This window comes from Podarcis bocagei, assembly GCF_964188305.1.
Source record: "Podarcis bocagei genome assembly, chromosome: 14".
Lineage (NCBI taxonomy): Eukaryota > Metazoa > Chordata > Lepidosauria > Squamata > Lacertidae > Podarcis > Podarcis bocagei.
Genome location: NC_138139.1, coordinates 13,759,138 through 14,829,193, shown reverse-complemented (window position 1 = coordinate 14,829,193; position 1,070,056 = coordinate 13,759,138). Strand labels below are relative to the sequence as shown.

The 1,070,056-nt window shown below is 43.3% G+C and overlaps 18 protein-coding genes and 7 long non-coding RNA genes across 46 annotated transcripts; 12 read left to right on the top strand and 13 right to left on the bottom strand.

The window, feature by feature from the left end:
* Positions 1–12,651: 12,651 nt before the first annotated feature.
* LOC308573306 lies at positions 12,652–32,549 on the bottom strand. Of its 2 annotated transcripts, none has more exons than XR_014002018.1 (3): positions 32,535–32,549; positions 14,739–14,837; positions 12,652–13,108 (listed from the first exon to the last, which is right to left on the bottom strand). It is a non-coding gene; the product is annotated as an uncharacterized lncRNA (long non-coding RNA). The 2 variants fall into 2 exon arrangements; XR_014002019.1 differs by lacking the exon at positions 32,535–32,549 and adding an exon at positions 19,539–19,665.
* On the top strand, positions 19,922–31,083 carry LOC308573284 (nicotinamide riboside kinase 2-like). Its single transcript, XM_081170093.1, has 8 exons — positions 19,922–20,179; positions 23,329–23,419; positions 25,778–25,823; positions 25,981–26,161; positions 28,211–28,282; positions 28,466–28,572; positions 30,441–30,523; positions 30,876–31,083. Exons 1-8 carry the CDS (start codon positions 20,154–20,156, stop codon positions 30,879–30,881), a joined length of 612 nt encoding a protein of 203 aa, XP_081026219.1. The 5' UTR covers positions 19,922–20,153; the 3' UTR covers positions 30,882–31,083.
* Positions 32,550–33,943: 1,394 nt separating the features above from the next.
* On the bottom strand, positions 33,944–71,280 carry SQOR (sulfide quinone oxidoreductase). Of its 2 annotated transcripts, none has more exons than XM_081170059.1 (10): positions 71,130–71,280; positions 57,583–57,834; positions 54,469–54,639; positions 51,081–51,134; positions 47,430–47,624; positions 44,778–44,987; positions 42,487–42,670; positions 40,507–40,574; positions 36,361–36,539; positions 33,944–34,123 (listed from the first exon to the last, which is right to left on the bottom strand). In XM_081170059.1, the coding sequence occupies exons 2-10, from the start codon at positions 57,814–57,816 to the stop codon at positions 34,066–34,068; spliced, it is 1,353 nt and encodes a 450-aa protein (XP_081026185.1). In that variant the 5' UTR covers positions 57,817–57,834; positions 71,130–71,280; the 3' UTR covers positions 33,944–34,065. The 2 variants fall into 2 exon arrangements, with proteins under 2 accessions (XP_081026185.1, XP_081026186.1); XM_081170060.1 differs by lacking the exon at positions 71,130–71,280 and adding an exon at positions 70,620–70,642.
* Positions 71,281–73,984: 2,704 nt separating this feature from the next.
* On the bottom strand, positions 73,985–80,744 carry BLOC1S6 (biogenesis of lysosomal organelles complex 1 subunit 6). Its single transcript, XM_081170106.1, has 5 exons — positions 80,572–80,744; positions 78,754–78,898; positions 78,231–78,318; positions 77,053–77,139; positions 73,985–75,618 (listed from the first exon to the last, which is right to left on the bottom strand). The coding sequence occupies exons 1-5, from the start codon at positions 80,633–80,635 to the stop codon at positions 75,499–75,501; spliced, it is 504 nt and encodes a 167-aa protein (XP_081026232.1). The 5' UTR covers positions 80,636–80,744; the 3' UTR covers positions 73,985–75,498.
* Positions 80,745–87,465: 6,721 nt separating this feature from the next.
* Positions 87,466–113,957, top strand: SLC30A4 (solute carrier family 30 member 4). Of its 5 annotated transcripts, none has more exons than XM_081170061.1 (8): positions 87,495–87,617; positions 89,257–89,801; positions 95,763–95,909; positions 101,584–101,737; positions 104,241–104,451; positions 106,943–107,048; positions 110,160–110,294; positions 111,115–113,957. In XM_081170061.1, the coding sequence occupies exons 2-8, from the start codon at positions 89,420–89,422 to the stop codon at positions 111,267–111,269; spliced, it is 1,290 nt and encodes a 429-aa protein (XP_081026187.1). In that variant the 5' UTR covers positions 87,495–87,617; positions 89,257–89,419; the 3' UTR covers positions 111,270–113,957. The 5 variants fall into 5 exon arrangements, with proteins under 5 accessions (XP_081026191.1, XP_081026187.1, XP_081026190.1 ...); XM_081170064.1 differs by lacking the exon at positions 87,495–87,617 and adding an exon at positions 87,680–87,782; XM_081170062.1 differs by lacking the exon at positions 87,495–87,617 and adding an exon at positions 87,839–88,235.
* A 38,993-nt stretch (positions 113,958–152,950) lies between these two features.
* LOC308573472 (normal mucosa of esophagus-specific gene 1 protein-like) lies at positions 152,951–155,443 on the bottom strand. Its single transcript, XM_081170393.1, has 5 exons — positions 155,360–155,443; positions 155,163–155,227; positions 154,781–154,866; positions 154,536–154,593; positions 152,951–153,089 (listed from the first exon to the last, which is right to left on the bottom strand). The coding sequence occupies exons 2-5, from the start codon at positions 155,205–155,207 to the stop codon at positions 153,018–153,020; spliced, it is 261 nt and encodes an 86-aa protein (XP_081026519.1). The 5' UTR covers positions 155,208–155,227; positions 155,360–155,443; the 3' UTR covers positions 152,951–153,017.
* Positions 155,444–161,058: 5,615 nt separating this feature from the next.
* On the bottom strand, positions 161,059–166,020 carry LOC308573290 (normal mucosa of esophagus-specific gene 1 protein-like). 2 transcript variants are annotated; one of them, XM_081170099.1, is made up of 5 exons: positions 165,853–166,020; positions 163,262–163,326; positions 162,180–162,265; positions 161,910–161,970; positions 161,059–161,266 (listed from the first exon to the last, which is right to left on the bottom strand). In XM_081170099.1, exons 2-5 carry the CDS (start codon positions 163,304–163,306, stop codon positions 161,195–161,197), a joined length of 264 nt encoding a protein of 87 aa, XP_081026225.1. In that variant the 5' UTR covers positions 163,307–163,326; positions 165,853–166,020; the 3' UTR covers positions 161,059–161,194. The 2 variants fall into 2 exon arrangements, with proteins under 2 accessions (XP_081026225.1, XP_081026226.1); XM_081170100.1 differs by lacking the exon at positions 165,853–166,020 and adding an exon at positions 165,426–165,792.
* Positions 166,021–167,750: 1,730 nt separating this feature from the next.
* Positions 167,751–189,372, bottom strand: AFG2B (AFG2 AAA ATPase homolog B). 2 transcript variants are annotated; one of them, XR_014002002.1, is made up of 10 exons: positions 189,349–189,372; positions 186,168–187,288; positions 184,630–184,815; positions 181,348–181,503; positions 179,098–179,307; positions 176,852–177,079; positions 174,036–174,170; positions 172,420–172,545; positions 169,684–170,264; positions 167,751–169,626 (listed from the first exon to the last, which is right to left on the bottom strand). XR_014002002.1 is itself a non-coding variant. In XM_081170016.1 (9 exons), exons 2-9 carry the CDS (start codon positions 187,239–187,241, stop codon positions 170,118–170,120), a joined length of 2,262 nt encoding a protein of 753 aa, XP_081026142.1. In that variant the 5' UTR covers positions 187,242–187,288; positions 189,349–189,372; the 3' UTR covers positions 167,751–170,117. The 2 variants fall into 2 exon arrangements, 1 of the variants encoding a protein (XP_081026142.1); XM_081170016.1 differs by having other exon boundaries at positions 167,751–170,264.
* A 17,228-nt stretch (positions 189,373–206,600) lies between these two features.
* ATP8B4 (ATPase phospholipid transporting 8B4 (putative)) lies at positions 206,601–318,471 on the top strand. Its single transcript, XM_081169988.1, has 29 exons — positions 206,601–206,741; positions 210,350–210,454; positions 212,715–212,783; positions 215,499–215,557; positions 221,766–221,879; positions 224,069–224,167; positions 229,930–229,991; positions 241,851–241,923; positions 243,055–243,125; positions 246,554–246,636; positions 258,617–258,775; positions 259,256–259,344; positions 263,070–263,266; positions 265,434–265,642; positions 266,680–266,711; positions 272,931–273,096; positions 280,957–281,145; positions 283,557–283,672; positions 287,479–287,643; positions 290,704–290,815; positions 294,225–294,330; positions 296,832–296,973; positions 301,219–301,402; positions 304,736–304,959; positions 307,652–307,735; positions 309,450–309,695; positions 309,866–310,004; positions 315,267–315,397; positions 316,362–318,471. The coding sequence occupies exons 3-29, from the start codon at positions 212,756–212,758 to the stop codon at positions 316,638–316,640; spliced, it is 3,558 nt and encodes a 1,185-aa protein (XP_081026114.1). The 5' UTR covers positions 206,601–206,741; positions 210,350–210,454; positions 212,715–212,755; the 3' UTR covers positions 316,641–318,471.
* Positions 318,472–325,518: 7,047 nt separating this feature from the next.
* Positions 325,519–406,861, top strand: LOC308573249 (NAD(P) transhydrogenase, mitochondrial-like). The gene is made up of 22 exons (XM_081170010.1): positions 325,519–325,645; positions 328,650–328,840; positions 342,132–342,361; positions 344,729–344,946; positions 350,438–350,525; positions 352,328–352,416; positions 354,655–354,842; positions 356,781–356,914; positions 361,093–361,284; positions 362,072–362,225; positions 363,987–364,148; positions 366,072–366,182; positions 368,551–368,696; positions 380,724–380,919; positions 385,263–385,496; positions 386,138–386,298; positions 389,724–389,903; positions 391,752–391,911; positions 398,560–398,641; positions 401,316–401,434; positions 405,294–405,409; positions 406,642–406,861. Exons 2-22 carry the CDS (start codon positions 328,702–328,704, stop codon positions 406,792–406,794), a joined length of 3,252 nt encoding a protein of 1,083 aa, XP_081026136.1. The 5' UTR covers positions 325,519–325,645; positions 328,650–328,701; the 3' UTR covers positions 406,795–406,861.
* Positions 406,862–408,678: 1,817 nt separating this feature from the next.
* DTWD1 (DTW domain containing 1) lies at positions 408,679–424,693 on the bottom strand. Of its 3 annotated transcripts, none has more exons than XM_081170076.1 (6): positions 424,506–424,693; positions 417,867–418,174; positions 417,091–417,234; positions 414,391–414,661; positions 410,430–412,862; positions 408,679–410,399 (listed from the first exon to the last, which is right to left on the bottom strand). In XM_081170076.1, exons 2-5 carry the CDS (start codon positions 418,146–418,148, stop codon positions 412,636–412,638), a joined length of 924 nt encoding a protein of 307 aa, XP_081026202.1. In that variant the 5' UTR covers positions 418,149–418,174; positions 424,506–424,693; the 3' UTR covers positions 408,679–410,399; positions 410,430–412,635. The 3 variants fall into 3 exon arrangements, with proteins under 3 accessions (XP_081026202.1, XP_081026203.1, XP_081026201.1); XM_081170077.1 differs by having other exon boundaries at positions 417,867–418,120; XM_081170075.1 differs by lacking the exon at positions 424,506–424,693 and adding an exon at positions 424,103–424,342.
* A 109-nt stretch (positions 424,694–424,802) lies between these two features.
* Positions 424,803–542,451, top strand: FAM227B (family with sequence similarity 227 member B). 2 transcript variants are annotated; one of them, XM_081170044.1, is made up of 17 exons: positions 424,803–424,915; positions 428,184–428,237; positions 433,065–433,323; positions 435,917–435,981; positions 437,028–437,072; positions 439,524–439,628; positions 444,149–444,247; positions 444,855–444,956; positions 446,185–446,311; positions 447,984–448,136; positions 520,756–520,788; positions 523,229–523,293; positions 530,015–530,176; positions 538,409–538,485; positions 539,071–539,145; positions 541,264–541,333; positions 542,238–542,451. In XM_081170044.1, the coding sequence occupies exons 1-17, from the start codon at positions 424,880–424,882 to the stop codon at positions 542,328–542,330; spliced, it is 1,620 nt and encodes a 539-aa protein (XP_081026170.1). In that variant the 5' UTR covers positions 424,803–424,879; the 3' UTR covers positions 542,331–542,451. The 2 variants fall into 2 exon arrangements, with proteins under 2 accessions (XP_081026170.1, XP_081026171.1); XM_081170045.1 differs by having other exon boundaries at positions 424,901–425,030.
* FGF7 (fibroblast growth factor 7) lies at positions 453,506–508,621 on the bottom strand. Its single transcript, XM_081170095.1, has 4 exons — positions 508,341–508,621; positions 497,754–498,349; positions 456,186–456,289; positions 453,506–454,618 (listed from the first exon to the last, which is right to left on the bottom strand). The coding sequence occupies exons 2-4, from the start codon at positions 498,037–498,039 to the stop codon at positions 454,424–454,426; spliced, it is 585 nt and encodes a 194-aa protein (XP_081026221.1). The 5' UTR covers positions 498,040–498,349; positions 508,341–508,621; the 3' UTR covers positions 453,506–454,423.
* LOC308573953 lies at positions 454,669–455,406 on the top strand. Its single transcript, XR_014002275.1, has 2 exons — positions 454,669–454,924; positions 455,310–455,406. It is a non-coding gene; the product is annotated as an uncharacterized lncRNA (long non-coding RNA).
* LOC308573310 lies at positions 530,201–533,984 on the top strand. The gene is made up of 2 exons (XR_014002022.1): positions 530,201–530,978; positions 531,741–533,984. It is a non-coding gene; the product is annotated as an uncharacterized lncRNA (long non-coding RNA).
* Positions 542,452–542,716: 265 nt separating the features above from the next.
* On the bottom strand, positions 542,717–610,361 carry GALK2 (galactokinase 2; the record flags this gene model as incomplete). Of its 2 annotated transcripts, XR_014002006.1 has the most annotated exons (11): positions 609,963–610,361; positions 607,043–607,131; positions 604,526–604,649; positions 600,293–600,383; positions 591,258–591,404; positions 572,877–572,975; positions 571,002–571,154; positions 563,112–563,322; positions 548,536–548,737; positions 545,992–546,127; positions 542,808–542,924 (listed from the first exon to the last, which is right to left on the bottom strand). XR_014002006.1 is itself a non-coding variant. In XM_081170056.1 (10 exons), the coding sequence occupies exons 1-10, from the start codon at positions 610,013–610,015 to the stop codon at positions 542,717–542,719; spliced, it is 1,377 nt and encodes a 458-aa protein (XP_081026182.1). In that variant the 5' UTR covers positions 610,016–610,357. The 2 variants fall into 2 exon arrangements, 1 of the variants encoding a protein (XP_081026182.1); XM_081170056.1 differs by lacking the exon at positions 545,992–546,127 and having other exon boundaries at positions 542,717–542,924; positions 609,963–610,357.
* Positions 610,362–612,643: 2,282 nt separating this feature from the next.
* Positions 612,644–632,806, top strand: COPS2 (COP9 signalosome subunit 2). 2 transcript variants are annotated; one of them, XM_081170058.1, is made up of 13 exons: positions 612,644–612,769; positions 619,605–619,718; positions 620,894–620,971; positions 623,011–623,136; positions 624,674–624,763; positions 624,863–624,940; positions 625,820–625,994; positions 626,592–626,770; positions 626,869–626,921; positions 627,491–627,588; positions 628,784–628,866; positions 630,915–630,973; positions 632,042–632,806. In XM_081170058.1, the coding sequence occupies exons 1-13, from the start codon at positions 612,716–612,718 to the stop codon at positions 632,184–632,186; spliced, it is 1,332 nt and encodes a 443-aa protein (XP_081026184.1). In that variant the 5' UTR covers positions 612,644–612,715; the 3' UTR covers positions 632,187–632,806. The 2 variants fall into 2 exon arrangements, with proteins under 2 accessions (XP_081026184.1, XP_081026183.1); XM_081170057.1 differs by having other exon boundaries at positions 624,653–624,763.
* LOC308573298 lies at positions 628,873–649,536 on the bottom strand. Its single transcript, XR_014002009.1, has 3 exons — positions 649,184–649,536; positions 639,195–639,441; positions 628,873–629,142 (listed from the first exon to the last, which is right to left on the bottom strand). It is a non-coding gene; the product is annotated as an uncharacterized lncRNA (long non-coding RNA).
* On the bottom strand, positions 643,815–645,896 carry LOC308573316. The gene is made up of 2 exons (XR_014002028.1): positions 644,105–645,896; positions 643,815–643,858 (listed from the first exon to the last, which is right to left on the bottom strand). It is a non-coding gene; the product is annotated as an uncharacterized lncRNA (long non-coding RNA).
* Positions 649,537–649,722: 186 nt separating the features above from the next.
* Positions 649,723–690,397, top strand: SECISBP2L (SECIS binding protein 2 like). Its single transcript, XM_081170008.1, has 18 exons — positions 649,723–649,885; positions 660,826–661,004; positions 661,908–662,232; positions 664,448–664,583; positions 665,417–665,640; positions 665,729–665,753; positions 666,296–666,411; positions 666,698–666,829; positions 667,865–667,948; positions 668,681–668,848; positions 669,651–669,792; positions 671,469–671,638; positions 673,882–674,008; positions 674,766–674,928; positions 677,042–677,262; positions 678,472–678,626; positions 688,045–688,261; positions 689,670–690,397. Exons 1-18 carry the CDS (start codon positions 649,862–649,864, stop codon positions 690,335–690,337), a joined length of 3,276 nt encoding a protein of 1,091 aa, XP_081026134.1. The 5' UTR covers positions 649,723–649,861; the 3' UTR covers positions 690,338–690,397.
* Positions 690,398–700,093: 9,696 nt separating this feature from the next.
* On the top strand, positions 700,094–763,948 carry SHC4 (SHC adaptor protein 4). 4 transcript variants are annotated; one of them, XM_081170020.1, is made up of 14 exons: positions 700,099–700,565; positions 707,953–708,089; positions 710,556–711,205; positions 726,219–726,289; positions 742,385–742,448; positions 744,669–744,788; positions 745,488–745,541; positions 746,222–746,273; positions 751,340–751,466; positions 753,429–753,606; positions 756,816–756,876; positions 759,448–759,627; positions 761,706–761,947; positions 763,357–763,948. In XM_081170020.1, exons 3-14 carry the CDS (start codon positions 710,618–710,620, stop codon positions 763,504–763,506), a joined length of 1,887 nt encoding a protein of 628 aa, XP_081026146.1. In that variant the 5' UTR covers positions 700,099–700,565; positions 707,953–708,089; positions 710,556–710,617; the 3' UTR covers positions 763,507–763,948. The 4 variants fall into 4 exon arrangements, with proteins under 4 accessions (XP_081026143.1, XP_081026146.1, XP_081026144.1 ...); XM_081170019.1 differs by lacking the exons at positions 700,099–700,565; positions 707,953–708,089 and adding exons at positions 708,192–708,713; positions 708,951–710,136; XM_081170017.1 differs by lacking the exon at positions 707,953–708,089 and having other exon boundaries at positions 700,094–700,565.
* LOC308573308 lies at positions 742,613–746,398 on the bottom strand. Its single transcript, XR_014002021.1, has 3 exons — positions 746,332–746,398; positions 745,383–745,570; positions 742,613–743,248 (listed from the first exon to the last, which is right to left on the bottom strand). It is a non-coding gene; the product is annotated as an uncharacterized lncRNA (long non-coding RNA).
* A 3,690-nt stretch (positions 763,949–767,638) lies between the features above and the next one.
* Positions 767,639–821,873, top strand: CEP152 (centrosomal protein 152). 4 transcript variants are annotated; one of them, XM_081169976.1, is made up of 28 exons: positions 767,639–767,772; positions 770,481–770,590; positions 781,037–781,128; positions 781,334–781,403; positions 781,569–781,901; positions 782,694–782,853; positions 785,628–785,768; positions 786,881–787,020; positions 787,685–787,885; positions 790,458–790,605; positions 792,207–792,298; positions 794,271–794,422; positions 797,323–797,521; positions 801,202–801,309; positions 802,448–802,578; positions 803,601–803,729; positions 803,854–803,989; positions 806,269–806,460; positions 807,174–807,437; positions 808,008–808,139; positions 809,429–810,082; positions 814,784–814,952; positions 817,337–817,507; positions 818,126–818,216; positions 818,300–818,400; positions 818,672–818,828; positions 819,975–820,078; positions 820,570–821,873. In XM_081169976.1, the coding sequence occupies exons 2-28, from the start codon at positions 770,504–770,506 to the stop codon at positions 821,511–821,513; spliced, it is 5,298 nt and encodes a 1,765-aa protein (XP_081026102.1). In that variant the 5' UTR covers positions 767,639–767,772; positions 770,481–770,503; the 3' UTR covers positions 821,514–821,873. The 4 variants fall into 4 exon arrangements, with proteins under 4 accessions (XP_081026102.1, XP_081026101.1, XP_081026100.1 ...); XM_081169975.1 differs by lacking the exon at positions 767,639–767,772 and adding an exon at positions 777,899–778,026 and having other exon boundaries at positions 770,478–770,590; XM_081169974.1 differs by lacking the exons at positions 767,639–767,772; positions 770,481–770,590 and adding exons at positions 775,310–775,435; positions 777,899–778,026.
* LOC308573307 lies at positions 768,156–775,224 on the bottom strand. Its single transcript, XR_014002020.1, has 3 exons — positions 775,022–775,224; positions 768,910–769,038; positions 768,156–768,365 (listed from the first exon to the last, which is right to left on the bottom strand). It is a non-coding gene; the product is annotated as an uncharacterized lncRNA (long non-coding RNA).
* A 27,255-nt stretch (positions 821,874–849,128) lies between the features above and the next one.
* FBN1 (fibrillin 1) lies at positions 849,129–1,069,853 on the top strand. 3 transcript variants are annotated; one of them, XM_081169954.1, is made up of 66 exons: positions 849,153–849,309; positions 849,692–850,074; positions 877,601–877,683; positions 879,884–879,982; positions 886,807–886,902; positions 889,651–889,746; positions 933,057–933,254; positions 935,279–935,404; positions 940,711–940,836; positions 947,359–947,517; positions 949,367–949,525; positions 950,441–950,587; positions 951,260–951,379; positions 957,030–957,155; positions 960,072–960,194; positions 966,378–966,500; positions 967,822–967,974; positions 970,403–970,456; positions 971,411–971,536; positions 973,892–974,017; positions 975,312–975,431; positions 976,900–977,037; positions 980,453–980,503; positions 983,527–983,652; positions 985,115–985,342; positions 986,916–987,041; positions 987,293–987,421; positions 989,150–989,275; positions 997,766–997,891; positions 998,651–998,773; positions 1,001,887–1,002,012; positions 1,004,156–1,004,281; positions 1,012,991–1,013,113; positions 1,013,873–1,013,995; positions 1,014,836–1,014,961; positions 1,016,106–1,016,228; positions 1,017,584–1,017,706; positions 1,018,781–1,018,945; positions 1,019,717–1,019,785; positions 1,019,909–1,020,034; positions 1,021,138–1,021,260; positions 1,023,901–1,024,059; positions 1,025,168–1,025,239; positions 1,025,998–1,026,123; positions 1,029,974–1,030,096; positions 1,032,619–1,032,744; positions 1,033,756–1,033,872; positions 1,037,613–1,037,741; positions 1,038,970–1,039,089; positions 1,040,518–1,040,643; positions 1,044,727–1,044,876; positions 1,045,884–1,045,949; positions 1,047,456–1,047,572; positions 1,047,985–1,048,104; positions 1,049,951–1,050,073; positions 1,050,640–1,050,771; positions 1,053,315–1,053,440; positions 1,053,988–1,054,194; positions 1,056,108–1,056,233; positions 1,057,342–1,057,464; positions 1,058,173–1,058,289; positions 1,060,786–1,060,914; positions 1,061,319–1,061,438; positions 1,064,730–1,064,961; positions 1,065,669–1,065,846; positions 1,068,567–1,069,853. In XM_081169954.1, exons 2-66 carry the CDS (start codon positions 849,863–849,865, stop codon positions 1,068,954–1,068,956), a joined length of 8,652 nt encoding a protein of 2,883 aa, XP_081026080.1. In that variant the 5' UTR covers positions 849,153–849,309; positions 849,692–849,862; the 3' UTR covers positions 1,068,957–1,069,853. The 3 variants fall into 3 exon arrangements, with proteins under 3 accessions (XP_081026082.1, XP_081026081.1, XP_081026080.1); XM_081169955.1 differs by lacking the exons at positions 1,053,988–1,054,194; positions 1,056,108–1,056,233; positions 1,057,342–1,057,464; ... (4 more) ...; positions 1,065,669–1,065,846; positions 1,068,567–1,069,853 and adding an exon at positions 1,053,810–1,053,966 and having other exon boundaries at positions 849,146–849,309; XM_081169956.1 differs by lacking the exons at positions 1,012,991–1,013,113; positions 1,013,873–1,013,995; positions 1,014,836–1,014,961; ... (29 more) ...; positions 1,065,669–1,065,846; positions 1,068,567–1,069,853 and adding an exon at positions 1,005,523–1,007,541 and having other exon boundaries at positions 849,129–849,309.
* The last annotated feature ends 203 nt before the right edge of the window (positions 1,069,854–1,070,056 follow it).

Genomic DNA, 1,070,056 nt, shown 5'->3' with positions numbered 1-1,070,056 from the left:
AACACACGAAGTGTCTCTTCCCTTTCGCTTTGTAAAGGAAACAAGGCGGCACTAGGTGTATGAAACCTCTCCAGAGCAATTTCACCATTTAAAAACACTTGAAATTCTTCCCCCCCCCCACCTCCCCGTATTTTCTTACGTTGCAAGCCCAGCTAAGCTCCCTTTGGGGAGGATTTTTAAAATTTAAAGTGTTTTTATTATTATTCAGAAGGCCCAAGGACAAGTCTTTTGGTCTTTGTTTTAATAGTGTAACATTCCCCGCCCCCTGCCAAATCTTTATATTGGACAGAAAGGATGCATGTTCTGCTGAGGCTAGTAAAACTCAGAATATTTGGTAATCATGCGCTCAATGTCGCCCTTTTTGGATGCATGTGACATTCCAGGTTGCCTGTCATTTACCCCAGGTGTGGTCCTACCCTACTGGAATCTACTAATATCCAGTGGATGTATATGGTACTCAGGTGACACAGTCAAATGTTACATTTGAAATCATTCCTCCAAGCATGAGTTTCGAGACAGGAAGGAGAAGAAATGTTATGATTTCCCATGTTGGTGTAGGTGATTCTGGGTGTAAAGGTAAAGGACGCCTGGATGGTTAAGTCCAGTCAAAGGTGACTACGGGGTTGTGGTGCTCATCTCCGCTTTCAGGCCGAGGGAGCCGGTGTCTGTCCACAGACAGCTTTCCAGGTCATGTGGCCAGTATGACAACTGCTTCTGGCGCAACAGGACACAGTGACAGAAGCCAGAGCGCATGGAAACGCCATTTACCTTCCCACCACAGCGGTACCTATTTATCTACTTGCACTGGTGTGCTTTCAAACTGCTAGGTTGGCAGGAGCTGGGACAGAGCAATGGGGACTCACTCTGTCATGGGGATTTGAACTGCTGTCTGTGGACAAGCGCCGGCTCCCTTGGCCTGAAAGCGAGATGAGCGCCGCAACCCCATAGTCACCTTTGACTGGACTTAACCGTCCAGGGGTTCTTTACTTTTTACCTTTACCTGTAGTAATAATCATGGATATATCTACAGTAATGTTTATGGAACACCATTTTCATTCTGAGGCAGCCTTAACATTTAAAACAAAAATGAATTTTCAAAAATGTTTTAGTATACAGTGGACGCTCGTGTTGTGAACATGATCCATGCGGGATGCACGTTCGCAACCCGCAGCGTTCGCAACCCACGTCTGCGCACGTGCGGGTTGCGTTTCTGTGCCTCTGTGCATGCGCAAAGTGCGATTTAACACTTCTGCACATGTGTGACTGCCGAAACCCGGAAGTAACCCGTTCCAGTACTTCCAGGTTTCGGCAGTCCGTAACCCGAAAAAACGCAACCTGAAGCGGCTGTAACCAGAGGTATGACTATGTGTGTCATGTTTGATCTAAATTGGTACAATTTCATTTGTGCTGTGTTTGCCATTTAATGATCTACAACACCATCCAATCAGTAATGCAGCCATTAGGAACAACATAAGAAGCTGCCTTATAAAAGTCAGACCATTGGTCTATCTAGCTCAGTATTGCCTACACTGACTGGCAGCAGCTCTCCAGGATTTCAGGCAGGAATCTCTCCCTACCTGATGCCACCAGTGATTGAAACCTGGGACATTCTGCTTGCAAGGCAGATGCTCTGCCACTGAACTATGGCCCTTTTAATTTAAGTATTTAAGACTACTGTACTGGATAATTAATGAACATCAGCACTGTGGCAGCACCTGTACTCAAGAACAGGGATTTTAACAGCATTACAGTGGTACCTTGGGTTACATACGCTTCAGGTTACATACGCTTCAAGTTACAGACTCCGCTAACCCAGAAATAGTGCTTCAGGTTAAGAACTTTGTTTTTTTTTAAAATAATATTTTATTGCTTTTTTCCAGATATAAATGTGAAGTCAAATACATAACAGGAACAACAAAACAGAAAAGAAAAAAAGAAGAAAGACAGTAAAACAGAAAAATTCATTTTTCCAAAACATTTTTTCATAACCAACTGGACTTCCCCACATCTCCCTCACTGCATTCTTTACAATAAAGATATCAGCAAATTGTTACCTTGTTTCATACGTTTTTTGTACTTTCAGATAGTTATACTTTAAGTTTAAAATACTTGTTGTCAAATTACCTTTATCCTAAAATAGACATAAAAATTGCTTTAAACTTTGGTTCTTTCCTGGTTATAACTTAATTTCCAGAGTCATCAAATTTTAATTGCTGAAGCTAGACTTTCCAAGCCATGCAAATTCTTAACATTCATATAGCTTATGATGTTTTTGTAAATAGTTCTTAAATTTTCCCCAGTCCTCCTCCATTGTTTCTTCTCCCAAGTCTCGGATTCTGCCAGTCATTTCAGCCAGTTCCATATAGTCCATCAATTGCATCTGCCATTCTTCCAGCGTGGGTAAATCTTGTGTCTTCCAGTGTTTGGCGATAAGAATTCTTGCTGCTGTAGTTGCATACATAAAAAAGGTTCTATCCTTCTTTGACACTTTCTGGCCGACAATGCCCAGAAGGAAGGCCTCTGGTTTCTTGGGAAAGGTATACTTAAATACCTTTTTTAACTCATTATAAATCATTTCCCAGAAGGCCTTCACTTTCGGGCAAGTCCACCAGAGGTGAAAGAATGTCCCTTCAGCCTCCTTACATTTCCAACATTTATTGTCAGACAGATGGTATATCTTTGCAAGCTTGACTGGGGTCATGTACCACCTATATATCATTTTCATAATGTTTTTTTTCAAGGCATTACATGCCGTAAAATTCATACCGGTGGTCCATAACCTTTCCCAGTCCTCAAACATGATATTATGACCAATATCCTGCGCCCATTTTATCATGGCTGATTTAACTGTCTCATTCTGAGTGTTTCATTTAAGCAGGAAGTTATACATTCTCGATAATACCTTAGTCTTTGGTTCTAACAGTTCTGTCTCTAGTTTTGATTTTTCCACCTGGAAGCCTGTTTTTTTATCCAACTTAAAAACCTCTTGAATTTGAGCATAATGAAACCAATCTTGCACCTTATTCTTTAGTTTTTCATAGCTCTGTAACCTCCAATTATCTCCAATTTTTTTCTATTATTTCCCCATATTTCAGCCAGCCGGCCTCCATATTGGGTTTTTTTGGGGCCTTGGCCTCCACTGGTGATAACCACCTCGGGGTCTTGTCTTACCTTCTAATAAGTCTTTATATTTTGTCCAGACCATAATTATTGCTTTTCTGACAATATGGTTTTTGAACATTTTGTGAGTCCTTACCTTGTCGTACCACAGATATGCATGCCATCCTAACGAATTGTTAAACCCTTCCAGATCTAGGACATCCGTGTTCTCTAAAAGCAACCAATCTTTCATCCAGCAGAAGGCTGCAGCTTCATAATATAACCTTAAGTCTGGCAGGGCAAACCCCCCTCTTTCTTTTGCATCAGTTAGTATTTTAAACTTTATTCGGGGCTTTTTGCCCTGCCAAACAAACTTTGAGATATCCTTCTGCCACTTTCCAAAACATTCCACTCTGTCCACGATCTGTAGGGTTTGAAACAAAAACAACATCTTTGGCAATACATTCATTTTTATAGCTGCGATTCGACCCAACAAGGAGAGTTTCAGTCTTGACCAAGTTTCTAAATCCTTTTTAACTTCTGACCAACATTTTTCATAATTATCTTTAAATAAGTTCAAATTTTTGGAAGACAAGTTGACCCCCAGGTATTTCACTTTTTTAACCACATTTAATTCTGTCTCCTTCTGAAACCCATCTATTTCTGAAGGTGTCAGATTTTTTCCCAAAACCTTGGTTTTTTGCTTATTCAACTTAAATCCTGCCACCCGACCAAACTCATAAATCAGTTCTAAAGCTCTTTTTGTGCTAGGTTCTGGCTCCTGTAATGTTAACACCAAGTCATCTGCAAAAGCTTTCAGTTTGTATTGTTTCACTCCGACCTGTATTCCTTGCACCAACCAGTCCTCCCTAATTAAATTCAAAAGCACCTCCAGGACTGAAATAAATAATAGAGGGGAGAGAGGGCACCCCTGCCGTGTCCCTTTTTCAATTTTAAACTCTTCCGTCACCACATTATTCACTATCAGTTTGGCCTTTTGCTCTGAATAAATTGCTTCTATGCTGTTTTGAAACGCCTGCCCCACTCCCATCCCTTCCAAGTTTTTCTTCATGAACTTCCAAGAAATGTTGTCAAAGGCCTTCTCTGCATCTATGAAAATTAAGACTGCTTTCGTGTTGATATTGGTCTGCAATAATTCCAAAATGTCAATAATGTTCCTAGTGTTATCAAACAAATACCTGGGAGAAAGCCTGCCTGATCTTTATGAATTACTTCGTTTAACACTTTTTTAAGTCTGTTTGCCAAAATATCAGCAAAAATTTTGTAATCCACATTAAGGAGTGAGATGGGACGGTAATTCTTAAGTTGGGTCTTTTCAGATTCCAATTTGGGTATCAATGTGATGAATGCTTCTTTCCACGATTCTGGTGCCCTTTTCCCCTCCATAATCTGGTTACATACCTCCATTAATGGTTGAATCAGGAAGTCTTTTAATGTCTTATAATACTTGGAGGTAAATCCGTCTGGGCCTGGAGATTTCCCTAGTTGCATGTTCTGAATGGCACCCTCAATTTCCTGTTGTGTTATTCTGTAATTCAGGGTTGTTCTCTTCTCTTTAGATAATTTTTGTAATCCATTATTTTTAAAAAATTGGTCTATCTCAGTCTCTTCCTGTGGCCCTTGTGTGAACAGTTTTTTGAAGTATCTCTGGAAACACTTTCTAATTTCTTCTGGTTTCTGAATATTTCTCCCTTCAACCTCCAGATTGGTGACAAAATTCAATTTCTGTCTCTTTTTCAGCTGCCATGCTAGCAGCTTTCCACATTTATTCGCCGATTCAAATGATCTTTGTTTCATTTGTTTAATTTTCCATTCCACTTCTTGGTTTATCAATTTCGCATATTGTGCTTGATGGAATTTAATCTCTCTTAAAATTTCTTTTGATTTTGGTTTTAGTCTCAGCTTTTTCTCTCCGTCTCTTATCTTCTCTAGTATCTTATCCTTTTTTCCATTCCAGAGTTTTTTCTTAATCGTATTCTGTTGTATCAGAAACCCTCTCATCACAGCTTTACTTGCGTCCCAGATTGTTCTCTTTTCAACCGAGGTGTTTAAGTTTATTTCAAAATAGTCTTTCAAGGTTTTTTGGGCCTTCTTCACAATCTCCTGATCTCTTAACAGGGTGTCATTCATTTTCCATCTGAAGGAACCGGCTGGAGTAAGTCTCAATTCCATTTTCAAAGCGTTATGGTCGGAGCAGGTTTTTGGGCAGATTTCCATTTTTTTAGTCTTAGGTGCCAGCCCTCTAGTTGTCCATATTTGGTCGATTCTTGTCCATGATAGGTGGGCCTCAGAGAAGAATGTTCCTTCTTTCCCCAAGGGGTTCTTTGTCCTCCAAATGTCAATCAAGTCCATACTGTCGGTTAGTTCAAAAAAAGTTTTAGGTAGTCTGCCATCTTTAGTCAAATTTTGGTTTTGTGACTTGTCCATATAAGTAGAGACCACTCCATTCATGTCTCCCATCATGATGATGTTAGTGTAGTCCATATAGTCCAGCATTGTCTCATGCAGCTTCATGTAAAATTCCGATTTCCCCTCATTTGGTGCGTAGATTCCTACTATCAAAAATTTTTCTCCTTGTGTTTGTATCTCTATTGCCATAATTCTTCCTTGCTCATCTTTAAACAGAAATTTCGGTGACAGGTTCTCCTTTGCATAAATCACTACGCCTCTTTTCTTAACTTTGTCTGAAGAGATAAATTCTTGACCTAATCTTTTGTTGATTAGCACTTTCCTGTGGAGCCTAGTCACATGTGTTTCCTGCAAGCAAATAATGTCCAATTGTTCTTTTTTCAAAATATGAAAGATCCTTCTTCTTTTCTCAGGGGAATTCGCGCCATGAATGTTCCAACTAAATAGCTGCAGAGACATCCTGGATCAATCTATAAGTCTTGTAGAGATGTGTCTTCCTTTTCGTCCAAGCCCGGAGGTGATACCGGTGTTGCTTCCGAGGAAGGTGGTGGCCAAGATCCTGCCACTCCTTTCCGAAGATCCTCCCCGTGGTCGTTCAGAAACTTTTCTTGGTCCTCTGCTGTTCTGATTTTAACTTTTTTCCCTTTGAAGTTAAAAGATAGTCCTTGGGGGAATTCCCACCTGTAGGGAATTGTGTTGTTTCTCAGTAGTCCTGCTAGATCTTTGTATGTAGTTCTTAAATCCAAAAGTTGTTTCGGTATGTCTCTGAAGATTTCTGCTTTTTTGCCTTGAATCACCAGTGGACTTTTAAAATGTAGGCCTAGTATGTTATCTCTTTCTTGCCTAGATCTCAAAATGATCAGGTAATCTCTAGATCTATCTTTTCTCACCACTTTTCCCAGTCTGAAAGCGGTGACAATTTTAAAGTCCTTATCTTCTTTTATACCCCAGAACTTTGATAGTTCTGCTGTCAAAAAGCCAATCAAATCTTCTTTTTCAAGTTCTGGTATTGCTCTCAATCTGAGATTGTTTTCCCGATTTTTCAGTTCCAACATAGACAGATAGGCCTGCTGTTCATTGATTTGCCTGCACAGGGGCCTTACTTCCCTTCTTACCTCCTCAACTTTCTTATTGGCTTGTTCTGCTTTTTGATTTGCTTCTTCAGCCAGTTTACGATTTTCTGTAGTTGTTGTTTGGATATTCCCAATTGTTTGTGTGTTTTGGGAAACTTGCTCAGTCAATTTGTTAATAGTGGCTGTCACTTGATCAAATTTTGTCGCCTGTTCATCAGCCTTTTTATTTAAGGCTGCTAGTTGTTCCAAAATTTCTTTAGAGACTGGGTCAATCCCTCCTGAGGCCATATCCCCTGGGCCTGGCTGTTTGGTTTCTCCTTCTTGCAGGCTTAAAACAGTTGGGACAGATGATCTACGTTGCTGCAAAGTCAAAGTTGTTTGCAACAGTTCAGATTGTTTTGCTTTTAGTTTGGCAGCCCTTGTTTTTCCTGTGCCACTCATTCCACAGCTGTCTATGTCAGTGTTTCCCAACCTTTTTTGGGCAAAGGCACACTTGTTTCATGAAAAAAATCTCGAGGCACACCACCATGCCAGATGGGGAAAGGTCACTTTTTACTTATGTAAAAAAAAATAAAAAAATAGTAACAGCATAGAAGGTAATGGTTAGGCTAGCATCCCTCTTCCAAATATGCTAGGTTTTTATTTGCAGGGACTGTTCTACATGGGAAAGCATTCAGCACTGTCATTCTCCCATCTGCCATCTGAATTGGTACTATTCTGGGTCAACTTACTCTGCTGCATGTGTAGATGAAAATGGCACCAAGTGTGGGGGAGGGGGCAGAACAGGTTTCAGATACAGGATATTAAGCATACACGTACTTCAGATTGAACTGGTTGCTTGCTTTGCAAGTTTTCATTTCCCAAATGACTGCCTTGGCAAGCGCAATACCTACCAGGCTCAACGCCGGTCTCGCGCTGCCGCTTCCCGCGCTCTCAAGGACCCGGGAGGAGGAAGGCGTGAAGGGAATCCCGAAGGCGCGAAAACCTCGCGCATGCGCAGGCCTTCCGCCTGCGACAGCCCAGTAGGCCGGCCGAAGCGAGCGGCGATGGGATGTGGGAGGGAGCTCGCTCGCCGCCCCGCGTGTGCCTATGTGGGGCACGTTACAGCCCCGTGACGTCAGCGCCACGCAGGCAGCCAGGCAGGCAGACGGCGAGAGCCCCGCGCTGGGCGGCCTCTCCTCGCCGCCACCGCCCCGCCTCTCGCCGCCCGACTCGCCCGCCTCCCTCCCACGGCACACCAGGCAACGTCTCGCACCGGTTGGGAAACACTGGTTTATCTCTTTGATGTCTGATGGGAGGGCATTCCACAGGGCGGGCGCCACTACTGAGAAGGCCCTCTGCCTGGTTCCCTGTAACCTCACTTTTCACAGTGAGGGAATTGCCAGAAGGCCCTTGGCACTGGATCTCAGTGTCTGGGCTGAACAATGGTGGCGGAGACGCTACTTCAGGTATACTGGACTGAAACCGCTTAGGGCTTTAAAGGTCAGCACCAACACTTTGAATTGTGCTCGGAAAGGTACTGGGAGCCAATGTAGGTCTTTCAAGACTGTCGTTACGTGGTCTCGGCGGCAGGTAGCAGCGCTCACAGCTTACGGACTGCACCGTGTAACAGGTGTCTGGCCCAGCAGCCTAAGGCGGACAAGCCACTGAAACAGGCATTCAGAATCCATTCATTTCATAAAACCTGCAGGGCTCAATCTCTGTGTTTGTGTATGTGTGTGTTTCTGTTTTGCCCAAGGGTCTGGGGGTGGGAGAGAGCTCTTTAGCATGATGCTTTTAAAACAATTAAATTATCAACAAACAAACCTGATGATACGAATAGCAACGTCAGGTGCTACGGGGGGGGGGAGAAGGGGGCCTACTCGGAAGTAAATACTGCGTCCAGGCGCAATTAGCGCTGATTTAAGGTGCACCAAGACTGCCTAAAAACCTCACCAAAGATATGCAACAAAGCGCTTCGTTGCAGAGGGGAGAGTTTGTGCACCGTGGAGGCTGGAGGGCTTCTATTCTACATGCGGGGGTTGGGGGGCGAGGAAAATGTGCTCGGGGGGGGCGGGGAAGGCAAGAAAAGGAGCTGAGCTCTAACTATAGGCTCCCACGCTTGAGCAGGCCCGACTCGGTGGGGCGGACCACCCTCTCTCCTGGAGGAAGAGGAGGAGGAGATTCCCATCCACGGCGTGGCCTCCCGCGCTCCTGAACGGGAAATCTCTGCAGCCCAAGACTCTCCGCAAGGCAGCTCCTCCCTTCCTGCCTTGAGCCGCCACCAGCCGCGCCCCCCTCCCCAGTTATCTGCTGCCTGCCAAGCCCCGCCCCTCTTCATTGTCCTCCCCTTCTGTTTATATTCCCCCTTCCCCTTCCTCCATCCCTCGCTTTTTTCCCTCTCTTTCCTTTTTTTAAAAAAATATTTTCTCTTCCCCTTCTTTTTTCCCACCCTTTCTTTTTTCTCTTTCTCCCCCCCCCTCCCCGCCCTCCTGCCTTCCTGGGTTAAAGGATTTGAGCAATGGGTCTGGAGGTGGAGCTCGTCGGAGGATTAGCCCGACTCGCCCGCCTCCCTCCCACGGCACACCAGGCAACGTCCGGCGGCACACTAGTGTGCCACGGAACACCGGTTGGGAAACACTGGTCTATGTATCAAGGTCAAATTGTAAATCCCATGGGAAAGACAGTCCAAAATATAAACATCCAGGCAGCAGATAAACAAAACAATATGCAGTTCCCAGAGACTAAATATTCCACAGTCCTATAGGGGGAGCTCCCCTGTGGTTAAAGAAAGGGAAAAACTTTCCACCATTAAATTCCCGGTAGACCAAGAAGAGAAAGTAAAAAGAAAAAGAAAAAAAAGGGAAAAAAGGAGGAAGTACCTTCAATGTCCCTTTAAACTTGCAGAGCTTTATCCAAGTAAATAACAAAGTCTCAGTAAAGGTGCAGGCAGCAGTTCCTTATTTGTATCCCACAGTGAAGCTCAAATGTAGCACATTCCACTTTAAATACAGTTTCCGCATTTGACAGTTCTTTTGTATCCTGGCAGTCCGCAGACTGGTTTCTCAAAATTATTTGTAATCCACCAGGGAGAGGAGCAATTTCAGGTCAAATCCAATCAATTTGCACGAAGATAGTCCTTTTTACTTCTAAATAACGAGTTCAGAATTTACACGGTAAAAACCAACTTCTTTTAAAGTCCCCCTTTCAGCGCTTCCCGCTTATCAGGGTCTTTGCTTTGATCTTTAAGCAGAATCGGAAGACGGACTTCCTTTTAACGTCTCACATTTTCAGCCGAATTCAGAAATTTAGTCCCCAAATCTTGTAGTTCTTACTCACGAGTATGTTGTTAGAATCGGATGTTCAAAGAAGAAAGGTCAGCGCTCATCAGCAGCAGCCGCGCGGCTTCACTCACAGCGGAAAGAGCGATGAACTCACAGCACCGCTCCCCCTTTCACGTTCCGGAGCCCCTTACGGGGTTCCTTCTTCGTTTCCAGGGTCGCTCTTGGTGCCCGCCAAGTCCCACGACCACAAGCTCACTCTGCCTGTGGGTTTTCTTGACGGGTCTCCGCTCTGCCATAGCGGACGACCCTTTTCCGCGGAGCCCCTCTTCACAGCGCGAAGAGGACCGCCATTGCCGTTTCACGCCGCCTCCGGAAGTTAAGAACTTTGCTTCAGGATGAGAACAGAAATCGTGCTCCGGCGGTGCGGCAGCAATAGGAGGCCCCATTAGCTAAAGTGGTGCTTCAGGTTAAGAACAGTTTCAGGTTAAGTACGGACCTCCGGAACGAATTAAGTACTTAACCCGAGGTACAACTGTATCAGTATTTCCTTTTCTCACAACTCTCTAGATGTCTTTGAGCAGTACATTTACACATATACACAAATATTTCAATAAAAAAATATGTTTAAAACAGCAACAAATGAGGCACTTGATATCAATAGTTAAATGAATGGCACCATCTTCTTAAAGGAAATTGAGGTGAGATCGGCATATTTATTCAAACCTGGACGCTTTCACTTCATGAAACTGAAAGTATGTTGCAATTACTGTACTCTCATTTTTGAAGGTCATAGTAGCATGCTTCAGTTCTGTTCTAAAAGTATCTTCTGACCATTCAACTTACTCCTATCAAAACAATTTTGAATCTAAGTACAGTACTTGGATACTTAGCCCAGACTACAAGAAGTCAAGTGCCAATAGCAGATTTTTCCTGATGATTCAGATAAAGTTGCTAGATTTGCAGAATATGTACACAGTTTTTCCACTACTAGTGGTTTACTTGTAAGAGACAACAGTATTCAGCAGCGAAAAGGTTAATTGTATAGCAATGCAATTGTAATTATGAGTCTGAGTTTAGGACATGGGTAATAACTTTGACAGATAACCACACAACATCTAAAATTAAATCCTTTCTAGAGTTTTAATATTACAAATTACAATAGTAACAAAAATCCATTACCTGTTCCTATTTGAACTAGACATGATCTCAGCTATTTTTACATGAGCATCCTTCACCAAACCCATTACTTTGCATGCTTCACAAAGTCTTCCAGGGAATATGATATGGCTGTCGTGGTGAAAAAAGCTGTTTTAAATAAACTTTTTGCCAGTGCCTGATTATTATTCAAGGCATAGGATCATACTACACTCCCATTCTCTATGACAAGAAGCATATTAGCAAAAAACAAACTAGCCTTTAGTGAGATCAGCTTCCACAATATCTCTTCAGAAAGACAGGCAATATTGTTTGTAGAATTTCTCAGCCCAGAATAAATTCTATATCATTTAATATTTGTTGTTGTTTAGTCGTTTAGTCGTGTCCGACTCTTTGTGACCCCATGGACCAGAGCATGCCAGGCACTCCTGTCTTCCACTGCCTCCCGCAGCTTGGTCAGGCTCATGTTTGTAACTTAGAGAACATTGTCCAACCATCTAGTCCTCTGTCGTCCCTTTCTCCTTGTGCCCTCCATCTTTCCCAACACCAGGGTCTTTTCCAGGGAGTCTTATCTTCTCATGAGGTGACCAAAGTATTGGATCCTCAACTTCACGATCTGTCCTTCCAGTGAGCACTCAGGGCTGATTTCCTTAAGAATGGAGAGGTTTGATCTTCTTGCAGTCCATGGGACTCTCAAGAGTCTCCTCCAGCACCATAATTCAAAAGCATCAATTCTTCGGCGATCAGACTTCTTGATGGTCCAGCTCTCACTTCCATACATCACTACTGGGAAAACCATGGCTTTAACTATACGGACCTTTGTTGGCAAGGTGATGTCTCTGCTTTTTAAGATGTTGTCTAGTTTTGCCATCGCCTTTCTGCCAAGGAGCAGGCGTCTTTTAATTTCGTGACTGCTGTCTCCATCTGCAGTTATCATGGAGCCCAAAAAAGTAAAATCTCTCACTGCCTCCATTTTTTCCCCTTCTATTTGCCAGGAGGTGATGGGCCCAGTGGCCATGATCTTCGTTTTTTTGATGTTGAGCTTCAGACCATATTTTGCGCTCTCCTCTTTCACCCTCATTAAAAGGTTCTTTAATTCCTCCTCACTTTCTGCCATCAAGGTTGTGTCATCTGCATATCTGAGGTTGTTGATATTTCTTCTGGCAATCTTAATTCCGGCTTGGGATTCATCCAGCCCAGCCTTTCACATGATGAATTCTGCATATAAGCAGGGAGACAATATACAGCCTTGCCGTACTCCTTTCCCAATTTTGAACCAATCAGTTGTTCCATATCCAGTTCTAACTGTAGCTTCTTGTCCCACATAGAGATTTCTCAGGAGGCAGATGAGGTGATCAGGCACTCCCATTTCTTTAAGAACTTGCCATAGTTTGCTGTGGTCAACACAGTCAAAGGCTTTTGCATAGTCAATGAAGCAGAAGTAGATGTCTTTCTGGAACTCTCTAGTATATTATTTAATATACCGAATGCTTAATTTAGCGACATGTGTCTGCTCAAGCAGGATTTCCAAAGATCAGGGACACCAAGACCAAGCGATTCATGCCTGAAATCAGAGTTAGACATGATTCCCTGCGCATGATTCTTACTGGAAGGTTTTTATTTTATGGGAGCCAAAGTTTGTGAATCACTCTGCAATTTTCTAAATTTAAAGCAGTGTAACCTAGTTTCTCCCATCCCCCAGCAGAACTACAAAACCTGAGGCATCTTTAGTGGAGTTGTTTATTAAAATGTAGCTACCATCTTAAATACTGCTTTTAGACAACAAATTGCGGTCATGATGCTTTATCTAAATGGTTATGTCAAGATTCAATCTCCAGCATGAACAGAAACAAGAGTTGGCATTAAATTTAGCATTTCACAGCCTTACTAGCAGATTAGTAGTCTAAATATAACAATGTATAAAATAAAATTGATCAGTTCTCTGCCTTACAGCCAGCTGCTTCCAAAGCATCACATCCCCAAACTGGCATTTCATTCTCTCATTCAGACATCTTACACCTTTGCAGTTGTAGAATTATTGTTGTTGTAGCCTCCTTTGGAATTCATTTGTTCCTGAATTTGCCCAGCCTAGGAGAGGTATAACTGTATCAGTCCATAATTCTTGAATTCACTATACTTTCCTGACTGGACATTGTTACAATCCAATACACACCTGAGAATATGCGCTACTGAGGTCAGTTTGGCTTCTGAGAATTGTGTGAGCATGCACAAGATTGTGTCAAAGTACTACATTAAAACTAACTCCCAATGCAGACAGCCTGGCTTAAGTATTGTCAATAGAATAAATTCCAAAATACATTAGGGCAATACCTTTATTTGACTAATCGTAATTCATGAAATTGCATACAAACTTAAGTTTCCTAAGATTTCATCAGGCTAGATGGTAAAACAAAACAAAAAAATGCAAGAGAAAAAATACTATCCAAGCTACTATCCTTGTCAGCATCTGACAATAGTCTAAAGTGTGGAAGGTAGTGTCAGACATTCAGATAAGATGTTTACAGGTGTATTTCAGGTTTCAGGTTGCACCCAACTCTTGTGGGGGGGAAAACAATGATTTGAGCCTTCATGTCTGCACACATTAAAAACTAGCTCCCTTCTGCCTCTATTTTCAGGCAGAACACATACGGTAGGTATAAATAAGCAGTTCCCATATAGTCAGAGGTAAAGATCAGCTCTACTAAAGTCGGCTGTGTTTCACCTATGGACGCAGAATGCAGTTAACAGATGGTTGCTAAGTTTGCAGACAGGCTCAACTATTATGTGTTCTTCTAAAAGACCTGGGTTCAACAAACCTGTACCTGAACGGGCCTCATTTGATTGTCTGATACCTCCTCTCAGATTGCTTGAAAAGTCTCTCCCCCCCCCCATTGTGCTTTCAGCCATCTAGCCCATGGGTAGGCAAACTAAGGCCCAGAGGCCGGATCCGGCCCAATCGCCTTCTAAATCTGGCCCGCGGATGGTCCGGGAATCAGTCTGTTTTTACATGAGTAGAATGTAAAATCTTATTTAAAATGCATCTCTGGGTTATTTGTGGGGCATAGGAATTTGTTCATTCTCCCCCCCCTTCAAAATATAGTCTGGCCCCCCACAAGTTCTGAGGGACAGTTTGCTGACCCCTGATCTAGCCTGATAAATTCTGGTGAACTCAAAAATTTGAACATTGTTTTGTTTGAAATCTTGCTTGGCCCAATAAAGCGATTGCCCTCATTGGTGTAGCCCCTCTAGAGCAAGTAAATCCTAATTCCTACTTGCCTCTGCCCTAGAGCAAGTAAATCAATAAAAATACTTAACTGACATTCTGCCCCCTAGCAAATCCTGCCTACGCCCATGGTTGTCCTAATATGTATTCAAAAATAAAATAATGCCACTAATTTGTGTACATTTATTAAACCTTTGGTTAGCTTCTACATAAAAATGTGGAGTTGCTGTATGCTTGACATTTAGACAAGCAAAGAAGTTTAGGTTACACACTTTACTCAATAATACTAAAGATTCTTTTTTGCAACAACCATGCCTTCCATTATACACATGTTTACCCAGAAGCACGCCTCACTGTATTCATTGGGATTTACTCACAAGTTGCTATGCAGATGACTGCAGTTCAAACTGTGAGCCAGCTGAGGTCTTCAAGAAGTAATAATCATACCAATATTAGATAATCCAGTTATTAAGACATATTAAAGCACATACTTACTGATGGAAGGGCACTAGCCATCTCTTTTGTTCCAATGTGGGCAATGGGTACAAAGTTCATTGGTTCTCCTATCATGTTTCGGTCAAGTCTTGGAGGCTTCTTATTTGGAGTACCATGAGAAAGAAAAACACGTCTCATTCAAAAAGATGGTTTGGATTTATAAAACTGGGAAAGTCATAGTTGTTAGCCATTCTAAATATTACACACAAATACTGAATTATTAGAACCTCACTTTGCTTCTCAAGTTGATATTGTTTATAATCCACCTATAATGAATATCCACTATTTAACCAGGCTCACTTTCCATTTCCTCATAATGAAAACTTTCATGTGCTGTTCTGTACAATTTCCGCAGAAGTCAATTTCCTAAATATTTTTTCTTAATGTCACTAAGCAAGCTTTAATAATTATTCCCCCAGTTCTGCTTGTGCTTATAATACGAATGCTGACAACACTTTCTGGATTTGTTTTATTTTATTATTCCAGGATCACAAGATCATCTGTAAATTAAAGTCACTGTATTACTGAAGGGAAACAGCTGGAACTTAATTCACGGGTCAACTCACCACTTTGAGCTGGTCACCAAAGCAACAATTAAAACAAACCCAGAACTCCGTCATTGTAGCACTCAGTGGCCTCAAGAGTGAGATATTAAAGCAATGTGTTAGGCTTGTCATAGATAAGCACCATGCTACTGAAAAATCAACACACTGTTTACTTCAAGCTTTTAGCAACCGACCTAGGACTGCAATCCTAAATGCACTTACCTGGAAGAAATCTCCACTTAATTCAATAGGACTTAATTCTAAGTAGGCATGATTAGGACTGCATGGTTAGAATACATGGTCAGGTTGCTTCCTATCCAGCTGCCTAAATGGAAAAAAATATTCCTGGTTTTGTTTAAAATATCTGAAATTCTATCAAGCAACTTTTCTCTTCTTGCTATGCCATTCAACAGTACTAAAAGAATAGGGCTGCTGTAGGGATTGTGGTGTTGCCAAGAAAAAATGTTGAGTTTATATAGTAGGAATACATGTTTTAACCTGACGGTAGTTCCTGCCACAGTTAGCTTTACAGGGAGAAAGTCATTCTTTAAGAGACATTCTTATAAAATTTCAGAAGCTTTTGCTGATCTTGCAGTACTGTGTCACCAGAAAGGTCTTAGATAAAGACGTTTACAGGAGTATAAACTGTTAACTCCTGTAAGATATTTCATTAGACTACCTCAGAAGTTATAACACTAAAGCAGCTTCTGAGCAAGGAATAGCCAGATTCTATAGTATATGAGGATATTTTGCTTTATCATTCAATACCAAATAGAGTTGATTTAATGCAAGCTCTTGAGTAAAATCTATCAGCTGTATTTGAGACAGACAGCATATTTTACCAAATCCATTTTTACTTAGCCCAATTACGGTAAATAAATTTGAGGGGCTACAAAGCAAGGAACCACGGTTAGGAACAAACTCACAGCCAAGTCTTCTAAACCAGCCACTCCTCTAAATACTGTAGTTTTCCTAAAATGAAGGTTAAAATATGGTATGCACTCCTTATAAAGGCACAAAAATTATCCTGTTTTCACCTGTATTTGCTCTGGTTTATCACCACTGCATTCAGTTTTGTGTTCCTCTGGGTGGAGCCCTTCTCACATATACTTCTCCTGTTAGGGCTCATTTGCTGAGGCATATTTACTTGGAAGTAAGTACTGTATACGGTAAGTGAATTCAGTTGTATATAATCCCAAGTAAACATGCACGGGTTTGTGGACTTAATTGTGCCTTCCTATTTTTCATTAAGGTTTCAAACCTACACGATTCAGTCACTGAGATGTCTATAATTATTTTGAACACCAATATAAATTAGTGTTTTCAAGCTTGCATAGTTGCAATATGCCCCCAGTCTTGCGAGGGACTACAAGAGATCCAATTTTTTGTTCATGAGGAATATATAGGGACTATTTGTGTTCCCATAACCATTCAAGATTATGACCTGTGAAAGGAATAAACTCATCACAATTAAACAGTCCACATCTGGGTTTGAATTGCAACATTTCATGGTGAGGTAGATTATATGTGTGTATGAGGATTGCCATTTGTTCCTTTTAACAGAAATTTAATAAAAAAGAATTTTAATAAAAATAAAATTAATAAATCTAAAACAGCTACAGTGGTGCCCCGCAAGACGAATGCCTCGCAAGACGGAAAACTTGCTAGACGAAAGAGTTTTCCGTTTTGGAGGTGCTTCGCAAAACGAATTTCCTATGGGCTTGCTTCGCAAGACGACAATGTCTTGCGAGTTCCTGCTGGTTTTTCCCCCCTCCCCCCCTTTTTCTAAGCCGCTAAGCCGCTTATCAGCTGATCCGATCAGCAGATAAGCCGCTAAAAGCCGCTAAAAGCCGCTAATAGCGCTAATCCGTCAATGGGCTTGCTTTGCAAGACGAAAAAACCGCTAGACGAAGAGAATCACAGAACGGATTCTTTTCGTCTTGCGAGGCACCACTGTATATGACAGGTCAAGCTGTTCTTTGAACCTTGGTGTCCATCAGTGCGGCCGCCAGCCCTGCAGATAATAACATAAAAGGAGTTCTTCAACAAGGAATTCCAATTAGAAGCAAGCGGCCTAATGTCACTAAAAGTCAGGCAGAGCATAAAATAAGACAAAGTAATGCCTGTCTACAGTCACTGCTTCATGTAGAATTGTTAGAGCTCCATAGGCGGAAAGAGGGAGAAATATAGAGTGGTGTTTTGATGACGACGATCTCTTGTAATTGCTACCAAAATCACATTCATGAGGAATAGGGGGCCTCACATTAGTCACTGGATTCCTGCCTTTTCACTACAGTATTTCCATACAAACTGACCAAGTAAAAACGGGGCCTGCTCTTTATGAAGCAAGATATATACACGGTAATATCCAGCAGATATAGACAGTAGCACCAGTTTTGAATCTGCAGACATCTGTTTTAATTTCTGTAGCGACGGACATGTTAGCCTGTGGCAGCAAAAGCAATGAACCTTCTTGTGGCATCTGAAAAACGCTAGTCCACAAAACTGTTGTGCCCTTTTAAGAGTGTTATCCTATACAATGCCTACTCGAAAGTAAGTCCAATGAGTTCAATAGAACTTACGGTACTCCCAGGTAAACGTATTGCTGCTTGGCAATACGCTCATCCTAAGTCAGCTGCACTGACCACATTGAGACTTAAACCAAGTAAGTGTATATAGGATTGCTGGGCTTGTTTGTTAACGTTTGAGACAATGTGCGATTCTTATATGAATGTGTTTTTATCATTTTTGAAATTTCCACAAATCCTTTTAATTCCATCTGTGAAATGCTCTCCTCAGGGAAGTTCGCCTGGTGCCTTCATTATACACCTTTAGGCGCCAGGCAAAAATAATTCCTTTTTAACCAGGCCTTTGGTTGACCTGATTGACATTTTTAAAATGTGGCTCTTTTTTGGGTTATTGTTTTTATTTTGATTTTATATATTGTGATCTTTTCTGTGAACTGCCCTGAGACCTCTGGGTGTAGGGCAGCATATAAATTCAATAATTAAAATAAATAAAATAAAACCTACCACATATGATCGAATGAGCCTACAAGATAAATGTTATTATAAGCAGTGCTCTTTTTTTCTGGGGTTACCACTAAACATTTTGTGAATCTAACGGGAGAAGAAACTATTTTTTTTTTATTTTTTAGATTCTTCTCTAGCATGGTGAATCATCAGTTATATTGCTACCCCCAATGTCCTTTTACTGTGTTTGTTTTCCCCGATTTGAACTACAAAATTATGATTTTCTTGAGTCAAAATGAGAGTACTGTACATAGCTGTCAACTGTCCCTTATTTGGTGGGAAACTCCCTTATCCCAGCGCCGTGTCCTGCTCCTGTCCCTTATTGATGATGTCCCTTAAATTTCCCAGGTTTCAAAGGAAGCAGCTCCTCTCCCTCCTTCCTGCCGGCCAGGGAGGAGGGAGGCTCCAACTGTGTTGCTTGGCTGCCTCCTCTCAACAGCCTCGGCCCCCGGGAGCCCCTCCCCGCAGGGAATGGTGGGAGCCTCGGGCCCTTCCGCTGCCATCCTCCTCGGGGCTGCCGAACTGAGCTTCTCTGCCTGGGGCCTCCTCTGCCTGCCGCTGCCGCCGCTCCCGCTAGGCCATACTGCTGCTGCGCCGCCGAAGGACCCGGATGAGATGGGCAGCCTGGCGCGGCCTATGAATTGCTGAGGAGCCTTGAGAGGATAGCAAGGGCAACCATAGAGAAAGCAGTTCAGAGAGAGGAGGAAGAGGAGGCGGCGGAGGCGCTACAAGGGCTACAAGGGAAGGACCGCAAGCGCTTCTCCCATAGATTTGTAGTGGTAGACTAGCACAGATGGTCTGATCTGCGGGTTTACTACGGGCGCTATTTCCCCCCCTTCCTCCCACCCTGCCTGATGGAACTAAGAGCTGCAGATGGAGCACAAGAGAAAAGATACAGAAGTGCAGCAGCATCTTCGTAGCTTGGACTTCGTTTTGCATGAAAAGTGGTTGCTGCTTGTAGTTATTTAATTGCAGTGTTTCATCAGCTGACGTCCTGAGCAGCAACCTCTGGAAGTGAAGGGCTAAAAACCGGCGCTGCTCTCCCAAATTATCTGGTCCCTTTTAACTTCGCATTTCAGCTGGTTGTCTAAAATCCCTTATTTTGGCTACTGGTCCCTTATTTTCGAGGCTGCTGGTCCCTTGTTTTCAAATCTGTAAGTTGACAGCTATGGTACTGTAGCCCTAAACATTTTTTTTAGAAATAAGCACTGATCATAAGCTACCGTTCATTGTTCCATCGACCCTCCTCAGTGAAAAATAAAATAAAAACAAACACCGCTTGGTGCTGCCAATAAACCTTCCCCACCCAAATCTGCTGCCTCCACCCCACCGGAAGCTGTAAAGAAAAGGAAAACGTGCGCTGGGCAAAGAGTCATTGCAAGGTTGCACGAGGGGGGCGTGTCTAGCGCTGCCGGGAGGCGGGGACCGAGGGCCAGCCAGCGATTGGCCAATGGGAATCGAACCCGCCTTCGTTTCTGCCCCCGGGTTGGACAGCGCGGACATTCCGCCGGCGCTCCGGGCCCGCTGGTTGGCTGCGGCGCCCCTTCCCGCCCAATGAGCACGCGCGTCGCCCCGGCGGAGAGGCGAGAGGCGCGCGCAGCCGTTAGCTGGCTCTTCTTTTCGGCGAGCGCTTCGCCGCGGCGCGGAAGGCTCTCGCTCTTGCCGCCGTTTCCCGGAGATAATGGCGCCCCTCGGGAGCTGACGTTCGTGGTTCCTCTCTTTCCCCTTCTCTGTCCTCCTCGTCCTCCTCCTCCTCTAGCTTCGGAAGGGACCGACCGTGAGGGAAGCCGACGCCGCCGACGCCTCCGGGCCTCGCGCGCAGCAGCAGCATCACCAGCATGAAAGTCATCGTCGGCATTGGCGGGTGAGAGGAGGATTTTGGCGCGGGCGCGAGCGAGGAAGGCGCGCGCGGGAGCCGAGCGGGCGGGCGCGGGGGCGCATGGCTTTGGACCGACATATATTCGCCATGCTGCTGCTCTTTTTATTTTATTTTCACTTGCTTTTATTTTAGTTTTATTAGTAATAATTATAATAAAGTAATAATAATTATATCAAGCGGGGACGAGGGCTCATGGCTTTGGACCGACATATACTCGCCATGCTGCTGCTGCTGCTGCTCATTTTATTTTATATTCACTTGCTCTTATTTGTATTATAATTATTACTTTATTATAACTATTACTATCAAGCGGGGACGGGGGCTCATGGCTTTGGATCGACATATATTCGCCATGCTGCTGCTGCTCTATTTTATTTTCACTTGCTTTTATTTTTAATTTTATTATAATTATTACTATTACCATCAAGCGGGGACGGGGGCTCATGGCTTTGGACTGACATATATTCGCCATGCTGCTCTTTTTATTTTTTTCATGTTTTTGTTTTATTATAATTATTACTTTGTTATAATTATTACTGGGGACGAGGGAACATGGCTTTGGACCAACATATATTTGCCATGCTGCTGCTGTTTATTATTTTATTTTAGTTTCATTTGTTTTTGTTTTATTATTATTACTTAGTTATAATTATTACTGTATTTATCAAGAGGGGATGGGGCGCATGGCTTTGGATCGACATATATTTGCCATGCTGCTGCTATTATTATTAATTATCTCCTCTATTCAGATGGCTTGTTTCTCCCAGAGCGGTTCAGTTTTGAACATTTGTTTCTAGGGGTTTGGGGAGAGAAAGAAGAGGGGGCTGAATTTTTATTTTTTAACTTATTCAATACTTGCTCTCGTTTGTATTATGATTGACCCCAACAAATAAATTTTATTTACATAACTGGCTGGATTTAAAAACAAGCAGCAGCAATAGGTTACTGAAAACACTTTTTTTGAAAACTAAGGCGGCCTTTAAAACAGATTTTTGGGGAGAGGCTTGCGATGCCATCAGGTTGGCAGAAAAGGCGCGCCAAGGGCAAAAGGGGGGAGGTGGAGAGATGGGAGGGAAAGAGCCAGAACAAAGTGGCGAATAGCACAGGGGCTTATTTGGAGAATCCAGGATAGGCTTCCCTCCCTATTGTTTCTTTATTACTGGTATTTTTATTTTTATTTGAGTAGCAGTTGGCTTAGAGGGCACCTTCCCCCTCCAGGCCTCCACCGTTGCAGGGCAAGTGGAGCTGAGCATTATTTCCGGTAGGGAAAGTGATGGGGGTAGCGAGAGAGGAGCTGAGTCTGCTGCAGTTGCTGCTGCTTGTGTTGGATGAATGGGGCCAGGATGGTTTTCACCCTCCTCTGGGGATGGCCTTCAGCCCTGCTGCCCATGTGCAAGATCTGGCAGCCGTTGCAGCAGGAGGCTTGCTTCCACATGCTTCGTTTCCATTCTGTGCCGCAGCAGCTGTTGAGGTTATGGTGTAGGATGTTAAAAGTGTGAGGTGGGGCTGGTTGCTGGCCTCATGGAACTGTTTCATTTTCTCTCTTTTTTAAAAAAAATTAATGATGTACTTTTTTATTCTGACAAATTAATAATCATAAATAAATAAGAATAAAAATGTGCACCCCACCACTGAGACCATTCCATTTTAACTATGCAAACTCCCAAAATTTCAACACCTCTTGCGATGGCTTGACCCCTTTCTGTTTTAACAGTGCAAGTTCTACAAACACCCTCCATATCTCCTCAGAATAATTTCAACCCTCTTGCGATGGCTTGACCCCTTTCCGTTTTAACAGTACAAATTCTACAAACACCCTCCATATCTTCTCAGAATAATTTCTCCTGCATATTCCCCATCTTATCTTAATGGCACATGTTAATTTATCATTAATAGCTATATCCCACACTTCTTTGTATCATTCTTTTTATATTCTGCTTGCCCCTTCCATTTCCTTGCTATAATAATTCGTGCAGCTGTCAATAAATTTGTGAGCAAGTCCTTCTTAGCCTGCGAACCTTCCACCCCATCGTAAATTGATAATAATGCTACCTCTGGGCTTTCAGTCAGCTTTAACCCAGTGATTTCTGTTATTTGATTTTTATGGAGATCTTGCATTGTATGGTATTGTTTAATAAACGTGTGCGTTAAAACTAGTTGGGTGGTCAGAAGCTAGATTCTGTGTCTGGTTGGGGAGGCTGCTTAAGAACCCATGCTAATGATGACGACGACAGCACAGCTTTTTTAAAATTATGTTTTTATCTTGCCCTTTCTTTAAGGAAAGGGCTTAAGACAGCTTCACAGAAGATTAAGTTAACAGTGGCTCCTATGCCTGCTCCCCCCCAGGAACAGAAGCAGCATAGCACTGAATACCAGTTTTGGGAGAACAACAGTGCAAGAGGACTATTGTCCTTATGTCCTGCTTGTGGGCTACCCATAGGTATCTGGTTGGCCACTGTGGGAGCCTGGATGCTGGCCTAGATGGGACTCTGATTTGCACCATCAGAACTCTTGAGTGCCGAATGGTGCATGTGGTTCTCCCCATGCACAAACGTGGTTCTACTTTGCATTGACAACTCTGTGAGCTGGGCTGAAAGGGTGTGATAGTTATCCTATGAACTTTACTGCTGGTTGGGCTGCCCTAAAACCTTTAACTAGTACTTTACTTTGGCTTGTCTATGAATAAAAGCAGTGATAAAACAAGGACTTAATGCATCTGACTAAGCAAGTTGTGTGTCTCCAAAGCTACAATAAATGGTGCCTTGCTGTGCAGTAAGCTGACATGGCTACGCCTTTGAGTCTTAAGTTTTTGTTCTTACTGGGGATGTTTTAAAATGGTAGACCCTGTGTGTGTGAGAGAGAGAGAGAGAGAGAGCGCACGCGCAAGGGAAGGGAAGCTTATGGGCGGTAGTCAGGACATAGTTTGCAGCCACTATAAGCAGAATCAGGAAGTACAGCTGTCTTGTCTAGCAGCTAGTTTCATATTTCCCCTTCTTTATCTCTTTGGTTCACTCATCTCCTAGTAAAGTTTTCCCACACAGAGATGTTTCTTGCTTCCCACAGATGTGTTTGGAGTCTGCATGTTTTCTAATTTAATTCATACCTTTTTCCTTCCTCCCACATTCTTATTTCAGGATCACCAATGGTGGGAAGACCACCCTGACCAACAAACTTATGCAGGCACTCCCTAATTGCAGTGTTGTGCACCAAGACGACTTCTTTAAGGTGAGGCAGAATTCAGTTTGTATACCCTTTTACGATCCCCACTTTCCTTGCATCACCTCTTACCACATCCTGTTTTGAATACAAGAAATCCTGCAACCTGCATCTGTTGTAAGTAGACTACTTATTACAGACTTGCTGTCTGTAAGGGGTACTTCACTTGACCCTTTCTATATAAGGTGGCTTTGGGAAATGGGTTGAATTCTTAAGATGAGGGTTGTACTGTGTGGCAGTGCTAGGGCCATCAGCACCCAGTGTTCTGAATGCCAACTCCAAAATACATCCTATTTCTGTCTGAGATGTCTGGAATCTCCCATACAGTCCCACAACAGTAACAGAATGCTGCAGAGTTTCTGCTGCAGCAAGTAAACCACAAAGGATGTTTTAGTATCTAATATCCATAATTGTGTATTTCTGTCAATACAGTGGAACCTCGGGTTGCGAACATGATCCATGTGGGAGGCACGTTCGCAACCCACAGCGCCGCATCTGCGCATGTGCGGGTTGCGATTCAGCGCTTATGCACAATTTAGTGGTTCTGCGCGAACGCCGAAACCCGGAAGTAACCCGTTCCTGTACTTTGGGTTTGACGCGGTGCGCAACCCGAAATCACGTAACCTGAAGCACCTGTAACCCGAGGTACCAATGTATGTACATGAGAAATAATTGAGAAATTTCTGTTGTGCCGTTACCTGTGCACAAACACAACTGAACTTCCACATAACATGGACAGAACTGCTGTTTTGACCTAGGGCAGCCATCTGACTACCTCTGTGTGTGCTGAATAATGACCACTGTATGCAGAAGTTAATACTTGTCCAGTAAGCTGTTAAAACCAGTGTCATTTATTTAAAGTACTTTTAACTCTACTTCTTAGTCAAGAAGGCTCCCAAAGTGGCTTAACGAAATCAAGTAGTAAGACGGTCCCTGCCCCGCCAGCTTCAATCTAAAATAGGTGACTCACAAAGAAAAAAGAATGATGTAAAAAGCAATCTTAGGCACCAGTTATTAACCTTATGACTCATTTGTGTAAGTAATGCCTATTGAAGTTGCTCATCTCTTATAAAAGTGGTATTTCCACCTTTTGTCCCACAGCCATAGTAATGTTTTGAAGGGCAGGGAAGGGAGGTCATGTTGCAAATGCTAGAATACAAATGGTCCTGCTAAAATGGATTTTTGTACTGGCCACACCTTGGTGAGGCAGATTTCTAGCTGTTATAACTGAGGAGAGTTTTGCAGATGTGTTAGAAAATAACCTGCTATTTGCAGAGGTTAGTGAGTGGGGCTTCGGTGATGAGCATAGCTTGTTTTTCTCACAACTAACATGATAAAATATGCAGAAACATGTTGGTTTGCTGGTGTTACCGTACCTAATTGCAAATGTTGGCTGCTTTTAGCACAGAATGTTCACCTTGGTGCTGAATTCTTAATTTTACAATAAGACTCTAGATAGCATCAGCAGCAGATCCATACATTTAAAATGGGGGACAAGTTATTCACTTCTAACAGCTGAATGGGATGGTGAGTGAGGGCCCTGTGTCCATTGTTTACTTCCCCATAGCCTTTCTTAATCCTACAGCTTAGCTCATGTCTAGTATTGGAACTTAGCTGAGAAGCACACACCTGGAGGGAGAGATGGAGGGCTGGCACACCACCTCTTTTTGCTGTAAAAATTAGATACTCTAAATATTAAGAGAAATTTGGTTTCAAATATGCAGGTCTCCTATAGTTGTATCTAATTACCTCTACTTTAAACAGATGTAATATTGGACATATTTAGCCCACCTAGTCCTTTTCCCCCACACTGTGTGCAAATTCCTCCCCTTCTTTCTCTTTTCCCTGCCTCCGGCATTGACCATTCAGTTGGTAACTTTGATCCTAGGAGTATAGAATCATCCCACTCTTAGTGAAACTGCTCCATATCCAGCAACATTTGTTTTCTCCAACTTGCTAACCTAATGGGGTTTCATACTGTTCCTACCTGATGTTTTAAGCCTTCTTTGTCCTCTTGGCCTTGTTTTTGTTTTGCCATATCAATTTACTTTGGGAGGAGGGTTGATGCCTGTGAGTTGTTCTGCAGTCAGTGGATAAGACCTCTGGTGTGGCCTTTGGATGACATTTCTGTTTTTGAAAGTAGGTTAGGTGTGCTTGTGGTAGTGATTAGATAAAGGGTGAAGTGTCTTGTTTCTGCCTTGTAGATCTGCACTACTTAAATTTATTGAAGGTGCAGCTGTAATACATTTTTAAGGGCAGTGAATTACCAGAAATCAGTTTCAACGGGCTCTTTTACCCATCATGCTCTTCTTAAAATGGATGTTGAATTTGTCAGCAGTTCTGTAGACAGTTCTTATTCTGTTTCAGCCCCAGGATGAGATAAAGGTTGAAGATGGATTTAAACAGTATGATGGTAAGTTCTGTTTATATCCATGTAATTACTAAAAATAAAAATTCTAGTCCTAGAACTGCACAATAGGGCATGAGTTGGTAGAGTCCCTTGGAATTCATAACTTTGATAACATGTGTTTTTCTTGAATATAATGAATTTACTGCTTTTTTTGTCTTAGTTATTAGTGCTTTGGACATGGATGCCATGATGAGTACCATCAACGCTTGGAAGAAAAACCCAATTAAGTTTGAACGATCTCATGGCATTAACACACTTGATACTAGAGCAATAGAGGATTCAGAGGAGAATGATACCATCCATATTCTTATCGTGGAAGGATTCTTGCTTTATACCTACAGGTAACTGAAGCACACGGTTAATGAGCTCTAATTAGGTGATTACTTTATAGAGTTATGACATTTCAATGATCCCTTCTGTCTGTAAGTAAAACTTAATATTCCTAAAGCTGTTCCAGCCGTCTGTATCTAATCACATAACTGCTAGCAGCTGCTTGGCAGGTCTTTGATAATGAATTGAGTGTTGTGTGATTATTTTTGATTGTATGGGCACATAACAGCAGACTGTGATAACATAACCATTACTTGTTCTGGTGCATGATAGGTAATTGCTGTTCTGATGGGCAGTTCTTTCACAATGTGATTACCTTTTGGTGGGGCTGACCAGGGCAGAATAGCAGAAATGAAGGACTAGGTTGGCATATTTTCAATGAGGAAACTCAAATCTTAGCAAGCATTTTTAAAATTTATATTCCTGGTTGCAGCTTGAATATGAGCTATCCCTACAGTAAGGTACTTGGACTTCCAAACTGCTTTGGATCATCTCCCTCACCAAAATCTCCTGAGTGAACTTAATGATCATGGGTTAGAATTACCAGTTCTTTTATTGGGTCATTTGAGTTCAAGAGCAGAAAACAGCAAGAACAGAGAGTTACGTTGTGCTGTCTGCCAAGGATACGTATTGGGACTAGTACTATTTGATCTATTCTTAACTATCCGAGTGAGCTGTGAAATAGTTAGAATTGTGAATGTGACACCAAAATGTCTGAGATGGTGAAAATCCAAGCTGATTACAGAGAACTCTAAAGCAGGTCTCTTCCACCTTTTTCAGACCCAGACCCACTTTTAACCCAAACATGCATTTGGGGCCCCATTTCTTAATTTTTTAAGTCATATATTGTACAGTTGTACCTTGGATCCTGAACACCTTACATGTCTAACATTTTGGCTCCCAAAAGCCACCAGCCCGGAAGCGAGTGTTCCAGTTTGTGAACGTTCTTTGGAAACTGAACGTTTGACGCGGCTTCTGATTGGCTGCAGGAGCTTCCTGCAGACAATTGGAAGCTGCGCCTTGGTTTCCGAACGTTTTGGAAGTCGAATGGACCCACCAATTGAAGTCCAGTTCTCTCAAGGACTTGTTCAAGTTTAGTGAACAGGCAACAAAATGGCAAATGGGTTTCAATGGTAATAAATGTAAAATGATTCACATTGTGGCAGTGACATTCACATGCATGCTGCAAGAATATGAACTGGCACTGACTCTTCAGGAAAGATGTTTTGTTATAGTGTGTAATAATATCAAATCATCAAGCCTCTTTGTGGCAGCCTTGAAAATAAAGGTCCATGCTAGGAATTGAAAGTAAAATGACACATTGTTGCCCTGATGGAAATTTAATGTGACCACATTCAGAGTACAGGTAATTCGCAACTTACAAGCGTTTAATTTGTGAGCATTCAGCTTTATGCACTTGGCAGTTTAAAAAATAATTAGAAGAGGAGGCAGGTATATGGGGAAACCCCTGACAATCCTACCTGCCGTTGATCCTAGCGAGTTTTGACTATATGCACTGTTGGGTATCGGTTCTATCCTCTGAACATAACCCCCCAGGGTAAGTTGAGAGTCACTGTGTATACTTTTCGTTGCTCAGTCTTTAATAAAAGTATGATAGAGCTGTAAAGGTGTAGCAAAGGGAAATATAAAACATCAAAGGGTTGAAAGACCAAGCATGTGGGCTTTTCAGTTTATAACAACCAGTGCAGGAGAGGGCATGGCATATTATTCATGGTTATGGATTTCACATAATGAATTTGATGAGCAGACCATTCGGAACAGAAAAGAAAATATTCTTTCAAAGGAGCTTAATGTATTCACTGCTGCAGAACATGGTTGCAGCTTAAATGGCTCTAATGGGGGATTAGACAATTCATGGGGAATACGCCTGTCAATAGTTCTTGGCTATGAGCCACATAAGAGGCAGTGTCCTGGTTGCTGGCTGTAACTATTGTGTTGATGCCCATTGTTGGATAAAGGACGCTAGACCATGAGGGGTTTTCCTTTGTTTTGTTGTATTAAAAAAAAACACCCAGGTCACCTTTTTCTTTTCTTTTTAGGCCCTTGATTGATGTATTTGACTACCGGTATTTTCTTTCTATTCCCTATGAAGAATGCAAGAGGAGGAGAAGGTAAGCCAAACACACATACCCTACAAAAAGCACAAGTTGTTTGATAATCTGAAAAGTCATGTTGAGGTGACCGAATAAGTAAATGGGGTTTGCATGAGCAAAGGACTCCTAATTTGCTCGATAGTAATCACATTGAAGCTGAAACTTATCGTGTGTTTTTCTCCCTCCTCCCCAAATATTTAGTTCAAGGAATTACACTGTACCTGATCCACCGGGTTTGTTTGACGGTCACGTCTGGCCCATGTATGTCAAGCATAAGATGCTAATGGAAGACCTTAATGTTGATGTGGGTAAGTTTAAATTGGGACATGGGGTCAGTTTTAAAGATGATTGTATTCTGTGAGGTAGGTGTTACAAGTTTATTTTAAGATTTTATAAGGCAATGTTCCCACAGTGATTTTACCAGTGTGAAATATTAGTGTTATTGAAATGATCGATTTGCTCAAGCTGCAACTGTTGCTCATTAAATAACTCTTCATAATGAACTGACTTTCAGTATATGACTGTTTGAGTAGGGCAGTGTTGAATTGATAACATCTGTGTACAGTGGTACCTCGGGTTAAGTACTTAATTCGTTCCGGAGGTCCGTTCTTAACCTGAAACTGTTCTTAACCTGAAGCACCACTTTAGCTAATGAGGCCTCCCCGCTGCACCGCTGGAGCACGATTTCTGTTCTCCGCCTGAAGCAAAGTTCTTAACCTGAGGTAATATTTCTGGGTTAGAGGAGTCTGTAACCTGAAGCGTATGTAACCCGAGGTACCACTGTATCTGCCCATCCTTCACTTCAAAGTAGTCATTTTCTAGCAGCCCAGATTGTCTCCTTTACACAGTTTCAAATGGCTGGGGCTGCAAAGGATGCTTCCATGCCACATGGAGACTAAACTTTCTGCCCCAAGATTCAGAACAAGTTTTCAAGTTAAAAACGGTGGTTTTTATTGGTGGTTGCAAGAACCAATGAGCCCTGTATTCTGAACAAAATGCTTGTTTGACCTGGAGGTAGGCTGTATGAATTGTGTATTGCTTTGTAATGATTTGTTGGGTCTTTGGACCGTAATAAAGATTGTTGTTGTTGTTGTTAAAAATGGGAGGGATATAGTGTACTCAAAGCTCACACATCTGTCTTTGGGCTAGGACACCTTTGGCCCACCAGATGTTGCTAAGCTACAACTCCCATCTCCCTTGCTGGGGCTGAAGAGAGTTATAGTAATATCTGGAGGGCTAAAAGGGTAGGTGGTTTGGATGGGCTTGCTTAGTTGTCTGGGGACAATTTTACTCACTGCAGGCACATAACTTTACAGTAATCTGTAATCAGTATCCTAGCTCGGGTTTTCAACCTTTTGGGATCCACGATTCCCTTGGCCAACTACATTCTTTCTGTGGCACCCCTGTGGGGCTCAGGAGCCCAGTTATGTCACCCCTTGCCTGCAGAGCTGGCAGTCCCTCACCCCTCCTTTGTGGCGGGTTCCCTCAGCCTCCTCTCTTCTCCCCTCTCATTGGGAGTCCTCTGGGCAGCTGCTGCCCCTGATCTCTGAGCTGCCCACCTTGCCCCAAAGAGAGGTGCCTCCTCATACTGCCCCACAGGTGCCTGGGAAGCAACCCTTGGCCATCCCCAGAGGCAGCATTTGCTTAGGGAGCTCAGCAAACAGCTGTGCAGGCCTTTGGGAGGCAGAGATGTGTTGAGGGCATCAGAGGAGGGAAGGAAAGGGAGGCAGAGGCCAGGGTTGCCCATGGCAACCCAGCCATCTTTCAAGGCACCACAGAGTGCCACGGCACATTGGCTGAAAGCACTGTCCTAGCTTGTTAACAAACTATACTTTGAACTCTCCTTTATTTCCTGTTTGCTGAATTGCCATGGTTTGTCGCTAGGATCAGAAACATTGTATTTTGTTACATCTGAATCAGGCCTGTAAATGGTCTGAAAACTTTGAATAATCCAGTATATATTCGTGAAAATGAAACGGCATTTCTTCAGGAAGATCTTTGTGAATCTTAAACATCTGCTTTCCTCCTCCCCCTAACTCTTGTTGGCCAGATTTAAAAATGCATTACATATGCAGATCTGTGTGCCTGGCCTACACATAAATAGCAATACTTAAAATAACTGGCTTATTTCAGCTTGCTTGCTTCCTTCTTCAAATGGTGGTGTTTTATATTTCAGTTCAGTTGGATGGAAGAAAATCAAGAGAGGAGCTCTTTAATGAAGTCTATGAACACATTCAGAACAGCTTAGAAGAACTGCTGGTAGGAATTGTTCTTAAGTAGGGGGGCAAAATGAGTTGCAGATTGTTCCATGTAAGATGATTAACTCTCATTACAGTTCCAAAAAAGTACATCTGTGTGCATGTGCATTAATGCTCTGTCTTTTAATTTGGGCTACCCGCTAGGGTTGCTAACAGGTACTTGATGGTGAGAAATCTCTCAAATATTGATTTTGTTTTCAGATGATTGCAACTATATAAGGGCTACATCCCATGTCATACAGCTGTTATAAGCATATAATTACCTCTACTGTATTGGAAAATGTGTTTATGTAAAGTATGTGCAGCAGTCACTCCCTTATTGTTTCTTTTCTTTTTTGTTCTTTTTCTTACAGAGATAGACAAGTGGTTGGAGGATTCTTTTGATGTAGAAGACACTTGTTCAGTAACTTATTTTTTTCTCTCCTACATATGCCTGGCTTGGCAGTAAAGTTCCAACTTCTATGAAGATTTTTTTTCCTTTGCTGTTAATAAATACATTTTTCTTGCTGACATAAGTCTCTAAAATGTGGCCTTGATTAAAAAGCATTTACCACCTTCAAAGCTTTTGAGATTTATTTTGTGTTTTTTTAAATTAATGCTAATCTATATTTGCGTAGGAATCCTAGAGGTTGTATTGTGCAAATTATATTGTCAATAGTACAGGATGCTTCCTAATTCCTGGTCAGACTGCCTTGTCTATTATTATTTATAACCCACCTTTTTCTCAATGTGGCTTACAGCTAAAAATAAGAACCACTAAAATAATAAGCAATAATTAAAGAACAATTAAACACTGATATAATTAAAACTATAACCTGTTAAAACCATGCAAATAATTACAATAGAAACAGCACAGCACCAGCCCTTTCATTAAAAGCAGTCAGTTCCCAAAAGCCTGTTGGAACACAAAAGTCTTCATGCCAGCAGGACAACAAAGGGAGCCAGTCTAGTTTCTCTAGGGAGGGAGTTCCAAAATCTGGGAATGAACTCTCCTGAAGAGTTCAAAACCCAGGCAGATTCACGTGAGGGAATACCGTCTTTCAGATAGTTTGGATCTAAGCCATATAGGGCTTAATAAGGTTAACCAGCACTTTGAATTGCACCTGGAAAGAAGGTAGCTAGTGGAGCAATTGTGGAATGCCCTCTCATCAGATGTCAAACAACTACTGTATTTTTTGCTCTATAGGGCATACTTTCCCCCCTCCAAAAATTAAGGGGAAATGTGTGTGCGTCCTATGGAGCGAATGCAGGCTCCTTGGCTTCAGCGATAGCAACGCGAAGCCTCCGAAGCGCAGAGGGAGCGCTCCCGAGGCTTCGCGTTCCTTTTGCTGAAGCCAGGAGAGCAAGACACTCCTGGCTTCAGCAGAGAGGGAGAGCTGCGCAGCGCCCCTTCAGCCAAGCAGGAGGAGAAATGGAAGGGGCTCCGTTTCTCCTGCCGCTTCGCTGAAGGGGCGCTGAGCAGAGAGAGAGAGAAAACAAGGTGCATCCTATAGAGCGAAAAATACGGTATTTGACTTTTAGAAGACATCTGAAGGCAGTTCTGTTGAGGGAAGTTTTTAATGGTTGATGTTTTATTGTGTGTTTAGTATTTTGTTGGGAGCTGCCCAGTGTGGCTGGGGCAACCCAGTCAGATGGGCAGCATACAAATAATAAAACTGTTAATTATTAACAAGGGAGTTGTATGCGCCCTATAACCAGCCCTAGTCAACAATCTGGCTGCAATTATTTGAACCCGTTGAAGTTTCTGAGCACTTTTCAAAGGCAGCTGCACATATATCCTGTTTAGATTATTGTAACATGCTGTTATTGTAACATGCTGATGGCCACTGGTCCCATCACCTCCTGGCAAGCAGAAGGGGAAGAAATGGAGGCAGTGAGAGATTTTACTTTCTTGGGCTCCATGATCACTGCAGATGGTGACAGCAGTCACAAAATTAAAAGACGCCTGCTCCTTGGGAGAAAGGCGATGGCAAACCTAGACAGCATCTTAAAAAGCAGAGACATCACCTTACCAACAAAGGTCCGTATAGTTAAAGCTATGGTTTTCCCAGTAGTGATGTATGAAAGTGAGAGCTGGACCATCAAGAAGGCTGATAGCCGAAGAATTGATGCTTTTGAATTATGGTGCTGGAGGAGACTCTTGAGAGTCCCATGGACTGCAAGAAGATCAAACCTCTCCATTCTGAAGGAAATCAGCCCTGAGTGCTCACTGGAAGGACAGATCCTGAAGCTGAGGCTCCAATACTTTGGCCACCTCATGAGAAGAGAAGACTCCCTGGAAAAGACCCTGATGTTGGGAAAGATTGAGGGCACAAGGAGAAGGGGATGACAGAGGACGAGATGGTTGGACAGTGTTCTCGAAGCTACAAACATGAGTCTGATCAAACTGGGAGGCAGTGGAAGACAGGAGTGCCTGGCGTGCTCTGGTCCATGGGGTCACGAAGAGTCGGACACGACTAAAGGACTAAACAACAACAACAACATGCTGTAACTAAAGCGTGTGTCACTGATCAAATTGGGCATCTCAAGGAAATGGGTGCTCCTGGCAAACAGCAAATGTGCTCCTGGCTGGCAAATGTGCTCCTGGCCACCCCAGAGCTTCTCTAGCTTAGAATTGCTTACTGGCAACTGCTTTTCAGGCAAAAAGGTGTTTACACCACCCATCTCATTCTTTGAATTAGCAATTGTACCTGGGACACTGCCTACAAAACATAGGATCAATCCCACTGAGCCATGACTCCTCCCCAACAGAAGAAAATTCTGCAATTGCTGACAAATCGCAGGAAACAGGCAGTTGAGACAGTTCCCACTTACTTGGCTGCTATCTAGGGAATATTGACTTAAGCAGTGTGGTACAATACACTTAACAATGCAGATATTGGCAGTACTGATAGAAAAGGCCACAAAATAAAGCCTGGTTTTCACTGAACAAGTGCAGAACGTTCCATATTTGTTACAAAGATAAGTTCTATGTAAGGAGACACTTGCTGATAAGGAGTTGGTACAATTGTAACGATGACATGACATTTTATAGAACGCTTTCTGAATTTTCCCTGTAGCCCGGACAGATTTGTAAGGTAGTCCATTACAGTATCTCTGTATTACAGACTTGTAACACTTCTTGAACTGGGATCATTCAAGGTCAACGGTTAGCCACTACACCAGCTGTTAAAGCTGGGAAGAGAACACATATATAAACTAACACAACTCAGTATATTATCTCATGGGTAGACTCAAAATAGAAAGTCAACAGCTAAAAATGCAGCTGTTGCTACACTATGCTGGATGGTGCATTTACTAGCTGGATAAAGTTTTCTTTAAAATGTAGATTCAGGACCTACAAAGACATTGAAAAGTACCAAGTTTATTTGCTTTAAAAATAATACATAAAATCCAAGTATTTATGAGTCTGAAGCTCTAGTCTCTGCTCAGAAAATTTTATTGATATACTGCACAGGACATCTGTTTCTATATCTTGCTGTATACCTTTTAAAGCTGTGGTCGTACTTTTGTGGTTCATAGCAGGTACAAAAGGACTGGCAGCTACTTCAACCCTAGGTGTAGCAGCTTTCGTATCGGAGCTGGACCTCCCCAGTATCCCCTAGAAGAAATATTTCAAGGGTTAGAACTGGGATAAAGACCACTTCAAGCTTTATCATCCTATTCACCAAAAAAAACCCCTTTGTATTTAATATTGGTGCTTTCCTTACAATCAAGATTCCCTTCTCATATTTGCGTAAGCTATGTAACTGGCATTACAGAATATAAATTGAAATGGTTGCTATTTGATGCACTGATGACTTGTTCATATGGTAAAGGTAAAGGGACCCCTGACCATTAGGTCCAGTCGTGACCGACTCTGGGGTTGCGGTGCTCATCTCGCTTTATTGGCTGAGGGAGCCGGCGTACAGCTTCTGGGTCATGTGGCCAGCATGACTAAGCTGCTTCTGGCGAACCAGAGCAGCGCACGGAAACGCCGTTGACCTCCCCACCTATTTATCTACTTGCACTTTGACGTGCTTTCGAACTGCTAGGTTGGCAGGAGCAGGGACCGAGCAACAGGAGCTCACACCATCGCAGGGATTCAAACCACCAACCTTCTGATTTGCAATTCCTAGGCTCTGTGGTTTAACCCACAGCTCCACCCGCATTCATATAGCTTGTGTTTAATCTGAGATGTAAAATTTGGAAACCAAGGGGAAAATCGGTGTTTTTTCAAAAATGTGGGGGGACTATAATACCTGTGTTTGTTTTTAAATACACATTACTTACCAAAAACACTTTCTTTAGGACAATGAAATGAAATACAGCCGTGCCTTGGATCCCGAACGCCTTGGTAATCAGACGTTTTGCCTCCCAAACACTGCAAACCCAGAAGCGAGAGTTCCGGTTTGCAAACGTTCTTTAGAACCTGAACATCCGACACTGCTTCCGATTGGCTGCAGGGGCTGCCTGCAGCAAATCAGAAGCCGTGCTTTGGTTTCCAAAGGTTTTGGAAGTTGAGTGGACTTCCGGAACAGATTCCATTCGACTTCCAATGTACGAGTGCACGTATAACTTTGTTTACTATAGTTGAGCTCCACTGTCAGGGAGTGCCACTGGGTGTACCCACCCAAACAGGCAGGCAGAAGCCCATGAAATTGGGGATTTCTGGGGTTGGCATGAGAGTTGCTGTCCTTTGACAGTAATGGGCATCTTTGCTGCAGCAGCCTGAGAGATGGCTCAGTAAAGGGCCATTCTTCCCTGCTCCCCTGCCTTGCGTACAAGAGATGGATGGCTTCCAACTTGGATCTCTTTCAAAGAGGATAAAATAAATTGATTGAGGATCTGAATACCTAACTGCTGGAAATGGCAGCTTCTCCTAGGAGGTGGTTCTGTTTGTGGGCTTCCGATGGGCAGCAAGTTGTCCAGATTCTGGACAAGATGAGGGCACTGGTGTGATCCAATAGACTCTTATGACCCTAAATTGGTGCGATGGTTGTGTCAAGCCTCACTATGGCCAACCCAGGCGTTAGGACTGCAGTTAAAGCTATCCCTCTGAAAAATGAACTTTGCAAGTCAAATTTCCCTCTCTGCAGCTATGTAAGTCGAAAGCTGCGTCAAACCATTTGGAACGGCAGATCGCTAAACTTTTTAAAATTTAAAGTGCTTGTTTGGTGTAAAGTAAAGGTAAAGGGACCCCTGACCATTAGGTCCAGTCATGGCCGACTCGGGTTGCGGCGCTCATCTTGCTTTATTGGCCGAGGGAGCCGGCGTACAGCTTCTGGGTCATGTGGCCAGCATGACTTAGCCGCTTCTGGTGAACCAGAGCAGCGCACGGAAACGCCGTTTACCTTCCCGCCAGAGTGGTACCTATTAATCTACTTGCACTTTGATGTGCTTTTGAACTGCTAGGTTGGCAGGAGCAGGGACCGAGCAACGGGAGCTCACCCCATCGCAGAGATTTGAACCGCCGACCTTCTGATCGGCAAGTCCTAGGCTCTGTGGTTTAACCCACAGCACCACCCGCGTCCCTTTTGCTTGTTTTGTGTACTTCGGCATTAAACTGATAGCACGTATAGAACTTCCCTCTATCAAACCGTCTTTGAAACACATAACTGCATCTTTAATTCCTCCCCCAATATAAGATGTTAAATTTTCTCTATGACGGTCCAAATGGCTTTTATTTTAGACATTCACCGTTCAGACAAAAACCTACCTGTGCAGTTAAGAAATGTGCACCTGGTTTGCCGCACTGCACAAACCTGTGCCGCAAAAAGTGCCCTTGCATTTTACCTCGGTCAATTTTTCCAAAACCCGCGCAAGTTAGTTTGGCTTATAGACACAAGGGATACTTACTTCAATAGCCCATGCCAGTAAAGGAAAGGCATGAGATCAGCTTTCATGTGAAAACTTGTCAGCCGCTCCTTGCTCTGGTCAAAAGGAAACGTTTCTAAAGGCTGCGCGCTGTAATCAAATTCTGCCAGGATCGCACGGTTGTAGTTGGTTACCAGGGGACAGGATGTGTATCCATCATACTATAAAAGATTTTGTGGTGTACATTTTACATAATGGAACCAAATAAACTTCACTTGAATATTGCAAAACAATTTCTCAGGTTTCCCCAACCCCCAAAGGATCCCTCCGGTCTGCTTATGTCGAGGGCCAGATTCGATGAAGTGAAGGGCCGTGAGGGCGGACCTAAGTTTTTAACCTTTTTTTAGGATTGAAGCTGTTGAGCTTTTTAAAGGATTTTACCTCAGGACATATACTGCCACAGGGGCCAGATTAAACCGGCTAACAGGCCAGATTAGCCCCCCAAACGGACCTGGATATGCCTGGCTTATGTAAAATACAGTCGTACCTTGGAAGTCGAACGGAATCTGTTCCAGAGGTTTGTTCGACTTCCGAAATGTTCAAAAACCAAAGAAGCTCCTGCAGCCAATTGAAAGCCCCATTGGACGCTTGGCTTTGAAAAGAACCGAACACTCACTTCCGGGTCTGGGGTGTTTGGGAGCCAAAACGTTCAAGACCCAGGCTGTTTGAAAACCAAGGTACGACTAATAGTCTTTGTGTAATTCAGAATGTACAACTTGCTGTTGAAATGGAATACACAAGATGAAACAGTGAAATCAGCTATGATAAAGTGGGCACAAGATATTGGTCATAACATTATGTTTGCTGACTGGGAACAGTTGTGGACCACCGGTATGAAATTCGTGGCATGTAATGCCTTAAAGGAAAATATTATGAAAATGATTTATAGGTGGTACATGACCCCAGTCAAGCTCGCAAAAATATACCACTTGCCTGATAATAAATGTTGGAAATGTAAAGAAACTGAAGGTACTTTCTTCCACCTTTGGTGGACGTGCCCAAAGATTAAGGACTTCTGGGAAATGATATATAATGAAATGAAAAAGGTACTTAAATGTACCTTCCCTAAGAAACCAGAGGCCTTTCTCTTGGGCATTGTCGGCCAATTGGTGTCAAAGAAAGATAGAACATTTTTTATGTACGCTACAACAGCAGCAAGAATACTCATAGCAAAGTATTGGAAGACACAAGATCTACCCACTCTGGAAGAATGGCAGATGAAGGTGATAGACTACATGGGACTGGCGGAAATGACTGGCAGAATCCGAGACCAGAGGAAAGAGACGTCGGAAGAAGAAATTTAAAATCTATCTTAAGAAATATTGCAAAATTAATGAGTGTTAAAATGTTATGATTATAGAAAGTAAGTGGATTACAGCTGTAAAGATTAAGTTAAAAGAAAAGAAAAGAATACAACTAGATAAAATTAAGGGTGAGGATTTGCTGAATTAAATTTGAAATTGGAATGCAGAAAGGGGAGGTATGAGGAGGTCGGTGAAGTAAGTTTTAAGAAAATAAGGTTTTAAAATTATACTTGTTTGTTTGTTTTTGTGTTTGTTTGTTTGTATTTTATAATCTGTGAAAACTTAATAAATATCTTTTTTAAAAAAGCCGTTGTGTAATACTATCTCTTTACCTCTTTCATACAACATGGTATATAAATTATTAAAAATTAGTTTGGAGATGGTACTTAATGTAGTCAGATTAAATCAAATAAACAAGGAATATTCGGTGTTATGCTGGAGGGGATGCCAGGAAACAAGGAATTATGTTCACATGTGGTGGGGGTGTAAACGTACAATTTTTGGGGGCAAAGGGTGTTTAAGGAGACAACAGAAACCACTGGGTTAAAGCTGACCAAAAGTCCAGAAATAGCATTATTATCAATTTATGATGGGGTGGAAGGTTCACAGGCTATGAAGGACTTGTTCACAAATTTATTGACAGCTGCACGAATTATTATAGCGAAGAAGTTGAAGGGGCAAGCAGAATACAGAATGGAAGTATGGTATAAAGAGGTGTGGGATATAGCTATTAATGATAAATTAACATGTGCCATTAAGGCAAAACAGAATATTCAGAAATTATTTTGAGGAGATATGGAGGGTGTTTGTAGAATTTGTACTGTTAAAATGGAAAGGGGTCAAACCACTGCAAGAGATGCTGAAATTTGGGGAGGTTGCTTAGTTACAATGGAATGGTCTCAGTAGTGGGATGCACATTTTTATGCTTATTTATTTACAGTGGTGCCTCGCAAGACGAAAAGAATCCGTTCTGAGAGTCTCTTCGCCTAGCGGTTTTTTCGTCTTGCGAAGCAAGCCCATTGACGGATTAGCAGATTAGCGCTATTAGCGGCTTTTAGCGGCTTATCGGCTTATCGCATTAGCTGATAAGCGGCTTAGAAAAAGGGGGGAGGGGGAAAAACCGCAGGAACTCGCAAGACATTTTCGTCTTGCGAAGCAAGTCCATAGGAGATTCATTTTGCGAAGCACCTCCAAAACAGAAAACTCTTTCGTCTAGCGAGTTTTCCGTCTTGCGAGGCATACGTCTTGCGGGGCACCACTGTATTACTATTAATTTGTCAAAATAAAATTTAAAATAAAGATGCAAAGAGAGAGTATACCTCCCCAGTATGCAGTTCTAATTATGATGTTTTGTCTTTTTCTACTGGCTTGGCTTACGTCCAAAAGCAGGGATATAATGGCAATTTGGAAGTTCTCTTGCCTGCTGCTGTATGTTAGCAGTATTAAACAATTAACATTGCAGAAAAACCCATAAATAAATTTATGGGATGTTATTTTTCCAGAAAATGCAAGAATCCAACCTTGTGAAAAGCATAGGCACAAGTTATACCTGTTCTTGTATTGCCAGTATGAATGAATGAATGAATAAATGAATGAATAAATAAATAAATCTGGGGTGGTGTTTACGAAATGCAGTTGGGCCATGATAGCAGAGCAGCAGAAGAATGGAACCTTGTTTTAATTAAATGGATTAATTTAATGCTCCTAATTGGGGGCTCCTCACCAGTGGCGTAGCGTGGGTTGTCAGCACCCGGGGCAAGGCAAGTAATTTGCGCCCCCTAACCCGTGGATTTGCACCCCTTAACCCCCAGATGTTGCGCCCAGTGCAGCCGGGGGCCCCCTGCACCCCCCACGCTACTCCACTGCTCCTCACATCATATTACTAGGAAATATCATTTGCCAATACTTGTGTTGCCAGATAGATGGAGAGAGATTTTCTTAAAACCATTTATATACCACTTATCTCTCAATAGTCTCTTAACTGGTTTACAAAGGTAAAATAATAATAATTTGAAAATATAAAATCAAGCTATAATTAAAATGCTTGCTGGGTTTTTTCTTAAAAAGTCTTCAGTTGGCACTGAAAGTTCAGTCTGACCTGAATTGGAAGGGAACTCCAAAATATTGGGCCCACAATACTCATTGTACAGACCCTGGTGGATATTAGCTGTGCCTTCGCCAAAGAACTCTGTGATAGGGCAGGGATATAAGAGATTAGGCGGTCCTTAAAATATTCTGGACCCACATTATTAAGAGTGGGGCTGCCCTACGTCCTGATTTTTCAGGATATGTCCTGGAATTCACCTCTGAAAATGGCGTCTTATATTATTTTTCATAAATTGGGCAAATATCATTGAAAACTGGCAACGGGGGTGAAATCGTACCCAAAATGCCACAAAAGTTCTTTTAGCTTTTGCTGAAAAAGGTCAACAATTTTGGGGGCTTCCTTTAAAAACCTCAACAACTTTTGGGGTGTCCTGGTTTTTATTTTTTGAAATATAACTAGCGCAAACTTTAGAACACTGGAGTTATGCGCTGGTGACTGTCTGTCCCTGATAACTAGGAACAGCTTTTTACATCATTTTTTTTTTAATGCAACTTAAATATCCCTGCCCGCACAATGCTTTGAGGACGACCTGTGAACAAGGCGTTTTGAATTTGGGCGAGAAACTTTCCGATCTTTAATAAGTTAAAGAATACTGCCTCAAAATATGTTACAAAACTTAAGTCATTGCCCATGGGATATTTATTAAAAATATAATTCTTGATTCGAAGTGATAATACTACCCATTTAATGACCAATTAGTTGAATTAACTAACTTACCTTTTTAGCTGGAGGCTTGCCCTTCATTACGCAAGAAATGGTTTTATCAAGCACACCACACTGGCCAGCTATAGAAGAGATAATGGTTTGTTTACATTAGTGCCGCAACGTTTTTCTTCCCGAAATAGGAACACTAGAGTCTAAAAATAAAATTCTATTTTTAAGTGCTACCCCTTGAAACATTTCTCAATCTATGCCTCTTATTGTTTTTATTTATTATTATTTAAGCAATTCACAGACCACTTCATTGCCAAAGTTTCTAATTGGTGTTGTGTTGCAATTTCTTTTTCTGTCTCAGTTTCCAAACGGACCAACACAGCTTACTCTGTTAGAATATCCACTAATTTGTACCATAATTTAGTCAGTGATAAAATAGATGGACCCTGGTCTAGCTAAAATTAGTGGTAAATAAGTCCTATTAACTTGTTCTAAGGCATGACTAAAGACCAATGCTTGCTTTTAGTAGGGCAGATTAGAGAGAGCAGTTGTGTAGCTCAGGAGCAGAGCAGAGAAGACCTGAAGAAGAAATAATAATAATAATAATAATAATAATAATAATAATAATAATAATAATAATATAATATTTTATTTATACCCTGCCCTTCCTGGTTCAAAAACCGGGCTCAGGGCAGCTAACAACAAATTTAAAACACTTTTAAAACACTTAATTATAAAAGCAGCATAAAATACAGTGTAAAAACATGAATAAGAATAAAAATAAGGGCTAGCTGGCTGAATTGGTCTGAGATCTAATCCCTGGTATCTCCAGTTTAACAAAACTGGAGCTTCAGATACAAAGACTGGAAAGGCTGATATCTGAGGCCTTGAAAAAATTGGGCTGGAGTAGAACAAGTATGGGAAACCTCAGGCTCAGGGACTAAATCTATTCTAACTCAGCTACATTAGTCAAAAAACAGTATTTTGAATGCGTTATGAACATGCAACACCAGATGGTGCCAGAGAGCAAAAGAATTTCTGTGTGATTTTTCCATAGCGCTTTTTCCCTTTTGTTATAACGATTTAATTTTAATAGCGTTTTTTTCCTGTGTGTAGATGCACCCATGGTCAGTCAAATAATATTTTTTTAAAAAATCCTATTTCTGATCTTTCTGACATCAGATCCATAAAAGGCTTCTTTCAGTATAGGAAGCTTAAGACTCAGTGTTTAAGGCCAGATTTGCAGCAAGCATCTATTATTATTTATTTCAGGTATTTGTATACTGCTTTTCTTCAGATATCAAAGGGGTTTGCAAAGAGAGCGAAAAGGGCTACATCAAATAAGAATTAAATGTAGTATTTATGTTAACACATATTTTTTTAAAAAAGGTAAAGGACTCCTGAGCCAGTATGGTGTAGTGGTTAAGAGCAGTAGTCTCGTAATCTGGTGAACTGGGTTCGCTTCCCCGCTCCTCCACATGCAGCTGCTGGGTGACCTTGGGCTAGTCACACTTCTCTGAAGTCTCTCAGCCCCACTCACCTCACAGAGTGTTTGTTGTGAGGAAGGAAGGAAAAGGAGAATGTTAGCCGCTTTGAGACTCCTTCAGGTAGTGATAAAGCGGGATATCAAATCCAAACTCTTCTTCTTCTTCTGACAGTTAAGTCCACTTGCGAACGACTCTAGGGCTGTGGCGCTCATCTCGCTTTACTGGCTGAGGGAGCCGGAGTTTATCCGCAGACAGCTTCCGGGTCATGTGGCCAGCATGACTAAGCCGCTTCTGGCGAAACCAGAGCAGCGCACGGAAACTCCGTTTACCTTCCCGCCCGAGCAGTACCTATTTATCTACTTGCACTGGCGTGCTTTCAAATTGCTAGGCTGGCAGGAGCAGGGACCGAGCAACGGGAGCTCACCCCGTCGCGGGGATTTGAACCGCCAACCTTCCGATCGGCAAGCCCTAGGCTCAATGGTTTAGACCACAGCACCACCCGCATCCCTAACATTGAATTAACATTGAATTATCGAATTGCAAAAGCCACTCTTACCTACAGCTGCAGCCGTCTTTGAAGTGGGGAGGTTAGTGCAGTCTCCGATCCCAAACACATTTGGGTATTTCTTGTGTTGCAATGTCTCCTTGTCTACATCGACCCAGCCCCCAGCATCTGAAACCGGACTGTTCAGAAGTACGTTTTGGGGTCCCATGGGGGGTGTGACATGAAGCATTTCGTACTGCACCCAGAGAAAGAGAAAAGAGTTCAAGCAGTGTCAGATTTACATATAAGCTAAACAAGCTATAGCTTAGGGCCCCACTCTCTTGGGGGCCCGCAAAAAATTTAAAGGAAAAAAACCACCGGATGCACATTTACAAAATATAAGATAAAAAACAAATAAAATAAAACCTTCATCCAGCAACAGTGTTTTGTGTTGTGTAGGCTCCTAGAATGTAAGTAATGGGCCCTGCCTGTTAACCTGCTCCCTAAAATATCACTGGTTTGCTCCTTTCTATATATAGGGTGCCTACATTCCGCATGGACTGGTTGCATGGCAACATGTGCAAATGGCTTGAGATACCTATTATTTCCATAAATCACCATATAGCATATATTCAACACAAAAAACAGTGACTATTTGTTGTTTGTCAAAGGACAGCTCGACATATAAAGGACCCCATTACCTTCAGTAGCTTAAAAAGGTAAAGGTACCCCTGCCCGTACGGGCCAGTCTTGACAGACTCTAGGGTTGTGCGCCTATCTCGCTCAAGAGGCCGAGGGCCAGTGCTGTCCGGAGACACTTCCAGGTCACGTGGCCAGCGTGACAAAGCCGCATCTGGCGAGCCAGGGCAGCACACGGAAACGCCGTTTATCTTCCTGCCAGTAAGCGGTCCCTATTTATCTACTTGCACCCGGGGGTGCTTTCGAACTGCTAGGTTGGCAGGCGCTGGGACCGAGCAACGGGAGCTCACCCCGCCGCGGGGATTCGAACCGCCGACCTTTTGATCGGCAAGCCCTAGGCGCTGAGGCTTTTACCCACAGCGCCACCCGCGTCCCTTAGTTTAGCTTAGCTTAGGGCCTCATCAAACCTAAATGCGGCCCTGAGTTCAAGCACAACTGTATATTAAACAGCACAAGATATTATGGGCTGTCCCGTGAATCCACTGGATGACATCGCGGAAGAACGTTGCCTCAGGAGAGTGAGGAAAACTCTCAGGGATGATTCACACCCTGGCCGCCACTTTCTTGATCTCCTGCCCTCAGGCAGAAGATATAGAAGCAGGATTAGTCGCACCAACAGGGTAAAGAACAGCTTCTATCTGTGGGCTGTTAGGTTGCTGAATAAAAAGATAATAACAGGGCAACTGACTTTAGGGTTTGGTGGGTGTGCGTCAGTGAATGAGGGGAATTAAGAGAGCTGAGTTGGGGTGCTCGTGTAATCTCACCGTATACAAGTTGTACAAGTGACAATAAAGTATTTCAATTTCAATATCTGATACTATAGATTAGCATGAGAGAGAGAGAATTTCCCCTGGCTAAGATGCATTTATGCGACTACAGCTGCAAGGATGTTGCTTGCCCAGCGACAGAAAGAGAGTAAGATGCCAACAAAAGCAGACTGGCCGATGAAATTATTGGAGTAGATTGACTTTGAAAATCAGAAATCAGGTGGATCAAAACTTCAACAGAGAATGGGACAGATATAGATCATATTTAAAAGAACACTGGAAACACTTGAACTCTTTGGCAGGCTTTGAATAACTCTTGCAGTGTTATAAAGACTTTGGATATTTTGGAGAACCGTAATTTGAAGGAAATATTAATATGCGGTGGATTAAGATACATAAAGGACCTGTGGAGGGGAGGAGGGAAATTTCAGGATTCGGAGGAATCTTGTTTTAGTTTAAGATGGTTTTTTAAAAAAAGATTAATTGTGTGATTTATTTTGTCATATCAATAAAAATTACTTCAAAAAAGAAAAAGAAAAAAGGAAAAAGGAATTCCCAGAGATGGTTGTCGTGTTTTTAATATTCTGTTGGGAGCCACCCAGAGTGGCTGGGGAACCCGACCAGATGTGTGGGGAATGAATAATATTTGTTGTTGTTGCAATTATTATTATTATTAGTATTAAGATAATGTCCTTATAAAGTTTCCCCCCCACTTCTTCACTGTATCAACCATTTTCACCTTCTCAAATCACATACTTTGATCAACATTTTGATTTACTATTTCCTACCTTTTCTAACAAACAGGAAACCAATCCAGGTCACAAACAGGAAAATCACAATAGTCACAATAATTCGCTTTGTACATAGATGCACCTGAAAAAATCTCATTTTGCTGACCTGATAGACCTCCGTCTCCCCACTTTTGTCCAAGTTCTCAAAGACCGCTTCCTGTTTATCAGCTCGAACTTCAACGAGGTTGTATTTGTAGTTGACTGTAATGTCCCTCGATTTGATAATCTCTAGCAGAGCATCAGCATACTTCTGAACCCCAAAAATCACTCCAAGGGCAGTATTGAAGATTATTTTGGCTTTCGGTCGTTTCCCAGTCTACCAAGAGGATAATTCAAAAGTAATGGTTCAAACTAGTGGCAAACTAGAAGCAGGAGACAGAATGGCATTTTTACAACATCCATCAAATTAATTCAACATAATTTAGTACAACTTTTTTGGGGAAAGGGTGGAATTCAACATCGCACTATTGCGCTCACACCATCTACAAAGCAAAGTGCACGTCTATCTTCAAAACAATTGCTTTAGTCCTTTGCAAATATATGCAGACACAGCTGGAAAAAAATGTGATTAATGAATCAACGTAATTGTTATAAGAATTCTAAGGTCTAAAATATAAAATAAATGTACAAGGCAAACGCATACGTAAGTATATAAACCACCTGTCTGAAATAGTACAGGAGAACAATCCTGAAACCATTTTGACTCTCCCAAATTGACCTCAAATATTTCTCTGCAAGGAGGAAGGAAATGGGAAAAAGCTTTCCAATGGTCTTTTTGACTGTAGGGGCTTAACCCTCCCTTTCCAAATACAGTTTGGCAAGTATCTGTTAATAATAATAATAATAATAATAATAATAATAATAATAATAATAATAATAATAATATATTTATACCCCGCCCATCTGGCTGAGTTTCCCCAGCCACTCTGGGCGGCTTCCAATCAAGTGTTAAAAACAATACAGCATTAAAAACTCCCCTAAACAGGGCTGCCTTCAGATGTCTCTTAAAGATAAGATAGCTGCTTATGTGGTGTAGAGGTTAGGAGCAGTAGATTCGTAATCTGGGGAACCGGGTTCGCGTCTCCGCTCCTCCACATGCAGGTGCTGGGTGACCTTGGACCAGTCACACTTCTCTGAAGTCTCTCAGCCCCACTCACCTCATAGAGTGTTTGTTGTGGGGGAGGAAGGGAAAAGAGAATGTTAGCCACTTTGAGACTCCTTAGGGTAGTGATAAAGCGGGATATCAAATCCAAACTCCTCCTCCTCCTCCTCCTCCTTCTTCTACTTCTTCTTCTTCTTCTTCTTCTTCTTCTTCTTCTTCCTCTTCCTCTTCTTCTTCTTCTTTCCTTCACACCTGAAGGGAGGGCATTCCACAGGGCGGGCGCCACTACCGAGAAGGCCCTCTGTCTGGTTCCCTGTAACATCACTTCTCACAATGAGGAAACCGCCAGAAGGCCCTTGGCGCTGGACCTCAGTGTCCGGGCTGAACGATGGGGGTGGAGACGCTCCTTCAGGTATACAGGACCGAGGCCATTTAAGGCTGTTAAGCTGAGCGCACTATCAATATGCGTAAGAGATTCAGGAACTAAGTATTTACCATCCCAAAGGAATGGCCAGGCTACCCAGATAATGCAACCAAGTAGGGAATTATCAGGTATCTTGGCAGACAGGAGAGAAGCAACACTCAAATTTCTGCCTCCCTCTGTGATGCATGTATGATGTTTTAGGGGGTGGTCTTGGGCTAGAGGGTGGGCAATTTCAAAAGTCTATATAAGGCCTTGCGCACCATTGTTTGGGGTTCTCCCTCCAGCGTGCGGTGAGTGGGGACCCTGTTGCAACAGTTCCTTGAATAAAGATCAAGCTTACTAGCTGCTTTGCTTCTCAATATACTCTGGTTGGCCTCTGTTATTTCCTCCTACCAATAAGCATAGCTGTCAACCGTTCCTTATTTGGCGGGAAACTCCCTTATCCCAGTGCCGTGTCCCACTGCTGTCCCTTATTGATGACGTCCCTTAAATTTCCCAGGTTTCAAAGGAAGCAGCTCCTCTCCCTCCCTCCCTGCCGGCCAGGGAGGAGGGAGGCTCCAACTGTGTTGCTTGGCTGCATTGCTCATCCAATAAGGAATCTAAGAACGACTGGGGGGTGGAGCTTGCATGCCTTGTGCCGATCAAATTGGCCGCGTTGCCTGGGGACTCGCCTTTGCTCAGCGCTTCCCAGTGGAGAGGTGGTTTTCCTTGCTGCATCCCCTTTGCCAGGTTGCTGCGCTGTGGGAACCACCGCTTGAGGCTTTGTTTGGCTGCTGGCTGGGCTTTCTGCCTTTGGTTCGGAGGGGCTCAGAAGTTGAACGTACCTGTGCCCAGAAAATCCCTTATTTTGGCTGCTGATCCCTTATTTTCGAGGCTGCTGGTCCCTTATTTTCAACTCTGTAAGTTGACAGCTATGCCGATAGGGAAACCACTTAAGGACTCTATATGGGCTTTGGAATACCCCATAAGGGAAAAGGAGCAGTTTTTTCTTATAATATAATCAAGGGACAGCCTCCCTGCCACCATCTTTCTCAGGAGAGAAGAGAGAAGTTCACCCTAATAGCTAAAAAGTTTTTGTGAACAGAGGCTGAGAGTCCCAGCAGTTTAAAAGAGCATAATATCTGTGCACATGAAGATCTGGCCTTTTTGCATTGCAAAGATCTTGCCATCTGCTCAAGCCACAACACAGATCTATCAAGTCTGCCCAGCCTCCAGTAGCAGACAGCGCATACCTTTCTCATGTACGCCTCTGACAAGTACATGATCTTTTGCGGTGCCCCGGCACATTTCACGGGTGTGTTTGGAAAGGTGAAGATGGCATTTCCTCCCTGGAAATCTTGCAGAGCCTTCCAAGTTTTCTCCACGGTGTGAACGGAATAATTGGAACCTATTTTAGGAGTGCTGAAAGCTTCGGGCAAGCCCTTGATCTACAACAAAACAAAATTAGCTGCGTAATATTTAATTGTGCCAGGCGCGTGGGAAATGCAAATTGAGAGTGGCTTCTTTCCAGCTACGTTATTAAACCCGCTGAGTATGAGAAGAAAGTGCCAACCTCAGTAACATAGTAACACAAATCCTATAGATTTTCTTGGGACCAAGATCATGATCAGAGCTATTACATCAGCATTTATCTTGATTCAGTACAGTGGTACCTTGGTTGGAGAACAGCTTAGTTTATGAACAACTTGGATTAAGATCGCTGCAAACCCGGAAGGAGGTGTTTTGCTTTGTGAACTTTGCCTTGGAATAAGAACACGTTTCACTTCCTGTTGAGTGTGTTCCATTTGTAAATTGAGTCCCCCATTGCTATGGGAAAGTACGCCTTGGTTTAAGAACGCTTTGGTTTAAGAATGGACTTCTGGAACAGATTAAGTTCGTACACCAAGGTACCACTGTAACTGGTAAAATATTCAGATCAAGTCTTTGCATAAACAACAAGGCATATTATTGTGTAATACATCACATGGAGTCTCCTGGTTGGTATAGGCAAGCAGTGAGTAACCTGCAGCTCTGTAGATGTTGCTAAACCACAACTCCCATCATCCATTGGGGCGTTGGGCATCTTTTAACTAGAGGCAATAGGAGTTGCAATCCAATAACATCTGGAGGGTCGCAGGCTCCTGTCTTGGATATTAACTGTTCCTCAAATTACTGATGCCTCCCTGAATGTATGGAAGGCTATGGGGTCATAATTTGGTAAAAACTGCACATGCGTTGGAGATGCAATAGGGATAATGCTTCTCTAAAACATGTTTTTTCACTGTCCTATATTGATAGATTTTTGGCAGAAGGTAACTGAAACCATCAACAGAACTGAATGGAACAACCTTACATGTACAGAGCAAAATATCCTCTTGAATTATATACCCAGCACATGGAACCTTACAAAAGGACAACAGGAGAGGACTCTCGGTGCCCTTACCACAGCAAAAAGACTGTTCCTGATGAACTGGGAAAATAAAAATGCGGCTCCCTTCTACGATTGGATTGAAGACTTATACAAACTTGCAACATATGAATAACTTGCATATAAACACAGACTTGCCATGGACAAATTCAATGATATTTGGAATCTGTTCTTACAAATACTGTAATAGGTTAAGATCTGGTGAAGTACAATAGCAACATCGTAAAATATACCATTTTGGGCGTGTCCCCCCCTTTGTTTTCCCTCCTCATGGGTTCTGTTTCTCTTTTTCCTTTTCTCTTTTTTGTTTGTGTCTCATCATGTTTGGTGCCCATATAGTCATGTACTTTTTGAACTTTCAATAAAGATTTTAAAAAACCTGCACATGTGTAAGTTAAAGAAGCCTTCCTCCACGTAACATGAGCAGTCTGAAACAGAGAGCAATTGACTTGTTTCTAATTTTTAAATAAAAGAGGTTGTATTGTTGATGAGGGAAATGAAATTCGATTCTGGATGTACTTCTAAACATGTCCAAAATTCCACCATTAACTGTCATATTCTAACATGCACTGTGAGTATTCTCCGATTTGAAGAAAAGTTCATTCATTCTCCCACTGATCCCATGCATGAAGTGAGTGCTAGACCTTCGGATATATTCAACTTCTTAAGATAGACCACCAGAGGGCTCCTGCAGGCCTTCTCTATTAGCCTTCAGGAAATACAGTGGAACCTCGGGTTACATACGGTTCAGGTTACAGACTCCACTAACCCAGAAATAATGCTTCAGGTTAAGAACTTTGCTTCAGGATAAGAACAGAAATCGTGCTCCGGCGGCGTGGCAGCAGCAGGAGGCCCCATTAGCTAAAGTGGTGCTTCAGGTTAAGAACAGTTTCAGGTTAAAAACGGACCTCTGGAACGAATTAAGTACTTAACCCGAGGTACCACTGTACATGCAACTTGTCTTGTCATGATCACCATCTGGAACAAACAGTCTGCATGCACACACTCCCAATTAAAAAAAAACAGCACCCAGACCCTGAACATCCTGGCCCCAGCCCATCACAGATTCTAGTACACTTAAAACCACTGAAATTGGTGGTATTCAAAGTGCATTAAACTCTGTGTTGGATTGTGGATACCATAGTTTTCCATGTACAAGATGATGTTTTTCTGTTATAAAATAATGTTTAAAATTGGGGGTCTTCTTATACACAGATAGTGCAGAGTGGGGACGGGCGATTGGTTTCAGCCACTGCGGCAATTGGGCGGGTGATTGGCGGCTGCTTGCAGCGAGTGGTCAGGCGATTTGTGGCTTTGGCGATGCATGCGATTGTCAGCGTTGGCCAGGCGGGTGAGCGACTTATGGCAACCCCCCCAAAAAGCTCAACAACTCGGGGCAACCCCCCGCCCCATTTTCTTAATTTGGAACCCCCCCAAAATAGGGGTTGTCTTATACACAGGGGCGAGTTTTACACGGAAAAATACAGTGTTCTAAATGCACATTGGCCCCACATCTGCATGCAAATAACTGCAACATTTTCCAGACTGAAATTCCTCCCGGGGATTAATTTTTTTTTCACCCACCCCTGCCAGTTTTGGGAAACAATCTAATGTCTCAAGGAAAAACCAAAACATGATTTTTCATTGGTGTTAGTTTTTCCAGCGGGGAAGGCCCGGCCTTCTTTTAAGGAAATTTGACCCTCCAGAATCAGAAAGTGAATTTTCAGGGCACCGGAGTGCATTTCAGGGGGGCTTACTCTCTGGTAAGTGGCCACTGGGCAGCAGCAGCTTTCACCAACTTGGAGGACTGTTGATGTTTTGGACTATAACTGCCACAGATTATCGCTTTTTTATTTTTATTATTAATATTCTCTTGGCAGACACCCAGAGTGGTTGGGGAAACCCAGCCAGATGGGCAGGGAATGAATTATTATTATTATTATTATTATTATTATTATTATTATTAACAAAACGACAATGTAATGACATAATTTTGGGACCACTTGCAAACATTACATAAGCTATGTCATTTCACCACAGCGGACGGCTCACTGCGAGAAGCCAAGTTACAGGGAACCAGGCAGAGGGCCTTCTCGGTAGTGGCACCCTCCCTGTGGAACGCCCTCCCACCAGATGTCAAAGAGAACAACAACTACCAGACTTTTAGAAGACACCTGAAGGCAGCCTGAAGGGAAGCTTTTAATGTTTGATGTATTACAGTATTTTAATATTTTTTTGGAAGCCGCCCAGAGTGGCTGGGGAAGCCCAGCCAGATGGGCGGGGTATAAATAATAAATTATTATTATTATTATTAAGTTGAATAATGCAATTTGCGGCAAGATTGCAGCAGAACGGAAGCGGCGCTGCATGAGACAAAAGCAGGATGGGTAGTAAAATGATGCCCAAAGTAACTCTTTGTATCCTGCTTCACACCAGAGTTTTTACCAACAGAGATTTTTTTTAAATAAAAAAATACCTTTTCAAAATGTAGCTGGAGCCCAAGGGCGATGATCAAATACTTGTAAGATATCTGTAATATAAGAAAGCCATTCATTACATTAAGCATCTTTGCCAATCTATGCCACAAAGCTGTTTTTTCACGAGCTACATTGACCAACCTTGGCCAATAACTTCTCTTTTTTTGGTAAGCGTTTTTATTTGATTTTTCAAGGATAGATTTATAACAAAACCAAATACATTTCCTGTTATGTACTGAAGTTCTCACCCTGGGCCAGCAGGGGGATACTGTAGATAGTTCAGGTCCACATATGCAAATAAGGGATCGAAAGTGACGTTCGGTGATTCAGTTCAGTGATTCAGCTCAGAGAGTGGCTGCACCTGGCTGTGCTCTGATGTCCATCGATCCCATCCTCGTCACCAGTGTTAAGTTGTAGGTGAACACATCAGACGACACAGCGATTCTCCAAACAGCTCTTGTTTATTCACAGGTCAGAACAGAACTGAACTGAAGGGTTCAGCCAGCCTGCTTATATAGAGCTCCACTACAACGCAACTGTAATAACTTTCGGTAACTATCCAATCACTGAACGTCACTTTCAATCCCTTATTTGCATATGTGGAGCTGAACTATCTACAGTATCCCCCTGCTGGCCCAGGGTGAGAACTTCAGTACATAACATTTCCATATACAGAGATTTCTCTGAATCTCACGACTTCCTCCCATCCCTTCCGCGGGTCCTAATGGCCAAGAACTTCTCAACAGCAACTTGACCTGAGGCAGACTTAACTCATAACTCAAGCCAGTAAATACCAGCTCCTGCTTAAAACCATTTCTGTTTAGGTGAACCTATTCACGCACGTAAGTGTTGACATATTTCAATCTCTCTCATGGTTAACTTTATTTATCTACAAATTTAATTGTTTTTAACTTCTTTATTGATCCTTTCAAAATTTCTGGCAAACTTCTGAGAGGTTTTACTACAATCGAGCGGTATATAAATTTTGCTAAATAAAATAAAGTCCTTAGGCTTGCAGAATGCTTTGTGTAGCCAGGCGTCAGTGTTTCTGATAATGCACCATTGTAACATGACACGTTTATTTGTTGCATTTACATATTGCCTTTCTTCTAAGGCAGATTTTAAAATATAAAAACAAATAAATGATATAAAATGTACAGTGGTACCTCGAGTTACAAACACCTCGGGTTACAGACTCTGCTAACCCAGAAGTAGTACCTCAGGTTAAGAACTTTACCTCAGGATGAGAACAGAAATTGCACAGTGGCGGCGTGGCGGCAGTGGGAGGCCCCATTAGCTAAAGTGGTACCTCAGGTTAGGAACGGACCTCCGGAACGAATTAAGTTTCTAACCAGAGGTACCACTGTATCTGGAGCAGATCCAGATGCTATTTTTGCATGCCTCCCTCCCTCCTCACAGAACAGGCAGCATCCCACAATGAGGGCTGTGCTTAAGGTATCCTCTTAGTGGTGCAGCAATAAAACTACTGGCACATTTACAAAGCTAAGCAGGGTTGGTATTGTTTTAAACTGGATGGGGGACTGCAAGTTGAGATTCTTGCATGGCAGGGGGCTGGACCAGATGACCCTCATGGTCCCTTCCAACTCATATATTTCTCTGTCAGATCCCTTAAAAAAAATTAGTGCTACTTTCCAAGTTTATACATTTCACTGATTTTACAATCATGTTGACATTTCAAAATTTGATTTCCTTCCCTCTATTTCTGCAGTTCCTTAAATTTATTTTTAATATCTTCTGCATATCCAAATTAACTTAATTTGCTCATTTATTCATCTTCTTTAAATATATATTCTTATGAAACTGCAGATTATTACAATAACCCTGCCAATGTTATTTATCTGTGTACAATTTATCTGTAAATATTCAATAAACCATTTCCATTCTTTGCTCTTCCATTCCATTCTTCCATTGTTATCTTGATTTCTTATTATTCCGGTAAGTTTCGCCATTTCTGCTATTTCCATACATTTTTGTATCCATTCTTCCTTTGCTGGGACTTCTGCTTCTTTCCATTTGGGGGCAAGTAACATTCTTGCCACTGTAGTAGCGTACATTAATAAGTTTCTCTACAATTCTATGATTCTAAGGGACAATGGACCAGCATGAACTAATCATTATATGCCACACTTTTAGCATTAAGGCACCAACTGTTTTAGGCGCGTCCAATATGTGCATGACTGAACCCGCATCATGCTGAACCCGGAAGTGACCCAAAAACTTCACAAAAAGTGGCAGAACGGGATGGGGTGGGGTCTTTGCAAACTTTCCCAGGGATGTTTCAAATATATATTTCATTTAAGGACACGGTGCCTTGGAACATAAACCCTGCGTAAATTGGGAGTTGCCTACACATCACTTTTAACAGTGTGATCCTATAGATGTCTACTCACATGTAAGCCTTATTAAGTTGAATGGGACTTGCTCCCAGGTCAATGTGTGTATAGGATCGCAGCTCCAAAACAATCACACAAGGGGCAAGTTGTAGAATCTCCTATGACACCCCGTCTGGAAGCAATGGGTTGTACCCAACTCCTGCTCAGAGTAGGCCCATTGAAATGAATGGATCTAAGTTAGTCATGATCATCAGTTCCTTTCTTTTTCTTTTTGACAAAGTAATAATCATAAATAAATAAGAATAAAATGTGCACCCCACCCCCGAGACCATTCCATTGTAACTAAGCAACCTCCCAAAATTTCTACACCTCTTGCGATGGTTTGACCCCTTTCCCTTTTAATAGTACAAATTTTATATATTATCCTCAAAATCATTTCTCCTGCATCTTCCACGTCTAACCTTAAAGGCACATGTTAATTTATTGTTAATAGCTATATCCCACACCTCTTTATACCATTCTTCCATTCTATATTCTCCTTGCCCCTTCCACTTCCTAGCTATAATAATTTGTGCAGCTGTCAATAAATTTGTGAGCCGGTCCTTCCTAGCCTGCGAACCTTCCACCCCATCGTAAATCGATAATAATACTACCTCTGGACTTTTGGTCAGCTTTAACCCAGTGGTTTCTGTTATCTCCTTAAACACCCTTTACCAAAAATAATTGTACGTCTTTACACCTCCACCACATGTGAACACAATTCCCTGTTTCCTGGCATCCCCTCCAACATAACACCGAATATTCCTTGTTTATTTTATTTAATCTGACTGCTGTTAAATAGCATCTCCAAATTAATTTGTGATGTTCATCCATTTCAATGAGTCTACTGTGAGCAGGGCTAATATTGGATGCAACTGCTTGTCTCTAGCCCAAGTTTCCAATATTCTCCATCAAGGTGACAAGTTTCCGTAAAGTACAGAGCTCCAGTTTTTGTAGTTAAGAGGATTAAATGAAGAGGCAGCTGAGAGCTTACCTTTTGGTTGTTCTCCAGATGGACACAGTTCTTGTCTGGATCCAGCTTCTGAACTCTGGATTGGATCCACTTTACACCGGAAGGAATCACACTTGCCGTTGGACGGGAACAAGGTGCCAGGGGTTTTGCTCCCGCCCCGACCAAAGTCCAGAGTGGCTGATAATAGTGCTTCTGAAAATATACATTTTTTAAAAAACCAGAAGCATTTTTACTTGGTATTATAGGTCAGGACATTAATAGGCATGATGTTAAATTGTTTTTATATGCAACAACTGCGATAAGGGTGTTGTTAGCCCAGAAATGGAAACATGAAGAAATTCCGATGAAAGAAGAATGGCAGACGAAATTAATGGACTATGCAGAATTGGACAAAATAACAGGAAGGATTCGAAACCTGCAGAACCAGAGATTTACAGAAGATTGGAAGAAGTATCTGAATTATTTGAAGAGCAACTGTAATCAACAAATTATACAAGAAGTTTTGTAAGGAGAAATATACAAGTGTTACAAAGTAGAAAAAGATAGAGATATTGGTTATGAGTTTGAAATGTAATAGCGAAGATAAGAAATACATACGGAGAAATTAGATTGGAAAATTTTCAGACAGGATTGATGGAAGTCAAAAATTTGAATAAGATGTAAAAGTATGTTTAATTACTGTTGAAAATGATATGTTAAAAAAACTAATAAAAATTATAATAAAAGAAATAAAAAATAAAGTAGTGCTTCTGAAAAACAGGAGCAGAAGCCACACAGCCTGAGCACTGGAGGGACTTCTTTCAAAAGTCAGTTAAGCAGGTGTGATAAGAAAGGAGCTTCTGTACCTCAGTCCTTAAATTGTAACATCTCCAATTAATAATCTTTAGTATGGGGGCTAGTGAACACCTGTCTTTAGCAGCCCACAGCTCAGAATAAACAATACGGGGTTACAGTAGGAATGCGGAAATCTGTCAATTTTTGTTTCTCTCTATTTCTCATTTTTCCACATTTCTACACTGCAAATTATGTTTCTTAGGTCCTTATAAAAATTCAGCAGCATTCAATGTGAATTTATCCTAAGATATACATTTGTATGCAACTTTGCCCATTATAAATTTTTGCAAAGCAAATTCCCCTCATGTTATTTTCACTAATTCAATCATACCTCGGGTTACAGACACTTTGGGTTGCGCGATTTCGGGTTGCGCACCACGATGAACCTGGAAGTACCAGAACAGGTTACTTCTGGGTTTCGGTGCTTGTGCATAAGTGCTAAATCGCGCTTTGTGCATGCGCAGAAGCACTGAATCACAACCCACACGTGTGCAGACACGGCACTACGGGTTGTGAACCTGCTTCCCACACGGATCACGTTCGCAACCCAAACGTCAACTGTATGGGCATTTTTTATACATGCTTTATTCTAATGTACAGTGGTACCTCAGGTTAGGTACTTAATTCGTTCCGGAGGTCCGTTTTTAACCTGAAACTGTTCTTAACCTGAAGCACCACTTTAGCTAATGGGGCCTCCCGCTGCCGCTGCACCGCCGGAGCACGATTTCTGTTCTCATCCTGAAGCAAAGTTCTTAAGCCGAGGTAATATTTCTGGCTTAGCGGAGTCTGTAACCTGAAGCGTATGTAACCTGAAGCGTATGTAACCCGAGGTACCACTGTATGTAGTTTTGTACACAATACATGGCTGGAGAACAGCAGAGCAAAATTCAATAAACTGCAAATTCTGATGGATTGCTGCGTTTTGGTTCTCACATGGTGCGAGTTACAATGATTTGTCTTTAAAAGTGTACTGAATCAAATGTCTCCCTTCTCCCTAGCCTACAGCTGAATGCGTGCTCCGACTCCATATAGGGCAGCTGCAGATTATGTTCACCACCTGGCGACAAATTTTAATATTTCAAAATGCGTAAACTCAGCCCAAGTCCTGGATGTTCTATTTCTAGATTAGAACAGCAACGCACACCCTGCCCGGCGAGTGATCTTTCCAGGTCAAAAAGCATTTATTGTTCTGGATGCAATGCAACAAGACAGGAATGTTGCAGCCCCCTAAGTATCAAAAATGAAGGCCAAAACTGAGAAAATTTATACGTGGGTGAGCAGCATTCAATCCTACCCTGTTAACAGGAGAACATCTTGTCTCAGGCAAAAATGATCTGAGGGCGACTCTCTCTGATTGCTTGCTTAAAATCCTGTCATGGAGTGTTGTTCTTTAAAATCTTTTAATCATTTTTATTTGATTTTACAAATGAAAAGCTATAACAATACCAAATACATATCTGTATATAGAGATTTCTCTGAATCTCAAGACTTCCCTCCCATCCCAGCCATGGGTCCTATTGTCAACATTTTTAACTATTTTATTTCATAGTCTATATTTATATCTGTCCATATTTTCCATCGTATTTGTTACACTACAAGTGTTATTAGAATCCTGCTAATGTTCTCATCTGCTTACAGTGGTCTCCTAAATAAATTATAGTGTTCTTCTTTTAATTTAAATGAGGCTTACAAACTTCGAACAGTACTGGTAAATTTCTCCCCCAGCAGACCTAAAGGGTAAAGGTAAAGGGACCCCTGACCATTAGGTCCAGTCGCGGACGACTCTGGGGTTGCGGCGCTCATCTCGCTTTATTGGCCGAGGTTTGTTCCGGGTTATGTGGCCAGCATGACTAAGCCGCTTCTGGCGAACCAGAGCAGCGCATGGAAACACCGTTTACCTTCCCGCTGGAGCGGTACCTATTTATCTACTTGCACTTTGACGTGCTTTCAAACTGCTAGGTTGGCAGAAGCAGGGACCAAGCAACGGGAGCTCACCCCGTCGCAGGGATTCAAACCGCCGACCTTCTGATCAGCAAGCCCTAGGCTCAGTGGTTTAACCCACAGCGCCACCCGTGTCCCAGCGGACCTAGCACCAGCTAATTGAAATTATGCATTGATTTTTTTTAGCAAATTTATATACACCCCACCCCTGCTCAGCTGTGAGAGAGAACTTCTCAAGATTATTCTGTCTGGAATGCCAGTGGGAGAGGAATGCGATGCATGGGAGGTAACTATTAATATTAGAACTTGCTGCCCACTGGGATGGAGGTAGGAGGAGAAGAGGGAGAGCCATATTTTTACCTCACTGGGCTCAACAACCGCCACATTGCCAGCTCCGACTTTTCGCTTCATCCGTGCGCTCATGGAGACCCCACCGGTGCCTCCTCCTAGGACAAGCACCTCGTAGTAATCCTTCGAAGCAGACCTGGCTGTGGTGTGGAACTGGGACGATCTCATTTTCTGAACCCCCTGCCTCAGCAAAGTTGCCATGGGACGCACACCGGCACACGAAGACACCAATCCAACCGTTGCCATCTTGGGCCAGCATCAAATCTGCGAAGCGATAAGGAGAGATGCGAGCGGTGAAAAGGAACGTTGGTTTATGTTACCGGTTGGGTACTGTCAGGGACCGTGCTGAGGGCTGCATTCCTCTTGACCCTGATCCTGAATCTTCCCAGGAGCAGGAAGACAGTACAGTGGTACCTCGGGTTAAGTACTTAATTCGTTCCGGAGGTCCGTTCTTAACCTGAAACTGTTCTTAACCTGAAGCACCACTTTCAACACCAGTCTTGAAAGACCTAGACTGGCTCCCAGTACGTTTCCGAGCACAATTCAAAGTGTTGGTGCTGACCTTTAAAGCCCTAAATGGCCTTGGTCCAGTATACCTGAAGGAGCATCTCCACCCCCATCGTTCAGCCCAGACACTGAGGTCCAGTGCCAATGGCCTTCTGGCGGTTTCCTCACTTCGAGAGGCCAAGTTACAGGGAACCAGGCAGAGGGCCTTCTCGGTAGTGGCGCCCGCCCTGTGGAACACTCTCCCACCAGATGTCAAAGAGAACAACAACTACCAGGCTTTTAGAAGACATCTGAAGGCAGCCCTGTTTAGGGAAGCTTTTAATGTTTAACAGACCATTGTATTTTAATATTTTGTTGGAAGCCACCCAAAGTGGCTGGGGAAACCCAGCCAGATGGGCGGGGTATAAATAAATTTATTATTATTATTATTATTATTATTATTATTATTATTATTATTATTATTATTATTTAGCAAAGGGGTTCTTTGTTGTCTCGCTGTGATTATTAAAGTTTCTAACTGGTAAGAAGACTTCTTTTCCTTTGATCTGCGAGGGAGGAATAATAATAATAATAATAATAATAATAATAATAATAATAATAATAATAATAATTTATTATTTATACCCTGCCCATCTGGCTGAGTTTCCCCAGCCACTCTGGGCAGCTCCCAATCAAGTGTTAAAAACAGTACAGCGTTAAATATTAAAAACTTCCCTGAACAGGGCTGCCTTCAGATGTCTTTTAAAGATAGGATAGCTGCTTATTTCCTTCACATCTGAAGGGAGAGTGTTCCACAGGGTGGGCGCCACTACCGAGAAGGCCCTCTGTCTGGTTCCCTTTAACCTCACTTCTCGCAATGAGGGAACCGCCAGAAGGCCCTCAGAGCTGGATCTCAGTGTCCGGGCTGAACGATGGGGGTGGAGACGCTCCTACAGGTATACTGGGCCGAGGCCGTTTAGGGCTTTAAAGGTCAGCGCCAACACTTTGAATTGTGCTCGGAAACGTACTGGGAACCAATGTAGGTCTTTCAGGACTGGTGTTATGTGGTCCCGGCGGCCGCTCCCAGTCACCAGTCTAGCTGCCGCATTCTGGATTAACTGCAGTTTCCGGGTCACCTTCAAAGGTAGCCCCACGAAGAGTGCATTGCAGGGAAGCCAATTCCCTGAAGCCTGACAGGTACCACTCCTATCACAGGTTCTGTGGGTAGAGCCATGAGTGCAAGCTGCCCGAAGGCCCTATACAAACAGATGTTGATAACCTGGAATACTCAGGTGCCGTGTCAAAGGTCACATCCACAGTGTTCCTTTAAAGCAGTGGTTCTCAACCTGTGGGTCCCCAGATGTTGTTGGACTACAACTCCCATCATCCCTGAGCTCTGGCCTTGCTAGTTAGGGGTGTGGGGAGTTGTAGTTCAACAACATCTGGGGACCCACAGGTTGAGAAAGGCTGCTTTAAAGAATCCTTGTACCACTTTAAGAGTCACGGCTTCCCCCCACAGAATCCTGGGAAGTGTAGTTTGTTAAGCGGATTGGGCATTCTAACCCTATGAAGGGTGAACTACATTTCCCAGGATTCTTTCAGAGTAAGCACTACACATTTATTTATTTTTGAAATAATTTTTATTTGATTTTACAAGTGTAGAGTTATAGCAACACCAAATACATATCCATATTTAGAGATTTCCCTGAAGCTCCAGACTTCCTGCCTTCCCCTCCGTGGGTCCCATTGCCAACATTTTCAACTGCGTATTATTTTATAATCTATATTTTGTATGTGTCCATATTATTTGTTACATTACAAGTGTTATTAAAATCCTGCTAATGTTTTCCTCTGCTTACAGTGGTCTCCTAAATAAATTATATATTTCCCCCCATTCTTTCTTGAAGTTTTTGTCTTCTTGGCTTCCGAGCCTTCTGGTCAGTTTTGCCATTTCAGCGTAGTCCAACAGCTTAGTTTGCCATTCTTCTCTGGTACCAGAAAGCACCACACATTTAAAGCAACATCATACCACTTTAAGCAGTTCCTCCACCATCACCCAAATCCTGGTGAATTCTACAAATTCTCCTCAAAATCATTTCTCCTGCATCTTCCCCGTCTTACCTTAATGGCACATGTTAATTTATCGTTAATAGCTATATCCCACACCTCTTTATACCATTTCTTCCATTTTGTATTCTGCTTGCCCCTTCCACTTCCTAGCTATAATAATTTGTGCAGCTGCCAATAAATTTGTAAGCAGGTCCTTCCTAGCCTGCGAACCTTCCACCCCATCATAAATTGATAATAATGCTAAGGTAAAGTTAAACGGACTCCTGACCATTAGGTCCAGTCGTGGCCAACTCTGGGGTTGTGGCGCTCATCTCGCTTTATTGGCCAAGGGAGCCGGCGTACAGCTTCCGGGTCATGCGGCCAGCATGACTAAGCCGCTTCTGGCGAACCAGAGCAGCGCACAGAAACACTGTTTACCTTCCTGCCGGAGCGGTACCTATTTATCTACTTGCACTTTGACGTGCTTTCAAACTGCTAGGTGGGCAGGAGCTGAGACCGAGCAACGGGAGCTCACCCCATCGCGGGGATTTGAACCGCCGACCTTCTGATCGGCGAGTCCTAGGCTCTTTGGTTTAACCCACAGCGCCACCCATAATGCTACCTCTGGACTTTTGGTCAGCTTTAACCCAGTGATTTCTGTTATCTCCTTAAACACCCTTCCCCCCCCATGTACATATTTCCATCCCCACCACCTGTGAACATAATTTTATATACTTCTGTCGCATTCCACCTCCTTTACTCATCTTTTTCTAAACTAAAAAGTCCCGAATGTTGCAACTTTTCCTCCCAGGGGAGTTGCTCCCTATTATTCTCTTTTCCCTCGCCCTGCAGACTTCTCCTGACAGGAGGAAGTTGGGGAAAGTGGATGACGTTCAGTGAAATTTCGCAAGGCTGCTATATTTGATATACACAGAGCGCTCATGTTGTACTCAGGACAAATGACTCAGCTCTTTCAACCGTTTCCTTCTCCTTTCCAGACCCAGGCTTTGCAAAGCAGGCTGAGAGATCTTTTGCCACCTCGCATCCACCCTCCTGAATTTAATCCCTTAAAAGTTGAGGGCAAAAAGACTATCTGATGGCTAAAACAAGAGTTGTGGCACCTTAAAGGCTATCCCAAATTTATTATGCCTAAAGCTTTTGTGGGCTGCAGTCGGCTTCATTAGTCATAACGGATGAAGGAAGTAGATTGTGTTGTTTTTGCTGGAAAAACCCAGCACGATGTTTAAGAGGCCATTAGTTCGGATCAATTCTGGATAAGCCGCAAAATAAACAACTTTAGCAGCACTAATGAGCCGAACTTAATGGAATGGCAGCAAATCTATGCATTTAAACCAGGGTTGGGGCTGGGTGAGGGATCCAGTTTTCAGATTGGGAAAGGTTATGGAAAACTGACTTACATTTTTCGGCATGCATGAAAGAAATGAAAGTGATGTACAGATGGTATTTGACTCCTAGTAAACTAGCAAAAATGTATAAGACAGGTACAAATATCTGCTGGAAATGTAAAGAAAAGAAGGCACCTTTTACCATATGTGGTGGAAGTGTAAGGTTAAAAAAAGCATTCTGGGAAATGATATATAATGAGTTGAAAAAAAATGTTTAAACTAACTTTTATTTTAAAAAACAACAACCAGAGGCTTTTCTATTAGGAATTGTAGGTGCTGACATTCCAAAGGAGCAGAAAAGACTTTTTATGTATGTGACGACAGCCGCACGGATGCTACTAGCCCAGAGATGGAAAGAAGATAAAGTCCCTACCAGAGAAGAATGGCAAATTAAACTATTGGACTACGCCGAAATGGCGAAACTGATCGGAGAGCTCAGGAACCATGAAGACCAAAACTTCAAAAAGAATGGGAAAAATTTATAATTTCTCTTGGATGAAAACATTAGCAGGATTGCAATAACACTTGTAATGTAGCCAATACAGTGGACAAAATGGAACGACTTAAAATATGGACTGTTGGAAAATATGCAGTAGAAAAGGTTAATAATAGGACCCATGGAAGGAAAGGTGGGAAGTCTAGAGATTTAAAGAAATCTTTAAATGTGGATGTGCATGTTTGTAGTGCTATAATTTTATACTTGTGAAATCAAATAATTTTTTTTTAAAAAAAACCCTCATTGCAGGGGGCTTGACTAGATGATGTGCAGGGTCCTTTCCAACTACAATTCTATGATTCTATGAGACTGAAGAATTGATGCTTTTGAATTATGGTGCTGGAGGAGACTCTTGAGAGTCCCATGGACTGCAAGGAAATCAAACCTCTCCATTCTTAAGGAAATCAGCCCTGAGTGCTCACTGCGAAGGACAGATCCTGAAGCTGAGGCTCCAATACTTTGGCCACCTCATGAGAAGAGAAGACTCCCTGGAAAAGACCCTGATGTTGGGAAAGATGGAGGGCACAAGGAGAAGGGGACGACAGAGGACGAGATGGTTGGACAGTGTTCTCGAAGCCACAAACACGAGTCTGACCAAACTGCGGGAGGCAGTGGAAGACAGGAGTGCCTGGCGTGCTCTGGTCCATGGGGTCACGAAGAGTCGGACACGACTAAACGACTAAACAACAACATGAGACTGAAGCCATTTTGACCAGATTACTGAACAGAGGGGAAATGTCCTTTGGCTGGGTGCTGATTTGAACATGGATGCTGCTCACTGATGGAAAATATATATTTTTTACTTTTCTTCACCCATCTCATTAGAACAGCAAGGCCATGGTTATGGGAAACCAAGTGTTTGTATGTGCTTTGATTTGCAGAATGCACACACATTTTATTATTATTATTATTAGGTGGTCTGCTGAGACTTCCCAGTGATTTTAAAGTGGTTCCCCCCAAAAGGGAGACCACTGTGTTAGAGGGTATAAAACTATGGCTGGACTCGCTGTTCGAAGGTCAAGAATTAAAGTTAACTTTTGCACTAGTTTTATAGTTATACAGCAATAAAAACACAATCCTTTCTCCCCTTTTGGCAGTGGAAGCATAAACGTATAACCCAACAGCATATGCTCCATATCTCCATCATTGCCCTGTAAATAAAGCTCTTGCTATCAAACTCGTGCTCAGTGAAACGGGGATGACTGCAAGTTTCCTTCTCCACCGGGCTCTGTGGCTTAATGATTAAACAGCAGCTTCCTTCAAATTGTAAAAAAGTGGTGGAAAGCACGCAATATAATCCCCACAGTCCTCTGTGTGCAACAGTTCAGTAGACCCAAGACCAGCTGTCCCAAGAGTGATTGCAACGGAGAAAAAATTTGGTGCCCACCTGTATTTTATAGAGAGCAAAATTGCTGTCCACTCCCAGCAGCATCTTGTGGACTAGAAACTTGAACGGACTTATTCTACTTGGCTGCTTTTTTGGGGGGGGGGTAATAATTTTTATTAGTTTTCAATTACAATAATCCAATAATAGCCTCATTATATCAGCCAAATTATAATACAAGTTACAGTTAGGTAGCCATGCTAGTCTGCCGTAGTCGAAACAAAATAAATAAATAAATAAAAATCCTTCCAGTAGCACCTTAGAGGCCAACTAAGTTTGTTCTTGGTATGAGCTTTTGTGGCGCTGTGGGTTAAACCACAGAGCCTTGGACTTGCTGATCAGAAGGTCGGCAGTTAGAATGCCCGCAATGGGGTGAGCTCCCATTGCTCGGTCCCTGCTCCTGCCAACCTAGCAGTTCAAAAGCATGTCAGAGTGCAAGTAGATAAATAGGTACCGCTCCGGCGGGAAGGTAAACGGTGTTTCCGTGCACTGCTCTGGTTCGCCAGAAGCGGCTTAGTCATGCTGACCACATGACCCGGAAGCTGTACGCCGGCTCCCTCGGCCAATAAAGCGAGATGAGCGCCGCAACCCCAGAGTCGGTCACAACTGGACCTAATGGTTAGGGTTCCTTTACCTTTAAGGTGCTACTGGAAGGAATTTTTAAAAATTAAATTATAATACAGTTCCTAATATCAATCATTCAAACACCAAATTACCGTATTTTCCGCCCTATAGGGCACACCGCCCCATAGGACGCACCTAGGTTTTTTTGGGGGGAAATAAAGGGAAAAAAATTATTCCCCCCCCCCAGGCGCGCGGGGCTGGCGCGGGGGAAGCCCGAGCTTCCCCCAACCCCAGCCCCCAGAACAGCCGGGCTCCAGATGGCTGCGCAGAGCTGCACGAAGCCCAGGGCTGCAGTGCGCACCTCCACGCAGCCGCCGCGCCGGGCTCCCGAGGGCTGCGCAGAGCTTCCTGAAGCCTGGAGAGCAAGAGGGGTCGGTGCGCACTGACCCCTCTCGCTCTCCAGGCTTCAGCGAAAGCCTGCATTCGCCTCATAGGACGCACACACATTTCCCCTTCATTTTTGGAGGGGGGAAATTGTGTCCTATAGGACGAAAAATACGGTATATAATTTAGGTGCCCCCTCCAGCGTGCTAGAATTTATGGTTTGACGATTTACTTTATTTCTGCGTTCCAAAATCTTATTGATCTCAGTTACATTCCAGTCATCATAGTAACCCCTTATACAACAGCTGCAGTATTTATAACTTCTTTTCGTGGTGACACATTAAATTAAAGTCTACAAGTGAAAATCTCATACTGTATCCTTGTTCTTCCTGTGTGTGACATTTATTCTGTCCATATTGTTTCTTCCTGTCCTTGGAAAATATTACATCTATCTTTTACCAGTTGTTGCTCCTATACGTCATGCCTTGCGCAGAGCTGATGTCCCGATGTTATGCCAAAATTACTTGGCTGCTTTTTGACAAAAATCTAGCAGGTGGATATGGAACAACTGATTGGTTCAAAATTGGGAAAGGAGTACGACAAGGCTGTATATTGTCTCCCTGCTTTTTTAACTTATATGCAGAATTCATCATGCGAAAGGCTGGGCTGGATGAATCCCAAGCCGGAATTAAGATTGCTGGAAGAAATATCAACAACCTCAGATATGCAGATGATACAACCTTGATGGCAGAAAGTGAGGAGGAATTAAAGAACCTATTATTGAGGGTGAAAGAGGAGAGCGCAAAATATGGTCTGAAGCTCAACATCAAAAAAACGAAGATCATGGCCACTGGTCCCATCACCTCCTGGCAAACAGAAGGGGAAGAAATGGAGGCAGTGAGAGATTTTACTTTCTTGGGCTCCATGATCACTGCAGATGGTGACAGCAGCCATGAAATTAAAAGATGCCTGCTTCTTGGGAGAAAAGCAATGACAAACCTAGACAGCATCTTAAAAAGCAGAGACATCACCTTGCCGACAAAGGTCCGTATAGTAAAAGCCATGGTTTTCCCAGTAGTGATGTATGGAAGTGAGAGCTGGACCATCAAGAAGGCTGATCGCTGAAGAATCGATGCTTTTGAATTATGGTGCTGGAGGAGACTCTTGAGAGTCCCATGGACTGCAAGAAAATCAAACCTCTCCATTCTTAAGGAAATCAGCCCTGAGTGTTCACTGGAAGGACAGATCCTGAAGCTGCGGCTCCAATACTTTGGCCACCTCATGAGAAGAGAAGACTCCCTGGAAAAGACCCTGGTGTTGGGAAAGATGGAGGGCACAAGGAGCAGGGGACGACAGAGGACAAGATGGTTGGACAGTGTTCTTGAAGCTACCAGCATGAGTTTGACCAAACTGCGGGAGGCAGTGGATGACAGGAGGGCCTGGCGTGCTCTGGTCCATGGGGTCAGGAAGAGTCGGACGTGACTAAACGACTAAACAACAACAACAACACCTTTTCTCAGCATGAAACTGAAGTGAGGGAGAAACTATGCTCTGCACTACGGTACAACATGCGATAGCAGACAGATGGTGGAAATCAGGAAAACTTGGCCTTCTATTTCATCCCACCCCTGCAGACCATAACGGTGATATGTTTAGTTTGGAAGAATTATGGCTGCAGAGACAGCAGCCAGAGGTCAGTTAAACACACATATAAAAGCGTCTTCTGGATGGCGAGAATGTTTGATGTAAAGCAGAGACGTTGTCCTCCAAGGTCTTGTTTATGCTACATACAGCCCAGCTCAATGCCAAGTAAGCAAAAGGCTGCAATTTACTGCTGAGCAATACAGAGCTGAAGTTGACTCCTGTTAGGGGCTGGAGCTATTTAGCAGGGATAGGGGACCATCTCGGCTGCCTCTTAGTGCAGACCCAGGCCATCGAGCCTGAATTTACATCTTCTTCTTTGGCGATCACTCGTAGCCGAGTAAGATTGCCTTCCATAAACACAGTTTTAACTGTGAGTCCGTAAGTGACTGTGGAGGCCAGTTCTGGATCCACACATCCTTTGACAGTGGGGACATAGGTTTTGGGCGTGAGTTGATCACGGTCAGGGACGGATTTAGGTTTGATGAGGCCCCAAGCTACTGAATATTATTGGGAGAATTCTAAGGGCCAGAGAGAGAGGGGCTTGAGGGCCACATTGGACCCCTGGATCTGAGGTTCCCCCACGCCTTTCCTAAAAGCTGCCTATATGCCCTTTTCTTGCAGAAGAAAAGCTTTTCCTGCCACAGGGAAGGGCAGAACAGAAGTTGATGTAAGCTTATATTTGATTATCCAAGGCCAACGGTCCTAAGTTTGTTTCTTTAGCTTCCTTGCCACACCCTGGGGTTTCAATAAACTATTCAGCTGCAGTCCTGTACACATTTCCTTACAGAGGAAGTGCCTTCCACCAGGCTCCATCAAGCCCAGCAGTGCCTACTCGGGCTGTCAGCAACAATCCTATCACCTGCCACTTTAGACTTTTCACGAGAGATGCCAGGAATTGAACCCAGAACCTTCCCTATACAAAGCACATGCTCTCCCACTAAGCTACAGATTTTCGAAAGAAGTGCAATGCAATTTGAGTGTAAAGGTCCGTAGACGCAGACTTCTAGGGTTACCACCACTTTCTGAAAGAAATGCTATGCTATTTTTTTTAAAAAAAGGATAGTAAAGGCAGCACAGCCTTCCCCATTATATCACCTCTATTCTGGGGGGAGGGGGGACACGCTCCACCTGCTGAATTCCTGGCTGTCATGTAAGGGGGGCGGGAATCACACACCCAGCAAACTTAATGGCTTCTCAATGCTCTACACAAAGTGGGAGGGGGGCAAGTACTTCCTCCTTACAGACAAACCAATGGTTTTATGATAGCTTCCATAAACATGACTGAGCAGACCATCAGCCGCACAGACTACCTTGTAGCAATTCCTAAAAAGAATACAGTGGTACCTCAGGTTAAGTACTTAATTTGTTCTGGAGGTCCGTTCTTAACCTGAAACTGTTCTTAACCTGAAGCACCACTTCAGCTAATGGGCCCTCCTGCTGCTGCTGCTGCTGCTGCTGCCGCGCCGCCGGGGCACGATTTCTGTTCTCATCCTGAAGCAAAGTTCTTAACCCGAGGTACTATTTCTGGGTTAGCGGAGTCTGTAACCTGAAGCGTATGTAACCCGAGTACCACTGTATTTCTGTATTTATTCATACAGTGGTACCTCCATTTGCGCATGTGATCCGTTCCAGAGCTCCAGTCGGATCCTGAGGAATTTGCAACTTGAGGTGCCTGTTCTGCGCATGTGCGCAGTGCGGTAGAGCGCTTCTGCACATGCACGAGGGGCGAAAGCCGGAAAAATACTTCCGGGTTTGCTGCGTTCGCATCATGAAAGATACACAACCAGAGGTGTGCATATCTAGAGTATGATATCTACTGTATCTACTTGAGGCCAGTAAGCACTTTGCAAGTCTAAAAACCAATCTTGTTGTTGGCATCCGTCGGCCTCGAAAGACAACAGAGCGCTGCTCCAGGGGTGAAGTCGAACAGCTGTGTGGGGAGCACCAAATTGACCTCCTTGGGGCGCAAGCCTGGGCAATGTGTTGAGGTCCTGGGCTGCCCAGACAACAAGACCCCCCCTCTCAGCCTCGCTGACGTGGTCCAAAGGAAAGCAGAGCAATATGTTTGGTGCCAGCTTGGCTGAAGGAGTTGCCAGAAGAAGAAGAAGAAGAAGAGGAGTTTGGATTTGATATCCTGCTTTATCCCACTCCTTAAAGGGAGTGAAAGGTGGGATATCAAATCCAAACTCTTCTTTATCACTACGCTAAGGAGTCTCAAAGCGGCTCACATTCTCCTTTCCCTTTCTCCCCCACAACAAACACTCTGTGAGGTGAGTGAGGCTGAGAGACTTCAGAGAAGTGTGACTGGCCCAAGGTCACCCAGCAGCTGCATGTGGAGGAGCAGAGACGCGAACCCGGTTCCCCAGATTACGAGTCCACCGCTCTTAACCACTACACCACGCTGGCATACAAGACACCATCCAACTGTCTTAGGGACTCCACTCTGGATTTGTGTAGGGTTGCCTCTGCAGCCTTTTTATTTTCCCAAATACATTGGTACCTCGTGTTACAGACGCTTCAGGTTACATACGCTTCAGGTTACAGATTCCGCTAACCCAGAAATAGTACCTCGGGTTGAGAACTTTGCTTCAGGATGAGAACAGAAATCGTGCTGCGGCACAGCGGCAGCAGGAGGCCCCATTAGCTATAATAATGATAATGATAATGATAATTATAATGATAATAATTTATTATTTATACCACGCCTATCTGGCTGAGTCTCCCCAGCCACTCTGGGCGGCTCCCAATCAAATGTTGAAAACAGTACAGCATTAAATATTAAAAACTTCCCTAAACAGGGCTGCCTTCAGATGTCTTTTAAAGATAGGATAGCTGTTTATTTCCTTCACATCTGAAGGGAGGGTGTTCCACAGGGTGGGCGCCACTAGCAAGAAGGCCCCCTGTCTGGTTCCCTGTAACTTCACTTCTTGCAATGAGGGAACCGCCAGAAGGCCATCAGCGCTGGACCTCAGTGTCCAGGCTGAACGATGGGGGTGGAAATGCTCCCTCAGATATACTGGGCCAAGGCCATTTAGGGCTTTAAAGGTCAGCACCAACTAAAGTGGTGCTTCAGGTTAAGAACAGTTTCAGGTTAAGAACAGACCTGCAGAACAAATTAAGTACTTAACCCTGGGTACCACTGTATATCCCTCAAGGCAGCAAGGGTTTAGTGCCAGAGTTTTTCTTCTCCTAGATGGGCTCAGTGGCGAAGCTGCATGCTCCACTACTGGGGGTGGAGAGCAGGTGGGGGCGTGGCTGGCACCCCCGGGGTGTGGCGCATGCCCTGAGGACGTGACATGCCACCCATGGGGGCGTGGCACACATTCTGGGGGTGTGGCACATGTTCTGGGGGCGTGGCACACTTCCTGTTGGGGCGTGGCAACCGGCGTGTGCAGGGGTCCGCAGCACGTGTTTGCGGGGGGGGGGGAGCCGTAATGGCACCCTACCATGGTGCTGGGGGCGATCCGCCTCCTCTGCACCCCCGTTCCTCCACCAGTGGATGGGCTAACTTCCCAGGTTGACAAGTTCTTTCTTCCCTTCCCTCTACAGCATGTGCAGAAACCGCCTTCTTGACCGTTGGACCAACTTGTCTGTACAATCTGCCGGAGCTGAGTGTAGGGTGAGGACCAAAGGTGGACAAACTACTCTGGAAGGAGCATGATGTGTCCCCTTCCCCAAACACCCAATACACTCCCCAAATCAATCACACAAACAAATGTAAGTCTAGCAGCGGTACTCTATCACTAGCAGCCAGCTGTAGATTACAAGACTGCAATACTGTTCATGGACGGAAGCTCTGTAGTTGTGATATCCAAAAGGAACCTCAAAGGCTGTATACCTCCCGGTACCTGTTTTTTAGAGACAGGTACAAGGCCCATGGGGATGTGAGTGGTGCTGTGGTCTAAACCACTGAGCCTAGGGCTTGCTGATTGGAAGGTCGGCGGTTCAAATCTCCACGACGGGGTGAGCTCCCGTTGCTTGGTCCCTGCTCCTGCCAACCTAGCAGTTCCAAAGCACGTCAAAGTGCAAGTAGATAAATAGGTACCGCTCTGGCGGGAAGGTAAACGGTGTTTCCGTGCGCTGCTCTGGTTCGCCAGAAGCGGCTTCGTCATGCTGGCCACATGACGGAAGCTGTATGCAGGCTCCCTCGGCCAATAAAGCGAGATGAGCACCGCAACCCCAGAGTCTGTCAAGACTGGACCTAATGGTCAGGGGTCCCTTTACCTTTACCTTTACAAGGCCCATGACCATCACTGGCAAACGTCCCAGAAACCTCTGGTGGAAATCGACTAGATGGACTTTGGTTTGACCAGGCAAGTCTGTTTTCCCAGCAATTCCAATTCCAATACTAATACCAATACCAATAGTAATAATAGTTTGCAAATGATGTGAAACTGCAGATAAAATGTGGCATCTTAGAAGACACAACCCTTTCCAGTCACCCAGGAAAGAAAGCTTCTCCTAAAATGGAGCCTCGCTGTGTCAAATACACACATCCCCAAAATAAAACAAAAATTAAAGGAACCCCCCCAATACATGAGAAGTATTGCTCTCATTAACTATTAACCAACAAAATCACATAAAATTGAATATGATTTTTTTTTTTTTGCTCTGTCAACATCGCCTAGTAGCTTACTGGGCTGCAGCCAAATCTACACATGCTCAGAAACACTCTCTTCTGTCCCATTTGTCAGGAAGGAAGCCAGTCATTCCTGTTGTGGCTGAACTCCCATCATCCCTGACCAGTGGCCTGGGCTTGATGGGAGCCCCAGTTCCCCCCACCTCTGACCCCAAGCCGAAAATCCTCTTGCCCTGCTGCTCCTCATTGCCCTCCAAACCCCTCAAACTCCTCTGGTGGTTTTGCTGGCGGAAAAAAAAAGATCTGGCGACGGGCGGAGCTTCACCGGTTGAATTTCCACCTGGCGCAGCTGTTAAAAGCGCAGAGGGGAAAAAAGGAACGCTGCAAGAAGAAAGAAAGAAAGAAAGAAAGAAAGAAAGAAAGAAAGAAAGAAAGAAAGAAAGAAAGAAAGAAAGAAAGAAAGAAAGAAAGAAAGAAAGAAAGAAGGAGGGAGGGAGGGAGGGAGGGAAGGAAGGAAGGAAGGAATAGGCAACTTCAACCCTGATCCCCCCAGGAAAGGAAACTCACCGGCCAGAGAGAGAGAAACCGACCTCCCAGTTCTGCTCTCCCTAATTTCAGAGCTGATGGCCGATGGCTGCGCAGCCTCCGCCCGCCTGTTGCGCAAGAGCTGCTCTTTCGCCTATCAGAGGGAAGAGCCCGGAGGGGCCGGGCGGAGACCGGGGCTGAAGGCAAACAAACGCCGCTCCCTCTCGGGATCAACCTTGCGCCCCGGCATGATGTTTCCCTGCGCAATAAATTCTGGGCGCTCCAGAAACGCCGGTGCGCTTAGGTGATTTTAGACTCTGGACTGCATGGAGTTATCTGTAAACACACGCACCCTCTTTTATTGGCTGGCAATGGGTTGCACCCAACTCAGTTTTACTCAAGAGTAGGCCCATTGGAATTAATACAGTTCGCGTAGAATCGTGGAGTTGGAAGGGTCCCCGTGCGGTCATCTGGCCCAACCTGGTGCAAGGCAGGAAACACATACATATATATATGAATGGAAATGGTTTGTTGAATGTTTACAGATAAATTCTAAGCAGATGAAAACATTGGCAGGATTATTGTAATGACCTGCAGTTTTATAAGAGTATATATTTACAGAAGATGAATAAATGAGCAAACGAAGTTAATTTGGATATGCAGAAGATATTAAAAATAATTTTAAGGAACCGCAGAAAGAGGGGGAAGTCAAGTTTTGAAATGTCAAAATGATGGTAAAATCCGTGAAATGTGCAGAATTAGAAAGGCGATGGCAAACCTAGACAACATCTTAAAAAGCAGAGACATCACCTTGCCAACAAAGGTCCGTATAGTAAAAGCCATGGTTTTCCCAGTAGTGATGTATGGAAGTGAGAGCTGGACCATAAAGAAGGCTGATCGCCGAAGAATTGATGCTTTTGAATTATGGTGCTGGAGGAGACTCTTGAGAGTCCCATGGACTGCAAGGAGATCAAACCTCTCCATTCTGAAGGAAATCAGCCCTGAGCGCTCACTGGAAGGACAGATCGTGAAGCTGAGGCTCCAATACTTTGGCCACCTCATGAGAAGGGAAGACTCCCTGGAAAAGACCCTGATGTTGGGAAAGATGGAGGGCACAAGGAGAAGGGGACGACAGAGAATGAGATGGTTGGATGGTGTTCTTGAAGCTACCAGCATGAGTTTGATCAAACTGCGGGAGGCAGTGGAGGACAGGAGTGCCTGGCGTGCTCTGGTCCATGGGGTCACGAAGAGTCAGACACGACTAAACGACTAAACAACATAAAATTGAAAATTATTAAATAAATAAATAAATAAATAAATAAGAGTACGGTATTTTGTAATGATTTACTTGATTTAGGGGGGCAGCCGCCCCCCCTGCCCCCCCTCTGGCTACGCCCATGGGAGGCAGCAGTTAGGAGTTAGAAGTTGCAGTCTCTGCAACCACAGCAGGCACTGTGATTGTCCAGTGGCTTGACTTCATCCCTGGAGGTGCACTCCAATTTTATTTCTGAGTCAAGCTAGTGGTTTTTGCCCACAAGAGAATGCAGCCGTGCACCCCGAGCATGACTTTTGAGCTCTCCAATTTCAGCAGCAAAGGTTTTTTTTTTAAAAAAAAGGTAAAAGGACCCCTGGATGGTTAAGTCCAATCAAAGGCGACTATGGGATTGTGGGCCTCATCTCGCTTTCAGGCCGAGGGAGCCGGCGTTTGTCCACAGACAGCTTTCCGGGTCATGTGGCCAGCATGACTAAACCGCTTCTGGTGCAGTGGGAGACCATGATGGAAACCAGAGTGCATGGAAATGCCGTTTACCTTCCCGCCGCAGTGGTACCTATTTATCTACTTGCACCAGCGTGCTTTCGAACGGCTAGGTTGGCAGGAGCTGGGACAGAGCAACAGGAGCTCACCACCATTGAGCGGATTCGAACCACGAAATTCCGATCGACAAGCCCTTGGCGATTTAGACCACCCTGTGCGAAGCTAAAATCTGAATACCCCCCCCCCCTCTCATGCTCTGCTCTGCAGCATTGTTTTGGCGCCCCTGCAGTGTGGCACCCAGTGCGCTGCCTTAAAACTGTCTCTAGTGGCATTGACACAGCAGAATCGCTTTCAAACGCAGGATTCGTGATCTTCCCCACTTCCGTAGGTGCCTTGCAGTGCAGAAGCTTGTTGTCATTATTTGCATGCTCAGGGCTTGTTGACCTTCTAAGGGCAGGGGTACTAGGGCTAAATTAATCCGTAAACTCAACATGTTTGTCTGGCCAACCTGCTCAAGGCTCACATCGTGTTAGGCAGTGATAACATATCAGTCTTGCTACAGCAGCATCTCCCTGGGCATCTGTGTACCAAGAAAATTCCCATGCCTGCAACTCCTGCCATTTGCAGGTGTGGGGGGGGTGTTCTTTCTGAAACCTTGGCAGGCTGCTGCCAGTCAGTGTGGACAGTACTGAGATAGGTCTAAACCACTGAGCCTGTGATTACTCTAGCACAAGTTCCTGCAAGTTTCCTTTCAGAATGTTTGAAAATGCATCATTTCACAAGTCTGATGAAAGTTCGCTTGTTCGCTCTTACAGAAAAAAAAGATGGAAAACATTCTCATAATAATAAGCAATTTTTTTAAAAAAAGTTAAAGACAAAGAAATTTGATATACTGGAGTTGGTTGAATTGTTTCTTTATTTTGTTCATATTGTGTCTTTATTTTTTTTCCATTTTATTGGAATTAATTAAGCTATATATATATATATAGATCTGCAATCTAATTTCATTTACATTTGATTACAAATAAGGTGTTTTAACAGGAGATACTCTGTCCCAAAACAAAAACAATAAAACCCTCCTGAACTTTAGAATTATATATATATATATATATATATATATATATATATATATATATATATGAGAAATAAGTGGAAACCACAGCATCTATCAGGTATTTTCGCCCACTGAGAAGTACGCAATTAAATTATTAAAGTATGCTTTTTATTATCTGCAACCAAGTCGGGTAACCCACTTTGGCCCCGAAGATTGTTTGAAATCCAGTCGGCCTTAGTTACAGCAGAGTCATTTTTTGCTCTTTCCATAATTTGAGTAGTTGAGGGCATAGAAACATGGACATAAAAATATATATATGTGAAACTGAAGTGATGCAATAAGGACTCAACACAGGGAGTTTTCCACTAGCTTTCTAGCAGTTTAGATGTCATCCTATTCTTTTGCCATATCTAGAAGATGTCATTGCAATGCATATTGAACAATTCTAAAACCACTTGCTATGGAGCACCACTAGGAAAGCTGGAACCAATGGTTATAATCTACAAGAACTTTCAAGGGGCTCCCTAGATATGTCTCTAATCCTTTCTAACCCTCTAGCCCTCTCCCTTAACCCCACCCCTAACCCTCCAACCATCACCCAGGCATCCCCAACCTGCGGCCCTCCAAATGTTTTGGCCTACAACCCCCCTGATTCCTAGCTAGCAGGACCAGTGTTCAGGGATGATGGGAATTGTAGTCCAAAACATCTGGAGGGCCGAAGGTTGGGGATGCCTGCGGCCTAACCCTCCAATCCTCTAAACGTGGGAGTTTAAATATGGAAGGGATGGGAAACTTTTGGCCCTGGAGATGCTGCTAGACTAGAACTCCCACCATCCCTGACTGTTTGTGTTGTGTTGATTAGGGCTTAAGGGAATTGTAGTATTACCACGTCTGTATCATCCACATTTTGCGATTTCAGCAGGAACCTGCAGCATATGCAGAGCCAAGAGTTGTGCCACGTAAACTTCACTCCCCAGTGAAATCAGTGTTATGCAAGAGCACTCATTTGCTGTGGGTTTTTACAGACACACTTTAATTCTGACATGATCGGAAGACGACATAATTGAATCTAAAAGCCTCACTTCGCCAGCAGTGCCTATTGTTCTCCGAGTTGAAATAAAACGGACAAGGTTGTCATGCGGGCTTCTCATTCCTAGTCGGTCTACAGCTGCCATGCTTATTTTGTACACGGCAACAGGAAAGGGAGAATCAACGAGCCAAGAATTGTAAACCAGACTTAAAGATTAAGCCTATAGTTAATGAGGTAGAGGTCAGCTATCAACAAAACATTCGTACATGGGGCAAGGATGCACCAACCTAAGACCATCTAAGATGTTGTTAAAGAATGCAATATTCTATTTGTGGGAAGTAAGAAAAGGGCTGACGCAGCAACGTTAAGCTGTATAGCGTTAATCGAAAAGGCATCTTGAGCTGCTGGTAAGCTCCCTGTTCCTGCTTTCCTGATTAGGAAATAGCAACCTGGAAACGCTAATACTGAACTAACAGACTTCTTGGCAAGGAAGAACATCAGGTTCATGGGCCTCCCCACCAAGTCCAGAGAATAGTGTAATTAGTTCGACAAGCCAATACATGTTCGGCTTTCATGTTCTTTTCGCAGGTTTGGCCGTTAACTGTTTCTCTCTTTCGAGCTCTTTTTCCCGTTGCTGCTCTCGTTCCAGTTCTTCTTTCTGCCTCTTTTGCTGGAGTTTGAGAGCTCTTCTCTGAAACGAAAAGCCAGAAAAAGAATGCGACTTTCCTGAAGCTGTAGAATTAGATTTGACAGCACAGCGGCAACGATACCCCGTCGTTATTTCTCCTGAGGTTTTCCGGAGAACTCCACCCCCCCCAAAAAAAAACACCAAGTGGGATTTGCAACATAATGTCACAGTGGATCCGACCTAAGAGAAGTGCTCCTGTTCAGGATTTTAGCCAGCCATTCGTTCTAAGCGTAGTATCCTGTTCTCTTCCCCACTCACACATTTTCCCCACTTGCTTTTCCAATTGACACTCAATACTGGATTCCATGGCTATTCAGTGTGCCCAGACAACATCAGGCTTTTTATAGGGGTGTGTGGAATGCTCCCTAAGTTGATACTTAGTCTTTCCGCAACCTCACAGGTACCTCCCAAAGACGCCGATGACAATACAGTCGTACCTTGGAAGACGAATGGAATCCGTTCCAGAAGTCTATTCAACTTCCAAAACATTCGGAAACCAAAGCACAGCTTCTGATTGGCTGCAGGAAGCTCCTGCAGCCAATCGGAAGCCGCGCCGGACATTCAGCTTCCGAAAATCATTTGAAAACCGGAACACTCACTTCCGGGTTTTGATTGTTTGGGAGCCAATTTGTTCAGGAGCCAAGGCGTTTGTTCAAGATCCAAGGTATGATTGTACCTTCTTTTTATTTTCCAGCAGCCTTGCTTTTATTCTTTTTCTACCAGTCCTCACCACCTGAGTCTGCTATTACAGGGAGTGCTGTTGGTCTATCTAAGGAAAAATTATGTGCAACACACACAAACAATTCAAATAATTCTATAAAAAACCTGTTAATAGATTCTGTATTTATATTTACATACACTCCTACCCATACAGCAATTGAAACAACACTTATGAGTAGCCAATATATAGACTGAATATTTAGCTTATGTATGAATAAAAGATAAATTCATCATTAGGTAGCATCTATAGTTAATTTTAATACAGCCCATGTATGCTTACTTGTAGGGAAGTGATGCTTGCTTGCTGGTAAGCAAGCAGAGGAGTGTCACCTTCATTCATTAGAGACCTAAATCTGAGATGTACAACTGGATATTATGTATATTAACAAAGAAGTAAGTGTCACTAAGTATAGATGATTGCAGCCCAAACATACTAACAAGATTGCAATATCATAATATTATGGTAACTACTCTTCGGTAGCCTGATGAATTCTCCTCATGGTAGCATTAATGGTACTAGGGATTCTGCTGTACACAAACTTTTCATTAGAAAGATAACTACTTCAAAAACTGGAAAATTAAGAAAATGCTAGTTCCCAATAGAAACATAAAGCAAAAGCAGAGGATGAAGATCAAACTTGATCTGCAAGACCTCAAAGAACAAAGAAATAAGCAGTACTCTTTAACATTTGTTAGTCAAAGTGAAACAAGACTCACTTTCAACTTTGATGTTTTCTCATGCAGCAGCAGCATCTCTTTCCTAATGTTTACCAGCTTGTTGTGATAGTACTTTGCTTCTGAAAACTTGAGAGAGCGACAACAAAAAAGCAAGAATTCAGTAGAACATATAACTTCAACATCAGCAACTCACTGCCTGAAGTTACTGAAATAAGTGAAAAGTTGTGATATATAATTAAATTCCACTGTCTCAGTGAGAGTTACTTTCAAGTAAACCTGCATGATTGGGATGTATGATGCTAGAATGTGCTAAAAATGGGAGCTAGTATTTTTCCATCTATTTTAAAAGGTCGTACCACATCAAGAGCTACTCCTGAAGCCCATGCAATGTTCACTTAAAGCACTGTTTTAAGTATATTGAAATATCTTACTGCAACCCAGCTGCCAACCTCAAAAACCTTTCCAAGTCACTCTTATCATGACCCAAGCACTTCATTCCCTGGATTCTATGCAGAGTTGATTTCAGTAGTCTTAGGTATGACTAACTCTGCATAAGATCAAGCAAACAAGACTGACCTGCACTCTCATTTATGTATGTTTGCTCAAAAGTAAGTCTCACAGTGTGTGATGGGGAGGACAGTGGTACCTCAGTTCCCAACCGCCGAAAACCCGGAAGTAAGTGTTCAGGTTCTTGAACGTTTTTCAGAAGCCAAACATCCGATGCGGCTGTCGGCTATTGTTTCTGGGCGCCTGCACCAATCAGAAGCTGTGCATTGGTTTTCCAACATTTCAGAAGTCAAACAGACTTCTGGAACGGGCTAAGTTTGGCACTTTTGTTTTTGCTATTTATTTTGCGTTTTTGAGGCTTTTTCGGTTCACTTGTTTTTGTGACTGTTTGGAAATTGTGTGTGAATTATTCAGCTACTGAATGACTGTGTGACTGGGGAAATGGATAAAAGCCCCTCATCCAAACAATGACACTCATCAGTGCAGGTAAGAAAAAAAATTAATTTTAATTTTTATCATCTACAGTACTATCTTATTTATTTTATAGTACAGTGCATTGGTTATTGCTTTTATTTTATATCCTGTGTTTAGGTTTCTCCACGTAGCATAGATTTTCTCAAAATATAAGATTCCATTTGTAGTGTTTTTGTACAAACACAACCTTTAAAACTGAGGGAAAAGCAAGCAGTTATCTGACAGAACACACTTACCAGCACATTGATATCAAGAACAGAATTGCATTCTTTAAACTTTGAGATTTCTTGCTGCAGAGTTTCTAGTAGTACTTCTTGGTTCTGTCTGAAAGAAGAACGCAATAGTTTACACATATTTCACAATAAAACCACGTATTCAATTACATGGTGCCTCGCAAGACGAAAATAATTCGTTCCGCGAGTCTTTTCGTCTTGTGATGTTTTTCGTCTTGCGAAGCACAGTCCGTCACAACTGCACCTCTTCAAGCGGCTTTAAAAAAAAAGCGCAAGACGTTTTCGTCTTGCGAAGCAAGCCCATAGGGAAATTCGTCTAGCGAAGCAACGCAAAACCGAAAAACCCTTTCGTCTAGCGAGTTTTTCGTCTTGCGGGGCACCACTGTACAGAATTTAGTGAAGAGCAAATGCTGCCTGCCAGAAGAGTCAAATATAAAAGGAAACTTACTCTTTTCTTACAAACAATCTACAATATTTAGCATTTGAAAGAAAGAAAAAGAAATGTGCATTTTGATTGTTTACATACGTTAGCTCTTTTAAGGAGAGTTTTGATCGTTGTAGATCAGGTAAATAATGTGAAATCAGCCCTTCTGTTAGCTGCTCCACAGCTTTCTTGTCTATAACAGTGAAGTCTTCTATTAATCCTTCATCGGGAGAATTATCGTTAGAATCTGTAACAGATGTCATACATTTTTATCAAATGTGTGCACACAAATATTAATTATGAAAATACAAAATTAAAAACCCCAATGAATAAGCATACAAAATACAACCACATAACAAGCAGTTAAAAACCCTAAACACTAAAGAGCAGAGTAATGCAAGATCCCTGCTAAAATTACTTTTATGCTGTGGTGATCATTATTGGGTGATCTGAACATGCATAAATAAAGGCCACCTTATTTTCCACGTTTATCCAAGGTGAGAAAGCTCACCTTTCAATCTTCAGCCTGCAAATTCACCCACCCATCTCTTCAATTTTTGGCAGTGTTCCTGTGAAGTCGCACCGTACTCTTTTTGCCGCTTGCTAGAGTACGGTTGTGACTTTTATTTCATTGTTTCACCTTTTGTAAACTGCTTTTGAGTCTTAAAAACAAACAAACCAATCCAATCAAGAGGTGTATACACTTTTACCAAACAAACAAAGGTAAGCAGAACCTTTTAAAGCATGCTTTTTATCTGCAACCAAGTTGGGTAACCCATTTTGGTCCTCAAGCGTGTCCACCCCCATCATTCAGCCCGGACACTGAAGTCCAGCTCTGAGGTTCCTTTTGGCAGTTCCCTCCCTGTGATAAGTGAGGTTACAGGGAACCAGGCAGAGGGCCTTCTTGGTGGTGGCACCCGCCCTGTAGAATGCCCTCGCATCAGATGTCAAGGAAATAAACCACCATCTGACTTTCAGAAGGCATCTGAAGGCAGCCCTGTTTAGGGAAGTTTTTAATATTTGATGTTTTGTCATGTTTTTAATATTCTGTTGTGAGCCGCCCAGAGTAGCTGGGGAAATCCATCCAGGTGGGCGAGGTATAAACAATAAAATTATCATCATCATCATCATCATCATTATTAAATGCAATTGGCCTTGGTTACAGCAGAGTCATTTTTTTGCTCTTTCCCTAATTTGAGTAGTTGAGTACATGGAAACATGGACATAAAAAACCTCCATGTTACATTGAAATGAAGCAATAAGGACTCGACACATGGAGTTTTCCACTAGCTTTCTAGCAGTTCGGATGTTATCTTATTCTTTTGCCATATCTAGAAGATGTCATTGCAATGCAACAAACCAACGAAAACACATCCTTTGGAACAAAACCCCAAAACCCTGTGGCATCTTTCAAGGACTGAGGGGCTGCATCCCAACAAACAGTTATACTGAAGCAAGTCCTGTCGAGATTAATGGGACCCGAGTTAGCCAATAATAAAATACAATTATTGATGATGATGATATTTATACCCGCTAATCTGTCTAATAATAATAATAATAATAATAATAATAATAATAATATCATTATTTATACTCCGTCCTTCTGGCTGGATTTCTCTAGCCATGTCCCAGTTTTCAACAGGTCTACTCCGAGTAGGGCTAACGCCGGATGCAACCCCGTGATATTTTATTACGGACTTAATATACATTTCACGGCGTTTGATGGAAGCGAGCCGTTTTTTGCTGCGGTCCTGGAAGGCTTCAGCCGCACGATCCGCAGCTCTGTGATCTGTGGGCGGACTAGATGTCTTCCCAAACGGACCAAGAGCGAGCGGATCAAATCCGTTCAGACTTTGAGGGCCCCGCGAGGGGACCCCCGGGGGTCATCTAGCCCAACCCCGGCCGCCGAAGCCAACCTACCCAAAGCAGGGTCGTTTCGGGCCTGCAGAGCCGCCTCCACGTCCAGCGGGTCCGCCAGACTCATCGCTTCCTCCCTCGCGAAACAGACAGACAAGATATTTATTTTCGAGGGGAAGCCAAGGCAACGCCAGGCCCCGCCAAAGCCGGAAGTTGAAGTAGGCCTTCCGGTCAACAAGGCAGCCAGCCTCGACGCAGGAAGGAAGACGGGCGCCTGAGAACCATAGAGATAATAAAAGAAAAGGCTAGAGGCGAACAGCAATGTTGCTTTTTTTAAAAAATCTTTATTGAAAGTACATAATTTTAATGTATTTTTAATCTTTGTTGGAAGCCGCCCAGAGTGACTGGGGAGATCCAGCCAGATGGGCGGGGTACAAACAAACAAACTATTATTATTATTATTATTATTATTATTATTATTATTACTACTACTACTACTACTACTACTACTACTACTACTACTAGTGCGCCAAACATGGTGAGACGTAAATGAAAGAAAAAAAGAGAAACAGCACCATAGTATTCCACAAGTGGAGAAGAAGACAACAAAACAAAACCAGGCGACAAGAGTGTATACAGCTGGGGGGTGTGTGTGGAAATATCCACAGATAAATTTTATGGGGCAAACTTGGAGCCACCTCACAATGAAAGCAGAAGCTGCCAATTAAAAAGAAAACTATTCATGGTAACGCTAAAGGAGACCATAAGCAGTTGACTTTTGCTCCAAGTTTGATCTTTCCTGGTTTTTCAAAATACATCATGGTTATCCTTCTCCATCCAGATTATACACAAAAGAAATACTAAAGTGTTGGAAATGAAGTACAGTTGTATAATAAAGTATTGAGACTTCCCTCCACCTCAACATAGGTCCTCTACATCTCTGTATTAACTGCATATTGAATAATATCTAGTTTATATTTATCCATTATTTCCATAAGTTATGTCACATGCTGAGCAGTTGACTTTTGATCACATTTCCTCAAAACTGCCTTCCAGTTTTTTCAGAGCAATCCTAAATGATGTCAGGGAGAAAGTGCAACATGGCAGTTCTATTGCTTTGTACCAGCCAAGGCAGTAGGTACGGGGAATGTTGCTTTGCAATTTTTCACTATGCCAATTTCAGGGTCCCTAAGGGGATTTGCAGAGCTTTGTATGAAGCTGATCCAAAGCTTTTGGGTGACAAACCTTGAACCCTTTGGGGGCTTTCTGCTTGCTATTACTAGGGGGAGAATCACCTTCCTGGGCCCAGCTGCAGGATAAATTGGTTTATCCTGAATTTTAATTGATTTATCTGTTATAAGGGGTTGCCTGCCATCATTTTAAACCATTTTAACCAGCTTGATATGCACAAACCAGCAAGGCAAGTTATTCAAAGTATAAACATTATACCCTGACTGTGCATGAGTTGACTCCAATAGGCACAGCTTCAGTGATTGCTCCAAAAGCTAGTAATCCCATATTTCTTCAGAAAGAGTAGCCTGAGAAAAACAGAAGCACCCATATCCCTTGCTCTAGGATTGAAAACGTTTAATGAAGAGCAAGCTTTAAATGATGTAAATAATAAGAATGATGATGATATATTGAAACAAAGCCCCACCCTCTCCTGACATTGAATGGTTTTGGATTGGAATCAATTACACCAATCTGCATATTAATCTGTTTACCACACTTCTGTATATTGTGAAAAGGGAATTAGTTGTCAAATATTTTCTGGCCTTGCCTCCATGGAATGCAGAAATTGAATAAGTTAATAAGTGAAACGTGCAACCTTTCAAACAGCTAAAAACAGACCGTTTCACAGCCTTCAGAGATTTAAGAATGTATTGTCCAGAGGGTGGAGGAGGTCAGAGTGTTCATTCAGCAAAAATAGAAATCAAAATGAAGTAAACCAGGAATGTTAAACCTTAATTAAAACAAATTAAAACATTTCCAAAACATTTTTTTTCTTTTGCTGCTCTTAAATTTACAAGGTTAGCATCCAAATCCTGTGCATATTTACTTGGAAATGGGATCCACTTAGTTCAGTAGGACTTACTTCCCAGTTGCTTTGCTCTACTTGAGAGTAATGCTCATTGGATTGGATGGGATTACTCAACAAAACATGTATAAGACTGGACTATATGTTGGGCATAGGACCACAGCCTTGCTAGGAAGGAATGCGAACTTAATAGAAGGTAAGCACAATAGTGCTACTTTTGATCTGGGACAGAATTAAATTTGATTATTAGTACCTATTGGTGGCTATTAAAAAGGAAAAAAAAATATTTCACATCTTCTTTCTCTTTTAAGTTTCAACATGGTTTTGTTTTGGAGTATTTGGACAGTGGAACAAACCTCAGAGGTGGAACACATATGTTCCGTGCAGAAGATTCCTGGCTCAATCCCTGGTATTATCAGTTAAAGGAATAAGATAACAGGTTGCATGAAAGATCTCTGATTGACATTGTGCAGAGCCACTTCCACAGTTAGAGATGGGCTAGATTTGGGGTCACCAGCCTTTTTGCACCAATGGGCACATTGGGAACTTCAATGAAGTGCTCTGGGCGCCATTCACAAAAATGGCTGCTGCAGGGGTGTGGCATAAAAAGGGGTGTGGCATAACACAGACTGGACATCACATCACAAAGAGCAGAGAGAGAGAGAGATACAACCACAAAATGGTGTCCATGAGGAAAATGGCACCTACATCAGACACGACCACACTCACTCAAAGAGAGAATATCTTTGCACCTCTGCTCTGCTCATGCAGTCCTGGTGTCCAATGCCAGTGTGGGGTGGGAATCTTCAAGTAGGGTTGCCATATATCTGGAATTTCCCGGACATAGCTGGAATACAGCAGTTGATAGCACTGTCTGGGAAAATCCGGATGTATGGCAACCCATGTCACAAGAATTTCCTTAACGCAGATTTTTTTTAAAAAAGCTCTATAACTTTGCAAAAAACAACAACTTTGCCACAACTTTTTGAAATATGGCAACCCTATGTCCAGCGTCCATGGGATGCGGGTGGTGCTGTGGGTTAAACCACAGAGCCTAGGACTTGCCGATCAGAAGGTTGGCGGTTCGAATCCCCGCAACGGGGTGAGCTCCCGTTGCTCGGTCCCTGCTCCTGCCAACCTAGCAGTTTGAAAGCACGTCAAAGTGCAAGTAGATAAATAGGTACTGCTCCGGCGGGAAGGTAAACAGCGTTTCCGTGCGCTGCTCTGGTTCTCCAGAAGCGGCTTAGTCATGCTAGCCACATGACGGAAGCTGTACGCCGGCTGCCTCGGCCAATAAAGTGAGACGAGCGCCGCAACCCCAGAGTCAGCCACAACTGGACCTAATGGTCAGGGGTCCCTTTACGTCCAGCGTACGAGAGGCTGAGCGCGTGCAAACAGGAACTGAGCAGAACAACAGTCATTTTTTCATGTATTGTAGGACATTCTGTGGGTACCATGGTAGGTATTAATTGGTGAGCAGATTGGGGCAAATGGACAAAAAGTCTGATATGATTTAAGGCAGATCTATGTTCCAATACACCTAGTGACGTTAGTTTTGTATTCTTTGGCGATCACTCGTAGCCGAGTAAGATTGTCTTCCATGAACATGGTTTTAAAAGTCAGTCCGTAAGTGACTCTGGAGGCCAATTTTGGACCCACAGGTCCTTCTATAACAGAGAGGACATTGGTTCCCGGGGAGGAATTGATCATGGTGTGGATTTGCCAAGCGTGCCTTCCTCTTAGCACGTTTCTCCCTTGCGTTCTGAGTTTGAGTGTCTTATATGCCATGTTCCAAAGTTCAATTGTCTTTTACGACTGCCAAGTGGTTGCCCCACTGGGCGCGATAATTCAGTCAGGGAAAAAGGGAGGCAGACTATGTTTAGGGCACCTTTTCTAGCCCCTCCCACTTTTCGTGATGAGCAGAGTGGATCCTAAAAATGGCTGCTCAGTCATGGCTACAGCTGCCGAGCTGCTCAGCTGCCTCGTTCCTTGAGTCAGAACGACTGAATCTGTATCCACCACCCATGTGCCGGTTCATGACTAGGGGCTTCCAGATTTCACGGTCCTGCCCCCATTACCATTTGCCAATTGCCATGGGACTTTTGGGGTTTGGGCTGGGTTTTTGGAAGACGCCTGTGTGTGAATTTGTTTTATGTGTGTAGATCAGTGCACGCTGATCAATGCACAGTCTTCATAGTAGGGCTCTGTTCCAATGGCATGAGTAGTCACGACGAACCGGTAGATCCTATCTGCTGCAGCCTTCATCCGCCTTCACAGCCGTTGTAACATACTGCTTCTTATCATCTGCCTGTTCTGCCGTTGAGGACTTCTTGGATCATTCTTTGTCTAGCTCCTTCCCTTTGACCTTACCGCCTTGGGTAAGGTTGTTATATGGTCTCGGTGGCCGCTCCCAGTCACAAGTCTGGCTGCCGCATTCTGGATTAGTTGTAGTTTCCGGGTCACCTTCAAAGCTAGCCCCAAGTAGAGAGCATTGCAGTAGTCCAAGTGGGAGATTTAACTAGAGCATGCACCACTCTGGCAAGACAGTCTGCGGGCAGGTAGGGTTTCAGCCTGCATACCAGATGGATCTGGTAGACAGCTGTCCTGGACACAGAATTGCCCTGTGCCTCCATGGACAGCTGTGAGTACAAAATGACTCCCAGGCTGCGTACCTGGTCCTTCAGGGGCACAGTTACTCCATTCAGGACCAGGGATTCCCCCACACTCGCTCGCCCAGTCCCCCCAAAACAGTACTTCTGTCTTGTCAGGATTCAACCTCAATCTGTTAGCTGCCATCCATCCTCCAACCACCTCCTGACGCTCACACATAAGTCTTTGTGAATTAAAACCAGAACTTCTTGAATTGTGCTCAGAAATGTATAGGCTGTCAGAGCAGTTGGGCCAGAACAGGTGTGCTATAAGGTGATGCTCTGACCCTAGCTATTAATTTGGCTCCTAAATTTTACACTAGCTGCAGCTGCAGCTTTTCTCCGCCTACCTAAATCTGTTAATAATCTTCTGCACAACTTTAAAAGATACAGGAACCCCTTTTTCCCCTTTAGCATAAGGATGGGCTGAAAAAGGGAAGGGAAGCAACAAACTTGTTTGAATATAAGCAGATTTGCTCAGTGCCAAGATAGGAGAGCTTGTTTACTGTTTTGAGTTCTGCAGGAAAGGCAAGAAAGAAACAGGCATCACCTGTTGATTTTCTGCCTAACATATAGCTCTTGAAGGTGCAGAATGTCTGCCCATAAGAAGGTGGTAACACTTTGCTAAGCCTAGGAAGCCACAGCATTTAGCAAAGCAAAGAATCCCGATGCAAGCCAGAATGACTGCTGTTAATCACGCTGTGAGCAATTTAAAAGGTATCTACGGCGAGGATTTTGTACTGTTATGTCAGCACTTTTTCATTGCAGAGTATTGCTTTGTCCAATCTTCTTAAAAGCACTGTAAAATTTGCACTTCTGCTAATGACCAAATGACCACCTCAAGCATTTTGCTATTCTGGTTTTTGTGGTTGAAAGATAAAGCTGCTGGTTATGTACAATGTGACTTTTTTGTGCTCTACAAAGAACAGCAGATTTTCCGTTTGCGTAGGGTAGTGTCCTTGCTTCTCATGAGAAATGATTAACAGTTTTGTTAAACATTTGGTGGGAAGCGGCATGGAGCACAACCGAGGTTTCTTGGTGATGGTCTAGCAAGTTGTACTGTCAGTGCAGAATGCCAATTGACACATCTTGTAAGAACTATAATTAATATAAGGCAAGATTTACTTCCAAACCCCATTGATTTCAGTGAGAGTAAAGTATATAGATGTTTAAAAGCACATTTCCAAAAAAATCCAGAGTCCTTCTGGTTGGGGATAATTCAGAGGGAAATTCCCAGTTGTCAAAAAAGACTACAGTGGTACCTTGGGTTAAGTACTTAATTCGTTCCGGAGGTCCGTACTTAACCTGAAACTGTTCTTAACCTGAAGCACCACTTTAGCTCCTCCTGCTGCGCCGCCGGAGCACGTTTTCTGTTCTCATCCTGAAGCAAAGTTCTTAACCTGAAGCACTATTTCTGGGTTAGCGGAGTCTGTAACCTGAAGCGTATGTAACCTGAAGTGTATGTAACCTGAGGTACCACTGTATTTATGTATACTACAGGGGTCCCTTTACCTTTACTTTACTACTGTGGCCCATATCTTGTTAGCCCCCAAATGGAAAACTGAAATTGATGGAATACACACATTTTGCAATTTTAACGTACAGAACAGGCATGTCCAACAGTTGATCACGGGGATGTTCCAGGTTGATCATGGTATGAAGTACACACACACACACACACACACACACACACACAAAGGTCAACAACTTTCATCAACCCTCCCCTAAAAAAAGCTCAACCAGTCCTGGCAATGACAATGGGTAGATCATAGCTGGTTTTTTAATACTGCGAGTAGATCGCAGTCTCTTGGGAGTTGGATGTGCCTGATATAGAATAAGAGAACAAGAAAATCATACGTTTAGAGAAGACTGGGAAATGTTTACTGAATATACGTGTGAAAATTGTGTGCATTTAAAAACGCTGGTAGCATTAGGATAATTTCAAGTGTAAGTAAGTTTTGATGGATATAACAATAGATTACTGAATGGTTTTGTTCACTTAAAATATGCAGGGATGTATCACTAGTCTCTCAGCTTAACCTACCTCTTAGGGTTCTTGTGAGGATGAAAAATTGGGAGAGATGGGCTTGTACAACTCTTGTAGGTTACAGTAAACAAACAAACAAACAAACAAACAAACAAACAAACAAACAACAGAATGCAGACAGGAAAGCAACAAAGCAACATGCATGCGTGCATTTGCTTTAAGGCTTATTTATTGCGCAGGAGGTCATGCAACAACTCCCCTTCTATAACTGCCTACAATTCCCAGCCTGCCCCGCGCTCCGACTCCATGTGCACGCTTAACCCTTTCGAATCCTGGGCGCCGTTGCTGCAGCGGTTGAGATTCGGAGCTCAGATGGGTGTCAAGAGAATCCAGGCACGTGAAACGGCAGCTGGCTTTTCTTCGTCTCGGAAAGGCGGTGCGTTTGCGTGTGTGCGTGTGTGTATGTGCATTGCAACCTCCGCTTTTTTCTCCTTTTTTCTTGCTGTAACTCCGTGATCCCCGGACCCGCATCGTGAGAACGCGTCTCGCCTTTCTGTAACCGATCAGCCAGCCTCCCAAAGAAAACAGCAAATAAAAAATGGTCGGGGACGAATTGCTGGGGGGCGAGGGAGGCACCTGGGCGCAGCACCCGGGACCCGGACGCTGGGACAGCGGCTTGCACATCCGCCATGGGGAAATCTAAAGCAAAAATTTGATTTTACAAAGGCCTCTCGGAAGCTGTGCGCCTCTGGACTGGCTGGTTTTTGCCCCCCCCCCCTGTTTTGGGAGGTGAATGGGGGGGATGGCGCGATCGGCGGAGAAACCTTCCCTTTCCAGGGGGAGGCGAGGCTGCTTGGATGAATATTCAGGCATGCATATTCTTCCCCAGAAGCCCACACCCTCTTTTTTTGCTAATCCCTTTGCAAGCTGGCTCTGCTCAGTTGGCTGCCGGTGGGGGAGAAGAGCGCAGGAATCTATTCTCTCCGACTCGAGGGACGTATCCTGAAGCGCTGGATCGCGCGCAAAGCGCAGGGCGTCTTCTCCACGGGGGCAGGTAGACCGCGCGTCTTTACGCGCTGCTGTTAAGGACCCTGTTCCTGTGCAGACGTGCCGCGATGTCCCCGCTCCGCATCGGGATAGCGGCTGCGGTTTTCCCTGGCGGTAGGAAACATGCCATTGTCCCCGAGGCACGCCAGCTGTGCCACTGCGCGCTATTGTTTTTGTTCCGCGCAGGGAGGCATAGGAATTGCGCTTCCCTCTGTCAGTTGCAGGGTCGCCACTCTCTGCTTTTATAGGGGGGACCCCGGGGTGGATGAGGGAGGGGGGAATAATCCTGTTGATTATGTTGCTTTGACTGTATACTTTATATTTGACTTTCTTCAGAAATATTTGATTCTGGATTGTTTCATGGATATTTTAATAGGCTGTAAAGCGCTTTGAGATTTTTCTTTAAAATACAAAATGGTATAGAAATGAAATTAATACAGTGGTACCTCGGGTTACATGCGCTTCAAGTTACATACGCTTCAGTTTACAGACTCCGCTAACCCAGAAATATTACCTCAGGTTAAGAACTTTGCTTCAGGATGAGAACAGAAATTGTGTTCCGGTGGCAGCAGGAGGCCCCATTAGCTAAAGTGGTGCTTCAGGTTAAGAACAGTTTCAGGTTAAGTACGGACCTCCGGAACGAATTAAGTACTTAACCCAAGGTACCACTGTAATAATAATAATAAGTAGGTCACCAGTGCTCCTCGAACCCTTTCCCCAGCTGCTTCTTACAAATATTTCCTTCCCTATAACATCCTGATCTGATGAGTCACAGGGTGCCACCAGCATCCATGGCAATTTTTTTTTGCATAATTGTTAATGGAAGCAGTTCCCTGCCTCAAGGCGCTTACAGTTAAAGGGATTAGAGAGATGGGAGAGGCATGGGATGAGTATGAGGAAACTGGGCTACACCTTCTTAGACTTTGTAACCCATCAGGCCGGGCAGCTTATTGCAATCCTGGCACAATATCAACGGGCAGAAGTTTACCTCAGTTCCTAACCCGCCCTCTTCTTTTTCCGTGCTGCAGTTTTGATCTCTTGGTGAACTCGGCGCATCTGGCTCCTCCCAGGTGAGAGATGACCCGGGTGAATAGCAAAATGAAGCCCTCTGGCCTGCGAGGGGAAGTTGCCTGAGGAGAAAAGGGCCGATTGGGCCGGCTTTTGGCTGCGGTGCCAGCCGGCAACCTTACCATGGCTCATTCCAGCATCTGGAACAGCCTCAAGTCTGTGCTGAGGAAGAACAATGACCCCTTGTTCCTGAACGACTGCAGTGCCTTTGACTTCTCCGACGAAGTTGGCGAGGAGGACTTCCCCAGGTTCAACAAGCTGCGGGTGGTGGTTTCAGAGGATGCGGCGGACGCTTCGGCCAACGGGGCCCACCTGGGCCCCCACTCCGACGACGAGTCCTTGCTGGACAGAGACATTGCTCTGCGGAACGCGCAGACCAGACCCGGCGCAGAACCTTGTAACAATTGCAACAAGCAAAGGGAACTCTCGAAGCAGAAGAAGGTGAAGAGGCGGCTGGTTCTAGCAGCCGTCCTCTATCTCCTCTTTATGACAGGGGAGCTGATAGGTAAGAATGCCTTGATCTCTCCTGAGAAGGAGATCTTTCAATTGCTTCGCTGTGCCTTCGGGGACAGTCTTTTAATTATTTACTCTTTGGGACCGTCGGGTGGCATATCTCATTATGAAGAGGCGGCAAGCTCAGAGGGCATCTTGAGTAAGTCAAATCAATGTGCAGGGGAAACGGTGGGATTGCCACTTTTGCAAATTACTGTAACATTCACCGATTCTCCTGAATAGTACGTCTCCATTTGCAAAGTGGAGATTTCGTCTTCCTGTTGGTGATGCTTTTCTGAAAGGGATAAAGGAAGTTTAGTAGTACAGTGGCACCTCGGGTTACAGACGCTTCAGGTTACAGACTCCGCTAACCCAGAAATAGTGCCTCGGGTTAAGAACTTTGCTTCAGGATGAGAACAGAAATTGCGCAGCGGCAACATTTTCAGGTTAAGAATGGACTCCAGAACGAATTAAGTTCTTAACCCGAGGTACCACTGTAGTAGTCGCAATAATAATAATTAAAAAAAACCCTCTTTCTTTCTCTCTCTTTTTAACCTCCTCGAGAGGTTCAGAGGGTGGCAACACGAGAATGGGGCCTTCTCTGCAGTGGCTCCCTGTCTGTGGAATGCTCTCCCCAGCGAAGTTCGCCTGGCACCTTCAGTATACACCTTTAGGTGCCAGGCAAAAACCTTCCTCTTTAACCAGGCCTTGGTTACAGCCGATTTACATCCTATGCCCTTTTAAAATGTGGGGTTTTGGGGGGCGGGGAGTAATTAGGTTGCTGTTTTATTTTTAATTAGGTATTTTGTGGTTTTATATCTTGATTTTATTCTGTGAACTGCCCTGAGACCCTCGGGTATATGGCGGTATATAAATTCAATAAACAACAACAACAATGGGGCACTACGTAGCTCGGTCGGTAGTGTGTGAGACTCCGATTTCCAGGGTCATGAAAGTTTCCTGCATTGCAGGAGTTAGACTGGATGATTCTTGTGGTCCCTTCCAATTGTACACTTCTATGATTCTGTGATCTGTTAGCTGTATGTCACATGCCCAGAAGTAACAGCCTTGAGGCTTTCTCTTGAACTGTGTAGAATTTACACGGAAACTATCCCTCTGATGGTGACACTTCCGAAAAAGTTAGTTGCAGCTAAATTCTGTGAAAATCAATGGGCCACAGCTTAGTCCCATTCCATTGTTTTAACTGGGATGATCATAATGGATTGTGACCGTTGTATTTGTTACATGCATAGTTCAAGCTCTTTATCTGACATTCATCCTGTCTAAAATTGTGCGGTTATTCTGGACCATGTGCTTTTGTTTCAAAACCACAATGTTTTCCCCACTAGCTACTTCTTATGTTGAATGTTCCACCCACCACAGTTGGATTTATGCCAACTGTGAACATTATGTATGTTTGTTTGTGTAATGCTTGCATAAATGCATGTCAAGATTTAAAGCCCAGAATAAAATCACATGGTTAGGTTTTTTCATTTTGAAAAAACAAATCCGTCAAATCATCAAATTACCGGCCATAATCTAGCATACATAGGCATTCCTAAACCCCATTCATATCGACATCATTCAAAGTATGCACAACCGTGAACTTTCACAGGTACAGATATTACAAAAGCCGTAAAGGTAAAGGGACCCCTGACCATTTGGTCCACTCGCAAATGACTCTGGGGTTGCAGCGCTCATCTTGCTTTACTGGGCGAGGGAGCCAGCGTTCAGCTTCCAGGTCATGTGGCCAGCATGACTAAGCCGCTTCTGGCGAACCAGAGAAGCACGGAAACACCGTTTACCTTCCCGCCGGAGTGGTACCTATTTATCTACTTGCACTTTGAGGTGCTTTCGAACTGCTAGGTTGGCACGAGCAGGGACCGAGCAACAGGAGCTCACCCCGTCACGGGGATTCGAACCGCCGACTTTCTGATCAGCAAGTCCTAGGCTCTGTGGTTTAACCCACAGCGCCACCCGTGTCCCACAAAAGCCTTAAGTAGCTGCAAATTATAATCCATAGAATTTGTAGAATTGTAGAGTTGGAAGGGACCGCAAGAGTCATCTAGTCCAACCCCCTTGCAATGCAGGAATCTTTTTGCCCAACGTGGGATTCGAACCCATGACCCGTGAGATTAAGAGTCTCATGCTGTACCAACTGAGCAATCCCTTAAATCGGTGTGATTACTTGGACGTATTCTTCCTGCTATAATTTGTATTCCTGGACTTTCCGTTCAGATTAATATCTCTTGGGTTAATTATTCTAACATTCTGAGTTCTCGCAGCTAGCAGCACCCTTGTTAGGTATCTGTAACTAAGCAATGAAACTTTTCAGATAAATTACCAAAAAACAAGAGGATTTATTTAAGCAGTGTTTGGATTTTTTAATAAAACCCTTTGCCCTGCAGTCCAGCAACTGGATCTATTCTACTTTTCTCCGCATGTTTCTAAAAGTCATGTGAAAAGTTTTGTTGCATAAAGTTCCCCGTATAAAGTTGCCATTTGGTCAATGACGGCAAATGAGGGTTGTTTCCAGTCAACCCAAACTTTGTTGATGTGGTTTTGAATATGGTTTCAAAGGCCTGTGTTGTGCTTTCAGCGTGGGAAGTGTTTCCCGTTTAGATGTTCAGTTTCATAAATAACTTGGCATATACTTGTTGTGGGCAAATATGGTTAATAAAACTCTTGGGCTGGACGCTTTTGCAGCTTCCTTGAACTTAATGGAAATGCAGTTTTCCTGAGACGTAGCTCTTGCTCTTGAGGTGGTTTGCGGAACAGGAGTCTTTGCACCGTGGCAGAAATTAAGAGAGACTCTGCAGTTTGGAAACCCTCAGAGAGTCAAGTTAACCAAAGCAAATGCAGTAGTTTTTTTTTAATAGTTTTTATTAATTTTTTCTAATTTACATTTCAAGATATTCCTTTAGACAACCTTAAATCAATGACTCTCCTTCTCTTTCCATGGTTCATTCTGCATACAATACATCTCTGCATATTTTAGATGAACTAAACCATTCAGTAATCCATTGTTAGTAAAGGTAAAGGTACCCCTGACCATTAGGTCCAGTCGCGGACCTTCCTGCCGGAGCGGTACCTATTTATCTACTTGCGCTGGCGTGCTTTCAAACTGCTAGGTTGGCAGGACCAGGGACCTAGCAACGGGAGCTCACCCCGTCGCAGGGATTCGAACCGCCGACCTTCTGATCGGCAAGCCCAAGAGGCTCTGTGGTTTAACTTCTTTACCCTATTGAATTTACCTTAATGCTACCAGCGTTTTTAAATGAACACAATTTTCACCCAAATAATCAGTAAACATATATTCTTCTTTTCTCTTATTCTGTATGTTAAATCTGCAAGCTGTGCATATTCCATCAGTTTAAGTTGCCATTCTTCTTTGGTTGGGACCTCACTCATTTTCCATTTTTGGGTTAGCAAAACACGGGCCGCAGTAGTAGCATACGTAAATAATATTTTTGGATACCTGGGTGCAGTGGCTGACTTCTCAGTCTCCGCAGGAAAAAATGCCACCTGGCCTATTATTTCCCCCCACGCCGCACCAGTTTTCAGCTCTGAACCTTCTAAGCTGCTTGCACAAAGATTTGTGATCAGCCAGCCATGAGATGGGCCTGTGTCCTTCATGGCTCATTGAAGGCGGCAATGAGACAGACATCAGGCCCATTATTGACCGGGATCTTAACATGGCCTTTTTGAAATCTCTTCTACAGAGGAGGCAATAAGGAGACTTCTTTTTTCTTACTCGCCTATGGTGATCGGGTTGCTGCGGACACACCTCACCCCGCCGCTTCCATCGGCAGAGAAGTGCCTCTGCTGTTGGCACTGATTTTGGGCAACATCGTGCACATTGGGGGCAAGATCGCACCCAAAATTGGTGCGATGGTGACGGGGTGCACAGTGGTGGCAAAGCGGGCAGTGGCAGGAGCAGGGAGGTAGTGGTAGGGCAGAGAGGTGGAGGAAGGGAGGACAGGAAGAATAGTTTGTGAGCCAAGCACTTATTTAAAGGTAAAGGGACCCCTGACTGTTAGGTCCAGTCACAGATGACTCTGGGGTTGCGGTGCTCATCTCGCTTTATTGGCCGAGGGAGCCGGCGTACAGCTTCCAGGTCATGTGGCCAGCATGACTAAGCCGCTTCTGGCGAACCAGAGCAGCGCACGGAAACACCGTTTACCTTCCCGCCAGAACGGTACCTATTTATCTACTTGTACTTTGACGTGCTTTCAAACTGCTAGATTGGCAGGAGCAGAGACCGAGCAACGGGAGCTCACCCTGTCGTGGGGATTCGAACCGCTGACCTTCTGATCGGCAAGTCCTAGGCTCTGTGGTTTAACCCACAGCGCCACCCACGTCCCAAGCACTTATTTAGAGCAGGGCTAAAGACCTAGAGGAGGAGGAACTTTATTTTAGGATCTGTACCTCATTTTCATGGTACTGTGCATATGCCCACATTTTTCCTCCACGCCCAGGTTCCGCCATCTAATCACAGGGGCAGGAGAGGTACATTAATCCCACACAATAGATCGGTACATGTGATTATTGTTGCTCCTGGAAAAAAGCCATGGAAAAGGTTTGTCTGTTTTTCAGTGTAGTTCCAAGGCTACAGTGGTTGCGTCCCACCACTGCAAGTAGTGCTTCTTTTTTTGAAATAGTTTTTATTTGTTTTTAGAAGTAGAACATCATAACAATACATCCATACACATCCGCATTTACATATTCCTCCGAATCTCTGGACTTCCCACCTCCCCTTCATGGGTCCTTCTTATTAAACCTTTTCTACTGCATCTTTTCCAATAATCTGAGTTTTATATAACTCCATAGTACTTGCTACATTACAAGTGTTGCTGCAATCCTGCTAATGTTTTCACCTGCTTACAGTGGTCTCCAAAATAAATTATGAATTTCCCCCATTCTTTGTTAAAAGTTCTGGTCTTCTTGATTCCTGAGCTTTCCGGTCAGCTTTGCCATTTTGGCATATTCCAATCGGGGCGGAGCAAGGTGGTGGTAGGACGGATGCCCTGGGTGTCATCACCAAGGGGGGTGACATTCGGCGCGCTGCCTGCCCGTGACTCCTGCTGACCCTGAGCTGTGGGGGGAAGGGGGATAGTTTCGCTGCCTAATACAGTGGAACCTTGGATTTCGAATGTAATCCATTTCGGAATACCGTTCGACTTCTGAAAACCAAGGATCAATGGGCGGTTGGCAAAATCCATTGAAAAATGGAAAAGCATGCAGTGGAAGCCGTTCGATTTCTGAAAACGCGTCCGAAAACGGAAGCAATTACTTCCGGGTTTTCAGTGTTCAGGTTCCAAATTGTTCAGCTTCCGAGATGCTTGAAAATCGAGGTTCCACTCTATTAACCTGTATGTGCTTCTTGCTACAGGTCCTTTAAAACACACCCTAGCATATTTACACCAGGGCTATAAACCATGTTTCATATACAGTGGTACCTCAGGTTAAGTACTTAATTCGTTCCGGAGGTCCGTACTTAACCTGAAACTGTTCTTAACCTGAAGCACCACTTTAGCTAATGGGGCCTCCTGCTGCTGCCGCGCCGCTGGAGCACGATTTCTGTTCTTATCCTGAAGCAAAGTTCTTAACCCGAAGTAATATTTCTGGGTTAGTGGAGTTTGTAACCTGAAGCTTATGTAACCTGAAGCATATGTAACCTGAAGCGTATGTAACCTGAGGTACCACTGTATGTGCATTGTACGAGATGTTTTTTTCTGCTAAGGGCTTCATATGCTGTAATGGCCTAGAATTATTACGACCCCGGCGCAGATGCATTTATTCATTTGTTGATATACATTTTAAATTGTAATGTGTGGATATGGCAAATGATGTGCTTGTGTGTGATTGGCGGCTGCTCCCTTTTGAGGGTACACTTCGTTTTACTTCTCTCTAGCATAGACCCCTCAGTATTATAGACCTAACATATATTTTCCTTTTAAATTTGCACGTCAAGGTGGATACGTTGCCAACAGCCTAGCAATCATGACGGATGCGCTTCATATGTTAACTGACCTCAGTGGCATTATTTTGACCCTGCTTGCTTTGTGGCTATCTGCAAAATCACCGACCAAAAAATTCACCTTCGGATTTCACCGCTTAGGTACGTAATCTTTGCGCCCGTTGCTCTGTTCCAGCTCCTGCCAACCTAGCAGTTCGAAAGCACACCAGTGCAAGTAGATAAATAGGTACCACTGCGGTAGGAAGGTAAATGGCACTTCCATGTGCTCTGGTTTGCATCACGGTGTCCCGTTGTGCCAGAAGCGATTTAGTCCTGCTGGCCACATGACCTGGAAAGCTGTCTGTGGACAAACGCCGGCTCCCTCGGCCTGAAAGCGAGATGAGCGCCACAACCTCATAGTCTCCTTTGACTGGACTCAGCCGTCTAGGGGGTCCTTTACTTTTTACCTTTTTTACTAGGTAGGGCTGGGAGAGAACCCTGTCTCATATCCTGGAAAGCTGTTGCCAGTCAGTGTTGAAAATTCTGCGCTCAGTCGATGAAGGGTCTGACTGATGTGGTTTAGGGCAGCTTCCCATGTTTTGAAGATATAAGGCAGCAAACCCACACTTGCTTCCCTGTGAGTAAGCACAGGTCTAAGGCATACCTTCTAAGACAGCTGCAGTGCTGCAGTGGTTAGAGCAGGGCTCGGGAACCTGTGGTCCATCAGCTGTTACCAGACTACAAGTCCCATCCTCCTTGACCTTTGGCCATGCTGACTCCCACATCATCTAGAGGGCCACAGGTTTTCCCCATTGCCAGGTCAGCGTGTCAGTCTTAAAACTGGATCGCATCCCCACCCAGCCATTAAGCCCACTGGGGGATCTTGGGCCAGTCTCACACAGCTCCTCCTCCCCCCCCCCCAATATATATAATTTGTTATTAGTTTTTTTAACATATCATTTTCAACAGTAATTAAACATACTTTTACATCTTATTCAAATTTTTGACTTCCATCAATCCTGTCTGAAAATTTTCCAATCTAATCTCTCAGCATGCATTTCTTATCTTCCCTATTACATTTCAAATTCATAACCAATATCTCTATCTTTTTCTACTTTGTAACACTTCATATATTTCTCCTTACAAAACTTCTTGCGTAATTTGTTGATTACAGTTGCTCTTCAAGTAATTCAGATACTTCTTCCAATCTTCTGTAAATCTCTGGTCCCGCAGGTTTCGAATCCTTCCTGTCATTTTGTCCAATTCTGCATAGTCCATTAATTTCGTCTGCCATTCTTCTCTCGTCGGAATTTCTTCTTGTTTCCATTTCTGGGCTAACAATACTCTTGCCGCACACAGTTCCTCCTTCTGACTTGCAACCTAAGAACATAACAGCCCCACCATCAGAGACCAAAGGTCTGCCCGGTTTAGCATTCTGTTCCAGTGGCGTAGCGTGGGTAGCCAGAACCCCGGGGCCATATGGAGGGTGGTGGGAGGGACATGAACAGAGTATGCACGCACGTTCAATTGCCTAATGGTGTCTGCGTCACCCAGCAGATCATACCCACAGAGATAAAGAAAAGAAGAGCTGTTCCATTGTACGGAGAGGTCACTTCCTGGTTTGCATGGAGAAGCCATTTTCAGATTTCCACCCGCTAACAAATCTGCGCATGGGGCCTCCTCATGCTACAACACTGTTCTGTTCACCCAGCGACCAATCAGATACTGTGGGAAGCCCATAATCATGTGTAGCTTTGTGCTTCTTGGTTAGAATGTCAGATTAGGACTTGAGAGACCAGGATTCAAATCCCCGCTTGGCCATGTAGCTCACCGTGGGCCAGTCACTGCCTCTTAGCCTAGGCTGCTTCACAGGGTTGTTGTTGAGATTAGATGAGGAGGGGGAGAATCAAGTCTGCCACCACTTGGAAGAAAAAAAGTGGGATATAAGTGTAACAAATGAACAAGCAAACGATATAACGTTCTTAATAATAAATGGTGAATTAGGCCCATTGATTTCAGAGGAGCTGTGTATTGGATTGTGGTTAGATAACAACAACAACAACAATAACAACAACAACAATTTATTATTTATACCCCGCCTATCTGGCTGGGTTTCCCCAGCCACTCTGGGCGGCTTCCAAAAAAACACTAAAATACAATAACCTATTAAACATTCAAAGTTTCCCTAAACAGGGCTGCCTTTAGATGTCTTCTAAAAGTTCGGTAGTTATTTTTCTCTTTGACATCTGGTGGGAGGGCGTTCCACAAGGCGGGTGCCACTACCGAGAAGGCCCTCTGCCTGGTTCCCTGTAATTTGGCTTCTTGCAGTGAGGGAACCGCCAGAAGGCCCTCGGCGCTGGACCTCAGTGTCTTTAGAAACTATTCCAGTTTATCTCCTAAAGCCAGGGCAGCACCCATCAAAAGTTTCCAAGAACATTTATCAACTCTTAGAAAGCAAAGTTGCGAAACAAAAAAGTGTGTTGCAGTTAAAAAAATGCACTGACTCAGCTCTGCTTCAAGCCTGTGTTAGGTTAGTCTCTGATCAGATTATTTAATTCACTGTTCACATGACGACTACTTCTTCTTTAAAGCTATAATTAGATTTTTTTCCAGTCGTGCTTTTTGTTTTTAGTTCCAAATTGTAATGGGGGCCCCATGGGAGAGGCACATAATAACCCTAAGCAATGGGGTGTATTTAAATGCCTTTGAAAACGACTCCTGGCCCCGGTGGGTTATATTTCAGTCATAAGAATACTCATGCCACAAAATTAAAAACTCTTGAAAGAAAAGGTTCGTTGCTGCCAAACTCCTTATCGCTTGAGACGGAGGAAGACTTGCTACCGTACAGTATAGTACAGTATGGCTTTATAATGAATTGATGGGCTGATACTGTAAGCCCAGTGTGCAGGGAAATGTCTCTATCTAGGAATAAAAACTTGGCAGGCTCAGTTATGAAATTTAACCCTCCTCCTAGACGGAGTAAAAGGAGACTTTGGAAATATTTTTTTCCTCACAGGGCCCGTTAATAGTTTCACTCTTCAATTTTCATGCTGCTTTTATGTTCTGTTTGCATGTATTACATGGTTTTCTTTCTTTTCTTTTTTCCATTTTTTGCTTTTTGTTTTGTTTAGGCGTTACAACAACTTTAGAAAAATAATTAAAACCAAGCTGAAGACAAATTGCTTTGAGAACACTCAGGCATTACTATATGACAGCATCAGTTACTTTAATCCTAATAAATGTTTCTTTTCTTTTGTATTACATGGTTTTACCACACTGTCCTATGTATGATTACTCGGAAGTAACTCCCAGCTATTCAATAGGGCTTTTTCCTGGAAAAGCTATTTAGATTACTGCCTTAATATTTGTTCATTTTTATTTCTAAATTTCTAAACCACTCAGTATTGAAAATGTATTTAAGTGGTGTACAGAAATACAAACAGCAAAACAGTATAACAAAATCAGAAATCAATAAAATACAGTATTGTTGTATTTTTTATGTATGCATGTCCTCCAAGTCACCCTGGTTGGTTTTTAGTTTTTAAAGATACTAGGGAAAACAGCTTATATTGGGCTCATAAGACTGGGAAGCAGCTGAAGGATTTTGAGTTCAGTTTCTCCTAATACGATAGCCTATTACTGTTGTGTGTTTTTTTTTAAAGAACCTGTGACAGCTTTGCAGAGTAGCTGTCTTGCAGCCAGCTAATCCGTGGTGCAGTTTTTGCTAATTAAAGGAGCTTGTGATGTTGTACGGCATGGACTTTCCAAACTGAGGGTTCCAGGGAATCTTTAGATTCCTCAAAAGCTTAAATGGGATTTCTCCATAGCTTATCTGTTGGTTTCCCCCAGGCATATGGTCACAGCCATTGCGTGGCGAGTTCCCGCCTCCCCCCATTGAAATAAAGACACGGGACACAAGAATTCAGGTTAATGGGTCGAATTAGGCCACAACTTTATTGATTACAGGAATTGAGCGGTATTGGCTTAGGCATTGGTCCTAACGACTAACCGGCTTGAAGGCCGGTAAGGGTTAACCACCAGTGGGAGGAGTCCTGCTGAGGCACGTCAACTAGGACCTCCCCCCGGCGTCACCGCGTGGGGGCGTGCCCTGGGCCCACACCTCCTTAGGCTTAGGACAAGGCCACGCCCCCCGGAATCCTTTACCGGACTACCCTTCGCTTTGGGGGCAGGTGATGGCACTCCTTTCCCCCTTCATCTGCATAACAATAGAAGAGTACCCCCACCAATGCCTAACCGCCAATACCGAGGAGTTGTGACGGTTTGCTACGAGGTAGGCGAAAACCAAATGGCTGGTGCCGATCTGCCGTTTGGAAAAATTCCTACCAGGCCCCTTGACGGCGACCAACCGAAGTTCATAGCAACGTCAAAGAACCTAACCTAAAGGGTGGGAAGGGAGGGAAAACCGGGTCAGCTGTAGCAAGGGAAAGAGGGGGAGCCTCGGCTGCAGCAGACCTAAGTAGCTGAGGCCACACCCGATTGGCTGGCCTAGAGTATGATGCAGCTGAGGATTCCCTCTGTTATCAGAGCCAGCCCCGCCCCCCGAGTGTGGGGAAGGGGCGTGAAGCCCGCAACCCCACCTCCTCCTTATGTTGGAAGTGGCTTTGTGAGAAGAAGATGCTGGAATAGTTGGAGAATCAGCCTGATCCATCAGCCTCTTCTCACATTATTATTTTCTTTTGAAATAATTTTTATCTGATTTTACAAGTATAAAATTATAATAATACAACCATACACATCCATATTTAAAGATTCCTCCGAATCTCTGGACTTCCCACCTTCACCTCAATGGATCCTCTTGTCAGCCTTTTCAACTGCATATTATTCAGTAGTCCATATTTTATGTCACTCCATTATCTCCATAGTACAGTTGTACCTTGGTTGTCGAACGCCTTGGTACTCATACGTTTTGGCTCCTGAACGATCGAAATCCAGAAGTGAATGTTCCGGTTTTCGAACTTTTTTTAGAAGCTAAACGTCCAACGTGGCTTCCAATTGGCTGCAGGATTTTCCTGCAGCCAATCAGAAGCCGTGCTTTGGTTTCCGAACGTTTTGGAAGTTGAACGGACTTCCGGAACGGATTCCATTCGACTTCCAAGGTACGACTGTATTTGCTACATTACAAGTGTTTTGGCAATCCTGCTAATGTTTTCATCTGCTTACAGTGGTCTCCAAGATAAATTATTCCCCCCCCCCACTCTTTGTGAAAGTTTTGGTCTTCTTGGTCCCTGAGCTTTCCTGTCAATTTTGCCAACAGATTAATTTGCCATTCTTCCCTGTTAGGGACTTTGTCTTCTTTCCATCTCTGCGCTAGTAATATCCGTGCGGCTGTCGTCACGTACATAAAAAGTCTTTTCTGTTCCTTTGGAATAAAAGGTAAAGGGACCCCTGACCATTAGGTCCAGTCGCAGACAACTCTGGGGTTGCACGCTCATCTCGCTTTATTGGCCGAGGGAGCCGATGTACAGCTTCCGGGTCATGTGGCCAGCATGACTAAGCCGCTTCTGGCGAACCAGAGCAGCGCACGGAAACGCCGTTTACCTTCCCACCAGAGTGGTACCTGTTTATCTACTTGTACTGCGTGCTTTCGAACTGCTAGGTTGGCAGGAGTCCTTTGGAATATCAGCACCTAAAATTCCTAATAGAAAAGCCTTTGTTAAGAAAACATTAGAAATGTTTAAACTTACATTATTAACATTTACCTCACCCAGCCTGGATTCAGTGTAATTAAAAGTACCGTAGAAATGCTAAACGCTGCATGATGTTTGTGCGCAGATGCTCTTGTAACAGTGCTGCTGTTTTTCTTTCTCTTTCCCAGAGGTGTTGTCTGCCATGTTCAGCGTCTTGCTGATTTATATCCTCATGGTTTTCCTCTTGTACGAAGCTGTTCAAAGGACCATCCACATGGACTACGAAATCAATGGGGATATTATGCTGATTACAGCAGCCATTGGGGTAGCGGTCAACCTTATGTAAGTGTTCCTTTTCCTTCTGTTGAAAGTTTGCCCCCTTCTTAGCAAGGGACTGCTGTGAAGAAAGTCCCAGAACCGCCCCAGCGTTTCTCTTTTTTTATCATTTAAATTTTTATTTATACTTTTCAAGTTTAAACATTTCATTAGTTTTACAATCGCTTTATCATTTCAAAATTTGACTTCCTTCCCCCTCTTTCTGCAGCTCCTTAATTTTTTTGCTTTTTAAAATATCTTCTGCATATCCAAATTAATTTAATTTGCTCCTTTGGCCCACCGTTTCTTTATGCTGGTCTGTCACATATCTCCTGTCAATCCTCTTCAATTGCCAAAAAGGGTACCAACTGGATCTCATTTGTCAGAAAGAGGCAGAAGTAAGGTTACCAGATTTTTTTCAGTGAATCCGGGGACACTTTTCAACTTCAGTAGGAATGATAGGATTTTGTACGGGGACTGATTTGTAAATCCGGGGACTGTCCCCGGGAAACGGGGACGTCTGGTGACCTTAGCCAGAAGTCACATCTTTCAGAAGAGAGGTTCAAAAAAACTCATCTGCCCTCAATGTTCCCATGCCACCATCAGGGTTTCAGAACGGACTTTCTATGAAGCTGACTTGCCTCACGACTATGGTGTAGCCAATAGGCTAGAATTAGTCCAGTTTGGGAATTTTAGGTGCCGAAATCCCAAGGGAGCAGAAAGGTTTATCTATGTACGCAATCACGGCTATGCGATTGCTGTTTAGCCCAGAGATGGAAAGAATAAAATATCTCTACCAGAGAAGAATGGCAGATCAAGTTGATGGACTATGCCGAAATGGCAAAAGTGACCGGAAGAATCAGAAATCGGGAAGACCAAAATTTTAATAAGGAATGGGGAAAATTTATAATCTATCTTAAAAACCATTGTAAACAGTTAAAATTGTCAGTGGGATATGAATAACATGGTGAACTTTGGACATGAGATGTAAAAGGGCAGGAGGAGATTCTGTGGATTCTTCTTAGTCATGTTTGGGAGCCGCTGTGCTCTGGTTTATTTTGTATTCTGGCTCTTGCCTGCTTTCCCCTCTACCTTTCATTTTTAGCGAAGTCTCCTAATTTCACCACTGCAGTGGATGCGATTGCCAGCTTCGAGGGTTTAGCATCCCCATGTACCTGGACACTTAGAATTCCTGGTACTGGAAGTATAGGATCAGTGCAAAAGCAGGAAGAGGACGAGCCTTTCTCTTGGTGGGATGATTTGATCTGCCGGCCAATGAGGCAGCGCGAGTGCGACCACCGTTGCTCTCCTGGCTTCACAATCCGGTCACTTGTTGGCTTTTATCAAGAGTCAAGTGTGTCACACCTCTCCCTTCTTACTGACCACTCGCAACCAGCTTTGTTGGTAAGCCAGGAGAACAACGGTTCCCTTTCTGTGCTACCTTACTGACTGCGGGTGGCGCTGTGGTCGAAACCACTGAGCCTCTTGGGCTTGCCAATCAGAAGGCCGACGGTTCAAATCCCCATGATGGGGTGCCTATGAATGCTTCCGTTTTCAAACACGCCTCGGAAGTCGATTGACTTCTGAGGCGCGTTTCTCCATTTTTTCAATGGATTTTGCCGACCAGCAATTGCGCCTCAGTTGTCAAACGTTTCAGAAGTCAAACCGTCTTCCGGAACAGATTACCTTCGACAACTGAGGTTCTGCTGTATATTGTTTTCGGTCTACTAGAGTTTAATCACTTTTCAATATATGTTATGTGTGTTCTTTCCCTCTGTTTACGGTGGCCTAGCAGTAAAAAGCACGGTAGACCATAATCAGCTGTACATTTAATTCTAGCTACATGGTGGGATGCAGGTAGCTCTGTGGTCTAAACCACTGAGCCTCTTGGGCAGGCATAGGCAAACTTGGCCCTCCAGATGTTTTGGGACTACAACTTGCATCATTCCTGACCACTGGGCCTGTTAGCTAGGGATGATGGGAGTTGTAGTCCCAAAACATCTGGAGGGCCAAGTTTGCCAATGCCTGCTCTTGGGCTTGCCGATCGGAAGGTTGGTGGTTCAAATCCCCGTGATGGAATGAGCTCGTGTTGCTCTATCCCAGCTTCTGCCAACCTAGCAGTTCGAAAGCACACCAGCGCAAGTAAATAAATAGGGACCCCTGTGGCGGGAAGGTAAACGACGTTTCCAGGCGCTCTGGTTAAGAACTTAATTTGTTCTGGAGATCCGTTCTTAACCTGAAACCGTTCTTAACCTGAGGTACCACTTTAGCTAATGGGGCCTCCTGCCGCCGCCGCGCAATTTCTGTTCTCATCCTGCGGTAAAGTTCTTAACCCGAGGTACTACTTCCAGGTTAGTGGAGTCTGTAACCTGAAGCGTTAACCCAAGGTACCACTGTCCTAGCAGCTTGCATTTGTGGTTTGCTCTCTTCATGCTTACGAAAAGGATGAAATGTGCTAACATCTGGGGTTGGGTCTTCTACCTTATCTCTGTTTTGTTCTCAACTTCTTTCCTTCTGCTTTCCCTTTCAGCATGGGCTTTCTGCTGAACCAGTCTGGCCACCTGCACTCCCATTCGCATTCCCCTGCCCCTGTTCCTCCCTCCAGTTCCTCTTCTGCCACAACTCCTGGGCACGGTCACGGTCACGGCAGCCTGGCAGTGAGAGCCGCCTTTGTGCATGCCCTGGGAGACCTGGTGCAAAGCATAGGCGTTCTTGTAGCTGCATACATCATTCGTTTCAAGGTAGGGCTTTTCTTTAGACTTGCAAACAAAGACATTTCTCACCTTGGGCTGGCCAGCGCTTGAACTCCATAGGAACCTATATGTGCTCTTAACTTTTTTTTTTCAGCGTGCAGGGTTTTGCATGCAGAACTGTAGTTCTGCTTAGCTCAGCGGGGAAATTATTGTGGAGCTTCGAGCGCTTCCAGGAACTACAGAGTTGGACAAATTAGGATCTGGGGGCTAGGTGCTGGGGATATACAGGTGATGCATTTCAGTGGCATGCTGTTACATATTTAATTTTTAGCAGTGGGGAGGGGGAGTGTGTCAATAATAATAATATAGGGACGCGGGTGGCGCTGTGGGTTAAACCACAGAGCCTAGGACTTGCCGATCAGAAGGTCGGTGGTTCGAATCCCCGCAACGGGGTGAGTGCCCATTGCTCGGTCCCAGCTCCTGCCAACCTAGCAGTTCGAAAGCACGTCAAAGTACAAGTAGATAAATAGGTACCACTCCGGAGGGAAGGTAAACGGTGTTTCCGTGCGCTGCTCTGGTTTGCCAGAAGCGGCTTCATCATGCTGGCCACATGACCCGGAAGCTGTATGCCGGCTCCCTCAGCCAATAAAGCGAGATGAGCGCCACAACCCCAGAGTCGGCCACGACTGGACCTAATGGTCAGGGGTCCTTTACCTTTACTACTAATAATATATTTATACCCCACCCATCTTGCTGGGTTTCCCAGCAAACATCAAACATTAAAAACTTCCCGAAACAGGGCTGCCTTCAGATGTCTTCTAAAAGTCAGATAGTTGTTTATTTCCTTGGCATCTGATGGGAAGGCGTTCTATAGGGCGGGTGCCACCACCAAGAAGGCCCTCTGCCTTGTTCCCTGTAACTATGGGATATGGAAAATTTGGACAGCTTGCCTTGCTTAAATCAACCTAGCGGCACACGAAACATCAGATTCTCTGTTCTGTATATAGAATCATAGAATTTTAGAGTTGGAAAGGGACCCCACGGATCAGCTAATTCAACCCCCTGCAATGGAATCGAACCTGCAACCTTGGCGTCACCAGCACCACGCTCTAACCAACTGAGCTGAGCGCCTGCCCCCCCGCTGCGTTTTCTTGGCTTAGCATGATGTATGTCCTCTGGATGCAATCCTCTGATGGGAGTTTGCCTAGCTGAAAAATGCTTTGCCCCATACCTGCTTACTGAAATAGGCAAGGAAAGCTCTCCTTTTTGTTTGGGAACCGCAGGGAATGTCATCTGCAGTGATGAGAGGCAGGGCCTTTTTCCTTATGGGCCAGTTCAGCGGAGCTTCTTCCAAGAGAAGCCTGTGAATGCTCAAAACAATTGATGTGTAGAGTCATTGTCAACCTACCTTTCTAGGCATTGTAGTACTCGATACATATTTATATTTTAAAACCAGCGTAGATTTTTAAAATGTTATTTAGAAGCAGTTGTAAGCCACTTAATCAAAAAGATTCTCTCTCTCTTATCTCTATATAGAAAATTTATATATATATACACACACACACACACACACACACACACACACATACACATACACACATACAGTGGTGCCCTGCAAGACGAATGCCTCGCAAGACGGAAAACTCGCTAGACGAAAGAGTTTTCCGTTTTGGAGGTGCTTCGCAAAACGAATCTCCTATGGGCTTGCTTCGCAAGACGAAAATGTCTTGCAAGTTCCTGCGGGGTTTTTTTCCTTTCCCCCCCTTTTTCTAAGCCGCTAAGCGGCTTATCAGCTGATCCGATAAGCTGATAAGCCGCTAAAAGCCGCTAAAAGCCGCTAATAGCGCTAATCCTCTAATCCGTCAAAGGGCTTGCTTCGCAAGACGAAAAAACCGCTAGACGAAGAGAATCACGGAACGGATTCTTTTCGTCTTGCGAGGCAGCACTGTACACACACATATATATATTCATTATTTTATTTTTAAATTATATATATATGAATATGATGAAGGGCAGTATACAGATTTATTTATTTATTTATTTATTTGGAAAAAGAAATAATAATAATAATAGATTAAGCCATCTTAATCTGCTCCCTGCTGCAAGGCCCATTTCCACCTGGCCTGGGGAGCAGGGCCCACATTCATCCTGAATAGCTAAAAGGCTCCTGCGAGGGCCCTGGGACATTGCTGGAACAACACAACTGACTAAAATGTTTTAAACGGTTCTAACTTTGGTTCCTCCGTTTCATTTTTGTTGGGTTGGTGTGGGTTAAATGTTTAGTTGGGGTTGACGGTTATTTTAGTTTGGGTAGAACTATAAACTATTGGTTTTTTTTATTGATTTATTGGTTTGTTTGTCGCTTGTATCGGATATTTGTTTTTTAATGTTTGATGTTTTGTTGTGTTTTATATGTTGCAAGCCGCCCAGAGTGGCTGGGGAAACCCAGCCAGATGGGTGGGATATAAATTTAAAATTATTATATTATAGTTATTTATGCAGATGTAATCTTACCAGGCTTTAACCTCCTTTGTTTCAGCCAGAATACAAGATTGCGGACCCTATATGCACATATGTATTCTCAGTCCTGGTGGCTTTCACAACATTTCGGATCATCCGGGACACCGGAATAATTGTACTTGAAGGTAATGACTGATCGAACTCCTATATTTGAGGTGCCCTTTCAAGAGCAGATAGAAGCAATGAGCAAGTGGAAGCAACAATGGCTGTACTACTTACCGTATTTTTTGCTCTATAGGATGCACTTTCCCCCCTCCAAAAATTCAGGGGAAATGTGTGTGCGTCCTATGGAGCGAATGCAGGCTCCTTGGCTTCAGTGATAGCAACACGAAGCCTCCGAAGCGCAGAGGGAGCACTCCTTCCGCCCTCCGGAAGCGTCGCGTTGCTTTCACTGAAGCCTGGAGAGCGAGAGGGGTCAGTGCGCAACGACCCCTCTCGCTTTCCAGGCTTCAGGGATAGTCGCCTGAAGCCTCCGGAGCGCAGTGGGAAGTCCCACTGCGCTCCGCAGGCTTCGGGTTCCTTTCACTGAAGCCAGGAGAGCAAGACTCCCCTGGCTTCAGCAGAGAGGGAGAGCTGTGCAGCGCCCCTTCAGCCAAGCGGGAGGAGAAATGGAAGGGGCTCCGTTTCTCCTGCCGCTTCGCTGAAGGGGCGCTGAGCAGAGAGGGGGAGAATTCCCCCCCCTTCTTCTCCCCCTCTAAAACAAGGTGTGTCCTATGGTCGGGTGCATCCTATAGAGCAAAAAATATGGTGCTTTGATTTTCTAAATAACTTTCAAAATCTTGACCAATAGTTTTGAAAGATTTATGCATTTCACTGTATGTGGTTGTCTTACGTGGTGATTTGGCACTGAATCTCAGCCGGGCATCTGAGATTTACTCAAAATCTTCGTTGATCATTTCAGTCGTGCTCAGGGCTCCCCCCCCCCCAAGCCAGAACTCAGTGAAACTCAGTTCTGGCACCTCTCAGGTGGGTGCCATTGCCATGCTAAGAGAATGAGGGAGGTGTGGAAAGAAGAAAGACTCCCTACCAGAGAGGAATGGCAAACTAAGCTGTTGGATTGTGCCAAAATAGCAAAATTGACCGGAAAGCACAGGAACCCAGAAGACAAAAACTTCAAGAAAGAATGGGGGGGGGGGGAATTATAATTTATTTAGGAAACCGCTGTAAGCAGATGAAAGCATTAGCAGGATTTTAATAACACTTATAATGTAACAAATAATATGGACAATATGGACAGATACAAAATATAGATTATAAAATAATATGCAGTTGAAAATGTTGACAATAGGACCCAGGTAATGGTGGGAAGTCTTGAGATTCAGAGAAATCTCTATACAGTGGTACCTCGGGTTACAAACGCTTTGGGTTACAAACGCTTTGGGTTACAAACTCTAACCTGGAACCTAACCTGGAAGTAGTTACCTCGGGTTGCGAATTTTGCCCCAGGATGAGAACGGAAAAAGTGCACCGGTGGTGTGGCAGCAGCGGGAGGCCCCATTAGCGAAAGCGTACCTCAGGTTAAGAACAATTGCGGGTTAAGAACGGACCTCTGAAACGAATTAAGTTCGTAACCTGAGGTACCACTGTATATGAATATGTATTTCGTATTGTTATAACTTGGTATTTGTAAAATGAAATAAAAGCGATTTCAAAGAATGAGGGAGGTGTTCATGGTGAGTTCTGGCACCTCTTTTTCTAGAAAAATAGCACTGGTTGTACTTCACCCAGAGGACTTTAACTTTTTATTATGCTGTCAACTGAAACACATGTTTTTCTGGGAGATTCCACAAGTTACCAGTTATCAGCCAACAGTGTCAGAAGCTGTGCTTGCTGTTGTTGACGGATAACCCTAATAAGGCAGTTCCAAATGATGCAAATGGCTCTCCCATTCTTCTTTACTGAATGTTGATTCCCTTTTATACTGCAGATTAACAAGAACTCATCCATCAAATTCCTAGCCAGCTGCCATGAATTGTTTTCATCTTATGTTAACAGCTTCATGCAGGTCTTTTGCAATCTCAACCCAATTCTAGATTTGCCTTCTTGTGTTTACTCAGGTGTAGGGCTGTGTGATAAATCACCATATCATGCTATTGAAATCACATCCTGATAAGTGTTTCAACAAGGCAATATACCTGTAAACAAAAGGTGAACACTTAACAAATTCCCGGAGCTTTTTTGAAAAAAATATTTTTTATTAATTTTTCTGTTTTACAATTTAGAATACTCATTTAAACATCCTTAAAGTATCAATGACTTCCCTTCTTCTCTTTCCATGGTTCATTTTGCATATCATAAATCTCTGCATAAGTTACAAAAACCATACCATTCAGTATTCCATTTTTGCATCCATCAAAACTTATTTACACTGTTGAATTTATCTTAATGCTGCCCGTGTTTTCAAGTGTACACAATTTCCCCCCATATATTCAATAAACTTTTCCTAATCTTCTCTAAACATACCGTATTGGCCCGAATATAAGACGCACCTTTAAAATTCCATAGGCACTCACACCCGTTCTTTCCGTTTTACCGTATGTCTGTTTCAGCAGCGACGTCATAAAAGCCAGTTTTTGTCACGAATTTAAGCCGCACTTTAATTTTCACGGTAGAAATTTGGAAAATAAAATAAAACGAGGCTTATATTCAGGCCAATACGGTATGTTCTTCTTGTTCTCTTATTCTATATGTTAAGTCTGCAAGCTGCGCATATTTTGTCAGCTTAACTTTCTATTCTTCTTTAGTTGGGACAGCTTCCAGGGCTTGTTGAGAAAAGCCCGCTTTTTAACATTATTGTAGAAGGAGCCTTGCTTCAACAAACTTTAGTTAAGATTAGCCACAGTTTAGTTTTTGAATATGATGTTAAAATGTGCCAAGCGGCACTGCCCATCTCTTTGTTGCAACTATGCCACTGGATGGGAGGGGCAACTGGCTTCTTCAGTGCTAAGTGAAAACTGGGCCAATTTGTCAATGGTTCCCCAAAATTGTTAAGAACCAGTGCACTACTATTTCCGAATAAATGTTATCACTTCAAAGTGACTGATAACATTTCAGTTCCTAGAAATGCAGAAGATGAAAATGTTTACACGAGTCTTTTCCCTTGAGGCACTTTCACAACGTGACTAAATGGCTGCTTTTTATCCTTTTCTAAATACTCTGCTTAAGTTTAATATAATGGCATCACATAATAATCAACAATAATTCTAAACATCTAAAACTCATGTCCTCCTTTGTAGGAGTTCCAAGGCATTTGAATGTGGATCGCATTAAAGAGGAGCTAATGAAAATTGAAGATGTGTTTTCAGTGGAAAGCCTGAATATTTGGTCGTTGACTGCAGGAAAAACCATTGCCATAGTCCACTTGCAATTAGGTAAAACTGGGAAGCAGGCAGAGCTAACGGTTGTGTTAATGAAGCAGAATCATGTGATTAAATTCAATCAATAAATTATTTTTTGGTTTTCTTTTCATATTTGTGGTTTGTTAACCATAAATTAAGGGATGCGGGTGGTGCTGTGGGTTAAACCACAGAGCCTAGGACTTGCCGATCAGAAGGTCGGCGGTTTGAATCCCTGCGACTGTGTGAGCTCCCGTTGTTCAGTCCCTGCTCCTGCCAACCTAGCAGTTTGAAAGCACGTCAAAGTGCAAGTAGATAAATAGGTACCACTCCGGTGGGAAGGTAAACGGCGTTTATGCCCATATGACCCGGAAGCTGTACGTTGGCTCCCTCGGCCAATAAAGCGAGATGAGCATCACAACCCCATCACAACCCCAGAGTCGTCCGCAACTGGACCTAATGGTCAGGGGTCCCTTTACCTTTACCTTTAACCATAAATTAATTTATTTTTTCCTGTGTTCTGTTTCTAGATCAGGGATGGGAATCTGGGGTCATTTAAACGTTGCTGCACTTCAGTTGCCATCATCCTTGACAATTGACCATTATTCCCCTGGCAGAGCTACAATTTCCCTCTCAGCACATTATAGCTCCCATAATTATTTGGGGGAAGCCGTCACTCTTGAAAGTGGCATCCCAGTGCTTTAGATGTGTGGTTTGAAAGTAGCCTCTCTTCCCACAGCCCCCTGCCCAGAAGTGCTTTGGAGATATCTGCCATTTTCCTCCCCCCTCCAACCCACCGATACAATCGCTCTGCCCATGTTTTGGTGGTACTTACTGTGTCTTCCTTGCTTTCCAGTTCCTGGCAGTTCATCAAAGTGGGAGGAAATCCAGTCGAAGGCCCGGCGGTTGTTGCTGAGCACATTCGGAGTCTATCAATGTTCAATCCAGCTTCAGAGTTACAGGAGAGAAGAGGACAAACCGTGCGCAAGCTGCCAGAATTCCAGTGCCTAATTTTTCCACGCTATTTTTCTTTTTGGGAGGGCTTGCTGCCTTATTCTTCTTAACCTTTGCAGCCAAAAGACCACGAAGCAATAAATGCAAGATTTGCAAACAGAACGGAATCCCTTGGGGCTGGACTAGTATTGGCAATCCTCTTGCAACCAGAAGGGTTTGGAACGGGGTCAGAATTCCCCTTTCCGGGAAAACGAGTTGTAACTTTCTCTCTCGCCATTCCTTTCGGCCAGGGTTTTCATGCCAATATATATACATATCCAACAAATTGTTTACAGATCACGTTGCGGTTGGCGGATACCTCGTAGAGCACACTTCCTTGTTGCCATTTGTTAACTTCCAACAGTGCTTGCCTGCTTTCCTAAAGGGCGCCAAGAATTAACTACTTGAGTTTAAAAAGAGTTGCCAAGGTTGATCATGTCTGTGATCAAGAAGGTTAATGATCCCTGAACTGGTTACACCGTATTTTATCTCTCTCCAACAGCTATGGTTTTTTTTACTACCTTGCCTAAAACAAAAACGATGCTGCAGGTATAGCAGAACATTTTTTAATAAGTTGTCTCTCTTCATTCAAATTTGAATACATATTGAGAAGTATAGCTTTTGCAGTAACCAGTCCTGGAAATTTTAGCTTTAACCTACGATCCAAACCAGAAAAGGTCTTTTCCTGGGACAAGCTATCGGTTCTTTATCTGAAGACTTTGGGGCTGGACCCACTACGTTTGTAAGGAATAGTTCTCTCTCGTCTCTTTCGGCGTAGGACTTTTACCATAGAAAAGCATATTTAAATTTCTTTTCAAATATATATATAATTTACTTTGAGACGATTTTTATCGATCTTCTTGGATATCTAACATTTTAACCTGCTTCAAGAGGCTGTTTGGTTAAGCATGAACCTTAATTCTAGTGAATAAATATGTCGTAGGGGACTTTTTGTGATTGATTTGCCTCTTGCAAGAGAGGGGGGGGGCCTTATAGAAACCACATTTAAAGCAGAGATCCAATCAGTAGATGTACTGTAGAATAGCCTGCACCAACTCTGTGCCCTGCAGATGTTGTACAGCCGCCATCATCCCTAGCCAGCACAGAATTGTGGTCCATCTGGAGGGCACTGGGTTGGTGAAAGTTGTAGACATTCAGGAAATAAAGAGAACGAAGGCTTGAGATACACTGCAGCCCCCGAAACTTACAACTGTGAGCATATGGTTTCCATTTCACCTTGACATTTCCTCCCGATAAATATCGATTTTGCATGGTAATGTATGCTAACGTGTGCCAGTGAAATGTTAGTGATTTGGTGAACTGTACTGCCTTTTAGTCAAACAGAAGGACACCCACTGTCCATTATTTTTTGGTTGTCGTTCTTCTCCTAGCAGTCTAAAAGTAAAATGTTCCATTTTTTGGCCCGTGTTGAATTGCAGGCCTTCAGAACTCTTTTCCAGGCACCAAATTATTGCTGGATTCTTCCTAAAACTTTTGAGTATAGAGAAGGTGAAATCAGGAGAAGGAACTGAAAAGACAAGAGATGTTTCTACTGGAACATAGCTAATCCAAAGCCAGATACCATGAGAATTAGTGGTGTAGAAATTTATATTTTAAAAATGCCAGGGATTTGACCTCTGATTCTTTACATCTAAACAGAACTATCGGTGTGAATAAGATTGCGGTGTAACAAATACATGGTATAATCTCTTGGAAAGGTTTGATCTTCAACTCTGAAATCCGAAGCAATCAATATTTTAAAGCTTAGCTTGCCACATTTTATTTTCCACCGTAGTTTTTGTATCGCCCGTAAATAGGGCTAAAGAAGCCCAAAAAGAAAATAAGCCCACTTAATCCCAACAAACAACAGAAATAAGTATCAACGTTAACAATTGCCAGCATGTTTTGACTAATTGGATAACTATTTCGCTGTTTGGAGCATAATAGTTTGAAATCTGTTCTTTTTCCTTCACAGAAGAGACACTTGTTATTGTTTTTAAGGACCAATATCTTCTCATGAAGGGTGACTTTTAAAATTAACACTTCATGAAAGCAATATGCATAGTTATTTAACTTTAAATTAGTATTCAAATGCTTCATGCAAAGGAAGGATGACTTCAGATTTTATTGGACTCTAGTGCCCATTGACAATTGGCTAAAACTGATGGAATCTGGAGTTCAACAAGATCTAGAGAGCAAGCGATTCCTTGAAGAGCAAACTCTCTCCAAGTATCTTAGGAGATGGTACACTGATGGATAAAAATATGCCCATTTGCTGGATTTTATGTCGCTTGGGCCTAGCCAACTTTCCCCCCCTTCTGCTCAACCCCAAGACGAAATTTCAGTATTAGAATGAGCAAGCTGCACTAAATGATATTGAAATGAAGAACTGGCATATTTGGGACCCTGTTGTTTTGATACACGACAATAGAAACGCAAAGCCATATCTCAGTTTGTGAAACTTTTTGTGTATCCCTTCTTTATGACCTTTTCGGAAGTCAGGTATTTTTGCACACAAATGGATATTCATAATGGATATTTCATTAAACTGGGGTTTACAGTACACCTAATTAGAAACGGGGGGGTTGGTAGATCTGTACTGTACTTGGAGTTTTTTTTAATTGTAATTATATACTATATATTTGTTTAATGAAACAAATGTGTTGCTTTACTGTGGATTTATTAAATTGATTATTATACTGCCCACTTCTGAGTTATTCTTATTACTCTTTTGTGAACTCTGAGCTCACTTTGGATTGCAGATGAGTAGATAAGTGATGATTTTTTTTTTTGATTTTTTTGCTTGCCTAGCCAAGAGCAGACTTTAAAGCGCCTGGGCAAATAGAGTTAAGTTTTGACCTGGCACCGAAACAGTTGTAGAGTCAGGGCCAGACATACCTCCATAGGGAGGGCATTCCAATGGTATTGTACCGTCGCTTGGAAGTATAAGCCCTGTTTCTTTATCTCAGTGGTATGTGTGCATTTGTGCAATGAGAGTTACAGTATTTTTTGCTCTATAAGACTCACCTTTTCCCTCCTAAAAAGTAAGGGGAAATGTGTGTGCGCCTTATGGAGCGAATGCAGGCTGCGCAGCTATCCTAGAGGCCAGAACAGCAAGAGGGATTGCTGCTTTCATGCGTAGCAATCCCTCTTGCTGTTCTGGCTTCTGAGATTCAGAATATTTTTTTTCTTGTTTTCCTCCTCCAAAAACTAGGTGGGTCTTGTGGTCTGGTGCATCTTATAGAGCGGAAAATACGGAAACTGCTGTTTTCAATCTACGTACAGTATTTCTATATTTTATTCAAAGGACAGGTGAGGCCCTGTGCTTAATCATAGAGTGCAGTGTGTGTACGTACACTAGTGGCCACTATTGTGGGAAACTTTTGGGGAAAGTGTATTTCTGAAGCTTGATGGCTCATGACACCACTTTTTTTAATAGTAATACCATAATATTATATATCAATGGAAAGATAATTTAATGAAGAATGGAATGCAACAACGTTTGTTGAATTATCTGTATTCTATCAAAAGTTATAGCCAAATAACCAGAAAAAGGAAGCACAACTTGCTTAGGTTGATATGCGGTAAGCTTTCCTTCATTTGAATGTAGCCAATGAGCATGAGTGTTTGGAGAGCCAATCAGGTGTTATGAGCCATCAAACCTCAGAAATACACTTTCCCCCCGAAAGGTTTCCACAATTTTGGCCACTAGTGCACAGAAGTTTGGGTTCCTCCACAGCAAGGCCAGTAATGACAGCGCCAAACTTAATCTGTTCCAGAAGTCTGTTTGATTTCCAAAATGTTCAAAAACCAAGGCTCAGCTTCTGATTGGTGCAGGCGCCCCAGAAACAATAGCTGACAGCCACATCGGACGTTTCGCTTCCGAAAAACATTCGCAAACCAGAACACTTCCGGGTTTTCAACATTTGGGAACCAAGGCATTTGAGAACCGTGGTACCACTGTATTGTCTATACTGACTGGCAACGACTCCCAGATTTCAGTCCGTGGCCATGTTGTTAATAGTCTCTCCCAGCCCTACCTAGAGATGCTGGGAATTTGAACCTCAGATATTCTGCCCCCAAGACTGATAAAGTGGTACCCTGGGTTACATACGCTTCAGGTTACAGACACTTCAGGTTACAGACTCCGCTAACCCAGAAATAGTACCTCGGGTTAAGAACTTTGCTTCAGGTTGAGAACAGAAATCGTGCTCCGGTGGCGCGGCAGCAGCAGGAGGCCCCATTAGCTAAAGTGGTGCTTCAGGTTAAGAACAGTTTCAGGTTAAGAACAGGCCTCCGGAACGAATTAAGTTCTTAACCCGAGGTACCACTGTACTCTTATCAGGGAGCCAAGGTCAACAGATTATTGCAATTTACATCGCAGAGAAAGCTTCCTCCTTCCTGTTCCATTGTTTACGGCAGAAAAAGCCAGTACAATGGCAAGCTCAACATGCCAAAACCACCCCACAAAGAACAAGAAGAACAGTCCTTCTTGATAAGGTCAGAGGAGGCCTGTCAAGGTGACCTGTAAGCAACAGCACTCTCCATTTGCAATTGCCAGCTACTAGTTAAGGTATATCTTCTTCTTTGGCAATCCCTCGTAGCTGAGTAAGATTGTCTTCCATGAACACAGTCTTAACAGTGAGTCCGTAAGTGACCGTGGAAGCCAATTCTGGACCCACACGTCCTTCCACAGTGGGGACATAGGTTTCCGGGCAGGCGTTGATCATGGTGAGGGTTTGCCAATCATCCCTTCCTCTTAGCGTGTTTCTCCCTTTCGTCCTGAGTTCAAGCGTCTTCAAAGCCCATGACACCTTTGGTAATGGCTGTTTTCCAACTGGAACTCTCGCAGGCCAATGTTTCCCAGTTGTTGGTGTTTATACTACATTTTTAAAGATTTGCCTTGAGAGCGTCTTTAAAGCTCTTTTGTTGACTACCATCATTACGCTTTCCATTTTTAAGTTTGGAATAGAGTAGTTGCTTTGGAAGATGATAATCAGACATCTGCACAACATAACCAGTCCAAAAAAGTTGATGTTGAAAAATCACTGCTTTGACACTGGTGAACTTTGCTTCTTCCAGTACACTGGCATTAGTTCGCCTGTCTTCCTGAGTGATCTGTAAAATTCTATACAGGCATACTGCCTCTGACGACAATGTGTGATGCTATTGTAATGTGTGATTGCCACTTAACGGTGGCAAAAGTATTCCTCTTTGCCTCTCTGTGCGTTTGGTGCCACCCAGAGGAAATCCTCTGCTGTTCCTCAAAAAACATAATCCACACCGTCCGAAATGGTGACTTGGCTTTCTTTCCGTTAGGAGAGCTAAAAGGCAAAGCCTTGAGGAAGTTAATGATTTCTCACAGAATTGCAGGAAAACAGGACTGAACTTGCTTTGCAAGTGAATTGTTTCAAAAACAACATTACAGGGCGTTCTTCACACTGCGTTGAGGGCTCATTTTTTGGCGTACCTGGAAACGCGGCATTTGCACCGCGAAACGTTGTAGGGGGCAATTTGCAGGTGTTTGGCACTGTTTTCTAGTGAATCGGAAGACGCCTGAATTTTAGTGAAAACCGTGACCCGTGGGTAAGGTCGCTGAGGGCTCGTTTTTTTGCCTACCTGGAAACACAGCGTTTGCACCACCAAATATTGCAGGGGGCAATTTGCAGGTGTTTGGCACAGTTTTAGAGTGAATGGGAGGATGTCAGAATTTTGGCAAAAACCGTGACTACTGTGGGGGCAGCCAGAGTGCTGTTGAGGGTGCCTGGCCAGCTGGCCAAGGGAAGGAGGGGGGCAGAACAAGCACCTCTGCCATTCTGCCCATGCCCACATCGCCACTAGTTGTCAATGCTTGCTGCTCCTGCCTGGGCACACGACGGCCTGACCCCTGGCACGGAAGGGGCCCCCAAGGGGTTGGGGCTAGACGGACCTGCTCCCCCACTCCAGCCCAGCCCTATTTCGCTCAGGTTGGCACCACAACCTCCTGGCACATGTGGGGAATGGATTCCCCATGGAATTAAGATACCACAACTTCTATCTGTTTCCCTTTCCCTCAGGTAAAATCTTTCAATGGAGAATGAATCACGAGCCACGGTGGGTTTTTCTTTTGCGAAAACTTTGGCGAAAGCTTTTTGCAAGCAAACTTTATTTGACCAAACTACAGGAGGCAGTGGAAGACAAGAGTCCATGGGGTCACGAAGAGTCGACTAAACGACAACAACGAAACCAGGAGTTTTTGGTTCTTCTTCTTCCACAGAAATGTAACAAACACTGCTGTTGCTTATTATGAACGTATACAGTGGTACCTCGGGTTAAGTAATTCGTTCTGGAGGTCTGTTCTTAACCTGAAACTTTACTTAACCTGAAGCACCACTTTAGCTAATGGGGCCTCCTGCTGCTGCCGCGCTGCCACCACACGATTTCTGTTCTCATCCTGAAGCAAAGTTCTTAACCCAAGGTACTATTTCTGGGTTAGCAGCGTCTGTAACCTGAAGTGTCTGTAGCCTGAAGCGTATGTAACCTGAAGCATATGTAACCCGAGGTACCACTGCACTGTCTCAAGATATATGCTATATGCTGTTCAGGCTGAAGGTTCCTTTCTTTTACACAACTTTCATAGATCAGACTTCTCCACACACACTTCAGGAACTTAGGATTTCAGCTGGACTGTTTCCTTGCAGACCACCAAATCCTCCTTGGCCTTGGAATCACTACTGCCCTTTCCTGTCAGAGTATTCCCTCTGTGGACACTTTTCCCTGTAAAATACCATGTGGGACTGTGTCTTGTCTATTTTAACAGTGATCTGTGATTCAGAACCTTAGCGTATATACTGAGAGGCATCGGCTCTGCTCAGCTATACCATCTGTCTGACTAGAGATGGGAAGGCCTGGAAAAAACCCAGAAAAATTGGGGAAAATACAGTGGTCCCCCATTTTCCCAGTTTTCCCCCAGGAACTTCCCATCTTTAGTCAGAACGAACTCTCCTGACAGAATTCCCCTCACAGACCAAATCATAGCCGTCAACTTTTTCCCTTTTTAAAGGGAAATTCCCTTATTCTGAATAGGATTCCTCGCAAGAAAAGGGAAAAAGTTGACAGCTATGGACCAAATGAATCTCTCACAGTTTCTCACTCCACTCCAACTGCCTCCCTTGGAACTCTGGCCAATCAGAAGCTGTTGCTAGGTAACTGTTTGCTGGCAGGGGAAAAAAACAGTGACTCAACAAACCTTTCCATCACAGAAGGCAGCTGACTTCATAGCTGGACTTGCTCAAAACAAGGTTTCGCAGCCTAATCCCTAAGCTTTTAGTTTTGCTGCCAAGGAGGGGTTTTTAAAACCATGTTCAGCTCACATTTGTGGGTATCTGGAGGGATACATTTCAATTAACATATACTCTCCTTCCTGTTCAAACCCATCCCACACAGTGGCAAGATCGTGAAACTTTGGGAAATTCTCTTGAAAATGATCTAGAACATGTTTAGGAAAGTAGTTTGACATTTAATGGAACGACTCGTGACTTCAAGGTGTGATGTCTACACAGCCTTAGAGTTAAGAGAATAGAGGCATGGAAAGGCCATATGGTTCAACCTTGTCACCAACTAGATATTGACAACAGAAAATGTCGTCTGGGGACCACAGCTGAGGACCTGCCAAGTTTCTCAACAGCTGCGGACAAGTCAAGCCAGTGGAGTAGCGTGGGGGGTGCAGGGGGGGCCAGCTGCACCGGGCGCAACATCTGGGGGTTAGGGGGCACAAATTACTTGCCTTGCCCCGGGTGCTGACAACCCACGCTACGCCACTGAGTCAAGCCAGGGAGCCAAGCCACATGCACCACTTACATTACAGGTGATAATAATAATAATAATAATAATAATAATAATAATAATAATAAGCCACTCCTCTTCTCTGGGCATCGGAGCTCCTCCTACCTTCACAGTTCTTTCTCATCATGATTTGTCTCAGTAAGTCTCTCACCATCATCTGACAGGCATTGCAGGGCAATATAGGGCTTGCTTGCAAAGCGGCACTTTGTGACATCAGCTGGCAAACTGGGGCCAGGCTGTTGGTTTGTCAGGCAGCTGAATTAAGAAAAATAAAATCAGGGGGGTGGGTCAAAGTGTGCTGGGATGAGGCCACTGTGGGTCAGGTCAGAGTGTCCTGTTGTGGTATGTGGTTGGGCCTCTCCGTGTTCTGCATCTTGCTCCCTGGCCCCTTCCTTTAGCTGCTTGATAGAATCATAGCATGGTAGAGTTGGAAGGGATCCCAAAGGTCATGTAGTCAAACCCCTGGCAATGCCAGGATCTTGCCCACAGCCAGCCCTGGCTGGGCTCCAAACTCTGACCATCTTTTTACCAACCAGATCAGGGGTCAGCAAACTTTTTCAGCTATGGGCTGGTCCACACTCCCTCAGACCTTGTGGGGGGGCGGACTATATTTTGAAAAAACAAACAACCCGAACCAATTCCTATGCCCCACAAATGCATTTTAAATAAAAGGACACATTCTACTCATGTAAAAACACGATAATTCCCGGACTGTCCATGGGCCGGATTGAGAAGGCGATTGGGCCGCATTTGGCCCCCGGGCCTTAATTTGCCTACCCATGAACCAGATGTACCAACCCCTTGCAGTTCTGAATGGGGTGAAGATAGGGGACAGAGAAATGTTTTGCTGTCTCTCTCAGAACATGGATATTAGAGCCACACCATGCAGCATGTTTAGCCTGGAGAAGAGGAGGTTAAGGGGTGATATGATAGCCATGTTCAAATATATAAAAGGATGTCACATAGAGGAGGGAGAAAGGTTGTTTTCTGCTGCTCCAGAGAAGCGGACACGGAGCAATGGATCCAAACTACAAGAAAGAAGATTCCACCTAAACATTAGGAAGAACTTCCTGACAGTAAGAGCTGTTCGACAGTGGAATTTGCTGCCAAGGAGTGTGGTGGAGTCTCCTACTTTGGAGGTCTTTAAGCAGAGGCTTGACAACCATATGTCAGGAGTGCTCTGATGGTGTTTCCTGCTTGGCAGGGGGTGGGACTCGATGGCCCTTGTGGTCTCTTCCAACTCTATGATTCTATGATTCTATGAAATATCTCAAGGGCCGTCACAGGGAAGGAGGGAGGAAGTTTGTTTTCTCCAGCTCCAGAGGCTGAGACCGGAAGCCACGGCTTCAAGATACAAGAAAGGAGATTCCAACTCAACTTCAGGAAGAACTTTCTGACAGTAAGATCTGTTTGACAGTGGGAAGAAATCCCTCAGAAGGCGGTAGACTCTCCTTCCTTGGAGGTTTTTCAGCAGAAGTGGGAAGGCCATCTGCCATGGACGCTTTAGCTGAGATTCCTGAATTGCAGGGGATTGGACTAGAAGACCCTTGGTTGCAGAGGCAGAGCAAGGTGGGGGCGGTGAGGGCAGTCCACCCCAGGTGTCATCCCTGAGGGAAAGTGACATCGCCACGGGTGGTGCCCCCCCCAGGACGTGCGCTGCCTCTAGCTCCGCCTCTGCCCGTCCCTATTGGAGTGGCACGCCCCGACACGCCCCACCCCTAGTCTCTGTGGGCGCCGCACCGTGCAGCACATTGTGCCCCGCCCCTATGGTCAGTTCGCCCCGCCCCTGGGCACACCGCCCCAGGTGCCCTTGAGGCTTCCTTCGCCACCGCCTTGGGGTCCCTCCCAACTGTGCAATTCTATCATCCTACGATTTAAAGTGCTTCCCTCACACAGGTATACAATTCCCAGAACTCCTAACAAACCACAATTCCCAGGATCGTTTGAGGGAAGACACCTGCTTTTTACAACAGGGATGAGGAACCTGCAGCTTGCTTTCCCTGATTTCCTAGGAACCAGAAACGCAAAGCTCCAGTGCTTCTAACAGGATGATTTTAGGCAGCAGGGTGTATAAAATATTGTTCCAAAAGTTGGGTGCCTCTCTGAATTCCGGGGGCGGCGCGAACGACAATGGCGGTCCTCTTTGCCTTGTAAAGGGGAAGCTCCGCAGAAACAGGTCGTCCGCTACGGCGAAGCGGAGACCCTTGCTGGAAAACCACAGGCAGCGATAGCCTGTGGCCGTGGGACTCGGCGGGCACCATCAGCGCCCCCTGAAACGTTGAAGGAACCCCGTTAGGGGCTCCGGAGCGCGAAAGGGCTGACACGGTGCTGTGAGTCGATCGCTCTTTCTGTGGAGTGAAGCCGCAAAGCTGCTGTCGGTGAGCGCTGACCCTTTTCCTGGGAACATTCGGCTAAAAAGCAACAACCCGTGAGTAGGGGAACCGATTGAATTTGGGATTAAATTTAAATTGAAATTCGGCCAAAGCGAAGAGGTGGCAAGAGCCCATGGGGTTTTAGGCTCTCACCTTTAGAGAACTGAGACGTGGCAGAGACTGTCGTAGCTTTAAGAAATATGGTTTATTCACATGTTTACACCTTCAGTTTGCACGGAGGGAGTCCAGATCTTATAGCAGAATCATTGCAAGAGGGACTTGCAACCTTACAGCAGGGTAGCCAGCCTTCCCAAGTTGGATTCCAGACTCCTCTCCTGCTCTTCCTCCTCCTCAGCACCCCTTACTCAAAGCCTCTCTTTTCCTGTCCCCTCACACCCAGTTATCCTGCCCCCCTTGCAAATCCCCCATCTCTGTTCACACCTCTAGGCAAGGGAGACGGAGTTCTCTTGCATTTCCACTTAGTGTCTCAGGGGGCTTGAATTGTTTCTTAGTGGGATCCCCCCTAAATCTATAACAGTAGTGTGTGTAATAGGGTAATTAAGGTAATTCTATTAGAATGTCATGCAGGGAGGAAGGGGGAAAGAGAGAGAGTGGAATTCTAGTGGTGAGGGAAGGTTGGAGGAGGCTTGGAAAGGGAGTTTGAATGCTAGAGGAGAGGCAGTTGAGAGTCGGTTGAGAGCGGTGGGTTCTGGAGGGGGGGCACTTGGTGGGGGACCTGAAGCTGGGCTGGGCAGCTATTCAGCATAGGATCAGTAGGACAGTAATCATCGCCATTGTTTGACGGTGGCTGAAAAGGAACGGGGACACAGAGAGGGACTGTGAGTCTCCTGCGGAGGCCAGGGCATGTGGCAGTCCCATGCCCAGTGAAGAGGGGCTCTGCCAGCTGTCCAGGAAACAGAATTGCCTCGATTTAGGAGGGACATGGAGCCAGGGCTTGGCTTGTATTCCTAATGCCCACATGCCTCATGTCACCCCCTCCAAGCCCCTGGAAAGCAGCTTTACAGACCTGGGTTATGCCTGATTACCATCTTCCCAAGCAACTTAAAAATGGAAACAAAACAAACAAACAAAAGAGGTTTAAAGACTCTCTCAAGGCCAGGGGTCAGCAAACTAAGGCCCGGGGGCCGGATGTGGGCCACCAGGCTTGTTAATCTGACCCGCGAACCTGCCGCCCACTTGGTCAGTCCCTGTGCTAAACCAGCGTGGCACTGACTTCCAAGACGCTGGCGCACAAACCTCCTGCAGCCAATCCAAAGCCGCAGACACCTCTGGGTGACGCCCCTTCCTTCCTGCTGAGGCGGCCGCATATGGCCAAGAGCCGAGCGGGAGGAAGCGGCAGTGGCAGGGAGGCTGCCTCCATCACCCAGGCCAGAGGCATGGGCTCTGCGCCCCGTGGATCCCTGGCCAAGGCAGAGGACAATGACGACGCTGCTGAAGACGAGGTGGTGTTGGCAGCTGCGGCATGAATGGTGGCACGGGGGGGTCCTTTTGGGAGGGGGGTGCTTTCGGGAGAGGGTGGGTCCAGCCCCCCAAAGTTCTGAGGGACAGTCGACCGGCCCCCTCCTGAAAAAGTTTGCTGACCCCTGCTCAAGGCAAATCTTTTAAAATGTAGTAGAAACTCCAACAATCGAGAAACACTGGCCTGCGAGTGCTCCAATTGTGTAACAGCTTTAACCAAAGGTGCCATGGACTTTGAAGACGCTTGAACTCAGGACGAAAGGAAGAAACAAGCTAAGAGGAAGGCATGCTTGGCAAACCCTCAACGTGATCAACTCCCGCCCAGAAACTTATGTCCCCACTGTGGAAGGTTGTGTGGATCCAGAATTGGCCTCCACAGTCACTTATGGGCTCACTGTTAAGACCGTGTTCATGGAAGACAATCTTACTCGGCTACAAGTGATCACCAAAGAAGAAGATGATAGATTTGGGGTCTACGGCAAATTTCATGGACATGGACTTCATGGAATGCTCTTGGGAATCTGCCTCACATGTGCATACTCCCCCTCCCCCTAGTTGGTCCAACACTTCCACCGTCTTACTTCCTGAAAGCCAGCACCCATCTGGCAGGTGCAGGGGCATCTTGGGGCAGGGAATAGCGTCATGGGGCATGAATCAGCTTCACCTGCTGAACAGCAGCCTGAACAGGGAGAAGGTGTAGTGACTTCACCTGCAGCTCCAAGGACTCTGCGGAGAAGGCACTGATGAGAGCCAGCTGGCTCCAGCCTTCTTAAGCAGACCTCAAAGCCAGAGAAGGCAGAGAAGGAAAAAAAATGCTTGTTATTTCCCCTTTTAAACAAAGTTTATTATGAAATATTATTTGATCGCCGGCATATCGAAAGCAATCAGTTGCTCCAATTTATTTATTTAGTTTTGACATGTGCCAGTCATGTTGTTCTCCTCTTGTCAGGGACTGGCACATTCAGACAGCAACCGGGACATCCCAGAAGACATGCAAGGCACTGAGTAGCATGGATTCCTTCAACGAATTGGAAGGACTTTACAATCCACAAAGGCTGGACTAGAATGCCACAGATGACGGAGTTTTGCTCTTGTCCATCAGCTTGGGAAGTGGCGATGGAGACCATTCTTTTGAAGCATGGCCCTGTGGAGGAAGAAGGACCTGGTATCCTCCTGGCAGATGTGGGGAATGGATGCCCAATGCCCCTGCCCTGACATTTTTCCCAAAGAAAGCTTGGCCCACCCACTTCCAGACGAGAGCATCTTCTTTCTGCTCTCATGCAGGAAAGTTCTGTAACCTCTGTAACAACACAGGGCCTCCTCCACCACCTTCCCAGTCTCAGTTTGTGTGCGGTGCTATAGTTCCTAGATGGATGCAGAGTACAACTGTGAGCATTACAAAACTCAGGCGCCGTCAGCGATTTTATGCCCTGTGAATTTGCACAGCAGCATGGTGTGGCAACGCGATAATTGGGGAACCCGTGGACAGTTAGAGCCCATTCACATGAGAGCCCATACTATGTCCTGCTTCCTTCACAGGGCCATGGCTTCAGCTCCCAGGATGAAGGACCAGAGAACATCCCAGTGGTTCCCGGCTGCCATCCCTTGCGCCTCTTCCCCACATCTTTGATGCAGAAGCAGCAGCCAAAGTTTCTTTTAATTAAGAGAGCAGCTCAGAGAAAGAGGAGACTTTGCCTGCTGCTTCTGAGCTAAGCTGGCTGGGACGGAGCCGAGATGCCTGCAGGGAGGCAAAGTGGGGAAACCTTCTAAGATCAGGTAGGAGGAAATGCCAGTTGAGTGCCCTATATTATGGGAATGCTTCTTTTCCATGTCCCCCACCCTCATGTGCCACTGGTGCTAGCATGGCTGGGAGCCAGGCGCCTGCTGATGTCTCTGTTTTCTTTGCAAGGGTGGAGCCTTTCCCCAGCATTTAACTTGCTCTGGCCAAATACCTGGAGAGACGTGACAAGCCTCAGGAACTGGGGCAGAGGGAAGGAAGGGGTCCTTGTGAAACACGCTTGGGGAGTTGTAGGAACACTCTCCCCACCTGTGGCTACTGTTAATGGAGAAATCTGAGGGCTCCCTTGGACAAAAAACAAGGGCACCAGTCAGGAATACCAGAGCAAAACAGCAGGCAGTAGGCTGGTCTTTATTGAAGACTGTCACAACAGGACTCACACCTGCCACAAGGTGGAACAAGATGGAAGCCCCGAACAAAAGAACCCCCAAAGTTTTATTAGCTGCTAATCCCCATGTTACACCCCCCCAAACTACATCACTAATACATCATGGTTACATCATGAAAGGGGAGCTCTGGTGGCAGTAATCTGAGCATCCTGGACCCTGCCCCATGGTTCTCCTTGCCCTCCACCAAACACTCATCAAGTGTAACAAAAGAGATATTTACATTTCCCTGTTTCCCAGCCAAGTTAATCACACCCTTTTGTCTTCATCTGGGCTTGTTATTTCTGGGATGGCTACCTGTCTGGCACTCAGGTATCAGGATGCCAGGGATTATCACTCAGGCAGAGGGGCTGCTGAGTAGCTGAGCTCACATGTCTATATGAATTTCTGAAGTTTTCCCTGTGAGCCAGTGAATTGTTACATTTGGTATCATGCAGCAAAGGCCCTTTGAATAGATAGGAAGAAACTGTGATGAAGTGTTTTGTGGGGGCAAATCACAAAAGTGATTGTGCTGATTTTGGTAGTGGGCTGTAAGTGCATGATATCTTCTGGAGGGGCAACCCCCCCCCAACCTATACATAAATTCCTGCAACACTTCCAGGAAGTGCTTTTCAGAAGCATCGCTCCCTCCAACTGTGAAGGCTGAACTTAATTTTGCAAGCAGCCGTCTCAGGCCCACCTGGGTTCTAGATACAAGTACTAGGTCATCAGCATACGTTAATACTGAGAGTTTTTGGTCGAGAATTGTGACAGAGGCAAACTGTAGGCCCTCCAGTTCTTTAACCATGTCATTAATATAAAAATTAAACAGGAAAGGTGCCAAAATGCATCCCTATTTGACTCCAGTAATGGTCTTAATTCTAGTGGTGAGATGGCCAGCCAGATCCACCTTTACTTGTATTGATGTGTCAGTATATATTGTTTTGATGAGAAATAATAGACGGAGGTCTATATTTGTCTTTTCCAATTTTTGCCACAATGCATGTCTTGGGACCGTATCGAAAGCTGACTTTAGATCGATAAAAGCGACATATAATTTTTGCTTCAAATTATGGATGTATTTACATAGCAGAAAGTTCATCACAAAGCACTGGTCCAATGTGGATTTCCCTCTTTGGACTCCTGCCTGGACTTCAGATATCACCTTATTTGTATCTGCCCATTCTTCCAGTCTCCCAAGAAGGAGCCTGGCCTATAGTTTAGAGGCTACATCTAACAAACTAATGGGTCTATAATTGGCAGGGTTTTTCTTATCACCCAGTTTTATCTGGTAAAGCGAATGATTAGAGGTTCGAACCATCTAGTAGCTCCCTCCGAAGTTTTCCCCAGGACAGCTGCCGCTCGAGCACCACAGTTTTATCTGTGGAGGCTGAGCATAGCGATCACGGATAGCTGCCATGGATAGGCCTCTCCTCCATGCAATTGTCCCACCCTCTTTGAAAGCCATCTCATCCTAGATGTTCTTGTAGCGCATCTGGTTCTCCTTGGCTTCCTTACTCCTGCAAGGAGGCGGCTCTGCTGAGAATGACTGTGTGTCATTGTTCTCTCACCCTGAACACAAACAGGGATGTCTAACTCCCAAGGGACTGTGATCTACTTACAGAAAAAAATACTGCCAGTGAGCTACCATTTTTTTTTGGGGGGGGGAGTCAAAGTTGTTGACCTTTTTTCAGGGGGGGGGCAGGTCAAAGTTGTTGACTTTTTTTTCTTTTTCAAATAATCTTTATTAGTTTTTCAATTAGATAAGCCGCATACACATATTGTATTACATTTTGCATTTATACTTGCTCTCCAGAGCTGACTTCCCTCCTTCCTTCTTCTGGCTTTTTATATCACATTTAATTTTATCGCATTATTTTCTTCCATTTTATATACTGTTATTCATTTTCCATATTTGTCCATAGTGTATCCATAACCAAATAAGTCCCCATGTCTATACAATTCTCGTTGTCTGTCTGTATTCATTTACCACTACTGTTAGTTATATTAGTTTCCTTATACATTTTGCTTCTTATTATTTTCATTATCCATCACTTTTCTTAATCTTTCTTAATACAGTTCTGTTGCAGGAAGAATCTTTGCATAACAGCCTTGCTTGCATCCCACGCTACATTGATGTCAGTACCTTTATTTAAGTTTAGTTCAAAATATGAATTTAGATGTTTCTTAGTTCTTTCAAATATCTCTGTATTGTCTAGCAGGCTGTCATTCATTCTCCACCTTCACATTGTTAAATCTTTACTCTTCCATTCCATTACAGTGGCATTATGCTGTTGGCCTTTTTTTAGGAGAGCAAGTCAAAGTTGTTGTGCTCAGAAGAACACAAAAAAGGCAGCTAAAGCTCCGTCTTCTGTCAAAAAATAAAAAAATTCCTTCCAGTAGCACCTTAAAGACCAACTAAGTTAGTTCTTGGTATGAGCTTTCGTGTGCATGCACACTTCTTCAGATACACTGAAACAGAAGTTGCCAGATCCTTCTATATAGAGAGAAGGTGGGGAGGGGTGTTACTCAGAAGGGTGGTGGGAATGGGAGATAGGCAGATAGCTGAGAGAGCCTCTTGACGACTCTTAGCTATCTGCCTACCTCCCATTCCCACCACCCTTCTGAGTAACACCCCTCCCCACCTTCTCACTATATAGAAGGGTCTGGCAACTTCTGTTTCAGTGTATCTGAAGAAGTGTGCATGCACACGAAAGCTCATACCAAGAACTAACTTAGTTGGTCTTTAAGGTGCTACTGGAAGGAATTTTTTTATTTTTTGACTATGGCAGACCAACACGGCTACCTATCTACTACTACTCCGTCTTCTGTTTTAGCGATCATGCAAAAATGAAAAACACCACTAGGGGGCGGGGGCGGATAAATTCCTTCTATAGCTCTTCCTCAGCAGCGAACGTAAATGAGCCAGCGATCAACCGCTGTCACTCAGGGATCGATCTGTCGATCCCAATCAACCGCTTGGAAAGACTGTGAAAGTGGAGTGAGAAGTTGTAAGGGCGCCAAGGGCTTATTTTTTGGCCTACCTGGAAACACGGCGTTTGCACCTCCAAACGTTGCAGGGGGCAATTTGCAGGTGATTGGCACCATTTTCAAGTGAATCGGGTGACATATTTTGGCATTGATAGCTCATTTTTTATTATTTTTAAATTTTATTTATTAAAAAAAGAACACAAAGAACAAAACCAAACCCATATATACAGAAATACAAATGAAAATAAGATAGAAAAAAAACCTATTATTTACACCCGTGTGGCTTCCCTCCACCGCAACTCGACATCTTTTATGCTATAAGTTCTTTAACATTGTGCCTTGTATTAATCAATATATAATCATTTCTAATTTTGCCTTAGTTTGAATCATCTTTACATACTTATTCTATGCATATCAATATGTTACCCTTAGAACAGTGCTTTTTCATATAATCTTCAAAACATTGCCATTCCTTCCTTAAATTCTGGTTGGACTGATTTCTTATGACTGCCATTAATTTAGCCAGTTTTATAAATGCGCATAATTTACTTATCCAATCTTCTTTGGTGGGGATGGTATCTCCTTTCCAATTTCTAGCAAGTAATAATTTGGCTACGGCTGTGGTATATAAAAATAACCTTTTCTTATCCTGTGGGATGTCTTTTCCTAAAATGCCCAATAGAAATGCCTCAGGTTTCTTTTCTATAGAAATTTTGAACATCTTGTTTATTTCTTCGTGGATACACTCCCCCAAACCCTTACCTTTCTCACAGCCCCACCATGCATGAAACATTGTCCCCTCTGCTTTATCGCATTTCCACCATAGATTGGATTTTAGTTTATAAACTCTGACTCCCTTGGCCTATAAAGCGAGATGAGCGCACAACCCCAGAGTCGTCAGCGACTGGACCTAACGGTCGGGGGGTACCTTTACCTTTATTATCCATTACATTCCTACAGGAATAAGGTCCCAGGTTCAATTGCTCACATCAACCTTCTCCACAACCTTGGAGAACCTCAGCCTTGGAGAACCACACCCAGCCGGTGTAGACAATACTGGGTTAGATCAACCAATAGTCTGATGGCTCTGTTGGCCTCCTTGGAAGGAAAGGCACGGGATGCTTCCCAAGGACATTGCCAAGTTGGTCCCAAAGGCCCACCTCATGTCTGAGTCAGAGTGGGAGAACCTGGGTGGTCCAGGAGAGCCAGGGCTGGGTTCACTACATGCTCCATGAGCCAGAGCTCCACATCCTGTTTTTCTGATGGCCATTGCCAGAGAAACCAGAAAAACAATGTGCTTGTGCCTTTCCCTATGTTTTGTTGTTGTTTAGTCGTTTAGTCATGTCCGGCTCTTCGTGACCCCATGGACCAGAGCACGCCAGGCACTCCTGTCTTCCACTGCCTCCCGCAGTTTGGTCAAACTCATGCTGGTAGCTTCGAGAACACTGTCCAACCATCCGGTCCTCTGTCGTCCCTTTCTCTTTGTGCCCTCCATCTTTCCCAACATCAGGGTCTTTTCCAGGGAGTCTTCTCTTCTCATGAGGTGGCCAAAGTATTGGAGCCTCAGCTTCAGGATCTGTCCTTCCAGTGAGCACTCAGGGCTGATTTCCTTCAGAATGGAGAGGTTTGGTCTTCTTGCAGTCCATGGGACTCTCAAGAGTCTCCTCCAGACCATAATTCAAAAGCATCAATTCGGCGATCAGCCTTCTTTATGTTTTAGCCAGTGCTTTTTTTCTGGGAGGGACGCATACTCCCAAACATTTTGTGAATCTAACCTTGGCCTCATTGAGGGGTAGTATTTCAATATGAGTAGGAAAATGAGAGTACACCTAAACATATATTTTTTTTTTAGTAAAAAAGCACTGGTTTTAGCTATAGCACCTTTAAACAAAAAGCAAACAAACCCAGCGACTGTGTTTTTTGTTGTTGTATTTTTGGAAGTGTTTGACAAACGTTTTCTCTATGTCTGTCAAGAAGAGACCACTCAACATAACAGTGAATGCCGGACAAGAAAAGCTTTGCTTGCTGCAGAAAGAGTGTCGGCTGAAAAGGATTGATTTTAGCTGCTGAAACATTGATTTATTTATTCTTTTCACTGGCTGAAGCCTTGCTCCTGCTTTATCCCACACTGCAGGGCTGGTTTGTTTTTTAAACCCAGGAGAATGCACACTGTGTTTCCCTGGTTGGATAGTTCTAATCTATGTTTTTAATTTTTAATTTTTTAAAAACCTTGTATTTCATGTCAATCCTTTGGAACTTTTAAAAGTTACACTTGATATGGCTGTTCTTAAGGGTCTGTCAATAAAACACCAAGATTTTACAAAAAAACAATAGTATGATGGGCATAGGTGCTCTTAATGTTCTGAACTGCCAATTCTTAAAAGTGTAGAGAAATATGACCAATTCCATGTTCAGAAACAGCATCTGAATACCAGACTACGAACCTCTAAAACGGTAGCTTCCTTCCTCTGTCTCATTTCCTTCTTTCAAGTTCAAGAAGTTGAGCAACCCTGGATTTCACCCCGTTACAGGAAAAACACACCTTGCACAGAAGAATCGAATTGCACAATTTGTGCACCGGGCTTGACCATGTGAAACTTGGGTTGTGGTTTTCTTTTCCTTGTGATCAGGGTGGAGTAAATATCATTCAGTCTTAAACGACTTGAGTAGGTTTGACACGTTAAATATGGCTTCTTCCACATTTGACATTATAATAGCCTTCAGAATTTTTTATTTATTATTATTTGTTTGCAAGCAGTAGCGGATCTTGGCATCTCAAATTTCAGATCCACCTATGTTGCAAGGCTTCCAGAAACTCTTTTGTCAAAATCTAGACGCTACTAGATACCAGAAGGCAAACCTGCGTTGTTTCATGAATTGAACTGGAACAGCAACACTCCTTCTCTGCCCTAAACCCTTCCTGTTCTTTGTTTGTAGGTTATTTTCACTAATATCTACATTTTTTAATGCACACTCCCCCCTAATATATGCATTTTTGTGAACATTGTTTGGAGAGCTGTGTTGCAAAATTTGGAAAAGTGGATTTCAAAGGAAAGCTGTGTTTTGGTTCACATATTGTTTCGGAAAGGGCAAAGTCAACAGATTTGGCTTCAAGTGTGTACTGAACTGAATTTCTCCTCCATTTCAGTAACTATTATTATAGTCTAATAGCTCATCATTTATATATTGCTGAGCTGTAAAAATGTGGTGTATTCAAAAATTGCCAATTCACTGTGTCTGTAATTTTCCTCAGGCTTCATTTGCTGTGGTGACTCTGTTTTTATCAGGCAAATAATGCAATATTTTCAGAGCCATATGCTCTCGGAGAATTGGCCGCAATACTCATCTTTTTCTAATTTGTTTTTAAAAGTACAGATAACGCCACAGGGTGGGGAGCAAAGTAGCAGAAAAAGCAGAGACTGGACTATAATGCTGAGAGAGTGTAATAGATCTGTCTGAAAATGACTTCCTGCATCTGAAACTAGTATTACTGTTCTATTTTTTCAATAATTTTTTATTGGTTTTACATAGTTTTATACATTTTAACTTTAACCATTTCAAAACATTAAAATAAAAAGCTTCTATTGAACCTTCGGACCTCCCCCCCTCCTTCTATGGGTTCCATTTTCAAAGAAAATATATTATTTTTCTGCATCTTTTACCATTGTCTATTTGTTTTATATTCATAGTTTCCAAAGTTCTTTTCACATTACAAGTGTCGTATCCCTGCCAATGATTTTAACAGTTTACAGTGGTCTTTTAAGTATGTTAAAAAGTTATTCCAGTCTTTTAGAAATACTTGATCTTCCTGGTTTCTGATCTTTCCCATCAGTCTTGCTATCTCTGTTCTTCTCTCTCCCTCTCCCTCTCTCTCTCTTAAAAAAACCACAACTCCTCTAAACATTTCCAAAATTGCCCACAGTCATTGGAAAATACATGGTTGCATTCTTTATCAGTCTTTCTTTCTGTACATCAGTTGCTACCGACTTTCATTGATTGGTACAAAGAGTCATTTGGAACCAAAAACATTGTGATGGGAAAATTGTATTGACCATCCGGATATGAAAATATTGCTCCATAATCATGTATTTGTTTGGAATGCAGGGCACTGTGGGTTAAACCACAGAGCCTAGGACTTGCCGATCAGAAGGTTGGCGGGTCGAATCCCCGCGATGGGGTGAGCTCCCGTTGCTCGGTCCCTGCTCCTGCCAACCTAGCAGTTCGAAAGCACGTCAAAGTGCAAGTAGATAAATAGGTACCACTCAAGCGGGAAGGTAAACGGCGTTTCTGTGCGCTGCTCTGGTTCGCCAGAAGCGGCTTAGTCATGCTGGCCACATGACCCGGAAGCTGTACGCCGGCTCCCTCGGCCAATAAAGCGAGATGAGCACCGCAACCCCAGAGTCGGTCACGACTGGACCTAATGGTCAGGGGTCCCTTTACCTTACACACTTCCATTATTTCTGCACCCAATGTGTACTCTGACAGCTGGTTTGGGAAGAGAGCAGCATTCAAAACTCCCATTGTTCTGGGCGCATTTTGCGACAGGGAATTTCATTAGCGCGAGCCATTTCTGAGCTCTGGGTGCAGTACTGAGCCTAATATTTCCGATTAAAACTGTGGAGTGGAAGGAAAGGAGGACCTTTTTCTGCCTCCCCATTTCCAGCTACTCTCTGAAGACCCTCTTAAGAATATTAGGGGGGTGGGCAGGGGAACGACTAGACCGTGTGATAGATGCACCACACAAATATCTCTGCCATTTCGATGCGTTTTGCAGATATTCTGCTGGCTCTGATGTGCGCTGTTGCTATGACAAGACTGGGTGGTATATTAGAAGCCTCTGACTGATCGATGAACCAAACCATCTGAGAGCAGCGAGTGGGGAGAAGGTGTATTTATTTAACGTGAAAGCTTTCCTGGGCATTGTCCAAGAGCCGCCAGCTGCCAGAATCAATTAATCATTTCCATAACTGTTATTGGTGCGCTGCAGCTCGTCCGAGGGCAACAAGTGTGCTTTAAAAATAAGACCAGCGGTGGCTGTGTTATAAGGAAAACTGCTCCCTTTACCTTATGGGTTATTCCTTGAGGGTAGGAGGAAATAACCGAAGCCAACCAGAGTATATTTGAGAAGCAAAGCGGCTAGGAAGCCTGATATTTATTCAAAGAACTGTTGCAATGGGGTCCCAATAGTAGTAGTAGTAGTAGTAGTAGTAGTAATAATAATAATAATAATAATAATAATAATAATAATTTATTATTTATACCCCTCCCATCTGTCTGGGTTTCCCCAGCCACTCTGGGTGGCTCCAAGCAGAATATTAAAAACATGATAAAACATCAAACTTCCAAAACTTCCCTAAACAGGGTTGCCTTCAGTTGTATTCTACAAGTCAGATAGTTGTTTATTTCCTTGACATCCAATGGGAGGGCATTTCACAGGGCGGGCACCACTACCGAGAAGGCCTGGTTCCCTGTAACATCTCTTCTCGCAGGGAGGGAACTGCCAGAAGGCCCTCGGCGCTGGACCTCAGCATCTGGGCTGGACGATGGGAGTGGAGACGCTCCTTCAGGTATACTGGGCCGAGGCCGTTTAGGGCTTTAAAGGTCAGCACCAACACTTTGAATTGTGCTCTGAAACGCACTGGGAGCCGAGGACTTCCAGGTTAGTGCCTCCGGCAATGGCGGATTTCCTGTGATCGGGAGGAATCCGCTTCGTGGAAATTAGGGTCTGGACCGCCACGGTGAGGCGGAGACCCACCAAAAACCACAGGCGGGAGAAGCCTGTGGACGTGGGATTCGGCTGGCACCTTTTGCGCTTCCCCTACTCGCGGGGAAACCCGGTTTCGGGGATCCGGAGCAACGTGGGGCGAGCGGCGCAGTGCTTCGAATCGACTGCTCTTTTTACGGAGTAAAGCCGCATTGCTGTTGCCGGAGAGCGCTGACTTTTTCCTGTGGACAACTGGACTTTAAACAACTACCCGTGAGTAGAACGGAAAATTGGATTATGAAACATCTTAATTTGGCACCGAAGCGGGAAGGTTCTAAACAGGAAGTCCGCCTTCCGCTTTTGTAAATAGATTGAAGCAAAGACATTGCAAGCTAAAGTCTGGAAAGTCTTTTGTAAAGGACTAAATCTCCATTGGCTAAAACTACTAAACCCCCCTTGGAAGCAGGAGAAGAGGGGGGAAATCTTAGATTGTTTAAGCCTGCAGGAGAGAGAGTAAAGAAAGATAAATTTCCACCGTCTTGAACCTGGGAACGGGGTGCCAGAGACAGACGTTTTGGGAAAGTTCATTGACTGTGAATAAAACGTTTTTTGACAGATAGTTAAAAAAGAGAAACATATTGATTCCAATGTTTCCTTTTGCATTTAAAAGGAACAAAATATTTGAAAAACGAAAGTAATTTTGTTGCTGGATCTGCTTTCAAAAGGACGGATACAAATAGAAATTGTTTCCCCTAGAGGGAGCTTTTGAAACTGTTGTTGGAGTCGATCTGGGGAATTCTCCAGCTGTAGAGATTAAAGATCGTGAGAACCAGACATTGACCTTGAACAAGAATGTGCGCAGAAGAAGCCTTAGTGATTGCTTTTTGCAAGACAAGCGCTTTATTGGAACAGCTACATGAGAAGATGGATTTGATGACTGTTGCAGTTAATAATTTTGGACAAACAGTGAATACCTATATAGAAACTACTCAGGAACCGACCCAGGAATCTGCTTTGACAGGGCAAGTTGTGCAGAAGACAAAGGAGGAGGTTGTTGTTGAATCTCAAGTAATACAAGTGGAGAGAGCTGCGGCCTTGCAGGAACATAAGCTGTTGTTTTTGATGACTGAATCTGGAGAAAGTCAGATTTGGAGAGATGGAGTCTCGTTTGGTTTGGAGATGGAAAGTTGGATAAATCCCCCTATGCAGGGATGTTTTGGCTTCTGGGATCTGGTTTTGGGCCAGGGGAGTCTGGAGTTGTGGGGGCCTTTAACTTTGGAGGGACTTTGAAACATGCCTTCAAATACCTTTTGGATTTTAGTGCTGACTATGGAGAATGGGTTGACCTGTTGAGAAGGGATAAAGACATTGTTAGGTTGGAGTCTCCCCGAGATCTACTCCTCAGTGATAAAGGAAGGAAATTAAGAACAAGATCAGCAGAAGACAAAGTAAAGTGCAGGTATAAATATGAAGAAGATCTGCAGAAGGGACATGGAAAAGAGTTAAGAGCCTCGGATAGAAGATCACCAGGTTGATGGACTAGATGGAATGGATAGAAAGGACTGACAGAACCCGAGACCAGGAAGAAGAGACGGTGGATGAAGATTGGAAGAAAGTTTAAAAATTCATTTAGAGAATTATTGTAAAGTTAATGTGTCAGAGCTGCCCGAGGTCCCAGCTCACAAAGGACCAACGCCAGTTCGTTGTTGTATACAAAAGTCTTTATTGAAGTTCAGTTTCGCTTTCACAGCCGTAGCGTGCAGCTCTACGTCTGAAACTCTAGACCGCTGAAGCTCCGTCTGAATCTCCTCCCCCCAGACACCAGTTTAAGACTCTAGCCTTGCTCCACCTCTTCCTTTGCTCTTTCCTCCTCTGGCTCCGCCTGTCAGCTGGGGTCTCGCCCTTCCTAGACTCTTCTGACGCTGAGTTCCCTGAGTCTTCCCCCTGCCTCCTGCGGGCTTTAGGACCTGGTTCCCAATCCGGGTTTTCTGCTGTCCCACGCGCCTGTACATTCGAACTTGGCGCGCGCGCCCAGCCGGCAACCTTCCTCCTGACCGTTACACTGCTCCTGTCACTGCTTCCCCCTTCGGGGAGGCTAGCTGGACCTGACCTCCCCTCCGTTCCCCCACTCTCCGATAGAGGCGTGGTCAGCCCTGACTCATCTTCTCTCCCTGCTGGAGGAGACGCTGGCCCTGACACATGGGACTCTTCCCCCCCACTACGCTCTGGTGGGGAAGCTGGTCCTGATCTCCCGCTGCTGCTTTGGGAGTCCCCGCTGGCCCCTTGTTTCTGGTGTGTCCCCCCTGGGACCCCCCTTGCCCTGACCATCGGCACCTCCTTCTGGGAATCTTCTGATTCGCTGGAGAAGCTCATGGAATCTCTCGGGTCGCTGTCATACTCCCCTACGCTGCCCTCAGATTCTTCCCCTTCGCTCTCCATTTCCTCTCTCCCCTGTGCCTCTGTTCCTGAGCCCCTGACATAATGAGTGTTAGAAAAAATGTTGGAATGAAACTATTTGGCTTTAGTAGAAATGCTATAAGGAGTTACCGTATTTTTCGCCCTATAGGACGCACTTTCCCCCCTCCAAAAATGAAGGGGAAATGTGTGTGCGTCCTATGGGGTGAATGCAGGCTTTCGCTGAAGCTTGGAGAGCGAGAGGGGTTGGTGCGCACCGACCCCTCGTGCTCTCCAGGCTTCAGGAGAGCCCCAGCACCAGCCCCACAAGGTCGGGGGACAGAGGGAGGCGGAACGCCGCCATCCCGCTGTCTCCCGAAGTGGTTTGGAGGCTGATGGCGGGGAGAAGAGCGCTTCTCCCCGCTGCCTGCCCCACCACTCCGGGGACAGCAGGGAGACTTGATCGCAAGGCGGGCGGCGGGGAGAAGAGCGCTTCTCCCCGCTGCCTGCCCCACAAGCGCCGGGGGGGGGGAAATAAATTTTTTTTCTTTATTTCCCCCCCAAAAAACTTGATGCATCCTATGGGCCGGTGCGTCCTTTGGGGCGAAAAATACGGTATCTACAAATAAGTTTTAAGTTTTAGGGCTTTTTATGGTAAGATAAGGTTAAAATAAATTAAGACAATTTAAGGACAGAATATAGTGAAAGATGGAAAGGATTTGCTGAGATAATTAATAACTAGAATACAAAAAAGGGAGGTGTGAGGAGGTCGATGAAACACGTTAACGAAAGATAAAGATTTGGGAATATTGGATTTGTTTTTAATTTTTTGTTTGCTTTTGTTTTTGTTTTTGATGTATTGTGTGTTTTGTTCTCTTTTTTCTTTTTATTGACTTGTATTGTTTAATTCCTTTTTTGTTTCTCTTTTTTCTTTTTCTTTTTTTCTCTGTAATTTTAAATTCTCAATAAATATCATTTTTTTAAAAATGAAAAAATAAAATAAATGAAACGTACTGGGAGCCAATGTAGGTCTTTAAGCGAGCAGAGCAATGGGTGTGACCCTTACCTTTGTGCAGCAAGTTACCTTCCAGCCCTGAAAAAGTCAGAAGAGTCTGCAAACACACATGACACTCCTCTCTCCATCCTCTTTCCAGGAAACAAAAGCACCCAGGAAGGTTGCAGCCTGTTGGAAGGGTGCATGGCTTGCAGAGAGTCCCGAGGGCCAAATAGGGTCACATTCGGCCCCCAATCCTGAGGTTCCCCACCCCTGTGATATAGATATGTATCTCGCTACATCTTCTCTACCTCTATTCTTTTAGTGAACTTTGTGTTCAGTAGAAATCTGTGGGTGTTGCTACCAACGATGTGCTATCTGTATTTTGTAGTTAATTATTGAACAAGATTTCATTTCTCCTAGGTGTATTTGGTTTTACTGATGTTTTTATAGAATTATTGCCTTGGGTGGATACACTGCTGACAACTTAACGTTCTCCAGTTCAACCTTTGAAGTTCTCATATTTTTTTGTCACGCAAAGATTTTTATTTTTATTTAGAACACAACACGGAAGCAATCACAACACGGAAGCAATCTCATTTCAGCAGGGCTCATTCACAAATCCATTACCCGCATGGAAATTTCAACTATGGAGATACTGTAAATGGCGATAGGAACCAAAGTGTTTCTTTTGGGTCCCAAGGGGGGGAAACAGTCTAGAGAGAATCAGAGCATGAAGCTAGAACGCTAAGCAACAGCTGATATGTATGGGCTTATAAATTTAACAACAACAACAATAATATTCTAGACTACAGTGTTTATCCTTTCCATAGTTCGCAGCAGCAAATGTTATGAACTGATAGCAATAATAATTGAATGAAGAGAGATTAAGAGCATTTCTACTGAACAAAATTTGGATCAGGTGGGCATGGCTTGGGGAAAATGGCTTCATGGGTCAAATTTGGATCCCTAATGGGCCAAGTTTGGCTCATGGGCTAGAAGTACCCCACCCTTGTGCTACCTGATCTTTTAGCCAGAGATCGTGTGCTCCACTACTGAACAATGACCCCTTTTCAAATTCAGCGAGTTTAGATCTTAATGGAAATTGATGGTCCAAAGTTTAACTGGGTGGCGCTGTGGTCTAAACCACTGAGCCTAGGGCTTGCCGTTCGGAAGGTCGGCGGTTCGAATCCATGTGACGGGATGAGCTCCTGTTGCTCGGTCCCTGCTCCTGCCAACCTAGCAGTTCAAAAGCACATCAAAGTGCAAGAAGATAAATAGGTACCACTCCGGCAGGAAGGGTAAACAGCGTTTCCGTGCACTGCTCTGGTTTCTGGTTTCTGTGCGCTACTCTGGCTTAGTCATCCTGGCCACATGGCCCAGAAAAACTGTCTGTGGACAAACGTTGGCTCCCTTGGCCAGTAAAGCGAGATGAGCACTGCAACCCCAGAGTTGTTCGTGACTGGACTTGACTGTCACGGACTGTTTACCTTTACCTTTACAGAAAGGGGACCCATTTAAATTATTATTATTTTTGTTTTTTAAATATTTTTTTTATTTGGTTTTTCAAATTAGAATCTTACAATCGCATATGCAACATACAAACAAGATTCCAAAGAATCTCCTGGACTACCCTCCTCCCTTTTGTGGGTCCTATTGGTAATCATTTCCTCCTGCATCTTTTTATAATAATCCAAATCTTTTATATCTCCATTATATCCAAATTCACTATTAAACTACAAGTGTTATTCCAATCCTACTAATGGTTTTAACTGTTTGCAATGGTTTTTAAGATAAATTATATATTTTCCCCATTCTTTATTAAAATTTTGTATTCTTCCTGATCTCTGATTCTTCCAGTCATTTTGCCATTTCGGCATAATCTATCTTAATCTGCCATTCTTCTCTAGTCAGGACTTTATCATCTTTGCATCTCTGGGCCAATAACATCTGGGCAGCTGTGGTCGCATGCATAAATAGTCTTTTCTGCTCCATTGGTATTTCGGCACCTAAAATTCCTAAAGGAAACGCTTCAGGTTTTCTAAAGAAAAAGTTATTTTAAACTTTTTTTTCAGTTTTAGACCCATTTAAATTAAGGAACCTAATTTAGTTAGTCATGTCCATCAACATCCATGGGTCTATTTTGAGTAGGACTAGCGCTGAATACCACCCAGAACAGGCATAGGCAAACTCGGTCCTCCAGATGTTTTGGGACTACAACTCCCATCACCCCTAGCTAACAGGATCAGTGGTCAGGAATGATGAGGGTTGTAGTCCCAAAACATCTGGAGGGCCAAGTTTGCCTATGCCTGGCCCAGAATTTCCACAGCAGGAAGGTCTCTTCATCCCGACCCTCCAATTTAAAATAGCTTCTTCTGCTTTGCCCATGTGGACATTATTGTTTCAAAATTAATTACCAGTGTATTTTCTCCATAGCGAAGAAGAAGAATCAATTATGCATGACTATATCTATAGCCCATCCAATTGTTAATGGAGTTGGGCAGACTTGATTTCTTTTTCCCCCAAAAGGTCTCTTGATGGAAAAGTACAAATGCAGCAATTAATGGCTCGCATTAGTGCCCTCCCAAGGAGACATATCCAAAGTCCTTTGAAGTTTGCCAAGGAAGCAAGCCTCAACACTTCTAGAAATGGACCCCATCTAATGTCTGGAGACAGGGTAAGATTTATCTGCAAGAGAGATTGTGGCTGCAACCCAGTTTTATCCTAGCTAATTGCACCGTCATATCTGCACGAAGAAACGGAGACTGTACAGAGGCAAAAAAAAAAAAAAAAGCTAAAAAAAAAAAAGCGCTGGTGTTTTGAGTTCTGACAGTCTGCACAAAGCGTGTTCTCCCTGAAATGAGAGCACGTGTTGCGGTGGGGTCTGCCAAGCCAACCTTCTGTTGCCAGGCAGGTAAAATTATGCTGGCCTGGGGGCAACAATTGGATGGCCGGGTTGCTGGGGCAAATTGCATGTTGCAACTTGGTGGGTGGGACCAAAGGCTTTAAATATTGGGGCACTCAGCTTTTGCTTTCTCTTTGTGCATCGGATCACCCGCCCGCCCGCCCTGAGTTCCGGTTGACCTTGCTATGCCTGTCATGGGGTCGTCTGCCATTGGGGCAGGGGCCTAGTAGGAATTTTGTCCATTTGGCTGATTGGCTGGTGCCATTTGGTTTTTGCCTACTGCTTAACAATTCGTCACAACTTGTAAGGTTGCGGTTAGGCATTGGTTATAAAAATTGGTGGAGGAGGGGTCAGGATAGGCTGGGCCTGCCCCTCCAATGGTGGTGTGGAAGGGAATTCCATTAAAGGAATCCTGGGGCTTGCCACGATTTCGTCCAAACCCTGAAATGGGACCAGGGCCGGCAAGCCTTGGGGAGCAGGTTGGGTGAGCGGTGAGGGACTGTCCCTCAGCTCAACTGATCCCCAATATTGTTTTCCCTTCACTGGCTTCCGAGGGAGTTCAGAAAGTCAGTTCTGTCCCAGGCGGGGAGACAGATAGTCATAACCAATGACATCTGAAGGCAGCCCTGTTTAGGGAAGTTTTTAATATTTAATGCTGTATTGTTTTTAACACTTGATTGGGAGCCGCCCAGAGTGGCTGGGGAAACTCAGATAGATGGGCGGGGTATAAATAATAAATAATAAATGATTATATTATTATATGTCTGTCTTAGGAGAAGCCAAGAGTTTGCAGTGCCTGCTGTGGCTGTAGAGACTGTTAAGGGAGATACTTGTTTTGTTGCAGCTGGGGCAGATGAAGGTGTCTGTTTGTGCAGACGTTTCTTCTCTCTGTGTCATTCTTCCTTTGGTCACTGAAGCCCTGAGTGCTCACTGGAAGGACAGATCCTGAAGCTGAGGCTCCAATATTTTGACCACCTCATGAGAAGGGAAGACTCTGTGGAAAAGACCCTGGTGTTGGGAAAGATGGAGGGCACAAGGAGAAGGGGACGACAGAGGGCAAGATGGTTGGACAATGTTCTTGAAGCTACTAGCATGAGTTTGACCAAACTGTGGGAGGCAGTGGAAGGCAGGAGTGCCTGGCGTGCTCTGGTCCAGGGGGTCACAAAGAGTCGGACACGACTAAACGACAACAACAAATGGTTGCATGATCAGAATGTCTGTCTCCCGGCACTGCAGCCGCCTGCAAGGGATTCCCGCACAATGAGCTCAATGTTGCCAGCCTTCATGTCACAATTTCAGACATCTTCGTGGTGCAGAGTTGGTCTGCCAACGGGCCTGGCGCCTGGAGCCAGCTCCTTGTACGTCCTTGGGGATCCTGCCATCTTCCATTCCATTCCAAGCCAGTGTAGACATCACTGAGACAGGAGTGCAAACATGCTGGGAATGTGTTTCCCAAACCAGCCACATGCCTCTGGGAGGCTCAGAAGCAGGACATGCAAGCAACACATCTCCCCCGGCCACTTGTCATTTGCCACCAGAATTTGTATTCAGAGATAGAACTTCTATCTTGAGATGCAGTCTATTTAGTTTTCATGGCCAATTGTTGTACCTGCCATTAAGTGATCTTTTTTTTAAAAAAAAAAAATGGAGCCAGCCACCCACCCATCACCACATATTGTGGTAGCCAATTCTGCAAATTCATTGTGTGCTATATAAAGAAGCACTTTCTTTTGCGTATCTAGAATCTACTGCCAATCAATTTTATAGGGTAGTCTTCGGATTGGGTGCTATGAGAGAGAGTGAAAGAAAACCCCAGACCTCTCTCCCATTATTTCCACAGGATCCATAATTTTATGGCCATCTATCGCCTTCTCCTTTTCATTAGGACATAGTTCAGTTCAGATCCCTCTCTTCTATAATTTTTCACAATATTTTCACCTACAGTGGTACCTTGGTTCTCAAAGGCCTTGGTACTCAAAACAACTTGCAAACACTGCAAACCCGGAAGCAAGTCTTCCGGCTTGCCAACCTTTTTCGGAAGTTGAATGTGCTCCGTTTTGAGTGTTACTCTTCTGATTTGTTTTGCTTGGACTGTTACGCTGACAATTTGAGTGTTACACTGAGGTCTGTCTGTTTTTGCTGTTTATTTTGCGTTTTTGTTTTTGCGGCTCACTTTGTTTTGTTTTTGTGACTGTGTAGAACCCACTTCAGCTACTGATTGATGAATTGACTGTGTGACTGGAGTACATTGTTTATTGCTTTCATTTTATGGATCAGTGGTCTTGTTAGATAGCAAAATTCATGTTAAACTGCTGTTTTAGGGGTTGTTTTTAAAAGTCTGGAACGGGTTAATCCATTTTGCATTACTTTCTATGGGAAAGTGCACCTTAGTTTTGGAACAGACATCCGGAACAGATTAAGTTTGAGAACCAAGGTACCATTGTATATTGTTTCCTGCATAGAGCATTCCTTCTATTGCCAATGTCCAGGCTGGGAGTGCCATTGCTCATAGCCAAAACTGCACACAAGAGGAAGGTGTCACCAGTCTTAGGGGAATCCCAAGGTTTGCAGAACAAAACAAAAACAAAACAAAAACAAAAGCAGGGGTGTGGACCTGTCCGTGGACCTGAGTTCATACAAGAGAGTTTCACAGCCACAGAGATGAGAAAAGAAGAATCGTTCAGTTGTATGAAGAGGTCATTTCCTGTATCGCATGGACAAGCCGTTTTCAACAAAGCCCAGCGATGGAAGCGTAAAGCTCTATTGAGACAGAACCGAGTGTTGAAATCTTGCCCTCCTAACAATTTTGCCCCTGGGGCAACTGCCCCTGGACCCCCATCCCACGCTATGCCACTGAGAAAATGTAGCTCCAACTATACCGTTCTTCTTTTAAAACGATGCTAAATATTCAAAGGAATGCGGGTGGCACTGTGGGTTAAACCACAGAGCCTAGGACTTGCTGATCAGAAGGTCTGCGGTTTGAATCCCTGTGACGGGGTGAGCTCCCATTGCTCGGTCCCAGCTCCTGCCAACCTAGCACTTCAAAAGCACGTCAAAGTGCAAGTAGATAAATAGGTATTGCTCCGGCAGGAAGGTAAACGGCGTTTCCATGCGCTGCTCTGGTTCACCAGAAGCGGCTTAGTCATGCTGGCTGCATGACCCGGAAGCTGTATGCCGGCTCCCTCGGCCAATAAAGCGAGATGAGCACCGCAACCCCAGAGTAGGCCACAACTGGACCTAACAGTCAGGGGTACCTTTATCTTTAAATATCTAAAGAGGTTAGGATTGTGGTTAGACCAGTGGTTCTCAACCTTTTTTTTGGCCATGCCCCACCTAAGCATCTCTAAAATCCTGATGCCCTCTTCCAGTGACATATAATTCTTATTATTCAAAAAGGGAACTCCTATTCACGTGGAGAAAGCCTAAAAGGCCACTCACGGTTAATAACTCATTCTTGAATTGCCCCCTCTTAAAAATCAAACTGCCCCCTGTAGGGCGTGTGCCCCATGTTGGGAACCACGGGGTTAGACTGAATGGGCTTTGGGATCTTCTGCAATCCTGTGATTTTATAGCTGTGAAATGGAATTGTGTTGGATAAAGGGGACTTCCAAAACGGTCAAACCAGTTAGTTTCTGAAGGAAGTAACCTCCCCGGGTTTGTGACACATCTGCTTTGTAATGTAAGCTAGGGCAAAGTGTTGCCACAGAAACTGATGATCTTTCTGCAAGGTGAGTGGAAAGGAATATGCCTTTCTCTCCCCTTCCTTCTCTAGGTGGAGGTGATGTCAGAAGACAATAGACCTCACCTGGAGCAAGCCTCATCTTGAACAGGACTGGGAAGAGAAATAGAGGCTTTCTTGCTATGGCTTTGATGCCCCCCCAAACCCTAAAGGGGGAGCAAAATCTGTTCATGTTTGCACCCTTCCACCTTATGTTCAGCCTGCATAAATGTAAAAATATACCTTATATCATGGAAAGTGCCACCAGTCTCCAGGGACCTCCATGCTAAAGAAACCAAACCCAAGGTATGCATTTGCACCCCGAAACCTCCTAAATAGATAGATCTCCCCACACACTGTCAATTACAAAAAGTTTGCGAGGTTATTTCCTCCCCTGCAGCACGTAGGCAAACGAAACTCTCATGAGTCATTAGGCTAACAGTGTGACAAGGGCACAGTTCCTTTAAGCACGCAGAGGAGGAAATGAAGTCTGGCTGAATTATAGTTGCTTTTACAAAAGCACACAGACTGCAGTCTCGAACACCTGCCCCATAAAAGTGGTGCTGTGCATTCATGTGATTACAAGTGTTCCTGGGACTATTGGCCAAAGGACATTTTGCCCCATGGCCATAGCTGTCAACTTACAGATTTGAAAATAAGGGACCAGCGGCCTCGAAAATAAGGGATCAGCAGCCAAAATAAGGGATTTTAGTCAACCAGCTGAAATATGAAGTTAAAAGGGACCAGATAATTTGGGAGAGCAGCGCCGGTTTTTAGCCCTTCGTTTCCAGAGGTTGCTGCTCAGGACACCAGCTGATGAAACACTGCAATTAAATAACTACAAGCAGCAACCACTTTTCGCGCAAAACGAAGTCCAAGCTACGAAGATGCTGCTGCAGTTCTGTATCTTTTCTCTCGTGCTCCATCTGTGGCTCTCAGTTCCATCAGGCGAGGCGGGAGGAAGAGAGGGGGGTAAAAAAAGTGCCCGAAGTAAACCCTCAGATCAGACTATCTATGCTAATCTACCACTACAAATCTATGGGAGAAGCGCTTGCAGTCCTTCCTCCGCTTCCCTCGTCTATGGTTAGCCCTTGGAACACCTGCCCGCGCCTCCGCCTCCTCCTTGTCTCTCTGAACAGCTTTCTCTATGGTTGCCCTCGCTCTCCTCTCAAGGCTCCTCAGTCCCGGCGGGGGGAGGCTCCCGGGGGCCGAGGCTGGTGAGAGGAGGCCGGAGGGGGGCAGGCCGGGCAGCCAAGCAACACAGTTGGAGCCTCCCTCCTCCCTGGCCGGCAGGGAGGGAAGGAGAGGAGCTGCTTCCTTTGAAACCCGGGAAATTTAAGGGACATCATCAATAAGGGACAGCAGCGGGACACGGCGCTGGGATAAGGGAGTTTCCCGCCAAATAAGGGACGGTTGACAGCTATGCCCATGGCTGCAGCCAAATAGGGGATGATAAGGTGCTGTCTTTCCTGACTCCCACATTGATCCTGTTTAATATCTTAGGAGTGAGACAAACCAGAAGCAGTATGTTGATCCAAACCATGACTTAGCTCATGGCAACATGGAGGGCTGGGGGACGAAGTACAGTGACTGCTACTTCTTCTCCAGAAACCAGTCTGCTTGTGCATTCGCAGCGAGCCGTGGCTCGGCTTAGTGTGACATGCAAAACAGGCCATTGTCTCATATCCTTTTATGCCTGTGCAACTTCTGCGACGTTTAGCCAGATCACCTTTATTTACAGCACCTGCATTTCAGTACAAGGAAGCTTTTCAGTCAAATTCTATGCATGGCAACATGAAATTAAGTCTGCATTCAATAGGACTCACGCCCAGGTTGCAACCTGATATATTTCCCCAAGAAAGCCTGGAAAAAAACCTTTAGACCTTGCAGTGAACCGCTCTTGAATTGCAGTAAGAATACTAAATTTAGCAACCATAAATCCCTTCCCAAACTACTTCTTCAGAAAGTGGTTCACTTTGAGCAGAGAAACCAATTGATTTCGGACTGAAAGGTCAACCAAGGATAATGGATAGTGTCAAGTCACATAGTTGTGATGCTGAGCTAGCTTTTAACGTTTTTCCATTTTAAGAAAATGAAGAGTTGGTTCACCTAGCATGCTAGCAATTTAGCAATACCATAAGTGTGTTTGTCCACCTGTGAACATCAAATGTAACATATGAGACAAGATCCTATGTATATGTCCTTACATGTGATATACCAGGGTATCAACTTGAATAAAATATTGGGTGGGTGGGTGGAGGTAAGCCCCACCACACATAATTGATCACATGACACAGTGCACACACCCTATTTGAATGGCAATGCCCATTAACGGGGGGGGGGCTGGCCCCCTCTAATATATTATGGTGGGGGCTGAAGACCCCTTGCCCCCTAGGACTTGGCTCCTATGGCACACACTCAATTCCTGCTTTAGGTCTAACTTACATTGCAAGTATAAATTATACGCTTGCATTTTCTGAGTTCCAATCAGGTATGAAGCCTTGTCCTCTTAGTTGAGGGAGACTCACAAGGTCATCTGGCTTCGATTATTTCCTCCTTAAAACAGTGGTGCCTTCAGACGAGGGTCTATTGCTGAAGATCAGACACTTTACAATAGATCTGAGAACACTGATTTGAAGGACTACACATGAGAAAAAGAATTTATATTTATTCAGAACAAAAATTGTGCCGTGTGTAAAGAAGACATACTGGGCAGCTACGAAAACAGTTTACAGCTGGTGAAGATTTTTAGTGGATTTTAAGAAAAAACGAATGTGGCAGCAACAGGAAGAGATGGAATATATGGTATGTTTGTAACAGGAGCGGGAAACCTAATTACTTAAAAAAAATTGTATAAAATGTTAAATAATTTAGATCGGTTTGTTAAAATTTGGAAACTAATAAAACCTAAATATATAAGAAGATCAGACACTGCAGAGCAGTGGCAAACTTTAGGCTCTCAGATTTCAGCAGCGCCCCGTGCGACGCTAAAATTCGCCTCCTGCCTCTCGCACTCTCAACAGCACTGTTCTGGCGCCCCTTGCAGTGTGGTGGTGCCCAGTGTGGTGGAACCGGTTGCAATACCCTAAGAACATCTCTGTCTATGGGCTCCTGCCTGACAGCTTCAGGTCCACAACCCTGAATTTGGTCCGTCTCCTGCCTCTGCAGCTTCTGGATTCAGGGGTCATGACACAGCTCCTACCATCCATGACTGATGGAATTTGTAGTGTAGCAACATATGGAGGGCACCACGTGGTCCATCCCTGTCTTAACATGTTCTATGGACAGAACTAGCCACATTGGTGCATTCAGGTACTTTTAGACTTTTTGGACAGGGCTCAGCTGCATCATACGTTTAAAGCATTATCATACCACTTTAAAGAGTCACAGCTTCCCCAAAATAATCCTAGGAACTGCGGCTTGTTAAGATGGCTGAGAGTTGTAAGGAGACACCTATTCCCCTCACAGAAATACGATTTCCCCCTGGTTCTTGACGTACTTCTTCACTCATCCCTTCTTCCTTGGTGCGGAGGGAGGTGCTATTTTGCCTTAGGTGCTAAAAATGTATTGGGCTTCTCATCTATTTACCTGTATCGAAGCACCATTAGATGAACACACAGAGGTTGGAATCAGGGAACATATTAAGTTGTGGGTGAACATGTCAGACGACACAGTGATTCTTCAAACAGCTGTTGTTTATTCACAGGCCCAGAACAGAACTGGGCTGAAGGGTTCAGCCAACCTGCTTATGTAGAGCTCAACTACAAAAGCAACAGTAACCATTTTCTGTAACTATCCAATCACTGAACGTCACTTTCAATTCCATATTTGCATATGTGGACCTGAGTGAAAACTATCCAGTATCCCCCTGCTGGCCCAGGGTCAGAACTTCAGTACATAACAGAACAGGTGCAATCCCTCTGGACTCTCCAATTTAGTCTTGCAAGAAGTGTGCTTTGAACTGTTCAGGTGATCTATTTTCCCTTTAAATAAGCACAGAAGAAGAGCCCTATTGGACTAAGCTAATGGCCTGTGAAGACTAGCTTCGGACCCTCATACCTACGGGACGGCCTCTCCTGGTATGTCCCACAGAGGACCTTACGGTCTTCAGACAAAAATATCTTGGAGGTCCCAGGCCACAGAGAGGTTAGGCTGGCCTCAACCAGAGCCAGGGCTTTTTCGGCCGTGGCTCCGATCTGGTGGAACACTCTGTCACAAGAGACCAGGGCCCTGCGGGACTTGACATCTTTCCGCAGGGCCTGCAAGACAGAGCTGTTCCACCAAGCCTTTGGCCAGGGCACAGCCTGACTCCCTCTTTTGGCAATCCTCACAGAACTCTAGCCCAATGGTTGCCATCAATTTGATTTGAATTAATTTTAGAATGAAATGATTTTAGAATGTTTTATCATTTTACTGTTGTTAGCCGCTCTGAGCCCGGCTTCGGCTGGGGAGGGCGGGATATAAATAATTTATTATTATTATTATTATTATTATTATTATTATTATTATTATTATTATTATTATTATCCAGGCAGTTCATGGGCTATAATGAAACACGCAAGCAGGACCAGAGTGCGACAGCTATCTCCCTCCAGCGGTTTCCAGCAATAGAGATTCGGAAGCATACTGTCTCTGGCAGTGGAGGAAGAACATTGCCATTATGGCTAGTAGCCATTCATAGCCTTATCGTGCACCGTGCAGAACTACAGTGGTGCCCCACAAGACGAATGCCTCGCAAGACGGAAAACTCGCTAGACGAAAGAGTTTTCCGTTTTGGAGGTGCTTTGCTAGACGAATTTCCTATGGGCTTGCTTTGCAAGATGACGCGAGTTCCTGCGGGTTCCCCCCCCCTTCCCCCCTTTTTCTAAGCCGCTTAGCCGCTTATCAGCTGATCCGATCAGCAGATAAGCCGCTAAAAGCCGCTAAAAGCTTCTAAAAGCCGCTAATAGCGCTAATCTGTCAATGGGCTTGCTTCGCAAGACAAAAAATCCGCTAGACGAAGAGAATCACAGAACGGATTCTTTTCGTCTTGCGAGGCACCACTGTATATGCCCTATTCTGATGGAATATGCTCCATCAATCCAGCTGCAAGCTGATTGTTATGACCTAATTCCCACGAAGGTGTTATCTTGTGCTGAGCAGCCGCCAGGGGACTTTGGGCTAACTGTCCCACACAAACTGTTTGACTTGCAAACTGACTTTCCAGAAATCAGAATATGAGCCTGGCCTTGTAAACAAACTCATTCAGGGTGGTGTGCTATCTACAGCTGTGCAGGGCCTCAATTCTGTTGAGTCATGCTTGCTTGCTTTTTTAAAAAATAAAACGAACCCTAATGTTAATGCTGCAGCTGTAGACGATAAACAGATAACATGTCACCAGCAATGTCCCCCCCCCCCTTTTAAATAAAACATTGCAGTAGGGCAGGGAAGTACCTAAATAGAAGCCCAGAGGGGAAGGGAGCAGCGCTGTCCGTTTGCAATTTTTAGTACAGAAAGTATTGATCTGATTTGTAGAGATCTTTCCTCTTCGACTTAGTTCAAGAGTGTTCTGGAAGGCTTCTTTCTATGTGTAAGAAACAGGCAGAAGGTTTCTGATGTTTGGGTTCTTTCCTTCTGAGAAGCTGAGTACAGCTGGTTTAAATTGGTTTTGTTATCCTCAGTCCTTTTTTTCTGGGGGGATGCAGGGATACGCTTACCCCTAAACATTTTGTGAATCTAAGTTTGGCCTCATTGAGGGGCAGTATTTCAATATGAGTAGGAAAATGAGAGTACTCCTAAACACTTTTTAAAGAAAAAAAAGCACTGGTTATTCTTTCTGTCGAGGTCATGCTGACTATAATAGTCAGGCCAGGAGGAGGCTGGGTTTCACTCTCTTTCTCTTTCTATCTCTTTGTTCTGGTATGGTGTCCTGTTCTGTATGCTGTTAAGGTTTAGTCTTATTATAAGTTTTCGCTAAGTTTAAGTCTACTGCAACTGGATTTCTTATGGACTATGTCAGTCCTGAATGTATTGGATTTGTGACCATTATGCTCATCCTTCAGTAGTGGGTGAAGCTCTGTTGGATGAAGTACAATTGCCTCTGGTCTATTTTTTAATAATAATAATAATAATAATAATAATAATATAATAATAATAATAATAATAATAATAATAATAATAATAATAATAATAATAATAATTTATACCCCGCCCATCTGGCTGGGTTTCCCCAGCCACTCTGGGTGTCTCCCAACAGAATATTAAAAACACAATACAATATCAAACATTAAAAACTTGCCTTCAGATGTCTTCTAAGAGTCAGATAGTTGTTTATTTCCTTGTCATCTGATGGGAGGGCGTTCCACAGGGCAGGCGCCACTACTGAGAAGGCCCTCTGCCTGGTTCCCTGTAACCTCACTTCTTACAGTGAGGGAACCGCCAGAAGGCCCTTGGAGCTGGACCTCAGTGTCTGGGCTGGATGATGGGGGTGGAGACGCTCCTTCAGGTATACTGGACCGAGGCCATTTAGGGCTTTAAAGCACCAACACTTTGAATTGTGCTCAGAAACGTACTGGGAGCCAATGTAGGTCTTTCAGCACTGGTGTTATATGGTCTCGGTGGGAACTGTGCAACATGTTCAAGTTACTTCCTCCACACACATGACAATAACCTCAGCCAACCAGTCCACGGTTACCTGCCTTCTTACTGCTTGCCAGTCCGGGGGGGCGGGTAGTACTGTCTATCAGCTCCTTCCTCCTCAGTATCTGTTGCTCAGCTTGCTGCCCTTCCAGACCCAATGGGAACCAGTCAACACTGCAAGCCAGAGTTCTCTCCGCTTCCGAATCAGAACTATTATTTAGTGCCTGCTTTGGCGTCACAGAGCCTAGGACTTGCTGATCAGAAGGTCAGCGGTTCGATTCCCTGTGACGGGGTGAGCTCCCGTTGCTCGGTCCCTGCTCCTGCCAACCTAGCAGTTCGAAAGCATATCCAAAGTGCAAGTAGATAAATAGGTACCGCTCCGGTGGGAAGGTAAATGGTGTTTCCGTGCGCTGCTCTGGTTCGCCAGAAGCAGCTTAGTCATGCTGGCCACATGACCCGGAAACTGTACGCCTCCTCCCTCGGCCAATAAAGCGAGATGAGCGCCGCAACCCCAGTTGGCCACGACTGGACCTAATGGTCAGGAATCCCTTTACTTTGCTTGTGCTTTAGACATGAACCTACAGCATGACACAATGACCTATCTTTTAGTGACTTAGGGCTTATGTAATTGTTCTGTCACACTTCCCCAATCTACATGGAAGGCGCTTTCTTTTGCAAGGCTGTTTGGGGTTTTTTTTTTTTTGCAAACTTTTTGTTTTTGGTTTTGCAAAGCTGGATCTCCTTTGCCATTCTGTGGCAAATTAAGGTTACTAGATTTTTTTCAATGAATCCGGGGACAGTTATTGTTTGCTATGCACAAGTGAATACTGAGAAAGCTGTAACTCCTGGGACTGTCCCCGGGAAATGGGGACATCTGTTAACCTTATGCTAAATGCCCATTTAAGATGAAATAAAAAGTGGGAGGGTCGCACAACATGGAAAGTGGGTGGTGCTTGGTCACATTATTCTAAAAATCATGTACATGTATGTGCAGGTTCACAGCTCTACAGACAGTTAAGGCATTACCATGCATTAACTGCCTGCAGACAGCCATCTCACCATTAACTTTCATAGACACTTATTTCCACTTATGGTGGAAATGTCAACCAGCAGCAGAATTTTAGAAGATGCCGTTCCTAGAAATTACCATATTTTTCCGTGTATAAGACTCACCCATGTATAAGACGACCCCTATTTTTTTGAACCCAGAATTAAGAAAACAATATTTTAAACATCAAACAGGGCGGTGGGTGGGGGTGGGAGCCAAAGTTTTTTGACTAATTATTTTAGCCAAAAAACATGGGGGAAAATAAGGTAATTTAATAACAGAACAAGAAATTATACCAATCGTTTCATTAGCATTAGTGGGTACATGGGGTGAGCCAAATGAGTAAGATTTTGATTTTAAAAGAAGGCTGTGTTTAATGTTACCTGCCAGGATGGTTATCACAAGAAAACAGAAATATCCACAGGGTTGAAAAAAAAATATGGTATATAATTGTTTTAACTAAAATATTTTAGGTATACCATGGTTTGCTGCTCTTGGGGCGTACTGTATGTAACACAATGCTGTATTGTATCTCCTTTGTTTATAACGTCATTCTGTGCTATATGCCCGTGTGGGGGGGCACAGGGGTACGCATACCCCTAAACATTTTGAGAATCTTTGTATTTTACTGTATTTATTTTTCCTGATTTGAACTATAAAATGGTGATTTTCTAGAGTCAAAATGAGAGTACCCCTAAACATTTTTTTAAGAAAAAAAGCACTGATTGCAGGGTCCAGGTTGGTTCAAATGCAGAGAGGCAGTCTTTGAGTACAGCAGTTCCAAATAGGAAGTCAAAATATGAAGAAAACATTTATGTTGGAACTAGTGTTTTTTTTTCCTTAAAAAAATGTTTAGGGGTACTCTCATTTTGACCCAAGAAAACCACCATTTTATAGTTCAAATCAGGGAAAATAAATACAGTAAATGGACAAAAGTACAACGAGTCACAAAATGTTTAGGTGTATGCGTCCCCCTGCGTCCCCCCCAGAAAAAAAACATTCTGTGGTTGGAACACATTTCTGGGTAAGTGTGCTTAGCTTCCTAGCTCTAGGCTGTTTTTGCATGACCAGTGGAAACAGTATAAGAGCTACCAGACCAAATCCTGAACTTTCCTGAGCATATTATGGTATGTTTGCTCGAGGTGAAAGCTGTGTATACCCCCTACAAACCAAAAAGGAAATTCCGTTTACTGTACTAACTTCAAATTTCGATTCCAGGTTTATTGAAAATATATATTACAGCATTATTTCGGAGAAAAATAAGACAACTCTTTTCAAAGTTCACAAGGGGACAGCATATAGATCGCCGGACACAGTGCTTCAAAGCAAACGGGGCTGTCGCAAGTGTGAGCCAACCTCTATTTTTGGACTGTGTGGATGTATACACGGTAACTTACTAAGGCCAACAGTAAAAGTCCTTAATCCAGAGTCCAAAAAATTGGAGGGAGACCCTAAAAATGTAGCAGAAGCATTTCCGCACACTGGTTTCGATAATCTAGTTTGTGCAGAAATGATTCCACTAGATTCATAGAGTGTCGTTTGGAGGGGGTGACACCTCATCGCTTCGTCATTTCTCGAACTGTCTCCAGTTCTTCTATGGGCTTCCATTGCTGGTTGATTGTTAGATGCTACCAGGCATTTTAAGACAAAAACAGGGGAAAAGAGCAAAGTGTTAAAACAAACCCAACCCAAACTCAAAGCATATCATGTAGCAATTTCTCCCCAAATACCAGTTATGTTGTACATTCATGATTTTCATTACATGGGCAGCTAACCGTAGAAGCAAGCCATCGTCCTTCTTATCGTATTATTCAGATGAGCAGTTGAGCATTTTGCATAGTACTCCTTTAAAAATCTGGATTTTAATTTATTTTACCTGTTTCTATTTTATCTTGTTGCTAAGTCACATTGAGACTATTTTTATTAAGGGACAAATAAATGCACTTAATCATCATCATATAAACTATATATTTACTAGATGCAAAGCTTTTTTTTCAGCCATTGCCATTATAAGAGAGCAAGGCAGGTGTTCATGGTGAGTTCCGGCACTTGTTTTTTCTAGAAAAATAGCACTGGAATGTAAATCTTTGTCATAATTATTAGCATGATTTATCCCACTTTTAAACTGCCCTTCATCAAGAGCAATCACATTGCAGTTCACAAACATTAAACATGGCATTGGGTCCAGATCTTTATTATTTAGCCAAAAGCCATCAACTGTACAAAATAAAAGAATAAATTGCTCAGAGCATGATACAAACAAAAGTGTATTTTTGGCTGAAGGGTGATTTCCACCTAGCTCATACTCACAAGTAAATTCACTGACATCAATGAATCTATTCTGAGCAGCATTAATGTTAGAGAGCATTCTTACAGTGCAATTCTATCCTTGTCTATGCAGAAATATGTCTTCTTGCATTTTAATGAGGTTTGTTCTCATGTAAGAGGGATTAGGATTGCAGCCGCAGTAAAATAAAATAATGGGAAAGAGCAAAGTACATGCTATGTGGTGCTTATTTTTTCATGGATTGTGTCCTCTATTTTAAAGGAAGGAGCAGGCACCCTGGTCATTTTCTTAATGGAGAAGTGACTCAAAATTTTTGGAAGCTGATAGAATACTAAATTATATTACAAAAAATAAAATAAAAATAATGCTATGTTGCCAGAGCAGTTTAAATTTATGAGAAAATTTTAATAAAAGCAACAAAAAACCAATTCCAATCAATTTTAATGTTCTTCTTTTGTTTTCAGCAGGTGCAAGATTCCTTTGCTCAAACAAGGCTTATGGAAAAATTATTATGAGGCTAGTAATTTACAAATTAGTTTACGTTTTCCATAACCAAAATTTCCACTCGAAATAAGTTGCAGAATTTTGAAACGCAGGTGCAAATAGTGCCTAAGTTAATACTTTAACTCAATGCTCCTCTATATACTACAATTCTGTTGACACATTAGCAATTCTTAAAAAAAAATCAACCACACACCCGGCTAATAGTTCTGTACAAAACCCCACCATTTACTTAGGGACTAAATGCCCTATAATAATTCATTTCTTGGTCAAGTATTTTCATTACCTTCTGGGGTTTGGTAGGATCCACATATTGCCACGGTTCTGGGTCAGACTTGCTTAAACTAAAAATGAAATGTCATGATCAGAAATGGCATCCTGTAATTAATTGCATTTTTAAAGGTTTCTTTAAATAAAAAATTAGTGCATTTCCACGAAACAGGATCTTATAGCCCCGTTTAAAACACATCTACTTGGAAATAAAACTCCCGAATTCAAAGTTCAGCTAAGCTGAAGGAAGGATGAGCTTACATCAAATCGGGTTTTCTCAACGCGTTCCAGCCAGCGAAGGTGGCTCCGAATCCAGCAAAACTCACAAACCCGATCAGAGGAATAAGCTGGAAGACAGAAGAAAGTCAGGGGTGTCAGTCCCCCCCCCCCATTTTTTTTCCAGCAAGGTCTGGGCGATGCATAAGCAAATCCTTAAAAGTTAAGCTCCGTCTCTGCTCTCCAAAGATGCGCTTGGAAAGGATGGCGAGGGAGGAGGGGCAGATGCTTAGCCAAAAGCCTCTTTTCCCAGCGCCTCCTCGCAAGGAGAAGGACTTCTCCGTCCATCCCAAGGATGCTCCCGCTTCTCCTTGGCCAGACTCCCTCCGTCTGGCACCACCATCCCTGCATCTGCTCTCAAACTTACTTCCTTCTTCTTCATCAGCAGCTGGAAGAATCCCTTGTTCGCCATGGTGAGAAGCAGGCGCACACCTGGGAGAAAAAAGCAAGGTCCATCATCATCAGCCAGCATCCTGGGTACCACTCAGGGGGAGAGGCGCCCGCATCCCTTGGCGCTCCCCCTTCCCCATTTAATATGTCCGTTCAGGTGCAACACATACGCACCCGCGATGATAACCTGGCTGGCTTGATCCGCACTGAAGTTCAGCAGGACGTAGCTTCCCCTTTATATAGCCCGCTAACGCCCAAAGGGCTGGATGTGGCCCAAGTCACGTAGTCCGGACGAGACACCCAGCGCAGGAACCGCACCGGGATCCTGCCAATGGGTTGCGCGTTGCGCAGGGGTGGGGCGCCCCCTGCTGGATTCGCGCAGCTGCGCCACTGGAGGAGGGAGTCTGATTCCCACCCCGGTAATCGGAGGGAGATGAAGTGCCCCTTGTTGCAGGAAGCGATGGGTCACTTAGATTACCTGCCCCTCCATTAAATTAATAGGCACGTTGGTTTTGGTTTCGTTCATATTGTGATTTTAGATTTGTGAACCGGCCTAAGATCTAGGGATATAAAATAACCATAATAATAAATGTGCATTACTTCAACCAAGGTCCGTATAGTTAAAGCTATGGTTTTCCCAGTAGTGATGTATGGAAGTGAGAGCTGGACCATAAAGAAGGCTGATCGCCAAAGAATGGATGCTTTTGAATTAGGAGACTCTTGAGAGTCCCATGGACTGCAAGAAGATCAAACCTATCCATTCTGAAGGAAATCAGCCCTGAGTGCTCACTGGAAGGACAGATCCTGAAGCTGAGGCTCCAATACTTTGGCCACCTCATGAGAAGACAAGACTCCCTGGAAAAGACCCTGATGCTGGGAAAGATGGAGAGCACAAGGAGAAGGGGACGACAGAGGACGAGATGGTTGGATAGTGTTCTCGAAGCTACCAGCATGAGTTTGACCAAACTGTGGGAGGCAGTGGAAGACAGGAGTGCCTGGCGTGCTCTGGTCCATGGGGTCACAAAGAGTCGGACACGACTAAATGGCTAAACAACATGTGGGGTTCCTCTTGCTGCTTCTGCCCCTAAGTCTTGCAACACTGGCAGTACCTACACATTATAAGGGATGCAGGTGGCGCTGTGGTCTTGGGCTTGTTGATCAGAAGGTTGGTGGTTCGAATCCTCACAACTGGGTGAGCTCCCGTTGCTCTGTCCCTGCTCCTGCCAACCTAGCAGTTCGAAAGCACGTCAAAGTGCAAGTAGATAAATAGGCAGGAAGGTAAACAGTGTTTCTGTGCGCTCTGGTTTCTGTCAGTGTCCTGTTGCACCAGAAGTGGTTTAGTCCTACTGGCCACATGACCCGAAAAGCTGTCTGTGGACAAACAATGGCTCCCTTGGCCTGAAAGTGAGATGAGCGCCGCAACCCCAGAGTCACAAGCACAATTCCCAGGTTTCTTTGGAGGAAGCCCTGCGCTTTGAAATGCACAATGTGTATGATGCCCAAGTCTGAAAAGCAATTATCCTCCCCGTGGCAAGGTTTATAAGCCAGTTTTTAAAAACTGACTAATAGTCGGAAAGAGCTATGTCGAAACTTACTGGAAGAAATGGCTAAACTTGTTGGAAGGATAATAAATCAAGATAACAAACTTTTAATAAAAGAATGGAAATGGTTTATTGAATATTTACAGATCAATTGTAAACAGATAAGAACATTAGCAGGATTATTAATAACCTGCCATTTCATAAGAGTATATAGTAAATAAAGTAGATGAAAAACTAAGCAAATTAAGTTAATTTGGATATGCAGAATATATTAAAAATAAATTTAAGGAACTGCAGAAAGAGGGGGAAGGAGGTCAAGTTTTGAAATGTTAAAGTAATTGTAAAATTAGTGAAAGCTATAAACCTGAAAAGCATAAATAAAATTTTTTAAAAGTCTGGAAAGAGCTTTGCCTAGTTGGAGAAATTGCCTGGAGATCATTAGATTGCCTGGAGATATTTTATTTTAACATCTTTATTGAAAGTTCAAAAACATAATTATATGTGCACTACACATTGTGAGACGTAAATAAAAGAGAGAAAAAGAAAAAGAGAAAGAGAAACATAACCCGTGTAGAAGGTAAAATATAAACTTTATTATTTAGTAGCTGTTTTGATTGTGCTTCAGACATTCATCATAAAGCATGACACAATTGCATGATGAATATGTATTTATTTATTTATTTTAGGTCTCTTAGTGCAGGCATGTCCAACAGGTAGATTGTGATCTACCAGTAGATCACTGGACATTTGTGGTAGATCACCGGTAGATCACTGGCTCCCCCAAAGAAGCTCAACAACTTTGATCTGAAAACCCCAAAATGGGGTAGATCACTGCCAGTTTTTAACCCTGTGAGTAGATCGCAGTCTCTTCGGAGTTGGCCACACCTGTCTTAGTGACAGTCATTCTGTCCTGGGGCTTAGGTAATGGCTCCTCCAGATTTCCCCAATCTACACTGAGGTCCTTTTCTGTTGCAAGGCTGTACTCTACTGGCATTTTCTACAAACACAATAGCTGCCCTTGGGGCATACTGGTGGTGCTGTGGTCTAAACCACTGAGCCTTTCGGGCTTGCTGATCGGAATGTCGGTGGTTCAAATCCCCACAACAGAGTGAGCTCCCATTGCTCTGTCCGAGCTCCTGCCAACCTAGCAGTTCAAAAGCACACCAGTGCAAGTAGATAAATAGGTACAGCTGCGGTGAGAAGCTAAACGGCATTTCCGTGTGTTCCGGTTTCCGACATGGTGTTCCATTGCACCAGAAGCGGTTTAGTCATGCTGGCCACATGACCCGGAAAGCTGTCTGTGGACAAACGCCAGCTCCCTCAGCCTGAAAGCGAGATGAGCACCACAACCCTATAGTCGCCTTTGACTGGACTTAACCATACAGGGGTCCTTTACCTTTTACCTACAGAATACAGTGCTGTGGTTTGTAATGCCATTCAGTGCTAAATGCCCCTGCAAGATGCGGTAAAAGGTGTGGGGGAGGTCACACAATATGGAAAGTGGGTGGTGCGTGAGAGGTTACATTATTTTCTAAGGTCATGTATGTCATGGGTAGGCAAACTAATGCCCAGGGGCCGGATGCGGCCCAATCGCCTTCTAAATCCAGCCTTCGGAAGTTCTGGGAATCAGTGTGTTTTTACATGAGTAGAATGTGTGCTTTTATTTAAAATGCATCTCTGGGTTATTTGTGGGGCATAGGAATTCGTTCATTTTTTCCCTCCAAAATATAGTCCACAAGGTCTGAGGGATAGTGGACCGGCCCCCTGCTGAAAAAGTTTGCTAACCCCTGTATAATTTGAATGTGAAGCTCCACATCTGTACACAGCTAATGTACATTAATGGAGAGAGCACATTTTCACAGGTGGGGAGAAATGGCCAGGTGGGGGAAATCTCACCTTTACAGAAAGGATGAGAAAAGACCCCATCCCCAGACTCTTGTGGTCAAGCGGTTGTTGCTGGAGGGTGGGGGAGGAGATTCCTCCCTTCTCCGATCAAATGTTGATGCCCTGTATATTTTCTCTGAAGTAAATACCAACTTGTCAGAAGAACAGATTTCCCACACATAACAAGTCGTTTGGCTCTCAAGCCTGTGACTATCCCACTAACATGCTCTGAACTGCACAAAAAAATACATGAGAATTAAAAAAAACGGTGCAGAAAAATGAGCAATGTATTGGGGAAATTACCACCTAGAAAGAGGGCAGCAAAAAAATAAAAATAAAAACCAGGTGCCAAGAATTCCCCGATTCAAAATGTACACATGCTGAATTTGTAGAATATTTTCTGTATGTTTGGATTACTGGTATGTTTTTTCTCAGTACTGACTTGATGTTGCTGTTGAATATGAGCTCTGAGCCACAAGGACATTTTTGTTTCTAATATCAATTCAGCTATGTGCTCAATAAATAGGCTTAGGATCCAATGAAACCAAATACCAGTAGCTGTGGCAAGACAGTTTGGGTCAAAGCAGTGATCAAGATTGGGCAGTGTGGCTGTAGTTAGGATGTTGGACTAGGACCTGTTAGAGCAGGGTGTGAATCCCCATGCAGAGCTCATCCAGACTTCAGCTTTTCCCATCAATTTGCCCAGGGGAAACCCATTCTTTACCGCTGAATTGGAGCAAATGTCAACTGCATTTTCCACAGACTGATGTGTTCGCTCCGATTCAGCACTAAAGAGCAGGTTTTCCTGTGGAATGTGGTGGGGCAAACAGAAAACTATGGGAGAAGCAGGAAATCGCTTGGACTTATTATTTATTATTATTTGAATTTATATACCTGGAGGTCTCAGGGCAGTTCACAGAATAAAATCAAAATATAAAACAACCCAATACCCCCCAACCCCCCCCATTTAAAAAGGGCATATCAAAATCAACCAAATGCCTGGGAACCTTTTTGCCTGGCAGTTCTAAATGTGCTTCTGATTATTGTCTGAAACTAGCTTGTTTTTTTATTACTTTGTATGATGCTTTAAGGGACACGGGTGGCGCTGTGGGTTAAACTACAGAGCCTAGGACTTGCCGATCAGAAGGTCGACGGTTCGAATCCCCGTGACGGGGTGAGCACCCGTTGCTCAGTCCCTGCTCCTGCCAACCTAGCAGTTCAAAAGCACGTCAAAGTGCAAGTAGATAAATAGGTACTGCTCTGGCGGGAAGGTGAACAGCGTTTCCGTGCACTGCTCTGGTTTCGCCAGAAGTGGCTTAGTCATGCTGGCCACATGACCCGGAAGCTGTACACCGGCTCCCTTGGCCAATAAAGCGAGATGAGCGCCGCAACCCCAGAGTCAGTCACGACTCGACCTAATGGTCAGGGGCCCCTTTACCTTTACTTATGATGCTTTAAACACTGGGAGCTGCCTTGAATCCCAATTTGGGGAGAAGAAGGGATATAAAATTATAGAGAGCTGGAAGGGACTTCAGGGGTCATATAGCCCAATCTCTTGCGATGAAGAAATCTCAACACACGGTTCCCCATCCAATCTGAAACCAGACCAGACCCTGCTTAGCTTTGCTAAATAAATGAACTCCACTTAGCTTACAAGAAAGGGAGCAGGGAGTGAACTACCGTAATCCTTTTCTGCTTATGCGTCACATTTCTTTGGGTTGTTTTAGTAGCTTCTGCAAGGAGGACTGGGCCAGTTTTTCTTATTAATCAGAAGCAGGTGCTTAAGGACTCCTGAAAGGCTGGTTTTCCAGCTGGTTATGTGGTTTGCTTTCAAGGCATGGAACAAGTGGAACTGGGCATGAGCCATCAGCTGGACATCATCTTGGGTTGGTTGTGGTGTCTCAGGGTTGTTGTGCGGATAAAATGTGGAGAGGGAGAATTCTGTGCACCACACTAAGCAACTAAGAGGAAAAGCAGACTATGAAAGCAACGCCTTTCCTCCGCTCTTGCAGTCCTGACAAAAATTGTCCCCATCTCTCGTGGCTGTTATTAGAATCCTCAAGGAAACGTTCCGTGGGTTGAAATAGAAAGCTCCTTCTGGGGACTAGAAGCAGTTTTTTGGTAAATCGAGTTTTGTGCATTTTGTGATTGTGCATTTTCTTATCTTACGTGGAAAAAAACTGGGAGAATGAAATTTGTTCTTTTTAAGTATTTTCCAAAAATGAAAGTGTATCAACACAAAGGCAGGTAGAAAGAAACCCAGATATGTCTCCAAAGAAAAGATTAAAGAGACTCAATCAGCTGAAGTTAGAGAACTAATTTAAGAGCCCCTGCTCCACAGTATAATAATAATAATAATAATAATAATAATAATAATAGATTGCAACCATGGTAGGATTGATCTTTGCCCCTGTTAACCAAAAAAGAAATTCTGTTTGCTGACCTAACTTTAAACTGAAACTCCAAGTTTATTGAAAAGGTAAGTTACAGTATTTTTTCAGAGAAAAATAAGCCAACTCTTTTTAAAGTTCACAAATGGATAGAATACAGTTCACTGAGCTCCATGCTTCAAAGCAATGACATCTCATCCCTTTGTTATTTTTCTTACTTTCTCCAGCTCTTCGATGGGCTTCCATTGCTGGTTTAATGTTATATGCTACCAGGCATTTCAAGACAAAGAGACAAAAGAGCAACACATTAAAAAATGCAAACATCCCCCCCCCCAATTATCCAGTAGCAATTTTCCCCAAAATATTGGGTAATTTGTACATTCATGATTTTCATTACACAGGAAGCTATATATGGAGTAAGCCATTGCTCTTCATACTGTATTGTTGGATGAGTAATTTCGGAATTTTGTAATGTATAGTTTTTTTAAAAAAATAAAAATAAATTTGGCTTTTAATAAAGTACATTTTTCCTGTTTGCATTTTACCTTCTTATTACATCGCTTGGAGATGTTTTTATATAGATATAATGACCAACAAATGCAGTAATTAAAACATTATAAACTAGATCTTTACTCCGTAAACCATTCAAATAATATTGGCCATGAGATAGCCAAAGTCAAGCCCTTCTTCACTTTATGACACTTTATGAAAACCATCCTTCGTCAAGAGAGATTGCACTGCAGTTTACATTGTGTCCAAATCTCTATTATTTAGGAAAAGTTTGCCAGTTGTACAGCCACTCTATTAATACATCAGCCTATATGAAAAATCACTAATATTTCTGAATGAAAACCCACAATATTCTTAGGAACTATAACAATTCGTTTCTTGGTCAAGTATTTTCATTACCTTCTGGGGCTTGGTAAAATCCACATCTTGCCATGGTTCTTGGTTGCCAGACTTATTAAAACTAAAAATGAAATGTATTGAAGATCAGATATGCTGAAATGACCTCTTGTATTTAACTGTATTATTACAGGTCCCCCCCCTTTAATCACTTTTACAAAACTGGTCCTTATAGCCCAGTTAAAAATACATCTACTTGGAAATAAGCTCCCAACCCCACATTAAAAAAATCCTGTAGCTGATTTAAGATGAAAGAAGGGCTGTGTTGCTTACACTACATCAGGTTTTCTCAGAGAGTGCCAGCTGGAATAGATTGCGAAGCATCCAGCAAGTCCCGCAAACCCAATCAGAGGAATCAGCTGGAAGACAGAAGGAAGACAGGGATTTCTCTTAGCAACATCGAGGTGATGTATGGGTCTTTCTTAAATAAAGCACCATCCCTCCTCTAAAGACAAGTTTGAAAGGATGACAAGTGAGGAGGAGATGACTCTCAGAAAATCTCTCTCTCCAGTGCTTCCGTTCTCCTTGCTTGGCTCAATGAAGAACCTTATACAGTGGTACCTTGGTTCTCAAACTTAATCCGTTCTGGAAGTCTGTTCCAAAACCAAAGCGTTCTCAAACTTAATCCGTTCCGGAATTCCGTTCCAAAACCAAAGCGTTCTCAAACTTAATCTGTTCCGGAAGTCCGTTCCAAAACCAAAGCGTTCCAAAACCAAGGTGCGCTTTCCCATAGAAAGTAATGCAAAATGGGTTAATCCGGCCCAGACTTTTAAAAACAACCCCTAAAACAGCAATTTAACATGAATTTTACTATCTAATGAGACCATTGATCCATAAAATGAAAGCAATAATCAATGTACTGTACTATAAAATAAATAAGACAGTATTGTAGATGATAAAAATTAAAATTATTATTTTCTCTTACCTGCACTGATGATAGTCATTCTTTGGATGGGGGGCTTTTATCCATTTCCACAGTCACACAAAAATCAATTAATCAATCAATAGCTGAACTGGGTTCCACACAGTCACAAAAACAAGTGAACCGAAAAAGCCTCAAAAACACAAAATAAATAGCAAAAACAAAAGCGCCAAACTTAATCCGTTCTGGAAGTCTGTTAGAAAACCAAGGCGCAGCTTCTGATTGGTGCAGGCGCCCCAGATTAAATAGCTGACAGCTGGATCTGACATTCGGCTTCTGAAAAACGTTTGCAAGCTGGAACACTTACTTTTGGGTTTTTGTCGTTTGGGAACCAAGGTGCCACTGTATGCATATATGCTTATATGCAGAGGAACGGATGATAACCCAGACTCCATCCATCTGGCGTCAGTCCTGCATCTGCTCTAAAACTTACCTCCTTCTTCTTCATCAGCAGCTCAAAGAATCCCATATTCGCCATGGTAACAAGCAGGGGCAGACCTGGGGGAAAAACCAAATTCCAGAGATACCTTCAGTAAGCATCCTTGGGTATCACCCAGGGAAGAGGTATGCACTGCTTGACACTCCAGCTTTTTTATATACACTTCTCCGTCCCAAGATTTAATAAGTTCTAGTGCTTCCCCCACAAGGACAAACTGGCTGTTTGGATCTGCTCTGAAATTCAGCAGGAGGCAGTTTCCCCTTTATATAGCCTGCTAAGCGATGACAAACCTAGACAGCATCTTAAAAAGCAGAGACATCACCTTGCCGACAAAGGTCCATATAGTTAAAGCTATGGTTTTCCCAGTAGTGATGTATGGAAGTGAGAGCTGGACCATAAAGAAGACTGATCGCAGAAGAAATGATGCTTTTGAATTATGGTGCTGGAGGAGACTCTTGAGAGTCCCATGGACTGCAAGAAGATTAAACCTATCCATTCTTAAGGAAATCAGCCCTGAGTGCTCACTGAAAGGACAGATCGTGAAGCTGAGGCTCCAATACTTTGGCCACCTCTTGACAAGAGAAGACTCCCTGGGAAAGACCCTGATGTTGGGAAAGATTGAGGGCACAAGGAGAAAGGGACGACAGAGGACAAGATGGTTGGACAGTGTTCTCGAAGCTACCAGCATGAGTTTGACCAAACTGTGGGAGGCAGTGGAAGACAGGAGTGCCTGGCGTGCTCTGGTCCATGGGGTCACGAAGAGTCAGACACGACTAAACGACTAAACAACAACAACAACACCTGACAGCTGGGTGTGTCCCAAGTCACATAGCCTGGAGGAGACACACAGTAGAACAGGGGTAGGCAACCTAAAGTTCAGGGGCTGGATGCGGCCCAAATCGCCTTCTCAATCTGGCCCACGGACGGTCTGGGAATCAGTGTGTTTTTACATGAGTAGAATGTGTGTGTGGGTTATTTGTGGGGCATAGGAATTGGTTCATTTTTTCCCCCTTCAAAATATAGTCGGGCCCACCACATGGCCTGACGGACGGTGGACTGGCCCACAGCTAAAAAACGTTGCTGACCCCTGCAGTAGAGGAACTGCACCCCGAACCTGCCAATAAATATATTTATCCTCCGAACCTGCCAATATATATATATTTATACCCCACCCATCTGACTGGGTTGCCCCCAGCCACTCTGGGCGGCTTCCAACATATATAAAAACATAATAAAACATCAAACATTAAAAATCTTCCCTATACAGTTTCCCTGTATAGTTCCTTATCTCCTTGCCTCAGGGGTCACATAAATGCACCCCCCCCAACATCTCTCCAGTGAAAATAAGGACGTCCTAAGGAAAAACGGGACATTTGGGAATCAAATCAGAAACCGACATGGCTTCTGTAAATCCGGGACTGTCCTTGGATAATAGGGACACTTGGAGGGTCTGGACGGGCCCTGATCCAGTAGCCTCTTCTTATGTCCAAAACAATATCGGGCCTTCTCTGCAGCGGCTCCCCGTCTGTGGAATGCTCTCCCCAGGGCAGTTCACCTGACACTTTCATTATACACCTTTTAATTTTTATTTTATATATTGCGGTTTTTACGTTGATCTTTTCTGTGAACCGTCCTGAGCCCTCTGGGTATAGGGCGATATAATAATAATAATAATAATAATAATAATAATAATAATAATAATAATAATAATAATAATAATAATAATATCATCGTGGTCTAAAATCCTCCCTTCACACAACGAAGGAGAGGCAAATAGAAACCCTTAAATCTCAACAACACCCCCATACACACACACACACACACACAGAGAGAGAGAGAGAGAGAGAGAGAGAGAGAGAGAGAGAGAGAGATGAAAAGGTTTACAGAAAAGGCTGCTTTTGGAAGGGGAATGTAGGACAATGAGCAACCCCCCCTTTCTTCAACAAAGGTTTTTTGGCATAAAAACAGACCTCCCCCCCCCAAGATATGGGAGGGCAGAGCAACTACACAGCCAGACCCCCAACCTAGTGCCTTCCCAGCGACACCAGTAATTCCCAACCTTTCTCTAGGCCGTTCCCCACCTAAGCATCTCTAAAATCCTGAAGCCTCCCCCCCCGCCATCTAATTCTTATTATTCAAAAAGCAAACTCCTATTCACCTGGAGGAAGCCTAAAATGCCCTTCACTTGGTCTAACTCATTCTCGAATTGCCCCTCTTAAAAATTAAATTGCCCCCCGGTAGTGGGGCGTGCGCCCCACGTTGGGAACCCCGGCGCTAGGCCCAAAGCAGCCTGGAAATAACCGACGCATGGCGTCTCTTTGCTTCTTTAGCTCCACTTGGATTATGGCATGCCAGGCTTTTGAACCCGGATGCGTGGCGGGCCATTGAATAGGACTAGGCCAGGAGCCCCTAAACACACGGCTGTTGTTGGCGCTTAACAGATGCCCCCTCTGGCCATGTTTTATTCCTTTCTTCCATCCTCCCATTTTGCAGCCGCCATCCACTCTCTGTGCCCCCAGCGGACTAGGCCTGCCAGGCTCAATTTCGCGCTCAATTCCTCCCCCCGTTCTCTGCACTTCTCTCACCGGAACCGGTGGTTTATTTTTAAGACCCTCGACAGCTAGGAGTGGTGGAAAGTGATGGAGTGGAATGGTCCGTCTCTCTCTTTTCCGCCTGCAATGCAAAGAGCAATACGCCAAGGTGGGCAAGGCTGCTTGTTGCAAGCGAGAATTGCAGAGGCAGCGTCCCACAGGCTGAAAGGAAGCCAACCAGTTGCTGCAGGGGGAGGATAATACATACATACTGATATATATATATATATATATATATATATATATATATATATATATATATTACAATAATATTTATTGTTTTCCATACATAAACATAACGGAAGAAAGAGCCAACAATAATAAAGAAAAAAGAATGAAATGGAAAAAAGAACAGAAAAAAGAACATGTAACATAAAATACATCAAGTCACCACATAAACAAAAACTTAATTAATCAAAATCCATCTTCACAAACATATTACTTGACTTCCTCAAATCTCTTCCATCTGAGTTTCTTAGTAATTATATATAGCAGTTTCCATTATCATTATTTCATAGAACCATATCACAGTCATAGTCCTATTTCCCAACTTTTCTTATTGTACATTTTCTTATTTATTTATTTAATCCCAATATAATCCTAGGCCTAATTGATTCTTTCAAGTGATTACATATCTTTAATATTACAATATTTATTCAAATAGTTTTTTAATTTCTTCCAGTCTTCTTGGTATTCCTCTTCTTTCTGGTCGTGGATTCTCCCAGTGAGATCAGCCAGCTCCATAAACTCCCATCATCTTCATCTGCCATTCTTCTACCGTTGGTAGTTCTTGTGTTTTCCATTTTTTGGCTAGTAAAATCCGTGCAGCAGTTGTGGCATACAAAAATACTTTAACATCTTTTTTGGGCAGTTCGGAACCTGTTATTCCAAGGAGAAAGGCCTCTGGTTTCTTCATAAAAGTATATTTCATCATTTTTTAAAAAATTCATTATAATTTTTTTCACATAAGTCTTTTACCTTGGAGCAAGTCCACCACATATGATAGAAAGTACCTTCCTTTTCTTTACATTTCCAACATAAATTATCAAGGATAATATTTTAAGGGATGGAGTGGTGGACGTGTCCCAAGGTGAAAGACTTCTGAGAAAAGATTTATAATGAATTTTAAAAAATGTTGAAAAATACATTTATTAAGAAACCAGAAGCCTTTCTACTTGGAATAACAGGACTGGAATTGCCCAAGAAGGATGCTAGACTGTTTTTGTACGCCACTACAGCAGCAAGACTTTTATTAGCCAAAAATTGAAAATTGCAAGAATTACCGACAATAGAAGAATGGCAGATGAAGATGATGGACTTTTCGGAGCTGGCTGACCTGACTGGAAGAATTCGCGACCAGAAAGAGGAGGAAACACAAGAAGACTAGAAGAAATTTAAAGAATATTTAGTGAGATATTGTAATATAAGATAATTAAGAAATCCCTGTAAGTAACAGATTAGGCTAAGGGATAGAAAAAGATTAATAATAAAGATTAATATGGATTACAATTGGAAGTAAAGTTAAGAAGTTTGTAATGAAAGAAGAATATGAAATTGGGAACTGCTAAATATGTAATATGATGAAATCCAGATTGGAGGGTGTCGAGGAAGTCTTTTAGCAATGTAAATACACCAGGGAATAAGAAGAACAAATTCTTCTTTTATTTTGTGTGTTTTTATTATTAAGTTTTTATGTTGTGTCAAATGTAATGTTTTTGTCTATAATTAAACTAATAATTTTTTTCCGGAAAAAATAATTAAGGGATGGGGGCTGCAGAGCATGGGGTGCCCGTTTTCGAGTAGCTTTGAAAAAGCACGACCTTTTTCTATTTTTATCATCATCGTCATCGTTCCACTTCCTGTCCAAAAGCAATTTACAGTATAATAAAAACTTAATAATAATAATAAACTTTTATTTGTATCCCACCTTCCCCAGCCGAAACTGGGCTCAGGGCAGCTAACATCAAATATATAACATTGGTATAAAATCAAACAAGAATTAAATCACCTCCTAAAAACAAGTCAGGATCAAATTAAAATGAGAGCAGTTTAATATACAAATCAGTTACACATACAAAAACATTTTGGCATGTATCAGTACACGATTTACATCTGTATATAAACATATATATGTACTACCTCACCCCCCCCCCCACAAAAAAATAAAAACAGTTTTAAACAGCAGCAGACCATACATAAAACTAATTGCAGCCTCCCTGTGGAACGCCCTCCCATCAGATGTCAAGGAAATAAACAACTATCTGACTTTTAGAAGACATCTGAAGACAACCCTGTTTAGGGAAGTTTTTAATGTTTGATCGCTTTATTATTATTTTTATTATTCTGTTGAGAGAATAAAAAATTGTAAAACATCAGACATAAAAATTCCCCGATACATACCTAGTGAAACCAAACCCAAAACTTCCCTTTCCAGCAAAAGGGATTATAATTATTGCTTCCTTTGTTCAAAATAAATGGAGTAAATGAAGAATGCCCCCAGAAATCCACCGCAAACTGATAAAGTCTTATTTCTCTTATGTGCTAAGTGCACCTTATCATCTACCGGTACTGTACTCCTTTACACTAAACTCCAGTATAATCTTACAGATCTTCAACAGTTATCTGAGACAAGGGGAAATTATATCAGGTTAATTCATGGTTGCTTTTTCAAAGTTTTTATTTATACTTTTCAAATTTATACATTTCATTAATTTTACAATCATTTTAACATTTCAAAGTTTGACTTCCTTCCCCCTTTCTCTGCAGTTCCTTAAATTCATTTTTTAAATATCTTCTGCATGTCCAAATTCATTTAGTTTGCTCATTTAATTATCTACTTTAAACGTAAACTTATGAAACTGCAGGTTATTAAAATAATCCTGCAAATGTTTTTATCTGTTTGCAATTTATCTGTAAATATTCAATAAACCATTTCCATTCTTTTATAAGAATATTCTCTTGATTTCTTATTCTTCCGGTGAGTTTCACCATTTCTGCATATTCCGTAAGTTTCGTATCCATTCTTCCTTTGCTGGGACAGGCTAATTAATGGTTTAAGACAGGGGACCGTATCAGAGTGGCAAAGCCAATAAGCAATGAAAGAAGGAAAGAAGGAAATATCCAGACTTCATTACAAAATTGGATACCTTTATTGAATATTATGATACAAATCTGCTATATTCAGTTAAAAAAACACATTTTACCTTATTATGAGATGATTAAATTATTTATGTAAAAAAAGAGCAGAAATGTGACTGTAATTCACTCTTGGAAGAATTTTTCATTTTATAAATATGCAGAATTTATCAGCACTGTGGTAAATTTTCCAGAGCAGTTTGACAGCACTTCAAATTCTGGGCACCACTCAGTGTTAAGTCACCCAGTGTTAAGCTAAGCTCCATGGCTACAGTCTTTATTGGAACTGGAAAAGCTGATCAACTAGGCATAAGGTAGGCACATAAAAAACCCACAATCTTGGGACCACTCTGAAAATATACTCACAGCATTTTCTTTATATGCACAAGAGGAAACTGGTCCTGCCAGTTTGCTTGGCTGCTGTCCATAATGTCACCAGGAAACCTCTCCCCACAGCATAGGATCTAAAAATTTTTTTATTCAGTTTCACAATTAAGATTATGGCTTGTATGTGAATGTAAATGTTAAGTATATAGCATTCCCTGAATGAATCCTTGGACTTTCCTCCATGGGTTCCATTATTAATCTGTTTTGCCCTGCATCTCATATTATCCTCCATTCTTCCTTAAAATCCTCATTATACCCTTTGTTGTTGTTGTTTAGTCGTGTCCGACTCTTCGTGAGTCAGACTTCATTATACCCTAGTTCTTACTAAATCACAAGTGTTTTTCCAATCCTGCCAATGTTTTTAATTCTTTGCAGTGTTCTCCTAAGTAGCTTATAAATTTTCCCCACTCTGTATTAAAGCTTTTGTCTTCTTGGTTTCTAATTCTCCTGGTCATTTTCGCCATTTCGGCATAGTCCATCATCTTTATCACCCAATCTTCTCTGGTAGGGACTTCTATCCATAGGATCTAAATTTCACTGTAATCCCAAGAGAAACCTCTGTCATGTATATGAGCTCCCTTGAAAAAGTCTGAAGAGGCGATGGAGAAATTTACACTCTAAATAAATGAACAACCAACCACATCCCCTCGGTTCTCTTTCCACATGTGTTGAATTCATTGCCAAGAGTTGTTGCTTATGTCAATGTGGATAATAAGCCCCTACTGTTTTCGCAAGAATCATTCTCGATTTCTAAACATTTTTTCATAAAATTCCAGCTCTTCGTTGGTTAGCGACGGTTTGACGATCTCCAAGGATTTTTCAAAATGTTTCTGCTTCACAGGTGTTGCTTCAACTTTGTTCTCTTGCAATGCCAATAAAGCAGCCTAAGAGGTAGGGGAGGAGAAACCGACATGAACGGAGCTTAGTTAATGAACACGACTAAGTAAGGGCCAATCATTTCCATACGCCGCCTCTGAGCATAAAACTTAACCGACTACCATCCATTATTTCTACTCCAAGTGTGGGATAACTCCAGCTCATGGACCTACTTAGGGTTTCAATTTGGCCTACAAAGCTGTTTTCCCCAAACCAGACACACCTCCCATGCACCTGATGCCATGGGTGAAATCAGACGTGGGAGAGACAAACCTGCGGTTGCTAATACTAATACTATATTTATACCCCTGCCACTCTGGGCGGTTCCCAACAGAATATTAAAAACACAATAAAGCATCAAACATTAAAAACTTCCCCAATCAGGTCTGCCTTCAGATGTCTTCTAAAAGTCAGATAGTTGTTTATTTCCGTGACATCTGACGGGAGGGTGTTCCACAGGGTGGGCGCCACTACTGAGAAGGCCCTCTGCCTGCTCCCCTGCAACCTCAATTCTCGCAGTGAGGAAACCACCAGAAGGCCCTCGGAGCTGGACCTCAGTTTCCGGGCTGAACGATGGGGGTGGAGACGCTCTTTCAGGTATACTGGGCCGAGGCTGTTTAGGGCTTTAAAGGTCAGCACCAACACTTTGAATTGTGCTCGGAAACGTACTGGGAACCAATGTAGGTCTTTCAGGACTGGTGTTATGTGGTCTCGGCAGCCACTCCCAGTCACCAGTCTAGCTGCCGCATTCTGGATTAGTTGTAGTTTCTGGGTCACCTTCAAAGGTAGCCGCACGTAGAGTGCATTGCAGTAGTCCAAGCAGGAGATAACTAGAGCATGCACCCCTCTCGTGAGACAGTCCATGGGCAGGTAGGGGCTCAGCCTGCGTACCAGATGGAGCTGGTAGACAGCTGCCCTGGACATAGAATTGACCTGCGCCTCCATGGGCAGCTATGAGTCCATAATGACTCGCAGGCTGCACACCTGGTCCTTCAGGGGCACAGTTACCCCAGCTCATGGATCTACTTAGGGTTTCGATTTGGCCCATGAGGCTGTTTTCCCCAAACCACACCCACCTGCCCTGCACCTGATGCCATGGGTGAAATCAGACATGGGAGAGACAGGCCTACGGTTGCCAATGCACAACCTTGGGAGCCTTAAAATGTGCTTCTGATTGTGCATTGGCAAACGATCAGAGGAGTGGCGGTCAGAGCAAACCTGCTGGGATCAGGCAGGATACTGCGTTCACAGGGAACTCAGTAGTGCAGATGACCTCTGTCCAAAGCATGGACATGGAAAAGTCCAGCAGGTTTGAACTTACTGCCTATCAGCTGATAGGTGATGACTCCAAGCCTGTTGCATTGGCGGTGTGACCTATTTGCCTGAGGGAATATCCTTCTGGTTAGGTGGTAACTCCAGGCCTTGCCTGACTTTATTTTTTGCCATGCTGCGAAGGGAAAATTGGTCGCCTGATGTCCGTAAGATAGGTGGCAAAGTGTGGGGGATCCGTTTACCCACTCCTGTCCTATGTAATCTTACCATCGGGCACTGTAACGACCATTGACATGATCCTGTAAGATCTTCTTAGATTAGGAATGGAACACCAGAATGATCTGGGAGCCATTTCAATATACATTGCCCGTGTATATCCTCATGGAAAGCAGTGACCCTCATGCTAATCACAATGCCATGAAATGCCAAAACTGCCCAATCTCCACAAAGTTGTTGTGAGAATAAAGTGTGCGTTTGGGAAGGAGACCCATGAGGTACACTGAAGTTCTTGGTGGAAGAACACAATCAAAATGTGGACGAGTCCAACACAATGGGTCTACTCCAAATACAATCCAGTTGGATTTCACCGCTATATCTGCCTCTTTTGAGTTTGCTGACATACTGTATTCTTAATTTGTACCAGATACTAAATTAAATTAAGAAGTCATTTACATTTCCCAGTTGAGATCTTCCAAGGCAAAAACAAACAGCATGTAATTATTTGCAATGCCAGATTTTGTCTCTTCCTCACAAACACAAACTTCGAGTTGAGATTTTACTTCTCTCTCAAGCTTACATGAAGCCTTTCCCCCTTCATTAGGAAAAATTAGAACATTTCAGAAAACTCTCCCAAGACTAATTAGGACTAATTAGGAAAATTAAAAGCCTTACCTCCTTGCAAAGATTTTCAAGGTCAGCTCCAGAGAACAGATTAGCACGAGCTGCTATATCCTCTAGAGAAACATCGGGATCAACCGGAATTTTTTCAGTGCAGATTTTCAAAATAGAAAGCTTTCCCTAATACAAAACAGAAAAGAAAGGGTCAGAATTACGTATTTGTAAGAAAGAAGGCAGACAGTTGGGGAGGCTAGCTGAGAGCAGAATGATGTTTTACTTAATGGTTCACTACACATCAGATTTCAGGAACGGCATAAAATAAATACATCATCCCAAAGCAGGTGGGCAAAAAGAGCAATGGCAAACAAACTACCTATAAGGGACATTTATTCCCTGTTATTGATCTTTTCATGGGACGCGGGTGGCGCTGTGGGTAAAACCTCAGTGCCTAGGACTTGCTGATCGTAAAGTTGGCGGTTCGAATCCCCGCGGCGGGGTGAGCTCCCGTCGTTCGGTCCCAGCACCTGCCCACCTAGCAGTTCGAAAGCACCCCTAAGTGCAAGTAGATAAATAGGTACCGCTTTATAGCGGGAAGGTAAACGGCGTTTCCGTGTGCGGCACTGGTGCTGGCTCACCAGTTGCAGCTTTGTCAGGCTGGCCACGTGACCTGGAAGTGTCTTCAGACGGCGCCGGCTCCCGGCCTCTTGAGCGAGATGAGCGCGCAACCCTAGAGTCGGTCACAACTGGCCCGTACGGGCAGGGGTACCTTTACCTTTACTACTGATCTTTTCACCATGAAACCTCTGAAAAGTTTCTAAGGAACCCCAGCCCTCCCTGGAACATAGTCTGAAAGCCAGTATTCTGCAGCATTAAAGTACAAGTCCAGTCTACTCTGAAATAGGTTTAACACTTTTTTTTTTTAAAAAAAAGAACAATTATGATATACACTGCTGCATTCAGATATAGCACCGAACCATGGACTGGCATTATATCTAAACCTAGGTCAACTTACAAACTATGGTTTGCAAAGGGCTGTCAAACTGGGAACTCAGAGTTACTATTTTATTATTTATATCACAAAATTTATGCACCACTTAATTGTGTGTTTGTTGTTTTGGTTTTACAGTGGTACCTCGCAAGACGAATGCCTTGCAAGACGAAAAACGCGCAGGACGAAAGAGTTTTCCGTTTTTTGAGTCGTTCCGCAAGATGAATTTCCCTATGGGCTTGCTTTGCAAGACGAAACGTCTTGCGAGTTCTTGCGAGTTTGTTTCCTTTTTCTTAAAGCCGCTAAGCCGTTAATAGCCACTAAGCCGCTAATAGCCGTGCTTCGCAAGACGAAAAAACCGCAAGACGAAGAGACTCGCGGAACGGATTAATTTCGTCTTGCGAGGCACCACTGTACAAAGTAGCATGCTAACTGCAGCCTGCTGCTGTGTGTCTCAGAAGGCAGATACAGCTTTAGAATGGCACATACTTGGGAAGCTGAGTTCTAAGTGGATGGTATATGAAAGCAGACAATCAGCTCTAAACCCTGGGCTTGCCTGCTAAATATCTGGAAGTTTAAAGCCAAGTCTCAAGAGGCTTCATATACCTTTCTTTGTGAAAAACGGAATGCTCGTAATTGCCTATCTCTGCGGTTAAAATTCACCTCTAGATTTGTGCCCTACCTTCTGATCTGGAGGTGGAATATAGATGATCTTGTCAAACCGTCCAGGACGCAACAAGGCATCATCCAACATGTCTGGTCTGTTGGTTGCAGCGACGACGACGACATCTTTGTTGAAAACCTCCTGAAATTCCAGCTAGAAAGTTGGCAAAAATTAAACGCTTGAAAAATAAGCATATGCACATTAACTGTCTGTCTATCTATCTATCTAAATAATCTTTATTAAATTTTGCTTTATATTTTTTAAAAATAATATTTATTAAGAGTTTAAGAATTACAGAAAAAAATAGAAAAGAAAAAGAAAAGGTAAACAATACAAATCAATACATTACAGTACATATATATATAAAAGACACAATACATCAAAACAAAAACAAAAGCAAAAACAATTAAAAACACATCCAGTATTTCCATATCTTTATCTTTCATTAACTTGTTTCATCGACCTCCTCACACCTCCCTTTTTTGTGTTCTAGTTATTAATTATTTCAGCAAATCCTTTCCATCTTTCACTGTTTTCTGTCATTTAATTGTCTTAATTTATTTTAACCTTATCTTACCATTAAAACCCTAAAACTTATTTGAACTTAACTCCTTATTAAATTTTGTTTTACAAAGTATTCATTTTACCTCCTTAAGGTATCAATGACTTGACTTCCCTTCTTCTCCTTCTATGGTTCATTTTACATATCATAAATCCCTGCATATTTTACAAAAACTATACCATCCATTATTGCATCCATCAATACTTATTTACCCTGTTGAATTTATCTTAATGCTGCCAGCATTTTCAGCTGTACACAATTATTTCCCATATATTCAATAAACGTTTTCCAATCTTCCTTAAATGTATGTTCTTCTTGTTCTCTTAGTCTGTGTGTTAAGTCTGCAAGTTGTGCATATTCTGTCAATTTAAGCTGCCATTCTTCTTTGGTTGGGACCTCGCTCGTTTTACATTTTTGGGCTAACGAAACTCAGGCCACAGTAGTGGCATACATAAGTAACCTTATTTGACACCTGGGAATTTCAGGCTGAATTATCCTCAACAGGAAGGATTCTGGGTCTTTTAAACACCCCCCCCCCCAATTCATTACTGGGGGGAAAACGTTTAATTCACATTAACTGTATATCCTGCTTATTCACCAAAAATTAAAGGTGGCTTTAGATTACCCCACATACTTGTTTTAGACAGCAAGTCAACTAAGAAAAGAATTAGGCTGCAATCCTATAAATAAATACTAGGAATAAGCCTCACTGAACTCAATGGAACATACTTCAGAGTAGACCAGGCTTCCTCAACCTCAGCCCTCCAGATGTTTTGGGCCTACAACTCCCATGATCCCTAGTTAGCAGGATCAGTGGTCAGGGATGATGGGAATTGTAGTCTCAAAACATCCGGAGGGCCGAGGTTGAGGAAGCCTGGAGTAGACATATATAAGATTATACTGATGGAGATTTATAATTTGGCATAAAAATTGAACTGTTAGATTGCATTACAATTTGGAATGTTTTTAAGGTGGCTTTTATTGGATTATTAAAATGGAAAATTTAATAAATATTATTCTAAAAAAAAAAAAAAAGATTGTACTGATGGTAACAAAAAGTTTAACTAACTCTTTTCATGTACAGGATTGTCCAGGGTTATAAAACTATGAGGCATAGATGGAAATCCTGTGGCCTTATGATGTTGAACTACAACTCCCATTGCCCTTGACTGCTAGCCAAGCTGGCTGGGACTAGCTAGAAGTTTCCCATCCCTGTTACGCAGTATTAGAAGAAAGCCAGCTAGTTCTTTATTCAGGATTTATCAGAATTAAAGCCCAATCTGAGATAATCATTGTTGTATGTAGCTTATACCCATTACAACCTTTGTAGACATAAAATGCAAAGTAAGCAAACTTATGGAAACGGTTTCAAAGAAACCCATTTGCAATATTTTCTCCACGCGTCCTTCTATTTATCTGTTTATATCTAACATTGCCAGTGATGGTATTTATCAATTTAAGGGAAAATGCATTCAAAGATAACTGTGAAGAAAACGGAACAAAATGATTTTCAAAACAATTTAATAGATGGGTGGGGTATTATTATTATTATTATTATTATTATTATTATTATTATTAATAATAATAACAGACTTAAGAACCTACTACTGATGGAGTTCCCTGGCGAAATGGACTGATTATTAAACCACTCTGGGAATGGTATCTCTGTGAGAGGATTAAGCGTCTCCTAAAAACTCTCAGGATGGGACGTGGGTGGCACTGCGGGTTAAACCACAGAGCCTAGGACGTGCCGATCAGAAGGTTGGCGGTTTGAATCCCGACGGGGTGAGCTCCCATTGCTCGGTCCCTGCTCCTGCCAACCTAGCAGTTCGAAAGCACGTCAAAGTGCAAGTAGATAAATAGGTAAACGGGATGGTAAACGGCGTTTCCGTGCGCTGCTCTGGTTCGCCAGAAGCGGCTTAGTCATGCTGGCCACATGACCCGGAAGCTGTACGCCGGCTCCCTCGGCCAATAAAGCGAGATGAGCGCCGCAGCCCCAGAGTCGGCCACAACTGGACCTAATGGTCAGCGGTCCCTTTACCTTTACCAACTCTCAGGACCCTTAACAAACTACAGTTCCCAGAATTCCTTGCAGGAAGCCATGACTGTTTAAAGTGGCATGATACTGCTTTAATTCTACAGTGCATAAGGGACCTGTCCATTGTTGCAACCTAGCTTTCTGCGTTTATGCCATAACAGATTCAGCAGATAGAAATGAGCTCATCTACAAAAGCAAAAGGATGAAAAACATCTCGTTATGAGAATTAGATACCTCTCTATCATTTTCTGTTTGTTCTCGACTGTCATTTTCCAGCTCGGCTTTATTTCCTCTCCTCTCCGTTAACTTCAGCCCAACGCCATCCAATTCATTAAGGAGGACAGAAAGAACTCTCTCCTGGACGCCACGCCCTGTTTTACTGACGGACCGAGATCCCAGGATGGAGTCGATCTCATCAAGGAACACAATTGCAGGCGCATTGGCTCTTGCTTGACGAAATACCTTGAATAAGTAAAATTAAGCGGCGGGTGGGGGAGAGGGGGAGATAGGTAGAAATCATATATCTGTGCAGAATGCATAATTTAAGTCAAATGGGGGAAGACATGCATTTCCCCCCTATGTTCAAATGAAGTGTAAATTCATTTTTGTACAGTGGTACCTTGGTTCTCAAATGCCTTAGTACTCAAACAACTTGGAACCCAAAAACTGCAAACCCGAAAGTGTTCCGGTTTGCAAACCTTTCTTCAGAAGCCAAACGTGCTCTGTTTTGAGTGTTACGCTTCCGATTTGAGTGCCACGCTTCCGTTTTGAGTGTCTGTCTGTTTTTGCTATTTATTTTGCATTTTTGTGGCTTTTTTTGTTTTGTTTTCATGACTGTGTGGAACCCAGTTCAGCTACTGATTGTGTGACTGCAGTACATTGTTTATTGCTTTCGTTTTATGGATCAATGGTCTCATTAGATAATAAAATTCATGTTAAATTTCTGTTTTAGGGATTGTTTTTATAAGTCTGGACCGGATTAATCCATTTTGCATTACTTTCTATGGGAAAGTGTGCCTTGGTTTTGGAACGCTTTGGTTTTGGAACAGACTTCCAGAACGGATTAAGTTTGAGAACCAAGATAGCACTATACTTGCTGAAGCCAAATATGCCCACTCTGATTTGTAGGAGAGCTTCTTTTGCATGATATAAAGATCTCAGAAACTTGCTCTGCAGTAACTCAAAGCAAGGCTTTTGGTGTGGCTGTCTCTGTTCTGTGTTTCTGTTGACCTTCGACAGGCAACCACAATCTGCACTTTCACGAAACAACTGGAGAATTTATATTTCTGACAGGCTTTCCCTGTTGGATAAATAGGTATTTACCATGAGTGTCTATTTTGTTATGGTTTTATTTATTTAGCTTTTTATTTATTCTTTTCAAATTTATACATTTCATTAGCTTTACAATCAATTTCACGTTTCAAAATTTGACTTCCTTCCCCCTCTTTCTGCGGTTCCTTAAATTTATTTTTAAATATTTTCTGCATATCCAAATTCATTTGACTTGCTCATTTAATTACCTACTGTAAATATATACTCTTATAAGACTGTAGGTTATTACAACAATCTTGCGAATGTTTCTTTCTGTTTCTGTTTAACTGTTTTTAATTCTCTTATGTGCAAATTGCCTTGAGGTGGTTGTTTGGAAGGTGATTAATAAACTACCACCAACAATTTTTAAAGGCATAAAAAGTCAGCCCTGCCACACTGAGAGATAAATAGAAATCTGTGAAAAAGGCTCAATAAAAAAAATTAGCATCAAGTTGAAAGGTACTTCAATTAGCATGGCTTGTCTAAAGTTACGATGTATACAGAGTGAGATGGTAGCCCTTAATAATGAAAGTATAGACATAAAATATAACAACAACAACAACAACAACAACAACAACAATAATAATATATTCCCCACTCATCCAGCTGGGTTTCCCAAGTCACTCTGGGCGGCTCCCAACAGAATATTATTATTATTATTAATAATAAAGTGATAAAAGATAAAACATTTAAAACTTCCCTAAACAGGGCTGCCTTCAGGTATCTTCTAAAATTCAGACAGCTGTTTATTTCCTTGAAATCTGTTGGGAGGGTGTTCCACATGGTGGGCGCCAGTACCTAGAAGGCCCTCTATCTGGTTTTTATGTTTACCTGTTTTTTATTATCTTAAATTAACTTATTCTGTGGAGATACTGTCACCTCAGATGCAATAAAGTCAGCATAATAAAATGAGTTTTGTGCCTGCGTGCTCTTTCCTGCCTTCTCTAGCACACTGTAACAGAAAACTTAAACCATTTCTGAAACCACCATTTCTTCTTGTACCCAAACCAGGAAACCAAAGTTTAATCTCAGTCTATCAGCCACAATATAAAACTAAAATCTAGCTATGGGTTATTAAAGCAGGATGGCTAGGTCTGAACCAGATAACTATTTAATGTGGTCTATTTTCACCCAAGGACTGTAGACTACGAGGAGAATAAAAAACAAACCTGAGACAAAATCTTCTCCGAATCTCCAACGTAAGGCGAGAAAAGGTCGGCGCCGCTCACAGACAGAAAGGAACAGTGACAGCTTGTGGCTGCTGCTTTTACAAGCGTAGTTTTGGCGCAACCTGACGGTCCGTACAAAAGGATGCCCTTCGGGCGGGCAAGCCCCATTCTCACAAAAGCCTCTGGGAATTTTATAGGCCATTCAATGCTCTGCAAATACAAAAAAGCCGTAGAAACTTCCATTAATTCCTTATAACATTAGATCATACAAGGCAACACTGAATGGGGTAACTGTGCCCCTGAAGGATCAGGTGCACAGCCTGGGAGTCATTTTGGACTCACAATTGTCCATGGAGGCGCAGGTTAATTCTGTGTCCAGGGCAGCCGTCGACCAGCTCCATCTGGTACGCAGGCTGAGACCCAGCTGCCCACAGACTGTCTCGCCAGAGCTCTGGTTATCTCCCGCTTGGACTACTGCAGTGCACTCTATGTGGGGCTACCTTTGAGAGTGACCCAGAAACTGCAACTAATCCAGAATGCGGCAGCTAGACTGGTGACTGGGAGTGACCACCGAGACTGTATAACACCAGTCCTGAAACACCTAGGTTTCCCAGTATGTTTCAGAGCACAATTTAAAGTATTCGTACTGACCTTTAAAGCCCTAAATGGCCTTGGCCCAGTTTAGATGGGAAACCTAGCCTGATGTGTGGGGTAGAAATAATAAATTATTATTACACCTGAAGGAGTGTCTCCACCCACATTCTCCAGCCTGGACACTGAGGTCCAGCTGCAAGGGCCTTCTGACGGTTCCCTCCCTGCGAGAAGTGAGGTTACAGGGAATCAGGCAGAGGGCTTTCTGGGTAGTGGCACCCACCTTGTGGAATGCCCTATCAGATGTCAAGGAAATAAACAACGATCTGACTTTTAGAAGACATCTGAAGGCATCCCTGTTTCAGGAAGTTTTTAATATTTGCTGTTTTATTGTGTTTTTAATATTCTGTTGAGAGAATAAAAAATTGTAAAACATCAGACATAAAAAATTCCCGATACATACCTAGTGAAACCAAACCCAAAACTTCCCTTTCCAGCAAAAGGGATTATAATTATTGCTTCCTTTGTTCAAAATAAATGGAGTAAATGAAGAATGCCCCCAGAAATCCACCCCAAACTGATAAAGTCTTATTTCTCTTATGTGCTAAGTGCACCTTATCATCTACCAGTACTGTACTCCTTTACACTAAACTCCAATATAATCTTACAGATCTTCAACAGTTATCAGAGACAAGGGGAAATTATATCAGGTTAATTCATGGTTGTTTTTTCAAAGTTTTTATTTATACTTTTCTGTTGGGAGTGGCTGGGGAACCCAGCCAGATGGGAGGGGTATAAATAATAAATTATCCAGAGAGAAATAGCTTTCTGCTAAACAAACAACATTCCTGGTTTTGAGTTTCCTTGAAGACTTTGAGCTGATAACTTTCTCTGCATTCTACACTCAGCAGCACTGAGCGTAGGGGCCTTCTCTGCAGTGGCTCCCCGTCTGTGTAATGCTCTCCCCAGGGATGTTCACCTGGTGCCTTCATTATACACCTTTAGGTGCCAGGTAAAAACGTTCCTCTTTAACCAGGCCTTTGGCTGATTGATACCTGATGCCCTTTTAAAATGTGTTGAGGGGTGTTAATTGGGTTGTTTTTGTTTTTACTATGCATTTTGTGTTTTTATATTGCAGTTATAAAGACCTGTGCGTATTGGGCAATATACAAAAATTGAATAAATAATAATAATAATACTTGCTCCTTATGACATTTCTAGTCTGGTCCCAGGTTATGGTCCAGAAAGCAGTAAACCGCTTGCAGAGGGAAGTCCCCCTCCACCCCATTCTCTCTGCCATGTAGAGAAATAATTCTCACAAAACTAACAAAGTATTTTGAACCCTCTAAATAAGCACAAGGAACGTGTGGTCCTCTGGATACTGGTGGATTCAAACTCCCACCAGCCCCTACATCAACAATGGTCAGGATCTAACAACCTCTTGGAGGGCCACAGTTTCCTGATTCCTGGTTTAAGCGGTCATCTAAATCCGGCTACCACCTTACATGTTATTTTGTCTCACAGGGCTAACATCAGTAGTGCTATAAACATCTCCCCAGGCTCCATACAGGGAGAGAGCTGAAAATGTGATAAATAAGGTAATAATTGCAGAATCCAAGACCTGTGAAAGTATAGCTGTCCTTGTCTCTGTAACACTACCTGTTTTAACTTGAGTTTCACATCTTCAAGGCCACCAATCTGATCCCAGGTGACAGGCCTGAAGTCTGCCAGCCCAACTCCACTTCGAACAGAGGACGGCCGAATCTTTTTCAATGCTTCATGGAAGTCCGACATATGCACTGTGTCAATTGACTCCTGTAGAAATATACGTAGAAGCAGAGGAAAAAAGGTTTCTTTGCTTTTATTGCCCCAAACCCTGAAGTCACTCACTTCTGAGAAGTCTTAGCAGCCCTGCCAATGAACAATCAGTCCGTATATCTGGGTCCACAACTTACATTTTTATACTGCTTTCTGACACGGCACCCAGAGCAGTTTACAGCGGCAAAATACTAAAGCAAATAAATGATATAAATTGTAGGTGTAAAGGTAAAGGACCCTGAAAGGTTAAGTCCAGTCAAATGTGATTATGGGGTTGCAGCGCTCAACTCACTTTCAGGCCGAGGGAGCCAGCGTTTGTCCAGACAGCTTTTCGGGTCATGTGGCCAGAATGACAACTGCTTCTGGTGCAACGGAATGCTGTGGCAGAAACCAGGGCGCACGGAAATGCTGTTTGCCTTCCCACTCCAGTGGTACCTATTTATCTACTTGAACTGGCGTGTTTCGAACTGCTAAGTTGGCAGGAGCTGGGACAGAGCAACAGGAGCTCATCCCGTTGTGGGGATTCGAACTGCCGACCTTCTGATCGGCAAGCCCAAAAGGCTCAGTGGTTTAGACCACAGCGCCACCTGTGTCCCCACAACAAATTGTACATTGGGCAGGGAGGGGAGAGTTTGACTGGAGCTGTCTCTAATATTGTCTTCGCCTGGTTGCCTCACTTTTCCCTTCTTTCCCACAGGGCAGACAGTGTCTGTTACAACATTCAAGTTATAATGTTTTACAACACTCTGATTCTACAGAGATGTGCAACTCTGCAATGCTATCCAGGAGCTTGTGATAACATAGCTATAGAGGCCTCCTAGGGGAAGCAACTGTGGCTATGTGATATTAATAATTACTAGCAACCTAGCAGTCCAAAAGCATACCAGTGCAAGTGGCTAAACAAGTAAGTGGATAGATAAATAGGTACTGCTGCGGAGGGAAGGTAAACAGCGTTTCCGTGCGCTCTGGTTTCCGTCACAGTGTTCTGTTGCGCCAGAAGCGGTTTAGTCCTGCTGGCCACATGACCCGGAAAGCTGTCTGTGGACAAACGCCAGCTCCCTCGGCCTGAAAGCAAGATGAGTGCCGCAACCCCAGTCACCTTTGTTAGGACTTAACTGTCCAGGGGTCCTTTACCTTACGAACAAAAATACCCATTGTTGAGTGGGGGAACTGAGAAAGGTCCTGTGAACTGTAGAATCTGGGTCTGTTTGGTGGGATTGGCCAGCAAGACCGCCTCTCCCTGACACCCAGCTCAAATTGTCTCTCTGACACTGAAACCCTGTGTTTAGAGAGATGGCTGGAGCAAAGCAGGCACTTATAACCATATACAGTGGTACCCCGCAAGACGAACGCCTCGGAAGACGAAAAACTCGCTAGACGAAGGAGTTTTTCGTTTTCTTAGCCGCTTCGCAAGACACATTTCCCTATGGGCTTGCTTTGCAAAACGAAGCTTGCCCTGCAAGCTCTGGGGATAGCGGGGAAGCGCAGCACGCCTTCCCCTCTGTCCCCGGACCCCTTTTGAACCAAGGGGCGGCAACGGGGAGAAGCGATTCTCCCCACTGCCCCTTCCCTTGCTTTAAAACAGGTCCCCGGAGATTGTGGGGCAGGCAACGGGGAGAAGCAATCTTCTCCTCGCCGCCCCTTGCTTTAAACAGGTCCGCGGCGCTTCCCCTCTGTCCCCGGACGGTCTCCATAGGAACGCACTGATTGATTTTCAATGCATTCCTATGGGAAACCGTGCTTCGCAAGACGAAAAACTCGCAAGAAGAAAAAACTTGCGGAACGAATTAATTTCGTCTTGCGAGGCACCACTGTACAGTGGTACCTCAGTTCTTGAATGTCTCCGTTAACAAATGTTTCAGAACCCAAACACTGAAAACCCGGAAGTAAATGCTTCCTTTTTCTAATGAGCCTCGGAAGTCGAATGGTTTCTGCTGCGTGTTTTTCAATTTTCTCAATTGAATTTGCAGACAGTCCTTTGTGCCTCAGTTTTCGAATGTTTTAGAACTCAAACTGTCTTCCAGAACGGATTACGTTTGATAACTGAGGTACCACTGCACTGCTAATCTCAATGTAGCAAGCATTCCTCAATCCCTGATAGCAGCTCATTTTACTTTGTGCTCTAGAATGTAATGGGGATCACTGATAAATGAGCTTGACTGTAAATGTCTCAGCCTAGGTTGCGTTCCTTGGCCATATTACAGGGTGTGAAAGGCACATATTCCAGAAATAGGCACATATATGATATACCACCGCACACAGAGTGCATCTGCAACAAAACATTGCAGTGGAGAGTATTGCTTCTCATGATCCCAGTTGTTCCCTTATCTACCACCTCGAACAGTCAGTTGGTATTCCATGGCCACTGTGCAAAGTTTGGAGAACTTCTTAGGGTTTTCCTCGCCAGATATCTTATACCTTTGCAAAGCTCAACAATTTTGGGGTCTTCCTAAAAAAACAACTCATCAACTTTCGGGGTGTGCTGGTTGTTACTTTTTAAAATATGGCAACCCCCAGTTATAACCCCTTCCTGAGTTTGGGTGCTGTCAGTTAATGGTACCCACTGCCTGAACATCAGAAAAAAGGGAGAATCGTACATATCAGGCATGTAGAGTTCAACCACTGTTGCTGACTCTGTGATGGGCAAACAAGTTATTTCCAGTGTTATCATCTCAAGTCTCTTCTGCATCCCAGGTGTGTGAATCATTGATATCTAGTAAATATGGGTTACACAGTGACACAGACACTCAATTGCACCTGTAGAGCTGACACAAGTCCCCCAAGCTGGTTCCCCACCCCACCCTAGATGTTGTGCGGGCGCAGCAACTCAAAACAGGCAGCCCTGTTTAGGGAAGTTTTTAATATTTAATGCTGTATTGTTTTTAACACTTGATTGGAAGCCGCCCAGAGTGGCTGGGGAAACTCAGCCAGATGGGCGGGTATAAATAATAAATTATTATTATTATTATTAAACCAAGCTATGTCTATTTGCAGCCACAATGTCACACAGGATAAAGCTGTTGAGCATTTAGCCCAAAGCGCGGCAGGGGGAAGAGTGCATGGGAGGAGACCCCCCTCAGTGCACGAAAATATTCTGGGCTGACATCTGAAATAATTCCTTACCGAAGAGGCACGAAACACAACCTGCATTGCAGCCTCTCTGCAGAGCGCCGTAAGGTCAGCTCCAACATAACCGGTGGTTATTTCTGCAAGTTCAAGCAAATTAACATCGTTCGACACAGGCATGCCAGCAGTAATCAGCTGTAGAATAGACCTCCTTTGCTTCATGGTCGGCGTCCCGATTATAACCTAAGAAAAGAGCAAATATAAAGAAATGTGTTGCTATCTTGGTGTAGCCTGGCAATTCACAACTTGTATTAACCGTAGGCAACGCAGGGCTTATCCGAAGCAAATCTCAGGCCAATTTTGAGTGCAAAGGTTTCGATCAGGAATGGGCAATCTCTAGCCCGACAGGTGCCGTGGGACTCCAACTCCCATCATCCCTCCTCGCTGCATAGATTGCCTGGGGCAGATGGGAACTGTAGTCCGGCAAAATATGGAGGAATGACGGTTCTGCAACCCTGTGCTAGATGGGCTGAACTAAACCTCAGACTTGAGCTTCTTCATAATGTTCTTCTCCAACCAACTCAGATGGCTTTAAAAGACACCCTTCAATGTCCACATAATGAGCAAATTCTACAAAGTAACCCCAATGTGTAAGCGTCTCCGTAAAATTATTTATCACCCCGTTTTCCATCATTCCAACTACGGGGCAGGCCTGGAACTGTCCATTTCTAAATATTACCACTTGGAACAAAAGAAGGCTGTGAAATGTACTTCTGAAAATGGGCCAGATGATACTCTTGCAGGAACTACAACTCTACAGTCCTTTGAAGAAAGCCATGACACCCCAAGGTCATTGAGAGGGCTCCCCCTTCCTTTTCTTTCTATAATTTTAATCACATTTTCTGTTTTACATTTTAGAATACAGTGGTACCTTGGTTTTCAAGCATCTCGGAAGCCGAACGTTTGGGTTTTTGAACGCCTAAAACCCGGAAGTCAATGCTTCCGTTTTCGAACGTGCCTCAGAAGTCAAACGGCTTCCGCTGAATTTTTTTTCAGTTTTCTCCACTGAATTTGCAGACCGCCCTTTGCACCTCAGTTTTCAAACGTTTCAGAAGTCGAATGATCTTCTGGAACGGATTACGTTCGAAAACCGAGGTACCACTGTATTCATTTAAACAACCTTAAAATATCAATGACTTCCCTTCCTCTCTTTCCATGGTTCATTTTGCCTAACATAAATCCCTGCATATTTTACATAAACTAAACCATTCAGTATTCCATTATTACATCCATCAAAACTTATTTTCACTGTTGAATCCTAATGCTGCCAACATTTTCAAGTGTACACAATTTCCCCCCATATAATCAATAAATGTTTTCCATTCTTCTTTAAATGTATGTTCTTCTTGTTCTCTTATTCTATATGTTAGGTCCAGAAGCTGCGCATATTCCATCGGTTTAAGTTGCCATTCTTTTTTAGTTGGGACCTCGCTCGTTTTCCATTTTTGGGCTAAGAAAAGAAAAAAGAAGGCTCCCCCTTCCTAAATGAAGCAGTAAACAGCAATCACAAGTAACAAGATATAATTTACAATCACCTCTCGGTCCAGTCTGCCTGGCCTCCTAAGTGCAGGGTCCAGGGCATCGGGTCGATTTGTCGCCGCCACGATCACTATGCCATTTTCTCCCCCGATGCCATCTAGAAGAGTTAGCAATTGAGCCACCAGACGATTTTCTGGGGCATTACTTGAACTTCCCCGTTTAGGACACAACGAGTCGATCTCGTCAATAAAAAGAACAACCGGTCCTTCGCTGGACAATTCTCTTGCTTGTTCAAAAACTCGCCGCAAGTTCTCCTCGCTTTCGCCAGGCCTCGAACCGTAGATTATAGGGCCATCAATGCAAAGCAAGCTGGCACCAATTCCCCTGGCGACCGATTTCACCAGAAGAGTTTTGCCCACTCCTGGAGGCCCCACCAAAAGCACTCCTCTAGGGACAGAAAGGCCCAGCTTCTGGAATGTTTTGGGAAAGCGCAAGGGCAAGTCGATCATCTCTTTTAAGGAGGTGCTGGCGTCGTTCATGCCCGCCACCAGGATTTTGGCGCTGTCCTCCATTGAACTGTTGTGCCAATCTAGTGTGACTGCCTCTTTGACAGTTACACCGGTTTTGAGGGTTACCAAACCAGCTTCTTCTGCTGTGGGTGGCTCCATGGACAATATTTCAACACATGCCAATGGATTGCCTGGAATTGGCGCAAAGGTAACGACGTGATGGGGAGAAACGTAGGCCTTTCTCAGAAGTTCCTTGACCACGTCCTGCACCATGGTTTTCGGAGTGGATTTTTTCAAGGCACGGTTCTTAAAGATGACTTTGACTGTCACTCTCCTGAGCTTGCAAGAAGGCAAGAGCTTCAATTGGTCCATGCTCACTGTGAGATTTTGGGGCTGACACCCCTTTAAGCCCAAAGTTCTGCACTTGAGATCGACCTGCAAATAGCCGTCGGCCAAATCGTGCCTCGGCCAGGCAGTACAGAGACAGCTGCCAGTAGGGAGGGTGATCTTCACGGGGGAGCCCAGTGTGGCACCCAGGGCAGAGAATACAGCAGGCCCCAGCCTGCACCTTTGGGTGCCTTCATCTTCGGGAACCTGTGGCAACAGCTTTAACAAAGCCATCTTCACGGTGAGCCGCTGGGTTGCAAATCATACACGCAGATGTTTCTCTGAAAGTTTATAATGAAGAGGAAAAAAGAAAATAAAATTAGCTGATTTTATTTAACAATAGTGTGAGCAGGTTTTCGGAAGGGGGGAAATAGATTTCAGGGAGCGGTGCAAGTTTCATAGAATGGTTCAAAGTTATTGGATGCATTCAAGATTAAATTACAAGACAGCCGTAAATCTGAAGAGCCTTTCTGTTATCATTCCAGGCATAAAATTTGCCTGAAAAAGAAATACTTTTCTGAATCACAGAATGTGAAGGGGTCTGCCTTTCCTGAATAGTTTATCTAAGACATGGATGGAGGACCTCAAACTGAGAGGACCAATGGCCCTCCAAGCCTCTTTATATGGCCCTCAGACAATTCCTAGCTCCAGTCCTTCTCCCCAGTTTCTTTACATCCTCCCAAGTTCTTTTGCCTGGCTAGAATGTGCCCTTGACTCCGATTATACTTTTTGCTTGCCCAGACCCAGGAGAAAGAGGGATCTAAGAATGTATGTAGAAACAGGCCTGCTGTAATAATAATAATAATAATTTAATTTATATCCCACCCATCTGGCTGGGTCTCCCCAGCCACTCTGGGTGGCTTGCAACATATAAAACACAAAACATCAAACATTAAAAAACAAGGTATCCTATACAAGCAACATGCAAACCAATAAAAACAAATAACAACAACAACAATAAGTTTACAGTTATACCCAAATTAAAGTAACCACCAACCCCAACTAAACATTTAACCAACACAAACCTGACAAAAATGAAACAGGGGAACCAAAATTACCTTTTACAAAGGTAAAAATTAATGTTCCGCTCACCTTTGCTTCTGGGCATGTATCCCCTGGGAGGCTGCCTATTAGAAAATGTAGCCTTTAGAAGTGTACACACACACACACACACACCTCTACCTGGTAAAATAAGATGCTTATACGATCTTCATGCATGTAATGTTGCCTATTTATATATACTGCAATTTTCCACTACCAGCATAACCAACGTAGAGGCAGCAGCGCTCACTTTGAATCTGTCCTCTGTCCTGAAACCCCTTTTAACCACCAATTCACAATTCACAAACAAGAAAAGCTGATCTTTGGATACATGCAGAAGACCTTCCCCTCGTTGTTATGGGCAGCCAGCTGCCACAATATGGGGGCAAGAGGCCACAATTTCTAGGTAGCCTTAGCAGGCCTTTTGTTGACTAGCTCTCAACCCAGCCAGTAGTTATAGGAAGCCAGTAAAGCCCATTGCTAGAGCCTAGGCTTTTCATACAGAAGGTTACAAGATCAATCTCAACGAAAAGCATCAAGTAGCTGAAGAAGCATCAGGTAAAGCTGCTGCCAATCAGAGTAGGCAATGCTGGCCTAGATGGAGCAATAGCCTGACAATGGCTTAAGTGGCTTCTTATAACCTATCTTCCAATACACAAACTCAATTCTGAAAGCAAAATGCTCAAGGATAGGTACGCAATTATTTCATCAAATTTATATCCTGCTTTATTGCTTTTTTAAAAACCCAGTAAACACAAAGGAATAAACACAAGGAACGCATTCCCAGAGACAGGCATCCCAAGCCATACATGAAATACAGCCACAAAAAGCAACATTTCCCAGTTTAATTTCCAAAAGCTTGAGTGTCTGCAGGATTTTTCCTCAGGTGGGAGATCCACCCACCCCGTAACTAAACTAACTGAACTAAGACTTTCTAAAAAAAAAATATTATGCATTTAATATTCTCATTTTGTTTTTGTTTTTTTCTGTCGTGAGCTGCCCTGGGCTATTCGGATGAAGGGCAGTATACAAATTTAATACCTAATTAAGATACGACCATTGCTCTAGCCGGCATTTTAGGGCAGCATTGGGATTAATGATAATTATTTTCCATTGTCTTGCTGCCCCGTTTATCTGATGGGATTTATGGATGCGGCTCAGAAATGTGAATAATTAAGCGTTATTTTAGAAGGAATAAAATAAAGATGAAAGGCATGCAAGTTTCTGATGAAACAAAGGAGAAAAGCGCCTGCATATCTCAGGTAGACAGGTATAAGAAGACTGCAGCCTAAACACTCACCAGGCACCAGCGATTTAAAGGCATTTTCTCCTTCTTTGCAAGCAAAGGGAAAGGGGGAAAGAAATGGTACAGTGCAGCCCGCTAATTGGGTAACAGGCCTGCCAATCAATTCTCCCCGCAAAAGAAGGCAATCAGACGAACCCTTGGAGCGAGTCGTTTTTCCTCCGGTCCCATCGAAAGCGGATGTGGAGTGGAAGGTTCCAATCAGAGAACGGGGGTGGTGGGAGTGGGTGGGACAAAGGAAAGAGGAACAGGCTTCTGGTTGGACGCTGGGTGGCGCTTAGTTGCAAAAAGGGAGGTGTCTATTTTATTGAGAGAGGCGTGGGAGCAGTTGTGTTAGGAAGCTTTGTGAGGTTTATTTTTTTTTGGGGGGGGTAAAACTTAATTTTTGCAACTTTATTCGATGAAAATATGTTTTTGGGTGCGAGAAATTCAAATCTGCTATTATTTTTCAGATTGCGCAGCATTTAGTTTGGTAAACCTAGGTCGTATTAAAAAGCACATAACTGTTCTCTGAAAACCAAAGAATTTTAATTTTACCTTCTGAAAATGTCAGGTAGTGCTTAATAATAATATATGCTCTTATGTAAGTGCAGGTTATTACAATAATCCTGCCAATGTTCTTACCGGTTTATAATTTATCTGTAAATATTAAACAAATCATTTCCATTCTTTTATTTTAAAAAATGTTATCTTGATTTCTTATTCTTCCGGTAATTTTCGCCATTTCTGCATATTCCACAAGTTTTTGTATCCATTCTTCTTTTGCTGGGACTTCTGCTTTCCATTTTGGGGCTAGTGACATTCTTGCCGCTGTAGTATATAGTATATATTTAAAGTAGATGAAAAAATGAGCAAATTAAGTTAATTTGAATATGCAGAAGGAATTAAAAATAAATTTAAGGAACCGCAGAAAGGGGGGGGAGGAAGTCAAGTTTTGAAATGTTAAAATGATTGTAAAATCAGTGAAATGTATAAACCTGAAATGTAGAAAAATAATAATAATAATAATAATATAAAAAACTGCAAGTACTTGGCAATCATTTTTAATGACTTCTATGCAATTTTGCACAGATTTTACATACTAAGCAAAATAAATTACATAAGTTGCACCCAAATATCTTTTGAATTCCCAAGTCACGTTAAAACGTTTTATACCCCTCATTTTTGGTATTTGAAAAATTCAACACGTTCCATCGAGGGAGCAAGTCCTGTTGGTCTCAGTAGGACTTCTAAATAAATGCCATTAGGATTTTTATACACGTGTTAATTTATTTTATAGTGCAATGCTAACCGGACCTGTTCAGAAGTGAGTAAATTCATTGGGTACTTACCATATTTTTCGCTCTATAACACGCACCCGACCATAACACGCACATAGTTTTTAGAGGAGGAAAACAAGAAAAAAAATATTCTAAACGAAATAGTGGATATATGATTTTTGTGGTTCATGCTGTGGCCACAGACATGTGATCTGACAGTGAGTTTGGAGTATCCCAATGCAAAAATCCTGAGGATCCATGTGGATCCATGCTTTGTAACCACGGAGGAGGGAAGGAAGGGGAACCATGGATCCTCTGCTCATGACTGCAGCAGATCCCCCCGCCACCTGCAGGCATTCGCTCCATAACACGCACAGACATTTCCCCTTACTTTCTAGGAGGAAAAAAGTGAGTGTTATGGTGCAAAAAATACGGTACTTCAGGTATGCTCAGGTTAGGATTTTAGCTTTATAAATAGAAAAATACTCACCTTTTCCTCCAAGGAGCTCAAGGTGACATACATAGTTCTCTTCCTTCTCATTTAATCCCCACAACAATCCTGATGTATTTTAGGGTGAGAGGCAGTAACTGCCCCAAGGTCACCCAGTGATTTGAACCCCAAACTCCCAGGTACTTGTCTTAACATTCTAACCACTACACCACAGAGGTGCTCCTAATAATATTTCCTCTCATCTGTCCCTTAGATTATAAAGTGAAGTTATATTGATTTATTATTATCACAGAATACAATGGAAGGGACTGCGAGGGACATCTAGTCCAACCCTCTGCAGTGCTGGAATCTTTTGTCTTGAACCCACAACCGTGAGATTAAGAGTCTCATGCTTTACCGATTAAACAATCCTAGCTACTCGCGAAGACCCAAAGACCAAAACTTTAATAAAGAATGGGGGGGGGGGGAGGAATTACAATTTACTTGAGAGACCAGTGTAAGCAGATGAAAACATTAGCAGGATTGCAATAACACTGATAATGTAGAAACTGTTGTTTAGTCATTTAGTCATGTCCGACTCTTCGTGACCCCATGGACCAGAGCACGCCAGGCACTTCTGTCTTCCACTGCCTCCCACAGTTTGGTCAAACTCATGCTGCTAGCTTTGAGAAAACTGTCCAACCATATCGTCCTCTGTCATCCCCTTCTCATTCTGCCTTCCATCTTTCCCAACATCAGGGTCTTTTCCAGAGAGTCTTCTCTTCACACGAGGTGGCCAAAGTATTGGAGCCTCAGCTTCACAATCTGTCCTTCCAGTGAGCACTCAGGGCTGATTTCCTTCAGAATGGATAGGTTGGATCTTCTTGCAGTCCATGGGACTCTCAAGAGTCTCCTCCAGCACCATAATTCAAAAGCACCAATTCTTCGGCGACCAGCCTTCTTTATGGTCCAGCTCTCACTTCCATACATCGCTACTGGGAAAACGATAGCTTTTACTATACGGACCTTGGTTGGCAAGGTGATGTCCATGCTTTTTAAGATGCTGTCTAGGTTTGTCATCGCTTTTCTCCCAAGAAGCAGGCGTCTTTTAATTTCGTAGCTGCTGTCACCATCTGAAGTCATCATGGAGCCCAAGAAAGTAAAATCTCTCACTGCCTCCATTTCATGTAGAAACTACTATGGACCAAATGAAGAGACATAAAACTTGTTGGATGATGAAATAATATGCAGTCGGAAAGGTTGATAATAGGGCCCGCGGAGGGGAAGGTGGGAAGTCTAGAGATTCAGAGAAATCTCTAAATATGGATAATGTATTTGGTATTCTTATAATCTTACACTTGTGAACTCAAATAAAAATTATTTCCAAAAAAGGAGCAATCCCATCTACAATACTTTTATTATTAAGGAAGGAGAGGCGTAGCAAAGTAGCTGTTGGCCCCAGTGCTTTTCTGGTAGTGGTTTTGAAGCACACCTTGCTCTTGCACTCATGCAGAGTAAAACGATAGGGCTAGATCCGTGAGGAACAGTACTGGAAAAGAGAGCACAGAGGGGTTTTTTTTTGTTCTGCTTAAGACACTTCTAGAGTCCTGACCAGAGGAATGGCAAACTAAGCGGATGGACTATGCCGAAATGGCAAAACTGACCAGAAAGCTCAGGAACCAAGAAGACAAAAACTTTAAGAATGGGAAAAATTTATAATATACAGTGGTACCTTGGAAGTTGGACGGAATCCGTTCCGGAAGTCCGTTTGACTTCCAAAACATTCAGGAACCAAGGTTCCTGCAGCCAATCGGAAGCCACATCGAACATTTGGGTTCCAAAGAACATTAGAAAACCAGAACACTCACTTCCGGTTTTCGATCGTTCGGGAGCCAAACCATTCAACTCCCAAGGCATTTGAAAACCAAGGTATGACTGTACTTAGGAGACCACTGTAAGCAGATGAAAACATCAGCAGGATTTTAATAACACTTGTAACAATTAGAGCCAAACCTTGGTTCCCAAATGCCTCTGTTTTGGAATGTTTTGGCTCCTCAACGCTGAAAACCCGGAAGTAAGTGTTCCGGTTTTTGAACGTTTGTTTTTTGGAAGCCGAATGCCCGATGCGGTTTCTGCTTGAGTGCAGGAAGCTCCTGCAGCCAATCGGAAGCCGCACCTCGGTTGTCAAACATTTCAGAAGCCGGACAGGCTTCCGGAATGGATTACGTTGGACAACCGAGGTTTGACTGTACAATATGGACAGATTCAAAACATAGATTACGAAACAAGATGCAGTTGAAAACGTTCACAATAAGACCCAAGGAGGGAATGGCAGGGGGAGTCGAGGGATTAAGAGAAATTTCACTGTGTGGACCTTTATTTGGTACTGTGGTACCTCGGGTTACATACGCTTCAGGTTACAGACTCCGCTAACCCAGAAATAGTGCTTCAGGTTAAGAACTTTGCTTCAGAATGAGAGCAGAAATTGTGCTCCGGCAGTGTGGCAGCAGCAGGAGGCCCCATTAGCTAAAGTGGTGCTTCAGGTTAAGTACAGTTTCAGGTTAAGAACGGACCTCCAGAATGAACTAAGTACTTAATCCGAGGTACTACTGTATTGTTATAACTTTACGCTTGTAAAACCAAATAACAATTATTTTCAAAAATAAAAATAAAAGACACTTCTAGGAGCCTCAGCCAGTGCTGCAGTTGGGAAATGAGAGAATAACTTCTGGCTTTGGCTGCCAGAGGGCAGGAGTGAGCTTGCTTCATATTCCAAATGTAGAAGTCTGGCTGCAGACAGTCTCTGCAGCGATCTTTCCGTTGAGCTGAGCTTCAGTAACATGGCACATATTTGCATGCACAAGGTGTGGCTTTCACTTAAAAGGATTTCAAGGAGCAAACCTTGGAAAGACCTCACTGTGAGGCCTTGGAATGCCGCTCTTAGACGGACCAGACAAGATGAGGCAAAATGGGCCAATAGCCTCAGTGTAAAGCTTTATATATTTATAGAATATAAATCCAGTCCAACTTCCTGCAATGCAGGAATCTTTTGCAGAATGTGAAGCTGGAACCCAAGACTCTGAGCTTAAGAGTCTCATGCATGTGCAGAGTGCATGGCACGGCCAGGCCTTCACACATATGTATTTAGAAAGGGTTAAAAAGGTAAAGGGACCCCTGATCATTAGGCCCAGTCGTGGCCGACTCTGGGGTTGCGGTGCTCATCTCGCTTTATTGGCTGAGGGAGCTGGCGTACAGCTTCCGGGTCATGTGGCCAGCATGACTAAGCCGCTTCTGGCGAACCAGAGCAGCGCATGGAAACGCCGGTTTCCTTCCCGCCGGAGCGGTACCTATTTATCTACTTGCACTTTGACGTGCTTTCGAACTACTAGGTTGGCAGGAGCAGGGACCGAACAATGGGAGCTCACCCTGTCACAGGGATTCAAACCGCCGACCTTCTGATCGGCAAGTCATAGACTCCCCCGAAATAATTTTTATTTGCTTTTACAAGTGTAGAGTTATGACAATACAAAATGCATATCCATATTTAGAGATGTCTCCGAATTTCTAGACTTCCCACCTTAACCTCCATGGGTCCTATTATTAGCCTTTTCAACTGCATATTATTTCACCATCTAAATTTTATATCACTCACTTTTATCCATATTATTTTCTAACTTTGCCATATATTTATAGGGTGGCAGTTTTACTTGGATCAAGCTATGAACCGGTAGGTGATTGTGTTGGATGATATTGGGGATACTGTCATGCTGCTACCTTGAAAATAAGTCCATCAAAGTTACTATCCCACAGAAATCTTTGCTCATCTGTGTGTCCACACATGCCTTGGTAATTATTTGTGGAATATCAATGATCTGGGGAGGAGAGAGGAGAACCAGCTCTCTTCCAGTTTACAGAAGTGGTCAGCTGGAAACAATTCTTACTCATCACATGCTACCAGGCGAGTGGCTATTTGCAAGCCTGCTCTTGTATACATGTTGTTGTTGTTTAGTCGTGTCTGACTCTTTGTGACTCCATGGACCAGAGCATGCCAGGCACTCCTGTCTTCCACTAATGTTAGTAGCTTCGAGAACACTGTCCAACCATCTCGTCCTCTGTCGTTCCCTTCTCCTTGAGCCCTCAATCTTTCCCAACATCGGGATCTTTTCCAGGGAGTCTTCTCTTCCCATGAGGTGGCCAAAGTATTGGAGCCTCAGCTTCAGGATCTGTCCTTCCAGTGAGCACTCAGGGCTCTGTTATTGCACATTGTTGAAAGCTCCTGGCACAGCCCAGTGCTTCCTCACAATTGTGTACTTTGGAATAACAGCACAAAATATTGCACAAGGACTACCAAAAAGATTTCAGCTACTGGGCGCATGAAATTATGAGATGTACCTAAGCTCTGCTCAGAGTAGACGCAATGAAATTAATGGGCCTACATTAGACACAATCTGCACTGTATAGTTATAGCAGTACTGTACCACTTTAAACAGCCATAGCTTCCCTCAAGGAATCCTGGGAAGTGTAGTTTGTGATGGGTGCCGACAGTGCTTTTTTTCTGGGGGTATGCATACCCCTAAACATTTTGTGAATCTTTGTACTTTTGTCCATTTACTGTATTTATTTTCCCCGATTTGAACTATAAAATGGTGATTCTCTTGAGTCAAAATGAGAGTATCCCTAAACATTTTTAAAGAAAAAAAGCACTAGGTGCCGAGAGCTGTTGTGAGATTCTACCTTGGGGCGTTAGTCATGATCAAGGCATCTACTATGAGTAGAATTCACACTGGATACAGCCCCAAGTTTCTGTGCGCATTCGCCACAAGGTTTCATACTGCGTATCTGTTTTGATTAGAAAGCCTATCGTAGGAAGAAAATCCCATCATTAAAGGCTGACATTGTTCTGTGCTTTGTGTGTGTCAGATTTGCTTTTGCTGCTCTGCTCTGAACGACTCCTCTGTCTGGATCCTTCCAGCCTGTCTCTTTGTATTCACACATCACACGTACTTATGCTGCGATCCTATAAACACCTGGCAGACTCATGCAACTCAAAACGGGCCTTACTTCTGAGTAGACATGCATAGGATTATGTGGTTAGGCTGGTGGGCATTATCTTTTATAAAGAATAAAATATCTATTTTGGTGTTTTTAATATCCACTAGATGGCAGAGAAACATCAGTGATGGATATTCCTCTCCTCAGAGAGGAGTGATTTTAAGGGGAGTAGTTTTAAAGGGAGAATAATCAAAATATGATCCAGTATTTCTCTTTGGAGTAGATTGTGCCTCAAATCCACCTATATAATTTGGCAAATGTTTTGATAGTATTCAGGAACTACACCACTAAACCAGTTCTGCTTCTTCATAACTTTTTTGTTTTGCTTTAGCAGAATAATGCAAAATACAGTGCCGTTCCAGACCAATCCTATACTCATATTTTGAAAAGAGCAGAGCTGTAGCACCACTATGCCAACAAAATGTCCACTGTATCCGGTACAGAACCAGCCTGTGAAGGAAAGGGGAAAACACACAAGTAGAAAATACAAAAGTTGCAGAAAAATTATTATTTGTTAAATTTTTTATTTTATTTATTTATATCCTGCCCTTTGTATTTGTATACCACCCTTCACTTGTAGATGTCAGGGTGGTTCACACCATAAAATTGCAATATAAAAACACAATATGCATAATAAAAATAGGGGCACAAATAAACTGATAATCCCCCCTGCCACAACACATTTAAAAGGGCATCGGAAGTCAATCAGCCCAAGGCCTGGTTGAAGAGGTACGTTTTTGCCTGGTGCCTGAAGGTGTATAATGAAGGCACCAGGCGAACTTCCCTGGGGAGAGCAGTCCACAAACGGGGATCCACGGCCGATATCCCCACAAGATCCCAGGAAATTAACATAACCCACCAGTCAGGAGTGTTTGGCAAGAATGCCCACATGATGCCCACACACAGAGTTACCAGCTCCATCTGGTAATCCGACGGAGACCCTACCTGCCTGCAGACTGTCTCTCCAGAGTGGTGCATGCTCTGGTTCTCTCCCGCTTGTACTACTGCAATGCGCTCTACATGGGGCTCTCTTTGAAGGTGACCCGGAAACTGCAACTAATCCAGAATGCGGCAGCTAGACTGGTGACTGGGAGTGGCCACCAAGACCATATAACACCGGTTCTGAAAGACCTACATCTGCTCCCAGTACGTTTCTGAGCACAGTTCCAAGTGTTGGTGCTGACCTTTAAAGCCCTAAACGGCCACATCCCAGTATACCTGAAGGAGCGTCTTCACCCCATTGTTCAGCCTGGACACTGAGGTCCAGCTCCGAGGGCCTTCTGGCGGTTCCCTCACTGCAAGAAGTGAAGCTACAGGGAACCAGGCAGAGGGCCTTCTTGGTGGTGGTGCCCGCCTGGTGGAACGCCCTCCGATCAGATGTCAAGGAAATAAACAACTATCTGACTTTTAGAAGACACCTGAAGGCAGCCCTGTTTAGGGAAGTTTTATTGTATTTTTAATATTTTGTTGGGAGACGCCCAGAGTGGCTGGGGAAACCCAGCCAGGTGGGCGGGGTATAAATAATAAATTATTATCATCATTATTATTAATCAATTAGCTCACCATGATGGGAACATGTTCCGAGGAAAAGTTCCTGCATTGTGCATGCAATGATGCAGCAGTTTCTCCATGGGATCAATACATTTAACAGGTCTATGGGCCAGGGCATTATGTTCTATGGATTTAAAATGGAGGTAGCCATTGTATATGGGAGCTCTTCTGAATGCCACCCCCCGCTGCTGTACAGCGTATGGGGGCCTGAGAGGGAGGGCAGTGTGAATGGCAGTCTGACCACTTGCCCAATTGTGCCCCTTCTGCGTGGCTCCCTCCTATGGGCTTCAAACTCCCCCCCTTTTTTTACTTGTTGACCGACTTAACTACCATGCTTGCCAGGAAAGAGGGTGGCAGTCTTAGCAATCACCGCTTTTCTCTCTCTCCCTTTTGTAGTTTATTCTACTGTGTGCCAGACACATGGTTTCTATAAGCACTACTGTAAAAGCAGAGGGGGTGGTCCTATTTACTTAAACTCAAAGAATGAGCATGCATGGTTAGCATCATAATAATCAGGACAATGTGAAAAAATTCCAGGCTGGATTATTTTATAGTTTGTGTAGGTATTGTGCTTGTGCGAAGCGCGCACCCGGGGGGTGGCGGCGGTGGGAGCATGGGTAAAAAAAAAGCCTTCCTGGTCTGTAGAAACGGTAAATGAATAGCCTGATTTTCGAAACTGGGAGATCTTCATCTCGACACCCTGCTTGCACAGCTTGCCAAACTTGTTTGTTGCCTTGGTGTTTTCTCACTGGGGGTACCCTGTTGCTTTTGGAGTGGGCTGTCTTACTAGCTTGTCCTCAATTTATACTTTCCACCCTGCTGCCGAAGCCAATTCAATCGGTTCCTTCCATTCATGCAGAAATCCAGCAGGAAAATCTTCAACTGTAAAAGGAGCTGCAAACCCAACAGCACGTTTGTGGCACAAAAATGTGGGTTTCCCTCAGTCCAGAATCATTCATGCTCCTCCTCAACATGCTGCTTTCAATCTACATTGATTGCATTTTTTAAATTAAAAGTTTTATTAATTTTCCAATTATTTGTTAACATTCTCATCAAGCATAAATAAGAAAGAAAGGAAAAAAAAAACCAGATACAAGATTCTTTCGAATCTTTGGACCTCCTTCCACCTTTCCACGGGTTACATGTTTATTCCTTTCTGTTGCATATGTCCTCCATTTATTCCATTTATCATTTATATCGTAAGTCTCTGTTAACTCACAAGCGCTACTTAAGTCCTTTTAAAGAGCTCAATTGTTTACGGTGGTCTTCTAAGTACAGTGGTACCTTGGGTTAAGTACTTAATTCGTTCTGGAGGTCTGTTCTTAACCTGAAACTGTTCTTTTTTTTTTTTAAATATTTTTATTGGGTTTTCACATTTTATGTAAACACAAACAACACACCAAAACAAACATAAAAAACAACGAACATGAATAAATCCCGAAAATCTTATTTTCTAACCCTAGTCCTTGACTTCCCCCCACCCCCTCCCCTGCATCCCTATTCCCAAACTTATGTCAGCAAGTTAGCATTTCTTCCATCTTAATGTTAGGCCTTTTATAAAAAACAAAAATAAATTTTCCCTAAGTTGGACCCCAATTCTCTTCCCTCGATTTCTCAATTTTTCTTACATAATTTTCTTAATACTAAACCCCCTGGTCTTGAGTGTTGTTTAAATTTAACTCTTCCCTCCCTCCCCTCCCCGCTTTGCGTCCTTTCCCGAGACATGTCCAAATTAACAGTTTTTAGCCTGGATTCCGGATATCCGAGGCTCTCAATTCTCTTTTAGTCCCTCTCCGCCGGTTTTGTTGGTAGTCCTTTTTGTCTATCATCGAGTCTCGAAAGATTTCCTTAACAATCAATCCAATCAGTCCATAGTCTTTTCCCATATTTAAAGGCAACTGCTGAGGAATTTCCACAAGGCCTAAGTCTTGTTGATAGTCAAAATCAAAGTCAAAGTCAAAGTCAATGTGGAGGCCCCAATTGTACTTCTTTATTTCGAGCTCCTGAATTCCATAAAGTCCCAGGGCCTCCACTTTCATCTTCTGTATCTTTCGTAGGCTTTGAGTGGATTTAATCCAATAGTCTCCTTGCTTGTGTTCTCCAGATGTCAGCTCCTGGTTAGTACTTTCCCAGATAACTTGTTCTCTTTCTTGTTTTGTCTTCTCCTCTTCTTTGTTTATTGTTTCAAATTCAGCTGTGGGTTCTTTCTCACTCAGGCCCTCATTACTTTCAGCAGAACTACTTGTTTCCAAATCCAAGGTCGTCAATTGTTTACTCATAGCTGTAGTCTGCTCCTGTAGGGTTCCCACCAGTGAGAACATTCTTTCGATTTCTCTCAGTATCTTTCCACCCACAGCCATTGTAATTCCACAGAATTCCCCCTAGAGGGAATCTGGTTACTGAGTAACCTTTTCTCCAACAATCCTCTGTCCTATTGTTGTTTCTTTGTTTCTCAAAATTTTAGTTCAATTGTAACTCCTTTTAATCCGGAGAGGTCTTAGACAGCAATTTTTTTTCACTATTAATAGTCCATTTGACAGCTTTTGACAGCTGTCAAATTCTGCTCCTCTATACAGGCTCCAAAGCAGGTCGCTCCCGGGCCCGGGAGGGAGGGTTGTTTACCACAAAACAAAGACTCTTCCAACACTCCACTCTCCTGCTCAAATTTACCTTTCTAAATCTTGGAAGTTACTGTCTTTTTAAAACTCACCCTTTACAGGGTAGGCACTCCAGCTTAGTTCTTATTTCGTTGCTCTGGATCGTCTGCAAGGGGGGGTGTGGGGACTTCCTTTTAGCACACCCCCCGGTCGTCTCAAATTCAAAAGGTAAAAGTTTTAAAGTTCAGTTCCAAATTACTCACGGGTTCTTTTTTTTCAGTCCGAATTTCAAGGAAGGAAGTCAGCGCTCTCCAGTTATGGCTCGCGGCTTCGCTCAGCGGCGGTAGCGGTCGACTCTCAGTGCCACGCCGTCCCCTGTATCCCCTCCGTAGCCTTTAAAAAGGCTCATTGCGAATCAGGGGGGGCGCTTAAGGCACCCGCCGAGTCTTCAGTCCGCAGGCTTCCGCGCCTGCGGTTTTTAAGGGTCCCCGTGTCGCCGGCACGGCAAAGACCCATCCACCGCTGAGCCGATTCCCTCCGGAGCTCGGAGGGAATCCGCCATTTCCTGATCGCGCCAACCCGGAAGTCCTCTAACCTGAAACTGTTCTTAACCTGAGGTACCATTTTAGCTAATGGTGCCTCCTGCTGCCGCCGCGTGATTTCTGTTCTCATCCTGAGGCAAAGTTCTTAACCCGAGGTACGATTTCTGGGTTAGTGGAATCTGTAACCTGAAGCATCTGTAACCCGAGGTACCACTATACAATATAAATTTCCTCCAGTCTTTATTAAAGTCTTGGTCTTCCTGGTTTCTGATTTTCCCAGTCATTTTCACCTCAATCTAGATTGATTCTGGATTACTTGATGGACATTTGAAAATGCTCCACCTTGATCAGGCTGGCCACGCCTTTTCCTCTCTGTAGATGCCCTGGGTGAATGAGGAAGGAAGTGGTGGTTGCACTCTTGGCATATGCCCACCCACAACATCATTGGGCAGGGGTGGATACAGCCCCCCGCCACCAATTGCCTGGATTTATTTTCACCCATTTTCAAACGGACACACTGTGGCATAATGCAGTATCAATCAGCAATGACCTTTTATTTCTGGAAAGAAACAGTTTCTCAAGAAGTGCTTTCCCGGGCCAAAAATATGCAATGGATCTAGATTGTGTGTGGACTATGCAGAAAAAGACAAGTACCCACTCTCAATTCTGGAATAAAATGTTGGATGTATGCAGCCGGAGGCAGCCCAGAAATATAATTTCTTCTATTCGTGAATACTCCCAGGTCCCAGCACTGTTTTGTTACGACTGTCCTTCTACTGATAGGAGAAATTTGGGGAAAGATGCTCTGGATTCAGATGGTCTCTGCTGAGAGGGTCCTCTTCTTGTTGGCGGGTCTCTGCCTTAGTGCCTTTGTAATATGTAAGTTTTACATACATGGAAGTGAGAGGGAAAAGTTTATTTATCTATATAGCTCAGCTTCCAAAAGTGTGAGAAGCAGAGCTGCTTCTAGGTTACTTTGGTTTGCACCAAATTCCATAAACATAATCCAAAAGCAGGAGAGTTTTGAAGCCAACTTCCTCCTCCTCCTCCTCCTCCTCCTCCTCCTTCCATCTGGTACGCAGGCTGAGACCCTATCTGCCCAGCCAGATGGGCGGGGTATAAATAATAAATTCTTCTTCTTCTTCTTCTTCTTCTTCTTCTTCTTCTTCTTCTTCTTCTTCTTCTTCTTCTTCTTCTTCTTCTTCTTCCTCCCTCCCTCCCTCCCTCCCTCCCTCCCCTAAAAACAACAACAGTCCCCTGTATCACTTCTCCCTTCAACACTTGTGTCCCCGCCCTTACAGATGCTCAGCCAAAACATACATTTTAGCAGATTTGACTCTCTTCAGCTAATAAATCATTCCCTTTCACCACAAAAGCCATCGCTCCTCTCCCAATGGGGTCCAGTTTTTCCATCTCGGATGCTGAATACAATGCAGCTTTCTGACCGTGAGGCCCTTGCCAAAACCGTATTTCTTAACAGCAAAAGCAGCCACCTCCCAGATCTGCATTCACAAACCCAAGTTGCACTAGCTTGTGCCGCCCTAAATAAATACCATTTTGGAAACCCCTAGCTAATTTGTAGTCTGTTAACTGTTAACCTCAAACCGTTATTGGCACTGTAGCTTTGTTTGTTTGTTTGTTTTTTGTTTGTTTGTTTTCTCCTGTCCTTTCAGAACCTCTACTTTGAATTATTTCCTCACCCCTGTATTATTTTGCATAGGTAGAGGCATTTTTAAAAAAATGATTATTAGGAAAATAAAGTTTGCTGTGTTGACAGGTAACCGCTGCAAAATGGAAGGAAGAGAAAAGTATTGCTCCGTGCTGAGTGAGTTGAACATTGTACGGTGGTACCTTGGTTCTCAAACTTAATCCGTTCCGGAAGTCCGTTCCAAAACCAAAGTGTTTGAAAACCAAGGCACGCTTTCCCAAAGAATGTAATGCAAAATGGGTTAATCCGTTTCAGACCTATAAAAACAACCCCTGAAACAGAAACTTAACATGAATTGTACTATTTAAGGAGACCATTGATCCATGAAATGAAAGCAATAAACAATGTACTGCAGTCACACAACCAACCAACCAACCAACCAATCAATCAATCAATCAATCAGTAGCTGAAGTGGGTTCCACACAGTCACAAAAACAAAACAAAAAAGCCACAAAAGCACAAAATAAATAGCAAAAACAGACCTCAGCGTAACACTCAAAACGGAAGCAGGGCACTCAAATCGGAAGTGTAACACTCAAAATGGAGCATGTTCGGCTTCTGGAAAAAGTTCGCAAACCGGAACACTTACTTCCATGTTTGCAGTGTTTGGGTTCCAAGTTGTTTTGAGTATCAAGGCGTTTGAGAACCAAGGTATCACTGTAGTCACATCGACACATTGGAGCCATACCGCAACAAACATTGATACTACTCTTATAAGCAGTCATGGCTCTCCCCAAAGAATCCTGGGAAATCTTCTTTCATGGTTGAATGGGAATTTGGACACTGGTCTCACAGGTCCAACCCTGACACTCTCACCAGTATACACTGGTTTACAAGAAAAATAACCTAAAACTGAGTAATGAACGAAATCCTTGAGCATCTCTTATTAGTGCAAGAATGTGTTTGTGTTTGAAGTTATGCTTTCTCATTTCACATTTTGGATTCTATCCTTTTCAGAAACTAACCTATATCTGTGGTTTACATTAGGCAGTTCGCATTCACCAATATAGCACATATGCTGGTCTTGCTCTTCGGTACGGCCTTTATTCTACAAAACTGGGACCTACATACAATTGTTGCCAGATGTAAATACTCAGATTATTACCTCATTCTATTGGCGTAGGCAGAGCCTCATTCCTTCTGCAGTCCATAAAAGTCGCATTAGAATATTGCCATTATTAAATCTTAATAATAGGAAATTTCAGAAAGCGTTTAGCAAAGCTGCTCAAATGGTCTCTGCCCTTTTCGTTTGGGAAGGGAGAGAACCGTGTCTCAGAGGATGAGCACCTGCTTTACATGAAAAAGGTTGCAGGTTCAACCTCCGTGCATCTCCAGACTCCTGCCTGAAACCCTGGACAGTTGCTGCTGATCAGTGTCTACAATATGGAGCTAGACAAACCAATGGTTTTGGTAGAAGGCAGCTTCCTATATTCCTACATCAGGAGGTTAGGTTCGGATGCTTCTTGCCACAGTGTCCTGGCTCCCTCCTTTGGACACTGGACTCACCACTTGAGGAAACCTGAAAGTTTTACTGATGATGTTGGCACATGGCCTAAGCATTAGGATACAGGTTACAGGTAAAGCGGGTGGCGCTGTGGTCTAAACCACTGAGCCTCTTGGGCTTGCCGATCGGAAGGTCGGCGGTTCGAATCCCCACGATGGAGTGAGCTCCCGTTGCTCTGTCCCAGCTCCTGCCAACCTAGTGTTCAAAAGCATACCAGTGCAAGTAGATAAATAGGTACCACTGGGGTGGGAAGGTATTGTCCCAATACCTGCCTTGTCCCCCACTCTACTTTTATAGAGCGGGGTGAGACCAGCCATTTGTATGGTTCCTGACACAAGTGAGAGGTAGAAGTCTCTCCAAGCCCTACATGGATGTGCTGGATATTGAATCTGGAACTTTCTGCATGCAAAACCAATGTTTCACCAGTGCACCACACCCTTCCCTCTGTGTCTAGGACATTATTGTTGTTGTTGTTGTTGTTGTTTAGTCATTTAGTCGTGTCCGATTCTTCGTGATGCCATGGACCTGAGCATGCCAGGCACTCCTGTCTTCTACTGCCTCCCGCAGTTTGGTCAAACTCATGCTGGTAGCTTCGAGAACACTGTCCAGCCATCTCGCCCTCTGTCGTCCCCTTCTCTTTGTGCCCTCCATCTTTCCCAACATCAGGGTCTTTTCCACGGAGTCTTCTCTTCTCATGAGGTGGCCAAAGTATTGGAGCCTCAGCATCACGATCTGTCCTTCCAGACACCGCCCTATAGCCAGGGGTCTCAGGGTGGTTCACAGAATAAAATCAAGATATAAAACCACAAAATACCCAATAAAAACAAAAACAACCCAATATCCTCCCCCCCAAAAAACACATTTGAAAGGGGCATAGGATGCAAATCGGATCAACCAAAGGCCTGGTTAAAGAGGAACGTTTTTGCCTGGCGTCTAAAGGTGTATAATGAAGGCGCCCGGCGAACTTCCCTGGGGAGAGAATTCCACAGACGGGGGGCCACTGCAGAGAAGGCCCCGTTCTCATGTTGCCACCCTCTGGATCTCTCCTTTTTTATATATTATTTTTTTTAAATTAGATTTTCCATTTAAAAAAAAACATTTTTACAAAATTATACATCCATTTTTAACTTAAACCCTTTTTTCCAGAACTTCCCTCAGCTTGTCTTATAATTTTCCGTTTACTTTTTTTATCCTCGTCTCACATTTCCCAATATTATACTGCACTCAAATACTCTTAATCACATCATATTTTTGAAACAATATTTCTAACAGTAATTTCACAGAGCTTCTTGAAAGCCAACGAGCGTTATTTGCTCATCACAGAAATTTTTGATATACTCTGTAAATTTCTTCCAGTCCTCGGAAAATCTCTGGTCACGTCAAGGAGGGGCCTCAGAAGATGATCCAGCACTTTAAATTGGGCCCGGAAACTAATTCGTAGTCAGTGCAGTCAGACCAGGATCAGTGTAATATGCTCAAACTATCTTGCTCCAGTGAGCAACCTGCCTGCTGAATTCTGCACTAGCTGAAGTTTCCAAACCGTCATCAGAGGCAGCCCTACGTACAACGCATTGCAGTAATCTTTCAGCAGTAAATGAGCTGTGCTGGGGACGGGGCAGGGCTTATTGTTATCACTGACCTGGTGGGCCCAGACAGACGGCTCTTCTATACAGCGGTGCCTCGCAAGACGAAAAGAATCCGTTCTGTGATTCTCTTCGTCTAGCGGTTTTTTTCGTCTTGCGAAGCAAGCCCATTGAAGGATTAGCGGATTAGCGCTATTAGAGGCTTTTAGCGGCTTATCTGCTGATCGGATCAGCTGATAAGCGGCTTAGCACTATTAGTGCTATTAGCGGCTTATCTGCTGATCGGATCAGCTGATAAGCGGCTTAGCGGCTTAGCAAGGGGGGGGAGGGAAAAAAAACCAGCAGGAACTCGCAAGACATTGTCGTCTTGCGAAGCAAGCCCATAGGAGATTCGTTTTGCGAAGCACCTCCAAAACGGAAAACTCTTTCGTCTAGCGTGTTTTCTGTCTTGCGAGGCATTCGTCTTGCGGGGCACCACTGTACTCAATGCAGGCAGCAATTCCTTAATATTTCAGCTGAGCAGTCTCCTTATTGAATGGCTTTCAGCAGGATAAACAGGATTGATAAACCCAGGTCAGAGAGTATTGCTGAAATCGGTGCCAGAGAAAAGGATTAATGCCTCCCTCTGCGAGAGAGTTGGCATAATTCAATTAGTTTGCTGCACATCGTTATTGCCTTGCCTTTGTTCCTGCTTGCAATTTCTCCGTTTGCTCTGGTAAACATTTTTTTTTTGGGTGGGAGGAAGTGGGGTTGGGGGAAAACATGTCTTCCAGCAAACGCTACAAGTTAATTAATTAGCAGGTTGAGGGTCCCCACCTGTCTGCATCCCTGGTTTCTTATCTTCTGGCTGAGTTTCTGCCGGACTCTGTGCAGAAAAGCTGTGCTGCGGGCGATCTACCGAGCGCTTGGCGTCGGAACAAAAGGAACTCCCAGGGCATGCTTCCTGAAACACTCTGTGGGTTGTTAGCAGCAGGTGAGGCACTACGAGCAACAGCCAAGTGCCAACCGCAGCTGCGTGGGAAACAGCTGCCCCTCCACGCTCGGCACATCTGCCTTTTTCTAATCTCACATCAAGCCTTGTACTTTCCTGTTGTTGCTCTCTTGCAACCAAATCCCTTGGTCTGTTGATAGGTGAGGATGGTTCCAGCACGCGCTTCTCCATTGGTAAGTGGCAAAAACAACCCACACATCTCCTTATGGAGGTTATTTTAAAGTTTATGCCTTCCAGACCCAGAATTTGTGTGTGAGAGACAGAAAGACAGCGAGAGAGATGTGTTATTTTTATTTTATGAAGCCACTTTGATGTGCCTATATTAAAACTGACACCCATACTTCTTGATAGCAGTTAAGACTGATTGTGTAGGAAACTGCCTCATTCCATACCAGATTTGTCCATCTTCTGGACAAATCCGGCCAGTCTTGTGGTCTTCTATTGGCAGTCTCAGGCAAAGGGTCTTTCTTGTAACTTGCGACTTGATCTTTTAATTGGAGATGCCAGCGTTTCCCCTGGATAGATGCCACGGACCAGGAGATGCCAGGGACCTTCTGGGTCGAAGGCATGAGCTTTCCTACTAAGTTACAATATCTCCCCTTATTAAGTTTCCAGAGGAATTGCTACATTGTCCTCCATCCAGCTTGGTTTTGATTACAGTTTAAGGGGAAGGGCCAAAACTCAGTGGGAAAGCAACCTTTTCCACATGTAGAAAACCCCAGCTATTGTCCTAGTGGGAACTCTCGGTAGGGATGAGCAGGGTACCTTTTCGAAACCCTAAAGAGCAGCTGCGAGTCTGTGTAGACAATACTGAGCTAGATGGTCTAACTCAGCGTATAGGGCAGTTTCCTATGCATTCAAAACCACTACCAATCCTGGTTTTCATAATGAAATATTTTTTGATAGGGGGAGAAATGAAGCCCCTGTGCGTTGCTGCAATCAGTAACATCTTTGTTTACTTCTTTCAGCTCTTCTAGAAACCATGGTCTGTAGGTATATCTACCCTGCAGGCACAAACAGTTTAATAGTTTAATAGTTACCAGGGCACCATGGGAACAGTGCTTCTGTAAATAGTGCTTGAAATGTCTAATCATGGAAAGGTCTTGACATGCTTATTGCTGACTAAACTACAATTCCCAAGATTCTTTGAGGAAGGGCCTGATGTTACAGTGAAATGAATCTGATAAAAGGTTCTAAGTGAGGTTACAGGGAACCAGGCAGAGGGCCTTCTCGGTAGTGGCGCCCTCCCATCACAACTATCTGACTTTGAGAAGACGTCTGAAGGCAGCCCTGTTTAGGGAACTTTTTAATGTTTTATTGTGTTTTTAATATTCTGTTGGGAGCCCCCCAGAGTGGCTGGGATAGAAATAATAAATTAAATTTATTATTATTATTATTATTATTATTATTATTATTATTATTATTAATCACATCATCATCATACATTTGAATCCCATTTAAAGCATTCGGCTTCCCCCAGGTGAATCCTGGGACCTGTAGTTTTCCCCTGCAAAGCTACAACTCCTAGCACCCTTAACAAACCACTGTGGCTGGGTGACATAGGTAAGATAAAGGGACCCCTGACTGTTAGGTCCAGTCGCAGATGACTCTGGGATTGCGGTGCTCATCTCGCTTTATTGGCCAAGGGAGCCGGCGTACAGCTTCCAGGTCAAGTGGCCAGCATGATTAAGCCGCTTCTGGTGAACCAGAGCAGTGCACGGAAACGCCATTTACCTTCCTGCCGGAGCTGTACCTATTTATCTCCTTGCACTTCGTGCTTTCAAACTGCTAGGTGGGCAGGAGCAGGGACTGAGCAACGGGAGCTCACCCCATTGCGGGGATTCGAACCGCCGACCTTCTGATCGGCAAGTCCTAGGCTCTGTGGTTTAACCCACAGTGCCACCCGTGTCCCAGTTAGTTTTGCCATTTTGGCATAATCTAGCATTTTACCTTGCCATTCTTCCCTGGTTGGAATTGTTTCTTACTTCCAGAAATCTCTTTGTTGCCCCCCTCCCCAAACCCTGAAATGAGACTTCTGAGTCTAACACCTGCTGCCTTGTAGTCAATTCAAGTTAATTGCTCTGCCTCTAATCCCCATGTCAGCCAAGCTTACAGCTGCTCCTTCTCACCTGTAATTACTTGACTGTATTTGCACAGGACTGTGTCCTCCAGATTGGGTTGATTAATTCTCGGTGAGTTATAATTGTAATGGGCTGTCTTTGTTGGTGTAGGCTGCAGTCCTAGCCCTGTTTACCTGGGAGTAATCCCTAATGTATTCAGTGGGACTTCCTTATGAGTAGGCATGGTTAAGGTCGCGCTGTTAGTCACCTGTTGAGAAACAGAAGAGATGTGGTTTGAAATACGTATGCGACAAAAGCTGCAGAAGGCTTTATTTCTCCCCTCCCTCTAGTAAATCTGTATTTCACTGAAAGAATCATTTGTACACAGACAGGGTTGTTGGCGTAAGAAATGCACAGCACAAAAATTGGGGAGTTGGAAAACTCTTGCAAAGGGCAGCAACGGAGCTCAGCATATCGCAGGATTATTGTAATAACTTGCAGCTTCATAAGAATTTATATTTAAAGCAGATAATTAAATGAGCAAATTGAATGAATTTGGATATGCAGAAGGTATTAAAAAATAAATTCAAGGAACCACAGAAAGGGGGGGAAGGAAGTCAGACTTTGAAATGTTAAAATGATTGTAAAATTAACGAAATGTATAAATTTGAAAAGTATAAATAAAAACTTAAAACAAACAAACAATGGAACTTGGTGGAGTTTGTTCACGAAGCTGATGGAAGACCAAGCAGGTGAAAAAGTTTGAGAGTTGTCTCACAGTCAAAATGCAGCACATGTTATCTCAGGTGTGTGAATGCAGGGAACCCTTGTTTCATCAAAGGTATATATTCCACTTACTCTGTCACATGTAAGCCCTGTCGGGTTTAGCAAGACTTGCTCCCAGGGAAATGTCTATGGGATAGCACTTGTGCGGAGCAATCCTGTCAGGTCCGGATTTAGGTTGGATGAGGCCCTAAGCTACTGAAGGTAATGGGGCCCTTTCTATGTCCAGCTGTCCTTTGTCAACAACAAATTGTCAGGTTTTTTTGTGTTGAATATATGCTACAGTGGTGCCCCGCAAGACGAATGCCTTGCAAGACTAAAAACTCGCTAGACGAAAGGGTTTTTCGGTTTTGCGTTGCTTCGCTAGACGAATTTCCCTATGGGCTTGCTTCGCAAGATGAAAACGTCTTGCGCTTTTTTTTTAAAGCCGCTTGAAGAGGCGCAGTTGCGACGGACCGTGCTTCGCAAGACGGAAAACATCGCAAGACGAAAAGACTCCCGGAACGAATTATTTTCGTCTTGCAAGGCACCACTGTATATGGTAATTTATGGACCTAATAGGTATCTAAAGCCATTTGCACATGCAGAATGTAGGCACCCTATATATAAAAGGTTATTATTGAGATAATAATATGGTGTTCAGAACACCAGAAAGGTGGCATAGATAGAGGTGCTGAATTGTGTGTGTGTGTGTGTGTGTGTGTGTGTGTGTGTGTGTGTGTGTAAGCTTTATGCCATTTTTTTGTGCATTTTGTGGAAGGACAATTCAGAAATGTTTTATTTTGGAGCAGGGCACCACAACATGCTTGGACTCAAGTGCACACTTTACGGTTTCTCTCTCTCCCATAGCACTTTCGGTTTTTATACTGCAGAAATGTAAGAAGTAGAAGCAGGGCTTTTACTGAACAAATGCTAACTTTCCTTATCTCCTTGCTTAGGGTGGACCTTTTGGAAACTAGAAGATCTCTGAAAAGTAAAGAAGATGTTGTCCTCATGGCATGGCATTGGAGAGCTTTCTCTACAGAGCCATCTAGATTGCTTTGGTAAGCTGTTTATTTATATTTACTTATTTATTCATTATATATATAGGCCACCTTTTTTCTTCCAGGGAGCTCAAGGTACAGTCATACCTCGGGTTACAGACGCTTCAGGTTGTGCGTTTTCGGGTTGCGTACCGTACCAAACCCGGAAGTACCGGAATGGGTTACTTCCGGGTTTCGGCGCTCGTGGGTTGCGAATGCTGTGGGTTGCGAACGTGCCTCCTGCATGGATCACGTTCACAACCCGAGCGTCCACTGTACAGTGGTACCTCAGGTTACATACGCTTCAGGTTACATACGCTTCAGGTTACAGAGTCCGCTAACCCAGAAATAGTACCTTGGGTTAAGAACTTTGCTTCAGGATGAGAACAGAAATCGGCGCAGCAGCAGCAGGAGGCCCCATTAGCTAAAGTGGTGCTTCAGGTTAAGAACAGTTTCAGGTTAAGAACGGACCTCCGGAACGAATGAAGTACTTAACCTGAGGTACCACTGTACATGGTTCTTCTCCTTCCCATTTCACCCTCCCAACAACCCTGTGAGGTAGGGTAGGCTACGAGATGGTGACTGGCTCCAAGGTCACCCAGTGAGTTTCATGGCTGAGGGGGGATTCGAATCCTGTGCTTTGCCAGGTCCTAGTCCAACACTCTTAACTATTATGCCACACTTGCTATATTCACAGGAATTGAAGCGTTCTGCCTCGATCCAAAGAGTGCATGCTGCAAATGAGTTTCCCTCTGTGGAAATCAGGAACATAAGAACAGCTCTGTTGGATCAGAACGGAAGCCCACCCCAGTCTAGCTAGCATCCTTTTCTCACGGTGGCCAACCAGATGTAGTTGGTGAATAACTGGAATGATCAATATATATAAATATTTTGCTATCCTGAAGGAGTAACTGTTTATGTGGTGTTGTGAGAAGGGTTGTTAGCCTGGTGTATATCTAAATGCTAAGTACTTTGCAGCAAATGAACTCACTATCTGAACTGAGGTTTGAATAGAAGCTAACTTTGATCTCGCAGCCAGAAAATTATATTATAAATGTTTCCTAAGAAATAAACTTATTACATGCTAGCCAACCATGATTAAACTCCTAAATGTTGAAGGTTGGGGAAAAAAACTCTCAATAAAAGCCCTCACTAATAACCAAGAACTGTTAAAAAAATGTTTCAAAGAGGAGTCAGGCTTAACTGTGAAAAATCGGATGAGGTCACCCGCAGAGCAGGACCATTTCTTTACCACAGTTCTGAGTATCTTCTGATGGAATGACCCATCTGGAAAACACATTGGCTTGCTCTATTAAAAGGATCTCAGTGCACACACACACACACTGAACACTTTTGGTCATCTCTGGTTATTTTCTATAAAAAACAAAACAAGCCAAGCAGAGCATAAATAGTAGGGAACTTTCTCTAGCCCAACAGGCTAATGACTGCAGATTTTACCATTGTACAGTAGGCTAGTTTACACACACACAGATACATGCCCCACACTGCCCTCAATCCTAACACGCAAGATGATGATGATGGTGATGATAATTTATTATTTATACCCCACCCATCTGGCTGGGGGCTCTCAACAGAATATTAAAAACATGACAAAACATCAAAGTGTTGGTGCTGACCTTTAAAGCCCTAAACAGCCTCAGTCCAGTATACCTGAAGGAGCGTCTCCACCTCCATCATTCTGCCCGGATGCTGAGGTCCAGCACCGAGGGCCTTCTGGCGGTTCCTTCGCTATGTTTAATAATAATAATAATAATTAATTTATTATTTATACCCCGCCCATCTGGCTGGGTTTCCCCAACCACCTTGGGCGGCTTCAAACCAAATATTTAAATACAGTAATACATCAAACATTAAAAGCTTCCCTAAACAGGGCTGCCTTCAGATGTCTTCTAAAAGTTTGATAGTTATTTTTCTCTTTGACATCTGGTGGGAGGGCGTACCAAGGGTGGGCGCCACTACCGAGAAGGCCCTCTGCCTGGTTCCCTGTAACTTGGCTTCTTGTAGCGAGGGAACCGCCAGAAGGCCCTCGGTGCTGTTATGCCAAGATAACAGCACTAAAAGAACAAAAGGTGCAGATTTTGGAATCCAAGTTAACGGTGCCCATTTAAGAAAACAAGCAAAATTCAAAGTAGCTAATGTTCTACTTTTGATTCTCAGAAGCAAATAACTTTTCAAGGTACTCTCATTGCACAGAACTCGGGCGTTACAGTTTTTCTTCCTGAATATTGCCAGCCTCTGAAATTGTACTGTTTTTCTTCAGGGCAGGTACTGGGACCCTGTGGAAAATAAGCTGGTGTTATAATGCTCTGTAGAAAGAAGAAATTTGTAGGTATGTAATCCGTTCGATATGTTTGTGCGTGTGGTATATGAAACTGTATAGTTGTCAGCAGAAGAAATGTGACTGAAACTACGTATTGCCAGTGCTTTTTTTCCTGGGGGTGCGCATACTCCTAAACATTTTGTGAATCATTGTACTTTTATCCATTTACTGTATTTATTTTCCCTGATTTGAACTATAAAATGGTGATTTTCTTGAGTCAAAATGAGAGTACCCCTAAACATTTTTGTAAGAAAACCCCCCATTGCATATTGCTAAGATAATGAATAAGAGGCCTGTGCCTCTGTGACTTGCACTGGTATGCTTTTGAACGCTAGGTTGGCAGGAGCTGGGAGAAAGCTCACTCCGTTGATGGGCGGGGTATAAATAATAAATAATATATTATTATTATGCATTTATTTACATTTTATACATTTTTAAAATTTTGACAAACTAATAAGAATAAATAAATAAGAATAAAAATGTGCACCCCGCCACCGAGACCATTCCATTGTAACTATCCAACCTCCCAAAATTTCAACACCTCTTGTGATGGTTTGACCCCTTTCCGTTTTAACAGTACAAATTCTACAAATTCTCCTCAAAATCATTTCTCCTGTGTGTATTCCCTGTCTTACCTTAATAGCGCATGTTAATTTATCGGGTGGCGCTTTGATCTAAACCACTGAGCCTAGAAGGTTGGCAGTTCGAATCCCCGCGACGGGGTGAGCTCCCGTTGCTCGGTCCCTGCTCCTGCCAACCTAGCAGTTTGAAAGCACGTCAAAGTGCGAGTAGATAAATAGGTACCGCTCCGGCGGGAAGGTAAACGGCATTTCCATGCGCTGCTCTGGTTCGCCAGAAGCGGCTTAGTCATCCTGGCCACATGACCCAGAAAAACTGTCTGCGGACAAACGTCAGCTCCCTTGGGCAGTAAAGCGAGATGAGCACCACAACCCCAGAGTCGTTCATGACTGGACTTAACTGTCAGGGGTCCTTTACCTTAACCTTTACAGTGGTACCTTGGGTTACATTCGTTTCAGGTTACATATGCTTCAGGTTACAGACTCCGCTAACCCAGAAATAGTGCTTCAGGTTAAGAACTTCACTTCAGGATGAGAACAGAAATTGTGCTCCGGCGGCGCGGCAGCAGCAGGAGGCCCCATTAGCTAAAGTGGTGCTTCAGGTTAAGAACAGTTTCAGGTTAAGTATGGACCTCTGGAACAAATTAAGTACTTAACCCGAGGTACCACTGTAATTTATCATTAATAGCTATGTCCTACACCTCTTTATACCATTCTTCCATTTTATATTCTGCTTGCCCCTTCCACTTCCTAGCTGTAATAATTTGTGCAGCTGTCAATAAATTTGTGAGCAAGTCCTTCCTAGCCTGCGAACCTTCCACCCCATCAAAACCCCACTTATGGAGAAGGGCCGTTTCTGTAGTGGTGCCCAGTCTGTAGGATGTCTCACAATAAAGCTGGTGCTGATAGTGATGTTGTCTCAGTGCCAACTAAAAACATGGAGGCAACATCATTGTTAGCACCTGCCTTCTGGCGAGACCATCAATCATGAGCATTGGGACTGATGGGAACTGTAGTTTGGTGAATATAAGGGCCACAGGTTCCCATTTCCGCTTCTGTCTCTGTGACAATGGAAGGCAGGAATGGTGGGCAAAACTACAAGTAAATAAACTCTGACCAGGGTTGATAGCACCACATGGCTCCCTTGAGCAACAGCCTATTAGAGCCCAAGGCTAATGCTTTCTTTTGGCCTCAAAGAAGAAGAAGAGGAGTTTGGATTTGATATCCCGCTTTATCACTACCCGAAGGAGTCTCAAAGCGGCTAACGTTCTCCTTTCCCTTCCTCCCCCACAACAAACACTCTGTGAGGTGAGTGGGGCTGAGAGACTTCAGAGAAGTGTGACTGGCCCAAGGTCACCCAGCAGCTGCATGTGGAGGAGCGGGGACGCGAACCCGGTTCCCCAGATTACGAGACTACCGCTCTTAACCACTACACCACACTGGCTCCACAAAGCATGTTGAAGCCAGAACATGGGAAAAGGTAGTGCTCAGGGTTGATGGGAGTTTAAGTCCAACCACATCTGGAGGGCCACAGGTTAAAAGCGGTGATCGTTTTGTTATAAAAATTCAATATTTATTATAACATCTAATGCAATTAAATGTTTCAAAAATTATATGACTGCCACTATTTATATATTCTGGCTGCGCTGAAATTATCAGCCACAAACCGGAGGTTATTTCATCTAGACATTCATTTTCAGCTTGTGAAATTATCTCCCATGTCCTTCAGACCTTTCACCGCAATGTTTCTTGCCACAAGTTTGGCAAGATGTGTGTGTGTGGGGGGCGTTCTTCCCCCACTCATAGTTTTAGGTTTCATTTCTTTACATTTTCCTTTATCATCTTTACTGCAGATCTCCTGGTGCACATAAGAAATGAAAACTGAAACTATTTTTGCAGAGCAATTTGAGTTTTTAAATTAGCCTTCCCAAACCAGGTGTCCTTCAGTCGCAGTGGACTACAACTCCCATCAGTGCCAGCCAGCATGGAATTGGCTGAGGTTGATGGAAGTGGCAGCCCAGCAACCGAGAAAGTTATTTAAAAGGAAGGAAGGATGGAAGAATAGGAAACAATAAAGAAAACTGGTCTTTACAGAAACTGTACACTGGTTTGCCTTCTTATGCTTTCATGGGTTTTAATTTTCCAGAGGAGAAGCGGAGAGTGAAAGCCAATAATCGTGAATATAATGAAAAATTTCAGTACGCAGTAAGTACAGTGTTTTGATAGTGGAAACATCCACCAATCAGTGGTTTCCAATTAGCTAAGTGTAATGTGTATGGGTTGCTTGTGCGTAAGTTGCCGCCTCTCCAGGCTTTGTTGCCTTGCTAAACCTTTCAGTCTGGGCAGCCCTTCACTTCGTGGCTGCCTCAGTCGCTAGCAGAATCCGTCAGTGGGCGTTTCTTAAATCTTTTCCAACATAAAAGTTGTTTGACACCCAGTCTCCTCCTACTCTCTCTGCGCAGAAGTCTTCTGTGGGTAGCGGAGGACCTGTGCTCTCCCCGCTGGTGTCCGGTGGAGCCCTCTCGCCGATTCCCCCATCAGCCCCTCTATATCCCTGGTGTTGCGCTGATTTGCTTCCCCATCTGCAGAGCTGCCTCTCTCCCTGCTGGGCCCTTCTCCAGCATCATTTGAGAGCCTTCCCTCCGCCTCTAGCTCCGATGTCAGTTCCCTGACACTAAGTATTGCAGACCCCCTGTTTTTCAAGCTACATTTAAAAATGTTGATATCTCTATGGTAGCTTTTGTTATGTGCAGTGCTTTTTCCCCTGGGTGTACGCAGGGGTATGCATACCTCTAAACATTTTGTGAATCTTTGTACTTTTGTCCATTTTACTGTATTTATTTCCCCTGATTTGAACTATAAAATGGTGATTTTCTTGAGTCAAAATGAGAGTACCCCTTAACCTTTTTTTTCAAGGAAAAAAGCACTGGTTATGTGCATGGCGCCACTGACCTTCTGAGTGGGTTACCCAGATCCCCTGGGGTCCATGGACCACCAGTTGGGAACTGCAGCATTAATGGTTCTGTTTTCATTTGGGTTTTGTGACTGGACTGGCCAGACATTTTAAGAATCAAGGCATTTTTTAAGATTTATTCTAATGTTTCTTATTTGATTGAAAATCTTGTAGGACGAAGGTGAACTGCTAAGGTCAGCTAGCTTTTCTACCGAAAAAACCCTCCCCTCCTTTTGCTGATCAAAAGTATCATAGAACTGTAGAGGTGGAAGAGACCCTGAGGATCATCTAGAACCGTGGTTCCCAACGTCGGGTGATTTAATTTTTAAGGGGGGCAGTTCGAGAATGAAGGAGTGTCTCCACCCTCATTGTTCTGCTTGGAAGCTGAGGTCCAGCGCCGAGGGCCTTCTGGCGGTTCCCTTATTGAAAGAAACAAAGCTACAGGGAACCAGGCAGAGGGCCTTCTTGGCAGTGGCACCCGCCCTGTGGAATGCCCTCCCATTAGATGTCAAAGAGATAAAAAACTACCTGACATTTAGAAGACACCTGAAGGCTGTTCAGGGAAGTTTTTAATGTGTGACATTTTAATGTATTTTTAATCTTTGTTGGTAGCCGCCCAGAGTGGCTGGGGAAACCCAGCCAGATGGGCGGGGTACAAATAATAAATTATTATTATTATTATTATTATTATTATTATTATTATTATTATTATTATTAGTTTTTAACAGTTAATGGCCTTTTAGGCTTCCTGCATGTGAATAGGAGTTCACTTTTTTAATAATAAAAATTATATGTCATGGGGTGGGGCATCAGGATTTTAGAGATGCTTAGGTGGGGCATGGCAAAAAAAAGGTTGGGAACCACCGATCTAGAACAACAGAAATATTCAGCTGTCCCATACAGGGATTGAAGCTGCAACCAGCGGGAGATAACCAGGGCATGTACCACTTTCTCCAAGCCATGAATAAATTTATAAACTTCTGTCATCTCACCTCTTAACTCACTTTTTCTCTGAACTAAGAAGTCCCAAGTGCTGCAACCTCTTTTCAAAGGGAAGTCGCTTCAAGTTTAGTAAGGCGTATGTACACAACACTTCAGGGAAAAACCACAAACCCGGCCTCTCAGACGTTATTTCATCTTAGACGTTCATTCTCTAGATAAAAATCCTGAAAACGGAATCTATTCCCTGCCGCAGTGTATTTTATTTATTCACTTCTCTCTTTAAAAGTCATGTTGGCTGCCTGTGCCTGTTCCCATCAGGGGTGTGCAGTCATACTGAGGTGAGAGGATGAGTTAAATCCTGCTCTGCTCATCAGGATTCCATGCAGAAGAAGAGGTTTTTCCTTGGAATCCTCTGCTAAAACGACGGTGGAAGGGACTTTTATCTTAGCAGCACCTTGCAAGCCCTGAACTCCTTTCTTCGGGGCCTGAAACCACTTCACATCTGATGTAGGGACGTGGGTGGTGCTGCGGTCTACACCACTGAGCCTCTTGGGCTTGCTGACTGGAAGGTCGGCGGTTCGAATCCCTGCGACGGGGTGAGCTCCCGTTGCTCTGTCCCAGCTCCTGCCAGCCTAGCAGTTCGAAAGCACACCAGTGCAAGTAGATGAATAGGTACCACTGTGGCGGGAAGGTAAACGGCGTTTCCATGTGCTCTGGCTTCTGTCACAGTGTTCTGTTGCACCAGAAGCAGTTTAGTCCTGCTGGCCACATGACCCGGAAAGCTGTCTGTGGACAAACGCCGGCTCCCTTGACCTGAAAGCAAGATGAGCGCTGCACCCCATAGTCGCCTTTGGCTGGACGTAACCGTCCAGGGGTCCTTTACCTATTATGCATTACATTTGCACCCCAACTTTCTTTAACGAGCTTGCAGCAACCCAATATACAGCCCCCTCCTGCCCCACTACATGACATAGTTTGTGGCTGGAGACACCAATGTACCCAGTAAGCTTCATCGCTGAGCGAGGATTGGAACCAAGTCCATAGAGTCTGAAGTCTGTTATGCAACACACCATACCAGGCATCTTGTAAAACCGGTTCATGCAACATCACTACATTCCCATTAAAAGACCAGATGTCCTAAAGGAAATTAAATCACTGTGCCGACTCTGGAGACAGGGGCTACCCTGAGCACGTATAACATGTGCAGATTTCTTTGTACTATCGCTTAAGCCAATGCCAGATTTCCCCGTTTGTTCCTGACAAATCCCGAAGTGAGTCTGTAAGGCCAATTATCTGTGCACTTTGCTAGGTCTAGACATTTATTTCAGCTGAGGAAGCTTTGCGTAACCTTAAGTCCGACTGTTGATCATGGAAATAGTCTTTTTAATTTGCTACAAGTGCTTTAGATTATTTAGATGAGAAACAGCATCAAGATAGTATAGTCTGAAAGTAGTGGTTGGGTGGATTTATTATGAGCTACCAGGGAGTAGAGGGTGGAGTGGGGCCACTAGATTTGGCTTTGGGATATATTTTCCTGATAAAAATCTGTTATTGGTTACATTTAGATCCCCTTCATCTTTGACAAGAGTGGCTCAAATCAGTGCAGCACATAGGCTAGGCAAAGGATAAAAGTGACAGCAGGTGGAATGTGTATGGCTAGGATTGCCAAGACGCTGATGCGACAAGTAATGTGCCTCATTGGGACTGAAGCGCTGAGCAGGCTCAGTTTTAGCACATCACGCGAGATGTGTCCCTGGACTGGGCAAACAAACAACCACTCCTCCAAGGGGTTTGGGTCTAAGCCAGGGGTAGGCAAACTAAGCCCCGGGGGCCGGATGTGGCCCAATCACCTTCTAAATCCGGCCTGCGGACAGTCCAGGAATCAGCGTGTTTTTACATGAGTAGAATGTGCCCTTTTATTTAAAATGCATCTCTGGGTTATTTGTAGGGCCTGCCTGGTGTTTTTCATAGAATCATAGAATCATAGAGTTGGAATAGACCACAAGGGCCATCGAGTCCAACCCCCTGCCAAGCAGGAAACACCATCAGAGCACTCCTGACATATGGTTGTCAAGCCTCTGCTTAAAGACCTCCAAAGTAGGAGACTCCACCACACTCCTTGGCAGCAAATTCCACTGTCGAACAGCTCTTACTGTCAGGAAGTTCTTCCTAATGTTTAGGTGGAATCTTCTTTCTTGAAGTTTGGATCCATTGCTCCGTGTCCGCTTCTCTGGAGCAGCAGAAAACAACCTTTCTCCTTTTATATATTTGAACATGGCTATCATATCACCCCTTAACCTCCTCTTCTCCAGGCTAAACATGCCCAGCTCCCTTAGCCGTTCCTCATAAGGCATCGTTTCCAGGCCTTTGACCATTTTGGTTGCCCTCCTCTGGACACGTTCCAGTTTGTCAGTGTCCTTCTTGAACTGTGGTGCTCAGAACTGGACACAGTACTCCAGGTGAGGTCTGACCAGAGCAGAATACAGTGGCACTATTACTTCCCTTGATCTAGATGTGATGTGTCTTGATCTAGATTTTTATGTGAGTAGAATGTGTGCTTTTATTTAAAATGCATCTCTGGGTTATTTGTGGGGCATAGGAATTTGTTCATTCCCCCCCCCCGAAAAATATGGTACGGCCCCCCACAAGGTCTGAGGGACAGTGGACTGGCGCACGGCTGAAAAAGGTTGTTGACCCCTGGTCTAAGCTGTCTGTGCTGGCTCAACACACGCAAACCCTCCAAGTGTCCCTACTTTCTTTTCTTCTTCTTTTTAAAATAATTTTTATTTGATTTTTAAAAGAAATATACAACAAAATCAACTGCAAATCCATATAAAGAGATTGCTCTGAATGTCAAGACTCCCCCCCCCAATCCCTTCCGTGAGTCCTAATATCAACATTTACAACTGCATATTCTTCCGTTAGCCACTTTTTTTATCCATCCGAGTTATCCAGAATTTTTGTTACATTGCAAGTGAGATTAGAATCCTGCTAATGCTTTCATCTGCTTACAATGGTCTCCTAAATAAATTTTTTCTTGGTTCCTGAGCTTTCCAGTTAACTTTGCGATTTTGGCATAGTCCATCAACTTGGTTTGCTATTCTTTCTTGGTTGGGATAGTTTCTTTTTTCCATCTCTGGGCTAAAGTGTCCCTATTTTCCAGGGACGTCCCAGATTTACAGAAGCCATCCTGGTTTCTAATTTGATCCTGGGGTCTCCTGATTTTCCTTGTTGTTGAGTCGTTTAGTCGTGTCCGACTCTTCGTGACCCCATGGACCAGAGCATGCCAGGCATTCCTGTCTTCCACTGCCTCCAACAGTTTGGTCAAACTCATGCTGGTAGCTTCGAGAACACTGTCCAACCATCTCGTCCTCTGTCGTCCCCTTCTCCTTGTGCCCTCCATCTTTCCCAACATCAGGGTCTTTTCCAGGGAGTCTTCTCTTCTCATGAGGTGGCCAAAGTATTGGAGCCTCAGCTTCACGATCTGTCCTTCCAGTGAGCACTCAGGGCTGATTTCCTTCAGAATGGGGAGGTTTGATCTTCTTGCAGTCCATGGGACTCTCAAGAGTCTCCTCCAGCACCATAATTCAAAAGTATCGGTTCTTCGGCGATCAGCCTTGTTTATGGTCCAGCTCTCACTTCCATACATCACTACTGGGAAAACCATAGCTTTAACTATATGGACCTTGGTTGGCAAGGTGATGTCTCTGCTTTTTAAGATGCTGTCTAGGTTTGCTTTTCCTTAGGACAGCCCTATTTTCACCGGAGAAATTTTGCAGGGTATGCACACAGTTTTTTGTCAAGCACCTTCTCTGAGGGCAGAGGCTTGCCAACAGGAGGGAAAGGAGGGTGCTTTAGCAAAGGAAGGGTCTGGTGATACAGGAATTGGGCTTTCTTCTGACAACTGACCTCTGGTATCTGGGGGAAATAATGCTGGACTCGTAATTAGGGATGTTGGAGAGCTCTGTTGGAAACAGAAGCAGAAATTGCCACAATTCACATGTTTGTCTGAAGTCCGGAATGGAAATCAGACAAGATAATACAAGCAGTTTCTGCTACTGTTCCTAACCCCCACCCCCAAATTGTTATCAGAACCACAGCAGGAGGGGGACATTTAACCCTTCCCTATCTTGCAGCAGTCTTGACACCAGCACCCTGAACTGCATTTACACGTTGAAAAAAAGCTCTTGACCTTTATATTTAGCTGTTCAGGGACTTTATAAATGATGATGATTAAAGTTTATATATTATGTATTTTGTAAATTTTGTATTGCTCAGTGCTTTGGCTTTTTATATGCAAAATAGTGTATGCATAAATTAAGAATCACATTTTTTATCATGTTTATCGTTGAGTCTATAACCATTAGCCAGTTGCCAAACTTTGGTGCAGAATCATAAAAATTGTAGAGTTGGATGAGGGTCAATTTTCTGGCTTTTCTGTTTAATGTATACATTTTTTGCTCTCCCATGTTAATACGTTTTAAATCTCCCCCACCCCCCTTCTTGCGTATTTTTCAGAACAACCGCATCCAAACATCCAAGTACAACGTTCTGACCTTTTTGCCTATCAACTTGTTTGAGCAGTTCAAGCGGGTTGCCAATGCCTACTTCGTGTTCCTCCTGATTTTACAGGTTATATTCAATATTTATTTTAAAGGCAAATTAAATGGCAATGGTTATAAAAGAGAAAACTGTGTACAGTCGTACCTCGGCTCCCAAATGCCTTGGGAGTCAAACGTTCCAACTCCTGACTGAACCAGAAGTGAGTGTTCCAGTTTTCTAATGTTCTTTTGGAAGCCAGACATCTGATGGAGCTTCCGTGGCTTCTGCAGCCAATCAGAAGCTGCGCTTTGGAAGTCGAACGTTTCGGAAGTTGAACGGATTCTGTTCAACTTCCGAGGTATGACTGTATATTGTTATGTGCCACCTGATCTCTGAGTGATGAGACTCTGAGTGAAGAGCAGGGGTCCCCAAACTTGGGTCTCCCGCTGTTTTCAGACTACAACTCCCATCATCCCTAGCTAGCAGGACCAGTGGTCAGGGGTGATGGGAATTGTAGTCTAAAAAACAGTGGGAGACCAGAGGTTCCAATTCCTTATCCAGGGTTCAGTTTCCTTGGAATGAAGGTCAGCGGAGACTGGTGTCTTCAGTACATACAGTTTTTATTTACAAGCTGAGGGTGGAGGGGCTTACAGCATTAACACCCCAAAAGACCTTGCATCTCTATTAGTCACAGCTTAGGATCCAGCACAGAACAAGACATATCTCTGTGTCCCCAGCTTCCAGCCTGCCTCTTCCATCCCACTCCCACATCTCCCTACGCCAAACTTTGGCCTATTGCTCTCCATCACTTACCTGTGGCTATTGCAACCTAGCTCACTCTTTTAGATGCTGATGATCCCCCAAAGGACCCGGGTATTGTAGTTTAAGGATGCTGGGAATTGTAGCTCTGTGAGGGGGTCAATTGCATGCCAAGGCACCCAAGCCAAGTTCCCAGGAGTACAATAAATCACACTGACACAGAGTATTTTGGTTTGTGGGTTCAAATAGGCCACAACTTCATTGGTTACAGATGTTGAGTGTTTTGTCTTAGGCGTTGGAATGAAGCCAGGCTATATCTTGACTCCTGCCCGTCTACAGGGAGTCCAATTAAGGGTAAACCACCAATAGGGGGTGCCCTATGAGTTACATCAAATAGGGGCACCCCGCGGGGTCCCCCTTGGGGTAGTGGCATGGCCCTAGCACATGCCCAGGCTTCAGATATTATTCACACCCCAGATCCCTCTAACAGGATACCCTTACTGAGGAGGGGCAGGCAAGGCAACAACCTCCCTTCCAGCCAACCAACCAAAGGCTCACCCAATGCCTAACCTCACAAAAGTCTAACTTCCACCCCCATCGTTCTGCCCGGATGCTGAGGTCCAGCGCCGAGGGCCTTCTGGCGGTTCCCTCATTGTGAGAATAAAGCTACAGGGAACCAGGCAGAGGGCCTTCTCGGTAGTGGCGCCCTCCCTGTGGAACGCCCTCCCATCAGATGTCAAAGAGATCAACAACTACCTGACATTCAGAAGACATCTGAAGGCAGCCCTGTTCAGGGAAGTTTTTAATGCATGACATTTTAGTGTATTTTTGGTCTTTGTTGGAAGCCACCCAGAGTGGGCGGGGTACAAATAAATTATTATTATTATTATTATTATTATTATTATTATTATTATTATTATTGTTATGACTATTGCTCCTAGGTAGGCGAAAACCAAATGGCCGGTGCCAATTTGCCAGGTGGAAAAAATTCCTACCAGGCCCCAACAACATGGCGACCAACAACTGCCATAGCAAGGTCATACCAGAGCAAAGCATGAAAAGAGGGTGGGAGGGTAGGGTGATCTGGCGAAGGGGCGAGAAAGAGGGTGCCGGCCGGCCGTGCCACCATTAAATAGCCCGCGGCCAAACCCACCCAGGCAGCAGATTGGCTGGGGCTGTCCGCAGCACAGATGACATGGCCGGCTGTGATGTGGGGTAAGGGGAGGCAGCGCACCTCCACCCCTACGCCGGAAAACTGTTGAGGCCCGGCTGACTGGGCGGAATGCCGCCCACTGGATAAAAGGTGAGCAGACCTACAGTATCCATTATTCTTTTGGGTGTGTGTTGTGCTTTACATGTACGGTATGTACACAGGCTCACTCTCTAGGTGAAAATTGGCATTTCACCAATTTCTATGAATTGGTGAATTCATAGAATTCTGTGATTTTTTTGAAACTATAGGAGGCTTTTTAAATATTATTTGTCCTCACACAAAAAATCCTTTAATCGTTCTCTTACAGTTGATTCCAGATGTATCCTCCTTATCATGGTTTGCTACCATTGTTCCTTTAGCACTGGTTTTAACCATTACAGCTGCCAAAGATGCCACCGACGACTACGTAAGTCTTTGCAGTAATTTACTGGTGCCCTTTTTTGTATTGCATGCACTATCACAAGATGGCTGCCTAAAAGATATAGCACCTCTGTATCTGTACCCTAACCATTGTCTACTGATTTTGACAGTGGGATTCACAGCAAGGTTTTAGTTTGCAATGTTATGCGGTCTTTCTCCCCTCTGTATCTTTTTATTTTAAGAAGAGTGAAAATCTCAAAAACGTTCTGCTTTTGCACACAAAAAAGATACTGATGAAAAAATGGTTATGACGTATCATAGCGTATGTTTCCCTCCTGACATCTTTTTCTATTGGGCAGTTGGGATGATTTGTGCTCCTGATTCTGTCAGGATCCTGCTTTCAATATTGTTTCTGCAAATGTTTTGGGGCAGTCAGACTGCTTCACTTTCATTCAGTAGGCATCTTGTAACTTCCTGCTGAAATCCTGTAACTTTGTGTGTGTGTGTGTTTCAGATTACAGTTTTACAATCACATATCCAACATACAACCTTTGTGGGTCCTATTGTTAATCATTTCCTCCTGCATTTCTTATAATAATCCAAATCTTTTACATCTCCATTATGTCCAAAAAATCACCATTAAACGACAAGTGTTTAATGTAACTTCTTATGCAGTAAATGTTGTGGTTTATTTTTGGCCGTTTTTTGTTGTACTATAGCACCTCCAGAAAACACTACTGTGGTAGCATTGCAGAACAAAGTAAAGCAGAATAAATCTACCACAAACGTACTACTGTTGTGTAAAGAACATGTTGCAGAATACACCCACAATGAAAGACCAGCCTGGTCCTTCCTTTTTACACAAACCCCCTACCATGGGTGGGGGTGGTTGTGTTGGTCTTAAAAAAAAAAAGTGGAATAGGTTATTTGTCTCACTTCAAGGAAGGCCGTCTGTAAGGGCTTTTTAAGATAAATTCAACAGTTTTGATGGATGTAATAATGGAATACTGAATGGTATAGTTTTTGTAAAAGGCCCTCTGCCTGGTTCCCTGTAACCTCACTTCTCGCAGTGAGGGAACCGCCAGAAGGCCCTCGGAGCTGGACCTCAGTGTCCAGGCTGAACGATGGGGGTGGAGACTCTCCTTCAGGTATACTGGACCGAGGCCGTTTAGGGCTTTAAAGGTCAGCACCAACACTTCGAATTGTGCTCAGAAACATACTGGGAGCCAATGTAGGTCTTTCAGGACCAGTGTTATGTGGTCCTGGTGGCTATTCCCAGTCACCAGTCTAGCTGCCGCATTCTGGATTAGTTGCAGCTTCCTGGTCACCTTCAAAAGAAGCCCCATGTAGAGCGCATTGCAGGAGTTCAAGCAAGAGATAACTAGAGCATGCACCACTCTGGCAAGACAGTCTGCGGGCAGGAAGGGTCTCAGCCTGTGTACCAGATGGAGCTGGTAGACAGCCGCCCTGGACACAGAATTGACCTGTGCCTCCATGGACAGCTGTGAGTCCATAATGACTCCCAGGCTACACACCTGGTCCTTCAGGGGCACAGTTACCGCAGCTCATGGACCTACTTAGGGTTTCAGTGTGGCCCATGGGGCTGTTTTCCCCAAACCACACCCACCTGCCCTGCACCTGATGCCATGGGTGAAATCAGGTATGGGAGAGACAGGCCTACGGTTGCCAATGCACAATTGGGAGCCTTAGAATGTGCTTCTGATTGTGCATTGGCAAAGGAGTCTTGCTTTCCCCACAGATCAGCTGAGTGGCGGTCAGAGCATGCCTGCTGGGATCAGCCAGGATACTGTGTTCACAGGGAACTCAGTAGCGCAGATGAAGTTCAGATGGAGTTAAGAATTACTGACGAAAGAAGAATGGCAAATCAAATTAATGGACTATGCAGAATTAGACAAATGAACAGAAAGGATTCGAAACCTGCAGGATCAGAGATTCTTAGAAGACTGGAGTAAATATTTGAACTATTTGAAAAGCAATTGTAATAAACAGATTACGTTAGTAGGATTGCAAGAAGTTCTGTAAGGAGGATTATTTGAAACATTGCAAGAAAGACTATGATGAGAATTATTAGTTAAGGACAATTAAAAGTAATAGAGAAATTAAGAAATGCAGAACAAGCGATAAAGAACGGAAAAGCTTCAGAAGTTGCTGTCGGAAGTCACAATATTGTATAATATAAGAAGTTACGTTAAATGATTGTTGGAAATGATGTATTAAAACCCCCAATATAAGTGTGTGTGTGTGTGTGTGTGTGTGTATAAAGTTCAGATGGGGGTAACCTTTGGTTTTCCAGTTTTTGCTGAATTACAACTCTTAGGCCATTGACCAAGTTTTCTGGGGCTGATGGAAGCTGTAGTTCAGCAAGTTTCTGGGTTCGTTTGGAGGGTGTTCTGGTTTTTTGCACCAGGGTAGGAGTTCTGCAAAAGCAGGCATTTCATTGGGCGATTTTGCAAAAACAGGCATTTCATTGGGAGATTTTGGATGTTGTGAAACAGTTCAGCGGGCGATGAAGAAACTTGAATTCTTCACTGAATCCTCCCCGGGGCTTTGAGGATTCCATTAATAAACATACATCAAATTGAAGCGAGTTAGAGGAAACCATTAAAAGTAAAAAAAATAATTGGGGGGAATTATTTTGGTCTTTTTCATTGCCAGGGCATTTCCAGACAACAGTGGGTAGTGGAAGAAACACGCATTTGGTTTTGAATAAAATTCTTAAATGTCTTTCTTCTTAAAAAGATCTTGCATCATATTCTGATAATATTTAGCAAGGTTCTAGTGCAGATGAGCAACGTGGAGCTAAAACTGAGGAAGGTGGGGTTATTTTTCTTTCGCATCCACTGGCTTGACTCCAGTGGGAAACAGTTCTGTGTTTTTGCGAAATATTCTCTGGCATTGCAACAGGGCAAACCTTTGATCTTGCAAAGCAACAGAACTGAAGGCCTTGCAGTCAACAACTAAACTGGCAGCTGCTTGAGTGATTAGTGTCTCAATGGTTCATCAGCCTGCATCTGTCCATCAATTCTTCCTTGCAAGAAGACTTCACATTGTGCCTGAGTACTTCTTGGTTACCTTGTGGGTCCGTTCTTTCTTTCTTTCTTTCTTTCTTTCTTTCTTTCTTTCTTTCTTTCTTTCTTTCTTTCTTTCTTTCTGGAGAGGGTGCATATCAGGCACCCACTAAAGGAGTCTTCTTCAGAGGAGGACCTCATCCTTCCTGAAGGGAACCATATGGAACTGGTGCAGGTAAACTTTGGTCCTCCAGATTGTGCTGAACAACAACTTCCACAATCCTTGGGCCTTGGCCATGCTTGCTGAAGTTGATGAGAGCTCTAGTTAAGCAACATCTGGAGGGCCAAAGATTCCCTACAATGATACAGAAGGACAGGTTAGGCAACAGTGAGGCAGAACCAGGACTGTTAGGCATTATGGTACTTCAGCTCCATTTGGCTGTTATTGAGGGCTCAGAGGTAGACATGGAAGTTGAGCCACATCCAAGCCCAAGAGATCACTGGCACATGAAGGTTTAGCATCAGGCTTTAGAGAATTTGAGGACTGGGACATTCACAGGGAAACCAAAATGCTTGTTTACAAAGCTATTGTACTACCAACCTTACTGTATGCTTGTGAAACATGGACCATTTATAAACACCATCTGCAACTCCTCGAAAGATTCCATCAACAGTGTCTCCGAACATTTTCACACATCACTTGGGAAGGCAGGCGAACTAATGCCAGTGTACTTGAAGAAGCAAAGATCACAAGTGTCGAATCAGTGATTATTCAACATCAACTTCGTTGGACTGGTCATGTTGTGGAGATGCCTGATCATCGTCTTCCAAAGCAACTACTCTTTTCCGAACATAAAAACGGAAAGAATAATGGTGGTGGTCAACAAAAGAGGTTTAAAGACTCTCTCATGGCAAATCTAAAATAAATGTAGTATAAACACTGACAACTTGGAAACACTGGCCTGCGAGCGCTCCAAGTGGAGAACAGCCTTCACCAAAGGTGACGTGGGTTTTGAAGACACTCAAACTCAGGACAAAAGGGAGAAACGTGCTAAGAGGAAGGCACGCTTGGCAAACCCTCACCATGACCAACTCCCACCCAGAACCCTGTGTCCCCACTGTGGAAGGACGTGTGGATCCAGAATTGGCCTTCAGTGTCACTTACAAACTCACTGTTAAAACCATGTTTATGGAAGACAATCTTACTTGGCTATGAGGGATCGCCGAAGCATCATCATCATCATCAGGCTGTAGCTAGGTGCTAGAGTGCCTGTCCAAAAGCTAAGACTTCATTCAGAGTAACAAACTACACATCAGGAGTCACACAAACTGGGTTCTGCCCAACTTTATGTGTGTGTGTATGGCATCTCATGGCAGGAGGAGGTCTGATGGGACTCTTCACAGCCATGGGGAGGCCTGAGGGGGCCTGCTGTGGCTGTGGGTAGGTCCAGTGGGCCTGTCACAGCTACAGGAGAGCCCCCAATGGGGCCGGTCACAGGTGTGGATAGGTCCAATGGAGCCTGCCGTGGCTCCTTCCTTGAATTTTTTTGGGGGGACCTCATGTTCCCACTACTCCTCCCCTTGTGAGGAGTAGTGCCCTCGTGAGTAGACCTTACTCCTTAGCTAGCAAAGATTCCTGATTATTATTGTTTTCTGCATAAGGTGCCCAAATACCTTGACCTACTTTGGGTACCATGCTCCATGATAGATGAGGCTGCCAATTTTTGCCTGGCCTTAGGCAGCAAAAAGCCTTGAACTGGCCCTGAGGGTTATTGTTGCTTACGGTTGACCACAAGCTGGCCAGTTTGACCAGGCTGTATGTGCAATTGTTTTAGCTGTTTTTAACATTTGTAAGTGTTTCATATGTGTTTTTGTTATATTGCAAATTGCTTTGGGATGCCTCATGGGAAGTGATTCATAGATGAAATAAATGTGTCTGAAAGTTCAAGTTTAGAAAAGGGAAGCCACTAGAGTTTGCCCACTCTGGAAACAGCACTTTGGGGAGCAATTTTCTCCCCAGTCTTTTCCCATTTAACTTCTTAAAGCTTTAAGTAGCAGCTCTGCAATATATCACGAGGGCAAAAACCTCTAATTTTCAGAATGGTCCCTAAATTGTGGGACCCCTTCTCCACAGAAGTGCATCTACTATCTTCATTGTACAACTTCTGCCATATGCTGATGACACACCTCTTTACACTGAACGTGTTTTGTGGGTGCACCTTTTTTTGGTATGGGGAAGAATTTATATTGTTCTGCTTTGTTTGGAAAGGGTTTGGGCATTTTAGAATTGTAATGCTGTTATCTGTGTTTTTAACCCTATTTTCTATTCCTGTATCTGACCCTGGGATCTTATGGTGAAGTGTGGATAAGAAATATTGCAGATCAATAAACAGATAAAGAACATTCCCACGCACCTCCTAATTTTCTGCTCCTGAGCTATGGGCTTTTCCGGCATTCTTTCCTTGATGTCGCCTCCTCACTTCAACTCTCAGTCTCGCTTAGGAAAGCCTTTAAAGAGACATCTGGACAACTATTTATATTTGTCCTTACATTTCTGCTCCTGGCTTGCAAAACAGCAATGTGGAAATCTGCAAATGGAACCCCTAGCTAAGTCCATTTTACTTTCCTGTTCCAAGCAACTTGTTTACATTCTGCTGCAAGTCAACTTCATTTAAAAAACGTAGTCTGGCTGGAACCTAATTGCAGAGTACTGTGTACCACACTTACCTGGGCATTTACAGGCCTGTTTTTTCTTCTTCTTCCTTTTAACCCTTTGCAGTTTCGCCACAAAAGTGACAACCAGGTGAACAACCGGCAGGCCGAAGTACTCATTGATGGCAAGTAAGAAGCACGCCTTTATAATTCTCCGCATGCAATATCTCTTGCCAGTAGACAGTGATGGAAATTATAAGGCATTTGTCAAAATGCAGAATCCTGATATTGAAGTATTAAAACAGGAGTGGGGAGTCCCACATGGCCTTCCAGTCTTTTCTGCCCTCAACCGCAGCTTCTTTTCCAGGCACGTAAAGGTAAAGGTACCCCTGACCATTAGCTCCAGTCACGGACGACTCTGGGGTTGTATGCTCATCTCTCTCTCTATAGGCTGAGGGAGCGGGCGTTTGTCCGCAGACAGCTTCCGGGTCATGTGGCCAGCATGACAAAGCCGCTTCTGGCGAACCAGATCAGCGCACAGAAACGCCATTTACCTTCCCGTCGGAGCGGTACCTATTTATCTACTTGCACTTGACGTGCTTTCGAACTGCTAGGTGGGCAGGAGCAGGGACCGAGCAACGGGAGTTCACCCCGTCACAGGGATTCAAACTGCTGACCTTCCGATCGGCAAGCCCTAGGCTCTGTGGTTGGCACGTACCAACCTGTTATAAGAAAAACTGCTCCCTTTCCCTTATGGGGTATTCCAGAGCCCGTATAGAGTCCTTAAGTGGGTTCCTTGTTGGTAGGAGAAAGTAACAGAGGCCAACCATGGTATATTGAGAAGCAAAGCGGCTAGCAAGCCTGATCTTTATTCAAGGAACTGTTGCGACAGGGTCCCCACTCACCACACGCAGGAGGGAGGAGAACCCCGAACAATGGTGCACAAGCCCTTATATAGACTTTTGAAATTGCCACCCTGTAGTCCAAGACCACCACCCCAAAACATCATACATATATCACAGAGGGAGGCGGTCTACAGCAGAAATCCTGCCTGCCAGGATACCTGATAATGGTCACTGATTACATTACCAGGGCAGTCCGGCCATTCTATTGTGATGGTAAATAAATAAGTGGGTCACAGGCTCACCCTATTCATACACAAATATGTCCTTAAGACAGGATTTGCAAGCAAGAAGGCAGTGGGAAGGCTTTCCTCATTTGCCTCCCTTACCGCAGAGGAATATTTGAGGTCATTGGGAGAGTCAAAATGGCTCCAGGATTGCTCTCCCATACTATTTCAGACACAAGGTTCATATATTTATATATGTGGGCATTTATGAATATTTATGCTATATTTGAGACCTTAAAATTCTTACAGCAAACCCATCCTTTAGGGCTGGAGGAAGGGCCATAGCTGAATGGTAGAGCATCTGTGCTCCTGCAGGAGGTCCCAGGTTCAGACGCCAGGATCTCCAGGTAGGACTGGGAGAGATCTGCCTGAAGCCCTGGAAAGATGCTCCCACTTAGCGACAAACAATGGATAGGGTAGATGAACCAATGGGCTGACTCAGTATAAAGCAGCTTCCTATGTTACTATTTTTGCCCGGCTGGAATGTGCCCTTGAACTCTGATAAGTAAGTGCAAGTAGATAAATAGGTACCACTGCGGCATGAAGGGAAACAGCGTTTCTGTGTGCTCTGGCTTCCGTCACGGTGTCCCATTGTGCCAGAAGCAGTTTAGTCCTGCTGGCCACATGATCTGGAAAGCTGTCTGTTGACAAACACTGGATCCCTCAGCCTGAAAGCGAGATGAGCGCCGCAAGCCCATAGTTGCTTTTCACACCATCCAAGTGTTTTTTACCTTTACCTTTTACCTACCACTTAGAGATTTTAAAGTACAGTGGTACCTCGAGTTAAGAACCTAATTCGTTCTGGAGGTCCGTTCTTAACCTGAGGTACCGCTAATGGGGCCTACCGCTGCTGCCGCGCTGCCGGAGCACAATTTCTGTTCTCATCCTGAATCAAAGTTCTTAACCCGAGGTACTATTTCTGCGTTAGCGGAGTCTGTAACCTGAAGCGTCTGTAAACCGAGGTACCACGGCATTAAAATGCTTTTAAATAAAATAAAGAAAAGCATGTGCTTTTTTCACCTGCATATGAAGAATTGTACATTTGTAGCTGGTATTCAGGCATTTAGTCCTCACCTGTGCACGCCAGGTGGGTGAGAAGGAGCCAGCCAGCCAGATACACTCTTCCCTTGGTGTAATGGGTCGGATCAGGAGAGTTGCCTCATTCACTCTCACCCTGAGAAAGAGTTACAGATAGGTAGCCGTGTTGGTCTGCCATAGTCAAAATAAAAAAAATCCCTTCCAGTAGCACCTTAAAAACCAACTAAGTTAGTTCTTGGTATGAGCTTTCGTGTGCATGTATCTGAAGAAGTGTGCATGCACACGAAAGCTCATACCAAGAACTAACTTAGTTGGTCTTTAAGGTGCTACTGGAAGGGATTTTTTTATCCTGAGAAAGAGGATTGCCCCCTGAGTGTAGAGATTTGGGAAGCATCAGTCAGAACTCTTTAGCGATGGAATGGAGGATAGGAATTAGCAGACTGAAACCAAATGTAGTCTTGGGATTGTTGTACAGATTGACTGTGTTTGGAAAGCCCCTGGAAAGAAGGGTCATAGGCCAGTCTACTACAGTTGTACCTTGGAAGCTGAACAGAATCCGTTCCGGGAGTCCATTCGACTTCCAAAATGTTCGACTTCCAAGGCACAGCTTCCAATTGGCTGCAGGAGCCGCGGAATGCTTGGCTTCCAAAAATAGTTTGCAAACCGGAACACTCCCTTCTGGGTTTGCAGCGTTTGGGAGCTAGAACATTTGACTGCTAAGGTGTTTGTCAACCGAGGTACGACTGTGCACCCATGGCAAAATTGGATGATGGTCTGTAGTGATAGAATTCTGGATTATACCAGTTCAAAATGCAGGTGCTTACAAACAGAGATGAAAAATTAGAACATCACTGCGGAGGATATACTAAAACTCTTCCCCTGGTGTGCTAGCTTTCTACATGCATGGAGCTTTTGCTATATAGTAGCATTCTAATATGGGACTCTGCACCTGTGATACATTGACATCACTTCCAGCCTTGCAGCTTTCAACAAACGACACATTCTCACAATTCAGCTGAATGCAGGAATACAACGTTGAGTGTTGAAATCATGAGCGATATACATACACATGTTAATCAGCCTAAAGAATATTAACACCAAATGTGTGGGTAAATGACAAACAGAGGGGTGGCCAAAGTTTCCCTTTCAGAACTCTACTCAAGAACGCCTTGGCAATTGGTGCCCCAGTAAATATCATCATGTTTTTATTAGTGACACATGCAAGTCGCACATGGAGCAATAATGAGAAGCAGTCCGTTCGTAACTTTTTAATGTTGTCATAACTGCAATTATATCTTATGCCTCATACAAGTGAAATTTGAAGTAAATAGGATGCATGCTGGGGAGATGATTATGAACAATCTTCTTTCTTGTACTTTTCCTTTCTTCTTTTGGAACAGAAAATATCTCCCTGGAAGTTGACAAATGACATTATTCACAACTTTTTTTTAAATGAGCAATGGGCAACTTTATTAGTCTGAGAAATCTGTGAACGCCAAGTGGCTCGACCCACTTTTATTCTGTGGTGAACTATGAGGATTATTTCCTATTCAGCTTAGCCATGGCATAATCTGGCTGGTTCTGTACGTCCACAGTAGGTGTGGGGTATCCTTGGCTCTCTGTGTTGTTGAACTACAACTCCCATCATCCCTGGCCATGCTTACTGTGGCTGATGGGAGTTGTAGTTCAGCAACCTCTGGAGGACCAAAGATTCCCCAAACCTGATCGTAAAGGTAAAGGTACCCCTGACCATTAGGTCCAGTCATGGCCGACTCTGGGGTTGCAGTGCTCATCTCGCTTTATTGGCCGAGGGAGCCGGCGTTTGTCCGCAGACAGCTTCCAGGTCATGTGGCCAGCATGACTAAGCTGCTTCTGGCAAACCAGAGCAGCACACAGAAACGCCGTTTACCTTCCCGCCGGAGCGGTACCTATTTATCTACTTGCACTTTGATGTGCTTTTGAACTGCTATGTTGGCAGGAGCAGGGACCGAGCAACGGGAGCTCACCCCGTAGCGGGGATTCGAACCGCCGACATTCTGATCAGCAAGTCCTAGGCTCTGTGGTTTAACCCACAGCGCCACCTGCGTCTGGAGGACCAAAGATTCCCCACACCTGATCTACAGGCGTGTAAATCTCTGTGCATTTGTAAGGTGCTAATGGGTCTCCTTTGCAGTGTGTTGGCTTGTAGATGGTGACACCAAACCGTCTGCACATTTTTTCTGCTCCTCTATGCTTTGTGAAGCTAACATAGAAGTGAGGAATGTTGATCCCAGCTTTGAATATGACAGAGATGATCTTTCTTTAAGCTGAACTCTAAGCTTCTATTTTAGGTTGTTTTGAATAGAATGTTTAGCAATAAACATCATTTTCTGAGATTTCATTTGTTTGAAATGGGATTTAAGATTGTAAATATAGCATTAACATACTGCAGCTGTAACAAACACAGATTCTTTTTTAAAAAAAGAATCTGTTAATGGCTGTGATGATCCACTGTCCATCATTGTGCAATATCTAATATGCTTTTCGGCATAGAGTTTTTCAAAGGCCGTCAGAGTACGGGTGAATTAAAGCACGGCCTTTTAAAGGTGTACACTTAATTTTATGTTGATTGTACACTTAAAGATGTCATGTGTGAATGTGAAATCCCTGATTTCATATATGTATGCTAATAAATGCAGCCATGATTGGCTACAGTCCCCTGTCAACTCAGCTGCAAATCTGCAATTCCTGCCATGAAATGTGAAAAGTTTTCAGATTACGTAAGCCGAAAAAAAAAGGAATATATTGGAGCTTTCCTGGGTATAGAAAATGGTCCTGAATTCTCGGTCACTTTTGGCACAGCAAGGTAAATGGCAAGGAGAATTACCGGTAACTCACTGGCATTTTTTCATACATTCCGTTTCTTTTATTTATGTATTACGACACTACCCTCTCAACCATATTCTCAAGATAGTTTGCAAAATGAACAAAACAATTAACATCATTATTTTAAAAAATAAGCTAAAAGCCACAAAATGATAAAAGCAACAAGAAGCAGACATAACAATCTTGTTCTGTTAGACCAGGGGTAGGAAACCTAAGGCCCAGGGGCCGGATGTGGCCCAATCGCCTTCTCAGTCTGGCCCATGGACAGTCCAGGAACCAGTGTGTTTTTACATGAGTAGAATGTGTCCTTTTATTTAAAATGCATCTCTGGGTTATTTGAGAGGCATAGGAATTCATTCATCCCCCCCCCAAAAAAAATATAGTCCGGCCCACCACATGGTCTGAGGGAAGGTGGACCGGCCAATGGCTGAAAAAGGTTGCTGACCTCTGTATTAGACTATTATGTTGCTGTGCTCCATGTCTGTCTGTTGCCATAACATTAAACCACAGTTTCCTGCTATATCTGAACTGGGAAACCATGGTTTAGTATCTTACCACAAACCCATATATCAATCAAACCAGGATGTGGTTTTCGTTTCATATTCTGGGTTGTAGTCAGCACTTTATTAGGCAGAGATCTTTATCCCACCCCCTTTAAACATCTTTATTGAAAGTTCAAAAAGTACACAACTATATGTGTACTAAGGGACGCGGGTGGCACTGTGGGTTAAACCACAGAGCCTAGGACTTGCTGATCAGAAGGTCGGCGGTTCAAATCCCCATGACTGGGTGAGCTCCCGTTGCTCGGTCCCTGCTCCTGCCAACCTAGCAGTTCAAAAGCACGCCAGTGCAAGTAGATAAATAGGTACCGCTCCAGCGGGAAGGTAAACGGCGTTTCCGTGTGCTGCTCTGGTTCGCCAGAAGCGGCTTAGTCATGCTGGCCACATGACCCGGAAGCTGTACGCCGGCTCCCTCGGCCAATAAAGCGAGATGAGCGCCGCAACCCCAGAGTCTGTCACAACTGGACCTATAATGGTCAGGGGTCCCTTTACCTTTACCTATATGTGCACTAAACATGGTGAGACGTAAATAAAAGAGAGAAAAAGAGAAACAGAACCCATATGGAAGGGAAAATAAAGGGGGGAGGAGGGAAACCCAAAACTGTATATTTTACAAGGTTGTTATTGTATTTTACCAGATCTTAACCTATTACAGTATTTGTAAGAATGGATTCCCAAATATCATTGAATTTGTCCATGGCAAGTCTGCATTTATATGCAAGTTGTTCATATGTTGCGAGTTTGTATATGTCTTCAATCCAATCGTAGAAGGGAGCCGCATTTTTATTTTCCCAGTTCATCATGATCAGTCTTTTTGCTGTGGTAAGGGCACTGAGAGTCCTATCCTGTTGCCCTTTTGTAAGGTTCCATGTGCTGGGTATATAATTCAAGAGGATATTTTGCTCTGTAAATGTAAGGTTGTTCCATTCAGTTCTGTTGATGTTTTCAGTTACCTTCTGCCAAAAATCTTTCCATATAGGCAGAGATCATCACTCTATTGTAATTGGATGAAATATTCTTATTATAGCATCATTGGCAGGTAGTAATAAGACTAATAAATAAACAACCTCAAAGTACTCATGGCCTAGAAAACAAGCTCCACCAGATTATCAAGATGTGTTTTCAAGAATTCAGGACTTCAAAAACACTAGCACAGAACAATATTACTCCCTACGGAAGGGAATTCTCTGACCAGGCCTGGTACCAATACACAAGGCTACATTAGTTTAGCCTTCAGATGTCCCAAGTGAGCCTTTTATCCAATCATCCTGGGCTAGAGAAGGTCAAGAGAGAGCATACTGTTTGTTGAGTCTCTAAAAAACAACAACCCTATTGCAGTACACCAACATCATGTTGAGTGTTACTCAAAGGAGAACAGAAGTCTTACCCAAGAGGGATGATTTAGTGTACTTCCAAACATCACTGGAACTTTTATTTATTTTTTTATGCACTTGGTACGCATCCTATGTTTTTGGCATGTGTGGAGGGGTGATTATTGATGTTTTGAGCTGATTCCTCCATACATTTGCTTTCCCTCCTAAAAGCACTTCCCCAACAGGAAAGAAACTTATCACTAAACGAATGAATGAATCAATTTATTTCACTAACAGACCAGAGATGTTATCACCAAATTACTTCGCAGGCTGTATTTGGAGAGCCCAGTTTCTTGTATCCAAGCATAAGATGAAAACCTGTTCCTTGATCTCAGAAACCATCGTGCAAAATTTGGTTGCAATAAGTATTGGAAGAAGTGTCAAAATGCAATTAGAAAACAAAGAACTTTCCACAATCTCATAGTAGATTTAAGCTGCATATACACTGTACATTTAAAGCACAGTCCCTCAGGAATCCTGGGAATCGTAGTCTACTTACAGAGCTACAGTTCCAACGCCCTTCACAAATAACTGCTTCCAGGATTCTTTTGGGGAGCAGAGATGTGCTTTAAATGTGCTTTGAAAGTACCGTATTTTTTGCTCTATAAGACTCACTTTTTCCCTCCTAAAAAGTAAGGGGAAATGTGTGTGTGTCTTATGGAGCGAATGCAGGCTGCGCAGCTATCCCAGAAGCCAGAACAGCAAGAGGGATTGCTGCTTTCACTGCACAGCGATCCCTCTTGTTGTTCTGGCTTCTGAGATTCAGAATATTTTTTCCCTTGTTTTCCTCCTCCAAAAACTAGGTGCGTCTTGTGGTCTGGTGCATCTTATAGAGCGAAAAATACGGTATGTTGTGTGCACAGTCACAGTCAATACTGGAGGCCTATTTGCTTAAAACGGTTTGCTTCGTGTTGCACACATAGTTGTTTAGATGCCAGGAACTAGGCTGTGTTTCTGCTGCCACTAATACAGTTTTCTGCATTGAGCGAGATAAAATGCAGAAGAGAATAGGCATGGAAGAATAGGGGCATTCTGGCTCTAGATGAAAATGCTGCAGCTGAAATCTTTCCGGGACAACATGTACTTGGATTGCAATTTAAGCGAAAGTCGTCCGATGTATAAGCCAAATGACCAGGCCAAATGATGGTGTGGGGCATTTCTCATGGTTCTATAAATATGTAAGCTGCTTTTCTATAGAACAAGTGGATTAAAAAAGCAAACTAACTAAAAATAAATGACCCTGATCACCTTGTTATAGAGTAACCCACATCATGAAATTTTTTGTAGTCACTTAGCGATACAGTCGTACCTCCGGTTACGTAACCCTCTGGCTACGTAAACTTTGGGATGTGAAAGTGGCAAACCCGGAAGTAGTTTACTGGGTTTTGCCGTGCATGCATGCACAGAAGCGGTCCTCAGGTTGCGGAAACCTCAGGATCCGACCAGAGCTCCGGAACGGATCTCATACCACTGTATACAAGTGCCAAGATGCATGCTATTTAACGCTGTATCATCTTAATTAAAAAGAAAATTTGATAGGCTGATGATATAAGGTGGCTTGGTGGGTTTTTTTAAGTGTCCGAGGCACCAATTGTTCATGTAGTACAGTGGTACCTCGTGTTACATACGCTTCAGGTTACATACGCTTCAGGTTACACACTCCGCTAACCCAGAAATAGTGCTTCAGGTTAAGAACTTTGCTTCAGGATAAGAACAGAAATCGGGCTCCGGCGGCAACTGGAGGCCCCATTAGCTAAAGTGGTGCTTCAGGTTAAGAACAGTTTCAGGTTAAGAACGGACCTCCAGAACGAATTAAGTACTTAACCCGAGGTACCACTGTACTTTTGTATCCTGCCTTTTCCCCATCACAGGAACATGGGAAGCTCCCTAATACCAAGTCAGACACTGGTGCAACTAGCTTAATATTGCACCTGTCCAGGGTTTCAGACAGGGGCCTTTTACAGCCTTAGCAGAAGATGTTTGGGATTGAAACTGGAACCTTTTGCATTCAGAGCATCTGCTCAGTCAGTAAGTGTCAGGCTTCAAGGAATCGGCTCCCCCACCCCACCCCGGCAGTAGATAAGCATAACAAAGCGAAAGGAGTCTCTTACCAGTTAGAAATGTTAATGATCACAGCAAGAGAACAAAGAATCCATTCCTCAGAATGAAGGTGCTCCCAATTAAGGGTTCCACTCACTTCCTCCTTAGTCACCCCCGTCACTTCCGTGTCTTTCAACCTGATCTCTCTACCACTGGGCTTTCTGTGCTGCCACCTTATCTGCTCTCCTTGACCTTGGGCTGAGCGGATGGACGCTTTCCAGCAAAAGGGAGTCTGTTAACCCTCTCTCTTCCAGTGTTTCTTCTCCTAGCTGTTCCCCATCCAGTATTTCCCAGCTTCTGCCTTCTGAACTAGGCCCCTCTGCAAACCACTGTTCCAAATCTATACTGTCCTGCTCCTGGGAAGATTCAGCATCCTGATCAGAAGCAGGGGGAGGCTCCCACCATTCCTCCTCAGAGCACCCCTCCTCAGCATGGTCCCTGACAGTAAGTGGCCGCCCTCAAGGCAAAGCTCCTGGGCTCCTGGGTTGCCTTGCAGACCCAGACTAGCTGAGCTTAGCAAAACGATTTCGCCACCTGCCCTCCGACAATGCTGTTCGGGCCAATCTTTGTGCCAATCTACAGCTTTGGAGAGGTCTCTCAGAAGCATTGACGGGATCCCATTATAGTTTTGTACATTGCACTTAAGGCTGTGTGCCTTTTGCTTTCTCGAAAGTTGTGGTGTTATGGCCATGAGAACAAGCAAAACGGGCCAAACCAACCCCTCCTCCTTGCTAACCTCTCTGCAGCCAAATTTATCTCTTTCTATGGTGTCCCAGTTCTGCCATAACTTTACTATTCAAACTTTCCCTCTACTAAACTTCTACGCCTGTGTAGCTGCTTTATAAATAGCTTCCTTGCAATACTGGAACAATGTGCCCACTTGCCTCATCATAAATATTTATCCCCTGGCTTATTTTTATCCTTCATTCCCATTTGAAGTAATAAACCATTTCTTGTATCATAAAACAATGTTATGTCCTTTTCTTTTCCAATTTCTATTTGAGTTCCCCAGCGGCAGTCCCCCCTCTGTCCAGTAGCCGGAACTCAGATCAAGGAAAACACATGACAACCTATCTGAGATTAAAATGGCCACAACTTTATTAAATTTCAAAGGTAGGGAACCTTGGCTTAGGCAATGGGCTCTGGGCACCCAGATGGGAGTCTGAGGCAAGACAGGGTCAATCAGGAATATGGGGACACTGCAAAACCTAGAGGGAAGCTCTGTGGCCCACTGCCAAGCACTTTCCTCAGGACCCTTCTAATCGGAAACCCTGATATCTCCGCCGCAGAAAGGAGTGAGTCACCGCAACACCCCTTCCTTGATTGTTGGACTAAAGGATTCTGCCCAAGGTCTAAAACCACCAAAGTTTTGACAATTGCTAGGGGGAAAGCAAAACTTGCAGGGCAGGGGGAATTCCTTCCCGGCTGTGAAAAATAGCAACCATCATCTGACTGTAGCAATTCCCTTGAACCTGGAAAGGAAAAGGTTGGCCTGGAAGAAATGATACATCATCTTCTTCTCTGGCGATCACTCGTAGCCGAGTAAGATTGTCTTCCATAAACACAGTTTTAAAAGTGAGACCGTAAGTGATTGTGGAGACCAATTCTGGATCCACACATCCTTCCACAGTGGGGACATAGGTTTCCAGGCGGAAGTTGATCACGGTGAGTCTTTGCCAAGCGTGCCTTCCTCTTAGCATGTTTCTCCCTTTCATCCTGAGTTCGAGCGTCTTCAAAGTCCATTAGACCTTTGGTGAAGGCTGTTCTCCAATTGGAGTGCTCACAGGCCAGTGTTTCCCAGGTGTCGGTGTTTATACTACATTTTTTTAGATTTGCCTTGAGACAGTCTTTAAACCTCTTTGGTTGACCACCAGCACTATGCTTTCCATTTTTAAGTTCGGAATAGAGTAGTTGCTTTGGAAGACGATGATCAGGCATCCGCACAACATGACCAGTCCAACAAAGTTGATGTTGAAGAATCATTGCTTTCGACACTAGTGATCTTTGCTTCTTCCAGTACACTGGCATCAGTTCACCTGTCTTCCCAAGTGATGTGCAACATTTTTCAGAGACACCATTGATGGCGTCTTTTGAGGAGTTGGAGATGATACAATTAGAGGGAGGGTGATACTCTGGGGCCAACTGCGCCACTGGCGTCAGCACAGGCCCCTTTTTATCCTTTAGGAGTGGACCGGAGTGAAGACTGCACATTCCAGGTCCTCTCCTCTTGCCCCACCCCCCAGGCCACTGCGGATTGGCTGATTTGAACGAGGGGGTTTGGCAGGGAATCCAAAACAACTTCGCGGCAACCAATAGGGGTGGGCAGAGCCAACTGCTAGTGGAGTGGCGTGGCTGCTGGAGGGCGATGGAGCTGCATGCTGGGCCGCAAGCCTTGCCCATCGCAGACCTGGTAAGCGGTTATTTCCCCCCATTATTTAATTTCTTTACTAATTAATCTAGAATCAGCAGAGGCTGGTCCGCTAAGGCAAATGGGTCGCTGCCCACCTCCCAGCCTTGGCCCGTCCTCTTTCTTGCAACCAGTCAGGGAGCGGCTCTGAATATCATTGGCTGTGGCTCTACCAGTGTGGTGTAGTGGTTAAGAGCGGTAGTCTCGTAATCTGGGGAACCGGGTTCGCTTCTCCGCTCCTCCACATGCAGCTGCTGGGTGACCTTGGGCCAGTCACACTTCTCTGAAGTCTCTCAGCCCCACTCACCTCACAGAGTGTTTGTTGTGTGGGAGGAAGGGAAAGGAGAATGTGAGCCGCTTTGAGACTCCTTCGGGTAGTGATAAAGCCGGTATATCAAATCCAAACTCTTCTTCTACTCTTCAGCTCCACCAGCCCCAATGAACACAGCCACCAATGTCAATAAGATACCACTACTTATTCATAAAGGATTACATTTCAGTGAGGAATTTCGAGAGACCCCCTCCCACAACATATAAATGTTAAAAATGTATAATGCGTATTCTCCTTCACTGTAGATTGCAGAATGAAAAGTGGATGAATGTGAGAGCTGGAGACATCATTAAATTGGAAAATGACCAGTTTGTGGTGGTAAGTGCCTATAACTTTACTCCTTTAGAATATGTATCGCAGAGAACGACATCTTGTCCTAAACATGGTTAGGAAATAGGATGCAGGTCACCCCTCTTTCTTGCCTAAAATGCCTCTCCTTTGGTTAGCTGTAATTCTGTCTGCATGGGTGAGGAGCAGGGTGTGCAAAACAGCTTCTACCCTGATTTCAAACTATTCTTCTAAAGGTGAACATGGTTCGTTGATGATTGGCGCTGTATCATAATTAATTAGCTGAATATCAGCTCTGGATAAATTGGTGGAAAGCATTATTAGAAATAAAATGATCAAATATAGGTGTCCTAGGGTGTGTTTTTTTGGGGGGAGGGGTGTCCTCTAGTTGTTGTTGTTGGACTCCAACTCCCATCGCTGCTGGACATTATAGCCTGTTAAGGGATGATGGGAGTTGCAGTTCAAAAACATCACCACCGCACTACCCTTGATAGAGAAGAATGAGTCTTGCTGATGAAGGAACAGCATGGCTCCTGGGATGGTTAGTCTGGTTTCACTGAGCTTTAAGAGTTCTTTGTGAGTCTTGTCAAGCCTTATCTGAGCAGGTATTATTTACTTGAACTTTCAGAAAGCTTTATATTCCTTCACCAAAAGCTCATGAGAAAGCATAGCAGTCACAGAAGAAATAGACGGTTCCTTATTACGGAATGGCTAAAGAACATGACAATTCACCAGTTTTTTATTGTGAATTTCACCTTACAAACACATTATCAAACTCAATGCAATATATACATTTTTGGAAGCAATTTCCCCTATCAAAATGCATTTTTGTATGTTATCTTCACTAATAAATGCATCTGGTGCACTTGGCCTGCTAATATATAGATTTTTATACACGCCTTTGGGTTGGAGAACTTCATTTCAAAGAAGTGTGAAGGACAGCTGTGCTTTGGAGCATATATTTATTCAAAAACTACAGATTAGGTGGTTTTTCACAGAAATGAAACAAAATCCAGTTTCTCCCCTGTCCTTACCTGCAACCCATCCCCTATGTCCCAATCATAGGTGTTTGCTAACATTTCAAAGATGATAGGAATATGCAAATAAAATACAGTTGTGCAGTTACTTTAGCAGTGCTGAAAATATTCCTTCTCTTTATAGGCTGATCTGTTACTCCTTTCCAGCAGTGAACCACATGGACTGTGTTACATCGAGACCGCAGAGCTTGATGGGTATACATGCTTTCAATCTATTTTGCCTTTAACCTTGTAAAGAGCTGGTCCCTCCGGCTGTAATTATAAAAACAATTATAATTTATTATTTATACCCCGCCCATCTGGCTGGGTTTCCCCAGCCACTCTGGGCAGCTCCCAATAAAATATTAAAAATACGATAAAACATCAGATATTAAAAACTTCCCTGCCTTCAGATGTCTTCTAAAAGTCAGATAGTTGTTTATTTCTTTGACATCTGATGCATAGCTGTCAACTTTCCCCTTTTTTTAAGGGGAATCCTATTCGGAATAAGGGAATTTCCCCTAAAAAAGGGAAACTTTGATAGCTATGATCTGATGGGAGGGTGTTCCACAGGGCAGGCGCCACTACCAAGAAGGCCCTCTGCCTGGTTCCCTGTAACTTGGCTTCTCTCAGGGAGGGAACCGCCAGAAGGCCCTAGGAGCTGGACCTCAGTGTCTGGGTTGAACGATGGGGGTGGAGACGCTCCTTCAGGTATACTGGACCGAGGCTGTTTAGGGCTTTAAAGGTCAGCACCAACACTTTGAAATGTGCTCGGAAACGTACTGGGAGCCAATGTAGGTCTTTCAGGACCAGTGTTATGTGGTCCCGGCAGCCGCTCCCAGTCACCAGTCTAGCTGCCACATTCTGGATTAATTGCAGTTTCCGGGTCACCTTCAAGGGTAGCTCCACATAGAGCGCATTGCAGTAGTCCAAGCGGGAGATAACTAGAGCATGCACCACTCTGGCGAGACAGTCTGTGGGCCCGTTGATTTTTCTTGCTAAAGATCAATGAAGTGACCGGGGGACCCTGTTGTCCGAGTCCACTCTGTGCCTAGAAATCTGAACCACAAATGCTTTCAAATGTTAAAAAACATGGCAACATGTACTAAACATGTACTTATTGTTTAAGACAGACATTTGATATTTGGCTCTAAAGAGTTATTTCAAGGGCCTCCCGGGGGTGGGGGATAACTATTTCAAATTCCCTGTTTCACAGTTTGGTTGCTGCTACTGTAAAATGATATTAATTTCCCTCTGAAGTGCAAAAAATAATAATATCCTCAGCATGAACATCTGCGTTTGGTGTGAACTCCTTTCAGAGGGCAGTGGTTTTGCCCTGTTATACTTAGTAACCTGTGTGTGGGATGTCTAGATGCAGCCTGACTAAATCATATTTGTTGTTTTCTTTCTTCAGAGCCTCAAAACAAATAATTGCTGTGCAGATGTTCAACCTTTACAATGCCAGCTTTTTAATCAAAACAAAACCAAAGCCTATAGCTCTTTCATTGTAGTGCAATTCCAGTTAGTCTGGTGGGAAATGAGTTTGCGTCCTGCCCTGGGGGGGGGGGGAGCCTGTCCAGCAGATTTGGCCCCTTTTCACTGGTCTGCAGTGGCCGCAGTTCTCCATGGGCTGATAAGTTAATTAGTTTTTCTATGACTGAAATCAAGGGCCCACCCACAGCATACATTTAAACACTGTGCTACTACAGTACATTAAACAATCTGTTGGATCTCTGCCCCACCTGTGGGTGGAAGAAGGTTAAAAAAAGGTAAAGGACCCCTGGACAATTAAGTCCAGACAAAAGTGACTATGGGGTTGCGGCTCTCATCTCGCTTTCAGGCTGAGGGAGTCGGCATTTGTCCACAGACAGCTTTCTGGGTCATGTGCCCAGCATGACTAAACCACTTCTGGCGCAACAGAACACCGTGACGGAAGCCAGAGCTCATGGAAACACCATTTACCTTCCCGCCATAGTGGTACCTATTTATCTACTTTCACTGGTGTTTTTTCGGACTGCTAGGTTGGCAGGAGCTGGGACAGAGCTCACCCTGTCATGGGGATTCGAACGGTGACCTTACAATCGGCAAGCCCAAGAGGCTCAGTGGTTTAGACCACAGCGAAGCCGCTGGTCACAAACAGCAAATTAAGATCCAAGCAATTGTTTCTAAAATGAGCACTCTGAGTAATTGTCAGGGCAACCCACGTTTCAAGAGTTTGAATACATAGCCCCTCATAACTGCACACTGTTGTTTGCAGAGTAAGATGTAGCAATCCAATCCAAAATGTCTGATGTGATGTCATTTCATTGCACAGACATGCCATGCAGTAACATCACATTCTGTTTTGCTGATTATTACCAGGGAAGAGGGGAAGAGATGCAGCTACAAGCGTGTCATTATGGGTGGTATTCGACTAGTTTATTTTTTTAAAAAAAATATATTTATGCTTTTCAGGTTTATACTTTTCACTCATTTTACAGTCATTTTAACATTTCAAAACTTCCTTCCTCCTCTTTCTGCTGTAACTTAAATTTATTTTTAATATCTTCTGCATATCCAAATTAACTTAATTTGCTCATTTATTCATCTACTTTAAATATATACTCTTATAAAACTGCAGGTTATTACCATAATCCTGCCAATCTTATCTGTTTACAGTTTATCTATAAATATTCAATAAACCATTTCCATTCTTTTATAAAAAGTTTGTTATCTTGATTTCTTATTCTTCTGGTAAGTTTCGCCATTTCTGCAAATTCTATAAGTTTTTGTATCGATTCTTCTTTTGCTGGGACTTCTGCTTCTTTCCATTTTTTAGCGAGTAACATTCTTGCCGCTGTAGTAGTATACGTGATTTAGTTTCTATACAGTTTAGGTAGTTCTGTCCCTATAATTTGACTAGTCTAGGGACTCAGCTATACAGCTGCAAATATAACGTTTTAAGAGCGTTTTAAATGCATTATACAAATGTGACACTAGATGGCGATGGTGAGCTAATGGCTACGGTAATTCAATATATATTTTAAAACTTTTTTTTAAAAAAAGCATTTTCACAGTGGTCACCAATGATCTAGTTCAAGTCTGAGTGACTTGAACTAGGGACCCTCCTGTAATTTTAAAGAGTTGTTGAAGGTGGTAAGCTGGAGACATCATGTGCACAATAATTTCTTTTGCTGTTCTATAACTTTTTTGCTCTGCTATTGCAAAAATAAAAATAAAAATTAAATTCACCAGGAGTTACAATGGAGCATGGGGGGAAATATCGTATTTTTCACTCTATAAGACTCACCAGACCATGACGCACCTAGTTTTTGGAGGAGGAAAACAAGAAAAAAAATATTCTGAATTTCAGAAGCCAGAATAACAAGAGGAATCTCTGCGCAGCAAAAGCAGCAATCCCTCTTGCTGTTCTGGCTTCTGGGATAGCTGCGCAGCCTGCATTCGCTCCATAAGACGCACACACATTCCCCCTTTTTAGGAGGGAAAAGGTGAGTCTTATAGAGCAAAAAATACAGTACATATCTGTGTTGGCACTCTTTTGTTTCTTTTGTTTCACACCCTTATTGTCTACTTCCAGTCAATATACAAGATCATGGTATTAAGTTCCAGAGAGATGTGTAAATAGTATATTATGAATTTTGCAGCGAAACCAACCTAAAAGTTCGACAGGCTTTACCCGTGACCTCAGAACTTGGAGATGACATTACCAGGCTTGCAGAATTTGATGGTAAGTAACTGAAGCAACAGCGAAAGTTAATTTTTGGAAACTTAATTGGTTAAAGTTTTTGGTTTGTTTGTTTTGCTCTGTCAGAAATTCCCGGTGGAAATTGCTGTGTATGAAATCAGGTACTACCTGAAAAGTAACCATGTTATTATCGTCATGCCATATGATTCATGTTTTCATACATTACCAAACCAGTCTGCCAGACTAGATCACAAAAAAAAAATTAGCTGCTGTCATGTTCACTGTTTGATCCTGACGTCTCTTTGATCCTTATTCTTGGCTTGTTCTTTGGTCCCAATTGCTCATTGGTCTTGACTTGGGGCTTGATCTCCAATCCTGCCTTTTGGTTGCCTTCAGATCCTGATCAACCTTGATCCATAGGTCCATATAGTTAAAGCTATGGTTTTCCCAGTAGTGATGTATGGAAGTGAGAGCTGGACCATAAAGAAGGCTGGTCGCCAAAGAATTGATGCTTTTGAATTCTGGTGCTGGAGGAGACTCTTGAGAGTCCCATGGACTGCAAGAAGATCAAACCTCTCCATTCTGAAGGAAATCAGCCCTGAGCGCTCACTGGAAGGACAGATCGTGAAGCTGAGGCTCCAATACTTTGGCCACCTCCTGAGAAGAGAAGACTCCCTGGAAAAGACCCTGATGTTGGGAAAGATGGAGGGCACAAGGAGAAGGGGACGACAGAGGACGAGATGGTGGGACATTCTTCTCGAAGCTACCAGCATGAGTTTGACCAAACTGCGGAAGGCAGTGGAAGACAGGCGTTCCTGGCGTGCTCTGGTCCATGGGGTCACGAAGAGTCGGACACGACTAAACAACTAAACAACAACAACAACAACAACAAGGCTCCTGGTTCCTGTTTCTCTCCAGACTGCTGTTTCAGGCCCAGCCCTAACACAGAGCAAGAGGCATCCATTTCCCAATTCAGGAAAGTCAGATTATTTCAAATGAATGTGTATCACCCTGATATTTTGTGGGAGAGTGGTATATAAACATTATATAGATATAAACTGTTTTTTTTAAAAAAAAATCTGCTTGGTAATTTTAATACATTTTTATGTGTATAGTCATACCTTGGAAGGTGAACAGAATCCATTCCGGAAGTCCATTCGACTTCCAAAATGTTTGGAAACCAAAGGAAACTCCTGCAGCCAATCGGAAGCCGCAGAAGCCCTGTCGGACGTTCGGCTTCCAAAAATAGTTTGCAAACCGGAACAGTCACTTCTGGGTTTGCGGCTTTCGGGAGCCAAAATGTTCGAGAATTAAGCTATACGAAAACCAAGGTACAACTGTATTTTGTTTCAAAGCATGCCTCTATAATTGTCTTTTGATACGTTGTTTCAGCTGAGAAGTGAACCTCAATGTGAAACCCAGTGGATAGCTTCATTCTGATAGATATATTATACTAAACTCTTTTCTAGCTTGCAGCCCCAGCCAACGGCCACTTTAAGCCCAAGTCTGTTTTCTGGAAACCAGCAAGTCAGCAATTGCTGGCACAAGGAGAGGGTAGTTTCAGATACTACAGTGTGTGGCAAAAGTTAAATACACACGTGGATTCACACTTCCAGTTTCCACCAATGTTGTTCTTTCCACACAAGGAATTTGTGCATTTTGCACACGGAGAAATGTGTAGGCTCTCTAAATGTTTGAAGCCTGCATATCTCTCCATAAAGGATACATGCCATGATACATTCAATGATCAAGCAATGGTTCTTTAACATCAACTTCATTGGGCTGGTCATGTTGCGCGGATGTTTGATTATCATCTTCCAAAGCAACCACTCTATTGTGGTTCGAGGATCCGAACCCCGTGCAGTGGAATGAAACACAAGGACACGTGATATAAGGTTAATGAGCAAGAAAAGGCCACAACTTTATTGATTACAGCAAGTGAAAGGTATTGGCTTAGGCATTGGATTACGTCAGCTGACTCCACCCACTCGGAGAGGGGTGAGTCTAAAAAACAAAGGGGGTTTATTCACCAGTAGGTGGAGCCTGTTGATGTTAATCCAACTATAAGCTCTCCCCTGATGTCACCGAGGGTCGTGCCATGGCCTCCCGCCAAGCAGGCATCAGACAGAATACACGACCGCCGGATTCCTTTAACGGAATACCCAAAAATTGAAGGCGCAGGCGATGGCCACACCTAGCCCTTCGACACCACAACACATTATTCCAATGCCTAACCTACCCACCAATCCCACGAAAGTTGTGACGATTGCTACGAGGTAGGCGAAAAAACCAAAAGGCCTAATGCCAAATGGAAAAATTCCTACCAGACCCCCTGGACAACCAGGGCGACCAACCTAAGGTCCATAGCAAGGCCAAAAGAAAACTGGAAATCCTGCTCTAAGGGAGTGGAGGGTGGCTGACTCGCGAGGGGACGACAAAAAGTGAGGGCTGGAGGCTGGCACCGCAGCAATTTAGGCTGCAGTACATGCCCCCTTGAAGGCACCTGGTTGGGTGCCTGGCCGAGGGCGTGGGCGCCAGCCAGGTGGGTGGGAGGCAGGGGGCAAACGCCCCCTGCTTGAGGTGGAGTCCGGCTCCCGGCCACAACCACTCCCCTCTCTTGCAGGGAGGAGAGTCTTTCCGAACTTAAAAATGGAAAGCGTAATGCTGGTGGTCAACAAAAGAGGTTTAAAGGGTCTCTCAAGGCAAATCTTTAAAATGTACTATAAACACCGGCAACTGGGAAACACTGGCCTGCGAGGGCTCCAATTGGAGAACAGCCTTTACCAAAGGTATCATGGGTTATGAAGACGCTCTAACTCAGAACACAAGGGAGAAACGTGCTAAGAGGAAGGCACGCTTGGCAAACCCTCACCGTGATCAACTCCCACCCAGAACCCTATGTCCTCACTGTGGAAGGATGTGTGGATCCAGAATTGGCCTCCACAGTCACTTACGGCCTCACTGTTAAGACTGTGTTCATGGAAGACAATCTTACTTGGCTATGAGTGATCGCTGAAGAAGAAGAAGAAGAAGAAGAGTAGGACCATGAGCACAACAGCACTCTCCCCACTTGCAATTCCTAGGAACTGACATTTGGAGGTGAATCATAGCTTTCATGCCTCCTGAAATTTCTAAAACCTCCAAGGATACCGCATAGACTTCAGCAACGCAAGAAAAAGAGCAATTTTTCTTGGCTGCTCTCAATATTCCAATCGGGGTGGTGTGCAAATTTTCATTGTTGGCCAGGTTTGTGTGTTATAGCTCTAGTTTCATTTATCTTTCTCGAACCTGCTAATATTTTTGATACTTTTTGTTAACAGAAATTCTTAATACAGCTAGCGTTCATGTTCAGAATGGAATTCTTCCAGACTGAGAAGGATTTAGATTGTTTAGGCCGGACGAATAGCAAGGAAACTTTAAATGGATGGGCCAAGTGATATTTTGGTTTGGCCGCAACAAACGGCATTTTTTCCACACAATGTAGTTTTTTTTATATATATAAAAAAGCTCATAAATTATCGTTTGTAAGTAAATAGTATATGAAGCCAGCAAATGTTTGTTTAAAATAAAGAGTGGAATATTTGTAGCGCCAATTTTCCACATGTAATAGAATGGAATGATGAGAACGCATCAAAGGATTTTGATGTTATTTGCAGTTGACTGTGGCATTTGAATATATTCTGCACATCTTTCCCCATCAGGATATCTTTGGTTTTAAAGGCCCGAGGCAGCATTATGAGGAGGTAACATAAGCTGAGCTGCTTAATTGTTCAATACAATGGGAAAAGGACATTGTCTTCTGAAGACACAAAATGCAGCACAAAACTAAGCAGTCCTGGGTCTTGTCAGTGCTGGGATAGAAAACCACCTTTGGAAACCTGTGTATACAGCCTTGAGTCCCCTGATGGAGGAAAAGAGAGATTTAAATGCTTTTTAGACCAGCAGGTGATGCCTTATGTATGAGGTAGGGGGGCTTTTTAGTGGTGGCTCCTCCCGTGATGAACTCCTTCACTACTGAGATGCACCTCGCCTCTTATTTTCTTTTAGGTTAGGAGGGAAGAACATGGGGCCAGTCTTGGCTTGCCAGGGGGTCCAATTCAGCCCATGAGGCCGTTTCCCCCAATCAGCTGATGTCACTGGATTATGTCAGCAGATAGGGTTCGAACCTGCTGGGTTTTACCATTGTGTTTCCTTGCATTCATAGTTTCGCTTAGCATTGCTTGTGAATGAAGCCACAGCATTCAGTGCCTTTTCCGCTGTTGCATCACGACACATCGCTAGCTTGGACACAAGAGTCTTGTCTCTTGCATTTATTTATTGCAGCTGCAGATGTTAGCTTCTTGCGCTAGGAATGGATTAATGTCAATTTCGGTTTGTTACTTTTCCAGTCTTACATTTCCGTGTCAACATTTCTGCAGCAATTTGCCTTAAAAAAGCACACACACAAAAACCGCTCATTGGCATTTTACTGCATATTCCCCCCCAAAACACACATTTTATGTTTGACTAATACACACATTTACAAGCAATTATAACATTTCCTAGCATAACAACTTAAGTTCTTAATACCATATGCACCTTTTAAGTTTCCCTGCCATTTTTAGGTAATGATGTATTTATTAACTTTCAGTAATTGTCAAAATAAGTCAATCAACTTATAGGCCTTGATCTCTGCCCCCCCCCCCGAAATGACTGACCCAATTAAAGAGTTTGAGACTTTATATAGGAATTGCTAGCATTGCTTAACTCCTGCAACTCTATATTTGCAACCTGTTTAGATTTAGCTTGCAGTTGTTCTAAATTTGCTATTTAGCCTTTTTAGACATAAAAATGTTTTCCAGAGGGGATAAAAATATATATATAAATCAGCCAGGCAACTCAATCAGCTGCAATTCCAATTATAGTTGATGAAAAAATTGCAGTCTATTTTTTCATATTTAATACTAGGTTATTTTTGTTGTTGTTGTATCTTCAGTTTTTTACTGTTGTGGTGGTCTGGTTCTTGCTACTTCTGACAAGTTTACATATTTTGCATGACTGTTAAGCCTCAGGGTGGCACAGGGTTTAGTAACAGGAGTCCTTATAGGAAACATCCCGTATCTTGTGGTCATCCCGACTGCACATTTTGCAACTGAAAAGCAGAAATATAAAACATGAATGGTTAGCAAATGTGGGGGCAAAGGGCTGTTTCATTGTGTATTTATTTTATGCCTTCCGATAACAGTGCTGTGTTACATTTTGTAGCCCAAGAGATATATTTGATCTCTGCGTGTCAAATGTTTTACAAAAGTAAAAAAAAAGAAACAGAAATATTTGTATTTTCTCAAGTAGCAGCTGGGAATACCAACTAGGTAAAGCCTGTTAGTTAGTATTTTATTTGTACAGGTGTGGGCAACCTCAATTTGTGTCTGAGAGACTAAACAGCCAGGCCAGAGTTAGCAGGTGTGTAGGACCAGGGACGTGGGTGGCGCTGTGGGTTAAACCACAGAGCCTAGGACTTGCCGATCAGAAGGTCAGTGGTTCGAATCCCTGCCACGGGGTGAGCTCCCGTTGTTCGGTCCCTGCTCCTGCCAACATAGCAGTTCCAAAGCACGGCAAAGTGCAAGTAGATCAATAGGTACTGCTCCGGCGGGAAGGTAAACGGTGTTTCCGTGCGCTGCTCTGGTTCACCAGAAGCGGCTTAGTCATGCTGGCCACATGACCCGGAAGCTGTATGCCGGCTCCCTCGGCCAATAAAGCGAGATGAGCGCCGCAACCCCAGAGTCGGTCACGACTGGACCTAATGGTCAGGGGTCCCTTAACTCCCCCCTTTACCTTTACCTAGGACCAGGTAATATAGTTTTATGCCCTATTCCAAGGCTCCCTTTGTCAGGTCCAACAGATATCTAGGCCAGAGTTTTCCAAAATTATTTGGCTTACCACTCCCTTTTAAGAAACAAAAATTATGCAGTGCCTTCTGGAAATCTACTTTCTTTAAGTGAACAAAAAGAGAGATGCAGTAACAAATTTGCATTCTTTTAGGTATCTATATTTCTACCTACAATTTCTACCTACCACTCAATCCTGTGTATGTTTACTCAAAGGAACACAGTGGAACCTTGGTTCCCAAACTTAATCCGTTCCAGAAGTCCATTCCAAAACCAAAGCGTTCCAAAACCAAGGCGCACTTTCCCATAGAAAGTAATGCAAAACAGATTAGTCTGTTCCAGACTTTTAAAAACAGTAATTTAACATGAGTTTTGCTATCTAACGAGACCATTGATCCATAAAATGAAAACAATAATCAATGAACTTTACTATAAAATAAATAAGACAGTATTGTAGATGATAAAAATAAAAATTTATCTTTTTTTCTTACCTGCACTGATAATAGTCATTGTTTGGATGGGGGGGGGGGGTTATCCATTTCTGCAGTCACAAAATCAAGCAATCAGTAGCTGAACTGGGTTCCACAGAGTCACAAAAACAAATGAACTGAAAAACCCTCAAAAACAAAGACGCAAAACAAATAGCAAAAACAAAAGCGCCAAACTTAATCCGTTCCGGAAGCCCGTTTGACTTCTGAAATGTTCGAAAACCAAGGCACAATGTCTGATTGGTGCGGGCGCCCCGGAAACAATAATCAACAGCCGCATCAGACATTCAGCTTCCAAAAAACATTCAAAAACTGGAACACTTACTTCTGGGTTTTCGGTGTTTGGGAACCAAGGCATTTGAGTACCATGGCGTTTGAGAACCAAGGTAGTCTGATCCACCCTAGGGGTGGTGGCACTGTCCTAGCCTGCCTGTCTTTGCCAAAATAGACAGGCAAGCTGTCACCCACTTCCTGAGTCTGTGGGGGTGAAAGCGTCCACCCAAGCCTGGGAAAAACCCACAGCTCCAGCATGACCACCATTGGAGGCAATGTTGCCATCACACAACAGCGTCCGACTTGGCGGTAAGCCAAAACCGATGAAACACGTACAAATGGTTTTTCAAAATGCTCTTCCTTTTCATGCTTCCACTACACCCTTGTTTTTATTCAACCCTCTTGATTGCACCCATCACCCTATCACCCCCTGGATCATTCCAGCTCACCCCCAGGGGGCAGTATCGCCCACTTTGGGAAACATAGTCCAAAACTGAAGATAAAACAACAACAAAAATGAACCTAGTATTAAATATGAAAAAATGGTCTGTAATTTTTTCATCAACTGTAATTGGAATGGCAGCTGATTGAGTTGTCTGGCGCGCGTGTGTGTGTGTATGTATGTGTATATATATATATATATATGTAGGTTTTGGTGTCTTCGGGTGTCTTCCCGTGTAAGAGTTGGGGTGTCTAGGCGACGTTTCGACGAGGTCTCACTCGTCATGAAGATGACGAGTGAGACCTCGTCGAAACGTCGCCTAGACACCCCAACTCTTACACGGGAAGACACCCGAAGACACCAAAACCTACATTCCTGTACCCGTGAAAATCTACGAAAGCATATATATATATATATATATATGCAGGTTTTGGTGTCTTCGGGTGTCTTCCCGTGTAAGAGTTGGGGTGTCTAGGCGACGTTTCGACGAGGTCTCACTCGTCATCTTCAGGCTGGTGCTTTCGGCTTCTTGTTACTAGAACAGGCTCTGTTCTAGTAACAAGAAGCCGAAAGCACCAGCCTGAAGATGACGAGTGAGACCTCGTCGAAACGTCGCCTAGACACCCCAACTCTTACACGGGAAGACACCCGAAGACACCAAAACCTGCATTCCTGTACCCGTGAAAATCTACGAAAGCATATATATATATATATATATATATATATATATATATATATATATTCCCCTCTGGAAAACACTTTTCATGTCTAAAAATGCTAAATAACAAATCCAAAGGAACTGCAAGCTAAATCTAAACAGGTTGCAAAGATAGAGTTGCAGGAGTTAAGCCAGGAGTCAGCAAACTTTTTCAGCAGGGGGCCGGCCCACTGTCCCTCAGACCTTGTGGGGGGCTGGACTATATTTTTGGGGGGGAAATGAACGAATTCATATGCCCCACAAATAACCCAGAGATGCATTTTAAATAAAAGCACACATTCTACTCATCTGAAAACAAGCTGATTCCTGGATCGTCCGCGGGCCGGATTTAGAAGGCGATTGGGCCGGATCCAGCCCCCGGGCCTTAGTTTGCCTACCCATGAGTTAAGCAATGCTAGCAATTCCTACATAAATCTGAAACTCTTTAATCGAGTCATTTCTTGGGGGGGGGGCAAAGATCAAGGTCTATAAGTTGATTGATTTATTTTGACAATTACTGAAAATTAATAAATACATCATTACCTAAAAAGGGCAGGAAACTTAAAAGCTGCATATGGTATTAAGAACTTGTTTTTATTCAACACTCCCAGTTGCACCTGAGCATACCGTATTTTTCGCCCTATAAGACGCACTTTTCCCCCTCCAAAAATGAAGGGGAAATGTGGGTGCGTCTTATGGGGCGAATGCAGGCTTTCGCTGAAGCCTGGAGAGCGAGAGCGGTAGGTGCGCACCGACCCCTCTCGCTCTCCAGGCTTCGCGGACCTCTCCCCAAGCAGCGGGAATGCTCCCGCTGCTTGGGGAGAGTTGCCGGCATCCCGAAGCCTGCGCGCGCTGATCCCAGCGCCGGCAGGCTTCGCGGATCTCTCCGCAAGCAGCGGGAACGTTCCCGCTGCTTGGGGAGAGTTGCAGGCATCCCGAAGCCTGCCCGCGCTGATCCCAGCGCCGGCAGGCTTCGCGGATCTCTCCGCAAGCAGCGGGAACGTTCCCGCTGCTTGGGGAGAGTTGCAGGCATCCCGAAGCCTGCCCGCGCTGATCCCAGCGCCGGCAGGCTTCGCGGATCTCTCCGCAAGCAGCGGGAACGTTCCCGCTGCTTGGGGAGAGTTGCAGGCATCCCGAAGCCTGCCCGCGCTGATCCCAGCGCCGGCAGGCTTCGCGGATCTCTCCGCAAGCAGCGGGAACGTTCCCGCTGCTTGGGGAGAGTTGCAGGCATCCCGAAGCCTGCCCGCGCTGATCCCAGCGCCGGCAGGCTTCGCGGATCTCTCCGCAAGCAGCGGGAACGTTCCCGCTGCTTGGGGAGAGTTGCAGGCATCCCGAAGCCTGCCCGCGCTGATCCCAGCGCCGGCAGGCTTCGCGGATCTCTCCGCAAGCAGCGGGAACGTTCCCGCTGCTTGGGGAGAGTTGCAGGCATCCCGAAGCCTGCCCGCCCTGATCCCAGCGCCGGCAGGCTTCGCGGATCTCTCCGCAAGCAGCGGGAACCACCGCTGGGCTCCCACGGCTTGCAGAGAGCTGCCTGTTTGCGGGCTGGGGTCGGGGGAAGCTCGGGCTGCCCCAGCCCCGCGCCTGGGGGGGAAATAATTTTTTTCCTTTATTTCCCCCCCAAAAAACTAGGTGCGTCTTATGGGCCGGAGCGTCTTATGGGGCGCAAAATACGGTATTACCACCCCCTGAATTGTTCCAGCGCCCCTAGGGGGCAGTATCGACCACTTTGGGAAACACTGATCTAAGTCATTTTCAGCAATCCTATGCTTTATTCCAGTGGCAGTGGTCTTTAAAATTTCAGTGGTGCCCTGTGCGACATTCGGTGCCCCCCTGTCCCTCGCCTTCCTCTCTGCTCAATTCACTACTCTGTGGTTCCAAAACCCTGCAGCGCCCTCTAGTGTTGGCGGAACTGGTTGCACTGGCCACCTCTGTTTATTCCAGCTTCAGTAACAGTGATCAGTAAACATGGAGCAATCCCCCCCCCCCATATATTTGGTCTTGGAAAATGCATCTATTTAAAGGGTCTCTGTGTGTCCAACAAAAGCCTTAAACGCATAGTGCGCAATGCTGAACATGTGATCTCTATTAATGGCATCTCGTACATTGGGATAAAGCAAAACAAGTCCCATTGCAGCCAACTGAGATCAGTGTGTTTAAATTGAAAACAGGAATGGCATCCTATAGCTGCAGACACCAAAGGGACGCAGAAAAGGCCACATATATTCAAAAGTAGCACACGCGCCCCTGGTTTTTGGCCGTGCCTTTTAAATCTGTAGTCCATCTTTGCTTAATCTGCGTGACCTCGGGGTTGAAAGCTTGGCTGAGCTTGAGTTGCAGAAGCTGAACTCTACAAGATGATGTTAAGATTGCTGAACTTTAGCAAGGTTAACACATAAAGAAAGCAGTTCTAACTTGCTGCGTTATATACTGAGTAGCATTTCGCTTCCCCCCACAGTTGTAGATAGTACAGAGCCATTTGATGCCCAAGTTTCTTTCTTAACAATTTCTAGCATTACTTGAACAAAAGTCACACCAGAAAACCTTCTCAGCAAACAAGAATGGAAAGCGAGCGAGGTCCCGGCACAAGAAGAATGGCAACTTCAACTGATGGAATACGCGTAGCTTGTGGATCTAACATATAGAATAAGAGAAGAAGAAGAACACACGTTTAAAGAAGATTGGAAAATGTTTATTGAATATATGGGGGGTGGAATTGTGTACACTTGAAAACATTGGCAGCATTAAGATCCTGTAAATTTAACAGTGTAAATAAGTGTTGATGGATGTAATAATAGAATACTGAATGGTTTAGTTTATGTAAAATACGCAGGGATTTATGTTATGCAAAGGGATGTGGGTGGCACTGTGGGTTAAACCACAGAGCCTAGGGCTTGCCGATCAGAAGGTCGGCATTTCGAATCCCCACAACGGGGTGAGCTCCTGTTGCTCGGTCCCTGCTCCTGCCAACCTAGCAGTTCAAAAGCATGTCAAAGTGCAAGTAGATAAATAGGTACTGCTCTGACGGGAAGGTAAACGGCGTTTCCATGCGCTGCTCTGGTTCTCCAGAAGCGGCTTAGTCATGCTGGCCACAGGACCTGGAAGCTGTACGCCCTCGGCCAATAAAGCGAGATGAGCGCCGCAACCCCAGAGTTGGCCACGACTGGACCTAATGGTCAGGGGTCCCTTTACCTTTATGTTATGCAAAATGAACCATGGAAAGAAAAAAAGTGAAGTCATTGATAAGTTAAGATTGTTTAAATGAATATTCTAAATTGCATAACAGGAAAAAAATATATATTTATTTATATAAAACAAACAAAAATAGGTATTACAACTGGGACTCACAAGATAATGTTGTAGTATATCCTCATTGTCTAGGATTGCCAAACAAGCTATGAATAGTAACCAAGCAGTGATTTGGGCATACAGTGAGACCTTGGTTCCCGAACAGCTTAGTTGCCAAACAAATCGGCTCCCGAACGGCTCAAACCCAGAAGTAAGTGTTCTGGTTTGAGAACGTTTTTCGGAAGCCGAACATCCGATGTGGCTTCTGATTGAGTTCAGGAAGCTCCTGCAGCCAATCAGAAGCCACGCCTTGGTTTTCGAACAGTTCCGGGAGTAGAACGGACTCCCTAAACGGATTAAGTTCGACAAGCAAGGTACCACTGTATAGCTCATATTATTATTATTTTCAGACAACCTGGTAATCTGGATTGTGGTTTATTGTTTTCGCAATGTGGCAGGAGCAGGGAGGAGTCCTGTGGGAACTAAGAGCATGCACCAGCAACCATAATTCAAAACAAGCTATGGTTTAATGGGAACAAGCAGGCTGCTGGTAACGATCATGACATTGAACCACAGTTTGTTTTAAGCTATGGTTTACTGTGACATGTGAACTGCGCCCAGGCATCACAGCCATGTTTTACCACATCAAATTAAAACAACAATGAACAACCAAGTGAATTCAGGCTTCAGACAGTATCTATAGTATGTCTAAACAATATTTGGGCTTAGAGGGTTGAACATGTTGTTTTTAAAAAGAAGGTTGTTTTATGACACTGTGTCACATTGAACTGTAGATACTGTATGTAGACATTTAATGCTGCATGTTGTACGAGGTGTTTTTCCCTCCAATACTGGGGGTGGGGTGGGCAGTCAGCCCTAGGAAGTCTTTGTTAAAATGTGGAACACCTGACATGCTTGCAGATAGTATCTGCAACACAATAAAGCAACCTGTTTGATTTTCATTTCGTAGGAGAAGTTGAGTGTGAACCTCCTAATGGAAAACTGAATAAATACGCAGGAGTTCTTTCCTGGGATGTTAACAAATACTGCCTTAATAATGAAATGCTGCTGTTACGAGGTTGCATGTTGAGAAACACTGAGTGGTGCTTTGGAATGGTTATTTTTGCAGGTAAATATGAACTTTTAATGATTTCTAATCTTACCAACAAGAACAGTTGCCCCCAGTCCTTATATACATTACCTAATATTGATAGTATGTAAAATCACCTAATAATAGTGAATGCTAATAACAAAAACAGTTAATCTACTATATATTTTGGAGAATTGTCTGTTGGCTATGTATTTGGATGCCTTAAGATATTGTAATCACATTTTGCATGGTGGCTCCTCTGATCAAGGAACGGATCTTGCATCCAGAGGGGTGGACCCAACTTTTGAAAGCTGCACTGATTTTTTGGTTTCCTGTAATTCGGTATGAGATTGCAAGTAATATACAGCCTAAAACATGATTAAAAACAGAAGAACTGAGTAAAAATAAGATATTGATGGATAGAAATGTTTGAACCTGAGGGGTGAAACCAGTGGCAAAGTAATCTACTTAGATAATGTGCTAGAGGTTTAAAAAGAATATTAATTCCTTTTTTTGTAGGCCCTGACACCAAGTTAATGCAGAACAGTGGCAAAACTGAATTGAAACGAACAAGCATTGATCGCCTGATGAATACTTTGGTATTGTGGGTAAGTGACTACAGTAGGACCACAAAACTTAATCTGCATCTTAAATATAGTTTCCTTGAACATTATGTATAAAGATATAATTCCTTAAAATAAGACAAGGGATGACTGTACTGTCATCAGCATCAGTAGGGATGTTGGAGAATTCTGACGGAAATGGAAGTGGAAGTTGTTGATGTTGACTTATTTGTCTCATGTCTTGATTGAAGATCAATCCATTGGTTTTTTCAGTCTGCAAAGGATACATAATTAATTACTCCCCCTTTAAATTGTGTTTCCTTTGCACTGGAGGGGACGCGGGTGGCGCTGTGGTCTAAATCACAGAGCCAAGGGCTTGCCGATCAGAAGGTCGGCGGTTTGAATCCCCGCGAAGTGGTGAGCTCCTGTTGTTTGGTCCCTGCTCCTGCCAACCTAGCAGTCAGAGTGCAAGTAGATGAATAGGTACCGCTCCAGCAGGAAGGTAAACGGCGTTTCCGTGCGCTGCTCTGGTTTGCCAGAAGCGGCTTAGTCATGCTGGCCACATGACCCGGAAAGCTGTGGACAAACTTCGGCTCCCTTGGCCTGAAAGCGAGATGGGTGCCACACCCCATAGTCACCTTTGACTGGACTTAACCGTCCAGGGGTCCTTTACGGTTACCTTTTACCTTATATGTAAACATTTAAAAGTGAAAAACAACTTGTTCTTGGCATCCGCCTGTCTCGGGAGACAATGGAAAAGTGCACTTTCAAGGGTAAGGTCAAACCGCCGCAGAACGACTTCGCCTGAGGTGGCTGCAGATACTGATATGGGAGGGACATGTTTCATTGCAGGGGGAGCAGGTGAAGGCATGTGCTTTTGCTGCTGCAGATGCACCATGGCATATCTTCTCTCTGCTCTCTTCCCAGTGGTCATTCCTTCTATAATCACTGCTGTGGATTGTCTCCAGGTGCTACCACCATCTGCAAGGGATTCCCATATGGCTGGGTTAATGTTGTCAACTGATAGGTAAAGGTAAAAGGACCCCTGACCATTAGGTCCAGTTGTGGCCGACTCTGGGGTTGCGGCACTCATCTCGCTTTATTGGCCGAGGGAGCCGGCGTACAGTATCCGGGTCATGTGGCCAGCATGACACGGAAACGCCGTTTACCTTTCCGCCGGAGTGGTACCTATTTATCTACTTGTACTTTGACGTGCTTTCGAACTGCTAGGTTGGCAGGAGCAGGGACTGAGCAACGGGAGCTCACCCCGTCGCAGGGATTCGAACCGCTGACCTTCTGATCGGCAAGCCCTAGGCTCTGTGGTTTAACCAACAGCGCCACCCCCGTCCCATGATACCAGCGTCAACTAATACCCCCCAAAAAAAACCCCTCATATGAACTAATATATTCATAAATAACTACTGCTTCTTTGCAGCCATGGTTTCCACATTCACAGCAGCACTGTTGCAATGAATAGGAATTGTAACCCCAAAATGGCAGCTCTAATACAGTGGTACCTCTGGATGCGAACGGGATCTGTTCCGGAGCCCCATTCACATCCTGAAGCGAACGCAACCCATGTCTGCGCATGCACGGGTCGCGATTCACCGCATCTGCGCATGCGCGTGATGTCATTTTGAGTGTCTGCGCATGGGCGAGTGGCAAAATCCGGAAGTAACACGTTCTGTTACTTCGGGGTTGTCGTGGAGTGTAACCTGAAAGCACTCAACCTGAAGCATATTTAACCCGAGGTATGACTGTACAGTGGTACCTTGGTTCTCGAACTTAATCCATTCCGGGAGGCCGTTCGACTCCCAAAACCATTCGAAAACGAAGGTGTAGCTTCCAATTGGCTGCAGGAGCTTCTGGGTTTGCGGCTTTCGGGAGCTGATTTCTTCGACAACTAAGCCATTTGGGAACCAAGGACTTCTCTTCAATTGAAAGCCACCCTCTGCATGCTTTTGCGGGGGCAAGACGGTGGGGGTGGGGTGAAATGAGACCGTGGAACATTGCAAACTTTCATGCGAATCGAATTGAGAAATAGGGCATTGTATGTAGCGAGAACTCTTAACGAGAGGGAAAGCAAAATATGTCCTGGTTGGGCAAAAAGAAATTCAACTTGCATTTTCAGAGCTATCTGCAAACTTTCCAGACCATTAGTCCAATCAATAAAGTTAGAAAAATGCAACTTGAACCAGACATTGGTAAGAATATTTGCAATAAGTACCGGCTGTGGTTTTTAATTAGCTACTAAAACAATAGAAAGTTGGGTGGTGTGCGGTCGTTGTTTTGCCAGCGTTTGACATATTTGCTTAATATAGGATTACACAGATGTCGGGCCAAATTCTGAAATCTGTGCCATGGACCGAGATCTGCCACAAGGCCCATGCCTTTAGTAGGTGGCTGCAAAGCGTTGCATCACCCCAGAGGGAATATAAGGAGACAGTTTGTCTTAGGAATGTATCCCAGAACATTCTGGCAAGCACAGGGAATATGTAGTGCCAATCCCATATAAGGAACCAGTACAGAAAGAGTGGGAAAGCTTCTATTCGGAGCAGAGAACTCAGCAACTTTAATTCTCCTGCCTGGCATTGGAACACTGTGCAAAAAACAGCGAGGGGAGGCTCCTTCTTTTGGACCACAGCTGAAGGGTGCCAGGTTGCTGAAGGCTTTTGTAGGTGTCTATAGAACAGTGGGGGGTGTGGGTGGCGCTGTGGGTTAAACCACAGAGCCTAGGACTTGCCGATCAGAAGGTCGGCGGTTCGAATCCCCGCGACGGGGTGAGCTCCCGTTGCTTGGTCTCTGCTCCTGCCAACCTAGCAGTTCGAAAGCACATCAAAGTGCAAGTAGATAAATAGGTGGCGGGAAGGTAAACGGCGTTTCCGTGCGCTGCTCTGGTTTGCCAGAAGCAGCTTAGTCATGCTGGCCACATGACCCGGAAGCTGTACACCGGCTCCCTTGGCCAGTAAAGCAAGATGAGCGCCGCAACCCCAGAGTCGGCCACGACTGGACCTAATGGTCAGGGGTCCCTTTACCTTTACTTATAGAACAGTGGGTCCCAATGCAGGCAGTCGGATTACCTAGTGGGGCACAAACAAGCAGGGGGGCACAGGAGGTGTAAATGACATTGAAAACCTGGTATCACCAGATTGAGTTCATCATTGTTGTTGACTTAATTAAACTACATAGTTTTAATTGGATCTTAAATAAATGGTTACTGTTTTAAATTTTTATTGCACTGTTATATTTCACAGTGGGTTCTGCAAACCATGATTCTGAATAATGCTTTTTATATATTAGGTAAGGGGTACTAGGGATGCGTTTATAGTGGCCCAATAAAGTTCTGCAGCTGTCAGATGCTGGTGTGGTTGCTCAAGAGCAAACAGGCAAGACTCCGACCTGTCTTTCCAGGCTTTATTCTTAGTGCAAGCTATTTACAGTGAAGAGCGTCGCAAGTTCATGTCTGGCTCAGTCGCTAGCAGAATCTGGGAGTGGTCAGTCCTTGTACCTCCCCCAGCATAACAGTCGCATGATCCCCAACCTTCTCCTCCCTTCCCTGTGCCGAAACCTACTGCGCAGACTGGGCGCTGGCAAAGGGGTACTTCTGAAGCTCTGTTGAGCTTAGACAATAGCTCTGTTCATAGTCATGCATGCACAATGCAGAAAGGTGATTTTGTATCCAAGTACTGCACATATACATTCGAGGCAAAACAGTAGTGTTGAGAGATGAATGGGAACTAATCTAACCTCCTTTATTGCTCTGATTTCAGATCTTTGGACTATTGGTGTTCATGGGAATCATTCTGGCAATAGGAAATTCAATTTGGGAACATCAGATTGGAATCCATTTCAGAATTTACCTGTCTTGGAGTGCAGTGGTGAAAAGTCCTATATTTTCAGGATTTCTGACATTTTGGTCATACGTTATCATACTAAATTCGGTTGTGCCCATTTCCTTATATGTAAGGTAAGATGTCAGATTCTGTTGCATGATGTATAAGGTAAAGGGACCCTGACCGTTAGGTGTGGAGGGGCTTGCCCCATGAAAGTATCCAGTGAAGGGCAAATTAACCTCCAGGGCAAGTGGGGGAACCACGAGAAATGCCCCATCTCTGTTAGACGTGGGTCTAAACCACTGAGCCTCTTGTGCTTGCCGATCGGAAGGTCGGCAGTGTGAATCCCCATGACAGAGTTAGCTCCCATTGCTCTGTCCTAGCTCCTGCCAACCTAGCAGTTCGAAAGCATATCGGTGCAAGTAGATAAATAGGTACCGCTGTGGTGGGAAGGTAAATGGTGTTTCCGTGTGCTCTGGCTTCCATCATGGTGTTCTGTTGTGCCACAACCGGTTTAGTCCTGCTGGCCACATGACCCGGAAAGCTGTCTGTGGACAAACACCAGCTCCCTCGGCCTGAAAGTGAGATGACTGCCGCAACCCCAGAGTCGCCTTTGACTGGACCTAACCGTCCAGGGGTCCTTTAGCTTTGCCTTCATATGAATATATTTATAAGAGTGAAATAAGATGCATTGATGCCCCGCTCAAAAGATTTAACTTCTCGAGATATCAAGAAGAGAACTGAATCTTGAAGAAAACTTGTATCATCTCATACTAACCAAAAGCGTAATCCTGCATTCTGGATGACACAGCGAGGTACAAGGAATACCAGTGTATGTTCTTAATAAGTGATGAAGCACATCTTCCCATCTTATTTGGCATAAGAACATTCCCCACTCCACCCCCCAGAATTCATTGAAGTTTGAATTCTGTTTTACCTTGAGGTCTGTGTAACTGGGACAATAATAATGGGTTTACCGAAATTATTGCTTATTCATCTGATATTGACTCATGAGCAACGGCATCTTGTTAGTTAGAATTGCCAGATTATAATATCTAGCACAACGTTATGTTTGTTTTATATTACATTTGACTTTTAAAATCAGCTGCATGGCAGAATAAACCCCGTATAAGTTTCTCCCCTTTTTTGCCTGTTCAAACTCTGAAAATGTCAAACAGTGAATAATGCCGCTTCCTGAAATGGTGTTTGGCATCAGTAATCCCCACCACAAATTGCTATGGGTGTGGTCAGAATAGGCTATTTTGAAGCAACTATGTGGATATAGAAGGATCTGGACCAAAAGGAAGGCTGTTGCCAGTTAACATGGCATATCAAGTGCTACACTGAACCTCCTAATTTTATTCCGTTTCTGGCTAGTTGAAACGTAATACCTCGGCGGTGCTTAAGGGCTTATTTATTAATTGCTAGCAGTCCTGTACCTGATGTTGCTCGGAAATTCAAAAAAGAATCCCAAAAAGTCAGAGCAGATTTTGTTGTTGTTTAGTCGTGTCCGACTCTTCGTGGCCCCATGGACCAGAGCACGCCAGGCACTCCTGTCTTCCACTGCCTCCCACAGTTTAGTCAAACTCATGCTGGTAGCTTCGAGAACACTGTCCAACCATCTCGTCCTTTGGTGGCCAAAGTCTTGGAGCCTCAGCTTCAGGATCTGTCCTTCCAGTGAGCACTCAGGGCTGATTTCCTTAAGAATGGAGAGGTTTGATCTTCTTGCAGTCCATGGGACTCTCAAGAGTCTCCTCCAGCACCATAATTCAAAAGCATCAATTCTTCGGTGATCAGCCTTCTTTATGGTCCAGCTCTCACTTCCATACATCACTACTGGGAAAACCATAGCTTTTACTATACGGACCTTTGTTGGCAAGGTGTGCAGATTTTAATAAGTGCTTAAAATGAGTGCAGTTTTGGTCCAGTCCACCAGCTTGATTCAAAATGTTACCCCGTTGTATCTAAACATGCTAGGTCTCAGCAATGAAGTGTTCAAATCACACAATAAGCAGACAAACAACTTTCCAAAAGACACAGTAGATTCTTTTTACCCTGTTTTTTTATTTAGATGTTCAGGGCCGCAAACGAGCAACAAACCACAGGATTACAATAAAACAGAATAAAATAACATCTGTCCAACAACCAAAGAGATAAAATAGCTGTCGGTTAAAAACTCCACACCAAAAGCACTTCAGTTTTAGGGATGATAGAAATCAACTGCTTGCTTGACCTGTTTTTGTGTTTGCGTAAGTTTTGTAACCTCCTGAACAGCACTTTCTGTCTGCATTGCTTTCAAAGTGTGGAAGTGATTCGGCTTGGACATAGCTACTTTGTCAACTGGGATAATAAAATGTATTATTCCAAAGAAAACACACCCGCTGAAGTTCGGACCACAACTCTCAGCGAAGAACTGGGGCAGATTGAATACATTTTTTCAGACAAAACAGGGACCCTCACTCAAAACATAATGACTTTTAATAAGTGCTCTATTAATGGGAAAGTATATGGTAAGTTACTGTTTCCTGATTCTGGCAACTTTTCGTTTTAATGGCATTTCCATTAAATTCAGGCTCGTATCATTGAGATTACTTTGAGTTTGATCCAAAGACCACAAATGGAAGGGTGAAATAATCACCAGTGCTGTTTCACAAACACTTGTGCAAAGGGTTCATATGGTGTAACAGTAATAAATGACATTTGAATCAAATTTTAATGAAATTCAAGGGTTAAAATATAAAATTTCTAGACAAACTTTTAATTGGAAAAAGGCTTATGAAAAGAAAGCATATTTTAAATAAAAATGGGGAAAGATCATTGGTATGCCTCCTGCTGCCCTGTATTATTGCCCTAATACCCAATGCAGGGTTGTTTTATATAAAGTAGTTCACAACAGGGACAGTTTTTTCAGCTGCCAAAAGGGGGCTTAATGACAAGACCATCCAAGTATTGGCAACTGCCACTTTATTGGGGATTTATCAATAATCTAGTACTAGTCTGAGGGCAATTTTTTTGAATGTGCAACTTTGATCTTGAAGCTTTGTGTGTGATGAGGTGCTTGATTCTGTCTTGTAATATTTTACATTAATATTTTAATGTTTCAATATTTTAATGTTGTATTTTAATATTGTTTTTAAGTTATATTCATTCAACTTGTTTTTATTATTGCTTGTTAGCCGCCCTGAGCCTGGCCTTGGCTGGGAATGGCGGGGTAATAATAATAATAATAATAATAATAATAATAATAATAATAATAACCCTCCTGAAACCCGCCCCCCCCAAAGGAAAGCTATTCACAGTGCAATCCTATACATTTATACTCAGAAGTAAGTCCCATTTGGTTTAATGGATCTCACCTCCAAATAAGTACACACCGGATTGCAGCCTTAGGTGCAACCCTAACCTCATTAACCTGAGAGCAGACCCTGTTGAATTAAAGGAGACTTACTTCTCAGTAGACGTGACTAGGGTTGGGCTTTTAGTTGGGACACTTTTTGAACTTAAGTTGAATGTTCTCTGGCTTTTGCTAATTTAATTTTTTTTTCAGGTGAAGTGGGCCAGAAAACACTAATCGATGAGGTACAGTGGTACAGTATTTTATTTGCCTTGTGGAATTTTGCTGATTTGTGAAAAGAGCAAGTAAAATATTATTTTGCTAGTTACTTAAATGGTATAGTAAAACTGAACTTTCATTTCCATCCGAGCAACACCAGAAACAGTTGCCCTAATATAGAAAAGTCAAGGCTTTGTATTTTTTGTTCCTAAAGCACCAACTTCCGTTTCTCTCCCTGTTGCCCCTGTTGCATCCCAATATGATTTTAAAACCCTCTTTTTGTATGCACTTCCACTTAATAGACACATTTTTGCACAGAAAATTCCCCTAAAATAATGCATCTTTGTATGTTCTTTACACAAATATAATGCATTTTTATGGACAATTTGCCCTAGTACAATATATACATTTTGCACACATTACTTGACTGGAGAACTGCATTGCAAAACTCAGAGAAGTGCAAATTTTGAATGGTGCCTGTGTTTTGGTCCTCCTATTTTTTTCAGAAACGGTAAATTAGGTAGATTTGCCCTTAATTGTGAACTCGGTCAGATTTCTCCCTTATCCCTAGGTAGAACTAGAATGTTTCTCTTAATGTTCAATGGAAATCTACCTTTTTATAAGTCCATTAGATATAGTTGGACCAACAGAAAAAAAATATTTGGTCTTTTCTATGCATGACCCCCTTCAGGGACTTGAAGAGTGCTTGAATCAATCTCCTTATCTTTTTTCAGGTTAAACATACCCAGTTCCTTCAACCTTCCCTCATAGTTGTGGGAATGTTGAGGATAGTAGGAGAGGATATATTGATTAAATATTATCCTTCCTTACTCACACTAGTGAGCTATAGTAGCAGAGTACATTCCCTTCTACAAAGCAAGAAGCTAGTTGATGGATTATTTTAGAACCATTTGAGTTAATCAGTCCAGTCTGGCTTGTCCAGATTGGATTGTTCCTGGTAAATCCTGTTTAGGTAAAGGTAAAGGGACCCCTGACCATTAGGTCCAGTTGTGGCCGGCTCTGGGGTTACGGCGCTCGTCTCATTTTATTGGCCGTGGGAGCTGGCGTACAGCTTCCGGGTCATGTAGCCAGCATGACTAAGCCGCTTCTGGCAAACCAGAGCAGCGCACTAAAACGCTGTTTACCTTCCCGCTGGAGCGGTACCTATTTATCTACTTGCACTTTGACGTGCTTTCAAACTGCTAGGTTGGCAGGAGGTGGGACCGAGCAACGGGAGCTCACCCTGTCGTGGGGATTCGAACCGCCGACCTTCTGATCGGCAAGTCCTAGGCTCTGTGGTTTAACGCACAGTGCCACCCGCGTCCCTAAATCCCCTTTAGTTCCCTCTTAAAAACAATGATGACACAACAATCTTAAAAGTAATGATAAGGTTTACTTGCATTCAGTTCACAGTAGGATCCTGAAGGCAAGGTTTAACTTTTAGTTACAGTTGAAGAGAAAGGTGTGGGTTCATCCTCTTGTGAGGGATGCGCCCATGTGGTGCTGGCTGAGAGACAGCACACAGCAAAAGGCATCAAGATAAGAAAGTGAGACATAGGGTCTACGAGGGTCACGCCCATCTACCTGGTCACACGCAGGGGGAGGATGTGCCAGACCAGGTGTGACAGGAAGTCCTCTTGGCTGGAGCAACATTCCCCTGTGTGTCCACTCTGGGCAAACAGGAAATGTTGTATTTGACTGCTTGAGTGATGCTCTTTTTCTTTAAAAAAATGTTTAGAGGTGCTCTCATTTTGACACATTAAATCATGGGTAGGCAAACTAAGGCCCAGGGGCCGGATCCGGCCCAATCGCCTTCTAAATCTGGCCCGCGGACGGTCCAGGAATCAGTGTGTTTTTACATGAGTAGAATGTGTCCTTTTAATTAAAATGCATTTCTGGGTTATTTGTGGGGCATAGGAGTTCGTTCATCCCCCCCCAAATATAGTCCGGCCCCCCACAAGGTCTGAGGGATAGTGGATTTGCCCTCTGCTGAAAAAGTTTGCCGACCCCTGATAATGCTCGCTTCTGTCTGAGACTCAGGAAACACTGGGAAAGGAAAGGAGGCCGCCATCAGGGGGAACTGACGATTCACCGTGCTAGAGAAGAAACTATTTTTTTTTTAAAAAAATTAGTTTCTTCTCCCATTAGATTCACAAAATGTTTAGGGGTAAGTGTACCCCTGTGTACCCCCTGAAAAAAGCACTGGTTGCGCCCCACAATAGGGAACAATAAACTGACGTGAATAGATTTGGGGTGGAGGACAGGAGTAAAACCCGCCAACGTAACTCCCTGAACCCACCAGTCGCCACTATTTGAAGCTCTTTTCCCGCATCCTGCTCACTTATGGGAACACAAGATGTTTGGGCTCCGGCGAATGGCCTGGCTTGCCCACCATCCTGTTCTCAAAGTGGCAGACCAGATGCCGATGGAAAGCAGGTGATAAACATTATTGGGAACAATAACTAGAAATTCCATGGGAGTTTCGTTTCTCTGATGAAACGTACTGTAAAAGATACGCTCCCAGGGTACCCTTCCCCCCTCAACATCCAGGGTGAAAACTGCCAAGTAGAAGAGACTTGTATACTTCTAGGGCCAATGGAATAAGTTGTCACTGCTGATGCAATTTGTACAGGCTTTCAGGCTAAATGTTAAAAGGCAAGACAATAACAAACACTTGATCTTTTTCATCAAGTGAAGTGCAGCAACGCAGATGCCAAGACTCTGCAGCCGGCCACATCACCCATGATTAGTTTTCCTGGATTTGTAGACACAGGGGAAAGAAAAACTCCCAAGTCTTGTTTGCTTCTTGCAAAATTACTGTAATTTTTCAGTTGCTTACTCAGTCATTTCCAAACTGTGCTGGGAAAGAACTGCTGGTGTGCAATGTTACTTAGTCACGTGTATGAGTCTTCCTGCTGCATCTCTGTATGATTTACTGTTCATTTTATTATTAATTTTTATTGATTCTCCAAATTTTAACAAATCAATCCAAATTATTTAAATTTAATACATTTTTTAAAAGGTAATTAGGTTTCCCACTCCTATTACAAATATATGTCCATCTCTTCCTGATGTGGCTACTTCATTCTTCTTCTTTAATCACCTTCTCATCCTTCTATTAATTTTAATCCATTTTCATAGCTAGCCTTTGTTCTCTGTTTGATTTACTCTTCTGACCTGCTCTACTACTAATCATCCCCTGCTAGGGCAGGTTATTCTCCTGTGCAGGCCCAGTAGCAACAACCCACTTTCTCCGTTTATTTTATTTGTTTATTTAATGTTTAGTTTTGGTTTTTAAAACTACTTTAATAAATTATAGTAAGGTGGTTTATAACCTGCAAAAATGTAATAAACCAATCCATAAATATCCATAAAACATAATTGAAAACACCAGTAAATACCGGTTGGTTAAACAGAGAATTTCATCTTGTGAAGGCCTGTTTAAACAGTACAGTTTTCTGAAGACTTCTGAAAGAAGGAAGGGCTTGCCACGTGAAAGTACCCAGTGAAAGGCAAATTAATCTCGGGGGCAAGTGGGGGAACCATGAGAAATGCCCCATCTCTGTTACTGAGGTGGACTTGGGTGGCACTGTGGTCAACCACTGAGCTTCTTGAGCTTGCCGATCGGAAGGTCGGCCGTTTGAATCCCCGCGACAGAGTGAGCTCCCATTACTCTGTCCCAGCTCCTGCCAACCTAGCAGTTTGAAAGCATACCAGTGCAGGCAGAGAAATAGGTATGCTGTGGCGGGAAGGTAAACAGTGTTTCCGTGTGCTCTGGCTTCTGTCACGGTGTTTTGTTGCGCCAGAAGCGGTTTAGTCCTGCTGGCCACATGACCCGGAAAGCTGTCTGTGGACAGACACTGGCTCCCTCAGCCTGAAAAGCGAGATTAGCACCGCGCCTCATAGTCGCCTTTGACTGGACTCAACCATCCAGGGGTCCTTTACCTTTTTTTACCTACATCTAATGTCATTGCTCAGTCCCTGCTCCTGCCAACATAGCAGTTTGAAAGCACGTCAAAGTGCAAGTAGATAAATAGGTACCGCTCCGGCGGGAAGGTAAATAGTGTTTCCATGCGCTGCTCTGGTTCGCCAGAAGTGGCTTAGTCATGCTGGCCACATGACCCGGAAGCTGTACGCCGGCTCCCTCGGCCAATAAAGTGAGATGAGTGCCGCAACCCCAGTCAGTCACGACTGGACCTAATGGTCAGGGGTCCCTTTACCTTTACCTTAATGTTATTATAGTATCAATTAATTGCCCCTCCCAACGTGTTCAGTTTGGCTGATTCTTAACCGAAAGGGTTCCTCACCCTTGCTTTAGTTTAGACTCTAGAGCAGGGGTCTGCAACCCACGGCTCCGGAGCCGCATGTGGCTCTTCTACACCTTTGCCGCGGCTCTGGGGCGGATACTAGCGAGAGGAGGAGGCGCATTGTGCGCCCCGACACTCCCCACTGTGGCGGGCGCTGTACTGGCTGTGACGTCGCATGGGGGCGGTTGCGTGCGTTAGTCACGCACCGTCCCGATGTCAGCTTCCCGCACGCCCACCTGCTACATTGTAAGGGGCATGTACGCTGGTCGCTGCATTGAAAGGGGGCATGTACGCTGGTTACTGTTTTTAAGGGGAGTGAAGAACACACACACAAAAAAAAGGTAACTTGTTAATTTAACGTTTATTTCTGTGAGGAGGACTAATTCTGAGGGGTCAAACAAAGAAATAATAAAAAGTGTCAAAAAAGTTATTTTTATAATGACGAGGATGACATTGGGCCCTCATTATTAATTATTATTTACATCAGGCACTGATTATGATTTATGGTACACTGGGGCCCTGATTAATTTTCTATGTCGCAATGGTTTTGCGGCTCCCAGTTTTTTTTCCTTCGGAAACGGGTCCAAGTGGCTCTTTTTGTCTTAAAGGTTGCAGACCCCTGCTCTAGAGCATGGGTAGGCAAACTAAGGCCCCGGGCCAGATCTGGCCCTATTGCCTTCTAAATCCGGCCTGCGGACTGTCCGGGAATCAGCGTGTTTTTACATGAGTAGAATGTGTCCTTTTATTTAAAATACATCTTAGGGTTATTTGTGGGGCATAGGAATTTGTTCATCCCCCCCCCCCAAAAAAAATATAGTCTGGCCCCCCCACAAGGTCTGAGGGACAGTGGACTGGCCCCCTGCTGAAAAAGTTTGCTGACCCCTGCTTTAGAGGATTGCTAAGGACTCTTGGCAAATCAAAATTCAACTCAATTGTCTGTGGACAAACGCTGGCTCCCTCGGCCTGAAAGCGACTTAAGCGCCGCAACCCCCTAGTCACCTTTGACTGGACTTAACTGTCCAGGGGTCCTTTACCTTTACCTTTTTACCTATTGAGGTGGAGCATAAGGAATCAGGTGCTCCTTAAGCTACTCTGTGCACAGGACTTTGGGAATTAACAGAAGAACATTGAACCCGACCTCATAGCAAATGGGCAACTAGTGTCAGGAGCTCGTCCTACACTCTAGTAGGACCCTGGCAGATACACTTGCCCAACTGGCATGTTCTCTCCCTCCTGGTCGATCGTTTGGGAGCTTCATTAGCTTTCTTCAGCCCGAACATCACAGTGACCAATGCCAACAGACATGTGCACACTTAGGGATCTACAGAGTCTTCACAGCTTGCGTGACAAACCTCAGCAACTCAGCATTTTGGCTAATCTACTTTATTTACATATAAACACACACGGAGCACTGCAACATGGCTCCCTCTCTCTCTAGCATCAGACAGCAAAGAGAAAAAGAGAAAAAGACAATAGTCCCACTTCACGGAACACAGTAACACAAACATCCTGTCTCCATCACTCCATCACTGTGATAGACAAAAATCCCATGACTGCAATCATGGAGCAGGAATTCTAACAACTAGTGCTGCTCTCTCAGCAGTGGAGTGACATGTTACTAGTAATGCGCTCCTTTGAGCAGTCTGGCCTTTGCATTCTGCACTTATTGCAGCTTCCAGACCAGATACAATGGCAGCCCCACTTAAAGTGTTTTACAGTTGCTGGGCCTCCTGCTTGCTTGCATGCCCCATCAGTAACACCTGCCAAAAAGGTAGGTTCACTCTGATCAGGACTTAGTTGATCAGCATCCCTAGATATTTTATTTTATATCTTGCTGTGCAAGTTCCACTGTAATGCTGAGGTATTTCAGTTTCCTGCAAGAAAGATCCCCAACCTTACTTTCTTCTTATCATTTTCCCATGTGCTTTTCTTTCGCAGAAGAAAACGCCTGTGGATTTCTCATTCAATCGGCTAGCAGACAGAAAATTTCACTTTTATGACCACAGCCTAGTTGAATCCATTACAATGGGAGACCCAGAAGTCCATGAATTCTTTAGGCTGCTTTCTCTCTGCCATACAGTCATGTCCGAAGAGAAAACCCCAGGTAACCTAGATAAATATGTATGCTTTGATTTATTTGGGACATTTGTATGTCTCTTGGTGATTCAGATTTCGAAGCGGTGTTATGTAAAGACAATCCACAGAAAAGGGAACAAAACAATAAATGTTTATCATAAAATCTGAACATAAAAAGAGTTGGCTGGATCAGGCTAATGACCCATCAAGTTCTGCAACGTCTTCTCGCAATGTCCATGGGAATCTTGCAAGCTGAACTGGGGCACAACAGCATTCCACTTCTGATCCCCAGCAGCTGCTTTTCAGAGGTATTGTTGTTGTTTAGTCATTTAGTTGTGTCCAACTCTTTGTGACCCCATGGACCAGAGCACGCCAGGCACTCCTGTCTTCCACTGCCTCCCACGGTTTGGTTAAACTCATGTTGGTAGCTTCAAGAACACTGTCCAACCATCTCGTCCTCTGTCTTCCCCTTCTCCTTGTGCCCTCCATCTTTCCCAACATCAGGGTCTTTTCCAGGGAGTCTTCTCTTCTCATGAGGTGGCCAAAGTATTGGAGCCTCAGCTTCAGGCTCTGTCCTTCCAGTGAGCACTTAGGGCTGATTTCCTTCAGAATGGATAGGTTTGATCTTCTTGCAGTCCATGGGACTCTCAAGAGTCTCTTCCAGCACCATAATTCAAAAGCACCATTTCTTCGGAGATCAGCCTTCTTTATGGTCCAGCTCTCACTGCCATACATCACTGATTCAGAGGTATACTGCCCCTCAATAATGGAGGCAGGTCATGGTTATTGTGGCTTGTAATGACTGATAGCCTTGTCCTCCAAGATGAGGGGTTTGCTCAGATCTTTGGAGTCTGGCTCACGGGGGCAAATGAAGACTATATCACCAAACTCAGTCTGCCATCAGTCAGCCTCCACCTGTCTTCCACCTTACTTACATCCCGTCCAGATGTTGGTGTTGGCTGTCAGTCACCATCTCCTCCTTTGTTACCTATTTGACAGTAATTTTTATTAGTTTTCAGTGACAATAATCCAATGGTAGCCTCATTATAACAACGCCATATTAGAATACAATTTCTAATCCCAATCATTCAGATGCTAAATTATATAATATAGGTGGCCTCCCGCGTGCTAGAATTGGTGGTTTGATGATTTACTTTGTTTCTGCATCCCAAAATCTCTCAGTTGCATTCCATTCAAAATAACAATCCCTCATGCAACAACAGAGACATCACCTTGCCAACGAAGGTCCGTATAGTTAAAGCTATGGTTTTCCCAGTAGTGATGTATGGAAGTGAGAGCTGGACCATAAAGAAGGCTGGTCGCCGAAGAATTGATGCTTTTGAATTATGGTGCTGGAGGAGACTCTTGAGAGTCCCATGGACTGCAAGAAGATCAAACCTCTCCATTCTGAAGGAAATCAGCCCTGAGTGCTCACTGGAATAACAGATCCTGAAGCTGAGGCTCCAATACTTTGGCCACCTCATGAGAAGAGAAGACTCCCTGGAAAAGACCCTGATGTTGGGAAAGATTGAGGGCATAAGGAGAAGGGGACGACAGAGGACGAGATGGCTGGACAGTGTTCTTGAAGCTACCAGCATGAGTTTGACCAAACTGCAAGAGGCAGTGGAAGACAGGAGTGCCTGGCGTGCTCTGGTCCATGGGGTCACGAAGAGTCGGGCACGACTAAATTACTAAACAACAAAACAATACAACAACTGCAATATCCACGACATCCATTCGTCTTGACACATTGAATGGTTTATAAAGCTATAGGTGAAGCATTCAAACCATATCTTTATTCCTCTTGTGTGTGACAACTATTCTGTCCATGGTTTTCCTTCCTATCCTTGTAAAATGTTATGTCTATCTTTTCCCAGCCGTTGCTGCTCTCCATCATGCCTTGGGCGGAGCTAATATCCCAATGTTGTTTCAGAAGTTCTCCATTGCTCCGTCCCATAGTTCACTGTTTTGCAACTTCAACAGCAGCTACAAAAACCACACTGTTCCAAAAAATATCTCTGTGTTACCTTTGTAGAGCTCAGCTAGGAGGAGAATGGAACGAAACCAGAATTAGTTGGCTCTCTGGCGCCACCTAATGTTCACCTCCTAGCCTTCTGCTCCAATAGCCTCAAAGGGCCCCAGCCTCCACTGGCTTAGATGATTCTCCTAGGATTCTGTTGTGGGTTCCCCTCAGGCTTCTTGGCTTAATCCATACCTCTCCTACTCCGTTCATCATGGAGAGAAGGTACCAAGTGAATGTGGGGAAGCCTGTGCTTGAATGAACACAATATTTTGCGACCCTACTAAAAAGTAGGCTTCCTCCAGCAGGTGCAGAGAACCTCTGAGCTCAAATGAAAAACGAGAAGGGAGTTGAAGAGGCAGTATGAAAACCCCAAATCTGCTCTTAACCTGTACCCCAGGTCCAAGTGGCCCAAAAACATTTCAGAGAAGGAAGGGGGAAGAGAAAGAGACTCTCAAAAGAGTGGGGTACTGTAATATAAGATGGTTACAGATTTTTGTATTTTCAGAACCCACACAATGCATTACTAATAATTATAAGTTAATCATTAAATTTATAGACCTTCGTTAGAGGACCACAGGGCAGTTTACAGTATAAAAACACAAAAAATGCATAACATAATAACAAAGAAAACACACACACACACAAACCAGTTTAAAAGGTCATAGATTGTTTAATTAGACAAAGGCCAGCAAGAAGATGAATGTTTTTGCCTGGTGCCTAAAGCCATTAGTTCAATGCAAACCTAACATAATTTGGTGTTGAATATGGCTGAGATATTTTCATGTGTTGTGGGGTTGTTGCTGGCGATGGTGATTGAAGCCTGCCTACAAAGGAATATTTGGCTTTGGCTGGATCGTATTGTGCAGTCCGCTGCTATGACAAGATTTGACAAGAAAGAAATGGGCCATACTCTAGTGATTAACTCAGATACAACACGTCTTGGCTTCCCCTTACCCGTATCTGTTTTGAGACATGATCTCATAATGTGTAATTGTCTTGCTTTGGTTTGTATGGATGCAGATTTTTTAACTTCAAACAGCTCAAAGTCTTCCATTCATGGTTAAAAGCCTTCTTGCCGATTTGAAGTTGATTGAAGTTGATGAATATGTTTGGCTACAACAAAAGTCAGGGTCTTTGAGTTTGAAAAAACTGAGCCATTATAAATGAGCTGTGCTGGCTAGTAGTAGTGCTTTGGTGTTAGATCTCTTTTAAAAACACTCATTGCAGGCCAGACTCATATATTTTGCCCGTGGTAGGTTGGTGCAAATTTCTTCTCTATATTCACTCTTCAAAATACAGCATGGTCAATATGGTGTAGCGCTTAGACCAGGCATGGCCAAACTTGGCCCTCCAGATGTTTTGGGACTACAGTTCCCATCATCCCTGACCACTGGTCCTGTTAGCTAGGGATGATGGGAGTTGTAGTCCCAAAACACCTGGAGGGCCAAGTTTGGCCATGCCTGGCTTAACCATGGATAGGCAAACTAAAGCCTGGGGGCCGGATCTGGCCCAATCGCCTTCTAAATCTGACCCGCAGACGGTCCGGGAATCAGCATGTTTTTACATGAGTAGAATGTGTCCTTTTATTTAAAATGCATCTCTGGGTTTTTGTGGGGCACAGGAACTCGTTCATATATTTCCCCCCAAAAAATATTGTCTGGCCCACCACATGGTCTGAGGGATGGTAGACCAGCCCCCTGCTGAAAAAGTTTGCTGACCCCTGTCTTAGACCAAGGAAACCTGGATTCAAATGTCTACACATTCATGATGCTCATGGGCCTAAAATGAGACATTTCCATGTAAGCAATCTTGGGCATCTTGGAACAAAAGCAGGATATAAAGGTGTGAGAAGTTGTCCGTGGATAGAAACTGACAAAGGACTTCAATATAAGGGTAACCCTTTTATTAGCGCGTTTGCAAAGGCGGACCCCTCGTACCCGTGGATACGAAGAGCCCCGATCTGGTTTCAGCACCGTAGTTTTATCCCTTACTGCCGCCCCTCTTTTGGAGGCTTGGCTTACAATCTACCTATCAGAGTTTAACACATTTCTAATACATTGTTCAATCTACTCTATTCATATTTACTCCCTTCTCAGTGTGGGCATCACCCTTTGGCTCGCCCTTTCTGGCGTACGCGACTGTGTTATCTTGTATACATGTCTAGCTCTCAAGGCTGAGTTTGAGGCACGTCCTTTCTGTATGCTTTCATTGTTTCCCAATCTCACAAAGGTAACAAAATAATGGTAATAATGACCAAAAATAATTGAGCCTCCATGTCAGTTGGTAACAGTAAGATATCTATTCGTTAGAAGGAGATACAGTACTTACACGAGATGCTTCCAGACAACCTGTTTGTTGATCATTCATCCTGACTTGTTTGCAAGAGCGTTTAGGCAAAGTCAGCTATTTAGCAAGTATTCATTCTTATTTGTTTGGGCGAAGTTAGAAGATGTTGTGTCAAAGTGTGTGGTCTTACACTTTCCAGTATATTTTCCTCAGCATTTTGGGGACACAGGTGGCGCTGTGGTCAGATGGGTGGGATATAAATAAATAATAATAATAATAATAATAATAATAATAATAATAATTATTATTATTATTATTATTAGCACCCTCTCCTGGTGATCATGGGAATTATCTGGATGCGGTGCATGTCACAAGGTGACCCTTAACCTTGGTCAACCCCATTCAACCAACAACCAGCAGTCAGGCTAATTGATTTCAGGATACACACCTGATGCCTACGCCCAAACCATCTGACATCTGTAGTCAATGAAGTTGTGGCCTTATCCAATCCCAAAATTGCTGTGCTGTGTAACTGTGTAATTGCATATGCACCATGCCTGCCTCTGGCTGCATTGCAGCCCACATTCTCTACCCAGTAGCGCAAGAGCCCTTGCGCCGGCGGATGACAGAGTTTAAACATTGCACAACAAAAGAGTCCGACACAGAGTTGGGGGAGCCTGTTGTGCAATAGCTGATTCTTGTTGTGCAATCTGTTGTACAATCTTTCGTAACGTGCTTGTGTTTTCCCCTTGTGCAACAGCGTATTGTTTTGTGCAATCTGCTGTGAAGCAGCCTTTGGGAATGCACTTTCGTTTTCTCTTGTGAAACTACATTCTGCCATTGCAACAAGTATACCACTGTTGTTGTTTAGTCATTTAGTTGTGTCCGACTCTTTGTGACCCCATGGACCAGAGCATGCCAGGCACTCCTGTCTTCCACTGCCTCCTGCAGTTTGGTCAAACTCATGCTGGTAGCTTCGAGAACACTGTCCAACCATCTCGTCCTCTGTCGTCCCCTTCTCCTTGTGCCCTCAATCTTTCCCAACATAAGGGTCTTTTCCAGGGAGTCTTCTCTTCTCCTGAGGTGGCCAAAGTATTGGAGCCTCAGCTTCAGGATCTGTCCTTCCAGTGAGCACTCAGGGCTGATTTCCTTCAGAATGGAGAGGTTTGATCTTCTTGCAGTCCATGGGACTACTAAGTGACTTTAAATCAGTAATACACTGGGCACAACAACCCATCGTCCTTTTGTAATGGTTCAGGACGCCATTGTCCTTCCCTGTTCTGTCTGCTTCTACTGTTAGTACTCCTCCCATTTCAGTAGCCCATTGAGTACATGCCCTTGTTTCAGCGCTGCCAGCATCTCTATGCATCACATCTATACATGCCTTGGCTTCTCTTGCCCTGTCTTTTAGCAGGAAGAATACACGTTCCATTTGCTGCTTGAGTGCTCGCCTGGACAACATGTCCTTCTCACCCTAGGCGAGCTGCAGATTATAAACCCTGTACGAAACAAAAACTCATTTATATTTCGTTTGACATGTACTGAGGTTAAATTAAGCCCTGGCAACAAAATAGGTTTCAGGGTTGAGCCCTGGCTTGAATTAATCCCTACTGCCGAGCCCATCACATGAATATGCTTGAGAACGACATTTTATATTACAATGACTAAACTTTGATACTGAGGAAATTACTCATTTTTATCTGTTTATTGGCGAGATCTCAGACGAAATCTCCTGACCTTTCAACAGATGCAGTTTCTCAGCCATAAAAGGATATCTTTTTATGCTTATTTACTGAATCACTTCAGTAGAATCAGAGTGCGTGGTTTCAAAAATCTTGCTCTGCGTCTTGCAGCAACACATGCCTGGTTTTTTACCACATTGCAAGACGCCCACATGTGGGGTTTGGAACTGTCCTAGTTCCTGCACATTGAATATCAGTCAGATACTCTTTTTGTGCTTTGTACTCCTATGCATCTAAATTTAAATTAAAAGACCACGATTCCCATTAATTACAGTACAGTTTGATTGGACGGAGGTAGAGAATCACCCTGTGACTTTGGTCACGTATGCACCATGCATGCACCATGCACCATACCATGCAGAACACTATTGTACAACATTAACAGTCATTTCTTCCTTCAACCTTTGCGCAAACAGATCAGGACGAAAGCTTAATGAACAGGTCCTCTGGTCATTTTCAGTCATTTCCCTCAAAGCCTCTGGCTGGAAGCAACTGCAGTCTCTTATAGTGACATGCCCTTCAAGTGATTGTAACACATATATGGAAATGTGACCTGTTAAGTTGTGGGTGAACATATCAGACGACACAGCAATTCTTCAAACAGCTCTTGTTTATTCACAGGCCAGAACAGAACTGAACTGAAGGGTTCAGCCAGCCTGCTTATATAGAGCTCCACTAGAACGCAACAGTAACCATTTTCTGTAACTATCCAATCACTGAACATCACTTTCAATCCCGTATTTGCATATGTGGACCTGAGTGAAAACTATCTACAGTATCCCCCTGCTGGCCCAGGGTGAGAACTTCAGTACATAACACCACCATTTGTTGTTGGTGGTGTTTAGTCGTTTAGTCGTGTCCGACTCTTCGTGACCCCATGGACCAGAGCACGCCAGGCACTCCTGTTTTCCACTGCCTTCCGCAGTTTGGTCAAACTTTATGTGACCATAAAGGTGGGCTTTAGCCGACTGAAGCCCCACCTCCATCAACAATATTATTATTTTAATGTATATCCTGCCCTTTCTCCTAGAGGCACCCCAGAGTGGCACTTCAAACAGTTACAGCTTTCCTGAAGGAATCCTGGGAACTGTCATTTGTGAAGGGTGCTGAAAGTTGTGAGGAGACCTCCTATTCCCCCTGCACGGCTACAATTCCCAGAGTGGTTTAATAATTAGTCCCTCACCCCAGGTAACTCTGTCAGTAGTAGGTTCTTAAGTCCATTTTTTAATCTATTAAATAGTTTGGTTTTTGGGGGATAATGTTTCGTTTCCTGTATGGTTATTCTTGAATGCATTTTCCCTTAACCAATAAATACCACTACAGTGGTACCTCAGGTTAAGAACTTAATTCATTCTGGAGGTCCGTTCTTAACCGGAAGGTACCATTTTAGCTAATGGGGCCTCCTGCTGCCGCCGCGCGATTTCTGTTCTCATCTTGTAGCAAAGTTCTTAACCCAAGGTACTATTTCTGTGTTAGCGGAGTCTGTAACCTGAAGCTTCTGTAACCTGAAGTGCCTGTAACGCAAGGTACCACTGTATTAAACATATTTTAAAACAGTTGCACATGTAAAAACAGTTACATAATTCCATAGATAAAAAAACAGTTTAAAACAACAGCACATGCATAAAATCAATTCTGTTACGAGATAGATACCAACTGGGATACATTTTTTAGAAGGCAGGTTGAAAGAGGAATGTCAGCAAAACAGCAATAGAGAAGGTGCCATGTTGATATTTAATGAGATAGCAGTGTATAAATAATTTTTAAAATAATTTTTTTAAAAAAATGGTTTTTGTGTTCCTTAACAGTGGCTGGGTTTTCTTTCTTTTTCTTTTAGATGAATTGATTTACCAAGCACAATCGCCAGACGAAGGCGCTCTGGTGACTGCTGCCAGGAACTTTGGTTTCATCTTCAAGTCTCGAACTCCTAAGACCATCACAGTGGAAGAAATGGGAAAAGTTGTCACTTACCAGCTGTTGGCAATTTTGGATTTCAATAACACCAGGAAAAGAATGTCTGTGATAGGTACCGAATGCAAATCCCCCTTCCCCCTTGTTTTATATTTGTATTTTGAAAGCTTGTTGGCGGAAACAGAGCATTGACTTCCCCAGGAATGATTCCCCCGCTCAGCACATGACATGAGAGCTGTGTGATCCTAGTTTGTATGAAAGAGGTTGGGAAGGGCTTGACTTGGCTGGGAACTGTTGGCATCCATCTGTTTCAAGAGACAAAGGAGTGGGGCTGCCATCATTGGGGTAGCATTACTTGGTGGCAGCAGAGGCAGGAACACTCTCCAACAAGTGTTCTCATAGTAATCAGCATTTGAATATAAAATAGGGATGTGGGTGGCGCTGTGGTCTAAACCACTGAGCCTCTTGGGCTTGCCAATCAGCAGGTCAGCGGTTCAAAACCCCGCAACGGGGTGAGTTCCTGTTGCTTTATCCCAGCTCCTGCCAACCTAGCAGTTCGAAAGCACGCCAGTGCAAGTAGATAAATAGGTACCACTGTGGTGGGAAGGTAAATGGCGTTTCCATGCACTCTGGTTTCTGTCACGGTGTTCCGTTGCACCAGAAGCGGTTTTGTCCTGCTGGCCACATGACCCGGAAAGCCATTTGTGGTCAAATGCTGGCTCCCTCTGCCTGAAAGCGAGATGAGCGCCGCAACCCCGTAGTCGCCTTTGACTGGACGTGCGCTGCTGTGGTTTGCCAGAAGCGGCTTAGTCATGCTGGCCACATGACCCGGAAGCTGTACGCCAGCTCCCTCGGCCAATAAAGTGAGATGAGTGCCGCAACCCCAGAGTCGGCCACAACAGGACCTAATGGTCAGGGGTCCCTTTACCTTTACCTAACCGTCCAGGGGTCCTTTACCTTTTTTACCTTATAAAATACAAAATAAAGCCTCATCAATTAAACCGTGTAGTTGCTGTTTCTGGAGAAGGCCTAGCCAGTTGCCATGCACATCCATTTTAAATATTTTGATCCCTTTTAATAATATAAGCCATAGTTGGACCCAAAGATGCTCTTGAGGTACCCTCGATTTTTACTGCTTTCCCTTTAACTGCACAACAGATTGTTGCACATTAGGCATCGCAAAGTTTACCAGAAACCTGCTTATGGATTCTCTTGCGCAACAATGTTCTGCTGGTGCAAAAAGTTTGTTGGTGGAACAAGTATACCATTAAGTGACTTTCATTTAGCACTACACTGAATAAAACCCAATGACTTTTTGGCTACAAAAAGGCGACACATCAGATGTTTCTTATCCCACCACTGGGATCATGGAAGCCTTTAAACATCAGCTGGGCAAACATCATTCACATGGGTTAAATAATAATATAAGACATATTACTTTCTTATCAATATGCTGGAAGCTTTCCCCTGCTATCCAAATTGCGATAGCGGAGAAGTGACAGTCATCTCTTACGGATAATAAATACATAATAAAACCCCTCACAGTTGTTGTCGTTGTTTCCTTAAAAAAAGAAAGAAAAAGTTTGGATAATTATCCTAAGGATATAAACTATACAAGCGAACTGTCACAGCTGAGAAATCTTCCTTTCAAATTGATGGCTGGTGGTGTTTAAAGAACAAAGTGTAAAAATAGCCTATAGAGTGAAAACTGCCATAGTGAGCCAAGCTCTGACTCTTCTGTGTAAACCAACCGCTGCTTTGTTTATCCTGAGAGTGGGGAAGCATCCTTGTACACTGGCCTGGCTCAAAATATACCCCACCCTTGTTTCTTGCTGTCCTCTCTTCCCCCCACATTGAGAAAGTTCCGTTAACAGCAGTAAATTAGCACCACGTAAAACTGCAACTTTGCACCATATCAAACTGCAACAGTGCAGTTAGGTAATTTTAGTTTCTGAACTGAATGGTCTTTTTTGGGGGGGCGGGTTGTTCCTTTAGATCGTAGCATACCCAGCCCTGCCTTACAGTAACCCCTTGTGGGAATTGATTAAAATTACTGTTCTAAGGAACGCAGGTGGCGCTGTGGGCTAAACCACAGAGCCTAGGACTTGCCAATCAGAAGGTCGGCAGTTCGAATGTGGTGAGCTCCCGTTGCTCGGTCCCTGCTCCTGCCAACCTAGCAGTTTGAAAGCACGTCAAAGTGCAAATAGATAAATAGGTACTGCTCCAGCGGGAAGGTAAACGCCGTTTCCGTGCGCTGCTCTGGTTCGCCAGAAGCGGCTTAGTCATGCTGGCCACATGACCCAGAAGCTGTACGCAGGCTCCCTCCGCCAGTAAAGCAAGATGAGTCAGCCACGACTGGACCTAATGGTCGGGGTCCCTTTACCTTTACTTTTTACTGTTCTAAGAAGGAAACTTAAGAATAGAAGATGGTGACTTTTTAAGCCACCTTTATGAACTGATCAATGCAATATTCCGCACACCACGGTAATCATAAAGTCTTCACAGTTATTTTTGTTCATTTTCCAGTTCGAAACCCCGATGGACAGATAAAACTTTACTCAAAGGGAGCAGATACTATTTTATATGAAAGACTTCATCCATCTAGCAAATCTCTCAAGTCTTTAACGTCAGACCATCTTGCGGTAGGTCCATATTGTTTAGAAGCCAATGCAAGGGATTTACAGTGGTACCTTGGGTTACATACGCTTCAGGTTACATACACTTCAGGTTACAGACTCCACTAACCCAGAAATAGTACCTCAATTTAAGAAATTTGCTTCAGGATGAGAACAGAAATCGGGCGGCAGCAGGAGGTACCACTGTATTAAGTATAAGTGAAAAGAACTTTGGCATGCTTCACCCAAACTGATGGTAAAATATCTTTGGGTCGTATTACTTCTGACCAGGGTGGGAAGGAACTTGATTGAATGCTGTTCCCTTCAGTCCAACCTGCTCGTAAAACCTAGCATAGTATGGAGAAGGCTAGCCTAGAATTCCTCTCCCAGAAATCCTTCCTAGGTGCAGGATTCCTTTGTGGGAGAACATTAAATCATACAATTATTTGCCTTCAGCTTAAAGTGACATAGACCAGACTTAGTTTTGCTTCATTCGCAGGTAAAGTAGAGTAAGCCATAAGCACAGTTTTGAATATTTTCTGGGGTGGGAATTTTTCATTTGTAATTATTGCTTTTCAGTATACCCTTCAAAGCACCTTTTGCTCAGTTCTTCTGAACTTAAATGACCTTTTAAGGAGAACCCCAAACACCCAGAAAAGTTCTTATTTTCTTAAAGGAAAAAGGATTATTTTTTTAAAAAAGTCTACATTTAACATGAACCATTCCACAATTCTATAACCAAAATAAGCCTTTGACATTTAGTATACAATATGTGGATTTAGTAATATTGGTTACAAACAGAACCATTTTTTCCTCTGTAATGGAGCTCTTTTGGCTTTATTTTAATCTTCTCCAGGATTTTTTTTTTTTAAATGAAGGTTAAAATCACAAACATTTTGAATCTTGCATTTAAAATATAGAGACCTTGAATTTTCTTACACTGACCCAGCAAAGTTTATGGAATAGATTTATGTGAGAACAGAACAACTCTTCCAGACATCTCATGTTTTCATAGTCAGCTAAATTGATTCTGTGGCTTTTTTCTAGCCCATAATATTTTATCTTGTTCAGATTCCTCTTTTCTTATAATTTTTAATTTTGAATACTACAAGAAGAAATGCTAAAAATGTTAATAGAGTGTTATAAACCATTCACATTTTCAGCTCGGCAAGGTCAAAATCCAATGTGTTTGCAATTTTCATAGCAAAAGCCAAATTTGCTGGGTTTTGAAAGAAATTCATACTGTTTATATCTAAATTAGCCAAAATATATTTTGGATAATAAAACAAAATGACTTGCTATTTGCAGTTTATAAGATGGCTCCAAGTGAAATTACTGTTGTCAGAACAATAAACCTCAGCCTTCGAGAAATAAGGAATGGGTGTTTATGGGAATTCATAATTTTATAATGGAGTTACAATAGAAGAAGGTCTAAATTAGCTGGCGTGCATCTCTGAGCATTTAACGCACCAGATGTTCAGATTTTTACATTTGTATGCATGACTTTGCTTTGTGTGTGTGTGTTTTGCTTTGTGTAGTTTTCACATACTATTTGTCAAGTTCAGATTAGGTTTCTTCTTATGTTTAGGAAATAGTAATAGTAATAATGATAATGATAAATGGTATCCAATGCCATCATTCTGTTAGCAGAATGATTTGTTGATACCTCCCAAACAGATTTAGGGGGCAGACGGAGGGAGGAGAGTTGGAGGAAGGTTTTGTTGCAGAAGCAGAAATCATTGCACCAATAGAATGTGTGAGTTAGCAGAATTCAACGGCCAGGTTGCTCACCGGAGGAAGACGGTTTGAGCATATTACACCGATCCTGGTCCGACTGCACTGGCTACCAATCAGTTTCCGGTCCCAATTCAAAGTGCTGGTTTTGACCTATAAAGCCTTAAATGGCTCAGGACTGCAATACCTCAAGGACCGCCTCTTTCCATATGAACCTACCCAGACCCTGAGATCATCTTATGAGACCCTTCTTCGTGTGCCCCCTCCTTGAGAGGTCCAGAGGGTGGCAACATGAGAACAGGGCCTTCTCTGCAGTGGCTCCCCATCTGTGAAAGGCTCTCCCCAGAGAGGTTTGCCTGGCCCCTTCATTATACACCTTTAGGCGCCAGGCAAAAAAGTTCCTCTTTAACCAGGCCTTTGGTTGATCCGATTTACATCCTATACCCTTTTAAAATGTGTTTGTTTGTGTGTGTGGGGGGGTTATTGGGTTTCTGTTTTATTTTTATTAGGTGTTTTGTGGTTTTCTATCTTGATTTTATTCTGTGATAAACTTGATTTTCCCTGAGACCCCCAGTTATAGAGCAGTACAGTGGTACCTCAGGTTACATATGCTTCAGGTTACATACGCTTCAGGTTACAGACTCCACTAACCCAGAAATAGCACCTCGGGTTAAGAACTTTGCTTCAGGATGAGAACAGAAATCGTGCAGTGGTGGCGCGGTGGCAATGGGAGGCCCCATTAGCTAAAGTGGTGCTTCAGGTTAAGAACAGTTTCAGGTTAAGAACGGACCTCCGGAACGAATTAAGTGCTTAACCCGAGGTACCACTGTATATAAAGTCAATAAATAAAACAAAATAAAGAATATTTTGGATAGAAATCACTAACTTTACAATGTGCAGAGCACTCCATGTACATTATCTCATCATAGTTGTTGCAGCCACCCTGCAAGATGTTGTTGTTGTTTAGTCGTTTAGTCGTGTCCGACTCTTTGTGACCCCATGGACCAGAGCACGCCAGGCACTCTTGTCTTCCACTGCCTCCCACAGTTTGGTCAAACTCATGCTGGTAGCTTCGTGAACACTATCCAAACATCTCGTCCTCTGTTGTCCCCTTCTCCTTGTGCCCTCCATCTTTCCCAACATGAGGGTCTTTTCCAGGGAGTCTTCTCTTCTCATGAGGTGGCCAAAGTATTGGAGCCTCAGCTTCAGGATCTGTCCTTCCAGTGAGCACTCAGGGCTGATTTCCTTCAGAATGGAGAGGTTTGATCTTCTTGCAGTCCATGGGACTCTCAAGAGTCTCCTCCAGCACCATAATTCAAAAGCATCAATTCAGTATTATTATATTCATATTGCAGATGTGGGGAAGGGCTAAAGGAGAGTGGCTTGCCCAAAGCCACTGAGAGAGTTTGTGGCAGAAGTGATATATGAACCGATGACTTCCTGATTCAAAGTTCAGTCTCCGCAGTAGCTAACTCTGCAAACCTAGGGCATTGCTTGAGATGCAGCTCCCTTGCTGAAGCTAAGATGGTTTGGGGCTGTTCTCTAACTGAAGCAGTGGAGTTTGGTCCACGAGGACAAACAGGAGACAGTTGTGCCCTGGTAGAACTCAGTAGGGAGGGAGATGAAGACAAACCTTGAGTTAGTTGGCTTCACTAGTCATTGGTCTCCATTGTCGGTCTCCATTGACTTCTGGAAAACCCTGAATGGAAGACTGGTAGGGTAGAAATTTATTAAATAAATACATATATCAGTTTCTACCAATCAAGTTGCTGGGACTTCAGCTTTCCCAAATGACTGCTGAAATCTGGATCCTAGCAGCCCAGATCTGAACTAAGCATAATTTTGCGTGTGTGGTTTTTCACAGAAAACGAGAATCAACCATTGAAGTTCCGCTTTGAAGGAACTGTAGGTATAGGAAGGGGGTGAGTCTTTGCAGTTTCACATCAAAATAACTTAAACTAGGATATTGCCTTGAAATTTAGCATCTTTTGTGACTTCATAACTTAAAAGGAGGGGAGGGCAGAGTGTGGAATAAAAGGCTGTTTTAATTAGCACACATCTTACAACATGTTTGTATTTTTGTTCTGGACAAATAATAGGAGTTTGCTGGAGAAGGCCTTCGGACTTTAGTTCTGGCTTACAAAAATGTGGATGAAGAGCAATTTCAGGAGTGGCTTGAAGTTTATCAGAAGGCCAGCAGTATGCAAGAAAATAGGGATGAACTGCTCACTTCAGCATATGAAAGCATTGAGAGAGACCTGAAGGTATGCAAGTCAACTTGCAGGGAAAATACTTTGTGTATTTACTTAATTATTCTATTCGCCTTATGCTTTTCCATTAGAAAAATTGACCAAGGTGACATTTCTTTTAGATAAATGAAGCAATTAAAATACATTTTAAAAAATCAAAACAACAATAAACATCCAAAACACCAAATCATCACTTTAAAGTCCAAAATGGGCACGACCTATTAGGTAAACCTTGAACTGGAAAATATTTAACAAATAAAAAGGACATCAGATTTACATAGGGCATCACATCGAAGATATTTCCAAGTTGGGTTAAGAATGTAAGAAGGTAAAGGTAAAAAAAAAAAGGTAAAGGACCCCTGGATGATTAAGTCTAGTCAAAGGCGACTATGGGGTTGTGGCGCTCATCTCGCTTTTCAGGCTGATGGAGCCGGCGTTTGCCCACAGGCAGCTTTCCAGGTCATGTGGCCAGCAAGACTAAACCGCGTCTGGTGCAACGGAACACCGTGACGGAAACCAGAGCGCACAGAAATGCCGTTTACCTTCCCTCCGCAGTGGTACCTATTTATCTACTTCCACTGGCTTGCTTTCGAACTGCTAGGTTGGCAGGAGCTGGGACAGAGCAACGGGAGTTCAGCCCGCCGCAGGGATTAGAACTGCCGACCATCAGATCGGCAAACCCAAGCGGCTCAGTGGTTTAGACCACAGCACCACCTATGCCCCACCCACGTAAGAAGAGACCCATCTAGTCCAGTATCCTGTTCTCATGGTGGCTAATCAGATGCCTATGCAAAGCCCACAAGCAGGATCTGAACACAACAACACAACCGCTTGCGGTTCCAAGAGCCAGCATTCAGAGGCATACATCTTGCCTGGAATGAAATCCACAGCTGCCTTAAACCCATGGAACTGAGTTTTTTCAATCCAGGAAAGGAGCATTATAGGGTTTTAAAACCCAAGACGAGCAGTCTGTCATTTTCTGCTAGAGATGGGAAAATCTGTCCATTTTGGGTTTCATTTTTACAACCTTAAAGTTCAATCCTCCATACTTCCACATCAGTTTGCGAAATATTTTTTTTTAAAGTCCTTACGAAGATTCATCAGATGACCCTCGGGGGCGCTTCCAACTCTATGGTTTTCTGATTCAATAATAATAATAATAATAATAATAATAATAATAATAATAATAATAATAATAGTGGATATGGAACTCTGTTTTGGTATGAATCTTAGTAGGAGTGATTGAGATGATGATGATGATGATGATGATGATGATGATGATGATGATAATAATAATTATTATTATTATTATTATTATTATTATTATTATTATTATTATTATTATTATTATTTATTTATACACCACCCATCTGGCTGGGTTCCCCAGCCACTCTGGGTGGTTCCCAACAGAATTTAAAGCACAATGATGGCAGGAACATCAAACATTAAAAATTTCCCTAAACTGCCTTCTGATGTCTTCTAAAAGTCAGATAGTTGTTTATTTCTTTGACAGCTCATGGGAGGGCATTCCACAGGGCATGCACCACTACTAAAAAGGCCCTCTGCCTGGTTCCCTGTAACCTCACTTCTCACAGTGAGGGAACCACCAGAAGGCCCTTGGTGCTGGACCTCAGTGTCTGGGCTGAACAATGGGAGTGGAGATGCTCCTTCAGGTATACTGGGCCGAGGCCATTGGCTTTAAAGGTCAGCACCAACACATTGAATTGTGCTTGGAAATGTACTGGGAGCCAATGTAGGTCTTTCAAGATTGGTGTTATGTGGTCTTGGCGGCCTCGCCCAGTCACCAGTCTAGCTGCCGCATTCTGGATTAGTTGCAGTTTCAGGTCACCTTCAAAGGTAGCCCCACATAGAGCGCATTCCAGTAGTCCCAGTGGGAGATAACTAGAGCATGCACCACTCTGGCGAGACAGTCTGCAGGCAGGTAAGGTCTCAGCCTGCATACCAGATGGAGCTGGTAGACAGCTGTCCTGGACACATAATTGACCTGTGCCTCCATGGACAGCTGTGAATCCAAAATGACTCCCAGGCTGTGCACCTGGTCCTCCATTGAGGACTAAAAGCACTGAGTGGGCAACGTTTTCCTTTCTTCTGCCCCTACTCATCTTAAATGAATAGGGAAGGGGTATTATTTTGGTATTTTACCCAAGAAGCTTAGAAAGCAGCAACCATACCTGATTGGTGTATAGCAGGGATGTCCAACCAGTCGACTGCGATCTACTGGTCGATCCCTGGGAGGCGGTCGATTGCAGGCTCTTTTTCCTTTGTGGGGGATAACGAGGATCCTGCCCCACCCCCTCGCCCCGTCCTCCATTCACGCATGATCGCTAGAACGGAAGACGAAGTTTCCGTTGCTGTTTGTTTCCTGACTGATTTTTTTGGTGAGCGACCTTTTCCTTTCCCCCCTAAAGAAACTCATCATTTTTTGACCTGTCCCTCTCTAAAAAAAAGGTCAACAGCTTTTTCTTTCCCTCATAAAAAAGTTCAACAACTTTGATCTGAACCCCCCAAAAGGTCAACAAGTTTGAATTTCCTCCCTAAAACTAAGAAAAGCTCAACAACTTTGACTTGAACTCCCCCAAAAAGTCAATAACTTTGACTTTCCTCCCTAAAAAAAGCTCAACTGTGACCTGAACCCCCCCCCCAAAGGGGTAGATCACTGCCAGTTTTTTATACAATGAATAGATCGCACTCTCTTGAGATTTGGACGTCCCTGTGCATAGGGAGCTGTCTTTGCTCCATCTAGCTCAATATTATCTAGACCAGGAGGTGACAACTTTCTTAGGCCCATCAACACATTTGTATTTTTGAGTGAGTGCCATAGATGTCACTTCCTCTGGTCATTTTTCTCCCCCTCACCAAGAATAGTCCTCACCCCACCACATATAGAGATAAGGGACCTGGGTAAAATATCACTGTAAGACTCAAGGTGTTATTATGGGAGTTTACATTATGCTGAGAATTTTGAAATTGTATCAGGAATGAAAGACGTGTCGCCCAGAGCTCATGCTTGTTTGTTAACATTTTTCAACTTATCTATTCTGCTTCCTCATGAAGCTATTGGGAGCCACAGCTATAGAAGATAAATTGCAAGAAGGAGTTTCAGAAACCATCGAACGCTTATCGCTAGCAAACATTAAGATCTGGGTGCTAACGGGAGACAAACAAGGTAGGTTTTCCATTTTATGTATCAACTGATTCTCTGCGGAGGGGTACCAGAAGGGCTTCAATCCAGTGAACATGGTTATTTTCCAATGTGGTGCAATGGTTAGAGCAGTGGTTCCCAACCATTTTTTGGCCATGCCCTACCTAAACATCTCTAAAATCCTGATGCCCCACCCCACCCTCTGACATATAATTCTTATTATTCAAAAAGTGAACTCCTGTTCACGTGGAGGAAGCCTAAAAGGCCATTCACTGTGAATAGCTCATTCTCAAATTGCCCCCCTTAAAAATCAAATGTGGTGCCCCACATTGGGAACCACAGGGTTAGAGTATCAGACTAGGACCAAGGAGATTCAAATCTCCACTTGGACATGAAGCTCACTGGAAGACAGGCTATTCATTATTTCTTAGCCTAAACCATCACATAGGGCAACCTTTTTGAGTCCACAGCTCCCTTAACCAACTTATTTCTTCTGCGGCACCTCTGTGGGGCTCAGGAGCCCAGTTATGTCTCCCCTTGCCTGCACAGATGGCAGCCTCTCGCCCTATTTTGAACACCATCCCTTGTGGAGTATTCCCTCAGCCTCCTCTCCTCTCGCCTCTCATTGGGAGTCCCCTGGGCAGCTGCTGCTGCCATGCCTAGTCTCTTAGCTGACCAACCTCGCCCGAAAGAGAGGTGCCTCTCAGAGGCATCATTCGCCTGCGGAGCTTACAGCTAGGGCTGCTGCAATAAACAGCTGTTCAAGCCTTTGGGAGGCAGAGACGCAAAAGGGCAGAGGAGGAGGGAGGGAAGGAAAGAGGGACAGAGGCCAAGGTTGCATCTATGACTGTCTTTCAAGGCACCCCAGGGTGCCACGGCGCACTTTTTACAAACCACTGACATAGGGTATTGTGTGTGTGTGGACATGAGCTCCATGGAAATAGGGGTATGCTATGAATGCAATATATGAACAAAATACAGGGAGGAGTAGGGCAGAGTTTGAGCAACAGGGTCTATTTCTCTTTTAAGTGTATCTTTTTAATACAGTGGACAATCTGGATACAAATTAAATTCATTCCAGGGGCCAGTACTTAACCTGAAAAGTCTGTAACTGGAGGCGCTGCTTCTGTGCACGCGCGCACAGCGAAACCTGGAAGTTTTTTTAAAAAAATTATTAAATAAATTTTATTTGTATTTTCCACACAACAACAACACGAAAAATATTGAAAAATAACAATACAGAACACACAAAAACCAACATTTGAAAGACTAAAAAAGCAACAACAACTAAAAAACAACAATAAATCCATATCTTACAAGTTAATAACATAAACACTATAAAAACAACAAAACATTGACTTCCACCAATCCCACAGCACCTCCTTTATCTCTCATTGTGTCTTCCTGTTTTCCTGATCATCTCTATCCTAACATCTAGATATAAATCCCTCTTTCTTATCCTTTCACTTCACTAGGTTATTCCAGACTCAGCCAGATTTCTGTCCTTGAACCTTGACTTTTGAGGTATTCATTTTGGCACTCCCATTCTTTTTATATACACTTCCGGGGTTGCTGTGTTCACAACCCGAAAGTTACATATCCAGAGTTATGTAACTCGAGGGTCCACTGTACTAATTGTTATTATTTTTCAATTACAATAATCCAATAATAGCCTCATTATAACAATGCCAAATTATAATACAATTACTAATACCAATCATTCAGATGCCAAATGATATAATTTAGGTGCCCCCCTGCATGCTAGAATTGATGGTTTGATGATTTACTTTATTTCTGCATTCCAAAATCTTATTAATTTCAATCACACTCCAGTCAAAATAACAATCCCTTATACAACAACTGAAATATTCACGCTTTCCATTTGTATTGACACATTAAATGATTGATAAAACTACAGGTGAAGTATTCAAACAATATCCTTGTCCTTCCTGTGTGTGGCAATTATTCTGTCCATGATGTTTCTTCCTGTCCTTGTAAAATATTATGTCTATCTCTTCCTGGTTGTTGCTGCTATCCATCATGCCTTGGGCAGAGCTAATATCCCATTGTTGTTTCAAAAGTTCTCCATTGCTCCGTCCCGTGGTTCATTGTTTTGCAACTTCAACAGCAGCTGCAAAAATCAATAAACACCCTGTTCTCGCCATTTCTCCATTTCTCTTTTAAGTGTATCTAGACTGCAAACTTAAACTAGTTAGTTCTACTCAGAGGTAGACCCACCAAAATGAATGGACTGACGTTAGTCGTGTACATTAATTTCAGTGGGTCTGCTTTGAGTAAACCTTAGTTGACTATCACCTTCTGTGAGCACTGTGCTCAAACAACAACATGGAAGGATCTTTGGTAAATCTGGGCATCCATAGCCCACTCTGGCAAAAGAATTTGAGATCTTTGAACCCAAAGTAACATGTGAACCAGTCCTTCAACCATTTATTGTGGCACTCACAGGCATGATTTATTAGGGACTACTGACTAAGATTGGTTTGAGATAGCCAACTATTTTTGACATTATTTAACCTGTCCTAACACTTGCTCCTCTTCCTTCCCTTTGTCTCATTCTGTTAATCATCACAGCGGAAAGGGAGAGAGGCTGGCAGTTAGAATTTCACTTTGCAACCTTCTCGTGTGTTCCATTGTATTTTTTTATGGGCTGGCATACAGAGTCCCGCCACATAAATGGTCCCATTTGGCAGCCTTTTGGTTTACACTTCCCTCGGAATTTACATTTTCCATTAGTTCACAAGAGGGGGGAGATTGACACACATAACTGGTGGAATTTTTTCCTTGCTCCGTTTAGGTCATAAAAACAAAAAGAAATGTGGTTGTTCATCCTGTGTAAACTATTAGGCTACAGATCAGCACTCTTTGTGTTGCCTGGGGGTGAATAAGAATTTCCTCCAGTCAGTCAGACAGTGAAGTCTTACTGTATTGTTCCTCCTACTGTGATATCCACCGCCATTTTATTAATCCAATTTTGCAAACTATATCAGGAAGATCTGGAGTGTTTTATATCGATTATCTTTTGGCAGACCAGTTTCCAGAGACCACTGCCAAGGTAACTAGTTTTTGTGTGGCAGCAATAGCTTGTTGGTGCAGGCTCTTGTCTTAATTTTAGAATTATCAACAGCTTACCTTGATTTTAACCATTTAAATATAATTATTTTATATTTCTCATTTTTTAAAAAATAGCTTGCATTGTTTTTAACTCCACATTTAATAGTATACTTAACGTATTTTGTTGTGTTCTATGTACTTTGTTTTCTTCTTCTCTACTGGTCATTGACTGAAATTTTATATATATATGAAATAACACCCATCAGGATAAACACATGCACAGGTTCTCATGTTGTCCAAGGTCAAGTTCTTCTTGCTTCTTCCTTCATGAGATCTTGCCCATCTCTCTTGCTTTTTTTAGAAACGGCTATGAACATTGGTTATTCCTGCAACATGCTTACTGATGCCATGGATGAGATTTTCATAATAGAGGGTCACACAAAAGCAGAAGTATGTGAAGAACTAAGGTAAAACTATTATAAAGCAATTATTGGGTTGTACTCAAAATATCTTATTTGTTTCTTCGTTCTCCTGTTCCTCACTAGAAAATCCTAAATGTTCAAGGTGGTGTCAGGTGTTACAATAACTTCAGCTGAAAAGGGAAAATGCATGTCGTCTTCTTTGGAGATCACTTGTAACAGTGTAAGATTGTCCTCCTGACTGTGGAGGCCAATTCTGGATCCACACGTCCTTCCACAATGGGGCATAGGTTTCTGGGCAGGAGTTTATCACGGTGAGGGTTTGCCAAGCGTGTCTTCCTCTTAGCTCATTTCTCCCTTTTGTCCTGAGTTTGAGCATCTTCACAGCCCATGACACCTTTGGTAAAGGCTGTTCTCCAACTGGAGCGCTCGCAGGCCAGTGTTTCCCAGTTGTCGGTGTTTATAGTACATTTTAAAGATTTGCCTTGAGAGACCCTTTAAACCTCTTTTGCTGACCACCAGCATTACACTTCCATTTTTAAGTTCAGAATAGAGTAGTTGCTTTGGAAGATGATAATCAAGCATCCGCACAACATGACCAGTCCAATGAAGTTGATGTTGAAGAACCATTGCTTGATCATTGAATGTATCATGGCATGTATCCCTTATGGGGAGATATGCAAGCTTAAAACATTTAGAGAGCCTACACATTTCTCCATGTGCAAAATGCACAAATTCCTTGTTTGGAAAGAACAACATTGGTGGAAACTGGAAGTGTGAATCCATGTGTGTATTTAACTTTTGCCACGTGCTGTAGTATCTGAAACTACCCCCTCCTTGTGCCAGCAATTGCTGACTTGCTGGTTTCCGGAAAACAGACTTGGGCTTAAGTGGCCGTTGGTTGGGGCTACAAGCTAGAAAAGATTTTAGTTTTGCTTTTACTTTGATATACAATATATTGAGTTTCAATAGTTTAATGGTGGATTTTTCAAACTAATTCTATGAATTGGCAGGGGGTTGGACTCGATGGTCCTTGTGGTCTCTTCCAACTCTATGATTCTATGATATTTGATGAAGTTGGCTATAGCTGCAAAGGTTGAGGCTGTGGCCAACATTTTTTTATCATACCATATTTTTCTTTGTGTATGCCTTGAGAAAACATGCTAGTGGAGTAGGACATCTGGGCAAGGTGTTTGTGCCCCTAATTGGTGTTCCACTTCCACTTTTGCTGGAAATGGGTTTCTGGCAACAGAGGAACTCAAACTCAATTTCTCATAATCATCCGCAACAGTGTAAGAATAGCAGTGCTTGAGAAGTTCATATTCAAAAGGAGCCAGCTCCAATTCACCCTCAGTTCAATTGACAGTTTAGTTCACGATTCATTCCCTTGATCCTTGGCATTTTGTCCCCTGCCGCCGCCTTTCAAATTTTAAGTATAAAATAAACTTAAGAAGGTGGGTGGGTGGGACTCAACACATGCACACACAGAACCACAGTGTAAGGTGAACAGTTGTTTTGTTTGTTTTCCTCAACCATTATAATCTTGAAGCATAAACAGCAGCATCACTTTTCAGACAAGTAAAAATGGTAAAAGCAGTGGCCAAATCAAACACAGAGTTAAATACAATGCAATCTGTGTGTACGTGTGTATAATTGAATTAAAATTAAATTTGAATCAAATTCCCCAACGTTCCACCATAAAAGAAACTTAATTCATGTTCAGTGCACCTAGAAATTATGGAAACTGCTTTCAGGTGTAACTGAGATATAATTGATTTGAATTAGTTAATCTGAATTAGTTCATTTCAAGCCCTGTGTTAGAGACATTGGAACAAACAGTGAATGTGCTCATGGAGGATATAAGTAACATAAGACTCTAATGAGTGTAAATATTGTGGGATGTTGTTCGTGAGTAGATCCATTGGCAGGCAGAACCTCCATCTGCCATTTGACACAAAACCCACCCCCTTCAGTAGATCTAGTCATGTCACTAGAGTGCTTACTTGCATGTATTCCTCTACCGTTTTTGCTTTGAGGACTTTGACATTGACTAGAATCTTTTTTTAAAAAAAAAGTGAATTTGGGAGAAAGTGGTCTATCTAGATGTTTGCTAGCTCTTTCTCTCACCACAGTTCCTAGTGCTAAAAAGGCAAGCCTTTTTTAAATTGAGCAAAGGTTTGTCTCTTCCACGATGGAGACTGCTTTGACAAAAATATCAAGCAACTTTCTGGCTGTCTTCAAGAATCTCCCGTGCAACTAAGTATCTGTTTGTTGTTTGGATTTGATATCCCGCTTGATCACTACCAGAAGGAGTCTCAAAGTGGCTAACATTCTCCTTTCCCTTCTTCCCCCACAACAAACACTCTGTGAGGTGAGTGAGGCTGAGAGACTTCAGAGAAGTGTGACTGGCCCAAGGTCACCCAGCAGCTGCATGTGGAGGAGCAGGGAAGCGAACCTGGTTCACCAGATTACGAGTCCACTGCTCTTAACCACTACACCACACTGGCTATGTGTTTCAGAGATGCTGTTTTTTTTTTTCTTTTTTAAAGGAAAGCAAAAGATCTTATTTTGGGGCTGAGCAAGGACATTTCTGATGGACATGCTTATGATGAAAAGCTCCAAGAACCAACACAAAACTTGGAAGAAACTGTCGCTTCTGATTATGCCTTAGTAATAAATGGACATAGCCTTGTAAGTGAGTCGTTTCTGGACTTTTCCACTTTCTTTCCCGCTGCTAATAATCATGTGCTTTTGGTGTTCTAACCATGACAGATTCCTCCCCGAACTCCAAAATTATTTCACAAGAAAGTTAAACACAAGGGCTGACTGAGCTGTAAGGACCAATTAGATATGACATCTTAACTTTTGGATGGCTTTGTAATGGAAATCAAATTAGTAACTTGGTGCAGCTTAAAAAAATTTTTTTAATGGTCTTGATTAGAAATTGACCCACTGGTATTGTTTAAGTACTTTTATGAGGGGAATATCACAAGTCATTGCAAATTACATTTTTTTAAAAAAGCAACAGGCAGAGGCAAAAGGGCGTAAGGATGAATATATTCCTGATGTCTGCTATTTGAGAGCACAGACTGACCTGAAAGTCATTACTGTACCAAATTAATGTCATTAAGATGCCTCAAGTGGTTTCTCTAAATATCAGCTTTTACAGGGATACCAAAACACTTGGCTTTGATTAAGAAACCTGGTTCTTGTCATAACACAAGAAAAGCTTACTTTTATAGCTGTTCTTGTATGCTGGTAAGCTTCCAGATCTTGGAACAAATATCTGAAATGCTCTTCTGAATTGCAAAGACCATAAAAAGCTGCAGTTGAACTCTGAATGTAACTTGTTCTGTAGGGCGGGGGTGGGGACTTTGATCTTTTTGCCCTCCCTTTTACACTTATAAAAGAAGCATCTCTTTAAGCACTTTGGAATAACAGAATATGAGGAGAAGGTCTCAACCCAACGAGAAGCACCAAAAAGAAGGAGTTATGACAAAGGCATGGGAGGTGGGAGCCCCAAATATAACTTACATTTCTGCATCCCAGATGTTGTTAGACTCCATCTCCCAGCAGCATAGCTGTCAACTTACAGATTTGAAAATAAGGGACCAGCAGCCAAAATAAGGGATTTTAGTCAACCATTTAAAAGGGACCAGGTAATTTTGGAGAGCAGCGCCAGTTTTTAGCCCTTCGTTTCCAGAGGTTGCTGCTCAAGACACCAGCCGATGAAACACTGCAATTAAATAACTACAAGCAGCAACCACTTTTCGCGCAAAACAAAGTCCAAGCTATGAAGAAGCTGCTGCAGTTCTGTATCTTTTCTCTCGTGCTCCATCTGCAGCTCTCAGTTCCATCAGGCGGGGCGGGAGGAAGGGGGGGAAATAGCGCCTGAAGTAAACCCGCAGATCAGACCATCTATGCTAGTCTACCACTACAAATCTATGGGAGAAGCGCTAGCGGTCCTTCCCTTGTAGCCCTTGGAACATCTGCCTGCGCTTCCGCCTCCTTCTCTTCCTCCTCTCTCTGAACTGCTTTCTCTATGGTTGCCCTCGCTCTCCTCTTAAGGCTCCTCATCAATTCATAGACCATGCCAGGCTGCCCATCTCATCTGGGTCCTTTGGTGGCGCAGCAGCAGTACGTCCTAGCGAGCACGGCGGCGTAGGGCAGAGGGGAGGCCCCAGGCAGAGACGCTCAGTTCGGGGGCTGCAAGGAGGATGGTGGCGGAAGGGCCCGAGGCTCCCACCAGTCCCGGCGGGGAGGGGCTCCCGGGGGCCGAGGCTGGTGAGGGGAGGCCGGAGGGGGCCGGGCTGGGCAGCCAAGCAACAGAGTTGGAGCCTCCCTCCTCCCTGGCCGGCAGGGAGGGAGAGGAGCTGCTTCCTTTGAAACAGCTTTTGAAAATTCAAGGGACATCCATCAATAAGAGACAGCAGTGGGACATGGCGCTGGGATAAGGGAGTTTCCCACCAAATAAGGGATGCTTGACAGCTCTGCCCAGCAGCCCCAACCATCATGGCCAAAATCTGGAGGCCGTTACATTGGCAACCTCTGATTTAGAAGTTTGGTATGTGTTTGTGGTAGACAACTGAAGGCCAAACCACACCTGATGAAGGAAATTTGTATCTCAAGATCCTGTTTTGTTTTTAAATTAAAAAAGGATTTTTTTTGGGGGGGGGTGTTATTTGCACATTTTCTCATGCAATTTCCACAATCTGAATCTGCCCCAAGCCTGCCTGGTGCACGCCTTTTAAAAGTGAAAAGTGTACCACTGTAAGCAGATGACAACATTAGCAGGATTTTAATAACACCTGTAACAAACACTGTGGACAATATGGATGGATACAACATATGGATTATGAAATAATATGCAACTGAAAAGGTTGACAATAGGAAGTCTGGAGATTCAGAGAAATCTCTAAATATAGATATGTATTTGGTATTGTTATAACTTTATACTTGAAAAATCAAAGAAAATTTATTTCCAAAAAATTAAAAATAAAAGTGATAAGTGTGTATAATACACACCAGCCTCCTGCATCAGCTGTGGTTTGGCCAATTGCTACCAAAATTTGCTACCTGAAGAAGAACATTGGCTTGAAACATGTAGGTTGGCTATTTTATAAACTAAACAGAGTTGTCATTTTTCTTCTCTCTGTGTGTGTTTCTAATGGCCACTTACTTGGTCAGGAGGTGGGTGGCAGTTGTGGCACAGTGCAGCAGTTTCTCACAAACCCAGGGGGCGAACTGACTTTGCCATGGTGACTTTGCCTCCCTAGCCAGCCACCAACCTGAAGTTTGAATTTGCCCTATCAGGGACAAGCAGGGTGTGTGTGGACTGGACTGGAGAAGTCTTTGCTGTGTGCACGTGTTTTAACATTGTGTTTTGTTGTCATCTTTTCCATGGATATGCTCAGTATCTAACTTCATTTGCTTAGAAGATTGATTGTAATGTTCACTTTGAGAATGTGTGCCTGTTAGAGGCTTATATCTCCCCCAAGAGGCTCAGTGGTTTAGACCACAGCGCCACCCGTGTCCCAGAAGGTTGGCGGTTCAAATCCCCGCGACAGGGCGAGCTCCCGTTGCTCTGTCCCAGCTCCTGCCAACCTAGCAGTTCGAAAGCACGTCAAAGTGCAAGTAGATAAATAGGTACCGCTGTGGTTGAAAGGTAAACGCCCGTTTCCATGCACTCTGGTTTCTGCCACGGTCCTCCGTGCGCCAGAAGCGGTTTAGTCATGCTGGCCACATGACCCAGAAAACTGTGTGTGGACAAACGCCGGCTCCCTCGGCCTGAAAGCAAGATGAGCACCACAGCCCTATAGTCGCCTTTGACTGGACTTAACCGTCCAGGTCCTTTGCCTTTTTATATCTCCCCCACATAGCCCCAGCAATATATAGCAAAAAAAACCCAAAAAGCAGCAGAAAAATTATGGGACGGAGTGTCATCAAACCCGTGCTGGATTACCCAATAAGCAGCCAAAGCATGTGCTTAGAGCACCAGCAAAACAGGGGCACTCTATTATCTATCTATCTATCTATCTATCTATCTATCTATCTATCTATCTATCATCTATCTATCTATCTATCTATCTATCTATCTATCTAGCTATCATCTATCATCTTATTTACATTTGGTATTTCAAAAAAATCAAAATCAAATAGTCATCATGGAAAAAATCAGAACTTCCTTTCACTGCACTGCACACTCTTACCCCATTTTCCTGTGTTCATTTTATACCATATTGGCCCGAATATAAGCTGCACCTGAATATAAGCCGCACCTTTAAAATTCCAGGGGTGGGGGGGGGGGAGAAAAAAAGACAATACCTGAATATAAGCCGCTCCCTTAAAATTCTGCAGGCACTCATACCTGTTCTGTTTTACCATATGTCTGTTTCAGCAGCGATATCGTAAAAGCCAATTTTTGTAAGGTCGCGAATTTAACTTCTCATAGTCAGAATTTGAAAAAAAAGGGAGGCTTATATTCAGGCCAATACAGCAACTTATCCCTTTGTGAACCTAGCGACCTCCTACTAACGTAGATCAAAATAATGTAAGGAAATCAGACCCTGCCATGTGTTGTATTTTATTTTTATTCGTTTGAATTTTAGGGTTTAGTATTTTGAATTATGCATGTGAGAGACGCCATAATCTTTTCAGTGTGCGGGGCCTCTAAAGGTCTTAGTCTGGCCCAGCAACAAACCCATCATTTCTGTGTCTGCACATATTGGCAGCCAAGGACTTTGACCAGAAGCAGGGAAATGTTTTCTGCAATGACTGTACATCATACATTTCTTCTTGCTATATATTACCATGGAAATATGTGGGGCAGATGCAGGTCAATGATGATGTCGGATAATAATAATAATAAAAGGTGTGGCAGCACTCATTGGGGTCTTGATTTGCAGCTGTTTCATGGGTAACCCTTTCTTTTCGCAGGCTTATGCACTTGAGGCTGATCTGGAAAATGAGTTCGTGGAAGCTGCATGTGCTTGTAAAACTGTGATCTGCTGCAGAGTCACTCCCTTGCAGAAAGCGCAAGTTGTGGAGCTGGTTAAAAAGCACAAGAAAGCCATCACCTTGGCCATAGGAGATGGAGCCAACGATATTGGCATGATAAAAAGTAAGACGATATTCTGTATCCTGGCTAGGAATGGTGAGAAATTTCAGCTATGTGCGTGTCGAGACCCCGCAGCCACCCCCTCGTTGGAAATAACTCACACAAGGACACGGATATTAGGTTTATGTTATTGGGCAAATTTTGGCCACAACTTTATTGAAATTACAGAATGTGAGCCGTATTGGCTTAGTCATTGATTGGACCTGACTATATCTGACTCCTGCCCATTGTGCAGGAAGTCCCAGTAAGGGTAAGCCACCGGTAGGGGGAGCCCTGTTGATGCGAACCAACTCAAGCTCCCCCTGGTCTTCCCGTCGGGGTCGTGTCAAGGCCTTAGCCCCCCAGCCGGGCTTCAGACTAGATCAACACCCCCGGATTCCTTTAACAAAATACCGTTAAGCATGGAGGGCCAGGTGATGGCCACACCTCACCTCCCCCACACAAGGTCAAACAATGCCTAACCGCAACCCTAACAAAGTTGTGACGATTGCTACGAGGTAGGAGAAAACCAAGTGGCCAATGCCAATTTGCCTAGTGGAAAAATTCCTACCAGGCCCCTCGGACAACCAAGGCGACCAACCAAAGTCCATAGCAAGGCCATTGCCTAACCTGCAAAATAGGGAGGGAGGGCAGGTGATTGAGGAAGCGAGCCAAAGAGGAAGTCCTCTGACTCACTCCTCTGTTTATACGGCCCTGGCCATGCCCCCTCGGCCAGCGGGGTACCCCAGGCAACGGACTGGGTGGGGAGTGGGTGGCCACGTGGTCTACCGCAACTCCTCCCCACTGGGAAGTGGAGCAGATTTATCACAACAAACTTCTTAAGTATCCCCTCATGTGAAGAATAGTGAAACTCTGGGGGAGAAAATCCCTTCTGCTTTGCTTTCGAAGGGAGGGATGCTAAGCACAGGAGGACTTGGGTCAATATGCATCCATTAGGGATGCGGGTGGCGCTGTGGTCTAAACCGCTGAGCCTCTTGGGCTTGCCAATCAGAAGGTCGGGGGTTTGAATCCCTGTGATGGAGTGAGCTCCTGTTGCTCTGTCCCAGCTCCTGCCAGCCTAGCAGTTCAAAAGCACACCAGCGCAAGTAGATAAATAGGTACTGCTGCAGCGGGAAGGTAAACAGCGTTTCCGTATGCTTGGGTTTTTGTCACGGTATTCTGTTGCTCCAGAAGCCATGTAGTCATGCTGGCCACATGACTTGGAAAGCTGTCCGTGGACAAATGCAGGCTCCCTCAGCCTGAAAAGTAAGATGAGCGCCACAACCTCAGTCGCCTTTGACTGGACTTAACCATCCAGGGGTCCTTTACCTTTACCTATTAGGCCCTGGAACTCACTTCCAAGTAAATGCATTTGGGATTGGTGTGCCAGGTGTTAGAGAAGATATGGCAGATTGAGATGCATATTGTGTAGGGAATGAAGGAAGCAGTGGTGCATGTTTTTAGTTTGCTAGAGTTGACCATTTTTTAAAATTATTTTTTTGCCTAAAGTGGATTTGCCTAAAGTGCATTTTAATGGGGTTTGCCAACTGAGAAATTCTGATGAAACCAAATAAGAATAGCCATTTTGTGCAAATAAAGGTATCAAACAGCCAATTAAAGGGCTCATGTGTAGGACACCCTCAGGATTATTTCCTGTTCATTATTATATGTTTGGTTGGATGTATAGGATTTGGGATTGTGCCCATTCCGAATGTCCCTCCATGTCAAATGAGTCTTATATATCTGGGAAGTTAACACCTCAAGGAGAAGACTAAGAAGCTCTGAAATCTAAATTTCAGCGTGGATTTGAATGGAGAGGTTGCCACAGAGTATTCTTCTTCTACGTGATCTTTCCTTTGAATTATCTGCCCTGTTAGAATGCTCAGAAAGAGGTTCTTTAAATTCTTGGGCATCTAAAGGCAAGAACTAAAGGAATGTTAGTGAACTATAGGACTTCAAACATTACAAATATGACCTCTAGCCTCTTGAGTATCATCTAATTGTACACAGGCAATCCAAATTAAACGGGATTAATGTTCCAGTTGGTGAAGTATTCCAAAGTATAATGAGGTACCATGGGAAGTAATCATCATTAGAATAACCCCTAATATGCAGCACTGATAATGCTCCTGAAATATGGTTTGTTCTCTTGCTAAAAAAGAGAACATAATTTTGCAGTTTTTTAAAGCAAGCCCTCAGGAAAACCCATAGGTGATTTACTACAAAATTTGTCCCAATATACACATTTGTGTGCAGTTTTTGCAAAGCAATTTTCCTTATGGCATTTTGTATGTTATTTTCGCTAAAAACATGCATTTTTATGTACACTTTTCTCAGTGGATACATTTCCGTGCACATTACTTGGCTAGAGAATTGCATAGCAAAATTCAGAGAAGTGCAAATTTTGGATGTCTGTGTCTCAGTCCTTGTATTGTTTCAGAAAGTGCAAATTAGGGAGCTTCACCTTTAAATGTGAACTGACTAAAATTTATCCTCCTTCCCTAAGTGGGTATAAGATTGCAGGCTTGCAATATTCCACTTTGCTGCTGGTACAAAGATAGGAACATAGAAAGCTGTATTATACTTATCCAGATTGCTAGCTCAGTGTTGATTCCTAAACTGCCTGGCAACTGTTCTCCATGATTTCAGATAGGAAGTCTTTGCCCTAACCCACCTGGAGGTAAGGATGGTAGGATCTGTCAGTTTCTTTTTTTCCCCTGCTCTTAAATTCAGCTCTCCACATTTTTGTAGCAATCTTTTTTCTTATTTCAGAATCCTCATGAAGATTCATAAGCACTGTAGCATGAATTTCTCCTAAGAAACATATTTTTGCATGCATGTTCGAATTAATATCCACCTTTTTTGCAAGCAATTTCTCCTCATAAATTGCATTTTTGATGAGTTATCTTCACTAATATATTCATTTTTATTCACCCTTCCTTCTAATATGTGCATTTTTTTGTAAACAATGGTTGAGTGGCTAAACCAAAATGAGAGTGAATTCTGAAGGAGAGCGGTGTTTCGGTTTGCAAGGATGAATTTGGTCGGCTCACATGTAAATTCAAACTGAATTTCATTTCTCCCCCTCCCCAGGAAAAGAAGATGCTGGTCCACCCCCTGAGATACGTTCAGTGGCCGCTGTTTAACTTCTCGTTTTTTGTTATTTTAAAAAAAATAAATTGATTTTTTTAACCAAAAAAGGTGCCAGCCTAAGATAAAAAAAGGAAAGGAAACAGAATGGACTATTTAAGGCGTCACAGCCTGGAAGGACAAAAGTAGAAAGATACAGCATATTTGGGTTTTTTTAATTGCTACACATTTTCATTTATTTCCCTGTGGTTGTTTGTTTGCTTGCAGGTGCCCATATAGGTGTCGGCATCAGTGGCCAGGAAGGCAGTCAGGCAATTCTGAACAGTGATTATTCTTTTGCTCAGTTCAGATACCTCCAAAGACTCTTGCTTGTTCATGGCAGGTGGTCATACTTCCGGATGTGCAAGTTCTTGTGTTACTTCTTCTACAAAAACGTTGCCTTCACTCTGGTCCATTTCTGGTTTGGCTTCTTCTGTGGCTTTTCAGCCCAGGTAGGTTCTTGGCGCTTAGCTTCACAAAGCAGAAAAGAAAACGTTTCCTCCTAAGTGTTTAATAGGACTAGTTTCTTAAAGCCTGCTTTTGGTTTTTTGGTAGATGACAGAAAACAAACACAACTGTTCAGATGCCTTGTTGAAACTCAGATAACATGGTAATGTTAAGATAAATACCGTATTTTTTGCTCTATGACTCACTTTTTTCCTCCTAAAAAGTAAGGGGAAATGTGTGTGCGTCTTATGGAGTGAATGCAGGCTGCGCAGCTATCCCAGAAGCCAGAACAGCAAGAAGGATTGCTGCTTTCACTGCGCAGCGATCCTTCTTGCTCTTCTGGCTTCTGAGATTCAGAATATTTTTTTTCTTGTTTTCCTCCTCCAAAAACTAGGTGCGTCTTGTGGTCTGGTGTGTCTAATAGAGTGAAAAATACGGTAATTCTGCATGCGTTGACACCCCCCTGTAATCAATCAGTAGCTGAACTGGGTTCCACACAGTCACAAAAACAAATGAACTGAAAAACATCTCAAAAACTCAAAAATGGCAAAAACAAAAGTGCCAAACTTAATCTGTTCTGGAAGTCCGTTTGACTTCCGAAATGTTCGAAAACCAAGGCACAGCTTCTGATTGGTGCAGGCACCTTGGAAACAATAGCTGACAGCTGCATCAGACATTCAGCTTCTGAAAAATGTTCCAAAACTGGAACACTTCTGGGTTTTCGGCATTTGGGAACAAAGGCATTTGAGAACCAAGGTACCACTGTAATAGTAATTATCTGAGTCTGCTTGTTGCTCAGACTAGGAACATAGGAAGCTGCCTTAGCCTATCTCACTCAGTGTTGCCTACACGGGCTGGCAGCAGTTCTCATACAGGGGTCTCCTAGCTTTACCTAGAGATGCTGGGAACATACTTGTCAAACTACAATCCTCTGGTTCACTGAAGAAGCTGTGATGAGTTAAAACCAATCAAAAATCAGAATACATGTGTAGTATCAACATACTCCTGCCTGCCTCCTATGCTCTTAAACCTAACAAGAGTTTATCAGTTGCCTGGTCCCATACACTTGTCTGCATCTTCAGAAAGTAAGGTCTCAAGCCAATTACAAGTATTTTGTCTCCTAGCTTTATTTATCTTATTTACGACTGTCAGAGCTGCTTCAAGATCCTAGCTCACAGAGGATCACGCTAGCCAGCGGTCATTAAGTAAAAGTCTTTATTGAGTTACAGTTTCCATTCTCAAGCTGCTGCGTGCAACTCTACGTCTAATGGCTAGATCGGCGAAGCTCCGTCTGAGTCTCCGCCCCTTGTGCACCAACTTAATATCCTAGCCCTGCTCCACCTTTTCCGCCTGACTGTTCTCCTCTGGGTCCCTGTGCCCCCCGGGGTCTCTTCCTTCCGGGATTCTTCTGACGCCGACCCCCCGGAACTCCCTGCCTCCTTGCGCCGGGCTTTAGGACCTGGCTCCCTTTCCTGGCTGCCTACTGCGTCACTTTCCTGTGCATTTGAACTTGGCGCGCGCGCCCAACCTTCCACTTTCCGTCTGACCGTTTCTTCGCTCCCCGATGGAGGTGTGGCCACTCCTGACTCGTGCCCTCCCCCCTGTTGCGAGCTGCCAGCGCTTGATCTCTGGCGCTCTTCCTCTTCCCTGCTCTCTGGCTGTGACGCTGGTCCCGATTTCCAACTGCTCTCCTCTGAGTCCCCTCTGGCTCTATCTTCCTGGGGTGTCCCCCTAGGCTCCCCCCTTGCCCTGGCCACTGGTGCTCCTTTCTGTGAATCTTCTGATTCACTGGAAAGACTCGGAGATCTCGGGTCGTCGTCATCACTCATCTTTTCTTCTGCCTCCTCCCCCTCGCTCTCTGTTTCCTCCCTTGCCCTTGCCTCTGCTCCTGATCCCCTGACAACGACAATATGCCATTGTCAAACTGGGCTTCAAGGAAAAGTTTCCTTAACAAAATGTGGGAACAATTATCCTGTCCATGAATATGTTTTTAATTTAATTTAATTTAATTGCAATAAAGCCAAACTGTATAAAAACTCATGGTGAAAAGCTTATTTTATTTTATTTTATTTATTTTAATAGCATGGGAGTTCTTGTCTCCTCTCAGAGGTTTGTGATAACCTTCTAGATTCTGATTATCTGCGAAATAGTCGTTTACCCCACCCAGTGTTATTCCCCAAAGCCATTGGTTAATGCAGTGGCTGGCTAATGTTTCAGAAAGAATACTTGCTGTTCAACTCTGTTCATTTCTCCAGTGCATTTTTTTGCTAATTGTCCAAATGGGAAACAGATGATTAGGGCACTTCCCATTTATATGGAAATGCTGCTTCTTATGTGTTTATAAATCCCCTTACAACTTCAGGAATGTAAAAGATATGAGTAACTGTGACTTTTACGAGACCGGTTCCTAGGAGGTCCGTCTCGCAGAATGGAATGTCTGAAGTAGAGAATATCACAAATTGCGATTTGTACAACTTTATCCGCTAGGCTCCCTGCTTACCGAAATGCTAAGAAGACCTAGGTATAAGTCTACGCTGAACTTTGTAGGAGAACTCAAAGCCTGGGGATCTGGGCTGCCTTCTGCTTCTGTGCCTACAAGAAAAAGAATAAAATATGAAAGGGGCAGTACTATTTATTTATTTGAAAGGTGACATCTCTGATCATACTTTTAACTTTCTATTTGTGTTATCTTTTCAGACTGTTTATGACCAGTGGTTTATCACCCTCTTCAATATTGTATATACTTCTCTGCCTGTACTAGCGATGGGATTGTTTGATCAGGTACACATTTTGGCATATTCTAGATTAATCTGCCTTCAGCACAGTCCATCCAGCAACTTCTCTGCCCAGGGATATATATAGCAATCCCTCTAAAAGGGGAAGAAGCCAGATTTGATTTGAATCTGGAGTCAACACTCAGGTGTTACAGTCCCAGTTTATGCCTAACCTTAAGAGCTGAGATTACAAACTAAGACAAAAATCTGCCGTGGTGGAAGGCTTCAGATATTAAGGATACAGCATGCAGCCAGTTTGTTAAAGGTGTCTGGGACCCAGAGGAACAGAAGGTTCTTGGCACCTGGCAATTGCAAGTCTAATTGCAAGAATTCGTGCCTCATGAGATCTGTATAGCACAGTCTCCCTTTCCTTTCAGTTATGAAATCAGTTGCGCTCCCCTAAATCTGTCTCTGCTGATGGCAACTGCTTTGGGTAGCATAGATTCCATCCCTCACTCTTTATTCCAGCTCATAGGAACAGTGATTGAATTCCCCCCCCCCAAAAAAAAAAACACCTCTGGCTTTATATACACTATTTTCACAATGGGTCCCACGTGATTGGTTGATTCTGCTCTACTCCTGGAGCTTGATTGGGCTGTTCCTGCAGGCCAATTGGATGCAGCATTCTAGGGTCCTCCCTGCCTATTGTTCTAGTGATAGGCTGATTCACTTCCTCTTGTGGCCTGATTGGGTTGCTCCTGCAGGCCAATCAGGTTGCTGCCTTCTAGGATCCTACTAGCTTATTGTTCTCGGACCCAGGCTCAGTACATAACACACACATTTAATGTCATCTCTAGTTTGACCATTGGATGTGCACATTGATATTAAAAAGAGTATGCTGAGATGGCTAAAATGACTGGAAAAATCAGGAGCCAGGATGATAAAAACTTTAGCAAGGACTGGGGGGGGGGTGTAATTTATTTGAGGGAACACTCTAAACAGTTAAAAACATTAGCAGGATTGAAATAACACTTGCAGTCTGAAAAGAACTATGGATATAAATAGAATTTTATGGACAAATAGAGGATGATATGGTATGCAGTAGAAAATGGTTATTAGCGGACTCCACGGAGGGGAGGAAGGAAGTCCGAGAATTCGGAGAATTCTACACTTTTTTGTTCTATTATATGTGTGAATGTAAAATTAAATTGTAAATCCAGTAAAAAATTATAGATAGATGATAGGTAGACAGACAGACAGACAGACAGACAGACAGATATTAAAAAGAGTAAATAAAAAGGTATTGGGGTTTGCTTCTGGGGTCATACTGAAAATGAAAGTCCTTTTGCCTCTGATATGCCCATCCTTTAAACTACTGAATTTAACAACAACAACAACAACAACAATTTATTATTTGTACCCCGCCCATCTGGCTGGGTTTCCCCAGCCACTCTGGGCGGCTTCCACAAAGACCAAAAATACACTAAGATATTACACATTAAAAACTTCCCTGAACAGGGCTGCCTTCAGATGTCTTCTGAATGCCAGGTAGTTGTTTATCTCTTTGACATCTGGTGGGAGGGCGTTCCACAGGGCGGGCGCCACTACCGAGAAGGCCCTCTGCCTGGTTCCCTGTAGCTTTGCTTCTCACAATGAGGGAACCGCCAGAAGGCCCTCGGAGCTGGACCTCAGTGTCCGGGCAGAATGATGGAGGTAGAGATGTTCCTTCATCGTTGGACGTCATGATGCTGTTAAAACTCAAGTCGATGCCTATTTTGCAGGATGTGGATGAGCAGAGCTGCCTCCGTTTTCCAAAGCTGTATGAACCTGGGCAATTAAATCTCCTCTTCAACAAGCGCAGATTTTTCATCTGCATAGCACATGGAATCTACACGTCGGTCGTTCTTTTCTTCATCCCCTATGGTGCTTTTTATGATGCAGTTGGAGAAGATGGGAACCATATTGCTGACTACCAGTCTTTCGCAGTCACAGTTGCAACCTCTTTGATCATAGTGGTCAGTGTTCAGGTAAAGAGAAAAAAGGCTGATAATCATTTAATTATTGAGACTCCCCCTCCCTCCAAATTTGTATGCGGTACTGCAGTGCTGAGATAAATATGTACGACTGATGTCCTCTAATAACCGTATGCGTTAATACTGTTACCTCCATGCCTAAATGCATATTATTTGTTTTGCAGATTGCACTCGATACCAGCTATTGGACAGGAATTAATCACTTCTTCATCTGGGGTAGCATCGCTGTGTATTTTGCCATTTTGTTTGCGATGCACAGCGATGGCATTTTTTATTTATTTCCCAACCACTTCCCTTTTGTAGGTGAGTAAAGAATCACCGAGTGGGCAAAACAATGCTCATGCAGGTAACCATATAAAGGTAAAAGGTAAAGGACTCCTGGATGATTAAATCCAGTCAAAGGCGACTATGGGGTTGGGGCGCTCATCTTGCTTTCAGGCCGAGGGAGCTGGTGTTTGTCCACAGACAGCTTTCCGGGTCATGTGGCCAGCAGGACTAAACTGCTTCTCACACAACAGGACACTGTGACGGAAGCCAGAGCACAGGGAAATACCATTTCCCTTCCTGCCATAGTGGTACCTATTTATCTACTTGCACTGGTATGCTTTCGAACTGCTAGGTTGGCAGGAGCTGGGACAGAGCAACAGGAACTCACCCCGTCACAGGGATTCAAACCACCAACCTTCTGATCGGCAAGCCCAAGAGGCTCAGTGGTTTAGTCTCTATCATATCCTTGGATGTTGGCACCGGTTTGTTTAAATAAATAAATAAATTCCTGGGCTTGTATTTTGGCATGGCCCCGAGGAAAGATAATTTTTCCAGCACTGAGAGGCAGCCGCTGAGGAGGCTTCTCCAAAGGCCCAGTAAGACTGCATACAGTGCGGTCCGGACCACATGCTGTTGGAGAATGTCATTCACCCGAAAGCTTTATTGCAAAAGGCACTGCCAGGAATCGCTAAGCCCCAGATGGACTAGGCTGATGTTAGAGCATGACTCTGTTGCTTCACAAAGTAGCTCTGGTAGCCAAAAGTGAGCAACAGGAAGCAAAGATGCTTCCCTTAAAATGAGGGTGCCTGGAACCGTCTCCTACCATTTGAAGCCTTGAGATAAACAAGTTTATGTCACTGAGAACAGCTGGGGCTTGCTGGACGCCCTCCAGAACAGGGATACCTGTCATTATCTAAACCTTGGACGAAGCTCCCTTAAACAACTTCCAGTCCATCTTTGCTTATGCGTTCTGCCTTTCCCCTCAGACTTTGATCACCGAGGAGGCTAGGAAGTGTGTATCTACCACATCCCAACACAAATATAAATAGGCTGATGGGTCCAAACATGTGTCCAAACAGCTTTATTTTCATTGTGCACTGAAACCATGGTAGAGAGAGGTCACTGTTGGATGGCGTACCCGGTTCTGTCAAACGGGGGTGCGGGAGGGCCAAAGCCAAGGTGAGGCAGGGCAAGAGAGAGGTGGGGAAGTGAGGGGCAACAGAAACAAAGGTGGACCCAGAGGTGAGTGCAGTGCCAGGGAATGCAATGCCAGAGTCTATAGGAGCCAACTCCTAGGGGTTGTGGGCACTTCAGCCGCCACAGTAAAATATTTGAGGGGGCCAGCCCCCCAAGTTGTTGGCCATTCCCATTCAAATGGTGTATGTGTAGAGGTAAAGGGACCCCTGACCATTAGGTCGAGTCGTGACCAACTCTGGGGTTGTGGCGCTCATCTCGCTTTATTGGCCGAGGGAGCCGGCATACAGCTTCCGGGTCATGTGGCCAGCATGACTAAGCCGCTTCTGACGAACCAGAGCAGCGCACAGAAACGCCGTTTACCGTCCCGCCAGAGCGATACCTATTTATCTACTTGCACTTTGACGTGCTTTCAAACTGCTAGGTTGGCAGGAGCAGGGACTGAGCAACAGGAGCTCAGCCCATCGGGGGGATTCGAACCGCCAACTTTCCGATCGGCAAGTCCTAGGCGCTGTGGTTTAACCCACAGTGCCACCCACGTCCCGTGTTATATTACAATATTTAATTCAAGTTGGCACCTCTGCCAAAGTCCCAGTGGCCACACCTGCGCTTGGCATTTAAATCAATACAGTCGTACCTTGGAAGTCAAACGGAATCCATTCCGGAAGTCCGTTCGACTTCCAAAACATTTGGAAACCAAAGGGCGGCTTCTGATGGACTGCAGGAAGCTCTTGCAGCCAGTCGGAAGCCCCGTTGGATGTTCGGGTTTCAAAGAACGTTCACAAACTTGAACACTCACTTCCGGGTCTGCGGCTTTCGGGAGCTGAAACGTCTGAGTACCGAGGCGGCCAAGGTACAACTGTATTGTATCATTTTAAACAGTTATGGCTTCCCTCAAAGAATCCCGGAATTGTAGTTGCTTCAGGGTACTAAGAGTTGTTATTAAGTCAAAAAAAACCCCAGAGTTCCCTTTGAAGAGGGATTGACTCTTAAACCACTCAGGGAATTTATTTCTGTGAGGGAGCCCTCTTAAGAGAGAATTTAAGAGACAATTCTAAGCCCGGTAATATCCGCACCATAAATTCCCAGGAAAGGTAAACTGGCCAAAACACCACCACCACCCCAATATAAATTTGTGGCCCTCTTCTATGTGTCTTCATAAGTTTTAAAAGAAACACAGAGAAAATCTGCCCGTTCCTACAGAAGTGGAACTGGCAGTGAGTAATTGCAAGCAAGCTGATGAGCAGAGTGTACATCATTTTCCCTGTCCTACATATTTCGCAATGCCAACTCTAAATCTATATTATCCTCTGGAATATGTGTGGTATTTTGTATGATGTCACGTTTTTAGATGTTGCCAAAACATGTTGTTCTTTTATTCTCTCTCTCTCTCTCTCTCTGTATAAATATATATATATATATATATATATATATATATATATATATATATATATATATATATATATAGGTTTTGGTGTCTTCGGGTGTCTTCCCGTGTAAGAGTTGGGGTGTCTAGGCGACGTTTCGACGAGGTCTCACTCGTCATCTTCAGGCTGGTGCTTTCGGCTTCTTGTTACTAGAACAGAGCAGGATCTCAGTGTTTGAGTTCCTATAAATACTGTTGAGGGGGTGTGGTGTATAGCCTCCAACGTTCTGGGCAGAGAGGGAGTTCCCAGGTTAGTGTGCCTTTTCTTCTTTTGTTCCTTAATTACTTGAGGGATATCTTGAGTGATTTCTTGAGTGATATTCTGAGTACCACTTAGGAGGGTCATTAGGTGTGGATTAGTTGCTAAAGCTTTCGTGTCTTGACCTCTTGACCTTGTGAAAAGTTTTTCTGAGAAGATGGCTGTACTGCACTTAGTTGTGCTCTGGCTTGGCTTCGTGTATAGGGGCGAGCTGTGGTTTTGTGCCCTGTGCCAGCCAGATCTGTGTAGGGATTGCAGGGGGGTGCAGCATCCGGAGGTGCCACTATGGTTTGGCTACTGGATGGTGTCTGTACTTTATCTGTGGAGAGGGTCTGGGTTTGGGTCTGGTGTGGTTGATTGGAAATGGCGTTCTGTGTGTCTCTGGTTCTGGTGTCGGTTTTTGTGGGGAGGGCTAATTTCCAGATGTCTGGCAGGCGGGACGTGTCGTCACGCTTGTTCATGTTGTGAGGGTGTTTCTCTATCTCGATGGCTTCCATGATTATTCTCTTGTGGTGATGTTCCATGTTAAAGAGCAATTTGGAATCTGCAAAATTAATTTCGTGTCCTGTTTCTTTCATGTGTTGGTAAAGAGAGGAAGTTTTTTCTTCTTTTTTGACGGCATTCTTGTGTTCTGCGATACGTGCATTTATTCGTCTGTTTGTTTGTCCAATGTACGTGGCTGGGCAGACTTTGCAGGGTATTTCATAGACCCCTTGGTTTTCTAACTGGATTTTATCTTTTGGGTTTCTGAGGATATTGGCTATTTTTTGGTTGGTGCAAAAGGCTGTTTTGATATTGTGTTTATGGAGGATTTTGCTAATTTTATCTGTAATGCCCTTGATATAAGGAAGGAGGGCCATGCCATTGTTTTCTTCTGTGTCTTGGTTTTTGGGGGGTGTTTCTTTTTGGATTAGCTTCGTAACCCTGTTTTGTTGGTATCCGTTGGCGATTAACACATTTGAGAGATTCTGTAACTCAGTTGTCAAGTGGTCCTTGTCAGCCAGGCGTTTGGTTCTGGAGATGAGAGTCTTGGCTACGGAGTTTATTTGTGCAGGGTGGTGGTGTGATTGTGCATGTAAGTAGCGGTTGGTGTGTGTTTTTTTCCGGTAGATAGTGTGTCCTAGGGAGCCATCAGGTTTTTTGTAGATTAGGACGTCAAGGAAGGGAAGTTGGTTGTTGGCTTCTATTTCCATAGTGAATTGTATTTTGGGGTGTAGGCTGTTGAGATGTGTGAGGAAGCTATCTAGTTTTTCCTTCCCGTGTGGCCAAATTACAAAGGTGTCGTCAACATATCTGAGCCAAAGTTTGGGTTTGTGTTGTCTAAAGCATTGGTTTCAAAGTGTTCCATGTACAGATTTGCGATGACCGGTGAGAGGGGTGATCCCATAGGTGCTCCTTCTATCTGTTTATATCTTTGTCCATTGTGGATGAAGTACGTGTTGGTTAGGCAGTGGTTGGTCAGGTCCAGGATGTATTCGGGGGGATTGTATTTGTTTTGAATGGCTGTCAAGGCTTCATTAATGGGCACTTGTGTGAAGAGAGATACAACATCGAAGCTCACAAGTAGGTCGTCGGGATGTAGGTTTTGCTTCTTTATTGTTTCTATGAACTGGAAGGAGTTTGTAACGTGTGAAGCGATAGATTCTGCATAGGGCTGAAGTAGCCAAACCATAGTGGCACCTCCGGATGCTGCACCCCCCTGCAATCCCTACACAGATCTGGCTGGCACAGGGCACAAAACCACAGCTCGCCCCTATACACGAAGCCAAGCCAGAGCACAACTAAGTGCAGTACAGCCATCTTCTCAGAAAAACTTTTCACAAGGTCAAGAGGTCAAGACACGAAAGCTTTAGCAACTAATCCACACCTAATGACCCTCCTAAGTGGTACTCAGAATATCACTCAAGAAATCACTCAAGATATCCCTCAAGTAATTAAGGAACAAAAGAAGAAAAGGCACACTAACCTGGGAACTCCCTCTCTGCCCAGAACGTTGGAGGCTATACACCACACCCCCTCAACAGTATTTATAGGAACTCAAACACTGAGATCCTGCTCTGTTCTAGTAACAAGAAGCCGAAAGCACCAGCCTGAAGATGACGAGTGAGACCTCGTCGAAACGTCGCCTAGACACCCCAACTCTTACACGGGAAGACACCCGAAGACACCAAAACCTGCATTCCTGTACCCGTGAAAATCTACGAAAGCATATATATATATATATATATATATATATATATATATATATATATATGCATTTTTGTATAGCTCGTGTAATCTAAGCACTTTAGAATTAGAATCATGTGTTAACCTAAGGAATTAAAGATTGCTTAGCGTGTCCCATTGTCCCACAACTGCAAGCTGTCACCACCCAACTGGTATTCCTACCAAAATATTTCTTTCTCCTGTACTGATGCAGGAAATGCTTGGAACTCCTTGGAGCAGATAAACGTTTGGCTCATCATTCTCTTGACCACTGTGGCTTCCGTTGCGCCCGTGATAGCGTTTCGTTTTCTGAAGATAGATTTGAACCCAACATTGAGTGATCAGGTATGCCACAGCAGTGAAACATTTAAAGCAATTCCAATCCCTTTTATGTACACCTTTTGGGTTCAAGTTGGCTGATGTTGCATTAAATAATCACACAGTACTTTTTTTTAAAGTCCCAAACCATTTTTAATCGGAAAAACTTTTCCAGGAAGATTAGAAAAAGTGCTTTGTGACATCATAGATGCCCAGTTGCTTCAAACTGGGAGAACTTGCCCATTTTGAGCTTGATGCCCAAGAGAAGATTGCTTTCATGTCAACAGTGTGGTGGACATATTTTCCAGCATGGAGTGGTTCCCACTTTATGCATGTACATGCCCTCCCTTTAATGTCAGTCTGGGGATGTTCCTAAAATAGTTTTGAGAACCCTGATTATATTACAGTGGTGATTTTATGTGTGCACCAGGTCCTCTGTTGCGTATTATTTTGGAGCATACAGAACATACCGTATTTTTTGCACCATAACACTCACTTTTTTCCTCCTAAAAAGTAAGGGGAAATGTCTGTGCGTGTTATGGAGGGAATGCCTACGGGTGGCATGCCTACGGATTTTCCTCCTCTAAAAACTACATGCGTGTTATGGTCGGGTGCGTGTTATAGAGCGAAAAATACGGTATATAACAGAGTGGTGAAAATGCTGCAGAGAATATGCCAATGGCTTTAATCAAAATATCCTTTCGCATTTCAAAAGTGTTGTGAAAGCAGTGTATTTGGGGAAAGGAATCCTTGCAGTAGCGGCAACAACATACATTTAAATTTAGGGATTGTGGTTTGGCAAAGGTGTGGCCGAAATCAGAAGTTGTGCTTCCTAGGCCTTCCCTCAAACAACAGGGTGCCGGCCTTTTCACTGGAAACTGATCTGTCAAGGATTTGCCAATATAATTCAGATCTGAAAACTAGTCAGTGTTTACAAAAGGAAGATTATTTTCCATATCAATGTAAACTGTTTTCCCCCTCTTTCCTAAAGGTACAGATTTTGAACAGGGCTCAGAAGAAACAGAGCCCGTTACCGATCCAGATTCACCAAACGCACAGAGCTAGTTCGCGGAGATCGGCTTATGCCTTTTCTCACCAAGAAGGCTTTGGGGAACTTATAACATCTGGAAAGAATATGCGTGTCAACAATATACATTCAGTATTTGGGATAGGAAAAACGATGCAGAATAGCTGGATTGAGAACTTGCGTAAGAGAACATCGGAGTGTGAAATTCAGCTGAGAAAGAACTCCAAGACTATAAATCATTGAGTATGTGGAACAAAAGAGTGTGCTGTTGTTGCACAGAATATTTACACTCTATTTATCTACTTGCATTGGCATGCTTTCAAACAGCTAGATCGACAGGAGCTGGGACAGAGCAACGGGAGCTCACTCCGTCATGGGGATTTGAACCGCTGACCTTCCAATCAGCAAGCCCAAGAGGCTCAGTGGTTTAGACCACAGCGCCACCAGCATCCCATTTGAAGGTGGGACCTTCTGCTGGCAAGGAAGGTGCTGTGCCACTGACCTAATACTTTGGTGTGTTTTTTTCAGAGGGTTGGTGAGGATATGAGAGAGGTATATGGGGATCTGCACCCATATTCCTATTACTTCTGCTTACTAGATATTGCAAGTTTCCATCATGTTTCAAAAGCCTGCCAAATCTATTCCACCACAATATGCACATACATTTTCCTTCCTCCGCTGTTGCACCTGCCTATCCGTACCACATTCAACTGGCTTTAAAACAACCCTCTGTCTCTAACCCTTGGCTGTAATCCCACAAACAAGCTACACCACAGATTGAAGGCGGTGAATATCCTGTGTGAGTGTCTGGAGGTGGCTGGAGGATGGATGGTGGCTAACAGATTGAGGTTGAATCCTGACAATACAGAGGTACTGTTTTGGGGGGATAGGGGGCGAGCAGGTGTGGAGGACTTCCTGGTTCTGAATGGGGTAACTGTGCCCCAGAGAGATCAGGTGTGCAGCCTGGGAGTCATTTTGGACTCACAGCTGTCCATGGAGGCGCAGGTTAATTCTGTGTCCAGGGCAGCTGTCTACCAGCTCCATCTGGTATGCAGGCTGAGACCCTACCAGCCCATGGACTGTCTCGCCAGAGTGGTACATGCTCTAGTTATCTCCCACTTGGACTACTGCAATGCTCTCTATGTGGGGCTACCTTTGAAGGTGACCCGGAAACTACAACTAATCCAGAATGTGGCAGCTAGACTGGTGACTGGGAGCGGCCACCAAGACCATATAACACCAGTCCCAAAAGACCTACATTGGCTCCCAGTACATTTCCAAGAACAATTCAAAGTGTTGGTGCTGACCTTTAAAGCCCTAAATGGCCTTGGCACAGTATACCTGAAGGAGCGTCTCCACCCCTAGCATTCAGCCCGGACACTGAGGTCCAGCTCTGAGGGCCTTCTGGCAGTTCCCTCCCTGCAAGTAGTGTTGTTACAGGGAACCAGGCAGAGGGCCTTCTTGGTAGTGGCACCTGCCCTCTGGAATGCCCTCCCATCAGATGTCAAGGAAATAAACAATTTCATGACTTCTAGAAGACGTCTGAAGGCAACCCTGTTTAGAGAAGTTTTTAACATTTGATATTTTATCGTGTTTTTAATATTCTTTTGGGAGCCGGCCAGTGTGGCTGGGGAAACCCAGCCAACTGAGCACGGTATAAATATATTATTATTATTATTATTATTATTATTATTATTATTATTATTATTGCTATTATTATTGTTATTAAATCCGATTCGTCTCCACTGGAACAGGCAGAATTAACTGCCTTTAGGAAATGCGGGAAGCTGCATTATGCCTGGTCAGCCTCTATTTTTCCATCTAGCCTAGTGATGTCTGTTCTGACTGACAGCAGATCTCCGAGGAAGGGTTTTACTTTCTGAGCCTGCTACCTGGCACTTAAATCTGGAGAACAGTGGGATTGAACCCAGGCTCTTCTACAGACATAAATATACATAATTTTATTTGTATGCTGCCTTTCCACAGTTCAAAAAATGCTCATGCTTTGACTCTGTTCTAAACACATTTATCTATGAAGAATTTGTATATGTTGTTATATTTCTACTGCAGTCATGTATATACTCAATATTTTCTACAAATAAATTATTTTAAATATACAAGCAATCTATGTATGTTTCTTGTGGTGTTCTTTGTCTCCAGTGCCCCCTTCCCTACCCTATAAAAAACGTTATTCAGAATCATGGTTTGCGTGACCCACTAAGGAAGATAAAATAAAATTTCAAGACTGGAATAATTAATTGGACATTTATTCAGAATCCACTTAAATATTACACCCAGTGATGCCAGCTTCTCAAAGTCCTGATAGTTTGTTACACATCGCGTGGCCCCTGCCACCCCCTTGCCTTTTAGCAACCCCCCCCCCCCCAGGAACCACTGATTTAATGGCTCTCTAACTGCTCTAAAAAGGGACATGGGTGGCGCTGTGGGTTAAACCACAGAGCATAGGGCTTGAATCCTCGCGATGGGGTGAGCTCCCGTTTGGTCCCAGCTTCTGCCCACCTAGCAGTTCGAAAGCACGTCAAAGTGCAAGTAGATAAATAGGTACCTCTCCGGCGGGAAGGTAAACGGCGTTTCTGTGCGCTGCTCTGGTTCGCCAGAAGCGGCTTAGTCATGCTGGCCACATGACCCGGAAGCTGTACACCGGCTCCCTCGGCCAATGAAACGAGATGAGCGCCGCAACCCCAGAGTCGGTCACGACTGGACCTAATGGTCAGGGATCCCTTTACCTTTACCTATGATGAGGTCAAATAGGAAACACCAGCTGGAGTCCAACAACATCTGGAGAGCCACAGGTAAGAAGGCATAGTTCTCCATTCCTCTTCTTTCTTCTTTGGCGATCCCTTGTAGCCGAGTAAGATTGTCTTCCACAAACAGGGTTTTAGCAGTGAGTCTGTAAGAGACTGTGGAGGCCAATTCTGGATCCACACATCTTTCCACAGTGGGGACATAGGCTTCCGGGTGAAGGTTAATAACGGTGAGGGTTTGCCAAATGTGCTTTCCTCTTAGCACGTTTCTCCCTTTCGTCCTGAGTTCGAGCATCTTCAAAGCCTATGGCAATTGGAGCACTCGCATGCCAGTGTTTCCCAGTTGTCGGTGTTTATACTACATTTTCAGTGGGTATTTGTATTTGTCCTGTACATTTTTGCCAGCTTAGTAGGAGTCTGTGCTTATATTTTCTAAGTTTACTTAAAACAACACAACTGGCACTTTCACAAGATTATGTTGTGTGTACATCTTTCACAAATATTAGATGTTTCAGCTTCCTGACAATGTTTTTTCTCCCAAGCTCCTTATAGGGATTCTTACTCCATTTCAAAATTTCTAAGAGGACCATTTTCCATTTTAACTTCCGAAGATTATCAAACAGCCAATCATCCCTGCATAGTTTGCCATTCTATACGGATTGGTGCTAAACCCCTCTCTAAATTTAAACATCAAGAAAACAGGAGGATGCTATTTATCTGCCAACAGGGAGTTGAAATTAACTGAAGCATTTGTGATCTTATCCCATGTAGATTATATCCAAAGATCCTCCTGGACCTTTGAAGTCTGGCTGAACTTTAGGCTCTAGCACTTCTGTTTTCCATATTTCAAGACATGCAAATAATCTTGCCAGATAAATAACGCCTGCAAAACTGATCAGGGAACAATTTGAGCTTACCTTAAAAGCCCTATGTGGCTTGGTCCTGAAGAACCTGAAGGCTCACTTGCCTCCACATCAGCCCATCTGAAGACCCTTTGGAGACCCTCCTCCAGCTGCTACTGCCAGCTAAGACACACAGGTGGTGACTGAGACCATGACCTTCTCAGTGGTGGCACCTCATTTGTGGAACAATCCCCCCAGAAGGATTTGCATGGCACCAACCTTGTGGCCTTTTCAGAGCCAGGCAACCCCACATCTTTCTTTTTATTTCGCCAAGCCTTTTGATAGCCTTCCTCCATATGAATTTCTTTTTATTTTATTCCGTTTGTATTTATTGTGTTGTTTTAGTTATGTTTCTTCCCTCCCTAGGGGAATTGCTGCAGTGCATGTTTGTAACTGATTTCTTTCGTGCATTATGATTGTCCTTCCGATATCATGAAATTGGTCAAATTCTTCTTCTGTGAACAATTATATTAATGGTTTTGAGTGTGCACCATCTCTGTAGTTTGGGAAAGCCGGGAGTTGTTAAAGATTCATTTAACAAGGCAAGGAAGGCGCGTTTCACTGGATAGCACAGTTGGATAGAGCATGGTGCTGATAATACCAAGGTTGAAGGTTTGATCCCCATATGGGACAGCTGCATATTCCTGCAATACAGGGGGCTGGACTAGATGATCCTCAGGGTCCCTTCCAACTTGATTGTATGATTCTCTCTTTTTGGGGAAGAGTCGTAGATCAGTGGTAGAGCATCTGTTCTGCATTGTGATAAATCCCAGCTTCCATCCAGACATCTCTAGGTAGGGCTGAGAGAGACCCCACTGCCTAGTGTTTTTACATGAGTAGAATGCGTGCTTTTATTTAAAATGCATCCCTGGGTTATTTGTGGGGCATAGGAATTGGTTCATATATTTTTTCAAAATATAGTCCGGCCCCCCACAAGGTCTGAGGGACAGTGGACCGGCCCCCTGCTGAAAAAGTTTGCTGACCCTTGGGCTAGTATCTATGTTACATTACGGAATAAATGTTGTGAAAGTGTTCAGCTGGAACCTGGGCAAGATTCATAAACAACTTCACAGTCAACTCATCAAGGCGAGTTAAAAGGATGCAAGTTGCCAGGTTGAAACCTGTTGAGGACACTCTAGGCAGGCTGGCGGTACAGCGTGTTACTACTTACGCAATTAAATCCCACGATGCAAGGAAAGCCAAGCAATAATTGCATTGCTGAACATCCCAAACAAAATAACCACAACTTCAAGAAGAGCAACGCAAATGTTCTTTGTACTTTAGCCTTTTGTTCACTGATGTTTTGAATGTACCTGGAAAGGTTTCACAATATTAAGATACATTTTGATCGCTATACAGTGGTACCTCGGGTTAAGTACTTAATTCGTTCCGGAGGTCCGTACTTAACCTGAAACTGTTCTTAACCTGAAGCACCACTTTAGCTAATGGGGCCTCCTGCTGCTGCCACGCTGCCGGAGCACAATTTCTGTTCTCATCCTGAAGCAAAGTTCTTAACCTGAAGCACTATTTCTGGGTTAGCGGAGTCTGTAACCTGAAGCGTATGTAACCTGAAGCGTATGTAACCCGAGGTACCACTGTATTTTATTATAGTCTCTTATGTAAATATAATGACTGCTTCCCACATCAAATGGGGGGCACTTTTGCGTGGTCGCGTGCAGCCCCCTGGATTCCATGCGGCTCCTGGTAGTATGGGCTGGCTCCGCCCTCCCCAGGCTGGATACCTATCGCCCAATCCCGCCTGGGGAGGCGTTGCCAGGGAATCGGCCAGGTAATGGGAGGGACCGGAAGGAGCGTCTCCCCCCCCCCATTGTTCTACCCGGACACTGAGGTCCAGCACCGAGGGCCTTCTGGCAGTTCCCTCACTGCGAGAAGCCAAGTTACAGGGAACCAGGCAGAGGGCCTTCTCGGTAGTGGCGCCTTCCCTGTGGAACACCCTCCCACCAGATGTCAAAGAGAACAACAACTACCAGGCTTTTAGAAGACATCTGAAGGCAGCCCTGTTTCGGGAAGCTTTTAATGTTTGATGTATTATAGTAGTTTAATATTCTTTTGGAAGCCGCCCAGAGTGGCTGGGGAAGCACAGCCAGATGGGCGGGGTATAAATAATAAATTCTTATTCTTATTCTTATTATTATTATTATAGGAGGGACCGGACCGTCCTGCCCACACAACAGAAGGTGAATCTTACCTGTGAAGCGTCAGTTGGCTCTAGAGCTTTTCCCACCCTCCCCTCCCTCAATTAAGCCTTCTTTTGCAGATTAACCTCTTCTCCACAGGTACGCGGGCGCTGCTACGTTATGGTCGCTGTTGAAGGGCCGGAAATGAATTTTCCTGCATTGGCAGGTTTGCCTTTCCCGTAGCAAAACATCACAACTTTGGCGGTTTCAGGCCTTGGGCAGAATCCTTTAGTCTATCTTCCCTAAATGGGGGGGGGGCGTGAAGCGGTGGCCCACGCCCCCCTTGCGACGGTGATCTCAGGGTTCCCCATTAAAGGGGTCTTGAGGAGAGGCATTGGCCATATGCCGAGAGGTCATTGCTCTCCCCTGCGGCGGCGGTGAAACGGGGGGGGGGGCTCTCTGCTTGAACATATGTTCTCCAGAGCCAGCCCAATCCCCACACATTCTGGATAACCCTGATGTTCCCCAGATCCCCGGCTGGGGACTGGGAAGGATAACTGCCCAGTGCCTGAGCCAAGGTTTACCTAGATCCGAAACTTAATAAAATTGTGGCCAATTTTAATCCCATAGCACGTTGTCTTGAGTCATTATTCCACTCAGGAGTCGCCTGGGGTTGTGGGGACTCTGCCTGTCCACGCAAATGTATGAATCCATTGTGAAGCAATTTTTAGTTCTCCACATTTCTGCATCAGTTTACTTTGGAAAAAAATTATCATGAAAAGTCACCAGCGGTCAAACACTACCCTAGAACCACTTCTGCCAGAGGAGAGTCCCCGTGCTTGTAATGTGCATTTAGTAAAGGGATTATGGATCTTATGTATTTATGAAGACATAACCGCGAGTGGCGCTAGGGACCGTGGGTGGCGCTGTGGGTTAAACCACAGTGACTAGGACTTGCTGATCGAAAGGTCGGCAGTTCGAATCCCCGCGACAGGGTGAGCTCCTGTTGCTCGGTCCCTGCTCCTGCCCACCTAGCAGTTCGAAAGCACCCCTAAGTGCAAGTACTGGTAGATAAATAGGGACCGCTTACCAGCGGGAAGGTAAACGGCGTTCCGTGTGCTGCGCTAGCTCGCCAGAGCAGCTTCGTCACGCTGGCCACGTGACCCGGAAGTGTCCTCGGACAGCGCCAGCTCCCAGCCTCTTGAGCGAGATGAGCACACAACCCTAGAGTCGGACACGACTGGCCCGTACGGGCAGGGGTACCTTTACCTTTACCTTTAACCGCATAAAAGGTTTATGTCCATAACAGGGTTTTAGCTAACATTTTTGCATCCAAATTTATCTACTGCTTGTTTGCTTCAGCTACTATGAAATAAAGAAGGCTAAACTGAAAAACCTTGCAATAAAGAGAATTATACAGCCATCGCCATCTACCTCCTTCAGGCTGCTTGTATTAATATTTCTGTGGCCAATTGTTATAGGAAATACTTGATCTGAGCATTAATCACCATAAGGAAAAGTCTAGTCTTGCTAAGTGTGTTACAGATGTTCTTTTAATACACAAACAATGTTGGTTTCATCCACTTATTATTTTAGAATAAAGTTAATCATCTTGTAAAATTCCATCCTCGAAGCACATAAAAATAAAACTATATTTCTACCATGAGTTTGTACAGCGTTATATTCGGGATGCGGTTGTAGTAAATGGATTATTCATTTGTCCTTGGCAAAGCCTGCAAGCAAGCCCTTTGGCAGAATGTTAGAAGACGTAATAAAAAAATCTGGTGTTTGTCTTTTACCCACAAAGGTCAGCCTTTCAATTTCCTTTGGTGGCCAGAGTTCATCCTCCTCCTTCTCAAAACACCAGGATAGGGGTTTGTTTGCTCTAAGGGATCAAGAGATGCAGGAGATTTTAAGCGAGAACTGGAGTTGTGGTGAGACCAGTACATAGGACATACTATTTTTTTATTGCATTGTAAACCACTTTGATATTTTTATGACACTGCAATGAAAAATAATAATAATTTTATAAGAATATAAATAAAATAGAGACACAGCACAAGGCACCACCCTGTGTTCTTGAGTGAGACCATTGGCCCATCTACCACAACAATATTGGCACTGGCTGGCAGCAGCTCTCCAGGGTTTCATGGAATCATAAAATCATAGAATTGTACAGCTGGAAGGGACCGCGAGTGCCTGGAGGCGGTTGGAGGATGGCTGGCGGCTAACAAATTGAGGTTGAATCCAGACAAGACAGAAGTACTGTTTTGGGGGACAGGGGGCAGGCGGGTGTGGGGGACTCCCTGGTCCTGAATGAGGAAACTGTGCCCCTGAAGGATCAAGTGCGCAGCCTGGGAGTCATTTTGGACTCACAGCTGTCCATGGAGGCGCAGGTGAATTCCGTGTCCAGGGCGGTTGTCTACCAGCTCCATCTGGTACGCAGGCTGAGACCCTACCTGCCCCACAGACTGTCTCACCAGAGTGGTGCATGCTCTGGTTATCTCCCGCTTGGACTACTGCAATGCTCTCTTTGAAGGTGACCCAGCAACTGCAATTAATCCAGAATGTGGCAGCTAGACTGGTGACTGGGAGTAGCCCAGTCTGGGAGTAGGACAACATAACACCGGTCCTGAGAGATCTGCATTGCCTCCCAGTACGTTTCCGAGCACAATTCAAAGTGTTGGTGCTGACCTTGAAAGCCCTAAACAGCCTTGGCCCAGTATACCTGAAGAAGCGTCTCCACCCCCATCGTTCAGCCTGGACACTGAGATCCATGTCCAAGGGCCTTCTGGCAGTTCCCTCATTGCAAGATGTAAGGTTACAGGCAACCAGACAGAGGGCCTTCTCGGTAGGTGCGCCCACCCTGTGGAACGCCCTCCCTTCAGATGTGAAGGAATTAAGCAGCTATCTTCTCTTTAAAAGACATCTGAAGGCAGCCCTGTTCAGGGAAGTTTTTAATATTTAACGCTGTATTGTTTATAACACTTGATTGGAAGCCGCCCAGAGTGGCTGGGGAAACTCAGCCAGATGGGCGGGGTATAAATAATAAATTATTATTATTATATCTAGTCCAACCCCCTGCAAAGCAGGAATCAGAAGATGCCAGGGATTGAACCTGGGACCTTCTGCACTGACGGCATGTGCTCTGCCCACTTTGCCCAGATTGAACTTCCCGGTCGTGACAAGGAGACTTTGAAATACAAGTTCTGTGGGCAGCCTTCCAGCATGCTCCTGGTGTGTGTTGCTCTGAGAGTCTCCATGCCGTCAGTGCCAAGTGGAATGTGCCCTTGGGGTCACATGGCGCCTATTTATAGACCACACAGATGCCCTCCCTTCCTCAGCAAGCAAGGTCACTAAACAGTCAGTCCCCCGGGGCTGCCCTTTTGTGTGCCATGGGGGACAAGCACAGAGCGAGATCCTAAGGACACCCATAATTTCAGGTTAGTCTCTTGCTAGCTTTTCTTCAGCCTGTGTGCCACGCACCTTAGCTGTCCCTCTAACAGTCCCGAAACCCCTTGGCTTAAGTGTACAGAGGAATTTTCTCCCTTGGCTCATTCCCACTGCCCTTGCGATCAGGAGGCTGGCAGGCCACAGCGGAGGGGGGAGATGAAGGCCAAAGTCATCTCTCATTCAAAGTTCGCAGCACAACATCCCTTCCCCACTTTGGAGGAAAGCGAAAGCAGCTTTCAACTAAATCTCTTACCTAGGGGAAACTGAAGAGGAGAAAATCTTCTTGCCTTTACAGGTGAAACCAGGGCTTAATTTGACCTGGGGACCTGATTGTAATGCCAGGAAAAGGCTCACCTCTGAAATATGCAGGTATTTGCAATGAAGCGCCTTGCAGAAAGGCAATCTCCCAGCCCCAGGAGGTGTGTGTGTGGTGCGTTCAGCATCTTGGAAATTTCATCTTTCTTTCTTATGGAAAAAACAAGTTCCTACCCCTTATTGTTGTGAACATTAATGGGCAATGCTCTTGAAGTTTCAAAACCCAGCTAAATGGGATTTCTAGTGAGAGGTGAGCCTAGTTTTTTGGTGTTCCTCATAATTAACAGAAACAATCTGAGCCTGCAATCTTATACTCCTTACCTGGGCATAAGTCCCATTGAATTCCCTAGGGTTACGTGTATGGTAGTAATTTAATAGGAATTAGGAAATTTATTTGCAGCAATTTTAGAATTCAACCTTTCCCGATGCAGAATTTCAGGCACCTTGGCCACATTATTCTATACTTCTCAGGTGCTTAAAAGGTCCATGTCCACATTCCCTCTCTGTATATAAGGTGTGGACAATTGTATGATTATCACATACAACTTGCTTGTAAGCCACCTGGATATTTTGTTTTATGACTTGTCAAACTAGGCGATACATAATATTTGTATCTGTGCCTATACCTGCCTTTTAAAAAAAACCAGAAATTGGCAAGTTGCCTGTGTGAGTGAGATATAGTTTGGGACCCTGTCTCCACTATGGTCCTGATCTGGGTATCACTTTCCTCCCTCCCCTCGTGGAGTGGCAATTACCAGAGTGGTTTAACAATCAATCCCCTCTTCACAGGGAGGGACACAGGTGGCGCAGTGGTCTAAACCACTGAGCCTGCTGGGCTTGCTGATCGAAGGTTGGCAGTTTGAATCCCCACAATGGAGTGAGTTCCTGTTGTTCTGTCCCAGCTCCTGCCAACCTAGCAGTTTGAAAGCACACCAGTGCAAGTAGATAAATAGGTACCACTGCAGTGAGAAGGTAAAGGGCGTTTCAATGCACTCTGGTTTCCTTCACGGTGTTCCTTTGCACCAGAAGCTGTTTTAACCCCATAGTCCCTTTTGACTGAACTTACCTTTACCTTTACCTTCAAAGGGAACTCTGCAAATTATAGCTCTTTGAGGGGTGTGTGGGGGGGTGTCTCCTAACAACTTTCAGCACCCTTAACAAGCTACAGGTCCCATAATTCTTTAGGGCAAGCCATGACTGTTTAAAGTGGCTTATCAGCACTTTAAATGCATGCTGTGGATGTGGCTTTTGTCAGTTAGTCTGATGTCATTCCTCCTGTTCTGAAAACTGTGCTTCCCCACATTCCCCTTCTATTACATTACTAGATGAGTTTCATTCTGGTCCTTTGACTCCTGAGCACAATTCCTGGCTTTTGTCTCCTTCCGAAGCTTCCTATGAGTCAGCTGTGACACAAACATGAGTTTAAAAACCCTTTGCACAATGTTCAGGGTCTCGCAGAAAACACCATGAGAAAATGTTTCTGGTGTGCTTCCGCCCCCCCTCCCCCCAAAAAGCTCTCAGAGATTGCTAAATTCTGTACTCAAAGCCAACCCAACCCCTAATCTCCAGACATTTAGCCAGAAGAGCATTTTGCCACACAACCTGAATGGGCCTTGTGGAACACACAATAATTAAGTTCATACATCTCGTGTCTAAATCAATTTGGATCTAAGATTAAGGACAGGAGCAAGGGAGCTTCAGAATGGGCATTTCAACAATTTATTTTCATTTTGACCTGAAGCAAAACAAACTCCTCTAAAATTTATGTAAGGCTAGCATGATCTTTAGTTTGTCAGATCTGGCTCCTTGCCCAGCTCAACTGTTCTTCAGCAAAGTTTGCTGACCTCTTTGAATCACACGTTTCTGTTGTAAAGGCCTACACCTGGCGTGTGTCTTCCCCCCTGACAGATCCTGAGAAATAAAATGGAGGTTCTTCACAGCAGCTGAAAATGGCCTCTGTAGAAATGTCATTGTCCAGAGGATGAACATGTGTCTCTGTGTGTAATCTGTTTCTGTGACATCGGTGCAGTTTAAGTTTCTATTAAAAATAATTTCTCTTCGCGGGAACTCATGGGTTCATTTCACTCATGTATCTGCTTCAGAATTAAGACATTTGTCCAAAGCACAGGCAAAGAGTGGAAAGAATAAACCACAAAACTCTTGTTTGGTATGATCAGATAATTCCTTTTGTATAATAGGGTTTTATTCTGTAAGAGTTTCCACATTTTGCTAGCCTAAAGAAAATCCAATAACTTTGCTGACCTTTAAAATTTAAATCATGGCCGGTTTAACTGTAATCCATGTGCCCAATTTGTTTGTAATTAGGAATATCTCTCAATTCAGGCTGCATCTATGGCCTGGAAGTGTCTATGAAACTTGCTAGCTTGTAGTTTTGCATTAATTGCCCTTTTCAGGCAAATTGCTGTAGGAAACTCCTGGGTATCTTTTCCCAGCCTAGTAGACAGCTGAGGTAAGTTGATTACATGTCAGGTTCCTGGGCTTGCCAACATGTCTGTAGCCTCTGCTTTTAGAATCAAAAAATCTGGTTTAGCAGCTGATAATTTCACAGATACACATATTTCCAGAATGACTTTCAAGCATTTGCGACTTTGCGGTTCTGCCTCACTGAGGGATAGCATGAACTAAGTGCAAGGTAATTAAAAACTTGTATACCTGCAGGGCAACTGGACCAACATCAAGTGCAGAGTGCTTTGTCTCTGGAACTGCCAAGATGGCAGGCTTGGTGCGATGTGCTAGCAACTCTTCATTGCCCTTCCTGCTGACATTAAACACAAGGACGTTCCAGCCATCAACTGGACAACGCTCTTTCAAAACTTTCCCTACTTTATGGAGTGACCAGTCGGCAAAAGGTACAGTGTGTCCTTGAGTGGCCAAAAACACTTTTCTCATACTGATAATATGAAAACGAAAGCCTCTTTTTCTTCTTCCTCATCCTCCTTCGATGGCATCTGTAATGAAAAATATTGCCATATTTCCAAAACTGATAACATCACACAGGCCATTGACAGGGACCATGAAAAGCACTGGAAAATTCTTCACTTGAGGGCCTAATATAACATTTGATATTCAGCAGTGGGTTTTAGCCCAGTCACTGAGGTCCACTTCTGAGGGTTTTCTGGTGGTTCCCTCACTGCGAGAAGTAAACTTACAGGGAACCCGGCAGAGGGCCTTCTTGGCAGTGGCACCTGCCCTGTAGAACGCCCTCCCACCAGATGTCAAGGAGATAAAGAATTACACAACTTTTAGAAAACATCTGAAGGCAGCCCTGTTCAGGAAAAGTTTTTATTGCCTGACATTTTATTATTTTTCATATTTTGCTGGAAGCCGCCCAGAGTGGTTGGGGAACAAGGAAGGCACAAAAGTTGACATTGGTGGATAGGTAAACGGTGTTTCCGTGCGCTCTGGCTTCCGTCACACAGCGGTTCCTATTTATCTACTTGCACTGGCGTGCTTTCGAACTGCTAGGTTGGCAGGAGCTGGGACAGAGCAACAGGAGCTCACCCCATCATGGAGATTCGAACCGCTGACCTTCTGATCAGCAGACTCAAGAGGCTCAGTGGTTTAGACCACAGTGCCACCCATGTCCCATACCCATGACCTGCTTCTGTCATGGTGTTCCATTGCACCAGAAGCGGTTTAGTCATGCTGGCCACATGACCCAGAAATCTGTCTGTGGACAAATGCCAGCTTTCTCAGCCTGAAGCGAGATGAGTGCTGCAACACCATAGTTGCCTTTGACTGGACTTAGCTATCCAGGGGTCCTAATGCCCCATTAGCCCTATGGGGATAGCCTCCACTGTCCCCTACAATCTTTAAGCCTGGTTGTCTCTTCTTTCCTCAAGGAGTTTGAAACTGACACAGATGAAGCAACCTCAGTCCATTTGCCCAGCTAGGGTTTAATCTTCCACCCTCCAGCTTCAGCTTCCCCCCTCCATGTTCTTCATGTCTCCCTCAGGGAGGGGAACATGGCCTCTACAAAATGCCAACCACAAGCAATATTTCCTAGGCAAATAGGGCAAGCCTGTACTACCTTGTGAAAGGACTGCCTTTAACCCGGAGGAGATGTCTGGAAAATTCAGAAGGGGATGATGTAATGGACCCTTTGAGGACTGGATAAAGTATGAGTTGCTAACCTTTGGGGGCTCATTTGGAAATCTGAAAACTTTTGTAGCACCAACACAAAATGGCCGTCATGGGGCCATGGCTTGTTATTAAATGGCTGCTGTTTGCTAGTTACAAAGAACAAGCAACTTTCTCAAGAAACAAGGTGGAACTGGGGCCTAAAGCCCAGAACACAAAGCCACTGTGTTGTACCTCACAAACAAAACATGCATTAAATAATTGGTCTTCGGCAGGCAGGTCAGGACTGACTGCTGTGTTGAGGCCTGATCTGTGGTGGGTTACAACACCAGCACTACTACTCCACAAAAAATATGGTTTAAAAAGCAAGAAATGGATCCTCAAATGCATGTTGAAGGCAGGTCCTGGGTCTTAAAAGTTCAGAAAGAGCTGCATTACGTGCTGTGTTATTAGAGAGGCAACTGGCATTTCCCCCCTATTATTTATTGGGGAATGTAGGCTAGAACGTACATCTCAGTCATCAGGGTTTCAATAACATTACTCCGTGATTCAGCCCAACTTTGTTCAAAGACACATGACATTTAACAGTTCTCCAGTGTAATCTGAGTTGGGTTTCTTTGCAACATAATCATCAGGTTAGTTTCTGAACTCCACATTCTTCAAATAGCTTCCTAAGTTGTGTTATTGGTCGTGGTTACTTGCTTGGTAGTCATAATTAAAAAAAGAAAACAGATGAAAACAGTTCTGCAATGGCAGATAAGGCATTTGGTTTCTGACAGGGAGGATATTGATTAACGGCTAAGAATGGAACTCTCATCTTTTAGAAATGGGGGGGGGGAGTCTTCGTGGAGTTCAATGGTCAATAGTGATTAATAGATTATGACAGTTGCACTATTTATAAGGCTAACCTGCTTTTTGAGTGCCGATATTAAATTTAAGCGCTTTTTTTATTACCAGTATGTATCCCTCATTCTGTATCCTGGGAGGACTCTCCAGATGTTGCTGGACTCCATCCCAACAGTCCCAAGCAGCATGGTCAGGAATAATGGGAGTTGTAGTCCAACAATGTGTGCATTAGGGATGTCGGGGAATTCTGATGAAAACAGAAATGGGAGCAGAAATTGCCAATGCTCACTTATTTGCCCAATGTCTAGAATGGAAATCAATCCAGCGAATACAATTTGTATTCCGTGTTGTTGCTTTCAGTCCGCAAACAATATGTAATTGATTATGCTTCCCTGCAGTTTGCATTGTGTTTCATTTGCATTGTTAATGGCATAGAATAACACAGTGGCGTTGTAATTTCACCACAGCGCAGAGCAAAATGAATAATGTAGTTTTTGGCAGAATCCCATCTGTAGCAGAACAGAGACAGTGTTGCACATGATGTGTGCAATGTGGAATGGAAACGAATGCATTCTTACCTCTCTAATCTAGATAAGTCCATAGTACTGAACAGCAAAATTTTCCCACAATATTTCTGAATCCAGAGAGCTCAACCATGTTTTCTTTTTTTATAATAGAGTCACTGAAGCACTGTTGGCTGTGTTGGCAGTGAACCCCTGCTCCTTCTGGGAGCTTCTAAACAATGTTAGGACATTGTTGACTGGATATTAAAGACTTGCTATCTGTAAAATAGGTGTTATGTGTCCAAAATCTGCCCATTATCTGTAGCCCTTTACATTGAATGAGCTTTTGTACCATATTCTCAGCAACACGGTATAATCGGTATCAATGGAATATATACAGTGGAACCTCGGTTTTTGAACATAATCCGTTCCGAAGTCCGTTTGACTTCAGAAATGTTCGAAAAGTGAAAATAAAAGGGCAGTTGGCTGTTTGACTTCTGAAAATCATTCAAAAACAGAAGCATTCACTTCCGGGTTGTCGGCGTTTGGGTTCCGAATTGTTCGGCTTCCAAAGTGTTCGACAACCGAGGTTCCACTGTATATTTAAAGTTACTTAGCATAGTTTTATAAATAAATAACAGATATGTTACAAAAGACTTGGGGTATAATCACTATTTTTCTAGAAAAAGAGGTGCCGGAACTCACCATGACCACCTCTCTTGTTCTCTTATAATGACAACAGCAGCTACCAGAGAGGTGCCGGAACTGAGTTCCAGCAAGTTCCAGATGAAACCCCCCCCCCCTGCTTTTAGCATTATAAAACTGAATCGGCAAGGAAAGAAGCCAGCAGTCAGCCGCCTCTGGACATTGTACAGGTTATCAGCCCTGGATCTTGTTCAGATGGTATGATGTGCAATGAAACATACAAGAGAGTCATTGCCAAGGTTTACATCAAAGGAAGAATTCATAAGGTTTACTGAAAAGCCCTGCTCTGAGTGTTCTGCTGCCAACTGATCCACCAACCTCATGTGAATGGTGTTTTTTCTCTATAGAAGGAAGATGAACCTGAGGGGGCCTCTCATCTGTTCAGTGTGGGGCAGGATGTGTAGAAAAGTAGGCATATTTGTTTCTTACGGAGAAAGCTGTATATTCTCTAGGATTTTTTTATTTTTTAAAAAAAGCTTAAACGTCCAAGAAGAGCTGAATTGTGCAACCAGTGTAAAATTAGGCAAATTTGCATGATTTCTCTTTTGAGTGTGCATTATTTGCTATGCAATTTTCCCCAGTTTGCATCACTTATTCCAGTTTTCAGGGCATTGAAATCTCTTCTTCCAGTCATTGTTCATCTGCTCCTATTCTGACTTCTGAGATTTCAGCAGACCTTGCTTACATACTTTCCGGTGTATATTTTGCAAGCTTTAGAGCTAAGTACTTGCTCATCTTTAAAAAACTAATGTCTCTGTTAAATGTTGGAAGGTATGTCGGTTTGATAAAAGGGTCTCTGCAACATGAAAATTTTGCAACATCCTGGCCTTCCAGAACAATTAGATCAATAGCATTGATAAGTAAAGGTAAAGGGACCCCTGACCATTAGGTCCAGTCGTGACCGACTCTGGGGTTGCAGTGCTCATCTCGCTTTATTGGCTGAGGGAGCCGGCGTACAGCTTCCGGGTCATGTGGCCAGCATGACTAAGCCGCTTCTGGCGAACCAGAGCAGCACACGGAAACGCCGTTTACCTTCCCGCTGGAGCGGTACCTATTTATCTACTTGCACTTTGACATGCTTTTGAACTGCTAGGTTGGCAGGAACAGGGACCGAGCAATGGGAGCTCACCCCGTGATGGGGATTCGAACCGCCAACCTTCCGATCAGCAAGTCCTAGGCTCTATGGTTTAACCCACAGCGCCACCCGCGTCCCAGCCAATAGCATTGATAGTAACGCCAATATTATTTTGGATCCTGTCACTTTGCATTTCCTCTCCTGTGTACAGTTCAGAACATGTTTAAGAGAAGTACCATCCACTAACGGCTTGAAGAATGGCTTTCCTTTTCCTGAGGTTATCCTTAGCCAAAAATCTCATGACATTTTGCACTTATTGCATACAGAGAGGTCCAGGTCTTTGGCCAGTTGTTGCAGCTCAGCCTCACAGTCCATTCCTCCCTCATGCCAGGGATGGAAAGATCTGTCATTTTCAGTTTTCCCCATCTTAAATTCAGTTCTCCACATTTTGCAGTGATTTGCAAAACATATTTTTTTAAAAAAACACACCTTAATGTAAACATTTTTGCAAGCAATTTCCCCTAATACAGTGGTACCTCAGGTTACATACGCTTCAGGTTACATAGCTTCAAAAATAATGCTTCAGGTTAAGAACTTTGCTTCAGGATGAGAACAGAAATCGGGCTCTGGTGGCGTGGCAGCAGCAGGAGGCGCCATTAGCTAAAGTGGTACCTCAGGTTAAGAACAGTTTCAGGTTAAGAACGGACCTCCAGAACGAATTAAGTACTTAACCCGAGGTACCACTGTAGAATGTATTTGTCAAACTCTTTTCACCAATACCTTCATTTTTATGCACACTTTCCCCTAAAATATGCATTTTTGTAAATATGCTTACCTGAAGAAATGCATCACTAAATTCGCAGAAGTGTGACTTTTGAAGAATAGATATGTTTGGGTTTGCATATTGCAGCGGAAAGTTTTTAAATGCATACTAGATCGAAATTCTCCCTTGCAACGTTGTTTGCTGTGGTTTTTGCTTATGACTTTTTTTAAAAAAAATAATCATTATTATTATCCTACACTTGGCCAGAAATCCGGAGTTGCTCGTCTGCCAATTCAGGTAGCTCGTATAATATTGCAAGGAGCCTTTCTTTAAGGTCCAGTGATTGTTCTTCACCTGTAGCCCTCCTGCAGAGATTAATGCTTTTTTATAGTCACTCTTCTCTGTTTCTTATTAGCATCCAGTTTACATATCTTGTGTCAAGCGCTGGAAGCCATTACCTTCAAGGTCGGACCCAAGGGCGTGCCTGCAGATTTTTCAAATTATATTTGCGTCTCAAAAGAAATCAGTTTGCTTCTAGGGAAAGTGAAACAAAATAATGTTATCAAGGTAGTGTTTTAAGGATTCCTTTCTTCATTGTAGGGGGTCTCCCAGGTCCGATTTAGGACTGCACTCCATTTGCTTGTGTGTGGGACGTGGGTGGCGCTGTGGGTTAAACCACAGAGCCTAGGACTTGCCGATCAGAAGGTCAACGGTTCGAATCCCCGTGACGGGGTGAGCACCCGTTGCTCAGTCCCTGCTCCTGCCAACCTAGCAGTTCGAAAGCACGTCAAAGTGCAAGTAGATAAATAGGTACCCCTCCGGCGGGAAGGTAAACGGCGTTTCCATGCTCTGCTCTGGTTCACCAGAAGCGGCTTAGTCATGCTGGCCACATGACCCGGAAGCTGTATGCCGGCTTCCTCGGCCAATAAAGCGAGATGAGCGCCGCAACCCCAGAGTCGGTCATGACTGGACCTAATGGTCAGGGGTGCCTTTACCTTTACCATTTACTTGTTTTTTACACCAGAGGGCCTGTGTGCTGGAGGTGTCAGACTTAGACCCAGGTTCAAAGTCCTGCTTGGCCACAAAGCTTATTAAGCATAACCTCATTCACGTGGGGTTGTGGTAATGAAATAATGAAGGGGTCTGTCAGGAGCCAGCCAGCAATAAAACACACTGAGTAAGAGAAGTTAGCTCTTTATTAGAAGAAACAAAGTCTACTCACGAGTGCCAGGCCTAAGAAGTCTAGGGGAGAGGGGAGCTGGTTGCAGCAGAAGTGGGAGACATTCCTGCTGAGTGCCTTCTATACCATGAAGCTCGTGCCAGAAATTAAGAAAAAATATTTCTGTGAAGTTAGTTGATTATTTCCGATTGTAATGCTTCTATTTTGGTTTTTTATTGTATACAGGATCCCAGGATTCTTTGGGTGAAGCCATGTGCTTCAATTTATTATTATTATTATTATTATTATTATTATTATTATTATTATTAATAATATATTTATCTATATATTTATATACTTTAACCAAAGCCTTTCCTTTGGCTTTCAGCTCCATTCTGCAATTTACTTGCTACAATCGGGTAAAGATAACCATAAGGAAACAATGGCATACGAAATGTTCTTTAGTTTATGCTTACAAGAACAGTAGTTTAGCTTTATTTTAGCACGTTCCAGAACATGATTTCCCAATGAGATAAAGTAAGCAAAGCAAAAGTCAATTTAAAACAAGAGTTTAATGGCTAAGAAGAGGGTTTGGAAATGTGCAGTGATGGCTTTGTAGTGGAGAAATATTGGACAACACTATGTATACACTAACGGATTTCAGACTTGCGGGAAATGTTGCCCCAAATGTCAGACTGACATCGTAATTATACAGAGAAGGGAGAAAGTTGTAAGAATATAAACAGGTTGGTAAGGGGAGGTGATAGAGCAGAGGTCGATATGCCAAAGCTCTGAGAGTTGATTTATGTTTTTATTAGGGCTTAATGCGCACCGTGCATTTAAAGCATATTGCTTCCCCCAAATATTCCTGAGAACTGTAGTTTATACCTTACAGAGTTGCCAACATCATCATCAGTGCTATTTTTCTAGAAAAAGTGGTGCTGGAACTCACCATGAAGGCCTCCCTTGTTCTCTTAGAAAGGCAATGTTCACTTAGAAAGACCTTTAAAGTCCTAAACGGCCTCAGTCCAGTATTTCTGAAGGAGCTTCTCCAGGTTACAGGGAACCAGGCGCCCACATCTGTGACGCCCTCCCCATCAGATGTCAAGGAAATATACAACTATCTGACTTTTCGAAGCCATCTGAAGGCAGCCCTGTTTCGGGAAGTTTTTAATGTTTGATGCATTACTGTATTTTAATATTTTGTTGGAAGCCACCCAGAGTGGCTGGGGAAGCCCAGCCAGATGGGTGGAGTATAATTCATAAATTATTATTATTATTAGCACCCACCAGTTGCGGAACTGAGTTCCGGATGTGCTGGAACCGAGTTCCAGCGAATTCCGGCTATTCAAAAAGCCCCGATTCTTCTTCTTATTTGGTTGCTTTCTCTGTGAAAATGACCCAAAGCGACATACAAACACAATATACACACTAAATCTAAATACACAACCAATACAAAACTTTCTTTTAAAAGCCCTCATTTATACAAATAAAAAATAGGTCTTACAGATCCTGCCCCACTAAAAAGAGGCTACTAGTATTTAAAACCCTTCAAATTAAAGGTCCAAGTAAAAAAAAGAAAGTTTTTGCCAGGCACCTAAAAATAGATAAAGATGGCGCCGAGTGAACCCCGCTGAGGAAAGCATTCCATAAGAAGGGGGATACTCAAAACAGACTTCTCCACAGTGGCACCTCATTTGAAGAATCTCTTCCCCTTAGATTTATGACCTGTGCTGGTATTGCTATCATTTTGATGCAAGATCCAAACATACCAGCTTACCTTGGTGTTTAAAGACTTTTAAGCTGTTGTTTCATCAGCCCAGTGGCGTAGCGTGGGGGGTGCAGGGGGGCCGGCCGCACCGGGCGCAACATCTGGGGGGTTAGGGTTAGGGGGCGCAAATCCACGGGTTAGGGGGCGCAAATTGCTTGCCTTGCCCCGGGTGCTGACAACCCACGCTACGCCACTGCATCAGCCTGCCCTGTTATGTTAACTGCTTTAATTCTATTTTGCTGCATTTATATCATGTGTTTTATGGCTGGATGGTGTTTTTTGGACTGTATGGGCTGTTTGTTATATTTATGCACCCTACTTTGGTCCTGATAGACAAAGGGCACATTCTTAATATGTTTTCAATAAATAATGGAAAAGAGTTCTAAGGTGGGAACTAGCAAGGAAACCATCCTTTGGTAATGGCTGTTCACAGCTGTGTTTCTTGAGGGTTTAAGTGAGCTTCAGTGGGTCTGAAAATCTCCTTAAATGTGCTACGGCTAGCGAATGAATTTGCATCTGAAACCCCCTATTCCGTTTTCCTGCAATTTATCTAATAGTGACTGGTATCAATATAGAACTTTGACATTAAGCCCTAAATGACTTAACACCTGAGAGAATTTGTAAAATATCTGGGGCTAAGATCTGCAGAGAAAAGGCCCTTGTGGTCATTCCTGGGGTGGCCCAGGAGAGAACATTCTCTATAGCAGCCTCTTAATAATAATAATAATAATAATAATAATAATAATAATAATAATAAATTTTATTTGTATCCTGCTCTCCCCAGCCAAAGCCAGGCTCAGAGTGGCGAACACCATATAAATAAGACAATATGCATAATACAATATACAATATGCAAATAAAATAACATTCAACATTCAGTAAAATATAAATATAATATAAAATAATATTAAATATTAGCATTTCAAAATTAAACAGAAATCCACTCAACAATTACAATAAGTAATTTCTAAACTCCAATCAATAAAACAACAGCAAACCACAGTGCACAACATAATACAGTGGTGCCCCGCAAGACGAATGCCTCGCAAGACGGAAAACTCGCTAGACGAAAGAGTTTTCCGTTTTGGAGGTGCTTCGCAAAACGAATCTCCTATGGGCTTGCTTCGCAAGACGACAATGTCTTGCGAGTTCCTGCTGTTTTTTTCCCCTCCCCCCCTTTTTCTAAGCCGCTAAGCCGCTTATCAGCTGATCCGATCAGCAGATAAGCCGCTAAAAGCAGCTAATAGGGCTAATAGCGCTAATCCGCTAATCCGTCAATGGGCTTGCTTCGCAAGACGAAAAAACCGCTAGATGAAGAGAATCACAGAACGGATTCTTTTCGTCTTGCAAGGCACCACTGTACAATACAAAATAAGAAGCAGAGACTGGAGGGTGGGGCAAGGCAGGTGGAAAAAGGCCTTGCCTGATGAAGTCTCTCCCCTTCCCTCCCCACAGAGGCACATCTGGCACCTTCATAATAAAGTTTTCCTGGTATACTGAAGAAGAGCTTCCATATCTTGGTCTTTGACACTTGAGGTCTATATTTTTAGGACCCACTCTATTCTTGTGATTGTAATTTATTTTACACTAGTGAGTAATAAATGATGTTGTTGTTCCTGCTGCTGTTGTTGTTATCATTATAATTATAATAATAATTATTATTATATGTTACTCAAAAGGTAGGCTGTTTCTGTGATTAATCTTTAAACCCTGCCCCTGGTGTTATGTTTCCATCTTCAACCTGCATGTTGTGCAGACTCTCCAAGTGTCCCTATTTTCCGGAGACAGTCCTGGATTTTCAGAAGCCGTCCCAGTTTCTGATGGGATCCCGGAATGTCCCACTTTCCCTTAAAGGTAAAGGGTAAAGGGACCCCTGACCATTAGGTCCAGTTGTGACCGACTCTGGGGTTGCAGCGCTCATCTCGCTTTATTGGCCAAGGGAGCCGGCGTACAACTTCCGGGTCATGTGGCCAGCATGACTAAGCCGCTTCTGGCGAACCAGAGCAGCGCACAGAAACGCCGTTTACCTTCCCGCCGTTTACCTTCCCCCCTATTTATCTACTTGCACTTTGGTGTGCTTTCAAACTGCTAGGTTGGCAGGAGCAGGGACCGAGCAACGGGAGCTCACCCCGTCCCGGGGATTCAAACCGCCGACCTTCTGATCTGCAAGTCCTAGGCTCTGTGGTTTAACCCACAGCGCCACCCGCGTCCCATGGAGGGTATGGTAGGACGTCCCTATTTTCGCTGGAGAAATGTTGGAGGGTATGGAGTTATGTGACCCCCCGAGTCAACGAGATAAGTAACTATACAACTTTTTGAAGATATCTGCAGGCAGCCCTGTATCGGGAAGTTTTAAAAATATTTAATGTTCTATTATATTTCTATGTAAGTTGGAAGCTGCTCGGAGTGTCTGGGGCAACCTAATTAGATGGGTGGGGTAACATCATCATCATCATCAACAACAACAACAAACCAGGATGTCCCTGTTTTCATTGGAGGAATGTTGGAGGGTAAGGTTGGGTGTGGTTGTCTGCAAAGGAACTCCCAACACTTCTTTGCAGACAACTGTTACAAATAATTGCAGTTAACTCAAACCAGGGGGTGAGGGTGGGGAAAACTCTTCTTGACACCACTGTCTTTTTATTTATTTATTTAAACCCCCCCCCCCAGGAGTCTGAATCCTAGACTTGTAGAGTTAAGGTTGTCTTGTCATTCCTTGTGGCCTCCTCTCCCACACCTTTTCCCTGCTCGGAGTAAACAGCATGAAAACTTGTGTAAGCAGCATCCCAGCCAAGCCTTTTATAAACTAAACTTTAATTTGTTATTCTTTTGGCATCCACCAGAGTGTTCGTGTGACTGTGTGGGTTGGCTGTGGAACTGAGCACTGCAAAAACTTTCAGCGGCGGAATGTCTCATTTGGCGGTGGCTCTGTGTCACTAACCAAACACACACGACCCCACCATATGCATGTAACCCCATGGAGGGCAAAAGGTGGAAATGTTTGGTGTGAGTAAAGTGGGCTCATTGTGAGTGAGGTCTTACAGAGTCGGCCACTCAATATTAGTAAAGCATTGGAGGAAGAGGCAAAGATCTACTTAGTTTTTTCACTATAACTGGGACAATAAACAGTTACTGAAAGCAATAGAAAATGGAGGGGGAAGATATTTTTCTAGCTTTTTCTTCTGTGGGTTAAAGCACAGAGCCTAGGACTTGCTGATCAGAAGGTTGGCAGTTCAAATCCCTGCAACGGTGTGAGCTCCCGTTGCTCGGTCCCTGCTCCTGCCCCCCTAGCACTTTGAAAGGACGTCAAAGTGCAAGTAGATAAATAGGTACCGCTCTGGTGGGAAGGTAAGCGGCGTTTCCGTGCGCTACTCTGGTTCGCCAGAAGTGGCTTAGTCATGCTGGCCACATGACCTGGAAGCTGTACACCGGCTCCCTTGGCCAATAAAGCGAGATGAACGCCGCAACCCCAGAGTCGGCCACGACTGGACCTAATAGTCAGGGATACCTTTACCTTACACTAGAGAGAACAGAGAAATGAGGGGGCTTGTTACAGTAAATACAAACCTAGAACCACGGCTTTCCTTTTATTTCAAACGTCAGTGTCCTAGCTTTCTGCAAATTTGTCTGTCCACCCACTTTGCCCCCACCTGAAACTGTTTTCCTGGGAGGGGAAGGAAAGATGCTGTAAGAATTCGGGAACAGATGAGAAGATAAACGATTGTGTCTGGGGAAAACTGTAACATTTCACTTGTGCCTATGAGAGGGACGGTAAGACAGACAGCTGCTTCTCACTAAACACAACTCCCCCCCCCCTGAAATTGTGTAGAGGTATCACAATTTCCCTCTTCTCTAGGGGGGCATGAGTATGGACATCATAAGTGACCTGATGGATCAGAACAAAGGTCTGTCTATTCCAGCATTCTCTGAATGACTAACCAGATGCCTGTCAATGTTTGAAAAGGAAAAGGTTCTGACCTCCTTTGACTCCTTTGCCTGGTCCTCGGACCCTAGTTGGCACAAAAGAGTCCTTGAGAAAGAGTACTTTGCAGAATGCTGCTTTTATTCTTAAAATAGTCTTCTCCAACCACGACCAACAGCTTTATACATATCAAACGCAACCAGCTTTCTACCATCCAACCAACCTACCACACACACAGTCAATGACCACTCTATATATACAGTGGTAACCGCGGGTTACATACGCTTCAGGATACATACGCTTCAGGTTACAGACTCCGCTAACCCAGAAATAGTACCTCGGGTTAAGAACTTTGCTTCAGGATGAGAACAGAAATTGTGCTCCAGCGGCGCGGCAGCAGCAGGGGGCCCCATTAGCTAAAGTGGTGCTTCAGGTTAAGAACAGTTTCAGGTTAAGAATGGATCACCGGAACAAATTAAGTACTTAACCCGAGGTACCACTGTGCAGACATATGTAGGTGAAAGGTTGCAAGAGTCATGCAGGCTTTGCCGATTCATTGTAGGCCACTGACTCAGTTCCTTTTGCAGCAAATTTTAAGCCATGACAACGCTGACATGAAGGCCACAAGCAGAACATGGTTGCAATAGCACTCTCTCACTTGTGCTTCCATACAGCTGGTATTCAGAGACTTAGTGTTTCTGATGCTTGAAGAAACACAAAGCCATCGTAAGCAGCAATCATTGATAGCCTTATCCTCCACGAATTGGAGGAACATCTACGTGAGTGGACACTACTTCATATTGTGGTACTGGATTCCATCGTTTAACTGTTGTATGAAGTAATCATATCTATTTTGAAACATCTGGATTGCCTTCTAGTTAGCTTCTGGCTCAGTACAAAGTGCTAGTTTCAACATCTGAATTCATAAACAACTCCGGACCCTGATATTTACCATCTTCTCAGATATTTCTCTGGTCACTGAGATCCTCCATTAAGACTCTCTTTTGGGTACCTCACCTCTGAGGTGTCGTAGTATGCTTCTAAGGCAGTGTGTTTCTGAATATTGTTTGCTTGAAACTGCAGGATGGGAGAGTGTTTGTGTCCTGCTTTGGGGCTTCCTGTAGGCATTTTGGTTCCATTAGTATATCTGTTGCATTGGATTTCCTATTGCACCACTATTATTCTCACTAGCACACAACAGCCCCTTACACTACTAGCACAACAGCCCTTCCTTCTGTTGGTGGTCAAAGAATGTTGATTCTGGGCCTTTAACTTTCCTTTTATGTCTGTTGTGTTTCTATGTTTCTTTTATTCAGGAATTCGCTACAAGGATCTTATTGTTGGCGTGCCCAAGGAAATATACAAAAACGAGAAGAGAGTAGCTCTTTCTCCTGCTGGCGTCCAAGCTTTAGTGAAGCAAGGCTTTAATGTGCAAGTGGAACATGGAGCTGGTGAAGAAGCAAAGTTCTCCGATGATCTATACAAAGATGCTGGAGCAAAAATTGGGGACTTGAAAACGGTGTTTGAATCAGATCTTGTGTTAAAGGCAAGTTTGCTAGTAAAATGTATAGACTTACATTTGTGAGAGTATGATATGGCAGCTTCATCTAGCCATCTCCAAGCCTATATCTCTTGGGCAACCTTATTCAATGCACCCTAAGGTTGCCATGTGTCCTCTTTTTCCAGGACACGTCCTCTTCTTCAGGGGTAAAATTTCTGTCCAGGTGAATTTTTTTAATTTGCCAAAATGTCTCTGGCTATACTTTCTGGATGAGTCATAGACCTAACTGGTGGCTGAAGACTTGCTTTCCTCTTCTCTTCTCCTGCCTTCCTGAGCAATATATCACAGCTTCTATAGATGTCCAGTTTTTCTTGAGCATTCTTTCTGATATGTTTACAGGGTGGTTATACAAATTTGCCCATAGTGTGGTTATGGCTTCCCATTAATAACTTCTTCATCTTACACTGAAATTTCCCTGTCACTAGCTATAACAAGTCCTTGAGAGCCAGTGTGGTGTAGTGGTTAAGAGCGGTAGTCTCATAATCTGGGGAACCGGGTTCGCATCTCCGCTCCTCCACATGCAGCTGCTGGGTGACCTTGGGCCAGTCACACTTCTTTGAAGTCTCTCAGCCTCACTCACCTCACAGAGTGTTTGTTGTGGAGGAGGAAGGGAAAGGAGAATGTTAGCCACTTTGAGACTCCTGAAGGGGAGTGAAAGGCGGGATATCAAATCCAAACTCTTCTTCTTCTTTTTTAAAAAGTGGATTTGTGGCACTAGGGTGTGCTACAATTCACTTTAGGGTGTGCTTTAATTCACTTTAATTGAATGTTCATTGAACAAACAGAAACTTCCATCATGCGCTTGAAACTCTCCTTCGAAACAGTGACAGTCTAGAAGGCACCCTTTGTTTACTCACTGTTTAGAGGACCAACACCCCTTGAAGCTGCTTGCTATAAGTCATCAATGTGGGGAGGGGGTGTAGAATGCAGGTGTAATAAGAGTAAAGAAGGAAACATACAAATATCATCTTTGACTGAATTCACATTTACAATCAATGCACTTTTGTTGGGAGCCATTGTCATAACCTATGTCCTTAATCCTGCTTCACTAGTAAAGGTAAAGGGACCCCTGACCATTAGGTCCAGTCGTGACCAACTCTGGGGTTGTGGCGCTCATCTCGCTTTATTGGCCGAGGGAGCTGTCGTACAGCTTCCGGGTCATGTGGCCAGCATGACTAAGCCACTTCTGGCAAACCAGAGCAGCACACGGAAACACTGTTTACCTTCCCGCCGGAGCGGTACCTATTTATCTACTTGCACTTTGACGTGCTTTCGAACTGCTAGGTTAGCAGGAGCAGGGGCCAAGCAACAGGAGCTCACCTTGTTGCGGGGATTCGAACCGCCGACCTTCTGATCAGCAAGCCCTAGGCTCTGTGGGTTGCCATATTTTATATTTCAAAAAGTAAAAACCAGGACACCCCAAAAGTGTTTCAACTTGAACAGAGATGAGTTAAGTCCAGTAGGTCTGCAATTGAACATCATCATCCTTGCCCAATACATTTTCATGACACTTTGCAGAAGTCAACAAAAAGACAGTGTATTAGTATCAGCATCAAACTTTATTTGGGTTGCAGACTACCATAAGACCAGCATATACTCTGGTTTCTCTTCAGATCGTATAAAAAGACATAGCCTTCGCCCAAGAAGCTTACAATCTTCATTTCAGCACAGGGGAAGACAAGGAGAGAAATGGAAAGGGGTGAATATGATTTGTTTCAGTTGTTGTGGGATAGGAACTAAAGGGTTACAGGCTTCATGGAAAAGGTGAGTTTGGGGGAGGGATTTGATTGAAGAGGTGGCATTCTATAAGTCAGCCTTCACCAGCTTGGTTCCCTCCTGATGTATTGGACTATGACTCCCATCAATCTTAGTCAGCACAGCTGAGTTGGCCGAGCCTTATGAAACTTGTAGCCCAAAACATCTGGAAGACACTGAAGTGTAGGTGGGTTCCAACGAGGCAAGACACAGTGAAAACAGCAAGAACCTTTATTGAACTAACAGAACTGGAAAACAGGGGCAAGGCAACTGCTTATATACATTTCTGAAGGCCAGGGCCACTCCCAGCATGATTGGCTGTCTAAACTTCCAAGCTGCGAATCACAACTCAGAGTTTAAGGGCCAATGGCAGAGGCCCAAATCCTGAAATGCTCTGTGATTGGATATCATGCATCGAATCAGAACACAAGGGCTCAGAATCCTTAGTCCAGACTCAAGCTCAGGCAAACACAAACCACTGAATACATAACAGACACTGTGTTGGAGAAGGTGTTCTGGAGGGTGTTTAATTTAGGTACATGGAAATATATTTTGGATTAATATTTTGGATTAAACAAAGCATTTCTTTTCTTTCAGGTCAGAGCTCCAGTCTTTAATGAAGCGTTGGGAGTTCATGAGACAGCCCTACTGAAGGAGAAGGCGACACTTGTCAGCTTCATCTATCCGGCTCAGAACCCAGATCTGCTGGATAAACTTGCTCAGCGCAAGGCCACCGTCTTGGCAATGGACCAAGTTCCTCGAGTCACTATCGCTCAAGGATATGATGCCTTAAGTTCAATGGCCAACATTGCAGGGTGAGGATCCACAATATTCTCTCTACCAATGCTATTTTTTGTAGGGCTGAATTTTCTGGTTCAGCTGTGTCATATATGGCATTGCTTCTTACACTTATCCTACTTGGACAGTTCTCAATTGCAGCCAGTTTTGCAATAGTGAAGGACCGGGGCTACCATTTCAGATTAATCAATTCCAGCCTCAGCCCCACTACAAATCTTTGCAGCCTCTCTGACTTTAGTGCCAGAAGGACAGTCAGCATGCTCAGAAGAGCCTTGGTAAAGGTAAAGGGACCCCTGACCATTAGGTCCAGTCGTGGCCAACTCTGGAGTTGCAGCGCTCATCTCACTTTATTGGCCAAGGGAGCCAGCGTACAGCTTCCGGGTCATGTGGCCAGCATAACTAAGCCGTTTCTGGCGAACCAGAGCAGCACACAGAAACGCCATTTACCTTCCCGCCAGAACGGTACCTATTTATCTGCTTGCACTTTGATGTGCTTTCGAACTGCTAGGTTGGCAGGAGCAGGGACCGAGCAATGGGAGCTCACCCCGTCACGGGGATTTGAACCGCCGTCCTTCTGATCGGCAAGTCCTAGGCTCTGTGGTTTAACCCACAGCGCCACCCGTGTCCCCAGAAGAGCCTAGATCAGCCTAAATCATAAGGTGGGGAAACCCTGTCTCTGGGGGGAGGCTTTTGTCATAGGAAGAACCCGTAGCTTGGGGCACCAAAAGACATTGCATTTGTTCTGCCCTCACAGAGCTACAATTCTCCAGACTGGTTTACCAGTCAATCTCTCTTCCGAGGGAGCTTTGGGAATTGCAGCTCTATGAGGAGGATAAGGGTCTCATCACAGCTACGTATGAGCTACGTACTATGGCAAACAATTTAGCAAATTCCAAAGATGAATTAGGTATCAGTAGAAAGTAAAGTCTGTAGCTGCTAGTTGATTACGACAAACTCGGCTTCTATCGAGCACTGTTTGGTGACTGTGGGCCTTCAGTAATGATCAGCCTTCTCAAATTGACCCTGGTGATAGAAAGTTTGAGGACTCCTGTCTTAGATGGGGAGAATATACAGCAACTGTGTGTTGCAGGTCCAACATGCCCTATTATACGTGAATATAGAGAAGATGTGTAGAATCTTCTAGGAGATATTAAGTGTGTTGTGTGGGGATGCTAATGACACTTAACCTCTCTGTCTTCTGTTCTGGGAGACATTATAATTTTGGGCCTCTTCAGTGGCCATTTATGACACCTCATTTGGGCAGAAGGAAAGTATGTGGGATGTTATTAGATGCCAGCACTTAGGAAGCAAGTAAGTGTTTAGGAAAACAGCCTGGAAAAATAGTGTTGTCAGATTTAAACCACAGCGTAAAGAGTGTGTAATAGCCCTGTAGCTGGAGAGATTACACCTGACTTAACATCTCCCAGATGCACGGCTCTTAAAAGACGCAAGAGTTTTCTCTGAATACAGCAATGGCAAGTCTGGCTTGGTGTCTTGACCAAAATGAGTCTGAGTGAGATGAAGTGGCTTTAATTCTGAACCATTTCAAGATGCAGCATGTGTACATAATTGGTGTAGCATTTAAACCAGTTTGTTGGGTTGAAAGAAAGAGAAAATTCCAGCAGCTTTGAAATCAGTTCCAAACGTGAATTGATTCAAAATGTGTTTATTCCTGAATGGCAATGACTGGCCCCAAAGGTTTTGGCTCATAGTACAGTCAATGTGATATGAAGGGCTTCAAACTCAAGCATACTTAGTTGGAAATATGGGACTTGCTTCTGAATTAATGTGGCTAGGACTGAGTCGCTGCTACTACCCGGTCATTCAAAAACACCTTGGATGTAAAATCTGATCTGGAGGCAATTTGGATTGACTTTCAAGTTTATCAGCTGAAGTTTATCAGCCTGTTCTTTCACAGGCTCTGCTTTTGTTGTGTTAATAGCAGAGTAAGGGTTGCCACATATTTCTGGGGCTGCAGCTGTTTCTGCAATTGGTTCCAGAACAGCTTTGTTTTTGAGCACTTCTAGAAGACAAATTAGGTGTCAGTAGCATATTCTGGAACTGCTTACCTGGATGCAATCTCCTGAGAAAACAGTGCCTTGATATATTCAATGTATTGCTTATACAATGGTTTTCTGGAAAGCAATGATGGCGCTCGACATGCCGCGGGGGCAGCTCTTTTGATGTTCCTTTTCTGGCATAAGATGGCAACTTTTGCCATTTGCCAAGCCCAAAGATTGCTTGAACAGGGCTGCATGCTGTCCTCCTTTGCACAAAACACCCAAGAAGGGCAAAAAAGAGTCCAAACTAGACGTGACAGGAATCGTATGAATGCCAATAACCTGCATGGTTTTTTGTCGTGCAAATAGCTGCCCAAAGAAAAGCCTCTGTAGCCTCAGAATCTGAGAAGAGGAGAGGAAAAGGTTAACTCCTTCTCTTCCTGACTGTAGTAATGGGTAATGATAAGAGTTATACACTGTGGCCAGTTATTATTGCTGTTATTATGATATATTTATTAATACCCACCCTTTTCCCTGATGGGGTTCAAGGAAACTTACAGAGAAAAAGAAGAACTGCAGAGAAAAAACAGGAAAAAACAATACAATAATTAAAAACAATCAAACACTGACAGAATTAAAACAATATACATATAGAACATATATTAAAAGCATACCAATAATTACAATGAAAACAGTGTGGCACCAGCCCTTTTGTTAAAAGCAGTCAGTTCCCAAACGCCTGTCGGAACAAGAAAGGAGAGAGCCAGTCTAGCTTTCTAGGGAGGGAATTCTAAAGTCTGGGAGTTGCCACTGAGAAGGCTCTCCCCAAAGTTATTATGGGCTGGTTTAGCTTTTCCTAGTGGTTGCTTTCATTTTCCTGTCCAGTTGTATGTTAACCTGTTCATCAACAAACAGCCTCTTGCTCTGGTCTTACAAAATGAATAACCCGATACAGTGATAGCTCGGGTTAAATACTTAATTCGTTCTGGAGGTCTGTTCTTAACCTGAAACTGTTCTTAACCTGAAGCACCACTTTAGCTAGTGGGGCCTCCTGCTGCTGCCGCTGCGCCACTGCCGCACGATTTCTGTTCTCATCCTGAAGCAAAGTTCTTAACCCGAGGTAATATTTCTGGGTTAGCGGAGTCTGTAACCTGAAGCGTATGTAACTTGAAGTGTATGTAACCTGAGGTACCACTGTATCTTAAATAAGAACTTAACACGGATGTAGTCCCCTGCAAAATAGTCTATCAAAAGAAGTGAATTGCATTTCAAGGAAAACTCTTAGCATCAATGGGATGCTTGAAATGCAACTGGTAGCTTCTGAGGGGTGAAATGAGAGAGAAAGCGTTAAGTTTCCCTTCCCAAGCCCTGCAGTCTTGAGGCTGCTCAAGCATCCCTTTCGCTGCTATTGACATAACTAAAGATGGCAGCCTGCTGGACAGAGTCAATTCTGCACCTCTTCCTTAAATACAGATGTATTGACACATCAACATTTGTGTGCTGGAGTCCTCTTTATCTGTTCCATCCTCCTTCGATCTTCAGTGGTAGCACCACAGTGCAGGTGAGATAATACCAGTAGCTCCTTTGACCTGCAAAATGGCTATGGTGTTGTATGGCATAAAACATGCAGGCCTCCCTGCTAGCACCTCAGTTTCAGTAGCCCAACAATCCTAATTTGGGGTCAATGAGGCTAGCACAGGTGTCTGCAACCTTTAAGACAAAAAGAGCCACTTGGACCCGATTCCGAAGAAAAAAAAACTGGGAGCCGCAAAACTCGTCATTATAAAAATAACTTTTTTGTCACTTTTTTATTATTTCTTTGTTTGACCCCTCAGAATTACTCCTCCTCATAGAAATAAACGTTAAATTAACAAGTTACCTTTGTGTGTGTGTGTGTTCTTCACTCCCCTTCAAAACAGTGACCAGCGTACATGCCCCCTTTCAATGCAGTGACCAGCGTACATGCCCCTTACAATGTAGCGGGCGGGCGGGCGGGAAGGTGATGTCGGGACGGTGCGTGACTAACGCACGCACCGCCCCCATGCGATGTCACAGCCAGTACAGCGCCCGTCACAGTGGGGAGTGTCGGGGCGCACAATGCGCCTCCTCCCCTCGCTAGTATCCGCCCCGGAGCCGCGGCAAAGGTGTAAAAGAGCCACATGCGGCTCCGGAGCCGCGGATTGGTGACCCCTGGGCTAGCACACAACCAAGGGAGATCGAGTATGCACAAGATTTCGAGGGGTCCCTGTGTGCTCTGACAGCTGTCTGTGAGTCGACCTCCTGTTGGATCATCTTGTAGGCAGAGTGAATGCAGGCATGGATGCAATTATTCCTCTTTACATGTACAACAGAGGGATTCCCTTGTTAATCAGCGATAATGTAAACCCTGCGTGAAGTGAAAAATAAGGCAAACATTGCTGCGACTTTCCAAGGAACGTTTATGTTGGAAGCATTAGGTTGGGTAGCATCCACGGATGTGGATTTCCTTAACATGCTTTCAAAATGAACCCCCCCTGCAAAAACAAAACAAAACCCCATTGCTTTAAAAAGGAAGAAATAATCTAAACCTCTTGTTTTCTTCTTCAGAGAACTAGAGTGAACCCAGAATAGCTCCAATTCTTTGGAAGTTATGCACCCCTAATGAACCTTAGACATGCCTGGTGCTTTTTTCTGGGGGGGACGCAGGGGTACGCATACCCCTAAACATTTCGTGAATCTTTGTACTTTTGTCCATTTACTGTACAGTGGTACCTCGAGTTAAGAACTTAATTCGTTCTGGAGGTCCGCTCTTAACCTGAAACTGTTCTTAACCTGAGGTACCACTTTAGGTAATGGGGCCTCCCGCTGCTGCCGCTGCGCTGCCATTGCGTGATTTCTGTTCTCATCCTGAAGCAAAGTTCTTAACCTGAGGTACTATTTCTGGGTTAGCGGAGTCTGTAACTTGAAGTGTCTGTAACCTGAAGTGTCTGTAACCCAAGGTACAGACCTGAGGTATAAATTACCATATAGCGTATATTCAACACAAAAAACAGTGACAATTTGTTGTTGACAAAGGACAGCTGGACATATAAAGGGCCCCATTACCTTCAGTAGCTTAAGGCCTCATCAAACCTAAATCCGGCCCTGATATGGGGTGATAATAAAACATTTCACTCTCCACCAGGTGCCTCTCCCAAAGTATTCATGGTTCCCTCCTCAGCAATATTCCTTTGTTGGGCGCTTGAAAGCATGTAACCAGCACTGATATAATTTGTTATGACAGTCAAATGTATTTTTTCACTTAGACAATTTATATCTTGGAGATGCTCTCGAGCAGTTGTTTGTTTTCTTGGGTGGCTTTTATTAATTCTCCTTTTGGTTGCTTTCTGTATATTTGTTAAGTCTGTTGCAATTTATTCACAAAGCCTACTGAAGAGCCAAGAAATATTTTCACCATTTTCTTTCTTCTCTCTCTCTCTCTCTCTCTCTCTCTCTCTCTCTCTCTCTCTCTCTCTTTCTTTCTCTCTAGGTACAAGGCTGTAGTCCTGGCAGCCAATCATTTTGGAAGATTTTTTACCGGGCAAATTACCGCAGCTGGAAAAGTTCCTCCGGCAAAGGTGCAAACAGTACAGTGGTACCTCTGGTTGTGAACGGGATCCGTTCCAGAGCCCCGTTCGCAACCTGAGCAGAACACAACCCACGTCTGCGTGTTTGCGGGTCACAATTCACTGCTTCTGTGCATGCGTGTGACGTCATTTTGCCCAGAAATAACCCTTTCCGGTACTTCTTGGTTGCTGTGGGAACGCAACCTGAAAACGCTCAACCTCAATTCAATTCAGTTTGCATTTAAAGGCAAATCTATGAAACTCACCTCCCCAAACAATTTGAGAAAGGAACCATGGCCACCCTTTGAAACCCACACTCATGTGAATTTTGTGATGCAGTTCATCAACCAGGCACTGTTGACAATAATGCCTATATTAGGGGAAAGCGTGCATCAAAATGAACGTGTTGGTGAAATAACATACAAAAATGCATTAAATTGTGGGGGGAATTGCTTGCAAAAATAGGTACATTCGTCAAAACTATGTACAAAGAATGACCGCTCCCCGCTTAAAACGGGGGGCGCCCTTTGCGTGGACGCGTGCAGCCCCTAGATTTGGAGCGGCTCCAACAGCATAGGCTTGGCTTTGCCTTCCCTCAGGTGGGATACCTGGAGGTCTCCACCTACCTCAGTGAGGCATTCTCTTGGTGAATTTTATTTATATATATATAATATTATTTATTAATTTTAAATTGCAATAATCCAATAAAAGCCACATTATCACAATACCAAATTACAATACAATTTAAAAAGCCAATTATTCCAATACCAAATTAAACAATTTTAGGTGACTTCCTGTGTGCCAGATTTCAGGGTCAAAGTTCTTATTTCTTTCTCCTTCCATAATTTTGATTAATCCAATTACAACAGTTCTGATCTTGCTCCTTTGTTTAACAGCCAGTGATTTCTTGACTTTCGTTTATGATTGCATATCTAATAAATTTTATAGGAGTTTGTATCCTACAAATTTCCTGTTTGAGGTGTTCCCTTGATGAATTTTCATGAGGGTTTGAAAATAAAAAATTACAAATCGCTGCAGAAATGTGGATAGCTCAATTTAATGAAAATAAAAAAATTCCTTCCAGTAGCACCTTAAAGACCAACTAAGTTAGTTCTTGGTATGAGCTTTCGTGTGCATGGACACTTCTTCAGATACACTGAAACAGAAGTTGCCAGACCCTTCTATATAGTGAGAAGGTGGGGAGGGGTATTACTCAGAAGTGTGGTGGGAATGGGAGATTGGCAGATAGCTGAGATGAGCCTATCTGCCAATCTCCCATATGGCAGAACAACACGGCTACCTATCTGTAACTGGAATCAATTTAATGAGAAATTGAGAGGACCGTAATTGACAGATCCTTCCAACCCTACCTGCTTTCTTGCTAGGCCAATGAGCGAGCTGGCAAGCATCTATGGTTGCACCACCACTGTTGCCTAAGCCAGAGCAAAAGGCAAGTGAACAAGCAGGTTGCAGTGGTGAAGAGGAGAAGCAGCTACAGGGGGGCCCTTGTCAATGGGCCCCCTTGTGGAGTGTGGACCCTTGACCCTAACCCAACCATGCTGAACTTTGATGCCAATCCTGGATTAGTTATCACGCCATGGTTTCCTGTCTTGTAAAAGTTTGCAGTGAGGCTTGAGACTAATAAGCAGACAGTATGTTTGCTCATGGTCTCATTTCCAAATATTCCATAGAGGAAGATTTGGGCCATCACTTTCTTCCTTTATTCTAAACCATTTTATCCTGCTTAAGTGATGTGTGCTTTGTTCCAATAGTGCATCTTTGTTGCTATTTATTGCTGTCGTTTTCCTTTCTAGATATTAATCATTGGTGGTGGTGTAGCTGGCTTAGCTGCAGCCGGAGCAGCTAAATCCATGGGAGCCATTGTTAGGGGATTTGATACCAGGTATAGTAATAATAATAATAATAATAATAATAATAATAATAATAATAATAATAATAATAATTGCTATTTATACGCCGCCCATCTGGCTGGGTTTCCCCAGCCACTCTGGACAGCTCCCAACAGAATGTTAAAAACACAATAAAACATCAGACATTGAAAACTTCCCTAAAAAGGGCTGCCTTCAGATGTCTTCTAAAAATCAGATAGTTGCTTATTGCCTTAACATCTGGTGGGAGGGTGTTCCACAGGGCAGGTGCCACTGCCGAGAAGGCCCTCTGCCTGGTTTAACTTGGCTTCTCGCAGCGAGGGAATCACCAGAAGGCCCTCAGTGTCCGGGCTGAACGATGGTGGTGGAGACACTCCTTTAGGTCTACTCGGCCGAGGCTGTTTAGGGCTTTAAAAGTCAGCACCAACACTTTGAATTGTGCTCAGAAACGTACTGGGAGCCAATGTAGGTCTTTCAGGACCGGTGTTATAGTAACTCAAATCCTCAGACCGTAAGCTGTTGTGATTCTTACAGAAACGCAGGGTCTTTAAAGATTGCTTACGGTGTGCACATATTCCTTTCCTGCTTGCAGCCTATGGTCTTACCAGTGTACCTACACCTCTTTGCAAATAAACCAGTAACTGAGCTTGATTTAATAAAAAGCAAAGATGAAACTCTGAAATCCACGGTTGGGTTGCAAAAATGTGGCAAGCTTTTGAGATCTTCCAGAACTCTTCATCTGGCAAGTTGTTACACAAAGCAGGGTGTGAGCAGAGCCGTCTTTCCCAGTGGGTTTACTGGCGCGTTGTGTCAGGGCGTCCGCCTCTCGGGGGCGCCCCAGTGAGTGGGGGAGCTGCACGGCTTTGCCGGCGGCCTTCCCTTTCTGTGATGGCCTGGGATTCAGATTTGGATGCTGAACCTGAGGGATCCCAGCCTGCACAGGATTCCCCGCCTCCAGAACCAGCTGAGCCGTGGCTGGGGCATGAGCCTGAAGGGTCCTCACCTGTGCTGGATCCTCAGGTGCAGGCATCAGCTGAGTCTGCTCTGGCTCCTGAGGTGATGGAGGACCCATTGCCTGCAGGTGCTCCACTCTCAGCCCCATCAGAGGAAGCTGAGGTTGCCTCTGGGTCCGGTAACCCTCCAGCCTCTCCTGAGCTGCAGAGGCTCAAGGCAGAGAGGCGGAGGGAACTAAGTTCCAGCAGGAGGAGTGCTCGCCTCCAGGCCAGGGGAGGCGAGTCACCAGAGGATCGGGGCCGCCCTATGCCTTGGGGCAGATGAAAGCCGGCCAGCCCCAGTCCCAAGTTGCGGGAGCAACATTGTTGGTCGCTAGTTCCTGCCTGAACCCTGTCCTGCTTTCCTGCCTGAGCTCCTGACCCGCCCTGGCTCCCTGCTTGCAAGCCTGTTCCTGACTTTGCCCGACTCCCTGCCCTGCAGCCAGCTTTAGCTACTACGGACTGCCTCCATGTTGCACCTTTGACCATGGACCGGACTTGGACCTTGCCTCTCGGGTAACCCATGGGACCAGCACACCTTTCCCTCCAGCACGCCCACCAGCTGTGCCCCATCAACCATATGGCTGGGGGGCATGCAGCTTCCTTCCCAAGCCTCCGTGGGAGGAGAGTGATCCCCGCAGAGGCTTGGACAACTTCAGAGATTGGGGAGTGGGGCGCCGGAGGCATCTTTGCACCATGACGCCAGATATGCTTAAGACGGCCCTGGGTGTGAGTTCTAGAGAACTTGTCAGCTTACCACATTTGGTTGGTATTGTCCAAATATGGACTTTGGAGTTCTTCCTTGATGGACACTCTGCATATTAGGTTAAATAAAGGTAAAGGGACCCCTGACCATTAGGTCCAGTCGTGACCGACTCTGGGGTTGCGGCGCTCATCTCCCTTTATTGGCCGAGGGAGCTGGCGTACAGCTTCCGGGTCATGTGGCCAGCATGACTAAGCCGCTTCTGGCGAACCAGAGCAGCGCACGGAAACGCCTTTTACCTTCCCGCTGGAGTGGTACCTATTTATCTACTTGCACTTTGGCGTGCTTTCGAACTGCTAGGTTGGCAGGAGCAGGGACCGAGCAACGGGAGCTCACCCCCTTGCGGGGATTCGAACCGCCGACCTTCTGATCGGCAAGTCCTAGGCTCTGTGGTTTAATCCACAGCACCACCTGCATCCCTATTAGGTTAACTACCTGTGGCTTGGAAAAGATCTGACTTGGCAGCGCCTGTGAAATTCTCCCCAATTTGCCTGCAGGCCTCCAGCTCTGGAGCAGTTCAAATCTCTTGGCGCGGAAACGTTAGAAGTGAGCATTGCTGAAGCGGGAGAAGGCGTCGGAGGGTATGCAAAAGAGATGTCCAAGGAATTTATCGAGGCGGAATTGGCCTTATTTGCCAAACAGTGCAAAGAGGTGGATATTGTTATTAGCACTGCCCTTATTCCAGGTACTGTACAACTTTATAACAATTCCAGATGCCCTTGGCAGAGTGTGCTCCTGATCCAGTCACCAAGGAGGCAGCCAAGAGGAGGGGCTGTAGCTCAGATGTAGAGCATCCCAGTTTGGACGCTGAAGGTCCCTGGTCCAACCCTTTGCATCTCCATGGGGGACTGAGAAGGACTCCCTGCCTGAAACCCTGAAGGGCCACTGTCCATCAGTGCACACAATATTGAGCTAGATGGACCAGTGGTCTGACTCAAGATAAGACAGCTTCCTATGCCAGACATTCCTCCTCTGAATTCTTTGTGAATTGCATTGTACCTGGTGGGTGGGCATGTGATACGAGATAGCTTCTACTCCATCTGATTGTGCATGAAGAACTTGGGTGTTTGTGTATTACAGTGGTACCTTGGTTCTCAGACTTAATCCGTTCCGGAAGTCCGTTCCAAAACCAAAGCGTTCCAAAACCAAGGCGCGCTTTCCCACAGAAAGTAATGCAATTTTTTGTTTTGTTTTTGTTGTCTTTTTTAGTTTTCGAATGTTGATTTTTGTGTGTTGTGTATTGTTGTGTGGAAAATACTAATAAAATTCATCTATTAAAAAAGAAAGAAAGAAAGAAAGAAAGAAAGAAAGAAAGAAAGAAAGAAAGAAAGAAAGAAAGAAAGAACCATAATGCAAAATGGATTAACCCGTTCCGGACTTTTTAAAAAAACCCTAAAACAGCAATTTAACATGAATTTTTACTATCTAACGAGACCATTGATCCATAAAATGAAAGCAATAAACAATGTATTGCAGTCATGCAATCAATCAATCAATCAGTAGCTGAACTCGGTTCCGCACAGTCACGAAAGAAAGAGCTGCGAAAACAAAAACACAAAATAAATAGCAAAAACAGACAGATCTCAGCATAACACTCAAAACGGAAGTGTGGCACCTCAAATCAGGAACGTAACACTCAAAATGGAGCACGTTCGGCTTCCGAAAAAGGTTTGCAAACCAGAACACTTACTTCCAGGTTTGCAGTGTTTGGGTTCCAAGTTGTTTGAGTACCAAGGCGTTTGAGAACCAAGGTACTACTGTACATGGTACCCAGGTAATTTATCCCAGGTAACTGACAACAGGGACAAGAGGCACTGAGGAAAGAGCAAGCAGAAAAAGACATTTCAAAGCCTTAGGTAAAACAATAGAAGAGGTCCCAAATTCCTGCACCTAATATTTCAGTATTAGGCCTTACAATAAAAATGATGCATGTTTTATTATTATCATTATTCATTTGTTTCAGCCTGCCCTCAACCAAAATATCTCAGAGGAGGGTACATTGATGGTGATGATGATTATTTAATTTCTATACCGCTTCATTTATTAAAAATATATTTCAGTGGTGTACAGAAAAACGAAACAACAGACAACTTAAACAAAAATTTTACAAAAATACATAGTTACATACGTATAAAAAGGTTACATTTATACAAAGTTACTAATATATAGAGATCAATACCAATTCATTTTCCTTCTGACACACCCTCCCTCTCAGCCTCTAGGTTTTCACCCAGGGTCCATAAAAACATAGCAGCATAAAGTGCATTAGCAAACTTCTGAGGAAAATATGGGACCAGGAAAAGCTCAGGCTGCAAGAACTACAGATGAATCCTCTTTTCATGCATGTGTGAGACTATTAAGGGTCAAGACAGGAGGGTTATGCGAGTTGTGACCTGGAAACCAAGTGCAAATGTACAGAGCCCACCCTTGATCTTCACACTAACTCCACCCACATAAAATGCAAGAACAGGCAGAAATGGTATCAAACCAAATCATTCCATTATTGCTTTATTGTATGTGGTTTTGTTGGTACCTGCTCAGGCTTTTTAAAAAAATGCTATGCGCTGTATTAAAACTGATGAGAATTCCCATACTTCGTTTCTTTTCTTGCAAATTGCAACAGGTAAAAAAGCTCCTACCCTGATTACTAAGAATATGGTGGAGTCCATGAAGGATGGCTCCGTGATTGTTGATCTTGCAGCTGAGGCTGGTGGCAATGTGGAAACCACCCAACCTGGAGAGCTTCACATTCACAAGGTTTGTAGACGGCCTGTTTGGGACACTTTGTCCCCCTCTTGATTAATGAGATGCCTTGCTTTGTTACATATGGGTCCTGCCCTTCTTCCAAGGTTTCCACAGCATTGTACCTTGGGTTCTCAGGTGGCCCCACATCCAGATACAGGCTAAGACCAGATCTTCTTGACCATATCAGATACTTTCAAGGTTCCTGCTCCTTCAATAATGTAGCTAGGGAAAACTAGAATTGTGCTACTGATCTTCCAAGGAAATAAGTTGACCCTGGGCAAAATTTCCTCTTCCTTCCCATTGAAACTGTTTTGGTCATATTGATCCATCTAGCACAGTACAGTTTCCTTCAACTGCCAGCTGCTCTCCAAGATCAGAAGTCAGCTGAGATCCTTTTAACTGGAAGTGCCAGGGATTCATCCTGGCACCTCTGACATGCAAATCAGGCGATGTACCACTGAACTACAGGCCCTTGCCCATTGCTTGTCATGCTTGCATTTTATGATGGGGTGGAGAACCTGGGGCCCTCCCAGTGTTGTTGGACTCCAACTTCCATTATCCTTGAACCTCTTCTTTTTTGGTGATCATTCGTAGCCGAGTAAGATTGTCTTCCATGAACATGGTCTTAACAGTGAGTGCATAAGTGACTGTGGAAGCCATTTCTGGATCCATACGTCCTTCCACAGTGGGACACAGGTTTCCAGGTGGGAGTTGACCACGGTGAGGGTTTGGTAAAGGCTGTTCTCCAGATGGAGTGCTCGCAGGCCAGTGTTTCCCAGTTGTTGGTGTTTATACTACATTTTTAAAGATTTGCCTTGAGAGAGTCTTTGACACTCTGTTGTTGACCACCAGCATTACGCTTTCCATTTTGAAGTTCGGAATAGAGTAGTTGCTTCGGAAGATGATAGTCATGACCATGCTGGCTGGGGTTTATGGGGGCTCCACCCCTATGGCATATGACTTTATTCTTTATGATTTTATAATGAATTGATTTTAGAATGCGGTATTATTTTACTGTTGTTAGCCACTCTGAGCCCGCCTTTGGCTGGTGAGGGCAGGATATAAATAAAATTTTATTATCATTATTATTCATTCATTCACTTTCCACCCCATCACATTTTGAATATTATAAGGGCATCTTCTCTCTTTTTTTGTTCTTAAAAAATGCTTCCATTGTCTATTAGAGTAAGGCTAAATGGCTTTTCTTATACTGTAGAGTCTCCAAAAACTGGGTGGAGAAGTGGTGGGTGGGTTTTTGTTTTTGCAAATGTGTGTGTGTGTGCGCGTACACACACACTGGCGGAGGAAGAGGAGTGCGGGGGAAGCGCACCGCCCCCGGCAGCGCGATCCCGGTGGGGTTCCATTGCGGCTACTCCCCCACCCACGCTGGGTGCCCCACCCCCACAGGACGCGCGCCACACCCCTTGGGTGGCGCCCCCACCCCCGAGATGCATGCCAGCCCCGCCTGCTCTCTGCCCCCCCCCCCGGTGCTGGAGCATGAAGCTCCACCACTGTGTGTGTGTGTGTGTGTGTGTGTGTGTGTGTGTGTGTAAATAAAGTAAATATATTGTCTCCAGCATCCTAGGAAAGGCAGTGGTCTTCTAGTGATTTCTTACTTACCTCTTCCCAGAGCTTTTACCAGTGGTGTGTAGAGCTGCTAGGAATCACTAGGACTTCATTATAGAGGAGGAACATAGAGTCCGTTGTTGGTTCTAAAGCCCTGTAATATTTGCCAAGGTGAACAATGGAATGAGTGACTTAAGTGCAGCAAAGGCTTCAGTGGTGTGTCTAGGGATGAGGGCAGGGGAATTTGATTCAGTTTAAAAGTGCACTTACCTAATTTGCCCCTTTCCAAAACAGTGCACAAACTAAAACACAACCAACCTTTGAAATTCACATTTTTCTGATTTTTTTCAGTGCAGTTCTCCAGTCAAACAGCGTATACAAAAAATGCATGTGCTTGGATAAGTTGTGCATAAAAATGCATGAAAATAACATGCAGAATATATGATAGAGTAAGGAAAATTCCTCTTCAGAAATATTAGACAAAATTGCATAAAACGTGTGTTTTAAAAGAAATGTGCACTAAAATGCTGATGGATTTTAATGAGGACTCCCTTTTTTAAAAGTGGTGTTGTATCCAACTACAGTGGTACCTCACAAGACGAATGCCTTGCAAGACGAAAAACGCGCAAGATGAAAGAGTTTTCCGTTTTTTGAGTCGTTCCGCAAGACGAATTTCCCTATGGGCTTGCTTCGCAAGACGAAACGTCTTGTGAGTTCTTGCGAGTTTGTTTCCTTTTCTTAAAGCCGCTAAGCCGTTAATAGCTGCTAAGCCGCTAAGCCGCTAAGCCGTTAATAGCCGCTAAGCTGCTAAGCCGCTAATAGCCGCTAAGCCGCTAATAGCCGTGCTTCACAAGACGAAAAAACCGCAAGACGAGACTCGCGGAACGGATTAATTTCGTCTTGCGAGGCACCACTGTAAGTCCCACTCAGAGCAGACCCACTGAAGAAGTAGGGCCGAGTCAGTCATGTCCATTAATTTAAATAGGTCTACTCTGAGTAGGACTAGCATTGGAAACAACCTATCCATGAGAGCGCATTGCTCTTGTGATAGGAATTTTGAGGTCTTAGATATATGGTAATGTTTATAAGTGTACCAACCAAGCACGTACATAGATCAGCACAGGAAGACCGACCTGGAACCATTTTGATTCCTAAACTGAGCAAATGTTTCCTCTGCAAGGTCAAAGTGGGAAACCTCCCCATTGTCTCTTTCCTCACAAATCCTGTCTTAAGGGCACATTTAAGATATGAATAGGGTGTGAGCCTGTGACCTGGCCCAGGAACTAAGTATTTATCATTACAAAAGACTGGCCAGGCTCCCCAGGCAATCCAATCAAGTAACCTGCCAGACAGGAGAAAAACAACATTCAAATTTCTGTTTAGACCGCCTTTTTTGTGATGTAGGTATGATGTATCTGGGGGGGTGGTCTTAGGTTACACCCCTTCTGTGATGTATGTATGATGTTTCTGGGGGTGGTCTTGATCTACAGGGTGGCAATTTCAAAAGTCTTTATAAGGCCTTGCGTGCCATTGTTCTGGGTTTCTCCTCCTCTCCTGCAACAGATCAATAAAGATCAAGCTTACTAGCTGCTTTGCTTCTCAATACTCTCTGTTTGACCTCTGTTATCTTCTCCTACCAATAGGGAACCTATGTAAGGACTCTATATGGGCTCTTGGATACCCCATAAGGGAAAAGGGCAACTTTTGTTTACAACACTCTTCAGAGGACCACATATTCACAGTGACCCATAATTAATAAGCATACATTCCCTACTTCCATGTCTGGCTGCCAGTCCAAACCAGGCAGACAGAACCATAAAGGACTAAAGAATACCAATCAATATCCAGATTTTCAAACCAAACAAGGTATTTCACAGGTGGGGGATTTGCAGTACAAGTATGTACCCAGCCTACAATGTATGGGCATTTATTTCACAGTGCCGTACCCAACATAACTGGTGTTTTGCTAGTGAATAAAAGGCTGTGAACTCAGTATGCACTTAAAGTCAAAACTCACACACTCCTTAAAAAACCTAGAATCAGAATGTTCAGGTTTTCTTTTTCATTTCTTTTCTTTTTGAAACAACGACAAGGGGATAGTTATGATATTTTCTCACTAAATGTATTTGCTTACAAATTTCTCAGGACTAATTGGAGTGCAATTAATCTGCAAAGTACATCTTGTAACCATGATAGCATCGGGCAACTAAGAGGTGTTTTCAAACCTTTAAAATGCATTTTGCTTCTTCATTCTTGAAATAAGCACCATATGACTGTATAGCTCATTCCCCGAATGGCCTCCCAGCTTGTTCAGTCATTGGCTCCCGGTCAAAAGTAAAGCCTTTCCTTTCCCCTAAGCAGCAACACAAGCCGTTCGTTTTAAAAAGGAGAAACCACTTAACTTGTAAAATGAAGTGTCAGAAAACCCACAGACATGTGCAAGGTTTGATTTAAACCATTCAAGAAGGCATTTGGGCATATAAGTGGCAGATAAATAAATAAATTCGCTGTTGGTTCTGAAAGGTGCTCCAGGTCTGGGCAAACTGCATGAGGAAAGTTTCGAGACAATGCATGAGAAACACTTTTGGGAAAATAATAATGTTTGTTTATTTCGTCTCCCCCAGGGCGTGGTACATATTGGTTACACAGACTTGCCAAGTCGCATGGCAACTCAGGCCAGTAGCCTTTATTCAAACAACATCTTGAAGTTATTAAAAGCTATTTCTCCCGACAAAGAATACTTCTACTTTGAGCCAAAGGATGATTTTGATTACGGGACTATTGATCATGTAATTAGAGGGACTATGGTAATGAAGGTGAGATTCTCCTCCCCCTCCCCCTTCCCAAAATACTTCAATTAACAGTTTAACAAATGCATACAGAAACCCAGTGAAACCCAGACTCTTAAAGAATAAAGGGGGAGTATCCAAATGCACTTAATGGAACACAAGATAAAGATAATTTAAGAGTTGTCACTGCTGATTCTTTGCTTGAGGCATGAGTCTGGTTTTGCACCTGCAAGAGCAGCCAATATTGAACCCTCCAAGTGTGGTTGGGCTACAGCCCCCATCAGACCCAGCCTGCAGCACCAGTGGTCTAGGATGATGGGAGTTGTAGTTCAACAACATCTGTAGGGCACCACTTTGGGCCGCAGGTGGTGCTGTGGTCTAAACCACTGAGCCTCTTGGGCTTGCCGATCGGAAGGTTGGTGGTTCAAATCCCCGCGATGGAGTGATCTCCTGTTGCTCTGTCCCAGCTCCTGCCAACTTAGCAGTTTGAAAGCACGCCAATGCAAGTAGATAAATAGGTACCACTGTGGTGAGAAGGTAAACGGCATTTCCGTGCGCTCTGGTTTCCGTCACAGTGTCCCATTGCGCCAGAAGTGGTTTAGTCCTGCTGGCCACATGACCCAGAAAGCTGTCTGTGGACAAACGCCGGCTCTCTCGGCCTGAAAGCGAGATGAGCGCCGCAACCCCATAGTCGCCTTTGACTGGACTTAACCATCCAGGGGTCCTTTACCTTTACTTTTATCTTACCTGTGCAACAGAGATCCCACCCGTTATATTATGACTGTAACCTAATTAGAATTTTTCTCTGCTACAGGAAGGGAAAAAAATATTTCCTGCGCCTTTGCCCAAAACCGTACCACCTGCTGCCCCAGCTAAGCAAAAAACCGTCCTGGAGCTAGAAGCAGAAAAACAAGCTTCCATCTCGCCATTTAGAAAGACCATGACGTCAGCAGGCGTTTATACGACAGGTATTTCATCTTTTAAAAAATGTATAAACTGCATTGACTACACATGTTGGGGAAAGTAGCCTTGCACCTGCCTTTTCTACCAACTGTGGGTACAGCTGTAACATCAGAAACTGGTTATAACATTTGCACTGGATTTGCACCTGTAGGCCCAAAGCAGAGGGCAATTTCCCAGATTTTCCGTGATTTTAATGTGTGCCAGCCTCACCATTAAGCTGAGTGTAGCAGCCGGCTTCAGGCAGCTGACTTTGGTTGGCATGCAGCAGCTGCAAATTATTCATTTATTTATTATTATTATCATTAGTTGTTTTAGTGCCAGGGAGGAGAAGAGGGGATTGGGTAGTATGTACCTTGACTGTAGGATGCCATTTGCTGTCCCCCCGTCCCCAACAAGGCAGCAATATTTCTTGGTCTGGTCCTCCTGATAGCAACTTACACATGTAGTGCTCATGTAAAAGTTGCACAGGGCAGGCACCTTAATCCCAGAGTGCATTTACTAAACAGCTAGGGTGGGCAGCAGTGTGGAGTTTTGCTGCTATATATATATAGGAAGGACGCGGGTGCCGCTGTAGGTTAAACCACAGAGCCTAGGACTTGCTGATCAGAAGGTTGGCAGTTCGAATCCCCGCAAGGGGGTGAGCTCCCGTTGCTCGGTCCCTGCTCCTGCCAACCTAGCAGTTTGAAAGCACGTCAAAGTGCAAGTAGATAAATAGGTACCACTCTGGCGGGAAGGCAAATGGCGTTTCCGTGCGCTGCTTTGGTTCACCAGAAGCAGCTTAGTCATGCTGGCCACATGACCCGGAAGCTGTACGCCGGCTCCCTTGGCCAGTAAAGCCAGATGAGAGCCGCAACCCCAGAGTCGGCCACGACTGGACCTAATAGTCAGGGGTCCCTTTACCTTTTTATGGGGACGGCGTGGGGACTAAAGTTTTCCTCAGACTGGGATTTGTCAGGCTGCATATGCAGCTCTGTACGTTTTCCTGTTTCCTCCATGGGGAGGAAAATGCCCACACATTGATGAGCATAGAAAAGTAATATGTTAAGGAGACGAGTTCTTCTTTCTTTCTGAGATGTGCTGGGACTATTTTAACGGACAGGCATTCAGATGTGCAACTCGCTGCTTGCTGTGGTTACAGGCCCCAAAAAGCTTTAACATGTTGTCGTAAGTTACGCAATCCCAGTGCTTCTTTCCCCTGAGTAACCAGACTATTCACTTAGAATTGGAAAACAGACAATTGGTTGGTTGGCTAGGTCAGGTTTCCACCATCAGCAAAAGATAAAACAGACAGAGAAGGTCAACGCAGTTTCTCTCATCAGGTAATGCTGAAGATCCTGTGTGGTCTGCTGCATATTTTAACCATTTTCAGATGCTCCAATTGAAACTTTTCTTACGAAGCGAGAAAAGAAGTCAATGGAGAAATTAGTGCCGTTTTTTTTCATTTCGCTCTTCTGGGTGCTCTATCATTCGATGATTTCTTCAGACAAAATACTTAGCATCTCAGAATATGGCATTTCCGTTCCTGGATGCCAAAGTGTTCTGGAACAGGCAACTTGGCAAAGTGAACTCTATCCCAGGCAGGTCTCCCTTTTCTGGCAAAAGCAGAGAATGCAAGTTATGCCTATAAAACCCTATTTCAGAAGGCTGCTCCTGCTCCCGTTCTTGTTGTTGTCAAGGTCAAAATGTCAATGAGTATGGGTGTGGGCTGATGATCTGGGTTTATTTGAAAGAAAAATGCATTTTTGATTTGATGCCTTTCTGTTTAGGCCTAACAACGGTTTTAGGGCTGGGCCTCATTTCTCCTAATGCCGCTTTTACGCAAATGGTTACCACCTTTGGACTTGCTGGAATCGTTGGCTACCATACTGTTTGGGGTGTGACGCCTGCTCTTCACTCACCCCTCATGTCAGTAACTAATGCAATTTCTGGTAAGTCTTGACTCTTGTACATTTTGCTTCTGTTTTGTGTGGTGATTACCATAGAGCAGGCTCACTTATAAGAAAATTCAGAATGAATGCACTTATTCAGATTCGAGGAATGGCCGTCCCAAAATAAGTGGCAGCCATGGTAGATTGGCTTCCATATTTTCTCTCGTCATTGGGAAATTACTTAATACAATAGCAAAGATACCCAAAGACTGCTCATTGGTTGAAGTTATCAAATGCAGCCATCATTTGGGGAAACCCAAGCAGATGGGCTGAGAGCCAGTGTGGTGTAGTGGTTAAGAGCGGTAGTCTCGTAATCTGGGGAACCGGGTTCGCGTCTCCGCTCCTCCACATGCAGCTGCTGGGTGACCTTGGGCCAGTCACACTTCTCTGAAGTCTCTCAGCCTCACTCACCTCACAGAGTGTTTGTTGTGGGGGAGGAAGGGAAAGGAGAATGTTAGCCGCTTTGAGACTCCTGAAGGGGAGTGAAAGGCGGGATATCAAATCCAAACTCCTCCTCTTCTTCTTCTTCTTCTTCTTCTTCTTCTTCTAAATAATGTATTATTATTATTATTATTATTATTATTATTATTATTATTATTATTATATCTGAGAACACTGTAGTGTAGGATTTCATCAGAAGCTATAGGACTTGATTGTCCATGCATTACGTCAATCCAAGTGGCCAATCCAAGTGTGGCTTAATATTTCTGTGGAAAGCCAGCAATGTCCATCAGGTGAAGTACACATGCTCTAAATGCTCTTTGAAAACAGTTCCTGCTTGTTTCGCATAGCAGCACGTACTGAAGACCTTTTTTTCTCCCATTCTGCCTTAAGATCTGCAACTGAGGCCCTATTCATGAGTGTGACAGGGCCTTCTCTGCAGTAGCACCCCATCTCTGGAATGACCCTCCACACCTTGGAATTGCACCTAGCACTGACATTGCTGACATTTGTCATTATGCATCTCTTTGCTCAGGCCATTGGGAAAGGAATGAGATCCGTAAAAAGCCACTCAGCTTGCTGCTAGTTGATTGGGTGTATTTTAATCATGTTTTATAATTTTGACACAGTTTTTGTTTTACAGGTTTGTTGTTTTATTGCTGTATTCCAACCTGGGTCCAGTTGGTAAAGGGCGAGTTAGAAATACAATCCATCCATCCATACCAACCACAGGGTTCTTTGACATTGCTGAGGGACAGTTCTATATAGCCAGCAAGTTTTCCCTGGACGGTGTTATTTCAGTCTGCAGAGTGAAAGGTTTGAATGCCCTTTTCCAAATGAAGAAGAACAAGACTCCCTTCACAGAGAAAACTAGCACATCAGAAAGATTTGTGTGAACCATTCTTCCAGCTAGTTTTCTAGCAGAAAGTTTTTTTCACATCTGTGGTCAAGTATTCAAATATGAAATCCCTCACCTGCAGATTTATGGCAAGAGGTCATGGAAAAATGCTGCCATTTGATTTTAGACTTGTCTTTTACTTTGACATAGCAATCTCCTTATGGTCCAGAATCTGAACTTGGCCTGGAAGCCAGTGCAGGTGCTCTTGACTCTGATCCTACTTTGGGATAGTAACTTTACAATCTTTGCTGTTTTATTTCTCTGTAAGAAGCCAGCCCTTGATAAGCAATTTCTGATAATAATTAACATGGGGCAGTGTGGATTTAGCAATTTTTGTAGCTTGACAAGCTCTGACGTCCTTGCACTGTCAGTAGAAGCTTCCATCCCTCCCCTTGAGGTGGTGTTTTTTTTTTAGTCTGCTTGCTCAGAAGAGGAGCAGAATGATGTTGACATTTTGAATAATCACCATATTCAACCACAACAGGAAACATCTGCTGTATAATTCAAAGATTTTGAAAAAAAAGTTTACTAATTACACATTCCTTAGTTATATAAAGTCTAAACCTGTTCTGTTTTTCCTTTAGGACTTACTGCTGTTGGCGGTTTGGTGCTGATGGGGGGCTCATATTTTCCTTCCAGCGTACCACAGACATTAGCTTTACTGGCTGCGTTTGTTTCATCTGTCAATATCGCAGGTACAAATGTACTAATGTAAAAAATATTTTTATTTATTATTTATTTATACCCCACCCATCTGGCTGGGTTTCTCCAGCCACTCTGGGAGGCTCCCAACAGAATATTAAAAACATCAAACAATAAAAAGCTTCCCTAACCAGGGCTGCCTTCAGATGTCTTCTAAAAGTCAGATAGTTGTTTATTTCCTTGACATCTGATGGGAGGGTGTTCCACAGGATGGGTGCCACTACTGAGAAGGCCCTCTGCCTGGTTCCCTGCAACCTCACTTCTTGCAGTGAGGGAACCGCCACAAGGCCCTCGGAGCTGGACCTCAGTGTCTGGGCTGAATGATGAGGGTGGAGATGCTCCTTCGGGTATACTGGGCCGAGGCCGTTTAGGGCAATAATAATAATAATAATAATAATAATAATAATAATAATAATAATAATAATAATAATAAATTTTATTTATTCCCCACCCTCCCTGGCCAGAGCCAGGCTCAGGGTGGCTAACACCATTAAAATTACAATAGAAACATAATGGGGGGGGGTTAAAAATGCAATTTAAAATGCAGCCTCATTTTAAAAGTAGCCCATAGATCAAAACTGTAAGGGGAGGGAAACATAAGGGTCAGGCTGAGTCCAAACCAAAGGCCAGGCGAAACAGCGCTGTCTTGCAGGCCCTGTGGAAAGACGTCAAGTCCCACAGGGCCCTAGTCTCTTGTGACAGAGTGTTCCACCAAGTCGGGGACAGTACTGAAAAGGCCCTGGCCCTAATTGAGACCAGTCTAACCACCTTGCGACTTGGGACCTCCAAGGTGTTGTCATTTGTGGACTTTAAGGTCATCCGCGGTGCATACCGCAGGGCATACCAGGTGCTTTAAAGGTCAGCACCAACACTTTGAATTGTGCTCGGAAACATACTGGGAGCCAATGTAGGTCTTTCAATGTGGTCTCGGTGGCCACTCTCATTGACTCATTTAACAGCTCTCAAGACTGTGCCCCCAAATAAATGCTCACCCCTTCCTCCGTGTGGATGGCTGTTGTGGATCCTTGTGCTCAGTCGCCATCCCTTGGCACCGGGAATGCAATGGGGGAATTCCCCTGGCTCCCTGTGTAGCTGGCTGGAGTTCCCCCCAGCTCCTGCTCTTTAAATTGTCCAATGAGAGGCCTACTCTGTAGGGTGTGCCTCACTGGCTGAAAGAACATTGGCTGCCAATGAGGCATAATAAGCAGAATCACCTTCCGCCCTCAGTGCAGTTGGCAGAAGAGCTCTACCTACTTATTTAACAGCTCTCAGGACTGCCCCAATTTTTTTTCTGCCTGAAGCAAAGCAGAAAAAATTACCCACACAAAAAGCTGCAGAATACAGTGATGCCTCGCAAGACGAAAAGAATCCGTTCTGTGATTCTCTTCATCTAGCGGTTTTTTTCGTCTTGCGAAGCAAGCCCATTGAAGGATTAGCGGATTAGCGCTATTAGCACTATGAGAGGCTTTTAGCAGCTTATCTGCTGATCGGATCAGCTGGCAAGCAGCTTAGCGCTATTAGCGCTATTAGCGGCTTATCTGCTGATCGGATCAGCTGATAAGCGGCTTAGCGGCTTAGAAAAAGGGGGGAAAGGGGGGGGAACAGCAGGAACTCGCAAGACATTGTCGTCTTGCGAAGCAAGCCCATAGGAAATTTGTTTTGCGAAGCACCTCCAAAACGGAAAACTGTTTCGTCTAGCGAGTTTTCCATCTTGCGAGGCATTCGTCTTGCAGGGCACCACTGTACCCAGTTATTTTGACACCTGAGGCAGAGGATCCCACAAGCACCTGCCCCCCTCCTTGGCAGTAAAAATGTAATAATAATATGTTGAATGACTTAAAATTTGATGGAGTCTTAGTCTTTAATCTGGGTAACTTTATCACAGCTAGAGATGGAGGAGAAACCCAGTTTGTATTTCAACATGACGCTACCCACTTTCCGAAACTATCAGAACTGAAACTCAGCCAGCCTTCAAAATTTGCCCTTCCCTGAATTTTGCAATGTGGTTCTTCAGCCAAGTAAGATGTAGAAAAATGTGCACACTAGAGTAAAGTGTGCATCCAAATGCATATATTAATGAAAATTTCATACAAGAATGCAGTATATTGTGAAAAACCGCTTTGCAAAAGTGAGTATATTAGATAAAATTGCATACAAACGTATGTGTATTAGGAGAAATTTACACCAAGATGCTAATGAATTTTCATGCGAGCTTTTTTTTTTTAAAAAAAATGAAAATGGTTGTGGAAATGTAGTGAATTGAATTTAAGCCTGGAAAATTGAGAAACAGAGAAAAATGAAATATTGGCCTCTAGCTCTTCGTTTTCATTCTAAAAATCCATGTTCCTTTTTTCCCAACAGGTGGCTTCTTAATTACCCAGCGAATGCTGGATATGTTTAAACGACCGACAGATCCACCAGAATATAATTATCTTTATCTTCTCCCTGGAGGGGTATTTGTGGGAGGATATGGTGCGTCTCTTCTCAGTGGACACAGCATTGAGCAGGTCAGAAATCATTTCTCTAATTTTTACCATCCATTTGCGTAGATTGTCTTAGCAGAGATGATAAGCAAGCCAAATCAGTACAGTGGTACATCGGGTTAAGTACTTAATTCGTTCTTAACCTGAAACTGTTCTTAACCTGAAGCACCACTTTAGCTAATGGGGCCTCCTGCTGCTGCCGCACGATTTCTGTTCTCATCCTGAAGCAAAGTTCTTAACCTGAGGTACTATTTCTGGGTTAGTGGAGTCTGTAACCTGAAGCGTATGTAATCCGAGGGACCACTGTACTTATGAGCTACTCTTGTGGATCGAGGGCCCTGACCCCGCTAAGTGAAATAAATACACATGGACACGTGGTATAAGGTTAATGGGCAAGAAAAGGCCACAACTTTATTGATTACAGCGGTGAAAAGGTATTGGCTTAGGCATTGGATGACTATAGGTGGTGGGTTTATTCAACAGTAGGTGGAGCCTGTTGATGCTCATCCAACTATAGGCTCACCCCCTGATGTCACCGAGGGTCGTGTCATGGCCTCCCGCCAAGCAGGCATCAGACGGAATACACGACCGCCAGATTCCTTTAACGAAATAACCCACGGTAGATAGCATAGGCGATGGCCACACTCGCTGCAGGACGACGAGGACTGAGGGGGAGGAGAAGGTAAGGAGGGGCAGGGGCTAAGGCCCCTGCCAGGGCGGAGTCCGGGCTCCCGCCCACAACCACTCCCCTCTCTTGCAGGGAGGAGAGTCTTTAAGTAAAGCCAGATCTGGATTAAGGGGATGAGGAGCATGCACTACATATTGTAACAACATAAATATAACATAAAGTTATCAAAAAATTAACTAAAATTAAAGTAATAAATGCATTGAAATCAAAGGGGAAATCTTCACACACAAATCATTCACTACAGTCATTTTTTCAAACAGATGTTTTCTGGTTTTGACAGTGATGAAATCTACGATGTCTTACCTCTAAGGGGCTCAGGGTGGCATTAATAATAGTAACAGTAACAACAACAACAACAACAACAACAACAACAACAACAACAACAACAACAACATAACACCGGTCCTGAAAGGCCTACATTGGCTCCCAGTACGTTTCCGAGCACAATTCAAAGTGTTGGTGCTGACCTTTAAAGCTCTAAATGGCCTCAGCCCAATTTAGATGGGAAACCCAGCCAGATGGGCAGGATAGAAATAATAAATTATTATAATATTATTATTATACCTGAAGCAGCATCTCCACCCACATTGTTCAGCCTGGACATGGAGGTCCAGCTCCCAGGGCCTTCTGGCGGTTCCCTCCCTGCGAGAAGTGAGGTTACAGGGAACCAGGCAGAGGGCCTTCTCAGTAGCGGCACCCACCCTGTGAAACACCCTCCCATCAGATGTCAAGGAAATAAACAACTATCTGACTTTTAGAAGACACCTGAAGGCAGCCCTGTTTAGGGAATATTTTAATGTTTGATTCTATTTTTAATATTCTGTTTTGAGCCCAACCAGAGTGGCTGGGGATACCCAGCCAGATGGGGAGCTCCCAATAGAATATTAAAAACATGATAAAACATCAAAAATTCAAAACTTCCCAAACCAGGGCTGCCTTCAGATGTCTTCTAAAAGTCAGATAGTTGTTTATTTTCTTGACATCTGATGGGAGGGTGTTCCATAGGACAGGCGCCGCCACCGAGAAGGCCCTCTGCCTAGTTTTCCCTCTCCCTTGTCTTTACAATGTAGTTAGCCATTTCCAAGAGGAACAAGAACAGAAAAAAAGAAACATGGTGTCAGTTTTCAGCCTGCATTTTCATTTACTTTAAACAAGAATGTGGGCAAATGGGGTGATATGTTTTATTTTTTGGACTGCCTTACGTTCAAAACAAAGCAGGTGAACAAAATCATATTTGAAAAGAAAACTGACAAATGCTCTGCAACACTGGTCACACAACAGGTATAAAACATTGGCTTTTTTTACCAACAGCTGTATAGGGGGAATCCATTATTTGATATTGCTTAAGAAAATACCTACAGTGGTGCCTCGCAAGACGAAATTAATTCGTTCCGCAAGTTTTTTCTTCTTGCGAGTTTTTCGTCTTGCGAAGCACGGTTTCCCATAGGAATGCATTGAAAATCAATCAATGCGTTCCTATGGAGACCGTCCAGGGACAGAGGGGAAGCGCCGCTCTGTCCCCTCTTTTGAAGCAAGGGGCGGAGGGGAGAAGATCGCTTCTCCCCGTTGCCGCCCCTTGCTTCAAAAGAGGTCCGGGGACAGCAGGGAAGACGCGCTGCGCTTCCCCGCTATCCCCGGAGCTTGCGGGGCAAGCTTCGTTTTGCGAAGCAAGCCCATAGGGAAATTCGTCTTGGGAAGCAACTCGAAAACGAAGAAACCTTTCGTCTTGCGAGTTTTTCGTCTCGCGAGGCGTTCGTCTTGCGGGGCACCACTGTATACACTTTCATACCTGTTGCTTAGATTATGTGGGGTGGCCCATTGTTCTTTCCATCAAATAAAAGACAAAACAGAGCTGTTCAATAAAAAGTCTCTTCTTTTATTCAATCTCCAGAAGTGTCTACTGAGCCAAAGCTTAATTGTAGACTAGAACAGATGTTGACAAATTATTTTCAAGATTCAGAGCAGCGAATTGGCATGCAGCCCCTTCTAGAAGTGCATTGTACCGTGCAACAAATACTGGGGAGAAATATTCATAATTGCATCTACACTTTACACTAATATTCTACTGCCAAATTAATATACAGTGGTACCTCAGGCTACAGACGCTTCAGGTTACAGACTCCGCTAATCCAGAAATAATAACTCTGGTAATGAACTTTGCTTCAGGATGAGAACAGAAATTGCACGGCGGCAGCACAGCGGCAGCAGTAGGCCCCATTAGCCAATGGCGTAGCGTGGGTTGTCAGCACCTGGGGCAAGGCAAGTAATTTGCGCCCCCTAACCCATGGATTTGCACCCCCTAACCCGCACCACACGCCTGGCAACCACCCCCTTCACAGTGGGCGGCAACCCGGCGGCTCGGATCAGATTCGCACAGCCAGCACTGCAGTGAGAGAGAGTGAGTGAGCCATGTAGGGGCAGAGAGCTGCGAGTGCGAGCGCCCCCCCCATGTTGCACCCGGTGCGGCCGGCCCCCCCTGCAACCCCACGCTATGCCACTGCCATTAGCTAAAGTGGTGCTTCAGGTTAAGAACAGTTTCAGGTTAAGAACGGACCTCCAGAACAAATTAAATTCTTAACCCGAGGTACCACTGTATATCTTATGGATTATCTCACTTCATATGTATCCTGCTCTTCCTCTAAAGAGGTCAGTGCAGAATCTGTAGCAGATTTAAAGATGTTTTGAAAACAAATACTAGGAAAGATCAAGGGAATAGAAATAGAAATACTGTTTGATCCTATTTGAATGTCAGATGTCAAGGAGATAAAGAACTATCCAGCTTTTAGAAGACACCTGAAGGCAGCCCTGTATAAGGAAATTTTTAATGTTTGAAGTTTTATCGTGTTTTTAATATTCTGTTGGGAGCTGTCCAGAGTGGCTGGGGAAACCCAGCCAGATAGGTGGGGTACAAATAATAATAATTAAGAATTATTATTATTATTATTATTATTATTATTATTATTATTATTATTATTTTCAGAAAAATGAGAACAGGAGAACTTTGCTAGAACAGGCCAAAAGACCACATGGTCCACATACTCTTCTCATAAAAAGGAAAAACAGTTAATATATTATTTAATGATAGCAGCAAAGGTACTGGTGGCCTGGCATTGGAAAACAGAGGAATTTACCAACAGTAAGAGACTGGGAGTCAAAATGCTGGACTTAAACTCAATCTGCAAGATTAAGTTAAATCTGCAAAATTAACCAAATTGGAGAGAATAGAATAAGAGCAGAATTTAACTGCATTAAATTAATGAACATTTCTATTCAACATATTATTAAACTAAAAGTACAGTTGGTTACAAAAGTAAGTTAAAATTGGGCAGTATAAAGATGTGAGAGGTGTCATGTTTTGTATTTTGGCCTGTCTATCTCATACAGTTTGTATAGTTTGATCAGAAATTTTAAATCAACATCTTAATCAATATATACCAAAAGATAAAACATTTATGTTATTCCTATTGTAGAATCATAGAACTATAGAATTGAAAAGGGTCAACCCACTGCATTGCAAAAATCACAGTTTATAGTTATCATTATTATTCTTAGACTTCTTAGATACTTGTTACCCAAAGGTCTCAAAGCAACTTACAGCACATTTGAAAACATAAGCATAAATACATTATAACCTTTTTTAAAAGTATACATCAGTTATTTATTTTAACTTTTCCTTTTAGAGAGAAGAAGGGCATATGCTGTATGTCAGGGAACTGCCATCGGAGGAACAGGTGGTGGAGGGGCTCAGGGAGGTAGACAGAGACTCAACAGCTGAAGCAGGAACCAGCAGGGGGAGGAGTGGATCTCTGAGGGAATGCGAGCAGGTGGGAGGGCTCAGAGACACTTCCAGCGAGAACAGTGGGGAGGTATCTGAAGCTCCCATAGGGAGACCCACGCCTCGCCGGAAACTGTCACGCCGTGAGTCCAGAAGGCGGGTTTCCGTTAAGGAGCTCTTATGCTGGAAACGATTCCGAAAACAACCACTGTCGGAATCTACAAGTGACTAGGGCAGACATGTTTGAGGAGCTCTGTCACACACAGAGGTTTGTGGAGTTGCACAAACTCTGAGGGACCACGATTTTACGCACAAGCAGCTAATCATCCCATCACAGCATTCCGACAGTCTCTGTACGCTGCCTGTGCAGGAGAAGGCATCATGAGCGACCCAGCCGGAACTGAAGGAGCAGGGGTTGGAGCTGGTCCAAGCTTGGAAGAAAGGTACCGAGCGTTGGAAATCCAATTGGCGCTGCAGACGGCGAGGCTTGAGGAGAGAAGGGCTCAGGATGCAGACAAGAAGGGGAGAGCCACCCAGTTCACCAGAAAGGTACCAGGATTGGTGCAGAAATTTGGGGGGGACCCCAAGGACTACCATGCCTTTAGAACAGAGATGCAATATGCCCTCAATGTGCAGTTTGATGAATTCCCTGATGAGGAATCGCGAGTGGCTTTTGTGATTGGGCATCTTGAAAAAGGGGCGAGGGACTGGGTTAGACCCCTGATGGCAACGCATAATGACGTCCTAAAGGACACCATGAAGTTCTTTCGTGCAATGGATCTCATGTTTTCCAGCGATATTGAGGAGGGAGTGGTGCGCAGACAGTTAATGGCTTGCAAGCAGGGAAGCCGATCTGTCCGTGAGTACTGGACTGAGTTCACCATGCTGGTTCACAGATTGGGGTGGGATTTATCGGCGGCACCTATTCAGATGCTATTTGAAGAAGGTCTTTCTTCGGCTGTGAAAGACGAACTGTCCCGGAGCCCCAGAGCGGTTTCTATGGATCAGCTGACCAAATCTGCGCTGACCATAGGAGCGCGCCAGGAGGCGAGAGCCTTGGAGAGGCGGGAAGGTAAGGGGGAACGTTGGAAGGAGTTCCGCATTCCAGACATTCCTGAGCCAGCTTTCCCGCCGGCAGAGCCGATGGAAATCGGAACAGCGCGCGCGCGCGCAGTTTCAAAGCCCAGTGAAGGGGGTAGGAAGGAGGGAAAAGGCGCCCGGAAGTGCTATCTCTGCCAACAGCCAGGTCACTTTGCCAGAGTCTGCCCCCAGAGGAAGGAATGGCAAGGGATGGTGGGAGCTGTTGAGGGAGGAGTGGAAGAGATATCGGAGCAAGTAAAAGCCAACGCCTGGCTGCCACCGTCGGGGCACAGCAGCCAGGCCAAAGAGCAGTGAAAGTGCCCACGCCAGAACCTCCCAAACCTGCCCTAGTGATAGAAGTGTCACTAGAGTTGCAAAACGGATACCCTCTGAAGATTAAGGCGCTGTTGGACTCAGGCAGCTCCTGCAATTTCATGAGCAAAGAGTTTGCAGCTGAACACCAGATACAGACGATCCCTTTAAGCAACCCCCTACAGGTGACCACGATCGATGGCAGGGAGCTGTTGGGAGGGGAAGTCAGCTTGCAGACCGTCCCAATGATAATGAAGGTGGCAAGGCACACAGAACTGATAGCGTTTAATGTGGCCACCTTGGGAGGGGCTCCCATTATTTTGGGGATGAGCTGGCTGGCGTTACATGATCCACTGGTGGGCTGGCATCAGAGAGTGGTTTCCTTTGGTTCCGCACATTGCTTCGAACACTGCAGGGAGGGAAAGGGTTCAGCAGGAGCCTAAGCTACCCTAGCAGGGACAGAAGTAACGGAGAAGGTGAAGGTACCACGACAATACGCAGATCTCAGTGATGTGTTCAGCGAAAGGGAAGCTGACCAACTACCCCCGCATAGACCCTTCGATTGTCAAATCAATTTACTGCCTGGGGCGCAGCTCCCCGCAGGCAAGTTGTATGCCATGTCAGACAGAGAAATGCAGGAGTTACGAGAGTTCATTGACAAGAACCTGAAGAGGGGTTTCATCAGAGAGTCAAGAGCGGTGGGAGGTAGTCCAGTGTTTTTTGTGGATAAGAAAAACACGGACAAGCCGAGACTTGTGTGTGACTTTCGGGCCTTAAACGCAGTGTCAGAACCATTGGCCTTTCCCATGCCTAGAATAGATGACATTTTGAACAGGGTGCGGAAGGGAAAGATTTTTACCAAGCTGGACCTAAGGGGGGCGTACAATCTGATACGTATAAGGAAAGGGGATGAATGGAAAACCACCATGTTCACCCCTTTGGGGGCATTTGAATATCTCGTTATGCCATTTGGATTACAAGCAGGCTCAGCGTGCTTTCAATCGCTGATGAACCACGTACTAGGGCCTTTGCTTTACAAGAATTGTGTGGCCTTCCTGGATGACGTGTTGGTGTATTCTGAGAATGAGGAGCAGCATGTGAGAGACGTCAGAGAAGTGTTGCGCAGGCTGCTAGCCAACCGGCTGTGGGTGAAACTGGAGAAGTGTCAGTTTCATACCAAGGAGGTGGAGTTCCTGGGGTACCGCCTGTCAGACAAGGGATTGGCTATGGATCCCGGCAAGGTCCAGGCAGTGCTGGAATGGAAAACACCCAAAACAAAGAAGGATGTGCAGAGGTTCCTAGGGTTTGGGAACTTTTACCGTAAGTTCATCCGAAACTTTGCCCACCTGACGGCGCCCATAACGGACTGTCTCAGCAGTAAGAAGAAATTTGTTTGGACTGAGGAGGCGGAGCGAGCTTTTGAGGAGCTAAAAAGGGCCTTCGCCTCTGAAGAACAACTTCTGCATGTGGATTTACAAAAAAAGATGAGAGTCGAAACGGACGCATCAGACAGAGCCATAGGGGCGGTGCTTCTTCTGCAGCCAGGGAAGGAGGAGTCAGAGTGGAGACCGTGTGCTTTTTTTTCGTGAAAGCTGAACAAATCCGAGAGGAACTACACGGTGTACGATCGAGAACTTCTTGCTATTCATGAGGCTTTTCGGAGATGGAGGCACCTGCTAATTGGCGCACAACATAAGGTGCAAGTGTGCACTGACCACAAGAACCTAGAGTATTGGAGAATGGCACGAGTGCTCAACCAACGGCAGTTGAGATGGGCCCAGGAGTTCTCCAGATTTAACTTTGAGATTTGTTATGTGCCAGGCCCAGAGAACGTTAGGGCGGACGCTCTCTCACGTAAACCTGAATATTTGGAGGGGGAGGGAGCACCCGAAGAGAGACATGTCATTCCAGAGGACCGCTGGGTCTGTGGGGCGGCATTGGTGGGGCAAAGAGAACTGGTAGAGGGAACGGAGAACGATGAATACGCACAGGACAAACTCAGGGGACTCAGGAGGGAGGGAGATAAACCCGGAGGTTTTGAGGAGAGAAACGGGGCGTTGTACTACAAGGGAGCGTTATATATACCTGAAGGAGAGTTGAGGGGGAAGGTACTCAAGCAGCTGCACGATAGCCCCACAGCGGGGCATTTTGGGCAACACAGAACCATGTGGCTGGTGACCAGGGAATTTTGGTGGCCTAAGGTCAGGGAAGACGTGCGGGAGTATGTGAGGAGTTGTGACCAATGCCAGCGAGCCAAAGGGGAAAGGCGGGCGCCGGCAGGGTTGTTAGAACCGCTACCCACACCAGAAAGACCATGGGAAGCAGTGGCCATAGATTTCATGACTGATCTGCCAAGGTCCAGAGGGAAAACAGCCATCATGGTTGTGGTAGACCTGTTAACCAAAATGGCACACTTTATAGCCTGCTCACATGCGGTCACGGCAGAAGAAACAGCTAAATTGTTTGTAGAAAATGTGTTTAGGTTGCATGGCGCCCCCTTGAGGGTGGTTTCAGACCGAGGGAAACAATTTACTTCCAGGTTCTGGAGGAAGCTCGTGAGCTTACTGCATGTAGAGGTTAATTTCTCGACTGCCCGGCATCCTGAAACCAATGGGCAGGCGGAAAGAGCCAATGGCATCCTCCAGCAATATTTGAGGTGTTATGTTAATGACAGAGAGAATGATTGGGTGGAGAAGTTGGCATTGGCGGAATTTGCCTACAACAATGCGGAGAACGTGTCCACGGGGATGAGCCCCTTTTTGGCTAATTACGGGTGCCATCCCAGGGCTTTCCCAGGGGGGGAAGGGGAGAGATGGAGCGTTCCAGCTGCCGAACAGTTCGTAGAAGAAATGGAAGCGATCCATCGCCAGCTCCAACTTAACTTAGACAGGGCCAAGGAGGAATATAAGAGGCAGGCAGACAAACACAGGAGAGAAGGTGAAACCATTAGGGTGGGGGACCAAGTGTGGCTGTCAACCCAAGGGTTACCCTTCAAAGGGGGTTGTAAGAAGTTAAGACCCAAAAGATTGGGCCCATTTGAAATCACACAACAGGTCAATCCAGTGGCTTTCAGACTCCGGTTACCGAACCACATGAAGCTGCACCCAGTTTTCCACAGGTCATTGCTGTCACTGTATAAAGGGGACAGAGAAGGGAGGGTCACTCGGGGACCAGCAATGGAGGAAAGGGAACAAAGCTACCATGTAGCGGAGATCCTCGATTCCAGGTGGAAGGGAGATCAAGTAGAGTATTTGGTAATGTGGGAAGGGGAACCGGAGTCGGAAAACACCTGGGTCAGGGCAGAGGATGTCAATGACGAGGTTTTAATAGAAACTTTTCATCAGAGGTTCCCACGTAAACCTCAGCCTGTAGCGAGGTTCCGGAGGGAATACTTTGCCACCACCGACGAAGAAGAGGAGTTGGAGGGGTTCACAGATTCCGAGGAGGAGGAGGATTCAGCGAGCCAGGACGGCGATCGATGGAGGGAATTGTTCGAGACGTCTGAAGATGAAGAAGATTCTTTTCGGGGTTTTACCTCCTCACCTCCCAGAGGAGAGGAAACGGGAGGGGGTGAGGGGGGCCCTGGAGGGGAGGTGGATGTCAGGGAACTGCCATCGGAGGAACAGGTGGTGGAGGGGCTCAGGGAGGTAGACAGAGACTCAACAGCTGAAGCAGGAACCAGCAGGGGGAGGAGTGGATCTCTGAGGGAATGCGAGCAGGTGGGAGGGCTCAGAGACACTTCCAGCAAGAACAGTGGGGAGGTATCTGAAGCTCCCATAGGGAGACCCACGCCTCGCCGGAAACTGTCACGCCGTGAGTCCAGAAGGCGGGTTTCCGTTAAGGAGCTCTTATGCTGGAAACGATTCCGAAAACAACCACTGTCGGAATCTACAAGTGACTAGGGCAGACATGTTTGAGGAGCTCTGTCACACACAGAGGTTTGTGGAGTTGCACAAACTCTGAGGGACCACGATTTTACGCACAAGCAGCTAATCATCCCATCACACTGTACACTATGAGTCATCTGTTTTTATGATGACACAAAAAGCACCTTTCATATTTCTGGAAATGCAGACAGAATAAAAGAAGTCTGTGTTAGCCTTGGTTAAATAAGGCTGGAATGACCAGATTATTCTAATTGGGTTCTGCTGTGTGACTTTAATGACCATTGTTGGGAAAGGGGAAATTTAGTAACACATTTTTTTTTCCTTCCCTAAAGATTACATTGAACATTTGTGATTAGCAGTGGGGGAAATAGCATATGCTTTTCAAACATAAGGAGAACACCACATGTTCTATATAAATGCATTGTCATACAGGGATTTCAAAGCATTTTGGTGTATCAAAACACTAAAAAATCAAAGTGAGAGGAAAATCTGACGGAATGATCTCACAAAGCTGGCATCTTTAAAATGTGTTTGAACTGGTGATCTGTAACTCTTCCACACATAAGAACAATGGCTGAAACTTTTAAAAAAGGAAAAACTTGGCATAGAAGTAACTGAATAAATCTAGCAAGGATGGTTATACCAATAAACCATAACCTGAGCTACTCCGTTCTTCCCTTGTTATACACCTCTGGAAGAATGTGATAAGAGCTAAGGCTTGTATTCAGTGCTAGTCCTACTCAGTGCAGAGCCACTACAGTTAATGATCATGGCTAATACATGGAGGATACAGCTATGTTCTATGACAGTCAGAGGCAGAATGTCTTCAGTTGGTGGGAATTGTGAGAGGCCAAGAGTGAAGAAGAAGAAGAGTTTGGATTTGATATCCCGCCTTTCACTCCCCTTCAGGAGTCTCAAAGCGGCTAACATTCTCCTTTCCCTTCCTCCCCCACAACAAACACTCTGTGAGGTGAGCGGGGCTGAGAGACTTCAGAGAAGTGTGACTGGCCCAAGGTCTCCCAGCAGTTGCTTGTGGAGGAGCGGAGACGCGAACCCGGTTCACCAGATTACGAGTCTACCGCTCTTAACCACCACACCACACTGGCTCCCAAGAGTGCTGTTGCGCCGGGGTCCTGCTTGCAAACTTCCCAAAGACTGGACCCTTTGAGAAGAGTATGGTAGACCATGTGGCCTTTAGGCCTGATCTAGCAAAGTTCTCCTGTTCTCATTTTTCTGGAAGTAATAATAAAATAATAATAATTTATTATTTATACCCCACCTATCTGGCTGGGTTTCCCCAGCCACTCTGGGCTGCTCCCAACAGAATATTAAAAACACAATAAAACATCATACAGTAAAAACTTCCCTAAACAGGGCTGCCTTCAGGTGTCTTCTAAAAGTCAGAGAGTTGTTTATTTCCTTGACATCTGATGGAAGGGCGTTCCACAGGGTGGGCATCACTACCAAGAAGGCCCTCTGCCTGGTTCCCTGTAACCTCACTTCTCATAGTGTGGGAACCGCCAGAAGGCCCTCGGAGCTGGACCTCAGTGTCCGGGCTGAACGATGGGGGTGGAGTATATCCTTCAGGTATCCTGCGCCAAGGCCATTTAGGGCTTTAAAGGTCAGCACCAACACCCAATGTGGGTCTTTCAGGACCCGTGTCATATGGTCTCGGTGGCCACTCCCAGTCACCAGTCTGGCTGTCGCATTCTGGATTAATTGCAGTTTCCGGGTCACCTTCAAAGGTAGCCCCACGTAGAGCGCATTGCTGTACAGTGGTACCTCAGGTTAAGTACTTAATTCGTTCTGGAGATCCGTTCTTAACCTGAAACTGTTCTTAACCTGAAGCACCGCTTTAGCTAATGGGGCCTCCTGCTGCTGCCACATCGCCGGAGCACGATTTCTGTTCTTATCCTGAAGCAAAGTTCTTAACCTGAAGCACTATTTCTGGGTTAGCGGAATGGGTAACCTGAAGCGTATGTAACCCGAGGTACCACTGTAGTCCAAGCAGGAGATAACTAGAGCGTGCACCACTCTGGCAAGACAGTCTGCAGGCAGGTAGGGTCTCAGCCTGCGTACCAGATGGAGCTGGTAGGTACCAACCTCATTCCTGATGCTCCTTTAGTTAAAAAGTAATATCATACTACAGCTGCCTTTCCTTTTGCTCACACCAAACAAGTCACATACTTGTTTACAGCTTGCTGTGCAGAAGGCTTTGTGACAGGTGGGATGTCAATCCCAGACTTAAGAACTATCGTGGATTTCTTTCATTCACTGCTTTGGGTGATCTCTGTTTTTGTCTCCCTCAGATGATGTATCTGGGCTCAGGTCTTTGCTGTGTAGGTGCGCTAGCCGGGTTGTCCAGTCAGAGCACCTCTAGACTTGGCAATGCTCTAGGGATGATTGGGGTCGCTGGCGGCATAGCAGCTACGTTCGGTGCTCTGAAACCATCCCCCGAAGTGCTGGCCCAGATGTCTATGGCCATGGCTATGGGTGGAACCATGGGTGAGTACCGTTCACTGTACTAACTAAACCATGGGTAGGCAACCTACGGCCCGGGGGCTGGATGCGGCCCAATTGCCTTCTTAGTCCGGCCCGCGGACGGTCAGGGAATCAGTGTGTTTTTACATGAGTAGAATGTATCCTTTATTTAACATGCATCTCTGGGTTATTTGTGGGGCCTGCCTGGTGGTTTTACATGCGTAGAATGTGTGTTTTTGTTAAAAATGCATCTCTGGGTTATTTGTGGGGCATTGGAATTTGTTCATTTCCCCCCAAAAGATATAGTCCGGCCCCCCACAAGGTCTGAGGGACAGTGGACCAGCCCCCTGCTGAAAAGGTTTGCTGACCCCTGAACTAAACTATTGAACTTGGTCTCCTTGGAAGGGCTCCTGCAATGAGAAAGTAATTTGCAGTGAACAAGCTACCAAAGAACAGCTTTCTGGCCACTGCTGTTCTTCCCATCCAATGTGCAGATACAAGGGAATATTGTTTTACTGGTTGCTGTGTTTTCTAGGTAAAGGTAAAAGGTAAAGGACCCTTGGATGGGGTCAAAGGCGACTATGGAGTGCAGAACCGCTGACCTTCCAATCAGCAAGCCCAAGAAGCTCAGTGATTTAGACTGCAGCACAGTATTCTAGGACATGTTTTCATTTAATTCAGGGTATTTACAAGCCCCAACAAGCTGACCTTAATTATGTGCTTCTTAGATCATTCATGGATGGATGGATGGATGGATGGATGGATGGATGGATGGAGTAGAAGGATATTTGCACCAGCCATTGGAATTTATGTACAAAGCAGTAGATGTTGGGCCATTAGGGTGAATTGGACACTGCCCCACAAATTTCATACCTCTTCCCTAGTGGTCTTTCCTCTGCACCTTTCTGAACACACCCATTATTCTGTTTAAAAGTGCTGTTGGGCTGCCATAATAACACACATCTGTATGGAACAAGTAGTTTGGGACTGTGGCTCCTTACCCTGCAACCATCAGCTGCCCAGGAGGTGCAGGGACTTTGTTTACTTATTTATCCCAGGGATTTCTCTATTGCCCTTTATCCAAGCATCACAGGGCAGCTTACAAAATTTTAATATCACCAATGCCCAGTATAAGGCTGAAATTCCAGCATCACTCACCTGGTTGGGAGTAAGCGCCACTGAATACTGTAAAAGGTAAAGGGTAAAGGGATCCCTGACCGTTAGGTCCAGTCGTGAGCGACTCTGGGGTTCTGGTGCTCATCTCACTTTACTGGCCGAGGGAGCCGTACCGGAAGACAATGCCTTTATGAGAATTTGAACTATTGCTACTGCAGGTAATATGAAGACCTCACTGCCAAGACATCACTGATCCATCAGTCAATGGATTTAAGCATCTTTTGGGACTTAAGAGGTATATTTAACTCCAAAAGGTGGCAGTCTTGACTAAGAGGGAAAATGACAAAATGGAGAAGCAAGATATGTATGCCAAATCTGCTGACAGTTGCTATGAAACAAAGTAGTTTTCGTGATACTGGTGTTTATGAACTTTTGTTATGCTACTTCGCCAAAGTCTGTTTGGCCCCCACAAGGCCTGGCATCCCCCAAGCATATCGATTCTAAATTGTAAAATCAGCTTGCATGTTTGTTTTTTAAAAAAAATAGTTGTGTGAATAATACCTCAGTGAACATAAATGGAGGACAAAAATAATGAGAACCTATTCTGTACCCACAAAACCCAAGTTCTTGGAAATGTCCTCTGGAATTTTTTTGGGTGGAGTTTTGTTCTGTGTTTTGCTCTCTACCAGGACTGAAATCCCTTTCCAACAAATATTGATATATCTTGTGCCATTTTCAAAGGCTGGCTAATAATAGTTTAGAAATCCATCTCAGTCTTAAAAAATTGGCAGAGCAGCATCCCAGTCCAGTTTTTATGAGTCCTCTAAGAAGCATATAAGAGACGCGGGTGGCACTGTGGGTTAAACCACAGAGCCTAGGACTTGCCGATCAGAAGGTCGGTGGTTCGAATCCCTGCGACGGGGTGACCTCCCGTTGCTCGGTCCCTGCTCCTGCCAATCTAGCAGTTCAAAAGCACGTCACAGTGCAAGTAGATACCGCTCCTGCGGGAAGGTAAACAGCATTTCCTTGCGCTGCTCTGGTTCACCAGAAGCGGCTTAGTCATGCTGGCCACATGACCCGGAAGCTGTACGCCGGCTCCCTCGGCCAATAAAGCGAGATGAGCTCCGCAACCACAGAGTCGGTCACGACTGGACCTAATGGTCAGGGGTCCCTTTACCTTTACCTTTAAGAAGCATATAGAGCATACAGAACTCACTGCCATCCCCACTCTGTGCAGTAGCAAGATTTCAGGGGGTTCCGGGTGCTTACCTAGGGTTGGTGTTCCTTTGGAGAATTGAAGACGCAGCAGAGACTGTCATAGCTTTAAGAAACATTATTTATTCACCTTCAGTCTGCATCGAGGGAGACCAGCATGGTCATTTCAAGAGTGACTTGTGCAGCACTGGAGTGCAAGGCCTCTCTCCCAGCCACAGTCTTCAGCCATCCTGCCCAAGATAGATACCCCCTTTGTTCCCTCCTTCTTCTTCTCAACACACTTTGCTCTAAAGACTCTTTTCCTGTCATCTCAAGCACATACCCCATCATCATAGCAACCTCTGTCTGCCCAGGCCCAATATTCCTCTTAAAGGGGCCATCAACACCTTTTGTCAGGGATGCGGGTGGCACTGTGGTCTAAACCACTGAGCCTCTTGGGCTTGCCAATCGGAAGGTCAGCAGTTCGAATCCCCGCGGCGGAGTGAGCTCCCGTCGCTCTGTCCGAGCTGCTGCCAACCTAGCAGATCCGAAAACATGCCAGTGCAAGTAGATAAATAGGTACCACTGTGGTGGGAAGGTAAATGGCATTTCCTTGAGCTCTGGTTTCTCTCAGGGTGTCCTGTTGTTCCAGAAGGAGTTTAGTCCTGCTGGCCACATGACTTGGAAAGCTGTCTGTGGACAAACGCCGGCTCCCTCAGCACCACAACCCCATAGTCCATAGTCACCTTTGACAGGACTTAACCGTCCACGGGTCCTTTACCTTTACTTTTTTTAGTACAAGAAGATCAAGAGTAAGCAACCCAGCGCTGTGGTTCTCAGTCTCAGAGTATTACGTAAGAAAAGCTCCAGTTTTATCCCAGGATTCCATGATACATTTTACAAACAACAGCATCCCGTGTCTATTCCAAACTTTAAATCATAGCTAGGTCCCTGTAGGAACAGGCATTCATTGTAGAAATAGACAATACCGGTAGGAAGTGGGTATGGTTATTTATGTCGGTGGTTTTCTAAATTTCTACCTCCAGAGAGTTCTGTCGATGAAGGCATGCCTGCCAAAAAACCCTGACACGTTGCAGAGGATTCTGGGTGTTCTTCCAGGGCAACCTCTCTCTTTGTAAATCACTTCTGGCTAAGTCTGTTAGCTCTCCACATCACGCTGCTGGGACTGAGGGTGCCCCAGGACACACCAAACCCTCTATTGCTGAGCATTGCAAGGATATAGTGAACAAACTGTCTCTCAGGGTTATTTGTTTGCCATTACAGTGGTGCCTCGCAAGACGAAATTAATCCGTTCTGCGAGTCTCTTCGTCTTGCGGTTTCTTCGTCTTGCGAAGCACGGCTATTAGCGGCTTAGTTACTATTAGCGGCTTAGCGGCTATTAATGGCTTAGCGGCTATTAGCGGCTTAGTGGCTTTAAGAAAAAGGAAACAAACTCGCAAGAACTCGCAAGACGTTTCGTCTTGTGAAGCAAGCCCATAGGGAAATTCGTCTTGCGGAACGACTCAAAAAACGGAAAACTCTTTCGTCTTGCACGTTTTTCATCTTGCAAGGCATTCGTCTTGCGAGGTACCACTGTATTTATCTGCTCCTGACAATGCCCTGTTATGCTTCCAAGGTAGCCCAGGACACCCCAGGAAATTGCTTGAAAATTATTATTTTGTGCCATAGTTTGATCTTCCAGCTATCCTTCTATTTAATACAGTCTGCCAACTGCAGATTGCTCTCCCACACTCCTTCCCCTGATGGGCTTGTGGCTCCGACACTCTATTTTTGCTCTGAGTTCTTTAGATGCTGTTGCCTTGAGAGAAGTCCTTGCGACACCTTCTCTTGGGAGAGGGCTTAAAATAAGCTTGCAATTTCCTATTATTTTGTCTTTGCACAAAAAAAGGGGGGGGAATAACTTAAGAAAGTAAAGTAAACAGCCTTTGTTACTTAACTGGCTGTTTATGTTTCTAAGACAGTATGAAATACAATACAACATTTTCTTTAACGACAACAACAAAAATATCTTGGATCTAAATTGTTTCCTTTTGCAGGTCTCACCATTGCGAAACGGATTGAAATTTCCGACCTTCCTCAGCTTGTTGCTGCATTTCACAGTCTGGTGGGTTTGGCAGCAGTTCTGACGTGCATTGCAGAGTACATGATCGAATATCCACACCTTGATATCCACCCTTCTGCTAATGTTCTCAAAACAGTGGCCTATTTGGGCACCTATATTGGGGGTGTGACATTCAGTGGTTCTTTAGTGGCATATGGAAAACTACAAGGTACGCTCAATTATTTTTATTTTTATTCCCTGCGGTTTAGACACCCAAAGTTACGGCGTACAGACTTCTGCTCTTAGAGTTAGGAACGCTGTTCACGCTGAATTTCCATAAGGGTTGATGCCAGCCTTTTAAAAAGAAAGAAAGAAAGAAAGAAAGAAAGAAAGAAAGAAAGAAAGAAAGAAAGAACCTTTGAAAATTTTGTGGCTTGGTCCCAAGATTTGCTGAACAAGTAAATAGTTGCTTCGGACACAGCAATTTATTTGCAGAGTAGCTGTAGTGTCATAATATTACAAATTGGCATTGTGTGAGTTATGCAGTCACAACAAGGACCAACAAAGAGTAGCAGACCAAGACTCGAAAAGACCTGGGTTCAAATCCCTGATTTCCAAACGGCTTTCTCCTTGCAGAATAGACCAGCCACTGAAAGAAATCTCCTTGACAAAAAGCAGGATAGTGAACCCAACAAACACATATCCAGCAGGTTCTATTAACCCTCTGCTGACCAAACCTCAGTCTTAAAACTTAGGATCACAGGACTAAAAAGAGCCCTTTGGACGACATCCAGATTAAAAACCCCAAATTGCAATCAAATATTAACATGCCAAAAGATTAAGCCTCAATATTGGTTTTTCCCTCCCTAGGTATATTAAACTCTGCTCCGCTTCTTCTGCCTGGTCGCCATTACCTGAACGCTGGGCTGTTGGCAGCTTCAGTTGGCGGCATGATTCCTTTTATGCTAAGCCCCAGCTATACGACCGGCATGGGCTGCCTCATAGGAGTTTCAGGACTCTCCTCCATCATGGTATGAACAGAAATGGAAGCTTTGGGTTCGAAGGAGGGAAAAGGTGGGGCAAGTCAGGAACCAGAGGTGAGGGCAGAATTGGGTCAAGAGGGAACCTGGTGAGTGTTAGAATTCCTGTTCCATGATTGCAGTCATGGGATTTTTGTCTATCACATGATGGTATAAGTTTTGACTCCACAGAGTGGGAAGTGACGGAGACAGGATGTTTGTGTTACTGTGTTCCGTGAAGTGGGACTACTGTCCTTGGCTCTTTTTCTCTTTGCTGTCTGATGATAGAGAGAGAGTGAGCCAAGTTGCAGTGCTACATGTGTGTTTATATGTAAATAAAGTAGATTAGCCAAAATGCCAAGCTACTGAGGTCTGTTACACATGATGTGCATACTCTGCGGATCCCTAAGTATGCCGGTGTCGGCTGGCATCGGTCGCTGTGCTGTTCAGTCTGAAGAAAGCTTTTGAAGGAGGGAGAGAACATGCCAGTCGGGCATGTGTCTCTGCCAGGGTCCTACTCGAGTGTGGGCCGAACTCCTGACAGTGAGTTGGGGCAGAATCTTCTAGAACAGCTTGGTAATGGTAGGAGGATGGAGTCATGGACACTGGACTGTGAAACAGATATATTATGCAGTGAGGCTGGCACAAGTCTAGTGAGCTAATAATGTGCAGTTCGAAAAATGGGAGGGGGGTCAGATACATTAGGCATATTAATTAAGCACTTAAATATGAAGCAATATCAGGAATGGCATGTACACAAATTATACAAGGGTAAGATGTGCTCACTCTCCGTACTGAAAACAAACTGCCCAAACTATATTTTAAAAACTCTTCTTCTTTTTGACTCAAACCTCCTCCTCTTCACCTTCATCTTCAGGCAGGTAACATCCTTGTACAGTGGTGCCTCGCAAGACGAAATTAATCCGTTCCGCGAGTCTCTTCGTCTTGCGGTTTTTTCGTCTTGCGAAGCACAGCTATTAGCGGCTTAGCGGCTATTAACGGCTTAGCGGCTTAGCGGCTATTAACGGCTTAGCGGCTTTAAGAAAAAGGAAATAAACTCGCAAGACATTTCGTCTTGCGAAGCAAGCCCATAGGGAAATTCGTCTTGCGGAACGACTCAAAAAACGGAAAACTCTTTCGTCTTGCGCGTTTTTCGTCTTGCGAGGCATTCGTCTTGCGAGGTACCACTGTAGCCATTTTGTGTGTGCCTATTACAGTTACTGTACGAAGGCAAATTAATAAATGAATCATTGCCGTCTAGTAGATAAGAACCACAGACTCCTGTGAAGAAACCACCACTGGTACAGGATGTAAGCAAGGAGCAAAGCATGCTTTGTATTCGTTCATCTTCCCCCATCTCCTTTCTATAGTGTGGGTTGTCAAAGAGGGGAATTTGTTTAGCTGGAAAATCTGCTTTTAAAAAAACAACCCTCTTGTCATGCTCCTTGGCGTGTCAGACAATGGGGTTGGTAGTAGGTTGGGTTTTTTTCTTTGTTTTTAAGTACGGCCAGTGCTGAAATATACTGGGTTTTTAGACCCCAGTACGTATTAACTTGCCAGAATGTGGTTTAGCTGGTTAGCAGAGTGCAATCATGGAACGTCAGCTACCCTTGGCATGCAAAGATATTCCAGACGAAAAGGCTGGGTATAAATTTAGTAAACAAATAAATAGCAGTGACATAGTCTGCACTGTTGATCACAAACAAGATAATTTAGGGTATATAATTGCTCCTGGACCCCAGGGTGGGATGGAGAAGCAACTATTTTGATGTTGCGTTCGTTCAGCCCAATAAATCATATTGTTTTCCCTATTGCGTGTGTAAGAAATATAAAATAAGTAAGACTGTGTTGTTGTTTTTTGGTGTGGTGGTTGGGCCGCCAGCAAAGGCTGTGCTGTGCTGCCTATTTTGAATTTCAAGCAAGGTAGCACAAACTTCTCCCACGAATATCCAGCGTCTGCTGAGCAATACAAGATGCAGCTGCGGCTGGAAGGGGCTGGCGATGTTCCGAGGACTTCGCAGAGCCCTCTTCAAAATAGTTGTGCGGCTCTATAGAAATTCCATGAAAAAATCCAGTGCAACCCCTTCAGGATCCCACAAACCACATCTGCAGGGTTCCAAAAACTTCTTAGCTGCGGGCTTTATGGTGAAATAAGCTACTGGTTTAATCAGTCAGATGTTATTGTAATCCTAGATTGGAGAGAGAAAGAGAGAGATAACAGTATGAGCCAAGAACGGGCTTGATGTAGGGTTCCCAAATGTCTGTTTGACGTAACCAAGATCTTTGGGTAGATGCTTGCAATTTTCTTTTTTTGGGGGGGTAATAATTAATGCCCTTCTTTTGCACCATTCAGACTACTGTGGCTGTAGTACACTAGGAAATATAAGGAGCATTGTAGTAACACTCATGTTTTTTTGGGTTTGGGGAAGGACAGTAAGATGGGCAGATCAGAAGAATCCTTATTGGCACTTCTAGATATTTAATTGAACTGCTTTCCATTCCAATTGCCAATGCAAGGCATATATGGCTTTTGCCATAGAAATGGAACAAAGCACCTGTAGAGTGGACTGTCCAGAGTCAACCTTTACTTTAATTACTTAAAGTACTATTATTACTACTACTACTACTACTATTTCTTCTTCTTCTTCGATCACTCGTAGCCGAGTAAGATTGTCTTCCATAAACATGGTCTTAACAGTGAGTCCATAAGTGACTGTGGAGGCCAATTCTGGATCCACACGTCCCCTACAGAGGGGACATAGTTTTCCAGGCAGGAGTTTGCCAAGCGTGCCTTCCTCTTAGCACATTTCCCCCTTTTGCCCAAATTTCAAGCGTCTTCAAAGTCCATTGAAGACATAGGTTTCCGGGTGGGAGCTGATCACTGTGTGGATTTGCCAAGCGTGCCTTCCTCTTAGCACATTTCTCCCTTGCATTCTGAGTTCGAGTGTCTTCAAAGCCCATGACACCTTTGGTAAAGGCTGTTCTCCAACTGGAGCGCTCACATGCCAGTGTTTCCCAATTGTTGGTGTTTATACTACAGTTTTTTAGATTTGCCTTGAGAGAGTCTTTAAACCTCTTTTGTTGACCACCAGCATTACGCCTTCCATTTTTAAGTTCAGAATAGAGTAGTTGCTTTGGAAGACGATAATCCACATAACATGACCAGTCCAACGAAGTTGATGTTGAAGAATCATTGCTTTGACACTGGTGATCTTTGCTTCTTCCAGTACACTGGCATTAATTTTACTTAAAGTGCAGGCCATGTATGACCGCAGTCTTTGCTTAATCTCTATGCCTCACACATCCTGCTGATTAAATTTCCATTTCTTTCCTCCCCGCTCCTTTTCTTTCTGATGTGGACCTTATACACTCTTGCTGTTACTTAAACCTGACCTACTTTGGGTTCGCCTTCCCTTTTTGGCACGTGAAAATGGCAGGGAGTAACCCTGACGGCAGCTATTGGTGGAGCGGATATGCCTGTGGTGATCACTGTACTCAACAGCTACTCTGGCTGGGCCTTGTGCGCAGAGGGGTTTCTTCTGGACAACAACCTGATGACCATTGTTGGAGCCTTGATTGGTTCTTCCGGAGCTATCCTGTCTTACATCATGTGTGTGGTAAGTAGGGGGAGGGGAGAAATTTGAATCAGTTCTCCTTTGAAGGTGAACATGTCTAATTTGCGCTTTCCAACCAGAGAACTGAAGGACAGCCAACCTGTGAAACTCACACTTCTCCAAATTTTGCCACACAGTTCTCCAGCCAAGTACAAAAATGCATATCTACTAGGGTGAAATGTGCATAAGAATGCACATCATGATTATATATATATATATATATATATATATATATATATATATGCATTACAGTAGAGGAATTTGCTTTGTGAAATTTTGTATATTGGGCAAAACTGCATACAGATGTGTATATTAGGAGAAATCTGCAGTAGAATGCCAGTGAATTTTCATGAACTTTTAAAAAAATAAATAAATGTGAGAATTTGTTTTCCTTCAAAAAAATGCAAACTGATTTGGGAATGCAGAGAACTGAACTTAAGATTGGAAAGGCGAAAAACTGAGAGAAACCAAAATATACAAGATTCACTGATCCCCAGTATAAGATGAGTGTAGGTACCCCGTGGTTGGTGTGTTTTCATTTTTCATTTAGCAAGGCAATAATTTCATGACTACCCCACTTTATCTAGCAGCTGGCGCAACCCAGCCAGATAGGCAGGGTATAAATAATAAAATTATCATCACCGCCATCATCTTTAAGTCACTAGGTGTCAGCTGCTACATCATCAATGTCCTTGTGAGGAAAGAGTACTGGAGATATATGCTGGCTTTGTTTGCTGTTTTGCCATTTTAAAAAATCATTTACAAATATACACGTTGAGGAGGGAAAACAGGCCAACCTCTCTCCCTGTCATATACAGTGGTACCTCGGGTTAAGAACTTAATTCGTTCTGGAGGTCCGTTCTTAACCTGAAACTGTTCTTAACCTGAAGCACCACTTTAGCTAATGGGGCCTCCTGCTGCTGCCGCGCCGCCAGAGCATGATTTCTGTTCTCATCTTGAAGCAAAGTTCTTAACCTGAAGCACTATTTCTGGGTTAGCGGAGTCTGTAACCTGAAGCGTCTGTAACCCGAGGTACCACTGTACACACACAACCTGACAGGACACTTGTCTCAGTCTCCACCTTGGATGATAAAGATGTATCTAGCCTTGCTAGCTCTACAAGGTCAATCAGTCATCAGTACTCATTAAAGGAAAAAGGGGGACCTGTGGCCCTCTGAATGTTCCTGTACTACAACTCTCCTCATCCCTCACAATTGGCCATGCTGGCTGAGCGTGATGGGAATTGGAGTCCAACAACACAGGCTTCCCATCCCTACATTATAGGAATAGGTTTATGCACTGCTTTTTTCTAAAACAAATGTTTAGGGGAACTCTCATTTCCCTATTCCTATTGAAATACTGCCCCCCAATGAGGCCAAACTTAGATTCACAAAATGTTTAGAGGTATGCGTACCCCTGCATTCCCCCCCCCCGAAAAAAATGCACTGGGTTTAGGTATTAACAAAACAGGCTGTGTGCAGTTATAGTGTGTAACAGTGGTTTGCTTTCCTTATCTATGAATAAGCATTATGACGAAATACCTAACCATAGTTGATCACAAACCAGGATATGAAACCATGAGTTTGAAAGCAATGGGTTGTAGCCAACTAAATTCTACTCAAGAGTAGATCCATTAAAATTAATAGGCCTCAGTTAGTCCTGTCCATACTTAGAGTATGACTAATGTGGATACAATCTAGTGGCTTGAATTAACCATGTTTTAAGCATTCAGTAAAGCAATGGTTAAAGTAGTTTTACTGCCTCTCCATTCACCGCAGGTGGCAAGCAGATATCCCAAGTAGTTTTGGTTAGACCTGACATTTGCTAATATATGTCTAATGGTTTGTCCAGGCCATGAACCGATCTTTGCCAAATGTCATTTTGGGTGGATACGGTACAACATCCACGGCTGGAGGAAAGCCCATGGAAATAGTTGGAACACACACTGAAGTTGGAATCGATCAAACTGTTGACATGATCAAGGAAGCTAATTCGATCATCATTACACCTGGTAAGAGTTCGACAATGCTTTATTAAATTGTTTAGTAGTTATGCACATGGGCTATGAAAATGTTATTGCTCAGGTTCTTGTTCTGCTGTTATCTGTGCAGTTCCCAAATATCCATATTTATTTTCCCAATTAACAAATAACTTTTCACTATATGGAATGCAAAGGTAAGCAATCTCTAATTACCTACTTGTTAAGGCAAATGCTGTTAGTGACCTCAGTCTCTGCTGACATCTGTGCCTCAGCTGAGATGATTAGAAGATCATATGAGGTGAGGTTGGTTGGGCCACTTAGTGGTCAAGGCTGAGAACTGAACTTCAGTCGTGTGCTGAGACAAACAAACAAGTTGACCTGGAATGAGTCTGTACCTCAGAAAAGTGCGTAATGTCACTGACCAGAAATGTCCTTTTCTAAAACAGTGGGAAGGAGACTTGGAGAAATTTCTGAAACTGAAAGCTGATTCAGGATGTAAGAAGGCTTCATTTTCCTTTCTACCCTTTGTTCATTGCATGCAGCACTGCTTCCATTCCACTGGAGTTCATCTTCTGCTAAAACTGCATTACTTGTCTTGCTGTCTGCTCCGGCAAAATGATTTAACTTATGTAATTTACGTAAGAAATTACGTTGTCATTATATTATTCCACTGTATTCGTTCCACCGCAAACAAAAAATAATGCAATTTGGGGGACATGGATGCAATCAATTATGTATCGTTTGCAGACTAAAAACGACAACAGCATATATCGATGTTATTAGCTGGATTGATTTCCTTTCTGGAGAGGGGACAAATAAGCCAACATTGGCAATTTATACTCCCGTTTCTGTTTTTTGTCAGAATTCTCTGGCATCCCTAGAGCTAACTGACAGTTCTACCAGATTCTAGATGGAGAAGGTTCAGACACGGGTGGAGGAAGGGGTGTGTGCAGGCCACCCCAGGTGTCACAACTGAGGGGGGTGACAAAATGCTGGGCAGCACTCACCACGGGGCCTGCAGCGCACCCAAGTCACACGTCTCTCAGTGGCTTGAGCATGTGCAGGCTCCACACTGCCCAACAGTCTGCCTGCTGCCTTCCCCCCAGCTGTAGGGAGACTGGGAGAAGGCAGGCAGATTCTGGAGGCCCTGCCCCATCCCGCCCCTATGGGTGGCTTGCCCCACTACTGGGTGCACCACACCAGGCGCCCGAGTGGCTTCCTGCACCACTGGGTTCAGAAGCAAACCAGAGTTGAGCTTCTCTTCTTTCTCTAGCTTAGCAAAAAAAAAAAAACCCCAAACAAACAAAAAAACAGGAATAAAGGCCCTGCTTTACCAAGTCCTTAGGAGCTCAAGTTCTGGAGCTTCAAGAGGAGAATGGGTTTTTCTATTTTGTCTTCAAGAAGAAGCCACCTGCCCTCCTGTCGTTCCCATATACCATGGCCCCCTGAGCAAGACAGAGTGGGTGAGGAAAAATCAGGATGGTGCCAAAGGCATCTTGCACTCTTCTGATGCCAGCTTCTTTTCTGTGTGGCAGAGCTTGAAGGGCATAAATGACACCTGGAGTTGCTCCATTTGGTGACTTGAGCATGCATTCTGTCTGGAATAGACTAATAGCTCTTCTGTGGCGCTTCTTCTTCATTATTACAGGGCTGGGAAGCATAATGACTCCAGGGGGTTTGATGCTATCCTGATTTTTTTGTCCATTTCTAAGCTACATTATTTGACCATGAGACACTGTACCACGTGGTCTTTGAATTCTCCAGAAAAGCATTCCTCCTCTTATTTTTATAGGAAACCAAAAAAATATGTCCTACTGGATGAGTCTGAGTTCATAGCAAAAAAGAAACAAACCAAAAAGAAGATGCAAGTCACTGATCTCATTGACAGGGAAAATTCCCCTGCTAGGGGCATTGAGTTGTTTGCAGGAGCATTCAATTAAACCAGCTGGTGGTCTTGGCAGGACAACTTCAGCCTGGATGCTTGAGCCAGGCCTATCTCTTCTTGGGCTCTGATAGTTCAAACCTCTTGCAGGAACAGAAAATGAACATGTCTAAGTCCATTATTCCCCATCTAAACATACTGCTTTTGAGGGAGGTGGGATGAGAGAGAATGAATGTAATACTTCAGAGATGTTTTTTCAGTCATGCTTTAAAATAGGGTTACCAGACGTCCTCGTTTCCCGGGGACAGTCCCCGGATTTGCAAATAAGTCCCCAGGCAAATTCCGTCCCCGGAATGTCCCCGGATTTCATCTAATGTCCCTGGGAAACGCATCAGCGGCTGTCTCAGCAGCCCGGAGCAGTTGGCTCTGGCTGGCTTCAGGAGCTCTAAGATGCAGCTTCAGGTCTGCCTCCACCTTCCCTGACCCCAGCAACTAAGCTGTGAAGGGAGGCTTCATGCTGCCTATCGGAGCTTGCGTGCAAGCAGGAGGGGGCAGGGATCTCTCAGTTAGGCAATGGGAAGCCTCGCTTCCCAGCTGAGGGGTCCCTGTCCCCTCCTGCTTGCACGCAAGTAGGAATGGGATTGGGGCTGTTCCGATGGGAAGGGCGGCATCACACTGCCTGAGAGATCCCTGCCCCTCCTGCTTACACGCAAGTAGGAGTTGGGATGGGGCTGCTCTGAAAGGCAGTGTGAAGCCTCCATTCCCAGCTGAGGGATCCCTGTCCCCTCCTGTTTGCACGCAAGTAGGAATGGGATTGGGGCTGCTCTGATGGGAAGGGAGGCATCGCGCTGCCCGAGCCTCGCCGCCGTCGCTGCCGCTCTTGGCCCTCCTTCTCCGCCTTCCATGTCTGACCCAACACGCACCACTTCCCCACCACCACCACCAAAGAACCAACAACTCAGGGGCTGCCCAGGCTCATGGAGAAAGGAGGTAGAAGCCTCGGAGGAAGGGGAAACGTGGCGGTTGAGGTCAAGGCGGCCGCCGCCCCTCTGCCACCAACATCGCTGCAGCATCAACATCCCAAACTTGTAGTATTTTATTGGTTGGTTGGTTGGTTGTACCCCCGGATTCATTGAAAAAAATCTGGTAACCTTACTTTAAAATATATATTTTACATGCTTGGAGTGCTCGGATATTTCCTCCTGGTCATAATACCAAAATTCCTCTCCCTCAAGAGATGGGAGAACTTTGTGCAATGAAAGTTTGTAGGGGGAAATTTCATCTGGAACTAAAGACTGAGTTCTGAATTCAATACTGCAGAGTGTTTGGAAAGTTGGGAATACTCTGGTTGTTTCCTAATAGGGTTTTAGCAGTGGGTTGTATTGGTTTTCTTTATGCTACCCCCAACTCCATTTGCTCCTAAATGTCCGTCTTAATTTTCATACCGTTGGGTTGATGTTCTACGATTGTTATATACTCTGGTAAGACTTTTTGCTTATTTGTGAGGCACTGAGGACCCTTGGTATATATTTGCAGCCAGATAAAAGGGCCCCAGAATCTTTGTTTAAATCCAGGGCTGGCGATGGTGGTCAGAGTAGCTGGGGACCTGGAAACTCCTAGCACTGTTGCTGCCGCTGCTGGCTCTCACAACTGTCTTCTCTGAGCATGCAAACAGCGCCCAGAATGACTAGAGATGGAGCAGCATTTTCCCATTTTCCCCCAAAAGGGGGACCCAGACTTGGCCCCATGTCAGTGGGGGTGGGCCCAGCTTTTGCCCAAGGATAATAATTTATTATTTATACCCCGACCATCTGGCTGGGTTTCCACAGCCACTCTGGGAGGCTTCCAACAGAATATTAAAATACAATAGTCTATTAAACATTAAAAGCTTCCCTAAACAGGGCTGCCTTCAGATGTCTTCTAAAAATCTGGTATTTGTTGTTCTCTTTGACATCTGGTGGGAGGGCGTTCCACAGGGCGGGTGCCACTACCGAGAAGGCCGTCTGCCTGGTTCCCTGTAACTTGGCTTCTCGCAGTGAGGGAACCGCCAGAAGGCCCTCGGAGCTGGACCTCAGTGCCCGGGCAAAACGATGGAGGTGGAGGAACTTCTCTCATGGGTCCAGGAGAGGAACATTCTACCGCTGGAACAGATTGGTTTCCGAAAGTCAGCGTCAACCATGGACCACTGTCTAACTCTCTATCACCTTGCCAGTAAATACACTGCTCCAAGGGAAGGCCACCTATTTGCCGCTTTCATGGACCTGGAGGCCGCTTTTGATTCCATTCCTAGGCAGAGATTATGGTCCAAACTTGCCCATTTGGGAATTGATTCACAACTCCTCTCCCTAATTATTTCCCTTTATTCAAACACCACAGCTCGCGTCCGAAGTGGTCCAAACGGCTCCCTCACTACTCCATTTCCAACGGCCAAGGGCGTCCGACAAGGTTGTCTCTTGGCCCCTTTATTGTTTAATCTCTATCTTCACGATGCAATTTCCACTTTGAAGCTAGCATCTAAGTACCCTCCTCACTTAGCAGGCCACCCCGTTGCTTCCCTTTTCTATGCTGATGATGCCGTCATCTTATCCAGAACAGCTGCGGACCTAGCAAACGCAGTTAACGCATTTACCGCCTATTGTAAGGCGGAAGCTCTTAATATTAATTATAAAAAATCGAAAGTCCTCCACTTCACTCGTTCCCGCAAACTCAAACTGGAGCCGCTTAAGATCACAGGTGGCTACTTAGAAAAGGTAAAAGCCTTTAAATATCTAGGCGTAATATTCACTTATAATCTCTCCTGGACCACCCATCTTCAATCTGCCTTTCTTGCTGCAACCACGACCTCTAACGCCATTGTCCGATTTTACCACCAGAAGGGCGGCAAACACCTTCCAGCAGCAATTCAAATATTTAATGCCAAAGTTGTCCCTAAATTATTATATGGATGCGAAGTATGGACTACAGCAATATCAGGTAACTTGGATCGCCCACTTCATATGTTTCTGAGATCTCTTTCCGGCGTCCCGAGATGTGTCTCAGGTGCAGCCCTACGACTCGAGTTCGCCCAGTCCTCAATTGTTAAACGAGCATGGAGCCGAGCCATTTCCTACAGCTTCCACCTACTAACATCGGATGCTCGAATTAGAGGTGGTTTTTCCAATCTGATCCTAAGAGATATTCATAATTCCCCTTGGAAAACTACAATTAACCTCAAATTCCGCTCTCTTCTCAATTTGAACTGTAAAACTGTCCTCAGCTCAGGGTGTATCAGCCCGGCGGCCCTACCTCTAATCAAAAAGAAACTACAGCAACTTGACTTTTCTAACACAGCTTCCTATGCAAGAGGACCGTGTTCAGGCCTAGCCCTAGCTATTCCACCCCCTGAAGGGATCCCTCTATACTGCTTCACAATTTCTTCGGAGGCTAAGCGTAGGGCCTTTACCTGCGCCCGTCTCAACTGTTTTCCTACAGCAGTTCTGTCGGGTCGTTATTCCAGAGTTCCCATTGCAAATAGAACATGCTCTTGTAATGACACGGCCCTGGAGACTATGGACCATGTAATGCTCTTCTGTCCCAACTGGACAGATGAAAGATCTCGGTTTTTAACTCCCCTCGTGAATAAGCTTCATCTTCCAATCCAGCCTTGGATAGTGTCCCTCTTTCTGCAGGATTCTGATTGTTGGATTACCGAGATGACAGCAAACTTCCTGCTTAGTATAATGAAGAGGAAAGCGGCACCAACTTCTTCTTTAACACCACAGCTGCAGTCGATACGCCGCACAACCAAAGTTCCAAGTAGCCTTATTGTACAAGGACAATCGAGCTAGGACATACCTGAGGAGCTGAAGGACCCTTTAACGGTCCTCCTCCAGCCTCAGCAGTTTTTTCTTCTTTCTTTTTTTTTCCTTTGTTTAAGTAATCGCCCAGGACGATATCTACCTTTACCTCCCCACCCCTATTTTATGTTGTTATTTCAATGTATACCATGCTATGGCCACACTGCTAATGCAATAAAATAAATTGATTGAAAGTCTGGTATTTGTTGTTCTCTTTGACATCTGGTGGGAGGGCGTTCCACAGGGCGGGTGCCACTACCAAGAAGGCCATCTGCCTGGTTCCCTGTAACTTGGCTTCTTGCAGCGAGGGAACCGCCAAAAGGCCCTCGGAGCTGGACCTCAGTGCCCGGGCAAAACGATGGAGGTGGAGACGCTCCTTCAGGATGGCATGTTCTGGTGCTTGGCTTGCCAGGTGACGAGGGAACACACTGAACTATATTGCCTAGAATGTTCTAAACCTAAAGCTTTCCACTACTTATTGGGACAGTGCGCAGTTCAATTTACTGCCCCTGAATATGACACAGACTGTGCAAGACATGCCAGCTACTCTCTTTGACAGAATAGCATAAACAAAAAAAAAAGGGGGGGACACCATTTTTTTGTCCCATGAGTTTTTAAAGTTGCACCACACGAAAAGACAACAAATGAAGAGGCGCTATTGGAGAGATGAGTGTTAAAGGGATAAATGTGAACATGCACTTTGAGATGTGCTGCATACACATACCATACATTTAAAGCACATCTATTTCCCCCCCAAAATCCTGGGAACTGTAGTTTATTAAGGGTGCTAGGAACTACAGCTCTGTGGGAGGCTAAACTACAGTTCCCAGGATTCTTTGTGGGGAAGCCATATGCTTTGAATGTCGGTGTGTATGCAGCCTTAGATTTGGTTGGAAATTCAGACCTGGGAGATATTAAGCAAGTGCTTAAGCTCTTATTTCTTTTCTCTCGTCATTATAGGTTGGGGCCTTTGTGCAGCGAAAGCTCAGTATCCTATTGCTGACATGGTAAAGATGCTTAATGAACAAGGGAAGAAAGTCAGGCAAGTGTGATCAATATGCTGGTATAAACAGTTTATATTACTAATAAGAAAATTAGCTTTAGTCCCCGGAGATCTGGTATGATCTACAACCATTAACTCTACAGTAACAGCTTTGATGGCGCTCTTATGGAGTGAGATAATTCTTTAAAAAGATGACCTTGCTATGTGGAGGCATATCATAAGATCTGTTTGTATCTACCCTTCATTCATGAGAAATGGTTGGCCACTTCTTTTCCTTCTGTCTTTATTCCCCTACTTTCATCTTGTTTCTCAATTACTGGGTCCTGCTAACGAGAAACTTCATAAAACTCAAACTCATAGCTAACAGCAGCAGTTGTTTTTTGTGGTAGGGAATGAGTTGCTTGTACAGAGGTACCTCGGTTTAAGAACAGTCCTGTTTATGAACAAGTCTCTTTACGAACTCCGCAAAACTGGAAGTAGTGTTCTGGTTTGTGAACTTTACCTCGGTCTAAAACGGAAACCGAGCAGTGGAAAGACACCAGCAGCGGGAGGCCTCATTAGGGAAAGCGCACCTCGGTTTAAGAACGGATTTGGTTTAAGAACAGACTTCAGGAACGGATTAAGTTCATAAACCAAAGTACCACTGTACTCATGTTGTGGGTGCCAGCACAAAATGGCTGCCCATGGCAGCAAAAAAAAAGTGACTGTACTGTGTGAATACCATCACGAAAGGCCACTGGTTAACAGAACAGAACAAACTGCTTTGCTGGTTCAAAAGGTTATAAAGAGTCAGTCCAGTGTATTGGAGAGCTATTTTATGATGAGCTACACCTACTGAAAGCCCTGTCTTCTTTTGCACTGGGCCACTCTGGTCATGCAGCCATGAATGGCACGGAGCATCTACACATTAAAAATAGTGGCAACTTTTGCACATTTTCTCCTCTGCACCCTACTGTGCTCTGCCACCACAACAAATAGCAACATGCTCCTTGTTTGTTATTTATTTATTTATAGACTGCCTTTCTGCCAAGGCATTTTATGCTTCCTAGGCTGCCGGAAGTCTACATTTCCCTCCATCTCAGAACACTGCCGTTCCTCCATTAGGAATACAAGAAGCTGACTTAAACTTAGTCAGACCAAGTTTCATGATTGTTATCACATCTAGTTTGGCTGTTTGAGTTCTGGACATGGATGAGGGACATGTGGATATGGAACCCTGCTTAGGTATGAATCTTACTAGGAGTAATTGAGCCAATAATAATAATAATAATAATAATAATAATAATAATAATAATTATAATAATAATTATAATTATAATAATTATAATAATAATGATGTATTATTTATACCCCTATCATCTGGCTGGGTTTCTCCAGCCACACTGGATGGCTCCCAACAGAATATTAAAAACACTATAAAACATAAAACATTAAAAACTTTCCCAAACAGGGTTGCCTTCAGATGTCTTCTAAAAGTCAGATAGTTGTTTATTTCCTTGACATCTGATGGGGAGGGCGTTCCACAGGGCGGGCGCCACTACCGAGAAGGCCCTCTGCCTGGTTCCCTGTAACCTCACTTCTTGCAGTGAGGGAACCGCCAGAAGGCCCTCGGTGCTGGACCTCAGTATACGGGCTGAACGATGGGGGTGGAGATGCTCCTTCAGGTATACTGGGTCGAGGCCGTTGAGGGCTTTAAAGGTCAGCACCAACACTTTGAATTGTGCTTGGAAACATACTGGGAGCCAATGTAAGTCTTTCAGACCAGTGTTATATGGTCTCGGTGGCCACTCCCAGTCACCAGTCTAGCTGCCGCATTCTGGATTAGTTGTAGTTTCTGGGTCACCTTCAAAGGTAGCCCCATGTAGAGAGCATTGCAGTAGTCCAAGCGGGAGATAACCAGAGCATGCACCACTCTGGCGAGACAGTTTGCGGGCACGAAGGGTCTCAGCCTGCGTACCAGATGGAGCTGGTAGACAGCTGTCCTGGACACAGAATTGACCTGTGCCTCCATGGATAGCTGTGAGTCCAAAATGACTCCCAGGCTGTGCACCTGGTCCTTCAGGGGCATAGTTGCCCCATTCAGAACCAGGGACCAATTATACTCTCTTGGCCTAGCGTACCTCACAGATATTAGCAGAGTGACTGAAAAGGATCAGACCAGAGTCCAGAGAGAAAAGAAACTGATCCTAATTTACTCAACGTGAGCTGAATAAAAGCAGCACATAAAATGAGGATAAATAAAAAAAGAACTTTTTTTCTTTCATAGGGTACATAGGGTAAAAACTGATTAAGAAGTACTTTTCCCTCCTACACTTGCAATTGTGAAAACTCAGCTGACACTTTCGTACTGACACTTAACTCCCAACTAACTACAGCCTCCAGCCAGTTGGAGTCTGCTGTCATTCAGACCAATAACAGACCTAACCCCTTAAGACTCTCGCTGAATAGTCCCTGCTATTGCACTTCTCAGAATAGGTTCCGACCATCTGTTTCAAGGTGAGAACGGTGCTCACCCATTGAAATTGCCTTTCACGAATGCTGGCTGCCTTTGCTACCCATCACTCTCTCCTTAGTGGTTCAATCAGGAGGTAGGCAAGCCTGGAGTTGGCCTGCCGCCGCCTGCGTAGCATTGCTAACATTTATCAGTTTCTTTTTATTAGTTCAGCATGTTTTGGACGCAATGTGGCCATTCCTTTTCTCTCTTTGGTTCCAGGTTTGGCATCCATCCGGTGGCAGGCCGTATGCCAGGGCAACTGAACGTTCTGTTGGCAGAAGCCGGTGTCCCTTATGACGTTGTGCTGGAAATGGACGAGATAAATGAAGATTTCCCAGGTAAAGAATGAGGGTGGAGAGAGGAGAGAGAAATAAATAAATAAATAACAGTTCATCTTTTATTTAAACCATGCTGAGAAAGTTAGTTGTATTGTGTGCTTTTGCAATTAGGCCAAAGAATAATCATGCTGTCTCAAGTGCTATTTTCCCTTGTCTCCTATCCTCCTCTGACTTCTCCCATAGAAGCTCTCCAGGTATCAACTTTAGCTGAGCCCCATAGCAATCTTTTTTTTTTAAAAAAAAATAATATTTATTATTTTCCATACATAAACATAACAGAAGAAAAAGCCAACAATAATAAAGAAAAAAGAATTAAACGAAAAAAGGGAAAAGAAAAAAGAACATAAAATACATCAAATCACCACATAAACTGAAACTTAATTAATTACTCAAAATCCATCTTCATAAACATATTACTTGACTTCCTCAAATCTCTTCCATCTGAGTTTCTTAGTAATTATATATAGCAGTTTCCAATATCATTATTTCATAAAACAATATCACAGTCATAATCATATTTCCTAACTTTTCTTATCGTACATTTTCTTATTTGCTTATTTAATCCCAATTTAATCCTAGGCCTAATTGATTCTTTCAAGTGATTACATATCTTTAATATTACAATATTTATTCAAATAGTCTTTACATTTCTTCCAGTCTTCTTGGTATTCCTCTTCTTTCTGGTCGTGGATTCTCCCAGTGAGATCAGCTAGCTCCATAAACTCCCATCATCTTCATCTGCCATTCTTCTACCTTTGGTAGTTCTTGTGTTTTCCATTTTTTGGCTAGTAAAATCCGTGCAGCAGTTGTGGCATACAAAAATACTTTAACATCTTTTTGGGGCAGTTCAGAACCTGTTATTCCAAGGAGTAAGGCCTCTGGTTTCTTCATAAAAGTATATTTCATAATTTTTTTTAATTCATTATAATTTTTTCCCCAGTGACCGCTCCCCGCTTAAAACGGGGGGCGCCCTTTGCGTGGGCGCGTGCAGCCCCTAGACCTGGAGCGGCCCCAACAGCATAGGCTTGGCTTTCCCTTCCCTCAGGTGTGATACCTGGAGGTCTCCGCCTACCTCAGTCAGTTGTCCAATCCCACCTGGGGGAAGCGTTGCCAAGGAGACCAGGCCAGGTAGGGGAGGGATTACCTGCCCACACAATAGAGGGAGGATCTTACCTAGGAATCCTCACTTGGCTCCAGAGCTTCTCCCACCCTACCCACCCTCAGTTAATGTCTTATTTTGCAGGTTAACTTTTCTTCACAGGTTTTTGCAGGTTAACTTTTCTTCACAGGTATGCGGGCGCTGCTACGTTAAGGTCGCTGTTAAAGGGCCGGAAAGGAATTTCCCTGCATTGGCAGGTTTCGCCTTTCCCGTAGCAAAACGTCACAACTTTGGCGGTATCAGGCCTTGGGCGGAATCCTTTTGTCCATCTTCCTCTTGCGGCGGCGATACCAGGGTTCCCCGTTAAAGGGGTTTTCTGAAGGGAGGCTTTGGCCGTACACCGAAAGGTTGTCATTGCTCTCCCCTGCGGCGGCGGCGTTACGGGGGCGGCCATCTCTGCTTGAACATATGTTCTCCAGAGCTGGCCCATCCCCCACACACACACTGGATAACCCTGATGCTCCCTAGGTCCCCGGCTGGGGACCAGGGAGGGAGAACGCCCAATGCCTGAGCCAAGGTCTACCCACATTTGAAATTTAATAAAGTTGTGGCCAATTTAATCCCATAGCACGTTGTCTTGAGTCGTTATTCCACATGACGGGGGGGCCGTGCAGGATCTGGGGACTCCGCCTGCCCACGCAAAAGTGTTTAACCTTGGAGCAAGTCCACCACATATGATAGAAAGTACCTTCTTTTTCTTTACATTTCCAACATAAATTATCACAATTTTGGTAGATCTTCACCATTTTAACAGGGGTTAAGTACCATCTATACATCATTTCCATAACATGAGCCCCATAGCAATCTGCACCAGCTGGTCAGGGGTCCCTTTACCTTTTTACACACCTGAAGCCTACACCCTAGGTGTACTACTATTTGTTCAAACCTCTCTCAGTGGCTTTGGGCCATCATATTGCGAGCATCAGATTTGCAGAGGGCTATTCTGGAAAGCGGTTCTGCTTGTGTCGCGTACTTTCTCAGCTGACTTCAGAGGTGGTCTGCTTCCTCAGACTTTCTCTTCTAGAATGAGCTGAGAGATGCAAGAGCCTTTTGATGTTTCATTGGGGAGGTCAAGTTTTATAGCGTGATGCTGCTGGACAAGAATTAAATGATCGAGCTAACAATGCCTCTATGAATCAGCAGCTTACAGCTGTCAAGCTGGTGCTCCAGCAAGTCTCCTGCGTAAAACCTCTTTAAGCAATGAAAGAAGCAGAACGCTTGTGGGAATCAGAAGGCAGCCAAAAAGAGAACGGAAAAAGGAATTTCAAAAAGGAGCTTGGAAGTACCGTAATCTCAAGCCTCCCTCTTAAAAATCTGTGCTTTGAAATGAAAGTGTCCCCCCACCAAAATCCAGATGCTCATAAATTATAATTTAAATTATATAAATTAATCTTACCCTTCCTATTTCATTAAAAGGCTGCTACTTTCATATTGCAAAGCTGATCTAGGTAAACCATCTGGGCCACGGGCATCATATGAAAAGTAAGCTTTTGTATCGAGTTGTGAATATTGAATCTCACACTTCTTAACACCGTTGTTGGGTTCAGCTAATTGAGAAGATTGCCCGTCTCTTCTTTGGAAGAGGGCATGACATTAAGTCATGACTATTCCTTTATAATAATTTTCAGCTGTCAATCAGAATTCACTGTTAGTCCTTCAGTGAAGGGACTTAACCCTGTGAAATTGGCTAGGCCAGTGTGGTAGAGACTACTATCCCTCCTGCATCATAAAGGTAAAGGGACCCCTGGATGGTTTAATGTATGACCCAGGCACTCAGCAGAAGGGACAAATTGTGTCAATTTCTTCCTGTTTGTTTGAGGAAGAGAAATAACATGCATAAGACTCATGTGCGATTGAGCATCAGCATGGAGTGCCTAGGTTTTCTGTTACAGCTGATGATGCACAGCTCTACTTCTCCTTTACATATGCAAGTGTTCTAGATTCAGGTAGGTAGCGGTGTTGGTCTGACACAGTCGAAATAAATTTTTTAAAAAAATGTCCAGTAGCACCTTAGAGACCAACTAAGTTTGTTCTGGGTATAAGCTTTTGTGTGCATGCACACTTCTTATACCCAGAACAAACTTAGTTGGTTTCTTAAGGTGCCACTGGACAATTTTTTTATTTATTTCATCTGCAGGTGTGGCAGTGGAAGTGCTGGACCATTGTCTTGCCTCAGTGATGGACTGGATAGGGGGCAATAAACTGAAGCTCAATCCGGATAAAACTGAGGCAGTGTTAGTGTGGCAGGTGCATGAAAGATTTCCTGCTTTTGATGGGGTTACACTCCCGCTGAAGGAGTGGATATGCAGATTGGAGGTGCTTCTGTTGTTATTGCTTGAGTCTCAGGTGGCCTCATAGTGCACATTTAGATGTGGTGGCATGTGCCCTAGTTGGCTTGAGGGAGTTTTCCTTCGGATGTTTGGTTGAATGTCTCCCTTCCTATGTACAAGTCCTGAACTAAGAAAGACAAAACCTCTCTGTTCCTTTCTCATTGTTTCTGTTCAATTTCTTTATCAGGTTTTCTTTTCTCTCTGGCCTCCGGATTTATATGTTTATAAGATTTATATGCTTAGATGTTTTATCTGTCTCCACATCCCAAGGGAATTAAGCAGTTGTCTGCCAGCGAGTTTGAAAGTCCTGACAAAAGACAGTAGCTTTTCAAGTTTCTGAAGTGCTGATGAGTTTTCTTCTGCCTCTCAGACACAGATCTGACTTTGGTAATCGGTGCCAACGACACTGTGAACTCTGCAGCACAAGAAGATCCGAATTCAATTATAGCTGGTATGCCTGTATTGGAGGTCTGGAAATCTAAGCAGGTAAGTAATGGCAAGGGATTGGCTCTTTTGTGATAGCCTCCAACAGAATTCCCTTTGCATCTCAACCCATGAGAATTGGGCACAGGTTCCTCATTCTTGATGGATCCTTGGCCTGTTCTGACAGGGCTAGTCTTACATCGTGAAGAACATGCCTTTAACAAAGGAGGAGGATTCATAAGACTGTATTATGGCATGTGTACCTAATTGGCTCTTCTGTCTACTTCGCTTAGTTACAGGTACTTATGCCCAGTTAAAAATGGAAAGGTTTCCACTACAGTTTAGGGTTGCCATATTTCAAGGAGTAAAAACCAGAACACCCTGAAAGTTGTTGATCTTTTTTAAGGAAAACCCCCAAAACACGATTTTTCAATTGACTTGGTTCCCCCCAGACATCATTTCCGCCTTTGGAATTGTATAGACGTTTGGCAGCCCTGCCAAAGTTATCTTCCTTAACAGGGTTGTTAAGGCAGCAGAGAGCATTGTTGGCTGCCCACTCTCCACCTTAGAGCAGATTTATGCCACAAGGTGCCATAGGAAGGCACTGGACATAGTAAAAGATCCATCGCATCCTGGTCACTGTCTCTTTGAGCTCTTGCCGTCGGGACAGAGATACAGGACGATGAAGACAAGAACGAGCCGTCTTAAGAACAGCTTCTTCTCCAGAGCGATCTCGGCCCTGAATGGGAAGCCCGGACTTTGAAAGTCATCTAATCTCCCTTGCTGTATTATATTGTATTGTTTAATTAGTGTTTTTATGGAGCAGTCAAGTAATTTCGTTGTCCCCGAAGGGGGCAATGACAATAAAGATATTATTATTATTATTATTTTATTATTATTATTATTATTATTATTATTATTATTATTATTATTATTATTATTATTATTATTTCCATGTCTAAAGCTTTAAGGCACTTCGATTCACAGCTGTATGCGATAATATTCCAAGGTCTCTTTAAGTGCTTGAATACTCACTTTTATGGAGTTGGGCCACGTAGAATTGACGATTTCAACCATATAATAATTAAACAATCCATGGCCTTTTAAATTGGGGCAGTGGTATTGTTTTTGTTTATTATGGTATGTATTTTTGTATTGTGAACAATCCTGTGATCTTCGGATGAAGGGCAGTATAGAAATTTAAGAAATAATGATAATAATATGGTTTCAGAGTAGGTACACTATGATTGCTTGAGTATCTCTCTATTCATGCCGCCATTTTGTTTCTCCACCAGGTCATTGTCATGAAGCGCACCCTGGGAGTTGGGTATGCTGCAGTTGACAACCCCATTTTTTACAAGCCCAATACCTCAATGCTGCTTGGTGATGCCAAGAAAACCTGCGATGCTTTACAAGCCAAAATTAGGGAATCTATTTCTACCCATTAGTATTCCGTGTTTTGTGTAAAAACATAGGGCACCAGCCACCCAACAATAAACCTTGTTTAGTACCATTAATTTCATTGGTTGAGTTTATTTATTGTAACTTGTTTAATACATTATTTGTACCTTGCTCTTCAACCACAGAAGAGCTCCTGGAGCAGCTTACAAATATCAGGAATAAGACAGCACAGAAAGTTGAGCATTTTGAAATCAAGGGAACTAAAATGAGGGCAACTTTGACTGGATTGTGTCCATAATTTGGTATTGTTTAGGAAATAAGTTTGGTGGTGGGTGGAGACTTTTTTATATATATAGCTGTGTCCAAAAGACAGCTAGAAGAACCTGAGGTATTGGATCATGTTAGTAATTTGTGGGTTCTGTAAAGGTAAAGGACCCACTTTCTGTGGCCAGATGGTCTAAGCCACTTCTGGTGCTACGGAACAACGTGACGAGTGCCAGAGCGCATGTGACGGGGTGAGCTCCCAGCTCCTGCCAACCTAGTAGTTCGCAAGCACGCCAGTGCAAGTAGATAAGTAGGTCCCGCTGCGACGGGAAGGCAAACGGTGTCTCCATGTGCTCTGGCTTCCATCACGGTGTTCCTTTGTGCCAGAAGCGGTTTTGTCATGCTGGCCACATGACCTGGAAAGCTGTGTGTGGACAAACGCTGACTTCCTCAGCCTGAAAGCGAGATGAGTGCCACAACCCCATAGTCGCCTTTGACTGGACTTAACCGTCCAGGGGTCCTTTACCTTTTACCTTTATTTTTCTGGCTTCTGTGCCTTTGTGGTTGGAAATGTAAATCTCTGTAATTAAAAATTCAAATGACATCTTTTGCAGCTTATTTCTCAAACTTTGCAATTGTAGTTATGGCACAGAGGATGGTGAAAGGGATGGGCCAATTTGGGTCTGGAGCATAGCTGTCAACCTTCCCCCTTTTTTGCGGGAAATTCCAGTGCCGTTTCCCACTGCTTCCCACTGCTATCCTGGATTGTTAGATATCCCGTAGACTGTCCCCGGGACTGGTGAGGCTGCTGATCCCTTATTTTCAATTCTGAATGTTGACAGCTATGGTATGGAGAAGTGCCATCAGCTGCCAGACCAAGGACAGGGTAGAGAAGCAGTGGTGGATAGGCTCTAGGCCTTGTAGGAGCAGCCCATTTCAAGGGAGTGATGGCTTGCTTTGCCACCCACCAACTGCTCCTCAAAGTGACTGGCTATGATGAAATGGACATCTCATATATTGGAAATCATGCCTTCTGTGTGTGTTCCAATGACCCCTCCCCTTCTCATTAGCCTCATTTTTAAAAAAGAAAAGAAAAAACCCACAGCTGCTTAAGTCAGGGAAAGTCTCTAAAGCAGCATCAGTTGCAATGCAAGAGGTTGCAGCTGGTGGAGAAAATGGTTAGAACTCTCTTTTTTGCAGAGAAGCACTTTTAAGTGTCCACTAGAGGATCTTTGACTCACAGAGTCATAGAGGAGTAAACTGAATTGTAACACACTCTAAAAGTAAACCGACACTTGTTTATATAAGGTTTTATCTGTCTCTACTTTTACACTAAAAATGTTTTCAAAGAAACGTGATTTGGAAGAAAATGAATTATGTTTCGCCTCTTCTGACTGATTGTTGAGAATACATTGGGTCAGGGGGTCGCTTTGATGTGCGTTTCCAGTGGGCGGATTCCTTTCCCTTTCCATTATAGCCCAGTAATCTTCCACAAAGCTGCTTTAGAGACTTTCCTGGGGAAAGTTCAAAGGAGTCCTTGTTTAACAACACACAGAGAGATGAAAATGTCAGAGAGACAATCAAAAGTCATTCACTGGAAACAGTATTAATCATTGCGCAAAGCCAAGATGCCCTTTTCTTGACAGCAATAAAAAAAACAACACATGGATGGTGAAAGCATTTGCTGTTGCAATTTATTAGAGAGATGACTGTTGAAGATATTTCTTGCTGTAAAAACATGACACAGTTTTGTATAACATTTAGTGGTTTTAGCAACATAGGCTACCATCCAGTGAGCCTTAAGGACAATTCTTCACTATGTACTGGACTGCAGACTACATGTCTAAATAGGGGTTATTCTACGTACCCTGAGCCTGTATTCTGCTATATCACCATTAGATGAATATGTTAACCCCAGCTGGTCAGCTCTACATTTTTGTGTGTGCAAATGAAACGAATGTTAGATTTTGCCCATACTGGGGAAATAAACTACCTTCCTACTCTGCCCTCCCCAAACACCTGAATTTTGGGCTCTCCCTACAAAACTGTTTGGCGATACATATAGGATAAGTAGAAGTACTTCATATATATATATATATATATATATATATATATATATATATATATATATAATCTCCATATCCATTTTAACAATCCAATCAAATCACATTAAGTACTCCAAATTATACAAATACATATCATATAGTCCAAATATAAATTTTTGTTGGGGCTTCCCATGCTTCAAGTTCAGTGGGGCTCTAATCATCTTATGTTTCTACTGCCTTGAGTTTCCAATAGTTCCTTCTTTAAATCTTCCTGTTGTTATCCTTAAATAGAAGTACTTCTTCGCACCACGCACAATTAATTTCATAGGCTAACTACCATAAATTGCTGTGAGGAGGGTCACTTAGGTTACGTGGTTTTAATTGATCAGGGAGAACAACTATCAGTTAAGATACCAAAATGAAATGTCATTTTAGAGACAACTGACATCTGATGGCAGATGGAGAAGAGCCCGGCCCAGGCACTGTGTATAAACTTCCCCAAACCACCTAGGAAGCCACATGACTTGGCCAAAGGACTCTGGCAATGATAGGCCCTTAGTCCAATCTAGCAGGCCACTCCTTATCTGCTATTTCAACAGGGTTCCTTTTACCAAACACCGATACCATAAAAAAATCTATCCCTTTCAGAATGATAAGGCTCTAGTTCAAGCCCTATCAGTGCATGGTAGATCACAGCAAGAACTAGGAGTAAGATGCCTTGTACAGCCTTGTACAGTCTTCCAAAGCAACTATTCTATTCTGAACTTCAAAATAGAAAGCATAATGCTGGTGGTCAACGAAAGAGGTTTAAAGATCTCTTAAGGCAAATCTTAAAAAATGTAGTGTAAACATCGACAACTGGGAAACACTGACCTGCGAGTGCTCCAGCTGGAGAACAGCCTTTACGAAAGGCGTCATGGACTTTGAAGATGCTTGAACTCAGGACAAAAGGGAGAAATGAGCTAAGAGAAAGACACGCTTGGCAAACCCTCACCATGGTCAACTACCACCTGGAAACCTATGTCCCCACTGTGGAAGCACATGTGGATCCAGAATTGGCCTCCATAGTCACTTATGGACTCACTGTTAAGACCGTGTTTATGGAAGACAATCTTACTCGGCTACAAATGATCACCAAAAAAGAAGAGGTTCAAGGATAATGGAAGTTGGAGTCCAACAACACTGGGAGGGCCCCAGGTTCTCCACCCCATCATAAAATGCAAGCATGACAAGCAATGGGCAAGGGCCTGTAGTTCAGTGGTACATCGCCTGATTTGCATGTCAAAGGTGCCAGGATGAATCCCTGGCACTTCCAGTTAAAAGGATCTCAGCTGACTTCTGATCTTGGAGAGCAGCTGGCAGTTGAAGGAAACTTTACTGTGCTAGACGGATCAATACGACCAAAATAGTTTCAATGGAAAGGAGGGGAAAATTTTTCCCAGGGCCAACTTATTTCCTTGGAAGATCAGTAGCACAATTCTAGTTTCCCCTGGCTATATTCTTGAAAGAGCAGGAACCCAGAAAGTATCTAATATGGTCAATCTTACTCAGCTACGAGTGAGTAAATAATCAAAAGAAGAAATTAATGTGTAAGTTAAATCAAAATCAAATGTTCAATGACTTCATTTATTTCACTATAGTAATTTAGAAACTTTGCTCTGTTTCTCTCCCCACCTGCCTATGGTTTCTGTACCTATTGTGGACCTTAAGAAAAAGATACAGGGCAAAGAAAAAAATTCTAGGCACTGTCACTGAATGAAACTTAGGCATACTTCTAAACATCACCACTCCTCAGGAACAAACCCACTGGAATTGCTTCTGGAATCATGTATTTTGCTTTTAGTGAAAAATCAGATTTTTTTGTATCCCTGCAGCATTTGATCAATGATATTTACTGAAACGAGTTAAGTAACTAGCTGTTAATATGGTTAAGGGTGTGTGCCTTTAAATCACAACTGGTACTTGTATTAAATGAGTTGTTTCAAAGAGGAGGAGAACACAGCTGGTCCTTTGGTAACTGTGAATTTGGCACATCACCTTTAAACAGATTGTTAGGCCAATAGTAACATCTCCTGTACGAAATGTGTTGTGTATCAAGCCTGCAAGCTTCTTAATAAACAAGGGCTTTGGGTAGAGGTTAGGAAGCACTTGTAACACGTGTACTTCAGTTTTAATGCACTGTTTGTTGGGGAGTGGGGGAAAACCATTTAAAGGAGTTAATGTCTGTCCTTCTGCTGCTTCCCCCAATGTGGGCTCTACAGCTTACACACAGTACAGTGGTACCTTGGTTCTCGGACTGAATCTGTTCCGGGAATCCGTTCAACTCCCAGAATGGTTCAAAAACCAAGGTGTGGCTTCCGATTGGCTGCAGGAGCTTCCTAAAGTCAAGCGAAAGCTGCGTCGGACGTTCGGCTTCCGAAAAACGTTTGCAAACCGAAACACTTACTTCTGGGTTTGTGGCGTTCGGGAGCCAAAACATACAAGTACCAAGGCGTTTGAGAACCAAGGTACGACCGTCTAATAATATGCTTCATTTGCAATGTAAAGTGCAGGGCTCAGCTGTGGGCAGAGGACCCTTAATTCCTTTGCAAGCCTTCCAACTTTAGTTGGAAGGAAATGCACCTTTCTCTGCAAATGTATGTTTCTCCTGGTAAATTTATTTCAGAATCCAGCAGGAAACTTTTGCTTGGCAGTACCAAAGCTGTCAACCTGAAATGGACATAGAAGTAGTCATTATAGTAAACCTGCTATTATAATATTACCAAAGCAATTTTACAGCTTAATTTAGACCCAAACATGTTTACCATTGGCATCCTGCTGAATACATTAGCCTGGATTTTTTTTTTTTTTTTTTTTTTTTTTTTGGTCTACTGAAATATTGTTCCAATCATTTTTTAGTAAACAGTTACATCACCGGGATTAAGTCATCCCTGACGGTGAAGTGCGCATTCCTATAGAGTGAAACAGCTGAACTAAGTTTTACTATGTTTAAGAAAAGAGACTCTTATGTTGGCATCTTCCCTGCTTATTACAGTCTGAAAACATTTCTATTTAGAAGCAACGGGCTCAGTTTTATTTCAGGCAACACTCCCATAACAGTCCAGCTTTTTTTTAAGTGTCAAATTTAGCAAAGAAGTGGGGGAAGATAAAAGAGACAGAAAACCCCCCCAACAAAACAATATACGCTGTCAGTTCGCATTGAAAACACAACAGCCATCAGTACTTCTCTCTAAAATATGTAAGTTGATATAAACCCTCCAAACATCCAAATTGGTGCTTATAAAAAAAATATGTTCAAATGTGGCAAGGGCAGTAAAGTCCCCAGACCATTTGGAGTCTCTTGGGAACCATAAGAGAGATTTGCCTCAGATGATAAACCATGGGTTTGGATTTAGGATTGAACTAAAAAGGACAGGAATATTTTGCATTCTTACAAACAAACAAACAAAACCCTCTAGCCAACTGTGCAATTTATTTAATTCAATTGTTACTAATAAGTTTAAAAGCATAAAGTACAATGGATCATAAGGAATATTTTAGGGGGTTGCTTTTTGTTATTCACATGAAAAATATATTGCCTTAGTCTTTTCCTGCTGACTTGGCATTTTTTATCAATTTGTACATAAATGAGAAGAAGAAAAGGAGGTTGTCATACTGTCCTTCATATTTTTCTTTCAAGAATTCCTTATGGTAGTCGACTAGGAAATAATAAATTGCTTCGATGGTAGACAGGTACGTCTCTGGCTTTCCTTTCTGATGACGCCAAAAGCAGGTTTTCCGCGACTTCAGTTCAATTTGCAGCAATCCTGCATTAAGAGAGGTAACGAAACGGAACATGTATGCGCTAAATTGTACATATGTCTCAAATCAGCTACTGGTAACAGACTGATACAGAGGTTTTCAACCTGTGGGTCCCCAAATGTTGTTGGACTACAACACCCATCATCCCTAGCTAGCAAGGCCAGAGCTCAGGGATGATGGGATTTGTAGTCCAACAACATCTGGGGACCTACAGGTTGAGAACCGCTGCCAGACGCTCTCAGGCAGAGGGGAGCTCTGGTTACAGGAAGCATGCGACTCCATTGTTACAGCAGCTCCAATGGCTACTGGTATGTTTCCGGGCACAATCTCAAGTGTTGGTTATGGCCAAGGTTATCCTGCCCTGGCTTTTAAGATCTTTGGTCCCACCACCCTCACAGGCATGGTGGGTGGGAACACGGAGAGGACCTGGTTGGTGGCTGTTCACAGACTTTGAAACCCCCTTTCTAGAAAAGTTAGACAGGCTCCCTTCTAGTTGCTTTTCCACTAGCACAGGCAAACTCAGCCCTCCAGATGTTTTGGGACTACAACTCCCATCATCCCTAGCTAACAGGACCAGTGGTCAGGGATGATGGGAATTATAGTCTCAAAACAGCTGGAGGGCTGAGTTTGGCCATGCCTGCACTAGCAAGTAGAAGCTTTTTAGTGTTTAATGCTTTATTATGTTTGTATATAGGTTGGAAACTGCCCAGAGTAGCTGGGGCAACCCAATCAGATGGGTGGGGTACAAATAATAATAAGATCAATTATTAATTATTATTAATAATAATTTATTTAAACCATGTCCATCTGCATGGGTTTCCCCAGCCACTCTGGGCAGCTTCCAATATTAATAATAATTTTTAAAAGCAACAAAACATCAAACATTAAAAACTTCCCTAAACAGGGCTGCCTTCAGATGTCTTCTAAAAGTCAGAGAGCTGTTTATTTCCTTTAAATCTGATGGGAGGGCATTCCACAAGGCAGGTGCCACTACTGAGAAGACCCTCTGCCCTCTGATGATGATCATTAATTCCAACCAGCCTTTGAGAGCTGACTGTTTTTTAAGGAAAGGGTTTTAATAGTGCTGTTCTATTTTTATTACCCATATTTCAATAATTTGTTTCTTATATTTTAAAAATTCTACTAGAGTTTAATTACTTTTTAACATTAATCTTTTATCCTTTTTTATCCTTTTGTGTTTTATCTGTGTTGTTTTGATTTGTGGAAGCTGCCTTGAGTCCCAGGACAGGAAAAGGGCAGGATATAAATAAATATAACAACAATTTCATTTCTCTAATCAGGAAACCATAGGGGCTGGATGCAAGGGACTGTACCTGGTGTTGGACCACAAGGCATTCAATTGTGACTAGAACCATGCCCATGTATAGCTATGGGGATCCATTGCTTCATCTGTATGGATTGTTCAATTTGTTCATGCATAGCAGTAATGAGACTGATGTGTCAAGCACATCCCTTCAATTTGCACTTTTATTAATCTGCAGCACTGGGCTTTAGAATTTGGTGTTAGCATACCTTGGAGCCGCTCATCTGTGATTATTTTGTTCGTTTGATTCCAAGTGCTATCAATAAACACAATTCTCTTCAACGGAGCATTTCTGCTGTGAAACTGGTGTTCGCCCAAGTCGCTTTCACTGCCTGACTCTGTTTTCGCACATTTGAGGACTGGTTCTGCTGACGAGTCCTCGTCCTCGTCACAGCCAACCTTCTTCTTAGATTTGTTTTGCAAACAGAGGGGAATGTCATTTATTGAAACTGAATTAGGCCCAGGAAAGATAAGTGCAATCTAGAAGAAAAACAGACACAATGTTGGAGTTATTTGGGATGGGAGGGGATGCGTGCAAGGTACCACAGCTACTAAAAAAAACCCAGAACTACCTCTCAGCACAGCATCTTCATAAACACTAATGTCAACTGGAACCAACAAAAGAACAAGTAACAGGGCTGTGACATGATCCTCCCTCTCATAAAACATGCAGGAAAGAATGGATAGAATGCAGGACAGACTCTGGAGTGGCATACAAAGGATGAACAAGTTAAATCGGTTATGATTGATTGGACAAGAGATGTGGGACATAATAATAATGATGGAGGACTGGGAGAGGCTATGGAGGAAAGGGGTTAAGTTCACTGCATGTACGATGTTAAAGGAAAATACTATGTAGATGATGTATAGATGGTACTTGACCCCTGTCAAAGATTTATCACAATAGCGATAACCTTTGTTGGAAATGTAAAGAAAAAGAAGGCGCTTTTTTCCATATGTGGTGGACTTGTCCCAAGGTGAAAGACTTCTGGGAGAAGATTTATAATGAACTGAAAAAAATGTTGAAATATACATTTATTAAGAAACCAGAGGCCTTTCTTCTTGAAATAACAGGTTTAGAATTGCCCAAGAAAGATGTTAAATTATTTTTGTATGCCACAACGGCCGCCCAAATATTACTTGCTAAAAATTGGAAAACACAAGAACTACCAACAGTGGAAGATTGGCAGATGAAGATGATGGACTTTTCGGAGCTAGCTGACCTGACTGGAAGAATCCACGACCAGAAAGAAGAGGAGTTTCAAGAGGACTGGAGGAAATTCAAGGACTATTTGAATAATGGGGGTGGAGACGCTCCTTCAGGTATACAGGACCGAGGCTGTTTAGTGCTTTAAAGGTCAGCACCAACACTTTGAATTGAGCTCGGAAACGTACTGGGAGCCAATGCAGATCTCTCAGGACCGGTGTTATGTGGTCCCGGCAGCCACTCCCAGTCACCAGTCTAGCTGCCGCATTCTGGATTAATTGCAGTTTCTGGGTCACCTTCAAAGGTAGCCTCACGTAGAGCGCATTGCAGTAGTCCAAGTGGGAGATAACCAGAGCATGCACCACTCTGGTGAGACAGTATGCAGGTAGGTAGGGTCTTAGCCTGTGTACCAGGTGGAGCTGGTAGACAGCCGCCCTGGACACAGAATTAACCTGCGCCTCCATGGACAGCTGTGAGTCCAAAATGACTCCCAGGCTGCCTCAGAACACGTCAGAAGTCCCCGTGCGGTATTCTATTCCTGCTCTCTCTCATCAGCTAAGAGCTCACTCTCTCCTGCCTGGTTGTGGGGAAAAGATTTAGATCCAGTTCCTGCCTAATTATAATCTAGCTAGCTGGGGCAAGTCACAATCAGGAACCTCGTCCAGGGAGACCCCAAGTTGTTCAAATGGACTAGGGCATTTAGGGCAACACCCCTGGCCTGCTTAATTTGGTCCTCCACCCATGCTTCCTTCTACCCTGTACCCTAACCATGCCAAGTCTCCTAAGAACCATCTTTCTCCACATGACTCTCAAACTCTGTGCAAGCATGGCTCTCACTGATGTCTGTTTTTAGCTTTCTGTTTTTAGCTTTATATATATAGTTACATAGTGGGACGTGGGTGGCGCTGTGGGTTAAACCAGAGCCTACGACTTGCTGATCAGAAGGTCGGCGGTTCGAATCCCCGCGACGGGGTGAGCTCCCATTGCTCGGTCCCTGCTCCTGCCAACCTTGCAGTTCAAAAGCACAAAGTGAAAGTAGATAAATAGGTACTGCTCCAGCGGGAAGGTAAACGGCATTTCCGTGCGCTGCTCTGGTTTGCCAGAAGCAGCTTAGTCATGCTGGCCACATGACCCGGAAGCTGTATGCCGGCTCCCTCGGTCAATAAAGCGAGATGAGCGCCGCAACCCCAGAGTCGGCCACGACTGGACCTAATGGTCAGGGGTCCCTTTACCTATATATAATTACATAGCAGTATATAAATATTTTAATAAGTAAATCTGGAGAGCCACAGGTTAATCATCCCTGGTGTAGACCTACGTAGGTACATACATATCCTTCCCTCTGTAGGTGAAGTATCTCCAGAGTAGATATTGCGTACATCAGGTCTTAGAAAAGCAAAAGGTATAATTTCTTGCCTGTCAAATCAGGAGGAACCCAATACAAGCGGCAAATGCAATATAAAATATGGTAACTGGGCAATTGCGGTGTATAATCTAGAGAAGTGGAGAGTGGGAGAGCAAACAAGCCACTTATTTTTCCCCTTTTCTATGTGCAGAAGGGATTCTGAACCCCAGCTGAGCCCTGATATTCTCTTTGTGGAGATTTGGAACCCTAGCAGCATTGTGGATTTCATAGCCATCAGCAAGAAGAGGAAGGAAACGAGGAAATATCTCCCCCATGCTACTTCTAGACAACCCTTACTTCGTGTCTCATTCCTTCGTAGTCTGGAATACAAGGATATGTGTAAATGGTAACTTCTTCGGGCGCCAGGAGCTTGGCATGTACAGCTGTGCTTTTGCCATCCGTTTCATTGGGATGCTTAATGATGTCAATTTTCAATGGGAGCTGCAACCAAGAGCACAAGTACATACATTGGAGAAAAGGCACTCCTCGTTCCATTTCATAAGAAAAATAAGTCACTGGCTGAACATGTTGCATTTGGGTACAGGCAGCAGTGCACAAGATACACACACTTTGCATCAGTGCCTATTAAAAGTCGCTGCTTTCCTCAGCAGATCTGCTTAAAGCAGTGGGAACGCACAATGACCAGACAACTTCCACCAAAATAAATTGTTTCTGAGCCCTATGGGTCAAAGCAGCAGGCTGCAGACTGACTGAATGAAAGATGTTACTGCCTTTTACCCAACCTGCTCTAGCTGGAAGTCATCTCCAAGGTCTCAGAAAGACATATTTCCTATTAAAAAGGACCTTGAATAACAACTGATTTGCAGTACCAGGGATTTCATCTGGAATCAGGGCCCCCTCTTCTTCTTGTACCACTAGAGTTTGGCAAGCCTGTAGCAAGCTCTGAAGAAAAACAGAGTTTTGGGTTGCCGCAGCTTGTTTTTAAAACTATATTGCAGAAACATGAGTCTCGCTTCATTCTTCCCCTGTTCTTTTATTAGAATGATTCACTGTGACCAAAACTTGCTAAAACTGACAAATTAGATCAAAAATAAGATATATCTTGCACTAACCTTCACAACAGGAATTTCTCCAGTGGGAACAGTGTCAACTGGAACATAGCATGTGTAACAATAGAACATCCTTGAACTATTACATCTGGGACATTTTGATCTCCCTTGTTTTGGGGCTCTTTCAAGAACAGTCTGAGGCGCTAGATGCAGGTTTTCAAGTGGTGTTTCCTGCAACATCGACGTAGTCTGTGAATCTGAACTATTCAGGCCTTCAAAATTTCTTTTTATTCCCTGGTGGCTCTTTTGGTCTTCTTCTGAAATCACAGGTGAATTGAAAGACATCTTACTTTCAAGTAATATCCTTGGACCTGTTACAGGGAGAATCGAAATCACAACGGCTTTCAACAAGGGCCAATTTCCACAGAAACATTTTGACAGTCACAGCAAAACTTTTACAATTTTAGATCAACTTAAGTCAATGGCTATTTTGATTTAAAAAAACAAAAACAAAATACTAGGGACGCTTTTGAAGATCTTCTTTTTTGAAACACTTTATGATGGGACATATCTTCTGAGGACAGGGTACAAGATTGCAGTCTTAATGTCTTCCCAATAACTGCAAGTTTCACATACAGTGGTGCCCCGCAAGACGAATGCCTTGCAAGACGGAAAACTCGCTAGACGAAAGAGTTTTCCGTTTTGGAGGTGCTTCGCAAAACGAATTTCCTATGGGTTTGCTTCGCAAGACGACAATGTCTTGCGAGTTCCTGCTGGTTTTTTTTCCCTCCCCCCCCCTTTTTCTAAGCCGCTTATCAGCTGATCCGATCAGCAGATAAGCCGCTAAAAGCCGCTAATAGCGCTAATCCGCTAATCCGTCAATGGGCTTGCTTCGCAAGACGAAAAAACCGCTAGACGAAGAGAATCACAGAACGGATTCTTTTCGTCTTGCGAGGCACCACTGTACACATATATTTGGGGGGAAAACATGTATTTAATTTAGTACATTTGTTTAGAGCTGACTGAGCCTGCCAAAAAGACAGATTCAGCTTCTGATGTGACACCCCTAGCCTGCATTTAGGTTGGTTTGCAGAGGAGTGTGCAAAACACCTAATTCAATGCATGACAGTGGTTTAGGAGGAATATTGGAAGCTGCCTGATACAGAGTCAGGCCACTGGACCATAGCTCAGTACTGTCTGCAATGATTGGCAGAGTCTCTCCCCAGCCCTACCTAGAGACTGTCTGCATTTAAAGCAAACACTCTTACCAGTGAGCTACAGTTCTTCTTCCCCACATTTGGCCAAAAGGTAATCCAATGGAAAGCAGGACCTGCCTTTTGTCCCACATCTCTCATAGGCAGATTGTGAGAATTATCTCCTGCTTAAGCCTTAATAGTTTAAACATCTGCTTCTCGATAGTTTAAATATCTCCTTCTCTAGGGTTTTAATTCTAGAGCCTAACTGATGAGTACAACACAGTAGTTTCCTACACTGATATGACAATGTGTTTTTTAAAAAAACCAATTTAGCTATATTTGTAAATGTATTTTGCTGGGCTCCTTATGTTACTGTATTATTATGTTCTAAGTCACTTAAGGGCCTTAGCAGGCCAGGTGGTGAGCAAACACTTAAAAAAAAAATTAGGTAACTAGGTAAACAGACACATATGCATAAATATGAATACATTAAAGTGCTTATCTTGAATGTCCGAGACAAAATTACAGATAAGCAGATTATTTGCCTATAACAGTGCAATCTTATTTATGTTTACTCAGAAATAAGACCCACTGAGTTCAGTGGGGTAGCTTAGCTCCAGGTAAACGCATGTACCACAACCCAAACCTTTGGAAAAGTCAAGTAGCCCTACAAATGCAAAAACAAAGCAATTATAACATTTTCTCTGTAAACATTGTCCACCGAACATTGCTAGTTTATATATTTTGCCAACCGTCTGGAGTTAACATTTGTAATGGCTGTTTATGTAGTGGTACTTTTTAAAGAAAGCGATAACTTTCCAGCTTCACAAAACTTGGAACCGTCACTTTTCTTGGTGGAAGAACACAGCAACGGTACTAAATTTGTTTTTGTTGTTTTCATGTAACAAACCTCACTTCCAATTTGCAGTTTTAGTGCTTTCTTCTCCTGAATGGGGGAAAAATTGAGTCCGTTTACTCTGGAAAGCTCGCAAAGTGAGTGAAGAAAGCATCTCAGGTTTGGACTAAAACCTTCTAACCACGCAGATTCCTCAGCGAGTGAGCAGGAAGTTATTTTAATTTGTTATGCATTCCCAGCCTACAAATGGATACACTTTACTATAATGTCTCATGGCAGATTGGTGTTTAAATCTGAAGCCCCAAAGGGCTGTCATTGAGACCATACGGGTGAACGCTGCTAACAAAGGAAAGGCAAAAACTTCCACAGTCTCCTGAAAATGTACCTGCAAAGTTGTCCCTCTGAATTTACATTGCTTGAGACAAGTTAACATATGCAGCACCTATGCCACACGTTACATGGAGGAAGGGGGATATGTTCACAGGCGTATGAAACTAGGACCGTGCAGGTTTCTTCCCATGAACCATCTCAGTTGTGTTCAACCTAGTTGTTCCTTCACTCAGAGCACAGAGGTTCTGGCACAAGGTATTGTACCTAGGGTGGTCAGATGCAAAATACATCACCTAACTTCTGAAGGTACAGGAACCTTTTTGGATTTTTGCAACAAGCCACCCAGATTCTAATGTACTCCATTAGCCATATATATCCATATATATCCATAGTGGATACTGCTGACAACAGGAAAGGCAACACCTCTGTGATCTCATGGAAAAGTACAGTGGTACCTTGGTTCTCAAACACCTTGGTACTCAAACGCCTTGGTTCCCAAACTCCGAAAACTCGCAAGAGTTCCGGTTTTCAAATGTTTTTTGGAAGCTGAATGTCCAATGCAGCTGTCGAATATTGTTTCCGGGGCGCCTGCGCCAATCACAAGCTGCACCTTGATTTTCGAACATATCGGAAGTCAAACAGACTTCCAGAACGGATTAAGTTTGGCGCTTTTTGTTTTTGTTATTTATTTTGTGTTTTTGTTTTTGAGGCTTTTCCGGTTCACTTGTTTTTGTGACTGTGTGGAACCCAGTTCAGCTACTGATTGACTGATTGTGTGACTGCGGGAATGGATAAAAGCCCCCCATCCAAACAATGACTATTATCAGTGCAGGTAAGGAAAAAAATTAATTGTAGTTTTTATCATCTACAATACTGTCTTATTTTATAGTACAGTACATTGATTATTGCTTTCATTTTATGCATCAATGGTCTCGTTAGATAATTTATGTTAAATTGCTGTTTTAGGGGTTGTTTTTAATAATAATAATAATAATAATAATAATAATAATAATAATAATAATAAATTTTATTTATATCCCGCCCTCCCTAGCCGAAGCCGGGCTCAGGGTGGCTAACAACAATCAAAATAGTCCAACATTCTAAAACATTCATTATAAAATTAATTAAATCAAATTAAAATCAAATTAATGGCAACCATCAAGCAAAAGTCTGAAACAGATTAATCCGTTTTGCATTACTTTCTATGAGAAAGGATGCTTTGGTTTTGGAATGGACTTCCAGAACGGATGAAGTTTGAGAACCAAGGTATCACTGTACCTGCAAAGTTGAGCAAATAAATTACATCTTTCACATTTTGTCAGTGGAACTCAGGCACATCTTGTATTAATGAATGCTTCATTCCAACTGCTGATCACAGTCGCAAATTTCTGGCCAAGAACCTTAAAGCCAAGTTGGATCACTGTTACTTGGACTGCATACACACTACAGTGGTACCTCAGGTTAAGTACTTAATTCGTTCCGGAGGTCCGTTCTTAACCTGAAACTGTTCTTAACCCGAAGCACCACTTTAGCTAATGGGGCCTCCTGCTGCCGCCAGAGGACGATTTCTGTTCTCATCCTGAAGCAAAGTTCTTAACCCGAGGTACTATTTCTGGGTTAGCGGAGTCTGTAACCTGAAGCGTATGTAACCCAAGGTACCACTGTATACCTTTAAAGCACATTTCTCCCCTCAAATAATTCTTGGCACTGTAGTTTGTCAACAGGTTGCTGGGAATTGTAACAATAAAAGAGGTAAATACATTGCCCAGAATTCTTTTTTTGGGGGGGGGGTAGGGAGATGCACTTCAAATGTGTTTTAAAGGTGCAGTGTGTATGCAGGCCCATAACCATTACCAAGATTTCTTAGCTGATATTTAAAATGACAGATTCCACTTCTAAGTCTCCCTCCCCCAATTCAACACCAGCCCAGCCTGTGGATTGCACTAATACCACACACAGGAAATATAAGATCATGTCTTTCTCACAGATGCTGGAAGTACCGTATTTTTCGCCCCATAGGACGTACCAGCCCATAGGACGCACCTAGTTTTTTTGGGGGGAAATAAAGGGGGGGAATTATTTCCCCCCCAGGTGCGCTGTGCTAAGCCCGAAGCTTGGGGCGTGCGGAGCTCAGTGCGCCCCAAGCTTCTGGGTGCCGGCAAGGTCTCCGCTAGCCGTGGGAGAGCCGCGCGGCTCTCCCAGGGCTAGCGGACCGCTGCGCTAATCCCGAAGCTTGGGGCGTGCAGAGCTCAGCGCGCCCCAAGCTTCTGGGTGCAGGCAAGGTCTCCGCTAGCTGTGGGAGAGCCGCGCGGCTCTCCCACGGCTAGCGGACCGCGGCGCTAATCCCGTAGCTTGGGGCGTGCGGAGCTCAGCGCGCCCCAAGCTTCTGGGTGCAGGCAAGCTCTCCGCTAGCCCTGGGAGAGCTGGGTCTCCCACGGCTAGCAGATAGCTTCCTGAAGCCTGGAGAGCGAGAGGGGTCGGTGCGCACCGACCCCCCTCACTCTCCAGGCTTCAGCGAAAGCCTGCATTCGCCCCATAGGACGCACACACATTTCCCCTTCATTTTTGGAGGGGGAAAAGTGCGTCTTATAGGGCGAAAAATATGGTACTTGCTGCTTTCTAAGATCAAGCAGTTCAGCAACCAGGAAAGCACAACTGAGGATCATTCTACAACATTTTGAGAAGATGCGGGAAGGGGAAGAAATGACTTCCACATGTTCAGGAACCACACTGGTAATTCACTGGAGTGGTACAATAACTAGGTGTTGTTTGCAACCCAAGGAGATCAAAGCAGTTGGAGAACTCTTATTTCCCCCAGTGACCCAGTCCTTATCTTCATTGTATCTTGTTGCCTACTCAAATCATCCCTGATCACTGGTTCTGCTAGCCAGGAATGATGGGAGTTGTAGTCTAACAACACATGAGGACCTGAAGTTGAGAAAGGTTGATCTATTCAATGTGTGCTCTGTTGTTATAAACACAGCCTTAAGTGACTGGAGAGTAATCAAATATTCTTGCAATTGAGGAGACTCCAGGTTTTCATCTTGCCTCATAACAAAGTTTAGGCATCACATCGACTAGATGCCCAAGGTCAAGTTGTCTGAAAACCTGTGCCCAAATTGCTTTCAGCTCCAAAACACATCTTTGCTTAACTTTATTAAGAACTAAGGCCTACGTGCATTTCCTTGAGGGTAAATCCTACAGGGTGATCAACACTCTAAAATCAAACTGTAAACCTGCAAGCCCAGGAGAGGTGCATTGTTCTTCCCCAAAATTACTGGGGCCTGCTTGCTCTAAAAGCACCATTTCAATTTTAAGGCCGCAATCCTATGCATCCTTACCTTAGAATAAACCTCAATGAAAACAATGGTTAAGCACATGCTTGTTTGAACGTAAGTTCCATATTTGATCCATCAGAACTTTCGAATGAATGCATTCTATGTTCTGCATCACTGCTCTCTCTCTCTTTGGTATATAATTTTATTAAGTTTTCTGTTTTACAATTTAAAATACTCCTTTTACATCCTTAAGACATCGGTGACTTCCCTTCTTCCCTTTCCATGGTTCATTTTACATATACTAAATCCCTGCATACAAGAAGTGGGGTTACAGGAAACCAGGCAGAGGGCCTTCTCAGTACTGGCGCCTGCCCTGTGTTTGCGCCCTCCCATCAGATGTCAAGGAAATAAACAACTACCTGACTTTTAGAAGACATCTGAAGGCAGCTCTGTTTAGGGAAGTTTTTAATGTTTCATCGTTTATCATGTTTTTAATATTCTGTTGGGAAACACCCAGAGTCGCTGGGGAAACCCAGCCAGATGGGTGGGGTATAAATAAATAATAATAATAATAAATAATAATAATAATAATAATAATAATAATAATAATAATAATAATAATAATTACAAAAACTATACCGTTCAGCATTCCATTATTGCATCCATCAAATCTTGTTCACACTTTGGAATTTATCAGCTCTTAAGCTGATCGCTCGCACTGCGTTTTTATTATGATGATTGTTGCTGTGCGTTCCTGTTGTAAACTGGTGCGAATACAAAACAACCACTGTTACGATCTCACGCATTACTATCGCTTTTGTTAAACCATGCACTGGATCGGGCAAAGAAGCAACTTGGGAGAGGGTCCGAGGAAACACCTCGGGGGACAAGAAAAACCTCCATTCCCCTCCCATCCTTAATGGGAGATCTTCGGGGCCTCCAACCCCACCCCCACCCCCGGATCCCCAAACAAATAGAGAGCAGCACTTCGGTCTCGTTACAACGAGCACCCCTTTCCCGAAGAAAAGGGAAACCAACCTACTTTTTGCAAAGCCTAGGGGTTCTTCCCTCCGCCTCCTCAGGGTTGGGGGGTGTCAGTCACAGCCAGTGCACCGTAGAAAACGGCGTCTGTCCTCCGCGTTGCGGCAGCAGCCGCACAAACACCCACACCCGGAAACGTGCGTGTATATATCTTTGCGTAGCTAAATATATATCTATTTGTCGAGATACCTCTGCCTCGAGGTCGGAACTCAAGTGGCGGGGCCGGCGGGGAAGGCCGGAAGGATTTGAGGTGGAGGACGGAGGGCGACGAGGGACGGTTGCTAAGGCGCCTTAGCAACGCCGAGAACGGACTTCCGCCACGGGCGGCGGAAAGAGGCGCGGACTGGGAAAAGGGGGCCGTGCGCAAAGGGCTCCATGGCTGCCTCAGAGAGCAGTACGGCGGCCACAAAGGTCGGGGGGTTAATATAAGCCTTCCTTTGAATTGAAGTTGCCTCCTGAAAGGCTTAACAGCGCGCATGTTTACTCAAAAAGCCCCTCTCCCTCTGTTCCATGGCACTTGCTCCGGGTAAATGCGCACATCTAACTTCTTTAAGACCAAGCGTTCATTGAAAGTGAGAATAGTGAAGGAACATGCTTAGGATTGGGCCATGGGCCTAGTCAAGGAGGTGGGGCAAAATGCCCTAAATCCTCAAAAAATATTATTACAGTGGTACCTCGGGTTACATACGCTTCAGGTTACATACGCTTCAGGGTACAGACTCCATTAACCCAGAAATATTACCTCAGGTTAAGAACTTTGCTTCAGGATGAGAACAAATTGTGCTCTGGTGGCACGGCGGCAGCGGGAGGCACCATTAGCTAAAGTGGTACCTCAGGTTAAGAACAGTTTCAGCTTAAGAACGGACCTCCGGAACGAATTAAGTACTTAACCCGAGGTACCACTGTATTATCATTATTATTAGTTTTCAGTTACAATCCAATAATAGCCTCATTATAACAATACCAAAAGGGATGCGTGTGGCGTTGTGGGTTAAACCACAGAGCCTAGGGCTTGCCGATCAGAAGGTCGGCAGTTTGAATCCCCGCGACGGGGTGAGCTCCCGTTGCTCGGTCCCTGCTCCTGCCAACCTAGCAGTTCAAAAGCACGGCAAAGTGCAAGTAGATAAATAGGTACCGCTCCAGCGGGAAGGTAAACGGTGTTTCTGTGTGCTGCTCTGGTTCGCCAGAAGCGGCTTAGTCATGCTGGCCACATGACCCAGAAGCTGTACGCCGGCTCCCTCGGCCAGGAAAGCAAGATGAGCGCTGCAACCCCAAAGTCGGCCACAACTGGACCTAATGGTCAGGGGTCCCTTTACCTTTTATAACAATACCAGTTTCTTCTTTTGCGATCACTCGTAGCCGAGTAAGATTGTCTTCCATAAACACGGTTTTAACAGTGAGTCAGTAAGTGACTGGAGGCCAATTCTGGATCCCCACATCCTTCCACAGTGGGGTCATTGGTTTCTGGGCAGGAGTTTATCACGGTGTGGATTTGCCAAGCGTGCCTTCATCTTAGCACATTTCTCCCTTGCGTCCTGAGTTCGAGTGTCTTCAAAGCCCATGATACCTTTGATAAAAGCTGTTCTCTAACTGGAGCGCTCGCAGGCCAGTGTTTCCTTGTTGTCAGTGTTTATACTACATTTTTGAAGATTTGCCTTGAGACAGTCTTTAAAGTTTAAACCTCTTGACTAATAACAATTGTTGAAATTATATAATTTAGATACCCCCACATGGTAGAATTGATGGTTTGATGATTTTCTTTATTTCTGCGTTCCAAATTCTTACTAATTTAAATTACATTCCAGACATAATAATAAGGACGTGACCAGGGAGAGGGGGCAGAACCTCAGTCAATAAATATTCTTAGCTGAGGTTCTGCCCCCCTAAAAAAAGCTCAACAGCTTCTGGGGGAAATACTCTTCCCCAAAAAAGCTCAACAACTTTTTGGGTCCCCCCACTAATAAAAACCTGGCTACTCCCATGGATTGGGCTGCTAATGGATGCCCATTCCCATGTGAGGTGGCTTGCTGCCTAGTAAATGAATGCATCCCATAAATACAGTGCTTTTTTAATAGAAAAAAATGTGGTGGTATTCGCCATTAAGTTGTTACAGTCCTTTTAACATGAGTAACCCACCCCCCCGGGGGGGGGACCCTGCAGAAATATATATGACTAAGAGCTATTCTGGGATCGGTAGTTACAGATTTCCTGCTGTGAAAACAAGAGCAATTTAGTGGTAGCACTTTGGATATGTTTTGTTTGCTAGAAATAATTTTTACACATATAGGATCTGCCACACGCGGAGTGGGGTGGGAGTATTGTGCACTAAATTGTGAGACCAATAAGTGTGCAGCTTTTTTTAACCATCTCAGTAGTCCAGTTTATTTTATTTCTATTGGATTTGTTTACAGAAAGTAACTCAATGTGGCTTACAAAATAATTGTGTACAAACCAGCTCATTTTTGCATTGGGAGGATCTCTTCTCTAGCTGTTAAATGGAAGAAAAAAACACAGCTAGATGCTTTTGGCTTTTATGGCTTTTGATGGATCAGAACTGCAGCCAGATTGTAAAAGGCAATGTTTCAATCTATGTCTTGTATTTGGTATAATATTTTATGGCCAGTAGCATTTTATACACCCATTTCCCCTCTGGCACAGAGCAGCTTCCTTTCTTATACTAACAACCCGTACGTAGGGTCATTATGGCCATTGTCTGGCTGCTAGAACAATGGAATCTTTCATTAGATTCCACCCTCCTCAAAAACAAAACAAAAACACCTCACAACAATATTGCGGCAGGCTGAAACATGACTTTGGCATGACTTCACATGGTTTTTGGCATGATCAGTCCAAACTGTGCCAACCTCTGAATACATCCTCAACCCTTTTGGATGGGGTATTGCCAGATTCGGTGTAATGGGCCCAACCTGCGCCAAGTTGGATGGTTCTGAAGGTATTGTCGCCTAATTTGGTCTGATGGTTCCCAAGGGGGAGCCAGTGCTCTTAGTCTACATTTGGATGCCAGGCATCATTTTGAAACAAGGTGGTGGACTGAAATGTGACTTTGGCATGACATTACCCAATTTGGCGTGACGGTTACAAGCAAGGCTTTCCAAGGTGGAAAGGTGGTTTCTGGCCATATTTGGATGCTGTTGGATGCACAGAACCCTGTGTGTGTGTGTGCACGCACGCGCGCACACACACAGCCCCAAAACTCACACAGCCCTTTTAAAAATCAGAATTTTCTTTGTTTTTTAAAAAATTAAATTCCTAGGCAGCACCAGGCATTCCCCATTAGTGCATTCATACTTTGTGATTCCCAGCAACTGGTATAGTGAGGCATAGTACCACTGACAGTGGAGGTAGAAACATAAGCTCTGGGAGTGGCTGATGCATTTGAACCTCAAATAAGCACAAGGATTCCCAGCTTGGGTGGCTGTGTAAACCAGCCCTGTATCTCTCCTTTCTTGTTAGTCTTCTGCATAATTTCTTGTGTTCCTTTATTTTCAGTGTTATCTATTCAATGTAATGGCTCCCTCTTTCAGATACTAATTATCAAAACCCAGCAGTAGACATCACAGACTTACTGTTGCTAAATTGAGCACCTAATATTTCTTTTACTGGCATGCACCATTTATGGAGGGTTTCTTTTGTAATACAAATGTATCTTTGTTTCTAGGCAGGGCCGCAGCCTCCTCGCACATTTGAAGAATTTTTGGTCTCTCAGAAGTTGGTAGGTAGTTTTTAAAACTAATAATACCCGTATGTATGTGTGTTGGGGGGTGCGGGTTAGGTCTGGGGAGAACAAAGTTTTGAGCAAGGACCTTACGAATGTATACCCTGAGAAACAAGTTTAAATGAGGATTGCATTTCAAGCCCTCAGGCAGTGGAATGTAAGAACAGTGCAGAATTGGAAAAGCTTACATAGAAAGGCGCTCCTGTGGTTATTCTACATTTTTCATATGCAAGTTTTGGAAGAAATGTAGATGTTGTTACCCATTTGTTTTTTGGAACTTACGCTTTAGTGATTTCATTGCCTTACATTTTGTCCGATTTTACCATTGTGATATATTCGATAGAGTGCTAGACCTGAACAAGGGAGAACCAGGGTTCAAATCCTCTCTCTGCCATAAAGGTCACTGAGTATGCAGCTTTGGATAACTCACTTTCTCTCACCTAACCTACATTACACAACACATAGTTGGGACTTTGAAATTTGCTGCTGCAAGATGAAGTAATAGCTGCCTACTTAGATACCTTTAGATGTCCTGGCTCCCGCTCAATGATGAAGTCAGGTGGTTGTTTCTACCAATATCTTGAATACTCATATCATGTGATACATAGGAAAAATGATGATCCAAAGCACAGCTAGTGCTACACATGACTACACAAGCAAAGACGTTGATCCAGCAACAACACCCCTGGTGTGAGCACAACTTGGCACGGCAAGCAGTTCTGGTCTTTAGACTGGGCAAGCGATGTGGCACTTCTCCAAGAAGGATGCAACTGTCTCATCTGTTCATGCTGGCACTGGTGTCTCTGTGACCTAGGCAATGGAGGAAGCATCACTGCCTCATTGGAGGCAAATGGGACAGGTGCGGCAGTAACCTCCCTTGGAGAGGCAGGATTAGATGTGGTTTCTGACAACTCCAGAGGCAGAATTGGTGGCATGAAAGGCAAAGTGGATGAGCTGGAACAAGCCTCTGACAGCTCTGGAGGGGCAGCCCATATCTTGCACTGTGGAGGCTAATGGGAAGATGGAATGGGGCAACAGACCCCACCACCATCACAAGAACCCTCTCCAGCATCCTCTTCCTTGGGCTCTCCTGGCCCAGCCAGAGACCTTCCCAGCCTACTAGATCCTTACCCAGAGTTAGCTGTTTGCTGCTACTCTGTTCTCTGACTTGACCAACCCCCCACTCCCGGGCCCATGACAGAGGCTTAAAGAAATTCATGCAAGATAAAGATAACAATGGATAATGCTCACAATAGATATGAATATTTGCAGTATTCTTCTGAATGCCAGTTGCCAGGGATCAAAAGCAGGAGAGGGCAGTTGTGCTCATGTCCTGCTTGTGGGCTTCCCATAGGCATCTCGTCGGCCACCGTGAGGAACAGAATGTTGAACTAATCAGGTCTTTGGGCTGATCTATGCACCAATGCTTTTCTTATGTTTGTTGTGAAGATAAAATGTGATAACTCCATTTAAGTAAACCTAAGCTCTACAGAAGAAGGATCAGATAAAGATGTATAACTTCTCCCCCATCTCCAATAATTTTTATTATTTTCCCCCCAAATATCTTAAGCACAATACAGCTTAACAATATTATTCTCCTTTCTATATAAGGATAATTATGAAGTCACTTGGAAGAATATTAAGAAAGATCTTGAAATATGGGAGTGATTGAGGTTATCTTTTCTGGGGAGGATAGCGGTTATCAAAATGAACGTTCTCCCCAGAATGTTATTTTTGTTTCAAACCATTCTGGTATTAAAAGGTTTAAAGCAGTGTAAAGAGTGGCAAAGAGCCTTAGCGAGATACATCTGGCAAGGCAAAAGACCACGAATAAAAATGGAAATATTGGTGGACAAAAAAGAAAGAGGGGGATTCTCTCTACCGGATCTAAGTTTATACTATGAAGCGGCGTGTTTAGTGTGGTTGAAGGATTGGATAAGATTGGAAAATAGGGATATCTTGGACTTGGAAGGTTTCGATAACAGGTACGGGTGGCACGCGTACCTGTGGTACGAAAAGGTGAAAGTTCATAGAGGCTTTCTAAATCATATTTTTAGGGGACCACTATTCCAAGTATGGGAAAGAAATAAAAATATATTGGAAAGGAAGAGACCTTGGTGGATTTCACCAATTGAGGTGTTAACTATAAAAAAAAAAATATGGAAGGGAAGAATGCCACCTATGAAGAACTAATTTGGAAGACAGATCAAGGGATTAAACTTAGACCGTATGAAGAGATCAAAAATTTATTTACTGGGTGGTTGCAATACCACCAAGTAAATGACCTGCTAAAAGAAGACAAAAAGAAAGTAGGATTTGAAGATAAAAAATCTAAATTTAATGTGGAGGTTATAGAAGGTAAGAACAAAACACTGTCAAAGATGTATGATATTTTGCTGGAGTGGTATACTAAAGATGAGGTGAAGGAGGCAATGACTAAGTGGGCGATAGACATTGGATATAACATCGACTTTGAGAGGTGGTTGGAATTATGGAACAAGAATATGAGATTTACGGCATGCACGGCACTAAAGGAAAACCTGTGGAAAATGATCTACAGGTGGTACCATACACCAGTGAAATTAGCCAAGATTTATAAGTTGAAGGATAAAAGATGCTGGAAATGTAGAGAGGTAGAAGGTGACCTCTACCATATATGGTGGTTGTGTTGCTAAGTGAGAAGCTTTTGGGAATTGGTTTATAATGAACTTTAAAAAATCTTGAAATATACATTTCCCAAAAAGCCAGAAGCTTTTTTGTTAGGAATGGTCGGTAAAGAAATTAAAAAAGAAGATAAGATCTTGTTTCTATATGCCACGACAGCTGCAAGAACTATGTTAGCACAAAATTGGAAATTAGAAGTAATACCCAACATAAGTGAGTGGCAGGTTAAAATGATAAACTATGCTGAGCTTGATAGAATATCAGGAAGATTAAGGGACCAAGACGAACAGAAATTTCATGACAGTTGGAAGAAATATTTAGTGTATATGGAATCTAAAGTTCAGGTGACACTGGCGGGGTTGAAATAACTCTAACAGCGGGAAAGGCCTATGTAAAAGAGTTAAAAAGTATGCGACTATATAATTTATTCGATACTTACCAAAGGAGTGGAGGGAAGTCCAAGGATCAGTTGAGACTAACTCAGTTATGTATTTTATTTATGATTTGTGAAGTGGATATAATTTGTATAAGGTATGTGGTGGATTTTTTGTTTATGTTTTTACTGTATTTCTGTTTTTTTTACTGTATTTCTGTTTTCTGTGGAAGCCGCCCAGAGTGGCTGGGGAGGCCCAGCCAGATGGGCGGGGTATAAATAATAAATTATTATTATTATTATTATTATTATTATTATTATTATTACTGTATATATGTGCAAATATGAATAAAAATTTATGGGGAAAAAACAAAACAATATTATTCTCCTTTCAATCTATATCTTATCCGAATTAACTTCCCTCCACCCCTCTTCTGGCTTCTCTACATTGCTCTTAAGCGTGATTATTATATATACATTCTATAAATGTCTATAATTCCTTAATAAATTTTTGTATTATACTTTTGACATACATCCCTTATTATATTACAGCATTACATCTTGTGGTCTAACCAAATGTTTACAGTAAACATTATGAGTTTTATTTGTCCTATGAGTGTCTTTATTTATGTACAGATTTCTCTAATATACCATAAATTTGGACCATTCTTTTTGGAATTTCTCATCGTCTTGCTGTCGAATTCTTCCAGTTAGCCTTGCTATTTCCGCATACTCCAATACTTTCTGTTGCCATTCTTCCATTGTCGGAATATCCTGTTGTTTCCATCTCTGTGTGAGGAGTAGTCTTCCTGCTGTTGTGGCATACAGGAAGAATTTCAGATCTTCCTTTTTAATGTCCTCTCCAACCATACCTAGCAAAAATGCTTCCGGTTTTTTATAAAAGGTGTACCTAAATATCTTTTTAAACTCATTATACACACTATCCCAAAAAGTCTTCACCTTGTCACACAACCACCACATGTTAAGAAAAATTTCCCTCTTTTACAATGCATTTCCAACAGTTCTTATTTTTCATTTTGTACATCTTTGCTAGTTTGGTGGGTGTTAAGTACCACCTAGACAAAAGATGTATTACTTCATTCCGGGATTATGTTCTCTGGATGGCGTATGAGAGAACTTACTAAAGACAAATGTAGGCAATACTATACTAGAAAAAATATATGATCCATTTGTTTTATTTATTACGTATTTACCACCTTAGTTTCTATTCCGCCTTTCTACACATGGCACTCAAGGTAGCTAACAACAGTAAATCCATTATTTAGCAAAACATTCACAAACTTGTTAAACATCACCGTACAGTGGTACCTCGGGTTACATACGCTTCAGGTTACAGACTCCACTAACCCAGAAATAGTACCTCGGGTTAAGAACTTTGCTTCAGGATGAGAACAGAAATCGTGCGGCGGTGGCGCGGCAGCAGCGGGAGGCCCCATTAGCTAAAGTGGTGCTTCAGGTTAAGAACAGTTTCAGGTTAAGAACGGACCTCCGGAACAAATTAAGTACGTAACCAGAGGTACCACTGTACTCTAAAAATCTATTAGCATTCGTGAATAAAATTTATTTTAGTGGAAGTATTACTGAAAGCACACACATTAACCTCTGGTATTCAAGTAAACTGGGTAAAGAAAGCAAGTGCTTAATTTTGGCATGATGATTCTGTGTATGTATGCATGTTGGTGTATGGGTGTGTCTCTGTGTATATATAAATATTTGTTCCTTAACATTATTGGTTGTCAGATTTTCAATAACTGTTATTATTGCAGGATGATTGGCCACGGTTTCCCTACATGCCAGAAATGGATACTCAGCCTTTGGTTGCCAAGTTAAAAAAAGACTATGCCTTGGAGACTATTACCAAGTTTCTTCATGACAATGCTCCAATATCCACTAAAATTATCTCTGATTTGGAAAAGAGAATGGATGAATGCAAAATGAGAGTCCATGAACATGCTGATGTCGTACTTTATTTGGAATCTAAAGAATCAGAAAAAGATGACCAAGAGGGTGTTTTTATAGAACAAGGTAATAATTATCCATTGAGTTATCAGTTACAGCCAATATCCAATTAGTGTCCTTCTGTAGCCTTATGAGGCTTTGCCCTCGGGTGGAAAAAATATTGCACCCGGGAAAGGGAAAATGGGAGTCAACAGACACTCAAGGAATAGTTTCGGAGAAAAATCTTTATTTCTACCATCCATTAACTGGTAGAAGGAGCAAGTGTGATAACTCACAAACAAGCACGAGTTCACAGTCATTTGCACAGAGTATATATATTCCCCTTCCAGTTCCCTCCCCTTTCTCCTCCTCTTCCAGAGTCCTGCCTCATGAGTTCCCCTGAGCATGAACAGAAAGCTCCTGTCTTTGGGACTCTTTTGGGACTCTTGGCACCCTTCCCAGGAAATCGGAAGGAGAGCGGTTCAGCATGTCCAAAGATGTTGCAACTGAATGAGATAAAAGTCAGTTCTCAGGCCTGCTTTGAACAGAGCCTATTCATTAGCTTTTGAAGCCTTCTCGTACTGATAAAAGAATAACATTTAGCCTTGCAACAGCAGAGCATATGAGCAGATGCTTAGCTGCTGAGAAAATGATTTTGAAAAGCTTTGGGAAGCTTTGAGCCTGCTTGGGGGGGTGACTTCGGGCCTAGGTGGGGTCACCTGTCCTCACCTCCTTCACTTCTGCTGAAGACATCCACAGAGAGGAAGACAATTTCAAGTGATTCCTTTTCCTCCCTGCAACCTCAGTACACACGCCCTCTGGAGCAGATTTTTGGTGGTGTACAGGAGGCTGCAATGCTGAGTGAAAATTCCTGAAAATTGCCTTCCTCTTCATTGGCTTCTGTCCGTGAAGGGACACCAATTGCATACCACCCCGTTATAAGTTTCACACTTTGAAACATATCCTTATTTTTTAATGTTCAGTTGCTTGAAGGAACAGATTTTAACTGTCAAAATAAAAAAATTCCTTCCAGTAGCACCTTAAAGACCAACTAAGTTAGTTCTTGGTATGAGCTTTCGTGTGCATGCACACTTCTTCAGATACACAGATTTTAACTGTGTAATGTTTATTTATTGTTTATTTGCATAGGGGAACTAAATTATCAGCCCAGGTTTAGCTATAATGCCAAGTCAAACCACGGCTTAGCTCAGAGCAGCATCAGGGATGGAGGATGAGCAAAGCAGCTATGGCCTTATATCTGGGAGGTCATTTGTTCATGCTAAGTCATCGTTTGGCTTCGTGTTACGTTCCAACTGGAGCTATGTAAATAATATCCAAAGGGAGAGTTGTGCCAGTCTCTTTCAGCAAAACAAAATAATGTTTCACAATATTCTCTCTATGGTAGTGTAAGGGGTCTAGTGCTAGTGGGCAGGTGAGTTTTAATGTTGTGCAACAGAGAAATCCAATGTGACAGTGGCACAACATATTATACAACAAAGTTACCAGCAAACAGCTTATGCATTCTCTCATGCAACATTCCCCTGGCAAATTTTGCCAGCAGAACAAGTATACTGCTAAATGACTCACTTAGTGCTGCATTGAATGCAACTAAATTGAGTCTTGCAGCACCTTAAAATAAATTTATTATAAGCTTTCATTGACTTCAGTCCACTTCAACAGATGCATGAAGTATTATATAGATATAGATATATTTGTAAATACAGTGGTACCTTGGGTTACATACGCTTCAGGTTACATTCACTTCAGGTTACAGACTCCGCTAACCCATAAATATTACCTCAGGTTAAGAACTTTGCTTCAGGATGAGAACAGAAATCATGCTCCGGCGGCACAGCGGCTAAAGTGGTGCTTCAGGTTAAGAACAGTTTCAGGTTAAGAACGGACCTCCGGAACGAATTAAGTACTTAACCCGAGGTACCACTGTAGTGAGATCAGAGGGAAATTAAATTCAGAAAACTACACAGTGGATCATTACATAATAAACTGTTGTAATTCACCAAACTGCTGTTGATGACACAAACATCCTGACATTACTCAGCTAATTAACACAAGCTCCTTATCCTCTGGTAATATTTAGACAACATATACTGCCCAGAACATTAGGCTCAAGAAGTGAAGTCTGGCTTACACCAATAGAGATATATTTTCCTTAATAGCCAAAGTGAGTTTTCAAAGCATGTTTACATCTCATCTAAAAAAAAATTCCCCAAAAAATATGAGTGGTGTTTTACTCTAGCCATTAGCATTACTCCCTGAAGTACCCCACCTTTCCTTAAAAACAATTTAGGAGAAATTTAGACTTCATTACAAACACATTTACTACGGAACAAGTTCATTCAGTGGAACTTATTGCTGAGTAAATGTATGTAAGAATTTGAATTTGTGGTTGTAGGAAGTATTCTACAATTGTGTACTCAAAGTGGGTCTGTGGTCCAGCCTATATATGGTCCAGCCTATATATACATATAGGTAAGGCAGCATAAGTCAGGAATCTAGCTCAGTTCCCAGATTACTGGCTGGTCATTTCAGTGAACCAAGATTTCTATACTACAGATATTTGAAAATGCAGTTAAATAGTTATGGCCAAAATCTGTATTTGTTTCATGAAATTGAAAATTAGTGATACATTCTAAATTCTTCATACTTTCTTCCTTTCAAGACGCTTGTCTTTCTGAATCAACAAGCAGTTTGCCAAGGAAGAAGAAGAAAAAGAAGAAAGTGCAGGTATTGTACTTGTTGGTTAATACATACACCCCATTTTACTCATTATGAGCTGCCAGCTGATAACTTTCCTGAAATTGAATCGCCTCACTAGTATCCCTGAAACAAGCGCAGAAATGATTATATTTCACTTGCCAGAGAGGGCTCTTTAAACAAAATTCTCAGCAACCTCACCAAACACAAATTCCATGGATCACTGTGGGACATGACAGTTAAACTGGAGGGAAACTGATGTAACATTTTGGGCTATAATATCAGCATAATGAGGTGGTAGAATGGACTCCCATTTCAGACTTCCACTGGGGGTCTGATGCTTCCTGCACATTAAAAAAAAGGAACATATCAGGGAAAGTACTGACTTTTGCTCTTGCTGTGCTAGCTTTGCAAAGTGCTTTGTTACACAGAGGTGCATTCAGAACTGTGATTTTCTCACCTTCCACCTGTGATGATACAGTCCATTCAGTTACCCAAGTATGCTTTCATCATGTTACCACCTTCTCCTGCATATGCAGCAGGTATGTATAACCAGATGTTGCACTGGTTGGAATCCAGTGACAATTGAAGGGCCACAGCCTCCTCATTCTTAATTTACAGACACTAGCAACTTTGCAGCAGGTAGACATCTTACTTAAAGTATGCCTATGCATACTTTTTTTGTAGTGGCTCAAGAAATGAAGTGGGAAAATTTGCTCGTATTCAGAACTGTACAACTTTAACACAATTAGCACTGTATTCAACATCAGCTCTGATATGTTTATAGTGTAGATGCTGCCAGATGCTAGTTATGTGTGCTTCTCTGATCATCACTAATTCTCTCACCTGGCTCCAAGTAAAGTTAGGCCTTGAGTAATTTTATATGCCCACAAAGGTAACAACACTGCCTAGAGAATCCACCTTTTTTCATAGCAGATAATTTCAAATTTCACAGCATTTCTTTTCTTCGTATATTTTCAGCAATTATTATTTTTGCCACAAAATATTGATAGTACCTTTACCACTCAGTGCATTTAGCATACTGACACAATGCTTTTGTTTAAAATGTATTTCAGATTGCTGCAGATACCATAGACCACACAAGTTCTAAAAGAGTTGAGGTAATTGTACCAAATATGCTGCAGAAGTCAATCATAGGATTGTAGAGTTGGAAGAGACCCTAAGGGTCATCTAGTCTAACCCCCTAGCATGTAGGGCCCCCCCTTGACATGGGTCATGTGTGACATTCCTGACAGTGCTGTGTCTTGGAAGGGGTGCTATGACATTTGTTGTGAGTCAGGCGAAAACCTGCAGATGGGCCAATTTGTCTGCAGGGAAAATCCCTCCCTGGCCCCCTAATATGGCAACCAAATAATCTATAGCAATATCCGTGCCAGTTCAGCCCACTCACCACTGAGCTGAAGCACATACACATAACAAAATGGGAGGGAGGGTGGGTGATCCAATGACAATCGGGTCCACATGGGGCAAGAAGCTGGGCACCGTTCCCCTTTAAAGGAAGAAGGCAGTCCAGTTACCGCCCAGGTCTCTGTCCACTGCTCAGCCCCCTCCTGAATGGCTGAGGGGGGGAGGTTGTGCCAGGAAAATGCGCAGCCAGGAGGCAGTGTGCCCCTCCCTCCCCCTGGCCATGTGTGTGGACCCCTCTCTCCCCTGTTTCAGCCTTGAGCTGCGCTGTGCAGCAAATGGCGCCCTCCCCCAATCTAGGTGGCAGTAAGTATTTCCATTCTGCTCTCTTTTCGTGACATGCAGCACTGTTTGCATTCCACCAGAAACTGCGTTGTAATCTTGCTGTCAACTGTGGTGAAATTACATAACGTTTGTAATTTACATAATTATGTGAATTGCTATTTCAAAAAATTTATTTATGTCATAAATTCATTAATACTAATACTAATACTAATAATAATAATAATTGTACCCTGCCCATCTGACTGGGTTGCCCTAGCCACTTGATTGTAAAAAAAAAACACCTCATAGCAGTTTACAAAAATAAAATTAAGCTGTCATTATGTTATTCCACCTCACTCGTTTCTGTGCACAGAAAATGCAGTGCAAATGACGAAAACACCTAATCTGTTACAATAGAACCATAGGATTGTAGATGTATCATATGTGGACTGAAAGCAACAACAGCAAATACCAATTATATTAATTGGATTGATTTCCACTTTGAACTTAGGATGGATAAACGAACACCAGTAATTTCCACCCTCTATCTCTCCTGGATCACAACCTCACAAACTTCTGAGGGCAGTGGAGCTATCAAAAGGGCCCCTGAAGAATAATTGTTTTCCCCTCTTCATCTTTTAAATTTGCATTCTCCTTTTAGACCAGACTGCCTAAAGCAGCTCACAGCACTCATAAAATATGTCAGATCCATTAAATACATATAAACAGAGCTTTTTTTTTCAGCCAGAACTTGCAGGAACTCAGTTCTGGCACCTCTCAGGTAGGCGCCTTTGCCATTATAAGGAAACAAAGGAATAATAATAATAAAATTTTATTTATATCCCGCCCTCCCCAGCTGAATTACACATAATTTCGGTGGTGGAGGAGGAGACAGTCTTTTATAAATCACTCCTGATTGTTAACTATTACATGGGGTTAAATTTAACATTATGTTAAACATACACATAACCTTTTAAATAATAATGGTGAGAATTTGCTGCTGTCTTTCTTCCCCTCAGAAAAAGCAGCCCACTTGATATTTGGATTAATTCTGCAGCATCCATTCCATTGCCTTCTCCTTAGCTGCTTTGGGGCAAATTGCTGCTGGGGCAGAATTTTTAGCAGGAAAGTATCACTGGAAGAAGGGACGCGGGTGGCACTGTGGGTTAAACCACAGAGCCTAGGACTTGCCAATCAGAAGGTCGGCGGTTCGAATCCCCACGACGGGGTGAGCTCCCGTTGCTTGGTCCCTGCTCCTGCCAACCTAGCAGTTCGGAAGTACGTAAAAGTGCAAGTAGATAAATAGGTACCACTCTTGCAGGAAGGTAAATGGCATTTCCGTGCGCTGCTCTGGTTCGCCAGAAACGGCTTAGTCATGCTGGCCACATGACCCGGAAGCTGTACGCCGGCTCCCTTGGCCAATAAAGCGAGATGAGGGCTGCAACCCCAGAGTCGGCCACGACTGGACCTAATGGTCAGCGGTCCCTTTACCTTTACCTTTATCACTGGAAGAAGAGGGTTCAACCTTTGGGTGCCAGAGTCTCCATATTGATCAGGATCCTGTATAGCTCCTTTTTTGTTTCTTTTATTTTACAGAAAATTTGCATTTATAACTTAATGAGAATCATCAGCATAGAAGCTATAGCCAAAAAAGTCACAGAACAACCAACAGATTCTCTGATTATTACCTAAAATAAAGAGGTTTCACATTGTAGCCTGAACATAGCTGCTTTTGTCTAAAAAAAGTGGATAGTTCTGAGCTTGCTTTTTTAAAATGTACACTTCATGTAACTTACTGATACCAAGTTTCAGAACTAGCACATTTTTCTGAGATAAACAATTAGAAGCATAGTTATTAATGTGGATTTTCTTCTTCATTTTAGAATTACAAGTTCCCTGGTTTCAAGCCAATGAAAGTCATGAAACTACCAAATCATCTAGAACCCGCACAACTCTGGGATTCAGTTCTTAAAGTCCAAACCTTCAAGGTATAAACTTTGTATTTCAGTTTAGGTAGCAAAACTTGCTGATGTAAAATATTTTTAGAGCTTAAGGTAGATCAATTTTGATATGTGGTTTATATCTGAAGCAAGAAAAAAATGTTAACAGTTCTTTTAAGATTGCATGACATACTTGAGACATATTATACATTCAAGTAAGTAAGAAGCCAATTACATCATATGAAATTCTATTGTCCACTGTTAAAATCCACATAAAATGCATTTTATGTCTCCCACTATTATATTTTGGGTCTTCTGCTGCTATACATCCTTCTGTACCTCCCTTAGCAAGATGTATTCCATTTTCTTTTTGCAAATAATGATAAATTTCAGATAGCATTAAACATAATATGCAGAGTGATTAATTCACTCCATTTTATTAACAAGTGAGGAAAGTGTCATGAATTGATTGTTCAGCAGAACAGCTGTTGTTAATTGAGCCTTGTTAAACAGGAGCACATGACTGGGCTGGCTGGTTGCCAGATCCATCTCTCAGTTGCTATAAGTATTTTGCTAGCTTGGCCTCCCAAAGAACACAAACTCTTGGGCCTGCTGATAGACTTTTTGGTATGCTCTTGTGTGCTACCTGCTTGGAGAATATAAGTTTGGAGAACCGTTCCTGTGATACTTTTGTGACTTGATGACAGAAAGGACATAGCCTTCAATCCAAGTAACATTTTGTGTGTTATTGGAAATGGAAGTGCTCCAGCCTCTGATAATATATTATTCTGTGATTAAAGAAGAAGCAGCGTTTGATGAAACATAAGAATTGATCCTTGGAATATCTTTGTTCTTTTAGTAAGTTCATATGTGGTATTTTAAACTTTTCATTAGTAGGCATATTAACATTGTAAATCTGAAAATGTTTTAGAATTGTAACGTCGTCCCCTCCCTGGTTGTTTTCCAGCTTTATAAGGGAGAAGAGAACAATGCTTACAAGCATTTGTTTGTAAAAATATATATTGCTTGATAATAAGAAAATCTCTAGGTAGTTTACATTAAAATGGTCAGTAAACTGGTTAAAACTGGCATTTAAAAATACTGAAAAAATGATTAAAATCAGCAGTGGTTAAAAAAGAAATAAAACACTTTTATCATCACCCTTCAATTTGGGCTCTATGTCTGCAAAAGAAAAAGATACTGCAACATGGTAAACAAACAAACAACAAAACAACCCTATCCAGTACCTGTACCTATATATGGAGCCTGGGGTTTGTTCATACACCTACCAATCCATAAACAGCTTTCAAGCAGCAGTTACTTGTTAAGGGTATGGCAACATTATGTTTGTTTCCCATTGCTCATTGTTTCCAGAGTGGTGATCAGACCATTGCTTAGGCTCAGCACTTATGAGGGCTGCCATCCTTACTGATCTGTGAGTCTATATCTCCAAACCCAGAACAGAAATTGTGCTTTCTAAGGGGATCAACCCTTCCTGTTTGATCCCAGTAATCCTTGGTTCAACACAATCTGAGATCTGTTTGCAAAACCTATTTTGCAGTGCAATTCTATACATACCTGCTCCCAGGAATGTTGGGAATAGAATTGTATCATAAATCTGCATAATATATGCACTTCCACCTTAAAATTTGCAGATTAGGCTTCTCACTTTTTTTGGGGGGGGGTACTTTTGTACAACACTGTATAACATTCAGACTGAAGAAGTATGGAAAAATTTGAAGCTTTCTCAGTACTTTTTGACATTTTTTTTGGTCCAAAGAAATATATTACCCTGGCTGTTACTTTCACATTAATACTATTTGAATATATCTAAATTATTTTTGCTGTACAGCTGTTACTTTAAATCATCCCTTTTTCTTTTCTCTATTAATATTTTTGAAGCAGGCAGTAAATGTTAGTTTAAGATAATTACTGCATGTTTATAGCATAATGTCATTTTATGGATTTGCATTTTTCCTTGAATTTACACATTTTGACAAGGTGTCAGGTTTATTTATTGCAGCCATTATTCATTTCTTGTCATTTGTTCAAGGCCAAGTAGTATAAAGTATGAGAAGAACCAGATTTTTGGTTGGGGGGGGATAATGACTTTAACCCATTTGAGCTAATATTATTATTTTGGTCTAACTAACGGATATTCTTATAGATCTGTGCCAGACTTGCATTTGCAAATACTGTCTTTAAGAAGCCAAAAATTAATTAGGATCTAAAAATCCAAATGGAAGGTTTTAAATTTAATACCAACAGTCAAGGCCAATTTTTAAAATCCCATAAAAAGTTATATGATTGCAGTGCATAAAATGATTGCTTGCTATTGAGAAAATGAGTACTGACCCAAGCAATTACTTGGGGTCAGTTTTTAAAGGGTTATATAAGGTTGCAGCTGCAGAGTGACAAATAATCTTGTGGATGCATAGCAAAGGACATAATGAACTATAATTTGTTAAGTTCAATGCTGTAAAAATAATTTTCCAAAGCATGACTTGTGTATAAATAATGCAGTGACATTTGCCTAGGCCTGTCAGACGCCTTGTTTTTCATCGCAAGTCCACCAAGATCCTCTCAAAAGGTTACAGTCGATTTGCATGACCACTTCCTTATTTTTACATCGTGGGACCTAATTGTAGGATCATGAGGCTTCAGACTCCCACCACCCCAGGCGGTTTGGAAGGGATCTTGTTTTGGGCTGCCCTCCACACCAAGTATAGCAATTGTAGCAACGCAGGTCAAACGTTGACTCCTTTTTTGGATTTAAAAAAGTGCCCTTGGTAAGCGGCGCTTACTTCTGAGTAATAATAATAATAAAATAATAAGGCCGGGCTCAGGGCAGCTAACAAGCAATAATAAAAACAAGTTGAATGAATACAACTTAAGATTAAAATACAACATTGAAACATTAAAATGCAGCCTCATCACAGGAGGAGAAAGGAAAAAAGAAGGAGGGAGAGGGAATCAAATTGACTCCAAGCCAAAGGCCAGGCAGAACAACTCTGTCTTACAGGCCCTGCGGAAAGAAATCAGATCCTGCAGGGCCCTGGTCTCATGAGACAGAGTGTTCCACCAGGAAGGAGCCAGTGTTGAAAAAGCCCTGGCTCTGGTTGAGGCTAATCTAACTTCCTTAGGGCCCGGGACCTCTAGGGTGTTGCTATTTATGGACCTTAAGGTCCTCCGTGAGGCATACCGGGAGAGGTGGTACCGTAGGTAGACATGCATAGGATTGTATGCTTAATTGTTTATAACAGTAGTTGCATTGGGCAAGCATATAGATGTATGTTGCAAATCCCCTACTTTTTACAAAATGAAAAGCAGCTTTAGGGAGCAGCAATTTGGAGTGGAGCAGAAGAAGCTTCTTAACAACTTCCTTGCCAGCTGTTTTTCTTGTCAAAGTCCTTCCCCCACAGTGTGTTCACCCCCACCCCCACCCCATGCGTGGTTCCTGATGCATGTTTATGAAGAGCAACTCAGGGTTCAGTTTGGGTGAGAAGTGGCTGGTGTTGAAAGGTGAAATATACTCTGAGTCAAGAGTGGATTTCATGCTCTTTATTCATCTCATAGTGGTGAGGAGGAATGGAATGTTCCCCCAGAATGTCTGCTTTATATACATTATTTACACAGTGGGCCCCATGTGATTGGCTAATTCCGGGATTCACGTATAGGCCATTCTGGTTGCGGATTCACTTCCACCTGGAGCTGGATTGGCTGGCTCCTGTGGACCAATCAGACTGCTGCATTCTAGACACTATTGTTCTAGGACCAATCAGACTGCTGCATTCTGAATCCTATTGTTCTAGGACCAACCAGACTGCTGCCTTTTGGCTCCTATTCAACTCAGTACATAACAAAAGGATTAATAAAGTAGTTATACATCCCGTCTTCTTGCTTCTGTTCTCACAATTGTAGCCGCCTGGGGTTGCATTTTCCATTTTAAAAAGGAGTTTGAACTTCATATCTTTAATATATTGTTGCACACCACCCCAATCTCCAAGTGGTGCAAGATAATAAATAAGGATCTATAGCATGGAAATGCTCAGCTTATGGTCAGCTCCAGGCACTTACCCAGAGTTTGTGTTTCCTTTGGAATGAGGTACAGCAGAGACTGTAGTGTCTATGATAGATGGTTTATTTACACATATATAAAACCTGAGCCTACAATGGAGGGGTTCACAGCATTAACACCCCCCAAAGAGTCTTGTTTCTCCCATAGCCACAGCCTTAGATTCAAACAGAAATCAAACATGACTCTTACTCTTTCCAGTTTGCTGATTTTTCCTCTGGTTCTCATCACTTCCCAACTCTACTCTCAACCCTGGTTTTTTTCTGTTGAGGGAGTGGGGCAGGGATTAGCGGGGTCTCTCTCTCTCTCTCCCCAAACTTACAACAATATCAAATTGATTATCAGTCAAGTCTGCGATGCTCAACACCATATTGGAAAAACATCATTCTTTAATCAGGGGCACTCCCTTTGAAGTATATATGTTTGGGACTGCATAAAAAAAGGTTTTGTTCATCACTTTGTTGTAATTATGTTGTTTCATTTTTTTTAACAGGGAGTGGATACAAAAATTCTGAAGAAATTGTTTATCTCTGAAGCATCCCTTGCAATTTTACAGGATTGCTTTTGGTGGTGGTTTCTTCACAAGTTCAAGGTATGAAGACACAGAGCTTTATTTTCATTCTTATCCAAATTAAAAAGCGTAATTGGAATATATAAAATTTCTTGATCATGAATGAATCTGTGCTCACATACATGAACTTCTGTGTTAAATAACTGCTTCCCTTTGACTGATTTGTATTGAAAGACAAACAGAATAAGTCCCACACAGAGTGATAATAACCCTGAAAGAGTGTTGCATTTGTGGGGTAAATAACCCATACTAGAGAGCTTAAATCTGACACCCAGGGTGTGTGCAAATGCTATAACCCTTATGTTATGCCTGGGCTTTTCATATGTGAGATGTAAGCCATTGTTATCAGTGCAACAAAAAGTGAAAGCAAGCAACTTGGGGAAGGTACAACATTAACTACAAAAATTCCACTTCTCTTTCACTCTCACACACAAAACACACACACACACACAGAGAGAGAGTTAGTTTCCTATGTCATGTAACCTTTTTAGCTCCAAAATCACAATCATGATCACTCTGAAGTTCCTGTTAATTCATACATTATTTCTACCACCTGTGCTTAAAATCAGTGCTAAGTGAAGCAATGAAATACTAATGCTAATAATACCTTTTCCTGATTTATTTCAAGCCTGATCAAGCTGAACAGGACCACCTTTTTGATAGAATATCAGACAGCTTTGTGGCGCTTCTCTTGAGTACTCCCAGTTTCATAAAAGATCCTTTCTTTCAGGTAAAGACACTAATAGGTATTTTTCAATCGTGATTGTTGCCCCAGAATGCATTCCTTTGGCATCCTTATACTGTATATACAGGGTGAGTCTTTTAAAAGAGGCCCTGTGGAACATGTGTACTCTGTATCCACAGGGCCTCTTTTAAAGGACTCACCCTGTATATCCTTATTCTGTACACTATCATGCTGCCTCTTAAACTCTTTTCGGAGATGAAGATACCCAGATCCTTTAGCTGCTCCTCCTATGTTTTGCCTTCAAGCCCTTTTATGGTCACTCTTTATACTGGTGCCAGTGACTGCATCCTCAGCCATTGTCTAAGGTCCAACCTACACTTTATGGGATGTGTGGGTACTATCACCTCACTACCCCCAGGTAACATTGCTGGAAAAATAATGTATTATATACAAGCTTGGGAAATACGGCATGTACGTGATAATGTGTAATTATCACAGGTTCTTGCAGAGCTTGTCTTGAGGTCTGGACTGGGCGTCTTGTTACAATAAAGTTATAAACTCAAACAAAAGCAGCTGGTCCCTGGTTGGGGGCCCCCAGCCAGTTTAGTCCTCTGAGGCCGAGGGCAAGTATACTTGGCTGCCCACCCCCACTCTGCATGGGCCTGAAGTATCGTACTCGGGCTACATGTACTTTATTGCATTTTCATTACTTCTGTTTCTTCCTCTGTACATCGTTCTGGAATATGTGGTTCTTCCACTGCCTTCAAACAGGACAAAAGATTTTGTCCCTTTTGTATTTCAGTTTTAAATTTTTGGTTCTTTGTTACAATCATGTTTAAGGTAGTTGGTGCCACTTCTGACATGGTGCAACAATACTGTAACAAAAATAAAATAAAATAAACTGTTTTCCAAACCATGTATCACAGGTTTTGTCTCCTTGGCTGCTGCTTGTGGAGACAAGGAAACATCACATAATATCCATAATAAAGCTTTTTTGCTCTCCGTAGTTTTTGATGATAAATAGTACAATAGTAACCCCCCAATTTGTTACTTTACCTAAAAAGTATTATCTGTACATTGCTTCACAAGATGTTAAGCTAGCTGCCATGCTTACTTACTTCGCACATTGGCAGAACTATTCATTTCACCACAAATAATGATTCAGCTATGTTTAAATGTCTGAGTTTGTTATTAACTATACTTTGCTTATTCTTTATATTACTCACTGCCAACTTTAAATGTTTTAAATTTAGCTTTGTTTGTACTTTGGCAGATGTACCCTGACTGCTTGTCACAAGCCATCTATGTTACTTTTTGTGAAGCTTTTCCTGAATCCCGTCTTCGTTTCACTGACGAATTTAAAGAGGAACTAATGGATTTAGTTTTTCAGTGGATAAGAGGTACCATAATTTGTCTTTGAAATTTATGGTATTAGGACTTTTCAGAAAGATCTTTTCTACATAACTTTATATATTCAGCATTTTATCCCAGTCAACATCAGTACTACAGAATAGTAAAAAATAATAACACTAATACTCTAATAATGAAAACAATTAGTCCTGTGGCACCTTCCAAATTTATTGCGGTACATGTTTTTACAAATGAAAACTTTCAAGTCGATGAGAGCTTATGCCACAACAATTCAGACTTTAAGGACCAAAGTAAATAGCATGCTAAATGCATCATTCTTAATCAAGGTTTAAGAAAATATAATAGTGGGGTGAGGAACCCAGTTTTCATTGAAACAGCAGCACATAGTGGGGGAGGGGAGGTTTAACTGTTCCTTCCTCAGCTCCAATCCCAGTAAAATCTGCAGAAACAACACACACACACACACAGAGTAATGCTGGGAGGATTTTCAGTGGGATTACAGCTGAGGAAGGAATGCTTAAACCTCCCTTCTCCAAATACTGTGATCCTCATGAAAAGTGGACCCTTCCTACTTGCTATTAGAAACTTATGATGCCCTAGTGACATTTGAAGTGATGAGCTTCAGTGCTATATATGTAGTTTTGTCCCAGTACTTTATGGGCTCTTTGTTGCAAGCAACTACTACTATTTATTACTATTCTCGCTAGTTATCGCTAAATTTATTACCTGCCCTTCACTGGCAGGTTTTTGGGCAAGTTGCAATTTAAAATTCAGAATTAAATACAATAAAAACATATTACATTCACAAGAATAGGCAAATCAGTATATGGTGGGACGGCAGTGTTATTATTGTATTAACACAACTGTCTCTTTAGAATTTGTCACAATGCAGTCCTCCTGGGGAGTACCATCCTTTTGTGCTCGATGGAATTTACATGCTTAGAATTATGCTGTTAAAGTGACACAGCTAAAACTCGTGCTTCATGAGTATAATACGTATCAAGGATTTGTCTTGGGAAGTACCAAATGTAATTTCAGCTGTGCTTATAATTTTATGGTACAAGTGTTACTGAATGACTAAAACTTACGCCCCAGTTACTGATATGATGACATCCTCATTGAAATAATGCTTGTCATTCAAAATAATTGCAAGCATGGAATGAAGTAGACCTCCTCAGATAGGAACTACTAAATGTGCTTTATATTTCTCAGAGTGGGCAGGCTTTAGAGAGCTGCCCCAGCAACCTTTCAGTGTGTATTCCCCCCTCAAATAACAACCATGGTGATCAAATGTATTCTTATGTGGTTATAACACTTGCAAGATAGCCTCTCTAGTTCCTATTGTGAACACAAATAATCCACCACCAAAGACAACTAATTTCATGTCTGAATAATTTACAGCGAAAAGTGATAAAATTAAGAAAACTAGGACAACATAAAGCATTATGCCTCTTCTTTAGAAATATCCATTGAATGTTAGTTCTCAGTTTCCAGGAAGAAAGTGAAGAATGTTAGAAAGAAAATGAATGAGGACTAAACCCCAGTTTGCTAACAAAGCAGCAGCCTGCTGAAGATACAATGCATACCAAGAAGTAAACATGTGCCTTCCTTTCTTTCTGTCTTTCTTTGGTAACAAAAGAACTGAAAAGCTCTTGTCGGTTCTTTTTTTAAAACACACACACATTAATTTATGCTTTGCAGGTTTCAGACCACAAAAATCTGCTTGGAAGAAATGGAATTTATTCTGGTTGGAAGCGCCCCTGACACAAATGCAGAAAACAGATTCCTTACATAAGTTATCTAGTTTGAAACTCCAGAACTCTGTGATTAAGACAAGGTCAATCGGAAAGTCTTGTAAGTACCAGGCGAAGAACTTAAAAAGTTATTGAATGTTTGTTTCAGAATACTGGCATAATATTGTCCACCGTATTAGTGAAATAGAGATCGCTATTATAAATCTTCAGAATAAATTTGAACCCTGTAATTTATTGTTGCTTCAGAGGAATCAGAACAAAATGTAAAATACTTACTCCCCAGCCCTGGGGTTCAGGATGCAATATCGGCAAGGAATGATTTTGAGCATCATTTATGTTGAGACAAAGCTGTTGTGATGGGTTCAGCTTAGGACTGGTGTTGAAGACATCTGGGAACTTTGTGGTGCCTGGTACAAGTTACCACACTTCTTAAGAAGATGGGACAGTGAATAGATGAGTGTTTCTACTGATTCCCTATTACATTTTTTTTACATAACTCTGAAGTGTGGTTTTAACCTTTAAAAACATAAACAAAGTAAACCCTGGACTCAGCTAGACTGGTAAAGAAAAAGTGATTTATATGCGTTGTACATGCAATATAGCATTGTGCCACCAGATGGCGCAGTGGAGTCCCATTTTTCCTCTGCCTGTTTTCCCTGTTTAAGTTTACAACGTGTTTAACTGAAACACATCTTTGACATGTCTAAATCCAACCCCTGTACCATGGAGACATTGTTGTCCTGTGCCACATCATCTTTTAGATGTACTGAGAACACTCTTAATTATCCCATCCATGTTCTAAGTATAGTAAGGAAAAGCCCCGCAAAAATTGCAAAAATTACAAGACCCTTCTCCCAACAACTTGTCTGGCCCTTTTTCTAAGGTTTTGTAAAATCAATCTTTTCAGTCTGAGATTTTATAATGACAAGCAACAAACATTTGCATAGAGTCTGGAAATACCATGTTTAAGAATTTGTTGGGAGCTATAATGTATTCTACACATGTAAGATTTGCTTTATATACAAGGAGGAATCGCTGTAGCTTGGTGAAAGCATGCAATATTCGCCTTAATTTGGAGCAGAATGTACATGCCCAATACAAATCCTGCAAGGTGCAGAAAAAAGGGATATATAAAGAGTTCCTCCCATAGCTGTCTGTTTCCAAAAGACTTGATAATGTTGTTGCTTGGGTGGTAATTCCTAGAAAAAAACTAATTTAATAGTACAGTAATATGCCAAACGCTGTAGGTCAGGGATCAAAATATTCTGCCCCAGGCATAAATTATAAATTGTTTCAGTCTCAAGTTTGGATGGAGGAAATGCATCCCCGTTTGAATGTTCTTCATGAGATAAAAAGCTTGTTTCTCTCTTTCTGTTATGAAATGGCCACTTACCCCGAATCTGGGTGGGCAGTAGTTGTGGCCTGTTGCGCCAGACCCCTGGCCTCACAGAACAAAGGCCTCTCCATTGTGAGGCCGGCCACTGGGGGAATTCCTCAGCCAGCCATAATGGTGGCCGGGATAGCCTGCCACTGGTTGAAGTCAGGTGGTTGCTGGGCCCTGCTGTTAGGTCAATCAGTAGACCTTACTTTGGTACTTTAATGTCTGCCATATTTATCTTGTATGCTGGTCTTTTCTTCCTTGCACCGCTTATTGCTGTGGTTCATTAATGCTTGCTGTATTTCGAGCCGGAAATGAATTTGCCTGCTAACAGATTGGCTCTGTTTGGAGGTTTTGCAAATAGCAAATAGTCACAACTTTTGCGGATAAGGCATTGGATGGAATCCTTAGTCACATACTGGGGCGGAGTAAAGTGGTGCAGCAGGGTAAAGTGGGGACGTGGGTGGCGCTGTGGGTTAAACCACAGAGCCTAGGACTTGCCGATCAGAAGGTCGGCGGTTCGAATCCCCGTGACGGGGTGAGCTCCCGTTGCTCAGTCCCTGCTCCTGCCAACCTAGCAGTTCGAAAGCACGTCAAAGTGCAAGTAGATAAATAGGTACCACTCCGGCGGGAAGGTAAACGGCGTTTCCGTGTGCTGCTTTGGTTCGCCAGAAACGGCTTAGTCATGCTGGCCACATGACCCGGAAGCTGTACGCCGGCTCCCTCGGCCAATAAAGCGAGATGAGCGCCACAACCCCAGAGTCGGTCACGACTGGACCTAATAGTCAGGGGTCCCTTTACTTTTACCTTAATGTGGTGCAGCACCCCTATCCTAAAACAGGTGCAATTGCAAGGTAGCCCATTAGAGGGATCTAGTGGCAAGACTTTGTTCAGAAACCAAGTGTGGGACAGACAGGGCCATAGAGCTTTAGACAGCAGCCTCAGAAGCCCACCTATGTAGACCCACATCTTGATGTTCTTCAATCCCAGGCTCAACCCTGCTCTAGCATCAGCTGGGGACTGAGAATGGATATACACACAATGTATATCCATAAAAGATGTGGCTAATTTTAAACCCCAGAATGTTGTCTTGTGCAGTTTGTTACCGCTATCATAGGCTACGCCTTTGTTCCCTGGGGGAGGGAATCACTGCGATTGGGTCTGCAATACTAAGCAATTTCTTCTCATTGTTATCTCAGATCTTTGTTTTCAAGAGTATTGATGATATCTCTACAACGCTTCCATTTCTAACATTTTGAGCAGAATGTTTGTGAATCAGGGTAGACTGACCGTGGGGAGTTAATACTGACGTTCCAAATAAAATTGGAGAGAATCTCCTATTCTAGAACAGGAATGTAAGTGGTTATAAAATTTCAGTACTTGGAATGCCTTATGATTTGCAAGTTAACAACCCTTAGCCAGTGTATTATTAGATTAACTACAGGGCCAAGGGCTTTAAAGTTTGACTTTCTTCATATGTAGGTAGTTTTGTTGCATGCTTAAGACTTTATTTTTCGGGGTGGGGTGGGGGGCTTAAGACTTATATGTTTTAAAGCATTAGAAATACTTCAGCGGTATGTATGCCTTCATGACTGTATGTCTCATGCCCAAGATTTTATGTAACGCCTCCAAAATGTATGATTAAGAGATTTTTCATATGGGCTTGCTCTGATATGATCCTACTAAGCAACACCATTACTGTTAAATTTATTCTGTATAATATCACTCCAGACCCTCCTAGTGTCCCAATTTTCCAGGAACGTCCTTGATTTAGAGAAGCCGTCCCGGTTTCTGATGGGATCCTGGAACTTCAAACTTTTCCTTAGGTCCCTAATTTTCCTCAGATAAATGTTGGAGGGAAATATGGTCACTCTAATAGTCAAGTAACTATCATAGAATCATAGAATTGGAAGAAACTACAAAGAGAATCCTAGTTCAGCTCCCTGCACTCCTGGACTATTTTGCCCAACGTGGGGCTTCAACCCACAACCCTGAGATTAAGAGTCTCATGCTCTACCAACTGAGCTATCCCCCAAGGCTCTGAAACATTCACTAGAATATTGATATCCACTATAAAAATAATAGTGTGAAACAGAATAGTTATTAAACTGTAGGGAAAACATATTTGTCCCACTGAGCTGAGAAACGTATGGTTCCCACTATTATTCTCCAGCAGCTGGTATTTAGAGGCATACTGACCCCGATTCTGAATATAGTATTTAGACATCGTTACTACTTTCTCTTCCATGAATTTGCCTCTGTAAAGCACTCTGAATTGGTGGCCATCACTACCTATTGCTGCAGCGAATTCTATTGAATGCTGTTCTCCTGGTATTTATTTTGGATCATAAGCGAGACAAACTCTTCTTCTCCTTGATTTATGATGATAGACAGAGCCTAGTGTTGCGCCTGCCAAACCAAACGTAGAAGAAATATTTAAAAATACAAAAAGAACTGTCAGTGAGACTTAAGAGCCTTTGGATTGTATAGCTTTTAAATGTAATTGTTTAATAAGGATTTTGTTTTAAAAAACCCAGTTATGCTTGTGGGTTTAATTTTAAGTGTTCTGGTATGCATTTTAAGGCTAGCTTCAGTTGATCAGCTAATGAAACCCACTGTGGCTGAAACATTTTTCTTTCTTTCTAATGAATGTTGTGTTGACAAATGCAGTGTTCAGTTCTTTCCCAGCCACGTGTGTGTATTTAAATGTGTAAAGGGGAATATTATTGTGTGCATATACTTACAAATAGAAATGCCTTCATTTAAGGCAATGAATAACAGTGTAGAGAAAGGTAAAAGACCTTTCTACAAGCCCAACTCTTGACTCCCCCTACTTTTGGCCAATTCAGCTTCTCTGGTAGCAAAGGGGTTGGTTACCCCCTCCCCTGGTGATTCAAGTGGTGCTAACAAAGGAATTTTGCAACAGAATTTCATGCAACAGAATTTGGTCTTTTGCAGATTATTTCAGATCTAGATCTGAAGTGCTTTTCAGTCAGTTTTTTGGGGTCCTCTCCTTAGTATTTCCTGAAAAGAGTACAGTAAATTTATATTATTATATTATATTATATTATATTATATTATATTAATTATATTAATTATATTATATTATATTATATTATATTATATTATATTATATTATATTATATTATTTCTGTATTGTAACAGAGGCAATTTAAATGGATTCCAAGAACAGCTGGATCATAGCGTAGCAAAAAATGGGAACTGTTGTTTTCTCCCTCTGTGGATAAAACCCTATGCCCCATTTCGATTACCGTATTTTTCGCCCTATAGGGCGCACTTTCCCCCTTCCAAAAACGAAGGGGAAATGTATGTGCATCCTATGGGGCGAATGCAGGCTTTCGCTGAAGCCTGGAGAGCGAGAGGGGTCGGTGTGCACATGGTTTGAAGGCTGGCAGCGGGGAGAAGCAGCGCGCCTTCCCGCTGTTCCCCGACCTGGTTTGGGCTTCAGGCAGATATCCGCAAGCAGTGGGAGCCCGGCGGGAAGTCGCGACGGTCTCCCAAGGCTTGCAGAGAGCTGCCTGTGCTGTGGGCTGGGGTCAGGGGAAGCTCGGGCTTCCCCCGCCCCAGCCCCACGCCTGTGGGGGAAATAATTTTTTTTTCTTTATTTCCCCCCTCCAAAACTAGGTGCGTCCTATGGGCCGGTGCGTCCTAAAGGGCGAAAAATACGGTACATCTTTGCACAACTGCCGGGCTATGCTCCCAAAGCTCAGTTGTAAAAGTAACAAACAAATAAAATATCATCAGATAGTCACTTAGTTAATTTACATGAGGCGGCGTCGGTCAGCAAGCAGAGCATTTTCCAAAAAGTTCCTTGTCCAATCTTTTAATAGAGCCCCGTGTGATTAGCCCTATGGCTTTAGATTTTTTTGGATTTGGGTGCTGTTCTATTTGAGACTTCCATCGTAAGAAGGGCTGCAGGCTGTCATGTTTGTCTGCCATCCAGTGCACATTGGCAAGAGTATTATGTACTAGACTTTGTGTCTGGTCATAGAAAGTGGGGGGGGGGGGGGAGGTGGCTCAGACAGACTGTTTTGTTACTTCTTTAGAATTAAAAGCATATGAAACAGACGCAGCTTAATAAGTTTTTTTATAAATAACATCAACTTAAATAACTTAATAAAGTTCAATTATAACTTAAAATAAAGTTTAATGCTTTAACAGAAGAAGCATGAATAGGTGAAAAAAAAATCAAGCCATATACCCTAACAGAAATTATATAAAAAGATAGGTTATGTTACATAAAAACCCATATGATGTCTGAATTTTTACTTCGTCGTTATAGAAAAGGATATTTTGAGGAAAGTGAGATGAAATACATTTCCCTTATTAATATTATTTCATATACACTATTTTTGTAACATCTTTCAGAGCAGCGTTAGGCATTCTTACTAATACATATGAATACATTGCAGTGGTGCAACCTTCATCTTCCATACTAGCTTTATTGTCTTAATACTGCAGAAATCCAATTTCAAATTACTTTAAAACTTACACGTTTTTCCTGGAAAGTATTCCATACTGCTCCACCTCCATGCTTAGTAGACTTGATCATCTGAAGACTCATTCCAGCAGCCATCAAGTCCGACATATTTTACATAACATTTTCATCTGCTTTATTATCATCATTATTATTATAGCAGCCATGTTTAATTAAGCAGATAGGTTTATTTTAAATAAAATATCATCAGATAATCAAGTCATGACTTAATGCATAAGGGTAAATTTAACTTAACAATCTGCAAAGCTACTCTTATACTAACATGAGGATTGTACAACTCTTTACAATTTTTTACAACTTTTAGTTACTAAATCAGATGTAGTGTATCTTCATATTTTTTTAAAGGCAGTCTCTTAAAAATAAACATAAATGCGCAAGTCCAGCTTGTTCAGTTTTTCAGTAGTATTCCAGCTTCTCTTCCTTGCACTTTCAAACAGTTCCCTTATGAAATTAAACATTTTGCTGGAACTGGTTCTCCATAGATTTGTGATTAGGGTGCTGGCCGTGGAAGGAATTGGGAAGATATATCTTCTTTACTTGTTTTCTGACCTCTCTTGGGGGCGCCATTCTGTTTCAATGCAATATACATCTCCTTCCCTTTGTGTGTCCAGTTTGCTGAAGCATATGTATTATAATGGTTTTCTTGAATCCATTCTATGAAGTTGCAGTCCTCATTGCATACTTTCTGTAAAAAAAAAGAAAAAAGACAATAGGTCACATGAACGCTGAAAAGACTCTCCTCCTGCAAGAGAGGGGAGTGGTTGTGGTCGGGAGCCGGACTCCGCCTCAAGCAGGGGGCGTTAGCCCCCTGCCTCCCACTCACCTGGCTGGCCTACGCCCACGGGCAGGCACCCAACCAGGTGCCTGCGAGGGGGCGTGTTTAGCAGCCCAAATTGCTGCGGCACCAGCCTTCCGGCCTCACTTTTCGTCGTCCCGTCACGAGTCACCCACCCTCCACTCCCTTAGAGCTCAGGGTCTCAGTTTTCTTTTGGTCTTGCTATGGATCTTAGGTTGGTCGCCCTGGTTGTCCGGGGGGACTGGTAGGAATTTTTCCATTTGGCATTAGGCTTTTTGGTTTTTTCGCCTACCTCGTATCAATCATCACAACTTTCGTGGGATTGGTGGGTAGGTTAGGCATTGGAATAATGTGTTGTGGTGTGTCGAAGGGCTAGGTGTGGCCATCACCTATGCCTTCAATTTTTGGGTATTCCGTTAAAGGAATCTGGCGGTCGTGTGTTCTGTCCGATTCCTGCTTGGCGGGAGGCCATGGCACGACCCTCGGTGACATCAGGGGAGAGCTTATAGTTGGATTAGCATCAACAGGCTCCACCTACTGGTGAATAAACCCCCCTGTTTTAGACTCACCCCTCTCTGAGGGGGTGGAGTCAGCTGACGTAATCCAATGCCTAAGCCAATACCTTTTCACTTGCTGTAATCAATAAAGTTGTGGCCTTTTCTTGCCCATTAACCTTATATCACGTGTCCTCATGTTTTCATTCCATCCAGAGCGGTGCTCATCCCAGGGATCCTAGTGCGCATCCTGCAGGGGCGTGACGTGCATCCCAGGGGCGTGGTGCTCGTCCCGGGGGTGTGGTGTGCCCCCTATAGGGTTGTGGCGCGCTGCCCAGGGGTGCGCGACACACAATGCACACCCCAGGGGGTGCCGCCAATCGGGGTCAGCATTTGTGTCCTCCTTCGTCCCGGCCAGGCCTTTGGCATCCTGGCCAGGCCTTTGGCGTCCCAGCCAGGCCTTTGGCGTTCCGGCCAGGCTTTCTTCGTCCCGGCCAGACCTTCTTCATCCCGACCGGGCCTTTGGCTTGTCAATTGTTAATCATTATCAGGAAGCCAATCAAGATGTGGATGGCATAGCTTATCATGGGGAAAGCCAAGAGCATATATGCAAGGAATAGGCGAACAGATCAGGCAAGAGCAGGGAAAGATAAAGGAATCTAGACATAGGCATGTCACTCTAAGCAGGAGATGTTGACCAGCCTGTCACCTGTTGCTTTCTTTTATATGTCATTTGGGAGGCTGGAGCCAAAGCAGGGAAGCTCAGCTGACTTCAGGTGAGCTTGCATTCCAAGGCAGAACAGGACCCGGAAAGAATTTCCACCATTCTGTGAAAGCAACCCTGCTTCACAATTTTTAATGTGCTCCCACATATTGGGGGCATTATGTACATACATTTTTTTCAAAGCAAATATGTTATTTGCCTGTTAAATAAAATCTGCTGCTAATAATTATGCCAGTACCTTTCCATAGAGTTTTCCGGACTTGTTCATGGCTAGAAAGTATTCACTTGCCACTCCTTTGATTGCCACTATTCCAATTGCCACTGTTCTTATTTCGAGAATACCTGCAAGGAATAACAGTGAAGTCTGTAATTTGGCTATCTGCTTTTGAAGTGGCATAACAAGACGATTTCCCTTGATTTCACAGGATTTTAAAAAATATATAGGATCAAGTGATAAAGCAAGGATGGGAAAAAAATCAAATCCTTTTAACATAACCATGTATGTAGTCAGCATTCTTAACTAATTTCTTCATTTAAAAAACAAAGAACAGGATTCTCCTAATTAACCAATCAGTGTAAGCCCTCTATAAGGGCTTCTGCTTATGTAATGGGGCTTTCCTCCCCCTTCCTGTGTGCTCCCGCACCCCCTGAGATTTGATTGGTGTATGTGTGTCAGGGGAACAACATTGCAGTTGGAACATTCAACACATCATAACATTGGATTCCACCCAAAGCGTACATACAACCCATTACAAACCCCACTGAAGTGTGCTCACACATAAGAACTTGCATGTTTACATGAATTACACTAATATCCATTATATATGACCATGCAAACTTTTCACACTACCACTTAGTCCTGTACAGTGGTACCTCGGGTTAAGAACTTAATTTGTTCCGGAGGTCAAATTAAACTGAAACTGTTCTGAACCTGAAACACCGCTTTAGCTAATGGGGCATCCCGCTGTACTACCAGAGCACGATTTCTGTTCTCATCCTGAAGCAAAGTTCTTAACCCGAGGTACTATTTCTGGGTTAGCAGAGTCTGTAACCTGAAGCATCTGTAACCTGAAGCGTATGTAACCCAAGGTACCACTGTATGTACAAATTATCCATTTGCCATTATATTTTTGTGTTATAAAGAAATTTGGAACTTTTGTTATATTTTTTCTTGTGCTCTTTGAAACATTTGCATTTCTCATTCTAAGTGAATGCTTTAGATCAGTTTTAATCAGGATTCAGATAATTGTCCATCCCCCCCAAAGATTACATTGACAAAATTTGTAAGAAATTTACCAGTGCCATCTCTGTGCAAGCGCACAAACTTTAGAACTTGTAAATGATAGAAAACAGACCTTGGCAACTACCAGAAGATAAAGTATCTGTCTGACCCTTGTGGCTGTTGAAAACTGACAGGCACTGAAAATATATCTGTCTCACATAACAAGAAACAAGTAAAAATTACTATTGGAGCTTTTTCATTCAGATGCATTTTACTTGTATAATTGGAAAGTTGTTCCTGCATTAATGCTTTATTGGTTACAAAATATTTCTTGATCTAGTTAAGGAAGCCTACATGTAAAAATGGGTTTCTACATACAATGCAGATCGTCTTCTGAATTGGGCTTGTGTACATACAAGGATGCTGCATAGGAGTGAGATGGAGGACTTGTATCACGTCTCCAGGGGTACATGTAGAGTGGCTCTTGTTGGATTGGGACCTCAGGTTTTGAAGACTGGGAGCTTCTGGCACTATCCAATTTTTGCTGTTCTGCTGGAAGCCACGTGCTACTGCCGTTGACTTTCCACCATTTGAATGGTATATATCACACTATGGCATGACTTAGGGCACATGTAGATTTCCTTTTGCACCACATTTTCCAGCGTAGGCTTGTGAGGGGCTCATATGGGAGGCTGGCAATATTTTCTTTAAGTTCTTTCGCAGAGATAGAGGAAGCAAGGAAAGCTGGAGAACGTTCTTATGAGTAGATGTGTTTGTAAATAAGTATATTGGTCTAGCAATTGAAACATTAGACCAGGCCACTTATTCATTCACAAATCTGGCCCCAAGTCGACCAAGCATGCTGTTTCAAGCAGCAGGCTGGCACCTTCCCAAAGCCACATCTTATAGCCAGTTCAACATCCCAGCCTGAGAAATCCCTCATTATCTTATTTATTCTTTAGTTATTCCTTTGTTGTTTTCTGTGGAAGTGTTCTGACAGTGTGCAAATAGCAGTACAGAAACACATTGGGAAGGATAAGAATCCAAATAGCAATTATTTCTTTTTGGTTCTTGACATTTTCAGGAAATAGCCAACTATCAGTTGAAAATGTGTGGAAGGAATTCCACAGCTTAGGTCCTGCTAGGCAATGTAAAAAGACATCACTTGCATGGCCCAGGTATATAAGATGTGCTACATGCCAGTGGGGGTTTGACAGTGAAAATAAGACACGTGAGGCCATTGGATGGGTTAAATTAGGCCACAACGTTATTGATTGCAGATGTAAGCTGGTTTGGCATAAGGCATTCAGTAAACAGCTGCCTTCAACCGGCTGGTTGAACCCAGGATGGGTTGGCTCTGACATGAAGGCCACCCCTTGACATGGGTGAAGTGTGATGTTCCTACCAGTGCTGCCTCTCAGAAGGGGTGCTATGACCCATCAGCACCCATGTGGGCACCCAGACAGTTCTACCTCTTCCAGGACCCTTTTAATGTGCATGTGTATATATTTGCCATGGTTTTTCCACTGGTAAAACATCTCTGACATCAGCTTTACAAAAGATGGCCAGCTCATGACTTGACACGTGAGGATAGCAGCATTGCTGTTGCAATACAATAGCTATTTCTCCGTGTTCTCTCTCTGTTTGTCATGTTTCTTAACAAGCTGAAAATCATCTCACACAGTAGTGTTCCCAAGAACATTCACACTTTCAGAGGGAAACGTGAGTTCCTTCTCCACATAACAACTTCATGACTCTTTTCTTGAACTTCAAATGACTCAGTAACACCTTTTTTCCATCATGGAACCCAAGGTGACATAATTGTGGTTCCCAATCAGTCACCCACCCAGGCACTGAGCAGACCCACAGCTGCTTAGCTTCAGCAGGGTACTGGTCTCATGTGTCTTTTAATAATCAGTAATAAGCAGACAATTATATTCTAGCCAACAGCAGAACACCCTAGTGATAGATTTGCCGCTGGGTCTATAAACTGCCAATGACAAAATAAAGGGTTCTGTGAGGAACATGGAGTCCATGTACACACAGTTCAAAAGACAGACTATTGCAGTGGCTCTTGCTCTGAATTTGAGCATGTGAATCTTAGAGTTGGGAAAGAAGGGACTTGGATGGGCTACAGCTAACTTGTGTTTCTAATTAATGAAGGTTGGGAGTGCTTGTTTTTTGAGTTCAGATGACCTTTAAAGATGATACAAGGCCAAATCAAATCTCTACATTTTTTTATGTTTGCTTTTCGTGTTTTAAAATTCAATAATAGGCAATCGAGAAAGTACACATTATGAAGATCAGGGTTGTTTTCTATATGAATAATTTCCAAAGGGCTTTATTAACATTACCAGATGCATGTTGTAATGATGAGCTGAATGTGCTGATTAATTGATATATTGAATATGAAGAATTACTAGAATGCAGTATCATTTGTCAGCTGAAAGAGTGTGTGTGTGTGTGTGTGTGTGTGTGTGTGTTTGTATATATGTCATCAAATCATCTAGAAATGTACCCCCCAATCATCCGTAATTGCATAACCTGAATTTGCTGGTATGTGATTGAATTCCACTTGAAAATAGCAACCGTCTGTAAGCACCCTTTCTGTGCTATATTAGCAAAAATAATGTGTTAGTTTTTCACCCAATGTATATACCGTATCTATAGCACAGACTTCATTGAAAATGATGTAGAATAAAATGCTTTAAACCCATAACAATGAAATTGGTCAGACAGTGATTATGTAAAACAAGATCAGATAAGAAATTAATACTAGCAAATACAGAAGTGCCTTTATCTTAACCCTTCAGCTGGAAATGAAAGCCAAGAAGTGTCTCACCAGACATATTCCACAAACAGAGCGTCAGTTCAGAGAAGGCCCTCTTCCATGTCACCACACTACAGATCTCATCACAAAGGGCCGTCCCTGGCAATCTTAACACACAGGCAGGTTGATAGTGAAGGAAACAATGCTTATTTATTTATTATTTCTTTCATAAAAAGGAAACACTACTTGCTTGTAGAAAAAACCTCAAAGCGGTTTACAAAAAGCATTTAGGAAGAATATCTGCAGTCGATGCAGGTGTTGCTGGTTTGGTGCTTCACTCATGGTGCTGAACAATGGCACAGTTATTAAAAGCTTTATCTGCACGAACCTTCCCCACCCTCCACTTATAGGTGAGAAGATTTCCTAGTCAAAGTTCCTTCAGTTACAGAGATCAGAACACATTGAGGAAGGAGCAGAGACTCATTTTCTGTTGCCCAAGGTTTTGGAATACATTCTCTATAGAAGTAAATCATTATTCCCCCCCCCCCCAAAAAAAAGAGACCTTTAAAAGTCTGAGAAAATTTTTCCTTCTAATGTTTTATTGCTGTGGGCATATTTGTGCTTCTAATAATGTGAGGTTTGGAGCTAATTTTATTATGTTTATTGTCATTTCACTTATTTGGTTTTTTATTATTATTTGATTGAGGGAGTGTTGGGATTTTTTTTGTTGATCTTTCTTTTTCTTTGTAACACTTTTTACATGTACTAGTGACACGCCAGGTATCCTTCACCCTGTGCTTTGGATTTGGCTTTTCTTTTGTCATTCTTTTTCTTAAATTATGTACTTTGCATTTGTCTCCGTTGAATTTTATTTTGTTAGTTTCCCAGCCTAGTTTTCACAGTTACACAAGGTGTGGGTTTTTTTAATTCCACCCCCACCCAGTCTTCTGAAGTGTTAGTTAACCCTCACAGTTTGGTGTAACCTGTAATTTTGACGAGACTTCCCTCCATCCCTTCATTTAAGCCATTCATAATCATGTACCAGCCTCAGGACAGAGTCCTGCAGCATCTGACTTGAAAGCATACTCCCATTTGTTGAGAAGCTATTGATGGGCATCCCTTTATGATTTACCAACCGGTTCTAAATTCACCTGATGGTATAGACAAGTTACAGTTTGTGCTGTTTTGTAACTGTTCCCCCCCTCCCGTTTTTATTCTACATCAGCTTTCCCCCCTAACTGTTCTATTATTCTACATCAACTTGGGGCATGTGTGTAGGCAGCTTAATTAATAAGACAAATCTTATTATCATTTAGCCCACATTTAGCCAGTTTGCCAATCAAATACCAGTTTGCTAACCAAACTGCTTTGCCAGACTCAAGATAAAATGCCCACAGCATCCCCACAATCCATTAAGTTAGCAACTTGATTAGTCTGGTAGGATATACTGTATTCTCAACAAATTAAATGGTGTGTGTGTGTGTGTGTGTGTGTGTGTGTGTGTGTGTGTCAAGGACCAAATATGCAAGACAGTGGGAATAGATATTCAGTTCAACACTACTCAGTGATGATGAAGAAGGGCTTATCCACACTTAACTTTTAACTTTCCTCCGCTCTTTCCGGGCATGGGCAGGGATTTAAAGCTCTGTGTCTGAGCGCCCCCCCCCCCTTTTCTTGCTCCAGAGTTTTCCTCGTGAAAACCTTCTCTTTAAAGTTCAGTCAGAGCAAAAAAAAACAATGCTCGAGAGCGGAGTGTTAAAGCATGGATCCCTGCCTGGAAAAGAGCAGGTCAAAAGGTAGGCAGAAATATATGTTTAAGTAATCCAGAGAACCACCATAGCAAGCACAGAACAAAACATTTGCATTCTGTTCAAATGGGCATCTCATCGCAAATACAGCTTTAAAATACAGCTTTAAAAATTAATAAAACTTCAGTGAAGATATGATACTTTTTCTGCACTAACTAAAAAAGAGGTCCTGGTTTACATGGAAGAGAGACTATATAGGTAAAGAAATTAAGAAACTTTTCTTCATCATGTAAGCAGGCACCAACATCCCTTGCGTGAAAAGTCCGTAACTAACCACTGAGAGGCAAGAGTTTGGGAACATCTGTTCCTTTCCAAACTGAAAAGCAGTATAAAGCAGTCTATTAAATTACATGTAAATTAATGCTGAGAACATAAGCAACAGCTTCCTCCAGCCTGGTAACACGTGCTTCCAGCTGTCAGGAGCTATCTGGCACCTCCCGATGCCTCACATTTCCTAACTACTTTGATTTCACTGGCATAGAATTGGTGAGGGGTGACCACATGCTGCTACCTCAGACAACACCAGCTTTCATCACCTTAAAGCTATTAGGAAGCCCACAACGTTCACTCTGCCTTTCTAGTTTTCCTGCAAGCGCTTGGTGCGTTTTCTCTGTCTGACATATGATGTTGATAAAAGGGAGCATGTTCTACAGGGATATTATGTTCAGGAATGCAGTAAGAGATAGATCAGGCATATTGATGAAAATTTAAAGCAAATGATTTTATTCGCCACCTACATTGTCCTCAGAATGGGGTACCCATCTCTCTATGCGGCTGCTTGAAATGGCTGGATCAGACCACAGAGTTTAACCCCTTCACCTGCTTCCCCAAACAAATCAGACTAAAGTATATATAACTGCATCCCTTGCTATTATTGTCTCTTTTGTATCTCACACCTTCAAAAGTTAGGTTGTAATCTCCTTGAGGCAGAAATACGTCCTTCTTGCTAATGATACCCTATAGAGCATACATTTATGGTACAGTGGTGCCTCGCAAGACGAAAATAATTTGTTCCGCGAGTCTTTTCGTCTTGCGATGTTTTTCATCTTGCGAAGCACGGTCCGTTGCAACTGCGCCTCTTCAAGCGGCTTTAAGAAAAAAGCGCAAGACGTTTTCATCTTGCGAAGCAAGCCCATAGGGAAATTCGTCTAGCGAAGCAACGCAAAACCGAAAAACCCTTTCGTCTAGCGAGCTTTTCGTCTTGCGAGGCATTCGTCTTGTGGGGCACCACTGTACTATATAAATCATCATCCTCGAGTGGCATGCTGCTAATGTGAACTTGTGCATCTCAGCCTTATACAAAGTTACAAATAATGAAAGCTGATCCTTTTGGTCCAGTGGGGCACTGCCCCACCAACCTCATTCTGCCCTCAGCCAGCCACCACCTGCCTGCCTTCCAACATACAAGTAGCCCAGGGGGTAGACCTGGCTGTTAGATTCCTCTTACTCCTCCACAGTCTGTTTTGCCTTTGTAAAACACAGCTGGGAGAAGGATGGGGACAAAACTAGAACTAGTTGGGTCTGCCTGACATTGGTTCTGGCTCCACCCCTCTGCCTGTTACCCTACCTGTCCCAATGAGCATAGAAGTTACAGGGAACCAGGCAGAGGGCCTTCTCGGTAGTGGCACCCGCCCTGTGGAATGCCCTCCCACCAGATGTCAAAGAGAAAAACAAATACCAGACTTTTAGAAGACATCTGAAGGCAGCCCTGTTTAGGGAAGCTTTTAATATTTAATAGATTATTGTATTTTAATATTCTGTTGAAAGCCGCCCAGAGTGGCTGGGGAAACCCAACCAGATGGGTGGGGTATAAATAATAATAATAATAATAATTATTATTATTATTATTATTATTATTATTATTATTATTATTATTATTATTATTATATGCCCCAAGGCAGGCCATAAATTCCATGGGAAGCTGTGGAGTTGTTTTTAAAATATAAAATGACACCCATAAGGTTATTGTGTCAATGCATTTCTTGATCAAAATTTTCCAAGAGTTGTGCTTGCCATTAATCACTTGCTGACATATTTAACATTTTAAGTTGGAGAGACAATTCCTGCCTGCTATGTAACAGTATTTTATATATCAGCTGTTTTATAACAATAGCATTTGAAATGCCCTATTTGGTTTTCTCATGACAGAATGAGGCTTTTGTGTTTTTCAGCTGAAGTAAACAGCAAGGACAATCATTAGTTTATGTTTTATTACTTTTCATTATGCTGTCACAATCCCTCAAATATATATATTTTAGAACTACATGTGGATTGCAAATATTGAATTCCACAACTATTTCCTCATAAACAGAGACTTTATTTTCTGTCGCATTAAATTAAACTCTGTGACTTAGGAGCTTGGGATATATATTGCATGAAGCAGTGTGCATTGTCTTCCATGGTTATTGCTTTTTTCAAGGAACAAAATACCAAAATTGGCTTGCTTTGAGCAAAGGAAGAATGAGCTGAGTGACAGTGCAATAACCCTTCTCCTTTCAGGTTCCTTTTTGCCTCAAAATCACCGTTCCCAACAGTTTTTCACCCACAGAGCTCTCCTCGGAAAATGATTTTGCACTTTATGTGCCCAGGAGCCAATAACACACCAGAGGTAGTGTTGGGGGAGACAAGGCTGCAACATAATTGCCATTAGAGTCACAGGAAGAGTTGACATGTCACAAGGCAAAGATCATGTGTTTTGGTTGCCCAGCTGCTAACCAATATTCCCTCTCCAGCCCACCAGCTTGTTGTTGTTTAGTCGTTTAGTCATGTTCGACTCTTTGTGACCCCATGGACCAGAGCGCTCCTGTCTTCCACTGCCTCCCACAGTTTGTTCAAACTCATGCTGGTAGCTTCGAGAACACTGTCCAACCATCTCGTCCTCTGTCGTCCCCTTCTCCTTGTGCCCTCAATCTTTCCCAACATCAGGGTCTTTTCCAGGGAGTCTTCTCTTCTCATGAGGTGGCCAAAGTATTGGAGCCTCAGCTTCAGGATCTGTCCTTCCAGTGAGCACTCAGGGCTGATTTCCTTCAGAATGGATAGGTTTGGTCTTCTTACAGTCCATGGGACTCTCAAGAGTCTCCTCCAGCACCATAATTCAAAAGCATCAGTTCTTCGGCGACCAGCCTTCTTTATGGTCCAGCTCTCACTTCCATACATCACTACTGGGAAAACCATAGCTTTAACTATAAAAAATGAGTTCATGGGCATCAGGGGCCCATTCTGGCACAGGGCTTTTCTAGAAAGGCCCCACCTACAACTTCGCCCCCTCCAAGCTGAGGCTAAGACCTTCAAGATGGCACCCACAAAAGACCCCTTATGAAAGCCATCCTAGATGACTGTTGATCCTGCACCAGAAAATTATATTGTAGGGGGCAAAGAGACAAAGTTTATTGGAGGAGGGCAGTGAGCACCACACATTATCTTTTAGGCTCACAAATGAAACATGGATACACGAGAATGGCAAGACAGTGGTACATCCGGTTGCGGACCAGATCTCCGGTCGGATCCCGAGGTTTCCGAAACCGGAGGGACCACTGCTGCACATGTGCGCGCGGCGAAACACTTCCAGGTTTGCCGCTTTCGCAACCCGAAAGTTACATTACCTGAGGGTAACATAAGCCAAGGTGCTACTGTATGTTTAAAAAGGTAAAGGGACCTGTGACCATTAGGTCCAGTTGTGACCGACTCTGGGGTTGCGGCGCTCATCTTGTTTATTGGCCGAGGGAGCCGGCATACAGCTTCCAGGTCATGTGGCCAGCATGACTAAGCCTCTTCTGGTGAACCAGAGCAGCACGCAGAAATGCCGTTTAGCTTCTCGCCAGAGCAGTACCTATTTATCTACTTTCACTTTGATGTGCTTTCGAACTGCTAGGTTGGCAGGAGCAGGGACTGAGCAACGGGAGCTCACCCTGTCCGGGGATTCGAACCGCCCACCTTCTGATCGGCAAGTCCTAGGTTCTGTGGTTTAACCCACAGCACCACCCGCGTCCCGACTGTATGTTTACATGGCTTTAAAATTATGAAAGCGACTATGTAAAATAAAATTCTTTGGATATGATTCTTACACCCCTTGGTCCCTGTTCCCACTGAAGAAGCATTTGGCATCCAGAACTCATTCAGAGACACCTGTATGACACACATTCTATGATCCCCAAAAAAGGTTCTTAGGGCCAAAATCCCCACTTTACAGTAGTGTGTGTCTGTGTGTGTGTGTGTGTGTGTGTGTGTGTGTGTGTGTGTTTGCATGTTTGTTTAAACATTGCTACACCAATATTAATTAATGCTGTTAAAGAAAAGTATTCTTAATATGTAGAAAGGGCCTTTGTTTATATATCACAGAAGTCCAAGTAGTTTACCCTGCATGGTGAAAAATCAGCATGGAAAGGGAGATTTTGAACTGAAAAATTTCCATAATGGAAAAGGATTAAGCAGCTTCTCTTCACTCTGGCTTGCAGCTTGGCACTGATTTTTGTATTTGTCTTTAAAAAGAACTGTGGAGGGATAAAAACCGAAATGGCTCCCTATAATGTAAAGCCTGCTTCTGGCACAGAATAAAATATTGGCAGCCCTATAACTAAGCATTTTAGGTGCTAAAAAGCTTCCGAATACATTACTAGACTATATTTCTCAAATGAAAAAGCTTTAAATTGAGACTCCATCAAATTTTTGTGTTGGTGTTTAGGTCTGTGAATAATGTTATGGTTCTTAAGTTTGTTCACTTTTCTCTGTTAGCTGATTAATTCATTCAGGCTGCTATCTACTACAGTGGTACCTCGGGTTAAGTACTTAATTCGTTCCGGAGGTCCGCACTTAACCTGAAACTGTTCTTAACCTGAAGCACCACTTTAGCTAATGGGGCCTCCTACTACTGCTGCGCAGCTGGAGCACGATTTCTGTTCTCATCCTGAAGCAAAGTTCTTAACCTGAAGCACTATTTCTGGGTTAGCGGAGTCTGTAACCTGAAGCGTATGTAACCCGAGGTACCACTGTACTTAGTTAAGGCACTGTAGCTGCTTGCTTAAAGGCACTTTGGAGGTCAATAAGCCCAGTGGCTGATTCCAATGTAACTAATTTGTACAGGGATTTATTTATTTTTACTTGACGAGGAAGGGTCACTCTGCTATTATTTTAGTTATGCCTTTCCCTGGCCAATTGCTTGGAGCAATTGCAGACCTCTGTGGCTGCCTAGGATGGAGCTTAGTCTTGCTGGCCACATGACCTGGAAAAACTGTCTGCGGACAAACGTCGGCTTCCTTGGATGTGAAGCCAGTAAAGCGAGATGAGCACCGCAACCCCAGAGTCATCCGTGACTGGACTTAACTGTCAGGGGTCCTTTACCTTTACCTTTTAGGATGGAGCAGGGAACTGCTGCCCATCAGGAGCTCCCTATAGCATGTATCAGTGCCAAACATGTTTGTAAGTACCTTGTGTCATAAAAAGCCTATATGGTAGGGGTACATTCAATGAATGTTCCATCTGAAGCAATCCTGAGTTACAGAGGTCATAATTTTAACTTATCTTGGAGTTTTATATTTTCTCTTACAATAAAATAACAACTTTCTTTTCTTTGTGATCATACTTCTGCTTGGTGTTTTTTAAAACAACAACAACAATATTAGGTAATTATTTTAAAACAGGATTAAAGAAGAAGAATTTATAGTTTCTATGAGTTTTCACTTCTCCCATCTGATATATACCATTCTCTGCTCTACCATTATCCTGGTCTTTGAAGTTCTAGCTTATCTTGCTGAAAGATGAGTTACTGGATTAGATAAGTCGTCGTCTGCCCCCACCCCCAGACAGTAACTTCCAACTTCTCTATGTAAAATAGCTTAGAGATTTGTTAATTGGTTTTTATTCTTGACGTGAAGATTTCTTTGGAAGGGTTGAGCTCACCAGACTCCAGTCTTTAAATTGAAACACTGTTCCAACTATAAAATACTTCAATCATTTAATGTAAGTGCTCTGAAATCAGGACTAGGGGTCTTAAAATGTATCTATTATATTTGATGGCGGGGGAAGGAAGCAGCATTTCTCAAGCAATCTGTTGTGAACAGTATAATGTTGCATAAGTAAGTTTGCATGACTGCAGTGCTGAGAAAAAACAAGTTTCAAGTTACTTTGGCTCTATCATTCATTCCTCCAGGATCATTTCTTTTTGTTTGGTATCTAATCACATTGCTTAGCAAAATACAGACAGAGGAAAGAAAGTAAACAACACTAATTGTTACAGCCGAGCAATTACAACATTTTCCTAACTAGACTTTCCAAGTTTCATCTTTCCTTACAGTTCGCAGACAAATGGGTGCCTAAGGAGAACACAATTCAACCTTTTGCTAACTAAGAGATAGGGGTTGCATTGGCAGGGGCAAGAGGCTGATCTTCTATGATATGGCCACAAGTAAACTGCTCAAACTGCAAATGTAACATTAGGATCTCTGGGCTTTATCAGACTCAAGGTTTTTGTAGACCAACATTTTGTTTCCAGCTGGCTTTGGAAACTCACAAGCAGGGACATGAAGTTGATAAGACTATAGCTCAGCCAGTGTAGCCACAATAAATCTGGATCATCATAGCCATGTATAAAACATTTGTCCCATTTGTAACATATCTGTCTCCTTCTCCATACGGGTGAGACTGTGGTCTAAACCACTGAGCCTCTTGGGCTTGCTAATTGGAAGGTCGTGGTTCGAATCCCTGCGACGAGGTGAGCTCCCGTTGCTCCATCCCAGCTCCTGCCAACCTAGCAGTTCGAAAGCACACCAGTGCAAGTAGAGAAATAGGTACCTCTGCGGCAGGAAGGTAAACGACGTTTCCATGCACTCTGGCTTCTGTCACGGTGTTCCATAGTGCCAGAAGCGGGTTAGTCATTCTGGCCACATAACCCAGAAAGCTGTCTGTGGACAAACGCTGGCTCCCTCTGCCTGAAAGCGAGATGAGTGCCACAACCCCATAGTCGCCTTTGACTGGACTTAACTGTCCAGGGGTCCTTTACCCTTACCATGGCCAGGCAAAGAAAATAACCACAGCCTTAGCCATGTCCCATTCTATTTCCAGTGGAAGTACCTGAGGACATTACCTGTATGAGTCTCAAGATCACACATCCTATCTACACATTCATAAGCCATTGTGGCAAACTGGTCAAAGAGCTGTCATATAAGCATATGTGCAAATTCTCACATTTTAATTTAATACTAACAGCTCAACGTTTATGTACAAGCATTTTATACCTAGACATGTGAACAAGCTGGTGGGGGAGCACACTTGAGTGGTTCTTCTCATGTTCAGGGGTAGACTTTTGTAGTATAGTGCATGGAGTGAGGAGGAGGAGGAGGAGGAGGAGGAGGAGGAGGAGGAGGAGAAGAAGAAGAAGAAGAAGAAGAAGAAGAAGAAGAAGAAGAAGAGTACTCTGCTCACCTGACTGTGTTGCCCAGCCACTCTGGGTGGCGTCCAACAAAATATAAAAACACAGTGACAAAATTTGGTGTGCTCTCTAAATAGTTCTTATTTTCACAATCATTCATTTTGGTATGGTTGCTTTTTATGGATCCTCTCAGTAAAGGTAAAGGTAAAGGTAAAGGAACCCCTGACCATTAAGTCCAGTCGCAGACAACTCTGGGGTTGCGGTGCTCATCTCGCTTTACTGGCTGAGGGAGCCGGCGTTTGTTCACAGACAGTTTTTTCTGGGTCATGTGGCCAGCATGACTAAGCCGCTTCTGGCAAACCAGAGCAGTGCATGGAAACACCGGTTACCTTCCCGCCGGATCAGTACCTATTTATCTACTTGCACTGGCGTGCTTTCAAACTGCTAGGTTGGCAGGAGCAGGGACCGAACAACGGGAGCTCACCCCGTAACGGGGATTTGAACCGCCAACCTTCTGATCATCAAGTCCTAGGCTCTGTGGTTTAACCCACAGCGCCACCCGCATCCCTCAGTAGGTACCCATATAAATACAGGCTTTATTTTTATTACTATTACTACTATTTTGCGCCTCCTCGGCTCTACACCCTGTGTGGTGGAACCACCCACACCGCCCTAAATCCGGCTCTGTCTGTTTGCAAAATATACATGGCCTAATGTATAAGGGCAAATGTGCATGCATATAAGAAGCATTTTTGAGATGTTTCATGCATCATACAGGTTAGTAGAATGAAGGGAGAAAGATTTTTAAATGGAACATTGTGCAAAACGTTACTGGTTCAAAAGACAAACAAAATGCTTAGTTTCATTGATTTCTTTCTGTTTTCTGTTTCCTTTCTGCCTGGTTCAATCCATTGATTTTCTTCGATTGTGCAATCTTTCTTATAGTTTGTGAATTTCAATACCTGCAGACGAATAGCTGCTAAGGATTAGGGGGCTGGCTTTCATGGGTGGAGTTGATGTATCTCATTGCTACATACACCCTTATTTTTTCTTCCCCCATTCTGTATAAAAACAGATTGGGGGTGTCTCAGCTGTTCCTCAAGGACATTCACTGATTTTCATGGCTGAGTTGGGATTTAAACCCTGATCTTCCAGGTCCTAGTCTGACACTCACCGCACTAACTCACCTTCTGTTATAAGCTAGAGTTAGGGTGTATCAAGATGGATGTTTATTGTAGGATGGGTGCTGTCACTGGCGGAGTAAGAGGAATGTGAGGGGAGCGCATCGCCCCGGCAGCACGATCCTGGTAGGGTGCCATCACGGCCCAGCCCCCCTGCGCTGGGTGCCACACCCCTGAAGGCAGCACGTCACGCCCCCAGGACACGCGCCACGCCTCTGCTGGCAGTGCGCCATGCCCCCAGGTTGCGCGCCAGCCCTGCCCTCACCTGCTCTCCGCCCCCCGGGGCCGGAGCATGAAGCTCCACCACTGTTCAAGTGTGGAAGGGAAACCCCACATAGATTGCAGTGCAGTAATCCAGTCTTTATGACTTCTTGTGGCTATGTTATGGTATGCTCTAGAGCAGACATGGCCCCCTATTTCGGGACTACAATTCCCATCATCCCTGACCACTGGTCCTGTTAGCTAGGGGTGAGGTGATGGGAGTTGTAGTCCCGAAATAGGGGGCCATGTCTGCTCTAGAGCATACCATAACATAGCCACAAGAAGTCATAAAGTCTCTGCACTATTCTCTGGTCCCAATCCCAAAGGTAGGATTGCAACCACTGTAAAACAGTGCCCCCACGTTCCATTCCCTGGAGCCTGTCCTTGGTCAATGGTATCAAAAGTTGATAAGCGGGCAGAAAGCAGGAGGAAGGCCACACTCCCTTCTCCTGCTTTTTTATATGTTTGAGAAAGGAAATATGAATATTGTTCTCAGCACCAGTTGTGCTTCACTTTGCTTCACTAAAAGATTGAATTTGGTTGCCTTCTAATGTGCTGTTACTCCGTTTCTTGACTTGGGTTTTTTTATGTTGTCTTGTGATAAATGCTTAACACTGATTTTTTCAAAAAGATTTTTTCAAAACACTGATTTTTTTCAAAAAGAAAATCAAAAATGATTTTCAAAAGCCAGCTCTAATATTTTTCACATCCTAGATATAGCATTAACCATTTTGTTTGTATTATACCTTTTCATACCTGCTTCTCCCTCTTCTTCACTGTTCCTTAGCCTTGTTATTTCTTTGGAGTGGCTACGGGCCAGCCATTTGATTCCTGATTTTCACAATGATATTTCTGTTAATTTAAGTTTTACATACCTTGTTATAAGTCAGTGTTCTCTCTGCATGAAGGAAGAGTGAGAATGAAGCCTTTCTCTTTTCCTGGCCCTCACATCCTCCTTTGCCAGTGGGGTAGGCTGGGGAAGAAATTAAACTGGTGCTGGCAAAAAGGTTGGGGTTGAGGCTCACTTTGAGATGGGGATGCCCTACCTAACACGGAAGGCTGGTGATAACCAAATTTTTGCTGATACCTGCTAACCATTACCATTTTACTGTAAAATACTTTCTAGACTTCCTATTCAGCAGTACTGTTGTGTGTAATAATTTGAATTGATTCTAAGGCATTTTCTTTTTAATTCTATAAAGAAACTTTACAATTATAATAAAGTCATGCACCCACCCTTGCAAATTCCCTGTGCAGTTCCAGCCTTATTAAATGCATTGTTGAGGGGAATCAGACTTTTAAACGTTTTCTCGGCCATTCAAACATCTAAGCTATTCCAGTGACACAAATACCAACCAACCAATCAATGGCCTTTATTGGCATAGAAAAAGTGCAACGTACACATGGATCAGAACAGTTAATGAAACTTAGTAGGAGATACTTTAGGATAAAACTGTCCAGACATTGTGAGGTACAAAAATGGCTCTTAGGACCTATGGTGACGTAATTTCATGGCGCCACTCAAAAATCTTGCCACATTCTCCACAACCTCATTACTACAATTGTTCAGCAGATAGGACACCCTTCAATAAGGGAGATTTTTGCATAAGATGGGCAATAAAATAAGACGTGTGATGGATTCAACCTGTTTTGTGCCACAAAGGCAGTATCTTTGAAAGTATGGGGTTTTCGAAAATCTGCCTTGCACAACTGCAGATGGTAAGACATTAAATCTTCAATTAAATCTTTAAATACCTAGGCACAAATACATTACAGTGGTGCCCTGCAAGACGAATGCCTCGCAAGACGAAAAACTCGCTAGACGAAATAGTTTTCCGTTTTTTGAGTCGTTCCACAATGACCGCTCCCCGCTTAAAACGGGGGGCGGCCTTTGCGTGGACACGTGCAGCCCCTAGATCTAGAGCGGCCCCAACAGCATAGGCTTGGCTTTGCCTTCCCTCAGGTGGGATACCTGGAGGTCTCCGCCTACCTCAGTCAGTTGTCCAATCCCACCTGGGGGAAGCGTTGCCAAGGAGACCAGGCCAGGTAGGGGAGGGATTACCTGCCCACACAATAGAGGGAGGATCTTACCTAGGAATCCTCACTTGGCTCCAGAGCTTCTCCCACCCTACCCACCCTCAGTTAATGTCTTATTTTGCAGGTTAACTTTTCTTCACAGGTATGCGGGCGCTGCTACGTTAAGGTCGCTGTTAAAGGGCCGGAAAGGAATTTCCCTGCATTGGCAGGTTTTGCCTTTCCCGTAGCAAAACGTCACAACTTTGGCGGTATCAGGCCTTGGGCGGAATCCTTTTGTCCATCTTCCTCTTGCGGCGGCGATACCAGGGTTCCCCGTTAAAGGGGTTTTCTGAAGGGAGGCTTTGGCCGTACACCGAAAGGTCGTCATTGCTCTCTCCTGCGGCGGCGGCGTTACGGGGGCGGCCATCTCTGCTTGAACATATGTTCTCCAGAGCCGGCCCATCCCCCCCCCACACACACACTGGATAACCCTGATGCTCCCTAGGTCCCCGGCTGGGGACCGGGGAGGGAGAACACCCAATGCCTGAGCCAAGGTCTACCCACATTTGAAATTTAATAAAGTTGTGGCCAATTTAATCCCATAGCACGTTGTCTTGAGTCATTATTCCGTGCAGGACCGTGCAGGATCTAGCGACTCCGCCTGTCCACGCAAGATGAATTTCCCTATGGGCTTGCTTCGCAAGACGAAACGTCTTGCGACTTCTTGCGAGTTTGTTTCCTTTTTCTTAAAGCTGCTAAGCCGTTAATAGCCGCTAAGCCGTTAATAGCCGCTAATAGCTGCTAAGCCGCTAATAGCCGTGCTTCGCAAGATGAAAAACCCGCAAGACGAAGAGACTCGCGGAACGGATTAATTTCGTCTTGCGAGGCACCACTGTATAAACTTGCCAAATTTCTACAGCTGCAGAGTCTTCAGGTATCCACACGAAAGCTTATACCCAGAACAAACTTAGTTGGTCTCTAAGGTGTAACTGGACAATTTTTTAATTTTTTTAATTTACTTCGACTGCGTCAGACCAACACGACTACTTACCTGAATCTAGAGTCTTCAGGGTGAGAGAAACAGTTTGATGGATTGACACAGCAGGCTTTTATATTATAGTGGCCACTGTAGGTACAGATCAGGGCATAATAAATAACTGGCCTCAGCTAGCATTTTTATAATGTATTTGAGACCTTAGCCTGTCTATGGGCCCAGCCTTACTTTCCCTTAAGTCCATACCTCTTCACCCCATTTTCAGTTTGGTTCAGGGCTGTGATTTTTGCCTTGAATTTTAGTAGAGGAAAGAACCCTGAAACCCTGTGTTTTCCCGTTCATTCTTCCTATAATCAATAGGTTTGCTTTTTGTGTCTTCTCCACTTTCAGCTCCACCCACTGTGGCAGAGAGTCAGAGAATTTAAAGAATCAGAAATGCAGAGAATCAGAGAATTAGAAACCCAGAGATTCAAAAAACCAGAATTTCAGATAATCAGAAAACTAAATCATCAGAAATTCAGAAAATCATTCAACAAAACATGCAACAAAGCATGTCTCTCCCATATCAATCTCTGCAGCCACAGCAGGCACTGTAACCTTCAACAGTTTGAGTTCACCCACAAAGGCACATTCATCCATTGTGTCCCAAGACAGATGGATGCCAACCAATTCATCATATACCAAACAGCCCACCACCTTTCCAAGAGATATTATTTATTACTTACTACAATCAAAAGAAACAAGTGGAAACACATGTATGTTTTTCACATACATCATTCAATCACAATTTTTATATGTGAGCTAAACGGGGAAAATAAAATACATTAAAAAAAAGTTAACGCACAGAGAAAACCGGGAGTGTACTGCGGAGAAACAACCGAAAAAGCTACCCTGCTGGAGGAGAAGGAAAGGAGGTTGAAAGCATGCAAAATCTCATCCAGGAGGTATTTTAGGACTAGCTCAGAAGAGGGCCTTTTTTTTTTTTTTTTTTTTTAGTTTTCTGCAGATTGAGATTTCTTCCAATTCAGCAGTAAACTGGGTTTTCCTGGGGAAAGCCCTGGGACAACAACAAATGCTACACAGGACAAATGAAAATGTGGATGGACCCAATGAATCAACTCCTAGGACTTCTGCCCTATATTCACTAGAGCCTATAATCTAGAACTCAGCTGGTTATATGGTCCCAGTGTGTTAAGCACTTTGTGCAGCAGTATTTTTATCACAACATTAAGAGGGTGACTGTATATGTGCCCAGGCTGCAATTCTATGCAGACAAACTTTGGAGAGAGCACAAATACATTAGTAGAACTTCTTTAAAGTAAGCACATATGGGATTGACTCATAACGATGGGGGAGAATTTCAGTTCAGTTTTCATTTAAAGGCAAATTTATCAAATCCACACTTTCTGAAACAATATAAGAACCAAAACACAGCCATGCTTTAACATTTGCACTTATCCAAACATTGTGATTCAGTTCTCCAGCCCACCAGTGTTACAAACCTGATATATTAGGGGAAAGTATACATAAAAATCCATATATCATAGAAAATAATATGCAGAGATGCATTACGTTAGGGAAAATTGCTAGCTAAAATGTGTACATTCGTCAAAACTGCATACAAGAATTTGTTCATTAGGAGAAGTTTCCACTAAAAAGCTGGTGAATTTTCATAAGGATTTTTAAAAATGTAAATTAAAAATGTGGAGAACAAAATGTAAGATTGGGAAAAATGAGAAACTGAAAGAACCAAAATTGACTGATCCTTCCACCCCTAGGATTGAGATGAAACCCGTAGTTTAATTAGCATTGGTGTATAGGTTGATCAAATCCTTTGCACTGCAAATGTAAAGCATCCCTAGGAATTCAAACTTTTATGAAGCAGCTAGGTCAAGTATGTTTAGCAGTCTTGAAAAACAACATTTCACATGGTTCTTTAGGCCAATCAGACCAAATGAACCAGTTTCTTCATACAGTGTAAGTGTGCCCCCTTTTGCCTCTTTTAATATGGCAACTGACTATCAATAACAGAGAGCATTTTTACTGCTTTGCTTTGCTAAGGATCTCCATGTGTGTTCTGGCTGCTGTAGCCTAGTGTATTTCTTTTACCCGGTCTTCAAAAGCAATCCGCCCCACCCCTCTATTTCAGGTGTGGCTGACCTAAAGTCTTGTTGGACTCAAACTTCTATCAGCTCCAGCTAGCTTGGCCAGTGGTTAGAGATGTTGGAAATTCTAAGCCCACCAACATTTACTGCTTAGTCCAATAAATCCCTTTATTCAGGTTCCGCACAAAAATAAGTACATAGAGCAACACAAACCGGTGGAGAGACCACTTTCATGTGGTGCATTTTATTATCTTAATCGTATCTACTCAGAAGTCCTGTTGAATGAAACCCCAGGAAAGCATAGCTGTCAACTTACATATTTGAAAATAAGGGACCTGCAGCCAAAATAAGGGACCTGCAGCCTCACCTGTTCCAGGCACTCCAGTCTTCCTGTCCTCCTGCAGTCTGGTCAAACTCATGCTGGTAGCTTCGAGAACACTGTCCAACCACCTTTGTAACCAGAGGTTCAACTGAATAGAATCTGAATCACATGCACCACAAGGCCTATGCAGCCTCAACTTAAGATGGCTCCCCAGCCTGGCTTTGCACTGCAAAGTTTGCAGCAGCACATGCAACAAAATGGCGTCCAGCATTCAAAACCCCCCTCAGCTTACATTAACTAGCCACACACAAGGCATGCAAGCTCCACTCCCCAGTCGTTCTTAGACTTCTTATTGGGTGAGCAACACAGCCAAGCAACACAGTTGGAGCCTCCCTCCTCCCTGGCCGGCAGGGAGGGAGGGAGAGGAGCTGCTTCCTTTGAAATTTAAGGGACATTTAAGGGACATCTATCAATAAGGGACAGCAGCGGGACATGGCGCTGGAATAAGGGACTGTCCCTTCAAATAAGGGACACTTGATAGCTATGCAGGAAAGTGGGCGTAGAATTGCAGCCTTATTCCTGATGAGTTCAATCGGGCTTTTGTAGAATCATAAAATCGTAGAATTGTAGAGTTGGAAGGAATCCAAAGGATTATCTAGTCCAACTCCTTGCAATGCAGGAATCTCAGCTAGATCATGCATAACAAACAACCACCCAACCTCTGCTTAAAAACCTCCGAGGAAAGAGAGTCTAGCACTTCCCAGTGGCATAGCGTGGGTTGTCAGCACCCGGGGCAAAGCAAGTAATTTGCGCCCCCTAACCCGTGGATTTGCGCCCCCTAACCCGTGGATTTGTGCCCCCTAACCCTAACCCACATATGTTGTGCCCGGTGTGGCCGGCCCCCCTGCACCCCCCACGCTACGCCACTGCCACTTCCCAAGGGAATCCATTCAATTCCTTCACCCAAATCATTTAGAAATACATTAAACAACAATGGGCCCAGGACAGAACCCTACAGCACCCCACTTGTCACTTTTTTCCAGGATGATGAGGAACCAATAGTCCCCCACCCTGCAAAATATCCAAAGGTGTTTATAATACCAAGTATGCTTTCTCTTCAGCCTGAGAAAGCAAACTGGTTTTTTTGTTTTTTGTAACTAAATTATGGGAAAACAGCTGGAGCTGTTTTGCGAGGAAGAAAGTGATATTCTATAAGGTACAGCGCAGTGCCAACTGCCCGTAATAAATCACTGACAGCAGAGCTGAATTTAGATTCAGTCTTTTCTTCTTCTTAGTTTTGAAGAAAGTTACAGAGCAAGTGAAAGTGCGAGGGGCGTAGGGAAGAGCTACAGGATTTGTGTGAGTGAATCATGGAGAAGGTGAAGGGTGTGAGTCAGAGAGAATAAATATTTTTAAGGAAAGGGCAGTGAAGGGGTTTGAGTGAGGAATTTCTGTAGAGGGATTTGAACCTGATTTTGTGGGTAAGGGTATTTTCTGGAGATAATTTAGAGAGACTAGAGTGGGACAGGATTAGGTGTGATGTGGGACCTAGGAGATTGGTTAAGGCCAAATTCCACGGCACTAGTGAAACTATTGGGAGGGCCTATAGTAAAGTGGCAGGATACCTGTCTTGTGTTCAGAAGGCTCTGGATTCAGTCCCTGGCATCTGCAGTTAAAGCACCTCAGGTGGCAGAACTGGGAAAGATCTCAGCTGCTGCCAGTCAGAGCGGACAATATTAGCCTAGATGGAGCAGTGGCCTGACACAGCATAAGGCAGCCACTTACGTTAATTGAATGTCTTGAGGCACTATCCCCACCAAGATGGTTATGGTACAACCAGTTTCCAAATGTGAGGGCTTGTTATTTACCAAGAAAGCTGCAGGCTCCTGCCAGACCTTTAATTATGGAAAACTAGACACAGTGGCAGAACACCAAATCATCCACCTCCACACTATGTAGTATACAGAGTAGCAAAAATTTGCCAATATAGAATCATGAATACGATTGACCAGAACAAATCACTGTTTGATACTGTAGAAGTGAAGACTCACCCCAGGTGCAGTTATTTGGAATTTGGGTTGGAGGGAACTTACTAGCTTATTACTTTCCTACTGCTTCTCACTGCCACTACATAAATCCTCTGCCCTCTGATACTGGTTCCCATTACTGCCACCATACCTCTTCCATGACAGCTGCTGTCACTGTCACCATTCATTGAACAGGTGTGTCATGCATGCTTGTGAAGGAATGATGAACATTGTACACAATACAAACATGCACATAAATCTTTATGTGGCACTAGGTAAAGGTAAAGGGACCCCTGACCATTAGGTCCAGTCGCAGACGACTCTGGGGTTGTGGCGCTCATCTCACTTTACTGGCCAAGGGAGCCGGCGCACAGCTACTGGGTCATGTGGCCAGCATGACTAAGCCGGTTCTGGCGAACCAGAGCAGTGCACGGAAATGCCGTTTACCTTCCTGCCGGAGCGGTACCTATTTATCTACTTGCACTTGACATGCTTTCGAACTGCAAGGTTGGCAGGAGCTGGGACCAAACAACGGGAGCTCACCCCATCACGGGGATTTGAACCGTTGACCTTCTGATCGCCAAGCCCTAGGCTCTGTGGTTTAACCCACAGTAAAAGCTGGTGTGACAGCAAACGGATACTTTAAAAGGTAGGGGAAACTTCAGGGGACATTGGGGAATGGAAAGGGCAATGGTACACAGAGCCAGCTTTAAAGCTCCAAAACGTGTTTGTTTGTTTTAGCAGACTGAAAGAATGTTAAACCCCGCCGATAAAACCGCTTCAATATGTACATTCATCATTAGATTTGTGAAATTAGAGTAGATAACATCAGTTCCTCCATTAGGAATGGATGTCTGTCTCTCAGATAATATTGATTCATGTAAGTAGTAATATTGATTCACGTAAACTCTGGTTTTGGAAAGAATGCAGTACTTTGGGGGAGGAAACATGCACTTACAAGTGGGAAGCACCTTGGCAGGTACAGAAGACACCTGGTCCGCCACATCACCGGCAGTTTTCCTTTGCATCAAAGCTTCTGACAGAGGGTGCGTGCAGCTCAAGTTTCTGTTAAAGACTTGTGGCAGAAGCTGCAGAAGGATGGATTGAATTACGGCATCCTTTGGCTGCCCTGCCCGCAACTTCTCTTGTGCCAGCACCACCCACATTTTTTATTCTACTGTCTGCCTGTGAAATCAAGAGGAGAAGGGTGGTTTTGGATGCTGTCCACTGACAGAATTCTTGCATTCCTCATCATGGTTTATGGTGGTACAGAAGTAGATTTCTTCCAAGATGCCAGTAATTTCTGTTCTCTGAATCATCTATATAAATGCTTTGCATTAAAGAGTCAGGCTCCCCCCCCCTTGTTGCTGAGCCCCACAATTAAAGATTAATATGTGAGATTTACCACTCCCAACTTGCTCTTTAAAGAAATGCGTTGAATAGCCAACAAAAAGCATGAGGAGAAGCGGGTTGCAGGGGGTGGGAGGGGGCAGGATAGACTGTCAATTCAGGTCTGCACAATTTGTCAGTTTTTATTTACAAGATTTCTAGGCCACCTTTCAGCAAAACTGAAGGAGGTGGCTTATAAAATCTTTAAAATGCAAGTATAGAATAGAACACATCAAAACAATAATGAAAACGTACATTGGAGAATTTTAATTTTTTTTAAAAAAATATATCCCAGCTAATTCCTAAATGCCTGGTGACACAAAAAACCGTCAGTTGCCTCAAAAGGGAAGGACACAAATCAGTTTCTCAAAACAGTGCCTTTCATAACTCATTCACAGAAAATTCCTTGCTTTAGAGGATGGAACGTGGAGCAGGTCCCCAATGGCAGGTCTTAAAACCATAGGGTGGGGGGCAGAATGTCACAGGGGAGAAAATACTCCCTGGAATCAGATTTTTTAATTGTTTTATTATTTGTTTGCCAACTTGGGCTCCTTTGGCAGGATCTAACTTTAAACAATTTTGTTTGTTTATTTATTTATTTATTTGAAATGGTCTATATAGATTGCAGTTCGCAAAGAGCATGTTTATTACATCTCCCTGCCCTAAGGCAAGCTCCCTGCCCCGTTTTAGACAAACTAAAATAGACACAATGAGACAGCAAAGCAAGCGGGAGGGATAGGCAGGGAAGAATGTGTGCTTATTTCAGTCGCATGGACTTTGACTCCGTTACAATGTGTGGCATAGGGTGGGGGTTGCCAACTTTTGTGGACCTGTGGGCACATTTGCAAACTAGAGAAACTGAGCATCACACACACACACTGCACTGCACTCCACTGCACACCTGTCCTATTGAATGGTTCTTTCAAGCCTAGTTTGAATAGGGTAAGAGAAAGGGACCTTGTGGGTACCAGGAAGGGCCTCTCTGCACACCTGTGGGTTGGTGTGCCCCTGGTGACCCCTGGTGTAGGGACTAGTGGGATCCAAAGGTTTCCTAGAAGATGCGAGTTTGAGGACGTAAAGGAAATAAGGAAGGGATACGTCAAGGCAGCTCTAGCCATGAGGCGTACTACCATGTCAAACATGACCCAAAAGGCACATGGGCAGCTCAGTAAACCCATTTCCCTGCTAAAACCATTGTGTGAAGTTGATTCTCTGATCACTATGATAATAATGTATGTGAAATGCTTTGCACGCTTAACTACGCTACAAAAGCACAACAAATTTTACAATTCACTTATCCAGTTCCTCTGCATTTTGTTGTGCTGATTTATAACAACAAACAAACAAACAGCATGTTCTGTATTGCTGTTGAAATCACTTGTGAATAATTTGCTGTTTCTAAACCCAAATTGGCATTTGTCAGTTTAGGCAAAGTTACATAACTCTAATCCTGCTTGCCTCTTCACTCCACCCTTACCCAAATAATTGGCTCTTAATTTAGTGCTGAACAAAGTGTTGCTTAGCTTCACCCACAATTGCAGTAATAAGAACCACCATCCTTTACTGGTATCAGTAGCGATGTAGGCAAAGCTCCTGCAACAGTTTTTTCCTCACCTTTTGTACTGGTCACATTGCTATAAGTTTATGGTTTCAATTCATCCAGAGTTCAGTTGTAAGTCCTCCTTCAGTATGCACAAGAATAGAAATATCAGTCTTCATTTCAATGGCCAAATCCGATTATCTGAGCAAATGTAAACTATTAGGTGATTTTGTTTATTAACTTAGGTTTAACAATGTACATCTCACCAAAGATAGTATGGAAGTGTGTGTTTTAATATCCTGCCATACTAGATCATTTTGTGGCCATTTTATTACAAAATACTGCAGATTACAAGGCATAACAAAACGAAATGCAAGGGGTTGTGTATTTAAAGATGGGAACATATGCAGTGAATGAACTCTAGGGAACCACTCTTGGGGGAGAGAGATCACTTCCAACAGTTCTCTTCCCCTAAAACTTGTCTGTTGTTTTATTATGTTTTAAAGTTGTTGATTTTAGGTAAGCTTTGGGTGTAGGAAACATGGCATATAAATGTTTTCAATAAACAATGTTGAAGCAGGCAATAGCAATCAACAAATTAAACTAAATGCAACCTCCAGCTAGGCAAAAGCCAAATCAACAAGGCACATCAGACGCTCACGGGAATAAAAAGGTCTTGCAGCCTTATCAAAATATGAAAACAGCTCTATGTTCTTTAATCTCAGCAAGGATGTCAGTCTGTGACCTTGGGGCCTCTGCTGTTAAAGCCCTGCTCCTAGCAGTAGATGCTCTAATCCAGTGGTTCTCAACCTGTGGGTCCCCATATGTTGTTGGACTACAACTCCCATCATCCCTGAGCTCTGGCCTTGCTAGCTAGGGGTGATGGGAGTTGTAGTTCAACAACATCTGGGGACCCACGGGTCTAATCCCTTGTGCGGGAAGTAAACAGAGCAGGGCCTAATAATAATAATAATAATAATAATTTATTATTTATACCCCACCCATCTGGCTGGGTTTCCCCAGCCACTCTGGGCGGCTTCCAACAAAACACTAAAATACAATAACCTATTAAATATTAAAAGCTTCCCTAAACAGCTTATCAGCTGAACATAAACAGCTCATACACAGAGAAGCAATCCCTAGGGGATGTAAGTCCCATGTCATGAGGGGCTATAAGGGTTAAAACCAGAACTGGGCCCAGGAGCAAATAGTTAGTAGCCAGTGCAAATCAGCACTTGAATATGCTCATGTCTCCAAATGCTTATAGTGGTGCCCCACAAGATGAATGCCTCGCAAGATGAAAAACCCGCTAGACAAAAGGGTTTTCTGTTTTTCGATGCGCTTCGCAAGACGAATTTCCCTATGGGCTTGCTTCGCAAGACGAAAACGTCTTGCGAGTCTTGTGATTTTTTTTTCGCTTCCCCCCCTTTTTCTAAGCCGCTAAGCCGCTAATAGCCTTTTAGCCGCTAAGCTGCTAAGCCTTTAATAGCCGCTAAACCGCTAATAGCGCTAAGCCGCTAATAGGGTTGCTTCGCAAGACGAAGAAACCGCTAGACGAAGAGACTCCCGGAACGGATTATTTTCGTCTTGCGAGGCACCACTGTATTAGGAGATGTACTCTAGCATTTTGCACTAACCAAAACCAAGTCATCTTTGACAACAGCCCTAGAGTGCATTATACTATAGTCTAGCCTTCCCCAACTTTGTAACTTCCAGGTGTTTTGTGCTAAAATTCCCAACATCTCTAGCCACCGTAGGGATGATGGGAATAGAAACACATGGACTACAGGTATGTCGGTCCTGGAGGCTACAAAACCAAGATTTGGCATGGCAGGATCACCTCTTCCTGAGAAGGGGAAGAGCCTACGTAACAAATGCAATTGGTGATATACAGCACTGGCAAACATTATTTCTTGTTTATCCTGGAGCAAAGATGAGCCCATGGAGCATCCCTGGGCTTCAAATAGGAATATTTCAATCCCATCTACCACAACCATACTAACATAGTCCAAGACCTGAGCATTCCTCCCACCCCCAGTGTAATCACTGTCTTGCCTGGATTCAGTCTTACTTCATTCCCTCGTGTCTTATTGACTAAAAGCATCCAAACAGTGGTTCAGGAAAGAGGTGGTAACTCCCGTAAAGGTAAAGGGACCCCTGACCAATAGGTCCAGTCGTGGCCGACTCTGGGGTTGCGGCGCTCATCTTGCTTTATTGGCCGAGGGAGCCAGTGTACAGCTTCCGGGTCATGCGGCCAGCATGACTAAGCCGCTTCTGGCAAACCAGAGCAGCGTACGGAAACGCCGTTTACCTTCCTGCCGGAGCGGTACCTATTTATCTACTTGCACTTGACGTGCTTTCGAACTGCTAGGTTGGCAGGAGCAGGGACCGAGCAACGGGAGCTCACCCCGTCGCGGGGATTCGAACCACCAACCTTCTGATTGGCAAGTCCTAGGCTCTGTGGTTTAACCCACAGTGCCACCCGTGTCCCTGGTAACTCCCATATGCTTATTTAAAGAAATATTGAGTTGGATTTCATCAGCATAATAATGAAACCTACCCCCAATCAATGCTGATGACCATATACATGGGTGTAGCCAGGATTTTTCTTGGGGGGGGCAGGACCGATGTGATTGGTCAGTTAGTTGAGTGTTTCTGTTGTATTACTTGATGGGGGGCAGCTGTCCCCAACCTTGTCTATGCCCATTCCACACCACATTTGAAATCTCCCAGCTCATGGGAAGTTGACTGAGTGTTTGGTTTCAGAGCCACACCCACAATCAGTGCTAGGGGTAGCTGGGCTCAGCATGATCATAGCTCAGCCATTATTACTGTCACCCTTCATCTGTTCCAACTATCACTCCCTCCGGATCAAACCTCTTCTAGCAAACTTTAGAAAGGGAAGTAAGAGCTGCGGCTGATTGTCCTCAGAAGAAAGCATGAACGGCAGCTTGAAAAGTGTAAATAGAACCCCTGCTTAACTTTTTCCCAGATGCACCATCTGTTTAACTTCAGACATTTTTGTTGCTTTTACACTTGGGTCATTTCCCCAATAAGTCTAGAGACTCCTATCATGACAACCTGACGTGTGAGCATTGATTTGAATAGAGCTGTATCAGATTACATTAGCTGAAGATCTTGGCACATTATATTTAGAGGCCTCACCCTATACAAAATATTAAGCAAATGCCATTGAGCCAAAGCTTGGGGCAATGAAGTAAGCCAGAAGATAGCTTGACCTCAAATGGAGAAAAACTCCAGTCAAATGCTATCAAGCCCTGGTGAGGACTCATAATCGGACCTACTCAATGGCTGTGAAGGCAGCAGGGAAGGCATATTTACTGCTTCAACCGCATCCTTAATATGCTGTCTGGTAGAGCTTTTCCAAGTAGTATGGGGCCTTTTGCATTCTAGCCCAAAGGAGGTGGTAGAACTGGTGGTATAACAACAACAACAACAACAACAACAACAACAACAACAACAACAACAACAACAACAACAACAACAACAACAACAACATAGAGTTATATGTAAATCAGCCAATCCTGTTATAACCAAGTTGACTTGGGTGGGTTTTTTTCTTTCAAAATTGGAATCATAACAAATTAATAAGGCATATTGATTTCATTATTGTTTTTACTGCCTTTCTTGAATTGTGTGTGCAATTGTCAGCCACATCTGTGAATATCCATTTCCAAGTTTTCAGCACCGTTCGTTATACAGAGAAGTTTTTCCAGGCATACAAATGATATCATGTGTTATGAAACTTTCATAGGCTAATAGTACAGTGGCTATAGAAACTGGCCTCTGTTCTCTTTTTAATTTAACAGTGCAATAGGGCTTACTCCCAAACAAGTGGATTGCAGCCTGTTAGTTTAGGTAGGGTACATATAATTTTTCCTAAATTAAGATAGTTTTTTTAAAATATATTTTAATATTTTAGGAGGGGACCCCTGAAACTGAACAAAGTCTAAAGAGATACTGACATTTATAACTGCCAGAAATAGACATATATGCGTGACAATTCTGCAAAAAGAGCAGGCAAGTGACAAAAAAATGTTATTTGCAGTTACTTGCAGTCGTGAAGCAGGTCTCCCATTTCTGGTTACCAACCATCCATTTATTTATTCTATTGATTTTATTGGTATGGACTAGGTAACAATAATTAAAAGTAAGAATGCATATAATTCTTCAATTGAATGAAATCTGTTTTTATTTGTCCAGACTGCCATATGACAGGTCAAATAAAATTGTTTTAATACATCCTAGAATGCACATCAACATGTTGTTATGTTATGGATGCAGACGGTAGAAAATTTGGAGTGTTGCAAATCACAAAGCTGGAAAATTAAATAATCAAAGCAAGCAATAAAAAGAGACCAAATTGATACTGATATGTAGAGAAACCGTTTTAAACCATTTCATCTCATGACTTTGCTATCAATAATATTTACATTTGATAGTAAAAGTTTTTGAGTGTTCAAAAAGGGCCATATAGATTCTCTCAGTAATTCTTAAATCAGCCCTGTAAGTCTTGTTACCCCAGTTTTGCAAATGGAGAGCTAAGTCTGAGAAAAAGTGACTTGTCTCACTACTGCACACAGAATTCATTGCCAATGATGTGTGAATAGGGGACCTCAAAATCACAGCTCACACTCAAGCTATTACAATACACCCATTATATTGCTTGTGCAATATTCAGATTTGTATGAGAAATGATGGAATGTGGGTAGAATACACTGGCTTGGTTCAGATGTAACAATCTTACAGCAGAGTCTTAACCATTGGGAGACCTATTTAATTCAGTGGGGCTTACTCCCAGGAAAGTGGAGTTAGGACTGCAGCCTGATCTGATCCTGGTTTCATATCATAACTTGTAGTCCAATAAATGCTTCAGATTTAACAGGAAGCTGTGGTTTAACAAGCAGTGAAGTTAGGTATAGGAGGAGAAGGTTGCGGACTGAGCATCTGGGCAGAAGGCATAACATTGTTGTGTCTGAAACATGCCAGTAGAAAGAAGAGAAAGCACAAAGAAGAGCAACGAAGCATAGGTTTGAGAGGTCAAGACTTTGTCTCACATCTGTTTCAATCAGCGCTTTTTTCATGGGAGTGTTTTTTTGGCTCTCACTCTGCCCTTCGTTCCCAAGCTGAAGAACAGTTATTTCTGTCAGCTGCAGAGTGATTTCTTCTGGCTGTTGGTGGCCTGCTGTACCATTATTCATCACGTTTATTCCCTAGTCACCAACTTGATGTCCAAGAAGAAGCTCAGATAGTAAAAGCAGGCATTCCTGTTGGTGCCAGTCCAAGAATTAGGACACCGTTGCTATTGAAATGGCTCATCATTTCAAAGCTTAATTTATATCTGCTGCATAATGATGTATGCACACTAAATATACACCTGGGAACATCAGTGCTGAAATGTAACTTTAGAGACGTACAAAACGTTAATCCTTCCAGTGCTAATTGAGAGTTGCCAGGGCTCTTTGGCTGAAATCCATTTCCTATTATATTTATTTACACGCTTGCCTTCTACTCTGATAAATGTTTGGTATTATCCAGTAGGTGAGGGAAAGAGAATTTGCACTGTGCATTTTCAAAAACACCTGTTGTCAAATATTCCAAGGCTGAACCATATGATAAAGACAAGTTAGAGACTTATTTCAAATGTTATTGAATTCCATCAGATTGTTTAGTATTTTTTCCACCAATGCAAGATATAGGTAAAGGGTGCCCCTGTCTTATGGATCAAACTGCAGCAAGGCCAGCACCAGAGTGCAATCCATCATATTCTTGACAACTGGAAAAGAGTGCACTTGCCAGAAAAAAAAATTGAACCCCATCATTTAACTACGCTATTTGGCTGAACTACATTATTTATCTATTCATTATTTATACATACAGCCTACCCTTCACCGACTGGTCCGAGGGCGGGTTAGATAAATAACCACAATTTAAACAATATACAATCTATTAAAAATCATTAGATTAAAAACCGCAGAACCAAACAAAATCACAACAATGGTGCAGCAATACAGCGGGCAGAGAAACATCCATTCACCAAAAGAGCTGACTAAAGAGGTATTGTCTCAACCTGATGCCATAAGCTATACCACAATGGTGCAAGATGCAATTTGGGAAAGTGGGCATTCCACGATGGCAATTTACTCTCCTCACACCTTCTGCTTTGTTTAACGCAGTGGTTCCCAAACCTTTACAGACGGCCACCTTCCACCCTTTGGTTCTATAAATACATCCCCAGCGCTCTGCCCCCCCCAAAAAAAACCCTATTATTCAGAACAGTGACTTGCACAACCCACTAAGGAATATGATATCACAATAAAATTCAAAACAGCAACAATTAATTGCACTTTAATTCAAAAAACTGATGATCCAGTGATACCAGTTTTTCAAAGTCTGATAAGCCTGGGTGCCGCCATCTTATCATGGCAACTGTTCTGAAAATGGGTTTGTTGGAGCTGCGACAACAGGAACACCTGCTAGGACCCCCCCCCCCCATTCAGCGAAGACTGAAACCTTGACAAGCTTTGGGACTCAACCCATTTGACTCATTCCTTACAATGAACACTGGGAAATGTAGTTTCCTCTGCGAAGAGTTGCGAAGTTCAATTCCCCTCCTCCATCACAAAAGCTAAATAGTGAAAAGGAAACTGAGTAGCTACAACTAGCCAACCTGCAGCCATATTACTGAGAATTGCTAAGAAGAAGCCAATTTGCCAGCTTTGGCTTATGTATTTCTATTTTCCCATCACTACGCCTACATGTTGGGGAAGGAAGGCATGGCTGCTACACTTTTAATACGAGCCCTACAGGAAGAAATCTGACAGGCAAAGCTCTCATGACCCTTCGTATACCCTTGACCGAAGAACGGTACACTCCTTCTATCTGGGATGGTCGTCCTCTTCCACCGAGCGCGCAGCTTCGGGAGGGACGCACATGGAGCGGTGAGGGAGGAAGGGGACACCCGCCTAGCCAGCCAGATCAGCCGAATCAACCCTGGCGATCAATGGGGTGGCAGATGTCGCAGCCAGATCGCCCTCACATGGTCGCCTTAAAGTCATGACCAGGACTTTAAAGAGGGGCATTTTTGAGGGAGTTTGGTAGAGGAGTCTGAGGGGGAAGCCTGCAGTGCTGTCTCATGGTGCTCCAGTGCTCACTGGAAGGACAGATCCTGAAGCTGAGGCTCCAGTACTTTGGCCACCTCATGAGACGAGAAGACTCCCTGGAAAAGACCCTGATGTTGGGAAAGATGGAGGGCACAAGGAGAAGGGGACGACAGAGGATGAGATGGTTGGACAGTGTTCTTGAAGCTACCAGCATGAGTTTGACCAAACTGCGGGAGGCAGTAGAAGACAGGAGGGCCTGGCATCACTGGTGGAGGAAGAGGGGTGCGGGGGAACATTCCGCCCCCGGCAGCATGATCCCAGTGGGGTTCTATGGCGGCTGCCCCCCTGCCAGCACTGGTTGCCGCGCCCCCGCAGGTGGCACGACCCGGCACACCCCCAGGACACATGCCACACCCCTGCGGGTGTCCATGGTGTCACAAAGAGTCGGACACGACTAAACGACTAAACAACAACAACAACAATAGGTAGGGCAGATGGTTATATCAAATAAACCAGACTTGCACCACGTAAGCTGGATGCAGCAACCTGGTCACGTACGTGATTTCCTAATTGCTTGGTAGTTTACTTGTTTTGCATTCTTTGGCATCTAGCAAAAGCAAGCTAGGTCTGGTGCCTGTGGGGTTGGTCTACTTGACTGGCTTTGTATAGCTTAGTGGGATGTCACAGTTTGCTTTTTTATTTAATTACCAATTAATTGCCAAGGTAGCTTCTTTGTGATTGTTTTTAGGCATCAGGTAAAGGTAAAGGTACCCCTGACTGTTAGGTCCAGTTGCAGAATGAAGTTGCATTGCAAAAACATTTTCACCCTCCCCCCCATACCCCTTTGCAAGCTTGTTCAGATATGGGCAGGTGAGAGTGGAAATGGGATTTTGTTCCCTTTGCTGAGTAATCTGGGCTGATGCCCCATTCCCATGCAGCACAGACATGTCAGAAACATAGGCCTGGTCACCTGAGGAATGGGGGTGTGCTCCTTCTTTTGCCTCTCCCTCATTCAAACAAAGTAACGGTGGGGGGCTTTGTTTATCCACAATGATGTAATTGTGTAGCCCGTCGTTACATGGTATCAGGGGACGCGGGTGGCACTGTGGGCTAAACCACAGAGCCTAGGGCTTGCCGATCAGAAGGTCGGCAGTTCGAATCACCGCTACGGGGTGAGCTCCTGTTGTTTGGTCCCTGCTCCTGCCAACCTAGCAGTTCGAAAGCACACCAGTGCAAGTAGATAAATAGGTACCGCTCCAGCGGGAAGGTAAACGGCATTTCTGTGCACTGCTCTGGTTCGCCAGAAGTGGCTTAGTCATGCTGGCCACATGACCCAGAAAAACTGTCTGCAGAAGCGGACAAACGCTGGCTCCCTCGGCCAGTAAAGCAAGATGAGCACTGCAACCCTAGAGACATCCGCGACTGGACCTAATGGTCAGGGGTCCCTTTACCTTTTTACATGGTATCAAAATGTTCACTATGTGATCTCTGATTAGCCAGGATCACCCAGCCCTTTTAAGTTAAATATTGTGAAAACAATGACTTCAGAGAGCTGCAAAATACCATAATCAGTTGGGGGCATATAGGGGGTTTTCATAGACACAAACCAGTATTGAATGTTACATTAACATATTTGATAAATTTCTGCTCACGATCCCAAAGACTGTGGTAATTTAGAACCACATAAGATCAATAAAACAAAGGGCACGTCATCAACATGCTGAGTGACATTGTCGCTTGCTTCTTTTCTTTTCAGGATTTATAAGGTGTTGAATAAAAACCCATAAAGAATATGAGTGCTTTATTCATCTGCATGACATTTTACTTATTATTTTATTATATTATCAAGATGGTTGCATACTTACATTGACTAATGTGAAAAGAGGGAAGAACTTTAAGCATCCTTTATTTGGCAGTTTATATTGATGGTTTGGGCATTCAATCTGAGAGAAAGGTGGCTTTGCCTACTTTCTGTTTTGTATAGTACCTAGATGAAATATGAATAAGGATGCTCTCTTGATGCACATTTTATATATTAGTGGCTTAAACCATGCACTTTCATGTTGGTGTGAAATCCAAAATACATAGCTTTGTCATGGGTAAATTCCATGCTATTCTGTACTCTTGCAATCTGCTTTATAGAGCACAGATCTAACTGGAAACAGAAATCCCCCACATGTTCCAGCTTTGGAAATCTGTAATGTTAATCATGAGAAAATCCAGACATGCTGATAGAGATGATGTCACACTTTTGCCCCCTATTCGTTTAAAATACAAGGTTGAAGCAGGCAAATTGATTTCTGTAAACTGCCCTAGATGACTTGAGCTAGCAAAATTTCTAATAGCAAATACTTCTCAGAAGCATCCAGATTAGCCTAAGAAATTTATAGTGATTTTTTTTTATATAAGTGACAGAACAAATCGTCAAAGTTTGGCTTCTTCTCCAGCATCTGACTCTTAAAGAGAAGGTTCATCTTACGTCTTGTAATACTTTCTGGCTATCAGATGAATTTGTTTGGTATATCAGAGCAGGGCTGTCCCTAAGGAGGGGTTAAATAGGGGCAGCTGCCATCAGCCCTCTTCTCATCTAGGCCTGCACTACTTGTAACCTGTTAGCTGAATGAATGCAGCCCACCAGCCATGTACTGTATCCCGATAGGCACAACCCACATGCTTCTGCAGGCTCAAGCAACCAATCAAAATTAGAGTCATCCGTGAGCTGCCATACCTGACCAAGTAGGTGGTTTCCAGCTTAGTGGGTCACAAGCTGTTCATGCCTCTTTTAAGACAAGTGGGGTTTGTGGTGTGCAAATGAGATTATCTGAAGCCATAACCAAAAAATAGAAAATATAAGGGGTTGTTTTGATGCAAGTTAGTGAAAGATTCAAAATTACTATTTTAAGAATCTGGAAGTCAGGTGCAAAAGTTAAATACACCCATAGAACAAGGTGTATCAACAACTGCACCAGCATAACACACACAGTTTATATTTTATTAGACCTACAGAGATGTTCTGCCAGTGCTACCCTCAGACATACCAGAATAAGTCTTTTGAATCAGGCTGACACTGTGTATAGCACTGGGACCTTCACAGTAGGACGGAGCTAAATGCAGTTTTACTTTTCATATAGTTTGTAAAGAATTTACTTAAGAATGTACAGTGGTACCTCGGGATGCAAACGGGATCCGTTCCAGAGCCCTGTTCGCATCCTGAAGCAAACGCAACCCACGTCTGCCGGGTCACAATTCGCTGCTTCTGCGCATGCGCGCAACGTCATTTTGAGCGTCTGCGCATGCGCGAGCGGCGAAACCCGGAAGTAACCCGCTCTGTTACTTCCAGGTCGCCGCGTAGCACAACCCAAAAATGCTTAACCCGAAGCTCCTTCAACCCAAGGTATGACTGTATTTTGGTATGACATAAAACTAGTTAATGCCAGACTGTATTCAATTCCCATGGACCAGGCACGTCCAACTCCCAAGACACTGCAGTCTACTCACAGTATAAAAAGACCAGCTGTGATCTACCCATTGTCATTGCCAGGAGTTGTTGAGCTTTTTAAGGGGAGGGGAGGCCAAACTTCATGCCACCATCTACCTGTTGGACATGCCTGCCATAGACTAATACGGTTGGAAAGGGCGGAAAGACCTCGCCCTTTGGCATGTTTCTCTAAACAGAGTAATACACATGAACCACAGAGTTTTGCAAACATATAAGGAGCACCACACAAAGCATAAAAGAATCTCTAGGTGATTCAGGGAAGCAAGCTACATAGTACATGGAAATGGGGGGGAACTAGCTCTCTAGAAAATGTCCCCAAATTTGTTTAGCGTATTAATAATGTAGAACTGTCAGTGTGCATAAAAAAGAGAAAAAGACAGGTCCCTGTTCCTATGAGCCTACAATCTAAATTTCAATGAGAGCAACAGGAAAGGACGAGGAGGAACATGGAACATGGAGACAGGTGGAACTGAAAATAAATACACAAGTTTAATTGCATATATTCAGGCTTAGTTTCGCTGGGAACAAAGGGGGAATTCTCGTGGATGAGATGAGTTTTGAAGAAGGGATTTGAAGTACTGTAGTATCAAGTAGTTCAAAGGTAGCCAAAGTAGTGTCCTGCAGACATTGTTGCCTACAACTCCCATCATCCCCTAAAAATTGCCATGCTGGTTTGGGCTGATAGGGGTTGTAGTCCAGCAACATTTGGAAGGCACCACATTTACCACTCCTGATCTAGGTGTTTTCAGAGAGAATTACAAGCATAAGGGGCAGCAAAGGAGAGTGTGTGGCATGCAAAGAACCTTTGGAGAGCTGACAATACAAGATGTGGAGAATAGAAAGTCAGAGCAAGGGTATATGAGAAGCCAAAGAGGGTTTTCAGTGTAAGAATGTGGACTTGTTAGGCATGCCTGGACTGAACAGAGGTGTGGATAAGAAACCCCCATAGGGTTTTAATGAGTGGTGCCACATGTTCTGAATGATGAGATTGGCGAAATATTTTGTTTCATGTCAAATATTTCTATATCACTTTTAATCAGAAAAGTCCACGAAGTGGATCACAGATATTTTAGCAGCAGAATTCTAGGGGATGATTGAGGTCTGACAACTGAAAGGCAGGCAAAATGGTTGCAGGAGACAAATCACTCGTCGTTGTTTTTCTTTAAAGTTGAGATGGAAATCCACCTTACTTATTGGGCAAGAAGCTTCAGTTCTAGCTTTTTCAGAAGAAGTGGACTGGAGAGCGGGGAATAGATATTTCATCAGAATATAAATGAGCCATCCTATAAAACCGTATGTTTGTGTAGCTTGGGTTGAAACCAGCAAAATTATTTGCCCTCAGTATTGCAGCAAATAGTAGAATGTTAGAGATCTGGTAGCTAGAAACCTTCATGGTTTTCAAACTAAGGGACTAACTGCATTTCTGCGCAAGCACATAGTGCAAGGACCCATCATTGGCTTGTGTAAAAAACAAAGCAGTGGGGATTCTGAGCAGTGAAGCAGTGGATTGAGGGGCTACCTAGCCCTTGACCCACCCACTGTTTTTCCACTCCATATTGTTGTCATCAAATAGATTCATTCTCTCTCTCTCTCTCTCTCTCTCTCTCTCTCTCTCTCTCTCTCTCTCTCATTGAAACCCCTCAAAATTCAGATGTGCACCTACTTTAAGGTATTTATGTCCTATGTCATCCTTTAGCTCTCAGAGTGGCTTATAGAATCAGCTCTAAGAATATAAAAAAGCCTGCTGGATCAAGCCAATAGCCCATCTAACCTAACATCCTGTTCTCACAGTGGCTGACTATATGCTTGCGGAAAACCAGCATCCTATTCTCACAGTTGCCCATCTATAGTCCCATGTGGTTAAAGGTAAAGGTAAAGGACCCCTGGATGGTTAAGTCCAGTCAAAGGCAACTATGGGGTTGTGGCGCTCATCTCGCTTTCAGGCCGAGGGAGCCGGCATTTGTCCACAGACAGCTTTCCGGGTCATGTGGCCAGCAGGACTAAACCACTTCTGGCACAACAGAACACCGTGACGGAAACCAGAGCACAAGGAAATGCCGTTTACCTTCCCGCCACAGTGGTACCTATTTGTCTACTTGCACTAGTGTGCTTTCAAATTGCTAGGCTGGCAGGAGCTGGGACAGAGCAACGGGAGCTCACCCCATCGCGGGGATTCAAACCGCCAACCTTCTGATCAGCAAGCCCAAGAGGCTCAGTGGTTTAGACCACAGCGCCACCCGCTCCTTTAGATCCATGTTAACAGGATTGGAGCACAAGAGAACGTTCTCCTCCTGTGGTTTCCGGCAGCTGATATTCAGAAGCGTTACACCTTTAACTGTGGAGACAGAGCATAGCCATCCTGGCTAGCAGCCATCGATAACCCTCTCCTCTGTGAGTTTGCCTAATCCTCTTTTAAAGACTTGCAAGTTAGTGGGCATCACAGCCTCCTGTGGGAGAAAGTTTCATAGTTTAACTATGCACAGCATGAAGAAGTGCTTTCTTTTGACTGTCTGAAATCTCCCAACATTCAGCTTTATGGGATGCCCACAAGTTCTAGTTTTAGGAGAGAGGGAGAAGAACTTTTCTGTATCCACTTTCTCCATGCCATGCATAATTCTATAAACTTCTGTCATGTCACCACTTACTCACGTTTTCTCTAAACTAAAAACATCTAGACGCTGCAGCCTTTCTTCATAGAGGAGTCGCTCCATCCCCTTGATAATTTTGGTTGATCTTACTGGAACCTTGCAATGACAAACCTAGACAGCATCTTAAAAAGCAGAGACATCACCTTGCCAACAAAGGTCTGTATAGTTAAAGCTATGGTTTTCCCAGTAGTGATGTATGGAAGTGAGAGCTGGACCATAAAGAAGGCTGATCGCCAAAGAATTGATGCTTTTGAATTATGTTGCTGGAGGAGACTCTTGAGAGTCCCATGGACTGCAAGAAGATCACACCTATCCATTCTGAAGGAAATCAGCCCTGAGTGCTCACTGGAAGGACAGATCCTGAAGCTGAGGCTCCAATACTTTGGCCACCTCATGAGACGAGAAGACTCCCTGGAAAAGACCCTGATGTTGGGAAAGATTGAGGGCACAAGGAGAAGGGGATGACAGATGGTTGGACAGTGTTCTCGAAGCTACCAGCATGAGTTTGAACAAACTGTGGGAGGCAGTGGAAGACAGGAGTGCCTGGCGTGCTCTGGTCCACGAAGAGTCAGACACAACTAAATGACTAAACAACAACTGGAACCTTTTCTAACACTACAATATCCTAAGGCAGTCCCAACCCTGAGGCTCACAATCTAGAAAGACGTGGCGGACAAGGAAAAATGAATGGAAGAGTACATGTTCTTTCAACCCTACGGGGGAAAGCCAAGGGCAGAGATTTTGGGTAGAGAAACAGAGGGCGAGGGAAGGATTAGACACTCCTTTTCCTTTCCTTCATCTGATTTTCTTTTAAATGATCAAGGGCTGGGGCACCATGGCACATATTTACAAACATCTAGTTAGTCCCTAAGTGCAATTGCATGGTGTCAGATTAGATAGCAAAGACATAGGATCAGTTACAGGTAGGTAGCCGTGTTGGTCTGCCATAGTCAAAATAAAAAAATTCCTTCCAGTAGCACCTTAAAGACCAAGTGTGCATGCACACGAAAGCTCATACCAAGAACTAACTTAGTTGGTCTTTAAGGTGCTACTGGAAGGAATTTTTTTATTTTTATAAAGACATAGGAGTTGGTTTATAGAGAGAAGTGGAGCAGCATTTAACAGCGTCGCCCCCATTTGTTTCTCACAGACTGTAGCTATAGTGGCACACGCCTCTTTTTCATTGCAACACCTACAGCAGAGGGAAAAAATTGCCCATTCAGTAATATCCATTTTCTAGCCTTTACATATTTTACCTCCTCTCTCTCGAAATTGATCTTATGCATGCATATTTCCAGTACTCTCTTTTGTTCTGTATTACTTGGAGTTGGTGTAGAAACAAATTAGAATGCAACTGCTCTTCAATGATTTCTGTTTTCTGCTCATTTTAGAGAAGGAAGAATGTAGGCATCTGGGTTTAATAGAATGTGATGGTGTGAATACTCAGTGACATGATTTTGTGGCTTTCACAAGATACTTTGGCATATGGAGAGGTCATCTCAAAAGTATTTGTTTCAGATTAACGTACCTAAGACCCTCACCTGCATAAATTGGCAATTTGATTATCCAGTAATTCCAGTTCCTATGCAGACCGCCACATGTGTAAGGACTTCCCCATTTTTTTCCAGTGGACAGGTACAGCTTTATACATTAGTATTATTAGTACTACATGCACAGAGATACCCTAACTTATAAAGTGAAAAGCCTGCTTGTATGGGATCTTCCTATGCCATTTGGAGCACCTGCAGAGTGCTGAAATGAGGGTCCTCAGTTCAGAACACTGATTCTGGATTGGATATACTGAAATCAATACGATTGCTTCAGCATGTTGAAAGAAAGTAAATTCAATCAGTTTAATTGAGTATTACTCAAAGTTAGGGGTGATAGAGGCTTCTCCTGATACATGAGATGGTTGAGGCATAGACGAAAATTCAGTCTTCTTTTTTCAGTTATTTGTGTGTTAACTGTATCGCAGTTTTCAGAAGGATATTAATACAATGCTGTACGTGTAAGTACATTTAAATGCAATGTACCTAAGATAGTCAGTCTTAGCTACATGTTATATTCCCAAACTTATGCAAAAGGTATATACATTTTTTTGTTCCTGTAACTTCTAATCCCACATCCAACAAGATTGCTTTATTAGTTTAAAAGCATTAGCCTATATACCAAAATCAAGATTGTGTGAAACAAAGACCTAAAACATATCTTAAATATGATAAACTGAACCATTAGCTAACCTATTAAAAGTTTGTTTCTATCACTGTTGGTCAGTGTGAGGTGCTAGAAACCCATCCAGAAATGTAGGAGACAACAAATGTAGAGATAAAACACAAGCATGGCTCTCTTTTTCAGCATTGCAGAAATTGGGGAGAATTTTTTCTCTGTTCTCTATGGAACATGCTGGTATCTTGTTGTTTTGTTTACTTGAATTTGGCATATCAGTGGGTCCCTGCTTGTAGTAGGGTCCAGAAAATACCTCTAGGTTTGTTTTTACATTGTCCTTACATTGATATTTGGTCTATTCCAACTGCCTGCCTGCAAGATTAAAATGGACTAATACAGACATCAACATTAAAAGAAGGTGAATCACAGACCATGCTGAATGTTTCTCATAAGTACTTAGACAGAGAATTGAGTAGATCAGATCTCTATTTCCCAAGACAGCATGTGCTATACCACAATTAAGTACAAGAATTGGTGGTCTACTCTTTACCATTATCATCAGCACTGAAATATATTGTTTATTATTGTTAAATTGTTTTTAATAGATTTACAGTACTTACCTGTGCACAATAAACACATACTATCATAAGATCTATATATAATGCTATTAAAATACTCTCGGATGAAAAATCTTTCAAGAAATGTGTGTCAACATCAAAATTGGCATTTAACAATCTCCTGCAGGTTTTAAAAATAGGTTGCCTTCCCTATTAAGCTAAATAGATAAAAATCATGGATGGCGCGACAGAAGAAAATACTGTTACATTTTATTATCATTGTGGTGAAAAAGGACCCTGAAAGAAATTTGTCTTCATTCCAGGTTTGGCAAAGGTTTTTTTTGCAAGGCTAGTTTTGCAGGATAGTTTTTGCAAGGTATCATTCATCATTGTCTCTGCTTCTATTTGAGGTGTGGATAAGTTTTCCTATGGTGTTAAGACATTATACTTACAGGTAGGGTGTATACTACAGGCATTCTTTAATATTTCGTAATAATTTTATGAGCATAGAGCTTTGTGGTTTGAAACTTTTAATACTTAACAACCTTAATTCACTTGTTATAATAGTCTTTTTCTGTTAATAGTTGCCAGCTGCCAGTAATACATTAGCAGATCTACAACATATTGGAAACGTATTCTTGAAAATGACGTATTTCAAAATCAGTACCAAATGTCCTGCCACATTATTAGGAAGGCATAGTCAGTATGCTTTAAAAAAACTAGAGCACCATAAGTTACACTAAGAAGAAAAAAATCTGACAGTACATAGAGATACAAAACTATCCATTCATATTGCAGGAGAGAGATTACTTACTGTAGTTGCTGTTACGCTCCAATACTCCTTTAATCTTGCCTCTCTTATCAATCTTGATATACCACTGAGTTCGACAGAAAAGTCTTCTTACTCTTACATTCCCCCCTTCCATATAATCATAACTTCTGGTATGTCGCTCAGGGGAAGAACAGTTTGCATTTGTAGCCATTTGCTCTGGGGTCATGTCATTGCAAGCTAATGATATAGCGCCCACGAGGAAGATAATGTAAAAGTATGATCTGTAGAGCAAAGTTGGCAGGATCCATGTCAATATCCATTTGTGCATTATAGTGCAGTGTTCTGGGTACTCACGAACAACATAATGAAAAAAATCCGTCTTCAGTAGATCGTCTTTCCTTGGTCATTGACCTGTCCTCCTCTGCCTTTCCCTTGAATTGTAAAGTAATTTAACCAGCGACTGTTCCCTCTTCCAGAATTCCAGTCCTTACTATTTTTAAGATGCAGGTATCGATGAGAATTGACCCTTAAAAATCCTTTCAGCCAGGATATCCTTTAAAGAAACAGGTTGCAATAAGCTTGGCTGCTGCGTCCTCCTTTGCTACTTGTATTCTCTGTTCGCACTGAAAGCAAAAGATCTATGAAGAAAGTGGTATGCATAAATTTTTATGGTCATTACATAAGCAAAGCAACTATCTTTCACGCTATGGGAATAAAACAGTAGGAGGGGAAAGGGTTCATGTGTATGTGAGCTAGAATTTCTGTCATTAACATGGCATTTTAAATGTTGATATGCAGCCCTCGTTTCTCCTGTTCTGTAGTTTTCTAGTGAGTCTGATGATTCAGTTAAATTGCCAAACTCTTCAGGAGAAAACCGCTATTGCATCCTCTTTCACTTGATTGCTTCATGTATTTGTCTTAGTAGTAATTTCCCTAAAAGCTTGCTCTGGTATCTAAGATTTATCAGGACAAAGTACACTCAGTTCTATTTTTTACATAGTCCGTATATATACAGTTCCATTGCCACTGCTTCACAAGACACTGAGAGCATTGCTTCTGATACTACAAAATCATGACAACGGAAAATGCTGTTAGCAGCTAAGAAATCTTTTAAGATGTTTTAAAGAAGACAGATGACTTACTTGCTCCTGTTGATAACAGCTGGACACACAAGTATTCCATTTCTGTTGTCTGCCTTTTGCAACATGAGACGCTCTACTGTAGCTACAAACTTTCGGAGCTCAAGAAAGACTGCGACAGAATCATAATTGTTTCCATAAATCAACATGCGCGCAAGAGGGTGTGTGCGAGCATGTGTGCGTGTGCGTGCACACTTGTGTGTGTGTGTATGTGCACTGTTAAGTCTGTTCAGGCTTTTTTTTTAAACGAAAACCTTTGCTGACCTCTCTTGGAAGCAATTAGGACACAAGCAGTCAGCTGTCAGTTGACTGCATGAACAAAAATAAAATGTTGTGTGGAATTCTATGGTCATCAGAGGGAGCTATCAACATGGCTGGTGCCCTGAATCTCAAACCTGCCACTTTTCTAGAAATACTGGGTTTTCTGACTCCAGTTCATGCACTGCTTGCATTGCCTCCTTATTTAGTGAAGCGTAATTCTTTTCTGAATCATTTTCCAAAGCCTGCTGATTCCTCTCCGATCATTGTTTCCCATAGATAATGGCACAGAATTGTTATTTCTTACAGGGAAGGCAGATTGAGGGCGTTAGAAAAAATCCAAAAAATATATAAGCTAACAAATGCTTCTGTGCATAATCAATCATATCAGTGTCAATCGAAAACTGAGCTAATCTGTGTTCTCTGCTTTCTGCAAGTGCGTTTTTTCACCTACATGGTTCTCATAATGGGAACACAAACATAAATGGAGGGCAATACACCTTAGAATTAGCTAGTGTTATATGAATCTGCTCCTATATTGTGTACGAGGGCTCCCACAGAGCCAATGCAAAGGGGAGCCTTGGACCAGCTGCTGACCTCAGTAAAAGGACAATGGCTGTCAGGGGCTCTGCTAGCTTTAGCTAACATTCCCTCTACTATTTCCACATGTTGGTGATTTTCCAGTCACCTTTCTAGTAAAAACTTAATCTAAGTGGAAAGCCCTCTTTATCTCAAGTAATGAAATGATGGTAACTAAACAAGCTAATTCCACCGATTCCTACAAACCTTTCTACTCGCTCCACACATTGCAAAAAAACTTTTAAATCTCAGTGGCAACCTTCAAAGTCTCCCAGAGAGAGTAGCTCATCCAGTAGCCAGCATATTTGTCAAACACTAGCTCCAAAGGAAAAGTCCCAAGCAAGATGGTAGAATAGCATGCAACCCAAAAGAATTCGATTGCTCCGTTGGTAGAGCTCTTAATCTCAGGGACATGGGTTCAACCCCCACATTGGGCAGAAGATTCCTGCATTGCAGAGGGTTGGACTAGATGACCCTCATGGTACCTTTCCAACTATTTTATAAATAATTTAAATAACAATTGTTCAAAAGTTCCAGTTCTACAATTCTATGATTCATAAACATGCCCAGGAGGTTGCTGACTCAATTCCACACAGGAGATTCCAACCGACCCCACGCAAAGAAGTCACCATCCACATTTACCTTTCCTCCACTCTTTCCATGCGCTGCCTGTGCTTTAAAACTCCATCCCTGAGCACCTGGTTTGTTTGTTTTTGCTGCAGAGCTTTCCCCATGAAAGCCTGTTCTTTAAAGCTCAATCAGAGCAGGGGGCAATCTGCAGAAAACCTGATTTGATGTCTGTGCCAATTGAGCACTAAAGAGCAGCTTTTCATGGGGAAAGCTCCGGAGCAAAAAAGAAACCCACATTTGGTCACGGAGCTTATAAATGTGAACCTTTGCCTGAAAGATCGGGCAAAAGGTGAGTGTGGATAAGCCTGCTATTTCAGTCAAAAAGGGGATAAAATGAGCCAACCTCATTTTAAGTATGTAGCATCTTGCCAGCTATTTATTTATTAAAATATTTATATTGCCCTAATTCATACAGAACATATCAAGGCAGTTAACAGCTGTACATAAAACAATACAAAAAATACCATATTAATATAAGTCCGAAATCAGAAAACCAGTGTGGAGATATGTTTTCTTAAGTGCCTGCATAGGCCTAACAGAATAGAAGAGTTCAGCAGGTGTGTGAAAGTTGGAACAGTACTAATACTTTTCTAATTTACTAATTGACAGTCATTCCATGTGTAAATCCAGTAAACCGGCTGACTATGATAAATATCACTGGGTGGGACAACTGACTCATACTTGTGATGTCCCTGCCTCTTATAAATGTTAAACTTGACTCTGCTGTAATACTCTGTTGAATGTATAAATGGGTATTTAGTGTGTGTAGGAGTGGTAGCTAAATTGTGTAAAATTATTCTCGAGCATGTGCCCCAGGTGTTCAAAGCAGTTTATTTCTTAAACGTCTCTTATACGGGTCAGCGAAACAGCACATTCTTGGGATGTCAATGGATAAATCTGTGTACTTGAAAACATTTTTTCAAGACACATTTTATAATAAATGTTGCAAAGCCGAGCCCAAAATCTTCATCTCTGTTTGCTTTTCTGGTTTGTTGATGGTGCATACTTGTACCGGCTGGTGATCTATGAATTTGCATACTGTGAAATAGCAAAAGAATTATTTAAAATAAAATTAGGCTCCTGTATAATGAACAATTATTTGCTTCAGTCTGTGACCCGCAACTGGGATCAACAGCTAAGATTTGGAGTCCAGCAAGCTATACAGAAAAGGTGATTAGAGACTCAACATGATTCAGTGTTGTGGATTTTGATATTTTTGAATCAATATTTTATTGAAATATATTTTAAAATATTGAAAAATAAAACAATGAGAGATAACAAAAAAAAAAAACCTGAAAAATATTAAACCACTGACAGAAAATGTTATGCCACTAAAAGCATTCAGATATGTAATATAAGCTCCATTGGTCAGGCAGGAAGACTTTTTCTTTCCCCCCATAAACGTTTATGAAAGACCAATTTTTTGGTCATTGTTTTTTTACTTGCTTGTTTGCCTTGGGGGTCCCTTGGAGGAAGGGTTTGTTAGAATGTCAGTAATTTATTCTGCTTCGTTTGAAGTGTTGCAAGAAAAAGAAATCTAAAAAACAATAATTTTGGCGTTGTTTTCATTGTGGCCCACCTAGGAGAGTTTTGCTTTAACCCTTTAACTCTTGCTGCTGGTGGTTGTTGTTTTTTTTAAGTTAAAGGGTCGAAATTATCTTCTGCCTGACAAGTTACATCTTGGATTAAAAAATTATCAGGTATCTCTTCCTTTTATTTTTTCCATTCATTAGTAGTAATCATTCCACTTTCTCCTTTAGCTGTGTCCTGGCAGGGGGAAAGAAATAAAGCTACAAATCTCTTTATGCCATGGAACCAATCCGGCTCAGGCCCTCTGTGTCTCCTGTTTATCAAATATGCCAGGACAGACAAGGTGATAAAGATCATGTCCAGTTTGGCCCTTAGAAGTCCAGTTTCCAGCTTGAAGTCAACCCCAAGCAGGTGCCTGCCCAGTGAAAAGAAGGTTCTGGCAAAGAGTCTCAATTAAGCAAAGGCATCCTAAGCATGAACCAAAAAAGGGGGTTTTACCCAGTGAGCAAACACATTTATAGTAAGCTGCATTTTCTGGAAATGTTTATATAGTTCCTTGCTGAATGTTAATACAAAAAATGCTGATAGAATGATCTTCAGTGTGTTTATTTTGTAACAGGGAAAGAGGATGGATTTGTGGGAATCGAGTAGGAGTAGGGTCAAATAAAACAACTTTTTCATGAATACCTGACATTTTCAGCTGTTTAAAATTCTAAGTCCTTGGAATCCTGGAGGATTTTTATGAGTTTCTTCTTGCTGGCACAGATACTAGGTCTATACCTCACATACTATTTCAAACCGAGTTATAAGCCTGATGTCTTGTCAGTTGTCTTGAATGGTGTTCTTTGGCGTGGGTCAGAGGGCTAACATACTGTACTTTAACCAGTTTTTAAAAACCTATACAGTGACAATTAACTTCTCCCATCTAACATGGCTGGCATGGGAAAAGACATCAGTACACCGGTACACCGTTTGTGACAAGTTGACTGGGATCTTTCTCTGAAATTCTTTGTCACATCATTTTCCCATGCCCACATCATGGGCAAAGAGTGTGAAAATCCCATTGTGATATTTTTTCCTGGATCCATTCTAAGGGGTAATTGGAGAAATGCTTCTCCATATATACAGGTAGGATGAAGTTCGAGAAGAAACGTGAGGAAGTTTGAGAACTCTTAAATTCCAAATTACATTTCAAACAACATGTGTTTACATGAGCATGGAATCCCTGGATGTCTAATAAGACTTTTGCTTACCATCTGACATGCTCATAGGTTACTCTAGGCATGCAGCAAAAGTGCCCACGATATTAATAGTACAGTACTTCATGCAGTGCAGAGCTCCCGTTGCTCGGTCCCTTCTCCTGCCAACCTAGCAGTTCGAAAGCACATCAAAGTGCAAGTAGATAAATAGGTACTGCTCCGGTGGGAAGGTAAATGGCATTTCTGTGTGCTGCTCTGGTTCGCCAGAAGTGGCTTAGTCATGCTGGCCACATGACCCAGAAGCTGTACACTGGCTCCCTCGGCCAATAAAGCGAGATGAGTGCCACAACTCCAGAGTCGTCACCTTTACCTTTATGAGAAAAGATACCCATTTGGAAGATACCTTCCAACTCTGATTCTTTGGCTTGTAATTCCACAAGAAGATAAGCCCTGCTAGATGAAGCCAATGGCTCATCTCATCCAGCAGTCTGTCATCACAGCAGCTCACCTATGGGAAGAATGCAAGGAGGACCTGAGTGCAGACCACTCTCCCCACTTGTGATGACCACTGCCTTTCTACAGTGGAGGTAAAGGTAAAGGGACCCCTGACCGTTAGGTCCAGTCGTGGACGATTCTGGGGTTGCGGTGCTCATCTCGCTTTACTGGTCGAGGGAGCCGGCGTACAGCTTCCGGGTCATGTGACCAACATGACTAAGCCACTTTTGGCGAACCAGAGCTGCACACGGAAATGCTGTTTACCTTCCCACCGGAGCGGTACCTGTTTATCTACCTGCACTTTGACGTGCTTTCGAACTGCTAGGTTGGCAGGAGCAGGGACCGAGCAACGGGAGCTCACCTCGTCGTGGAGATTCGAACCGCCGACCTTCTGATCAGCAAGCCCACGAGGCTCTGTGGTTTAGACCACAGCACCACCCGCATCCCTACAGTGGAGGTAGAATATAGCTAATGTGGCCAGTAGCCGCTGATAATCCCAAAGCTAATAAATATCCTATAATATTCATACTTGCTTACCTGCTTCATGAAACAGACATGAAGGAAGAGTTCCTAATTACCCAAAGGTCCTATTTCTTGCCTTCAATTTCCTTGAGCCAGATTAGCATTTTGAAGCACTGTTTGAAGACAGTGCCTTGTTTGCATAAAAAGGGAGCTAGCCCCATCTAGCTTGAGATGAGTACAAAATAGTGGCTGCACTCCTGCAACAGGGAGCCAAGCATATACCCATCCATGGAAAGAAGGCAGATCTCCAAATAAAGCAGGGAGCAAAGAGTCCAGGACAAATGTGAGGATCTTAATGTTTGCCTAGCCAGCTGCTAAAACTGTTAGCAGCTTCAGCCACGGCAATACCACTTTAGGTTTTTGTGTGTGTGTTTTTACAACCAAGCAGTATATAAATTTTACGAAATAATACAAGCGGGAGAGTAGACTGGGAGTTCTAGATTCAGTCCCACTTCCGATCCCTCACCTTACTGGGTTTACATTTTGCTTTATTGGTCTTTTCAGCAAGATTGTTCTGCCATACCCTTAGCATGGTTGTCTTTTTAAAAAACCCTGGTTTACTGTATAAGTCTAAGGGGTTGCCTGTTTTTCCAGGATGGTCAGGACTGATGGGCAGCCCCTTCTCCTGGGGGGAGCTTGTCGGTTTTCCTATGGACTGCCATCCTGAAAGTGTTGAATGCCCTAGGGAAGCTCTCCAGAACAGAAATGTATCATAATAAATTTGTCTTTTGCCGGTTAGAAGTGATTGTACTGCTCCACTAACACAATGTCTGGATAGGTGCTATATTTAGAATCCTTTCCACGTTCATCCGGAGTATCTTTTGATGCTCCAAACCTGGAACTTTTATTTTTTATTTCACAGAGGAGCTTCTCCAGCCTTCATTCTAGTCGGGGCCAAATGTATTATTTAACCTTGATTTGGTTCTTATAGCACAATCAAAACATGTTTTTGAGAATCTTGGTGGTCCCAGCAATCCCCCCTCCCCTTTTAAGTCTGGGAGGGATTTTTATTTTTTTTTTATTTTGAGCTGTTTCCAGTGCCTGCCCCATTCTTCTGAAATACTTACATAGTCACCACTGCCACCCAAACCAGTCCATGTTTCTAGAAACGCCCTTGGGGCTTTCTTTTTATTTCAATTGATTTTCTCTAGTGTAGTTGTTTATCTTTTTTTCAATCTGGTCATAGAAAGCACATCTGGTTCCTGTTTTAATCAGTATTCCTCTGGGAGCAACATCATATTAGAGAGAACTAGCAGTGCTAAAACAATAATCCATAATGATGCAACTTCTGGAAATCTAAAACGGTTTTATCCACTGTTTTTAGAAGTGTGCTAATGGTGTAGGCCAACTGACTCCTTTGTAAATAAAACTTACAAAAGGTCTTAATAACAGATATGTGGATACATTGACATAAGTGAACAATTAGGGCAATCAGCAGTTTCTGCTTCTTATTGTATATTTAAGTCCTGCTGAAGCTCATGGCTATGGTCTCATATCACTTACTCCAAAGTAGTCCCACTGGGTTTGGATTACTCCTGAGTAATGTATTTAAGGATGATTAAGGAATCTGGATGCCATTTCTGCTGCTGTAAGGCCATTAACTTTAATGGGACTAAACCAGTTTGAGTAATTTTTGGAATTCCTATGGGTTATTTTACCAACAGATCACATAGCATAGACTTTCTTGACAATATGCATTGTCTAGTACAGACTTCTGTATCTTGATAAAAAAAGATAACTGAATGTGTGAGCTGATTCGCTCACAGACCCATTTATTCAAATGATTCTTAAATCTTTTTAAGCTTACAGAACTGATTTTTTTATTATTCAAGTCATTTGAAGGCAATTTTTAAATATGGTGACTCTCGGCTGAATTTTCAGTAATTATAAAAGCAAAGGTGGAAATTTTATAGGATATTATTAATAGACTGAGCTGGTATTTGACAAATTAATCAGTATGGAACTATACAGTGCAGTCATCTTACACATATGTTACAAGTTACATTACTATTACTAGAGAGATGCAGATAATGGTGGGTCAAGACACAACAGAGGACAGAAAGTGATACGATAGACCAAATTGTTTAAATCCAGGTCTGCTGCTACCTCACATTAAGTTAAGGTCTCCAATTTTTAGGGCAAATGGGAGTATGTGGGTCAGGAACCCTTCTCATGTTCACTGCTTACCTCCCCATAACCTCTCTCTCTCACACACACACCAGACTTTTTTCTTACCCAAACTCATTTTCAGTAGAGCAGCTTAGCTGAAAAGACAGACTCTGGGGAGATAAGCCACAAGTGGAGGAGATTTAGAATCCCATCCATATTATAATTTATCTATTATTAACAATGATATCCCACACATTCTGTACAGAGTACTCTCACCATGGCACTTAGTGATAAATTAGAATCAACATAGCTGTAAAACATCCAATAAAACATCAATGACAATAAAATCATCAAATTAAAAAGCACCATATCCCGTGCTTTACTTCTAGAAAAATGGTGCTGGTACTGCATACCATTGAGAACCCCCAGAAAAAAGCACTGACCATATCAGAAACCCAGCTGATGTTTAAAAGGCCCAGGAGAGCAAACATGTACCGTATTTTTCGCTCTATAACACGCACCCGACCATAACACGCACATAGTTTTTAGAGGAGGAAAATCCGTAGGCACGCCACCCGTAGGCATTTCCTCCATAACACGCACAGACATTTCCCCTTACTTTCTAGGAGGAAAAAAGTGAGTGTTATGGTGCAAAAAATACTGTATTTGCCATGCACTGGAAACTGAAAACATGAATTCAATTTCTGGGCAATCCTCCCTGAAGAGACCATTCTACAGTTGTGCTGCCATGGTCAAAGAGGCCCTCTTTGCAGTTGTTGTTGTTGTTGTTGTTTAGTCATTTAGTCGTGTCCAACTCTTCGTGACCCCATGGACCAGAGCATGCCAGGCACTCCTGTCTTCCACTGCCTCCCACAGTTTGGTCAGACTCATGCTGGTAGCTTTGAGAACACTGTCCAACCATTGTGAAGAGAATCAGAACTTACAGGGTTAACAGTTCTGAGTGACGTCTCACATCATGAGGCGTGGCTATGTTTCACATACGGGAAGAAGAAGAAGAAGAAGAAGAGTTTGGATTTGATATCCCGCCTTTCACTCCCTTTAAGGAGTCTCAAAGCGGCTAACATTCTCCTTTCCCTTCCTCCCCCACAACAAACACTCTGTGAGGTGAGTGGGGCTGAGAGACTTCAGAGAAGTGTGACTGGCCCAAGGTCACCCAGCAGCTGCATGTGGAGGAGCGGAGACTCAAACCCGGTTCCCCAGATTACAAGACTACCGCTCTTAACCACTACACCAAACTGGGAGTGTTCTCTGTGTGTGATCTCTCTTTCGGTTTTGACCGAGAGGCGAAAGATGTGCGCTCTGTCGCCGGGTGTTTAAGGCTGAATTTATGATTAAGCTTGAGAACCAAGGTACCATTGTATCTCTATGTGTAACTGGAAGAACAGCTGCCCTTTGCTTCCAGTCACAACAGTAGCATCAGGATGCCCTAAATCAGGTCTCAAATGATACTGAAATGGATCTATACAATCAATTTCCATCTAACAGTACCTGGAGTTGTGTAAGAACCACCTCCATGATCACCCTGAGTAATCTACGGAGCAATCTTCTCAAACACCTTAAGCCATCTCTACATCCTATGGAATGACTAGAATTTCACCAGGACTACCAGCCATGTCAACATAGCTCTCCAGAATCCCACAGACTTCATCAGCCTCCCATTACAAGTCATTCTAATGGCTTCTGTGTAAACCCAATCCTCTATCTCTAAATGGAAGTCTAGTACTCTAGTTGAACACCTCTGTTGCTTCTGGTCTTGTCAGGCTGTTTCCATTCCTCTTACTTTAAAATGAATTGTCCAACAGTCTTCAGATTAAGTTCTAACAACGTTCCAATATACTCTTAAGCCCCTGTGTTTCTGAAGAGCCAGTTTAGAGATCTTAACGGGTTTAATGGGAGAGATTTATTGAGATAGCTCAGATTACATAAGCCTTTGAGTCATCTCACAAAGATCTTTGGCATTTGAGACCTTTCTCTTTAAAACACGCTTGCCTTATCTTTCAGTAGTTTAGCAAAGTCACTCACTAAAGCAGTGAATAATATCTTTTAAGTGATAGGTCACAGTATGTATCAATTATGTGCCAATCTCTACAAATGTTAGCAAGTATACTTTGAGCTCCAAGCATAAGAAAAATCAAAATGCTACAGACCTTAATTCTTCAAATATCTCTCTCAAAGTGTTCCAGAAAGCTTCCCATAATATACACCCAAAACATGTATTGTGGTAAAATGTGGCAATCCTATGGAATTATGCCATTTTCCAAAGTGTGATGGTCGACAACTCCAGGAAAGGTGACTGCTGAAAGCATTCAGTCTTCCACATGTAAATGTAAAATGTCAGAAAAACTTGGCTGAGGATAAAGTTGTAGGAATGTATATTCTAGTAGAATAACATAGGGAAAGGGTGCTAACTGTGGTTGAGACCTTGTCTCTTTTGAACAGGAGAGACTTCTATAGATGCATTAATATCCCCACTCACATATTTATAGGATGAGCTCTGGAATCAAAAATAGATGCCATGACTCAAGTAAAAGCTCTCTTTATAATATTAGTTATTGCATAGAATATTTGAATATGTAATATTGAAGAATTATTGACCATGTGTGTTGCATCTAATTTGATGACTAAAAACAAGTGTAAGATACAGAATGATACATTATTCTCTGCTGAAGAATAAAATCTTACTAACTTGGAGAAATAGAAGCGTTATGGAATCTGAGAGATACTTTTCATCAGCCAAAACTGCTGCTCAGCTGTTTCGAACTCAAGCACATACCTTCTCCAAACACTACTGCTCAGATCACAGCGACAGATCAGATGCATTTCCTGATGAAGCTATGCTACTAAATCCTTTATCCCAACAAATCACAGTCTTCATAATATCATGTGATCCTCAAATTTGGAAGGCTTTTGCTAGACTTTTTTTTTTTGGCTCACTATAAAATATTATGTCAGGAGAACAACCTTCCTTAACTTTAAAAAAATTACAGTAAGATCCATAGTTGGTTGGTGGGAGGGTGAGGTCCTGAAAGACATCTCTGGCACAAGCTATTTTTTCTTCAAGAGGTTTATCATGAAAAGACCTTGAAAATCAGACTGGGCAGTCTGGCCAATTTCTGCTGAATATGTCAAAAGGATGCCATTACTGCAGCCTTTATACGCTAAGCAGAAGCTACTATGTAAAGCATTTTTGAAACCTTTAGTGCAGTAATATTTATAATGGTTTGACTTTAGTTTTGAATAATGCTAGTATTTAAAAAATAATAATATTTATAACAGTTCGACTTTAGTTTTGAATAATGCTAGTATTTCAATTAATTTTTAAGTGGTTTGTTAAACCCTTCATCTGAGGATCACAGGGGGGTTTAAAATATAAAAACACAAAACTACATAACATAGTGGCAAATAATCAATACCCACCCCCACCCCCAGTTTAAAAGGCCAAAGGCCTGGGAGAAGGTTTTTGCCTGGTGCCTAAAGATATGCAATGAAGACGCCAGGCAAGCCTTCCTGAGGAGAGCATTCCACAAACTGGTAGACACTGCAGAAAAGGCCCCTTCTCATGTTGCCACCCTCCAGACCTTTTGAATGGGGCACATAAAGAAGGGTCTCAGATTATGATTGCAGGGTCTGGGTTGGTTCATATAGGGTAAAGTGGTCCTTGAGGTATTGAGGTCCTGATCCATTTACAGGTCAAAACCAGCATTTTGAATTAGGCACAGAAACTGATGTAATATGCCCAACTGTCTTGCCTTGGTGTAATATTGATGTAATATACTCAAACTGTCTTACTTGACCACAGTAAGGGACTGGACAGAGGAGGAATGATGGGAACCGCCTGCCCAGCCTGACTCTTCCAGAGAAGAGGAGGATAGCATGGATTTACAACAGTGGTTTACAGGAGGTCATAGCTCAGAGGCAGATGAGGGGGAAAGCTGGGAAATAAGAGGAAAGGAGCAAGAAGAAGAAGAAGAAGAAGAAGAAGAAGAAGAAGAAGAAGAAGAAGAGGAGGAGTTTGGATTTGATATCCCGCTTTATCACTACCCGAAGGAGTCTCAAACCGGCTAACATTCTCTTTCCCTTTCTCCCCCACAACAAACACTCTGTGAGGTGAGTGGGGCTGAGAGACTTCAAAGAAGTGTGACTAGCCCAAGGTCACCCAGCAGCTGCATGTGGAGGAGCGGAGACGCGAACCCGGTTCACCAGACTACGAGTCTACCACTCTTAACCACTATACCACACTGGCAGGAAGAAGAAGCAGCACCAGGGGAGAGACAGCTGACAGACTCATTGTCTTTAGAAAGCATTCCAGACCCCCCTCCCAGAACCTGGCGGGCATGGAAAGTAGGGGAGCAAAGAGCTCAGAAGCAGAAGGCAGAAGGCACAGATCAGCCATTGTAGGAATGACATATAATGGGAGAGACGGAGGGGGTGGGATTTCACTTGGAGCAACGTCATTACTCTAAGAGGCAGAATTTCTAAACCTCTCTCTGTGAATATTGAATAAAAGACATTGGGGGGGGGGGTCGGATTCCCTGAAGCCTGACAGCCACTGAATTCTGCACCAACTGATGTTTCCGAACCCTCTTCAGAGGCAGCCCCACATATAACACATTGCAGTAAACTAACCTAGAGGTTACTAGAGCATAGACAACAGTAGTTAGGCTATCCTTGTCCAGATAGGGGCGCAGCTGGGCCACCAGCTGAAGCTGATGGAAGGCACTCGGGGGCCACCGAGGCCACCTGAGCCTCAAGCGACAGCAAGGAATTCAGAAGTACCCCAGAGGGAGCTCCTTCAGGGGAGTATAACGCCATCAAGACCAGGCAACCTCCCATCCATCTGGTCTAGAGAACCACCCACTAACATTGACTCAGTCTTATCTGAATTGAGCTTTGGTTTGTTGGCCCTAATCCAGTCCATAACTGAGGTAAGACGTCAGCCTAGCACCTCCACTGCCACACCTGCATGCAGATGTAAAGGAGAAGTAGAGCTGTGTGTCATCAGCATATTGCTGACAGCATACTTCAAAACTCCGGATGACCCTATTTAGCGGTTTCATGCAGATGTTGAACAGCATGGGAGATAATATCAAATCCAGAAGAACTGCACATTGAATGTTCCACAGGGCCGAAAAAAACACACTCCTCAAGCATCACCCTCTGGAAACAACCATCCAAATAGGACCAGAACGAGTGCAAAGCCAGCCACTCCAGAAGGATACCGTGGTTGATAAAATCAGGATGAATGCTCATTGGTGTATAACTATTCTGCAAACAAATCAGAATGAATACTCCATAGAAAACAAGCAACTTGTCTAACCTTCATGTAAGCTTTGCGCAAGCAAATTGGGATGAATGCTGAATGAACAGGTTGTCTAGAGGAGCCCTCCGGAACCTTAGAGCAAGTTGCAGAACTGAAATAAAACTAAGGTGGTAGGAATCAACTCAGATTTAGTCCAGTGAGGAAATTCTTCAACTCTGTGCACTTAGCACAAATCTGTCTTGCTGAAACTGATTAACAGTGGGACCAACATGCTAAAATATTTTGCTTCCCTCATGGGACTGTGTCATCATGCAGAAACTGAGGTCACACACTGGGAGATTTGAGCTGCTCTTGCTTGACTGTGACAGAGTATGTAAGCCTCTATCTAATTTGAAAGAAGTTTGCTTCTATCTGCTTGAATAATATTAAATACATAAATGTTGGGGTCTCAGTAGTTAATCAAATTTTGTCTAGCTGCTTGATACTCTCTAATGTTGTTTCTTCATGGCATTCTATGAAGTTTAGGTCATCATAGTCTGTGAAAGTGTTGTATATGGAACCTCTGTGCTCTGCTTGTTCCTAGCACTGTCAGTTAATGGATGAGATATTTGGCATGAGCAAGCCCCAAGAGGTTAAATTCTTACCCATGTTCATAGTATTAGCTCTGGATTTCTTATTTACTAAAAAGCAACTGCATATTTTATGTAATTAAAAACAGTAGAAACTTATGCACATTCAACTTGATTTATGTCTTCTTTTAGCCCTTGGGAAGAAGTCATCATTGACTGAAAAGGGGGAGGGGATGAGAGAATTTATAAAAACTTGAAATAACAGCTAAAGACAAGCCTCTTCTTTTGTATGACAACACTGTTTCGATGACAGAGGGCAAAATGTAGGGAGTATTGTATCTACGGCATCTCCTAATACTATGGTTCCCAGCAAAGAAATGTGGGTTAGCACATCGCCTAAGAGCCAAATACTTAGGGAGTTGCCTGAAAAGATGCACTCCTGGAGAGAGGAAAAAAGATTAAAATAATGGGCCACTGGTGGGTTGGCAACAGTTCTACAATTCCGTGACTTCTGCCAAGGTTGTGTGAGGCTGTTGCTGCAAGTGATTCCTATTGAAAATTAGAATCACGCAGTCCATAGAAAGAGGTGCCATGAAGCTTGCTAAGAAAATATAAAAGAACAAGCAAAACTTCATGCTCATTCACACCTTGGAAGATGGGAGCATGAAAATTTAAGAGTACAGCCTCTTCGATCTGTGGTGCAATTAAAATAAAGCAATTTTAACCATGCACAGAGTACTTTCACAAACTGACTTTCAAAATATATTTGATTATGAGTCCCTTCAAAAATAAAGTCCATGGGATCATTTTCATATTAAATTACAGTGGTACCTCGGGATGCGAATGGGATCCGTTCTGGAGCCCCGTTCGCATCCTGAATGCAATGTAAGATGCGACGGCGTGACTGCGCAGGCGCGAGTCACATTTTTCCGCTTCCACGCATGCACGTGACGTCATTTTAAGCATCTGCGCATGCGCGAGCGGCGAAACTCAGAAGTAATTCGCTCCGTTACTTCCGGGTTGCCGCGGAGCACAACTTGAACGCACTCAACCCGAAGCACATTCAACCCGAGGTATGACAGTATCTTTATTCTGCTCAGATGCTCAGAGCAGTGTACATAGTTCTTCTCCATCTGCCTTTTAGACTCACAAGAACTCTCAGTAATGCTGAGAGATCACGACTGGCTCACGGGCCCTGAATGAGCTTCATGGTTGAGCAGGGACTTGAACTCAGTCTCCCTAGTTCAAGCCCAATACTCTTTTAACTGCTACACCAACCACACCACATCTCCATTTAGATGTCATTATTGCTGTATCTTGAAGGCTCAGAGATGTCACCAAAAAACCATTTTTTAAAATGATACAATAAAGAGAACTGTTTGTGGCAGAGACCATTGAATTTCAGTAATATACAAGAGTGCATTCTTCCAGCTTAGCTGGTTCGCCAGCTGTTCCTGGACAAGGATGACTTGGTCACAGTGGTGCAGGTCTTGAGAACATCTAATTTGTTGTTGTTGTTTAGTCGTTTAGTCATGTCCGACTCTTTGTGACCCCGTGGACCAGAGCACGCCAGGCACTTCTGTCTTCCACTGCCTCCCGCAGTTTATCCAAACTCATGCTGGTAGCTTCGAGAACACTATCCAATCATCTCGTCCTCTGTCGTCCCCTTCTCCTTGTGCCCTCCATCTTTCCCAACATCAGGGTCTTTTCCAGGGAGTCTTCTCTTCTCATGAGGTCATTGGAGCCTCAGCTTCAGGATCTGTCCTTCCAGTGAGCACTCAGGGCTGATTTCCTTCAGAATGGATAGGTTTGATCTTCTTGCAGTCCATGGGACTCTCAAGAGTCTCCTCCAGCACCATAAGTCAAAAGCATCAATTCTTCGGCGATCAGCCTTCTTTATGGTCCAGCTCTCACTTCCATACATCACTACTGGGAAAACCACTGTAATACACTGTGTGGAACCCTTGAGGTTGGTTCAGAAATTGCGAGTAGTATAGAATGCTGCAGCCCAGCTTTTGGCAAGAACAGCTGCATGTCAGCATATTACACTGGTGCCGAAAGCTCTACACTACCTGCCAATACATTACCAAGCCATGTTCAAGGTATTACTATTAATGAATAAAGCCCTAAACGGCCTAGGACCAGGTTCCCAGAAGAACTGCCTTATCCCTTATACCCCGGTCAGATCACTGTGATCATCTGGAGAAACTCTCCTGACTGCCCCACAGTTATCCCATATTCATGTGGTTTCTGTACACAGTAAGGCTTTTAGTATCATGGCACCAGTATTTTGAAACATTATTTTTATGGAAATCAGACAGACCCAACAATTTTTGACATTTATTTTCTTGCTGGAAACAACTTCTTCATCTTCTTTTTGCTAAGTCTTTTTAGAGATTTGATTTGATTCAGTAACAGTCATTTGTTCTGTATTTTGTAATTTTATGATATTGTAATGCTTTTATTGAATGCTGCCAAGAAATTTTCTTATGAGCTGGCAGCTCAGAAATACTTTTACATATATACACATACACAGTGCTTTTTTTGGGGGGGGGGGTTGCAGGGGTACGCATACCCCTAAACATTTTGTGAATCTAAATTTGGCCTCATTGAGGGGGTAGTATTTCAATATGAGTAGGAAAATGAAAGTACCCCTAAACATTCTTTTAGAAAAAGCACTGCACACACACACACACACACACACACACACACACACACATACACATATACTCCCCACCCCTGATGTTATTTCCACTGATGCTATACCATGTATTTATTTATTTATTATATTAGTAGTCTTATTTCAGACAGGGGAACTCAAAGTGACTTACACAAACAAGAGTAAAAACAAAGCTCTGTAGCTTGAAGTTTTGTCCTCTGTACTGAAAAAGTACGGTCAGGATCACCACAATTTGGAAAGTGAAAGTGGGGCAGTGTCATGCCTAGCACCGACCCGGTACCAGGCACTAAGTCTTCGTAGGAAGTACTAGACACCCACAGGTCGAGAACCTTGAGGAGCAAGCAGGCCTCCCTGAATCCAATGCTGAGGATGCCCTGAGGGGCTCTCTGAATTGATACCTGATGGGAAAAAAAACCCAGAAGTGAAAGAGGAGTTGGTGGAGCACTCCGTCCCCGACCTCAAGATTGCCACTTCAGGTCCAGGTCAAAGAGCGACAACACAGTATTCGCTTGTGGGCCCAGAGTTGTCAGTCTACTCGTGAGTAAGGGGGTGCATGGGAATATGCAATCCCCAGTACTCCTTCATTGCCAGTAGCTGTATTTAGGGTGTGGTTTAGGAGGCCAGAATTTATGAGGTCTTCTAGTTGCTGGAAGCAACATTGGTCCCTGACTCCTAGCATCCCTGTCTTGCTGAGGCTCCCTGTGCTAGGGACCTTTTGAGGTGGCAAGGAATAGGGATTGTTCCAGCTTTGCCCACCTTCTGTTTTCCAGGATGTAAACACAGCTGTATGGGACAATCTTATTTTTGCATCCCAATGGTGGAAGGAATTATTAGACTACCACAACCCCATGAAAATCGTTCTCATTTTTACTCCCACCTCTGATGGTTACTGATTTAGTATAATTCGCTTTCAAAGTTTCAATGCACATATCATTCAGCTAACCTTTCCCTATTTTGTGTTTTCTAAAGCACCAACATTGCCTTATAGAGGCATTCTTTTGAACTGGCTTCTCATCTATGCGAAATGTGTTCTACAAATTCCTCTGAAGAGTTATTGTTAAAATAGCAATATTGTTCCCATATGTTTCTCTCCATAACTGCTCTTCAAGCCCTACAAGATAAGCAAGACAACCAGATCACTTTCTCTATCAGACTGAATTTGAAGAGAATTAATTACATTCAAAAGGCTTGTCAGATTGGAAAAAGGAGAGTTAAGAGATCTGAACCAGCAGCAGATGTTGGAGAATACTGATCCAATTATTACCTAGCACAGAATATACTGGAAAAATGTTCTGGAGGCCAGCAGCGACACAATCTCTCTGGGTGGCCTGCCCATCATCTCTTGCTGACTGATCTTTGCTCCAGAGTTGTCATTCCACAGAAGGCACTTGGGGTCATGATGACACTTGGAAAAATATTATTTAAGGAATGATGTACCATTCCTTAGAGACATACAATAAAAAACTCTGCCATCAGTCTAAATCACTTTATCTTTTGGCCTGTCTATTCAGCCCCACCTATGGGACTATGTACAGACCACTGCTCTGCTCCACATGAGTGACGGCACCCGAGGGCTCGTACGTAGAGGTAGTGCCATTTGAATATTTTGGTTTGAGTATTATTTCATTTCTTTTTCAAACTTTTGCATGTTTGCTTTATTGTGTTCCCAATGCCTAGCAAGTCCTGCATCTTTTGGAGATTTTGCTTCTCGTAAGAAAGTAAGAAGCTGCCTTATACCAGATTATTTGTTCATCTAGCCCAGTGTTCTGAGTATCTATAGCTCTCCAGAGTCTCAGCTGGAGGTTTTTTCTATCACCCGCTGTGGCGATCACGCAGGGTCCCCGGACGTTTCACCATCTATTGATCCCTGTGCCACCACTTTATTTCTCGCTGCCACTACCCAGGCCCTACCTGGTACAATACTGAGTCCAGTCAGGGTTAAATTGGAACATAAACTTCTGTTTATTTATTGCAGTTTAACAAGCATGTGGTTTCATAAACGGTATCGGTCAATTACAATCATGGGGTGCCTATCCAGACCTATAACTTCCGCTACCTGCTCTCACTCACTAAACGACCTCTCAGATATTTACCATATTTTTTGCTCTATAAGACTCACTTTTTCCCTCCTAAAAAGTAAAGGGAAATGTGTGCGCATCTTACGGAGCGAATGCAGGCTGTGCAGCTATCCCAGAAGCCAGAACAGCAAGAGGGATTGCTGCTTTCACTGTGCAGCGATCCCTCTTGCTGTTCTGGCTTCTGAGATTCAGATTTTTTTTTTCTTGTTTTCCTCCTCCAAAAACTAGGTGCATCTTGTGATCTGGTGCGTCTTATAGAGCAAAAAAATACAGTACTTGTCTTTCTAGCTCCTAACTGTTCCTGACTCAGCTTATTTCTCTACACTGACTCAACCTCCCCACAGACTCTATTCCAATTCACTCCCCATCCAACCAACCTCCCAATGAACTCCTCCCTTCGCCCCTCCCAGAGCTGGTTTTATAGTCCCTCTGACTGCACCCCCTGGGTTCTGATTGGGTAACCTGTTTAACTATTTCACCTCCAGCACTCTCATATATTAACGTCACACCTGCTACCTCCTCCTTTTAACAGAAAGTACCAGGGATTGAGCCTGTGAATTTCTGCATGCAAAACATGTACTCCGGCACTTAGCTATGGCCCCTCCTTTCTCAGATGATTGACTGATTGATTGATTGATTGATTGATTGATTGATAGTATCTGCAGAGTTTTCATCAAGATTGAAACAGTGATGAAGAATGCAACGGATATGTAGCTCACTCAAGGCAAATCCCCATAGAAATGCTTATACATTTCCAGAATTGTGTTAGGCTTACCACCAGCTGCAGCTGCACATGTTGGCACTGGACATTCAGAGCATCATATCTCTCTCTCTCTCTCTCTCACACACACACACACACACACACATATATAACCACATCTACATTTCATCTAACCACACTGGCTTGGGAAGTTTGTTAAACCCAGTGGAGACCATCACCCCAACAATAATTGTTCGAAGGCACAGCTTGCTACCACAGCTGAAAAGCTATAAACTACTATATTGGAATGGGGGGAAAATTTGCCAGATGGCTCTCTCATCATTACAATGTTATAAAGCAGCAAAATGTTTTAATTGCTGCAGAAGGAAAATAACTTCTGCTGGGACTGTGGTTTACATCAGAAACAAACCTTCTCTGAGGGAGATGGCCCTTCTCTTACCTTACATATCTCTTTATGGGGGGGGGGGAATGTGTATTTGCATAAACCCTGAAAATGGGCATGATTTCAAACCTGTAGATCTTGCAAAATGGATTTTGCCCTAGGTTGGGAGTAGGATTGATGATAGACTCCATCAATAAGGAGAACATTGGCAGCAGACTATCAAAACACCATTGCTTGTATGCCTAGATCAGATGCAACATGGGTGGTCATAAGAACTCCATCACGAAGCAAATTTGACAAGTGGGTGGGGCCACCCACCTGTCAATAAATGTGTGTCAGAAATGACATCAGGTCATTAACATGCTGCTAATGGGAAGTCAAGGAGGAGGAGGTCACAGCGGCCATGGTTAAGTGGTCACAAGACTTTGGGTATTCAATAACCATGCCACAGTGGGAAAATTTGTGGAAGATTAATTGGAAATTCACAAACCGTTATGTCTTAAGAGAAAACAACACTGATGGTATCTAACACCTTGGAAACTGTCAAAGATGTACAAAAATGTCCCAAGTAATTGTTGGAGGTGTGGAGATGAATCAGGCACTTTCTATCACATGTGGTGGCTATGCAAAAAAATCCAGGCATTTTGGGAGAGTATCCACTTAGAAATATAAAAAACAATAAAGATTTCCTCCTGGGGATAAAGCTTATCTCCTGGGGATCACAGATTTGGATATCCCACAAAAAACGAAGAGTATATTTTCATACGCCACAGTGGCAGCAAGAGTTCTTATCGCTACAAAGTGGAAGAGTGATGAAATCCCCTCTACCCATGAATGGATCCAAAAGCTAACAGATTATGCGGAGTTAGATAGTTTATCAGAAAAAAGAAAGAACAAACCAAAACAGGAATTTATCTCAAAATGGGAAGTCTTCAAAGTTTATTTGAAAAACAATTACAGTAGTTTAAACTCTGTCGCAGCATTTGAATAACTTTAGTAGTAGATTTGAGAAAGATAGGAAACCTAAGATAAATCAATAATTAGTTAATTTAAGATAAAAATGTGTGGCGGCAACAAATAATAGATAATTGAAACAAGGAATGGATGGGAAATCGGATCTATAGTCGAAGCACCGCTTTTTGCTTTATTGATTTGTAATTAATATTGTCTTTATCACTGTTTTGTTTGTATTTTTCCTTTTTTGGTGTATCAACAAAAAACAAAAACAAAAAAATGCTGCTAATAGAGCAGCTGAATCAAGCTAGACTGTTCTTCCTTTACATCAGCTGGTGTGGGAGGAAGTCCATGATGCTTAGCACTGAAAAATGCAGGGCTGCTTCAAAGATCAATGCTGGGAAGGAGCAACAGTCCTGGATGATGTCAAGTTTAGGGTGGGCAGGTAATGGGGATGCCTAGTGGGCTAAGCCTAGCCCGTGGGGCAGAGGTTCTCCATCCCAAGCTACAACAGTAATAGGTTATTTGTTGGCTATTATTTCAAAGATACCTCGATCCTCATAGGGGCTATATATGCATGAGTGAAGCTTTGGTGCATATTCCATAACTGAATGGGAAACTGTGTATGGCAGGTGGCTTCTGCACACATAGTCCAGCTGCACATACAGAACCCTTTCAGGAAATCAGCAGTAGCACCAATGAACTGGTTAGGAAGCAGACCAGGATGGGCTGGATTTGTGATTGCTGCATCTTAAGAGAGTTCTGTATCTACAACCTCAACTGCTGAGCAAAACACACAACTGGATCAAGGCCGGTATTATTTTTTATTGTTCAGCAGCTATTCAAATACAGAGCTCTTCATGGTACAAAAGTTCAATATGGACAGCCCTTTTATGGACAAAATGAACAATGTCTCTTTAAAAGCAATTGTGTTTCTCTAGTCAAAATTATGTATCTGCCAAGATTATTAATGAAGTAGAAAGTGCAACAGAGGTAAATACGGCCTTGGAAAACAGCTGGGGGCGTAAATGTGAGTGGTATCCATTCTCAGCACTCTAGACTGAGGGAGGAAAACTTGCTGAAAAGAAGCTGGAATTTATTAAAAGGGTTTTTCAAAAGACTGTTGAGCTATTGTAATGACTGTTTCTTCCAGTGATCATAACTTGCTGCAGGCAAAGCAGTTCATCTTCAAACACCCATCACAAATGAATGCAAGTTTAAATTGTGTTAGTACAAAGAGCTGGTCCACTTGCATGTGCATAGAGTGAACTATGTAAAATCAACATGCACAAGATACCTGGTCATTTTCAACTGCATGTACAGCAATATGAGAAACCTATGTACATGCCAAGGATACTGTAGTTGGGTTGAAACCTTCTGTTGCACGAGCATCTCTTTAAAACATGCCATTTGTTTTCTGTAAAACAGTAACCCTCTCAAAAAATAGTACACATAATGGAAAATCTTGATGCGGAAGCTTGGGTTGTGTAGGGCTGTCAGTGTTGATCTTTGGCAATTCCACATCAACATTTAATCCACTACAGGAGTGTTTCTATGGTCCAGTTCAGATGTACCCGTTTAATAAACCATGTCATGAACAAGTGTTTTACCTATGCATTCCTTTATTCCCTCCTCCCTCCTCTCACACTTTCATAATGCAAAGTGTCTGGGGTTTGTTAAACCACACTTTCCTGTTACATCCAAACCAGGAAACTGTGATTTACAAGTGACTGGTTTAACAAATCCCAGAAGTATTTTAATTAGTCTTAATTTATCATAACAGGGAAGTATTTCCTCCGTGCTTCCTTAACATTATCTTTTCAGCTTTTGCAGCCATCTTATTTTGAATATAGTTACCACATATGCACTAAGGACAAGCATCTCTATACAAAACTGAAACCTATTTTCTGTGTTTTAGGGAGTCGGAGTCCGATTGGAGATCAGCCTCAAGGTAAAATCCAAAAGCGGGCATGAAACTGACTGTGATAATATATCATATGAAGTAAAGGGGAGGGGGCGCCATCTATAAGAAATCAAATTGTGTGTTTGGGTGCTATAGTCTTACTGCCCGTTATTCACTTATAGCCCGTTCATTGTAAGGTAACAAATGGCGATTAAGTGCAGAGGCATATTAGTGTTACCAAGAAGATTCAGCTGGAGCTCTGCACATGCCCTGGAATCATGTGTTTATTTTTTGCCATTGTTGTGAGCAATGAGTTCACCATTGTTGCAAAGTATCAGAGAACTGCAGTAGGTCAAGATAAATATCCTCCCATCAGGTGACGTCTCAGCAATTTCCGCCAAAGAGCCTCTGCATACTAGGTGCAACCCCATAAAACTCCCCACTGTAACAGCAATAAAATGCTTAATTAGTCCTCAGAACCTTTTGCAACTGGCATCCAGAAGCATAGCACCCATAACAATGGAAGTAGAATGTAGCCATCATGGGTGGTAGCCTGGGCCAGATTTAGTTTTGATGAGGTCCTAAGCTACTGAAGATAATTGGGGCCCTTTATATGTGGTATTTTAGGGAGCAGGCTAGCAGGCGGGACCCATTACTTACATCATAGAAGCCTACACAACACCAAACACGGTTGCTGCATGTAGGTTTTACTTTATTTGTTTTTTATATTTTGGAAATGTAGAACCAGTTTTTTCCTTTAAATATTTTTGGGGCCCCCAAGAGAGTGGGGCCCTAAGCTATAGCTTGTTTAGCTTACTGTTCAAGTTGGTGGCTATCACTACAATTGTTGGGAGCAAATTCCACAGCCGAACTACGAACTATATGAAGAAGGTACAGTGGTATCTCGGGTCACATACGCTTCAGGTTACAGACTCCGCTAACCCAGAAATAGTGCTTCAGGTTAAGAACTTTCCTTCAGGATGAGAACAGAAATCGTGCTCTGGCGGCGCGGCTTCAGCAGGAGGCCCCATTAGCTAAAGTGGTGCTTCAGGTTAAGAACAGTTTCAGGTTAAGTACGGACCTCCAGAACAAATTAAGTACTTAACCTGAGGTACCACTGTACTTCTTTTCACTGGCTGATGAGAGTTGTAGTTCAAGGGCACCACTTTGGAGAGGCTGGTCTAGATAATGGCACTGAAGAAAGTCCTACATGTAAAAATGAGAATTTTAAGATGTGAAAATCCAGAACCTCCTTGTTTGTAAGATGTTCTTATTTCACATGCAAGGCTATGTCAGACTAACAGAATTTAAAAGATGAGGCATTAAAAAAATTAGAAAACAATAATACAGCCGTACCTTAGATCCTGAACACTGCAAACCTGGAAGTGAGTGTTCTAGTTTGCGAACCTTCTTTGGAACCCGAATGTCCGACAGGGCTCCCCCAGCTTCCGCAACTCCTGCAGCCAATCAGAAACACGCTTTTGTTTCGAATGTTTTGGAAGTCGAATGGACTTCTGGAACGGATTCTGTTAGACTTTCAAGGTACGACTGTAATGAAGGCTGTGAAAACACTGTGGTTTTTTGAAACCTTGAATGCATGCCACAGCAGATAACTTGATCTTGCAAGAACATCTCGCCTCCTCTTCATGAAATCTCTTTTGTCACTTAAACCTTCGGATATCTGAAGTGGCATTTGATGGGCTATCAAGCCTGTTTCCCACTAAGCAGTTTTTATAAAGGATCTTTTCCTGAGCTTGATGTTATCATGATTACTACAGCTTGAGGAATGTGGAAAACTGCCAGATCAAATTATTTGCCCAACTAAAAGGTAAAAGGCTAAAGGACCCCTGACCTGAACAGTTAATTCCAGTCAAAGACAACTATGGGGTTGCAGCGCTCATCTCACTTTTCAGGCTGAGGGAGCCAACGTTTGTCCACAGGCAGCTTTCCGGGTCATGTGGCCAGCATGACTAAACCGCTTCTGGTGCAACAGGACACCGTAACGGAAACCAGAGTGCACGGAAACACCCTTTACCTTCCTGCCGCAGTATTAACCTATTTATCTACCTGCACTAGTGTGCTTTTGAACTCCCAGGTTGGCAGAAGCTGGGACAGAGCAACGGGAGCTCACCCCTGTCGCAGGGATTCGAACCACCGACCTTCCAATCAGCAAGCCCAAGAGGCTCAGCGGTTTAGACCACAGCGCCACCCGCTTCCCAAGTAGCTTAATTAGCCCAGTACTGTCCACATTGACTTGCAGAGCTCTTGCCAATCAATTGCTATCTAATCATTTTCAGCTGAACTTTTCAGGGATGTACACCAGAATCCAGACTCCCCTTGGAAATTAGCCAAACACTTAATAGTAATGTGAAATGATCCTTGGGGCGTCAATGTTGATGTGTCCTCATCAGCTTTTTCTGCAGCTCCACCTGCTTCTGGCTCGTTGTGGCTGCAGGGATTTCGTGACTTGTGTTTCTCTTTTGTGCAGTGCACTTTCAGATCGAAAAAGAAGAACCAAAGGAAGTAGAGGTAACACCAAAGAAAAAGGCAGAGGTAGGCGATTGATCCTCGTATCTGCCTTATGCATTATAAAATAAAGGTTGCTTTGTTGAGCTGGAAAGGGTTATTTGGTTTGGTGGTTTGGAGAAGGCTGAGCCGTTAAGCAGTTTATATCCCATTAGCTCCCAAATCTTTTTCTTCTAAAATTATTCTGAAGTCACTGAGTAGTATACTTGTATCACTGACATCCAGTAGAACATTGTTGCACAAAATACCACATAACCAGGCATGGCCAAACTTGGCCCTCCAGATGTTTTGGGACTACAACTCCCATCATCCCTAGCTAACAGGACCAGTGGTCAGGGATGATGGGAATTGTAGTCCCAAAACAGCTGGAGGCCCCAGTTTGGCCTGGTAACATTGTTGCAGGATTGATTGCATAGTGCAATAATGTTGCACTATGAGTTTTCATGATAATGGCTTTGGCCCTGGATTCCTCTGTCATGCAATATTAAAACTCACTTATCCACTTGCTCCAGCAGGCAAGGAACTTTGGATACAACCCATTGCCCACAGGCTTTATGCAGCAACCAGAGAAGGGAGCAGAACTTTTTTTTTTTTTTTTTTTATAAAATTTTTATTGGTTTTACAAAATTTTTAAGAAAAACAGACAAACATTAAGAATAACAAACATACACGTATAGTTTCAAACATATTTTCATAAACCTCCTTTCTGGGACTTCCCCATACCCCCCCTCTCTGCATCCCAATGTCCATAGTTCAACTAGCAACTCCCAGTTATTACTTTCCACTCTCTATCCTCTTAGTCCTCTCTTACACTCTGACCTTATGTCCCTGTACCCCTTTGTTTCTGGAAACTACGACATTTTAACATTCATTAAGTTTATAGTAGTCCTTAAGATAGCTTTTAAATTTTTTCCATTCTTCTTCTACCGTCTCTTTTTGTTGGTCACGGATTCTGCCTGTCATCTCGGCGAATGTCATGTAGTCCATCACTTTCATCTGCCATTCTTCCAAAGTGGGTAGATCTTGTGTCTTCCAGTACTTTGCGATAAGTATTCTTGCTGCTGTTGTGGCATACATGAAAAAAGCTCTATCTTTCTTTGTCACCAATTGGCCGACAATGCCCAAGAGGAAGGCCTCTGGTTTTTTAGAAAAGGTACATTTAAGTACCTTTTTCATTTCATTATAGATCATTTCCCAGAAGGCCTTGATCTTCGGGCATGTCCACCAAAGGTGATAAAAGGTACCTTCAGTCTCTTTACACTTCCAACATTTGTTATCGGGCAAGTGATAGATTTTTGCCAGCTTAACTGGGGTCATGTACCACCTGTATACCATTTTCATAATGTTTTCCTTTAAGGCATTACATGCCGTAAATTTTATACCGGTGTTCCATAACCATTCCCAGTCAGCTGACATAATGTTATGTCCAACGTCCTGAGCCCACTTAATCATAGCCGATTTAACTGTTTCATCCTGTGTGTTCCATTTCAACAACAAATTGTACATTCTAGATAAATTCTTAGTATTGGATTCTAACAATTCGGTTTCTAATTTTGATTTTTCCACCTGGAAACCGACTTTCCTGTCCTGTTTAAAAAATTCCATTATTTGTCGATATTGGAACCAGTTTTCCACTTTATGCTTCAATTTCTCCTGACTTTGTAATTTGAACTTATCTCCATCCTGTTCTAAAATTTCCCAATACTTCGGCCATCCGACCTCCATATTGAGTTTTTTCACTGCATTGGCCTCCACTGGTGACACCCATCTAGGGGTTTTGTTTTCCAATAGATCTTTATATCTTATCCAGACATTAAACAATGCTTTTCTAACAATGTGGTTTTTGAAGGCACTGTTAACTTTATCATACCAAAGATATGCATGCCAACCAAAAGCATTATTGAAACCTTCCAGATCTAAGATGTCTGTATTCTCGAGGAGCATCCATTCTTTGAGCCAGCAAAAAGCTGCTGCCTCATAATACAATTTTAGGTCCGGCAGGGCAAAACCCCCTCTTTCTTTAGCATCTGTAAGTATTTTGAATTTAATTCGGGGCTTTTTGCCCTGCCAGACAAATTTTGAGATATCTTTGTGCCACCTCTTAAAACATTCCGTCTTATCGATAATCTGCAAGGTCTGAAACAAAAATAGCATTCTAGGCAATACATTCATTTTAATTACAGCAATTCGGCCTAACATTGACAGTTTCAAATTTGACCATATTTCTAAATCTTTTTTAATTTCTGACCAACATTTTTCATAATTGTCCTTATACAAATTCTGGTTCTTGGATGTTAGATAAACTCCTAGATATTTAACCTTCTTGACCACAGTCAAACCTGTTTCCTCTTGAAATTTCTCCTTTTCCATATCTGTTAAGTTTTTCCCTAAAACTTTGGTTTTTAGCTTGTTCAACTTAAATCCAGCTACCTGGCCAAACTGTTGTATTATTTCTAATACTTTTTTCGTACTGGTGTTTGGCTCTTGCAAAGTCAATACTAAGTCATCTGCGAACGCTCTTAACTTGTAATGTTTAGCTCCGACCTGCACACCCTTAACCTGCTGGTCATTTCTTATCATATTCAGCAACACCTCCAGAACTGAAATAAAGAGTAATGGGGAAATCGGGCACCCCTGTCGTGTTCCTTTTTCTATCTTAAGCTCCTCAGTCACAACATTATTTACAATCAGTTTGGCTTTTTGTTCAGAATATATTGCAGCCATACCGTTCTCAAAACCCCGGCCTACCCCCATCCTATGGAGATTCTTTTTCATAAAACTCCAAGAGATATTGTCAAAGGCTTTCTCCGCGTCCACAAAGATCAATACTGCTTTAGTGTTTATATTCACCTCTAGCTTTTCCAGAATGTCTATAACGTTCCTTACATTGTCTGCCAGGTGTCTTTTAGGGAGAAAGCCTGCTTGGTCCTTATGAATCATCTCCATCAAAACTCTTTTGAGTCTTTTTGCCAAAATGTCTGCAAAAATTTTGTAATCCACATTGAGCAATGATATTGGGCGGTAGTTCTTGAGTTGGGTCTTTTCAGTCTCTGACTTTGGTATGAGTGAAATATATGCCTCTTTCCACGATTCAGGTGCCCTTTTCCCTTCAAGGATCTCATTGCAAACTTCTCTTAATGGTTGAATCAACCATTCCTTCAGCGATTTGTAGTATCTAGAAGACAATCCATCTGGTCCCGGAGATTTGCCCAGTTGCATATTCTGAATGGCAGCCTCTATCTCTTGTTCTGAGATTCTCTGGTTCAGGTCCATCTTACTTTGCTGAGAGATGTTTTGTAATCCATATCTTCCAAGGAATTTGTCTATATCTTCTTCATTTTGCGGGCCTTGAGTGTAGAGTTTTTTAAAATAACTTAAAAAGCAATTTCTAATTTCATTGGGTTTGGATATATTCTTTCCATCCACCTCTAGGCTTGTAACTGTATTTAGTTTCTGCCTTTTCTTCAATTGCCATGCCAAAAGTTTACCACATTTATTTGCTGATTCAAAAGTTTTTTGCTTCATTTGCTTTATCTTCCATTCAATCTCTTGATTCATCAATTCCATATATTGAGTTTGATATAACTTGATCTCTCTTAAAATGTCCTGAGACTTTGGTTTTGTTCTTAATTTCCTCTCTCCTTCCTTTATCTTTTCCAAGATCTTCTCTTTTTTCTCATTTTGTTTTTTCCTCTTTATTGAATTTTGTTGAATCAGAAATCCTCTCATAACCGCTTTACTTGCATCCCAGATCACTCTTTTCTCCACGTCGGTCCTCAGATTTATTTCAAAATAGTCTTTTAGGGTCTTTTGGGCCTTCGTGAGAATCTCCTTATCTCGAAAGAGGGTGTCATTCATTCTCCATCTAAATTGACCAGTTATTGTGAGTTTCATCTCCATCTTCACGGCGTTATGGTCGGAGCAAGTTTTTGAGCAGATTTCCACTTTCTTAATCTTTGGAGCCAGTCCACTAGTAACCCAGATTTGGTCAATTCTGGTCCAGGTCATCATTGCTTGGGAGAAAAAGGTTCCCTCTCTCTCCAGAGGGTTCCTTGTTCTCCAAATGTCTATCAAGTCCATATTTTCTGTCATTTCAAAAAAAGTCTTAGGGAGTCTCCCTTCTTTAGTAACTGTTAGTCTTTGTGCCTTATCCATATTAGTGGAGACCACGCCATTCATGTCTCCCATGATTATCATATTGTAATCCAAATAGTCCGTCAAAGTTTCATGAAGTCTCTTAAAGAAGTCAGATTTGCCTTCATTTGGTGCATAAACTCCAACAACTAAGAATTTTTCTCCTTGTACTTGTATCTCCACAGCCAGATATCTCCCTTGTTCATCTTTGAATATCATTTTTGGAGCCCATTTCTCCTTCACATATATTACAACTCCTCTCTTCTTAACTTTGTCTGATGAGATAAATTCTTGTCCTAGCCTTTTATTTGAAAGTAATCTCCTGTGGGCTCTGGTTATATGAGTTTCTTGTAAGCATATCAAGTCCAATTGTTCTTTATTCAATATATGAAATACTTGTCTTCTCTTCAAAGGCCCATTGAGCCCATTACAATTCCAACTAAGGAATTGCAGAGCCATCTTGTTATTTTCTTAAGGCTCCTCCAACAGCTCCAAGTTGTTGCTCTTCTTCTGATGGTGGTGGTTTTTGTCCAAACGAGAGATTCAGGATGTCCAGTGCTCTCCTCTGTTCTGCAAGTACGTCCACAGTCCCCTTCTGTAAATCCTCCTGGTGTCTTGCCAAAAATTTGTCTTTATCTTGAATTGTCTTTATTTTCACTTTCTTTGCCTTGTAGTCAAATGACAGTCCTTGTGGAAACTCCCACCTAAAGCGAATAGTGTTCTTCTTTAACAAGAGAACCAAATCCTTGTAAAAGTTTCTTAAATCCAAAATGTATTTTGGGATGTCTTTGAAGATCTGTACAGCTGAATTTCCAATTTGCAGGGCCTTTTCAAAGTGTAATCCTAATATTTTATCTCTTTCCTCCTTGGATCTAAGTGTAATCAAACAGTCTCTCGGTGTCTTTCTATCTTGCTTTTTACCCAATCTGAAGGCAGTCGTAATTTTAAATTCGTCTTCCTCAAGGTCCCAGCAATCCACAAACTCCCGTGTCAAGTATTCCACAAGGTTGTCTCTTTCGTTCTCCGGAATCAGTCTTAATTTTAAATTTCTCTCTTTCCTCTGTAACTCCCACAAGGCCAAAGTTGCATCATGCTCATAGACCTTCTTGGCAAGCGGCTCTAGCTTCTCCTGTGTCTCTCCGGCAGTGGCTTTGGCCTCCTCGGCAATTTGGCGCGTGGTGGCGTTCTCCTCTACCAATCTATTTATAGATTCTGTATTCTGGTTTAATCTTGCTGATATTTCTGTTAATTTTTGTGTATTCTCTGAAGTCTGTTTTGTCAAAGACTCCAGGGTTTGGTTTATCTTAAGCAGGGCCTCTGTCACAGCTTCCATAGGGACGGCTGCTCCTTTGTCTTGACCTGTTGTTCCTGCTGATCCGGCTGTTGCGCCTGAGATTGAGCCTCTTTTCTTTGCCTGTTGCAGCTGCAACTGTTGTTGTTGCTGTTGTTGCTTGGTCTTAGCTCTTGTGGTGACTATCTCTTCTTGTGGGCCACTCATGTCAAGGTCAATTCCCACGGGATTTGTTCTCCCTTGGAAAATTCCACTTTCTTAAGCCGTGCCGGACTTTACTTTATCCTCTAGAGGGAGCAAATCAAAATGGCCATAGAGCAAAATTTCCAAGCACCAAAACAAAGGAGACAGTCCAAAAAGTAAGAAAAAGGGAGATTAACACAGTCAAAGTCAATGTTACTAAATACTTATAACTTCAAATTGCCACAGTTGCCCAATTTATACTGTTTCTTCTTATAATATGCAATAGTCAGGCAGTGTGGAAACTTTGTATCAAAGTATCACTTCACAGGGAAGAGTCAGTTCAGTGTACTAAGAAGGCAGACCGTTTCGTAGTTTCAAACAGATGAGACAGTAGAGGTTTTTTTCCTCCGAATAAGTCATGCAGTTAATGGTCAGATTCGCCTCCCCTCTGCCCTGCTTGCTAGAGGGGAGATCAAAGGTTTAAATGTCCAGTTTAGCTGATCAAAGGACGGATTTAATCGGATGCAGGTTTAGAGCTCCGTTGCTTTCGCTTTCATGCAGTCGGGGGGAGGCAGACTTCCTTTGTTTAAATCTCCCCCGTTTTTAGCCCAATTCTTAAAATTGAAAGAATCCCAGTTATTTTTCAGTTCTTACTCACGGGGAATCAGTCCGAATTTCTTTTCAGGAAGGAATCGGCGCTCTCCGCTTATGGCGACGCGGCTTCACTTCGCAGGCTGGGTAGCGACTCTCAGCACCGCGCTCACTCCCGATGTCGATCCGTAGCCTTTAAAAAGGCTCTTTCACGGTACCGGGGGGCGCGAAGGTGCCCACCGAGTCTCCTTGTTCTCAGGCTTCAGCGCCTGGGATTTTAGGGGTCCCCCGCTTGCCGTAGCGGGTAAGACCCGAACTTGCGAAGCAGTCCTTCTCCGGAGCTCGGAGCTAGGACCGCCATTAAGCGCTGGCACCGACCGGAAGTCGGGAGCAGAACTTTTTACCTGAAAATTTATTAGAGGTTATTAGGAAAAATGTGCTGGGTGTCCATTATTTTCCCCATTTTATTACCATGTACTGTCTTTCATTTACAGTGCACTGTGATCTATGTTAAGGTGCATTGTAAGATTCTTTTTCCCTTTGTTACAGTCACATTATATTGGAGATGGCCCAGACTTCCAACGTTCACTGTTCAACCTTGGTGGTCAAAGTCCTCTGGTCGTATATTACCTTAAGATGCATGGAATATCTAACACCTTAGCAAACATGCGAGCTTACAGGATTAATCACATTGAAATCTGCAAAGTACCATATCCTTTTTAAAAATAAAAATGTAACTTCAGCTGTATTTATAAAATTGGGATGAATTCGGTTTTTTAAAGGATATTAGGTGGGTGCAGTGCTGAGAATTGAAGAATTTTAAGTCTGCACTTCTGAAGATTTGGTTTTCCTTTTCACCAAGGCGAACTAAGAGTTTGGGATCAGTTGCTGCAACTTCTTTTTCCCATTTGCACCAGATGATATCTGAACTGGGCTGCTAAATCATATCTCGGGATCCAAGTGTCTCATCTATAATCTACTGATTTAGAACTGTGTTCCAGAGAACCCTGGGATTCTGATCAGGAAGTTTCTCAATTAGTAATGGCAGACTAGTTACTCGAAAAGCATGTTGCTCACCACAAATGATCAGCAATGTGCGGGGGGCGGGGGGCGGGGCTGCAGTGCACAAGGAGTTCTATGGCTGATCTTGGTGTTCCTGAGCAGATGGATCAGTCTGGAATGAGATTCCTGAAGGCAAAAAGTTTTTAAAAAACTGAGCACTGCACCCACCAAACCCTCTGGCAGCATTCAAGTCCTGAGTTTGCCCACTGGCTTATGGTGGAATACATTCCAGTTGTCCAAAATGATGTGTTCCTCTATACGACATCTGGATTAGACACCGGGATCTTAAGAATGTGCTATTTAGGAACCTGAACTTCAACATGAATTGTAATACTTGAAAATTCCCTGCTATAACCTAGCCAACCTTTAAGAGAGTTTACACACTGGGTTTTGGCTATAATACTAGTACCGGGTCGAAGGCTGTATCCCTTTCATTTCATATGTGTCAGGGGTTCAGGAGCAGAGGCGAGGGCAAGGGAGGAAACAGAGAGCGAGGGGGAGGAGTCCGAAGGAAAGATGAGCGATGACGACGACCTGAGATCTCCGAGTCTTTCCAGTGAATCGGAAGATTCACAGAAAGGAGCGCCAGTGGCCAGAGCGAGGGGGGAGATCAAGGGGAAACCCCAGGAAAAAGGGACAAGAGGGGGTTCAGAGAGCAGCAGTTGGAAATCGGGGCCAACGTCCCCAACAGAGCGCAGTGGGGAGGAAGGGCGCCAGGTATCGGGATCCGGCGGCTCGCCGCAGGGGGGAGGGCATGAGTCAGGAGTGGCCACACCCCCATCGGGGAGCGAAGGAACGGTCAAGCGGAAAGTGGGAGGTTGGGCGCGCGCGCCAAGTTCAAATGCACAGGAAGGCGGCAGAGTAAGCAGCCTGGAAAGGGAGCCAGGTCCTAAAGCCCGCCGCAAGGAGACAGAAGGGTCCGGGGGGTCAGCGTCAGAAGAGTCCAGGAAGGAAGAGACCACGGGGGGCAGAGGGACCCAGAGAAGGAGGGGAAGGCGGAAAAGGTGGAGTAAGGCGAGGTTATTAAGTTGGTGTACAGGAGGCGGGGATTCAGACGGAGCTTCGCCGGTCTAGCTGATAAGACGTAGGGCTGCCTGCGGCAGTTTGAAATTGGAAACTATAACTCAATAAAGACTTTTATAAAGTGAACGCTGGCTAGCGTGATCCTCTGTGAGCTAGGATCTGGAAGCAGCCCTGACAATATGATTTTAAGGTGCAGTGCCTAGTCATTGTGCCAGCTTCCTTCGGTTAAACTAGGAAGGGTTTTTGGAGATGAGGGTCCTTTTTATTAATTTTTGTTCAGTCTTACACACATAACCATTTCCAACAAGTCTGGATTTGGGTAGAGGTAACCATTCCCAATAAAGATCAATACCTGAATTCCCTCAAGCATTTTTTTTAATGATAATTCTTATTGCTCTGCTCTCCCGTGTACCAAAATGTTTCCACAGGAGCAACCTTTCCCCTCAGAGGAAACGTTACAGGATTCAGGACTTTTTAGTTTAGAGAAAAGGCAAGTGAGAGGCAACATGGTAGAAGTGTGTAAAATAGGCATAGTTTGGAGAAAATGGATGAGAAATGGTTTTCTCCATCTCTTATAATGCTAGAAGTCAGGGGCATCATACATTAACAGACTGATATGCTTTATTATGAATTTTGTAGAATGACTGATTCAAAGACTGATCTGTGATCAGAATGCTACTTCGTTATAGTAATTGTAGGTTGAACACCACCCATCTCATTTCAGAATCTGCTTAGACTTTTCAACTTGTTTTTATTATTGCTTGTTAGCCGCCCTGAGCCCGGCCTTGGCTGGGGAGGGCGGGGTATAAATAAAAATTATTATTATTATTATTATTATTATTATTATTATTATTATTATTATTAGAATGCAAGACTTTTTTGTGAGTGTATGTTTTCAGATATCCTCTCCCAGCTTGCATTGTTGGCGCCAACTTTTCAGTTTTGCTTTCATCTTTGTTAGTCGCAGTAGCTTCCATTTTCCTGTGAGTTTTCAGCCAGCCTTCAGAATTTCATGCTGGACACTCATCAGAGCTCAGAGCTGGGCAAAAAGCCCTTTATAGGTCTGGAGGGAAAGAAGGGGGTCGGTTACAGGTTTGCCCCTGAGAGACAGAGAAGAAAGTTTCCATCTTTTCTTTATCTGCTCCTGTGAGTGTTACTGCTTTCTGGAGATTTAGGTACTAGTCCTTCTGCCTTCTACATCTAAAACTATTGTTACTGGCTTCCAAACACTTTCCAGTGTGTCTGTATCATTCCTGGATTTTCAGAACTGGACAGCTGAGGTCGCATATTTCACTATGCTTCAAATCTTCAAGTTACATGTATTTGATCTGCCAGTAACCATTATCCTATGTCAGCATCTTCATCAGAATCCAACTTCTAATTGCTACTGGCTTTTAAAAACAAATCCAGCTGAAAAGATATAAATCAACTCTTTTGGAAAGTTTTTGTTGGAGTATCTAAAGGAAAGGCTTTGTAAACATAATCTTCTGTTCTGATTCTGACACTGTTGGTTTTCTTACAAGGAATTACCTGAGAAGAAAAACTCTCTGAGTTCAGGACTTTTCAAAAATGAGTTTAATCGTAGTGTGACTTTTCTTGGTTTTAACATAAGCCTACCACGATCAGATTCCTCTCGAATAATAATACATAGCTGTATCAAATCTGTTTTGTGGCTCTTCTCTGCAGCCCTAGATTTATCTTAAGGAAATTTGGTAAATCCTTTCTTGGGGCCCTTATTTATTTTACATACTATTTCCTGGTGTATTTATTTCCCTTGGCTGCTACATCAGCATTGGGAACTGTGTGTGTTTGCATTTGTGATATTTCTTAGATTCAGGTAGCTAGCCGTGTTGGTCTGACGCAGTCAAAATATATAAAATAAAAATTAAGAAATTGTCCAGTAGCACCTTAAGGTAAAGGTAAAGGGACCCCTGACCATTAGGTCCAGTTGTGGCTGACTCTGGGGTTGCGGCGCTCATCTCGCTTTATTGGCCGAGGGAGCCGGCGTACAGCTTCCGGGACATGTAGCCAGCATGACTAAGCCGCTTCTGGTGAACCAGAGCAGCGCACAGAAACGCCGTTTACCTTCCCACTGGAGCGGTACTTATTTATCTACTTGCACTTTGACGTGCTTTCGAACTGCTAGATTGGCAGGAGCAGGGACCGAGCAACAGGAGCTCACCCCGTCATGGGGATTCGAACCGCTGACCTTTCGATCGGCAAGCCCTAGGCTCAGTGGTTTAACCCACAGTGCCACCCGTGTCCCCCAGTAGCACCTTAAGAGACCAACTAAGTTTGTTCTGGGTATAAGCTTTCGTGTGCATGCACACTTCTTCAGATATTTCTAGTTATTGTGTAGGCCTTCATATGTCCAGTTCTTCCTTCTAATAGTTGACTCAGGTGGTAGGTGACAACAGGACTGTAACCAAAATGAGGCCAATGAAAAACAGGATGGAGGCATTAGCGTGCTTTGGAGGCATCTAAAACTTGCAGAGGTATTTTAAAATAAATAAATTTAAGGGCAGGGTGTTGCACACCCCAATAAACATTCCAGTGAAGACTGCCTGTTTAGTAATTTTTCAAAAGAAAAATAGGAAATGGGGGAAGGGGGTAGAATGGTCAGCTGGAAGGGGCATGGCTGGCTGGCTGGCTGAAACACTGAATAGGGGCATACCTGCTAGTAGATGATGGTTTATTGCAACATGGTGTGAGAGATCTGACTTGTGTTACAGAGCTTCCCTTTAAAACTAAGGTTCCACATGCCTCCAGGCTTTAAATTCAGATTCCCAACTGATTTCACAGAGACCAATGACTTAGGAAATAACCCAGTTCCCAATCATCTCTCTCACTCTTTCACCCTGGCGCATTGCTCCGCATACAAGAGCAGTGTTAGAAACTGAGATATGAAAGCTAGGAGCTAAATGGCACCTTAAGCCTAGGTTATAGGTGCAACAATGGAATGTCTAGGCACGCTTTTTTATATACCGTATTTTTCGCTCTATAAGATGCACCAGACCACAAGACACATCTAGTTTTTGGAGGAGGAAAACAAGAAGAAGAAAAATCTGAATCTCAGAAGCCAGAACAGCAAGAGGGATTGCTGCGCAGTGAAAGCAGCAATCCCTCTTGCTGTTCTGGCTTCTGGGATAGCTGTGCAGCCTGCATTCACTCCATAAGATGTGCACACATTTCCCCTTACTTTTTAGGAGGGAAAAAGTGAGTCTTGTAGAGCAAAAAATATGGTATATATAACAAGAACACAAAGCTGAAAATGAAGGAATTGCAGCTAAAATATTATGTTCATTTTTCATGTGGTCTAGTCCTTCCCTTGCCCACCCTTATTCTTAAGAGGGTCTCTTCTCCAATTTTCAGAGTAGCTGGAAATGGGGAGGCAGAAAAAGGACCTCATTTCCTTCCACTCTGAAATCTTAGGCACAGTGCTGCGCCCAGAGCTCAGAAATTGCTGGCGCTAATGGAACTCTCTGTCGCAAAATGTGCCTAGAACAATGGAAGTTTTGAACACTGCACACACACACCCTTCTCCCCCACTGGCTGCCTTCACGCAGGTAGAGCGGACCTGTAGCTATTGGGATTTTTGTCCCAGGTGAACCCTCCAGAGGGATGCCATTGAGGCTCCCAGCCACAGTATGTGTGTAGGCAAGTGCATTCATAGGGGTGCCAAATGGGTCTTTGACCCGGGTGAAATAAAACCTAGTTTCGCTCCTGGTAGAGCAGACTGTGCATGCCCAAATAATAGTGAGAAAGTACAGTGGTACCTCGGGTTACATACGCTTCAGGTTACATACGCTTCAAGTTACAGATTCCACTAACCCAGAAATATTACCTCGGGTTAAGAACTTTGCTTCAGGATGAGAACAGAAATCGTGCTGTGGCAGCGCAACAGCAGCGGGAGGCCCCATTAGCTAAAGTGGTGCTTCAGGTTAAGAACAGTTTCAGCTTAAGAACGGACCTCCGGAATGAATTAAGTTCTTAACCCGAGGTACCACTGTACAGTGGTATCTTGGTACTCAAACAGCTTGGCTCCCAGATGCCGCTAACCCGGAAGTAAGTGTTCTGGTTTGTGAACGTTTTTCGGAAGCTGAACATCTGATGTGGCTTCCACAGCTTCCAATTGAATGCAGGAAGCTCCTGCAGCCAATTGGAAGCCGCCCCTTGGTTTTTGAACCGTTTTGGGAGTCGAACGGACTCCTGGAAAGGATTAGGTTCGAGAACCAAGGTACTTCTGTACTGTGGATTCAGCCCAGAGGAAAAGGTGAGCAGCAGTGGTGGGGAGGAGAAGGAGGAAGAGGTGGGTCTTTCTGAGAGCATCTTGCCCAATGGCCACCCAAAACCATGAAAGAAGCAACTGCAGACCTGTCTTCAGTTGTCCAGAGAGAGCTAAGGAGACTTAATGGAGAATGGCTCAGATCAGAAAGACCTGTGGTGTGAGAGGAGAGGAAAGAGTATGATATGGGACACAGAGGAAAGGAGGTTAACTGAATGGGTTGAAAAGAAAATTATTAAATTGTAAGAAAAATGTTTTTTCTATGGTTTACATACTGGCGCATCTCTCTTGGGTTAATAAAAAACGTAAAAGTGGTCCTTGGCGTGGTTTGCGTTATGCACCACTGGTATAAAGAAACGATAATATTTAGGTAGATTGAAGCAATTTTATGCAGACGCTTGTAGTTTCCCCCCCGAGGCTTTGCTTAAAAATGCATCATAATGCTTTGTATATTATTCTTCGGGAAGACAAACAGACCGATCTCGCAGATGTCTTCCTGCACAGGACCTGCGACATGATTGGGAGTTTTGAAAGAGCACTGTCGGAACATGCGCAGGTGCCTGCCCTGCTGCCTTGGACATCGCTGCTTCGGCCACCCCCAGCCATGTTAATGGGAACTGCTGCCCCGCAGTCATTGCCTCAAGCATTTCATTGGGACTTTCCTAGGAGAATCTGCAGAATGGGGCATATTTCCTTTTCTTAAAAGGAAAACGTAAATCTGTAATGAAATATTACATTGCCACTCTTTTTTAAAATAACCTTTAGTAGAAATTCTGCCCACGCATGTGCAAATTTTCTCTCTCTAGTTTCCTCGAGAGAAGGAATATTAAGCTCCTATTCATCCCAACGTATTCATGCTACCAGCTCTGATTTATACCTGCGTATATGGTATAAACTGCCTCGGTCCAGTATACCTGAAGGAGCGTCTCCATCTCCATCATTCTGCCCGGACATTGAGGTCCGAGGGCCTTCTGGTGGTTCCCTCACTGCGAGAAGCCAAGTTACAGGGAACCAGGCTGAGGGCCTTCTTGGTAGTGGCACCCGCCCTGTGGAATGCCCTCCCACCAGATGTCAAAGACAAAAAATAACTACCAAACTTTTAGAAGACATCTGAAGGCAGCCCTGTTTAGGGAAGCTTTTAATGTTTAATAGGTTATTGTATTTTGGTGTTTTGTTGGAAGCCGCCGAGAGTGGCTGGGGAAACCCAGCCAGATGGGCGGGGTATAAATAATAAATGATGATGATGATGATGATGATAAACCAGCTCTTTATGTTCCTGTGGAATCCAATAAAAGCAGGCCTCTTCCACATTTTCTGGTTTTATACCATCATATGGGACACGGGTGGCGTTGTGGGTTAAACCACAGAGCCTAGGAGTTGCCGATCAGAAGGTCAGCGGTTCGAATCCTCACGATGGGGTGAGCTCCCGTTGCTCGGTCCCTGCTCCTGCCAACCTTGCAGTTCGAAAGCATGTCAAAGTGCAAGTAGATAAATAGGTATCACTCCGGCGGGAAGGTAAGCGGCGTTTCCGTGCGCTGCTCTGGTTTGCCAGAAGCGGCTTAGTCATGCTGGCCACATGACCCGGAAGCTGTACACCGGCTCCCTCGGCCAATAAAGCGAGATGAGCGCCGCAACCCCAGAGTCATCTGCGACTGGACCTAATGGTCAGGGGTCCCTTTACCTTTACGGGATTATTAAGACAAAGCAGGGGTGGCTAGTCTATTAGGCCAAAGGTGCCCTGCCGAAGCAACCTCATCCAGCTTCCACCTGCCTGCCTTCTTACTTGCAACCAGCCCTGGAATTAGTACTGTCAGCTTCCTCCTCCTTAGTTTCTGTGCTGCCCTTGTAGAATTCTGCAGCGGAGAGCATGGCAACAAACCAGTCCCAGCGGGTGCCAGTCATCACTGGGAGGAAATACTTGCTCAGCTCACTGAACCCCCACAAAATGATACTATTGTGCCATTTAAAGAAATAAATGCAACATGTTGATTTACAACTTGCGTTGGGCTTCATAAAACACCAGAAGTATTTCTCTCTAGAGTGACAGTGGAAAATGTCAACACCACCTTCTGTCACAGAATGGCTTTTGGAAAGAAAGAAAAAGGAAACTAACATTCCATTTCAGAGCCAAACAAAATAAACAGGATTATAAATTTATTGAAAAACGAGCTCTATTCATGAATTATTGGAACAGCAAAATATAATATAGAACCATATGTCTTCTTCTCCCAGCTTTAAGATACCACTCTCAATATTCTTAGCATTCTCAATATATGTAGCATTTTCAATATTCAATATTTCAGTATTCAGTATTCTTAGTATCTCCAACCTTATAGAAAATCTGGTACTTTTATGCTTTACTTCTATCCTTATTTTAACTATTGTATATAAGACCAGGCTGTCACAATTGCCTGATGGTTTCTTTTCTTTGACTGTCTGCTTAACTCGTGCTTAATTCACATATGTATGTTTGCTTGTTGTAGATTTTGTAGCTTGGCCTTATAAATAAATGTTACAAAGAAAGACAAGCCTGAAAAATAAACATCATTTCCCTTGACTGCAATAACAGCACACCAGCTTCTCCGACATACAGAGATGCTATTGCAGAAAGTAAAAAAATTGCAGAAAAACGGCACAACGATTTTCTTAAGTATTGCATTCATTAAGCAACTGTCTTTACTTTGGAAAAAGCTCTGTGTACAATTGGAGGGTACTTTGGGGACCTCACGTGAGGATGGCATGAATTAGATTTCTTGCCAAGCAGCAAAAAGGCAAAGGCGTATTGCGCTGCCTTAGTCACTCCCACTATGTGCTCTATGAATTATCTGCCGCTAATGTTCCAATGTTTTAATGCTAAACTACAGAGTCAGGAGAAGCAATGAACTTGCACAATAAGCTTGCAGACACCCAGGTACTTTGGTCACTCTTGGCAGTGCAAGTTGTTCATTTTCATATAACGAATAGCAGATGTCTATAGCTGCAATCCTCAATGCTGATCACCCTCCAGAAAACGCTTGTTCAATGGCACTCTTTCAGGGCTACTCAGCAGCAAATGATTTGAGGAATGCTGGGTTTCCAAGCAAACTTACTGGAAAAGCAGAGATAACCTGCTGCATTTCATGTACAACTCCATATTTGCTTTTTATTTGTTTTAAACAGTGGGGTGCGTGAAAGTGTGTGTGTGTTCTTATGGATAACATTGCAAGTGTGTCATGCATATGGCTTTGCTTTTCAGTTTTGAACATAAGTGTGCTGATGAACTAACACATTTACAACGCCAGAGACAAAAAGTTAACAGAACATACAAGAGGTTTGCTTTTAACTATATATTTTTATGTAGCAAAAGGTTAAGGCTCTCATCTTTAGGAATGTAAGCAACATAATGGCCAGGGCCAAATGATTTGGCTCTGATTAGTGGATCTCTAACCTGGAGGTAGGTTCCATTGAATTAAATGGGAGTGGCATCTGAGTTAGACATGTATAAAAGGTAAAGGTACCCCTGCCCATATGGGCCAGTTGTGTCCGACTCTAGGGTTCTGCCCCCATCTCACTTAAGAGGCCGGGGGCCAGCGCTGTCCGAAGACACTTCCGGGTCACGTGGCCAGCGTGACAAAGCTGCTCTGGCAAGCCAGCACAGCACACGGAAACGCCGTTTGCCTTCCCGCTAGTAAGTGGTCCCTATTTATCTACTTGCACCCGGGGGTGCTTTCGAACTGCTAGGTTGGCAGGCACTGGGACCGAGCAGCAGGAGCGCACCCCGCCGCAGGGATTCGAACCGCCGACCTGACGATCGGCAAGTCCTAGGCGCTGAGGTTTTACCCCTAACCTGCCGCCGCTGCCAGCTTCTTCTTGCTGCTGCCTGGGCTGGGCTGGTGTGGCTCTCTCCCGCGCTCAGCGCTGCGCTGGGCGGCCGCTGCACTGTTCCTCCCCCAGATAGTCCCTCGCTCTCTCTCCGCACCGCACGCCTGGCACCCACCCCCTCCACAGTGGGCGGCGACCCAGCGGCTCGGATCGGATTTGCACAGCCATCACTGCAGTGAGAGAGAGTGAGTGAGCCAGGTAGGGGCAGAGAGCTGCGAGTGCGAGCGCGCCCCCCAGATGTTGCGCCCGGTGCGGCCGGCCCCCTCTGTACCCCCCACGCTACGCCACTGTTATAGCGGGAAGGTAAATGGTGTTTCTGTGTGCTGCGCTGGTGCTGGCTTGCCAGAGCAGCTTTGTCACGCTGGCCACGTGACCCGGAAGTGTCTCCGGACAGCGCTGGCCCCCGGCCTCTTAAGTGAGATGGGCGCACAACCCTAGAGTCGGACATGACTGGCCCGTACGGGCAGGGGTACCTTTACCTTTACTTACTTAGAGGAGCACCTCCAACAATACCTTCCAGCCCAAGTTCTAAGGTCTTCAGGGGAGACCCTGGTGGTGGTGTCAGTGGGCAAGGCCTGGGGGCATGGCATGTGGCAGTCTTTCTCTGTAGTGCCCCCCTCACTAATGGAATCCCCTCCTATCTGAGAGTCGGTTGTCCCTCATACAGTTAACAATTAGGCATCAGCTTAAAACTGCCAGGCCTTTGTTAGCTAGCTGCACACACATTAAGAGGAATAATCTCTTGTCCATTAGGTTGCATCCAACTAAGTTCTACTCACAGTAAACTCATTTAAATGAATATATTTGTTAGTTATTTTCATTATTTTCCATTGCTATTTCCATTATTTTCCATGGGTCTACTCTCAGTAGGGCTAATATTGTATGCAACCCAGTGTCTTTGAGGATTGGTAATGGATGGTTGACAACTGTAATTGTTGTGTGAGATTTTATTTTGTTTTAATATTGTTAGCTATCCTGGACTTCAGCAGGAAGAAGGCTGGGGTATAAGAACAATAAGTAAGCAAAGAAACGTCCCTTACAAGGTGCAAATGTTTGCTAATGGAGCTATGAACTCTGCACCAGCTTCCATAGCCTATTCAATTTCTAAAATGTTCCAAAATAATAATAAAAATAACAACAATGTGGGCCAAAAGTTGAGTGTAGGAGAAATGGAATTTAACACATGAGCTGGCAAAGGTGAATCCTAAATTCCAGATGGTGGCAGACTCGTTTTTATTGGTATGTTGAAAACAGTTGAAGTGTTAGATTATTCACTTCTCCTGATTTATAAGATTCAAGAAGTGTTATGTTCTAGTCATAAAGACAGGCATATATATGGGACATAGTTCACCCTGTAGCACATGAACTTTGAAGAAAGCAGCACATTGTGTTTGCTTGCCCTATATGCTAGAAATTCAGACAGATGAAATGGAATGTCACTTTGACCAGACTAAAGTAGGAGGGACGTTGTGGTTTTCTACAAAAGTGCAGCCAGTGACAAGAGGGGCCCCTGGAACACAGAGCTAAATTCCACTGAATCATACTATGTCCTCTATTCTTTTCTTAGGATGTTGACAACCATCACTAAGAAGCGTACTGAATCAAGGCTGCAAACAGAGAGCTTTATAAGCCAAAGGGTATGTCACTTTTGAGATCACCATTTTCAGTTTTTAAGTAAATCTTGTGGCCTGGATAAAGAGTGGAAAACCTACTTAAGTTGGCCAGAAGATTGTGCTTTTCCTACCATTCAATACCAGTCATACACTCAAGTCTCCCTGTTCTTCATCTGGGCAGGCAAAAGGTGAAAGCACCATCTCCAAAGCCCACTCAGCATCTTTGGCCCACTTCTGGATTCAGGTCCATCCTCTAGCAACTCCACTGAATTTCTGAAGGACATGAGAGTTCTTCCTTCCCACCAACTTTAAAATGATCAGTAGTGTCTGAAGTAATCTATTCAGGTTTTAAGTGTCCAGAGATGCAACAACCTCAATTTAGTATTTCCTGTAGCGTGAAGTCCATCTGCAGCATTTGTTTGGTTTTCTGGGTTCCTCCAGTCAGCTTCTAGTTGTCCCAGTCACAGGGCTGGTAGCTATTGGTAGCCTACAAGTACCACAATGGACTGATCCCCACCCCAAAATGATCAGGCTCAGCTCTCTTCTCCTGCTGCTTTTGCACACCGAAACTCTGACTCATTAAGGCTGTAGAAGGTGGGCACTAGCCCCTTCTGTGGGTTTCTCTGGGCATTTAACTGCAAGGCCAGAAGAATTTCACTTGTGTCCAGGGGTGGGTGCCTGTTGCAGGAAATATTTTTTGAGGGCACCCCTTAAGATGGAAAGGCAAAGTTAGAAATGGCAGGAGAATTTCACTAACTGCCTGGCTCTCGTTCCACTTTCTCTACCCTGAGTGTGTGGGAGAAGGAAGCATGATGGAGCCAGAGGTCCATTGCATTGAGCCAGATCCCAAACCACCACCCCCATTTCACATGCTAGGTTATTTTCTCCACTTAATTCAACAGTTCATTCTGGTGTTTTGTTTGAACAGGAAACCCCAAAGCCATGCCATTCTACATCCACATCCACATCCGCATCTACATCCACATCCACTGTGAGTTCAGCAGCTGAAGACCTCCCTTAGTAAGATACGTGTAACAAAAGCTACCCGATTCATTCCGTGTATAAAGCTTAGTGACATACTTGATATTAAATACGCCACTATCTTCAAGTCAATAAAGACAGACAGAGCAGCATTTTAAAAATTTCCATCTGATTCATTTCTTTCTCTTACATTAGTAGGTTTTGGCAAATAAAGTTTTGTAAAGTCCAGACAAAAATCAGTGTTTTGGATTATCTCTTTTAGAAGCATAATTTCTGTGGGAAAAATACATCACAACAATTAATAGAACTCTTAATTTTATTACAATTATTTTTCAAAATGCATTCTAATAATGGACGTTGCTCATTATAATAACAAACAAATGATTTGTTTACTGTAGCGTAGGAAGTCCTGCCAACTTCACAACTTTAGGACTCCAGAAAAATTGTCGCTCCACCACCAGGGTTGGTAGCAAATAGGCTGTTTCCTCCCAGCGCTAACCTCTGGTTATTGTTTTTATAGTAAGCCTCTTTCACATGTGCTAGGAAACTCTCCAGCTTCTCCACAGGAACCATTGACACAGTGCAGCCACCCCATCCTGCTCCCGTCAGGCGCGACCCAATGGCTCCAAATTGCCTAGAAGAACAAAAAGCAAGTAAACAGATTTTCGAAGCCGTAAGTCAAACGGAGAGTGTGTGTCGCATGCAACATGCCCACTTGAACACAGTGCGCTTAAGTGCCTTGGAATTCATCTCGTTTTTAGAAGCTTAGAGTAGGAAGAGGCAACTGTGAACAGGGTGGTGGGGTGCTTAATTCAGTCCTGAAGGGCTTCCCATCTGGTCCCCACCACAACCTAATCGCTTGTTATGCCTGCTTCAGCCAGGCAAGCCAATGCACAGGCAGGGGGCTCTTTAACCTCTCCAGCATGAATATTAAGAGAGGTCACGAATGAACCACATTTGCTCATTCTTCTATGCCTATGTTTTGGAGAACAGATGACTTATATTGCACCGGAAGGGCTCTGGTTGCTGAGGAAAGGTGTATCAAAGACAGTAAGCGCAGCCAACAGGCCTTTATTAAATTAAACCTATTACCCCCGTTAAAGCTTTGTTGCCGACCAGATGCTTAAAAGTTCCTGTCTGCATCAAAGGCAAAGTTATTCGCAATCCTTTGTAGTGTTTTAGAGCATTTATAGAAGCAAGCACTGAGGGGGAGGCAGAAGAAATATGTCATTTTGTTTACCAGCATTCATCAGCAAAGATCCTTTAGTTTATGCCCAGTTAGTAGTCATAATATAAATTTCCAAATCTGGTAAAGTCCTGATGCTGAACAGTTCTGCTCATCAGGATGAGGCACCTCACGCTTTTCAAGATTCAGCTGCTCCTTCCATTTATAGCAACAGGCAGGAAAAGGGAATGTTGTGTCAGTCAGAGAACATCCAAACACTTTAATCACTCAGCATTAGGGGTTGTTGTTAAAAATGCATACTATGTATTTGCTATCTAAAACAATGCTGAAATTGGCCCAGTCAAGGTTTCTGCTTGCCTTTGTGAAGCATGGTAAATTGGTATTCCAAAAGGGGAATGGCGCTTGTTCGAATAATAGTTGCATTATTATATAAAGAACCCCAGAACTTGGGGAGGTGTGTTATTGCAGTTTGCAGCTGGTGGTTAGCAAGGTAATTTGGAGCAAAGGCTTGGTGTTGTTAACCCATTCCCATCTTCATTCTTGACCAGGAAAAATGATGATGGGACTTCAGAGTTGGGTTAAAGTGAAACTCATGCATTAGTCCCAGGCTGAACCAGGCCACAAAGGTGGCTGGCCAACCAGAGTAAGAGTTCACAGGAGAATTCCCCTTCTCAGTTCCAGAGACTGAGCTGTTTTGTCTCCTCCATCTAGCAATTTGAAGTAATTTGAAGTAATTCCTCTTGACTTAGAGCAGTGCTGTTGAGCTCAGAAGAAAAATTTCTTTTAAGGTGGTATTTCCAAGAAGTCTTCCTTTATTAATAACTCCTCCAACTTTTTTCCAAGTAATGGGCAAAATGACAGAAGGTTTCAACAATCTAACATGAAACTCAAAATCAATCTGTGGGTTTTTAAAAAATGTAGCGCTGACCAATTAGTGGCTAAGCATTTTGGCACTCCAAACCCTCACCATTATGAACCTTTCTAAAAAAAAATATGGCAGGAACTCTTTAGGAAAACCCAAATATGCTGGCAAACCCAAAAACATCTGTATATGCAGATTTTGCTTCACAGTTCAAAACCTTGTAAGAGATGCAAATCTGATAGACACAAGCAAAGCTGTGGCACATGGTTTTAGAAAGGATTTTTAAACCTATGCATAGCAGCTGGCTATGATTGTGTATAAAAGCCATTTAATGTATGCAGTTGCTACCCATTACCATAACCATATCAAGCAAATGTTTTTGTTAGTCAGCTTTTTAAATCATTGACAGGCAATAAAAGGCCAGGGAGGGAATATCAGTCATCAGTGGAACAATCCAGGATGAAATACAATAATTACTTAAATAAAATATCTTCTGAATGAGATAAGAGCCAAATGAACGTGTTCTTAGTTGCATGCAATTCATTTCCTGTCATAAATCTCCTAGACCAGTTTAATTATTGCTGCCAAAATTGATAGCACTCTTATTTCAGTGAAATCTTAATAACCACACAGTTCATATTGGCACTTACTCGTCTCCATCAGTTTCTGTGTTGCTTAATGTGTATCTTATAAAGCAGGGGATTTATATGGTTGTGGCCATTCTTCATTTTTATTCAGCTTCCAGGTTTGTCACAGAGCAAGAATCCCATTTCAATTCAAACATCACACCAAACTATTATTCACACTTACCATACCACAGTTTGAGCTACCAAATGTACATGGAAACATTGATTTCGACCATCTTCTGGCTCTCATTTTTTATCTGCTCAGCAAACCTATTGCTATAGTTCCTCAGCTTCCACAAGCAGCTTTAACAGCTGCAATCCAGACATAACATAAACCATAGGTGACACAAGCCATGATTTACAAATTCACCTCAAATCTCCATTTCTGGTTGAAGTTTCCTGACTGGTTGTAAAACATTTGTCAGTTCAAACAATATGGCAAACCATAGTTAGGTTTCCTTAACCATACTTTGGCACAAGGCCTGAACTGATTTTCTCTGTAGAGCAGTGGTAGCTAACCTGTGGTCCTCCAGATGTTGAACCAGAACTTCCATCATCTCTGACTGCTGACTACAGGTGACTGAAGTTGGGATTCCAAAAACATCTAGAGGACCACAGATTGGCCACCCCTGTCCTATGACTATAACGAAGACAGCTTAGATACATACATAATTGCTTTCTATGACTTGAGGTTTCTCAAGCTTAAAACATCCCTGTGGTTAGTCTCAGCACTAACTGATATGAGAGACAGTGGCAGACATGTAGCACCCTATGGTGCCCTCAGTTTAGATCAGGCTTCCTCAAACTTGGCCCTCCAGATGTTTTTGGCCTACAACTCCCATGATCCCTAGCTAGCAGGACCAGTGGTCAGGGATGATGGGAACTGTAGTTTCAAAACATCTGTAGGGCCGAGTTTGAGGAAGCCTGGTTTAGGGGGTAAGGAGATTCTAAAAGGATGGGGAAGGAGTAGGTCTTAAATCTGGGATTTAAAGGAAGGTAGAGATTGCACCAGATTATTGGGACCTACCTGCGTAAGTGGTTGGGCTACCCCAAGGTAAAACAGTTCTAGACAAAATTATTTTCTGAGATCTCACTGATAACTGGACAAACAATTCATTCTTTGTCTGGCTCTTTTGAATTTGTTTGTAGATTTGGATCAAGACCTGAATAACAAGGAAATGATTTTGCATCTTTTGACAGTGAGACAGGCCACAATTGCCAAATGTTGGAAAACTTTTTATCTCAATAATCTAGGCTATTGATATTCCCAGACTTGGCAAATCACCACTTTTGAAATATCTCACATGCGCTAAAAGTGGCCACGGGCCAAATTGAGAGATCACTTCATAGCCATTTGGTCCAATTTTATTTTATATAGTAATACAGCATCTGCTTTAGACCATGGAGCTTTTCCCTTTGGTATGTTTTATTACTGACCCAGTAAATCACATAGCTATATTCTCTTGCATAACAGCCTGCTTATAAACATGGCAAAGGAGACAGAGAATGGGTGTTGCTGGAGAGACACATATAATAAATAGGCAGAAAAAGGTGCTCTCTGAATCTCACTTGAGGACACAGTTGACTGACAAACACTTCGGCAAATATTTCCCTTAAGAGACAATCCTTAAGGACACTGCAGGACACTGCTATAAGTATGACAATAGAAATATATCTGCTCAGCTCCATGTCAGGTTTTATATTATTAAATGCAAAGAAACAAGCCACAGATTGCCAACTGAAGACTTTCAGTGAAACTTCTGGGAACCATCTGCACTTTAAAAACACACAGACTGCTGTCGAGTACACAGCTATGAAGAAGAAGAAGAAGAAGAAGAAGAAGAAGAAGAAGAAGAAGAAGAAGAAGAAGAAGAAGAAGAAGAATTTGGATTTGATATCCCGCCTTTCACTCCCTTTAAGGAGTCTCAAAGCGGCTAACATTCTCCTTTCCCTTCCTCCCCCACAACAAACACTCTGTGAGGTGAGTAGGGCTGAGAGACTTCAAAAAAGTGTGACTGGCCCAAGGTCACCCAGCAGCTGCATGTGGAGGAGCGGAGACACGAACCCGGTTCCCCAGATTACGAGACTACCGCTCTTAACCACTACACCACACTGGCTCTTGAATGAATATCTGAGTCTCACTGATGTTTGGTCCACTCTAACAATATGGTTCTATAAATGTGCTAGGTTGCGGCTTTAATGCCTAGGCTGCAATCCTTGTAGCATTCCATTAGCATCACTGCCACAAAATCAGCCTAGAGCAGGGTACTGTGTAGAATAATCTGTATGGTGAGCTGGTTTGAAAGCAATCACTGTATCTGAAACGGAGATACTCTAGGCTCTACATTACTGTATCAAGTGTCCCTGCACTCTTTGAGGATACAGAAATAATGTCTCTTCCACAAACTTTGCCAGCACTTCAAGTCAGGAACCCCCCAGGGCCTCACACTCTTATAGCATAGCCTAAGAAGGATAATAACCTTCACTTAGCTACTTAGTGCACCAAACCACCAGCACTTTCTGCCAAACACTTGTGGCATGACAACCATACAATATGGCCATAATGAAATAGTTTAGATTCTTTCTAGAGTGCTGAGTTTCAGACTGGCCCAAGACAGCCTCGGCATATTAGATCAAACTATTACCAACTAGCTGTACACAGTTACACATGAAAAATGTAGTAAAGTGTTGGATGAAGCTGGGCAGCAGATGCCATAAAATTCATTGTATTCTCTTATATTAACAAAATGTACCAACCAGTTCTCTTCTGTCATGGAAAGAGCAGCTGATTGTTTGCGAGAGCTAGTTTTGGTTTCAGCAAATGCTATTTAAAAACCTCTCTGGTGGGTTGCTACTGGATGATCCACAGTAAAGGAGCTTTGTCCTACTATGAATTTGTATAGCACCTAATGCGAAAGTGTTTTGATCTTGCTTGAGACAATAAAGGGGAAGGAGCAAAAATAAACAAGTAAACCAACTTTTTTCCTAGGTTGGGAAAGTCAGGAGCTGTAAATACAAGCATGTTTCTCCTGTATTTGGGGAACAGCTACTGCTGAGTGGTAGAACACATGCTATGCATGCAAAAGGTCGCCAGTATATCCAGGCAGGGCTGGAAAAGGCTCCTCTCTGAAACCCTGGCATTCTGGTCCAGATTTAAATTGTGCTTTAGAACCCAAATATCTAAAAAAGTAGAGGCAAGAGTCCCTTATTTGCTGCTTTCTGTGAACTCTGACATGTGGTTCCCCATCCAATTTGAAACCATACCGAATCCTGCTTAGCTTTGCAAATGTGCTTGCAGTTTTATTGCTGCACCAAAGCCCTAGGGCAGAGCTGGTAAACTAGCAGCCCTCCAGACGTTGAACTCCAACTCCCATCAGCCACAGCCAGCAGCATAGTCAAAGATGATGGGTGATGTAGCTCAGCAATGTTTGGCGAGTCATAGGTTCCCCACCCTTGTCCTAGAGTACCGGTAACAGTTTTAAAAAACAGCTTAATGTTATGGTGCACATTCACTGCAATCCAACCCACATGCTCAAAAGAAAGTTCACTTTCCATGGCCTTTGCAACTTACAGACAGATGTCCACCAGCTGATTCAGTTCAGGACAGCTGCACTCATATAAGTCCTTGCAGCTGGCATGGCTCTGGTTCATTAAATCCCCCAATAACTGGACTGCATCTTCAGGTGCCTCTGTACAAATCTTCTTAAACTCCAGGACTCTGGCAGCTTCGCTGTACACATGCTTAGCACGTTGGTATAATTTAAAGGTGGTCACTAAATTTAAAAAGCAAGAAAAAAATATTCAGTGCAGGAACAAATGGAAAGATGTATGATTTATTGCTATCAGATGTGGTCATGGGGCTTCCAGAGAAAACTGGTAAGAAAGGTGATCCAACATTTTCCTATCTATTTTGTTTCTCTTTTCTTTCAGTCATGTCAGTATTGGTATAAAAACTGTAAGCTCTGGTCCACAGCAAGGAAGATGGTATGCAGAGGGATAGGGGACTGCAGTTATCACGACATAAAACATACCATGCCAGTCAGCTGTGTTGTATTCTGTAAAGTCAGCAAACTTGGGGGTTGAAATAATGTGGTCAGGAGGAAAGTGCTTTAACAAACATACTCCAGGAGCTTCCTCCATTCTGCTTTTCTTGCTGCCCCACTCCAAGTAGGAATAGACCACACTCCTCCCCTGGTTAAGCATCCTGAACAATGGCTCTGCTTGACAAGTGTCTAAGCATTAGAGCTACCTCCATGGTTTGTGGTCTTCTTAACTTGCTTCAGAAATGTCTAATTGACTTTCTTTCTTTTTTAAAAAAAATGATAGACAAGAGTCTGGAGCCCCTGTTGGTATGGAACCCAATAAATGTGTACCTCCTATACCTGTTGGCATCTGAAATGCCATGACTAGGAGGCTGACTCCTTTGAAATCCACAATATGTTTCTCCTGTTGTATTTGCTCATAAATTCAGCATTCCTTCATTTACTACATTTATATACCACTTTATTTTCTTCCAAGTTGCTCAAGGTGGTGTACATTGCTCTCCTCCTTCCCATTTCATTCTCACAACAACCCTATGAGGTAGGTTAGGCTAAGAGATGGTGACTGGTCTAAGGTTCCCCAATGAGTTTCATAGCTGAGTGGGGATTCAAACCCTGATCTCCCAGGTCATAGTCTAACACTGGTTCTCAGGTGGCAACAAATAAATACCTTTCTGAAGTTTTCTGATTGAGCTGTGTTTTGAACTTTCATGCAACTAAGGAACTGGGAACTACTAACCAACTTCAGCATCATCTGTAACCAGGGTTGGTCCTGACAACAGGGTGGCACTGTTATCTGTGTAGGACCTGACACAGGTGAATGAAAAACGTTTATAAGATTCTCTCCACCAGTAAATTTCATATAACCCAGACCAGCAAATACGGTGTGTAGTTTATACTGTCAATGCCTAGCCTTGTGCCAGCCCCCAAGTGAGTAGCGTTCTTCCAGCATGAAATATATCACCTCAAAAGTATTACCAACCTTATCAAGTACTAACCTTGCCATAATGATGCTAATGGTTGTTGAGAAAGTGTATTTCACTGCTCTTTATCTCAAGCATTATCCTATCCCTTCCTCTATCACCTTTACTAACATTTTTGTTGAAGTTTATTTTGTACATCTCTTCACCAGTCCCTTCAACTCAGGCTACATTCCCAAACTTTCTTAATAAGCAATAAAGCCCTTCTGAACAAAACTTGCCTGATTTCTGAGCAAACATGCATAGGGTTGAACTACCAATCACCTAGTTTACATTTCTCTCTCTCTCTCTTGACCATTGTTTATTTATTTATAACATTTATATCCTGTCTTTTTGCCTGACCACAGGCATCTGAGGCATCTTCAAGATTCAAAACGACACGGCAATAAATTCTAGTGGAAGTGGTTTACATAGGCAGCTGTAAAAGTAACATATATGTATATATGAGTTCAAGGGATACAAATATTTTCACATTAAAACTGAATGGCCCTTTCATGCAGAAATACTCCAAAGGGCTAAGGCCTTAATTGCATCCACCAGGGTCCCAATCTGGGTGCCAGGTGGAGATCAGCCAACATATTTTCTCTATTGGGTTCTTGGATCTTTGGTCATGTTGAATTCTGGGAGTGATATAAAACGCCAGTAGATTTTTCTTGTAGGAAAAGCTGAATAAAAGATGGTACTCAAATGGACTTCATAGCACATCATTCACAACATGCGTTGCCACCATAAAATGTCCACTTTAGCTGGTTTAAATTTGAGACATTGGTTTCCTGTCTCTCCTCAAGGACATGGGAAGCAGAGGGGGAATTACAGTGATGAATGAAGAAAACAACATCTTCAGAGGTGCCAGGATTATTTGGCCCGATATGAAACATAACTGTTGTTAATGAGAATGGACCCAATGGAAGACTAAATACATCATTGTTTTGGAATAAGATTAAAACCCATCAAAATTGGAAAAAGCTATGTACCCCAATGGAAATGACCCCCCTGGGATGGGTCATTGAACAATGGAAGGAGTTTTCCCAATTTACCAAATCCATTCAGGAGTACATTTTGTCCCTGTGTTTATGAATTGGTCTCTGCTACTTTCGCACCATGCAATGCACAGTATCGCTGCTGGGTGGTTTACAGAGGTGTGTGTTGAAAACAGAGCATTCCTCTCTGGACAAATTCTCTTTCCAGACTATTTCCTTTTGAAGGCATTATTTTACAGCGGGGCAGTTTTAAAAATGTGCATTTGTTTAGGGCATATCTGAAAGTTGCGTGAGAGTCTGCCATTGCTCACACTCTCTTGTAAATCACCATTGAACAGTAGTAACCCAGAGAATGAACTGAAAACATGTCTGGTTTCAATTTGGAGGCCAACATCTTGCCAAAGGCTGTGATTGATTCAGAGACCACCCTTCGGTAAAGCAACGCTTCACTGGCCAGATTACCTTAAAGCACTTCGCGGTTCTCTCAAGCTCGTCACGTTACGTACTGGCCATGGGAATCATCTTTTTACTTATTCCTGCCAGCCAGACGCTGGAAAGGCATGTTCTCAACAACATTCTGTCATGTAAGAGAAGGCTCTATAACCTCTCCACATTTGGTTTTGCCTCTAATCTAGTGTAATCCTTTCAAAGCAATTATTACATCCAAAATGACAGAAACCGGGGTTGCATTGTTTTCTTAGACTTTCTTATTAGACTGACTGTTTGCCAAGCAAATGTGAGTTGAGGAATGATAGTATTTAATTAAGGGGCTCTATTGTGTGTGGGACGTGGGTGGCGCTGTGGTCTAAACCACAGAGCCTAGGGCTTGCCAATCAGAAGGTCGGTGGTTCGAATCCCCACGACGGGGTGAGCTCCCGTTGCACAGTCCCTGCTCCTGCCCACCTAGCAGTTCGAAAGCATGTCAAGTGCAAGTAGATAAATAGGTACTGCTTCGGCAGGAAGGTAAACAGCATTTCTGTGCGCTGCTCTGATTCACCAGAAGTGGCTTAGTCATGCTGGCCACATGACCCAGAAAAACTCTGCAGAAGCGGACAAACGGCAGCTCCCTCGGCCAGTAAAGCGAGATGAGCACCGCAACCCCAGAGTCGTCCATGACTGGACCTAACGGTCAGGGGTCCCTTTACCTCACTTTTATTGTATTTAGCTGGTAGAGCAGCCCAATTCATAGAGAAAGCCACAAGTACTAACATATGATGGATTCTAGTAACGAGGAGTCATGCAGCCACTTAAAGATCTACCATGCAGCATCTGTAAGATGCAGAGGTGCAGATCTGTCACTTCCACCGACCAGCAAGACAGAGAAGTAGAAAGGACTATGATTCGGGCTAGTTTCCCCCACCTAACCTACATAGTTAAAGAGTTTTAACATCACGTCTCCCATTTTATTTTTAAATTTATTGTGATTTATATGGCATATACAAACTCCACAAGTAACAAAAAAGATCCAATAACCGTTTCTGCTTTCCCTTGGACAAGCAGATTATACAAACATCAATGCCAAAACAGGATGGAGTATCCGTGTCCATCTTCTTTCAGTGTACATTCCCAGCAACAGGCTGGAATCGGATTCATTCTGGATTAGGCTTTACAAACTGTTCCAAATTAAGACATATTGTGATGATAATTGCATCTCTGTGTTTATCTGGTTCACAAACTAAACAAAATCTTCTAAAGCTGTGTGAAAGGATTCAATTTGTGTTTGCTCCCTTAATACTTGAAAGTAGTGTGTTAGTGTCTCCATTGCCACTAAATACCATAACTTCTTATACCAGCTTCTCAAGTTTAGCCCATTAGCATTTTTCCAATGTTAGGACAGTACAGTGGTACCTCAGGTTACATACGCTTCAGGTTACATACGCTTCAGGTTACACACTCCATTAACCCAGAAATAGTGCTTCAGGTTAAGAACTTTGCTTCAGGATAAGAACAGAAATCGTGCTCCGGCAGCGCGGCAGCAGCAGGAGGCCCCATTAGCTTAAGTGGTGCTTCAGGTTAAGAACAGTTTCAGGTTAAGAACGGACCTCCGGAACGAATTAAGTACTTAACCCGAGGTACCACTGTATAAGTCTAGCCACTACCACCATATGTTGGAACAATTCTTTGGCAACAATGTCTAAATTGAGACATCCCCCAAAAGTGATAGAAGGCATAGTTGTGGATCTTTGGTGACTTGACACTTGGCTCATCTCCTCAGTGACATTCTCCTAAAATATTTCTAGTAAGCATTGTCACCAGAGGTGCTAGCAGGTCTCTAACAGCCTAACCTGTGAATAATCTTTAAATATTTGTACTTAACAGAGGACAATATTCTGAATGTTTTTATCAGCCAACCTAAAGAAAATATAGCATGCTGGATCAATTTGCTTTCCTAAATCTATTTCCCATACAGCCTTAAAGTTATCAAAGGTTGACACTGTCAGATCAAGCAGCAAACCTTAAGAGACTAAGCCCTTGTACCCTCCTCATAATCATGAATCCACTTTTCAAATGATGTGAGCTCCCTTCGTAGTATGCTCTTTTATTAGTGAGCAAGTAATGAAAGACTGTTCTGGATTAAGCTCCAGCCATCTAACCCTTCTCCTGCAGTTTATATTTTTTTATTTCGACATTTGACAGTGCCCCTCTTTTACAAAAGTCACATGAATGAAAAAGCCATTTATATTTCAATTCAGAGCAATATGATTCCTTAATTGGGCTATGAAAGGAGGAATAATGGAGCACAGGCATTAACAGAAAGAAGTAATGAGACAGCAAAGGTACCAACACCTCCATTTCAATGCATGGAATGGGAATCACTTAGCAAGCACCACCAGCACTGCATGGGAATATGGCTCACAGACATGTTCAGAGGAGGTATACTACTGGGTACCAAAACACTAAGAGTCAACCATGGGGGAGACTATTGCCTTCCTGCTCCGCTTGTGGGCTTCCCAGAAATATCTGGTAGGCCACTATGGGAAATAGGATGATGAACTATATGGAGCTTTAGATTGACCCAGGAGGGTGGTACTTTTATTCTTATGATACACTAATGGAAACAAAGCCTCCATGGAGAGGCCCACATTCGCAACCACAACTGGCTTACGGGGCCACGCTTCTCATCTTACAGTTGAGCAGCTGAACTTCAGGTTTCCCAAGGTCACATAAAGAAAGCAAAGTAAAGCTGGCACCCAGATTCCTGTTGTACATCAGGGTGACTAGCCTGTGGCCTTCCAGATGTTACTAGACTTAACTCCCATCAGCCCCAACAAGCATGGTCAGGGATGGTGTTAGCTGTAATCTAGCAACATCTGGAGGGCCACATGTTAGCACATTCCTGCACATGCTTGCCAGGGGCCCTCTTCCATAGCTCCCACATGCATTAAGTGGATTGCACTTAAACTGCTTGTGTTGTAAGCCACAAAAAGACCCTTCACAATCAATCAACATCTGGTCCATGCTGCAAAAAGTCAAGCAGATAGCTTCTCATCCTGGAAGCTCAAATTCTCCAAAGACAAACTGCAAATAAGCTGTAATAATTTATTATTTATACCCCGCCCATCTGGCTGGGTTTCCCCAGCCACTCTGGGCGGCTTCCAACAAAACACTAAAAATACAATAACCTATTAAACATTAAAAGCTCAGCTGATTTAGCTGCTACAAAATGTAGGTGTCTCCCTCCCTCCCACTCCTTTCAGGATTATGGGTCCCCCAGTCACAAATGCCTGAAACAAACCGTGATTTTCAGAGGAGCTCCTGAACATTCTACTAAATAATAATAATAATAATAATAATAATAATAATAATAATAATAATAATAATAATTTTTATTTATACCCCGCCCTCCCCAACGAAGGCCAGGCTCAGAGCGGCTAACAAGCAATAATAAAAACAAGTTGAATGAATACAACTTAAAAAGAAGATTTAAATACAACATTAAAATATTGAAACATTAAAATGCAGCCTCATCAAAGGAGAAGAAAGGAAAAAGAAAGGTAAAAACAAAAAACAAAACAAAAACCAAGTTGGTTGTGGAGAAGGAAATCAGCAAGCTTGTTTCCCCTCTCAACAATGCCAGAGGCTGCTACTACTTACTATGAAAATTTCGACCTAATGCGTGCCAAAAGGAAAAACATTAAGACTATAATAACCTGGAAATACAGCAATATAAGCAGGTAGACGTCTTTGTTTTGCTCTAATAAGGCCCTTTATAAACAGACACTGTTTCCCCTGAGGGACCAGATAGGCATCGCTAATCCACCCAGACGACAGTGTCCCAGCAAGCTATTCCATTAAGTAAACCCCACTTCCCAGTATTCCATTGGCGCTGGAAAACAGTAGTTTTTGCCAAAGCAAACATGGGGATTTTACATGTACTGGTGTGGAGATGGCAATTCTGCTACTGTCATGCACCAGTTGTATGATGCCCATGTGTCAGACTCAACTCCTTTTGAGTTCTGCATGGGACAAACATAACCTGTAGTCAGCAAGCAGCAGCAAGTGATAGGGGACAGGGAAAGGTCAGAGACTAGCAGTGAATAATAGGGATGGCTAGGGAGGAGATGGATGGTGGCAGTAAAACAACTGATGTGTTTCTGTGCTGGGTATGGGAAGATTTAGCTGCAACATTTTGTCATACTGAAAGCATTTTTTTCACATGCTACTATACCTTTGGGTCTTACAAATGCTATCCGTATGACTGGCCTTAATGAACCTTTGAAAGAGTCGGAACCCAGGTTTTAATTTGATTTCTGCCTTTATGAGCCAGCTGTGACCAGGTGTGTTTCACCTGAAACTTACCGTATTTTTCGCCCTATAGGACACACTTTTTCCCCTCCAAAAATGAAGGGGAAATCTGTGTGTGTCCTATGGGGCGAATACAGGCTTTCGCTGAAGCTTGGAGAGCGAGAGGGGTCTGTGCGCACCGACCCCTCTCGCTCTCCAGGCTTCAGGAAGCTATCAGCAAGCTTGGGGAGCCCGCGGGAGTTCCCACGGGGCTCCCTAGGCTGCGGATAGCAGCCTGCCACCCGGCGCGCGGGGAGCCCTGAAGCAGAGCGCCTCGCCGCCGGGCAGACATCCGCAGCCTAGGGAGCCCTGCAGGAGTTCCCGCGGGGCTCCCCATGCTGCGGATAGCAGCCTGCCACCCGGCGTGCAGAATGCCCTGAAGCAGAGCGCCCTGCGCCGGGCAGACATCGGCTAGCCCCACAAGCTCGGGGGACAGCGGGGAGGCGCAACGCCGCCATCCCGCTGTTCCCCGACCTGGTTGGGGGGGGGGAATAAAGGAAATTTCCCCCCCTTTATTTCCCCCCCCCAAAAAAAATTAGGTGCGTCCTATGGGACGGAGCGTCCTATGGGACGAAAAATACGGTACTACTGGTCCCTTACCCACTATCATTACCATTTTAGGTCATGTTTCCAGCTTGACTTTCACAATTCACAAAAGCAATGGGAGCAGATATTTTACAACTCATGAAAGGTATGGGTTAAACCATAGATTTGAATCCTTTTTTTTTTTTTTATCTAAAGGGTTTCAGGAGAACAAAATCTGAAAATTATTATTAAGGGGTTCCATTTGACCTAGATGGAAAAAGCAAAGTTCAAAGCAAAATCAAGGGCTTTGGTTTGGATGTATCCAATATTAAGTTTAGAAACAGAAGTGTGTTTTAAGAACATTTTTTTGTTTTGTTTTCCATAATAACCAGTTATTTAGGTCCAAAATATTTGGGCCTGGAGTTGCTTTGCTGGTTGATTCTACACTGCCCCTGCTAGTCCTAATAAAAAACCGTTTGTTTAATAAATACATACAAACAAAAGCTCTCCAGATATCCTTGTACTGCCCTGTGCCACCAGATGACTCACACAGAGCGTCCTACACATTCCAAACAGCAGCTCTTCATCACACTGAAAGAACTGACCTTTTGAAAATAAAGCACATAGAGCTTACGGAGCAACAAGCAAATAAATAAAATGGCATCCTTTCAGACAGTCATATGAAGTTGTAAGTGCCCTTCATTCTAATAGTACAGTGGTACCTCAGGTTACATACGCTTCAGGTTACACACTCCACTAAGCCAGAAATAGTGCTTCAGATTAAGAACTTTGCTTCAGGATAAGAACAGAAATCGGGCTCCGGCAGCGCGGCTTTATGAAATCTCCTTAAAATGGAACACTAGGCTTTTATTATTCTTTATAGGATAAAACTGCCTTTTAAAAAATGGTTTTACTTTTTTTCAGAAAGCGGGATCACAGAACTAAAAAGAACCTCTGGGATTACGAAGTCCAAGCCTCCAACTGAGAGCTTTGCCAGCCGGCTGACAAACTGGGAGATTAGCAGAACCAGCAAGGATGACATAGACCCCAAAAGGGATTGACTCAGAGACCATTGCACAAGAAGTCACTGTGCACAATTTATCTCTTTTCTCCGGCTACTGCTTTCTCCACTTCTGGATTAAGGTTAAGCAATGCAGCCTGGCTGTTGCTATTTATGTATGAATCTGTCCTTCTGAATCCAAGTGTTGGTGCTCATTATTTAACGAAGTAGCACTCATGTCTCAGCACCCTACTCAAGAAAACAGCTTAGCACACCTTAAGGACAGAGGCAAAGTCTGATTTTGTGAATGGAGCTGTTTTCGTGCAGTCAACTCTAAGGTTGCTAACAAATGTCAAGCACGGCCATGGACAGGATGACATGGGAACTTGCCCCAACATTGTCACTCTGCCCAGTGTGCTGATGGTCCTAATAAAGAAAGTAACCCCATTATTCCATCTACCCACAAGATGCTGTACCAAAACTATGAAGGTAACATTTACATCAGCCTTAAGCATTCTCTAAGGACAATATGATTTTTTAAAATCCTCTGTTTATCATATGAACCTGCAAAGCCTTTAGGACCAGCCTTAGAGTTCTGCTTTCTGTCCCCATCCACATGTGGTAACCCTGGTGACCACAAGACTGGAATTCCCTAACAGCCAGGCACCCTTTTTCTCCGTTGGGAAAAACTTTCTAATTCCAGTTACCATATTTGTTAATGTATAAACTGTTTCTGGATTATTTTGGTATGTTATTGCTGACTTTTTAATGTTGCACATACAGTGGTACCTCTGGATACGAACGGGATCCGTTCTGGAGCCCTGTTCGCATCCAGAAACAAACGTAACTAGCGACGGCACATCTGCGCGCACGTGCGTTGCTTTTCACCGCTTCTGCGCATGCACGTGACGTCATTTTGAGCGTCTGCGCATGCGCGAGCGACGAAACCCAGGAGTAACGCACTCCGTTACTTCTGGGTTGCCACGGAGCGCAACTCAAACGCGCTCAACATGAAGCATATTCAACCCGAGGTATGACTGTACTGCAGTTTATCACTGTATGAAATCCATCTATCGCTTTTACATTTCTTCTGTTTTAATGTTTTACCTTTTTTAAATGCAAGTCATTTTGCCTCAGCACAAAGCAGCAAATGAATAATGAAGTAAACTAAACCCTTTCAAGTCCATCGCCAGAGATACTTTTATGGGCAGAGATCCTGATAAAGTTATTCTTGGATCACAGGCCTTTGACAGTGCAATCCTATACATATATCTACACAGAAGGAAGCACCGCTGAAAATAGGTAAGGACTGCAATCTGAGCAACTTGACTTGTTGTACAAAGTACTTTGAGATTTACTTTGCCGGCCGTTACTTCCAGGATGTAAAGCTGTATGTAGAAAAAGATTTTGCCAAAACCACAACAAGCTGGTTGGATGCTTTTAACTCTTAAGATAATTCTGCCCCCATGTTTACACATCAAAATTAGACTGCAAGGTTATTTTTGTTTGTTGTTCTTATGAAAGGGAACAAACTGTTTTACAATACTTTACTTAGAGGGAAACAAATCCCACGTTTTATAGGGGAAATGAAGGCACTGTTTTACTGTAGAATGCCTTGCTGTGATGGGGCGTACTCATACAATGTGTATTTTATTTTTCAAAACAGCAACAAGCACCCCATAACAAGTAGAGCGAAGCAAAACAGAACAAATGGTGGTGGTAAAGTGTACCTTAGCCATGTAAGCAAATAACCAAGAAGTAAGATCCTTCAAATGGAACTAAGTATTCCCATTCTTGTTCTAAATTAGGATCTAAGCCAGGGGTCGGCAAGGTTTACCAGCCATGGGCTGGATCACTCCCACGAAGATCATCTGTGGGCTGGACTGGCGCAGTGCGATGCCAGAGATCGCGTCTGCGCATGTCCGCGGTGCCAGAAATTGCTTCTGTGCCAGCCCAGAAGCCAAAAATCGCACCTGCACAGAAGCGATTTTCAGGGTCTGGACATGCACAGACGCGATTTCCAGTATCTGTGTGTGCGCAGGCGCAATTTCCGGCACCGCTTGGCGAGTCCCCGCACTGCGCTGCGCCGGTTTAGTGCAGCGCGCGGGGGACTCGCCGAGCGGGCGGCTCAGTTCAGGGGTGGCTTGTGGGCCGGGAAAACAGTCTTCATGGGCCGCATCCGACCCATGGGCCGCACGTTGCCGACCCCTGATCTAGGCTTTCAGCTTGAATCTGAAAGGAGCAGTAGGAGCAGGATACAGTATAATGTTGTTGTTGTTGGCATCTGTCGGTCTCAGAAGACAATGGGGTGTGCAAGTCAAACTGCTGTGTTGGCAGCAAGGAGTGAAGTCGAACTGCTGTGTTGGCAGCACTGAAGTGATCTTCCCAGGGTGCAAGCCTGGGCAATGTGTTGAGGTCCTGGGCTGCCCAGACAACAAGACCCCCCTCTCAGCCTCACTGATGTGGTCCAAAGGAAAGCAGAGCAATATGTTTGGTACTATCTTGGCTGCAGGAGTTGCCGGAAGGAGGCATACAAGGCTCCATCCAACTGTCATAGGGACTCTACTCTGGATTTGTGTAGGGTTTGCTCCGTAGCCTTTTTCTTCTCCCAGATATATCCCTCAAGCTGCAAGGGTTTAGGACCAGAGTTTTCTTTCTCCTAGATGGGCTACCTTCCCAGGTTGACAAGTTCTTTCTGCCCTTCCCTTCCCTCTAGAGCATGGGCAGAAGCCGCATTCTTGACCGTTGGACCCACTTGTCTGTTCAATCTGCTGGAGCCTGTCTTTGCATGCAGGGGAAGTCCCTAACTCACCAAGGGTTTGAGACCCATTGGCTATCCTTACCTGGTTTAGCCTGCCAATCAAAGCCATTTCTGGGGTGTGGCCGCTGTCGCATGCTCACAGCTTCTAGCAGCCACAGGTGGGAGCTGAGTGTAGGGTGAGGACCAAAGGTGGATAAATTATTCTGGAAGGAGCATAATATGTCCTCCACCAGAGGTACCACCCCTTCCCTAATATCCATAATGAGTTCCATGGATACAGGATGGGTGCAATAATAAAAATTACTAACTGCAAATTTTAATATTACACAGAAACATGAGCAAGGCATCTCAACTATCTTTTGTTACTACAAGGTACCGTTGCCTCCAGTTAGCAAGTCCAGCAAATAATTTAACTACGTTAAAGAAATTTTTTTAACAAAATATTAATTCTGTTTCTACAAAGGAAAATAAGATAATATATAGTTTGCTTAACAAGTTCGTTAAACAGAAAAGGACCTGAACTAAAATATTTTTTGAAATCTTTACAAAGGTTCCCTTTTGACCAGTTATTTCAGTTCCCATAACAATATGCAGTAATGTACAATTTAAATACACTGGGAAAAGACAGAAATCTCTTTGTTTTGTGTACTTCAGCATTCCAAAACCAAGCTGAGGGTTATACAAACAATAAATTCTAATTTTTATTTCCCTGTTTCTTCCTTGCAACTAAACAAGAATCTGTAACCAAGTTTTGTCTTGTACCAATGAAAACAACAGGCTTACTCTATGACCCATTTTTGTTGGCTTTATCACACAGAATCAGAGTCACGCCACATCCTAAGAGAGATTCTGTTCGACTAACATCTGCAAACGCTATATGGGATAACATTTCCCTTGGACTTTTCACACTGAAAAGTCTTTCCAACAAGAATAAGGTGTCCAAGAAGCGGAAGTAGGGGGGAAAGGGGACGAAAATAACTGAATCTAAACTGTATTCTGTTGGAGCAGATATTAATAAATACAGCCACACACCCCAATCTAGAACCCACTTCAATCCATGATAATCAGAAATGTTCCTGTTCCCTTAAAAGCAGCTCTGCCCTGTCTTCCTTGCTGTCCCCTATGACTCCCAGAAGACACCTGTGGTACAATTTTCAAATCCCTAGGAAAACCTCACCCTAGTTTATCACTTAAGCCTGTAGTCCTCACCCTGAAACAAAACTAAGTACCTAAGTGCATTTGCCGCCACCTGTTGCTCTTCCCTTATATTCCTTCCCTCTCTGCTGACATTTAAAATGGTCACCTCTCTGGGAACAGGGGCCTGGGTTTGTTAGCTCTTTGCTTATGTTACTCCAAGAGCACCATGCATAGTAATATTGGTGAAATAATAAATATGGAGTGAGCGTTGCTCTAATGTTCCTGGGAAATTCCTCTCTTGCTCCTGCTGCTGCCATGCACTAAGCAAACTAGAGTCTGGCTTGCCATGCTGTCTGAACTCCATGTTGTGATTTGTTTCCTCCACACAAACCACAAGCAGTAAGCTAAGAACAAACCTTGTTTGCCACTCATGGTTGGGGGGGGGGTGAACAAACCACAAGCCCAGGTTCAGACAACGTGATAAGCCAAACCCCGGTGCATGGTGCAGCAGGAGTGTGAACTTTGGGGCATGGTGCACTAGTTTAATGTCATTCACATTAAACTGTAGATATTTTTTTTAACCATGTGACGTGGAAACCAGGCCATTAACATGAAAGGGGGGGGGAGAGATCTAGGCTTTAAATATAGACGCAGCCAACATTCTAAAAATGTTCCATGTGCACAGCAAAATGTGGTTGGCTCATTTAATAATAGGCAGAAATACTAAGACTATATGCCAAGCAAATAAGAGTAGATTAAATTCACTTCCTAAATCAAAAGTTACCTCCCCCGCCAAATGATCAAAATCAAAATAGCCTCTATTTATTTCAAAGAAGAGAATTTAGAACACATGCTAAATATCTTACAGAACAAGCCGGTCTCGTTTCCTGACCTCCTTTGGTTTTCTGAGGCATGCAAGTTGCTTTGATCACATATCTCCCATGTCAGAACCAGAATTTTTTGCCCCATTGGCACTGCCCTTTAAAGTAGTTGAAGAACATAAGTTGCATGCATCGATTTAGTTTGTTCCTGCTGCAAGGATTGGGATGGGAACATATCTCAGTGTCGCTTCACCTGTTGCACAGTTATCTTCCTTAATCCTATCAGTGACAAAATCTGTGGGAAATGTGTGGGTAGCTTGAAACATACGACAACTATCCACATGTTTGTTTGTTTGTTTGTTTTTGTGTGCTGCTAAGTTACAGCCAATCGTGGCTTCCCAATGTGTGTGCAAGGAAAACATGCATGTGGATAGATCTGCATGTAGGCATATTGTAACATGTGAAGCAACTATGAAACAGATTTGGACTTTACCCAAAGCCAACCTACTCAGTGTCATGGATGAGGAGAGGTTTCAAACTGGGTATCCTTTGTCCAAACCCAACAGGCTATTCATTTGCCTCTGATATTCTTTTGGTGGGAAATGTTTTAGGGCCAAGTGACTCGGAGCAGTGGTCAGCAACTACACAGGCCAGAGAGCCAATCTAGAACAAGCACACTCACATCTTCCTCCAGCTAAAAGGTCCAGATTATTATGTACCACGGAGCTATCATGGAAGGAAGAGGCTATCTGACACGCAAGTAAGCGGTAAGCCGAATGATGATTTCTCAGGAGCCAAAGTTCATTTGAAAACTACCAGTTGTCCACTGCTGACCTAGAGGGCTGCATGCAATTAATTCGATCCTGTATTTTTAATCACCAAGCCATTATCAGTATATTGCCTTGACTAATCTGATAACATTTCAGTTCCATTTGCTCCACTTCGTTTTAAAAAGGTCACAACACAATCAACCCTTTTACTCCACAAAGATTCCAAAAGAAGGTCCACTTGAGGTTATACAAAATGTAAAATATTTCCACGTCTATTGCTATTATCCTTTACATAAATGGAAACATTCGCTGACCATCACCACCACCTCCAATCTGGCATGCACTCACCGTCTTGTGTGTTCTGGCTGAGGATCTGAGTGCGTAGGTCTTTGGAGCTAATTCCCAGGTTTTTCCCAATTTCCTCTATGCTGTAAGGCTCAGGGTGAAACACCTCCTCAACCACAGCCAGCATTTCCTCTAAGCTTAGTTTCAGCTTGACCTGCACTTCCTGGAGCTTTGCCATTGCTTTCCAATCTAGGCCTCTGGATTTTGCTAGAAGCTGCAACAACAAACAATGCATAGACATCTTAGCAGTTTGAAGTTAATACAAAACATTTCCTCAAAAACCCTTACAAGCTATTTTTTCTTTAAGAGAAAACTCTTTGAAAAGCACAAAGAACAGCATAATTTTTAACATGATATTGGCAGCAAGATTAATTTAAAGAATTGGAAAATATAGCAGACTCTTCCCACTTAAGGGGATAAGTACGTTAAACCATAACACCTTGCAAAATGTAATAAAGTCACTTTATGTATCAAGGAAAAAGATTAAATGTGAAGAAAGCCCCATTGTTCAGCCCAGACACTGAGGTCCAGTTCCGAGGGTCTTCTGGCGGCTCTCTCAAGTGAAGTGATGTTACAGGGAACCAGACTAAAAGGCAAAGAAGCTCTTTGCACAGTGCTGAAAAGGAGTTACTGTTGGTGTCAGATGGGCCTCTACATCACAGGAACCAGCACTGACAATACCTCAACTCTCATTGCCAACCTGAATACTTCAGAGGGAGAGGACACTCATAAAAGGACTCCTCTGCTTATCCTAAGGGAGGCATATACAGTGGTACCTTGGGTTACAGATGCTTCAGGTTACAGACTCCGCTAACCCAGAAATAGTACCTTGGGTTAAGAACTTTGCTTCAGGATGAGAACAGAAATTGCGTGGTGGCGGCGCAGTGGCAGCAGGAGGCCCCATTAGCTAAAGTGGTACCTCAGGTCAAGAACAGTTTCAGGTTAAGAACGGACCTGCGGAACGAATTAAGTTCTTAACCCGAGGTACCACTGTACAGTAAATGTTTTCCTTTTACATACTGAGATCCGAAGCTGTGCACATATACAAAAAGTGACTTTTATAAAGCCACATAATCACCATGTCCTGGAGATTTTCTGGCACATAAAGCCTAAAAACAGCCAGAAGTTCTGCTTAAAACAAACTTGGTTTGATTCTTAGGCTGTCCATATGGAAACTAAACCAGGAAAGGTTATGGTGTGAACTTACCACAAGATAAGTGAAACAGCCACTTCCAGAATGATGGGTTTTAGGGGCAACAGAAACACCCAGACTACACTCTCTAGGGCACAGTCCACCAAGAACAACTCCTCTTCAAAAGCCACTAGAATTAATTGGGACATTGAGAAGAACCGCAGAGCAGGAGATCTTCCCTTTGGATTGAGCCCCATGTTAAGTAGTGGGAGGGAAGTGTTGCTTGTGATTTTCTGCCTCATGCACCAAAATGTCTTGGGCCAATCTTGTGGTGATCTGTGGTTAGTCTTCGACATCTAATTGCCATTATAGTGGACCAGTCACCATAAAGAGCCCTGATGTTCAGTACAGACCACTCCCTCAAAGACACATAAACTGGTATTCAAACAGCTGCTCATATATACAGAACTGAACACGACTGGCTATTCCTGGAAAGAGTATTTCTGCATTAGTTAACTTTGATCTCGTTCTGACAGCTGAGCCTCATCTTTCCCAAGTGTTCAACTTTGTTGCACGAAAGTAATCTGACAAGACTGAAAAACATTTTTGCGGAATCATGGGGTACTTCTGGTCACCCAAAGATGTGTGGGGTGTAAATTTCTGCTCTGCTTTTGAGAAAAGTTCAGCTGAATTCCTTCAGTTTTTTCATTACTCTTCCAACATAAAAAGTGGGGAGAGGAAAGCACTCTGAAAAGAGAGATGAAAGTTCTGATGACCACATCACTGGGGTGTATTTTCACTGAAAATTCTACAGCCCAGCATATGTGAACTAATGTGTGTGGCTCTGAGCATGTGCACCACTGTGGAAAATCATAACAAGACCTCATGCACCAAGGGGGAGGGAATCACAGCTCGGTGACAGATCACATTCTTTGCACATATAAGGTTGCAGGTTCATCCAGCCCAAGTGATCAGGTGATGGGAAAGGCCCCCTGCCCCCTGCCACCTGAAACCTTGGAGAGCAGCCCTGGAGATCAGATGACATCAGGCTAGATAGACTGGTGGTCTGATGCAGAATAAAGATGTTTCATATGTTCATCTAAGATTCAGAAGAATTCCATGTGCAGAGGGAGGCATCATTCCCAGACAGATTTTTAGCCATAACACCCTCCTTTTGTAGAAAATGTGCAGCACTTAAATCAATCACTTCAATTTTCTTAAAATGTAAATTTATGCAGATGCAGCAAATGAATAGGTCTTGTGCTTGTGCCCTTTTTGCACAATTTTGGGTACAGCAACTAAAATATAGGGGGGATCAAATATTTAGAACATTTTTAGGCAGCAGGCGTACAAAGGCCAATATTGACATAACAGAGACAGAAAGAAGTATTTGTGGAGGGAGGAAATATCATCTTAGCCTAGGGGTGAATATTCAACAATGAGGAAATTTTAATGCACTCTGGGCATGTTCAGAGGCACCCTTTTCAGTATTTTCATATTCCTGGACCAGTTCCTAGCACTGAAAACATATTATTGAGCTAACCCCTACAGAGTCCTGGCTTAAATGAAGCCCCACAATAGAAATGATACATATTACTAAAGAAACTATTGTTTGTTGTCCAAAATTAATGTTAGTGAATATTTTTGATAATAGCAATGTAAATATATTGTCAAAAGTATTCGTCTTATATATGATCTTGGCAGCGCAAATAGTAATTGCAACTCAGTGGAAAAGAGTCCAAAATCTTACACTTGACGCTTGGTACCATTCATTGGAATACAGCTATAATGGAGAAAATCACGTGTAATTTGGGATTTTGACAAGGACTAGAACCTCCAGACACTTTTTATATGATCTGACATTCCTTCATAACATAAAAACGGAACCATCATTTTCAAGACAACCCTGTTCTGATAAAATTAATAGTCTTCACTTGGACTTTGTTATTTTATGTGCAACTACTCATTCTATGTGCCTACTTTATAGGTTTTTTTCTTCATTTTTAAATTTTTGTTGTTATTTTTCATATACATTATAAAATGAAATAATAATAAAAACTTTACCTCCCCCCCAAAAAATGAATCCCCATAGATTTCCAGACCCACTCCCCTTGCTCATCTTACAGCACTCTCTCTACACCTGTGCAAAAGCAGAGGGCATTTTGCCAGCACACCACACCACTGAGGAGATAAAAATATAAATGATATAAGGATTCCAATAATGAGAAATGACATAAACATACATATGGTGAAGGGGTCATTATCAGGGCTTAGTTTCTAATCTGGGGAAGGAAAGAAAAAAACTAGGCCTCAAGCCTGCCTTGAAGACCATCTGGCCTAGATTTCAGATGTATGGGGGTTAATTGTGGTTATTCAGTGGCAATGAAAGACTGTAGATGGTCAAAGGCATTTACTGGCACTGAAAGCAAGATGTGGAGTGAAGTCTTGGTGAGCCCTGGGTCATATTAAATTCTGGCTGTGGTCCAGCGCTTGCTAGACTGGAGCAGTGATTGTGGTTACTTTCCCTGAAGACAAGGGTGCAAAAATATTGTCAGTGATGAAACCTTTCATTGCAAATGTCCTGAGGGGTCCTTTATTTGTTTGTTTCAGGTTTTTTAATTATGACTTTATCTTAAGAAGAAACATATTCTCAACCACAACTGTGTCTAAATGAAGGAGCTTTTTTTGTCAGGGCAAATTTTAATAGGAGGTTCGAGTCTTTTTCAAGCGAAGAATGCGGTCTGCTCCCAGTCCTAGATTACATTGATAAAAGTGCATTCAGATCCACTCTAAAGTAGCCCAATTGGGCTGTCACACTTCATATATTCAATCGTATGGCATTATGACATTTGCAAGCTGCCAGTGCAGCCTAGTTGAGAACAAGGAAGCCATGAAGAAATGAATATAAAAGTTTCAGATGTCCTTCCTTAACATGGGGAGTGAAAAGAGAAATCACCCCTATAATTTCAACAAAAAAGGTTGGAGGTTTCTAAAAAGGGTTCATTCCTTTATCACAGTGGTGAGAAACAAGACAACAGGTAACAAATAGAACAGGAGGTTAAAAGCACTCTCCCATCAATGTCCTTAATGATGAGTATTAGTGGACAGACTTCAAGGGAGAGCATCTTTGCCCACAGCTACTAATCATATCTCATTCTAGCATCCTCCTGGTGCTTCTGGGCTGACAGTGATGCCCAACAGACCTAGTCAATGCCCTGCATGAACTGAATATGTGCCCTATAAAGCTCTCGAGAATCCTCTTCAATGCACAAGACCGTGTAGGAAAGATTTTATTTGGGGGGGGGGGTAGTGAAGGCGACCACCCTGTGCCTGCTTCTGCTCTACTTTCCACTCTCCTCAGGATCTGCGATCTAAGCATGTAACACCAATTCTGCCACCACTGCAGTGGGTACCAATTAGTTTACTGGCTCAATTCCTAGGCCTGGTTTTTAGCCTATAAAGACTTATGTACCTCAAGAAGACCCCAGTATTTCAAGGACTTCTCCCTACCTGGATCTACCTACACACACGTAACCATATTTGCAGTTTTGGGCTCTACACTCCACAGCCAATAAAATAAACAGTGGAAGGAACAACAATCACACTTAGGTGAATGAAGTTTTTGGGAGAGGCCATGTTGTGGTTGCATCTAGCTTTCATTTCACTAGGAGAATGAGTCCTTGTACTGGAAATCTCTTAATAAAACTATACATTTGAGAGAGAAAATTACTGAGAAGGAAACTTCTGTTAAAGGTGTTGCTTTCCTCCTATTGCTTTTTTCAATTTTAGCTTGCCTTTTTTCCTGTTTTAATTCCCTTTATGTAGGTGTTGTTGTTTTTTATGAACTACTTTTGGTGCCATCTAGTGTACTTTGTAAGGTTTATAGTTCTTATCACATGGGTCTGCTACTATTTAAATCAGAGTCATTTTCAGACATTATAGTGAACACATATTTAGACATTAATTCATGCCAAAGCATTAAAGGGACCTTGTTTTTACTCATCTTGTCAGTGAGACTAAAAACAATTCTTTTGTGAATCCCAGTTACAGCGATTATATTTCTCTAACATCTGTTGGTTTTTCTAGGGACCCAAGACAGCACTTCCTTGCCAAACATTTTAAAGAGTTTAGCATTCTATTAAAATTGTCCCTCTCAAGCATATGCAGAGGCAATGAAGGGTTGTTTTTAAAGTGATGTGCTTCGGTTTTTTTAATGTAGCGTCAATGTTTCTGAATATCTCTAGTGATCTTAATGTCAAACTGAAGAGCAGCTAAGTTGACAGCCAATCTGGTAAAAGGGGGTTAGAATCCTGAATGAAAATCTGGAGCTCATTACGTGACTTGGGGTAGTCACAGTCTCTTAACCTCACAGAATTGCTTGAAAGAGAAAATTATGATTATAATATTTATTTATTTATTTATTTAGTCTATTTCATGTACTAAAAAAAGTCTCAAAGCAATTTACAACTTGTTTAAAAAAGCACGCAATGCCAAATTTAAAATACATCACAAAATAAACTAAAAGATGAACGCCAACTAAGAGCTAACTGCCTGTGCATCTTCACCTGGCAACCAAAGGTGGACAGTGATGGCACCAGGCACAACATTCTAGGGAGTCTTCCACAGCTGGTGAGCCACCACTGAGAAGACCTGATGTTGTGTTGCCATCCTCAACATATGAAGAATGACTACACATGATGAACACAGGTTCCAGGTACTTTCATGTGCCAGAGCAAGAACCATATATGCTATCCTGAGCTCCTTTTAAGGGGGAGAAAACCCACTATGTATAATAATAAATTATAGTTACAGCAATGTCCTCATAATGCAGAATCCTAAACTTTGTAACTTAAAGGAACCACAGAAGCCAACACAAATGTTGTGCCAGTCATCTCCCGTAGAAGGCTGTAAACGGACAGGTTTCCTAGGAAAACTAGACAGATCCAACCAGCGGAACATCTGGTCTAATGACTCTTGACTTCAGCTTTGGAAGTCACCAGTTTGCTCCCCATAAACTGTGGGCAGCATTGCTATTTCCAATTGTAATGCATTCCACTAAAAGCTAAAATAGATCAGCGAAAGCCACATGTGATGTTATCTGTTGTTGGGCTGCATCATTTTAGGCTGTATATGCGGGACTGAATGTTTGAATGCTCCACAAAAAATGTGCCTCACACATTAAAAAAGAAGCTTAGCAAGCCTATAACTTTCTCTCTAACATGCTATTTAGGATGTGTGAGATGTATGTCATGTGGAGGAGGCATTCAGATATTTGAATTCCTCCTGTCTCAAATGGTACAGCCCAGAAACGGGTGCATCACAAAGGGCTTCTAGTAGCTCTCATCAATAACCTTAAAGGAAGCTTGAGTGGGAAAATATGCACCCATATGAAATGGCAAAATATAACGTGGATTTTAAAAAGAAGTGGGGAAAAATCTCTCTATTGCACTGCTGTCTAGAACAGTGAATCTAACACAAGGCATTTCCTGGCAGTTAATGATCTACAATCTCTTCCAACGAATTCTCAGCTGCCAAGATATGCTCTTCTTTTCTGGCTGTTCTCTTTGGTTAGCACAATCACGCTGCAGGCCGATTAAGAGAGAGGGAAGAGGGAATCAAAGGCCTAGGCTACATCAGTTTCGTAGATAAACTATTCTGGCTTCCCTAAAAGAATCCTGGGGATTGTAGTTTGGTGAGGTTGCTATAAATCAACTGTTAGACATCCTGCCCTTCTCCCCAGATTGAACTACTCTTATCTGCTGTAAAGGTGACCAGTTAACAAACTAGGATATCAAACCAAGATTCGATCCCAGTTTGTTTTAACCAATCATAATGTTATGGGAACAAGGCTTGTTCTCATTCTTCTTGGAGAGCACAAGGAGTTTGAAAGCTTTAACTTTAGAATTAAACCACATTTTCCCATGATACCTGAACTGAGCAAAGTGGGATTTGCTCTAAACAATGGCTTAGTGTTATGCCTGAACTGGACCACAGACATGTAAGAAGATTCTCAAGGAGCAAAGTCTCTGAAGGTCACCTTGTCATTAAGTAAGTTTATAACTTGCTGACTCACTCAACAATCAACTGAGTGTATAAGATTTATTTTATTTTTTTAAATTTGTATACCACCTTTCATCACAGGAAAATGTGTTTGTGGGGTGTGTGGGTGTGTGTTGGTAACCAATTCTCTGAGTATGGCTTGCCGTAACTTGTGTATGTGGTAAAGTGGTTGCTTTGGATGAAACACATGGAATAATTTGAACCCAAGCTTGAGGAGAGTGCTACTTTATACAGCTTATCAGGTGCATAAAATCCAATCTTCAATAAGATACAAATAAATGGAATGCTATTTCATGAATTTAAATGTATGGATTTCCATTTCCTTTCCTTGTTTTAAGAATGAATACATTGCTATTAAAGCATTTTGTTTTATATTCCTGGGATTAATTAGATTGCGCTCTCTCATTAAGTGAGATCAGCTTTGACAAAGATAATTTATTTTGCCCTTCCTGGGCAGACTCCTTTTTAGTGCTATGCTACCCAAATGGAAACACACACATTAAGGGCTAAATTCCATCCCTCTCTTCCATCCGTCATGTATATATGGCCTGAATCCAGACCCTGAAGAGATAAACATGCCCTTTGAGGCAGCACCTGACCTGGTGTTAAAATAAAGCAACAACTGGTAGAGTGGAAAGAGTTGCAGCCAGCACATATTTGGATGATGGTTTCATTAGGGTTTGATGAAAGCCATGCAGTACCTTTGCAGCCAGACGACACTCCATCACCCTAATATTAAAATGAGAAGTCGCTGCCTTGTTCATTTCAACGCAACTGTTGGCAATAAGGAAAGCTACTCCCTCTGGAAGCCTCACATCAGTAGCCCTAAGAGGATTGAACTGTATCAGCTTGGCCTATGGAAAGAAAAAAATAAATAGTAGAGAGTTATTTTGACTAGCAGGCAGCACAACATTTAAGATGAATAAATCACACATCATTTACCTGCAGACTCTCTCTCCCCCCCCCACCCCATTTGGAGCAGTGAGCATAAACCAGCAGCAAAAAGACAACCAAGTTAAGTTAAGTTTTTTATGTTTGACATTTTATTATGTTTTTATATTTTGCTGGGGCGGGGTATAAATAATAAACTCCTCTTCCTCCTCCTCCTCCTCCTTCTTCTTATCAAACCTGAACCCCTTTTTAATTTGGAGATGCATTTTTAATAGTTATCTTTCAATGAGATCAATTTTTTTTAAGAGTTAATAACTCTAGCCGACCAAAGGTCAGCCCTGGCCCTGGGAGCAGTTTTGCCTTGCCCCTGGCAGCTGCACTAATTTTTAACAAAGGTATGATTACTTTCCCGAAAGGAAACAACAAATGTTGTTATAAGTAACAGATGTGCCACACTTTAACGTTACATCTCTCTGTACTGACAGCGTGGTTCCTTGTGCAGGTATGTGCAGTGGTACCTCAGGTTAAGAACTTAATTCGTTCTGGAGGTCTGTTCTTAACCTGAAACTGTTCTTAATCTGAGGTACCACTTTAGCTAATGGGGCCTCCTGCTGCCGCCGCCACGCGATTTCTGTTCTCATCCTGAAGTAAAGTTCTTAACCTGAGGTACTACTTCTGGGTTAGCGGAGTCTTTAACCTGAAGCGTCTGTAACCTGAAGCGTCTGTAACCCAAAGTACCACTGTATTCATAATGACATAAAGAAGAGCCCCGCAGGATCAGGCCAAAGGCCTATTCTGTTCAGCATTCTGTTCTCACAGTAGCCAGTCAGATGCCCATGGGAAGTCTGTAAGCAGGGCCTGAACGCAACAGCCTTCTCCCCTCCTGCAGTTTCCAACAACTGGAATTTAGAAGCATATTGCCTCTGACAATGGAAGCAGAAAGTTAGCCATCAGGGTTAGTAGCCACAGATGGACCTATTCTTCATGAATTTGTCTAAACTTCTTTTAAATCCATCCAAGTTGATTGCCCTCCCTACCTCGCATGTGGGTGTGAATGCACCCCTGACTTGTGGAGTTAGCCCTGGATCCACCATTTGTGCGTCATTCATCAGCACAGTTAACAAAAGCCCTTTCTTTACCCACCAGGGAAGAATGGCAGATGAAGTTGATGGACTACATGGAATTGGCGGAAATGACTGGCAGAATCCGAGACCTGGGAGAAGAGTCGGTGGAAGAAGACTGGAAAAAGTTTAAAGACTATTTACAGAAATACTGTAAAATTAATGAATGTTAGAAAAATGTTGGAAGATAAAGGGAAAAATAAGGTTAGAATGTGTTAAGACAATTATAGGATAGAAAACAGAGGAAGATGGAAAGGAATTGCTGAAACAATTAATAGAAGTGGAATACAAAAAGGGAGGTGTGAGGAGGTCGTGGAAATTAGTGAAAGAAAGATAAGATATTGAAATTGGACTGTGTTTTAAATGGTTTTTGTTTTGTTTTGTTAGTTGTATGTTAGTGTTTTGCAGTGGGGGTTTTTTGTATTGTATTGTTGTATGTTTTTTCTTTTTTGTGGTGTTCAATTTGTTGGGAAACTAATAAATATTATTTTATTTTTTTTAAAAAAAGCCCTTTCTTGTGTTGTAACACAATGGCTACTGAGTTCGTGCTCAGACAGTACGTACAGTTCCCTTTTCCGCAAGAAAGCAGATGGATTGGTCCATGCCTCCACCTTCTGTGCCAATGTAGCGCTCACTCTTGCTGCAGAGTTCAGCCAGCTCCACCTGAGGAAACACAGAACTCAGCACACAAACCAAGGATGTTCCCTCATACATTCTTTACAATTGAACTAATGGCAGGGCGTGTTGATATGCCTTTGAGGTCTTTATAGTTTCCCACACATTCCATACCAGTTGACTAAACATTTGATACCAAGCCACTCCATCTCTACATTGGTATCAGTCAGTCTATACTTAGGTCTCCTTCTCCCTGCTTTCCCTCAGATGAAGCATTCTATATTTTTACTGCTAATTGTAAACTTCTCCTCTGATATGCACCAGGACTGCTCTGCATTTGGCATGCTCACAAAGACAGTATGGTTTTCAGAGCTGTCTGCATTTAGAAGGTGCTGCTTTTTTGCTTCTCTTCACTTATCCCCAGGCTGGAGCTATCTATCGGTAACTGTACCCAATTTTCAACTTGCATAGTATATTCCCCAACTCTGGGTAGGTGATATCAATGACGTAGCATGGGAACTTGAGCCTGAAGATAGCAGCAAGCAGAAGAGTCTGCTTCATTGACCAGACAAAGAAAAGTGGTCAATTTGGTCAAATGGCAAAAATGACCAGAAGAATCAGAAATCAGGAAGACCAAAATGTTAATAAAGAGTGGGGAAAATTTATAATTTATCTTAAAAACCATTGTAAACAGCTAAAATCGTTAGCAGGATTGGAATAACACTTGTAGTTTAATGTTGAATTTTGGGCATAATGGAGATGTAAAAGATTTGATTATAAAAGATGCAGGAAGAAATGATTAACAATAGGACCCACAAAGGGGAGCAGGAAAGTCCAGGAGATTCTTTGTAATCTTGATTTTATGTTGTATTTTGGATAATTGACTGTAAAACTTTAATCTGAAAAACCAAATATTTTTTTATTTTTAAAAGAAGTAGTCAATTTAAGAGCATATTACTGCTTGCCAAATGCAGGCCCAATATTGCCAACCTTGAAAGTGTCTGCACCTGAAGACCACAATAGTTCACAAAACTGGATCCCAGGTTTACACCCTAAGATTCCCAGGTTAGGTTCCTGATCCCACCAATCCTCACATCTCCAGGTACACCTCCTAATTTCTGTACTTCCTTTAGACACTTCCCTTAGGTACATGAGACATCCATACAGGCATACCTTTAAGTCCACCTCAAATATTGCTAGACCAGGATGGAGGTTATGAGATGCAGCTGTAGCCCAATAAATTCCCAGAGTGTCATTATTTCATTAGGTGTCCTTAGAGCATAGATGCAAGACCAGTGACCTTATAGATGTTTCTGGATTATAACTTCCATCATCCCTGACCACTGGCCATGATGGCTGGGGCTGGTGCAAAATGGGATTCCAACAACATTTGGAGAGTGCATTGGAAGCACACAGAAGGATACTGCTATCAAGAGGAGATAAGCTGGCATCCAACAGGTTGTCTCTTTGGTGCCTTATGTAGGACCCTGAAATTGTTTCATAGTTAGTCATAGTCAGGGACGATTGGAGTGGTGGTCCAACAACATCTGGAGGGCACCACGTTGCCTACCCCCAGCTTAAACACTCCAACAAATATCCAAAGTCGACTGATCTTACATCAGATCTCCAGGGAGACAACAAGACAGTTGAAATGCTAGTGCCACTCAGATATAAGTAGCTAAACTTGTATTAGCCTCAGAAACATGGTGTCAGGGCTGGAGACAGGTGCAGGTCAGCAGTGGCAGGGGAAGGGGAGTGCGGTGGATGTGGACCACCCCAGGTATCATCACTGAAGGGGGGGGGTGACAAAAATAGGAGTTGTTTTTTGTTTTTTGTTTTTTGAATGGGCTCACAGAACTTTTTAGTTCGGTCAAGAAACATTACGAAATGCGGCTGGCACTGGGCGCCACACTGCGGAGGCCGGCACTTACCACGGGGTCTGCACCATGCCTGAGCCACGCGTCTCTCCTGGGAGTGACGTTTTGGCTTGGGCACCTGCAGGCTCTGAGCTGCCTGAAACAGCAGCGTGGGGCTTGCGTCTGCCCACCGCCTCTCCCTCAGCCGCCCCACAACTGAGGGGGAGGCGGTGGAGAGGCTTCATGCAGCTCACCCCGCCCCCGGCTGAGGGACACGCGTGCTGCACCAGGCACCTGAGCGCTAGCTACAACCGCTGCAGGTCAACATGAAAGAAGCAGGGCTCCATTGTCAGTGAGGTTAACTCTTTATTCAAGGAAATGCCATCCCAGCAGGTACAGTGGTACCTCGGGTTAAGTACTTAATTCGTTCCAGAGGTCCGTTCTTAACCTGAAACTGTTCTTAACCTGAAGCACCACTTTAGCTAATGGGGCCTCCTGCTGCCGCAATGCCAGAACATCATTTCTGTTCGCATCATGAAGCAAAGTTCTCAACCTGAGGTACTATTTCTGGGTTAGCAGAGTCTGTAACCTGACGCATCTGTAACCCGAAGCGTATGTAACCTGAGCTACCACTGTATTGCCCCTATCGAGCAGTTGCCAGGACTGAAAGTCCCTGCCTTCTTCTACCCTTTCTAAGTCTCCTCCTCTCCTGGATGTTTCCCAAGCAGTCTCAAACTGCATCTGCGCACCTCTGACCTCTGTTCTGCCCTCATTATTATGTGCATTCTTGGAGACCAGGGGGAGGGGTGCTTGTTGCAGCAGGAAAGGGAGACTCCCCGAATTCTTCTGCAGCCTCTTGACCCCGCTCCTCTGCTTCAGCCTTGGAGTCTGAACTGCTCCCTGTCACCGGCTCTCCCTGCTCACTAAACCCGGTTGCCCCTTCAGCATCCAGCCCCTCCTCCCAACCTTCTCCCTCTTTCATCTGTTCTTGGACTACAATTCCCATCATTCCTGAGCACTGGTCCTGCTGGCAAGGGATGATAGAATCTGTAGTCCAAAATGGCTGGAGACCCACGTTTGGGAAGTTGTAGCCCCACAACATCTGGAGGGGACCATATTGGCTATCCCTGTTCTAAGTATAGGGTAACGGGAGAACAAGCATGGGAGGGGGGGAAGGAGAGGGAAGAATGTGTGTGTGTGTATTCCTTCCAGCAGGGTTACACATGGGGCCTTAAGCTAGATAATTACCAAAGAAATGACATTAACCAGGGCATGGCTGTGAGATAAAGCCTGTAACTCATTGCATTTGGAAATGAAGAATGTGGGCACGCCTGCCCACTTGTTCAGTTTCCATAAAGGCACTGGAAACAGACGAAGCTGTAAAATGTGAGCTCAGAGCGCCCTAATCAGGGCGAATAGCTTGCAAATGCAGTGAAAACTGATAAGACTCTACTCACAGTGCTCCTTAAGCCATGTAAATTCCCTCATAAACTCCAAGTTGAGAGGACAGAGCTGTCAAAAAGGGATTAACAAACTTGAAAATATGCACAGAGTTTGATGTGAATAAACCTTCCAGGAGACTTCCAAGCGGAGCTGGAGGCCCGTTATTGGTGGTCCAGATTAAACAGATGTTTTTAATAAAAAGACAAAAGGTGACTGTTCTTACTTGAATGCTCTTTGGGGGTAAACTCAAAATACTAATGGTGAATTACATAGTTCTAATCTCTTTTTAGTAACTGGAGAGATGTGGCACATTATTTTACTATTTTCAGCATCAAGATTTCTGCTCTATATCCACCTCAACATATATTTAAAGGTAATAATAAAAGGTTGCAACATTTTACTTACTTAAATGCTTTAAAAATGGATTCCCCCTCCCCTCTCCATTGTTGCATAGACCCAGTGAAATTTGTTTCCCATTAAATATGCAAATTTATTTGGACATTTCCCCCAAGTAAACTTGCTGCATGGGGGGCTACATGATGGCAATCCTAGTTCTCGTCTCAAACCTATTTGCATGTTGAATAACCAAAGGGCAAAGATTGCCATGCTAATCAGCTGTTAAGTATTTGTGCTAACTTTGGCCTTAGCAAAATATCAGTTTCTGTTCTGAGGGTGACACAGTTAACAGTGAGCAGAGTATATGGTAAAATGGCTAACGACTGCTCTGAAAATGCTTGATGGGGGAGCAGAATTTTGTGGTCTTCTGTGTGACATGAACATGAAAGCTATGGGAATGATTCATTTATTTTTAGGATCAATAAACAGGAAAACGTTAAGCAGTGGGCAGTTAAAGTTAACTAAAATCAGCAACGGAAAAATCAGAGCAGCTTACCAGGGCAAAATTCTGTCTATAAAAAATGGCCTTTACCTCCCAGTGGAAAGACATCAGAGAGGAGGCTAGTTAGGCCTCCACAGGGAGGGAACTGCACAGCTTGATGAAGTAACTGAGAAAACTTCTCACGTTTCCACCAAACACATTTCTGATGTTGGTTGGGTAGAGAGAAAGGTCTCTTGGAAAGAGTTGAAAACATGGGCAGGTTTATATTCAAGAAGGCAGGCGGCCCCCAACCATTTACTGCTTTACAAGACATAACCACCACTTTTATTTGGGTTCGGAACAGAACCAGTAGATAATGAAGTTGTAAAATGGGAGTCATATGCTCCCTAAACCCAAGTCCTGATCAATAATCTGGCTGTAGCATTCAGCTGAAGTTTCTGAAGCCGTTTTTAAAAAACAAAATGAAAGCTGAAGGCTGAAAACAGAATAAAATAAAATAAAATCCTTGATGGGACTGCACCACTTCAAACAGCAGTTGGTAAGGTCCATATGCATGAACTTTGCCCCGGGTAAAATGAACTAACTCCCCCACCCCTAAATCTCTGCATATAGAAAAAAAGCATGACACACAAAACAGGGTTCTACCTTATTTCCAACATCTCCTTTTCCATAGCAAACAAAGGTACCGTATTTTTCGCTCTATAGGACGCACTTTTTCCCCTCCAAAAATTAAGGGGAAATGTGTGTGTGTCCTATGGAGCGAATGCAGGCTCCTTGGCTTCAGCGATAGCAATGTGAAGCCTCCGAAGTGCAGAGGGAGCACTCCCTCCACGCTCCGGAGGCTACGCGTTGCTTTCGCTGAAGCCTGGAGAGCGAGAGGGGTCGGTGCGCACCAACCCCTCTCGCTCTCCAGGCTTCAGGGATAGCCGCCTAAAGCCTTTGGAGCGCAGTGGCTATCCCTGAAGCCTTTGGAGCGCAGCGGGACCTCGTGCTGCGCTCCAAAGGCTTTGGGTTCCTTTTGCTGAAGCCGGGAGAGCAAGACTCTCCTGGCTTCAGCAAAGAGGGAGAGCTGCGCAGCACCCCTTCAGCGAAGCGGGGGGAGAAATGGAAGGGGCTCCGTTTCTCCTCCCGCTTTGCTAAAGGGGTGCTGAGCAGAGAGGGGGAGAATATTTTTTTGATTGTTCTCACCCTCTAAAACAAGGTGCGTCCTATGGTCGGGTGCGTCCTATAGAGCAAAAAATACGGTGCCTGTATATTGAAATATGAGGCCCTCCCTACAGGCCTATGGGCAATCTTAAGTGGTACAGTCCCACAAGATTATCCCATGTAAATTCTTTCTATGCGTACATTCCCCCTGAAATTTTGATGACTTTTCCATAGTACCCATACCAGGTTGAATACTGTGCATTCAATGCATAAGCAATGCAGAAAACCTTTCATGTGTATTGCAGCCTTTGCCACAGCAGCTTCAAGAAACAGCTGGAGATTGGTTGCCAATTTCTAGAAACTGCTTAACAGAACTCAAAATACAGGCATTTCCCATCTTATGTAACTTCTCATCCTATGATGAACTGCTGCTTAAACTCAGCTATCACTTGAGAAAACGAAACTTGCATCAAGGAACCCATTCAGTGGAATCAGCCCAAGAACTAGCATGTTAGCATTTAGCAGTGCAATTCTCCCCATCTTTTTCTCTGCTCTTGTGATGAGCTTTTGGTCCTTGCTGGTCCCAGTCTGCCAAAAGTCCCATCTGCAAGTGATGGGTGTGCATTCTCTACTAGAGCTGCAAGCATTTGTTCATTATTATTATTTTTGCACAAATGGGAGGATTGGCAGGACCACCAAGGATGAACTAGCAGATCCAGGAGAACTTTGCCACAAGACAGCCCAAGGTCTCCCTTGATATAATGGACTGTTAGACTCTGAAATTGAACAGACCTGTGCCTATGGCTTCAGAGTCTTTCTACTGATAGCAGCAGAACAATGATGGATGCAGTAAGAAAGAAACAGCTTGTGCAAAAATACAAAACTTTCACTCAAGTAAGTGGAAGACTATCGTGGAAGGAATTGGACATACACAGGAGGCAATTAGGCTCATATCTCAGACATACCCACTGAGATATCCCAATAAGTGAATGTACTCAGTGAGCAAAAGCTGATAGTGATTCTCTTTCTCAGCACAGCAAGACTTACAGGAATACGGTGCAACAACAGGGATTCACTGATACTTACTTCTGAAGAAAATCTATGCATTGGCAAAGGGAAAATTCACTATGGCTTTAAAGAGGTGACAGAAAATTAAAGCACAGATTTGCAGGGAAAAGTTGTTTTTATAAATTTACCTTCCGCCTCCATGAGGAAAAAAAAATGACAAAAGTGTACACCTGAGATAAACACAGACGGCAGTTTTTGAAACCTGTGCTACTACTGGCTGTAAAATGTCTGGCTTCAGAAGACTAAGATGAGGCCTTCATAGCCAAGCTAGACATCCTGAATTATTTTTCTGGTTGTTAACACATTAAGCCACAGTTCCCTGGTTCAGATGCAACTATGAACTCTGGCTTGAAGCAAGTCAGGATTTTTTTTGTTCTAAATCCAGTGTGTAATGGCCGTGGGGGACAAGAAAGCCTTAAACAACCATCCCAATTTAGCCAAATTACACTTAGTCTTAGCTGTGAGAAGTGATGTTTTAGAATGTATAACCATGACTGTATATTTTATGTTTATAATTTTAAAAAATCACATGGGAAGTGCACTACAACACTGGATTACTACACAATACTAAAATATACCGTATTTTTCGCTCTATAAGACGCACCAGACCACAAGACGCACCTAGTTTTTGGAGGAGGAAAACAAGAAAAAAAAATATTCTGCATCTCAGAAGCCAGAACAGCAAGACGGATCGCTGTGCAGTGAAAGCAGCAATCTCTCTTGCTGTTCTGGCTTCTGGGATAGCTGCGCAGCCTGCATTCGCTCCATAAGATGCACACACATTTCCCCTTACTTTTTAGGAGGGAAAAGGTGAGTCTTTTAGAGCAAAAAATACGGTATTTTTTTCCATTATGTGTGTTGGGGAGGGTGTCATGAAAGGGCTACACTCCACACAACACAACCATCATGGTGGATGTGCTTGCTGAGGTGGGGGCAGGTGGGGAAAAGTATCACCATTTCCCAGAAGCTCGATTTAACAGTCAGGATGCTGAGAAACCACAACTCCACCCCACATGCAAACACTCGCTGGGGCAACCCCATCTGGAATGTTCTCAGAACGGTAGCAACCGCTGCCATGGTCCCTGTGGTAAAAAAATCACATCATGTGGAAACCCCTTGAGAAAAAATCAAACTGTTAAAAGAGATGGACCATGTCTTCTCATAAGTGGCCTCTCTGGAGCCTTCTAAATGCTGTTTCGCCATGTGGCGCTAACAACCACAAAAGGATAAACGTAACATCTGTGCAGTATTATCACTCTTAAACCATGACTTTACCTCAGAGTATTCTATTCAGACAATATCTGTGGGATTTGACATACTTCCTTTACCATGTAGTAACTGCCTGCACATGTCTGTTGTTGTTTTTTTAAAACCATCCGTTTATCACACTACTGATTCCCGCTATCCCGGCCTGTTATCAGAAGCAAATCACCATATAATTGACCTTTTCTTTAAAAAAAAAATACCACTAGAGAAGAGTGTATTATGCCCGTCGGCCACAATCTGCTCCTGTTTTGGCAGACAGTAGATGTGATAGTATATTCTAAACTAAAGATATAAGGCCCTCACATTAGTGGCTTCTGTCAGTTCTTTACTCTTAACTTCTCTTGTAACAACCAGTCTGCTTGTTGGCTCTAATACCCTGGGTCTTCTTGACATTTCTTCTCAATCATGTCCAGGGCTTTTTTTCCAGCCGGAACTTGCCGGAACTCAGTTCCAGCACCTCTCAGGTGGGCGCAATTGCCATTATAAGAGAACAAGGGAGGTGTTCATGTTGAGTTCTGGCACCTGTTTTTAGAAAAATAGCACTGATCATTTCTGTTAGCTACATCAGAGATCTCGGCAAATGTTCCCAAAAAGATTAGCTGCCTTGGAGATGAGTATAAACAAACTTGCTTTTCTTTAATTATGCAAACAGAAATGGCTCAAGCACCCCTTATAAAGCTCACTTTGAACATGCATCCTGATAATAGACTGCTGTACAAACAGACAAGTTCGGCCATTGCCCCCAACAATGCAGCGTCTATCTTTAACCTCCCGTTGTCTAAAAACGCAAGTGCCCTGCTAATTAAAGGCTGCTTCCCACGAAATCCAGATCATGGTCTGAAGGCACATTGTTGTTGTTGTTGTTTAGTCATGTCCGACTCTTCATGACCCCATGGACCAGAGCACGCCAGGCACTCCTGTCTTCCACTGCCTCCCGCAGTTTGGTCAGACTCATGTTTGTAGCTTCGAGAACACTGTCCAACCATCTCGTCCTCTGTCGTCCCCTTCTCCTTGTGCCCTCAATCTTTCCCAACATCAGGGTCTTTTCCAGGGAGTCTTCTCTTCTCATGAAGTGGCCAAAGTATTGGAGCCTCAGCTTCACGATCTGTCCTTCCAGTGAGCGCTCAGGGCTGATTTCCTTCAGAATGGAGAGGTTTGATCTTCTTGCAGTCCATGGGACTCTCAAGAGTCTCCTCCAGCACCATAATTCAAAAGCATCTATTCTTCAGCGATCAGCCTTCTTTATGGTCCAGCTCTCACTTCCATACATCACTACTGGCACATTACATAAGGCACATGTTGCAGCTAAGCAGGCCCAGTCCTATAAACCGCATGAGTGGAAAACCACTTGGGAAAGTGGTGTCGGCTGTTCTGAGCAGTGAGGTATAAGTGCGTTAAACCAAGCAACCAGTGGAGGTTAGTCCATTGCGGCAAGTGGAGCACTGCCCCATCAACCTTAGCCAGCCCCCACCAACCTCCCTTCTTACTTACAGCCAGTCCAGAGGTGGTACTGCCTGTCAGCTTCCTCCTCTCACTCTCCCCCCCCCAATTTTTTATTTGGTTTTACAAATATAAAATTATAATAATACCACTACACACCCACAATTAAAAGACTCCTCCGAATCTCTAGACTTCCCACCTTCCCCTCCATGGGTTCTGTTGTTAAACCTTTTCTTCTGCATCTTTTTTCAACAGTCCATGTTCTTTATAACTCCATTGTGTCTATAGCTCTTGTTACGTTACAAGTGTTATTGCAATCCTGCTAGTATTTTCAACTGCTTACAGTGGTCTCCAAGATAAACTATAATTTTTCCCCATTCCTGATTAAAATTTTGGTCTTCCTGGTTCCTGAGCTTTCCAGTTCGTTTCGCCATTTCAGCATAGTCCAAAAGTTTAATTTGCCATTTTTCTCTGGTAGGGACTTTATCTTCTTGCCATCTCTGGGCTAACAACATCCGTGCAGCTGTCATCGCATACATAAAAAGTCTTTTCTGCTCCCTTGGAATTTCAGCAACTACAATTCCTAATAGAAAAACCTCTGGCTTTTTAAAATAAAAGTTATTTTAAACATTTTTTAAATTCATTATAAACCATTTCCCATAATGCTTATACAGTGGTACCTCGGGTTAAGTACTTAATTCGTTCCAGAGGTCCGTTCTTAACCTGAAACTGTTCTTAACCTGAAGCACCACTTTAGCTAATGGGGCCTCCTGCTGCCGCCGCACCGCCAGAGCACGATTTCTGTTCTCATCCTGAAGCAAAGTTCTTAACCCAAGGTAATATTTCTGGGTTAGTGGAGTCTGTAACCTGAAGCGTATGTAACCTGAAGCATATGTAACCTGAGGTACCACTGTATTACCTTACAGGACCACCACATATGTTAAAAGGTGCCTTCTTTTTCTTTACATTTCCAGCAGATGTTTGTACCTGTCTTATACATTTTTGCTCTTCCTCCTCACTCTCAATGCTGCCCTTGCAGAACTCCGCAGGGTGGAGGATGGGGGCAAATCTGGAAAATTGTTGGCTTTGCCTATCCTCAGTTTTGGCTCCACCTGCTACTAGGCTATCTGCCCTCCACCCTACCAGTCCAAATGGGTACCAGGTACCACTTAAAACAACCAATAACAAAATATTACTGAGTGCCCTGCCAGGGGTGCAGAAGTAATGCTCAAACTACAATGGGGCTAGAGAGGACCCAACCTCGTTACTTTTTGTGACATCCCCTTAGCACCTGTTTTAGAAGGCTATGGGTGGAGAAATCATGGCATGGGGCTTGTAGATTCCCAGATGCTCCCAGAGTACTTCAAGCACTATACAGAATTGCTGGTTCTCCAAACTCTTACCCCCCTCCTTGAAAATGCAATCCGGATGTTCATATCAGTTGGCAACTATTAATTCCAGATTGGCAGAATATGAGCAGGGGATGTTTATCAGTGGTGGGTTATACAACATATCATGTTCAGCCTTTTTATGTTTATGCAGTGAAATAACATTTAATCAGAAAATATCTAATTAGAACAGAGAAAAACAACATCATCAAGAACAGCACCACATTCTGCAAGAATGCATTAACCCGCCCACAAGGCAAACGCTAACGGCTGTCTCAAACACTTTAAAAGACTGTGATATAACAGATATTGAGGATAGTGGTGTTTCGAATAAGCTGAAGCATGCACACAACCTTCTGGTGATTCTATGCCTCTTGACTTTAATTGTAGGCTTGGTGCAAAAATTGGACAAATTTTCCACTCCAAAATCTACCTGCCTCTGCCAACTCAGTATTTCTCTAATTCTTTAGTATTATTTATTTGAAGTATTTATAACCTGCTCTTTCTTGAATATTTTCAGTTTCTGAGTGAAAAACAGTTTTGGACAAGTAGGCATAGCTGTCAACTTTTCCTTTTTTTAAGGGAAATTCCCTTATTCCGAATAGGATTCCTCGCAAGAAAAGGGGAAAGTTGACAGCTATGCAAGTAGGTACATTCTAACATGCAGTGTTCCTCCCCTCACCCTTCTGTTGTGTGCATTCTTATTTATCCTTGTGCATTATGATGTGGTACAATCCCACACAGCAGGCAATGGGCAGACCTCAGGCTTATGGGATTATTATTTTTTGTTTCACTAAAACTCTCAATTACACAAACCAGAGGGACGTGCAAAATGGAAGGCTGAGACTGACTGCTCATACCTGCTGAGAAACTTTTCATATATGACAGAATCTACTAACTCAAATGAAGATTTAGCAGCCTTATTTAGAAGGGAGGACTTTGCCATTTTTAGGCGCTACTGTTGAACAATTAAGCTTCAGAAACCTTTCTGATCTAATGCAAATCAAGCTACAAGATCTACCAGTAGATCCTAATCTATTTTCTACCCAACCCTCCTGTAAAGGACTCTTGTTTCTCCTTAAAATACTTATGGCTTGTTTCCCACAGACTGGCCTACTTTCCTCCAAGCTCCCGCCTTCCAAGCCAATCATAGCACCTTTTGCCAAATTATCATATAAAAAAACTGTCCAGGAAAGAGAGACTGTGCATGGCTTAGTATTCCTTACAAGCTATTGTCCAAAAGGGTCCATGAAGGAAGGAGCCCTAGAAGCCACGAGACTACTGGGTAAAGCCCTGTATATTTAACATTTGACAGAGAACAAGAGGAATGTGATTTTACATTAGGTGAACAAAAGGATCGTGGTGTACCAGAAAACAAGCTATGTGCCAGTAACTTGGAGTATGACAAGATGTCCCACCAGAACTATTTTGATATGTTAACATTTTAGAAAAGGTTTAATTGACAGTGCACACACACACACACAAGTTTGCATTTAGGTATCAAAAATTCACACATTTTTATTGTGACATGCCATCTAAAGTACAGAGGGCCATTCCACACATTATGCAAAGCAAACCTTGGTTTGGAACTGGGTGTACCCAGAACAGGAAACTGCACTCATTCCTGGCTACTTAATGCGTCTAACTATCCACAAACATGTTCTGAAGACGCATTTAACCCAATTAAAGCCCAGCTAACGTTACATTGGGGGGGGTATGCTTATCTTTGAATTCACATACAAAAAGGCCTTTAGAAAATTAGTGAAAGGCTAAACTGCATTTGCAAGCTAAAAACCAGCAGCTCTGAATTACACAATTTGCCTGCAGACTTTAATAATTCAGTCTGGTTTACAATATCATTTATATTGTATATGAAAGATCCAGCATTCTAATCTTGTAGAAATCTTTACACTCATGAAAGTCTTAAAACCTCTTAAAAATAGCACAATTTGAGTGAATGGGAGACAGGCAATTGCTTGGTATATTCTCGAAACAGCAAGCACTTTATCGCACACAAAAACCTGATATATGTTTGTGGTTAGCATGAGTTGAGTGGAGAATGTGCATATATATGGGTGGATTGGGCACATGCTCAGGAATGCATGGAAAGTTTGCACAATGAAAACATGGACAGGGTTTTTTGTATGTTGCCCAGTCAACATGCACCTTTTGCAACTAATGCTGGAAAATGTGCACACATTGACAATGAGAACTGAGTAGCATATACACTGTTAAGTACAAAGCAGAATTTTCTTGACTAGCAGAAATTAGACCCACAAATGCCTAATGTGGTGGAGTTTTATACTGAACATTTGGATTTTCTAGAATGGATTTATCAAGCACTTTGTGTGACTTAAACTGCACCATACACATGATTTTAATTATAAAGTTAACCCCCCCCCCCTTATTCTGAGTATGCCAAATAATTATAATTTTAATCAAAACTGAAAAATGAGAACATTGTTTTAAATTTTTGGGAGATAAAAACGTTTGAAAATGTTCACAACCGTCCTGTACAACAATCAAAACATTTCTTTTAAGGATTCAGGTTTCCTTTCTGTTTAAAAAGTAACCATTTCTGAATGATGGGAACTCCTATATTTAGCAGGCTTAGAATAGTACATTAAAATCTTGCCTGCCACCTTCCTTGTAACTCTTTCATCATGTAGCAACTGGTGAATTAAAAGCAACCACCACCAAACCAACTGTGTGTGCCAGGCAGAGCAGAAAGCATTTGACTGCATTAAGTCCATCACTCAAATTAATGTTGCTCCATGTCTGCTCACTAACCTTTTGTCCAATCCATTATTAAATGCTAGCAAAATGCCAATCCTCATAACTGATGGGGGAGATAAGTATGTTGCAAGGACTTTGCTCGCAGAAGCACAGGCCCAGTGTTGGCTCATAGCATTCCTGAGCAGCTCCCAAGACCCCAGCACCCTGACCTTGCCCCAAATGGTTAGATCTGGAAGCTACCATTTAAACTTTCTTCAATGCTCTGGGGCAAAGGAAGCCAATGCTGTGCTCTCCAGATGTTGTTGGGCTACAATGTCCATCAGCCTCAACCAACATGGTCAGGGATGATGCAGTCTAACAACATCTGGAGGGCATGGTGTTGGCCATCCCTGCTCTAGAGCATTGTGGGAACTTTAAATGGTGGTTCAGTGAGAATGCTGCTATCGCAACTAACAAATATGCCTGTGGTGCTGGTGGGGGGCATTTGGCAGAGGGTCCTCTCAATTGTGGAGCCACTCAGGGCACTAACCCTCCACTTCAGGACCCATGTCAGTTAAGGCTAGGCCATTTGGGGTCAGGAGTGGAGGGCAGATTTCTCGTCACAGTGTTGTCGCATTGTTGTGATTGGCAACTGTAGAGTTACCTGGAGGAAAGTAAAGGGAATCACCAGTGGAATCCCCAGTGTCTGAGGTGAGGAGCAATGGCTCCCCTCCTCTACCTACTACAAACTACAGTGGTGCCCCGCAAGACAAATGCCTCGCAAGACGGAAAACTCGCTAGACGAAAGAGTTTTCCGTTTTGGAGGTGCTTCGCAAAACGAATCTCCTATGGGCTTGCTTCGCAAGACGAAAATGTCTTGCGAGTTCCTGCGGGTTTTTCCCCCCTTTCCCCCCTTTTTCTAAGCCGCTAAGCCGCTTATCAGCTGATCCGATAAGCCGCTAAAAGCTGCTAATAGCGCTAATCCGCTAATCCATCAATGGGCTTGCTTCGCAAGACGAAAAAACCGCTAGACGAAGAGAATCACAGAACGGATTCTTTTCGTCTTGCGAGGCACCACTGTATTTACTTTGTCCCATTGATAGGAGCTAACAAGAATCAAGCTTAATGGCTCTTATTCCAGCAAGCCAACCCAAGCTCTGTCTGCACTATCTATCTATCTATCTATCTATCTATCTATCTAAGCACTATGATACCACTATTTAAACAATCATAGTTTCCTGCAAAGAATCTTGGGAAGTGTGGTTTGCTGTGGTTCTTTAAAATGGAACTACACTGCTTTAAATGCATATTGCAGGTAAGTCCTCAATATTTCTTTCAGCAGCTTTGAAAAGTAGGCAAGTATTGTCATTTCCATAGTAGAGAACAAAGTTCTGGCTGAGAGATATTGAGTATCGGAGGAATCTTTCCATGCTCTTCCCTCTCTGTATTTTAAAGAGCATCCATATAGAAATTCATATGCATTTTTGTGTATATATCTCCCAACATATGCACTATTTATACAGTTTTGACAAATGTGATATGTATTTTGCGTTGCATTTTTGCGTGTGATTTTTGCAATGCAAAATACCTTAACAGAATGCATTTTTGTACATTACTTTTACTAATATATACATTTTTGTACGCATTATTTGGTTGGAAATTTGAACAGCAAAATTTGGAGAAGCGCTAATTGCAAATGACAGCTGTGTTTTAGTTTGCATATTGGTGTGCAAAATGTAAATTTGGGAAGCTCGCCTTAAAAGATGAACCAAATGAATTTGTCCCCCATTATCTTTGCTTGCTCACTTAGCAGAGTTTAAACCATGCATGGGGAAACTGAAGCCCTTCAGATGTTGTTCGACCCCAGTTCCCACCAGTTCCAGAGAGCATGGCCAGTAATCAGGGATAATGGGAGCTGTAGTTCAACATCTGGAAGGCCATGCTTTGATTTAAACTAACAACGTTGAACCTAACAGGGAACTCTGGTGAGTTGAAAAGCAGATGCTTCCAAATTCCTCCCCACAGCGAATGAAGGAGCGTGCAAAAGACTGAGGCTCACTCGTGGAACACTAAATCGTATTTTAGGGTTACATCTAAAGTGGTCTACTGGCTTGGATACCCAGTAAATTTGTAGCAGAGATGAAAGTTGAACTTCCCCACCTCACAGCTTACTATCTTAACCTAGGGTGAGAGACCTCCTGCCTGGGAGGCAAAAGCAGCCAGTCAGGATTCTCTATACCAGGCATAGGCAAACTCCAGCCCTCCCAGATGTTTGGGACTACAATTCCCATCATCCCTAGCTAACAGGACCAGTGGCCAGGATGATGGGAATTGTTGTCCCAAACATCTGGAGGGCCAGAGTTTGCCTATGCCTGCTCTATACGGTCCATGGGACTCTTGCCAGGTGACAGCCACACCCACTCTGCCCAAGCCACACCCCTCACCACCCCTACTTCATTCCGTGCTTGAGTTTTTCTGCCTGGCTCTGACAACACCTCTTGGCTGCCTGGATGGAGTATAGAGAGGGTTGTGTGAATGTGTGTAGAAACCAGCCTTTTGCACAAAGGTACAATTTACATTATTTGCTTTGCCCACAGTTGCCTCTGCCACTGCCCACCACTGGCATGGCCTCCCCAGAAGGCTGCTCAGGTGGGTATGCGGACCTCTGTCTGAAGAGAGTTCCCCACGCTTGTCTTAAACACTATGCGACGTTAGCTAGATATTGCCTCAATGCTGAAAATGGTTAGCACTGTGTATCTGGTTGGACAGTATCCAAGATTTCTCTAAACCACTGTGCATGCATGACCTTTAAAAAGAAAAAATCTGGGCAAGTGGAGATGCAGATTTCTAAACACATTAATCAGACACAGCATAAACTGTTTTCTGAATTTACTTCCAAAAGACAAAAGTTTGTTGTTTTAAAAATAAAACAGAGTCAATGTTTCATGTGAGTTTTAACTACACAATGCTTTTTGTTTTTAGTCTTCCTTCATTCTCTTTAGTGTACAGAAAAGGGAGAACCGTATTGAATCGGCATCATTAACACACTGACATAGGACTTAAGTATGCTTACCCTAGGGACGTGGGTGGCGCTGTGGGTAAAAGCCTCAGCGCCTAGGGCTTGCCGATCGAAAGGTCGGCGGTTCGAATCCCCGCAGCGGGGTGCGCTCCCGCTGCTCGGTCCCAGCGCCTGCCAACCTAGCAGTTCGAAAGCACCCCTGGGTGCAAGTAGATAAATAGGTACCGCTTACCAGCGGGAAGGTAAACGGCGTTCCGTGTGCTGCGCTGGCTCGCCAGATGCAGCTTTGTCACGCTGGCCACGTGACCCGGAAGTGTCTCCGGACAGCGCTGGCCCCCGGCCTATAGATGTGAGATGGGCGCACAAACCCCAGAGTCTGTCAAGACTGGCCCGTTCGGGCAGGGGTACCTTTACCTTTACCTTTTATGCTTACCCTAAGCTTGGGTTAAAATACTTTTCTGATCAGGATATTTTGAGAAGGTGTGGGTTCTTCTTCCAAACTAAATATGCAGCACTTTCAATGTTTGATCCCTGAAGCCCTGTCCACAATCTCATTATGTTAAAGTATGGGGAGCAGGTTATATATCAGATATATTTTCCTCCTCTTGGAAACCCATCAACAGCTCCTAGGGATTGCCAAAGAACAGCTCCTAAGGGTGCCAATAGTTAATTTAAAAGAAAACAGGGGAAAACATTCAGGACCAATGAATGGGAGTGACCGGAGTGACCTTACTGCTGGAATCCTGATGTCAAACTGTCACGCTGGGCTCTGACTTGCTCTGACCCAGGCTTCCTGATGAATGATGATCCCAGGTGAGCAGACAACCCACCTACCTCAAATCTGGCACTGGTGAACCTGGAGCGGCCTCCCTGGGCTTGCCTCCAGGGGTCACTCTGGAGGTACATCAAGGTCGGCTTCTGACAAATCTCTAGCAGTGGAACTGCCAACTAAGTCAGAGGGGAATGTCAAGTCATCCCCAGCCCTAAAGAGGATCTACATCAGAAGGTCCAAGCCCAAACAGCAGGTCATTGACAAAATACATGCCTGAGAGCCCAATGTTGCTGCACAACACCTGAGTAAAGGGCTCCTTGCAAGTTATTGCACGTGCAAGGAAATGCTCTTAGTGCAGATTCAAGCATCTGCAGTTGGTGTTGGGTGCGGTCTGCGGCAACAGGCTTCAGTTAGGAGTCTATCAATTGCTAGGAACAATGCATGCAATTCAGCTTCCTATGCTGAACTTCACTTGTTACTTTTCCTGCATGCCGTGAGGCAGCCCCAGATACTGTCTGGTTGTTATCAAACTACCAGAACTATTAAGAGTAGACCAAAAGACAAGACCATGTAAGGAGGCTTAGGCTAGGCTAAAATATATCCCCCTACAGCACCTTTTCAGAGGGACGCGGGTGGCGCTGTGGGTTAAACCACAGAGCCTAGGACTTGCCGATCAGAAGGTCGGCGGTTCAAATCCCCGCGACAGGGTGAGCTCCTGTTGCTCGGTCCCTGCTCCTGCCAACCTAGCAGTTCAAAAGCACGTCAAAGTGCAAGTAGATAAATAGGTACTGCTCCGACGGGAAGGTAAACAGCATTTCTGCACGCTGCTCTGGTTCACCAGAAGTGGCCTAGCCTTGCTGGCCACATGACCCGGAAGCTGTACGCCGGCTCCCTCGGCCAATAAAGCAAGATGAGCGCCGCAACCCCAGAGTTGGTCACGACTGGACCTAATGGTCAGGGGTCCCTTTACCTTTTTACAGCACCTTTAACATGCGTTTCCATGCTAGACAGAAGATGGCCAACAATACTTGCTCCATTTTGCAATGAGCTATCCAACAGGTCATTGTGAAAACAATACTGAGCTTCTTTTTAAATCGTTCATACAAATCAGCCTTCCCCAGCCTGATGTCTTCCTGATCTTTTCGGACTACACCTCCCACTAGCCCCAGCCAGCACTGCATTCTTATTCTTATTCTTAATATTCTCTGCATCTGACTGGCCACCCCAGCCACTGCGGGGCCGTTAAAACACAACGGCCAATGGTCAGAGATGACAGAAGTCGCAGTCCAACAACATCTGAAATTTAACAATGTTGAATTTTAACATGGTCTCTCACAAATTGTACTCCCCGCCCCCCCAACCCGCCTTCCGTCCGGTACCTTTGGAAGAGTCTTCCCATTTGCCATAAGGGTCACAAGTCCTGCACAGCAGACCAAGGCACTGGAACTGGAGAGGCCAGAACTTGGAGGGATGGTTCCTTCTACAAGGCAATTCATGCCACTTGGACTGTCAAGACTGAAATGATCCTAAACAGCAAGGGGGGAATTACTAAAATTAATCAATAAGCTCAGGCACACATGTTCATTATAGAATAAGCAAAGAATGGCTCTTACATTAACACTGGGGCAGGAGTGGCATAGTTTCCCGCAGGGAAAACATAACATTTGAAGGCAATTTCCAGAACCAACCCTACCATGGATCCAGAACCAGGGGCTTAACGATACACGGCCCTTAAGTTACCACGTAGTTCTAGGGAACTAGAGATAACATGCTGGGCCAGTAGCAGGCCTGAGAGGGTCAGGTAGTATCCCTGCAAAAAGCTGAGACTACAATAGTCTACTTTTGCCTTGCCCTTGCCAACCCCACCACACTCCCAACCACTTAATAGGTTGACAGCTAAGGCTGACACTGCCAGTCCTTTAAAACTTATCATTTAAAAGGGTACTATTGCTACGGCAGCATTTCTTGTTATGTTAAAGTATACCTTCTATAAACCAGTTACAGTGGTACCTCGGGTTAAATACTTAATTCGTTCCAGAGGTCCATACTTAATCTGAAGCGTATGTAACCCGAGGTACCACTGTATAGTGGTACCTCAGGTTAAGAACTTAATTTGTTCTGGAGGTCCATTCTTAATCTGAAACACTTCTTAACCTGAAGCACCACTTTAGCTAATGGGGCCTCCCGCTGCCGCCATGCCGCTGCTGCACAATTTCTGTTCTCATCCTGAAGCAAAGTTCTTAACCCGAGGTACTATTTCTGGGTTAGTGGAGTCTGTAACCTGAAGCATCTGTAACCTGAATCATCTGTAACCCGAGGTACCACTGTACTCTCAATATTTCTTGAAAACACAGGTTATCTCCCAAACACCATGCTAACCATGCTTTATTGTGTCCGCTCTTCTTCCAAAAAACTTTAGTGCTCCATTTATGCATTGAGATGCAAAAACAGCCCAGTTCACTCCTTCTGGACGCCTCGTTTTATAGGTGTGGCTCTCACTGAATACAGACACTGATTCCCTAACTTTGCTGCAGGCAGTTGAGCCAGGATACCTGCACCACTACCTATAATCTTCCTTGTCCTGGGAACTGAGTGCCCCCCAAAGAGCCAGTCCCATGCCTACTGCCTGCCATAAAGCTCTCGGATCTCCTACTCCCAATATAGGCAAGCCATTGCTGAGAGAGGGTGCCAATGTAATCTCTGTGTGCTCGCTCAGTCTTGGCAAATCACTGCTAAGCGAGAACATCAGGATATTCCTCTATGTTATTGTTATTATTAATAATAATAATATTATGTTGCTCAACTACCCCTCTTTCCCGCTACCTCAAATAACTTACTAGAAATAGGAACTTAACAGGTGTTTGCCAGTACAACTTACCAGTAGCTAAGGAAAAATCCAAAGAAAACCCACATCCACCTGTTCCTTGCCCCATTATTTTTTTTCAGTTATAGAGAAGCTATTTAGAGGCCCAAAGTATCACTGTATTCAGCCATGGTAAGTCTATAAAAAGTGCTGCTTATATGAAGACTTGTGCAGAATGCTCTGCAAACCACTTTTACTTCAGTAAGAAATTTCAATATTGGGCTTTGAAAAGATGGCCGGTTTTTACTGAAATTGTTGTACATAGACAGTTCCATTTTTCTACAGTGGGACAAAGCCATCTTAAGTGGTCTGTGGCTTACCATAGAAAATAATCATTCTAACTCCCAGACTCCTAGTACAAGATCAGCAGACGAGCTACTGGGCCAGCAACCTCATAAGCTAAAATATGTTAACAATTTCCCCCAAAGTCCACATATTGTCAATCAAAGACCTGTTTTAGCCAAGTGGAAGTTTTATGAGTTAGACCAGATGCCAAATGGGATGCCAGTGCCTTCAAGTCAAATAGATATCAAATATATTATTCTTGTTGGTACAGATGGAGAAAGTATTAATAAATATCAGATATTATCACAGAGGTAGGGAATTGTGGCCAGGCATTTAGAATTCTCACTACTAACTGGACAGAACACAGCACATAAAAAACACTTTTAATGGTACATCTGATTTTCCCCAGCAAAAAAATTATTGGCAGAATTTATTTGAAGTTGCTTTGCTTTTGATGACAACTAGCAAATCAGTGTCTTTAGAACAAACTGGTATGCTTTGAATATTTCTTCCACTGTTAAGACTCTTTCAAGTTGTTTAAAAATAAGATGTCTTCAAAACATCTTGCACCAAGAAACAGACCTATGCATAGAATTGCTCCACTGAAATTTGTCATGCTATGTGAATGTCATGCTATATATACCGTATTTTTCGCACCATAGGATGCACCGGACAATAGGACGCACTTTGTTTTAGAGGGGGGAGAACAAGAAAAAAAAAATCTCCCCCTCTCTGCCCAGCACCCCTTCAGTGAAGCGGCAGGAGGCGCTGCACAGAGAGGGGGAGAACTTTCCCCCTCTTGTTTTCCCGCTCTAAAACAAGGTGCCGCTCTAAAACAGGCTACCTTGGAAGCCTGGAGAGCGAGAGGGGTCGGTGTGCACTGACCCCTCTCGCTCTCCAGGCTTCAGGTTCCTTTCGACCTGCTCTTTGGGGCTGGCGGGGGGAAGCCCACCACCAGCCCCAAAGAGCAGGTCAGGGAGCAGCGGAAAAGCGCAGCGGAGAGGCTTCTGCCATAGCCGCGCGTCACCTCTCCAGCCGGGAGAGGGTCGCGGGGGGCTGCTTTAGCCCCGCGCACGCGCTCTCCCGGCTGGAGAGGTGACACGGGGCTGTAGAGGTTCCTGCCATAGCCGCGCGTCACCTCTCCACCCGGGAGAGGGTCGCGGGGCTATGGCGTCTTCGCTCCATAGGACACACACACATTTCCCCTTCATTTTTGAAGGGGGAAAAGTGCGTCCTATAGAGCGAAAAATACGGTACACATACAGTGGTAGGCACAAACGTCCATGTTTTCCATTTAATTTCTAACAGCTTGGCTTTATTTTTGTAATTATCATTTATTAAGTTTGTATACTGCCCTTCATCTGAAGATCTGAGGGCAGTTTTATCCATATTTTTTTTTTGAAGAAAGTTCTGCTGACATGGGCTTCCGAAGTGAAGTGACTGGCACTTCCACAGGGCAATAAAAACTAAAAAAACGGGATGGGTTTTTTGGAAATGGAAACAGACTTGTGGATGCTACATTCTGTATGATGCAGCCAATTGTACATTTGCACAGTGATGCAATGAATGAACAGTCTCTCAGAGGCTGTTAATGGCAAACAGTAGATGGAGTTGGGCTGTTGACCAAGTTAAATTCTTTGGTTAATTTAGCCCTGCTGAGACTATCGGGTCCAGTGAGAAGTAGCAGTTTCAGTGGCCCTACAAAGGAGTACAGTGGTGCCTCGCAAGACGAAATTAATTCGTTCCGTGAGTTTTGTCGTCTTGCGATTTTTTTCGTCTTGCGAAGCACGGTGTCGGGAAAGTTTTGGAAAAGCTTCAAAAATCACCAAAGTCTTTCAAAACCTCAAAAAAGGCTACCACACCGTGTTCTATGAGTTGCTCCTCGAAGTCAAGTCGCAACTGCATTAACGGTGTTAAGAAAAAGGAAACAAACTTGCAAGACGTTTCCGTCTTGCGAAGCAAGCCCACAAGGAAAATCGTCTTGCAAAGCAGCTCAAAAAACGAAAAACCCTTTCGTCTAGGGAGTTTTTTGTCTTGCGAGGCATTCGTCTTGTGATGCGATCAAATGCATCAAATGAGCTGCTTCCCAGGCTACAGTAAATGGGAGATTGCAGGAGCATGGAAATCCCTTTTTTGTACATGTCGCTCTTCAGTCAGAAAGCAAATAGCAAAATAACACACATCCATCACCACTTGCAACATCCCAGTTAGCAATTGTGTGTCTTTTTCTTTCCATGTTTTGCAATCATACTGGCGAATGAAGCAATCGCTTCTCCATTTTTTCCAATTATTATTATTTTCTCTCCCCCCCCCCACCCCTTGCTTCCTAGGAATCTCTCCTTCTGGGAGATGAAAGAAGACCTGGCGAAGAAATCTTTTAAATTCCTGGCCTCTCATTTTTGGGAGCCATAAACACTTGCTCTGAAGAAGGCTGAAATATTTCCGATTCCTAGGAAAAAGCATCAGATTTTTTCACATTTCCACTGCAGATGGAACAGAAATTATTTTGGCCAATCACATATGACACAGGCATGGTGCCTTACCGACAATTTAAGACAAATTTCCAGGATCTTGGGTTGCCTGAGGTTTTGGGAGCAATCGGTTCAGACTTTTGGCAACAGAAATCTGCTCCTCTTTTTGCAGTCCATGGATCAGGGAAGACAAGAAGAGAGAAAGGGGTGTTGGAAAAGGAGAGAGTAAAATATGGGGCTCTGGCCACTTCAGGTTCTCCACCAGAATGTGGCCCTCAAAAAATTAGTCCAGAGGGAATGTGGCCCTTGACTGGAAAAAAAAAGTTCTACTAAAGCACACTGTGAGTTCCTTTTCCATGTATCTATTTGCTTTGTGTTTGGTAGGTGGTCTGGCTTATCCTGACAAGAAATATTAAATTAAGAAAAACATATTGGAAAGGCGAAATGGATAAATGATATAGTACTAAACAACTTAACTTTTGCCCAAGGCTTTACAAATTTCAGTGAGTGGATGAATTGGCCTGACTATTTTAGTATCTCTCCTGGATCACAGGCTGAGATACTCTTTAGCATCCTTGGGACTGCAGTCCATTGTGGTTCTTTAAGGAAGACGGGGGGAAATTAGCTATGAAAATTGGCTGTACTGAGAGGAATGGAAGACTTTGGCCATTATTTACTGTTTTGTAATAATAATAATAATAATAATAATAATAATAATAATAATAATAATTTTATTTATACCCCGCCCATCTGGCCAAGCCTCCCCAGCCACTCTGGGCGGCACCCAACAGAATATAAAAAAACTGAATAAAAATCAAGCATTAAAAACTTCCCTAAACAGGGCTGCCTTCAGTTGTCTTCTAAAAGTCAGGTAGTTGTTTATTTCCTTGACATCTGATGGGAGGGCGTTCCACAGGGTGGGTGCCACTACCAAGAAGGCCCTCTGCCTGGTTCCCTGTAGCTTCACTTCTCGCAGTGATGGAGCTGCCAGAAGGCCCTCGGAGCTGGACCTTAGTGTCTGGGATGGACGATGGGCGTGGAGACGCTTTTTAAGGTATACTGGGCCGAGGTTGTCGAGGGCTTTAAAGGTCAGCACCAACACTTTGAATTGTGCTTGGAAATGTACTGTAAATTATATAACATTCAGATGGACCATAGCTCACTGGTAGAGCATCTGCTTTGCAGAAGGCCCCAAGTTCAATCCCCAGCATCTACATATATATGTAGGGAGATGTTTTGCTGATTTCAGTTTTTAGGACAATACTGAGCTAGATGGAGCAAGGGTCTGACACAGTCTAAGGCAGCTTTCTACATTCCTAAACTTTGTTCAAGAACATTTGGCTAACAGTGGCCAAGCCTATTCAGCAGAGGTGAAGAACTAGTTTTCCTTGGGCAGGTGCATTTTCTCAAGGGTAATGGAGGAGGTATACAATGGCAGTGGGCAGGGCTGCAGCACATGCGCACGCACACACACACACACACACACACAGCCTACCTCCCAAGTAAATGCATTGGATTGCAGCCTCGTTGCATTTAAAGGGGTTTATTCCATAGAGACATCACCTTGCCAACAAAGGTCCGTATAGTAAAAGCTATGGTTTTCCCAGTAGTGATGTATGGAAGTGAGAGCTGGACCATAAAGAAGGCTGATTGCTGAAGAATTGATGCTTTTGAATTCTGGTGCTGGAGGAGACTCTTGAGAGTCCCATGGACTGCAAGAAGATCAAACCTATCCATTCTGAAGGAAATCAGCCCTGAGTGCTCACTGGAAGGACAGATCCTGAAGCTGAGGCTCCAAGTATGGTTAGGGTTTCAGTCTAAAAGGAACAGGGGAAAAGGTCTAGCAGTGGTTATTACCATGGAAGGCAGGTCTAGCAGTGGTTATTACTAGACCTGGAAGGCAGGTCTAGCAGTGGTTATTACCATGGTAGCTAAGTGGAACCCCCATGCTCAGAGGTTTCATATGCTGAGGAAAAACAGAGATAGCGGCCATCTTCATCAACTGTTTACCAGCACCTGCTGTTAGCAGGAGCAACTGCTGGAGCAACTGTAAGGGCCCACTCTCACTGGACCCACTGCCATAACTACTACCACCACCACTGCTGAGGCTTGCCCAATGCAGCGGCCAGCAAAAACATGGGAGCTGTGAGCCCACATCACCAGGTGGTGGGGCCGGTGCATTGCACCACTTGCGATCTAGACCGGGGGCATATAAATCATGTCTAGCAAAGCTTTTCAATGTTTAATGTTCTGTTATGTTTTTATATATGTTGAAAACCACCCAGAGTGGCTGGAGTAACCCAGTCAGATGGGCAAGGTACAAATGAAGAAGAAGAAGAAGAGGAGGAGGAGGAGGAGGCTGCGGCCTGGGCGATGTATCAATACATTGTCCAGGACTGGTTTGAGGGCCAGAGGACAATGACGCCTTCAGCCAGCAGTATATTGCGAGTGGGGCTTGCCTGTTTTCCCTCCCCATCTGAGACAGCCCCAGCGCTCCTGCCGCTCACAGGGAGCGCCAGTTTCCTCACAGTATCACAGAGCCCCCATCCCGCCGCCGGCTCACGGTGCCTCGAGGCTATATCTTGTTTCTCCCTCTGCATCGTCTTAGGGGAGAGTGCGATGGTGGTTTCACTGAGCAATATATCACTGGTGAAACTGCCGCTGCTCTTGAGTCCCTCTGCTAGCAAAGCTCGCTGGAGGAAGGAACTCTTAGCAGACACTGATAGCAGAGGGACTCAGAGTGGTGGTGGCTTCACCAGGGATATACCGCTGAGTGAAGCCGACATCACAGTCTGCCTCCTCATACCGGTGCTGGGCGATATAGTGATATATCGCCCAGGCCTACCCACCAAGGGTAGCCTGTTTGTCCCCTTCAAAAACAAACAGACCCAGACCTGAATGAAACAGAATGGTGATCTGGTCCAGCAAAGTAAGATTCACATGCTCTTATAAACTTGTAACTAAAGGTGAGGATTTCCAAGAGAAAGTTTGTGATCTCTGCAAAGTCTGATTTACTTTAAAACGTTATCCTCCCCCACACCCTGACATCATTCCAGTATTAGACAGTTCTTGCGGAATTCTTGCAGCACCCACAGAAAATAGCTCTAGTTCAACACGTCCTAATCACCACCACAAATGACCCACATAAAAATTCCCTTTCTTAGACACACAAACAAACTATTAGCTGAAGCACTGTCGCCGCCAACCACTTCCACACAGAACATCAGAAGACAAGACTGAGAGGCAGGGGAGAAATCTAAGTCATATATTTAACTAGGAACTCATCGGCAGAATTGCCTTGAAAGGGGATCACACTTGCAAACCTATCACGCAATGTTTAACATTGGGAGGGTGGGGGAGAAGAGGAGGGTGCCTGACTCCAGTTTCAGAACTGAACGTGGATTTTACCAAGCTTTGCAGCACTTCTCTTCCAAAAGGATAGTATGTTCACTTTAATATAAACACATTTATGTCCTTGGGTTCTCTTGCAACTTCCAGCTGAATAATGTTTTGCTTAAGGGGTTTTGCTGTGTTTGCACTTACTTTCTTTTTAACGTTTTATATGCATCACCTTCTTTATAGGGAACTCTGTTCGGCATGCACAAATCTCCCCCCCCCAAATTTTATTTCCCCCTTGGAGCCAGGAAACAATCTGGAGTTTACTGTCTCTCCGGGCCCCTATACAGGTTACCTGATAGAATGTGGTTTTGCAATAAATCACTGGCTGATTTGCAAGCCCTTGAATATAGTTGCATGCGGCTTCATTTAACTAAATGCTGTTTAACTCAAGTACAGTATATGCCATTTTCCTACTGTATTTTTATCTTACTTTTTAGACAATTATTGTCTCCCAAAGCAGAGAGACCCTAACATTAGGCTCACAACCAAAATGACAAGGCACACAAGGAACGGCGAGTAGAGGGGAAAGGTAGAGGAGGAAGATTGATTTTTCAAGGCCAGAACCAAGCGGTGAGCTATAAGCAGGCACTTCTATCCAACTGGGGATCAGGGTGAAAGTCCCTTAATGATACTTGTCTATGAGTAAATGTAACCCTCAGGCCGAAAAAGAGTTCCTGTCCCTGGTACAGGGCATTTCTGCAAGTAAATATGGTTATGAGCCCCCACTCCCCAACTCTGCCCACCTGTAATTTCACTAATTTCAGTGGGTTAACCCAGGATTTCCAGTTTATAATGTTGAGTTAAAATTTGTGGAACACCCTCCCTTCTGATGTGAAGGAAATAAGCAGCTATCCAAGACATCTGAAGGCAGCCCTCTTTAGGGAACTTTTTAATATTTAATGCTGTACTGTTTTTAACATTTGATTGGGAGCCATCCAGAGTGGCTGGGGAAACTCAGCCAGATGGGCGGGGTATAAATAAATTATTATTATTATTATTATTATTATTATTATTATTATTATTATTATTATTATTATTATCATCATCATCATCATCATCATCATCATTGAAATGTTTATCATATTCCTATGTCACACTTTTATTAATCTACTCTACTCCTGGAGCTCTGAAAAAATCTTTCAAAAACTCACAGCAAGGAGAAACATTTTAATGCCTGAAAACTTGAAACAAGAGACCATAAATTTTGAAAGTGTTTTGTAGCCATGGTGCTTTATCTGTAAATAAATCTAACTATAATGCATTTTAAATGATTAAATTAATATGTTTTTATATTGTGTGGGGTTTTTTTAAACCACTTTAAATGATGCACATACCCAATACATTTTTAATTTAAAAAATTAACTTACTACAATGATGCATACTGAATTTGTTTTACCTCAATTCCTTTGACTCCACACAGAAAGTAGTTGTGCCACAAAGGTTCCGTTTGATTAATTTGAATGTTGTTGGCATTTGTAGTAAAATCCCTGGAAAATATAAACATACAGGGAAAAATTAAAAGTCCATGAAACTATAAATGTAGGCTTAGTGCTTTTAAAAATATAAATGACCTGCTGCTGCCATCTGCTGGCTAAAGAGCAACATATTCTTTTCTCTTTTTTTGCCAAAGGTTTTTGCCAAGGGCCTGTCAAACATTATTTCTTCATCTCACCCCACTCTGCCTCTCAAGATGCTGGCCAGAGAGAGATCGGGAGCAGGCCACAGGTTTGTGCCAGCTCAGCTTTCTAACACCCTTCCTGCTCTTGTCACCAGGTGGAGTGGTAAAGCATGCCTAATCTGCATTCATGTTCATCCCATGGACTCCCAATTTGGGGTACCTCACACCATGTACTCTGAGAGACAGAGGGCACCTCCAGATTATCTGTTTTGTGGAATACTATTTTGTTGAAAACATATAGTTTTGCTCAACGGAACTGCCCTAGTGTGGGGATGGAGACCTTCAGGCCCAGCGGCCAAATGCAGCTCTCTTGGTCGGTCGGTCGGTCTGGAGTCTCCTTGGCCAACACACCTTCCTGAGCAACACCCAGGGTGACTAGTGCCCACTAGGGCTGGTAGAGCAGAGAGCAGAGAGCCTGGCCATTGTGGGAGTCAGAGCCAATGAAAGGAAGAGCCAACGAATTCTGGCTTTGACCCCCATCCTCTTTCCTACTGAGTTCTACCATTTCCATCATCCCTGACCACTGGTCCTGTTAGCTAGGGATGTTGGGAATTGTAGTCCCAAACATCTGGAGGGCTGGAGTTTGCCTATGCCTGTACAGGGGCTAATGAAGAGAATGCTGGCAGGCTGTTCCAACCCCTGGAGTGGTTTTAGCTAAGGTTAAGGTAGACAGATTGGGTGGGGGGTGTGACTGAGAGAGAGGCAATGCCCCAGTAACAGAATATACCAGCCCTGCTTTGCATCCGCCTGTTCTCCCCTGGTTGCAGTGTGTCCTAGAACAGGCATAGGCAAACTCGGCCCTCCAGATGTTTTGGGACTACAACTCCCATCACCCCTGACCACTGGTCCTGTTAGCTAGGGAAGATGGGAGTTGTAGTCCCAAAAACATATGGAGGGCCGAGTTTGCCTATGCCTGTCCTAGAACTCTGATCATGCTTCTTGGTTGCCTGAATTGAGGGTTGAGGGGTATGCCACCAAGGGGCATGTGGCCCCTGGAAGGTTCTCCAAAAAAGGATGTGGCCCTTGTGCTGAAAAACCAATCCACTTTTTAAAAAGGATCAGGTTCTGTGGTTTGGAAAGTGTCAGTGAAATGCACTGAAAAGCATGGGGCAAAGGAATGATTAATGAGAAGATGCATAACAGTGCACAAGCATATCAGGATGAATGCTCACTGTTGTATAACCTTCCCGCAAACAAATGTTCTGTAGGGACTGGACATGGTATAACTAATCTAGGTAGGAAAAAAAGAGCATCCAGGCAGACCCTAAGGTCTATTTTACAAACCAGACTTGTTTCCATGTTTTCTTAAAATTCATCAGGCAATTCAGATGAATAATACCACAAAAAGGAGAAGTTACTGTTGATAGAAATCACTCTTTGTGCTACAAGTTCTCATTGTTTGCCCTAGAATATAAATATGCAGTCTGCTGCTTCCCCTTTTCTCTCCTCCCTCCAAATAAACAGGGATCGTGTTTCCTCTGTGCATGCCTTTCTTTTAAAAGCTCAAAAACCAAACAATAAACAAATCAGGGATAATTATATGGTATCGCTGACTGCCCCACGGAATTAAATGTTACAAGTTGGGTGTGCAGGCCACTGAAATTATTTGCAGCCTTTTCAAACCAAAAGACTGAAAGAAATGTTGGCATCTAAACTGGCACATGATATTCAGACATCCATCCTCACAAGACGGCCAGGCACGATGCAATATAACTGTGAGAAATGAGTACCAGTAAATGGGGAAACTCTTTGCAAAGAACAGAAAATTGACACTTTCATTCTGCCCTGGAAATTATCAACACAATAATCTTATTATGGAGTTGTCTGAGGCATCTTTTCTGCAATTCAGGTGCAGAGAATTTTAAAATCCAGTGTTATGAATAAAGACTCCATTCTGATTTTTAGAATAATAATTTGACTTGTACAGACAACCAAAATAGCCCAAGAGGAGATCTCACTTAGGTGTAGGTTGGTCCTCTGTACTGTATTATGTTGTAAGACAAGGGTCGGGAACCTCCAGCCCATGAGCCAAATTTGGCCCACGAGGCAGTTTTCCTCAAACTACATCCCCTGCCAAGCATTTAGGAACACTTAAGACATAAGGTGCTTCCATTTCAAGAGAAAGGTGTGCAAATTCTGTTACATACAAGGAAAACACAAGTCACTTTGAAAGAAAGTATTAGAGAGCCAGTGTGGTGTAGTGGTTAAGAGCGGTAGTCTCGTAATCTGGGGAACCGGGTTAGCGTCTCCGCTCCTCCACATGCAGCTGCTGGGTGACCTTGGGCCAGTCACACTTCTTTGAAGTCTCTCAGCCCCACTCACCTCACAGAGTGTTTGTTGTGGGGGAGGAAGGGAAAGGAGAATGTTAGCCGCTTTGAGACTCCTTCTGGTAGTGATAAAGCGGGATATCAAATGCAAACTCTTCTTCCTCTTCTTAGAGCACTACAAATAATTTGCTCATGTACATACACACACAGAATATAGCAGATCTAGCTGAAAGGCACCCCATGGATCGCTGCACTGATCATTACAATGTATCCCTAATTATTATTATTGTATAATTGTGTAATTATTGTATAATCGTTCACTGCCAGCAGCTGTGGTTAGGGTTGTGTTTAGGAGGTACAGTGGTACCTCAGGTTAAGAACTTAATTCATTCCGGAGGTCCGTTATTAACCTGAAACTGTTCTTAACCTGAAGCACCACTTTAGCTAATGGGGCCTCCTGCCACCGCCGCGCAATTTCTGTTCTTATCCTGAAGCAAAGTTCTTAACCCGTGGTACTATTTCTGGGTTAGCGGAGTCTGTAACCTGAAGTGTATGTAACCTGAAGCATCTGTAACCCGAGGTACCACTGTATACAAGACCTCCCTCTTGAATCTTCCAGTTGCTAGAAACACCAGAGTTCTCTGGCTCCCAGTTCCTGGGTCAAGTTTTATAGACTTGCAGAATTATACCAATATCACTTCCCTGTGATATTGACCTTGGCCTGGTAGATTGGTCTTTGACTGTATTATACATTTAAAGCAATATTTAAAGCATGACTTTAAACAGTCATAGCTTCCCCTAAATAGAGTGTACTTTGTTAAGGGTGCCAAAAGTTGTTAGGTGACATGATCATTTAGAGTAGTATTGTACTGTTTTAAATGTACAGTACAGATGTCCCTGTGTCATAGAATCATAGAGTTATAGAGTTGGAAGGGAGCATGAAGATCATTCATAGAATCATAGAATCATAGAATCATAGAGTTGGAAGAGACCACAAGGGCCATCGAGTCCAACCCCCTGCCAAGCAGGAAACACCATCAGAGCACTCCTGACATATGGTTGTCAAGCCTCTGCCTAAAGACCTCCAAAGAAGGAGACTCCACCACACTCCTTGGCAGCAAATTCCACTGTCAAACAGCTCTTACTGTCAGGAAGTTCTTCCTAATGTTTAGGTGGAATCTTCTTTCTTGTAGTTTGGATCCATTGCTCCGTGTCCGCTTCTCTGGAGCAGCAGAAAACAACCTTTCTCCCTCCTCATTCATTCCCCTGCAATCATTTGCCCAACGTGGGGTTCAAACCCACAACCCTGAGATTAAGAGTCTCATGCGCTACCGACTGAGCTATCCACAGGGCTAGACTGATCCTCTGTTCTTGACCTTGGTTTGTTTGGACTGTGCTGCATCTGTAATCCTGTCCTCATTGGTGAGCACTTTGCTGATGTCCAATCTCCTGTAACTTGGACACTTGCTCCTAGAATAGCCCTTCTACCTTGCCATGAAATATTTGCATGTCCAAATTTGCTTCTTTTTTGTTCCTTTCCCATCCCATTTTTCTTGATACTGTGTCTATCAGAATGCAGGCTTGAAGGCATTGGGTATCTTGCTTTTTAATCATTGTACAGTGCCTAGGAAACTTTAGGTATAATCGTAACAGCAACAATAATTGAAATAACGAGAACACTTACGAGTACAAAGGGTTTGTATTGGCCAGATGGATAGCTGGAGTGTTTAGAGGTTCAGCAGCTATAAGTATATCTTGCTCTATGGCCATTGGGAGCACAGCATATCCACAATAGTCTATATGTTCACCTACCAAACAAAAAAGAATATTAACGGTGTTTTAAAATGGTCTGGAATGCATCAACAACAGCAGAATAATCCCTTTTAAAAGAAGGATAGTTTTTACACAAGCCAGAGAAATTCTATCAAATATACTGGGGTATATAATTTACCGTATTTTTTGCTCCATAACACTCACTTTTTTCCTCCTAGAAAGTAAGGGGAAATGTCTGTGCGTGTTATGGAGCGAATGCCTACGGATGGCGGGGGGATCTGCTGCAGTCGTGAGCAGAGGATTCATGGTTCCCCTTCCTTCCCTCCTCCGTGGCTTGCTTTGCTCACTTTGAAACAGCAAAGTGGGAGAAGAGCTGCTTAGGGGGGAGAATAGAGGGACAGAGAGCCTGGTTACAATGCATGGATCCACATGGATCCTCAGGATTTTTGGACTGGGTCACCCCAGATTCACCATCAGATCACATAGCATGTCCATGGCTACCGCTTGCACCAAAAAAATCACACACCCACTATTGCCTGGGGCCGCAGTGGTGCAAAAACGTGGTTTCAAAGCATGGATCCACATGGATCCTCAGGATTTTTGCATTGGGCTACCCCAAACTCACCGTCAGATCACATGTCTGTGGCCACAGCATGAACCACAAAAATCATACATCCACTGTTTCGTTTAGAATATTTTTTTTCTTGTTTTCCTCCTCTAAAAACTATGTGCGTGTTATGGTCGGGTGCGTGTTATAGAGCGAAAAATACGGTATATACTGGTCCAGTTCAGATGTAATGGGAAACAATTATTTCCTATTATGACACTAACAAACTGCACACATTGTCTCCTCACACAGTCTCCCCCTCCCCACTCCTCATGCACACAAAGAAATCAGAAATGTATGTTTCGGATGTTTAAAAAACAGTAGTTCACCGTGACATCCTAACTGAGGAAACAGTGGTTTGTTTAAACTATGATTAGTGAGAACAAGCCAAAATCAGATGAAAAAAGAAACGTTCTCAATGCATCTCAGTGGCAGAGCACATACCGTATTTTTCGCTCTATAGGACGCACCTTGTTTTAGAGGCGGAGAAGAAGGGGAAAAAAATTCTCCCCCTCTCTGCTCAGCGCCCCTTCAGCGAAGCGGCAGGAGAAACGGAGCCCCTTCCACTTCTCCTCCCGCTTGGCTGAAGGGGCGCTGCGCAGCTCTCCCTCTCTGCTGAAGCCAGGAGAGTCTTGCTCTCCTGGCTTCAGTGAAAGTAACCTGAAGACTTTGGAGTGCAGCGGGAACTCGCACTGCGCTCCAAAGGCTTCAGGCGGCTATCCCTGAAGCCTGGAGAGTGAGAGGGGTCGGTGTGCACTGACCCCTCTTGATCTCAGGCTTCAGCGAAAGCAACGCAAAGCCTCCGGAGCGCGGAGGGAGCGTTCCCACTGCACTTCGGAGGCTTTGCGTTGCTATCACTTAAGCCAAGGAGCCTGCATTCGCTCCATAGGATGCACACACATTTCCCCTTAATTTTTGGAGGGGAAAAAGTGCGTCCGATAGAGCGAAAAATACAGTAGTTTATCTCCGTATAAAGCAGGACAGGTGACTTTGTGGCCCTTAAGATATTATTGGACTCTAGTGAGCATGGAAAATGGTCAGAGATGATGGGAATGGGAGTGCCACAGGTTCTTCAGCCCGATATAATAATGTATAACAGGTAGCAGGACTGGGAAAGACCTCGGCCTGTAATCTTTGAGAACTGAGGCCAGTACTGAAGTAGTCAATATGAGGAAGTTTCATATTTTCATATATTACAGCAAGAAGGTGTAATCCAGTGACATAGCACATGCTTTGCAATGCAGAAGGTCCCAGATTCTGCCTCTGGCTCCAAAAGGACTTGGATTAGGAGGACTGGGAAAGGTCCCAATCTGATGGGTTTGACAGCTGCTGCAAGTCAGAGTAGACAACACTGGGCTAGTTGAGGAAAAAGGTAAACCTGTACGGATTAGTTTCAAAAACGAAGGCACAAAATTGCTGAGCATCCTGCACCTCTGGCGAGTTCCATCTTTTGATGTAACTGTGTGGAAATTGCAAAAGCAGAGGAAATAAGATGTGGAACCTGAAAGCGTGCTTCTATGCATGTGCTTCCATGTATGTACACATGCATACAGTGGTACCTTGGGTTAAGTACTTAATTCGTTCCACAGGTCCGTTCTTAACCTGAAACTGTTCTTAACCTGAAGCACCACTTTAGCTAATGGGGCCTCCCGCTGCCGCCGCGCCACCGGGGCATGATTTCTGTTCTCATCCTGAGGCAAAGTTCTTAACCCTAGGTACTATTTCTGGGTTAGCGGAGTCTGTAACCTGAAGCGTATGCAACCCGAGGTACCACTGTATTAGCCACTGAATTCATATTAACCCCAGTATGTATTCTTTTACCTATTAAGTTGACTCGCCCTGGTGCCCGAGCGTAAAACTTGGGAGTTGATTGAAATTTAGAGATGAACATCTTCTTCAGCTTCAGCAATCTGGAAAATCAGGAAGATTAATTTTGTTTCGGTTTTATCTGTTGTGTTGTTTTGATTTTAACTGCAATCTTGTGCACCGCACAGGTGTGTATTACAATGCGGTATATCAATTGAATGAATAACAAAGATGTAGCACCTTTAGAGAACCAACATAAATTCAAGGAATAACACTCAACAGGTATAACATCCAATAGTTTAACATGAAGGGGCAGCAGTTTTTGTATACTGATGAAGTTTTATCCATTTATGCAAAACAGGGTTTTCATTTCTGTTAATTATCAAGAGGGAATGTACATGTCAGGGTGGGGGGAGAGCAGCCTCCCCCCAACCTGGTCCCTCCAGATGTTTCAGAAAATTTCTCTCATCATCCCTGGCTGGAGCCAATGGGAGTTATATCCCACAACATCTGGAAGACACCATTTCGTAGGAGACTGTAGGTAAAGGTAAAGGGACCCCTGACCATTAGGTCCAGTCATGACCGACTCTGGGGTTGCGGCGCTCATCTCGCTTTATTGGCCAAGGGAGCCAGCGTACAGCTTCCGGGTCATGTGGCCAGGATGACTAAGCCGCTTCTGGCGAACCAGAGCAGTGCACAGAAATGCCGTTTACCTTCCCGCCGGAGTGGTACCTATTTATCTACTTGCACTTTGACATGCTTTCGAACTGCTAGGTTGGCAGGAGCAGGGACTGAGCAATGGGAGCTCACCCGTGGGGATTCGAACCGCTGACCTTCTGATCGGCAAGTCCTATGCTCTGTGGTTTAACCCACAGCGCCACCCGCGTCCCAGGAGGCTATCGTAGAGAGCATATGCTTTGCATGTTGAAGGTCATGGGTTCAACCACTGGTACGATGGAGAAGGCATCTCAGGTAACAAGTGAGGTGAAAAGATAGCCTTCTGAGGCTGTCAAGAACCATTACCAATCAGAACAGACAATAGTGACCTAGTTGGGTGATTAGTTTGATGTGTGATATGGCAGCTTCTTAGGCTTCCATGCTCAGATTGTCTACACCTGCCTTATATCACTGATCTATCTAGTTTAGCACTGTCTGCACTGACTGGCAGTAGCTCTTAAGAAATTCAGACAGCAATGTTTTCCAGCCCTACATAGAAATGTCAGGGACTGAAGCCGAGGCCAGCATGTGTTCTTCCACTGAGCCATAGATGTAGCCAAGGGGGAACGGGGAGCAGCTGACCCCCCTAAATCAATCAAAATCAATACAAATCTGAGGTTCTGCCCCCCTAACAAAAGCCTATCCCCCCTAACAAAAATCCTGGCTACGTCCATGCACTGAGCAATGACCTTTTTGCTATTTTCTCAGTCCAACCTACTTGTTGTGAGGAACAGGAAGGGGGAGACTCATGTAAGCCACCGTTTGCTCCATGGAAGTGTAGCAGGAACCCCCCCCACCCCAATCATTCTGTTTGTACAAACTTCACACACACTCACACTCTACATACGCCACATTTCTGTTATAAATTCATAGAAAATCAACCATACATCGGATTTGCACTGTTCCACTTTTATTTGACTCCATGAAGGAAGAACTACAAAATGGGGAAGGTTTGATACAGGCCAGCCATAATCCCTTCACCATCCCAGCACATCCACAGGAGCCCTGCCCAGTTGCTATGTCAACCCTGATGATCCCAGACAGAAGACAATCAAGATCACAAAGAACTTGCATATGGGAGTGGATTCAGCATGGACTGAAACAAAGGACAATGATCAGATCTTCCCTCTGGGGGCAGGAAACTGCAAACTCCCCTTTGTCTCCTGGAAGTGACTCATGGGCAGGGGGAAAGGAAGAACCAGCCAAGTGACAGGACACTCAGGTTACCACCACAACTCCTCCCTCAACCCCTCCTTTCTGTAATGTATGCATGATGTCAACCCCTTCTGTAATGTATGCATGATGTTTCTGGGGGTGGGCTTGACCTAGAGGATGGGAATTTCAAAAGTTTTTATAAGGTCTTGCACACCATCTTTCTGGGTCTTTCCTCTCTCCTGCAAGTGAGGGGAACACCCTGTTGCAACAGTTCAATAAAGGCCAAGCCTACAGGCTACTGTTTTGCTCCAAGTTATCCTGGTTGGTGTCTTTGTTTTTGTCCAAGGGAGCCCTCGGATTTTTCCGGTAACAGAAGAAAGGCAGCATGCAAACCCAATAAATAAAAATACTGTAATACAGGGACATGTTGTATTGGTTGCGGGGGGAGTGTTATGGGCTCCAATCCTATGCACATTTACCTTGGAATAAACACCATCAAACAAATGGGGCTTATTTCCAAGTAAACATCACCACACAGCACCAGTGGTTTTTTTTCTAAAAAAAAAAAATTTTAGGGGTGCTCTCATTTTCCTACTCATATTGAAATACTGCCCCTCAATGAGGCCAAACTTAGATTAGATTCACAAAATGTTTAGGGGTACGCGTACCCCTGTGCCCCCCCAGGAAAAGAGCACTGCACATCACTGTATGGTATATTAAAGAAGTGTGGGGGGGGGTGTATGAATGAGAATGACAAGAAATAATGAATCCCCCAGGTTCATGTTAAACGTGAGTCCCAGGTCTGAAAACATCGATCTGGAACATAATCTTCAACAGTGCTGGAGGTTTAGGGTGGGGCATTCAACAGGATGGGCGTTTGGGAACACAATTTCTTAAACATCCTTTGTGTCTAAAGCATAAACACCATGGTTTTGTATTTTTAAAAAATCCCGTCGTAATGTTCCTTGCTGTGTGGCAGCGACTCCTGCTTATTGCTGGATAGGGTAAACAAAAAAACCGATGGAGGATCTGGAGATCTGCTGTAGGAAAGACAATCACGCACCTGGGCTCTTCTAACAGCTGGATCGAGAGGGTGGGAGGGAGATCCGCGTCCATGGTTTGCTCCTTGCGAGTTGGCGCGCACCAGGGCAAATTAAAGCGGCTGGAGGTTTTCTCTTTTCTAGCTAGCTTGCAAAGCCCTGAGGCTCAGATCCTGGAGTACGGAAGCTGCTTCCTTCCGGCATTACGGGGGCGGAGGAGGGGAGAGAGAAATCAGCTGCAAACGTCCAGCCGCTGCTGCATTTCCTCTTTGTATTCCCCGCCCAGGTCCACCGTATAGGCAGCGCTTGTGCAAACAACTCGCCTGAGCAAATAGCAACTCAGCAAGTTATGATCCTCTTGCAGCCAGATTTAGTACATTATCCTAGCTCAACCGGGCGGGGGGGGGGAGGAGGAATCTAGTTGCTGGATCTCTGGCGCCTCCCCCATCGGGAAGACTAGTCTATAAGCACCCACGTGCGCCACTTATGGAAATAAGGACTTCCTTTAACTTGAAATAGGGTTTATTCACACGGGCAGTGGCGTAGCGTGGGTTGTCAGCACCCGGGGCAAGGCAAGTAATTTGCGCCCCCTAACCCGTGGATTTGCGCCCCCTAACCTGTGGATTTGCGCCCCCTAACCCTAACCCCCAGATGTTGCGGCCGGGCCCCCCTGCACCCCCCACGCTACGCCACTGCACATGGGAGATGGCGGGGAAGCAATCAGCAATGCAATCATGTACCTATGATCTTACTTTGAAGTAAATGTCACTGTCTCAACGCATGATGTGTGGAATTCAGTGTCACAAGATGTGGCAATGGCTTTCAACAAATGTATTCATACTTAAAATATTTAAAATCACAGTGAATTTGTATGGTATAGTTTACCGGGACAATTTCTAGATACGTATATATATATATATATATATATATATATATATATATATATATATATATATATATTGTTTCATAATTTGTATTCATGTTTGCATCGTCATACTCTCATTTTTTAAAGAAGCTTTAAAACTTAGAAGTTTTAATTGTATTGTTTTATTATTAATGTGTTTGTTGCTCTGGACTCCTTTAGAGGGTGGGCAGGGTATAAATTTAATAAATAAAGAAATCTAAAATCATAGCTTGTTCTACGTTTATAGTCCATATACAGCGGAAAATTATCAACTGTTTCTAATCTGCCTTCTCTAAATCTGATATGTTAATTTTAGACTACTAATGATATCTCAACATTTATGATAGCCACTAATTTAGGTAAAGGTAAAGGGACCCCTGACCATTAGGTCCAGTCGTGACCGACTCTGGGGTTGCGGCGCTCATCTTGCTTTACTGGCCGAGGGAGCCAGCGTACAGCTTCCAGGTCATGTGGCCAGCATGACTAAGCCGCTTCTGGCGAACCAGAGCAGTGCACAGAAACGCCGTTTACCTTCCCGCCGGAGCGGTACCTATTTATCTACTTGCACTTTGATGTGCTTTCGAACTGCTAGGTTGGCAAGAGCTGGGACCGAACAGTGGGAGCTCACCTCATCGCGGGGATTTGAACCGCCGACCTTCTGATCAGCAAGCCCTAGGCTCTGTGGTTTAACCCACAGCGCCACCCACGTCCCTTAGTCACTAATTTAGGTAAAGGTAAAGGTACCCCTGCCCATACGGGCCAGTCGTGTCCGACTCTAGGGTTGTGCGCTCATCTCACTTAAGAGGCCGTGAGCCAGCGCTGTCGGAGGACCCTTCCGGGTCACGTGGCCAGCATAACAAAGCTGCTCTGGAGCGCTATAAAGCGGTACCTTTTTATCTACTTGCACTTTTAGGGGTGCTTTCGAACTGCTAGGTCCCTGCTCCTGCCCACCTAGCAGTTTGAAAGCACGTCAAAGTGCAAGTAGATAAATAGGTACCACTCCGGCGGGAAGGTAAACAGCATTTCCGTGTGCTGCTCTGGTTCGCCAGAAGCGGCTTAGTCATGCTGGCCACATGACCCAGAAGCTGTACCCCGGCTCCCTCGGCCAATAAAGCGAGATGAGCACTGCAACCCCAGTCGGTCACGACTGGGCCTAATGGTCAGGGGTCCCTTTACCTTTATTGTATTTCATTTCATTTTTAACTTATTTTTTTATTTCATTTTTAACTTATTTTTTATTTCATTTTTAACTTATTTTTTTATTTCATTTTTAAATTATTTTTTATTTCATTTTTAAATTATTTTTTATTTCATTTTTAAATTATTTTTTTATTTCATTTTTAAATTATTTTTTTATTCCGGTAGTGCCAACTGCAGGAGACCACAACAGCGTTCGCCCTTGAAAAGACAAGAGAAGGAAGGAAAGGAAAGGAAAGGGCGAGATGCATTAGCTGCGCTGATTCAACCACGCAGGAGAAGCAGCAGCAGCGCTGGCCGAAGCGCCTCCCTCCTCTCGCGCCTCTGAGGCCTAGTCAGGCCCAGCCGGTTGCTAAGGGCCCGGTTGCCAACCACAGGCCTGCTGGTGCACCCTCGATTAGGCTCCGTGCTCGCCGCGCGCGATTAAAAAAAACAAAACCCCTCCCCTTCACCCCCACCCGAAGGGAGCCGACGGGGGCGCGGGCGCGCCGCCGAAATCCCCATCCCCACCCCCGTTCCCTCCCTCAGCCCGAGAACAGAGTCACATTGAAGAGCAGCCGCGGGGGATTGTGGGAGAGGAGAGGGGCCGGCCGCAGCCTGTTTCTCCTCCCTCCCCTCCGCCCCTTTCTTCCCCTCCCCTCCCCCTCCCCCCCGCGCGCGCGTCCTCCGGCCAAGATGTCTGACATGGAGGATGATTTCATGTGCGATGATGAGGAGGACTACGACCTGGTAAGGCTGAGGGGGTGGAGGCGGGCTGCGGCGGGGGAAAGGGAGGCCGGCGCCCGGCGGCGGGGAGAGGCCGAGCTTCCAGGCCGGGAGGGGGTCCTCCGGAGCCTCCCCTCGACTCCCTCAGGGGTGCTTCCCTCGCCTTCCAGTGACAAGGCCAGCCTGTTCCCCCCGCCTCAGAGGTGGGAAAGTGGGGCAGGCAGAGGAAGCTCGTGAGTGGGGATAGTTCAAGGGGGGGGGGCACCTACCTTCTCTGTGTCTCATCCTGCCACTACCACCCCCAGCCCAGTCAAAACCTGAGGCTGCAGGAGTAGGCCCCTCCTCGGGCCCAGCCAGAAGTCTGGGCCCCCTGTGGGTTAAAGAACCGTTTATTTGGATTTGGAAAGTCAGGGATGAAAGCGCTTAGGAGGGCCCTAGTACTGTTTCCCCCCACACCCTTAAAATACCTGAACATCGAAGAGGAGGGAGCCAGAATCGGCCCCTTTCGGGTGCTTAGGGGTGATCGCTGTCTCTGCCAGGGTCAGCTCAGAGACGAGGAGGTGAGAAACGGGTGAGCACACAGATGCACTCCGTCTGGGATACGTTGCAGTGGGAAGCAGGCCTTTTCTGTATAACGCTGGTTACTGCTTCATGTGGTGTTTTTTCCTTTCCTGATTTTTTTCCTGAGTGTGTGTGTGTGTACACATGTGTGTTTGCAGTATGAATCGGTCTGTGTTGCTGAAAGGGAACTCTTAAAATTTTAGGCAGTGGCTAAGTTTAATACATGTGATATTGCTGGTTTTTTAAAAAAATTGTTTAGAAATGTGCCGTGCATCTCTTTTGGGTCAGGATATATTGTCTGTTGTGTTTTCCTTATCATTTGTGTACTTGTGATTACACAGAGGAAAACAGTTTTGAAATTTTCATAGAACTGTGTAGTTATTTGCCGCCTGTGCAATGAAGTTCTCCTGTTTTAATATAAAACACGGAATACTATTAGATTGCCATTCTATGCATGCTTGGTGGGAATCAATTTCCAAGAAGCCATGCGTAGGATTGAATGAAAAGTCATGCTTCTTCCTTTTAGCAACAGCTTATGTGTAATGTCAGTTTCTACAACTTCCTCATGTTCATATATCATTTCATTGTGAACTTATTGTTTTATTATGGCCTTTCCAAAGAACCATTCAAACAGAGGAGAAATTACAAGCATAGTCTTAATCTCAAACTCTTGACTGTCAATGTGTATATTTTTTCTCACATCTATAAACCCTTCAGAACACTGACAGATATGTTATGGGTATATTATAGTATCCTGTACAAGCTCTGCCAAGGGGGATAGGGTGACAGTTATCTTAATGAAGACTTATAGTTCACAAGGTCCAGCTCCTGGCATGTCAAGTTAAAAAGATCTCAGGCAGCACAGCTAGGAAAGGTGCTTGTCTGTGACCTTGGAAGACTGCTGTCAGTCGGCATAGACCGCAGTAGATTACGTACACCTTGATGTATGATAGTTACAGGTTTAGCATCATTATAAATAAGGTTTCTGTCAGTTTATAACTTTTTGACAGATATGTTTATCAGACAGTCCAGTGTGTAAAATTGCTATATTTCCCTGCTCCACAACTTTTCTATGCATATTGACTTGATTATGGGATGTGAACAGATCACCTTTCCTCCTGTAGAATGCAACATAACCTTTACTTACAGAATTAAGGAATTAATTAAAATACCCAACAACCATGTAGTGCATCAGCACAGATCTGGAGCTACTGTAAATTAACACAGTTTCAGTGTACAGTAGTTGAACTTTTCCACTTACACAAAATTTTACAAGTGCTTTTTTCCAGAGAGCTGAACAACCTGTGAGATATTGCTAGACCACAACTCCCATCATCCCTGACTGCTGACCACAGGTTCCCCATCTTTGATCTAAACATGTGTCCATACTTTGCTGATACAAGTATCATAATCACTGCCCAGATTTGCAGGTTGAGGAGAGTTTTGGGCAGAGAATTTTAGTTGAATCAATGAACAATCATTCAAACTAACTTGTAGAGTGCTGAATGGATGATTACATTGTGAATCAAGCAAAGAAAGCAATAGATGTCTACTATACAGGTCCCTTTATAAATCAGTGTAGGAAACCTGTGCCTCTTCAGATGTTGCTGGAACACAACTCACATAAGAATGTAAGACGAGCATGCTAGATCAGTCCTGTTGCTCATTTAATCCAGCATCCTGTTCTCACTATGGCCAACCAGATGCCTGTGGGAAGTCTGCAAGCACAACATGAGCACAACAGCACTCTGCCTACCTGTGATTTCCAGCAACTGGTATTCAGAGACATAATGCCTCAGAGCGTGGAGGTAGAACATAGCCATTATGGCTAGTTGCCATCGATAGCCTTATCCTCCCTGCAATTGGCTAATCCTTTTTTAAAGCCATCCAAGTTGGTGGCATCACTGTCTCTTATGGGAGCAAGTTTCATTATTTAACTATGTACAGCATGCTTTGTGGAGGGGGTACAGTTTGTTTTTATTCATGTTCCTGCAGGGTTAACAGCCACTTGCCGTGATTGCTAAATAGAACCTTCATGTGCAGAAACTGTTTGTCCTTGAAAACCAGGTGCTGGGGCAAGCAGGAGACAACTGTCTCTTTACTGTCCTATTTATAAGCTTTCAGAAACATCTGCCTGGGCCTTGGTGGAAACAGTGCTGGACCTTCTGATCCAGCAAGACAGTAATATTTAGAAGCACACCATGCTTTTAAATAAGCTTCAGACCACTGTTTCCTGATACACTCTTTCACACCAGTAGCTTCCCCCCATACATTCATCTATTGTCCATTTCTTCATAACTTTACCTAGTCCAGGAAAATGTGTTCACAGGTAGCTATGCTTGTTCCTGCAAAGTCGCCTCCCTTTCTCCTTGCATTGGAGATAAAAGTTATCGGCAAGAGAGCACCAGTCACTTGTTAGGTAGGTGTAGTAGCAGTGGAAAAGCCCTCCTAACTTTCCCCCTAATACAGCATGAACTGAAAGTATATTGGATAGGGAGAACTAAGCATGTTCCTGGATGGCATTTATTTTTCTTCCATGCAATTGACTTTTCTTGCCATGTTACAATACATGAGGACATAGTTTGGGTGTGTAGATGTTTGCTGTAGGGTCATTATAGTAGATAAAATTATTTGTAAGACAGGACTTCAACAGGTTAAGAATCCATTTCTGTTTAATGGTGATGCTGTGATGTACCAAAGGGATATTTGATGCTGCCCTTTCGAAATGGAGGAGGAGGACACTGTTTCTCAATCCCAGCAGTTGGATTCTGAAATAAATATTGAACATCAAGTGTGTGTATTTACCCTTAAAAGGTGGAATTTGCATAGCAACAGCTTTGCTTTCCACAGATCAGTGAGCATTCTTTAAGGAAAACTACATTGCAGAGGCTTTTAAACAAAGCTATACGAACCTAGAGTCATCTTACATATATGACTTTAAAAAGCAATATACCGTACTTCCCAAAACAAACTGACATTCTTTGGATAAGACAAAACTTTAAACAAATGATAAAGAAGCTAGTAGAAGCATTTAACAGGAGAATAAATTCTAATGTTAATGTCTGTATCAATCATGACTTGCACAGTTTTGCATAATGTTATCTTCAGAAAAGGGATGAGTTGATGGCTTTTGTTCCTCTGAAATGTGATAGATAGTGCCAATGTGCATTGGCTAAATTTATGCCTAACTTCAAACCCTTGTTCCTGTAACTCTCCCAGAACACCTACACTTTGCCATCTGCATGCATTCAGCTTCAGTCTTCATCCCCAACCAAAACCTAGCACAATACCTAGATGTGTCTACTCATAAGAAAGTCCCACTGAGTCCAATGTGGGTGTAGGATTGCAGCCATAGCGTGTGAAACTCACCTTGATGCTTCTTTCTGTTTGTTGTCTGAACTTCCACACTGCTGAAATCTAAATTTGAAATCCCCTTTTCACAGGGATCTTTATGTTTTGCTTCTGTTTCTTTGGAAAGTTCACATACACTTATAGTTCCACATTAATAACTAGTGAAATGTTTGTTGCTACAGGTGTGGGTGGGTGGGGTGTCCGTTTCAAGAGAGGGATTATATATTTAAAGAAGTGCACCACATCTTCCTGCAGAATCCTTGTCACCAATATCTAGACAGCTAAGGATGGAGGGACAAGATTTTAACTTTCTGTAATCATTTGTGTAGATGACACACTTTCTTTTCCCAAGGAAATGAATGTCAATCATGCCACTATAGCAGAAGGTAAAAGGATGCATTCAGAGACATCACCAGGGTGAGAACTGAACCTGTTCCCCACCCCCGACAACTGTAGCCATTAAGAATTCAGCCTCTTTCTGTCTGGTTTTCCACTGTGAGAGCAAAATGGTAGATTTAAAAGGCTTTTGGTATGATCCAACAGGGCGGTTACAGCAGGTTCATGGTTAAAGATAACCATACGTTCTGCATATGCATGGCTAAGTTACGTGAAAGCTGACAAGAGAAGATAGATTAGGGAATTTATACCAGAGAACAAGGAAAAGAGAGTGAGGGTGTTCACTCCCAATATTTAGGATATTGTATGTGAACCAGGTATCCCTGTCTCCAATGAACTTGACTAGTGCAAGAACAGAATGCCGTAATGTGCAGAGTAAACTGCTACCAGTGAAATGTAATACGTGTTTGCTCTCTGAATATTTTATGCAATTCCTTTTATGTTGTGATTGGACAAGGGGTATGCTGACATTTTAAAAATGCCCAGGTTTATCTCCCTGGCAACACAGCAACAAGTGAGGTTAATGCCATGTGCCTGTGTTGATGACTCGGAGCTGCGCTGCATGCTGAGAATGTCTGCCTCTTTCGAGCCATAACTTCACTTACTGTTCTTTTTAAACTTCTCAATTCACCAAACTGTCTTTGTGTGCCTATGCCTTCATGTTCATGGAAATAAAACTTAAGGTTGCCTTCTCAGGCTTATACTTCTAGAGAGAAATACCCTTGTCAACACAAGCACAAATTTGAGGTGGGATGTTTGCACTTGCCTCAAGGTTCAACCTGATCTGTTTCAGAGGTGCTATGTGTACAGTACAACTGAATTAGATCTGATAAAAATGAAGCTGTGTTTCCCCCTACCTCGCACTCAGCCCTCATTCACTATAATTCAGAATCTAAAAATGCCTATAGCTCCCCCCCCCCTCTCGTCACAAATGAAGTTTGTGGGTATAGCAGCCCCTTCAAAGTGAGTTAAGCCTGCCAGTTTGTAGACTGATACATCCAGGGGTTTTCATGCAGGTCACCTTTCAGGTTTGGGTTCTTCTTTTTACACTTTCAGCCGGAATTGGAAACAATTTGCAGGCATGGTTACCTATTTTGAGGGATTGGAGCCAGCTAAGTTTCAGAATGACAGCTGCAGTAGTTTTCCGGTTGGGTACAATAGAAATTGTAGTGGGGAAGGGAGTGGTAGCGGGGAAAAGAGCATGGATCCCCAGGAACATCTGGAGTGGGGGAATTCACCCCCAGTAAGGACTTTGCTACCTCAGGAATTGTTGGTGGGGAGTGGGCTTTTGGCCCCCCCCAGATAGTTTTTTTTGAGGATATATCCTCAATTCTGGGAGAAAGTGATTTCTCCATGGACTTGCATAGGGAAATGGAGTGGTGGAAAAACAGCTTCTTGCCACACACATAGCAAGGACCGTGTTATCCTAAGCTTGAATGATGGTGATGGGGCTTCTGCGCCCCACTCCCATGGATTTTTGGGGATTCATTGGAGCTCTCTTCATGGACTTGCCAAGTGTGTGTGGGGGAAACAAATTTGTAATCGCTTTCCCAAACCTCTGTGATAAAAGAGCGCCCTGGGGAAATAATCATGATTAAAAAGGTAGACCTGTCCATCAAAATAAAAGATATTCAGCCCCTCTAAAGGGATATTTCCTTAAGCAGCTTGATTTCATTTTTCCACGATGTGGTGGGAACAACTGTGATGCATTTTTTAGACAGCCAAGGCTGCAAAGTGTCTTGGAAGTTCAGGAAGCCCCAGGTTTGACTGAAGATGCCTTGTTAATGGTGAGATCTGACTCAGAAATGTGAGAATCTTCCCTGAACCAGTCCAGTTTGCCTCGTAATTCAGGGTACACAGCTGATGCACACTCCTGTTTTGAGGTAGTAACAAAAGATAACCCCCAGTAGTCTCTCAAAGACTAGATACTGTTGGTGGTTTGCATTAACAACTTCCAGTTAACAACCATGGGTCTAAAACAGGCATAGGCAAACTCCAGCCCTTGAGATGTTTGGGACTACAGTTCCCATCATCCCTGACCACTGGTCCTGTTAGCTAGGGATGATGGGAACTGTAGTCCCAAATATCTGGAGGGCCAGAGTTTGCCTATGCCTGGTCTAAAAGAACTGGAAAACATGCCTGAGAACTCATTCTGGTCTTTATTGCTTCACCATTTTGCCCACAATTCAAACAGTTATCTGTGGAAGGTAGCTATGCATTATGATTCAGCATCAACTATAGGATCATGTGTAGGTCTTTTTCCTTTTTTTAAGCTAAAGCTGTTACTATTTTTGGCTGGAATTTCTTTTGAGTAGCTCAAAAGTGTACTAGTAAGGACTGCTGCCCTTGCATCTCAGCATTATGTGTACTTGTGTTTGAAATATTTTTTTTTTAAAAAATGTAAATATAACTCTTCTTAAGTTAAACTGTAGCAACATAGGTTGATGCCTGTCCCCCCACTCCCCAACCCCCTGTTCTTATCTTATTTACAAATCACTTAGTATTTTTAATGCTTTAACCTGCATTATTTCTTTCCGCCCTTTGAACGTAGGAATATTCTGAAGACAGCAACTCTGAACCAAATGTGGATTTGGAGAATCAGTACTATAACTCTAAAGCCCTGAAGGAAGATGACCCCAAAGCAGCACTCAGCAGTTTTCAGAAGGTTTATAGTTTTTTTTGTTTTTCTTTATATTGGTACACATGTTACTGTGTTTTATGATGTTAGCTGCCCTGAGCCCGGCTCCAGCTGGGGAGGGTGGGGTACAAATAAAAAATTATTATTATTATTATGTTCCAACTAAATGTTTTCCTCCAAGTTTGTAAGAGCTTTCTGATCTATGGTGGCCTGATGCAGCTGTAACTCTGCCCATTAATCTTGGGACATTCGTCCTCACTTCATTAGCCAATTATGGCTAATGTTTTGCTTTCTAACTCTAGACGTTATCAAACCATTGTTTGAAGCAGGTTTGCATAATGTGGTCTGAGCTAAGCACTCTTAGCGTCAATGTCAGTGCGGACATAGGCATGGTTCATATGTCATGTTAAACCATAGTTTGGCTTAATGCAGACAAGGAGCATACTCATGCATGCTGCTCAAAAGTTTCCAGGACTCCTCTCCTGCTGCTGCAGTGCCACAGACAGAATAAGCCTAACTTACCATGCTGTCCAAACCCAGGCTTGTGGTTTGTTTTCTTCATTGCTTGGACAATACCACAAGCCAGACTCCTGCTAGTTTTAACCACTTATGCACTACTCTGGTGGTTTCTTGATTATATTTGCTTGTGATATGGCTTTTTAAGTTGTTAAAGACACATTAGTCTCAGAACATAATGCAAGGGAGAAACTAATACATATGCTTTTTTTTTTAATTCTCAAGGTCTTTTTAAAATTATTTTTGTTCTGTAGCAGAAGGTTGATCAGGATCTTCTAGCAGATCTCTGGGTGGCCCATTCATGTTCTGCAGTATATATAAATTCCAGTGCAGCCTAATTTGGAATACTCAGTAATAGGGCCAGAATTCTTGAATCGGTGACAATTCCAATAATGCTTGAAAAGTTGCATTGGATGGGATTTTTACACAACATGGTAAATATGAAACATCACAGAATCAGCAAAATAGTGGGGAAACAATGAGTTCTTGATGAAGATTTATCTATGTCTTTGACCATCACCAAGCTATCAAGTCAGAGAGCAGTGGGAGTTAGTAGAATGACAACATTGCAAAAGCATTTCCGGACTGCCTTGGTAAATTGTTAAATAGGCTTCAGCGTAACTTTTAATGAAATTTACAGATATCTAGAAAAACAATTATCTTTGATTTATGTGGTTTTTTTATAGGTTTTGGAGCTTGAAGGTGAAAAGGGAGAATGGGGATTCAAAGCATTAAAACAGATGATAAAAATAAATTTCAAATTGGTAAGCTGTATACTGTTTTTCCTTGCTATATTTCTGTATTTGAAATTAAACCATATAAGTAGGCAGCAAGCCACTTTTATCAAATGGCAGTCTTCCTCCTTTCATTTGCTTACATGTACCCAAAAGGCACTTCATTGCTGATATAACTCAGCATTGCTGCAGTTGCCACAAGATTGCTCTATAATGAATAAATTAATAAATGCATATGAGAGATTTCCCAAACCAATATATTTCTTGTACAAGTGTCTGTATTTCTTTTTTTTAAGTAAAAAAGTTGATGCCCTCTTCAAACTAGCAATAAACTAGTTTTCACATATACTGGCACTACTACCTATAACAGCGAACCTTATCATTGTAAAATTAATAATAAAGCTTTATACCTGTGGGTCTTAATGCATTAAACGCACATAGAACCTGCTTCCATCTTCCTCAAGTATCTATTAATATCCTGTAGGGAGAAATATTTTGAAGACTGTGTAACAGTAATGTTTGATTTAGCCTTACGTGAATGAGACTTGAGCCTTCTTCCCCCCCTCTCCTGCTTGGCAGCAAGAATTAGATTATAAACTTTTGCTTCTCATTTTAACTGCAATTTAGCTTATGTCAGAATGCTAAAGAATGGTTTTACTGAAAAAGCCAACTTCATAAATAATGGTTTCTGATTATCTTGTTTCAATATTCTGTGGTTAAGATTAATCACAGTTTAGTGTTCAGATGTAACATATTGTGGTAAATGGAAATGAACTCCTGTGCTGTTCTCACAACTATAGAAGGTGAGTTGGTGGGGACTGCATGAGCCCAAGGCTTGTGCATGTAATGCTTAACCTAAGTTTAATGTTAGATTGAAATTTCCATAGTGTGGTGGTCACATTTAAAACTTTGAGGGAATGACATAAGGACCACATGCTCTAGTTGCATCTCTCCACCAGGTCACACATACCCAACAGACAGAAAGACAGAAAGACACACAAACACGCACACAAACACACACACTGCCATTCCATGGGGTCTTGGCAAAAGTTGGGTCCAGCAGAATTAATTTGCTTGGTTCTATATGAGTTTATATATATATATATATATATATATATATATATATATATATATATATATATATATATATAGAGTGTGTATACACACACACACACACACACACACACACGTGCGCTTTTCAGCCCAGCAAAAACATTGATCTAAGGCTTGGACCCTTCTAGATCTTCAAGATTTTTACATAGGATGACGATGACAAAATCATTAACAAATCACAGAACACACAGGTGACCTATGATTGGATGGTGGTTTTGTGGGAATCCCTTGTAAAAATGTTGAGGATGCAGAAAGATCTCTACCTTGGATCCAGTTTTTTTGCAATATGGTAGCACTGGACAGCATCAGATCTGTAATTTTCATAGTTCTGTTCAATAGAGACATGTCATCTGTGATTTGATTATGTTCATGCAGGGAGAGGGAGACCATGAAAAATTGCAGTTTCAAAATGATCCTTTTTACTGTGTGCATATGCCTTTTGTCTCTGTTGACACTTGTAGCACCCCACTGTCTACCCTCGGTCACTCTGTTTTCCTCCTCTCAGATTGCTGCCCTTTCCTTCCTCCCCACTTGGCCACTCCTCTTTCTGTTTAGCTGCTGTACTAAGTTTTGAAAGCACATAGAATTCAAAGAGTATTGCTTTTACAAGATTCCTCCTCCAACTTCATGTCTTTTCAAGGAAAAGGGTAGCCACCCACACCACATTTGCAGGTACCTGGGGAAGTTCAATAGTACTGTTGCACCTGCAGATACCTCATTGGTAATCCTCCTATATAGTATTTGTATTACGTAAGGTCATTTTCTTCTAAAATATCTAAACTAAATCACTACCACTTTTCCAGCTGTGAGCAATGTGCTCATTCCAAATGTATGCACACTCTAGTTGCACATGAAGTGTACCAAAAATATACACTTTTGTGTGATTATTTTTGAATGCCACCAGTTAGACTCTGCTTCTAGTCCTAAATGCTTAGTTGTTTTTTTCTCCCTTGCAGACTAACTTTCCTGAAATGATGAACAGATATAAACAACTATTGACATACATACGGAGTGCTGTTACAAGGAATTATTCCGAAAAATCCATCAATTCTATTCTTGATTATATCTCCACTTCCAAGCAGGTTAGATTATCCTTCCTTCCAAATTCTAGGTTTTGCACCTTTTAAAAAAATGAACTTTGAGAATATTTGCACTCTTGCCTCTTGCTAGTCTCTCTCTCGCTATCAGTAAAATAGGTAGGGAGAGCAGTGAGTTAGATTTATAATTTAGAACTGCAGATTTGCACTTCTCAATCATAGAGAATGTTTTTGTTGTGAATTTTCATGGACTGACCCCCTGTGTGCAAATTAATGTCACCGTCCTAGTGTTTCTCAGGATGTCGTATGAACTGTACTGAGCTGACATTGGTGTATCTGTTTTATCCTATGCTCAGGATGAGAGAGAGAATATGGGGATTTCAACAGAGCCCTGTCAGCACTCATTGATTCCTTAACAGAACTCAGCAAAAAAACACCCCACCCTAATCTGATATGTAACAATGCAGTACTCTTCTCTCTGCCCATCAGAAACGTGCAGGCTATTTAAAAAATGCTGAAGAAAGTTCTTGGAGAGGTTCTGCAGAAGGCCATGAAATCCTTCAGCCTCCCAGCTTCGTTGTTGCTGCTCTGTCAGCTATACTTCAACAGTACAGTTTCAAAACACTATCTCAGTTTTAAAACAGTTGGCATCTGCATGTACTAGGTTTTCAAATCCCTGCCTGATTGGGTTTGCTTCTAAAAGTTGGATTTTGGTTCTGCCATGAGCTCTGTGTGACTTGCTTTCATGGGCGGACTTTTCTGGGATCAGGAAGAGCTACCATGGCCTGTGCCTTTCCAAGACACTTTGAAGAGCCGTTGCCTAGAGTTGTGAGTGATAAATAGCATGACACAAGAGCTCTTGGCAGAAACCCATAGCCTTTTGAGAAATCACTATTTCTACTTTTGCAGCTAGAGAATAGCTTGAGCAGTTATGAATGCTAATAAATCTCCCATCCAAACGACTGACCAGGCATAGGCAAACTCTGGCCCTCCAGATTTTTGGGACTACAATTCCCATCATCCCTGATCACTGGCCCTGTTAGCTAGGGATGATGGGAATTGTAGTCCCAAACATCTGGAGCGCTGGAGTTTTCCTATGCCTGGACTCTACATTATCCTCCTTTCACTACTATGGCTGCTCTGTCATCCCTGGTGCCTAAAGAAAGCAGCCAATTAGGTTCCAACACGAACAATTGACTCAGTTTAGTGAGGGCCAAAAGATGGGGAGAGGGGACGTTGCCGCAGCTTTATTCCCATAAAGGGGGAGTAGAATCTACAGCTTTCAGAGAAATTGAGAGCCCAGGTGAGGGTACATAATTATGCCCAAGAAATGATGGCACATCTTAACTATTAAGCAGAACTCCTTGGGAAAGATATTGGAAGTTATTCTTTGTTAAGTTTTTCTCAATAACAAAAGTATGTATGCCTTAAATAGATGTTACAATGTATAAGTTGTTGATTTCTTCATCTGATGTATTACATACTGTAGTTTAATCTTGCTCTTTGCATATGTTCATGTTGACTTTATTAACAGACACAAATTTGCTGTTTACAATTATAGAATTCTGATTTTTTATGCCAGATGGATTTGCTTCAGGAATTTTATGAGACAACACTTGAAGCTCTGAAAGATGCTAAGAATGATAGATTGTGGTTTAAGACAAACACAAAGGTATAACGGGCAATGGGGAATTTTGTTTAAAAGTAATTTTTTAAAAGTGTGTGTTTAGAACTCACAGTGTGTTTTTAAAAAGCAACTTGTTGTTTACAGCTTGGCAAATTATATTTAGAACGAGAAGAGTATGGGAAACTACAGAAGATTTTGCGCCAGCTCCATCAGTCATGCCAGGTATGTTACAATTTATTTTCTAAACTGTTTTCAAAATGTACTTATTACAGGGGGGATTTCACTTTTTATAATGTGTTTTATTATGTTTTGAGTTGCCTTGGGACAACCCTAAAAGGCAGACTTTCAATACCCAATAAAACACTCCAGCACCTCTGGAGAAATGTTTCACAGTGATTGTATCACTACTAAGGTCCTATATTTAGCACTACAAATCTAAAGTCCTATAAAGACCATACCCAATACAAGGCATCATCCCTTTTCTGTCTCTGGTGAGTGTTGCATAGAAGAAGAATGTGCTACAGAGATGTGTACCAAGTTAGTTTTTCAGATGCACTGTATGCAGTGCCCTTGAAGATGATCCAGAAGCATTTACTAGTTCCAAATTCTGTTGCTGGCGATGTCAGGACTCTGATAAGTTCTTCATTTGCATTGGTTGCCAGTGTGTTTTTGGAGCCCATTGAAGGTACTAGTTATGATCAAAGAAGCCCTAAATAGCCTGAGTCACTATATCAGCTTACACGGAAATATAAATTAGTTTTGTAATTGTTATGGTTTGGCAAAACAGTAACAGGCTACATATTGCGCTGATTTTTTTGCTTTATGCATCTACATTCAACTAATGTGATCAGTAACAAATGGTGACTATTTTTTCTGTCCTTTTAGTAAGATTAGGGGTTTTTTAAAAATGTGTGTTGATTTTTTGAACCATGCAAGACACTACTTCAGTTTTCTGTCCCAGGAAAGCTTATATGGAATGTGAAATAATATTATGCTTTAAGTTTTGATTATATTTAAGAGTGCAGGTTAAGATTTTTATGGCGAAGAGAGTCGTAATTTCTTTCCCAATTTACAGTGCACATCTTTCTTCCTTTTTGTTAGACTGATGATGGAGAAGATGACCTTAAGAAGGGTACCCAGCTATTGGAAATATATGCTTTGGAAATTCAAATGTATACAGCACAGAAAAATAATAAAAAACTTAAAGCACTATATGAACAGTCATTGCACATCAAGTCTGCCATCCCCCATCCACTGATCATGGGGGTCATCAGAGGCAAGTCCTGTTTACATTTCGTTATCAGATCACATAGAATTTGTCTAGTTAGTTCACTGCATTTATCCTGTATTTTCCTATTGCATAAAGTCAGGTAGTTAAAATCTGAGCATCTTTTGTCTGCTTTTATTACAAAGGATTTTACTGGATTGTACATGATGCAGGAAATAATGTTTTTGTAGGAATGCATCGCTTCCTTGTGTGTAGATGCAAATCCTAGCATATTGTTTGCTCAAGGCATATTCCACAACATAATGTTTCCGTGATTTGAAGTTTTCTATTTGGAATAATTCCATCTGAACAAATGTATTTATAGTAGGTCTTTTTTTTAATGTAACAGTTGAATCTTTGCCCCGGGGTGGCAGTGTCCTTCTTGAGTTCTCTTTAGAATGTGTGCTTGGAGTAGGTTGTACAATCTGGAAGATCACAAATGAAGTTCTGTTATTTGGTGTGTTTGACCTTTGTCAGAGTTAGAAAATAAAAGGTCATTTCTAGAAGTCCTGCTGGTATCCATATTGAAAAAACATAGCATGCTAGATGGAATATGTCTGGTAATTGTAAGACAACAATATTGATCTCTGCTTGTTTTTCTTTCAGAATGTGGTGGTAAAATGCACCTAAGAGAAGGTGAATTTGAAAAGGCACATACTGATTTCTTTGAAGCATTCAAGAATTATGATGAATCAGGGAGTCCAAGAAGAACCACTTGCTTAAAATATTTGGTCCTAGCAAACATGCTGATGAAGTCTGGAATAAACCCATTTGACTCTCAGGAGGTACAGTTGTCAGTTTCTTACTGCTTGTATGAAGGCAATTAGCATAAACCTTTTAGTTGGTATCTAAATATGCTTATTGTTGTTTCTGTCCTGTTCAGGCAAAACCATACAAAAATGATCCAGAGATTCTAGCAATGACAAATTTAGTAAGGTAAGAGCTAGTTTCCCTTAAGGGGCAAAGCTAGAAGCAAATTTTAATCTAAATAATCTAGTGAGCTGTAGAAACAAACTCAAAAGTTGGTGTCAAAATTACCCTTAACAGAAGAAAGTTTACCAAATCTCAGATGTAAATGAGATTGCACTGAATATTAAAATCCTTATTCTCTTGCATACAGGCCAGGAGCCACAGAACCGTTCAGCTAACCCCAGGCCCTATGAAAGAATAAAAAATGTGTGTTTGTCAAATCCCTATCCTCCCCTAATACCACATGGCAAGCCATTCTTGAAACAGGGGACTTCCAAAAGTAGTTTCTATTGTAGTGGTATGGAGGTCTGCTTCTGAAAGAGAAGTACACTCACTTTGCCCAAGCCCTCAGTCATACTTAGCAATTTTAATACTCACCTTCAGTTTCTGTTGATCCTCAGAAACTGGGGGGTAAAGCTCACTATAGATATGTTTTCGCCTCTGTTTGGATCATAGCAATCAAATTCTGTTATCTGTTTTCTTTCCTAATTGACTAAATTGTAATACAGTGCACATGCTCTCTTTCTCACTTGAAGTGCCTATCAGAATAACGACATCACTGAATTTGAGAAGATTCTGAAGACAAATCACAGTAACATCATGGACGATCCCTTCATAAGGGAACACATTGAAGGTATAGCTGTGAAGAAGTCTTGCGATTTTAGCCAGCCCGAGCTCCTCATCCATGTCCACAGTGTATAAAAAAAAATGCCTTCTTTTGTAGCAAAAGCATGATAAAAGTGTAACCGAAATAATAATTTGTGCTAGATAAGGCTGAATAAAATGATTTTGCAAAACAAAAATTGGCAGGAGTTTGACTGGAAGAAGAAAAAAATAGATTTTAAGTATTCACAATTTGTACTGGCCGCTAAGTAGCTTACCTGTGTTGGGGTTGGGAGAAGGAACCATACATTGCAGCTTCACGATGGTACAGCAGAAAGAGTCTCCCTGATTATCTGCGAGACTAGCTATTCACTGGTGGGCTAGAGTGTATTGGACCTGGTTGCCAGGGAAACCAGGACATATGCTGATCCTTACCACCAACTTGGGAAATCCAGGAGACATCTGCCCAGTTGCCAAGAGAAACAAGATTGGGGCAGGGGGGAGGTCTTGGCTGGAATGGAGCAGAGGAAGAATACATAACTCATCACTGAAGCTTTAGAGTAGCATTTCTCAACCTTGAGTCCCCAGATGTTGTTGGACTACAACTCCCATCATCCCTAGCTAGCAGCACCAGTGGTCAGGAATGATGGGAGTTGTAGTTCAACAGCATCTGGGGACCCAAGCTTGAGAAAGGCTGCTTTCAAGGATGAGTGGGAGGGGTGGCCCAGGGAGGAAATAAAGTGTGAATAACCTCCTCGCCTCTGATCCAATATGTCATGGGGCAGCCGAAGGTATAGGGCAACCTTTGTGTTATATTCCTCTGCTATTGGAGCCCTGACCTCTAATGAACTATACTAACAATCATTATCCTTTTCAGTTCAGTAGCTGTTAACTAAAGATGCCAGGAATTGAACCTGGTGACATTTACTTGGGAAACTTTCAGTTTCTACAGGTTGATGCCCAGTTTGTTTCCAAACTGAGCTACCATTTGAGTTAGGGGGCATTTAAATACAGTTGAATAATTCGTTAGTTTGATTTAAATTTCACTCAAATTCCCAGCTGGAAACGTCATTTGAGAGAACATTCTTAGGGTTTGATATACAGTCTAATGCATCTGTAAAAGTGTAGTGATCGCTAGATATAAAATTAGACCTATGCATTTGCTTTTATCTAAAGTGCTTTCATTGTATTCATACTGTAATTACTTTGCTTTTGTTCTTTTCCAGAACTTTTGCGAAACATCCGAACACAAGTGCTTATAAAATTAATTAAGCCTTACACAAGAATACATATTCCTTTTATTTCTAAGGTATTTGAACACACTGTCTCCAGAGGATTACACTTAAAACTGTTTACAAAACCTGCATCTTGATATTTTTTTTCTCTTGGAGGTTTTAACAGCTGGCCAACTTGTTGTTTGCTGCTTCCCTTCCAGATGCCAGGGTTGTGAGAGATGCTGTAAATCCCAGAGGAGCACAGCATAAGTTTAGGCTGTGATACTGGGTTGCAATAAGATGATTTTTGGGCTCAAATGTTATGGGCGGGGGTCAGCAAAAGGAGCAGCTCAAAAACCGCTTGCAGTTTTCTGTGGGAAGAAAATTCTGTTAATTTGTGGCGGCAGGGCTTGCAATTAGTGATGCGACACTGACACACACGCGCGCGCACACACACACACACACACACACACACACACACAAAACGTTTGTTCTTTCTTGGCTTGCCACTGTTACAAATGTCAGTGGCAGCAGATTTTCTAACAGCTCCCACCTCTAGCAACTGCCCTCTTTCACCCAGCGGTGCATGATGTACATCATGATGTGTAGTTGTTTCAATAGGGCATTCTGGAGTGAAATGGGTACCTGCCGATATTATGCTCGTTACTTGCAGCAGGGGCAAACTAGAGTTTTCAAAGGAACAGAAATCAAAGTGGGAGGGTCTGGTGAATAACAGTCGACTACTGCCAACTCAAATTATTTTCTGTATTTGCTACTCCTAAATGGAGGGGGAGAGAGGCAAATTTGAGATCAACATTGCTGTTGGATGCACATTCCTCTTCCTCACAAACCTGTGAAACTACATCTGTGAAAGATAAGTTTGAAAAGCTGTGGTCAGTGCCTTCTAACTTCTCAAAAGCCAGACAGGAGGCTGAAGTGGAATTGCAGTGGGTACAGAGGCCTGCACAGCTACTTGTTCTTCAGCTGAGCTGGCAAAATCAAAATTAATTAGGCAGATATGGTTATTTGCACAATTTATCACAGAATTCAGTTTTCATTGGCTTTTTTTAAAATGTGAAAGGCAAAGCCATGGTTTATGCTAGCTAGTTAAAAGTCCATGCCACTATTGGAACTTCCAGATGTTCAGCAAGAAAAACAACGGTACAGTTGTACCTTCGTTCTCGAACGTAATCCGTTCCGGAAGTCCGTTCGACATCCAAAACGTTCGGAAATCAAGGCGCGCCTTCCGATTGGCTGCAGGAGCTTCCTGCATTCAAGTGGAAGCCGTGTCGGATATTCGGCTTCTGAAAAATGTTTGAAAACCGGAACACTTCTGGGTTTTCAGTGTTCGGGAGCCAAAAAGTATGAGTACCAAGGCGTTTGAGAACCAAGGTGTAACTGTGTAGAGTGGCTTTCCTTCCTTCTTGCTGCTCAGAATTCAGCTTCATTGGTTTCAATCGAGTCTCCATGGTGTAGCAGCCACTTGGTCATAATTGGTGTCACTAGTTTGTGAAAACCATGGTTTGCAGTTCAGCTTCAAACTCTTTGGCTTAGATACATTTTAAAATGTATAGCCAAAAAACAAAACATGATTTTGCATTACATCTGAACCCGGCCCCTGTCCCTCTCTCAACATAGGTACATAGGTTTTACTATTGCTAGTCAAGTCAAGATAACTATAACTGATTCTGCTGTTTGTGTTAAAACTTTCCTACCCTTTCCTTGACCGTCATATATACCCACTGCAACTTGCATCTTTCCTCAACCTGGTGTGCTCCAAATGTTGCTGGATTTAAAGCCCAGATAGCACGGCCAGATGTCAGGGTGCTGGAATTATAGTCCAAGCACCTTTTAAAAAAAAAAATCTTTAAAACATTTATTCAAAAGTTACAATACAACAGTCCAAACTTCTTGAGGTCACAAGGTTGGGAGACTGGTTTATAGTATTGAGCTATAAGTGTACTGCCAGCAGCAACCCACAAGGCTGACTCTAAAGGCTTTCATCTGCTAATCCTTCCTTTCCCAGTGATCAAACTGGTATTGACGTTATATGTTTAACTTCACCCTTGCTTTCCTAGATAAAGAAAAAAATTGCTTACTACCCAAAGCTACATTGATATTTAATACCTCTTTTCTCCCTTAGGAGTTAAACATAGATGTAGCTGATGTGGAGAGCTTGCTTGTGCAGTGTATACTGGATAAGTGAGTATTTTTTTCTTTTCCTTTTTGAGTACTGAATGTTTTTTAAATGTTTCTTTATAGCAGGGGTGGGGAACTGGATTGGGCCAGATCCTTACCTCCCCCTGCTCCCACTCTTTTTGGTGCTTGCTAAAAACATTTTTAGGGAGGCGGGTGGCGCTGTGGTCTAAACCACAGAGCCTAGGGCTTGCCGATCAGAAGGCCGGCGGTTCGAATCCCTGCAACGGGGTGAGCTCCCGTTGTTCGGTCCCAGCTCCTGCCCACCTAGCAGTTCAAAAGTGCAAGTAGATAAATAGGTACTGCTCCAGCGGGAAGGTGAACGGAGTTTCCATGCGCTGCTCTGGTTCACCAGAAGCGGCTTAGTCATGCTGACCACATGACCTGGAAGCTGTCTGCGGACAAACGCCAGCTCCCTCGGCCTATAAAGTGAGATGAGTGCCACAACCCCAGAGTCGCCCACGACTGGACCTAATGGTCAGGGGTACCTTTACCTTTAAAAACATTTTTATTTAGACAAGCCTGTTCAGATGCTTAGAAAGTTGAGGTAATTATAATCTATTTATGGATTTTAACTTTTGCATGTTTTAAAGTACTGTTTTAATTTTTTTTTAATGTTTTTGGAAACAGCTATGAGGTTTTTGTTTTTTTTAAATAATAAGCAGCATATAGTTTTTTTGAAATAAATCATAAAAATATCCTACTCATATTCAGTAAATTAGGAGTGTCCCATGGACTTGCACATGCCTTGTTAATTCCACCCTTCCCTTTTTGACCCTCACCAGAGTTAATCTGAACCAGGGACTATTAACCATAGTTAGTTTGCAAACTTTAGTTTGTAGCATTAATATAATTCCGCTACAAAAAGAGGAGTTGAGGAAACTGGAGATGTCATGAGGGAGGGGAAGGACATAATGAGCCCCTTGTTGTGTTCTTGACCTCCTGGCCATGAGTGGAAACACTCATAATTTGCATCAGCTTGTGTTGTCTGGAACATTCATAACTTTGCACCAACCTGTATTACCTATGTTGTAGGACGCACTTTAATATGTCTTGTTTTGTCTCTTGCTTTAGCACTATTCATGGCCGAATTGATCAAGTCAATCAACTCCTTGAGCTGGATCATCAGAAGAGGGGTGGAGCACGGTATACTGCGTTAGATAAATGGACCAACCAACTAAATTCTCTCAATCAGGCCGTAGTCAGCAAGCTGGCTTAACCAACAACAGGCAATTACAAAATGTACTTAAGGCAACAGCGCAGTGATGTAAACCTTAAAAACTGGGAATGGCAAAACTACTGTCGGTTGGTGTGCCCTGAAATTATTGGAGTTAATGGCAGAAGTGCTTTTTTGATCAGCTGGTTTGTGTTTTGCTGCTGCATTTATCCCAAGAAAAACAGCTTTAATCTCCAGAAGAAAACCAAATGCCACGGGATTTATGCTGTGTTGACATCTTGCCCTCACCATGCAACACCCTAATAATTTGTCAAGGGGCAACTAATGACCAGAGCGAAGGTTTTGTTTGTCATGATTTTAAATACACTGACACGTTCCTGTTGGTTTAAATTTAAACATATTTTACCTGCAGAAAAAAGAAATCTCACAAAAAAATAACCTGCAATAACTTGAAATGCATACCCTTTTGAACACTTCCTTTTTCTCATGTATAAATCAAAATGTTTGCTGCATTTTGCAAAATGTCAATTCTCCAAAAATGTGTCCGTATATTTCTGTACCTGCAGTGTAGTAAAGGTTTAGAAGAAACCCCGTAATTATGGTGGCATACTGTCACTTAGGTTTCAAGCAGCAAAAATAAACAGTGCAGTTCAGAAATTGTAGAGTTTTTGTTTCTTGATGTGTTTTTCATTATGTGGCTGGCTTGTGTTTAAGAGATTCAGGGAGAGTGTTGTTGCCTTCTGCCTGTATTTTGAAAGCACTCTGAAGGTCAGGGGCACCATCTACGAAGCTGTGCTGCTAAACAACTGCAATCTGTCAAAGGGGCTTATGTGAAACTTCTACACATGCCACATTTTCTTAGTGCAAGCCTATTACTGCCTGCTCTGTGGCTAGTCAGTCAAGAGCAGTCCACTGGCATCTTCCCTTTCAGTTTCAAAGAAGAATGTTCTTGCTAACCATAGTTAGTGTCAAACCACATTTTGCAGCTAGAATGGGTTTGTAGACTGGCTGAACTAAAGTTAGTTAATGAAAATACAAGTTCAGATGTAATCTTAACCATATTAGCTCTGAAACTGAAAGGGAGGTGGGAAATGTCCACATTGGGTTACGAACCTGTGGGATGCACTTAATTATCTAATGTGATTAGCTAATTGTGCAGGCTGCACCTATTAACTTAAATTTTGCACGTGTGTTTAAGTATTACTCTTTGGTATTTATATGCAAACGCTACTGATCAAGCGTTACCAATTTAACTGTTTGCTAATGTACAACCCTTTCTTAAGAGTGTCCTAGCCACTGTTGTTTTGGCACATCACAGAACTGGATTTTTAAATCTTGGATTTAGATAAACATGGGCTGTGGTTGATGGGATTGCACAGACGAGTGGTGCCAAATGGAAGTTTGTGGTTTTACTCTTTTTAAAAGAAAAGGGGGAGAAACTAAATAAAAACTTAAGACCAGCATTCAGGAGTCATACCTGATGGCTATGGAGTCAAAATTGGTCTTTTCATATGAGGATTTCTGAAGTGGCAGGTGAACTACAGACAGTTCTTTCACAGTCTGCCAATAGGAAGCAGTAGAGGGTATTTCAAAGCATTATTGCAGCTGAGACTGTTAGGTTTCCATATGGAATCTGATAGAATATGGTTAACAGAAGTAAAACTTTGAAAATGATTGTTGGTCGGCTTTTTGTTCTTTTCATAGTAAATTCCTAGAATTGAGGGGATGTGGTTGTGGGAATTTTCCTGAAAGCCTGTGGGCTATGTCCAAAGATGGAGTTTTTGTCCTGCCTGCCCATGATTCTCTTCCTCTTCCATGTCCTGCAGCTGCTTCCCATTCTGTATCCTTGTCTTACCTTTGTACTAGCAGCACTGGTGAAAGGAATAATCCTGGTTCATATATTTTAGATGTCTTGTGAACTTTCCCTTCCACCCTCACATGGCATCCCTTTTGAGAACATGTTGGATCAAGCAAAGTACTGTTTTATAACCCGGTGTCTCTGAGAGGAGGAACTCTACAGGTGCTCTACATATGCTTACCAAGATTTTTTAATTTTTTTGCAATGATGTCCCTTGTTGGTTTGGTTTTTTAAGCCACCACAGTCTTGCAGTGGCCATGTGTACAGCTGCCATGTAGAGGCACTGTTGCGTTTGAGTGTTGCCTCCGCATGATGCTGGCTAGAAGCTCACTGGTGCCTTCACGTGCTATTGAGTATGTGAGCAGGACCAAATGATTTCTTACTGCTTGTATAGCACACTATATAGTAGTGCATTCAATCCCTAGGGCAATAGCTTTCAAACTTCTGCCATGGAAATCCTGCATGTTGCAGAGCATTCTGAAATATGTTCTAGTGCACATCAAGCTCTCAAGAGGTATTGTTGTTCCACATGAACTGAAAGTACATTCTAGAAGATGCCTTAACAATCCCTTGTGTGCTATGCAGCACAGGACAGGTTTCAGACAACGGTACCTGGAACACAATTGCAATGTGTCTCCTCCCCACTCTTTAAAAAAAAGCCCACATAGGTAACTGTGAGGTTGTTTGTTTGTTTTTTACTTGAGATTTAAACAATGAAAATTTTATTGTCCAGGGCTGAATTAACGTACTGTGTATCCAAATGGTTTCCCCACCTCCTTCCATTAAACATTACGCAAATCTGGGAAATGGCTTGTCATTTTAAGGTAGGAGCCAAAATAGATGTCTGAAATCAGATGGTTAGCTTTCTTTCATAGCTTATAGCAAGGAGCTTTCTATACAAAAAATAAGGAACACCGACATCCTTTGAAACAGTATCTAGCATGGAAAAAGTCCCAAGTTCATCTCTCTAAAGGACTGAGAAAGACCCATCTAAAAATTGTGGAGATGTATTGCTAATATCAAGTTAGATGGAATGATGGTCTAATCTTGTATAAGGCAGCTCCCTAAGATGCCGGTATCTCCTGTATCAGCCTTTGTCACCATGGAATCCCTGATGGGAACTATAGTCTCAAATGTATGTATGTGTGTATGTATGTATGTATGTATGTATGTATGTATGTATGTATAGAGAGTGTGTGGCAGGTGTCCTACTCATTCTATAGCCAGGGTTTATGGTAGATTACAGAATAATAATTCAGCTCCAGTGCAGTCCAAATTATGTGCCTTTTTATAAATTGTGCAACCAATGTTCATAATTTGCAAAACTCTACAATTTTTACATTTTCCACCGCAAGGTGGTATTCCACTAAGTTACTCTGAGTAGACCTATTGAAAGTAATTGACATAACCAAATTAGGTCTATTGGTTTCTCCCCACTCCCCAACTCCAGTAGAGTTGTGGCAGCTGAACAGCTCTAGCTACAGACTGTACATTTTGTGGCTTTTACTATAATTCCCAAAGATGTGCTCTCATTGAAGGGGCAGGGCAAAATTGAACATTTTTCTGGAGTGTGACAAATGGATTGGCTGTGTTTTGAATACATTTTATTAGGGCTTACAGAGAAAAATACAAAATTTAATATCAAATATTGTTTTTTGCCTAAACTAACTAAGACTTGGTTCTAAATGCAATGGAAACAAAGGAGGGGAGGGGAGAGAGAGAGAGAGAGAGAGAGAGAGAGAGAGAAATAAATAAATAAATAAATAAATAAATAAATAAATAAGAAATAGAATAGGGGTTAAAAAGAGAGAGGGAGAAATAAAATTCAGAAGGGACTTCTCATTCTTTGTCTGTCCACTATAATTAAACAATATTCACTTCATCCACTCCAATATAACACCCAACAAATGGATTGGCTCCAGAGGAGCAGCATGCTTTATGATGTCCCTTGGTTAGCAACATAGCACTGATGTAGCTGGGCTTTCATATAAAGCAGTATTCGGTAGGCAAAAAGCTGCAATACTTTTTGGCTTTGAAGCTTTTTAAAAAGCATGTGTTGGCCTATTTTACCATGTAGTATATAATAAACTTGATGAGCAGAATGCATACATGAACACCAAGACAGTCCATGGACAATTTAGGTATGTTAAGTTGTTCCCAAAGAAGCCTATGATGCCATCAACAATAATATCGTTGCCCTGGATGAATATGACATACTTAAAAATCTGGCGAGGGTGCCAGGACCCAGGCAAATTTGTCTTGGTGACTTGGTTGAGCCTCTGTGCCATCAGTTTGCTATCCTGCCCTACCTGTGGTGCAATTTCCTCAAGTTTGTTTAGTAAGTCCCATGGAACTTGATGGGACTGACTCGCTATTAAGTGTGTTCAGGGTTGCAACTCTAATCTTCACATTGTCCTTCGCTGCCTATATCCCCATTCCATAGCTGCTGCTAAACAGCATTCAGCGGATTGTCTGGAATCTGACCCTGCCAAGTAGGAATCTATGCAGTCCTCCTACACTTTCTGGCAGAGGAATTGCAGCACTGTAAAAGAGGCCAAGTTGTTGTAGATGAAGTGAGATAACAAACAGGGATCAGAAACTGGAAGGCAAACCCCACTGAAGGGTTAGGTCCTTACGTAGCAGTACAGCTGACATTTCTGCCCTGCCTGATCCCTAGTGCAAAGTGTTGTCTCTAAAACTTCTCCTCCATAAAAATGTTGCACTGTGCATGATGGTCTACCACATCACCCCTCCCAGTATAAACCTTCCTAGACCCACAACTGTGATCTCAGAAGTAGACAAGCAGGGCAGGTGCCAGCACATAGCATCCTTTGCCAAAGGATAAGGCCCACCGCCACTGGTACCAGAGCCCCACCTGTCCTTTACTATTAAAGCAGTGTCTTTCCACGTTAAATAGTCAAAGCTTACACCCAAAGAATCCTGGGAAGCATCAGCTGTTAATGTTGTGGCAGATATTCATTTAGGAAAACATCAGAAGGTTTTCTATTGGGAATAGTACTAGGAAGTCTAAAGGAAGAAGACAAGGCATTATATTTATATGCAACAGTAGCCACAAGGCTATTGATTGCGAAAAATTGGAAAAGTGATATTATACCGACAAAAACAGAGTGGCTTAGAGTATTACAATATATCCAAAACAATGGGAGAAATTGGAAGGATCTCAAAAGAGAAGATAGACAAAGACTGGAAGGTGTTTAAAGGATACTTGCAAAACTATACTGGAAAAATCAGAACTCCTATTAGAATAAACAAGCTCCGTTATAAATACTGAAATACTAAATAAGATGGATAGCAATGTGTAACAGAAAAAGAAGCAGAAAATTGGTTTTAAAGTGTGTCAAAGAAAGTAATGGAAGTGGAAAGAAATTGCAATTGAGTAGATTGGAAGTTCAACACAAGGGTGGGGTGAGGGGTAAGGGATGGTGATGGGAAAAAGAAGTATCTGTGGAATTGAGTGGGTATGTATGAATATTTTTAAGGATTGTATGAAATGTATGTTTGTATATTTGTAACATGTGTATTAATGCTGAATTATTTTAATAATAAAAATTAATTTTTAAAAAATGTTATGGCGACTATTAGGAGACCTACATTCTCCCACAGAGCTACAGTTTTCAAAGTGGTTCCCTTCTTGGGGAACTCTGAAAGCTGTCGCTCTGTGAGAGGAATGGGCAATATGCGAGTGTCTCCTAATAACTCTCAGCACACTGAACGAACTACAGTTCCCAGGATTATTGAAGTGGGGGAGTCAAGACTGTTTAAGACAGTTCTGCTTTAAACGTATAGAGAAGATGGGGTCTGGGTGTGGTCTGGACTTCCCGTTATTCCCACCCCCCAAGCCCATGGAATTGGGCTTGCCGCTACCACTATTTTTAATTTCCTCAAGTACCAAAGAGCTGAGCTAATAAGGCTCAGTGTTTTACCTACTTGTTTCTATTCGGAAAAGAACGTTTTGCACACTCACCTGGAAACATTTTTATTTATTAAAACATTTCTATACCGCCCAGAGCACATCAGTCTGGAAGTAATGCACAGCCAATTGTTTAACATACTGGGTGGCGCTGTGGGTTAAACCACGAAGCCTAGGATTTGCCGATCAGAAGGTCAGTGGTTCGAATCCCCGCGACAGGGTGAGCTCCCGTTGCTCAGTCCCTGCTCCTGCCAACCTAGCAGTTCCAAAGCACGTCAAAGTGCAAGTAGATAAATAGGTCCGGCGGGAAGGTAAACGGCATTTCCGTGCACTGCTCTGATTTGCCAGAAGCGGCTTAGTCATGCTGGCCACATGACCCGGAAGCTGTACGCCAGCTCCCTCGGCCAATAAAGCGAGATGAGCACCGCAACCCCAGAGTTGGTCACGACTGGACCTAATGGTCAGGGGTCCCTTTACCTTTATCCACCTTTAAATCAATACAGATAAAAATGATAATAAAGCTGGTAACAGGACAGAGTTGAAACATAACAGCCTGCTGTGAATAAAGATGAAGAATGGTCTACAAACATAGGAACCTACTTTAGCACAGGTATGGGGAATCTTTGTTGCTCCCAATATTACTCCTATCATCCCCGGCTATATGCCATATTTGCTGGGGCTGGTAGGAGTTGTAGTTTGGCAACATCTGGAGGGTCAAAAGTTCCCCAGCCTTGTTTTAGTGAGTCAACAATGATAGCACTTGCTTGAGCTGAAGAGAGTTGTATAAAATCTTGCCACCCTAGAAAAGGCTCTACCCCTCACCAAATTTGTTGACTACCAAGAATGCATTGTCCGCCAAACATAACAAGCAAATAGGGCAATAGAGGTGAAGGTGTTCCTTCGACACCCAGCTGGAAGAGGAAATGATTCTCAGAGTTAGTCCAGAGAGCAGCAGTGAGTCACAACATTCAGAGAGGTGGAAAAGAGACAGAGTTGCATGGCCACAACCTGCCCTGCCATTGGTCTTGCTTCTGTCTGGGAGCGCCACAAACATCCCGCTGTTTGGCACTATAAAGGCTAAATGGGTACCACTAGAAGGCAATGACTACATTGGTGAGAGCAGTGGTTAGAATGACCTTGGTTGGCCAAGTCACTATCTCCCTGCCTAAGCTACCTTGCAGGCTGGTTTCGAGGATAAACTGAGGAGGGGAGTACCATGTGTACTAGGAGATCCTTAAATGAGTGGGAATACATCACAAACCTTTATGTCAGACTCTCCTCCCTTGCAATCTGTATAGCTGCTGGAGACAGATGCACAGCCACAACAGAATCAGTGAGTCCTTTCCATGCCCCAGGAGGGTCTTTGAGAAGACGTTCTGGAGTACCACCACAGCCCTCATTCTCATTCTTCACACATGCAATAGGCTGATAAGGATGTGTGATGTTTTAGACAATATCGCTTTCTTCTCTTGTCCAGCGGGATAGGACTGTATTCCTTCCCCTTGCTTCTGTTAAGAATTGAGAAAGTGTAGTTGAGTGGACAGTCCATGCTGGTGCTTTCTTCAGGAATAGAATGTGGTGAAGAAATTATTTATGGGAGGTGGTGCAGTTGGCGTCAGTACATAAGAAGTGTCTTGCTGGATCTGACCAAAGGTTAATCTCATCTAGCATTCAATTTCCAACATACCAGCCAGCTGCATTTGTAATCTGAGTACAATGGTGACTTTGTCACACGTGAACATTACCCAATCCATTCTGCTTTGACACTATACCATAGAGACAGACTCTAATGTGGAAACATGCACGTGAATGGGTTATTTCAGACCAGTTTCTCCAGGCTGTACTAGAATCACCATTTAAATTTCCCCAGAGTGCTCTGGAACAATACTATGTTGGGGACCTTGTAGAAAACTGAAACAGCAGTTCTGAAATCCTAATATAGGAGGACTAGAATACACCAGTACAGGTGAGATCTGCTGATTTTCTGGGGCATCAACAGTTGCTGCAAGGTGCTGGATGCTGATATCTGGCATAGTTCCAGTGCACACTCTTAACTTCTCCCATATAAGTGAAGAGTTTCCTATGGAGAAAGGTAAAGTGCTCCACTTTGGGACACATTGAAGCAAGTACAAAAACCACTTTCTGTTCCAGTCATGGAGAGGGGTGTGGGCAGGATCCTGAATAAGGGGGTACAGTGTGCCCATGAACAGATCCACAGCACTCTCTAAGGGTCCTTGCAATGTGAAAGCCATCCAGCAGTGCAGTTATGCAGTTTTAGATTCTCGACTTAATGACTTCGTACACATAGATACCGTATTTTTTGCTCTATAAGACACACTTTTTCCCTTCTAAAAAGTAAGGGGAAATGTGTGTGTGTCTTATGGAGCGGATGCAGGCTGCGCAGCTATCCCAGAAGCCAGAACAGCAACAGGGATTGCTGCTTTCACTGCGCAGCGATCCTTCTTGCTGTTCTGGCTTCTGAGATTCATAATATTTTTTTTCTTGTTTTCCTCCTCCAAAAACTAGGTGCGTCTTGTGGTCTGGTGCATTTTATAGAGCAAAAAATACGGTACCTCTTTACCCTAGCCTTTGGCATCTGAGATTTATATTGTTAGGATCCATTCTATTCTTCTGATGGTTTTTTTAAAACGGACTTTAATGTTGTATTTTTATACTGTTGTAACCCTTCACAGGGATCTTTTTGTGGTCAAGGACAGCAGGAAATCCAGTCAATGATAACAGATGAAAATATGCATTACTTTGCCTAGTCCAAACTGTGTCAAGACATCCCTGTTGCATTTGTGGGACCCTCCTGCTCATTCAGCCGAGTGGGGCTCTGGATTTCTGCCCTGACAGCACCACTGAAGCCCTTCTCTGTGCACACCATCTGCCCATCATAATGACAGACATTTTGCTGCCATATAATAAAAACAGAACCAGAAAGCACTACCCAGATTAGCTCTGAAGAACTGCATTGTTAACAAAGCCTGAATAACAGCCTTTACCAAAAAAAGAAGTGACCTTTATGTGGGCATGTATTGCTGGAGCATAAAAGAGAACTGTACAATGGCCATTTTCATTGTAGCAATACATTTATTTTAAATACGATCAAGCAAATATCTTAAGAAAAATGTCACAGGCTATAACTTGACAGTCAACACCATTTGGAGTAGGATTCCTAACAAGCTGAACTGCATTCCAGATTTACAATCCTGATGGCCATTACAAAGAAGGCAGTTGTTTCAGGTCCTGCTTGTAGTGGGCATTTTTCACTGGATTCTCTGGGCAGACGGGTTCTCCCACATTTCTCAGAAGGAGAGCAGTGACTGGGTTTTTAAATAAGTTGTTTCTCAACAGAAGTACAACATGCACAAACATATCGTTGCATGCCACTGCAATCTCAAAGTGGTGCGAGATTCCAGGGGTCCCTATTGGAAATGAGGCACAGCAGAGACTGTGGTGTCTTTAGGATATGTGGTTTATTTATACATATATACAACCTGAGCCTATGATGGAGGGGTTCACAGCATTAACTCCCATAGCAGCAGCCTTGAATTCAAGCAGAAAACAGCCATAGCTCACTCTCCATCTTTTCAGCCTGCAGCTTTTCCCCTCTAGGTCACATCACAGCAAACTCTGCTCTCAAACTCAATCGTTGTTCTTCTAATTATCAAAAAGCTGGAGGATGGGACCCACCCTTTCATTATCTGGCACAGAGCCCCCTTTCCTTTGCTCTCTTATTAGCTTTTCACCCAGGCGATCACCTCAATGAAAGAAGGTAGCCTGGCTTATATTTTAACCCTTGCTGAATCTAGGGATTAGAAGGCTTGATCAGATTTCAACACCCACTCATAACACTATGTTACGAAGAACTGAAAGGTGGATTGCAGAGGGATTTAGTTGTTTACTTTCAAAAGTTATGAAACCTTTACACACTGTTTATCTTCTTGATGATATCTTACCCTCCTGCATTTATTAATGAATCATGAAACTCTCCTTTTAAATTGCAGGGTTTTAAGCACGCTTGATCTGATCTGTTTAAAACCATATTTTGGATGCACTCCTTTAATGCAGATGCTGGAAAAGATATGAAGGGGCAAAACATTAAAATTATTGTAGAATCATAGATTGCAGTCCTAACTACTAGAAAGTACATACTATTGGAGGAAGTGACATGAGTATTTGGGATTGAGCTGTGTGACACACATGCCCTTGGCTTCAATAGTTTCTCAACATAAATACAAAACCCTGTTGGGCAGAATGCTGATTTGTATTAACATAAAAGATGAAATAAACATTGGTAACAATGATCAAACATTAAACTAAATACTGAAGAAGAGGCTCAAAGGCTACTTTACTTCATTTATATGCACATTTATTTCCACCTTCAGCTGCCAAAAGGAAGAATTGTGCTTTCTCTTGTTCCTAATCTTCCCTAGCCCCCTGCCAAACCCAGAGGTAGTGTGGTGCTGTTCAGCCCAGCACTGACATCACTGTGATACTTCCACAGATCTCAACAATATGTTTAGATCTCTCTCTCTCTGTTGTAGATTTAATCTTGAGATTTGGGTCCAACTGGAACACAGAAAATGTGTAGTGCACTATGTCTGGTTGCATTATCAATTTGCAGCCCTGCTTAAACTGTCCTGTTCCGTTTGCAGGTGATAGTTTTCAGAAACGTTGCAGTGATATGTTGCCTGTTGTATATATGTCACTTCCCCTTATCCTGCCATGGGCTCTGGTCAAACAGCTTTTGAAGCACTACAAAATGTACTAGACCTGTTTAGACTTTGAAAATCTCCAAGGAAGGTGCCTGAGTCTGGGGCTTCATTGCAGACTGATCCTATGCATTAAGTTCAATGAAAGTTGTCCCCAAGTAAGCAAGAGCCTCTGACAGCATGTTGTTTGGCTAAATTAAGAAAATGTTCATGCAGCCCTATCCTGTGCATGGTTACCTGATGGTAAATCTCACTGTGATCAGTGGGGTTTCTTCCCAGGGAAGTGGGCACAAATTACAGCTTCACTGTTTGAGAGAAATCTACCTCTAAGTTAAAACTCATTGTTTATTTTCTCATTTGTGCAGAAATAGGGAACCCATTATCCTTCAAATGTTGTGGACTCCAACTCCCATCAACCTAAGGTAGCACAGTTAAACCATCAGGGATGATGGGAACTGTAGTCCAGCAACATGGAGGACCACAAGATCCCCACTCCTGCACTAGTGGATATGGGAACAACTATTCTCTCTTTTCTTGACACTGATAATTATTAGAAAGTTATCGACATAGCCCACTTTGTGCAACTTGGTCAGGCTTTATTCTGTTGCCACTAAGGAAAAAATATTTTTGTCCACCTAGCTCTCATGGTTGCATGTGGAATAGCACCCTAGCTTGGTTTTATTTGTTCTTGCTTTAATGGCTGATCTGACCGGGGGGGGGTGCCTGTGTTAAGGTATGGGGGGTTATTTCTTTCCTTATGTGTTTCCCCTTCATTGTGTTCTTTGTTCTGTGAAAACAGTAAAACTATTTTAAAAATAGAGACCTTCAAAAGGCAACTGGGTCCTTCTTCTGGACTTCTGATCACCAGCAGTGTTTTCCTAGTGAGGAAGGGAAATGCAACCACTGTGAATTTCACAGTTGTGTTGCAAGCATAAAGAATTATTAAGTTTGAACTTGCATCCAAATCAAGTAAGGTCATCTCACAATCCTATTGATGTGAGAATATCTCATCTCGAAAAGAAACAAACATACATATGTGTGCAATAACAGCACTCCTACATGTTTCTTAAGAAGTAACCCCTACTGTCTTCAATGAGGCTAAACCCCTAGTGTGTTTAGCAATGCAAGCAAAGTTAATTAAATTGTACAACACAGTACTTGAATAGGCAGTCACTCCATGTGCTTTATTTAGAACACCGGCTTTTTTCTTTATATACAGTGGTACCTCAGGTTACATACGCTTCAGGTTACATACGCTTCAGGTTACAGACTCCGCTAACCCAGAAATAGTACCTCGGGTTAAGAACTTTGCTTCAGGATGAGAACAGAAATTGTGCTCTGGCGGCACAGCGGCAGCAGGAGGCCCCATTAGCTAAAGTGGTGCTTCAGGTTAAGAACAGTTTCAGGTTAAGTACAGACCTCCGGAACGAATTAAGTACTTAACCTGAGGTACCACTGTATATTATTAAATTTTTCTATTTTACATTTTAGCGTATTCATTTAAACAACCTTCAATCAATTATTTCCCTTCTTCTCTTTCCATGGTTCAATTTACACACCATAAATCCCTGCATATTTTACACAAACTAAACCATTCAGTATTCCATTATTACATCCATCAAAGCTTATCTACACGGTTGAATTTATCTGAATGCTACCAGCATTTTTAAATGTACATAATTTTCACCCATATATTCAATAAACATTTTCCAATCTTCTTTAAACCTGTGTTCTTCTTGTTCTCTTATTCTATACGCTAAATCTGCAAGCTGCGCATATTTCTTCAGTTTAAGTTGCCATTCTTCTTTAGTTGGGACCTTGCTCGTTTTCCATTTTTGGGCTAATAAAACACGGGCTGTGGTAGTGGCAGACATAAATAATCTTTTTTGACACCTGGGAATTTACATCTGAATTAACCCCAACAAAAAGGAATTTGGCTTTTTGGAAAACGTACTTTTAAACATTTTTTACAATTCATTATAAATTATTTCCCAGGACTCTTTTACCCTTTTACAAGCCCACCACATATGATAAAACATACCCTCAGTCTCATTTTATCTCCAGCACTTATCCGACTCAGACTTATACATTTTAGCAAGTCTACTTGGAGTAAGATACTATCTGTAAATCATTTTCAGATAGTTCGCCTTCAAAGAATAATATGCTGTGAACTTCAAATCACTCTTCCAAAGTTTTCCCAGAGATTTAAATCTATATTATGTTCTATATCTACTTTTTCATTGTGTTTAGCATTGCAAGCAAAGTTAATTAAATTGCACAATACTTGAATAGGCAGTCACTCCATGTGCTGTATTTAGAACACCGGCTTTTTCCAGCTGTAGTTATGCCAATAGAACTGAATAAATGAACTGCCATGAGAAAATGATCACAGATAGTAAAGGGTATTTCTGCAATAACACTCCTTCCTTCTGGTATGGCATTTTGACTTCATGGTATAGATCAGCCTTCCCCAATGAAGTGCCTTCCAGTGTTTGGGACCACAATTCTTACCATACTTCACTAATGGCCATACTGACTGGGGCTGATGGGAACTGTAGTCCAAAACATTGGGGAGGCACCAGGTTGGGGGAGATAGTATACATTCACATTAGAAGTGCTTTCTACACTTTAACAAGTGTTCAGTGCCAGGTTTGGGGAGGCCCTTAGACAACATGCTCTCAGTCTAAACCAGCATCAGCACCTGGCACCTTGGGGAAGCTGTCAAGATATCAGTGCCTTGTCAGGGTCCCCTGCTGATGCCTATCCTATCCTGTCCTGTCCTGCCCTCCCCTTCCTGGGTCTAGCCACCCTTTCAACTTTCCGCAATGCCCCCAATCTTGGCAGCCCATCTAGTTCGGCATCCTTTTCACAGTGACCAACCAGATGTTTCTGGGATGCCTGCAAGAAGGAACTGAGCACAACAGCTTACACGGGTCAGCAAACGTTTTCAGCAGGGGGCTGGTCCACTGTCCCTTACACCTTGTGGGGGGCCAGACTATTATTTTTTTTGGGGGGGGAGGAAATGAACAAATTCCTATGCCCCACAAATAACCCAGAGATGGATTTTAAATAAAAGCACACATGCTACTCATGTAAAAACAACAGGCAGGCCCCACAAATAACCCAGAGATGCATTTTCAATAAAAGGACACATTCTACTCATACATACCATCTTCGAGGGAGAACAAGATGAGTGGAGATTGCTACTCATTCTCATACCTCTCTCTCCCTCCCTCCCTCCCTCCCTCCCTCCCCCCCCTCTCTCTCTCTCTCTCTCTCTCTCTCTCTCTCTGCTTGTTCCCTCACAGAAGGGAAGCAGTCACAAAGAGAGGATGAAGGAAACTTCAGGGACTGACTATGCTCCCCATCCCGGGAGTGGGCTGAAGTTTGTAACCAAAAATACAACACTCTGAAAGAGCTGGTACAGTGTGTTGCTCAAAGTGAGAAAGTAAGCCCTTGGTTCAAATTTTGCCTGTCATTAATTCCAGAGGTGGCCTTAAGCAGCCTTCTTTCTTTCAGCCTCTGCCGCCTCTGGTCTCTGAGCTGCTCCCCACGCCTCTTAGAAAATAAGAACCCTCCTGGATCAGACCAAATCTAGTCCCACATTCTCCTATCACATTGACCAACCTGATGTCTATGGGAAGCCCATGAGGGCACAAGTGCAACAGCACAAGATGTAATAACTTCTAAAAGAATGTTAAAATACTATATTATAAATTGTAAACATTTAGGATTGATAAACTGGTGCTCCTATAGTATACAACCAGTGGGCTTTGGACTGCCTTGTACTAGTCCCCAAGGCAAAGAAAATATAGATATTTAATATTTCAGACTTTATTTTGTAATATATAGATTCTACCCAAAGTGACAATAAAAATAGAGGGTTTCGGTTTGTATGTTCCAACATTTAATCAGCAGCTAAGAAAAGCACTTTTACTACCTATGATGTTTTCTAACTTGTTTTCCAAGTCTTGGAAATTTGGTTGTGAACCATTAATCTAATAGGGAACATTCTGGTGTTAAAAGCATGGAATCCTGAGTTCAAATTCCAGCTTCAACAGATGGTTTTGACTATTCTTGTCTTCTTTAGACTCAGTTTCCCACCTGAAAAACAGTCTACTTATTTACAAGCATTCATAATCGACTTTTGTGGAAACATCTAAAGGTACGCAGTAAAATCAGCCTTTTTTAAAAAAAGTGTGTTGGAAATAATGTTGACTAGAACAACCAGTGGTTATATCTAGGTCAGCATGTAGCATCTTCACTCTCTGTGTCAGAATTATCTATATAGGATCAAAAATGCAACCTCTAATTGAGACATGATCAACAGGAGGTGACTCACTTTATAATTGCTATGTATGTTCATGTATACTTCCAATGAAGTATTTAGTCACTGTCACTAAACATGATATAAATTGATAGGCTGTTGGTTTTTCATGCAAAGCTTGATCACGTATGTGACTTTGCTTTTGAATAACAAGCCCATTACTGAGAGTGATTTCAAATAAGTGATGGAGATCATTCCATACCATCCTTGATCTTAATACAACCTGAAAAGATGTGTGTCTATAAACATAGGGTTTATAATCCTATAAACATATGATTTGTTGTTTTGACCCCATGGCCCTGGGTGAACAACCAGCAACCATTTTGATTAGGGTTGCCTCTGCTCAGATTTTATCTCTGAAATTATTAGTGTATTTGTCCACATGAACTTCAGTTAAACTTTCCTCCAGCATTAAGGAAGCATTTAGGTCAGGGGGAGGCAAACTTAAGGCCCAATCACCTTCTAAATCCGGCCAGCAGACAGTCCGGGAATCAGCGTGTTTTTACATGAGTAGAATGTGTCCTTTTATTTAAAATGCATCTCTGGGTTATTTGTGGGACATAGGAAATCGTTCATCCCCCCACCCCCCAAAAAATATAGTCCGGCCCCACACAAGGCCTGAAGGAAGGTGGACCAGCCCCTGCTGAAAAAGTTTGCTGAACCCTGATTTAGGCAGAGATATTTCTGGAGACAAACTGCGTGAGGCAGTGGAAGACAGGAGTGCCTGGTGTGCTCTGGTCCATGGGGTCACGAAGAGTCGGACATGACTAAACGACTAAACAAATTTCTGAAGACAAACAAATGCAATAGGAGGAGGAGGATAGTAGTACAGTGGTAACTCTGGATACGCACACTTCTGGTTGTGTATCTTTCGGGTTACGCATGCGGCAAACCCAGAAGTATTTTTCCAGGTTTCGCCCTGCACGCATGCGCAGAAGCGCTCTACTGAGCCGTGCACATGCGCAGAACAGGCACCTCCAGTTGCGAATTCCTTGGGATCCGACCGGAGCTCCGGAACGGATCCCGTGCGCAACCAGAGGTACCACTGTAAATTATTCTGTAGGAATACAATGCTTAGTGACATTTTATCATCCCATGTGAAAACTGGAAAAAAATTATGACTCTAATGACCATTAGAAATGAATGACCCATTTGCCAACACCACATTTAATAGTTAAAATAACACTAGATACCACTATGGCTGCAATAACTTGTTCAATGGCATTGGACATGAACATATAAAACATTAAAACTAGATTAATCACTTGAATAAAGACATCTTACAGTGCAATCCTATACACATCTACTCAGAAGTAAGCCCACTGAGTTCAATGGGAATTACTCCAAGGAAACTAGGTATAGAATTGAGCCTTGTCGCTTCAGTAGGACTTACTTCCAAGTAGGCATGGCTAGTTTTGTGCTATGAGTTGAGCAACTAATTACTGTACAGTATTTTTCCATGTATAAGACTAGGTTTTTCCCTAAAAAATAATTTCAAAAATTAGGGGGTGTCTTATACTCTGGGCCATCTAGGAGGCGTCTTATACATGGGGGCGTCTTATAGACGGAAAAATACGACATATGAGCTTCGATCATTTAATCCATTTTTGTAATTTTATATATACACAACAACTGGCATGAAGGAAAAACGCCTATTTATGGAAGAAACTGAGAAAGGGGTAAAAGTCAACCTCCCCCAAGTTTCACAGAGATATTTTTAAAAATACGGCATTAGGTTAAGTTCTGGTTAACTACAATAACATATTTGGGGGGTCATGTATACAAGTTCTTTCTTTTGTTCTGTTCTCTTTTCCACTATTTTTTAAAATTCTTTTTGCGTGTGTCTTCTCTTACTCTGCACCCTTGTGACAGTGCACTTTTAATTTTTTCAATAAAGAATATAAAATAAATTTCACAGATATATGCATCAGAACTGAAAACATACATACAGTACACAGATAAGCAAGCAAAGCCCTGACCTAAAAATGTAGTGCTAAGCTCAAGTATAAAAGGCAAGCGTTTAAGCATAGTAGACACCATCCTAAAACAAAACCCTGCACCTTTATAGTTAAAAAACACACACCTAAATAAATAAATAAATAAATAAATAAATCCTTTATACCCCGCCCACCTGGCTGAGTCTCCCGAGCCACTCTCAACACTCTTTTACTAGGCAGCTAGGCTGCAATCTTATTACATACTCACCGGGCGTAAATCCCATTGTGGGCCTTACTCGTGAGTAAGCATGCATACGGTCGGACTGAACTGACACACAGCTCAAGGAAAGCTCTCACCCTGTCATGTAAAGTAAAGCCCCACTGTGGGCCTCACTCCCACAGCGAGGAGCGCCTATACGAATGCAGGCAAAGGCATAGCACACCTAGATAGATGGACATATAAATAGATAAAGAAAGAAAAGCCTAAGAAGAAAGCGCGGAGGAGTTTCACCAGCCCTCCCCCTGATGAACTCCAGCTGGGCTCCAAACTAGCCTTACAGGCCCGGCGTTGCTGGGCAACGGCGGAGAAGATGGGAGGGGGGAGTTCCGAGCGCGGAGGAGGACGCCGTTTCGAAACCAACGCTTTTAAGCGCGGCGTGTCTCCCGTCGGCTCCCGTCCCAGATGCTCCCTCCTCCTCCCCCGCCCCTCCCCTCCGTCGCCTCCATCTCAAGCCGTCGCTAGTGGCGTAGCCGGGTCTTGTTCGGGAGCCGCGTCAGCCGCCGCGGAGTCGCCTAGCTGCTCGCCGCGCCGGGTGGTGAGCGGGAAGCCGGTCCGTGAGGGGAGGGGAAGGGAGAAAGAGAGAGAGAGCCATGGGGGAAGAAGCGTCCCGCCGCCGCCGCCGCTGAGAGAGGCGCCCGGGCCCGCTCTGCTCTGGCTGCTGGAGCCATGGACAAAGCCGTCGGCGGCCAGGTAGGGAGGAGTCCGGCGAAGGAGCCCGCCGTGCAGCGCCCGACCCCCGGCTGAGGGGTTGCTAGGCAACGGGGGGAGGGGTGGCCCGCAAACCAACCCCCCAAAAATCCTGGGAGGAAGTCCCTTGAGGCAGCTGTGCCTAGGGGTTAGTGGCTGAGGGGTGCCTAAGTAAAGAGGAGGGGGCGGCGGCTGAAATGTTGAGGGGCTTAAATAAAGCCCCGGCCTTCTGAATCTCAGGCGTCTCCTCTGCGCCTCCTGTGCTTTTGTTTAGGTTTCTCAACCTGGGCTTTTAACTTCGGGGGGCGTTAAATGACTTGTAGCACTTGCTTATGGGGAGTCGCCCAAAGAACTCGTCTGCTGTGGAGGTGGCGTACAAATGCCACCGACACGTAAACAAACCGAGAGGGTGCTTCGTGTCGCGGTAGTAGTAATAATAATAATAATCGGGGACGGGGGGGGGAGGGGAGCGGCAGCGGGAGTTATGGGGCTTGAGCCCTAGACGCGGGTGGGATCGGGCCCGAGGGGAATTAGGCGAGGTTGCCAGGACAGTGAGGGATTTAAAGGGATTTGTTGAAGCTCTGGGAGAAGGAGCTTGTTTATACAACGCTCTCACTCTTGACATCCGTAGGGTGTTCTTTATAAGTTTTAATAAGCAAAGGATATATGTAGATTGTTTCCTCTGTCTCCCCCCCCCCCCAATCTAAATTCTGCAGCAAGGAATCTAAATTCTGGAGCAAGAAAGCAAAGGCAAAGCTAGCAGGCGTTGAACATGGACCACTGGTGTTATGGGTGTGGGGGTTGTTGAAGATTAAATCGCCAGCTATTGCTAGCTGAATGGTGCTGGTTTCCGTAGCAGTAATACATTAAAGTACGCTTCTGTATGGTATTGTGGTTAGTGTCGAACTGAGACTTAAGAGTTCAAAACCCCACTCAGCCGTGAAACTCCCTTTATGACCTTGGGGCCACTGCCTCTCTCAGGCTAGCTTACCTCACTGGGAATTTGTGAGGACAAAATTAGCTCCATGGATAGAAATTTCAGGGCTTCAAGACACTTTTGCTATGCATTGTTTCAGTAACTCCTAAAACATTTCTGCATGACACTCCAGTATTTTTCTTATTGCAAAGTACTGGGAAGGCTGCCCAAGGATGGAAGAATATAGTGGCTTGTCTAATGCCACCTAGTGAATTTTGAACTGGGAACTTATTTTCTGTGCTTTATTGGTGGGAAGGAAAGGATGATAATGCTGACAAATTATCAAATTTCCAGTCTTGGCAGGAAAGACCTGGATTAGCAAATATAGTAGAACTTGGCTATAGTCTTGCAATGCGAAAAGGAATGAGGTCAGAAGGAGGAATGGGACAGAAAGTGCATCTCTCCCCAGTTGTTTTTTGAGGCTAAAATCATTGTCAGTGACTGACTTGAGGGTTGGATATCCTTCACCTCCTCCTCAAAGTAGACGTAATTTTCCAATAAAGCTGGACACCTATCAGCAATGGGTATTTCTTCGCCTCACTCTTCACACACCTCTTTCCAGTTTGAGGCAAGTGGGGAAGTCAGGTGGCTTTTAGAGCGAGAGAGATTTGTCCCTGAGAATTTCAGGTATTACTGTACTTCTTAGAGGGAAAACTATATGTAACTCACATTTACATGTAAATGAAGCACCAACAAGCTTGATTAAAAGTGAAAGGCTTTGATTTTGAGTTGAGGGAGTGTCTACTTAAACCTTTCCTTACCAGCTGATTCTTATATCAATATTGTGCTTCTCTCCTCCAGCCCCATCCCCTCCCCTCCTCAGGGTTCCAAAGTATCAACATATGTCTGGAATTCTTTGCAGGGAGAACAGCTGGTAGAGTGGAAAAACAGTTGGAAGGAGAAGAGTTAAACACCCCTTGCTTAAAATTGCTGCCTCTTAAAGTTGCTTGATTTAAAACACCACCACCACCACCATTGGGGCTTCATTGCACACACTTATTTGTTTTGTTTGTAATGTTTAATTTGACCCATTGGCAGAGTTTAAACACATTGTGGATGCATTCAGACAGCCTTTAAAATTAAGATATTAAACATTTTGCCTTTGTAACAACAACCTAGTTGCATTTTTAAGCTAGTAATCTGTACAAAACCATAGTTTCCCATTTCACATGAACTAGGAAAATGAACTGGAAACCATGGTTAGAGATTTCCTAGTTTATCAGCCATGCCATGGAGAGGCTTTCTAAGTGGGCATGGTTTATACATATTGCAGCATATTTAGCCAAGATAAACTGAAGCAGCCCACTGACACTTGCAAGATAAGAATTTAAACTTCTGTCCGCAGAAGGTATCCTCTTTATAAAATTGTCTGACTAATATCAATCTCTTCAGTTTATTATCACTATCATTATTTTAAATTACCTGCACTTCACCCTAAGGTCACAGGACAAGTTATAAAAAAACAGTGCTAAAAACAGTTTAAAACAAAATCACAAAAATAAGGTGGGTCCTAAAAATACAGATTTCATGTACCAAAAACCAGGATAAAGAGGTGTGTCTTCACCTCTTTATTCACCAAAATTGTGTAATGAGGATGCCGGATGAATCTCTGTGGGGAAGAAGTTCCAAAACCTAGGGCCTACTACAGAGAAAGCCATCTTAAACCACCTCCCCTGAGCTCCTGTGGAACAATCAAGAGGGCCCCCTCCGCTGATCTTAAAACTGGTGGAGGTCTGTAGGAAAGATACAGTATTTCAGGTATTGGGGGGTGGGGGCTGAGTCAATTAGGGCTTTAAACACTTGTAATTGGCTTCAGAAACAAACTGGTAACTAGTGCAGCTATTTTAAAATTGGTTCGGTGAGATCTAAGTCCAGAACCCCAGCTAGGAATTTGGCTGCTGTATTTTGGACCAGCTGAAGTTTGAGTCTTCAAGGGCAGCCCCACCTAAAGCACATTGCAATCATCCAATCTGACCTGGGATAGCTCAGTTGGTACAGCATGAGACTCTTACTCTCAAGATCATGGTTTTGAGCCACACGCTGGGCAGAAAGATTCCTGCATTGTAGGGGGTTGAGCTAGATGACACTTGGGGTCCCTTCCAACTCTACAGTGCAGGACCCATACCCAATACAGCCAGCCTAGATGTCAGACCACAGATCTATGATCTGACCTAATATTAGGCAGCAGCATATGTTCCTAAATGTGACTTTCTACCCAAAACAACAAAGTTGGTTGGGTCTGATCATTGCTGCTGTTATTTAAAGATATGGCTGTTTGGGGTTACATATCTTTTGTTTTTAACAGGCCTTTTGTGTTGCCTGTAGTTTCCATGAATATTTTTAAAAATTGTTTCTGAAGGGAGAATGGTTACTAAACCACAGACATCACTCTTGTTGAGCAATCTGTTGTGGGTTAATTAGTAGGAATTGTAATTTAGCCTTCAGGTGACTTCATGAAATGGTTACTTCCTTGTTGCATTCTTCCATTACAGTGGTACCTCCATGTACTACCATTACAGTGGTTAAGTACTTAATTCATTCCGGAGGTCCGTTCTTAACCTGAAACTGTTCTTAACCTGAAGCACCACTTTAGCTAATGGGGCCTCCTGCTGCTGCCGTGCCGCCGGAGCACGGTTTCTGTTCTCATCCTGAAGCAAAGTTCTTAACCTGAAGCACTATTTCTGGGTTAGCGGAGTCTGTAACCTGAAGCGTATGCAACCTGAAGCGTATGTAACCCGAGGTACCACTGTATATTCCTGTGTCTTTAGTTCTTTGCAGCCAGCCATTATCTGGATTTTAGTAGCTAGGCATGGATAGCTGTAGAAGAGGAAGAAGCTCCAGACGACTTCAAGATAAAATAATAATAATTATTAGGTTCAAGGATAAGGTCTCATTCAAAGGAGTGGTAGAGCCACTTGCTTGCAAAAGGCCTCACCTTCACTCCCCAGTGTTTCTAGACAAGACATGGAAAGGCTTCTCTAAAACCCCGAGGGGTTATTGCCAGTCAGCATAGACAGTAGTAAGCTAGATAGACAGTGGTCTGACTTGGTTAAAGACAGTTTTTCTGTGTTCCTGTAACATTTGCCTGACATTTTTCTTAAGGGGACGAAAGGGTGTGGGTGGGCATTGTTGGTTTTAGTCCTCTTAAAGTCGTATGCTGTATAGTATTGTGCCAGGCAGCAGGCACATGCCTTCACAAGATATCGGTGTTAGAAACTCAAGATATATAAGCTAGGTGCCAAATGGCTCCTTAAAGCCGGTTTACAGTTGCCAAATAACAAAATTAGGAAACGGATTGCAAAAAGTAGCTTGGTATCATGCATCACTACCTTGTATCATGCATCGCTTCAAAACAACTTGTTCTGTGCTTGAACCAATGGCACGATATGTTCCTTATGCTGCCACGTTGATTTAAAGGCATTGATTAAGACAAGTTATGACTTAGCATGAATGCAGGGTCTCCAAGAGAGTAGATTGGGGCCATTTTGCTCCTCCCTAGTCACTCTGCTACTGCACTGATGTGTGAACTAGGCCAGTGTCTAATCTTAGTAGCTCCTTTTCTTGGGAAGTATCTGTTCTAATGTAGAGTAAGCCTTGGCCTTTATGAAGTCATGGAGGTACAAATCAAGGTTGGCTAAGATAGACTCTTACAGTTTTATAATGCAGTTGTTTCTAGTAGTAAGTTTTAAACTTTTTAAAATGGACTTGGATTGTGATAGGGAAGGAGGAGTTGCATTTTGTTAATCCAAATGTAATCCAGATAGATTCAGTTACTAAACATCATAGTTGTATCATTAAAAATAAAACATACGATTTATAAAAAAAAATTATAAATACAGTAATGAAATTAAAAGTAATGAAATTAAAAGTCTTCCAGTACTGGATCCTTGCTACCTGGTAGGATTCATGCCCAAGTAATTGTAGGATTGAAACCTTACAATCCAAAAATAAGCATTTTTATACAGATGCAAATCCCTGTGGTCAGTAGGAATTGTTCCTGTTAATTGTACATAGGATTGCATCCTATCCTAATGATGTTTGGCCTTGTTTAGAAGCTAAGTAATAGATTACTTTATATGAGCTGTTCTTCATGTATTACTTGTACCCTCATGTAGTTTATAGGGAGACCTCTTGGAAGTTGTATTAATTAAGCACAGTCAGAGCATGAGACTCTTAATTTCATGGTCATGGGTGCAAGCCCCATGTTGGGAAAAATGATTCCTGCATTGCAGGGGGTTGGACTAGATGACCCTTGTGTCTCCTTCCAACTCTGCAATTATATGATTCTATAAACACAGTGTAGGAGTAAGGAATTAAATATGAAAGTTATGAGTAGGTGTTCACGTGAACAGGTTGTTCAGTACTTAATGAAAGTACTTAGCATTTATAAAATGATGGTGCTACTGCCCACTCATGTTACCTTGTTTTATAGCTTATCTGTTTGAATAAAGCTAAGACACAAACAATAGAAGCTCATAATGACATGTCATGTGCAATCTTAGAGCTTCCATTGTTTGTGTGTCCACCTATCAAAGATGTCATACTGGCAGTATTGAGTTTGTAAAAGCATTTCACCCAATGTGTTCATTGAATATTGATTTGTAGATTTGTAGATACAGTATTCCCAACTAAGGGTTGCATGCCTTAGTATACCCATTTCCTGATCGGAATTTGCTTTGTCTTGTGTATCTTCAAAAAAACAGCCATTCATTAGTCTAACATGCAAGCAAATGAAACAGTTTGTATGATCCTTTTTAAAACAGATAAATGATGCATGTTAATCTGAATCTGTAAGATGTTCTGTTTGGCAGTTGAGCTGGAACAGATAATAAAAAGTGGTGTGAGTTTTCCAGACAAAATGTAATAGGAACATTTTGTGCTGCTTTAAATGGAGATCTGATTTAGCATGTATACTTGACTTGCATTTAGTAAACAATATCTGATCCCCTCCCAGTAACCAAAAGTAGTTTGACTGAAACATATGATATGAGAAAAATGTCAAAACAATCGAGTTGTTTTAAATGTCCTATTCAAAGCATTACTTAGAAATTTATATTTAGAAATACTCCAATGAAAATGTTAAGACATAGCTCAATAGCATACATCCCCCTTAAGCTATTTAGATTTTAATAACACATTACTATTCATTTACCGTATTTTTCGCCCCATAGGACGCACTGCTTTGCGCCGGGCTCCGGAGGATTGCGCAGAGCTTCCTGAAGCCTGGAGAGCGAGAGGGGTCGGTGCGCACCGACCCCTCTCGCTCTCCAGGCTTCAGCGAAAGCCTGTATTTGCCCCATAGGACGCACACACATTTCCCCTTCATTTTTGGAGGGGGAAAGGTGCGTCCTATAGGGCGAAAAATATGGTACTCAGAAGTAAGCCACATTGAGTTCTAGAGTGCTAGCTCCGTAGTAAGCCTGTTTAAGATTCCAGCCTAAGGGAGAAAAAGGAAGATGCTGAAAATTAACATATACTAATTTTAGCATGCCTGGACTTCTGCTTGCATAAGTGTTTGCTTTCTAGTGAGAGTCTCCTGAAAAATAAAAGTTTGCTTTTAAACAGTACTACTACTACATTGGTTCCATTTGCCTAATGTAACTTGTATTACATTAATGCACAAGCAGTCCTAAAAGTGGAGAAATTACTACCCCATCATTGATTAAAAAGTAAGATTTTTCAGACAGAACTTTGCATAAAATGCTCCTGCTATCTTCTAGTCAACCAGCATATTTCCCATTCCTTAAGATTGCATTGAATAATCTAACTATAGCCACATCTGTTTTTGTGTTTACAAAGCGACTCTTAAAATAGGCAAAGTGTAAGTTCTTAATATGCTTGTTACTACATATTCTCAATTTTAAAACTGACCAATATTTTTTTTCAAATTGCCGAAAGATAAAAGGTCACTATTATAACTAGGCTGCTTCTTTTTCCAGCTGTTAGCCAGTATAAAACCCAACATTATTTTGAATCTGAAACATAATATGTAAGCATCTGCCTTGTGTTAATTACACTAAGTGCCTTCAGCCGACAGCACTATTCTGCTTAGAAGGACAGCATGGGTTCTGTTTTAATGGGTAATATTGAACGTCTGTTACAGGTTTTTTGTATATTGTAGTCTAAAGATTAAACACAGTGCTGTAACTATAAGACAAAGTTTACCAGTCTGTTCCTGCTAGTGTCATCTTCTGTCGCTGCAGCTGCTAAATAATACAGTAGCCTTTATATTGAAAACAAAGGTGGCTTTATGTTAAATATCTTGGAAGAAATGTAATGGTCAGTGGGAAACATATATAATGAGCTATTGCATACATTCTGTAAAATTAAACTGAAAGCTGGGAAAGTCTTAAAATCCTGTGCTTTGAAAGAAAATAGCTAACACAAACAATAGAATATGTAAGTACTGATGGTTGTATTTATATAGTGTCACCAGTGTGCATGTTCCTTTAGAGCAGAAATAGGTTCCTGTGTAATCCATACTCTGATAGAAGTGGAAACAATAGACAGATTGTTATTTGCGAATGGCTTAATGTAGAGGCTCTGAAATCAAAAGCCAAACTTAATTCAAACTAAACCTGAATAAGAAAACAATACACTAATTACCGGCAATCTTATATCCTGCTGTTTTGCTCAAAGGTGGGTTTGGATTATGAATTATTATTAAATATATTTATGTAGTCACCATTTATTGTGTGGCTTGCAACAAAATACTAAACACATAATACAGTGGTACCTTGGTTTGCATACGTCTTGGTTTGCATACATTTTGGATTACAAACACGTCAAACCCGGAAGTGCGTGTCCCTGTTTGCAACCTTTTTTGGGATTACAACCCCCCTTTTTTATTACAAACATATTTTTTTGGGAGGCCCCATTGGCAAAAGCAGGCCTTGGGCTACAACCTGTTTTGGTTTACAAACGGACCTCCGGAACAGATTATGGTTGTAAACCAAGGTAGCACTATATACAATAACCAATAAAACAAGAAACCTCAAAAAAACTTACTTGTGTTGAGGCAGCATGAAATAATTTACATCTCTGTTCTAAAACAGTTTAAAAGTTTGGGTGAACAAAAGGGACTTCAGTTGGCACTGAAAATACCACAAAGTCTCTGTATGACCATCTTTGGGGAGGCTGTTCCATAGCTGAGATGCCACTAATCAAAAGTCCCTTTCCTTGGTACCTCCCTGATTTGCTTTGCCTGCTGAAGCTACCCAGAGGAAGGCCTCCAAAGCAATATTAAGCTTCAGGTTGGCATGTGCAGGAAAAGGCAATTGGTACTTTAAATTGGGACTAGATTATTTTTGCAGGAAAGAATTGAAGGAGGCCTTGAGTTTAAGCACTCCTCCTCCTCCTCTGGTATGGACACAAGTGGCCGTAAAGCTTTCTCTTCTCTTTTAGTTTAACCACTAGGTTATCTGAACTATGGTTTGTTGAAATAAGGTGTGTGTGTGTGTGCGCGCGCACGCGCGCACACACACACACACACACGGCAACAAATGGCTCCTTAAACCAAGGTAGTCGCCAAAACAGAATATCTAGTTGCCATTTTGGGGCAAGACATCTGTAAAGTTTTGTTGTTTTTTTTTTAAAAATGACTGTCTATGATTGATTATACCAGCATGAGTTTGACCAAACTGCAGGAGGCAGTGGAAGACAGAAGTGCCTGGCGTGCTCTGGTCCATGGGGTCACAAAGAGTCGGACACGACTAAACGACTAAACAACAACAATGATTGATTATCTGTTAAACATCTGGCTAGTTCAGATGACAACCTAGGGCAGTGGTGGTCAAACTTTGCCCTCCAGCTCTTTCGGGACTACAATTCCTATCATCCCTGGCCACTGGTCCTGTTAACTAGGGATGATGGGAGTTGTAGTCACAAAAACAGCTGGAGGGCCAAGTTTGGCCATCACTGACATAGAGCTAGGTTAAGAACTTTGTGAACTTAAATAAAAGTCACTTGATCCAGGGACAGTCCATATATATATCAGCCTATTCCTCCCTCTTCTTAATGATGACACAGACCATTCATAATGTAAGAATATTCTTACATTACTGTGAGCAGGGCAGTGGGGTGGGGTAAGTGAAGGCAAACTACAACAATTAACTGTAATGTCGTTCACTGCTCCTGTTCAGGCTGCACAGAAAAAGCATTTTGGTTCCTGAAATTCATTCTAATTCTGCAGATAAAATATAACTGATAGAATTCTGCAGGATGTGGTATTAGTGTGTGAAAACAGTCAAGATCCAATTATTCCCAGGCATGCACCTCCAGGTGGTGGAAATGTCTGGCGCCGCCATCCTGGCACCCAGGTACAGTGGTGCCTCGCAAGACGAAATTAATCTGTTCCGCGAGTCTCTTCGTCTAGCGGTTTTTTCGTCTTGCAAAGCAACCCTATTAGCGGTTTAGCGGCTATTAGCGGCTTAGCGGCTAAAAGGCTATTAGCGGCTTAGAAAAAGGGTGGGAAAGCGAAAAAAATCTCAAGACTCGCAAGACATTTTCGTCTTGTGAAGCAAGCCCATAGGGAAATTCATCCTGCGAAGCGCATCGAAAAACGGAAAACCCTTTCGTCTAGCGGGTTTTTCGTCTTGCGAGGCATTCGTTTTGCAGGGCACCACTGTATTTACACTTGGCTGCAAGTGGCCAATAGGCAGGTGCAAAATGTGCCTGGCTAACTTCGAACACTGCTTCAAACCATAGGTCATAGGTTATAGGTTTGTCTCAATTAACCATAATTATGATTAAGGTGTGAATGTCATGACCAGTTGCAGTGAATCTAAAACAGAAGCAAAAGCTTCCAAACTCATTGCAGTTGTACCAGAAGAGGAAAGTGGGCTTGACTTGTTGAGAGTATAATTGCTGCATCGGGTATCATAGCTAATAGCTTTCCTTTGGGAGGGTAACTTATCTTCTGCAGGTTTTAAAAAAATAAATACTTTGTCAGATTTGTTTCTTACTAGTATATTTCCTCTAGTAGACTCTTGACCCAGACTCTTGACTCTTGATTGAAGTGCATAACATTGGAAATCAGTTTTCTATTTATTTGAAATACATTACTTTGCCCAACAGTTATCCCCTGATTCTAGGAAGTGTGGGATACTAGTTATAGCTCAATCTTTTGCAAATGTGTTTGGAAGTTATATTTTGTTCAGTGGAACTTGTTGGTTTTTTTTAGAAAAGGGTGCATAAGATTGAAGTTTCACCTATCAACAATAAGTGATTATTCATACTTGAATAGACCCACCGAAAGCAATAAACTTAAAGTAACATTTTCCTGGGGGTGTAACTCATTCCATCCTCATTTAGATTGATCACATGCAATGCTCTAAATGAGTGATGGCCAAACTTGGCCCTCCAGCTGTTTTTGGACTACAACTCCCATCATCCCTAGCTAACAGGACCAGTGGTCAGGGATGATGGGAATTGTAGTGCAAAAACAGCTGGAGGGCCAAGTTTGGCCATCACTGCTCTAAACAGTATCTCCTATGCTACGTTCTAGCATAAAATTTCATGTATTTACTGCAGATAAATGTGTGGCACAAAACATGACTGTCTTTAATTGTTTTCCTATTTTGTAATGTGCATTCTTCAGAAGACTGAACTTAGGTCTGTTGTGCATGTTTCCTTGGGTGGCATAGTTGTTTGCATAGTTGTCACCTCCTCTCTGGTTACTGCTCTGGTGCTTTAGATAAGGGATATATTTCCTGCACATGGAACTAGAATAAATTGTGTGTGTCAGTGTGTAACAGTCTATGTAGTATTCTACCAGCTTTGAGATTGCTGATCTTAAATGCAAGTAATTTTGCTTGAATAATTTTGACTGGGGAAATGTAACATGGTAAACCTAATGAAAATACAGCCCTAGTGGCTATGACATACCGTACTTAAGTACTGGCAGCCCAGAAAATACTCTAGTTTATGTTCCCTAACATGTTAACATGTTTCTTTCTCTTCCCTTAAGAATGTGAAACTGTCTGCTGAAGTAGAACCATTCATTCCTCAGAAGAAGGGTCCGGATTCACTTATGATGTCTATGGCGTTACCTACTGACAGTGGAGGAGTTAATGGCGTGGAACCAGCTCCTATTCCTAGCTACCTGATTACTTGCTACCCATTTGTTCAGGAAAACCAGTCCAATAGGTAATTAAATATATTCTGTGACTAAATAAATGAATGTAAATATTTTCTGCATCTGCCATTTATTTTTCTGTGTTCCCTAAAATACTGGTAAGCTTTCACACTAAACTTCAGCACTTAAAGCTGAAATTTTGTGCATGTTTTCTTGGGTGTAAGCTGTTCCAAACTTAGTGACACTTGCTTCTGGGTAAACATGTGAGGATTAGATTGCATGTTAGTTGAATAATATGGTTGTAGAAGGAACTTATTTGCTTTCTCTCCAGGTTGTTGTTTTTTTAACCATTCGGAAAAATAATCTATTTTTTGTGTCTCCTGAATGAAAGGTGGTGAGGCTCAGACCTTCAAGCCACCTCTTAAATTTGCTATCTGTTAGAGCAGCGAAATTAGCTTCATGCCACTTCCAAAATGAGGCAGTGGCCTCCATTTGCTGCCTTCTTTGCATAGTTGCTGAGGCAGAAAACTGCTCATATTTTCACCGAGCATAGGCCTATGATGAACCCTCTGGAAACATGTAATTCAGGTCTCCCTTTGATGTTTAAGACTGCAGTTGTAATCCCATTTACATGGAAGTAAGCACCATTAATTCAGCAGAATTTAATTCTGAATGGACACTGTGAGGACTTGTCTATAATTTTACCTGTAAAAACATAGGACTCCAATGCTAGTATAGCACTCAGTATCTCACAATAGTGTAATACTTAGCTTGTGCAGTACAGTTTGGTGCAATTAGTTCCTCATCCCTAGAACTGAACAGCCATATGAACACAGTGGGGAAATATATGTGGGATGGACAGCGCTTAGCACTTGCAAAATCTTTCTTTTTGGTTTTAAAGGAAAGAAGCGGTGCTGGTGGACTGTTGCACACTTAACCATTCAGAAAGTGCATTATTCTCTTCCTCTCCACAGGCAACTTCCGCTGTATAACAATGAGATCAGATGGCAGCAGCCCAACCCAAACCCTGCTGGTCCATACCTTGCTTATCCCATTATTTCTGCCCAGCCACCTGTGTCTGCTGAATACACGTATTACCAATTGATGCCAGCACCATGTGCCCAGGTCATGGGCTTTTATCATCCTTTTCCAGCCCCTTACTCAGCACCCTTCCAGACAACAAGTGCCATAAATACAGTCACAGCAGAATGCGCGGATCGCCCAACCCAACCCAACCAGGTCTTTTCATTATGTAGTCAGCAGAGTAGAAGCTCCAACAGGGGACCAGCTGTGCAAAAAGTAAGTCCATTTAGCAAGCAACATAATTGAAGGATGAATGGCTAGTTTGGAATATATCGGTGAAGTATATGTTTGTCAATACAGTCCAACCTCGGTCCTCGAACGCCTCCATTTTGGAACATTTTGGCTCCCGGATGCCGAAAACCTGAAAGTAAATGCTCCAGTTTGTGAACGTTTTTCTGAAGCTGAACGTCCGACGCAGCTTCCTCTTGAGTGCAGGAAGCTCCTGCAGCCAGTTGGAAGCCGCACCTTGGTTGTTGAACATTTCGGAAGCTGAACGGGCTTCTGGAACGGATTACATTCGACAACCAGGGTTTGACTGTATCCATATCATTGTTGTAAAACACTATACTGGAAATGAAAATCCTATTAAAAAATATTTTACACCAGAAATACAAGAATCTAGGAAATATTTTTGTGCAGAGAATAAACTCTTTGCATTCTGCATGCCGTATTGGGGCAGCATAGAGCACAACCTCTCACTTGTTCCCTTCCTCGGTCTGCTTATGCCAGGCATGGCCAAACTTGGCCCTCCAGTTGTTTGGGGACTACAGTTCCCATAATCCCTGACCCCTGGTCCTGTTAGCTAGGGATCATGGGAGTTGTAGTCCCAAAACAGCTGGAGGGCCAGGTTTGGCCATGCCTGGTTTATGCAATTGGGCATGCACAAAAGCCCAAGCCTAGTTGTTGTGTGATTCAAGACCTTTTCACATGTAGACACACATATAACATAGTTTTTATCTGATACAGGTATCAAAACTAACAAAAGTTAAGACAAGTACTCCATATAAAATGCACCTTTATAAAAGACAAAATAATTTTTTTTTATTGTTACCTGCTTAGGTTTTGAGGATAAAGCAGTTTGAAAAAAATAAAGGACATCCTTAGTTTATTTTGCCAGCAGAATATGGTGGTTACTTGAGCTTTCTAAAAAATAGTCTCCCAATATATTTTGCTATATCTAGTGCACACAGTTCCTGTTGAATTCAGTATGTTTTACACATGTGCAGTTGGAGGCAAGATTGTAACCACAATGTACACATCTGTTGCCTAGAGTAATGTAATGCTCACTGTTTTATTTTTAAAAAAGTGGTGCAGTATCAGCCTAATTTCATTTTTGGTGTTTCTGAAGTGCTGTGGTAAGATTGTAGTGTTGAACTCGATACATTTTAAAAACCTTTACCCTCCCTTCTTGAAAATCATGAATACCTCTAGCTCACATCCATGCAAACATGAATAGGTGTCATATTTATGTACAGTGGTACCTCTGGTTGCGCACGGGATCCATTCCGGAGCTCCGGTCAGATCCCGAGGAATTCGCAACTGAAGGTACCTGTTCTGCACATGCGCACAACACAGTAGAGCGCTTCTGTGTATGTGCGCGCGATGAAACCTGGAAAAATACTTCCGGGTTTGCCGCGTGCGTAACCCGAAAGATACACAACCAGAGGTGTGCATATTCAGAGGTACCACTGTACTTGCTTTTGAAATTTTATTTTTAAATGTGTTAAATGACAGTTCTTAAAAAAACACAGGCAGCCATACGGATGTAATATTTTTAAAAACTCTTAAAAGCCACCATAATAGTAAATTGCTGCTTTTGGCAAATTAATTCCAAAAGGAATTAATAGTGTTTAAGTGCTGCCTAACCTCTGCTTAAGATGTATTAAAAGCAGTTAATTTATCCATTTGAGTTACCCTTAATACTGTCTTCCATACTTCCAAGAATGATAGAATTCTGGACTATGTCCAATTCTTAATTATCATACTTGGACACCTACCAAAAGGTTCTCAATACATTTTTAAAAATCACACTTAACAGTTATACTTCAGTAAAGCAATTTCAGCAGCTTGACATGCTAGGTTTGGGTTCCAAACACGTTGCAGTAGCTGGAACATCAGAAGTGTGAATGTACCTAATGTAGAAATCGTAGTTTATTAGTTATCAGTACAGATAGATGAAAGCTGCTTAGCAAAATATGAAAGATCTTTAAACAATGGACTGTACTTGGTACTCATTATTTATTCATTGTTTTGTATGGAACATACGTTGATTTTTTGTTAAAGTGCTGATTGATCTAAGGTTAGTTTCCAAATGTTTGCGGATAATATTCAATAATCTTCTGTGGTTATTTTATATGAAAATTGTCTTTCCTAAACCAAGTCCACTGGCTTACAAAATAAATCTCTTTCCTTGGCTAATCATTTTAAACAGCAACAGCCTCCACAGATACACATAAAAAGCAAAAGGCCTCCAGTGAAAAGTGTTGCTATCCAGAAAGAGACCAGTGCGTCGGGCCCTGAGAGCAGACCTAAAATTGTACTCTTGGTGGATGCTTGTCAGCAAACAGGTACAGTAATATTCTATGCTTAAATGAAATTTCCTTGTACCTGAAAAGGTCCTTGTACAAAGCTTATATAGGAATATCTGTGATGGAAGTATTGGGTGTTCCTCCCATTCTGAGATGATATGCTTTATCTGCCTTGGCCCCTGGGCAAGTTTACATTGGCTATTAGGCATCATTCAGGTGTTGTATCTCCCTTCTTTACCACTAATATTTCTGTCTTTTTAAGTCAAATTTTATTCAATTATTTTCTCAGAACATTGTCTTATGAACATAATCACAACTGACAGTATATTACTACTTTCAGTCTAGCTGTCCAAGTCCAAAAATGGTCCAGTGAAGACTAACTATGCTGAATGGTCACAGAATGCTGACCAGGGCAGAGTGGGAATGGAAAATGAGGAAGAAGGAATAGGGTCCTAAAAACAAGCATAATTAACTAGAATCTGGGACATTTCCCACACAACATAGCAACAGCTGTTCTTGTTTGTTTTTAGCATTTTGTATTTTAAATGTGCTGTTTTAGTTTGTGTAACACTCCTTGAGTCCCATTGTAGGGGGAAAGTGGATATAAATTTAAAAAAAAATAGATACCATCCATTGCCTATCTTGCACTTTAGAAACTCAAGCACCAAGGCTGTAGAAGGAAGGGGAAATTATTGCCATCTGCACCTGTAACAAAACTCTCTGGCAATGGGTTGTTCTAGATAGCTATCTAGAATGCCTGATAATTCTATTACTATTGTGACAGCTCTTCCTAACTGCTTGTATGTGGAAGAAGACTAGGATGCTCCAAAGCACTGTTGGTTCTTAGTAATCCCACTTGCCTTGCCTTGCAGACTTTCCATCGGAGATCGCAAGCAAATCACTGTCGGAGAGTGTGAGCGCCATGCACTGGAAACCAAAAAGCAGGCGGCGGCGAACCTCCCACCCTGTGGAGTCCTCTAGTGAGCAAGGGGCTAGCGAAGCAGACATTGATAGTGACAGTGGTTATTGCAGTCCTAAACACAGCAACCAGGCTGCTGGTGTGACCTCAAGGAGCACAGAATCTGCTGCATCAAATGTAGGTAAACGCCTGAAGTGTTTAAAAGGGATGAAGATGGCACAAAATAAGCAAAATCTTAAAATCTCTTCTTTTTTAAAATTTTCAGATGATGGAACCATCAATACATCCAGGTAACTTTCATATATATAGAGAGAGATCAGAAAATCTCAAGCATTCAAGCATTGCTGTTTTTGCCAACATTCTTTCCCTAACAGCATCAATAAACCACCTTTTTTTCTATTGTCCTTCCGTCTGATACATATGCCAGGCCTGAGGTGAAAATTAAGCTCCATAAGAAATGCATATAAGGCTTCATTTTTAATTGTGCATTCCTTACTTCTTACGTTAACACAATGCAAGTAACTTACAGTAAAGGAACAAATAAATGTTCGTTTAGAAAGAAAACATGTTGTACTTGGCAGACAATGGGAGTAATAGCTATAACAAGCCACTTTCATTCAAAATTATCTGATGTGAACCATTGGAACAGGTAAAACTACTGAAAACAGGAACTAATTTTACAGGGTATATATATACAGAGCTAGATTTTGCACCTAGCTATCTCTCCTTATATGTATAACTTTCAGTACTGTTGGAGAATGGATGTATTTTTTTTACACTTTGTTTTTCATACATGGAGTATTTCCTTAAATGTATGCGGTGTTTATTTCAGGAGCCGTCAGTTGGGCAAGTGTCAGTTCCCAAGCAACTCAGAAAAAGCCTTGGATAGAGAGAACACCTGTTTTCTCAAGAGGTGGACGGCAACCTGAGCAGTGTAGTAACTCACAGGTAACCTTTTACTATGAAAACCCTAAACTTAGTGTAAGTTTTGCAGGTTAAGCAGGGCTGTACATCAGTTTCTTTAAAAGACGAAAGCTACTGTAGAAAGCAGGTAAAACTGCCATACTTGTACCATACATTGGTTCAGTGCTATAGAGGGCATTTGGGGACATCATTAAAGGGCATATGAGATTTATAACCATTTAGTCATGATAAGAGTTATTTCATGATAGAGTTGGGAAAAGTACCAGTCCATAATATGTTTTGGGTTGTTGTTTTTTTAATGCACGTGTAGCCTGCCTTTAGATGTAGGGGACATAGCACATCTTCAGAGAGAAGACAGAACTTGCAGAAGAAACACGAGAAGCCTATAACCATAAACCAGTCAAACAGAACAGAGCCAAGTCCTGAGCCCCTCTATTTTGAGGTAACTTTTTTATTCATTCATAGTAATTGTCACACAAAACCCTCACTGAAATTTTTGAGTGGACAATGGCGGCCTTGTAATCGGCTTATCATGTTTTGTCAGCTCCACTCCACCCTGTCTGCCTCTGGAAGAAGCAAACCATAAGGATTTGCTCAGTGTTACTTGCAAATTTTGTGGTTTCTTTCTTTCTAAACAAACAATGTGTAGAAGCCAAGATTTGTTCCTCGCTTGCCATTTGCTGTTTGTTTGGAAGAAGCAACCTGTGGTTACTGGTTCACACATAATCCTAAGCCAAGTTTCATGGTTTGTTTCTCCTGGAGGCAGGCAGAGCTGAACCCATGAACCTGAGCTCCATGCACCAGCACACTGTTCAGAATGAGCCTTGGTTTTATTTTTGACCGTGGATTATTGAAGTATATGGGGAACCTTGGGGCCCAAGGCAGAATGCCACCCTCCAGGTCTCTCTATCTCCCGCTTTGGCCTTGCTTCCTCCTTGAGCATTTTTGCTTGGCTCGCTTGTGTCACTGGACTCATTAAGCTTCTTGCTTGCTTGGATGCCGAACAAAGAGGAATTGGGGAGTGGGAGTGTGGAAATTATTGTACAAAGGTACAAATGACACCTGTTGCTCTTCCCTTTTCTGCTTCTGGCACTACTCTACTATCAGGCGGCCCCTGAAAGACTGCCCAGGAAGACGAGTGGCCCTCGGGTTCCCAACACCAGGATTATTATTATGTTCAAAGAAGGCTGTTTTTGTCTCCTACATAATAAGCATGCTCATTTTGAAAGCATATAAACTTGCCTTTCAAATTTCGTTGTCACTTTTTAGTGTGTCCTAGCATCTTGCTGTCAGCATCTTCCCTTCTCTAATTGTTGCATGATGAGTGTCTCATGATTGGGCAGGTTATTCTTTTTTAAGCATTGCAGAGTGGCATCTGCTAACTTCTGCTAATGGCTTAAGTGAGGCCTTGGTGCCTAGTAGAGATAGAGCCATGCAAACTTAATTCATTTCAAATCCTCCCAATATTTTTATTTAGGATGAAGACGAATTTCCAGAGTTAAACAGTGAAAATGGAAATTCCAAGGGTGGTAATATGCAGCTGAAACATGCCCCTAAAGTGGTAAGAGGCTTTTATAATGTAAATAGTATTTTGATTTAAATTAGCTGGTTTTCTTTGCTAGATATTGTGATTGACTATTGATAATGCAGCAGCAGTGAATGCTTCTATTCTGTTGGGGTGGAGAAAAAGAGAATGTGCTGGAACGAGGTGCAGAATTCAGTTTCATTAGCATATTTACTTTTAAAGAAGGAAACATGTTTCTAGCCCTTTATGGCTTGGATTATATGCCCGAAAGTGTGAGCAATGTCTGCTGAAATCTCAAAAGCCAGAGGTGTGGAGGGAGCTTCAACACCTTGCATAGCTCGTTATTCTAGTCATGACTGGAGTAATAATTGGAATAACTAATGCAAAATAGAAGAGTACTGTTCCCCCCCCCCCCATGTGCATATACCAGCAGCAAGTAAAAAGATCCAGCCTTTCTGGAGTAAATCATTCATGCTAGTAATATTTTGAGTCTCTAGATTATTTATGAGTTGCCTTTTTTCATGTGACCTAAAAGCCTTTCCTAGAGGACTGCATCTGCCAAATCAAATAATTGCTTAGACTTAACTGAGATACTGTTTAAATAAAGCACTCTGACCACTTAGGGAGTCTTATATGAGTGTACTAAGTTGTGTGCTGATACAGTTGAGGTAGTTTGAGAAACAAGGTCAACTTGGGCAAGTTTGTGATGAGCTATGCTTTCTCTTGTAACACCTTTAAATCTGTGCTTTCCCTCCTTGTTCACCCTAGTTGGATGGTTTACCTGAAAATTCTCCAATCAATATTGTACAGACTCCAATTCCAATCACCACATCTGTTCCTAAACGGGCAAAAAGTCAAAAGAAGAAAGCCCTAGCAGCAGCACTGGCTACAGCTCAAGAGTATTCAGAAATTAGCATGGAGCAGAGAAAACTCCAGGTCTGTTCTTTTTTATGTTATAATCATGATTGGCTGCATATTTAAATCAGGGACAGCCAGCTGGAAGCCTCCAGCCTGGGTACATTCGCCAAAGCAATCATAATCACCAAAGGAGCCCTGGTGAACTTACCAAAAAGTTCATACAGTCATACCTCGGGTTACAGCCGCTTCAGGTTGCGTCTTCTCGGGTTGCAGACTGCTGAAACCCCGAAGTACCGGAATGGGTTACTTCTGGGTTTCGGTGGCCGCGTATGCACAGAAGTGCTAAATCGCGCTTTGCGCACGTGCAGATGCGACAAATCACAACTCGTGCGTGCGCAGACGTGGGTTGTGAGCGCTGTGGGTTGCGAATGTGCATCCCGCATGGATCACATTCGCAACCCGAGCGTCCACTGTACAGCTTCACTTGCAAGAAGAATGTTCAAGTTGTAATATTTCCTAGAATTACATCTCTCCTCCTAGGTTTTGTATGTACTTCCTTGGCTGTTGCTTGTAAGCACAAAAGCATTATTGCTATATTGAACCAACAGTATCTTCTAGCACCCCACCCTCAGGAAAACAGATTAAACACCAAGATCAGGCATCCCCAACCTTCGGCCCTCCAGATGTTTTGGACTACAATTCCCATCTCTCTGACCACTGGTCCTGTTAGCTAGGGATCATGGGAGTTGTAGGCCGAAACATCTGGAGGGCCACAGGTTGGGGGCGCCTGACCAAGATCATGAGGAAGTTTATAATGCCTGGTTTAAGTTATGCCTCTGGTCACTGGAGGTGAACTGTACTACTTTTATTCTGATTATAGGAAGCAGTTTCAAAAGCAGCTGGAAAGAAGAGCAAAACACCCGTGCAGTTGGACTTGGGGGATATGCTAGCCGCTCTTGAAAAACAGCAGCAAGCTATGAAAGCTCGCCAGATCACAAATACCAGGCCCCTTTCTTACACAGGTGGGTACATCTCACTTGGCTGGTTTTTATAGCTACTCGTTTCTCAGCCATTTTCCACCTAAGGCTAACCTGTGGCCCTCCAAAATCTGTTGGACTGCAGCGGCAATTGGTCCCAACCAGTGTGCCAAATGGTCGTGGATGATCGGAGTACATTTTTGTTATTCAGTAAATGTACCATTCTGTGTGATGAATAAAGTCAGGTTGGTTTGTGTATGTAATATTATATGTCAGTGTGGCTTATTATAGTTATAAAAAAGTATAGAATACAATAATGCATTAAAACCAGTACAACAACAACAATTTATTATTTATATCCCGCCCATCTGGCTGGGTTTCCCCAGCCACTCTGGGTGGCTTCCAACAAAAGATTTAAAATACATAAAAAACTTCCCTAAACAGGGCGGCCTTCAGATGTCCTCTAAACATTAGATAGTTCTTTATTACCTTGACATCTGGTGGGAGAGTATTCCACAGGGCTGGCACCACTATCGAGAAGGCCCTCTGCCTGGTTCCCTGTAACTTCGCTTCTCGCAGTGAGGGAACTTTCAGAAGGCCCTCGGCACTGGATCTCAGTGTCCGGGCAGAACGATGTGGGTGGAGACGCTCCTTCAGGTATACTGGGCCGAGGCCGTTTAGGGCTTTAAAGGTCAGCACCAACACTTTGAATTGTGCTCGGAAACATACTGGGAGCCAATTTAGGTCTTGCTAAGCCAGCAGCAGAAAGCAATTCCTTGTTGCAAGTGACCAGCTGCCCGTAAATGATTTGGTGAACAGAGACGTTTTCAACTGCTGTGGAAACTCATAAAATATAGGCTACAATTATATTTCTGCTTCGAGTAAGTCCTATAGCCAGGGTGCTACCACAGAAAAGGCCTTATATTGAGTCACTGCCTGATGCACTGCAGTAAATGGCAGAACCTCCAGAAGGGCTGCTTCTTCAGATCTCAGGACCTAGGCACCTACAGGTGTTTGGATTTCAAGTTGTTCAGGGCTTTATATGTCAACAGCAACATTCTGGATGCTTCTGAGCCCAATTCAGTCAGTGCAACTCTCTCATAAAACTGATGTCATATGGCTTCAATAAGCTGCACCATTTGGCAGTCTATCAGCTACTTTCAGCACTAGTTTACACTTCTGAATCCCCTAAAAGGGTAGCTCCATGTAGAGTGCATAATAATACAGCACTATTAGTATCTTGGGGGGGGGGGGAGAGCTATGGTTCAAATCTCCACTCAGCCTAATCTGGCTAACAGTGTTGTTGCAAGGATAAAACGCAAGCCTCCGCAATTTCAAAAATGGTTTCTGTGTGGCAATCCTCCTTGAGTGTATGAAGCTGGCTGTGCAGTTCTTTGAAAGCCAGCCAAAGGAAGGTTCCTTTCTGCTAACAATTGAAATAACATACTATTAATTTTAAGGGGCACACCATGTTTCTGTTTCCTTGCTGAGCTAAAGTGTTCCTGCAAAACAGTAGACTAAACCGAATACTAGTTTAAAGCCATCTGGAAGCAGAATCGTTCCATTGTGTAACTTTCCTGTCATTGTTGTCTGTTTTTGTTTCCAATGAGAGGAAAAGGCTTTTGTAACAAAAGCTGACCGGGGGGGGGGGGGCTGATTGCTAATCTTGGTTTTCTTTCTGCAGTAGGGGTTAGAATAATGGTTGTCTTGATTTCATTCAGTTGGCAGTGCTGCACCTTTTCATGCCAAAGAACCTGCCAGCCGAAAATCCTTAACTAAAGGACAGCCGTCAGTGGGTTGTCTCAATCCTTTGGACTCCACTGCCCCAAAAGTGAAACGAGGAAAAGAAAGGGAGCTCTCAAAGCTGAAGCGTCCGACAGCACTTAAAAAGGTAAGCGGTCTCTAGAATGTTGTCTCTGGAAATGGTGATCATGAATCCTAATGGCCCAGCTTATTTTAATTTATTTTAATTTATTTTATTTTTAATGAAATTAGGAGACAGGATAAGTTTCCATTCATGAACATGACATATGATTCCCCCTCCCACCCAGATGATGGGAACTACCAGAGCACCAAGGAAGCCAACCGGCCAATCAATACCTTGATTTCACTTATTTCATCCCCAACAGATCCAAACTGCCTCAGTAAAAGTGCTCGATTCAAAGAATGGTCTCCCTGCTCACGAAAACACAGTTCCCTTAATGAGCTGTTCTTCTCTTTGCCCCGCGGCATCTATTTCTTTAATTCCCAGGGTTTGCCCACGCTGACTTGTGCTGTCGGCCAAGCTGCTGATCTAAGGGTTGCCTATATATAAGGTCATCTTTCTCATTCAGTGGCCTCTCTGCAAAGCTTGATATGCTCTTAAGACCAGTTGTGTTATTTCTAGCATATGAAAAGTGGACATTTTACACCACAAAAAGCTAAAAGGTTATATTTGCTTGTTTCTTTTTGGCAGCTCCCTTGCATGCACAGCAACAACGCTGCCTCTGACTCTCCTGCACTCCAGCCCCGGGTCAGGCTTGACCTGGGAGTGCAGCTGCTGCAGCCGGGTGTGAGAAAGCTGCCTCAGTAGCTCCCTCGCGTGCCGGAGCCAGGCTTCAATGAGGGAGCATGTCATGGGGGTGCCTGGTTGCGCCCCTTCCAAGAAATGTGCCTGGGGCTATGGCCCAGTTATGATGTCTGGGTTACAGGCTAGCCACATACTTTATCTGTACCAGAGAGCATAAAGCTGGTAATCACTATCCTGTTGTTAACTGTGTAGGGTATGGCCTATAAAAGGGACAACATGCATTTAATGAACAATACAGCCTAAATGGCTTTCCTTTATACTTATTTTGTGATCCTAGAAACTAGCCCCTCCTTTTTCAAAGATTTTTGCCATGTCCCAGGTACGTTGAGTTTGTTGAGATGGTTGAATCGGTTAATCATAAATACTATTTTGCACCACTTCTAAATAATAGCCATATCAATTTAAATATAGTGGAATCTTGGGTTAAGTTACCCTAGGGTAACGTAAACTTCAGGTTGTGAAAGCAGCAAACCCAGAAGTGTTTCGCTGCTTGCGCATGCGTAGAAGCGTTCTACCGCTGTGCGCGCATGCACAGAAGTGGTCTCTCTAGTTGCGAAAACTTTGGGATTTGGCCGGACCTCCGGAATGGATCCCATTCACAACCGGAGGTACCACTGTACTTGATTATTGTTGCATGGTTTTATTTGCAGGTGTGTGAGCAAAGGATTTTGCAGGGAGAAAAGTGTTTTTCAATTCTGAGTTACTTTCATATGTCGCTGTGTTTTTTTCTTAAAAAGAAAGCATGCAAAAGTCAGGCATAACAAGGGCTTGGATCCAGTGATGTCCTATGTTAGCAGAAAGTCTTGCTACAACCTCCAGGGCCCTGTTCCACACTGTTCTGGGGGTCCATTGAGCCTCCAAACTAGCTTTGAATGATGGGGTGGCGTCTAGCTTGTACAACAAGATTTTTTCTCCCCCATCTCTCAGATCCTACCCAGTATGAAACAAAATAATACAGTTGTGAGGAGACTAAGTTTACTATTGCACATACATACAAATGACAACTAATGGATTAGCTGCTCCAGAGAGAAGGAAATTCAAATTTGCAATCATCAAGTATCATGTTCTTGAAATAAAAGATTGTATGTGCCACTGAGGAAGACAGCAAGATTTAAAATCATCTGTCAATTGAAATCACTATTTGCCCTAAATATTGGCAGTTAGATTTATTATTCTCTGGTTTGCAATAAGGATATAATTTTATAAATAATGTGGTTAATCTTTTAAGAACTATTTTGTTTTAGAATATTTGATTATGTATATGATACTAATCTTAGTAACGTATTGTATATTATAATATATTCCCAACTTTTACATTGTTTCCTAATTTTCTTTTGACACGGGCAATTTTCCTTTCTCATGGTGTTTATAAAAAATACATTTTTTCCTGCTGTCCCTTCATTGTTCAGAACATCCACCCACTTCTGAAAAATGACTTGCACTTACGAACAAAAGGTCCACATTAAATTTACTATCCCTTTTTCTACAAAGCAGCAAGCTTATTAATTTGTAGAAGAAATTAGCATTGCTCACATTATCCTAAACTGTCTCTCCACCCCACCCAGATTATCTTGAAAGAAAGAGAAGAAAAAAAGGGACGCTTATCTGTAGATCATACCCTTCTGGGAGCTGATGAAGAACAAGAGGTGAATCTGACTCCAAATCAGTCAGAAGACGTAGCATCTCAAGAAGGTCAGAACTCTAAAGATTGAACTGAAATATCTGTCTAGATACAGTAATATGCTTTACAGTATTCCCTGTGTGCATGTGTGTGCCCTTGAACATTTTGTTTGTTTGTAATGTTAAGTAGAGTTACTAAATCAGGACCTCTGTGTCTTGCCTATGGCAAGTATTGTTTTACTTAGGAATTTGGACCAGAAGGGTCCAAAGCTTTGTGCATGTTTTTAATCTAAATTGTAAAAAAAATGTCACTCCAGAAGCTATTTTAGCCTTTCAAGAGCAGTAGGAGTCTGTGGATAGGCAGCTGAAGAGCCTCTACAGCAGGCTTCCTCAACCTCGGCCCTCCAGATATTTTTTGAGACTACAATTCCCATCATCCCTGACCACTGGTCCTACTAGCTAGGGATCATGGGAGTTGTAGGCCAGAAACATCTAGAGGGTTGAGGTTGAGGAAGCCTGCTCTACAGTAACATAGTCCATGACTTGGCAGCCTCAACATCTCAGCCTATAAGTTTTAAAAATTTGCTAGCTGTAGTTTAATATTTTTTCCCCCAACTGAAAACAAAACAAAAAAACTAGCACAGCAACCACATGGTGTCAGTGCACCATTGTTTTGACGCACAAAAGCTGGATCTGTCAGATCATACTATTGGCTAGTCTGGTTTACGGTGTTGGGTTCTTTTGAAAGTGTCATGGTGGCGTGAAGGAATGATATGTTCCAGTGATCCACACAGGTGCTGTTTTTGACTTTATTATTTACCTGTTCCAGAAACCGGCTTGAGTGTGCCGAGTGACACCTCACTCTCTCCGGCAAGCCAAAATTCTCCTTACTGCATGACTCCAGTATCCCAAGGCTCACCTGCCAGTTCAGGAATAGGTAGCCCAATGGCTTCTTCAACCATCACGAAGATTCATAGCAAGAGATTCCGAGAGTAAGAGCTGTTTTTAAAAACTAACCTTCTGCATCGCTTGTCCAATAAAATGTGCATTACAATGTAAGTAGAATAATAGAATTGTAGAGTTGGAAGGGATCATGAGGTTCATCTGGTCCAGCTCCGTGGAATGCAGGAATCTTTTTGCCCAGTGTGGGGCTCAAACCCATGACCTTGAGAGTAAGAGCCTCATGCTGTACCAACTGAGCTACCCCACAGAGTTTAGTTTATAATGGACCAAATGCTGCAAAGCATAACAGTTGCACTTAAATAAATTCCAGCTATGCTATGCATAGTGTATCATAGACAGGAGAGAAGGTATCTGCAGCCCAGATATATTTAGATAGCTTAGTCAAGTCATAACTGGAAGAGAAGACAAAATGGGTATTCTTAGCCATTCCTGATGAGAGAGGATTTTGTAAATTACCCCTTGTTGACAAACCATGTGTCTTTGCTTTACCTTTCGCTTGTGCCTGGGGTCACTTTCAGTGATACTAGGTTTTGGTATTCTGGATACCAATATTTGGTTCTCTAAATGATTTTAGGGTAGATTTTTTGGGAGATCTTTTAGTTTAGGAGGCTTGTATCGGAAACTTCTGTGCCACATTCTCTGCTAGTTTGAAATTCGGAATAACTGACAAAATAAAAACAATGATTCTAAAATTACACAAAGTTGTAGACATAAATATTAAAGATGGCAAATATGCCATGAAATATCAAGATAAACCTAAATATATTCAATGAAAAACTCTTTTAAAAAGGAATGCTTCAGCAGCCAAAAGTACAGTGGCCAGGCAGATCTTGTGTGGAAGAAAATTCCCTTTCCAGCATCTTCCCTAACCTCACCTTAGAAAAGTATGGGGCATACGGTGTAGTCTGTCCTTCTGATATAAAGCCCTCTCTAAAGTATGAAGGTCCTGCTCTGATAATGGCTTTAAAACCAGCACAATAATTTGGGCTTGGAAACAATTAGCCTAGGCAGTTGTGCTTAAGATAAGAGGTATTCATTCTCCATAGCCAAGCAAATACGCAGCAGGAATTTGCATCAGCTGCAGCTTCTGAATAGTGCAGTTATATGTAATATTACAAATTACCTAGCACAGGTAACAGAGACCAGAGCTCTATCAGTGAAGAAGAGGGTCCAATTGGCTCACCAACTATTCCTGGATTCCTGTGATATTTTGCCCTTTCACACAACACTTGTAAATTACATTTGTACATGTTTCCAGATGCTGAAGTCATCTTGCCACTGAGAAACAAAATGAGCAAAACAATTTTCAAGTGACGTGGAAAAAGTATGGAAGGCCTGCATTCAGGGCAGCCTTGTAAATAACCCCAAGGAAGATACTAACCTCCAAAATACTTTATTACCCTGCTGGTGGCTCATTTCTTTCTCCTCTCTATCTTTGTGTGGAGTCAAAAGGAGAAATGGAGTGCTTGGTCATCATTAACTTGCTTGCAGTTCCTTATTTCCTGTGGCTACCAGGTGACAAATACGAGGCTGACCAAGGAGCGAATGTGGTGGCTTGAAATTGCTTTTTAAACATTCATAAGCTGTGATTGGAGCTTAAGTAACACAGAGATATACTACTTGCCAGGGCTTTTTTTCCATAAAAAAAGAGGTGGTGGAACTTGCTGAGGTTTTTAAGGGGAGCACCCACCCAAAGCTGTTGAGCTTTTTCCAGCTGAAAAAATCCCTGCTACTTGCAGTGCAGATAGAAAGGCTTTAAAGTGATCTTTAAGTGGAAGACCAGGGTTCAAATCTGGATTTCTTCATGAAGCTCCCTGAGCCAGGCATGATCTCTCGGCCTAGCCTACCTCACACGGTTGGTGAAAGAAAAGAAAATGATGAAGGGGAGAACCATGTACACCACCATAAGCTCATTGAAAGATAGGTGTGTTATACATGCAGTAATCAAAATAAAATAAATATATAGCTTTGGGCTACTTAGCAGATTAAAGTACCTGGGTATTTTAACATGAGCTCTTCACTCATATAAAGGGATGAGCTAAAGGACTTCAGAAAAGTGTAAAAAAAACCTTGAGGAAAAGATAGTGAAAGCAGTTTGGCCTTCTTGAGCTTTGTCTTATTGTATCCCTTCTGACTTTACAGGTACTGTAATCAAGTTCTAAGCAAAGAAATAGATGAGTGTGTGACCCTCCTGTTACAAGAGCTTGTCAGCTTCCAAGAACGAATTTACCAAAAGGACCCCATGAGAGCAAAAGCAAAGAGGAGGCTAGTGATGGGTTTACGCGAGGTTACCAAACACATGAAGTTAAACAAGATCAAGTGTGTAATCATTTCTCCAAACTGTGAGAAAATCCAGTCAAAAGGTATTAATGATTATCTCTGGTGGACCACCTTCTCCTACAGCTTTGGTCTGGTTCTCTACTTCAACACGGAATCATTTTTTTCTTTTTGCCTATGCTGTTTTTTATTCTGCAGGGCACTGAGGGGCTTTCAAAGAGCTGTGTGCAGAGTACCATGTGCACGCTGGGGCTTTTCTGTCTCCCTTTCCTCCTGCAGCTCCTTTTCACCCCTTGAGAAGCCACTGCAGAGGAACGCAGAATGATTTTGTGTGGCGCAGAGCCTGCCGATGGGGCAGGGGTTGTGGGGAGAAGACATGAGCGGATGTTATGACATGCACACACTTTATGCTTTTTCTACTTGCATAGGAGGAGGGATTGCAAGCTGGCTCACACATAGCGTGAAGCCAAAACTGGCTTAGCACAAATAAGTACATGTGTGGGCCTCCAGAGAGGAGATCATGGCTGCTTTGCTTCTCTCCTCCAGTTGTTGTTCTGCTGCTGCACTAAGGCATAGTCTGTCTTAGCATGTTGTTTGAACTTAGGCTCATGGTTTAGCACACTCCAGACAAAACCGCAAGCTGTAACCAAAGTTGGTCTTTTGGCTTACAGCTTGTGGATTTTCTGGGAGCACTGAACCACAGGCCTGGTTCAGACAATACGTTAAGCCAGTATAAGTTCAGTGCGGCACAGCAGTCATGATCTCTGTGGAAGCCCACACATCTGCTCATTTGCGATTTGGCTTGGCATTTTCCTAACAAGGGCTTTATATTTTAACTGAACTTCCTGTCTAAGGCCTTTAGACTTTTTCTTTAGAACCTTGTCTTACTGATAAAAATAAGTTGGCTTAAAGTAGCAATTTAGCCATCATTTTATCCTTACGTATGTAGCATCTTAAAACTGGCAAATTATATTTAATTATATGACTGAATTTTGAGCTGCAGCCAGTACCAACTTCCTGACTCATGTGCCTGTGTGCTGCAGGTTTTTGTGACATCCACATTTTGTGGATTTTTTTGGTATGCTCTTAAATCTTAGCTCTTTGCCTAAAATACAGAATGTGTGAAAGGTTTTAATAGTTCCTCATCCTGTGCTGCATTGATAGTTTTCATTGGTTGGAAATGTGTAGTTGGACTTAAGCATTTGATTATTGATGTAAAGTTAGCAGACTTTAAACTAGTTATGAGGAAGTTCTTCACATTTTAATCTTCTGTTTTTCTCCCGGCATGTACCAAGGTGGACTGGATGAAGCTCTGTACAACGTAATAGCCATGGCACGGGAACAAGAAATCCCCTTTGTCTTTGCCCTGGGTCGTAAAGCTCTTGGTCGCTGTGTGAACAAGCTAGTTCCTGTTAGTGTGGTCGGAATCTTCAATTATTCAGGTGCTGAGGTAAGAGCATATAAATCAACTCTGTCACTATGGTGTGAATTCTTTCTGTTTCACTGAGTTCCTAAGATTACAGTGGTACCTTGGGTTACATGCGCTTCAGGTTACATACACTTCAGGTTACAGACTCCGCTAACCTAGAAATAGTGCTTCAGGTTAAGAACTTTCCTTCAGGATGAGAACAGAAATCGTGTTTCGGGACTTCCGGTCGGTGCCAGCGCTTAATGGCGGTCCTACCTCCGAGCTCCGGAGAAGGACTGCTTCGCAAGTTCGGGTCTTACCCGCTACGGCAAGCGGGGGACCCCTAAAATCCCAGGCGCTGAAGCCTGAGAACAAGGAGACTCGGTGGGCACCTTTGCGCCCCCCGGTACCGTGAAAGAGCCTTTTTAAAGGCTACGGATCGACATCGGGAGTGAGCGCGGTGCTGAGAGTCGCTACCCAGCCTGCGAAGTGAAGCCGCGTCGCCATAAGCGGAGAGCGCCGATTCCTTCCTGAAAAGAAATTCGGACTAATTCCCCGTGAGTAAGAACTGAAAAATAACTGGGACTTTTCTTAATTTTAAAAATTGGGCTAAAAACGGGGGAGATTTAAACAAAGGAAGTCTGCCTCCCCCCGACCGCATGAAAGTGAAAGCAACGGAGCTCTAAACCTGCATCCGTTTAAATTCATCCTTTGATCAGCTAAACCGGACATTTAAACCTTTGATCTCCCCTCTAGCAAGCAGGGCAGAGGGGAGGCGAATTTGACCATTAACTGCATGACTTATTTGAAGGAAAAAACCTCTGCTATCTCATCTACTTGAAAGTCTGAAACGGTCTGCCTTCTTAGTACATTGAGCTGACTTTTCCCTGTGAAGTGACACCTTGATACAAAGTTTCCACAGTGCCTGACTTTTGTACATTTTAAGAAGAAACAGTATAAACAGTATACTGGGCAACTGTGGCAATTGGAAGCTATAAGACTTTAGTAACATTGATTTTGACTGGGTTAATCTCCTTTCTTTCTACATCTTGGATGGTCTCCTTTGTTCATGTACTTTGAAATTTCCTTCTATGGCCATTTTGATTTGCTCCCTCTAGAGGATAAAGTGAAGTCCAGCACGGCCTAAGACAGTGGAATTTTCCAAGGGAGAATAAATCCCGTGGGAATTGACCTTGACATGAGTGGGCCACAAGAAGAGATAACTACAAGAGCCAAGACCAAGCAACAACAACAGCAACAGCTGCAGCTGCAACAAGCAAAGAGAAGAGGTTCGATCTTAGGCGTAACAGCCGGACTAGCTGGAACAACAGGACAGGACAAAGGAGCAGCCGTTTCTATGGAAGCTGTGACAGAAGCTTTGCTTAAGATAAACCAGACTCTGGAGTCTTTGACAAAACAGACTTCAGAGAACACACAAAAATTAACAGAAATATCAACAAGATTAAACCAGAATACAGAATCTATAAATAAATTGGTCGAGGAAAATGCCACCACGCGTCAAATTGCCGAAGAGGCCAAAGCCACAGCTGGAGAGACGCAGGAGAAATTAGAGCCACTTGCCAAGAAGGTCTATGAGCATGATGCAACCTTGGCCTTGTGGGAGTTACAGAGGAAAGAGAGAAACTTAAAATTAAGACTGATTCCGGAGAATGAAAGTGACAACCTTGTGGAATATTTGACACGGGAGTTTGCGGATTGCTGGGACTTGGAGGAAGACGATTTTAAAATCACAACTGCCTTTAGACTCGGCAAAAAGCAAGATAGAAAGACACCAAGAGATTGTTTGATCACACTCAGATCTAAGGAGGAAAGAGATAAAATTTTAGGACTACACTTTGGAAAAGCCCTCCAAATTGGAAATTCAGCAGTACAGATCTTTAAAGACATACCAAAATATATCTTGGACTTAAGAAACTTCTACAAGGATTTGGTGCTTTTGTTAAAGAAAAATCAGATCCGCTTCAGGTGGGAATTCCCACAAGGACTGTCATTCGACTACAAGGCAAAGAAAGTGAAAATAAAGACAATTCAAGATAAAGACAAATTTCTGGCAAGATATCAGGAGGACCTACAGAAGGGGACTGTGGACGTACTTGCAGAACAGAGGAGAGCACTGGATATCCTGAATCTCTCGTTTGGACAAAAACCACCACCGTCAGAAGAAGAGCAACAACTTGGAGCTGTTGGAGGAGCCTTAAGAAAATAACAAGATGGCTCTGCAATTCCTTAGTTGGAATTGTAATGGACTGAATGGGCCTTTGAAGAGAAGACAAGTATTTCATATTTTGAACAGAGAACAATTGGATTTGATATGTTTACAAGAAACTCACATAACTAGAGCCCACAGGAGATTACTCACAAATAAAAGGTTAGGACAAGAATTTGTTTCATCAGACAAAGTTAAGAAGAGGGGAGTGGTAATATATGTGAAGGAGAAATGGGCTCCAAAAATGATATTTAAAGATGAACAAGGGAGATATCTGGCTGTGGAGATACAAGTACAAGGAGAAAAACTTTTAGTTGTTGGAATTTATGCACCAAATGAAGGCAAATCTGACTTCTTTAAGGGACTTCATGAAACTCTGACGGACTATCTGGATTATAATATGATAATCATGGGAGACATGAATGGCGTGGTCTCCACTAATATGGACAAGGCACAAAGACTAACAGTCACTAAAGAAGGGAGACTCCCCAAGACTTTTTTCGAAATGACAGAAAACATGGACTTGATAGACATTTGGAGAACAAGGAACCCTCTGGAGAGAGAGGGAACCTTCTTCTCCCAAGCAATGATGACCTGGACCAGAATTGACCAAATCTGGGTTACTAGTGGATTGGCTCCAAAGATTAAGAAAGTGGAAATCTGCCCAAAAACTTGCTCCGACCATAACGCCGTGAAGATGGAGATGAAACTCACAATAACCGGTCAATTTAGATGGAGAATGAATGACACCCTCTTTCGAGATAAGGAGATTCTCACGAAGGCCCAAAAGACCTTAAAAGACTATTTTGAAATAAATTTGAGGACTGACGTGGAGAAAAGAGTGATCTGGGACGCAAGTAAAGCTGTTATGAGAGGATTTTTGATTCAACAAAATTCAATAAAGAGGAAAAAACAAAATGAGAAAAAAGAGAAGATCTTGGAAATGATAAAGGAAGGAGAGAGGAAATTAAGAACAAAACCAAAGTCTCAGGACATTTTAAGAGAGATTAAGTTATATCAAACTCAATATATGGAACTGATGAACCAAGAGATTGAATGGAAGATAAAGCAAATGAAACAAAAGACTTTTGAATCAGCAAATAAATGCGGTAAACTTTTGGCATGGCAATTGAAGAAAAGGCAGAAACTAAATACAGTTACAAGCCTAGAGGTTGATGGAAAGAGTATATCTAAACCTAATGAAATTAGAAATTGCTTTCTAAGTTACTTCAAAAAACTTTACACCCAAGGCCCGCAAAATGAAGAAGATATAGACAAATTCCTTGGAAGATATGGATTACAAAATATCTCTCAGCAAAGTAAGATGGACTTGAACCAGAGAATCTCAGAACAAGAGGTAGAGGCTGCCATTCAGAATATGCAATTGGGCAAATCTCCGGGACCAGATGGACTGACTTCTAGATACTACAAATCGTTGAAGGAATGGTTGATTCAACCATTAAGAGAAGTTTGTAATGAGATCCTTGAAGGAAAAAGGGCACCTGAATCGTGGAAAGAGGCATATATCTCACTCATACCAAAGTCAGAGACTGAAAAGACCCAACTCAAGAACTACCGCCCGATATCACTCCTTAATGTGGATTACAAAATTTTTGCAGACATTTTGGCAAAAAGATTTAAAAGAGTTTTGATGGAGAAGATTCATAAAGACCAAGCAGGCTTTCTCCCTAAAAGACACCTAGCGGACAATGTAAGGAATGTAATAGACATTTTGGAAAAGCTGGAGGTGAATATAAACACTAAAGCAGTATTGATCTTTGTGGACGCGGAGAAAGCCTTTGATAATATCTCTTGGAGTTTTATGAGGAAGAATCTTCATGGGATGGGGGTAGGCCAGGGTTTTGAGAATGGTATGGCTGCAATATATTCCGAACAAAAAGCTAAGCTGATTGTAAATAATGTTGTGATTGAGGAACTTAAGATAGAAAAAGGAACTCGGCAGGGGTGCCCAATTTCCCCATTACTTTTCATTTCGGTTCTGGAGGTGTTGCTGAATATGATAAGAAATGACCAGCAGGTCAAAGGTGTGCAGGTCGGAGCTAAACACTACAAGTTAAGAGCGTATGCAGATGACCTAGTATTGACTTTGCAAGAGCCAAACACTAGTACGAAAAGGGTTTTAGAAATAATTCAACAATTTGGCCAGGTGGCTGGATTTAAGTTGAATAAGCAAAAAACTAAAGTCTTAGGGAAAAACCTAACAGATATGGAAAAGGAGAAGTTTCAGGAGGAAACAGGTTTGACAGTGGTTAAGAAAGTCAAATACCTAGGGGTTTATTTAACACCTAAGAATGTTAATTTGTATAAGGACAATTATGAAAAATGTTGGTCAGAGATTAAAAAAGATCTAGAAATATGGTCAAATCTGAAACTGTCAATGTTAGGCCGAATTGCAGTAATTAAAATGAATGTATTGCCTAGAATGTTATTTTTGTTTCAGACCTTGCAGATTCTTGATAAGATGGAATGTTTTAAGAGGTGGCACAAAGACATTTCGAAATTTGTCTGGCAGGGCAAAAAGCCCCGAATTAAATTCAAAATACTGACTGACGCTAAAGAAAGAGGGGGTTTTGCCCTGCCGGACCTAAAATTGTACTATGAGGCAGCAGCGTTTTGCTGGCTGAAAGAATGGATGCTCCTCGAGAATACAGACATCTTGGATCTGGAAGGCTTCAATAATGCTTTTGGTTGGCATGCATATCTTTGGTATGACAAGGTTAACAGTACCTTTAAAAATCACATTGTTAGAAAAGCATTATTTAATGTCTGGATAAGATACAAAGACTTATTGGAAAATAAAACCCCTAGATGGGTGTCACCAGCGGAGGCTAAAGCAGTGAAGAAACTCAATATGGAGGTCGGATGGCCGAAGTATTGGGAAATTTTAGAACAGGATGGAGACAAGGTTAAACTACAAAGTCAGGAGAAATTGAAGCACAAAGTAGAAAATTGGTTTCAATATCGCCAAATAATGGAAATTTTTAAACAGGATAGGAAAATCGGTTTCCAAGTGGAGAAATCAAAACTAGAGACCGAATTGCTAGAACCCAATACTAAGAATTTATCTAGAATGTATAACTTGCTGTTGAAATGGAACACACAGGATGAAACAGTTAAATCTGCTATGATTAAGTGGGCGCAGGATGTTGGACACAACATTATGTCAGATGACTGGGAATGGTTATGGAACACCGGTATCAAATTTACGGCATGTAATGCCTTAAAGGAAAACATTATGAAAATGGTATACAGGTGGTACATGACCCCAGTCAAGCTGGCAAAAATCTATCATTTGCCCGATAATAAATGTTGGAAATGTAAAGAGACTGAAGGTACTTTTTACCACCTTTGGTGGACATGCCCGAAGATAAAGGCCTTCTGGGAAATGATCTATAATGAAATGAAAAAGGTACTTAAATGTACATTTCCCAAAAAACCAGAGGCCTTTCTCTTGGGCATTGTCGGCCAATTGGTGACAAAGAAAGATAGAAATTTCTTTATGTATGCCACAACAGCAGCAAGAATACTCATCGCAAAGTATTGGAAGACACAAGATTTACCTACTCTGGAAGAATGGCAGATGAAAGTGATGGACTATATGACACTGGCTGAGATGACAGGCAGAATCCGTGACCAACGTAAAGAGATGGTGGAAGAAGAATGGAAAAAATTTAAGAGCTATCTTAAGGACTACTACAAACTCAATGAATGTTAAAATGTTGTGGTTGCTAGAAGTAACAGGATACAGGGATACAAGGTTAGATAATAAAGGAGGACTAAGATGACAGAGATTAGAAAGTAACAACTGGGAGTTGCTAGTTCAAATATGGACACTGGGATGCAGAGAGGGGGGGTATGGGGAAGTCCAAGAAAAGAGGTTTATGAAAATATCTTTGAAAGTATTTTGTATGTTTGTTTTGTTTTGTGTTTGTTTGTTCTTTTTAAAAAATGCTGTAAAACCAATAAAAATTTATTAAAAAAAAAAAACAGAAATCGTGTTTCGGCGGCAGCAGGAGGCCCCATTAGCTAAAGTGGTGCTTCAGGTTAAGAACAGTTTCAGGTTAAGAACGGACCTCCGGAACGAATTAAGTACTTAACCCGAGGTACCACTGTATTCATAATGGTGCCTGACCTGTGCCACATACCCCATTACTGAGCTTTGTATGTGTTGCGTTCTCCACATCTTTGAAGTAACCCAGACCAAATCCTCCTCTTCGCACACGTCCCTGCGTCCCAAAACGTGAAGAGGACTGCCTGCCCATCAAATGCGATACACAAGAACCATGAGAGTAGTTACAGATAGGTAGCCGTGTTGGTCTGCCATAGTCAAAATAAAAAAAATCCTTCCTGTAGCACCTTAAAGACCAACTTCTTCAGTGTATCTGAAGAAGTGTGCATGCACACGAAAGCTTATACCAAGAACTAACTTAGTTGGTCTTTAAGGTGCTACAGGAAGGATTTTTTTTATCATGAGAGTAGTGTCAGGCTCCTGCTTTCAAATGAGCACTCTTGCAGAAATCTGATTGGTTCCTTCACAGAATTTCAAAGAATGACAGGAAATGAGCTTGGAAAAGCAGCGGGCTAAAAATACACTAAAAGCACTTACCCATTTTTGACACGTGAATATGGGCCATATCCGATATTAAATGTGTGTCTTTTTTTCTCTTAATTGGAAGAGAAATTGGAGTGAGAGCCAGAAATCTCATCTTCATTAAATATTAAGGAAAGTGGCTCACAATGTTTTTACAAAACGTAAGTGTCATAGTCACTAGGGAGTGCTCTGTTAAGTAAAATGATGCTTCCATTTTGCACTAAGCTACACCATGCAGTGGAACACGCATACCCCTGCCCCCCCCCCCCATTTTCAAACTAGCCTTTATAATTCAGATGTAATCAAGGGATCTTATTTGATCTACATTTTATTGCCATGCCTAGTTTTAGTTGGCATGTAGAATTTTAGCTGGTGCAGAACTAGAATGCTTTTTTGCTATCACTATAATGAATTTCTTCAGCCAAGTGATACCCTTAGGTGGCTAGGATCTAGGGATGAATTCCAGTCCATGGTAATTTAATAATAAAAATAAAAATAAAAATAAAAATTATTTATTTATTTATTTATTTATTTATTTATTTATACCCCGCCCATCTGGCTGGGTTTCCCCAGCCACTCTGGGTGGCTTCCAACTGAATATTAAAAACAATACAGCATTAGACATTAAAAACTTCCCTAAAGATGGCTGCCTTCAGTTGTCTTTTAAAAGTAAAATAGTTGTTTATTGCCTTGACATCTACTGGGAGGATGTTCCACAGGGGAGGTGCCACTACCAAGAAGGCCCTCTGCCTGATTCCCTGTAACCTTACTTCTCACAATGAGGGAACTGCCAGAAGGCCCTCGGCACTGGATCTCAGTGTCCGGGCTGAACGATGGGGGTGGAGACGCTCCTTCAGGTATACAGGACTGAGGCCATTTAGGGCTTTAAAGGTCAGCACCAACACATTGAATTGTTCTCGGAAACGTACTGGGAGCCAATGCAGATCTCTCAGGACCGGTGTTATATGGTCCCGGCGGCCACTCCCAGTCACTACTCTAGCTGCCGCATTCTGGATTAGATGTAGTTTCTGGGTCACCTTCAAAGGTAGCCCCATGTAGAGCGCATTGCAGTAGTCCAAGCGGGACATAACCAGAGCATGCACCACTCTGGTGAGACAGTTCGCGGGCAGGTAGGGTCTTAGCCTGCGTACCAGGTGGAGCTAGTAGACAGCTGCCCTGGACACAGAATTAACCTGTGCCTCCATGCACAACTGTGCATCCAAAATGACTCCCAGGCTGCGTACCTGGTCCTTCAGGGGCACAGTTACCCCATTCAGGACCAGGGAATCCCCCACACCCGCCCGCGCCCTGTCCCCCAAAAACGGTACTTCCGTCTTGTCAGGATTCAACCTCAATCTGTTAGCCACCATCCATCCTCCAACCGCCTCCAGGCACTCACACAGGACCTTCACCGCCTTCACTGGTTCTGATTTAAAGGAGAGGTAGAGCTGGGTGTCATCTGCATACTGATGAACACCCAGCCCAAACCCCCTGATGATCTCTCCCAGCGGCTTCATATAGATATTAAAAAGCATGGGGGAGAAGACGGAACCCTGAGGCACCCCACAAGTGAGAGGGGAAGGGTCGCGGAGAAGTCCAGTTGCACCAGGAAGTGATCCGACCATGGCACTTATTTTGTTTCGCTTTTAGTTAGTGTCAGATCACCAACATCCGTAGAGGTAAACACCAAGTCTAAGGCATGTCCGTGGCTATGAGTTGGGCCAAACTTATTCAGGGACAGCCCCATGGAGGCCATGTTTTCCACGAAGTCCCGAGCGGCCCCTTGTAGGGTCGTGTCGGCATGGATGTTAAAATCTCCCAGGACAACCAAGCTAGGTGTCTCCAGGAGCATATCCACCACGACCTGAAGCAGCTCGGGCAGGGAATCCTTGGTGCAGCGGGGAGGTCGGTACGCCATTCTGTTTCTGCATTAAGCTGCAATTTGAGAGAGAGTGTGTAAACTTAGTTTATCTCAGCATATGCATGTCTAAATATGGATGGTATTCAGCTAAAGTTTACTCAGAGTAGACCCATTTAAATTAATGAACCTGACCTAAGTTTAGGTCCATTAATTTCATTGGTTGTACTCTGAGTAAACCTTACCTGAATACCCCCCACTTAATTCTAAATTACATTTGTAATGCATTTTATTACATTTTGGGTGACTGACAAACCCAAATCTTGGGATACAAAAGAGCAAAATCCAGACTATAATTCTGTTCCATTCCACATATTAGTGTCTGTTTGTATCAGCATTCTGAGAAATCAGATTCCTCAAACATCCCTCAAAGACCATTGTCTATGCCTCTAGCCAGTGTGCCGTTCTTTCCCTGTGGATCTATAACCTTGAGGCTATCAGTAGGTAAGGTTACTACTGTTTCAACTATCTCCTTCTGAACTACCATGGTGCAGTCTTTGGGTCACAGAATGAGAGGCTCATTGGTTTCTCTCCTCAGATTCCTTAGGCACCTGTATTATAATGCAATGCCTTGTTTCAAGACAACTTGCGACACTAGAGTGTCCTGCCTTGAAAGCAGGGGACCTTCCAATAAAGAGAAGCAGATAACAGGGTGGTCTCTTGGGGTAGCCTTTATCTCTTGCTTGGGGTCTTTGTCTTTTAGAACCTCTTCAACAAATTGGTGTCACTGACAGAGGAGGCTAGGAAAGCCTATCGGGACATGGTTGCAGCAATGGAGCAGGAGCAGGAAGAGGCCTTGAAGAACATTAAGAAGGTGCCCCACCACATGGGGCATTCTCGGAATCCTTCTGCAGCAAGTGCAATTTCATTCTGCAGTGTTATTTCAGAGCCCATTTCAGAAGTGAATGAGAAAGAGTACGGTGAGTGCATTTTCAAAACAATGCTTATGTAGCAGAATCGTACTGAGAGTGAGTTAGCTGTCAACTTCTTTCCTTTTCCCCTTCCTTTAATGTTGATGATCTGCTTATTTTATGATCATGAAGCAAATTTTGGGGGGTTTTCTGCCCCTGTGGCAGATTGGCTAGTGGCTTTGGGGGGTTTTTGCCTCGTTTTTTGTAGCCTCACACTCCGAATTGAGGCACCTGGATTGTCTGACTAAACAGGAGTTGCCTTCTGGTGTGAGATGCTTGATTTGCTCCTCCACTCTTCTTGCGGCACACTGGTTTGGATGACAAGATTTGTGTGTAGGGGTTTTATTTTTTGATGTGGAAGTGAATCAACATGTGCGGGATGACACCTTGCAAGCAGGATGATAAATTAGATGGTCTCTACACTCAACCCAGCCATAGATGTGGATATTCCTGTAAATGTAAGTTTGTTTGATGTGACTGACTGAAAAGAAAAACCCCTTACTCCAAAGTAATGCAGCCCTGTGAAATAGGCCTCAACTCTTTGCCGGAACATATGTTCTTCTTGCAGAAGCTCCTTACTAGTTGTCGCGAGCAAAATGCATCGAATCGAGTGGTAAAACCCACCTGGGTTTAAATAAAATTAGGAACATAGGAATCTGCCTTATATTGAATCAGATAATTGGTCCCTCCAACTCAGTATTGTCCACACTGACTGGCAGCAGTTTGTTGGGATTTCCAGCAGGATTCTCTTCCAGTCCTTCCAGCAGATACGAGGATCAAACCTGGGAACTTCCAGACACAGTTCTGTTCACTGGAACACTAGTTAGAATGGCTTTTTCATTTCTCTCTCTCTCTCTCTCTCTCTCTCTCTCTCTCTCTCTCCCTCCCTCTCCCTCTCCCCCCCCCTCTCTCTCTCTCTCTCTCACACACACACACACACACACACACACAGACAGACAGACAGACAGACAGACAACCCCAAAGCTCGGTTTTCTACGGAGAGCTGTTTTTCATTTAATTGATTCTTAAACAACTTTAAAGCAATTAACTGGAAGCCTGCATGCACCCCAATATTCTACAGTGTTAATGTTAAGCAGCTAGCAGTGGTGCATAGAACCTAACCTGTGTTCTATACTTCCTTCTCATGGCAACACATCTGACTGCAATTTCTGTTTTTTGCCATTCTCTCTTCCCCACCCTACCTTACCCCAAGATTGATATAACTGAATTGGAGGGGGGGGGCCTTTTCTCTGATACCCCCTGAGAAAAGTTCTAAAATTGCACTTTGTTTTTGTGTGAGGGTGAGTGGAAAGTGTGTATGTGTGTGTGTAACAACTGTTTTAAAAAAGAACAAAACCACACCTCTTTCTGTGTGTCAACCATTCCCAATCTTTTCTGCATTTCTTCCCCTCCCCAGAAACAAATTGGAGGAACATGGTAGAAACATCGGATGGATTGGAAACTTCTGAAAACGAAAGAGAAGCCTCTTGTAAGGTTGCTGCTCCAGAAAAGCCCGGCAGCAGTAAGGCTGTTGCTAATAAGCAGCTGTCTCTAGCATCTGTTGGGGTTGTTGCAGTCACAATTCATGGGAAAGCACTTGGTGGTGGCAAGGAAGAACCCAAACCAGATGACAACCTGGAATGGGCCTCGCAGCAAAGCACAGATACAGGATCTTTGGATGGCAGTTGCAGGGATATTTTGAACTCCTCCATGACCAGTACAACCAGTACCCTTGTCCCAGGAATGCTTGAAGAAGAGGAGGATGAGGAGGAGGAAGAGGACGATGACTACACCCACGAACCTATATCTGAAGAAGTTCAACTCAACAGCAGAATTGAATCTTGGGTCTCAGAGACTCAGCGGACTATGGAAACGCTTCAGCTTGGGAAGAGCCTTAGCAGTGCAGAGGATGAGAATGTTGAGCAAAGTGGTGAGGAGGAGGAAGCCGAAACTCCCGAGCAAGTGGATTCGGTCGTCGACAGCGAGGAATGGACAGTGGATAAGCATGCAAGTAAAGCCCAGCAGAAGCCTTCAGTCTGCAGTTCCCTGGAGACGAAGCTTACGGACTCAAACTATATACCATAAACTCGAGCACAAACTCAGGAAACATTAATATTTTAAAAACTAACTGTTGTAAGGATTTCAGCCATTGCTTTGTGTGCTTCATCTCAGCATTTTGCACTGTGTAACGTTTAATATGCATATTTAATTCACAACATAAATATTTTTTGTAGCTGTCTTTATTACTTTTTCCATTAAGAGCTAGTGTGTATGTGCATGTGTGTAATGACTATTTATATCTTCCTCAGAACAGATTATGTGTGTTGAAACTGTCAGTAGGCATCTTTTTGTATGAGAAAACTATTTGCAAATGACCATTTTTATGCAAAATTATTCTCAAACTATAACTTAAAAGTTCTTACACTTTCTAGCCTGGCAGTAGTGACCAATATTTGCTTTGTCATTCTATTATCTTGAAATTATTTGACCACATCTTCGTGTACCAGAATTTGGGCCAGAATTAATCTTTCCAGGGGCTTTTATCCTTGCTGATAAGAATTAGAAAGATGCATATTAGTCAGTAACTTAACTTCAAACCTCTTCTTACTGGCCTCAGGATATTCGTCTCAGAAATATACTCTTGAAATGCTGGTTATAACCATCTAAAACAATTTGGCAAGGCACCTTCGGAAAGAGAAATCTTATTTCCATTTCGATTCACTATCATAGTCACTGTGCCTATAGGACTGTCACAAGGGGACCCATTAATCAGATACTTTTCCTTGTTGGGTTTTGTTAACTTTACTGTTTGCGGTTTTCACTTATCTCAGGAATGCTAATTAAATTTATAAATGCTATGTAAATGCAGACACTGAATTGGATATTGATCATTCAGCAGAAAGTAAGGTGGGCCATTGAGGCTCGATTTATTTGGGTAAAAGAGGGGAAATTTGTGCATGCGATGCTCCTGATCACCTCTTATGTTTTTAGCTTGGGGTCAGTCATAAAAGTTGGTTCTTGTTGATGTGAGCTCTTCTGTAACAGCAGGCGTTCATAATAGTGAGCAGGCAGAATTTATTTGGGTTGGTAGGTAATCAGTTGGTTTAGTGGGAGAAAGTCTGGCTGCTTTGCTATTAACATAAAAAAAACCAAAAGGCTTGTCTAACTTCTGCATGCTCTGCTCTGCATCAAACTTTTGTCCATTGCAGAACATCGAATTGTACCCAGATAAGCTGCATGGAAAAAAGAAATCCATTAATGGTGAATGTAGAAGGGTTGTATACTCATTGGTAGTGCAAAAAGATACGCTTTATGAAAACATGGACTTCCAGCGATTATTGAAGTATTTCACAGTTAGGTTGTTCACTTAATTATTGGGACCAATAGTTTCAGCATTTTCATAACTAGCTCATTATATTGTATGGACAAAAATCTGATACAGTGTCTTAAAATCTCATACTGTCCATCATGGAATGTAGCAGAATAAGCCAGTTTGAGTATTTGTGCAAGAAGCTCTTTGGAATATATGGCTCAGCACATGTTAGACAGAAAAAGTCTTGGAGTTTGGCTGTCACAGGATGCGAGTAGCCCCCTCCCCCCCGGCCCCTCTAAGTGCTAGTAACTCATATTAGGTACCTTTTTAAAAAGGTTCGTCTCTTTTTCAGAACCTGCTTCATCCTATGGTAATATACATAAAAGTAAAGTACATTCAGTATTTCCACTTTTTCAGCTGTTGGTTTCAAATTCAGTCAAGGCATTCTTCCCAGTTCGCTACCAGATGCAAAATTGCCTGTCCAAAAATTGCAACAAATCTCAGTGCAAACAAGACATGAGTGTAAGGAAGCCACCCTTTAAAAAATAAAATAAAAAAATGTTCATCCTGAAAAGTGGCAGCTAAGCCTCCAGGTGGAAATGGAATATCTCTGTGTTTGTATGCTTGTGAGGTTATGTTAGCTTGTATTTAATAAGGTTTTTTCTGGTGTAATATAATGAGGTGTATGTGATTCTGTCATCTTCTGTAATGAGCATCCACATTCTGTTCCTTTTGATGAGTTACCTTATCTTTCAGTGCCATGATAGTTCCTGTTTGTTTGGGTTTTTTAAGTAGCACAATTTCTATACTGGCATAAAAAGTAGATTCTTACGCACGGTCAAATGGTGTTTCTGCTTTCGTAAGTAGGTTCAAATTTAGGACATGTTCAGCAAATATCTGTGCTCTTTTAAAAACTTGTTTAGCAAATTTTACCAGAATTTGTGGAAGGAGATGAGGGTTGCAGGGTGGGGAAAGTGCACAATGGGCTAGACCTTCCTTTGTTTGAAGTGACTATGTGATGAAGTATTAAACACTCCAGTATTTGGATGAAAATTAGCTTACCCTGGAAAATGGAATGCTTGGTGAGCTATTGCACTTGAGCCTTTGGCAGGCCAAACAAGATTTTGGGGTTTGTAGGCTGCTAATGCAATGCTTAATTCTTTCAAGTTTATGGTAGCCAGTAAACACCATTTAACTTATTCCCTCTCTTCTCTGGATTAAATTTCAAACTGTATTTACAGACTAGAAGCTTGATCAGTGACTGGTGTGGTGTGGCGTTCTGCTATTTTTAACATGGAAGAAAAGGTCCTTTTGATTAATGCACTTGTGTGAATTTTGAGCTCAGTACAACACAGGGAGAGATACCTTGGAATGTTAATTGGGTGGGTGGATGTACACAGTATAGTTGAGTCCAGTTCTTCAACTGGAAGTTGTTAAATTTTAATAGCATGGAGCAAAAAGTATTGTTTGAAAAGCTGCTATTTGCTGAAATTGTCATAATATTTTGTGTGTGTGATGTGCCAACTAATCAAGTTATTCAGTCAAGTTACCAGATTTTAATCACTAATTCAATAGGAAGACTTTTTTTAAAAGTTGCAAAGCCATAAATGGAAATTGTACAGCTTTATATACCCAGACCTGCCCAGCAGAAACAGTAAGAAAATGTCTAAACATAAAACAATTAACACTTTTAAAAAATCAACTTAATGGCACAGCCCAATTAATGTTAATATATGGTTAATGTATTTTTAAAAGACTATAATAAAGTAATGTCTGTTAATCTTTGATACCTTTACATTTGTAGTAACAGAACGTGGGTTTAAAATAGAAAATCATTATGAAATTACTTCATGAACAGGTTCTGTCTGTTTTTTCTTTTACGAAGGATAATTGTTCTGTCTACCATACCTTTTTGAGTAATAACAGCTTTTTGCACTATGTAAATACTAGTGGGGGTTCTTCCATAATGAATAAAAATGATTATAAAAAAGTAATGGTGTGGTGTGCTTTTTTTCACCAAGCTGTTAATGGTTGCTCTCAATTCTCTGTGTCAACATTATCATGTAAAAACTCATTTTTGAAGGGGAATTGGTTTTCCCAGCTCCCTATATTCAACTGTGGTGGCTAAAATGGGCCGTGCTGGCCAGTGTGCCACAACTCCAAAATATTTTTGCATATAGTACGTACTGCCTCTGCCTTCAGTTTTCACTAGTCTACTAAGCTAGGAAGGAGTTAACATAGGCATGGAAGAGACACGCAGAAGTGATCATCCTAGCAGTTGTTTCTTTTAGCTGTACTACAAATGTCCTCCATATGCAATATCTGTGTTGTTGTTTGCCTGCTCATGAGTTAGAAATAGCCTCTCTTTTAGCCATAAACTGAAAGGATGTTAGCAAGGAGTGGATATAGTTGTAGGTTACTGAATGTACAGCATATTCAAGATCAAATGCTGCAAAGTCATACTCCCTTCAGGTCATTAACTGAAGGGCCTGCAGCCAAGCTTCCGCTTCCTGTGAGGAAATTTGTAAGCCACTCTAAGTTTTTAATTTTTACTTAAGTGAATAAACAAATTAAGCTTATGCAGTTATTGCATGAATGCAAAAACTATTCCGCTTCCTCTGGATGAAAAACTGCCTCGGGCATGATGAAATACTGCTTGTTGTGTATCATTGGGCTGATTTGCACATGTATATGCACCACTTTGATTTTTCTGCTCTTGGTTACCGTACATTTTTCTATTATTGCAGCAAGAGCGTGTAGGCCAACTTTTATTGAAAAGTGTTCCATCTGTGGTGACATTGGGCATCAGGAAAGTGCTATCTGCACTCACCCAGTGAAGGCTTTGCCTGGGTGGATTGGACCAATGAAGTATTACAAACTGGAAGAAGTGGAATGAAGCAATTTAATATTCAGCATTTGCCTTTTTCACACTGCCGCACACACGGTTGACATTTTCATTTTTTTAGCTATCTGCTGTGACCCAAAGGTCTTACTCCTTGTCAGTCACTCCCAATTTAGACTTCATGCGCATATATGTGAAATTAATATTTTATGCCCCTTTCTGCAATACTTTACACTTATTTACACTGAATTTGCCATTTTACTGCCCATTCGTTCAGATTGGAGAGGTCCTTTCAGAGCTCTTCAGAATCCTTTTTTTGTTTCAACAACCCCGAACAGTTTAGTATCCTCAGCAAACATGGCTATTTCATTGCTTTCCCCCACTCCACAATTCTAGATACAGTGGTGCCCCGCAAGACGAAAAACGCGCTAGACGAAAGGGTTCTTTGGTTTTGCGTTGCTTCGCTAGACGAATTTCCCTATGGGCTTGCTTCGCAAGACGAAAACGTCTTGCGCTTTTTTTTAAAAGCCGCTTGAAGAGGCGCAGTTGCGACGGACCGTGCTTCGCAAGACGGAAAACATCGCAAGACGAAAAGACTCGCGGAATGAATTATTTTCGTCTTGCGAGGCACCACTGTACCGTAGGTCATGAACAAGTTTATAAGCACAGGTCCCAATACCACAATAAGGGGAGTTCATGCTCACTGGGCACAATAAGGATTGGAGTCCCATCTACAAAGTTGCAGAGTCCTTATCCATGTGATAAGAGGATGGAATTTGGTGTGAGAGTGCTGAATTGAAAGAGTTTTCAACAAGGTTTTCAATGCATCAATGAGAGATCGACATGTATATCTCAGATTACCACTGCCCCCTTGAAAGGTGGATGGGAGCATAGGCACCACATATGCTGAGGTCCATTTGCTTCCCTGCTCCCACAGCTTGTCCGACTCTTCGTGAACCCATGGACCAGAACACTCCAGGCACTCCTGTCTTCCACTGCCTCCCACAGTTTGGTCAAACTCATGCTGGTAGCTTCGAGAACACTGTCCAACCATCTCGTCCTCTGTCATCCCCTTCTCCTTGTGCCCTCCATCTTTCCCAACATCAGGGTCTTTTCCAGGGAGTCTTCTCATGAGGTGGCCAAAGCATTGGAGCTTCAGCTTCAGGATCTGTCCTTCCAGTGAGAACTCAGGGCTGATTTCCTTAAGAATGGATACGTTTGATCTTCTTGCAGCCCATGGGACTCTCAAGAGTCTCCTCCAGCACCATAATTCAAAAGCATAAATTCTTTGGCGATCAGCCTTCTTTATGGTCCAGCTCTCACTTCCATACATCACTACTGGGAAAAGCTCCATGGACAAAGACGACAGGCTCCCACAGCACAGGCTCCCACAGCACAGGTACATAATTTCCTATCTTTGTGTAAAATTGTATTTTAGACTTCACTCCCTCTATCCATGTATGAAGAGAATTGGAAAATGGAGCAGCAGGAGACAGAGCCAGCCCTACCATTGGGCATAGCCAGAGGCGCCGACTTATGCACAAGATTTGGGGTGGTGGTGATGATGCATGCATGACATTAGGAGGAGCCAAGGGGTGGAGCCAGATATGGAAGCGTAGCTTCAATGGCCATTGGTGGCTCCTCTGGGCCACCTACTGCCACTGCCACTGGCTGAGGGCTGCTTCCCCTGTCTTCCCCTTAATGGGGGGAAGGAGGTACCACTGGCCACTGAAGCCGTGCCACACATGCCTCCAAAATCAACCACCTCTTCCTCTGCTGCTGGGGGCAGCTTCTTCCCTCCTGGCCCTCTTCAGCAGGAGGAGGTGTTGGCCATGGAAGCTGCTCCGCGATTGGCCTCGTCTGCCCCCTGATGGTCCTAAACATGGGGGGATATTGGGGGCTCCAGAAGAGCTGGTCCTCTAGGAGTTGGCACCTACGGGTGGTGGATGCTGGGAGTGATGAAGGGTGGCAGCAGCAGCAGCCCATTAGTTGTTCCCAAGCCCCCTGCACATTCCCCTCTGTTAGACGAGAGTTGTGCCTGCCCCACACCCTCAGGTGCAACGGAGGATGTTATCTTCAGTGTTGAAGTGAGTTTCACTTGTTAGTCCAGGCAACCCCTGTATCTGGAATGGGGTAGGGCGCCATCTTGCCCTTTGCCTCAGGCAGCAAAATGTCTTGGGTGAAAGCTGGTAGTAGAGTGCATTCTTTACTTGCAGAAGATCTCAGGTTCCATCCCTGCTGTCTGCAGTTAGAAGGAACAGGTAGACTTCTACCTTAGTCCCTGGATAGCGGCTGCCAGTCAGAACAGACAATATTGGTCTAGATGGACAAATGGTCTCGCTTCGTATTAGGCCGCTTTTTATGTTCAGTGTAGTTTTCAGTGTCTCCAAGCCAGGGCCTACCTTTAATGCCAGCCAGTTAACTATTTTAATTGTGCAAGTTTCTCTTCCTCGCTACCACACGTAGCCTGGACAGGCCTTTTGACACAAGTTCCAGCCATTTGGGGTTTACTTGCCCCATTTTTTAAGTATATAGTGGTACCTCAGGTTACATACGCTTCAGGTTACAGAATCCTCTAACCCAGAAATAGTACCTCGGGTTAAGAACTTTGCTTGAGGATGAGAACAGAAATCGTGTTCCGGCGGCGCGGCGGCAGCAGGAGGCCCCATTAGCTAAAGTGGTGCTTCAGGTTAAGAACAGTTTCAGGTTAAGTACGGACCTCCGGAACAAATTAAGTACTTAACTCGAGGTACCACTGTATATTATATAATTTGCAACCTTGCTCCTCCCCCCCATCCCAACAATGAGCAGCAAGGGGGGGGGGAATGGCGGCTGCATTACTCAGGTGACCTGCCTTAGGTCAGACTGGTCCTCACTTGGGGATTTCTGGTGTGTCAGTTGAAAAGCATTGTTAAGAGCATGGGTAGGCAACCAAAGGCCCGGGGGCAGAATCCGGCCCAATCGCCTTCTAAGTCCGGCCTGCGGACGGTCCGGGAATCAGCGTGTTTTTACATGAGTAGAATGTGTCCTTTTATTGAAAATGCATCTCTGGGTTATTTGTGAGGCATAGGAATTAGTTCATCCCCCCCCCCCCCAAAAAAATAGTCCGGCCCCCCACAAGGTCTGAGGGACAGTGGACTGGCCCCCTGTTGGAAAAGTTTGCTGACCCCTGGTTAAGAGGAATCGGGGGAAGATAGGGGAAAAGCTGGGCTGGAAGCAGGTGCAGAAATTAAGAGCAGCTTGTGATTAGAAAGATGGGAAAGGGGTGGTTTTTTTGAGTTTATTCTGGAGGAAGGGAAGCTGGGAGGGGAGATAGAAGAAGGCTGAGTGCTGGGCAGGAGGTCTTCCGGTAACAATAAACATTGCTGTTTATGCTAGCGAAAAGCTGGTCTCTGGTAGAAACTGATGCTATTTGTGCCTGAAAAGCAAGAACAGATGCCTTTTTGCACTAAAAAAAGAGAGAAAAGAAAGTCCCCATCTCCTTAGCAGGGGTGATGGCACGTGTAATTCCAATCACGATTGCTTCCCTTTGAAATCCTTTTTCTTTATTATTTTTTTACTTCCACAAGTGATGCATTTTATATGAGCAGGGATCTAACGTGATTCTGGACTTCTGCATCGAGCGATACCAGAACAGTGGCATCGGCACATGCCTCGCTTCCCTCTCCGCCCCTCACTCACAAGGCAGCAAATGTGACTGCGGTCTGTCTCACCCACACACTGAGAATTAACATGAGGGAGTGCATGTGACAGGAAGCATCCACTGCAGTTTAAAGCTCTCCTGTGGAAGAGGTCAATAAAGCCTATTGTTGCTCGCTTCCCTGTTGGTGGGAATATTTTTATTTTTTTAAAAAGAAGCATTTTGGAGAAGGGAGAGGATTTATTCCCTCTCTTTTAGACATGCAAGTTGCAATCTTGTGGTATTTTGGTAGAAATCTGTTTGCAGGAAGGAGAGGTTCCAAACAATAGCTAGCAAAGAGAGTCTGCCCACTTCAATGAAATCTGATACTTGCATTTTAGGTCCCCACTTTTCAAACCTTCCTTCTCCTCAGCAAGTACAGCCTAATTCCTTCAAAGTTCACCTTCCCCACTCTTAAAGTTGCAAACTCCTCTGATGCTAAGGGAAAGAAAAAGTGTGTAACAAGTATGAAATGCTGCTGAAGAAATGACATGCAAATTCAAACCTCTATTGTTCCATAGTATAAAAACAAACCATATAGTATATACTGTGCATGATAAAATTTACTCTGACTTCATTGCAACTGAAATGTGCAAAGGACAATAGCTAAAGTAATCACAATCCTCTTACATACCTGGAGTTATAACTAATGATAGTCCTACTCAAAGCAGGCCCATTGAAATCAATGGGCACGACTTAACGGGTCCATTAATTTCAATAGGTCTACTCTTATTTGAACTATTAATTTGACAGGTGTTTTTTTTAACCGCACAGCATGACTTCATGTGGTGCATTAAGCTTTTGGGTTTGTCAGATCAGTAGGTCAACTCTTGAGTAGGACACAAACCTCTGTAGCAATTTCTTAAGAGATCGCCCCCCCCCCCGACTTCTTGCAGTGTGAAAAGTGATAGGAAAATGCAATGGAAAGTGTGGGTTAACAGTTGCTTGACGCAACCTAAACTTTGTACCAGCAAATCAGAATGAATGCTAGCCTGATTCTGAGGTGACAGAAAAGGGGACACTATCGTGCTCACGCATGGGCAGCTGGGTACACTTGCCCCAGGCCTTGGAGGGCCAAGCTGTCTAGGGGTCCAACCAGAGACCAGTTGCCTTTTTGTTTTGAGTTTATAACTTTATTCTAGCAAGGCTCCCCTCCCTGGGCCTCATAAAAGCTCTGCACGGGCCTCCTATGTTCTGTCTCCACTCACAGGCAGTGTTCTGTTTGTGCAGAAAATTGATGTACAGTGGTACCTCAGGTTAAGTACTTAATTCATTCCGGAGATCCGTACTTAACCTGAAACTGTTCTTAACCTGAAGCACCACTTTAGCTAATGGGGCCTCCTGCTGCCGCTGCGCCGCCGGAGCACGATTTCTGTTCTCATCCTGAAACAAAGTTCTTAACCTGAGGTAATTTCTGGGTTAGCGGAGTCTGTAACCTGAAGCGTGTGTAAACTGAAGCGTATGTAACCCGAGGTACCACTGTATGTCTGGCTTAAACGTAGCTTACTGCTCAAAAGAGTTGCATCCATTTTCCCCTCCCAATTTTGCCTCTGGCTCCACCCACCCCTGATTAAAGTGGCCCCTGGAATATTAACCACGAGGAAATGTGGCCCTCAGGCTGGAAAAGTTTCTCCAACCATGACATACGCGGTGTAGTATCTGTGACTGGCAGGGCTTATGAGCCATTGCTAGCAAGGCAAGAACACTACGTAAACAAAATTATCCCCACAGAAATGGCTTGTTATATGGTTTCGGGGCTATCTTAAAGGTAGTTATCTTCTATTTTTTAGGGGAACTACAGAATGGCATCAGGTATATGGACTTGAATAATTTTGATAACCCGGAGCAGGCCAGGAGTAGCGTTAAGTGTTGCTGATGACAGCGGGCGCAGGGCAGGGGGAGTCCACAGGTATTGTCTTAAAGCAGGCTTCCTTAACCTCAGCCCACCAGATGTTTTTGGCCTACAACTCCCATGATCCCTAGCTAGCAGGACCAGTGGTCAGGGATTATGGGAATTGTAGTCTCAAAACATCTGGAGGGCCGAGGTTGAGGAAGCCTGTCTTAAAGCCTCAGCGGTTTATCTGCCTTTTCCATCTCACCCTCCACCCATGTTTTGTTCAGGCTCCATCTCATAATATGACACAGAAGGAGGAGTTTGTATGAAGAAGGTTCCGGAAGAATGTGCTTCAGAGGAACTTCAGCCCTAGTGGGAAATGGTGGCTTTCTTGGGATCCGCGCATGTGGTCTGCCACAACAGCCCCCCCCCTCTCTCTGATTGCAAACCTTTATCCACCCTGCCAATATTGCACATTCAGAAACAGAGGGATTAAATCAATGGACCCTTCCCTGCCAGGATCTAGTCCTGGGGGATGCTCCTGTTATGGTTTTTCTGCATCAGATGCCACGTCCCTGCTTTTCCAGAGAGACGCACAGTTGGGGAAACGATGGAAAAGCAATCTGAAACATCAGAGAGCCACAGGTAAGGCTGAGAACGATTACGGTTGGAACGTGGGGGCCCTTTCAGCTGCTTTCAGATGAATGCCTCAGGGTTTCATTCAACTACAGAGTTAGACCAGTGTTTCCCAACCTTTTTTGGGCAAAGGCACACTTGTTTGATGAAAAAAATCTCGAGGCACACCACCATTACAGCCCCGTGACGTCAGCGCGCAGCGTCACGCCGGGAGGGACGCATGAAAGTGTAAGTTTCAATTTTTTTCCCTCCCCCTTGCTGGGGAACCTCCAAGCTTTGGGGGGGGGGGGAGGAGGCAGCAAAGCGAGGCAGGAAGGAGAGCGCGGCTTGGCTGGGTGAGCTTTGGCAGGGAATGAGAGCCGCGAGGCGGGCGCTGCGGACGGAGGCACTGCCCGCCGAGCTCGCAGGCAGCCAGACGGTGAGAGCCCCGCGCTGGGCGGCCTCTCCTCGCCGTCGTCCCGCCTCTCGCCGCCCGACTTGCCCACCTCCCTCCAGGCAACATCTCGCGGCACACCAGGCAACATCTCGCGGCGGAACAGTGGTTGGGAAACACTGAGTTAGACCCATAGAAATCAATGAACAAAGTTAGCCGCGTCTATTTATTTCAATGGGCCTACGCTGAGTAGGACAAGCCTTGAACCCTCAGCTTTGTAAACCATTGGAGGGACGTGAATAATGTTGAGGGGTATTTTAGTGGGTAAATTAGGCCCAACTTGAAATTTCGGCTTGCTTTTCCAATTTGGGGGGGTGGGGAGTGAAGAGAGCTTTTTACTCATGCATTTCCACCTCCTCCTGCTAAGGCTGGTTTTTGTGCTTTTGCTCCCCGTTTTGATACAGAAAGCTATTTCTGATTGTGTTCTTTTTTAAAAACAAAACAAAAGCCAGCTTTTAAAAATCTTGCTTCACATGTGCAGCACCCTGTGACTTACTAAAAGAGTGTGTTATTATGATGTGTCTCCTCCCACACCACAGGCCCACACACTGGTGCCTTTAGATAGGGGAGTCTTCCTTTGATGTTTTTTAATCTCCCTTTCATCACTGGAAAAGATGTGGCAAGGAAACTTCTTTGTTTTTAACAAAAAGCCCTCACATAGGAATTTATGGCATAGGAATTGGTGCCTGTAAGGAAAGCCCAAGTTTTTGCCCTGATTGCCCTGGTATCACGTGAACCCCTCATGGGGCACCCAGAATCACAGGACCATCATGTTAAATGTCATGTAAAGAAAAACTGGAGGGATCTGTTGTGATTTAGTTACGAGGGCCCGGGGCGCAGCATAGGTGTGTGTGTGTGTGTGTGCCAGTGAGGCTATGGTCCCAGGCACACATTTTTTGAGGGGGCATGAACCAAGCACACACACCCCACAAGCACCCCCAGCACAGCCCGACCTGGTGCGACTCTCCACCCGCCAAGGGCTGTGTCAGCTGGCCAGGCTCCACCCTCCCCCCCATGTGGATGGACAGGCCCTTCTATGGGGGGGAGGTCGGGTCACTCCGGCAGTGTCGGTGGTAAGGGCTGGAGCTCCCTGGCCAGCATGTGTGCACGTCTCTCCCCCCCCCCCGGCATGCTTGCCCTTGCCCATCCCGGGTACTACCAACCAACGCTACGCCACTGTATGAGTACCCGGATGTGAAAAGTGAATGGCATCTGTCTGCTTTCATTAAAATCTTCTGCGCCACCAAGCTGTCCTTTAAAAGCCCATGGAGTACTTGCTCATTTTCACATTCTCACTTTCAAACTTTTGAATCCACTTCCCGAAGAGACCCCCTTTGTGCTAGGCCAAGACTGGCATCTTTCAGCATGACATGATATCACAGCAGACAGAGTCAGTGGCAGTCGGATGCATGCCACTTCTGCCACATCTATTTATGGTGTGTTAGTGCACACAAAGCAATGACGGAGTTGTGTGTCTGCGTTTGACATACTGATTTGTGGCATCTGAATATAGACTGCATTTTTAATCAAGGCATATATTGGCTTATATCTTGATCAGGTAAATGGGCTTAGACTTTCAAAAGTTTCATGCCAGGCACAAGACCAGCTGTTTTTAGAGAACCTTGAGAGTGTTTTCCTCCTAGACAATGAGACGCCATCCAGATATATTAGTTGTCAAACATTTGTTTAGAAACCTTCAAATGAAGGAGATCTTTCAATGTTTATGTGAACCCAAGGTCTCTGACATCTGTTCAAGATAAAATTTTAAAATTATTAACCATCTGTTTTGGAGGGCAAGGAAGGCAAGAGGTGAGCTGGTAATTAAGATTCCTTGTTGAGACACATGTAAGATATATTACTACTTATTTGTCATTTATAGATGTAACAATATATAGCTCTTTGTCTGCCATATAAGGACAGAAGGATATGGGTGTATCTTAAAAATTGGTTATAGCAATCAGCCAATAGGAAATTCAAGCAGGCTGATTGAACAGGAGGAGCAAAGGGGGGTGGATTAAGGAAATATAAGGGCTGGCCATAATGGCAGGAGGCAGGGGCCAGAGCTTGGTAACCATATACCACTGTGCCTCTCATTTATTTGTCTGACAAATAAATTATTATTTAATTTCTCTGTTGCTGCGTTGAATATTTCATTCCAGCTAAGCGTTAACCACAAGCAGGGTGCTACATTTTATGGTGCCTGCGACTCGGATAAGTGGTCTGCTGGAACGCAGCGCCTTCGCCTTACTGGACGGGGTACAAGAGAGAGGACAACTGTGCCTACCCAGCGCGCACTGGAAAAATTTTTTCCAGGGGAACGCAGCAGTCTCGTCTGTCTGATACCCTGCCCACTGACGGCGACGGACCGGGGGGGACCAGAGAAATAAACAGGGAACCAGCTAAGGGTAAGTGCACTAAGGGGTTTTGGCCCTCCAATTAATTGGGAGGAAGAGAAGTCCTGATCAAACTTCTGCGTCTCAGTAAAGGGGAACTGAGTACGCTAGGTGGCTGGGTATATCAGATGGTGATCTGGTGGGGGAAAAGGGAAAATTGGGAGGTAGTGTGTGGTGAAGTATCTGGCGCATTGCATGTGTGAGAAAGTACAATGTGTAGCTGACCTAAGTGTGGAGTGAGTACTACTTCGTTTCCCAGTAAGGTGTGTGTGTGAGTGACTGAGTGGATACTTCACAGGGCCATACAATGGGAGTTGGGGGTTCAAAGGGGGGAAGTACACCTTTTGAATGTATGTTAAATAATTTTAAGAAAGCCTTCTCAGGGGCATATGGAGTCAAACTGACGCCAGAGCGCCTGAGAACGTTATGTGAATTAGAGTGGCCGAATCAAAATATTGAATGGCCATCTCAAGGAACCTTTGATATAAATTTAGTAAGCAAACTTTCGTCTAACATCGCCAAAGAGACTGGAGGGTGCCCAGAACAATTTTCATATATAGATTCTTGGCTGAGCACATTAAATAAAAATCCTCCATGGATAAGGGAATGCAAAGTCCAACGATGCAAATTATTGGCTGTAAAAGCCAAAGTTAGGAAAGGAATCTTGCCAAATAAATCCAAACACTCCACCAGTTGTAACCCCAAGGCAAGAAAGTGGAATGAATAATGGGGGTGGAGTCACAGAACTTGATTCCTTGATAGATTATGATAAATATCTTCAGGAGGCATTGGAGTTCTATAATGAAGCCCAAGCAGAAGTGGTTATTCCACCTGTGAGTCCCAGTAGAGCTCCATCTACAGTCTCCTTTAGTGGAGCGGCTGATTGCCCACCCCAAACCCCTGTACATCCAAGTCCTAGAGAATTATTACAGAAGTTACAGGGAGACCTTGATCGGTCAGCAAGCAATACAGCCACCTCAGGCTATGATGGACTTGGTGACTTCAATAATAAATACTCATAGTCCTACTTGGACAGATTGCCGCCAGCTCCTGAATACTCTGTTCACCACTGAGGAAAGGAGAGACATAATTGAAAAGGCACAGATATATTTGCGTGAGCAGGCCAGAGTGGGAAATATTTACAACTTTCCCTTGGAAGATCCTAATTGGGATCCAAACAATGCAATTCACCTGGCCAGGCTTACCACCTATCGCCAGACGCTTGTGCAAGGTATCTGCAGGGCATGCCAGAAGCCCACTAATATGTTTAAAGTCTCAGGAGGGTAGACGTGTTACCCATAACACTGTTTTGTGTTCGGTGCACACCCACAAAAGACTTAAGTTGTCACCTTTTGAGCTCCTGTATGGGAGGCCGCCCTCCTTTGTTCAGGATAGTCCAACTGACCTCAAACAAATAAGAGACCATGTGACACAGGGACAAGTGCAGTCTCTCTCCCGTGTTTTTGTCTCTCTCCCGTGTTTGTTTGTTTGTTTTTTATCTTAACAGGTGGGCCCTCGAGCGCACGCCGTGCAGCATTGCCGTGCCGATTCATCAGCTTCAGGCTGGCATAGCATATGGGTGAAAGAGTGGAAACGTGATCCACTTGCACCTAAGTGGCGTGGACCTTACACCGTCTTGCTCTCTACTCCAACAGCGGTGAAGGTAGCTGAGGTGACCCCCCCCTGGATTCATCACTCCCGTTTGAAGAAGTCCGAAGGCAGTTGGACGTGCAAAGGTGACCCCTCTAATCCTCTTAAACTGACTCTCTCCAAAAACCCCTGTATCTAGCCCTACCGGGAACGGGCTAGGTCACGGGCAACATTAGACGACCGGCCTGCTGCAGCCACAACCTGGAAGCTGGCTGACCTGCGCACGCCTGAAGCTTGAGGAGCATCTGAACCAGTGACTGTGAGCGGGAAGATTCTCTTATACAATTGATTGACTGCCCCCTTGTGGAACAATTATCAGGGATATTACACATTGGGGATCTTTGGGATATATGTTTTGGTCTTGGTGGTTCCCCATTCCTGTCACTGGGGGAATTATATTGGGACTAATATTTATGCTATCACAATACGGTAATCTTTTGTGGAAGGAATGCATATGCTAGACATCAACATGATTTTATTATTAATCCTGATCCCTTGGGAAGGGGAGGGTCCTTGAATCTGACCAAATTTGCTAAATATGGATTCCGCTATGACCACAATATGTGGGTAGGTTTAGCTGAGATGGTAGCCAATGTGCAAATAGGACCAATTGCCTTGTTTGCTCTCTTGGGCCAGATGATTCAGAGGGAGGTGTGCCCTTATTACCGATACCAATAAATGCCATTGGTATGGTAAGCGAAATGCTACACCAAGCAGAAGTACAGAATTTCCCCGGATGGAACTCAACTAAACATTACGAGTTATACCTGTACAAGGGGAATTCTGTGTACATAAATCATCAGATGCAGCTGATTCTACCATGATAGGCTCTTCTCATTGTCACTATACTTGGGATTATATTAAGAATAGTCATACCTGGGCAAACGGTACTACCTATCGAACTCGGAATGCCTTGCCCTGTGCACCTCCTTTTATTCATGCATGGAAAGTGGTATGGAACATAACTGTGACAGAGAAAGGCAATCTAACATACTGCACTGTGAACTCTCTACCTCTTTTGCTATTTCGCCTTCTGTACTCCACGTACCAAAAACCTCAGACCCGATGGTTGTGGTGGATATGTGGAGAATGGGCATACAAGAAACTCCCTTCCAAATGGAGTGGGACTTGTTTCCTGGGATGGGTATTGCCACCAATGTGGATTATGCCCACTAATTTGCCCAAGCGTACACGAAGAAACGCTGATATTTCTCATATAGCAGGAGGAAGTACCCAAAGTTGGAGCGGTACTGATGATTGGCCACCAGAGCGCATTATAGCCTATTATGATCCTGCCTCCTGGAATCCTGGTGAGCTCATACAAGGGGCACAGGATCCTATTTATAATCTAAACAGAATAATTCGATTGCAAGCAGTAGTGGAACTTGTAACCAATGTAACGGCCCAGAGTTTGAGACTTATTGCACAACAGTTGGATGAAAGTAGAGCCGCATTTTGCAGCTGAAAATGGGAATGGATTATGTACTTGCCTATGTGGAGTCTTGAACTTGACAGGGAATGCCTGTTGCTTTAACATTTCTGATAATGGTGAGGCAATCCGTGTGTTGGCCACAAAGATGGAGAGTATAGCACATGTCCCAGTACAAACATGGGAAGGATGGGATATGGGATGGTTACCTAATGTCACAGGACTCAAAGGGATATTATTGTCTTGCTTGTTTTTCTTGACAGTAGTGGTAATGGTTTTATGTATGATGCCATGTATCATTTCATGTTTTAGAAGTACAATTAGCAAGATGATTTCGAATGAAACTCTACCTCATGTCATGGCCCTATACAGAGCTTTAACTCAGAATATGATGCAGATCAAGCTATCAAGGACGCTTGGTCCTTGAGCTTGAAAGGGGGGAATGTGGCATCTGAATATAGACTGCATTTTTAATCAAGGCATATATTGGCTTATATCTTGATCAGGTAAATGGGCTTAGACTTTCAAAAGTTTCATGCCAGGCACAAGACCAGCTGTTTTTAGAGAACCTTGAGAGTGTTTTCCTCCTAGACAATGAGACGCCATCCAGATATATTAGTTGTCAAACATTTGTTTAGAAACCTTCAAATGAAGGAGATCTTTCAATGTTTATGTGAACCCAAGGTCTCTGACATCTGTTCAAGATAAAATTTTAAAATTATTAACCATCTGTTTTGGAGGGCAAGGAAGGCAAGAGGTGAGCTGGTAATTAAGATTCCTTGTTGAGACACATGTAAGATATATTACTACTTATTTGTCATTTATAGATGTAACAATATATAGCTCTTTGTCTGCCATATAAGGACAGAAGGATATGGGTGTATCTTAAAAATTGGTTATAGCAATCAGCCAATAGGAAATTCAAGCAGGCTGATTGAACAGGAGGAGCAAAGGGGGGTGGATTAAGGAAATATAAGGGCTGGCCATAATGGCAGGAGGCAGGGGCCAGAGCTTGGTAACCATATACCACTGTGCCTCTCATTTATTTGTCTGACAAATAAATTATTATTTAATTTCTCTGTTGCTGCGTTGAATATTTCATTCCAGCTAAGCGTTAACCACGTCCAGGACACAGAAGAATGAAGGAGAGTGCAGAGAGAGGGTCAGAGGCAGAGATTATAAGAGGACACAAGAGGCCTGACCACATTCGAGGTCTGTTGTATCGAATGGACCAATAATTACTTTATATTATGTTCATAACTACCACAGCTAGCACCATCACCCTACATCTTTGGGCATCTGCCAGGGCCCCAACACCCTGGTGTGGGCCTACTGCTGATTCCTGCCCTGGGTCCTTTAAGAAAAAAATGACTCAGTGCCTGGGAGGCCTCTCATCTCAGCCTTTTAATTGGACTCAGCTGGTGTTTTAGGTGGCACTCCATAAACACATTAAGGAGATGGTGATGATGATTTATTGGGCCCTGAACACAGGACAGGTAACTTGGAGTTTCCAGGGTGTGAGCTTTGCCATCTACCACCCAAGGTAGTCCGAAGGAAAGGCGAGAGGTCCCAGTGGAAGAAGGCAGAAGGTGCAGTCTAAGGCACTGCAAAAGCACTACAGGCCTCAGGTAAGAGTGTCACCCCTTTAAATGTCCTGCAGCTCTGCTGAGGGACTGGGGGATCTCTGGTTCTGCTCAGATATATAAATGCTAAGTTAATGGTTGGACTCGCTGGGAAGACTCTGGTTTCCTTGTTGCTTCCTATCAGGTCTAGGTTATCTTCTGTTAGGCTTGCTCTCTATATCTGGTACCTACAACTGAACAAGTCCAGTTGAAGGTAATATCGTCCCAGTCTTGCTACTTAGCATCATGAAGACTCCTGGCTTGAGAGTCAGGATGTTGCCCGAAACTAACAGCTGAAAACATGAAGAGAAAGTGACTTGGTCACCCAGGAAGTAGATGTTTGAACCTGGGTCACTACATCACCCCTGCTTTCATCAGCCACATTTCTGAACATCACCACATGTACACTGAAGGGTTTTGTTTGACTGTTAATAGGTAGCAAGTGCTGGTGTTGGTTAGGCTTTCCCATGGTGTTGACTTGAGGCTGAAGAAGTGTTTTGTGGGAAAGAGGCTGTCATGGGCTTAACTCTCTGCAAGTGATCATGGCTAATTAAACAATCTATGTCCTTTTAAACTGGGGAGGGGGTATCATTTTTGTTCCTTATTATGTTATGTATTTTGTGTTTTTATGTTGTAAATTGCTCTATGAACCTCAGGTGAAGGGCGGTAAAGAAATTTAATAAACAATAATAATAATAACAACAACAACACATGCCCATTGCATACCCCATGCTGGTTCTGTATTCGTTCCTGTAAAGACTTGGGGATCTGTTGCCAGTCAAAGTGGACAACACAAAGCTACATGGACAAATGGCTGCCTTGCACCAAATCAGATTTCTATCAGATATAGAATAAAAGTGTGCGAAGTAAGTAAATATATGTTTTTGACAATTTTTGTGTGCATTTTGGCCGCTAATTTCAGCTTTTTCTCTCTAGTACAGAATTCAGATTCTTGTTTTTAAGTGTAATATACACATCCTTTGTAATAAGCATTAAATCATTGGGTCAGCGCCACTGCTTAATGCAGTTGTGTGTTCCTCACTAATGGCTAAGACTGCTAGCAATTTCAGTGGACGCAATGTGCTTTATTGCACTGCCGACTCAGCCTCACTTCTGGTCTGTGTTCAGTCCTTTGCAGTTTTTCTCATGTCTTCAGAGTAAATTTGATAGGCACAGGAAGTGTCATTAGATATTGAACCGAGAGTCAACAAAAAGGAACTCTGCTTCTAAGAGTGGTACATCACTATCCCTCCTCCCAATTTTATACCATATGAACTAACGCTGGTGGAAAAGATGTTTGCTTGTTTCTTTCTCTACTATCCTCCTTATGCTGCACTGCAGAAATAACAGCACATACACACGCACGTTTTTTCTCAACAGGAAAAAAAATGAATTGCACACATTGGCAGCGTAATTATTGATGTCTTCATCCATTCACTGCCTACCAGAACATTAAGAATTGCCCCCATCACTAAAAGTCACATTTTGCATGGCTACTAGTTTAGTGTATTTATGGTGCATGAGTCACTGAGCTTTCTCCTGATTGGCTGAAAATTAAACACCCCTGGGACTGTCAGTCAGTTACAGCCATTCTCAGCTTCATTCACAGATTTATTTCGCTTGCACACAGGGAAATTCATTCAGAAAACTTCATTCATAAAAACTGCAACATTCTCTTTCTTTTAATCTTCCATACAAATAAGCTACCATGACCTGGCTACTGAGGAAAACCTACGGATGACTCGGAAGGCTGCTGGAGATGCTTCACTGTAATATTTCCACTGACTGATGATGAATCTGAAGTCCAATTGTGCCGGATCATAAATCTACGAGGAGTATTTTGCTTATTGTGGTGCTAAAGGATCTTTCAAGAATTACCAGGGTTTTACTGAGAGAAACTGAGTTTCATCTGCAGAATTATTTAACATGGGATCTTCTCACCTACATTTCTGTGAATTAAGAATTTTTAAAATCGCATTTTTCCCCCGACAGAGACATTCAGCATTAATATGCTAATGAAAAATCTCCTTTCAATTCTGCTGTTCTAGGAAAGGTAGAAATTTAAACTCTCTTGTGCTGTTTTGATATGAAATAGTGTTTTCCTTTCTATTTTAAATATATTTAGATAAAATTAATCGCAGCCAGGGTTTGACTATTGCTAAAATGGGGCTATGGTAGTGAGAGGTCAAAGCAGAGCTTGCTTGCATGCTTGCAGAGCTCTTCAGAATAAACGGTTGTAGTTTTCTCTGGTTTACCTGCATGCATGCATGTGTGAGTGTGTAAATTTAATTCAGATTTAATTCCAAATAGCCAGATGTCCAGACAGAGCGAGGCTCAGTTTATTAAAAGGAAGAAGTCACCTGGGAACCTGACGAGGACACCAGTGACAACCAAATCTGCTCTTTTCTTCTTTCTTTTCAAAATAGTTCTGGTTTGCCTAATTCCATATTTCTTTCTCTTATTTATAAAAAGGCGGCCGATTTAGAGAAGGGTGGGGGAGGGAAAGAGAACCCTGTTGCAGAACTTTGAAGGCTATGAGAGAACGCATTCCACACAGCCTCGGCGGACACATACTATATGTAGGACTGTTGAGAGACCTAGGAATGCTTCACAGGGCTAAGTACAGTCGTTTTAAAAATGAATCCCTCACATCCCTGGAGGAAGATGTGCAGAGCCGTCCTTTGCACCTTAAAGGCTCTTCGTCTTCTCATTCCTCAACGCCTAACATGCCCATTGAAGATGTCACCATAGGGACACCGGACAGCTCTCTCGCTCTGTGCACCTTGATCCCTCGGATGGCTAATATCAAGCTGGCCAACCCTTCCACCTTACCAAGCTTCAAGAACTTCTGCCTACGGACTAAGGAGGTACCAAGAATTAAGCTCACAGAATGCCAAACTGCCCCGAGCAGCCCAACCTTGCCAGAAATCAATTTGACCAGCTGCCTGACTGCTTCTTATTCCCGGGGAAACCCAGACAGGCCAACAAAGGCCAAAACAAATATCCAAGAGGACAGTTTCTTGTCTGGCTCTGAGGAATCGGCTTTCATATCTAAACAGGAAAAAGACTTTAGGCAGAGGGGTGAATCCAGTTTGGAGACTGGGATCTCATACGCCGTCCAAGTAAGTTGCTTCTCAAAATATCTCTTTTTGACATGGTAGATTACCTGCTATTAAGAATTTAAAAGCAAGACCAACTTGGGAATTATGTGGGGTGCTAAAAAGCATTGAAAGCACTATAGTTAAAACGATCCCATTCCTTGCAGCTGTTGTGCAAAACAACACAAAATGCCAGTATTATTATACTCATGCTGCAGATGTGAAGACGGAGGCTCACTGTGTAGCTTCTTTAAGACCATTTTGTGATGTGAGTTGGTGATATTTGATTTCAGGATTTCCTGGTTTATGGCTCACTTGCTAGCTTTTATCCTGTGCCAGTACATAACCCACCTCGTCTTAAAGGTCTGGGTTGGATTGCAACAGAAAAGCTAGGCAGAGAACCATGCAATGCTGAAGACATTTCCTCTCTCATATGGTGGTAAAAGAAATTCAGATCTCCCCTTTGGGCTGTGTGTATTCACATGTAGGGAAGCAGACTGGAGTTATTTTTAAACCAGGTATGCATATGTCTCAGCTGCGTACACACTACACAGCATGTGCAAAGCACATTGTCTTTCAGAAAAGACTGGGGGACGGTAGCTTCTTAAGGGCTGTTGGGAATTACAACTCTGTGCATGGTAAAAAAACAACAACAGTGCCCAAATTTCTTTGAGGGGAGGAAAGAATGTGCTTTAAAGGTATAGTGTGAACATTTTACGTAAGTTTTATATTTGAGATGTGCATGGAAATGTGACAAACGGCGTGTCATGTGAGAAAACAGTCTCAAGATGCATGACAACCTAAGCCATGAGCTAGTGCTCTGAGGTAGCTGTTTTAAAGACATAGTACAAGGTGTTCCTGGTGCTGACTAGAGCAGCCTGTCATCTGACTTGACCTCTTTTCTGCATAGTGGTATGGGCTCAGCCCAGAAGAAGAGAATAAATTTGTGGATAGGGATGTGGAACCACTTGGAGGAGTGCCAGTGCAGAGGGCATGTTACCCAAGGAAATCCCCAAATCTACAACACTACAACCACTGGTCACTCAGCCATAGCTAAAAGGGTTTCCTGGGAAGAGGGGCATAAGCAGGGACGGGGAGCTTGTGCGCCCCCTAGATGTTTTGGACTACAATTCCCATCATCCCTGACCATTGGCCATGCTGCCTAAGGCTAATGGGAGATGGAGTTCAACAACATCTGTAGGGCCACAGTTTCCTTATACCCAGCATAAGGGAGGAAGGAAGAAGATTGCAGAGGGGGTCGTATGTTGTTCGAAAATGACTCATGAGTCCAGGACTTCTCAAACATTTTGAAGTGAAACTAAGCTGTAAATTGACTTTACTGGACCCACTTGTATCCCTGCCTTGCGAGCCCTACCTTCCCCCTTTATAACACTAAACAGGAATATCGCGTAAAATGCTTGGTACTGAGAAAGTTTATATTTAATTTTCAATTTTAATAGGGAACGCAGCATGTTCCCCTCTTTGGATGTTTCTAATCCACATTTTTCTTTATCATTTTTGCGGGGGGCAGGGGGCAAATAACATGGGTATTAGGCAACTAGGTTTTACTCTGAGTAGGCCCATTGAAAGTAGGCATGCCTACTTTGAGTATGAGTAAGGCTGATTAGAACCCTATCTATTTAAATAACATTTAAGGATGGTATTATACATGAAACGAAGGAGGGAGTAAGAGGGTTGGAATTGGAATTGGAATTGAAATAAGGGAAATATCCTGATTGTGCAGCCTGCTTAGGAGCAGATCAGGACCCACAGCTTAAGAATCACTGTGTTTCTCAGACTGCCAGAGAACTGGCATGTCCAACATTTTATCATTAACCCAGAAGATGAAGCCCTCAGCTCAGATCTCCCAGTATCCTGCCTAGAAAAAATGAAAATTACAAAACAAAGCATATGCCCCAAAGCAACTGTCCCACTTGTGCATGCTTGTATGGTCAAAGATGTACTATACAAGCTTCCATTTTTATTTTTTCAAGTCAGTTTCATGGCAAATATCTAAAGATCAAATGATTTGGATTGTCATCCCTGTGTTTACCATGCAGTTGGGTTAAATTCCATCTTTCCGTATAAAATGCACTCGGGACAGCTTGGGCATGTTATGCAGTTGGTGGCTGCACAGCTTGCGACGCGCTGAGCAAAATGTTGATGTGTGATGTCCTTCCATGTGCTCTGCAAACCCTTATGTTCTTGCAGACCCCAGCTAGCAACAAAAAGCAGGCATATTCACGAGCACAGAGCGCTGCCTTACTGAGTTGGACCACTGGTTCATTGAGCTGAGTAGTATTGTTTGCACGTAATGCCAGTGGCTGTTTAGAATTCCAGACAGGAGTCTTTTCCCAGCCCAACCTGGGGGTGTCAGGGATTGAACTGGCGACCTTCTGCATCCAATACAGAAGTTTCCACCCAAGGTACAGCCTTTCCCTTTCTGTTCCTAGTGGGCCCCCTTAGAATCATAGAATTGTAGAGTTGGAAGGAATTCCAAGGGTCAGGTGGTTCACTCCCTGCAGGTCAGTAATGAACACCCACATATCATATTCCTGCATTGCAGGGGGTTCGTAGATGATCCTCAGGGTCCCTTAAAACTCTATGATTCTGTGTTGCCATCCGTTTAGCAGGAAGTTGGGCTGACGAGGAAGGATGCCTGCACGGTGTTCCCAAGCAGCATCAACCTCATTGCAAGCCTTTTTGTTGTCGAGAAGATGCTGTTTTGTCTCTTCTTCACCTCCTGTGATTGCCACAAAAACCACTGAATGCTATTGGGACTATCGCACATTTGAACATGTTTTCACTTTAGTTCTTAGCCCTCCTTTCATTCTGCTTTATTTTATTTGTAGCAGAGCAAGATTCAGTTTTTAGTAGGTCTGGATTTGGATTTTTGAGGTCTCGCTTTAGATCCCTCTGCTGAGCTCAGACCTTTTTGGTCCTGTCAATATTTCACAGTGCAGTCCTATACACGTCTACTCAGAAGTGAGTGTCTCTGAATTCAGTGGGGCTTACTTGCAGGTAAATGGGTACAGGACTGCAGCGTTGAAGATTCAATTTCTTCGTTATTTTGTGAAGCAGGAATAGACTCGAAACAGCTTTTAGGGGGAAAGATTGTAGTGCAATAAAGGCAGCTGGTGCTGTTTTGGCTTCAGAATACAAATCAGGTTAAGACAACAAGATATGCCACTGGGCCGAATTCTGCTGACTAGCCTACAGAGGTTTGCATTTTCTGCTTTGTGTACTTTAGCAATGGCCCCATTCACCACTGAAATGTGGCCCCTGAAAGGTTGCCCAGTAAGGAATGTGGTCCTCAGGCCGAAGAATGCTTGCCACATCTGCAGTAAAGGACTCACTATGAGTAAACACCCTCCAAAACCTGGAGATGGCACCTTCCAGAACTGCCTGTCATCAGACAGAAGGAAACTGCACATATTTCAGAAAGGTGTTTGCAGAGCCAAGCAGTCCTCCTAGCGAGTCAAAATGCACATCACTGGGATTTTTCTTTGAAGGATACACAGTGCCCAGATTAGCTAATCCTGACCAAGCAATAGGTTCTTCCCTTGATGGGGGATAGTTAGATCCTGAGCAAAGCCTGCCCATCTGATTTAAAGAAAAACAAATCAGAGTTGAAAATGGATTCCATGCAACATGCTGGCCCCAATCCAGAGATCTTCATGGATTGCCATCCGCTGCATGCCTTCCATGATGGGGGGAGAGCTCCCTTGCCAAACAGCTGGCCCAAACTGTCAGCTTTGATAGCACTGAGCACCTGTTACAGCGGGAAGGGGGTGCTAGGCATGAATTCCCTGACCCTAAACAGGTGTTCGCTGCTGATCAGAGCTGACAGTGTTATCTGTCTGTTTGACAAGTGTGGACAGGCTACACAAAAGCATATTGGGTGCATCAACATTGTGTGCATGTGAGGACCAATTCAGGTGGGCAACCTGCTGAAGCTCCATTTCTGAATGAATATTTCCTCTCCTAGCTTGATCAAGGTGCCCAACTTCCATTGTGGTTGCAGAAGTAAATGGGAAAGGTGATACCAAGAGGTTTGGAGAGAATATTTCCTGGTTTATAGTTTGGCTATAACATAAGGCAATAGCATCATAGTGAATTCCGGTAGCCTATTCTGCTTTTGAGGCAGATTTTCTGCATTTATGTGTTCGTGTGTGTGTTATGGAGGAAGAGAGAGGAAACATACAAAACTAAATATATTTTTCCTTTAAAGTGAGTGCACCCCAAGAAGAAGATCGAGAGTTTGTTGATGGGATAGAAAGTGATGCCTTAATATGTTCGTTCTCAGGCTCTTATATCAGAGGTTAATTTTGAGGCAGCACTCTGCCCTGGGAGCATAATAATGCTTAGAATTTAATGCTGCAGAAAACCAACTTAAATAGAACTGATTAGAAAGTTGTGGTAGCATCTGGGGATAATTAAACTAATGAAGGTGAAAAAAGCAGGAGTATCAGGAAATGCAAAGTGGCAGGTGCTTGGTGATCAAATGCGTCAAGGAATAGTTAGGGATTTCACAGATAGAAATCAATGTTTCCCTGGGAGAGGCATGAATTATGTGAGAAAAAAGTAATATATTTATTGTTACTTTCATAATTATTAGATGTCATTCTAGGATTTTCCTTCTTTTTTGGTATTTCTCCCCCCTCCCCAATGCTCTTTTGTATTTTGGGGTAATAAAACTATACATAAAAGAACTTCAAACACATTCTTCCCATATATCATTGCAGTAATCTTTAAAACAACTCTGCATAGTGCTGAGGAACTGCTGTATGTGGGAGGGATGGAGCACATGCTTTGCATAGACAAATGTCTGCTTGGACCTGACCACGCACCTCCTTGTCCACTTCCTCAGCCAAAACTCATGCAACAAAAGTGGGCAAGCCGGTCTCCCAGAAAACCTTGCCAGATTCAACTGCAGCAATAGCGGAGCCCGAGTCTCTCACAATGCCTCACAAACACCTCACCGCGGGCTTCAGAGAGCACGTAACAAGACACCAGGCCATCTCAAAAAGCGCTCGCTGGATAATATGCAGAGGATGCAATGGAGACTGAGAAGGAATTATCATAGATAGGAACACAGAAAGCTGCCTTATACTAAATAGGACCATTTGGTGGTGGAATTCCCCATCAAATACGGTAATTGCACCTGGTAGGCCAGCTGCTCGTATTTGCATACCCTGTTTTCTTCTCTCTCAGTTCCTGGCAGAGCAAAGCCTTTGCTGCACCAGTGGTTTCTTGAGAACCACATTTTCCACTCCCCACCTCTGCCTTGCTTGCCCACCTCCTGCCTACACTCGCTTTCAACTCTTTCCCAATATGGATTCTGGCAGAATAGTCAAGCTGGGTTTTTTGGAAAATGCATCAAATTGCAGCTGATTAACAATAAGAAGCTGCCTTCTACTCAAGTCAGGCTGTTGGGCCATCTAGCTCAGTACGGCCTACACTGACTGGCAGCAGTTCTCCAGTGTTTTAGTTAGGGGATCTCTCCCAGGTCTAGGATTGAACCTGGGATCTCCTGTGCACAAAGAAGGAACTCTACTGCGGAACTATGGCCCTTCCCCAGATTAAATTATGGGCATTTGAATTTAAAAGTTCCGCAGGCAACAGCGGCAGCCCTGCATTTAGGCAGAGTGAGGTGTCAGCCTCAGATGGTATGAGGGGTGGGAAAGAGCTGCCACCCATCTTATCCTCCACAATAATAATAATAATAATAGTTACAGGTAGGTAGCTGGGTTGGTCTGCTGTAGTCGAAACAAAATAAAAAAATTCTTTCCAGTAGCACCTTAGAGACCAACTACGTTTGTTACTGGTATGAGCTTTCATGTGCATCTGAAGTGTGTATCTGAAGAAGTGTGCATGCACACGAAAGCTCATACCAATAACAAACTTAGTTGGTCTCTAAGGTGCTACTGGAAGGAATAATAATAATAATTTTATTATTTATAACCTGCCCATCTGGCTGGGTTTCCCCAGCCGCTTTGGGCGGCTCACAACAGAATATTAAAAACACGATAAAACATCCAACATTAAAAACTTCCTTAAACAACTTAGCCTGGGTAAATGCATAGAATCATAAAGACAGAAGGGACCCTGAGGATTATCTAGTCCAGCCCCCTGCAATGCAGGAATATGCCGCTGTCCCATATGGGGATCGAACCTGCGACCTTGGTGTTATCAACTCCATGCTTTAACCAACTGAGCTATCAGCCCGAGGGCCACATCCCCATATGGACAACCTTCTGGGGTCCATATGCTCGTGATGGGCAGGGCCAGAGGGAAAGTGAAGGGAACAGTGAGTTTGAATTTCACCTTTGGGTAGAGTAGGTTTGTTTCTACACACACTTGTGTATCCTCTCCGTCCTCCATCCATCCGTCCTCCATCCAGGCCAACAAGAAGCATGATCAGAGTGCAAGCACACTTTCTAGCTAGGCATAAACACCTAAAAGGGGTTCAAGGCAGCATTGAAGAGGGAGGTGTCGATTTCTCTGGGTTTAGGTTCTGCCTAAGATCAGAACTGCAAAGTTGGGAAGGCTACATACACAGCCTGGAGGTCAGGGCTCTTGTAATCTTAACAATTGAGCAGAAGAAGGAATTTTGGCACCTGCGTCCCTGTAGAGGTGAGAAGAGTCTCTAAAGACTTTTTAATATTGTTTTGCAGATGGATGAGTGTATGTGCAAAACAAGGCACTTTCCAAGATTAGAGTATGTAGGCTTATGCCGAATATATTTTTGTCTCTGCTCTGCCATTAGATTCAATATGGGGAGGGGAATCGCACCCAAAATGCCAGGGAGACTTGGGGTGCTTTTCGGGTGACCTATCTCTTGAGCATCCTGTTTTGTTTGCAAGGGAGATTAGCTGATGTTGGCTATTTAATAAGCATCCATTCTGATGGTTTGTGGGGACATTAGATGTCATTGGGTCAAAGCAAGTGTTATAACACGCTGTCCAATGCATTTTCCTGCCACTTTCCTTATCACAAAAAGTCTGATATGGGGGTGGGGAGAATGATGGCCAAGGTTTGCCAATCAACTACAGTGGTACCTCGGATTACAGATGCTTCAGGTTACAGACTCTGCTAACCCAGAAATAGTACCTTGGGTTAAGAACTTTGCTTCAGGATGAGAACAGAAATTGTGTGGCGGCGGCATGGCGGCAACGGGAGGCCCCATTAGTTAAAGTAGTACCTCAGGTTAAGAACAGTTTCAGGTTAAGAACGGAGCTCCAGAACGAATCAAGTTCTTAACCCGAGGTACCACTGTATAATTCCACAACCTGAATTTGCTGGAATGTGATTCAAAATAACGACAGTCCAGAAGAACTTACAGCTCTTCCCCTCCAATCTGACACTGACAGTCCTGGTGATACTTGTCCAATTGTGTATTTTCATTAAGCTCAGTCAGTTCCACAGGAACAGAGGTGAGGAGTCTCAATCAGTCAGGGGTCAGCAAACTTTTTCAGCAGGGGGCCGGTCCACTGTCCCTCAGACCTTGTGGGGGGCCGGACTATAGTTTGGGAAAAAAGAACAAATTCCTATGCCCCACAAATAACCCAGAGATGCATTTTAAATAAAAGGACACATTCTACTCATGTAAAAACACACTGATTCCCAGACCGTCCACTGGCCGGATTGAGAAGACAATTGGGCCGGATCCGGACCCCAGACCTTAGCTTGCCTACCCATGCTTAGTAGTGCAGTTCCTGGGATCTCTCATGGTTCAGCTTTCAAAGGCAGGTTTCACCCATCACTGCTTGAACCTTAAGCTGCTATGAAATGATGTAACACATAATAATTCCTAGGATTTGGAAGAAAGGCCTGATGGCATAATTAGTAGAAGACCGGTATAAATTCCAGTTTTCTTGAAAAATGCAAATTAAAAATCACATGTAGTGCTACCGGTGTGAGTCCTGCCCCTCCAACCCACTGGCCTATCTTTCAGTGTCCTGGTTTCTATCCCTGGTAAATTGCTTTCCTGATAGTGATTTGCTTTGGCCTTTTACCTTCTTAAAATTCTGCTGGTGTGATTTGCCAGTATCTTGGAACATTTGCCAGGGCAGCCAGAAGGCTACTGATTTGCTCATCTGGGAGGCTGTGAGTCCGCTTCTATCGTCATGTCTTGTGTGAACCATGGTGTTTTCATTCCTAAGGGTCTGGTGATCTCCCCTGGAGCTCTAGAAATTAAATCTCATTGCGGGGCGGCTTGTGGTCTTGTGTCTCTTAACATGCATACATGAATGAACGTTTAAGCCTGCGCATGTTTAAAGAACTTACTTCCCCCCCAAAGAATCCTAGGAACTGCTGTTTACCCTACACAGAGTTATGATTCCCAGCACTTTTAACAAATTAAAGTTTCCAGGATTCTTGGAGGGGGGGCACACATTATGTGCTTTAAATGTGTGTTTAGTGTACCTTAGCATGTCACATTTCACTGGAGTGGCTCATTTTGAACTGTTGGCAGCAGATTGCAGGACAAAATCATGTTCCCCACCCCCAAACAATATGTTTAACCTAAGAAACAAAGGCTCTCCTGGCTTTTTAAACTGGGGAGGGCAGAGTAAGTCTTACGTGGTGTTCAGCAGAAGAAGAACCTTCCACAATGTATCGTATGGGGCAGTGCAGAGTTGGGTGGTACATAAGAAGTTGTCTTATTCAAGGTCAGTTTGTGTTATGTCTACTCTGACGGACAACAGCTCTCCAGAAACAAAGGCAAAGGTATCTCCCATCACCTGTCCTCTGAGCCTTTGAGCAGATGGTTCCAAGGGTTGAACATGGGACTGAGAATGAAAGGAACAGGGTTAACAATTGTGTCTAGACTGCAAAATGTTGGAGGGTATGCTCTTCTTGGAGACAAATGCCCTATTGCAGGGATGGGGAAGATGCAACCCTCCAGATGTGCTCTTCAGTCCCAGCCAAAATAGCCAACAGCCAGGGATGATGGGAGCTGCTGTGCCACCATCTCCCCATCCTTGCTTTGTCACATACCATCACTTTTAAGGGGTGGAAGAAAATAAACTGCCCCCCCTCCTCCACCACACACACACACACACACACACACACACACACACACAGAGCAAGGTCCATCCTCATGCACCCAGGTTCATGCTTCTTCCATTTAATCTGAACAATTTGTGTGTGGACATCAGTAATGCAAATGTGCCATTGCTTCCAAGACATTGCCCCCCTCGCTTTCATTGGTGTCTTACCTTGGCTCAAGACAGAATGCATAAGGGTCCCCTCAGGGCGCTGTCTGGACCAGACATAATCCTGCATAGCTTCAGTGTGGTTGCTATATTTTTGCCTTTCTATCCACCCAAGACTCCCATGAGGAGGAAATGAACTCCAAGTGACTCAGTGTTTCTCAAACTCATCTATGATTCAGGAGCTGGGGGAATATATTTTTAGCTTCTCCCTCTCTTTTAGATCCACTGCACCGGGTGCAAACATTTAATTATAATATCCAAATGTGTGTGTGTGTGTCAGTATACTTGAGAACACAGGTGTCTGCCTGAAGACCCTTGCAGCTCCAAGCCTTAACAAATAGATGGGCAAAGAGAGAGTGGGCTGCAGCTGTTCCATCTGCTTCCTTTGTAATTACTCCTGATGAGTTGTAGTTTGGCATCCCGTGGGTGACTGACCTGGCAAAGAAGCCTGCCAGATGCGCTTGCTCTTTGGCATTCATTACTGAGTCCCTTATTGAATGGCAAAGTGGCCTGTTCACTGAGGAAATAGATCAGTTAAGCATCGTAGGAGGACATTGAATTTCACATCATGCCTGGCTCCAGGAAGTAGCATGATACAGTAGACGCCAGGGCTTTGAAGCTACCAGGGATCTACTGAGGAGGTCAGCTGGAGCTAGACCAGCCTTTCTCAACCTTTGGGTCCCCAGATGTTGTTGGACTACAACTCCCATCATCCCTGAGCTCTGGGCCTTGCTAGCTACGGGTGATCCACAGGTTGAGGGCCGTTGATCTAGACAGAAACAAAGGTATTTGGCAGGGGTCAGCAATGTGCTGGCTGTTGGTCTCCAATGATGTCTCCAAAACGTAGATATTTTCTCAAAAAATCACTGTGCACAAGAATACTGTTTGCTGTTCCCGCTCAGTTTCTGTTTGCACTGGCTCATCTTACCAGCACTTTAGAAAAGCATGCTGGATCAGGCCAAAGGCCCATCTATTGCAGCAGCCTGTTCACACATATCAGCCTTTTTAAACCTAAAGAAAAAAAGAGTGATGCAAACCCTCAATTCATTCTCAAACCTAAAGACGTACAGTGGTACCTCGGTTTAAGAACAGCCCAAACTATTTGGGATAAGAACTCTGCAAAACTGGAAGTAGTGTTCCATTTAGTGAACTTTACCTTGGTCTACGAATGGAAGCCAAATGGTGGAAGGGCACCAGCGGCAGGAGGCCTCATTAGGGAAAACGTGCCTTGGTTTAAGAACAGATTTGGTTTAAGAACAGACTTCTGGAACAGATTAAGTTCATAAACCGAGGTACCACTGTACACCCTTTCTTATCTGCAGTTTTCCAAACTTAAATACAATATGATGGCAAACAGAGCATTTTTAAACCTCTCCTACATTGAATATGCTCACATTTCACTGGATGTCAGAACTGGACACCCACTTTCCCCATCTGTTCTGAACAGAGGAGGTAGAAAGAGGTTCTCTCTGTGAGTGAGTGTTGTGGTGGCAGATGTGGGTGACTTTCCCCCCATGGATGTACCTGCTGAAATGCCTACACCATTTTGTGCTTCTATCTCTTTTTTCAGCTCTTAGAGCAAAATCACACTTTAGATGTAAGGCATATTCAATGCATGTTTTAAAGCATATGACCTCTCCCAAAGAAACCTGGGAGATATAGTTTCACCCTCACAGAGCTACAATTCCTAGCACCCTTAACAAACTACAGTTCCCAGGATTCTTCAGGGGAAGCCGTGTGCTCTAAATGTGCACTGAATGTGCTTTAAATGTGTGGCGTGGACCCACTCATATTTTGGAGAAAGATGTTGGCATATGGCTTGGCTTGCTTGCACTAGTCATTTGTCCGGGGGGTGGGGGTGGCCCTCTGTGCACTCTGTTTGCATGCCATGTCTTCTCTTTGCTTTTTAATATGCCCCGCTAATAGTTTCTTGCTCAGAAACTCTCAAGATCCCGAAGCCAGCCCTGCGATCTGCGGTGAATACAGCAGAATCTCAGCACTACGGACCTCAGAGATACAGCCCTAGGATGAGTCATAACTCAGTGGCAGAGTACATGTTCTGCATGCAGAAAATCACAGGCTGAATCCAAGCATAGCTGTCAACTTTTCCCTTTTCTTGCGAGGAATCCTATTCGGAATAAGGGAATTTCCCTTAAAAAAAGAGGGAAGCGTTGACAGCTATGAATCCAAGTTATCTGTAGCTAAAAGCAGCTGGTGAAAGAGTCAAAGTCAACATTACTGGGCTAGTCAGACCAGTGATTTTATACATTATAAAGCAGCTTCACAAATAAAAAGGTTTGCTGAGTTACTCCACCATAGCACAAATGGGATGCCGTTAACATATGTTTTGTGGTATATGATGAACTTCTCAATATAAGTTGCTGCTCCTACTGAAAGATCCTGATAAGTTTAAAACAGCAGAATCTCTTGTTCAGGTACTTAGCAGCGTGTGCTAAGATTAATAGAAATTCTATGGATTGCATAGTGATCCTGGTTTTCTTCTATGGTGTCGTGATTTGATATTTTTAATTGGTTCTGTAACAACTGTAAAATGTAATGACCGTGCAAGGTTTGTTTCCTTGACATACAACTAAATTTGTATAATGGCAAGTGGCCATATCAGATTAAGTGGGTGATTATGATGATGACACATAGAACCATGGAATCATGGAATTGTAGAGTTGGAAAGGGACCACAGGGGTCATCTAGTCCAACCCCCTGCAATACAGGAATATTTTTGTCCGATATTGGGCTCGAACCTACAACCCTGAGAGCCTCATGCTCTACCAACTGAACTATCCATGCAAATTACTAACTTAGAATTTGATGCCTGTCACCAGACTAAGCTAACGTGTCACCCCTAGTTTAGAGAAAACAATAATGGCTAACCCCCCCTTTTCTAACTTAAAACCAGAATTTCTCTGTTTTTCATCAACTTCAGTGCGTGCCCCCAAAATATCTGTTAACTAATGTTATGTTCTGGTCCAGTGCTTTTTTTTCTGGAGGGATACAGGGGTACATATACCCCTAAACATTTTGTGAATCTCTGTACTTTTGTCCATTTACTGTATTTATTTTTCCCAATTTGAACTATAAAATGGTGGTTTTCTTGAGTCCAAATGAGAGTACCCCTAAACATTTTTTTTAAAGAAAAAAAGCACTGGGTCCACACCTCCCTCCTTTTGAAGTGGAAGAATTGAGGCAAGGGAAAACATCAGATAAAATTCATTCTTTCCCCATTGTTATTGATTTATTTAAAACATTTTCACCCTGCTTTTCAGCCCAAAAGCTGTATTTTATAGCTTTCATCCTATGCTGAACACATACCTCTTTGCCCTGGCCTTTGATACCGGAGAGAATTTTAAGGCTCACCTATTCTTCTGATTGTATTTGTTTTAACTGATTTCAATACAGTCATACCTCGGGTTGAAGTAGCTTCGGGATAAGTATTTTTGGGTTGCACGTTGCGGCGACCTGGAAGTAACGGAGCGCGTTACTTCCGGGTTTCGCGGCTTGCGCATGCGCAGACGGTCAAAATGATGTCATGTGCAGAAGCGGCAAATTGCGACCCGCGCACGCGCAGATGTGCAGACACAGATTACGTTCACTTCTGGATGCGAATGGGGCTCCAGAACGGATCCCGTTTGCATCCAGAGGTACCACTGTACAGTGCTACCTCGAGTTACAAACGCTTCAGGTTACAAACACTTCGGGTTACAAACTCCATTAACCCGGAAGTAGTACCTCGGGTTGATAACTTCTCCCCAGGATGAGAACGGAAATTGCGCGGCGGCAGCGGGAGGCCCCATTAGTGAAAGCGTGCCTCAGGTTAAGAACGGTTTCATGTTAAGAACGGACCTCCAGAATTAATTAAGTTTGTAACCTGAGGTACCACTGAATTTTATTTTTGTACTTTGTCAGTCACCTTGGGACCTTATGATGAATAAATAATGCCACTCCTAAAGCGGCTTATAGTAATCGGGCGTAAAATCTAAAAAGACACGACACACAAGGAAAAGGGGATTGGAAGGGAAGAGAAAACAAGAAAACTCAAGCACCAGTTCTCAAATTTACAAAGGTCCTATAAGAACGGCCGAGGAGGAGATAAAAAGAGCTGGCATCTCAGCAGAGCAAATGGAGTGGCCCTGCTTCCCAACTTTCCCTGAGCTGCAACAGTCTGGTGATGGCTGATAGAAAAGCAAAGGTCAGATAGTGTCTCTGGGATTTTCCCCAGGACCCTCAGACTTCCTCAGGGCCATTGGTGTTCACCCCACCTTGATGCCTTCCAAAACCAGCCCTACCCATTTTTCTCAATTCCCTTCCTATTGAAAACTACAGCCATTAATAGTCCCAGGAGCTGGAGTCACCCATTGACGTTTTTTTTTTTAAAGCCCAGATCCTAAGAGATGTTCCTGTATTTAATGTATTATCCCTGTTCAAGCTTTTAAGTGAAAGTGGCTTTTGTGAAATGCTGATAAGATTAACTCTGCTCAGGATAATTTATGGCAAAACCCCTGGTATTGATTTCTCTCTCTCACCCTCCCCACCCCAACCTTGCAGTTTTTTGCTCAGCGTAGCTTCCCACACAGATGTGTGCAGCGTGATCTTACTCAGAGTCATATGATCTCAAACTGTGACTCACCTACTCCTCCGAATCTTTGGCTTTATCAAACATGGTGAAGCACAGCCCTGCCAGTTTGCAAGACTTCTGCTCTTAACAGAAAACAGAGCATGCATATAAATACACCGTTGCCTCCCTTTCATAGCATAGATCGTACAAGTTGTTCAATGGATATATGATCTCAAGGGGAATTTTTCAAATGTGTGATTCGAAAAGCCTCTTCATAAATACCCTCCCCCCCTTTAAAATCTACATCTTAGACTTGGGAGCTAATTGCAATATTACATGAAATGCATTGCAACTTCTTTGTTTTTACATTATATATGATGCCATATTAGGGATGGGAACATTGATTCTGTTTGCATCTAAAGGCGACTCCATCCATATGGAAAGTGATTGCCATCCTTCAGAATTTTATTCTGAAGTGATGGAAAGTGATTGCCATCCTTCAGAATTCACGCCAATACAGATTTTGCACTACAATTCTCCCAACTGACTTTTTTCCCTTTTCTTTCAGAAATGCATATATTAGGGGAAAGTGTGCATAAGAATGAATAAATTAGAAAATAATAACATACAAAAATGCATTAGATTAGGGAAAATTGCTTCCAGAAATGTATGCATTAGTCAACGTTAGGAATGGTGAGGTCTAATTCTGGTTCTCCCACTTTCTCATTTTTGTATGCAGTTTTGACTAATGTACACATTTTTGCAAGCAATTTCCCTTAATATAATGCATTTTTGTATGTTATTTTCACCAATAAATTCATTTTTATGCACACTTTCCCCTAATACATGCACTTCTGACGGTCAGGAAAAATGAGAAAACATTTGTATTTACCCGGGCGTTTGATGGCTGGAATACACTGTTCTTGGAAACCCTGAAATCACTGGATAAGGTTATGTTTTTAACTGTAACTGTTTTAGAATGTTTTAATTGCTTTTAGAATGCTTTTTTATTGTCTTGTTTGGAATGTGTTTGCTACTCTAGGCTCCTTCAGGTGGAAGGCCTGGGTATAAATTCCATAAATAATAAGAAATGGGGAGATTTTGGAATGGGTTTATGTATTTCTGTGCTATCATTTTAAATTAAGGAGTATATCTTTTGAACGTTTTCTGATTGGAACTTCTTTCTCTTTATTTTTCTAGATAATTTTTAAACAGCTGTGATTTCTCTCTCTCTCAATATTTACTCTAGTATATGGGCTGTATTGAAGTGTTGCAGTCAATGAGATCTCTGGATTTTGGCACTCGGACACAAGTTACCAGGTAAGTGGTTGAAGTTTGAAAATAGCAGCTTACTAAATAGTGAATGCTTTATTTTGCAGGTAGAAGTGATTGCTTTTCAATGACTTTTTAACACAGTCCTTTTTGTTCTATTTGAGGCTACAATAGCAGCTCATAGGGCTGGCCCTCTCATGAAGCGAGGTGAAGCAGTCACCTCAGGTAGCAGATCTGGCATCTGAGAAGCACATCACACACCACCCGATTTTCTCTAGCCTCCTATTCCCTTGCTGGCTTCCTGGGCTGTCCTGGCAGCTCACAAAGTGTAGACATCAATAAATAAAAAATGCAGCCACACGCAAATATTATCACGTGGGAACTTGCACATTCTTATTTCTACTGTAATTTTCAAGAGGGTAAGAAAAGCAATAATCCTTTTTGGAAAAGTGGGAGAACTGGCTTTTAAAAAATCATTACTACAGTCTAAATGAAAGAGAAAGGGGGCCTTTTTGTTGGTGGCTCCTGACTCCGAAATCTCTCTCTAGGGAGGCCGGCCTGGCACCCAGGTTAAGATTTTTCTGTTTTCAAGATCTAATTTTAAGTCCCTGTGGTACAGTTGATAGTTGTAATATATGAACATATCTGATAGCTGTTTTTGTTCTGCACTGTATGCACTATTTTATTGTGCCTGTTTTGTATTTAGGTCTTTATGTTGGTCATCTCAAGATTATTGTGGTTTTATCAGAGCATGCTTTTATTTTATTTTTATTTGCATTACACCTAGAGAAGATATTTTATGAGGTGTCTCATAAGTATATATAAAACACCCTGCTTTTCCCTCAAGCCCTCTGTGGCACCATTGTGAGTCTCCCTCTTGGGACTAATAACAACTTGGCTGGGGGTGGGCAACTTTCATGCGGTCTGCGAAGGAGAAGAGTTTAATCAGCTATTTACATTTTAAAATAAAATAAACTGCACCCTTAATTGCTTCCATGCACTTAACATCACAACTAGCTTGGCCTTAAAGGGAGGGAGAGAATCAGTGGTAACCACAATTAATAGCTGGCTGGTATGCCGATCCAAGGGACGCGGGTGGCGCTGTGGGTTAAACCACAGAGCCTAGGACTTGCTGATCAGAAGGTTGGCGGTTTGAATCCCCGCGACAGGGTGAGCTCCTGTTGCTCGGTCGCTGCTTCTGCCAACCTAGCAGTTCGAAAGCACGTCAAAGTGGAAGTAGATAAATAGGTACCGCTCAGGCGGGAAGGTAAATGGCGTTTTCGTGCACTGCTTTGGTTCACCAGAAGCGGCTTAGTCATGCTGGCCACACGACCCGGAAGCTGTATGCCGGCTTCCTTGGCCAATAAAGCGAGATGAGCGCCGCAACCCCAGAGTCGGCCACGACTGGACCTAATGGTCAGGGGTCCCTTTACCTTTACCTTTATGCCGATCCAAAGCTTAGGTAACCTTAAAAATCTCATTTAAAAACTTCTGTTGTACAAATTCTGATATGCTTAGCCATATTCTGTCCAGGCTACATATGGCTCTGCTTCATGCCATGCCATGGAAGATTGTACCAAAAAAAATTTTCTCTCAGACAATTCAACATTAACTTTATGCCATATGTACATCCGATGGATTCCAAACTGTGCTGTAATCCTTGTGACATTGGCCTTATCAGCTCCCCAGAGGTTGTGAATGATGATTTCTGAACACACAAACCTATCCTTATAATAACGCAAAGACCTCTTTTTCTAGTGAGGCACAATTTGGGAACATACATTCTATTGCATATCATAGAAGAACATTCAGAACTGATCAGAAAGAATGAGAGTTTTCAACTCTAGATCAGAGATTCTAATCTATCCCACTATATGGGTAGTAAAAACTCACAAATATTGTCTCCTTCAACCAACTCATCTAATGCTTCCCCATACTTAAAACTGCATTGCCATGTATTAGATTAATGTTAATAACATTCCACATTTTATTTAGCTGAAGAGGCTTGTTTCTGGAGCTAATTTCAGGCTGCTAATAGTTAGCAAGTATCAGGAAATAAAGCAGCACCTCTATTTGTCATCTTGATCTAGGTTTTATGCATTTCCAGTATATAGCATGGTAACCGGTTATACCACATGGCGTTATGTGGCAGACAGAATGTGTAAAAGAATTCAGGCATGCCCAGAAATTGGATGGAACAGAAACTGCACCAAATGTTTGTGCTCTAGTGCATATGTGATGCACAAAAAAGTTCTTTTCCACAAAAAATGCAAACAACTGATGGGGCAGGGTGGGAGGAAAGCAAGTGGATCAGAAGAAAATGACTTGTTGTCAACATTAGGCAACTATCCCAAGAATAGGAATTGAGAGAATCTGTCCCTTGCAGTTTCTCAGTTTTTCATTTTTCCAATCTTAAATTCAGTTCTCATTTCCACATTATTTTGCTTTCTTTTCTTTTCTTTTAGAATTCTGCATGAAAATTCACCAGCATTTTAGTGCAAATTTCTCCTTATAGACTTACGTTTGTATGCAATTTTGCCTAATATGCACATTTATACAAAGCATATAGTGCACTAATATAGTACACTTTTGTATGTTATTTGCAGCAGTATATGTATTTTAATTCACATGTTACCCAAGTTACACGCATCTTTGTACACCTCACATGACTGGAGAACTGCATTGCTAAATTCAAAGGAGTGCAGATTTCGAAGGGCGGATGTGTTTTGGTCCCCGTATTGTTTGGAATGTGTGGATGAAGTCTGTTCACTTAAATGGGAAGTGAATGGAATTTCTCCTTGTCCTTAACCAAGAGGGATCTGTTCAGGCATCTAGACATGTAGTTGATGAAGCTGAGTGTCCACATTGTGATGTTCATATGAACCCCACTGAACAGATACTGAATGCCCCTTTTGATGTAGATGAGGATGTACATCTTCTTCCAAGACTTCTAGTCGTCGTAGATGCCCGGTTGCATGCAACTAGAACTGGCTTCAGAGGCTGACATTTACAATGGGCACCAAGCCATTTGAATCACTGTCCTGTTTTCTTCTGTTTTTGCATGCATGGTCTGGGGGGGAAAATCAGTCTAGAAAATAGTTTGGCTGCCCTTTTGTCTCTCAAGTTGCCACGCAGAACATATTATTGTGTCATGGGCCCTGTTTATATCACTACTATTTATCAAAGTGATATTGTAAGGGAAATGATGTTCATTGGTTGGTGTTGAATCCATTTCGTTTTATAGGCTAGCAAGTCTTAGGCGTCAGCTTAGAAAGCCGTGAAGAGCCTGTAGCTAGATATTACTGTATTTCACTAATATATTGCCCACCAACGAATGAATATCATAAAATGTCTCCATTCAGCAGGAAACAATAAAGACAACCCATGGTTCCCTGAAGGCTATTTAAGCATGAACTACACTGTTCTGTATGTCATCTTGAGACGTCTATAACTTCCTCTGCAAACAGATTTTCTGCTGTACAGTGCTTACAAGGAAGCACAGATGTGGTATTCCTATGTTAAATCTAACACTGGAATTAATTGCTCCTGTGTTTCACTTCCACATGTTGGAAGGGAATCTTATATGCCTTTCCTCTGAGAACAGGCATGCTTTCCTAGGCTCTGGTCAGATAGGAGTGTGTCTTTCAAGATTCTAGGGGTTTTTTTGCCCCCCCCTCCTAACCTTGGTGAAATTGATAGTGGTGCGAAGGATTCTGAGGCAACAGCTTAATATTTTGACTTTTGTGCCACACAACACAATTGTAGGAAATTGTCAGAGCAGGGACATCATTCAGAGGATGGCAGAGGGCAAGCAGGTTTCTCTCTCTCCCATTTTTCAGACCACATGTCATTAACCTATATATCTGATCACTGTGAAGAATATAAAAAAACACCACAAAAGCTCTGAAAACAGTTGCTTTAGAAAGTTCATCTTCAATACACCCAGGAGCAGACCTTTGGACCTTTCTGTGAATTTCTTCCCCCCTCATGCTGAAACCGAAAACATTGTGTCTGGGTGAAAACATACACACAAAATAATGAGGTAGCAGGATCAGGAAGAAAAAAGAAAGAGGCAAGACTTCTTTAAAAAGAACTGCAAACTGATAGGGAACTTAAGATTAGAAAGATAAGAAACTGAAATTGACATTCACCCATACCTAACTTAAATCATGCAACGGTGACAAAGGATGCTATTTCACACCGAGGCCATAGCACAGCAGTGGAAGGCCCCCCGTGCTTCGTAGGGCACTAAACCCTGCAGGCTCAGCTGCCTTAAGCACACAGTTTGCTTGTGTCCAAACTTAGGTGCAGGGGCCAGCAGCCTGGCAGGAAAGGGAAGGGCCATCACTGAGTAGCAGAGCATCTTCTTTGTATACAGGATAGTCCCAGGCTCCATACACAAAAGGTCTAGGTCTGGCTGGGAAAGATTCTCTCTTTGAAATCCTGGAGGGCTGCAGCGAAGTCTGTGTAGGTCAAGTTGGGTGATGCTTGGTAGGGTTGATCAGAGTTGTAGTTCAGCAATATCTGGAGGCCCAGAGGTTCCCAATACCTGGTGAAAACAATACTTAAGCTAGAGGAACCAATGGTTTGATTCTGTAGGTAAAGGTAAAAGGTAAAGGGACCCCTGACCATTAGGTCCAGTCGTGGCCGACTCTGGGGTTGTGGCGCTCATCTCGCTTTATTGGCTGAGAGAGCCGGCGTACAGCTTCCAGGTCATGTGGCCAGCATGACTAAGGCGCTTCTGGCGAACCAGAGCAGCACACGGAAACACCGTTTACCTTCCCACCGGAGCGGTACCTATTTATCTACTTGCACTTTGACGTGGTTTCGAACTGCTAGGTTGGCAGGAGCAGGGACCGAGCAATGGGAGCTCACCCTGTCGCGGGGATTCGGAACCGCTGACCTTCTGATTGGCAAATCCTAGGCTCTGTGGTTTAAGCTACGTTTTTGCAAGAGTTGCATCTGTTAGAAGGCCTGTGTCCAGGGTTATCCCTTACCACCTGCTAGGAGATATTACATATACAGTGGTACCTCGGGTTAAGAACTTAATTTGTTCTGGAGGTCTGTTCTTAACCTGAAACTGTTCTTAACCTGGAGCATCACTTTAGCTAATGGGGCCTCCCGCTGCCGCTGCTCCGCCGGAATACGATTTCTGTTCTCATCCTGAAGCAAAGTTCTTAACCTGGGGTACTATTTCTGGGTTAGCGGAGTCTGTAACCTGAAGCGTATGTAACCTGAGGTACCACTGTATTTTGGTGTCTGGGATGCTGGATTAAGGAGGACGAGGTGGGGCAACACCTGTTTGCACATTCCACTGCACTTATGGATACATATCCAATATACACGGGGGTTCCTAGTCATGCCAGTGGTATATCTTGCTTCCAACCAAGGAATCTCCTTTGTCAGATAGGAGCTGGTGCCCAAGGAGACATAGTGAAGGATGGCGTCCCTAGCAAGAGACAAACAATGGAAAGAAGAATCCAGTGGGTAGGGTGGGCTAGATTTCTTTTGTATTTCCAGCATCAATAAAGAAGATGCAGATATGGGTGGAAGACTATGCCTAGTTATTAAAAGAGTCTTCTGCATTAAAGCTGAAGCAATGCCTTTGAAAATGAATTGTTACAAGCTTAAGTCATTAAAGCTCCCATTCAGCCTTAATGGATTGCTCATACTTGGGAGTCGGAAGCTTTTTGCTGTTGCAATTAACTTATGCATATCGTTAAGTTTGCAACAACAACAAAAAAGGATTGTATACCCAACACTTAAATAAACATTTCACATTTGCTTTCTACCATACGGTGGTAGAAGCAAGCTCTATCTCATTCTGGAAAGCAAAAAGAAGTGAAGGTAAACATTCAGTTGCCACTTACACATTGGAACACTCCTAAATAATTTTAAAACTTCTGTGTGCCATAGTATATATTCTTACACACCACCCCAATCTCTATGAGCGGTGCGAGGTTCCAGGGATTCCAGGTGCTTACCCAGGGTTGTGCTTCTGTTGGGAAGATAAGGCACAGCAGTGGCTAGTGTCTTTAAGAACTATGGTTTATTAACATATTTACACGTAAAGGTAAAGGGACCCCTGACCATTAGGTCCAGTCGTAACCGACTCTGGGGTTGTGGCGCTCATCTCGCTTTATTGGCTGAGGGAGCCGGCGTACAGCTTTCGGGTCATGTGGCCAGCATGACTAAGCCGCTTCTGGCGAACCAGAGCAGCGCACGGAAATGCCGTTTACCTTCCTGCCGGAGTGGTACCTATTTATCTACTTGCACTTTGATGTGCTTTCGAACTGCTAGGTTGGCAGAAGCAGGGACCGAGCAACGGGAGCTCACCCCCTTGTGGGGATTCAAACCACTGACCTTCTGATCCTAGGCTCTGTGGTTTAACCCACAGCGCCACCCGCGTCCCCCGTGTTACACCTAGACGCTTGCAATTGGGGGGTATGGAGTATCCTGGAACAGGGCAAGGCTGGCTGCCTGGAATCCTGAGCAGAAGCACTTTAATATACTATTGCAAGTCTCACTTGTATACAACTGCATGTAAGAAGGGCTGTCTACACACAATGGTGGAGTCAAGAGAGTCTGTGTGTGCATAAACTCTACGTAGATGTTAACCTGATCATCTTTTGCTTGAGTAGAGGGCCTGCCACTACAGTGCCAATTCTCTTTCTTTCTGTTACATGTATATTTCATGCATATAGCTTGAACAGCTGCATAGGACTTAATGCACAGACTATCATTGCAACCTGTGGCACTTCTACATTTTAATACCTGCTGTGGATACCCTAGGCCAGGCATAGGCAGACTTGGCCCTCCAGATGTTTTGAGACTACAATTCCCATCATCCCTGACCACTGGTCCTGTTAGCTAGGGATGATAGGAGTTGTAGTCCCAAAACATCTGGAGGGCTGAGTTTGCCTATGCCTGCCCTAGGCCTAGTATAATATACACCAGTATTTTTTACAAGTGTCACAGAACTGGATACAATTCAGTATGTGTTCATTGCAGTGCAATTCTATAAATGTATTCCCGGAAGTGAGCACCATTGATTTCAATGGGGTTTACTCCTGAGTCAGTGTGTTTGGATTACAGCAGTAGAAATGCTTGGACATAGGGCAGTACTATAATCCTTTCCGGCTCAGGGACATGAGAATACAGTGGTACCTTGGGTTACATACGCTTCAGGTTACAGACTCCGCTAACCCAGAAATAGTACCTCAGCAGGAGGCCCCATTAGCTAAAGTGGTGCTTCAGGTTAAGAACAGTTTCAGGTTAAGAACGGACCTCCGGAACGAATTAAGTACTTAACCCAAGGTACCATTGTATCCAATCTATTCCTATTTGGGACAAATCTTTGGGAGCATAACACTTGTAAGCAACAACTCTTGGTTCTATGTTTCGTACTGTGTTGTTTTTGTAATAGAATTTGGAAACCAAAATAAGATTTAAAAGTTAGCGTGCACTTGATCTGGCTGTCATCCTTTTCTTAGTACACAGTTCATGATTTTACTAAATCGTTTGGTTTGGTTTCTCTCATGTTCTGTCTTGCTGATAGTAGTTTTGGGACCTTTACGGGATAACAAAGTTGGATAGCTACATTGGATAGCTACCTTGAAAGCAGCTAGGCAAAACTGCTAGGGTTAGAAGGCATCTGAAATTGTGGGGTTAACTGGATAAGGCTGATTTTATCTTGATGATTAGCCTTTCTACTTTGTCAATACATACAATCCCTTTCTGTTCTGTGGGTGAAGGAAGGGCCTCAGATGCTTAAAATCGAATCTTCAACAGCATTCTTGTTCACTTACATCAGCCCACCTCCTTGCTCCCAGCCTCATTTGGAGAAACAATAAACAAAGTGGGCCAGTGTTCGTTGCAAGATTGCCTCTCCTCCTCAACAAAATTCTTTTTCTAGACGGTCTAGAAGACCGCAGGCTCCAGGGCTGGCAAGTTCCTTGACACCCAAAAGAACTTCAGATGCTTTTAGCATGAAATGGCTGTTTTCATGCAGTTTCAGGGCAATAAAAGTAACACATTCCTCATATGCTGGATAAAATCAAATTGGTTTTACGATTTCCACCTCTGTGTGTAATTGTCAGGCTCAGTCCAACGCCATATAGACAATTTAAACAGCTGGGGGAGGGCAGAACAGAACTGTGTCAAGGCTTCAAGGCTAATCCATAAATGACTCAGAGAGGATCCGCCCCCCACCTGACCTAGAGACAACAGGGTGTGTGTGTGTGTGTGTGTGTGTGTGTGTGTGTGTGTACACACATTCAAGGTTTCCCAAAGTAACCAACACATCAGCTTCTATGTACTGTATGTATGCATGTGTCTGTTTGTCTGTCTGTCTGTCTGTCTGTCTACAGTATTGCAATTACAAAAAGAAAACAATACAAAACAGTTAGAGTTGCCCTTGGTAATTGCAATATTACAATATTATTGTTCTTGCCTGAAAGTGATACCAGTTGACACAAAATAGAGCAGTGGTAATAAAAAAAAAGCTGTGCTTCCTTAGCTGATCAATGGGATACATTGCTATATCTTAATAGAGAAGTACAGAGAGGAATTTAGTGGCAGTTTCTCTTCTTTTCTTTTTTAAAGGTGCTTTTCATGAACATGTAGTTTTTGCCCCACTCTTTCCAGGCACAGGTCTGGAATGCTTCAAAAGCTGTGTCTCAGCACTCTTCTTTATTTTTTGGTCCTGGAGCTTTCCCTGCGAAAACCAGCACTCTTTACAGCTGAAGGGCAACAGACGACAAGCCCTAAGTCCATATGTGTCAGCAAAGGAATTCCATTTCTCTAGACAATCAGGAGTTTCACATCACCTGAGATCTTTGCACAAAGCTCTGCTCCACATTCTGCCATTTTCTGAGATTAGGCCAGTAGGATGTGGACAGAGCCTTCTTGGTGGTGGTGGTGGAACTTATGCGTTGGAACTGCATTCCCTAAGAGGTGGGTTTAGTTATTTGTTAGATTTCTCACTAAAAAGTCCCAGGGTGAGTTGCAACAGTATTAAAATAGATGGTGAAAACTAACCTCTCCTATCAGCCTTTCTATGAAGACAAAGCTACTGTTTTTATCCCTTGATTGCTGCTGCTTATTCATGTTTATAGTCATATCTTTGCCATTTTGATCACGTTGCTTGTGGGGACAGCTTCAGGGCTTGAGGTGGCCCCTGTGCAAAGTGCCCTCTGGTGGGAACCATCTATATCAGTGGCCCTTTTATAGCTTACTTTGTGGCAGTGCTGGATGACTGGGGCCAGGAGCTACTATTTTCATTTTCCACACTGCCCTCATGTAGGGTTGCCATACATCTGGAATTTTCCAGACATATATAGAATACTGCAGCCACCCCAAGCAGTGTGCGGCTGGAAATTGACAAAATGTCTGGGCAAATTTGGACATAGGCAGCCGATGTTGGGCAGTGTCGTTTTTGCCAATTTTCCTCAGAAATAGCTCAAAAACATCCAATTTCTTTGCGATTTTGCAACATCTTTGGATTTTCAATTTTTTGAAATATGGCAACCCTACCCTAATGTATGGCGCTGTGGGTTGAAACACAGAACCTAGGACTTGCCGATCAGAAGGTCGGCGGTTCGAATCCCCGCCACGGGGTGAGCTCCTGTTGCTCACTCCCTGCTCCTGCCAACCTAGCAGTTTGAAAGCATGTCAAAGTGCAAGTAGATAAATAGGTACCACTCCAGCGGGAAGGTAAATGGGGTTTACGTGTGCTGCTCTGGTTCACCAGTAGCAGCTTAGTCATGCTGACCATGTGACCCGGAAGCTGTACACCGGCTCCCTTGGCCAATAAAGCGAGATGAGCGCCGCAACCCCAGAGTTGGCCACGACTGGACCCTAACGACGACTACCCTAACGTAGTACCACTTCATGGCATTGCGAACCCAGAAACGTTTTCAAAGGGGGCCACAGGGGCCCTGGCAGTAGCCAAGGAACCCAGGTGCTGTTGGCAGGATGGCTTGATTGTATTTCTGTTGCCTTTTTTATTATTTATTCTTTATACAACAACACCTTGGCAGCCAGGCATCCAAAAAGAAACATAAATGTTAACATAGCATCTTTAGTAGATACTTTTATGTGGGCCTTTATGTTAAAAAGCAAATACTTTGGTACTGTTGGTGCAGTACTACGATTCACTATTTGATGATTGGTATACATGGCATTATGATCGAATGAACTGCTCCCAGGAGGTTAAAGATGAAGCAGAGGTTGTGTCTGTGCTGATTTTTTGGTTTTCTTTTAAGATCACGGGTGCCAAAGCAGCCCAGCTTCCATGCCAGGAAAAGCAGTACCCTGCAATCTATATAAATTAAGCATGTTTGCATATTTTATCTTTATTTTTGCATCACTTGGCTTCTGCTAGTTATAACTGCCTCGGTCCCCTGCAAACCTTATGTAGCCAGCCCTCTGCTTTCTGAAATATCACTGTGCATAGCTTACATTTCTAAGCCTGTAGTTCCTGAAGCCATAAGAGCTAGAAATGGCATAACAGCCCCATAAAATAGGCCAATATTACTTCAGTATCACAGAAAGGAGAGAGAACGAGAGAGGCTTCTTACCGAGAGGAGAAATTTGAACTCAAGACTGCCTAGTTCGTGGTTCAGTCTTTACATTAGGTCTCTTGAGATGGCCAAAATTCCTTCATGGGGGTAAAGGTTTTGGGCTATTCAGCAAAGCATTTTCCACTGGACAGTATAAATAATGGGGACCACTTGGTAACAAACTTTGACCTCCCACTGGGGGGAAAATTACTGGAGTGGGTAGCTGTTCCTGAAGTCCTGCTATTTTTTTCACATTCAAGAATGAGAACCCTTGTTGCTGTATTTGCTTTGGACTTATTCATTCTACCCAGAGGGTCTTTGGGCAAAGCAGCTGAGCATTCATTTATTGCCAAATTTCAGTTTGCCCCTCATTCCCCCCCCCCATTTCATTCATCTTCTCAGTGTGCTTTCCTTACATAAGAGGCCAGTCTGTTTTATTCACTGTTAGGCCCTTGTATATGCTTGGAAGAAGAGTTCCCGCATCCTTATAAAGGCCAATTTAGTAGCTAGGAGCTTGGCAAGAACTTTTTCTCTGATTAATTGTTCGCGAGAAGGGAGTTGAAATGAATTTAAAATAATAATCAATAATTTACTTATATCCTGCTGTCCTGATGCAAGGACTGAGAATGGCATACAGAACATAACCATAAAATCATACTGTACAATCAATAAAAAATGCAAATAAAACAGTTTCTAAGAGCAATATCAAAATGCAGTCAGCTCTTAAAGCAAAGGAAAACACAAACATAGCAGCAGCAGCAAATTTAAAAGTTGTTATATAATAAATCTGCTACAAGTCCACTGAAATAAAAGTGTATTCAGTTTCTGGTAAAAGACAGTGAGGGAGCCTGGTGAATATCATTTTGGAGGACAATACAATGTCGTGATAGCATCACCAAGAACGCTCTGGTGGAACCTACACAAATTTCCCCAATTTTATTTGTATTGGTCATTGAAACTCTGGCCAATGTAATTAGAGAAGAGGGAAATATAAAAGGAATAAGCAATAAATGAAAAGAGAAAATGAGCTTATTTGCAGATGACACCTTGCTAACAATTGAAAATCCATGGGAAAATATGCAGGTGTTAGAGGCACATTTGAAAAAAAAATGAGAAATAACAGGGTTGCAAATTAATTGGTCCAAATCAGAGATGATGATATTTAACTACGATGAAGATGAAAAACGATTTTTTTTTTGAAGTAAATAAGAATAGACATAAAATTAAGAAATATAATAAAGTACTTGGGAATAAATATAACAAGAAATTTAGAACAACAGAATTTTAACAAATTAAAGAAGGAAATTAAGAAAAAGCTGGATGAATATAAGAAAAAAGCTTTCATGCTTTTTTTAAAAAGCGTTTTAAAAAATACATTGAATTTTCCATAAGGCTCAACATCGCCATCTAGTGTCACATTGTATATTGCATTTAAAACACACTGAAAACATTTTATTTGCAGTTGTAAACCTGAGTCCTCTGTTTCTTGTGCTCACAAGCAAGGGGTTGGACTAGATGACCCATGAGGTCCCTTCCAACTCTACAATTCTGTGCCAAAGCTCCTGAGATGTCACAAAGAGCAGGGCCTTTGACATTTATCTTAATTCCTGGACAAACCTACATAGGAACAAGTAGTCCTCTAAGTTACCTGTTTCTAGCTGCTGAGGGCTTTAAAGGCTACAGCATGGGTAGGCAAACTAGGGGCTGGATCCGACCCAGTCGCCTGCTAAATCCGACCCGTGGACGGTTCGGGAATCAGCGTGTTTTTACATGAGTAGAATGCGTCCTTTTGTTTAAAATGCATCTCTGGGTTATTTGTGGGGCATAGGAATTCGTTCATTCCCCCCCCAAAAAAAATATATAGTCCGGCCCCCCACATGGTCTGAGGGACAGTGGACTGGCCCCCTGCTGAAAACGTTTGCTGACCCCTTAGCTAGAGTCAGCACTTTAAACAGCCCAGAAGCATACAGGAAGCTAAAGTAACTAATGAACATAACATCGGAGTTATGCGCTAACCTGTGAGAGCTAGATAAAAGTCTTGCTGCTGTATTTGGATAAGTTGGCACTTCTGGACTGTATTCAAAGGCAGACCAGTCTAGGGGGCAGGGTGTCACAGAAGCATGGATGACAAACCACACCTGCCTTCTCCAGGTACATCTTCAGCTAGCATGTCTACAGAAACTTATAAAAAAGTCATCCTAGCAACTGCTGCAGGGACACGGGTGGCGCTGTGGGTTAAACCACAGAGCCTAGGACTTGCTGATCAGAAGGTCAGCAGTTCGAATCCCCGCGACGGGGTGAGCTCCCGTTGCTCGGTCCCTGCTCTTGCCAACCTAGCAGTTCGAAAGCACGTCAAAGTGCAAGTAGATAAATAGGTACTGCTCAGGTGGGAAGGTAAACGGCATTTCCGTGCGCTGCTCTGGTTCGCCAGAAGCGGCTTAGTCATGGTGGCCACATGACCCGGAAGCTGTACGCCGGCTCCCTCGGCCAATAAAGCGAGATGAGCGCCGCAACCCCAGAGTCAGCCACGACTGGACCTAATGGTCAGGGTTCCCTTTACCTTTAGCAACTGCTGCCAGCTAAGTATCCAGGAAAAGTGATGGATCAAGGAGTACCACTATCTTGTTAACACTCACATGCCACCAGTTTATCACTTCCACTGCCTCGGAGCTGTGTGTCAATTTAGGAATGGACAAATCCATTGAAGTACAGATAATCCACCAACCTCAGCCTTGGGCAGCTAGCAGACAGGTCTCCTTGCTGCCTCATTCCTTTAATGAAAATAAGTCAAGTTCCGCTACCAACGACTTATTGACATTTCCTTGCTCTCGAGGTGGGGATTGTGTATGGGTCGTATGTGTATGTATGCCCCCCCCGCCAGCTACAATCCCTTGTAAGGGAAATGGAAAGCCATCAAGTCCCATTGTTCCCAGGGGGAGTTGCTGTATTTGCATCCCAGGTGTGCAGTGTCAAGGAGTCCCATGTGCTAGCTACTACAGGTGGCCGAATAACCTATTTTAAAAACATTTAAACATAATATTTTAGATTAACAGAGGGAGGGCTGTCTCATAAAGAAATCCACACAACTGGATTACAAAGTGGATCCATAATCTGATCTGAATCATGATCACGCCTGGATTAAATCAGGTGCATGTCCACTTCTGACTCTGAGTTTGGCAGATTCCTCCTACAGGTTGCATATTGGTAACTGCTCAGCCAGCCCAGGATAAAAAAAACCCCAAAACATTCCTGGTCGCTAAATGTGTCTTTGTTTTAGCAGTCTCATTTAGGGTAGCAGTGGGGAAGTCTTTCAGTTGTTAGGCAAAAACACTTTTTGATCTACTGCAGACATGTCCAAAGTCCACTTCGGGGGCCTAATTCGGCCCTCTGGTAGGTTTAATCTGGCCCCTGTGGCAGTTTATTTCCTGTGGCAAAATTCCCCCAAAAAGCTTTGTAACTTCAATCCTTAAAAAAGCTCAACAATTTTGGAATAATCCCCCCCAAAAGCCAAAAAAGCTCCAATCCAAACTCAACAACTCCAATCCTAAAAAAAGGTCAACACTCATGTTCACTTCATCAAATCCAGCCCTCTTTGAAATAGTTTGGGCACCCCTGATCTACTCAGAGATCTACAAAGATATCCCAAGCTGGATTGCAAGAAAAGCTATTCCACTCAAACACTCACCCTTTGGATTCATGGAATCAGTGGCCTTTGGCAAGGCTAACTCCTTTTCTCCTTGCGTAACTGTAATGAGGATAATTAAATGGTACATAGCATGCCAAAACAGAGATTCTGACTGATCTTATATCAGTGGTTTCGTTGTTGAACCATGGCGGCATCAGGAAGGGGAATGCAGCTTGTCATTTGACTATATGGTGTGTAATTTGTCTGTCTTTGATGTAGGTCATTAAGCGTGCAAGTGCTTTATTAGCCATCTGCTTCCCTCCCTTCCCCCATCTGGACACAGAATCTTTAAAAGAGACATTCACTTAAATTGGGTTGGAAAGGAAATCTTATTAGAAGTTTTGGGTGTCCCCCTCTCCCATTTCTACCCTTCCTTGCCAACAAATGTTTAAGGCAGCTTGAAATCAATCACACTTTCAAAATCTTCACAGCAACCCTGCAAGGTTGGTTATTCAGATAGATTGTGGTTTGTTCTCTAGGCTATCTATCGAGCTGCTTGATTAAACAAAGATTTGAGGCTGGAGATCCTGCATCCAGTTCTGCCATGCTTGCTACTAAACAACCATGGCTTTGTAAAAGGTAAAAAACGTGAAATCCACCCCAAACTGGAAGTATTTTCATAGAATCATAGAATTGTAGAGTCGGAAGGGTCTCAACCCCCTGCAACGCAGGAATCTCAACGAGATCAAACATGACAGGTGGCCATCCAACCTCTGCTTAAAAACATCCCAGGATAGAAAGTTCAGCACCTCCTGTGGGAGTCTGTTCCAGTGTCAAACAGCTCTTATGGTCAGAAAGTTATTCCTGATGTTTAGTTGAATTCTCCTTTCTTGTAACTTGAATCCATTTGTTTGGGTCCCAGCCTCCAGAGCAGGAGAAAACAAGCCTATTCCATCCTCCATATGACAGCCCTTAAGATATTTGAAGATGCCTATTATATCTCCTCTCAGTCTCCTCTTTACCAGTCTAAACTTACCCAGGTCCTTCAACCATTCCTCATAAGGCTTGGTCCAGTGGCGTAGCGTGGGGGGTGCAGGGGGGGCCGGCCGCACCGGGCGCAACATCTGGGGGTTAGGGTTAGGGGGCGCAAATCCACGGGTTAGGGGGCGCAAATTACTTGCCTTGCCCCGGGTGCTGACAACCCACGCTACACCACTGGCTTGGTCTCCTAACCCTTGGTTATCTTGGTCACCCTCCTTTGCATACATTCCAGCTTGTCAATATCCTTCTTAAATTATGGTGCCCAGAACTGGACAAAGTATTCCAGGAGTAAGGAAATGGATGCTTACCCCTTTCTTCAGGTGGGTGGCTGTTGCTACAAATGATACATTTATGTATTTATATTTTCACAAACTGTATATGCTGCAGGAAAAAAACCTCAGAGACGTTTCTAACGAGTGAAATCCCCAGAATTACTCCAAAGGTAGAGCTATGTTCGGTAGCTTTGATTTTTATATAAGTAGAGACAGAGTACAAAGTAAACACACAACTGCTTTAACACCACACTGCATCACTACAACCAGTTTGGGAGAGGATAAAGTTTGCACAGTGGAGTGGAGAAATTTGTTTTAACGTTTCTTCGCATGTCTTGGACCAGCTGTCTTCTTTATTTCCTTACCCCCTACTGCAGCCCCTGGTTGCTTGTGAGAGGCAGGGGGCAAGTTCAGTGGCTGCAGCGACTAGTTTCTTTAGCACTGGCACTTGGGACAAATGTCCCACTCGCCTAATGGCCGGCCGGCCATACCCTTGTAAATTACTAACAGTTATTTTCTGGAAGGTGGTTGTGCTGAAGCCAAAAAGGGGGGGACTTAAATATTGAAAATAAGTATTCACTGTCTGAATCTGAAGCACATTGCTCCATCATCAACTGTCTGTGCTATTTGTTCTTTCTCAAAGGGAAGCAATAAGTCGGCTGTGTGAAGCTGTACCAGGAACGCAAGGAGGCATAAAAAAGAGGAAGGTAAATATGAAACTCCTGGAAATTTACCATTTACTAGTATTTGCTTGTTTTAATATATTTACCGTAAGTTGAGAAGGCATCGAGCAATCAGCAGCATTTCTAAAGCAACAGCAATACACCCAAAGGCGTAAGACTCCTCCTACCTGCTGCTTTCAGAAACTTGTTGTTGTTTAGTCGTTTAGTCGTGTCCGACTCTTCGTGACCCCATGGACCAGAGCACGCCAGTCACTCCTGTCTTCCACTGCCTCCCGCAGTTTGGTCAAACTCATGTTGGTAGCTTTGAGAACACTGTCCAACCATCTTGTCCTCTGTCATCCTCTTCTCCTTGTGCCCTCCATCTTTCCCAACATAAGGGTCTGTCACTATCTGCAGTGATCATAGAACCCAAGAAAGTAAAATCTCTCACTGCCTCCGTGGCTTATTCTTTTCCTAGCCAATTCAGCTCCCTCTTGGGCAAGTGGATGTGTACATTCCATCAAATAGGAATAGTTGCTATCAGTGAAAGATGTGTTGTTTTATATGCCATGCTGCATACAAACCTAGAGAGAAAGGGCCATTTTCTTTATATTTGTTTATTTATTTTACAAGCGATTAAACACTAAAATATTGTGTAACAATGGCTGTAACTATACAAACATACCTGTGCTTCTAATGAGATAGGTAATTAATCAAGGAACATCCACAATGAAGGTAAACTGTCTTGAACTACAGCGTTTGCATTTACTTTAAAGTGCTTGTTATTTGATTAGCAGCCACTAGCAATGCTGAAATATTTCACCAGCATTTTATGCCAGGTGTCCCTGTAGAGGGAAGAAAAAAAGGAGAGTAACACACAGCCTGAGTTCTGGTACTAAACTGAAAGCTGACATTGAACATGATGCTTTATGGGGGGGGGGGGAGGTATCTTCATCGCCTTCCCCTACATGCCACTGGCAACTAAATTCAATGTTAATACAGTGGTACCTGGGGTTACATACGGGTCAGGTTACATACGCTTCAGGTTACACACTCTGGTAACCCAGAAATAGTACCTCGGGTTAAGAACTTTGTTTCAGGATGAGAACAGAAATTGTGCTCCGGCAGCGCAGCGGCAGCAGGAGGCCCCATTAGCTGAAGTGGTGCTTCAGGTTAAGAACAGTTTCAGGTTAAGAATGGACCGCTGGAACGAATTAAGTACTTAACCCGAGGTACCACTGTATTAGAAATATCAGTGATGCCTACATTGGGACTGGACCACTTTGGGTATTCCATGTGTCCTCACTGCAGATGGAAGAGTTTTGTTTGCTCAGCTATCTAGACCTCCCCAGGTAGCTTGGGCCCCAAAAAGAAGTCATCCGCAGCTCTCAGCTCCAACAATCACCTCTTCCATCTTTCACAAACACCCCAGTAGTATTTGTAGCTCGGCTACTTCTAAAGTAAGTGTGGAGAATCTGTCGCCCTCCAGATATTGTAGGACTACAGCTCCCATCAGCCCCAGCCAGCATAGCTAATGGTCAGCAATGATGGAAGTTGTAGTCCAACAAAACATCTAGAGGTTCCCCCCCCCCTCTGTTGTCAAGAAAGGGCAGAACTCTAATTTGTTTCATCTTTATATTTGCATCTTGACCTTTCCTTCATCTGTTGAGCTGGCCTCAGTAGTCTCTAGTGCAGTTGAATATGCCAGCACTACACAGATTGCGTTTGGCTTTGTAGGGAGTGGGCCACAATACCTTCCATATTGTTGTGCCTTCCCAGTTTGTCCCTGGGTCCCACTGAGCCCCTACGTATGTTACACGCGGCTAGAAATTCTATTTTTGCTACACTGGAATCGCAACGTTTTGAGTACCTAAAGTCCCCCTTTCCACGTACCATAAACAGCATAGTTGCTATTTGCCACCACCTTCATGGCTGCTTTCATGCTAGTTCAGATCCTTGTAAGTTCCCCCAGTTGTTCCTTTAATGCAGTGGTGGTCAAACTTGGCCCTCCAGCTGTTTTTGGGACTACAACTCCCATCATCCCTAGCTAACAGGACCAGTGGTCAGGGATGATGGGAATTGTAGTCCCAAAACAGCTGGAGGTCCAAGTTTGGCCACCACTGCTTTAATGGTATGTCTTGCATCTCCCAAGGGTCCTGGTGTTATAATGAATACCTTGTAATAATTACGGTAATTCATTTCATTTCTCCTTGGTTACGAGTGAAATGTGAAGACTAACGTATAGGCATTTTCTTTTCTTTTTAGCCTCCAGCTAAATTTTTATCTCCAGTGCTTGGTAAAAGTAACCTTCAGTTTTCTGGCATGAATACAAAACTGACCATCTCAACAACCAGCCTCACTCTACTGAACATTGAGACCCAGCAGGTAAGCTGGCACATTATTTTACATCACGGTGGGGAACTTCCAGGCCTCAATATATTTGTGGGCCACATCCCCTCTGCAAGCAGCCCTCCTTTTTCATGCCCTCCTTGAATGTTTTTTGCCTGGCCAGAATTTGCCCTTGAGCTATAATCATGCCTCTGAATTAAGGTTGGAAGGCCAATGCTTTTGTGTGGTTGAAACTAGCCTACTGTTGCTTAGCCCGCAGTCGTGCTACAATTCCCAGCACCAATAACAAACCGCAGTTTCCAGGATTATTCTGAGGGGGAGGCATGTGTTTAAATGTATGATGTGTATACAGCCAATGTAACTTAGCCTGTAACTAAGCCTAAATGTGTATTAACTAAAACGACTATAGATTGCTTCTTTGTTCTTTCTCTACAATGTAACTCACTGGTGATTTCTAGCTGTGTAGCAGCTTAGCATAGTTAATTGTTTTTAATTGCTCCTAATCCCTTCTTTGAATTAAAAAAATTCCTTCCTGTAGCACCTTAAAGACCAACTAAGTTAGTTCTTGGTATAAGCTTTCGTGTGCATGCACACTTCTTCAGATACACTTCTTTGAATTGTTATACTTACTGTTGTTCATTTGAGATTGTGAGCCAGTTGGGACACCATTTTGTGGGAAAGTGGCATACCAATAAACAGATGACGACAATGATGTTGTTGTGTTTTCCCCCCCAGATTATTGCGAATCACCACATGCAGTCCATTTCATTTGCTTCTGGAGGTGATCCTGTAAGTACAAACTTCTGAACTTCAAGAACCTCTTATAACACACTGTCTGTCAGTTGTCTCATTTCATATGTGACCCGTTTCCAAGTTAAATTGTTCCCTGTCTTTCTGACTCTTCTGTGTTTCTGATTAGGAGAAAAGGCTCATTTTAAATGATAACTGAGGGATTTGTTTCATATGGAAAAGCTTGTAGTTTGCTTTTCCTTGACTATTTAAAACATAATACTTTGTTGTCACTCTGTTTTAGGCCATTTCCAGATGACTTGTTTATTCATTCATCCTGATTTGTTTGTGAGGAGATTAGACTATGTTGGCTATTTAATGAGCGTTTATTCTGATTATTTTTTTTGCTGGGAGGTTAGATGATGTTGCATCAAAGCAAATGTTATCCTCCACTTGCCAGTTCATTTCCCCTTCACCTTTGTTATTGCAAAAAGCCTAATTTCTTGAAGAAATAGGTTTGTTGAGCAACTGACCAACTATAATTGTGCAACCTGATTTTTATCTCTATTGAATCCTGCCCGAAAACAGCAACAGTCTGGAAGTATCCTTAAATATCCCTGCTTGCTTTCTTGTAAAGTGGGGTGGGGGGTAGGAGTCTGCTGTAAAATGGAATGACCACATTGTAGTGGCTTAAGCTCATTGAATAAAATTTCTTTCCTTTTTGGCTTCGTGTGTTTTAGGATACAACAGACTATGTCGCCTATGTTGCTAAAGACCCCGTTAATCAAAGAGGTAGGCGCAATCATTTCCAGTAATGCTGCACATATAAAAAATAATAATTTCCACTCACTTTCCATGTACTTCAAAATGCTGCCATGAGACGACCATACTTTGGAGGGAGACCCAGATACAAATGCTAGAATTGAAATGATATATAATAAAAAGTTAAAGGACCTCTGGACGGTTAAGTCAAGTCAAAGGCGACTATGGGGTGCGGCACTCATCTCACTTTCAGGCCAAGGGAGCCAGCATTTGTCCACAGACAGCTTTCCGGGTCATGTGGCCAGCAGGACTAAACCACTTCGGGCGCAACGGGACACCGTGACGGAAACCAGAGCTCACGGAAACGCCATTTACCTTACCGCTGCAGCTGCACCTCTTTATCTACTTGCACTGGCGTGCTTTCAAACTACGAGGTTGGCTGGAGCTGGGACAGAGCAACGGGAGCTCACCCCATCATGGGGATTCAAACCGCCGACTTCCGATCGGCAAGCCCAAGAGGCTCAGTGGTTTAGACCAGTGTTTCCCAACCGGTGTTCCGCGGCACACTAGTGTGCCGTGAGATGTTGCCTGGTGTGCCGCGAGATGTTGCCTGGAGGGAGGCGGGCGAGGGCGTTTGCTTCCCGGAGGACTTGTGGGAAGCCGCCCCTTCCCTGGGCGACGCGCCGCCTCGCGACTCCGGAGTCAGTCCCGAGGGCTCTCGGAGGGACTCGCGAGCGACGGCGCGGCGGCTCCGGGGCGCGCTCAGCCGGGCCGCCGTGCGCCCCTGCTGCAGCTGCCCGGCGTGGAGCGCGACGCGGAGCCGCCGGGCTTGGAGGCGCCCAGGTAGGGCCGAGCCGGGCGGGGGCGGGGAGGTCTCGGTCTGCTGCGGGCGCAGGAGGGCGAGCGGGAGAGGGGGAGCCGTCGGGTCTCCTGGAAGGAAACGAGGCGGCGGCTGAGGGGGATGCAGCCCCGTCCCCAGCAACAGGCGCTCCTCGAAGTGAGGCCACAAGTCGGGGCTCGGACAGGGCCTGGAAGCAGCGGCTCCGGCTCTTGGGAGCGGAGAAGGGGACTTCGAAATCGGCCTGGAGGAGAAAAGCCCCGATGCAGCGAGAGCGGGGAGCGTGCTGCCTTGTCCAGGCCTCCTCGCTTTGTGCCGTCCGCTGCCGGGAGCAGGACATGGGGGCTCCTCGTTCGCATGCTTTCCCGGGTGATCGGTGAGGGTTAGGGTTAGGGTTAGGGTCCCTCAGTCCCTCACTTTGCTGCCTCCTCCCCCCCCACCCCCAAAGCTTGGAGGTTCCCCGGCAAGGGGGAGGGAAAAAAATTGAAAACTTTCACTTTCGTGCGTCCCTCCCGGCGTGACGCTGCGCGCTGACGTCACGGGGCTGTAATGGTGGTGTGCCGCGAGATTTTTTTCATCAAACAAGTGTGCCTTTGCCCAAAAAAGGTTGGGAAACACTGGTTTAGACCACAGCGCCACCCGCGTCCCAGTATATAATAAAGACATGTTGTTTTAGGGTAACCAGTGACTTTAAAGTTTTGGGATAACTTTAAACAGTAATTTAACACTGTTGTGGCAAACGGCAGGACTCTTTGGGCAACCTCACCCATGATGCCTGATGATGAGGAAACCTTCCTCAGAACCAGGCAAGGCATGCCCGGTGTTATGTACAGAGTTGAATAGGATCCAAATGCAGCAGTCTGATTGGTCCTAGAACAATAGGATCCAAAATGCAGCAGTCTGATTGGTCCTAGAAGAATAGGATTCAGAATGCAGCAGTCTGATTGGTCCTAGAACAATGCAGCAGTATGATAGGTCTGCAGGAGACACCCAATCAAGCTCCAGATGAAAGTGAATCCACAACCTGATTGGCCTACAGGAGAATTCCGGAATTATCCAATCACGTGCAGCCCATTGTGTAAATAATGAATATAAAGCAGATACTTTGGGGAAACTTTCATTCCTCCTCACCACTATCAGCTGAATAAACAGCATGAAATCCACTTTCCACTTTGCCTCAACTGCAAAGAGTGAGATGAGCGCACAACCCTAGAGTCTGTCAAAACTGGCCCGTATGGGCAGGGGTACCTTTACCTTTACCTGTACCTTTACACTCTCCATGCTACCACTGTGTCAGGAGCATGCAATCGTGAGGCAACAGGGAAGTGGCTGGGGAGATGAGGGAAGAGGAGTTGTAGTCTGTAGCCCATCTCAGGCAACATGTTTTTTACTGGTTACACTGTTTACACTGTTGGCAGGGAAGCGGGTGGCGCTGTGGGTAAAACCTCAGCGCCGAGGACTTGCCAATCACATGGTCGGCGGTTCGAATCCCCGCGGCGTGGTGAGCTCCTGTCGTTCGGTCCCAGCTCCTGCCCACCTAGCAGTTCGAAAGCACCCTTAAAGTGCAAGTAGATAAATAGGTACCGCTTTATAGTGGGAAGGTAAACGGCGTTTCCGTGTGCGGCTCTCTCTGGCTCGCCAGAGCAGCTTCGTCACGCTGGCCACGTCACCCGGAAGTGTCTTCGGACGGCGACGGCTCCCGGCCTCTAGAGTGAGATGAGCGCACAACCCTAGAGTCTGTCAAAACTGGCCCGTATGGCCAGTTACCTTTACCTTTACCTTTACCCTGTTTACTGGTTTTCCTGATGAAAATCCTTTCTTGCCTGCCAGGTTCTATTTGCCCAGAAGGTAAGCTGCCTTCCACCCTAGGGCAAATAGCAGTTGAGGCAATTTTAACTGGTTAAATGCGGGATGGGGAGGGTTAACTCCCCTCCCCACACTGCAGTTCCAGTCTGGACCAGGCCCTCCTGTAGCAGATTAATTTTGTTTTTGCTTTAGTTGAAGATATGGAAATGCAAGCACACATTTCACATATCATTTTAGTTAAGTCAAGTTTTTTTTCTACCACATACAATGGCTTTCAAATATGTGAACCTTTGTGGGAAATAGGGTGTATAAGATTTTTTTGTGTGAAAACGTTTCCTCCTACCTTTGTACAAGAAAGCCCGGGGTCCATTAGTGGATAGGGAAAGTTAAAAACACCCAAGAAGAGATGGCTTTATTCTTTGATAGCTTTCTTATCAGAGTGGTCTCAAAGTGCCATCTGATGGCTAAGATGGGGAAATGTGGCTAGTCGATACCATAATGCTGTTATACAAATCTGTGGTATTACTGCATTTGGAATATTTTGTTCAGTTCTGATCACTTCACATCAAAAAGCGATATTGTAGAGTTGGGAAGGGTTCAGAAAAGGGCAACCAAAATGATCAAGGGGGTGGAATGACTTCCCCCCCCAGGAAGAAAGTTTGAGTGTTTTGGATGGTTTTAAAAGAAAATTAGGTCCAGCACCGAGGGCCTTCTGGCAGTTCCCTTACTGCCAGAAGCCAAGTTACAGGGAACCAGGCAGAGGGCCTTCTCGGTAGTGGCGCCTGTCCTGTGGAACACCCTCCCACCAGATGTCAAAGAGAACAACAACTACCAGACTTTTAAAAAGACATCTGAAGGCAGCCCTGTTTAGGGAAGCTTTTAATGTTTGATGCATTACTGTATTTTAATATTTTCTTGGCAGCTGCCCAGAGTGGTTGGGGGAGCCCAGCCAGATGGGTGGGGTATAAATAATAAAAAATTATTATTATTATTATTATTATTATTATTATTATTATTATTATTATTATTATTATTATTATTTAAGGTCATCAATGACTATTAGCTTTGATGGTGATGCTCTGCCTCCATGGTCAGAGGCAATAATTCCTCAGAAATCCAGTTACAGATAGGTAGCCGTGTTGGTCTGCCATAGTCAAAATAAAAAAATTCCTTCCAGTAGCACCTTAAAGACCAAGTTAGTTCTTGGTATGAGCTTTCGTGTGCATGCACACTTCTTCAGATACACTGAAACAGAAGTGTCGTCAACAGGCTCATCTCAGCTATCTGCCAATCTCCCATTCCCACCACCCTTCTGAGTAATACTCTCCCCACCTTCTCACTATATAGAAGGATCTGGCAACTTCTGTTTCAGTGTATCTGAAGAAGTGTGCATGCACACGAAAGCTCATACCAAGAACTAACTTAGTTAGTCTTTAAGGTGCTACTGGAAGGAATTTTTTTATTTTGACTCTGAAATCCAGTTGCTGGAAACCTCATGAGGGGAGAATGCTCTTGTATTCAGGTCCTACTTGCAAGTTTTCTAGGCATCTGAACAGCTCCTGTGAGAACAGAATGCTGGACTAGATGGGCCAATGCCTGACCCAGCAGGCTCTTCTTATATTGTTATTTATGTTCCTGGAAATATATATTTTCAAGAGTCATTAGCAAGGCAACAGAAAACATAATAATGTGACTATGCAAATCAGTGTTTACATTTGCACCTGGAGTACTGTCTAAATGACTCCAATGATTCCAAATATATCAGATGTGGAAATGAGACATCCAAAACAGTTTGTCGCAGAATACCTCCTGTTCTGAAGAAAAGCTAAAAGAATTAACAGTGCAATTCTATGCAAGTTAACTCTGAAGTCACTCTGTATTCAGTGATGCTAAGTTCCAGATGAGTGTGCACAGCATTATGGCTTAAATCTTGAACATAGTAGAATTTACTCCCGAAAGTCTGAAGTAACAATTAAAACCCTTATCTCCCTAAAAGTATTCTCCAGTATGCCTCCAGAGCCAATGTGTGTACTTGGCCCGAGGAAAGATGAACTATGAAATTCCTTGGCACAAGGAAACCACTGCCTCAAAGAATTAAGCAGGCTCTAAAGAGCAAACAGATATCAGTAGAGAATGATGTTTGCAGTTGCCAGCTGATTATTCCAAGCTCCACTTCCATCGGCTGCCATTTTGTTAGTGGCTCCACCTCTGCACTGCCATTTTGTAATTGGTGGGCTTCAGGAACTTTCAACCGTCTCAACAGATCCCTTTTGGAAAGTTTGAGAACTTAAGTTATATTTGATTCCTTTGTTGTACTACTCTGGAAACTGTTCTAACCTTCACTTCGATGGAACTTTTACCTGCACAGCACTCTTGATAATCAGACTCCTAAGCCTATATGACAACGATTTATTTGTTTTCCACAACTTTTCTCTGTTGTTGTTTTTTTTAGCCTGCCATATACTGGAATGTCCCAGCGGAATAGCCCAGGAAGTCATAAATACCATAGGGCAAGCTTTTGAGCTCCGTTTCAAACAGTACTTGAAGAATCCATCCACTTTGATTGCTTCCAATGAAAGGTCAGCATGGTGCTGGGAAATAATGTGAATATACATGCTGTTTGCATGCCGATCTCAAGGTTCTTGCAGTGTATCTCTTTCTCTCTACATCTCTACTGTCCCATACCTTGTCATTCACCAAGACAACATTATGTCAGGGCTGGGAACGCTCAGGCCTGGGAGCCAAATGAGGCTCTTCTCATTATCTGGCCCCAGGACACACTGCTTCCTATAACCGAGTTGCAGTCCTAAAGGTAACCTAAAATAAAATCTCATGGAAAATAAAACTCCAAGGAAAAATCACAAATAGATTGTAAATTGTGCAGGAGAGCACACAGCTTAGTGGCAGAATGCATGCTCAGTGTGCGGGTTCTAGGTTTGTGCAGGTTCTAGGTTCAAGCCCCCCACACTCCTGGTCCAGCAGCGCTGCTTTGAAAGACCCCAGCCTGTAGACCTGATGCCAGTCACAGTAGCTAACACAGTGTTTGTTGGATTAGTGGTCTGGCTCTGTATAAGGAAGCATTTGCCAAAGTAGTGCCCTTCGCATGTTTGGGACTATTACCATCACGTTGGCTGGGGCTGATGGGAATTGTAGTCCAAAATATCTGGAGGACAACAGTTTGAGAAAGGCTGGTGGTATAAGGCATGACTTATGAATAAGTTGAGTGCTCTGCACTTATAGGTGAACAGATATGAAATGTTGTCCATCTATTGCTCTGCAAATGCAGTGGCTGCTTCTCCAGCCATGGCGAATTATACAATTAAATTGTTGAATTATATACTCCTAACCAGACTACTTGAACTCTGTCTCTTTCCTGTTCCCGGCCGTTTATAAAATTATGTTCTCATTATAAATTAAAAAGCAGGATTCAAGATTAGCTGCATTACATTTTTACAGAAAAGACACAGCAAATTTTCCCCCACCTGGGGGGAGGGGGGTATCCAAATGGAAGATTTTTCAGATTTCTTGGTTGCAACTACAATGTAATCCATTAATATTTTGCTGCAGTTCCAACTGCAGCAAAATGCTACATTTATTTATTTAAGATGTTTATCTACCACTTTCAGAAGGACCTCACAAAGCAGTTTATAAAAGATTGTTTAAAACTTTGATTTTAAAAAATGTTACCATTACATTGAAAGACATGAATGGGGAACCATTGTCATCTTAAGGGCCACTTTCACTTCTGGGCAACCTTCCAAGAGCCACATGCCAGTGATGGGAGGGGCAATGGATGCAATTTTTATTATTGTACAGTAAGCTACAGACATTGACACAAACCTCTCTGTCCTCCGTCAGGACAAAAAGAGGCATTATCAGAATTCAAGAACATATTTTCACCAGGCTAAAACTGAGTGAAAGGCAGCTTGAGTGAAGGGTGTGGTCGGACTGGGGATTTTGAAGGCTAGATAGAGAGGCATGATGGACCATATTTGGCTCCCAGACCTGAGCTACCCCACTCCTTTTGAAAGACAATATAATGTCAACTCCACCACAGAAAAGGCCCACTTAGAAGCTCTACATTCTCAATTAAAAATTGCTGTATAGACCTGACTGAACTTTAAGAAAAGCCTGGGGAGTCGCACCCTCTGTGCCATCATCTCAGACCACTCGGTGAGTGAGCATAACAGGGGCTTTTTGGTGGTGGTGCCAGATGCTTGGAATAACTTTCCTATGAAGATCCCACAAAGCTATGATGTATATCTGTCATCACATAAAAACTTTTCCTTTCGGGGAGTTCTTTAATGTTTAATTTTATGGCTGCCTGGCTTCTTTGTTTTAGATGTATTTCTTGCCTTTGTTTATGTTGTGAAGCCATTCTGGGAGTTCCATTAGCAGAAGAGTAGAGTCTGTATAAAAAATACATTGTCAATGCATTCACTGGTTGATTTAATTTAATGTCGTTTGAAACTACTTGCAGCTCATTTTATGAGACACATTTGAAAGCTGTGCATTTTGTAATGTTGATTAATTTTGAACAGAGAAGTGGTTAATCTTGGTGGATCCACGTGGAATATTCAGGATAAGGAAGATCATGAATACTATAATGAAATCCCAGGGAAAGAGCCTCCTGCAGGTGGACTATTAGATGCCAGGCTGAAGGCGCCCACAGAACAAAGAACTAAGTGCCCTGTGCACTATGAACAGCAATATTGTCCAGTAAGTGTGTTTATTATTGATAGGACATTATTATTATTTAACATTATTTAGACTTCTTGTTACTCAGAGTTTTCCAGGCAGCTTACAACACACTGAAAACATAGATGCATAATACCATAAAAAACAGAACAAGCAACTGCTGTAACAGCGAAAGGAAGCTTGGCAGCACACTAACAATAATGACACCATTTCAGTCTATCACATTCCTGGGTGGAAATATAAGTATTCCCCTGGTGCTGAAAATATGTCTATGATGGTACCAGGTGAACCATACTGGGGAGAGCATTCTGCAGATGGCGAGCCACAACAGAAAAGGCCCTCAACATTTGATGATCTCCTTCTACCAGTCAACAATAGAAAGTGTCCTTTCATACTGCATCACAGAGTAGTACGCTGGTTTGACATCAACTGATGGGAAGTGCCTACAGAGGGTGGTGAATACACCACAAGATATTATGGGCTGTCCTGTGAATCTGCTGGATGAAATAGTGGAAGAACGTTGCCTCAGTAGAGTGAGGAAAATTCTCAGGGATGATTCACACCCTGGCTGGCAATTTCTTGATCTCCTGCCCTCAGGCAGAAGATATAGAAGCATGATTAGTCTCGCCAACAGGGTAAAGAACAGCTTCTATCCGTGGGCTGTTAGGCTGCTGAATGAAAAGATAACAACAGGGCAACTAACTTTTGGGTTTGGAGGGTGTGTGTCAGTAAACGAGGGGAATTAAGACTAAGAGAGCTGAGTGGGGGGTGCTTTTGTAATCTCTCTGTATACAAGTTGTACAAGTGACAATAAAGTATTTAATTTTAACAACATGCCTTGTACTGAAATTTAACTGTATGAGAAGAGATTTCTTTAATTCCCTAGAAATAACTAGAACAGACTTTCCCAAGTTGGTGTCACCCAAATGTTTTGGCTTATACCTCCTCATTATCTCTGGCCATTGACCATGCTGGTCGGGGCTGATGGGAGTTGTAGTTCAACAAGCTGGGGAAGGCTGCACTATGTCAAGAGTGACATTTGGGCTGAGCAAGACAGGTAAGCTGTGAGACATTGCTCAGATAGAGAGATAGGACTTGGGAGGCTGTCTGAGGCTCCAGAGTCAACCTAGATATGGAGGGCGGCAAACAGATTGAGATTGAATCCTGACAAGACAGAAGTACTGTTTCTGGGGGACAGGAGGCGGGCAGGTGTGGAGGATTCCCTGGTCCTGAGTGGGGTAACCGTGCCCCTGAAGGACCAGGTGCGCAGCCTGGGAGTCATTTTGGACTCACAGCTGTCCATGGAGGCACAGCTTAAATCCGTGTCCAGGGCAGCTGTGTACCAGCTCCATCTGGTACGTAGGCTGAGACCCTATCTGCCCGCGGACTGCCTCGCCAGAGTGGTGCATGCTCTGGTTATCTCCCGCTTGGACTACTGCAATGCGCTCTATGTGGGGCTACCTTTGAAGGTGACCCAGAAACTACATCTAATCCAGAATGCGGCAGCTAGAGTAGTGACTGGGAGTGGCCGCCGGGACCATATAACACCGGTCTTGAAAGACCTACATTGGCTCCCAGTACGTTTCCGAGCACAATTCAAAGTGTTGGTGCTGACCTTTAAAGCCCTAAACGGCCTCGGTCCAGTATACCTGAAGCAGCGTCTCCACCCCCATCGTTCTGCCCGGACACTGAGGTCCAGCACCGAGGGCCTTCTGGCGGTTCCCTCACTGTGAGAAGCCAAGTTACAGGGAACCAGGCAGAGGGCCTTCTCGGTAGTGGCGCCTGTCCTGTGGAACGCCCTCCCACCAGATGTCAAAGAGAACAACAACTACCAGACTTTTAGAAGACATCTGAAGGCAGCCCTGTTTAGGGAAGCTTTTAATGTTTGATGTATCACAGTATTTTAATATTCTTTTGGAAGCCGCCCAGAGTGGCTGGGGAAACCCAGCCAGATGGGTGGGGTATAAATAATAAATTATTATTATTATTATAGATAAGGAGAAATGCAGGTGTTGCATTCCATATCATCTGGAGGGCACCAGGTTGGAGAAGTCTGGGCTGGAGTCTCAACCCAAGAAAGCAGCAATAGGGGGGACCTTCTAGAGCAAGCCAGCAAAGATAAAAATGTCAGACTCTTGATATTTATACCTTGCTTGGCCAACCCAGAAGCCAGTGGCAGACCTATATTTTTTGGGTCCTGAAGCTTGAACTGTCATGGGGCCACCTTCACAACCAGCCACAAGGTCTGGATAACCACTATTGCCTTTTTCAGTGAGGTTATTCCATGACAGATCACCACACCTTTACAACATCTGTGCTGCTGACTGTCCAACTTTGGAATTCTTGAAATATAAAGGTAAAGGGACCCCTGACCATTAGGTCCAGTCGTGACCGACTCTGGGGTTGTGGCACTCATCTCGCTTTATTGGCCGAGGGAGCCGGCGTACAGCTTCCGGGTCATGTGGCCAGCATGACTAAGCCGCTTCTGGAGAACCAGAGCAGCGCACGGAAATGCCGTTTACCTTCCCGCCAGAGTGGTACCTATTTATCTACTTGCACTTTGACATGCTTTTGAACTGCTAGGTTGTCAGGAGCAGGGACTGAGCAACAGGAGCTCACCCTGTTGCGGGGATTTGAACCGCCGACCTTCTGATCGGCAAGTCCTAGGCTCTGTGGTTTAACCCACAGCGCCACAAAAAGTAAGTTTCAGTCCTGCCACTCCAATTAGGTCTCCTAGACCCAAAGCAATGTGGACTGAAGTTGCTTCTGGGGCCCCTCTAGGATTAGGTGCCCTGAAGCTTAAGCTTCATTAGCTTTGTAGTAGATCCAACTGTTGCACTGTCTAAAGAAGTACCATACTTTATTTCGTCTTTTTTTGGAACTTCCAGCAGTCAGCCGCTTTGGATGAGACTTTCTCTACTCCGTGCATAATTTTACAAACCTTCCTCGAGTCCTCCCTGGCCTTTTTTCCTAAACTAAAAAGCCCCAAATGTTATACCCTTTTCTCATAAGGGAGTTGTTTCAACCACTTGATCAAATTGGTCGCCCTTTCCTGAACCTTTTCCAGCTTTTGCTGCGAGCATAGCACCAAAGATAGGTGGCATGTAATTTGTTAGGCAAAACTATTTGATGTGTGTGTTTTTTCTCCAAATGAGCTTCATAGGATTTGTTTTGACTGGACGTTAAAAAAGCAATGAACACCCTATATGATTAATTTCTGCTTCTTTCAGACTGGGAGCCCCAAATCCACAAATATTTATGAAAACTGCCCAGAGGAGAAGAAGGCAGTAGGTAAGCAACCTGTGGGTTCCTAAGACCTAAGTCACAAACTGCCCTCTTCATGGGGGAATGGAAAATGTAGAATCAAGCTCCGTTCTGCCTGTGGTCAAGCCTGCCTCTACCTCTTCTTCCCCTTTGCGAAGGGTGTTTCAGAATTCCATTAGAAACAGGGGTGGAAATTGCCACAATTCACATGTTTGTCTGAGGTCAGTAATGGAGATAATGGAAGCAAATATGAGACATGATTCTTTGGGGGAAGTAATGAACTTTTAATGTGTGCTTTACAGACAGAGAAACACTGCCTGGTTAACAGAGTGCTTCCAGGAAATAAAAGATTCTTCAGCCTTCCACCTAGGTTGAATGAATGAGTGGTACTGGTTGTTTCAGCCAAGGATGGCAAAGGGAATGGGGAGGGCACTTTAGCTATGTCTTTCTGCATTAACTGTTGAGTGAAGTGGGGTGGAAAACTGAGGCAGGTACAGGCAGAAGAGGATTTACCGTATTTTTCGCTCTATAAGACACGCCAGACCACAAGACGCACCTAGTTTTTGGAGGAGGAAAACAAGAAAAAAAATAATCTGAATCTCAGAAGCCAGAACAGCAAGAGGGATTGCTGCACAGTGAAAGCAGCAATCTCTCTTGCTGTTCTGGCTTCTGTGATAGCTGCGCAGCCTGCATTCTCTTCATAAGACGCACACACATTTCCCCTTACTTTTTAGGAGGGAAAAGGTGAGTCTTATAGAGCAAAAAATACAGTACATGCCTTGTCAAGGATGTGGCACGTGAACTAGGCGTTTGTTTCAAAGTGCCCTGGAGCACTTTTCTACACAATCAACATCACAGGGAAATGTCCAGAGAGAACCATAACATTCCTTTGCATTACATCCCCAGAGCCGTCTGTAGGCATCAAATGTTTCAAAGGACACAATGCAGTTCTTCTTAAGTTTCCATTATGATATTTCATAGATCTGTCTCAATGGACCCCCATTTCCAAGGGAACCCACCTTGTTACCACTGCTCATTCACTTGCACTCTCTCTCTCTCTCTCTCTCTCTCTCTCTCTCTCTCTCTCCTCTCTCTCTCTCTCGACTCAGTTCTCACAGCCACCCAGAAGGAAAGCGAAAGGCAACAGAGGGTGCTGCTTCACCTCCTCACTCTTGTTTGCATACTGAGAAGGAGCAGGTGAACCAAGGAGGAACAATAACATGAAAAAGTAGGAGTGGGTCTGCTGCAGGGATGTGGGCCTCAGCAGATGTCCGATTATATCTGACGCCACCCTTGGCTTGCTCTACTTGTAACTGCCAGCAGCTGTCAGTCAACATGCTGCCCTTGCCATTATTTGAGATGCTTATAACACTAAGGCCATAACTTCCACATTTCACACAAATTCAGGCAACAAAAGTTCAGCTGATTTTCCTAGACAGGAGAGGGAGATCTGGAGCAGAGATGGAGATGAGACGCTTATCCCTTTCCCCATTCATGATCTTATCATTATATCCCCTTCCAGAAGCTGCTTTGCTTTAGAAAATGTAAGCATCAGGGGCTTTTTAGATCTGTGTGTGTATGTAACGTAAGGGAGCTAGTGCGGTGTAGTGGTTAGGAGCGGTGGACTCGTAATCTGGTGAACCGTGTTCACTTCCCCGCTCCTCAACATGCAGCTGCTGGGTGACCTTGGGCTAGTCACACTTCTTTGAAGTATCTCAGCCTCACTCACCTCACAGAGTGTTTGTTGTGGGGGAGGATGGGAAAGGAGAATGTTAGCCGCTTTGAGACTCCTTAGGGTAGTGATAAAATGGGATATCAAATCCAAACTCCTCTTCTTCTTCTTCCGCCCTAAATGATGATGTGTGCTGTGCTTCTTACAGACTTTTTAAATTTTGTAATAGATGCTGTAATGTTAATATTGCTATGTGAGCCACCTGGAGGATTCAACTCAGGGATGGGCCTTGGGGTTTCAAATTTCCGCAGCGTCCTATGTGACACCAAAATTTGGCACCCCTGCCTTCCATTCTACCTAAGTTGCAGAGCCCCCAAGGCTCTATGCAATCAAACAAGTTGTGCTACCCTAAATCTGTCTCTGTTCCACTGGGATCATAAGACGATAAATGCATTTATATGCAAACTTTACCCCAGTATATGCATCTTTGTACATACTGCTTGGCTGGTGAATTGCATTTCAAAAATCAGAGAAGTGCTAATTTCAAAGGAAGGGTGGGTTTCAGTTACAGAATATTTCAGAAAGTACAAATTAGGTTCACCTCTAAATGTAAACTGAATCAGATGCCTTCCTCATCCCTACTGAGTCTGGGACATTATACATGCTCCTCCCTATTGTGGTTCTGAGCCGATGGGATTATAGTTGTAGAAATCAGTTCACAACATCACAGTTCGATATTGGTGTTTATGTAGGATAGCCTGGTATGCTAGAAATTCATTTTTTCATACGTGCTGAAAATATTATATAAGTAGGCCCATGGTTTTTTTTGAATATGTCTTGGAAGAATGCATTTGGAAAATGTCAAGTGTTTTACTAATGTTAATTGTGAAATAAAGGAAGTCTCTTTCTATTGCAATTAACTGCAGATGGCTGCACTGAACAAGGGCAGGGAGGAAAGAAAGATGCTTCATTGCTGAAAAATGCAAGCAAAATGGATCTTTTTGATGATCCTCGATATATCAACACTCAGAATTTGCAGACCACACCTAGTAATACCAGAAGCTGCACCTCAGAACAGACCTGTGGCAGCCCTGTTCACCATTCAAGTACGTTCATATTCCTACAGTACATGCCATGAGGCTTTAAAAGAAATGTGAATCCTTGCAAAGTCATTCAGGCTTTTTGAAACCTGCTAAGCATCTGTTCTTGATATGAGACTCAAGATGAGCAATGCCAAATTTAGCATTAATGAAAACAATGGGCAGTAACAGATGACCATTATTACTCAGCACACAGTGTACACGTACCCTCTTCATAAGCTGGTGCTTCCACTTCCCTGCTTCTCTGGATTTCTGCCCTTCTACACACAGGAAGCTGCCTCATAACAGGTCCATCTACTATTTATTCTATTTATATCCCATCTTTCCTCCAAGCAGAAACTGAGTACCTGGTTCTTCCCGTCATGTGATAAAATAATCCCATGACTGCAAGCACAGGGCAAGAATCCCAACAACCAAGGCCCCTGGCTTCACATTACATCTGAGCCATAGATTGTGGTTTATTTCACACCAAGCAAACCTTGATTGGTAAGCTAAGAATAAGCTTGATCTTATCATTGAGGATTGTTGGGAGTGAAACAAACCACTATGGTTTGGATGTCAGGAATAATGGTTTGTTTCTCCCCAGTACAAGTAGGGAACAGTGAAAAAGGTGCCCTCTGTTTACTGTGGCCAGTCTCCTGTTCACACTCCTTATGTTTACTAGTTAACTGTTTAAATAATAACAATTGTGCAAGCCGCTACACTGCCCCACAATTTAAAAATCCTTTTCTCATTGTTGAAACTATTCCCAGTGACCTTTTCCCAGTTGGTTGATAGACAAATATTCACAACAGTCAATAATAAAACTTGTGCATTTTCTTTTGGTTTCCATTGAGTTTTACAGCAGGGGTGTAGGCTGTAGGCAGGGATGTAGGCAGAATGTAGGCTGTGGATCACTGGTGGATTTCTGGTGGATTACTGTCACCTGCTGATTGATGGCATTCTTCCAAATCATTCAGCCTAGACCAGGTTATCTTAGCTGGATCGAGTAACACATATTTTAAAGTTACAGGTAGGTAGCCGTGTTGGTCTGCCATAGTCAAAATAAAAAAATTCCTTCCAGTAGCACCTTAAAGACCAACTAAGTTAGTTCTTGGTATGAGCTTTCGTGTGCATGCACACTTCTTCAGATACATATCTGAAGAAGTGTGCATGCACACGGAAGCTCATACCAAGAACTAACTTAGTTGGTCTTTAAGGTGCTACTGGAAGGAATTTTTTTATTTTGACATATTTTAAAGCAAGAGTGCTTGGGGACATTTTACACAAGTTTGTTGTGCCTTAAAAGCTAAGGGGTCTTAAGTTTGCTTTGTAAAGACATCACTGAATGATGGGAATCCTTGTTCAAAAAAGCTAAGTGACACTGATGTCAATTCATTCTTGTAGGTTTTGGAAGCGCTGTTGGAGGCAGTAGGCCTCTGAATGTCAGTTGCTGGGAATCCCAAGAGGGGACAGTGCTCTGGCACTCAGGTCCCGCTTTCAGGCTTCCCATAGGCATCTAGCTAGCCTCTGTGAGAACAGGATTCTGCACTGCATGCGACATTAGCCTGATGCAGCAGGACTTTTCTTATGTTCTTATGATCATGTCTCTTTACTGGTAGTTTATTGCATGCCAATGGTGCTAGTTTGAAGCACTGTCTAATGCAGACCTGTGCATTTCCTTCGCTGCTTTTTTAAAAAAACTTCCAAAACCAAAAAAGAATTATAAACATCAAATTCAAAATCCATATTCGTTTTGTAACATAAGCCTATTACATAGTTGACTAGATTAAAATATGCCTAATTGCTATAGACTTCCCTTTGCTATATATAAATGCAACGCAATTAGAAATATTATATTATAATTTTTTATAAATTCCTCTATACCCCCCACTCCCCTTCACCCATGTGTGATCTCAATTTTTTTTACTTCTTCCATCTTGTTGTGTTGTTGCAGTTTAATAATTATTCAATTGATTCTTTTATTATTTCCTTGCACATTATCTATTAATATTTTATACATTATCTATTAATATTCCAGTTCCAGTGCTAGTTTGAAGCACTGTCTAATGCAGACTTGTGCATTTCCTTCACTTTAATTTCAGAATCATTGGAAGAGGTTGAGCAGAACCTGGCAAGTCTTGGAAGCATTGCAGGCATACAGCAGCAGCTATGGAATGAAGAATGCTACCATGGAAAGTTAACCAGGAAAGCAGCAGAGAGCCTCTTAGTGAACGATGGGGATTTTTTGGTGCGTGAAAGTACAACGTCACCTGGCCAGTATGTTTTGAGTGGGCTACAAGGAGGACAAGCGAAACATCTGTTGTTGGTGGATCCTGAAGGCAAGGTAGGAACATTTAAGAAAATGGATATAGTAATCACTAGGAGGATCACTGGGCAGGTGCAGAGTGCCAGAAATAGCATTGTCTGGTTATTGTAATAATAATAATAATAATAATAATAATAATAATAATAATAATAATAATAATAATAATAATAATATATTATATATAACCCGCCCATCTGGCTGAGTCTCCCCAGCCACTCTGGGCAGCTCCCAATCACATGTTAAAAACAATAAAGCATTAAATATTAAAAACTTCCCTAAACAGTTCCCTGGCAACTGGTATTTAGAGGCATGCTGCGTCGGATCCAGGATACAGTAGAACATGGGTAGGAAAACTAAGGCCCAGGGGCCGGATCTGGCCCAATCGCCTTCTAAATCCGGTCCATGGATGGTCTGGGAATCAGCGTGTTTTTACATGAGTAGAATGTGTCCTTTTATTTAAAATGCATCTCTGGGTTATTTGTGGGGCATAGGAATTCGTTCATATATTTTTTTCAAAATATAGTCTGACCCACCACATGGTCTGAGGGACAGCGGACCGGCCCATGGCTGAAAAAGGTTGCTGACCCCTGCAGTAGAAGCAGACAGCGGGATGAAACAAGGTTGGGTGGCATTGCTCACCTAGCTTCCTAGTGCAGAGGTTCCTGCCAGTAACAGAGAGGGGAGGGGCAAGGTGGCAGAGAGGGTGGTGCAATGGAATAGCAATAGTGTGAGCATCTGATTGGCTCCGCTGTTGCACCCACACTGCACCAACCTCCCTGCCGCTTAGACCCTTGCCCGCTCAGTGCCCAGCAGCGACCACTGTGTTGAGGAGCTGGGTGAACAAAGCTGCTCCAGCAGCACAAGACACACACCAGCTGCTACTAGGATGTAAAGGTAAAGGTACCCCTGCCCATCAGGGCCAGTCGTGACTGACTCTAGGGTTGCGCGCTCATCTTGCTCAAGAGGCTGGGAGCCGGCGCCGTCCGAAGACACTTCCGGGTCACGTGGCCAGCGTGACGAAGCTGCAACTGGCGAGGCAGCACCAGTGCCGCACATGGAAACGGCGTTTACCTTCCCGCTATAAAGCGGTACCTAATTATCTACTTGCACTTAGGGGTTCTTTCGAACTGCTAGGTGGGCAGGAGCTGGGACTGAACGACGGGAGCTCACCCCGCCGCGGGGATTCGAACCGCCGACCTTACGATCAACAAGTCCTAGGCACTGAGGTTTTACCCACAGCGCCACCCGCGTCCCTGCTACTAGGATGTAGCATACAGCAATCATGACTCTGGCTTTTAATATTTTGCAAGTGGAAGAAAAGCTGGGGAGAAGGCAGGTGCAATATGGTGGTTTGAGACGCAGAGCCACCTTATTGACACACAATTGAAAACTAACGTTTGCCTTTAATTTTTTGCTGTCTTTTCTAGGTTAGAACCAAAGACCATGTGTTTGACAGTGTGGATCATCTTATTCGTTACCACATGGAAAATAAATTGCCAATAATCTCTTCTGGAAGTGAATTAAATCTGAAGCAGCCTCTGAGAAAAGGGACCGGACACCCGCAATATAACAAATAATTAGGTTGGCTTACGCCGTCCTCAAGACAATTCCTCCTTTCTTTTTCCTAACAAAACTTCAAGTGACTATTCTGAAACATGGATCCTAGGAATCCAGCTCTGCAAGAATAGATGATGCCTCTAGATGCTGTTACACAAGACTTTGTGCGTGTGTGTTATCTACTTGCCAGTGTGTTTATCTACTTTACATCTATACAGTCCCATCTGGACAGCTATAACAGTTTTACCTTACAGAAATAAAACCCTGGAGAGCAAGAGAGAGAGGAGATACCAAGCACCAGAATCACTTTCTAATGATTTTTAGAATCAGTATGAAATATAAAAGCACAAGCAAACAATCACAAGCAAAAGCAAAACTGACTTGAAGAAACTGGCTGGAATGATAGAAATATGTGCCTTTTAACCAAGGAGGTGTGGGGAAATAAAGAATCTTTATACTGGATTTCAAAAAATTTAGTTGATTAATTTGTCTAGGTATACAACATATGATTGCCAAAAAAAAGAGAGAGATAAAAGAACCACAGGTCAATTTGAAGACTGCAGCTTAAGAAAGGTATCAGATTCATTCATTAGTAGTAATAAATATTATTATCCCTAAACTTTTTTAATGTTTGTGCAACATTTGCTAAATCTAAGAATGTAAATTAAGCATAATTTTGAAACGGAAGCTGACACTGGGTTAAACTTAGGTTTGCTTACTTTTCAAAAAGTCCTTCTATGCCTTTACCAGCAGCACGACATGTTAAGCGATAGCTGAAGCTTCATTTGCATGTCACGCTGTTGTTTTAAAAAAGAAGAGATGGACTTAATGGATGGTAAGCCTAGTTAGATACTAATATTTTTGAGAGTCTCAAATATGATTTTACTAATAATGCCAACAAGTATCAGAAATAACTTTCACTTTCAAATTCCATTGTAAGTTTACAATATAGAGAAGCTAAAGGAAACAGATTACCGTATTTTTCGCTCTATAAGACGCACCAGACCACAAGACGCACCTAGTTTTTGGAGGAAGAAAACAAGAAAAAATATATTCTGAATCTCAGAGGCCAGAACAGCAAGAGGGATCGCTGTGCGGTGAAAGGAGTGCTCTGATGGTGTTTCCTGCTTGGCAGGGGGGTTGGACTCGATGGCCCTTGTGGTCTATTCCAACTCTATGATTCTATGATTCTATGTTCTGGCTTCTGTGATAGCTGTGCAGCCGGCATTCGCTCCATAAGACGCACACACATTTCCCCTTACTTTTTAGGAGGGGAAAAAGTGAGTCTTATAGAGCAAAAAATACGGTATATGTTATTTTGCAGGGGGACCTTTTTAAACTGGCTACTTTCCTTTCCTCTTTTTAAATTTTGCATGCTCTGTATTTCTCCTTTCCTCTGCTCTTTTTCAGCTCCACTAGATTTCTTTTGTTCCTAAAAGTTAAGAAACTAAGTTTCTTAGAAATAAATATTCACCCTGCACTGTCTCTGTACCCGTTGTCAATCTGAAATATTATGTAAATTAGTATATACTGGAGCAATTCTGTACTTTATAACAGAGAGACCAAGTAGTGTGTTTGGAGTTTTGAAAAAGAAGACTACACTCTTTAGCACACACATCTAGGGAGTAATATTTACTGAATTCAGTGGCCACACTCAGATGTTCTAATCCTGACTTGATAAGCCATCGCATGCAGGTCCATGGCACTCATATTTTTGCTGGTTTATTAAGCCAGGATTTGATTGTTTTGAACCTGGTCACTGGAACTTACTTCCAAGTGCACATACTCAAGACCACACTGCACATGGAAAGGATAGTTTTCTCAGGGTATATTCCTTTTTATATATTAGCACAATGCCACCAAAATCATATTTGTAAGAGCTGAACAAGTTGGCAGAGCAATAGATGGTGATTCTCTCCTAGGATGCCCAACAATGGATATATGAAAGTCTTAAATAAGGTTAGCTTTTAAAATAATGACATTTAAAAATAAACTTTGTCTGTGCAAATATATTTTACATGTTTTGTTTCTGTTCTTTTTACAACACACTGTTCACACAGTTTGTCACAATGCCAAGCTGAGCATCCCAACATTTTACCAAAAGGCTTGCAGCATGAGATAGCTTGTTGGTGACTACACTGCTCATGGCAATTTTGGTGTATAAAGCCTTATACAGCTTGGGACCAAGATACATGAAAGATCATATCACCCCTTACACACCCAGCCAATCACTATGTTCTGAAGCTGAGGGCCTCCTGAATCTCACCAGGAGGTCTGTTCTGCACAATTTGGGAATCAGACCTCTTGTGTTCTGGCAACTACACTCTGGAATGTTCTCCCATTAAATATTAGACAGGTGTCACCTTTCTGGCACCCAATGATGCTTGGGGAGTGCTGTTCAGCCCAATGGAACCTGCAATGCAGGGTTCCTCAGGGTTCAATTTTAGCATCTACATGAAACTGCTGCATGGGGTCATCTGAAGTTTTGGAGTACGTTGTCAGCAATACGCTGTTGAGACACAGCTCTACTTCTCCCTTACATCTGTAGGTGTGGCATGGGATGTGCTGGACCACCGTCTTGCCTCTAATGTACTGGATGAGAGCCAATAAACTGAAGCTCAATCCGGATAAGACAGAGGCACTGTTAGTGGGCAGTTCCTTAGACCAAATGGGTGGGGGGAGATTTGCTCTTGATGGACTTACACTCCATCTACAGGAACAGTACGTAGCTTGAGGATACTTCTTGATCCTTTGCTGTCACTTGAGGCTCAGGTGGTCTCAATGGTGCAAGAGCGCCTTCCATCAGCTTGGGCTGGTGACCCAGCTATACCCCTATCTGGACAGATATAGCTTAACTAATGTCATCTATGCTCTGGAAACTTAGGTTAGATTGCTGCAATACATTATACATGGGGCTGCCTCTGAAGACGGTTTGAAAACTTCAGCAGGTGCAGAAATCAGTGGCCAGTTTGCTCACTGTGGCAAGACTGTTTGAGCACATAATCTTGGCCCAAATGTAAAGGTAAAGGGATCCCTGACCATTAGGTCCAGTCGTGACCGACTCTGGGGTTGCGGCGCTCATCTCACTTTATTGGCCGAGGGAGCCGGCATACAGCTTCCGGGTCATGTGGCCAGCATGACTAAGCCGCTTCTGGCGAACCAGAGCAGCACACGGAAACACCGTTTACTTTCCCGCCGGAGCAGTACCTATTTATCTACTTTCACTTTGACGTGCTTTCAAACTGCTAGGTTGGCAGGAGCAGGGACCAAACAATGGGAGCTCACCCCATCACGGGGAATTGAACCGTCGACCTACTGATGGCAAGTCCTAGGCTCTGTGGTTTAACCCACAGCGCCACCCACGTCCCTAATGTACTGGCTGCCAATTAATTTCCGGGCCTAAATCAAAGTGCTGGTTTTTACATATAAAGCCTTAAAACGGCTCAGGACCACAACACCTCAAGGACCACTTCTCCCTATATGAACCGCCTCAGACCTTGTAATCATAATCTGAAGCCATTCTTTGTGTGCCTCGTCCACAAGAGGTCCAGAGAGCGGCAACGCAAGTACGGGCTTTTTCTGTGGTGGCCATGGTTGCTCAAACCATATACGGCCTTTTTAAAATTGAGGGGGGGGGGAGCTTTTATTTTTGCTTGTTACTGTGTTATGTATTTTTTGTGTTTCTATAGTGTAAACTGCTCTGTGATCCTTGAAGGGTGGTGTATACAAATAACAATTGTTATGATTATGATTGCTGGTCCTGATCCAACAATGCGTTCCTTCTGTTCTTTCCCTGTGTAAGAAGAGCAGGTGAATGGGTCCTGAAGGCAGAACAGAGGATGCCCCCCGCCCCACCTCCAGAATAATTCCTATTTGGAAGACAGCCGAAATCCTCCCATTTGCTCCCCTTCCAACAGGCAGCCTGCAATGTGCTTAGAGCGCAGCCGCAGCCGGCTCTGAAACTGTCTGGGCCTTTGCGCTCCTCCCGATTGGCTGAGACCTCCATCCAACCGCCGAGCAGGTTCCTTTTCCCGCCGCCAGCCGCGCCAGCTTTCAAACAAGGAAAGGCTTCGCGACGCAACCGAGCTTGGAGCAGAAAGAAAGGAAAAACAAAAAGCAAAGCCCGCCTCTTCACCCACCGGCTTCTCTCGCCCGCTTTGTGGAAAGGCTGTCTCCTTGCCTATTGGTCGGCCTTTCTTTCAATCATCCAAAGAACGGCGGGCAGGTTCGGTCGTCACGCGGAAGAGGGAAGGGGTCGCTTTTAGCGGCGTGGGGACGGGGAACAGGTGAGGCGTCTCGGCTGATTGTTGGGGGTTGGAGAGAAAAAGTGTGTGTGTGGGGGGGGGGTCGCTGCTCGTGTAGGAACCCGGGGCGGGATTCAGCGCGGCGGGGGCGCCCAGGGAGGGGTGGTGGTGGTTGGGCGTCGCCATGGAAACGGGGCGCCTCGGGCCTAGAGGTCGAATTCGCCTGCTCTGCTTCCCTCTCAGCTCGCACCCCGTTTTCTGACGAAGTTTTTTTTAAGAAACAGAATGTTTTAAATAGGCACCTGTGTCCTTCGCTGTGGTAAAGAGGGACGCTCTTGTGCTAAAACTGAGGAAGCTTGACGTAGCCGCTTACCTTGACTAGCCCCCTTGTCTAGGGTGGCCACCTTTGTGGCAAAATGGGTTTTTATTTTCTCATCTGGTGCTGAAGCGACTTGAAAGCAGTCCATTGTGATCTGTTGCAGCCTATTCTCTGGAATACATGTCACATGCGCGTGCACATACACACGGATTTTTAAATCTGTGCTTGGCTACTTGGAGCTTAAATACATGACTTTTCACACACCCTTTCAAACACAGGCATTTGGAGAGGACCTCTAACTTTGCAGAGAGAAGACCTAAAATTCAGGACAAAGCTGTATCAATACAGGACGCACCGAAATACAGGACAGGAGGCAATCATACTATTGACCTGCCCAAATGGATGTGGGGTTGCAGCTTCGCAGCGTAACCTGAGATGCTCCAATGGCAGAATTCTAATTCGCCTCAATAAGGCACACTTTTGAGCAATACTCATTTACAGGGTTGTGCTGCATAAAGGTGCCGTGCTATGTAGTGCTTTAGAAGTAGTTCTTGATACGTTTTCAGAAGAACGTCACACATACATTGCTTGTTAACGTTTTGGGCTGCTTTTCTGATCGTTGAAAGCAGCTTGCAAAACAAAAATGGTGACCAGGGACTTGCAGAAGATGCTTGCCAAAATCCCAGTTGCCAAGCTTGCTAAACTAAAAGCCAGCTAGCTGAGAAAAATGTGCCTTTCCAAAGGCAAGTAAGGAAGTATATATAATTCTGAAGTAAATGGAGAAGGCTTTCCCAGAGATGGGGAAGAGGATTGGACAAATGCATGGAGGATACTATTAGCCATGATGGCTCTGTTTTTACCTCCACTGTTGGAGATGGTATGCCTCTGGATACCAGCCGCTGGGAATCACAAGTGGGAAGCGTGCTGTTAAGCTTTTGGGTCCTCCTTGCTAGCTTTCCCTGGGCGTCTGGCTGGCCACTCACAGGATGCTGGAATATAATGGACCTATGGCCTCATCCAGAAGATCTGTTCTTTTGTTGTTACAATTTGAAGGAATAGTGGGAGCGTCACAAAATATTTCCCGCTATCATATTCACTCAGCAAGGTTTCAGTCACTCAACACATAATAGGTTTCCCAAGCTAATCTTTCTGAATTTAGGCTGAGTAGGGCTGGCCATTCTTTTAATTTAGGTTTATGGATTCTAGCCTATCTCAGGATCTTCTGCAAGCCATCAATTTACACATTGTTTTGCAAATATTGCTTTGCAAAGCAACTAGAAAATAAAATAGCCTTTTATATTCATAGGTTGGATGCTTGAGGCTAGCTTTTTAGACTGAAGAGTACAGGAGTCTGGGTTGGATCTATAAAAATGCAGCAATCAAACATCAAGGCATTTCTCAGTCTCTCAAGTACCAATTGAGTTTCACAGAACTCATCAAAAGCATAACAGATGGAGCAAAATAATAATTTTGTTAGCAAATCTTGGGATTAATTTTTAAAGAATAATATGCAGAGAATAAATTTAGAGGTGATTGGAAGGTTTAGTGAGGTGTTTATTTGAGACTAAAATGGTCTGTTTTCAAAGTTATATAGGGAGTTGCTATTTGTATCTGACTGAATCACCACAACCATATTCTACTTCAGAATACCAAATCTTCCAAGCATAGTAATGTAACTGAACAAAATTGGCACTTGAACTGCAAGTACAGTGGTGCTTCGCAAGACGAAAAGAATCCGTTCTGTGATTCTCTTCGTCTAGCGGTTTTTTCGTCTTGCGAAGCAAGCCCATTGACGGATTAGCGCTATTAGCGGCTATTAGCGGCTTATCTGCTGATCAGATCAGCTGATAAGCGGCTTAGCGGCTTAGAAAAAGGGGGGAGGAAAAAAATCAGCAGGAACTCGCAAGACATTGTCGTCTTGCGAAGCAAGCCCATAGGAAATTTGTTTTGCGAAGCACCTCCAAAACGGAAAACTCTTTCGTCTAGCGAGTTTTCCATCTTGCGAGGCATTCGTCTTGCGGGGCACCACTGTAGGGAGTGTTATATGAAAAATTTGGTATGGGGTAGGATGGAGGGGGTCAGTCTTGAGGAATAGGTGTAACATAGGCCAAATGACTGCTTATGAGCAGGCAACCAAACATTGTTAACTCCTATTATGTTAATATGCAGTTATGTGCCTTTTGAAAGCTTTTAGGGGTTGCGTTGCCCCAGAAATCCCCTCCAACAACCACTCCTTCACCCATCCGTCTCGGTGAGCAGTAAAACCCAGAAGTCAATATCAAAGAATTTTTAAGTAAGAAGGAGCTAACAAATTCTGGCTAATGGGAACGTCACTTTAGGAACGGTGTCTGTATGTTTGAGGACTCTTTTCCTCTTTCACTAAAGTTTATTATTAATTGCAATTGTGTAATTTTCGTTTTCCCCACCACAGGTGAAACAAGAAACATTCCAAACATGTCACTTGACTTTGACAGCGCAGCTTTGCAAGTACAACATGAAGATGAAGAATATGATCCGGAGGACTATGCTAGGGAGCAAGAGGTAAAAACTAAGACTTGCCAAAACTTCATGTTTCTTATTCTGCCCCCGCCCCCAACTTTCCTTTTTTCTTACGCTGGGGTAGATGACTTGTTCAGCACTAAGGACCACATTGGAAATGATTTAGAACATTTCGAACATATTAAGAGCCTGACGTACCAGGCCAATGACCCATCTGGCCCAGCAGTATATCATAAACAGTTCATTATATAATTCACAATATTCTTTCCTTTCAATATTATGTTCTTCCCTTTCAAACCTTCTTAAAAGGTCAACCAGATGATTTTAAGACAAGATAGCTCCTGGCTGATGTAAATACGTTCACCAGCTATAGAGCTATTGTAGCTAGTAGCTGAACTTCATGAAGTTGTCTAATCCAGTGTTTCCCAACCACTGTTCCGCGGCACACTAGTGTGCCGCGAGATGTTGCCTGGTGTGCCGCGAGATGTTGCCTGGAGGGAGGCGGTTGAGTCGGGCGGCGAGAGGCGGGGCGGCGGCGGCGAGGAGAGGCCGCCCAGCGCGGGGCTCTCGCTGGCTGCCTGCCTGGCTGCCTGCGAGCTCGGCGGGCAGCGCCTCCGTCCGCAGCGCCCGCCTCGCGGCTCTCATTCCCTGCCCCTGCCAAAGCTCACCCAGCCAAGCCGCGCTCTCCTTCCTGCCTCGCTTTGCTGCCTCCTCCCCCCCACCCCCAAAGCTTGGAGGTTCCCCGGCAAGGGGGAGGGGAAAAAAATTGAAACTTACACTTTCGTGCGTCCCTCCCGGCGTGACGCTGCGCGCTGACGTCACGGGGCTGTAATGGTGGTGTGCCTCGAGATTTTTTTCATCAAACAAGTGTGCCTTTGCCCAAAAAAGGTTGGGAAACACTGGTCTAATCCTCTCTTAAAGCCATCCAAGTTGGTGACTGTTGCTATTTTTTGTGGAAGTGAATTTCAGAATCAACTGTGCTCTGTGTGAAGAAGTACTTTTCTTTCGTCTGTTCTGAATCTTTCAACATTCAGTTTCATTGAATGCCCACAAGTTTAATTTCATGAGAGATGGGAATATATATATATATATATATGCTTTCGTAGATTTTCACGGGTACAGGAATGTAGGTTTTGGTGTCTTCGGGTGTCTTCCCGTGTAAGAGTTGGGGTGTCTAGGCGACGTTTCGACGAGGTCTCACTCGTCATCTTCAGGCTGGTGCTTTCGGCTTCTTGTTACTGGAACAGAGCAGGATCTCAGTGTTTGAGTTCCTATAAATACTGTTGAGGGGGTGTGGTGCAGAGAAGAAGTTCCCAGGTTATTGTGCCTTTTCTTCTTTTGTTCCTTAATTACTTGGGGGATATCTTGAGTGATATCTTGAGTGATATTCTGAGTACCACTTAGGTGGGTCATTAAGTGTGGATTAGTTGCTATAGCTTTCGTGTCTTGACCTTTTGAGCTTGTGAAGAGATTTTTCTGAGAAGATGGCTGTACTGCACTTAGTTGTGCTCTGGCTTGGCTTCGTGTATATGGGCGAGCTGTGGTTTTGTGCCCTGTGCCAGCCAGATCTGTGTAGGGATTGCAGGGGGGTGCAGCATCCGGAGGTGCCACTATGGTTTGGCTACCGGATGGAGTCTGTAATTTATCTGTGGAGAGGGTCTGGGTTTGGGTCTGGTGTGGTTGATAGGTGATGGCGTTCTGTGTGCCTCTGGTCCTGGTGTCGGTTTTTGTGGGGAGGGCTAATTTCCAGATGTCTGGCAGGCGGGACGTGTCGTCACGCTTGTTCATGTTGTGAGGGTGTTTCTCTATCTCGATGGCTTCCATGATTATTCTCTTGTGGTGATGTTCCATGTTAAAGAGCAATTTGGAATCTGCAAAATTAATTTCGTGTCCTGTTTCTTTCATGTGTTGGAAAAGAGAGGAGGTTTTTTCTTCTTTTTTGACGGCATTCTTGTGTTCTGCGATACGTGCATTTATTCGTCTGTTTGTTTGTCCAATGTACGTGGCTGGGCAGACTTTGCAGGGTATTTCATAGACCCCTTGGTTTTCCAACTGGATTTTATCTTTGGGGTTTCTGAGGATATTGGCTATTTTTTGGTTGGTGCAAAAGGCTGTTTTGATATTGTGTTTATGGAGGATTTTGCTGATTTTGTCTGTAGTGCCCTTGATATAAGGAAGGAGGGCCATGCCATTGTTTTCTTCTGTGTCTTGGTTTTTGGGGGGTGTTTCTTTTTGGATTAGCTTCGTAACCCTGTTTTGCTGGTATCCATTGGCGATTAACACATTTGAGAGATTCTGTAACTCAGTTGTCAAGTGGTCTTTGTCAGCCAGGCGTTTGGTTCTGGAGATGAGAGTCTTGGCTACGGAGTTTATTTGTGCAGGGTGGTGGTGTGATTGTGCATGTAAGTAGCGGTTGGTGTGTGTTTTTTTCTGGTAGATAGTGTGTCCTAGGGAGCCATCAGGTTTTTTGTAGATTAGGACGTCAAGGAAGGGAAGTTGGTTGTTGGCTTCTATTTCCATAGTAAATTGTATTTTGGGGTGTAGGCTGTTGAGATGTGTGAGGAAGCTGTCTAGTTTTTCTTTCCCGTGTGGAAAGACTAGACAGCTTCCTCACACATCTCAACAGCCTACACCCCAAAATACAATTTACTAATCTACAAAAAACCTGATGGCTCCCTAGGACACACTATCTACCAGAAAAAAACACACACCAACCGCTACTTACATGCACAATCACACCACCACCCTGCACAAATAAACTCCGTAGCCAAGACTCTCATCTCCAGAACCAAACGCCTGGCTGACAAAGACCACTTGACAACTGAGTTACAGAATCTCTCAAATGTGTTAATCGCCAATGGATACCAGCAAAACAGGGTTACGAAGCTAATCCAAAAAGAAACACCCCCCAAAAACCAAGACACAGAAGAAAACAATGGCATGGCCCTCCTTCCTTATATCAAGGGCACTACAGACAAAATCAGCAAAATCCTCCATAAACACAATATCAAAACAGCCTTTTGCACCAACCAAAAAATAGCCAATATCCTCAGAAACCCCAAAGATAAAATCCAGTTGGAAAACCAAGGGGTCTATGAAATACCCTGCAAAGTCTGCCCAGCCACGTACATTGGACAAACAAACAGACGAATAAATGCACGTATCGCAGAACACAAGAATGCCGTCAAAAAAGAAGAAAAAACCTCCTCTCTTTTCCAACACATGAAAGAAACAGGACACGAAATTAATTTTGCAGATTCCAAATTGCTCTTTAACATGGAACATCACCACAAGAGAATAATCATGGAAGCCATCGAGATAGAGAAACACCCTCACAACATGAACAAGCGTGACGACACGTCCCGCCTGCCAGACATCTGGAAATTAGCCCTCCCCACAAAAACCGACACCAGGACCAGAGGCACACAGAACGCCATCACCTATCAACCACACCAGACCCAAACCCAGACCCTCTCCACAGATAAATTACAGACTCCATCCGGTAGCCAAACCATAGTGGCACCTCCGGATGCTGCACCCCCCTGCAATCCCTACACAGATCTGGCTGGCACAGGGCACAAAACCACAGCTCGCCCATATACACGAAGCCAAGCCAGAGCACAACTAAGTGCAGTACAGCCATCTTCTCAGAAAAATCTCTTCACAAGCTCAAAAGGTCAAGACACGAAAGCTATAGCAACTAATCCACACTTAATGACCCACCTAAGTGGTACTCAGAATATCACTCAAGATATCACTCAAGATATCCCCCAAGTAATTAAGGAACAAAAGAAGAAAAGGCACAATAACCTGGGAACTTCTTCTCTGCACCACACCCCCTCAACAGTATTTATAGGAACTCAAACACTGAGATCCTGCTCTGTTCCAGTAACAAGAAGCCGAAAGCACCAGCCTGAAGATGACGAGTGAGACCTCGTCGAAACGTCGCCTAGACACCCCAACTCTTACACGGGAAGACACCCGAAGACACCAAAACCTACATATATATATATATATATATATATATATATATATATATACCGTGTGTGTGTGTGTGTGTGTGTGTATCTATATATCTATATCTATATATCTCTATATCTATATCTATCTATATCTATAATCTATATCTATCTATCTATCTATCTATCTATCTATCTATCTATATATCAGGCTTCCTCAGCCTCGGCCCTCCAGATGTTTTTTGGCCTACAACTCCCATGATCCCTAGCTAGCAGGACCAGTGGTCAGGGATGATGGGAATTGTAGTTTCAAAACATCTGGAGGGCCGAGTTTGAGGAAGCCTGCTCTATATGCACTTTCTCTAAGCCATGCATAACATTCACACCTCTAGCATGTTTTCTAAACTTAGATGCCCAAATGTTGTAGCCTTTCCTCATAGAAGAGTTGCTCTATGCTCTTGATCATTTTGGTTGCCCTCTTCTGAACCTTTTCCAGCTCTGCAATATGACTGACCTAGCATGTCTGCTATACAGCTATAATGGCAGGTCCAACTTGTGTAGTTGTTGAGCTTTTTCTGTGACTTCCTTATTCTGGGATTGGACTCCACCACAGAAATCTACTTTATGTTAAGACTAATACTGTTGTCTTGGAAAGACATTTATAGTGACATCATAATCTTCTTGAAATTACACCTGAGTGTCTCATGATGTCACCAAAACAGCTCCTTATTAGTGTGGCTGGCTGTTTAAAAAAACACCTTTAAATAAAGTGCTTTTGTCATTTGCTATTTCTTAAGCTTTTGTACATGTTGGAGTCAGCTGTTGTAACAGAACTGTGAATTATGCCTTCTCTTATCTGGAGTATTTAGGAATGTGGGTGCCTCTCTTGGTTATGAAGAGAGATTCTGCTGTTCTATGCAGCACTTCAGTATGTGTTTCTTATACATTTAGTTTAATTTATTTAGTGTTTTAGGGTGCTTGTTGTACATGTAACTGATTTTGCTGTGTATCAGTTTTCTCTGAGAGTTCTGTATATTTTGTGGAGAGAGAAAAAACACACAGATCTGCTAATTTCTAAATGGAGTTGTGTCAAGAGGGCTTATAGGAAAACTATTGCTGGTTAATTGCATTGCAGCAAGATACTTGTATTGATTTAGTCCTAGAGAACCAGAGTGGCTCTTACACCACCATCAGCTGACCAGTACAATCTCCTGTCATTGTTGCATTAATGCTAAATAATCAGCATAGAATTTGTTTTGCTTCTTGTCTACTTTGGTCATTAAAGGGGGGAAGTATTCCTTGATGGATATGCTTCCTGTCCCACTTAATCCACCTTGCTATTGGCTTTCACAGTATCACAGCTACAGTATTTATCTCAAAGTAGTAAGCTAGGATAATTTGCCAGAATGCATTCGTGTTCAGATATCAAATGCAATTCACGAGCCCCTTGATTTTTGTTTGTTTTTTTGAAGCCACCTTCTGTGGCTTCAAAAACTCCCAACTTTCCCTCCTTTAGGTATGCTGATTACTAACTAAATTAATTCCCTGCCTTCCACCGGGATGGTGACATGCTTCCCTAATTTTCGCAGAGGTGTAAACATGTTTATGGGCTGTACTACCACTTCATACTGCTTGATTAGACATTTTTCTATAAACCCCCTATCCCAAAACCTCTGACGTAAGCATGCCAGGAAGAAGGGGGACTGTATGGCAGTAGTGAGCAAGTCTGGATGTAAAAGCGGGCATGACAGTGGGTGTGATTTCTTAGCTTAATGTAGCAGACTATATTCCAGCCACAGAAAAGTGAGAGGTATACACACGCACACTGTGTATTTATCAATCTATAGTTATATCTTCATCCAGCCTAACAAGAGGGATTATTATAGTAAAGGGCACATTCCAGCCAGGCAAAACACTTGCTGGTGGAGAGCAGGGCCAGGAAGAGCCTGTTGCCTACAAATAGTCCTAAGGGCCAGAAGGAGAGGGCTGCATTTGGTCTCTGGCCTTGAGATTCTCCATCCCTCTTCTAATCCATAGAGCAGGGTTTCCCAAACTTTGTCTCCAGCTGTTGTTGGACTACAACTCCCATCATCCCTAGCTAGCAGGACCAGTGGTCAGGGATGATGGGAACTATAGTCCCAAAACAGCTGGAGATCCATAGAGATGATCTGAAATCCTTGTACAACAGGCACAATCTTTTCTCCTTTACAACAGTATAAAAATGCAGCCCTTCCTTTCTCCCTGCCCCTCCCCCAGCAAAAATGAATCAATGTCTTAGGCATATTTTGTATTCCCACTTCTGGCCTTCTATTGTCTCACGTTGGTCAACTCACATTTTTCCAGCGCTCTGCTACTAAAATTATTCACCTCTCGTGTCATCATCATATTCCTTAAATCCCTACACTGACTTCCTATCAGTTCCCAAATCCTGCACAAGGTCCTCAGTTTTGCTTTCAAAACCTTCCATGGCCTTGCTCAGCCTACTCTCTCTGTTCTTATATACCTTAACTCATCCAGTTCCAGCATCCTCCGCTCTCCAAAGGTTTCCTGCTCCCCTCCAGCTGACTCTTATGAGTGGATCTTTAGAAGAAACTCATCTACTTCACTCCAGTTCTGAAGTCCTCAATACTGTGCAATGCTGAAGCCCTAGTCTATATAGAAATAGTAATTGTAAACATTGAACAAAAAGGTGTTGATAGTGTATAGCTTGGAACGTCTGAGAACATTTAGATGACAATGTGTAGTATATTTGATAAGTTTAGAATCTTGATTGTCATGCCAAAAAGAAGAGGTATAGTTCTCCTGGTGGTTTTGATGCAGTCTTACTTATGTGGTTACCCCCTTTATTTTTAATATAGTAATCCCACTCTAGTGGGACGCGGGTGGCGCTGTGGGTTAAACCACAGAGTCTAGGACTTGCCGATCAGAAGGTCGGCGGTTTGAATCCCCGCGACGGGGTGAGCTCCCGTTGCTCGGTCCCTGCTCCTGCCAGCCTAGCAGTTCGAAAGCATGTCAAAGTGCAAGTAGATAAATAGGTACCCGCTCTGGCGGGAAGGTAAACGGCGTTTCTGTGTGCTGCTCTGGTTCACCAGAGGCGGCTTAGTCATGCTGGCCACATGACCCAGAAGCTGTACGCTGGCTCCCTCAGCCAATAAAGCGAGATGAGCGCCGCAACCCCAGAGTCGGTCACGGCTGGACCTAATGGTCAGGGGTCCCTTTACTTTTACCTTTAATCCCACTCTAAAATATGAGAGAGGCACTTCTCCTATTTGCCCGTTATTCTTTTTGTGGGCTGATGCTTTAATAAACATGTATAGGCTTTGCTAGTTTTAGGATGAAGAAAAATTGGGTATCTAATTTAAAACACCATAATCGCTTATGTTGTGTACAGTTTTCTAGTAGCGTGAAAAAAAGAAAATGTACTGCACAGATGTATCAGTTGAGATCCATTCTAAGTACCAAAACCTCACTGAAGGTTTGGAAGAACAGGTGCACTCTATACAGGATTCCTTGCTCCAAGTAAGTAAAGAAAGTTTATTTTAGTTAGTTGCTGAAAAGTAACTTCCTCAACAAAGAAATACTGAGGAAGGGTATTCTGAGAGATGTAAGTGGCCTGTAGCTCTTCCCTCCCAAAAGAAAGGTTGGTCCTGCAGAGACTTAAGTTCTACATTCACAGTATTTTCTGGCTTTTTAAAAAAAAAAATACTTAGAGAAGTGCAGTATTGGTTTCCTATCATGATACTTCAGTTGAAATAATGTTACATTATTACCACCCACTCCAGCTTCGAAGTAAAATTATAGGGTTCCCAAGTTTTGTATGTTCCATTGCATATTACTTATTTAAAGCATTTATTCCTTGTTATTTAGCCAGAAACGCTCCCAGAGTGGCCTACAAAAATTGGTTATAGAGACTCATAATCTAGAAAGCCACGACATACGAAGAAAAGGCATGGGAGGGAGAAGGCAAGAGCAGGCTCAAACAGATGATCTTCAGGTTACCATTCTTGTAATGCAGTTATATAGTTCTGTCTAGACAGCAAGAGCAGCAACTCCTTTCTGAAGTCAGCAGCAGTTGTGGGTGTTCCTTTACCTTTGATAAAACCCCACCCTCCATCAATTCCTGGAGCAGAGCAGGAGGCAGTATTCAGGCCAGGAGGATAGGATAGCTTTTGCCACACACTCTTCCCTCAGGCAGGCTTGCATATCAATATAATGTCATGTCAAGACAAACAGTGCAACATTCAAATCAGCTACCTGTCCTGGCTTCTCTAAGTCATCTAGGAGTTGAGATGGAGAACTCTGTGTGTGGGTGTGAGAGACAGACAGGGGGATGGGGGAGAGTTCCCCACCCTGCATTCTGAGAAATGTGAGGAATGGAGTGATAAGCTCATACAAGGGACGCGGGTGGCGCTGTGGGTTAAACCACAGAGCCTAGGACTTGCTGATCAGAAGGTCAGCGGTTCGAATCCCTGCGACGGGGTGAGCTCCTGTTGCTCGGTCCCTGCTCCTGCCAGCCTAGCAGTTCGAAAGCACATCATCATCTTTATTTATTGCATTAGCCGTGTGGCCATAGCATAATATACATTGAGATAACAACATAAAATAGGGGTGGGGAGGTAAAGGTAGATATCGTCCTGGGCGATTACTTTAACAAACAAACAAACAAACAAACAAAAACAACTGTTGAGGCTGGAGGAGGACCGTTAAAGGGTCCTTCAGCTCCTCAGATATGTCCTAGTTCGATTGTCCTTGTACAAAAAGGCTACTTGGGACTTCGTTCGGTTGTGCGGCGTATCGACTGCAGCTGTGGTGTTAAAGAAGACGTTGGTGCCGCTTTCCTCTTCATCACACTAAGCAGGAAGTTTGCTGTCATCTCGGTAATCCAACAATCAGAATCCTGCAGAAAGAGGGACACTATCCAAGGCTGGATTGGGAGATGAAGCTTATTCACTAGGGGGGTTAAAAACCGAGATCTTTCATCTGTCCAGTTGGGACAGAAGAGCATTACATGGTCCATAGTCTCCAGGGCCGTGTCATTACAAGAGCATGTTCTATTTGCAATGGGAACTCTGGAATAACGACCCGACAGAACTGCTGTAGGAAAACAGTTGAGACGGGCACAGGTAAAGGCCCTACGCTTAGCCTCCGAAGAAATTGTGAAGCAGTATAGAGGGATCCCTTCAGGGGGTGGAATAGCTAGGGCTAGGCCTGAACACGGTCCTCTTGCATAGGAAGCTGTGTTAGAAAAATCAAGTTGCTGTAGTTTCTTTTTAATTAGAGGTAGGGCCGCCGGGCTGATACACTCTAAGTTAAGGACAGTTTTACAGTTCAAATTGAGAAGAGAGCGGAATTTGAGGTTAATTGTAGTTTTCCAAGGAGAATTATGAATATCTCTTAGGATCAGATTGGAAAAACCACCTCTAATTCGAGCATCCGATGTTAGTAGGTGGAAGCTGTAGGAAATGGCTCGGCTCCAAATAAGTACCACTCTGGCGGGAAGGCAAATGGCGTTTCCGTGCACTGCTCTGGTTTGCCAGAAGCGGCTTAGTTATGCTGGCCACATAACCCGGAAGCTGTACGCTGGCTCCCTCTGCCAATAAAGCGAGATGAGTGCCGCAACCCCAGAGTCGGTCACGACTGGACCTAATGGTCAGGGGTTCCTTTACCTTTACCTTTAAGCTCATACAAAGAAACTGGTGATTGGGTGACGTATCGCTCCTGATTATTTTCAAGTAGTCAGTTACAGGCGTTGGGTCCAGAGTGTCTAATCTGCAAACAGTCTTACCATTCTCCAAAGGGACTCTGATCCAACAGAGACATCTGCTGCATCCCACAGCACTGTCTCCCACACTTTCAAAGGGTCCACAAACCTTCCAGAGCAGATTCTTGCAGTCATGGGGGTGTAGTATAAGGAGATGCGGGGGCAACTAGTAGCAACAACGACAACAGCTTCCTTCTCTGCCTATGAAGCATCCAGTTTGCAGAGTTCTGCTGCAGCCATGTCTGTATCCAACCTAATTGTCTGAACTACAATCTTAGAGATATATTTCCGATGTGCAACTTTGTGCTGAACAAGTTAATGAATTCTAATCTTGCTTACTGTTTTGGGTAGCAGCAAAGCATGCCCCTCAAAGGCATCTATGTGTAGGTTGTGCAATAGGTCAGCTCCCATAAATGAATGTGTTACTATGGTTCTATTCCATCTTACCTGCCTTGTTTATGAGAATGAATCTCTTCCATACTTTTTGTGCAAATGTTCATGGCCCAGCAGAGAAAGAATAATATGTGCTGTGGTGGCAATATTATAATGGTATGGCGTTTTCAGAACAATTTAGCATGCCTTCTCCTCAGTTTAATTCCTTTGGTATTGAAGATGCCGAAACCTCTTTGGCTTAAGCACAAGTCGAGTTAGTGGATATGTGCTCCATAGAATCAAATAAATATAGAATTGTAGAGTTGGAAGGGACCCTGGGGCTCATCTAGTCCAATCTTCTGCATGTTTATGTAACTATAATAAGTCTTATTTCAGTTGCAGCAGCTATTAACAGACCTTCCCCATGATATGCTAGAAGACAGCGGAGATCACCTCTCTGATTACAGTGCACCTGAGGACCATGAACAGTAAGAAACTTGACTCTTTATTATCCTCCACCCACTCCTGACAGTGTTGAAATTTTCAAATGGCACTCACAGTAACTGTATGAGCAACATCAACTGCCTGAGTAGGAGGCCAGATGAAGAAAAAAGTTCAGCTAGTAATATATATATCACAATAATGCTACATATGCTCATGTGTTTCCTATGGCTCCATGTACTTTCTTTATAGAGTGCAGAAACCCTGGGATCAGGATGCCAACAGATGGAATGATCATCCAGTTGCAACAAATCCACCAAGTGTAAGTTAATACGACATACAGTGGACCAGATTGGCATGCTTTCTTGCTTGTTTATCTTTATCTTTGCTCAGGTTTGCAAAATAATAATTTATTCATGTTGTCTTTCAAACGTTTCTAGCTGTAACATAACTAGTACCCAGTTGTGCTAACTAACTTTATTCACAGGACTATGAACAGGGTCAGAATTTGTATGCTGAGCGCTTTTTGTATGACCAAGGCAACTTCCAAGGTGAAATGCATGGCAGTGACTGGTCAGAGCATCACAATGAAGATGAAGATAAAAGCATGTATGAGATTTCTGGCAGAGCTAGTGAGGATGGATCTGATGAAGTGTATCTGGGAGGAGATGGGTTTAAAGCATCTAGCCACTACCAACAAGACAATATATATCACCTTCCAGAAAACTTTAGGCCATACACAAACGGCCACCAGCAAGAGTTCAGTAAGCAACACAGCAAAACAGACAATTTCATTGATGCTAAGAAGGAAAACCTGAAGGTATGTAGACTCTTTGAAGCTGCTATTTTGTCTTCTCATTTCCTGAAACTCATCTTCCAAAGCTGTAAAAACTAGTGGCATTGCAAGAAAACTACAACCTCAAGATTAAGTCAGTTTGTAACTTTCAAATAGCAAATCTGGCACTTCTGAGTTGGGTCTAAGCTCTGTTGAAATTGTTAGGGCTGCTTTCCAAGTAATGGTTTCCAAATTAAGGTCTTGGGGTACTACATTTCACATATTGTTTGAGCCTGGTATCCGAAACAAATAGAAAATACAGGAAGTGTTTTCTTTTAAGTACATGAGCATATAAAGAGGTGTGGGATATAGCTATTAATGATAAATTAACATGTGCCATTAAGGTAAGACGAGGAATACGCAGGAGAAATATTTTTGAGGAGATATGGAAGGTGTTTGTAGAATTTGTACTGTTAAAATGGAAAGGGGTCAAACCATTGCAAGAGGTGGTGAAATTTTGGGAGGTTGGATAGTTACAATGGAATGGTCTTGGTGGTGGGGTGCATACTTTTATTCTTATTTATTTATGATTATTACTTTGTAAAAAACAACAACAGAAAAAAACAAATAAAATAAAAAAATAAAGTACATGAGTGACGAGAGGCAAGGAGTAGGAATCCAGTCATATGTATTAAAGGGAAAAATGGGGCTTATATATGCTTCCTTTATATGTGGCACTATACAGTACATGTATATTTCATAATTTGGTATTGCAACTCTGATAACAAATGTAAGAAGTGACTTACTTTTTAAAGAAATTATGTTTTTCTGTTGTAGTTGCAATGTGGCACTTCAGAAACAACTGTGGAGCCTTACAAAGTAGTATATAAGCCATACCAGAATAACATCCAGCAATCAGTCCCTATTTCTCCGGATGCAACAAGAAGAAATGACGCATTTGAAGAGATGCAACAAGAATTTTTGGGTACTGGTGAGGGTAAGTTGTTAATTATTCTAAGAATTGATGTTCTATGGGTAGCAGATGAGATATCCTTATAGATGGTGGTGCCCTGTGATTTGCCTAAGTCAGGGGCATGTGACTAGTTGATCTATATGTGCTTTTCCCTTTAGGCTTCTTCAGTTTAGTCTCTGCCTTCTCCTAAAGTGGTTGTATTTCCTCTGCTCTGCTCTCTTTGTCAGTGTTCTGTGCTGGCTTCCTTTCCTCCTACCACCCTATCTTTGCCCTTTTCTCTTTATTGCTCTTTTTCTGAAGTATTTTCTAAAAAACAACAACAACCCTAACTTCGTTTCCTTCTTTACTGTCTTCTTTGGCTCCCAACTGGAAAAACCTTTGCAGTGATGAAGATGCACACACAAGCTGGTGAAACAGTCTGACCTGGTGGCTGGATCCATCCTAGCTAACCAAATGCACACTGCCAACGTTAAGGGGCGCAAACAACTTGGTCAAGCAGTGAAGCAACACACACCATAAACTGGCTAGTGCTCAGGGCAGTCAGTCTAGCACCAAGACACTTCACAGTCACCATTTGCCACAAAAGTGTTGGTCCTGACAGAAGACACAACCACAAAAGCACACCTAGAATACCAAGGGGACGGCAGATCACGCTTGCTCCTAAAAGAGGCACAAGCTTTCCTTATCTTTGCAAAAGAAAACCTGGCCTTGATTGTAGCACAGCACAGTACAACAGACTATCTCATCAGACTATATCTAGCCAGCAGAGTGGACACTGCCTTTTCCAAAATCCAGGCCAATATTGGACCTCTCTCAGGTTGAGAGGCAAAGACTCCAGAAGACTGGATGTGCTACACAGGTGATTGACACAATTCTGGCCTCCAGAAGGCATCAACTACAGTGGTGCCCCGCAAGACGAATGCCTCGCAAGACGGAAAACCCGCTAGACGAAAGGGTTTTCCATTTTTGAGCTGCTTCGCAAGACGATTTTCCCTATGGGCTTGCTTTGCAAGACGAAAACATCTTGCGAGTGTTCCGATTTTTTTCCGCTCCCCCCCTTTTTCTAAGCCGCTAAGCCGCTAATAGCCTTTTAGCCGCTAATCCGCTAAGCCTTTAATAGCCGCTAAACCACTAATAGCTGCTAAACCGCTAATAGCTCTAAGCCGCTAATAGGGTTGCTTCGCAAGGCGAAAAAGCCGCTAGACGAAGAGACTCTCGGAACGGATTAATTTCGTCTTGCGAGGCACCACTGTAACTGGATTTATGAGGCCTTTTGTGGGGAGCCTTTTCCAGATGGTGCCATAGACAGTGGATGGGCAAACTGGAACCTGGCTTCAGAGTTCATGCAGTTCCTATAATCTGGCGTGGAACAGGGCCTCAAGCCCAACACTCAGACACCAAGTTTCTGCACTAACTTCAGTGCTATCCCAGGTGAGCCACAGGTCTGTTGGCCACATCTGCAAGTGAAAAGATTCCTCAGAAGGGCAGCACTCCTTAGCTGACCAACAGTTCACAGATTTCTGAGTTGGAGACTACACATGGACCCGAAGGTGCTAGGTCAGCCTCCTTTTGAACCCACCAGATTGGTTTCTCTGCGCCTACTCTCCTTAAAAGTAGCATTCCAGGTAGTATTACCTCAGCCAGGCGTTCAAGGCTCTCTCAATGAAAAAAGAACTGTTTCTCAAGGACAATGTGATTCTTCATACAGACCCTACATTTCACACAGAAACCAGCACCACTTTCCACAGTACCTAGGAATTAATATTTCTATCCTTTTTCCTGCACTTCTCCCACCCTATAGAGCAATCTTGGCACATGCTAGATTTCAGAAGGGCAGTTAGGACACACATCGAAAGAACAAAGCGCTTTGTATCATTTCATCCTATCATAGCAAGGTGAATTAAGGGTGGGTGTGGGTATATATATATGTGTGTGTGTACACACACACATACACACACTCTCATTCTAGTCTATGACAGAGTAACAGCTATTTCAACAGCTCTGCACACTCAGGCCAGCATTTATGTTTACCCATCCCTACAAAATAGAGCTTTGCATCTTGGCAGAGGTAGCCCTTTTATTAGGTGTATATTGCAAGGTGTACTGCCTTCACAGTGAGCAGCTTTCAGACATTTCCTACCCATAATAAACACAGGCTCTGATAGTTGCTGCAGTGATTGCCTCACTATTTGCCAGCAGAACAAAAAATCGGTCACATCCTGAAGGGGCCTTCTCTGGCAGATAAACCAGCCAGCCATGAACACACCCTTCAAGCAACATGCTCACAACAAGCCTCACAAGACACGCGCTCAGACCGCCCCGCCGTTGATCTTGTGGAAGGCTCTCTGACTTTCCATCATATGATTTGTGTAAGATTCATAAACAAAAACTGAATGGGAACTAGGAAGGAAGAAGTCTATGTGAATGGTCATATTGCAGGCAGCCACAGTGCTATTGCCTGGTGGGTTGAGTTCCCTCAATTTATTTTAGTAATTAATATACCACTTAAATGCCAGAATGTTGTAGGCAAAGTTGCTTGCCCAGCAGCTCTGGGACAGCAAAGACTTCATTTGTGGGGTTTTTGGAGTTTAAATATTTGGATCCCTGCATATAAGCTTCATAGTTGGCTCTGCCATCTAATTGGGGTGGGGGGGGGGAATCAAAAGGCAAAGCTTCTGATATTTTTATCAAGATATAATGATCCCTCCATTAAAAAAAATATGGCCATATTTATATTAGTTGAGGAAACCATGCATATTTTAATATCTGATGTTTGGAAGTTGTATCTGAATTGACAGATTCTCCAGACAACATGCAGATTCTGCAACTTCAGGTTCTTAATAAAGCAAAAGGAAGAAAACTGGAAGAACTTAATAACCAGCTGGAAGAAAGAGCCCAGCAGATTCGGCATCTGTCTCATCAGCTTGCAATTGTAAAAGGTAAATCTCTTTGCCTTGGGGAGGAACCTGCAGAGTTTTGGTTTGGTTTGTGAAGATTCTAGCTCCCTTAATAGGTCCATAAATAACAACACCCTAGTGGTCCCAGGCCCTAAGGAAGTTAGATTGGCTTCAACCAGAGCCAGGGCCTTTTCAGCACTGGCCCCAACTTGGTGGAACGCTCTGTCTCATGAGACCAGGGCCCTGCAGGATCTGATCTCTTTCCGCAGGGCCTGTAAGACAGAGTTGTTCCGCCTGGCCTTTGGCTTGGAGCCAATTTGATTCCCTCCGCCCCCCTTTTTCTTTTTTCTTTTCCTTCTCCTGCAATGAGGCTCCATTTTAATATTTTAATGTTCCATTATTTTAATGTATTTTATTTTTGTTTTTAAGTTGTAATCACTCATCTTGTTTTTATTATTGCTTGTAAGCCGCTCTGAGCCCGGCCTTGGCTGGGGAGGGCGGGGTATAAATAAAAAATTATTATTATTATTATTATTATTAAAAGTAAAATATTTTCTTCTCTGGCAGTGGTGGGGAGCCCCCTGCCCGTAGGCTATATTAGATCCAGAAGGAATCCTCATTTGGAATTTGAGGCTGTTTTCCCCAGTTCACTCCCACTTGGGATTATTGACCAAGATCACTTGCATTCTTGGCAGAGGTGTGTTAGAAGTTTGGGAAATAACAAAGATAAAATGCCAAAAGGGCAGTAAGAGGACCAGATATGCAAGAGTTAATATTGAAGTGCCTATTACAAGTAATAAACAAAACAAAGCAGCACACTGTTATTTTGCTGTCATTTATTGTCCGAACTGTAATTTGTGTGTTCATTAAATTAAAACTACACCAATCTGGACCCTAAAATTAAACTACTTCATTAGAGACAAATTGTGTGTTCATTCTTTCCATGCTGATCATTGTATTAATGTTTACAATTGTGTGTGAGCAGGGACTGACTATTTCAGGGGGAGGGAACAGGATTCAACCAGTGGGCAAGATCGTTTGGTCTCCCCACCACCCATGGGCCATTTTGACAGGTAGACATCGTAGTCCTTTTCCCCCACCCCCTCAAACTTAATCTAGCGGTTTTAAATATTTTTCTTTCTTTTTTAAAAAAGATGAAAAAGATGGCATGTGTCTCAGTCTCCAGGAAAGTCAAAAACTCCATCTAAATGCCAAAGAAAGGGAAATTCAGCTTGAAGGCCAAATAAAAGCTTTAGAAACCCAAATTCAGACGCTAGCTGCCAATGAGGAGCAGGTACGGTAACTATTACAATTCTCATAGTTATTAAAAGATTTGCCAAAGTACTGCAACATTTCAGAATTTTGTTGGTGATGTCATAAAGAAAAGAGAGCCATCACCCATATATAGTAGGACTCAAATGGATTAGGATTGTTTGGAAAGATATCAGAGATACTAAAAGCAGAATTACAGGATACAGTCTGCAACTAAATCCAATTATAATGCTGTTAGATCATATTAAGCAGCAGATAAAGAACAATCAAAGGCTTCTTGTATCTCATTGTTGTTAGCATCTCAGATAACGTTTGGTAGCAAAATCTTGGAGAAACAGTAATCATCCAGAAATTAATCAGGGACTAAGAAAAGTGTGTGACATCATGGTCTTGAAGAAAACGACGTGCTGTCAATTGCTTTGGGAAAGAAGTATGCAAACAGTCCACATTTCCAAGCAAAACTGGCCTTTTATTATGTATTAGCATTTTTAAAAAACCTGATTATTATGGATATTCTTAGCCAAATATAGTTGCGTGATACTTGCTTCATAACATATGATATGGCATTCTATTTAAGAAGTTGAGGAATACTTTGTAACCAGAGAAATTATGTCAAGAATGTTATTTTTTTTAAGGTGGCTAGAGAATCATTTTGAACTAACACGTGTTCCTGTTTGATTTTGTAGCTGATCAAACAATCTAAAGTTGCAGAAGTTGCAATGGAAACCATGCAGCAGCAGCTCTTGGAACTTCGACGCTCTGACACCCTCCAGCGTGCAAGAGAGCAGCATGAGGCGATCGTTGCAGCGCTGAAACAGAAACATGAAGAACAAGCCTTGTCTTTGCAGCAGAAACTGGATGCTAGGAATATAGCATTCCAGGAGCAGGTCAGATTGAGGTTTACAATATTGAAAATATCACACAGAGGGCATGAAACGTTGCGATGTTCTGCTTTTTCCATCTGACAAAGATTCTAAATACCAACTCTCCATTTGAAAATACACTTGGAAGGGAAGCATACGGAATGCATGGAAACTACAAAACCACAGAGCTCAGTTGTCTTCAGTGGCTTTCTCCTTTATTTTAGAAATTGAAACAGATGGTGGTAACTATCCTCACTCCTTTGACTTCCAGTCATGGACCTGCTTTGACTAGATTCCGTAATGCTGAAGATCTCATTCAGCAAATCATTCTTAAAAATTGGGGATCACTTGACTTCAAATTGTTTATACTCCAGCTTTCTTTCCTGCCCCACCACTCCTAGAACAGCCATTTTTCTCTTTCTAAATTGGGCTGCAGTTTCCCAGAGTCACCACCAGAGGCCCCTGGAGGACATTGCTCTTAACGTTGATAAAATTCAATTATCAAAAGCATCCATCTTTGGGACTGGTTCATACTTCCCCACCTTCATTTTTATTTACTAAAGAAGTGATTTAAAACCTTAAAGAGACTTTACCAACTGACATAACAAAAGATATGAAATCTGAGAAGGGGGTGGTCTAAACTAAAAAAAAAAGATTTAGGCACTCCTTTTATTCTTTTTCTGTTCCTGCCTCTTTCTACACCCACATGAGGAAAAAAGCCACCCTCCTGGCTGCGTGCTGGAGGCACCATTTTGAAGGATGTGGCTGAAAAGAAAGTTGATTCATCCCACAAAAAGCTCAAGAGGCAATAGCAATAACTCTAAGAGTAGCTTCATATATCAAGCCAGGAGCAAGCTATCCTTGCAACAGCTCCTTTAAGAAACCACAGTATATTGGACTAAGTTTGTGATACCTGAACCATCCTAAAGCCTTGTTTCAATTTTTCTTTTCCTTCCCCCTCCCTCCCTTAAAAAAAAAAAAAATCACTAGTGAAGCAGATTATATGATGTATAAAGGTAAAGGGACCCCTGACCATTAGGTCCAGTCGTGGCCGACTCTGGGGTTGCAGTGCTCATCTCGCTTTATTGGCTGAGGGAGCCGGCGTACAGCTTCCGGATCATGTGGCCAGCATGACTAAGCCACTTCTGGCAAACTAGAGCAGCTCACGGAAACACCGTTTAACTTCCCGCTGGAGCGGTATCTATTTATCTACTTGCACTTTGACGTGCTTTTGAATTGCTAGGTTGGCAGGAGCATATGATGTATAATCCTGTGCAAAATATATTCTGGAAAATATGTAAAATATGATTGGATATACCGTATTTTTCGCCCCATAGGACGCACTTTTTCCCCTCCAAAAATGAAGGGGAAATGTGTGTGCGTCCTATGGGGCGAATGCAGGCTTTCGCTGAAGCCTGGAGAACGAGCGGCATCAGGAAGCTATCCGCAAGCCTTGCGAGCCCGACAGGAGTTCCCGCGGGCTCACAAGGCTTGCGGGCAGCAGCCTGCAGCCCGAAGCACAGGGCGCCCTCTGGAGGGCTCCCCGTGCTTCGGGCGAGTGTCCGCAAGCCTTGCAAGCCCGGCGGGAGGTCCTGCCGGGCGCGCAAGGCTTGGGGCGGCAGCCTTCCGCCCGAAGCACGTGGAGCCCTCCGGAGGGCTCCCCGTGCTTCGGGCGAGTGTCCGCAAGCCTTGCGCGCCCGGCGGGAGGTCCCGCCGGACGCGCAATGCTTGGGGAGGCAGCCTGCAGCCCAAAGCACGGGGAGCCCTCCGGAGGGTGCCCCGTGCTTCGGGCAGGTGTGCGCAAGGCTTGGGGCAGCAGCCGCGGCTGGGGGGGGTGGAAATAAATATTTTTATTAATTTCCCCCGCCCCCCAAAAAACCGAGGTGCGTCTTACGGGCCGGTGCGCCCTATAGGACGAAAAATACGGTAATATACCATTGTGTCTGTTACTCAAAAAAGAAGTTACATCTTAAAATAATAATAACAATCAGAACATGGTAGTTTGGTGGTGAATTGCTAATTGAAGCAAAAATGTTAATAGCACCCAAATGACATACTTTAGGAATTTCAACTGAAGTAGAGTGGATTAATTAAAAAATAAATAATAATAACTGGTCATAATAATAACTTTTTCACTGCTGGTATAAATCTGAGATCCAGAAGATGAAGTAGATGGCTTACAATGGAATGAAAAAAACAAAATGTCTATACATTTTTTTTCAATTGTTGTGTTATTTAATTGACAATATGTAAATAGTTTTATGTTTTTGTGTTCCACATCCCCCCCAAACCCAATTGTGAAGTATGGATGATTTTAATATTAAACTGGATTGGGAACAGTGTAGCCTATATGGACACCCATTCTGGTGTTTGTTTGTGTTGCTTGCTGTTTATTTTCAAATACATTTATCTTTAAGCTTTTGATTCTATTGCTTACCTGTTTTGCCTCTTTTGTGCTGTTGTTCTGTGATGCTGCTGTTAGTTTGGTAATTGTGTTTTAATGTAAGCTTATTTGAGTCCTTTTTGGAGCGGGAAAGTGGCATAAATTTTTTGTAAAGGTATTGATTGGAAACTTTTTATACAATTCTTTTATCAGTCAGAACTTTGCTGCCATCTAAAGGAACATGTGAAACAACTTGAAAGAACTCTTGAGGAAAGCAAAATGGAAAAAAATGAAATTATCAGTCGGCTCTCAAGAAGTCTAGAAGAAAGCCAAAACCAGTGTGCAAATCTTCTGCAGACAGGTTTGTCATATTGGCATTGTTTTGGCGGCAAACATGAATGAAGATCTGCTCAAGTTTTGAATAGGTATTTGCCTGAAAAATCACAATAGTCTCAAAACAGTAACCTTTAGAGTAAAGCTAGGTGCAGATGAAGAAACCATATGTCAGTTCCTTTGGGACAATAGCTTAATGCTATTCTTAAGTATCGTCTGAGCATGATAGTTATTGGTTTTTGAATTTGTTTCTGAGGAACTCCAGGTTTCCTCAATGGAAACATCAACTATAACAGAGCCCTGGTAACCTGCGTATTTGACATCACAGAAAGCTGTTGATTCACAGCTGCAGGTGATTAATCGGCACATTCTAGGAATGCATTCTTGGTTTGTGTAGTACAGGAGTAATCAACCTTTTTATACCTACCGCCCACTAATGCATCTTTCTTGATGGTGAAATTTCTTACTGCCCACCAGTGCTCGATGGAAGAAGGATTCATCTTGTGCCATAGAACCCCCTACCGCCCACCTAGAACCTTGAAACGCCCACTAGTGGGCGGTAGGGACCAGGTTGACAACCCCTGGTGTAGGGTGAAAAGTTGGCCCAACAAGCTTACCTAGCAAATCCTACAAACACCATACATGCTGCGCCCTAGAATCCTCTGAAAAACACTTAGGATTCCGTGGCAAATGTACAGGTATTCCTTGGCCAACAAATCAGTGGTAAAAAGAGTTATTTGAGAGGTAGGAATTAAGAAAGCCCCCCTCATCATATGTAAATAATCCTGGATTGCTCATACATTATGACGAAGCTCATATAGCACTTTCTTTGCTTAGGGTGTCATCCTAAAGAAGCGGCTAGATCAGATACCTAGGTGGCATAGGTGGTGAGAGGCCTCTTGCAAGGAGAAAGATGGAAAGTTTCAGCAGAATAAAACTTCCTTTTAAGCGAACCTTGCGTAACAGGGTAAATAAGTGATGATGAGTGTGGCAGGTGATACTTAAGTGACATAAGCCCTGCCAACTCCACACTGAAAAATATTCCTGCTGGCTAAAGAAATACTGTGAAATGTCTCTGTAAGTGACATTAAAGATACCACTGTATACATTTAGACATCTTGTTCCTTAAAAAAAACCCCAAAAACTTAACTATTTTACCAAGCCAGCCTTGTTCATCCTGTTTTTTTTGGCAGAGTTTCACAGTTTCCTTCAGCTTCGGGCAAGCTAAAGAAAAGCAAACATTGGACATGTCTTATGTACTCATCATTACTTTTATTTTAAAGTGCAAGGAAAAACTCAAAGGAAATAAAGCTGCCACAGTCTCAAATGCTGGAAAAGATTTTTTTTATTTAAAAAACACACCAAAAACCGAGAACTTGAGTACCTTCCATTCACATAGGGCCATAATGTCCACATCCTCTCTGTAGTAGAAAAATCCAGCATTTCAGTGCATCTTTAAAAGGGTACATTTAAAAATGCTGCTACCTGATTACTGTTTCTAATTTGAGTTATTAATGTATATTCTTCTTAATGCCAAAATAGACCTTAGTCAAGGTCACTTGACAACCCCTGCCTCTGCCGTTCTTACTGTATACTCACGATATATTAATTCCAGCTCTTTCTTTTCAGGTTTAGTGAAGGAGACAAATCAGTTACGCATGCAGCTTCAGCAAGCCCAGTCTGTCCAGCTGATAAGCAATGAAATGAATAAGGCTCTGCAGGTTGGTTTATTATCCTGTTTAAATACTTTACGATTTTGGCCTGGGCACTATTTCAAGGTGCTTACCTACTAAGCTCTAAGCAGCATGGGCTCCAAATACCTGAAAAAACACTTTACCCTATACCATCCTAGCTATGTCTTCAGATGTCCAGGCGAGGCTCTTCTCAAAACTATATTTACAGGATATGTGACAACAGGAGAAAGAGCCTTCTCTCTTATGGTGCCTTGTTTGTGGAACACTCTCTCCATGGTAGTGCGCCTGGCAGTAGCCTTGAAATGCTTTTGTTGCCAGGTCTAAACCTTCACTGATTTCCCAAGCTTTTTATGCTGCATTCTATGCTGGTCTGCCCATATGTTGCAGTTTGCTGCCCTGGTATTTTTTAATGGTTTATAAACATTCTAAAAAATAGTATGTCGGTGTATGCCGAAATCATTGTGATGTTGGAGACTAGACTGAACGGTTTATTTTTACTGTCGCTAATTTCAGCAGTCCTAAATTCATTTACTATGGAGCTTGCTGTTCAACTCATTGAGGATTACAACAGAGTAAATATACGTGGGATTTCGCCCCCCCTCCCCCGCCCAGTGTGCAAAATACAGGGTAATCCTTATCCCATGTGTTCTTTCATCACACCATAAGATTGTTTCATTTTACTGACGGAGGATGATGTAGGCAGACATGACAAAAGGCCACCCCATGCATTCATTGTGAACTGGAGCTTTACCCTACTTTAAAATTTCCTTTATATTTATTTCCTAGTGGGAAAATGGCACTTAATGACATATCTATAGTGAGAAGTGTGCTGCCGTTAAGAATATGAATAAACCAAGTTTTATTACCCATCAAAGATATCTGTGCATACCATAGGGTCACCTCTTGCATTCAACCCATCTTCTTGAAATCCAGGAATCAAAGGAGTCTTTCCACCAGGCATTTGCCCCGAATTCTTGGAGACAGTGTCATTGAGTGTCACACCTGGATTCTTCCAGTAATCAGTCGGTTGTAATAGACAGCAGTCAGACACTTCCAGAATAAAGTGGCCCAATGAATGTCTGTCAGTCCCTGAAGCTGTTTCATTGATAAAGTAAATTCCTTTGATCAGATACTACCTGGTTCCCAACATGGGGCAAGGGTATGACAATAATATATATATATATCTTACCAGTTTCACTTTATTTGGACTACAGATCATCATTGTCATATATAGGTATTTTAAGAAATTAAACAGATGCTTAACTGCACACTCAGCTGTGACTACAGTTGTCAGATGGTAGTGTGGTTGCTCAAGAGCAAACAGGCAAGACTCCAACCTGTATTTTCCAGGCTTTATTCTTAGTGCAAAACTATTTACAGTGAAGAGTGCCGCAAGTCCATGTCTGGCTCAGTTGCTAGCAGAATCTGGGAGTGGGCGGTCATTGTACCTCCCCCAGCATAACAGTCGCGTGACCCCCAACCTTCTCCTCCCCTCCCTGCGCCGAAATCTATTGCACAGAATGGGCGCTGGCAAAGGGGTACTTCCCTCCTCTCCGGTTTGCTCAGGCTTGGTGTTGAGTCTCTCCCTAGCATCCCCTGGTCCCACCACTTCCTCTCCACTGGAGGTGGGGCTTTCCTCCTCGCCAGAGGAGGAGCTGCTTCGCAAGATCTTCGAAGGTTCCCTATAACATGACTGCCCTTCCACCTCTCGCCTCTGAGCTGATGGCAGTTCCCTGACAACAGTCAACAACCATTTTGCCGGGGGTTCCATTCCAAGCCCCTGTGCCCAGCATGTATAAGCAAATCCCGCTCCCATTCCACCCTTTTAGTGACATGCTTCATGACATTTTCGGTTATTTCTGGGTTCGGCGCTGTGCGCGATTGCACATCTTTTGGACTCGCATTAATTGTTCATAATAATTGGTTAAATGTTAGCAGGCCTATATTCCTAACCTATTCTGGATTTGTTTATCTTCCACCCCTCACTCCTGTATTTTAGGAAGAGTTAAAGGAACTTAAAGAAGAATTGGTTTTATATGAATCTGCTGCGAAACATGGTGTGTTTCTCAGTGACCCAGGTGGAGAATTGAATGTAGACGTGACTGATTCTTATGTAGATTTGGGTATTAAAAAGAAAACTGGACTTAACAGGTACTGGGTGAACAGCTTTCTAATCTGAAAATGACTAATACTGAAATGTTGTCCAAATAGTATCATATCTCCCTATTATGTTTTTAAAATTTAAATCTCACTTTCACATGGGGCTTGCAGTAGTCTGCTATCCAAGGGACTGTTCACGTCCATATCTACTTAGCTTTAGTAATTCTGAAGAATTAGTTGTTGCCTTCTCATTCCCTGGACCCCTAAAATTATTCCCCTTATTAATGTACCTGTGTGATACATGTTTTTGTTGCATACTTGTACTTTTGGGTAAAATACAACCGTTACTGCTTTCTATTCGTTTTTCTTGTGTAGATTATTACCAAAGTAGCAGTGGTTTTCATAAGAAGAGAATGGACTTGTAATAGTTGTGTTTAAGATTGATGTAAAGATACAGTATAAACCTTCATTAGTAAGTTTAAGGCTGCCATGTAGTGTGGTGTTAAGGCTTTGTTTTTAAGCCTGCATAAAAATATGCAAGCTGAAGGTGTACAGCTTGAGCTATATTTGTGGTGGTAGAACCAAAAGTTTAGGGCAAGTTCATTTGGTAGAACCAAAAATTTAGGGCAAGTTTATTTGGTCTTGTTTGTTTTGCAGTTTATAAGCCACTTCTTGGGTAAGCCCTCAAGCAGCATACAATAAAACAAAAATAACAGTAAAACAGCGATGAAAATGTTAAATAAAATAATAGCAGTATAGCAAAACAAGATACCAAATAGCTAGATGACAATCTCTAAATGGTACTCCAGATCGAAGAATGTCTAAACAATGCAATTTCTATTAGCCCTTGGAAAGTTGAGAGGGAAGGGACTAGGTGGGCATATGATGAGTTCACAACTCTCCTTAGATAGAAACTGAATGGGTAGCACTGCTAGAATTAGTTATGGGGAAAATTGAGATTTTGATAGAGCCAGTGTGGCGTAATGGTTAGTGTTGGACTAACAAGTCGGATGAGGCAAACAGTTTTATCTGTATGTATCCTTTGCCTTTCAGGTTTGCTTTGAAGCGGCAATAGAAGTTGACCTGGTATCTGGTTCTTGGACTGTGTATTCTATTCATTGCAGAGAGCTCTAGCCTTGCAATTCTAGGATGCGATAACTGGCAACAGAGTGGTGTGTGTATATATATATAGTGGTATATATGCTTTCGTAGATTTTCACGGGTACAGGAATGCAGGTTTTGGTGTCTTCGGGTGTCTTCCCGTGTAAGAGTTGGGGTGTCTAGGCGACGTTTCGACGAGGTCTCACTCGTCATCTTCAGGCTGGTGCTTTCGGCTTCTTGTTACTGGAACAGAGCAGGATCTCAGTGTTTGAGTTCCTATAAATACTGTTGAGGGGGTGTGGTGTATAGCCTCCAACGTTCTGGGCAGAGAGGAAGTTTCCAGGTTAGTGTGCCTTTTCTTCTTTTGTTCATTAATTACTTGAGGGATATCTTGAGTGATTTCTTGAGTGATATTCTGAGTACCACTTAGGAGGGTCGTTAGGTGTGGATTAGTTGCTAAAGCTTTCGTGTCTTGACCTCTTGAGCTTGTGAAGAGTTTTTTCTGAGAAGATGGCTGTACTGCACTTAGTTGTGCTCTGGCTTGGCTTCGTGTATAGGGGCGAGCTGTGGTTTTGTGCCCTATGCCAGCCAGATCTGTGTAGGGATTGCAAGCCAAGCCAGAGCACAACTAAGTGCAGTACAGCCATCTTCTCAGAAAAAACTCTTCACAAGCTCAAGAGGTCAAGACACGAAAGCTTTAGCAACTAATCCACACCTAACGACCCTCCTAAGTGGTACTCAGAATATCACTCAAGAAATCACTCAAGATATCCCTCAAGTAATTAATGAACAAAAGAAGAAAAGGCACACTAACCTGGAAACTTCCTCTCTGCCCAGAACGTTGGAGGCTATACACCACACCCCCTCAACAGTATTTATAGGAACTCAAACACTGAGATCCTGCTCTGTTCCAGTAACAAGAAGCCGAAAGCACCAGCCTGAAGATGACGAGTGAGACCTCGTCGAAACGTCGCCTAGACACCCCAACTCTTACACGGGAAGACACCCGAAGACACCAAAACCTGCATAGTGGTATATATATATATATATATATATATATGCAGGTTTTGGTGTCTTCGGGTGTCTTCCCGTGTAAGAGTTGGGGTGTCTAGGCGACGTTTCGACGAGGTCTCACTCGTCGAGTGAGACCTCGTCGAAACGTCGCCTAGACACCCCAACTCTTACACGGGAAGACACCCGAAGACACCAAAACCTGCATTCCTGTACCCGTGAAAATCTACGAAAGCATATATATATATATATATATATATATATATATATATATATGCAATAAATAACTAAAATAAACAGGATGGTTATTACTCTCCTTAGGTAAAAAACTGAATGGCTAGCACTGCTATAATCAGTTACAGGGAAAGTTGAAAATGAGGCCCCAGTGACACAAGCCAACTGGAAGGGTAATCCGTATATCCTATAATATCTACATGCAAAAGTGAATTTGTGAGCTCTTCATTTGTCGTTTAAGTAAGCAGGTGCCTTAAACTCTTTTATAGTGAGTCCATTTTAAACTACTCTGTTGCCAGTTATAGCATCCTAGAATTGCAAGGCTAGAGCTCTCTGCAATGAATAGAATACACAGTCCAAGAACCAGATACCAGGTCAACTTCTATTGCTGCTTCAAAGCAAACCTGAAAGGCAAAGGATACATACAGCTAAAACTGTTTGCCTCATCCGACTTGTTTATTTGGGAGGAAGTCTCACTGAAATAGAACTTTAGGATGCAGCCTTAGTACATAAAATAATTCCAAGTGGCTCAGAATCTCAAAGTCTTGCAATAATTATAGGCTACTAATGCAACTATCCCCCCCCCCCTTGGTAATGTTCAACAGCGCTGCACTGACTAAAGAAGCAGATAAAGAATTTTCTAAAGATGAGATCATCTTACAGCTGAAGATTGAACTAGAACGTTTACTGAATAGTAACAAAACAAAGAGGAACCGCATTTCTCGGTTACAGAGTGACCTTGATGATTACCAGAGAACAGTTGAAGACCTGAAGGAGCAACTAGTGAAAACAAATGTGCATGAGGTTTGTTTTAATTGTGGTGTGCGTTTTGAAATATTGATATACTTTTCAGTTTTCTCTTTTCAATTGGAGTAACGAGACATCCAGTATCCTGGGCTATAACTACCAATTGCCCAGGAAGTCAAGAAACATGTGATAAACTTCTGGGTCATTCCTGTGACCCTAGGTTCCTCCTCTTCCTGTCTTCAGCCAGGACTGAGCCTTTTCTCATACATCCTTTCTTCAGCTTTTCCACCATGCCCATATTCTTCTCTCTATTATTACTTGTTTGATTACTGCCACTCATCTTCGAGTTTCTCCATTTTTCCTCTTAGCTTTCTCATCTCTGTTTCTATTCCCCATAGCTCAAAAGCATTACTCACGTCCTGCCAAATTTATGAAGAAACTTAAAACTCCAGTAGTAGATGTGCCCGGGTTCTTCTTCCATTGAATGATGACTCTTGTCTCAGATGCTTCTGCTGTAGCCCTCTGGGTCATCTCCACCTCCTTTTCCCCCAGAGTCATCCTTTTCTAAGCAGTGGCTGTGATGCAAGATAAGGACCTAGATGACAAAACCTTAATAAGGAGCCTTCCCAGAATTGCCAAGGACAATCTACACTCATTGCAGATGCTACCATAGATGTCCTGTAGTTTTCAGCTCAACCCATTGCTGCCTCAACTGTAGTGTGGGTGTCCTTGTAGCTGCACTAATGGAACTCAACAGTGGCAAAAGAGCCCTCTTTTGAGCAGCCTTCCAATGCCAGAGAGAGTAGATGCCAGAAAATGCAGGTTCAGGCAGCTGTCCAGTGAAGAAGGGCTCCTCAAGAGTAAAGGCCTCTTGGAGAGCAGATTTAAGTGTTTACTATAGGAGCCAACACCTGGGACGCGGGTGGCACTGTGGGTTAAACCACAGAGCCTAGGACTTGCCAATCAGAAGGTCAGCGGTTCGAATCCCTGTGACAGGGTGAGCTCCTGTTGCTCGGTCCCTGCTCCTGCCAACCTAGCAGTTCAAAAGCACATCAAAGTGCAAGTAGATAAATAGGTACCACTCCAGTGGGAAGGTAAACGGCGTTTCTGTGCGCTGCTCTGGTTCGCCAGAAGTGGCTTAGTCATGCTGGCCACATGACCCGGAAGCTGTACGCCGGCTCCCTCGGCCAGTAAAGCGAGATGAGCACCGTAACCCCAGAGTCGGTCACGACTGGACCTAATGGTCAGGGGTCCCTTTACCTTTACCTTATAGGAGCCAACACCTAGGGGGCCATTTGGGCTTTGGCCCCTGCAATAAAATATTGATGGACATTGCCATTCAAATGGTGTGTGTGCACCGTGTCATGTGATCAGCTATGTGGGGTGGGGCTTGCCTGGGCACCTGCAATATTTCATTCAAGTTGGCACCCCTAGTATTTACAGCTGGTCCTGGGTAGAGTTTGGTACATTTGAATATATGAGTGCTTAGTTGAGATCAAGTAGCTGATGGAACAGCCCATGACTTTTGAATCCCAGACTACTGAATTGTCTTACTTATTCTGTCCTATCTTGTGCATATTGTATGTCTCACTTACGCTAATTTGCTCTTGGGGGTACCCAGCATTCCCCCCCCCCCATTAAATTTAAAACTTGGATTGGATTTCAAACAAACCCAAACTTAGTGGTCAATAATTATGGACATGAAAGTAGTTCATACTGTTACACTTTGGAATTTAGTTTATGAGACTGTAAATGATTGTAGGTGGTTAGATCATCCAGAAATCAGGGGCTAAGTGTTGCCAACTCCTGGATGGTATTATTGAACTTGTAGTTGCAATACGTATTGAATACAAAGACTCAATATAGTTGCTATAATAATTACACCCCATATTTGTGTCAGATGATTGGATTTGATTAGTCCTCATGTTTATTCAACCCTCCTTAACAACTGCTTTAACCAGGTATGAACCAAAAGGAGAGAAAAAAACCACCATCTTGGATTGTGTTAGGTGGATGTGGTAAACAATATTTAAGCAGTACTGCTGGTGAATTAATGGGTGGTGTTCAGTAAAGTTTTACTTCGAGTAGACCCATTGAAATTAATGGACCTAGTATGCTCATTAATTTCACTGGGTCTGTTCAGAGCAAAACTTTGTTGAATTCTACTCAGTATTTGGAGAAGCCATGTGCTTCCTATACAGTATGGGAAGATGCAGCCCTCTGATGGTGAAGATGGCTGCTATTGTAGTTGGAGGCAATGCCCTAGGTCAGAGCTTTCCAAACTGTGTCGCAACACATTAGTGTGTTGGCTGTGGTGTGTAGGTGTGTTGCACGAATTGCTCCCTGTGTTCCTCCTGGGCCTTGAAAGGGGTTAGTTTAACCCCCAGTTTGCTAGTAAAACTGAATTACTGTGTCATGAAGTGATGCATGTCTTAAAAGTGTCAGCAACATGAAAAATTTGGAAAGCTCTGTCCTAGATAATATTACACAAAGAATAAAACAGGTGATTTTCTTAATAAAACTGATGTCTGCCCTTTTGGTAGGAGCCAAGTTTTATTACAGCTATATGCACTGGCCCTTTTGTTATTTTAATTTCCTGTGCTTAGCTTAAAGCACACTCTTCGTGCTGAACAACTGTATGTGATGTTTTTGCTTACATGAGAGAGTTGCTTAAGAATATGATGGAGTACTGTAATTTAAGTTCTGTAACTTGGTTTACTGGCCTAGGATAAAATGGCTAGAATATGATAGTGCTGGCTGATGGACTGTACTGGGTATGTTGAAACCTTTGCCTTGATGCTGAAACATATTTACTTGGAAGTTATGTGAATCATTTAGTTGCTTCTTGTGCTGCTTGGACAGTTCTTGGACCTGGAAAGTCATGTGGGAAGCACTGACAATAGTTATTCTTCTGCCAAAATTGCCCAGCTGGCCCTAATATTTAAAACTCCACGAGTGTGCCCTACTTGCTATAGCATCCATGTTGCATTACCTGCCATACCAAATAAAACACAGACACTTACATCAGGTTTTTGGATAACAGTGTGTTAGGACATAATTTGACGGCTTTGTGCTGTGCTTTGCAATCCTGGCTTTGTTCCACTTAGCATAAACCTATTGTGCACCAGCCAGCAAAAAGAGGCACGTATATAACACACAATCCTATCTGGATCTAGTTCCAAGTGAGCTGTGTTTTGGTACTCTCTGTGCTTTGTATTTTCTTTTTCCGCCAACAACTTGCATCAGGGATGGTTAGCATGGCGTTCCAGATGTTGTTGGACTTGTTTCCATCAGCCCCGGCCAGCACGACCAGGGATGCTGGGAGTTGTAGCCCAACAAAATCTGGGGGTCCACAGGTTAGCAACCCTGATATGCATAATTGACAAACTCACCTTGTGAGTGGTAAGTATTGCATGTTGGGGTTACATTTTTATTTTTTCGCTTTTGGAAAGTGTTGGGCTTCATTTCTGATTCATTTCAAACGTTCCGGTGTTAGCTTTCGTCCAGATGACATGTACTGAGTGTCTTCACAAGTGGCTGTATGAAAACTTTTTCTTTGGCATCTCTCACAAAGTTTTTCATTACCTGACAATTTAGCAGTCCCTAGTCCCTCCCTCCCTTTTTCCTTTCTGGTATTGGTACTTTAAACTGTTACGTCTTCTAGGATCGGGGCAGCACAGAGTTATTTTGCTGTATATGTATATGTTGTCTGAACTCATTTCCCCCTCCTTTATTAGCCCAGAGGAAGAAATATAGAGAATCTACTCGATCCCGTACAGTCTAATGTCTCTGAAGAAATGCTGAAGCTCAAAAAGGGAAATCAGGATTTGAAACAAGAAACTGAGGTGGGTTTTTACCATGTCAGTTTTCTTTCCATCTAAGGGTAGGATGGGATGGGATCACTCAGAAAATGGCTTACGTATGTTGGAGACCTGAGAGTGCAAACAGATACTGTTGCATATATATCTTGATACTGAGAGTAAAGGGATCCTTATAAAAAGTCTAGACAAAAGTGAGCATGGTAATTTGCTACAGTACCCACACTAAAGTAAAATGAGGGAGGGGAGGATATACGGTACCTATCCTGAAGGAAGCAGAACCTAAGTTAGGGGCCCTTGCATTTTGTTTGAGAGTTATGCTCTCCCCATCAATAACCTGTACCAGCAAGGCAACAGCATCTCTCACCCATTCTTTGGTCCATGACGTCATTGAGGAGCAAAGAGCTTCTGTTGGAGCTTTGAGCTACTCAAGTTGAAAATCTGAGGTTTTAAGTACTATTTTGAGCCCATGTATCCTCATGGAGAAGGAAGAGGTCTTTTTCAACAAGTGAGTGCTGTAACATCTTTATTCCTTTGTGCCATTGTACCATCCTACAAGTTCCTTGCCCATTTTGTAATTGAAAAGACACAGTCCTCATGAGAAATGACTAGCTGGTTATCTGTATGTTTCCTGAATCATGGCTTTATCTTTGGAAGAAGACTATTGTCTGTAGAAAACTTTCCCACAGGAAGTGATAATGTATGCTGGTAACACAGGATTAGTTTGCTGATCTTATTATGAGGTCAGAATATTTATTGATGCCTTCCAGGTTACATTTAAGATACGAACTATTTGTTGAGGAGATCCCTTGTTATGTAAATTTATGCCAACTGCACTGATGCTATGATCTACAGAAATAAACCATAGTCAAAGTTCAGATTGGCACCCATTGTTACAATACTTTGTGATGTCACTGCACTATATGTTTTCTACCCCACATCATTGGCTGCCACTGGCAAAAGGAAAGATGCACACAGTGTTAGAACACACATGTTCATACCTGTTTTGGGAGAGAAAAGAACTTTACACTGGGATGCCACTTTTGGCAGTGTTACCCATAAAATGTTTCTCTGTAAAGGCAGGACATGTTAATAAGATGTGAGCATTATTCAAATTTAAATTGACCTTTTATCATTATTCCTCTCTTATTTTTTGTTTGGACAGAGCCTTAATGCACGTATTCGGGAATTAATAGAAAACCAAGAAAAACTGAAAAATGCAAATCAGGAGCTATGTAGTCAAATGAGACAGATGATTCAGGAGTCTGATCGGGATAAGCAAGAAGCTCTTGACAGGTAATGTGGGGGAGTGGGAAGCTAACACAATGTCCTGCATGTGCCTATAAATGTTACTTTTTTATTTTCTCTGTTTAGAAAATCGGATTCTATATTTATTAGGACTTGTCCATACTAGTAGTAGCCAAGGAGGTGAGGGTTAGCTTTCCACCTCCAGCTGCAACCACCAGGAAGATGATGATGATGATGATGATGATGATGATGATGATTTATATCTCACCCTCCCCAGCCGAAGCCGGGCTCAGGGCGGCTAACAACAATAAACTAGTATAACATTCTAAAATCATTTCATTATAAAATGAATTCAACTCAAATTGATGGCAACCATTAGGCTAAAGTTCTGTGAGGATTGCCAAAGGAGGGAGTCAGGCTGTGCCCTGACCAAAGGCCTGGTGGAACAACTCTGTCTTGCAGGCCCTGCGGAAAGTTGTCAAATCCCGCAGGGCCCTAGTCTCTTGTGACAGAGCGTTCCACCAGATTGGAGCCACAGCCGAAAAAGCCCTGGTTCTGGTTGAGGCCAGCCTAACCTCTCTGTGGCCTGGGACCTTCAGGATGTTTTGTTTGAAGACCGTAAGTTCCTCTGTGGGACATACCAGGAGGAATTACAAGTTGCATTTTAAGATCACTACTTTCTCCAAACAAGCAGCCTTGAAAATAACTTTCTGTTATAGCTAAGAGAATACTTTTTCAAGTCTAATTGTGACATGTAATTAAGCTTGAAAGAATCCTACTACTTTAGCCAGTGGAAGCCTTCCTTGAAGCCTGATTGTGACAGCAGACACAGTTGGAGTCACAGTTGGGGAAAGGAGAGTTAATTCTTACCCCCTGAGCTTTAACCACCTCAGAAATTGCTCTCTCTCTCTCTCTCTCTCTCTCTCTCTCTCTGTGTGTGTGCGTGCGTGCGTGCGTGCGTGCGTGCATGCATATGCTTTATGGGTTGCAGGCTTCATTTGTTTTGCTCTTTGTATGTGTGTAAAAAATCATTTCTTAGGCTTTTTCCTCTTCCTATCTCCTATCCCCAGATGTGAAAGAACCTATCAGCAACATTATGAGAACATGAAGAAAAAGCTTTGTGAAGAGCTTGAAGAAAGGCATGCTGCAGAGAGAGAAAAACTCACCTATGATTATGAAATGAAGATTACACAGTTAAAGTGAGATTTGTTTTTGCCCTGCTAAGTTAGACTGCCCGAAACTGTTTCACTTTCAGACTCACTGTTTTATTAGAAAAGAGCTGGGTTTTTTATCTTTCAAAATGCAACTTGTATGTGTTTCCAGGACTGTCATTGATGAGTTGAACAAAGAGATGCTCTCAGTGAAGGAATGTTACGTCACTGTCTGCAGAGAGAGAGATGAGCAGGAGGCCACTCTGAAGGCAGAATTTGAACAAAAGCAGCAACTGAAGGAAGAGAAGGTAGAAGCAGAAATAATCCTAAGAAAAAAAATACTCCAGAGATGGTGATTGCATAGCAACTATACCAGATTTGGTTCCCGAACAAAGGCAAATTCTCTCAGCAATTTGTGTTAAGTAAAATGTTTGGGAATGCCTGAATTGATGCAGAACAGACATAACACTGGCTGCTCCTTAAGCATAATTAAACTATGGAAGATAGGCCACATAGGATCATGTACTCTTTCCCACCTGTCCCTTCCTCCTCAAGCATGAATCACCCCTATCCTTCTCTTGTTGGCATTTACTATGACATTATATCTGCATCTGTCTAAATATGGTAGCATATTAATTAAAGTTAGAAAGCCCTTATTGAGGTGAGCTATATTTCACTCACCTTAAGTGCTTTCCACTTTTAAAGATGTTAGAGTTTTGCATACATATAATGATTGTGTGAACATATTATCAAGTTATGTATCGGGTGCTTGCAGGATCCAATCCTTAAAATATATAATGAGGACTAAAGACTCATTTGTGGACCAAATAGAAACCCTAAGTTAAATAGTTTTATTTCTCTTTTCCAATACAAATTTTATATGCTTAGGATTGTGAAATCATACATAGCCCCTTACTCACATTTAATCGTTGTATATCAATCGTGTTTAGTGGCTGATTTCTGACTCTGGCAGAAACGCTGGTTCCATATCTTTCGGCTTTATTTTGTATCTGAAGATGCTCTTCTCCATCAGAAATGTAAATATGAAAGATGGATTTTGTTGTACAGAATAACAGTGAATTGATTTTTTTTTGGCCTTCATCCTACTTTCATACGGAAGTTGTCTATAAAGGCATTTTGATTTGTGATCTTGCTTTATGGTAGTATTTGATTCCAAAGCACTATCAATGACCATTTCTTTGTAGAATCATAAAACTGTGTACACACTTCAGACAGCTCCAAGGTGCTTAGAAACTTTGACAATGGTGAGTCAACAACAGAGAAAACTAAAGGCAGGGTTAAGAAGTTAAAGGCAGGCAGGCAGGCAGGGTGGATTTGATTAAGATTAAATCGATTTAAATCACGATTTAAATCACTAGTTAGTAAGACTTGATTTAAATCACTAGCCAGTAAGACTTGATTTAAATCACTAGCCAGTAAGACTTGATTTAAATCACTAGTCAGTAAGACTTGATTTAAATCATTTTTTTTACAGAAAGACTCAGTCTTGCATATTTACAACCAGATGAAGGTTTCTTTTTTGGAATAAAAAATTTTCAGAGTAGTTTTTACAGTTATATCAAAAATTACTGATTTGGTTATACTATTAAAAATACATAGACAGATAATTATGAAATTATTGTGAGGTTTAATAAGTTAACTATATTTGGACAACTTTTCTGCAGTGCTTTATTGGAAGGAGAAAAACAATCACTTCCTTAATAACAATTTAAATAATTTACTTAACTAAAACAGTAACATTATAGCATATGTATCCATGTTTGTTAACTGATGTGGTTAAACAATTTAAAAAACAAACAATCTTAGACTGAGTTTTAGCATACATGAAAAACTTAAAACAAATCCTTATTTCCTGATGAATAGTCTTTGGACTATAACATAACTTAAACAGAAAACTATCTTTAGAAAGATTTTTCCTCCAAAAGCATTTTATTTTAAAAATCCAATTTAAATAAAAAAAATCTGATTTAAATTTTTTAAAATCAATTTTTTTTAAACCATTGATTTTTATCCACCCTGCAGGCAGGCAAGAATAACATGAGATGAAAACAAGCAAATATACCTATGTTTAAATTTCATTGGGCATAAGGTGGGCATAAGGATCAAGAAGCTAAGCCCAAAACTCCATGTGAAAAGTTGGTTTTGAAGAGGGATTTGAAGAGAGAATTGCTTGCAATGAGAAAGTTTTAGATGTAAGAACTGGCAAGGAGGAATTCAGGGAACTGTTTTAAATAACAGCATAATCCTATGCATGTTTACTTGGAAGTAGTCCCACTGTGTTCAGTGAAACTTCCTCCCACAAAAGTGTGTATAGAACTGCAGCCTAAGAGAAACCCCTTGAGTAAGAAATGCTAGAGTAACATAACCACATAAATAGTGGTAAGATCACACCAGTGATAGTATTAAGAGAAGAGCTTTTTTAATTCTAACAGGTGTGGTGTCTATTACAACAGCTTTAATACTTTTGTTCTTTGCCAAGAAGCTGATAAACCATTGCAGATGTTTAGCTCCGAAGCTGTTGTATTTATCAAAAAGTTAATTACTAATCTTGTTAAATTTTTCCTAGCTCAAGAAACAGTTATTGAAGGAAAAAGAAGACTCTTTGAGCAGGCTGAGGGCTGAACTAGAGGAAGAACACAGGAATTCCATTGTAACAACCAAGAGCCAATGGCTGAGAGAAAAAGAATCTGATGTGAAGCAGCACATTGAAAATGAAGTGATGATAGTCAAGACCCTCTGGGAGAGAGAACAGAAAGAGGTGTGCTGGGGTTTGTACTAATACAGTCATACCTCGGGTTGAAGTAGCTCTGGGATGAATATTTTCAGGTTGCGCTCTGCGCTACTTCCGGGTTTCGCCGCTCGTGCATGTGCAGACGCTCAAAATGACGTCATGCGCAGAAGCGGCGAAACACGACACATGCAGTTGTGTCTTTCGTTCGCTTCAGGATGCGAACGGGGCTCTGGAACGGATCCCATTCTCATCCAGAGGTACCACTGTATACAGTGAACTGCTTCTGGGATGCTGTTTATGCAGACACTGAAGAATTCTTTCTGAATTCTTTGGCTCTTGCAGAAGCTTGCCATTTGTTCCTTGCATTTAAAAGTGCTAAAATAGATTTGTTTCTTTGTTGTAGTTGGTGGCACCACCTTTTCTAGTATGTATTCATTTGTGTGTTCATTTCCAGCTTATTTTTTCTTAAGTGATCAAGGATCTTACACACTGTTCTGCTGTTACATTTGCTCTCAGAAAACATTGGCTTAATGTTTTCACACGTGGCAAGTGAATTTTTCTGAAGGCGAGGTGCTCTTCTTTCTGCTTCTAATGAAAGAAAGAAAGAAAAACTCAAGCCTTGATTTCACTTTGTTTCTTTTGGAGATTGACAGTATGAAATTTAGCTTTTATGTTTGATGGTTGATTTAGATGTTTCTTAGTGTGCTCTAAAAAAAATCCACATCATTTGTTCCATGTAGATCAAAGACAGAGCTATTCAGGAAGTTGAAAAAGAGTGGCAACATAGACTCGATCAAGCTTTAGAAGAAGCAAAGAGGCCTGCTGTGGAACTCAATGATTATTGCGGCCAAACAGAGTTGTTAACCATCACAGATGAATCATTGGACCAAATGATTGCCGAAGCAGTTGAAAAACAGACACTACTAATTCAGGAGGCACTGCAAGAAAAGGAAAAGGCCCTGAGAGATTGTGAAGCAAAGCATCATGAGAGCATTGCTAGTCAGGTAACAAGCAAACACAACATACTGCTTTGCCCCAAATATGGCCAAAGCATGTTCAAGAAAAATTATAGTTATCATAATACACATTTTCTTAATATTGCCACGCTAGAGTTGAATCAGTGTATAATAGGCACTGATTAATAAGCAGTTCTAAATCATGTATTTTAAAGCATGTTCTTAAGATGAATCTGACTGTATACACTTTCATTACCTCAGAGTTCAAAACCTTTATATGATAGCTGGTTGTCTAGCTTTTAATGTGCAAATTAGACCATAACACTAAACAATCAGATTGATCTAGATTGAATCTGCGTGAAGCCTCAGGCTTGCATTCTCCTATCGTCTGGTTCTCTCTCCTGATTTTGAAGTTGGCTAGTATTGAAGCCAACCACATTTTACATGGGAAAAGGGTCAATATCTGTTGCTTTAATCCTGGGCACAGTTGGGCTACTTTATATCTCATTGATTTCAGTGAGTTTAAGCACCTGCACAGACAGATTTGTAGCTGAAGTCCTTTCTCTTCATTCTGTGATTAGTTGAACATAGACTGAAGCTGCACTTACCCATTTGTAGGTGGAACTGGCTCTGACAAAAGCTCGTGTCAGGTGGCTGCAAGAACTGACTGAGCTTGAGGAATACAAAGCTCACCTGAAGGTAGCCAAGGAAAAATGGGAGAAGGAATGTGAAATCAGCACAGCAAAACAGGTAGTGGAGAATGACTTGCCCGTGATGGGCAAAACTTGGCTTATTTTTCACAGTAGGTTCAAACTGGAGAAGTTGCAGATTTGAGCCCACTTGATCAGAAATGTATGTTAACTGCTCAACTTCAGTAGACCAGTGTTCTCCATAAGTTGTGTTTTATGCTTTGCCTGAGGGAATGGTATGATACATTTTGTTTTGCTAGAGCTCCCTCCCTTAAGCTGCTTCCTCAGTTCAGTTCTTGCCATCACTTAAAGTAGACATGGTTTCTTCTCTCTCCTATTTCGATGCTCAAGTTTCTCCTTGCTCTTTTGTCATCCTAGTTTCCCTCTGTTTACTTTAAATCTCCCTCCTTTGTCTCTTTTCCCTCAATTTACCTTAAACCAAAAAAACAAGCCTTCTTTATACTCTTTGATTTCTCCCCACTGTTTTGGCATGCTGCCCACAGAAAAGAACAACAAAGAAGTTGTTGTAGCGCATAAGGATTTCTCACTTAACTGGCAAATTGAGGGCAGTGGCCTTTGGGCACCAAAACGTGTCTTTCTGCTTTTAGCTTAGCATATGTCCATGCCATAGGTGAATCATGAGACACAACCAATCACATAGATATATCCCTATGCCAACCTTGGAGGCCCATTCATGGTAAGTGACCAATGTTCCATTCTGCTTTCAAAAAGAGAGATATGATAAGTTTGTTAGTACAGCTGATGAAATTTTCCAAATTATTATTTTTTTCTTTTCCAGATCATCTAGTGTTTTGTTTTTTTAATCCAGTGCAAGTTCTTCTTACATTATTTAATTATACTGAATTCAAGCTTGACTGCCACTGACGAGAGTGGCACTCGCCTTGGTACAAGTGCTAGTATTCTCAAATGGGTCAATTTTGACTGATGCACAGGTAAAGCTGTCCAATCTCCTAATGATGGCTATGTGATATAGAGGACCATTCAATCTGCTTCTCCCTTGGTATCAGAGATGGGCTTGCATTGTGCCTGCACCTATATTAAAACACTAAGCATAGTTCTACCTCTAACCATGGCTTTGTTTTGACACTTAACTATGGTTTGGGAGCATGCCTGTGCAAATATAATAGTAATGCTAACAATAGTTACCAGAACTGAATGAGGGCGGAGAAAAGAGAGGAGCGTGCAAGCTTGTGTGCACTCCTGAGTTCATAGCCATCATTAGGACACAAGGCAGGATTCTGTCTGCACCAAGCTACCTGTAACCTTTAGAACTCCCAGATAAATTTGTCAGAATATCGCTGACGGGCCATCATGTGTTGCATTCTTTAGGTGTCACTGGCTCTTTCAGCTGCTGAAGAAAAGTGGAAGAAGGAACATGAGAACACTGATATAGCTAGAGTAAGGACCAAAGAACTTGAAGATAAGGTGTTTTCCCTTAAAAGGGAACTAGAAATCAAAAAAGAAGAAATCCCTGCCATTATTAAAGCAGAAGTGGCAAAATCTCGGACTCAGTGGAACAAGGAAAAGCAAGAGGAGTTTCTGAGGATTCAAGACCAAAATGAAAAAGATTACCACTCTTTTTTATACGACCACAGGAATAAAATCAATGAGGTGCTTGCCAAAGCAAAAGAAGACTTTGCAAAGCAGAAGAAAGAACTTCTACATCAAAAAGAGGCAGAACTGGATATGTGTCTGGGCAGAAAGCAACAAGAATGGGCAGCCGGAGAAGCCAAGAGATTCCAAAATGAAATTCGCCAGTATGAAGAAAGGATTCTGGTTCAGGTGGAACTCCTCTTAGATGACATGCACAAGAAGTTGGTCAAATGTTCAAGCGAAGAGCGTGCTCAGCAACTGAAGTGGACTGCTGCTCCTACCACTCAGATCAATTCCCAGTTCAAAGAGAAACTGACATTTTGTCTGCAAAAAGCATATAGAGCCACTGTCAGCGCCGTTCTGGAAAAAGCCAAGCAAGAATGGAATGAGGTAACATTTATGCAACTTTAAATGAAAACATGTGGGGTTTCATTTAAAAACAAGCTACATTTTGGCTTTCACACTCTGATTATGGACAAGTTTAAGAAAAATAGGGAGCCATGTATTTTTTTTCAGAGTTGGGGGTGGGGAAGGATGAGGACCAATTGATGTGGAAATGTTGTAGATAATATAGAATCTGTTAACTATACACGTAAAGGGGGAGGATAAAATAGATTTGTGCAAGTGTAGCCTTGCCAGACTTGACTCAATTTGTTTATTTGTATTTAGTCATCACACTATTACAAAACAGGTTTCACAGGATGAAAGTAACACAAAATAAGCAATAGAAGTTTAATTCAGACTTGGATAAACTTTAACATAAGCAAGTTTAAAGTGCTGAATTTCTCGTAGTTTACTGCTTGCCCCTTTAAAAGGGGGGGAAATGTTTCTCTTGTTAAAAACATTCCATTTTAATACTGCATTTTATAAAAATGGGTTTAAAGAAAATGAATCTGCAAATCTGGAAAAAGTAAAACTTAAATGAATAAAATCCAAAAACATACTTAAAATTTTGAATTTCCCAGGCAGGATCCAGAATTCTCTCCTTAAAAACCCCCTCTCATTACTGTCTTCACAGTTGTAGATTTATTTTGTCCGTCTAGTAGATGAATTATTGACTCATGGTCAAACCTCTTCACATGTCTCCCTAAAATTTGTCACAAGTCAACCCACAATAAACTGCAAGGACAGGTATGTTCAGAATATGGCATGTTTCTGAATCTTCTAAAACAGGAAGACATCAGATTTAACTGGGCTTTACAAATTAGATATTTCACCCGTCACCATTTATATCAACACTTGTAAAAAGCCTGATTTTATGATGAGTGGGGTATATGTATGTATGGAGGGGTGAGCCTGTAGAGACTCCTAGGGGCTTGAGGTGCATCTACAAATTTGTATCCTAACCACACACACACACACACACACACACACACACACACCGTGGAACCCTGCAGTGGGGCACAAAATGCTCAGTTGTGGGTGGCAAGTTTGGTTCTCAGAGCAAGTGAATGGTTGTGATTTGCTCCATTAAAGACAAAGTAAAGGATTCCTTCAGGAGTACCATTTGGTGTCGAGACTAAACCTGTTTCCCACCTTGGCAACCCCAGCTTTTCGAAACGCCCATGAGCCTCATTGAGGCTTGGCCACCTCTGACAGCTGCTTGCTAGTGTGGACACATGTCACTCGCACCGTATGTCATTGGTGTGCATTCATACACACTTCCCACACGTATAGCAGAACACTTCTCCAGCACACATCTAAATGCCAGGTACACCACACCACACCACAGTTGGCTACTCTATGTGGTGTAGCCAGTGTGGTGTAGTGGTTAAGAGCGGTAGACTCGTAATCTGGTGAACCATGTTCGCGTACCCGCTCCTCCACATGCAGCTGCTGGGTGACCTTGGGCTAGTCATACTTCTTTGAAGTCTCTCAGCCCCACTCACCTCACAGAGTGTTTGTTGTGGGGGAGGAAGGGAAAGGAGAATGTTAGCCACTTTGAGACTCCTTAGGGTAGTGATAAAGCGGGATATCAAATCCAAACTCTTCTTCTTCTCTCACTTTCCTGTCCTTAATTGGTGAGCTCACTGATGAACTAATTCAGGTGGTCCCAAATCTTTACGGACACCACAGAACAACCATTTCACTAGGGGAAAAAACAACACACACTTCAGACAAATAAAGCACAGACAAAGAAGGCAAGAAAAAGTAGTAATTCCTCCCCAGCCCCCATCAGTTTTACAACTGCAGCTGGGAAGGACGGGGACCCTGGGGGGCACCACGGGGTTTGTGGTATCTTGGGGTACTGTGGTGCCCATGGGCACTACATAGGGGACCCTCACATTAATTACTCACCCCATTTGAATAACAGTTTTATTCAGTTGTTACCAATTTGTTGATCTTTATTGAGGAAGCACTTTCGAATAATTTTTCCATTACACGCATTAGATTTAATTGCTTTTTGTATTTTTAATTATGCATGCTGCTTGTGGCAAGCCCTTATAACCACTCCACAAGCATAAATTGCTGTCTTATTCCTTAGTGAATTGGATAAGTGAATTTAATGAGCATCCCCACCCCCTTTCCTCCTCTTACTCATTGTTAAATTCATTAAACACCCCTCATTTAATGAAAAGAGCAACTGCACCATAAATTCCTTATAAAATTCTCCCCATTATTCATTATTGAATTCGTGTTTATGTTAAATAGGTGGTGGTTGTTTTTAAGTTGCCACTCTAGCCTGCTTTCCATCATTTGCTCTCTACGCTGCTCCCTGAATAGATTGTATTTATCCATCAGGAAAGTTATAGGCAAGTTGTTCAGTCTTCCTATAACTGGCTCCCAGCTGCTCCCAAAAGAGATTGTCTCTCTTTCACAGCAAAGCTATGTGAAGGCTGTAGCAGTTTTCGGAGTACAGTGGTACCTTGGGTTACAAACTTAATTTGTTCTGGAGGTCTGTTCTTAACCTGAAACTGTTCTTAACCTGAAGCACCACTTTAGCTAATGGGGCCTCCTGCTGCCGCTGCGCCGCCACTGCACGATTTCTGTTCTCATCCTGAATCAAAGTTCTTAACCCGGGGTAATATTTCTGGCTTGGCGGAGTCTGTAACCTGAAGCGTATGTAACCCGAGGTACCACTGTACTGCAGAAGTGTTCTCAGTAAGGAAGCTGAAGGAGCTACCGTATTTTTTGCTCTATAAGACGCACCTAGTTTTTGGAGGAGGAAAACAAGAAAAAAAATATTCTGAATCTCAGAAGCCAGAACAGCAAGAGGGATCACTGCACAGTCAAAGCAGCAATCCCTCTTGCTGTTCTGGCTTCTGGGATAGCTACGCAGCCTGCATTCGCTCCATAAGACGCACACACATTTCCCCTTACTTTTTAGGAGGAACAAAGTGAGTCTTATAGAGCAAAAAATACGGTACTTTGGGGTGTAATTTTTGGAGCTTTTGGACATTGTAGCCACACTGAAACTGACCTTAAAAGTTACGTGCTTGCTGGCCCACATTGAGTGGTCTACCTAGTAAGGTCTTATACCCTGTTTTGAAAAGCACCATGATACAAAAAGATATAACAAAGAAGGGATTATTATTGTTCTCTTTCCATCTAAAGAAAATGAGTACTACATCTACCATTGGACTCACAACAAGAACCTTAAATAGACTTTATACAGAGATACACTTTTTTATCCTATTTTCCATCATGCCCCAGAGAAACAAAAGTTTAACACAGTTTAAGAGTGGTTGAATATTGAATAATATAAACACTGGTGGAAAGACAGACATTAAAAGCTTGATTGAGCCATTCTGTAGAGTTATTTTGATTTGCCTGATGTCACTGAATTCCGCACACTGTCATTGCATTCCAAACCCCTTTTGTTGTTGCTAGGGTGATTCCACTGATGCTGTTACACTTGAATGTAATCTCAAGTTAAACCCCTGCCACTCTTTTTCATTTGGGGAAAAGACGCAGTGGTGGCAGTTAATGATATATTCTGTTGTGGGGGTGTGGATTATACTTTACTATAGTCCCTCACTGTAAAACCTCATTCCACCTGTTCCCTGATCAATGATGATCAGATAGTATTTGGCAAAACGAAGAAGAACAGAATATCAGCTTTAAAAGAAAAAGGGGCCAGGAGAGAATGGAGCACCAGGAATTTTTACAGAGATGAGGAATGTAGGGGCCTTTTTCAGTGCATCATTACAGAAAGGATTTAAGAGTGGGTCACCCTTGATCACATTCCCCTCTGCATTATTCCGACTCCTGTGACAGCCATGACTTTGTATTTAGCTGTTAGTCTTTCTCCTCTCTGCAAGGTGAGGGATTCTTCAAAATGCTCTGAAAATTAAGAATTGTTGAACTATGTCAGTATGAAGAGCCTGCTCTGTTCTGCAGTAGTGATACAATGTTTGGACTGTTTTCTTTCATTTGTTGTCATGAAGCCTTGCAAGCAAGTTTTATCTCCTTGCATATACATGAATATGAATCTGTCTGTATATAAAGACAGATATAAAAACTCCACAAAGGGTTTCTTTTCTTGCTAGAAATGTTTTTAAAGCTGAAGAGGAGCATTTAAGCTGAGTCTAAGAATATTGCCCAATCTTTGAATGAATATAAATATACAGTGGTGCCTTGCAAGACGAAATTAATCCGTTCCGCGAGTCTCTTCGTCATAGCGGTTTTTTCGTCTTGCGAAGCACGGCTATTAGTGGCTTAGCGGCTATTAGCGGCTTAGAGGCTATTAGCGGCTTAGCGGCTATTAACGGCTTAGCGGCTTTAAGAAAAAGGAAACAAACTCGCAAGAACTCGCAAGACGTTTCGTCTTGCGAAGCAAGCCCATAGGGAAATTCGTCTTGCGGAACGACTCAAAAAACGGAAAACTCTTTCGTCTTGCGCGTTTTTTCTCTTGCGAGGCAATCGTCTTGCGAGGTACCACTGTACCATTTAATATGCTTCTTTTAAACAGTGTGGTACAATAGATACTTCATGGTCTAGGCCTTCGAAAGCTAGGTCTTGACGACTAACTTTACCCTAGTCTTTTACAGGCTTGTGAAGATAGAGAATTGTAAAATACTTTGTACACCTAAATAGAAATTGATATTAGTGGCTCTCATTTGGAACTTGAATTTGTGATATCTTTTGCAGAAACGTGAGGTTCTGGACTATAATTTCAAAGAACCAGGGGACTCCTGCTTACACAGCAGTGAAGGAGAGACAGGAGACAAAGCAAGACCTTCCATGTACAGCGTTGGACAGCAAGTAGAACTACAAAGGATGCTAAGGAAGCAGACACCTTTGCAGGAATCTGAAATAGGTACTGGTATTATTTCCTTCCGCCTTGCTTTAATCTTGATATTGGTTTGTTTCTTTGTAAAATAACATTTTTATAGTAGCAACTGGATATAAAGGTAAAGGTAAAGGGACCCCTGACCATTAGGTTGAGTCGTGACCGACTCTGGGGTTGCGGCACTCATCTCGCTTTATTGGCCGAGGGAGCTGGCGTACAGCTTCCAGGTCATGTGGCCAGCATGACTAAGCCGCTTCTGGCGAACCAGAGCTGTGCACGGAAGCGCCGTTTACCTTCCCGCCGGAGTGGTACCTATTTATCTATTTGCACTTTGACGTGCTTTTGAACTGCTAGGTTGGCAGGAGCTGGGACCGAGCAATGGGAGCTCACCCCGTCGCGGGGATTTGAACCGCCGACCTTCTGATCGGCAAGTCCTAGGCTCTGTGCTTTAACCCACAGTGCCACCCGCGTCCCTTAGCAACTGGATATAACTGGATATAAACAGCATTGTACAAATACTGTAATACTGACAGCCACCTGCTGTTGCCTTCCCCTCTATTTCAGGCATAGGCAACCTGCAGCCTTCCAGATGTTTTGGCCTACAACTCCCATGATCCCTAGCTAACAAGACCAGTGGTCAGGGATGATGGGAATTGTAGTCCAAAACATCTGGAGGGCCAAAGGTTGCCTATTCCTGCTCTTATTTCCTTCTCTGATGGCATCACACAAATCCTAAGCATTACCTCTGATTTCCAGAGACGGGAGTATTCCATGCACAGACCAAAGATGTATTCCATGTTTCATAGGAACCATGATTCTTCTCCCTCAAACCCTCTCACCCTCTGATTTGGGATTTGAGAGAAGAGGCTCTCAAAATCTACAACAAGCGGACAAAGACATTTAGATAGCCTGACTCATTGTTTGTCTCTTTTCACCCCAGATTTCAGGGGGATTTTAGCACTTCCAAAGCCAAATTGTTTAAAGCCTGCATTTCTGTGGCCTATGACACTTGGCTCTTACCTAAACTACACGGCATGAGAACACTCTCCTGTAGGGCAACAGCTACATATTTTGCTTTCTTCAAAGCTGTCATGTGGAAATTGCCTACCATGTTCACCATACAAGACATTGATGCATCAGTGGAGGCCGCTTTTTAGAAAAAAATCCTGATCTCCTATTCCCCCCCGAAAGGGAGTTTTTGCTTCTTCTTATTTACAAAATAGGAATAAAGGATCAGCAAAAAGAGAGCCAAAATCCGCGAATGTGGTTTCTCCCCCTAACATAGCATTTAGTAAAATTTCATACTCTTTTTTAAAAAAGCAAACCCCTGCTGTTTGATTCTTAATTATTTTCAAAAACCTTAATGCTTCATATTCCTATCGTGTATGATAATTTCCCCCAACATTTCCAACATTTGTGTGCGTGCATGTTTTGAAATTTATTTTATTTATCACCTTTTTAGTTATATACCATCTGCAGATTAATTTGCAAAAATTCTGCTGAACAGCCTTATTTAAAAAGAACTAGCAGCCTCTTATGTGGTATTGCTTGAGAATTCTAAGGGATGTGTGTGGAATCAGTGCAGCTTTGAAATCAGTGGTTAAAATCACTACTATTCTGAAAGGTTTATTCAAAATGGCACCTAATGGTATCCAAGTGTAAATTGAAAAACTGCTCCTTAATCTCAGGAACCATCATGCAAAATTTGATTTGACAAGAGGTGTCCAAATGTGGAAACATAGGTCTCAAGATACATTCTTATTCTGCAGAAGTGCATTGAGTAGCTACGTCAAAACACTTCTAATATTACTTCCTTTATCTTTTTACCAAATTCTAGTTTTACCGCCCTCTCCCTTTTCTTTTCCTCCTTTCTTTCAGAAGTTTTCATCTCCTCAGCTAAGGTACCTTTTATATCCTTTCCATGGAACAGGGAGGAATCTTTAAGTGACCAGGCTTAACTGAAAGATTGGTGAAGTGTTCTCTGTCTATTAGATACTTCATTCACCTCGGAACAGAAAGAACCTTCACAGTAAATGTCAAAAAATCATTGCCCTTAAACAAGGTCAGGAATGGGGAACCTATGTTCCTCCAGATGTTGTTGGATTCCAATTCTGATGGAACATGGCCAGCGGCCAGGGATGATGGAAGTTGCACTTCTACAACATCTGGAGGGCCATAAATTCCACATAGCAAGACTCCAAGAAGCTGGGAAGCATAGAATAAACGTGACTCTGGTTGGTCTATTAGCTCCTTTCCTTCAACTAAGTAAGATATATAGGCACTAGAAACCTGTTGTAACCACACAGAGGTTCCAGAAAAATACAAGAAAACAGTAGTTTCTGGCCTCAAATACAATGGCTACCAATCCACCTTTTCTAGTTTTCTTAACTTTTTGTGTTGATTAACTGCAGATTTGAAATATAGGAAAAGAGATCCCTTGTCCCGAGAAGACATTTGTTGTGAGCACTGTCGCCAGCAGCTGGAAAGAAAGGAAAAAGAATGTCAGGATTTGAAAAAGAAACTTGATAAAGCTTGCAAGCACCTCCAGCTTGCAGTCAAAGCAAAGTCAGAGCAGTTCCAAGGTTTGTGTTCTTATTTGTCAAGGTAGAATTATTATTGGACTATACCAGTGATGGCCAAACTCGGCCCTCCATATGTTTTTTGGGACTACAACTCCCATCATCCCTAGCTAACAGGACCAGTGGTCAGGGATGATGGGAATTGTAGTCCGAAAACAGCTGGAGGGCCAAGTTTGGCCATCACTGGACTATACCATCTCCAGCCAACACTGGGCATAATAGGAGTTGCAATCCACTGGAGTCATTTTCATAGAAGTATACATCCCCAGGTGGATGAGGTCCTTTCTCGGGTGCCACAATCCAAATCAAATAAGTTATAAGACTATGAAAGAGAAGACACAAGTTGATAATGTTACAGTGTCTTTTTAGGGTGAAGTGTTCAAATCTTCTTCTCTCGCATTCCCACTGCATGTTCCATTAGTATACTAATGGTTCTATTTGACATAAATTTGAAATGCCTGGGCTGCATGTTTCTATAGGGTTTCCATAAGTTTTTACTCAGTTCTATATAGAATTCTGGCAATGGTGCCAAATTAAGATAACAGAAAAATTCCATACTGATTCCTATTTAGATACCCAGTTAAATTAACAATGTGTAATATTTTTGTTCTGTACTTTTAGAAAATGAAAAAATTGTAGAGGCATTAATGGAAGAAAACTCCACAATGAAGGACAAACTTGATGATTTGAAATTGGCCAACGGTCCCCCAAGGTAGTTAAGAAAAAGAAGAGTGATTTATGGGTGCTTGAAACTTCATACTCAGTTTGTGTACTGTGTATTTTGTGTGCTTATAGATCATCGTCAGAGGGGAGTGTCTCAGCCCCTTGTTCCTGTGATGGAAAAGCCTTGGAAGAAATGCGTTTTCAGTATATTAAAGCAGTGGGCAAAATTAAGAGTAAGTGCTAAAGAAGTTCCTTGTAGTTCAGTAACTAGTTTCCCCCATCTGCATGCTTTACAACACAGTAACTGAGGCAAATTACCAGTAAGACTGAATGGCTGCAGTGTGGGTCCCATAATCCCCTGTCTTTTCTGCACGATATGTCCTCTTACTATGTTTCATAAACATTGATCTTTTGTTTGTATTATTGAATATTCACTTCTGAAACTCCAGTTGTGTATCTCTGGAGCATAAATTCTTTATTTAATTTATACCATGCTGTTTATAGGTGACATGCTTCGTTACATACATGAAAGTAAAGAGAGAGCCGCAGAAATTATTAAAGCAGAAGTTTTAAGAGAACGTCAAGAGACAGCCCGGAAGATGCGCAAATATTACCTCATTTGTCTTCAGCAGCTTTTGATTGATGATGGAAAGCATGATGGGTGAGGTATTTCTAATTGTATTAGTTGAGAAGACAACATTTTTCATAGACGTGTGCTTGAGATCCAACACTGAGTGAGTCGGCTTGTGCTCATTTAGCAGGACATTCTCTTCCTTTCCTCTTGCCTGCATCCGCTTGGCCTCAGCCCCAACCCCGAGTTAGAGGTCTGCACAGCCTAACTTTATGGAAAGTACCATATTTTTCCATGTATAGTATGCCCACCATGTATAATATGACCCCTATTTTTTTGGACTGCAACAAAAATGGGGGGGGGGGGAATTGCCCAAAGTTGTTGAGCTTCTTTTGGGGGAAATTGCCCAGAGTTGTTCAGCTGGGAGGGGGGAGCACCAATTGCTCTACAGCCTTGCCACAGCAACCAATCACACGCCCAATTGCCGTGGCCAATCTCCTGCTGGTAGCTGACACCAATTGCCCTTCCCCCTCTGCTATCCGTGTATAAGACAACCTGCAATTTTTGCCTGTTAGTTCTAAGAAAACAATATTGTTTTATACCTGGAAAAATACGGTATTTTTAATCTTGCTTATCAATAATGGTATTATCAGTGACAATACTCTCCAAGTATTGTCTGCCAAGCAGAAATAGGTTGCTCAAAGCACCTGTGGAATTTACCAAAGTTGCTATCTCGCCTGCTCTGCATGAGAAATCCTCTACTTTCTGCTTTTCAGCTCATTGATTGAGAGAGGTAATAGCTGCACTTCCAGCCTGCACTTGGACAGATCACAGTTCATGAGCTCTGCTCTCATCTCTCAGAAATCCCATCCTGTCGTATAATTATTTTATACAATAGTGAAGAATTATGCAGATATCCTTAAATCATTCAAACTTTAAAGCTACAAGGGAATCTTTTGAGTAGCCAAACCTTGGAGAAACCTTTCTGTGATATATATTGTCCACAGACAGCTTTCCAGGTCATGTGGCCAGCATGACGTGTGTGTGTGTGTGTGTGTGTATGTGTATATGTATATATATAAGTGCTCACTCTCTTTATTGAAGTGCTCACTCTCTTTTTGTCGTAACTTCAGATGGCTGGAATGGCCCTTGTAATTTGCTGCTCTAAAACAGTTGTCAATCAGATTAGTCCAGAAAAGGGTGGACTTTTAAGACCTCTTACTGGTTTTCCTGCAGGCCTGAGAAGAAAATAATATGTGCTGCTGGCAAACTTGCTACAATGGCTAAAATATTAGAAACACCTGTTCGTAACGCATCCCAGAGCAAAGTTACCCACTCAGGTACAGTAACGTGAAGAATGCCTATCTCCTGGTTATTTTATACATGTCATTTGCTTATGTAGTGAGAGAAGATGATGTTTGCTTGTGTGGCTTATAGTACCCTCAGTTGGGCCTTCTGTATATGTGAAGCACTTTAAACTCATTGAAGGAATTATTTTAAAATAATGTTTATTGATTTTTGAGGATACAGCTGTAAAAACTTAATAAGATGTAAAACATCTTCGATGTTAAAAAATAAATCTGGACCGATGGGTCAGAGTTTACATCAAAATCAAATCAGATCAGAAGCCATTATTGGCAGCAACGTTGATTGGGGAAGGGGATAGTCCGAGAGTCTGTCAGGGGAGGCAAATACCCGCCCCCAATAGTCATGCACAAGTTGTTGGAGGTTTCTATAATACACTGTTGTTGGTTATAAAAAAACAATTCCTCCAAAACAATTACATTGCTTGGTTTTAATTTCTTTTTACTTTCCATTCCACCTTCTGTAGCCCAGTCTGAAAATTCCAAGCTGCTCTCTGAGGTTGAGAAACCTCAAAGAAATTATATGCAACAACCCTCGCCAACCCTAGTAGAAAACCAAGTTCATGTCAAAAAACCCAGTAACCCAGCTACCCAGAAACGTATACCTTGTAGCTTACGACAGCAGCTCGATGCTGAAACCCACTCAGTTGCAAATTCCCATACCCAACTTGGTGGGAGAGCTTTTAAACAGCTGGATGATGCATCACTTGGTGCTGTATCGGTGGTGGCATTCAATGAAGCCGAAAACGTAGACAAAGGTCAGTGCCATGCAGTCAGTGATGCTGCGTTCCAGAATCGTTCCTCACGGATTTCTCAAGCAAAGCTCCAAAACATTCATCCAACTAGTGGAACAGGCGATAGCTCTGACTCCAGAGCAGCTTGTGTAAGATTTAAGAACCTAAATGAAAGACCAGTTGTTACAGAACTTGGATGCACTCAGTCTTCTAGGCATCAGAAGTCAACTTCTCAGAAAACTCAAGTCTTTGACATTCAGGAAACTCCAGAACGGGATGAAGGATGCTCTTCTGATTGGAGCTTGGTCAGTGAGACTTTACACATGGATGTGTCTCTGTATCCTCTTCAGAAAGCACATTCCAGTGCACCAGGAGAATCCCACCCCAAGGAAGATAGTTCTGGTTTTTGTCTACAACCTGGTGGCCACAAAGACAAGACAGGTGTTACAAAGAGCCGAGACATGGGCTGCAATGAAAGCCATCTGGCTATGAATACTAGCTGTGTACCATCTTTGAAAGTGAGCAAATTAAGCCCTGCCGATCCCTATCTGAGTGGTGCAATGTGTTCAACAGCTGGGAAAAGCTATAGCCTTCTGAATTCAAGGAAACAGACACAAGATGTTTTGGCTTTTCAACAAGATAGTGGCTTTGACAGCCCACAAATCAACTTTGATTAAGCATCATGGACTCTCTGGACAGTCTCACAAAAGAGATACTTAAAAATATTTAAATGAAAGCTGTGGAGGAAGCCTGTTGTGACAGTCTTGTGAGTGTTTTTTCCCAATTCTTAACTTTCCCTTTTCGACTGTTACATGAACAGACCGATCATAAATATTTATGCAGGTTTGGGATATGTCTTAGCTATCTGTCTTAGACTGTGTATAGTGTGTGTGTGTGTGTGTGTGTGTGTGTGTGTGTGTGTGTGTGTTGTGTTTTGCATATGAAATTATCTATTTTTATACCTCAAGATTAGTGTGCAGTACAGTGCAAACTTTTTTAATTTATATGGCAATAAAACTGACACTTTGTGATCCGTATGCACAATTGTCATAGAACTTTCTTCAAAGTTGGGGGTACCTTTCATTTATTTAGTACATTCATCACCCTGAGAGAGAGCTGGCAGACATAAGAATTCCAGGGCAGTCTTCCAGCCGGCCAGTAGCCAGACCCAAACCCACTTAGCTTCAGCAAAGTTAACTATGTTATGCACCTTCAGACCATGCCTTGTATGTGTGAAATGCCAGGACATGGAATCTTAAACATTTCCTTTCAAATATGGAATGTAAAAAACACACCTGACATTAGCAAACTCCAATACCTAGAGGCACACGAGTGCTATTGGGTTTCTCCTTCCAGAAACAGCACTGCTATGATCTGCATGGAGGAAACTTCCTCAGGAAGCAGATCCTGGCCATCAATTAAGCATTGAGGAGATGCCCAAAGTTCTTGTGATGAGATTTCATTTACGGTATACCTAAGGTCCAGTTTATGTGTCCATGTTTTTGTCACAAAATGCCCAGCAGTCAGCACCAAGCTGCTTTATCATATAAACAACAGTATGCTTAATGAGAAGGCAATGTGTTTAGTTAGCTGGTTTGCACAGAACATTAAACCATTGGGTTTGGTTGTGTTTTTTTTTTTAAAAACTGGTTTAATGTGACTATGAGTGTGGTGGTGCACAATATACAGTGCTTGCTTTGCTCCTTTCCTACTCCTACTTATGCCGTACCAGTGGGAAACAAGGCAAAAACAAGTAGTATGCTAAGGGAAAAACCTGGGCTTATTGCTTGGAGAGAAATGAACCACAAGCTCAAGTTCAAGCATCACAATAAGCTTGTTTCCCAGTGACTCAGCAGAAGCAGGGGAAGAGCACAGCATTAACTACATGCACCAGCACACTGCTAATTTGTGCTAAACCATAGTTCATTTTAAATATGTTATATTATCAGGTGCTAAGTGCCTCTAGCCGGACGCGTGTGGCGCTGTGGCTTAAACCACAAATCCTAGGACTTGCCGATCAGAAGGTCAGCGGTTCGAATCCCCGCGACGGGGTGAGCTCCTGTTGCTTGGTCCCAGCTCCTGCCCACCTAGCAGTTCGAAAGCACGTCAAAGTGCAAGTAGATAAATGAGTACCGCTCCGGCGGGAAGGTAAAGGGCATTTCCATGCGCTGCTCTGGTTTGCCAGAAGCGGCTTAGTCATGCTGGCCACATGACTCGGAAGCTGTACGCCGGCTCCCTCGGCCAATAAAGCGAGATGAGCGCCACAACCCCAGAGTTGGCAACGACTGGACCTAATGGTTAGGGGTCCCTTTACCTTTAAGTGCCTCTAGCATCATATCAAAAACCTTTTGAATGGGACTTTTTCTTCCAGGTGTTTTTCACAGAACAGTAATTTTTGTGTTTCATCTCACAAAATGCCACTTTCCAGGTACTGGCTTTCTAAACTTCCAGCATGAAATAAGTGGCATAGAAACCTATTTTATGTGTGCCTTTAAGCAAATTTTATCACTCAGTGTTGTTTGCCCAGTGTTGCAATGAGGACTACCATTGAAGTTTGTGGTGTGAAGTGTGTAGTTAAGGATCCCGAAATTATGGTGTATATGAGCTTTTCTCCTGCCATGCAGAGAAGGAAGAGCCAATGAACTAGTCTGTGTCAGTTGTTGACATTCCTCTGTAACTATAATGGAAAAGAATCTGCAATAACCCTCATCAAATTCCTAAGCAGCAGAATGGTTTCTTGAACAGAAGTTGACACACAACCAGTCTTAAGGAGGAAACTATGTTAAAAAGGTCTAAACCAGTTTCTAGGTTCCATGGTACAGATGTACCTGTAGAAATTAGTCACATCCGGTTATTACAGGTATATGTTTGATTTCTCCAGTAAGAGGAGCAATGCTGCCATTATTCAATCAGTGTTTCTTTTTTATATTAAAAAACCCCAACTGCAGTTCTCTCTCAATCGTTTGGTGCTACTAAAGCCACTAACTGGTGTAAATACAGTTTGTTCAGTTAAACTAAAATGTGTGAGGTTTTAAAAAAATGTTCATGGTTTAATGGCACTCTGCTCCCACCTAGTGGATTCTTTGAAACATAATTCCTGAAAGCATTTGAACAGTACAAGTAAGTGATGACGCGTAACCAGTTTCAAGATTTGAATGCTGCAGGAAAAGGAAATAATCTGGGGCACCATCCATCACATCACATGTGTCTGCAACTCCATCTGACTTTTCCACAGCCCCTTTGCTGTTGTGAGAGAAAAGGTGTGTATTTAAGGACTCTGTATATAGGAAGCATTTGCCTACAAAATACCCCCCAATGCCCCTTTCCATCAGGTACATTACAAAACATGGCATGCCTCCAAGCAATTTGCCATTCCTTTTTTATATCTGTTTTTAAAGAAAATCTGTATCCTGCCTTTCCGTGATAAACAGTGTTCAATGCAGCTTCCTGTATTAATAAAAACAATTCAGTGTAGAACAATGCATTAAAAACCATAAAAATGCAACAGAGTCAGACACACAAACTTATATCTTCAGTTAGGAGCCAACCTAAATACAGTGGTGCCTCGCAAGACGAAAATAATCCGTTCCATGAATCTCTTCGTCTAGCGGTTTTTTCGTCTTGCGAAGCAACCCTATTAGCGGATTAGCGCTATTAGCGGATTAGCGGCTATTAAAGGCTTAGCGGCTAAAAGGCTATTAGCGGATTAGCGGCTTAGAAAAGGGGGGGAAGCGGGGAAAATCTGAACACTCGCAAGACGTTTTCGTCTTGCGAAGCAAGCCCATAGGGAAAATCGTCTTGCGAAGCAGCTCAAAAACTGAAAACCCTTTCGTCTAGCGGGTTTTCCGTCTTGCGAGGCATTCGTCTTGCGGGGCACCACTGTAAAGCTTGCCCTAACTGTAGAAAATAGAGAGCAAGGGGGTCAAATAAACCCCCAGGAAAGGGGAGTTTGGCAACTAGGGTGTGACCACAGAGGAGGTCCTCTTATGCATCTTAGCTAGTTTTGGAACAGTCATTATTGAGTCTGAGAAGGGCCTCGCCATCAGATACTAGGGAGAAGGCACAAATGGTATGGGAGGAGGTAGTGCTTTATATCATTTAGGCCTTTTATAGGTTATCACAACACTTTGAAACCCTCCCAGAAAGGTACTGGCATTCCAGAGCCACCATGGGAACATAAATTTATGTGGTGCAGGATACAGTGGTGCCTCGCAAGACGAAAATAATCTGTTCCGTGAGTCTCTTCGTCTTGCGAAGCAACCCTATTAGCAGATTAGCGCTATTAGCGGCTATTAAAGGCTTAGCGGCTTAGCGGCTAAAAGACTATTAGCGGCTTAGAAAAAGGGGGGGAGCGAAAAAAATCGCAAGACTCGCAAAACGTTTTCGTCTTTCGAAGCAAGCCCATAGGGAAATTCGTCTTGCGAAGTGCATCGAAAAACGGAAAACCCTTTCGTCTAGCGGGTTTTTCGTCTTGCGAGGCATTCGTCTTGCGGGGCACCACTGTATAAAGTTTGTAATATGCAAGATTCCCAGCAGAAAGTGGCCACTCTCCATCTCACCCTTGTGCATTCGTACTTCTGTTTCTGTAAATTGTATGGCCTTTCTTCAAGCTTCTTTCCGTACCCCGTGGCTCCCTATTCAAAAGTATTGTCCTTTAACTGCAGCTTCCATTTCTGTGGAGGAAGCCACCATTATTGGATGCTGTTGGAAGGACTTTGCTGTAACCCACAACCTTCTGGTGATGTCTTCAACTGAACTCCTTCCTTACTGTTGTCCTTATAGCCAAGAAAGCCTTCCTTTTAGCTGTTGCCCTTGCCCAATTGATATGGTGCTCCCACAGCAGTCTGGGTCATGTGATTCCTCTGGTAATAGTTACTCTCTTGCATGATGCTCTAGGCACACTGTCAAGGAATTGATGTTGAAGCCTTTAAAACCCCACTCAGCAACTACTTTAGTAATTTAGAGAAGATGAATGACCTCCCAGCAAGTGCCATCATCAATGCTGCCACTCCTATTATGGGCTGGCAACCAAATCAGAGGGGCCTGATTTGGTTTTGGGTCCTACAGTTGCTGATTCTTACTTGGCATGGATTTAGAGCAGTGTGGGAGCTACTAGAGTTGAGGGTACATTTAAAGGGGTCTTAAGGAAGTGTCTGCGGACAGCACTGGCTCCCGGCCTATAGAGTGAGATGAGCGCACAACCCCAGAGTCTGTCAAGACTGGCAGGGGTACCTTTACCTTTAAGATGAGAACTAGCATATATCAACACATGGAAAATCGAAAACTGCTAATGCTGTTTGTTTACTTCATTGAGTCTAAAATCTACCCATTTTAGGTTTCCTTTTTCATAGCTTTACTCTTGAGAATCAAGAATTGGTCCAAAGAGCCTTGTGTAAAGAGATCACCGCGTAAAACTGCTATACATGTGACAGCATAGAAGCTGTTTTCTCTGGTGTACCTTTTGTGCAGGAAAGTCAGTCTGCGGAGCGAAGCATTAGATGCGTCTAGCGGTTATAGCTAATCAGGTGTATTGTTTGCATTCTGGGCATGAATTCTTTATCACCCAGTTAGTGGAATCTGAGGCCATGCTCCACAAACATTTTGCTGGTTCACCTGAAGAAAAATGGCTGGAAGTGGGGAAGGGCTGCAGAGAGAAAGAGGCAGGTGAGCGAAGGGGTAAACAGCACCCCCAACCTGAGAGAGGGTGTGTCAGGAGGAAGATGAAATAATATTGATTTATATAGATTAGTAATTTTGTATTAATGTAACTTATGTATATGTAACTATTTTTGGTAATACAGTGGTACCTCAGGTTAAGTACTTAATTCGTTCTGGATGTCTGTACTAAACCTGAAACTGTTCTTAACCTGAAGCACCACTTTAGCTAATGGGGCCTCCCGCTGCAGCTGTGCGATTTCTGTTCTCATCCTGAAGCAAAGTTCTTAACCTGAAGCACTATTTCTGGGTTAGTGGTGTCTGTAACCTGAAGCGTATGTAACCTGAGGTACCACTGTATTTTGTTTAAGTTGTGTGTTGTTCAGTTTTTTTGTACGCTGCTTAGAGTTATTTTAATATTAAGCACTATAGAAATTCAATAATCGATAATCAATTTCTCCTACAAATGTGCCTTTCTCCATCACCACTTTGCCTGACTCTTCGCTGTTGAACATGTAGGATGGTATTCATGTAAGTTTTTCTCTGACTGGATTTGTTGAAACTAATGAGCACAACTTAAGTTTGGTCCCTTATTTTCAGAGGAGCTCCTCCAGAACTTAGCTGAATACCAGCTGCAGTTCCTCCCTCAACTTCTGTTAGTTTTAAAAATAAAATGTGTTTCTAGTCCCTCGTGTGTTATGTAATAAGGAGATTAAATGTATGCATAGTTAATTGATAAAAGTTTTAAGGTTGCTGTCTTCTAGCTAGATCTGCTCTTCTTAGCTTTAATTCTTCTGGTTGTGATTGAATGTTTTTCTCCCATGTTGAGAAGCTGCAGCCTCTGGCCATTTGCCACCTTTCCTGTTATTGCATGGTTCCTTTCATGAACCACATAGAAGTTGAGTGGGAGTAGAGCAGGTGCTCTGGTTTGCTGCAACCTCATGAGGAACACAAAGTAAATCTGCTCTTCCAAGCTACAGAAGACTTAACACTTATTCAGAAGTGTGTGTGGAGGTCTGCAGCCTTAGAGCATTTATCAGTAATTGGAAGTCTCAGTGGGTAAGAAGGGCCCTTTCTCAGCCCCACATTCAGAGATGGGTAACCTGTAGCCCTCCAGATGTTTCTGGACTCCCAACTCCCAGAATCTTTTACCATTGACCATACTGGTAAGTGCTGATGGGAATTGGAGTCCAGTAGTCAAGAATCATGGAAGTTGAAGTCCAGGAATCAGGAGGGCTGCAGGTTCCTCATCTCTGCCTTAATTGGTCATATTCAAGGCCCTTTCTCTTCCTTCCCCCACACAATACTCTTAACATAAAAATCCAGCATGGAGATGGTAGGGTAGAGTTTACCTCTGAGGACATTTAGACCAATATTGTGGCAGGGTATGTTTCCCATTGCATATTTCAAGTGCTGGTTGCTGTAATTCTTCCCCATGCCAAATTATAATAATATTATTGAGTCATTTAGTCGTGTCCGACTCTTCGTGACCCCATGGACGAGAGCACACCAGGCACTTCTGTCTTCCACTGCCTCCCACAGTTTGGTCAAACTCATGCTGGTAGCTTCAAGAACACTGTCCAACCATCTCGTCCTCTGTCGTCCCCTTCTCCTTGGCCCCTCCATCTTTCCCAACATGCTTTTCCAGGGAGTCTTCTCTTCTCATGAGGTGGCCAAAGTATTGGAGCTTCAGGATCTGTCCTTCCAGTGAGCACTGAGGACTCCTTAAGAATGGATAGGTTTGATCTTCTTGCAGTCCATGGGACTCTCAAGAGTCTCCTCCAAGCACCATAATTCAAAAGCATAAATTCTTCGGCGATCAGCCTTCTTTATGGTCCAGCTCTCACTTCTATACATCACTACTGGGAAAACCATAGCTTTAACTATATGGACCTTAAATTATAATATATTGATGTCTAATAGGGAAAGCTCTTGCAGATGAAGCACAACTTCCAAAGCTATGAATTGGTTTGGAAGGCACATAAAATGGAACATGACCCTTCATATTGGAGGTGATAACATTTGAACGTTGCACCATGGAGAGTCTCTGCTCCAGAACCGCTTTTTATTGTTGTAACTACAGTGGTGCCTCGCAAGACGAAAAGAATCCATTCTGTGATTCTCTTAGTCTAGCGGTTTTTTCGTCTTGCAAAGCAAGCCCATTGAAGGATTAGCGGATTAGCGCTATTAGCGGCTTTTAGCGGCTTATCTGCTGATCGGATCAGCTGATAAGCGGCTTAGCGGCTTAGAAAAAGGGGGGGAAGGGGAAAAAACCCGCAGGAACTCGCAAGACATTGTCGTCTTGCAAAGCAAGCCCATAGGAAATTCGTTTTGCGAAGCACCTCCAAAACGGAAAACTCTTTCGTCTAGCGAGTTTTCCATCTTAGAATCATAGAATCATAGAATCCTAGAGTTGGAAGAGACCACAAGGGCCATCGAGTCCAACCCCCTGCCAAGCAGGAAACACCATCAGAGCACTCCTGACATATGGTTGTCAAGCCTCTGCTTAAAGACCTCCAAAGAAGGAGACTCCACCACACTCCTTGGCAGCAAATTCCACTGTCGAACAGCTCTTACTGTCAGGAAGTTCTTCCTAATGTTTAGGTGGAATCTTCTTTCTTGTAGTTTGGATCCATTGCTCCGTGTCCGCTTCTCTGGAGCAGCAGAAAACAACCTTTCTCCCTCCTCTATGTGACATCCTTTTATATATTTGAACATGGCTATCATATCACCCCTTAACCTCCTCTTCTCCAGGCTAAACATGCCCAGCTCCCTTAGCCGTTCCTCATAAGGCATCGTTTTCAGGCCTTTGACCATTTTGGTTGCCCTCCTCTGGACACGTTCCAGTTTGTCAGTGTCCTTCTTGAATTGTGGTGCCCAGAACTGGACACAGTACTCCAGGTGTGGTCTGACCAGAGCAGAATACAGTGGCACTATTACTTCCCTTGATCTAGATGCTATACTCCTATTGATGCATCCCAGAATTGCATTGGCTTTTTTAGCTGCCGCATCACACTGTTGGCTCATGTCAAGTTTGTGGTCAACCAAGACTCCTAGATCCTTTTCACATGTACTGCTCTCAAGCCAGGTGTCACCCATCTTGTATTTGTGCCTCTCATTTTTTTTGCCCAAGTGCAATACTTTACATTTCTCCCTGTTAAAATTCATTTTGTTTGTTTTTGCCCAGTTCTCTAATCTGTCAAGGTCGTTTTGAAGTGTGATCCTGTCCTCTGGAGTGTTAGCCACCCCTCCCAGTTTGGTGTCATCTGCAAATTTGATCAGGATGCCCTTGAGTCCATCATCCAAGTCGTTGATAAAGATGTTGAATAAGACCGGGCCCAAGACAGAACCCTGTGGCACCCCACTAGTCACTCTTCTCCAGGATGAAGAGGAACCATTGATGAGCACCCTTTGGGTTCGGTCAGTCAGCCAGTTACAAATCCACTGAGTGGTAGCATAGTCAAGACCGCATTTTACCAGCTTCTTTACAAGAATATCATGGGGCACCTTGTCAAATGCCTTGCTGAAATCAAGGTAGGCTACATCCACTGCGTTCCCTTCATCTACCAGGCTTGTAATTCTGTCAAAAAACGAGATCAGGTTAGTCTGACATGACTTATTTTTCAGAAATCCATGCTGACTATTGGTGATCACAGCATTCCTTTCTAGGTGCTCACAGACTGTTTGCTTAATGATCTGCTCCAGAATCTTCCCTGCTATTGATGTCAGACTGACTGGGCGGTAATTATTTGGGTCCTCTCTTTTCCCCTTTTTGAAAATAGGGACAACATTTGCCCTCCTCCAGTCTGCCGGGACTTCGCCTGTTCTCCAGGAATTCTCAAAGATGACTGCCAGTGGTTCTGAGATCACATCTGCCAGTTCTTTTAATACTCTTGGATGCAGTTCATCTGGCCCTGGAGACTTGAATACATCTAAACTAGCCAAATATTCTTGTACTGTCTCCTTAGTTATTCTGGGCTGTGTTTCCTTTGCTGAATCATTTGCTCCAAATTCTTCAGGTTGGGCATTGTTTTCTTTATCGGAGAAGACTGAGGCAAAGAAGGCATTGAGGAGTTCAGCCCTTTCTGTGTCCCCTGTTTGCATTTCACCATCTTCTCCTCTGAGTGACCCCACTGTTTCTTTGTTCTTCCTTTTGCTACGAACATACCCATAAAAGCCTTTTTTGTTGCTTTTAACCTCTCTAGCAAGCCTGAGTTCATTCTGTGCTTTAGCTTTTCTGACTTTGTGTCTACACGTGCTTGCGAGGCATTCGTCTTGCGGGGCACCACTGTACTAGAATGAAAAGAAATCTCCATGTGATCAGTCCACACCGGGTTGTAAATGAAGGTTTACATCAACTATTGCCACTGCAAAAAATGCCACCTTGGACACGTGGAGGTTGGGGGGGGTGTCTATAGCCTATGAAGTGGTCTTCCACAGGAACGTGTTTTGAAATGATTTGTTGTTGTTTAGTTGTTTAGTCGTGTCCGACTCTTCGTGATCCCATGGACCAGAGCACGCCAGGCACTTCTTTGAAACGATATGTGTTGACAAAAATTGTTTGTCAGCTCTATTACACATGACCTATAGAACTGGAGCAATACAACTCACAAAAAAATGTTCACGTGCATGGAATGGAGTGGACGTGAACAAGAGCTGTTCCCAGAGCGAGGTGGGTCCATTGTAATTCCTATCCTCCGAGACCATGGATATTACTTAAGCTGCATCAGTACGACACTCCCTTTGAACTGAAACATCTCATTAGCAGGGGACTGATTGGGGCAGAGGCGAGAGACAGCAACGCCTATTCCCAAAACTGACATGTTTTCAGGAATGTGAGCTTTGATTCTGCAGCTGCCGCTCCTCCAATCATCAAGGGGTTTTGCAAGAATGAAACCGAAGGAACTCCCGAGTTCATAGCTCCAACTTGGCTGACCCACATTTTATTTGTACATCATTGGGGGGGGGGGGAAGAATTCCAGATTGCTCAGTGCACCAACCCAGCAACAAGCAATTTATCCCAAGGTACGGCACAAACTCAACAGTTGTCTTGCTCTGAAAGATATGGGCACTGTGATTTGTGTATGCCAGTGCAAATTTTAAATAAATGGTTGACTTGGAATACAGACATTACTTTTATGTATGATCATGCGGTGGTAATTGAGGAAAGGGAATCTGAATTATCTCGATTATTCAAAATGATCAGATTTGAACTCAGAGAAATCAAAATTGGTGGGGGGTAATTGCTTGTCTTTCAGGAAAATGTCACTCACAGCAAAAGCAATGAGTCTTAAGGAACATTAAAAAATTGCTAGTCTTTTTGAGTTGCCTCAGTTTTCACTTTTGCTGCCACATGACTGCTTCTATGAAAATTAGTAACAGCAAATACGCAGTGGAAGCAGACCAAAAATCTTTTACATAAAAGAGGAAGTACATGCTCCTTGCCTAGACGTCTCCAGTATAAATGGGCTTATTGGGATTAGCTTTGTGGGATAGCAGATAGATTTTTGGATTTAATGTGGGGTGACCTAGCTTCAAATTCCTGATCTTATTAAGCTTAGGGCCGTACCACACAGGATGAAGAAGATCCAGGGCTGGCTCTACTGACTTTTTGTTTTAACTTCTGAAAATCACTGCAGAGGGCTCAGAATTTGACTGGTTACAAGCTCCAGAGTTCCCTGGGAACAGGGGTTGATTGATAACCCACTCTGGAAACAGACGCTCTGAGAGGGAAATGGGGGTATCCTAACAACCTCCAGCACCCTTAAGATATTGGAGTTCTCTGGATTATTTGAGGAAAGCCACAGAGATTTAAAGTGGTATGATACAGCTTTATGTGTATACTGTAGTGCAGATGGAGCCTTTTCCTTCACAAAAGGATTAGACAACAATAGTTTGTCTTAGTCATGAACTCATAACAGTGGCTAAGATTAGTGTAGACTTGAGCTTTGAACTTACTTCATTTTAGACTTTTATTGAAACATGGTTGGGCTATGCATATGCATGCACCTCCACGGACACCCCACCCGCTTTCATTAGGCTGTTTTGGGAGTACAACTCCCATCGCCCCTAGCTAACAGGACCAGTGGTCAGGGATGATGGGAATTGTAGTCCCAAAACAGCTGGAGGGCCAAGTTTGGCCATGCCTGCATTAGGGAATAAATATCTGTACTAGCTTGAGGCTCACATCTTTTTTCATGTACCTTCTGCAGCTGGTGCCTTCTGTTTTAAACTTGAAACGCTTGCCAAAAACATTCCTATGCTACCAAGCGTAGACAGGCAGTTAAGAAAACACAGTTCCATAATAGTTTATGGCTTCTTATTTTAATTTTAAAGTGGTTTTATTGACTACAGATGTTGTAAACTACTTGAAGTTTTTTAATGGTATAGTGGTATTATATTTTTTTCTAAATAAATATTAAAAAACCAGCATATTTTAAAGCTAGCTATCATTTTATATCACAAGTTAAAATTGTAACAACACACAGCAAATCAATACAAATCCAGTACAGCTACCAGCTGTGATAAATATCTCCACTTAGAAGGCTTGAGAGAGGAAGGTCTTCAGCAGGTGCTGGAAAGACAATAGATTTAACAGAGACACTGGAGAGCCACTGCTACCGGATTACAGGAAAGTGCTGTGCTGGGAGGATGGATGATCCAGCCTGATAGAAGACCACGTCCTATTTTAGGCATTGCCATCATGACCTGCTGTGTCTGATGACTGCCCACCTGGCAGGTAAGGTCTAATGTGGAAATTTTCCCTTTAAAATCTTGGACAGAGAGACAATGTCAATACAGTTTCTCCCATGCTAACCCCTGTAATGAGCTAGAGTTCAGGTGCATTACATAGCAGGTAAAGAATGAGGTGAACCGCCAGCTGGAGGAGGGACAGGTCAAAAGCAGATTTAAAGTATAGCTGGGCTAAAACCAAGCTTGGCTTGCATTCTCCCTGCTGTTGAGACATTGCTGCCTTGCTATTACACTTTCCTTCTTGAATGTTATGTGCAAATTGTCTTTAATATTGCTCTCTGCTTTGAGAAGAGGTGAAAATTTGATTATAAGAAACTGCCTTATGCTGAGCCATACCAACTCAGTAATATCTATATACACACTGATGCAAGTCTTTCTCAGCCCTAATTAGAGAGGCCGGGCAGTGAACCTGTGACTTTCTGCAGGCAAACCAGATGTTCTACCACTGAGCTACAGCCTATTTAATCCTCAGATACAGGAATAAACCAGCCAAACTGTTAGCCCTCCTTTTTAGTCCAATTTCATCTTTTCCATTAGTTACCTTGGTTGCTGGATAGCCTGTTATCTCTATTTAAATGTGGTTTTTAAATATAGATATGTATATAAATGTAGTTGGGACGCGGGTGGCGCTGTGGGTTCAACCACAGAGCCTAGGACTTGCCGATCAGAAGGTTGGCGGTTCGAATCCCCGTGACGGGGTGAGCTCCCGTTGCTCGGTCCCTACTGCCAACCTAGCAGTTTGAAGGCACGTCAAAGTGCAAGTAGATAAATAGGTACCGCTGCGGCGGGAAGGTAAACGGCGTTTCCGTGCGCTGCTCTGGTTCACCAGAAGCGGCTTAGTCATGCTGGCGACATGACCTGGAAGCTGGACGCCGGCTCCCTCGGCCAATAAAGCGAGATTAGCGCCGCAACCCCAGAGTCGGTCATGACTGGACCTAATGGTCAGGGGTATCTTTACCTTTACCTTATATAAATATAGCTATATATAAATAAGGACTAGCCTTGAGAAGCTGCCTTTTAAAAATAAATCACCTCACAAAAACAACCCTGTATTCCATGCTGTCACAACTATCATAAATCCTCTTTGACAGATTTTCTGAGTTTGTCTTTTTGTTTGATATAATCTTGGCTGCTGGTGGTTTTTTAAATGGTGAAAATAATTCAGGCTGTAATCCTTTACCCAGGAATAAGCCCTGACTTACTCATCTGAGCAGACAAGAAAAGCTTTGTGCTGTAGATACTAAATGATGGCTGCCCAATAGCTTAAAACAATGAAAGTTTAATATTCCCTTTCAGCATATAAACTGATGACCCTTCTTTTTATTTTATTCTTTAAATGTACAAAAGAAATTGATGAGGTGTTGCATAGTTCACCATATTAATTGATGGGCGGTCTACACGTCTGCAGCATTATCTCATATATTGTAATCCACATTGCTGCAGCAATGAGGTAAGGAACCAGCTAAATACATAATCACAATTGTCCCACTAGACATAAAAAAAAGTCATGCGATTCTAATTAAGGTTGGATAACTCTTCAGCAGCTGAAGGAAGGTTCTGGCACAGATTTGAGAAGTGTTAGCCTAAATTAATAGAAGTCTCCTTTAAAGTACACCACACAAACACACCCTAAGTGCGCAGTGGTGTGCACATTTACTTGGGAGTGTGTCTCATTGAACACAAGCGTGTGTCCTGACCCCCTCTTTCCTTCCCCAGGCAGATTTCCCAACAGTTCTACTTAAATTCTCCATTGTGCCCATTTGAATGTTTCCACTATGTTTTTCTATGTAGTGCTCTTCTGCGGTTCCAATCCACTTAATTAAGGTTTCCACTGGACAACTTCCCGGCAATTTACCAAGTGGTACGCTCAGGTCAGGACTTTGTAGCCAGCCCTGCTAACTCAAAGCCAGATGTGTGGACTCGAATTTAGAAGCAGTGTGTTGTATCCCATGTAGGGCTAAGTTTAAAGTCATTTAACAGTATGCTTGCTCCGCAGGCGAAATGGTTTGTGCCAGCAGAGTGTTGTTGTGCGAGGGAATGCACAAGCAGATTTATGTATTTGTTTATAAAAAATATTTATGTACCGCTCTTCATAAAAAAAACATGATAAAACAATTTACAGTTGTTATACATAAGGCAATAAAACCATATAAAAAGTTTAAAAGTCTGAAATCAGCTGACTATTGGGGGAAGTTGAAACAGAAGACATCTGCTGAATCTCTATTCCACAAAAGTAGGCTGATCCACACTGAAGGTGTGGTTCCTTGTTGCTGTCAAATAAGCTTTGCCAACTCAGCAAATGGCCAATGACCTCCTGTGTGGTGTAGTGGTTAAGAGCGGTAGTCTTGTAATCTGGTGAACTGGGTTCGCTTCCCCGCTCCTCCACATGCAGCTGATGGGTGACCTTGGGCTAGTCACACTTCTCTAAAGTCTCTCAGCCTCACTCACCTCACAGAGTGTTTGTTGTGGGGGAGGAAGGGAAAGGAGAATGTTAGCCGCTTTGAGACTCCTTCGGGTAGTGATAAAGCGGGATATCAAATCCAAACTCTTCCTCTTCTTCTTCTTCTTCTTCTTCTTCTTCTTCTTCTTCTTCTTCTTCTTCTTCTTCTTCTTCTTCTTCTCCTGCAGGTGATCTCAGTCATCAAGCTGGGACACAAGGGTTCAAGTGGTCCCCAAGGTACCGTGGACCTTTGTAAATTAATACAAGGACCTTGAACCTGGCTTGATAGTAGATGGGCAGCCAATACAGATGTTTTAACAATGGAGTCACATGTTGTCAGGTGCCCCCATCGACTGTCTGGCTGCAGCATTTTGCACCAGTTGGAGCTTCTGAGCCAGGCTCAAGGGCAACCCTGCACATTCCAGTACAATCCAGTCTCAAGGTTGCTGGTAACTGTTGAACCCTTGTGCCTGGTGGGCAGAGCATGCTGGATACAGCCCGTTGTGTTTGAGTTGACATGGGTGATATGCAAGTTGTATCTTAAAGCTAAAAGTGAAGGTACCCCTGACCATTAGGTCCAGTCGCCGACGACTCTGGGGTTGTGCGCTCATCTTTCTCTATAGGCCAAGGGAGCTGTCGTTTGTCCGCAGACAGCTTCCGGGTCATGTGGCCAGCATGACTAAGCCACTTCTGGCAAACTAGAGCAGCACATGGAAACGCCATTTACCTTCCCACCGGAGCGGTACCTATTCATCTACTTGCACTTGACATGCTTTCAAACTGCTAGGTGGGCAGGAGCTGGGACTGAACAACAGGAGCTCACCCCCATCGCGGGGATTCAAACTGCTGACCTTCTGATCGGCAGGCCCTAGGCTCTGTGGTTAGACCACAGCGCCACCCGCATCTGCTATGTGAATATGGCGTATTCATGCATCTAACCTGCCACATGATGGTGCAGTCATCAGGGGGCCGATCGTACACCTTCAATCTCCTCTCAGCTTCAGGAAGAATCCTGTAGTGTGCAATGTGTTTGTTTTAAGATATATTATTAATGCATAACCGTTCCTTTTCCACAGACAGGTATTTTATTTGTTTGTTTGCTTTTTTGTTATAAGTGAACACTTGTCCGGTAAGTGGATGTTTTCCCTCTACTGAAACCTGCAGAAATTCGTAATGCGTGCTTGACTCAAAGGGCTGAAAGGAGTTTTCTACAAACATAAAAATCCATTCATCTCCTTGACAAACTTGTTTATCAAAATAACATGAATGGAATGTCTGCCTCCGCAAGGGTAAACATAATGTACTGCATCACATTTGTTCTGTGGGTTAAAAGCAAAACGTCCTGTGTGTGCAAAGGAGAAACTCTCCTTGTATCTACATGACTGCTCTGTGGGACGTGTAATTTATTCATAAGTTGAAATGTAGAGTTGAGGGGAGGGAGAAGAGAGAAGAGGCTGTGTCAGTTGGCAGGCTGAAGAAGCCCCTCTCAAAGTTGTCCAGTCCTTCGCACCAGTGATGGCTGGTGCCCACTGGTACTTGGTAGGGTGGAAGGCAGTGAGACCAGACAAGAGTGGAGCCAGAGCTAATGGCAGGCATCCAATACAGTGGTACCTCGGGTTAAGAACTTAATTCATTCTGGAGGTCTCTTCTTAACCTGAAAATGTTCTTAACCTGAAGCACCACTTTAGCTAATGGGGCCTCCTGCTTCTGCCGCGCTGCTGGAGCACGATTTATGTTCTCATCCTGAAGCAAAGTTCTTAACCCAAGGTAATATTTCTGTGTTAGCGGAGTCTGTAACCTGAAGCGTCTGTAACCTGAAGGGTCTGTAACCTGAGGTACGACTGTACTAGCATTGCCCTTATCATGCTTCCTTCTAAGAAGGCAGGCAGGTAGGGGCTGACTTGAGGACAGACTTAAATTAGTGGTCCATGACCCCCTGGACCTAAACTGCCAGCTTCCACTATTACCCAGCCTTTTCTAAATGGATTAGGGAGGAATCCAAGTTGCCCAAGAAAAACCATTCTTCCAGATGTCTTGCTTCTTCAGGCCACCGGGTAACTTAGATTGTGCAATGTAAATGCTTTCTGTCATTCCGACAGATGTATTAAGGAGTTGCTGTTTTGATTCTTCCAGCAATCCCTCAAGTTTTCCCCTTTGCACTCACTGCATTCCCTCTCTGCTCTCCAGTAACCAGATGTACTGTATGTATGATTGCCAACTTAGGGTATGTCGTCCACAAAAGCTTACCATAACGAAAGTGCTGGTCTTTAAGGTGCCACAAAACTTTGGCTTGGATCCATCTAATTATTACTCAGCATAAACCTGTTGAAGCAAATATACCTAAAGTCCATTAATTTCAGTGGGCCAGTTCTGAGTAGGCCTAACTTTGGCTACAACTGTACGTCTCACACAGTTTTAAATCCGATTAGAACAGAAAGTTGGCCAAAAGAAATATAAGTAAGTACCAAAGGAGTGATCTTATGGGACAGGTAGTTATATATAATCTAATCTAAAGAAGTTTTATTAAATAGCAAGACCAGTTCTTGATTCCCAAGGGTAAAGCTATTAATGAAGCATGAAACCTAAAACTGATCTCACAGAAAAAGTGGATGTTGGCCACCAGGGTCAACTAAATAAATAAGCATCAGTAGTAGTTGTGCAAATTGAAATTAATTGAAGCTGACCCACTGAAATGAATGAGCCTCAGTTAGTCATGTTCATTAACTTCAGCGGGCCTACTTTGTGTACAACTAATATTGAATGCATCCCATAGTTTTGTTCAGTCTCAGCTATTGGTGTCCTCCCACCCAAGTGATATTCTTAACCATCCATGGGGAATCTTTGGCCCTCCAGAAATTGCTGAATGGTAGCTCTCACCATCCCTGGCCATTGGTCATGCTGGCTGGGGCTCATGGGAGTTGTAGGTAAGCAACATCTGGTAGTCCAAAGATCCCCCACCCCTGTTCTTCGCTGTCAGCATCCATCTAGGGCAGGCATGGCCAAACTTGGCCCTCCAGATGTTTTTGGACTACAACTCCCATCATCCCCAGCTAGCAGGGCCAGTGGTCAGGGATGATGGGAATTGTAGTCCCAAAACATCTGGGGGGCCAAGTTTGGCCATGCCTGATCCTAGGGGATAGGAAAGCCTATGACCCATGCAGGTATTGCTGGGTTCTAATTCCCAACATGGTCAATGGGCAGGGATGATAGGAGTTGTTCACTCATTCATTTCAGAACACTGTACAATAATACTGTATATATTATATTCATATTTGTTATTATATTCGTAGCTGATTTTACATAGTCAGAATTGTGGTTCAGGTATCATAAGATCCTTCCATCTAACTAAGGATGCTAAGTGTTGGCCCTTCCCCATGCACTATCATGCTTGTGCAACTTGCTAATCTGAATATAGGTAAAGGTAAAGGTACCCCTGCCCGTACGGGCCAGTCTTGACAGACTCTGGGGTTGTGTGCCCATCTCACTCAAGAGGCTGGGGGCCAGCGCTGTCCAGAGACACTTCCGGGTCACGTGGCCGGCGTGACAAAGCTGCATCTGGCGAGCCAGCGCAGCACACGGAACGCCGTTTACCTTCCCGCTGGTAAGCGGTCCCTATTTATCTACTTGCACCCAGGGGTGCTTTCGAACTGCTAGGTTGGCAGGCGCTGGGACCGAGCAGCGGGAGCGCACCCCGCCGCGGGGATTCGAACCGCCGACCTTTCGATCGGCAAGCCCTAGGCGCTGAGGCTTTTACCCACAGCACCACCCACGTCCCTTTAATCTGAATATAGTCCACTACAATGTCCTTTGCATGCTAACAGGTGCTTGACAACCTCACTTGTTTTTGCAGTGCCCTCCAAGCAGGAAGAGCAACAACAGACCATGAGGTTTAGGAAGCCCCCCTGGTTCAGTGCCAGACGTGGTTGGTGGGCTGTGTGTTCAACTTGGTGGGTCACAAATCATGTAGGCCTTTGCTGTATATATTTCGCCTTCTTAGGGCAGGGCATCTTGGCAACGGATAGGGTGTGGGAAGTGTTGCTTCTTGTCTATAAAATTGAGCAGCAAACTTTGGAATGTCAGTTTTGCAACACGAGGACTTTTAAAAAACCTGAACTGGCTTCTTTTGACTCTAGACATTTATAATACAGGACCTTTTGAGAGTTTTCAGTATTTTGAAATGTAACGAATTGCGTGCAAGCCGAACAGCAAATATTAAGGCTTACATCTGCAAGTGAGGTTTTGCAGTCCTTCCTTGGGCTTGGCGAGAGCCTCTCAAATCCCAGAACAAAGACTCTAGCTATGATTCAGGTTTGGCTCTGGGGCTGGTGAAGATGTGGCACAGAAATTAGGTGCACATCTGGTGCTATTAAACGCATGGCAGGATTCTGTGTCCTATGTTTGCTCTCCACCAAAAAGCATGGAGCAGAAGCAGACACTCTCAAGACCAGCTCTTGGTTATGGGGAAAGGGCTGTAGATTCATGGGGCAGTACATGCAAAAGGTTGCGTCTCCTTCATCTCCAGGTAGGGAGGTCAAGTCCCCTGCCTGAAACCATTGAAAGCCACTTTCTGTCATGGCAGACCATACTGAGTGAAATAGATGAATAGATTGACTCAATATAAGAGATAGATGAATGGGCTGACTCAATGTAAGGCACTTCCTATGAGTGGCACTGTGGGTTACACCACAGAGCCTAGGACTTGCCGATCAGAAGGTCGGTGGTTCGAATCCCCACAACGGGGTGAGCTCCTGTTGCTTGGTCCCGGCTTCTGCCAACCTAGCAGTTCAAAAGCACGTCAAAGTGCAAGTAGATAAATAGGTACCACTCCGGCGGGAAGGTGAACAGGGTTCCCGTGCGCTGCTCTGATTCACCAGAAGTGGCTTAGTCATGCTGGCCACATGACCTGGAAGCTGTACGCCGGCTCCCTCGGCCAATAAAGCGAGATGAGCGCCACAACCCCAGAGTCGGCCATAACTGGACCTAATGGTCAGGGGTCCCTTTACCTTTACCTATGTTCCTAAATGATGCATCAGCTGAGAACCGCATGTTGACCCCCATATTTTAAAAGTACCTCTGATTTATTTTATTTTTTTGTAAATTACTTTGAGGTTTTCTACAATCAAGTGATATATTAACTGCTAGACAGACACAGAAACTCAGCCCATGCACACAAACTTTTTCAAAAGCCTGTCCCATCATGGGAGAGTATGATTTTTGAAAAGAAGCTGGAACTTCACATTGCAGGGACTTGCTTATGATCACACTGCTGGTCATTGGAAAGATCACAGCATCTTTCTGCTTAATGCTTCTGTTTCCAGAGCATCTAGCTCCCGATTTTTCAGACCCAGGACCTACCTAAACATAAAACCTAACACAGGGGGATTTTTTCTTAATTTTTCTACCATACCTGCAGTAGTGCTACCATTGTGACCCACATTAGATCAGACTGTGACATTGGGAAATAAAAAGCACCCCTACTCCTATCAACTTATTCTTCTTTACAAGTTCACACTCCACTCATGCCACATTTTTACTACCTTCACAACTATGAGTGAGAAGTTCCATAGTTCCACTATGACTGTCTGAAAGTCTTTTTGGTGGTGGCTCCACTGGTGGCTGCTTGGTTTGCATTGACCTGTGTCAGGGCCTTTTCAGTGGCAGTTCCCTGATGCCCTTCCTAGTGAGATGTGTCTGTCTCCTTCCTTATTAACTTTCAGGAGGAATTTTAAGACATTCCTGTTTACCCAGGCATTTGATGGATGAAATATCTGTTCCTGGCAACCCTGAGAGAATGGCCTCAGCCCAGTATACCTGAAGGAGCGTCTCCACTCCTGCTGTTCAGCCCAGACACTGAGGTCCAGCTCCGACGGCCTTCTGGCGGTTCCCTCACTGCGAGAATGAGGTTACAGGGAACCAAGCAGAGGGCCTTGGTAGTGGCGCCTGCCCTGTGGAACGCCCTCTCATCAGATGTCAAGGAAATAAACAACTACCTGACTTTTAGAAGGCATCTGAAGGCTGCTCTGTTTAGGGAAGTTTTTAACGTTTGATGTTTTACCATGTTTTTAAAATTCTGTTGGAAGCCGCCCAGAGTGGCTGGGGAAGCCCAGCCACATGGGCAGGGTATAAATAAATAAATATAATAATTATTATACTTTTATGTGTATGTAAATACAAACACACACCTCCAGAAGGTTGCCCAGAATGGCACTTGGGGCAAAAAGGGTTCCCTGCCCCAATTTACAATCTATGGGGTTGACTGTAGGACAGATTTATGCAAAACTCACCACCCTTTGCTGAAAAGCCAAGATGATACCATTTCAAATACTGGAAGAATGTAACAATATCTTCCCTCATGCTTCCAATAAATTGTTGGCTCTGATCTCTTGGGCGCCTCCTGGTCCCATGGGGAAGGTGGCCTTGTTCACAAGACTGAGCTAATTGCAGTCTGTTGAAAGATTGATCTCATGGGACCGAGTTCAATACATGCCTAGGCCCCCAAATCAGGGTGGGAACCCATGAACTGTGTTGTGCAGTAAATATTCATGGAAAATTGAAGTCTGCTATGCAAGTGAGATAATTGGGACTGACCAAGGGTTTCGAATAGCCAAAAGTTAAACCTCCATGGGGGCCCATTGTTCACATACATATGGAATAAAACCAGTACTTTGTAAGCTCCCTGGGGCAGGGACTTGAATTTCGCTTATGTTAATAGGTAAAGTGCCGTGTACAATTATGGTGCTACGGGCAGGATCCAAGTTAAGGCATTTTAAATTCCAGTTGATTTAAATGGGACAGCTATTTATTTATTTATTTAAATAAATATATATAAACCACACTTTTTAAGAATGTCAGACATCAGTAAAGGCAGGCTGGTGAAGCATCTCTGGTTTGAAAATTCTGCCTGAATAATAAGAGTTTTTATAAGATGCCTGAAAATGAGCAGGGATGACTCCTGACGAACTTCTATTGGCAAGGAGTTCCGCAGGGCAGGGTCACAAGGCAGTAAAAGCTCGGGCCCTGGTAAAAGGCTAGCTGAACTTCAGGGTCATGTGGGGCCACTAAAAATGACCCACAAGAAGACCCCAGCAACCGAGGTGGAACATGATGGATCAGGCAGCGCTTAAGGTTTATGCTGTAAACCGCTTTGAGATTTTTATTAAAAATATAAAGTGGTATAGAAGTTTTTTTTATTTTTTGTTTTTTTTAAAAAAGGTACTATGGGCCAAAGTTGTTTAGGTCACTGGTCTTCAGCTGATGGTGTGGACAACCCACTAGTGAGTTGCAGCCTGATCCAAGGTGGGTCACAACAGGTGTGCTACCACCATGCAAATATATGGTAAAAGGTTAAGAAATGGGTCCCCAAATACATGGGTTCTGAATCTGCAAAGGTTGAAGATACCTGCTTTAGGTCCCTTAATTATGTACCTGATTAAATTATTAAATCTCTACATTAAAGGTAAAGGTAAAGGTAAAGGGACCCCTAACCATTAGGTCCTGTCGTGGCCGACTCTGGGGTTGCGGCACTCATCTCGCTTTATTGGCCGAGGGAGCCGGCGTACAGCTTCCGGGTCATGTGGCCAGCATGACTAAGCCACTTCTGGCGAACCAGAGCAGCGCACGGAAATGCTGTTTACCTTCCCGCCGGAGCAGAACCTATTTATTTACTTGCACTTTGATGTGCTTTCGAATTGCTAGGTTGACAGGAACAGGGACCGAGCAACGGGAGCTCACCCTGTCGTGGGGATTCGAACCGCCGACCTTCTGATTGGCAAGTCCTAGGCTCTGTGGTTTAACCCACAGCGCCACCCGTGTCCCAATCTCTACATTAGTGAGACTTAAATGTGGCTGCACTGGGCTGGATTCGCATTCTACGAATAAGTTCGGAGTATGTTCATATACGTTTAATGTGCAATCACCACATTGCCGGTGCTTTAGTTTTAACCGATGTTCATGTGGCAGTTATCATTAATGAATCTGCATCTCTTATTTCTTTTCTTTGGGGGGGGGGGAACAGTTGAAGCATCCCCCTGCTTTGCCCTCTAACAGGCCTCACCACAATTGGAACCCACAAACTGCTTCAAATTCAGCTTTGGCTTGTTCCTACAGTGACGATGTCGTCATGAGAGCGAATAGGGACAAACTCAAAATGCGGTAGACCTGTTAAATGGTTAATTTCACCTGATAAATGGTGGTGCATGCTCTTACTATTTGCAGTCATAATAACGGTTGGTCAAGAATCGTGTGGGCAGCAGGAGGCAGATACCGTATTTTTTGCTCTATAAGACTCACTTTTTCCCTCCTAAAAAGTAAGGGGAAATGTGTGTGCCTCTTTTGGAGCGAATGCAGGCTGCGCAGCTATCACAGAAACCAGAACAGCAAGAGGGAGGTAGATGCCATCAATAACGGGCAAAATATTCCTGCATTCCAGGGGGTTGGAGCCTCGTGGTCCCTTCCAACTCTTCCATTCTATGATGCTCTCCATACCAGTAAGCCAAGGACACATACCAGCCAGGCAAAAGCATTCAACAGGGGTGGGGAGGTTGTGCAGCGTGCATGAGAGAGTCCTGAGGGGCTAGATACGAGGCCTGGAAAACTGCATTTGGCCTGCAATCTGGAGGTTCCCCACCCATGGCTTAGCTATTTGTTGACTTACTGATCTTGGAATTTTAAAATTGAAATAAATAAAGCCCAGTAGTTGCTCAGCACTTTCTCCACCATTAGGCTAAATGCAAAGCTCCCTTGCGAGGCAGAGAGCAGAAGCAAAGGTGAACATGGTGGTTTTATATTGGCAGCGCTAACAAATAATTTTAAGCGGCGCCCTATGTTAAAAAGTCAAATTGGCTAGTACTGCCTAGCGCATGGGTAGGCAAACTAAGGCCCGAGGGCCGGATCCAGCCCAATTGCCTTCTAAATCTGGACCGTGGACAGTCAGAGAATCAGTGCATTTTTACATGAGTAGAATGTGTCCTTTTATTTAAAATGCATCTCTGGGTTATTTGTGGGGCATAGGAATTCGTTCATCCCCCCCCAAAAAAAATATAATCCAACCCCCCCCCACAAGGGACAGTGGACCAGCCCCCTGCTGAAAAAGTCTGCTGACCCATGGCCTAGCATTTGGAAAGCACTGGTGGTGACCTGGAGACCCTCCTTCACTTTTCTCCAGTCTTTCCAGGGGGACGCATTTAGTAACATTAAGTAACCGGAAGCTGCATTTAGTGCAGAGTGCTGCAGCACAATTACTGACAAGGGTGAAGCGTTGTCGGCCTGTAACCCCTGTGCTCAGAGATCTGTACTGGCTGTCGATTTGCTACTGCGTCAGGTTCAAGGTGTTGCTACTGTTGGTATATACAGTACAGTGGACGCTCGGGTTGCGAATGTGATCCGTGTGGGATGCATGTTCGCAATCCGCATTGGTGCATCTGTGCACACGCGGGTTGTGATTCAGCGCTTCTGCACATGCGCAAAGTGCGATTTAGTGCTTCTGTGCATGCGCGACCCCCGAAACCTGGAAGTAACCTGTTCTGGTACTTCCGGGTTTTGGTGGGTCCGTAACCTGAAAAACTGCAACCTCAAGCGAGGTATGACTGCAAACCCATTAGCAACTCAGGACCAGTTTACCTATGAGATCGCCTCACCCCTTTTCGTTCAGCAGAACTAGCACTGTAAGAACTTGATCTATTAGTGTGGCAGCACCAATACTTCGAAGCTCCCTGCCTATTGAAATCAGGCACGCACCTTCACTGTACTCTTTGCAGCACATTTTTATTTAGACAAGCCAGATGCTTAGAAAGCTGGTGTCAGTTTTAATTTCCTTTTCAGTCTATTCCTCTTTTAACTTTTTGAAAGATTTAAATTATTGTTAACTTTTTCTTATTGATAATTTTATTGTTTTATATTTTCTTGTAAACCACTTTGCTTTGTTCTGTTTTTACAGCCAAGCAGTTTATGCCTTTTAAATAAATAAACACAGTGGCTTAAAGAATGAAGGCATATGCTTAAAGCTTACTTGGTGATTTGGAGTCACTGGTCATGACTTGCCCCAACCTACCTCTCAGGGTTGTTGTAAAGATACAGTTGAGGGGACAGAAGGAGCCGTGTATGTCACCCGTAGCTCCTTGGCGGAAAGGTGAAAGATGAAAGGGTTGATTTTGTGGTGGTGGTCGCTGTTGTTGTTGTGTTGTATCCAATGTAGCAGTAAGCTCAACTTGCTTGTTTTGTGGGCAAAATGTTTTGTGCTGGCGGAACACTGTAAAAGCAGCTTGCTGGCAACTCTGTTGTGCAATAGAGTGTGCAATCTGTTGCACTATGAGTCTCCACTAGTGCAATTGTTGCATCCGATTGCTCTGTTTTGCAACATTAAAATCCACAAGTCTGCTAGCACAACAGCCCTTATACTGGTAGACAGAGAACATTGGATACACACCAAGGTCACTATTTCTAAGTGGCTTGATTCCCTCCCTCTCCCCAATTGCTATACTTATTGTTCATTTGTTATACAGTGGTGCCCCGCAAGACGAATGCCTCGCAAGACGGAAAACTCGCTAGACGAAAGAGTTTTCCGTTTTGGAGGTGCTTCGCAAAACAAATTTCCTATGGGCTTGCTTCGCAAGACGACAATGTCTTGCGAGTTCTTCTGGTCCCCCCCCTTTTTCTAAGCTGCTAAGCCGCTTATCAGCTGATCCGATCAGCAGATAAGCCGCTAAAAGCCGCTAATAGTGCTAATCCGCTAATCCGTCAATGGGCTTGCTTCGCAAGACGAAAAAACCGCTAGACGAAGAGAATCACAGAACGGATTCTTTTCGTCTTGCGAGGCACCACTGTATTGCTATATCATTTTGGGAGGGAAAGTGGGATGCAAAGAATATAGTTGTAGTGAACAACTATCCTGCCCATCACTTGCCAGGGTTTAAAAGAAGCTGCCTTTGAAAAGTCTACCCTTTTTGCACTTTGCCTGCCAAAGAAGTGACAGAGGACTTTAAATCATTTGGGTTAAACTAAGGTTACCAGATTTTTTTCAAAGAATCTGGGGACACTTTTTTTTAAGAGAGAGAAAAAAGTTTTTTAAAAAGTAATATTAAGAAGTAATATCTTCTCTTCTGTGGTCTCCTTCTGTCCTCCTTCCTCTGGACCCTGAACTGATCTCTTGGAGTGCTAGCTGCCATGGAGTAGGCTTGGGTGGGCTTGGGATCCGCCATGTGTCTTTGCCCTCCCGGTGCTCTCCTACCTTTCTTCCTCAGCGGTGGCAGCAGTGCGGCAAGGTCAGGGCTCCCTTCTTTTTTCTCCTTCCTCTTTCTCTCTCTTCCTTCTCCTCTCCTCTCTGAGTCGGCTCCGGGGTTTTCCTGGTCCCAGAGCACCACTGCGCAGTCAGCTGGGTGGCCAGGCACTCTTGTACCCGGCACAATTTAGGTCGCGGGGGTGTGTGTCAGCGGCATCCCCGGTTCCGCCTCAGCAGTGGCGGCAGCAGCGGCAGTCTCAGCAGCCCAGAGCCAGCCTCGTAGCGCAGTTTGCTCTGGCTGGCTTCAGGAGCTGCTCGCTGCCATGGCGCCCGCCATTTTGCCTTGCCAGAAGTCCCCATATGATGTGTCTTGTGCCGTTGAACCAATCATGCAACATTCATTCCCTACTAATAAATCTACAACACTTAAAATATAAATCCGGGGTCATTAAATGAAATCCGGGGACGGATTTTGTCCAGGGACAGATTTCTAAATCCAGGACTATCCCTGGTCTGCTAACCATAGGTTAAACTACTTTAGACATGAACTCTTCTGTTCTCTGTCCTGACACTGCATTTGAAGCAGTATAGTGCCACACTACAGTCACAGCTTCTCCCCCTCAAAGAATTCTGGGAGCTGTAGTTTGATAAAGGTGCTGATAGCTGTCAGGAGATGACCCTTGTCCCCCTTACAGAGCCATAATTCCCAGAGTTCTTGGGGAAAGAGGGATGGACTGCTAAATTATTCTGAGAATGGTAGCTGTGTGGGGGGAATGTTGTTGTTGTTAAGTCGTTTAGTCGTGTCCAACTCTTTGTGACCCCATGGATCAGAGCACGCCAGGCACTCCTGTCTTCCACTGCCTCCCGCAGTTTGGTCAATAGGGGTCAATTGGGGAATGGGGGTGTCCTAACGCCTCTCGGCATGGGTGGCGCTGTGGTCTAAACCACAGAGTCTAGGGCTTGCCGATCAGAAGGTCAGCGGTTCGAATCCCCGTAGCGGGGTGAGCTCCCGTTGTTCTGTCCCTGCTCCTGCCAACCTAGCAGTTTGAAAGCACGTCAAAGTGCAAGTAGATAAATAGGTACCACTCCGGCAGGAAGGTAAACAGCATTTCCGTGCTCTGCTCTGGTTTCGCCAGAAGCGTCTTAGTCATGCTGGCCACATGACCCGGAAAAACTGTCTGCGCACAACTGTTGGCTCCCTCTGCCATAGCTGTCAACTTTCAGATTTGCAAAATAAGGGATCAGCAGCCTCGAAAATAAGGGATCAGCAGCCTCACCTGTCCCGGGGACAGTCCACGGGATATCTAACAATCCGAGATAGCGGCGGGAAACGACGCTGGAATAAGGGAATTTCCCGCAAAAAAGGGGAAGGTTGACAGCTATGCCCTCTGCCAGTAAAGCGAGATGAGCGTCGCAACCCCAGAGAAGTCCACGACTGGACCTAATGGTCAGGGGTCCCTTTCCCTTTTTAACGCCTCTCGGCACCCTTAATGAACTACACTTCCCAGCATTCTTTGTGGGGGAAGGTTTGGCTGTGTTGAAGTGGCACGATGATAGTGCTTTAAATGTATAGTGCAGATGAGGCGTTATATAAGCCAGGAATCGCCACTTCAGGTTCCTTCAGCCCGTCAGCGGAGGAGGTGAAGAGTCTGGGTTACAACCTGCTGCCATGGCTTCCCTGCGGTCAGGCGGGCACAAGCTCTTGGCACCAGGGTGTCCTTCGCTTCGTGGGTCAGCCTTTCGGGATCACAGGAAAGGTTAATCTGCCGTCTAGACGACTTTGCCAAGCCCTTGGGTGCCCGTCCTTGCCCGCGCCGCCCTGAAGGAGCGCAAGGCGGCAGTGCCAAGCCGGAGTTCGGGGTGGGGGAGAGCAGCGCTTGCGCCAACATCCTCCCCTTTCTCTCTCTCTCCCCCCCCCTAGCGCCGCTTTGGTTTGCGCTGCGTTCTGCTAAAAGGCGCGCAAAAGAAACAGAAGGGGGGAAAAAGTTGTGAGGCGAGAGGAACGCGAGGAGACGCGTCGTGCGCGCGAAGAGGGAACTCGCGTCTCTCTCTCTCTCCCTGTGTGTTTTTTCCAACCGGGTTTTGTTTTGGCTAAATTTCCCCCCACTTCCCTCTCGCGAGAAAGGAAAGAGGGAGGGGGGCTGTAAAGACGCCGCGCAGACGATACTTGAAGAGGTTGGGGGGGGGGAGAGAGAAGGGAATAGAGAAAAAAAAAGAGGGGAGGGGAAAAGGAGGAGGAGAAGGAGGCGAAGGAGGAGAAGGCAGACGGGGGAGAGCAAGGAAGGAAGAAGGAGACGGCAGGCAGCGCAAGCAGTGCTGGATGCAGCGGCCACGGCTGGCAGAGCAGCCCTCCTCGCACCACCTCGGCCGGCAGCAGCAGCCTCAGCAGGAGACTCTCCCGTGGGCGCAGGTCCTTCAAACCTCCGAGGCTTTCTCTTTGAAATCAAACGGGGGTGGGAAGAGGGGAGCCTTGAAGCACATTCCCCAGAGGTGTCCCTCAAGTGACAGGCGCCTCCTGGAAGACGCTGGCTGCCTGAGGAGAACTTTTGGCGCGGGGAGGCTCCGAGGGCAGCTGCTCGGATGCTCCGGCGAGGCGAGCTCAACTGAGGAGAAGGGCGCCCGGCTCGGCGCTCCCCCGGGGGAGGCGGCATGCATGGCCAGAGAGGGACAGCCAGGAAAAGGGGGGCGGTTGTGGGAACGAGCCTGTTGCCGGTGGCGCCGGGGCGATGCTGTCGCCTCTTTCCCCCATCTAATAACGGTTCCTTTTTCTCTCTCCCTCTTTCCTAAGCTAGCCAGTGGAGAGTCTCTGCTGAAGCCGAGCTGCCCCGGGAGCGGAGGAGGCAGGCAGGCAGCAGGCGACCCCCCTTGCAGCGGCGCGGGCGCGATCCGAGTGCAAGGAGGGTGGGTGGAAAGCTTGGAGGACGAGGAGAGGAGCCGCCGCCGTCGCCACCACCACCGGCAAGATGCGGCCGGCCGGGCTGCTGCTGCTGAGGTTCACGCTGGGATTTATTGTGCTGCTGGTCGCCTGCTCTTCCCCTCCGGGCGGAGGGGCTGCCGAAGGCAGTTTGGAAACGGACGTGGTCGCCGCCGCCGCGAAGGAAACCAACAGCCGAGCCAGCCGGTCCAAGAGGAGAGGGCAGGCGGGAGGCGCCGCGGGGCACGATGCGCTCAAAGGGTAATTGCCTGGAATGACGCGCGGGACGGGTGCCCGGCCGGTGCGCGGGGAGGGAGGGGAAGGGGACGGGGGAAGAAGCTGCCTGATACCCAGGTCAGAGTGTTTGCCAACCTAGCCCGGTACCGTCTGCTCTGGCTGGCAGCTACTCTCCAGAGGTCTTTCCCCACCATCAGCTCACCGATCTTCTTAAAACTGCGTTTGAATCTGGGGCTTTCTTCTGCATGCGGCTCCTCAGCTAGGATGCTAGACTGCTCCGGGTTCACTCCTTGCCTTGCATTAGAACACATGCTTTGCATCCAGAAGGGTTTGGTTCCAGGCAGCTTTACCACAAAGGATGTTAGCCATGGTGGGAAAGACCTTTGGAAGAGTTTCTCTGTGCTAGATGGTCAGATCCCCATGCAATGCAAAAGTGAGCTTGGCAGCACTCCTCCTCCTCCTCCTCTTCTTCTTCATCTTCTATTTTTTTCTGACATGAGCTGACATAGGCTAGAGCAGGGGTCACTGCCGTACTACAGCTCCCATCATTCTTGACCATTGGCCATGCAAACTAGAACCGGTGGAAGTTGGACTTCCTTGTTAGAATGAACCCATTGGATGTGACAGGTTTCTGTTGGTTTTCCTGAGCTGAACCCTGGAAATACAACCTAGCAAGAAATGATTAAAGTTGCCTGGGCAGGCACAGGGTCTTGCTTTCTCTGTCCCACTGTTGTGTTGTAGAGCTGTCCCTACGTTCTGGAGGAACTGTAGGTCAGGGATGTGCTTTGCAGGCAGAAAGGAACCATGTTCAACCCCTGGAATGTCCAGTTCAAAAGGATCAGGTAGCCGGCAACATGAGAGACGACCATCGCCAAAAAATATTGGGCTACATAGTCTGACCTGGTATAATGGAGTTTTCTGTGTTGATTAGGGAATGGGCTTTATTCACAAGGACTGTGAAGGTTGGGGGATTGCTGGAGAAAACGGATCCTGGTGTACCTTTTGGGTGGATAGTGTGGGGAGAGGTTGACTGGTATCTGGCCCACCTAGTGTGTTGCTAAGTCGTGCCACTTTCCCTTGCTTTTGAAATCCGTAGAGAACTCTTGGTTTAAAGCAGGAGTTTAGCTCCCCACAACATTAACTCATTTTTCCACTCTTGCCTATGGACATACACAGCCTAATTCAGATACCTGCTTTGCCAGCAAATATATTTGAGGGGGGAGCAGGGTATGTACGTGTGAATGCTTAATGCACTGGTGCAGTGATATTATAAATTGCTCTGTTGGCTTAATTGGGGAACAAGATAGCTCAGATAGATGGTTTTGCCTAAGTAATAACTCCCTCCACACCTACCAACAAGCTACTCAGCGACCAAACTATGGCAAGAGTATACTGGCTCATGACCACTTTGCTCCTCCCTGGCCCTTTTATCTCAGCACAGCATGGCACCTTAGCCAAGTTTAGCTTTGCATGTTGCCTCAACCTGGAATCGTGGTTAATCTCTCTCCTAAACCACAAGCCAAGAACTACAAGGACCACAGTTTTGGCTTAGCTGCCAAACTGCACTGAGCGAAAAGAGCTGCGGAAGAGCAAAGTGGCTGCGATCGCCTCCCTGGAAGCCAACGCTTTCATGCTAAACCACGGTTTAGCTTGGCCTTACGTTCGAACGCTGCTTCTAGATGGGACAGGAGCTGGGCAACTTGACACAAATGTTTAGGGCAGATGTATTGGTTGTGTGGGATACGTTGTATCCTCTGAGTAGCTCTAAGTTTGTCAGTTCCGCAGTCATTTTAATGTGCACCTCAGCTGCATATGAGTGACCTTGTGCAAACCTTCCTCCATCCAGGTGGATTGTGCCCTTGCATTGGGAATTAATCTTCTTCCAAACTGGGGTAGCTACTGATCCTGGGGTTGGTGGTCAGTAGCAGATGCTGCTCATCTGACCTGCTGCATACTGGGAAGTAGCAGGCAAGGGAGTGGGCAGTTTGGTGCTGTGGAAACCTACTGGCAAGAGTGCCAGGAGTGGCTCCATAGTATTTTTGCACCTGCCAACCTCACTCTCTCCCTCCCCCCTCTACCTCCTGGTAAGCTGTAGTGATGCGACCAACCCAGAGGTCAGGTGAGTGTCAGTGCCCCACCATGGTGGGTGTTCTTTTATCCCTTCTTTCTCCTTCAGAATGTGCCTGGGCTCACTTGCTAGAGTCAGCTATGGCTAACTGTTCCGCCAGCAGCTTTGGCACCTCATTCTGTTAATTTGCCCTCTTCTTTATCTTGCTTAAACTCTACAGTTGCAATCCTATGCAAACTCGCCGGGACTGGGATAAGGCCCCATTAAACTCAGAGTGACTTATGTATGAATGGATGTGTGCTGTAAGTGGCTTGCATGTGGAACATCTAGATTGGTGGCAGTTGGTGGATGCATCCTCATTGTTCTGTGTTTGGAGGCAAGAGAGGAAGGGGTTGACTTCCTTTATTTGCAGTGCCAGAACAGGGAAGTATGATCTTGCAGAGCATCAGTGGGTGCTAATTGTTTGTTTGTCTGTTTTGCAAATTTGACAAGCTAACTCAAAGCAGAGATGGCTTTTTGAAGAGGGGAGGAATGCCTCTCTCTGTGTGAGTGTGTGTGGGAGAGAGAGAGAGAATGTTCAGTGTGTGTTTCATGTAAAATTTCTAAAGAATACAGTCTTGACTAGCCTTGTGACCTCATAAGACTTTCCAGTTTGATCAGAATTGTGAATTTTGGATTTTTCTGTTGCTGGGGAGGCTGTGATGTGGTGCGTGCACATACAAAGTTAGAGTGCATGGAAATCAATTAGCGTTGACTAATTAGCCCAACCCCCTGCAATGCAGGAATATGCAGCTGTCCCATAGAGGGATCAAACCTGTAATGTTGGCGTTATCAGCATCATGCTCTAACTGAGTTATGCAGGCTCCTGTGACCCTGGATTGCAATTCCCTTCATCCCTGTGCTTTGATTGTGAAGGGCGGAGCTGGTGGAAGTTCAACGTCTGAAGGGCCACAGGTTCCTCCACCGCTGCTTCATTTTACTCCTTTTCATAGTACAGTCATACCTCGGGTTACAGACACTTCAGGTTGCGTTTTTTCGGGTTACAGACCCGCCGAAACCCGGAAGTACCGGAACGGGTTACTTCTGGGTTTCAGCAGTCACACATGTGCAGAAGCTCTAAATTGCGCTTTGCGCATGCGCAGAAGTGTTGAATCGCAACCTGTGAATCACAACGTGTGCAGGCGCGCCACTGCGGGTTGCGAACGTGCATCCCGCATGGATCTCATTTGCAACCCAAGCGTCCACTGAATATAAGCCTATGATGACTGCAGGAATTGCATTCTTCCAGTGTTTTGTGCTCATCTTTTGGTTTTGCCTTACCAAACTGTTTTGCAGTGTTACATGGCTGCACAGGCTAATATTTGGTATGTCCGTGATGTGATGTTTTGCATGAGTCCCTGGGCTGCCTTCCCAGTGCCATTCCTTTTGACTCCAAAGTTGTCAAAACTCTGGCAAGAGGAAGCCACCTTAAGTGAATGTGAAAAATGGTTTAAGCCTCCTTTAAGCATTACCAAGAGGAAACAAAGCCAGGAAGGTTATATTCTTTAGTTGTTTACTTTGCAGAGAGGCAATTGCTAAATATCCTATGGTCCTTGGTTGAAGTAAGCTTTGCAGGGATGCCTGAATTAATTTAAATCTGCCTTTCGCACACTAATTTTAATGGAGCTTGACAGGATTATAGGTAATAGGTTTCATATTATAGGTAATAGGTTCAATTACAACGTAATTTTAGGTTTCCCTGTCTCTTCTTTTTGCTCCTTTTCTGTTCCTTTGTGTATGTCCTGTACTATTTTTGTGGGTTTCTTTTAGCTCAATTTAAGAATACTTGCATTGATTAAGCAAGGAAATAGAACCAGTATGACGTAGTTGTTGGAGTGTTGAACCTAGAGACCTGGGATGCTGGGCTCCATATTGTGGGATGTGGATCACAGAGCAGTCAAATACAACATTCCTAGAGTGGACATAAAAAGGTGATGTCTGGACCAGCCAGTCGGAACTTCCTGTTTCCTCCTGGGCTGGGACAGACTTCCTCTGCACGTGGCCAGAGATGGGTGTGACCTCACCTGGACAGGTAACAAAACAGCACAGGGGAGGCAGCCATATCTCTTTTTTTAAAAAAAAATTTTTTATTGCTTTTCCAACAATTTAAACACTACAAAAAACAACAACAACGAAAGAATAGACAATACAATACAATGCAAAAACACTAACACATTAAACTAACAAAACAAAACAAAAGCAATTTAAAACACATCAAATAATTTCAATATCTTATCTTTCATTCACTTATTTCAGCGACCTCCTCACACCTCCCTTTTTGTATTCCACTTCTGTTAATTATTTCAGCAATTCCTTTCCATATTCCTCTGTTTTCTATCCTAAAATTATCTTAACATTCTGACCTTATTTTTTCCCTTTAATATTCTATTAATCTATTTATACTTAATTCCTTATAACATTTCTACTAAAGCCATATAACTTCATTCCAACATTCTTCTAACATTCATTAATTTTGCAGTATTTCTGTAAATAGTCTTTAAACTTTTTCCAGTCTTCTTCCACCAACTCTTCTCCCGGGTCTCGGATTCTGCCAGTCATTTCCGCCAGTTCCATATAGTCCATCAGCTTCATCTGCCATTCTTCCTGGGTGGGTAAATCTTGTGTCTTCCAATACTTCGCGATGAGTATTCTTGCTGCTGTTGTTGCATACATAAAAAAAGTTCTATCCTTCTTTGGCACCAATTGGCCGACCATGCCCAGGAGAAAGGCCTCTGGTTTCTTCAGGAAGGTATATTTGAATACCTTTTTCATTTCATTATAAATCATCTCCCAGAATGTCTTAATCCTTGGGCATGTCCACCATAGGTGAAAGAATGTACCTTCAGTCTCATTACATTTCCAACATTTATTATCGGGCAAATGGTAGATTTTTGCAAGCTTGACTGGTGTCATGTACCACTTATAAATCATTTTCATTAAGTTTTCTCTTAGGGCATTACATGCCGTGAATTTCATAACTGTTCCCAGTCACCCATCATTATGTTATGTCCAACATCTTGTGCCCATTTAATCATAGCTGATTTCACCATTTCATCCTGAGTATTCCATTTCAACAACAAGTTATACATTCTTGACAAATTCTTAATTTTTGGATCTAATAATTCTGTTTCCAATTTTGATTTTTCCACGTGGAAACCAACTTTTCTGTCCAAATTGTATGCCTCCATTGAGGCAGCCATATCTCTTTCTGACTCCATTCCTCGAAGAATCAACATCTTCTTACTCTGAGATGCTCTCTTGGCTTCCAGCAGCAAGTCTTATTGGCACGTAGTCCTGGTGAAGAAAGACTTAAGATAGGAATGGTGAAGCATTTCACCCCAAAAAACCCCGGAGTCCTTTTTGTTGAGGATAATTCAGATGGAAATTCCCAGGTGTCAGAAAAGGCCTGTGTTTTGTTAGCCCAAAAATGAAAAATGAGCGAGGTCCCAACTAAAGAAGAATGGCAACTTAAACTGATGGAATATGCACAGCTTGTGGATCTAACATATAGAATAAGAGAACAAGAAGAACATATGTTTAAAGAAGACTGGAAAATGTTTATTGAATATATAGGGGGGGAATAGTGTACACTTGAAAATGTTGGCAGCATTAAGATAAATTCAACAGTGTAAATAAGTTTTGATGGATGTAATAATAGAATACTGAATGGCTTGGTTTATATAAAATATGCAGGGATTTTTGTTATGCAAAAGAAACCATGGAAAGAGAAGAAGGGAAGTCATTGATATTTTAAGGTTGGTTAAATGAACGTTCTAAATTGTAAAACAGAAAATTTAATACACACACACACACACACACACACACACACACACACACATGATAGGGATGGTGAACCCTGTGGCCCAACAGATGTTGCCTGACTCCAACTCACCTCATCCCTAACCATTTGACAGACTACCCAGGGCTGATGTGGGCTGCAGTGTTGCAGGTTCCATATCCTTGCCTAGTCGCCTTAGAAAGGACCATAGAGTTGGAAGCAATCCTTGGAATCATCTAGTGCTACGCCCTGCAGTGCAGGAATATAAAACTGTCACGGGGATGGAACCTGCAACTGTGGTGTTATCAGCACCACGTTCTAGCCAATTGAGCTATCCAAGCTATGCCATTGCTGGTTGCTTGTGTCTGGAGATCCTGGGATTGAGTGGCCTCATGGAAGCAGTGTCAGCAGGCACTCTGTGCCTCTTTATTTCATGGTATAGGTGGACACTAGAGATAATGTTGAGGACAAGCAGCAGGCTTGACTCCCAGGTCTATTGTAACCTCCTGTCCCCTTTTAAGGCTTGTCTGTTGTTAGTCCTCCCAGAGAAGATGAGCCTGTGTTTGGGCACGTTCATTGGCAGGTTAGAATTGAGAACATAAAATGAATCAATGGCCCATCTAGTCCTCTTCTCATAGTGGCTGACCAGATGCCCGCCTGTGGGAAGCCTCCTAGCACAACTGCCCACCTGCCCAACTGCCACCTGATTATGGCAACAGGTAAAAGGTAAAGGTAAAGGTACCCCTGCCCGAACGGGCCAGTCTTGACAGACTCTGGGGTTTGTGCGCCCATCTCACTCTATAGGCCGTGGGCCAGCGCTGTCCGGAGACACTTCCGGGTCACGTGGCCAGCGTGACAAAGCTGCATCTGGCGAGCCAGCGCAGCACACGGAACGCCGTTTACCTTCCCGCTGGTAAGCGGTACCTATTTATCTACTTGCACCCAGGGGTGCTTTCGAACTGCTAGGTTGGCAGGCGCTGGGACCGAGCAGCGGGAGCGCACCCCGCCGCGGGGATTCGAACCGCCGACCTTTCGATCAGCAAGCCCTAGGCGCTGAGGCTTTTACCCACAGCGCCACCCGCGTCCCTCTACAACAACAGGTACTCAGGGGCATAATGTCTCTGGCAGTGAGGCAGAACGTAGCCATTGTTAACTGACTGTGTTTTCTGGATTAGACAATGAGCTGTATTCAGTTTCTAATCCTACTCTGAGTAAACCCATTTAAATTAATGAAGCTAAGATAGCCATTGCTACTTTTTAACTGGGCTTGGAATACTAACTTTGAAATACATTTCAACTTAGTAACCTCCTTGGCCGGAGCTACTTAACAGTATTAGATGATATCATTAAAATTTCCACAATCTTAACAGAAGCCCTAAATACTTACCAGAGATTATCTTATCTGACTGAACAAAGCTGGAGGTAATTTGTAATGATTTTAGTTGAAACTGACTGCCCAGTTATATTTAATAATATTTTGGGATTGCTTTATTCTACTTCAGCTGTCTTTTAAAGTAGAAGCAACTGTTTAATCAACGTTAAAAAAAAGTTCATGGAAAAGCAAAATGAATAAAATCAACCAGTAAAGGTACACATTGTAAGGTAAAATTACAAATTAAAATCCACACCAACCTTTGTATGTCTTGAGTAAAAGGTGAAGGTACCCCTGACCATTAGGTCCAGTCGCAGACGACTCTGGGGTTGCGGTGCTCATCTCACTCTGTGGGCTGAGGGAGCTGGTGTTTGTCCGTAAACAGCTTCCGGGTCATGTGGCCAGCATGACTAAGCTGCTTCTGGCGAACCAGAGCAGTGAACGGAAACACCATTTACCTTCCCACTGGAGTGGTACCTATTTATCTACTTGCACTTTGACATGCTTTTGAACTGCTAGGGGGGCAGGAGCAGGGACTGAGCAAAGGGAGCTCACCCCATCGCGGGGATTCAAACCGCCGACCTTCTGATCAGCAAGCCCTAGGCTCTGTGGTTTAGACCACAGCATCACCCGTGTTCCTATGGCTTGAGTAGGGTTGCTCAAATGGAAACGTTTTTATTGGGTGCTGGAAAGAATGCAGAGAATACACCTGCCTATTGACCATTGGGCGTGTGTGTGTGTGTGTGTGGAGAGATCCAGAATGTAGAAGCTGGCTACACTAAATATTGGGTCCTTATGAGTGCAGAGAGAACATTATGTGGTGCTTTTAGAAATGCCAGTTCTGCCAACGAAAGTGGTTGAGTGGTCAAATATGGGGTGCGGTGATCCTTTAGGTAAACTGGTCCCAAGCTGTTAAGGGCTTTATATACTAATTCTAACACTTTGAATTTGACCTGCTAACAAATTGGCAGCCCGTGTAAACCTCTGAACAGGGATTTGGTGTGCTTGACTCCTGTCAACCACTGTGCAGCATTCTGCTCAAACACCACTTTCTCAACCAAGTACAAGGGAAATCTTACATAGAGCTTGTTGCCATAATCCAATATTGAAACCGGCGAGAAATATCATGAATGAACAATATTAGCAGTTACAGATACAGTGAGGATGTGTTGCATAAATCAAAGTTAAAACAAGATGAGGAAGCACAGGGTACAATTTGGCCAAACCCATCATATCTAAGGCCCTACACTTTTCAAAGGGCGGTGGGGAGGGCAGTTTTGAGAGTGCGCTTAATCCCCCCTCCCCACTGAAATCAGTGGGTCTTTAAAAAATGTTTTGACTTTGTATCCTCCTCAGATTTTGCAAGAAAATGCATACAACTCCCCCCTCCCAGTCCATTCTTCTCCAAAGTACAAATATATTCCGAGACCTAAGAATTACAGTATAAATCATTAGCAGATGCGGGTAGACTTTTGTTTTCATGTAACTGTAGTTTGGATAGAAAGAGCAGCGGGTGGATTGGGGGGGGGAAGTAGACTCCATCTGTTTTTAGAAAGTTTTCTGACTTGACTCTCAAGCATGTGAACAGAAAGAGCTTCTTGAAACATTTCAGAAGAATAAAAGAGTTTAAATCTCATGATTGTTGTGTGTGCTTTTTTAAAAAAACCTGTGTCAAATCTGGTCAGGTTTTTTAAACCACCTTGCAATGTGTAGTGCAGAATTACTGAACTGGTGTTCATTTGAATATTGAGATCTCATGACCCAGCATTTTAAGCCCTGCTTTGAAGCAGGGTCTCCTAGATGGTCTGGGCTAAAAAACCATCCTGATACAGGGTTTAGCTTTGTATGCAGGAGTGCCAACTTGGCCCTGCAGCCGTGGGTGCCCAGGGCCATGGGTGCCATGCAGCGTGCATGGCTCTTGCACCAAAATTTGTGGGTGCCTGCCCAGCCTCTTCATGGGGAATTCTGTGGGTGCCCAGGACCCTAGGGGGTTGGCACCTATGTGTGAAAGGAAGATGGGGAGGAGATATGTGAATATAACAACATTACCCTGGAACCGTTGTGGAGATCTCAGCTTGTTCACATGATTGATTTTCCTAATATATCCTAATATAATGGGCCTCCGGAACGGATCCCGTTCGCAACCAGAGGTACCACTGTATTTCATAGAAGTGTACTGTAGAATCTGTAGAGGCAATGTTGTTTGAACCTCTTGTCCACGTGAGGCAGGTTGTCGCTGGACTACATCTCCCATCATTACCCATGACTATTGGCCGTGCTGGCAGGGGCTGATGGGAGCTGTAGTCCCAACAAGATTTGAAGGGCCACAGGTTCTTCATCACCAATGTGCATAGTCATGGTTAGATAAGGAAGATTCTTGCAGCAAATGGGCTAGATTCCAAATTTATTTTTTGATTTAATATTTCCTTCCATGTGTTGCCTACTGAATTATCTTGCAGGATATTTGAATAAGTGGGCTAGTATCATGAAATGTGATGCAGTAAAATGAGAACTCCTAACTCTGTGTTTATTTCTATTCCATTTTTACACCATGGAGCTCAAGGCATAGTAAGTACATCATTCCCCTCCTCCATTTTATCCTCACAACAACCCTGTGAGGATCACCCAGTGCGCTTCATGGCTGTGAATTTGATTGTGTATCTTTCTGGTTCATCACTCTAATCCTGGCTTGTGAATGAGCCCACAGATGTTACTTTCTTTGAGGATTTCTTACTAGCCTGTTGAAAGTCTTGTAGGTCATGTTATTTCATTTGGACTAAAAGAATTGCCTTCTATCAGCAGACTGGAGGAGGAGGGACTGACTAACCTGTCGCTCTTGCGCTAGCCTGTTAACATTTCCAGTCTGGTTGTAGAGGAAGGGGCTTTTAAGTCTTCCTCATCTGCCTCCAACTCTAGATAAAGCCTGGATTTTGATGGCGTATTCAGCATTTCAGGAATTGTGTGTGTGTGTGTGTGCAAGTGAGTGAGTGAGTGAGTGAGTAAGTAATTACACAAATTTACTATCCCCACGTCTGCCAAAAAGACTTGGAGTGTATTGTGAAATTTCTGAAGTCAGAGGCGAGTCTCATCCAGTGGTGACAGGCTGTTCTTCAATTCCCTTCATAGCTTCTTACCTTTCCTATGATTTGCAATTAAGGTTAAGCAAAAATGCAAATTAAGAAAAATATCATTCATATTACGCTTCTAAAATTCATACTTATCCCGCTTCTCTCTCCAGAAATGCAATTTGAAATGCAAGCTCCTCTCCTTTCTGTGGTTCAAATCCCACTTGATTTGTTAAGGGCTAGTCTCTCAAATATCTCAGTGGTAACTCTAATATCCCAGTTTATAATTAAGGCTTATGGGTTTTTTCATTTCCAACCAATATTTACCACTAAAAGCCTGCTTGAGAAAATCAGACTTACCATACTGGTAAATATTGGTTTAGGCGGGGAAAACCTCAAATGCTCTTTTCGTTCAGCTTCTGGCTGGCACACCTGGCTGGCTGCTTTCATTGCTGACAGTGCCACGCTATGTACCCAGGCAGAGTGAGATGGCAAGATGCCTTTGAAACTGGGAGCAACATGTGAAGTCAGATGAATGCCAGAAAGGTGCACTTTCTAACGCGACTCCTGCGTGTTGTCAGTGGGCAGCTTATCAGGACGTAGCCTGCCTTTTATGACATGTGCTTCCAGCAGGCAGAAGGAAAATAAGAATTCAAGAGAACATCAGCTCAAAAAATCCAGCAGAAAAAAGAAAAGAAATAAACGTCAACTCCTTGAAATTGCCTTATGGATAATCAAATAGCCACATATTTGCTAGGGGTGCATACTGTGTTTAGATAACTAGAATGTTTGGATAACTGGGTTTTTATATTATGTGCATTTCGTAGTATGCTGTTTGCCAGTCCTGGGTCTTACTGAGGCAATTGTATATAGGATCAGAGATCCTGGGGTCAAGGTCAAGCATTTATATTTATCATATTGATTTATATCGTGCCTTCCCCCCAGATTGGGACTTAAAGCGGCTTACACAAATTAAAACAACACAGGTAAAATACAGAAGGCTAAAAACATATAAAAGGTCATAGTTTAGCTACTTTTTAACTATAACTATATAATTATATTTAACTATAATTTTATAAACAATAATTAAAACAATACAAAAACAGATCTATTAAAATAAAGATAGTAAAAACAGCACAGCACTACTTAAAAACAGCCAGTACCCAAATGCCTGTTGAAATATAACAGTCTCCAGCAGCCGGTGCAAGGACAGGAAAGAGTGAGCCAGTCTAGCTTTTTCAGGAAGGGAGTTCCAAAGTCCGGGAGCAGCCACCAAGAAGGCTCTCTCCATTGTTCCATTTCTGGAGGCTCAAACTTCCTTTCCTTGTTTTAGATAAATTCCTCATGATACTTCAGGGGCAAGGTTCCATACTGTCTCGCATTCCGGTCCTGACCACACCCAGACTTAGCTTTTGCAGGATAATTGCATCATGTTCCTTCAAGCCCATGTCCTGGGACCATTGGGCTGCATCTCATGTAGTGCCAAGTTAAATTTTATTTATTTATTGAATGTATATCCTGCCTTTCCTCCCCAAAGGAGCCCAGGTGGCAAACGGTCTACAATTTAAAAACGAAAACAAAGCAAAAGCATTCTAAAACAGAGCCAAACTGTTAAGTTGTGGGCGAACATATCAGACAACACAGCGATTCTTCCAAAGCAGCTCTTTATTTGTAAGCTGGAACTGAACTGAACTGAGGAGCTCAGTCAGCCTGCTTATATAGAGCCCCACTAGAATACAACAGTAACCATTTTTTGTAACTAGCCAATCACTGAACGTCACTTTCGATCCTTCATTTGCATACAAACTATCCAATCACTGAACGTCACTTTCGATCCTTCATTTGCATAACTATCTACAGTATCCCCCTGCTGGCCCAGGGTGAGAACTTCAGTACATAACACAAACATACAAATCAAAAACACCTAAAAGCCATTTCAACCAAAAGCGTACCTTCATCCAATGCTCTTGAGGTAAAGTCAGGTAGTGGTACTTGTTGTGCTGGCAGAATTTTGTTGCGCAAGAGGAAACAAGTACATTTACAGAAGTTTCACAACACGCTTCTGCTAGTGCAGGTGGCATTGGATTCCTTTGTTGTTGCACTAGCAGACCAAGAAGGATGGCTATGTCCTATTTTCTCCAAGGAGGCTTAGTGCAATACAATACAGTTTTGATTTTTGCAATACTGCCTTTCTAGCCTGCCTCGATTTTACGAATGCTGTCATTGAGCAACATTCGAAACCACTACAGTATTTATGAATCAGGATCTTTTTGTTCTGTCCTTGGCAGCAGGCCGTCCAGCAACATGTTTCTTTTAACCCTCGTGTTCACTTAGTACAAATTGTGACTTGCTGCTTGTTTGTGTTGCATACATCTCTCTTGAGCATCTTTGTGGGTGCAGCTAGGAAGCAGAGTTCTGTCAAACTAAATCTGGCCACTATTATGTCTATTTCGTGTAGCGGAGCTACAGAATTTGGTCATCTGCTTCCACATCAAAGCCAATAAAAGCTCCATGCTTTATAGCTATCTGGGTTCACTAGAAATATATATATAGAGAGAGCATACATAGCTAAGTGGTAGGGGAGGTGATTCCTTTGGGAGCTTGGAACACAGCCCATTAAAATAAAAAAGTGGCACAATCCTATGGATGCTTACTTGGAAATAATCCAACTGCATTCATTGGGACTTACTTCCTTGTAAGTGTTTGAAGGAATGTTATGTCTACCAATTCATAAATCCCACTGAGTGTGGCTTACTCGTACTAAACCTATTCTCGGTGTCAGCAGGTATTATTAATGGACATAAATGACAAATGACAACTGTCACAAATTTGTCAGAGATATTGTCTAACTGGTGGTTATATAATAGTCAATAGTTGCATTTATTGTGTGTGTATAAAAAAAATAAATCTATGGGTTGTACCCAAGCAGTACCAGTGGAGTTCATTTGGCACAGCGACACTTTCATTTCCTCTCCTCCTCCTCCTGTGGCCCCCTAAATCATCTTTGGAGGGTCTCCACAGCCATCAGGATCTGATTTTGAAGGGGTGGGGAGCTGTAGTGTAAAGACAAGTTCTATTCTGCTAATACATGCCGCTATATATCCACTTACTTCTTTCCAATCATCTGTAACGGATATGAGTAACCTTTGGCCCTCCAGATGTTGTTGAACCACAACTCTCACCATCCATGGCTATTGACCATTCTTCTTGAGGCTGATAGGACGTACTTTAACAGCATCAGGGGGGGGGTGGCAAGGGCTCTCCCCCCACCATACCTGATCTATAAATGAAGCCCAATCTTCACGGAAAGTCTCAACTGCATATAATTTACCTTAGTGAGTGTGAAGTGCTTGCTTAAAAATTCTGTGCATTTAATCTGTAGAAACTGATTTGGAAGATGAGCATGGAGGGGCATAGTTCAGTGGTAGAACACGTGTTTTGCATGTGGAAGGTTCCTGGTATAAGGCAGCTTGCTGTGTACATCCAACATGCACATCCAACACTGCAGAGGATTATACCCCTCACTTTATTGTTTTTGTTATTATTTTTTTAACGTATTTGTATCCCACCTTTCTGCCAAGCTGGGATTTTATGGTTTAAAAGCGTAATTCTAAAATACAAACTAATAAACAAAATAATAGTTAAAATACATCAAAACGTATTTTGGACCACCAGTTAAGACAGTTTGCCCTGGTAGCGTTGTCAGTGATCAGCATTGTCTGCACCTTGATTTCCAAAGGCCTGTCTGAAAAGGATTGTTTTAGTTTGCCTGTGAAAGGGTAGAAAAGAGGGAGCCAATCTAACCTCTCTTGGGATGGAATCCCACAATATGGGAGCAGCCACCAAAAAGGCTCTTCCTTGTGTCACCACCGACTGTGCTTCTGATGTTGATGCAACCAAGAGAAAGTGCTCACTTAAGGATCTTATCATCTGGGGCAGGTTCATATAGGGATATGTTTTGCAAAGATCATAAGGATCCCTGGATTCAGCTACGTTAGTAAAGAAAATTCATTTTATATGCGTGTGACACCAGATGGCACTGTGGAGTCCTGCCTTTTGCCAACGTGATTTCCCTCTTATGAGGTTTACAACGCGTTTTCCTGAAGCGCTTTTTTGATGTGTCTAGATCCAGCCTCTGTCTGTGAAAATGAGGTACTTTCTATTTAATCTCTTGATGAGGAAATTCTTCACTTATCGGAAGATGGCATGGTAAGCCTAGGATGGTCCAAGATTTAGTCATCAAAAGCTGCCCAGAAAAGCCCTGTCAGATCAGATGAAAAACACATCTAGTCCAGCATTTTCTTCTCATAGTGGCATAGTGTCAAACATGGAACTGATTGTTGTATTGGCGCATGGAGGAACAAAGGAACTCGCCCCTAGGAATTATGCTGTTTGTTTCCCACTTAAAGTGAGAATGGCACCCCTCTGTCAGATTGTACGAAATCTTCCCGTTCCAGCAATGTTGGGAAGCTTCTGTAATATTTTGCAGAGGTCCCCCTGTGTTGAGTAAGATCAGTTACCGTATTTGGCCATTCTCAGTGTGATCGAAACTGAGGTCAGTAAAGTGTTTGGCGTTGCTGCATGTCATTTTGAATTCCTGACTTTTATCCAGGCCTCACAGCTGCAGAATCCCCAGTCCATCTGCAAAGCTGTTCTGCTTCTTATCCCCTCCCCTCCTGCTGAATTAAGGCAGGATGCTGAAATAAATATATTCTTAGTCAAGGGCTTGAGTGTTACTTCTTGGGCCTGTTTGTTATTAATGGAGCAAAAAGGTAAATAAGGAGGGATTAAGGGCACAGGAGGAACAGAGAGGGGGTGAGTGAGGACAAGGAAGAAGGAAAGCAGCAATGGTTATGGGATGGCCATTTGCTTCTGACTGTCAAATAGAAGGACCATTATATTATTGGCCCCGGCTTACCATTCACTTGCACTGTGTAACTGGAGAAAGCTGAATCAGCACTGCTAACAGAATCAATCTACTTTGAGATCCATTGAAATGAACAAGGCTGTTGGAATCCTGTTGTTCTGGCCTGCCCAACACCTGTGTGTATTTCAATAGGACAGGCTAGAAATTCTCTCAACAGCTTGTATTTTCTGCATTTCTTGTGTCATTGCTTATTTGAATTAATCTGTATGGAACGCAACTGATGGAAACTAGGCAAAGGGTTCCAAAAGTGACCTTACTAATGACTTGTAGAACAATATTAATGCCCACCAGAAATGCCTTGTCATACTGTTACAGGCAGATCAGTGTCCACGATTTGAACTTTATATTTTATTTATTTTATCTGAAATGTTTTCCGGCTCACTTTCATAGCAGGAAAAAAGCCCTCCCCCTGGGCCTCTTGCACAAAAGCGTAAGATTAGGGAACACTGTTTCAAATGACATAATGTAGTGCATAACATCTTGCTATTACTGTATTTTTTGCTCTATAGGACGCACTTTTCCCCCCTCCAAAAATTAAGGGGAAATGTGTGTGCCTCCTATGGAGCGAATGCAGGCTCCTTGGTTTCAGCGATAGCAACGCGAAGCCTCCGAAGCACCAACCCCTCTTGCTCTCCAGGCTTCAGGGATAGCCGCCTGAAGCCTTTGGAGCGCAGCGGGAACTCACGCTGCGCTCTGAAGGCTTCAGGTTCCTTTCGCTGAAGCCAGGAGAGCAAGACTCTCCTGACTTCAGCGAAAGGAACCCAAAACCTTTGGAGCACAGCGCGAGGTCCCGCTGTGCTCCAAAGGCTTCTGGTGGCTATCCCTGCAAGACTCTCCTGGCTTCAGCAGAGAGGGAGAGCTGCGCAGCGCCCCTTCAGCGAAGCAGGAGGAGAAATGGAAGGGGCTCCATTTCTCCTGCAGCTTCGCGGAAGGGGCACTGAGCAGAGAGGGGGAGGTTTTTTTCTTTTTCTCCCCCCCCCCCAAAACAAGGTGTGTCCTATGGTCAGGTGAGTCCTATAGAGCGAAAAATGCGGTATTTTGTTTCCTTATATACTTTCAGGTGTCGAAATGCATAAAATCACAAGATCTTGCGACATGTCTAATCAGACATGTTTAATTGTTCCATTTCAGAATGATTGCCCAACAATATCACAATAAATTCAACAAATAAATTTGAGGTGAGGGGTTAAACCTATTGCAAGATTCACAGGGATGAGCAATTTATAGTGCAGTAGGGGTGTCAAAAACGACATTGCCAAAGGGGTTGCCATATGTCCAGATTTTCCTGGACGTTGCAGCGATTTCTGGACAGTTTTGTCCTGGAAATTCTGAATGTATGGCAACCCTAGGGTGTAGTAGATCTTCAGCTGAGTTGGGACATTGCAAGCTCAGGTGGGTTGAGGTGATGATCCTGGCTCAGCTGAAGATAATCTGGTGTAACTTGCACTTCCTGCTTCAGGCAGGGCTCAGCTGGTGCTAACTGAGGTGTGGCGGAGGCAGGGGAAACTTAAGCTGGATCCTAACCCTGTTCGGCTCAGTCATGAGACCTGGCAAAAAGGGGTATGGTAAGTCGAACATTATTTCAAAGGCTTATTTCCTCTCTGACAGATTTGGGGCAGCTCAGCTGGCAGTAACCTCGCTCCTGAACAAGGTTTGCATTTGGTGTAACTTTACACCCGGCTCTGCTTAAATCAGCTTGCGTTTCGCCAGCTTCTTGTGTACAGAATTCTCCCAAAGTGGCTATAAACACATGCAATTTCTTTCCAGCATGTGTTTTTTTAAATGTTTGATGGAGGTTCACTTCTGACTGATTTTCCCTTCACATTCCAATGCGTATTGTTGGCCTCTCTCTTCATTATGGATTCTCTGATGTATCTTAATGTTTTGCTTTGGATGGGAAGCTTTCCTCACACTCGCTTAAGGCAACAGCTCTCCAGTGTCTCACCAGTTTCCCAACCTTTAGAATGGAGTTGGCAGGAATTGAACCTTGGGTGTTTTGCACAGAATGTACCTGTCTAAATTCCTCCCCTTTATGTAAATGGTTTGCAAATCATGGTTTGCATTAAGTGTTACATCTGAACAAAGCAAACCATGGCTAAGAAAATTTCCCTGTCCCTCTACCTTCTCTGTGGCCTCCTTATACCTATCCTCTGAGAGCACAACCTTTGCTTGACATGCTAAACTATGGTTTTCATTGCATGTTTGCGATCTTAACAGAATAAAGGCAACAAACTACAGTTACAGTGGTACCTCGGGTTACATACGCTTCAGGTTACAGACTCCGCTAATCCGGAAATAGTACCTCGGGTTAAGAACTTTGCTTCAGGATGAGAACAGAAATTGTGCTCCGGCGGTGCGGCGGCAGCTGGAGGCCCTATTGCTAAAGTGGTGCTTCAGGTTAAGAACAGTTTCAGGTTAAGTACGGACCTCCGGAACGAATTAAGTACTTAACCCAAGGTACCATTGTACTGCCAATCATAATTCTGTGGTTAAGCCTTAAGTGTATACTGGGCCAATATGTTAAAATGAATTTTCTGTAATGTCTAACTAACTAACTAACTAACTAACTAACTAACTAACTAACTAACCGGAGTCTGTTTATTCCACCTCTCCTACATTACAACAAGCACAATGAAATTACAAAAGTTGGAATGAAGCATGTTCAGGGACGCGGACTTATAAAAAATATTGGGGGGGGGGCCCGGGAAAGCTCATGAATAATAAATAAGCTCATGAATATGCAAATAAAGTGGCACCGCCTCCTCGTGAGCGAATAGGGGAGAGCGTGCTGCGCCTATTAATCAGGAAATTGGGTGGAGCTTTTGCTCGGGAGGGAGGGCAGGAGGCATGCAGCCCGACCCTGTGCATTTTGGGCTGGGGGAGGGGCGGCGATGGCGCTCTGCTGGAGGGGCGCCGGAGATTATTGGGGGGGCGGGGCCCCCCCAAACGAATTTTTGAGGGGGCTCGGGCCCCCTCAAGCCCCATGGAGTCGGCGCCTATGAGCATGTTACAGAAATTTCAAGACAAATTTGCATAGGCAAAGGAGTAACAGAGAAAGGGAAGTGATAAACCATAGGGGGAAAAATCAATTTCACATGGGAAATATACACTTTGGTGTTGTGTGTGTGTGTGTTCAAAGGACAAGGTTTAGGAGTCGTAGGAGCAATCACCACCTCCTTTATAAGATAAACATTTGTTTAACTCTGGGTGGGCACTTGGTTTAGTTTGCTTGTCCAGAGAATCATATAAGTTGTTTTTATCTTATGTAATGTTGTCTATAAAAAGTGGTTCTCAAACCCTCCAGAATATCATTACTCTATGTCATAATGATGTGAGAGCCAAATTTCATCCCATAATCAAGTGCAATTACCGTAATTATATAAAAAAAGCTGGTTTTACAGTTGTAATTCGCAGAAACAAGATTAAAAGGAGACAATTTGTTTTGATTAAATGTACAGTTTGCTTTTACTTAAATGTAAGCAAGAAAAGTTCATCACTGTGTACATGCCAACTCTCACATCTTGGCCCAGAATAACTTGTGTGTGTTGAAACGGTTTTGCTGTTTGCTATAGTTTTGGGGTCAACACCACCAATGCAATAAAAGCGCATATGGAACTTTCCCTGACTTTCCAGAGAGTGGGGGAAATTGTGCTTTACCAGAAACTCCTGTGTTTGCATCAGAGCTCTGTATTCCACAAGGATATTGTTGCAGTGCTGACTGTGATATTGGGAAGGGACGTTGCACAGTGGTAGAACATCTGCTTTGCATGCAGAAAGTCATAAGAGTCCAGTCCCTGTTATCTCCAGGTAGGGCTGGGAGAGCCTGCTGCCCGAAACCCTGGAGAGTTGCGGCCAGTCCAAGTATTCAATATAGAGCAAGATGGACCTATGATCTGATCCAGTATAAGGCAGCTTACTATGTTCCTATAATACAGCGAATGCAGTGCTGTACTTAGACACTTTTAAAACCTGTTCCTGCTCTCTCTCTCTTTAATGGCACAGAGATGTAAGGGTTATAGCTCAGTGGTAATTCATCTCCTTTGCCATGTCATGGATGCTTTAGCTGAGATTCCTGCACGGCAGGGGGTTGGACTAGATGACCCTTGGGACCCCCTTCTAACTTTATGATTCTATGAAAGTCTCAGGTTCAATCCAAGCATCTCCTGTCTGAAGCAGTGGAGAACCATTGCTAGTCAGTGCTAGGCAAACAAAGAGTCCATCCATATGGCAGCTTCCAATGATTCTATGGAAGCAGGGAATTTGTCTCCTCTGGGATCTGCTGTCTGAAACTATTGCATCCTGTTTATCTGCCTTAACTCTAGCTTTGAGTGAATATGGAAACCCCATGCATTAAACTTGCAAAACCCACTTTGGACTGGGTGTCATGGCAGGAGAGGTGGTATGACCCACTATTTTCGAATTTTGTAGCTTTGAGTTTTCATAGAACTGTACAGCTGGAAGGGACTACGAGGGCCATCTAGTCCAGCCCCCTGCAATGCTGGACTATTTTGCCCAACGTGGGACTCAGACCTATGATCCTAAGGGCAAGATGGAACCAATGGTCTGACTCAATATGAGGTGGTTTATATGCTCCTGTGTGTGCCTGCATCGAGCAGGTAACTGGAGAGGTCTTCCAAGTCAGATTCCAGGCAAGGGGCGAGCTCTTCCTTTTCCTTTAGTTCTTAGAAATAAATTCATGGCCATTTGCCTGGTTTAAAGAAGGCAGCCAAGTGGCTGCAACTAACAGCCAGTTAGATGTTTGAGTTGTTTCAAAATTGTGATTATTTGAAGAGTGGAAGCTGGCCAGGGGTTGCTGGCAGAGTGGGGAGGGGGGAATGTGTTGTTTCGTAATCTTAGAATTCCCAGTTAGCAGTGATTTCCTCTTAAATATTCCAAATGCGCATTTGTGTGTCTGTGTATGTATACCCTTTTAGATGATCCTACCCCCACCACCTTCTTGCATACTCCGACAAACCACTTTCACCGTATCCTTTCCGCAGCTATCAGTTCTCTCTCTCTCTCTCCCTCTGTTGAGTTCTCAGACTTGCTCTTCCCACTCTGTCTAGCCTCCCAGCCTTAATTTATTCAACTCCCACACTTTTGCCAGCCTTAGCCAGCAAGTGCCAGAGCTTCTGATGGAATGCTTTTGCCTCGGGCAGTGTTTGTAGCCCTGCTGGTGATCAGCGTTGTTGCTCCTTAGGGAGCTGATAGATGGGCACAGTGCCTCTTGCCCACAATTGGGTTTCTGCTTGGTTGGGAAGGGTCATTGCAGGGGCAGTTGTGGGACAGTCTAATTCAGCACTTCCTGTGCTGCAAGGAGGCTTTTTATGGCTATTCTAATCTCTTGGGCTGACTTTTGTTTTTGTGTATTGCAGATAAGCATGGCTGAACCAGGCTGTAGCTTTCGAACTGTGTTCTGGGGTTCCCTGAAATCCTAGCAGTGGGTGTTTTGTTGGGGATAGGGAAACATATTCAATTCTGTTCCCATTTATTAAAGGGGGGAATCTTACCAAATTTGCGCTGTCCATAACAATGTGGGAACCAAGACACAGCCATCATTTGAAATTTGCACTTGCCCAAATTTTGCAATGCAGTTAACCAACCAGTGTTAACAAAAATGCATATATTAGGGGGAAAGTGTGTGTAAAAATTTATACATTGGTGAATATAACACACCAAATGCATTATACTGGGGGAAATTGCTTGCAAAAAGGTGAACTCGATACCAAACTACACAAATACGGTTTTTAAGGGGGCGGGGTGGGGAGTGCTGATAAGTGTTCATGAGGGTTTTTTTGTGTGTGGGGTGGGGAAAACAATTCTCAGATTTCTGCAGAAATGTGGAGATTGGAAAAATGAAAAAGGGAGAGAACCACAGTACAGTGGTACCTCGGGTTGCAAACGCTTCGGGTTACAAACTCCGCTAACCCGGAAGTAGTACCTCGGGTTGAGAACTTTGCCCATGGATGAGAACAGAAATTGTGTGGTGGCGACACGGCGGCAGCGGGAGGCCCCATTAGCGAAAGCACGCCTCAGGTTAAGAACGGTTTTGGCTTAAGAACGGACCTCCAGAACAAATTAAGTTCGTGACCCGAGGTACCACTGTAGACAGATCCTTCCATCCCAGTCTTTTGTAATAATATACATTGCCATACTAGATTGGCTTCCTTGTGTCCTGGCTCTCATGGCTGGACAAAGAACTCGTAACTCCCAGCTTTATTTCTGCTAAAGACTTTAATGCACAGACTTTAAGGTAGATAGGCCTGGCACAGGTTACAAGACTGCCTGCACAGGTGTATAAGAGTTATAGGTCCATGACTAAGAGTAAGCTAAGACACTGATCCAACAAGTGATACGTCCCTTGCACTTTCCTTTTGAAGACCAGGGTGGGCACAGTTCTTAACACAGCAAGTGGCCAGGGTCATAGGACTGGGCAGGTAAACAGGCACTCCTTTGAATGAGTTGGGCCTGCAAGGTTTCTTCACACCATTGCTGGTGCCTCCATGTCCTTGGAGATGGAGGTGGTGTTGGAGCCAGCTCAACATCCAATTTACTCTTAATGGCCTCTACAGAAGGGGGAGGCTCTTCACTGACAGGAGGCACCTGAGGTGACTCTGCAGTAGGAGGCAGCTGGCTACAGGTGTCTTGTATTACAAGGGTGGAACAATCCTCCACTGACCTGCTTGGTTAGCTCTCCATCCTCTAGACCAGGGTTCAGCAAACGCTTTCAGCAGGGGGCCGGTCCACTGTCCCTCAGACCTTGTGGGGGGGCCGGACTATATTTTGAAAAAAAATAATGAATGAATTCCTATCCCCCTCAAATAACCCAGAGATGCATTTTAAATAAAAGCACACATTCTACTCATGTACAAACACCAAACAGGCCCCACAAATAACTCAGAGATGCATTTTAAATAAAAGGACATAGTCTACTCATGTAAAACCACGCTTATTCCTGGACCATCCGTGGGCCGGATTGAGAAGGCGGTTGGGCCGGATCCAGCCCCCGGGCCTTAGTTTGCCTACCCATGCTCTAGACTGTTGCCCCTTGTCCCAGGCTCAGACCCTTAACTGGGGTCCTTTTTTTACCTCTTTCATCCTCCTGGGCTGCTCCCTAAGGCTTATCGCTTTCCTCCTCTGGAGGACTCCAAGATAAACATGCCCACCACAGTTCCTTCCTGCTACAGTAGACAAATGGGGGCGTATTTTGTGTGTTTTTCTGCACCTTATCACTACATGTGAGGTGACTCTCAACAATGTCCCACATGGAGTGAGTGAGTGTTTGGGTCCTAGAACATGTCCCAGAATCCTTTGTAGTCCAGAGGGGTTCCCTCCCTAGGAGGCGAGAGATTCTCTGGCAGGCAACTTGATGCGTGGAAGTTGCTAACAGACTGGTTTCTAGAGGATGATGCAAAGTAACAAGGGATGTGTTTTCCTGGCTTGTTATCTCTTGATGAAACAGAATGATAATGAGATCTTTGGCTGCTCCGTGCTGTCTTCAAGCAGCGCCTTTGCCCACGAGGCCCTTTCTTCCCTCTAGTCTGTTGTAGTGATCATCAAACCCTAACGATGGGGCAGTGGCGTTTTGACATGGCAGCGTTCATTTGCAGGGCCTTCCTGTCATCGCCTTTCAGGGGCAAGCTTATCTGAGTTGACAGCTGGCCATTGTTCTCACTTGTTGTGGATTCTGCAACAGTTGTGCCCTCTGCAGCTCCCTGGTTTTTCTGAATGGAATTTGTGCAGAGAAGAACTGGAAGCGTTGTCTAACAGCGGAGGGAGAAAGCAGAGAGAGTAAGCCCAAACATGTCAGAGACAGAGAGAGAAAGAAGGCAATGCCTCTGAATAAACAGTTGCTGAGGCTCATGTACTCCTTGTTGGCTTCTCATGAGCATCTGGTTGGCTACTGTGAGAACAGAATCCTCGACTAGATGGGCCTTTGGTCTGATCCAGCAGAGCTATCTTTATGTCATTTTAGCTGGCACCATAGAGTGGCATTTGGGCTTGCTAGTCATCCTTCCTCACCCTGCCAAAAACACATAAATCACAACGTATTTGGACCACTGTAGCTCTGTGGGGTTCTGTAGGGTTAAACAGTGCATTGCTGGCATATAAGTGGTCCAGCAAATGGCAGTAGGGGGGAGCAGTCCTCTAGAAGAGAGAAGAAAATATTCTAATTATTATGATAATGGACAGAGTTTTAGGACTGGCCACAGAGTAAAAGGCTGCTGGGAAGTTGCCCCCCTCCTGAGCAGAACAACCACAAGCCATGGGAAAATGAGGCTTGCTAAAGCCATTGGACCAGTACCTTTCCCTTCCCTTCCCATTTGGGGAAAAAATGCTGCTGCAGCTGTTGGCCAGTTGTTAGAAACCAGTGTTTCCCAAACATGGGTCTCCAGCTGTTTTTGGTCTACAACTCCCATCATCCCTAGCTAGCAAGACCAGCGGACAGGGATGATGGGAATTGTAGTCTGAAAACAGCTGGAGACCCAAGTTTGGGGAACACTGCTCTAAAACTTTTGAGTGGGGGATGAACTGACCCTAATCACAGGCCCAGACAGCTCAGTGATTTATCACCTTTCCACTTTTAACAGAGCACTTATCAAAGAATAATTTTTTAAAAGAGCTTTCATAATAATACATTCATGAAGGTAAACTACAGCGGAACAAAACAATAAGCTAGGAAACTGGCAAGGAGAAGGCAAGGCAAATGCTTGCCTTAATAAAACAAAAACTGTCTTGACTTGGCAGTGAAAGGCCAAAAAAGACAGGGCAGGATGAGTCTCATGGGGCATGGAGTTCCGAAGTCTGAGTGCTACTACAGAGATGGCCTCTCCAAATGATTCCAGGGATGGGCAGGATTCTGGGAGCTGGTCCTTAAGGCAGAGGAGGATTTAGGGGAGCTTGACTGGTTTACCTGCTCTGGGCGCCGAGCTGAGATGGCGCCACAATAATGACAAACAGTGGAAGGCCATCAATTTTTGGCATTGCGCAGGGCACCACTGAAATTCTGAAGCCCAAAGTCCACCATTTCTTAAGGCTTTGATGGGTGGTGTTTTGCACTGAATTCAGAAGCAGCACCTTAAACTGTGCCTGGAAACAAACTGGCATCCAGGACAAGATGGTGTGATAGCGACGCAGCATTCCGTACCAACAGAACTTCTGAACGCATTAAAAGTAATGGGCTCAAGTCTGCCTTGCCCACTAAGTTCAGTGGGTCCCCTCTATGTAAAACCAGCACCACATGTTCATTGCAAATTGCATTCCTTCCACGGCAGCCAGCATCCAATGCTGTTATCTGTATTTATAAAATCTTGTTTCCTCAGGGAACAAGGGAACAAAACCTTTGCTTTACCTTATTGGCAAGTGTTTGGCGCTGATAAGAGGGGTAACTTTAGAAAACTCTGTAGCTCTGAGGAATAGTGGCTGAAACACAATGGACTATGTTTATGGCTAGCACCCTGATCCTCTGAACTGTGATCAGGGTGGATGCAGCAGATGCAGGAAAGGTGGGCACAGATGGACCGAATAGAAATATGCTCTTCACTCACTCACTCATTCAGCCTGCTGCCACTAGAATCTTAAGAGTGGCTCTTGCTAGGTTCAGGCTGCATTATACTGAGTCAGACCATCTGGTCCATCTACACAATATTATCTACACTGAATGGCCTTGGCTCTCCAGGATTTCATTCAGGAATCTCTCGTAACCCTAACTGGGGATGCCGTTGGGGACTGGACCTTCTGCTTGCAAGGCAGGTACTCTACAGCTGAGCTATGGATCTTGGCTGTCACACTCTTGACAGGCTGGTTCAGAACAAAGATCCATCTAGGTTAGCCCTCTGTTTCCAAAACTGGATAGTCAGGTGACTTTGGTAAACATGCCAACTGAGACTGGTGGAGGCAGCCAGCCGCCCACCCCATTACCTTCCATGATTTATGCAGAGGTATTCTGCACATAGGGACACGGGTGGTGCTGTGGGTTAAACCACAGAGCCTAGGGCTTGCCGATCAGAAGGTCAGCGGTTCGAATACCTGCAACAGGGTGAGCTCCCGTTGCTCGGTCCCTGCTCCTGCCAATCTAGCAGTTCGAAAGCACCTCAAAGTGCAAGTAGATAAATAGGTACTGCTCCGGCAGGAAGGTAAACTGTGTTTCCGTGCGCTGCTCTGGTTCGCCAGAAGCGGCTTAGTCATGCTGGCCATATGACCCAGAAGCTGTACGCTGGCTCCCTCGGCCAATAAAGCGAGATGAGCACCGCAACCCCAAAGTCGGCCGCGACTGGACCTAATGGTCAAGGGTCCCTTTACCTTTTTTATTCTGCACATGGAAGTTCCATTGAGTTGTAATTGCTAAAAGCTGTTGATAAAACTGTTCTCCTTAAAGAAGGTCCACTTCTCTGCCTCCACTGAATGTTCAAGTAGCCATCCCATGGAGTTCTTTTGTCCAGGGACAGCGTCTTACAGTGGTTTTGGTCCTATCTCCAGAGTCGGTTTCAGAGACAAGCTTTGGGTATTTATCTCTTGGCCTCCTGGAAGTTGTGCTGGGTGGGGTGTTGCAGAATACTGTCCTGGCCCCAGTGCTGTTTAACCATCTACATTAAGCCCCTGGGAGCAGGAGATTTGGGATGAAGTTTCATAATTTATCAGTAACATCTGAATTGGAAGAGGCCTTGGAAGCCCTGGGCTGGTGCCTGTTGGCTGGGTGAGGGCCAAATTCTGGCATGATGGTGAGCAGTCCCCAACTCCTGATAATTGGTTAATTTCCTGCTTTGGATGGCATCATCCTCCCCCCGAAGGAACAGATTCATAGTATGGGGATGCTCTTGGAACTGTCTTTGTCAGGTAGAGGCCCAAATAATAATAATATTTGTACCCCAGCCACCCTGGGTAGCTTCCAGCATATATAAAAACATAACAAAACATTAAACATTAAAAACTTCCCTATACAGGGCTGCCTTCAGGTGTCTTCTAAAGGTTGTATAGTTCCTTGACATCTGATGGGAGGGCGTTCCACAGGGTGGGTGCCACTACCGAGAAGGCCCTTTGCCTGGTTCACTGTAACCTCACTTCCCACAGTGAGTGAACCACCAGAAAACCCTTGGAGCGGGATCTCAGTGTCCAGGCTGAACAATGGGGGTGGAAACGCTCCTTCAGGTATACAGAGCTGAGGCCATTTAGGGCTTTAAAGGTCAGCACCAACACTTTGAATTGTGCTTGGAAAAGTACTGGGAGCCAATATGGCAATTTCTGGACCAGGATAGTTTGACCACTATCCTCTGTGTGCTGGTAGCTCTCAAACTGGATTGCATTCTGTGCAGGTGTTTTCTTCAGGCTGATGCAGAAACTGTAGCTGGTGCAAAAAGTGGCAGCTCAGCTGCTCCTAGGGGCAGAATATTGCTATCATATTACACCATCTCTGAAAGAATTGCACTGGCTGCCAATTAGCTACTGTGCTAAGTTCAAGGTGATGGCACTAGTATACAAAGTCCCATACAAAATACCCAACTGATCCCTGTGTTCCATAGGAGAGGGCATCTTGAAGATATCATCTTACCAGGAGGTCCGTTCTGCTCAATGTAGGAACAGGGCCTTTAGTGTGGTGGCACCTACCCATGGGAGCTCCCTCTCATTACACCTGAGACAGGCACCACCTCTATTTTCTTCTCATGCCTGTTGAAGACCTTTTCTCTTTCAACAAGCCTTTTGAGTGGAGATTTTTTTTTATCTCAGCCAAGGTCTGCATTGTATCTGAATGGTTTTTATGTATGCAATTTTTATGTATGTTTTTATTGTGCTCTGAAATTGCTTTGCAATGCTTCATAGGAAGCGATTCATAAATGGAATTAATAATGATAATTTGTCCTTTTTTTAAAAAAGCCATCTAAGCTAATGGCTGTGGGTGGACCCATTAAAATGGTCTGCACATTTAATATGATTTTTTTGGGTCAGCTGATATTTCCTCTGTGGCTTCTGTGGAGGTGGATGCATGTATAACAACAACAACAGGAGGAGGAAGAGTTTTTTTCCTGTTGAAAAACTGCTTCCCTTCCCTCTCAGGTTTTTTCTCTCTTCAGTGGTGCCTCTCCTCCACCAAAATGATTCAGGAGGAGAAGGGAAGGGAAGCTGTCAGGCAGATGTAAAAACATGTGAAACATCACCATGAACATTATATGATAGCTTTTGAAGTGCACCTGTAGCCTCACTAACACATTTGCCCTTCCTCTAAGCCTACCATTTGTTAGCAGAGATGCTTAATGCTTGTTGTAGCAATGACATAGAGCTAATCTCATTTGTATCCATCTTGTAGACCCAACGTATGTGGATCACGTTACAATGCCTACTGTTGTCCTGGATGGAAAACATTACCAGGTGGAAACCAGTGCATAGTCCGTAAGTCATTCTTTGCTCTTTATTTCAGATACCAGTGTGGTGTAGTGGCTAAGAGCGGTGGACTCGTAATCTGGTGAACCGGGTTCGTGTCTCCGCTCCTCCACATGCAGCTGCTGGGTGACCTTGGGCTAGTCACACTTCTCTCTCAGCCCCACTCACCTCACAGAGTGTTTGTTGTGGGGGGAGGAAGGGACAGGAGAATGTTAGCCACTTTGAAACTCCTTCAGGTAGTGATAAAGCGGGATATCAAATCCAAACTCTTCTTCTTCTTCTTCTTTGGCGATCACTCGTAGCTGAGTAAGATTGTCTTCCATAAACACGGTTTTAACAACGAGTCCGTAATAGAGGAAACGCTTGCTATTGTTTTCCCCCAAACATAGCTAAATCCCTCCTGTCATTTCAGTGCCATTCCCATATGCTTTCATTTTTTCCTTTTCATTCTATGGCAGGGGTGGGGAGCCTTTTTCAGCCTGAGGGCCACATACGCTTATGAGGAACTTCGGGGGGCCACATGCTAGTGTTGGGTGAGGCCAGAGGCAAAAGTTGGCGAGGTAACAGGCCATTGTTAACAAACAACACCTACTCTCCAGCCTAAGGTGCCAGGTTGGGTTACAACAAATTGTATGTGATTCTTACCTTTGTAAAGGTAGGGTACATTCTAACCACATGAAAGCAGGCCTAGAGAAGAGTCCTGAGGGTAAGATAGGCCTGGGAGAGGCTGTATTTGGCCCTCAGGCCTTAGGCTCCCCACCCCTGGTCTGTGGTCTAGTCTGTTTCCTGCTGGTTGTCATATGGAAGGTGCGTCAAACAGCCTCAGCATGGCAATTGCAGCTACACACAAAGGAGCGTAAGTAGGAGGCCAAGAAGAACTCTTTGCGATCCAACAAAAACATGCAACATTCAGCCATTTGCCCTGCTTTACAAGAAACATTTTTTCAGAGCTGTTTCTCAGCGTTATACTTCTGCTGTGTTATTGCAACCCACACAATCTGTGGCATTAATGGTTAGATAGGAGCTTGGGTAAGGAAGTGCTCACTGATGGGTCAGTCAAGAGTGGGCAAACGTGGCACACCATTCCCGACACTTCTAGCCTTCATGCAAGGGCTCTCACACTGAAAGTGTTAAGCATAATGCAGCCTTTCTCAACATTGGCATTTATCCCTTACGTTCTCCCCTCTGGTAATCCACTGCAAGTGTAATTTAGCTTTATCAGTGTGGCACCTTGGGTGTGGCACCTCAAGAAGGATGTTGAGGAGCTGAAAAAGGTTCAGAAAAGGGTAACACAAACACTCAAAGGGGTTAGCCATGTTCACCCACCCCAATTGATCCTCTGGCAAGCACCTCTGTAGAAGTGCCTTCTTCACCATTAATACTACAGATCCTCCGGCTTGTAATAACACCTCAGTGGAATGATGAGTATTTGAATTTCATTAAAAGGGCACACCTGACCATGTTTTTCTCAGTCAAAGCCAATTAGCTGAACCAGGTAATAAAGAAGCAACCAGCCAGCAACCACAACAGTATATAGTTGTCCACTGCACAACCGAAAGGCATGCTCAACTGTTCCATAGGGCATTCTTACAAAACACAGTTGAAGTTCTGCTATACAAACTTCCTAGGGGTTAATTATCCTGCTTATAGTTTTCAGACCATGCTTTTGTATATGATGGCACATAGGGGTAAGGGGAAATGGCAAAACTTTTCAAAATGGATGTAAGAGTTAGTTTAGCATTTCAGGTCTGGAACAAAAACAACCCCACCATGACCATTTCTACACTGCACAACACTCCTTTCTTTTTTACTCAAGTGTACAGGACTGCAGATATGTGAAATGTAATGTGGGGATTGACCCTAGGACCAATGAAGAGCCATTGAATGTCAAACTGCATACATACTATGCCATTAAGGCACATTTCTCTGCCCTTCCCATAGAATTCTGGGCTCTGTAGTTTATCCCTAGCAAAGTTACAGTTCCCACCAACACTTTAAAAACTACAGTGCCCAAAATTCTCTGAGGGGAAATCTCTGCTTTGTATGCACTTTGAAGGTGTAGTATGGAGCCTCAGTCACCCAAGGACAGATAAGTAGCTGTAAACCATTCAACATTAGTGCCTAAAAACCATCAGAGTGCATGCTAACCTGCTTAAAATCTGTTTTTCTGCTTATACCCCTTTTGGGTTTTTCCTCTCTTCCCTTACAGCAATCTGTAGACATTCCTGTGGAGATGGATTTTGCTCAAGACCGAACATGTGCACATGTCCAAGTGGCCAGATCGCCCCGTCCTGTGGCTCAAAGTCAGGTATGTTTTCTAGGGCTAGGTTATTCTTATGCTCTTGAATTGGCAGTGTGGTATGTTTTAACTTGAAAGTAACTTGGTAGTTCAGACAGCTAAACACTGACTCAGTATTAATCATTTACCACAACTAAAGGAATCTTGGGTTCTAGCTATTGCAGACATTCCTTATGGCCATTTTTTAAAAAGTAACAAATACTATACAAGTATTGGCAATTGCATTTGGCTCGCCAGACGCTATATGCTTTTTGAAAAATTGGTCGTGCTTGCAACAGAAGTCTAAATTATTGAGACAAACAGGAAAGGCAGACAGGGATGGCTTTTTGTGGGAGTTAAATGACCTGGCATTTAGATATTTGGTATTAATTGCCCTTCCTTCCTTCCTTCCTTCCTTCCTTCCTTCCTTCCTTCCTTCCTTCCTTCCTTCCTTCCTTGTCAGTGGCATTGCTCTTTTGGAATTGGCCTATATTATTTTTAGTGGGTTCATAAAATAGCATGAGATTTGGGAGTAAAAATCAGGGTCAACATTTGTAACAAGTAAAATAATAGCAGAATCATTCAGGGCAGAACTCATCCCCATTTATAGGCAACATGGGTTGTGTCTATTACCAGACCTCACACTAGCAGTGATTGACAGTTTGAAAGGGAAGGGCCATAGCTCAGTGGCAGAGAACCTGCTTTGCATGCAAAATGTTCCAAGTTCAATCCCTGGGATCTCTAGGTAGAGCTGGGAGATACTTTTTTCTGAAATCCCAAAGATCCACTGTCAGTCAGTGAAGGAAAACCTGAATAAGATGGAACAATGATCTGACTCACTATAAGGCGGTGTCTTTTGTTTCAAGCAATGTGTAGGCTACTTGCTTTCTTCATTTATTCATTTGCAAGGCATATTAGATGGGCCTATGCAATGCTCCTACCCTTTGTGAGATATCCACCGGCAAAAATGAAAACCGGGAAACCAAGCTTCCCTTTAAAGCCCTTTAATTGTTTTGGGGTACTAGCAGCATTTTCTTTCCTTTTTTTTAATCTGGCAACTAGTTTTGATAGTTCTCCAACAAAAGCTGAGATTAGAGCTCACTGTGTCCTTGAATAAAACCACAATTCCAAAAATTTCTCAAGATGTAATGAACTGCAATACTGGCATGGTTTGCACAATGCTGGAAGCCAAACTGTTGCTTGCTGGGACTGTGCAAATGTGTGAGCCCTTGGAGAGGAGTGTTCATATACTTTTCTCCTGCCTAGCCTTTTTTATTCCCACACTGCACTGAGCTCAGCCGTCCAATGTTACTGCCTTACATTGTTATTGCATATCACCTGGGTGAAGGCACAGCGGATGCTGTGCATGACTAAGACATCGATCCAATGACTGGCATGCCCCCTGGGCTCCTGCCTCCCCAGACATCTCTGAAACTTCCTGGAGACCAGATGAGGCCCAGCCCAATAGGGCAGTCCTAGGGATCATCTGATTCCAGCCCCTCAAACTCCTCCCACTCAGCTTCTTAATCTGACCAGGCCCAGGGGTCTGCAACCCGCGGCTCCGGAGCCGCATGTGGCTCTTTTACACCTTTGCCGCGGCTCCGGGGTGGATACTAGCGAGGGGAGGAGGTGCATTGTGCGCCCCGACACTCCCCACTGTGGCGGACGCTGTACTGGCTGTGGCGTCGCATGGGGGCGGTGCATGCATTAGTCATGCACCGTCCCGATGTCACCTTCCCGCCCGCTGTCAGATCGCGGCTCCGGAGATATATTTGTTTTAAATGTCACAATGGTTTTGTGGCTCCCAGTTTTTTTCCCTTCGGAAACAGGTCCAAGTGGCTCTTTTTGTCTTAAAGGTTGCAGACCCCTGGACCAGCCTCTCCAGGACATCTCCTTGGGGGTTCATGATAACGCTTTCCTCTCAAGAGTGACTAGACCAGCCTTTCTCAACCTGTGGGTCCCCAGATGTTGTCGAACTACAACTCCCATCACCCCTAGCTAGCAAGGCCAGAGCTCAGGGATGATGGGAGTTGTAGTCCAACAACATCTGGGGACCCACAGGTTGAGAACCACTGGACTAGACTGAAAATTGTAAGCGCAAGTCCTCTGAAATATCATTTGCTCCATTCTTGTTATTGTCAGAACGGCCCCATGTATGAATGCTTCCGGCAGAATGAAGCATTTATTCTACTTTGTTATTCAATCACAGACCTCTCCAGCAATTCATTGATAAATAAAACGTAGCAGAAATACCACCCCCCTCCTTAAACTAAGCAACAGCCCAAGCTGCTTAAAACTTCACATCTGTTCTTTCCTTGAATCTCAACACTGAGACATGGCTGGCGAAGACAGCTTTGGATGCCTTAAAACATTCCGGACCCTCCCCTGCATTTATCCTTAGACCTCACAGATGTTTTCTGGCAACTTGGTTCTTCCTGAAGCTTTTCAAAGAGATTGTGGAGGCACCCTCCCTTGAAAGTTAGAAGAACCCTGCTAGATCAGGCCAAAGGTCCATCTATTCTAGCATCCTGTTTTCAGCAGTGGCTAATTAAACATTTCCAGGAAGACCACAACCAGGACATGAAGGCAATAGGTTGGCGGCTTGAATCCCTGTGATGGGGTGAGCTCCCATTGCTCTGTCCCAGCTCTTGCCAACCCAGCAGTTTGAAAGCACCAGTGCAAGTACATAAATAGGTACCGCTTTGGTGGGAAGGTAAACAGCGTTTCTGTGCACTCTGGTTTCCGGTGTTCTGTTGTGCCAGAAGCAGTTTAGTCATGCTGGCCACATGACCCGAAAAGCTGTCTGTGGACAAACGCTGGCTCCCTTGGCCTGAAAGCGAGATGAGTGCCCCTATCCCATAGTCACCTTTGACTGGACTTAACCGTCCAGGGGTCCTTTACCTTTTTACCTACTCACCTCTGTAGTTGCTCCCAACAGCTCGTATTCAGAGGTATACTGCCTCTGCCACTCAGTGATCCATTTACAGCTGCCATTTCCTATTTATAGACCTGCCTTCAGTGAATTTATCCACTTTCCGTTTAAAACCTGCTGAAGCCATCTTATTGGAAGAACACACCTGAACATTCATGTTCTTTCTGACCAACTGATGCTTTCATTTGCAAATGCAGTGGTACCTTGGTTCTCAAACTTAATCCGTTTCAGAAGTCTGTTCCAAAACCAAAGCATTCCAAAACCAAGGTGCTCTTTCCCATAGAATGTAATGCAAAATGATTAATCCATTCCAGACATTTAAAAACAACCCCTAAAAGAGCAATTTAACTTGAATTTTACTATCTAATGAGACCACTGATCCATAAAATGAAAGCAATAATCAATGTACTGTACTATAAAATAAATAAGACAGTATTGTGGGTGATAAAAATTTAAAAAAATTCTTACCTGTACTGATGATAGTCACACAGTCAATCAATCAGTAGCTGAACTGGGTTCCATACAGTCACAAAACAAATTAACCGAAAAAGCCTCAAAAACAAAAACGCAAAATAAATAGCAAAAACAAAAGCGCCAAACTTAATCCATTCCGGAAGTCCGTTTGACTTCCAAAATGTTTGAAAACCAAGGCGTGGCTTCTGATTGGTGCAGGCTCCCCGGAAGCAATAGACGACAGCCGCATCAGATGTTCAGCTTCCGAAAAACGTTCGCAAACCAGAACATTTATTTCTGGGTTTTTGGCGTTTGGGAACCAACCAAGGCGTTTTAGTACCAAGGTACCATTGTATAGAGTACTCTCAGCTGCCTTTAGATATTTAAGGACACAATCCTAAACACACTTAAGCCTTGTTGAAAACAATGCGACTTACTTCTGAATAGCCATGCATTGGATTGGGTTGCAAGAAGTTTTGACAGAAAATGCAATGGATTGCTGTTGAAGAATTGCCCAAATTTCCGTACAGATGGGTGGATGCAGAATACTCGCATCAGTTCCATTGCACCCACTCTCTTTTCCCCCCTTTTCTTTTTTGCTTTTAGTTACGTAAACAGTCATCATCCATACCAGTGTTGGATACATCTATGATTGTTGGCCCTAGTTTAGATCTGTTCATGCAGCCTTGTATGTAACATCAAAGGTGGCATGAATTCCAGGAAGGTGGGTTCAGGGAATTCCATGTGGGTGAGTGAATGGGCTGGCAGAGGAAGGGTTGCCGTCACTCCTCTTCCAGACTTCCTGGTTTCCATGCTGGCCAGGGAGGAATAGGAACTTCTTCCTCCACAGCTGGCCTGGAAATGCAATGAAGGAAGCAAAACCACTCAAGGAGACTTTGAAACAAAGCTGGGTGGGGTGTTGCTTAGGGAAAGGGGACGTGGCTGAGGGAGGTTTGTGTGGCCTGGGCAGAGTCCCAGGGACCTGATAAAGAGGCCCGAGGGGGGGCACATTTCACCCTTGAACCCTAGGTTCCCTCCCACTGCCACAAGGTAAAAGAAAAGGAAAGCTGTAAAAAGCTTCAACACTGGTGAGTCCATGCAGCCCCACTCAGGTCTTAAAAACAATTCCCAATAAAAACGATGATTTGCATTCCTAGTCTGCCAGATAATTAAGACTGCATGAGAAATAATTTCCTTTGGAAAATGAATTAAGGCAGAATCGGGTACCCTCTCACCCACAGTCCCGCATTGCAGAGTTGCGTATAAGACTAAGATGAAGAAATATTATCAGCCTGTAGCTTGGGGGGAAAAGTAAGGTAAAACAACAACAGCTCTGCACTTAAGCTACCGTTAAACTTATTATCTCAAAGCATTTAAATGCCTTTGGTAATAAATGTGGGAATGGAACTTAGTTTTTGGCTTGCTTTACTCAAATTGAAATCAGTTTGTGGTTTAAGTTCCTACTCCGCCTGACAGATGATATCATTTCCTATGTGTTTTCTAATCCCTTCTGTTTTCCTAAGGTTTTATAAAGCAAAGTCCGACCATACATTTTGAAACCACTGCCCACCTTTTTCAGACCTACTTAGGAGGGTGTGAATAAGGCTCCACCAATTATAGTGGGCTGCAGATTTGCAGATGCCTTGCACAGAATCTAGCTTTTGAACTAGATGTGACCTTATATGAGTCTTTGCATCTAGCATGTAGGTTTTGTTTTCCTAAATCCTAAATAGCAGCCACTGGGAGGGCCTCAAATTATTGCCCCTGAGGCAGACAGGTGGGTAGGCAATTTAACCCTTTCATCACTTGCTGTGGTTGTGGCAAAATAAAAAACCTCTTTCAAAGCTGCTATTTATGTTGGGAAGAATCCCTCCACTGATAGCAATTTCAGAAAAAACCTTTACATGCAAAGACACATTTAGCATCCTATATAGTTTGGCCCCAAACCTCAATGATTTCAGTGGTAGAGAGCTGGGCGATTCCTCTATGGAAGTCAGCAAATACAATTGCTAATTTTTTCCTCTAAATTGTGCCCTTTCACTTTGGTTGGAAAATAATAGCATTGGATGGTGTCCTAGCTGTCATATTCGGAGTAGACCAACTGAAATCAATGGATTTAAGTTGATCAAGTCCATTGATTTCAATAAGTATACTCTGGATATCACTTACAGTAGTTGAAAGTAGCCAATTGTTTCTACAGCTTCCATAGAGTCAGAGTATAAAGTTGCTGCCACAATGTTTTAAAATGTAGCAAACAATCACATCTTATGCACATTTAACTTGTGTGATTTCAACCACACACAACTGAAGACCAGCTGGTTGAAATTTTGCAAGTTAAATACAAGCAAAGTGGAACGAAAGCTTTTAAGTTCTGCATCTTACTTGGAGGCAAGGTCAAGAGCTCTGGGGTGCTCTCACAAGATCTTGCAGGTCTGTCCCAGTTCGCATGAGATCTTGCATGAGCACCCTTAGCCTTCCAAAAACCATCGCAAAATACTTTTCAGCTTTCCACCTTGCTTGCCAGGCAAGCTATTCTTGATGTATTGGCTCTGGAAGACGAGTAGGGATGCTTTTGTAGGATATTATGGGAACTTGAACAACTCCATGGGGTCTCACAGAGGCAGCCCCAAACCGGCGTGTTGAGAGGGCCTTACCCTCCTTCCAAGGCAGAGAACTTAAAAGCTCTTTTTGCACCAGGTCTGCTTGGGATGAAGGGAATTGGAGTCCAACAATAAGTGTGGTCGCAAGGCAGAAGAGCACTGTATTCAAGGACTTTCTTGATACTTCCTGTGCTCCTTTGATTTCAGAAAGCTTGGCTGCACATTGCATGGCGAGTTCCTGCCTCCCCCAGCAGAAATAAAGACACAATACACCATAATTAAGGTTAATGGGCTAAAATTGGCCACAACTTTATTGGTTACAGGTGATGAGCGGTATTGGCTTAGGCATTGGTCCTAAATGACTATCCGGCTTCCGTCTGTCTGCCTGAAAGGCCGGGAAGGGTTAACACCAGCAGGGGTGCACATCAACTAGGCACTCCCCAGGGGTCACCACTTGGGGGCGTGCCTTGGGCCCTGACCTCCATAGGCTTCGGACGTGGCCACGCCCCCTGGAATCCTTTACCGGACTACCCTTCATTATCTGGGGGAGGTGATGGTGCTCCTCTCCCCCATTCATCTACATAACAATACCCCTACCAATGTCTAACCACCAAACCAAGAAAGTTGTGACGATTTGCTACAAGGTAGGTGAAAAAACCAAATGGCTGGTGCCAATTTGCCAAGTGGAAAAATTCCTACCAGGCCCCTTAACGGCGACCAAAAAGCCACAAAATACAATGAGGCATTCTGCATTTCTATTTGATGGTGGTTGTGGTCAGCGCTTCACAGAATTAAACATTTAAAATGGTTGCCATCTGCTGTTTAGCTTCTCTAGACTACACAATTAAGTAATTGTCTTTCCTTTCCAGTGCAACATTGCAACATCAGGTGTATGAATGGAGGTACATGCAGTGATGACCATTGTCTCTGTCAGAAAGGATACACAGGAACACACTGTGGGCAGCGTAAGTACAGCCCTACCTTGGGTTAAAGACACTTCAAGTTAAATCTTTTCAGGTTGCGTCCCGCGGCGACCTGGAAGTACTGGAAAGGGATACTTCCGGGTTTCGCCACTCGTGCATGCGCAGACGTTCAAAATGATGTCACGCGCATACGCAGAAGTGGCGAATCGTGATCCACGCATGTGCAGATGTAGGTTGCATTCTGCTCAGGTTGTGAACGGGGCTCCGGAATGGATCCCGTTCGCAACCAGAAGTACCACTGTAAATGTAATCTAACATTTAGCTAGGGGTGCTGTCCTATGTGTGCTAAGTGACGAGGGATGCATTTTAGTGACTTTTGGAGGCAGAGGAGAAATTTTGGGTGAAATGGGGGCTTTGCCAGCACCAGTGGTTGCAGGAAGAGATCTTACTGGAAGCCACCAACTGGAAGCTGCCGAGTAATCAGGCAGTGGCACTGTGTCATCATGCAGTGTTGCTTCCAGGTTTCTTTAGGGAAAGGGCAGTCACTGGGAAGCGGTCTTTTGGTTGAGACTTCTGTTGTGAAACTGAGAGAAGTGGCCCAGTTTTGAGCTAAAAATTCTCATCTGACATTTGACTCTGTACTGGTTAATTAAAATGTAGAGCTCAGCCACAAGAAGACTAACAAATCCATTGTAATCAACAAATTCTGGGCTGCTGGTTAACTGCTGTGGAATTTTTCAAGCTAGCACGTGACTTTGCAATAGATGCCAGGAGAATTCTTTCTGACTGGAACAATTAAAGTAAGCATCAGACAAATTCATAATAATTGGATATTGCCTGATGTTGCAGTTCTATGCATTCTTAAAAAATAAATAAATTATTAGTTTCCATTTTCCACATCACAATTAAAACAACGTAACTCACAGCACATCAACCACGTTGCTTAAAACAGTTCTTGCGTTCTTAGAATTATCAAAGACTTGAAAGGTTTTATGCATGTAGGATCTGATTAGTTAGAACTTCAACTGTGGGTGCTGTCTGGCCCCTTTGCAAATGTGGAGCAAACTGCAAGTTGGCTCCTATCAGAATGTATTCTAATGTTCACCCCCACGCCATGCTGGCTTCATCCTGGTTGTACTGCTGCATGACTGGGTACACTGAAATGCACTCAGCCTTTCCAGTTAAGATGAGGTCTTCCCACATCTCATTTACATCCATCCATGCTGCTCACTGCAGAAGCAAATGATATATGTGTTGCCTGGGGAGTGACAGGCACTAGAGGCAGGTAAGTGAGGTCTAGGAGAGTCTTGGTTGACCAGAAATTACTAGATTGTGAACTGTGGTACATTGGTGCAAGGCTGGCAAAGGGATGGAAAGGATAGACTTACAATGCATTTTATTAGTAACTCCTTTTCATGCGCAGAAATGGCTGGATTGTGCCCATATCTTGCTCTGTTGAAATTGTAACATATCGGGGAATTGGATTACATATGCTAAATCTTTGGCTTTTCAAATAAAGTCATAGCTGAGCTTGATGTTTGGCTGTTTTGAAATACATGACTGCATTTGATAAGTAGTTCATAGAGTTTGGCATTCACCAGCAAAGGCTTGCTTGCTGGTCAAAATGAGTAAGACTGTCAGAGTCCCAGGCCATCCATATTCCAGCAAGTGGTTTTGCCAAGCAATGTGGATTTGTAATAATGTGTTTAACTGCAAATCATGTTCTTAGAAAGAGGCCTGTAATTCAGTTGGGCAGATGTGTGTGAGGTTTCATAGAGAGAAAGAAGGGGGAAATAGAAAGTTTTTGTCTTTTAAGTAAGGGTATGTCCTTATAAAGGGACTCGGGTGGCACTGTGGGTTAAGCCACAGAGCCTAGGACTTGCCGATCAGAAGGTCGGCAGTTTGAATCCCCGCGACGGAGTGAGCTTCCATTGCTCGGTCCCTGCTCCTGCCAACCTAGCAGTTCAAAAGCACGTCAAAGTGCAAGTAGATAAATAGCTACCGCTCCGGTGGGAAGGTAAACGGTGTTTCCGTGCACTGCTCTGGTTTGCCAGAAGCGGCTTAGTCATGCTAGCCACATGACCCGGAAGCTGTACGCCAGCTCCCTCGGCCAATAAAGCGAGATGAGCGCTGCAACCCCAGAGTCAGCCACGACTGGACCTAATGGTCAGGAGTCCCTTTACCTTTTATAGCTCTTTCAGGCAGGTGACCTCTTTCACCCTGGTACAGAGCTACCATTGCTTGGACCCAGCTGTAGGTACTGCTTGAGGATAAAAACCCAAATAGTAATTTCTTACACAGCTGGTTGGGTGCTTCTACTCTAAACCTTAATATTTCCATTATTATTTTATTTTATTTGTGGTTTTGAGACTATGCTTCCTCCTGGAGGAGAGTAGTTAGCAAAATAGCCAAAATACAATACAAGGATCAAATAATTAACAAAACACACTTGAAACCACAGAGCTGGTTTTCACGTAACATCAAACCAAACTATGGGTTAGTGTGAAAGTGTGAAGGCCTCCAGAGAGAAGATTCACAGCCCCTGAACTTCTCTCTTAGATCTGCTGCTGCTAGGGTGCTTTGAGCCAAGCTATGCTGTTGCCTGAACCCAGGCTCATAGTTTGTCTTCTCCAAACAGGCTATTAGCTATAAACCCAGGACCAAACCTTGGTTACAGTGTATGGTTTGTCGGGAGCGAGACAAGCTACAGGCCCGGGTAAAGCCACAAACTGTTGCCCGTCATGGAAACATGGGAGCACCAAATAACTCTGTTGCTCATTTCACTTACAGCTGTCTGCGAAAGTGGGTGCCTTAATGGAGGGAGATGTGTCGCCCCAAACAGATGTGCCTGTACTTATGGCTTTACTGGACCTCAGTGTGAAAGAGGTAGGTGGGGTTTCCATATCCCCCCCCCCCCCAATTAGAAAAGATCAGACTTTGATGTGTTGTGTATGAGTTAAACTTCTGAATGAGTCAGTATGAGTTAAGCTTCTGGGTTTTTTGTTTGCCGAGTGTGATGAATTAAGATGAAGGAACAATATGTTTCTGGAAGACTTATTTTTTTAGAAAATCTGATTAAAGAAGGCAAATGAAACTGTGGCAGGTGATGGAGTGAGGAAGCAGCTCCTTATTACCAACAGGATTCAGGGCAGCTTTGTATGTTAAAACAGAGTGGGGAAAGGAATAAATTTGTGTTATTTGTACTTCCTCTTATTGCAGTTCCAGGATAGCGTGTCCTTACCTACTGTCACTATAACCCTCTAGTGAATCCACACAGAGCAATAATTTTAAATCTTAGAAAGAGGCCAATGAGGAGGTGCAGTGTGTTCCTTACTCCCATAATATCCTTTTGGTATATTCTCCAGGTTGTTGTTTTTTGCCATGTGTGGATGCTATCCTTACTTCTATTTTGCTTCTTAGCTCAAAGGCCTGTTCCATGATTGCTAAGCAAACAAGTTTCCCTCTTTCACCTCACAGTCAGGCTGCTGTTTCCCTCTCTGATGAAGCTTCTGTGCTTTTAATCAGCTGCCCAAGAGGCAGAAATTCAACAAGTGCAGCATTTGTTATCTATCATTATAGCTCCTTCTCGCAGCTTCATTTCCTATTGTCAGGAAGAAAATGGCAACACTTTCTCTTACGTGGAACAAGGCACTGGTGTACTTAGGACACAGCAATGGTTGTGCCTTTGTTTCCACAGTATCGTATGGTTCAGTATATGTGTGAGGTTTTATTTACGACTGTGATGTTGATGAAGGGATGACCCACTTTGAACCTGTACAGAATTTGAGGTGCAGGACTTTAGAGATTCAGTGCTATACATGCACTTTTAGGACTGAATTTTGGCCACCCCTGCTGGAATTTAGATGTGTTGGAGGTCTGCATACTTTTTATTTAAAGATGGGGATGAGGATGAAAGGCAAAGGAAACTTGGGAGTTCATTTTGTTTCATTTTTCATTTTTAGCTGTAAAAGCTGGCCAGTAAAATGAATGCAATCACGTACATTTTAGCTTGCTGTTTAATATACACAGAATGTCTTGGGCAATGTTTTGGCAATTGGAGCCACACTTAAGTATCGGAGTTATACTCTATCCTCCCTCAAGTCTCGTGCTTTGTTTTGACTAGCTTTGCAGAGTTCTTCTTCTGTAAAACTTGCATGAGTTTGTTATCAGTTTTGTGAACTTTTTTTTTGCTTGGGTAGCCATAGCAACACACACAGCTGTTTCCAGATGAGAACACAGCCCTACTTATCTGCTGTGCCCGAAGTAGTTCAAGGAAATTAAATCAAGTTTAAGAGCATTCTGGAGAGAGGTGACAGCAATAGCTGTTTAACTGTAGTTATCGTTTGGCTGTTTTTGTATTTTTGCAGATAGCGTATGTTTTAATTTGAACAAATGGGCTAACTTGGTGTCTGGAAAATTCATATGATGGGTTACATATAAAGCAGACTATTATATACTCAGTCAAGCAAGTCCACCTTTCTCTCTCTCATATGTATGTAGGCTCTGTTCAAGCCTAAACCTGGGAGAAACTCCAGTAGCTACAGAGAGCAGTTTGAATGCAAACTGTTACAAGTCCAGGGTAGGATTGGATCCAGCATTACGGTTAACTCTTCCACACAGGAAAAATAGGTGGTTACATAGAGCAGCCAAATGTTAGGAGCAGTGGAAGGACTGTTTATACTGTGCTCAGCCACAGAGAGGAAAACAGCAGAGAGAGGTCTCATGCGTTTGGCACTGAGCAGAGTTGTCCGAATACTTACAAAGTTTGAACAATTCCGTGCACTCCATGTTTGTTGTTTAAACCCAGCATTAAAATGATGGGGTGCACTTGAGCTAGACTTCTGAGTCTTAACCCCATGCTAAACTTATTGCATAGAAATTAGCAAGGCTTTAAAAATGCTGAATGAGACATGATCACGCCCATGCTAAATTATTTTGACTGCTAAGGTCAGTTTTTGCCTTCAGCTAATCCCCCCTCCCTTAGGGGACGCGGGTGGCGCTGTGGGTTAAACCACAGAGCCTAGGACTTGCCGATCAGAAGGTCGGCGGTTTGAATCCCCGTGACGGGGTGAGTTCCTGTTGCTCGGTCCCTGCTCCTGCCAACCTAGCAGTTCGAAAGCACGAAGTGCAAGTAGATAAATAGGTACCACTCCAGCAGGAAGGTAAACAAGGTTTCCATGTGCTGCTCTGGTTCGCCAGAAGCAGCTTAGTCATGCTGGCCACATGACCTGGAAGCTGTACGCCGGCTCCCTCGGCCAATAAAGTGAGATGAGCGCTGCAACCCCAGAGTCGGTCACGACTGGACCTAATGGTCAGGGGTCCCTTTACCTTTACTGATCCCCCCTACCTTACTGTAGCTCTGTGAAGGGGAGGGGGGACTTCACGGGAATCAATGGAAGCTGCCTTGTGCTGAGTCAGACCACTGGTCCATCTAGTTCAGTATTGTCTACACTGACTGGCAGCAGCTCTCCAGGGTTTCAGACAGGATCCTCTCTCAGCTCTTCCGGGGGGATGCCAGGGATTGCAAAGCAGATACTCTACCACTGAACTGTGGCCCTTCCCTTTGTGATACTGGTACTGAAGATGCAACAGAGAAACAGTTTTGGGATTAAATCTGAATCAACAACTGCCAGACTTAAGGATGCATACCACTTTTCTATTTATATGTTTCTAAAAATCCCAAATACACATGGTCGCATGGGGTTGTCACTTGTGGTGTTTATACCTTGATTGGAATTGTGTACAGTTTTTTTTCCTGCCAACCAGTGGCAAAGCCAACTGGTTCACTTTGCCAACCAGTGTAACAGGGAGTAACAAATCAGTGTTTGCTCAAGACACAGCAGCTGATTTTTGTGAGTATAGAGTAGGCAACCTAAACTGTAAAAAGATTGAAAGGTTTTGATTAAGGTTACCGGACGTCCCCGTTTCCCAGGGACAGTGCCCGGATTTACAAATCAGTCCCCTCACAAAATCCATCTATTTAGTAGGAAGTTGAAAAGTGTCCTTGGATTCATTGAAAAAAATCTGCTAACCTTAGTTTTGATAGCTCCAGAGCAGCCAGCCTGTTGACAGATGCCATCATTAGTCACAAGTACTCATCAATCCGAGCCAATGGACTGTTTTGAAATGGGAATCTATTACCTCTGCAACTCATTAAAAACATTTCATTCACTCTTCATGGATCTCAGATGGACTGTGTTCCAAACATGTTGTTAAAGTTAATGTCTTTTTATTCCACCATGTTTTTATTTGTTTACAATAGTTATAGCCCACCTTTAGATATTAACTTTTCGAAGTACTTAATGTAGTAAAATTGGGCAAATAACTTATGGGGATATCTGTGTATCACATCATCGGCTACTGGATGGAAGTAATTGCAAGCCTATTGCATACAGCCTTGTAAATAAGCGCACAAAAGTTAGTGGGAGTCAGCATGGAAACGCAGGATTCAAGCCTCTTAGCAGGCTATTTAAAAAGCCTTCCACCAAGAGAAGTGTGGTGAATACGGTGGAAGTCTTTTATAATATTTTAATAAGATTTATATATTGCAGTATTTGAAGCAAGAATTTGGTAATATTCCAGGTTATGAAAAGTATTGTTTCTTTTCTTTCGCCTTTTTTCTTTATATTTTTATTTTTTTATTTTCTTTCTTTTTATTTTTATTAGTTTTTGTTTTGGAAAATATGTATATAAGTGTGTTTACAGGGTTATGTATTGTTCTTTGCTTTATTTCTATTTTTTGAAAAAAATAAAAATAAAAATTAATAATAAAAATAAAAAGCCTTCCACCAAACAGGCTGATAGAAGAGGATCTTGACTGCAGAATAAGCTTCCCGTCCTCCTAGTGGAGCCCTCTCTGTTAGGGCAAATGGGGTACCACCCCACCCAGTGCAGTCTGTCCTCAGCCAGCAGATTGCCTACCTGCTTTCTTAAATCCGGTCCAGGGGGTGGCACTGCCAGCCACCTTCCACCTTAGTCTCAGTCACGCTCTGGACAGGGAAGAGGATGGAGACGCGATCTGGAAATGGCGGATTCCCTCCGAGCTGCGGAGGGAATCGGCTCTACTGAGGACGGGTCTTTGCCGCGCCGGCGACGCGGGGACCCTTAAAAACCGCAGGCGCGGAAGCCTGCGGACTGAAGACTCGGCGGGTGCCTTAAGCGCCCCCCCTGATCCACGAAGAGCCTTTTTAAAGGCTGCGGAGAGGATACGGGGGTGGCGTGGCACTGAGAGTCGACCGCTACCTCGGTGGAGCGAAGCCGCGAGCCATGACCAGAGAGCGCTGACTTTCTTCCTTGAAATCTGGACTGAAAGAATTACCCGTGAGTAAGACGGATTGGGACTTTAAAAATTTTACCCTGAATTGGAGACGACCGGGGTGTGTGCTAAAAGGAAGTCCGCACCCCCCCCCCTGCAGACGATCTAAGCAACGACATAAGAGCTAAGCTGGAGAGCCTACCCTTGGTGGGGTGAGTTAAAAAGGACACTAACTTTCAAGATTTAGCTAAAGGAAATTTTGTGCTGGAGAGTGGAGTTTTGGAGACCCTCTTTATGTTTTAAACAACCCCCCCTCCCGGGCTCGGGAACGTCCTGCCTTTGTGCCTGTGTAAGAGCTGCGGAGTTTGACAGCTGTCAAAGCTGCCAAACGGGCAGTTTAAAGTGGAAAAATCACTATCTAAGATCCCTCTGGATTAAGACGAGTTATAATTGAGCTAAAATTGCTGGAAACAAAGTAATAATAATAAGCTAAAGGACTGTTGGAGAAAAGACTAATAAGTAACCAGATTCCCCCTAGGGGGAATTCTGTGAAACTACAATGGATACAATGGCTGTGGATGGAAAGTTACTAGTGGAAATCGAAAGGATGTTTCAATTGGTGGGAATCTTACAAGAGCAGAGCTTAGCCATGAATAAACAACTTATCACTATGACCTTGGGAACAGGCAACTCTGCTATTTGTATTGAGGACCTGAATGAGAAAGAATCCACAGCTGAATGGGAAACAATGTCTACAGAGGTGGAAGAGACTAAACAAGAAAAAGAGAAAGTAACCTTGGGAAGCAACAACCAAAAGCTGACATCTGTGGAACACAAGCAAGGAGACTTTGGGAACATATCTACCACAAGTCTGCGAAAGACGCAGAAGAAGAAGGAGGAGGTTCTGGGACAATATGGAATACAGGAACTTAAAATAAAGAAATATGATTGGGGCCTCCGTTTGGACTTTGATTTTGAAGATACAGACTTTGTGGAAATACTCCAGCAGTTGCTTTCAAATCTCCTTGTGGGAAGAGAATATGCTTTGATGGTGAAAGATCTTTTTCCAGACTCGACGACTGACATAAAGGACTATCAACAAGACCGGCGGAGAGGGACTGAAAGAGACTTGAAAGCCTCGGACGTGAGGAACCCAGGCTGAGAATCTTGACTTTGGATTTTTATTGGGAAGGGACAAAAACCGGGGATGGGAGGGAGGGAAGAGGAGATTCTTAAAAACTCTTAAGACTTTCAGTTTGGTTAATATGACTTTTAATCAAGATAAAATGAAAAATCGATGGAAGAGAACTTAAGTCCAACTTAGGAAAATCAATTTTTTTTATTAGAAAAGAGGTAATAAAATGAATAAGATGGTTAAGAGGAGAAATACCAACTTGCCGATATAATCTTGGGAATTGGGATGCACGAGGGGGGGTGGGGGGAAGTCAGGGAACAAGGTTATGAAACGAGGATCTGCTGAATTTATACATGTTTGTGTCTTGCGTTATTTTTGTGTCTGTATTGTCTTCATAAAAGCGGAAAACCCAATAAAAATTTTATAAAAAAAAAAAAAGAGGATGGAGACAAAATGAGTTGACTCTGCCTGTCCTTGCCTCTGGCTCTCCCTATGGTTGGTCTCCCTGCCTTCTGCCCTAGCATACCCAATGGTCCTCGGCCACCACCTCTTCCTCCTCAGTCAACATGGAAATCAAGTGTACTGATGGCAGAGGAAAGGAGAGATTTGTTGCTCCTGGCTCAGCCCATTCACACATCTGCATGGAATTCCTGGTCGCCTTCAGGTGCCAACCAAGTTGTTGATTGCAAGGCTGACTTAATGCTGATACATTGAAAACTGCAGAGACTTCAAGGGACATCTAGTCCTATCAAACTGTAGAAGAAATTACATTACAAACTGAAGCTCCACACATACTGAAATGAGAGAGTATTAAGGCATTTCTAGTAACATTTGGAAGTTGTTATAGGTACATACATAGGAAGCTGATTTCTACCAAGACAGAGCTTTGGTTTATTGAGCTTAGCATTATCTACACTGAGTGGCAGTGACTCTCCACAGGTTCAGACCTTTGGTGATTCCTATATTTCTGTTTCTAAATGCAGTGGAAAGTACAGGCAGAATCATGCTCCCACCCAGAGTTTCCTTTTGAGTCAGACGACAGCAGGCTTGGACTCCAGTCACTTCAAATATTAAGATTGTAGCATGTACCTCCCTCGTGTATGTACTGCATGTGCAAACAATGTCTGGCTTTCCTTCACGGCGTCGGTCCTGTTCAGCTCTCTTTCTCTGCAGCAGGATATATATTTCAGAATTTTGATCACCCTGTGAGTCTAGCAAAGGCAAAGGGTAAAAATCAGAGCTGCCAAACCATTTCAGCTGAATATCTCATTGCTTTTTATTTTATTGATTTAAATACCGGTATATATTTGCATATCCTACCAGTTAAATCTACTAAAGTCTGCAGCCCTCATTAAAAAAAAAAAAAACATCCAAAGAACTTTGGCAAAAATGCATATTGGGCAATATTGAAGCAATGCAACTTTACTACTGTGTTCTTATATAACTGGTATAATTTGCAGAAAAGACAATGCACCCTGAGAGTGGTATAGAAAGCAAACAGCAAAGTGTAGATAAAAGTACAAGTCATTTCCCGAAAACATTTGTTGCATTTAAACTAGTATTATAACCTATAATTACTGCCATCCCCCCTCCCGCAAGAAAACCCTTTTTGGAACTGTCTTCTAAGCAGTACATTTGATGACAAAGACATACACTTGTGATGCTACATTTCTTTCCTGGACTTCAATATAAATAAAAGACATAAACGTTTATCTAGCATAGCTGTTAAGATACCTGAACAATAGGGTCACACTAGTATAGTGTAAACGGCTTCATATTTTTGTGAGAGAGGTTCTAAAATATAAAGCTTTCACAGTAGTATTTCATGACTACACAGATGGTTAATGCACACTGATTGTTAACTTCACAGATAGTTGTTATTTTCTCTGTTTAGAAATAGAGTATTTCTAGATAAAAGAATTGAGAGTATTTCTGAATAAATCAATTCAATTAAGTAAGTCATTAGCAGAACATTCACCTTCAAAACAGAGAATGGCTTTGTTTGGACAATTGAAGCCTGGGATGATAATCTAAATCAGGCCATTGACTACATTTGGGTGTCATAATGAACTATGGTTTTCCATTACTTGAATGAGCTTTGGCAAACCCTCCCTCCCTTCTTGCTGTGACTGTGAGAAGGAGACTGAAAGCTTTTGCTGCTCATTCAAATGGAACTTTCATAACCAAAGTTTAGCATTATGCCCACCTAAGCTGTGGTTAGTGTTAATCATGGCTTATCAAAATAAACCCGCTTTATAACCAATGGCTTAAAGTTGGCTTCTTTCAAACAAGCCATAGTTAAGATTAACTCCAGTTTCTTGGATTTGGACAATGCAACAAGCTGTGGTTAATTTTAAAACGGAAAACATCTGAACTCCTCTATGCAAGTAGGAGGAGTTTGTGAGCCCAAAGCTTACCTAGACTCATTCCTGTAATGATAAACCATGGTTAATTGTGACATCCGAACACAGCCGCTAAGAGCATAATACTAGATAATTCATAGACTACCCAGGGAAGAAGTGTAAACACAACCAGTGGTGGTATGATTTTTTTTTTTTAATTTCAACTGTCAGAGTGTTCCCAGTTTAAAACCTTTGTTCGTTTGTTCTGCCTGGTGATCAAAAGATCTCTGCCCACAGATGTTCTTTTTCCCTGGTGCATTATGGGTATCTAGGACTGTAACCTTAAGTAAAGGGACCCCTGACCGTTTGGTCCACTCGCAAATGACTCTGGGGTTGCGGCGCTCATCTCGCTTTGCTGGCCGATTCTGGCAAACCAGAGCAGCGCATGGAAATGCCATTTATATTCCCACCGGAGCAGTACCTATTTATCTACTTGCACTTTGAAGTGCTTTCAAACTGCTAGGTGGGCAGGAGCAGGGACCGAGCAACGGGAGCTCACCCCATCGCAGGGATTTGAACCGCCAACCTTCTGATCGGCAAGCCCTAGGCTCTGTGGTTTAGACCACAGCACCACCCGCGCCCCATTAACCTTAAGTAAACATGGTTATTAAAAAAAAGCAATCATGGTTAAATTCTGAATTGTCTATTTGATTTGTCTATGAGGAAACCCAAACTTGAGAGTTTTGGCATCCACTTCATAATTTATCTCTCTTTGGGGTATCAGAAATAACAGATCTTGAATTTGAAAATGCTGCTTGATTATGATTTTCTGTTGGGAAATATAATTCATCTTGTGTTAAGCTTGAATTTGCAGTTGCAATGATGGGGTATGTGTGTGTGAAAGGAGGAAATGACTATTCAACAATGATTAATAACATTTGCAATAGATATGTTCACACTTCCAGCTGATCTCTGGAAGTTTTGTAAGAAACAAGTAGCTTTCCTGTATTTCTTTTCTGTCTGCTTGTTCTATTTGGCACTGGAATAGGACTGTAGGGAAAGAGGCCTAAATAAGGTATACGGAATGAAGTAGATGATATAAGAGAACAATCTGATTGCAAACTGTTAAACAGAGAATGCAGAATTTGTATTGAATGTGCTATATGGAGACAAAGATCTGCTTTGGGATCTTTTGTTTGAATAAAAGGTAAAAGATTCTTTGAAAAATCTCAGAAGGAGAGATCTAGGCTGTCGCTCTATATGCAGTTACCTGGGAATCCCTTGCACCCTTGGCAGGGAGCTATATCGCATCCCCCATCACTTTACTGCAATAGCTGCATTAGAAATTACTACATTTTTGTACTCCCCACCAAGGCCTGTCTCTGCTAGGAGTATCCCTGACTGAACTCTATGCCTTTTATTTCTCAGTAGAGTTGCTCTTGGCCTGTGAACCCAAGCACTTTTACTTGGAAGGGAGATCAATTAATCTAACTGGGTCTTCCATATAAGTAAATGGGTTTAGAATTAGGCAGTGGGGGTTTTCCCTTCAGTTTTCAAATCTCTAACCTCTGTCATCGCAAAGAGTTGTATCCAATGCTAGCCATATTAGGTCCAGTAATTTTAGCAAGTATCCTCTGAGTAGGATGTAGTTGCGTACAGCCCAAATACGCTGATGCAGATTTCTGCACACCTTTACACTACAGTGGTACCTTGGGTTAAGTACTTAATTCGTTCCGGAGGTCCGTTCTTAACCTGAAACTGTTCTTAACCTGAAGCACCACTTTAGCTAATGGGGCCTCCTGCTGCCGTGCCGCCAGAGCACGATTTCTGTTCTCATCCTGAAGCAAAGTTCTTAACCTGAAGCACTATTTCTGGCTTAGCGGAGTCTGTAACCTGAAGCGTATGTAACCCGAGGTACCACTGTGTATTTCTAAATGTTTTATAAAAGCAACAATATGTATCCTTGGGGTTTTGAAGCTCTGCTAAACTTCAGCTGCTAGAAAGCCCAAATCTAACATTTTTTCAGGGTCCTTGCAAAACCTTAGGTTGACGTTGAACTATGTCATATTAGAGTTCAAGATTGCTTAAATAGTGCAACTTTGTCCAGAAAGGGTAGAAAAGAAGGATTTGGCATGCCACATTTAACGTTTTAGTGGGAGGCATTTTAACTCAAGACATCGCATATTCATATAGCCAAATATGACCATGATATCATGTGGGTGTCAATGGAATTTGTCCCAAGATATCCAAGATATGAGCCATTCTAGTCTGCCAAGTTCTTGTGTAATTATGAAGGGAACTTTGAATCCAGGCCTCCAGATTGCGCTTGGAATTTGGAAATGCTGGGTTAAGAGGTTTTCATCATCCCGCTTGACGCTTCTTCCCTTTTGGGACACCCAGACTTCATGAGCGTAGATAAATATGCACATGAGCGTAGATAAATATGCACAGTTTAAAGAACAGAAGAGTTGGGTCTTGTATAGAATTCAGCATCTGTTTGACCGAGGCAATGTTTTGCCAGAGAGGAAACTGAATTCTTGTGACTGCAGAGGGGTACCATATTTTTCGCTCCATTGGACGCACCCGACCATAGGGCGCACCTAGTTTTTAGAGGAGGAAAACAAGGAAAAAATATTCTGAATCAAATGTTGTATAAACTACTGTATAAACAACCGGTATATCAGAATCACATTACAGTCATGTAAAGTGAACAGCGGTCGACAATGGCATTAAGAACCATCATCACTGTCATTAACAAATGAAGAGATACTTTAAGGTTTGAGTACTCTTCTAGTCTTCCGTGAACCCCAAGAACCAATCACTGCTAAAGTCAGAATTTATGAAGCTCAGTTGCTCACAGTCTCTGACATCACTTTCTTCGCTATCTTCATGTAAAATACCATCTTCGTATCCATCCAAAGTATTGCTAATGCCACATTTTTTCCTCTCAATCCTCTTCCTCCCCTCTCTCAGCGAACAGCCTGCTAGCTGCTCGCAAACATTCCCTTTACTTGAATTACAGTCAAGAAACAGCCAAGCAGAGCTTCTCAGCGGCAGGCTTGGGAGGCTTTCCTTTTCCCCACTTTTTTCTCTCCCCCCCCCCAAGCAGAACAGTCCCCTTTTCCAGCCTCCTCCTCTCCATCCCTTTCACCCAAACTCCTCAGGTGACGTCTACAATTTCTCCCCTTCACTGCTCCCTCTCCTTTGCCCTCTACCATGACCCTCCACTCACGGCAACCTATGGTACCTCATCTCCCTTCACCCAGCTTCTTGGTCCCCCTCCTCTCCGTCCTCTTCCTCCCCTCTCTCAGTGAACAGCCTGCCCACTGCTCCAAACCTTGAGGGGAAGGGCAGGCTGCTGGCAGAGCAGCACCCCCCACCCCATTCAGCAGCCCAGGAGTGCGGGGCATGGGCGCACAGCCCTCCCCTTGCTCCAAAGCTTCCCAGGGCTGCAGGGGGAAGCCGAGGCTGCCGGCAGGGGAGCGCGGCTCCACCACCACTACCAAAGACCAGTCCAAGAGTGTGCCGTGCTCCGGCAATTTGGCTCCAGGGTCCACACATTCACTTCATAGGACACACAGACATTTCCCCTCACTTTTTAAGAGTAAAAAAGTGCGTCCAATGGTGCGAAAAATACGGTAAATTGGAATTTTCAAAAAGCAAAAAATCAATTCACTTGCAGAAAAAAACAATGAGGACTTCGTGGTGATTGTGGTGGGCTCCTAGATCGCTTACTTGCTTTGACATGTTGCGTGCAGGAGAAATCAAATAGGTTAATAGAATTACCTTCCAATTTTATTTTATTGTGGTAGATTCTTCCCCCACCCCCGTTCCTGATCTGGGCTGTGCTTCTCAGGAGGAGAATGGAGAAGTATGTGCTTGAAACCAGTAGTACTATGTGTTGTGTGGTGAAGCCATGAAACTGTATTGTGTATTTGACATACTGTATTGTCTCCACCTGGGCCTATGGTTTGTCTTAGTGTTATATTTGAAAACATTGGGGAAAAATAGATTTTTTTTTAAGCAGGTGGTGGAAAATTTGTCAATATCAGCTCAGTTGACAAAATATTTACCATAAAGATGTGAATAATGTTTATTCATTTCCAGAAAGCGTGTCAGAAAAGATGGTTAATTCTAAGCAGCAAGTTTTGAAAAACTGGCTCTTTACTTACTTTGCCAAAGCTTTACAAATATAGGCCACCATAAAACATCCGTATATAAAAATTTTAAATATATACAAATAAACAGCCATGTAAAGATATGTAATAATGAGGATTTTCATTGGAGTTTCTTCCTGCTAAATTGTGCCATTCACCACTCTTAAGAGATGCTATTGATAAGAACTCAGCCACCCTTGCAGTTACTTCCAGGGTTGGTTTGTGACATCAGTAAACCGTGTCACTTCTAGAACTTCAGCCATCTGAAAATGATCTAATGCTTAGATTGTCAAAGTGCTCCCAATACTGAACATTTTGTGTTCATTCTTTACTGCATGTGGCGTCTGTTGAGTCTGTGTGCTGCCGATGAGTCATGTTCTGCTGCCAAGAAAAAGCATATGTTAGACAGACAATCCCAATTGAACACTTCTGGTGAAATGTTGAGGAGGGAACATAAGACTCAGATCTTTGGGCTTCCAAACATTAGGGAACTTAGACGAAGGGATAGGGAAGTTGCGGTTTTCCAGATGTTCTTGGACTCACAACCCACAGCCACCTTATCCACCATGAACAATGGTCAGGAATGACAGGGTTTGTGTTCAGCATCATCTGGAGGTTCACAGGTTCCTCATCCCTGATTTGGGGACCAAACTTAACTTATGGCCAGAGAGCAGTCAGACTGAATACAGCAGTGGAGCCACATTCCAAAGCCACTTGTCATTGACTCCACCTACTGTTGGCCTCCCAGTCTTCTACCCTACCAATCCCCATGGACCACAGCCACTAGTGGGTGGAGCCTCTGCTGCTGGTGGAGCGGGTGAAGAAAAACCTTTGCTCCATCCTAACCCCCTGCCTGGCAGTACGGATCCGTGTTTAGGATTGCTTTGTCCAGCTATTCAGAGTAGAGTGTTAAAAACTCTATTAAAGGTAAAGGTAAAGGGACCCCTGACCATTAGGTCCAGTTGTGACCGACTCTGGGGTTGCGGCACTCATCTCGCTTAATTGGCCGAGGGAGCTGGCGTACAGCTTCCAGGTCATGTGGCCAGCATGACTAAGCTGCTTCTGGCAAACCAGAGCATGGAAACACCGTTTACCTTCCTGCCGGAGCAGTACCTATTTATCTACTTGCACTTTGACGTGCTTTCGAACTGCTAGGTTGGCAGGAGTAGGGACCGAGCAACGGGAGCTCACCCCATCGTGGGGATTTGAACCGCCGACCTTCCGATCGCCAACCCCTAGGCTCTGTGGTTTAACCCACAGTGCCACCTACGTCCCTTAAGAACTCTATTAGGGACACTTGAATTTTTCATTTCACTGTGCTTATGTTTGGAAAGGAAGCCCCCCTCCTAAGTTTATGGAAATGATGCTCCAACATCCCCAAACATTTTAACCAATAGTTAAACACTTACAGGCAGAGTGTTTAACTATTGGTTAAAATTTTGGGTGTATGTTGGGACGGCATTTGGCGAAACTGTTTTCTGGAACAAATTTTACTGAGTTCTTGGAGAGTAAACTCCTAACCATCAACATCTACTACATAAGGCAGATTTATTTCGTCTTCTGCAGAATTCATCTTATACACGAGGAAAGTTTTTTATTCTCTCCACCAGGAGAGAGCGAGAGATGAACCTGCACTACAGAAGTCTGGAAACTCCTGAATTGCTGTGCAGGCACAAAAGCGCCCTAAATTTGGGGGCTTCATTCTCTTGTTCTGAACTAACACTCAGCTACAGTTCTAGGGATAGAGACGGTTTGGTTTTAAATCACCTTTCTGATCCCCCTCCCTCCATACGGGCATTACTTTGGATCCTAGCTGGCCCAAGTTGCAATGCTGTGTGCATTAAAGCAAGGAAGAAGAAAAATATTTGTGCCAAGGTATTAAAACAGCTAAGAAGGATGGGAACATCAGCTCGGTGGGAACATCAGCTCCCACCCCCTAAGAACAGCCTCTCAAATGTTTATATTGTCTAGCTATTTGTTGTTTGTGTCTCAAAAGCCTGCACCAAGATTCTTACTGTATTGGCTGGACATACTTGTGTGTTTTGCTGGCTTGGGTTTGGGGAACTCCCAAACCCTCCCAGCTACAACTTCAAGAATGACCTCATCTTGCCTTTTTACCTTGCACTCAGTCCCATCCTCAGCAATCTCATGCAAGGCAAAAGGCCTTCCTCTTGTTTTACAAAAATGCCTGAATGATATTTTTCAGCATGACAGCAGTTACAGACAGTAAAGTGTTTTGCTTCAGAAACCCTTAAAAAAACAATCACTGTGAAAATGTATGTATCTCCCTAAAGATTCAATTCCTTACTTGGAATTAAGTGCATTTGAGTTCAATGCATTTACTTTTAAGTAGGTGTGTGTAAAATTGCACCTTATGGTTGCAAACCTAAACACACCAGGGAGTAAGTCTCAATCAATGAGTAAGTTTCAGTCAGCTGAATGGGACTTCCTTCTGAGTAAACATGTAGAAATTAGGCTGCATGCCAATTTTGCTTTGGGACTCAAGGGCAGAAAAAGCGATTGGGAGCTGAAGAAGAGATCAGTGGGACGCTAGAAAGGATATGGCAAGTAATATCAGGCATCAAAATATTGCTCAGGCTTGCACTTCTTACATAGTCACTGAACAATCTGTTTTTGACAACAGCAGTGTACAGTATCCACAAAAGCTTGCCCTGCCACCAGAGATTACGTTGCATGGTTTCCAAGCTAGATACAGTCTTCATTTTTCTCCTATTCAAATCTTAACTTGAAATAAACAAGCAAACAAACTTGCTGTTCTCCAGATTGTCCTTAATGCCACTGCTGCTCCTTCTGAGTCAGTAGGAGGCACACTTTAGAAGGAATACTGACTAGAGGCTACCAGCCGCATGCCCAACTCTGCAGCTTCCCAGATGCATTTTGCCTGAGCTGAAGCTGGTAGCCTGCCATTTCATGCTGCAGGCTAGTAATTTCATCCTGAGACAGTGCTGATTTGCAACAGTGAGTGAGGCTGCCTGGTCTCCCCACAGCCATATTTTCTCCTTTGCATGTGTCACACTCCCATGCCAGCAGTTCCTGCCATCGTGCCTTGAGGCACAGTCGTGAGCATCAGTGCAGCGCACTAAAACCATCCTTTTGGGAGTTGTCTCAGGAGTATGGCTACAGCATGAGAAGAACGTATCTCACCTTGTCAAATGGTACCTGAGATTATCTGGGAAGAACAGCCCAGAGGTGTGTGTACACACTTGGCCAATATGCATCTGCTCTGATAAAAGTACCGCATTTTTCGTCCTATAGGGCGCACCGGCCCATAGGACGCACCTCGTTTTTTTGGGGTGGGAAATGAATAAAAAAAAATTATTCCCCCCCCCGCCTCGGCTGCCGCCCCAAGCCTTGCACACACCTGCCCGAAGCACGGGCACCCTCTGGAGGGCTCCCTGTGCTTCAGGCGACAGGCTGCCGCCCCAAGCCTCTCGCGCTCGGCGGGACCTCCTGCCGGGCGCGCAAGGCTTGCGGACACTCGCCCGAAGCACGGGGAGCCCTCCGGAGGGCTCCGCGTGCTTCGGGCGACAGGCTGCCACCCTAAGCCTTGCGTGCTCAGCGGGACCTCCTGCCGAGCGTGCAAGGCTTATGGACACTCGCCGGGGCTGCAGGCTGCTGCCCGCAAGCCTTGTGAGCCCGCGGGAACTCCCGCCGGGCTTGCAAGGCTTGCGGATAGCTTCCTGAAGCCTGGAGAGTGAGAGGGGTCGGTGCGCACCGACCCCTCTCGCTCTCCAGGCTTCAGCGAAAGCCTGCATTCGCCCCATAGGACGCACACACATTTCCCCTTCATTTTTGGAGGGGAAAAAGTGCGTCCTATGGGGCAGAAAATACGGTATCTCCCCAAATTTCCCGGCCATTAACCTCAGTCTATGCCAAGGGAAGGTGAATTGTGCAGTCTGTATCCATTCTACAAACTGGATAGCAGAGACTTGCTAATTTGTTTTATTTCTGCTAATATGGAGGAGTCAATGAGTTATTTAAGGCATTTGAAACCATGACTGCAGCAAATTCTGCTCAGCCTTCCCCCCCCCCAAAAAAAATTCATAAAGTATTCCCCACACACACACCTTGAAACCTATAGCGATAGCCAAGAGAACTGGGAACTCTCTGTGTCCCTTAACTAAAGCAAATAATTCTCAGAAAACAGAATTCTTCAGTCATTTCCAAACTACATGCTTTTCCTAAGTTTTGTGCAGAATCATGGGATGCAAACAGACTTGTTTCATCTAATGTCACTATTATCTTGTATATATTCTTTTAATGTCTATGGTTACTTTTATTTAAATGCTTTGCTTGTACTTTAAGCCAAGTTGGGTTCTGTTGTATCTTGATCTAGTTCTTCATCAGAAATGAGCCAAGTAACTGTTTGTGGTGATGCATTTAGAAGTTGTTAACCCATTCCTGCAAAAACAGTGTCATGTTAGAAGGGAAGACTATCTTTAGTAACACAACAGAACAAATGGCTTTCTGAAGGTTACCTGCAAATATAAACAAAGCTTCAGTTGTACCCCCACCCAAAAACCCCCAACAGAACCAAAGAGTGTCACTGAGTTAAAACATGCCTCTACCTTGGGGTTACCACATTCCTAAAAGTTTTGGGGCTTTTCTTTGATTTTTAAAGCTTTTCTCTTAAACCGGATGTATGCCAGCTCTGGACATGGGTGGCGCCGTGGGTTAAACCACAGAGCCTAGGACTTGCCGATCAGAAGGTCGGTGGTTCGAATCCCCATGACGGGGTGAGCTCCCATTGCGCAGTCCCTGCTCCTGCCCACCTAGCAGTTCGAAAGCACGTCAAAGTGCAAGTAGATAAATAGGTACTGCTCTGGCGGGAAGGTAAACGGCGTTTCCGTGCGCTGCTCTGGTTCTCCAGAAGCGGCTTAGTCATGCTGGCTACGTGACCCAGAAGCTGTACGCCGGCTCCCTCGGCCAATAAAGCGAGATGAGCACCGCAACCCCAGAGTAGGCCACGACTGGACCTAATGGTCAGGGGTCCCTTTACCTTTAATAGAGTTCTTTAATAGAGCTCTACTGGGCAAAATGCAGATTCCAACTCATACGTTCACATACCTGCTCAGCTATGTAGCCCACGGAGAGGCCTTCAGCCAGTCACTCTTTCTCAGTACAGCCTACCTTGCAGGGCCGTTGCAGATTTTAATTTGGAGGAGAGCAAACCATGTGCACTTCCTTAAGCTCTCTGGGGGAAATGAAAGAGAAAAATATCAGACTAAAATGAGGTAGAGTAACTTGTACCCCTTCAGATGCTGTTAGACTCCAGCTCTCATCATCCCTGAGCATTGACCATGCTGGTCGGGGCTGATGGGAGTTGGAGTCCATCATCTGGAGGGCCACAGATTCTTGATCTAAAATATAAGGTGGTCAACCCCTTGCACAGATGTCAGAGGCAACGGGAAGAGTGCATTTGTGGCATACCCATGTGCTTCACTAGGACACAAAGCCATGCCTATATTCTTATTCCCTCTTCAGTACTATTGTTTGCATTCCCCAACTCTGTAAGCTGGACACAAAACTGCACCAATGCATTTGGGGGTCTGTGTAGAGATGCATAGCAGCTTTTATAATGAGTGATTGGAGCCTAGGGCCCCTCAGATGTTGTTGGAGTCTCAGCTTCCATCAACTTCAGCCAGCAGGTGTTTTATGGTCTAGTGGTGAGAGGGAGAGGCCAGGCACAACAGCTATCCTTCAGGCGAGCCTCTGGGCAATGAAAGCTGGTTTTCTGTTGCCTGGATGTATACTCCTTATTCCCTGCAGGTATTTTCTTGTTTGTACGTGTAAAGGTAGACAGGAAGAAAGCAGGTGCAACAGCTGGGCCTCTGCTGAGCTGCTGGTCAACAGCAATTGGATTTTAAGCAGCATTAAATTTTGTTTCAGACATGCCATACAATGCACCTTGTCACTTCTTAGAATTCCTAGAGTACAGCTGATTTGCTATTTTTAAAAAAAAGTATTTCAGGCAGAGAAAATGTTCTGCAGCCATGCCAGCTCTAATAACTATGTAGAGGAGAGGTCCTGAATTTACTCAGGAGGTCAACTGAGCAGGAGACAAAAACCATCTCCCCTCCTTACAGCAAATCATAACACCTTGTATATCTAGGGGACAATCTGAACCTCTGCACAGTCTTCTTGTCAGTTCCACCAAGTAAAGTGTTCTGTAATTTGGGGGCTGATATGAACTACCATGAAGGGAGACAGTTATTTCGATCAAATTTTCTAAACAGCTGTTTCAAGACAGACCAGTTCCTTTCCCCAGTGATTGGATTCAAATCAAACTGTTTTTATCTCATGCATTCTTTGCATTTGACTCTTTTGTTGAATTAGAAATTTAATAGAGCAGCTGAGCATTTTAAGCAATTTTGGAAGATGGGGAGGGGGGGTGGAAGAGGGATGTGAACTCCATCACACCCTGTAAAGCATAAATTTCTTAACCAAAAGAATAGTTTATTCATATGCTCTGTACATTAGGTCAATTATTACTCACTTTCTTTGGACACCAAGCAAAGGCCTCCACCCTCTATTACACAGCTTACTGTAATCAAATGAAGAAAGAAAAGGAGAATCGTTCAAAAGCAAACTTGTGGCTTAAGCCCCAGCCCAGAGGCTGAAAGGGAACAGAAATCTCCAGCTCTAGGATTCTGTGAAATGATTTTCTACAAGCACTGCATACATTGTAAGCCTTCAGGCAGGGCTGCTGTTCCATATATCTACAGTACACACGGAAGCATTCTCTTAGGTGCTTAAAAATTATGTAAAATTGTTATTTATTTCTTAATTATTTGCAGTTATATTCCATCCTTCATCAGTTACATAATCCACAGGACAAGGTACAGAAAATGATAAAACTCCATTGAAACATCACAAATGGGGAAGGGCTATGACTCAGCATTGCTTTGCAGAAGTTGCCAGGTTAAATCTCTGGCATCTCTAGGTAAAGCAGACTCTGGCGTTGTGACGCTCATCTCGCTTTAGTGGCCGAGGGAGCTGGCATACAGCTTCCGGGTCCTGTGGCCAGCATGACTAAGCCGCTTCTGGCGAACCAGAGCAGCACAGGGAAACGCCGTTTACCTTCCCGCTGGAGTGGTACCTATTTATCTACTTGCACTTTGACGTGCTTTCGAACTGCTAGGTTGGCAGGGGCAGGGACTGAGTAACGGGAGCTCACCCCGTCGCGGGGATTCAAACCACCGACCTTCTGATCAGCAAGTCATAGGCTCTGTGGTTTAACCCACAGCGCTACCCATGTCCTTCGTCCTTTAAGTAAGTTGGTCCTAAATTGATAAGGGTTTTAAAGGCAATTGCTGCTACTTCAAATTGGACCTGGAAGTCTAGAGGTAGCCAAAGCAGTGAAGAGGTGTCACGGGGCCCAATTATGTGGAGTGGGAATAGGATTTCGTCAGGAAGGAGAGTTCCTGATTGTTCCTCATGCCACCCTATCCCTAAAATTATAGAAGCCACCCATGAATCTTTCCTGAGTTCAGCACTCCATGGAATATGCTTGAAAACACCAACCCAGCCACCTAGATTCACATACTTTCTCTCTTGCTCTGAAAACCCACATCTCTTCCCAAGTTTCAGTCCCCGTTTCATCCATCTGAAAGAAACCAAGTCCTCACGCCAAGCTAAAGTCTCCATTCTGCAGTTATGCCATTTACAGTACGTAGGTTTATATTAGACTACTGTAATCTCCTAGGATCATAACATTTTTTTATTTATTTAAAAGGAACATAAGCATATCTAACTTTCTCCAGATCGTGTCAAGTGCCTGTGATCAACGCAGAGGCATGACCCTCTCTTTGGGAATCGCTGTTCCAGGTCTCCAAATATTCTTTCTCTATATAAAGTTTTTTATAAAAAACAATCCCCCCCCTAAGCAAACGTTTAAATCGGCAAAGATAGTACTAAGTCTTGCAAGGCCAGAACTCCTGCAGGGAAACTTTTGACAATACATATAATTTGTTGTATAATTCTGTAATTTCTTCTCTTTAACTCTAAAGACATAAAGAGACATGGGCACAGTGATTTAAATTGTCCTTTGGGCAAGAGATGTATAAGAATAATATTTAGAGTAATCTGAATAATCTAATAAAACACAAACTATCCATCCCATTTAGCGTGGTTCATTTTGGAAGAAAGTTTTCTTTCTTTAAATATATAGTTTACATTACAGTGCTCACTGGCATGGAACCAGGTGTTGCTGGGCCACAGCTTCTTCATCCCAGACCAGTGGCTCCATCTTGGGCCCCAGACTGTGGGTGCCCAGTGTGTGTGCATGTCGTGCCGTCATGACATCGAGGTGTGGCATGACGGCACAGGTGCTCAGTGTTGGCAACTGGACTGCGGCCTGAGACTTCGCAGTGGGGCCTCTGTTGGGGCCTGCTGAGGCTGCACCCATGGCCACAGTGGGTCCCAATAGAGGCCCCACGGCAGAAGCGCAGGCTGCGGCCTAGTTGCTACTGTGGCACCAAAGTGCTGGAGGTAAGGCAGCGGCCGGTGGCATGCGGTGGCGTTGGGCAGAAGCTGGGCACCCACAGCAAAAAAAAATTGTGGGTGCCTGGGCCCCTGTGCAGTTGGAGCCAGTGTCCCTGACCATTGACCATGCTGGCCGGGGCTGTTGTGAGTTTAGAGTCGAACAACATCACAAAGCAGAGAAACCAGTAGGAGAACACTTCAATCTCCCAGGACATTCTATACAAGATCTCAAAGTAGCTGTTTTACTACAAAGGAATTTCAGAAATAGACTGGAAAGAGAAGCTGCTGAATTGCAACTCATTACCAAACTTAAAACCATGGAGAGACCTGGTCTGAACAAAGACATTGGATTCTTATCTCATTATACATGACTAAGCCATTTCTCACCTTCTCACCCCTTGCCTTTTCCTGTAAGACCTATTACAGTCATTAAGAGTCGTCAACAGGCTCATCTCAGCTATCTGCCAATCTCCCATTCCCACCACCCTTCTGAGTAATACCCCTCCCCACCTTCTCACTATATAGAAGGACCTGGCAACTTCTGTTTCAGTGTATCTGAAGAAGTGTGCATGCACACGAAAGCTCATACCAAGAACTAACTTAGTTGGTCTTTAAGGTGCTACTGGAAGGAATTTTTTTATTTTGACTATGGCAGACCAACACAGCTACCTATCTGCAACTGGAAACATACAGAGGGTGATATCTTTCCCCCACAACCCTGTTTATAAATGCTATTGCAGGAGTGAGGAACCCTTTTTAGCTGAAGGTTGTATTCCCTTCAGGAAGCCACAGGCAGAACCAGAGGCAAAAGTGGGCAGAGGAATTAATGCATTCCCCACCCCCTGTGTACCTCAGGCTACTGTCAACACACCTTTTCCACGCCCTTTTGTGTCCTCCATCCAGTCATGCAAGAATCATCATCAGAGTTCAGGGACGCATTTCAGGCAGGTTAAAATATTCGAGGAGTATGTGAAGCAAGGCTACTGAGAATATGTGGTACGGAGAGAACTCTGAGAGCCAGATTGATAGGCCTGGGCCGAAGGGCCACATCTTGTCCCTGAGCCTGATGTCCCCAGCCTCTGTGTTGTAGTAATAGTCCTGGTTTCATTTGCTGATAGATTGCTCCTTACATTATTTTGGGTGGTATAATATGAGTGGGTGGAAGTTTTGCCATAAACAGCTGCTGGTGCTGTTGAAACTGATTCAAAACATTCCCAAAATGCTCTGTAACTCTGTAACTCGTTCTTCATCCACCCCAATTATGCCAAGCTTTCTCCATTGTAGAATGTCTATAACAATGAAAAACGAAACTAATATCGGGGGACACAGTTTTTTTTATCAACCTAAAAAAATGGACCCAAATGGAATGTGGAAATTAGTCATTCATCAAAAAGCCATTTTGCAAAGAAGATGTAACCATGCATCTTTGTGTTTGCTTACACCATCCTTCACCAACCTAGGGCCCTACTAATGTTTTGGACCCTACAACAGCATGGCTGTTGTAGAGACCATCTGGAGGGGGGCAGGTTGGCAAAAGCTGTTTAGAGATGCACATTTCTGAGAAACAGCCAGATGAAGAATATATTAACCTGTTCTCCTTAGTCATCATAGTGATTTTATCATGCATTTTTGAACTAGACAAAACATAAACCCACATGTCTTCCTATAATTTCTATTTTTACCCAACCAGGTGTTCCACATCTGGGCACTGGGCAGTTGCTCAGCATGTGGTACCTGCCGCCTCTGTTTACAGAGCATGCTGTGTTTGAAGCCTGAGAAGGATGGAGAGGCCTCTTAACTGTTAACATTTTAATAAATTTATATCTCACCAAAGATTAGATGGAGATGCCTTTTTAAAGAGAACCTTTCTTAAAATTGGTTCTAATTAATTTCATCAACTGAAGTTGATCAACTGGAATAATAAACTTGTCTGCTCAGAAGTAGGGCTGGGGGAGAAATTTGATCCAGTTCACATTTAAAGGTGAATCCACTCCAATTCACACTTTCTGAAACACAGCCATCCTTCAAAATTCTCACTTCTCCAACTGGTAGGGAGAAAGAGGGCAAGTGGGCAGGATTGGAGAGCTCCAAAACCTAGTGCTGCTCTCATTTTGGGAATGTCCCAGCAGTAATAGGGACATTGCTGGCTTGGAGTTGAATACCACTTTGAGCCTCGCCAGCCCTGTTTTACTGCTCCTGCACCTGGGGAACTTCTGCCTATTGAGGAGCCAGAGGGCTGAGCCAACGAGCCCCACCCTGGAAAACAATTGTAAGAACTCTGGCACAGCTGTAGCTGTTTCCAGGGAAAAGCCTGTTGTGTGAACAGTTGTTTGTGGTTCGACAGCTGTGTTTGTTGTGGGAGCACAAATGCGACTCATGAATGCATAAAGTGTGATTCATGGTGTGCCTGGGTGGTGGTTGTTTTATATTTTTATTGTATTGTACTTTTGAGTATGCATTTACTGTAGCTGGCTACAAAGAAATAAGCTGAGGACGATAACATAACTTCCTGCATGCATGGCATTCCCAACAGTGAACTTTTCTGAGACCCTTTTTATTGGGTATAATAATATCAATACATTACACTTGCAGGGGCTCAGCCCCCCCCCCTTCCATGGAAATGGTGTGAAGCTGACAGCTCATAATGAAGAACAGTTAGTGTTAATGGAGTTCTCAGTACAGATTGGGTCTAATTAATTCTCCCATGTCCCTTGTACATTTACAGTTCCTATATTGTAAGGTTACCAGATTTTTTTCCAATGAATCCGGGGACACTTTAAATAAATAAGTAAATACAGTGGTCAGCGGCGTAGCATGGGTTGTCAGCACCCGGGGCAAGGCAAGTAATTTGCGCCCCCTAACCCCTAACCTGCCGCCGCTGCCAGCTTCTTCTTGCTGCTGCCTGGTCTGGTCTGGTGTGGTTCTCTCCCGCGCTCAGCGCTGCGCTGGGCGGCCGCTGCACTGTCCCTCCCCCAGATAGCCCCTCGCTCTCTCTCCGCACCGCACGCCTGGCACCCACCCCCTCCACAGTGGGCGGCGACCCAGCGGCTCGAATCGGATTCGCACAGCCAGCACTGCAGTGAGAGAGAGTGAGTGAGCCAGGTAGGGGCAGAGAGCTGCGAGTGCGAGCGCCCCCCCCCTGATGTTGCGCCCGGTGCGGCCGGCCCCCCCTGCACCCCCCACACCACGCCACTGACAGTGGTACCTTGGGTTAAGAACTTAATTCATTCTGGAGGTCTGTTCTTAACCTGAAACCGTTCTTAACCTGAGGTACCACTTTAGCTAACGGGGCCTCCTGCTGCCGCTGCCGCGTGATTTCTGTTCTCATCCTGAATCAAAGTTCTTAACCTACTATTTCTGGGTTAGCGGAGTCTGTAACCTGAAGCGTCTGTAACCTGAAGCGTCTGTAACCCGAGGTACCACTGTACTACACGTTCGGGGTGTTGATGCAGCAGCAATGGCGTTGGCAGAGGGGCAGCCACCACCTTGACCTCCTCCGAGGCTTCTACTGTATCTCCTTTCTCCATGAGCCTGGTCAGCCCCTGAGTTGTTGGTTCTTCAGTGGTGGTAGTGGCGGTGGGGAAGCGGTGTGCGGTGGGTCAGGCATGGAAGGCAGAGAAGGAGGTCTGAGAGCGGCAGCGGTGGTGGTAAGGCTTGGGCAGCACGATGCCTCCCTTCCCATCGGAGCAGCCCCAATCCCATTCCTACTTTCATGCAAGCAGGAGGGGATGGGATCCCTCAGCTGGGAAGCAAAGCTTCACACTGCGCAATGCCTCCCTTTTCATCGGAGCAGCCCCAATCCCATTTGTACTTGCGTGCAAGCAGGAGGGGACGGGGATCCCTCAGCTGGGAAAGGAGGCTTCCCAATGCCTAACTGAGAGATCCCTGCCCCCTCCTGCTTGCACGCAAGCTGCGACAGGCAGCATGAAGCCTCACTTCACAGCTTAGCTGCTGGGGTCAGGGAAGGTGGAGGCAGCCCGGAAGCTGCATTTTAGATCCCCTGCACCACTATCATATGGGGACTTCCGAGCAGCTCCTGAAGCCAGCCAGAGCCAACTGCTCCGGGCTGCTGAGACTGCCGCTACTGCGTTTCCCAGGGACATTAGATGAAATCCGGGGACATTCCAGGGATGGAATTTGTCCGGGGACTTATTCGCAAATCTGGGGACTGTCCCCGGGAAATGGGGATGTCTGGTAACCCTACGTATATTGCAAAGCTCCAACCCAGACTGCCACAGAGAAGCATGGTTTCTGTGTTTCCTTTGCATAAAACACCTAGATATGGTACACCTCTCCATCTGACAAAATTGCAGTGAGCTGGAAAACTAATTAGGCTATCTAATTGATTTCGCATGAGCTCCTCCAGGGAATGTGCTGCATCGCCTACACTACAGCTTGCACAACATACAAAATCCCAGAGAATAATTCTCAGGGGTTTTGGCTAGAAATTGACAACCAAACAATGCACTGAAACATAGGGTGAGAAGTGGTGTGGGTGGGATATTAGTAGGAGAAAAGGTTTCATGGTTATGCCATTATTCATCATATGCTACAACAAGGAGAGAGGAAATTTAAACCTAGGGCTTATGCAAACTTACCTTTCCTCCTCTCTTTCCAGTCATTGTGCTCACTTTAAAGCACCCCTCCCCTTTTTCTTGCTCCAGAGCTTTCCCCATGAAAACCCACTCTTTAAAGCTCAATCGGAGCAAACACCAATCCATGGAAAACTCAATTTGATGTTTGCTCCAATTGAGTGCTAAATAGCATGTTTTCATGAGGAAAGCCCTGGGGCAAAAACAGACACACCCACCCCTGTGCCTGTAAATAGTGGAGCAAAAGGTAAGTGTGGGTAAGTCCATAGGGGGAAAAAAAAGGGGGGGGAAAATCAGGATACAAAAGTTGTTGACCCTACCCCTGGGAAGCCCACAAGCATAGCATGAACAGAACAGCACTCTTTCCACTCATTATCTCTAGAAACCAGTATTCAGAGACATACTGCCTCTGGTACTGCAGGTTGCATAGCCTTATCCTCCCTGAGGATGCTTTCAGACATCATATGGCAAATGGTAATTTTAGCTCCAGCAATGTTACCTACTTGTTCTAGTTCCTCAGATTTTTTGTTATTCTGATGGTAGTACTGGGGTAGTTAGCTAGGGACAGAGCATCTAATTGAGCATAGTACTTAATAATGATACCTCACTTTTATATAGCACCTTAGAATGCCCAAAGCATTTCATATACTATTTTGATTTAGCAATCCTTACTGCAGGGGTGGAAAACCTGTCACCCTCCATCATAAATGACCATTGGTCATGCTGTTGGGACTGATGGAAGTCCAACAACAACTGGAAGGCACCAGGTTGAGGAAGCCTGGCCTAATCACATATATGGTATACCTTCTATTTTGGTTCTTAAGATTCCAAGATGCTAGGAAATCCTCTTTCTTTTACTGTGCTTTGCTTGAAAACAGCATATGTATATTAACTATAGAAACCTGGCTGAGATACAAACCAATGTAATATGTTCTGGTTTAATGGCCTGACCCCAAAATTAAAATGGCTTTGACTTAAGAAGGAAAGAAAAATGTATGCTTTCTCAAAGGTAATCAGCAAAAATATTAGGGGCAGATGATAAATATTACTTTGAACTGTGATGATACAAAGTTAGATTCTCTCCTTTACAGATTTTCAGTAGTTTTCATGCTTTGGATTTTTAAATGTTTGCTTTTGGTAAAAACCACAATTCATCAGCCATTAGGCATCATACATGAATAGGCAGAACATCAACCACACACCCCAAACTGAATGACCCCGAGCAGAGAGATAGACAAATTTCAAAGGAATGCATGCTAACATCCAGAAAACTCTGGGGTATGAAATACTTCTTCATTAGGAGCATAAGAGACATTGTTCAAGGTAGATATCCCATGAAGGAACCAGGTTCAATCACTCATGACTCTACAGATTTAGACATTTTGACATCCATTGTGTCTAATTATGTTACTGTTATGACCAATTCCATAAGAATACAGAGACAACATTTTATGATTCTCTAAAAACAAATAACGCATGAAGAACAGAACATATACAGATATGTGAATGCTTTTAAATGCATCAAAACTGCCATCGCTCTTCAGCCAGAATGGCTGTATTTATGGCTTCTCTTAATGTTCATGCTGAGTGGAACGCTGTTCTTGAGTGGCTTCATTATCCCATTAGTTCCAGATGTTGTCTGTATTTGTACTGATACACTGAAATAATTGTCATGGCAACAGATGAAAAACGTTCACCTTTTGATGGGATGACACATGCATAGTTCTGAGAGGAGCAAGGGGTCTGCGTTGTTGTTTTTCAATGTATTCTCCAAAATGTCATTTGGAAGCCCAATGCAATGGAACTGTCTCTAGTTGGCTCCACCGTTAGGCAAACTTAGATATTTTGGCGGGGTGTGACTAAGAGGCTTTACTGACATATCTGACCTCATGATTTCCTGACATTCTGGTCCACATGTAGCTGAGAAGGCCAACAAGTCTCTGGAGGCTGAAATATTTATTTAAAACTGGGAGTTTTATGCATGGGTGCCATTTTGGATCTTGGGAGTAGGGTGGGAGGAATCAGTTACTGAAAAGGTTGTTTTTGCATGTATTCAAGCTTTTGAATTGCAAAAAAATGAGTGCAGTTTTGGGAGCAATTGACATGGTTCCATGCATGCTTTCATAATACGCCATTTGATCTCCTGCTGTTTTTCTATCTCCCACTCCAAACGTTTTGTGGCTAGTGAGCATGCTGAGGTGACGCTTTGCTGAAGACCCCAGGAGGGTAGCAGCACGATGGGGATGTGTCTACCAGACAGCCCGAGGCTGGTGTGTGTGTGGGTTCCTTCAACCAACTCTCTCACCTCACCAGTCACCATGCTAAGAGTCACAAGCCCAGTTCCCTCTCTACAGCTGTAGGAGCCTATCCCTGACCCTTCCATGGTGTGTACCTCAGATACGGGGAGTAGCCCTGCCTCTCTAGAGGAGGATGTTTCTCTGGCTCCGCCCACTCCTCAGATGGTGTAGAGAACCTCCTATACCACCTCAGTCCAAGAGGTACCAAAGAATGATGATGATGTTGCCAACTAGGTATTGTGGGAGATGGGTGTTTGTCATTGTCCGATCGATGGCTTAGTTTTGGGAGCTATATCGCCTGCCTTTGCGTAGCTGTACCTAGGATTACTTATGTGTATTGCCTGTTGTGCATTAAGCCATTAATTTGCATATACTGTATATCACAGCAATCTAAACACCAAATCCTTTGTAAAGTCTCCTCTTTTGAGTTTTTGTTCTTCAGCAAGCAGGAGCCAGGACACTGTAAGCACTCTATGCATTGCTAATTTTATCACCTTTTAAGGTTTTTAAATTCTAGGGCTAATCTAAGAATGCAGTCTGTCCTTACGACATGAGTGTGATACATTGTGAAAAAACAAAGCTTGTTGAGAAAGCTGGAGAAATGACACAAAAAGTAAATATAGCTGTTTTGGACCAGAAGGAGGGTGGTTGGAGAAATCACTTTTGTGATAACTATTTTGTGATATTTTGTTTTCCCTAATGAAGATACTGTTTGAATATGGGTTTTAGAGCAAGGATGTTCTCAAGTCCACCCTTACTTGACTTTCTTGTCCTGTAACTAGCAGCTTCCTATTTTTGGCAAAGTTGTTAGCCCTCTTCCCACAAGCATGACATATGGGGCAAAGCTGATTCTCATAGATGAGTTTGTTTGCCCCCTGGGAACCTTGGCTGGGTATAGCAATAGCAGGCTACATTCTGATCTCATTGACACTGGGATAAATACTGTGAGTGGTTCTGCCAATTGAGTTGACTTCAGATTTTGGCTCCAGCACAAAACTGGCTGTAGAATGGGCTGTGTTGGAACGCGCTACTCTTTCACAATATGCTCTGGGATAAGTGTGTATGTGACGGATACTGACGGTTTAATCTGTGTTTACATTTTTAATGTTTTGTGAATAGCTTTTAAAAGGTGAGCAAAAACCAACAGGGACGTGAAACCCTTGCCAACATGGCCTCTTAAAAGTGAAAAAGTATACGGCCTATTACTGAAAGCAATAATATTGCTTAGCACTAACACTTTGCAGTGTTTAAAAGTAGGGCTGAGCGGAAAGTTTGACTTTGTGAACTTCAGGCTCAAAATTTGAAGAGCAAGGGGTGAAAAGGAGGGGCTGAAGCTACATTTAACAAGAAATTACATTTAACAAGTAAATAACAAAAACGCCTGCCCCCAAGTCAGACAGCAAGGTCCCCAAATGATTGCAAGCTTTCACACTCCACAAAAAACCCACCAAAATGACAATGCCCCTGAATATCTTGCCAAATTTACTGTGCATTTATGTGTTTATGAGGGTTTTTTTGATCCTTCCTCAAATTGTCTCAATAATCCATAAAACTATTCTGTGAGGTAGGCTAAGACTGAGAGGTAGCTGCGTGCCAGATGTATCTATTTCTGGTGAGCACTGAACACAGTTCAGTCATTTAGAGCCAACCTAGACATGTGGGGAAGCCACATCTATAAATTATGCCCATGTCTGCCCTGTTTCCATAGAACATGGGGGTGGGGTTTCTACCTTTTTAACATGAAAAACAACATGCAGGGGAGGAAAATGAAACCCATCCCTTCTTGTGATCTGTTTACAGTCTTCTTTCTGCCTACATCCTGTCTACTGTTGATTATCCCATGGTCCTTGCCCATGCTTCCTAGGGATGGTGGCACTTATAACTTAGCAATATCTGGAGGCCCAAAGGTTCCTCGCTTTTCTCTTCAAGCAGCAGAGCTCAGCAAGGCAAGGCATCCTTCCTCTGCACGCTGCTTTTCATATCAAAAGTAGACCTTCTTACAAGTGTGTACCGTTGCCCTGTTGCAAGGGTGGGGAATCACTGGCCCGCGCAGCAATCTTAGCCTGCCAAAGTATCCAGTTTGGCTTGCGAGGCCATTTTCCCCAAACCCATGCCCACCTGTCCATCATCATTGGTGATGTCAGCTGATGGGTGGGAGAACAAGGTTTAATTTTGCATTGGCTGTGTGCCGTCTTCCCATCAGGGAACAGGGTCATGCAGCCAAGGCAGCAGAATATATAAAGCAGATGAACGGAGATTAAAGTGTTTCTCCAAAGCAGTGTTTGAAGCAGAAAATGCGCTTCTGTGAGTGATGTGAGGTAGCCCCCACGCTCCTGTTTCAGCTGAAATGGGAGCACAGGGCCTGCCTTAAAATGCTTCTCAAAAGTGCTGTTTGAAGCAGCCACACCCCTCTTTCATTTAAAGGAGAAAGGGTGTGTGTGTGTATGCTTCAAAAGCACTTTTGCAAAAGTCTTTAAGATGGCCCCAGTGCTAAAATGGGAGCATGGGAGCTGTTCTAAAACTTTTGTGAATCTCACTGTGTTCCTTTTGTAAACTTCTGAGATTGGGAATGAAAGGGAGAGGAGGGGAGATTTGCAACGCCATGCATTTAATACGTGGGTGGGCTTGTCAAATTTGGCTCATGAGGTTGATGCTGATAAGGACCTGGCCTGTGCAGAATTGCTGCCCATCCCTGCCCTATTGTATCTTGTTTGGCCTTTAAGACGCTATGCTACACTACTCTCAAATAGTAAACTAGTTGTTAGCTTCAGATAGAAATATAGGGAGAGAAGCCATGATTTCAGATGAGACCTGAGGAACCACATGGAACTTCAACAGTTTTGTAAAAGGACCACCCACCCTTCTTGACAGGTGGCACTCATTGTGAGATGAATCTAGAGGTTTCATGTGTTTTTTAGTGTTTTTTATTGGATGGTGCCAGAGGTTTATGGGGTCGGTCTCTCTTTCAGAGAGATATTGTAGGCGTAAGGCCTTTATTCAGGGGCATCTTATATTCAGAACAAATGACAAATGTGTGTTTATGACTTCCAGGGGTTTCTTCCACTCACAGTACATTTTATTCATTCATTTCTGAGCATTTACATCATCTTCTGTCTTAATATAAGAAGGGTGGCTTTGATCTCTGGATTAGAAAGTGTAACGAACAAATCCATCATCAGAATCCCTTGTCATACTGGTTTTATTTTGTAAAACTACTCACAGAAGCAGAAAGCAATTGTGTTGTGTTCCATGACTTCATGTGAATCTTGCATTAGCAGAAGTCTTAGTTGCGTACTTATTACCATATACTTGGCTGCAGCATGTTCCGACTTCTGGTGTTTGACGGCCTGTGCAGATGACGTTAGGCACGATCCACATCTGTCCTGCAGTTTCATGACAAATATTGCAGCATACAATGTGCTTTCCCTCAAACCAGCTTTCATCTGATCTGAGAACGTAAGCCACGTTCACTTTGCAGTTCAGCTGAGTTGCGTATATTTGAGACAGCCATTGAGCTTGCACAGATGACAGCTTGCTTAATGGGATTTGTGGTGCCTGTGTGTTGTAGACAGGTAATGCGCATTGGGAGAAGAAATCCCTGGCCCCCATCTCTGGTGTGCACAGCAAATGCAACTTGAAACACAGTAGGGAGAAAATACCTTGCAACGTTCAAGCCACTAATCTGTACAGAAATGTGTCAGTTTGGGAAGCGGTGCTACATCAACGGAAACTTCTTCATTTTGCTGCCTTTTTATTATTTTTCTTCATTCTGGAAAATAAAAAAATGCTGTATATTTTTGGACTGCTAATTGTAATTGCGAAGAACAAAACTAAATACTCACCCCACCCCCTTGTTATGGGCTTAGTTTTGTGTTTTGGATTTGCGTGTGCATAATAAATTACTCCAGAAACAATTCTTGAACATTACTTTGTTGTTGTTTGATTACTTTCCAGCTACAGAAAAGTGGGTCAATTGCAAGAACAAAATAGGTTTTGAAAAGATTCAAGTTTTTTGTTCTCAAATGTGGGTTTTCAGATACTTTTCAAAAGCATAAGGGAGATCAGTGCCCAATTCAGAGGGGCTCCTTGGCTTCTCGCAAAGTTGCTTGGCAGAAGGAGATTCCGAAGGAGCATCTTCTGTGATTGTTTGCTGAACTGGGAAAAAGAGCCATATCTCACCTGTGTTAAAGGCAAAGGAAAGTCCATCAAGTTTAGGTTACTGGTACTGGTGACCTTGGCTTGGCCAATTTTCATATACTTTGCATTAAATATGGCTGATAAGAAGAGCCCTTAGGACAAGCCTATACAAAATGTGATTTGCCAGCTCAAATGCAGACCACAAGCTGTGTATGGCAGCTCAGCAGGATCTCAATAACCCCTATTGTTTTGCTGTCTGTTGGGGACTGCAAAACCTGGGAAAGGGGAGAGATAAGGGCCTGGCAGGCCATTAAACTTGCCTGTTGGGTTGTGTTCAGCTAAGTGGGTCACAGGTTGCACAGGCCCAAATGAGGATAATGATTTCCAAATGGTGAGTGAGGCGTTTGGACTCCAGTGAATAAGTTTCCAGGCTCCAAATATTAGATGGTGATGCACCAAGAAATGCAAGCCCAGTGAAATCCCTAGTTAGGAGGTGCTCCAGTGGAAACATAATCAGCTATGTTGATTAATCCTCTTGGGCAAAACATTTAGGAACCCACCAAAGTTGGCTTAGGAGTCTCATTAAAAAAAACACCTTGTACTTCAGCTAGTGTACAGTAATTGTAGATAATTTTAACTACGATACAGGTATATCTGCTGAGCAAGGTTTTAAAATAAGCAAAGCAGCAAATAGCAATTATGCCAAGCCTGTCTTTTGCTTTATTAAAAAGTGCAGAATTCTGTATTTTGATGCTAATTTAATTTAATTTCACACTGGACATGATGCAGCTAAAGTTAGTTTCTTCTACAACATAATTTTATGCACACCTGGACCAGAATAGTCTGCTGTCAGCAGTGTTGGAAAGTAACTTTTAAAAGGAACTAGATACAGTTGAAGTTCATCCTGTCCAAAAAGGAACTAGCTACAGTTCAAAATAATATTTTGCAAGATGCTCTATCTTTCAGCCCAAATTTCCCTATCTATTGAATAAAATTAATATGATCCTGACCTGTAGGACTGTAAGGATCCTAGGTGAAGAGTTAGATATTAGGAGCCTTATGTGTATGCCTGTTTAATGTACTGAAAAATATTCTTAATAACAAGCTTTTTTTTTTACAGTGCCTGATTTAAAAAAAATAAAAAAATTATGTGGACTGCTGCATTGCTGAACATAATGAATTCCATGTAGGAAGCATGTGGTGCTGGGAAGGTCACAGGGGTTAGATTTATGTTGCCATGAACATTTAGCATTCATGAAGGCAGATTCAAGTAGGCACATATATATTCTAGTTTCAATTGTCAGACCTGTTAGGAAATTCATAGTTCAGAAAAAGGAGATTATTGCTGGGGGGACAGGGGATTAAAACTGAGTTGTATTTTAGTCTTTGGAAATGGCAAATACTTAAAATCTCAAGTCCAGATCATGTGTCTGGGGCTTTTATTGATTTTGGCAACGTGACTTGAAGCTTGTGTCTTTTCCAAGCAATTTACGAAATCAAGTACATTTTATATTTTTTACATATTACACCTAAAACTTGCTGCTGATTTTAAGTGCTGTAATACCCACCATTCTCAACAATTTCAGCAACACTTCTGACATGATTTGGACATAATAGTTTTATTTTCCAACAATGCATTTTTTGGGGGTGGGGAGTGAAGTAGTCTACTCTGAAAGTTTGAAGTTTGGATGGTTAAATGGTATTTTGTTATGTGGGTGTTTCGGCTGTCGTTTGGAAGTTCAGGAATGTTGAACATCTATGAAAAAATGCAACATACAGTCATACCTCTTGTTACATTCGGTTCAGGTTGCGTCTTTTCCGGTTGCGTCCCGCGGTGACCCGGAAGTACCGGAAAGGGTTACTTCCGGGTTTCTCCGCTTGCGCATGCGCAGACGCTCAAAATGATGTCACGCGCATGTGCAGAAGTGGCAAATTGCGATGAGCAGAGGTGGGTTGCATTCTGCTCATGTTGCGAATGAGGCTCCAGAATGGATCCCATTTGCAACCAGAGGTACCACTGTACTTATAAAACCAGGGTTCCCTGTGCTCCATCCCACTCTGCAGTTCTTCCCGCCCAGTGTGACCCTGCCCTGTGCCTGCCCTTCAGAGCCAGTGCATCTTGCAAGGCTGGGCCTCAGTGGCGGCAGCCTCTCTTCCTCCTCCTCACCTGCTCTCCAGCAGCCCCTGAACTGCCCAAGGGAGGAGGCCAGTAGCGGTGGCTATGGAGAGGCAATGGCGCCACTGCCACCAGCACTCAGGACAAGCGCCAGCTTCTCCTCCTCCTTGAGTTACGTGGTGGCACTGGCAGGGGAAATAGGGACATTCTGGGATCAAATCAGAAGCCAGGGTGGTTTTCATCATTCTGGGACTGTCCCTGGAAAATAGTCGGGCTAACATAAAGGCCCTGCATTGGACTGGAATTAATAATTTTGAAATATAAGTGACCCTGTTATCTGTTGGATTTAAACCATGAAACCTGGGGGAGCAGACTTTATTTACCGCTGGCTTGATATTTTGTTTTTCAATGTCCCTTAATCTGATTTGAATACAGTATTATGATAAAGACATTGCTCACTTGAATTATGCAAGAGTTCCAAGTCAATACAAATAGATCTGATTTTGCTATGTAAGTGTTGGAACCGTCTGGTTTTATAAGTGTCCTTAAGGAAGTCAGATATCAGACTTGAAGGTTGGCAAGGAAAATGGCAATGGAACCAGTGCTTTATAGTGCTAGCCCACACCCAATATTCCTTTGTGTGTACACCTAGTTCTGTACCTAGTTCTGCACACATCGTCTCATACTTGATTGAACTTGGGAGCCCCAGGATACGTCTCAAGAAACTTGAGTGTATCTTCTCTAAATCACTATTATATGCTTGTATCCAATCAAGTTCCGTTATTAGATTCAGAGAAGGATTTTGTTCTACACAAATACAGCTGTTTCCCACAGCTTGGGATAGGGGTTCTATTGGTAGATCCACTAGGTTCATTTTTGGAGCACAGGAAGGTAAACCTCCCTCCTTTTCTTGGGCTTCTTCACCTGATATTCCTTGGCCCTGAAGAACTTCTATAGATGTCAAATGGTTGCGGATATTGGATCTCTTATCAGTCTCTACCTCCGATTCTTTGATCCCTTTCAATATGTGGCTGACAGAGTCAAGAATATAGATGACTGTTTGTTGCTCTTCCTGAGGGAGTTTCCTACAGGAGCTAAGAAAATCACATTCCAAGGGATTCGTGAATTGCTCAAATGCCTGGGATTGTTTGTTTGGAGAAATCAGCTGATCCTTTTGACCCTCCTGGTTATATTGCTGTTGAGGATGGTTCTGGCCATGTGGCTTACAAATACCAATAGTACCTCAGGCCCTACCCTCAGGATACCCAAGGAAAAAGGAAGGAAGGAAGGAGAAGGGGGGGAAGTAAGCTCAGCCACCATTTCTTCAGATTACAGTTCTTAAAACGAATGGGAGCAGTTCGGGTAGTTTGCTGCCATGTGAAGGAGACCAACAAATAGCCCTGCTTCTCACCTCTCCCTCTGCCCTGCCGCCTGGTGGAAAGGCACTTGCCACATGACTACTGGGGAGACTGAAAAGCAGCTGGTCTCTTAGCACAGGCAATGGAATAGCGCTGTTTCGCCTTCTCTCTTCTCTTCTGCAGCCTGTTGGAGAATCTGCCCTTGCTGCCGAAAAGGTTGGCTGAAAAAATAAACACACAAATGCCAGAATCTAATATTTCCAGGGTCATGATTCCTGCGAATGGCTTCGCTAGCTCAGTCTGTTCCATAGATTACTTTGGAGCAATTGTTGTTCATTAGCACTGTGCCTAGTTTAGATAAAAACCTGCCAATAGTCTGAGGTTCAACAATCTCTACAGTTGTTTTAGGCTACTTCCACTTTTCCACTGGTCTCAGTAGTTAATGTCAAAGGAACTTGTTTCAGTTGTGGCTTTAATAGCTTGAGACTTAGAGACACATATATTTTTTCTCAGTTTTAGTATTTATAGAAGTAAATAAGGCCACATGCTTTTGTACTGGTTTCAGGCAGTTGTGGGCAACAACTCTCTAAAATTAGTTCAGGTGAAAATAGATCTGGAAAGAGGCCAATATATGAGAACCCTTTGAAGGCACATCTGTATTAGAAGGCATTGATTGATACTGGGATGCGGCACATTTGTTCAGCCCAGGGACCACATTCCTTCATGAGTAACCTTTAAAGGGCCCCATGCCAATTGTAGGTGGAGCCAGAGGCAGAAAAGTAGATGGGGACAGATGCAAAAGCTTGTGGAGCAATGAATGACCTTTTCACAGTAGGCTACATTCCAGCTGTGCAAAAGCCAGTTTTCTACACCCACCAACCTTCTCTTCTATATTCCCTCTACAGACAAGCGAGAAGCATGATTATAGTTCAAGGAACATTTTGCAGGCAAAATCCTCAACAAGAGCATGGAGCAGGGCCTGGTGAGCGGCGTAGCCTGTGGAGAGTGGGCTACAGTCTAGGTGACATTCTTAGGAGCCAGATAGAGAGGCCTAGCGGAGTGGTTCCAATTAGCTAAGTGCTGCAGAGTGTGGACCCCCTGTTTTTTCAAAAGCCAAGCCATGGACCCCCTGCTTTTGTAAATGTTGATATTTCTGTAATAGTTTTTGTTATGGAATAGTGCCGCCACACCCTCCAACATGTCCCATCACAAAACTGGGCCACGGATCTTCTAGGCTTCACTCCTGCGTGAGTCACATAACCCACATGAGAACGCAACACCCATAAACACAAGGTTTTAGGTGACACAATTTCGTACGAGACGCATGTCCGACCGCAGTCTCTCACATTTTTGAATGTTGTGTTCTAGTGTGAGGGCACGGTCCCTCAAAACGCGATGTCCCTGGCAGTTGACGGATATGTGACATGGACAAGGTTCTCCCTCCCCTCTGAAAACAAGAGATCAGTGTGATATTTCTAGTTACCATGGGGAATTTTTATATTCAAGAACAAATGAAACCCTGATCAAGTGGATGTGACAGGTTTATTGTTACTTAATATATACTGTCAGCCTTTCCACAAATGTACCCTAGCAGAGGAATGTGTCCAAGAGTTTGGGTCTCAACTACATCAACTACATCTGTAAATGTTTAATTGTTTTTTAATTTTTCCCTAAAAAATATTTTTAGCTGGTCCTATTTTTATCTGTAAGCCACCTTGAATCCCCATCAGGGAAAAAGGCGGGGTAAAAATAAATGCATAATAATAATGTGGTAGAATGGGAATTTATTGCTCTATAGCACATCATAATCACAAGGGAGATGTTTCAAAGTTTTAATAGGTAGGTACATAAGCATTGGGATGTAGAGACTAGTGTAAAAGAAAATATACACAGGCAGTGTTTTTTTTTTCCTGGGGGGATGCATACCCCTAAACATTTAGTGAATTCAAGTTTGGCCTCATTGAGGGGCAGTGTTTCAATATGAGTAGGAAAATGAGAGTACCCCTAAACATTTTTTTAAGAAAAAAAAGCACTGTACATAGGCAAACTGATATATCACAACTCAACCAAAGATTCGGTGTGTTTATAGTTTGAAAATGGAACTCAATGAAAATGTTCAATCTAGCATTCTGCAAAGTATTTTGCATAGTGATTCCCCTTTCTTTTGAACCAGTTGGAAGGATCTGCAAAGAAGTCACTAGCCCACAAAAAAACCCACCAGCCAAAATGTCCATACTTATTTTTGTTGTGCGGCCTGACAGGTGACAAGGTGAGAGAATGGGACAAATTTTGTAAAGATTTTGTGCTTTCACATTTGGAGGAAATTTTAACTTGCCACTGGGGGCAAGTAACTATAAACAAGTCTAAGGAAAACTGAAGATTGGCTAAAGGGTGGGAGAAAACGCAGCAAGTGAGAGCATAACCTTTATTTGAACCGACTAGTGCTTAAATTCCTGGAGAGAGGGACTTTGTGTGACCTAATCTCAAATACCAACTGAAATTTATGACAATCAAAAGCTTGCATCTGGCAATTCAGTTGGTCCAAATTTATTTTATGCAACTAAATTTATAGGCCATTTAATAATGAAATTAAGAAGTTTACATTAAACAGCACACACACACGTCTTGCCTGATTATTTTTTTTAAGGCGGCAGAACAGGAAAAAGCCATTGGCAAAAAAAGTCTCTCAAAAGCCTCCAGAGCCGAGTAAGCAAGGGCAGAGAACTTCAAAGCTCTTTCCATGGTGGGAAAACTCAGCACAGAATTATCTTTTGAGTTCTCTGCCTTGCTTATTGGGCTGTGGGAAGTTCTCGCACAGGTTCTGGAGGCCTTTGCAAGATCTCAGAAAGCCCTGCGAGATCTTGTGCAATCTCTGGAAGGTGAGATTGCCCACATGGGGGTGGCTTTACACACAGCCCCTGGAATCTAACACACCCCCCCCCCCACAATATGCAGTCCTACTGTATTGTTCATTGAGACCAACTGAGCCTCTGCTAAGGGCCTCCTACACTGTACACTTTAAAGTGGCATGGTTTCTCAAAGTGTTTGATATTGAGGTCAGTCAGTGGGACTGTACAGGTAGGCTTGCCATATTTCAAGAAGTAAAATTCCTGACACACACACCCCGCCCCCAAAGTTGTTGAGCTTTGTGTTGGAATTGTTGAACGAGGAAGCTGAATTAAAGAAAGAGGCGGCAGTGAAGCCACGTGAAAATATCCTACGCCAAAGGATAAATGGACACAAATCTGATATCAGGAATCACAAGACAGAGAAACCAGTAGGAGGACACTTCAGTCTCCCAGGACATTCTATACAAGATCTCAAAGCAGCAGTCTTATTCCAAAAGAATTTCAGAAATAGACTGGAAAGAGAAGTTGCTGAATTGCAACTTATTACCAAACTTAAAACCATGGAGAGACCTGGTCTGAATAGAGACATTGGATTCTTATCTCATTATACATGATATAGCTATTTTTAGCCATCTCACCCATCGCTTTTTCCTGTAAGACCAATTGAAGTCGTTAACAGTCATCAACAGGTTTACCACACCTATCAGCCAATCACCCATTCCCACCACCCTTCTGAGTAATACCCCTCCCCACCCTCTCACTATATATAAGGGTCTGGTGACTTCTGTTTCAGTGTATCTGAAGCACACAATAGCTCATACCAATAGCAAACTTAGTTGGTCTCTAAGGTGCTACTGGAAGGATTTTTTTTTTTTGTATCAACGTGAAAATAGGTTATTGAGGTTGACTGAGGCCAGAGGAGAGAATAAAGCTTATCTTTCTCTTGTTCCTTTTATTATTTACTTGGGGAGCCCTGCATGCAGAACCGTGTGTGTGTGTGTGTGTGTGTGTGTGTGTGTGTGTGTGACTGAGCCAGGGCTCCCTTTCCCTGCCCTGCCCCTCGTGCCTCTATGTGGGCAACATGGGGAAGGCAAAGGCGGCATGAGCAGAAAACAGCAGTTGAGAAAGGGGGAAATGTGGGCACACACAGATTGGGGGGCCCATGTCCTGCCTGCCGTTCACCCTCAGCAACACAATCTCTCTCCTTCTGTTGTTTTTTTTTAAATGAATATTTATTAGCATTTTCATAAAGAACAAAACATATAACAACAAACACAAAAATAAACAGAAAAAACAAGAAAAATACAAAAATCGAAAACATAAAGAACAATTAAAAACACCTGATTGTTCATATACTTATTCTCTTTTACCCTATTTCTCAGACCTCCTCACACCTCCAATTCTTGTATTCCAATTTGAATTATTGGTTCAGCAAATCCTTGATCTACTTCTCCATTTTAACTTAATTTAATTTTATTATTATTTAACTTTTCTTCTTTCCTCCAATTCCTCAATTTATATTTACTCACTTTATTTTCATTTAATTTAGACCATTTTATAAATAAAACAATTTCAGCTTATTCAATTTTACCCATCATTTTCCTAAGATTGACCAAAAGTTTCCCTTCTACGTCTTTCCCCATTTCCATACCAGTAGCAAAATAAATAAATAAAAGTAAAACAAACTATATTTATATACCCTTTGGATTCCCAAACTCCACCCACCCTTTCCCCAGTTTCAGTCCCCAACAACAAACATCAGTCCCAATATTCTGTTTAGCCTGGCGATCTCACGTCCGAGGCTCTCAATTCTCTCTCAGTTCCTCTCTGCCGGTCTTTTTGATGGTCTTTAATGTTAAACTCCAAATCTCGAAGAAGCACCGGCCCAACAGGATCCATATTTCTACCAGCCAGACCTCCATATTCAACAGTAGAGCTTACGAGGGTCTTCAAATCTTGTTTTATATTCCTTTCAAATCCAAATGTCCCCCAAGTTCCAACTTCCACCTCCAATTCAAGCCAGGCTCTCCACATCAGATTTTTATTTTCCTTTTTTCTCATCTTGTCAGGCATCAAAATGCTGCTCTCCTGTAACTTCTGCAAAATTTCTGCTTCTCCCTCCTTTTCTTCAGGGACAACATCTGTCATCTGCTCCATATTGTCAAAGCTCTCCATTTTCTCTGTTTGTTCAACTGGATAGGCTCCTTGTTTCAAGTCCTTATCAGGTTCAACAATGTTACTTACTGTTAAGCCCAGAGCTGTCACATTTGTAGCCAAAACATCATATTGGCTTTGTAACTTTCCCAAGAGAACAAAAACTCTGTCCAATTCAGCCTGGACTTTCTTTCCTCCAGCCATTCCTGTAATGTCACTAAACCCCTCTAGGGGGATTTTAGTTCCTTATTATTCCTTTCAGCTCAAGTCCAAAAGTTAGATTGTTTTGCATCAGCCCTTCCTTATTTTCAACAAATTGTTACAGATTATCCAACAGAGACAACCAAAGCTAAGTTCTCCTTTTCCTTCTCGACAGCCAACTTGACAGCTGTCAAATTTTCCAATCTTTCATCAGCAGGCAATCTCGTGGGACATTCCCGGGTCCGGGAGGGGTGACACTTCAGCTCCCAAAATTTATCCTTTTATCCTCCAGCAAAGATTCTTGTAGTGTCAAAATCATGGAATTAAAATCTTTTTCTAAAAGAAAAAAAAATTCTCTCAACCTTAGCTAGTAGGTCCTTTGCTTTGAATTATTTACAAAGGGGGGGTGGACTTCCTTTTTAACCCTTCCCCGCTTGTTCCAAATCCGCAAAATTTTTCTTTAAGATTCCGATTTCCGAGTTTACTCACGGGTTGATGTTTCAGAGTCCGAATATTCCAAGGAAAAAGTCAGCGCTCTCCGCCAATGGCTCGCGGCTTCACTCCGCAGATGCAGGAGTACTCTCAGCACCGCGCCGCACCCCGTCCCTGTTCCGAAGCCTTTAAAAAGGCTCCTTCATGGATTGGGGGGGCGCAAATGGTGCCCGCCGAGTCACTACGTTCACAGGCTTCCGCGCCTGTGATTTTAAGGGTCCCCGCGTCACCGCAGCGGTAAGACCCGGTCTCTGCAGAGCCGATTCCCTCCGGAGCTCGGAGGGAATCCGCCATTAAGCGATGGCGCCAACCCGGAAGTTCCACAATCTCTCTCCTTCTGGGCCCACCATTGGTGCCCTTCACGGCAGCCCTGGAGACAGACAGACAGAGGTGCTAGTAGTTTGGGGCTGTTCGATATGACGCAGGGGCTGTGTGTGAAATATCCCACCCACTGCTATACGTCCAGGAAATTCCGGAAATCTCTTAAAATTCAACACCCACCCACACCTGGGCATCATTTTAGGCATCTGATTACTGTACATGTGCAGAATTTTCTGGATGTATGGCAAACCTATTATGAGGTACAATGCCAATAATAATAATAATAATAATAATAATAATAATAATAATAATAATAATAATAATGAAATATGAGCCTAAAAAAAGGCACAGGCATATACAGAGGGTACCTTCCTTGCTAATGCATTTCCTAAGTTGATTTTACACCCTTAGTTATTTTATTCTTAGTAATAGTGATTGATGATAAATAAATCTTAATTATATATTGACATTTCTTTACTTTATCTGATATACATTCCCAGTCATTTGGGTTGGGGTCTATGGCAACTTTATAAGCTCATTTGGAGGTCATGGGCTCAGAAGTTTGGGGACCCCTGATGTAAAGTGAGAATGTAAGAGTCATATTGGCAACTACATAGGTGCACTTGTGAAGGATTTGGGCTTGGAGGGGGGATGCTTGTGTTTGCCCTGTGTACTAGCGTGTGAAAAACATTTTAAGGGAAAATATCTGTTCTTTGTGAGGGTGATGAATAAAGGAATATAACAGGCTTCCTCAACCTTGGCCCTCCAGACTTTTTTGGCCTACAACTCCCATGATCCCTAGCTAGCAGGACCAGGGTTGATGGGAAATGTAGTCTCAAAACATCTGGAGGGCTGAGGTTGAGGAAGCCTGGAATAAAGGAAGGCGCAGAAAAGAGGCAGAGAAGGTGACAAATGTTCGTTTGAGGAAAAAAGAGAGCTTGTGTGTGAGAGTGTGTATGTGCGTGCAGGGGAGCTCGCCATGCCACTGTTTTGTTGTTGCCGTGGGAGAATGGAACAAAATACAAGTGAATATTTTATTAACGTCCTAGTTTAATTTTGTCTCTCAGATAAATAGTTTGTCGTACCATAAACAAACCAAATCAGATGTGTTCCACATGCCCTCTCGTTTAGCTGCAGACAAAGGTTGCCCACAGTTAAATGGGTGTGCTTTGTGCCTGCGTATCACTGAAATTTGCCTCTAATTAACTTGGTTGTAAGCTACAGCCCTTTAGGATCTGTTAAATTCCGTGGTAGGAAAAAGAATTAATAAAAGTATTGTGCTCTAGGCAAGATTAATCAGGGAAGGGTTAGGCAAACTTGCCGCTAATGGGAGAGTGCTACTGTTTTCCCTGTTGGGCCAGGATCCTTTACAGTTCCCTACAAATCAGAAAGAGTTTGTTTCCTTATCGTATGAAATGTGAGGAGTCCTCATATATGCAGTTTGGGGGATGTACACAACACAAAGCACAGAACGAGACTGCAAAGCTACACAGGGCTGTGATAAATACAGTGGTGCCCCGCAAGACGAATGCCTCGCAAGACGGAAAACTCGCTAGACGAAAGAGTTTTCCGTTTTGGAGGTGCTTCACAAAACGAATTTCCTATGGGCTTGCTTCGCAAGACGACAATGTCTTGCGAGTTCCTGCTGTTTTTCCCCCCTCACCCCTTTTTCTAAGCCGCTAAGCCGCTTGTCAGCTGATCCGATCAGCAGATAAGCCGCTAAAAGCGCTAATAGCGCTAATCTGCTAATCCGTCAATGGGCTTGCTTCGCAAGATGAAAAAACCGCTAGACGAAGAGAGTCACAGAACGGATTCTTTTCGTCTTGCGAGGCACCACTGTATGGCTTCTGGAACCTCCTTTAAGCCTCTGTCTCAGGCCTGTCCCCCCCTTTTTGGAATAAGAGGCAATGACACTCGGAAGTTCATTTATCAGGAAGTGCTCCTTCCCTTCCTTCAATTTTAGGGACATAATTTATTGACTTCCCTTTCTCTCATTTTTGCTATACACTTGCTTCTGTATTGCAGTGTGAAAATTTGTTTGTTTGTTTGTATACCGTCCCATACCTGCAGGACTCAAGGCGCTTCACAGGGTAAAATCACGCTATAAAAACACAGAATTAGCAGGATAAGAGTTGAAAGGATGCCTGCTTCTATGTGCCTGGGGGCGGGGGATGAGGGGAGTGTGCAAAGTTATCTGCCAAGTTCTTATATTGTTGCTTTGAGTTCGCATCAATGAAATTCACCCCCTGATTTAACACTGATGATGTTTCCTTGTTCTGATCCAGATTATAGGACAGGCCCGTGCTTCACTTTGGTAACCAATCAGATGTGCCAGGGTCAGCTCAGCGGGATAGTCTGCACAAAGACCCTCTGCTGCGCGACTGTCGGGAGAGCGTGGGGCCACCCCTGTGAAATGTGTCCAGCTCAGCCTCATCCTTGTCGCCGGGGCTTCATACCAAACATACGGACAGGAGCCTGTCAAGGTATGGTACAGTAGGAGCTGCTGAAATTTTTATTAAGAGAATGATTGCAACCGAGCTTCATCTGCTGTCCGAAACTGTAGAGAAAGCCGTGGAAAGGAGTGTCAGATCTATTCGTTAAAGCATCTATGGAGTGCTGGATGCTCTTGTAAATCGCAATGGCATTTGTAAAACTTGCAAAAGAGAGAAGCAGGGATCTTACTGAATTTCTTTGGTGCCAAAAGGTTCTTTCATAAGGAAAGTAGCTCCATTCTGCAATGCTACAGGAAGATAGAACAGATTTTGGCGATAGCACAGCCACAATAAAATTGTTTATTTTAACATTTTGCAACCGGAACTCGTTGATATTTCTCTGTAGAGAGATTCCTCTAATATGGGATGGCTCTTAGGTTGCGCTGTTATGTACAGCTTGCTATGTATTTTAAGTAATATAGTAAATAAACCTAAGTTGGTTATGTCCATTAACTTCAGCAGGTCTACTTTGAGTAATGCTTAGTTGAATACCACTCCATCAAGACATTTCTTTCTTTCTTTATTCTTTAGCATGCCTCACAACCAAAAGCCCTTACACTGCTTTCGGCTTTTATTGTTATACATATACAGCTGTATAAATTCTTTTATTGTCTGGATGTCTGGCAGGAAGCAGGAGAAAGTTAAAAGGGACAGTTGCTATACACTAAATTGGTGTGGATTTTATATTCCCAGGACTGGATCTTTGGGATGATTTGTTTTAGACCATTCTCTAAAATATTGTCTAATGAGGTACAGTAGTTAGTAGGTCTAGAAGAGATAAAGATTAACCAAAGTTGTATCAGATTTATAGATTCCCATGATGAACTGAAGGCAGTCTATTGTTTTAGAAAATTTGGATATGGTTTAGCAAAAAACCAAGCCCTTTCTCTTATCTTTAAACAGCTGGGGCTGCTCTATAAACTGCAGAAACAACTTCCATACAATTTGTGTGGTTATGTTCTAACCTTTCATTGTCCTAAACTAGCATATTCTCCTGTCTAATGGCCCCTGTCTAATAGCAGTAAACAGTCATGGCTTCCCACAAAGAATCATGGGAATCCCATCACAGAGCTACAATATTCAGAGTTCCCAGGAAAAAAGGATTGACTGTTAAATCCCTCTAAGAATTGTAGGCCTGTGAGGAGCTCATCAGGATTCTTGGTGGAAGTCTTGACTGTTTAAAGTGGTATGATACTTTTCAGGGGAATAGGTTCCCCTAACAAAACTCAGGACTCTTTACGAACTACAGTACACAGTATTCTTTCAGTATGCTTAAATTGGCATGATAATGCTATAAATGTTTAGTGCAGATAGGGCCAAAAGTCTAGCATATTGAGAACATTGCCCAATCAATAATTGCCGTGTCCTGGAATAGCCAACGACGCCTTTTACTTATGGAGCCAATCTTCATGTGAAAAAAAATAAATGGAATATACACAAACAGCAATTTTAATTGCACATTGTATTTAAAAGCACATTGTATTTATGTATGCATCGTCAACATGGAAGCGACAATCAGGAGTAGAGTTTTGCGCCCTAGTTTTGTGGAGAAACTGGCCATGTACCATTAACAGTTGGATGACATTATCAATACAGGCACTTTTTGTACTTGAGGACCAAATGTTAAGTATGAACTGGCTCTATAATTAAGGATGACATTGGGTTTTACTTTTCTTTACATGCTTGATGGATACTGACCATAGGATGCTAGGCAAGGGGCCTAGCCTCGTATATTTTGTACCCCATGTAGCTTGATGGTATAAACTTAAATACGGCAGTGGCTGAAATTTCTTTGTGTTACTTTTTAAAATAGAAAGTACTTAGGGAGACTGTACTAAATTAATCTTTAAAAAACAACTTAATAATTTCCAAAAAAAGTTCTACTTTCTTCCAGGCAAGAAACCTTACAAGATGATGTGGGAACAGTGAATTTGTTTTTAATTTTTGTGTGGTCAAATTGTTAACAGTTCTTTTTTTGTGTGTGGTTTTTCTCCCCCACCCCTTTTGCATGATAGATGTGGATGAGTGCCAAGCTATCCCTGGAATCTGTCAAGGGGGAAATTGCATTAATACTGTTGGATCTTTTGAGTGCAAGTGCCCAGCTGGACACAAGTTTAATGAAGTGACACAGAAATGTGATGGTAAGTCCTTTCAGAACCTTCGTTTGAAAATAAGGGGAAATGTTTTCACATTTGAAGCAAACAGTATTTCAAATATTTCTTCACACAAGTACGGAGATATAAATTACACAATGGGCATTTCAGTATTATCTCTCTCTGTGCATAAAATCTGTTGCATTCCTAGCCTTTCATGACACTTCCATTTCCCCCCAGTATTTTTATGTGAGTGGCTGGGGAAACCCAGCCAAATGGGTGGGGTATGAATACAACCACCACCTCCACAACATCTAGACTAGTATAATTGTAGCAGTAGGTCAGAATTAAATGAAAGCGGAACATATTTTGACAATATTTTGATTTATAACTATGTGAAAAGTTGGAACAGGAGAAAGCTGTGCTGAAGCTTTTTATATCCCCATTGCTCTCCCCATATTGCACTTTCTCCTTGGCCATTATTGATACATAAAGGAAGGGCCATGCAAATGATACTTTCTCTGCCTTCTCTTGTCCACTCCGAATCACATAAATTTAGGTAAAAAAGTAAAGGACCTCTGGACAGTTGAGTCCAGTCAAAGGCAGCTATGAGGTTCATCTTGCTTTCAGGCTGAGGGAGCCGGCGTATGTCCACAGACAGCTTTCCAGGTCATTTGGCCAGCATGACTAAATCGCTTCTGGCGCAATGGAACACTGTGACAAGTGCCAGAGTGCACAGAAATGTCATTTACCTTCCCGCCACAGCAGTACCTATTTATCTACTTGCACTGGCGTGCTTTCGAACTGCTAGCTTGGCAGAAGCTGGGACAGATCAATGGGAGCTCACCCTGTTGCATGAATTCGAACCGCCAACCTTCTGATCGCCAGGCCCAAGAGGCTCAGTGGTTTAGACCACAGCGCCACCCAGGTCCACATAAATACGCATGCATATTATCAGACAGTATCTCTCTTATTTCAATCAATCCCATTCTTTCCTCTCTGAAAACCCACAGATCTTACTGTACTCCTCCATCCCAATAAAGTAACATTTCACATGGGCTGTGCTTTGTAGCTTATTTAACATCATAGCTCATTCAGCAGTGTACATGTGTTTCAATGGATTTATTTAGAAGAAGGAAGGAAAGTGTTCCCTTTGGTAAATTATTCATGAAGGTCAGTGGGAACTATACCTAAGTAAAGCATAAACCCTTTCAAGGTTGTAATATTACACAGCTCATCCTGAATGTAAGACCCCTTTATGACTCTGCAAATTGGGTGCCATATAACAGAGGAAATATAAATCTAGGTAAAATAATAATATTTATACAACAACTCCTTTGTCATTTTTACCGTATTTTTCGCCCCATAAGACGCACTTTTTCCCCTCCAAAAATGAAGGGGAAATCGGGGTGCGTCTTATGGGGCGAATGCCTGCAAGCCTCGCGCGCCCGGCAGGAGGTCCGACCGGGTGCGCGAGGCTTGGGGCGGCAGCCTGTCGCCCGAAGCACGGGGAGCCCTCTGGAGGGCTCCCCCTGCTTCGGGCGAGTGTCTGCAAGCCTCGCGCACCCGGCAGGAGGTCCCACCGGGTGCGCGAGGCTTGGGGCGGCAGCGGACTGCTTGCGCGCACCGAGAAGCTTGGGGCCAGCTGAGCTCAGCCCGCCCCAAGCTTCTAGGTGCGCGCAAGCAGTCCGCTGCCGCCCCAAGCCTCGCGCACCCAGCGGGACCTCCTGCCGGGTGCGGGAGGCTTGGGGCGGCAGCGGACTGCTTGCGCGCACCGAGAAGCTTGGGGCCAGCTGAGCTCAGCCCGCCCCAAGCTTCTAGGTGCGCGCAAGCAGTCCGCTGCCGCCCCAAGCCTCGCGCACCCAGCGGGACCTCCTGCCGGGTGCGGGAGGCTTGGGGCGGCAGCGGACTGCTTGCCGGCACGCAGAAGCTTGGGGCGCGCTGACCTCAGCTTGCCCCAAGCTTCTGGATTAGCGCAGCGCTCCTGGGGGGGAAATAATTTTTTTTCCTTTATTTCCCCCCCTAAAATCTAGGTGCGTCTTATGGGCCGGTGCGTCTTATGGGGCGAAAAATACGGTATTTTATCTTATGTAAACCAATTTGCAAAGAATTTGCTCCAGACAAATACGGTTTTCATTCTGTCTGCCAGTGCCGTTGGCAAAAGGGCAGCCAAAGGTAGAAGTTGCAACTTCTCAAACACAGGAATCACTGGTAGTGTTTCTAGAGTTAAATTCAGTCACATCTTGATTCAAAAACCAGTTAAACCGGATTATGTGGAATTGAGATACCACAATTTAGCCCCATTGGTTTAAATCTGTTTAAATCTAGATTCTCTTGTTTAATGGTTGTGGATAGGACTGTCAGGATTTGGAGAGTAAGAGTGGATCTAGACACAGGTTAAAAACAGTATAAATACCAGTAAGTCAGAAATTAAATCGTCACAACAACAAAAAAGCCTATGTAAAAATCCATTTAAACTCCTTTTTGCTCTCTGGCACCATCTGGTGTTGGGATGTTTATAATGCATTCAAAACATATTATCGTGACGAATGTAGCCTCAGTGGGATGCTAAACTTGGATCTTCCTTAAAACATTCATCCTTACAAAACTGTAATCCTGCATGCCACAAAGTGTGTATCAGTGCTGCAGTTATATGGCACTGTGGGTTAAACCACAGAGCCTAGGACTTGCTGATCAGAAGGTCGGCGGTTCGAATCCCCGCGACGGGGTGAGCTCCCGTTGCTCTGTCCCTGCTCCTGCCAACCTAGCAGTTCGAAAGCACGTCAAAGTGCAAATAGATAAATAGGTACCGCTCCTGCGGGAAGGTAAACAGTGTTTCCGTGCACTGCTCTGGTTCGCCAGAAGCGGCTTAGTCATGCTGGCCACATGACCCAGAAGCTGTACGCCGGCTCCCTCGGCCAATAAAGTGAGATGAGCGCCGCAACCCCAGAGTCAGTCACAACTGGACCTAATGGTCAGGGGTCCCTTTATCTTTACCTAGGCTGGATAATATAGGGGAGAACCCACCACTTTTTATAGGTACATGGTGTAGCAGAACGTCAGCTGGAATGAATGGATGTTCTGTTTGAAAACCCTTATTAAGATGTTGGTATGTTGGGACAACAATGAAGAGTCATTCATTCAATAAGGCACCTTATACCTGTCTTGGTCAGTACTCTATTCATAAGTTTAGCAGACAGAAGTGTAGTTTGAGAAGATGTTGAACTTTTCTTTAGCACCCCTTTAAAAGCTTGTTGAACTGGCCGAGCAGGGAGAAAAACAGGGGCGAGTCCTCGGCCATGGGCACCATGCCCCCGGACCGTCTGAATTGGATGGCCTAAGGGTGATGTGGCTGAGGACCATTCAATGGCGCAGGGGCAATCCTGCCCTGGACGCTTGGGGAGGGCTTGCTCCCAGCCTGCAACGACATCTCCCCAGGAATGGGAAATAGCTTTCCTGTAATTTGAATGCTGTGCATCTCAGCACAAAACACAGGCTGGTTCCATTTCGAACGAGATGCTCATTGGCTCTCCCTGTTGCCTTTGACTCTTCAAATGTGTTGCTTCACTGGTAGAATTTACCAGAAGCTTATGGTATTGAATTTCTGACTGGTAACCTCTGCTGACCTTGACACTATTATTATTTGCCTTTGATTTGGACAATCCGCTATAACAATTGACCTTAGTTCACCAATGGCTGTGCACATATGGAGGCAAGATCACTTGCTGCTTCTTTCCTGAGTACAGTGCTGGGTGGATTTCGGCTCCTCAAACAGATTCTAAGCCTCTAGGTGTTCCTAAAATCTCAGCAACTAAAATAGGAATCCAGTGTAGCAACTATTTTTTTTGGTATGAACTGAGTCCTGATTCATTAAGGCATTGGGGGGGTAGTTGCAAATGGATTAGATTCAAGTATTTTCTGACTCAAGTTCCCTACTGTTTATCTTCAAGCTAGTGTTGCCTCTGTTTACAGAGGGTCTGGTCTTATTGAAAGCAAAATCTCCAGGTTTTATTTTAAGGCTGAGCCTAACCCAAACAGCCTTTCACTGTTTATAGTGCTGTTGACATTAATATAAATACCATTGTCATCAGTTTAAGCACTTTGGTTTCATTGAGGTAACGGCAAATATGGCTGATGACTTTCCAGACATTAGCAATAGGAGACAAAAAGTAAGCCCATTAAAAACATTATGTGCTTTTTTAAAAGAGACTGAAATCTATCTTGTGTATTGCTTGCAGCACTATGGTTACTCCCATGACATGACTACTCTCTTGCTCAGGGCTTGATTCCTAGAAAAAGAAAACTATTAGATTTCTCGACATCTGTTAGGAAATGCTACCCTCTGATCTGGTAAATCCCCCTCACCACAATTCATGATCTGTGAAGTCTCTCTTTTTACTCACAGGTGAAGAAAATATGCTTGTTCAGACCATGGCTGGATCTACACACATAAAAAACAACAACAATTAAGTTAAACGCATTGTAAACGTCATACAGGGAAATCCCATTGGCGAAAGATGGGACTCCATAGCGTCAGCTGGTGTCACAGTGTTATGGTGCATGTAAAGTGCTTTATCTTTACAAATGTAGCTGAGTCCCATGTTTGCCTTTTCTTCTGGGGTTGAACCATGGCACAAATTAAGCCTAGTTCAACTGCTGCTTCGAATATGTGAAGTATTCAGAAAGTGTGAGTGGAGCCTGTGATGTGAATATAAGAGCTCGTCTGGATCAGACCAAAACCTGCATCTAGCCTAGAGTCCCATTTCCACCCCACCCCTGACCTCCCATAGCCCGTCATATGCTTTCAGGAAGCCTTTAAGAAGGGCATGAGGTCAATAATAGTGGTATTCAGTTGTGTCCTGCTTCTGGAGGCAAGCCCACCATCAGCACTTGTCATAATTGGTCTCATTTAGGCATAAGGTTAAAACCTTTTTTGTTCACCCCAGGCATTTGGAATGTAAACTGAGCTTCTTTTGCTAACTGTGCTTAATCTCCTTTCCGACTGTTTCAGCAACCTTGGCAATAACTTGCAACCTTGGTATTATCAACATACATTAAGAAATTAGGAATTGAAAGCAAAGATTGTTGAATTTGGAATTTCTTTATTTTATGCCTGGTATTATGGTCAAGGGACGCGAGGTTTTGTAGGATACACAAGTTTTACTCACATGATGCATTTATTTCCCAATGTGTGGAGCTAGTTTTCATTGCAATAGATTTAATTGATGTGACTATAAATATTAAGGGTCATTAATATTCCCATCCGTACAATTCTCAATAAAGTTGCTGTTTTGATGGTATTGTTCTAACGTGATTGAACCTTCTTTTTCTTTTTTCTTTCTAAAAACCTGTAGATATCGATGAATGCAATACCATTCCTGGAATCTGTGATGGGGGAGAATGTTCCAACACAGTTAGCAGTTACTTTTGCAAATGCCCCTCTGGATATTATACATCCCCAGATGGCTCCAGGTGTATAGGTGAGTAAAAAAATAAAAATGCAAATGTAGACATGGTAGATATGGAAATGCAACGAAAAAATCTGTGAAAAGAAGTACATGGAACCAAACTTATTGTGGACAGATCTAATGGGCTAGATCTTTATTTTAATTTTAAATGAAAGGTTGGGAGACTAAATTGTTTATTTTTGTGTGTGTGTGCCCAATGGGAGCCTTCACAAAATGGCTGGGCATATTTATTAGTATCCCTCCTCATTTTTACGTGCTGCAAGATTTGGGCCAGGATTTCAGTTATCGTGCTTCCTTCTTGTAGTTTCCCCCTCCTCTAAATGCACATAGAAGTGAATAGAGGAATTGGCAGCTTTTTTATTTTAATATGTGATGCCCATTGACCTTCAATTTTGAATCCCAAGATCATGTCCAAAAACAGCTGGAGACCCAAGTTTGGGAAACTCTTCTCTAAATGTTATGGGGTACTCCACAACCCTCCAGAGTAGACTTGGGGATGTGGTGGGGAGTGCATGAGGGAGCGAAGTCCCGCTGTAGTAGCAGTATTCCTAGTGCTCACAAAATTATTTAGTTGAATATTGCCCTATCATTTAAAGTGTTTCCTGGAATGTTATCACCTGACTTCCCACTGTAATTTTCACATATTTAGAATGTGACCCATTTTTTAAAATGCTTCAGATATTTTAGTTATCATCCTACAACTGGTAGAAAGGACAAAAAAAACTCACCACTGTAATGGAAGTGTCATCCAGGGATGTCAGAAAAATTCTCCAAATTCACATTTATGCGTTAATTAGGAGGTGGCCCAGTACCTCAAAAACCCACCCTGGAATTAACAGCTACTACATCAGTTTATGTGGCAAATTAATGGCTGTGTTTTTGGTTTCATAAAGAGTTGTGTTTTTTTTTTATTTAGAACATAGCAATGTAGAGTACATTATGCTGAAGCTACTGCTTCCAAAGGACATCTCTGACTATTAGCTATTATGGCAACAAACCACCTGTTCTTGGCCAGCTCTAGTTATGTAAAGGTCCATTATCCCAAGGAATGGGAATGTGTCAGGCTGTCTACTTCACAAAAGAAACTGCTTTAACCCATCCTCCTCTTTTTAAGGAGTAATTATTAAAACTGGCACTGCTTGAAGATTGTTCCTTAAGTAATGGAAGTGTAATGATGAATGGCAAAAAAATAATAATGCACAATAAATATTGCTGCTGGGTAGGGGGAGCTGACCCAGCAAAATCCTACTTACACATTCAACATGGGACAAGGGAGGGGAGAGAATCAGTCTATGCGCAGGACAGTGAGGATGCGATTCCCACAACTGTAGTGCTACTTATGTTCAACCCATTTGTTCCTGAAATAAAGAGCCTTGAGTTTCACAAGCATGTTGATACTATTCAAAAGCATATGCATTTTTAAAAGTTCACATAGTCATACAGTTCAGCAGCCGGTATGAATAAGGATGCATACTCATGCACTAGTCTTGGCTGTCTTACACTGGGGTATACTAACAGACATAATATGAGGAGGAAGAGAAGAGAAGTATTCATGGGAGGAGAAGGCAGGAAGTAATAACCACTCCCTTTAGAAAAAAAAGAAGGGATTATAACAATCCCTCTCTTGTGACTTAACATCTTTTTTTTGTTAAGTCTGGACAGTTTCTCTCTCTCTCTGTGTGTGTGTGTCTGTTTGAAATATGATATGCACACAATCCCAAATGCGAACTCTGCATAGCACTCCATGTGAAATGGGTTCATTCGAGGGGAAAAGGCAGAGCAAAACGGACATGGAATTAGAACCAATGTTGTAAAACATACTTTCCCCTTAGAAATCTGGAATGGATTTAATTTGGGAGGTGATTCATTTGGGATTTTTTTAAAAAAAAATACGTCGAAGGCTGCTTTCAGTGGTGTAGTTTAGACATCACTGAGACTATTATAACTTATTTTCTTTGCTGATTTTCCCTAGTAAAATTTAATATATTTTGCACCAAGAAAATTTGCTCTTCAATCTATGATATAAAATATGCATATTTTTCTGTTACTAACATTGGAGGCTGTTGATGTCTGGATTTCTATACCACAGAAATAGAACTGCTATAGTCAAAATTCTGTTGTTGTAGGTCCTGCTCAACCACATCTCACTATTGTTTATCCATAGTTCTGAAAATGTAGCACAGCCTTCTGTAAGGTAATTAGGGATGGGTGGATCTGTCCATTTCAGTTCCCTCAGTTTCTCATTTTTCCAAACTTAATTTCAGTTTTCCAAATTTCTGCAATAAATAGCAGTAATAAAAAAAAATCCTCATGAAAATTCATCAGCAGTATAGTTCGAATTTCTGCTGCTCAAACACATTTTTGTATGCAGTTTTGACTAAAGCACACCTTTTTTGCAAGCAATTTCTTCATAAATTTGCTTATTTTCACTAATACATCCATTTTTATGCTCACTTTCTCCTAATATAATGCATTTTTTGTAAACATTGTTTTGTTGGAGAGCTCCACTGCAAAATTCAGAGAAGTGCTAATTTCAAAGGATGGCTGTGTTTTGGTTCTTGTATTGTTTCAGAAATTGTGAATTAGGTAAGTTGGCCTTTAAATGTGAACTGAATTGTATTTCTACCCCATTCTTGAAGGTCAGGCTAGAAGTTTCATGGGGATATGCTAACTCTTTCCTGCCCAAAAGTCCAATCCCATTGGGTATACATTGGTGACTATGCACTCCTTCCTAGTCTATGTTTTGTACACCAGCAATACTATTTTTATAGTATTCATCGAAACCCCTTACTTTAAAGCGAGGGTGGGGAATGTGGCCCTTCAAGTTTTGTTTGACCAATAACATCTGGAGGGCCACAGGTTTCCCATCCCGTCTTTAAATGAAGCATTTGGTCTGTCTCTCTGTTCCTTTCTTTCCCTTCCACATTCAGCGGAATTGCACAAACAACTCAAGTGGTTACTTAGAACAGGGGTCGGCAAACTTTTTTTGGAGAGGGCCGGTTCACTGTCCCCCAGACCTAGTGGCGGGCTGGACTGCACGCACAGGAGCGTGCACCCACAGTGGAGGGGGCTTCTCTCTCCCCCTCTGTCGTCCAGCCCCTCCCCTCCCCTGCCTACCTCCTCCGCCGCTCTGCCTGCAGTTGAGAGCTGGCGATGGTGGCGGTGGCTCTCCTTTTCGGGCCAGCTTTCTTGGGTGCCAGACGCAGGGCCAGCAGGCGCACCAAGCTCCAGCCCACAGCACGGCCATGGGGAGAGGCCGGTGGGCAGGTGGCAAGGCTTCCTATCAAAGCCTGGCCCCCTTCCTCCGCAGGGCAGGGAGAAGCCAGGAAGAGGGAGGGAGAAGATGCCGACACCGCGGTGAGGGAGGGAGGGGGGAAATTGCAAAAAATGGTGCCCCCCCAAAATGGGGGGGGGAGGCGATTGCACCGATCCAAGCGGCAATTGCAGAACCGTTTGTGGGCCAGATCCAGAGGGCAATTGGGCTGGATCCAGCCCACGGGCCTTCGTTTCCTGACCCCTGACTTAGAACATCCATTGAAGAAGTGCATGAGCTGAGAGGTACTCCCAGAATCCTTTGCAATGTTGCTGATAATTCTGGACACTGTTCTCAGATCATATAAGGCTATGTACAAATGAAGAAGATTGTGCCCCCACCCCCAGCATTGTCTATGATATTGCAGAGGATTCTGAGATGCAATTTTCTGCATACTTTCCCAGCTTAGGGCAGCAACATGTATCGGTCAAGCTTCAGCTCTAACATCAAATCAGTATGTTTTAATTGCACTCACTGGGCCCCTGCAATATGATCTCTTACAGATTTAAAACTTGGTTTCATTTCTATCTACATCTCCAGGCTGAAAGTATTTTAATTTAATGATTGGGTGTTTTAAGTGATGATAAGGAGCAGAGTGAAGGTGGTAATCCAGGACCGAAGCTATTATTAACTTTCAACATTATTTTCAAGACAAAATGTGCTACATGCAGAACGCTATTAATTATCCACAGATAGTTTGGATTTGTAAACTGCACATTTGCAATATAAAAAAGAAGCTAGCCAAAACTCATGGAACTGGGCGAAATAGCTAGTCTGGAATTAGTTTCAATATGATGCTAGTGAAGCCTAGCACCAGTTTTCACAAGATAATACTGATATATTTATTGCACTTTCTGTGCCTGTAATTCAGCTGCAGTGCTCATGTTGGCTTAGATGCATGTTAGATTTAAAAATGGCTCTCTTCCTTTTCCTGTTCCACACTGGCAAGATTCTCAGGTGATAAGTCCTGTCCAAATGGCCCTCCTAGCATCCTTTTTTGTTTTTTGTTTGGCGGGGGTGGGCAGAGGGGAAAGCCATTCTCCCTGAAGAACCTTGGAAAAATCTCCTTCCTGGACCAAATCGAAGTGGTGTGATAGAGGCATAAATGCCTATAGTGTACAGTGGTACCCCGTAAAAAGGTAAAGGTAAAGGGACCCCTGACCATTAGGTCCAGTCGTGGCTGACTCTGGGGTTGCGGCGCTCATCACGCTTTACTGGCCGAGGGAGCCGGCATACAGCTTCCGGGTCATGTGGCCAGCATGACGAAGCCGCTTCTGGCGAACCAGAGCAGCACACGGAAACACCATTTACCTTCCCGCCAGAGCGGTACCTATTTATCTACTTGCACTTTGATGTGCTTTCGAACTGCTAGGTTGGCAGGAGCAGGGACCGAGCAACAGGAGCTCACCCCGTCGTGGGGATTCAAATCGCCGACCTTCTGATTGGCAAGTCCTAGTCTCTGTGGTTTAACCCACAGCGCGTCCCCGTGTTACGTACTTAATCCGTTCCAGAGGTCCGTTTGTAACCCGAAACTGCTCGTAACATGAAGCGCCCTTTCACTAATGGCACCTCCCGCTGCTGCCGCGCTGCCAGCACGCGACTTCCGCTCGCATCCCGGGGCAAAGGTTGCAACAGGAAGCGTCTACTTCCGAGTTAGTGGAGCTCATAACCTGAAGCCTTCGTAAGGGGATGATACGTAACACGAGGTACCACTGTACACGTAATACTTATTTGGAGAAGTGTCAAATCTGATGGATACCATCATCTTCCCTCTTCCCAATCTCTGAGGGCAAAAACTTCGAAAGTTTTGCTGTACCGTTCAGTCAACACACTAACCCCTGAAGGCTGTCGCCTGAGGAAGTTTCTTCACTTTCCTGCATGGCATAGCTGGCCCTGTGGAAAAAGGTTGCTGTCCTGTTGTACTTGATAAGAGTAATCCCCTTGCATCTGGTGCCTCTGCCACAGTTTAGTGAGGGGTGGTGGTGGCCTGGCCTAAGGCATGCATAGTTGTGTTGCTTCTTTAGAGCAATGTGCATGAGAAGTGTCAGGGAACTGCCATCGGCTCAGGGGCGAGGGGGGGGGAAAGGCGGATGGATTACAGAGAGCCCCCAAAGATTGTGGGAAGCAGTACTTCCTCAGCAGAGGAAGGAAGCCACACCTCTAGTGGGGAGGAGATGCAGGGCTCGGAGGATGCAAGGCGGTGCCAGGACACCTTGCCTGAGCAAAACGGGGAGGAGAGAGGTCCCCCTTTACCCAAGCCTTCCTTGCGCAGAAGGCTTTCGCGCAGAGAGGGGAAGCGTAGGCTGGGGGTCAAGAGACTACTCTGCTGGGGAAGATTTAAGGACCGCCCACTCTCAGATTCTGCTAGTGAATGAGCAAGACATGGAATAGAGGCGCTCTGCATTGTAAAGGTTTTTTTAGCACCAATAATAAAGCTTTAGAACAGACCAGTGCCTGATTGCTCTCGAGCAACCACCCGATAGCCATAACAGCAAGCTACGGATTTTCCTTCTAGAAAAGGAAAGAAAATGTCTAGCTTCATTTCCAGGAACCACTCTGACTTCCTGGCATTAATTCTGTTCTCGTTCATGGCTGTCTGCCAGAGTTGAGCCCCAGCATCTTCCCTCCAACCTTAAAAATAAAATAAAAACCAGAGTACTGAATGGCATTCACTGGGGTTCTTAAGAACCTGCAAGACAGATAACATGTCGCATCTCACAGAAGGGCAGCTTTCTATGGTGGCTGCAGCGGTTGCATTGCAATATTTTAAAAATCATATCCTCTTCTCACTTTCATATCTTTCTTATTCTATTGTTGATGGGGAGACATTGATGGGGGTTGCCAGCTCATTTACTGGTCCTTACTCTTAAGCAGGGTTCCCCAAACTTGGGTCTCCATCTGTTTTTGGACTACAATTCCCATCATCCATTGCCACTGGTCCTGCTAGCTAGGGATGATGGGAGTTTGTTGATGGTTGTTTAAGGCTGTTTAATTGGTTACAATACTACTCACAGGTCCAGCTGCATGGTTATTTGACTCTGTGGTGTGTATAGTGAGGTTTAGGCACTAATTCCTCATGTTTGGATAAGTGAATTTTCATACAGCAAGTGTTAGGATAGCTAGAGCTGCTTGTATTCGGTGTCGAAAGAGATGTATTCTTTATAAACTGATGGAGTGTTCTAAAAAGCTGAAAGATGTGCCCGTTTCTTCCCCTATAACAGATGTACGTCCAGGATACTGCTTTTCTTCTCTCATCAATGGTCGTTGTGGTAACCAGCTCCAGCAGGTGTTGACCAAAACGCAGTGCTGTTGCGACACTGGACGATGCTGGTCTCCTGGCGCAACCAGTGCCCCGGAAATGTGTCCCATTCGAGCAACTGGTATGGAACCCATCATGTGCCAAGCATGTAGCTCTTATGAATTTTTGCACTGAAGACTCTGTGGAAATCTTATGGGATAATGATAACTTTGAATGAATGGCATTTTAATGACTGAAGAGAGCTCAGGCCTTCTCAAGTGGTTGAAGAAATATTTTTGGGGAAGCTCTTTTTTATGGTTGCCAGCTCTCATGAGAGAATGAATTTTCTCTGTGATAGTTGAGTTGCCTACTTTAAATTGCAAAATAGCCAGTATAGCTTGGTTATTGTTACTGGTAGCAGTGCTACGTGAAATCAAAGCTCAGCTATCCAAGTGGTCTGCCTGACAGAGAAGTATTTAAGTGAGAATGGCAAATCAATGAATTTAAGGAGCTCAAGAAGTACCCCCAAACAAATTGGGGTGTGTGTGTGTGAAATATATTCTCCCTCCTCACATCACTGCTTATGGCAGCGTTGTGAGCTGATTTTGGTTGGGGAAACAGCATGGGAGAAAGGGTGAAAAAAGCAAAAGCCCTGATGGAATTCCTGCTCCCTTCACCATGTTGTTTTGAAGTAAAGAAGTTCCTTTCTTTGTTTCATTTATTTATTTACTGGGTTTTTTATATCTCATATTCCTATCCCATTATGTTCTCAAGTGGCCTGCAATTCATGATACAAAACCTCAATAAATTTACCATAATGCAAGCCACACTAAGACTACAAGGGCATTCAAAGGTATGTTTTCAGTTGCTGCTCCTCAGTTAGGTTCATAGAGTTGGAACGGACAAAAATGATAATAAATATAATTCAGTTCATCCCCCTGTCAGTGCAAGAAATCCATAGCATCTTTGATAGGTGGCCAGACCATTTCTGTTTAAAAACCTCTAGTGAAGGAAAATCCTTCTGGTCTGTTTCACTTTTGAACAGCTCCTGCTGTCATGGAGTTATTAAGGTTTTATTGAAATTCATTGTGTTCAGACATAGGATCACAGAATCATAGTTGGAAGGCACCTTGAAGGTCATCTAGTTCAATCCCCTGTTATGCAGGACTCTCAACTAAATCATCTATGAAAGATGGTCATTCAACCTCTGCTTAAAAACCTCAAGTGAAAGAGGGAGTCAATTCCACGGTCAAACAGCTCTTACTGTCAGAAAATTCTTCCTGAGGTTTAGCTGGAATCTCATTCCTTGTAACTTGAAGCCATTGGTTCAGGTCTTAGCTTCTGGAGCCAGAGAGTACAAGCTTTCTCTCCCTTCCATGTGACAGTCCTTTAGATACGTGAAGATGGCCATCATATCTCCCTGCAGTCTCCTCTTTTCCAGGCTAAACATACCTAACTCCCTCACCTGTTCCTCATAAGGCTTGGTTTCCAGTGCCTTTATTGACATACCTGTTTTCTGCAATTTTTGAAAGAAATTGTATATAAATTGTTCGCATTCCCCCTAAAATGTAGTTTTTTGTATGCATTTTCACCTAAGGTGGGCACTTCGTATGCTTTTGTATACGCCTCCTGAACGGAATGCACAATATGTACACTTCCCCACATGAAATAAACTTCTTAAAATGCATTTTTGAACTGAAAATTCAGAGGTGCACAATCCGAAATATAATTGCATACCACTGTGTGTATAATATCCTGGAAATATGAATTAGATTGGTTCACTTTGGATGGCCAGTTGAGTGAAATTTTGCTCTAGCAAGAAAAGACACATGACTCATGCCCAGGGCCCTGCACAAACTTAACAGATGGTTTTACTTAGCCTACTTAACTCATTAAGGACTGCTTGACAACTGTATTTCATAAGCACCATTGTAAATCCCAAACTGGCTGTAAAGTCACTTTTCATTTGATAACACGGTGTTTTCTTTTAGAGGAGTTCCGCAAGTTATGCGTGTATGCCAGCCTGTTGCCTGGGAGACCAGAAGTCCCAGGTGGGCCTGTTTTCCCTCCTGTCTATCCACCTGTGTATCCTCCTCATCCAGTTTACCCACCACCAGATGCCGTTGTGCCATCTCGTAGACCAGGACCAGGTAAAAATGAAACAGAGACCTTTATTTTCTTATTTTTTGTGCATTTGTCTGCCTGCAGTGATATATTTCCTTGTCCTTTGCATCAGAAAAAAGTCCCAGGTGCCTACTTATCCAAGGTGTTAACCATTAGATGGTGGCACCTAAGATTTTGAATAATTGCTTTCCCTTTGTATCTGGTCCCTAGAAATTTAATGTTTTCACCCAGTCTCTGATACTGTGCTTAATTTGAATTGTTTTAAGATATCCCACCTCCATACAATCTTCCTCTGCCTCTTTTGGGTTTTGTTGAGAAACCAAGGAGACTTTGATGACTGGGGCTAAGGCAAAAAACTTTGGTGGAATGACCGTGGCTCAAAGGCTACGTGTTTATGGGATTCAATGCAAGCTCAATGTGTTTCATCTGGAAGAAATGTAATTTACCCTGCCATCCTCTAATGCAGATGTATGTGACATGCTGCAAATAAATCATTCACTGTGAGAATGACAGTGAGAGTTCAAGTCGTGGTGAAAAGGGTGCTGTATACATTTGCCAAAGGAAAAGCAACTGTTTTTTTTAAATCAGCATTCACACCTTTCTTTGTGGGTGCCCACACGCAGCACCTTGGGCCATGTGGGACCCACCAGCTGGTTGGGCTGGTCTGCCTCCCTGTGCTAGTCACTGGAGGTTCCCACCAAACCTCAGTTAGCCAATCAGCACTACAGGGAGGCGGAGCCAGTTGCTTAAATAGGAGGTGGAGTTAAATAGGAGGTGTTATCCTGTTGAGTGCTTGCATTAGTAAAGGGCAATGCATTGCATTAGTGAAAAATATACACAAATTGTAGCTGCTGGTGCATGTAGATTTAAATTAAAACTAATATACTTGGCACATAAATTGTGTAGGATTTTAAGTTTTTGTTTTTGTTTTAACTTTCTAGATACTATATCACTTAATGTCACTGGTATTAATGTGTGCCAGTCATATCATAATCTCTGCGTTAATGGACGCTGTATCCCAACTCCCGGAAGTTATCGCTGTGAATGTAAGAAAGGATTTGAACTGGACCCTAGAGGAGAGTGCATTGGTATGTGATTTTGTTTGTCCTTTCTATAGTGTCAAAAATAGCATTTTGCTAAAATACCTTTCCCCTTTGCATTCAGTAAAATGTTGATTGTTGCTATTTAAAAACAGAAATTATTGACTAGTTATGTATGCCATATCATGAACTTGTCCATATTTCCCCATTTCATTTAAATAGTTTTAGGAGGTTGTGTGTTCACCCTCTCAAAGGCGGTAGTGCACAAAACCCTCTACAATCTCTTTTAGTAGATATGAAGCTACAAAGTGAAACTGGAAAATGCCTGCTCAGAAATGTGTGAATCCATATCCTTTTCTTGTGTGGGTTAGATATAGGTCTGGAAGGGACATTTGGGAATGTTGTGTAAAAGAAAACAGTGTGCTTTGAGGCATGCTTTGAAAGTTTATCTGGATAAACCTTAATTCACTTAGGGGGGAAAAAACTAGTATACTTTCCAAATGTGGCATATGGAATTTTCCAGTGGGAATGCTGCATAACATAGAATTATATTGCCGATGAAAAAAATAGTTCTTAAAGTTTGAGTATTGCATAGCACGGTTTATTATTTTATTTTCTAAAAAGTTGTTTAGCACACGTAAAACAAACTTTCGAAAGAAAATTCCAGGCCTGAATACTTGCCGGACGAAAGCTACTAAACGTACTCTCTGTATCTTTCAGATGTTGATGAGTGTGAGAGAAATCCTTGTATTGGTGGAGATTGTTCAAATACGCCAGGATCCTACACATGTCAGTGCCGTGCTGGATATCAAAGCACCCTGATGAGGACAGAATGCCGAGGTAGAGCTACCATAGACATATCAAGGCGGTTCGCCAGCCTTTTGTAGTCATTTGCTGCTTTCCCCAAATTTCCATTTAGATGTTACTTTTCAACTATACAATGTCCAAAGCAACATAATCAACCACAGAGGACTGCCATCTCAGAATTTAGGAGGCAAGGCCAGATTCAGGAGCACTTCCAAGCTGCAAACCTTCTATTTCAAGGGCACTTCATTTAAGTCGGATAGATGCACAATTAGTTGGGTCCCTCACCCTCCATTATCAACTCCATCTCTGTATTGAGTTTGTTTATTCACTCTCATCTAGTCCACGCCAGGTACTCAGTGACTTAACTGCTACACCTGGGTCAACTGAATTATCAGTTTGCATACTGGTGACACTTGAACCCAAATCCCTGGACTTCTCCTCTCTGCAGTTTAATGTAGATGTTACACAAGTGCGAGGGACGCGGGTGGCACTGTGGGCTAAACCACAGAGCCTAGGGCTAGCCGATCAGAAGGTCGGCGGTTCGAATCCCCACGACGGGGTGAGCTCCCGTTGCTCGGTCCCTGCTCCTGCCAACCTAGCAGTTCGAAAGCACATCAAAGTGCAAGTAGATAAATAGGTATTGCTCCAGCGGGAAGGTAAACAGCGTTTCCGTGCGCTGCTCTAGTTCGCCAGAAGCGGCTTAGTCATGCTGGCCACATGACCCGGAAGCTGTACGCCGGCTCCCTCGGCCAGTAAAGCATGATGAGCGCCGCAACCCCAGAGTCTGCCGCGACTGGACCTAATGGTCAGGGGTCCCTTTACCTTTACCTTTAAGTCTTCCAACATTCAGCTTCTATATTCTAGGGTTATGAGAGAGGGGAAGGCAAGCTTTTCTCTATCCACCTTCTCCATATCATTAATAATTTTATACAGCTGTATCGTGTCTCATCTTAGTCTCCTTTTCTGTAAGCTGACAAACCCAAGTAATCATTCCTTATGGGTTGAGTTGCTTCATCCCCTTGATAGTTGTGGTTGACCTTTTGACTGTTAAATAGCATGGGAGATAGAATCTTTCTGGAATCTGTCTGCAAAACTGGAACAGAACTTCTACAAAACAGGACATCCCCACTCCTTGTTCCTGCCACCAGTTCATTACCAATAATGTATGAACCACTGAGAGCATGAGAATCAGTGGGATTACACTTCCCTTGTATCTCTCCCAGCAGAGATTGTTCACCAGGGTAACCAAAGCAGTGTCAATCCTGAAATCTGGCTGAAATACAAACAGAAATGGAATTGGAAAATCCAGTCCATCCTTGAGAACTTTGCTTTCTTGGCTAGGAAGGGCAGGTTTGACTCTTGGGATTAACTGTTGAGATCAAAATGAGCCATGGAAGGATGCCTTAGAACAGATTTCTTCAGCACAAAATAAAAAAAACACCACTTTTCTTTAGTTGTTGCTTCATCCTTGGGATTGGGGCATCCATCTCTAAGCAATAGAAAATAAAAAGGATACCCAGCCCTTGTCTCCTTAAATGTCTCCAGGAAGCTGAAATGACCTAAGCACCTGGAGACATTTAAGGAGACAAGGGCTGGGTATCCTTTTTATTTTATTTTTTTATTAAATTTGTATACCACCCTTCATCTGAAGACCACAGGGTGGTTCACAAAATACGAGATGAGAACACAAAATACATTTTTTTAAAACAACCCTTCCAGAAACACATTCAAAAGGCCATAGATGGTTTAATCAGCCAAATGCCTGGTTATTAGGAAACATTTTTGCCTAGCACCTAAAGATATGTAACAAAGGTGCCAGGCAAGGCTCCCTGTGGAGAGCATTCCACAACAGGGAGCCACTGCAGCAAAGGCCTGTTCTTTGATTGTCACCTTCTGGACCTCTCGAGAAGGCAGTCGAAGAAGGGCCTCATGATGATTACGGGATACGGGTGAGTCATATGGGGAGAGGCGGCCCTTGCCACAAATCTCTGCTGCTATACATGAGTTTATTTTATACCATGTATGTGGCAAAAGCCAGTAGTGATGTATAGAAGTGAGAGCTGGACCATAAAGAAGGCTGATTGCTGAAGAATTGATGCTTTTGAATTATGGTGCTGGAGGAGACTCTTGAGAGTCCCATGGACTGCAAGAAGATCAAACCTATCCATTCTGAAGGAAATCAGCCCTGAGCGCTCACTGGAAGGACAGATCCTGAAGCTGAGGCTCCAATACTTTGGCCACCTCATGAGAAGAGAAGACTCCCTGGAAAAGACCCTGATGTTGGGAAAGGTTGAGGGCACAAGAAGAAGGAGACGACAGAGGGCGAGATGGTTGGACAGTGTTCTCGAAGCTACCAACATGAGTTTGACCAAACTGCGTGAGGCAGTGGAAGACAGGAGTGCCTGGCGTGCTCTGGTCCATGGGGTCACGAAGAGTCGGACACGACTAAACGACTAAACAACAACAACATGTGGCAAAAGAATGGGGTGGCCATACTGTGAAAATATGAGCGAAGTCAGAATGAAACTATCTCCTGTTGACTTTATGTTTGAAGCTTGGAGATGTAATTAGGGGAACCGTACAATTGGCTTAGAAAAATAACAATATTGTAGGCATGCAGAGGGAAAGAACGGATCTAGAAATATCTGCGGGATTAAAGAGTTAAGAAAGAGAAACAAAGAATTAAAAGACGAAGTCTAGAGAAAACAACTCTAAGCACTATTGGCTGCTAGTGAAGGAGAGAGGCTCAACAATGACATGTCATTTTGCCAAAAAGCCCGATAGGAAAACTGCTAGCACTGAAGTCAAATTGTTTGCTATGTGAAATGAACAGCAGCCATGCAAACTGTTGTACAGTGGAACATTCAGAAAAGACACAATAGTATACAAATGGCCACTTTGGATTAATTGTAAGGGCCAAAAGAGGAAAGAAAAGAAGAAGACCCAAAACCTAGCAATGGTTTCCATCCATGCATATCTATTTTCTGTGTGTTTAAGAGAGCCAGTGTGGTGTAGTGGTTAAGAGCGATAGACTCGTAATCTGGGGAACCGGGTTCGCGTCTCTGCTCCTCCACCTGCAGCTGCTGGGTGACCTTGGGCCAGTCACACTTCTCTGAAGTCTCTCAGCCCCACTTACCTCATAGAGTGTTTGTTGTGGGGGAGGAAGGGAAAGGAGAATGCTAGCCGCTTTGAGACTCCTTCGGGTAGTGATACAGCGGGATATCAAATCCAAACACTTCTTTAAGGGCAAAATTATGCAATTCCCTCCCCCCCAGTCATATGAACTGCAGTTTGCCTTGTATCCCTGTGTATGTTCCTCCAATCCTCATCACTCAGCAGTCGACTCATTGTGTGGCCGCCGTGAAAAAGGAAGATTCCAAGCTAGGGTTCATTAGGAAAGGAAAATAAAACTCATAATGCTGTTATTCAAATCAATGGCGAGACTGCTTTGGGAATACCGTGTACAGTTCCGGTCACCTCAGCTCAAAAAGGATATTGTAGAGTTGGAAAAGGTTCAGAGAAGGGCAGCCAAAATGATTGAGGGGATGAAGCAACTCAACTATGAGGAAAGGACACACTTTTTAGTTTAGCAAAAAGACAAGCAAGAGGTGACATGATAGAAGTTTATAAAATTATGCATGGCATGGAGGAAATGGGTAGAGAAAAGTCTTTATCCCTTTCTCCTAACACTAGTATTCGTGCCCATCTAACGAAGATGGATGTTGAAAGATTCAGGACTGTTAAGGTTCCAAGGGGTTGCTCGAGAGCAAGCAAGCAAATACCTCCCTGCTTGGCTGTGAAGCCTTGCTTTTGATGCCAAAATAAACTTTATCTGTCCAGAGCGCCACTCTCCCATGGCTGGCTCATTCACTGGCAGAATCTGTGAGGGGGCAGTCCTTAAACCTTCCCTAGCAAAGTAGTTTCTTGATGCCCAGTCTGCGCCTCCCCTCTCTGCGCGGAAGCCTACTGCGCAAGGAGGGCGTGGGTAACGGAGGACCTCTCTCCTCCCTGCTTTGCCCAGGCAAGGTGTCCTGGCACCGCCTCGCCTCCTCCGAGCCCTGAAGCTCCTCTCCACTGGAGGCATGGTTACTTTCCTCCTCTGAGGAGGAGCTGCTTCCCACGATCTTTGGGGGCTCTCTGTAATCCATCCGGCTTCTCCCCTCTCCCCCCTGAGCCAATGGCAGTTCCCTGACAAGGACAGATAAAAGAACGTACTTATTCACGCAGTGCATAAATTATGGAACTCACTTCCGCAGGAGGCAGTGATGGCCACTAACTTGGATGGTTCTTAAAAGAGGATTAGGAAAATTCATGGAGATGTCTTTCTTACCCCCTGCCCCATATGCTTTAGCAGACTTAAAAAATATAAGCACCTTGTGTATATCAATCAATTTAGCCATACATTCCTCTTTCTTTATTATTTAAAGTGCAAAATTACTCGTGCCATCCACAGCTGTTTTATGCAACAAACACGCAAAACTGTTTGTTTCAGAGTTTGACGCTGGAGATGCAAGAGATGTTTGGGTCAGTGAATGCCCCACTGCTTTAAAAATGGTACTGTATTTTTCGCTCTATAAGACGCACCTAGTTTTAGAGGAGGAGAACAAGGGGAAAAAAATACTCTCTCCCTCTCTGCTCAGCGCCTCTCCAGCAGAGCAGGAGGAGAAACAGAAGGGGCTCCGTTTCTCCTGCCGCTTCGCTGAAGGGGCGTTGTGCAGCTTTCCTTCTCTGAGCAGCGCCCCTTCAGCGAAGCGGGAGTGTTCTTGCTGCGCTCAGGAGGCTTCGGACGGCTATCCCTGAAGCCAGGAGAGCAAGAGGGATCGGTGCACACCGATCCCTCTTGCTCTCCTGGCTTCAGCGAAAGCTGCACAGCCTGCATCCGCTCCATAAGACGCACACACATTTCCCCTTACTTTTTAGGAGGGGAAAAGTGCATCTTGTAGAACGAAAAATAAGGTACATCTGTCATCAACTATTAAATAGTGGGGTTTCCCCCCCCCCACCTACCTGGCATTATTCACTTTAAATGTATGATTTAATGAAACTTTCCCACCACAAGCAATATGAGTGTTGCTGGATAGAAACTGGACTTGGCAGTTTCATCCTGTTCTTTCTGTTCAGTGATCTGGAGCTAGTGATTATAGACCCTGGGATTGCATTTTGCGATTATAGGGAATAGTCCCGTCAGTGCTGCCCTAAACAACTTGGAGGAAGGGTGCAGTACCAACGTGATAAGCAGATTATTGCAACACAAGTAAAGAGTGCTTCCTGTCCATAGCCTGGTGGGATGGCCTGGAATGCTGTCTCTTAATGGAGTCAGGGGGAGTCACAGCAGCTGCGAGACTTTTGACTTCATGCCACCTTAGATGTAGTGAGAACAGAGAAAGTATACTGTCCCTAACTGGATGGGCAGACCTGATTTCCACCATCACAGTGTGCATGTTACACTTAAAAAAAAACATTGATTCAAGTGGTAAAGATTCAAAGCATGTGTTCTAATCTCACCCATAAAAGGCAGCAAAATTTAAATGTGCTCGACTTTGGCTTGATTGCTTTTGTAGCTTCTAGGCAGTTGAGTCAATTAAACCTACCTAAGTTGTGTGTGTATGTTTTTTTGTTTTATTAAAAAAAAAGCAAATAAGCACCATTGTTACATTTAAATCTTCATTTTCTTCTGTTCCAGATATTGATGAATGCTTGCAGAATGGTCGGATATGTAACAATGGTCGGTGCATAAACACAGACGGCAGCTTCCACTGTGTTTGCAATGCTGGCTTTCATGTGTCGGCTGATGGGAGAAACTGTGAAGGTTAGGGTCATCTAATTTCTTAAGAGTATTCTTCCTTTTATCTCTGTAATAACTGCCTTTGTGTGAATGTGTACACAGGCTGTCCTATCGCTGGGCAAGTAGGCAGCTTATCAGTAAAAACTATATAGTGTTTGAAATCATAGTCCTGTATAGACGCCCTATATCCTCTTTCCAACTCCTAGCAATATTTTCCAGAAGTTTCACAAGTGTTTCATAGGTGAGAAGCTAAGGAAGAGTTCAGAAAGGGATAGCCAGCAAAGCATTGTCTGGCCAGGCTCCTTTGAGTGTGGTCTCCTCATGACTCAGGCCAAGGAACACACTGGAACTATAAGCTTTTATAAGACTCGGAGGACTTCCTTGTTGGCATGCTGGTTCTCCTGGTTTTTTGTTTTGCTCTTTAGCTTTCCCCGTGAAAACTCACTCTTTACCTCTGAATCGGAGCAAACCCACTGAAAACCCCAATTGCCATTTGTTGTGCTTCAGCTTTCAAAAAGAGCCGGGTTTTGTGGGGAATAGTCTTTGGCTGGCTAAATAGCTAGATAGATAGATAGATAGATAGATAGTGCTTGGACACAGAGCTTTAAAGCACAGGCCTGTGCCTGGAAAGCCCAAGAAAACAGCTAAGTGTGTAAGCCATTAAGTTTAGTGGGATTACTTCAAGTAGAACTAACATTGGATACAACCTCCTGTGAACAACTTTGCATGCCCAGTTATAGAGCCCCATTAGCAATGCCTGACGTGGTTTCTGCAAGACAAATAGTACATCCCTCTAGCCCAGTGTTTCCCAAACATGGGTCTCCAGATGTTTTTTTAAGACTACAATTCCCATCACCCCTGACCACTGGTCCTGCTAGCTAGGGATGATGGGAACTGCAGTCCAGCAACAGTTGGAGACCCAAGTTTGAAACTGTGCTCTAGCCTGTCATGGACAGTCTGCTCTTGAGAGGTCTGTACTAGCCGTATCATGAACTTGTAGCTATACTGAGTAATTAACATGCCTGGTGGGATCTTATTGCAACATTTCCTGAGCTTTAAAGAGTTGCCTCTCTTTTAGGAAATGTAAACATAATTTGATGTGTTCTTACCTCCTAGACCCTTAACCTTTAAAAGAAGAAAAGAGAATGTTCTTTTATCATATTTCCCAAGGTTCTTGGGAGTGTTTCCAATGATCTGTTCATACATTAAAAAGAATTTCAGGCACTGGTTGTAGAAACATTTTTGGCAGAATATTATCTTAGTGATTCAGCTTGAAGATTTAATGCCAACATTCCTACTTGGGATAGATACACATTTTAAAAAATCATAAATTATTTTTGTCTGATTTAGAATGTAAGTGAAAAGTAAACATGCCATGTCTAGAGGAGTAATTTCAATCCAAGACAGCTGCAGTATTAAGAGAAGTATCTTGGTCTCAAATATAGTTCTAATGTCATTATGATCTAGAGGTAACTGCTAGTAGTAATTTTTGTTAATCCTTGGTAGAGACAGACCTTTTAGAAATCTGTATTTCATCCTACTTTTGTGGGGGAACGATCAAAAGTTCAGGCTGCTTTTGGGTATCATATCTGCATATCCATATCACTGAAATATATATCTGGAAACCCATTATAGCCTTTCAGTCTAACATCTGCCCCACCCCACCAAATCCCATGTGTTAACGGTAATGAGAACCAGCGAAATGCAGAGAACAATCTGCTAAAACATTTTTCATTCCACTAAGAACGCTGCCAAACTGTCTGTGAGCATATTGAATTGCGTCAGCTTCTGAAGTAATTGTCTCTGTTACACCATAATGGCCCAGTTTCCATGCCCAAATTCAATCATATACCTGTCTAAAGCCACGCAGTACATAAATGAAGATATTAAGAGTTAAGTCTTTTTGGCTGTGAATTTGATCTACACTCTGAACTTGGGTTTCTTTTGGCCAAACATGATTCTGTATTTCATCTATCTGTTGTTTAAAATTGAAGGACCAAATAGAAAGATGGGAAATACTGCCAACAGGGGCTACAATCCTATGCAAATTTACATTGAGTAAGCATGTTGAAATCATTGAGAGTTTCTTCTAAGTAAGTGTGCAGAGGATCAGGCCATATATCTTGTATTCTTGTAACTTCTTTTCTGTTGTTGTTGTTGTTGTTGTTGTTGTTGTTGTTGTTGTGCAATAGCACTCCTGGTTGACCTCATCTTTGATAGCCAATGTGCTATACAGCCTTCCATGTCAGGATATTATGTATATAAAAGTCTCTTTGCAAGGCCAAGGGAAGGTTTGGCAAGTTGGGTGGTAATAGAAACCATGCCCATTAAGCCCCTTCCTGCTATGTAATTACCAGAAGAATGGAAGCACTTGTTAAATCCAGGCACTGACTGTTGAAGAGAGAGGTTTGGAAAACCTGCTGCAGCAGAGTTAAGGACAATGGTGATTGCTGCAAACACATTAAAAACTTGCTTAGATTTACATCTGCCCTCATCCACCTTTGAACAAATGGTCCCCATGAAAATACTTAGGCTAGAATAAATCACAGATACTTGGCTTTGCAAATAAGTGAATATTTTTATCACAGTTTCCAGAAGTTACAGCAAACAAATCTCCATCTGCTGGCAGTTAAACAAAGATGAAAAAAAAGGTTCCAAATAACTTTAAAAGAAACTTGGTTTCCTTGCAAAAAGGACCGTACAATCTTTGGGTTAGCAAAGTTTAAAATATCGTTTTAGAGAGATTAAGTTCACTTGTGAGGAGCCATGTTGCATGGCTTATAGCATTGCTTGTTCCAGCAAGAATAAAGAGACAGAGAGGATGCTGTGGACCTGCCCAGCTGCACCCACTCTGGTAACTTCAGTTCAGGGCTCAGATTAACACTTTCATGCATGTCGAATCAATATGATGAATGTCTGCTTTTGTCCATGATTTTGTAGATATGGATGAATGTAGCATACGGAATATGTGTCTTAATGGCATGTGCATCAATGAAGATGGAAGTTTCAAGTGCATTTGCAAACCTGGCTTTCAGCTAGCTTCAGATGGACGTTACTGCAGAGGTAAGAACCCAACTGCAAATGGTACCATGTGCTATATACTTGTGGTGAGACATATGATGCTATGATGTGGTGGTGTTGGTTATAGCATGAGCATTTCTGGTGCCCCGATCTGTCCCCTTCAGTAAGGTACTGAACCAGCCAAGGCTGGTTTCTATCCATCCATATGACTTGACATCAGACCAGTGCCTGATATTTAGTCCACATAGATGGATTCCCATGTTGATTAGAGAGATAGCCTGGCCAGTAGGACCATTATTTTCCCAGGGCATTTCCTGTGTTCCTGATGGCGCATTACAGTGTCTAGCAGCTGACAAAGAAAAGGGCTATTAATCTTGTTTCTTCCCCTGCTTTATCTCATGTGCCTAAATAAGGTTGTAGTAATGAATGCTGAAAATTCTCTCAGAGCTACGACCCCCAAATTTCCCTAGGAAGAGAGTTTGACTATTAAACCACTATGGAAATTATAGCTCTGTGAAGGAGGATCGGGGTCTCCTAACAACTGTCAGCACCCTTAACAAACGCCAGTTACCAGGATCCTGTGATGTAAACCACGACTTTTCAAGTGGTATATTTCTTTGCTTAAGAGACTCATTTCTAGCTCCAAGCAAGGGATCACATCGCAATAGCTTGCTCTCATTTTGCTATAGCAGCTATGTATTCCCCCACAGTGGACTAGAGAACCAGCAAATAAATGCTACATGATGTCATTACACTGTACTTTCATTCTTATGCCATAAGGAATCGAGTGTTTATAATTCTAAATTGTCCCATTTTCAGCAGGCTTTGTAAGCACAAACCAGAAACAGGAGCAAGTAGTAAAAATATATATTAAAATATGAGCCAATTTTTCAACAGATTTTTCTTTTCATAAAATACAAATGTTTTAGCTTCAGGGATCAGCAGAAAGCTTTGTTGACAATATGAGGGGTTTGAAATCCCCCAGGTAAGCTAGCCTGTATCACACTTGACACTTCATTCCCCAGAGAGTTGCAAGGAACCAACAGGATGTAATGGCTTTGTTAGCCTGGTTTGAAAAAGAACAATTAAAGTTGCAGTATTTGGCACACCTACCTGGGAACAGCATTAAAAACAGTGGGACTTGCTTCTGAGTAAACATGCATGGAATTGCATTACTCATCTGAAGTCTTCTGCACTCTTGACTGAGTGGCTAGATTCTTATACCCACTTCTGTGAGAGTAAATCCCACTGATACCCACTCCTAAGGAAAAATGCGTTGCAAATTTCATTGAACACAGTGAAAAACATCTGAATAAACATGCATAGGATTGCACCTTAACTCAGTCTAAACCATATTGCCTATTGCATCTGGCAGTGAGGATCTGTGTCTAGGATCCAGACAGCAAATAGACTTAATATTGATACTTAAAAGATTTATAGCGAATATTTGAAAGGTGCATATCATTGTTTTAAATCATAACTACTGAGATATGTTTTTGAATGAGTAATTTAATTATTTAGCTGTTTTTATACCCCACCCGCTAAACAAAGTTCTTAAGGCGTCTTGCAATATATTTAAAACACAGTAAAACAGACAATGATGCAATAGTCATTACAGCAGGGCAAAGGTGTATATAAGGTTTCGCTCTCCACCATCCCTGTTCTCCAGTGTGCCAATGGATGCTATTCTGGAGCCTAGAACTGACTGTTGAAGCAGCTAGGTGTTAGTCCCACACTAACCAAGACTTCCTTGCTGGTTGGCTGTTGCCGCTGTCTCTCAGAACCCCTTTCTCTGGTGGCAGATGCAGGAAGTGATGCTGGAGCAAAGATGTTACAAGCCCCCCCCCCCTCCTGGCTCACAGATGTTCCAGCTGTCACTCTCTGCTGCGGAATCTATGGAGCCATAGCAGGTCAACTAGTGAATAGTCCCCAGCTCAGTGAGTTTTAGTCCCTGACATAATGGTCTAAAAATAGTTTGGTAATAATAATAGCAAATAAAACATTGCTTGTTGTCTGCTGTTACTTTCTGATTTTTAATATTGTCGTAAGTCTGGCACATAATAAAACAGACGACTACTACGAATAACAGCATGTTTCAAACATTGAAAGCACTTGATTTCAGTGCAGCGGGCCTGTAACATAGGGCAGTATTTTTATCCCCACATTTGCAGAGCTGATACTGCAGTGCTAGTATATTGGTAAAAGGGTTAACTAACACCTTTGGGTCAGAAAGTTGTTGATGTATTTTTACCTTTGTAAATATATAGTACAAACTACAGTTTCTGGCACCAGTAATAGTAGATGATGCCACTGTGGATGTGTTTCATAAGCATTTAGTTTGGGATTTAAACAATGAGTGAATTTGTTTGGATTTGAAACAAGCAAACAAGTGAAAGCATTGAAACCATTCAACATAAAGAGACATCACATTCATAGAAAGAAACTCCCGTGTTCAGTTCTGTGTCTCGAAGCCAAATGGGAGAGAATATTCTTCCAAAAAGGTGTGCCTAGCAGCAGTGCATCAAATGAGAAGTATTTTGATTTTTTCCCAAAATGGCAAGCTGTTCAGCTAATAATTCCTGTTGAAAACTGGAACTGTTTTATAGTGCTTCCCCCTTCTTATACCTTTCAACGCTTGTAGAAAGCCTTATAGTCAAAGTGTTAAGCACGTAAATGTGTTCAAGTCTAGACTTCTGGATCAGTTAGGCCATTCTGTCTCCAGAGATTTGAAGAGCCAAGATTTGAGAGATACTTCATACTACTATCCTTCTCATTTATTTTTATTTTTTTAAAAAAATCCGTCCCCAGATTTGTGAGTAGTGGGATTCTGCTATGCTTGAAGATAAGCAACAGCTAAGGTTTCTATCTTCTTGGGACCACATTTTGTCCAAGCATTTTTAATACAGGCATTTATATTCCACTTTTTCTGTATAAAATAAACTCAATGTGGCATACAGAAAAAGTTCACAAAACAAAGAAAACACAATATAAACAGTTCAAATTGCTGTAATCATCATCATCATCAAACCTTTTATTGGTATCACATACAAACATCCAAAACAAATCAATACAGAATTACCACTTCCCCAGTGGCACAAAACATTTGCTAAAAGAAAGGAGGCAGAGCAGTCTATCGTCACATCTCTTGGTCTCCAGGGAGATCAGACGTCTGCAGTGTATTTCAACGATGAAAAACCAAATAGAGATATTTAGCCACTAACTTGGTGAGCTCCTGATCATTCCCCAGTAATAGAAAATGTATGACCTCCAACTCTGGTTTCCTTTTGGGGATACAGAGTTGATCTAGAAATTGCTGACGGAGATCAGCATATAGTTTATAATTGAGAGCCATATGTGTAAGGGTTTCCACCAGGTGGTAATCAATATACAGGCAGTGACCATTTTGTGTGTGTTCAATTGATGTGTGACTGATGACTCGTGGGTCCTTTTGGACCCAGAATGGGGCAGGGTGGGCTTATGCGTGCTTTGCTGACGTGTGCAGGGCCCAGGAACGCAACCCCCACACAAATTGGGGTGGTTGTACTACAATAAAACCATGAGTAGGATGAAACAACGCAGCATGAAAAGCAGGGACACAATTTTAACCAACGCTGAAAGCTTGATAAAATAAAAAAGTCCTTTGCAGTTTGGCCCTAGGGCTCACCTTTTAAAATGCATACATTGTTTGAATAGAGGCAAATAAAACGTTAAGATAATGGCCAATTTGGAAACTGCAGAAAGGCTTAATTTGTTCACCTTTCTGGCCCAAGGCGGGAGGTTGGATGCTAATGTGTCTTAGGCATACATATATTAAAATACAATCAGAACACCAACTCTTGGATCAGAACACCATACTTGGTGCCAAACAACACAAGCTAAGTAAAACACAGAGGTGTTTTGCTCTGTACTTGCCCTTTTAAGGTTGAGGGGTGAAAAGAAGAAAATGTCACACATGCCGATTTTTGTGTATATTAAGGCGAGCTGTTACGATGTGATTACATTGTGAAATGTTACACATCCTCCCACACAATATTTCAAAAATATCCCCTTCTTTAATCCTTAGGGTTTTTTTTTTAGAAAAGTAGATGATCACCATAACAGGGGGGGAAATGTTGTTTGCTTCCTGCTGGGACACAGGTTTTGTGTTTTTGTTTTTACAAAAGCTTGAGTAATTTGGCATACAAATTCAAAGAGTGATTGGTACCAAATCATTTTCCAATTTGGTATATGCTGGGGGACATGCTGTGTGGTACAGTGTTGCAGAACAAAGGCAAAAATATGTGAAGTTGGAAGACATCAAACACAGGAACAGCCACTGTTATGCCCTGCAGATGTTTCAGGCTACAATTCCGTTCATCCATTGACGTTGGTCATGCTGGCTGAGGCTGATGGGAATTGTATTCCACAACACCTGAAAGGCAGTGTTGGTTGGCCTAACCGCCTGCCCCAAACAGAATATCCTACATATTTGCCATAGGAATGGAGGAAAGTGCCTTTTTATTGGTCCCTCTAGCTAGTATTGTCTATATAGACTGGCAGCAGCTATCCAGGGTTTCCGACAGGAGTCTACCCCAGCCCTACTTGGAAGTGCCAGGGATTAAACTTAGGATCTTTGGTGGAAGGGTCCATAGCTCAGTCATAGAGCATCTGCTTTACATGCAGAAAGTCTCATGTTCAACCTCAGCATCTCCCAAGTAGGGCTGGCAAGAGGGCTCACTCATTCCAAGGAAACTTCCTATGTCTGAACTTTGGCACTGCACCAAAAAAGCTTGTACCAGCTTGCTGTCTATGACAGACACAATGAGACCCAGCCACCCAAGTTGTGGGCAAGGCAGAGGTGGTCCACAACCATCAGAAGGAACAGCTTCATAGAGCACTTACCAGTCCGTTGAGCTTAGATCACTAAAAAGTGTTCTTTGCGAAAATAATATTACAGTCATACCTCAGAAGTCGAACAGAATCCGTTCGACTTCCAAAACGTTCGACTTCCAAAGTGCGGCTTCTGATTGGCTGCAGGAACTTCTGCAGAAGCCCTGTCAGATGTTCGGCTTCCAAAAGAACGTTCGAAAACCAGAACACTCACTTCCAGTTTTCAATTGTTTGGGAGCCGGAACATTCGACTCCCTAGGCGTTCAGGAGCCATGGTATGGCTGTATAACACAAATAAGCACTTTTAAAAGCAATACAGAGTAAAACAATGTAATAAAATTAGTTAAAATCCAGCAGGAGAAATCACATAGTAGTGAATAGTAGTGAATAAAACTGACTCAGATACTTTTGGGCATCACCTGACCCCTCTCCTCCCCAGCTTCTGATTGTTGATTCCATTCATTCCATTTCTTGACTCACTTTTACTATAAGGTCCCAGGGCGGCTTACAACAATAAAATACGCAATGGAAAACAATTCTGTTTATACAAACATTTAAAAATACTTCCAGTGCAGACTGAGATAAGTATATCCACTAAACTAAAGGCCCAACTCCTCTAACATTCAAAATGGACCTTCGGCTAAGATGGTATCTCCTGTAGAGCACAGTGATCAATAGAGTATATATAGGGTTGCCATATTTCAATAGTTGTTGAGGGTTTTTTTTGGCCAGGGTACACTTTTATCCCTTCACATTATAGGCCTACTTCAGCGTAACTCCTGTCAGGTTTCAACCTTATTTCTAAAACCTCGAAGGAGGGGACTGTATGTCCTTCCTAGGCTTCTCCCTGTTGGATTCTGCCTGTGTTGTCTGCCAGGCACTTCTACAAAGTGACTCCCAGGTCCTGGGAGAACCAAGCATCTATTTAAGCTTGATAGAAAAGAGATTTGGCAATTAAGAATTTTTGCCCTCATGTGAAACACTATCCAAATGCTTTTTATTCCTCCCTCCCATAGTTTTCTTGCATATGTATCATTCGTTTTTGGATTATTGTTCTCCTGGGATTGTATGAAAATATATCCTTTGTGAAGGAGGAACATTCAATTCAGAGGTTTTATAATTATCCCGCTCAGAGAATGGGACAGCTTCCTCTGAATTATGCTTTTGTTTCATGGAATGAGCTAATGTTGTTTTAAGTTACTTTTGCTAAGTAACAAGTTATTGAATGACTTCGCTTTTCTCTTTTATCTGGAGACACTATGAATAAGCAAAATGGAATATGCACATATCAGCTCAAGTAAATGAAAACGGCTTTAATTTTTAATTTCTTACGTAACCTATTCTGTTCTTTGGCAGACATTGACGAGTGTGAGACATCTGGAATATGCATGAATGGGCACTGTGTGAATACCGAAGGCTCCTTCCGATGTGAATGTCTCCCTGGCCTTGCCGTTGGACTGGATGGGCGTGTATGTGTTGGTAAGATAAGCTCATTATGCCGGTAGCTACAATTCAGTTCTAGATTAAAAACCATAAATAGTTGTAGAACATGCCATCTGTCTGTGACTCATAAACTAGCTCAGGTACAAAAGTGTTACGCTAGGATATGTCTTTGGTAAGTCTCCGTGAGAAGGGAGTCTCTACAATGAGGGGACCATCAAGACCAGGCTTCCTCAACCTTGGCCCTCCAGATGTTTTTGGCCTACAACTCCCATGATCCCTAGCTAGCAGGACCAGTGGTCAGGGATGATGGGAACTGTAGTACCAAAACATCTGGAGGGCCAAGGTTGAGGAAGCCTGATCAAGACCATGTGCTCCTGCTTTCCTAACAAACACAGAACAAGATAGGTACTATGCAACATAATTTTTGACATGTTATATCCTGCTTTTTGCTCATCATGGAACCTGAGGAGGCATTTGTGTGGTTCCCCAGCAGAAACTCATTGAGGCCCTGGCCAGATCAAGACCTCTTTCTGTTTCAGCAAGGTGGTGGCTTCATACGCCTTCAGACCACACCCTAGCCAAGCAAAACTGACTTTCCTCTGCATTTTAAGCCCTTGACTAAAAAGTGCAAAGAGAGGAAGCTGAATTGTTTTATTAAGCAGAGTGTGAAGTCTTCAGGGAGGTTGTATCTCAAAGAGATTGAAACATCTAAAGGTAAAGGTAAAGGGACCCCTGACCAATAGGGCCAGTCGTGACCGACTCTGGGGTTGTGGCGCTCATCTCGCTTTATTGGCCGAGGGAGCCGGCGTACAGCTTCCGGGTCATGTGGCCAGCATGACTGAGCCGCTTCTGGCAAACCAGAGCAGTGCACGGAAACGCCATTTACCTTCCCGCCGGAGCAGTACCTATTTATCTACTTGCACTTTGACGTGCTTTCGAACTGCTAGGTTGGCAGAAACATCTAAAGAAAACATTTAGAAACATCTAAAGTTAAGCTAAATTACTTGACAGCCTTTTCATTTGTTCTGCAGCTGGGATTATCCAAAGTTGGTCAGACTTGCCTTGTTACATTTGGAGTAATACTTTTCAAGAACATATGCATTATAACTAAAACCAGTGGGGGATTTTGTATATATATTAAAAAAACCCTATTTGCTTGGCAGTAATGAATGTTTTCCATAGCTCAGCATTTGGACAATAAAAGGAATGGGGGGTGCAGAAGAGGAGAAGCTGGGGGTGTGTAGAACAGTATATGAAACCTAGCCTTAGCGGTGTGGCGTTTTTCTACATCTTTGTGACATTATTGTTGTTGAATTGGTTATCTTATTGGCTATTTCTCTCTCTCTCTCTCATTTAGATACACACATGCGAAGCACATGCTATGGTGAATACAGGAGAGGTCAATGTGTTAAACCATTATCTGGAGCCGTCACTAAATCAGAATGTTGTTGTGCCAACACTGACTATGCATTCGGAGAACCTTGCCGGCCTTGTCCTGCACAAAGTTCAGGTACAACAAAATTGCCACACTCTAATAATGTCTTAAATGCAGGTACCTTTTAAAAATCTTACATGTCTTATATACTGCTCTGCACTTTTAAAAGCCACTACTAGGTGTATTGAGCAGCTGAGGGGGAAAGCTGTTTGCTTGTGAAACTGCATAGGTCATGAGTCATGATCAATTATTTTTTCTAGTGAATATTCCTTAGAATTTGGTCGTATGAATTCCTATAGTGGAAGTCAATTGCAGATTCTATTTTGGTACATTTCTATATATTTTGTGGTTTATATATTTTTTTCTTTACTTTCACATTTGTGTATTTTCATGACATAAAATTTGGCATTCGCTTAAAGGTGCACAAAATGTTTGCACCTCCCCAACTTATGGCCTGCTTATTCACTGTGTTTGGGGAGAAATCTCAACCTGATATGTGCCTCAATTTGGAAAGAAATCTCAACCTGATGTGTGACAAGAGTCTTTTCTATTACCACAAATTGCACTAGGCAAGATTTCCAACAAACCTTGTTCCAATAGCAGATAATAATAATAATAATAATAATAATAATAATAATAATAATAATACTCCATAAATTTGTGTGGCATTTTATGAAGGATTAGATATTGTAAGCTTCTCAATACCCTGTCTCAGGGATTTTGCAGTCTAAAATTAGATGCATCAGAGAGCAGAGGAAGGGGGAGAAACAAAAATGTATTGCAAGGTATTGCAATTTCTTTTCAGAACATGGAACAAGTCAAATAATTTACATATATTTATGCTTGTAAGTTATGGATGCATTATATCTATCTCTCTATCTATCATTAGATATCTCTCTCTCACAAAAAAGGGAAGCTCTGTTCAGATTCTATGCATTTTTTAAAATAAAAAAAACCCCACTTTAGCCTCTTGGCCAAATATCTCAGAAAAACAGTATTCTGGAATGTCTAGCACTGAAATTGGCTCACTGGTTTTGAGGAAAAGGTACCTTGAGAAGCTTGTACATTTTTAACCTTTATTTTAATTGGCAGTTTTAAGACAGAGACAGAGAATAAAGATCACTTGAAACCAATTAAGCTGGCTTTAGCTGATGTGCAAGCTTTAAGGAGGAATTGTTGTCCACTGTTTCACTGTAGGCTACGTTAGTTAAAATACCAGCAAAAATGCTGGGAAGTTATCAGACCAGGAAAAGGTCTTCACAGCACCGTCTGCTGCTATCGGCTGCCCCTTTGTAACTTACACAGTATAGCTGAAACGTTTTGTAAATGTAAATGGCCCAATGCCATTAACTTCTGTTTTGTATTTGAATTAATTTAACAGAACATTTGCACATGTGGAAACAATTTATTCTGGGCTGCTCTGCGCACCTCTCCTATTGTTAAAGATGCCAGTTCATGGAGGGTAAAATATAGGACAGCTTTCAGTTTTTGGTTTTCAGGTTGTGGGTGTGGGGCAGGGGGTTGGAAGAGTGGCTTTTTCAGGAAATGCATATTGTGGTGTGAACTTGCAGCTCTCAGAAGGAAGACTTCATATGTCTGCTCTGAATAAATAGGGCCATGCATTTAAAACATATGACTTCCCCTATGAATCCTGGGAACTAGGTAGATGACATGACAGCTCTTGCAACCTATGAACAGATCACTTTCAGGCGAAGATAATGTATAGACGAATTTAATGATATTTGGAAAGTATTTACTGAAACCACAGTGACTCGTGAACTGATGTATACATGAGGGATATCTATTAACATATAGTTTTGTAACTCTAATTACATCTTAACGTTACTTCGTTATTGCTGCTATTCTCTGTTTTCTTTCTCTATTTACTTTAATCTATTGTAAAATTTTCAATTGCATATATAAATATTTTTAAAAAGAATCCTGGGAACTATATTTCCCCTCTCAGAGCTGCAGTTTTCAGCGCCCTTAACAAACTACAGTTCCCAGGATTGTTTGATGGGCAGGGAGCCATGTGCTTTGAATGTACAGTGTGGGTCTGTCTGGCTAGACATGAGGTGTGGGAACGGTGGACGTGGTTTTGTCCAAAACAGCTGGCAGGCCAACGTCTGAGGCCCAGCTGGCCTAATTTGGCCCACGGGCCAAAGGTTTCCCACACCTGTTCTAGACTGATTTCAATTTAGGTGGGAGCAGCAATGTAGCTTCAGACCAGGTCACCAGTTCCAATGTCAAGCAAGGATTATTGGTATTATAAAAGCTCTGTTCTGACATGGTTGTTTTGAAAGAGCTGAATGCATCTATTAAAGCAAGCTTCCTCAAACTCAGCCCTCCATATTGTTTTGGCCTACAACTCCCATGATCCCTAGTCAGTGGTCAGGGATGATGGGAATTGTAGTCTCAAAACATCTGGAGGGCCGAGTTTGAGGAAGCCTGTATTAAAGTGTTAAAAATAAGTTGTTTGATTTGATTTGATTTTTCTCCCCAGAGGAGTACCGTGCCCTTTGTAGCAGTGGCCCAGGCATTACAGCAGCAGGAACAGGTATGGTTGTGCAAAACCAGTGGGTATTGGCATTATTTGAGGAAAGGATTGTATAGACTAACATAATTATTAATAATTGTAATAGGGAAGGACTGTAGCTCCGTGGTAGATAATTTGTTTTGCATGCAGAAGGTCCCAGGTTCAATCCTCAGCCTCTTCAGGAAGGGCTGGGAATTATCTCTGGAGAGCTGCTGCCAGTTTGCATAGACCAGGGTTTCCCAAACTTGGGTCTCCATCTGTTTTGGACTACAATTCCCATCATCCCTGACCATTGGTCCTGCTAGCTAGGGATCCTGGGAATTGCAGTCCAAAAACAGCTGGAGGCCCAAGTTTAGGAAACCCTGGCATAGACAATAATGGACTAGATGACTCAGTATAAGGCAGCTTCCTATGTTCCTACTGTTCTGAAAGGATAAAAAATTAGGGATGGACAGATTCATCTGTTATTTCTGGGTATGTGCACAATTTCACATGGGTTTATTCATAAGTCCTTTGCCTTTTTTATATTAATCTGTGGTCTTTTAAGAATTAAAGAACACATGAAACTTCATATTTAATTACCTTTTAAAATTTATTTACAAGAGAGCTGGTGTTGAGTAGTGGTTAGGGTGCTGGAGTAGGATCTGTAGACCAGGATTCAAGTCCCCACTCTGCCATGAAGTCCAGGGGGTGACTTTGGGCCGGTCAATGTCTCTCAGCCTAACCTACATCACAGGGTTGTTGTGAGGCTAAAAAAAAGAAAGGGGGAGAAGTATGTGTGCCACCTTGATATCTGTTTTGAGCCAAGAAATGGAGCACAAAATTTGGAGAAGTGTGAATTCTGAGCCATATGTTGCTCCGGGTGGGAGTAGAGTGGAATACAAATTAGGGCCAGTTTGCTTGAAAATATGGACTAAAGAAAATGATCCTCCATCAGGGTGAAAAATAAGAATCTTGACACCTTCTGTTTCCTAGATATCAACGAATGCGCGCTGGATCCTGACATTTGCCCCAATGGAATATGTGAAAACCTGCGCGGAACCTACAAATGCATCTGTAATTTTGGGTACGAAGTGGATTCATCCGGGAAAAACTGCTTAGGTATGAAGTTTCCTATATTACTATCTAACACATTCCTGTATGGTGCCTCATTGTTCTGCTTTAGTTCCATCTAGTGTTTCTGATTTGTTCGTCTTGTTTCTTCCTGGTATTTTAGCTAGCTTCTTTTCCATCTCTGTAATCCTGTCTTCCTAGTTATCAGATGGCCAGATACTAATTCAATCGCCATATTTTGGAGGGTTCCCCCACCCCCATGTAAAATAGGCTGGAGGGATTCTGAATGGTGGGGAAGGGTGTAGCTCACTTGTAGAGCATTTTTTCATGCAGACAGTCTCAGGGTCAACCCCTTCCATCTCCAGGTAGGGCTGTGAGACATTCACTTTGTGAAACCCTGGAGAGCCAATTTTTCTTTCTCTTTTTCATTTCTTTATCAAAAAGATTTATGAAAATAATATAATAGTATGAGAATGTGTAAAATATAACAAGTGTAATTCAGTTTTTTTGAGAATATTCAGAAGTCTACTTTAGGTCTTTTTAAATTTCTTGTCGTCTTTTTTAATTTTGTTTGTTTGTATGGGATGGGATATAAATTGTAATATAGTATATTGTTGTATAATTTTGTGAAATATGTTTAATAAAGATTAAAAAAAAATAATTGTAAAAAAAGAAACCCTGCAGAGCTGCTGACAGTCCGTGTGAGCAGCACAGAGCTAGATGAACTGGTGGGTCTGATTCAGCATAAGGCAGATCCCCATGTTCCCTATGGTTTAGACTCAGGCATCCCCAAACTCAGCCCTCCAGATGTTTTGGGATTACAACTCCCATGATCCCTAGCTAACAGGACCAGTGGTCAGGGATGATGGGAATTGTTGTCCCAAAACATCCGGAGGGCCAAGTTTGGGGGTTCCTGGTTTAGACTCTTGCTTCAGCCTCCTGTTGCTGTTACATTTGCAGGCCATTTTCTGCGGTGCACCTGCTCTTTTCCTGAAGCCACACTGTGAATTGCATGGACTGACTTGGAAAAGGAGATGCAGGCTGTCATGTCCTGTTCTTGGATAGTGTGTTGGATTGGTCAGCCTTTTGTTCCCCTTTCCATTTCTCCTGTTTTGGTTTAATGTTTTTTTTGCAGCACCTGTGATGTTATGGCTACACTCTTCCCAAACTGATTGCTGACTACCCTACAAGCTAGCATTTATGCTTTAAATCGGTGGTTCACAATCTGCAGCAATGAAGCAGATTTAAAGAAAGAGTTCTTACCAATTAGTTTATTCAGTCAAAGACAAAGGAATGCAGTTTCTCTCCAGATCAGTGGTTCCCAACCTTTTTTGGCCATGCCCCACTTAGGCCTCTCTAAAATCCTGATGCCCTCTCCATGACATATAATTCTTATTATTCAAAAAGTGAACTCCTATTCACATGGAGGAAGCCTAAAAGGTCATTAATTTGGTCTAACTCATTCTCAAATTGCCCCCCTTAAAAATTAAATTGCCCCCCTGTGGGGCATATGCCCCACGTTGGGAACCACAGCCTTAAATATTCTGTATGTACCCCTTTAGATGCTTCTTTCTCTGTGTGTTTTTCAGTGTCTGTCCACATGGATGTATTTGCTCCAAAACAGAAGTTAGTGTAGCCCAGTGTTACCCAACCTATGGCCCTCCATATGTTTTAGATTCCCAACTCCCATCAGCTCCAACCCACATGGCCAAGTCAGGAATGAGGGGAGATGTAGTCAGAAACATCTAGAGCAGGTTTTGGGAACCTTTGGCCCTCCAGATGTTTTTGACTTGCAACTCCTGCCATCCTTGACCGTGGGGCGTGCTGGCTGGGTCTGATGGGACTTGGAATCCAACAACAAACAGGATGGTGTAGACTGAAGAGAACCATATGTTCCATTTAATTTAAACTTGGTGCCTGAAGTGGCGTAGAATGCCATCCCCCACCTTTTCAGGTGGAACTATAAACATCCTACTTTGATAGGGGGCAGAGATTGATTTGGCCTTGGGAAGACTATATTCCAGTGTTCAACTGACCCAATGATTGCATATCATCCACATGGTATTAGAAAGCGTGATGACACTGGAAAAGAAAAATACACTTATTATGCAATTCCCTTTTGATGGCACAGAGTTTCTTGTTGCTGCTTTTCGTTACAGGGAAATATAAATTTTCCTGCCAGAGGTGGGAAGTTTGGGAACTAGTGCTGTAAACCACTAAAAGTCCTGATACTTGTTCCTTTTCCGGTGATTTAATATTCAACTTTCTCTTACAGAACAAAGGGAAACATGCCCATCAGTGAAACATATCTGCTTGTAAAAAAAAAAAGTTTTCTTTTATGGCTTCCCATGAGAACAAAATCTTATTTAGTCTCTCTGATGACACTCTTAATTGTTTTTGCAGACATCGATGAGTGCTCCTTGAACCCGCTGCTTTGTGACAATGGGCAATGCAGAAACACCCCTGGAAGCTTCACTTGCACATGCCCCAAGGGATATGTATACAAGCCTGATCAACAAACATGTGAAGGTAATTGAAAACATCCCTTTATGTTATAGCTATTCTGAGCATCAGGTGGTTTTTTTAAAAAATCACCCTATCTCTGGAGTTATATTTGGATCAAATAAAATGTGGGCTTATTTTCCAACATTAGGGATGAATTCCATTTAAGGCAGACTGGAACTGTTGTATTTTTATAAGTATGCCATGAGACTTTTGACTTTGTGTATTACACTCGGGGGTGGGGATATATAATCTGCATTCCCAAAGGATATTTCGGGTGGGAATTTAGCTGCAGCTAGGTGTTCAGTGATCCCGGGGAATGGGAAGATCTGGTTTACATCCTAGAGGACTATGGGACTCAGTGGGCACCAATGAGCACATTGCTGTCCTTCAGCCTTGGCTCCCCAGTTTTAAATGAGAACAGCTGTGATCAGCCTTGTAGGATTGTTGCTGGAATGACTAAAGCAAGGTCCCTTGAAACTTTGGGGTAGGCAGTGGACTGTGTGTGAAGAGTGCATAGATTTGCATTTTTACTGTATGCATAAAGTAAAGTTTGAATTTATAGGGTTATTTTTTATAGTACACAGGTACCTTGGTCCTACGTGTACCTTGGCACGTGCATGGTGCTTCTGCGTTTTCAGGCTACCCTAAGTACAAGTTGAAACCTATACAGTAAATTGGAGCAATGGGACCATTTTACTTGCAGGATTACCTTACCCTCATGTATGCTCACTTCAATTTGCAGAACTGTAACTCCTACCAGAACTGCACAATACTTGTTCTGCACTTGTAAGAAATCAATATTTTAGTATGTCAGCACCTGCACTTTGGAACTCCCTGCCTATTGACACCAGGCAGAAGCCTTTGCCTTTGCTGTATTCTTTTTGGCACCTGCTTAAAACTTTTTTGTGTAAGCAAGTCTATACACGCACATAGAGTGCTGGCATGTGTTTTGATTTCTTTTTGCTACATTTGATCATTTTTGAATATCAGCTTTTAATTGTCTTTTATTGATCATTTTAATGCTTTTATATTTTTATAAACCGCCTAGAAGTTTCCTTAGAATCAAATGTTGTGAAATAAATAAATGCGGCTTGAGGGTGCAGGAAACAAATACATTCCAAAGGCAGAAAATTTTGGGATCAGTGATCTGTCATCCTATGGGTGGGTTTGCCACAGGTGGATTGTGGATTCATAGCCACAATCTACAAATCTACAAATCTCTGATTCAGCAAGAGAATCCTTTTGTTTCTAGATGACCAGACAGAAAGGAGCAATCTGAAGCTTTGCTGGTCACTAATTCTCACTGTTTCTCTTCTAGATATTGATGAGTGTGAATCCAGCCCCTGTATTAATGGCGTGTGCAAAAATATTCCTGGCTCTTTTGCCTGTGAATGTTCCCCTGAAAGTACTTTGGATCCAACAAAAACCATCTGCATTGGTAATTTCTTCTTCTGAGCTGTCTTTATTGGCTAGAAAATATTTTTCTTATAATTGACATGCATATATCTTATTCAGTTTTCAGGAAGCTTTTGAGAATAACCATGAAATAAAAGTGAAATAAATTTAAGAGTATTTCAATCATTGCTTCACTGTTGACTTGAGCATATTAAAAAGTGTCTATAGAGTATCCTTTCACATTGCATTAAAAATTGTAGAGGAGGTATTGTAGTGAATCAGCAGATAATGAAAGACTGACCTGACATTCTGAGCTGGAAGGAGAAGAGGTGGCAACTTTATAAAGTTGCTGTGGTTTGGGAATAGATGGCAGGTAGCTGGGTGTGGTAGCATCAGGCCAAAGGTCCCCCTAGTCTAGCAACCCACAGGCAGACCTGAGTGAAATAACAGACTCCTTGCTCATAATCCCCAGCAGCTGGTATTCAGAGGCATCCTGCCTGTAGTATGGGAGGAAGATGCCAAAAGACAGACAGGGCCGTCTTTAGCAGATGCGGCGCTGCAGTGCAAATATCCGCCCAGTGCCCCCAAATTACCATGGATAGTGTCAGTGGCGTAGCGTGGGGGTGCAGGGGGGGCCGGCCGCACTGGGCGCAACATCTGGGGGTTAGGGTGCGCAAATCCACGGGTTAGGGGGTGCAAATCCACGGGTTAGGGGGCGCAAATTACTTGCCTTGCCCCGGGTGCTGACAACCCACGCTACGCCACTGGATAGTGTGGAGGGGGAGAAGCCACTGCCAGCCATGGAGGTGGCGCAACTCTCCCCCATACTGCTGTGGGAGAGCAATCCCTGCAGAGGCTTGGGAGGGAAGCTGCGTACCCACCAGCCATATAGTTGGCGGGGCGCAGCTTACATCCTAAGCCTCTGCGGGGATTGCTCTTCTCCCGCGGAGGCTTGGGAGGCAAGCTGCACGCATGCCAGCCATATGGTTGACGGGGCGCAGCTGACAGGCGTTCAGGGGAAGGGGAGGCCGCCGGCAAAGCTATGAGGCTCCCCCGCTTGCTGGGGCGCCCCTGAGAGGCCAGCGCCCTGGCGCAACGCACCACTAAGCCCTATGGGAAAGATGGCTCTGAAGGCAGGAGCTGATTTTATATTCTCAAAAGCAATAAGGAAGCTCCAGACTAAAAGACTGGAGGGTGTTGGCAACATTGTTGGCACCCGTCTGTCTTCAGAGACAATGGAGTGAGCCTCAAGGGGTGAAATCAAACTGCAGTGTGCATGGAGTTCTTGGGCTGCCCAGATGACAAGACCCCTATCTCTGTCTTGCTGATGTGGTCCAAAGGAAAGCAGAGGAAAATGTTTGCCACCAGCTCAACCTGTCTTCCTGGGTTGGTTTTTATGAGGATAACTGAGTTAGTTTTCATGAGTATTCACTCACCCTGGGTAAAGATATTTGAATAGTCATACATTGCTAAATGGCAACATCTTGTTTTATTTTTATTTACCTTTACAGAGACTGTTAAAGGCACGTGTTGGCAGACCATAGTGAACGGCAGGTGTGAGATCAATATCAATGGGGCCACTCTGAAATCTCAGTGTTGTTCCTCGCTGGGTGCTGCTTGGGGTAGTCCCTGTGTTCCATGTGAACGAGGTAAGACCATTTTGCTGTGTCCTTGGCAGATTATTATTTAGAGCATTAGAAGAAAGCATCCAATAGAAAGGGCAAAATCACCTCTGGATGTTTTAAAGGGGGAGCAGCTACAGCTGGATGATCATTTGCCAGGTAGGGTTCAAGTTGAGCCCTCACTTTCATGACATGACAAAGCCCTAGAAAATATGATAGCGGTAATGGCTTTGAGCTTACACAGAATATATTCCCCTCATCACTTAAAAGTCAGCAGTGCATCTAATGATGGCTTTGTTCCTGTCTGCTGGTTTCAGAATTGTTTTTGCATGCTTTTCCAGATAAGTCTTTTGGGGGTGAGTGGGATGTACCTGAGCATTATGAACTGCACAAGTTAGTATACTTAACACTTTGATTATGAACTCTGGCAAAATCACCCAAGAAATATTGGTTTAGAAGGAAGGATTGCTGGGTGAGGGTATGCAACTAGAACCCCAGCATATGCCTCATCAGAAATGCTGACTCTTGCTAAAACTTTCTGCTGATGAAGTACCCTTTTCTGATCAGCTCATCTGTCTCAGTCCCTGGAATGTCTGTTTATTATGGAACCCAGGTACATTCCAGAGGAGTTTGGGTACATATACTTCATGGACGCGGGTGGCGTTGTGGGTTAAACCACAGAGCCTAGGACTTGCCGATCAGAAGGTCGGCGGTTCGAATCCCCGCGACGGGGTGAGCTCCCATTGTTCGGTCCCAGCTTCTGCCAACCTAGCAGTTCGAAAGCACAAAGTGCAAGTAGATAAATAGGTACTGCTCTGGCGGGAAGGTAAACAGCGTTTCCATGTGCTGCTCTGGTTCTCCAGAAGCGGCTTAGTCATGCTGGCCACATGACCCAGAAGCTGTCTGCGGACAAACGCCGGCTCCCTCGGCCAATAAAGCGAGATGAGCGCCGCAACCCCAGAGTCGGTCACAACTGGACCTAATGGTCAGGGGTCCCTTTACCCTTTACCCTTTATTTACTATACTTCATGCAGGGCACTATTGATCTGTTTGAACTGAGTGTGCATCCTAAATCACACCCTCTTGCAGCTGCACATTTCTGGAGAAGTATGGTAATGTTGGGTTGTCTTTCAAGAAAGCTTGTTTTCTGCTATTGATCATCTTCCAAGAAACCCTGGGTGCTTTAATATCCCCCTTGGAAGATCCCATAAGAGTCTGGGTCAGATGTTGTTGTGATCGTGGCCTGATATAGTGCATTCTAAATGCATTATTTATTTCATAAAACTTATACACTGCTTGACTGTAAAACACCTCAAAGCGTTTTACAAATGTTTGCTTTGCAGGAAAGTACTAGGAAGCTTGGAACCTTACCTTCCAGCTCTGCCTCTTTCATTTTAGTGGCTCAACTCAATTGCTTAAACTGCAGCTTGATTGAGAGATCTCTCCCTAAGGGTCTATATTAATTCCTAGCATGATTATATTAATTGTGATTAAAAGGGGATGTGCATTACTGTCACACTTTACAGAATACACTGCAGTATTTAGTATATAATAATAATAATAATAATAATAATAATAATAATAATAATAATAATAATAAATTTATTATTTATACCCCGCCCATCTGGCTGGGCTTCCCCAGCCACTCTGGGCGGCTTCCAAAAGAATATTAAAATACTATAATACATCAAACATTAAAAGCTTCCCGAAACAGGGCTGCCTTCAGATGTCTTCTAAAAGCCTGGTAGTTGTTGTTCTCTTTGACATCTGGTGGGAGGGTGTTCCACAGGGAAGGCGCCACTACCGAGAAGGCCCTCTGCCTGGTTCCCTGTAACTTGGCTTCTCGCAGGGAGGGAACTGCCAGAAGGCCCTCGGTGCTGGACCTCAGTGTCCGGGTAGAACGATGGAGGTGGAGATGCTCCTTCAGGTATACTGGACCAAGGCCGTTTAGGGCTTTAAAGGTCAGCACCAACACTTTGAATTGTGCTCGGAAACGTACTGGGAGCCAATGTAGGTCTTTCAAGACCGGTGTTATGTGGTCTCTGCGGCCGCTCCCAGTCACCATATATTGTTGCAGACCACCTCAATCTTCACAAACGATGTGAGATTCCAGAGGTTGTAGGCATGCTTTACCCAGGGCCTGTGTTTTCTTTTGGATGATGAGGCAAAGTGGAGACTGTGGTGTCTTTATGATACATGGTTTATTTACACATATATACAGCCTGAGTCTAGATGGAGAAATTCAACACATTATACTCCAAGAGGCTCACTTGCTTCTCCCATAGGTGCAGCAGACTTTGGTCTAAGAACAGAGAAATCAGTCGTGGTCGCTGTCTCTTTATTACCACCTGTTCCCCTGAGCCTACATGGTGCTCTTTGTTCTCCTTCTTCCTCCTTGTTGCCACTAGCCCAGTGAAACTATTCCTCTCTAGCCTACATAATCCAAACGGAAATTTTAAACCTTTTTTGTCTCTGTCCACTAACACACAGCTGGAGAAAGGGCTCCCCCCTCCCTCCTTGCTGTCTGGCACTGAATGTCTTGATGGCTCATTTTTTGTTAGATTATTGACTCGGCCATCTTCAGGAGATTACCTCATGAGGAAGCTGTCCTGTGTTATTTACAGCTTGAACCCCTACTGGATCTGGGAGTTCAGTGTTTGCAATTCAACTCCCTAAACCTAGAATAAATTCTAACAGTTACTAAAACTGGAAATTATGGGTACCTTGCACCCACAAACTCTGGCAAACAAAACTTACAGCAATATGTTAAGGGTAATGTAAGTCAAGTGGTTAAATGTGCCTAACAACCAGCCCTTGTGCACATTCAACAGGCCTTGCAGAAAATGTGCACATTATCTCTCCAGGAAGAGGGAATGGTGCGTGTTATGCAGAATGGCTGCAGAATGTAGAATATTTGTAGGATTTGTAGAGTTGGAAGGGACTCCAATGGTCTTGCACATTCCCAAAGACTAGTGGGAGATTATGTATATTTATCCAGGAAGTGTGCACAGTTTTCCATGGGTGGATGTGTACCATGACAGGTTGTTATACACATTATCTGCTCAACTTACATTACCCCTAACATATACATTGCATACATGATAATTTTGTAATGTACAAAGGGGCCTTAAGCAAACATACCACATAAATACTGTGTAATAAGTGGGTTTAGTCTTAACTTTTTATTAGAGCACTAATTGTCAAAAGAGAACAAAGTGAGACATACTTATGAGTATATATGCTTAATATTGCACTAAGAATCACTGTTGTGTCCCTTATTCATGCTGCAGCCCCTTCCTTTAACTGTTATTGCTCATTTAATTGTTGTTATTTTGGAAGTTTCCATGCAGAAGAGGTCTGATCTGTGTTTCAGATGCAGTTTTATGTTCAGTGAAAGAAATTTGAGCTTTGGACTACAATGTTCTTTGCTTCTCTTTTATAGATCCAAACTGTCCGAGGGGATTCTCCAGGGTAAGAGGAACACAGTGTGAAGGTATGTATTATTGCTCTGGAACTGGAAACATGTTAGTGGAGAAACAAAAAATTCCGGTGCCATTTCTCACATTGCTACGGAAGATCACAGTGTCTAACAAATCTTTAGAGCTTGGATGAGGAATTAGTTCTGGCCTGGTAGGCAGGATCCTTATCTTGTCCAGCTCTCCTGTGAACCAAATTTGACAGGTGGGCAGCCTAACGCTGCAATTACCTGGTTTTGTCCATGCAGATGATCATTGGGCATAATGCCACTCATGGAGCTATGGGAGCTCCAGCAATCAGCTGGTTGTTGGGACTTGTATATGCCCATGTGCATGTTCCTCATATTCTTTTGCATGCATGGTACAGGACCTGCAACACACAACCCTACTTAGAAACTTTTCAGGTTTACAAAGGCTGCTTAAACCCCATTGACATCAATGAATACTAGCATGTTAATTCATGGAACTGGAAATGAAACTGATGGCCATGCAATCTCCATAAAGATGTGATCATGCACACCTCCATGCCCCTCTCTTCCTGCAAGAGTAGCAACCATCCATTTCTCAAATAGCTTCAGAGGAGAAGGGTTTGATGTGAGAAGTTGTGGTGTGACACCTAGGGCTGCAAAAATATCTAGGGTGTGTTGTGTGACCAATGGTTTGCACGCACACATAGAATCAGGCTGTAGACTGCCCTTCGCCTAATGCATGTGATATGAAAGTATTACTGCACTGGGAGTTGGGGAGAGAAGTGGAGGAGAGCTGGCAAATAACCCTTGAGATCTATGAAAAACAGATACGCACTGGGATCTAGGAGAAGCCATCAAGGTGAACAAGGTCCCATGGCAATTACACCAGCGGTTGGGGAATAGGAGATGAAGCGGAAATGCTCACTGAAGAAGTGAACTGATAAAAAGACCGATGTGATAAAGGCATGGAAAGCAGTCATGAGAAAGGCTAAGAAGGCGCTGGTGGGGAACCTTGTATGGTCCAGCAAGCCAGAACTTTAATTCCCTGCACCCCACAGGGCGAATTTGTCAGGTGGGTAGCACCACTCATCTCAGGTGACTGAAAAGATGGGTTGTCCCATCCACCTGTCAAGGTTGCCCTGTGGGCTAGGGCTAGGGCTCTGCTTTGCCAGTGCATTTCCCACAGGATTGAACTCTCCACTCACCAGCTGATGAGTGGAGGCTTCCGTACTGCTCTTTGTAGCGGTCTGCTTTGCTAGCATGTCCCTCAAAGCAGTGCCCAGCAGGATTGAGCCCAGACTCCCTTCCATCAGCTGTGATGAGAGGTGGATGTCTAAGGCAGTTAAAGAGATGCTGTATACATGTCTCCTCCATGATGTCTTCCCCTTTGGTGGAGCTCTTTGTCCTGACCTATGGCACCTTTCCCTTACTTGCGCCATCACTGTTGGAGACTGTGATGAGTACCCATAGCTACTGGTTGAGCACAAGGTATCTAAATGACAGCAAGAATCTTGCCCATTATTCCTCTTCTCGAAGTTCCAATGGTTTCATACTGTATTGGGTCATGGTGACTAGTGCAACCTGACATGACAGAGCAGCTGAAATATTTGAAAAACAAATTATTCCCATATGTGTCTTGTAATAGCTTTTATTTTATTTTTTAAAAAAGCAAGGAGGAACAAATTTATCTCCCTCCCTCAAACTTGTCCCTTCTCTCTCTCTCTCTCCAAATAATTACCAAATATCTTGGAAACGTTTCTACCACAGATCCACTGTACATAGCTTATATGATCTCAAGAGAGATGTTGCCCCACCTATTCCAAATCACAAGAACATGTTTGAGTGCTGAGAGATGGAAAGTTATTTTTCCAAGATAGTGGCCACAGGATTTTCTCACATATAACTTGCAGTAATTTCATATTGATCGATCCAGCATATTTTCCAGCACCCAAATATATCCAATTCACTTTCCACTACTTTCTGACATGTGGATGGAACCCCATAGAATTTCAATCAGTTTAAGCATTTTTTCAGAGGAGGCGATTCAAGAAGATCTTCCCTCAAGGCTGCCGGTTCCTATGGCTTGCCTGCTGTGCAAAAAAACCAAACTTGACTTGTCCTGCTGTTGTTCTTTTAACAGCATCTTGATGGAGCAACAGGTAGTGCTTTCAACCTGGTTGTTTGTATTGTCCCTTGCTAATATCTGTCATTAAAATTATAGTGGTGGGTTGAAAAGTCAACAACTCTACTATTACCTAAGCTTTTATTTTTTAAAAAACAAAACTATTTCACCATCATCCCAATGGCTTGGTTATGCAGCACCTGACCATGTCATTATCTATCAACCTTGGTACCTTTGACTGCAGAATGGAAAATGGCCATAGTTCAGTGCTAGGCAATTTGCTTTGCATGCTAAAGGTTCCAGTTTCAATCTCTGATACCACCAGGTAGGGCTAGAAGGGTCTTCTGGCTGAAGCCCTGGAAACGTTGAGCTAGATGGACCCAATGGTCTGACTCAGTATAAGACAACTTCCTATGCTTTCTTCCTCCAGAGTCACTGTGTCCAATAATGAAGCTCTTCCTTACTTAATTTTTTTCTTTTTTAATTGTTATCCTTCCTGTGGCCACCCACAACCTTCTGTCTACTGTGGTTGACGTTTGTTTTTTAAGACAAAGCAGTCCCTTAGAAGCAGGGAAATGAAGTTAATTCTAACTATGGGAAAACGTGGTTAATTTTAAAGTTCTTGAAAGGCAAATCATTTCCACATGCGAATGTTCCATAGGTTCTTGGGGTGCCCGCTGTCCCAAGTTTTCTAATTCTCCTCCTGCCTCTGTGAATCAGTCTGCTTAGAGACGGTGCAGCCCCAGCCCATAGAGTAAGGCTTGCGGTTTCCCTTTGGCTTTGGATATAGCTGGATCAAGCCACTTCTAACCAAAATGTACTGCTTCAAAACCAAAATAAATATGTTATTGTCATGCTTGAAGAGACTGTTTAGTATGATGGAAGTATTGCACTCCTCTGCCTTGTAGACATTTTTAAAGCATGCGTTTCCGGCTTTTTGTTTAAATAGATATCAATGAGTGTGAAGTGTTCCTTGGAGTGTGCACAAATGGACGGTGTGAAAATACTATGGGATCCTTTGTCTGCCAATGTCCCAGTGGTATGACTCTGGATGCAACTGGACGGAGATGTATTGGTAAGCATGAGAGGACCTTTGCTCCAATCTAGTAGGCTGTGAATGAAACCCTGGGCTCCAAAGCTTAGTCAGGATTTCAGCTTGGGCAGGGACATATTCATTCTCTTCTGCAAACCAGAGAACACTCCCCTGGGACAATTATTTTGTAATCACAGATATAAGGAAAAGACCAATGGGTGGGGACCCGCACACTTGGGGCCAAATGTGGCCCTCCACTCCCCCCATCTGCCCTGCTTTGAGCCCTCAATGGCTTTTTAATGGCTTGAATGTGTCAATAATAATAACAATAGTAATACCCCGCCATCCCCGGCCAAGACCGGGCTCAGGGCGGCTAACACTGAATATAAATACAGTAAAAACATTAAAAACAAAAATGGTTGATTAAAATATAAGTTAGAATACAGTTTAAAATGCAGCTTAAAATGCAGCCTCGTTTTAGTGGTAGCCTATAGATCAAAGCCATGAGGGGAGAAAACGTCAAATATTCACCGGGGCCAACTATCCATGTTGGTCCTACATGGGTCAGCAAAAACAGCCGAGGGAAAATTTATATACAAATCCCATATAAGGGGTTCCATCAATAAATAAATAAATAAATGGGGGGGGGGTTAGATTTAGTCTAGCCCAAAGGCTGGGCAGAACAGCTCCGTCTTGCAGGCCCTGCGGAAAGATGTCAAATCTTGAATGACATGCTGGCCTTCTAGGGGACCCCTTGACTGCTGGGTGCTGTGAAGCCACGTGATGAGTGCATTTCATTTTGAACACGCCTAGCAGTGCATCCCGAGAGTTCTTGGAATGTGATACTTGCCTCCCCAGGGTCCCATTGCCCACCAGGCGAGGATTTTGGAAGGGAAAGATGAAAGGGAAACCCCACTCAGCCTTAGGAAACTGGGTTCCATTGGGGTAGAAGGCAGGCTTTGTGGCTTGTATCCAGTGTTAAAGTCACTTAGTGGTGGAATTGTTCTGCTGGTTACTCTGTTGTATAATAGATGACACAATCCGTTGTGCAATGGGGCAACTGTTGTATTGGATCCGTCTGTTGTGCAACATTATTACGCACCCTTCCACTTGCATGAGAACCCAACCACTTGTAGACACAGAACACTGGGTACAGCTATGGCTGCTGTTGAGTGCACCCATTTGCTTTTTCAGTACGGTCGATGGCAGCTATTTCCTCTCATGAGAAAAGGAAAATACTAGAAAGGGAAGACTGTCATGCTGAAAGGGTGACATACTTGTATCAAGTATGAAGAGGGATCCCATGGTGGAAGGAAAATGGAGACATCCCTCCAGGGCAGTCTGCCTTATATGGACTCCCTGTTTCTCTCTCCATATGACACTGAGTATTAGGCTGGGTTTCCGTGTTGTAACATTTCCTTAGTGGTTGGGCTCTGCTGCGCTGATGCTGCAACTGCTTATTTTCCATCTATTGATGGCTTTTTAAAAAAACCACCCTCAACAGATATCCGCTTGGAGTCGTGCTACTTGGATCACGATGACGAAGACTGCACAAAACCAATAGGAGGGCGGCATCGCCAGGATGCCTGCTGCTGTTCTGTTGGTGCAGCCTGGGGCCCCGAATGTGATGAATGCCCTGAGAAGGGAACACCTGAATATGAAGCCCTTTGCCCAAGAGGACCTGGGTTTTCTACCAGAGGAGAGATTATAAACGGAAAGCCATTTTTCAAAGGTATGCAAAGCCACGGACGGTACTGGAAAATGTTCCGAGGAACTGATTTATTTAGTTACTCCTTCTTTCCTTTCTCAGAGTAAACTCACACAACATGGGCAGGAATTGGGCTTCTCACCCAAGAGTTGCAACACAGATGTAACACTACCGGGGGTAGTGTTCCTTGAGCAACATGACCATGGCACAGTGGCTTTTGTACCTTTGTGTATTGCTGCTTCTTCCTTCCTTCCTTGTGTATAGAGTAGCTGGGCATGGGAAGAAACACCAAGCACAGATACTGACTTTCCTTTACAACCCCATAATTTACATGGAAGTAAGGGAAGCACAGGGACGTGGGTGGTACTGTGGGCTAAACCACAGAGCCTAGCACTTGCTGATCAGAAGGTCGGCGGTTTGAATCCCCGCAACGAGGTGAGCTCCCGTTGCTCGGTCCCTACTCCTGCCAACCTAGCAGTTCGAAAGCACGTCAAAGTGCAAGTAGATAAATAGGTACCGCTCCGGCGGGAAGGTAAATAGCATTTCCGTGCCCTGCTCTGGTTTGCCAGAAGCGGCTTAGTCATGCTGACCACATGACCTGGAAGCTGTACGCTGGCTCCCTCGGCCAATAAAGCGAGATGAGCACCACAACCCCAGAGTCGGTCATGACTGGACCTAATGGTCAGGGGTCCCTTTACCTTTAAGGGAAGCATGTGTATTCTTGCTTGTTGCAGTGGGTTTGCTTGTGGTCCTCCTGGACCTGTATTTGTAGAGCTCAACATGTCAGGGAGCTGGAAGAGAATTGGGAATAATCAGGGTGAAGGATGAGGGGTCTGTGAATAATGGCTTCCCTGTGGCCTGAAAGAGGAGTGTTGATCTGGAATGAGTGTTAATGCACTCTTTTATAAAGATGGAATGTTATTAGAATTCTTTAGCTGCTAATAAATGCTTTAAAGAACCAGTAATTGTGACCACCGTGGATATTAACTTTCCTCACTGAATTAATTGAATTAGCAAATCATTCAAGAAGAATTCCTAGAAGAGGTGGTGGATATGACCTGAAGGGATGTTAGACATGAGGCAAAAAGAGGGGGGAATTTCGCTGCTAGTACAATCCAGTGAATGTTTAGTCAGAAGTCCCATTGTATTCAATGAGATCTGCTACCTAGTAAATTGTGTTTTGGGTGGCAGTCTTATGAGTCTTGCCCTCATGGTCATAGATTAAAATAAAACTCAATAAGAGGTGTGCTAATTGCTGAGAATCTAGTCAGGCATCACTGCTAGCGATCAGAGGTACAGAGCATAAAACCCGTTTCTACCACAGACACGGAAGAAATAAAGAAAATGTAATACGCTTTGTAAGAGTAGCATCAAATGAATGGGAGTTCAGCTTCATATGCACAGAAGTGTTACAGGAGTGTGAACAACTGCTGTAATTTGAACACTCAGATGTGGGCGTTGTATTCCGTGAACTGCAACTGTTAAAAGACTTTGAACCTGGTCATTTATACCTGGGCTTCACTGATGCCATTCTCAGGAAATGAGAATTAACTAGATTTAACTACTGCTTTTTACAATGGCTATGTCTCTGTCTTAGATATCAATGAATGCAAAATGATTCCAAGCCTTTGCACCTATGGAAAATGCAGAAACACCATTGGCAGTTTCCGTTGTAAATGTGACAGTGGGTTTGCACTTGATTCTGAAGAGAGGAACTGTACAGGTAAATTCCTTAGTTTTCATTGTGTCCAGTAGTGGCTGAAAATGTAAATGTAATACTGCAACTTGCACATCCAAAATATGTGTTTTATTGATTTCAGTGCATTTTAGAGGTTTTATTACAAGCAAGCGATATGCACATTTTGTTAAATACAATAAAAATAAAATATTTGTTGACCATTAAAATTCATTTCTAAAACGGCAATACAGCATATGTTTGCATTTGAAATAACTTGGTTTTGTTTGAAATGGCAGATATTGATGAATGCCGCATCTCCCCTGATCTGTGTGGCCAAGGACTCTGTGTCAACACCCCTGGAGATTTCCACTGTGAATGCTTTGAAGGCTATGAAAGTGGATTTATGATGATGAAAAACTGCATGGGTATGTTACTCAAGGCATATTTGCATTGGGGCGCTCACCAAACCTTATGAGGTCATTGTTGTTCCAGTAACTGCTGGTTTGCATCTGGACTCCATTTTTTTTGGAACAGTTGTGAAAAAGCAGGGTGTGGGGAAGAAGTGTCACTTTAGGCATCCAAAGTCTTTGTTTCCTAAATTTAATGAGGGAATTCAGGCTGGTTTGGATTTGCAAAATAGCCAGCTCAGTTGGATCTTGGGAGTTTTTCTTGAACCACCAAAGTTCAAAAGTTGGGTTGGGGAATAGAGTGTGGTTAAAAAGATGCTAGTTCTTATTCTGAATCCACTCCAGAGATTGTTATCCCAGCACAATATGGATTCATAGGGTTTTGTGCTCGGGACTTTTCATTTTAAAATAATGAAAAGCAAGCATTGTTATTTTGCTTGGATCAAAGGCTGGTCCGTAAGTGAGAGCTTTGGTTTCACCCCCAATACGAAACTGATGGCTTTTAATAATGCCAGCTCACAAAGTCTAGGGTTTCTTTTAGCTCATCCTCAATATTTCAGCATTATCTCTCCCCTCCCCCCACATTGCGATTAGCTCTGATTAGTAACAGATTTTATAATACTACATGATATCACCTTGAGCTATGATAGTTTCTGAAGGTATTATAGGTGTAAAATGTATGTCTGGCAACAGAGTTCACTATCACTCCAGGCTTTAAATAAGACACAATGTCTTTGTTCTCTCTCATCAAAATAATATTGCTCTCTTTACATTTCTGAAGTGTTTACTACACTGAATAACAGCATGCACATCCATTCATTTTCATATTCTTATTTTTTTGGAAAACCTGGGAGGTAGATTACTTTGGGAGTTGTCACCCAAAGGCTGACTCACGGTTGAAGATTTAACCTGTCTCTCCCACATAAAAGCCATCCAGAATGCCAGGCAAAATCAAATGAAAGATAGTCCTGCTGTGATTATTACTCCTAAAACTAGTGCATACATTTCTGAAAATAATTTGAATCGCCCCACTCTGTCACGCATGCCCACAGACACACAACTCCTCAGGCTTTTTGTGTGTTTTCACTACACGTTGGGACATTTGCTCATTGTAGATTTTATACACAGAAATATTTTCTATACAGACGGTGTATAATGTGTGATCATTTCCCTTTGCCTTGCCTTCGTATATAGATAGACAAGATTGATGGAGATATATTAGATCTCTGTTCAGATTCCTATCACACACTCAAAATCCTAGATACTTGCCCAGATTCCTACCAGAAACTCAACTGTCTGGTCTTTCTCTACTTCTGTGGTTCAGATCAGAGCTGACTGCAGCATGTTGGCCAAGTCAACAGATTGGGCTGGGCAAGACATCTCCTTTGAGAAATGTTCAGCACAAAGCAGAGAAGCAGACAAGAGGGAAATGAAGAAACCACCCACTAGGCAGGGGAGGAATCCCAGTCATGTGTGATCTCTGTGGGAGTTGGGCTGAGGTATTTGGGAAGAGACAGTGTCTCATGTGGCATGGAGAGAGAAGGAAACAGCAGCTGGAAGATGGTTAGAACAGTTACTGGCAGGAGAGGAAGGGACATGTGGGGAGGAGATGCATGGGTTTTCATGAGGAGTTCCAAAGGCCAAGCAAACTCTTGGCTTAGCGCCACCACTTCAGTCTCTCTGGTATGCTGAAAACTTTCGGCTCTAACATGCATTCTTTCCCCAATTTTTGTTCTGCTTTCTCAGACATCGATGAATGTGAGAGGAATCCTCTGTTGTGCAGAGGCGGTGTTTGCATAAACACCGAAGGAAGCTTCAAATGTGATTGTCCTCCAGGTCATCAGTTGGCTCAGAACATCTCTGCCTGCATAGGTAAGGTGGGGGGAATAGCACGTATGAAAATTCACTGCAGTTCTCAGATTTTGTTTTTTTACATTTTCACACCTTTGTTCCTGCTCTGTGGGAGTGGCATTATCCAGCTGGCATTAGATCTGCACAGTGTCTGATCTGATATCATTGTGCCTCTCAACAGACCCATTATTACACAAACAGAGGAAAGGCTCCTCAAATTTAGGCCCCTTTCTCCATCCCATTCCTGGAAATGGTACAGGGATGAGTTTAGAATGGGGCTAGATTTAAGAAAAGAGTGATACAGATTCTCTATGGGCATTGCTGTTCAAGCAGCCCACTTGTGTTTATTAAAATTATTATTTTTGTAGTAGTTACTAATAATAATACATTTGTATGGTGGTTTCAAGTGTTCAAATGTTTCCGCTTGTATTACCTGATCATAATCCATTCAACAACTTGTAAAGTAAATCAGTTTTATTATCCCCCATATGGCAGAAATTCCTGTGCAAAATATTCTGCAGGTTGCAGTTCAGCATCGGTGTCCGGTTCTTATCGATTGAATGTGATTTACTGTGTTAGGCTGCAGACTCAGGGCCAATGAGAAAACATACAGTGCTGCTTGGCGTGGCCTACTGCATAAGATGACATTACATAATTGTAACAGCTGTCTTTCGAAAGCCATTTTTGCACCTCTTTTGGGGGTATGCCCAGGACAGATATCCCTACCATCTCACTGTAGTTATGTTACGGTTGGAACAGGATTGTAGTCAGAGTGCCTTGGTAAGGGTGACACAAACTACAGCCTGAAACTGCTTGCCTGTCTGCTTCTTTCCAAAGCTCAGCGTGGTACATGCCAGGCTTAGGATTGTATCCAGTGCTAGTCCTGCTCAGAGCAGACCCATTGAAATTAATGGACCTTAGTAATGCCCATTAATTCCAATGAGTCTAGTAGGGTCAGCATTCCATACAACCCCTAGAGTTAGCAGATTAATCAAATACTTTCTGTCACAAGCCATCTACAGAACAGTTTGAGCATTACAACTCATCACCATGAGTGACCCAAAGACCTAGGGCTGTGTGGACTGTTCCCTGGTCCAGAGTCACTCCTGTATCTGTTAGTTACGTTTTCCTGGTTTTAATGATTATCTCATCAGGAGCAAGATCCTTGCCCACAGGTGCTTTGTTTCTGAAACCTGTTGCAAGGAAGAGCTAAACTACATGCTCAGCAGAATTAATGTGCTGCAGCTTTTTCCTCTTGCAGCTCAGACTGCAAATACAGTGGTACCCCGCAAGACGAATGCCTCGCAAGACGAAAAACTCGCTAGACGAAAGGGTTTTGCGGTTTTTGAGCTGCTTCGCAAGACGAATTTCCCTATGGGCTTGCTTCGCAAGACGAAAACGTCTTGCGTTTTTTGCAAGTTTGTTTCCTTTTTCTTAACACCCTTAATACAGTTGCGACTTGACTTCGAGGAGCAACTCATAGAACGCGGTGTGGTAGCCTTTTTTGAGGTTTTTGGCGATTTTTGAAGTTTTTCCAAAACTTTTCCGACACCGTGCTTCGCAAGACGAAAAATTCGCTAGACGAAAAAACTCACGGAACGAATTAATTTCTTCTTGCGAGGCACCACTGTATAGGATCAAAATTCTACTGTTGTTACTACTACTACTACTACTAATAATAATAATAATAATAAAAGGGATCACTGCTCAGTGGTAGAGCATCTGCTTTGCATGCATAAGGTTCAAAGTTCACTGCCCATCACCTCCAGGTGTGGTTGAGAATGTCCCTTGCCTGAAACCATGGACAGTTTCTGCCAGTCAGTTTAGACAGTACTGAGCTAGATGGACCAAAAGTCTGACTTGGTATAAGGCTCCAGTATGTTTGAATCCTTCCCCTATTATTATTATTTAAAAAACAAAACACTCCTCTCATATTAAAGAAACCTAAGTGTTTGAGCTAACCCATTCCCTGACAAGCTAGCTGTCTTTGAGCATAGAAACTCGGGCAACCCCCCCACGCAATTCTGGGGCTCACTGCTGTTAAAACTGAAATCTTTCATCTCTTTCTTTAAGCCCCTGTCTCTAAATGAAAGTTTAGGTGGATTACCCCCCCCATTACAATAATAATAATGATGATGATAATAATAATAATATTTTATTTATATCCCACCCTCCCCAGCCGAAGCCAGGTGTCAGGGAACTGCCATCAGAGCATCAGGTGGTGGAGGGACTCAGGCAGGATGAAAGAGACTCAACTGCTGAAGCAGGGACCAGCAGGGGGAGGAGTGGGTCTCTGAGGGAATGCGAGCAGGAGGGAGGGCTCAGGGAGGCTTCCAGCGAGAACAGTGGGGAGGTATCGGAGCCTCCCATAGGGAGACCCATACCTCGCAGGAAACTGTCACGCCGTGAGTCCAGGAGACGCGTTTCCGTTAAGGAACTTCTTTGCTGGAAACGCTTCCGCAGACAGCCACTGTCGGACTCTACTAGTGACTAGAGCAGACATGTCTGAGGAGCTCCGTCACACACGGAGGTTTGTGGGGGCGCACAAACTCTGAGGGAGCACGTTTTCACGCACAAGCAGCTAATCAAACCCTCACAGCAGTCCGACAGTCTTTGTACGCTGCCTGTGCAAGAGAAGGCATCATGAGCGAACCAACCGGAACCGGAGGAGCAGGGGCTGGAGCTGGTCCAAGCTTGGAAGATAGATACCGAGCGTTGGAGGTTCAACTGGCCCTGCAGACGGCGAGGCTGGAGGAGAGAAGGGCTCAGGATGCAGACAAGAAGGGGAGAGCCACTCAATTCCCCAGAAAGGTACCAGGATTGGTGCAGAAATTTGGGGGGGACCCCAAGGACTACCATGCTTTTAGGACAGAGATGCAATATGCCCTTAATGTGCAGTTCGATGAGTTCCCTGATGAGGAATCGCGAGTTGCTTTTGTAATTGGGCATCTTGAGAAAGGGGCTAGAGACTGGGTTCGACCCCTAATGGCAACGCACAATGGCATACTAAAGGACACAATGAAGTTCTTTCGTGCAATGGATATCATGTTTTCCAGCGATATTGAGGAAGGGGTGGTGCGCAGACAGCTAATGGCTTGTAAGCAGGGGAGTCGATCTGTCCGTGAATATTGGACTGAGTTTACCATGCTGATTCACAGACTGAGTTGGGATTTATCGGCGGCACCCGTTCAAATGCTATTTGAAGAAGGTCTTTCTTCGGGGGTGAAAGACGAGCTGGCACGGAGCCCCAGGGCGGAGTCTATGGATCAGCTGACCAAATCTGCGCTGACCATAGGAGCGCGGCAGGAGGCAAGAGCCTTGGAGAGGCGGGAAGGGAGAGGGGAACGTTGGAAGGAGTTCCGCATTCCAGACATTCCTGAGCCAGCTTTCCCGCCGGCAGAGCCGATGGAAATCGGAACAGCGCGCGCGCGCGCATTTTCAAAAACCAGCGAGGGAGCTAAGAAGGAGGGAAAGGGCCCCCGGAAATGCTATCTCTGCCAACAGCCAGGCCACTTTGCCAGAGTCTGCCCCCAGAGGAAGGAATGGCAAGGGATGGTGGGAGCTGTTGAGGGGGGAGAAGAAGGGGGAGCGGAGCAGGTAAAAGCCAACGCCTGGTTGCCACAATTGGGGCACTGCAGCCAGGCCAAAGAGCAGTGAAAGTGCCCGTGCCAGAAGCTCCTCGACCTGCTCTAGTGATTGAAGTGTCGCTAGAGCTGCAGAATGGGCACCCCCTAAAAATAAAGGCGCTATTGGACTCAGGCAGCTCCTGCAATTTTATGAGCAAGGAGTTTGCTGCTGAACACCAGATACAGACCATCCCTTTAAGCAACCCCCTGCAGGTGACCACGATTGATGGCAGGGAGTTGTTGGGAGGAGGAGTCCGCTTGCAGACTGTCCCAATGATAATGAGGGTGGCAAGGCACACAGAACTGATAGCGTTTAATGTGGCCACCCTGGGAGGCGCTCCCATTATTTTGGGAATGAGCTGGCTAGCTCTACATGATCCGCTGGTTGGCTGGCATCAAAGAGTGGTGTCCTTTGGTTCAGCACATTGCCTAGAACACTGCAAAGGGGAGAAGGGTTCAGTAGGGGCCCAAGCCACCCTAGCAGGGACTGAAGTAATGGGGAAGGTGAAGGTACCACCACAGTATGCAGATCTCAGCGACGTGTTCAGCGAGAAGGAAGCTGACCAACTACCACCTCATAGACCCTTTGATTGTCAGATCAATTTACTCCCTGGAGCACAGCTTCCCGTGGGCAAGTTGTATGCCATGTCAGACAGGGAAATGCAGGAGTTGCGAGGGTTCATTGACAAGAACCTGAAGAGAGGCTTCATCAGAGAGTCCAAAGCAGCAGGGGGGAGCCCAGTGTTCTTTGTGGACAAAAAAAATGCGGACAAGCCGAGACTTGTATGTGATTTTAGGCGGCTGAATGCAGTGACTGAACCGGTGGCGTTCCCTATGCCCAGAATTGATGATATTTTGACCATGGTGAGGAAGGGAAAGATTTTCACAAAGCTGGATCTAAGGGGGGCGTACAACCTGATACGCATAAGGAAAGGGGATGAATGGAAAACCACCATGTTTACCCCTTTGGGGGCGTTTGAATACCTCGTTATGCCATTTGGATTACAAGCAGGCTCCGCGTGTTTTCAATCTTTTATGAACCACGTGCTGGGCCCTTTGCTCTACAAGAATTGCGTTGCCTTTCTAGATGATGTGTTGGTGTATTCTGAGAATGAGGAGCAACATGTGAGAGACGTCAGAGAAGTGTTGAGCAGACTGCAAGCCAACAGGCTGTGGGTCAAACTGGAGAAGTGTCGGTTCCATACCAAGGAGGTGGAATTCCTGGGGTACCGCCTGTCAGACAAGGGATTGGCCATGGATCCCGGCAAGGTACAGGCAGTGCTGGAATGGAAAACACCCAAAACCAAGAAGGATGTGCAGAGGTTCCTAGGGTTTGGAAACTTTTATCGTAAGTTCATCCGCAACTTCGCCCATCTGACGGCGCCCATCACTGACTGTCTCAGCAGTAAGAAGAAGTTTGTATGGACGGCGGAGGCGGAGCGAGCGTTTGAGGAACTGAAAAGGGCCTTCGCCTCTGAAGAACAACTTCTGCATGTGGATTTACGAAAGAAGCTAAGGGTTGAAACAGACGCATCTGACAGAGCCATAGGGGCGGTGCTTCTTCTGCAGCCGGGGAAGGAGGAGTCGGAGTGGCGTCCGTGTGCCTTCTTCTCGCGGAAGCTGAACAAATCCGAGAGGAACTACACGGTGTACGACCGAGAACTGCTTGCTATTCATGAGGCGTTCCGGAGATGGAGGCATCTGCTAGTTGGTGCACAACATAAAGTGCAAGTGTGCACGGACCATAAAAATCTAGAGTACTGGAGAACGGCGCGAGTGCTCAACCAAAGGCAGTTGAGATGGGCCCAAGAGTTCTCCAAATTTAACTTTGAGATTTGTTATGTGCCAGGCCCAGAGAATGTTAGGGCGGACGCTCTCTCACGCAAACCTGAATATTTGGAGGGGGAGGGAGCACCCGAAGAAACCCATATCATTCCAGAGGACTGCTGGGTGTGTGGGGCGACTTTGGTGGGGCAAAGGGAATTGGTAGAGGGTACGGTGCAGGATGCATACGCCCAGGGGAAACTCAGGGATCTCAGAGGGGAGGAAGACAAACCCGGTGGTTTTGAGGAGAGAAATGGGGCATTGTATTATAAGGGAGCGTTATATATACCTGAAGGGGAATTGAGGGAGAAAGTACTCAAGCAGCTGCACGATAGCCCCACAGCAGGGCACTTTGGGCAACACAAAACCATGTGGCTGGTTACCAGGGAATTTTGGTGGCCCAAGGTCAGGGAAGATGTGCGGGAGTATGTGAGAGGGTGTGAACAATGCCAAAGAGCCAAGGGGGAGAGGCAGGCGCCGGCTGGTTTATTAGAACCACTGCCCACACCTGAGAGACCGTGGGAAGCAGTGGCAATAGATTTCATGACTGATCTGCCAAGGTCTAGAGGGAAAACAGCCATCATGGTTGTAGTAGACCTGTTAACTAAAATGGCCCACTTCATAGCCTGCTCACATGCGGTTACAGCAGAAGAAACCGCCAAATTGTTTGTAGAGAATGTGTTTAGGTTGCATGGCGCCCCCTTGAGGGTGGTTTCAGACCGAGGGAAACAATTTACTTCCAGGTTCTGGAGGAAGCTCATGAGCTTACTGCATGTAGAGGTTAATTTCTCGACGGCCCGTCATCCTGAAACCAACGGGCAGGCGGAAAGAGCAAATGGGGTTCTCCAACAATATTTGAGGTGTTATGTTAATGACAGAGAGAATGATTGGGTGGAGAAGCTGGCGTTGGCAGAATTTGCCTACAACAATGCAGAGAACGTGTCCACGGGGATGAGCCCCTTTTTGGCTAATCACGGGTGCCATCCCAGAGCCTTCCCAGGGGGGGAGGGGGAGAACTGGAGCGTTCCAGCTGCAGAACAGTTCGTGGAAGAAATGGAAGCGATCCATCGCCAGCTCCAACTCAACTTAAACAGGGCTAAGGAGGAATATAAGAGGCAAGCAGACAAAAACAGAAGGGAAGGTGAAAGCATCAGGGTGGGGGACCAGGTGTGGCTGTCAACCCAAGGGTTGCCATTCAAAGGAGGTTGTAAGAAATTAAGACCCAAAAGGCTGGGTCCGTTTGAAGTCATACAGCAGGTCAATCCAGTGGCTTTCAGGCTCCGGTTACCGAACCACATGAAGCTGCACCCAGTTTTTCACAGGTCGTTGCTGTCACCGTATAGAGGAGACAGTGAGGGGAGGGTCACTAGGGGACCAGCAATGGAGGAGAAGGAACACAGCTACCATGTAGCGGAGATCCTCGATTCCAGGTGGAAGGGAGATCAAGTAGAGTATTTGGTAATGTGGGAAGGGGAACCGGAGTCGGAAAACACCTGGGTTAGGGCAGAGGATGTCAATGACGAGGTTTTAATAGAGACTTTTCATCAGAGGTTCCCACGTAAACCTCAGCCTGTAGCGAGGTTCCGAAGGGAATACTTTGCCACCACCGACGAGGAAGAGGAGTTGGAGGGGTTCCCAGATTCTGAAGAGGAGGAGGATTCAGCTGGCCAGGACGACGATCGATGGAGAGAATTGTTCGAGACGTCAGAAGATGAGGAAGATTCGTTTCGGGGTTTTAGCCCTTCACCTCCCAGGGGGGAGGAATTGGGAGGGGGTGAGGGGGGCCCTGGAGGGGAGGTGGATGTCAGGGAACTGCCATCAGAGCATCAGGTGGTGGAGGGACTCAGGCAGGATGAAAGAGACTCAACTGCTGAAGCAGGGACCAGCAGGGGGAGGAGTGGGTCTCTGAGGGAATGCGAGCAGGAGGGAGGGCTCAGGGAGGCTTCCAGCGAGAACAGTGGGGAGGTATCGGAGCCTCCCATAGGGAGACCCATACCTCGCAGGAAACTGTCACGCCGTGAGTCCAGGAGACGCGTTTCCGTTAAGGAACTTCTTTGCTGGAAACGCTTCCGCAGACAGCCACTGTCGGACTCTACTAGTGACTAGAGCAGACATGTCTGAGGAGCTCCGTCACACACGGAGGTTTGTGGGGGCGCACAAACTCTGAGGGAGCACGTTTTCACGCACAAGCAGCTAATCAAACCCTCACACCAGGCTCAGAGCGGCTAACAACAGTAAAATGATAAAACATTCTAAAATCATTTCATTATAAAATTAATTCCAATCAGATCAATGGCAACCATTGGGCTAGGGTTCTGTGAGGATTGCCAGGTTAAGGTTTTGTTGTGATGTTTCAGATGGTAAAGCTTATGTTAACCACTAGTGGAACTAGTTAGTGAGGAAGTAAAACCTGGTTTCAGTTGAGCTGTGAATCCTTCCATTTAACCGGAAATGCACAAAGCTGAAATTCAGGTGAAATGCAGTTCTTCTGTTCTTCTTTCCTTTTCACCTTTCTGAGAGCAGATCTCAGGCTGGAGTTTGGCTTTAAATCCCTGGCGGCTTCTTCTATTCTTGGCAGGAATATAGCTTTGTGCAGCCAAAACTCAGCTGCTGGCGCTTGGGCAGATTTCATAACCTAGGGCACAGTGCACAGCCCTTTCTCCTTCAACTCCATATTCTGTTTTCACTATGGTTACCAGGTCTTCATATCTGTCCTCAGTGCTACCATCAACATAGAGAACCAGTGTGGTGTAGTGGTTTTGAGTGTTGGACGAGAACCTGGGAGACCAGGGTTCAAATCCACACTTGTCCATGAAGCTCGCTGGGTGACCTTGGGCCAGTCACTGCCTCTCAGCCTACGTCACAGGGCTGCTCTGGGGATTAAATGAGAAGGGGCAGCCCCGTATATGCCAGCATGAGCTTCTTGGAAGAAGAAAGTGGAATACAAATGGAATAAATTATATGAACTATTCAGCTGGGGTAGTGGTGAGGGGCAGGTAGAAGACAAAGATTGTTCATAGGAACTTAAAAAGTCTGCCTTTCTTTTTTCCTTTTCAAATAGACATTAATGAATGCGACCTGAGTGTAAATCTGTGCAGAAATGGGCATTGTGTCAACCTCATTGGAAAATACCAGTGTGCCTGCAACCCTGGATATCAGTCCACACCTGACAAATTGTTCTGTGTTGGTAAGAGCTTTGTTTTCCTCATGGGTCAGTAGTAGGTAGCGCGCGCGCGCGCGCACACACACACACACACACACACACAGACACTATAACTTACAAGAAGGAATCAATTTGTGAACACTAGCAAACAAAACATAGAGTTAAGAATAGTGAAATATAGATATATATTAAAAAATTGTCCCGTAGCACCTTAGAGACCAACTAAGTTTGTTCTTGGTATAAGCTTTTGTGTGCAGAAACTATATTACTGAGCAGCTTCAGAATGAGGTAGATAGAACTGGAGGGTGGACCACTTCAACCAATCGTCTTTTTGAATCTTCCTTGAAAAAGAAAACTTGCCCTACCCCAAGATTTGTGTGAGTTAGCCCATCATATCTTCAGATGTAAAATGAGCTGCACAACACCACCACCCCTTTTCTAGGTTGTAAGCCCCTTGGGGGCAGGAAATCTACAGAGATGCAACCCACATCAACATACAATTCAAAGTGTGGAATCAGTTTTCCCCCTTTTATAATTTAAGCCCGACAGTTGGACATTCCACTATTTGATTTTCCTGTCTGAACATATTCCCCCCCACCCCCGCAACATATTGGAATGAAAACTTTGGAGTGTCCTAAGATAATACTAATCAGTTTAGTGTCAGTTTAAAAGCACACTGAGAACTTTCAAACTTCCACAGCCTCACAGGCAGTATTATTATTTTTTTTAAAAAAAGGAATAAAAAATATTTTGTGCTTTACATTGTCATTTCTTTCTTTCTAGATATTAACGAATGCGACATTATGAACGGTGGCTGCGACACGTTCTGTACAAATTCGGAAGGCAGCTATGAGTGTAGCTGCAGACCAGGATATGCACTAATGCCAGACCACAGAACTTGCACTGGTAAAGTCAATTTGTGAACATTTATACTGACAGCCACTGCCAAGCTGCTTCTGGTTCTTTGGCCATATCTGTTGCCTTATTCTCACTTTATGTATTTGTCATTGCCATTTTTGCAACCCAATCCTTTGCATGTTTACTTAGAAGTTCCATCGAGATCAGTGGTATTTCCACACATTTATGCAATGGATTGCTGGCCTAACTATCAGATTTGGGAGCCACATGTAGCAGGATTAATAGCCTTATTCGTCTCTGTAGCTGTTTTAATGGGATGTTTAAATAACTGTTAATGTTGCAGACCTTGTTAAAATGCTGATTATTTCAGATCATTGCATTATTCTTATCTTGCCCTTCACCAGCAGGTCGTAAGGTATGTTGCAACAATTAAAAATTGAGAATTTAAAACAGTTAAATCATAGTACAGACACAAGAATAGGGTGAGTCCTGATAACACCTGTCTCAGGTGTCTAAAGCCTGGGCAAAGAGGTGCATCTTCAGAATTTGCTGAAAGCTATATAGTGAAGATGCCAGACACATCTCTGTGGGAAGGGAATTCCACAACTATGGGGCTGCCACAGAGAGTGCCCTTTCCTGGGCCACACCCACTAACTGAGGGAGGTGTACCAAGATGGCGCCCTCTGCTGATCTTAATTTTGTGTTCTTGTTATTCCGTGGGATGCCATGGATGGGTTACATCCCCAAAAAGGGATGTATTTTATAAGCAAATGAAAAATAAATAAATTGCTGCATCAGGCTGCTTTGGAGGTTAGGGAAGTAGAGTGTGAAATCTTACAACAATTTCAAATTAAACAGCTCTGCCTTTTGTTTCAGCAAGGAACTTGTCGTTGTTGTATTAGCCATAGGGTGGGTTACCACAATTTAAAATTCAGAACTAAAACAGTTAAAACAAATTACAGTCACAGGAATTATGCAATAAGGGCACAGGCGTATTACTTCGAAGGCCAAAGATTCTGCAGGAAGGATGTGGGCTGGCCATAATCCTCTGCACACACAGCTTTCTTATTTTAAAAGGTTATCTGTATTCAGTATTGAAGTACAATTTTCCAACTTCTTGCAGTGGCCTCTTTACACAGATGTGACAGCATCCACGTATTAGGAACAGGAAACCATGATGCACAAAGATATTCTACCAGAGTGCTTTAATTTTAAGGTGCCCGCTTCCTTCAGTGGGGAAATGCTTGTTTAAACACAAGTTCTTCTGGCACAAGCACTTATTGAAGATTGGGTTTCTGGCTGTCAAAGAGTCATGGTTCTCCGTGCATTATGTTTCTGTCCCTTAATAAAAGAGAGGCAGTATGGTAGAGGCAAGGCAGAGGGAAAAGGAGAAAAGGGAACATGCCGTCTTTGGAACAGTGGCTAGACGCAGACCAAGAAAACCTGATATGCTTCCTTGCATACCTCACTGAGTAGCTATGAGAAGAAAAAGAGAAAGACCATATACAGTGCCCAACACCTCTTGAAGGACTATAAATGCCTCTAATTAAAAGCTAGCTGTGTTATAAATGCCTCTAATAAATGATGGCATTTATAATACAGCTAGCTTTTAATTATTTTTTGATCCGGGGAGGAAGCTTCAACAATCTTTGTACCCCTGTTGAGAAAGCCATTGATTGCGGCTTAAGGTTTTGTGGAATAGATCCCGTTTCCTCAGAGGTATCCTAGTTTGACACAGGGACGCGGGTGGCACCGTGGGTTAAACCACAAAGCCTAGGACTTGCCGATCAGAAGGTCGGCAGTTCGAATCCCCACGATGGGGTGAGCTCCCGTTGCTCAGTCCCTGCTTCTGCCAACCTAGCAGTTCGAAAGCACGTCAAAGTGCAAGTAGATAAATAGGTACTGCTGCGGCGGGAAGGTAAATGGCGTTTCCGTGCGCTGCTCTGGTTTGCCAGAAGCGGCTTAGTCATGCTGGCCACATGACCCGGAAGCTGTACGCCGGCTCCCTCGGCCAATAAAGCGAGATGAGCGCCGCAACTCCAGAGTTGGCTATTACTGGACCTAATGGTCAAGGGTCCCTTTACCTTTACCTTTATCCTAGTTTGACAGTTATGTATACATCAGTACAGAGATGAAGGGTGCCCCCCCCAGCAGTCAGCAGTGTCTGAAGACCGTGAAGTACAAGGGGGAACTAATAGGTGGGGCAGATTTTCCATGTACAGGCTTGAAATAAATTAATTATATGTGGCTTACAAATAAGTTTTTTTTTTTCATGCCAGTTCAGCTAAGGATGTAGTTCCAAACAGCTGATGAGTGTGATAGCATCATGTGATTAATAAGAAAAGCAGTAGCCAGCAAGAGATGTCTTCCAGGTTGCATCTCCTTACAAAAACAACAGTTAGAACAGTATCTGTTTGTTTTGTGTTGGCTGCGCAGAAAATGAATAATGGTCCGAAAACTCTTGGACCCAGTAGTTAAAATGAGTTAAGTTTTCTGCAGCTGCATCATTCCTAACATACACAATGGACTCATCTCCTTGTGAGTTACACCCTTTCTCTCCGAAGAGAGGGGGTTCTCAGCTCAGCTCTTTGTTTTGCAAATATTTCCTTTGAGTAACCAAGCAAAGTTTTGGATCTTAAGCTAGTATGTGATGTTATTGTCAAGGAAAAAAATCATGAGAACTTATAAAAGTTTGCAATTATAAAACACGGGAGAGTTTCCCCCCTAAAAAAATAAGTTATACTCAGAGTAGACCCATTAAAATCACACAATTTGATTCTTAGTGGATCTACTCTGAGTATGGCTGACATTGGATATCACCCAATAAGTTTAAACAGCTTGGTAGCTGCAAGAAAAGAGGAATTTCCAGCATCTTAGATCAGTTTCCTGGCCACTGAGAGTAAACAGGGGTATGGATAAGTGTTAAATTTAAAATGCTAAATATTGCAAAGCTTTTTCCAGAAGAGAGAGCAGATGCAAAATATTATACTATAATAAAAGATTATTCTGCAAAAGAAATCTATATGTGGACTTCCTTAGCTTTAATAGATGTAATGTGGCAATTCTGTACTTTCGCTTCTAGAAATAAGTATCACTTAACTAAGACAGAAAGCATAGATTTGGATGTCAACTGGTTAAGAATTTGTCACTTTTTCTTGCAGATATTGATGAGTGTGAAGACAATCATAACATCTGTGATGGGGGCCAGTGCACTAACATACCTGGAGAATACAGGTGTCTTTGCTATGATGGATTCATGACATCCGATGACATGAAGTCTTGTTTAGGCAAGTAAAAAATATATTACCCTAATCCTGTTTGTAACCTGCCTGTGATGAAAATAAAGGAGATGGTGGTTTGTTTTAAATTTGCAAGCAAGCAGTAACTCTTCATCAGTGTTACTAATGTAGATGATAGATTGCAGTCAATTGTTTGCCACTACTTATCAAGATCACTTAATGTCATTTTCACATCATTTGGAAGATGCTGGCTGCAGATGAAACCTTATAAAAGTGCCTTCGAAAGACTCCTGTTTTTCAAAGATGGTGAACACAGAAATGTTTCTGTTTAGTTGTTTTAAAAATAAATAAAGGAAAATGTTTAAAACATACCGTATTTTTTGTGGATAAGACTATATTTCCCCCAATTTTTTTTTTAAGTTTCAAATTGGGGGTTGTCTTATACATGGGGTCATCTCATACATGGAAAAATATGGTATTCTGTTTTCTCTAAGATTATCTGCTGAAAAGGGCACACAAACCCCATTCTGACATTTTGAGCAGGCCTTAACTAAACACTTGAGGAGCAAAGAGTAATTTCGTGAGTGCACCCTCTCCACCCATGCACTTCCACATTGCTCTGGCCCTCTGCATCTTCCAGGGTGACTGTTTGCAGCAGGGGAGTCTGTTAGAATTCCTGCTCCATGATTGCAGTCATGGGATTTTTGTCTGTCACATGACGGTGTATATTTTGACTCCACAAAGTGGGAAGTGATGGAGACAGGATATTTGTGTTACTGTGTTCCATGAAGTGGAACTATTGTCCTTTGTTCTTTTTCTCTTTGCTGTCTGATGCTAAAGAGAGAGGGAGCCATGTTGCAGTGCTCCATGTGTGTTTATATGTAAATAAAGTAGATTAGCCAAAATGATGAGTTGCTGAGGTCTGTCACGCAAGATGCGAAGACTCTGCGGATCCCTAAGTGTTGCCGATGTCTGTTGGCATCGGTCGCTGTGATGTTCGGGCAGAATAAAGCTTTTGAAGCTCCCGAACGATCGACCAGGAGGGAGGGAACATGCCAGTCGGGCATGTGTCTCTACCAGGGTCCTACTCATGTAGGATGAGCTCCTGACAGAGTCTCCTATCCTTGTGGATTCTTCCATTTGTGTGGAACTTTGGTTTTCCAGAGTTCCAAAATGTGTGAGAGCTTCTCTGAGTATAGGAGGCAGCCCTGCTGTACACAGTTGTCTTGGAGTTGGCAGAAGCTGATGATGGCTGGGATGAGGGGCAGAGCTAGCACACTTGCTATAAGTTTCATGCATGTTATCCCTATCAAGAGTGAAAATCCTTTCTGTGAGCTTCTGGAGCATTTTGATAAAGTGTCTAATGTGAAACAGGCTAAAGAAGCCTCAGTTGAAGTGCAGATCTTCAGAAGTGAAGCCTTTATAAAGAGGGTTGGGATTCCAGTGGAATGATTCCAGACCTTTTAGGATTGAAATTACCCTCAGGAGGGGGAAATGTTCCACACAAGAAGATAGTGGAGAACATTAAGACCTTGGTGGGTGACTGCACTTTTTAATACAATTGGTGGAGGAACATTCAGAATATAATAAGAAAACATAGGCCAGATATATTCACTCTTAGAGATTCTGGGCTCATGAAAATGGAAATAACAAACTAGGAGCCAATGGGGGGGGGGGAGAAGTAGAAGGGAATGCTCATATTCAAATGAATAGGAACAGCCATCAAGAGGGTTGAGGTAGATAAATCTCTCTGAAGATTTCCAGGGCTTGTTTCTGTTCTCATCACAACTCTAAGGAAGAAAACTTCCAGGTTACTTCTTTTGAGTTTACCTTCAAGGAGCTAGAAACAAGACTATCCTCAGCTTCCTAAATGGCTTAAGACTTTGGGTTGTTTTCAACTCACTTTTACTCAGGGTAGACCCATTGACGTTAATGGGCCTAAGTCAGTCATGACCATTCATTTCAATGGCTCACCGCGATGTGTGGAAGTCAGTTGAATACTATCCTTTGGCTCCAATCTTTTCACAGCGCTGCATGGATCTGTTTCCAAAACCATATCATTCCCCTGCCAAAAATGTCATAGCTACTTCCTCCCTTTTTGTAATAGTTTATAACAATACTTGTATCTAGAGTGAAATGTGAGTAGCAGTTTCTTAAGATTTTTACAACTATAACCCCTTCCCCCCTACAGATGTTAATGAATGTGAGCTGAACCCGAACATCTGTCTGAGCGGAAGCTGTGAGAATACAAGAGGCTCCTTTATCTGTCACTGTGATATGGGTTATTCTGGCAAGAAAGGAACAACGGGTTGCACAGGTATGTATATGTCTTATGCTTATATGTAAATAGTTTTTTCCCCCATTTACAACTATATACAAATATTTGTCAACAGAATAGTTGCCCATTTGTTTGGTAAAGCAGAATGGCATTCCTCTTTCTGGGGCACAAATTTAAGATTAGTTGACATGAGAGAGAAATAATGAGCAATCTTCTGGGCTTTGCTGGCATGCGCTTAGCTGGTCAGTTACTCAACAAACTGGCCACTTTCATAATACATCCGTGGTTAATTTTATAGCCGTGGAGTGATTTGAAAGTTGCCAGTTGTTTTTTGCCATCTGGCACAAGGAGAGTGCTTTGCTTCTCTCATCTTCAAAATAATTGCTAAGAATAAATTTAAAAAGCTCAGTTGGTATATCATTGCTTGCTCTAGGGTGGGCTGCGCACTTTCTTTTTGTTATTTTTCTGGTTAATTATTTTTGAAGGAAGGAGAAGGATGGACCTATATGATTTTTTTTTTAAACCCACATTCTAGGTTGGGGATAGCAGTAGGCCCTCGTTCTAAAGGCCACTGATTTAAAACGCTTGTGGTCCAGCAAAGGAAGTATGGGTTTTCCATGATCCTTCATCCAGTTACATTTAATTCCTGTCAAAATTGTTGAGGTTTGCCTGTGCTCAATGGCATCTCAGATTGCGGATTTTGAGGGTGAGCTCTCAAGTCGCAGATCTGTAAAAGCAGGAAACACTCCTGTATCTGTCCACGTGCTCTGTGTGAATGGGTAGCACACAGGTACAACTCAATTCCTCTGTAGTTAACATGACTAAAGGTGTTCATGGATAAATAGGACCACCATGTACACACCAGAACTCCTGGGTGCCTTTGGCTTGGAACCAGTGGGTGATTTTGCAGTGAATAGATTAAGCGCCATAAGAAATCCATAAAACCCCGAGCCTATTTTGTAATCCTGGATTTCATATATTAGCCTGCTGTTCATGTAACGTTAAACCGTAGCTAAAATTTAACTATGGATATATTTGAACAAGCAGTCTGTAAGTGCATGACGCTCAAAAGTCGCTGCTTCACTTCTCCCAAACTACTGACTTTTTAACTGGGATTTAATGTTACATGTGAAGTGGGCCATTGAGTCAGGGCTGTGTTTTGCCTAACTAGGTCACTATGCATACAGATTTAGGAATGTCTCCTGTGTCTGGAAGATGTAACATGAGAACTGACCTTTACTCCAGCAAAACCTTTTATACTAAGTTTTATTCCACCTAAGTTATTGGCAAAGTTCCATGTTGTGAGCAAGACTGGACCAACTAACACAGCATGTAATTCACTGCATCGTGACAAGACCACCAAGGACCACGTCAACAAGACCATATTGGATTTGGAAAGTCTACACTTTGTGTGCAAACAGCAGACCCTCTTTTCCAAATGTTTTGGCGAATAGTATGTGTTTAAATAGCTTTCTTTCCCTCTCTCCTTGTGCTTTCAAAGTGACAGCAGTACAGATTCTTGATTTTAAGTGAATTATATCAAGATATGTCAGCAAAACCAAAACATACATGATTTTCATTTCGTTCACCAGCCAAAAGCACTGAAGTTCAAACTTACAAGCTCAGAGGCCAGTTGCATTAATAACACAGGATGTTGGTATTTGAGCAGTGGGGTTCCAAATCATAGCTATTGCCTAAAATATAAACACAAGCATATGGTTAATTTAATTTTTTTAATGCAGGTTTAGAACAAACACTACTCTTGCAGTCTCAGAGTGGGACAGATACATCAGCCAATAAGTCACTTCTGCTAGGAAACTGAAATTAATGTTGTAAAACAGACATCAAAAATATTTGAAAACGATTCTAGGTGAGAGCAGTGTGGGAACATCATGTATCCCTGTTCATTAGTAACAGCTGTCTTCTGCCATGAATATGCATACATGAATGTGGAACTAAGCAATAATTGCTTTTTCCCTCTTGGACCAACCTTCCAGCATTCTGTAGATCAGGCACCCCCAACCTGCAGCCCTCCAGATGTTTTGGCCTACAACTCCCATGATCCCTAGCTAACAGGACCAGTGGTGAGGGATGATGGGAATTGTAGTCCAAAACATCTGGAGGGCCGAAGGTTGGGGATGCCTGCTGTAGATAGATATACAGATTTTTTAAAGTCCTTTGGGGTTGGTACCACTTCTTAGTATAGATGTGGGAATCCCACATTCGAATCTACCCCACCCTCCGGAGAAAGCTTCATACACAAAAGCCCACTTCATGGGTAAGCATGAAGTTTGCAGTGAACACTGAGATCTATCACACTTTGCTCCTAGTCTCTCGCCAGCAGGAGCAAAAAGCGATGACCTCCAGCTTAGAAGCCATCTGCACTATGCTTTGAAAGCAGTACCATACCACTTCAAACAGTCATGAGAATTACCAGGAGACCCCTATCGTGCCTTCACAGAGCTGCAGTTCCCACTCTGGGGATTGCAGGTCTCCTAACAACTTTCAGCATCCGTAACAAATTGCAGTTCCAAGAATTCTTTGAAGGAAGCCATGACTGTTTAAAGTGGTGTCATAGTGCTCTAAATGTTTAGTGCTGATGGGGCTTTAGTGTTGCGTCCAAACCAGGGATTGTGGTTCATTTTGCTCTGAACAAATCACGCTAAGCAAAGAACAGATCTTAGCTATGGTTTACTGTGATGTGTTAACACTGCCGAGGAAAATTAGCATGTTGGGGAGAATAGTATGCAAGGAGCCTTTCTGTATGTTAGCTTTCCAGGGGGTAGGAATGTTTTGCCATGGGGGAATATTTCCCTCCGTGGGATGGGAACTTGCAACCTTGGGTTGCTTCAGCTGAAGATGCTGGTGGCATTGCCTCTCTGCATTCCTCCTACTGCCATGGTGCACTCACTTCTGCTGCTGAGGAGCAGCAAGATACAGGAAGAAGAGAGCATCTGTTGATACAAGGAGGGCGCAGAAAAACGGCAGAGGATTCTAGGAACCTAAGGAAGGATCAGCAATGAATACACTGCTAAGCAAAACTTACCGGAAGAATAAGAAATCAAGATAACTATTTTTTAATAAAAGAATGCAAACAGTTTATTGAATATTTACAGATAAATTATATAAAAACATTGGCAGGAGTATTGTAACAACCTGCAGTTTTATAAGAGTACACGTATATTTGAAGATGAATAAATGAACAAATTCAGTTAGTTTGGATATGCAGAAGATAATAAAAACAAAATTTAAGGAACCGCAGAAAGAAGGGGATGGAAGTCAAGTTTGGAAATGTCAAAATGAATGTAAAGTTAGTGAAATGTATAAACTTGAAAAGCATAAATAAAAATAAAAATCAATGAATGCAGTGCATGTGTAGCCAGCTGCAATGCAAGGGGGAACTTGCAGCAGTAGTGTAACAAGATTCAAAGGGGTAGGACGAAGGGGGTGGTCTCAGTTGTGAGAATGTGTCACCCGAACATATGTGTATTGTGTTTATCATACGTTTAGCACTCTGGCAGCCAGTGTGAAGTATGTGTTCCTTTTACTGCTCACTCGAATGTGAACACAGTATTTGCAGCTGCCCTTGGAAGATGAACAGGGGTCCTCCTTTTGTCCCAACTGTCCAAATTCCTTTGTTAAAAATGTCTGTAGCCTATTTTATTGCTCAGACCTGGAGCCAAGTGCTTTGTTTCCTATTCCCAGACAGGAGACCTCCCCCCTCACCCCAGTGACACAGCATTTGGTGACAGCATTAAAAATGTGTGCATTTGGGCTGAACAGCTTGACGATGGAGGATGCATTCTCTTCTTTCTGTTGACATGCCAAAGACACCAACACACATTTTTTTTTTGAGAATTACAAAAATGTGAATACAACTTTCAAGAGTAGTCTCTTTGTTCATGAGAACAGCCACATAATGTCCTCTGAGTTCTATTACAGTTGCATCTACATATTTCATCTCTTTAGTCATGACTGATTGTTTCCATTTTAACGAGTAAACATGTTTTCCCCCTTCACCCCCAATCATTTAACTTTGTTTGCAATCCATCCACTGACATGCAGTCCCATTCTATACAGATGTTAATCTGTTTTCACTTCAGTTCTTAGTAAGAATGTGGGCAGAGTTCATAGAAATATTTGGTTATATGCAAAGATATATATTACCTGTGACAGAAATCTGGGCGGGATTCATGCCATCATTTTTAATTATCAGAAAATGAAAGTGAGTTGAGTCAGCTGAGCTACGTCTTGCTTGATATACGTCCAGCTATATCTTGCTTGAATGAGGAATACAGCACAGAAAGTGTTTGGAAGCAGGGAGTCAGAAACTACTTTATAAAACCCAGCCCTAATTCCAACTTCCTATACTTCATCAAAGCTTCACATTTCTTGTATTCAGTACATCTGATGCTCAATGTATTTATCAAATCCTCCACTAGCAAGAGGCGAAACAGTCCTTACAATGCCTGTCACCAAGGAGCTTGGTTCATCTAAACGCTGCACATGCCCTGGAACTATCATATATATTTTAGCTTTTCTCTGGGCAGTAAGTGCAGTGCCACTGCAAAAGAAATCATAGGAAACAATATTAGTTTAAAGCATACCTCCCATCACAGTAGCTTTTGGATGGACCATAACCCATGTAGCCTAATCAGTCATTAGAACCTTTGCAATATATATTGCTAGCATGTTCCTCTATGTGGAACCTTTGGCCTGCAGACCAACGTGGCCTACCAGGGGGTCCAATTTGGCCCATGAGGTCATTTCCTCCAAGCATGCCCATCAGCTGACAAAACTGACAAGGCAAACAACACTTTTCAGAGGCAGTTTAATAGCAGTTCCTGTGATCCTGTTTCAGCTGAAACAGGATGAGCAGGAGCTGTCTTAAAGTGCGTCTCAAACATTTATTGAAGCATCCCTCTCCCCCGTCATTTAAAGAAGGGGTGGGTGCTTCAAACAGCCCTTTTGAGAAGCACTTTAATGTGCCCCCCACAATCCTGTTTCAGCTGAAATGGGGCCACTGAAGCTGCCTTGAAGCGCTTCTCAAAAGCCCTGTTTGAAGCCGCTCACATGCTTCTATGAGCAGGAGAAAAGCCCTTACCCGCACCCTGTCACCTCTCTAGCACTTGAGAAATGCATTTGCTTGTTTTTAAAGTGCATATTTTTAAAAATAAACCTGGAGAGAGAGAAAAACTGCACATCATGCGACGTTTCATCCTAGGTCAAGTGGGAAACAAGAGTTGACGTGGGGACAAAATGCACAACCTTATGAAGATGCATGTTCTCCCCAGTAGCAGTGGGTGGAGCCATGTTGCCCACCTGGCTTCCCAACGATGCACGTTGCTGCATGATGGAGAGTGGCACAGCGGTGGAGCTTGACATGGTGTAGGCATAGCAGTGGAGCCAGTCCATTGCTCTTGCCGCTGTGTTCGCACTGAAGCCCTTGCTACTTCGCCCCTCCTCAGCAGTGACACATGGCACTGGGAGCCAGATGAACAACTCTGCCTGTACAGCCCCACCAGCCGCTACTTTGCCCAAGACCCAGGGCTGGGGAGAAATGGAGAGGAAAGTTGCTATCCACTTTCTCTCTTGTTGCATCTGTAGAAGGTTGGGAGCAGCTCTCAGCACATCCACATGGTGGCAGGAATATGACCTAGAAGTCACAGAGCGGGTGAGGACTTAGGATATGGGCCAGTGTAAGGTCCCTTTCGGAACGTGGGTGGCACTGTGGGTTAAACCATAGAGCCTAGGGCTTGCTGATCAGAAGGTCGGCGGTTCGAATCCCCGTGACGGGGTGAGCTCCTGTTGCTCGGTCCCTGCTCTTGCCAACCTAGCAGTTCGAAAGCACATCAAAGTGCAAGTAGATAAATAGGTACCGCTCCGGCGGGAAGGTAAAGGGACCCTTTACCTTTACCTTTAAGGTCCCTTTCACTTTAAACAATGCATTAGTTTGCATTATGTACATGGCTTTAATTGATGTCATATGCACCATGGCCTGTTTCCACTGTGAACGTTTTATTTATCTGCATGCCTTCCTTCAACACAAATATTCTCAGGGTGGCTCACAACAATATGACTGTTGTACAGAGGCCAAGTTGATAGCTGCTGCTGGGCTGGTGGCAGAGCAATTTATGTTCTGTTTTAGTTCAGTGGGACAGTATAAGTTCAGTGTGAGAGCTGGGATGTGGTTGTTTTTCTGTGCTTGCTCTCAAACGCTGGAGTCTTGGGACCGGTTCACATGGCCTCTTGGTGTGTTGCGGCCCTTTATTACAGCCTTGTTTTTGCTTTTACTTTGTATAGACTTGGACAGAATACAATATTCAAAAAACATTGGCTTGCCCCACACTCAACTGTTCGTTGAGAGCAGTGCAGGCTGCCGTAGACTTTCCTAGATGGAAATTGACTGTGTTTTGTGCTAGCAGCAAATCATTCGAGGCAACTTTGCTTCCTATGTGTGTGACGCAAACTGGCCTGGAAAATAAAGCAGAGCCCTCACATCACGTTAATCGACGTTCCTTACAAAGATAAGAAGACATGTGCTCTAGTAGGAAGAAGCAGTGGGGCGGGCTGAGGATGTAGGGTCATCCTTGGGCTGGAATGTTTGTTTTTATTGGCCTGCCACAGTTTTACGCTCAAAGGGAAACTTTGCAAGGAAACAAGATCTGGACGGGGGGATAGATAGAGAAAATGTTTATACAGTCTTGACACTGTGCTCTTCCTTTTAGTAAAGTCAATGAATATTTTCCTCTTCGTTTTTAGAGGCTGTGTTGGATATCTTTAGTCATGCTGAGTAGCAGCCTGCTTCACAGTGGTCCTGCAGTGGTCCTGTAAGAGACTTGATAGGGCAACAGAGCCAGGTCTCTTTGTATTACTGGAAAGCTGGAAGATAATTTTATTTTGGTTTCATAATCAGGGGACCAAACCAACACAGTTTGAAAACCACTGTGTTAAGGCTCCTCCTTTCGTCTGACTGAAACTTTTGTTGTTGATGTTTAGTTGTTTAGTCTTGTATGACTCTTCGTGACCCCATAGACCAGAGCACACCAGGCACTTCTGTCTTCCACTGCCTTCCGCAGCTTGGTCAAATGCATGTTGGTAGCTTCGAGAACACTGTCCAACCATCTCGTCCTCTGTCGTCCCCTTCTCCTTGTGCCCTCCATCTTTCCCAACATCAGGGTCTTTTCCAGGGAGTCTTCTCTTCTCATGAGGTGGCCAAAGTATTGGAGCCTCAGCTTCAGGATCTGTCCTTCCAGTGAGCACTCAGGACTGATTTCCTTAAGAATGCGTAGGTTTGATCTTCTTGCAGTCCATGGGACTCTCAAGAGTCTCCTCCAGCACCATAATTCAAAAGAATCAATTCTTCGGCTATCAGCCTTCTTTATAGTCCAGCTCTCACTTCCATACATCACTACTGGGAAAACCACAGCTTTAACTATACGGACCTTTGTCGGCAAGGTGATATCTCTGCTTTAGTTCAGGGCACAAAATGATTGCTTTTGAGGGATGTGAAATGCCCTCCCCAAAAACAGTTACTTTGTCACCTGTCTCCTTCTGCCCTGGCCACTCTTTTGGTGACATTTTATTAAAAAAGTAAAGGAATAAGGAGTTGCAGCTAGCTATATCCCACTCAGAGTAGACCCACTGAAATTAGCCATGGCATTTAATTTAAATGGGTCCACTTGCTAGTAGGACTAACAGGCAGCCAGCCTGTTCCTAGTCTATGCCAACTGTGCACGTTAGTTTCATCCAGTTACCAGATTAATCTGTAATATATTTTTTAACCTGTACAAAAATTCATATTCAAATAAATATTTTATCTTGAAATATGTATTTAAATACTTATTTTATCTCATTATGCACATTTCTAAACACATTTTATCCCAAAATGTGCATTTCAGCATTTTGGGGTATATTTTTTGAGCCGATAACTTAAGTTGTAAACTTCAGAAAAGTACAAAATCTGAAAAATGAATGCATTTGGATCTGCACGTTAGCTTGGGAAGTGTGGATCATCTTACCTAGCATTAGAAGTCGCAGAAATCAAATTCGTGAAGCATCTCTCACTGTCTTAGGTATTGCAGTCATCTTGTAGTATGAAAGCTGGCTTTAAAATGAAACTAAGGAAGTCATGTATGCAATCAAAATCAGATTCAATCACCAATCATAATTAAACAATGCATAATTAAACAATGCAATGCCAAGGTGGTGCTCTCTGCAGAATCTTTCTACCTGTCGGAAATATGGTGGTGCTGTGGTCTAAAAACACTTAGCCTCTTGGGCTTGCCGATTGGAAGGTCGGTGGTTCGAATCCCCAAGACGGGGTGAGCTCCCGTTGCTCGGTCCCAGCTCCTGCCAACCTAGCAGTTTGAAAGCACGCCCAAAAGTGCAAGTAGATAAATAGGTACTGCACTGGCAGGAAGGTAAACGGCGTTTCTGTGCGCTGCACTGGTTTTGGCAGAAGTTGCTTAGTCATGCTGGCCATATGACCCGGAAAAACTGTCTGCGGACAAAAGTCGGCACCCTCGGCCAGTAAAGTGAGATGAGCGCCGCAAGCCCAGAGTCGTTTGCAACTGGACTTAACTGTCAGGGGTCCTTTCCCTTTCCCTTTTGTATAGTGTACTCAAAGATTTGCCAGCTGCTTATCAGAAAATAAAGCAGTTAAGGGGGGGGGAAGTGTTTGCCCGAAGAAATTTGAGGAAATGATTTACATTTGCCTGCTTTACATTTTATTGTTTTCCCCTGCAGATATTAACGAGTGTGAAATTGGAGCCCATAATTGTGACCGGAATGCTATCTGCACGAACACAGCTGGAAGTTTCAAATGCAGTTGCAGCCCAGGTTGGCTTGGCGATGGTATCAAGTGTAAAGGTGAGTTAGAGGAACTCTGGTCAGGTGCTGTTGTTTTTAAATCTCGAAATATTTATATGTCAGTGTTGAAAGTAATCATTTGGGCATCTTTTGGCTTCATTTACTCTGAAAGTGACTTTATAGTTATCAAATCCAACTCTCTGTGCCAGTGCGGAGATCTCATCAACCCCTTGCAGATGTTTTTCTAACTGCTCCTTAAAAACTTGGAGAGAAGGAAAGTTTGCTGCTTTCCTTAGGCCTCTTCTACTGTTGCCCAGATGATTTTGAAATAAGCATTCAAATAATCAGCTTAAAATTACATTTGTTTCTCTTCCCGGGAGTATAAACAATTGCTGTCAGTCTTTATTCAGGCATTTTTATAACAATCTGCAAAGTAGTAGAACCTCAGCAGCTATTTCTTCACCTATCAAAACTTGGCTTATTTTTAAGTATGTTGCACTTAAGTTCTTGGTATGACAATTTTAACATCTGCATCTGGCACAGCGACATGTTTTGGTGATGAATTGCCTGGTATAGCAATTGGTAGTTTTCATCTTAAGTACTTATCTGAATTTACTTAGACTTGGGAATGTTATGTCAATCCGCAGATAGAGTATATGGAGGTCTAATTTTTTTAAAAAGCTAACTGGGAATTTTGTCCCACATATTGTTGTGCCATTGATTTTTTTTCATAGACCTTCTGCTGTTGCAAGACTTTCCCTTTCAGCTTGCAATGAAAAATATTTGTGTTTTTATTAATGCCATTTTTGTTCCCTTCAGACCTAGATGAATGCTCAAATGGGACACACATGTGCAGCCCTCATGCGGATTGCAAAAATACCATGGGGTCGTACCGTTGCCTGTGTAAAGAAGGGTACTCTGGGGATGGATTCACATGTACAGGTGAGCTTTCTTGGGGGGGGACTCTCCCATACCTCTGATGGTGACATTTAGGGAGTCCCTTTCCTCCACTGCCCAGTGTTTGACAATATAAAATGATTCCTCAGGAGCACGTACCTGGCCATCTTACCCATTTGAATGAATATGTGGCTGTTGTTAGAAACAATTGAATGGGGCCTGTGTAAAAAGGTCAGACAGATCTATTTCTGTTCTGTTGCAGTTGTTTCCATGGGTTCATTCATAATTTAATTCCATTTCATCTCCACATTAATCTACATTTTTTTTTAAAAAAAAGTGCAAAGAGTGCTATTTAAATTAGGGATGATTCAGTCTATTTTTGACCCATGTGAATCTCACATGTGTTTTTTAAAGTCCAGATGGGAATTCATATTTAAGTACGTACTTGAAAAATATTTTATCACAAAAAATGTATTATATCTCAGTGTATGTATTTAAACCTAGAACAATACCTTTCCCCCCAAAAAATAACAATACAGAAGTCGAGACTATGCATTTTTCATGCTTTGTGGGGTTTTTTGTTTGTTTAGCGAATAAACCTATTGCAAACTTAGGAGAAATCTCTCTCTCTCTCTCTCTCTCTCTCTCTCTCTCTCTCTCACACACACACACACACACACACACACCTCTTCTACTGAGCTATGGCCCCACCCCTTTATGTCTTCCAAAGCAGAAAAATAATCTTCTCTCCCTTTCCATTTGGCAAACACTCATTATGTCCATACTTTAGTTTCTGTTGTAGAATTTCAGGCCTTGGGCAATAGTTGCTCCTTGGCATAAATAAAAGAAAGTGTTCACTCAACTGTGACTTCTTTTTCTTTTCAGATATTGATGAATGCGCAGAAAACTTGAACCTCTGTGAAAACGGCCAGTGCCTCAATGCTCCAGGAGGTTATCGCTGTGAATGTGATATGGGGTTTCTACCTACCCCAGATGGGAAAGCCTGCACAGGTAATTCAGTGCCGTATATAAACCGTACTTACCTGAATTTGGCAAGCCAATGTAATTAGGCAATCATCGCAGGTCTCCTGAATTTTTCGAAAGAAATTTAAAGGCACATCGCCATTGGGATCAAAAAGAAGTGCCCACTAGGGAGTTTCAGTAGAATGTGTCTCATCTTAGTATATATTTATGAAATATCAAATGGCTTATTGAGATAAAATTGTAAGAAGCGTAAGTTGGTTATGAATGATGATCTCACCATCACAGTGCATCAACAACTCATAGCAATGCTAAAGCTCTGTGAATCGTATCCTATACAAACAAGCATTGCAATCAATCGTGAATCCTAGTTGGGATTATGCAGATGATGAAATGAAGTTTTACATATAGGAGCTAGATTCATTACTGATGTAGTAATTATTATTATTATTTGTTGATTTATTTACTGACTAATGTCAAAACACTCGCCTTGCAAGTGGTTTGCAAGTATTAAAAACAATTATACAAAAACAATCCATAGTTCTTAGTGGCATTAAGTTCTATGGGACAAAGTGAACAAGTTGTAATCAGCAAGATTGATGCAGGGAGCAAACCCAGCTATCGCCCTAGAAACTGGCATCAGCAGGGTCAAGAAACAGGGTTAGCTTCCCACCATAGTTCTGAGTACACATCTTTACTCTCTCCCAGATTACTGAACAATCTTCATGAATTTCTCAGGGAGAAAGCTGAACATACTTTCCTTAGGGACACTCTTAGGTGTCCCTAGTCTACCTTTCTATAACTAAACTGAAGGACTTGTCTCCCCAAGAGATATCTCATGGCTGGTGAACACAGTGTCTCTGAGACTCATCCCATAAGGGAAGAGACTACACTGGAACTATCAGAGGACAAATGTTTCCAACTGCCTCACCCCACTGTCTGGGTCCCTTGTAAGGCGGAGCCGCCCCCTAAATATTTATTTATTCCTGCTCTCTCTGACCTTTTTATGGGGAGTCTTTTATTTTTTTACTTTTAAAGAACATGCAGGTGTTTTTCTCACCCACTTTTGTGTTTTGCTTTTCGAATTGTGTTCATTACTTAAAGCTGAAAGTTGCGTTCTTGCTTATATCAACATAATTAAGGCATCTCCTGTCTCTTTCCCCCTTCCTTCAAGATATTGATGAGTGTGCCCTTCCCAACATATGTGTCTTTGGGACTTGCCAAAACCTGCCTGGCTTGTTCCAGTGCCACTGTGAGACAGGATATGAATTGGACCGAAGCGGTGGGAACTGCACAGGTAAGTATGTGACTTGGCCAATCTAGTTGTTAGCATTACTTGGCTGATTCATTAAAGAGATAGGCCTCTTTACTTAACTGCTCATGTAAATAAGTTTTCTCAGAAATATGTCCAGATTAACTAATCTTCAGTGGCAAATATATCTTGGTGCTATGAGTTTGATCTTACAAAGGATGGCCACATTCAGTCATACCACCCACCAAATATATTACCATTTCTGCTGGATTGGGGAAATGAAATAAGTTTGGAGGTAGGCATTTCCACATGTTATGCTTTGACTGGGTTCACAACATAAACATTAGGAAGACCTTCCTGACAGTAAGAGCTGTTCGACAGTGGAATTTGCTGCCAAGGAGTGTGGTGGAGTCTCCTTCTTTGGAGGTCTTTAAGCAGAGGCTTGACAACCATATGTCAGGAGTGCTCTGATGGTGTTTCCTGCTTGGCAGGGGGTTGGACTCGATGGCCCTTGTGGTCTCTTCCAACTCTATGATTCTATGATTCTATACCTTTAAAGCACTCGCCTCCCAATTATCCTGGGAACTGTATTATCCCAATTATCCTGGGAACTGTAGTTTGCCCTTCACAGAGCTACAATTCCCAGCATGCTTAAAAAAAACTACAGTCCCCAGGATTCTTTGGGGGTGGGGGTGAATGTGCTTTAAATGTATGATGTATATGCAGCCTTACAGTCTTAAATCAAGGTAATCTGACAGGCACTTTTCTTTGTTGTTGTTGTGGATAGATGCAAAGCATTTTATAGGTATAGGGGAACTTGTGACTTGGCAGATGTTTTTGGACTTCAGCTCCTCTCAGTCACAGCCAGCATGGCCAATGATCAGGGATGATTGGATATGTAGTCAAACAACATCTGCAAGGTCTCTACTCTCAAACGACAGTGGGCACTCAGCAAACATGATTCCAGTCACGCCAAAATTCCATGTACAAGTTTCGGGATCGGGGCCACCGTGCCTGATTTTGCAGAACTGCATTTTCTTTTTGTTCTTTAAACAAACAAAAAAAACCACAATGTGCATAGGAAATATGAAGAATATTTAATTTGCACCCAAAAAATGCTTACTAAATTGGCTGGCAAGGAAGAGAATAGTAGATTATTGGAACCAAGGATATTTATTCAAAGTGATTGCAGAATGGGTATAGGATGGGTATAGGATGTGTGCATTCAACTGAAATCCATTGAGGCTTAAATGGGCATTGCCTTGTATTTTTTTCTTAGGCTTAGTAGACAAACCATGGAAATGGGCATACCTGGTTTTCTTGCTGCTGTTTGTATGATTTGCTTGGAGTCTTTGGGTGTTTGCTCACTCCTAGGTTCTTCTTCGATTTTTCCTGTCCAGATATCAACGAGTGTGCAGACCCCACAACTTGCATCAGCGGCACTTGCCTCAATATGCCTGGCAGTTATACCTGTGAGTGCCCCCCAGATTTCGAACTGAACCCCACTCGTGTTGGATGTGTTGGTAAATATCATTTCTTTTTGGGCTTCCTGAGTCAACATATGTAGCTCTTCTGAAGTGTTTTATTCATGGTTTGGGTCACATAGGATGCATAGGAAGCTGAGTCATTGTTCCATCAAGCTAAGTGTTGTCTACACTGATGGGCAGCAGCTCTCTCCAGACAAAAAACCACTTTCCCATCCTACCTGGAGATGCCAGGGATTGAACCTGAGGCTTTTTGCATTCTTGAAAATTAAGTGAAACTAGGCTTAAGTGAGGGACGCGGGTGGCGCTGTGGGTTAAACCACAGAGTCTAGGACTTGCTGATCAGAAGGTCGGTGGTTCGAATCCCTGTGATGGGGTGAGCTCCCGTTGCTTGGTCCCTGCTCCTGCCAACCTAGCAGTTCGAAAGCACATCAAAGGGCAAGTAGATAAATAGGTACCGCTCCGGCGGGAAGGTAAACGGCGTTTCCGTGTGCTGCTCTGGTTTGCCAGAAGCGGCTTAGTCATGCTGGCCACATGACCCGGAAGCTGTACGCCGGTTTCTTTGGCCAGTAACGCGAGATGAGCGCCACAACCCCAGAGTCGGTTACGACTGGACCTAATGGTCAGGGGTCCCTTTACCTTTAGGTTTAAGTGAAGCAACTCTACAGTTAAATATACAGTCATACCTCAGGTTAAAGTCACTTCAGGTTGAGCGTTTTCAGGTAGCGCTCCGCGGCGACCCAGAAGTAATGGAACGTGTTACTTCCGGGTTTTGCCGCTCGCGCATGCCCAGATGCTCAAAATGACGGCATGCGCAGAAGCGGAAAATCATGACCCGCAGACGCGGGTTGCGTTCTGCTCTGGATGTGAGCGGAGCTCCGGAACGGATCCCGTTCGCATCCTGAGGTACCACTGTAATCAAGGCATGGAGTGGTAAACTGGGATGGATATTTTTGAGGTGTTGATGGTAGAACTACTGAACCGTATTGGCTATTGAGGTAAAAAATAAAGATATGGAAATCTGACACATCAGGAAAGATAACCAGGAGCACAGCTTGGCTTATTTGGGGGAAAGGCACTACAGTACTTGAAACATCTTCTTTTGCCCACTAGATACACGCTCTGGCTTCTGTTACTTGGAAATTAAACCTCGAGGAGATAATGGAGATACAGCTTGCAGCAATGAAATCGGAGTTGGAGTTTCCAAGGCCTCTTGCTGCTGTTCCCTTGGTAAAGCCTGGGGGATTCCCTGCGAGCAGTGCCCAGCTGTGAACTCAAGTAAGTGAGGCAGAGCAGTACAAGACGGTGACTCATTTGTGTCTTGGTCCATTTGCTCCCTTTGAGCAAAAGTCAATCCAAGTAGGATCACCCACAAGGCACAGTCATGTGCTCAATTGCCAGGAGATTGCGCTATAGTGTAGAAAGCCACTGGCTTTGAACTTGTGTCACACGGAGCTAAATAATTCAAATCTTGTTTTCGAAAAAAATAAAGCTCAGCTTGCTTTGGGTGTCAATGAAGTCTGAATCAAGCCCCGTATACTTCTCAGGAGAGAGGTTACGTATAGACCACTTCATTGCAATGTTAAGTTCATCCTGAGAACCTCCAACTTGATCTCTGGTTGGAAGAAGATTGCAGAAGAAAAATAAGGGTGCAAACCAGACTCCTCGCTCCTGCTGGTGGGGCTTTTCTGAGCTGAATGACCACTGCTGTATCCACAGCCTTCTTCTGCTCATGACGACTGGGCAGAAAAAAGGAGGGGGCAGGGCAACTGGCTCCAAATTGGGGTTGATACCAGCATGTGATGGAAGTAGGATGGGCTTAGGAGGCAGCATTTGGAGACGCCAGCTGGTCTTCATCAGTGGGGATTTGAGCAGCGGCCCACCTTACCTGCATGTTTGGCAGCCAATGGGAGGCTAGTTTTGCTGGTAGGACTTGATGTAGAAAAACCTACCCCTTCCTTGCAGCCCGATGTAAGGAGAGTTAGAGTGATAATTTTTGTAGCAGAACTTAGGCTATTGTAGGCTCATGAAATTTATTTCCCTTTTCAGGTGACTACAAGCTGCTATGTCCTGGAGGAGAGGGATTCCGACCAAATCCTATTACAGTTATTTTGGAGGGTAATGCATATTTGTGGTGGCTCTCTACTAATCACCATGTCATAATTAATTATTATTTCATGAGCTTCGTTTGTTCGCAGTCCTCTTTAACAAGATACTGTCTGCATTTACATTTGATTTTAGATATTGATGAGTGTCAAGAGCTACCTGGACTTTGCCAAGGAGGAAAATGCATAAATTCATTTGGCAGCTTTCAGTGTCAGTGTCCAACTGGCTACTATCTGAATGAAGACACTCGAGTCTGTGAGGGTAAGTAAGCCTCAGGTTTATTCAGTATTGCTTTTGATTGTGTGCGGAAAAAGAATGTTCCTCAAACCACATTGTCTCTTTCCAGAAAAATTAGGTGTAGAAAGTTACAATTAACTGAAGGTTATGTGCATGATTACCGTATTTTTCCATCTATAAGACTCCCCCATATATGACACCCCCTATTTTGGGGGACTCAGATTTAAGAAAATGGCCTCGGCACTATCCGTGTATAAGATGCCCCCTATTTTTTGACACTATTTATTAGGGGGGACACCTAGTAGTATACATGGGGGGGAAATAGGGGACACGGGTGGCACTGTGGGTTAAACCACAGAGCCTAGGACTTACCGATCAGAAGGTCGGCAGTTCGAATGGCCCAACTTCACTGCCTGCCAATTAGTTTATGAGCCTAATGCAAAGGGCTACTTTTGATTATAAAACCTCAGGACAGCCTCTCCCTGTATGAACCAACCTGGACCCTACAATCATCATCTGAGGCCCTTCTTTGTGATCCCCCTCCATGAGAAGTCCAGAGGGTGGCAACACGAGATTGGGCCTTTTCTGCAATGGCTCCCCGCTTCTGAAATACTCTCCCCTGGGAAGCTTGCCTAGCACCATCATTGTACTGTATGTCTTTAGGCACCAGGCAAAAACTTTTATTTATAGCCAGGCCTTTGGTCTTTAACTATCTGTGGTCTTTTGGAAGTGGGTGGGATGTTTTTTAATGAATTTCTCTTTTCCACTTGGTTTTAATGTATCTTATGTGTGTGGGAGGCGGGGTGTGTGTGTCTGTCTGTTTGGTTATAAGTTGCTTTGGGTTGCCCTGGGCAATATATATATTGTAGTTAAGCAATATATACATGTGGTTTAATCAATAAAATATATAAAAATACCTATTATACTTCTTTTATTCAGGGCTAACCAAAGTGCGGCCCAAAGGTGTGATAATGACGTGGGGGAGGGGGAAACATCTGTTGAGCTTTTCCTCTTCATTCAATAACTACTTTCAACCCATATCTATCTAGGATTAGGGAACCTGTTTTTTATGCAGCACAAAAAAACTTTCTCTAGTTGATATTAACTTCCCATATTTGTTTTTGTAGATATTGATGAATGTAAGAATGAAGGCATCTGTGGACCTGGAACTTGCTACAACACTGTAGGAAACTACACTTGCATTTGTCCTCCTGACTACTTGCAAGTAAATGGCGGAAACAATTGTATGGGTGAGTTTGTTTATTTCAACGTTTTCTAATCCACCTTTCCACACTGAAATTAAGCATTCAGGGTGGCATACATCCAAACACAAAATCACAACAATGGCAACTCAAACACAATGGAAAACAACAGCGTAGCAACATAATAAGCTAAATATGGTTGCGGGAGAAAATAAAATATATATTGTTTAGAGTCCTTCTTGTATCAGTTCTCAACTGGCAGCCTGGCTGAACTTAACTTGAACAAAGGTAGCATATGCAAAACAAAAGCCTAGCCTTGTTTCTTAATGTTCATTAGCAAAACTGATAACTATATTTGCAATAAGACTTTGAACATATCTAATTAGAGAGCATGGCTACATGCAAGAGTTTCCTTCCCTTCATTAATGGAAAGTCTTACTTGCTGAAAAAGTTTGTGACTGGCTAGAATGCTTTTAACAAAGGAAGGCAAAATCAAATCCTGAATTGTGCTCTGGTAATGTTAGCAGCAAACTTCCCGTAATGTTCAGTGGGCACAATGTCAGGAAATTTGATATGTAGTGATAGAGACCAATGTGACTAAGTAAATGGTGGCAGTTCAGGGTATGGAACTGGTTCAGTAATGTGGGCTGCATTGCCTGCTATGCTAAACCAAAAAGCCTGTCTTAATCCAGCAAAGGCATGTGTCGTGTGCACTAGCACACAGCAGCTGCAATCTGCTTTCCTCCACCATTTGTGTGAGTGGCTGAACAAGCCAGGATCTTGCACTTAAAAATAGCTTCCTGTTACACGCTTACCCGGAAACAGTAGTTAATGGCTTCCAAACAAGCCAAAATATGATGATGTTTAAATTTGGCTTAATATTCTGCTTTGTTTGGAAGCCAATAACTTGCTTTCCAGTTTCTCATGAAACAAGAAGCTATAATCCTGGCTTGAAGCAATAATAGCAAAGAGTAACTCTGAGCATATGCAGAATGTGTTTCCTGCACCCAAGCAGCAGCCTCAAGTGGGGAGGGGGGGAAGACTTCAAAGTTGGAGACTTCCAGAAAGGGCGATTCACCTTTTGCTTTGTAACTTTAGTACTGGTACATAGCTAAGGCGAAAGAAAGAAAGAAAACACCAGAGGCTTTGTAGATTTGGTATTCTTCTTAAGGGATGCTTCCTCCTGTATTATGGAGAGGGTTGCCAGATTAAGAATGACTTCAGTCCAGATGAGGACAAGTTTTGTTCAGGCTTCCTGAGAAACAAAAATAAATAAATGCTTGTTTGTTTGTTTGTTTGTTTGTTTAATGAGTTGAAAGTTTTATTTTTGTACTGAATGTTATTGGTATATGGCTTTAATAAACCATATATTAAAGGCTGTGCAGTCTGCATTTTGAACGGTTTTGTAGTGGCTGCAGCGCATTGAACTCAGCTGCCTTGTAGACGCATCATTTCAGGGTTTACCTTCAGTTGAACGCATCTCAGATCAATCCCGTTCCTCTGCTGAATTGTTGCTGAGGTTCCAAACTCAAATCAACTCAAAATGTCTTTAAGTACAACTAAGCCAAAGACATACGGGGTATTGTCTTCCAGAATTTCACCAGAAGGATATGAAATCACTGATTTAGCAAGGTTTTAAGCAAGAACCCATGGCTAGCTGAGGTTAGCATGTGCTCTGCTGCCAAAGCTTTTGATGAGTGGAGTGCTGGTTTTTATAGTTATGAAACCAAGCGTTATCCGTGGGATTTTGGACAATACTGAAAGATGTTTATCCATAGATGATGATGCAATTTCACTTTAGCTGTCAGCTATGTAACATAACAACACTGGATTTCAAGAAACCCTTCCAGAAAAAAAAGGCACGAGTAGTTTACTACTAAAACATGGGAGTAGCATATTTTCTCTTTTAAGGCAGGGGCAACTAAATATGCTTTGGAACCTTAAAACTGAAAGATGTGAAATCAAACAGTTCTTCTCCTCCCAAATAAACATGCTTCAAAATCCACTGGAAAGTTGTCCTGTGCAAATTTCTAAGCTAGTGTCATATAGTTGTTAAACCAGGACCTGAGAGACATCCCCACTTGGTGCCAGGAGCAGGTCACCAATAAATCACACAGAGTATGTAAACTCTTTATTAGAAGAAACAAGGTCTGCTCAGGAGTGCCAGGCCTAATGTGGACAGCAACTCTACTCCGTAGATCTTGGCCCTATGAGGCAGTTGTGGAGACAGAAATTCCCCGGCTTCCCAAAGCTGACTAAGTCTCCTCCTCCCGAGTCCTTCACAAGCAATCTGAGACGCCTCCAACTCCCCTGTCTTTGCTCCTCTCTCTTCATATCTCTTCTGTATCTGGGATTCCAGAGGGGAGGGGAGCTTGTAGGGGGAGACACCAGCCTGACTCATCTCTGCCTCTTGGCCTTCCTCCTCTCCTGCTACCACTTCTGCTTCTGGACTCCTCTCTGCCACAGACACTCTCTGCTCACTAAGCCCTGTTGCCTTTTCAGCCTCTGACACCTCCTCCCTCCAGAATTCTCCCTCTGACCGCCCATTGTCACCCCATCAGCAAACCCTGGGCTATTAGCCTTTGTCCCTTGGGGGTCCCCCAGCTAGTTCCCCCCACCATTACACTGGGTGACCTTAGGTCAGTCACTGCCTCTCAGCCTAACCTAACTCATTTTTCTTCATTGCAGATATGAGGAGGAGTCTGTGCTACAGGAACTATTATGCTGACAACCAGACCTGTGATGGAGAGCTGCTCTTTAACATGACCAAAAAAATGTGCTGCTGTTCCTACAACATTGGACGAGCCTGGAACCGACCTTGTGAACAATGCCCCCTCCCAAGCACTGGTTTGTATTTCTGCTGGAGAGAAATATCAAAGCTGTTAGCAGAATCTTTTATACATCTCAACATTGTGCATGGAAGCTGTTTTGGCTGCTACATGTGCACATGCACAAATGTTACGGCAAAGTCACCAATGCTGTGCTAATGTTGGGTTTGGTATGCAACATAACCTGCTTTTCCTTATCTAGCCAAGGTAGATGAAACTCCCATGGGTATAGAGACAGGATTAGTAGACGATTGTCCAAGCTGCGATTTGATCAAAAACCCAATTCTCAACCACCTGGTGTGCGTAGGCTCTCTTGTGGCCAAACTTCCTCCATAGAGCATCACTTTCTCTTGCCATATAGCTGCAGGTAGTCTTTGGGGCTCTGTCTTCATTCTCCCTTTCCTCCAAGAGTATCAGGGAGATGGTATCAAAGTAGATATTATTTTATTATTTATTTTGACAATTTTTATACTGCTTTATTACAGTTGTCTATAAGCGGTCCACAAATAATAATAATAATAATAATAATAATAATCATCATCATCATCATCATCATCATCATCATCAGTTACAACCCCCCCATTATTACAACACTCATGGATTTATTTATCTATCTTAATTTAGGAGAATATTTGCTAGCTGCATTCACACATATAACCATGTTTTCTGTTAAGTGATAACCATAAATGTTAAACAAACCTAACATCTCCGATTTGGCCCAGGGTTTATTTTGTCATGTCTTTGTTGTTTACATTGATCTATCTAGTTTAATTTTAAACATACATCCACAGCTTTGTCTACATATGATACTGGTTCTGTGCATAACCAGGTTAGTGTACACTTCATGTAAGGATGTTGGTGAGTTTGGGATGAAGATTTAGAAAACCTTGCCTTTAAAAGGCATAAATTAAAAATTGAGAGTAGGTTGTTTGATTATTTGTGTGTTCTGAATCTTTTTACAGTATTTACATAGTTCCCAGAGCAGGTTACATCCTCATCACCAATAATTAATACAGTAAAATGACTGCATTTCCTTGAAGTTTGAATCAATCATCTTACTTTGTGACTTCAGGGAAATGAAATTATTCAGTGTGGGACTTTCCCTACACTTTTATTTCATTTTTTAGATGAATTTGCAACTCTCTGTGGAAGTCAAAGGCCCGGTTTCGTCATAGACATTTTTACAGGATTACCAGTTGGTGAGTTAAAATTCTGTTGAGATTTACTTTTCATTTCATATGGTATGTATTAGGGGAAAGGGGGTGTTTGTTTTTATGATTTGCCTTTTCCTGGGAAATAGTGAAGACTAAACAATGTGGTAGAACTCAACCTCCATGCCTTAGTTTGTCAGACTATGGCACCCTTCTTCCTGGGTCCTTTTAGCCTGCAGCTGTGGTGACCACTACTTGGGATGAAGATAACATAAAGGTTTGAGGGCATTGTACTTTGGCTTAGTTTGTAGACCATAGGTACCAAAGGGTGGAAAGCTTCTGGGACGAGCGCCAATCGGCAATGGGTTTGAAAGGGAGTCTTTACTTTTTGCTAAAGCAGATTTTTATCTGACCTTTCACATCACTTCCTCTGGGTATTGAATTTAAGCGCTGGGGGGGGGATCCTTTATGTTTGTGTATACTTTACGAGAGAGCAGGGAAAGGATTCAATATGAATGTTTTTCACACACTATAAGCCTGTAGGTGTTTCATAGCCAAGGTTTGAAAAACTCAAACCCAAAGGGGGGGGGGGAATAAGGAATTCATAGAGAAGGAGCCAAGTATTCTTAGACGGAATTCCCTTCTTCCTTTTCTTGTTTTCATTTGCATGAAGAGCAAACTGGTGCAAAAATCAGGATTGTACAATATGCCCCAGGAACAGAGGTTAAGAGGAAGTCTTTTTGTTTTTCTTAATTGGGCCAACTTCTGCTTCAAACGTCCCAATCTTTATTTCTTTGTTAATACAGATATTGATGAATGCCGCGAGATCCCCGGTGTGTGTGAAAATGGAGTCTGCATAAACCTGATCGGCAGCTTCCGGTGCGAATGCCCAGGGGGCTTCTTCTACAATGAAAAGTTACTGATCTGTGAAGGTGAGGGGCTTCCTCTCAAGGCTATGACAGTAATGTAGATATGGTGGTAGAATTGCATGCTGAACGTACATGCTGGCACATGTAAGGGGATAGGTTCATGGGCACAGCGAGGCTGCATCAGGTCTTGCTGCCTTCTTGTGCTTCCCATAATTATTCTGACGGCCAGCAAACATGGCAACGTTCAGATAAGAGGTCTTTTGCATTTGTCATAATCCCTGATGGTGCTGATATGTGCAATTAAATTTGCTGTGGCTGAGGATGTTTCACCCCTCCCATTGCAAGAATCTGCTGACAATGTTTCAGAAAAGAGGGGGTGGATTTTGCTCATTGCTTCTTCCGCCCCAGCCTGACTTCAAAGGGAGTCTGAGTGTTATCTGTATATAGATAAGGCTGCTCAAGCAGCTGTAACACTCATGCAGTCCAGCGTCTCCGATTAGTCTTTAGTTAGTTTATGCAGTAGCTGTAGAGAATAAAAAGAAGTTATACTTCAGAGCTGTCGTTCGTGTGGTTCATGCTCTGCTGTGCTCCGCTGACTTTTTGAACTGAGTTTGGTGCTCACAGCTCTAAGTTGTGAGTCCACAGCACTTAGACCTGCTCCCTGTAGTGGAAGGTCTCTGGGAGTGCTTTTCCAGCTCGCCTGGCCCAGTCGGGGCTGAAGAGGTTGAGCCCAGTCATTGGCACTGGCTCAAAGGCAAAGCTGACAGTAGCCACAAATCGGGGGCAATAAGGTATGAATGTGGGGATGATTAGGGAAGCAGGAGAGGATATATTATTTAATGATATCCTTCCTAACTTGCGGTAGCAAGTTCCATATTCTAGCAGAGTTCCAAACATCCCCCTTTTAAATTACGCAGCGATCAGCTTGTTGCTGACTCATCTGAGTCTTACTATTAAAGATTCTTTCCTGGTAAAATCCCTTCTAATCCCTCTTAAAAAGAATAAACACAAGAATATAAAAGTAGTTTACTCACAGATTCATTCAGGTTCACAGACATATGGGCTTAAGTTACATAACAACTAGAACTATTCCATAAAAAAGTTAGTCCCAATTGACTGCGACTAAGAGTCACTTCTCCAAACACACAGCAACATACAAAAATGGAGAACACACACTGATCAGAACATGGAGGCCATGTGCTCCTCCATGCTAGTACAACAGACCACACCCTCTTCAAGTCACATGTAGTGGAAGTCTGTCCCAGCTCAGGAATGTTGTACTTGTCTGCAGTTTTACACCCCACAGTGTTCTCCTTCATGGAGAGCATGTGTTGCGGTGGGGTCTAAGAAGACACCTCACTGTTGCTGGGCGGGGAAAAGTAGTTGGCAATTGGGCTCCTCTTGTCGTTGGGGAGAATTTGATGTTGCCATTTTCTGATTGACAGCCAAGAAGGCTTTTATTCCCTGCGTGCAACGTTGAGCTTCCTCTTTTCGTTGCGCGCATCAGATCACCCACCCACCCTCCCTATATTTAGGGTTGTTTGCATTGACCTTGCTATGCCTGTCATGGAGTCATCTGCTTTTGGGACAGCAGCCTGGTAGGAATTTTGTCCATTTGGCTGATTTGCTGGTGCCATTTGGTTTTTGCTTACTGCATAGCAAATCGTCACAACTTGTAAGGTTGTGGTTAGGCATTGGTTTTATGAATTGGCTGGTGGAGGGGCATGGATTGGCTGTGCCTGCCCCTCCAATGCTGCTGCTGCAAGGGTATTCCGTTAAAGGAATCCAGGGGCTCGCCATGCTTTTGTCCGAACGCCTGTCAAGGGGCTAGGGCCACGCAAGAGCCCCTGGGAGCATTTGGGGAGAGGTGAGGGCATGGCACCCGGCTCCATCTTTCTCTCCAAAATGTTTTCCCTTTCTGACTTCATGTGTGTGTGAATGTCAGTCAGTCCCCGTGCGGGGTCAGATAGTCGCAACCAATGCCTAAGCAACTACTCACATTTTTTGTATTTTAATAAAGTTGTGGCCAAAATTATGTCAAAAACCTTAAACAAAAAATCTGTGTGAATTTTGTTTTATTGGGGTGGCTTGGGGACCTTGACATGCAATGAACAGAGGCCCAGTGCTTCTTCCCCATACACATTTTGAGAACACCACTGTGTGAACAAGAGACTGCAGACAAAGGCCACGGTCATTTTAGTACCCTTTTCTTAACTCTCTTCATCAGTCTATACCTGAGTGCTAATTCTTCTTCCTTGTCATAATTATTCTTTGTTGGCAGTAACACATTTAAAAACAAAGCCCAATAACTTCTAATTTGGTCACCTTATTACAGATTTGCAGCCATTGTTTTATTAGCATCCTTGTGATTGACTAATATGCCCTTCATCACAGAAACCAGATTTCAAGTTCAAGTTTGCTTGTAGGAATTCAGTGTGTGAGAGTTCAACTATTTTAAATGGTCATGCCTCCTCCATCTGTGGTAATAAAGTGAGAGGTTTTACTAAAATGCATCACTGTGGGCTAGTCTTTCGGATGGAACAGTACTGTTCAGTCATATGCTATGCTTCTAGTCAGCAGGAAAGAAAACTAGGTCAAATAAAAGTAATGCTAATTAGGAACTTACAATGAGCTGTGGACTAAAAATTTAAAAATCAGGAAAATATATTCCAAAAAGTTACACTGCTGAATTAAAATAATTGAGATGAAAGTAGCATAATAAGTTTGTTAAAATGAATTTGTGAATTTTAAATAACTGCATAACAGACTTGCAAATTATTTAACCGGACAAAGTTGTTTTGTGGTATTTAGCTCATTAGTTTCTCGCCAAGCTGAGTGGTTTACAACTGCCTTCTCCAACAAGGTACTCCCTAAATGCTTTGGACTTCAACTCCCATTATCCCTCATTGGCCGTGCTGACCAATGTTGGTGTAGCCCAAATTATCTGGAGGACACCAGATATGGGGAAGCTGATTTACAGAGAGGGCAGTCGAGGAAAAGATGGAGTTGACCCTAGGTGACTTGAGCAGCTATTACTTTTTATATTAAAAAGCATGAGTGTCAAATGTTTGTGGTGCTCACACATTTCATCACGGATAGCAGTCTTCTGCACAGCATTTACCTGTGCTGTCTTGCAGTTGTTGCTTCCTGGATGATATAGGATGACCTAACCTCTGAAGCCACCAAAGGCTGAGAGTCCCTAAAGACATTGAACAGCATTGCAGCTTTCTACTAGGTGATTTGTCAGTGGCAGAATGTGGTAGCTGAGGTTTAGCCTAGGCCCCCCTAGTTCACTTTTCTAGAGGAAAACTCCCAGAGATGCCAAATGAGGTAGGGCTCAGGGTACCACTTGGCTCTGAGGTCCCAATATTTCCAGTACTTCCCTTGGTCCCTACGGTACTATTGAGGACCCATCTTCATTTCAAGATAAACAAGAAAACATGGGTCTTTTCCAGTCTGTACTCTCAAATACAGATTTTCTACTACCTTAGAAACAACAAGCTAAGCATGCGCAACCTCAAAACAAAACACTTTATATGCTTGGCAGGGAGCTGCATCCAATCCTGACTCTCTGCTGAGTCTTCCTATATGATAGATAATGTTTCCAAACTTGTTAATCACAAAGTTTGCATTTTTAGGTGTATACCTACAGGATTTTTAAAAACAGTATACTAGAAGTGCAATGTGTAATCTCAGTGATAGTCCTTAGATTTATTACGGTTTAATGGCATAACCTCCATGAGCTTGCGAGTTCACAAACTGAATCCTGGGAGCCCTGCATCCCAAAACATTGCTGCCTGCCTTCAATCTGTGGGTAGAACCAAGACCCAATCTGCTGACCTTTCAATGGAAAACTGCCATTCAGGTAGGTACAATCGTACTTCCTAAGATTTTGTTTGTTTTTTTCCAACAGATATTGATGAATGCCAAAATGGGCATGTGTGTCAACAAAATGCAGATTGCATCAACACACCAGGTAGCTACCGCTGTGATTGCAAACCTGGTTATCGGTTCACACCAGTCGGTCGGTGTGTTGGTAAGTACTACCAGCCAGTGTACCTTACTGCGAAATTCATGGCGACACTGATTTATTTTTATTGTTAATATTAAATGCATTGGTCACTTTTTCTTTGCCACGGCAACTTAAAGGGACTTACAAAAGTTGCCTTTTTGCAAAGACATGTACTAATAGCACGTGATTGAGGAGACTCTTGAGAGTCCCATGGACTGCAAGAAGATCAAACCTATCCATTCTGAAGGAAATCAGCCCTGAGTGCTCACTGGAAGGACAGATCGTGAAGCCTAGGCTCCAATACTTTGGCCACCTCATGAGAAGAGAAGACTCCCTGGAAAAAACCTGATGTTGGGAAAGATTGAGGGCACAAGGAGAAGGGGACGACAGAGGACGAGATGGTTGGACAGTGTTCTCGAGGCTACCAACATGAGTTTGACCAAACTGCGGGAGGCAGTGGAAGACAGAAGTGCCAGGCGTGCTCTGGTCCATGAGGTCACGAAGAGTCAGTGACGATTAAACGAGTAAACAACAACAACAAAGAGTACCAGAATATCTTCTTTAAATGCAATGTATTATATTTTGTCCACAAGTGGGCAGTTTTTTCTCTCTCATGAAGATGCTGGAGAAACTTTTTTTAAAAATCGCGTGTTTTCTGCTCTGGAAACCTCAAGAACAACCTAGCCATTGCAGTTGCTATTTTTTTTATTTATTTTTTTGCTAAGTGTACTACAAGCACGTTCTTTAGTGCTAGCAGTTTTAGGGACTTTTGTACAAGTGCTTTGATCCTGCACATTTGAAGGCTTAGTTTAATTTATTAAATTTATGACTTCAGACAACAGAAAGGTGTCTCAGAGCAATTTACAAAAAAAGTAAAATACGAAATTGCATCATAAATGATCAGTAAGAGCTGTACAAATGTGCTAGATGCGTTCATCCAAAATCGCCAAAAACAAGGATAATCCACCCCATCCAAAAAAACGAAGGAATGCCAAAAACAGCAGCTTAATGCCACACCATTAATGCTGTTCAGATGCCTGGGAAAATAAAACTATTTTTGCCTGGTGCTGAAAATATGACAGAGTTAGCACCAGGCAAGCTTCCTTGTGAAGGGAATTCCATAATTAGAGGGATGCCACAGAAAAGGTCTGTTTTATTGTTGTATCCCTCCAAATATCTCCAAACACAGAGAAGGGCCTCAAAGTCCAACAGACTGGCCACTTCTAATTCTTCTGCCCCATTTCATTCTCAGGGCAACTAGCAATCTCCAAGGCTGCTGTCAACCTCTTTTTATCTCAGATAACAGCAACATGAAGTAGAATTTATGAAATTTCAATTATATGAGACATTGTTTCTGCCCCCTCCCAACCCCAAATGAGTTGTATTGAATGGTAAACATACTCAGAGGAGACCCATTGAAATTAATGGCCATGACCAGCTTAGGTCTATCAATTTAAATGGATCTATTTCAATTAGAACTCAGCCACACGCAACCCTATGTGTACAAAGATCGGTGTATGTTTCTGAATAACACCGCCATTAGAAAGGACTTTAGCAGTATTTTCCTGGGCTGTTTTTGTTCCACATAGTTGGGTTTTCGGAAGAGCACCTTTTCCTAAAGTACATGTTTACATTGTTTATAAGGCCTTTGTGGGGAAAGGGTGTAGGCACAGAAGTGAAATTTCACTCTGAGAATAAATGTCTTGTTTTGCTTGGTTACATACAGTCACTTAGCGTGTGCTTAACATAATTGTTCTTGAAAGGCCTTCACAGAAACAGAAACAGGAAAATCCAGGGCAGCTGCTGATATGAGCAACAATGCCCCAATGTATGTTGGCACAAATATTACTTCCCTGAATTTTGCTCTGGCTTTCATAGGAAGAGAAAATAAGATGTAATGTTTGCCAGTCGATAAGAGAGTCATTTTAAGTAACACACACTGGAAAAGGTATAATACGTTGTTTGTGGCTGCATAAATCCTTAACCTTCCAAATTCACACTTCTCTGAATTCTGCAATCCTGTTCTCCAACCAAGTAATTTGTACAAAATTGTACATGCTAGGTAAAATGTGCATATATTAATAAAAATAATATATACACAATGCATTATATTAGGGGAAGTTGCTCACAAAAATGTATATATTGCATATAAAATGTATATATTAGGAGAAATTCACACTAAAATGTTGATGATTTTTTATGACGACTAAAAAAAAAAAAGAATTTGCAAACTTATGTGGAAATGTGGACAGCTGACAAGTTTGGGGAAATAAGAAACTAAGAGAAACTAAAATTGACAGATTCAGCCATCCATAGTAGCAAGTCCAAATCTTTCTCCTTTGAAGGAGGGTCTTGATTCCACATTCAGTTATTTTATGTATCCAGTTAAAGTATCTCAGATGTGAGAACTGGGAAAAGACTCATATTTGTCCATCAGAGTAGGAAACACTGAGTTAAACGGAGGAATAGGTAGGTTTAGTTTAAGGCAACTTCATATAGTTACGTAGTTCCCAAGCAGTAATTTTTGAAACTTCTGTTATTTTCAGACCGCAATGAGTGTCTAGAGGTACCCAATATTTGTAGTCATGGAGAATGCCAAGACATAGAGGGAGGTTACATTTGCCGTTGCCACACTGGATTCAAAACCAATGGAGACCAAACTATGTGTATGGGTACGTATGAAACTACATTTTCACCTGTTGTAAGAGGAAAGCTCTGTTTTGGACCTTAATTAATCAAGGTAACAAGTTTCTCCATATCAGTTCATTACATTCCTGCAGTGCAGGGGTTATACTAGATAACTCTTGGGGGCCCTTCCAACTCTGTGATGCTATGAGATGGCCGCACAGTATATTGACTGATAGCATAGGAAGTCTATTTTGGGGGGAACCCTGTGGTCCTGAATAGCTCTGCTCCCCAACCCCCTCATATTAACTTGGATGGTGGGTGTTAGTGGCTTTGTGTTTCTTTTGAGTTATGTAGTAGTAGTAGTAGTAGTAGTAGTAGTAGTAGTAGTAATAATAATAATAATAATAATAATAATAATAATAATAATAATAATAATTTAGTTATACCCCGCCTTTCCCGGTTCAGAAAACCTGGCACAGGGCAGCTAAGAACAAATTTAAAACACTTAATTGATGCAACAAAAAACAGCATAAAATACAGTATAAAACATGAATAACAATAAATTCAGAATTCAAAAATTAATTTAGGGGGAAAATCCATCCAATAAACATTAGATGATCACCAGGGCTAGCTGGCTAAATTAGTCCTATTTGGGCCAGCGAGGAGACCAGGGGAGAATTAGCTGTGGGATCCCAGAGTGAGTAATTTTCATAAAAAGGGGAGGGGGAGGGAAGGAAGGGGAATAAAAGATCAGGCTAAGTTCAAATTGAAACTTGCAGAAGGAAGTTAAATCCTGCAGGGCCCTGGTCTCATGGGACAGAGCATTCCACCAGGTCGGAGCCATCACTGAGAAGGCCCTGGCCCTGGTGGAGGATAATCTGACTTCCTTAGGGCCTGGGACCTCTAAACTATGATTATTCATGGACCTTAAGGTCCTCTGCGGGGCATACCAGGAGATGCGGTCCCGTAAATACGAGGGCCCTAAGCCACAAAGGGCTTTAAAGATCAAAACCAGCATAGCATTACATTTCTGATTTCCTCATTTTTGTTCACAGACATCAACGAATGCGAACGAGACCCATGTGGAAATGGCACGTGTATGAACACAGTTGGTTCTTTCAACTGCCGCTGTCATACAGGATTCATCCTTTCTCACAATAATGACTGCATAGGTAAGGAAGCCGACTGAGTCTCTTCAAGTTTTTGCACGTTGCAACCATAGTAGTCACTAGGCCACTTGAGAGGGGCGAGGAAGGCAGCAATCAACATTGATGGTGTCATATTAGGGTGCTGTATTGGCCTTGTGACAAGCAGAAAAGACTGAGATGGAGCTTCTAAGCTGGAAATAACCCCCATCACATGCTCCCTCACTTACCTAGCACAAAACTGGGTGAGAAAGGAGCTAGAGTTGGGTGGCTTAATCTGCGTAGATTACCAGCTGTGTGGGCTCCTGCATAGGATTACATGCGCGTGTAATTATGTATAATGAACTTGGAGCACTACTAAATATCGTGATATAATACACCAGAAAGTAGATAAATACTTGAAGTCTTTAGTAGCATTTCCTTCGAGGATTGCCTCCCACACAGTAGGAGAACAACAAACCCCTGTGTTGCAAACTTAACAGAACAAACAATACAAGCAACACGTAGACCAGTATACTAGATAGCACTGTAATTCTAATTGCATAATATACATGGGGCCCCTGACCTTTAGGTCCAGTCGTGACCGACTCTGGGGTTGCGGCGCTCATCTCGCTTTATTGGCCGAGAGAGCTGGCGTACAGCTTCCGTGTCATGTGGCCAGCATGACTAAGCCGCTTCTGGTGAACCAGAGCAGCGCACGGAAACACCGTTTACCTTCCCGCCGGAGCGGTAGCTATTTATCTACTTGCACTTTGATGTGCTTTCGAACTGCTAGGTTAGCAGGAGCAGGGACCGAGCAACGGGAGCTCACCCCGTTGCGGGGATTCGATCCACCGACCTTCTGATTGGCAAGTCCTAGGCTCTGTGGTTTAACCCACAGCGCCACCCGTGTCCCAAGTGCACACATTTTGTTTTTGTTGCTAAATCATGTATATTACGCAATAAGAATTACAATGCTATCTAGTATACTGGTCTGTGTGTTGCTTGTATTGTTTGTCCTGCACAATAGGAGACAGAACAACTTAGCTTATTGTCTGCTCCCCTTGAGAGGTTCTGAACCTCCAGGCTGGCGCTGCCTTATGTCAAGGAAGCAGGTTCCTGTAGGAACTCTGCAGAGTTCACCTGCTTAGGCTTCTGGAACTGGAATTTATGGTAAGCCAGTTTTTTATGCTACTAGTGTCTAAGACAAAAAAAAAATCATGCCATCCGCAGAGCAGCACTGAAACAAGCATAGGCAACGTTTGCTGTCCTCTGAATATGGTCATTCTGGTTCTGATTTGTGACATGTTCCCATCCACAACCGAGGATGAATTTGCAAGCTCTTCAAACTGGAATCAGGAATCCCTTTCCTGAGGGCCAGAGGCAGCATCTGGAGAGTCTGGTACTAGAGGGAGAAATAGCAAGTGTACCGCTATAACCGCTATATGTTGGTGGGAGCTTGGTGGGAGCCCTCTTTTAATAAGTATGGCTGTTTTCAATCTCCTGGATGTTATACTGAAAATTATTTAGTTCTCTTGAGTGTGAAGGAGTGAGCCAGAAACAGTGGATTATTGTGATCATGTGACACAGGAAGGGTCATGTGACACAGATTGGACTTCGTTAGCCAGCTCCCGGGGCTCTGACCTAGTTCCTTTCTCCTGCCTTGATTTGTTCTTGCTTTTCTTGATCTTTTGTCTTAGTTGGAAATTGGCTCCCAGTTATTTTCCCCTAGCTCCTGTTTACATTTTTCTTCATCTCTTTTGTATTTCTCCTGTTTGTCCGTTTTTGTTTTTCTAAGATCCCTTTCTGAATCATTCCCTTTCGCCTCCTTCTGTTTCTGTTATTTCCCTGTCTGCTTGAGCTGCCAATAGGGGGAAAGGATTTGTACAAGGAGAAGCAGAAAGGGGTGGGGGGGGGAGTTCTAATGAACTCTCCTTTCATAATTCCTCTACGGAGTGCAATAACACTGACCAGTCCCTACTTTCTGAGGAGCCCCACCCTGACTGGGAGAATCCACTTTGCTCCCCATCCTCCCCAGCAGCCAGCATTATAAGCAGTTGCCGTGGCATGGCCAAGAGAGACCCAGGACTATGGAGATTGCAGGAGGTCTCTCCCTTCCCATTGCAAGCTAACACTGGCTGCCTTTGGGGTTCTCTTGTGGCTGGAATGGAACACAGCTTGTCAGTGTATGCACACTTGACTCCACCTTTAAATTTCAGTGCCTGCCATAATTTGCACTGCAGTCCTTCAGATGGATATGTAGAAAAGCAGCAGCAGCAGCAGCAACAGCAACAACAATAATAATTTATTATTTATACCCCGCCCATCTGGCTGAGTTTCCCCAGCCACTCTGGGCAGCTCCCAATCAAGTGTTAAAATCAGTACACATTAAATATTAAAAACTTCCCGGAACAGGGCTGCCTTCAGATGTCTTTTAAAGATAGGATAGCTGTTTATTTCCTTCACATCTGAAGGGAGGGTGTTCCACAGGGTGGGCACCACTACTGAGAAGGCCCTCTGTCTGGTTCCCTGTAACCTCACTTCTCGCAATGAGGGAACCGCCAGAAGGCCCTCGGCGCTGGATCTCAGTGTCCGGGCTGAACGATGGGGGTGGAGACGCTCCTTCAGGTATACTGGGCCGAGGCCGTTGAGGGCTTTAAAGGTCAGCACCAACACTTTGAATTGTGCTCGGCAATGTACTGGGAGCCAATGCAGATCTCTCAGGACCGGTGTTATGTTGTCTTGGTGGCCACTCCCAGTCACCAGTCTAGCTGCCGCATTCTAGATTAATTGCAGTTTCCGGGTCACCTTCAAAGGTAGCCCCACGTAGAGCGCATTGCAGTAGTCCAAGTGGCTGGACATTATGTCCAAAGGCTGGACATTAGATATTGGGGGCCTGTGGGAGCTTAATTCAGTAATAATGGCCATTTTGGAAGAGTCGAGGGTTTTCTGTCAAAATATGGCATAGTCATTTGGGTGATGGTGGCGGTGGCAATCGCATTTTGTAAGCACCAAAAGGTGTTATTTTGCACCTGCTGTCCCACACTGAATATACCTGGTACCTGGGGGTTAGGCTCTCTGCTTTTTATTTGACTAAGATTGCAAGAAGAGAGGTGCCTTTTCCCGTTTCATTACAGGATCTGCCAAAATCTGACTGCGTCTTCTCATTTCAAGTAAATAAGACTATTGGACGGCTCAACACTTCTATGCTACCTTGCAAACTGATGGGTTGGCTTAAGATGCTTTTAGTTGCTGCCGCAGTTGCTGCTTTGTTCTCTAATGCTGAGGCCCTTTTCACCAGTCCTGGCATTCATTTCTGCCTGCCTTCGGAGGAAATTTATGTTTCCCCCTTTACTCAGGTTTTCTATTTCTGTATGCTTGCTTCATGATCTGGGACCAACTCTGCTATGGGCAGAAGTTGGGCAGAGGCTAGCCTGGATGGTGGGGGCTAATAGCTACTCGTTCTCCCTGTCTTATTTCTGCACATTCCCCAGAAAGGACATTTACAGTAAGTAACCTGAGTTGAGTTGAGTTTACTTAATATTTGTATTCTGCTTTTCCAGCAACAAATGTTGAGCTCAAAGCAGCTCACAAAAAGCATCACTGAGAGTTAAAAAAAACTTGAACATTGTAATCAAACCAAATAGCATATAAAGCAAACGACAACAGATTCATCAAAGCAACAATACAATTAAATAAAGTAGTAGAAAATTCTGTTCTGTTCCCTCCCCCCCTTTTTTTGTTTCTCTCCCCTAACTCTTGCTTTTCTTATCTTTTTCTCCTTTTAGATATTGATGAATGCGCCACTGGAAATGGAAATCTGTGTAGAAATGGCAAATGTGTCAACAATGTGGGGTCTTTCCAGTGCATCTGCAATGAAGGTTATGAGATGCCAAGAGATGGAAGGATTTGTATTGGTATGTCATGAACGTAACAGCAGTTTTTGAGTGCCATGTTTTGTTCTATATGGTAGGAGTTAGCTGGCAATGTTTCTATGTGTGGAAGACATACAGAGTGGATTTTCTGCTGAGATCACAGATCTTTATAGAAACCAGTACACTGTAGAATGCGGTTGATTATCTTCTTGAAATGTGCCCTTCACGTTATTAAGCACATATGTATTATTTACAGGTAGGTAGTCATGTTGGTCTGCCGTAGTCAAAACAAAATAAAATAAATGAAATGAAAAAATGAAAAAATTCCTTCCAGTAGCACCTTAGAGACCAACTACGTTAGTTATTGGTATGAGCTTTCGTGTGCATGCACACTTCTTCAGATTATTTGTTAAACTTACACACTAGGGCATTAGGGAATTTGGTCATAACAAAAGTACAGTGGTACCTTGGCTCTCAAACTTAATCCATTCCAGAAGTCTGTTCCAAAACCAAAGCGTTCCAAAACCAAGACGCGCTTTTCCATAGAAAGTAATGCAAAATGGATTAATCTGTTGCACACTTTTAAAAACAACCCCTAAAGCAGCAATTTAACATGAATTTTACTATCTAACAAGACCATTGATTCATATACTGAACGCAATAAACAATGTACTGCAGTCACACAATCAATCCATCAGTAGCTGAACTGGGCTCCACACAGTCACAAAAAAAGAGCTGCAAAAACAAAAACGCAAAATAAATAACAAAAACAGACAGACCTCGGTGTAACACTCAAAATGGAAGTGTGGCACTCAAAACGGAAGCATAACATTCAAACCAGAGCATGTTTGGCTTCCAAAAAAAGGTCGTAAACTGGAACACTTACTTCTGGGTTTGCAGTGTTTGGGTTCTAAGTTGTTTGAGTACCAAGGCATTTGAGAACCAAGGTACCACTATAATATCATCAATTCTTTTTGAGTTTTACAAATATCTTGCAACTTCAACTTTTCTAACCATAATACTTTAGGACATTTATCAAGTTGAGGTAAAAAGGACACAAGGACCATCTTTGATCAAATTGCTTAATGGAAGTTAATGATCCCTCATCTTTCCTGATAGTAACTAGGCCCTTGCCCTAGTATGTACACTGTTTAAGAAACTAAATCTTCTCCCTTTTTTAATTTTGAAATTTAATGTAAGCTTTTTAATAAAACGAGCAGGATTAGGGCACATGAAAACCAGTGATTGCTTTGTTTATATCTTCTTGCAGATATCAATGAGTGTGCATTGGATCCTGGCAAATGTTCACCTGGTACATGTCAAAATCTGGATGGCTCTTACAGATGTATCTGCCCCCCTGGATACATCCTACAAGATGACAACTGTAATGGTATGTGAAGATAATTCATTCACCACAATAAAATTTTAGATAAAAAAAGGACAAGTGTGAAATACCTTGTAGGGCAAAAAGTTACAGCAGCTTTTTGGGAGGGTTCATGAGCAAAGAGAGTCACAAATGATCGGTATATTTTCTCACATATTAATAAAAGATCAGACTTAGGGGGGAGGGGAACCAAAACATGATACCATAAATTGGCCAGGAGCTCTATGGTAATCCATGGCATTTTCCTTAGTGTCTTTTAATTTAAGATTTTCAGACGTCCCCGTTTCCTGGGGACAGTCCCCGGATTTACAAATGAGTCCCCATACAAAATCCATTGAAGATGAAAAGTGTCCCTGGATTCATTGAAAAAAATCTGGTAACCTTATTTTAATTAATTGCCCAAGTGAGAACAGATTCAGGTAACTTGTCTGGATAGTGGCTGATTAGGGCTCCCTCCAGAGGGTTTTGCCATCTCCTTCTTTCCCTATATCAGTTTTGTGCTTCCACCTACAAAGAAGGCAGAAAGATATCACTGGGCATTTGCACTTCACTGTTCCTAGTCCAGGGGATAAAAGCTATGGTCCCCTTCACATGCCACCCACAGTGCCATGGGAACTGCTAGATCGTGTTGTGATACCACACTGCTGGTTGGTGAATGGACACAATGTGTCCTGTCCACATGCTAAATACCCATGGTTCTCAGAAGTATGAGATTGCACCATGGAGAGAAGTGACTCCCATGCCCTATGGGTGTGTGTGAATGGGGCTTATTGCTGTTGGCTATTTTCTGAGTCATGCAGAGTGAAACAGCGGTTTCACCCTCAAAACCCTAGTGATGAAGTAGACGCCGCACACAAGACTTTGAAGAGGACTCTTTACTTGCGGGATGGCAACTATTATAAGCAGTATCCTATAGTCCAGTGCAGTGTGTTTCACTCTCTTGAGCCCAAGAGAGGGTCTTCTTTCTCCTAAAAGTCCTTTGAAACAGTCTATAAATTATAGCGTGTCTGTCCTCACCAACTTCTCTGGACACAAAGTCTCCACACAGCAAAACAACCTCCAACTCCCACTCCTCCTGTCACTATCTAAGACACACACACACACACACACACACACACACACACTGTTAAAGGGAGTTAACAAATTGACATGTCAATGATTCAGCATTTCTCTGACCTTAATCGGAGTCACAAGATTTTGCAGCTGTTACATTGCATTACATAGGTTTTCTTTTCCCCAGCACATTTCATTCTATGTAAAATACATTTTGTAACAAATACAGTACCAGTACAAATACTAACAACTGCTGACCCCTATACCAACTCCCTGAAGCACCACAGTGGGGCTTGCTGTGTAGTGCAAGTCACTGGCTTTATTATATATTTTGTTGTTCATGGCTCAGTTTGGTAGCACTAAAATATAAATCCCTTGCAGATATTGATGAGTGTACAGAAGAGGCAGAGATCTGTGTCTTGGGCACATGCAACAATACTCCAGGAAGCTTCACTTGCCAGTGCCCTGAAGGGTTTGTGGTGTCCTCAACAGGACGTAGATGTCAAGGTAAGCTTCTCTCTTATCTTTAGTGGTTATTTTGTTTAGAACGGATGCTGCACTTCTGACGTGGCCTGTAAACTCTGGAGTTTAGTCACAACTCTTTTGTGGAAGAAGAGTGCAACTGGACCTTCCCTCTGCCTTTCGCACTTGCAGCTAGTAGAAGGAAAGCAATGACTCTTTCCAGGAACTTCAGGACTCTTGACTCCACCTCAAAATTCTGGCAGTAGTGCAGCCATGCTTGGGGCTAGCTGCCTTTGATTCCTTCTTCCCACAGAGAGCATGATTAATTCTGCCTAGAACAAGCATTTATCAGAATTCCAAAACCACTCTGTGGTTTGGCCTCCTTTGCTTGGGTGAAAAAGAGAGAGAGAGAGGAGGAGGAGGAGTGTTTGTGGTATAATTTTTGTAGCTGTATAAATTAGATACGTCTTACATCTTTTATACTTGTGGCTTTAGCCTTGCCCTGTTGAAACTGCTACTCCCCTAAAGAAAGTTGTTAAAAAGAACTTCATGGGAACTTTGCTCAAGGAATCTGCGATTTCCTCTTTTATTCAGAGGCGCTTGATATGACTTGCTGTTTTATTCCGTGGAAGTATGGGAAGAATGATGTGCAAGAAGTGAGCCAACTGGAGCATAGAGTTGGAAGGGGCCTTGTAGGCCAACTGACCCAACTCCATTGCTCAGGGCAGGAAAGCCACAGCTAGCATCCCCAACAGATGGCTGCCCAGCCTCTGCTTGAAGACCTCCAGCAAAAAATGAGCACTCCACCCCTTTGTGTAATTGTTTCCATCATAAAGTTTCTCTTAACATCAATAAGTCTCTCCACCCCCATGCTCTGTTGAAAGCCACCTGCCTACAACTTGCATTAGTTCTCTTCTGTGTATTTGAATATGTTATTTGGTTTATTCTATGCAATAGCGTTTGAGAGTGCTGTCATGCCAAATACAGTGGTACCTCGGGTTAAGTACTTAATTCGTTCCGGAGGTCCATACTTAACCTGAAACTGTTCTTAACCTGAAGCACCACTTTAGCTAATGGGGCCTCCTGCTGCTGCCGCGCCGCCGGAGCACGATTTCTGTTCTCATCCTGAAGCAAAGTTCTTAATCTGAAGCACTATTTCTGGGTTAGCAGAGTCTGTAACCTGAAGCGTTTGTAACCTGAAGCGTATGTAAACCGAGGTACCACTGTAGTAGTTCCAGTCTTCATTAGCTGTAGTAGTCAAAAATAACAATAAATAACCACAAAGACCCATCGCTTCTACAGGGACAATTTCTTCCATTTTGCCCCTTTGAGACATATTCTTTTCTAAACTAAGTATGGATATCTTTTAATCCAAGTTGACAGGGAAAGTTTTCTACCTTGAGCCTTCTAAAACTGATCATTTCGTTTTGTTCAAAGTGCATTTAAAAAAGTGGCCAGCCCATCTGAAACCCCCTGCTTCCACCCTCTGCCTCAATATCGAGTTCTTTACACAGTCTATAAAGTTCTTAAAACTTTTGTGGTCCATTTTTGACACTAGCTGCATGCATTTTTTTAAAAAAAAAGTTCTAGTGACACCCTGCCCCCAATTTGTTATTGTCTCTGCCTCTGAACTTAAGACAGCAAAGGGATTGCAATAGATGTACAAATTACCTTTAATTGTTTTATTATTGCTAGCAAATATTTGGCTGTAGTATGTTCCTGGGTTAGGGAATGGAATGGCCTTTTAATTAATTTATTTCTGTTAATTATTAAATTTCTATACCTCCCTTTATCTGAGGATCACAGGGCAGTTTACGATATAAAAAACACAAAAAAATAACAACATAGTAACAAACAAAAGCAATACCCACCCAGTTTAAAAGTGTGTGTGTGTGTGGAGAGAGAGAGAAAATGAGTGGTAGTCTTTGTTTATTAAATTTTAAATTACCTTACACTTCCTTCAGTATCTTGAAAAAAAGCCACTTTGCAGTAATGATAATTATTTTGTTAAACAGGAAAATGATTAGTTAATTTAAAATACATAATTGTGGCTGGTTGTCTCAGGGTAAATAGTCATGGAGGTTTTCTTTCTTCGTTATTGAAATATATTTTTATAAATCCTGGGATGTTGCTCCTGTGAATCTCCAGCAAAACTGGGTGAGCAGCTGGTTTTGCAGCTGACACTCAGACTATTCTTTTGCCAGCAAGAGAAGCTGCCAGCTGTCTGTCTGTTAGATGCTTGCGGTTTCCGTTCTGCTCCAGTGCTTAGATTACTCGGCTGGAATAACACAGTGTGGTGATACAAAACCAATAATGCTTTTTCTGAACGTCAGGCAGTTGTCCAAACACATCTGAAAGGAGAAAGGGACAGGTCTGAGAATGACCACTCCAATATTCTTTTTCTGGGTTACTTTGATCTGAACAAATTAAACAAATAGCAAGGAATTAAATAAGAGATATCAATGGATGCTTTCGTGTGCCTGCCTTTTGTGTTCTATAAGTCAGTTCTCCAAATAAGTCCCCCCAGAATAATAATAATAATAATAATAATAATAATAATAATAATAATAATAATAATAATAATAATATTGAGGCTGAGTATGGTCTGCTGTGCCTTAGCCAAGAGGAATGGAGTTACATGGACCCTGCTGCTTCTCCCTGTCCAATGAGAGCTACAGAATATACTTCCCATCCTCTGTTATTTATATGCAATAACACCTTCTTTCTGCCTCTCTTGACATGCTAGTGAATAATCCTTTAGTCACAGACAGGCTGTTGCTCATGAAGAGGCTTCTCTTCTGGCTCAAAAGAATTAGCCTCTTCCACACCAGGGCTGTTGTCTCCCAATGGCTTCTCTTCCTACTCAGCCTTCCATCTTGTTCCAGCACCCTTGTTATGGACCCTGTTTCCATATTTTGGGACTTTGGCAAGGTGGGAATGCTCATTGAGCCTCCATAGTAGTACAGTCGTACCTTGGTTCTCGAACGCCTTGGTACTCGTACTTTTTGGCTCCCGAACGCTGAAAACCCGGAATTGAGTGTTCTGGTTTGCGAACATTTTTTGGAAGCCGAATGTCCGACACGGCTTCTGTGGCTTCCGATTGGCTGCAGGAAGCTCCTGCAGCCAATCTGATGCAGTGCCTTGGTTTTTGAACGTTTTCAGAAGTTGAATAGACTTCTGGAATGGATTCCGTTTGAGAACCAAGGTACGACTGTACATTGAAAGCCTGAAAAAGAAGAAACACCTCTTACAATTAAAAAAACCCCAACTCCCCCTCCTTGTTTGCCTTGAGAAAATTTGTAGCCTGTCCCAAGAAGTAAAACTGTGATTCTACTTTATATAAAGTATTTTATGCTACAGTTCTCTCCAGTTTGGTCTGGTGTGTTGAATGTTCCAATTGAAAGGACCTTTCAGGTATGTCAGTCACCACAGCAAAATTAGAACCAGCTTTTAATTGGAAACTTCATACTGTTCCAGCTGTTGGAGATGGATTGTTAAAATTCTGGAATGCTGCAAAAAAAGAAAAAAGAGTGCAACTTGTTTGCTTAATGAGAACCAGAAAATACTGGCTAAGATCTGTTGATTGATTATGTAATTAAATGGTGTTCCTTCATCATATCTTGGAATTAATATTTACAGTATGCTTTTTCAGATAATTATTTTCATTGATTTAGCACTATTTGTTGTTTGTCTTTTTATACCATTTTATCATAAATTATGTAAAAGTGAAAAGATGCTAAATAATAAATAATATTTAGTCAGTCGATGCCCTTAGGCCTTGCACACATCTTGTTTTCTGCTCAAATACGGAATCAGAGGTATATACTTCATTAATTTATAAGTACCGTAACTGCAAGCAGTAAGTATAGATAACTCAATTATATTAAAGCATTACCATATATTTCCTGTATGGTATCATGAGAACAGAAGACTGTCCGATAAATACCATAGAAACATAGTATGTGCACAATAGTACCAAGATCACCAGCTTATGTATTGATCAAAACTTACTGTTCTATTTATGTGTTCATCAACAACTTACCTGATTATTATTTTTTTAGTACCTTCAACTGGATTGTTTTGTTTTTTTAAAATACCTTAATATATACCATGTTTTTATTTGTTTAGATTTGAGAGTAAGCTTCTGCTTTACTAAATTTGAAGATGGGAAATGTTCGGCTCCTAAATCCAGAAATCATTCTAAGCAAGAGTGCTGCTGCAATATGAACGGAGAAGGGTGGGGTGACCCATGTGAACTGTGTCCAGGTGATGGAGAAGGTATATATAAACATTTCTCAATGGTTGTTGCAATCCCTACTCATAAGAGAAATTAGAAATGAACTGTTTCAATAGAAACATGGGATAGTAATGGAGATAGGAGACATTTGTAAAGTTGTTACCTCATCTTTAGGTACAAGGTAACATTGAATTCGTATCTGCAGCACATTTACTAGCAGAACAGCTTTCACTTTCCTATCTGGATATAGGCAGTGCCTCTGGAATGCGTAGAAAGACACAGTTAGGGCCTCCGCACATAGTGGGTTAAATCCAGACATGCCCTTCCATATGTGGTAGGCACTTTTCACTCAGTGAAATCTGTTTTTTACCTCACAGTAGAGCGTTGTGCAAGAAAAACAAAAGATAAGACAAAGGTGGTTGTCTGCTGGCTCAAGTGAAAGCATGAGACCTGTCATAGAGCCATTCTGTTATAGTGCTGCATAAACTGTTATGTAGGCAATTTGCAGAATAGTACTACAGAATGATTTCCTTACACTTGTGGATCTTTGGATCCAGGTCTTCTGAACAACGGCGAGCAGCCTGTGGCCTGTGGGCTATATAGGGCCTCCTGATTAATTTCACACGATGTGAGTCTGGTCTTGCTCTCTGGACCACTTCTCTGGGAATTTCCTCCCCCAAACTCTTGCCCACCTCACCTTCACCTGTTGTCACCTGTTTGGAAGTTACAGAAGAACCTTGGAAAGTGTTCTCTTAGTGCCAATTAATTGATAGGCATGCTGCCAGTGTTCCTTCCTAGCTGTCGGCTGATGCCAAAGATGGCCCATGGAAGGATCCATGCTGGCCAGATCAACTTCACCACCTTTGATGTAGGACATTTGCCCCTGAGGGAATTCAGCCCTCAGCAGGGGACGGGCGGGGAGGGAGGGAAGCCTTCCCAATTCCCTGCTTTAGAAGATTTCCATCAAGGTTATGAACATTTTAATGTATCAGATGACAAATAAAAGTTGCCACGTTAAGCAGGTTTGTTCTTCTGATTTGACTTATAGAAGCTTATCGTCAGATTTGCCCATTCGGAACTGGCATGCTAGTCGGCCCTCTTGGCGAACCAATTGGTAAGTAATTAGTGCTTGGAGTATTATTGCATTTGAGAAGTTTTCTCTCTGCTTTTGTTTGAGAATGTCCCTTTTCGTCAGATAAAATTTCTGTTCTTTGCAGTTGCTGTGCAGTTCTATTTATATTTCAAAATGTACCGTATTTTTCGCTCTATAAGATGCACCAGACCATAAGACGCACCTAGTTTTTGGAGGAGGAAAACAAGAAAACAAATATTCTGAATCTCAGAAGCCAGAACAACAAGAGGGATTGCTGCGCAGTGAAAGCAGCAATCCCTCTTCTGTTCTGGCTTCTGGGATAGCTGCGCAGCCTGCATTTGCTCCATAAGACGCACACACATTTCCCCATACTTTTTAGGAGGGAAAAAGTGAGTCTTATAGAGCAAAAAATACGGTATATCCCTCTGGGTCAAGATGCAGTTTCTGCAAAGCTCAAAGCAATCTCAGTGAACTTTTAAGAGTCTCATTTTGGAGCTGGCTTTCCTGGCCTTTCTCTGCCAGAGGAAATGTTTAACACTCTGCGCAATGTCATGAGAGGATGGAGCGAGCAATTCTCTGCTCGGTTCTTTTCTCCTCTGTGTGACAACAGCAGCTCTAAAAAGAGACCCCTAAAGATTCCCTCCTCAAAAAAGAGAGAAATGAACTTCAAGCAAATGCCGGGGGGAAATTGCCTCCTTGGCTTACAGCACTGAGAGACCACTTGTGCTGACCCACCAGCTGCTACTGGTTATAGGATAGCACCCCTGCTATTTATATAGCTTTGTTCCTATGCCTGGCGCTTTGTAGTGAATGAAAGAACAGGTCCCTGCCCCAGGGGTGTTACAACCTAGACAATGGCTCATGGGGAACAACAGGGAGAACAGAAAGTTGAGGGAACTTGGGGGAGGAGTGCACAGTTGGAGGGGGGGAGCAAGAGAACAAAAGCGAAGGAACTGTACGAAGATCTGAAGGAGGAGGGAGAAGAAAATGGATAAAGATACCTGAAAGAAGGAGGGAAAGGGACATAAATTTACAGTGCTGTAAAAGTGGTAGCATAGTCCTGTGCCTGTTTACTCTGGAGTAAGCCCCACTGCATTCCGTGTGGCTTACTTCCAGGGAAGAGTACATGGGATTGCAGCATAAAAGAAGCATTACAGAAGTTGATGCTCACTGATGTTGTGCCACATAACCAACAGTGGCTTGAAGTTGGATAATTTGTGTGCAGGAAGGTAGTGGTGGTTGTTCACAGTAAAAACTGTTAAATAATTTGGGATGTGTTTGCCTGTATATAATTTATAATAGAAAGAAAAATTGTTTACATACGTTAAGAGTCAAATGTTATTGCCACTCTGTCCATAACTGTGAACTATGTACAGTGCAGAAGCACTTATCTTTTCATCTTGTATTTATGGACGATAAATCAACCACTCCTCGCCTCGCATTTATTAATAATAGAATGCAATTCCGCACAGGATTCATCAGTAAATGTTTCTTTCCCTTTTCTGTTTGGTTAATTTTGGGGCTAAGATGCGGATGAGTGTAAGGATCCAGATAGATGTAAGAATGGGCAGTGTATCAACACAGACGGCTCCTACCGCTGCGAGTGCCCATTTGGTTACAACCTTCAAGGAACTGAATGCATAGGTAAGTCATGGCACAAGTATTTATTCTGCTGTTGGAATTCCTAAGCTGCCAGGTCACAAGTATAAGTAAATCCAATGCAAAATGCCTTTTGCTGTTCTCAAATGAATATTTGGGTAGGTGTGTGCTTGCGGGAAATGAGGTCCACTTGTGCATCAGGACCTTTCCCTCTTCTCGTCCCCACAAACTCCCCTCAATATTTTCTGAGTTTCCTTCTAACCCTCCAGAGCAGATTTAGGGGACACAGTGGGAGGAGAGGTAGAAAAGTCTCCTTGCATCAGCAGACCCAGTTCTGCATGCGTAACAACTTAATTGAATCCTGTCCTCTGTGAATCTCAAGATCTGGCAGGTTGCTGGAGTTGCAGGCTTCAGACTCTTTTATGACATACCGTGCATTTGTTTTTCATGTTTCCAGATGCTGATGAATGCTCTGTAGGAAACCCATGTGGAAACGGAACTTGTACGAATATTATTGGAAGTTTCGAATGTTCTTGCGAGGAAGGGTTTGAGCCAGGACCGATGGTAACATGTGAAGGTGAGTGCCACTGACTCCTTCCAGAAAGGACTGCGTGGGCTTCTTCATGCTTGCTTTTCATCCATGTTTTTCAGTAGGCTGTTGTTCTCATTAGTGAGAAGGAGTGAGATAACCAAGTAGTGAGTAAGTCCAATATTTTGTTCTAGGCATAGGGCAAAGCCACGGCTGCTTGAGTTTAGAATGAAATAAAGAGCAGATTCATGAGTTGAAAGGAGGAAAGAGGAAAAGGTGCAAGTTGAGTGTTAGGATTTCTTCATATTTTTAATAATAATAATAATAATAAATTTTATTTATACCCCGCCCTCCCCAGCCAAGACCAGGCTCAGGGCGGCTAACAACCAATAATAAAAACAAGTTGATTAAAATACAATTTAAAAGATTAAGATACAACATTAAAACAATTAGGGAGCAATCTCTTCATAGGAAGAGAAAGGGGAAAAAAGAGGGGGAGGGAATCAAACTGATTCTGAGCCAAAGGCCAGGTGGAACAACTCTGTCTTACAGGCCCTGCGGAAAGAGATCAGATCCTGCAGGGGCCTGGTCTCAAGAGACAGAGCATTCCACTAGGCTGGAGCCAGTGTTGAGAAGTGTTTTAGTCCTTAATGGTACTGATAGGCGTACTCTGAGGAGCTTGATTGGGATTTGGACTCAGTTAATAGCTCCTTCCCCCCACTCCGAGCCCAGTGCCAAAATTCAGAAACTCAATTGCCTTTCTGATGACATCTCAGCATAATGAGCCCCAAACATCCTCTGTTACCACCCTAACACACTCGCAAGCTCCCATCAGTCTCTTTCTTTTACTCCAAACTAAACTTTTCAGTGGCAATTGGGGCCTTTGTGCAGGGGCTCTGAGACATACAGCTTTGCAGCATTTATGAGTACTCAGGAACATCAGTCACCCTGGAAATGCCATCTCTCAAGGCTCTTTGTATCTGGGATGCTGTAATATCTGTAATATCTTTGTATCTGGGATGTTTACATCCCAATTTGGACATGAAACTTCCAGGAACCTGATTTCCATGAGTATGCAAAATCTTGGTTTATCTTCTGAGGCATAGAATAACACCTTGGGGAAATGACTTGAGGTTGTATCCAGCACTTGTCCTACTCTGAGTAGAACCAAGATCATATATAGGACCAATTCTTTTGACAATATATTTACATTGGTATCATCAAAAATATTCAGTAGCAATAATTTCGGACAACAAGCAATAGTTTCTTTAGTAATATTTGTCATTTCTGTCAAAATTAAATCTCAAAAATCTTGCACCAACTGACAATCCCACTGTAAATGCTAACATGCAGTGCTTTTTTTCTAGAAAAATAAGGTGCTAGACTTATTAAGTTTTCAAATTGTGATGTGTTTTTACATGTTCTTTAATAGGAGCCTGGTGATATGACCATAGGAATTTGTGTGTGTGTGTGTGTGTGTGTGTGTGTGTGTGTGAGAGAGAGAGAGAGAGAGAGAGAGAGAGAGAGAGAGAGAGAGAGATGAGTGAGGATAGATATAATGTTTGGGCAAAGACAATCTTAAGAAAGCAGAGATGCAGAAAAAAATAAAAATGAGTAGCATCAATACCTTGCAAGTTTGAAAACTTACTGGGTGCCCTAGATGGTTGAAGGGCACATTGAGCCAGGAGAAAGGTACAGCATGAACCCAAATCCATGCTTTTCTGAAAAGGATTAAGAAGAGGGGAGCCCTTAAGGTCCCTTGGTAGAAACATTCAAATCTGTTTTGTTTCTTAATTGCAGGAGAGTAGGCATAAAGGAGTAAAGCCATTTTTAGGTGCTTTTTAAAAAAAATAATTGTTTATTTTGGATCTGGTTTTTATGTTTGTTTATACAGATGTAAATGAATGTGCACAGAATCCTCTTCTTTGTGCCTTCCGATGTGTGAACACGTTTGGATCATATGAATGCAAATGTCCTGCAGGCTACGTCCTCAGAGAAGACAAGCGAATGTGCAAAGGTAGGATTCCTGGAAATTCTGTTAATTATACAATACTGTCAGTCATAATCTCCTCTCGGGGGACGGGGGTGAAGATTAATTACTTTCACCTTCCAGACCTGTTTTGGCATAATCATAAAAAGTTTCTTCTTAAAAGCAGAGTAGAATACTAGTACATTACATACATACATACATACATACATACATTTCGCTTATATCCCAGCTTTCCTCCAAGAAGCTCAGTGTGATATACATATTTCTCCCCCACCCTGTTTTCAAAAAACCTGGATCATTAGTACCACTGATAAACAAATATTATGAGAGTGTCTTTGAGATGACCACATCCCACAAATAAATCTGATCTAAAGAGAGGAGTGTAACTACCTCTATTCAGATTCAGGCGGCATAAAAATGATAACACAGAGCTTGAACACAGATTATCTGCTTTTTCTGATGTACACACTTATTCCCAAAAGGTTACAGAGACAGAGTCACTGGTTGTTCTTACATTTTTGCTTTTTGAAAAGTAAGAATGAGCTATTTTGATCTTTCACCAACCTTCTGCCAACGATGCATATATCTTTCAGATCAGAATGAGTGCGAAAATGGAATTCACGACTGTGATTCAAAGCAAATGATCTGCAAAAACCTGATAGGCACATACATGTGCATATGTGGGCCAGGATTTCAGCGCAGACCAGATGGTGAAGGTTGCATGGGTAAGTGACGATGACTCTCCTAGAAATTCTAATGGCAGATGGTGATTTCAGATTAACGTCTAGGTAGAAACATGACTTAACTATAATAGATTCCGGAATTTTTTTTCTGTCTGGCTATATAGAGACAGGGATTAGAACCAAGCAAAAATAGTTAAAATAAAATAAAATAGGGACGCAGGTGGCGCTGTGGGTTAAACCACAGAGCCAGGGACTTGCCGATCAGAAGGTTGGCAGTTCGAATCCCTGCGATGGGGTGAGCTCCCGTTGCTCGGTCCCTGCTCCTGCCAACCTAGCAGTTCAAAAGCACGTCAAAGTGCAAGTAGATAAATAGGTACCGCTCCAGCGGGAAGGTAAACGGCGTTTCCGTGCGCTGCTCTGGTTCGCCAGAAGTGGTTTAGTCATGCTGGCCACATGATCCGGAAGCTGTACGCCGGCTCCCTCGGCCAATAAAGCGAGATGAGCGCCGCAACCCCAGAGTCAGTCACGACTGGACCTAATGGTCAGGGGTCCCTTTACCTTTAAAATAGTTAGACTAACTAAAGCAACAGGACTTAATGACTACCTATCCCAGTGATTTCAGTGGGACCTAAGAGCAACTAACTTCATCTGGAATACAGCACATAGTGTTTAATGAAGCCTAAATGACCAGTTTCTGTAATTGGATTTCCAGAGGATAATTCCTCGTAAATGCAAATATTATGCATGGTTGGTTCATATTTCTGATTTGTTCCTTGCTATACTTGTGAACATGTCATCCTTTGATACTTGGGTAGCAGGCCGCTCAAGAAATCACAATTGAAAAGTGTACCCAGAGCTTGGTGGACACTTCCTCTCCCATGTGAGTGATCTGTCATTTAGCATGAACTGTAGGGTTTTTCCATACTTCTGCTTGTCTCCTGCCAAAAAGCACAGACCTGAGTGGTTTTCTGCTTGCTCTGTGCTTTCTAGGCACAGGTCCCAGTGGGTTTGCACTTTCTTCCAAGAAAATCTGCTCTTTAGCACTAAATCAGAACAGCAGTCTGTGGAAAACCCAATTGCCATTTGTTCCGATTCAGCACTAAAGATTGGATTTCCCTGGGCGGGGGGAGCAGTAAGGAAAGTGGAGGCGTAGGATAAACCCTTAGCTTAGTTTATTGTCCTTACAGTGTGGAAAGAAGCATGTAAAGCACAACAGTGCAGTGCCTAGTAAAGCTCATAAGAGCAGAAAATATGTATTGTAATGTGCCATGAAAGCACCAGAGAATAAGTTAAGATCCATAGCCATCCAAGGGCAAAACTAGATTAAGTGCTGGAAATCTGCAGCTGAATCTACCATATCTCTTCATATTACTTGGAATAATATGGCGATGTGTTGAGTCCGCTCAACCTCTTGGTGCTGTGGCATTGCGGGACAGCAAAGGCTCCTCCAAGGCCCCGGCGAGGGATCTCAGGATCAGCATCCTGTCCGGATAGGAGGCGTGGGCATAGCCTGCACCACCTGTCAGGAGCCAGATCCTAGCCTGCACTCAGGATTGGCAAATGGGGATGCAGGCTTGGATACGGGCTGGACCAAGGGGCAGAGCTGACCGAGCAGGAAGACTTCCTTCAGGTCCGCTCCCTGGCTCCTCCTCCAGGCCCGCACCTGGAGCCCTTACCTTTGTCAGTTTCCCCACCCTCCCTTGGTTCAAGCTGCTGGTCAATGACCTTGCTGTGGCTATGGTGGTTGCCATATTTTGGGGCCGGCAGGAATTTGTCCACCAGGCAAATTGGCTCCAGTGGTTTTGCCTACCTCCTGGGAATCATCACAACTAGGTTGTGCATTGGGGCAATCCTTGTCATGGATGGAGGGGAGGTTGTACTCTCTGCCTGCGCCTCCACACGCTGGGGTATCCTGTTAAAGGGGTCTGGGGGGAGTTGCCATGTCCTCACACCCAGTAGGGGACCATGGCCAATGACACTCCCCTAGACAGTGGTCCCTCTGGGGGTCACCCTATTTGATGTAAGTCTTGGGAACCCCTGCTCAGATTGACCTATGCGTCACTTCTGGCAGGCGGACCAGAAGTATTTTGATTTCTCCATGCCCAAGCCAAACCTCTTTCATCTGTATTCAATAAAGTTGTGGCCTGTTTCGATCCAAACAAGTGTCAGTTGTCTTTTAATTTTCAGAGGGTTGGGGAATTGGGGAGCACGACATCTGGGCCTGCAACTGGATTGATCCAGTTCAGCCTCCACCCATCTGCTTTTAAAATAAATTAAAAGAGACAAGCGATCTGACCACAGATTGTCAATAATTCATCCGGTTTGACCCTAAGATAATAAAGCATCAATACATATTGTCCTGCGGAAAGTCATAGGAAACAAATGTAATTGTACATTTCGATCCATTTTTGAACACTCATGGTGAATATAGTTTAAATGAAAAGTCAGGTATTTTTGTTGCGTTTTAAAAATCTTCCTATAAATATATATTGCTTTCGAATCAAGTTAACAGTTATGTGCATCTTCAGGTAGATGTGGAAATACTAATGGTGATAATTTTGTGGCATATTCTTAAAAATATACAGATGAGAATGAATGTCAAACCAAACCTGGATTGTGTGAACATGGGCGATGCGTAAACACACAAGGAAGTTACAAATGTGAATGCCATGATGGTTTCACCGTCAACGAAGCTCAGAATGACTGCATAGGTAGGTGTGGGGCCAGATAAAAGTGCAGTGGAATGGGTCAGAGCAGTAAATATTTTTTTATCTCTTATTAGTGAGATCTCCTACTATCACAAAATCTGTTAACTGAGCATGTTCAATTCAGCTGAAATTTACTGTGTTGCCTGTTCAGCTGTCATTATAGGGAACTACTGGGTACATTACTTCAAATATTTATCTACATAACTTTAGGAGGGCCAGAATTGTGTGAATCTAGCTATTAATCTGCTTCTGTTTTTATGTTATCAAGCATTGAATTGTTCTGTTGTTACCTAACAATTATTTGGAATATTCTAACTCTGATTATTTCTTTCTTTGGATTCTTCACTCAATGACTTTTCTTCTTTCTTCCAGACTTAATGTCCTCTTTCTTATTGCTGCCTGGTTTTAATTCTCCCTGTTGCTAAATATGGCTAAGTATGCCCTTCTTTCTCTTATATTTCTGCTTCAGTCCCTGTCTCCCTCTGTCCTGCTCCCCAAAATCAGAGTCTCTTTGTCAGTGTTTTGCAAAAGACGTTCATTTGCTTTGCAGACAAGAGAGAAGGCTACTGCTTCACTGAAGTCTTACAGAGCATGTGCCAGTTTGGATCGAGCAACAGGAACCCTGTGACCAAATCTGAATGCTGCTGTGATGGCGGGCGTGGATGGGGACCCACCTGTGAGATCTGCCCCTTCCTGGGCACTGTAGCTTTTAAAAAACTTTGTCCTCTTGGCCGTGGATTTACAACCAGTGGCGACGGTATGACTGTTTAAGAAACTTAAGCACCAAAAATATCGATTCAGCTAGACATTTAATTTGTAGCTAGGTGGCATGGAGCCACATGCCTGAAGTTCATGGGGCCCTGAAGTTCATAGGACAGTAGCACACAAGCCTTTTAAAAAAACCAACAACTGTTTTGAGAAGGTCTAGCTGAGAACAATGAAGCCAAGGGTGCACTTGACCCTTCCCATGGCAGCAGTTTAGCCACCCTAAATTGCCTCCTGAAGTGGCTTTTCATTTATTTTTATTTAATTGAAAGGTCACCACACACTTGTATGTAACATGTAGGTTGGCCCAAGTTGTAGCAGGTTTCATTGACTAAAGTACCAAAACACAAGCCATGAAATAATTTCTGGGGTTAAGCATTGCCTGCCCATTCTCAGCTCCCCATGTGCTTAACTAGTTCACCTGCTACTCTTCTCTTTCCTGCTAGATGGGCCCTGGTATTTGAGACTCAAGTGAATGAGGATTGAGGCAGAAGAAGGACTGCTTCTTCCATGCAATCCAAGCTGGTCTTAGGGCAGGGGTCGGCAACCCGCGGCTCCGGAGCCGCATGTGGCTCTTTTACACCTTTGCCGCGGCTCCGGGGCGGATACTAGCGAGGGGAGGAGGCGCATTGTGCGCCCCGACACTCCCCACTGTGGCGGGCGCTGTACTGGCTGTGATGTCGCATGGGGGCGGTGCATGCGTTAGTCACGCACCGTCCCGACGTCACCTTCCCACCCGCCCACCCGCCCGCTACATTGTAAGGGGCATGTACGCTGGTCACTGCATTGAAAGGGGGCATGTACGCTGGTCACTGTTTTGAAGGGGAGTGAAGAACACACACACACAAAAAGGTAACTTGTTAATTTAACGTTTATTTCTGTGAGGAGTAATTCTGAGGGTTCAAACAAAGAAATAATTTTAAAAAAGTGACAAAAAAGTTATTTTTATAATGACGAGTTTTGCGGCTCCCAGTTTTTTTTTCTTCAGAAACGGGTCCAAGTGGCTCTTTTTGTCTTAAAGGTTGCAGACCCCTGTCTTAGGGCAAAAAACCCCCCCAAAACCAAACAAACCGTGGAAAGGGCAATTTCTCTTTCAGGATCTAGCCTCCCTGTTATGTACCAACCAAAGCAGCCAACCAAAAAGCTTTCCCTTCCCACATGCTGTTGTAGTTCAGGAACAGCAAAGGCCAAGGGAAAAACAGAAGATCCAGTGCTGCAGAAACAGTTGAGCAATAGGCAATGTAACATGGAGTAGCAGAAGAGGGTATGAGTGAGCCAGATAGAGTAGCAGACTTTGGGTGATAATGGCCATTGCAAGTAAGTGCATGTGTTTGTGTTGGGGGTATCTAGCTCACGTAGGTGTTGGTCTCTCAGCTTGTTTCTATTGCTTCGACTGTTTATCCACTGGTATGTCCAACAGTGTCTATGCAGGAATGTCCCTTACAATAATGTTATTTGCACATTTCCCCTCCCCTGCCTTCCTGCTGTTCAGACTGGCAGGAGGAAGTGAAAATATGGCCTACGGGTCAGAACATGGTCATAAAGCACACTATGTGATTCCCACATCTAGCTGGGAGAATAAATGTAATGACTATGGCTCAATACAGTACTTGGGTCGCGAGCCAAGTGGAAAGGTCAGCATTAATTGACAGCTCCTAGATCTGCTGTTGCTCCATTAGTTCCATCTCATTTTGAGGTTTCTTTCTTCATTGTGAAATTGCATGAAATCGCCAGTTTTCCTTTTTATATATATACAATCCTCCTAAATTGTAGGATCAATGTTTTTCTCTTCACTGATAAGTTACTTTTGTCTCCTGCAAAAGCACAAGAGTAGCACTGAACCCAGGTATGCCGTTTTCCCCCTTTTGTTTTACCTTCTCTATAGTCCTATTTATTGAATTTCAGATATTGACGAGTGCAAGGTTATTCATGATGTTTGCCGGAATGGAGAATGCGTCAACGAGAGAGGGTCATACCGCTGTAATTGCAAAGAGGGCTATACTACAGATATAACAGGCACACTTTGTATAGGTAGGTTTCTCTCGTTTTATATGCAGACATAATCATTTTATTTATCTTTCCTTTCTGTTAAAGACGGGTGAGGAACTATGTTTCCGTACAGTGACTTCCATCACCCTTGATCATTGGCCATTCTGGCTGGGACTGATGGAAGCTGGAATTCAACCTCCTTTGAGAGGTCACAGGTTCTTTGGTAAATGAATTTTGAGGGCCTTGCCATGTAGCTTAGGTGCTTTTCACCATGCCACCTCAACTTTTGCCGTGCTCAAATCTGTGTGGGTAACCTCACACATGCTTAAATTTTAAGGTGGCTCTCAAGTGATGGCCTTAAAGGCCTGAGAAAGCTGTAGTGTAGATGACATGGGGGATCATGAGGAGAAAGGAGCTGATAGCAGTTTTCAAAATATGCACGAGAATGGTGATTGAGAAAAGCCTCTATAAAAGAAATGTTTTATGGAGTAGAAGAATTGTCTAGATTAGGGTGGGGAAGACTGTCCTTCCAGGTGTAGCTATCAGTCCTAGGCAGCATTGCCATTGATGGATGATGAGCATTATGGTCCAGCAACATCTGGAGAACCAGAAGCTTCCCACCCCAAATTAGAAGGTTGCATCCTGCCTAGGTGACATAGCAGGAGGATATAAAGTAGTCAAGAAAAAAGAAAGAGAAAAGCCCAGAAGAAGCCAGTAGCAGCTGAACTTGTAGGGATTTACAAGAACTCAAAGCAGGGAAGAAAAAGTAATGAAAAGAATGTTTCATGCAATCCAATCATCACTTCGTCATGCAGCTCCTGAGGAGTAAAATGCAAATGCAAAAATGCTTTTCTTAGAAGAATTAGTAGTAGGGTTGCCATACGTCCCATTTTCCTGGACGTATCCAGAATACTGCAGTTGGCAGCAGTGTCTGGGCGGAATTCAGGAAAACATCCATGAAAATCTGGACATATGTTGATGGTTATTACTGTATTTTGATAATCCTTGTTTATATTTTGTAAATTGACCTCCTAGTACACTGAAGTGCAGCAAATAAATTTAATCAGTCACTTGGGGGGGGGGTGCAGTAATTATTAATACCACAATGCTATTAATATAAATGAAAAGTGTTTGTCTTGTTTTACTTTAGATCTGAATGAGTGCAACCTGTCTCCAAAGCCTTGCAATTTTATCTGCAAAAATACAGAGGGCAGTTATCAGTGCTCATGTCCAAAAGGGTACATTTTGCAGGAGGATGGGAGAAGCTGCAAAGGTAAAAGTTGCTCGTATGTGGATATTGTTTGAAAGGTGTATCTATACGTGTAGTAAAGAACTAGTTTACTTGCAAGGCTATTTTGAGAAGGAATAAAGGGATAAAGTGGCTCACCATAACCTCTCTTGCCAGCTTCCTCACCTCTTTTTTTTCTTAAATTGGCAAGTAAGGGAACAGATAGAGCCTGTCATTGGCCTCGATTTTACCTTGGGTTACCCAGTTGCAGACCCTAAGCATAAACAAGAAACAACACAAGCACATGCAGAATTTGTCTTATGGAAAACAAACACCTTTTCTGCATTAGTGAAAGACAGAATTGTCCCCCTAACATGCTCATAGTTGAGTGCATTCTAAGAGGATAACATGAAGCAATCTTGAATGTGAATGCACTCACAACTAATCAAATGCACACTCCTGAGATAAATGTGGCAGTGAATTGCTTTGGCTTTGAATTTTCTGTTCAATTGTATTGATACTTCACTGTTGTAAACCACCCTGGGGGCTCTTTTTAGAGTTGAACAATGGCACAAAAATGTTATATAAATAAATTTTACCAGGTCCAGAAGAATAGAAAGAATGTTCCATCAAAAGTGACAAGGGCAATGTTCTTTGATACTCTCTGCTTGGCTGGATTTACATCTTATGGTTCACTCTGCTTCTTTGCCTTTATAAAGAAGAGAAATTGAAAAGTGTATATTTTCCTTTTAGATCTCGATGAGTGTGCAACCAAGCAGCATAACTGCCAGTTCCTTTGTGTCAACACCATTGGGGGCTTTACTTGTAAATGCCCCCCTGGATTTACTCAACATCATTCAGCGTGTATTGGTGAGTAACAAAGAAGATTGAGATTTATTTGTGTTTTTTTTCTGTCTCGCAGCCATTGCTGCTGGACACACTACAATATCATAATATATGACAATGGCTGGCAACTAGATTGGCCACAACACCAATCTAGAGCAGACTACATGGTTGAAAGGCCAAGACTTTTCTGCATTTTCCTATTACATATTTCCTCTATTATATTCATAGCTGACTGGTTACTGGTCTGGATCTTTCTCCATCACTTGACCTATCAAGGAAGAAAGAAGTGTTTGTGATGATACAACTCAAATGCGTCTGACAGCTTTCACTTCCTACAGCCACTTGAATGGATGCTATTGAGGATTTATACTTTTTATAGGCAAAGGCATAGCCAGAGGTCCACAGTTTGGGCTTGCCTAAGTAGCCAGACATTATTTGTGGTCATCACCAACCCTTTCCCTCCTCCAATTCCTGTGGCATATGCAGAGCACTTGGGGAAACCTTCCCCCACAAAGTCTCAGGGAACTGCAGAGAACGTACGAAATGGAAAGCATAATCTGCTTTTATGTTGGGAGGCAGAACCAATGCACTCCAGTGGCTTCTGTAAAACTCAAATTGTTGTCAATGTGTTGAGTATCCAGAGGATGGGAGAGGAGCTTAGTCCAGGATATGATTAGTTGCCACAGGCAGCATGTCAAGTGGATTTGAGAAATCCTAGTCATAGATGAATTGCAGACCAAGAGGAGATATAATAGCCATCTTCAAATATCTAAGGGGTTGTCACATGGAAGATGGAGCAAGCTTGTTTTCTACTGCTCCAGAGGGTAGGACAAGAAAGGAGATTCTGACTAAACATCAGGAAGAACTTTCTGGCAGTAAGAGCTGTTCAACAGTGGAACGGGCTCCTTTGGAAGATGGTGGATTCCCCTTCCTTGGAGGTTTTTAAGCAGACCTTGGATGGCCACCTGTCATGGATGATTTGGTTGAGATTCCTGCATTGCAGGGAGTTGGACTAAATGACCCACCATGCCCCTTCCGATGCGCCAATTCTATGATTCAACTGTCAGTTGTCCACAGGGAAGATTTGACCACAGGCTCCCAACTGGCCACAGGATGCTGTTGGGGGAGGGATGGAAAACTGGGGAAAGGGATAAATGGAAAAAAAACATGGCCATCTGGCTGAACCCTGAACAGGAGCACTGCATGCTGCAACATTTTGTAATATGCCACTTATAGAATAAATCAACAAACACCACTATTACCTCATTACGTGAACCATCTTTTGAACACCACAACACATACGTAACTAGGTGTAAAGTAACATAACATGATATGTAATAAAACTGTAATTTTAATTGTCATATCAAAAAGCACAGTTCCTGATGGCAACATATCATATCTTCTATATGTATTGGTATCGTAAAGTCCAAGGATTATCAAGTCCAAAGATTACAATGCAGTTCCTATTGGCAATGCCATTTCATGCTGATATCTTCCTTCTGCATCGTCCTACATCTTAGAAGTGTAACAAGCAAAACTACCTTCTGCATCATCCTATGAAAGTGTGACAAATGGAACTAATTAGCAACAAAAGGCAGCTAATGGTAGAGTAGTTCTCAGGATACACCCTTGTTTCGCCCATTGGGCTTCCTCAGCGACAAGGTTTCCAGGAAATTCCTCAGTGGGTTTTTTCAGCCGAAAGTAGAAAGTAGTCCTCAGGAACGCAGAAGCTGCCAGTCAAAGACACTCAATGTCAATAACCATTAAAACTATGCTTATATAGAAGCAACCCCTACAACGGGGCGGGTGCAGACAATTAGAATTGAACATTCTTAAAGTGACATAATTGCAATGATACTCAACCGATGGAAATCCAATACATTAAGTATTCCACATCTTCATTTACATATTACCATAATTTTTTCAACTTAAGTGCAGCATTCCACTTGTAAAATATGAATTCTAAACATTGGCTTTCTATGTTTACCCTTAAATATAATGCATAGGTGTTTCTCCCTGAATTTCACCCAATACTCTAAGATGGATCTTGAATCCAGCCTCATGCTCACCTGATCTAAACCATACATTTCCCCACTGCATTTAAAACACAATCAATGCACATTAAAAGCACGTGACTTCCCCCAAAATAATTATGGGAATTGTAGTTGTCCCCCCTTCACAGAACAATTTCTATCACCTTAAATAAATTGTGGTTCTCAACATTCTTTGGGGGAACTATGAGCTTTAAACGTGCATTGAATGTGCTTCAAATATATGACATATATCTGGCCTATTTTGCTGTCATTGTAAAGATCCAATGAAAATATCTTCTCAGACCATACTTGTTATAAATCCTGTACACTTACCTTGTTTTCCATGGTTTGAATATGAAAGACGAATAATGAGTCTGTATTCTGAGATGAGAGCTTTTCACAATAGAGGTTTTTTAGTAGTCATTTTCAAGATGAACAAAAATTGAGCAAACCAGCTAGCTGACTTCTCCACCTATTTTCCTTTCAGATAACAATGAATGTGCCACGGATGTCAATCTTTGCGGGTCTAAAGGTGTTTGTCAAAACACACCTGGAAGCTTTAGTTGTGAATGCCAGCGGGGCTTTGCCCTTGACCAGACTGGAGCCAGCTGTGAAGGTACAGATGTTGGACACATGTGGCCTACTATTCTTTTATCTGTTACTGTGTGATTAATGCATCCCATGTAAATAGGCAATAGAAGTAATCACCAAGAGCAACTTGGGGGTCTCTTGGGCTTACACAAAACATTTTGAAATCACGGCAGGGGCTTCCCTTGTAGAAAATTGGTTAAGTTGCCTTTAGTGGGAAAGGCATGACACCCTGTTATTAAATGACAGCTGTTTTCCATTTAAAGGATGATACTGCCCAGTGTGAGTTAAATCAATGCATGCGGGGAAAGCTGTAACTCTTACGCTATAATGCATACCCACAGATACAAGCAAATATTTGTGGAGTTGATTATGATACAGGTTTTCCTAGTGACTAGAGAAATAATTCAGAAATGTACTTTCGTTTTATAGATGTTGATGAGTGTGATGGGAATCATCGATGCCAACATGGTTGCCAGAACATAATTGGAGGATACAGGTGCAGTTGCCCACAAGGATATCTCCAGCATTACCAGTGGAACCAGTGTGTCGGCAAGTCTCTTTTCTTATTGTCAGAGGAGACAAGATAGTTTTGGGGTTAGATTGCAGTATTGTTTATTGTTGTTTGCGTCTTAATTTAGTAGGTTCAGAGGAAATTTCTGCACATTGGGTCAGCAATTTTGGGGGGCCCAGGGGCACATGTGCAAATTAAGAAACTCTCATGCGCACCACACACACACACTGCAGCCTGTTCTATTGCCTATAACAGAATGCTTCTTTCAAGCATAATTTTTGGAGAGGGACACTGTGGGTGCCAGGGAATGCCTCTGCTAGTGCATGTGTATCTGTGGGTGCTGTTGGCAACCCTTGCTGTGTGCAGTCCTATAAAAGGCAACAATGGGTCTACATGTCCTTGTGAGTAGCTGAATGTTACAGAACAAGCTCCTTTACTCACCTGAGAAGTCCAGTGCACCATTAGTTATCTGTCACTCACTCCTTAGCCATTTATGTGAACTTTGCCATTGATGCCATCAGAGGAACAATTTTGGTGACAGTACAGTGGTGCCCCGCAAGACGAATGCCTCGCAAGACGGAAAACTCACTAGACGAAAGAGTTTTCCGTTTTGGAGGTGCTTCGCAAAACGAATTTCCTATGGGCTTGCTTTGCAAGACGACAATGTCTTGCGAGTTCCTGCTGGTTTTTCCCCTTCCCCCCCCTTTTCTAAGCCGCTAAGCCGCTTATCAGCTGATCTGATCAGCAGATAAGCCGCTAATAGCGCTAATCCGCTAATCCGTCAATGGGCTTGCTTCGCAAGACGAAAAAACCGCTAGACGAAGAGAATCACAGAACGGATTCTTTTCGTCTTGCGAGGCACCACTGTACATACCTTTGTAAATGAGCTAACCCCAAAATGCTTCGGACAGAGTGCACACAGAAGCGCCATAATTTCAGCCCAGAATGGTGCTCATCTGCATTAGATTGCATAGGCTATTTGTGCATCCAATATACAGCCGGTGGGCACAGTGAAGGTCATCCAATGTAATATGGATACATCTAGGAAGGTTCCTTATACCGAATCAGACCATTGTCTACACTGACTGGCAGTGGCACTCAGACAGAGTGCTTTCCAGCCCTGCCTGGGGATACCATAACTGAAGCTGGGACTTTCTGCATGCAAAACTGATGCTCTGCTACTAAGCGACATTTGGCCCTTCCCCACTCAGGCCCTAGGGAGAATTAGTTGACAGAATTCAATCATGAAATGATTTTTAAGGACTTGATGTTTTTTACTTTGGTGTTCTTGTGAATAACAACTTTGATTAATCCACCACTTCAAGGCAATAGATGGATTGCTTACTGTGAGTGAGGTCTCCCTTTTAAATGTTAACTTGATTTTTGTGGATCTTATGTTGACATCACATAAATGCATAGCTGTCAACTTTTCCCTTTTCTTGCGAGGAATCCTAGTCGGAATAAGGGGATTAAAAAAAGGGAGACGTTGACAGCTATGCATAAATGCAAGTAGATCTGTCAGTGATCAACAGACACATTAATACCTATCAGGAAAAGCTTCCTATGCACTTCACAAACAATCCATTGCTGTTTCCAAATGCCCTTTGAGTTGTGTGTGTGGTTTGCTTTTTTAAAAAAACTGTGGTAACAAACAAACTCATCTGTTCAAACCAGAGGCATTTTTGTTCCTTAAGCAACCTTTGGTGGTGCTCTGTGCCTCTGCGGCCCAGCCAGTAAAATTGCTCATGGAGAAAGTTACTGGTTACTTCCATTGTAGGGAGGGAGGGTTGGGTCCTTATGTGTTTTCAAAGTCATGGGAAACCACTTTCTTATTTTCATTATATTACTGCAGTGTAGCATGAATGTTCTAATTCCAATTTTTATTAGGAAATCCATCTAGAGGTATTTCTAGTATCTAATTGAATTGGTCCATCTGAGTTGCAGTTCTTTCCTGGAGATATGTATGGTGACTCATACTGTGAGAATCAACCATGTGCCTGCCATTGTTTGCTTTCAAAAGCATATAAAAATGCCTTTCCTTGTTATCATTGCGCTGCTCTAAGGGAGGTCTCTGGTTTTAATTATGCTTAGGAAAACTTGCTGACATTTTTACACAATCTTCCATTTGGGAATGTAGATGTTTCAACTCCAACAAGGGAATTTGACAATTACTCAAAAGTTGCTTTCATTCTGGAAAGATTGGATTAGGAGGGGACATATGATTTAAATTAAAAATTTAATTTGCTCTTTCAAGCTTTTCTGATTTTAATATTGTTGGGAATGGGGTAGCCCCAAAGACAAGCGGGTATAGTAAGTGTCTCAAGTTATTTTGGAAAGTTCAAAATTCTTCTGTTCTTTCAAATGAACCTGATGTTTTCCAGGATGGTACTGTTAGACCCTTTATGTAGCTGAAAAAAAGTTGGTGATGCTTTTGTCAGTTTTAAAATCAGATACAAGTATGTATCTGTGCCTTCTTATATGGTTAGCTTCACTGCTATCATCTTTTTCAGTTTTCTGTCCTTGCTCATATTTGCCTTCACTCTCAAATACATATACCTAAGTAATAAAAATCAAGGGAAATTAAAATGAATTTAGCTTCCCTGATTGCTGTGGCTGTTGGTGCTCTTTTTGCTACCCATGAATGCTGATCTAGAATTAGACCTAGTATAATGTAGTACAGGCATAGGCAAACTCTGCCCTCCAGATGTTTTGGGACTACAAACACATCACCCCTGACCACTGGTCCTGTTAGCTAGGGATGATGGGAGTTGTAGTCCCAGAACATCTGGAGGGCCAAGTTTGCCTATGCCTGATGTAGTAGGTTAGAGTCTAAGCTAGAGAGTCCCTGGTTCAGATCATACCTCTGCCACAAACTGTGCCCACATGTCCACCCTGCCAACTTGAGCTCAGCAGGGCTTTGGATATGATGGCTGAACTGCCTTTGGGTTGCATCCATAATTAATTGGTGAATTGGTTGATTATTATTTTTCTTTTCATAAGAAGTATTAATTTTAATGAACTGCTATTTGAAAAGTAGACTTAAAAACATGTTCGGTTGTGTAGAGATTATATTTGTATGCACTGGAATCAGGTGGCACATAAGATTAATTTGTAAAAAATTAGAATAGCAAACTCTTAATTCAGCTTTGGGTTACAGTACATGTTAGTTCACTGTAATGATTTAGCTGCTCCACCCAATCTAGACCATTGTGATTTCTAGTGGTAAGTATTTTTGGCTCCACCTTCTTTACCAGAAGACTCCATATCGGCTACAGTAGATGTGCTTTACAATAATATAAATCTGAATGTCTAATCTGCTTCGGTTGCAGATGAAAACGAATGCCTCAGTGCCCATATTTGTGGTGGAGCGTCTTGTCACAACACTCTGGGGAGCTATAAATGCATGTGCCCTACTGGATATCAGTTTGAACAGTTCGGTGGAGGTTGCCAAGATGTCAATGAGTGTGGCTCTTCACAAGCCCCATGCAGCTACGGTTGCTCAAACACAGAAGGTGGTTATGTCTGTGGATGCCCACCTGGGTATTTCCGAATAGGACAAGGGTAAGAGGATTCTTATTTTGAAATGCATAGGTTCTAAATGCAGTAGCAAAAGATCTATAAGCATTTATCTGAGTTCATTGTAGACCAGCAGATGCTGCGGGTGAGTGAGCCAAGGAGAGAATATGGAGGCTACAAGGCTCCCATTCTTTTCCGAAAGTTGTATCCACAGCAGTGTTGAAGCAGTCATGAGGCAAACAAAAGAATTTGAATAATATGAGTTGGTTCATGAATGTATGCATGATCTTTCATCAGTTGATTACTCAGCACTTAATGACTCGCAGGTAAGTGTGTGAGCTGCCTCTGTTCAAAACTATGTTTCGGCAGATAGTCGATGCACGAAGTGTTATTCTGCATGTGTATCATGCCTCTCTCTGTGTGTATGTAGGTGTGTGTACACACATACAATGCATGCATATACATCCATCCATACACGTACATGGTCTGGATTTGAGTGGGTTGTAAACAGTGAGGCCAGAGGGAAAGGAGATGCAAGAAGAATATAGAGTCAGTGACCAATACATCATTGTCATTGGCTGCTGTTCATCACACTGCCCCCACTTTTCTTCATTTCATTGTCGTCTGACCCACTGTTTACAAATCCCCTTCCCCAACCATGAGTGTGTGTGTAGAGTTTGTTCCTAATGTTTTGCTACAGATTGTACTGAAAGTGTTGTGGCTGACGTTTTTCTGTCTTTTCCATTTCTTAGACATTGTGTTTCTGGAATGGGGCTAGGTAAGGGTCACGGCCAGGATCTATCCGCCAGCAGTGAAGTAGATGACAATTCACTTTCTCCAGAAGCATGCTATGACTGTAAGATCAATGGCTATCCTAAGAGGGGAAGGAAGCGACGAAGCACAAATGAAACAGATGCACTCGATGCAGAGGTAACTTACCATTCACCATTCCTGGGATGGGCAGGGTTTGTGTAACGTCAGAAGAGTCTTTCTGAGCCCAGTTCCTTCATTAACTTTTCAGCAATATCACATGAGGTGACTTTACCACTTTAGGTTCATCTGGTTAAAGTTTTGAATTTGCTTTCACAATGCTCATGTTCACACATAATGTGCTGAGCACTCTACCTTCATTCCTCCCTTTGGATGAGCAGGTAAACAAACCATGAAGGAGATAATTCATTAGCATGATACCTTCCTCCCTGGATCACCACGACTGCTAAGCTGACAACAAACAATAGTTTAAGGCAGGCTAGCAACAGTAGTTTCTTAGTGCAAAAGAAATAATGAGCCTCATATGAGTCATACCACCAGTCCATCTCGCCACTTAGATATGTAGTGTAGATAACACAGGGTTGTTGTGCATCTATCCTGAGATTCATGTTTATACAGGTGCAGCCTAATTGGCTAGCTGTTGTGTGACCATTCATAAGCAGAAGCCTAGTTCCTGAGATGCACTGATTTTGCTGTGGTCTATAAAAGCTCATGTCACATTAAGCCAATATGACTTCCAAACACTTGGAAGGGGTATGTTTATGTGAAAACGAAGCTCAGATGCTGTGGCAGCTGCATCTATCAGTGGGGGTCTTCTGATCTCGTTGCCAGTTTTGAGAGGGGTCAGCTTTCGTAGGCTTTCACTTACATGCTCATTTCCTGTGCAGTGTCAGCACTAAAAGTGCCACCCAGCTTTGGAGCAAGAAAGCTTCATTGTATGAGATACTAGCATGTAGCTCATGCATTCAAGCAACCTGTTTGGTCTGTTAAATAGTTTTTGTCGTGGGCATGTGCAATGAGGGTACTTCTTCTGTCCCCCAAAGGCATTTCCTTCCTCAAATAAGATGCGTTTTGGCTGGAAGCCAAGTACCAAATTCAGCTCAGCATGGCCTGGAAGCTCAGACCAGCAGGAACTCACCATGAGATAATTGGAAAGAGCAGCAGAGTTTAGGTGACGAATAATTAGAATCAGAAAATAAATACTGTAGAGAAAAATCTGCTACAGCACTCAAACAGTTCCCTTTTCTCCCCAGTATCTTATTTTGCCAAACGATAGTAATAAAAATCATTTGACAGTTTTGCAGAATAAAGCAATTTTGGGGAGATTTTCCTGCGGAAGCTCTTCTGACTGTCCAGTTCTTTAAACAATATAATCAGATGCAAACTTTACAGGCGCCTCAAACTGATCCTTATCACAGCTTCTGAGAACCAAGCATAGCAATCAGCCTGTTGGATGATGGTGTATTCTCCAGTTTTTCTAACAACCATTAGCCAAAGGCCCGCATTTCCTTTAATTGTATTTCAAGAACTGTATATGTACTTTAGGACTCATCTTTTGCTCTGATCTAAATTTGAAGTCCAGGACTGCTGCCAAGCTTTGCAGTCCTTTTTTGGCACCACAATGAAGATGCAGTAGATGTCGAAGAGCCATGTTAAGAAGATGTTGCACAGTCTCCCATATGATTTGGTTCTTGGTTTGGCCCCTGGGGGCTGGGGCTGGGACGAAGTGGGATTGTGGCAGGGCAAGGAACTCTATCCAGTATCCCTGAGAAGTGGTGTTGGGGTCCGGCAATCTGTCATTGCATTCCAGGAGGTAAAGGAGGACTTTAATCTGCCCCCCACTTGCCTGTTGGTAGCCAGATAATTTGTTCTGTTGATGGGTGTTATGGCGGGCTGGGGTGGAGGATCCAACATTACTACCTTGTGAGGACTTAGCGGCATGGCAAGGTTTGTTCCAGGAATACTTTGGTCAGTAGTGTCCTTGGAGCTATAGTTCCACAAGAAACCGTGGATTGGTAGTGGGAGTAGCATCTTGAGCAGTGTTTTTCATTTTCTTGTTTGACTAGGACCTTCCATTTATGCTTTGACTCAACAAGGATATCCTTAAGGGTGTCCTCACCAAAGAGCTTACAGTCTCTGAAGCCTGCTGTGGCTTGGTTGATTTTAGATGCTGTGTCCGCTTCCCAGTGTTTCAGCCATAACATTCTGCAGGCAACCACTTCTGCTGGCATGGTGTGTGCTGTGAACTGGGTTGCGGGCAAGGTAACATCTTCAACAAAGGCTGCTGATCTGGAGAGCTTAAGGAGTATCTTGCGGATTCCATCAGCGTCCTGCTGTGGATTGTTCAAGAGGTCATCAACCACTCTGGCAGGAGTAGACATAGGAGAAAGGGTGGGAGAAAGGAGAAGGAAGCTATTGCTTCAGGGGGAGAGGGGCTTCAAGAACAAAGGAGAAGGCAATAGAGACGATTAAGCTGAGAAGAAGAAAGCAGGTGCTCGCTTTGTTCAGGAAGAAACAAAAAACTGGCTGCGAGCGAGGCCCATGCGTGTGGTGGGTAGCTCCATACCTCAGAGGACTAAGCTGGCCGAGGGACCCCATCGGGACAGCCTGATTTTAAGTTTCAGTTTATAACTTCATTCTAACAAGACTCCCACCCCAAGTCTCAGGCAAGCTCTGCATGGGCCTGCCAGGAGCCGCCTACTTCCTGAACAGTTTGGTGTCCGGCAGGTGGAGCCAAAGCCCAACTCGGTACCCTAGGAAATATTCTGAGTAGCAAAATATTGTAGGCATCCCACATACTCTCTGAATAGCTGGGGTGGTTATTATGCATGTATGGAAAAGCTAGAAGAAATATATTAAAGCACTCTGTTCTTTCACAGGATCAGCCTGAGATGGAGACAGCAGTTAACCTTGCCAGCTGGGATATTGAAAAGCCAGCCACCCTTTCTTTCAACATCTCCGATCTTAATAACAAAGATCGCATCTTGAAACTGATCCCTGCTCTCACAACACTGACAAATCACAACCGATATTTAATAGACCATGGGAATGAAGGTGGTTTCTTTAGGATAAATCAGAAAGAAGGAGTAAGCTTCCTTCACTTAACAAAGAAGAAGCCAGTGCCTGGAACCTACTCATTACATATCAGTAGTATTCCGCTCTACAAAAAGAAGGAACTCAATCAGCTTGAAGATAAACATGACAAAGACTACCTCAGCGGTGAGCTAGGAGACAACCTGAAAATGAAAATTGAAATTTTGCTTCATTAATTCACGAGAGACCAAATAATTAAAGCCAAAGATAGCTAGGTGAGACTTGAATGTTTTATTTCCCAATAAGGTTCTCCATATCACAGGTACAATCCTTCATGAATACATTTGAACATGTGAGCACTATTCCATTTTGATGTAAGCAAGGTACAGGAAGAAAACTGTAGCTCACAACAACCACTTTCTCAGGCTTCTTGTAAGTATACTTACCTTGATATGCTGAATCTTGAATACCGGGACTGCTGTTGGAAGTTGGCCACCGATGCCGAGGCAATATCCTGTCAGCAGCGATGCAAGAAAACAAGCTCAGTCAATGGATTCTTATGTTTTGTTTCTGTTTTTTAAAAAAATCTTAAAATCCGCTTCTCCAGCTACATCTTACTAGGTCAGCCGTTTATGATATCAAATTGGTGCTAGAAAATGTCCAACCTAGATTTTATAAATGCACTGTAATATATACACAACTTAGAAGCCAAAGAAATTGCAATTATTCCACCTAAATACATCAATCAACCAAAGTTTAGCTCAGTAGTTTATCTCAGTTATACCTATAATACAGTACATGTAAATTAAGTGTGTGTATACTGTAACCATGCTATTTTTATCCATGAAGCATTTGTAAACTAGAATAATAACACCCTTCATGTGAGGGTTTATAATGGTGCTTATAAGATCAACTACTTAACTGTATACACAAATCTGGTGATAACATTTCTGTGACAATCAAAATGCACTGGGGTCAATGGGGACCATTAAACATTCTCAGAAGTCACATGACACAGTGCCATCCATAGTTACACCATGACATAATGTAACATGTCAAAGAGTACCTACCATCATTCATATCAACAAGGGTTCATTGTCAAATGTCACAATAAAACAGTTTTTTTTAGTTCATTCTGTGGCTTCATGTTCTTGCTAAAGTTACAGAAAACCATATGAAAAGCTAGATTCATGTGCATCCTAATATTCATTTTTATGTTTAAATTGAAGACAACTATTAATAAAAGCTACAAAATCCACATGGACAATTCAGTTTGCAGTTTGGTTGGGGGAGAGTAGTGTACTGCGAATACTGCATTTACCAAAATAACCTGTAC

Excerpts from the sequence above, each read along its gene's own strand:
- LOC308573472 (XM_081170393.1), bottom strand. The coding sequence starts at position 155,207 with ATGGCGAACAAGGGATTCTTCCAGCTGCTGATGAAGAAGAAGGAA. Across the intron at positions 154,867-155,162 it reads TGCTGATGAAGAAGAAGGAA|CTTATTCCTCTGATCGGGTT; the intron begins GTAAGTTTGAGA and ends TCTGTCTTCCAG. Across the intron at positions 153,090-154,535 it reads ATCCTACCAAACCCCAGAAG|CATCTAACAATCAACCAGCA; the intron begins GTAATGAAAATA and ends AATGCCTGGTAG.
- SECISBP2L (XM_081170008.1), top strand. The coding sequence starts at position 649,862 with ATGGACAAAGCCGTCGGCGGCCAG. Across the intron at positions 669,793-671,468 it reads CAGGCCCCTTTCTTACACAG|TTGGCAGTGCTGCACCTTTT; the intron begins GTGGGTACATCT and ends GATTTCATTCAG. Across the intron at positions 688,262-689,669 it reads AGTGAATGAGAAAGAGTACG|AAACAAATTGGAGGAACATG; the intron begins GTGAGTGCATTT and ends TCCCCTCCCCAG.
- FAM227B (XM_081170044.1), top strand. The coding sequence starts at position 424,880 with ATGGCTGCCTCAGAGAGCAGTACGGCGGCCACAAAG. Across the intron at positions 439,629-444,148 it reads TTAAAGTCCAAACCTTCAAG|GGAGTGGATACAAAAATTCT; the intron begins GTATAAACTTTG and ends TTTTTTTAACAG. Across the intron at positions 448,137-520,755 it reads AAGGTCAATCGGAAAGTCTT|GGAGTCGGAGTCCGATTGGA; the intron begins GTAAGTACCAGG and ends TCTGTGTTTTAG.
- LOC308573249 (XM_081170010.1), top strand. The coding sequence starts at position 328,702 with ATGGCAGGCTTGGTGCGATGTGCTAGCAACTCTTCATTGCCCTTCCTG. Across the intron at positions 352,417-354,654 it reads GTTAGGGGATTTGATACCAG|GCCTCCAGCTCTGGAGCAGT; the intron begins GTATAGTAATAA and ends ATTTGCCTGCAG. Across the intron at positions 389,904-391,751 it reads TGTCTTACATCATGTGTGTG|GCCATGAACCGATCTTTGCC; the intron begins GTAAGTAGGGGG and ends TGGTTTGTCCAG.
- COPS2 (XM_081170057.1), top strand. The coding sequence starts at position 612,716 with ATGTCTGACATGGAGGATGATTTCATGTGCGATGATGAGGAGGACTAC. Across the intron at positions 620,972-623,010 it reads TAAAAATAAATTTCAAATTG|ACTAACTTTCCTGAAATGAT; the intron begins GTAAGCTGTATA and ends TCTCCCTTGCAG. Across the intron at positions 624,941-625,819 it reads AGCTCCATCAGTCATGCCAG|ACTGATGATGGAGAAGATGA; the intron begins GTATGTTACAAT and ends CCTTTTTGTTAG.
- LOC308573284 (XM_081170093.1), top strand. The coding sequence starts at position 20,154 with ATGAAAGTCATCGTCGGCATTGGCGG. Across the intron at positions 20,180-23,328 it reads GTCATCGTCGGCATTGGCGG|GATCACCAATGGTGGGAAGA; the intron begins GTGAGAGGAGGA and ends TTCTTATTTCAG. Across the intron at positions 25,824-25,980 it reads TGGATTTAAACAGTATGATG|TTATTAGTGCTTTGGACATG; the intron begins GTAAGTTCTGTT and ends TTTTTGTCTTAG.
- SHC4 (XM_081170017.1), top strand. The coding sequence starts at position 700,325 with ATGTGGTCTGCCACAACAGCCCCCCCCCTCTCTCTGATTGCAAACCTT. Across the intron at positions 726,290-742,384 it reads ACTCGGACACAAGTTACCAG|GGAAGCAATAAGTCGGCTGT; the intron begins GTAAGTGGTTGA and ends TCTTTCTCAAAG. Across the intron at positions 759,628-761,705 it reads CAGCCCTGTTCACCATTCAA|AATCATTGGAAGAGGTTGAG; the intron begins GTACGTTCATAT and ends CTTTAATTTCAG.
- FGF7 (XM_081170095.1), bottom strand. The coding sequence starts at position 498,039 with ATGCACAAATGGATATTGACATGGATCCTGCCAACTTTGCTCTACAGA. Across the intron at positions 456,290-497,753 it reads GGAGCGTAACAGCAACTACA|GTATTCTCGAAATAAGAACA; the intron begins GTAAGTAATCTC and ends TATTCCTTGCAG. Across the intron at positions 454,619-456,185 it reads CCGGAAAACTCTATGGAAAG|AAAGTATGCAATGAGGACTG; the intron begins GTACTGGCATAA and ends TTTTTTTTACAG.
- FBN1 (XM_081169954.1), top strand. The coding sequence starts at position 849,863 with ATGCGGCCGGCCGGGCTGCTGCTGCTGAGGTTCACGCTGGGATTTATT. Across the intron at positions 957,156-960,071 it reads TGATGGGAGAAACTGTGAAG|ATATGGATGAATGTAGCATA; the intron begins GTTAGGGTCATC and ends ATGATTTTGTAG. Across the intron at positions 1,004,282-1,012,990 it reads AGGAACAACGGGTTGCACAG|ATATTAACGAGTGTGAAATT; the intron begins GTATGTATATGT and ends TTTCCCCTGCAG.
- CEP152 (XM_081169975.1), top strand. The coding sequence starts at position 777,925 with ATGTACTGCACAGATGTATCAGTTGAGATCCATTCTAAGTACCAAAAC. Across the intron at positions 781,404-781,568 it reads TTGCAACAAATCCACCAAGT|GACTATGAACAGGGTCAGAA; the intron begins GTAAGTTAATAC and ends CTTTATTCACAG. Across the intron at positions 802,579-803,600 it reads AAGCAAGAAGCTCTTGACAG|ATGTGAAAGAACCTATCAGC; the intron begins GTAATGTGGGGG and ends TCCTATCCCCAG.
- LOC308573290 (XM_081170099.1), bottom strand. The coding sequence starts at position 163,306 with ATGGCGAATATGGGATTCTTTGAGCTGCTGATGAAGAAGAAGGAG. Across the intron at positions 162,266-163,261 it reads TGCTGATGAAGAAGAAGGAG|CTGATTCCTCTGATTGGGTT; the intron begins GTAAGTTTTAGA and ends TCTGTCTTCCAG. Across the intron at positions 161,971-162,179 it reads CTGAGAAAACCTGATGTAGT|TTTTAATAAGTCTGGCAACC; the intron begins GTAAGCAACACA and ends TTTCATTTTTAG.
- SQOR (XM_081170059.1), bottom strand. The coding sequence starts at position 57,816 with ATGGCAACGGTTGGATTGGTGTCTTCGTGTGCCGGTGTGCGTCCCATG. Across the intron at positions 54,640-57,582 it reads CGGTTGTTGAGCCCAGTGAG|AAGCACTATTATCAGCCACT; the intron begins GTAAAAATATGG and ends GTATATTTTCAG. Across the intron at positions 34,124-36,360 it reads TACTGGCATGGGCTATTGAA|GGGATACTGGGGAGGTCCAG; the intron begins GTAAGTATCCCT and ends TATTTCTTCTAG.
- BLOC1S6 (XM_081170106.1), bottom strand. The coding sequence starts at position 80,635 with ATGAGTCTGGCGGACCCGCTGGACGTGGAGGCGGCTCTGCAGGCCCGA. Across the intron at positions 77,140-78,230 it reads TTCTTGATATCAATGTGCTG|TTTTCAGAAGCAAAGTACTA; the intron begins GTAAGTGTGTTC and ends CGCTCTCTCAAG. Across the intron at positions 75,619-77,052 it reads AGAAAACATCAAAGTTGAAA|AGAAGAGCTCTCAAACTCCA; the intron begins GTGAGTCTTGTT and ends TTTTCGTTTCAG.
- SLC30A4 (XM_081170061.1), top strand. The coding sequence starts at position 89,420 with ATGGCTCATTCCAGCATCTGGAACAGCCTCAAGTCTGTGCTGAGGAAG. Across the intron at positions 104,452-106,942 it reads CATACATCATTCGTTTCAAG|CCAGAATACAAGATTGCGGA; the intron begins GTAGGGCTTTTC and ends CCTTTGTTTCAG. Across the intron at positions 110,295-111,114 it reads CATAGTCCACTTGCAATTAG|TTCCTGGCAGTTCATCAAAG; the intron begins GTAAAACTGGGA and ends CTTGCTTTCCAG.
- ATP8B4 (XM_081169988.1), top strand. The coding sequence starts at position 212,756 with ATGCTCTGTAGAAAGAAGAAATTTGTAG. Across the intron at positions 212,784-215,498 it reads TAGAAAGAAGAAATTTGTAG|AGGAGAAGCGGAGAGTGAAA; the intron begins GTATGTAATCCG and ends TTAATTTTCCAG. Across the intron at positions 315,398-316,361 it reads ACCCAACATTGAGTGATCAG|GTACAGATTTTGAACAGGGC; the intron begins GTATGCCACAGC and ends TCTTTCCTAAAG.
- AFG2B (XM_081170016.1), bottom strand. The coding sequence starts at position 187,241 with ATGGCTTTGTTAAAGCTGTTGCCACAGGTTCCCGAAGATGAAGGCACC. Across the intron at positions 181,504-184,629 it reads TTGTGTTTCGTGCCTCTTCG|GAGTCAATTGACACAGTGCA; the intron begins GTAAGGAATTAT and ends ATATTTCTACAG. Across the intron at positions 174,171-176,851 it reads AAACAGAAAATGATAGAGAG|CTGGAATTTCAGGAGGTTTT; the intron begins GTATCTAATTCT and ends CCAACTTTCTAG.
- DTWD1 (XM_081170075.1), bottom strand. Across the intron at positions 417,235-417,866 it reads GAGAAATTCCTGTTGTGAAG|CTCCCATTGAAAATTGACAT; the intron begins GTTAGTGCAAGA and ends TCTTGGTTGCAG. Across the intron at positions 414,662-417,090 it reads ACGAAGGAATGAGACACGAA|ATTGCACTTATCTTTCCTGG; the intron begins GTAAGGGTTGTC and ends TTTTTCTTCTAG.